Raw genomic sequence first — 878,489 nt, 5'->3', positions numbered from 1 at the left:
CATTGTCAAAATCATTTAAGAACCAGGAACTCCATGCTCCAGCATCAGACAGAGGCACAGAAAAAAGCTGAAGCTGTATCTGTACTTCAGTTATAATTCAGTGGATGCATGTGTTTGCAATACTGTTATTCTACAAAATTGTTACAATACCACCCTGATTTATGGTGCAGTGGAGAGCCTGGCTGTGTCCAAGGTTTCACTAAATTAACACAGAATGCACAGGACTCGTTAGCTAGTAAATTCAGTTTCAGTCTCTGGAGACTTGAGCTTAAATCCAAACTGAAGTGACAATAAATCCAAACTGAAGTGACAAGCGGCAACAGGTTTGCAGACTCCAGCCTGGTCTTTTAATAAAATCTGCTCCATATTACAAGTCTATCCTGCATGATGATCTCCAGATGAGCTCCCAAGTGGAACAGCAGACGGTGACATACTGACAAGTTCTGTAAAGGCACAGGTATAAATAGCCATAAATACAACTAGATTGTCATGAATGAAGTGCATTAGCAGCATGATAAGGGAGGTGCTGCTATAACATTTGCTTGCACTCTGACAACTTTCAGTCATTGCCTATTACTGTACATTGCCTTCCTGAACACCTAATCCACATGAAATAATGGAAAAAAGAGGAAAAATATCATGGCAATGCTTTATGAAATTGCTGATCAAAGCTCTACATATAGATGATCTTTGTCTACAAATAACGTATATTTCTCTGACTCATTAGGGGGGAAAAAAAATCTAACATTTCTAGTAATTAAGTTCTATGTCTATCTATAGCAGTAATCTTCCCAGCTGAAAAGTGCTATGGTTTGAGAGGGGGCATATGAAATGGAAGTCTATTGCAATATGGACCTCATTTGCTCTGTCCAGAGCCTGGGTCTTTTATATCCACTGAAACAAAAAAAACCTAAACCCACAATAGAAAACATGAACATTACAGTTCCTAACATGGAGTTTCTATTAGGATCTAGGTTCACTAGTGAGAGCGGAGAACTGGAAGGAGGCTCTTCATTCAAGAAGTGTCATTATAATTTACAGCGGGAAATTCCAGATCTTACTATTTTTTGGAAAGTGTAGTCTCAGGAGAAGGCTCTACGCAGATCAAAAAAATAATCCACAAAACCTACCAAAACTACTCTCAGTCTTGCTGAGGTATATGCAGAAATACCAAAAAAACCCAAACAAACAAAAAAGAAAATTAATTGCTGCATGTGTTTTATTTAGTGAATGTAGTGAAAAAAAATGAACCTCAGCACCTCTCAGATAGTTATGCCTTAACACCCTCCACATCTGCATAACTTGGAAGGAAAATCATCAGTGTAATTGAATCACCAGTGTAATTGCAGCTATTCTGGTTTCTAAGCCTGATAGCTGTCCTAAGCCAAGGTGTCACAGAAAAACTGATTCTAGACCCTCATTGAGGAAAGGGTCTTTATTTACAACAAGCATGGGCATTTGTTGTCCTGAACAGTCTTGGATTTAAACATAAGCCTAAATGTGCTAGTTAACTACTGCTCACAACTTTATACTGTTTTACTATCCCATTTTCATTAAAAACAGCCTTTAGGAAAAGACCTAAGAAAAGATCTAGGAAAAGAGAGGCCTGCAGGTCGGTGGCAATCCCCTGAAGTGTGGAAGAAGCAAGAGGTAACTCACTATCCTTCTTCAGTTGAAACCACAGGTAACAAGTACCGAATAAGGAGCTCGACACAGGGCAGCAATCCTGACTACACACACTTTGTAAATGAATTTTAAGGGAATAGGATCTGCATCAGCAACGTGCTGATCTTCCTATCCATGACACCAGGAATAGGCAGCTTGAAGAAAGAACAGCACAAGCACCAGAAAAGGAACTTGCAAAGCACAGGGGATGTAGAAGAAAAGCTGGCACTCCCGCAATCTAGTAGCACTGTTAATCAAAGCAGAGCTTTTTCTTCTTACCACTTCTTTCTCTTTCTCTAGATAAAAATTACAAAATCCCTAACTCTGGTCTCTAGAGACAAGTCCTCCCATTACTCTTTGTTCCAGCCCCTCCTCCTTGTTCTCTGCTCTCTTGTCTCATAGGATGCTTCCTTGGGTCTGACTTTTCAGCACAGCAAGTGTGTGTGCCAGACATCCTTCAGTCCTAGCGCTGGACATCAGGGAGCACAATGCATCCCAACAGATCCTTTAGTGGGGATGACCAGAGGACTGGGACTGCAGAGCACACCACGGCATGGCCCTCCACATGGACACAAACACTCCGATATCTTTTGTTTTCCTCAGTGAAGCCACCAGGTTCTGGGTCAGAATGGACTGGATAAAATGCTTTTGAAGGTTATCATTACCACAAGATCCATGAGGGGTGGAAATGTATCTTTTATAAACCTTATAATGGTTCAGAGCTAAAATCTGCTCAGACACTAGAAGGGACAGCTTGTTCTAAAGTCAGTTTAGCTTTGATTGCAGTGCTCTCTGGAAAAGCTGATCTCTCTTCTAATTTTATTCTTTATTTGGAAAAAAGTTTAAAACTACTGTGCTCAAATGAAGTGGGCAAAGGCCTAGAGATAGGAATTTAAATTTAGGAAATCCTGATAAATACTAAACATTTGACATGAAAAAAAATTGACTTCTAGAACTCTGAGAAAATGGTATTCCTCCCAAAGAACGGCACTATGTGGTTAAGCAATGAACAAATGGCAGCTCTTTTTAAGTAGCTTGTTTTTCCACTGGATAAAGAAAAAGAAATTGTCAGGAGAGAAAGCAACTTCAAATCCTCCACTCTGTACAGTATCCTCAGAAAACAGGGTGTTGAAAGGAAGCAAGTAAAAAAAGTTGGTTCTTGCTTAAGCTTTTGATTAATTATTCAATTAAGTTATTTCAGCACTGAAAATCTTACCTACAGCTTGAATTTGCCTGAGAAATACTGAAATGCTGTAGTGAAAGGATCATGACATCTATTAATACATGAGAAATAATAATGCAGGCACATATTTTCTTCATATTTTTCCTTCTGACAGTCCAAAACAGGTATTTAAAAATTAAACAAAGTGTATCTGTTGTCTCTTTCTACTGTATGACCAAAATCTAAAAAAAGGAGGGCTAAGCTGCATGCTGAAGTACCCATCACTCTGTTCCCTCAGAATAACAGAGCCCCAGGTCCATATAAGACCTAGAAAAAAAAACAAAAATCTGATTCCTGTATGACAGAGCTTGTTGGGTTTTTTTTTTCCATTTGTCAATTATTTTCTACCAGTGATTTATTTCTACATGTTTTAATGAGTATTACACAGCTTTCTACATCAGTTCAAAAGATGTCCTGAAAGAGAGAAGAAAATGATCTGGGTCTTAGAAGCAATCAGGTTAAAAAAACAAAAAAGTAAAAGCAAGCTTTCTACCTCGTGTAGTGTATCCTCCGATAACGTAGATCTTGCCCTTGCACTCACAAGCTGAGAACTCTGCAAGAGGGTTTGGCATGGATGCTACGAAATTCCACCAGTCATTTTCTGGGTTATAGCACTCCACGTTGGAAAGGGATTGACCACCGATGGCATAGAGCTTTCCATTTACAGCCAAAAGCTTAAAATTGGACCTGAAAGAAAAGATTGCAGCATTGAAATAGGTTAAATAGATGTACAGAAAAACATAGGAGACAAAGTTCTTCCTATCCAGGCTCCAACATACTCATCATCACTTACAACTTGTACCATCACTTCATATATTACAGCATCTAAATCCTTCTGTGCAAGGCCAAAATTCTGTAATTACACTGTAATTACTTAGGACAGTAACTAGTGACATTCTGGATGTTGATGCTGAGACTGATGAATATTGTATTTTGGATTTCAGTCTGTCACAGTTTGAGCTCTAAATGTCTAGTTAACTGATGTGTTCAGTATATGTCTCATTTTTACTAGGCTTTTAGTAAAGTACATTTAGTAGAGAAAAACATATTATATATACACACGGTCAAGGACTGTGTGTATATTTAGTTAAAATTGCAGAAATTTCAAACAAGACTTGATGAGTGCTTAAGAATGTGTACTCGTCTCGGTCTGTAATATAAAATCTCTTTAATAACCCTAATAAACAGAAATTTAAAGTGGTACACGTTGAATCGTGTGCTGCAAAAGAAGGAAGAGAGAATCTCCTGTACCTTATTCAGTATTAAACTATTAAACTACGAAATACATCCTCCATCCCACTGAAGCAAGATATGTCTGTAAATTGATGTTCCACCCATAGTTAAACAAAACACATTGCATTCCAAAGGCAATGACCTGTTCTTTTGTTTCTTACTCTGTTCCATTGTGCTGTTATATTTCACGCATGGCAAAGCAACTTCCTAATTAGTGAAGCACAAGAAGCCTTACAGCTTACAGTTTTAAGATAATATAGGCAGAAACAAATGGTCTATCGATGTTAAAGGTGCAAGTCTGTAGGAAGAAATTGGAGGGCTTGAAGTTAGAGGGCTTGCATGCTCAGCTGTGCCTTCCAGCTATGGAAGCTGGTCTAATAAAAGATGAGAAACAGTCTCATTGCCTAGAAAGATACTTCCTTCTCTACTGCTGAGCCAAACCGAGATTTTACCATCCAGTATCCCAATTAACTAAATGTGTCAAACGTCACTGGAGGGCACCAGCTCAGCATAAAGCCAAATGTGGAACTGTGTTATGTTATGTCTGTAAAACTGAAGTGGTGCTTTAGACTTGCATTGGCCTGCTGAGAAGTAAAGTGAGTTTCATTCTGCATGAATCCAAGATTCAAAACTTACCGCTAAGTAGTTTTGCAGGATTTTGTCTGGACAAAATGAACCCTGCCTAGCAGCAGACTGCCCTGCAATTTCTTTTTATTAAATATATTTGGAAAAAGAATTTGTTTCCAGATGGAATCATTTTGTTCTTGTCATCCTGATATAGCTTTGGAAACTAAAATGCTCCTTTGAAGGAATTAATTGCTTTTTATTCTTTTTTTTTTTTTGCTGACATTTACGATTAGGTCACTCTGTTCATCTCCTCTCTACAGCAATTATGTTTTCCGTCTTCGAGAATCCAGAATAACATGGCAATCAATAGTGGGTATGAAATGGGGATAATTACTTGCAAAACATTGTGATTTTCAAAGCAATGTACCTGTTCTAAAAGTTACAGTGGGAAAAAAAAAATCCAAAAATTAACAGAGGGGGAAAAAAAAAATCCACAAATATAAATGCATTTTCCAAGCAATTCTTTAAAATCTAAAGTACGTTAGAAAGTCTGTAACTCTGTGCCTATGATGGAGATGGCGCAGCATTTTTTGCTTAAAAAATGAGTTCACACACACACAGATAGTGTTTCCCTATTCTAAGATCTAGCCACTTTATAAACATGCTACAAGTTCTGCCACAGAGGACATGAATTAACTAAATAAGTGTGTAGTGTCAGAACATTAAAGAATTCAGGTTTCCTAATTCACATGTGCTTCTCCAGCCACCCTCTAATTGTAGCCTCTTAATATTTTATCTGAATGGAGGTAATTTATACAGTTTTTCCTTGATGGCCTTCATATCACTGAATTGCTTCTTGCAGCACAGGGAAAACTATCTGGTGAAAGATGTATGGCACAACTTTCAACTTCAGTTATTCTAGAAGGAGGCCACGTACATTTGTGTCAGTCATTTAACCATTTCCAACACTTGTTAGAATGGATGACATGCAGTGGAAGTATCTCAGATTTATGGAACACATTAACTATAAGGTTCATTTTATGCAAAAGTAGCCATAAGTATCCATCAGCACACTTTATATGAAAGTTTGGACAATGGCTCAAATGTCATGAAAAACTTCTGCCATTCACCTTTCTATGCCAATAACGGCAGGTGTTTTTATGGAGAGTGAACATTAGGAAATATTTAGTGTATTTTTATACTCTTTTAATGTGTTGGAGCAGCTGGAAACAAGGAAAGCAAACACTGAGCAACCAGCCAGCTCTCCACAACTAACAACTGTTCCATGGACTACAGCTTGGAAACAACAGAGCTGAACAGTCTGTCAGACTCAACTGCGATATAACTCCACTCACACCAGTGAGTTATCTAAACTTGGGGGATCAAAAGTACTTTCCAAATGCCAGGCCTAGTGAATACCCTTCTTGTTGGGATAAGACCGGGTATGAACTGTCTTCTGATGTCCCTTGTTTCCTCTGAAAGGAACCCCAGGAACACAAGGAAGAGGGAGCTGTGGGGTTTTACCGTAGTTCAAAATACAACATTTTTCATTCAATAAAGACAAGTGCAAAGCACTATATGCAGGAAGGAAGAAAAATTAATGCACAAATGCATAGGATCTGGGGGTCAGAGTGCCTAGCTTTCTGAATACAAGACAACATTCAACAACTTGCAAAAAAACCTACATTGTTCTGGATTGCATTAACAGCCATAAATGTATCTGTAGGAGGCCACTATGAAAGCGGCCATAAAGAGGACAGCAAGCATTCTTTTTGTTCACTGTCAGATATCATTCATTTAGTATACAGCAAGAAAAAGTTAGCATAGATATTACAGAGGACTTCCTGATCAGAAGGGTAGCTAAACATGGGAACAAGTTACCTGGGAGGAAGAAGGTTGGAATCTACATTGCCAGAGGGTTTCAAGAACAAGTTAGACGTGTACTTGCAAGGTAAGCTTGGTCCTGCTGTAGAGCAGGAAGGTTGGACTAACTAACCTGTGGTTCCTTCCTGCCAAATGATCAACTTTAGCCTTAAAATTTCTCACAAATCAGATGACTTCTTTATTCTAGAGTTAAAGCATGTACAACAGAGATGAAGAATCATAAAAGCACAGTTACAAAGGCAATTGCAAAGCACTCTACACTTTTTGCATGAACCACTTTTTTTTTTTATTTTTTACATTCCTTATATGAGTCTGCAGAGCATACTGCATCCAACCTTTAGCTTTGGAAGTGTGTGATACATTTGTGAGAAATGTGATATGAATATTTCTAACTTAAAAGTTTTTGAAAAGTCTATTTCCCCCAAATGCAGAGGAATTTTGAGTGAAAAAAATACTAAAAAATGTGGAAAGAGAAGGTTTCATAAACCACTACCATTCCCCAGGAGCATCCTCTCCTATATTACTGTAAGAGCCCTCAGAGTGGCAGCAGTTCAGGCACAGATTGCTCACAAAAAACACGTTCCACATGCATGTGTATAATCCCAGCCAGGGGCTTACAAGGGTCTTCCAAGCCTAGAAGATTTACCTGCCATGAGTGTTCTGAAGGAAAATAAAAACGGAATATACAGCTGTAACTGGCACATGCAGTAGAAATCCTATGGGTATATTATTTTTTAAATAGCAAATTTCAACTGACAGCATCAATTTAAAGAAAAGTATGGCAAAGTATTGAAGGGCATTACTCGAACAGTCCCCAAAGTGCCTTGTTACCTTTCTGTCCCCAAAGACCACGAGAGGTCTTGGGCAACACTTACATGAAGTTTCTTCCACTAAAAAGCCCAAGTAGTTCTCTGAACACACTTTTCGAAGTACAGCAATATCTCTAGAATTAAAAGATCTAGAAACTGTGATCTGTTATGGACCATTTGTGACCAGCATCAGATTTAGCCCTCAGATGATGAGAAATTCCAGGCTCAGTCACAGGCTTCCTATATGAGCCTGAGCAAATTATTTTATCTCCCTTGCGTATGCATAAATAGGGAATAACACTTTCTCAAGCTTATATGGGCATAATATAATAATAATAATAATAATATACAGAAGTTACCTATTGTGAACAAATGTGAAACTACAGTAATAAGACCTCTACATCGAGAAAGCAAGCTAACAGCTATAACTTGAACTAGAACGGCTGCTAAGTATTCGGTATACATCTGATGGCTTTTGTCTTCTATTTAGAAGTAAGTTGGGACTATTTCATCTATGCATGTGTAGAGAACCTCAGCATCCTGGGATTCTATATTATAATAATGAAAATAATTAAAGATAATAGAATTTACAAGGTTTGTTGAGGACAGAGAACTTCTTATATTAACAGCAAATCAGCACAATTATTTCCATAACTCCTCAGCCTTCTCTTGAGGCCAACATACGCATCCATTCATATAGGCCAGATCCAGATACTCTTAAAACATTGCCTGAAGTCAAACCAACTTCAGTAGTATGTAAAAAAATTCATCCATGGGATGTAATTACATCAGCTGACATAAATTGATTTGGCAGACAGTCACATGACTGTAATTCCTAAGCAGCACGCTGGGCAACTGCCCTGCTTTTTTTACTACAGCATAACAAACTAAAAATACAATGCCGAGCAAAGTGCAGATCTAATTGCAGCACATCTGTGCGGCAGACAGGCATCAGTCCTGTTCCTGTTGAATGCAAACTCCCTGACCCTAAAAACCTCATTGCTCTTGACTCCTATGGCACAGGCCATCCCGTCCTGTGTTCTGGCCACTGAATGTCAAGCTGGTCATCAAAGAGCTCAAATGTTATGTTGGATAGAAAAAATAATAATTAACAATTTCAGAGTCGAGAGTCCATGAAGATGTTAAAGTCAAAAGCATGTTTTGTGAAGGGGTCAGCAGTTTCCATGAAAAAACTTCCCCTGCTTATCATTCAGCGAGCAATGTACTCACTTGCAACCTTGCAATCTAGAGGCAGATGTAATTCTGGGTTCTTTTTGACCTGAAATAACTACCATGAAATGTAAGAATAGAGACTATTCCAAAAATATCCATTCACATACTACTTTGCTGCCATAAATGGCCAATGTGAAATTCTATGCTAAGCAATACCTTGCTGTCACCTGTGATGGGCTTCAAGATTAAGTTGGTATGGCAGTGCAGTTGAAAATAGTAATATAAGGAGAAAATATCCATGTGCTTATTTCAGATATGATGATATATCCTAGAAAAAAAGGGAAGTGGGGAGGGAAAAATGCTGATACAGAGTTTGAACAGTCAGGTCATAAGATGAAAAAAGGGCCTAGAAAAAGCATTTTTTTATCAAGCCCTCGTTCACCATGCTGCAGAATCATTGCACGTAACAACATCTCTCTTGCTATACACATCACACGAAACAATGCCAAAACTTTGTAACCTGATCAATGTGGGACTTCTGTGTTTAAGTTAATTTCCACAGGAGACACTGTGTGGGCTGACCCCATCGTCCTTTCCTACTGAGGCCAATGTGCTCTCAATCAGGTTAAACCACGACAGAGGGGTTTTAGCTGGCAAGAGCTAAATACAGACTGGAATGGCGACTGCAGCTTTACTACCGAGATATGAAGCATTTATGTCAATGGCTAAGGTCTCTGGATGCTCCTTGAATTTACTGGATGGAGAAGAGCATTTTCCATTCTACAGTGAATTTTGGCCTCCTTACTTGTTACAGAGAAGATAAAAATTTGAACACTTTTTCTAAAATGGAATCAGTGAGGAAGTTCACTTTGGATAACAGAAACGTTTTGTTTCAATGAAGTAAAAGTCTGTGTTTTGATAACTCTGCAGCATGATTAAGATAGAGCAGCCACAACCTTGGCCAGGGAGATGGCCTCTCTTCTTGGGTCTCCCTCAGGGCTAGCTCCCTATTACTCTTTCAAACATAAATTATTACAAGTGTTTCTGAATACTTAAACATAAATGTCAAACAAACTATTCAAAAGGATACAGGGAAAAGTGAAATTGTCAAAATGATGAATGTTTCCCAGATCAAAATATTCTCATAAAGTGAGAAATTTCTCACAGTCTTCCTGACATTTTTCTGGTGACTATTTCACTGAAATGCAGGCCTACAAAACATTCAGATTTTTATGAAAGTACAAACCAATGAAAAACTGCTCCACTAAAATTTTTCAGCCACCTCTAGCTCTGGTAGACTGTACCTTCCCACTAAGAGCAGTAAAAATTCTTGTCACGTAAAGTACTGCAGTTAAAATATACCACAAATTAAGAGAAAAAATTTACTTTTTTTTTTTTCATCTTTGGGTTTTAGAGATAATTTCTACTACCAGCAAGACAGCTGTTTGGAGAGACTGGCTCCTTGCATACTGCAATTTAAATGAAAAGTGGGAGCCTACCACCTTTTCACACCGAGGTGAATGATCACACATGGCGGAGAGCTGTAGCACAGTCCTCCTCTGCTGATGCCTACCTCCTCATGCTCTCCCACAGCTGAGGCCTTAACCACCAGCACTTACGCAACAAAGTCCTCTCCTCCTCCCCCTTTCCTTGCCACAGCAGCTCCCCACGCCGTGCAGAGGGGGGCCCCTAAGCAGGAAAGAGGCAGCAGCGTTGTGTGGCGGTGGGATGACTGTTGCCGGCAAAGACAAGGTTAGCCAGGCCTAGCCGGTGGCACGTTGCCAAGCCATCGCCAAGCGCTGCGGTCCTTCCCACCACATGATGCAAGAGACACGGGTGATTCATGGCACAGAGACAGGTCTGAATCACTTCTCGGACTGTTGAGTCCGGTCAACACCACGTGACTCAACAGGGCCTATTTTGACGATATACATGGACACACATGTACTTCAGGGAGCAGGGGTTACCTCTTCTGGTTCATTGAAGCCAGCTGACTCCATTCGTTTAGGCAAGGGTTGTAACAATGGGCAGCCGAAATCTCCTGGCTGGTGATCCTGTAGCCCCCGACGATGAACAGGTAGTTGTCCAGCATCGCCGACCCATAGCCTCGGACGTTCACCAGATCAGGGGGCAGATTGTTGGCCAGAGGCAGCCACCTCTGCGCTTCCTCATCGTACCTCAGCATAGACCAGGGAGCTTCCGCCTGAGGGTGACAGCCCGGAGGCGGGCCCAAGGAGGAGGCACCCATGAAGTCCCCGATGGCCACGAGGGTGGCGGTGCCCCTCATCCGCCTCTCCTTCAGGTGCTGCTGGAGAGCATGGGGCAGGAGATGCGGCTGGGCATCGGGCCTCCGCAGCACCTGATGGTAATGGGTGGCCATGAAGTCTAGACAGGCATCGTGCAAGTCCTGGAGACCGTAGACCTGAGCCAGGCGGTGCAGCTCGAAGCAGTTGCCCAGCCTCACCTGGGAGAGGAGCAGGCGGAGCAAGGGCGTGACCTGCAGGTAGGAAGCGGCCTCCACCAGCTCCTCCAGCAAAGGGGGCTCCTCATCGCCCCCCTCCTCCTGCTCCAGCCTGGCCAGGCAGGAGGTGTTGATGAAGTCCAGCACCAGCTCCAGCCCCAGAGCGCTCAGCCCCCCGCGCAGCAGCTGCTCCTCCTGGCCCTGCCCTGCCTCCCGCATGCCCGAGCGGTAGAGGGCTCGGAAATAGTCACTCTGCTCGATCAGCTTCCTCTTGCACACCGGGTAGCACTTGTCGCCCAGCCGGATCTGCACCACCTCCTCCCCCGCGCCGGCCCCAGCCCCTTCTCCCCCTTCCCCCTCCTCTTCCTCCTCCTGCCGCCGCCGCTCCGCCAAGGACATGGCTCACCCCCTCCCCTGGCTGCGCCTCAGCCTGGCCCCGGCCGCCTGCGGCCGGGCTCCTCCTCCGGCCCGCCGGCGCTGCCGGGATGGGAGGAGCCGAGCCGCGCCGGGCCGGGCCGGGCCGGGCCGGGCCCCTACGGGGGAGGAAGGAGGGAGGGATGGGGGGAGGCGCCGCCGCAGCCCCGCCGGCCCCCGCCGCCGCTCCGTCCATGCAAGGAGAAGAAGGGAAAAAAAAAAAAAAAAAAAAAAAAAGCCAGAGAGGAAAGGAGAAAAAAAAGCCCTAAAAAGGCAATGTTGAGCGCTCAGGCCGTGGCCGGGCCTCTCCGCGCTGCCCGCCGGGGCCCCCAGCGCCCAAAGGCGCTGCAGGGCGCCCGCCCACCCCGCCCGGCCCCCCTGCCGGGGACGGGGGGATTTTGAAGCTCGTGTGCGTGTCGGGGCCACGACCAGAAAGGCCAAGCCCTGGGCTCCAGGGTGCAGCAACCGGCACAACGTGCAGCGATTCCCCCGCCTCCCCTCCTGGCGCTGCCAGAATTGGGCCGCGGTGGCAAGTTCCAGCCGGCAGCTCTGACCCCTGGCCATGAATGCACTCCTGCATCCCTGGAGAGGGGGAATAATCTCGACCCACACACGCAGGAAAAAACCCATATGGTATGCGTATACGTATTGGTGCGTAGCCAGAGAGGATGCAGGAGCGCTACCGTCAGTGGGATGCCTCGGCATCCTGACACCGTGGCATCCACTAACGAAAGGATCAAAAAGGACCAAAAGACAACAAAAAGGGCCAAAAGACAACAAAAAGGATCGTCTTGCACGTCTAGGGCAGCAGTAGGATTTAGGAACGGCAAGTACGATACATAATTCTGCTACGACCTTCCTGATTCCTCCTGCACAAGTCCCTCAGCATCTCAGCTCCTGGTTTGGTGCAAAAAGATACTATATAACCTGTTCTGCTACTCTCTCTTTTCTATTTAAACGTAAGTTCCTGGAATAGGACATCTATGTTATTCATGAAGCAATATACATACCAGAGCCCTGAGATTGTTTGACATGAACAGGGAAAAAGCAAATTAATAACCGAGCATCTTGGGCATGGATAAAGTGACTGTTTTGCTGTTTGCCTTGTTACATTCTTGAAACATAGCGACAGTCCTTTTTTTTTTTTTTTTTTTAAACTGCTGAAACAGATGAGGACGTCTGCCATCCTCTGTGTTCTTACATGATGATGCTTAACATAAAGACTTTAAAATATATTTTATCTTTATAAAGATATTTCTTTCACCCTGTGTATGGCAGACCATAGAAAACCTTTCCTTTTAGCACTAATGTGACTCATCTCCAGTTATGGCAGATTGCTTAGTTTTCAGGCAACTCCCTATTTCCACTACTCAGGAGGAATCATTTCCCCAACTATTGAAACTCTGAATTCAGAGTTGCATTAGGCTGTTTCTTTTCTTTCTTTTTTTTTTCTTTTTTCTTTTTTTTTCTTCTTTTCTTTTTTCTTTTTTTTTTTAAGGAAGACAGGGTTGTCTGCTTTCTAGCTTTTCCTCTGTGAAATGAGCCTCTCTCACCATTTTGCTGATCTTCAGCTTCTTAACTCTAGCCCCTACAGATGACATGAATGTCAATCTCAGAGTTACAGGTGTTCTTTTCTCCTGACTTTTACAAAAGCATTTGTTGAGGTGGGGTAGATTTCTGTGCATTTTTGTTTTCCACCTCACTTCAAAACATTTTCATCATCTCGTTTTTGAAGGGCCCATTTATGTTCTGAAATCCTTTTATATAGGATTCTAACCAGTTCCAAAGAGCTCTCTTCAACAGCCTCAGTCCCTAGATAGGCCACTGTCACCTCTCGTTTTCTCTTTCCTGCTAATGAGTTTCACTGTTTGCTTGTTTTGCGTTCCTCTTCCATTCTCCTCAATACTTAACCAATTTTCAAATTCAATTTTCCTGTCTTCTGTTCTTGATGAAGCACTGCGTTATTTGGCTTTTCGACTTTTGCACCTAGCCGAAGCTTGAGTCTGAGCATTCAAGCTATTGTTTTCTCTGCCTCAGGTTCAGCCTTGAAAAGGTCATTACACACAACAAGTGTCTTACCACTTCAGTGGGAGCCCAACCCATATTTCCTTCTTGTACTTTAATTCCCACAGGCAGACATTTCAAGCAATTGTAATCGTTCATACTTCAGAGGTAAACAGAGAGCTCCTGTTTGTTGTGGCCATTAAGCTCCCCTGTTGGAATACAGTATGATTGCCAACACGGTGGTATGATTGCCATCTTTAGACATCTGTTTTGGAGTCTTGTATGTTTGATGTATTGGTAAGTTAGCTCCTAACTGGTGAGTGATTTTTTTCCATGGAGTCAGTTATGATAAGTTCTGTTCCCTCAAAGTGTTGACACCGCAGCCTGGATAGATGGAATATTTCTTCTGTTGCTTATGTGCCTGCACCTGCCACTCTGCCAAGGATTTCAAGTCCATCTTCCTCACAGTCCATGAGGTTTTTAATAAGCTGGATCAGTTCTGTCATGTGCTGATAAGTATTTTCTTCCTGCCAGCAAACTTTCGAGAGCACTGACTTCTATAGCTTTCATCAGGAGCTGTCATATGCGCAAGGGGCCAGCAGTACTCTTTGTTGAATGGCCACTTTTGTAAAAAACCTAAATCTGTTTCCTTAACCTATTATTTTTACTACTAGGCTGATTGTCAGCTATCTGTGCTTTACCCAGGCTTAGGACTGGGCAATTGCATTAAGTCAGAGCATGCTGACAGGGCAGTTCCCTTGGTTTTTTACTACACTAATCAGTCAGTCTGTACAGTGTGCTTATATAGTACTTACACTGCAAATGCACCAAGGCAAGGACTACCTTTTTTTCCCATATTTGTACAGATAATTTCATCTGTCTTGCAGTCTACAGCTATACGGTTTTATGCTAAGGTCAATAATATATATTATTATACTGAATCAAAGAAAAGATCTTGCTGTTTCACCAGCAACCATCTTGGTTGATCTTAAGAGAGTAAGAAATGTATTTTCCAGACTTCAAAATGAAACTCTAGTGCTCGAGCTACAAAGTCAAAATCTGTAGTTAAGAGCCATAAAAGACTTGCATGATCTTTGAAACAAATATGAAAGACCATCTATCACTCTTCAAGAACATGCTGAAGCATGAAACAACATGAAAACTACTTTGCATCATGGTAGATATTAAAAGAGGACATACCCCGAAGAACAAGACATTTACACAGAGAGGAAGACAAAGGTGACTATGCTCAGCTTTTCAATACCTAACTTTTAGAGTTTGGCTTCTGGAGCAAAATCTTCAAGCCTGTTTTAGATACTTCAGGTCTCTCTCTTGCAGTGTCTGAGAAACAAATTTATCTCAAGGAAAAGGATTCTCAAGTGCCAACAAATGGAGCAGGAAGGCACCAGAGAATGTCAATAAGGGCTCTCTAGGGTTGAGATGGCCATTTCTGCTTGGGATTCACAGTCTAGACACTTTTTCCTGTGCTTGGTGCCTAAACTGTTTTCTTGTAGTTAGTGCCTGAATTATTTCCAAGGCTGAAGAGAGATCACTCTTTTCTTTTAGAAAGACTTGGAAATGGAAGAAGCTCTTTTATACAGCAGCTACATTGTAATAGACCATTCAACCATGATACGGAAAACCTAAGCTTCTGACCCTTTCTCTGCCGGGGCATACACTTCTATAGCCCTCTGCCTTTTCTAGCTTAGCAAAAGCAAGGAAACACAGAGAGTCAGGAGGAGCTACTGCTACAAAGATAGGAAAAGTGAAGCCAGAGATAACTAGACAGAAGTAGCACTCTTTTCTGTTTTGCATGGAGCTCGGCTCATGCTTCCTGACTGGCAAGGCTGGTGCAAGCCTGCTCTGTGCGCTAAGACTGAAGCCTGCTTACACTTTAGATTCCCTTCAAGTATTTAACACTGCTTAGGTTTACTTAGAAAACCATGGCCACTTGTTTTTTCTCCATGAACCACTCAATGGCTTTGTGTGGTAAGCTGGATGGGTCTCCAGTCTGGTAAGGTCACAAGACACAGCAAAGGAGGGTAACAGAAGTACCAGTGACTGGGAATCAGAATGACAAATGCTTTTCTTGGCAGGAAACCTGGTTTACATATACATGAAATATAGCCTGAATTTCTTGGTGGGTCTAACCCAAGATCACACAAAAAATCTGCAGCAGAGGAGAACCAAACCCTTAAGCACCAGTACAGTGTCTAAAGGAAGACTGCAGTGGGTTTGTGTTTGTTTTAGGCAAACTTTCTCTTGATTCAACACAGAGACAGTAGATAATACATGAGAACCAGAAAGTAACACCAACCTGATTGCTCTAAGGAAAGGACCACATAGAGGGAAAAAAAAAAAGGAAAAATTGAATTCCTTTCAGCCTTACTAGTCTAAAATGTGAACTGGAAGCGAATCAGGGGATGTTTTAAATATACATGCTATCTAATATAAAATATAAAGTGCCACATTCTTCCCTCTGGGACGCCAGGGAATTGTACTGTACTGCCAGGGAACTGTGTATTGAGTAATAGTGGAATTACTCAAGAGAGGAATTAGTCTTTTGGAAATGATTCACCAACTGCTGCCATTGTTTAGTATTTTCCTTGTCACAGGATACAAAGTAAGCATCTGTGGAACATAGGAAATATCCTGCAGTATTTCAGCATTAAAAATATCAGTGTTCTAAAGGATCTTGGCGTTTCTGAGAGGAACTGACTGGAGCATAATTTTATTTCAACTGAAATCTCTATTATTTGTGAAGGATGAGCTGCTAAATAAAGGTAATTTCTTTTTTTCAGATTCGCAGCCAGAAAAAGCACTTCTTACCCAATGCCATTAGCGATGCTATTCCAAAAAAAAAAAAAAAAAGCACTCCTATTTCTAATAGCACTTGTTTAGACTTTATTCCCTATAATTTTCTGTTTAATTTTTCTGCTTTTGATGTACTATTTAATATTTATTCTTTGCACCAAATGTAGCTTGTAACACTACTGAAAAAATACTTGGAGTGGTGTTTTTTTTGAATACTGATTATTTATTATCAAGTACTTAACTTACCCCTGCTTTAGTCAAATTTAATGAGTGATTAATAGTAAAGAGTGTGCTACAGAGCTCTCTCTGTGCAGCAAAAAGGCTGTTCCAATAGTCTGTGTGCTAGTGGGCATTCTCTGTGGATCATGAGAAAGTTCAGTCACCAGACAGCAGAATGGAGGCATAAGCGCGTAAATCATTACAATGGCATTCAATCTGTTCCATTTTTTTACACCAAAGACCCAGTAAGGAATTTCCTTGAAAGTCCCTCAGGTGAAATAAGTGTTCCCTGACAAAACCTGAACAGGGGTCAGGCTGCTGGAGCACTCTGCCAGCTGCTCAATCTCCTGTTAGGGATGTTTGTTCTGCACAAATGTATCGTGCATCCCCAGCCAGAATACTCTTGTGTAGCTCTGTCTAGATGAGAGTGAACTGGTGCTTTTAAAACAGCATATATTTTTAAATCCTGGTGCAGACAGGCAGAGCTGAATTTTAGTACATAATAACTAGGTAAGATGAATGGTAACCCACATGGAAGACTTTCACTAAGTATCCAGCTGTACAAAATTCATCACAATATTGAAACTCCATCCCCTTTGCCTAGTTTCAAGTTCTGTCATAAATCAGCAATCATTCATTAGAGTGTTTGCTAAACATTGTGCCTTTTGTCATAAACCTTGGCTTAAGTTTATATGTATGCCAGTAGATTTGTATTTGTATAAACCTAATCCGGCGAAGACTTCTGTTGCTCTTTGTTTGAACACACAGATTCCAGCCTTCATGCAGAGGTTTTACCAGAAGTAGTTTGAAGCCAAGCTCTGAGAGAACCTCAGGGCCTGGCAGGCCCTTTGAAACAAGGGTTTAAAAAATGGTTTGCACAGAGTCCCAGGAACAGAAACTGTAGTATTTCACCTCTTTTTACCATGTTGTTGGGATGGGGCTGAAACCAGAATCTTGGACCCATCTGTCCCAAACCTTGGAGAAGGTCAGATTCATTAAAAACTTGATATATTGCTCCAAACCAAAACCTGACCACTAATAACTGTTTTTGACAAAACAATTCTTTCAAAAAATGCTGTTTTGTTGAATTTAAGACATTTTGCAGGAATGTTTTGATTTCAAGGAAATTTTAAAGGAGAAAGTGAGCGCACTATTTCAGTAATGTCAAAAAGATTTGCTTTGATTTTTTTTCAAGGTACTTGCATTTCATTATTTCATGATTCATTACATTAGTATTGTATAACATTTATACTATATAATAGAGTTACAGTGACATATTCTGGCATTATCAAAATACTTAGCTTAGGTAAAATTTTGACCTTAACACTGGTGTAATAAAGGGAAAACACATGTACATATCTAAGAAAAACGAGATAAAGACGGTTTCAACACAGGCCTGCAATTCAATTTATTCACATGGAGTGCAACACAGGCACAGAGCTCTGCTGACTTCAGCAGAGATTATTAGGGCTGACATTGCATGGGATTTATGCTGCACATTTGATTAAATAAGCTTACTGATGTTCAGATGAGGACATGGGCAGGTTCATAACTCACATGGGAAACTGCGGACTTCTTAGCTGGTAGTTGTCATCTTTCAACTGCTCTGTCAGACAATCTAAAACACAGATGATTTAAGCTAACATGTCTGACTTTAAGTGTAGCAGAGAAGTGCTTTATACAGTTAGCACTGGTCTCTTCCCACGCCTGAGACGGGCTGGGTCTGCACTAGCAGCAGCCATTTGCTGCGTACTTCTACATCATCATGGCAGCATCAAGGAGCGTTGCTTTGCCACATCTAGGCCTCAGGGGGCATCTTTCCCTTCTCTCCTATCATCTACTTGGGAAAGGGAAGACGCAGACAAGGAGGCCCAACTGTTGCCTCTTGTCTAGCCTGCATTTACACGAGGAATGTGTCCCCCTCTGATTATACTGGCTTAACCACCAGTGGCAGAGCAGAAGAAAGGGGAAACTCCCAAATACAGGCAGTAGCCTTGGCTGGGACACAGCAACTAACACCACTGTCTCCTGTAGCTGTTCAAACAGCATAAATGCCTAAACTTCAGCCTGGCCAAGGACACTGACTGTCCTCCCCCCTCAGGGCTGACAGGCGCCTTCAAGACATTCAGCAGAGAAGCATGGGACAGTAACACTGTGCACAACAGATGACCCATGAGCAAAGCCAATGTGCAGTGCAGCTTCAGACAGGCCGATCTGACTACAGAATCAAAGCTTTGGCATTTTCAGTCCTTTTTGGGAATGCTTTCCTGTACTATATAGATCTTTCTGGTCTTTACGTATTCTGAGAACTAGAACCATATATTCCATATAGGCTAAATATAGTCCCAAATATCAATATATATATGGCACTTTATATGGAAAAGGTGTCTGCTTTTGCTTATATTTGGCAAAAAAAGAGTTAATGCCTGATGATGAATCCTTTATGCTAGGAAGCTCTTGGATTGTGCCATTATCACTGCCAGCCCAGGTGAAAAACTTCAGGTACTGTTTCTAACAAGAATCATTAAAAAGATCATTCTCTTCCTTTGTGGCAGGTACATTTATGTCTCTTTTACTGAAAGGTCTGCAAAGACATCCATGTTCTCACAGAAAACAGGCAACTGCCTTTTTATTTTCCAGGAAGAAATTTGAGAAGACTGATGAAAAGAATTACTAAAGAGCATGAAGTGCTGGTCTGATACCGGCCAGAGACTCCTTGCTAACAGTAGAAGTCTCTTGATCCCTCCTTGCAGAGCACATGGAACAGTCGGTCTCTGGTTTGCAGGTAAGACTCCGGTATTTCCTTCTTGCAAAATGTTTCTGATTTAAAACTTCAGCATTAAATTATATATATGCATTTCCCATAGAAAAGTGAAGGTGAAATTATGGGGAAGCTGGCAGAAGACTCTGAAATTTAAGAGAGATAACTTTTCAGTTTTTAAAGGAAATTGCCTAAAGCAGCCATTTATTTATTTATTTCAATCTCTCAATTTCATTAAACAAAAAGTTTCCCTGCAGCTATTCCTGCTCTTACAATTTATTAAGAAACAGAGAAGGGAGAAAGAATGACAAGTAATGTAAAGGTAAAAAGGCTGCTTGGTTGAAGCACACAGGAGAACAGAATAAAAACTGTGCTGAGAAAGACTAGCAACATGTCTATTGACAAATAGTGGCAAACAAAAAAAGAGATTTAAAATATACATTGAAAACATATAAATCTGTACAAAACGCGACTGGTTAACCAAGCCCAATTTTGCAAATACGTAATTAAACATTACGCATAGTGATTACTCACGCTTACCATGTTTGGTGACTGCCTCAATGGAAGTAACAGGTACTTAAGAATTTGTTAACTTTATTCAAAACAGAGAAAGACTTATTGAATGGTCTGAAAGATGCTTAGATGCTCAGGTGTGTTCACAGCCAGTCTCGCACTTTATCTTAATGTCTGGACAGAACCCCACTGAAATTGAAAAAATCGTATGGTATTTCAGGTCCATCTAACTGAAGTAGGTCACAGAGCTAGTCCTCTTCCCCCCCCCCCCCCTCTGGAAAGGAAGAAGTAAACATATTTGTTATTTACACATACACTTTGCAAGGCACCAAATGTATAAAAACGGAGGAGCTGAGACAGTGTAATCTTAATGTAACTACAAATATAAATACTATTAAAGCTACCTATTATACCTAATATTTTGTTCATGCAAATAATCCTATTTATTTTGACGGACTAAAGACATATTCAGCTTTATCCAACATAAATGCTTGTTTTGTATCAGTTTAATCTTCTTTTGAATGCTTCCCTAAGTTATTCAGAATCTTCTAGATTTCTCTTCTTGGAGATATGGGAAGAGTAGGAGTGAGGAAAGCAATCAGGAATCAACATTTTTGCATGGAAGTCTTACTGAACAAGACAGATCCAAAATATTGGAGGTAATGCTGAAATACAGGCATATCTTTCAAAATTCTGAGTGTGTCCCATATCAAGTGATGCCTTGGAATATTTGGAAAGCTGAAACAACAATTTTAGAAAAATACACTGCCAATAGTGTTTGTGGCAATGGTGGATAAATGCGTAAAAACGTCCTTGTGCAGTCCACTGAATACAAACTAACAGCTGCATTGAAACATACTGAAGGTTCTAAGTAGTGATTTCCACAGGGAGATGAAAATAAAAATAAAACACATCAAACTACCAAAACTAAATAAAACAACACAAGTGCCAAGAGCTGGTTTTCAGGACAGAGGCTTAAAGAATTACCCACTTACACTCTTTCTTACAATTTAATTCATGTATTCCCCAGAACAGACATGCAATCTGCATAAAAACAGACATTTATTTGGAATCCTCCCAATTACAGCCAGTAGTTCCACTGACTAAATAAAGGCCTTGGTCTTGCTATTGGATCAACAGGAGTTAACCTGCTCTGAGCTCTATTAACTTCTAAGGAGTTCTGTAAGGAACAAAATTGTATACGTGTCGGCTCATTTCCAAACTGGGGGCCTTGTTTTGCAAAACAAACAACAGCTGTAATGACTACAGAATTAAAATTAGTTTGAGGCTTCCTCCCCATACCATGTCACTGATCGATACTTCATGTGGGACTGGGGAAATTCCTTGATTCTAATCTTGAGGGGAAAAAAATGCTGTCTAAAATGTTTTTGTATATTCAACACACAATTTTTATTGCAGACAACCATATTTCTACCTAATTCTCTCAACCTCACTGTATAGTCCATTGAGTTTAAATGAACTCATGTATTGCAATATTTTAAAGCCTTTCTGTATGAAAGGCATACAGAAGTAGGAATCAGGGATCAGACTGCATCCTTTTAAGAAACAAAACCCTTGAGAGTTTCAGGTTTCAGACCAGGTGCTTGAAAAATTGCCTCCCTATATGCCAACTATATTTTCTTTCTTGCACTCTCACAGGCCTTTTCCAAGTTTAAACATAAACAGAACCCATACAGACTGTTCAATATTCTTAAACTTATGGAAGATTAGGGGCAGGACTTTGATTAGCTATCTAGTCCAGAGATGAATGTAGGTCACAGGCTTCTCCAGTCATATTCATCTATTCCTAGATCTTTGCAAATAAAATCGTATTATTCTTGAAACCAAAACAGAGTAGGGAAGAGGAACAAATTTCCACTTGTGGCTGGCAGACAGAATTAGATATTTCAGTTTGTTAGTAAAGAAGGGAACTGTATTTGCAGCACCAGAAAATTCAAAAAGTGTTACAAAACTAAACTGAGCTGTTTATTCTGTGTTGAGGGTAATAGTGTGCCTGAACAAAGTGGCAGACCTACCTGCTCTCAAGTGACTGTGCTGCATACTTTCAGAGCTCAGGTGAAACAACATGCTGAGCTTACCATTATTCATCACATATCAAGGCTGTCTGCCTAGTTTGGTCTTAGAAGGACAAGAAACACAAACTTGGGACCACAGAAACAAGTTCTCTGAATGACTAAAAGCAAACTTTGCCTGTGGTCTCTCAAAAACTGTCTCCAAATAATTAAGTTAGAGAACAACCGTAATACAATACTAATTGTAAGTAGCTCATAAAATGGCTGCTTCCTTCCAGCATCTGCCCAAACAGCATCATGGGAATTGTTTGGAAAAAACATCCCCGGCTCATGTCCCTGGCAGAATTGGCAGTATCCTCACCACTGAAGAGATAGTCTCTTAAAATGCTGGTCCAAACTATAGTGCATCCGTGGAGCAGAACGCACGCTGACTAAGCCCCTTACATTGAAGAGATGGTTCTGCTGGTGGCAATAGCAGAAGTGCTGTTGGTCCTGGGTTTGGCTGTGGAGTCAGACTCTCTCTGCTCACCCACTACGTTTTACAAAAACTGCTGGATCCGACGCTTCCCAGGTCTTCTGATTGACCTGCAGGAATCGCAGAAGAGGGGAGCCCAGGTGCTGAAGATTTATGCAGAAGTCTCACCCCAACAGTGCAGCAGAACCTGCTGCCTTCTGAGGAATGGTGAGTGTTTATTATCGAGATGGTGACATACATTAAAATTTGCATCATGACATATGAGGAAAAACATTTTGGGTAATTTTATATAAACATTCTTTTATTTGAAGAAGAAATAATGAAAAAAAATTGGGATATATGTATTTTTTTGAGGCAGGAAAGCAGAGGGATATCGTAACTGCTCCCCCATGTACAGTCCTACAGAAAGGAACTTGATAATCTGAAATTTTTAGAAGACCACACTAAAAACACATGAAAATCTTAGGGTCTGCTTTGAAATTTTAGATCTCTGTTACAAAGCTTGCGGGCAATGCTAACATTGAAACAATAACTCTTCAGTATCCATCACCATCTACTCCTGTAGAGAAAAATCAGTGACACTGATTTCAACAGGACTCTTCTTCATGGAGCACAGTACTAGACTAGGACATGGTGAGAGGGAAAAGGGAGTGAATATACAATTTGTTCTTCTCTGAAATACAAGAATATTAATTTTCTTGGAGAGAGCACTCTCTTGTTCTGTGTTTACACCATGTTTCTGGTGCAACCCAGCTATAATGTTAATATGAACAATAAAGTTACAGCAATAAATAATAGCAGTTATTCAGCTGGCAACCCCTTTTCCCTAGCCTTGTAAACCCAGACTCGGAATAAAAATAAGAAAAATCATTGCTTGTCTTAAGCCCAAGACTACACTTTCTCTGTATCACACTGCATTGGTACACTATAGGAGTATATTTTAGGAGTGTACATGAAGTGTGTGTCTGTGGTGCCTAAATTTGACCACAAAACTCAGAAGACTTGAAACATTTTTGGATACGGAGGATGAAAGTGAGGTACCAGTTACTAAAAACAGTCAATATAGATTTTGATGAAATTATGAATTATGAGCAAAATATGACCTTGACAACCTGACACTGACATAACTAGCCAGCAGCATTCCTGGGAAGAGTCAACATCTGTCTTACATATGGTGAGGAAAGAACAATTATATACATTTCAGCAATGTTTCTCCTATTTGGACAACAAACTTCTTCTCACAGAACATGGGATTGGATACCTTACAGAGATAAGTAATGATAACTTGGAATCCCATTATTATAATGTTACATAGTCAGGCACAAATTTGTTACAATCTTAACCAAAATGGAGACATTAGATGGCATTTTTAAGATACGCTTTAAATCAGCTTGTGGTTTCCTTACAATCCCAAAGAGACAGATGTAGTTGCTACTACAAATGCTATTGCCAATATAATTAAGATTTCAAAAAATGTTGGTAAGAAGTTTCGTGAGAGAAATTTCTTTGCTGGATTCTCAGTAATAGCACAGTTACTGAAAGCTAATCTTACAAGATAAAAAGAAATTTTGAAATAATTTAAAAACAAGCAATAAAATATCTTGTTTATATCTCCTCAAACCAATGCAAAATATCATATAGCATGCTTTTAAAGTATTTTTCCTGACCAAAGAACTATCCTTCCTTACAAAAAAATAGGTTTGTGACTTAGTTTTCTTACCTGATTTTATGCAATAAAATCCATCTCAGATCCCAAAGAGAGTATATCCACAGAAGCCAAGATCTTCAGATGAGATACTTTTTTCTACTGTTTAATGGTATTTTCATAAAGCTTGCAAAGTAATCATTAAAATGAAAAACATTTATAATTATGTTGTGCTAAACCCCAGAGTTTCTAATGACAACAGGACTCTGCACAAACTTGGAAGATTGCAAAGGTTTTGAAGATCTCACTCCTCCCTTCAAACAAATGCATGTATTTTCAGGCATCTTATATATTCTTAACTAAGATAGTCCCTATATCAGAAACTTGCATAGTATTCATGAATCACACTAAAAAACAAACATAAAGTATACAATTAGCACAGAACTTCTGCCATGATTTTTTCTTCCATAGAGCTGCTGAATTTGTATTGTTCAGACAGAGTGCATTTTCATTGCAAATTTTTATTTAATTAATCGTATACAATTTTTGAAAATAATGTTTCTTAGGGCAGGTAAGTTCATTATGATGGAAGAAACTATTTTCAAGGTGTATGTTTACCGTGTTAATCTATGATGCAGTACTGAAGCTACTGACTGAAAAAATACAAGTAATACAGAAAAGACAGTAAGCATGGGTTTAGTGTATTTTCTTGCTTTTCTAATTTGTAGATAGGTTAGGGATTTTATTGGTTTTTTTAACTACACATAAAATAGGAAGAGTTGCATGATTTTTTTCTATTGTTCATTGCAGAAGTATTACAAATTATTTTCATTACTTACAAGTATGAGGAAAATGTCTGGAATAAAGACCTAAGTAAATAGAATACATTTATAAAGCTAGGTAGTTTCCTAACAATTTATGTAAAATAAAGCCTTTTCGTAAGGATGTTACACAACTATACTGTAAGTAAAATGCTTTTCCAATATTTAAAAAAACCACAGAATTATTTTAGAATTCTTTGCCTGAAGCAACTCTTCAGCCCTATTCATTCACATGTTCTAGACAGTTACGTTAACAAATACAGATCTTATCTGAAAAGCTCATTTCATACACATATTATCCAATTTAGAGTCAGAACGTATGCCACAATTTTCTGAAGTGCAAAGCTTGAGAGTCAGTATCAGTATCAGAAAAGTTCTCCTTAGCTGTTCTAATAATTTACAGTATTTTCTGCTATTGAATGTGTCTCCTGCCCTGCCAATACTTTTTTTAATTGCAGGTTGCTGTATTAGCTCAGGTATGGAGGTTACATTCAAGGCAGGTAAAATAAAATACATAAAACCTCCAAACTTTCATACAACTAAAACAAAACTTAAGATTGATCATTCTCCAAGCACATTGATATAAAATAAACATTTGACTTGATATTTTGATGTCCTGTAAGACTCTGAAAGAAGAATCTTTCCTGCTTTTTATATAGTGTGACTAACCATAAGTAATGGAGCATTTATTTTCAATCTAAACCTTAATCCACTAGGATTTGGGCATCTATATACTTCTGAAAATTGGTTTTCAGTGACAAGTTGTTCAGGCATTTTTTCATTATTACTTTTGCTCTGATTTCTGATGTGAGAAGATAGAATTGAACCTCCAAACATAAATAAAGAATTGTCTAAACTACTCTATTCACAGAAACACAATAACCCAAAGGCAAACAAGGAGAACGACTGGGAACTGGCAGCGGGGGCAGGATGTCACTTACTTATTGGAGTTCAGGATTTTTCTCTTCAATAGTCTGGGTGAAATGAATGGTTGCAGTCCAGTTTCAAGTAGACAGGCATATTACACAAGAGCAAACATCTCAAAGTTGTCTTCTTCAATAACTTTACTTTTAGAAATGGTCCACTCACTGCAGCTGAGGCATGAAGGAAGGCAACTGGTAGGAGGACTACAAGCTAAAGCATATGATTTTATTTTGTCAGAGGCACATTTAGAATTCAGATGGCTATTCTACTCCTCCTTCTTAAAATAAGAATATAGTTATAAGTAGTTGTACTTTACTGACTAGGTGCTTAATTAGTTTGCACGATAATGAGAGAACCACAGATTTAAAGTACTATGGAGCTGCCCAGTACTAATGATTTTCTGATGTTAAGTAACATAACAACATGCAAAATGCCATGTTCATTATGCTGATAAGCTCAACTTTATCCTTTTTGTATTACAGTTTCCTGCAATCTGGCAGTGTTCTACCATGGAGCTATTCATGACAATATGAATTGCCTGCACATGTCTTGCCCAACATTGGAAAGTTGCATACTAAAGGCTAGAATCAATGTCATTTTGTACAACATCACAACAGGTAATTAAGCATTTCGTTTATAAAGGCTGAAAACATAGCACCTATAGGAAATGTTAAAATTATACTAGGTCAGTTGCTGTCAGATCTTCTGAAGTAACATGCAATGCTAAAAAAGCACAAGACTTTTTTCCTTTCTCATTAATGTACCTACTTCTAAGAATACCTCCCCCCTTTCTTCCATTCAGTATTTGAGAAAGGACCTTGAAGATACACCCTGCTTTCAAGATTCATGCTCTGAGTACCTAATCAATACTATGCCTGGGGAAAATACCATACCAAATCTGAGACAGCAGGCTGCCAACTGCTCCATGTCCCCAGATCCAACCAGTAGCAAGGCTGAAAATGTATTCCCATTACGCACATGCACAAAGAACACACATACATACCACAAGTATACATACATACACAGCCAGCCATGCAGGTTACACAGACATACGCATAAAGCAGACACATGAACATATGCAGCACCAAGAGCTGCATCCTGCTTTCTCTGGCTGCACAGGATGGAGATCTGCTAGTGAAGGTGTATATATATATACACACACATATGTGCAATGAGAATCCCCCCAGCAGCTGGGCTCAGATGCTCAGTCTGCCCAGGAGCTGTCCCTGCACCCCAGTCTCCCCTGTTGCTGGCACCCAGACGTACGAGCCCCTGAGGGCACAGCCCCCCTCCAGTTGCTGGCGTTGTCACACACACACTCCCCAGTAGCCTAGATCCCTCCCTTGCCTCATCTTTGGTTCCTTGCCTAAGCATCCCATAGTAAGTCCTGTGCAATCCCAAAATGCACTTCCCTTGCATCCCATAAGGTGTCCCATAGCCCTAGGCAGTGACACCCCGAGTCCAGAAGGTGTTGATGGGTATTACTTGGCCCCCCTGACCTGCCATCTTCTGCTTTTGTGTGCAGACAAGCTGTTATCACATAAACTAATGCTGTTTATGATTTAATAGGGATTGATCCAGATCTTCTTATTTTTGAAAAACTAACATCCAAAGAGACAAATACTCAGTCCTCACCAAATAAATATGAAAGGCAAAACAGCACAAAGGCCACCGAGTGGGAAAGATGTGAGCATCATAATGCCAAGTCAATTTCTCCTCCGCTCCAAGTTCTATCTTCTACCACTAGACACAGCTTAACAGCAAACACTTACACCTCTAGTACAAGCCCGATGGTCAAAAAACCTGAAATTACCACTTACCCCAGGGCAGAAACTTTTCCACTGGATGATCGTTTTGCTAAGAGGACAAGCATAACTTCAGTAAGCACAAGGTCAGTCACCAGCTCAGACAAAAAGACTGTACCCTCAACTTTGATATCCAAGTCTGCCAAGGTATTGTCCCACATGCTCACTCCTCCTCGTCTGAACAGCAGTAAGCAACACTTAAATGAAACCAAAGGCTACAATGGTAGGAATTATACTTCGGATAATGAGGCATCTGCTTGGGAAGCTGCAGCTTTGGGTGTCTGGTTGATTCCTGTTGTTCTTTGCTCTTCTCTCATCTTCCTCTGCTGTTGTACTGTTGCTCTCACAGCAGGGCGTTGCAGAAATAGGAGAGGCCGGTATAAGACCATAAGGAGAAGAACAACAATGTCGAGACAATTCATAAAATATACTACTGTCAAAGGTAATTTGTAAAATACTGTCACCACCCTTGTTTTGGAACAAACAGCTTTTTAAAAATGAATTGTATATACCAGCTTATTTCTTTTACAGATTCAAAGAGTTTTTTCACTCATGGTTTCAGAATCTTTCGATTGTAATTTAATTCTAAACATATGTAACACAATTCCCCTGCCTCTTTGGATAAGAAGTACACACTTCTAGCTCCCTCTGCATGCTTAGAGGTGTTGGAGCACATTTTGGTTCATAATTTGACACAGACTAGTACCTAGCAAACAGTATACACTTTCCCTAATTTAAGAGAGCACATTAACTGCAGCTGTATGTATTCTTTCCCCTGGCTTTGAACTAACGTGAGAAAATTAAGTGTAAGTGCAATCCGTAAAACTGACTGAAGCTTTATAGTATCTAAAAATCATTTAACCCTAATCATCCTTTAATTGCCTCAGATCTAGTTGTTTCCACAAAAACTGTCCATTTTTTCCAAGTTCTAGATTTCCCCATTTATCCCTAATATTGAGACAAAACAACTTAGCCAGCACTCTTTACTTCTTCAAAGAAAAACACCAAAACCAACCCAAGTCCCCAAGACTACTGAATTCCATTAACTCACACCCAAACATCTGATCATTCAATCTGTATGCTTTACTTTCCCCCCACTTCTCACTTCACTCTTCTGATAACAATCACTTCAAATGTTGTTCGAGCCCCTCCAGAAGCACCTTCAGACTTCAACTGCTTTTCTAAACCTACTTGCTCTGCAATGCATTGACAATCCACTCTGTTACTGGCTAAGGAAAACACAAACGTGGCTAACATTTGTTCATGCCTTGCAATTAGCGTGAGTCTGTGTTCTCCACCTTGACTTGCTTTTTCTTGCCTACTCATATTTATCCTTTACATCATTAGTTTTTTAAAATAGGAATAGGCATTTCATGTATGTTGCACAGGAACAGACAAAATGTTTTGAAAGCTCTAGAAGTTAGCTTTATAATAAAAAATTCCTTTTTTGTTTCTTCATCTTGTATACTCTATTCATAGAAGTGCTCCCCCTGAACATAAATCAAGTGACTAGATCAACAAGGTAGCAAGGTATTTCCTTGCCTTACCTTACTCAGGAAGTTTGCTTAGCAAAGCAAACATTTTCAACAGTAACCAGGATTGTTCTTCTTCTTTTAAACTTGTTGACGTCTCAGAGTTTCTCACTTTCTTCACTTGCTGTAAGAAGTTTCTATTCCCCAGACAAGTGTAAATGTTATAAAAGGAAACAATAAAAAATAAAACTGATTGTCACATGTCCACGTGGCAGAAAATTATTTTAAAATTGTTAAGATTCATGCAACGTCCAAGACTACAGTGATGAGGTTGTAAGGCCACATGAATATCTAATTACAGTTGAGCAGGTTGATTTCGGAGGAAAAGACCTCTCTAAAATTGTATTTTAACCCACACTGACCAGCACTGTAGCTTAGAAAACTGAAATTTTAAACCCCCCTTTTTTATAGTATTTGACTGACCTTGTATGCTAATTTCTATGTAATAGAAGAGAGACTGACACAGGATAAGAACATTTGAAAGGAGTGGGGTTATTTAATCAGTTGAAATAACACAAAAGAAATTCCTTCTATTTTAGTTAGAAAAATTAGAATTAGATATGATTTGTTTTCTAAGGGCAGTTCTATGGTTATATGTAAAGCGATACAAACTCTAGAGATGTACCCACTACATGATGTACTTTAAATTTCAGTAAGCTGACTTTTATAATCAAATTGCACTTTTCTAATTCATCATGTAGCTGAATCCAGTACGTAGTTTAACTATCACTAAAAATTTCAGCCAAGAATGATGAGACCCCAAGGGCTCTTCTGAGTTAGAGGAAGTTGACATACATTCTTTTCCAGGTTTTTAACACCAAAAGGAGAGGAACTAGGAGAAAGGAAACAAGATACTCTCTATTGTATCAAAGGCTGAATGCAGTGATATTGTAAATAAAGAACGTATTTCCCATGTGCTCATCATAGAATCATTTAGAATCATTTAGGTTGGAAAAGACCTTTAAGATCATCCAGTCCAACCGTTAATTGTACCCTAATCATCTCAGGGTAATTTTCATGGATCTGACCCCAAAACGGAAATGTCTCAGGTCTGATTCATTTTATTAGGAAACAAAGGTACACGTATGTCAGAGGAGGAACACAGTTTCTCAACCTGTAGATTACTGTGATGTGCTTTATATCCTTTTGCCACAACTTGCACTGGAAATGGTGATGTGCACTGAGATCATCAGTATGATCTTTTCTAGGCTAGGAGCTGCAGACCAAGTGGTTCAGGATTCTCTTTGTACAGTGCTCTACCAATCAAATTCTGAAGGAAATGCTCATGGCTCAGTGAAGCACCTTTCTGTTAAAGACACAAGCAGGCGTAACTGATTTCTATCTACAAAGTCTTAACCAGAAAATGAAAAGTTTGCAAAGTTCATGTTTTGATCTCTAGCACAGATAACATTCAGATCCTTCCCACATCATGACAACCTGATCATATATATTAAATAAACAAACCAATTAACCACATGCTCCAAGTCAAGTTGTGGTACTTTTCATCTCAGTACTGATGACAAGCACATTTTGTCATAGCATTCTCCCACAAAACATTTCAGCCAGCAGTCACATCAATTTGCAATTAAAATGCTTTTTAAATTACTTTTTTCTCCCCATGAGTTTTAAAATCATGTAACCAAGGAAAACACATTTTTAAACCAACTTACATCTAAAATGTAAAGATATATCAAAAGCAGGTCTAAAATCCAGGGAGTTACCTTTCTGCTTGTCTATTCGCTACCTCATAAATAAACTTCCAATGTAATGCAGTGTTGTGGTTTAGCCCCAGCCAGCAACTAAGCACCACGCAGCCACTCGCTCACTCCCCCTACCCCGATGGGATGGGGGAGAGAATCGGAGGAGTAAGAGTGAGAAACACTCCTGGGTTGAGATAAGAACAGTTTAATCATTGAAATAAAGTAGAATAGTAATGATAATAACAACATTATAATAATAATAACAATATACAAAGCAAGTGATGCACAATGCAATTGCTCACCACCCGCCGACCGATACCCAGACAGTTCCCAAGCAGCGATCGCTACTCCCCAGCCAACCCCCCCCCCCCCCCCCCCCCCCCAGTTTCTATACTGAGCATGACGTCATATGGTATGGAATAGCCCTTTGGTCAGTTTGGATCAACTATTCTGGCTGTGCCCCCTCCCAGTTTCTTGTGTACCTGGCAGAGCATGGGAAGCTGAAAAGTCCCTGACTAGCATAAGCAGTACTTAGCAACAACTGAAAACATCAGCGTGTTATCAACATTCTTCTCCTACTAAATCCAAAACACAGCACTATGCCTGCTGCTAGGAAGAAAATTAACTCTATCCCAGTCGAAATCAGGACATGCAGTAATACATAAATGTCTTATGAAATTGTCTCTTTATTTTAAATGGTCAAAACAATCAACATGGTGAAGCGTATGTTCACTGCCAAACTCAAAAACTACAGCTCAGCAAAAACTACACTTGGCATTTTTATATGAATAACAGTTAAAAACCCTAAAGCTAGACTCAGAAAAATACTTCGTAAGAGAACTAGATCTGCACTCTATGATGTCTTTCTTCAGGCTGAATGGAGCCATTAAAATTCTGCTTGTGTTCACATTACAGTCTCAATAGCTCCCAGACAAAGAGAAGATGTTACTTGAGAAATTAAGGCATTTCAAACTGCACACACTTTATTTTCAAGACCCTGCAGCACTAAATTCCAAATATATTTTATCCTGAAAATCAGGGAACATACTAAAACTATTATTGCTACATAATTGCATGTAATTTTTAGGATACAGAATTTACATGCATGCAGCTTAGTCCCATTCAGGTAGAAAAGTTATGTTCTGTTTTCCTAAAAATTCCCCCATCGTTTCAGGTGGATTGTTACCTTGCTTCATTTTTCTTAGCGTAGAGTTTTGCCAAGCATTGCTGAATGTTAGTTATCTTCAGTCACAGAGGCATATGTATTTTGTATTTTTCATACTTGGGATTTTTTAAAAGTTTGAATATATTTCATTTTTTCCATTTTCCAGGTTTTAAAAAGAGTGCACAACACCTTTCTCCCTGCTTCACATAATAAGATTTGCAGAACTGTTTAACAGTTTGAGGTGGTAGTATCGTAACACAGTGCCCTTTACCCATTAATTTATCGTACTGAGAAGAATGCATTTCCGATTCAACTCATTATTATATCATGCATATAAAATAAGGGAAGATGCTTAAATCCATAACATATATTTATAATATATTGCTGAACTTGAAGCCACATAAGCAAGATCATTGCATGTCTAACGCAACATAGTTCTTGCACTATTGGTACCTTGCAATACCCATATGATAATGGGTAACATTCAAGAGAGGAAACATCAGAAGCAAAAGTGAACATGGGACATCCCCTCTCTCTTCTTCCTGCACAATTAAAATATTGCTGTTTTCAGATAAATATTATGCAATTTAACTGAAAACTGAGACAGGTTCTAACATATTGCAATACCTTTATTATACGAGACTTGTACTATTTTCATTCCCCAAATCCTTAAGATCTATTCTTATCCTGACTCTTCCTATTCAGGCTGGGCTGCTACCTAAATGCCCCATGAAACATCTGCTAACAGTCTGGAGCGCTGTAAAGTCAATAGTGCTAGGCTTCTTCCAGCCTAACTCTTCCGTTGCTATAAATGATCCTCCATAGTCATAAGGGATGGATACTACTAGCAGAATAGATATTTTTTAAATAGGAAATCAACTACTGAAAAAGTGAGAACTTGCTATTCTTGCATCAGGGATGTTGTATACCTACAAATGAAAAGACTAGCAAAGAAATCCTTTCACTGGACATGATACACTCCAACATGCTAGAAACACAAATCTCCGCAAGAAAGCATTAGTTTTAATAGAAGTAAGTCAGAGGTAATATACTATTTATTTTAAAACAGGTGGGTTTTCACCTCCTTTTCCTCTCAGAAAAGTAACTTCTATCTGATCTATCAGTTGTGGGATCTGCAGCAAGTCACAGCCATCCTTGGCATCTGTGCTTTCCTCATCTTCAGATTAGTGACTGTACAGTGCCCTGAGTAACACCTTTATGCTCCTTTGATACTCACCTTTAACATTATGTTGTGTAGAATCATATAATGGAACTAGGACCAACAATCACCAGAAAAAGCAAATGAGACAGAAGAGAAAATTTATGTCCCATGCACAAACACTTCTGGGGCAGGATGGAACAACTAAAATATACAAGATCATGTTCTGCAGAGTATTCTTGATTTGTTGGCATATAGAGAAAAAAATAGGCAGGAGAAGGGTTATATAAAGCACAATAGCAGAACTATTTTATCACAGACTAGGAAAGTCACAAGAAAATAAATACATACGTCATACGTTTTAAATATGAGGGGAAACAAGAAATGGGTAGAAAGATGGTTTGTCCAGACCGCACATCCCTTTTTAGGCAACTGTCCCTTTATCCCTTACTTGTGCTTGTAGCAATGCTATGCATGAAAACAGGGCAAAAAGTGTCAACTCCAGTCAGGAGTATAAATTAGTTCCCTGAAGACCATGAGATTATCTGTAGGGGTTACCAACTCTTCACACACAGCCAGTCACATTCAGGTCTTAGGGCTTGGTGGAGTTACAAGTAGTTGTAACATCTACTCTCCTTGCCAAAGACTGAATTATGTCTCTATACAGGTTGTCTTGTCTAATCTGAGCAAGAGATTACGCTTAGTGTCCAACAGCCCTTCTTTAAAGGGCAAAAGTGTGATATAACATAGACAAACAACCTCAAGAAACTATTTAGCAACACTTTGAACGTCTCACTTCACAACTCTCAGCACACTGTTTACTACAGACATCTTATGCTAGTGATTACAATAGTTTCTACATGCAAAAAATTAGCCAGAATACTGACAAAGCAAGTTCTTTTCCAGTTTGATCAAGTGCTAGATCTCAACCTTTCTTTGGAATGTTTATATGGGAGATAAAAGAAAGGTTAGTCTCCTCAACAGCACCAGCGAAACTATGCATCACAACTATTCCAGATGGCCAAGAACTTAATTTGTGTGAGTTTTTTTCCATTGGAGACAGCTTATTTTTCCTCACCGTAAGGAACTTACTTTTCCAGTTTGCGGGGGCAAGTGTTTGGATTTGAAATGAGACATCTGCTACTTTGAGGTTAGAACAATGACCGCAAAGAAGCACATACAGTAGCCTTCCTGCTCAAGTTTCAATCTATGATGGACAGGGTTGCCTGAGGTCAGGGCTGTCATGAACTAGCTCCATGTTCCTCTTGGCCAGTAAATACCAGTGAAAGAATTACCTATGGAGACACCCAATGCCTCTAGATACTATGTGTGGTTTTTTGCTCCTCCTTCGTTCCAAATTTATGTGCTGGGGGACCTAGCCTGTTGCTTGATTTAAGTGTTATCTACCTACATTTCTATTTAAAAGTAACATGAGTGTACATACACACAGGTATGTATAGAGGGATACACACCTTAGAGTCATGCATTTACATTATAATGTACATGATACATTAATAAGTGACCATTGCTAAGGATGTTCTTATTACTGTGCTGTAGAGTTGCTTAGCTTCTAACTCCATTACTCTTTAACTCTTCACAGTTTTTAAATTTCAGTGCATGTTTTCAATGAGATGGTCTGCAAGAGTATTATATAGGAAAATAAAGATGTGTAGTTTAGTTCATAAAAACATGTGCTACATTATATGTCATTGAGGTTGGGAAGACTCCCACTGGAGTTAAGATCCCAGTGTTCTAGGTATTCTACATAATCACATAGAAATATTGCCACCATCACACACAAACAGTTTGGAGGGAGAAGCAGAAAACCAGAAACATCCAAGATGACAAAGATCTCAAAATATAAACCAGGCTACCTTTGATCCAGTCCACTGCATTACACAAGTTCTGTACTGTACATATAAACCATTAGTAAAAATCACAAGCGTAACTGAATTTTATATTGCCTTTGATTCTAGCAGCCTCATTGGGCACTTACAGGATTATAAAGGTTTTTTTTGCTCCTATGTGTCGTGGTTTAGCCCCAGCCAGCAAATAAGCACCATGCAGCTGCTCGCTCACTCCCCCTACCCCAATGGGATGGGGGAGAGAATCGGAGGAGTAAGAGTGAGAAACACTCCTGGGTTGAGATAAGAACAGTTTAATAATTGAAATAAAGTAAAACAGTAATGATAATAATAACAATATAATAATGATAATAATAATAACAATATACAAAGCAAGTGATGCACAACGCAATTGCTCACCACCCGCCAACCGATACCCAGACAGCTCCCGAGCAGCAATCGCCACTCCCCAGCCAACCCCCCCCAGTTTCTATACTGAGCATGACGTCATATGGTATGGAATAGCCCTTTGGTCAGTTTGGATCAACTATTCTGGCTGTGCCCCCTCCCAGTTTCTTGTGTACCTGGCAGAGCATGGGAAGCTGAAAAGTCCTTGACTAGCATAAGCAGTACTTAGCAACAACTGAAAACATCAGCATGTTATCAACATTCTTCTCCTACTAAATCTAAAACAGAGCACTATGCCTGCTGCTAGGAAGAAAATTAACTCTATCCCAGCCGAAACCAGGACAAAGATCAAGGAGAGGAAGTGAAGACAACACTGAAAACCAGGTTGGAGGTCAATCTTGCAGATTTCTAAGGCCAGCTGGCCGAGTGTTGTATAGCCATAAGGTCATTAAGCCTGATACTACTGGAAAACTGGTACCTTTGACAATTAACTTGTGATGACAAGTGTTGGATGTGGTTAGGGACCACGGTGAATTAGTCCCAACATTGTTCTTGGCCAGTAAGTATAATCTATTGTTGGTAGAGACATCTGAGTGTCCTGGTACTCAGGAGACAGCCACCTTTTATCTTGCCTTTATTTCTTGAAACATTTAGAGAATGTATATAAGCTAGGCTTGAACACTTCAAAGGGAACTCTAGAAGCCTGTGCATTTTAGGTTTTCCATAAATTAGCTGTGAAGCTAATGAAATGCTAATGTAATAAAATGAAAAAAACCCAATTTCCCTTGCTGTGCTGTTCTTTTTACCAACCATTATTATTAGTAAAGTCGAACTATTATTTTAACTACAGCTTTTATACAGAGTTCTGCTTAGGTCCATTTAAAGTCTATGAAGAGCAAAGGAAAACTGAATTGTTCTCTGTTGCAGAGACGATTTTATCAGGTGCTCATGTCCCGAGTACGTAAGGACAACTTTATGGAGAAAAGCAAGCTTATGGGGTTTTAGGTTTCTTAAAACAATTTAAGGGCATTACTCATAACAGTCTGGTACGAGACATGCCACTGCAAAACAGAAGTTAGTTACATATGCTTGCTAGTATGCCAGTCCTTATGCAAGCACTGACGAAGCTAATTAAGGAAACAAATTTCTCTTGTGTACATACTAGAACCAAACCGCCTTTGGAATAAAGCCAGGCACAACTGCACCATCCATACCACTCTGAGTCAAACTGCAGTTACTTCCTCAGTAATTTTGGTTTCATGGCTGTTCAAAAAAGATTAACAATTACACAGATGTACTATTTCAAATTAGAATTTTCAACATTACCCCCATTATCCCAGAATAAAGGAACAACCTGGTAACAGCCAAAACTTTCCCCATACTAAGCTTCTGCTAAAACTCCACATTAATACAAATCTAAGAGGAAGGACCACTAAATAACCAAGTTGGTAAGTGCAAAATGGGGATTACAGGACAAGCATTTTCAATCTTAGCTGCAGCTCTGGCACATTCTCACTGGGAGTAAAAAGCTACATTAAATTCAGTCTCCTGCCATATGAAAACAATCCCTACTGAAGAAGAATCCTTCCAAAAGTGACAATGTTTTGGAAGTGGGAATATGTACACTCCTTGGTTGTATGTAAACACAAACCAAACAATGAGAAATCCTAGCAGTGAGTGAGTTGAGCCACATAGAACACTCTGCTCAAATCAACTCCTCTTCAGTTTTCAATGTCCTTATTCTCACGCTGTTTCCTCTCAACAAGTTGCTGGCAGGGCCACATGCTAGGTTCTTTTATAGGTATGCAGAATCCTTAAGTTTGATGAATAGAACTCCCTCTGCCCCTTCCAGAAAATGAAGACTTTCTGAGCTGAAATCTTAGTAAGCCAGGAAGGTACAATAAAAGCAAGAATAGAGTTATTTATGTCCTTTCTAGCTGATATTTTTAAGGTTTTTTTTTTACTTGAGAAGGCAAGAAAAGTTGCCTGTGATTCCAGCATTTCAAATCAATTCCTTTCAAATACAAATTACCAAATGTAAGACAAACATCCATATAATTTCTTTCTCTGTGCTTCACAGCAGCAAGCTGGATGCTACAAACGTTTCTTTCCTTGAAGAGCCTGGCTACATTCAAGAGACAACTCCACAGGCCTCAGGGTACCAAGACTCAGTCCATTCCTATTTAAGCAATATACTCACCTCACTACTCACCAGCTCTCACTTTCAGCAACTCTCATCATTCTTCCTTTCCCATGTACTTTGGTATCCTGTAAATAACTGCTAGTTCACCTTCCCACTACCACCCCATTTTCCACCTTATTTTATTCCATCATTTGAGACACAGATATTTTTCCTTAGCGTATTTGTCAGTCCTCATGATGACAACTGAGAACCTCACACCGCTCAGCGTGCTTCAACACCTCTCCAAAAGTTAAACTTCTTAGGCACCACTATTTCACAGATACAGAGTACAGATAGAGAAAAACGTGAGTGACATCTGAAAAGCATTTAGAAAGTTTAGAGCTCTCAACTTTCAGACTCTTAATTAATAGAACTTGGAGCCTAAGTAATTTCATTGGTTTTGACATTGCTGCTCTAAGTTATATGCCAAAAGAAGTTGTGTGAGAAGTCAGAATGCAATTAAGCAGAGAACTGAACCAGAATCTCCCAAGTTAAGAAAGCACAGAACAGAATGTTCAAGTCACAAATATGACTCAAAACATACTTTATTCAAAGAACAAGATTCATGGACAGGAAAATTATGCTTACAAGAAAATCCAGCAGTAGAAGAAAAATCTGATTACTACTGAAATTAACTCATCATTAAGTTTCATATTTTTGGTTAAGGTTCTGAATAATTATGTATCTAAATCATACAGAAATATTAACATAGCAGTTTAATATTTCCATAATAATCAGATGTACCTGCAGAGTCTGCTCTCATGGTAATGCTTGTATATTCAATAATTTCTTCACGGATTCCTTATACTGAGACATGTTATTTTCTGTTTCACCTTCATTTTTCAGTGCAATTACAGAGTTTCTGTAATTCTTAATCACTTCAGATGCAAGAAGCTCTTCCTTAGTTAGATTACTGATGTTCTCTGAAGCTTTTATTCGAAGTAGTGTATCCAAGGCATTTTTCTGAGAGCAGCTATTTTCCCAGATATACTCTTCCATGTCTTCCTCGCTCTTCTCGCTCTCCCACACCTCAGTTTTCTGAAAGAAAATATACATCATAAAAACTATTCAAGACTGAAACAAAGCTACAATAATTTGAAGAAACTTATCTCATACAAATTCACTTTAAAAATTCCTTTCATTGTGGAAGGTATTTCCCCTCCTCTAAAGTCCAAGGCTTGTAACTCAAGCCTCAGAGTTCAAAAGGTGCCTGTATGCCATACGTTTTCTGTGCAGAATGAGTTTCTTTCCTCCCACTTATCAAGTTCTTTATGTATCTGGCAGATATAACTAGACAAGTCAGAATGGGAAGAAAAGCTTATGGACTATACATAATGAATAACAAAAAACCTTGTAAAAGTAATAATTTTAAATAACCCTAAATGCTCAAGCTTTGGAAGTTAGTCACCTAGCTATTATGTCCCTAGCATATGATTTTGGTATGTTTACATTGGCTATAAGACACAAAGTGAGACAGCTCATACCAAGTAACCTATGATGAGAGACAGCAATCCTTCACCATTTGGGCAATGTTTTAATTGTGACTCATAGGGAAAAGCACCACCAATTAATCCATTTCCTCTTCCTGCAAAACAAATTGCTCCTCAAAGGAATCTCTATCCACAAGGTGCTAATTTTTACCTAATTGGTGTTGCAAGATTAGACAGGACCAAAAGTTGAACACAGACAGAAGACATCATCCCAGTGCCCGTCAGTACTTGGCTTGTGCAGTTGTTCTTTATAAATTTTGTATTTGAATATTTCTCCAATTCAGCAGGCCTTCCTCTAGCTTCACAGACTGTTTAAGGGATATTTCAAATGTTATAACCTGCTATTTTTGTATATTTAATTTTTATTGTACTTTTGTAAACATATATGCTTCATAGATATATTTGTATTTTTATATATTGTAGATTGTATATTTATAATTATTTAGTCCTTTACTGATGTAAATAATACACAGCAGCCTTATATTATTTCAACTATATAAGAATCACAATTTGAAGTATTTTTGGTATTTTTTGTTTACTTCTGGTGGTCATGTTTTTCTTACAATTGTAGAAATCATGTCTAAATAAAACATTTCTCTGGGAGTAAGTTCAAAGAAACATTATAGTAAAGCATTTACCTCATATGGATTTTTTTCTTTTCTTTTTTCTTTTTTTTTTTTTTTTTTTTTTAAATCCCTTGCCAGAAAGGGCTCTTTAGTAAATTTTTAGCTATGCTACACAGAATCCAAATAAACCTGGCAATCACAGGAGGGTTGGGGATTTTTCTGTTTGTTTTCTTTTTTTTTTTTTGGGGGGGGGGGGCAGGCAGGGGAGTGAGAGCAGGCAGAGTGAGGGGTGGTTTTTCATTTGTTTATTTTTATAGTATTTTGTCCACTAGTCAAAGTTGCTGCAGTCAAACCATAATATTTAACAACCTTTAATTAAGACCCAAGATTATTTTTTTCCCCCTACATCCTTGTGTACTTGGGTCTGTCTATCTGAATTAAAAAATATTTTAACAAATGATGCATCCTTCACCTGGTAAATGTAATCTCTTGTCTTTTAAAACTTTGAGTCCAAATGCTTAGTTAGAAACAGAGGTTAACACTACTAAAAGGCTCATACGACTGACTTTAAAACCTGGACACAATACAACATAGAAGTAAAAGAACCCCATTCAATTTCTAGAGGGGAAAAAAAAAAAAAAAGGACATACTGTAGCCTGTATTGCTAAAACAGTAGCGGAACAAGTGAGTATAGTAAAGTATTCCTTGTATGTTTGAAAAATACTGCAATTCAATGTGGAGATTTACATAGTTTTAAGTTAACAACATCAACCTGTTTTAAATATCCCTTGTTTATCTGCATAATAACAATCCAAGACATTTTTTTCCTGAACTCCAAAAGAATTTTAAAGCAAAAACTTCTCTCACAGGGATAAGGTTTCTCAAGAGTAAGGGAATATGGGTATCGCCCCTGGTCACTCCCTGGACCGAACTCATGTTTGAAGTTCAAACAAAAGATCACTGTGAGGCTTTTAAACACCTTTAAGTTATAGCAGAAACAACAAGAACTAATTACAGTTATTACATTTATCTCTTCAGGAAAATCCTTCTCTGCACACATTAACTTACAGGATTTCAGACATGCACACTGATAAACACATTAAGATTGCCCTATCTCTTTTGAGCTATACAGAGCAAGAAGATTTTAAAGGAGGCCAAAGAAACTGTTAGGTATTTCTTTCTTGGAATCCTTCCCAGCAGAATGGTATGTCAAAATGGATTTTAAAATAAAATCTGACTTCTGGGGGGGAGGGAGGCAGGAAGGGATTTGACAGTAGGGGGAGATTTCAAACTCCATTCCTCAGCCCTGCTACAAGAAGCCAGTACCCATTGCTGCGACGTTGGTGGCCGTGCCTCAAAATGAAAAGTTATCCTACTGTACACAGGTCCAGACATACATCACAAACAGGAAACTGAACAGAAACCAGATTTTTACAAACTGACAGTATTGAGTGAAACTTAAATGCCTTTCCAACCAGATCTATTGCAAGAGAAAAAGTGAATCTGCAATTATATTTTCATTTGAAAAAGCAGCCTAGGTAGACAAGCGCCCATGAACTCTGAATAGTGGAAATGTTACAAGTATTGTAGTCTCATTTTAAAGTGTTATGAAGAAAACTAATGAGACAATGAAACTTCAAAAATGAGGTCCTCATCCCTGAAGAGTTTTGGTAGTTGATTATTTTTGTCCCCTGCAAATTTAAAATGTTAGTGAACACCGCAGTAAGAGTCTTACAAACGAGAATAAAACCGTGAAAACTGGAATACAAGTGTGGCATTGTGTAACATTTTTCTAGAATCCCCACTTAGTGAACAAGGTTAAAAATCAAGAATGTATGTTTCTTCAATGAATTCACTAAAAAGATTGCTTCATTCTATCACATGTAAGACCAAATCTCAGTATTAACCAGCCTGGATGAAGGTACACTCAGCTGATAACTTCAACCATTTCTCCTACCCCCCCCAAAAAACCCACCAGAAAACAACTTTTCATATAAAGTCAAAAGACATAAACCTATTACTAAAGAAGAGGCACAAAAGAGTAATTGGTTTTTTACACTTCCTAATGCAAATATATAGATTTATTTTTTAATGCTATAAACAGAACAGGGATTTGTTTCTAAGCAAATCTTTTATGCAACAATTTAAGCCAGTATTTTGGGAGGTTTACGAGCATTTAAAGTGCTTAATCTGAAGTGCTGACACAGTATAAATACTAAAATAGTACTCTGGCCAGTGAAATTGCTTTTTACATAAAAGTCATTAACAAAAACTTCAATATTTATTGTACCCTTAAGTACAGAAAAAAGGAAAGCATTTCACCATAATTTTTCATGGGTTTTTTTGCCAGTTTAGCTTTCATAATTTCACTGTCATAGCCAGGATGAGAATTGTCAGTTCTCTGGTGTTTCTTGAGGGGAAGACATTTTAACTAAAATTTATAAGTGGCACACAGAAATCTTCAAGGCAATTAAAACCATGACTCATGTTAGTCAATTTTCTTGTCAATGCTTTGAAAGTTAAAAATTTAATGCTGCTAAGCAAAGACCAAGTATTTTAGTGAGATTTTTTTTTTGAGGGGAAGGAAAGTTCTTTAAGTTCCAACTCTGTATAGCTTGGAATAAATAGACCTATTTCTTAGTACTGCATTGAAATAAAAGATACTCTGTGTGGTGCAATAATCACAGATTTTCAGGTAATAAATGACAGTTATGCTAGCATTTTCCAAATTATTGGGTACCTTCAAGCCAACGAGGAGTTGCCAAAAAAATTACGTGCTTATTTCTTTGGATATATTACACCTTTGAACTGTACTACTGAGCAACTTAAAAAGAAACATCAACATAAATTCGTAAATAGGCAAAACATATTTGTATCTGATGAGATTGGATACAAAAAATTTTAACTGCCTGGTGACACAGAATAGGTTAAAATACATTCTTCTGAATGAGCAGAACATTATTTTCTAGGACACAGCAATGGCACAGGGCAGATAAGACCTCTAGAGCATCTAGGAAAATCAGGAGAAAGACTGTGAGGACTAAACATTCCAGTAATGTACAAATGTAAAACAGAAAAGAAGAACAAGCAGAGAAGAATGAACAGAGCTTTGCCTCAAAAAATAATATTGGATGTAAGAGATGCTCTCATACTTAATGATACTCACAGGCTTAATCTCTGGTTCTGTCACTAACTTAAGAGTCCTCAGCAGTTACCATCATCTAGATCACCTCTTTCAAAAATGAGAACACCACCTAATTTCTCTGGGCTGAAGTGGCTGCATGTATTTTCTAGAAAATTCAGGCTTCTGAAAGGGTCATTTGAAAGATATTGATCTAACTCTGTTTTCTGAATGCCAATCAGATAAGATTCTGACCTCATCAAGAAAGATCAGTCATATTAAGGGTCCAAATCTTTGATGATTTTCTGTTCACTGTGTTAATATTTATGGCCCATAAGACTTCATGTCACTCCAACATTCAGACTGAAAATTAAACAGCTGTAAAAATTCTATTTATGCATTAAAAAGGAGCCTTTTTTCTCCAGCAACTAGAAACGTAGGCCTTAAACACAAGGTATTGCAAAAAGCCTACTACAGTCTGAAATAGTACAAAGACAATTTTTAATTCAACCTTTTGCCTGAATGTTCATACTTTGTGGTTCCAAGCAAGAGGTACAAAAAAAGTTTAACCTTCTTTCACTGTAATACACATTTCCTGTCAGCAAACCTCTTTCCTTTGATTTCAGATGTTTTAATTCAGATCTTCAGAGAAGGTTTGTTAAATTTAACATCTACTACGCCACCTAGCTTTATCTTTTCTGACTCACATTAATGAAGAAGACTCTTTCAAGCCGTTAGATTTTAAGCATTGGTGAGGGCACAATGAAATGTAATACATACTTCAAAATAAAGTATATATTACAACGTTTAGAGACCACCCTTACTTCAGCCTCAGTTTGCGTTACTTAAACATATATAACGATATACTGAGAAAGAACACTATTGTAGGAAGGGCAGAATTACATCACACTTCATTATTCTAAGATCTCAAAGTCAGGAGATTTACACTAAGCAGTCTTCAGTTATACTAAATGGTGCCCAGTGCTCTAAATCTGTCTCTCCCAGGTACATGCTCTAATCACCAGGCTATGACCCTTCTTTTCAGTTCATTCAATCTTGAATTTTCTTCTGCCCAGGGAGAGAGTTTCAGCAAGACTTAAGAGTGTCTCACTCCACCTCCCATTTTAATCCTACAACCCATGTGTCATAACATCCTGAGTGTTCAGAACATGAAGTTAAAGTGTACTTTTGAAACCTAAGTAGCCGGAGACCTGCTTAACTTTCAAAAGGACTCATATCCTTTCACATATTTTAGGCTGAATTACGAGGTAAACTCCTACTATGAAAACTGTAACATCCTACTGTTACGAAGTTCTACTGGCACAACCTGAATTGATACAAATTACACTTACTTGTAAGGGCTTAAAATGACTGTAGATGAAAAGGAGATGATACAATTTAAGTGCTAACCTTCAGAGAAAAGCTATGCAATCAATTTTAGGATTATCACCAACGGTTATATAAAAATATTAATTCAGCTGCATGCATACACACACTCCCCACCCCACCAGTGCCTTGCAGTTGAATGCTCTACTTAAAAAGGGATGCAAAAGCAATGTGGGAAACCTTCCCCAAATTCATTCAAACTACACATCTTTGGGGTTCATAGACAAATTTTAGTTAAGCCTCTAGTGTTACTCCGTCTGCCCATTCTTCAGTTTTCTTCCTTCCTTCACCTTTCTGTTTCAACTTCACTGTCCTTTCATTTCAAGTACTATTAACATCTACAATGGAAGCACAATGCAAAGAGATGCACCCAGAAGACCCTTTGGCTATTACTATACGTATTCAGTAGCCACATTCCACTTATCCCTACTTCTATATACCTTCTTCCTTACCGTTCTTTTTAAGTCTTGAATCTTTCTTATCAGACTCCTGTAACTACACAACTAGAAAAATCAAGAGAGAGTTCAAAAGCGTGTACAGCATTACTCTACTGTTATTCTTAGTGTATCAGATTAGACCTTTTACTTTAAGAAATACACTGGAGAATAGAAAATGCAAGGGCAATTTTTCAATAATCTTTCAAGATCTCAGCTGTGTAATGCAGATTGATATCCTCCACTCTCCATCATCTTGCATTTGTGTATGTTGAAAGTCATGTGGAATTGGAGCAAGGAAAATTGCTGCACCTTTTTGTAGTCTTCACTGGTTTAAAACAACCGTAAGTTATTTCCTCCTCACTTCACCTTTTTCAGATTCCTCCCCTTTATAATGACTATGTATGTTTTTCCTTATTGGATAATTAACTTCCTGCTCCACTTGTTTCTCCATCCTGCTTTCAACTCATAACAGAACTTTACTTTTTAGTGATAAACTATTACTCCAAGCCAAGTGCGAAGAAATCAGTTTATGATCTTTTTAACCACCTGAGGGCAGCAAACTCTTACTCTTTAAAAAACACTAAATACCATAAAAATACGTTCAGGTTTAGAGAGGTTACAGCATTGAAGAAGTACCATGGTTTAAAGGTAGCAGAAATACAACTGATTGAGCTGCTCTTTAACAATCTACCTAATATATCTCACCCTTTCATTGATTAATTCAATCCAGGCACGATCCTGGGGGATAATTTGAAAGGAATCACAGGAAAAGTCCAAAGAAGATAAGTTCAATTCTTGCCAGATGGTACAAATCAGATATCTACTGAATACATTCTAAAAGCAAAAAACCACAAATATCTGATTAATTACCTGAAAACTATTAAACAGGAAGCAAAAAATCTCCAAGTACTTGAAAATAATAAATGAACATTCTTAAGTTTTAAAATCTGAATGTTTTTAAGATAACTAAACTCATGAGCCTGATACCTATCTGCATTTATCAAAACTAAGGTGCCAAATGCATCAGTCTGGGATCTTAAGGTACTCTTCTTGCTTCTTATGAATCTCTGTAAGTAACAAAGACTACCACTAAATTGAGCTCTCCATTAGATTTAGGCAGCCTCATTAGCCAGCCTCTAATTCAAATAGGTAGAATCAAGAACACAATACATGTTAATTAATTAACCTAATTAACCTAACACCCCTAATTAATACTGTTCCCACTGTTCAGATCCATCTCGAGAAACAGCACGCTGTCTTACCAAGCAACTACTATCAATCCACCAATACGCTGCCAATATTCTGAACAGCTTCCCACAGTTGTTCTGCTTTACAGTGTTCTCATTTGAACCTGTGATAACAGAGGATGGATTAAGAACTAGAGGACAGTCATGTTTTTCCTCCTCTCTTTCTTCACTTCCTCTATTAAAACAAACAAGCAAGATTTTTTTTTTTCTGCCAGAAAATAACAAGCATTATAGATTCCCCTTGCCAAAAGCAAGGGTAGCATTATCTGCTATGGAAATGCATTCTAGAGGATGAAGGAAAATAATCAAATTTCTTTCTTCAAAATAAAGGGTGTTTATTTGTTTAAATACAGATCAAATACCAACTGGTAACACTGCACTGTGTTTTGGTAAATTCTAACACAATCCTGAAAGGTCCTGAGCACCCTCAGCTTTTGCAGGATTTTGCATGGTCAAGTCCATTAATGGCATTTCTGTGTGAACATGAGAAGACAGGAAAGACAGTACAGTTTCAAATGCAACACTACTTTTAACTGCCAGCTCAGAGCAGTTATGTAGCCCAAACAGCTACCCCAGTAGTATCCCACTTCTACAAGTAATCAAATAGCTTCAGCGACTCTCTCCATTCCCAAGTCATGAATGCACCTTTCTGCACTCCTGCCACCTTTGTAAGCTTCCTCATCTTAACACTATTCTGACCATCTATCAGTGGTCTGACAATTCTTTTCCCCTGTCCCTCTTTCCCACAGTGTGGAAACTCTGCTTCTTCCTCTAACACTCACAAAACCAAAACAAAATAGACATTCATTTACCCCTTCCACCAAAAAAAAAAAAAAAAAGTAGTTGGTCCTTCCTTTCAATTCCTTCCCTTTTTCTATCTCCCCATGCATTCAAAAAAGAGAGCTCTTACACACATGATTATAAAAAACACCTGAACTTCTCTGTAAGCTTCTCTACGCCAGGTTCAATCCTCCAACATATCTTCAAAGCCTTTCACAATTTGGCTAGTCTGTCTTCTTGCATCATCCACTGATTGCTAGGTGGTTAGAGAAGACAAAATGCTAGTCAATGTATTAACCTATCGACATGCTTCCCTTGCTTTGGCTGTGGTACCTCTCAGAAACCAGTTTGCCAGATTTGATTTGGATAATCTTTTATTCATTTATTTAAATGCAAACAAACTCTATTTCCCATTGCAATCCAAGAAAGAAATCCATTCTTAACAATATATTCAGAGCCTTCATGCAGAGCAATACCTGTACCAATTGCTGGTAATCCCCCGCTCTTTCCTTTCTATTTTGTCTGCACACACTTGTCGCATATTTCAATTGTAACTCCATTACAACAAGGATTCTTGCAAACTAATTCCACCTGAGCCCTCTAACTGCAATAGCAATTAGTCAGTTGGGGATGCCTTAGGTTTCTACTGAAGCAGAGACTGGAAAAGCATACAAGAAAATCTGTAATACAGAGGCTACTGTTGACACAGTGATAAATTTTGTCTTCTAAGCATGCATACAAAGAGACAGACAAAACAGAATTAAACTCTTCATACTCATTACTTTAAGAATAACTTTCTGCTGGAAATGCATCTCTACACAACGGAGCTTCACAGCACATAGTTCACTACATACCCAACAAAACTACAAAGAGCAGTCATTCTTTTAAAAATGTTTCATATTCCTAAACTACTTGGATGCTCTGGTTCATAACTGTAATAAAAGAATTATGCATCACTGGCAATTAAAATACAATTACACTTAATTACATTTCCTGATATATATGTGGATTTAATTTTTTCCTTTTATATATTCACATGCTTGTTGGTTCACAAAATTCAGTAATCCAGTTATTAACAAATTATAGAGTTATACCATGTTTAGAGAGATAGCAGGCAAAGTTTTCAGGATCTGAGGGCAAAATTTACATGCAGCCAGCTTTCCCTTCACTTACCAAGAATGGAATACTGCCCTCATCTTTTTATTGAATTCCATCACACACATGCATGAAAAGCGTGTGGCATTACTCTGCTGGGAAAGTCATTAAATCTTGCAATTAGTTCTGCAAACAGGATTGATGTTACTGTCTACATGGAAGGCCAGTCCCTGTCCCTCCCCCTCCAATTTTAAAATTCGTACAAATTAAAATAAACAATACATTGTTTGTGTATGGTTTATAAAACGTATCCAAACTATCTTTCAGCAAGTTATTAAAAGTCATTACCACCAATCATGGAAAAAACCCAACAAACCACAAAACAAAACATGTCACACAAAGTAAAACAACATGTCTCAGGAGACCATTAATTTTTCATGGAAATCAAAGACAATTACAACTGATTGATGAACTTATCAAATATTAACATGGAAGTTGAAAGGTAATAAAAGGGCAAGAGACTTGCGCATACTCAATACACATTGAAGACTCACATAGCACTATCGTATAGCCCTGTCTTCCATCGCTAAGTAATGCTAGAGCAAAGGACAGATGTGGTATTCATCTGGAATTAATAAAGTGAGCAGTGTCTAGCTCTCTTGTCATTGCTTAATACCAGAAACTGATCTGTCATTAATTTAAGATTTGTAATGCAATGTAATGCTGTTGGGGAGAAAAATATCCATGTGTGCAAAGCACTTGAAATCTAAAGTAAATGTATCTTTTAAGATGTTAGTATAAGCTGAATTTAATTTGATGCACTCTACAATTACAAAACGTATCCTTCAAGGCACCTTCCAGTGAAAGGGAGATATAGCTCATCCTCCTCATGATGATTTTTATGTCATCACTGCAGTGATCAAAATCAAGAACACTGAAATTCATAAAAATGCTAAATATGGAGATTTCATTTAAATACTACAGCAAGATTGAAAACAGTTAAGTGTGAATTTTGGTAGCTAATCAGCTACAACTTATTCAAAAGAGCACATCTATGGAAATATACTGGTGATGAAGGCTTTCACTGTCTGTCTCAAACAATGTGACTAATAACGTATTACATTTAAACAAACTCAAGCTATCGAAAACATAACTATGTGTTTTCAACAATAATTTCATTTCAGACTGCTAACTTGTTTTCTGTAAAAAACGGCTGTAAAATTGTTGAAGGCAATACATATAGCCCACACAATTAACCACAAAAATACAGGAGAGAAGTCTGAAGAATTCACTGTAAAAGAAAGATCTGCATTCTAAAGATAGATTATATTTAGAAGAGTACTTAAGAATGGTAATAAATTGTCAATAAATTGGAATAGTATCTTTAATACATTCACAATGGGTATTTCACATGTATAACCATTTAATAAAATGAACTACTGGGAAAAAATCCAAATATGCCGTATCCTGAATGACTATAGAAAAGTTTACATTACACTTGCTTTGGTAGAAATATTTATCTACATAGTTACCATAATTTTATATATTTTTCAGGACACTAACGCTGATGCAATGAAATCCTAAAACTAACAGAAGGTGGGGAGGATGTCCCTCTTCTGCGCAATAGGGAGCTCAGAAAAAGCAGCCTCAGTCCTCACTCCTTCCAGCTTGAGGCAAGATTTGTGAGCGAGCATTTAAGAAGTAAAATACTTCCAAATTACAGCCATGGTTTACCGCAGCCCAGGAAGAGCCCAAAAAAAGACAATTTCTAAGTAACAGATAACAGTTTGGAATCAGGCAAAAATGCAGATACTTTGTCACATGTTAGTTTTCATAGCTTTAAATCCACTAACACGCCCCTCTGCTTTTTTGGAATAGACTTGTTTGCATCTTTAAACATGGTCACTGTTACAAATGCGTAGATAACAGGTGATAATCAGAGTACCCCATTTCTCTGGATGCACTCAACTCATATTTGAATACTGGCAGCATGCTGGGCTGCCTATGCACAAACTAAAGGTATGTTTAGGAATCCTGAGAATTAAGGTGTTTTCTGTTAGGTTCAGCATCAGTTTTTGGCTCATTGTTGTGAGAAACAAAGTATTGGGAAAGAATCTCTTATTAAGGTCAAAAACCAGAGAACTTCTGAGAAGAGGAAAACTATGTATACAAACAGAGTAACACTTGTGAAGTTAAAAGAAATGCACTCTACGTTGTCTGGGGAATAAGATTCAAACATAAGCAACTTACCTTGGTTGAATTTGAAGAAAAGTGAGGTGGAAAAGGAAAAGAATCTAAGATAATTTACTTTAAGCTGCGCACAGTCATGGAACTTTTTATAAATTACAAGACAGTGCATTAGCATGCGCGCGTTAGAGAGCACGAGTTATTCACAATTGCTTACCCAAGATTCATGGAACAAAACTGTGAGGAGGTGTATGCCATAATCATAGTTCTGTCTTCTTAGCGGACACCTGAAAAATCATAAACAAAGCTAACCTTTTTGAAATCAAGCCACTGTAATATCTTTTGAATAAAACGTTAAACTTGCTATCAAAATTTCTTATTTGTAATGTAGGGAATCTTAGGGAAATGCATGTTTGATTCACACGCATTTCTGAATTATACACAATCAAGAATAACATCGTGAAAGCATGAGTACTAAGAACATGGAAGAATGGGCATCTGCAAGTCAGAAGGAAAATGTACATAATGCAAGAATTTACAGATCTTCTGGAAACATTACAAACTTCTTTGCCCTCTGTGCTAAAGCGGAATCCAACATACTTTAGACTGAACTCCGCTAAAACCTTAATTTATTTTTTTTTTCCCCAGACCTGAAGGGAGGAGGATGACTGGTGAAAACAGCCACGAAACACAGTTCAGAACAGAAGATCTAGCCAATAACTTAACAAGAAAAGTTTAAGTTAATGTATCATAGAATCGTCTAGGTTGGAAAAGACCTTTAAGATCATCCAGTCCAACCATTAACATACACTACCAAGTCCACACTAAACCAATCAAGGGCAGACTAGACTAAACCATTATCCCAAAGTGCCACATCTACCTGTTTTTTGAACCCTTCCAGGGATGGTGACTCCACCACCTCTCTGGGCAGCCTGTTCCAATGCTTGACCACCCTTTCCGTAAAGAAATTTTTCCTAATTTCCAGTCTAAACCTCCCCTGGCGCAGCTTGAGCCCATTTCCTCTTGTCCTATCGCTAGCTACTTGGGAGAAGAGACCAACACCCACCTCACTACAACCTCCTTTCAGGTAGCTGTAGAGAGCGAGAAGGTCTCCCCTCAGCCTCCTCTTCTCCAGGCTAAACAACCCCAGTTCCCTCAGCCGCTCCTCATAAGACTTGTTCTCCAGACCCTTCACCAGCCTTGTTGCCCGTCTCTGAACACGCTCCAGCACCCCAATGTCTTTCTTGTATTGAGGGGCCCAAAACTGGACACAGTATTCCAGATGCGGCCTCACCAGCGCCGAGTACAGGGGGACAATCACCTCCCTGCTCCTGCTGGCCACAGCATTCCTGATACAAGCCAGGATGCTGTTGGCCTTCTTGGCCACCTGGGCACACTGCTGGCTCATGTTCAGCCGGCTATCAACCAACACCCCCAGATCCTTTTCGGCCAGGCAGCTTTCCAGCCACATAGAATCATAGAATAGAAATGTAGCTGGAAGTCAAAACAGGATCACCAGTAAAATTTGCTGGGATAAGACACAGTCCTGCAAAACCAGCGTATTTCTTAAAACTAGTCATCAAAACCTTCTGCTGAGAATTTAATGACATTAATCTCTTCCTCATGCTGATCACCCATAAACTCCTGCCTCTTTCTCACATTTGTCTCTTCCTGCAGGCTCCTTCACCCCCCTTTTTGATGCAAAACAAATTGAATCATGTGCGACTACAGCTGAGACACTCTAAAAACACTCATCTGAATTACTATGGACTATAACTATTCTAGCAAATAAACTTTAAAAAAGACTCAAGCCTTTGACTCGTATTTCTTTCATAGTGAAAGAGCCTCAGTTTAAAAGTAATCTAAATACCAGCCTGAAAAACCCTGTGTTAAAGAAGTGGATACTGCTCAGAGCTCAGGCCTTGGAATTTACTTTTTAAAAAAAAAAAAAAGTGAAGTATCAACAGGTACATTAAAAGTCTCTTCTGGAACACAGCATGAGACCATTCACAGATGCTCTAGAGGGTAAGCTCCTTTCAGCTATCCTAATGTTTTAGCCACAAAGTAAGTCTTGCTAGGGAAATGAAAACTGTTGGTAGCACAAGTGGTACCAGTAAATTACCCAGATTTCCAAGTCTAGTTGAAAGATATGCATAAATTTATCCATTTTGTATTTATTTTATGTAGAAACAGAACAGTATTTCCTACCAAAGGACAGGAAATTTAAGAGGGGAAATTAATTCCAATAAAAACATGCAAACAGAAAAGACTACCAATAATGTTTTTCCTACCACTGAAAGCAGCTGTGAATTAAAGTGTATTGTGAATTTAGGAATACATATGCATTCTCTTAAACTCTTCAAAATTCAACACAGAAAGCACATTTCTTCCATGCAGCCCTCTGAACATAACTGTAAGTAACTACAATGATTTCTTTATATCTAGAACATCAAAACATTGAGAAATGTCTGGTCACCGATGTCCCCATTTTTCTTGCCTGAAACTCTTCAGATCGTTGTTAAAACTAACAGAACCCATCTGGGAAACATGACAACTACTTTAAAATAACAAATGAGATTTCTAAATACAGAACTTCAGTAACTAGCAATATTTAACAAATATTAGGTTTGACCTTATGTGACTTGACCATTACAGTTTTAACAGTTAATAACGGGAGTACTAGTAAGTTTATCTTAAGTCTATTTCAGCCTTAAAAATGTAATAATTTACTAAGACAATAATTGATATTACTGGAAGACACCCAGCCCTTTCTATACTGTGACCACTGCTACAGGCATTTATTTTCCTTCTTGTAACTGTACCTGTCTGTTGTAATCGTGAGCATATCTGTATCCTTACAGTACCGTTCTCCTACAAGTTTAATGAGCTTCTTCTTTGCATGGTCATCCAAATTCAGGTTAGAAAGTTTAACCTTCAAGTACAAGAGAAAACACCTTTAATTACTTGGATAAATCCAATCTCTGCACCCTGAAAATATTTTGAGATAGTCAGGCACATCTTTTATCAAAAATTAAAAGACTAGCTATTAAGTATGCATTTGCAGAATTTCTTCTGATTGTATCACATGTCAGAAGTCTTAACACAAGGCAAGTAGAGTCTGAATATTCAAACAATAAATTTCCTTTCATTCAAATACCAGAGAGGCTGGGGGAGAATATTTCTACTCGAACTTTTTTTCAGAGGAAAAAAAAGCCATCAGTTTAGTTTATAGCTGTATTTCATATTCATATGTACTTCATATGGAAAAATAAGTATCTTTTTTTTTTTTTTTTTCAAATACAGATCAGTAAGGTTAACACTAAGTTATATCAAAGATATTTACAACAAGCATTCAAAAGAGGAGGAAAGACATCAATTCAAGACACATCAAATCAGAATTCTCAAAGTCATTACTGGGAGATTAAGAGAAGTATGCAAAGATGCATACAGATAATAATATAATGGACCAGAACTGTCTGATCTCACATAATTGATCAGACAATAGTGTGAATGACTTGTCTTCTGTTCCAATACCAGAAAACCTACAAACATAAGATACACAACAAATAATTAATACTTACTTAAAAAAAAAACTCTAAGAAGTTAGTCTGAAGCTAGTTTCTATATGCAATAACAAGTATGAGAAGTAAAGCAAGCTGGTTTTAGCTATCTGTTTACACAATAGCAAATAAGAAGGCTGTGAACCTTAACAGTCTAAAGATATATGGTGTTGGGAACATAAGTTTCTATAAAGTGAGAGTTGCTGAGGAATATTAAAACCATGAAGACATAATAGCAGTCTCTTACTAATTTGTTCATTGTTTGTTTTTCTTCTATATTCTTTCTACTGTGTCACTGCTGTACTAAAGAACTGTTCAAAAATCAAGAAACCTGCATGAGTAAAACTAACAAAAGTTGAAGGACTAAAAGAAATTAGAAGCTCCAGTAAGTATCAGGGAAAAAAAGTACTACCGGAAAAGAAAAAACCCTACTACTGAAAACAGAAAACTGAAGTACTAAACCTAAATACGACAAGGGAGGAGACCACAGGGTTTCAATACTGAAACTTCTGATCTTGAAAAAAACCCTAACATTCACTACTCCATAGATTATATGAAAAATGTCTCCTTTTTAAGGAATTACATGCTCATTTACTATGCATGCCTGTAACACTGGTGAGCAGGAGCTCACCTAGCTTTGTTCCCTAGCTTATGTTTTTTTTCAAGTCTAATTCTAACAGACCTATTAGGTGCATGCAGTCTTTAAGGCAATGGTCAAGCTGCAGAAAAAAGTTCTATTCTTAGCGCAGCCTAAAATGACCATGAGCAATCCCTTCTGAAGTCACAACACTTCCAAGGTCCCTACACACACAGCAATCCCTTCTAAGGGTCAAGACTACCTTAGCATACAGTGCCCTTCCATACAGTGCAGCCACGTAGCCTTCAATCAGTGGTGACAAAAAAAAGAGCTATGAGAAGGTGGGCCTGCCCCAGCTTTACTGAGATGCTGCATCTAAGCTGAGGCACTCAGTCTCGGTCTCTGCCTGAGCCACAACACAGCTATGTCTGTGCCTAGCCATGGCCCACACTGACCCAACTCTGACGCACATCCTTGACTTCCTGGCTTGACCTCACCTACTGCATCACTATGGATTGGCTTGACAATCACCAGACTGTTGACTGATCCTAGTTACTGTCACCAGACCTAATCCTGATCCACTGACTTGTCTTCCCCCTTTGACCTCAAACCTGCCTTATCATTATGAGCTTGTCAGGTGATTCTGTTGGATGGACAAGGTTACTATTACCTGTCCTGCACACCTTGCTCAGGTAGTAGCTGCACCCTTTTTGGGGAGGTCACTGTCCCTGCCTGCCTTACTGCCCCTGGATCTCCTTCCCTTACAGAACAGCCTACCCTCACTGCTGTCTGGCAACACTCACCCAAATTGATGAGAAACACCTTCTTGTAAAACACATTTTCTTAACGCTGTATTTCTCTATCACTCACAGAAAGAAAGAATGCTCCAAGCTAAAGGGTTTCAGACACAACTCTGGCAAGCATGCAACTGCTAGTGCATGTAAGCACTTTATGACCATGACTATCTAAACTTAATGGGATACTCCAGCCCAGATGTCCAGTATTAGCTTGCTTTAACCAACAATGCAAAACAGTTTCATTGAGTAGTACTTTTTGCACTGTCTTAAAAGGATGGCATTATCATAGCTGTATCATGCTGCCTTCATACAGTGCCATTATCTGAAATGTGCTGTTAGGGAGCTATGATTTTATTCCACATGACTTGCTTTTCCTATAAAAACTAAAAAGCTATCTGGTCTGTTTCCTATATTACAGGGTCAAAAAATGTGTTGTTCTTACTAATCCAAAGTCACTTTAAAGTGACAAATATTTACATGGCTACTTGCTTCAAAATGGGATAGCAACTGGACAGCTTATAACTGTTAGCTGGAATGCTGCAGACTTTCATGTTGAATTTTAGAAAAGTTAGAGTTCCACAAAGAACAGCAGTTGATTTAAAAAAAAAAAAAAGTCTCATTTTACATCCTGTAGTACTATGTTGTCTGGCACAATGTGGACAATTCCACTTGGGAACAGACTAGGATAAATTTCATGACAAGAAATACTGGCATTTGGCTACAAGAGATGAAAAATTAGCATCTCCAGTATGATAACTGGTAGAAAAAAGGTGCAATTTTTTAATTAAGATTAAAAAGGTTTAACTTTTAAACCGTGTTTGAAAAAGGAAATCTTATCATCAAGGTCCACCAGAGAGTTTATCATAGTCTGTAACACAGTGCAAAGTAAATGCTCTCTCACTGACACAAACTCAACCACTATCTGACCTAGTGCCATCTGCTTTCACCTTTAAATCCTCTCTTCCCCCTCCCTAGGCAGATTTTGTTGTCAGAGGATTAATCAGAGAAAGAATTTATTAATGAAGTCTGGGATCAGAAGACTAGTAACTGAAAAAGCATATGGATAATTGTTCCATTTTTGTCTCCCCATCCAGCACCTCCTTTTTTTGATATATATGCATAATACACATCCACATAATGCCTTACAAGTACCAAGGCCAGTTAATATTAATGGACAGATTTAGATAGGATAGTACAGATATGCTTATTTGTGTATCATTTTGAATTATCCTCTCCACTGTAGCATAACTGACCCCTCCCTAGTCCAACAGCTTGTGTCTAAACAGCCACACCTAACAGAAGACATTTATATCTCATAATGTTTTACATGATTTAGAAAGCAAGAAATTTACACTCACCACCTGCTGTTTTTACTGGAAGGAGATTCAAGGCTGTTTGAGCAGCTGAGCTCTTCCCCCTACCTGTGACACCATGCCCAGCACTGACCTGCAAATGTCAGTGTTACTCCACCTGAGACAACCGAATATGGGAGTAAGGGGTTCCAACGTGTGCCTCCTCCTGCACTCATTCACAACCCAGCATGAAGTCATGGGCTTCTATTCTCACAGATACACTCCATTTCCTTTTATTTCTAATGCATACAATTTGTGAAAACTTGTTCTTGGCCATGGATCTGAATTAGGAGACAAAAGGCTAAACTCTAGTATGCAACAACTACAAGGGGATGGTGAAGTTACTGCTAACAGTGGTGTGAAATGCTTATTTAAGTCAATGACAGACCAAATTAAATTTCAGCCCAAAAGGTTTTCCAACATGAAGGGAAAGTGGAGACTCCTACAGACAAAATGAACTACTACCATTTAAAGCTGCCATGATTAGATGTTGTATAAGTGTTATAGGCATGTGGTATCATGCAGCATTTTAACTTCTATACTGACAGAGTAGAGACACAACTATCACTGACCCCACCGCTGCTGCTGCTCTTAAGATAGGCTCAAATCTCATCTCATGTTCAAAAGCCATAGCATAATCCTAACTTCACTATCATGAGGACAGGCAAGCACTGGAACAGGTTGTCTAGAGAGGTTGTGCAATCTCCAGCCCTGAAGGTTTTCAAGACCCAAGTGGATAGAGTCCCAAGAAACCTGGTCTGATCTCATACCTACCTTACTTTGAGCAGAAGGTCAGACTGAAAAACTCCTGAGCTCCCTTGCAACCTCAGTTATCCCACAACCCTATGATCAGAAGGCTGCTGCCCCTACCGCATACACACTGATGCCTGGAGGCCTGCCAACTCAATACTTATTAATAGTGCCACATTCATATGATCTAGTTTTCAATACTTGTGCACTTCTAGGGTCTCTAAATCAGCAATGAGAGAGTCTAAGCAAGACACTGAGTATAAAGGCACTTACAGTCTTTTCTGTAAGTAGATTCCTCAGAAGGTACGCTATTTTTATATTGGAGCTTACATTTGTAACTACATACCCATAACCTCACAACCTCAGTTCTAACATGTTGCAATATACTTAAGGAAATCCACTGTTTTCTATTCAGACATACAGTAAACCACTTCCCTCATTTCCTTACAACAGATCATACTTGCACGCATTTTTAAAAGAAAACCAAGCATTTTGAGTTTTGAAACAAAGGCTGTTTACCAAAAATACTACTTACTCTTAAAGTCACCACTCTTGCTTTGGGATTACGAACAGATGTCCCTGCAGAAACATAATCTACTGTTTCAATTTCAATAGGAAAATGCTGTTCACATTTCTCATCACTGTCCAAAGCACTTGGCCATTCAGTGCAGAAATCTGTATAATAAAGAGAAAACACTCCAAGTAATATTGGTTGGGTTTTTTTTTTCAAATTTATTGCAATATATCTTTTGTACATCTACAATATATCTAAAGTACTATTTATAGAAAACATACTCATTTAGATAATGGCAGGGTCTCTGCAAGACTTGCTCCAGTATTTCAGTGTCTTTCTTTGTACTGGGTTCCCCAAAACAGGATACAGTACTCCAGATGCAGTCTCACAACTGCCAAATAGAATCATAGAACGGTTTGGGTTGGAACAGACCTTCAAAGATCACCTAGTCCAACCACCTTGCCATGGGCAGGGACATCTTTCACTAGATCAGGCTACTCAAAGCCCTGTCCAATCCGACCTTGAATACTTCCAATGATGGGGCATCCACAGCTTCTCTGGGCAAGCTCTTCCAGTGTCTCACCGCCCTCACCATAAAAAATTTCTTCCTTATGTCCCATCTAAATATCTACCCTCTTCCAATTTAAAACTGCTGCCCCTTGTCCTGTCGCTACAGGCCCTGGTGTGGCAGGTGCACCCACCCTGACGAAGATCGGGGCTTTCCGACCATTGAAACATAAAGGCTTGAAAAGAATCAGCGGCCGCTACTTTTCATGTCCTCACGCCCTTACTGCGAGTGTTGTCATGTACACAGTCGCCGGTAGATGGAGCCCTCAGGCAAGAGGGACTGGTATGACCATCTACGACCACAGGCCAGATTAGACTCGGGTATAAATGGAGTCCTGCTGGAGGAAAAACTGAGTTGGTCCTCCTGGGAGCAGTGGGTCTGCAGTCGGGAACTCTCCCCTTGGGTCGGGATGCCACCCAAGGTAACTCCTCGAGATTGAGAGCCCTTGCCTTATTAGATGAGTGATGGCATATTTTGGGTCATCATTCTAAAGCTAAGAATTCTTAAGTTGGCTGTGTAGTATTAACTCCCCTTGGCTTCCTGAACCTGTGGTTACTAATGTTCGTTGGAGTACCAAAACACTTTTGATTAGAATAAATATTATTTTGGGTTACATCACCTGCCTAATTTGACTTTGTGCACCTCTGCAACACCTGGTAAAAAGTTTCTCCCTGTCTTTCTTACAAGCCCCCTTCATATATTGAAAGGTGACAATGAGGTCCCCCCTAAGAGTGTTCTCTTCTCCAGGCTGAACAACCCCAACTTTCTCAGCCTTTCTTCACAGAAGAAGTGTTGCAGCCCTCTGGTCATTTGTGTGGCCCTTCTCTAACAGGTCCACATCCTTCTTGTACTGGGGACCCCAGAACTGGATGCAATACTCAACAGAGGGGAAAGAATGAATTTCCTGAATGTGGTGGCTACACTCTCATTAATACAGTATGCAGGTAGCCTTCCTTGCTACAAGGGCACACGGCTGACTCATGTTGAACTTTCAAATACCACTGGGCTCCACACAGCCTTTTCGGCAAAGCTTCTTTCCAGCTGTTTGCTCCCCCATCTCCCCCCCCTCCCCATACTGCTGCACGGGTTATTCCATCCCAGATGCAGCACTTGGCAGTTGCTTTTCTTTAACTTCGTGAGGGTCCTTGCAGTGGATTTTTTCCTGCCTGTCGACATCCCTCTGAATGGCATCTCTGCTCTCCAGTTCACTTGTTCCCTCCAAATCATTATGATCTGAAGACCTGCTGAGGTTGTGCTCAATACCATTATCCAGGTTGTTATAAAGCATGTTTTTGTGTGCTTGGAAAGGGTTTCCAGGGAATGTGGTGAGGCTGACAGACCTGCAGTTCCCTGCATCTTCTTTCTTGCCCTTCTTCAAGATGGTCATGCAAAAATTTCCTATTCCTCCTGGGTAGTTTTTACCTGCTCCCACTTTCTGTGTACTTTGTTTCTGCATCTCAGGTCACTCAGGAGCTCCCTGCAGACCCACACTGTCTTTCTGCCATACTTGCTCAACTTTCTGCACAGTGGAATGGACCATTCTTGCTCTTTTAAGGAGGCTGAACTTAAACATCCACCAGCTCTCATGGGCCACTTTGCTCCTCAGGAGAGTACCCCATGAGATCTGTCAAGCAGATTCCTCAATAAACCAAAATCACTCTCCTGAAGTCCAAGCTCTAGTTCCACTGTCTGTCTTGCTCACTTCTCTCAGGATTTTAAACACTACGTGACCGCTGTTACCAAGGATGCCCCTAACCTTCACATACCTGACCAGTTCTTCCTTGTTTCTGAAGAACAAATCCAACAGAGCATGCCTCCTACTCAACTCATCAATCGTCTGCATCGAGAAATTGCCTTCAATACACTACCTGAGTTCCTCAATTCTCTCAAGATCTTAAAACTCCACAATATTCTTTTCACACCAAGGATGCCAGCAACCTTGACATCTCCAACCAGTTCTTCCATACTTTCGAGTAGCACATGCAACACAGCACCTTCCCATAGACAGTCTGTCCAGCATGTGCATCAAGAAATTATCTGCAACGCACTCCAGAAATCTGCTAGAATGCTTCCATCCCATCCTGCTACCCTTCCAGCAGACGTTGAGATGGCTGCGGTTCCCCACTAAAATCAAAGCTTGCAGTTGTGAGGTTTTTTTCAGCTGTTCATCCACTTTCTCTTCTTAACCAGCCAGTCCGTGGCAGATGTCCACCAACACAACCTTTTCAGCTTTTCCTCTGATCCCTACACTTAAACTCTCAACCAGCTTGCTACACATCTCATAGCAAAGCTCTCCATCTGAGTTGTTCTTTTGGGTACAGGTCAGCTCCTCCTCTGCATCATCCCTGCCTGCACCTCAGTCATGTAAGCTTTCTCTCTGCATTTCTGTGACTCCTCAGACTTCTAATTCCTCCTGTTTCCTATGCTGCATGCATTTGTATACAGGCAACTCAAGATAGGCCTCTCATCTCTTTATCATACAGGCTGAGAGGAGACCTTATCATTCTCTACAACTACCTGAAAGGAGGTTGTAATGAAGTGGGTGTTGATCTCTGTTCCCAAGTAACAAGTGATAGGACAAGAGGAAACAGCCTCAAGTTGCACCAAGGGAGATTTAGATCAGGTGTTAGGAAAAATATCTTCACTGAAAGGGTTGTCAAGCATTGGAACAGGCTGCCCAGGGAAGTGGCTGAGACACCATCCCTGGAGGTATTTAAAAGATGTGTAGACCTGGTGCTTAGGGACATGGTTTAGTGATGGACTTGCTAGTGTTAGGTTAACGGTTGGACTCGATGATCTTAAGGGTCTTTTCCAACCTAAATGATTCTATCTGCTCCCTGTCCCCCTCATGCCTCGACTTCTCTTTGGGTTAACCTCCTTACTAGGTCCTCCTTATTGGCTTGCTGGCTGGCAGAGATGCTCATGGTCTTCATTAGATCCTGTATCTCCCCAGCAGACTTTGCCCTCACAGAGGGTTTCATTTATCAATAGCACTTTTTTTAAAATGCATGCCAGAATGGCTACTGACTAAACCCTGGTTTAATCACAGATAATCTTCTGAGAACTGAGTCACATTTATCACTTATCTTCCTTAAGACACTAAATTATAAATTCTCCAGTACAAGCCAGGCCTAACGGAAAGGTAAAATTAAAGTCTTACTGGTGTGCTGAAAACTTCCTAAGACATATCTACCTACCACCTGTATGACTCAGTGCAGCAACATGAAAGCATACAATACTAGCCAAAGCCTGAAAAATAACCAGCTTCAGAGGTGGACCGTGTCCTAACTTCTACTTCATCATACACAGTTACATTTTGCACTGTCTTAGAAGTCCAGTAGAGATGGTTTTTAAAAAGAGAAAAAAGAAAAAAAAAAAAGATAAAACCACAAAAACCCTCACCTTTAAGAGCTGCACAATGTTTCTTAATTGCAGGAGGAGTAAGATGCAAAAAATTGGGAATCTGAAACAGACATATTAAAAGTTAGCAAAATAATAGCTTTTCGTCTGTTTGTAAATAAAGGGGCATTACTGAAATCTGATTACACTTTTAACAAATGTTAAGGTAGTACAATATACTTAATAAAATATTCAGATAAGACGACTCTTCTGAAGTCTGATTTAGCAAAAGACTTAAGTTAAGCCCCATTACAAAAGTCATAGGCATGTGTCCTGGTTTCAGCTGGGATAGAGTTAATTTTCTTACTAGTAGCAGGCATAGTGCTGTGTTTTGGATTTAGTAGAAGAATGTTGATAACACGCTGATGTTTTTAGTTGTTGCTAAGTACTGCTTATGCCAGTCAAGGACTTTTCAGCTTCCCATGCTCTGCCAGGTACACAAGAAACTGGGAGGGGGCACAGCCAGAATAGTTGATCCAAACTGACCAAAGGGCTATTCCATACCATATGACGTCATGCTCAGTATAGAAACTGGGGGGGTTTGGCCGGGGAGCAGCGATCGCTGCTCGGGAGCTGTCTGAGTATCGGTTGGCGGGTGGTGAGCAATTGCATTGTGCATCACTTGCTTTGTATATTGTTATTGTTATTATCATTATTATATTGTTATTATTATCATTACTATTTTACTTTATTTCAATTATTAAACTGTTCTTATCTCAACCCAGGAGTATTTCTCACTCTTACTCCTCCAATTCTCTCCCCCATCCCATTGGGGTAGGGGGAGTGAGCGAGCGGCTGCGTGGTGCTTAGTTGCTGGCTGGGGCTAAACCATGACAGCATGATAATTCTAAAAATATCTCCTGATTTGGTTCATTTGTTACTTACATTTGTATTTGTTACCATTTCATTTAGAAATTAAATAGAATACTACCCTATTTAATAGAAAACAATATCCAACATAAATATTCCAATCAAAGCAGTGAAGTCTTAGTGAATAATAATTTTAAAAGTTATCACACACCAATAGAACGCGTCTTACCTTTATAAGCTCTAAGTTGCCTTCTTTTGGTGGAGGTACTCCTCTCTTCACTGGGTAACCCATTCGAATTGGGAGAGGCACAGAGGCAGGTTTAAACACAGCTGCTGTTGGATAAACACTGCTCCAGTCCTGATCAACAGTCATCCTCTCAGTTCTGGGAGGTACAGGCTAATAAATTGGAAATTTAAGAAAAGTCTGATGGGAGACATGCTGTTTCGTGAGACAAAGCAGGAGCAACACACAAGTTATTTCAGGAATAAATTCCCACATCTAGAAATTTCCGGACACCTTTACATCAAAAGTTAGTACTCATTTGTGAAGGAACTTTTAAAAGATAAGTCTTTCAAAGCTTGGGTAGCAGGCCTTTCCCAATCTTACTGCATTGTATTTCAGAATGCTTAGAAAGAAGAACTTAACATCTTCTTGCATTGTGATAAATCAGCAGGGGGAAGAAGGGGAATCAAACCAGTATTTAATTGCAAACTCTATTTCCTAAAGTGCCTAAACATTTGGTGGGGGGCAACAAAATGAGTTTTAAAATTCTGGAATTCTGAAAGTCTGAACAAGTTCATATTAAAAAAACCAGATACTAATAACTCTGAATTACTCGCTATAGAAATTCCAGTATAGGGACGATGTATTACTATATTGCAGAAGTAGCTTACAACCTCCAATAACTGACCAGGGTTTCAGTCAAATGCTCTTTAAAAAAAAAAAAAGTTACGTCACTGTTTCTTTTCCCAAAACCTTAATTTTTAGTTTAGACACGTAAAAGACAAATGGATACATGCAGTCAGCTGGTCTGACTGCTTTGGTGTATCATTAAATCTGCTCTTGGAAGTTAAACAAAAATTTAATACGTGCCAGGTCCACTTTTACTATTTGCCTTTAAAAAACGTAACATACTACTTTTGAAATTTATATACGGAATAAATAAGAAAATTCTCAGTGATTAAGTGTTCAGATACCAGTTTTAATTCTACTGTGCAAGAACAGTTTCACTTTTGCACAATATCAGATTTTTTAATTACACCAGAAAGCAACCATTACGAATCCTGTAAATTCATATCGAAAACATCATCAAAATGTCTGTTTTTATTTTAAATGCAACTTTAAGTTACTGCAGTACATGGTGCCAATAGAAGCTGACTGTTAGCTTGTTACTGTTAACCTTTTTGCCTTTATGGGAACACATACTGAAAACAGCTGGGAGATTAAAGCTAAGTGCTGGTTGTGAAATAGTCACAGTAGACTGTTTCACCAGGTTCTGACTGTGGAAGGGGTTCTTGACAAACTGTTAAGACATACAGCTTAGAAAACTTTTTCAAACACCTCTGAGTTAACGGCAAGTAGTTTTAGGACTTACTGATCTTATGAACTGTGGTGTCCTGCCTCTTCTCCTTGTTGAAGCTGAAAGAAAAAGAATCATTTTTCAATACAAACTATTTATGGTTTTGTGGAAAAAAAATGCAGCATAAACCGGTATGCTTTTTTTTATTTTACAAAGACAATATACACTAATACTTCCCAGTCTTTACGTGGAAGAAGGGGAAGATCAGATACTCATACCAGAGACTGCTCATTTATTTTTTGAAACTTAAGATAAAAAAAGGCTCGGAAGCCATTTTGTCGGGGCCTATCCTAGAAACATGTTAACAATAATTTAGTGCTTACATGCCTAAATGCATTTTGCTAGCATCATTTATTCCAGCTTGATACAGGAAGAAAGAAAAATGAGTGAAAGTACTCTTTTGCCATTGTAACTGTGCTTCCCTTTCTCTTTCCCACACCGCTGTTAAGTCACAAATCACTCTCCACCAGCAGTACAAGACAGCTAAATCTAACAGTTCAGTGTTACCAAAAGGAGAATCCCATGACTCCATCCCTTCCTTCTGACAGCACATCTTCACACCCTGTTCTGTGCCACTCAAGCTCATCTAACTGTTTAGTACATCGAACTGTTTTTCTTCTTGAGGTAGGGATGAGGAACAAACTGATGGGTTTGTTTTCTGCCATTTTACCATGTTGATCTGGCTTACTGAGCAGTCCAGAGAAGATGCAACAGAAAGTGGAAGAGTTCACTCCCTTTTAGCAGGCCTGAGCCACCATTTGGCTCAACTTTTTAGCCAACTGAGTTAATTTGAGCTGTGGTGAGGGACTCATAGGGATGCATGAAGATACCAAATACCACTAGATTTTCAATCCAAACAAAGATCTTCACTTTCTCGTCTTCATCTCCTGCCCCTCTAATTTAATCACTTCCAACCCTCCCCTCCCCCCCAAAAAACCCACTAAAACAATGTGGCCTTTATAATAGTCAGACAAATGAAGGTGAATCTGATTACATTTATTTTCAAGTGTCCTGTTTGAGCTTGGGGGTTTGTTTTTTAATTGTTGTCACATTATGATACAATATATATTTAGCAAAAAAAACCTGAATGGGATTTAGGAGTGGATGTTTGGGTTCTATTTGCCTCGTTCATTTATCTTACAACCCTACCCCACAAAAGCCTTGGAAAAACTTGTGCATTTCACAGTTCGTTTTCCAAATTTTATGGATCCAAATCTGTTCTTCCTCTTCTTGCTATACAAAAATTTAAATGGAAGATTACATATGGGACTCTGCAACAGCTAATACACAGAATTCTTTTAACCTTTGATTTGCCACTTTTTGGTGCTTTCACAGACACACTTCATTCATACCAATCTCATTATTTCTGTTACAAATATCTACAATTTCAGGTCAGGACACTCTTTACTCCTGCCACCAGCCGCAATATCAGACATCATTTAATGGCCCTTTCAGCAACCTGGCCTGCTCCGGAATCCATAGATGACAAATGCCCACCCAGCCTTCGGAAAAATGTTGGTACAACTCTGACCAACATTTGCACTTGAACAGCCTGAACAGCTCAGCTTGAGGCCAGGCACGACATCAAATGTTTAACGTTGAGTACACATGCCTTCAGAAAGGATAACATTCTCATTTGGAATACCTAAAACCATGCAATGCACTTCAAGTACCACTGTAATCCTGAGCTGAAAATCTGTCTAACAAACACCAATTTGCTCATTTCTTTCTTCAGACTATTCACAGTGCTTACACTGCTAAAATCTGTATCCTACTCCGTAAAGATTTTGCTTCCATTTTTTATTATTATTACTTTTACCAAAAGCTCTCCAGCAAACAGTTGCAAAAAAAAGCATCTTTTCCAGAGCCGCCTGAAGTCGGGAAGGGAGGAGGAACACGGGCCTGAGCTCCCCGCCCGCTCCCAGGCTCCCGCAGCCCAGAGCCAGGTGCAGCCCGAGGCCCCCGCCGCCGGGGCGGCTGCACGCCTGCCCCCGCCGCCGCCGAGCGGCCCGGGCCGCTCTCACCTTCCCTCTGCTGGCGTTCCCTGCTGTTCGCCGCCGGCGCGGAGGAGGAGGAAGCCGCACCCCCGAAGAGCCGCGCCACCACGACCCTCCCGCAGCACCGGGAGAGCGCGGCCCAGTAGCCCCCAGCAGCCAGCGCCGCCCCGCTGGCGGCCGCCATCTTCGAGACCTGCCTCAACCCACCCGCCAGCTGGACGGAAGCCGGCTCGGGCCAAGCTAGTTGGAAAGGCGAATCGTGGCGGTTCCCCGCCCACAAGCGGGGAGCGCCGCGGCCGGGGAGGGGAGGTGGGGAGCCGACTGAAGCTCCCGGGGCGGGACAAAACCACGGCAGTGATCTTACTTCCCCTGGGAGCGGGACGCAGGCGAGTGGCGGAGGGTCGTGCTCAGAAAGTGCCTTGCGCCTGCGTCGTGCTTCCGCCATCTTAGCGTCCGTAACTCCTACGCGGGCCTCGGCAGCGCTGCCGGCCTCCGGGCTTGGCCGGGACCACGGCTGGCGGGGTGGGGTGGGGATTTCTGCCGGTGCTTTTCTCCCGAAGTCACTTTCTTCCTCTCAAGAGTTAAAATATAACTTCTCAGTCCCCGCGTGCTCTTTGTAGCCCTAAAACAGGGGTAGGCTCTTTCAATGACCCCTGTAAGCGAAGCTCTGTGGATTTCTTAAAGCAAAAAGCAAATGGGTTCCTGTTATATGGAAGCAAAATGATGATAGAATCATAGAATGCTTTGCGTTGGAAGGGACCTTTAGGGATCATCTAGCCCAACCCCCCTGTAGTGAGCAGGGTCAGCTTTAACCAGAACAGGTTGCTCAGAGCCCCATCCAACCTGACCTGGAATGTTTCTAGGGATGGGGCCTCCCCTACCTCTCTGGGCAACCTGTTCCGGTGCTTCACCACCCTCACCGTAAAAAATTTTCTTCCTTATGTCCAGTCTAAATCTATTCTTCTTTAGTTTAAGTCAATTATTCCCTGTCCTGTCACAACACGCCTTGCTAAAAAGATAGTCCCCATCCTTCCTACAGGCCCCCTTTTAAGTACTGAAAGGCCACAATAAGGTTTCCCTGCAGCCTTCTCTTCACCAGGCTGAACACCCCCAACTCTCTCAGCCTGTCCTCATAGGAGAGGTGCTCCAGCCCTCAGATAATTTTTTGTGGCCCTCTGGACCCACTCCAGCAGGTCCATGTCCTTCTTGTGCTGAGGGCCCCAGAGCTGGATGCAGTACTCCAGGTGAGGTCTCACCAGAGCAGAGTAGAGGGGCAGAATCTCCTCCCTCGACCTGCTGGCCACACTTCTTTTGATGCAGCCCAGGATTCGGGTGGCTTTCTGGGCTGCAAGTGCACATTGCCGGCTCATGTCCAGCTTTTCATCCACCAGCACTCCCAAGTCCTTCTCCACAGGGCTGCTCTCAATCCCTTCATCCCCCAGCCTGTATTGATCATGTTGGTATGTGTGTAAATCTGGACTAGATAGTGCTGCTTTTCTTAAATTTCAGCTTTTTACTGCTTCTCAGAACCTGTTAGGTGCACATCTGTTAGGTTTTTTTGTAGCAAGATACTTGTATCCCCAGCCATAGTCACAGTTCCTGGCTTTAATTTATTTGTCTCAAATTACACCATACTTGTCATGTAGTTTACCTTTTCATTATGAATATAGCATCTCACAATGACTTAATCCACTTAACACAATTGTTGGTCAGAAGGCACTCCAACAAATGATGGATAGTGCTTAATTGCTAATGCTAATTACAATATATACCTTTCAGTTATAGACTTTCTGTAAGATTTTTGTTAATTTTAGAAATTTTGAGTTGTGGAAAATCCATCCCATTGTTAACAGCGGGTGGAAAAAAGGGCAAAACAAGAAGTGCTGAAATTCTTAATAGCTGTGTCTGATAATTGCTCCAAAGTAAGATTAATTAATCGAATTCTATAAATCTTTAAATTCTCAAGAAGTTAATTCTGAAGCTAAAATGTCCAGAGATCAAAGAGAGCTAGGCATCCAAGTGAGGATTTGGGCTTGAGTGCCCGAAGAGGTTGAATCTATCCTGAAATACAAAATTGAATGTTACTAGTACTAAGATGCCCAGGCACACTTCTGGACACAGTATATATTCTTCATGCTGTATACATGTGATATATAAAATTGCACTGAATATCATGTTCAGAGCGTTTACAAGGGCTCTGTCGTCCTTGTCAATTGTAGCTAAAAGATTATGGTTCCTCTTTAATTTTCCCAATCAGATTCAATTTCACATTGATATTTCAATAAGCAAAAATTTATTGGTGAAAGAGGGCATTTGCTTCTATGATCCTTAAAGGATCACTGTCATCTTTTCAAACTCTTTCTTCAGTTATAACACACAGCTCCTATGTAAAAAAGTCTCTCCTGGAGCAATAGTTATATTTAATATACTTGTAATAAGCATCCACTATTAAATGGTATTATGTTACAACCTCAGTACCAATGACAGTATCTTTCCTTTCTAATGCATCACTAATGATTTAACCAAACCCAATAAAACAATGCTAGAACACTTAATATAATTGAAGATAGGAATCAAGTAACAGTTGAGGTTCACTGTACAAGAATTTATATTGTCTCTTATTATTTGAAGGCTCTCCATGACTGCTATCTGATACCTCTTCATCAATTAGAATAGGTACAATATTTCAAGCAGTAAGTTTGCCTTCCTTTTTGCAACATAAGCATATCAACAGATACCTTGCAGTTTGCAGTGGTAGCAGTTCATTTTAGTTCATTGAATTTATTTAGTGTTTTTATTTATCCAGGCATTAGAAATACTATGGGTTTCTATGAAGATATACTATGATTATAATTAGTTTAAGAATTCTGCTGACCTAGTAAAGAGCACTAAACTTAAAGACCAAGCACACCTTAAACTGCACACCAAGCTGTTCTCTATTGTTCAGGTAGAATAACATGAGATCAGCAGAATTTGGCTTCAGCATTGTAAAAAATAAGTCATGGAATGCATTATAATTATTGCTTGATTTACAGTAGTGCCTAAAATGGCAAACAGGATCAGGACCCTATGATGTTGCCTTTCAATAAACAAATTTTTCTTTATCAGCAAGTTAGAAAATGCTCTCTCAAGATATAAACTTCTCCTTATTCTCAATATTTCAATTTAACAATTCCCTTCTTTCCAAAAGCCTATTGAAAAGACAGTATAGTTAGCAAGGTTGCATACTTTGTCACTTTTGTTTCATCACAGTGCATGGTATGATTATTGCTGTGCCCAATGAGGTCAAGAACAATGATGCCTGAAGCCATGACATCCTAGAGTTATTTCCTTTCTGCTATGGATCTCTCAAACTCTTAAATATCAGATCTTGTTTCGCTGGGCCCAACATTGCCTTTACTGTACAACTATTAACCAAACAGATCACTAGTCTCTGCAAATGAGTGTGACGTATGCTTCCATAGCCCATACAGCTCACAATGGCATTGGCACAGCATCTGTCTAATAGAAATTAGTGCACTTGCTACTTGGATGAACTATGGTGCAGAAGTCATGGAACTGAATACTTTTCACAGTTCCTTCCTACAGAGGAAAACATACTCCTTTGTCAACTCTTTCCCCTGATTCTCCAGCTTTTATCTCCCCGCTCCTTGTAGTGGGAGAAAACATAAAGTAGCAACAGGATACCAAGCTAAGAGACTGAGGCACAGAATATATATTCTTCATGGAAAAGTGAAATTTATCCTAAAAGACTGTGGAACAATAGTTAATCCACACAAGTAATTTGCTTATCTGAGATTGTTCACACAAAAAAATAAAAAAAGACATGCTGAACACATGGCAGCCTTGCTGAAAGTGAAGTAGAAAAAAATGAAAATTTGTGCATTTATTAAGAGATGAGCATTGGACTGCTGTTGACCCAGCAGAACTCATAAAAATGAGAGAAAAACTCAGAAATAAAGATTCTGATGTTTTGTGCGAGAACAAATGGACAGGTAGATTCATTCCTACCACCACATTCCTTCTTTCAAGTATAAGGAATATGAAATCTTTCCCAGAAATAATATGCTGGCCTAAGGCTAATTAATCTCTGAGGTCTTTAAGGTAATTAATAACTAAGGTCTTTTGTGAAATAAGGACAGTATTGACTTAGAAATAGATGTTTTACTTAACTGGTGACATACAACAGAAATTGCACAAAAGCAAAGGGTTAACAAGGAATAAAAATAATTCTTTTTGTTGCTTGTCTCTCCTCATCCTGAACTATAGAGCAATTATAAATTTGGCAAGATAAAGAGGTAAGATATATAATCTTAGGAGGCATTGACTCTTCTCATATCTTCATAATATAAGGTTTTATCTGTTGTTTATTACCAACCACCTCTAAAGTTTCTAAGTCTGCTTTGGAAATGTTCCCTTAAAAGACACATTGTTCATGGTACTAGTCCAGAGGGAGACAGGGGACATTTTGTTCCTGGGTTTCATCTTGGTGAGTGAAAAGCTTGACTGTGTATATCTGTTCTTCCTGGACAGAGACCGTGTAAGGCATCGTGCACTGCTATGATAGGTGCCCCAGGTGGCCTTTGAATGGATTTATTGTTACTAAATTTGGTTGAAAGCTAAGTGGAACAGGCAGTTGCCTGTTGTGGCTGATTGTGGGGGGCAGGGAGCAGACTGTCTGATACTGTCTGAAGAGGTGGGGGGGTCTCCCCTGCTCAGAATGCCTCATGTCTGTCTTCTGCCTGACCTCTCTGACAAAGTGATGATTTCACACACAGCCCTGAATGACCACCAAATAGCACCAATTTAATGAACAAGTTTTCAGAGTTTCTATTTCAGTTTTTAGTATTCACAAATGGTGCCGTATTTTGAAATAATGAATCACAGAGAACATTTAAGCATTTTACAGGATCAATGTTTGGGAGCACTGTTCTGCTTTACTCACACTGCTGCTACCTGTGCTGTCCCGTGCTGTCCCATGCTGTCCTGGCACCCCGTTCACACGCACGTTTCTTTGGAGCAGAGATGCTTCCCGTAGTGACATTCAACATCCCACAGATGCACTCACCTTATATAAAGACACACTAGCCCATAGCTCTTTAATGATGTAAATCACCAATTTGAGAGTAAATAGAAATAAGGATGGGAGCTCGCAAGTGTTAGTCCAGATGCTGGCCCAGTTTCCCAAGCAACCTCATCTGAAGAACCATTTTGAAAACGGGAATTCCCTTCTTGCACCAGGACTAGCTGAGGAAAACCTCATACATGCACCTTGCTCGCTTGCGGGGGGTGCGATCTGGGAGCTCTTCTGCAAGTCAAATGCTTTGCACATTTCTGCGGGAGTTTAACACGATTCAGGTTCCCTCTTAGATAACTGCTGGCGCTTGGATGCCATTTTCAGATGGGGGCCCGCTGGGCGGGATCTCCGTGCACTCTCCAGGGTGCTGAACCCAGTGCACGCCCTTGGACGTGCTCTGCAAGGGGATACATCAAAGCGTGCTGTCAGAGTACAAGCCGTTGCACTTTCCCCCCTCTTGTCATTCCTGTAAGCTGAGGACAGCCGCAGGAGCTGCAGTTGTGGGCAACACCATTGGGTGTATACGGTGCTTTTATTGTTTCCAGACTGAGAACTGCATCCTTCAAATGAAGGCACTCTTTTCGTCAATAGATACTTTACGTCGATATCCTTCTCACCCTTCCCTTTGGGTTGCATCTTCACCACGTTGCCCAGTGCTTTAGCATGGAACATTTAATAGCATTATTGCACCTGCCACTGCAACCAGCACTTCTCCCTTTTTCATTGCGCAAAACGGCAGAGTTTGCCTGGATACGGTGGATTGGGTGGGGTAACAGAAAAGATGAATGAAACAGAATAAGCAAAAGGTGAAATATCATATAGTTGGTTTCAGTTTGGGATCACTATAGGTCTGTTGCAAGTGGTTTTTATTTTAAAAGAGCTAGCTATTTTTTCCTGTCTTTATGGTCAAAGGTTGCTGAACAGCTTTTTAACCAAACAGTCAAAACCAGAATTAGACAGAGACTTCCAAAAGAAATTTTCAGTCCATATAGTAACAATTTTGATGAAATTTCAAAAAATGAAAAGGATGGGTCTGGTGGGGACACACAAACTGATCTGGAAGTTGCTACTAGTTCCCCCTATAACGATCATGTGAATTAATGAATTGGTATTTCCACCAGGTGGATAGAATTTGTTTAATTAGAATCAGCGTAACAACCGTGTTTTAAAGAATAAGATCTAGCTTAGTTTATGGAAGACTGACATCTTCTTCACATCACAGCTGTTAGTAATTTCAGGAATTTCTTGAAGAAATCGCATTTTCTGGCCAGTAACACATTTTATTTTCAGTAGAACACAGAGAAAAAGGCTGCATAACTGACAGAATCAATCTTAATTTCCTACAGCATTTCCGTCATGGAATTGAGAGATTTACAGAATTGTTGTATGCTACTCTGGGCCAAGCAGTCAACCTTGTAGACTACCTATTAATATGAAAATAATGGATCAGTGCCTACATGCATAAAAGGCACTTCAGCTCATTCCCCGTGTAATAAAATGCTGCAATATATTTTACATGTCAAGATTTTGGGAGTGAGTGGAAGCCCAGTGTCACAGTCTGCTATCCAATATCACAGTACACAAGTCCTGATAATCTTAATTTGTCTTCAGCATGTCCTTGCAAAGAAGAATAATGGTATTCACGGTGTATGTTACATGGATTGCAAAATGCTCTACAGACAACTGAACTATAACATATTTGCAAGAAAGGTATTACCACCTCTTCAGTCTGCAGCTCAAAAATAAAAAGTGCAGAGAGTACTGTTACTGTGAACTTGGGGCTCAGACCTATATCCTGTTGCAAGATCCCTAATTACCCACAGTAAGCTTTGGTTTACAGTCCCTTGTAAGACCATTGGCTCACCAGGCTGGGAAGCTCAGGCAGAAAGCAGGGATTGGCATTTTGCCTGGGCACAACCAGTTCAAGCCACACAGCATGGTGAATTTGTGCCCCAGCATGATTATTGGTAAAAAAAGATTCTATAGCTAAGCCAGAATGGTACATTGCACTCAGCAGGGTCTAACTTTTAGGCACCTGGTTCTGGAAATGGAACTCACAAACCCAAAGTGGATGTTTAAGAGCACTGTATGCAGAAAGCTTAGGTCCGGAGAATGGAATTTGAAATGAACAGAGAAGCGCGGGAATGTTTCTCAAGTCTCATCTATGATTTACCACCCAAAATCTTTTCTAGCATGTGGGTTCCATATTATTCCTTTATGTTTCTTGCATGACTGATTAACGCTCTTCTGCTAAAATACAACCCCTGGAGGAGACACTCAGTGATGGTGCCATCAGTGGAAAATGGGTTTGGTCCTGTTTTTAGGGTGGTCTCCTGAGGAGTGTCTCCTTGTCAAAAAGGATTCAAATCTGCACCTCAAAACCAGATATTTCCCTGTGCCTCCCCATCCTGGCCTTTTGGTTATAAATTATCATGCTTGCTGTGCCTAGTGCTAAATACAGTGCTGTCCATGTGGGGTAGATATGCTCTGAGCATGTGGGCTGCATCAGGGACATCAAGATTAAACATGAGGTGAGAAGTGAGCCCAGTCATAAAAGCCACACTTTTGTATATATGCAGTTGCAGGACATTATATGCATATATAATTGTACCAGTGAAAACTTCAGCAGTTAGGCATTCCTGAAATCGTGCATTTCCATTTCACTTAAGTCATAAATTAGTTAGGTGACTAATTGCCTTTTGAGGGTTAGACCCAAAGATGTGATATACTACTTTTAGGGGGCTGTGAAGGAATGAGTTCAAGTCTTCTGCAGTTCAGTCTAATAAAATCTTAACACTAAATCATTATCATTTTCTTGATCAAGAAATAGGAGTCAGAGCTATGGGTTCTATTTCTGCAGTGGTTTCAGACCTGCTGCTATTAGGTTGCATTTCTATGTTTGCGATAAACCTGGGTACTACTTTTCCCTCAAAGTAAGCTGATTTTAAACCTTAAAATATCTAAGATAATGATTGTTAAATTTTTTTTGGACATGCTTTTTTCCTGCATACTTCAGCTAGTTATTTAGAGCTTGGACAATTACATTCAAGAGAGGTCAGAGCTGAGAACAGGCAACAACTTTTTCATTTAGGAAATTACTGTCTGGAAAAGTTAATACAGCAGAGAAGGTATTTATTGATGCAGAAGGCATTTCAAGGAAGAAGCATAAGCAAAATCCTGGAGAAGGAGTTCTGTGGCTCCAACCAGGTATTATTCCTTCTCAATGGTTTGTCTACAGCACTATCTGGAATACTGTGTTCGATTCTGTGTACAGTGTAAACAGAGAGTCACACAGCATCCAAGGACAACATTGTGGAGGGGCTGATTTTTAGAGAATTAAAAATGTAACACTGATCAGACTATGTTTATCAGAAAAATAAAGGAACTAAGAAAGTTTTTTTTTCAGTGGTATGGAAACACAACTTGGAAACGACAAAAGTAACTTTCTGTGATAATCTTTCCAAGAAATGAGAGGTCTCAACCCTGTGAACAATTATGATAAAAGTTGAAGACCATGTGAAATGGCAACATTCCCCCACTGCCAGAACAAAAAATGAAATGGTTACCTCTCTTTCATTCTGAGCCACATGACTGTGGAAAAGTGGGAAACAACTCATGTTCAGAATGCTAGCATTTCAGAAAATAGTCTATTTTCTGTTACAAAAGGGAGAAAAAGAGAGAAGTAGTAGTATGCACTTTCTCCTTCCTGACTGGAAAGTTCAACAATAAAATGTTGATGTTTGGGATTCTCTTCCTCCCCAAATTAGTAAAAAAAAAAAAAAAAAAAAAAAAAAAAGCAGGAGTTCAGAAAGGCAACAACAATAGAGAACTCTGATTTTCCATTACTTAATGTAACATAATGAACTGCTGCTTTTGGTTTTGCCAAAACTTCGATGGAAAAAACAACTGAAGCTGCCTGTTTAGACTTACTCAATATGAAAGGCTGCTGCAGAACCTCCAGCTAGCTACAAGCAACACCTAATTCAAATTTTTAAACAACGTGAAGTAAGGAAATGCCACTCTTAACCCATTGCAATTAAGTATAGGCAGATAAGAAAAGGACTGGGAGGGAAAGGAGGATAATCCTCAGCAAAATTAAGCTGTGATTGCTGGTTTTGACAACAGGAAGAAGCGCAAGTTAACTCCTCTCTGAAGTGGTCAAAACAGTTCCCCAGTTCTTTCTCTGCCTTTTGCGAGGGCAGCCATATAAGGCAGATAAAAGGGAGGGACCCTGCCTTACTCAGGGTGGGACTTGATAAGCCGGGGGCAGAGTCAGGCAGCAGCTCCTTTCCCCGCACCTATCCAGGCAGTCTGCTGTGTGGAGCTGAGGGAGCAGCGGAGAGGAGCAGCAGGACATGCGGCAAGAAGAGGTAGGTACTGTTTGCCAGCTGGCTTCAGGTTTTTCTGTGCTTTATGTCTGACTGTGTGGGATCCCCTGTTTTCATTAAGCAAGCTAGCAAATGTGTTTCAGGTAGCTTTGTTTGCACCTGCTGGGTAGTCAACCTTTGTTACCTAGCACTTGTCTAGGTAGCCTCAGCACCCTAAAATGAATGATATGGAGGGAGTGTACTTCTGATAGGTGTTTCTTATGTTCTTGTTGTAGATTGGCTTGGATGAAGGGCTTTGTGTTTTAACTTTATTGTTTGGTCCCTACAGCTTTTCAGTGTTAAGGGAACTGATGAGAGAAAGGAAGTATTTCTCTATCTGCTATAGGACTAATGTAGAAATGCACCAGTCCATCTTACCATGACCAGTGTTAAGAAGTGAGCACATTGTAACAAGTCCAGTATGCCATGTAAATGTTTTGTGGAATAACTCAGAGGGGTCTGTTCAGAGGTACTGCAATGGTAGCTCATCTGCTACCCATAAGGATCTTTAAGCAACACCAAAAAATAAGCTTTATTTAGAAAGAGGGAGTAAAGGCTGATATTCATTCTCTAAATTAGTCTGCTGAGGCTAAAGTAACTCAAAATGTGGCTGTGGTCTCTTCTGACAGAGGAGCAGTCAGCTGCAGCTCCTAGGCATGTGGGATTTATATTGTGGATAACACAGTACATTACAATATGATATTACAGATGTAATTTTGACATTAACATTAGCAGTGCTTTGAAGTTAGTGTCACCTCTCATGATGCTTTTAATATTCTTGTATTTTCATAATATAATCATATTTTCATTTTAGCGAAACATTTTAAATAAGGAAGCTTTTCATGGTAGTGTGTAAGAAATGAGGCAGTACAAAAAATAACAGTTCAGAAAGACAGCTGCTCTCAGTCTCACAAAGTGATTAATATTGCTGCTAAGTATCTGTGTATTAGCAGCAATTTAAGTCTGCTCCATGAGGTATATATTGATCTTTAAGAGCCTTATTTTCTATTCTATTTTCTCTAGGTACTTGCTTGAGAGTAGCAAAGTTAGCAGCCAACACTAAATGGCTTGAAGAAAATCAGGAGTCAGGCCAGGAGTCTTTGATCTTCTCACTTGTAACAGTATTAACCTCCCAGTGACAGTTACTGTTAATGGCATCCTCCTTTTTAGACTTGAGAAAAATTGTTCCCGAGTACTGTGGACTGCAAGATCAGATCCTATGAGGTGACTGAAGTAATTTATTCAAGTCTTAAAATCTTTCTGTAACGTTGACACTCCAGATAAGATCTCTTGAGGTGTAGGTGTTGAAGTCCAAACCCTCAATCTAGTGTGTTTCAGGCACCAGCAAGTTTATAACTTCTCGGAGATTTTCACAGTTCCATCTCTAATCCGGACACCTCAAGAACTGCTCAGCTTGAAATAATAGCATAGGATCAGCTCTCAAGATAACTCTGCTGCTGTACTAGTGTTGCACTATTTAAATAGTTTTAGGCTTCCTTCTTAACAAATGTAGCTTTGAATCGTAATTTTCTTTCTTCCTCCAGAAGTCTTAACCTCTTTCCTTTCCCAGCCTTCTGTTACCTCTGGTGTCTAGCACGTGTCATTGTCTAATACATTTTTCTGATTTAATTTCAGAGGCTGTGACTGACAGCAGGTGACAGGCTGACAGCTCACACTTGTGTCACAGAGAAGATCCATGATAACAGCAGAAAGTCATCTTAGCTGCTGGAGAGCACCCTGGGCAGGGAGGACATACAATACCTTTTTAATGTTTTTAAATATTGATCAGGGTTAGTAATACCTGTGCATTGTTACAGAATGTCCTGTAGTAGTGGAGAAACTGTTGGGCACCCGATGTGTAACTGCTGTGGACAGGTTCAAGGCTCTACTTCCCAGCTTAGCAGTCTGAATGGAAATAGGAAATCTGCGGCATTGCTGGAAGTCAGGGGGAACCTAAGCAATATGCAGTATTATTCTGTGGCGCTGAATCCAGAAACCCCGGTGAATAATGGGTCCGGGATTCCCTGTAACCCTGAGGAAGGCACAAAAGCTGCAGCCTTGACAGAAACTGAAGTCCGCAGGGCCTGTACAACAAAGTGTTTCCATAGCCATTATTTAACTAAAACTAGTATGCAGGGAGATGTCTACAACTTCCTGGAGAGGCCCAGTGGATGGAAGTGTTTTATCTATCATTTTACTGTGTAAGTACCTGCATTTTCACATAATCTTTGGTGTAAGAAAAATCTGAAACTGTCCACTTAATCAGCCAGAAATCATAGTACTTGAGCTCCCAGGCTGAAAAGCTGTTGCATGATTAATCCCATTGAAAGCAATGGAGAAGCCGGTTTCTCAAAGGATCAGCTGCTATAGCCATTAACATTTCCAGAGGAGGGCTTTTTATTCTTCGCTTGATACTTGTCTTCAAAGATGTGCACTGTTTGTTTGATATTTCTGAGGGGAAGTCCTACATGCTGATGGCAGTTTTTATGGCTGCCTTAGCTGCTTTACGTTGTTCCAGCTTCAGACACTGCAGTTTTTAGCATGAGATGCGGAAGGTTCAACTGGATCAGATATGGCACAGTTTTATAAGTCTGTTTTGCTCATGCTGAAGTGCCAAAACAGGTAATTTGTTGGAAAAACATATAATATTGCTAATTTGAATTAATCTACAGTCGTGGACACACGAGTACAAATTTAGCAAAAAGTTTTTCATTATGCCATGTATGTAGTACATGCAAGGAGGAAATTAAGGCTTTCATTTACCCTTGTTAAAAGAAGTGGTTAATATATTAATACAGCTGCTACTGTTTTATTTGAGCTGCTTATGGTATCTGTCAAGTTTAGCAGGACTACAATTACTATTTTGAATGCTGCTTAAAAGAATGGTAATTTGTCAGCTGTAGAAAGGGTCCAATTGTGCTCTCACTGAGGCAAGAGGAAGTTTTACTGGCTATAGTGAATGCAAACTGAGCCAAAAGTCCTAGCTTTTATTATGAAATTAGCATATGTCCTAAAGAAATGCAGAGTTTTGAAATTATTCTGTTTGTCTCGGATGAACTTTTCTATGGCCTGACTGCATTTTGGAAAAACTATTATCAGTTACTGCAGTCAGGAGCTGCCCAGAGAAAGATACAGTAATTATAAGAATGAATAATAATGCTTCTGTCTGGCATAAAATAGATGGTCGTATTAATATTTGCTTCCTTTCACCCCTCAAAATCATACATGGATTTTTTTGATTCATGAGATTTTTGCCAAGTAAAAGGATAGGGCCTCTTTCAAGGACTATGCTTATAGTATATGATAATTCCTAAGGCTGAAACAGATGTAATTTGTGTAGATTTAAATATGTGAATAGCCATGATTTAAGCCTATTTGAGGTTAGGACTTTATTAATCTTGCTAAAATGCATTTTTTTTTATCATCTGTGCTCAGACTAAGGTTGACCTTTAATATGTACTGAAATTCTGAAATGGGCATTTAAATTAAAAAAAAAAAGGGTTTTATATATATATATATACACACACACACACACCTCCCCGCCATACTAGAAAATTGGAGAAAGTATTGGTATTAATAACGGAAAACTTTTTTTTTAACAGTACGAGTGTTCTTAACTTAAATGAAAGAATATGTAAATTAACCTCTTTTTTTGCTTTGAGATTACTTGAAAGCAAAATTTTTAAACATAGTTTTTGGCCAGCATTTTGTCCTAAGTATATTTGTCCTAATAATTATCCCAATAACTACATGGTGTATTCATTTGTATAACAAGTTTCTGTTATGGAAAGAACATACTTTACAACGTTAAGTATCATTAAAGTTAAACATTGTTAAAGCAAAAGGTGCTAATCTAAAATATAATTCATTTTATAATGAGAACAGGCTGTCATTTATTTTTAAAAAAGCTTCCCATGTTATATCTGTGGTTTTGGGGTAATATATGTAGAGTTGATCTGATGATGACTATTTTCATAACAAATCCAGTCTTCCAAGTATGTAGCTGATGTTTGTGTAGCCTGGGGGAGCTGGATGTGCAGTGTCCCTTGGTTGTCCTTTTGTCCTTCATATGCCACAAAGACCACATAACTCATGCACAAACTGTGGGAAGTTTCTATCCAAGAGGGACTGGAGTCTGTTCTGATCTGGAGCCAGTTCTGCTAGAAAGAACCTAACTTTCCAGAAAACAGGCAAGGCGAGGGAACAGCAAGTGCTCCAGGAAGTAACCTTCCTCTTGTATTCTGCAATTACCAAGATAATCTTGTCTCATGTAGCATCATGTGCCTGATACTTCAAGTTTCTTTTAAGGCAGTAAACTTAAGGAACTTTATAATGTGTATTGGAAAAGGAAATTATTTTTGCCTAATGAAACCTGGAATTAGTGTTATTTATTGGAGTTATTCCAGGCTAAAATTGTGGTTTCAGAATAAAACATTTGAAGGGGTGAATGGGTTTGTTTGAGAATTTCCCGTCCCAGTCCTGAAAATGTTCTCACTTGGGTAATTTTCAGCTTCACTGGAAGTACTGTGAAATACTTAACTCCTGAAATCCCCAAGAACAGGGTACAGGACAAGTTAGAAAGAAATGAGGGCTTGAGACAGCTGTGATATACAATAGCAATACATTGATCCTAACTAGCCAGTTCTTGGAGCTCAAGGTATTGGATATCAATATATGTTAGAGTCCAGCTGTTTGCCATGTGGCCCTCAGTCCAGAAAAAGAAGTGCATGCCTGACTTGAGTTTGATTTCTAAACTCAGCTATGCACTTGTCTAAATCACACCCACATGTCAAGATATTAGGCTATAATCCTTATATTTTATCTTTTGAATGAGTAGTACAATATGTATTGGTGATGTGTTATGTATGGTAATGAAGTTACTTGGCAAATTCACACATTTAAATCATTTAGTTGTAAGTAGAGCCTTCTTTCTGTGGTGAGTTTACATTTCTGAAACATATATATTTAATTACAACTGGAATGGCTCAATTATAGTCTAGAATGTTGTGTTCATTTGGCTAAAATATTGTGTTCACGTACATGTGAACTGAGTGGGGAGGGGTGAAGCCAGACAGTTTTTCCTGATAATAAGATTATTGACCCCTGTTTAGACACTAGGTAGCAACGATCATAAACCAGAATCCAATGTCTGTGCTCAAAGTGCTAGAACGTAGTTTTGGTGGGGAATGGTATGCTGCCAAGTCTTTGCAGACCAGCTTTGCCACAGGCAAAGGGTGGAGATGGTCTGGCTTTTCTGCCATGTTTGTAGAGGCCCAGAACCAGAAGTAGGAAGGTGCAACTCAAGCCTGTTGAAAGAAATATTGAAATGTGTACCCATGTGCAATCACACACATAAGTGGTGACTGTAATAGGAGAGCAGTATGGTTTCACTTGTGTTCAGGGAGAAGAGGTAGGTGCTTGCTGTTGTATGTTAATTTGCTCTGAGTGTGAGTGGTAGAGGCCACCTTGTGTCAGCTGCACCAGCTCAGCTCCCAGCAAAAAAACAACTGAGGTTTGCACAGGTTTGCACTGAGGCTAACTGGCCATATATCTCAGCAAGCAAGGTGGATCCGTAGTACATTTTCCCCTCAGATACACCCTGTTGATTTTACTCACTGCAGTCCAACCTCCTTGTCTTATTTTTTCCATTTCTTTGGAACATCCAGCAACTTCTAATTTTGGTCTCTTGAGCTGCTGGTGGCTGGGTAGCTGAAATTTTTAGCTAAAAGCCAAAAGATTAGAGGGAACCTGGATGGGTAGCACCTGGACTAGGAAGTGAGGAAGCAGAACAAATGGCTACACTGAGCCTGTTGAAACAGGGACAGAGGAGAACCTGGGACCAAGAGACAGAAGGCTAGATTGGATTGTCATAGAAACTGGGACTGGTGCCAGTGATGCTGAAACTGCAGGAAAAGCATACAAGAACAGGCTAGCTCGAGAACAAAGAGAAGCAGACTTAAGCAGGAAGGACAAAGAAACAAGGACTAGCAGCTTTTGGAGATCAAAAGGCTTGGATAGGCACACGGAGCTGGAACTGCAGGACAGCCAAAAATGGTCAAGAAGCTCAGAGAGAGTCACTGGGAAGAAGAAGGGGTAGGAGATGACAGCTGGAAGCTAGGGGAAAGAGGGAGCGTGGAATTCAAGACGGGAGAAGGAACCTTTCACCCATAGGCAACCAGTTTGAATCTCGTCCAAGTCAATAGTGAAGAAGAAGTAATGACTGTGGGGAGATAAAAAAGGAGCTGTTGGTCTCGGTCCAGTTCTTAGCAAACGGATGTCAGCATCACTGCTGGAGTTAGCGCAGCTGGAAGGCTTGCTGGCAGTCAGTAGAGAAACCACAGGCTGGTTGAAAAGGGAGGCAAGTCTAAGGCAAGAGGGAGGCCCATGAGAGGGACTCCTAGATTGTGTTCTCAGGCCTGCCACTTTCTTGTCGTGTAACACTGTGAAAGTTTAAGTGAGAACTTGCAGCTGTTCCAGGTTACTTTGTGCTGGTTTGGCCACTTGTTAAATGAGTGTTAGACCTTGTTCTCATTTAAAAGTTAGACCAATCTTTATATCCCATAATTTCCCATGGAATGGGGTGAGCTGATCTAACAGCCCATTGCTAACAGACCACCTCTGGTTCTGCTCCCCTTATCTGCCATATCCATTCAGCTTGCTCCTGCCAGCTCTAGTTGTCCTTGAATATCCTTGGGTCGCTGAGCCAGTTCAATTTACTAAGCCAGCAGAAACCTAGCCCAGCAGGAAAAAGTGGATGTTCTTCTGTCAGGTTAGTAATACACATTCAGCATCTTGAAGTACTGTCCACTATTGTGCTCTTAGTGGATCATAATCACCTGTTAAATTTCATATAAAATTATATGGAATAATTGCAAAGTAACACTGCAAATCATCTGGCAAGTACTGCAGACCACCTGGTTTGACTGCAAAACATTTCACAAATGCAGAGTTTGCCTAGCAACAAAGTCTGCTCTCCGGGCTCCCTTATGATTTATGGGGAAACAACTCCTCCAAATGGTGACTCGGGGGGAGTAATGGCTATTGCTCTGAATCATTCCTAGGGGATGCTGTCTGTCTCTGACTGCATGGGAAAGGTAAGGAGAATGCCCTCCCTAGAGTATGGTTTCAGAGGAGCTAATGTAATAGTTTACCAAAAGGATAAGGTTCCCTCTCTCACCTTCCCTTCTTCTCCCCTGGCCACGCCTTTCTCTGCATAATGTGTGCTGCTTCTGGCTCTCACTGTAGCCCTCCTAAGCTAAGTCAGCTCACTGTAATGGCAGAAATCTAGCCTAGCAAGAAAGTGAGTAGCTTTTCATACCTTAAGGAGTTACACCATGTCAGCAAATGGTCTGATGGTGCTGGCACCAGTACTAACCAGTTGGCCAAGACTGGAATGGGATGAAGGAGAGCTCTCCTTTTTGCCACCAGACAACTGTGGTCTTGGCTCAGTTGCATATGAAAACATGCCCTAAGTTTGCTTTGTTACACCTGTTCTTCATACTGACTCCCACATCTTCTTCGTAGAGGCCCACACACACAAACACATACTTGTTCCTGGCAGCTTGTTGAAAAGAACTCATCTAAGGAGTTACTATTGAGTAATTTAAAAGTGCGTGCTCCTTACAAAAATATGAACAATATCAATAATGTTGCTAACTTATAACTTTGGGAGAAAAGTACAGAAGATCAAGAACATGTTTGTAGAATGGTGGCTGGCCAGCCAGCTAAGAGTTTTTTTCCTTTAGAAAAGATTCTATATATGAAAGGCTGTGTCACCATGAGTAATACAAAAAGAAGAGAGCTCAGATTATTGGGACAGGTTAAAAATTGCAATTTTCTCTTACTACTCTTTTCTTCAGACTTTGCTTTCTCCTTTTTTTTTTTTTCTTTTTTTTACTTCCCTCAACTTCATGTAAGGAATGCTGTAGTTGTGCTCTGTTAATGCAACTGAGGAAGTTAAGAGCCGCCATTCTGGCTGATACTCCATTTTTGTTTGGCATACAACTGCTGCTGATGTAAAGAACACTGGAAGGCAAAAATATAAGGGTCTAGTCGTTCGTTTTATGACTGTGGGGCACTTGCCTGCATATCTTTTGGTTCTTTGAGTGTAGCAGCTCTCAGTAAAACTAAATATATATAGCAAGTTAGCATAGCGTTCTCCGGCCTCTGTTTTTATCTGTAAATGGAGCCTATAGTCCATTATTTATAACTGTTTATCTCAAAGAGACCATCAGACTCCCATTTCTGTCCTTCCCACAATTATCTCTAGAATGCCAGCAGATATTTTGCTTTTTCTAGTGATGTGATTGTAATGTGACCAACATGAGCAACAACTAAAGTTCAGAGTAATTATAAGCATATGACTGGGTTTGAGATTCTGGTTTTGACCTTGATGTCAAAGCTTAGGTCTGGACATGATGTGCTTTCATAAGGGTCAGTTAGGGCTTTTCATTATTATTACTGGGTTCAGGGTGTTTCTTGCCAGCATAACAGGTACTTATTTGGACATTTTATACAGAAATTGAACTGACAAGTTTTCCAACTCAGAACTACAGTAGCTACTTTTCGTCTATATATTAGCTACAGAGAGGTACTGAGCTGATGTCTTGTCTATGATGATAAACTTCAGGTACGAAAAGATGAGCAGTGTTAAAGGGAAGACACTCAAGAACTGTTAATTTTATTACAGTGGAATGTTCTTCTTACTGCTTAGGGTTACATGTTCAACTGGATGATAGGGTGGAATGGCTTAAGTTGCTAATGGAGGTGCACTAATATTAAACAGAATTATCTTTAGGTTTCAGTAAAGTCCCAGGATTGGGCTGTTCTAAAAATACATGGGGACAGTTACAAATTTTTAGCCTCTTTTCCTAAGGAAATGAGGTTTATGCAACCACACTGTCTGAGTGCGTCTGTCTGAAAGCGCTTTACCAAAAACTTTTGAGCCAGTTGGCAAGTTTGAACTAATATTGACAGAGGATGAGACAGGTCAGAGATATTAAGTTTCTCCCCATTTTGTTAAAATAAGGATTTGGGTAGAGGAGATATAAATGAATAACCCCAAAGATGAAAACACTTCACTTTGAGCTCAATTAGATTGTTTGGCACCAAAGAGTCTTTTCAGGAGAGAGGTGTTATGAAAGTTCCTAAGGAAGAACTTTGATCTGAGCGTACTTTGCTTTAGGCACAGAATAACCTAACCACAGGGCACAAAGCCACAGGCTACGTAAGTTTTATTTTCATTTTTTGAAATTATTGATGACTTTTTCCATCATTTATGTAAGAAATTCAATCCGTCTTATACTAGAAGCTTAATTTTGTAATAGACTGGGCAATAAATATGCATTAATGTCCCCACAGGCTAATGTTGTTTCTATAGTGAAACCATTTGTTTCTATAGTGAAAACAAATACTGTAATGTGGCATTGATATGGTGCTATTGATGGAATTTGGTTACGCTTTTGTGGAAAAACGCTCTGTTCTTACAGAAACCAGCAAAATAAAAAGATATTCCTTGATGTTAACATTACAATTGCTCATTAACTTGTGGACTCCACATGGTCTCAAATTCAAGAAGTGTTTCAGATGTCTTCATGATCATCAAGCTGGCATTATCATTGGATGTATTTGCACAGCATCATTATATGCATTTATTCTTTCCTTTTTTTTTGATACTGAACCTAACAAACCTTAATTAATGTGAGTACTACAAAGAGGTTGGTGTTACTTTGTAAATCATGGTAGCAATTTCCTGTCCCTGTGGAGATGTGTCATAGATCCCATGCCAAAACCTACTGATTTATTTTTTGTCTCACAGTCAAGGTCAATGATAAATGTATCAGAATCTTGAACACTGGTCATGAAGTCATGATAATGAACTGTTTCTGTCAGTGTTTAAAGAACAGATTAGGTCTCTTCTAGAAAGTCTTAGTGATAACGAATCAAAATGGAAGCTTGATTCCTGTGCCCAGGGAAGGAGAGGACATCCAGACATTCTGGTAACAAGACATATGAAGATAGAGTAAAAAACACAAACATAGCAGCACAGACATTAATCGAAGATGCAGGCACTCGAATCAGGGAGCTTAAATCCTAGGAATGGCAGGGCACTGAAAAAAGGTTTCTGCAAGACTGGTGCTTCTGGTGATTGTAATGGATGTATGAAGGTAACTTGTCTGTTCTGGACTAGTGCCAGCTAAACTCAGAGAAAAGGTAAAATTCAAATCTTAGTGCTCTTTAAAGAGCAGCAAATATGTTAGGCTGCTAAATGCTTTGAAAATGTGAAAAGCTCAATACTAGTAGGAGCTGTGGATGTTTTAAAAATAACATCTTTAGGCAGTTGATTCAGGAAGTGGTTTGAGGTGGGAGATCTTTTTGTATGATGTGTGGCTCATGCTGTGATTTGAACAGCACTGGTATTAGCTATTGATTCAAACTGGTTTGTGATAATTTATACATATGCAGGTGGAAGGTCTCAAGAAATATACAGGATAGTAGTGTGTGTTTGTAAACTACTTTTTAAAATTTCTAGGTGTGGTGGAAATATTAGCTAGTTACTTCTGCTTGGAGCCGGCTGGATAACTTCATGTTACATGTAATTGGGCTATTCGGCATTTCTGAATCAACCTAGAATGAGCTGAAGAAAAAACTGAAAATAGATATTTTCAGTATACCCATGCTATAGGTGGAATTTTCCTTTGGTTGAAGGCTTCAAACCCCTGAAAATATTTTATTCTGAGGCAAACCAGAAAGTCAGATATGCCCAAAGTCCCTGCCAGGCAGGCTGCCTGTTAGTAGAGTCCAAAGCTGGGCAAGCTTCCATTAAAACCTGTCTGATCTCCTTCTCCAGTTCTGCTGAAACCAACATATTCCCAGACAACTTTCTAATTTTAACATATTGGTATTTTCAACAGAAAAATTGTTCCTTTACCAAAATTTCCAACCAACTCTAATTTGTGTATGATCACATATGTATAAGCGCAAGACCTTTCGACAAAACATCAAGCCTCGGGAGCCTGGAAATAGATTTGTGAGAGAACTGAGAGACATCAAAACTTGCCTACAAAGGCACATGGACAACCTTCTCTTTATGACTTAGTCAGAAACTCCTTTGGATAACAAAAATGTGTAAGCACCAGGAATGAGGTTTTACTCAGACTAGCAGGAATGTTTTATAGGAGCACATGGCTATTCAACATAGGACAGTATAATCCCATTTAGAAGAATGTGAAGTGCTTCATGCACTCGGGAATGAGAATATCTTGCACTTTTATAGCATGAAAAAATGGAAATGCTCTGCTTAATTTTCCTGCCACAAAATAACCACTTAAAATAAAAAGCAGCCCATGCCTCTGGAGCCCCTCAAAGAACTTTCTGTTGGCTAAACTAATTTATTCTCCCTAACAACAGGCTGTCTTAAAGCTATCAGTCTCCACTGGACAACTCCATAGTCTATCATCAAGAAAAAAGCTGAAGCTCCAATGGGTGTAGCTGCACATAGATTTACTTGGACATATTGCCCTCAGTCCAATATCTTTTTCTTGTAATTCAACTCTGGCTGAAGCAACTGGATTTCTTCTGTCCTAGTGTGTTAGTAGAAGAGACATTTTGGCTTCACATCTTGCTGGAGCAAACAGTAGAAAGGATAAAACAAATTATCTAAGAAATTAAAAAAATAGGTTTTGGATATAATTTAAACTGGAGACATATATAAGCCATTTGTGATTATCTAACTGAAGGGCTTTCACATAGTGAAGTCACTCAGTAAGCAGCTCAGTTTTGAGGAAGGAGCACAGCAGGGGAAAGACATGCCTGATTGTGGTTGTCGTGGTTTAGCCCCAGCCAGCAACTAAGCACCACGCAGCTGCTCGCTCACTCCCCCTACCCCAATGGGATGGGGGAGAGAATCAGAGGAGTAAGAGTGAGGAAAACTCCTGGGTTGAGATAAGAACAGTTTAATCATTGAAATAAAGTAAAATAGTAATGATAATAATAACAATACAATAATGATAATAATAATATACAAAGCAAGTGATGCACAATGCAATTGCTCACCACCCGCCGACCGATACCCAGACAGTTCCCAGCAGCGATTGCTGCTCTCCGGCCAACCCCCCCCCCGCCCCCCCCAGTTTCTATACTGAGCATGATGTCATATGGTATGGAATAGCCCTTTGGTCAGTTTGGATCAACTGTCCTGGCTGTGCCCCCTCCCAGTTTCTTGTGTACCTGGCAGAGCATGGGAAGCTGAAAAGTCCTTGACTGGCATAAGCAGTACTTAGCAACAACTGAAAACATCAGCATGTTATCAACATTCTTCTCCTACTAAATCTAAAACAGAGCACTATGCCTGCTACTAGGAAGAAAATTAACTCTACCCCAGCTGAAACCAGGACAGTGGTAAAAACATCAGTGACCCATGATCAAGGCATCTAAATTCTACAGAGCATAGGTTTCAATAGCTTTTCTATAATTTTGTTGATTTTCTTTCACTATAGAGTTCACATTTTTCTAAAAATATTTTCTTCTCTAAATGTAACTTTGCAGAGTCAATTAAGTTTGGCAAGCCCCAAAGGCCACAAAGCTACTATTTTGTATTTGGTTGCCATGGAGTATATCTCTGTCTACCAGTTTATAAGTTTGTCCCCTCCTCACCCATTCCTTTTTTGTGGTTCAAGAGATAACATTCTCACAAGCATCTCATATATATCAACACTTCAAGTACACTTATCTGCAGTAGATAAACACAAAAAAACACATGCAGAGATAGTATTTTCTAGAAATGGCATTATTTGATGCAAAACCTAAAGGTGGAATGATTAATACTTCTTTTTGAAGAGCTTTCATTAGGCTTGTCTTCCATGGAAATTGAGATTGTTATAGCACAACCTTGAAAGAATTCACCCTTGAAAAAGTACTTGACATCATTTTGCTCTCAATAGTTAACCTATTAGTTCCAAGTGTTTGTAGGCTTCAGTGGAAGATGCTCATGGCCAATTAATCTATTAAACAGAATTTGTCCCTGGCTACAATAGCAACAAAGAAACATGTTTACAGTTGCACTAGCTACTCTCCAAAATGAAGCAATGTTTAGGAAGACCAGGATACAGAGGGGCACTCATTTGTAACCTTTAACCCCAGTTGATCAACTGTCCAATGCACCAATACTGCCTATTTAAATTTGTTAGTGCATGAAACAGATTTAAGGATGATGGTTTAAAAACATTGATGAAAAAGCAGTTGTATTTTTTTGTATGCACGAGACTTAAGGAATTTAGGAGAAATCAAGAAATACTAAAATTTAGTGTACATTAGCAAGACATCTCATGGGAAAGCATGGCACCTCCATCTTCTGTTGGTGTGAACTGTGTTAAGTGAGAATCCAAAACCAAATGAGAAATTCTCAGATAATCCTCTTTCCTCTGATAAGTAAAACTTTTTTTTTTTTTCTTTTTTCTTTTTAAAGAGAGAGTAAGGAAAAGTCTGCAGATAGGTGATTTGGAGTAAGTTTCTGTCTTCAGAAAGTAAAAAATTGAGGAAAGCCAGGTGTTTGGAGAGGAAATACTTCTCTCTTTTTAGCAGCTATATGGTAGAAAAGGAAAGATGGTATTTGCTGAAGTAGTAGCTCAAACTATGGCTTGACATCCTCAGGAAACACAGAAAAACTCAAAGAGGACTACAAAATACCAGAAAGCAGCACCTCAGTTCTTTTAGGATAGGAAAGAGTAGATCAGCTCTACTAGTTGGTAATTATTTATGTCTCCTCCTTATCAGGTCCTTCCCTTTAGGAACTGAACAGCTGCCAACAAGTGAGACTGTTCTCCGTTGATGTAAATAACTACTTGTAAGCAAGTAAACAGTCGCGACCTGTTTTCACCCCCTTGCATCACAGAGAACTGCCCTTTGCAGGAGAGAGTATGGATAACAGGGAACGTGAGAAAGCCAAACTGGCAGCTGGTAGGTAAAGGGAAATTGCCACAAGACAAGCTTTAAATACTTTCACCCCAAGCCAACAATATTAAACTCACACCCATCCACTTACCCTACCTATAAGTACCCCAGAAGTCTAATCAGAAATATTTAGGGATACCCAGGATCTGGTTGTCATTTGTTGACAAGTTAACACTGGTAGACTTTGCCATTGCATTTTGAGGAACAGCTTGTTTCTCAAACCAAAACATGAAGTGAGACCTAAAGACAAACCAGTGGTATTTAGCAGTGAGTCTTACTAAAGGTTTGTATGTTGTACAACATATTCAGCTATTGTTCTGCCCTTTATAGGCAATTTGGTGCTCATCCAAGTTTATTTCCTCCAGTATGTTTAAAAAGGTAATTGGTTAGAGCTATGTTTAGCATCCCAGAGGCTGTTAGGAGCAATCCACAAGGTTTTCTGATTGCCTAAGAGGTAACAGAGCTGTAGCTTGTTGGATTCTGCAGATCAGTTGGCAATTAATAAAGCCATTTATCTTTAAGGTTAGACTTGTCAAAACTAACCTGCATTCTGGTGCATGGCTCAGTGACAGAGATAGTAACCTTAAAAAAATGTGAACGCAGTATGCACTGACTGCTGGTTTAAAGATATCAGAGGGATAAGGAAATGCTGTTCCACTGTATTAGAGAAAAAGGTGCAAAAGGATTGTTTGTTTCTGTGGGAGTGGATTTACTTGGGGTGCAGGGAGGACTTGACCTTTGTTTCCGCTGCTTGTCTCCAACACTTTTGTCATAACACAGATACCACTTACTCACCCAGGTCAACCCCGTGGCTTCTTTCCAACAGCCTGTGGTGTGCACTGGAAGTATAAACAGCTCCACTGCTATGGCAGGGGCATCATCAGCAATGGCTAAAACCTGTCTCTGGGGCTGCCTTGCAAACCATGGGTCCTGAGTGGCACCTCAGGGGTCTCAGCTCCAGCCTTTTCCTCCCTCCGCCTCCAGGACACACATATCCAGTGAGAGGGGAGAGCAGTCCCAGCTTCTTCACACTGAGGTTGTGACCACCCATGAACTGCTACCTGCGTTAAGTGAAAGGGAAATTATACACTGTAAGATCACTGCCTGGAACAGTACCATTTTGGCTTTTGTATATGTTTTTATATCTACCTTAAAATGCTCCTGTTACTTTTGCCATCTTCAGTCTGTCTGACTCTGGCTGATAATACCAGAAACTATCCCTTATCTGTTTCAAGTTCAATTTCTAAACACTTCAAGTAAGCAATGGTAAGATCTACCTTCATGTTGGTTGTGAGGACTCGTAATTAGGTGCTTGCCATTTGCGCTCACTTCAGCAGGCTTTGCTGTCCACATGGAGATGACAGACTGCAGCAGCCCACAGACTGTACAGCAAGAGTATATTAGAGTGTCTCAGGTCTAGGTCCTCTATTTGGGATTACTTGGAAAAAGGAAGAACAGATGTGTTTGAAATGTGAAGCGTCACCAATGGGGGAGGTTTCCAGCATCTTGGGGAGTTGTGATCAAAAAGGAGCTCTTGGTATTGGGAAGGCCTTTGTTCAAGGTACCTCTTGCACACAGAGGAATCTGTCTGCTGGGACTCAAAACTGGATGGTATAAGACTATCACAGAGCCTGGAGGGAGCCAACAGAAAATTATCACATGGTAAGTGCATGCCTGAGCAGCAGAACTGAGAGTCTTGGTTTGCTCACTACTTTCAGCTGATAGATAGTACTGGAAAGACAGAGCTTTTTACTGAGATTATACACACTTGAAAAAATGTTTGTTTCTGTATTCTGGATTTTCTGTGTAATAACTAATGCTGTATATGCCTGCTGAATAATTTTTTTTTCCTTCATGTTATTCACGGAAAGAAGGAAATGTAGATAATCTTGTACAGTATTTCCCAGTGATACCTGAAATGTAATGGACAATAAAATACAGCTTTTCTCAATGCAGAGTGGTTTGTTCCACATACAAAGGACTGTGGAACAAGGCTGCAAAAATGGCACTCTTGCTGAAGCTATTCATTTCCATACAGTTAGGGATTATTTTTCAGGCTTGCATCCTGCTTTTCTCCTTTTCTCAAGCTAGTACCATTGAGCGCATGTAAGTCATCGTGCTGTGGTCTTGAGTGCTGGCTCAGAATCTCACTTTGCTCTGCACAGAGCAAGGAGGAAGCTTGTACTCTGCATTGATACATGGTCTTGTGGGCTCCCTTAGCCTTCGCTGTTGCTCTGTTCTGCCAGCTTTCTCTGCAACCTGGCGTGTAGCTCTGGCTTCTCTGTATGTTTTTGTGGGACAGCACAGGGAATACAGACTGCAACAAATGTGCTGGTCAGGTGATGGTAGGGAAGGTACAGAGCAGGATACAGCTGCAGGTAAGTAGCAGCAAGAGATGTGGAGGGAGATGCTAGGTGTAAAGAGAAACTTGAGAGCAGAAATGCTGCTTTGTTTAACATCTGACAAGATTGCACAGCTATTGGACTGCAGGTTTACTGAGCTGCTCCCTGAAGCCATGTTGCTCCAGGACATGGCAGCATACATGCACTCACTTTAAACCAGCTAGGTCAGATACTGCTACCACAGCAGACCAGAAAGCACACATAGCATTTTAGGCAGCTAACCTGTGCTGAGATACTCTGCCACCTGCAGTTCCCAGGCTAGCCAGTTCAAAGCTAGCTCCGGTATACCTGTTTCAGCTCCAGTAACATTTGTGTAGACATGCCCTGAGGTGAATTTGGGAAGTAATGACACATGTTGCCAGGCCACTGAGTGTACCGAAAGGCTGACCAGAGCAAGTACAGCCTGTTGATGCACTCAGAGCCCTGAGAGGAACCCTCTTCTTGTCAAGGTGTGTCCCTGCACTTTGCAAAGGTCTGGTTTTGGAGGGGGACTTGTAAAAACCTCTTGGTTTAGCTTTGCACATGTTGACCACCAGTTCTCAGGAATGTTAATCTGGTCCATAGCCCTGCCAGTTGATGAGGTACTGAAGCTTTCCACAAAGTAATCTAGTAAACAAAATCTGCTTCCCATGGCTTTCTGGCTGCCCTTGTACCATGACTGCAGACCAGGAGCAGATTGCTGGTGGAAAGTGGATGATGAGGCATTAGCGGGAAGACCTAATGTACTGGGTTGATCTTCATGGATCTCAGGGCAATTAGAACCTGTTGGTGCCCTCAGAGCCCTGACACATCCTTTCCTTTGTTTTAGGTTTTCTGTAGATTCAGATGGACAATGGCAACATGTAGTGCATTACTTTTAAGGTTATGTTTTCAGGCAGGAGGTTATGGATCAGAGCTGAAGTCAGGAGCAAATTTTGCTGTCATAGAATCAGCATCTTTTACAGCTTCTGAAATAATTGCGACATACAGGCAAAAGACCTTTTAATTTTTTTTTTTATATTTTTTAATACATCAGGAAGTCAACAGGTAATTCTCACTTTTCTCTTTTATGGTATGTAAAAATACACATAATATAATTTGAGTATGAGCTCTCATGAGCACCAAAATTGATCTTTGGATACAGGAAACAATAAATACCATCTGCTTCTCAAGGTGCCTTTGCCTTGGCTAGTAAGAAGCTTAACTTCACTTTGATATATTTGAGTGTGTCCTGGTTTCGGCTGGGATAGAGTTAATTTTCTTCCTAGTAGCAGGCATAGTGCTGTGTTTTGGATTTGGTAGGAGAAGAATGTTGATAACACGCTGATGTTTTAGTTGTTGCTAAGTACTGCTTATGCTAGTCAAGGACTTCTCAGCTTCCCATGCTCTGCCAGGTGCACAAGAAACTGGGAGGGGGCACAGCCAGGACAGTTGATCCAAACTGACCAAAAGGCTATTCCATACCATATGACATCATGCTCAGTATAGAAACTGGGGGGAGCTGGCCAGGGAGCAGCAATTGCTGCTCAGGAACTGTCTGGGTATTGTTGGTGGGTGGTGAGCAATTGCATTGTGCATCACTTGCTTTGTATATTATTATTATCATTATTATATTATTATTATTGTTACTATTTTACTTCATTTCAATGATTAAACTGTTCTTATCTCAACCCAGGACTTTTTCTTACTCTTACTCCTCCGATTCTCTCCCCATCCCATTGGGGTAGGGGGAGTGAGCAAGCGGCTGCGTGGTGCTTAGTTGCTGGCTGGAGCTAAACCACAACAGTTCACCGTCCAAATTGTTTACAACTAATGACACTTTCAATGGTTCTATTTTGGGATTCTTATGTTTATTTTGTCTTGATATTCAAGATAAAAATCTGAATCTGTTTTACATCTTTCTTAGTGTACTGATTACTAGAATCAATACTATATTAACAGGAAAGATATTTACATTTAATTATGTGTATCTTTAACTTTCACTGGTTTAACTCTAAAAACTCAAAAGTAGGTGGATAAAGATCCCTCCAAGTGTTGTTAAATGTTTATGATTTTTTGGTCTCAATAAAAAATTCAACATATCACAATATCTTATTATTGGCAATATTAAATTTAATAATTTTTCCTATAATCTTAATTTTTAGGAGTGATGACCATCTATGGTTATAACAGAAATTAAAGTGAGCTGCAGCTATTACCTGCAAAGCAGATTCCTGTTGTCTCCTGTTTGGCATCTAAAATGATATCCAGAATTCACTGTGTCTGTAGAGAATAGCCATTTTAGCTGCAAAATTTGTGGAAGGAAATAAAATGAGAAAACACACATGAACAGAAAAGAATCTTTATCATCAAAACAAGGCAACAGAAACACAAGAAATTATGACGTGAACAAAACCCCAATTGACAGCTTGAGGCACTTCAGTCAACAATTTTATTTTGCCATGGCCATTTTACACATGAGCTTCCCCCTGTAATCCTCTGTCGTGGTTTAACCCCAGCCGGCAACTAAGCATCACACAGCTGCTCGCTCACCCCCCTGCCCCCTCCACTGGGATGGGGGAGAGAATCAGAAGAGTAAAAGTGACAACACTTATGGGTTGAGGTAAGAAAAGTTTAATAATTGAAATAAAATGTAATAATAATAGTAACGAAAAGGAAAATAACAAAAAGAGAGAGAAATAAAACCCAAGACAGACAAGTGATGCAAATGAAAAACAATTGCTCACCACCTGCCAACTGAATCCCAGCCAGTCCCTGAGCAGCAGCCCCCCGGCCAGCTTTCCCCAGTTTCTATACTGAGCATGACATCATATGGTATGGAATAGCCCTTTGGTCAGTTTGGGTCAGCTGTCCTGGCTGTGCCCCCTCCCAGCTTCTTGTGCACCTCCAGCCTTCTCAGTTGGTAGAGCATGAGAAGTTGAAAAGTCCTTGATTTACTGTAAGCAGTACTTGGCAACAACTAAAACATCAGTGTGTTATCAGCATTATTCTCATACTAAATCCAAAACATAGCACTCTACCAGCTACTAGGAAGAAAATTAACTCTATCCCAGCTGAAACCAGGACATCCTCTGTCATAGCCCTTTGCCAGGAATTACTCACTCTTCATATAGAGGAAAATAAAGTGCTCTAGTCCTTTGACCAAGTATATATTACATGCTTAGAAAGCTGTAAAAAGCATCAAAAAATAGTTCTGAATGGAAATTCTTAAACAGGTTACAAAACCTACAACTGGCATATCTCTTTTCCTTTTTGCCTTTTTTTCCATCCTAACGAACTGAGACCTGAACACTCCCCAGCTGCTTTCTTCAATCTGAGCCCCACTCTTAATTCCTTAAGAATCTTAAGTCAGACTTGATTTATAACATTTTTTTCTGTCTCACAGTCCCCAAAATATTCTCATTTTGAATGAATAATCACACGTTAGCAGTCATGCAGTACTGGCAAAACTGGGTCAGATTGTGGGATTTGTGCTTTCTCTCGCTAATACATTAGAAAGCAAAATGATCTTTAGCAGTCTGGGTGATCTGCAGGTAATATGTTCTCTAGTTCAGCTCAAGAGGTAGATGTGCTGCAGTCACTCAGTTAGGTTTTGTGTGTGAAGGAAAACACATTCCTGCTGTGGGCTACAACCTATTTCAGAAATGCCTTAATCCAGTGGTAGCTAAAGAAGCAGTATTTTTTATAAAGGCTTCCATAAGATTGCTATGTAAGGCTTTTCTCTCCTGTGTACGCATGGTGGTTTCTATTTCTTTTTTATTAGAAAGGGTTGCATATACTCTTCAGATGGTTTTTTTTTAAATACTGAGTCCTTAGGTACCAGTACAGTTGGTATAGTCAATACTTTAAACAGCTGTTTGGCAAGAAAAACCTTAGACTAACCTACATTATGGTAAAATCACAGCTGTGAACAGTGATTTCTAGGTTCTGGTATCTACTAGTACAGATTCTACCAAGCAGCCTAGAAAGAGGCTCCGCGTTAATCCATGAGATGTTTTGGAACTAGGAGGACTTGATCAACCCCAGATCACGCCTTCACTTTTGTAGCATTTTGTTGTAACTCAGTTAGGAAAACTCAATTTACCTTTGGTGTAATGAATCGCAGCTGCAGCCTGAAACAGCAGGTGAGCATTCAGCAAGCACAGTTTTGTATCTCACTGAAAGGCTTCAGTATAGGACAGTGGATTTAAAAACATTTCTACAAAAGTACCTGTTTCAGTGCAATTTGAACGCTTCACATCGGAAGCAGTAACACAATGTTACAGTGCAGAAAGGCGATCAGTAGGAGCAGGTAGTCCTCCCCTGCCTGGCGAGGAATGGTTGGATGCTGCCAGGGCTCTGTGGGGGTCCGCAACTCCCCGGGGCCTGGGAAACATCGGGGGCTCCCCAGGGACAGCAGGGCAGGACCTTGCAGCCAGAGCCCACCACACAACACCAGCCAGGGAGCAGGGCAGGACGGGGGGCAGTCCCAGCCCCGGGCATTGGGCCTCTCCCTGGGGACCGGGACAGGCTGAGATCAGTGCCCACAGGGCCTTGACAATTGTCTGGGTAATTATTAGCAGTTTTAATGTCTATTAACATTTTTTTTCTCCCCACATAAATTGCCTGGCTGGAAAATAAATATGGTCTTCCCATCACATGAAAGGGAAAAATCACTGAGATTGGTTTAGGATTTACAGCTGAGGACACTTGATGGTTGTATCTTTCAGCCAAGGTGGGCTCAGTAAGGAGAGAACTTTTTTTGTAAAACACAGCTTTCTCCAGTGACAATCTACTTGCAAGAATGCTGCTACTGCAGTTTGCTGCTGAGCTGTGCAATAGGCAGATACCTGCAGCACATCTCCAATTGCATGCAAATTATTGTACGGTCCCCTTTTCTAAACCTATTGTTTCTGTGCCAGAGCTTTGCTGCTGTGATTAGAGATTAATGGAACAACATGTTTAGTATCAGTTCATGGCTTGCTGGTTGACTAGGTGAACTGCCTTTGAACTGAGCTTGCTTTCTTTTGGTTTTGGGTGTTTTTTTGTTGTTGTTGCTGTTCTTGCTATTGGTAATTGTGAGGAGCTTGATGCTCTCACTCATTAGTCTGCGGTTATCTTTGCCTTTGTCCTCACTGCAACTTAATCTGTTGTGAGCTGCCCTCATGCTTATGGTTCAGTTACTTTTACCACTGCTTAGCATGGCATTTTATCACTTGGACAAAGAAACCACTCATTTCCCCATCATGATGTTAGTCGCTAAAGTATCCTTGTGCTTTCTGGCATTCAGGCTGAATAACAGGCTTTCTGACATTAACTAATGTTTCTATGCCAGGCTTCTTATTCTTCCAGTTTCCAATAAACAGGCTGTAATAATTTCTCACTTTTTGGAATCAAGGTCAAGAGTCTCAATCCCATCCGTCCCTACTTTGAGCTGTCTTGGAATAACACAATATGGTAGCCTAGTACTGCTTAGAGCTGATACTGTCCTTGCCTGCCTTGCTTTGAATGGCAGTCTCAAGTGTGTCTTCATCAATAGCTTTAACTTTCATATGCTTTGTAGGTATCATTCTGTTGTGTCATGCAGTTGACAGAAGTGACAAAGATGGTCACTAGATGTGGGCACTTCAGTGCTTGAAGTTGCTCATAGTGTAGTGTACAAAGACGAAAACTTTCTGCTTGACATTACTGGGGGGGGGGGGGGGTGGTTAAATTATGATTTGGATTTGGCAAAGATTTGAAACTGGTAGATATCCAGGTGCTCTGAAGCTAACCCTTTCCCTCTTGCAAAATGCAAGTCTTGATCTTTTATGACCAAAAGTGATCACATTTCAAATAAATGCATTTTATATGAGGACATGATACTTCATCCATCGAATGCCTTTGTTATTCACTGGGAAGGAGTGACACTCACTGGCCAGAATATATAGTGCCATAAATTAAGTGAATTTAAAAGGTCCTTTGAATGGTTTTAATGTGTGTTTTGGAAATCGAAAAAGAGAGAGAGAGACTCTCAACACATAAATACAGGATGGAAGCAAGAATTAGCTGGAAGTTACAAAACTTGCAGGTTTTGTATTAGCAGCCTTTGGACAGTACTGGGTCCTTTAGTAAATAAATGGCACCAATTGTCCTCCCTTACACGTCCTTATGCACATACGTCTTGGCACTTTGCATCACCTTCTTCTCGATTTTTTTGTAAACTTCTTTTTTCTGAGGTTTACAAATTTGGTTACTTTTTCTGAGGCCTAATAGGAGCTGTGGTGGAAGATGTAGTGATAATATCTGCAGGGTATGTAAGAATATCCGGTTCTTCTCTTTGCTTAACTTAGAGTGGAACAGGAGAAAAGGTGTAAAGTGTGCTATCGTCCTCAGTATCCTGATAGACAATATTTAGAATGTGAGTTACCCCTGGCTTTTTATTTATTACTATTGAGGACAGTAAACGAAGACAAAGGGATTTTGAAAGGAAGTAACTGAAATGGCAGGGATCTGGAAGAAATTAAGGGGCTGTACTCAGAGGAAGCTTCCCATACCTTTATACATGCATTTTGCCTAGAAATAAGATCTGTAACAATGGTAGGAGTGGAACACCAGTCTCATAAAAAAAGATGAGAACTGACAGACTGACTAGTTTCAAGAAGTGCATGGTAAATTTATGCTCGAGTTGTTTGATGTGGTTATTTCAGGGACCAGCAAAGTTCCTGTGTTCCCATGACTATTGACTGGAGGATAGTCTGAGCTTCGAGAGATACAAGTTCTGTATGCTTCTGACACTGTCCTGATGTACGGACAAGTCTGTTCACCTCTTCATGTCTTTCTGCATTTACCCATCACTGGGATTGCTAATTGGAAGTAAAAGCAGTCTGTATAAAGAAGCTGCCTGATGGAGCACAGCATCCATCCGAGTGGGGTACTCAGTGCTTGTGAGGGCTTCTGCGTACTAATGTACTCCTCTCATTAGATGTAAGAAGAAAGGGAGAATCTTATAACCCTGGTTACCTTACTTTTTTATCTGTATTTTCTTTACATGGAAAGCAGTGCTACTGTGTTAAGGAAAGGCTAAAGATTTACATATTCCTATGCCTAAACTCTTCTAGTGTTGGACACTGGCAATACACTTATGCTGTAAACTCCTTATCAGCTTGCGCTTTTCCATTTGACGAAACACTGGTTTGTGTTTCAGTGTCTCTTCTCTTTTTTTTAATCACTTTCCAGTGTTACTGCCCACGGGAAGAAAGTGGGACTTCTGCCCCCTCTGCTGGCTGGCTTATCTGTGGCCAGTGTAGCGGCTCAGTAAAGCAGTGTTACCAGTTTTATTATGGCTGGGACAGATCTGTACCCCCTATAATATACCACCATTTTCAAAGAGATAAACATTTGGGGCTGGAAGTAAAACTGCTGAGTAATATGCTCGGCAGCTTGTGTATGTTGAAGTGAAAGAAGTAGCAGGATTGGGTGATGGGCTGTGTAACTAGTAAATCATGAGAACGTGCTAAGATCTGTCCCGTGCTAAAAGTGCTGTTAGTGTGACTAAGATGTGTTATCTGCATCTCTTCTCCCTTTCAGCCTTATTTTTTCTAAAGAAATTTTAGCCCCGGGTATTTGCCATTAATGAAGAACTAGAAATCATCAAGATGCCCACCACGAATACATTTTTTCTGTGTTAACACCATCAGAAGCAGTGAAACAGCTTCCTGAATATGAGAGACTTGGAGAAATCAGATTTTAATTTTCAGTAAGCATGATAAACATGCTTCCCCATTGGCTCCTTCTCTCCTTTACTCCTGGCAGCACAGGTTTGGCTTGTTCTTTTACACAGTGCTGCTGAATCTTAGGCCTTTACCAGCTGGCTCTCAGCTAAGACAAGGCCAATGCAGGGTATACGCAGGAACAGACTTCAGGAGAACCAGACAGTGGCTAGGCATCAGGAGAGGTTTACTAAATGCATCCAGAAGATTGTTGCCCTTGAGGGGTTAGGTAGGAACCTCAAAATGTTTGCTTCTTTAGGTGTTTTGGTCTCCTTTGAGCAGTTCTCAGAAAAAACACTGGATTGTAATAATCATCAGCATTCTGTCTAATTCCTTGTGAGTTATGATTTACAAAGCTGGAAAGAATGGCATTTATTATTGCTTCCTGTTTCCTGTAGCATGCATGGTGGAATTGCATGGTGATTTTCAAGGGTTCAGTTTCTGAATCTCTAAGTTTTGCCAATCAAATAATTTAGACTGGTTAGTCCTTTACTTCTGTAGAACCCCCAAACTTATATGATAAGCATTAGTTCTATTTTCTTTTTAGTTATCATCTTACAATATTATGGTACCACACTTACCTGAGAGCATCTGAAAATCTACTTTACAGTAAATACCTGAAACAAAATACATAGCAGCGGATAGCCGTTCTTATCCTGGCAGAGCTCACAGTTCAGAGTAAACAGAGAGGAGCCATTATCTTTGCAAGCTCATCACCAGAAGAATTTTAAAAATAGACCTGTCTAGATGATCTTTTTCTCTTCCATTTCACAGTACTGATTTACAAAAACCCCACAGCCTTAATTGTTTCTGTATTAACTAAAATTACACATGAAATGCCTGGGCTGCCAGTGTAACAGTCTGGAAATGGCTTCAGTGAGATCACTGGTGACATCAGGAGACCATTATGATTTCATGCGTGTCTTGGTCCCCACCCTGAGGGGAGGGACATACCTGGTTCTACCCCAAGTGAGGTTGTGGGGTGCAGGTTGCCCCACTATGGAAGGGCAGGGAGCTGATGGGCTGAGGGCTGCTTTCCTTGGGACTGTTCCTGTGGGCCATATTTCTTGCCAGAGAGAAAGGCTGCTCCTGCATCATGGGAAGTGCTCTTGGCCTTCCCATGCAGGTCATGTGCTAAAGGCCCGGCCCCATCCTGGGGACCCTCTAAGAGAGTTCCTCCCTGCTGTTGCTGCCTGTAGGCACTGGGGAGCCCAAACTGGGGCCCAGCGCTCCCAGCAGTCTCACTAGTGCTGAGCAGAGGAGAGGGCTTACTTCCCTCAACCTGCTGGCCGTGCTTGAAAGCCCTTGGAAATGTTGAAATATTAACTGTAAACATGCGAACTTAGCTGCTTGATATTGTTGACCTGAAGACTCATTCATATTCTTTTGTCTGCAAAAGTGTGTAAATTTTCTTCATGTAATGTATGATTATCTAGCTTTATTAAAAAGGGTCATATGCTGAATTTGGTGTCTATGTTGGTTTCAAGAAAAAAAAAACATAAAAAAAGATGGGGATTTTATCTTTTTTCTTTTTAAACCTAACCTTTCTGGCAAGAAGTTTGTTTGCTTCAGTTTCTCTTGCATCATGCTTTCCCTTTGACTTTAGATATTAAGCAGGATTTTTTTATATCTTCAAATCCAATTTTAGGCTTGAACAAAGTCAGCTGTTGCCTGTGTGGCAGCTGAGAAACAACTGTCTCTCTTTGCCTGTGCTAGCACTTATATGCAGTTGACTTGCAGTGTGTGAAGGACTGGACCAAGCATACCAGTTATGTGAATGAGAATTGTTTTCAGTGTTCATTATCCTCTGTTCAGTTTTTCTGGGGGTCCTGAGGCAGTCTAGAAATCTGAAGCATTCCTACAAGAGGAAGAGGAAAGCTGAAGGGTCCTTGTGTGCCCGTTGATATTAGCATTCTCCAGTTTACCCTGGTTCTAGTCGTGGTTTCAATGTGCTGCATAGAGAATATTGGCTCAGTCTACCCTCCATCTGAGACAAACATATATTCTGGGTGCTTCTGTACACAAGTAGTTCTTTGCAAGTGCTAAACCTGAATCTATGTTTATTGTGGTTTAGCCCCAGCCAGCAACTAAGCACCATGCAGCCGCTCACTCACTCCCCTTACCCTGATGGGATGGGGGAGAGAATCGGAGGAGTAAGAGTGAGAAAAAGTCCTGGGTTGAGATAAGAACAGTTTAATCATTGAAATAAAGTAAAATAGTAATGATAATAGTAACAATATAATAATAATAATAATATACGAAGCAAGTGATGCACAATGCAATTGCTCACCACCCGCCAACCGATACCCAGACAGTTCCCGAGCAGCGATTGCTGCTCCCCGGCCAGCTCCCCCCCAGTTTATATACTGAGCATGACATCATATGGTATGGAATAGCCCTTTGGTCAGCTTGGATCAGCTGTCCTGGCTGTGCTCCCTCCCAGCTTCTTGTGCACCTGGCAGAGCATGGGAAGCTGAAAAGTCCTTGACTAGCATAAGCAGTACTCAGCAACAACTAAAACATCAGCATGTTATCAACATTCTTCTCCTACCAAATCCAAAACACAGCACTATGCCTGCTACTAGAAAGAAAATTAACTCTATCCCAGCTGAAACCAGGACAATGTTGTAGGTAGCTTTGTCTACAGTCTTGCACCAGTCCCTGTCTCTTGAACAGACCTTGGATCTATGCTACAGTCGTGTCCCTTGCTGTTCTTGCCTGGGCTTCTTGAATGGGCGCTGAGCCTGCCTCCCTACCTCACCTTGTGTGACAAATCACTGAAGAGCGGATGGAGCTGGTTGCTCTCAGCACCTCAGCCCTCCTTAGGCATTGCAAATCTGCATCCTGGTGAGTTAGGGGATGGCCTCGCCTGTGCTGTTGTCACCCTTGATGCCTGACTTTAATGGAGCAGCCTCACTCTCACTGCTCCCTGACAGTCAATTCATTCATTAGGAAGCATAAAATATTGGTTACCTTAATGCCTATGGTAACTTTTAGCTTTTTATTAGTACAAGGTGAATCCCATTTGGAATTCAAAACTGGCACCATTTTATTTCGGCTACTAAAAATTTAGTGTTAATGGATACTGTATGTAAATAATTACTCGGTAGGATTATAGTGACTTCTAAGTAGTGAATTTGGCCCTAAGAGCATCCTTCATTTCTTGTATATGCTGTACCTGTTCGAGATACAGTGTTCTTGTCTTCGGGGCTTGGATGTGAAGAACTAATTCATCTCTTATTTCTGTGGACAGAAGTTTTAGTCCCTAGTGTTTATTGTGATCGTTTGTAGAATGAATGCAGGAAAGCTCCTCAACCTGAGCTACTATGCTATCAGGAAGTTCGGGGATAAATCTGTCTTTCTCTCTCTACTTACTGGAGCAAAAAACGTTCACAGAGGAGTTGATCCAGTGGTAATTAAACAGAACCTGGCCCCAGACGGTTGGGGCTTCCCATTTTCAGAGTCAGCATTGCCCAAGCCGTGCAGCACCGTGCCAAGCCCAGCAACTGCCCCAGTTACACGGGGTGGCCGGGGCCACCCTGGCTGCCGGGGGCTGGGCGCGGGGGTCTCTTGGTGCAGCTCAGAGGACGGGGCTCTGCTTTCCACACAGAGGGGGCTGCGCATGGGGCAGTCCTCAGGCATGTTCCAACTTCTTCCTGTCCCTTCAGCGTGCTGGTGCCCCCCACCCGTGTCGACTTCCCCCAGCCCATACACGTTAGTGCTTCTTCAGCTGCCTTGTAAAGCAGGGGGGCCCAGAACCTACCTTTTACTCATGTTAATGAACTTTCTATGCACATTTAAATATTAATTGTTCATTAGCTCTTATTAAAGCATGTTTTACACATTATATACCCATGCTTTTTCGGATATATATGTTATACATAATTTTTCTGCGTATGTATATATATATATGCTATATATACACAGAAATATATACTCTGTAGTGTGTATATAGATATAAAGTGCATCTATGAGTAAATAAGTAGCATATTATCATGGAATCATAGAATGCTTTGGGTTGGAAGGGACCTTTAGAGGCCATCTAGCCCAACCCCCCTGCAGTGAGCAGGGACAGCTTTAACCAGATCAGGTTGCTCAGAGCCCCGTCCAGCCTGACCTGGAATGTTTCCAGGGATGGGGTCTCCACTACCTCTCTGGGCAACCTGTTCCAGTGCTTCACCACCCTCACCGTAAAAAATTTCTTTCTTATACCCAGTCTAAATCTATTCTTCTTTAGTTTATATCCGTTATTCCTTGCCCTGTCACAACAGGCCTTGAAGTTTATTATGCCTGTTTGTATACTCCTTTACATCTGTGTTTATACACATACTTGAATTTATTTTCTGTATTCCGTATTTTGTATTCTTGTATCGGGTTCCGGTGCCCAGGCGCCGGCAGGGGTGGCTGCAGGGGCAGGCTCTGTGAAGAGCGCGCAGGCTGGCCCGTGCCGGACACAGCCGGTTCCAGCCGGCTCCAGCCGCCCACCACGGGGCACGGCTGAGCCCCGCCGCCACGCGTGGGGTGCCTCTGGGAAAGCACCTTTAGGGAAGGCAGAAAAAACACTGTAGGCTGTGAGGCGAGAGGGAATAAAACACGTGTGAGAAACAGCCCTGCAAGCACCGAGGCGAGAGGAGCAGCGGGGGGCGGAGGTGGTCCAGGTGCCAGGGCAGAAATAATTCCCCCGCAGCCCCGGGAGAGACCACGCTGGAGCAGGATTTTCCTGAAGGACTGGCAGGCCGTGGAAGGACCCACAGTGGAGCAGGGGAGCAGTGTGAGGAGGAGGAAGGAGGGGCAGAGACAAAGTGTTATGGACAGGCCACAGCCCCCCATTCCCCATCCTCCCGCGCCGCTCAGGGCCTGAGTGAGGGCGGAAGGTAGAGGAGCTGGGAATGAAGGAGAAGAGTTGAGCCTGGAAAAGGAAGGCGGGGGGGAGATGGTTTAGTTTTCTTTGTTTCTCACTGTCCAAATCTATTTTAACTGCCAATAATTTAAATTAATTTTCCCCAAGTTGGAATTTAAATTAATTTTCCCCAAGTTGGATCTGTTTTGCCCATGACAGTAACTGGTGAGTGATCTCCCCATGCTTATCTTGACCTACAAACGTTTTCATCTTATTTTCTCCCCTTGCTCTGTCAAGGAGGGGGAGTCAGAGAGCAGCTGGGTGGGCATCTGGCAGCCAGCCAAGGTCAGCCCACCACAATTCTATAGTCTCTGTATTATGTATATCTATTCCTATATATAGAAACCTAGGTATATACAAATTTTTTTTTTTTTTTTTTTTTTTTTTTTATGTGAGCACTTCCTGGTCCAAAGGAAATGAGCAGTCATTCAGAGGGTGGTCTGAGATCGTGTGGGTATGGTGGCTTCAAAAAGATGGCAACCATCGAATCACAGAGAAGTATGAAAACATGTGGGGTAGGACATAAAAAGTGTGGGTCTATGTGTATATCATAGGCAGGAGCGTCCCACTGATGCCTTTCTGATGTAGACAGGAAGGGGCAAGTGGTCCTATCAGCCAGTCACAGGGCAGTCTGTGAAAAAGTGGTGTACGGTGTTTTAGAAAATGGCAAGCCCTGGGGGCAGAAATAGGTGAAAGAAACAGATGAGGTGACTGGAAAATGTACAGCACTTTGGGGCAAGTGGGACACATGGTGGGCAGTAGGGGCAGGGCTTCCCCTGCCATGAGGGTGGTGGCACCTGTCCATGCTCATGCTGGGTCAGGGTTGTCCTCATGCTGCTTTTGCCCTCCGCCAAGCTCCCTCTGGTCTGTCACCTCTGTTCTGTAGCCTGGGGCCCCATCTGTGTGCACCACCCTGGTAGTCCAGCGGAAGTGAATCATCACTGCCCTTCACATGCTGGCAGGGCTACAAGGGATGCAGCCCAGGATATGGGCAGTCTTCAGCCACTGTGGGTTTGGGCCTGCCCCATACTATGTGCAGGACTTGACATTTGCTCATGTTGAGTTTCATGAGGTTCCTATAGGCTTGGTCCTTAGCCTGTCCAGGCACCTTTAACCAGTGGCTCTGCCCTCAGGTTTATTGACTGAACCCCTGGTTTGGTGTCATGTGTGGACTCGGCGAGGTGCATTTCATCTCTTCTGGAACACTGATAAAAATGTTGACCAGGGCAAGTCCCTGGATAGACGCCTGAGGAATTTGTCGTGTCACTGGTCTCTAGGTTGAACATGAATTTTCCCTCTTTCTGATAAGCTCTTCCTCCTATGTTTTTCATGTAAAAGCTACCAAAAGCACACTAAGTGTAGTTAGTGTGTTTATTTCTGTTTGCTGAAATCTCACAATTTTAATAGTACAGCCACCAGAGCTGTTAGTCTGTCATTTGCTTTGAAGTTCTTGAACTAGCCTTGTCACTAGTGTTTGTCTTCTTCAGAAGGGTTCCCCATTGGAAAAATGTCTTGTCACATGCAGGACTGTTAAGGTTTTAATTGCTGGTTTGGGAGTTTAAGAGTTTAGATACAGCCTCTTGGCATGGAATCGGAGGAAATGACAGCTGGAAGAGCTGGCACACAAAAGGGAATGTTTCTGGCTGTTAGTAGGAGAAATTTCAGTTTTCTTACTTTTCTCTTGTTTTCTGCTCGACCTTAAGAAGTGGTAAAAACTGTAGTGCAAACAGAAGTCTGTCTTTCTGGTGTGTCCATCAGAGTTCTTCATACATCATTTATTTTCACCAGTTGTTTAAATGTTTAACATATTAACCAATGGTAGAAAGGTGGCCAAGACATTGTATGCATCAAAGTAATGGGTATTATGCCAGCATTTAAGCATTTAAACAACTAGGATTCAATTGCACATTTTGTTTTCCAGTTCTTGTGACTTTTCAGTTTTGCTTTTTAAACTATTTTTGGGGGCAGGAGTATATATTTTGAGAATTCTGAATTTTTTTCTTGATCTGACTGGTGATACTAAAAGTACTGTGGTAGTAGCTGTTTCTTCTGTATATATGTATGTTTTATGGAATGCGTTTAATGGAACATTTTTCTTTGAAGTTACTATTTCTCACTCCAGTCATATGTCTAATTCTACTTTAATTAATGCCTCATCAATTATGATACCTTTCTACTGCAGCACATAAGTTATATAGCAATCAGTGAAACATGAAACATTCACTATGACAAGTTTCTGTGGGAAATTGTACTTGATAATGTGAGTTTTACCTATTGATTTAACCGTGTTCAGCCTTCCTGTCATTTTTATTCCATGTTTCTTAAAAGTTACTGAATGCAAAATGATATTCACTAAAGTGGGAAAAATTAACTGATTAAACACAAAGTACTTGTGATGAAAAAAGTTGCATGAATAAGAGTTGCATCTAAAACTAGATCCAGATTTACATTTCAACTTGATGAGTCACTAAACACTGTTTTCTTTTTACAGATTTCTCTTGGTGCTGATTTGTTTAATATTCAGTGTATTATCTACTATCGAGCATTATTCTGAATTTGCCACTGGAACCCTTTTCTGGATGGTAAGTGAGCTTTTTTGGGAAAGACTTTAATCAGTTTGACTAAATCTAAATTGCTTTAGGTGAACAAGGGAGATAACTGTTAAAAATCGTTATGCAAACCATGCTACCAGGACATTTAAAATAGTACCTGCTTTCATTAAAGGAAGGTCATAGTTTAATGGGGATGATTATTTTCTAGATCTGTCAACTATGAGGGTACTTGATAGATTAACATTTTCTGTATACTTACTTTTCATAAGGTATGAAACTGTACCCTGTACCTGTTATAGAGGACAACTGGTGTTCATCAGTCTTATGCAGTGCGGAACAGGGTATTCTACAGGCAGGAATGTATTTTTAAAACATATCTCTTCTAAGTATTATGGTAAAAATTGGCCAAGAACCATGCTTTTCAGAAAGTATCTGAATCTTGGGGGTAAGTGATTTCTGTCAGACTAGTTTGCCAGTAGGAAGGAAGAGCTTCTATCACGCTTCTATGCATCAGTGATTTGGCTTTGAAGTTGGTGCTTGTTATCTATTGTGGCTGTTAGCAATCCACTAAGGTGTCGAGTTCTTGAGCATACATTAGGTTTTGTACTTGGTATTTTGCAAAAGCATAAAGACATTGTGGTGCTTATCTAATATCCTTTTCTTGCTATTAGGATCTTAAGTAGTAATTCAGACAACAGGTGTGATACGAAAATCTGCTCACTTGGAGATATACAGAGGTTGCTTATTGTTTTCACAGTAGCCAGGGAACGCTGGACTGAGTGTCTAATTTACAGATGAAATGTACGTGAACTGTGTTACCAGTCCTGAGCTAGTAAGTCTCTTAAAAATGTGAAATCACATCCAGAAACCATCTATAAACTGTTGTAACATACATACAATAGTTTTAAGTGTTAATTTGAAGTAGGTAGGAAATAAATGTACAAATAATTTACATGAGGACTCTAAACAATGTTCCTCCCCTGTTCTCCCCTGCCCCTCTTCACCTGCAGAAAGTTAAGAATAGAGATGAAATATCCTTGATAAAAATAGAGTAAATCCCTTTTAAACAGTTGCTCACAATATCTGTATTTTAGCCACTCAAATCATAGAATCACCAAATGCTTTGGGTTGGAAGGGACCTTTAGAGGTCATCCAGCCCAACCCCCCTGCAGTGAACAGGGACAGCTTTAACTAGATCAGGTTGCTCAGAGCCCCGTCCAACCTGACCTGGAATGTTTCTAGGGATGGGGCCTCTACCACCCCTCTGGGCAACCTGTTCCAGTGCTTCACCACCCTCATTGTAAAAAATTTCTTCCTTATACCCAGTCTAAATCTATTCTTCTTTAGTTTAAATCCATTATTCTTTGTCCTGTCACAACAGGCTTTGCTAAAAAGATTGCCCCCATCCTTCCTATAGGCCCCCTTTAAGTACTGAAAGGCCACAATAAGATGTCCCTGCAGCCTTCTCTTCTCCAGGCTGAACAACCCCAACTCTCTCAGCCTGTTTGTGGCCCTCCTCTGGACCCACTCCAACAGGTCCATGTCCTTCTTGTGCTGAGGGCCCCAGAGCTGGACGCAGTACTCCAGGTGGGGTCTCACCAGAGCAGAGTAGAGGGGCGGAATATCCTCCGTTGACCTGCTGGTCACGCTTCTTTTGATGCAGCCCAGGATACAGTTGGCTTTCTGGGCTGCAAGCGCACATTGTTGTCTCATGTCCAGCTTTTCATCCACCAGCACCCCCAAGTCCTTCTCTGCAGGGCTGCTCTCAATCCCTTCATCCCCCAGCCTGTATTGATATTGGGGGTTGCCCCGTCCCAGGTGCAGGACCTTGTGCTTGGCCTTGTTGAACCTCATGAGGTTCACACAGGCCCACCTCTCCAGCTTGTCCAGGTCCCTTTGGATGACATCTCATCCTTCTGGCACGTCAAATCCTCTGATCTCAATGTGTGATAATCTCAGTATTCTTGTAATTTATTTTTGCTAAGTAGTAACTTCTAATGTGATGGATTTTGGTTTTCCATCTGGTTTGGAAATAATCAGTTACTTATTTGTTTCCTTATGGCTTAGACTACATTAGTATATGCAGCTTTTGCATGCAATTGACTAAGCCATCATTAGGATCCCTGAGTTATTTTGGAATTTTGATTAATCTTAATCCTGTAACAAATGTTGCTTGGCCTTTAAGCCATGTTCAGTGTCAAACAAAGTGCAGTCTTCTGCCAATCATATGTAGTCTTCTCATACTTACTGAAAGATGTAGAGTGATTATAGGTCAGTGTAACCACCACTGAAAACAGTAATACTGGCAAGTATTCAATGCTTAGCTGATTGTTTTTGTGTAGATGGTATGTGCATGTGCAGACACATATTTTTGGACAAAATAAACCTAGATGAAGACAGATGTGTGGTTCACATAGTGCCCACATAGCATTGCTAGCTATTTTTAAGTGATGTTATCGTCTAACTAATGAATCATGCATAGTCAGTGGCAGCGCTGAAACAATTTCTTGGCCACCTTGTGTTACAACCTTACCCTGGAGGATACCTCTCTTGAGTTTATTTTCCTCCCTGCTGTTTCCTTAGCTTCCTTCCTAGAAACAGCCAGCACAGAGGTGAGCTGTTCTGCTGGCTATTGTAGATTCACTTCCCTAGAAAGCATTTGTCTTAAAATTGTGAGTCTTAGAGTTTGCTCTGACATAAATTCACTTCAATTACAGCACTTGAAAGACTGCTTTTAGAGCTAATTAAATGAGTTCTTTTTCATAGAGTTGTGAGGTTTCTTGTTTCTAGTAGCTAAGTAGTTAGACTCCTGCTTGGAGCACTTCTCCCCACCTTTACCTGAAGGAATTTCAAAGTGCATCTCCCATTTTACCCAGGAGTGCGCTAACCCCATAGAAGCCTGGAGATCATTGCTTTCTTTACTCTGTAGTAGGTCATTACTCTGATCTACTTCATACCATAGCTGAACATGACTGTTACATGAACATGACTGTTCATGTAACCAGAGACAGTTTCTCTCACCAAAATATGAAAACACATGCCTATGTATTCTGCCTTCCATGCCACTCTGCTGTCTTGAAAGTGTTTGAGAACAGAGGAGACTGCCAGTATGGTGAGAAACAAAATTGGACCAAAGCATCTACTGGATCAAGTTCAAAATGAAATTGATTTGTTTCTCTCCTGATTGAAGGAACCTGTAATTCTTTGTATAGCCCTGTTAGTGTGTCAGTAGCAAATAAATACTAGTATGTGATGCTTGTGGTATTTTCTCACTTGTGGAAAAACTGCTTTTCTTTACATTGAGGTAGATTAACAGTTGGGAAGGATCAACTTCAAGATTCTAATGTTGAAAGGTGGTAAGGCCTGACAAGAAGGACAGCATTTGATACTTGTAGACACTTAAATGTTTTTGTGTTTTCTTAGAGAGGGTGAGATGTTGTGCCAAATACAATTTTGGATAATATGTGTCACTGGAGTAGATATGGCACATTAGTAACAGATGTAACTGCAGATGTGTCCTAAGCCACTAAAGTCTTACATTTTAAAGACTTAATTTTTTAATGTTCTTAATACATCTGGGTGGTGTAAGATAATTTCTTGTCAAGTGTGAAACATATCATGATTCGGAGAAGCTATGTGAATATACCAAAGGGAAAAAATATCATATCAAGAAGGCCCTCCAAAGGAGTATTTGTAGTTTGAATGGAAAAAGGGGACTGGAACTTAAAGTAAAAAAAGCCCCAAACCCTTACTCTCCTCCCCCTGCCCCCCAAGCATGTGTTTTCAAGTCTCTGAAAATTCAAGTGAATTCTGGAGGGAAAAAATATGACTCTTCGGCCCTGCATTTGAATGTTAAGGCCAATCTGTCATCTTTGAGACTATTGAAGATGTTGCATAACCACAGCTTTTGATACAGGCTGATGCTATGCCTCCCCAAATGCTGTAAATTGCTCTATTTGATGTCCTTGCTTGGGCTTAAAGGAGACTTCTGTTCTTTGCATTTATGAAGAAAAGACAACATGTAAATCTCCATCTGATCATCATTGCAGTAAAATTGATTTACTTCCATGGTAGTAGGACTGGTGAAATTACTTGTCTTGAAATTGCAAATGTTGTCATTTGAAGGACGTTTTTGTTTTCATACTACCAAATATTTTGTGTATTCACTGCCAGTCTTGGGAGGGTTTTTGCCGTCTCTGTGTCAGATAATCTAATTTAATTTTTCTGTATGGATACATTGTATGATCTTTGTTAATTCCTGGTTGTTTTTTTTTTTTTTCTCTTCTGACTATTTAGCAAGCCAGCAAATGAGAGAAGTGACAGTGGCATTGGCACAATGAATCATGCTGATAAACACCAACAGAATAGATAGTGAAGAACATAATTCCTCCTGAATTTTTTATACTTGCAGAGAGAAGCTTAGAGTTTCAAATAGTGTTTAAAATGGATCAAAAGACTTCTAGGTAGAACAACAACGTACATGTTATTCCACAATACACAAAGCTTAAATGCACTTTCAGGGTTTTTTTTATTCAGATTGCTACATGTAGTGCGGTATGAAAAGGAATCTCTAGTTTCCTCCACTTTCCTTGGTCCTGGATCTGTACTGCTGGGAGCTTTTTCACTTGTCTATCCATCAGTATTTAGGATCTGCTGCATGAGAAAGTTCTTGTACAATGTCTGGGGAAACAAGCACAATGGGACAGGCCACAGTTGTGAGTAAAGTGTTTGCAAGACTTAAGGCAACACTACATTACCATCTGCCTTCTGAACTTGCACTGCCTGCCCTTCTCTTCAGCTCCTGCAGATGTTGGAATTTTCCAAGCAGGAAGGGCAAATAGGATTTTCCAAAATAACTGTGGTCACTCTAGTTACAGATTGCATAATGGGAGGGAATAGCATCTCCACTTGTCATAGTATGCAAATGCTGGATCTCACAGAACTCTGGAAACATGTGCCTTGGTGATTTCTTCTTTTCCTATAGTCATAGAATAATTTGGGTTGGAAGGGACCTTAGGAGGTCTCTAGTCCAACCTCCTGCTCCAAACAGGGTCGGTGATGAGATCAGACCAGGTTGCTCAGGACATTATCCCATGGAGTCTTGAAAAACTCCCAGGATGGAGATTGCGTAGCCTTTCAGGGCACCCTGTTCCAATGCCTGACCGTACCTCATATGAAGAAGGTTTTCCTTATATCCAGTCTGAACCGCCCTTGTTTCGGTATTTGTTTGTTGTCTTTCGTCCTTCTGCCATGGTCTGTTTTCTTTCATCTTCCCTGAGTTGTTTAAAGAAGACTTTGTCTGCCTACTTATTCTGCTCGTGTGGTCTGTGGCAAACTTCCATGATGATGTTACCTTTAGTGGCCTATTGTCCGATCATGATTTGGTGCACTAAGTGCTTAATACCTGCCTTCTGGAAGAAGTCTGTCATGCCTCTTTTAAGTCCCCTGTCTGATGTCCCTGTGCATTTTCTCCACTATGTGTTGGTTTTGGCTGGGATAGAGTTAATTTTCTTCATAGAAGCTAGTATGAGGCTATGTTTTGGATTTGTGCAAAAACCAGTGTTGATAATACAGGGATGTTTAGTTATTGCTGAGCAGTGCTTACACAGACTCAAGGCCTTTTCTGCTTCTCAGCCCACCCCACCCACGAGTAGGCTGGGGTGCACAAGGAGCTGGGAGGGGACACAGCTGGGACAGCTGACCCCAACTGACCAAAGGGGAGATTCCATACCATATGACCTCATGATCAGCATATAAAGCTGGGGGAAGAAGAAGGAAGGGGGGATGTTTGGAGTGATGGTGTCTGTCTTCCCAAGTAACCATTATGCGTGATGGAGCCCTGCTTTCCTGGGGATGGCTGAACACCTGCCCGCTGATGGGAAGTAGTGAATGAATTCCTTGTTTTGCTTTGCTTGTGTGTGCGGCTTTTGCTTTGCTTATTAAACTGTCTTTATCTCAACCCACGAGTTTTCTCACTTTTACTCTTCTGATTCGCTCCCCTGTCCCACCGGGGGACAGTGTGTGGTGCTTAGTTGCTGTCTGGGGTTAAACCATGACAAGTATCTCATGCCCTAAATATTGGAGCAGGTACTCTTTTTAAGAAATCTTCCATTTTGATCACCAGAACAAATTGGCAAAACTGAGCAGCATACTGAGCCAAAAGAGCAGTGTGAGGGATGACTATGGGCAGTTCTGCAATTTGGACTGCTGAAAAGAGAGAACTTATTTGACTGTATACTAAAAACAAGTTTCTGAAATAATCCTGAATAACCTGAGATACAGCCTCACAAACTATCATGCCATGCCTGAGTACCAGAACATGCGTAATCAGGGTGTATGGTATGTTTTAAGAGTAACAATTTGAAGGTAAGGGAGGGAATGTGGCTTTCTTGCCTTTTTGTGGACCACATGGTAAAGCCTGTTCCCAAATGGTTTAAAATTCCTTTTAAAAAATGGATTAATACTTTTGGTAAAAACAGTGAAGAAAAAAAACATTAAATAGCTATCTTCCCCTCCCCCCTTGCCCCCAACCACACACACTTAATTACTCTCCAGACACTTTTGGCACTTACGGAGATATTTGTCAGGGTTCACTTGCCTTTTTAATAGCTTCATCCAAATACAAGTCAAGAACAGTGATTATGGGATTTCCTACAGTCAATTCTTAATCTTGAGTCAACACTGTTCACTTTCTGTCTTTGATAGAATTGACTCCTAATTATTACTTCTGTTTATCCGCTACCTTCCCAGTGGTTTTCATAAGTGCTCCTTAAATACCATGTGACTGAGTGCAGAATGAGTTTGTGATTCCTGTCTGATCTGCAGAGCTGCATCCGCATGCGCTTTTCTGACAGGAACCTGGCTCTTGAAAAGTGTTCATCTTGAAGAAGGCAAAACCTGACAGCTGTATTTTTGTTCCATCATTGTTACCTATTGCTTGTTATTCTTTTTTTAATGTAAAATTCTTTCACAATGCATATTCTGAGAAATTAAGAGAACAGGCAGAGTATTATTTCTTTTTAATTGGAAACCCTACCTGCTTGAAGTAATTTCACACTTCAGTTCTTCACTGATATATTTACAGATGGTTTGGTATAAATAATTAAAAGAAGAAAAAGTTAGTCTTTAAGTACTAGAGTTGGTTTTAATCTACTTGTTCTTAAATATATACGCTTTTATCATTACCTTGGATTTTTGTCACGGGTCAACTCTATTTCCATTGACCATATTGCCCAGAGTTCTAACCATTTTACTTCTTTTTGCTTTGAAATTTTCCCTGTGAGTTCAACAGATCAGTCAAATTAATGCTGATTGCTTATGATGTCTTTCATTACAAAAATTCTGCTTGCTTAACTGTTCTTTGTGACTTGTAATATTTGTAACTTGCATGTAAGTCTTCCTTTTATACTCCTTGTTCTAAGAATGATCCTCTAAAATCTTATTTACTGTAGTGTTTAAAGTTATGCTTCTTCAGCCACTTTCTTCTCTGCGAGGTCATCAAACTTACATAGACATGTCTGCTTCCTGATGTATAAAGCTTTCTTTCAGGTGTGTGTGCATATTATACAACAAATTTATATATTTTCACTAGTTAGTATTGTTGGTGGTTGTTCAAAGCAAAGAATGTCTTGAGCTATTCTTGAAGAGTTGTATTAGCACAGACTTTTTGCATGACCATAGGCAAACCTTGAAGTTGTCCGAGTCCAAGATCACAGTAGCTAAGTGACTGAGGTTAAAAATGAAAAACAGTGTTTAGGAGTATTTTTACTTAAAGTTCCCCTGGAAATTATTGGGTTTATTTAAAAAATTTATGCCAGAAAAGGAAAAAATACTACATTTTCAGCAAACCCTGCATATGCTTATGTCCATCTATTTTTTTCACGCTTCCTTCATTGTGTTACTTTTAGGTAACATTTTTTCCTTCCACTTTGTCCCAGAGTTTAATTCTGTAATATATACAGTTATAAATTTATCTTACTCTAAGATGATTGCATTGAAAAATTATTTTTAAAATGTTGCCAAAGCCTCTAGTATAGGCTTTTGCCTATACAGCAGGAGGCTGTCATGTTTTCTTAATGATCTAGTAGTTTGTGTGTCAGTTTTGATTTGTAAATGGCATCTAGACCGTTAAGGATATGGCATTAGAAAATAAACTATAAAATGGGCCAGGTGTAATTTCTCCTTTGAGGATTGATCTGATTGTTTTCATTGTTAGAGGTCATATATTTTTCCACCAGGAGAGGTCACCGTGGTAGTTTACAAAAGACAAATTTTTATTTTTATTGCAAAAGACCTTGCAAAAAGAGAGTTTCTTAGCTCGTGGGAGTAATTTCACTAATTGTGCTGTTCTAAAAACAAGAACAAAATATTATTTTTATCATACACATGATGTTTTTGCACACTAAGAGTAACAGAACACACTAAATCATCAATTTGTATAATGACAGTGGTGTAGGTGACAGGGAAATTTTTCACTGTTTTAATACCTTCACGTTAATGACTTTTTAAATTTAAGAATACCAAGAGTGTTCTTGACTTTGAGAAAATAGAATGTTTTTGCTATAAAGCATATTGATTCAACTTTTAAAATTTAATTTCTACATGTATGCCATGATGTATTTAATGTTGTGCTCATTGCAATTGGAATGAAGGAAGGATAGGAAATATTGTTTACCTTACTGCGCTTTCCAATTCAGAGCACATAATCCAGACATGAAATCACTGCAACATTTTCAGGCTAAGTGGTAATGGCAAAACTGTGTAAGAATTGATATATTGGATTGGCCCAAAAGCTTAGTTATTTCAGCATTATATCTCTGATAGTGATCTATATTCAATGCAAAAAAGGAAGTCTTTCTTACAAAACTATTATATATTAAAATAGGTAAAGCGCTTCCGAGTCTTTTGTTTTGCTTTCACCAGGGGTCACTAGATTCTAGTCACACTCTCCGGATGCGTGGTTTCCTACTGTAGTTTTCTCAAGCTTATGGGATAATCTTTAAAAGGCATGTGTTGTCCTAGAAGCTTTCTGCAGCAGAGCCACAAACAAGGTGGATAGTCTTAGTGTTTCAGCTGGGATCACCTTCCCTGTTTCAGCAGGGCTGGATCCTAGATTCCAGTGTTTTTTCTAGATGAGCTCAGCTCCTGTCGTACCTCTTCCTTTGGGAGACAGACTTTACACATCTGCTTTCCTCTGACGTGTTTCTTTGCTGGAAAAAGCAACAGCGTATCTTCCAAACACATTAACACCTGTAGTTATAGCGGTACAGTACTAGAGGGTACACAATACCCTTAAAGACTGTGTTTTCAGCGTCCTCACTTGTGGTCTCTATTGTAGGCCCTCACTGCCCTCTCACATCGCTCGGTTGCTAGCAATCCTCATATAGTGACTATGTTTAGCATGTAGCTTTTAGTAACATTCCTCTGTTTGCACATCCTGTTGGAGAAAAGGCTGAGATGTAAGATTAGGAGCTCCCACATCAGCTGCTGCATAAGCTTTTCAGGAGAGAGGCTCATGCAGTGGCTGTATTTAGGAGTCAGGGCTTAAGGGGAGGATCTCACAAAATGAGTTCTAGGCTGCAGATGGGTCACATTGTTCTGTGTCTTTCCTTAAGTCACTGCTTGGTTTTGGCTTTATATAATGACTTCTTTTGTATCATATGCCATGAACACATCCTCCTGCTGTATATATAAGCTAGGCTTCTCAGAGTACTAAGAGTGTACTTACTCTTACTCTACTTACTCTAACTTCAGGGTACCAAGTGATAGTTGGCTTACTTAAGCCAGCTGAGGCATGTGTGTATTTAATTGCTCTGTTTCTGAACTGGACCTCGGGATGGCTTTTCTTTTTTGAAAGTAGTGAGTTGATGACACCGTTGTCTACAGTGGAGGAGCACTCCCGTTCCTTTATTTTTGTCTCTGCTTCTGTCCCTTCTCCTACTTAAGCTATGCTGTTAGCAGAGTAGAAACAAGGCTGCATGGCATATAAGCTTAATTTAGTCTTTTCTATGATTTATGGTGAAGTGTGTGTATTCTAATAGGTTTGAGGGCATTTTCTCCACCCCATCAAAGCAATCAGTGTTAGAAAGTAAAAATGGTGGAATTTTTCTCCATTTCCTGCTTTTGTGCCAATTTATAACTCTAAATCTGTGCTTTGCCACATGGCATTAGCACTTATGGCCTTCTCCAGATCTGTTTAATAAAGTGATAGGTTGATAGTCTAATACACGAAGTTCACAGGCACTCTTTCTGCTGGCCTCACCAGATCATTTCTTGCAGATGATAATGGATTTCTTACAGATTACGGCATGCAGAGTAGGTCCCTTAATATTTAGTGGCTTTTTGTGATATTTGGGTAATGTATATTGCCTGTGGAACAGTAGGTGTTAATGAGGTGTTCAGTCCCTTAAAGGCAGAGGTAAACTGCATCAGTAGAAAAATACACTATTTCTTTTATACTATGGGAGAGTCAGACTATGTTAGTGTAGAATATATCTGAATAAAAATAACCACATGACTCAAAAGCTTTTGCTCTATTCTTTTATTCCCTGCAAACATGTGAGAGAGAAAACAAGAGGGAGAATTGCTGTTTCTTTCTGAGCATCTTGTGGGTCTGTGGGAAGATGAAAAAATAGATCAGGAATTATTACAATATAAAACATTATTAACATAGATATGGAATATTGTTTCATACATTAAACATATTAGGAAAAACACTGAGTCCACAAGTCTTTCAACATAAGCTTAAGTTGTTTGTTAAGTGATCTTGCTGAGTTGCCATAGTCTTCTTTCTGGAATCAAATGTAACTATCAAGCTTCTCAATGTGAATTATAATACAATTGTGGGTTATATTACCTTGAGGGTTGCCCTAATGCAGTACAGAACATGTTGTGTTGGATGATTGCTGTGTGCTTTTCAGCTATCTAAAATAGAAATCATTGTGCAGTAAGTATGGCTGAGATGAATTAGCAAAAGGCCAACTCGTAATGCTCTTAGCCAAATTTTACTCGCTTCTTACTCTAGCTCTATAGAGTTTTCTGTGCAAAGTGGTTTCAGAATGTGGCCCAAGAGACTAGAGAAACATTTCTTACTTGGGAGTGAGAGGAAGGTGGAGAGGTACATGCAGGATTTTTCCAATTCCTCTCCTTGAAATTTTGAGACCCTCCCAAATCAAAAGGTTAAGAAACGTGGATATGATTATTTACAATTCCGAAGTGGATATTCACATTGGATAGATTCCACTCCAGCAGCAAAGCTAAACCCTTCCCCTCCTACCAGGGGTGGTCCCTTCAGGTCAGGCTGCAAGACATGCTCTTGGGGAACTGGAAGGCTCCTGTGGGGTACTAGTGCCTCTATAGAGAAACTAACTTCTTGAATCTTCTTGATTCACTATTTGTGTTTGCCTTAGTGGTATCTTTCTGAATTAAGCAATTCTAGAAAAAAGTCCTGCTCAAAAATAATGGAGACTGTAGTTAATTTTCTTTGTAGAAAAATTGTTGCCTGCCTAAATAGAATTAAAAAGGAAATCGTCCTCCCCAATGCACCCAACTGACTTGAATGGTAGTTGTCACAGGGAATGTGACTAGAGCACCATGTGCTTCCCTCATTAGTGTACAACTTCATTCTGTACAGGAAATAGCAGATGTTGATAAACTGAAAGGTAAAGATACTCCTGGTATGAAGTCAGCAAATTCAGCATATTTATCAGGTGTGCATGGAAACGTTTTTTAAAGAAATGTTAAACAAATCCATTTGTATCCAAACAACAGACTTTTAAACATTAAGTGCATTGGTTTCATCTAAGAGATGTTAAGTCTGAGTAAGTTAATGATACTATATGACACTTAGCAGCGTTTGGCATCTTTTCTTCCATATATTGGATATTATATTTTCACATATGATGTCTGTCATCTTTATAAGAGCAAGCATGATGGTAGGAAATAAGTGTGTTCAGTATCAGTAGGTTTTCAGAGCATTTGAGTAACTATTAAGCTAAACAGGTCACTAAAATGACATTTTCAACTCTAAGGACTGGAAAACCTTGAAGACAGGTTATCAGATTAAATTTTGGACATAAGTACACGTGTGCAAACATTTGGACTATTAAACCTTTATGCCTGCTTCTGAGGCTTCATTGTTTCGAGCTGCCATTCCTTGATTGAATCTTCGTGAGCACACACTATTCATTTAGCCATCCCACTTCCTCCTTTTACCCGAGCACCTAAATATTCCAATAAAAAAAGTGAAGAGAGCCTTGTGTGTGCTCTCCACCTAAAACACAGCTGCAGCTGAGAAAATACTCGTCTTTTTCATGTGTGCACTTTAATCACTCCAGCCGAACTCCTTCCCTTCTCCTGCTTCCCCCGTGCAGTTATCCATAACCATACTGGAACATATTGTAAATTCCAGGCTGTATATTTCATTTACACACGCTTCTGTATAAAATGTTGATTTTCTGTGTTAGTGTGAGCGTTTTTTTATTTGGTCATCAATTACATTCTTGGGTAAAAGTTGATGGCTTTTCCACAAGAGTTTCTTATTTGACTGATTGAATTAGATATGGATGGAAGTTATTTGCATACATATTTCCCTTTAAGCCTATTTTTTCATATTTTTAATAAAATTAATAAAATGGAGTTATACTAAGAATAGCATAAACATGATTATATATTATGATTTATTTTGTGGGGAAAAAAGAAGGACTTATGCAGTGGCTAGACTTAAGAAAAAAAATAGAGATTAAATGATTTTAAAGGCTTCTACCTGACTGGGCAAAGAATATTACAGGTGTGTGTTTAGGGTTTTTTTTTCCCCAGATAACAGGGACAAGCACAGAATAATGGAATGCTGCTACTGACTTAAGCAGAGATTTTAGATAGTACAAGTCCAGTTTAAAATCTGTAATTATATTATATGACAGTTCTTTACAGTGGATAGGCAGTTACTGCATGTTAAGTGTTTTCCCTAGTATTACTGTGGCAATTTGAATTGCCAAGAGTATCCTTTACCACTCACAAAACAGGAAAGGACTAACATGTGAATGTGAAGAATCTGGTCTGTACTGTTGTTTCCTTACTCTGTGCTCCGCTTCCTGAAGATAATTCGAGTTGCAACACTGCCTAAAGACCCTCCCCACTGGTACCTTTGTCAATACAGTGTGGCTGTGCCTCTGGAGCAGGTTCAGGGCCCAGACAAAGGATGCTGCTCTGTGTTTTTTCATACCTGTCTTGTGATCCTTCAATGGGTCATGGCAAATATCCTGACAGTTTATGGCAGCTGTTCTGTTCAAAGGATATGCAGCCTTGTTTTCCCTTTCTTTCCTCACAGGAGTTCAGAGAAGGGTTGCTGAGAAAAATGGAAGGCTGACACTCAAAGCTGATTGCTAGATAAAGTAGCCAAGGGTATTTATTAGCTCTATTTTGATTAAGCCTGATATGGCTCTTATTTTTTTTTTTGATGTAATGGTTTGTTCCTACTTGTTATTTATGATTTTGACTTCATTAGAGGAGTTCATCCCTGGCTTTTTGTTGATGCCAAATGGTTTTCCAGGTTTATGAAATCTGCTGAGACTCCTCCATCATGTATTTCTTCCTTCACCACTTGCAGGAGAAGGGGAAAAATACTGCTGGGAGCCTAAATAAAAAAGTCTTGCAGGATCCTTGTGAGTATAACCCCATTTTGAAAGCAAGGGTTCCGGAAAATTTCAGAAAGCTGGGGAAAGGTCTCAGACTGACACACAGATGGATGTCAATCATCAGGAGCATATTTGGCATACTCTTTAATTTGCAGATTTTTTTTCAGATTTTTTCTGGTTCATGTTTTGTCCACAACTCTTCACCATCTTTTATTGCCATTTCAGTGAGAACAAGTATTTTTCTGACTTTCCATAAAATTGCTGGGTTTTTTTCTTCTTTACCAGAAGGTAAATGTGAGGCAATAAATTTAAGGTTCTGAAAAGTGTTCATGTGTATAGGAGGAAAAGGAGGCAGGTTAGGGATTTTTTAAAGGTTAATTTAGTGAGGTGAAGCTTGATCAGCCTTGACAGCCCTGGAAATGGATGTCTTCTATCTTTCATTAGAAGTATACACAACAACAGTGTAAGTTTCATAATCTTCCTTCTTTTTTTTTTTTTTTTTTTTTTTTTTTTTTGAGGGACCACCTATAGAGCTGTGATGTTTGTCCAGTTTCCATGCTCTTCTGGTCTTTGGCCTGTCTGAGGCTGCCAACAAATGTGTTAATTGCTGTGGTTTTGGTAATGTGGACACCTGTCCAGGACAAAATGAACTGAGATCAGTAATTAATTTCAAATTTATTAAAGATGTAGGTTCCTCCTTCTTCCTCCTTCCTGTCAACAATTTATTTTTCCTTTCCATACAGTGTGCAACCTTATTGACTTCAGCAGGGTTTCTTGGATGTAACCAAGATGGGTTCTTGTTGGTAGCTGAAATAAGATCATAGGTTCTGGAATTTGCCTTGAGAATAAAATACCCTCAGGCCAGATGTAGTTTTGAATTCAGCTTTTAGAAGTACCTTCAGAGGATCATCAAGGAATAACCTAAGCCTAAGAAGATTTTGCTTCCTCAGCATTTATCTGCTTGTCTCCTTTCTACACAATTTTTTACCTGACTCAGTGAGATAGATAGATAGATATATATCTAAAATATACAGTTTCTGTAGAAACGATTCTTCCACTGCCATCAGTGTTGTCTGTTAGGACCAACATTGAATAAACTGCCACTGAGTGGCAGAAGCATGCTTTTGATGCAGTAGGATGGCATGTTTGTTTTCATTTGAAATGCTATGGATATCTTCCCTTGCCAAAGGGTAAGTTACCAACATTGTCAACCAAATCACATAAGCTGTGCTTTCTAATTGTGTTTCTTCCTCTAAGACTGCAAGCACATGTATTTCTGAGGTGGAGCTCAGTGGAGCTCAGCCATTTTAGTCTGCAGATAAGGACGTGGAACTGTTTGCTTCAGACATGCTCTTTCAGTTCAAGCTTTGGTACTAGCTTTCTGCCTAATTACAGAAAAAAGTGCTAATGACTTCACAGTCTACTGCAAAGCTTCAGTGCTATTCCTCCAGCAGGTCTATTAGGTCCATATAGACAGTGTTCTGCTTCCTTTAGTGGAAATAAGAGATCCTTAATAAAAGATGTGAAAACAAATGCTACTGAGTGATGATACCAGGAACCTGCTAAAAACGTAGACAATTTAACAAGTGAGAGAGCATTTTGCAAGATTTCTGGAATGCGAGAATTGTTTTCCTTTGAAGACTGTTCTCGAATTGTGCTTTGATTATTGTGCTTGGATGAAAGTTTGCATTTAGATTTCTGACAGAGCACAAACTTAGAAGTATTACTTGCAGAAGCTCTAGATAATACATTAATTAAAAAATCAAACTTGTGGAGCTAATTTGCTGTGTATTTTCTTGTGTTTCTGCCTTGAAACTGTGCTCTAAACTTTCTTAGCTTTCTACTAATCGTGGGGTTTAGTCAGGCTGAAAGTGCCATGAAAACAGAGGAAGACTGTGCATATTTTCTTGGTTCTCATTCCAGGCAAAACAAGGATGTAGAAGTGAATACAGAAATGTTAACCTAGCTTTGTAAAAAATCAAATCTGATGTGAAGTTTTGCATATTAGTGTAGAGTTTTCTTATCTGTTTTTCAGCTTTGAAATATTTAGGTCTCTTCTCAATCATTCAGAATGTCAGTTTTAAAGACATGGTATTGTTATTCAGTGAAAACTGTGATTTAAGTGTGTTCACTCTTTAGGTGCTTTAGAATTCCCCAGGTGCAGATTGTAAGCATGTTTAAGTTAAAATACAAATATTTTCCAAAGCTGTAATTTATGTAGTAGGTGTTTGGTCAGTCTGAGTTACTGGATACAGTTTGGGTTGGAACAAAGCCTAGAAGCTGTATTTTGGTTGTGCTAGCATATTACAATGGCAGAGGAAAACAAGGAAGGAAGGAACAAAGATCTCAACAAATCTGTCCATGTTGTGATTTTTCTAATCTGCTTTCTTCAGAAGTATCTCAAAGTATACTGATCCTTGTTTGCATGAATGCTTTACAATATAGTGCTATAGAGGGAAGCAATATTAAAATATAGATAATTCATTTATTTTCTATGCTATATATATACTGCATGCCTCAGTCGCTGAGGCAAACAGCTCTGGTGCTGGTGTGATCTGCAGCGGAGTGCTCCAGCACAGTGCACGGGGTGTGTCCAAAACCAGGGGAACCTCAGGGGGAGTCCAGAGAGCTGCCAGGAGCCCACAGCTCACACGAGAGCAGCTGAGGGACCTGGGCATGGCCAAGCCCTCCCCACCCCACCTATAAAAGAAATCCCTGGGGAGCGGTAGCAATCAGGGCGGGCAAACGGGGCATGGCGCGGCAGTTTGCCTGCAGGAAGGGTACTGCACAACTGGGGAGCAATGGTATTCACCTGGCAGAAGACCGTGTCTTCTCTAAACTCTGCACCCACCACAACTGATGCAGCTTCCCAGACAGAGCTCCAACGGGGTCATGCTGTCACCTGAGTCAGGCTGCAGGGTGTGCCAATATGCTGACTGGACCCACTTTTTAGGGATGTCTGCTGCCTCCCTTGGGCCCGGGTTAAATTGTGAAGAGAAAACTTCCTACCCTAGTATGGCCCTCAGATTATTATCCATTATTGATTTTCCGTGTAGGCAGCAATGAATTTGCAATAAGAAGTCCAAGGGCAATGAAGAGAGACTTTCAGGACCATGGGATGACTGGTTAAGAGATCAGGAGCACAAGTAGTGTTCTCCCCTGTCCTTCCAGTTGCAGGGAATGATGAGGGAAGAAACAGTAGGACCCAGAAGATAAACACCTGGCTTTGAGCCTGGTGTCACTGGCAGAATTTGGGAGTTTTTGATCATGGGTCTGTCTACACAACACCAGGCCTGCTGGCGACAGGTGGGGTACACCTGTCTCAAACAGGGAAAAGGATCTTTGTGCAGGAGTTAGCAGGGCTCATCGAAAGAGTTTTAGACTAGATTTGAAGGGAAAAAGGAATAAAACCAGACTTGCTAGAGATAAGCCTGGGGGGTGGCATACCAGTGTTTGAGGGATGGTGTGCTAGCGAGGTCCTTCAGTCTGCTCCATGATGTGCTGAGTACTCTGGAGCATATTTGAAATGTCTCTATACTAAGACAGCATAAGGGATAAAGAAGACGAGCTAGAAGCTTTGGCCCAGTCCCAGAGCTACCATGTCATTGGCATAAGTGAAACCTGGTGGGATGAGTCATGTGACTGGTGTACCATGATGGACGGTTATAGGATCTTCAGGAGGGACAGGCAGGGCCGGTGAGGTGAGGGAGTGGTGCTCTATGTGGAGGAGGGCTTGGATTGTATGGAATTTACAGTTGGCGATGACGTGGTTGAGAGTCTCTGGGTAAGGATGAAGGGGAAAGCAAATAAAGCAGGTGGTATTGTGGGAGTCTACTATTGACCACCAGCTAGGATGATGACACCAATGGATTATTCTATAAGGAATTAGGGGATATCTGTCAATCAGCTGCCCTTGTCCTTATGGGTGATTTTTACTTCATAGACATCAACTGGAAATACCATACAGTGGACACAAACAGGCACAGGAAATTTCTGAAGCATGTTGAAGATAATTTGAGCCAGCAGTGTGCCCAGGTGGCCAAGAAGGCCAACAGTATCCTGGCTTCTATCAAGAATAGTGTGGCCAGCAGGAGCAGGGAGGTGATTGTGCCCCTGTACTCAGCGCTGGTGGGGCCGCAACTGGAATACTCTGTCCAGTTTTGGGCCCCTCAATACAAGAAAGACATTGAGGCGCTGGAGCATGTGTTTCACAGCACTGTGAAGGACAACAAAAAGGGCTTTTTAAGATATGTTAATAGCAAAAGGAGAATCAGAGATAGCAGTGGGCCATTGCTTGATGAAGTCGGTCACCTCACAAATAGGGATGTAGACAAAGTGGAGACATTTAATGTCGTCTTCACCTCCGTCTTCAACACTGATGATGGGCCCTGGGAACCCTGGAGCTCTGTGTTGTAGGACTGTGACTAGGGGGATGATAAACTCCCAGCTGACCTTGAACATTGGATTCATCACAGAGTACAGAAAGAGCTGGCTGATGTCATTGAGAGACCTCTCTCCATTATTTTTCAATGGTCTTGAGAGTCTGGAGAGGTCCCAGTCAACTGGAAGCTGGCAGATGTTGTCCCAGTTTTCAAGAAAGGGAAGAAGGAAGACCCTTGGAATTACAAGCCTGTCAGTCTGACTTCAGTGCCTGGTAAAATTATGGAGAAGGTTATTCTGGGAGTTACCGAAAAACACTTGAGAGACAATGCAGTCGTTGGTCATAGCCAGCATGGGTTCAAGAGGGGAAAGTCCTGCTTAACCAACTTAATTTTCTTTTATGACAAGGTCACTCATATTTGACCAAGGGAAGTCAGTAGGTGGGGGGTGTTGGATTTTAGCAAAGCTGTTGATACTGTCTCTCATAGTATCCTTCTGGATAAACTGTCCCGCACACAGCTAGACAAGTCCCTAATACATTGGGTGAGCAACTGGCTGATGGGTCAGGCTCAAATGGTCATAGTAAATGCGGTTACATCCGGCTGGTGGCCAGTCACCCATGGGGGTCCCCAGGGCTCAATTTTAGGACCAGTGCTCTTTAATGTTTTTATAAATGATCTGGATGCAGGAATCAAATGTACATTAAGTAAGTTTGCCAATGATACTAAACTAGGAGGAGCTGTGGACTCCCTTGAGGGTAGAGAGGTGTTACAGAGAGATCTGGATAGGCTCGAGAGCTGGGCAATCACCAACTGTATGAAATTTAACAAGAGTAAGTGCTGGATTCTCCACCTGGGACGGGGCAATCCTGCTTATACATAGAAATAAGGGGAGAAGAGGAAGGAGAGCAGCCCCACGGAAAGAGATCTGGGGGTTTGGGTTGATGACAAGTTGAATACGAGTCAACAGTGTGCCCTGGCAGCCAAAAGGGCCAGCTGTGTCCTGGGGTGCATCATACACAACACAGCTAGCCGGTCAAGGGAGGTGATTGTCCCACTCTACGCTGCACTGGTGTGGCCCCACCTTGAGCAGTTTAGGATGCCTCAATATAAGAAGGACATCATGCTATTAGAGTGTGTCCAGAGGAGGGCAACCAAGATGGTGAAAGGCCTCTAGGGCAAGGCTGTTGAGGAACAGCTGAGGTAATTTGGTTTGTTCAGCTTGGAGAAGAGAAGGTTGAGGGGTGATCTCATCGCAGTCTACAACTTCCACAAGAGGGGCAGCAGAGGGCTAGGTGCTGATCTCCTGTCTCTGGTGAGCAACAGTAGGACATGAGGAAATTGAATGCAGCTTTGCCAGGGGAAGTTCAGATTGGACATTAGGAAAAGGTTCTTCACTGAGAAGGTGGTTGGTCACTGGAACAGGCTCCCCAGGGAGCACCAAGCCTGACAGAGTTCAAGGAGCATCTGGACAATGTTCTTAGTTACATGGTTTAGTTTTAGGTAGTCCTGCGAAGAGCAGGGAGTTGGACTTGATGATCCTTATGGGTCCCGTCCAACTTGATAGATTCTATGATTCTATGATTCTATTTTGCAAAAGTTAACATTACGCTTTCTGGTTTTGTGTTTATAAATTCTGTTTCATGATCTAGAAATATTTCATAACCTTGTTAGTTTTAGGAATGAATGCTTGTAGCCTCCCTCCATTCCTTAGTTTTAAAAATTTTAAGTTTTGGAAAGAAACAAAAGAAGAAGAAAGAATATTGTGGTTTTTACTATGATATACTGATGGAATGGAGCTTAAACTATGCTTTTATTCATACAAATCACATTCAGGAACAGATTATATCTACCTTTTATGTAGTGGCTGGCATATGCATATGAAAAGTGAACAGATTAGGCACAATTCTTTTTATTGCATCTTTCATCTCAACAAGCTTATTTGTATTAGTCATAGGAATAAATTAGATGTGCAATCTGTAGTCTGTCCTTTAATGAAAAAAACTGATATTTTGTCCTTTTAATTCCGACAGGAAATAGTTCTGGTTGTGTTTTTTGGTGCCGAATATGCGGTCCGATTGTGGTCTGCAGGCTGCAGGAGTAAGTATGTTGGCTTCCAGGGAAGAATACGGTTTGCCAGAAAGCCAATATCAATTATTGGTAAGATTTAAACTTTTTTTTTTTCCTTAACTTTGTTATTATCGTCCATTTTAAAGTAAAGATATCAACTACTGCAGTAAACATTAATGTTTGTATAGCCTTTGGAGAAGGTACAGTGGTTTTTGTTAAGAAAAGCTAAGAATGACTACAGCTGGTTGTACATTCAAAGGTATCAGTACTGTTTTTACATTTAAAAGTCCCCTAAGAATACAATACATTTAAAGTCAAGATCTGTTTTTACATATCAAATGCAGATGGAACTGTGTCTATGCTAATCAAAATAGCTAAACTTGGGAAATATATTAGCTATGAATGATAGAATCATACTGACTCTTCCTATCATTTTCAAATCAACAAGAATAAAACACAAACACTAGAAAAAGAAATTAAAGGATTAGAACAGAATGTAAAAAAGAAGGTATTCATTTTACTTTTGCATTAATACAAAATCTTTATTTCAAAGTCAGAAAATATCATTGAAATGTGTTTGATATCAGAGAGATTTCTTTTATGGGTTTTTGTCCACACTAAAATTTGGATTAATTCTTAGAAAGTTCAACTTGGGTAGCAGTTTTGAACTTCCTTAATTTCTCCCATTCTCTTTCATTTTTTCCCCTAATTGTAAATAAAAATTATTTTGGTGCTTATTAACAAAGATATTTTTATGAACTTGTTTAATAGTATTGCATTCCATGCTGCATAAAATAGTATGTTAACGTGGAACTTCTATAACTGGGCAAGGAGAATGTTAAGATAGGACACACTATTTCTTGAATGTCTTTTAAAGTTTTATCTGAAATGGAAAATGATGCAACTTCTCTACCTTGTAAATGAAAATTTTTTATTTCTCAGGTAGATTTTGTAAAGTTAGCCTAATTTTTCTCCTCTTTGCAGACAGATTATAGGTGATTACATGTAAGTGAGAAAAGACAATTCTATAATTAAAGAACCTGTCAGAACACATAGGTTGAATTCATTCCCAGCATACCAAAAAGCCCCAGAAAAATCACTTTGTCTCTCCATGCTTCTTCATTCTCTAGTTCACAGAATGAGTATGTTTAAAGAGTGTGCGGTGCTCATGTACTATGGCAGCAGCAGTAATAATGATACCTTTTCTAAATATTGATTTAACACTCCCATTACTTACTATTTCAGTAGGGTTAGGTTAGAAGCTAAATGCTTCTGAAAATCCCAACCTAATTAGGGTTTTATGAAAGGCAGGTACCACGTATGGGCAAAATCAAGAGAATGTCCTTTCACAACCTCTTTTATCCTCTTGTTGTTGTTGCAGAAAATGTCACAAAGAACCAATTTGTTGATTAACTTTTGTTTCCCTGGTTTTGACAGCACGCAGTTTGAAAGACATAAGGGGGACATAAGTTACTGGTGTAAAGACCTGAGTCCACATATTTGTGTCCATCCTACATTTGCCTTAAGTAAAGGACAATAGAACTTTATTTATGAGCACCTTTAATTGGTTATGTATACAGCTCTGAAAAAACATCAGCACCTGGTATGTAAAGTTGCAATTACCTTGTATAAACCTAATTTATGAAGTGCCGATAGAACACAAAAGGTCAGCGAAAAATAATGTGATATAAATCAAATTCAAATATGTGTATATAATCTGTTTAATTTAAGTCCTTATGGATGTCATATTATCTCCAGACTACTAAGAACACACCTGCAAGCTGAGGGCTATTTACATTCTGTAAAATACTATGGCAACTAAAAATTAAAATACAAATGCAAATACTTTTACTGTTTTAATTTTGAAAAGGATTAATTGCTTTTAATCAAAAAGCTGAGAATTGCATACTAGAAAGTAAATTTGTGAGAACGTTAGACATAAATCAGCAATTTGCTCAAAAAAAGCAGTACTCAGGTAAGCTGCATTATAGAAGTTGCTATCTGCTGTGCTGAAGTTTATGCATAGCTAAGTAATATTTCACTGGCAAGCTGATTTTTTAGATAAAAATGGCAGCTGTTTGGAATTTCTCAAGGATTCAGAACATAAGAGTAGACCACGGGGACAGTGGACTAGCAGTGGACAAAGTTTTCAAAGCCGTGTACACACATGCTAAATTGCAGGGAATGTGATTTATGTAGGTCTATCATCTACATATGTAGTGCACATATTGTATAGAAGACGCTATGTCATTTTTGTCTCTCTACACTTCATGTGTATGTACAGACATGTTTGCAAACATGTAAGTAGGTAGAATGTTTGAGAAGGATATCCACATATCACTGTTTATAAATTACTGGAATTCAATTTTTAAAATTACCAAGGCTTCCTGACACTTTCTTTTTTTAAAAACTTAGATAAATACTAATGTAATGCTAATCAAAATACTAATGCTTGTTAGAGTTGAAAAAGTTATTTAAACAAATGTTGGCTCTTTATCCTGATATTTTCCATGCTGTCTGCTTCAGTTTGAGTCTTGTGGAGATATTTCAAGCAAAATGTTTAAGTTGTTCCTGAAAAAGGCAATTCTGGTGATTTCATAGAATCATAGAACGATAGAATCATAGAATTGTTTAGGTTGGAAAAGACCTTTAAGATCATCCAGTCCAACCATTAACCTAACATTACCAAGTCCACCACTAAACCAATTAAGGGTAGAGTAGCAAGTTCATGTTTCCTGGCTTGGTGGCTGGATTATTTATAATGAAAGTAAAAACTAGGAATCATTAAGATTGGAAAGGCCCTCTAAGATCATAATTCCAGTCATCAACCCAACACCACCATGCCCATTAAACCATGTCCCAAAGTGCCACGTCTACCCATTTTTTGAACCCTTCCAGGGATGGTGACTCCATCACCTCTCTGGGCAGCCTGTTCCAATGCTTGACTACTTTTTCCGTGAAGAAATTTTCCCTAATATCCAATCTAAACCTCCCCTGGTGCAGCTTGAGCCCATTTCCTCTCGTCCTATCACTAACTACTTGGGAGAAAAGACCAACACCCACCTCACTACAACCTCCTTTCAGGTAGCTGTAGAGAGTGATAAGGTCTCCCCTCAGCCTCCTCTTCTCCAGGCTAAACAACCCCAGTTCCCTCAGCCGCTCCTCATAAGGCCTGTGCTCCAGACCCTTCACCAGCCTTGTTGCCCTTCTCTGAACACGCTCCAGCACCTCAATGTCTTTCTTGTATTGAGGGGCCCAAAACTGGACACAGTATTCCAGGTGAGGCCTCACCAGCGCCGAGTACGGGGGACAATCACCTCCCTGCTCCTGCTGGCCACACTATTCCTGATACAAGCCAGGATGCTGTTGGCCTTCTTGGCCACCTGGGCACACTGCTGGCTCATGTTCAGCTGGCTGTCAACCAGCACCCCCAGATCCTTTTCAGCCAGGCAGCTTTCCAGCCACTCTTCCCCAAGCCTGTAGCGTTGCATGGGGTTGTTGTGACCCAAGTGCAGACCCGGCACTTGGCCTTGTTAAACCTCATACAGTTGGCCTCGGCCCATCAGTCCAGCCTGTCCAGGTCCCTCTGCAGGGCCAGCCTGTGGAGAAGCACTAGCACTTACACACTTTGAAGCAGATACTTGAAACTTAATGAGAAGATAGCTTTTTGATTGTCACTGAAAATCAACTCCAAGCTAACTGACTAACAAGCCTCTGAAAAATTGGTAGCTTGTTTATGCTTAAAACACCCTGCTAGAGAATGCTTATGTTCTTCAAAGATTCAATCTGCAGTGAGCCTGCACAATTCAAATGTCAGGTTTCTCTGAGCAGCAGTGCTGGGGCTGGAAGTGGAAAATTTGTTGATTTTGTTTTTGGAGTGCTTTTCCTGAAACTGCCCAGAGCACATGGAAAGGGAAAATACCAGGCTCGAATGCTGAGATGAAGTGGTGGGGTAGGAGGAATGGACTGGGACATACAGGCTCAGTGAAATGACAGGAGGATGGATGCTGATGTAGGGGTCTGGGAGAGGGATGTATAAAGAGACTGACAAGCAAGCAGGAGGTTGAAGGGAAAAAAGTAGGGGCTGAAAATATGTGGGATTGAAAAGTGACAGTGTAAGAGCAGAAGGATATGCTGAAGACCTAGAGTGTAAAACAGGGCTGTTTCAACCAGTAAACTGGGATTAGTATGAGAAGCCTAAAGATTGGAAACTGGCATGAAATCTAGGAACAGAGAAGAAGCAAAGAGAGAAGAACAGGTTTTAGGGGAAAAAAATGAAATATCTCTACCATGTAGAATACATTTTCAGAAAAGTGGAGAGTACAAATGAAAAATCTATGTTCCTGTCACTATCTGATTGAAACTGATTTCTGAAGTGTCGGTCTTTTCCTCCTTCAGGAGGAATGGACATCTGATGGATATGTATATGTCTGGTAATTTAGTAAGGACATAGGGTGCATCATTTGCTTAAGGGCAAAGACCTGTATTATGATGTGATGAGAAGAAAACCCTCCCTAAATTCTGAGTGTTTACAAATGTATGTTCACACACATACATGATAAAGGAAAAGCATAAAAAATTTGGAAGTTCAGGTACTCAAAAGTTAAGATTATCCCAAAATGGAAGCTCTTTCTGTAGCCTTAACCTATCCCTCCCTATATTTATTTTTCATTTTCATAAATGTACAATTATTGTAGTACAGTCTTTAAACTGATTGAGTGCTATCCCTTGGGGAGGAATCCTGCTTTTACAGGAAAAATAAGACTGATACTGGAAATTAATCCAAGTCAGAGAGTGAAGGATAACTGTTGGTTGTAGAACTGCTGCAGTATTTGTTGCAGCAACTACATGGTTGTGAATGAGGCAGGAGAATGTTGAAAGGAGAGGAAAAAAGTTACCCTTGTTGAAGGCAACGGTTGTTGCCTCTGAAGTTGGATTCTATCCTGCATCTTGCCTAGGCATCACACAGAAACTCTGTGGCAGTCATTTAAATCAGTTTTCACAAGTGTGCCTCATTTTCTGGATGTCCAAATGAAGACTTTGAAGTCAGGTTACAGAGGTTCTGAGCTCTCACAGCTGCAAGTGAAGTCAGCAGGCACTGGTTTTTTTTAAGTGCTATATAATGTTAAGTGCTCTGAAGAATAAAGTACTGCCTGTTTAAAACTGGCAAGGAAAATTTACCAAAACTTTTCCTCATTCTGTCTACATTTGCTACCCATTTATAATACTGTCCTTTGTTTTCTGGTTAGAATTTGAAAGAGAAGCATTTGGATGTTCTAAAGAGGATTACCACAGAAACGCCCATGAGGAAATTAGAAAAATGTCTTCTCAATAATGTTAGAGTAGGGTTCAATAATTAAAAGCAATAGACCTGTTCACTGAACTAGGATAAGAGAAAATAAGGGATGCTGGCACTGTGAACACAATCCATCATTCACATTGTATAATGCTGGAACTGTGTAAACTGTGGAGTTGTGGGAAAAAATGGAACTCTGGAAACAATTATTTTTTCATACAATTAAAGACTGTATCACAAAGTAAACCAACAACTCTGATTCTTTTTAGGCAACCTTTATTCTGACAGTTCCCTAAACTTTGAAAGCCTAGCTTTACAGCTTTGATACAATTTTTAAACTAACTGTGTGTGTCTGTGTATGTGTATGATACTTGACTTTATGCATTTCATTATTGATCGAAGCAAACCCTTACTTTCCTTCTTAAATCAAGAGCCTTGAGCCAAAATGTGGATTCATTGCTAGGGTGTACATACGCCTTTGCCTTTGTTGGTTTTGTGGCAAGCTACCTGATCTGTCAGGATCTTTAAAAATATCATTATTAAATTCATCATGGAAGAAACTGTAGTCATTGCTTTTTTGATGTGAAACTATTACATTAAATTACTACACACCAAATTTCAGCTAACATTATTTCTTTTTTTAAAGTGCTTTCTTCAGTCTGTATTTGTTGTTTGTTTCAGTCCTGAGAGCTAACATATAATACATTCTTTCCTTTTTTTATTTAACAGATCTAATTGTAGTAGTAGCCTCAATTATTGTTCTGAGCATAGGATCTAATGGACAGGTGTTTGCCACCTCTGCAATAAGGTATGTTCTTAAAGTAACTGTAGCTGTTCACAACCGCAGAGCTATATTAGATGTATATCTAATTTCCCAATTTCCAAATTAGATGTATATGTAATTTTCCTAATATAGGAAAAGTTATTATATTGAAACACTGGACAGTGGAAGACTGTGTGTTATTGTGCTTCGTCAGTGGTTGGGAAACAAGAGTGCAGAAACAAGGCATATGAAGAGTGGTGGGAATGCTGAAGCCAAGAGGAAACAACTAGAGAAACATTATGTCCTATGTGAAACATCAAACAGCTCTTTTTCTGAGACAAAAGAGTATTACAGAACATGGGTTTATTTAAGAAGTAATCCAGACAGCACTTAACTCGGTACTTTTTGAGTATGAGTAATTGCTTGGTTTAAAGAGTAATTATGCTTTGGTGGATTTGTTTGGCACAAGTAACTCATACCATACATGAACCAGAAACATTTGATGTCTACAGTGTTTGTTCAGCTTGCATCAAGTACTGCAAGCTTGTTTTGGGAAGTAAAGCGGGTAAATAGAAGAAAGGAATGATAAGCAGAGTAGGTGTACTTCCCACTCCTGACTTAATTTGCAAGATGTACTGCATGTTCTGTTACAAGCCTCTGACTTCCAATGCAGTCTAATCCCTGGAAAGTGAGAATGTCCAGTACTGTCTAAACTGTCTAGCTGTGTAGACAAACACTGGAGGGAACTGCATGTATAAAGTATTTTTAAGGTAAGTATTACTATAGAACATTAATCCTTACATGATGATAAAGACTCACACAGGCAGCATGAATGTGATTTATCAGCTCAGATAGAAGAGGAGGGTGAATGTGAAAATTCCAAAGATTTTGTTTAATTTAACTGGAAGTGTAGGAAGGACTTTAATGAAAAGACCCACTGTGTGTTTATACATGAACCCAGGTGGCTTTGGGCTCAGTGCAGCCTTTCCTGGTGTTAAATTATGCAGTCACTGTCCTACAACTCAGAATGCATTCTGCCAGAGAAGCTTAACCCACGTCTCTGCAGTGTTGTTATTGCCCATTGAAAAACCATCTGGGTCAGGCAAGTCTTAGTCCCATCAGGTTTCCTCAGACCTATGATGTGAGTCGCTGCTTTTGAATTAAGAAGGAATGAATCTCATATCCTTGCCTGTCCTTTTGTTGTTTTTAAGGTATACTCTTATGGTCTTCTTTGGACCTCCCTTAAATCCCAGCAATCCCAGAAGGCATGGGTGCAGGCATGTTAGGTTGTTTTCTTGTAGAATGAATTTGCAAGCTCCAGACCCACGAGGTATGACAGGTTGACATTCTGATCCCTGTAGCAACCAGTGAGACTGAAACCAGCAGCACTGCAGAGTTCACAGCAGAGTCCTATAGCCTTCTGTCCTTACTGTTTTAAGTTCATCAGATTGATAAAAATGGTCTTCTTTCCAACCAATTACTTTTCTTTTTTTCAGAGGAAATGAGTGGTGCATGTTCAGAGGCTGTGTATCTGGAGTTTCTTGTTCACTATCTTGTTTTTTAGCTCCTTATTTGTAAAACTGCCGGCCTATAACATGCATGTCAGCCCTTGGTGGTAACGTAGCTGTAACCGTCTCAGATAAAACAGAGACAGGAAAATTAAGAACTGCCATTATGTCAAGGCATCAAGAGGTGTGTCTAATTATTGTACAGGGGAACTACATGTAGATCTCTCCCCTCCTGACATAAGCAACCAGTGAGCTATTACATCAAGTAAGTCTATCAGCGCTCATGTATTTGGTAGTCTTGTAATTCTTCTTTGACTCATGTTCTAATTAATGGGTTTTAAGTGGATATTTTAAAGTTTTCAGCTAATTAAAATTATTATTCCAATGGCATATCAAAGATATAACAAAACATAGTGTTCCTATACCCAGTCACTGATATGTGATTTGATAGTCAGGATTATTGTGTGCTTTCCAAAAAAATGACAAGCATTTGATCATTTGACTGTCAGCTGTGAAAGCTCAGAAAACCTGCTTTCTGAATAAAGGAAAAGTTGGGTCTTTCAGAAGACATTATGCCTTCCCAGTCTGAGTAACACCGGTGAATGAAGGCACCATGCTGAGTTTCCTGCCTGCTGGTGTAACCCAGAAAAATGCAGCCATGGTGGAATTGAAATAAGAACATAGAATTAAAAAATAAAAAACCCATCAACAACAAAATTTTAAGGGTAGCTTAAAAGAGCTAAAAATACTTTTAGTGAAAAATTTTTGGATAGATGAATTCAACATTCATCCTTTCCTGCTCTTCACTGTTTTGTTTCAGTGCTAAGATAGTCAGATGAGTGTAGGCAAACCAAGTTCATTGTCGAAAGAGTGACTAGAATGAAGTATTTCTATTGAATAAAATTCTGCTGAAGAACCATATGGATAATTATTTTTCTTTAGTTGAAAATATTTAGAGTTTATGATTCAGTTATTGTCTTAAAATCACATAGGACTGTATCTATTTCCAATTAGAAGATTTCTATAACTTACACAAAAAGGGCTTCAGTAATACCATGTTTGATTCACATTCTGCTTTTGGCAAATAGAGAAAAAAGTATGCTCATATTTATGTTAGCAAAACTTGAAGCACTGGTTTTGCTTGGAGAGGAAACATTTGAGAATTGTAATCAGGTAAAATATGCAAGTTTCCTCTGAGTTTGAAAACATATATTTCAGACTTGTTTGTTTGTTTGTTTTTCTTTTAACTAATTGTTGTCCTAGTCAATATTTCTGAATATATTAGAATGTAATGAAATGTGATCTAAACATACTCTCTACTGAGGTGCCTCAAGTCTAAGATGCAAACCTAGCCAGGGGCAATGCTATCATGGCTCTCTAATATGGCAGTATGTTAGTGAACATAGTCAACTATGTACAGATAGAGCAGTATTGTTCTCAATCATTAGTTTTATTTAATGTCCTATTTTTCTTACAGGGGGATCCGGTTTCTCCAGATACTTCGCATGCTTCATGTAGATCGACAGGGTGGCACCTGGCGACTATTAGGATCAGTTGTTTTCATACATCGTCAGGTACTAGATCTTTAAAGATCCCCAGCATTTTGTTTACTTTAGTATATTCTTTTCAGGGACATCAAATCATAGTCTGGTTTAAAAGAACAGTTACTGTTGCAAATAAAAAAAAAAACTTTAAATGTCCATCATGTGTTTCTACTTTTAAAATGGGAACACTATTCTTTACTTCAGGTCAGTGGCTAACAGGGTATCAGCATCAGTATATTTTGGAAATTAACTGTTGTACTCTTTGATGTTATTCAATATAATTTATTAAATGCAGTTACGTGGGCTGCCTTTCATATTGCAAATACTGTCCACTGTCTTCACAGAAGATGTGTTCCTAGCTTGGTTGTTCTGTGGAGAAACGAATACTAGTAGAAAAACCTTGATAGAAAATGTAAATTATTTAAATCATCCTATTTTCTCTGCCTGAATAAGGAGTTTTCTAATCCATTCTATAAATAAAAATACTATCTTATGACAATATGCAAGAAAATTTACTTTTTCAAAGGTGTTGTCAAAGAGGTAAACGTGGCTGTAGGTAGTTGTATGTCCGTTAAAGCTTTGAAATAGTTATTCTGTATAAAAGTTCAATAAGCAGGAAAAGCTTAAATGTTTTAGTGCAGACTTTTAAAAATTTCTAGCTGAAGGCTTCTTTTTGGGGCTTCATGGAATCTCTTGATGAAAAGCCAACTTAGCTTTATGAACATAATAATAAACTTTTATCATTAGCCTTTAAATCTTGCATTATCATACCATACTGTGGAGGGCTAATACTGTGCTGTGAACCTTTACATCAGACTTATAAGGGTGGTTCTTTAATCTACTCTTTATGAGTGTAGATTTGTTCTCCAGATGTTGACATAGTTATAAATTTCCACACAGACATTGTTTCATTTGCTATTTAGAAAACTGTTGTTTTGCAGCAGCAAATGGGAGGTACTTAATCCAAAAGATTAATTTAATATTAAAAATTACTTTTCTTCCCTTTTTTTTTTCCCCTCACTACTGTAGGAAATTTTATGTCATGATGGCTGTGCAGCATTGATGCACACCGAAGTGCTCTAATATAAAGCCTACGTTCATCCTGTACAACAGGATGACTTTTAATGCTCCAAGTCTGTGTGGTCTTCATTTATTATGGTCGCATGGCCTGGATATCTAGCTAGGGCAGAGCTGATATCCAAATACACTTTCTCAACATTTGCTAGCCTTACTGACAGAAGTGTTTGAGAGAATTTTTTCCTGTGGATGTTCAGAGTTTTATTCAAGAATCTGGAAATACTATCTCCAAAATATAACACTTAAGTCTTAAATGTCACAAACATAAATAAGTTCAAGGATTTAAAAGGAAAAAAAGTACCCTTGGAGAAGTGAATTTATGAATAAACGCCCCTGAAGTTCTGCTAATCCAAAGAAGTGATTATGATGATATATAAAACTCTACAGATCTGTAGTACTTGTCAAAGCAGATCACCCACTAACATATTAATAAAAAAAAAGTCAAACACACAGTTCTGTATTGACATTGGACAAGTGTAGCTGAAACCCTAGCATGGTACTAAATGGAAGGGAAAATGGAACCTTTATTCCTGTCCAGTCACTTAAAGAAATTTTTGTTTAAAAAAAAAAACCAAAACAAAAACACCTTCAGCTGCTTTTTCTTTACAAGGCAGAGTACAAGGTCCTCATTTATTTGTTGAGTTTGGTGCTCTTTCAGAAAAAATGGGACCCTAAGCCCTAAAACAATGTGAGAAAATAAATTTGCGTCTTTGTGACCTGTGAAAATAACAAGCACTTGGACCTCTGTGGGCCCAGAAGAGCTTACTAAAGTTGTCACCAATGATTTCCATGTGTTTTGGAATTTTACATATAGCTGTATTAGCTCACTCAGGCCTGATTTGGCTAGGATGCTCTTCTATTTTCAGCAGGTTGAGCTTATACAAGCATTTCTTGCCAAAAGTAACAAAACATGAGTCAATATCACATGTGGTGATGGAAAGACATGGAAAAACCATGCAGCTTACTGAAAAACTGAGTTAGCCAATCCAGCTCCAGCTTGTAAGCCTCTCAGTTTTACTTATTCCTTACCTTGCTTTGTGAGGTGTACTACTGCTTTGAGGAGGGAGTTAGCGATGAGTTGTGGATTTGGGGGTTTCTTGTGTGTTAAATTTTATATTGTATGGTCCTTATTGTAACTGAAAATATAAATCTAAGTTAAAAAAATGTGTTGACTCCGGTCTCTCAATATTCAAATTTACCTTTGTGCATATTTGTTTTTTGTTCTTGCTTTTTCTTTTGCATATGTGTATCTGAAAGTCCTTGCTGAAAACAGACATTTGTATTAGGCAGTACTCTTTATTCTTAAGCCATTATGTATTAAAAATCATATAAAGGTGAAGTTTTAAGGCCTGATTTCTGCAAAATGCTCTTTGCTTTGAAGTCGTGTATAAATTCATACTATTTGACATTGGTAGACACCAATCTATCCATATTTCTTGAAGCATGTATTATTTTAAAATCTTCTGCACTCCGTTTTAAATGCAGTGTGTATTAGATTGCTGCCATTGTTCTTAATTAAATACAGGCATGTAGTATTTTGTCTGTCTATACATATGTAACATGGAGTGACATTTAGAATAAGTCTAAGGCAATTACGTTTTCATCTGGGCTTTACTTAAAAAGAGTTCAGTCTTTAGATGAATAGGACTGGAGCCGAGAGGTGCCAGTGGTGAAATAAGCAGAGTAGTTCTGTTGATATTTCAACTGCTTGGAAAGGATCTCATAAGACTATGCATAGCACTTCTCAAAAGCATATTTTTCTGCATGCTTCTCAAAAAGCCAGCACTTAACACAGAGGTATTCCAATATCATCCATTCTCTAATTCTGTCCTCTGAGACAAAATTAAAAGCAAGCAGTGATGGCCATTCCTCAATAACATGTAAAATCTATAAATATCTGAGATGTAAGCAAGATGCCTAGTGTAAATAAAAGATTTCTGTTGATGTGGAAGGAAGTCACAAATCTACTAGAGATGAAAGCAGAGTGTTTTCTTTGTAAGCAGGCAACAAGAATTAGTCTCCATTTCTGTGGTAGTTTTCTATGGATCACTGAACTTACAGTCTCAGGTGCTAAACAGTTTCACCTTGCATTGAAAAAATATTGTGTAGGCAAACCGAAAAGTTGTGAAAAATTAGAGAAATGCAAATAGTCAACTATAAATGTAAACACAAGGAACTTTTCAGAGCAATTAAGCCATATGTACAAGTACACTGTATGCCATTATCACTAGAGAAAAAGATGAGAAAGGAATGGTGACCAGCATAGAAATCTGAACTACTGAAAACCCAAGTTTTATTACCTCTTTCAGCTGCCTTGTTTAGCAAACAAGCCTGCAAAAAGTTAAGGCTTAGATTAAAAGACTTGCCCATGAGCAAAACTGAATAATATCAAAATTCATTATTTAGGTAATTTTTAAATGATTAGAGAAAAAAACACCTTCTTTCTTCTATGCCAAGATTACTTAAAAACTTGCTGAACCTAGATTTAATTAGTGCTATAGCAGAAAGAAGAGTATATGTAGTTCCTGCTGCTAAATCCAGTTACTGGCTACCAGGGCTACATTTTCCCAGAAAGCTCTTATAAGGAAATGAAAAGAAAGAAATAAAAAAAGATCTGAAGGAAGTTTGATGATAAAACCTGAACCTTCCCACACGAACAGTTTAAGAGACATGGGTAGAGTGTTACAGAAAATCTGTGAAAACATGACATACTTTATAAGTAAAGGCAATCCTTCTTAGGTTTTAATTTTAAATTTATCTTATGGGAATATTTTAATTCCCGTATTGGTTTGGATCCGAGGAAAGAAAAATAACTCTGTCAAGAATTTAAGGAAGATGCCAATGAAGATGTAGCACTACAGTGTTTCATAATGAAGATGTTTAAATATGTGCAAAGAAAATAAAGGAATAATTTGTGTTAATTGTTGAAGCATTGTAAACTTTTAAGTAATTAAAATAAGCTATTGTCCCTCATAACTAGGTATTGGATTTTCCTGAGGGGTAGGTGCATAACTCATTCGATTATGATGTAGCACTGCTTTTGTAAGCTTTACACATCTTTGCATCTGTGACACCACACATTTTGGCTTGTTTAAATGCACAAGCATATTTTTCCTGAAAACTGTAACAATCCTGTATCTAAGTCACATCAGTTCTGATACAACTTTCCTATCCAAAAATCTATAGAGAAACTGGTACATTCACAAGCACTGTATCATGCCCTGACAAAAGTCCCTTCTAATAAGCTGGGCTAGCCTTAAACAGTCTTTGTTTTTCAGGACTGAAGTAGAAGTTACACCTACCTAGCATATTTTATCTTAAGATTTTATTTTATCTTAACATGAAAATGTTAAAGCATCAGTATTCAGTCATTGCTTAAGCAATCTAAATATCAGATACACAAGTTCATTGCTTAGATATGGTCATAATCACAAGACATGGTTGTTATTTCTTCACTCTTATTTTAGCATACTGTTCATAAAGTGCATTTCTAAAGCTGTTTTACTATTTTTAAAATGTATTAACTTTTGGTATTTTGAGTGTACAGTTGAATGGAATGATTCCTATTCACAAGACATAAAACAGGAGAGATGTCCCACCCTATATTTAGTTGTCCAAATGATTGTGTATAAATGATGGCTTCTTGAATTCTTTAGTCTGATATGTATAGAAAACAAGTCACTGAACTACCTGTTTTACTAGAAGTAAATTTCATACCTGAAATACAACATTAATTTTTCTACTGTGATGCAAAAAATCCCCAGATATATGATGTAAACCTTATGCACTTGTTTGCTTTCTCTTTTAATAGGAACTCATAACCACGTTGTACATTGGATTCTTGGGATTAATTTTTTCATCCTATTTTGTTTATCTTGCTGAGAAGGATGCAGTTGATGAGGATGGAAAAACAGGTTTCTCCAGCTATGCTGATGCCCTTTGGTGGGGTGTGGTAAGTCTTTACCAACAAAATGCGTGCGCAGACTTAGTGCACAAGATTTTCTGTTGAAGTTGTGATGTTTTTAAAGAATCTGGCATTTCTTTCTTTGCAGAATGTATTTCTGTAGGGAAGCTCAACAACCTTTTAAAAAGGATACAAGAAAAAGTATAATAAATACAATTAAATTATTTTGGTATTAAACTTTATTGTGAAAGCATGATAGAAAGTCCTTAGCAAAGGACATTGAATGTTTATAGATACAAAAGGTCCACATTGAAATCTACATTTCAAAAAGAATATAAATACGCTCCAAAACCTATACCACTTCTTTTATACTCTACTTAGTTATCTGCAAAAGATGCATAACTTTAAAAGTATATTCTATTTGTGGAAGTTGGGTTAATGACCTATTTTTTTGGCTCTTTTTGTTTAAAGCTCACTCTTTCAGTAATAAGGCAGACCTTGATGCAGGTTACAGGTTCCTCGGGTTTTTTTAATAATTCCATGATTCACTGTAAAGGAAACCAGCTCCACCAAAAGCAGCTGGCAAAGCTTCACAGATTCACCAACTACTTTGGATATCAATCATCAGTCAGGGTCAGTGAAACAAAAATAAAGAAAAATAAAGAAAAACATATCATTAAGGGGCAACTGGGATTTTGAGAGCATTGTGCTAATTATTGTGTGCCTGCCCAGAACCAGTTGAAAAAGGAATAGATAGCTATGAACAGAATAAGAGACCAGATTGTTTCTACTCTTACTTCATATGGCTCTTCTCATCATGTTTCTCACTGTGACTCATGCTTTCCTTCCTTATTAGCTGTTGCACGAACCATCTCTCCTCTTGCGGTCCATTTTCCCCACTAGAGAACCTCATATATTTTATGAGTTGGCAGTCTCATTACAAAAAACTCAAGGAGATCCATCACATCAGTGTTAGTGACGGAGAAAATGAGAGGACTAGAACAGATGCAGAGCCACCAACTTCGAGAGAGAGAAGGATATATTTCAAAAGTGATTTGAAACACAATAAACTGGATTTGTTCTTAGATGATAGACTTGAAAAATGCGAATATAGTTATTAGGCCATAAACCAATTGTTTATCTGCATCCAAATAAACTGGTGAGTAAGTCTGGGAAAGCAGACAAGAAGTTCCTAATAGATATATGTTTCTAATCCTTAACTTAGATGCTGCATAAGCTTCTACTTCAATGAAATATACAGAAATACAGATAATATTACATGTAGCCCGAGTTACCACTTTTTAAGTGGTTCAGTATAAAAATATTTTAAATATTAAATTCTTGTCATTAGGTTGTCAGGTATTAATTTCATTTGCAGGGTATCACCTATGGTTGTGCAAAACAGTACAAACCAAGAAGAATCTAGTAAAAAGGAAAACTCCACTAAACGGCCAGATGGACCTGATTATCTGCTGTGCTGGGAAGAAATGAAACCATAAACTAGCCCATACAACAATCACTTTGTTAAAGTTTTCAATAGACATATGATGAAATTTTCAGAACATAAAACCTCCAGACATGAGATAACCTCTAGCTAGTGGAGGAAAAGAATAAACGTCCCAGAAGCACAGATTGTGCTATATTTTAAAAGTAAAACAATTAGGGTGTAATTGACATTATGAAAGACGCCCCATGTCTACTTTAAGAAAAAATCCAGTATACAGGCTCACTTATTCTGCTATTATTTGAGCAGTTCAGCTCAAATACCAGTGATCAAATGACTGAACTCAGTGGAACACAGCTACTGTTTCTGTTTTTACTAATGGTCTAGCTGAACAGTCTGTGAAGTACATCTAATTTAAAAGTGGGCTGCTTGTGGGAAGTTCAGCAGCATTAGGGGCTCCCATAAAAGTTTGCACTAGTTCAGCTAAATCTATGAGAAATATATCATAAATTTTTCTAGCATAGTGAAATTCCAAAGAGATTTGTAGCGCCATGTGAATTAGAATGACACCAGTGAAAGAAATGGAAAGCATATAGTTTATTAGTAAGGAGATCTTAATATGTAATCATTAAAGGATGGTGATTCATGTTTGTTCTGCACAATGTCTTTGGTGTTTCATATAGTAATTCCTAGGCCTGTAACTGCAAAAGGCCAGAAATGCCCAAATTCAGACCTGAATGGGAGGGAAGAATCCCCTTATCAAACTGGGGGGAGCAAGGTACAGTGGAAAACAAAAAAGGATTTTCAGCAATCAGTTTGGGAACTAGCTATGGGTTTAGCATCCAGTTCTGCCCATGTATATTCATGCATGGGTCATTCCTGCATGTAATAAAATTTCCACGTGAAGCCAGTGTACTTTTTCTACCTTTCCTTCTTTTTTATTTTTTTAGCTCTAGTTATCCAGAGCTTGCCTTATGAGTTTCATTGAATGTTTCGATATGGATTACAAAATATTTTTAAATGCTAGAAGCTGCAGCCTTGATTTGCATAAAGAGTAAAAAATTAAGGTCAAAAAGGTCACAATGTGTTCATACAAGCATATTTTGTTAATATCTTGGGCTTAAGGAATTTAACAGGAGTTCAGTTATGAAGACCAACAGATAAGTTTAAAATATGCATTACTTTACCTTGTTGAGACAAATGCATTACTTTACCTTGTTGAGACAGATGAATTGGAATCTGTATTTCAAAGCGTATGTATATGCCTTGTGAAGTGTTCAATGGGTTTTGTTGTTGTTTTCCAAAACTTGACTTGTTTTGTGTAACAGCAAGATAAAATCAGCTTTGTCTTTCTCTAGCTGTGTGAGGCACATGAAGAACACTGTTTAAATTGTTGTTTAAGCTTTTCAGATGCCTAGGCCTCCTCAGCATTAGTGAGTCACAGTGCAGGTGCAGTTCACAGCTGGGAACAGTGACAAAGGACAAAGTGAATCAGTTTCTTTTTCTTTTCAAATCTTCTGTAACATAGAAACACAGATGTGGAGTTACTAGGGAGTGAAATTTGATTTCACTTTTGCCTTTCAAAACTGAACCATAGGAAAAAAAAATCTTGGTAGCAAGTATTTGAAAGTCTTATGTGTCTGACAAAAACCACAGAGTGTGTATTATGGGTAACATTTTGCTTTGAGTAGAAAGTGCAAGCTTGCTGAACTTGATACAAATGACCTGAAAGGCCTAAATATGAAGAAAAGGGAAAATAAAGAATGAATGAGAGTTGGAATGAAATGCTAACTACATTCACCCGCTCCAGTTAAATGCAAGGTTGTTTCACCTAGATTTGGCAGGCACACAGATTAAACTGCGAAGACATATCAAAGGCTTGTGGTTTTCTATATGAAGCCACTTTTAGAAGCTATAGCATGTTAGAACACATGCAAAAGCATTTCCAATAGCACTGTCAGTCTGACAGAACTGCAACCCATGTCACAGCAGTTTTTCTGTCCTTTCTGGGTATTTTTTCTTGAGGAAAGAAGAAGGGCATGTAGGAGGCTTCTCTTCTGTTGGCCCTTCCGTGCTTGTCTCTTAGCATTGCAGTGCTTATTGTTTTTACTGCAAACTGGACTATTCTGTACCATTGAACTTGAGCTAAATAGTTGCTCCAGTAAATTGGTGTTAACTGGCAGAGGTACTTGGGATCAATTGCTCAGAATTTCCAGTAGTAAATTTCCATGCCAGAGGTAGCAGTTTGAACCCCTTTATATTTAATATGTTTTTTGAGGTGTGCAGTTCAGACTTTTCAAACTTCAGGACACCTGCCTATCTTAAAGCATGTGAGAAGCTATGCTGACTTCTACTAAATTAGAGTTCTTCCTTTTTTGAAGCGTACATATATGTTTTCAGAGCCTGTGTTAGACCATGTGCCTACCAGCTGGAATGTGCCATAGTAAACCTGTGTTACGAAGGAGGTGTCATTTTCCAAAGCCTAGTTATTAAACATTCTCTGAGCAGATAAATAATAACTTTTGGATATACAAGTAGAAAAAGATTCTGGTTGTGATTAAGAAAGCCAGAGAATTACATTATTTATAATTCTTTCCACATACTTCAATGCACTAATTAGATTACCAAGAAGGAACCCTCTTAAGGTAGCCAGGGAGAAACTTTCTGAGACATGTTCAGGCACCTGCAGGAATCTGCCAGCCAAACGCCTGCTGTAGAGATGGAAAATCATCTTTTCTGTGGTTACAGCTTTCATACTGTCTTCCATAGTAACGCTAAAGGCAGCTCAACATTACTGCAGTTTGTTTTTAAGTCCTGAGTGCTGGAGAACTCAAAAAAAAAAAAAAAAAAAACCCCACAAAAAAACAAGAAGCCTTTCATAAGAAAAAAGAGAGGAAAAGGAAGGAAAAATCCCAGACTTTAAGGGGTCATCTGGGTGCACTGAGGAGCTGAAGTGCTGTTAAAGAAACACTGCTTTAACTTCCTCCACTCCCCACTAACACATACTGCATTTCAAAGTTGAATTTTGGGGGGTCTGCTTTAATTTTGGGGGCTGGCAAACTCATCTGTTTGTACTGCTGGTAATACACAGCACCTGAGTCACTTCATGGGCAAGCCACATTAAATCTGGACAAACACCTGGCAAGACAGAGCTCGTGCTGAGAGCAGTCTGCAGTTCAAAATAACAATATTCATTAGAGGATATAGATACTACAAAGTTGACTTCATCAAGTGAGAAATTCATGAAGAATAAACACAAGCCTAATTTTTTTTTAACTTGGAAAGACTCAGTTTGATAGTAGTTGGTCATTTTTTCCCTGCAAATCTTCCTTCCAGCTCTTAGAACTGCTCTGAGAACAGGAGGAAATATATTCTTCCCATGCCTTTATTGCTGATAGTTTCTTCTGAGAAGCCTATTTTTGCATAATACCTAAGTATTTGTCAGCAACTTTTCCCATAAAAGGCAGTATTTCCACATCCTCTTTTGTAGTCAGTGTAAATTTACATATTCTTTTAAGTCTCTTTTGGCTGTATTTCTGCTACCATTCAAGGCAAAGTGAAGGGAGTGGGACTGGGTTTAGGGCTGGTGCTCCCAAATAGAAGTACATTTTTTCTATTTAAAGCTCTCCCCAGTGGTTGGTATTAGTGACAGAATTCTTCATTTCCTCACCAGAAGCTTTCTACTCCTCAGGGGTGCAAGTCATCTTTCTCATGTTATTTTATGGCAGTGTCAGGGCCCTAAGTATGCTAAAAAGCCTTAATGGCCCTGATCAGCCACACCTGGGGCCACCCCAACACCCATGGCCCAGGGCCTCTATTTAGGCTCAGCCCTGGCTACTTACTGCCTGTCTGAACTGTGCTGGAGGAGATGTGGTCTCCAGCTCAGCCATGGTCTGGTGATGTGGATCTCAACCTATGGGCTGACTTCCATACTTGGCCTCAGACTTACCTCATCACCTTGATCTTGCCGTATGATTTAGACTCTTTGTTAGACATGGCCATTGTCTGCGAGTCTATCCTGCTGTGGGGCAGGGCCCCTGCCTGGCCAGCTGTGCGATTACCTTGGTTTGCCTTGGGATGCCTCCTTGGGATCACCTTCTGTTAGGGAGCAGCTGGCCCTTGTTACATTACAAACCCTTCTGATGGACCAGCCTTCACCTGGACTCTGATTCCCCCCACAGCACCAACAATTTACTGACCCCTGGACTCCTAATGAATTCTCTTCTAGCCTACTGGGGCTCATCAGGAACAGACCAAAGCCAAAACCTCTGTGCCACTCAGGCCCTTCTTGCCTCTGTGGCTGTTCAGGGGTGGCCTGACACCCTCACAGTGATTTAGTCCCTCTACAGCAAGTCCCTACTGATCCCAGACCTGTGTGAGGACATGCCTTGCTGAGAGGGGAGGCTGCTGTCATGGCCCTGAGGGCACTAATTGGCCTCATGATCCTGATCAGCATCACCTGTGGCCTCCAGCCACACCCAGGAGCTCTGTGTAAGCTCAGCACTCTGCTGGAGGAGGTCCTCTCTGGCTCAACTGCAGTTGTGTCTGGCTACAGAGTCCTTTGATCCTGGCTTCAGCCTGTGGGCTGATGTCTTGGCTTTGTCTCATCCCTGTGGACCCACATGCTGACCACCAGACCTGATCCTAACCCTGACCTGTGGGTGGATTTTCTGGCTTGATGTTGGACTGGTCTTGTTGCTGTGATATTGCCTTGTAATCTGGACCCTTGGTTGTACCTGGCTGTTCTTTCTGTGTCTGTTTTGCTTGGGTGCTGTGGGACCAGGCCCTGACTGGGGAGGCACTGCCCTGCTAGCTATGTTATCTCCCTTGACTCTGGGGTTCCTGTCCCTTAGGCAGTACCTGGCCCTTGCTGCACCCTGATAAGCAATGAGCAGAGCCAGGTATGATAATATGATGTATCCTGTGGCTTAAATACAATTTTGAGTGGCAAAGAACTGTATTTGTGGGGGGAGAAAAAAAGCTGAGCATAGGGTTCAGCTGTATTTTGCTCTACTGGTGTATTTACTTTGGGAGATATCATGTCCTGGAATGGTTGTGTGTTCCTCCTCTTGCTATGAAGATTCAGCTGGGATGGTGTTAATTCTGTCCCCTTTCTTTCCTGCTAGCGTAGGGCATAGCTTACCTTGCTGCAGCTAGTGCAGCAGAGTTTGACTGCAGAGTTTGGCAGACATCTGTGCGTTGGTTGTGTGCAAGTCAGTGCTTTCAAGGCTTTCTTCTCAGCTCTGTGGAACTACATTTTAAAAGCAAAAAACTGCAAGCCTATTGTTTCAAGCCCACAGGGCCAGTCCTTGCAGTTTTGGGAGGGTGGAAGCAGCCAGCTACAAACTGTGAGAACAGTCATCCTAGGTCCAGACTACTGGTGCATCCAAAACAGTGGCCAGTTGTGCATGCCTGCTGAAGAATGTCAAAACAGGATAAATCTGCAGTGATGTTTAGCATACTCTTCTGGTTTCCTTATGCACAAATCCAAATGCTGTTGATCCATATGTCTCTCCTGATACTTCTCTACTTTTTTTTTTTCTTTCTTTCTTTTTTCCTGCTTCTGGGGGAAAAAAAGGTACTGCATTGCAGTGAATCAGATGTTTGTTTCTGGCCTAGGTAACAGTCACAACAATTGGTTATGGAGACAAAGTTCCCCAGACATGGATTGGGAAGACAATAGCTTCCTGTTTTTCAGTATTTGCTATATCTTTCTTTGCTCTTCCAGCGGTGAGTAGAACTTTGATCACTTTATTAGTGTCTGTCTGACTTAGGCTCACAATCAGGTAGTTTTAAATTGGTGCATTTGATAGGAAATAATGAGGTTGGATGTTGCTTCAGAATGTGCGTGCACATATCCTCAAGTGTATGTTTGTGTGTCTGTGCACACACACACACAAACGAATGAAATTGCCTGTATCTTTATTGCAGTCATTTTAGAGAGATGTGGCCTAGAAAGGAGGTAAGAATAGTTTTCACTACTCGGAGAACTGAAGCTATTCTGTGAGGTAAAGAGAAAGAGAGGTCTTTTATCAGCATGTTGGTGCCAGAGGTGAAACGTCCTTCATTTCTACTATTCTGTGATTATATAAGAACAATTTGGGGTCCTGTGAAAAGAGTAATAATGCCATGAAGCAGAGGTCTAGAAAACTGCATCCTATATGCTACTATAAAGCATCTTTGGGCTTTTTGGATCTTCAGCTAAATGAATGGGGGGAAAATAAAGACAACAACATCAGAACAATTAGAAAAGACGAAGTATTTCTTCAGTAACTATCAGTTTTAATAGAAATACTGAAATTGTAAAGCATGTCTTTGATTTTCCAGGCAAATTGAGCAAAGAAGCCAAAGTGGATTCTGGCTTTGGTTGCTTTTATGGCAAGGAATTAAAAACAAGTTACTGCCTTTGTGAATGCCTCTGACTAATGTTACCTGTAGATCACAGCAATAAACACATGCTATTTATTGAAGTTACATGGTGCCAATATCAATGTGCTTTTCAGATTTATTTGTTGGAATAAATAGAATTCCATCACTGTGGACATTTGAAAATTCAGAACTTCTCTTTTTCTAGGAAAGTCTTTTATAAAACGTCTGTTTATTTCATATGCTAAGTATTTGGTTTAGGCATGTGAAGACATATCGGAGTCTGACTAGCAATTTTGGTTACATTTAGGGTATTCTGGGGTCTGGTTTTGCCCTGAAAGTACAACAGAAGCAACGTCAGAAGCATTTCAACAGACAAATCCCAGCTGCAGCTTCTCTAATTCAGGTAAGGCCTGAAACAGTAAAATGCTTAGGAGAGTATTGGAGAGGGAGTGTGCCCTAGTAGTTAAAGTACTGAGAATCATAGTTACTAGACTTTATTATAAATCTATGACTTGTGTTTAACCACTTTCAGTCGCTAGAGAGAATTAGATAATTGCATTCACAGGCATAATGACAGTAACGGGATGCAATGAGTCTATTTGGTGAAATAGAAAAATAGAAAAAAAGAAAATCTTTGTTATAATCTTTAATTCCTAACTTCCTTTTCATATTTCCTTAGATCCTGTGCATCTGCCAAATCCTGAGGTGATGAATATGTATACATATACATGTATACACGCATCTCGGTTTAGAAAAATGTCCCAGCATAACATTCCATATGATAATATAAAGCATGCAATAGCTTGGTGCACAAATACTAAAATGTGGCACGCTGCAGACAAAGTGAAACAGCAGTATTCTATGATGCTTGTGGGGATTCACTTTTATGAGGGTTGTTTGGTTTTGGGGGGTGTGTGGGGGTTTTTTGGGTGCTTTTTTTTTTAACTGTAGGCAGGGTTAGACCCCAGCTCTTAGGGAGAATTCTACAAAAAGCATACTTAAGATCACTGTGTGCTGAGTGTATGTTTCCTCGTGCAAATTACACTCACCACAGTTATAAACAGGGAAGAGTATATTTTTGTGGTATGGTGTTGTGTGGTATAGCACAGTGATTGCAGTCAGAACCCTTTGCAGCACGTTTACAATGATTGAAGATTTTGCTGTCAGTTTGATTTGCAGCAAAATTTGACTTACCTGTCCTGCAGGACAACAATGACTGCTTATTCACTGAGATTATTGGGTTTGGGTTTTATTATAGACTCTGTGGCGGTGCTATGCAGCAGAGAAATCATGCAGTTCTACAGCAACATGGAAGATCTATGTTACATCACCGGTCCAAAATCCCAAAAAACCACCAGCGCCATCTAGCCCTATTCTGAGAAAACAGGTAATGGAGAGTTGGCAGACCTCTATTTGGTTCTTACTTTTAATTTGATTAAGGTAACTTGCCAAAATCCTTATGAAGTGTCCAAAGAATTTGGAGAGCTGAAAGGCATTTGTAATGGGACGTTTGACTGTTTTCCTCATGCCACAGTAAGATTAGTTTAGTTTTCCTTAAAATATTCCTGCGGGACAAATGTCTTCTAATTTTAAGTTTGCCCTGGTGGTCAGACAGGTGCCAGTTCTCCATTGTTTTATCCCCTTGGAAGTCTCCTCTACCTTCTCAAAGGGTAGTGTCAATCAATTATGACACCTTCCTGTTTTGCATTAATTTTGCATAGTAGTTCATACAGGAAGAAAGGAGAAAGCTAGTTTAAAAATTTATGTTTGCATTCAACGTGGCTGACAGTATATATGCTTTTCTTGCTCAAGTACTTCTCTCCATGGTACTTTTATTTGGGACTGTCTGTAGAAATTTGGGCAAATTCCTGAGCTGTGGCTGCAGTGAAGTGGAATAGTGTTTGTCTACACAGGTGGGATTGCCTGAAAATAGTTGTGTAGTTTCGTTGGCAAGGTTGCCTAGCCTTCAGCACCCCTTCTGGAAAGGTCGGGGTCTGCAGCAGGTCTAGCTCAGATACCCAGGGCTTCTAAGTGATGTTAGAGGACTGGTTTTAGGCAGTGAAATCCCACTGATGCCTGTTGCCCAGTGGAGAATTGCAGTACAGTTTCTCCACAGCATGTGTAGAAAGTTGTAACAGCACGATGTGTGTGCGTGTATATGTTTTGGTGTTACAGCAGTGTGATCTACTCAGTGTTGAGCAAATTGTAACTTTGTCATGAGACTAGCTTCTTCATAACTAGAGGCAGAAAAAACAGCAGGAAAAGGGTAAAGCTGAAGTAAGGCTGGGTAGTATGTGCTGCTAGATAGCAAGCAATCCATGGTGGGAGAGGTGGAAAAATAGACAGTTTTTAGTGCCCTTAGTATTTTCGCTGTTTTCTCTAGTGAGAGGGATTTCCCTAACATATTATTAAACCTGAACTTCCCTGTGACCTGCTAATTCAAGAACATAGTAATGGTTCTTTCATCTCTTACCAATGGATCATCTCTTGTCAAAGGAGACTAGTGCTTTCTTTCTCTACCTAGCCTCTTATTTTAAAGACTTAAATGTATATTGATCATCTTGTGCATGTTGTAGCACTTTGTTCTCCAGAGAATTCCTAGTTCCTTTTCCTGCTATGACAGCCCATAATCTTTGCCTTTAGAAGCATTTTGATGCATGGTAGTACATCCGCTGTCTACAATAAATGCCCATTGTTACCATTTTTGTGCCCTTTTTGATTAATTTCAGCTCTGCAGCAATCAAACAAAAGCATGCTTGAAGAGAAGAATGAATTCCAAAAGACTGAATGCAGACCGTAATAAAATAAGAATTGGTTTACTTAGACCAAGTAGCATTGTCCCATTTGTGAATATATTGAGCCTGCAGCTGTTTGTGTTAATATGTGTGAATACTCATTCTCTCTGATGACGCTTATTTTTGCTAAATGCTTAGTGGTCATACCAGAGGCCAGAGTAGTTTGCAGAATTGAGTACAGTAGCCCTAGATCTCAGCTCCTTGTCAGAAGGTTACTGGAGCATCAGGTAAATTAAAGTATTCCTCTTAACCTCTGTTTTGAGGGGTGTGAGTAGTAGAACCAGGTGAGACTAGAGCTAAAGGGTAGGTAGTCATGAAGACTGGAAATAAATGCTATGTTGTGAGAAGTAGTATTTATGTAGCTAGGTGGTGGCAGCCTTCAGGAGGCAGACAGCACAGGCCATGTAGTCAGTATATGAGTGGCTGTTATTTTGGTCACAAAGGCAGATGGAAACCAGCCTGGTTTGGAACCAGTTGAATCCAAACCTTCATTTTTTGTTCTTATGTACCAATTGTAGGGTGTTTATTAGGTTGCCTCTTAGGCTTCTAAAATCAGGAGAACTTCAACTTTGGAGACAGGAGGAAGGCTGTATTGTCTCCTGATGTGCCTAATTCAGCTTTTTTTGGTAAAAGGTGAAATTTTCTTTAGTTGAAAAGCCTGCACAGTGCCTATCTCATAATTCAAAGTCTATGGTTATGTTTAGTTAGAAGTTTAGAAGGATGTTACAACCAAGCTGTTGTATGCTCAAATGATTAGTATTTTGGGTGCCTTGAGTTTTAGACCCAGTTTGAGAAATTTTACTTGAGACCTGATTTTCAGAATATGTTAGGCATCTTCTTCTGAGAATCAAATTCTTACCAGATTTAATTTCATAATTCAGCCTCAGCCACTTTGAAAACATTAACCAAGGTTGTAACACTTTCACAGGTTGTAACACTTTCACTGAATTTCAATTGCATTCTTTAAAAAAACCCCAAAAGTACAACCTCAAATGAATTTACTGTGTAGTGAAGTTCACGTGTACTTTTCTGGTTTTGATAGTATCTTCTGATACCATCTCATTTCTACTACCACAGGCTAGAAGATACAAAAGAAAAGGGAAACTAGGCTGTGGTAACAGTTCTGCAACTGTAATAAACCCAGGAGAGAATGCCTTGTCTATTCCACAGATCACTTATGATCACATTGATGAACAAGAAGGCAAAAAAGATGTGTCTTTCTACATTGATGAACCAGGAGGTAACTTACTTTTACTTATGTTAGCATTTTTTAAGAGACAATGTTAAAGTGAATTGAACTGATGAAGGGAAATTTCCATGAAAAAATAATTTAAACTAATTAGTAAAGCAAGATGCCTCAAACCAAGGACAATTGCATAACAAAAACAAGGGGAAAAAATTAAAGGGAATGTTTTGATTCATGTGGTGTGAAGGTCAAAAGTGCTTTCTTTGTTTACCAAAGATAACTCGATTAAGATTTTGGATGTGTTGTTAATTCTACTTTTCTGAATTATCTCAGACATGGATGGAAAGCTTCCTCAGATCTACCCCACCTTTAAACTTTACCTCACATAGAGCCTGAAGGAAGGAAAACAAACCAGGAAAAATATCTTTACTTTTTACAGCACCCTCTTAAACATTGTGCAAATAAATCACATAGGGACAGCTAAATATTTTTATGCCTACGTAAACAAAGAGGTTTTGATAAGTGGTTTTTTTTTTTCTTGCTTCATTTAAAATATTGTGTGTTGCTTTAAGTGGCTGTTGTATTTCAACCTGGAGACTGGCTGAATTTCACTGCTCAGCTACGATACTGCTTTGTTTGTAAAATTCTTTTTTTGATTAAGTTTGTAGTGGAAATGTGGGTATGAAATAGTATTGTTTACTCTAAAGTGAGTTTTTTTTGAAAGCTAATTTTTCCACCTTTGTGTTGATTTCCTTTGTCTGATGGGGTTGGGGAAACTTGTGCTAGTTCTGGATCTGCTAAATCTTTAGCTCAAGGGGAGATTGTTTCCTCATAGTCTGAGGAGTTACATTCCATACCTAGAGGCATGCAAAGCCTTGCCAAGGTAACTGAGGATTCGAGAGATGCTGGCCCTAGTCAAAGGTATGTTATCATGTGGTGCTTTGACTTAGGTTTTCATCTGTCTTTGATAAACATGAACATCACGTCTGTATAAAATTGCTACTCTTATGTGGCGTTGAAGCTGACACACAATTTCAGCCTGGAGAGAGCACGGCTGTAGTCTTGACATGATGGTTTCTTTATTAAAAAGTACTTTAGGTATTTTTGCCCCCAGAGGGAATATGTAGTGTCTTCTGTATTGAACACAGTCAAAAGTAGGAGTTTCACTGGGTTGCTCTGACTTTGCAGAGTTCCTAGATTGTATTGTTAATGCAACCAATGTCATCCATGCTAGAGCAGCCAGTCAGATGTGGCATAGCAGGGATCTGAGAGCTGTGGCATATTGAGGCACATCTGTAAGGAGTAGGAGCATCTGGCTCCCACAGGGATTTAGAAAGACTTTCAAGCCTGTGATTCGTGCAACTGATAGCCATGAACTGCAATTGTGGGAGGAAGAGTTTCTTCCACTGATGGAGGTTTTCATTACCCCTCATGTTCTTCCTTACATTTTATAATCTTATATAAATCTTGTATCTGTCACTTTGAGGTCAGAATGCTTTTCAGCAATGGTGGTATTTTAATTGTTGTTTGGCATTTCCAGTGCTTTTATAGAGTTCTGGGAAAGGGGATGAAGGGTGTGATTTATAAATAAAGTTGCTGCTTTAACTATGTGTCTCTTAACAGAATACTATGTTCATTCTCAGCGTGTTTATTGGCGCTGTGCAGCTTCCCTTGCTGACCATGTAACAGCAGATTTTGCTGAGTGTATTTTGATATCGTGGTATCAGTCTGTGATGGACAGAAGCAGCAAAGTGTTGTATAACTTGTGACAGTACTGCTGTCGCTAGCCGTTGTTCTCGTGGGGAACTTCAACTTGCTGGACATCTGCTGGAAATACCATACAGCAGAGAGGCAGCAGTCTCGGAAGTTCCTAGAGTGCGTGGAGGATAACTTTGATGCAGCTGGTAAGCAAGCCTACCAGGGGAGGTGCCTTGCTTGACCTGCTGTTTACTAACAGAGAAGGGCTTCTGGGAAATGTTGAGGTCGGAGGCAGTTTTGGGCTTAGAGACCACGATATGATGAAGTTCTCGATTCTGGGCGATGCCAAGCGGAGGGGCAGCAAAACTGTTACCATGGACTTCTGGAGGGCAGATTTTGGCCTCTTCAGGACCCTGGTTGCGAAAGTCCCTTGGGAGGCAGTCCTGAAAGGCAAAGGGGTCCCGGAAGGCTGGGCCTTCTTCAAGAAGGAAGTCTTAAGGGCGCAGGAGCGGGCTGTCCCCGTCTGCCGTAAGACCAACCTGCGGGGAAAACAACCGGCCTGGCTGAATACGGAGCTTTTGTGGAGACTCAGGGAAAAAAGGAGAGTCTACCGCCTTTGGAAGAAGGGGCGGGCAACTCAGGAGGAGTACAGGGATCTTGTTAGGTCATGCAGGGAGGAAATTAGAAAAGCAAAAGCCCAGCAAGAAGGTAATCTGGCCAATGTTGTAAAAGATAATAAAAAATGCTTTTATAAGTACATCAGCAATAAAAGGAGAGCCAAGGAGGATATCCATACTTTGCTGGATGTGGGGGGAAACATTGTCACCAAGGACAAGGAAAAGGCTGAGGTACTTAACACCTTCTTTGCCTCTGTGTTTAACAGCCAGACCAGTCATCCCCAGGGTACTCAGGTCCCTGAGATAGTGGATAGGGATGGGGACCAGAATGGAGCCCTCATAGTCCAGGAGGAAGCAGTTAATGACCTGCTATGCCACCTGGATGCTCACAAGTCTATGGGGCCGGATGGGATCCACCCGAGAGTACTGAGGGAGCTGGCAGAGGAGCTTGCCAAGCCACTTTCCATCATCTATCAGCAGTCCTGGTTAACAGGGGAGGTCTCTGATGACTGGAGGCTTGCCAATGTGATGCCCATCTACAAGAAGAGCCGGAAGGAGGACCCAGGAAACTACAGGCCTGTCAGCCTGACCTCAGTGCTGGGAAAGATTATGGAGAGGTTCATCTTGAGTGAACTCAACAGGCAAGTGCAGGTCAACCAGGGGATCAGGCCCAGCCAGCATGGGTTCATGAAAGGCAGGTCCTGCTTGACCAAGCTGATCTCCTTTTATGACCTGGTGACCCACCTGGTAGATGATGGAAAGGCTGTGGATGTCATCTACCTGGACTTTAGCAAAGCTTTTGACACCGTCTCCCATAATATTCTCCTTGGGAAGCTGGCAGCTCATGGCTTGGACGGGCGTAGTCTTCTCTGGGTAAAAAACTGGTTGGGTGGCCGAGCCCAGAGAGTTGTGATAAATGGAGTTAAGTCCAGTTGGCAGCCGGTCATGAGCGGTGTTCCCCAGGGCTCAGTTTTGGGGCCAGCCTTGTTTAATATCTTTATCGATGATCTGGATGAGGGGATTGAGTGTAGCCTCAGTAAGTTTGCAGACAACACCAAGTTGGGTGGGAGTGTTGATCTGCTGGAGGGTAGGATGGCCCTGCAGAGGGACCTGGACAGGCTGGACTGATGGGCCAAGGCGAACTGTATGAGGTTTAACAAGGCCAAGTGACAGGTCCTGCACTTCGGTCACAACAACCCCATGCAACTCTACAGGCTTGGGGAAGACTGACTGGAAAGCTGCCTGGCTGAAAAGGACCTGGGGGTGCTGGTTGACAGCCGGCTGAACATGAGCCAGCAGTGTGCCCAGGTGGCCAAGAAAGCCAACAGCATCCTGGCTTGTATCAGGAATGCTGTGGCCAGCAGGAGCAGGGAGGTGATTGTCCCCCTGTACTCGGCGCTGGTGAGGCCTCACCTGGAATACTGTGTCCAGTTTTGGGCCCCTCAATACAAGAAAGACATTGAGGTGCTGGAGCGTGTTCAGAGAAGGGCAACAAAGCTGGTGAAGGGTCTGGAGCACAGGCCTTATGAGGAGCAGCTGAGGGAACTGGGGTTGTTTAGCCTGGAGAAGAGGAGGCTGAGGGGAGACCTTATCACTCTCTACAGCTACCTGAAAGGAGGTTGCAGTGAGGTGGGTGTTGGTCTCTTCTCCCAAGTAGCTAGCGATAGGACGAGAGGAAATGGGCTCAAGCTGCACCAGGGGAGGTTTAGATTGGATATTAGGGAAAATTTCTTCACGGAAAAAGTAGTCAAGCATTGGAACAGGCTGCCCAGAGAGGTGGTGGAGTCACCATCCCTGGAAGTGTTCAAAAAATGGGTAGACGTGGCACTTTGGGACATGGTTTAGTCTAGTCTACCCTTGATTGGTTTAGTGTGGACTTGGTAGTGTAGGTTACTGGTTGGACTGGATGATCTTAAAGGTCTTTTCCAACCTAAACGATTCTATGATTCTAAGATGTTGAGGACTATGTTGTCTGTATTCATGACTCTGCCAGTGCACATTTATTCACTTAAGCTATGCTCCTTAAATGTTCATAGTTAGTCTGAGCAAAGCTCTGTACTTCAGAGGAAAGAGATTGAAAAGACAAGCCTGTATCTCTTTCTGCCTGACAGCTTGGTAACAGAGGAAAATGAAATAATTTTTTCCACTTTCTCTAAAAATGTTTTCTTGTTGTACTTTTTTTATAGCTGGTCTAATTTATTCTTGTTCTGAGACAGCCATGCATATTATTCCCTTAACCCTGACACTGGCTAAGGCAAAACACGAAAGAAAATGAAAAATAGGTAAAACTTAATTGGTAAGTCACACTTCATTTGATTTTTCTGATTCATTCCTTCTGTTGCAAAGCTTCCAGGAATGTAGCTGGCTAACTCGACTGCTCAATTGACTGAATATTCTTGACACCTCTCAAAAGTTTAAACCTGATTTCTCTCAGTGAGGTTTTCCTTGCCAGAATTAATAGGCTTCTATTCTTGGGAAGTGGAAGTACTAGGCTTCAAGCCTGTAAATGGGGGTATTTTTTTCCTCTCTTAAAAAGTTGAAAAGACAGAGAAAATAAAAATAAAAAAAGGCAATTGAAAAGGGCCATGCCAATTTCTATTTCAGTGTTGCTATAGTGGAATATTTTAGTCATTGGCTATGGGGGCTGGATGTTTTACAGATGATGGCAAACTTTGAGGTTGAATTAGATCACTTTTTTAGGCCTGACCTAGGAGGAGTGGAGCTGTTGCTTTAAAACAACTCTTCTAGTCTGCTGCTCTGGTCAGATGTGAGAGAGACTGTAGGGAGACCTGAAACAAATGCCTGGCAAGTGCAGGCAGCAGACTAACAGTCCCACTAAGGAAGTTCTTTGTTCTAGGCAGAAATAGACTGAAATTAAGTTAAAATTTCCTTGATAAAGGAGAGATTTATCTTAATTCAGGAACTGCATTGTGTGAGCACAGCTTTTTTTATGAAAATAAGGTTTTTCTTGGGATATCCTGTTCATGTCCACCCAGCAACTTCTTGGCTTGCTCAAAACTTGCTTAGGAGGCATACCTTTCAAAGCCAGGCAAAAATGCTTTCCTCTTCTATATGAAGGTTTGAGAAAAGGGAAGCCTTATAAAGCCTATAGATATGATCAACATTAAGGTTTCTGAGATACTTGTGTATGTGTAATAAAAAAACCTGTATTGGATAGTGTACAATGTAGAAACTAAATCTTTACATACCATAAATGATGGAATCTTGAAACAAACACTTGATAACCTAAAAGAAAAACAGTTCCTGACTTAGTTCTGCACCATGCATGGGGTTTTGGGTGTGATTAAGAGAGTGCTCTGTAACCCTAAGAACTTGACTATCCTTGCAGGAATGGAAAGACCAGAAGTCTTTCACAATAACAGTTTCCTTGTTTGAAGTCAAACCTCTCAAAATGAGGAAGCTATTTAGAAAGAAATTGAAAAGGAACAGCTAAAACAAACATGGATTTAAGAAAAATGATTCTGGAAAATAATTGTGATGCTGAAGATGCTCTAGTGCAGTATATTCTTTTCATGGATATCTATTGCTTCTACTGAGGAACTCCTTTCATACCAGGGTGCATGATTTAATTTTTTCGTGTAGTAAGTTAAAACCCTCAGTGATTTCATCCTCACCTGAGATTATAGCTGTAATTGTTCTCTGTAGTCTTGAAATTGATTTTTACCTGTACTTCTTGTCAACCATTGTGTACATACTCCCCTGCAGCAGGGTCTGTTATCAGGATGACAAGACATGTATGAACTCTGGCATCTTTAATGTTCCTGTAGGATTTAAAGAAGGCACTTAAGTATCAAGATGGAAGTTACTTATGATAGTGAGTGTGAGTGGCAGGTCATAAAGACTGATCCAAATAGAAGGAAAACATATAACACTTGAGTGTAACTGAAATCTTTTACATGGACTTGAGTTTCATCTTCAAATAACAGCTATTTGCTGCAATGTATGCTTCTCAAAATGAACTGAATAGCTGTTTCATAATGCTTTTTATTAGGGAGGAAAAAATTATAAAAATGTGAAAGTTTTTGGACCTTGAAGGTCAGCCTCCTGGGACATCTCCAGCAGATGGAATATATTATTCTCTGTCAGTTATTGTAGGTTGTATACACAGCTCATTATTGTAAAATTTGTCAAAGTCACAAGACTCTCACAGTGATAAATCTCTGCTGCGGTAAAACCAAAATTCCCTATTTATCACTGTACTTTTCTGTTTGCTTTTTGGAGTTTCTTGCATGCTGACATATTCCTCCCCCCTTCTCCTCCCCCCCACCCCAATATTTAAAGCAAAGCTACACAAGTGTAACTTTTCACTAGGAGGGGGGAGACAACTGTAATTTTCGATGACCCCCAGAATACATTTGTAAGCCCTTTTATATAAAGTGTGTAATAGTATTAATGTTGATTTATTCTGTCTGTAATGCTAGTTTGGATGCTGACATTACAGAATTCACCTATCTAGTAATGGGTTGGTTGTTCCTGGAAACTGGTTGCATTTCCATTGGGGAAAAAGGGCTGCTTTCCCTCAGTGGTGCAGATGGATTACAATCTGCAGTACATACAAAGAAGCAAACATTTTAAATGAAGTGGATTCATAGATTCCAGTGCTGACAAGCTGAGTGAAAGGTGAGAAAAAACATGTGGCTAAAATTAACGGAATAAAGCGCACACCGAAGCTTTTGAGGGTCTGCATAACTGTCAGTAAGTCAGAAAAGCATAAATATAAAAAGATATGCTCCAAATTAGTAAGAGAAATTATCCAGACACCATGCTTCTGAAAAAAGTCATGCTTTTAAGAAGGTGAGTTTAGCAGATGCTGGTGGTTTTCCAGTGAGAATCTATATTCAGCATGGGGCTGTTTAACTTCTAAATCTGTCCGTCAGTTCAGGACTTGTAGGTACTAATGGTACTTGCCTGTGAGTAAGAATTGTGGAAAGACACCTGTATGCCTCTACCAGAAAGCCCTGGCTGTCCTGAGTGAGAACCTTCAGTGAATTCTGGTTTATCTTGCATGACCCAAGTGGATGGTAGAACTGGGAGAGGGGGTGGACTGTAAGGGGAGATGGAGGCTGAGAGGAAGAGAACAGCTGCCTCTGCCAAACTCACTCTTACTTCTGATTAAATCTGGCAGCTTTTGAGGTTTAAAAATTTATTTTTGTTCTGCATTTATTCAACTCCCTGTTCTGCCTGATTTAGGACCAGAGTTTAGATCACTGGTCATACTGGACTTGAACAGGGATTTTGTACCAGATGGTCCCAGAGACTATAGGAGTGTCTAGCAAGAGAAGGTATTTGCAGCTCCCTCAAACTTGTTCTTATTAGTAATATTGATAAAACTGTGTTTAGACTTTTTATCCAGAAAACATTTTTGTTTTATCAAAGACAGTACATTTAGATGAATCGTAATATTTTCAACTAAATAACTAGATTCACTTGTGATATAAGACTGAATTTAGCTGTTAAGTAGCAAAAGAAAATTTCTCTGCCTGGCAGGGAGACTTTATGATGACATTGGCTTAGGATAAGCACATGGTGAATGACAAGTTTGTGCTGTAGAGTTAAAAAAAACAAATGAACAACAGAAGTCCAGTCCACCATGGACTAGTGGCAGTGGTGATTCTAGTAAAGTTGGCTATTAGAACTGGAAAAAAAGACACCACCAGCACAACAGTGGGGAAAAAAAAAAATAATTATGAGTTTCAAAGGAGGACATCCTAGAATAGGATGTTTTGTTGCCAAAAATTAATATTTCAGATAACTGTTAAAACCTTAATCTAGAAAATTAGAGAAGCAAATAAATGGTATTTGAGTCAACATGTTGCCTAATTATAAAACAAAGGCAGCTTTTTAAAGTGGGATTAAATGGACTTAATAAATTGTATAGTTTTTGGTAAGGTATTTCATGGTACTGATGTGGCCCTGATTATTCTGGGTCTAAGAGCGAAAATTTGCATCATGGTAGTCCTGCTGTGTGTAAGTCTCTGAGCAAGAGAAGGAAGGAAGAAAATCCAAGACCCTGTCATAGGGCTGTCAAGGGAGAATTCAACTGTTGGCCATAAAAACAGGAAATCAGTTTTTCTTTTACTATGTTTGAGCAATCAGCAGAATCTTTTCACAGTACAGGACCTTGTGGTGTTTTCCTGACATCTGTGTCTGAAGGAATGCATTAGAAAAATGCTAGGTCTTCAATAGCCTTGGTACAGAAGGTGGAGAGTGGAAGTAGAGGATAGACTGTTCTACCTTTGAGTTGTACTGGTAGACATTTGTTTAAAAATGTGAAAGGTGTGTTGGAGAGTAACCACAAAATGATAGGCTTAGCCAGCCTTGGGAAGAAGAGAGAAGTGAAACAGAGTTATTTGACTTCAAGAATGGAAACTCAGAGTTATAGATAAGTATGGTAGGAAGCAACACTAAGAAGTGTTATGCTCAAAGTCTTCTTTATAAGCAAGAGGAAGCACACATTATAAAAGTGAAACTAGAATTTAGTTCTAGAGTAACTGAAATCTTAAGATCTAATCACTATTAGTCCAGATTTAATTGTTACAAAAAGAATCAAATGCAGTATGTTTTTTGCATATTTTAAAAAGTTGTAATAATAGTAAAAATGCAATTAAAACTGTAACACATACTTCTTAATTTCTACCTGTTTCCCTGGGTACTAAGGTTTCATTAGCTACAGGGAGAGAGGGGGAAGTGGTACAATGAGTTGTTGAAATCTGGTGTCCTGCACAGGGAAGAATATGATGTTTGTGGTAATAGATTCTTCTTCTCCTGGGATCCACTTGGGGTCACTTATGAATGTTTCCTAACACACTTTTACATATATCTTCATTGGTGTGCAGCTCCAGGTTTTATCTGAATTTACTATATATGTTTCACTTTATGTATGTGAGATAGTAGTTCTTTGTTCCTGTTACCATTAAAACCAGTTTTGTCCTGCTCCAGGACTGCATTTTTCTTTAACTGACCATTAGTGAATTGTTTATAGCTGTGGAGTCTCCAGTGCCAAGCCTGTGCCCCATCTCTTATCTCATGCCTGTACTCCTATACACTGCATCCTGTGTTTCCACTTCTCAAGGTCTCTGATATTCTACCCAGCATGTATTTCTATAAACTATGTCATTATTTAATTGTAAATATCTCATTCTAGTAGAATAACTGCTGTTACTACTGTAGATATGAAACTATGGTTGTAAAACATAAAGATAAATGAAAGTAAAACAAGTTAGATATAGACACCTGGTCAATTAGAGAAATTGCTGTCACAGCTAAATCACTTAAAGTCAGGGCAAGAGAAGTTTGGACAGAGCAGGCCTGAGAAGCCTCAATCCTTAGGTCTAGCAAACTCAGTACAAAGCTTAGGCCCTGTTATTAGCAGTACTAACACAGGACAACACAGAAGAATTCAGGAGACTTAGGAGCTCCTTAGTGAATTCATGTGAATATCCCAAGCTGTCGCTTTTCCAAAACGTAGGAAAGATAGGAACAGTCTGGGTAAATTGTGAGGTTTTTTTTAATGACTAAACTTGAGATGAAAATCATAGAACCGTAGAATGCTTTGGGTTGGAAGGGACCTTTAGAGGTCATCTAGCCCAACCCCCCTGCAGTGAGCAGGGACAGCTTTAACCAGATCAGGTTGCTCAGAGCCCCGTCCAACCTGACCTTGAATGTTTCCAGGGATGGGGCCTCTACCACCTCTCTGGGCAACCTGTTCCAGTGCCTCACCACCCTCATTGTAAAAAATTTCTTCCTTATGTCTAGTCTAAACCTTTAGTTTAAATCCATTATTCCTTGTCTTGTCACAACAGGCCTTGCTAAAATGATTGTCCCCATCTTTCCTGTAGGCCCCCTTTAAGTACTGAAAGGCTGCAATAAGGTGTCCCTGCAGCTTTCTCTTCTCCAGGCTGAACACCCCCAACTCTCTCAGCCTGGCCTCATAGGAGAGGTGCAATCTAAATCTAAAATCTATGTGGAATGGAAGTTTGGCCCAATTATTAAACACAAAGTGTAAAGACAGTAATGACATCAGGAAATAGTTAATGAAACTGAAAATTAATTGTCACTGAAAATTAACACTGAATTTGCTAAAATGGCCACTGCAAATTGTGTCACTTGCTATTATTTGGCTAATGATTTAGTGAGGAGCAAATTGAGTCAGAACAGAAGAGAAAGGATTGGGAAAGATACACTGAAGTCAGGTTGCTTTCAGTTATCTGGGCTTGGAAAGTAAATAGCTGAGGAGTAAGGGAGTGATCAGAAACAACCTGAGAGCCACTTAGAGGACTGGTAGGAGCCTGGTGAGATGCAAGGGTCTATAAAAGGGCACACAATGCATGCTTTGAAAGGGAAGGAAGGAGGAATTTCCATTTTTAGGAAAGCCCATTTCCTAGAAGAGTGCTGGAGTGGTCAAACTAGTTGGAGAAAAAAAAAAAAAAGACAGTAGGAAGGAAATAAGTAACAGTGAACATGAACTGGTCAAGAGCAATCACATCAGATAATGTGGAGTATTTATCTGTGGTGTGGTAATATGCATTGTAGATAGGAGAGGGGCAGAAGACAGACATACTGATTTTAGCCACTCTTTTCTGTCTTATCTTTATATGTGCATAAACATGGGATCTGGGTTATGGCCTAGAAAAATAGCTTAGGCTACTGTAAGAGAAATGAAAATTTGTTGGAATATGATACTTAACAAAATCTTTACCAGTGCTTCACTGTTTAGCCGAGAAATGTGTTTAGAGAGGTTTCTGAGCCTGGTGCTATCAAATAAGCCCATCAGTGGGTCAGATCACGGACTAGAGTGGAATTTTTATTCAATATACAGTTGTTATCAACTCAGAAGTGGCTGAGAGCGCTCTGGAAGACAGCCTGTGAGCCTCCCACAGAGGCAGCAATGCTTGTGCAATTGGTTCCTGTCTCATGTTCCCCCGCTAATCCTGTATCTCACTAATTCACCGCAGTGATCTGTCTCCACACTTTTGATATCAAGTACAAAGGCAGCTGCTTGACCAGATCTCTGGTCTATTAACCAGCTGTTTATAGTACACGATGCCACAGTGTGGAAAAGATAACCCCCTCACTGCACAGCACTGGGGGATGCGTTGTGCTCAAATGAGCCCTTGTAGGCAGAGCCTTTTCCAGTACAGCACCGCAGCACCTGCTCTTTTCGAGGTCATATGATCCAAATTATTTTGGGGAAGTGAGGGCAACATTTGCGCAGGGGGAAGGTAATTTGGGATTTAAGGTTTCCCTTTTTATGGAGGGCTTGAACTCTGGTTAAGACCATGATTTTCTAATTCTGTTCTAATTAGTCAAGTAACTTTAATATTAAAAAATATAATGCAGATTGTGCATCAGGGAATGGGAAACTAATATATAAACAGAGGTTGCCTGGGGAAACAGTCTATGAAACTTACTTTTAAAAGCACAGATAAGTATGTGCTATACAATCTGGATTTTTATCAGCACTGATATTTTAGAATCTCATCTTTTTGTTAAATGTTTCGGTGAGGTAGCAACAGTCTCACTCCAGTGCAGCCCAGAATAAAGAGTGTGTGGTCTCACATGCCAAAGACCAAACTTCAAACCACTGTAATTTAATTCTGAAATGCAAGGTACATCTCCATGTGATCCAGTGGATGAGAAAAGGGAAAGTGAGGGAAAAACCCCAACCAGCACCTTAGACCAGTGGTGACATACAGAGCAATCGTAGTACTGTAGGCTGATGTTTTCCATTGCAGTTCACTAGAGACTGTATGGAAGTGAAGGCCTTTTTGAGCCACCCCAGGGCCTTCTCACTGAATGTGAGAAGCAGGTACTTCATCTTATAAATGGGAATAAGGGCAACTTTTTGCATTTCCTCTTTTTTTTTGTGTGTGTGTGTACGCGTACTCTTTTTGTAGAAAGCCAAGGATTTTCAGCTTTTGCCTCGAACTCTTTTCCACAAAAGAAGAAGAGGCAGCTAGAGACTGTTAAAATGAGAATGAAAGACAATGACAAAGCTCCAGCATGTAGTAGTGGGCTGTTAGACTGCAATGGAAACCCCGTTTTGGTGCTGAGGCTTTATGTAAAAGGCTTGTCTCCTGTTGAGGAGGGAGTGCTGCATGAGTCAGTGTTCCTGGATTCTGTTCCTAGCTCTGTTACTGATTTGCTATGTGACCTTGGGCAGACAATTAACTCACTGTGCTTCAGTTGCGTCATCTGTTAAATGAATATAGGTCTTGTCTCTGTCACAGAGATATTGTGAGTCTTAATTGTTTATGAAGTGTTTTTAGACTGACACAGCATTACAGAAGTGAAGAATGCTATTAGTCAATGCAGGATTAAACATAGGCCTACGCGTTTGTTTATTGTTAGCATAAACAAGGAGGGGAGTGGTAATCAGGAATGTCAGCTTTTGCGAGAAGAGAAGCTGATTTTTGCAGAAAATGTAATGAGTGCTCTGTGGGGAAAATAAGGTGTGATTTAATCCAGAATGTAAAGCTACTTTCTAGCCACAAAAATTTGTTCTGTCTGATGGGAATGACAAAATATTATTGTGGGAGATCGGGGCATCATGTTAAAAAAAAATTATGACTTTTTTAACTGGTTCTACTTAAATGGCTGAGTAGTAAATATACTTTTACTACTCCTTTAAATACACTTTTCATTTTGAATATGTGAGTTAATATGGCTTGAAAAGCATGTATTTTACATATTTTACTTCGTATGTCAGCTGGGAAAGCTGAAAAGATTCCAGAATTAGAAGTAAAATAAACCCTGGTTCTTTGGGGGTGGTGGTGTTTGTGTGTGTGTATATATATATGTATGCAACACTGACCATTAATTTAAGAAATGGAGAAAAAAAAAATTGTGTTCTCTTTTTTTTTTTTTTTTGGTTTTGCTCCCTGTTTAGATACCCAGGCGTTAGTCACTTTCTAAACAATTTTAGTTTGCTTGATACATCTCTTTACATAGCATGCTGTTTGCAGTCTCACAGATAATGCTTGGAAAACAATTTCGATATACAGGGATGCATGGTGTTCTTTCCAGATATTTCCCAACCACAAATCCATGGGAATCTCTACTTTTACTTCTGTGCTTTGGAAATGCTTTCACGCGCCACCCAGAGTAAGTGCTGTGATGGAAAATCTGGCCTGTCAACTTGCCTAAAAATACATGCACAAGGGAGTTTTACATCTTTCTGTCAGTTTAATCCTATCAGGTGTTAAAAAACCTCTGTATGTCTGAGTATAAATAGAAGGAGAGAAGTCTAAGAAATAAAGCTTTGTTTTAACCTCAGTCAATGATCTTTGTGGGTTTGGGGGCTTTTTTTGCAAGTAAAAGTTCAAGAACTTTTCAGAGAGTTAGCTAGACATAACTAAGCAATCACCACATTTAAAGCGGTCTTGTTTGCTATTATGTTGTGAATCTTCACACTTGAATAATTTTGGGTTTATACCTGCTGCATCTATTGCTGGCTAAGACTTTCCTTCTGCTGTTCACATGAGTGTTATGTCTGAGAACCTGGAACCAATGCACTTTGCTGTCCTGTTTGAAACAGAGTGATGGGTCATTAGGGTGATGCAAGTATTGCACTGAGCCACAATCTGGTCTAGTGACACTTCAACATTTTTCGGTTTTACTTCTACTTACTCCAGTAGAAAGCAGTATATGCAATGAGAGTGGCTGTGTCTTAGGGATGTACATAATTGAGGCATTCCAAAGAGAGTTTTGGGTTTTTTTTGTTTGAGCTTATTCCTGTTAATTCTGATCTGTGTAAGATCTGTCAGACTGGAGGTGAAAAGAATTAGTTGCTCTGAAGACTGTCCACAGTCTCTGTTAATCATGAAAACCTAGGAAAATAGGTGCCGCACCATGTATCTGCCCGTTAGAGGTAGTCAGAACTCTAAGAGTATTTTTCATGACTATTGCAAAAAAGAAAAGCAGCTGCTTGTCATTTACTTAACCTTGCTTGGGCTGAATTTAATCAGTGGAAAACATCTGGAACTGATTCCCCTTCAGTTTGGAGTGTCCAGTAATCTGCTGTGTACATACAACTGGTGCACCTTTAGCATTAGAATACTTGGCTAAACAATCTTTTGCAATATTGTTATCTTTTGGAAAGTAAAGAGGAAGCAACAGTAATTTCCTAATGAGCAAACATTTGCAATGTTCTGTATAGGTTGTGTTGTTCATTGATTTTGTGCAGCTGTTGTATGAAATCTATTGATCAGAGTTAATAAATTTCTAAGTGAGTAAAACTGCTTGTTTGTATTGATTAAAATTGGGCCAAATTCTGAACTCTTTAGCATTGCTTTGACTAAAACTGATGAAACAATTTGACCTTGTTACTTTTTTTGATAGAATGTGATGTCGAGTTATGAACAAACCTTGAGGATGTAAAAAGCTTCTGCTTATGATCTGTGAGTGGTTTGACTTAAAATTCTTAGTCTTTCTTGCAGAATTAGGGTGTCAGACTTTTATAGTGAGCTCTTGATATCTGCTTTTCAGCTGACTTTTCTGTTAAACTAAAGGAATCACTGAATTGGATAGTAATACTGGATAAAACGCTAACCATTGTTAAAAAGCCACTCAGTGGGAGATATATGGAAAAATAACTGATGCATTTAAGCAATGCTTTGTGTGGACAATGCATTCCTTCTTTACAAGGGAAGTTGGCAAAACTGGAATATATACTCTTTTTCAATATAAATCCTGTTCACTTGCAGGAGAACACTTATGGTTTCCAAAGAGGTTAATTTAAATATAAGTGAGTAAATGTGTCTCTGGGAAATGCTCTTCCTTCTTAGTGTTCTCCTGCAGAGAAATTTGCAGTGTATATCCCAGCTGACTTAATTTCTATGGGAATTTCTCTGGGGTAAGGCCCACAGAGGTGGGGGCGGGGGGAGGGTGATGAATTACTTTGGACATCACTTCCTCTCTGCTTTGTGCCTTCTTGCTTTTCCTTCTATGCTAATGTGGGTAAGACTTCTATATGGCACCCTCCTGTCTTGTATTACGAAAAAATACAGATGTGATCAGTGCTACCCAATGCAGCAGAAAAGTACCGAGCTTGGAAATATAAAGCAACACTGATGGCTTATAAAATTATGTATTATTTTAATAATGTATTACTTTTGTATTAAGCATCTTCCAGCAGTGCCAATCCACCATCAAGGAAAAAAACCTCCTGGCTTTCCTCTTTTTTGTTCTTGCTATGGTCTGTAGCATGTGGTCTCACCGACAAGAGAATTGTGTGTAGTTGGCATGGACTTAGAAACTCCTCTGTAAAAGGAGAATAATATTTTTTCATCTTTGAATAAGGTGAATGATGGGGAGAGCATCTATATAATACAATTGTGATAACTAATTCCAGGAATTCTGGCTTGCACACAACCTGGACCAGAATCTGCCTCATGGCTATGTAAACTGCAACCGTGTTCTGACCCTTTGGATCCATTTGTGTTCCTTTAAGTATTATATTATGCTGAGTTCTCAGAACTTGATTCCAGTTAAAAAAAAAACCAAAAAAACAAAAAAAAGCCTTAAGCAGCATAATGCCAGTATTTGTTGCTAGTGGCTTTTTCATTCTGTTTTTAATGGGGTGAATCAGACCATGGCAATGGGATACTCTAGACCTGGTTGTACTAACTCAATTAAGATCCATTTCAGGTCAGGTTGACCTGAATCTATCCTAGATTAGTTTGTGCTGAGTGAGCCATCATGAAGCAAGTGTGTGCCAGCAGCCCTGGAGAGAAGACTACAAGTTTCTCTTGCTGTTTCTTTGAAGGGCTCAGATTGGCTGCTGTTTCTGTAACCTTGTAAAAGAGAGAGAGAGAGAGTGTGCACTAGATTTTGGTGTACATGGGGGCCCAGCAGCTTAAGGTTTACAGGGATGAACTTGACCTGATGAGCAGAATGTAGACGTAAAAGTACACATAAACTCGCCTTAGCGTAATAAAATATCAGTGTTAAATAGGATTTTTCCTTCTCTTGCTGGAGAAATGGTATCTCTAGAAGTTCTGTGGTTGCACTGTTTCTAATAAGGTTCATAAAATGCATTCATAAAACAATAGGCCTATTTATATATCATATGAATGACATCAATTTTAGCTGGTGGAGATCCACTTGGGTAAGATAGTGATTTTTTTTTTTACGGGGAATTACTTTGCAAGGTAAAGATCCTCAGTTTACATCTACAGACTGCTTAAGTCTCCTTAAAGGGGTAAAGATGTTCTTTGCTAGATAAAGAAATGCATTAATATATGGCAAACTCAGACATGGGCTGGCTGGAGTGGAAACAGTCTGAGGGGAAAATACTTCTTGAACCTCTTTTATAAATGGAGACCAATGCAGTTTAGGTTGGGGTCCATAAAGTGTGCGTCAGTGGCAATTTCTAAAAACAGGTTAGTTTGAACAAGTTTGCTGTTTACTATTTTAAAGGATTTAATACAGAGTAAGGCTTATTAAGGAGACCTCTGATGCTCTCCTTTTCTGCCTCCTTCAACTCTGTATCTCCCTTCCCCAGCATTGAATGGACCGTAGTGTATTCCCACTTCATAGGATGCAAACACCTATTGACAGCCTTCTCTCTCCCTCCCTTCATTTAGATGCTGCTGCAAGTGGGTCATGCAGTTCTTGTGTACATGAGAAAGAATTGTCTGAGAGATTTTTCCAATATTTACTTTGTTAGCTTCTCTGCCAACCATCTGAAGAAACTATGCTGCAGGGAGATAAGTCTTCTTAGCTTTGCACACCCTCCTTTATATAGTGCAGATGTGTCCCATCTCAAATGCTGAAATGTGTCTTTTTTCCATGAGACTATCTTCAAAGATATCAAGGTTTTAGCCATGAAAAAATGGAGGAATAGTTGTAGAAAGGCTCTCTTCCATTTCAGTGATCTCATCTAAGCAGTTGCTTTTGCAACTGAATAACTATTTCAGGGTAAATAATGAGTTGTTTCTGTGCTGCCAGCTCTCGTTTAACCTGTTGAACTGCAAGTAACCGAGTATGTTGTGCTGACTGCCAATCTATAAGGACCTAGGAGTGGAACAGGAGAGAGCGAAGGTTTCAGTTGTGAATTCCTTGTAATATCAGATGAGAGTGATGGTTAGATCTGGGCATAAGAGAAGAAGGTGCTTCTGTGCTATGCTAGCAAATGTCATTGTTATAATAACCTTTGCAAAGTTGGAAGTGGTCAGTACTTTGAACCAAACAGCAAGATCTTCCCTTCACTTGTGACTTCAACCTAATTTAAATCTGTTCTCAGATGGAAAAAAGACCATATCCAAATCTAGATAAGAGAACACCAAAATACAGTGTTGAAAGCCAACTTGTAAGGCATGGGTTTTGGGGGTTTCCCCAATAGAAAAACTTAGTCAATGCTCAGAACAAGGAAGTAACTGCACAAGAGCATCAATGAAAAGGAAGGGGGTGGGAGTTGAGGAACAAGGTGTTAATTTCACCCTACTGGTCTGAAAGCAAATCTCCAAAAGCCTTGTGTGCAATAGTCAGTAGCCTTTATGATGCCAAGAGCCCAAATGGCAGTGGAAATTTGGGTCTTACTGCTTTAGAACTGTAACAAGAATCTTTACATTATCCTCTGGAAGGAAGTAATTTGCCTCTTGGGCTATGGGTATTTGCAGAGTCTGTAATACTTTCCTCTAAAGACTTATTGGAATAAAATTCATTTTAGTTATATCCCACCTTTCTAGGGTTTTGACATGGTGCTTCACTAGTGTTGCATTTTTTTTTTTTTTTCTCCCCATAGCATTATCAACAGTGTTTGAGGCCAGTGCATGAATTTTCCATTCACTGGGCAAGTGCATGTTCAGATCTGTACTAAAATCAGTGTAAACAAATTTTGATATATTCTCAACTCCATGTGAATGAATGAATTTACTGAATAAGAAAACCCATCAAGAATTCTTGGATACCACCTCAGACTTGGAAAGTCCCACAGCTGCAGACCACAGGAAGGTCTCTGTGAAGCTAGCCCTGTATATTTGTCCTGTCCTTCTGCATCTGCTCTTCACCTCTGTTGGAGACAAGGCAGTGCATATTACAGTTCTTTGTCCTGATCTGTTGTTATCTGATATTAGGAAAATCCATGTGTTTTGTCTGTTTCAGCAGTTATTTGGAAGTGCAAACCATTCCAGGATGGTATGTATATGTTTGCATTTGAATGACTGTGGCATCCTGCTACCCGTCCACTTACACTTACCAAAAATATATATAGTGAATCATCCATTTTGTCCACACTTCAGGGATGAAGCAAAAGGTTTATTTCAAACCACTTCTGAATGAACACTTGAGAAGTCTTAAATATTCTTGCTGTAGCCTGTATACCTGCTGTTTGCCCAAGGCAAACGTAGAGGCAGGATTACCTGTTCTATTCTAACCTAGTCTTTGAATGCAATAGAAATGGTTTTGGAACAAAGTGCCTTTACTTGTCTTCAAAACCCAGCCTCCCTGTAGCAATGAGCTAGTAGCCATGCTCAGAATACTGACTCAAGTCAGGTATGCTCTTGGCTCTATCCATGGGACACAGGCATAGTAACACAGTGCTTTCCTCAGAAGTCCTTCTTAGCACTTAAGCAACAGCAGAGACTTGTGAAATCTACTGTGAGGAAAACTGAAGTGATTCAGGGAGAACCCTTCAAGGTAGTGATGCAACTGTCAAGTATTTGACATTCTTTCAAAAGGAAACAGTATTCCTTGTCTAAAATGTCTTACAGAACAGTGTTTCTGATGAAAATGTTTGCCAGGGCTGATTTTTTTTTTTTTTTTTTTTCACAAGAGAAGTTCAAATCCTGAGCAATCTCTTTCTTATTTCAGCTAAAAATGCATTTGCCAGTTTACTTAAAAAATAAAATTAACAATTTTCTGTGAGTGTTTACTAGCTGAAAAAATTTACCCAACTCTAACAAAGTTATTCTAGAGACACTTATTTCAGTTTTCATATGATCCTAGCATGTATTATAAGACAGAGGATGGAAGTTGGGAATTGCTGTTTGTATTCTTCAACTGAGTTAACACACTGAGTGGTATCTGAATCTTTCATGCCACAGAAAACTGAAGGGAATATTCTGCAAGTAGTGTAGTCTGTGGTTTGCCTACAAACAAATAGCAGAACTTCTTTAGTTGGTCAGTGGCACAAAGAAGATTGTCCTAATCACATCTGCAGCTTCTGTCCTCTTGACAATGTGTCTGAAAACATTAATGATGCTTAGAAAACAAGTTGTGCTTGCTTTTTTTTTTTTGTCAAAAAAAAAAAAAATTGTTGGAAAGACAGTAGCATGGAAGTTGATTGTTTTCCCCCCCACACCCCTGCTGCCTCTCTTAGGGTTCAACATCTGTAGCTGTGTATATATAAAAAAATGATGACTCTAATAAATCATGAGATTAATGGCAGTAAGACTGATGATTGAGCCATGTGACTTTCACACATGGCAAAGATGAATTTGTCTCAGCCCTCAGTAATGTGGTGAAGATCAGTAGCTTAAAGAAGCACAGATGGAACTAAAGCCTTGTGATGGGACTAATAGGGTAAGAAAATACGTATCTGTTGTGATTTGTATAATATGTGCTTTCTCTGAAGATGCTGATTCCAGTCAGGTCACTCCTCAAATTCAGCATTCATCTAGATTTCTCTTTGGGATTGGCAGAATCTACAGCCAGTTCATAATGTACTGACTGTTGTATTCGGCAGTCTCGGCACTAGCGGTGATCTCTGCTCTCTGCTTTTCAGGGCTTCGTTGCACATCTCTTAAAGGAACACTCCCTGCTCCATGGAGATGCATTTTATGGGGAGAGTGGGTCAGTCAAACTGAGAAGCATGAGGTGTGCTTAAGAGTGAGCTTTTTCGTCCTCTTACACGCAGGCCCTTTGGAAGGGTGAGACATACGGTAGAGCTGTACATCTCATTACATCTGTCAGTAGTTCTCACTGTCACTGTGATTTTTTTCAAGCAAAATCATGGCTTGCTGCCAGAGGAGAATCAAGGTCACCCTAAGCCTCAAGAGCTACAGGACACATGCAAATGTGTTTCCACAATGTCATCAGCAAAAAAAGACTTTGGCCTCTGGCTGAGGGCGTGTGTCAACTTAGAGTTGTATCTCAGTTATAAACATCATTGTCATGTACAATTTTTGGTTGCCATTGGGAGTGTAGAATACTATAACTATGCTAGGTCTTCTAAAGCTAATAATTTGAGTCTCAAAAAATTGGATTAAAGTAATGTTTTAGTTGTGGCAGCAAAAGCTCAGCAACTTCTTTGTAATTAAAATAAATTTAAGAGGAACTTGGAAATATTTTAAAAAATATTTCCTAATGGAGATTCTGAATAAGCAATATGAGAAAGTGGGAATGTAGCACTAAGAGTGAATGCACATACTGATTGAGCTCTGAAGTACATGGCTGAAGACCCCATGAATAAATAAAATGTGACCAGCTGGTTTTCAGTATTTCTGGGAACAGAACTTCTGAGGGGGTTTTGTGCCTATAAGATGTTACAGTTCAAATTCCATGATCTGAAGATCTGCCACTCAAAATTTGTGTAGTATTGGATACACATAACAAGGGCTATTTTGAATTCCTTTTTTAATAGTTGTAGTTTAGACTTTTACTCAACTTACTACCCTACCTAAAAATCTTCACATTCAACATTTAGCAACTAAGTATTCAAAGCAAATGTATTTGAAATAGGAAAGGAACACTCCCAGAAAATGTTTCTTTTCACCTGGAATGTACCAGATAGTAACAGCTGGAGCTTTAGGTAGGAATAGTTTTGATTTAGTGCAGTCAATAGCTACAGATTATTTTGCTGAACTTGCTTTGAGTTTTAGGACAAATATGGCAATTATTTCATCTAGTATTAAGATTTACTTTAATTTACAGCATTTTTCCAGTCAGTACAGAATAAGTAGATTGGTAACAATGTTGCATGTCTTGAATGCACGATTAACTGCTAGTCAATGGGAAATTTTTCTACAGGGTTTCAATTGTGTGATGCAAAGAACTGCATTAGACCAGCAAATAATTGTGGCATATTTCACTGTAATTATAATTACTGAGTTTTGTGTCCTTGTGAGTCAAAACATTGACAACAATTCAGAAGATGTTTCTAATTTTACTGTCATTGCAAGTTGTATGCTTTGACCATTAACAGTCATGAAAAATAAAAACGTTTTCAGACTGGTTTATTTTCTTTAATAGCCACACTAAAACTGTACTTCCTTCTTAAAATAAACATTTTTACTATAGTGGCAGTTCTGAATCCCATAATGGAAAGTAACTCTATATATTTATATAACATGATACATTCCCTATGTGTAATTCTAAGAGTTTGTATGTGTTAAGAGCTCTCCCTGCAGAGCTAACAAGCTGCCAAATTACATTTCCCTGACTATTAATTGTTTCATTTTAAGGTCAAGTTCTTCTTGTCCTTAAAAAAAAAACCAAAAAACAAAAAAACCCCAAAACCAAAAAAAACTCCCAAACCAGTGCAGAAGGATCACTTTCAAAGCTATTTTTGTCTTATTTTTCTTGACTGTTCTTACTGTATGTTTTGTTATTCAGAATAACTGAACTAACAGTCAAGTACTGCTAGCCTTACAAAGTCAAATGCATTAGTATTGGTGACTTGAATTTAGTCACGGAGAGCTGATCTCTGAACATATTCACAAGTTGTAGATGGTATCTCCAACCCTGAAAACATATTCAAAATATCTGTGAGTACAAGGATTGTCTCAGATAAGCAAAAGAAACAGAATGAGGCTTCAGTTAAGAGGAAAAGAGGTACTTCTCAAAGTTGAAATGAGTCAAAATACATTGCTGTAGAATATTCAGAAACACTGTTTTCTTGACATCATTTGAATACAACTTGTCTTGTTAGCTGCTTTCCCAAAGGTGTCCAGTTCACATTCCTCCTGGACTAGTTGTGGCAGCATTTGGGTCTAACTTATGCAGGAAAAGTAGCTTGCTGCTGACAATATATGTCAGCAACTTATTCTGTGCTGTTTCAGTCACTGAGTGTTAATGGCAAATGTAAACTACTGTGACAGAATTGGAGCTACTCTGCAGAAAGCTGTGGCTGCAGATTTGCCCAGTTATTGAAATATTTAATGCAAGAATATGTACTATTGAGCTAGCAAACCTGCAAAGAAAGAAACAGGAGAGAAAGTATATATAGGGATTTCTTATTGATCATGAAATTGAGTTGGCAACATAAACATGATAAAATAAGTCCCAAGACAGATTTTTGCTAGGAGATGTCTGAGGAGATGAGGTACCTGCTGTCTTCATTTGAAGAAGGATAATTTCAAGGGCTGGGAAGTATTTAGGCTAGGTAGGTAGGTAGGTGCTTTGGACAAATATTCTTTTTCCTATTGGTGTCACTGTATTTTTTCCTGCTGTCACAATCTTCCTGCTACTGCCATGTGGCACAACTTTAATAGCTGAACTGTATCTTCTGTGCAATTCACTCTGTGGGTTTCTCCAGATGCTCTTCCCCAACCAACCATGAAAATCTGTTTTCCAACCTCCTTGCCAGACCTTACCCCTTATTACCATCCATGTCAACCACATACATTTGGCTGAGTTTGGAAGCCTGCTTTTTTGTGTGTTTAGGAGAAATAGCTTTCATAAGAAAAAAGGCATTACTTTTTTCTGGAACAGAGCTCAGGAGAGAAGAAATGTTAACATAAAGATGTCAATGTTCACTTCTGTATCCATGCAGAAACCTGGGAAGGGCTAGCTACCTGAGGTACACACGTATAAACGCTGTATCTTAAGAGATGGGAGATGTCTATGGATGATTCAGGTTGAGAATGAGAAACCCCTCTAGTGTTCAGTTACAGGGCTTCTGTTTCTCTGGCTTCCTTGTCTTTGGGGTCTTCTAGTCTGTTTGGCTCAGTAAGATGGAGGACAGAAGTTCATAGAGGTAAATTTTGTTGTAACAAGTAAAGGCTCTAAGGGGATGTTATCTATATGCATGGAAAAAGTTATCTAGCTGACAGAGTTGAATGTAGTCCTGAAATGCCGTTTCCTTTCTTCTGTGAAAAGTAGGAGGCCAGAGTGAAGCATCCAAGCAGCTGGACCGCATACCTAGCCATGTAATAAACATTCATGTTATTGTCCAACATGCGGTATGACTACAGCTCACTCACAGCTAGCTGCATTTAGCACTGTTTAAAAAAAAAAATCACATCTGTCATTTTTTTGGAACAAATTTTAGCTTGCCATTCTGACAAGGAACTGAAAACAGCTTCCTCTAGCTTTCTATTGTGGGTCATTCCCATGAGGAAAACTGAAAAACAATCCTGGGCATAATACAACCAGGAATGTATAAGTTAAAATAGCTAGATCAGTAGCTCCTCTTTGTCGCTGAGCTCCATGTTTTCGTGTTTTTAGTTGATGATTAATGCTTTTATCACAGCACAATCAATAGATGTTTAAAAATAATTAATTTGCTTAGATTAAATTGGCCAAGGAAAATCCTTTCTTAATTTAATGCTTTTGAAAGGGACTGAACTGAGTGCAATGGAAATCATAGCTTACTATCTGAGCAGATAGTGAGTGGCACCAACACTGCATGCTCCTCTACTATGTTCCATTAATCTCCGACTCTCTTCTGACAGGTCATATCTGTGTATGAGGAGGTACTTACAACTCTTTGTGCAATTGGTCCCTGACCACTTTTCGGAATCTATCAACAAACCTGCTTGTCAGTTAATGCCAAACATTACACAGGTTCAGTGGTATGGATGTTTGCTCACTCTGCAAGTTATTTCACACAAAATATTCAGCTAAATATTCTAAGCCAAAACATTTCATTTAAAGAAAAGAAGTTGATATTGTGCTGAATGTACTTTTTCTTAAGTAGACCTGTATTTATGATGCTGTAGGAAATTTTCGGTGGTGGTGGGGGGGGGGGTTGTGAATATGTTGCATCCTTCTTGTTTCCTAGGTCTTACAAGGGTGTTCAGTTGGGTACGTAACAGCATCTTCATGTGCATTCAGAAGTATGTTTCACTGTTTTTCTCTCTTCATGTTTTCCAGTACTATGTGCCTTTGTAATTTTGAATTATGTGTTGGTATTCATTTATGTGTCTATGCTGTCCCATTAGACATGTGATGAGCGATTATGGTTCCATGGGGTGTAAGTCAGTATGTAATTTGGCCTGCAGGCTTATCTAAACAAAAGAATGTACAACAAATAAAGTCAGCATTAGTGCATTTTGAGTGCTGATTGTTTCAAATCAGATACACAGGAAACCAGATGTTGAAGTTTATCTAAAACACTTGCAGCCAAACATGTAACTAAGTACAGCAGCAACAGTGCATGGCTCTTTTTGCATATACTTAGCAATATGTTTGCAGTGAGTACAAATTTATTCTTATTGCTCAGTTCACTTTTTCAGATGCTCTTTTATTTCTGTTCTGCTAGCAAACTACTGTTTAATTCATTGTGCTCTGATTCTGCAGGTCTTCTGGGGGCAAAATCAAATTTGGGGAGAATGTACAAGAATTGCAGTATCAGTCATGTCTCTGATGACAATAAATTTAGATGCCTAAAATTAGGTACATAAAGTGGCTTGGCTTTTCTAACTGTACTGGGCACTTGTAGCTCTTAGAGTTGTGTATGGGACAATCTGAGTATTTGGCATTTGCAGATGGCTTACATTTGAGTACCTAGTAAGGATTTAAAATCCCAGGTTCAGATGCTCAGATTTTTAACATTTTTACAGAAAACTAAAATAAAAACAGCTCTTTCTTATTTAGGCTAGTACCGAGTACACTCCTGACGCTTTAGTTCCACAATAGTAATGAAGAAAAGCTCTCATAATATAACTTTAATAAAGAAGTTATTCAGTCTGTGCTAGTGATATGTTTTGCCATATTCTTCCAACATGACTGCTCAGATGAGCTTGAATACTATTTGGCTGCTGAGATGAGTAATAATAGCAAAGTTGAAGAGGTTTTTAAAAGCAGGCTGGTGGTCAGGTGTCAGACACTTATAGGCGCCTTGGCTTTCATAAGCCATTGTTTCCTTTTTTGTCTGAGGAAAGTAAGGATTTGGAAATGTCTCAGTCTAGGCCCCAAACCAGTTTTCCTCTCTGTACAGCTTTAAAAATACTGCGTTTTGGGCAGAGAGGTGATCTGAGTTCCTGTCACAAGAAAGAAGACAAGAAATAATGCTGTAATCTCACAGGTACTTCCTCCCTGTGGATAAAGTAAGCATAGTCATCCCATGGATTTTCTGTCAAGGTGCGGGTTTACATATAAAGTTAAACAGATCATACGTTTACTTCATAGACATTTGTTACATTGAGTAGTGGAGCCTGGTGTTATAGAGGGTGTTTTAACAACTTCTGATCTGAAAGTTGGTAAGCAGTCAACTGATAGTATCAGCCTTTATGCTGGATTGATCCCACCTGCCTTGCACATAAATCAAGATACGTGTGTTATAAGCATAATGCCGTTGTCTGAGATTGGACTGACAGTCATTCTTCAGAGGTGCCTCCTTTTCCCTTTCTCTGTTGACTGTAAAGAAAGCAGAGGTTTTTGGCTTAGATGTGTCTCAGAGTGGGAATGAACAAAAACTAAGAGGTTTCCCTTTTCCCTGGTACTACGTCACCCATAGTGCATATTGTGCACATACAGTCTTTTATAAGTGATAATTGCTATGGAAATAGTTTAACCAAACAATGAAATGTTCTGTCAATGAAGTGTGCAGAGCTTTTTTTTTTTTTTTTTTCAAGTGCATATTAGGAGATTTTACTGAATGTGTCTTGTACTGGAAAATTGGGTTTAGGCACCTTTAAAATAAATTTAGTCAATTGGTCTCACTGTAAATAAGCTGATAAACTTGTTTTGTTTCCCATTGTTAAATATATAGTTAAATTTAGAGATTAAATTTGTTCTTTATTTTAATATTTTGTTTGATTTTGTTAACAGAAAAGTTTTATTGTAACTTAAAGTGGGCTAGGTGTCATAATAATTTTGATGATGTGCCCATTCCAAATGAATTAAGTAATAAAAAAAATTTGGGAGTATATTTCCATTTTAACTGTATATTATCAAGAAGCCAGTTATGGATTTACTGTTTGTGTTGTCAGCTTACTATTCACACTGAGTTCCTGCTAAGCATATAATAGTGATAAAAACACATCTCTCAAAATGATATCTTGTTACTTTTCTCTCACAGATTATTTCATTTAGGAGTTACTCTATATAGGATAACTTTTCTAGCACTAATAAGAAATCCTTGTCCTAAGAAAGAAAAATTTAAATGGGTAAAAGTGATTAAAAGACAGTGGCACTGAAGGAACAAACTGGAATTTACTTTTGGTCTCTTAAGCCTGTTTTTTATAATGTTCTGCTTTAAAAACAACCAACCAAACAAGCAAAACCCCCAGATGAACAGAAAAGCCCCCACCCTTACTTTCATTTGGTAGATGAGACCTTGTCCTCATCAGTGTTCTCTACACGTTAATGTTTTTATTGCTTTGGTTGAAGACTGGTTTAGCTTACCCTTTACATCCCATCTGGCCCTTCTCCGGCCTGTGTTTTTCCATGCAGTTCTGCAGCTTTCCTGGTCATCTTTATCCATGTGCTCTGTGAGCTCTCCCCTGTCACCAGGTGCTTGGCATTGTCTTCACACAACCTATTACTTAACAATTTGAGGAATAAATATTCATGTGACAGGAACTGTTTTATGTTAAACTGTCTCAAATTTGCCATCCTTTTTTATGCATGTGCCTGTGTTTTCTCAGTTTAATTTGTGAAATATCTCCTTTCATTAGGGTTCTTTGCTGTCTGTATTCCTCGGAGTAGCAACTGCAGGTACCCTTCTATAAAACGTAAGCAGCCACTGCAATTCCCTGCAGACTTTTGGAAACTACACTGTGTGGGAATGGTATGAATTATCTTTAAATTTGTTTTTGAGGTTTTTTTTGGTGAATATGAAAAAAAACCCCTCCTAATAAAAACAGTAAGTTGGAATTATTTGCAAGAGAAGAGACCTGCTTTTTCTTTTTTTTCCACTTTCTTTATCTGAGAAGAGAATAATGCAAAATCTTCCTGTTTATTTTGTCCTGGCATTGCTAGGCATTGCCTATTTGAGGATGACCATGGTAATGGGAACCATGTGCAATCATATTTTCTACTGCAGTTGTAAATTGGGAGTTCACTTTTTCCCCAAACTACAAAGAAGTTAGTGTAATACAGATAAGGAATCTAAGGTTAGGTAAAGCTAAGCAGCATTACAAAAATATCTCTGCGTTATGTTTGGATGTGTTCTCACCTTTTTAGAAACTGACACTGAAGTAAAAAATAGAAGTATATGTAACTTCCCTTTCCTTTTGCTGTTTCATTTAATGAGTTGATCTGTTTCATGGATTCCTAGGTCTATGGCATTCACTGTGGTAGAGACTATTCTGTATTTTCAACTTGCTGCTTCCAACTGTTCATGCTCAGAAAATATTTTATAATCAAATAGGTACAGCTTCTTCATGTTGTGAGTAGTAACATGTGTAAAGGAAGGATGGCTTCTCTTCTTTCCCCTTCGTATTTCCTTGCCTCCCTTCCTTGTTACTCTGCAAGAACAAAAATTAGGCATTCATTCCCATAAAGTCAGTTTGGAAAAGGAAAGCTTATTAAAATAAATATAGAGAGGGAAGATATAGTTGTTCTGGCTTGAGCTGCAGCTGTTACAAACTTACCATATGTAGTAGCTGGACCTTACAACTTTGAGTTGTATTTCTGGAAAGCATCACTGCCATGTGTTAAATGTATTTTAACGCTCCACATTTCCTCAAAATGAAAGCATTATCATGAATGATTATTATGAATTACTTCATTGCTCAGAAGCTTATGGCTTCTTGACATTAAAAAAAAATATTTTTGTTCCTTTTTGTGTGATTTTGGGAAGTTTGATTTATGGCTGAACATTGTTGTCTAATTGAGTTTTGGAAATTCACTCAGGGAAAGTGACAGTTAATTTCAGAAACTGAGTTGGTTCCAGAAAGAGTGCTTCGAATAAGAAGATAACTGCTCACGATTCTGATGGTCACCTTAAGGACAGAAAATATTTAGAACAGAGGACATGTTACTTGCATTTACCATTGACATTCATGTTTGGATGTGTAACCAGAAAACAGTATTAATGGGTTAATGTTTTAAAGTAGGAACACACAGAATTAATGGGTGATAAAAGCATAAAGGGGTTTAGTATTAAATAGCTTTTATTATTAGGGTTACAAGGATAAAATAGGTATTCTCTTGTGGTGGTTTAATACATCACAAAACATGAACCTGAACTGACTGTAAATTGAGTCAAGTGGCTCTGAGAGTAGTAGGAAATCTTATTATATCACCACCCAAATATTATGAGCCTCAGAGCTGTGATTTCTGCTTTAATCTGATACTTAAGAGCAGAACTTCTAAGAGCAGCTCTTCTTTCTCTTAATATTCATGTACACTAGAGGTAGGTTTTTGAGATAAATCTTGTCTGTAAACAAACTGGCAGAAATTGTTCTGTCCACAAATCTGACCATGTGGGAAGTATGGGAGGGGAAAGGAGAAGCAGGGAGGCAATCTTTGAGACATCACCCAAATACTTAGTTTTATGGAGTAAAGCGCCCATCTTCAAGTAGTACAATGAACTATATGAACTATATGTTACAGAACTCCTGTTTGTATAAAGTACATAATCACATCACTGTGTTTTTCAAAATGCTTGTAGGAATGAAATGTATGTGTACTACTTGTGGGATGAGACCGTCACAGATAATCATAGCAAAGTCTTCACCAAACAGAAAACTTGCGTGCTTTTTACCCTACATAAAGAGGGAACAGAAGCTTGCCATGCTTATGTAGGTAGTCAAGCACCAGTTGAAGCCATTAAGCCCAGGATATGTTCTACATGACTCTGCAGAATGTCCATGGTCAGACAAGCAGGGATTCTAGGCGCACACTGGGGTAACAGCAGAGCTGCTCTGCAGTGCTCAGCACAGCACCTACACAAATGGGAATGATGAGAAAGTGAAGGTTTCACAACTGGCACGCTACTGTTGTCTCTCTTTTTGCATAACTAGCATGTTATAATGGAGCAAAGAGCCACTGTAGTAGTGTATGCTTCTCTGAAAAGGAATTGGCAAATAAATGTAAACAATAAAGAGGCTTTCTAAGAACCCATGGATGCAGATTGCAAACAGCAGTGTGAAGAGACAGAGATAAGTTTGATAAGGCAATATGGACCAAACCTTTAAAATGACAGAAATAGAATATAATGCTACTTCTTATCATGATAAATGTGTTGCAGTAATTTTAATATCTGTCTTGCGCTATAGAGGAGGCGAACCCCCATGAATTAACTAGGGCCTTTCTTTACCATTTCAGCAGTCCATTGTGTAGTAGAAATTGCTAGCAATACAATGTTTTCCTTTTAATTTGATTATGCCTTACATGAGCACAGTGACTACCTCTGCTTTTGCCCAACTCTGTGTTCAGTTATACCATTTTATAATTATATTCCATAGGCTTCATTTTCAGTCATTGCTGTTTATGCTATGGCTCTTCTAGTAGTAAGCTCTGATGTTGTATGCTTTTTAGCATTTAACTTGAATGTAATCCAGCCAAAGTGGTGCTGTAGAATTAGCTTGAGCTTTCAAGAATTTAGTTTTCTAGGAGGCAAGCTTTCTCTCTGCCACATGGGTTGTTTGTTTCCTTCTTATGCATCACAGTATATGCAAGTGACACTACTTAGTCTTCTACTTGTTTTGTTTGACACTTAGTTTTAGTGATTCCCCCCTCCCTGCAAACATTTATCTTTTTTTCTCCCTTGAATTTATATGTGTCATCCTATCCATTTTCCAGTTTAGACTCTGCCAGCTCATAACTGTATGTGCCAAGCTTTCAAGAATGATCAGAACTAAAATAGATAGGGAGCTTCCTTAGAAACTGTTAGGATCACCAGTAGTCATGAACAAAATCACTATTTCAGATCACAGCAATTTAAGCTAGATGTACTTCATGGCTTTTGAACAAAATAAATACAGGAAAAGATACTGAAAAGACCTTAAAGCAGAAATTGCTTAGGAATACTGATACAACTGAACTCAGAAAGGCCGGTATGTATATACTTCACATTTATAGCGGAAGAAGTCAGCCCCATACTTGATGGAAATAAGTATTAGGCCTAGAGCTTTGTAAAGCGTAATCAATCTGTTTTCATCAGTTACAGGGCAAGCTGCGCTTCTTTCTTTTGTCTTTCTCCCCCCCCCCTTTTTTTTTTTTCTTTTTTGCAGTCTGTGAGGGAACTCCTTCATTCATTGGCCGTCATATGTCTTCTCAATCTGTAATGAAATTTGTAGCTTTCTTATGCTTGGGACATAAGCTGAACTGCAGTACAGCTTTGTATCCATCATGGTTACCCTGCTGAGCTGACTGCATTTAAACACCTGAGGGTCTTCCCTGGTCTGTGGGACAAGTTTTGAAAACTGGTGAATATAGTGACCAAATAGAATACTTGAAACAAAAGTGCTGTTTATATGATAATAGCAATAAATTTTTAAAGAAAGGTTTTAGAGAAGTTAAAGTACACATATCAAATAGTATTAACTGAGGAAATGAAAGTCAGATTGTTTCTGTTTATTGTCATGCCCACATTGAAATTGTGGATATGGTGAATATCTGCTTATGGGGAGACAGTCCTCAAGAAGACAAGCCTTTCTTCTAAGAGGTTCCTGTGTATTTGAACTACATATATGCACATATATATTTTTGTATGGCATATGTTATAAGCATCAACTTCACTGATTCTGACAAAAAAGAAAGCCAAGAAAGTCTTATATTAGAACCATTTCTTTAATCTATTGCACAATATCTTAAGCAAAGGAAAGAGCTTGTATGTATTGTATCCCTAACGTATTATGATTTCTTTGAATTATTTGTGCAGTGAAAAGATGTTTAGAGGGGAATACCCAAGAAATGTCACGGGCCAACAGCTTCACTGATGACATTGACCTTATATCAGAAGAGTTGCCACTGCCAGCTGTATCTGATGTGGCACAGTAAGTGAAACAACAGTTTTTTAATTGATACTATAAATGCTCATTAATGGTGAGGGAGACTTGTCACTGAATAAAAGTATTACTCTGGCTGGCTGTACTTGAAGTGATTATGAGTTTGATCTTACTCAACCATATGTGAACACTTGTACAAAATGCAAGTTGAGCTTTAAGTTTAATGGAAGTAGTCAGACACTTAGAAAGAGAAGCATTGCTCTGCAACAGGTGGCTTGCAGTCTCAGTGTCTCTGTTTTACTTTTTAGGCAGCTAAGTTTTAATTTTACAGGTAGGTTTATACTTTGTAGAATTCTGAACCAGTTGGAGTTCTAAAGTACTCCTAATATGAACACTGTTTGAATTGATTGGAAACATAAATGAAATGGTCATTTATAGATACAGCCTGAAAATACAAAGGCTACGTTATGTGTAGTATTTTGATAAAGTAGGCACACTTGTAAGGAAATGATGTTCCAAAAATATGAAAGCAAAATTATTAAAGAGATGCTGAAAGGTGTCTGGATTGACCAGGACAGAAAGTCCCCATTATCAGTGAATTCACTGCAATTGTTGAATGATCTCTCATGTTGCTTGTACTTGGCTTAGCAAATGCCTATTTCTTGAAATAAACATAATAGTATCTTCATGCAGGATACCTCCATATTGTGTTTTGATAGGATCTTTGAGTAACCTTCATGCGTTTGTCCTATAATGTACAATTCCAGTGTGGGGGATTGGGAATCTGGAGTAAATTTGAAATGCGAAGCAGAACATTAAAGCATACAGCAAGGCCTGGATGGACCAGAGCATCCAGGTGTTATACTAAGGCTTTATCTTACATGCAGAAACCGATACAAACGATGCTAGTGAATAGAGCTCTTGAGCTAGCAGTGATATATGGCCTAGAAGTATGGTATAGCTGGTGCAAGCTCATGAAGGTCTAACTAGTCATTTGGGTGTTATGTTAATGTTGGTGAAAAACTCACCTGAATTCACTCTTGCAAGAGAAAATATGGAATTGTCATTGGGAAAACCCTTTGGTAAATATCTGAGTTTGAAAATAAGGACAAAAATTGTTGCTTGCCTTCAGATAGGGAAAAATACAGACAATGGTGTTCAGGATGGATTTGAAAGCAATGTGATTCCAATCTATTGTATGATTGCTATTTAGATGTTTTATTTCACATATGGTTACTTTCTGTCCAGGTAACTCATACAGATGATATGTCTATTAAATCTATGGTAACTATACTATGCTTTTATACAGGATATCCTGGTGCTTGTATTTTCCCAACATGCTATATTTTTTACTTTCTTTCAAATCAGACAATTATAAATTGTTCCATTCAAATAGGTCTTTTTTTTTAATCAGCACAGTGCAAGAACAGGATTTTGCATTTGGAAACAATTCTAATCTTATTTGTACTATTTAGTGCATGAAAAATGGTGGTATTTTATGTTATTCTGTATAGTGCACCTTGCAAACCGTACCTAAGCTTCTAGCTCATATTACAATTTAAATGTGTGGAAAGTAAGAAAGGGAATAGTAGAAAGCTAACCAAATATACAAATGAAAATAAATTAAAATATGGAGAGTATTTGAAGGTAATATGGTACAGGGTTTAAAGTAATAAGCTACCAATTCATTAAGTCCTCTTGATGTGGATGTCAGGTGCATATAAACAGAATGATTTTGCAACTAAATATTGCTAAATTAGTAATTATTAAATTCTAAGACTCACTATATATAATGCATATATAAATTTTAGCTTCTGAATATTTGTAACGAACTTCAGATGTGCAGAAAACATAAGGTTGAAAGTTACAGATGTAATATGAAGTTATAAAGGTACTACATAAAAACAAAGCCAAAACACCATTTCATGTAGTTTTATGCTTCTGAAGTCAAGCATGCCAGTTTTCACCTTTATCACTGATAATCTCATTTTATATGTGTGTATTTCTACATAGTAGGATGCATTCATTCGTGAATTGTCCTGATTCTTAAGTAGAAACGTAGTCTCTCATTATTCAAATTGTGAACTTTGTTGGACAAGCACAGAACATGATGTATTTATGTATCTTGGTTTTAAACTGCCATTTCTAATGCAAACAATAAGATATTGACATGGTATTTGCCTGATATGTATATGCCTCATACGTGAACATTAGATATACTTAGCGTGATTATTTGTCTTATCTTTTAGCAGAAGTATAAGCAGGTAAGTCTTCATGCGTGCTATACTTGTTTTATTGTGTGAGCTTTCCCAAACAGCATGGCTTTTGCTTTGCACTTAGTAATGTATCCCCTACACTAGTGTCCCTTGGAATTTGTGATGGGGATTTTTTTTTTTTTTCTGTTAAAGTTCCACTTTCATTCCGCTTATTTACCTTGTTAGAATAAAGAGTTATTCTGTTTGTTCATGTAGATGTTGTTTCATCTTGTAGAGTTATGTACTAGTTAGATTTCCCCCTGCTTTGGAGTGAACTACATAATGGAAAGTGGGTTTATCTCATTTGGGAATAATGTGCATTTGATAACAAGTGTGACAAATCTTCATCCTAGAGTCACAATGCAGTCAATGAATTAGACGAAAATTCTTCCAAGAGTAGAATTCAGCCAAAGGTGTATATATATGCAATGAACCTTCTCAGTTTGCAAAGTAAGTGAAAACATGGCTTTCACGTAACAGTTAATGATAGTAGCCTACAATGATGCCAGTTTCACATGGAGCACTTCTTTGTGAAGTCAAGATTGACTTTGTTAAGCTGCCAGAAGGCAAAGTTTTCCTTGCCTTCAACAGGTGTTACGAGTTACAAAATCGATCTCACAGTATACCTTTATTCCAAAGCCAGTAACTGGTCATTTTTTAAACCTTGTAAGCTGCTATGTTGATTATTAAACATGAGATGTCAGGTCTACAACTGTAATGTTTCGAGGGGTTTTTTTCTGTAATGTGAGCAGTAGATTCTTCTGAAGTCCTCTCTGCTAGATGGATGATAGGAGGGATGTTCTCTGATGACAGTAACCTTTACTTTTGGCCATACTGTCTACAAGACTGCCTTCATTCTGTGGGAAGGAAGATATTGTCCCAGGAGAATAGAGTTCCTACCCTTGAGCCATGCTACCTTGGACAAACCTCTGTTGCACAATCTGCACATGTGCATTAGTCTCAGTAACTGAAGTGGAATGATGTTTGTTTCCAGCAATCTGGGCAAAAATGTGGAAAAAATGCAACTTCCTGAGCTAGGGAACAAAAGCATCATATTAAAGATACAATTCTGTGGTTGTCTGAAGTTCTTGCTGAATATCTCTGGCCCAGGCTTTCAGGGGTAAAAATCTCATGTGGTTGCTGACCTGAGTGGAGCTATGTTGTTTTATACTGGCTGCCTCTGAGGAGTCCAAAGTTGAATAAGAATGTTGTTGTTAGAGATTAATCAAATCTGACAGATGAAATAAGTATGTTAATTTCAATGAGTTGATGAGTAGTTCTGTTTTTAACAATAAAAGCTTAGACTACCTTATTTTCTGATGTACTTACCCACCCAATTTTTCAGATTGTCCGCTGAGCAGTCAGAAGATGACTCCATCAGTGCATAGAGAGTCTGCAAAATGATATTTTGTCTGTGCTTTGAAACCTAGAAGAAACCCAGCGATTATATTTGACTCATTACAGCATATTTGCTTGGTCCTTAGGGCTAGTCTTCTACATATATTGGTAACAGTATCTAAATTAAGTTATATGTTAGGGAAGGTCTAAATCTTGAGAATGTTACTTCTAGAGCTGGAAAATTATTTTTTATCACTTTGCTCCTTCTTGCTAACCACTCAGCACTTCCTTTATATAAAGGATCACCTGATTTTTTAGTGTAAGATGTAAAATCAAACAATTTGAAGATGGATCCTTCATACAACTTGATTCAACATAGTGCATAGTGCCACTTCTTTCTCCATGATGTTATGTCTTGAAGCTCCTCTTTCTTCCTAATTTCCTACTGTGCATACACACAGATGTTGTGACAGAAGGACAGAGGACCTGGTATAGAATTAGGCCTGCTTGTAAAAATAATACATGGCAAATTCCTGTATCCCTGTAACAGATTGTTTACTAATGAAAGAGGCAAGAGATTACTCCAAATGGCACTGACTAAGCAAGTGTCAGGCTGTGATTTCTGCTTTTTTAAGTCTTGTCTCCTATCCATTGTTGGCAGGGCTGTTTTATCTGTCTGATGCAGCCTATTGTGTATCACAAGGCCTTTGAGGAAAGAGCTGATGCTATTGAGGTCTGCAAAATGGGTAAGCTATAAGCTTGCTAATTCTTGATCTGTGTCCATAAGCAACAAAAATGCAAATAAAACCTCTCAAAGTGCGTATGAATTTGGTAAGTGATAAAAGGAAGAAATGAGGAGAAGTACACATCAGAATGAGAGCAGCGACAAACCTTAGTGGATTTTTGATCCTTATTCCTAGGCTGAACATTTAAGGCCAGCCACTCCCAACAGATGTTTCAAACCAGAAATTGTAGCTGAGATGTGCTTTACCTGTGTTAAGTGACACAGCCTTTGGGGATGGGTATGTGGCTTAACTGACAAGCAAGATAGTCGACTGCAAGTCCTGTAGACCTGCACTAACATACTCTTGCAGTATCAAAACCTACTTTTGCGGAAGAAGAAGAAACAATAGCGGTTAAAATGGTGGGCACAAGTGAGCAGCTTGCTGAGGTCTTGTGTAAATTGAAGCAAACATCTGTATGAACTGAATACAGTGTAGCATGGAGGATTTTGGAAGGGAGAGAGCTACCTATAGGGAATGGTTACAGGTCTAGGGAAGCCCTGTAAGCTACCCCTGATTAAGGGACATGCAGCTGTAAGGCTGCAACCTGTGGCAATTGAGAGTTCATTTGGTTGGGAAGGAACCCTCCTCAGCATGTAGGGAGACTTGTGATGTGAGGTTTTGGACAAGTTGTGGAAGCTGCTAAGGCATCCTATTTCAGGTGGCCTTGAGTCCTCTGCTTGCTCCGTTTCAGGTTTTTTTGGTATGCTCCTGTCTTTACAGAGGAGTCATGTCTGTTGGCCCTTGATTTCATGTTTCAAACCACAATATCTTGGAGGAAGCAGGGGCTCTTAACTTATACACCCTGCCACTAACCGGAGTTGTCACATGCAATAAATCCAGTGCCTGTTGATCATCCGAATTGTCCAATTGTGATCATGTCGAATTGTGCAAATGCTATTTGTCTCTTTCTGGATTCTTCCTGGCTGCACTGGAGCTTTGCAAGAGTAAAGGAGACCACTGAACATAACTTTGAGCCTTAGGGTTTTTTTATCTCCAGCTGGTCTTATTGTTACGCAGATTGTGATGACAACAACCTTCGGCCATGAAAATGTTTTTCTGTCATACACACCAGAGTTAAACTTCCAGCAGGAAAGAGAGAATTTGGCCAATAGACTGTATTGAAAGATTACACCAACCTGGTCCCAGATAGCACAGTCTCAGGAAAAATATACACAGCACCAGCTTTAGAAGCAGACATCCTGGTTTTGTTTTTCACAATTCTGTGGTTTAAAGCTGCTGTGTTTCGAGCTCTTTACACTGTCAGGAAAAGCAAAAGTTAGAAATTCTATATATCAGCATGGTTAAGCAACTGTGGTTGAGAGCGCATTTTGTAGCTCACTAAGGTCACGTAAAGGTAAATGTCAGTTGGTCTTTTAGCAGAAAGCAGTGTAATGCTGCAGTTCAGCAGTCATCACGTCAGCTCTCTTGGGAGGAAACCTTTAGAAGGTGAGATCCACATACAATGATCATCGTCAGTGGTAATTGCCGTCAGCTGAACAGCTGTAGTAATAACTCTTCAGCTGGAACAGGCTGCCAGGGAAGTGATAGCTACACCTGTTCCCCACAGGAAAGTGGGGTCTTAATTACTTTTCATGGGTTGAGAGTGAGACCAACAGTTGCTCTTCTTTCTGAGGCCCTGTCCACAACAGAGTCAAATCTTGTTAAGAAACTGTGGGTTTAATACAATTCCGGCTAAAACAGTTCTGTGCAAAAGTTCAGAAAGCATTTATGTACTTCTGCTACATTCCTGTGTATTAATTTATGTGTAATGCGGCTGTGAAAAAATGGCTGACTATTTCAGTTTGAGGTCTTAAAATGGTGTAATAGAAGCACAGAGATCTAAATGTGGAAGTGTTGTGGTTTAACCCCAGCCAGCAACTAAACACCACACATCCTGGTAGGATGGGGGAGAGAATCGGAAAAGTGAGAAAACTCATGGGTTGAGATAAGAACAGTTTAATAATTAACATAAAATGAAATAGTAATAATAATAATAATAATAAAAGAATATACAAAGCAAGTGATGCACAATGCAATTGCTCACCACCTGCTGACTGAAGCCCAGCCAGTCCCTGAGCAGCTGACCCCCCGGCCAGCTTTCCTCTAGTTTATATACTGAGCATGACATCATATGGTATGGAATAGCCCTTTGGCCAGTTTGGGTCAGCTGTCCTGGCTGTGCCCCCTCCCAGCTTCTTGTGCACCTCCAGCCTTCTCAGTTGGTAGAGCATGAGAAGCTGAAAAGTCCTTGATTAGTAAAAAGTCCTTGATTAGTCCTTGATAGTAAGCAGTACTTAGCAACAACTAAAACATCAGTGTGTTATCAACATGATTCTTATCTTTAGTAATCCAAAATAGAGCACTCTACCAGCTACTAGGAAGGAAATTAACTCTATTCCAGCCAAAACCAGGACAGGAAGCAAACAGATATCCACCATTCCCACCTCCAATTTTTTTCCTTTCAAGCTCATAGTATGAAAAACAACTCTTGGATTGTACAAGGGAGATCTTATCTGCAAAATTATTAGCAGAACAACCCAGCATTAGTATGTGGTTGTTGCACAATGAAAGGAAGTGGGAATATCTGCTTAAAAAAAAAGGAAATGGCTGATTGCCATAAGCTATATAAGAACCCTGAGGTGGGGTGAAAAGATGGATCTGAGGTAAGGCAATAGCTGCAAAACCTCAAGGCCTACAACGTAGCACTTCCTTCTAACAGGGGAAACTGAGACTCTGAGGGTGAGAATGACTGAATGCCTTGCTCTGTGTCATGACTGGTGAATCCTGATACAAAAAGAGTATCACAAATTAATCTTCAGTGAGGAACAGAACCTTCTGTGAGGGCTGAGTCTTAATGAGGCAAAGAAGTTATTCTTTGTTGGGGTTTGTGCTCACTCCAGGCTGCCTGAAAGAACAGAGCACCAAAGCTGCTCCTCACTTCACCAGAACTGGGGTCTACAGAGATTGGGGGGGACACTTAGGACTGCTGTTCACTGCAGTGGAAAATCCCACCATTGTTGGTAATCCATGCAACTGTAGTCAAAGGAAGATGCTTCATGATTACTCTTGGCATCTAGCTTGTCTCCTTAAAAACAAGTTTAGGAACAGTGTTGGGTTTTCTTTTTTTCTAGTGGAAGCAGTTTGTCATAGGATTGGCAGATAAGAAATATGACTAGTTTCCTCCATTGCCCACTAACATAGAAATTGTATACAAAGTGAGTGGAAAAAAATGTGAAACTTATGCCAGGTCTTAAAGTTTACATTAGATGTGCTCAAATAAAATGGTGCTCTATGCCCCTTTTTAAGTTATTGGTCAGCACTTGAAAAAAAGGATGTTAAATCCATCTTTCAGCTGTATTTCAGCCTTCTAGTTGTTCCCTCCATCTGTAGATGGCAGTGAAGGTTTTATGAGGGACTTAAGAATATTTTTGTGTCCTTCTTTTTTGTCTCCTCTTGAAAATCCAACAGTGTGCAACTTTTGACACAAAGCCTATTTTCAGTCTTTCTATGGTTTTGGTCTATCTGTGCAAACACCATCTATCTTTGTACTTTATTGTAACTTCCCCCTATGGCTTATTGCTTTTAGTCTTATTAAAGGAACAGTTCACTTTATCACCAGCAAATCTATCATGCTGAATATCATTAGATCTAGTAATTAGATAGTAATCTTGTGTAGGATAACTGAATCTACTGAAAGCTCATTAATAGTGCTTTCATTACTAAGATAGGGACAGCTATCATCAACCAGATTGATATCATCAACCAGACATCAACCAGATCTATTGTACCAGCTGTTGTCCTTTTGCACATGTTCATGGATTATTTTAAAATACTGTTGTTCTTAATTTTTGAAAGCATGATCAGGCACTTGATGTATCATGTAAATATTGCCCATATTGTCACTGAGCTAATATAGGTATTGGAGAAAGTTGTGAAGCTATGCTGGCCATCAGTGAGCTAGTGAAAGGAATAGTAGTGGGCAACCCACAGTAACACGAAGGGAGACCATCTATATATATCTGATTTCCAGCTTTCTCTTTGTGCTATTGGGTCTTGACGCTTATTAATACTCACTCTCAGGTACATCTAATATAGGTAGTACTAATGCAACTAGTTCTGTCCACTGCACTCAAAAACATTATTAATTACTTCAAAGAGGAATTTAGATGAGGGTCTGTCACTTCTGAACTGAAAAAGGTAAAATAGTGAAAATTCAACAGACAGTAGTAATTGCTGATCTGGTTTTATGCTTTTTACCATTATAAGACCTCATGTTAAGTTACGCTTTTTAGTACTGCTTATTTTTGTATTGTCACCTCTAATTTTGAACTCTTTAAAAAGGCTGCTTCAGGATTTATTTCAGCACCCAAAGTATTTTTACTACCATGTGATATGAAAGCAAGGCTGGCATTAGTATAAATTTGTGCCATTATATAGTAACCTTTTCTAAGAATTCGACACTGATTCTGAGGTTTTTTGGAGTATTTTTGGGGTTTTAATCTGCAGATGATTTTTTCAGAGAATTTTTGGCCTTTTATTTTTAAGTGAGGACATTTGGCCAGTGGAGGGCACTGCACTATAACGCAATGAGAGACAGAAACTCCCATTTCAGTTTTCAAAATTTGATTTGTCATTTCAACAAACTTACTTATAAACTTAATTTGTAAGCATCTGAATTTCCCCAAAGTTAAATTGGCAGGTTGCCACACTAAGGAAAAATGCTACATGTTCTTGAACATCAGTTTAATGAGAAACTTAACCAACACCCAAAGGCTCAGCTTGGTATTGTGGTTATACTTTCTTTTCTGGAAAATGGACTATTGTAACAGCCCACTGAAGGTTCTCAAAATATAACTAAGTGCATCTATCATGTAAGCCTCTATGCAGTAATGGTTCAGATCTGATGGAAAAGTCTGAAATAAAAGGTTGTTTTGGAAATAGAAGCTTCTACAAAAACATGACATTTCATATAAGTAAATTTTTCTTAATAAGTTTTCTAATAATTTCATAAAATTTCAGGGTAGGGATAGAATTTTTTGTGAAGGGAGTGAGATGACTCTGGGACGTATGGCCACAAATATCTGTCTTGTATAAGAAACAGTTTACGAAGAATGTCTCTGTTTTAAGATCAAAGGAGAAGACTCACATTTGTGGCTTTGTTTTACTCAAATTATTTCTCAGTACTGAGTTAGAGAGTGGAAATAAGGCATCTCTAATTTGGTACTGAAAAGGTTGCAAAGAGGTAGACTGGATTGATAGTCTTCAATATTGGCATGTTTTGTCTGTGTGGGGATGAAACTAGTAAAGGGAGGAGTCATTTTATAAAGGCTTTGTTTGGGATTCATAATTTGTTGGCGTTTTCAGTTAAAGATTTTTATTACGCCTCATATACTTGTGCCCATTGAGCTCCATGACGCTTGACAATATTGATAACTGCATTTATATGCATCTGTGATGAAAGTTTGAAAGATGTAACATTAAAGTATGTTCTTTGCTGCAGATGACGGTACAAGCCTTCTATCAGATCACTTCAGTCTCTCATTGTGTTATGCACAATAAAATAAAGTGCCAGGCATGGTACTCATTTCTCTGAAGAAAAAAAATTGGTGGAAAAACATGATGATTGCAATGCACAGAGAAGTGTGAGTTTGTCCTTTACCATGGCATAGGTGGAAATAAATGAACATATGTTTTCTTTTGGCCTTGATCTTGTGGTTTTGCAATAGTTTCAACTTGAATGTTTTTTATGTGAGACTAAATTTGATGTATATGAATCATGTGCATATACCTATTCCAGTAACAGGCACTTCATTGCGTTCATTGTGTGCATTTGTATAAAGTATATTGAAGAAAAGGAAAAACACAGTGATAGGACTTCATGGTGTCCACAACTAAAATGCATAGGTCATTCCTGATTTGGTCTAGCTCCATCCACAAGCCACATCACAGCATGTTTTTTATTGGCAGCATTCAACAGAAAAAATACTTTAGAAGTTGTATATACCAGTTGTCCTTCCTTTTTCCTTCTGCAGTTGCTTTCCTGGGCTGCTCCTGTGAGAGAAAGTAAGGCAGCCCACCTATCCAGTCAAATCAAAAGCCCACCCCTGCTGGTGGGGCATGTATAAGCATTAGGGGGGAAAAAGAGTGAAGGAAAGCTTGAAGGCATGAAGACACCTTTTGTTTTCCTAGGAGTTTGAGTTCTGGCAATGGAGGGGAGGGCTGGGATAAAAAAAACTAACATTTTTTCTAAGGCAGGGGGGGTATAAATTTTACCTTACTAATAGCCGAGTGTTTTACTGCTATACTTCTGAACATTGTGTTGACAGCGTATTGTTGCAAGCCAGAATCCTGCCTTCTAGTTGAAAAAATTACTTTTCATCTCCGTAGCCTACTTTAAGAAATGATGTTAGCTGTTTAACAATGTTCCTCCTACGGACATTATTTCTGGGGCAGTATCAGGCACAGAAAAATGCAGAAACTGGAAGTGAAAGTTAAGGGAGCTCAGTGTTGTTAACTGATAGGTTGTGATGAATGGATTAGAGGAGGAAGAGATAGGAAAGAAAATTTTATTACAGATGTGGAGAACAGTTGTTGAGTTAGGGAATGCTATTTATGGGTTATTTCTTTGGTATTTCAAAATTAACAATATTATGAAAATCTGTTTTAAAACTGTCAAAATAACTTGTAAAATAATATATCAATCATAAATTAAAATGGCATAATTTGTTTATGATGTTTCATAGTGGAATTTGAACCAAATACAGTCGGAATTTCTAATTTATGTCTACCCAGAAAGCAGGTACACTGTCCACTTATCCTAAGATAAAAGAATGAAGACTTTTTTCTCTGCTTTTAAGTGTTAGCTTGATGTTTACCAAGGGGTGTTGCAGTCTTGCCTTATTTGCTAATCTCTGTACAATCTTATTCTGGAATTACTAGTGAAGTGCTTTTCCTTATTGAACTATAAATAATTGTTCATTTCATTCAGGTGTTTTTTATAGACTTTTTTGTACTACAACATAGTACACAATGGGGCAAGACATATGCTTACTTTCAGTGCATTAAACTACATTGGAGTTCAGATGACATGACTGAGTTATTGAAGCTGCTTCTGTTATATCGGATGGAGTTAAGACAATGGCTCATTTATGACAGCACCAAAAACACCTCTCTTATAAATGGAGGAATTATGTATCTTTCAAAATGTCTTACTGATTTTTTTAATTATGTTTGAAAGAAAAAAAATCTTACAAGGAAAAAAGTTCTTTAGTAAAAACAATTGCTGTATGCATCTTCATTTCATTATGCATTTAAAAACAATACCAGTTTCATTCCTTAGGTGAACACTGTAAGACTGTTGGTCATTCAGCTGCAGTAAAAGACAATGTGCATTTGTCTCCTCCATACTGCAAATTTTTCACTAAAATCAAATTTAGATAGTTTGCAATAAGCAGGCATCTCCATCTAATAGAACTATCCTAATGTGTACAAGAGTGTTCACAACAAGAATTAGTGTTAATTTGAAAGATTATCTTAAATCTGCTATGGCTATTTTCTTAGGTAACCCTACCCAAATTGAAATAATGTATTCTAGGCCTGATGTTTCGCTTATTTCCAAAATATATAGTGCTTTGGTTTTATGTAGGTAACATTTTGCACAAAGTTTTAAAGCAATACCCAAATGCTCTGCTTGTTGCTGAATCAACACACAATTTAGGTTAAATACTAGTTACCTCTATTTCTGTGCTTGGGGGGTAATACACTTGTTGCAGCTGATGTTCTGCATTGCAACTAATGTACATCTGTGTTTAGGGCTGATACATAAAAGTTGATAGATAAAATTGTTGCTATTTGACTACTGTGTTAAGCTCAGTGCTTGGAAACTTTATTTTAATAAGTTACTTGAAGGAAATTTAAGCAATAGAAATTCTTTAGAACCTGGCGGTTCCTCATGGATTTCTCAGCTCTGACACTTTCACAGCTGCACATGTAAAATCTTTCTTTTTATAGGCAAAACTCGATTAACTCCCAAGTGGGACAATGAGAGTTACTTTTCAGGTTGGATACACCAAAATAGATGCCAGACAAATACCAGTGCCAGTTGCTTGTCTGCTTTTTTTTAGTGCATTGTAATTTGGAGAAGCAATTATACTCTCTCTTTACTTCAGATTAAACCCCTATCTCCAGGGCTGTTTTTCCCCATCACCCAACAATGCTTTTAGATGTTATCACTATGTTCTCCAAAAACTTTGCCCTAATTGCTTAGCTGTTTGTTTGTATTGCTAAGACAATTTATCTCTGGTCTCTGGGTCAAAATGAATGTATCAGACATTACAGTACAGAAAGCTTAGTATGTGGGCACTGAAGCTTACAGTCATTGCACGCTATATTGAGTTCTGTTCCTCTCATTTCACATGGCTGTTTTGCTTCTAGCATGCTGTAATGGCATTTTTCATAAGTTACTGATACTTATCTCCTCTGGTTTACGTTAGTTAGACTGCCTACACCCAAGGACTAGCAAGAATAGATAATCTTGATGGCCTTTTTTATTTAGTCAGCTGTCTACAATATATGTGATGCTCATTAGTATTAAAATATGTTTGAAAACAAAGCTCAAAGAGCTAATAAACATGTTCTTATGCTGATTTCTGTTACTTCAGCAGTTACTGCTGAAGAATCCCCTCCAATGAGTTCTATGACTTTTCCCTGTAGTCATGCAAATCCAATAATACAATGTAATTGGTATTTGTTTTCTTGGACGCAACTTTGCTAGAGGTTTCCACATGTTCCTGTGCTTCCTTAGCTATTTTGTTATTTTAAAAAAAAACCCTACTTCTAAACTGAAAAGTGTGGAACTTGCAGCATTCACAGGCATTTTGGATAAACAAAGCATGTACTCTTCCTGTATTTAGTTCTTTTCTTACTCTTTCTAGGCTGTGGCTGCAGTAAATTTTAGACATCTTCATCTCAGAATTTCATTATTTGTGGAAGTTCACATGCTTTCTCATCTTGACAAAAAATTAAGTTGGGTTTTTTTTTAATGTAAGAACAGTTTCAATTTGATTTGTATGCATAATCTTGTATGTCTGACTTTGAGTGAAAGGCTTCTATTAATCTCATGTTATCCACCTGCCAAGCTCTGTTTAAATTTTAATTTAGAAAATGAGCCTGTTAGTGTTAAGTTTAAATAAGCACCGAGCAAGAAGAACTTTCTAGCCAAGGAACTGCTATGGTACCTTGAGGGTTTTGACTGCAAGCCATTTGTTTGGCCCCTCTTGCAAGGAAACCCAAGTCAGCTGTAAGTAAAACAAGGTACAGTTTATTAAGCTAGTTATCCCTGCTGCTTCTGTACAGCACTGCTGCTGTCAGTGACGGAGAATTGCTTTGTGACATGAGCTTTGGTCTCTCAGCAGCAGGAATGGGCTGAGCCTGTGCCTCCTTCTCCTGTTTCCCCTCTCCCCCTAGCACCACTGGAGGCACAGGAATAATGGCTGTTTCGGAGGATGGGGAGTCTGTTGGCTGCGGTGTTAGGTGGCGAGTGCAGGTTCTGTTGATTGTGGTAGAGAGGTGGACAGGAGATGGGGAGCTCATGCCTGAAAAGAGAGGAGAATAGATGCAGGGAAAACAGCAACAGTCTGCGTGAAGATTAAAGGGACCCTCACTCTTACCCAGAGCTCCCTTGCACATCTTGCTGACGGCTTCAGAGCTTGCTCTGGCTCCTCTCAGCGACCTTCATCATCCATAACCACCTCAACATCTCATTAATCCCTCCAGCTTCTCCCCCTCTTCTTTGTGGCGTGGCAGTAGTGTGTGTGCATGTGTCTGGGGAAAGCCCTGGACAACAAAATTTGATTTTGCTCGCTCTGCTGAGAAGAAGTCTTGATTGAGCTCTGATTCTTTTTAAATGATCAACCATCTGAGTTTGGTCCTTCTAGCTGGTCAAGAATCTGACTTTATACATCCTCAGAGGGCCTTAAACTTTTCCCAGGAAGAATGTCTTGCATCTGGAAAACTGGGAGAAAAGTTTTTATCTTTTGTTATCAACATACCTTCAGCAACATCGCGGCAGGTCCTTGCTGTGCAGATGTAATTGAGAAGCTAGGATGTGGGGGGTGTCTCCATTTCCTTCAAATTTACTCATTTGCTACAATGAGCAGTCAGCCCTGTTTATAGTTGATTAAACATAGGTTTAGAGGCATAATCATGTAGGTAGCTATTGGATTTCTGTGAAACAGAAATGTCTTACAGAGGTGTCTCTTTTTTTTTTCTCTATGATATTATGTTACACCTTTTTAGATTTCTTTTGTTGTTTGTTTGCCTAGTTGTGAAAGCTCTTAACCAACATGTGTGCTTGAACCCCTGCGTATTCACTTGGAGTCTAAATTTAATTTTATCACTCATGAATAGTATTAAAACCTGAAAATTAAGTCAGAATTATCCTCCTGCTTACTTTACAGCAAGTCTGTGTGTGTGATGAGTAAACACACTGTGGGTGGCCTAGGGTAAAATAAAATTTAAGTGCTTGTTTGCAAGGGCAGCTTTCTTCACCTTCAGTAGATAAACACCTAGCAATGGTTTAGCAGATTTTAGTAGTTGGTTTATTTGACATGAGAAACAAATATCCCAACAGATGAATATAAAACTTTAAAAAATTATTTTGGTATTTTCATAGGCATATTGTAAAATTTTCTGAGTCCTTTAGTGCTCAAAATGTGAGTCTTATTTTTGGTGTTTGGATTAAAGACTTTGCCACAGCCTATATCTCAGAACTCTGCAACTAAATTGGAAATAACAAAACCAAAATATATGCCCTTACCTTACCCATTCAGTGCTTATCTCAGATAAGTATTACACAATAAAATGATAGCAATTGAGAAAAAAAAAATCCTCATAGTATCACAAAGTTGTCCTATTTTTGAATTGTATCATTTGAGCATGAGTGATGAACATTTCTAAAATCTCTGATTTCAGCAGATGAATTGTGATGCTTTAATGCATAAGCCTAATGAAGAACTGGAGCTGTGACCAAGGTTATTTAATCTTATCTTTGCCTGTTCCTTGTTCAGTAAGTGCTTATCTCTTTCACAAACAGAAGAGGCATGAGCTCATTATAGAATTTTCTATTCAAGACATCACCATTCCCCTCACTGCTTCTTGTCTGAGGTGGCTTTTCTTCTAGCCCTGTCTGAGCAAGCTTAATATAAGTATCAAAGTTTGACAACAGTTATGCTTCTCCCTAGATAAGGGGTTTCTGCTTGTTCATTGGTTTCAATATCCTTGTTTGGTAACAAAGAAAGAGCACAGAATTGTCTGACCATTCAGGTGGATGACTTTAGCTTTATTTCAGAAATATCCTTCACAGTAGTAACCACGTCCTCCTTATCTACCTGTTTTAAAATGCCTCAGTTTATCAGAGGGTAGGAAAGTGAAGGAAGCAATTTAAGTTCAAGGTCTTTTGGTTTACACTGTTGGTTCTCTTCTGAGTTCTTTTATTTAAACTCAGATGGCCTGTCTGGGACTAGCAACCAGCTGTGCTCTGGCAGGTGGAATTTGTGGTCACACTGCCAAAGCCAGCAATGAAAGTCTATGGAGTCAGGAACTCTTTGACACGGGATATTAGGTTGACTCATTCTCAGAGTGCAATGGAGTAACTTCTCTGTGCAGGCTCTGGACCCATATTATTAAATGGCTTGTAAACCATGGTGTTTCCACATGAGCTTGTGCTGAGTGACTGTGAACTGCAGTCCATTAGCTATCTGGTTGCAGTTCCTATGTAGGCAGGCTCTGTGGGTCATGTGTTAGCCTGTATCTGCTACAAAAGTATGATTTCAAAGAGGACTCGCTGTGCAAAGGGATGGGTACTACTGCACAGCAACCTGTGGAAAGATACCTTTGTAGAAATAAAATCTACAAAGTCCAAAACACAAATGGGAAAGAGGTTTTGGGTCGTGTAGCTTCTCCTTTGATGTTATTGGAGTATATAAATTTTGTAATCCTCAGTGATTCTGAGTATGAGACCTGTGAACATATATTTTTCCATCAAGGAGATATTCTGATAGTCAACTTTAATCTTCTGTTTCTTAAAAGCCGTCTGTTAGTTTTGAGTAACAAACTAACAGACTTTATCTTCATTTCCTTCAAATGATTATGGACATATAAACATAGTTCTTGATCACTACTTAGCCAAAGAATACTTATCATGTTTGTTGTAATGTTCTGTCAACTTGCATTTTCTGCAGATCCCATGTTTTTTCCTCTTTTGTACATGGCATTTTGCATAATATCTATGGAGCAAAGTGAAAGGGAATTTCTGTCTTTAACAGCAAAGGACAGTAAAAATTGTTCTGGTATTAATCATTGCTATAGGACTCAGCATTTTATTTTTTAGCTTTAATCACCTGACTTTTCTTATGTTCCTTGATGGCAATCATCTGCAAAAATGTTTGACATATAAAGTGAGGTTAAATTTTGGCTAAAGGAATTATTAGTTTGAGACAACAAGAAAATAAGAAAACTCTGGCATTAGAAAGTGTTATAAAAATAGTTTTTCTACTTTTCTGTTTGTAGGTCAAAGTCAAGAGAACTTTCAAACAGTGAGGTATTGAAAAGTTTTTGGGGGCTGGGAGTTACAAGGCTAGATGACTGTGGGTTTACCCAGACTTGTACCTATATACAGTAAAATGTTTTATGATTATAAAGACAAGAAATGAACATTATCTTAAGGAAGGTTCTTGTTTATGTCTGTTCTTAGTCAGTAGCACGTGTTTAAAACAGTATCTTTCTGGCATGAGAAAGCTTTTATTGTCTAACTGCTACAGAGAATGATGTTTTCCAAAAGCACAATTGTCGAAAGTATGCATGTAATGTTGTGCTGTAAAGTATTTTTAGGGGGAGTAGTAAATGATGCTGGCGATGTGTTTTCTTTTGGGGAAAAAATGCTTTAATGCATTGGCAAAAATTCAAGTGAATGATGGTAGAAGGGTAGAAGTTTGTTGATTTGCCAACAAAAATGAGATCTGAACTTTGTGAACTAAAGGAACACATGGCCACCTGACTGAAAAGTTGAGCCTGGTTTTGTTTGTGCTTTTTTCCTTTTCCTATCCCAAGAAATGCCCTGTAGGCATTCTGTATCTTTGCTTAGTTCTGTAAGTTCCTTAAAGAAAAAAATTCAGCTAATTAGTGAGATTCTCAGCTATAGTATGTAGTTACTGTAGCTGTGCTAAAGGAAGAACATCAACTGTTACAATCTGTCACAGTGGTTAATGTTTCTGCTCTACTTATGTCTAACCTTACTATGCTCATTTAGACAAGTTCTATCATATGATCGTATCAAATACTTTTAGAAATGCAACAATCGTAGCACTTGTAAAAGAGTAGCATACTTTCTCATCTTCATTTAATATACTACTGAGTTTGATTATTCCATAGGTGGGAAAATCAGTCTCCTCTTCATTTTACCCATTCATCAAGTACTGAGCATGTACCTCAGAATTGCAATGAGGTTGCTGCAAGCTCCCAGAGTCCTGCAACATACTCTTAGGTTTTCAGATGAAACATTACACTTTAAAAAAATCACTAGGTAGTACTCCTGAGAAAATGCAAACAAGCACTTTTTTACCAATAATATACAAATGGCCATTTATCTGTGTGAAGATTAATTCTTTCCATTGCAGAGGAAGAGCGATAACGCAAACTCCTCTATCCTTTGGAGCAGAAGCTTACTCTTCCTCTGGAATTTTTTAATTAATAATGATAACTGTTGAAATAAAACACAGGCCAGTGTAGCTTCCAAATACTTTTTAATATTGCTGCTTTCTTTTCAGAACTGAATTAAGAAACATGATGCAAGAGGACTAAAATGGGAATAGAGGAGAGAAGTAAAATGACCTGTTAAATCAGCTGTTTAGTAACTAGTAACAAAACAGTATTTTAAGAAAATTTTATTGAGTCTCAATAAACAAAAGGAGTAGGGAGTGCAATTACAGGTGAATTATAGTAGAGATAAATGAAAGGTAGGGCACTTTGAACTAAGAATAATAAAAAGCCGCAAGTGTGCTTATATTTGTTGGGGTTTGGGGTTTTTTGAGCTCACACAGGTTTCTTACAGAACTCACAGAAGAGGGGTGAATCAGAAGCAGTTTTTCTTTCCTTTTTATCCTTCAGAACAAAAAATGATATGTGAAGCTTTCTCTACATCTAGTTTTGTGGAAGGTGTGGCTCAAGAAAACTAGTTCCTCCAGGTAAAATAGCTGTCTTGTTGGGGAGTCTCCAAAAGCACTTGAATAACTTAGGGCAGCAAATTGTTGGGAACTTTGATGTAGTTATTAAAAAACAACAAAAATCACATCAAAAAGTAGAAGCAATATTTAAACCAAGAACCTACAATCAAAACTCTCAAAGTTGTGGGTAGATTCCTCTCTTTCTCAGTAAGTAGTTAATTTTATTTTACTAGCTCCTTTCCAGGTCTTCTTACTGATACATTACAGAAATCCTGACTGTTTCTCACTTTCATGGCTGTGGTTTCACAATTTAAAGTGATCTAAGACTGTGCTGCCTCCAAAAAGGTTTGTCTGGCTCCTGCCTCTCTGCTTCCACTTTTCCCCTTTTCTCAGCACTAGATATTATACAGGTCACTTATCTGGTTAAACACGTGCAAAAGACCCAGTAGAAGAGCCTGAGAATATAAAAGGAGGAAAGAAATCCTTCATTAGCTTGGGCCAATTCCTTACTTTGAGAATATAATGAAGACAGATTTTTTTTCCATGTGGACTTTATGGAGCTGTTCTTCTTAACTTCAACTTTTAAAACTGTTGGCCCTCTTCTTTCACTTTACATATGGGCACATTAATGGTACGGTTAGCCTTTTATTTGCCTATGTCTGTAGCTGAATCAGGTCAGAATACACTGATTAATAGATGCTACTGAGATGACCTACAAAAGTATGTGAAATTCAGGCTGATATATCTTCCTATTCCTTATTTACAAAGTTCTGTTTAAGGATAGTAATGTGAAAATAAGCAGTTGCATCTGAAGCATGTACCCCAAAGCATCTTGTTGTATTTTCACTTAAACATCAGCAGATGTTTAAGTACGGTGCACGCTTTAAGAGGAATAACTTTATATCTATTGAGGGAGTGAGAGACAAAGAAGCAACAAAATAAGACGTTCAGCTACAGCATCCTGCATCAGATTTATCTGCATTCAAGAACAATAAGATCATTTTATAAATTCACCAACTAGGGTATTTTAAAGAGAAAAACCCAGAATACGAAAGTCCCATTTCGGAGAGTTAAATCAGAAATTTGGCAAAAACAGAAACACTGTTCAAAAGAGAAAGTGAACAAATCGGGATGTGCTGGGATTGACTGGACAAGGAGCCTAAGCTAATGAATAGTATGTGTGTGGGAGGAGGGCCAGGGGTTAGGAAGAAGACCCATTCAAGTATGCACTGAGTGACATGGAGTAATCTGCATATTTATTAGACTTAAAATATCCCTCTTTCTCCACATCCCTTCTTTTTAAGCAGCAGTGGGAGAGGAGCAGTTTTCCAGGGCAGTCTCAAAGTACTTCAGTCCTGCCTCAGAAAGTATTAACTTTCCTCTTGAATTCCCATTTCTTTCCTACCCAGCTTTAAGATGGAGTTTTGCTCTGGCACAGGTTTTTTTAATCTTAAAAGGCTGGGCAGTTCCACATTTCTTCACAGCCCACTTGGACTTGCCACCTGGCCCTGTTAATACTTTTGACCAGCTGCTTCCCACTATGACAGAGACTGCAGTATAACAAGTATTCATTTTTAGGATGCTGGTGATTTCAGGACTGGAAGGAGGAGATGTTACTCTTGCAGTAAACAGGTATTTTTAAAGGTCAGGTTGAATTAAAAACTCATTTTCCTACTGTACCTCCATACTATAGCTCAGCAATAGTAAGTTCTCCAGTCCCACCTATGGCTCTCTCCACGGATGAAAAAGAACATTTGGATTTTTTTAATGACATCAAGTTGCATTGGCACTGACCAATGCAACAGAGAAAAATCCTCTGTTTCCTCTGGCAATAGAGGAAAATCATGCATGTTTACTGGTTGTATTATTCACTTCACATATCTGCAGATAGTTGTTGGCATGGAGGCATGTCACTGAGTAGTGTCAAGCTTTGTTATTTTTGCTTCTAATTATAATCTGCTTGCATGTATGTGCATAGGCACATTTTTAATTTTGAAAATTGAATGCAATGCTAGTATTGGAGAGTTTCGTTTCCTATATTATGACTGTGGTAGAACTTGCTGTGTTTGTTCCAAATCCTACACTGTGGATGGGTACCTATAGCTGCTCCACAGAGCTTCTATAAAAGTTCTCAAGCTAAAATGTGGGAGCATACTGAAAATTGACAGGAAAATAGCATCTCATTAAGTTCAAAAAGCTTGCAGATCAGGTATGAGTGTTTTGAAAGAAAACTTCCAAGTATCAGTCTTTCTAAATTAACTAGGCTTTTGGAAGTAAAAATGAGTGATTCCTGCTTTCAGTAGCTGTATACAAATTTTGCAGAGTAAGTTTGTGGATCGTTCTTGTAAATGACTCATAAGGGAAAAGTCGGTAAGATCATATTTTGCCTAGATATATTCAGTGATACAACAGGAAATCCTTTCTGAACCTAAAGTAGGTATGTCTGAACAAATGGAATGGGAAATTTCATATTTTTTTTTTTTTGTGTTGTTAAGTACACTTTAAATGTACTTGCCTTATAAATGTAATTGACTTGGATATGGTGGTAAAATGATGTATTTTGTCAATATTTTGCTACTGCTGTCTCTATAAGGTAACACTTTGTTCTTCCTTTTCCTCTGCTGTTCATTTTGATCTTGAAATATAAGATGGCTTGCAGCTGAACAACCACAACAACCACAACTCAGTGAAGCTGTAGTCACTGCATCCCCGCTATATTCATATCCAACGAAACATCTGAAAATGCTGCTGCTTCATATATTGTAACATGTAATACAGAACAGTGCAATCATGTTACTGGGAGATGGCAGGAAGAACAAGCTATTCCTTCTCAAGGAGAAGCACACATTCACTTCAAGGTTAGGTGTGGAACGTTCTGAAAAGCACATTGTGGCCCCAGTTAGAATAACTGTACTAGGAGTGGCTATGAGAGGCTGGAGTTCATGAACTTAAATGCTTCCAGCTCAGTCAGTGTAAGAAGCCTGGAATGTGGTGATATCATGGGCAGTTTTGCCAAGTGACTTACAGAAGTAACTTTTTCTTGTTTGATGAATATTATTTTCAGAAATCCTTTCATACTTCGTGACATCGCCTTTAGATGTATTCAGCACAGAGAGCTCCTAAGATTTCATTTGTAGAAAGTGCAAATGCTGCCACCCCGGTACCCTTTCCTAAGGTCTAAGCTGGTGTGCTTGATTTGCTGTGGTCCATTGCCTATGACTTTTAGTCTGAATTTTTTGAAAGATCTGGAAACAGAGGAAAAACAAATAAATCTGACAACTGCCAGTAGTATCATAATTGAAGTAATAATCTTTAAAACCACCTGTTTTTTTAAATACCACCTTTTAATGATCCCTAAAGACATAACTCTTAGCTATGGACTCTTTTGGTGCTTGGCAATCTGTGTTTCTTGCTGGGTTCCTTAGAGCTTATCTGCTTTCTTTTGGCAAGTGACTGTGTATGTCACAGTCACTAACCTTGTTAAACGTTGAAAAAGAAAATAAGACTAATTTTAAATGTAGCACCATTTTTTTCCTGGTACATCTTTCTACTGCATTCCCCAAATATGTTTAAAATCTACAGGTTTGTTTTGTTTTGTTTTTTATATTTTCAGTCACACTGGTGCTTCATTTCTCTTTTACAGCAAGCTAGCCAACAACTGTGATATGGATCACATTGTGAGGTAACTTGAAACCAGAGGTCTGTCTACTGCCAGCAGCACTTCAGTAGTACCGTAAAGGTCAGTGTAGCTACCTGCCCAAGTGTCTTCATCTTTCTGAGCTGAGTTTGCAGGCCCTAAAGAGGTTTAGTCTGCCTGCAACCACTGCCTCCACCCTAAGAAATGCAAAGGGTGCTTGGGATGAGCAGTTAGCATGGAACAGACAAAACTAGGATAAAAGGTCAGCTGCCTGATACATTGGAGCTAAGCTTCCTGGTACCATTACTCATCTTGTCTCTGTACATCTCAGTCATGCTCCAGTGACTCATACTAGCATACATAAAGCATCTGAAGATATTGTTAATAGTTCTTTGTTCTTTTTACTTTAACCACCACATTTTCTTTAAGATGTGGTAGAAGAATACAACATTTCCTGGTGCATGCAATGTGTATTTCATTTTGAATGTGTGTTTTTCAGGCTAAAGACTGAGCTCGGTTTTCAAGAACCTAACTTTTCAGGGCATTTGCACGTAGAGAAAACAGTCTGAAGTGCTTGTCCCTAATCATGCCAGGTGCTGTGAGATTTCTGAAAAATCTGAGTTTTGGTGATAACTAGTGTGAGTTCTTCTGAAAATCTGTCTTGAACCCAGTTGCTGCATAAGCAGGTAACCCAACGATTAACATCTTATTTTTATGATTAGGATTACATGGATGAAATCAATGAATGCAATACTGACCTGAACTTCCCCTCTGCACACATACTAGACTTAGCCCAAAAACTTCCCACTGCCCAGAAATAGATACACCCACTGCACTTCATAGAATAAGCCACAGACATCAAAATTCTTCTCCTGTGGCTGCATTCGTAGTGAGCTAGTCGGGTATGTCTAACACAAATGGGAGAAAAAAGCGCTGGAGATCATAGAAATAAGTGTTCCTGCAAGATTTCCAGCCTAGCCCAGAAAAAGTATCTCTCACTGTATGAGATGAGTATTGGTTGCAATGATATTTTAAATTTGGGGACTACATGGTTAGAATCTTTCAAAGTAGAAAAAAAAGCACTTTTAAGCACAAATGCTGCAGCCTGATAGAACCTGTGTATTTCATTGTTGTTCATTACAAGAAATGGCAAAGAGCTTTTGGGAAAAAAGTTCCCACTTGCAAATAAAATACTCTAGTATTAACTTGTACATTAAGAAAGTTTTCTGTTTCATTTGCCACAGATGTTGTTAAATTTTAGCCAACTTGGAATTTTATGGACAGCAAAAAGCTTTCTTTTTTTCTTTTTCTAACATGGTACTAGTTAAATCAACCCTGGCAAAGATAAAGCAAAACATTGACGCACAGGCTTGGAATGAGCATATTCAGTCCCTTCTCGTGCAAAACCCAGCAGAAACCCCAAAAGAGTTATTTTTAGGTTTTGTTTTCTCCCAGGATAGATAAATGGAATCAGCTGTGACAGAGACATGATTCACCAGCATGAAAAAGAGACTGATAAAATCCAGAACAAACAAACAAGAGCAGAAAAGGGTTTCAGGGAAAAAAGGAGAAATGGGTTTATTTTTAGTTTGAGTCCGTAGGTTTTGCGGAGGTAGGATTCTTCTTTCTCCCAACTCTGCCTGGAAAGTTGAACAACTTTTAGACTAATAAGCAATAGGCAGGAGCAAGCTCTCTTTACGCTAGTAGAAGTCTGAAATGTGCCAGAACCCTTATTATTTCTTTCTCTTAGCCCTTGCAAATATAAATTAAGGCACAGCAGGTTTTCAAAGGTATCTGTCAATGATTTAATATTTTCTAATGTGACTGCAGAAAATTGTTTCCTTCTTTGCATCAGTAATCAAAATGTTACAGTTTGGCTATCTTTCCAGTAATAGAAACTTGTGTTTCGTATAAGGCAGAAAGGACGTTGGGCTGGTGACCAGTAGTTACATAATTCATTTTTTTCTGTATCTTAAAGATATGCAGCTCTGATACATTTTGAGTTTAGTACAGATGGTTGGTATTAAAAACAGAGATATTGCAGGAGTCTTGAACTAGAAGCTATTAGAAAACAATGTGCAGTGTTAACTTCTCTTTAAAGTACAAATCCCTCCAGCTCCCATATTTCACCAGATATTCAACCACCATCACTACTGGTTTCTGTTTAGTGTAGTTCAGTGTGTCTGTGTATAAGCTCAAATTGTTGCTTTGTTTTGAAGTTCAAGTGTGTGCATATTTCTTATTTATTCTCTTTTTTTTTTTTTCTTGTGGATAGGATTTTTCTTGGGTTAGGTTATGACGAATTTCAAGTGAACTCAAGCGCATTAAGATGGTTGCATACGACTTTGTAGGACATATTGGTGTCTGAAGATTTGTAAAGCTTTCATGGCAAACCTGTGTTTAAGTTAATTCTGAATATGCTGCATTTCTGTGAAAGCACAGTGTTCCCAGAGAAGTTTTCCATGACAGGTTTTGCAGAAGTTGTCCATTTTGTAGTTTTGTGTGGCTGTGAGACAAATGCCTTTTCCTTTTTCCTCTTTATTCTCCACCCCCACCCCCCCACTCCACCCCCACCCCCCCCACCCCACCCGCCGGTCTATTTTTCCCCATTTTCCTCTTTTTCTTACTTGAAAGTAGCAATATGGAATTGGTGCTGGTGCGTGGTTTGATAAAGCCTAGCCCATTGCGGGCAGGAGTCTCACAGGAAAGCCATTTTGAGTACCTCTCTGTGGGAGAGGCTACAATGCTTTATGAGCTGGGGGAACAGGACAGTTTTCAGCAGACAATGCACAGAGGTACTGAGCTTGTGTGCGCAGAAGGCAATTTGATTCTGTAGACCCACAATGGTAACAAGTAACTCTAGGCATGACTTCCTTGCATTTTCTTCAGAAAGACTAGAGTGAACTTCCCAGCAAAAATAGTAACTGGCTACCGGTCTATTAAAAAAGCAGGGAGCCAAACAATAAGTAAAGTAAATTGTGCTCTGTATTTAGCGATCATAGAAACTATAGGCATTTGAAGGCTTTAGAACAAGGAGTGTTCACATCAAAGGAGAATCTTCCTCCCTAAAGACTGTATTGTTAGAATTTGAACACATTTTCCAGATAGACTTTATGTAGTGATTGTGGGCCTTGTTATGTACAGTAAAACTGTCAGTGCTGTTGGGCTTCCTAAACATTAGGCACTGGTTTAATGAGATGTATGCATATTTCAGGAGTCTGTGGGTGGTAAGTGCAGCATCTGCAGATTTATGTTGCTTGATCCTTGTAATAAATGAACAGCTTGTTTTCTCTCGAGTAGGTGACACTCAAGTTAACTGTAACTTTATAAACAAAAAAGGGAGCAAATTGTGGAGTTTTTTGTGGGAATCAGAATACTACAGGAGTGTTGTGTGTAGAATCTCTATTTCTGGTTTCTTGCTAGTGGCAAATAAGCATAGGGAAGTTTCTTTTAAGCGTTCATTTTACCTCTTCAAAATATTTGGTTGTGTTTTCTCTTTCAAGCTCATGTGACTTTTGGAAAAAAACCATACTAGTTCAGAAACTTGAGAATTTTCACAGTGAAGCTCTGTGTTCAGTGAGTGTGTAGGTAGGGAGAAGAGATGTAACCAGGATGGTGTGTCTGTCTGAGCCAGAGTGCAAGAACAGTCTTCCTTATGTCATAAAACTGGGTGTACTAATTATGAGTGATCTACTGATCTTTTATCTTCTGTCAGTATTGGTAGGGTTTACATACCATAGAGTAGGAAAAATGGAATAAATCTTTTTTAGAGACAGATTGATGAAAGAAGGTTCAGAGCTCACTTAATGCAGTAAATTGACTGTCATTATGATTTCAAATGTATTAGTTACTCTTATATGTGAGTCTTGATTTCTTATAAGCTGTTTTGTTTTTTCCTTATTCATGGCTTCATGTCTTAAAGGTGATTTGATGGGTGTTTCTTTGGCTGTTTGGAGCTGTGGAGTTTTAACAACTGATGCTTGACAGAGACCTGAGTTCATGCTTACTGCTGTGGCTGGAGGATACTGTCTTCTTGGGACCATTGCTATGGGAGGACAATTTTATACTGAGCGCGCTTCTGCTCTCCCTCCATGCAACTATCTGTTAAAGATCCCCAGGAATTTTTTTGCTTTCTTGAGCATGAGCTTGGTAGTCTGGTCTATAAAGGCTTTAAAAAATGGGTCCTGTGTATCATCAATGGGATCATATGAATAGATTGTTCAGACCATTTCTTTTTATTTACATAGCAATTTTAGTAAGATGTAGTAGCGTATTTAAGAACTCTAGTAAAAATAGACTGTGAAAGGTGTTCCATGATACTCAAATGCCGTTCTGTGTACAGTCAGCCTATGTAATAATCTTCATATCACCTTTGTTAGGTAAAGAAAATGTCTATTGAAGAGTTGTAACAAATGCTATTCTAGCCTTTGCTGAGGATTGAGAAAAATATAGTACAGCACAATGTGTACTCTGCAAGAAGGATATGTCAGAAGATTTTGAGATTTTCTCTGATCCATGTGTGACTAAATCTTTGGTCTGTATCAGCTATCTTTTCCTCTACATTGATACTTACTTGTTTCTGACATAGTGTCTTTGTCATGAGTTGAATTCTAGCAAGTTTTCCTCCTCCCTCCTATTCTTCTCCTCTCTGCAAATAAAATTGGGTTTTAGAATTTAATGCTTATAGGGCAAATCATTATATTTTATCACAAACTTGTGCTTTCAGCAAACTTATGCAACTTGACCCTTTTTTTTGTATCTACATCCCCTTACTTTTTCTCCCCATTGCTTGTAACTTGATTGTTGAAGTTTATTTAAAATCTGTCCCTGAAATGCCTTTTTACCAGTAGATGGCTGTACATCCTGGCCAAAAGGTCATTTTCAAAAAAATAGCTGTTTCATTTATAAATATGCATATCCTGACTTAAAGTCAAAGTAGTAAAAAAGCACACTGAAATCTATCTTACAGTCTAGTCCACTTGGTTTCCATGCTGGCCATTAAGTCCTTTTTCAATAAGATGAGCACGTAAAAGTCCTACTCTCACTGCTATTGTAATTTAAAAACATAAAAAAGTCCTACTACAGATTGTCACAGTTTTTGCAAGATAACAAATACCATATGAGTTTCCATTCTGCTCAGCTGAATAAAATGGATGAGTTTAAGGCAGAACTTTAAGGCTTTAAGAACTTTAAGTAGACCACAAATTGTTATATAATGGTCCGAGTAATTAAACATTGAGATTATTCTATTTTAAAACCATAAATGACAATCATTTGAAAGGCCCATGATAGTATTTGTTTAAAAATCTATGAAAGCAGTAATACTCAAAGGGTTTTATTTCTCCAGTGATCATACCAACTAAAATCCCTTGTTGGTAAAATTCTTTCTATCATGTAGATCACAACATCTGCTGCCACAAATCGGAGTGACTTTTCTGAAATAAGAAGAGAAGACAAAATAAACACAGGAAATTGCTGTTTTTTCAAGAAAGCTTTAAAAAGAAGCTGCATCATGTCACTTCAGAAACTGCGAGTAAAATTAGCAGACTGAATATATTTGTTTTGGTGACTTTTCACTTCCTTCAGTAATTAGAACAGTTATAATATTACTCATTAAACTAACTCATTTTGTGGGACGCGATTCTATACAAACTGATAAAAAGCCTCTAGCAAAAAAAAGAATGGGTGGAGGAAGGGAAGATTTTTATCCTAGAGTTTGTATTTTCTGTATTTTTCTTGATCACTGTAGTGAAGTGACAGTGGCAGAGAAGAATGCAAGAAAAACAAGACCCCAGTTTTTCTTTTTTGTTTCTAAAGGCTGTGTAGATCAGAATGTATGCCTTTGGAGTAAATGATACAGTAAGCCTTCTGTACTTGATAGGTTCACCTGCACACACCTGTAAAATCTGTATACTGATTCATGAAACAGATCACTAAAATGCTCTATACAGACCATTGCATTTCATCTTTAGGAAATATCCTCACTGGAAAGTTAATTTGTGTTTTCACCTTGGGTTCATTCTTAATGTGCCCTACTCTGTGTAGGTAGTAGGTAATAACTCTCTTCACCCACCTAAATTTCAATTTCTTTTTCTACTTGCTTCTCTGTTACGCTATTGTGGATACAGATATTGCATTTAAAATTCAACAAACAGTAAAAGCAATATAGGACATAGTGTTGAGTGTTATCTTTTTATAGACCTGTTGCAGCTAGCAAATACTGCTGTAAAACTGACTTCGAGCAGTAAAAAGTTCCCATGGCTAAATACAAGCCTGTTTTTACTGCCTTCATTCCTAAAGGGGAGTAGGGGAAAAATCATGCTAATTTTTATTTTGAGAAATATTTCTTCTTCTGATTAGAGCACAAAAAATGCTGCTCAGTTCATGGTTTCTGTTCCTGACTTTGACACTGCTTTGTTGCTTAGCCTGAGCTTTCTGTTTACTCGAAGGCGAGGTCTGCCTGAAAAGAATCTGTAATGGAAATAACATCAACTTGCTCTTCTGTAAAGTGTTTTGTAATCTATTAGTGAAAAAATCAGAAAAATTGTGCAAAAAACCTAGATATTATTTTATTTCATCTTGCCCAGGTAGAACAATAATATTGTAACCAACTGTAAAGAATGTTCAGGATGACACTAAGGCAAAGTTTACAAGCACTGTTCTCATGAAACTCAAATGAAGAAGTTAATTTTTTTATGGTTTCATTTGGGTTTTTTGTTGTTGTTTTGTGTTTTTCACCAGTAGATCTCAAAACATTTTACAGAAGAAACTGCTGATGTTATTTCCATTTTCACAGGTGGAATCTGGTGCACAAAAAGGGGATGTGTCTGGTATGATTCACCCAGTGGAAAGACTGGAACGGGAATGCTGTCCTTCTGGCCTTCCCAGCTCACAGAGGTTGTGAATACAGGACCATGTTCACTCACCATGCACAGTTTCCCTTGTGCTCACTCTTTCTATTTTTTTCCCCCCTTTTCTCCCTGCTCTGAGGCAGACATTCAGCAGTGGAAAAAAAATGTAAGGGAGTTTCCTTCCTTTCTAGTTTTCAAAAGTAGACCTGTATCTCTTCCTTTTGCTTGTAAATTGATCTAAAACTGCTGGCAATAAAAGTAACTAGACTCTTACAATGTCATAGTATCTCAGAATGGTGTCAGTTGGAAGGGACCTTTAGAGGTCATCTAGCCCAACCCCCCTGCAGTGAGCAGGGACATCTTCAACTAGATCAGGTTGCTCAGAGCCCCGTCCAACCTGGCCTTGAATGTTTCCAGGGATGGGGCATCTACCACCTCTCTGGGCAACCTGTTCCAGTGTTTCACCACCCTCATCATAAAAAATGTCTTCCTTATTTCTAGTCTGAATCTACCCTCTTTTAGTTTAAAACCATTACCCTTTGTCCTATTGCAACAGGCTCTACTAAAAAATCTGTCCCCAATCATCTACATATTATCTTGATCCCCATTTGTCCTACGTCATCCAAGTAACGTTCTTACCAGATAGGGTCATACCAGCTCATGAAGAGCAATTATTTTCTTTTCATATGGCCCTTCAGACTCCTGAAGTAGTCCTATGGGAAATTCAAAATTCATTTTATAAAAACAGCGGACCAGATTCCCTGAAGATGCTGCAGTGAAGTAGAATGCTTGCCTTCACTGTTCACAGCATGTACTTCCCCCCCCTCACCCCCCCCCCCCGCCCCCCTTTTCTTTGATGAAATCTGCCAATACTGCTGTAAAGGTAAGCAGCACCAAACAGTACTTCCAAATTCTTCACAGAGAATACGGCTGTGGTGTCGTGGTACTAGCCTTCTGCCAAAGACCTGGCCCTGTTTTACACAGTTTAGCTGCACTGTAGCCCTACCTGTTTTTCCTGTTGCTTACCTAGCCTCTCTATGTGAGCAGCAGCAGGGAGGAGTGAAGCTGATGATGCAAGGCCAGCAAGAATCTGTCACATCTGGGAAGGCGCTGTACTGGGCACCATGGTAGGATAGAGAAGAGAAGGTGGTACCAAACTGAGTACCTTTCTTGCACTACTGCAGTCTCCAAATAGTAAAGCATCCTGGGACCTGTTCTGGTTCCTTAGCAATAGAAAGTGTGCTGACAAGTGGGTAACTGGAAAAAGATTTGCCCCATCTTCAACTTTTTGAAAGTCCTAGGTGCTCTATTTCCAAAAGTGTCATAAAATCTATGGTACTTGGTGATATTGTAGTGCTTTTTTTTAGTTGGAACTGTGAAAAATTTCATATCCCTCAGTATAAACTTCTCCAGAAATCTACAATGAGAATTCAGGTTAAGTAGCATTATCCACTCAAACCATCAATGTTGATGAATGTATAATTCTGCCAGCTTTCCAACACACAGTGCTGTGTACATATGGTGGAAGAACAGGCACCAATAGCATCAGTAATATGTCCTGGATCTACAGTCAGGCTACAGGAGAGAGAAGTCTTTGTACAGCCTGTAGATTGTCTCTTAAGAAGCGATCTTTGAGATGGAGCTGTGATAAATACGCACCCTGGTTGCAGTGCAACACCACAATGTCACGTTTAAGCTGTGACCCAGGTAGCTTGATGGAGGTGGTTGTGCTGCGGCTGTGCATTATCTTGATTTTGTGGAAAGGAGCTGTGGGGAATCTTATTTTTAATACATGAGATGCACTCAGCCTGAACACAGGCCAGAGTGTTTCATCTGTAATTATTGCAGAGGAGTTGCTTGCTGTTGTGTATTCAGTGGTCCAAAAATCTGTCCTAGATTCTCAACTGGTGTAAATGAATACATCTCAATTAAGTTTGGGAGAGCTGCATTAATTTACACTAGCTGGTCCAACATGTGAATGAGTGACAGCTTACATCCGTAGCATTCTGTTAGCAGTAGCAGTGGTTGCTGCTGCTTTGTACCTCAGCCTTTGCAATCAAGTTGCTTCTGCTTTTTTTTCTCCTTGCTTTGCTCAAGGGAGCAATATTTTTGACATGTATGTCCTAAATGCAATTAATGTGAGGATGATAAATATAGAAGAGAATCACTGCAGTAAAAAAAACTAATTGAATTTGATCAGAGAATAGCTGAGTTTCTTTTTGTTTCTAGAGAGATAGTCTCTGGTGTAAAATTTGGAAAGGAAATTAACCTTCTTATGTTTTCCATTTCCTTCTAAGTTTGAGAGTATAATTGCTAGTACAACTATAATGTCTTAATTATTTGTAAGTTTTCAGAATGATGTTTGACAGAGTACAAATGATTTTGGAAACATTGTAATTTTACATTTTTATAGAAATGGTAAATATTCTGGCAATATGTTACATTTGGCTACCACAATAATTTATACAAGGTTGTATAATTTTTTGTAAGGGTGAATAGTGAGACAGGGAGGCTAAGATCATACTGTTTATATAGTAAGTCAACTAAAGAAAAAAAGAAACACAAAGGAAGCAGCCATTTGAGCAAAGACCACCATGCTGAACAACAAATATCCACACTGGCTGTTCTTTGAAGTCAGACACTTAATGCCTTTTATGTCAACAGAAATCAAAGGGAAAACTGAAGAACTGAACTAGAAAGGTTAAGTTGCACATTGGTCATGGTATAGTCCAGTATACATTGCAAATGTGCAAAAAAATGCAGAAAAGGTTTCAAGCTTTTTTTCTTAATGAAACACTTTTGCTGAGTGGCTGCATGAGCAGAGATTCTTAGCAAGGCTACAACTTAATGCTTCCTTTTTAATTTCCAATTTCATGTCCGAGAAACCAATCCCCAGTGCTAAAGGGTCAGAAACTATTCAGAGGCTAATGTATAACTGTGTGAGTAAGGGAGGCACAGATTTTCTTAAATCTCTTAAGTGAAAAGCAGTGGAAGACCGGGAGGTAGAGTGCTCTCCTGAAACGAAGCCATTGTCATTCTCCTGTACTTTAGAGTCATCAGTACTGTTTGCATTCAAAATACATGCTGATGCAGCCACTATTCGCCCATATTCTTTGCTTAAAATGCAGGCTTTGTTTTCGTGACAAGAGTAACACAGGATGTTAGTGATGCTACCAGGTACCATATAACAAATGACAGAACTCTAAATAGGAAAAGAAAACTAGAAAATTGGATAGATGAGATTTTAAATTTGCTATCTTGCAGCCTGTCTACATGCCTTCTAGATAGAATTTTGAAAGCATATGTATTTCAGAGAGGGAGGGGGGAAGTACTGTAGTTAGTTTTGTCTGTAAATTAAACGAAGTTGATGAAATTATGAAACAAGTTAAAAATGCAGATTTTTTTATGATTTACAATGGATATAAAAAGACATAGCATTTCACATTCTTAATGACATTTTTTAAACAATTACTGTCTGTCCACTCAGAGAAATTATGTTTTGATATGCTTCATTCCTGCATAAAACAGAGCTGGAAATAAAAATTGGTTTCTTTCCAAAATGTATTTCTATGGTTAATTTGGCTGCTGATTTTCTTGGCAATGAAATTTTGTGCTTTAAGCAATAAGTTGTTAAAAAAAGAAACATAGCATGCAGCCAGTATAAGGTGTGTAGTTAAAGCTTGCTTTAGTTTTTCCCAAGCTATCATAAACAATCATTAATGAAGATAAATAGAGTATACTTGATAACTGAATAAGATTTTGTAAATGCATATACTTATTGACGCACACATGCGTGAGTGCAAGCATTTAGAATTTGATAGTGTTTAAAAACTTAACCAAGCTGTCTCTCACTTTTGAAAAGAACCTAAACAATACATTTGTGCCAGAATTAAGGTATCAGTTTCAATATTTGTGTTGAATCAGATCCATTTGTTAAATGTCAGCTCAGCAGTTATTGACAAGAGAATCATTACAGCACCCACTTTCCTGGACACAAAGTGTCAGCCTGAAAGTATTAAATAACATCTGGCAGTGACCTGCACTCTGTAAACCATATTTTTGAAATCAGCTTAACATATTTTGTCTAAACAAACCAAGAAATTAACATGCAGAGGAAAGAAAAACATTCTAGCTGCAGATAAAAATAATTGCTGAAGTACTATCAGGAGACACCGAGTAATTGCAGAAGTGTGATTGAGTGGAGGCAGCAAGTATTTTGTATTTTAACTGTAAAACAGGACATCAGAAAAGAAAACAGAAGGTCTTTAATATGGTACTATCATTAAAAAAAGGTTCAGTTAAGCAAGTATATTGTATACAGAAAAGTGCTATGTTTGTTAGAATGTGTATGGAAGGAACTGAGTATAATTAGACTTATAATAGGAGTTTTTGGCTCTGGTTCTGTTCTGTTTCAAAGCCTCAACTGTTCTTGAATCCTTAATAAGTTAAGGAATGAGTACAGCAGAGGAGAGAGCAGGCAGAATCTGTTGTAGCAGCTTGCCCACACCAGTTTGCCAAAATCTAAATAGCCCTTTAAAAAAGGCTTATTTTTTGCTGATGACATCATTACTGCCACTGTCAATGTGTGACAAGTCTTGGCTTGCCTAAAGAGGAAGAAAAAACCTTTCTAAAATTGACACCACACAGATTTAAAACACATATAAGGACTACTATAAATGTAAGATATTTATATCCTCTTTTCATGCTATGAGTTTTCATTCAAGGGTAGTTTTTTTCTCAAGCATTTTGACTTTGTAAATCTTTGAACAAAGCATTTTAAACATCCAGTTTGTTCTTTGTGATTTTGTTATGGCTGCCTTAGCTTAGACATTGGACTGTTTCGATACCAGTGACCACAACCTGCCTTTTTGCCACTGTAGTGAAGTTTGAGATAACTGAAAATGTCTTTATAAAGACAGGAAAGCCACAGGTGTTTCTGGAAGTGGTCTTAATGCATGCTTTCCATAGTACCATACTAATCTTATCTCTTTTTTTTCTTCTGATTTCTTATTTCTTCTGATCTGAAGCTTTATGGAGAAGATGCTTTAGGAGTGTATTTTTGAACATGCATATTATTTTAAGTATTATCACCAGCTGTGAATTGTACAATGAATAATTAATGTTGAATGGCGACCTTGAACCTCATAAAGCTGATTAGTAAGACAATGCATCTGGGAGAACAACTTTAAGGCTGTGCTTGTAAAAGAATATCAAAACAGCTTAACACAGTAGGGAAAAGCCCCCTGGAGCCCTTTTAAAACCAATTGCCTACAAACACTTCTAAAAAGAACAACTCTGTAGTGGAAAAAAAGCATGTATAAAAATCCTGTGAAGTTCAGAAAATAAAACAGCCTTTATACTTAAGTTGTAACAGAGATATTTGCAGTTAAACACTGTGTAACATTATATAGAGGGTATGGTCACCCAGAATAGAGCATATTTATCTTCTTTCTAGTTCAGATTGTTACGGCACAGTTGCTTTCTAGTTCACTGGATTCTAAACTCATTCATAAACAGGGACAGTGCATGGCTTCACTGATACTTCAGTGCAGAAAATATTTGCCCTGGTTCCCTGTTGCAGAAACTGTTGACAAACTGCTTAGAAACTCAGACAAAACTCTGTGTTATTATTGCACACTGGCAAAGCTAAGTATGATGGAAATTTCAGAAATAAGTAATCATTTTTTTCTGAAAAAAAAAAAGAAGTGCCATTTTGACAAATGGATTTTTTTTTTTAAATTTTTGCACATTCAATGAATGGCATTTGATGCTTTTATTTCTAGTGCTATGGCTGGGAGAGAGGAGTGAGTCCTTTCCTCAAGTCCTTTCCTTTCCTAGTGGTAGTTATGAAAGATTGGAGAAAGGAAGGACTGTCTCTTTGAAAAGCAAGAGAGATGTAGTTCAAAGTCTGAGATGCAAAGTTATTAAGGAGCTTGCATGAGATTATGAAGGAGCTGTGTGACAACAGGTCTGAATTTACCCACAACTGAAGGATTTAAGCTTCTGAATTAGACCAGCTGGCACGGAATTGGGCCCCTGTGGTACATGGCAGAGTAGAGGGTATGTGCAACTCCTTTAGTTGACCAGGAGTACATCTGCCCACGTGTGACAAAGCTGGACCAGTCTCAGGCAAAACAGTTTTAATCATAAGATCAATCCTTCATTTAAGTATCCATCCTGAATGAGTGAATGGAGGGAGAATATTTGGTTTATGGTTGAATTTAATCTGTAATGGTATTTATTAAAACATGGCATGGTTCAGTTGTGACTTACAGCAGCTTTAAATCAACCAAATCTACCGTTCATTTTGCTTTTCTAAACCATGTTATAAGCCCTAAAATATAGACTATGTAATTCATACATTAATTTGGGTTTTTTTCACAGGTTGTTGAATCTGTTAATATTTAAAAGAATTAAGAACCATCTTTTTGTTAAATGGTTTGATTTAGTTCAAGAACTAAATTCCAGTTTTTATTTGATGATTTTTGATTTAAACATTTTAAAAGATTGTAAACAAATTTAAATGAAGAAAAAAATCAATATATAAACAAAATATTCTTATTTTTTCCAGACACAGTTCACAACACTTTTGGAGATTTTATTCCAATTTTGGATGATTTCAAAATAAAAATCTTGAAAAATTTCACAGTTTGGAAAAATGTCTTTTGCTCAACCTTAGCCTCCAAGTAATCTGGATTGTTTTCCTAGAAAACTGAACACACACACACACACCCCACCCCACCCCCCCATCTTCAGTGCAACCAATGCCCAAATTTGGCAAGTAGTTTGTGAGTAATGAGGATTCATTCCATGGCATCATTTGAAATTTGTAATATTAATTTCTTCCATTTTAAAATCACTAAAAAAATAGTTAATCTGAAAATGATACAAAATCTAGACTGGGATCAACCTAATTAAAATTATTTTTATACTATAAGGTATAACACAGTATAGTGTTGAATCACTTTCAGGTAGACTTCCTTATTTTTACTGAATTGGGTCTCATTATGGAGGTAAAAGCAGGTCATATTCACTAAAACCATATGAGTTCTGCACTGCAGATCTAAAAAGTTTTTAAAATCTTTGTACAATTTTAAAAAACATTGGGTAATTTTGCCAGTATAGAGAAACTTTCAGTGGTTCAATTTAATACACTCACTAATCATATACAGCTATACTTTATAAAATAAGTTTGCTGAAGTTACTATGGATTATCCACAAATGGATAGAATGTTTTTCATGTGAGCTTATTTTCTATAAATAGATTAAGATAAAATACTTTTAATCCTAACTTAAAGACAAAGCACAAATAATTATGAATCTGTCATCAAATCTAAACTGAATTTTAAGGGTATTTAACTTTTGGACTGTTTTAGTTTTATACTTCCAGGGCAAAGCCATTCAAAATTTTTTTTAGCTGGTCTCTGAAACGTGAAGATTCAGCTTACCATATATTTGAATGTAAAGTAAATTAAATTACATTAAAGTCATTTATTTTAATTATGAATAGAAGAATCTGTAGAAGGATTGACAAGGAATTGTGTTCTCTTAAATAAATGATTTGTCTATCTTTGTACTGTGAAACTAGAAATGACCCTCAGATTTGTGCAAGTTGTGCTGGTACTTTTGTGCCTCTCATCTCTGGGCAAAATGTGAGCAATTTTCTAGGACTTAATCCTTGTGGCTTTCTGTGACACAACACAGGGAGTACAGAATTTTAAAGACTTGTACCTGTATGTTTGGCACATGCCAAACCCCCAAAATCTTAATATAGTGTATTCTGAATATGGGAGAAATAAATTGGTAATAGGTAGGATGAAACCCCTATGTGCTGCTCCAATTTTGTTTTGAAGGCTTGATTGAGACTGAGTGGAGATTGGTGGCCCTCTTACCCCACGTGGTTTCATGGCTTGAATGTTAGCTAGCTTAACTGCACACCTCTTTTTATTGTGTTGGGTTTTGGTTTGGTTTTTTTTCCCCCTCAAATACTGTACTATCAGCCAAGAATAACTTGAGGCTGAATTCAGGACTGCTTTTTAATGCTTTCAAAACATTACAGGAATGTATCTGATGCTTTTTCATACTAGATTCAATTACTTTTTTTTTTAAGGCACTTAGTAAAACCAACAACTCCCTGAAAGCAGCAGCGTGCTTGTGCTGGAGCTGCACAGAACAAAGGTTCTGAACCCAAAACTGAAATGCTGGGCTACACGAGAGGCTGCCAGGCAACTCTCCTGCTTCAGGGCTGTCACCATCCAGAAAGTTCATTTTGTCAACGTAGGCAAGTTTTGTTCCACTTGCATTGCCAAAAATCTTATCAATATCAGAGCACTTTGGCTTTTTCTGCTCTGAGCTTTCTGTGTATTTATCAGAGCTCTTCATCTCTGTTTTCTTATTATTTGAATCCTTTTCTCACACATGGACTTCTTATGAATGACATGTTCTTCGCATGTGTGAGAATGGGTAACAGTTTTCAAGTGTAATTTAATGGGTGAAAGTGTACGTCTTTTTACCATTTGCTTTTTCTTATGCATTAAGGAGTATTTTATGAGCAGCTTTCAGATGGAGTGAGAGAGAAAAGGGATAGCTACTAGGCTAATATCTCAATTCCATGCTGGCTCTTAGGCTTACACTGTTCCCACAGAAGGCCTTACCATGGGCTGAGAGACAAGAGTCCTGTTTGGGCACTCATTGAGTTACAGTGACATTAAAGGATATTAATGGCCTTATAGATCTCATGATTAGTATCTATTATCATGAAGCAGCAGACACAGAGGATCCCCCACATGAACTTTATGAAACTCTGTACCTCTCCTTAGTAAGTTTATTAGGGGTGAATACGGGGAAGCTTTTACATTCAGTTTACGGCCCAGATAGGTCTGTGCATTATTTCAAATTCTCCCTTGTGTGGTGCAATTTGAGCATTGTGCTGTGCCACCAACTGTTTTTCCAGCTGGTAAAAGAGGTTGTCCTGAAGGCTTTCAGCATCTTGGGTATCTACTGGTTGGAGTTGAAGTGTAGGACAGACGTGTTGCACTTTGCAGCCTATTCTGAGCCCTCTGCATTGCCTCATCTCATACCAGTTCCTCTTCCCTGTGGGGCCAAGCCCTGTGCAAAGAGCTTTGTCTGAGACTGAGTAGCCACACTCTAAAATGACAACAAAAATTTTGAAATCTGATTGTGTATTTGCCGAGGGATGTCTGTGCACATTCTTTGCCACGTACCTTAGTGCAGCCAAACACCAAAATGTACTTGGAAAGTGGGAAAGCATGAAAGCTTGCGTCCTCTCATCCAGCCTGGCAAGGTACTGCTCAAAACTCCATCGGTTCTCTTATTCTTCAGTCCCTTGGCTTGAACCAGAAGTCATCCTGGTTACGTATTAGTGTAAACAGATAGCTGCGCTCCTGGGGAAAAGTTGTAGGAAATCTCACTGTAAAATTATTGAGCAAGAGACTAACGTAGCTATGTCAGACTTTATGAAATTTTAGAACCTGTATTGTTTGACAGTGTGATACAAGCATGGCCCCTTATAATGGTGTTTTATTGTGAGTTATCTATTGAGAGCTGATATATGATCACACTGCTTGTTTTACACAGATCATTAAGCACCTATGAGATCAGAAGAAACCTTGCACTGGAATAGTTCCCTATTTCGATTATCACAGCTGCATGTTTATTCTGAAATACTCAGATTCTGAAAATTAAGCTGGCAGCTTAGGTCTACCACTTGCCACCTTAGTGAAGTAGGAAATTCTGTGCTTTTGGACTCTGCGTTGTGACTTGTGTTTTATTTTTTATGTTAACTGATTGCCATCACAGCTCATACGGGTCATTTATGGTAGCTGGTTGTGTGACATTCTATCAGATTTTTTTTGCTGCCGTGGAAAAGTCATCAGAGTTTGGTTTGGGATGAGTCACATGCCTGAGTCAACAGTATCTATTTATATTCTTGCATTATTTCCAAAGAGAAAGAAATGGAAATCAATATTTGAAAGTTATTAGATAATAGCTGTACTATTTGATGTTAGAATGAATGCAATCTTTCATACCAGATTGTTTGATTTAGTAAGATATAAGATAAAAATCACTTTAATTTCATAGAAAAAGAAATTTCTTAAAAAAAGTATGTATCATACACTTCAGTAGTTAAATCACAAAATTTATATAACTCTCATAGATGAAAAATTGTAAATTAGCCTTGTGATATTCTACAAAACTGGGAAGAACTGTGGAGTATAGAACGAGAGTAGAAAAAATTGTTTAATTTAATGTGAATACATTACAAGACTTGTGCAACTTAAAAACTGAAATAAAAGAAGGCAAGCTAGTTTTTTTTCAGAATATCATTTTCCTTATAAATTATCTTATGACTTTAACAATATTGAAAAAAATCACATTTATATTCATTCTGTCTGCACGGAGATTTCTCGCCTTTTTTATTCTCTTACCTTTTATGTGTTCAGCTTTCATCTCCAGTTAACTGTACTATCCTTTTAAATATAATGGAATTATATAATTTAGATTTATTTTATGGACAAGTGTTTGCTTGTTTATAGTTTTATAGAGTAATTGCAAAGCAGTTTCTCAGAAGCCTTTATCATGGAGATACAAGGAGGAGCTAGGATACAGCAGTAATGATTTGCCAAGTAGACGTATTATATACTGTTGAATGCAGAGATAAAAATGCTCATCTTTACTGAGACGTAATGAAATGGACTTTCAGATGAATATCGTTCTGGCAAGGCAAATATTCAATGTATTTCTCTGCTGAAAGTCCAAATCTTTCCCCTCAGCAATGCAAAGTGCAGAGGTGACAGAGAAGTATCCAAGCAATGGGAGGTACTGAAACTACAGAACAGCTTTTGTACTCCAAATAAAAATAAAAGTGGGTTCTTTTCACAGTCCAGCCTGATGCATATGCTGGCAAAATAAATCAAGTGCTGGCCAGCTACAGATAGCTGGAATACTTTCCAGAGAACTCCATTTACCAGGAGTTCTGTAACTATCCACACTATCAAGAGAGGTTTCCTATGAAACTGTGTGTGACACGGGAAGCAAATTAATGTCTGGTTTTATTAACAAAGATTAGCTGATACTATATATTATCATGTTATTGTTATTCTAAAAATTACTACTCACTAAGTGAAAAATGTCAGAACAGATTGGGAAGGAATGTCTTGCGAGTATGAATGAACTTAGCATGTGCCAGCCACGGGTAGGTGGAATGTGCCACTTAACAAATTATTCTATTTTTAGCACCCTAACCTTCTTCATATGCTTTCAATCGGGAGACGAGCCTTATGTATGTGAGGCGGCCAAAACAAGCTGCCAGTTGTGGCCTTTCCATTAGCTTTCCATGGTTTTAGTTTGCAGACCAAACGCCGAAAAATCCTGCAGCAGCTGGCTGCGGAGTGCTGGCCCGTTTGCTGTAGCCATGGTGTGGAATTTCTCTGTGTTGAGTATATTTAGACAGCAGCACACTTACAAATGTGTTGTAAAATTGGACGCCTGCCGGGGGAGGCTTGGGCCTCCTTGGTTTACTTACTAAGCCTATTTTTCAATGGAGAAGCAAATTTGATTTTTCTCCCCCCTCCCTCTCTTTTTCTTTCTCTTTCCCTCCTCCCCCACCCCCCCTTTGCTAAAAAGGCATCAGTGACTGGTGAGAAGAACTGACCAACTTGACCTCCTCTCCCACTGGTGGTCATGAGAATAATACGGGAGGAGGTCAAAGGTTAGCTTTTGAATACTCTTAGGAGCTAATTTATTACAAGGAGGGAGTTTCACATTGGCTGAATTATTTTCTTGAAGAGAAGACCACACTTGAGTTTGTTTATGCCTTGTGTTCATTGGGAGTTCTCTTTAGGAGCCTTTCTATGCACCTGTGCAGAGCACAATAACAGCTCTTTTCTGCAGGGCGGAATAGCCGACAGCAGAAGAAAAAAATGGGCTAGCCTGGAGCAGAACCTGGAGGCTATTTGATTACAGAATGTAGTCCGGAGGGGTTTTTTCATTGTAACTCCTTTCCTCCCCCCACCTCTTTTGCTCTTATCCTGTTGCTGGATATCTTTTGGCTGGTGGAACATGGGGAAGCTGGGATGGGGGAGGAGGGAAGGAAGGCGATCACATTTGCACAAGCATTTTGCTGAGAAATAAAGGCATGAATCCTTCAGGAAATAAGGATCTGGCTTACTTGGAAGTCAGCAATAGTAAAAGCTGCTGTTCTCTCAGTTATTGCTTCCATTTGCCATTGGGAAGGAAGAAAATTATACATTCTGCTTGCTTTTCTGGTTGCCTTAGCTGCCTAGAACACTGTGGTACCTTATGACTTATGAGTTTGGAAATTATTTGCCTAGATTTAAGTGTCCTGGCTACACTTAGTCTCTCTGCTGCTCAGCTACAGCCCAGCAACCTGCTTTCTCAGTCATTCCTCCTGGTTTTATACAGTGTCTAGTGATATCTGAAACATCTCTTACAGGCAGACAGAATAGCTGTGGCTGCATATTCTATTGAGAGTCCCATTATCCAGAAAATCTTGACCTATTGCAGTGATTTTTCTTTTTACAAAACAACTCCTAGCCTTTGTTTGCAGTTTAAAGAACGTCTGTTGTGTGTTAGGAGATGCTGTACGTTAGGCTTTCTGTGCACTGAAATCTGTAACTGCCTGAATGTTCTAGTGATTTAAATTTGTCCAGATTGTTGGTGAAAAACTCTGAAAATCAAATTTATGTAAACAAAGCAACTTTCTTTTGAATGCAGTGGGATTAGGAGGCTGAGCCTGCTCAGCACTGGAAGCTGGGTTTGTTGGGGGAGTTTTACATATTCCACATTTCCAAGCACCAGGACTAGGTAAGACTCAAGCTTTAAATGTGCTCATTAGCTTTGTCTGTGCAGGCAAGGGGGCTGAAGCCACTTTGGGGAGCTTGAGAAGGGATTATGTAGTTCCCAGAGCTGTAGTCAAATTTAAGGAAAGCAGACTTTCTGCCCACAACATTTCTCCCTCCCTCTGCAGTTTACATTTTGTCTTAAATATTAAGACGTTTGCCTGTTACAGTTTTGGAGGGAGATTTACAGCCATTTAGCGGATATTGTTGGTAAACATTTATACCTGTTAGGTTATGTGATAAAAGGCTCATGTCCACACAAACAGACACAATGGCAGGCAGGGGCACCCCTGTAACACAGACAGAGGAAGGAGCCCCCACCCTGGGCTGTCACAGGGCTGTCACAGGCGACCATCAGCCCCATGGTCCAGCATGACCCATCAAGGTGAGTCAATGGGAACATCTCTTGGTAACCTCACAGACTGAGGGGGTCACTGCCTGGGGGTATGGGACTCATTATAAGGTGTAGGGGAAGAGCATCATGGGATTGTACAAAATTTACTATGGGATATTTAGTGGAGGAAACGAATGTGGAGAAAGAGAGAGCTCAAGGTGGTTTGAGGAGGAAGTGTGGAAAATAGAGGGAAAAGGAGAGAAAAGGGGCTGGTCACATGTAAACGGTTGATTGTCAGTGCTTGTCTAGCCATGCCCTCTGCCTGATCAGCACACTTGGTCCTGTCTTCTTATCAAACTCCACTGTTTTTTGAGGGACTCTTTATTCTGTGTGCAAGTGTGTGTATAGAGGTCAGCAACCGGAGTCAGACCCCGAGTGGCAGGGCATAGAGCCCACAACTGGTGTGAATGAGGGTTTGCAGGTCAGTGTGTGAAGTATGAAGCCAGACTGGCTGGTGAGTAGGCTTGGGAAGCCAGGCAGAGGCCAGAGGGTCTGTGAGTTGGCAACTGTAGGGACCAAGCCATTTATGAGGGAGACCGCAGGGCTTGAGGGTCAAGTGAATGTATACATAAGTGCCTCTCTGAGTGAGACAACTGAAGATAAGAAGGTCCAAGGGCTGATTACTGAGTAGACTGAGAGTCTAACACTGGTTACTGGAGGAATCTGTAGTGTGTTTGTGTTGGTGTGTGCAAGGGTGACCTCTACCAGCAGCTGGAGTGGGCTGTGGGCCTCAAGGGCTTGGATGTCCAGGCCAGCTACTGGAGAGGTCAATATTGTATACATACGTATATGTTTTCCTGTAATGGACCTTCATCCTGATCAGCTAGCGAGAGGAACAAGATAAGGCCATTGGTGCTGTTTGCACAAGTGCTGAGTGTTTCTGTCTGTGTTGATCTGTGTGGCTGGCCATGTGTATATATATATTTGTTGTATATATGTGTGTGCCTGCCTACTAGGAGTACATCCTTACCAGTTGAACCTGCTGGCATGGAGCTGCAGCAACCTTGCCTGTCTCAGGCTTCTGGATTCAGCAACTGAGGAGTTTGTTTAGTATCACCTGAAGGGGAAGTGAATTGCACTGCTGGGTGCCTGGTGCTGACAACAGTAAAAAGTCTTATTTTGGGCAGGACGTTATCACAGTGTGAGCTGTGATGATAAAACCACAGACCTTAGTAATGAAAGTGAAAGGAAATACATTCATTTTTCTGTAGATCTTGACGGAAAAATGAAAAAGACACTTTTCCATGTTCTTTGAACATGTGGAGTCTGTGATGAGTCCCACAGACTTCAAAAGACAAGCGTCATCCTGGTAAAGGGGTGGACCCAGTGGTGGTGTAGTAACAGGAGAAGTTAGATCTTCTCATTTCTGCCAGTGCATCTGACCAGCATCCTGAGGCAACTGCTTTTCATTCTAGATACATTCTAGATATTCTGTGAAATAGGAAGACATCTGAGAAATGATGCTGTCTGTGCTTAATGAAAGGTTGTAACTGACCATGTGCTAACCATTGCCGTGGCGATGCTCATTCCACATTATAACGCTTAGGCCTGCCCTTTGTTCTCCCTCTTTTGTCCTTCAAGTTGTTAAGATCTGCAGGCCAGAAACTGTCATCTCTTCCACTTGGACTCCGTCCACACCTCTTATAGCAGTATAAATGATAGTATCTATCTGCCAGCTGAGGTTACTGTTCTGTGAGATCAACTGAGAACTTTGTAGGGCACTACTGGAGTGCAAAAGGGAGAACTGGGATTGCATCATTGATGTGGTCAGCAGCCTGTTACCAACACCCAAGCCTGTATTAAAAGTGTGGCTCTGCTTTATTATGTATTTTCTCTGCTGTTTCACATGCTGTTGGTTTCGCTATGCAAAGTGGTGTCTTTTGAGTGATTGTAGAGCAATCATTGCTGGTTCGCTGGCGTTCAGAAACACATTGATAAACATAATCAATGTAAGCAAAGCTGAGCAAACCTGTTCTAAGTGTGAACTGGCGTTAAGCAAACAGGTTCAATGTAGTGCCCCCATCACTGCTGTTGGGGGGAGCTGGGGGTTGGCATAGCTTGAGGTTTTGACTTCAGGATAACTCCTCTTTCATGGATTGGATGAAGTTTACCAAATGCCAAACTTGCTTCCATTTTCTTCACAGAGGAAGGAATTTTTATGCCAATCCAATTCAACAGCCAAAATAATACCATGTTAATAGATTATGTTGATATATAAATTTTGTGGAGTGAAGCAGCACTTTCATTACTGCTTACACTAAGTGGAGACTGGCCTGTTTCAAAGTATTCATGTGTAGGTGGTAAAATGATATCTAAAGTTTCAGCTGCTTCCTCAGAGAGTTGTCAAACAAGAATCCTACAGTGTTCTCCCATATTTCCTTTCTGATCAGGAAGGACATATGTACAAATGTACTCCCTGCATTTGATTGCCTTAGAGACACAAAGTGCAGGCTCAGTAAACCCAAAAGTTTGAAATTAAATTGGTTGCAATTTATATAAGTGTTTAATATATAAAAGCTCTGGTTCTATACAGAATTAAATCTGGTTTCTAATTTATCTAACTAACCAGCAAATAATTACATACATCAACTTATGAGCATACTTAACATTTTTCTTGTTCATGTGTAACTGCAGCCTGCTTTATTCCCTCCTGGGAAGATTTTCTTTCTTTTTCTTCCCTTTTAAAATGCAGACACTTCAATAACTTAGCTGAATTAAGTGATAATGAATATCAAGTAAAGATGATAATCTGTGGGGTTTTTTTCTCTTATGTGTTAGTGACATTGAGAGTCTGTATGGACTGCTTATATCACTTTTCTCTTTCTATTTCCTTTGTATTCCATTTGAGGAAATCTTGTTTTCTAGGAATGAACTTACAGCTTATGGTAGGTAATAACTTTTTTATTGCTTCAGTATTACAATGTTTTGCTGAAAGACTGCGAAGTCTGGTAGACAGTGAGATTCTTCATGTCTCTTCTATTTTGAAAAGTCACATTCTTCATTTTGATTTATAATCTCTTACCTATTTTTAGAATAAGTGATGTGCCGGACTGAAAATTGTGAGCAGTGAAGGTCAAGATAGATTTTACGATGGCTAAAAGCTGTGTAAGGAGTGAACATGATCATTTTATAGTGGGTGATCTACCCTATATAACTAAAAAGCTTTAACTTGTGTAGTTATAACTGTAATCCAGAAGCTGATAATTAAATTATTCTTCCTGGAATTTCATTCCTTCACAAATAAGTGATGTCACAGCACCTTATTCTCAAACTAACCATTCATAATATTTGACAACCTACGGAAAAGTAACTGTTGCTACATTTATTTATGTTTGGGTTTTTTTCTTAATTCTTGTAAAGACTGCTTTTTGTAAATTTATAAAGAAAAAGCAGCAGCTTATTGAGCAAATTTTTAGTTGTTTATTTACTACTTCTAAAGCTTTTAGAAGAGAGAGCTCTATATGATTAAACACTGTGTATACACACACACAATCACGAACCCTGTAAAAAAAATTTTTTTACCCTCTTCTAAGGGAAAAAGATGCATTTCTGCAATAAAGAGTTATTAAAGTGGAAGAGATTCAAAAGTGTATCTTCTCTACAGAGCTACTAGTTGCTTAGCTGATGTGTCCATAGATCATATAATGAAAATATCATAGTTCTAGCAGCCCCCTTTGATCTGGCAGGGATAGCTGAAATTAAGGATTTGAGTGGGTGAAGGCTATTTGCAAGATGTCCTGCTGAGCCTGCTAAGACATATATTGTGGGGTAATTTCTGGAGTTTTGCCAGTTGCAAACAGGGGGCCCCCAACAAGCCTATTAAGGTAGGAATGAGGCTGGAATGCTACACTTTGCTGCGCTCTGTTTTCCACTGTCCCTGCTCTGCTGACCACCAGAGTAAAAATAAATTAGGGGAATTTTTTTTCACTATAATGTCTGCCATCCCTTATTACATGTTGTAATTTATAAATAGTTCATCTGATTAACTGTGATTTTTTTTGTTTTGTTTTGTTTTTAATACTTATGAATAAGAAATATTTTCCTATTGACCTCTCTCCTTTTCTCTGCAAGTAGCAGGACAAGATGACATACATCCACTTTACTTTGTCATGAAGTTGTAAATCTTTATTGGCCTTTTGTTGATGTAGTTTAGGAGGATCAGAATTAAAATGCAGTTTTTACATAGCATTTAATGTTTTTTAAGAATGTTGTCATTGGAAAGTCCTGTCAGTCTAATTCATTTATGGTTCAGTAAAGTGTTGTATCTTGGTTCCCAGGCCTCAGCTACCCATTGTGAGACTGGTTTTCATGTGCTACTGTATGGTGGAAAGTGTGGCTTATGACAGAAACAGAGTTGTAGCCTTAAAATTGGGAATGGCTACTGACTTGCTGTAATACTGAGAGTAAGGGATTTTGGAGGTTGGATGTGGGTGTCCAATAAGGAGGTTTTCTGGAGAGAATTGTTCTTGGATTTATTAAAACAATAACTTTATAGGTCTGGAGCAGGCTCCTTGCAATGTGGTATAAAGCATGAGATGCAGAAGTTTGGAAAGGGATATTTTCTTTTCTTTTTTTTTTTTTTTTTTTTGTACAGGTTGTTCATCTTGGAATCATTTAGCGTTAAAGTACTCTACTGTATGTTGCACACAGATGTGGTTTAACGCACAAACTGAATAGTCTCTTGCTCTTTTCTTCAAGGTTTCAGAACTAGATTTTATAGGTTTTGGCAGTCTGTGCCTAGAAGTTTCAAAATTGTTCTATAAGCAATATCTCGTGGTCATAAATTATCACAACCATTTTAGGTTTGTAAAAACCCTACATAAATCTCCATGTAAGCACAACAATAAAAAGTGCAAATGTGTTTAGTAATGTTTCTTGGGTCACCATTGCTCTGAGTTGTATGTAACAGTACCCTAAAAACTACAACTGGAAACCTATCTTATTACCTATTTGTTAACTCCCACCATAACATACTGCAGTAGTAAAATCACTAAGCTTTGCTGTTTATTGCCCTTTTGATATGTGGCAACATAAATGGACCACAGGCACTCTAAGATAAAACAGGAGGAGGCTTTTTTTCAATATTAATAGTACAGATGTCAGATCTTTGCCTCCTTGGAGCCAACAAACCAAATTTGATTGTTGTGGGCTTTCTGGGAAGTTGACTTCATGCAACCTCTGGGTTCCTTATTTACTGGTAGAGAGAGCATTGCTCAACACATGGCTGGCATCACTCTCAGTCATTTTGGAAGAATATTATCTAAATGACTGAACTGTTATTGGAAACATCCCTGTAAGTTCAGCTGTACTATGTGCTTTATGAACTTAGAGGAAAACATGTTTCTTGCTTCAAAGAGCTTATAATGAGGTTCAAAATGAGGCCCACCACATCAAAAGGGAGATATAGTATAGGAGGGAAGGAAGACAGAAGGAACTGAGGTGCTTTTGTCCAGTGGGACATAGCAGAGTCATGCCTTTAGTTCCTAACTGGTTTAAGTAGCTCAGTTTAAGAGCAATTGTGGTTGCTCCAGCCAGTCCCCCTTTCCATGTGTGTGCCCTGGTTTGCAACAGAACTTGACCTGAATCCAAAGCCTGCTCTGCTTTCTTTAGCAGAACCATGACCCAGATACATTAGCAGCTGAACAGCTGCAGAGCACCAGACTCTGCTGGTGAAGGAAGGCTCTAAAGCAACCAATCTGGAAGTGCAAGCAGCTGGATAAGATTTCTGTTGTGCACCTGATCTACTGCTGTAATTACATTTCATATTGTAGCTGCAAATAGGTTAATAATAACAATAATAAATATCTCTCCGCATCCATTTTTTCACACAGTTCTCTAGTCATCTTCTAACTTTACATAAATGTTATATTGTGAGGAGTGTGGCAAGGTTTACCCAAAGGATTCTCATTTTCCAAGTAGTTAGTGAAACAAAATGTAACATTATGTTCTTCAGTTAATGACGGTGCCAGGATCTCCTTGCAATAAATTGACTATGATCTTCAGAGTAGGTAGGCCAGATGATTGACAGGATATACTGCAGGAAAGAGTGAATGTTTAATGTGTCTTGGCTTTTAAGATTGATAAGAAATACAGAAAGCAGATTAACTCAAAGGGATAGAGAACTCTAGATGACTGAAATAGGTGCAGTAGGAGTGTTGGTTAGAAAAATGTCTGTGTGATTTTTTTTCTGAATGAGGAATATTATTCTATAAGACTGTGGGAAACTGAGTTCCAAGTTCCTCTACCATAGTCAGCAGGGCATGCAGCTGAACCTGGGTTTCCCATTACATACTCAGTAAATGACATAGCAGGTAAGATATTAGGGTAGACATGTTCTCGTTTTTATCAGAGATTTCTTCCTGAGGCTGAGAAACTTCCTGTATCACAACTGCTGTGAACATACCCTTTAGAGATCTTTGGTTTCAGCTCATGATGGTTTCTCACAAAACATATTTTCTGAAGCTCTATTCCAGAGGTGATGGTTGTGGAAGATAGGTCAGTACAGATATACTATGGATGCATCTCAGAATAGAGAGAATCGGTGCATCATCCTAAGCAGCTCAGAGTAACTATTTCTTTTCTTCAATCTCTAGAATTGGAGGCTGCACGTCCTAGAATAAATGATGTAGTTAGAAATTGGTGTAAAATAAAATTCACTGAGAAACAGATAAAAATCTTCCCAGCTGTCCATTTTGTACTGCTGTTGAAAGTAGACAACCCTGTTGCTCTGTGATCCCAACACCCTCAGATTTCTTGTTCCTTGAACTTTGGTGAACCCCTGCATGCTCAAAGCCTTACACTGTCAGTGGCCCTTTAAGGCTAGCTAAAACCCATTTAAGAACAACTGAGCTTGTTCCTATTGGATTTACTGTGTCCTCACGGGCAGATGATCTTTCATCCTTGTCTGTGTGTCAGTGCTTCTGAAACCGTAGTTGCTGCAATACTGTTTAGCAAAAGCAGGCCTGGAGTAGAGCTATTCAGATAGCACAAAAAAAAACCCCCAAAAAAACCCAACCAAACCCAAACAAACCACACCATCTTGTGTAAACAGTTCACTGACTGCTGAAATATTTTGCAAGCAATGTATATTGCAGGTACTTTCCTGCTCTTCCTACTATTTCTAATGTAGAGAATTACTCAGTGTAGATAATTGTCTTGCAAAAAATAAAATAAAATTGCCAAACACTAGCTAGTAGTTGTCCTCTCGCACAATTTGGTTTGAAACAGGACCCAGGAGATAAAAACAGCCAGTATCTTGACTGCATGTACAGCTTCAGTTCATACGTTGAGGTGAAAGCTCTGGCTGTCCTGTACCTCTGGCCTGTTCCGTTCTAGGCTTGGCTGTACAGTGTGAGAGTTTGTGGGTTAAGTTCAGCCATTGCCATCTAATAGTGTCACAAACGCCCACCAGGTCACTTTACAGATGTCGCTCTGTATGGCAGAGCTAAGGAGAGAAGAAAAACTCACCCTTGCATTGCCTTGCCCTGTGCACTGACTGACCTCTCTCATTCCCAGGTAAAGCAAGCAGCTGCATTCCCTGCTTTCCAATACTTCTCAAAAGAGAGAAAGAAATATTATCTCTGGGAGTGGTTGGCAAGAAGAAAAAAAGAGCACTTTTAAAGCAGAAATTTAAACCAATATGCACCTCAAAAGATGCAGAGGGCGCTCAGACACCAAAAGAATATGTGCTGCATTGAACTTTTTTTTTAATTTGTGTCCATAGCATTCTGTAAACTGTCTTGTATTTTACATTTAAAATTACTAAACAAGTGATTACACCTTCAAGTGAAGGTGTGTACCTGATCAAGTGACAATCCTTTTTTCTTATGTTGCATAAACTCCAGACAGGACACAAATGGTGTTTCTAGGGTTTGTTTGCATTTGGGGAGGGTGGAGGGGTTTTTTTGTTGTTTTGACGAGAATGAAAGCTGCTCAAAGGAATATGTGAGGTAATGTGCTTTCTTGAACTCTAGAAATGGCAATAATAGTTGAATGGTATTTTAAGGATGAAAGCCAACACACATTGTATACAAAATATTCCATTCTTTCTTAGGTATACCATATCTAAAATTATGACAGTGTTATAGTTGGAAATGTAAATTGTTCCTTTGATAAAATACTTAAAAGTAGCTAAGTTTGTGCATTTGGATACATAAAACCAAAGCTCAGCTCGAGTATTAATACCTGGGCTAAGATTTCCTGACAACTGTCTGCAGTACCTAAACATCTCAATGTAATAATCAAAACTGTCTTTTTCCTTTCTTCTCTTAAATGTAGGCTTCAAAACCTGGCTTGATCAAAATAGAAGTATCTTGGCTTTCTTACTTCTTTCTCTCATATATTTATTTAAGCCAGATTTTCAGATGTGATCAGCATCTAGCACTAAGAAATCTGTTGTTTTCTGTTCACTAGGCATTGAAGTGTAAGATTTGACTTTTTCCAACTCCATTTATCTGTGCTGAGTTTCTTGTTGTTTGTCACCTTTTTTGAAAAACTGTCTTTGAATATACCTTCATAATTAGAAATGGTACATGGAGCAATACCTAGAGTGAAGAGGGATTCAATTCTCACTCTCATTTTCATTTTTTAAAATGTTTATAGCTTTCCAAAATGTTTTAGTTTAGGCTGAAACTACCCACTTCTATTGCTGTGTGGAAGAAGCATTTTCCCAAAACTTAAGCCTGTGTAAATTTGTTCTGGCTGAAAAAAGTACATTGCCGTATTATGCATACATAAAAATACACATACATAGTATATTTTAAGTTGATAGCTTTTTTTTAAAAAAAAATTATTTTGAATCTCTCTCACCCCACAGGATTTTGGTGCTTTGGAAGGGTCATAATCTCAAGTCATACATCTTAAGAAAATCTGGTTTGATATGACTACATTATAGGGGTTTGATGAAAACAGTTTGTGCATGCACACCGGCCTTTCTTGTACTTTTCCCTTCTTTGATCTTTGTCTCTGCAAAGATCACTCACCATTCCATTGATCCTGTGCATATAAGTATAAGTAAGCTGAGTTGATTTTCATTTGTGTTTGTTGAGCTGACAGATATGGTCTGCAAGGTGAGAGTGGACTACTTTTGTGCTCTGCAGCCCATATGTATATATACTAGTTACTAACGTTTATTTCCTAGTTTTTCCATAATAAGGATTTTGTTTAAATGAATATTCCATATTTGTGGCATGTGAAAGAATGAGAAAAAGGCATTACTCTAATCCAGCTCTTACATATCACGGTTGAACTGTACCGATTGTACTTTCATGGTTTCCCAAGGAGATGAGGTTTATGAGATCATCCTGTCTGTGTCTCTGGTTTTGTCAGTCTCCTCTCCCTCTCCCTTTCTCCCTCAGTCGTCCAGTAACTTTTGAACCTACTGGCCAAGTTCAGTCACATTTGCTAGAGGAGGAGAAGTCTGAAATATACTAAATTCCTAGAGGTATCATGAATACTGGCAGTCAGGTGGTGGAGAGAAACTCAAAGGAGTTACCCTCCAAGGAGGAAAAGGCTTACAGTGTAAATGTAATCCTTGTTAGAGTGCAGATAATCTGCACAGGGGCAGCTCTAAACAAAGACATTGTTTCACGTGTTCTACTGTTTGCAGATATGTTTGGTTTTGGAGTACTAAATGTTGTACTTAGCATCAGGATTAATCACAGAAGTGCTGTTGTATGTGAAATTTATGGGAACATTTTGCAGTAAGACATTTGATTTATTTTCTTTACTTATTTGCAAACTTCCTGTGTATGTGACACCCAGACAACTGGTGGATGCATACACACACACTCTTCATCAGCCATTCAGGCTGAGCTTTGAGAGGTCAGCTCTCGACTGTCTTTGCTTCCTTCTGTTTCTACTTATAAACAAACAGTAAGGTGTATTAACATGAAAAGTAGATACTTTTTACAAAGCTGTGTAGTAGGATGTGTTGAAAAGGTAAACCAATTTCACTATGAATGCCTCTTACTCCTTAGAATATAACTAAGGTACTGAATGCTCCTGTAATCCAAACCCATCTTCTGCAGATATGTTACTACTACGCTGCATTTTCCTTTTTTCTCTCAGACAGGAGGAAAACTTGCCTCTTCTCCTACGTAAGTCATTGATAATACTCCAGGTCATCCTGTGATGGCAAGTGCAGGCCCTGGCTGAACGTGAACTGTTTTCCCACTTGCCAATGTCATCAGCTCTGGGAATCAGTGGATGCATCCAGGGTGGCTCCACAGACACCACTGCAGAGTGGAGTCACTCAGGCTGTATGCTGTAGCCATTTGCCCAGAGTTTTTTAATATCCTGCAACATGGGCTGCTAGTCATCCAGAGCTAGTAGGGATGGTGATAGTCTGTAAAGCAATGCAGGAGAAATGATAGACTTGAAATAGGAAAAAATTGGACTTGTTTACATGGTTTTCAAAGGCCCATATTTGGGGTTATCTTCCCAGGTAGGATTAAACAATAACAACTGTGTGTAAGTATACACATACACACATATATATGCATATATATTATATTTTTTATTTTAATGAAAAAGCTACATAGAATACTCTAATTGTCACTGTCCAGTGTTAAAGTTTTCTCTTTTCTCATGTTGCCTATACATCACCAAACTGTAATAAAAGGCCTGGCTATGTGGTCATGACTCACTAGCAGCTGATCTCAGCAACTATGCAGTCTGTTTTTTATCTCAGAGTTAAAGGAGGAATTTTATGCACAGAGCTGTACTTTTTGATATTTAATATTTCAGGTCTCATTCCCACTGACAGTCTGGAGCAGACAGGGGTCATGACTTAACTTGTCCATGAAGTAAATAGAACACTATTGATGCTATAAAGATAAGTAATATTCATTACAAAGACCACATTAAAGTCACGTACTTGAAGAGGCAAGTGTTTGGAAACCATGGCATGCCAGATTTACAGTTGTCTTTGTGATATTAATTCAGTCACTATACACATAAGAATAATGATCAGAGCTGGTTGATAATTCAGTAACATGTTTATGCTTCAGAATGCATTAAATATTTTAGAATTCTGTAGTCACATATCTAATGAAATATAAAATATCTTAGCAAAAATAAAGAAAAAAAGACATCTGTTTTCCAGTCAAAGTGATACCTTGGCAGGACTGAAACAACACTGTTTGTTTCAGTAAGCTGCTTATTTCAAATTGGTAGCAATTTGAATGCATTCTTTAATTGTCTGACTACAGTTTCATTAATGTGTATGGAGTAGATACACAAGAAAGCTGTTTACATGTTGAACTTCTGTAGTTCTCTCATTCAGGGTGGGATTTGGTTACCTAAATGTAAGTATCTGTTGTCATTTGAGACACTAAGGTATCCCACCTGGCTCCCGGCTGCTATTTCTGAAGGGTGCACATCCCTAATCGATCTTTCTCCTGTCTGTAAGTCCTGTGCAAACATTTCAGATGCCTTATAGTTTCTCAAATGGCACTAGTACTTACACATAAACAGTTAACACCACAGTTAACTGACTTTGCAAGCTGGAAAATATTTTTGAAGTGGAGTTGTATGTATAATAATGCTAATGTGCAGATTTTCTCTTGTTAATGTTAATCCAAATAAGAACAGATCACTTGTATATCAGATCTTTAAGTCGTGTAGCACTACAAAATTTTCTTAAATGGAACAAGACATGTGCAGCAGGAAGAGGAAAACACAGTACCTAAATGTATGTAACTAGACTCCGTGCTCCCAGCGAGGTTTGTGGGCTCATACATAGTGAAACAATGTAGGCCAACATCCTTGTGAATAGAACAGTGGCAATACTGGTATAAACCAAAAGCCTGTCCACCTTCTCTCTCCATCTGTGGTCAGCAGCAGATGCTTAGAGAAGATTATAATCAAAACAGGACACCTGTACAGTGCTTTATACTTAAAAGCCCTTGCCAGGATTCTGAATCCTTCAGGAATATGTCTAGTTACTTTGAATTCATGCAGTCGCTTTTTAAATCACTATCCCATTTACTCACCCAAGACCATTATCTACTTTGCAATCAAATATGTAGGCATCCCTGATTTACTAATGAACTTCTCAGCTTTTGGTTTTGGACCTACAAAGAGTTCATGATAATTTACCCAAGAACTTTTGTTACAGTATTTCTCAATTTACCATCAGACATGGAGCTAGTCTAATTTTTCAACACTAAAAAAACCCCACAATAGTTTTTTTTGGTGAAAGGAGAAGTCTCTTTAAAAAGCTGCCAAAAGATTTCAAAGCTTTCTTTTCAGTCCTTTTTTTTTTTTTTTTTTTTTTTTTAATGTATCTATTCACCATTTTATGCCCAAACAATGGCACAAAATGCTACCTCAAAATCTCTATGTCTTAGATAGGTCAAAATACATTCCTTGGAGTGTTGCTACATGAGATGCATTTATTGCAGAGTGATATCCAAACACAGATTTTCTTGAAATCTGTGAATCATAATTTTTAACCTGTTGGATAAAAGATGAGGTCAGTTTGCATGTTTGTATTCTTCTCAGAACTCCTCTTCTAATTTGAAGGCAAGGAGTTATAGCATCTGTAACTTGCTTATCTGGTATTGGGGAGATGACAGTTTTACACCCGTTCATCACCTTCATCCTTCTGGGCAAGGTTTCTGTGAGGTCTGTTGTTACTTGATCTCTAAACTTTTTATTTCTGAAACCACTGGGCTTTGGGAGTTGACTAATCAGATTGTAGAAGATGAGTGTAGCAGGCCACAGACCTTTGGGAGGTCTTCAGCTCACGGGCATTACATTGGATTTGATTTCAAATCTCAAGGCCTCTTTGAAGTCATTAATGCAGCACCACGAGCATGCAGCACTGAGGTCAAGGCATGGAAAACTCTTCACTACTTGCTACAGACTTTTGTCTTGCCTGCAGGGACAAGTTGGTCTGAGCTAGCTAGTTACATGACCTTATCTCTTTGGCCTTCTGGTACAGATGTCTGTGCATGGTCATCTGAAGCTGAGCTGCTAAACTGGTTAGTTTAGCTAATTAGTTACCAATAGTTGAAGTAAGTTCACCAGCAGAGAGAATATACAGGAGGGATGAGAGCTCATCTTCTTATTAGGTATGAGATCATGTTATTATTCAATAAAATTGTTATTTTGTAACCATGCCTGCCTCAGGTCACTGAGTGAAAGAAAAAAATTAATTTGCAGAAGTCAATGCCTCTAAAGAGGAACCTAGATAATCCATGAAGTTCTTAAATGAGATTTTGTACGTACTCAGAGAGGGGAAAAAAAGCAACACAAAACCAGGGAACATGAACCATGTATAGATTTCTGCATCTACATAAGAATGTATGTAGGATGGGGATTCTGTGCTTGGTAATTCAGCTGCTGTTGTTATGTTGCCTTTCGGCAGATGGAGTTTTGCCTACTTCAGATGTTTTTACTTTAAAACCTTCCACCTAATGTATCTCTTTTTCCCTATCCTTGTTGACATACGAGAAGAGAAAGAGTAGGGGAACTCTCCATCTATTTTGAACTACTTTAGCCTTCACCATTTCTAGTAGATAAACTATCAACAAATGCAATTCTGTTTTAGCACTTGATTGAACCCCCTGATTTTACACAGCAAAACATACTGAGGTTTTTGGTAATCTTTTGAGTAATTGCTTATGATTATCAGAGTTAAAAACTACTCTTGGACTGTAGTTTGTACTGAAGTTTTAGCCTGATTTTGCACTCCCTTGACATTCTGAGCAATAAAGACCTCTGCATAGGTACAATTACACTGTACCTTCTTTCCCACTTATTCTGAATGAACTACAGGTTAATGTAAATACTATGATTTCATAGTCAAGTAGTGTTTTTTTTGCCGCCAAAACAGATTCCATGGAGGGGGGAGGTTGGTTTGGTTTTGTCATTTTATTTTTTTCCTCAGAGATCCTGGCTTTGAATTGTTGATGTTTTACATTCCTTTCTGAAGTAAGATACTGTATGCATTAAATGACAGAATAAAAAATTTGGTTTGAAACTTTGCTCTTTTCTAATCCAGCATATCAATATTTGCTTCTATGTGTTCAGGATTTACATTGACATTTTCCATCATCTAAATGAAGTTCCAATGTTCTCCTTAATTCTTGCAATAAAATATAAGGCCTTTGGTAAAGTAGAAGATTTCACATTCTTCTCAGATGATTGGCATTCATTTTCCTGTTACACAGTATTCTATTATTTTCAATGCTAGTGTTCATCGCAAAGGATTTCTAACTCTCAGACCTATCCTCAGGGTGGGTGAAGGGCAACAGAAAGTATAGATATGCACATAACAACTGAGAAGAGGAAAGGTTTTTGGGGGCAAGCATACATGAAAAAGAGTGCTTCTTTTATGGTCTGTTGCCAAGACCAACATACAATTTATTTGGTTAGTTTAGATTTCCCTGTTAAAAAATTATGGACAAAAGGTCAATGTGTATCTTTTCCCATTACATTTTAGGAAGAGTTTGCCTGAGCATGCCACAGTATTTAGTAATCAAATAGTCATTAATAATCCTTCTTTTCTGGAATTCATGGAATTCTGACCCAACAGATTTTATACAGATTTTGTTATCCATGTTTAGATGACTTCAAAATAAAATACTCAAATAATTAAAACACAATTTTAATTGGAAGCAATTGGTTAAGATCTAAACATTTGGTAGGAAAATATTTTGACTAACATTAGTTGTTGTCCACAGGCATGAATGTGTAGCTTCCCTGCAAAGGAAAACCAAGCAGACAACTGTAGAGATGGCTCTTCCTCTTGCTCTTTCCTCTCCTTTCCTTTCTCCTCATTCCATGTTGTTGAGGAGTAAGATTCTTCAAAGCTGTTTTAAATTCCAGATTGTGTAATTATGAAAGTTTGAACAAATTCAGGGTTGTGGCTAGATGATTCAGCTTTTGCTTCTGTGCTATCTAGCAGAGGTTGTTGCTCTGCACAGGAATGACAGGGGTGGAAGTAGAAGGCATTAGGAAAGTTGAGTTTTTTCTCTGCTTTGTTAGGAAAGTGTTTGATTTTTAGATGTTCCTGGGTCTGTGCTACTTCTTGGACTCCCCATATCTTCATTACTGACTCCCAGTCTTCATTTAGTTAAGCAATAAGTCCTAATGACTAGCTAAAAGTTAAATGTTTTGTCACAGCCAGAGCTTGGCAGCTGTGTGTCTGTAATCTCCTGGCTAGATGGCTACAGTATGTTCTACAAATGGAAGACTTTGGAGAGTGCAGCAGGAATATGTAAAAGCTATTTTCCAGTGGCTACCCAAGCTATCCACTGCTTGTGGGTACCTTGTTTTCTGTACTGCTTTTGGTTTATAAATCTTTCTGCATCCTTGCAGAATTCCTGCATCTGAAAGGACAACCTCAAAAAGCAACAAAAAAAACCTGGATAAAATCAGAGCAACTGGGCTGTACAAAGGTTGATAAGCCAAGTGGACTGTGCTCACAGTGTTTATGCTTATTTAGAGATTAAGTAGTTCAAGTGACCATAGCTTGACATATTGTTTACTTTCCTCTAGAAAGCAATATCTTGTCCTAGTATTGAACATCAGCTGTTAGCAGAGCTTGGATTCAGACATATGAGCTTAGGATTGGCCTAACTCTGCTTCAATCTATGTATATTCAGTCAACATTTCTAAAATCCCTCCCTAATGCAGCATACTTATTTCTATAGCCTTAGCTGAGGGCATGGAAAGAGTAATGTTAGGTTAATGGTTGGACTGGTCTTTTCCAACCTAAACAATTCTATGATTCTATGATTCTATGATTCATTTGTATGGAGTACACATGCTTTGTAAGGGCAGAGTAGTTTCTTTGCTTAGGCTAACTTATACAATTAAAAGACAGGGCAAAAAGTGCCCCCAAATTTCCAGTACAGCAGCATCATCTGTTTCCAGTATTTCTGTTGGTCAGATCATAAGATGAAATCTCTGTAAATCCTTGTCTTGTTTATATGGAAGCAAATTGTGTGTACTATTTTCATCCAACAGTTTGCGATACTTAATAAGTGAGCAGTAAGGAAAATAAAATTTTTCCATTCATCTGTCCCTTGGCTTCTTTCAAGTTTTGTTTTTATTCAAAAGGAAGCAAATCAGAAACATGTAATTTTTTGTGAGTACAGCAGTGTTTCTCTGTATTGAGAAGTTAATCAAAACTTGTCTGAACACACTGACTTTTTCAAGGCACACAGAGAGCATTTTACTCTTCTTACTGGGAGTTGCATACCAGTTTGTTGTATTTGACCTCACTGACAGTAAGAAGAAACAAAAAAGTCTTAATTGAATATAATGCTTGGGCGTTATTAAATAATTTTATAGTCTAGAAATTTAATTCTTTAAAACCACTATATAAAATGTTGGGGTTTTAATCTTATTTGTAGATTTATCTCTTCAGAGTTGCCTCCAGACTCTTCCCTAAACTCTCATACAGTCTTTGCCCAACCCCACCCTGAACAATTTTTTGCAAATGACTCAAAACCAAACTCTTATCCAAACTCAGAAAACCCTGTCAATGTTGGTTGTTTAGATCTTGAAAGTTTTCATTTGAAAATTTTCAGCTATGTGCAGATGGTTCACAAAATGTCCAGAGGGGACTCTAGAAAAGTTTTGATTTAGTAGGCCTTTAAAATTACAATAACATGCCTTCTACAAAATGGAGTCCCAGTACAGTATTCATACTGGGCATTTACTGTTCCCTGCAGATTAATGCCCGCTAGGATACACTGTTCAATGTGTTTATAAAAGGAAAAACATTGATAGTTGTGAAAGAGAAATGATGTCTCAAGAATTAAACAAATCACTGCATAGTTTGCCTTCGGAAGGTACAAAGGTAACCTATACATTGCAAGAACAGAGAAGCAGCAGTGATCTATTTTTGCACAAGCTCTATAGATGACCACAGTATGGGTATTAGAGAAGAGGAAAGGATGGGGTTGTGACTGGAGCTGTGGCTGCACTTCTCAGCTCTGCTACAGACTTCCTAATATCAAGTCACTTAGAACTGTGATGAGACTACAGGGTATCTTACTTCAAAACCATGGCCCACAGCTGCCATGGGCTTGAATCTTTTATATAGTCAATCAAGAGAAGTAATCAAGGCTTTAGACCACTCTTTTTCATCAGCTGTGTAAGTACTTCTATGTCTGGATAGCATGCTGGGTTAATTATTGCTTTCCTATGTTTAAACACACCGGAGGAGTCTGTAAATATTGGAATTAATATGTATAATATATTTGAACTCATGTTATGATTTCGTTGTTCAGTGTGAGCAGAGTTGCTGTAGGGCTTATTTTTGTCCTTTTCAACCATGCATATGTTGCAGGATTGGCCAAGGCATGCTTTGATCTAGCTTGCATGCACGTCAAACCGCAGGCTTGGTCCAGAGGGCTTTTGTTTGTTTGTTTGATGGGGGGAGGCTTATTCTTTTAGATTTCTCTGTACATTTTTTTGAAATATTGGAATCTTTTTTTTTTTTTTTCCTAGCGCAGCAAACAGATACATGAAATCCCAGCCTAGGTATAAATTGGCATGGGTGTGAACCATCAAGACATTGGGCTAAGACCTATGTGGGGAATTATTTTGTAAACAAGCTTGCAAAATAGAAAGGTAAATTCCACTAGGAAAGTTAAAATAAATAATGGTATTCTGCCTCACTTTTCCTGAAACAGAATATGTGCTTGTGTGGTATTACATTCTAAACCTAGTTTCAAGTGTAATGCCATGGAGAATGTTTATAGACATTGTTCTGAAGTGATTTATCCTTTAAATCACGGCTGTCTTACTGCCTGCCTTCATCTGATCCTGAAAGTATAAATGAACTCCAAGGCTTTGATCTGGAAGGTTCAAAACCCAAAGGAGATTTTCAGGGGCTTTGAAGTTGAGCTCTAGAAGGGACAATGCACTGTGCACTTATTCACTGAGGGAGTGCTGTCATCATACAACCAAGCCTTTGCCAGTGTAAATTCATCACGGTGTTTGATGTAGCATTATTACATTAGTATTCATTTTGGTTTAGAGTTAGAATACAGAAAAAAAGGAGCTGCTTTGGCTGTTTGACTCCATTTGTTAATTGAGATAAATACACATTAATTTTCTTTTGACAGAATTTTTCAGAATTAAAAGAAGTGTCTCCTAGTATCACCCTTTCCACTGTTAAATAAAGTTCTGAGAAACTGTTCAGAGAGGTTCTTACTTTTAACAGCAGTTTTCACTAAATGACAGCAGGCAAGAAAAATTGATGTAGACTTAAAAAAAAATGCCTTGTGAAGGCCTCTTCCAAATTTAGAAAAGCCCTGTGCCCTTCACTTGTGATCACATAGGCAAAATCCTGTGCCTGCAAAAGTTGTGATTGAAGTTACAGAGGCTGTGTGATTACATGGTGTTGCAGGGTGGCATTTGTAGAGTCCAATGAGTAATTGATGCCTAAAATGACAATCAGGATTCTATGACTTTCTTCTGACATAAACTTCTGAATTAGAAATATGGATTACAGCCCATGGAGATACTAAGTGACTCATGTGGCTGAGCACACCTTCACCATTAAATCAGCAGGCACTGGAGGTGTCTCTGGATCCGAAGCTACTATCCGAAGCACAGAGTAGGATACAAAAACACTATGTGAGTTTCCCCAGATAACTTGATAAACATATTTTGGTTATTCTGTCAGAAACTTTAGTGTTTTAGTTTTTGGCTGTGCCTTTTAAGTTGAGCTGTATGGTACCTCATTGATAAGAACATTTGATTGAAACCACTAAGCTCATATCTTTTGTGACCTGAACCAGATTAATATAGAAGCTTTTACAGATAAAAGGCTTGTAGGTTTATCTTTTCTACTACCTACCCCAAAAGAGCTGCAAACTTCTTTCTGTAATTTCATGGTCCTTTTGTTGGAAATGAGTATCATGAGACTGGGGATAATGGCATGCTGTGACTGGCTGTTTCAATAAAGACAGGATTATGATGATGAGGCTTTTTTTTCCCCTCTCTCTCTCCTTGTCCTTGTCAAAATACACAAAAGTCAGCCAGCATGTTCATCTTCTATTTCAAGTTGATACTGCCTTTTTCTCACTCCTTGTTCCTAAGTTAGCTATTCTCCAGCATTTGTAGCTTGGGAGTACTCAATTTATAAAAAACATAGATTTTGGTCTCAAACAATTCAAAAATTTGCCTACACTGACTCAATGATCACTATTCCTTATTATAGAACAATTTCCTGGTCTTTGCATGAAGTTGTGTCCTAGGCTTTTATATTCTTCCTTTCAGTATTTCTGCTTGCTCACAGGTACATTATAGTCCAGTGGGTTAAATTTAATAATTTAGTTCCTATTGCCTAAAGACTTTTATTGTAGCCACCATCTTCCTACCTGATAAGTGGATAGGATCCTTGTATTGCTCCTCTGTTACTGAACTTACTTGGAGCAATGGCTTGTCAGCCCTCATCAGGAAACAGAAGTGCTTTTGGGAGTGTCTATGGTGCATTATTCTGTCATTTCAGGGAGACATGAAAGTCTAGGAGAAAGAAGAATATTTCACATCTGGTATTTCATTTGCCTTTCTTCAGCTTTGCTTCCCTGTCACACAGAGTGAGTGAATTGAAAGCTTATCGGCAGCTACCTTAGCTGCAATTCCCTATACATCTTATGACAATAACCCTGTTAGTGTACATGGATGTGATCTATGTAAACAGATTAATGAATTAGCTACTAGTCAACAGGTGCTTAAGAATGATAATTCTTAAAAAATATGACATCATTGTTCGGAGGCCTAAGAAACATGGTGACCCAGGGAGAGTGCAATCAATAACATCACAGATTTAACCAGTCCTGTGCTTTGTAGGTCTATGGGATCCTCTGCCTGTAAGAAAAGGTGTTTCTGCATTGGCATTTCAATTCAGTTTAGGAGTGCAATTTAAACTGTCCCCATTTACTGCACTTCAGTATGTATTGTACAGCACTGTCCAAGCATGCAAATGGATTTATTTTGATGAAGTTAAACACGAAGATACATCCTAGCAGTGAACAGACATTTAGTCCACAAATGTAGACTAGATCTAGCTAGAGGTAAGAACCTGACGTGCATATGGTACACGTCCGTTCCCTAGCAGAAAATCTCTTTACAGATCTAATCTGGTTTTGCTGCCCTACTTGCTAATGTAAATATAGTCAAAGTGTGGCAGGGTAGAATACTTTTCCTAATGTATTCACCACTGGAAGCGATTGAATTTTCAGTTTAAGCCATTTGTGGCCAGAAGCTTAGCTAAACGTTTGCAATGCTGAAGGAGAGCCTACAGAAATGTTTACCTCAGCGTTTCTCAGGACATTAATGCTGCTTGGAAGACAAAACAGGACATTGTGCCAGATGCAGAACATTGGTGTAAAAGTTTATATTCCTTCAAAAATGTTATTTGAGGCATACTGTATTATTTTAGCAGTGGTTAATTAAGCCTGGGAAAGGTCTGTCTAATCCACACACTTTGTGTCCTGAAAGGTGTTGGTCACTATTTTTACATGGTTGATGATAGTCTAATGATCAGTGGTGTCTCATGGAAGGAAGTTCTGTTTTACTTCACCTGATTTTCTCCAAGTTTAACGATGTCTCAGTGTTTATACTACATTCCATCACCACTGCAATTAGATCTTTTAGTCTAATGCTAGTTTTGATAAGTATCAAAAATCAGCTGTCTGAAAGTCCTGCCTCCTTGTGCTAGTTTGGTAACTAAGAAAAGTGTAACTGTGTAAATAAACATACAGAATGTTATTATCACATGTGGTTGCTATGTGGTATTTAATATATGACGCTTACACATATAAGTGCATGTGTATGTTTCAAAATGAAGGTTACATGTCCTCCTACATCACACTACAAGCCCTTTTGTTTCTTTCTAAGGCAGATTTTGAGTTTCTAAACTTGATAACTTTCCTCTCAATAACAGAGTTTACCAATAGGAAAATTATTTCCTGTTGATCTGGAATGCTGGAAATATATCAAAGCAGATGTCCCTCATTTGTCATTGTGTCTAAGTGCAGATTATTCTGATGCAGCATGGATGAAAATAGGGTTTAGGCCTCATTTTCTGGGCCACTGGCAGAACTTAGCCTTCCAGCTGCTATGCAGCTCTACAGTTTGGCTCTTCCCAAACCAAGGAAGGGCTGCAGAGAGGAGAAGTAATCAGGCTGCACATGGATGATGAGCTATGCTGTCTCTTCCCCATCCAAGCAGCTTCACACTGTGGGAACAGTCCCACATCGTGAGATCTGACATAGGGATGCTTAAACCAGAGTAGATAGGAGAGGGCTCATCCCTCCCTGTACTGCCCCTCTTATCAATGCTATGCCCAAATCCTAGCTGTATTATGACCTGTAGGGGTGCTGTTGCCACAAACAGCTTTTATTCTGCATGATCCTAGGACCCACAGACTGGATGCGTATGCTGGCTGCAGACACTTCCATGTTTGAAAGAAAGACATGGAGGAAGAAAAGCCATAACTTTACTGAAGATTTTTTTTTTAAAGTTTTATTATCACCTCTGTTATGCTCCTACATTTTTTCTTTACCTATGTTTCTTTTTTGCATCATAAATTTTCCTATATAATTTCATCTTTTAATTAACATTAATATTTTTGGTACTCTGATCTGAATACATTCGTTATAAAGATTTTGTTATCTGTCTTCTATATGCATACTGTCCAAGAAGTAGAGATGCTTATAATGTTAGATTTTATTCTCCTTGGGGTGTAGCAGTTGTGAGGAAAAGAAGGTAGAACTGTCTTGAAACCATAAATAGATCACTACAGGTCATCACTGTGGTTTAAAGTTAATATACTGTAATCCCCTGCCAGATTATTAATTTGTCCTTCATAAGGAAAAGAAATACAATTTGAGGAAAAAGAAGAAGTTTTATATTGTATCCAAGGAAGCTGACTGGTGATTTGGGAATGAATATAATGAATGGGAAGGAAATTAGATAAAGGGTGAACTGTGCAGTTGTCTAATGCATATGAAAATAGATAGAAAGTGGTGTGTTGGCAGGGGTGGATTGGTGTGCCGTGTTTGCCTAAAGTGTGCATCTCTGGTGTACTATCAATGTGTATAGGTAATCAGACTATCGTATTTGTGATTATGAAAGCCTAAAATGTGTATTAGAACATCCAATGAAACCTTTGAGTATATTTCCTAAAGATAATTGAAGTTTGTATGGTTGTTCTGTTCAGAGGCTGGTGTGTGTGTGTAAGCTGTGTAGAAGAAGAAGGTAAGGGTTTGTAGAAATCAGTGTTCATGTTAAAGTGGGATTTTTCTTTTGGATTGAAAATGTTCTGTGCTTGCACATTAGCTTGCCAAAAGTTGAGTCCTAAAGGCTGGAAAGACTATTATAACATTTAGTTTGGTGTAAAAGATAACCTTTAAAGCTACTGCTCATATTTTCTGAAATAAATTGCACAGAATTTTCTGCATAGCAGTGACTCATGTGGTTTATTTTGCAATAACGCTCAGCTATCTCAACTAAAGGTTGGGTGCAATTGTGTTGGAACGTTTCTTCCCCCCCAATGCCACAAGGATCTTTCCTGGATAGTGCTTGTGTCAATTATACCGATGTTAAGTAATAATAATATTGACATTCTCCTTGAAACACAGAGAATTCTTTCCTAACTTTCCTATTTTTTCATACTTCAAAGCACAACTCACGTCTACAGAGTTGTACTTGTGATTTCCATCAAATTTCAGTGTCTGCTAATTACCACCTCAGGATAGAGTTTAATTCTCAATATCTCCCAAAAGAGATTTCAGTCAGATTCCGTAGCTCTTTAGGTTTCATATAACAGCAGGATGGTCTGCGTGAGTAAACAGATGCCTTGGAGATTCCTATCTGTGCATGGAATTATTCTCAATAAACTACTTTTGAATAAGGTCCTTTTGCAGGCACTGTTATCAGCTTACTACTACTTTTCTTCTGTGAGTGAATTCAGGAAAGCTTGACCATTTTACTGTAAAATTAGAAATAAACTGAAGTGCAAAACAGATTAAACAGATTCCTCTATACTAAACTTAGCATTCCTTAATAAGTGTATGTAATGATTTGATGTTTCCTCACTCAGGCAATACACCACAGTTCCTAAATGTGAAAGGCTGATTTAGATTTTTAATTTACTAATTTAACCTGGAAATCGCTTTCCAACATCAAATGTGGAAGTGATTCCATATGTAACTCACCAGCTTTTAGATATCAATGGAACATTTTTCACTAACTTATATGAAAAAATCCAGAAAGAAGCAAATAATATATTAGTATTATAATAAAGGATTTATTTTTCTAATCCATTTCAATAGTAGTTGTACAACAATGTGTCATATAAGATTGTTGAAGTTAATTCCTGAAGCAAAAGTAAATAAACTAAAGCCAACACAAATAACTTTAGTGTATTTTACTAAAGAAGTGGTTATGCAGAACTTCTTTTTCTTTCTTTTTGTTTTTTTTTTAATAGAATCTGCTCTCCATTAAACCAGAAACTCATTTTTGCTTGAGTTTTAAATTGAGTGTTATTAAAAACTTGTTTTGAGAATATGATTTAAGTCTCTATCCTGATTAGGTCCCAATTCAGAAATGGGATTTATGCATTTAAATGTTAACCTTTGTTTGAGTTACGGTAAGTAAAGATGTTTTCCCAAGTTGAGTTTTCTCATATGGTCAAATTATTTTCACAAGTGGCCTGCTAACATGCATGTGATTTAACATGTTCTTCTGACTAAAGGTTGCACACTTAAGCTGTTACATAGCAAAAAACCGCTTCCAACTTTTGAATCAGCTACTTGAGAAGGAAGTTGGGAAACACCAGGAAACTCTGGAAGTTTTCCTTCTGAGATGATCTGTTTCCTCCCTCTCGCCCCTGTCTACTTCAGAGTAATAGATTTTCTGAAGTAACAACAGATGGGCTGTTACAGAAAATATTTCCAGAACCAACAAGTCAAGCTTGAAATAGCTTACTGGGAGTTTACAATGCGAGCAAGTTACTTGTAAGTGGCTAAATAGAAATGTCCTGTAATAACTAATTTTCTTACATTATTTTTGATGCACTGTGTGTGGTTAGAAGGGTTGAACTTACGCTGTTTTATGATAAGCAAATAAAGTGACTAAAATTTAGAGTAAGTAAACAAAATTGTTGTCTCTTTAAGCCAAGACAGATGCAAATGTTTAAATTTTTTGGTTGCTTTAATGATAAGATTTTTAACTTGAGATGCATATTAAGAGTCTTGTTTTCGGAAAGTTGTGGATGTCCATGCTTTGAAAATTATAAGCTCTTCAAAATTAGTTTGCCAAAAATCACATACAAGTCCAGAATGCCCATGCTATTGTGAATGTTGTCATTAGTACGCTGAAGTGTATGAAGTTTTGACAAAGAATGTATTTCAAACTGTTCAACGCATCACCTGTGTTACAAGTCACCTCATGCTTTGTATTGCTGAGCTTAAAGTTGGCTCTTTTTTAGGTTGAGATTACTGATGGCTGGCAGGGAGCTAGAGACTGACTCATTTTTTTCTGTGCCAAACTAAGTCTGCTCTAGAATTTTTGAGTTTTCTTGGAAATGTTCAGATTTCCACTTAGGCATGTCATCTGAATTTGCCTGCTTTTCTGCTAGATTAGTTGAGTTTATTCCTGAGTTCTACTTGGCTAAAGTGAAATCAGTTGCTGCAGCTAGTTTTGTTTTTACACAAGTTGTAATTTTCAAGTACACATGAGTACATGTGAACACACACACATGCAAAAGGCTTGAGTTGTAAAACACTGTTAGAGACTGTTCAAGCTATCCTTCCTAAGACTTCCGTTATACTGCTGTGTCAGATCACAGCTTCGGTGCCTGTGTGTGCTAAGATTTCTCAGTCTTGATAGGGTATGTTAGCAATTATGCCTACAGCCCTCTGAGCAAGTTTCTTAAAGTTAGGCATTCCATGTTAGGCACTCCACCTTTCAAAAGGCAGCCCTACAGCCTAAAGCTTCTTTGGTTCTTTGGAATCAATGCAGAATCTCAAGATAATGCACAACTTTTCTAGGAAGTTTCTGCATGAGATATTAGCCTTCCAGCTTGCAGTTTGCTAGTTCAGAAAATAGGTGATGGAAAGCAGCATATTGCGTACTTTCTCCCAGAAATATTTGTACTTTCCATAGATTCAAAACCAAACTTGTTCTTGACTCAGTGGAAATGTTTAAATTTTAAATCTAGACAAATAACAAATCTTGTGTGTTCTTCCCTTTAGTGGTTTTGTCACCAGTCTAGAGCCATTTTAAAGTAGATTCAGGTTTTTGAGGTTTTCCAGCATTGTTGTCGTGAAGGCTATAGCTTGTCTTCTACATTGTTGAATCTTCCCAGCTTACCTTGTATTCTTGCAGTTGGAGTGGCTCTGCAGTCACACCATTAACTGGTGCAACAAAACCTGGTTGTTTCTTCCCCTCTCTTCTTCTGAGGTTATGTGACCCAAGGAATTTATTTCTGAATCCATTCTCTGCCCCCCACCCTCCCTTTGAAAAAGTTTTGTCTCCTATTGATAACTATTATTGATATCTAATTCAGGCTCCCTGTTGCTACAGGCCAAAATATGCTAGGCTGCTACTGAAAGAATTGATCTTGTCCTGGCCCTATCTATTAGTTCCTATTCTTTCCCTTAAGTTGACTGTAATACTCATGCAGCCATCTGGTGAACCCAGACCACAGAACTGATACATCTGAAAACTCACTCAACAAAAAAGTAAGCTGATCAGTTTCAGTTTTCTGTCTTATTTAAAGAATAACTTTGTAATATTAACCAATATGTATAAATGGTACAGAGACAGTTTCCATAGCTCATCACAAATGGGCACAAAATGGACATTTTTATAGTAAAAATAGGATTTATTTTTCTCCTATTACAATGGGAATTAAAGGTACTAAGGGAATCCAAACACTAATTTCCTTTCCAGTTTGCAGTGAGCTAACACTTTGATGTTACAGTTATTTGGCTAATAGGGGAATTTAACCATTTGGCTGTGAAGGCCAATAAGAATAAATAAAAAACTTAAAATTTATCTTGTTTTTACGTTACTTTACTCTCACATGAATGATACATGCATGGATCTTTTCATTGTTAGTATATGTATTACAGCTAACAGAGCTATTGCTATATACACTATTGAAGAAGTGTGGAAAATAACGTTATTTCAGTGACTCAGTTGAAAAGTGCATAGATTTTTCTTTTTTTCATGGCTGATTTATGCTAGTAAAATAGACATGAAAAAATATGTATATGCCACTTCTCTTTTGATGTGCAATTCTTCCTTAATTTCTTCTACTTGTTTTTCTGTTCACTATTTGTGTAACCTACACATCTTAACTTCACAAGGGGTTTGTACTTCTACTTTTTCATATAAGTACAGTCATTTAAATAAAAACATTCAAAGTATAAACTTGTAAACAAAAAAAATCACCCTTTTCAACCAATTCTGTGAAAGTCAAGTACTTGCTTGAACTTTTATACTAAATATGTGCTATCTTGAAATGCTACATATTTCACTATGATGTCTTTTAAATAGAAATGTTCATGTGTAAGAATACATTTCCATGGAAGCCCTGCTTACAGTTGCTTTTCGGTAGGTTGCTTATCATAATTTGTAATAGAGCAACAAATTCTCTGTTCACATCACTACCAAATTTGCCAAAATGCAGGTTCATCTAACAATCTGAAAAAAAGTGAAAATGCATTAACATCAACTTGAAATGAAATGTCTTGGGTTTCTATTACTATCACTTTTATTTTTATGATAGTATTTAAAAAACTCGGCAGTTTTTTAATCAAGTAGTTGATTTCCACTTTTATCTAACCTAAGTTTAACATCTATGTATTAGTTGCCAAATAAGTGTTATTGTAATATTTCTTTTAGAGAGATAGTAATAGGAAAATGCTGCCTGCTACAAAGATATAGTATTAGTTGATAAGGCATTATCTATGGTAGCCTTAATGTAAAAGGTTAAAACATTGACTGATAAATTGTTAAACAATTCGAGCATTGTCCTCTTCAGAGTACTTTTAGTCCATTACATTTCATGTATAGTTAATTTATCCCATTCAGCCTATATTAAAATGTCAGTTTTACACTGAATTCTGAGGTCATGGTTATGTGTGACCTTCTTGGAAAACAACAATGGAAGTGATTCAGGACAAACAAGTGTGGAAAATGCTGTTCAGTGGATTTTCAGTACTCTCTATTTTCAGTAGATTTTATGACTTTATGAATGTATAGTGCTGTCCATTTAAAAGAACTTTTTTTAAGTCTGCGAGACCACAAATTTGATATGGTATTCCTGGCATTACATTGTTTGGCGATTCCTTGACATTTCTGATGAGTTTTTCAAAGGATTGAGTTGTAAAGTGTTTTTGGAAAGTGTGAAAAGTTCCTTGCACATTGTCATTCTGTTTGGATGTGAATCACTAGCCATGCTAAGCTATTCTTCTCCCATTTGGAAGCTGAATACAGAATGAGTAAGACATAAAAATGATACGTGTGTTTTGGTGAGTGCCTTTTCCTATAACGTAAAAAGAGGGCATTAAAGTTTTCTATCAAATGTGTTGTGTTGTAGAGGAAAAATGAATCTCCTAGAATATTTTAAAACTAGGCTACAGCAAGTGATGTGGTGTGCAGGGGAGGGGAGGAGATCGTGGGGCAAGAAGCTAAAACCAAGAGCCATTAATCATGCACTGGACTTCAGAGAAAGTTTTTTGCAAGTAGAGCTAGCTCTACAGTAAACCAGCTGTAGAAATGAGTTTAAAGTCCGTGAAGACTGAGATCTACAAATCTGCCTCTGTCCCATAGGGTCAAAGGGCACTTCTCCTGCAGGCAGAGCTGCAGACAATCCCATAAATGCAGGACTGTTGCCATGACACAGAAAGATTGTCATACAGAGCAGGATGGCAAATGAGTGAAACTTTCTTCAAGCCTACACAAGGGAGTAGGGAAGAAAAGCTTGAAGTGGATAAGTGTTCTCTCTGAAGGCATATGCATCTAAGACACTTGTTCACAGTAATTTTTCAAAGCACTATCTCAGATTGTTTTATGTGGCCTGCTAAATGATGTGACTTGAAGAATTTAACAAATTGGACTGGGATTCTGCTATTGGCATGTGGAGACAGGCACAGAAGTTTGATTACATGAATCCAATTTTATTTTCAAGAACTAAATGAGTAGTGATACTTTCTTTAGGCAATGGTTGAAATGTACCTTATTTTCTTTATATTTTAAGGAGAATGCAATAAGCACTTGTTTCATATTATCATTTTTGGTGGTGATAATAGATTGAAAAGTTGATTCTCAAATTTTTTGAGTGATCACTTAAGAACTCATAAATTAAATGTTATAATAAATGTAGATATATAGACTCTCTTCCCCCCACTCAGTACCAGGCATATTTTAGAGTGGATTGAGAAAAACTAAAAATAGTTAAGCAGCAGATAAACTAGCATGCTCACAGCAGGAACCATCAACAGTGAAGGTGTGTGTGTGAACCAACACATGAAACATATTAGGGAAGAATGGTTTATGGACAGTCGTATCAGTCTTGCCCAAATGTGTTATACAGAGAGAGATTAAATAACCCAGTAGAGGGCCAAGCCTTCCAAATATGTCTAATGAAATATGAGCATGTTTTAGCAGGTTGTCAGTTGATTGAGATTTAATTCCAATGAAACAGTTGCATGTAGAGTAAAGATTAGCCAATGTTTGAGCTAAATGCTCTTTCTGCTACTGGCACATCTGAATGAGTCCATTCTTCAGGAAAACCACACGGTGAAGTCTTGGCTGCCTAGCATGCTGTGCCATTGCATTCCTGTGTCACCCATAGCTTGGTGTTCTCTCTATCAAGAGTATGCACTTGATTTGCCAGTGGATGATATGGGAAGTGGAAAGGATATTCCTCTTCTTTGAGTTTCAAAACAGCCTTTTGTTGTGACCTCAAACTTACTAAGAACCCTGTTATTTAAGAACCTAGGTATGGTCCTAATGCATCAGACCAAAGACCCCACTAGCCCAGTATGCTGCCTCCAAATATGACCAGGAACTGTGCCCTAGGAAAACAAAGAAGAAGCAGGGAGAGTAAAAAGTTATCATTCCCACTGTACTGCTTCTGGCATCAGCAATTTATGGCTCACTGCCTGAGCCAGAGTATGTATCTGGGTAATAATGTTTGATATTAGTAATGAAGCTATTTTCTGCAATTTGCCCTTTTTGTTCCATTTCTATTTGGGCCTCCCCCAAAACATTCATGGCAATTACTTCCACAATCCTGTTGAACCATAGCTTGACAATTTCACTCACTGCTCCTTGATCCTGTCATGTATGTGCAACTGAATAATTGTTGCTGTTCTGCTTTCTCAAGACTGTCTATGATTTTATATAAACCTATCATATCCCCCTCATAATCTTTCTTTCCAGGTAAGGAAGTACATGGTTTTCTAGTCTCTGTTTTTACTTTTTGTACAGAATTTCCATTACTCATTATATCCTTATCTGGCCACTCAACTCCTTTTCTAGTTCTCCTACATTCTTTTGACATTATTTGGAATTACATATCAGTTTATTAAAGATCTTGGGACAGGATCACAAGATTTCCTGTTTAAATACAGTCTCAAAATATTCAGTCTATTTCCTTCAGCACTTTTATTTCCTGTATTTTTATTTAAGAAATAAAAAGCCAGGTAGAATATTATATGCTCCCACTACAACGTTCAATGATGTTCCTTTCCTTCTATGTTGAAAGTGTAGCTTTCTGTGTGATCCACAGTCAGGGTAGGAAGGAAAGTTCTAGTTGCAAGTGGGTGTACACCCCTGTGTCATGTTCCCATAAATTCAAAAATTCTCTCATGAAAAAAGTGCAGTGCCTGTTGACATAATTATTTATGCTTTGTATCAGATACAATTCAAATCAGATTTCTGTGAATGAAGTGGAGAGGTGTTAGGTGGATTCAGCAAGAGGGGGATATGCTGCTTTTTTGTATCGTGTATGATACAAAAAAAACCCCACCCCAAAATATATTGATATGAGAAGATTTAAAGAGTAATACATGATCTTGGAGTGAACAGGGTCTTAAGGTTAGCATAAGAATAGTATATTTTTCTGGAAACTGAGTGGAAGACTGCTTTAAATTTGGATTTTATTTTGTAACTGTTTCTTTCAACTTGAAACAAAAGATCTGAGAAGATAAGAGCCCTTCTAAACTCTGTGACTTTCAAAGAGGAGCTGGATAACAAGGATGTGTGTTCTCAGTATTGAGCAGAGCTTCACTTGCAGTGTTGTGGCCTAAATTTCACAGTAGCATTTTTTGATTGCCAACATCTGTGGTTTTCTGATATAGAGGTTCTGTCTGATGTCTGCTAGGTCACCTGAAGCAAGTGAAATACTAGTTTCTCATGTCACAGTAGAGAGAAAACAATCCTAACAATCCCACTTTGGGAAGACAGAATGTACTGGATCAAAAATCTTTAAAATTGCCATCTGCTAAATTCTTTGAATCTAAAGGAATAAAATACACACAGCTTTGTTTCTTAGCTTACTATAAACACTGTTTAGAACTAAAAGGCCAGTATAAACATGACAAATATATTAGATGAAAGAGGGGTATTCTCAGACAAATCAACTTACTTTCACTTCAGGAATTACCAAGCAGTAATTCCTTCTGTGTTTTAAGAGGTTTTCCTTGTGCAATGGTTCTGGAGTACCAAATCTATTTTAAACTACTATCCCTGAATACAAGCAAATGGGAAAACCTGAGTCAAGAAGAAAACTCAACAAAAAGAGGAAATGGCTGTTGATGCGTTTACTGGTAGTTCAGTGTATGTCCTAGTGGGAAAGCAAAAAACATAAACAAATCTTTTACTTGGTCTGAGCGGGTTTGGGAATACAATGTAGGCATTTATTGGAAACAAAACCACAATAGAGTGGAATGTAATGTTTTAGTTGTGTTTTTGAAAGTCTAACTCCTCTTAACCACCTGGTTGTCATGTATATATTTCTAAAATAGTAATAACCAGGAATAAGATTTAATAATAATAAGATTTAACCAGGAATAAGATTTAATTCCCATGTCACCTGATGGTCTCTATTAATTGAAAATGTTAACTGCATCAGAGTTATACCACCTGTTGAGATTAGTTAAAGCTGAAGCCTGTGCCCTCTGTCACTGTAGCAGGGCTTATGATGCTGGACTTCTTTCTTTCTTCTTTTTTTTGGGGGGGAGGAGAGGGCAGGGTCTGTTCTGGTTTTGGTGGAAATTCTCATCTTTCTTACCAATCTTTTTGAATAAATGCACCTTGAGATTATAGGGTCTTTTTTCCCTTTCCTTTTGTGTTTTTGAAGAAGCTGGGGCATGTGGCTCTTTGTCCTGCTTAACACTTGTGTTTGAGAGCCAAATAGACTAGGTCAGGAGGGGATGAGTGCAGAGAACTACTGAAGGTTTGAAGAACTGAAAGTTTGCTCAAAATGTAGTAACTTTGGGTGGTCTTCTCTGGATGACACGTGGGAATAAACATTTAAAATGTGACTCATTTTCAAATCAATAAAAGGGAAAAGAAGGTGGCTCCACTTTATAAGTATTCTCAAGTTTTTCATTTTCAAAAGCAGCAGACAAGATTTTAATTTGCAACAGATTCCTCTTCATAAGAGCACCAGTCCAAAACAGAGTGTTCTGAGCTAAGGTTAAGCAGCTTGAAATAGTTAATTTTGCAAAACAGTGTGGTAATAATACTTTTCCAGGTGGTTCTTCCTTCTCTTTCATCTACTGAATAATGAATGAGGGATCTCAGAGATTTCCACATATATGGAATAGAATATTTTCTATCAATTTATATACATTTCTTCTTGTATTTTAAGAGATGAGTCTTTGCTCTTTTAACTGCATTTAGATGCAAGAAAAGCAAATGTAAAATTTATCTAAGCAATTTTATTTGTTAGTTCTACTTTGAATATGAAAAATATGTTGGTAATGAAATTATGTAATGCAGAAAGTCAGCTTCCAGTGAACTAAGTAGATGTTGTATACATAACACTGGAGAACAGAACATATTGCACATAGCGTATCTCCCTTGGAGGACAGTGTCATTGCATTGTTGGTGAAAAAAAAGTGCTGCTTTTTCCTTGTGGAGAAAACTAGTGCTTTGAAAAATAATGCTTGGTTTCAAAAAATCCAAAGGAGGAATTTCATGTTGTAGATAAGTAAGTGAGTTTGGACTGAATTCCCCTTTGAAATGGTTGGGGAGGAAAGCAGTGGCAGTATTGAGGGCAGTAACTTCTGCCATTGAAGTCCCTTCTGGCAAATTGTCCAAGCTTTGGTCTCTAGAGGAAATAGCTGGTGCTCTAGGGCTGATGGCCAGCTCAGCCACCACAGGAGAACAGGAGAAGGTTAGTGGCTCAGAATAAGATTCATAATATCCAGCCACTTTGAATGAAGATATGACTGAGCAAGGTAAGGCATAAACTTGTATCCTAAGGCCCTTTTGTCCCAACTCTTATGAATACATTTCTTTTCAGCCAGACAGAGTTTGGAATAATCTTTTACAATCAAATGCTAGAAGATAAGTTTTCAGAAGGATAGACAGCCTACTCTTTTTTTTTTCTATTGAAAGAGGAAAAAATGTTACCCACTTTTTATATGACAGATTATTGATTAAAACATTCATGAACTAGGAGGCCTGGTTTCAGTTCCTTTATCAGACAGAAGAGGTTGAAAGCCAGAACTTCCACCTACTGGGAGAGCGCACTAAAAAAAAGTATTAATAAATACTTACAATCAATCATGAGAAAACAGAATAGTGAGAAGTTGGGAAGGGAGCGGGTTTTTTCTTTTTGAAAATGTTCAAAATCTCTGTATCGGGAGGGTGAACTATTTAAAGGCTTTGCACACAAGCGATACATGTATTATTTAGTCAAATGGGCAGTAAAGCTAGCTGAGAAACATTCAGAAGTGAATCATTATACTAAAAATTTCACGAATGCTGAAGCATGTCAGGTCACTCAGAGAGCACTAATCAGGGCTGTGAGCATATTACAAAACAGTAGGAGTGAAATTACATTACATTCAGTTCATAGTGGTCATACCAAAAGCAACACTTGACACTTTTTGCAATTACTCATTTGTGTCACTTCTTACAAATGTTTGTGATCTGATATAAGGTATACTTGTGGGTACAGTAAGCATTTTCCCAAATGACACCTTTCTTGATGTTATTGCAATAATTTCCTAGGGTAAGTGTGCCTTGAATACATAATTTTAAATGTGATACAACAGTGTTGCTGGAAGCTGTTTTCCAACAGACCATTCTGGATTGACTCTCTCTTCCAGCTGGTAATCATATGGTACAGGTCATCCCCTCCCCCCCTCGTCCCACCCCATTCTTTCTTCATTTTATTGCAAATAAGATTGCACATTCTTACCATAGTTATAGAGTTGCTATTTTCTTGGCTTCCTCTGCAAGCATTTTTTATTGTTTAGCTTTACCATATCCCCATATCCAGCTCAAATAAAGAAGAAACATTTGCCTGAACTGCAGGAGTAAATGATGCAAATGAGTAAATTCCAACATTAGGATCTGCAGCTTCCCAGCTTTTATCCCGTTTAGCTAAACTGGATGACTTGCTGGTGGGGCCACTAGGGTTGCTTAACTTCATTTACCCCATTGTTGATTCACAGCTGGAGTAAAGACACCAATGTTTCTGAAGGCTGGTATAAAGAGACAATGGGAGAATGGATAATTTTTTAACAATTCATGTTCAGTGCAGATAAAAGGTAAAGGCCATGTTGTCATTGGCAATTCAGCCTTGGTCCTCTAAGGAGAAAGAGAAACCTGAAGTCTCCAAGGTGCTCTTCAGTATTCTTCTCTCCCATAAAGGATGCTGGTAATGAGTACATAACATTAGAGATTCCCTAGCAGGTCAGACCATCCAGCCTAGCATTGCGTCTCCTGAGAAATGCAAGAGCAACAGCAAGACATGTTCTTTAGACAACATGCGTGTATCTTGGCCACTTTCCGTGGTCCTTTGCCTTTGAGCTGACCCACCATTCAGAACTGCTGCATTAAAAACATTGGAAAAGTACATCCTGCCTTTTTAGTAATGTTGTTTTTTTTTTAAATATCTTTTGTATCTGATTATGAACCAGTTCTGTTTTATGTAACCTATTTTTGAACCTGCTGATACTTTGGACCTTCACAGCCTCATGTAGCAGCAAGTTTCAGGAGTTCACCTTCCTCTTGTAATGAAGATTTTAAAAATGTCTTTTAAATTGATCTTCTACTTGTTTAAGTCAAAATAGGCCAGAGACTTAAGTTCATTGGTACTGCAGAAAATGCTGAATTGAATTTTTTTGAACTGCATCTGTCTGGAATCTAACTGTGATTTCAGCTAGCTCTCAACTGTAGCAGTTTGATGTTAAGTTAGTATGTGGTACAGTTAAGTCAGATATTAATATATGAATGTAGTCAACATGCCAGCTGGATGAAAAAGGAACCTGTGTCTAGAGAGAAAAGTGATTGTTTATTTTTTTTCCTGCTATATCTGTTTAAATTTTAAGGAATTTTTTTTTTTTTTTCTGAAAAGGACAAATTGAATTTTCCTTTTCATTTTAAGGTGATTCCAATAGGCATCTAACCTTTTACCAGCTTGCACACTAAGTTGATGCACTTGAAAAACAGGTAACTCTGGATTTAAGTTTGCAAATAACAACTTAAGTGGTTTTGTTTTTACTTTTGCATTTTAAATGTGTGTTCAAGGGTGTTTTTTATTTCATTTAATTAACTTTTCTTAAAACAATGCACTATGCAATGCAAAGTTTCATAATTGTGATCATGATTTGAAGTTTGAACTAATTTTTAATATCAATGCCTTCAGTTTAGACCTCTATTTTTTCCTTGCATTTATGACACACAAAATGCTGATTATTACAACTGATTTTAGGGGGAGATGTCGGGAATAACTAAACCCTCTTTTTCTTCAGCTTGCTTAAGTTTTTTACTTTGCTTGTATCTTTTGTCTAGCTCCTGGACAAGCATTAGCAATGCATCATCTTCAGTTTGGCTGTGGTACGCTATGGTTTTCTGCCTTGCAAAAATATCAGGTCTCACAAAACAGAAGTGTGTCTTTGTACATATTGGTTAAAAAGTATGCTATGATTTCATTTTTACTTTCACCAAAATGAAAGGTCTTTGTGGCCAGTTGTATGCAAGTGACAGCTCTGTCGTTAAAATGGAATAACCCTGGAGAGATAGCAAGGGGGAAGATGTTTGAAAACTGAAAGTTTATGGTCAAATACTAGTTAGGAACATTCTATCTAGGAATTCTTTGTGCTATATATGGAGGTACAGGTTTCTGTCTTTAGAAATGAAGCTGTCTGCTAGAATTCAGCTTTTGTCATCAAAGGTGACTGTTTTTATTATAGCTTTCATGCTACAGTATAGTTTTTATTCCAAGCAGAATTACATGGCGCTAGTGAATGGTGGGTTTACCTTTCATATTCATAGTTCTTTAATTAGATAAATGGTAACATTTCCTGGGTAGTGAATGTTTTATTTAAGTACGGAATGCAGAAATATATTCCCACAGTTTACAATAGCACATTTGGCTTCTTTTAAAAAACTGACTGACTTTTACTTTCATAAATTTTTAGTTCTAAAAGGTTTTGACTGCTGAAAATGGGCAAAGGAATGCAGAGCACTTATGCTATGTCAGTGTGTGACTACTCAAACATTTGTCATTCTTCTTAAAAGTTCTTGTTTTTATTGAGAATACTTTAGAAAAGGCTTCCAGCAGATATGTATATATTCATTTGTGTGACCATATATATAAAGAGAGAGTGACCTCTTTAAAATCCTAGTGTTAGCAGTGGAATAATAAATTGCCTATTTATTTTACCTCCTGAAAAATAAATACATCATTTTCTTATGTATGCCCTAGGCATACATACTCTGCTGAGTAAAAGCAGTGTGATGTGAATCCCATCCAATTTTCTACCAACAATTATGTACTCTTTTGTTACATTTCCATCTGGTCTGAAATAAGCCTACCAGGTCTTTACATTGGTTCTTTGAAATTCAGGCCACTTTCATTTAGTGTTGTGTATGACATCAGGAGTTTAATTGAGGCAATGCAGTTAGAAATGTGTGTCAGTGATAACAAAACCATTGTTCATCACTGTCAGTGCTAATTAGTTTTAGTGGTGGAAAAAACTTTCATTCAAAGCTGAATTGCAATTTTTCAAAAGCAACAGTGGACAAATAGCAATAAGCATCCAGCAAAGTGAGTTAGGATTTTGTCAAAACAGCACTTCTCTCAGTGGCCAATGCAAATGTGCGAAGAGCGGTGGTGCGTGGCTTTTACATCAGGGAGGGCAAATAGCTGTCTGAGATTCAAGCCTTTTCAAAGTCATCAAGGGAAGAGCACACCTGTTCAGAAAAAGAGCCAGTGGTTTGCTTTTGACAGAAGTCAAAATGTAACCTTCTCCTGATCTTAGCCACACTTTCACATGACATTGTCTCTTGTGACATAGGTAAGCTCAGGAAATGCGATCCACAGGAGGGTACTGTTGTGTTGATCTGCAAAACTGCTTGGGAAATCATACTCTGAGAGTAGGTTGCTGTGGGTAGGGCAGACTATGATTTAAGATCAAATTTTCTTGTAAATTGGGGAAAATTATTGAGAAAAAAACAAAATGAAAATTATTAGGGACAAGTTCACAGCAGTACACTTAGCCTCAAATGCAAGAATGATAGAGTGCACAAGTAAAGGGTGGGGAACAGGAGCAGCTTTATAGGAAAGGGTACAGATGTTATTTCAGCACACAAGCAGAGTATTAGTCAGCAATGTCATGCTATTGCAAGAAAGCGAATACCATCTTGGGATGTATAAACAGGAATGTAACTTTCAAGACTCATAAAGTAATCCCATAAAGCCTCACTGATCTTAGCCACACTTTGCCATACTGTGTCCAGTTTTGGGCAACAAGTTTCAAGAGAAGAACGAACAGACTAAGAAAGACTCTAATGGAGAGCAATGAAAATGATCAGCAAGCTAGACAGTATGACCTGTGAGAAACCTATTATTCTACCTAGAGAAGGGAAGCTTGACAATGACTATGAGGTATTTAGAATACACACAAAACTTGTATAAGGAGAAAGGAACTGATACACACTCCATTTCCTTGACAGACAGGATTTAAAATATGGCATCTACTATAGCAAGATGGATTTAGTAGAAATCTATTGAAGGTCTTTGAGAGGAGGCTGAGAGAGGCTATATATCAGAAATGCCATTTGTATAAAGCCTTCTGCTTTAGGAAAAAGGATTGATTAGATATGTTTCTGAAGCCCTAATCAGGTCCAAGATGGGATGATACTAGTGCAAAAAATATTGTTAATTAGGATTGTGGCTGGCTTTTGCATAGATTTTTGAAATTTAAAGGGTTTTTTTTTTTCCTCTGCTCTTTCTCAGATACCTTATGTTCTGTTTAGAAATTATCAATTATCTAACCATGAATGTTTTGAAATTTAATTCTATGCATTCATGCATATTATGCAATTTTATCAAAAAATGAAGTCTGTTAAACATGGCATTTGAACTGCCTTTGCCAGTTGTGTTTAAGACCTACCTATTTTTACTGCTCTGACCACAAAAAGAGTAAAGGGGAACTTTAGGATTTGAAAGAGTTAATTTTTGTTGTATGATTACTAAATCTTACTCTTTTCTGCGGAAACAGAGCCAAAGGTAGCTGCAGATGAAGACATAGTTGTTACATTTAGTGAGGAAGTAGTTCATGAATGCTTTATTTCCAGTGCTAGACTAGATTGTGTTTTATTCCAGCAGCTGTGAGCCCTGTGGCGAGACACACACACCCCCACAAGAGCACATTGGTGTTACCCTAACACAACAGAGGCAGACACAGACCACCCAGCATTATCTGGGTTTCAGGGTGGGGCCACTCTTAAGCGGATTCTTTCCCTTCAGTGCTCATTTTTAAAATGCTATGAAATAACGTGTTGGAGGAGTCTCATCATGATAACCCAGAAAAAGGTAAATGGCCCAGTTCTGCAGCCACATGGGAGTTTGTCTAGTAGAAATGGTTGAAAGAAGTCAGTCTGAACTGGGGGGTTTTGCCTGTTTTAAAGGAAGAAATTTAGCCATGTATTTAGCCACTACCATTCTGGACTCTAATCCATTCCTGAACAGTTCCTCCTTTTTATGTTTAGCTGCCACCTAACTTTTTCCTCCTAAGTTTTTTCATTGCATTTTGACACTTATTCATTGCATCCTAGGACACCTGGTAAATTCTTGACTGGTGCTTTCTGTCAAAGACTTAGCAAGTGCTAGTATCACCTTCCCAGAAACCTGTAGCATTACACTCCAGGGAGGTGGTCCAAAAAGGACCAACTACTTCTCCTAAGTAGTTAGTGATAGGATGAGAGGAAATGGCCTCAAGCTGTGCCATTTAGGTTTAGATTGGATATTAGGAAAAATTTCTTCACGGAAAGAGTAGTCAAGCATTGGAACAAGCTGCCCAGAGAGGTGGTGGAGTCACCATCCCTGGAAGGGTTCAAAAAATGGGTAGACGTGGCACTTTGGGACATGGTTTAGTGGGCATGGTGCTGTTGGGTTGATGGTTGGACTGATGATCTTGGAGATCCTTTCCAACCTTAATGATTCGTAGTTTTTACTTTTGTTAATAATCCATCCACCAAGCCAGAAAACATGAAATTATGACTCTACCCTTAATTGGATTAGTGGTGGACTTGGTAGTGTTAGGTTAATGGTTGGACTGGATGATCTTAAAGGTCTTTTCCAACCTAAACGATTCTATGATTCTAATGGAAGAATATAAATAGAATACCTACAGTATATGGTATACTTTCAGGACTGCCTTTTATTCTCTTTCATTGTGTGCGCTGCATTCTCTGGAATGGCAGTGATGGCTATATTGGTTTCAGACCATTGTAATGGAAACACCTAAACATTTGCCACTTGCCATTTTACTACCCCATTTTGTCTTCTTTTGTGAAGTGCTGCTTTATTAGAAGCAATCCCATTGCTACCTGTTGTCTCCTGTGTGACATATTACTTTATCCCAATGGTAGCCAGTCTTCATGGGACTACAAACACATATTCTTTGTATAGCTGGGAACCATGAGATGCAGTCCACATACCTGGGAAGTGAAGAGCATTTCATGGATGGGGAATGACATTTGCCACCCCAGGATTTCACTGCTCCACTGTAGGCCTGAGCTGGCTGGGTGTGCACCCAGGAGGTCAGTCTTAGCTTGCAGTGGTGGCTCACCTCGGAACACACAAGGGTTGTGGGTTACCCAGGAGCCAGCACAGCTCCAGCATCCCTCCGGAAGGGATGGTTCAACTGCTCAACACCCTGTGTGGCTCAAGGGTCAGAGGCTGGCTGCCACTACAGTACATCCAGTTGCTCTGCTGTGGGTTTAGACAAGGACTTAACACGCTAAATCAAAGGAAAATGTAGCCATTCTGTCCTGAGGAGATATCTATTGCCTGTTTGGACAACTGGTAATTAGGGAGAGATATCTGGTGTATTTGCTATTTGTATAGATGCGGTAGTTGAGATTTTGGAGGTTTCATAGCAGTTAAAACCACACAAAAGGAAACCATTTTTAAGTAACGCTGAAGCAAGCTCACACTGCAGCTGAAAATACTTTGGTAGAAGCCAACAGAAGCTTGGTTTTTCACCAATAGGTGTGTACTGATTTAAGTCTCTAGCTAACTGATAGTCTTTTAGGTTTGTTGTGTTGTCAGGCCTCATTACGCCATTTGATGTAATACATACTGCATGCTAAATTGCTGGCTATCTGCAAAATAGCTGAAAAACTTTCAACCAGTTTTCTACCATGATGAATCTGTACAGTATTGTTTCTTCCTGAAATATGCACAAAAATATCCACAAAGCAAATATTCATGCCAGAAGATTTCCTGCCTCTTGTGGCTAAGTAGTGGCAAACTAGAACAGTTCAAGGTCAGACAAATAAGTATCTTGAAGTACGTGGGAATACACATTTCATTACCTACACAGTTCCCAAACCTATATATATGTGTGTGTATTATTTTTCCTTTGGTTTAGGAAGTAATTTTTTCTTCCTTTCTTGGAGGCCAAAACATGTAGTCTATCCGGTCTCATTTTCTTGTGGGTGCGAATGTTGTTGTCAGCTCTTTTGACCTTCCTTTTCCCCATTCGCTTCAGTAGATAGGTGTCAGATGTTTTTTCACTGGTGCCCACCCTACCCACTGTGCTGTAAGTTAAGAACATGTGTCCTGGTAGAGAAATCATTAGATACACTAGTTTTTAACGTAGAAGTCCGTTTATATAGTAAGATGATTTCCATTTATATAGTAAGATGATTTCCATGCTATATGTTAATAATAAGTTTTGGGTTGTTTTTTTTTTTTTTTTAAAGGGGGAACAAGATTAAAAGAAAAGCTAAGACTTTTTTAAAAGAAACTGATGGGTTTAGTTGACCAATATTCTTTGTGTTATTGATGTTCTGTGGGTCATTTTTCAGCTTAGAAGATGGAATTAGCCTGGTCAGCTTCATATTTCTTCATTGCCTTTTGCTTGCTGAAAATCATGACTTAGCAAGGAAGTATTGTTTCAGCTGCCAGGACATGAAGTAGACTTTAGAAATAAAATCTCTCAATCTAGAATTTTGGGGGCTCTTTTGGATTTGCCATTAGAACACTTCTGTCTGTATTTCAGCTTATGATCCTTTTCTGGTTTACAGAACTAGATACATTTCTTTTGAGTGTTTTATATGTAATAACTTGCTTCACTTTATCGGTAACCAGCATAGTCTTCTGTGTCTTTTGCAGCAATTAAGTCAGGTTTTTTGTCACTGTGATTATTTGACTTTCTGTGCAGACTCTATAAGCTTAGTTTGGCCTCCTTTGGGGACACAGATGATAAATGTCTTTTGTTTTCTGAACATATGGTTAACTTGCTTCAAATCTGCCTTTCTGACAATCAGTCAATCATTCTCCAGAGCTCCAGATAATGAGTTACTCCAAACAGTATCCAATCACAGTTGTCTAGGATGAAAGGCAAACTATTTTTCTCACATAAGAAAAAACAGAATAAGCTGTCATCTCATACCTTTACACAAAAGGACCGCATCCTCTCCCCTGCTCTGTGTCACTGCATACCCATACTTAGGTGACTGGTGAATCCTTTCATCAGCCATCAACTCTGATGCCGCATGTAGTAGAGGAGAGATGATGAGCTAGGACTGCAGTGACCGTGGGTGCTGTTATTGAGTCCTCAGCTCAAAGAAGGTGCAGCTTTCTGCAACCCTGTGCCATGTGCTGGGTTTAAAGCTGGAACAAGCTGACTTGCATGTAGCTTGCAATATGAAAAAAAATTCATCAACACCTTGGAATCTGTCCTCTGATTTTTAGGGTTGCCAGCACAGAGTATGACCATGTCGCTGGCGAGGTCTGCATATTTGTGTATAATGTCTCATGACATGTCTGTTATTTGCCTGATTTTCTGCTTGCTTCAGTTCGTCTCTGGCATTACCTAAAGCTTGCTTGTTTGGAAAAAAAAAAATTAACTTCTAGTAATCAGTTTATTGAGTTCTAAGATGAAAGATTTTAGTGATGTATTTAAACTATGTTACTCCTTTTATATTTCATGGCTATTTGCAAGTCATACACTATTCTGGGCAAGCTGCTCAATATATTACTATTTGTTTCCTGACTAGTTTTGTAACTTCTAGTAAATAGGGAACAGATATATTTCACACAGTCTGAATTATGTTCTGAAGCTCAATATGAAATAGCAATCACAAATTAAATAAATTTGATTTTAAACTCTACTTAAAGATATAGTAGATTTTTAGGAATGTCTGTGGCCATTGTGAAACATCATCATGTGTTGTGGACAGTGGTGTTACAAAACCTCCACTAAGATTTCAATGTGTGAAGATTATTGTTATGTATTGTTGGTTTATAAAAGGGAATCTTAGTTCCTGAAGGAAAGAATTATTCTTTTTAATACAATTAAATCATATTCCACAACAAAAAGTTGTTGAACTTGTATGTTAGCAAGCAAAGGACTTGGCTGTTTTCAAAATTCTGGCCCCAAACCCAACATTAATAAGTAAGCCAACCTCTAGTCAAACTGTTAATGATTTGCAAAAGTAAAGAATAGGTGCTTAAACCTCCAAAAGCAAGGGAATAGAAAGTTAAGTTTGAAACCTTAGCTTCAGTCCATTGCAAAGTGCTTAAGACTGTAACATACACAGTCATATGTTGTACTGGAGGATGGTATTCTTCTCTTTAAACATATATACATACATATATACATAACTGTACTATTGTATGTTCCCTTTACTGACAGAAAAAAATGTTTAAAAATATTACTTTTTCTCAGTAAGAATCTGAACCATAATTCTTCAGATTGAAAGAAATAACAATGACCCTCCCCAAAGCCCATACTAATTTATTAGCACTTTTTGCCATCTCCCATCTCATGCCTCCCCAAGGTCTTTCTGCTCTGACATTTAGCCAGTGTAGTCCAGCATTTCATAAGAGAATCTTTTACTGAGACATCTTTAAACTCCAAATGTGGACAGATAAGAAAGCTCATAGCTCAGTATGTTTATTTTTGAACCAGCCTTCAGAGTTTCTACTGCCACAGAGTCTATGGGTTGATACCTTGTCTTTGGAAGTAAAGTTCCAAGGTAAATCCATGAATGGCTGAAAATGTGTGATATGTAGTTACTGAATCAAACAATCTATTTCTATGCAGTGTAATGAAAGCTTATTCAAGCTTGGTTAATACATTTGTTAATATTGCTACATTAATTTCCTAGCACTGATATGAAATGAAAGCTTCATTTACTTATACCAAGAACTAACTACCAGTGTTGTAGCAAATGGTCCTATCATCCAGCCATGGATAAGTTTTCACTTGCCACTTTCTGATTTACATTACAGTGTGGTGATTATTCTCTCTAAAGCATTTTATTGTTCCTTAAGACTTATCTCTCATTCTAGACTTTTTTTATGTTGGGATTAGTTCTCTCTTAGTCCTGAGTTGCTTCCAGCACATTGGTCTGGCATTCTGGAAGACTTGAAAGTTATCACTGAAGCCAAGTTTCTCCTAGCATGACTAGGTCTCTCTCTGCTTTCTAGGCAATATCCTTCCACTCCGAACAGCAATACTAGATTTGTCTATGTATTTGAGGTATTTTCTTCAATGCCTCCACATTTCAGCTGATACCTCCAGTGATATCTAACTGGGTATTAATTTCTTGCTTCTTCCACATCCTAAGGCCACCAGATGCTACACTAAGATTGTCTGGGAAAAGCAGGATACTATTCTTTTTCAGCTTTAGATTTTTTTCCCCCATACTCTTGGTTAAAGAGTGCATATTTTTAAGCATCAGTTTAATGGTGAACAATATAATCCTAAAGTACAGCTCAGCATGAAATGACCTGAATTCCATTTGCTCAGTCAAAAAGGCCTCACCTTCATTGTAAATGCTGGATGCAGATATATTGTGAAGATCTACCTCTGACCTCAACCTTCAGCAGTGTAGACACCTTATTTAATGATCTAGTTTTGGCTTCTTGCTAGAGAACAGCAAGGCATATTTGGCACATTGAATGTGGATGTCATTCACACAGAGCAGCAAAAACTTTAGTTTTGTTTTAAAGTCCATTAAGGTAATACCATAGAGAAGCATCAAACTGACAAAATGGACCTGCTTAGTAGAAGGTAGGTGGAAGTCTTGGACCTCTTGGGATAAAAGGATATCGTTTGGAACATAATCAGCAATTTGTATTTTTCCCCATATCACAGCTCTCAGGGTGGAATGTCAATCTTGATGACAATATGTTGAATCAATGGCCCTGGTATATTAAATTGTGCAGGTTTAAGAACATCTCACTTTAGACTTTCATATGGCCAACTGCTGCCTTTGGTCAAGGTTATCTTTGACTTGAAACTTTTGCTGTATCTAGTAGAGAGATGAATAAACAGCAAGGAAGGGAAGAAGGAAAATATTTTTAGTCTCTGGATTATAAACTGGGGGGGGGGGGGGGGTGTGTGGAAAAAAAAACAAAGCTTCCCACTCTTCAGTTTTTAGAGATTTTTTTAGACTGCACTGGCCAAATTGGTCTGTTGGCAGAAAAAGGCAGGAAAAATAATCATCTGCTACTTTTGATTTTGGAATAAATCAGAGGTTTGGGGAATAGCTGTCCCTGAGGTCACTTTTACTTTAAAACATAGTCTCATCAAGCTTCAGAAATCTTCATAGTTAGAAGTAATGGAGCCAAGATCACTTTCGCAAAAATCATACTAGTTAAAAATGAGGCAGGTTATGTATTTTGTGATGAGTCTGCAATGTCAAGCAGTCTGTATTCCTGTGCCTTCAAAGTACGCTGAATGGTTGTAGTAGAAATAGGGTCCTGCCAAGCATCTTGTAAAAAAATCCCTGCTTAACTTTCCAAAAAGTGTAGTGTAGGTCTATTAATTTGTGTGTGCTGCACTATACATTAGAGAGGCACCTGTATCTTGAAATTCAGTACCGCCCTCACGGAGTAGCTTAGAGCTAACCAGAGGGTGGTAAAACCAGCACTTTGTAAAACTTAACTGGACATGCCCAGAAGTTGATTTCGTGCACACTGTTACATGTGAGTCCAGCTAGAGGAAAGAGGAGTTGCATAGGGGTTGTGTGGTTTGGGGTTGTTTTTTCTATAAAGAAGAAAAAGAGGATGGCGAAGCCTGCAGCAAATCACAGTAATTTTCCTTACATGAGTGCAACAACTCCTTTTCTCAGAGCTCTGCTTTTAACTAGCCACTAGAGTTTGCTGTAGCAGTGGCACAAACCTCACAAATCTGTTATGAATAGAGAGTGCTGTGTACCACCACTGCCTTTGAATGAGAAACAGAGTTTAGGGTAAAATGTGGATCAGTCAAATGGCATCAATTCATGCCAAGTTTCAGTCCAGTGTGAATGTTTATGGCCTCTGAAAATTCTGTTGTAACATAAAGGCTGCCAGATTCTTAAGTTCAGTGGTGTTATTGGGCTCCTAGTATAATACAAATGTTTTCTTTCTTCATATGATTTATGGGCCTGTCTCTGTATCTTTTATTTTTCTGGAATCTTGGGTAGTGAAGCAGTCTCACGCATGCCAAACCTCTAACTGACAGCTATCTCACTAGGTACTAGAAGAAGGGAGATTTGTTGGTTGGAGTACCAAGCTGACCAAAAAAAAATAGCCTACAGTTGGCATTGACAAAGAAAAGTGCAGCAAAAATATCACAAGTCCGAATATACAAACCACAGACAGTTGAAGCCAAGCCTGGGACATGTAAATGGTGCAACAGTTTGGACCAGCACTTTTTCCAAGCAGATAAAAGAATTTATGTAAGGTAGAGTTGTTAATTTAATTTTCATGCTTTGTAAAAACAAGCAGATCTTGGAAAGCTAAGGGGTTTTGTTTTGTTTTGTTTTGTTTTGTTTTTTTTAAAGTGAAGTCATTGACAAAATGAAGTGCTTATTACTAAAGAAATGTGTGCCAGGTTTCCTTAAACAGTGCCATTAGTAAGGCAGGGATGATTACCCTGCTGATAGAACCAAGACATAAATATATTGAAGACATTAGGTAAGTTAGGAATTTGTAATACTATAACTTAATGTGTGTGCCAGGATACTGGAAGCAGTCTGCTGTTTGTGTTCTTAACTTATAAACTGTGAAATGCAATTTTGCTTTAACACTTGCAGTCCTGAGGAAGAACTATTTTCTTTTAAACACATGCTATGTATCCAAGATACTTTTCATCGCTTGTTAATACAGAGTAATTTCACAGTGTGGTCAATGGATAGCTTTTTGTCCAACTGGTCATTTTCAGCTTTTATTCTTGAAGAAAGCACTTTTAGACGTAGTACAACTTCTCTCTCATATTTTCATGCCAGCTTAAACCTAGCTTGACCTGGCAGCATTTCAGGACACACATTTTTATTCTCTGAGTTCTCGCTGCCGGAGCTGTTCAGGACTGAGGTTGCCAACTTAGTGTCTGTGCACTAATCACTTTGAGCCAAGCCTGACCCAGATGGTAGTTTTCTTTCCGCTCAGAAATAAAACTAAATTTGTTGAGGAATAAGAGCTGTGTCAGGTTTATAATGATGTATGATGGTGTCATCAGGGTCTTTGGAAGCTTGTAAAAAGGTATCCACCATCCATAGATCTTCTGAACACAGAGCAATTTGCAAAACCATGTATCATGCTTTTACATGTCACAATACAAAAAATATGAAACCACTGTGCTTTGAGTATCAGGTGTGAGCAGAGTGGAATATAGTTGGCACTTTAAACAAAACCAGGCAGAAATGCAGATTCCATTCTTCATGAGGTGTGTAACAGAACAGGAAGTATCTATTTTCATGCTAAATATTGCAATATTTGGATAAAAGGAATCATTTTGGAAATTTATTTCACATTTAAAACTTTAAGGGAGATGCGGTGTTACCATCAAAAATTACAGGTTTGTTCTGAATCTAATTATGTGCCTCTCTTAGCTTATGGTATATTTAAGTGACATCATAACAGCATCTTTAATTTTATTTCAGTCCTTGAATGTTATTTAGAAAGAAGCCGATTGTAACATGCTACTGACAAGAAAAGCTTAGTTTCTGGCTTTTAGTTGTGAGTTACTAGCAAATGTTCTTGGTCACTTAGTGAGGTGAGTGGAAGTCAGCAATCTTTAGCATGCCTGAGTGGAATGGAGAAATACGACTGTGTAGCATGATCCACTATCCCTGACCAGCTTGACAGTCCTTTTCTGTTGTTCTGCAAGGACTGCTCCAGTGAAGAATGAGTGCTTTCTGGCTTTTTCAAGCTTCTGCTTCCCCTGCATCTTGTCCATGTTTCCACTCTTTGTGCAGAGGTTGGTGTGGGAAAGCACAGAGCAATTTCAAGTCCAAAATTTTAGAAGAGAATGAACAGTGCAAACCAAACTGACTGCAGGTGCGTGGGTCTAGTCTTCAAAAGATCAACCCTGAGATCAATAAGCAAAAGTCTTGTCCCTCTAAACCATCAATTCCCGAATCAAGCTCTTCGAGCTTTCTCTTAGTGATGGACTTCTACAGTCTAAGTCAGTGACTGGTGGTGGACTTTCCTGATGCCTTCTGAGAAACTCCTTTTCAAAGTGTTGTTGCTATGGCCATTGAGAAAACCCAAGTCCCCTGTCGGTGCTGAACCTGACACCAGTGCCGGTAGCTTCCTCAACTTTCTAGTTCCTGACTACTACTAAGGCTTCAGACTGATCTTGTGGCCGGTTTAGTATACTTCACTGGCCTCAAACATTGTTTCTCTGAGGTCTGTTTACTGATCATTACCTGTGTTTTTGTCCAATATACTGATACAGCATTAAGAGGTATTTCCTTTATATGGACACATAAATAGGTAACATTGCTTTTTTTTTCTTGGCTCAACTCCTTCCCCTGACTGAAAAGAGCAGTCAACAAATCAGAATGCTAATATTTCTCTACAGAGAAAAATATTCATTAAACAACAGATTGTTTTAAATAAAGCTAATTTAAAACATAAGGAAATAATACAACATCCTGCATACCACTAGCAATTACTGTACATCTAAATCACTCCTGCTTATTTACATCGTATCTGTGCTTTCTGTCGAATATTTTACTTATGTAAATAAAGTTTAAATATATGTTTAAATGTGTGTGTGTTTTAATTTAAATATGTATTGTTATGTAAATACTTCATTTAAATTATGGGATAAACCTCCAATTGTTTTGAAACTTTATACTGTGGTTTACTATCATGCTTACCAGGCTGTTTTGCTTTTAAAGTAGAGTAGATCTATGCCACTACAACATTAATATGCATTTTAAATATTGGAGTTTTATGAAATTCTGTAGCTAAGGAGTAGCATAAACAGATAGTTGGAATTTAGTAAAGGTAGGAGTAAAACTGAACTATACTCATTCCCATCCCTCTGGCATTAACTATGAAATCCATACTCTCCCTGAAATGGATTCTTCTATTCTTCCACTATTCTTAGTGAGAGAAAGGCTGAAAACAAGGATGTGCTAACAGATTTCCTGTGACTTTGGTTGGAAGTTGGGTGTTTATTTTTGTAAATTCCATTTAAGCAATAATTAAAAAGCTAAAACAATTGAATAGATCTGATTTATAGAACTTTCAAAAGAGCCTGTGAATTGCAAATGCTGCTTCCTACTTGTTCTTTCATGAAATCAAATTGCTACTTTTGAGACTATTTTATTTGTATTGCCAACAGGTTTTTCAAAAATTGGTTTGCACTGTTCCTTGTTCAGTATTTCCTAGGCATGTGGAGGTCTGCAGCAGTAGTACTGTGGAAGAAAACTAGTTACAGAAGTTTTAAGTATTTGGGAGAGGGATAAGAGGCTGGGAAAGTGTGGGAGATCCCAGCCTGGGTAGCACTCATATTATTCAGTGTGGTGTGGAAAAGTGTGAAAAGGAAGAAGAAGAGAAAAACCAAAAATACATATTCTGCAATGCAATTAGTGGAAACTTTGAAAATAAAGTCAAGATTTTCCACTCTGAACCTAAGAAGGATATGGACAACTAATAGACTAGAATTCACTTATCAATGAGTGCTGGTAATAATCTATTTATTCCTACAATAACTGCTGTGTTTCAATATTGAGTAGGTCTTCTGGGGTTCTTCAATCTATTTCAAGACAATCTACCATGACTTTTTAAAGGTTTAATATTTACTTTTTTAATTGTTATATTTTGTTTATACTAAACTCACTCAGAGTTTCATTTCAGTTTTTGAATTTGTTTAGTTTTCAAAAAATAATTTTGAAAAATGATTTTGAGGTTTCTGTGACAGAACATGATTCATATGTTATACTCACATCAGAGTCAGAAATTATTGAAACACAAAGTAAAAGAAAAATCGACCCCAAATGGCTTGCAGTGGAAGAAAAGGAAAGCACATAACAATCTGATCAGAGGAAAAACTTGCAAAATTCTTTTATAGCAGGTGTTTCTTTTCTATTTGATTTCTTCCTTTGTAGTGAGGTCTGCTGTGCAAACTACATGAGATTTTTTTTTTTTTTAATTTATTTGTCTCTTAAATCCATGCTTTAAATAACTCTTTTCTCACCAAGCTCTCTCCTCGATTTAAAACAATTGATGGTTCTTTTTAATCTCATGTCTAGCTGTACTATTATATTTATGTCAATGGAAAGGCTTTAGAAAACATACTGATAGTGCAGATCCAAAGTGATTGACATGAAATAAGAAGATATGGTCGCTGTAAGGAGCAGACTCATCTTATCCTTTTTGACTCTGCATCCTTTCTCTTCCCTCAGTCTTATACTAAGACTGATGTAGTGACCTGAATCTGTGCTGTGATCCAGTTCAAAACTACTTGTGGGTTTTTTCCCCGCTTTTCTTCTGTACAGCTAGTTTTCTTATTGAGCCAAAAATGCTGTCATGCATGCTCTTTAGCTGACTGCATGTCATCAAGCTCCATTTTAAAAACAGCAGGTAGGAATCAGTTACAGGCATCAAGCTAAGGGTGATACTACCCAAATCCAGCCCAAATTAGTCTTTTTCTCTCCTTCTAGCTTATAGCCATCTAGAAGGGAGGGAATATTGTGCAGGAGATAGAAGTAGGATATATATGCTAAAGTTATTTTTCTTTCAGATGTTTCAAAATGATGAAAGGCTTGTTCTGGACATCTTCATGTACCTTTGGATTGTCATAGTCCAGTTTAGACCTTGATTGGCTTTGGACGGTTCTTTCATTAGCTTTAGTTAGTTGCTGGTTTGGTTGCCTAAAATCCTTGGATACTCTACTTCTTCCAAACCATTACATTTCTGTGAAGTACACAAATGAAAAAGATGCAAGTCAATTCATCTCAGACAGCAACAAATTGTTATGCACAGCAAGCACAGTGGGCTGCAATAAAACAGTATGTGCACCAAACGGGAGACACAAAGTGCAATACTTCTTTCAGGGGGAGACAGAATTCCACAGACTGATGGTTTTCATGGATTCATTGATCGTAAATAAATGTTCTTGATTGCTGCCCCCAGGAATTATTGTGAATATGCTTTTGATATCAGGCATTCTGCTGTGTTAGATCTGAATAACAGTACAAGCAGATTGGTATTCAATTCATGGCTTATTCAAATTCCCCTGTCCTATGCTAGGACTCTAGTACAGAGTTGCATGGGCCAGTTTCGCCCCTCACAAAATCAAAGGAAGATCTCTCTTACAGCTCGTACTCTCGGACCTCTGTAACCTAGTGTGCAAGTCTCAAAGGCCAAGTGTAGCAAAAAACACATGGCAAGTGATGGACAGGACTTTCCTTGCTAGGCCCTGGTACCTATTTGAGTATCTCAGGATCATATTTTCTATCCACAGTGCAGTAATACAGTTTCTCTCCCTTTCTATAATCCTCTGGAGCAGAGTTGGCTCGTTGGTAGATGACACCAGAGTTTGCAATGTGATTTCACAGAAAAGACCAGTGAAAAGTAACTGGGGGACTGAGCAAATCTCACAGTTGGGGCTCAAGACTTTGCAGACCGGGAGTCTTGGGTAGTGATAAATAGTTACGCCTTCTTGTCCATTCTAACTTACCTTCTTTTGGGAGAGCAAAAGTCTGTGACCAAATAGCAGTGCAGCTGCTACTCCCATTACAGTGAGAAATATCCAAGTCTTTGTCACTGTATTGCAACTTTGGTTAAGCTTCCTAAGTCTGGTAAAGAGGACACTAGGGATGTCTGGCTGAGAGAATCTGTCCGTTGATCTATTTTAATTTTAATGACAAATTTCTAAGGTGCAGTGTGCCAGGGAATAATCTTTTTGTTTCATCTGCATGACTCAATTTTGCCGCATTTCTAGAAGTGAAAAAAAGAGAGTGGAAAGAAGATTGTTCATTTTCAGATTAGGTAGGATAGAGGAGAAAGAAGGAGGTACTAAACTATGTGGAGTTCCTCTTTTGCTAAGAAATGGCTAGAGAATGGAAAAACTAGCTCATGCTGTGCACTGCATCAAACCAGTATCAAGTGATTTTGATGCATTCCTGGCTTTCCTCTCTAATATGATACATCAGCAACATGCACATGAATGCTGCAAACACGTATACTATTATTATGCATGTGTATTAATCCATAATTTGCTTTCTAGTGAATTCTTTAAGGCAGTGCCCATTTTCTCTTGTGTTTTTTATCCATAATATCTACATTAAAGCTGGACAAAATGAAAACTAAAATTCTTGGTCAAAGCAAGATAGAAAGTCCCCTTTGAGTTTAGCCATGCAACAAGCCTGCTGCATTAAGGAAGGTGGAGGAGACTCTCTGAACTGTAGCGTGGAAAAAGCCCACAATAAATGCAATAACCTGTTCATTAGTTTCTACTGTGCATGAAATGCTCTTTCTTGCCAATTCTTTTTCCACTGTCTAATTATATTAACAAAGCACAGAATGTTGAAGGGACCAGAGTACCTGTCCTGGATGCAATCTGCAGCATCTCTAACAATTTTCATCATCATTTTATTCTGTGTATGAGCCCTGCCATAAAAGTGCAGCACCACTGGCATAAATTGAGCAGTCACTTTGTGTGCTGCCAGCAGAGGATGGGGAAGGCAATTAATATCTGTGAACACTCATATAGCACTTCTCTCATTGCCTCTTTTACTCATGTGAAAAGAGGAATCAGTGCAGTGTCTGTAGTGCGTTGTTCATCCTACATGGATCATGTAGCTATTATCCTGAATATACAATATACTCAGTTCCTGTTTGCTCAGAATAAAGATAGCAAAAAAAGCAGCCAAACTTCCCAGGGACAGTCCTGCTGTCAGTGCTCTGGCTAAAACAGCAGTGGCTCAGCACTTTTTTACCCTCATCAGCAGCTTCTCTGTTTCCCATGTATGCCCTGTCTTTATTTCTAGTGTGAGACTTCGTCTGCATCCACATGGTGGAATTTAAGTGGCAAAAATTCCCACTGTTGCTTCTGCTGGTTCAGCAAAAGGGATCCTTTGTCAGGTAGCTTCCAGCATTTCTGCTGCTTTTTGTTGTATCACTTTGCCCACCACGAATGTAAACACTTTAAAGTCCTTTTATACTGGGACAGACACTTAGAGATCACAGCTTCAAGTCAGCTTCACTATCTTCTTCTGTATGCTATGTATTTTATTCTCTCATTTATGTACCTTCATGGTTGTGTTGCACAGACAGTAGGAATCATTTCATGGTTTTTGCCTCCTGATTGTGTTTCTTCTTGTTCTTTTCCTTTTAAGATACAAAGCAATAGTCAAAAACACTGCATTACTTCTGCTAAATTCTTCACGTGATATCTTGCCCCATGGAATTCAGTGGCAATCAATTGTATTCAGCGTGCAGCCTTTCTATGAGATCTGAAACTCCATGTAACTTTTATATATACCAGCTAGAGGTTTTCCTGTATCTGTAAGAAAAAAAGTCTTATCACTATTCTTTGTTTTTAATGCACTCTAAAAATATGGAAGTCTGCATACTAAGCAAGAGCTCATTGTATTAAACCTGCACAGATATGAAAAATTATCTTTTGCTCTGAACCTAAAACACACAAGAATGATGATATATCAATGACACACATATCGAATACTCATTGGATTGTTCACAAGAAGGCTGTGTGTACAGAATAACCTTCCACTAATACATACTAATTGGTTTTGCTTATGTTATGTTTAGTGATTGATATTGCATATTGCACAAAGAAGTTAGACTATCTCAGACAAGAAATGATGAGCCATGCAAACAAGGCAGAGACCAGAGAAAGGGTTCTGACATATAAGCAATGTGACTGGTGTGGTGGTTCTAAAAGTCTTATATTTATACTTCGGTTAACTAAAATTTCCTGGTGATCCAGACACTGGTTCCCAGTATCTTTTAATATATATTCCGATTAACATCTTGCAGTGCCCAAAAGTATGCCAGTGGCTGAGCAATCCAAATAAATAGCACAAAGTTGCTGCCATAAAATGCTCATTATCTAAGCCCCTGATCTTGCAGGCACCCAACCACATATATAGATTTGCTCCTGTGAATGGCTTCACTGGTTTCATTGGAACCTCTTGGCTAGATAAAATTATACACTACTTAAATGTTTAAAAGTTCAGAACCTAAGACTGAACATGGTATGACGTAGTGGGTAGAGGGAAAAAAAATACTGGGAACAGCAGTGATATGGCTGTTACGTATCACCTTGTTAATTTTATTATTAATAAGATATGGAATCAAGATACCTGGGTACCTGAAGATTTTTATCTCTTTATGGTTTAAGCTTTTTCTCATAGTTTAGAAGAAACTTTAGCCTGATGGATTTTCTTTTGTCTTCTAGAAGTTTTTTGATAAAACTATTAATAAACCTACTGTCGAGGGATTTATTTTATTTGTGTATATATTAAAATTAAACATCTTCTGTAACTTTCTTTATGAAAGCTAGCAGAAGAAATTAGGGAGGAAAGAATACACACACACGGGGAATATATTCTGGGCCACTATTAATATAATTATCTTTTATCCTGCCTTCCCTAGGGCAGTAAGTCTTAGGTGAGATCACTGTCTTTTGTCTGTTAGTATTTTCTGCTCAGAACTTTGAACCTGTGGTAAATTTCAACCAAAACTGACAGACATACTACTATGGTCTTCCATGCTTTGTGCAGATCTGCCACTGGTGGAAGAGAGACCTTAACTTCAAGGCCTCTACTGAATGAAAAACGAAATGTGGCTATTAAACAGTCTGTTTGATAGGAGCCAGCCTGTCAAGTCAATACAAGCATACGGTCCCCAAGAAACATATGTAGATCCAGACCAGCCACAATGGTAGTATCTCTTGGCTGATGGAAAGCTCCTAAATGTAAGAAATTGTTACAATGGAAAGGAGAACATGGGGGACGGAAGACAGGAATTGAGCCTTTATTAGAGACACTGTCCATGAAACAGGTGGTTTTCATGTAGTTGTATGTAAGCTCCAATTTAGGGGGAGTAGGTTACCTGTTTACAAATAGGTCATATACAGAGAGGTCATTTGTTTGTTCCTCTGTTCACTTTCAATGGTCTCAGGCCAGATGCAGCACCTTATTGTGCCTCTTCAGTGAAATCAGGTGCTCTACATACACAAAAGGAGATGGAGAAATGCAGTTTAAATTCTAATCATTCACTCTGACCCAGCAATCTTTAGTCAGGTAAAAGTTTCGTAGCCTCCTTATAGTAGTGGCAGCTGAGAGAAGGGCATAGAGTTCAATGCTTTAGTTTGATCCTTTAAACACTAACCCACGTATTTTGTTCCTTTCTCTGATCACACTCTGCAAACCAAATGCAAGTAGAATAATGTAACAGTCTATTAAATCCTGGTGATACAAGCAGCTGGAGAACATGGTACTGCAGTGTGAGATAGGTGAATCAACTTTACTCCTAATGCAAGTGAATGGGGGAAGAGGAAGGAAAGTAATTTAATACTACAGCAGCAGAGTAAGTCATTCAGGTTCAATAGATTACTTTTATCAGGGCCACTTTCATAGGGACACCATATGGTGAGTTGCTGTAAGGAATGACCCCACCCAGCTCTGCATATGGTACCCACCATTTAGAATAGATGTTGCTAAATGTTTATTAAGCATTATTAAAAAGCTAATGTTACAGAATCCCTTCAGAGACACCAATAGCCAGAGTACGATTACAGAGATGGCAATAGCCAGCTTTCAGCTGCTTTTTTCATAAGCATTTATATAGTGTTATTTCTATAATAACATAAAAAGATTGAACTTGTGTCAGTATACATAAACGAAGATTTTTGTGCCAACTTAGGAATTCTGGCAGCAGTACAGACATTAACAGGTGACATTTGTCATTTTGAATGCCTTTATTAGAAAAACACTTTCTTTGTTTCATTAGTGAATGAAGATTATTTGATTTCAACACATGCTGGCTGAGATAATAACTAGCTTACAGTGATAAGAGGGGGGATGTGAATTATAGTCTTTGTTACTTTTAAAAAACAGTATAGCTCACTGAAACTTTGGGGCCAGTTTTTGTTTGGTTGGGTTTTTTTTTTTTAATGTTCAAATGTGCAATAGTACTCAGCCTAGAAAAAATTGAGAACTGGCTGTGTTGATTAAAAATGCTGAGTGCCACAAAGTGGTCATGGTCAGTCTGGCATTCTGATATCAGGTTGCAGTGTTTGCATTGCGGTGTTGTCTTGAGTAGATACAATGTGCTGACCTTGCCATTTAAAACACTTCATGATGAGTCCAAAGGACTGGCTCTCCAAGAGAAGGAGGATCAGACTGAGCTCTGACCTACATACGAATTTTGGTCTCTGGACTTTGACTCAGCTTCATCCTGCTTTCTCATTTTCTCACCCTTTGTTCATTTCTGGCTCCTAAGAATAAGAGGAGGAACTCTATGCTTGCAAGGAGGAAACAAGTTTTTTTATCTCTTCTCCTGCCTTGTTCCTTATACTCCTCCCATGCCTTTCCAGGAAAACAAATGCCCTTCTGAAACAGTGTTCTCACTTTCTAAGAGCTGGTTACCACCAGATTTCCAGAAAATGATGACATAAGTAGTGGTTTTTCAACATCTTTTAGTTTACAGATTCTAAACATTTTCTAGTGGGTATCCAAACCTCTTTAGAAATTTCACAAATATACACAACACAGATGAATTTGCTTTCCTTTAGGACATTTCCTAGGCTCTTATAAATAGTCTACAGACTCCAGATTTCTGCGGGCAACAGTTGAAAAACCAGGGAGCCATTACAATACCTCTGTGTTTCACCTTGGACAAGAACAGCTATGGGTTTGAGTGTTCTGCTTGATTAAACTAAATCACCTTTGTCTTAAAACAGTGGCTTCTTAGAAATGGTTGTTCAAATCATATTATAACTGGTAAAAGTTAAATTCTGGCTATATTTAAGTAATTTCAGATCTTCCTTGATATCTGAAAGCACATTTTTGTCATCTTGTTGAGGATATAAACTGAAACCAGCTGGTGTTAGGGCAGAACAGTTGACGTAACGATCTAGCAGGGGAGGTGTCTTAAGAAAATCAGGATACTGCTCAATGACTACAATATCACCATTTGTGTATCTTGAAATGTGAAAAAAGACCAGTTTTATAACTTGGTAGAGGAGAACACGTGTGTTATCAAAGGATACAGTTGATGCTGGGATGAACATTTTTTAATGAGATATAGTTTTGAAAGGTAAGGTATAAGCTAATATAAGTAATCTCTTAGATTTTTAATTAAGATAAAAATCCAAATAGCTCACTCATTGCCTACCCTTTGAAGTGCTTTTTAATGCTAACTGCATTTCTATGATTTTTTTGGCACACATGAAATAGTGTTTATATAAACATTTAAACAAATTATCTTTTGTTAATTTTTACTAATTAATGCAGATTGTTTGTTTAACTTAGATGAACATGGTTTGTTATTATAGGGAGAATACCATATTTCTTGTGTATGGGAAAGGCTGGTTTTTCTCATTTGATGAGCAAGCCCAGGTCTATGCATTTTCAACAGCAGAAAGGAGGAAAAATTGAGTACCCAGAAGGCTTTTCTGTTGCATGTTCCTACAGGGTATGAGTGCCTATACCCAGCTGTGACCCCAGGTCCTAGTTAAAAGTGTCGGTTTGAAGAGGTGGCCCTTAGTAGTCCCAGTTCATTCTCAACTTAAGTCTTATACACCATGCATCTGCTGCCCTTTTTCTTCCAGTTACTTGTCCCACAGCTTGCCGGAAGTCTGCTCCCACTGAAGTTTTCCATTCAGTCTCCCACATCAACTGTAGCTGCTAAGTACTTCTGCATCTTCCTGGTCAGTACCTGCTCCTGACATTTCCCCAACACGGCGCATCTGCCAGCTACTGATACTCACACCTTCCCTTTGGTCACTACAGTCAGCCTCCTCAACACCTTTTGGCCAGCTTTCTTCTTGAAGAGACTAGGTTCTAAGCATACACTTCTGGTAAAAACTTAAGGACTTTGGGCAGGAGGCCTATTCCCTCGTGTTCTTCTCAAATGACACCTTCTCCCCGCACCCCCCAACTGACCACCTGCTGAACTCACTCAAGTTTATCGAAGTTTTCCTTTGGGGGGCCCAAAAAATAGATGCAGTACACATTCATACATTTGACTTCAAACCACTATCTAGCACCACCCCCTTGCATGAGTCTCCTGATGCAGTTTCCCCCCACATCTCCACAGGTCACTTTCAGAGGGATTTAAAGTCAATTGAGGACAAAGCAGTTCTTGCCATTAAGTTTAGCAGACTTTGTACCTTCTTTCAGTGAAGACTGTTCAGCTGGGGAACACTGGTGATTCATCACACCAGCCATCTTCACAGTATTACTTCATTTAGCACCTAGCTTACCAAAGATTCTTGATTCTTGCAAGACTTGAGAAAACCCTGAAAGGCGCTCTGAAAAACATTCATCAGTGCTTTTGCAAACTGTTAGCAATTTTGACTTAGCCCTGTGTGAAACCTGTCTGAGTCTTAGTAAACCTTCAAGGCTCTGAAATAATCCAACAAATGTTAGACCCCACTTCAGGTCTCATCTGCCTAGTCGGAATGTTGTTGTTACATAAACATTTCCTTCAAATCTGTCAGAGTTCTGACTACAACACATCTGCTGACATAGGTCATCTTGACATGGTCTTACCTTACTATTTTATTAAATGTTCTCCTGTTTTTCTTTGGTCAGGGACTGTGAAGGACTAGAGATGAGAGAGATTTCCAGGAATTCATTTTTTTAAAGTTATCAACTGAAGTAGAAGTCAATAGCAGCTTTCAAATTTTGCTTCCCAAAAGTATGTTTGGAAACCAAGCTTTAAAACTGCCAATTTTCCATGGCTACAGCTAAAAAATTCCTTATCAGTTCTACTTCACGGCTGTCATTTTGTAGCAGCAAACTAGGAAGTATGTTTTGACACTTCTTACATTTAATGAGTGTTTTCATTTGCTCAGTTTACAGAACAAATGCTTCTTGCAATATATACAGAAATAAAAACGCACGCTAACATTGTTCACTTTACTCATGACATCCTGAGATAGATAAGTTCTAAACTGTTCTAAAGGAGTTGTGCTGTATTTAAATAAGAGATAACTGTTAAAGATTTGCTCTGCTGTATTTTTCCAGAGTTTCTGTTGTGAAAGAGACAGAAATACTTGATGGCCTGACTTGGGATTTAAATATTTTAACTCATGACATTAGAAGCAAAGGTGAAGGTATTAGTGAACAGAGCTAGTGTTTTAGGGCAAAGGGCAACATATCAAGACATTACCTAACAAATAAAAATGGAATCTTTCACCTTATTTGTAAAAGAAAATGGTGAAGATTTACTTTTTAGAATGATTGTAACACACATGTAGTGCTGTTTTATGTCTCCAGCAAAGTATAACAGATGGACTGTGGGTTTATTGGGAAAAAAAATGTGCTGAAAGATTTTTATTATGTGAGAAAGAGAGAACAAAACCCAAGGAAACATCTGGACAATTAATCTCTCAAATCTTGGTATATAACATGAAGAAAATTACTCAAATATTTCAGAAGTCTTTCTCAGAAACAAATTAACTATTGTTAGTAAAGCACAATAATTTACCATCCTACATGTAAAAAGATCTTTGTAATTAATAATTAATTGATGCCAGTTTGTTCTTCACCCATGGAAAAATAAAGAACAGGGAGAGCAGCATGTTCCTTGTGAGGTTTCTACTTTGTCATTATAAAGTGATGAATCACTTTCACCAAAGCTGGACAGAACTGTCGTCTTTCAAGGAAGCATATGTCATTATGGGGAAAACGGTTCTTTACCTATTATTCAAGTCTGCATGGTGTCTGATTACTAAGATGTACCTAAACATCTGGTAATCATGCCACCTCTTCCTGACATGTGTACGCAATATGCAATTCTGCTTTGTGGGTTTTTGTGTATGGAGGGTTTTGGTTTTTTTTGAAGCTACACAATGACAGGTGAGCAAAACAATAGGTACTTTTTACCTGGGCTGGTGAAACATTACCTTTTTTGAGAGAGTAGATTACAACTTAAACTATTGTTTCTTAAAGTTGTTATGCCATTAAGCTGTTCTAAATGAAAAAGTTGAGGCCTACCATCAACGCCTGCTGGCTGTTTCTCCATGTGTTCTTCTCATGTGGTGCCTTTTCTGAGACAGCAGTGGTGGTACACTGCAGAGAACAGTCATAGATCAAACAATTCATATGCTCACTTTTGTGCTCTTAGTTGTGATCTTAGTCTGTTGGTTTCCTCTCCCTCAGCTTTACATATTTTGGGAAATGGGAAAGAGTTCCTTTCATTGGTTTACCCGCCTATACCCTTTGAATTCTGGTTTTGGCTTCCCTTCCTAGCAACCCCACTGTGGGTTTTCTAGTAGATATTCATTCAAACACTATTAAAAATGTATACTTTGGCCTTTCTCCTCTTCGCCCAGCCAAATAAGAATACAGATATTTTGCCACACAAGTTCAAACAGTGGTGTCTCTGGGCTAGTGTCCCATTTCTGTCAGTAACCATGTGACTTCCAAAGCAGAAACAGTGAGGAAGGCAGTCAGAGCAATAATCAAACCCCAAGAACAAATCATTCTCAGTGTGCAGTCTGACTCATGACCGAAGCTGGAAAATCAATATCCTTTCTGAAATTCAGGCTCACTGTTTGTGTCTAACCTGTGCTACTGTAGTCTGGATGTTTAGTTGCATATATTATTTGTCTTTAAATCTCCTTTGAAACTCATTAAACTCCTGAATTTGCTTTTATTATCTTTAAGTGATGAATGAAGAAAACTGTCTACTTACTAATAGAAGGAGGAATGTAGGATTTTTTTTTTTCTCTTTTTAGCCAGTCTAACAGGAAAACCTCTAAATACACAGGCTTTTAAAATAGTATGGTTCAATCCAGGCTCTTAAAAAAATTTAAGTATTTCTGATATGCAGAGTTTAAGTGCCCAGTATTTATATGGATCTTCCCCATCCAGTATCTCCGTTGCCAAATACTGTCAAAAGATATTGAAAATTCAGTGCCTTGGTGGCAAGATATTTTTAGTCAGACAATTTAAAATCTATTTTTGGTATAACACCTATTTCATGTCAACTCCAATACTAATAGACATGGCATTGCTGACCGGGGCTTCTTGAAATAAAATTATGATAGTTATATGTTAGCATAACATCCAGAGTCTGGTACCAGCAAAAATGCTGAAACTTAATTAAAGGGTAACAGTTTTCAAAACATCTTGGAAAAGTTCTGTCATTGTATTTAGCAATATAATTTACTTTGGTTTTGTCTTATATGAAGACATAACACAAAATGCAAAAATCTTGTAGAAAAATGCGCAGGGAACCTTCCCTGGAAGGGAAATGGTGGAAATTGTTACTTTTAGAGTACTGCTGTGAATGATGGTCTCAAAAGAATCAAAGAGGGTTTCTGATGTTCTCACCAGTGATTTAGAAAAATCGAAGAAAACACCTTAACTACTTTTATTGATTCAATGTGTGTGTGTGGTTATTTGTTTTTGCTTTCATGACTCATATTTGAAATAGCATTAGTAAATATATTTAAACAGACAGTGTCTTTTGACCGTTTTCTGTATTGAGGTATTTAATTTCTGAGTGTGTACTTACCAGATGTATCTGACAAATTAATTAATATCAGCCACCAAAGAATAAAGATTTCGGGCTCTAGATATTTGTACTGACATTGCCTTCTGTGGCTAACAGATCTGCAAATTAACTGAGATTAGCATAAGAGTTTTCATTTGAGATAAATTTGTTCAACAGCGTTGTACCATACTGAATGTTATCCTCTGCAATGAATATTTACTTCAGTTGCTGTTCACTGAAATATACTGAACTTCACCAGGAGTATATCTATCATCAGTGTTTCACTAATTCATGCCTCCCTGGGAATAATACTATAAATTATTTTTAATATCAATATTATAAATTAATGACATAGTGTGAAGATAACTACTTTCCCTTACAGATCTTGATTTAAGGAGTGTCAGACCTCAGAGACAGAAGATTTTTTTTTTTTCCTTTGAATGATACTTCAGTTGCTAGCTGAATCATGGCGGTGCTTGTGGTATTTTACCAAGGAACTGTGGCAAAAAGAATTTTGATGGCCTGGAAGCACCAAAACAAAAGATCTTGTTTTGGAAGAAGGAAAGTGATCATGTTCTTCCAGGTTTTGGGTGGGTTTTGTTTTTTAATTATTTGGGGAGTGGTAATGATGTCATTAATTAAAAGAAGCAACAGGAAAATTGTGGGCAGCTTTTTAAAAAAATAACTCATTCAGAGAACAACCAGCCTTTTCTCAAAACGTAATAAGAAATGTAACAGAACTTAAAATTCCAACATTCCTGTTTTCTAAAGGATCAGTTCAACCTGGTTATTACATGTGAACCTAGTATGTTTGCATGCCATAGCCATGGCCAGCCATAATCAACTTGGAAAACTACAGGACCAAATTGCTTCACTTGGATCATTCTTAATCCAAATAAAATTACGTGTATTTGAATGCAAAATAGATTCCACAAATTAAGAGGTAAACTGTTTTTTCTGCTTATATTTGCCTAATCCACATATGCTCTCATTGATGGTCAATACAGTGAAAACCAAGAAGGGTAGGAATACAAACAAAACCAAAAGGACGTGGCAAGTTGAGGGTCTCCAGGAACGTGGCAGGGCAATTGCTTTCATCACTACCATCTCAAAACCCATTTTCTTCTTTAAAGTGAAAGGATGTTGGAGTCCCATTTGCGGCACCGGTGTTACACTTTGAAAACAGATGTTTCTCTTCCCCACCTATTTACTCTGTTGCAATAAAAAGCAAATTTCATCAATTATACTGTACCCAAATTCCAACTGGCAACTTCCAGCCTGCAGGTTCATTGCATCTGACCTAACTGTAAGGAGACGAATACTTTCTACTTACCTCAGTCAAGAGAACATTGCTCTGTCTCAGAAGGAATGGGTGGTCATGGTAGCTCAACAGTGTAGTTACTGCAAAGTGATGTTCATGGCAGCTCCAGCAGCTAGAGCCTTTCAAACAGTGTTTCTTGGGCAGCTACTGCTCACAGTGCTGCAACATTTGAGGGTGGTCAGACACCAAGAAGCTATCATTGCCTCCAGTTTGTTCTGCTGCAGTACCTTTGGTGACTCTCCCAAGCAAATCCAGCAGTGAAGACTTGGTCAGCTGTATCTCAGAGGAGTTTGTACAATTCACGCTCCTGCCCGCAATGTGCATCAACCTGGCCCAAGTAGGTGCCCTCAAACATGATCTTTCCAAAGGCATTAAAAAGGTTGAATTGTCATGGGAGAGTTCATCTTCCACTTGAATGTTGTTTGGTTTTGGCTAAACATGAGAATAAAAGAAAACGGTGGGTCCTTTTCAAAGCTTCATGTTTGTATTTTTGTAATAACTTGGGCTTATACCTTTGAATGCACAGTAAATGATGTACATGTCCCTCTTGTATGACTGTCTGTTCCTTTTCAAGGTGAAGCTGATAAAGAGAGGCAAAGGGCTTGGAAAGGTCACATGTTAAGTCACTAATAGAACCTGTTGCCACTGAGGAACAGTGGCTTGGTTTTTTTTTTTCCCCTAGCAATTTAGATGGTGTCTTCCTTCTGAATTGAATTCCCCTTTATGTAATGTATTATTTTCTTGACTTGCTAGGGACATGCATGAAAACTAGTGATATATTTTCAGTACCATGAGAGCTGAATCAGGCACTTTATTATTCACTGGTAGTAAACTCAGCCTCTTACCCTGACAGTACTTCTAAGTCAAAACTACTTATTTCACTGCCACATGCTTTAGTCTTCAAATTCATGTTGTATAGTCTAGGTTACAGGCATCTAGATGTAACATTATCTAACATGTCAGTATAGTTCTTTTGAAAACATGATAGACCCTTTGTTGTTACGCACATTTTGTATAATAAGGAGAGGGTGTCCAGTTCCCTATATTAATAATGGCAGGGCTAAAGCTGCTATCACCGAACAGAAGTTTCTTTTGATGCTCAGTGAAACAATACAGTCCTGTCACAATGACCTGACATCTGCAGCCTGTGTCACGCCTTTTGTCCAAGTCCCTGAGAATTGTGCTTGCAGACTGGGATCAAAAACAAATGAAGAATTCCAAAGGAATTTCTATAGATTCCCCTTTAGTACTTCTAAGTCATTCTTCCAGTATGCCACCTACTAATTTTCTGTTTCACTAAATATTTTTCATGTTGTCGTTATTATGATTTCTTATTCATACAAGTTACTTGTATGAGAAGTGTTTCCTGAACCCATTTTTGGTTCTGTTTTCAGATAAGCTTTCGCATTGTAGAAGCTCTGCAGAGAGTCAAATGAGAGAAATCAATTGTCTGTACTTGATTCTTTTTTGTAGTGGCAGGGTGTGTCCTCCCAGGATTCTCAGCTTGTTCTCACAATTGCCATAGGATCTGATAACAATTTTTTTAATGTAATTATGCGTTTATAAATGCTATGCATTTCTTTTCAGCATATTGCCCAGAAATGCTATATTTGAAGTGAAAACATTGTATCTCTTGAGTACATTGTTCAATACAAAACATATTCAAGTCAGATACGATTTATTGTTTCTTTTATGTTCTATTGTTTCTGTAACTCCTATTTGCTCTAACATTGGTGCACTGTACTCCAGTATCCATTGTAGTCAGAACTGTACAGATATATAAAAATGTCATCTTTCTTGAGGAGCCTTTTTCCATACACCTCATTTTGCAGAAACCCATTCTCTTGCATGAAATGAACAAATTCTTTTAGTTTGAAATTCTTCCAGATATCTCTTTACTGCATGGACTTTAACTTTTTATTGGTGCAGTAAATCTAGGCAGCTGCATCAAACTAATGTTATTTGTGTGTTCTTTACAAATGTTTTCATACACGTGTGCATGGAAAATGCATAATTATTATATATCAAAACTGGCATTAAAAGGACATCAGTGGTTCAAATATAGTAATTCAGAAGTTGGAGTTTCACATTACGCCCAATGTCATGTGTGTAACCCAGTCTTTAATTGCAGTATCCCTTAATATTTTTCAATAGGATGTTTGCCTCGGGTTGGATTACAACACATATTGTTAAGGGTTGTTTACTCATTTCTGAAAGACTTGGCTTTGACACCACAGTATTCCCTTGACAGAGGTGCTTTTATATATGAGTGTGGTGTTAAGTGTAATTCCCAGTAGCTACCATGTCCCAACCAATCTTCTTTGAAGCTCATGATCTAATTGCCATTTATTTCAATGCTGCAGTTTCAGGTTCCTAACAAGTGTTGGTAACTGGACAGGTTAAAAAAAAAACCAACAAACCCAACAAAAACCAAACAACACAACCCCTCCAAAAAAACCCAACAGAGAAGTTGTTTACTCATAACACATTCAACCTGAATGCCTTGGGGTATTGAGTATAACCTGCCTGCCTGTCTGTTTGTCGGTGTTGCCCAGGTGGCACACAGGGAGGTCCCCAATCTCACAAAGCAGATGCATGTGTGGAAGCACACTTGAAGGAGGGTTATATTCATAACTCCAGCCAATGCAGTCCTGGCATCTTTGCATTCGACTTTGCCTCAGAAACTGATTTATTTGCATGACACAGAAATAGAGTATTTCAACTCTTGTTGAAGCTCTTCTTCCATTAAATGTAAAGCAGAAGGATAAGAGAAAGAGAATAGATGGTAAAGAGCTTTCCTCCCTATTGTAAGCCACTTCAGCTGAATAGGAACATGTGGTTTGAATTGCCAGAGAGGAGGTTTCTTCCTGTTTCATACAGCTGAAGTCCAGAGTCATTTGAATCCTCTCTTGTGTTCCAGAAAGATAAAGACTGACTGGTAGGTGCAAACTGTAGTTTACTTCTCTAGTGGCAAACAGGAATTGTTTGGTTTGTATTGTGTTTCTTCAAGCTAATGAGTATGTTGAAGTCTGAGAACTCATGGGATAAGACAAGGGGGAGTTGTGGCAAGAGAGACTGGTCTCTGCTTGGAGACAGATTGTGATGAGGAGCAAGGAGCAGACACTCACTCTAGTGACCAATCTCACTAGTAATCAGAGGAGACTGGGTGCCACTCAAAGTCACCAATTTCTTTAAACCAGGGAACAGAGCAAGAATACAGTAGATGGGGGAGAATCTTTTTTGCTTCTCTCTCTCTGGCTTAGCTATTTTGTGTTTCTATTTCACAAGCATCCGTTTTTTGTTCCAATGGATGTTAGTCTTTTTTATTTATTTTTTAATTTTATTTTTATTTTAAAGCCTGTCAGACATTTGGTGGGGAAGTCACTATGAGGGCAAAGTGTTGACAGAACACTTGGCAATGTAGGCGGGGCTGTGCTTTAAGGTAAGTTACTTCAGAAGCATACATCTCTATCGTAATGTGCCCTTGTTGTGAAGCTTCACAACCTTTAGGAGCTATGCAGATTTCAGATGCCATGCCATGTTTTGGGAGTATCCAGATAGGCACTTGGTAACCAAAATACCTCAAATCAGTGACATTTTTAAAACCCTTGGGCATCATTTTCTCCTTTTCACTGCCCACGGGCACTAAAATGCAGTAACTGCTTGTTTCTATGTGTACTGGCTTCAGTGGGACAATACCAGGTGTACTCCACGCAAAGGAGTATCTGAAAGCCTTTGAAATAACCTAAGCAGTTTACTTTGTGCTGTAGTGTCTTGAGACAGACAATAATCTTCCATTCTCCCTTTTTAATGTGAAACATTCCATACAGAAATTATCCTGTAAATGGCTTGTTTGCAAGCTGTACTGGTACTTGTACTCTACTAAATCTGTTTTATAATTCCAGGCATGAGGGGGTTTTGGCACAATAAAACTTAATTTTTTATTAAAATTTCCAAAAATCACAACTGCTACTGCCTATTTATATCACTGGGAAAGTGGGCTACTCAACTGTAATATTTTCAGATAAATGCATTGGCTTAGGATATTTCTCCCTTGGGTTAGGCAAGCTGGATATAGTCTAGTAAGGGTATTGAAGAAAAAGAAGTTTAAAAGGATGTTTAAAGTCAAGATGAAGCCTGAACCTCACTTTACACAAGGTAAAAAATTACTTAAAGGATTTTGTGTTTCGCTTCTGCTTGGAAGATGGGCATAATAACTAAATCTTAGGTGTTTCTTGTTATGCTCTCTTTGCCACCAAGCTGAAACTTTGGCTTCCAGCCTCTTCCGAGTTATTGTATTAGAAAGAGTCGGCTGCCATGTAAAGGATATCTGGCTAAAGCTCGAGAATTTTACTGGTAAGGAGATGCTAGTTGGTGCTTTGAACAGCCTATGTGACAGGTGGGGCTGTCTTGATTTTGTTATTTTTAAATTTTTACTACTGATAGCTTTTTGGTAATGTGAATGAGGTGAACTTCCTTTTTCTTGTCTGTTTTTGGGAAAAAGTTCCTTTTAGCCTCTGTGTGGAAGTGAAGAAAGTGGAAGAACAGGGAAAGAGAAGTATAAATTAGTTTTTCTTTACCTTAGTTTCTTTATGCCAGATTGCTCCCATCCTTCTACCTGCAACCAGAGTTTTCTGTGAGCAGTGAAACAGTTAGTTCCACTGCTACAAATTGTCACTGAGATTTAGAGCCAGTGCTCTAAGCGTTGGATATTTACTTACACAGATTTCACATAATCAATGGATGCAAGAACGAAATCTTGCAGTGACATTTGCATTTGCTTCATATTTTGAAAGCTGTCTTACTGATTGGGAAGCTGGGCTTCCAATGCCCCATTATGCTGCAAATTAAAAAGAATTAATAGTCTAGAGGTATGTAACCATGTGTGTACTGTCATCTTTGTGTTTTCTGTGGGGTATTACATATATTAATGAGCTGGGCTCAGTTTAGTTATCACTTTATGAGCTGGTCAAGGCCACATCCTCTCAACTCCCATAAAGCAAAGGTTAATAGTAAAATGACACTGATTAGCTCATCAGTCATATTTCTTCATGGCCAACAGTATTTCCAGTTTTCAGACTAACCTGTGATATAGGGCTGTCCTTTGTGAGATGTCCAGAAAAGGGAAACCATTTCCAGAAGAATAGGTTCTGTATGGGTGTCTGGCAAATTTCCTTGGAGCCACAGCCTGATGTGATGAATGATTGTTTAGGACCAGTCATTGTCTGTGTCTGCTAGGTAACTGAAGGAAGAAATTATTCAGAACCTTGAAAATAGAACTGAGGAATCCAAGGGAACCATGTGATATCTGGTGTAATTTACCTTACCCTTACCATTTGTCAGTGTCGCTCTTTTTGCCTTTTCCCTTTTTTTTTTTTTTGGGGGGGGGGGGGGGGGCGGGAAGTAAGGGAGGGGAAAGTGTATTGTATACACTGAAATACTGAATACATTTCAGTTACTGACCGGACCTGTTGGAGAATCATTGTCTGGTGGAAAATCCAATGTCTATGAAGTCTACTTTTTCCATGTGAAAGTCTGAAATATTGCCAAAACACAGCAGGAAACCCAAATTGCAGTATATTGTTTCAGGTCAGTTTGGTGCACATCAGAATTTGGTTGAATGGATTGCAAACATTTAGTTTTAAAACAACTTACTGTACCTGCATTTTCCAACTAGCACATTTCCCTCTGAGGCCTGAAATTCAAACTCTGTATGTCTCCTGAAGTCTGAGCTGACCAGAGGATGATTTCTGCCATAAAATAATAGCTTCCCCTTTAACCAGTCTTCTTTGTAGTTCATCATGGGATTACACAACTGGAATTTATTATGAGAGATATAGAAAGCTTAACATAAATAAGATCTGAACTGGACTTCCTTTATGGCAACGGGAAATGCATTTTTAATGTTGAGACTAATTCATCTGAAGTGTCTTGTGTCAGCTCAATAAATTGAAATGAGATGCTTTTGTTTAAAAATTATTGAAATATATGAATATTGATAGTGATAGAAATACAAGTAAAACTGCCTTTGGTCTCCAGAAACTGTCCATGCAAATTTTAATTCTTTCTGATTTTCTTGGTATCCAAGATCACCTTAAAAGTGTGAGATAAAAGAAACAGATAAGCTTTACCTGACATAAACAGCAGGCTCCTTAGAGTATATTGGCGTTGGTTTGAAATGTCAAAACTTCTCAATGCAGAAAGGAAGTTTGAATCAGACAGTGGATGTTAACATTTTGGTACAGCAAGGTTAGCATAGCTGTGATGTAGGGAGTCAGCTGAGGGTTTTCCTTCAGCCAATGATACACCACTTACTTTATAGCCTACTGTTGCACTCCTCCAATACAATTCCTGTTCCTCTATTGTACACATGCTTAGTAGTTATGGTACTGCCACAAAAACTGCAGTTTTTAGATGATGACACCTGGGAGAACACATGTAGTGAATCCAGATGAGGAAGTAACCTAAATTAGCTCATTAAGTCATATCAGATAAAAATTAATTACATGTGGTCAAGTCAAAGCAGCAACTTTTGTGAAGAAAAACATATCTGGATAAGATGGAGATGAAATGTTAGTTTGTAAGCACTTCTGCACTACATTTATTTCCACGCAGATGGTCTCATACTGATACAGAAATCTGCAGAAATCTTTTCTTCCTGAAAAGAAGGGCAAAACAGTATATCTCTCTAATCATGTTGTGGAAATTTAATGCCATCTTGTTCCTCTCATCTTTCATCTTTTAGCATGATTCCCTCAGTTCACTCGTTTTGTATTAAAGTTCAGTTGCTTTAGTAACATAATATTGGTGTCTGACTGCCAAAGCAAACGTAGGGTACAGATTTTTGTTAGCTAGAGCTCTGGAACCTTTTATTTGATTAATTATTCTAAGGCAACAGAAGAGTTGTGTGAAAAAAAACTTTGCATGCTCCTTTTACCACATGTGCTTACCAGAGGAACTTGGGGGGGGGGGGGGGGGGGGGGGCGGGTATTTATATATTGTGGTAAAAAATTACATTAGCACTTGCTGCCCCAGCAGACTACTTGAGTTTTGCTAAAATTCTCCTCTGATTATCTGTTGGCCCTGTGCAGTAAAATGTAATGAAGGGCTTTGGGAATGTTTCAACACATCAATTATCAGTTTTATACAAAGAGCTATCAGTGGGCAGGGTGCTTACCCATTACATTGGAAAGACTGGCTTTTGTTCACACGGTAATGATAGGCAATTCATGAATAGCCAACAATACAAAATCATAACATTAGCCTGGAGTTGGGCAGATATATTACCACTGCCAGAAAGAATAATTTTGATGAACTGTTAAAGTCATTATTCAGTTCCATTACTCTGTCATAACATCCATTCAGCTTGTGTCTAGGTTATGTTTGGTTTGTTGTTACAACTTCTGTAGTGGAAGTCAGCTGCAGTGTAACCTTTGTCAATAAAAGACCAACACAAACAGTTGGGTTTTGTATGTTTTTAGCCATGTTGTCATGGACTTTTTGTTTTCCTCTCTGGTGGCTGCTGAGGTCAGACATCAGTCTCAGGGCAAACAGAAAAGCGCTATGATGGTGTAGAGATTACCTCATTAAATGACTATGCGCTATATTAATAGTGGCTTTGCCAATGTTACTTTAGGTAAACCCTTGCTTTTTCTGTCATAGTCATAACACTGAAACACTTCCTGTTAATCATGAGCTTCCATCAACGGTGCCTGTAGAACAGGCAGACAAAGTGGACATGCTACTAAGCTTTTTTACTGGCTTCTTGTTTGGTGTAGGTTATAAAATGATGATAGTGGAATGGTACAGAACTGTGCAAGAGAGGTGGGGTTTGAAAGGACAGAGGAAGGGAAATAGGAGCGAGTTGGCTGTTTTTCTCTTCCTGCCTCTTCCCACTTTTTGAAAGGGTTATGCTGAGAAGCAGTGAACCATCTTAAGAAACATGGTGTTATCCTTGACCACACCCCTCCCATGGAAAACCATGTGTCAGTGCTACAGTAATCCCTCTTTCAGCTGTGCAGTTTGCACAGACTTCACCCATGTGTATCCTGGGATGACCTCTCAAAGGCAGTACGTATGCCCTGGTGACCACAAGACTCCCTTATTGTAATTCTTTCTTAGTTGGGCTTGCAGCTCGGCTCCACCACTACGCTGGAGAGAGCTGAGAATGCACGCCTACCTCACTGAGTTGAATAGCTGTGATCAAATTACCCCTTTGCCTTCTTTATGTTGGCTCCCTGAAAAAAATCTAGTGGTTTGATTTTAAAACTGGCCTATAAGTAAAGAGTCTTTAGCACAAAGAGATGTTTTAAGATATCTAAGACCTGCTTTTTTAGAGTTTTGAGATGGCATTCATTTTAAAAGGGTTTGAGTCTCACAGCTTTGATTGGCAGGGTAAAACCTTTGCTTTAGTGATTCTTGAGATGTAGAATTTATTCCTCTTGGACAGCTGCCTCGGCAGATCCTTTAAGAAAACAATTCTGAAAATACGTTTGGTTTTTTTTTTTGGTTTTTTTTTTAACAGAGTTATTTTCATCTGGCTCTTGGATAATTTTCTGCCCTTATAGTAAAAGTTGTCTATGTGGCTTTTAATATGTTGTTACACTTTTATAGTCTGTTAAACTGCATTGCATTTTAATTGGGTAGGTCTCCTCACTGGAGTTGGAAAGATTGGTAGAGAAAGGCATTCCAGACATAAAATGATTTAGCTTTGTAAAACTCCTGTTGTCACATTATGACTTTTGAAAGGATCACTTGCCAAAAACTTAAATATACCCCCTGCTGTAATTCCCTTTCTTTACCTGGAGATACTCCCAAGAAGAATTTTGACTACAGCTTTAACAAAAGAACAAGAAAAAAATGAGTTGCAAAACCAAAGGTTTATCTTGTAACTTATCCTTTTGCCAATCTGTTTAAGAATGATACTGTCATAATATTGTTAGTTTAATGGTTCTTCATAATTACCCTTTGGTAGTTTGAGAACAATATTTATTGAACTCCGTTTTCCTTCTATTCTTTGACCTGGATTATTTGTTCTAGTGTTGGTCATACAACTTGAAAGATGCAGACATTTTAAAATACTTTCTTTCTTTAATAATGTCTTCATTACGTAAATATTGTGAAGCATTACATTTATTAAGAAATGCGACAAAGACACGATTTTAAATGTTCATCTTGCAAGTACCTCAGGAAAAAAAAAAATCGTATTTGTAGTATCAGATATTATCTAAACATTAAAATTCATCATGTTCTCTTTCGCTTCAAAATCCATCGTTACTTGATTTTTATGAAGAACTCTTCTTGTCATTTGAAGCAACATGAGCCATTCTGTCTTAAGGTATGAGCCAGTGAAGTGCAGTCCCTCTTTTGAAACAGGGGTATTGGTAACAGCCTTACAACACAGTGGGCAGACATTGGATGTGATAGATCTACTGTGTTGTGTATTCACAGCTAAATCCCATGTGGAGTGAGTCCATGTTGATGGCACATTAATGTCTCTGTGTTTGTGCACATACTCTGGTTGTGCCTGCATTCTCTCCAGGTTTTTCAGGATAGTGTTGTGTGAGAAGTGGAAAAGGAGAATTAATTTTATCACTAATTAAAAAATGAACTTGACCCCCTTATTTATGTTTTTACCTATCTGTATAGTGGTGCCAAGGCCCAATAACTGAAATCAAGTCCACATGGCATCTCAAACTCTAAAGTTTCTTCCTCACAGTGACCTCTTCCCAATAATTGACTGTGATGAAAGAAGAATGAAAAAAGGACATTTTGATAAATTGCCCTCACCAAGGAGAGTCTGAAAGTTCTTTTTGCCAGTTGCATTGACTTTAATTTTTTACTTAAACTTTGGTTGCATTTCAGTTACTCATTTGATCATTAAACTCCCAACTAAGGTAGGCCTTGGAAGACTTGAATTATAGCAATATTGTTAAGAATCCAGAGATACCATCTTTTTTTAAAAAAAAATCTATAAACCTTTGGTAAAGGAGTTAAGCTTTTTTTTTTTAGATCCAGGACACATTTTGTAAGGAAGTTATGAACACCACATAACAGATTCGATTTGAAAATATAATTACCTAAACTTGCCTTTCCAACTTTCTTATTTTCCTTAATCTTCTAGTTCACTGCACTAACATTTGGAGCCTTTCTTTTGTTTGTAAGGATTTTTTGTAAGGTATATATGACTCAGATGGAACTAAGGAGAGGCTTGAAACATCATTCCATCCAATAATATTCTCTGTTTCCAAGTTAAACTCCACTATTTTATTATAAATATACAGTGGCACCAAGTATGATTCAGTTTAGCTGCTGTAGTTTGGAGGGCATTGTTGAAGAGCAATTGATGGTTTAAGTCAAAACACTGAGAACAATATTTGCTTTCTTTTGCAACCTGACTCCTGTGTCATTTCAAACATGATTTGACTGACTAGGTAATGTAGGTACATAATGATGTATCCTTCAAATAATAATACTCTTCTGGTGCATTCACCGTGACCTTTGCCTTTTAGCATAGACAATAAATTTGTTTCCAATAACCTTTCTAGCTGGGCATAGCATGGTCTACTGAAGGTATGTAAAATAAAATGAATGCTTTCTCAGTCTGGAAAGCAAAACGGGAAGCCCCATAGTCTGATAAATCAATTCTTTCATATACCTAGAGGGGGAGAAAAAGGACCAGGAGCTTCTGACACATGCATCTGCAGCCTATAGATTTTTCTGCATTCTGGGGATGTGTGAGAAGTAATTTAATGTGCATCCTTCTTTACTTTCATATAGGACAGAGTTACAGGATGGAGAGAGTTGGCACCTTTCATATATTTCAGCTATTGCTGGAAAGAAGTGTGCCAGAAGTACAAGTTTTAAGCTTAGTGTGGCTTTGGGTCTGCTAGATGTCTTAAAATTTCTAACCAGTGCTTTTGGCCATGGCAGCAAAGGCAGCAGTCCTAGTTAAACGAGATGCGTGTATCTAAACTCATTTAAACTGCTGTTTTGTCAGAATATGCCAGTTCAAAAGCTACCATTTCATCTAGGAGGGGGGCCTCCAGCTGCCCACCAGTCCATATGTACAAATCCTCAGCTTCCGTTATCTGGCTGTGTGTGAGGCAGGATCAACTGCCTTGGTGACTGCTAGGAATTAAGTGCCTCCCCAGATGCAGAAAGGATGCCGGTGGCCACTGTGAGGCTGCTGCGCACCCCCATAGAGATGTTGTGGCTATTAAGGATGGAAATGGTGCCCAGAAGAAGCTGCACCCTATCCCTGTCTAGTAATGGTGGCTCTTTTGGTGTGCTGGACTGGCTTCTCAAATAGCAGGGATAGCTGAGATAGGAGAAAGAACGGGGAGGAAAGGAACTGGGTGGGAATGAGGGAAATACAAGGGACTCCCAGGCTGGGAGAGGTCAAACAGGGAGTCAAGAAGTGCATGGTTTGGGGAGACCGGGACCTTGAGGCACTGAGAAGGGCTGTGGGATAGAGGGAGTCTGGGCTTGGAGGATGTGAACTAGTGGAGGTTAGTGCACCTGCAGTTGGTAGACATAAAGCAGTGGTGGACAAAGCTGGGTAGGAAGGGTCTTGGGATTCAAATATTCTGGCATAAAGGTCAACCAAGGGGGAAATCTGAGAGAAAGAGACTTGAGTGGGGAAAAGGTTTTGTTGTTGTTGTTGTTTTGTGTTTTGGTTTTTTTGTTACTGTTTTGTTTTGTATTTGAGAGGGGCCTTCCATAGCTGAGGAAGTTAAGTTACTGTAGAAATAACAATGAATGTTGTTGTACAGACATCTTAGAGTCAGGTGTGTTTGGTAGGAAAATGAGCAATGTCATATTAGCAGCACTCCCAAACTTCCGCTCTTTCGTAGAGCACCTTTTAGCTGGGAATCAGAAAGTACTGTATAAACATAAATATATATGGATAAAGGAAGCCTGACCCATGGGAATGTTTGATTTTTTCCTGAGATCACACATTGAAGCCTGGTGAAAGAATCAGGAAGAGTGCCAAAGTTTCCTAATTTGTAGTGCTTTGTTCTTGCAAACAGACGGTATCTCCTGCAGGCTGTGTATGTGCTGATTGTATTTATTGATGTTTGCGTGTACACAAGAATGGGAATAAAATAGAATTAAATCTCTGATAAATCTCTATTTATTAACATATTTTCTGTGAGTAGTGAAACTAATGAAGCCTGGTTTCCTATGGATTTGAGTTCCATGGTTAGACTCTCTGATGTCCAGTAAAATTTAAGTTCCAATTGAAGCTTTTCCCACAGCTGGGATATTTACAGAGCCTCTTGTGTGCCAGGATTCTCTAGTGTCTAATTAAAAGGGAGCTTATATTGCAGTCTTTCCTGTTCGTGGGGCACCATTAAGGGGGGCTCTTTTTTTTTTTACCTTCTTTGCCTCTTACTTTCATTAAGTTTATTAGAACAAAACATAATTGTGATCATTACTCCTCTGTCAAACTGGTTTTAAAAGTCCCTCTCAGACATACTAACATGGAAAGCCAACAAAGATGTAAAATTATGCAGAGTGTATGATCACTTTAATTTCCTTAGGACACAGGGCTAAAAATTGGGTTAGCCTTTCAAGCATCATATAGTTTTCTTTCTAAGTAAAATATGAATAAGCACTGGTATTTACGTGATGGCGTACAAAATGGAGATAATACTTTAATATGATAATATAGGTTGCCATCAAAGCCATAAAAAATGATTAGGCTGACTGATGATAATGGATACAAGTGCCTCAGGACTTCTAAGGAGAACAAAAAATCAGGGTCTGCGAAGACCAGCAGGGTCTGCAAAGACAGACAGAAATACTGGAAATGAGAGAGTTGATATTATCCAGAAGTAAAAGCGATTGAACAGTCAATTACTTCTAGAAGTTGTTTGTTTAAACATTTAACCACTGCTAGCATTTAGAGTAAGTGCTCTAGCTAGCCATCTGTGAACAAATAACAATGCCGCTGTATGTCCCTCAGCCATTAACTACAAACCCTTAGGACCAATTCCATTTTTACTCTCTTGAATACACATATTTTTGACAAAATAGCAGTAATAATGTTGGTTGTAAATTGCACTTGGTTTAAAAAAAAATTAAACTGCAATTTAGCACAGCCAATGAAAACATTTGTTTCACAAGTTTAAACTTTCCCAGGGGAATGCTGGAGCAGCCCTTCTGATCTCTGTGTGTGTGTATTCAAAGGAAACATCTTTACAATACAGATGCTTGGGAAAACATACTGGAACATAGACGTTGCTTCTCAGGATAATCACAGAAACACAACAAACTTGCTGGTGTTTGTTTGTAGTTAAAGATTTAAAAAAATAGAACAGCAGATTTTTTTTTTGGGGGGGGGGGTGGTCCTGTGGTTTTCATGCTAAGGGTCTCATTTTTTTTCTAAACATGAGTGGGCATAAACAAGTCTTTGTACACCAGAAGTAAAGTAAAGAGGTGAGCTTGATGTCCGCAATGGCAGTGGATGTGGCTGCTGCTAAGTCACTGCTGGATCTGGGCCAGTTAGATCAATGTCGCCTCCCACAGGTCTTATGTGAGTAGCTCCAAAGAGACAATGGAGGAAACTTCTATCCACTTGGCACTTAGGTAATATGTCAGCACTTAAGACATGACAAATCCATAAGAATTGTACTCCTACATCTGTGCTGGACATGATTTTGTGTCTTTCTATTGTAAAACCTTCCCTTCTAAGATGGATGGATAATACTTGACAAAAACCAGGTGGCTTTCCCTTCAGGGCTTGGTCACTGCTGGATCGTATGTCTGCAATGAATGAGCTACAGTGGCTCTGTTGAGTAGATTGTGGTCCACTTCACATACACCTAAGCACCAATCTGTCCTGCTTATTGGCAGAACTGGCAGGGGGACAAAGCTTTTATGTGGTATTCCTAGCCAGACTGGTAGAACTAGCTGGTGGAAGTACCAATAAGGATCATCTTCAGAATTTGCTGAAACTCTGGCATCAGCTCTCCTGCCAGAATCAAATGGTTTTATGTCGTTTTAAGAACTCATGAGAATCAGCAGCTGTTTGAAGTAGGTGTTTGTCATACCGGAGAGCATAGTAATCAGTTCAAGAATATCCTGTTCAGTATCGAGTGAGCTGCTAGACTCAGCCCCTGTGGCAAATGACTGGATACTCTCTGTCAATGGTGATGAAATGTCTCCAGACTGTTTTGAGCATTTCTCTGAAATATCTTGCTGGGGCCAATTGCCTAAATCTTGGTTGCCGTAATACCTAAATTAATCACCTACCCAAGGTGATATGAATGTAGTCTAAAGCTTATTTTTTGTGATTCAGTCTTGAATTGGGGTTGCCATATCATGGTATTTTGGCTGGTCTTTTAACTTGTTACAGGGCTGAGATTCTTCAAGGGCCAATAGTTCAGACCTGTCTTTTACAAGGACTCTCGGGATTGTCCTGCTAAAATTCCTAACATTTCCAGTAAACTACATTTTGCATTGCTGAATGAAGCAGGTAGACTTTGATACTGTTTTCCTTCTGCTATGACCTCACTGTGGATTCTCAGTGAGTTCAGTGTCATGACTTCCTTTGGAAAAGGTCATGTTGAAATCACATTGCACATGCATCCTAATGGCAATCTCAGAACATAACCTAATTAAACTGCTAGCCTTCTTCCTACATATTGTGTATGTGTTTTTGATATTTGAACTGTGACTGTGATAGGACAAAAATTTTAGACCATCTTAAGTCCTTAAGTGGATCATAAAGTAGGTTTCTATGTAAGAGTGATCTTTCTCTCTCAAAATGTCAAAGCAAATTTCAGCTATGACACAAAGCAGTAATTTAGTATAGTAACTTAACCACAGTTAAATACTGTGGTCTTGACATGAGTAGACCTTGATGCTTACTTTAGAAGATGTTCAGTCATGACTAGATTAATGAAGTTGAATACACTGATCTCCAGTGCCAAGTTCATCCCAGAGACTCGCATAATTGCATATTTGAAGAAGCATACACTCGTAGTACTGGATTGCTCTCTGAGATGATGTAATCAAAATGGATCTTCAACACGGCTTTTGGTGGGCTTTAGAAATAGAGACTTAGACTCATAACTCTCAGCGTTATGATGGAAATGTGCAAAATGGCTTTTGGACCTTTACACAGGAACAAGAAGGTATATGTATGATCCCTGTTAGCACTGCAGATCAGGAGACTACAATTTTGTCTGCTTTATGTTCTCTGAGGGTAAGATATGCTGTGGCTGCAGTGTTTCAAAGATGACAATTACTATATATAAATGGTGTCTTTATTTTTATTATTGCTGATTGAGTGCCTGATTTATAATTCTCTGGAAAATATCTGGTATTCAAAACTAAATATAAATCTAAATTCCTAAGAAAATTGCATTTGCTGTAGGAGACAGCAAGATAGCTTGATTCCCCAGAAAACTTATTTGGATAGAATCAGAAAGAATACAATGTTCTTTTCTTTTTTGCTTCTAGGGTAACTAAGCATTCCTGAAGATAAACTGTGCTTTAACCATTCATCATAGCCAGTTCTTGCTTAATCAAATTAACTCTCACAGTTTATTATAATTTTTATTTTTTTAACGTTGACAGAAACCATTGTTTATTTAAAAAAAAAAAAAAAGAAGCAAATCTGGCATAGACTAGCTAAAGAGACTGAAATGTCTGATTCAAACAGCTGTCCACAGGCATGTGTCTTTTCCAAATACCAGCTGCTTCCACTAATCCTCTTGCCAGCACACCTACACTGTGACAGCCTAATCATGGCTTGTAAGAGTAGCTATCCATGTAAATTGATAAAAACATTACTATACCACTCTCTTCCAGTAATAGTTCAGTTGAAAAGTTCCAGCTGTTGGAGGCAAAAATATTCTGATTAGGACAATGTGGTGTTTTTCTAGTTCCCCTCACTTAGCAGTTAAGGATATGTTGCCTTTAGCAATATTTGCCTTTGTTCAAGGACTCCTGACCTGATGGTTCTGTTTTATAGTGCACTCATGACCTCTCATTACTACGTATACAAAGCAAGATATGGATGGAATGATAGAAATATATCTGTTAAGTGAAAAAGCTAAAGGACATCTTACTGAAGACTTATATATCCTAAAAATAAGCAAACATTAATGGAAGGGACTGAAGACCAGCTAAAATGAAGCTGACAGTGGGTCTGGCGTCCCTTACTCAAAATGAAGTTTTAGTTTTATATTGAGACTGGTACACTGGCAGTTCCTTTTCTGAGGCATACAAGAGTCATGTTGCTGTATCTGTCTACACAGTTGATGTTCATAATAAATACTTATGTCAGTCTTCAATTACTATGGAAACTCCTATACTCACTGTTCACACCCCTTGAGCACACACATGTTTAGAAAGAGAGATCTATATATGACCTCCACATACTCCTGTGTCAAAGGAAGTTATATTTAAGCGGAGTTACTTTTTTACTGAGCTAATTTCACAGAATTATTTTATTAAAAAATAGCCTGTTGAGAAACTTGATTTAAAGAGAATGAGCTTTCAGTCCAAGCAGTGTCTGTATCCAGTGACATCATCAGAGTAACCTCATGGGTTGCAGCATCTGGGCTTCATGACTATAGTGCAGATATCTTAGTATCACATTTTATAGCATACACGTGTGTTGTCTGTCTTGGTAGTAACTTAAATAGCATTAGATACAAAATGGCTGGTTTTACTGCTGACCAGCAGTTGTTCAGGACACCAAGAGAAATCACTCTGTGTGTAATGCTAAACGCTTCTTGGAGGTGCACAACAAAAAAGCAAGATGCAGCAGACACAACTTGCAGCCAAGGGAATTTCCAAATATGCGGAAGGAAAAAGCTCTTCATGTTGAGGGTTATTAAGCACTGGGACAGGCATCCAAAGAATACGTGTAATCTACATCCCTAGAGATATTCATATCTCAAGTGAGCAAGGCCCTGAGCAACTTGATGTAACTTGAATGAGAGGTTGGACTGGAAACCTTCAGAGGTCTCCTGTCTTCCTGCTTTCGGGGTGATTCTACATATTGCAGCTCAGTGTGACTGCGTGCCCACCATTTGGGCTGTGTGGCAGGTATAGGTTGCCTAATCTAGAAGACTTGCTCTATTGCAATGCTGGAACCACACTTTTAACACACTATTAACAGAAAGTGCATCCTTGTATATAACAATGGAACAGGCCCCTAAAAGTAACACATTGTTTACATCATACTTTCTTTTTGAAAACTCACTGCTTTCCAGCAGGGAAACTGGAGATTCTTATCATACTTCTAGGGGCAAGAAACCCCCAAATACTCAACATTCCATTCCCTAGGAAATCTGTCTATGCAAACTAGATGCATTAGGAGTTTTATGACTGGACTATCTTGGATAAAGAGAAAAAAATACAAGAAGGGTACTGAATTGTGACCCCCATCAGGAAAAATTGAATTTGCAGTTCAACAGGGTTAAATGACTTTCATTAACAGCATGGCATCACTAAATGCATTAAAACTGTGTGCAGTAATTGACAAAATACTGAATTGTGAAAGACTGAACTACTAAGCATATAAGCTTCTTAAATGGACAACTTTACTCTGTGTCTCGGAAATTAACAGTGATATGAACTAGCTCCTAATGGCCTAGATAAAGTCATTGAAAAGTATGGCCAAAACTATTTGTGTAAAGGTAGCTGTTGGAAGTATTGTGTGTCCATGTCATGTGTAGCTAGAGAAAAAAAAAAAAAATCTGTTTGAATTTCTGTAGGAAGCAATACATAGACTTTTGACCTCAACATTTTAAAGCTGTAATTCTCAATCATTGGTAATGAATAAATAAATGGCTCTGACATTTTCATTGAAATTTGTGTTTAGAGGAGAATTTTAAAATCACATATTGATGCCATTCAGTCTGTCTTATAATGCTGACCTGATTGTGTCATTTGTCATGCTGCAGCTGACAAATTACACCAGTTTGGAGGTGATCTTAAAAGGTTCAGCGTACTATTAAAATGCATAAATACGGATCAAGCTCTTTTTCTAAAATCTGAGACTAATTAAGCAACTGTGATCATTTTGTTAGAATCTTAAGATCAATCACCTAGGAGGAAGAGAGGAATAAAATAATGATGATTTTAGATATCTACAAGGCTCCAGGCTTTACTGAAGTACAGAAACACATGGAAATGATCCAAGTCTCTCTGAGTGTCCCACTGTTAATTATTCATGTCCTGGAGAGATGCTGGTAACATCAAAACAATTGACCAAAGTGCTAATAAGCACCATTTTGTCTCTATTCCACATAAACTAAAATCTGGTTTAAATTTCAAAATGGCATTTGTATTTTAGAATAAAACAGAGATGGTTTCTGCAATGGGTTTTTTTTGTTGGGTTGTTTTTTGGTTTTTTTTTTTAATGGAGAACTCAATGTGTGGAACTCCTAAGATTTTCAGCAACACAGCTGCTAACTATGAATAATTTAAGGGGAGTTTGCTTGTTTATGAGATTTTGTAGGAAGGTTAAAATACAAATTTCTATCTACAAAAGAAATTAGATAATTATTAATGGTAACATAATAGATATGTTGTATTGTTGTGACTGAGTGTACTACCTAGGCCATTAGTAGGTAGCTCATATTACTGTTAATTTCTGAGATATAGTGCAGGGAATGGTTGAATATTTAGGAAGCTTTGATGTGATTGAGCTGTGTGATTGTGTGTGGTTAAGCTGCATTAGTTAGTGAAGGTTAGGTTTGTGAAAGAAAGAGTACAAGCAATAGCAAATAATTGGGTTTTTATAGACTCTCTGCATGTTTCTTAAACGATTCTTGTATACCTGTATATCTATTGCTGTGTCTATATACATCCCTATTCTGTATCTGATAAATCCAAAACAGCGTAGTGTACCGTAAAAGTTTCTGCTGGGTTTGGACGTTCCCCTTAAGTTACTTATGGATTCTCCATTTGCAGCTAATGCTGCTTTTCTGATCTCATGCTGGATCAAGATTCACCTGCATGATCTGTGTGCCTCAGTTGCCTGCTCAAATGTAGGAAGTGTATGTTTGTGAGTTCATTGTTCTAAGTATTACAGCTTGTAATTTCTACTGTGTAACACTGAAATATGATGTCTTTTGAAAGATGTTTCTAAGATCCAGATATGTTACTAAGACATGCCACAGAAACACTTGTGATACACAAGTCATTTTATAAGATATGAGAGCATTGATGTATGATGGGCCCTTTTCCTCTGTGAAGTAACTTCTCTGTTCTTAGTACTTTGAAACTTTTACTTATTTTATACTTAACCAGATTCTATATACATTTTGTTCACTTGGCATTTTAATCTGCAACTGTTCCCTCTGACTTCAGTTGTTGAACTGGCAGAGTACCACCAAGATGTTTAGGGGACTGGAGTAAATGACATACAAGAAGACACTGGGAGAACTGGGTTTGTTCAGCCTTAAGAAGAGAAGGCTCAGGGGAAACCGTATTGCTGTCTGCAACCACCTGATGGGAGGGTGTAAAGAAGACTTCATCTTAGAGGCACAGAGTGACAGAACAGGAAGCAACAGATCCAGGTCGGACAATGGGAAATGCTAAATAGATATAGAGAAACGTTTTTTCATCATGAGGGTGATCAGACATTGGGACAGCTGATCACAGAGAGTGTAGAATCTCCATCCTCAGAGATACACAAAACTTGATCGGACAAAGCCCTGAGCTATCTGGTCTAAGCTGGCCCTGCTTTAAACAGGAGGCTGGATTAGATGACCTCTGTGCATCCCTTCCAAATATTAATTATTCTGTGATTCACTGGAGAATTTCAGAAGCAATGATCTTTTATGAAACAAAGAAAATCAGCAGTTAGCTTAATATGAGCCATTCAGACTTACTGAGGTGCTGTGGAGTAGGTTGTGCATATTTTGGAAAGTGATTGTGTAGCCACTGTGAACTGGTACCATGTTGACCAGGAGAAGTTCTTGCCACAAAAGTCATGGATGGCTCTCCTGTAGCCATCACAGAAGCCCTATAGTTTCCTTAATGTTCCAATACCTAGAACATTATTTAGAAGCCAATTAATATATTTTTAATCATGAAAAATATCCAGTAGAATATTCTACTGATTTATCTTTATTTTGGGGGTAACATGGAGATATTTAGCATATAAAATTGCCACATTAATGTAAAAGCATTTGGTTATGGAATATCAATTAACTCATATTTCTGTCTCATGTTGCAATGTGTCCATGTAATTAAACAGTGTTACTGCACCCATGTTCCTCCGTGTTAGTTATTGTATGATTAACCATCAGCAAAGGCTGGATCTTCTAACAGCACCTGCAGATCATTCTGTGCTTGTATTGCTGACTCCCAATGTTGCAGCCCTTGCAATTAACTGTAAGGAGCAATTGCAGAGAAACTCCCATTTCCACTTCCAGTCCTCAGCCTGAGCATGTCCTGTGTCTGTATAGATGTCATGTAAAGGCTCTGTAGAAATACTGTCTGCTTGGTAAAAATGGAATCATTAGATCATTGAGCTGTCAAGCTGTAAGAAAGCTCTGCTGAGCAGCTGTAAACTCAGGTCTTTCAGAGACTTATAGTTGGGTCAAATTTGGGTGATTTCTTGGGAACAGCAAAAAGCACATTGCTGACATAAGTGTGAAGCTTCTGTCAAGCATTAGCTTTTTGCTTTATAGCAGAGTACTGTTATATTTTTTGACTGACGCTGTTACTGACTTGACAGGGAGATCTTTTTTTAAGTACTTTTGTTTGTTACATGGACATAAATGCTTGTTTTCTCCTGAAATTCTCAAAAACTATTGTGTAATTTTTGCAAAGTTGGCAAAGTTGCAAGGAAGTAAAATTAGGATATTGTAATGGTAAATCTTAATCATAAATTTTCTGTCTGTATGCCAATCATTTTGTGTTCTTTCTCATGATGAGCTGGATTATAGATAATTCTCTTTTTAATTAAAATATATTTCTGCAAGAAATAATTGGCTTGGTTATAATTGCAAGGACATTTCCTAAATTTGAACAAGTGTTTATATATTATAGTTAATCCAAATACATGTTTTGAAAGGACAGCTTAAAATAGCAAAATCATAATATCATAGCTCACAAATTAGAACAGTCATAAGGAAATACCATAATCACAAGATTAGCTTGAAGATTTAAGTGAGGTCAGAGACTTGACTCACCAGCTGTACTCTGACTTTTTTCTGACTTAAATGAGAGACCACATACGTGTTCCACACATGTATGTGTATGGTAGCACAGAGGCAAATAAGCTCTGTAAATTCATCTGTAATTTTGACTCCATTCTCATCTTTTATGTATGCTACTTTTTAGCATTTCTGGTTTACAATAGCAGTAGTCACTATCTCTTACTATCAGCACTTATTGTGCATTTATTACAAGCCTGGTTGTTGTTGTTGGTATATCACTTTTCCAGAACAGTATGCAAGAGGTTAAGTGTTTCCATTCTCAGCTATAAAACACTTCTCGTTGCTTTTCTTTGCTCTTTTCTTATGTAGCCATTGATAAATTAAAGGAAAGGAAATCATTGCACCAAAAAACATATGAAGAGTGGAAGAGTTTTCTTATCTAACATCGCTACTGTGCCATTTGCTAGGGCTTATCAGGTATCATAAGCTAAGTAAAGCTAAGCCTGATCATACTTGATGGAGAAATCATGAGGGAAATGCTAATTGCTTCAGGAAGTAGCACAGATTTTTTTGTTGAAACATCCTTCTTTTCACTTATTCCATTACTGTGGTTGAGTGTTAGAAGTGCATACTGGCACTGGAAGTATTCAGACGAGTTTTGAAATACAGATCCAGTAAAAACATCACAAGCATTCTACATACTTGTGTTAAGCATGGTAAAAATCTGGTGTTGGTTCCTGGCACTAAAAAATCCAGACATCTTTGCAAATGTGTTAAGTGTCTTTGTAATCCAGCTAGCATGTCTTTCATCCAAAAAAGAAGTGTTACAATCCAAAATGCAACAGAACACACCTACAGTTTGGCATTGACTTTTTTAAATCAAAGGTTGAAGCAGATACTTGATGTCCGTTATTCATTCTTATCATATCTTTCACAAGAAATGTGAAAGATCTTAAATTGACTGCACTTTAAATGCTATCAATCTTGAGAATTACAAGCTTTATAAATAGATTTGTGCAAACCTTGGTATAACTTCTTAGTGACAGATGAAATCAACATTAATAGGAGTCTTAGATGAAGACTTTATATAGGCCTAGATATTTCCTGAAATGAAAAGAATTTCTCTCTCATTATATAAAGAGCTAGCCACAGGAAAATGAAAACTTAGGCTTATAGGTTACAAAAAATACTCTTTCATGTTAGGAATGGTGTCTTTAGTAAGCATCCTCATTTAGCTTAATGACCTTAATATGAATGGTTGATTTCAAGTATCTAGCGGTATTGGAAACAAAAGTATTTTGCCTAATATTCAGCACACATGTTTCTAATGGAAGCACATATTCTTGCAGTCTCACTGCCCTGAAACTTTTGATCCATAAAGCCAGGTTCCTCAGCTATTTCTACTCACCTGCTTATTTAAAGATGTATTTTATCCTACTCATAACTCAGATTGAAATTGTGGCCTTCACTAAAAGGGAAAGAGAAGAGCACCACTTTTCACTTTGGAAAGGAAAACTCTGAAGAGCAATTAGTAGGGACCTGCAAAGGAGAACTTTATACTCTGCTCCCCCATGCTTTCTAACCAAACCAGTCCTTCCAGTTAGTAATAATTAACATCCTTGTGGACAGATGCAGGGCAGACAAAAAGGACAAAAAGTCAACACACTTCTGTCTTCCCTGTAGTGGAGGACGTGCAGGTGAAGTCCAGTTCCCATGGCAAGGCAGTACTGTCCTCAACATAAACAGTCCTAAGCTCAGCATGGCAAAGGTCTGCCTCCTCGAGCTTCTCTTTATTTAGGCAAGAGTAAGAATTTTGTCCTAGTATTGCCTGAGTGTTCAGAGGTCACCTAAGCCTCGGCACTTCAGAGTTTTGCATGATCATTACTCTACCAAAATCACAATGTGATCCGAGCACTAGTCACTGTAAATAGTGGTAGAAAGTAGGACAGTTTCTACATGCAATGCACTGTATTGCAAGAACAGTGTGGAGCCCAGCCTGTGAGTCCTGCCATGTTGCCAGGATTGTGCAGTCCCATTCAGCATTACATTGTTCAAAGACCTTTTGGATCAGAGCTGACTTGCACCCTAACATCTGAGAGGCTGGGCAGAATTAACTAGTATCTGTGGACATCCCCTCTGTGTGGCATACACTTTGCTGGCATATACATTATTTGATCTTCAGCCTTTTTTAGTATTTCATTAAGGCAACTATATGGTCTCAAGAACTGGAGTTTCAAGAAGAAACCAGACATGTAATAAAGTAGTGAGATCTGGAAACAGAAATAATACTGTACGTCAAAAAAGAATTTAATACCATTTGTTTTGTTACATCTGTACCATTGAAGGTATTCTATGCTCTGTGCTGGGCAACCTTTTAAAAACAGTCGTCCAAACCCACAAATAAGATATCAAGTCAAATAACCCAGAAATTTTGTTACAGTTTTTGTTCAACTTCCTCCCTTGATAACTACGCATCACTTCTCTGTTCAGAGTTCATGGACAAAAATTTTCATCCATGCAGGGGCTCAATCAGGTGCAGGCCCTACAATAGGAAGCAACCATGCAGTCGCACATAGCTTGCACATCAGCATGTCTCAGAAAACCTCTTGGTGCTCTCAGGCAAGCCTGTGGCCCACACTCCAGTTCCTGTGGTGCAGTGGGTTGGGGTTTGTATACAACAAGGGCTGCGTGGTTCCAGATTGGGATCTGTGTATTCTCAGCCCTTTGTGTAAAATCTGTGAGCGCTGCTTGGATTTAAAAACTCTCAGTGCGCCAGTGAATTATACTTCAGAATGTGCAGACTACCAAACATTTGAAGCCAGGAAGAATGAACTTTTTTTTTTTTCCCTTTTAGAACAGGCACTTAAATACATTCTTTTTCGTGAAGGTTTGGCAGGCACAATGTGTATAATGTAGGCCTCTGGTGAAATCAAAGTCAGTTGATCAAACTGCATCTTTGAAAATGCAGTAAAGTAACATTTTGGAAAGGCAAGATTTTTAATTCGATTTAACATGTATATAGCAAATTAAGTTAGAGAGCCCCGGGGCAGCTCATTTGTTCATTCGTAGATACCTCACATTTATGACAACATAGAAAACTGGCATTCAATCCTCTACCTACAGAGGTTTTCTAGCACTTTTCTGTCACAGCTGGAACTCTTTGAAACCGTAACCTCTGACCTCTGGCAGAGCAGCAGAAGCTCAGCTCACTTGCATGAGTGAGAAGAGTTGCTTTTGGCCTCCAAGCACCCTTTTTTTTCTGTATATGAGGAAGACCATCTTCATCTTCAGGAACAAGGTGATATCCTGAAAAATTCCTGTGTTCCAGAAACCAGCAGCATTTTCAGCTGACTATTTGTGACTTTGTGGCAGCATGGTAACAGAGTGATTGTTAAAGTATTTTGCATGGAAAAGGTAAATTTAACAGATACTACGAAAGCACAAAGCCTTGAATATTGCATGTCAGCTAGGAAGTGAGGATGACGAGGGCAGTGTTACTTCAGTTTGGGAAGGAGGGGGAAGTGGGTTTGGGGTTTCTTTCCCCCCCGCCCCCCCTCTCATTTTCCTGGATTCACTACAAGTTCTCTGTAGACTGTAGACTCTGTAGGCAGACTAATAACTTCTCTGACCTCAGGTTGTCTCTCTCCAATTTAGGCTTATCACAGATAACTATCAAGCCTTTTCTCCACATATATAAATCCATAATTAACACTGTTTGCAGCACAGACTGTTAGAGGACATCTGCCTCATAGGCCCATCATAGAATTTGAAATCCTTTAGAAGACATTGTCCATTTAGTCCTTAACTTCTTATCAGTGGCATTTCCTGTTAGCCTAAATACGTCCCAATTAAATCACATGCCTCAGCCTTGAGCCTGTTTTACTTCGATAGTTTGTTTCTACTGTTCAGTGAGCTTTCTTTCTCCCTCCTTTTTGTTCATTGTTTTTAAAGAAGGATTTTCATACCCAAGAAAGCTTTCAGACATGCCAGACGTAAATCCTGGCTGTCGTGGGGTGATGCAGATCTGAGTGAAACTGCCTTGATTCCACAGAGAAAGGGTTGGGGGAATCCAGAGGAGGGAAAATGCCTTTTCCATCCTGTCTTTTGAGCCTGTTGCAAAAAGACTTGACCACCAAAAAGCACAGTGGGTAAAACGGTGTCTCAGGTGCAAAGGGGAGCAGGTCTGTGAAGTGCATGTTCCTGTGGAAATAAACCTTAAAGAAAGCAGAAGGATGAGGCTAGTGATTACTTCTAGGCAGCCCTAGCAATGGTGACTCCCCAGTTCTTGACTAGAAAGAGAATAATCTCTCCTCCCCCTTACACATGATTAGTTTCTTGAAGGTCTGTTAACAAAGTGACAGCATTGTTCTTTAAACAGAAATGATTTTGTTTGTTTTTCAAGATTTAGCTTTCTGTTCATCTAATTATTGAAATGTGGAAACATGGAGCTATCTTGCTTTTTGTGCTTGTGCTTCCCACTTGATCCAGTTGGGGCAATTCTGAATTAGATCAATATCATTTATACAGTTATTTTATGGGTAACAGATTCCAGTGTCTCAAATCCAGGACTGATACTCAGTGGCAGGATCAGAAAGAAATAGGGGTTTGTAAATTTTAGACTCAGCTGTCAACTGAGACTTAAGAAAAAAAGTAGGAGAAAGCATGATTTCCCTATTTTTATGTGGGTTGGGTTTATTTATTTATTTATTTATTCAAATTCTCTCAGTGTCCAAAAGATTCAAAAGACACCTGGGAAATGTCCTGGCAGACCATGTGCTATGCATATATCTAGCTATATTTCCTATTTACATATAGCATCATTTGGCATTCTAAATATTTTAGGTGAAATGTTATGACTTCCTGCTTTCTTTAGACTGCTGGAATATACATCACTCAAGTCTAATGGGTGATCATAATATTTTATTAAAAATTGAATAGTTTTGAAAGTATATTTCTCTTCCTATGAGAAAAAACATCAGCACTCCAAAAAGGTACATTTAAAAAGACACTGATAATTTTGTCTCAGAGGATGCTTGAGTTGTCTGGGGCAGTGGGAACATCCCAACTGTAGACTCTACATGTAATATTCTTTCTAGGATGTCTGTCCTCTCTCCGCTATGAGTACAGGAAGAATACTTGTATTTACAAGAATCCTCTTGACTGCCTGCTCATGAGAGCAGAACACAGGGGTATGGATGACGTGATGTCTATTTTTCAGGTCTACAGTACCCGCTTTGATGTTGCTTTTAAATTTTTTTGAAATCTTAACAGACAGAATTCAAATGAACCTTTTGTTAGGTTTTGTTAGGACGGGATTGTCCATCTGCCTCTTTCCATATGACCACTATTAAAATGCTGGGGTCAAGACACCCTGTTGTTCTTATCTTTCTTCTCCTGTGTTTGAGTGAATGCTCTCTTTTATACCACAATTGTTTGTGAAGGTCTATGATTCTCAGGAGCTTTTTTCTTTATCCTGCTTTTCCTGAATTAAGGACACTCCATATGCTTTATCATCAAGAATAGATGCCATTCACAATACCATATCCTCCCATTAAACAAACAGGGAATTTCCAGCCATACAGAAGTTATGTATAACTTATTACTCATCTATTTGAAAATAACTTCTCTCATTCAATATTTTATTATGATTTTTATCATGGAACTGTAGCGAATTAGAATTCCCCGATGCTGGCCGACACCATTGGGAGTATGGCTGACCTATAATAGATTGGTCTGTGATCTGTTGTTGTCTATCTGGTTTTTTTCCAATAGACTTGTAATGCAGTGATAATAATAAGATTAATTGCAATTAATGAAACATATCTCTGAGATTTATATAATTATAAAGGAATAATTTTTAATTTCAGATACACATTTGGAATTTCTCTTACTGTTGGAATTTTCTTACTCATCTCTTATTCTTACTCTCGGAATTTTCTTATTGTTGTAAACTTTTTAGGTTATAAATCTGAAACCAGAAGCTCTTTGCTTTCATCCTTGAATGTATTATCTGAGCTATTTAAAGTTTCCCACAGCCATTCATTTTCTTCAGTGCCTTTCTTTGCATCTTGTGCACAAATATGGCCCCTCATGTGGGCCTTGAAATATTAAATTATACATTTATAGGAGGAAGAAATGTGATTTTCCCCTGGATTTCAGTTTAAGACAGCTGGCAGGTCTGCCTCTTCTCCTCTTAAAACATAATATTTACTGTCCTAGCATTTTCATCCTCAAGGGATGTTTTTATTTAGGGGAGAACCCAATATTAGCCTCAGCGAGGACACATAAAGCCCAAAGCAATTTATTATGTTAACTGTTTTTCTTACTGAATTTCAAATTGCAATATTATTGGCGTTTTTCATTGGGGAGAGGGAATGCTAGAGATTTAGTTACAGGTTTTTGTTTGGTTTTTGCCCCTTAGGAAAATTCTGGCCTGAAACAGTCACTGCTTTCATATAGCAAGCCTAATAGGTGTTGCTTAAAAAAGACCTCTTATGTCAGTGTGTCTAAGATGAATTGGTAAATTTTCATAAGAACCTCCATTACTGCAATATGTTTCCTATTTGACTAGTGTAGTATGTGTAGATGGACAACTCAACACTTAAAGGAGGCAGACTCTTTAATGTTGAAAGCATTACCATTCACAGTTTGGAAAAAAACAGAGTAAGCCTAAATTTTTGCAAGCTTTGGCTTTCAAGAGCAAACATATACTCTTCATAAACACTCTATTTGCACTGCAGGGTGGCTGAGACAGCAATAGTCGCAGGGATCAGAGCCTCACGCAGTTTAGACTAGTCGCATGTAATTTATGCAGTCTGCTCTGCTGGCTCACTTCGCTTTCTTTATCTCACATCTTTATTCTGCCTACAAAGATGTACAGTAGGTGGAATCTGTCAGGCATGAAGCCAGCAGGCAATGTGAAAGTGGAGACTGCTGGCGTCAGATTGATTAAGCCTGTGCACGTGTCTGTAGAAAGGAGACATCAGGTTTAATCACTCTGCCTGAATTTCTTTCTGTTCCTTTCTCTTGTAGATAAATGTCTTGTGAAATGTCTTGTGCAGATCACAGTAGGAGCACTCCACTAAAGCAGAAAAGTAATCAAGGATAAAAACTTATTATCTTACCCCTATTGTTTTGTTATCAACAGAGGTGTATGAAGCATATGCATCTTAAAATAAGAATTTCTAACACATTTGCTGAACTTTTCCTTATACAGCATTCATAGGGAATAATAAATGTTACATATGAACTTAAGAACTGTTCAACAGCAAATTTTTTGAAACATCAGTCTCAGCATTTCTCATAACTTTGATCTTTTTTTTTGTTTACTGGAGAGTATAAAGCAGGAAAGTATTTTGGTTATAAGCTCTTATGAGAGCAACTGGATCCTTTTCTAAATAAATGTATATTTATCTTTATTGGTTTACAAATGCAGAGTGATTCCCAAGTCTGCAAAGCCCTGAGGTTGCAGTAGAAAACACAGTGTGTATTCATTGTGCAAACTGACAAGGAACCGCCAGATACTGAATTTGCTATACCTTCTATTGTTTAAAACATTTGGCTGTCTGTTTGAATAGGAATGTGAAGGGGGAGAAGATGAAGAAAAAGCCTGAAAGAAGAAAAGGAGTGTAAATAAAAAAGTGAAGGAAAAATTCACAGTTGGTCTGTGATTGAAATTATTACCTCTAATGTCTTTCCGAGTTGTCCTCAGTAGGTAGAGTGCATATACGTATTTTTTTGTAAGTGCTGGCCTCTGCTACATAACATAAATTGTTTCCTTTCCATGCAGTAAAGATAACATACAAACACAGCAGTTGTTCATTATTTCTAAACCCTCGGTTGAACAGGTACATTTGTTATTTGAAGTAAGGGAATGAAACTTCTTAAACCAAAAAAAATTCTAAACTGGACCTTTCAGCCCTATGCTTTCTCTAAGGTGCTTTTTACTGTATTCAGGCATACAGTATATCATGTCTTCCATGTATCTCCAAGGCTCTGTCTCTATGTCTGCTGAGCTTGTGCATTGTCTCTTTTTAGCTTATAAGGTCCTGAACCAAAGTTCTTTGGAGACTTGAGAGAATATATAACTATTCCCAAATAGTTATACTATAGTATGTTGGGGTCTTTGTTAAGCAAGGGTTGCCACAAGTTAAAGGAGACTAGAGACAAAATACAGGCTCTGGATACAGCAGTAATAATGTAGTGTTTTACCCAAAGAGGAAGTGCGGGATCAGAACTGAAACAGACAGGCATGCAGGATTTTAATTTTAACTTGCAGATCCTATTAAGTCACAACTATTTGGCTGAATGCCAAAGGTTGCAAATTAAAAGGATTGAACTGAACTGGAACTCCTTTGATAACCTCTAGGATTAACTGTTGCAACTCTTGTTTATTGGTCTTCTAGAAGACAGTATAGGTAAGCTTGATTTATTCAAAACTCTGCTGTTGACTCACAAAGTAGGATGTTTGCTCAAGAGATGAAAAAAAAGCGCTGAGCATTTGTGGTTCTTAAAGTTCCCATGATGTATTTGCAGAGGCTGAAGGTGTTAATCCTGGTGGCCTGGCCAAACTGCTGCTTGAATGATTGCATTGTAGATTTTCCTTCACCTCTGGTACAATTGCATTTAGCTCTGAAATTCATTCCTAGCCTTAAAAATTGTGTAATGTTGCTGAGTTTTGTAAAATACTGCATTGCTTTGCCCTTTGTTTTCCATGTATTCAAGGCTCAGATACTCCAGCTTGGACTTGTAGATGTGGTATAGTAACCATTCTTCGATATTTTCCTTTAGCAGTGGAGCTAAAGCAGGACTCTTTCACTGAGCTTGCCTTCAGTTCTTTGAGCTGATCTTCATGTGCAAAGTCTAAATCACTTATATATCCTAGCTCTGCAGATATCAGAAACTGTATTTCAGTTATGTGTAGATAGACCCTCCAGTCACAGAGAATCTCTCCAGTGCCCAGATAGTTCCTCACTGTGTGGGACTTGATGCTGAAGAAGTATTTTCCTCTCTCGTAGGCTGGGAATTTACAGTCCCACTTAGCTAGGCAAATCAGTGTCCTTTGCTTAAATTGTTGTCATTGAACTTGATTACATTTTTTCAACTCTGTTTCCAAGAATCTGTTGTAGCACTGAGTTACATCAGTACATAACTGAATAATAGAGAACAAATAGTTTTGCCCATATGAAAGGAGCGGTTGTATTGTATTTTATTCATCAGATGGAACATCTTAGGCAACTAGATGTGGTGTTCCTTGTTACTACAGGTACAAGGTCAGATACTTTTATGAAATTATTTGTGAAAGTAACTTATTTTCCTCCTCTGCCTATCTCTGTACCTAAAAAATGTACATTCTTTGTCAAATGTGTTTCTGTACATTAGCAAATACAATATTTTGGACAAACTATTTAATGCTGCAATGATTGCTGCTTGTGGTAAAACTCTTTCTTTCCCTTTTTTTGAAAGTGCCCAATTCCACTTACATGTTGTTTGATTGACTTTTTTGACCTGCGCTGTCTGCATTTGACATCTTACTGTGCTGGAATTTAAATAGCCTGTGCTGTCCTATGAAATTAAATCAAGACTTGCATTGGCAGGCACTCTCATTGAAGTAAACCTTTTCCCTGATTGTCTTCCTTTGCTCTGCTACATGGCCTAGAAGACAGCCTGAAATAATGAGGGCTAATCATTAGTTGCAGGAGGAATCTGCCCAAATGTTTGTTCTCCCTTGGGCTAATTAAGCTCTGATTTTAAGGCAAGACATTATTCTGTTTCAGCTTGGCATTTATGAGCCTCCATTTATTTTGAGGTATGATGCAATAGAAGATGCTATGGGTTAAGCATGACTGTTCATTAGGTAAAACAATCTTTTTTTTCCCCTTTTTTTTCGTGCTGACCTAGTAGAATGCATTGTTTGCATTTTTTCTTCTTTTTTTTTTTTTACACTTTAATGTCTTAACTACAAAGTGTAAGACTTGATTAACCAAGACACCACACAGTTTTTATGAGGGAGTTGAGCTACTTTAGTTAATGAAGGTAGTTTACAGGTATAACTGAAAGTTTTAGTAGCAGCAACCTAATGACCATCCACCACAGTAATAATTTCAGGTTGCAGTGATTAGTAAGAGGACTATATCACTGAAAGCAACTGGAAAGTGTTTACATTGCAATGTTAAGCACTTTGGGAACTATACACATGTGTGTACAGTTACTCAAGGATATGGAGAGAGTATTTTTTTCTCTCTGTCATTGTTAGAACCATTTGCACTCCTTGCCAGTTATTTTTAGTTTGTCTGTTAGGCACAGTCCAAGGAGAGGAAGTTTTGATGTGTCACTACTGCCTTCTTGCAGGTAGGTTTTTGGGAAGCAAGGTTACTATTGATTGTGAGTGCATAATCAAAAATTAAATAAAGCATCATAATTCTGCTAAAAAAACCTTTTGACAGCAATGGATTCTTGTAATTTCTGCTATTGTCTTTTTTCCTTCAGAGAGTATGGATTAGGATTCAAGGAAAGATTTGTTCAATGTAATAGTTGTGCTTTCATAAAAATCAAGTGGAATCTTTATTTCAAAATTCATGACAAAGATGGTCCTGGTTCAGCTGGATTCAGGGAAATGATTAGAAGAGGATGGGTGAATGGCAACGCAGAAAAACAACACTGACTCAGTGGCCTCAAAAAGTAAGCTTAAACTAGAAATGTGAAAATATTAGAAAATAATGTCTTTTGTAAAGAAACTTAGTGAGATTTTTCATGACAATGTTCAGTTTTTAGAGAGGCAGGAAGACTGAATAATTTACTTTATTATTGTGTCATTGTTTGCTACATTTATGCATGCTCCTTTATTGAAAATTTATTCCTTCTTTGCTTTGATTCGAATCATAGAATCATAGAATCATAGAATCATCTAGGTTGGAAAAGACCTTTAAGATCATCCAGTCCAACCATTAACCTACACTACCAAGCCCACTCTAGACTAATCAAGGGTAGACCAGACTAAACCATATCCCGAAGTGCCACATCTACCCGTTTTTTAAACGCCTCCAGGGATGGTGACTCCACCACCTCTCTGGGCAGCCTGTTCCAATGCCTGACCACCCTTTCCGTAAAGAAATTCTTCCTAATTTCCAGTCTAAACCTCCCCTGGCGCAGCTTAAGCCCATTTCCTCTTGTCCTATCGCTAGCTACTTGGGAGAAGAGACCAACACCCACCTCACTACAACCTCCTTTCAGGTAGTTGTAGAGAGCGATAAGGTCTCCCCTCAGCCTCCTCTTTTCCAGGCTAAACAACCCCAGTTCCCTCAGCCGCTCCTCATAAGACTTGTTCTCCAGACCCTTCACCAGCTTCGTTGCCCTTCTCTGAACACGCTCCAGCACCTCAATGTCTTTCTTGTAGTGAGGGGCCCAAAACTGGACACAGTATTCCAGGTGCGGCCTCACCAGCGCCGAGTACAGGGGGACAATCACCTCCCTGCTCCTGCTGGCCACAGCATTCCTGATCCAAGCCAGGATGCTGTTGGCCTTCTTGGCCACCTGGGCACACTGCTGGCTCATGTTCAGCCGGCTATCTACTAACACCCCCAGGTCCTTTTCGGCCAGGCAGCTTTCCAGCCACTCCTCTCCAAGCCTGTAGCGTTGCATGGGGTTGTTGTGACCGAAGTGCAGGACCCGGCACTTGGCCTTGTTGAACCTCATACAGTTGGCCACGGCCCATCGATCCAGCCTGTCCAGGTCCCTCTGCAGGGCCATCCTACCCTCGAGCAGATCGACACTCCCACCCAATTTGGTGTCGTCTGCAAACTTACTGAGGGTGCACTCGATCCCCTCATCCAGATCATTGATAAAGATATTGAACAAGACTGGCCCTAAAACAGAGCCCTGGGGAACACCGCTCATGACCGGCCGCCAACTGGACTTAACACCATTTATCACTACTCTCTGGGCTCGGCCACCCAACCAGTTCTTTACCCAGCGAAGAGTATGCCTGTCTAAGCCGTGAGCTGCCAGCTTCCCGAGGAGGATATTATGCGAGACGGTGTCAAAAGCTTTGCTAAAGTCGAGGTAGATGACATCCACAGCCTTTCCATCATCTACCAGGCGGGTCACCAGGTCATAGAAGGAGATCAGGTTGGTCAAGCAGGACCTGCCTTTTGTGAACCCATGCTGGCTGGGCCTGATCCCCTGGTTGACCTGTACTTGCCTGTGGAGTTCGCTCAAGATGAACCTCTCCATAATCTTCCCCGGCACCGAGGTCAGGCTGACAGGCCTGTAGTTCCCCGGGTCCTCCTTCCGGCCCTTCTTATAGATGGGCGTCACATTGGCAAGCCTCCAGTCATCTGGGACCTCCCCTGTTAACCAGGACTGCTGATAGATGATGGAAAGTGGCTTGGCAAGCTCCTCTGCCAGCTCCCTCAGTACTCTCGGGTGGATCCCATCCGGCCCCATAGACTTGTGAGCGTCCAGGTGGCATAGCAGGTCATTAACTGCTTCCTCCTGGACTATGAGGGCTCCATTCTGGTCCCTATCCCTATCCTCTTGCTCAAGGGCCTGAGTACCCTGGGGATGACCGGTCTGGCTGTTGAACACAGAGGCAAAGAAGGCGTTAAGTACTTCAGCCTTTTCCTTGTCCTTGGTGACAATGTTCCCCCCCACATCCAGCAAAGAATGGAGATCCTCCTTGGCTCTCCTTTTATTGCTGATGTACTTATAAAAGCATTTTTTATTGTCTTTTACAGCACTGGCCAGATTGAGTTCTAGCTGGGCTTTTGCCTTTCTAATTTCCTCCCTGCAGGACCTAACAAGATCCCTGTACTCCTCCTGAGCTGCCCGCCCCTTCTGCCAAAGGCGGTAGACTCTCCTTTTTTCCCTGAGTCCCCGAATGATTGGTAAATGTCAAGTGGCAATGGACTCCTCAAAGGCCGTAGAATAGAATCAAAGAATCACAGAATGGTTTGGCTTGGAAGGAACCTTAAAGATCATCTAGTCCAACCCTGCTTTTGTAGGCAGGGATACCTTCCACTAGACCAGGTTACTCAAAGCCCCATCCAACCTGGCCTTGAACACTTCCAGGGAGGGGGCATCCACAACTTCTCTGGGCAACCTCTTCCAGTGTCTCACCACCCTCACAGTAAAGAATTTCTTCCTAATATCTAACCTAAATCTACCGTCTTTCAGTTCAAAGCCGTTACCCCTCATCCTGTCACTGTGCTCCCTGATAAATAGTCCCTCCCCATCTTTCCTGTAGGCCCCCTTTAAGTACTGGAAGGCCACTATAAGGTCTCCCCAGAGCCGCCTTTTCTCCAGGCTAAACAAGCCCAACTCTCTCAGCCTGTCCTCACAGGGCAGGTGCTCCAGCCCCTGATCATCTTCATGGCCCTCCTCTGGATCTGCTTGAGCAGGTCCGTGTCTTTCTTATGTTGGGGGCCCTAGAGGGGCTATGCATTACTTACAAGGTAACTACCTCATAATGTTAACAAGGTTAGGTCCTGGATACACAGGCTTTGGAGAGAAGAGCAGTGGTGTGGAAACTGGGGCTTGAATGAGGTGGAAGGCTTTCTTTTGGTCAGGCAACCCCATTGAGTAGGGTACTGGATGAAACAACCTGCTTCAGATGCTGCAGTTGGATAGCTTCTGAATGGACTCCTTGACTTTGTAGGGTACTTAAAAATTCCATGATGCTCCTGATGGAAATGTCAAATTCAGCTGTCTCATCAGACTCCTATTTAAATAGTTACCTCAGCTCCACACTTCATTCAGATATCACAAAATCATTGTGGCTGGAAGAAACCTCAGAAGATAATCTAGTCCAACGCCCATTCAAAGCAGAGTCAGCTAAGGAGGCTGGTCAGGGCCTTCTCCAGTTGGGTTGTGATATCACCAAGGATGGAGACTCCACAACCTCTCCAGACAAACTGTGCCAGTGTTCAACCAGCCTCACAGGAAAAAAAAGCTTTTCCTTGTGTTGAAATGGACTATCCTGTATTTTAGTTTGTGCCCATTGCCTCTCATCCCTTCACCAGAAACCACTGGGAAGGGTATGGCTCCATTTTCTTTATACCTTCCTATCAGGTATGTATACACATTGGTAAGATCCCCCTGAGCCTTTCCTTGTCAAGGCAAATTCCTCTTTAAATTTTCCCATGCTCTTTTATTAATGTTGCAATGCAGTTACAGTGTGGGAATTTTAGTACAAAACGTGTGTTCTGTACCTGGTTTTCACCGGCCATGGGGTTCTAAAATCATCCCAAATTAAAATGTAGAGTACAGTTACCCTCTAGATACTGCTGGATTAACTTCAATACTTCCAAAATGTCAGTTACATGTGCATCTACCAGGTACTCTACTGAAACTTGTCTGTTCTTGCTGGCCTTTGATAAATTATTTCTGGCCATCTGCCTCCCTTCCCCCGAACACACATTATCATGTGCTCAACACACCTCGTCCTTTGATTTATCTGTTCCTTCAGTGAGTCTGCATAGACCTCTACACTGAAGGATAGTCTCTCTTTCCATCTCACATTTGCAGCAATACTGCTTCCAGCAGCAGTTACTTCAAGTGTTCATCAGACTCTTAGGGAATAGCATTTTTTTATAATTCTTCTAGCTTTTTGCATGTGCTTTATATGCAAGAGCTTATGGGTGGCATATGTCCTTCTAATCATAAGTGTTCCTTAGGCCTTCTAAGTATAACATATTTAGTCCTTCTTCCTGCTTGCTGGTTTTGGCTTTTACACTTAGATCCATCACTTTATTAAAAAAAAAAAAAAATCAAATATTTAAAATGTATTCATTGTTTTCAGCAGTTTGTTTAACATGTGTTGTTAGAGGAAAATTTAAATATTTCTCATTTGGATATGTTCTCAGAAAATAGTTCCTGTTAAATATAATAGGCTTTCAGTCTTTTAACCACTTCGTAATCTGACTTGTCACAGGGCAGATCTATCAGTAACGGTACTAATGGCATCATCAGTCATCTTTGCCTGCATAGGCATTCCTTGGTGGGAAAGTTTAAAAAGAACGTACATCTCATAGATCAGGGAGTCGTGGCTCCTCCTGTGATGGGTTTTTTTCAGACATGTGAATTTGCTGTTGTACTTAATACTGTTCTGAATTTTATACATTCTTGACAGTATACAAATTGTTGTATCTTTAGAAAATATCATTACTGTGGTCAAGAGGTTAGACAGCTTACTTCTGCATTTGACCTTGTCCTATCCCTGTTCTGGGAAAAGTTGTGTAGCCCCTTTTTTCACCTTCAAAACTGAGATAATAACACCAATTCTGTAAAGTTCCTTAATGTCTGCAGATATATATGATTATTGTTAGCTAGAACTAGAACTGAAAGCTGTGTACTTTTTAAAGGAAGCTGAATGATAGTGGTTTTATTTTGGCACATTAGAACTGTAACTGAAGGGGTAAAAATAAAAAGAAAATTATCTTGAAAGATGTTGGCCACCATGTAGAGTGCTGGTGGTATACTGCAGTATACTGCACCCCATATGAAGTCCAGTAACTTTATTTGCAATTTTCACATATTTGTGAACAGTGCTATATGTAATCACACTGTGAGTTGTAGAACACCTTATTGTTAACGGCACTGATAGCACCCAGGCCAGACTGGGTTATGCTGATGGAGGTGCCCTCTGCTCAGCCCAGTCCACCATGCAGTAACCCCAAACTTGTTTTCAGCCATAGAAGCTCACCTTCTGCTCTCTGTCACTGAGCTTCAATGAAGTTCTCACTGCAGTTAATACACGCACACACACACACACACACACTCCCCTTTGGCAATAACCAGACCATAGGTAATTGTCCTGGTTTTGGCTGGGATAGAGTTAATTTTCTTCCTAGTAGCAAGCATAGTGCTGTTTTGGATTTAGTAGGAGAATAATGCTGATAACACACTGATGGTTTAGTTGTTGCTAAGTACTGCTTATGCTAGTCAAGGACTTTTCAGCTTCCCATGCTCTGCCAGGTGCACAAGAAACTGGGAGGGGGCACAGCCAGGACAGCTGATCCAAACTGCCCAAAGGGCTATTCCATACCATATGATGTCATGCTCAGTATAGAAACTGGGGGGAGCTGGCTGGAGGGCAGTGATCACTGCTCAGGGACTGTCTGGGCATCGGTCGGCGGGTGGTGAGCAGTTACATCACTTTTTTTTTTTTTCCTTGGGTTTTGTTTCCCTCTCTCTCATTGTTCTCCTTTTCATTACAGTTTTTATTACTACTACTACTGCTGCTGCTGCTACAGTTGTTATTATTATTATTATTTTATTTCAATTATTAAACTGTTCTTATCTCAACCAATGAGTTTTCTTACTTTTGCCCTTCTGATTCTCTCACCCATCCCACTGGGAGGGAGGGTGATTGAGCAGCTGTGTGGTGCTTGGTTGCCGACAGGGGCTAAACCACGGCAGTAATATAAATCACTGAGAACACAAGAACTGACTGAAATTCCACAACTAAAGGGATGATGTGGGAAGCTGAAATGCAAATTACTTGTTTGCTTTATTGCTTGTATTGCCATAGCACTCCAGCCTTATTCTGGCAATTCCTTTGTGCTGGCTGTCACTTAGGGTAGCCAAGCTCCAGGTGTCACAGTCAGATGGCCCAATCGGCCATCTTTGCAGGGGAGTGCCTGTCACATGGAGTATCTCCAAGAATAAACACAAGTTCTATGGAAGGTAAATAATCTGATCTTTCTGAAGGAGGACAGCAGATACATTTGCATTACCATATTCCTGTATGTTTTTAACTTGCCCTTGGGTTGTTCTCCAGCACATAAGCATCTGAGAGAAAGACATAAAAACCCATCACGTTAAAATGGAGCCATCAATACTGGAGTGGTTCGTTAGATGGCCTGCTAGAAATTCAAATATGAAGAAACACAAAGGATGCAAAATACGATCATAAAATCATGAGCAGCATTGAAAGAGACGGTATTTCTAGAAACTTGGTATTATAGGCAAGTGAGCTACACTTAATCACTGTATCACAAACTGAAACCAAGGAGTGATATTCTGACGTTGTAGTCTGGTAAGAGAGCATGTGCTAGCAACAGGAACCCTGACCCAGAAATGTATGGGATTGCTAGGCCAGCCAAGCACTTATTTTCTAGGAGAAGAGGAATTTTCATTTTGGGACCTGTATTGCTTCAGCTCCCAACATGAACAAGATGTGCTTTTTATTTGTCTGTCTTCTGAAAATGTTCCTTCCTCTGTCCAGATTCAAAGGTGAAAGACTGTAACTGAAGGTATAATCAGAGAGGCACAATTAGGATATAGCAGTGGCATTTCTGAGATTAAAACAACAGAGCAAGGGATTGGCTGGCCAGTGGTAGTGGTTTATTTTATTTTCATTGGTGGCATCCTGGTCTAAGCCTATCTCATGTTACCAATTTGCAACACACCTCCAGTTTACTTAAAGAGATTATCATGATTCCAGCCCCAGTCTTCATTTTTGGATTTTACTCAGGGCCAGGCTACTGTGACAGTCAGCCTTGGGGGCACTCTCAAGCGGAGATCTAGGACCAAAGTCAACCATATGGAGACAAAATTGTCCTATCACTGCCTGCCTTAGGTGTGGTTCCTTCCAGTCGGAGCAGAGATTTTATGGGGACAACTCCAATCTCCAAAGTTATCAACACAGCACATTTTAGCAACAGGAAATCCATGCTGATGCTGACACAGTTTACCCATGCCTGTGTCACCATTCCTGAATCTTCTGTATGCCTTCCCTTAGGATTGTGCAGAGTGGGTAGTGATGGCATTTTCTAAGGCTTGTTTGAAGCTTGTGAAATTCATGCCCTTTAGTCAGGGATTTAGTTAGCTCAGAGGAGGGGGTTTGTTTTTTATAATTATGCCACATTCAAGACTTGAAACAATTGCTTTAAGTTTTATCATGCTCATTAGGAGGCCCTGTGCTTCAAAGATGTTATCAGGTTGTATGACATCTGTAATTACTCCGTAATATCAGCCTCTGCCGCCCTGCTGAAGTATTTTGATTTTTTTTTTTTTCTCCCTTGCTCAATCAGCTTCCTGGCTGTGCCACATTGTTCCACAAACAGCCTGTTGTTATAAACACTGCAGAAACAGCGCTGCACACAGACAGCCTATTGAGAACTGAGAGGCGACCCAGAAGATAATTACTAACATTGCTTGGACAAAAAAAAAAGCATAGCCAGACAAGGAAGGATATGTTTTTATGAAAGCAGACAGTCTTAATTCCAAAATTAATTGTGTCTCCAGCCACTGATAATTAAAGGGGGGAGGGAGAGCTGAAGCAGTGCATTTCCCTTTGTTCTGTAATTTACCTTATCAAAAAAATGTGCTCACATGTAACAAGACAGGTTTGGAAGATGGATCATCTGGCTTTGTTTTGGAGATGAAGCAACACTGAAGGAATGGTTTAGAGCCAAGTGACTGCAAGAAGATTTGTATCTGCCAAGCTTTAAATGGCTTTAGGTGACAAAGAAGTATCTTCCTGCATTCATTCTGAGTAACATTAAATGTGGTCATATCTCCAGAATAGCACAGCTAAGTGCACAAAACCAGCTCCCTGCTGCATCAGCAGACACGGCAAACCGTAACTTGTTAAGTCTGTCAGCACCTAACCTCCAGACTGTGAAACAGATTACGGAGACAAAGAGACCATGCTATTTAAAGTGCAAAGCAGACTGCCAAAAGGTTTCTAGTTCTGCTGAACCAAGTCAAAAGAAGGTGGTATTCAGGTGTAGAGCTGATAGCCCAAGGGTACATGGTTTTGAGTTTGCTCTTTGGCACATTGGGAAAACACATCCTTTAGGATAAGGAACAAAGCCAGAAAGATTCTGTAGAGCAGTTTTGGAGAGCAGAATTATATACCCGCTGTATCCCTTGCTTCACTGTTGCATCTACCCTTGTCTTCACACTGAAAGGGGACTCGTAGATGCTGTTGTGGAACAACACTTAGTGCTACATGGGGAGTTTATATGACTCCTGCAAGTTTCTGAAGTAATACACCCAAAGAGCTCTTGCTATTCCTCAGTTCAGAGCATGAGTTCCTGCTGCATTTTGAACCATGCACACACATAAAATAGAGCTGACAAAAGATCCAATCTGCACATATATAATTACTTTATTTAAAAACAGAAAATCATTACCAAAAAAAATCTCAAACTTTTTGCTACATTTAAAATAGTAGTTCACTACTACTGTGTGTGGACAGCATTAAAAGAATGCAGCATGCTAACTGTCATTTCTGATAAATGTAGCTCTCGAAATTATTATTGGACAGTTAGCTGAGAAAAAAGGTCTAGAAGTGTTGGGGAAAAAAGAAGAAGAAAAAAAAAAGAGCCTATCATTCCACATCTTTCTGTTCCTGATAGCTGTTTCCTCAGCTGGACTTCCCTGTAGTTGCAAAATACAAAATTCAGTTTTCTGTTCTGTACAGGTTCTCATACCACATTCACTGCCAGATCTGCACTATGCAATGCGACTAACTTCTGTCACACATTGTTTGTTAGCTTGGCACGTTAGCCCTGGAGATATTCATGTCCACAGTGCTATAAATTGAATTTAGTACAATAAGACTAGTGCTTAAAGTCTGAAATGAAAGGCAGCCCAATATCAGGAAGGTGTGTTCAGTGCAGTACCACACATGTAAAAATAATCTGGAGGGGTAGAGGTGTAGTGCTCAGAACAGTCACTGAGAAATTATATATTAATTCATTCTCTCACTCTCATGACTATTTAGTTTGATACCATGAAATTGGAGGAAACAATGGTCCCAATTCATACGGTCAAGTAGTTTAACTTGGCTGATACAGTAATTCAGTATAAACAATCCTCATGTAGATTTAGAGAGATGTGCACATTCATAGACATATAAGGTAATTACCACTTTAACAGTACAAGACGCTTTTACAGTGGTACAATTATACTTATGTGGAGGCTTATATGCATACAAATATTTCAGTAAAAATATTAGATCCTTAGCCAGATTAGTTACATTGTGAAAAGTAGGAAGAATTTATCTCTCTTGATATTCATACCCAACAGAAATAAAGGCCAGAATTACAGAAGTGGTTTTTGCATTTGGGGAAAAAAAAAAAAAGAATACAATCAGATTTAGGAATAAATCAGAAGCAATAAAAGGAAAGTGATATATTTTAAACATATCTTTTCTATTTCCTGTTTTTAATTCCTTTATTTTGGTATGAATTTCTGTGGACTGATGATCTTAGAGATCCTTTCCAACCTTAATGGTTCCTAGTTTTTACTTTCATTAAAAAATAATCCAGCCACTAAGACAAGAAACATGAAATTGCTACTCTACCCTTAATTGGTTTAGTGGTGGACTTGGTAGTGTTAGGTTAATGGTTGGACTGGATGATCTTAAAGGTCTTTTCCAACCAAAATGATGCTATGATTCTATGATTCTATTAAATTGTTTTAAACGGTAGCTTACATCTGCCATAATGCAATAGCACAGTATTTTTCCTCAAAGTAGTTCCTGAAATTTAGCTGCCTCCTTTCCATAAAAAAAAACCACCGTAAAGTTTCAATGATTTTAAACAGGAAAAAGAGAAAGCAGTAATAGTGGTTACAGCATTTGAATCAGGTGTGTTGATTATTGCATTGGAAGGAGTGCAATCCTTAAAATGCATGAATGCTATCCTTGGCAAAGCCAAAAAACTTGTCTCAGATCATGAAATCTGCTTTTCTGTTGTTGCAAGTAACGTCATGCAGTCAGGTTTGTAGTGTTACCTGTATAGACTCTGTGAAGTAGGAACTGTGTGTTTTTCAGTATGCATGGCATTCTACCTTTTCTAGAGGCTGTAATATACAATCATATCAACACTGCAACAGTTTTCTTCAAATCTTTTTCTTTAAGTGCTAGATGACAGAAATGTCTCGTGGTAGGATAATAAGAAATTATGATTCCTAAGGGGAAAGAAGGTCAAAGCATTACATTTTACTAAATGGATAAGCATTTGTTACATTTAGGAAGGTCAGTCCAGTATTCAGTGTCACTACTGCAGAAACACAGTGTATTTAATTTAAGCAGGGAATCAAATTTCTTCCTGGGTGGACTCACCTACATCCAGTGCCACAGAGAAAAGGGCTAATGTTTTTAAAAATGACTAGTGATGTTGGGTACCTAAGCTGACGTCTTAAAGAAACTTGATGTCTGGAAGCTGTGGGTCATCTGTCATTAGAAAAATATCCTACTTCAGGTTTCCAAGAGATGAAAACAACAAACTTGTGTCACTGGGTTTTGGGAGAAGTGCTGGTTTAGCTGTGCATAGGTACTCACATGTTCACTTCTAAACAAACTCTACTCCGTAACCAGTAAAAAAATTAATACAATAAATACATGCCCTTCAATAGGGATCATATTAGATTGTCTATCATTTGGGTTGCTGGACACCAAGGTGTCATTGTGCTAGGCACAATGGAAAACCAAAGAGTGTAAGTCTGATAAATGACACAAGAGAGTAAATATTAACTCTGTTTCACAGCAAAGGAATTGACTCATGAGTATATTGTTCCAATCCCAGAGCTGCCCACTCTTATGATGTTAATTGCCTATCAAACTTATGCTGATCCAGACCAGATTCTGATAGAATTAAGGTGTTCGAAGCATCAGAGAACTCAGCGTTTTCCTATTGAGATTTTGTTGACATTGCAGTATTTGAACAAGATAAAATAATGCCAGCTCTGTTGCAGAACTCTCAGCTCCGTTGTAGAGCATGCAGGGCACGTGTTACCATGTTGTCATGGCAGATTGCACACGTGTGATTACGCTCTTTTACCATGGTTGTGTTGTTACATTCATTCCTTTTCCTCATTAGTGCGATAGGGAATTTACACATACTTTGGATCATTGTCAGGCTTTAAATTACTTGTAACAGCAGTGGAAAGTTAATATTTAAAATCTTTTGAAAGAAGATAGCAGCTATTTAGTAACAAATACCTTCCTAATATCCATGTTTAAAGTATACTCTGCTTTTGTTATAAGCTGTGTTCAATGCTCTTTTCAAAAGCCACTCCAGGTTTACTTCCTAAAACTAAAGACACTTTTGTGAATCAACATTTTAATCTCATGTTGCCTTGCAGTAGATTTTAGTTTGTAATTAATTTTCTTTGACTGTATGGACAGGTGTTTTGAGTTTGCAGAACTGAACCACTAGTTTTTTTAGCAAATATTTTAAACAAGTACTGCAACTTGTATCTATCAGAACTAGTCCTTGGGGACTGGTGGCTCGGAGAGAGAATGTTACATTATCTAAGCAGAACTAATTGAAACATTTGCAGTCATACTTCAATTGTTTGCACGCTATTTCATTATTGGTTTATCATTAAAAAAGAAGTATTTGATACTGAGCTTCACTGACCTCAACAACAGTTTATGGATTGCTTACTCCAAGATATACTGAAAAATCTTACCACGCACTCTTTTCTTATGGAGGACTCGCCAAATCCTGCAATTCTGCAAAACATTACTTACATGCTGGTGCAAGTAAAATAATGTAATCTGCTTCTGTGACTGAGGTTTGACTTAGGGCAACTGAAGGTACTGCTCTCCTAAAATAGGAAATCTATTTATAAGACCTCCAAATAATTTGTTTCAAAGATATTTGTCTTAATGGATTAGATTTTCAGTCTCTAGAGGAAGGTGAAGAGTGCAAAGCCATGCATTAGTTTTCATTTCAGATACAAATCTAATCTGGCATAGTAGTTTTCATTCCCAAAGGTTTTGCAGACACTAGAGAGTATGGGGTTTTGTTTGCTTGGTAGTTTGTTTTAGTGGAGAGGCAGAGCTCTGCACAGTGAATTCAAATTTGCTGATAATAGGGTTTCTTTCCTTTACAGAATCTTTAGAAGTAGTTCAGGGACAGTGAAGTATTTGCGTATCACAGGCTGAAAATTACTGTTTTAAAAGGCTCCAGAGGTTAGGCTGTGCTGCATTGTGGTGCATGATTGTTTTGTAATATTATTATGACCTGGGCAATATTTTGTATTCTACTAAGGGAATGCATGGGTAGAAATTGGGAATACTGGGATAAATAGGTTAGATTGTAGCTTCAGCTTTTGTTGTCTTTTCAAATATATTTTGGGTAAAATGGTTGTAGGGGAAAGAAAAATCCTGGAAAATGTGACATCAACTCAACAAGCCTAAAAGTAGAAGGCACAAAACCAAGTTCTAAATTAGTCAATTTGAAAACCTCTAACAGTGTCTAACAATCCTAGGAAGGCTGGTCTGTAGGGCTTTGGATTGCTGCAGTAGGAGGAACAAAGTTTCATGGGCTGGTATCCCAAACTCTCTTTTAAATAAAATAGCTATCCAAAGTATCGTAATATAATGCAAGTTAAAGAATCAGTGCATTAAAACATAGTTCTAGGTATAATAATATAAAAGACAATGAATGGAAAGACCGTGACTGAATAGATTTTCAGTGCAGTTGCCTAGCATACATACATCAGCTCATTTCTGATAAAGTCCTCTACGTAAAATTGCCTTACTTCTCCACAAAGCACATTTCACAGCATTCTTACGTTACTTTGCAGGTGATGGAACATGTCTGTGTCATTGATAATTGCTATTCCTAACAACTGGATTGAAGTGCATTTCAGATATGTCCTCTCAGTCTGCTTTTGAGCACAAACCACTAACAGCACAAATGGGGCTAAAGTGAATAATTGTTTAGGGTTATTTTTCAACATAATTTTGATGGATTTGGTTGTCTGCTCATTAACCATTTTTACTTACTGATCAAAATGGGTCAATAGAAAACATTATGACATGTGGACATTTCTCAGAACATCAAGCATAGAGTAAGAACAGTTTTCTACATGTTGAAATAGATTAAAAATCTAAAGTCTAAAAATCTAATCTCATAGTACGAGTTCTAAATTGACATTTTAACTATAACCTTTAATGAAATATGACATGGTGGGACTGTTTTTCAGTTTGGATTCTAAATATAATTTCAAGTTGTTGCACAGAAACAGTAGGAGAGTAAATAATTGCAGCTCTTCTGCCTCTCAGTTTACTTCTAGACCTCTTATTGTATCTGATGAGCAGCACAGCCAAAAGTTCAGCCAATATTGCCATTCCAAGACATTCCAAAACTGCAACTCATAAACCTCAAAAATCATAAAATGTTACATTATTATGATTAATTTTAAATTCTTCCCCATTTCATTCCAAGTTTTGAATCTCAGACATCATGCCCACAAGTTTTTCTAGAGCTCTGGGAACTGGAAATTTTCCCTAATGAAAGCATTAGTTCTTATATAATCCCTTGCTTCCAGTGGCATGGGGTTCTGAGAAGGAAGTCATGAAGTATCATGAGACTTTTCATGAAGTCAGGAGAGTAAATGTTCATTAGTCACTTCAGAGGTCTAATCTCATGCCTGTAAAGAAGCTGCTCAGAGTGAGTGCCCAAATTTTCTTTTTATCTGCAGTGTTTTATATACTTCTCTATGTCATGGGTGGCATACAGACTACTTTTAAAATTTGGCGCATTCACCTCCCAGGAATTCTCTGAGGCATAATTCCTGTTTGAAAAAGGGTTTCACATCTCGGTAAAACATTTTCTAAGCAGAAAATATGATGCTGACCATCAGTGCTGTGGTCCAAAATAATTTGTCCCATCTTTTGAATTAGTGTTTGCTGCCAGCTAGCATGAATATATTTTATGACCTTATTTTTATTATTTGTTGCTGGGTAACCTATTGTTTTGGAGCCTAGCAAGAATTCAGTCAAATCCAAGTATTAAACTGCTGCTAATGACCATTTTGTTAGATTATTGACCCCCTCTGTTTCATATCTGCCTGTAGTAATGACCAATTTTCAAGAGATTGTTTTTTAATGAATTCTGCCACATGATGATTAGCACTGTCAAATATTTAATATCTGCTTTCAAATTGTGAGAAGGACTAAACTTGCAGATTTTTGTTATTGCTGCAGTAAGTCCAGTGAGTTCCGGACTTGATGGTAGTTCAGTTCTTTCTGTGGAGACCATGCGAATGTAATCACTTTCTGCAAGTGCTGCTTAAAATAGGTACATGCCTAAAATTTACTCTGTTCTTTGGAGGATTTTTTAATGTGTTTTCCTGTTCCTTTAGGTAGAAAGGGAAATTAGGTAGGTATCCATTGCAGTTGGCACTCTTTTCTGCAAGCAGAATATGTATCAATAGTTAAATGTTGAGAACACCTCATTACAGTAAATGAGCTTGTGACAAAGATTTTAAAGATTGTTGTTATTTTCCATTAGCCATTTTTTTCCTGCTGTAAATAGGCTGTAAATAAACTCTAGTAGGAAGAATAAAAAGCAGATTTTCATGTTCTGCATATTTTATCTATAATTCAGTGTTCAACAGAAAGTCATCCCAATTTAGGCACCTAGTTTTTCAGTTTCTGCAGTAATAATGGGGTTGCCAGAAGGAAAATGGTCATTCTGTTGCTCACAGCAGAGCTCTAGGGTTTTGAGAGCAAAGTGATCATGCCACTGGGTCTTATTTTCTGGGTTAAAATTACCTAGAGCTGTGCATTATGCAACCTCTGCAGATTTCCAGAGGAATTCCGTAAATTAATTGGCAGTATAGTTTGGCCATCTGAGTTTCTGGAGAGAAAGGATTTCATTTTTTAAACTGCATTAGATGGTTTAAATTCAGAAAGAAAATGGCCATGATTAACAACTTTGTTATGAAAAAGACTGTAATACTGGTTTAATTAAGCTGCATTTCAGATTCCCAAGGAATAATCTGGCTTTCAGCTTCTCTTCCCTGACCTGAGCGCTTCCCTGACACGAGCTGCTATTTCATGCGTGTGCTTTAGAATGAACGCTGCTGGGAAAAGTCCCACTTTCTCTGCACATGCATTTTGCTCTGAAACCCTAGCTTGGATGTACTGATAGTTTTGTTTCTGCATTTACCAACAGAAGTAAACAACCGCATGAAAACCATAGAATATTGAGAAAGTAAAAAGTAAGAAAGCTGTACAGCTTTTTTGTTTTGCCTTTTTTTTTTTAGAAAGGAGCAGGAAGGAACAAAATAATAACATCTGTAACAGGAAATCCCATCCTAAGTGTTAGTGAAAAACAACTTCTTCCTCCCCCAACCACTTTGCAAGAGACATTTCAGTCCCTTGCCATGTCAATGGCAGACATCACTGGAGAAAGCACAGTCAGCACTTTAGCATAAAACCCCTGAAACAAACCATTAAGTTACAGAGCATGCTGTCCCAAAGACTTGGAGGGCTGAGGTCACTGAGGTCATGGTCCTAATAAGGGAGTGTTTTAATTAGTTTCTACTTTTTCTCCCCTGACATCCCTCCTTTCCCTCCCTTCTCCCCTCCACCAATCTTCACACCTTTGATACCTCAACTGCTGTGATTCTGAAACTGTATGGAGAAAACTGCAATTTTACAAATAGCACCATTACTGTGACACATTACAGATAGGGGGAGCACAGGGCCTCCACTACTAAGTAATCCTGTAAATTGCTTAAAATAACAACGAAGAGCACTATACACTTTTCTCATCCATTGTCAGACTGAAATAAATAGGTCTTTCTTTAACATGCCTAATCCTGCTAAACAGTACAAAATCCTATTACTCAATGAATTATAAATCCTGCTTCAGCACCTCATTTGTCCTGGAGTGTTTCATTGTGAAAACCAGAAATTCAATACCTTATTTTAGTCACACAATCGCTAGCACGACTGATTTTCCCCCTCCCTTCCCCCATCCTCTCCTCCCATGTTGATTGTACTCAATAAGGTTTATGTTACGGCCACTACAAACCCTGGTGAGGAAAGTAAAGACAGCATTAGCCTGTTTAAAAACCAGCCTGCATGTTTCTGTACCTACATGCTCACTGTGCACTTCTGGAAGGTAATGCAAGACAGATTTAAGACCTTGTTAAGTTAATGTTGTGATGAACATCTGTCAAGTCACATTTCTTCTTCTGGTGCACCTATAATAGTAGTATATCTTTATTTTTTTCCCCTTACTTGTGTTGTGAAACATAAGTCTCAAGAGATGCTTGGATTTTTTACCATTGAAGCCCTACATTCACTAAATTTCTGGGACCTTTGAAAAGCATCAAATCAGCATAAAGCAGATTAAATTACTTAGGGTCTTGTCTTTGGTAATGTGGTAGTGCAGAAACCACAGCTCCTTGTGGGCAATGCCTCTGTCCAGTCCCTGCTGTGATCTGTGGATTTGTTATTATTCCTGCAGCAGAAATGAGGTAGAGCCGTTTCAGATGGTGGTGTGCAAATCAACAGTCAACATCAAGCTCATGAGACCACCATGAGAAGATTGCTGTAGTGCTGAAGGAGAATTGGGGCACAGAGGAGGAGTTCTCTAGCAAATAAAACCCTCATGAAAACCAGCTGAGAAAGAGCAGGGTTAAGTTTTCTTCATTTTCATTGGTCTGCAAACTGTGCATAAAGCAGTACTTGATGGTACAGGAGGAAGAGAGGAGGGAATGTAAGAAACCATACTTCTTTGCCTCACACTGCAAGGATTTGATTCAACCCAGGGTCCAGCTCCCTTAAACTGTCTCAGAAAGTTGATATAATGTGCCTGGAGTTGCTGGGCATGTTGTGGTTAGTGAGGAACAGCATACAAGACATCAGCAGCCAGGTCATTGGGGCTAGAAATGATCCATTCCTCCTGGAGGTATGGTAGCTGGCTTTGCTAGACTTCCTTCTGGGCTCTCCTGCTGTAGCTTAGATCCTTGTTACCCTGTCCTGGTTGGGCCTCTGGTTGTAAAATGAAAATCTAAACCTGGGAATTTGAAGGATTGTGTTTCAGTATATATGCCATAAATATCTCCTATCTAGTCTGAGATCTGTTTTGTTTTCTTGCCATCTCTCTTGCCATCTTGCCATCTCTAAATACTATTTAAGATGTGGTAAGTATATTTAATTTAACTAGGCCTTTTAAATGGAATTCATTTATAATGCATGACCACATTTGTGTCATGCCTGCCTCTGCATTTAATTTTTTAGGGCTTTATGCAATAAAGGATTCAATTTCTTTTAATGAGTGTATTTTCCCCTACCTACAATACATTTTAAAAATAATCTTTTTGTGTCAGATCTGTTTTTCCTTATAAAACCCAATACAAGCTGCTCAGGGATGTATTTTGCTCAAAAAAACACCCCTCTTTGTCATATATGGTAGTCAAAAGTGAAACATGAAGGTTAGAATTGATCAAGCTACAGTCAGAAAGTCTCAGAAATTTTGCATCTAGAAAATAGTCTTTTCCTATCATGTTTTATTTTTATGGTGTTGCTCTTCCCCACCGATTGCCTGGCTTCAAAACAGTTGCAGCACTATGAAGTTATTAAGTTCCCTCTTCTGAATATGGCCGAGCATATATCTTTATATAGCCGCCTGTCAAGATCAGCTCTCCTATGAACATCTTTCTTCTGATTCTTCCTTGGGATGGACTGCAGGCTCCTCAGGTGCCACTAGATTGTCACGGGCCTGATCACACTAGGAAAGACAATTTGAGGTGTGGAGCAGATGGGGAAAATGAATGCCTGCTTTCCCCAAGCAACTACTGCAGAGCAGGATTTGAGGGTGGAAAAAATCAGTGTTCAGTAATGACTGGAAAAGGCCGTTTTTTTCAGTGATGATTTATGTGCGACCCTGAGGTTTCAGTGCGGATGACCTGTGAACTCAAAGTGAACCTAAGCTGAACCTAGAATTATGGTCTAAGTACTAAGTACCTGTAGCTATGTCTGATTAAATATTTCAGATGGCATGTCTTTTTGGTTGGATTTAAATTGTTCCTGAAAGCAAGTTGAATTTATTTCTTTTGGCCAAATTAAAACCAAGTAACATTATTTCTTTAAGGTTTTTATTAATTAATTTGATCAGTACTAACATGAACGTTTTGACTTCAATTTTGAGCAGGTTCCTATTTAGAAATATATGTGTTTTATTTTAAAAAGTAATTTCACAGAAACATGAAACATTTTTCTTTTTTTGCTCACACCAGCAGTAATCATACACATCTAAAATGACTTTCCACCCAATGCATCATGTTGTAGACTCTAGAGTTACCCTAAAAGTCCTTGAATTTTCTGAATAAACATTTTTGTCTCTAATGATTTGTAGCTGTTATCTAAACTATGAGATGATGCTTCCAGCAAGTCATCAAATAGACCAGTCAGCAAATGTATCATAGTAATCTCAACCTACAGTCTTGACATAAAACTGGGAAGTGTAAGTACAAACATTTAATGAATTCTGAAATAACTCAAAACAAGTTACAACTTTCATCTCTCTTCCTAAATGTACACAGTTAAAGATAAAAAAAAAAAAAACAAAATACAAAAAAAAAACCAACCCAAAACCCCACAAACCCAAAACTATCAGCAAAAAAATTTTCCTGGTGATATGAAGAAACCAAAAGCATTGGGGGGGGGGGGGGGGGGGGGGGCAGGGAGATTGAGGGTGTGCAAAACCTACATTGTTTCAGAAACAATAAAAGAGGATGCTATAGCTGTAAAAAATGAACACAAAGTATTCTACATGCTGATACTCCATCAGAGAGGGGGGAAATATCCAGATTGAGAGAGCTAAGATTGTAGGGCAAGTATTTAAAAAAGACTTAGGGGAAAAAGAAAAGCCATGTCTGCATCCTAAACTATGGATTAACAAGAGTTATCTCATTCCTAAAAGTAGATTTATGCATTTAAAGTTTGACATCTTGTACATTATTACGATTCAAGACAATATTACTGTTGATGTGTCTTATTGTATAAAGTTCTACAGGCAGAACTTACAAATCTCTATCTCAAAGACTTCGTGGTTTGAGTCCTCAAAATTTGCCAGTCCTTTCACTCATGAGTAATGTTAGATATGTGAACGAATCCCCTGGAACTCAGTGAGACTCAGGACACATCAGCTTTTGCTGGGTTACAGCCCACGCAAGCAAGGATACGAAAAGATGGGGGAGAGCAAAAATGCTTAATACGGGAAATTGGTAGCGTATGCTACAAGGAAGCAGAGCTGACTTGTGCAGGGCTGCACCTCCAATTACATACAAAGAAATTTACGTTTTTCTTTTGTCTATCAGGATCTTTGATTGCTTCTGACTAATCCTTTCCTATGTGCTCTTTCCTTCTATTTCAGTCCACGTTGTGTTCCCACAAGTAGAAAAGTGTAATTTCATGTGCTTTTGCTGCAGTGAACCAGAGCAAAGCCTTTGTTTTCATAACATGTTTAACTGTATTCTTTAAATTCTTCATTGATTCTATTAAGCTTTAAAAACAGCCCTTTCCCTCTCCCCCCTGTCTCCTCCCTCCCCCCACCCCCCACCAAAAAAAAGGAAGAAAAATCGCCCCAGTCCCCCTAGGCAGTGGTCTGGAATGATTGGCAGGCTCTACTCAGAAGAGACCCCTGGATTCTAATAGCAAGGGTTGCTGCGGGTCAGGATGGAGGCTTATTTACAGAGCTACGGAGGGGCCCAGGGCTGCAAAGATAGCAGGAGGTACTGCAGGGCACTGGAGCGGCCTTCGCACAAAGCTGCGCGGCGGCTCAGGGAGAGAAATTTCAGGGAGCACGGTGCAGGTCAGAAAGGAGGTCTTGGCAGAACCTTTTGGGAGCCCCAGGACTGGAATAGCAAAGGGCGTCACAGGTCAGGACTGAGGTGTTTTGGCAGAGTGACGCAGGGGCCCGGGACTGCAATAACAGGAGGTGAAACAGGTCATTGGCATTGGCAGGGATGCGTGGGAGTTGTGCAGAAGAGCCTGCCTTGCTTTAGCTGAAATGCTATTACTCCTACTCTTTAATGAGTGCTCTATTTACCCCTAAATACAGGAAACAATTCTTTCTAAAGCCTACTCCTCCACAGTCTTAAAATGGCATTTTACGTATGGGAGAGAGGTGAGATCACAAAGTACAACAGTGATCAGATTTTGTGTTCTTACATAATTACTGATTTAAAAACAAAGCAAACCTGAGTGTTCAAAAGATCTTGGGAGAATTGGGTTTACCAAACTCCCAGGCTAAAGAGACTCCACAAAGTCTGCAGACGACAGGAGAAGAAGTTGCTGCATAGATTCCCTCGGGGCTCAGAGCAATAGCTAATAAACAGACTGAGGTCTTGGGTATCAGGCTGTAATCTGCTAACTCTTACAATAATGCTTTTGCACTATTTATGAGGTTACCCACGTGTACTTAAATGAGGTCATTGTCCTTTCCAGTAATATATGTTAAAGAGAGCATAAAGTTTACCTCTTCTTGTAGGAAGGTTTTCTTCCAGCAATACCAGGAGTTTGTGAATATTTGTCTGAGCTGCTCATCAAAATAAAATGAGAAATTTGCTTCTGGGGAGAATGTAATTAAAAAGAAATAAAGTTAAGAATTGTATGGCTAGGTCTAGAGCTGGTTAAATCATTTCCCCCATCTTCTTTCCTCCTTTTCCCTCTTTCCCCTGAGAAAAACAGTTTGGGAAATATTCAAGTTTTATAGCAAACTCTCCTAGATTGTATTGATTCCATCTTTGTTCAGTAGCAAACATTTAGCTCCACGAAAATTTGATTTCATGTGAATAATAAGTAATAAAAGGGAAAAAGAACTGCAACTTCACGGTATATAAGTCTACTGAAAACTACATATTTTACTACATATTAGGTATTTACTTATCCAGGGGTTAAAATCATGCTGTTGTATCCTGTCATACTTAAAATACTGAAATCCAAGTTTCATGAGCAATAGGCACATTAAATATTTTGTGAACAATCTGCTGTAAGAATAATAGCATCAATATAAAATAGTAATGGCATCATTAGAGCAGTGGGAGCATGCATTTGAGATTGCTACTCTGTTGGAATAGGTAATGTGAAATATTCTTTGCCCATCTGTGGGCAAGTCTAAATGCAGTATTTTATCTCAAGTTACTAAGTTGGTGTCCTTAGCACAAGTAATAAATTACTACCACAAATTTAGATTAAAAAAAAAAAATTACAGAGAAAAGACTAGACTAATCTGATCTTCCATCATGTTTCAGGGATGTATCTGAGTTTTCGTTCCATAAATTTTCTGGTTTACATTGTGCATGGGGTGGAATTGTTTCCCTCCCTTGCTCTCCTACTCACTGCCATCAACAATAAACCCTTGCACTGCAAATGTCAGTGTGTGAATGTAACTGCATTGCTAAAGACCACAAATTCCTCCAGTCCACTGGCTGAAGTGCATCGCTGGACCCTAGCACAGGGGGTCCATTTTGTGAATGAGGGCTCCAGGTCCTGTAACAATATTCAATATAACAATATACAGGGTCCCACCGAAATATTTCATTGAGATGGCAGCTGAAGAAATGTGGTAGCCTGGCAGATATTCCTTGATGCACTCCAAACGATCCTTTCCATCTAGAAATGTGAGGGCCTCTATTCTTTGTAATTCACACACATATTCTTTGTAATTCATAATTTGTGACATATTCTTTGTAATTCACTTTGCTCCTTGCTCATCAAAATGCTTACAGTTCCGTTGTCTCTCATGACTTGAACCATGTGGTAAATGCTTGCAGTTCTTGCTTCTGCTTTCCTGCACACTTCAGTGCAAATTCCTTCACCTTCAAGAGAAAAACACCTAAATAACATATCTTCTGAATTTTCTTGCCTTTCCTATCCTTGCTTATTTCTCTTTACCAAAACAACTCTTTTTTGCATGATCTGCTTCTTTCCAGGCTGGGTACCTCCTCTCTGTTCCATCATGCTCCCATCCTCCTCTCTTCACTTACATCCATCCCAGATCCCTTTGCTTCTCAGAATCCCTGTGGTGATAACTCACAGCAATAAAAATGTCATGTCGCTTTTGCTCATTACTAGATCTACTCTGAAGAGGCATGAGCCATCCACATTTATCCTGGAGGGTATTTGGTGTTTGAGCCCTGTCTTTACATGGGGCTCTTTCTCTTTTGCTCATGCACAATCCTGTACTCACAATAGGAATGCTTAGGCACAGCTTGACTGATCTCTCTTAAACAAGCATGGCTTAAGACTGTATACAGCAGGTGAGATTGGATCCCAATAACCAGTACAGACTCTCTCACAGGGGGCAAATGTTGGTGAACTGTGGTATTGGAGACTTCTCCCACACCCAGAAGACTGAGTGCCTGGGTTGACGTAGGATGGCAAAACTGACCGTGTGACAGAAGTAACAGTGAAAATGGAAAGTCACTTGACGGCTCACCTTTCTTTCAAGGACAGACCTGTGTTCAGAAGACTGTAAGAGCAAAAAGAAGGGCAGTCTGTGGTAGAAATAAATTTTAACAATACTGAAAGAGGAACATCGGCATAGTTCTAATGCATTGACATTTTTACTAGGATATGCAATTAAATACAAGGATTCTGTTTTTGAATATGTGTTGAGGGACTGGTTTAAATAAGCTAAATATGCATTTATAATCACCAGGTTCACTACAAATGCTGTAAAATGACAGTTTATAAACACAGCTGAAACATTAAGTGTGTCTTTGCATTTGAACACACAAAATGGTGTACTGGGTTACAAACACATTTTCCTTCAATTGTTTGTGTCTGCCATCACAGCACAGTTTATTGTGCTCACCATTCAGAAGAAAATAGGGCTGAGAAAACTATTCTGTTTTCTTTGTAATTTTTCACCAACAGTTTTAACTATAGCTAAGGCTATGGGGTCATCATTTAATTCCCTGATTGCCTAGGCAAGAAATACAATTAAACACAGTTTCAGCACCAAGTAATAATAATTCTATCCATTTTCAGCGTAATGCTCAACTGCATACTTAAATAAATTGCTTTGCTGAGTAACAAAGAGGTTATTCTTGTCCTTAAGTGCTTTGCTGAACTACAGACTATATCCCTGGGCTATAGGTAGTCCCTGCACCACAGATATCAACAGATTCTGCACTTTTTTAGCAGATCTGAAATGAAAACAGTAGAATGCAAACATACATATAACAGGAAATAGTATAAAGCATAGATAACTCATGTAAACTAAAACAAAGACATGGCAACTGTGTGTCACTGCATGGTCAGTTATAAATATTTTTTCTGTGTTTCCACTGTGAAAAGAAAATAATAAAAAAAATACAGACAATGTTACTGCACAGTTGTCAGACTGGTATAGAACCACAGCTCTGACAGACTGAGATTTTAAATAAGTAAAAATAAAAAAGAGTAGATATGCAGTAAAATAAGGCCACATATTGTACATGGCTTTTGTAAAAAAATATAAAATATTTTGTAAATACTTTATATCCTTTTCAACATTTAACAAGTATGTTTTGTAACAGAACTAGTTATACCCATTAGAATTAAGCTTCTCAGTACAGTATTAATCACAGAGCTATTCCACAGTTAAGACATTCATATCAAAAAAAGTATGTTTTAAAAAAGAGGAAAATATTTATGAATATACAGGATCCTTTTAATTTTATTTATTTATTTATTTATTTATTTATTTATTTAAGCTGAGAAGGCTTTTATTCATATGAGTAGGGAATTTATAGTTACGAGGCTTAGGCCTCTATCCATCAAACACTAGTCTAGGTTTGCAAGAAGTGCCATTGAAGGCAGTAATGTTATTCATGTACATGAAACTGGGACTGAACAGGTCTGGGCCTGAATAAGTGACTCCACATGAATTATTTGTCTCTGGGAGCCATCTCTTTCCCTTTTTCCTTTGTAGGTACATTTTTACGCTATGTAAAAGTTCAGTGAAGTAGTTCAAATAAGGGATGGGAAAGAAAAATCTCTGCAAACATGAATCAAAATTTAATTGCTACTAAGAGGTATGCAAGTGATTAATATTGGCAAAATATTAAGCCTCAGTGCTATATATTTCAGTAGCCAGAGCTTGTCATGACTTGCATGCACCACCTCTGCAGAGCATAAACCTAGGGCCAGTTTCACAGCAGGTTAAAAGGCTCTTCTTTCTTTTGTCCAACAATAGCATATGTGGCATTGGTCATGTACTGTGGAGGATACCCAACTGCACAGGCCATGCCAACATCATGCTTAATTTCAACTCTGACATGTACATTGCCGCAAGTTCGGGTAGTAAGGGATTCCTGGGCAACCTGAATTAGTAAACATCTCTACTATCTTCAGCTTTAAAATTTCTTAATAATAAAGTCCTAAGCAGGTGCGTAAATTTGACTGTTAAAAGTTTGATATATTTAAAAAATCTCAGGTCTCCATTTTCCTCTTTGTTGGCATTCAAGAATTGACAACCCAAATTAGCCAGTTCTTCTTTTCTTTATTCTCACAGAATTTCCTTTTCTATTCTCAAGTATAATGTAGCACAGCCAGCTGCTTATTTCCGCTCCTTTGCAGAGGAATGTTTATTTACATCAGTTCACTGAATTTAAAAATTGCAAACTAAATTTCACAGTATAGATGATGACATCCTTCCAAGTGATACCATTTCTTACAGCTCACATATTTGGCCCAAATTCAGTAAAATGTGGTAATAAGGACTGACGATCACTAGGAACAAAAAAAGTTTTCATTTCTACCTGGAAAAATCCTCTTCTCTCTCTTCGTTAATGGCAGATGGAAACTATCCAACCATTACAACATATCACTCACTGCCTCTCTGATATGATATACACCCTCAGAAAGACAGTGTCTGTTTCTTTTTCATTCCAAAGGTCAGAAATCTGGTATGTGAACAAAAAGGTAGTAAATACTGACCAATATAACTGTGAGAGCAGGTAGGCCTACTTGGAATACTTGCAGTCTTTAACATTTGATCTAATGATACAAAAATACTGTCCTAAATATCACATTAATTCTAAGATTCCATATGGAATATTTGACAGTTGTTATTTGAGGAGAGAACTTCAGCCATCTGTAAATTGTAGTTTATTCTGTCACCCTTTTCTCCCACTTCCCACCCCAGCCCTAGTATATTGGCTTAACAGATACTCCAGTGTCTGCTCCTTTTCCTGGATCTTCTTCAATGCCGCGGAGATCCGGATTATCATTATGCTTCCGAGCGTATTATTTCTTTTTTTTTTCCATACCCTGCACAAATGGTATACAACTGTCCTTTGTGGAATACTTCATTCTATATCAAATAGAAGTGAGTTTCAGCATCTCCTTTGGTTAGGAACATCTTAAAATCTAATTTATGCCTTTTGAATTTTTGGTATTGAGCTCAGGTCTGGGAAGGACAACATGTGGGCAGGCTATTCTTGTAATTAATTGTTTGCTTTTTCTGTGTTCTCTGAGCATCTGTTCTTTGTCCTACATATCTGATAATGTCATGACTCTAAGGTTCTTTATAGACATAGTAGCTAATGTACCTTAATGCATTTATATTTCAGAGTCTTCAGATGGGTTCGAAGCTGTGGTCTTATTAACAGAAACCAGAGCAGGGTGGAAGCAGCCTTCCTGATAACCACACATTTGAGGCTTCTCATTCTGATTCTTCTCTCTTGCTTTTTCTGCGACCTCTCCCATTCCACTCACAACCCAGCCACAGTCTAATCGTCCTTATTACAGTAACAAACATCTTGCATTCTCTAATCTGTTGTTTCTAATCTTACAATTTGCGCTTGGCCAGAATGTCACATTTATAAACACAGACAGAGTCCAGCGCCTTCTGTTCCCAAAGCACAGGCATCAACCATGCGAGTGAATGAGGAATCCTCTTACGCTCTTGGAGATTTAGGGTTCATGATTAAGATAGCAGTGACTTCCAGGCATGAGGTGCTGGCTTTATATGTGGAGCAAGGGAGTGTTAAAACTTAAAATCTAGTACACGAACAGCAACATTAGATGAAGTCACTGTTCTTTTTGCCCTTTTGAAATGCTTGGTTTAAAATTGAACAGCAACAGGCTCATTGTAGTAGAATCACAGCTAACAAAAAGTACCACACAGACTGGTTGAAATGCTAGATACACCTAAGAGGATTTAACCCTTCTATCACCATCTCTCACCAGCGTGATTCACACCAACAGGACTGCTGAAGCCCTAAGAACATACTGGATCAGAAGTCCATCCACCCTAGTCACCTGCCAGTGATATGGATACTTTGCGAAAAATAGGAGAAGAGACACCCAGTGATACTTGCTTAGCTTCCCAGCACCTGTGGCTTAGAAGTTCCTCAGATCCCAAGCAAATATTCATTCTATAGGTGCAGTGAGTCAGATGCATCCAAGTACACATGTTTTGTAGTTAGTCTAGGCATGCTCAATTAAGTCTTTTGAGACCTGGAGGTATCAGGTTTCCTGTATGTGCAATGGCATTCCTTGTAATGCCAAGTTAAATACTGCAGGTCTGCTGCATAAGGTCGGTGTGCTTGGCACATGCACCAGTATTTCTTTCTAGGAGTCTGGTACAAATAACAAACAAGAGAAACAGAAAAAGAGAACAGAAGATATCTCTGCTCGAGGAAAGAACAAAAGTACTAACGAACAGCTGTGTTCACTCCTGTCAAAGCAGGACTGTCAAAAGTTCACTCCTGTCAAAATTACTCTTAGCGCTGTAGGCAGCTGTTCAGTCTACAGATGTCACTTGAGATACCTGGTCATCAACCATTACCAGAGGCATACCATAAACTAGGGCTGTCTTGAGCCATGGGGATGCATGCATCTGAGGTCAAAGAGATCAAACTGTTATGACCACAGTCATCTTACCACCTTCTGCACAATCTAACCCAAAGTGAGAAGATCTAATATTAACCAATAATTTGCAGAATCATCCCTGCTCACTGAAAAGTCCTTGTTGTTGGCTTCTTCCAGTTTAAGCAGGTGAGAAGGACAGCAAGAAAGGGAAAGATACGTTGCAAACATGCCAAAAGGACAAGGTGAGGGTGTAGGAACAGTGATTTTCATTGAAGACTTACAGTGCAATTTCACAGAACTAATTAATGAGAAACATCAAAATCAAACTAGCCGACTATAAAAGGTAGTCAGGGGAAAAAGTAAGACAATGAAGAAGAGAATCATGCAGAGCAGGCGAAAGTGAACAGATGATGGGACAGAAGAGGGGGTTTTAAGCAAGTAATCTTTCATCAGCAAAAGCAGAGAACATAAAACTAGAGAATACCATGGGATCATCAGAATGGCAGCTGGATGTCCTTATCACTCATAACAGCTTTTAAAAGGGTGGAAAAATCCTAACTGAATAACCATTCCTCTTTTTTAATAAAGCATCTGACTTTCACATTCAGAGGTTTTGTAATAACCTCTGGCAAATAAGTGCTAATGGGTTCAGTTTTCATGTCTGCACTTCAGAGTGAAAAAAGGGTCAGAAATGAGTTGCATTTTTCCTCTTTTCATTTAAAAGGAGTGATATTTTGACTTGTAAGGAGCCAAGTGCAGTTCACGTGCTTAGTTTCCTCTGTGCTACACATAAAAACAGGAAAAGCCAGTCTTTTGGCTGTGCTTCTTTTTATTGTTGGTTGTTTGACATGTTTTTCTATTACAATTCACAGCAGGGAGCGTTTATCTCCATTATGAAAACCAGTTGGCCCATTGTTAGGGAAGAAAGCTGCACTTCCCCAATAGGAAGTCAAGTGTCTCTACAGTGTCGTAGAAAGGCATTCTGCAGTTGAAGTCAATGTATGTCGGTGCTAGGAGGCTATGTGCACGCAGCACTCGTGCTCCTGTCTTTGATTAGAACAAGTAAGTTTCCCCTTGCACACATCGGAAAACGGTGGCGGGCACAGCGGGCAACAGCAAATCCAGTAGTAGTCCCACTTCCCGCCCATTAGAGATGGGGGGAGGTTTTGGTAACAGTGTCTTTTGTGCAACATTAGCTAGCAGAAGCTGTGAGGTTTCTTTCTTTCTTTCCCTGATGTCGGTTATTTTGAAGGAGGTGCTTAGCCACCCTGTGAGAAATGTTAGCTCTATTCACTTAAAAAATGCAAATACTGCACCTTAAGTTATTTCTACTTCCTCTTTCCTTCCAAAACAGTAAGAAATATAATATTGCTTTCTGTTTATTCATATTCTTTTTTTACAGCCCTAACATTAAGAGCTCACTTTGCCTTTTTTTTTTTTCCTCCCAAATGCAAATTCCTTAAACATTCATGTCTGATAGTCCCCAGTTATTCAGGTGGACGTTTCTTAGAATTCACCTTCCTGTTCAGCAAACACGGCAAATATGGTGTTTAGCTCAAAGGTGTAAGTGTGACAATTCAAAATTAAGCCACGGGCTGGTTTGCTTCTACCAGTTAGTCTTCTGGCCAGTGCTTGGGTGACATTACATCTTTGAGAAGACCTATTAGTTGCATTCAGTCCAGGTTGAATAAATGTGACTTCATCTGTCTAGATCAAGTAAGAAAATGTATTTTAAATATCATCTAAATCCTTCATCAAAGATAGAAAACTCAGCCTGGGTGATATTTCAAAATGCGCTTCAGTCAGAACCCAGTATCTACTCTTTTCAGCAAAATTCAGACCTGAAGTCAAATTTTGTGTTTGCATAACGGTATTGTCAAAACCTAAATCAAGAGCAGGGAAAGTCAGATTTTCATCTTGATGTATATTGTATGACTTGGTCACATATCCGGTAATGTTTAAAATACATAATTTAATTACTTTTTAAGTCATTATACACAGTGTATTGGATAGTTGTAGTTTGTTTATTTATTGGATTAATCAAATTATTGTGTAATCCTGTATTTATTATTATTAATATTTCTCTTGGATGAGTATTTGTTTTTCTACATGGGTTACAAGCTAGTAACAATAGCTTTAAGACTAGAAAGCAAAACAAAGATAAAACATAACTGAATTCTCACCTTTTAAATGGCTAGTACAATGCTTCATTTTGTGCATTTGCCATATGGGCTCAGTTTGACCTTTGTAAACTATGTGAAAATAGGAGACCAGACTCAGAAGTTCATATTCTAGTATCTGCCTTGTGGAGTGAAATTTTTTTAATACAGTCTGATTTTCATTGGCTCTTCAATGGATATGAAGCAATTGGTTTAGTGCAAGGCACTTAATGTGCCTTCAATTGTCTTTGAAATTTGCATTCTTCCTTATTGCTTTTGCTCTTTTATTAAGTCCTTAAAATTTCAGCGTGCTAGATTAAATCTGTGGGAAAAATACTTATACCAAGAGATCTTACAAAGATAAAAAGCTCACTGAATATAGCTTTTCAGTTCTGGCTTGTGTAAATACAGGCAAAACAGCAATACAAGAAAAATAATTGGTTCTAATGAAAAAATTCAAAGCAAACAAATTCCAAATAGTGGGGTTTTTTTTGAGTTTGTTTCCCTAAGATTTTAGAATTCCATATAGCAAAGAATATAAACTTCCTCTTCAAACTGTATTAAAAGTCCAAGCTACTTCAGACTTGAATTCCTGTGTTCTAGTTATTTTTATCTGAAATTATGCAGAACTTTGTCCATGGGTAAATCATCTAATAGTATTAAAAGCTGCAGATATCCAGCATTTCAAGTATCCACTCACATACACGCCATTGTACAAAGATAGCAATAAAAAAAATTGGTAACTTTTGACATGTTGTCCAGTATTTTTTAAAATTTTATGCCATGTTAATTGTGCAGTTTCTGCACAGTTTCTTGTTTATGAAACTTACATTGAGATAGAACTGACTAGTGTTAGGGACTGAAGTACTCCTGTCGATAACTCTCTGAATTAAAAAAGAATAGAAAAGGACCTAGAAATCTTTGGAATATTTAGGTGGTGAAGGCATATTTGGAGACTGTATCAATACAAGTCATATTACAATTCTAAAATGTTAAGATTTAGTTTTGTTGATCAAGGGGTATAATCAATACAAGGGTTCAGCGCTTTCCAGGAGAAGAAACTCATTCACTGGCAATGGATAAATTCCAAAAACATTTTGAAAGGAAGATCAGAGTGATTTTGCTGCCTTGCTACGTTTGCACCCATTAGCAGAGCTTACTTCTAAAGAGCAAACACTTGCCTTTGAAATGGAGTAGACTGTCCCAGGTATAAGGCATCTCCAAAAATATTCCCCATCCAAAGATTATAATTCTTTACCTCTCATTTCAAGTGATACTAGTCTGTATACTAAATCATATAATCTAAAATGTATTTTAGGAAGAAAGTATAAATATTTCCAGCAAGGCCACTTAATCTGTTTGCTTACTATCTGCTACCTCCTTCTGAGACTGCTTTTTTCCTTGACATGAAAAAATAAATGGATGGTTCTCCAGGCATCAGTAGATTCTTCCTTCTTCTTATAAGCATCCCTGGGAAGGAGCTAAAAGTTCTGCTGGAGTCAACAATTAAATTTTCAGCAGATGGACTTCAGCAGATGAGTAGTTCATACAGGATTGAAATGGGAACACCTTTTGAAAAGAAATCCAGGATAATGGTGAAAAGTCATTTCACATATTTCACTAGAGCTTGAAAAATAAAGAGGATACACTTGAAGATTAATAAAAAAAAACAAGTTATTGCTGTTGTTATGAGGGTCAACTGAGTGAAATTTCACTAACACAATCATTCATAACTGTTTTCTGCCTCTTAAATCTGTTAAACATCTTCCCATTTTGAAAACAATAAAATCTGCTATATGACATATAAAAAAAATCAGCTATAACAGGCTAACTATAGGTCCCTTTAACAGACGCAGCCTTCAGTTTGTATAATTGTTCACCTACAATACATTGTCATTGTTGGTTTTGCCTGATGTATTAACTGTGCATTAAAATTGACTGTCATAATAGACTCCTTAATAAGATATCCAGTAAAGCTTCTCACGAGTAAATCTAATCCCTCTCATATTTGGTCTAATTTGGTTACATCTTCGTTGTTACTATTGTTATTTTTTTGTAATGCAATAGCGTCAATAGATCTCATGCAAGATCAGGGGCTCGCTGTGCTAGACACTGTATAAATAGAAAGTGAGAGACAGTTCCTATGCCTAAAGCACTCCTAGTCTAAATAGACCCAGTAGGAAAGGAAGCAGAAGCATGGAGCACTGAAGTGATTTTGCCTGAGGTCACACAGCAGTTCATTACTAGTTTTTGGGAAAGAAGCTGGTCTTTCTGCTGCCCTTCCAAAATCTCTCATACACACCTCTCATATGGTGACTGAAATTGTCTTAAACATTTACAGTTGTAAAGTTGCCCTTACTTGGACTTGTGTGTAGTGTGCTGGTGATTTGCTTGCCACAAAGCTGATCCCTGCTTTTGTATATTAATGTTAGCAAACTGTAAAAGCGACATTAGTTTTGTCATAAAAATCCAGCTTCGTCAAAAGGGAAACATTTCTTCAGTAAATTACTATTTCTTATAGATAATAATGTTTCTCCACTGCTGGTACCTGTTGCACAATTTCCAGATAGTGCTGCGGACTGAGCTCTTCCTCCTTCCATCCTTGCTCTAAACTCACTGCGTACAGATGTGGCCAGCAGTACTGTTTTGGTCAGGTAGAAGAGCTAATTGTTTTAGGATGTCCTGAACTGTGGTAGACCTGAGTGTTATCTAACCTGCAGTGCTAATTTAAGTCACTTACATTATCTGATTTTGAACCATCTTCAGTATCCTTTAGCATCCCCAGTAAGGTTATGTTGTTCACAGGTACAATTTTGTTCACTGTTTTGTTGGTTCTCTAAAAGAATTCCACTTGGGAATTAAGGACAGTATTTTTTTTTTTACTGGGATCATGTTGTATGTTGCTATGATATTGCACAGACTGTAGATAATTTTGCATGTGTCTATTTAATGATGATTTTCAGATCATTTATGTGATATTGGAACACAGCTTGCTGGCCTGCTGGGCCTCTGGTATTCTTATTACCTGATAACTGGAGATTCTATACCACAGATTTTCAAAACTTAAGCAACTGACCTATCTTTGACATTAGCCCTGTACTAACAGGGGATTGAACTGTACTTCCAACCTGGATGAGTGTATGATTCTGGTTTTAGTGGTGACAAAGCCACTTCTTCTCACACTTTTTTTTATAGCTTTGGCAGAACATCATCTAATTTTGAGGGAGTTTAATGTTACCCATTCTTTCAACACAGCATCTACAAGCAGATTAACCATGTTTTTACTTTGCCCTTTTTGTCTATAAAGAATGCCTGAGAGGTAGGTGCAAACTGAAGGCAAGTCCTTCAGCTTCACTTGCTGGGTAGACCCACAACTTTTTTTCTTTGGCAATTTAGAGAAAGCACTGACACTGCTCATGTTTGCTCACTGCAGGGGAGTTGGGCTCGATGATCTCTCAAGGTCCCTTCCAACCCAAAGCATTCTATGATTCTCTGTTTCTGTGTTCTGGTAGGCTTACCAATGTTCCTCTCCTTTTCTTTAGGGACTTGAAAATATGTTGCATAAGAGGTGCCATACCTATGTAGCAGATTTATAAGCCTAACATAGAGGGAGAAAGGTATGCTGTCTACCAATTGCAGTCTTCCCCATTCGCTCGCTTACGAGGTGTTGCTGGCGTAACAGCTTCCCATGTAAGCAGAAAGTTTTCTGATCAAAAACTTCAGAAGGACATTTTCTTTAGAAACACTTCTGTCACTGCCATGTATTCTGTTCTTTTTTTTTTTTCCCCTCATTCTTTATTATCAAGAAAATTTGCATGAAAAGGAGACCTTTTTTATCTGAGGAGTTCATCTTACTTTGGTAACAGTTCCCCACCTGAAGCCCTTAATTGTGTCCACAATAGCCATTTGTGAAGTCTCACACTGAGGATTATGCGTTCAGGTGAGCAACAAGCTGTGGGAGCAGATGGAATCCCAGGAAACAAAGATACCATTCTCATGGAAATGCATCTCCAAAAAGAAGGAACAGAAAATATATTCGATGCAAACACTCCTTTAGTGAAACCTTATGATCAAGAAGTCAAAGGCACAAAAGTCAGAAGTTTCAGCAGTAGGGTTTCCACAGCAACTCTAAACTTGGCTGTTTTGTTGCATTTTTCATAACACTTCTAGCTTTTGTGTCTATCTCCTATCCTGATTTGCTGCTGTGGATCTGACCCTTAACATCTGAGAAAGTTAAAAGTTTATATTCTAAATTTCTGACACAAATCCATCTCTGTTTAGCACCATGGCTTAACTTTGCAAACCATGAGCACGTGTATGTAAAATAAAAAAAACTGAAGTTAAGTTTCTCTGGGAACTCTGAGTGGAGCTATCTGACTTCTGCAGGTCTAAAAAACATCTACAATTATGTTGCATGAATAGAAAGCTTTTGTACTAAGTTTCTTCTTCAATGCTTTTGGCTTTTTATATAGTGGGAAAGTATATCATCTGTAGTTCATTGCAACTTCTTTTGTTGTTCATTTAGTTTGCATTCAGCTTCTTGGACAAAAGTAAGGCCTCTAAGTGCAGAGGAAACCTAAAGTAGCCAAGATCACTGGGCAAGTTGCACAGACATTTATTTAAATTGCTAGCCTACTTGTCAATTTGGTACAAATTTTACTCTTACATTGGATTTCCCATGTGCACATTAGTTCAGGCAAAAAACCCAAAGTTTTCAATTTTCTTAAAGCTGACTCTGCAATGTACTACCATGTGCAAAGAAAGGCACACCCTTGGTTGCTTCAGCTTTTCCTTCAGAGTTCAAGCTGGTTAGTAGTTGAACTATGTGGCTAGTCCATTTTTAAGTGTTTCAGTCTCCCACCTTTGTTAGTTCAACCCAGGCAGTTAATTTTCCCACCACCTTTCTTCAGCTGTAAGAATGGGCGGTCTATTTGGTTTAGGATTATTTTAATGGCTGTGCAGTGACCCAGATTTTAAATGAATAAAATAACTGAAGCTTCCCTACTGTGATGCTATTTTACTGCACTGTATTTCCTTTACATAAAAAACATAAAAATTGCAGTCACCTGAAATTTATTGCAAAAGGCAAGCTAAATCACGTAAAGGGGACTGTATTAATACTTCATAACGTTCTCCATTCTCTGCTGAATATAGTGTAGTAGGCAATATCTGAACATATTTTCACTCATTCTGAAAACTCAAGCAATCCTATTATAATGCATATGCATGGAGGCTTAAATTGAGTTTGTCAAGGTACCTAACATGGCATTTCCTTGTCTTTCTTGATTGATGCTACCACCCTAATATTATTTTTAAAAATTTTATCAATAATTTTTATTTCTAGAATGTTTTTGTTGTTGTTCAATAAACAAAAAAGTGCCCTAACAGTAAGGACACAGTGACATCTTATCCTTGATTTAAGACTTTAGTTGTAAAAGTGTTGTATGGGCCAACACCAGAAGAGGTGCAGCCACATACTATATAGCAAACTTTTCTACCAGCTGTTTTCACTCTCCTTCCCCAGCTTCTGTCCCTGGATTTTATCCAAATGTTTTTCATGTCTTCCCCACTGTTGGTTCTTCATCCCAGTCTATCCTGTCTACCTCAGACTTGGTCTAGTTTACTTTGTCAGATGGCTGTAGCTCCTCCTTCCTAACCCTACATCTCTCTCTCTCTCTCTCTTTATGCCTCCACAGTCTCCAGACAGAGATGTGTCCCCACTCCCTATTTCCCAGGGGCATAAATACAACAAAACAAATGAACAGCAAATAAAATCCCCTAACATCTTTTGGGGGTGTGTGTGCAGGAAATAGGTAGGTTTCATATAGCCTGAGGAAGAAAAACTATTTCCATCTGCTGGGCAACATGCTAACACTGTGAAGGAAAAAAGTATTTGGGCACATCTAAAAGATTCATGGCAATTAGTAAATTGCTGGTGTAAATTCCTAAACTTGATTCTATGCCTGCAGACCATGAATTTCTCTGTGCTGTTCCCCTGGCACCCATTATCCGAAACATCCACTCGCTGCTGGGTGGCTACTTAGCGTCTGCACCGCTGACACGTTTGAAGGGAGATTAGCAACCAGATGTGAGCCATTTCTGCAGAGCAGACCTGCAGAGAAGGCTAGGGAACAAGCTTTGACAACTGGCATTTGGAGGTGGTCAAGGCCAGCCAACATGAACAGGGTAGGGAGCGGGAGCTGCAGACGTACAGTGAGGAGCGTACTCTCGCGGGAGCTGGGATCCGGCCAAGTGGAACAAAATGCTGTGAGTTAGGTGTGAGGTTTGCTAAAGAGGTGTCTGCAGTTATGCTGAGCATGTGGTAAAACTAAGTGTGACCTGGTAGGGATTCAAGCTCACCTGACCATAAGTCTTTTGGTGGGGATTTAGAGAAGGAAGAAGGGGGAAAAAACAGCTTTTCATGAAGACACACAAGCTCTCCTCCTGTGCACTGCCTAGGAAAACTGTTGATATTGTGCATATGATTTGGGGGCTGTTTGGAACCTTCCTAAGGCAAAATTACTGACATTAAAGGGACTTTTGTGCAAGCAGAAATGGTGGTGCAGAACAGGGCTCTTACTCAGCTATCCAGGAGGCTTCCACAGTGGGTGGTAAGCCATTGGGAGTCGCCAGATGGCTGCCGAGCTTGTGATTAAGGTATTGGGACAGCCGAAGGAGTATGTTCAAAAATATATCTCGGACCACACATCATTCTGAATACAGCATTAATTTTCTGTTTTGTGAGGAGTCAGATTTATTAACAATTTGTATACTTGAAGCTTTGTGTGCTGGGCAACACACCCTGCTCTCATTATTGTTAATGGCAATAGGAAATATGCACATAACCCCCCGTGTACCTCCTAGGCAATTTGCCTCTAACAGTATAAGTTTCTAGAAAGCAAAATTAAATCATATATGTAAGAAAAGAAAATGCTTACATCTTGACTTTATTTCACCTTAAACCTCAGTGTTTAAAAAAATGTTAAACTACTTGGTATTAATCAAATCAAGCTGGTTAAATTTGCCTTTTAGATATCTGAAATGGAACTCTGTTTTATAGCTTGAAATATTGTTTTTTAGAAAGATAAAGTTGTGAGAACCTTTGACTGATCTGTAGTAAAATATTTTACTGCAATTTCATTTGCCTGAACAAATATTTTTAGAACATTAACAGAAATGTATGGCATAAATTTCAAAGCCTATCGTATAATTTCATGTACAAATATTTATATACATGGTCCCAGGGAAGTTGAAAATGTAATGTTTTTATAGAAAATATACAATACAGCATATACTCTCCATACAGTGTATGGTATCTAAAATGGGAGAAGAGAGAAGTTTCTTTCAGTATCTCCAAGAAAATAGCTTTCATTTAAAATGCAGCTGATAAATGTAAGCAAACAGAAATTTTATTTTGTAGTAGCAATAAACCAAGAAACCCAAATATAGGACTAAGGAGATGCTTTTGATGGAGATTAGATAATGTCACAGTAACTGCGACTGTAGGAACTGTGTGTTACAGGGCATAGCCTTTGCCTTTACTCACTAAATCTTCTGTCCCACACATAATCCATTCAAACCTATTGCTTTTCACAGTGAACAGTCATAGGCTGCTGCTCGCTGAGTGTTTGCGGGGAGGTTTGCAATGCAAGTTAAACCCAGCTCTGAGTCCTTGATTCAAGCCTTTGCCCATCTCCTGCTGATGTTGTTAAAACCTAAACCTGAGTTTAAGTCCCTCTGACCCTGTCCTGGTTTCGGCTGGGACAGAGTTAATTTTCTTCCTAATAGCAGGCACAGTGCTGTGTTTTGGATTTAGTAGGAGAAGAATGTTGATAACACGCTCATGTTTTTAATTGTTGCTAAGTACTGCTTATGCTAGTCAAGGGCTTTTCAGCTTCCCTGCTCTGCCAGGTACACAAGAAACTGGGAGGGGGCACAGCCAGAATAGTTGATCCAAACTGACCCAAGGGCTATTCCATACCATATGACGTCATGCTCAGTATAGAAACTGGGGGGAGGTTGGCCGGGGAGCAGCGATCGCAGCTCGGGAGCTGTCTGGGTATCGGTTGGCGGGTGGTGAGCAATTGCATTGTGCATCACTTGCTTTGTATATCATTATTATTATTATATTGTTACTATTATCATTACTATTTTACTTTATTTCAATTATTAAACTGTTCTTATCTCAACCCAGGAGTGTTTCTCACTCTTACTCCTCCGATTCTCTCCCCCATCCCATCGGGGCAGGGGGAGTGAGCGAGCGTCTGCGTGGTGCTTAGTTGCTGGCTGGGGCTAAACCACGACAGATCCTCAACTAGAAACTTGCCAGCAGCCCTGAGTTCAGCACAAGGAGATGAGTCCTACCTTACATTTATATGTAATGTAGATAATACTTAGATAAGTGCGCTTACAGACAGCCAATTCAAGTAGCCTCATTCTCAAATCAGTGCAGCCTGTTTTCTCTACTAATTTGCCCTCCTTCCCTGCCAGATGCATTTACAAGACAACACTTGGTTCTCAAACCTGCCAAGCTTCACCTTTTTTTTTCACAAGCTGTCAAGTGCCTGTTGTAGCATGCAGAGTCACTGAGTTGAAGTAATAATTCAGTCTGAAGCTGAGCCAACATAACAGCTCACCGCTACTGACAGGGGCAGGTCCTGCTCCAGCTGCAAACCCCTTTTCCCCCCTCCTCTACCAATCATCGTGTGATATTGTTCTGAGCCAATTCAGATAGCTACATCAGCCCAAGAGCAGTCTGACAAAACCTATGAACTGTTTCTGCCAGGTCAGTGCAGTGAATTGGCTTAATGAGCTTGAGGAGGGGAGAGGCAAGTACCTTTCTTAAAGGAAAAAAAATTTGGTAGAGTTTTATCATAACTCTAGTACATAACTAGTAGATGACTGAGAATGACCAGGACCATGGCTATATGCAAAAAGAGTAAGAACAATGTGTTAACAAAGCCAGGCATAAGAATTTGCTGTCCTTCCATCTTACAACTGAATTAAGTTGTACTAGTAGAGTGTGTCACAGAGCAGCAAGTTCTGGCTGCTCCCTAAGGGAGGGCAAGCTGTGATCCATGGGTGACTCCAGCGCGAGCAGTGCCCTCACCGACAGGGTGTAGACCCTCAGGGTCCGAACAGTGGGCAGATCTGGGGGCTAGTGATGGGTCTATTGACAGCCATAGGCAAGGAAGGAGCCAGGTCCAGGACTCAAAGGAAATGGGGTCAGAGACAGGACTGGGGACAAAGCTACAATGTGGGTCTGAAGTCCATCCAGGAGACAGGACCAGAGACAAATGCACCTACAGCATAGCTCTGGCAGTGTCTGGGCTGCAATGGGGCTCCAGATCCCATGGGCAGGGGTGAGGGGAGGCCCAGCTGAGACTGGTCAGGGCCACTAAGGCCTCTTAGTGTCCTCAAGCCCCTGCAACAGTGCTGGCCTTCATACAGTGATGCTGATTAGGGCTAGCCAGTCAGTTAGGATGGTTTTGCTATGTGCTAGCATTCTTTCTATTTAATTACCCCATCTGGAAATGCATATTTGGACACAAAAAACCTTTGCCACCAAACTTGGCAGGTGGACCCTGAGTGCTAGGACAGTGGGTACACGTCTTGACAACTTGAACTGGTCTACATCTGAGCTACTGCAAAGCACCTCTTCCTCCTTCGCCTCTCTGTCCCCCACCATCCGCTGCTGTCACCTGCCCTGCAAAGGTGATTTTGCTCAGGTAACTTATCCAACAGAAAATGCTCGTTTTTCCCCCCCTTCATGGTTAGTTTTCTGACAAACTGATGGCCTAACCTGATTCAGTGTGCAGCTGTGAGGTCCCGGGTGCAAGCAGACAGTGAGATCTGCTCACCTCTCCTCTCAGGAGCCATGGTCAAAGCTTGACCTAAGCTGATTGTGAAACACCCGTCTGAATTTTGGTTTGTATTTTTAATATCCGTTGAAAACCTGCTCAAAGGTCCCTTGAAGTTTCAAGAGAAAGGCTACTTTAATGTATTCTGTGACATTCAATGGTCTTTGGGTATGCTCCTGTGTTGTGTTATTTACCAAGCAGCTATGATTCCTTTTTTTCAAATTGGTTCCTACTGTGCGAAAGGGTCAAATGCTGTCATTGATTGTAGTAAGAGCTGTTGCAGTTTTAATTCTGATGCCGATATTTCTTTAACCTTGGTGTGTGTTTATTGATCATTAATCTAACCAACTGTTGGCTTTTTATACAGGAATTACTGTAAAAGTAAAAGCATAAGCATACAGCAAATTTAGTGCTCTTATTAGGAATTTGAAAGCAGTGGAAGGAGGTAGTCAAGGACTGTCCAGGACAAACGTCTCCTGGTACTCCATAGATACCAGGAGAAATTCATATTCATGTGAAATCTACAGCCTTGGAGATGGGGGGAGCCTACTTCTAATTTTTCACAGGACTGCTCAAGGGTAACATTAGGTTATTTTTAATGATTTCAAGATTTCAGATTGTGATTTCTGTTGAGTTTCTTTTAAATCAGAACTGAACAGGCTAATCTGAATATACCTCTTACTAATGACTTCAGGACTGTGACGCTGGGCAAAAGAAATAACCCTAAACACTTTGAGGACCATTAATTTTAATGTTTGCCTGGTGACGAAAGAATAGTCCAGGCCGTGTGTCTGGGCTTTACAGTGTATTTTTTTAGTAGTGTGATGACTTTCATTTGGAAACATTAAAAGGTTCAAAATTAGTAAGTGCTGCTATAATGCACACTTAAATCTTGTATGAAAAACATCTGAGTTTACTTCCCATCTCAGTTTTTCAATGGCAAATGTTAGGGGACACAGCAAAGCCTGCATTAAATGAGCAATTGCTGATTTTTTAAATGTATTTATGCTTTTTACATAGTCAGCCTGAGTAAATGCTAGTTTGTTTATCCCCGCTCCCCCCCCAATAAGATATCAAGGTAAAAACGTTTGCTTCACAAACCCGGGATTATCCCAAATAATGCTCATGATGCAGTCTGATTTTGTTCCTGAAGTCAGATATCTACACCTTTTTACATTCATGTTACTTTTTCAATACCCTGTAGAAACATGGCTTCTCACAGATATATCTGATTTTTCTGTCCCTCATTGAAAAATCCTGCATTTCAGCATATTCTTGTTTGAAAGGGTTAATTCCACCTCTGCTAATATTATATGACTGTATTAGTTATTAATGCAGTCAACTCATAAACACAGTTTAGGGGGTACTGGCCTTGGAAGAACTTTCCAGGAGACCAATATATCAAATAAATTCTGAAGTCCCTTGACCTCAGGATAGAATTACAGGTTTATCATTTACTCAACACTTACATGACCCAGAGAACAAAGGATTGCGAAGTCAGTCAAAACTAAATTACTCTTGACCTTAAATTAGTCATTTTCATGCTATTAAAAATATAGCTAAATCACTGTTGAGATTATTTTGAGCTTATAAATCAGGTTTGTATTTTTCCATATATAACCTCACAACCTAGAACTATACATATAATTTAATGCATATTTAATTATTTTCTGCAAGTTACCAAACAGTTCAGCTTAATTCATGAAAGTGTATTAAGTGTGTTTGTTTATACACATATATGTGTGTCTCAAAAATGTCCAGTTTTCTTGTGAATAAAATGAGTATATGTAATATAGATCAACAAGTTATAGCTGATAAGGTGGAGCAGTAAGAATCCTGTAGGATGGTGCCAGCCGCCTATTACTGCTTGATTGATTCTGCAGTCCTTGCTTGGATACAGGCTCAGCTCTATCTATGTTTGGCAGCTGAGGCATGACAGAGCAGTATCTGTTGCTGAAAACATACATTGTTGACAATACTTGTCCTGCTTTGCAGACATGCAAAAATGGTGAGGATAAATAATTGAAGAACATTGCCTCAACATCACTTTTAATTGCATAATTAGGGTACCATTTTTGCAGACCTTAATTTTTAACATAGCTTGATACCTGTCTGCAGCCCATGTAGTTCATTGAAATAACTCATGTACAGAATTACTTAGATGTGGGTTTACAGAATCAAACCCTTCATTAATTCTGATCAGATTTTAGCCTATGCAGGTATTTCTCATCAGTCATTTGGAAAGTTAGCTAGTTCCTCTTCTCTAGGCACTTGCATTAAAAAGCTCTTTTTGAAGGTGTAGGAGAGGTGCGTAAACACTTTCAGGGTTTAATGCTATGGCTGCATGGAATGGAAAACTGCAGTTCCATGTGACCTGAGATATCTGAAAAACGATATGCAGAGATACTACCTTTTTTAAAACTTCCTGGGCATTTTCAGTACCTTGGTAATGCAAAATGTTTTCAAGTCTCCATAGTCTGTAATAGCTGTGTCCCCACGATGCCTCATATAGAAACACAAATTGATGGGAGTTTTGGGACAGAAATAATGCCTTCACTGCAGCTTTCTGAAGACTTCCATTTCTGAAAACTTCCATCATGTCAGGCAGACATGAATTCCTTCAGTCTCTAAGCCTGAAGGAAACATCTCCACACGGCATTCATAAGCTCAGTGTTTTAATGCATTTTATTTTTTTAGACCATCTTAGGTCTTGACATAACATAGACTGGAGTTGCACTCTGGTCAGCCAGGAATACAGTCTTCAACAGGATGCTTCAGTCTTGATTTAAAGACTGTTGCAGACCATTTATCACATAATTTAAATTAATTGTTAATTTGCATTTGCTTAGTAGAAACTGGTTTTGGTTATACTCATTGACTTTGTATGTCCACCAGAGCTCAGCTGAAAATTGATTCTTTTTTTCCATTGCAGCTTCTGATCCAAATATTTTAAAAAAATATTCTGTTTGCTTTGAATGAAAATGAACGTTTTTTCAATTTTTTCACAAAACTAAAAATGTATTTCCTGTTGGATTAAATTCTTTATTTGATTCAAAAAGAAACCTTTTTCACCTGCAGACATGCAAAAATAGCAGAGGATTAGGATTATAAAGCTCCTAGAAACAGTGTCCTTCTGTTATTTAATATCATTATGGATCCACATTGCAAGAGGCTTAGGTTCAATTCTTGCCTCAGTTTGAAGGGATCTGAGCATTTTGTTCCCCAGAAGCACGCCCTGCCACCAGATCACAGAATATTCTGGGTTTGGAGGCCAAGAACCAGTGCCCCATTCATGCTCTTCCACTCTGAAAGGGAACACCCACAGAGACAGGGACTTAAACAGCCTTCTCCCATTGGCCAATGAATGCCTTAACCACAAGGCTGGAGAGTCGCTTACGTTCTTTGGCTTGGTGAATATTTAGTTATTCCATGCAAAGTGGGGCAAGCCTAGCTGAGAGGAGAATGGCAGAGCCTCAGTTGCCAAGGCTCTCTTCCCCGTAAGTGAGGAAGAAGTAGGAGAAAGACGAAGGTGTTAGAAATAAGAGATCTAAAGAAGGACATTAAATAAATCCTAGATGGATGCCTATTTTATGTATTGGTTTGTTAGATAAAAATCATCTTTCACAGTTGTGTGAATATTTTCGCTGCTATATCCCAGTTCCTTATATTATGAATTTGCAAATAATTGTGTGCTCACCCATGTTATTTCATAAAATTCATGATGCATTGAAAATATGTAATTCAATTCTAATAAATGTCCGAAGTATATTGCTCATTCCGTCATGAATGGTTTTTAGCATAAGAATGCATAGGAGCTAATAACAGATGTAGCATAGCCATGTCCTAATGTACAAATATGTATGGATGGAAATTTTGAAGAGCTATTTTCTTATTTTCCATTAATCTTTGAGAATACTAAAAATTAGTTCTTTATTCTGTCCTTAGCTCTCTGCATATTCTGTACAAGTTAAGAGGCCTGAGGGTATGGTATTGAGGTGTACATGGCCAGTTTTGGTAGCCAGGAATGGAGTGGACTGCATTGTGCTGTGGATCAAACTGAACATTTCCCCCGATGTGCTGAGGACACAAGCACTCTCTCTGTTTGTAACAGAGAAAGAGCTGCTTTAAAGACTCTGTGCTTGAAACTGTTCATCTCTTTGACCAAAAATTGCCACATAAAATAAGAAGAAAAAAACCCCACCCTGGTATTTATGAACTATTTGCCTGGATCTGTTCCCTTGAAGAAAGATATTTTGCTTCAGATAAGTGATAGTATCAGGTTAAGTTGATTATTACTTGTGACACTATATAATTCAGGGAAATTATCAGCTATCACTCAGACTCAACTGGTTCACCAGGTTGTTAGATGCATGTGATTATTCTACTGAGAACAAATTTAAAGATGATTTTTGGTAGTATAAATGGCTTTATTTTCCCTATAGTTCTCACAGCGTGAGGCTTGAAAATTTGAGAGAGAAAGATTGAAGTGATGATAATGTGAATTTTAAGATGGGGAGAGAAGCTTAAAACTTGACATTAGTGGGGCTTTATGGTGGAGAACACTGGTAATAGGAGAGATGAACTGTTGTTTTGTTAAACGCGAACAAAGTAGATTCAGAAAATGTTGCTGTCTGATTCCTGGTTTGTCAGCCTCTCCTTCATGTCATGTGAAGTTAAGTATCTTTGATTCATGGAGTGTTTTGTAAACGTTTGTTGATTTCTATCTGTTCTGGTTTACACTTCTGCCCTGAGGTTTGCTTTGAGTTTCAGGTTTGGGCAAACTGAAATTGTCAAAGTAAATTCACTTTAAATTGCAGTGTTTCAAGTGGTTTTTCTTCAAATCTATGCCAAACCTCAGATTTTGCATAACTTCTTTTTGCATAATTTCCAGGCAAAAAGATAAATTGTGTTAGGCTTCTTTGGAATGGGGTTGTATTCTATAGGTTTATGAACTTTTAGAAAACTAAGCCTTTAATTCATTATCAAACCAGTTCAATATTGTGAGGACTTGTTGGAGGATGGGAGGATACTGGGAAACTTCTATATAACAGAAGTATTTTGGAAGAGAAGAAACATGTCCTTATTTCAGCTTCAAATGGACAGATGGTCATGACCTATTTTACATTTTTGAGCACTGAAATTTTGGGCTTGAATACGTGAATACTTGAGCTGCTTCCTCATCTCTGCAGCAAGTTCCTTCAGATTCAGAATAAATCCAATTGCTCAAGGACAAGATAAAGCTAATTTGAGGCAACATCTATATGTCTGTTCCTTGGATAAAAAAAATAAATTCCACTTCAGTGGGAGTCTTGATAGCATCGTTACCAGTTTTTATTTCATTATTACACAGAACTTCCAAGAGGAGTTCTCAGATTGTTGTCAGAGAACAATCAGTGGAAATGTGTCAGATGAAATAAAGATCCTTTTGGGTTTTGGGTTTTTGTTGTTGTTGTTTGAACATATTTCTGTATCTGGATCTTAAAAACAGCCTTCAGCATTGCTGACATAATTAATTGCTTGTATTAAGTGTTCTAATTACAGCAATTCAGGTGGTTAGCCACTTAAATGAGTGTATAATTATTTGGAAACACTTTTGATTGCAGTACTGGCATCCTCAAGGCCCAATTAAAAAAACCCAAACAAAACACACACACAAAAAAATCAAAACCCAAAAGGTTGAGACTTTGAAGCACTGATACTAATAGCTATTATCCTGTTAATTAGATCACCTCATATGTACTCAATACTATTGAATATATTTTGCTTCTATCAGATCTTCATTTGCTAATAACTTCCAGTGAACACAGAACTGATGATCTTTCGGGTGGAAAAAAATTATTTAAGATGGAGTTTTTGCATGAGAAAATTTTGAGGGGGAGAGGGAGTTTTATTAATTTGGGTTTATAACAGAAGGAGTTAAAAAAAAAATGCATTTGATGTAGGCACAGTTCAGAACACTGTGATTAGTGGAAAATTGTCAAAGTTAAGTCCGTACCAATATTTGAACTGGATCTGCTCAGCATGGTCTGCTGTTTCATAGGATTCGTAGCATAGATGTGCCATTCTTTAATAGTATCCTGTAAACCAGTTTACGTCTTCTCTAAGGCATGCGGTCTTCATTCTGCACCAGGTGATGCAGTGTAGAGTGTATGTCTTCAGGATAGAGTCCCACTTACTGGGAGGAGAAAGAGCATAAACCAGATAAAATGCATTAATGCATTAATTTTATATTTCCTTTTTGAAACAAATGTGTATTAAAATGGGACAAAATGAAATGTATTATCATTTCAGGCTCAAATGCTTTCAGAATCTTTTGTTTCATAATGACTTTTAAAATATTTTTCCTGTGAGTTAGGATGGAAACAAAGACAGGAAAATCAGAATTCCCCAGAGCAAGAAGACACAGATTTCCTCACTTATTTGAAAAAAGAAATTTTCCTATTCTTTAATAGTAAGTCATGAGCAATTGGTATATGATCACTTTCCTTCTGTTCATACACTGGCTGAAGTAAAGGTCTGCTGAAAAAAAAAACCCAAGAGAGCATCTTTTCCTGAAGGTAAAGAAAAAATGCACAATCTTTGAACAGAAAGTAGTTGCTCACTGAGCAAGTGAAATCCCTTGAAATAAGTAGCTCAGCAAGACTTCTGGTTTCAGTGATAGTTTTGCACAAGTGATGCTTGCAACTTTTAGCAAAATATTTATTTCTGTAGTAAACTATTGATAAGCAGTGCATATTTCAGTGTTATGCAAGTGAGGCCTGTAAGATTTTTATGCATGTTCTTACATGAAATACAAGGTGGGAAAATAGTAAGTGTCTGTGGCCACATAAGGTTCCCTGTGAAGTTCTGTGAGTATGATCACTGTTGTCTGCAAAACAGTTTATGGACACTAAAATTTTAAAAAACAGGAAGATCATGATTTTTGTCTGGTTTTGAAATGCCAGTTCCTTTAATGGCAAAGAGATATTCTTTCTTGGCACGTGGGTTTGTAGAAACTGGTGTTGGAGCTCAAAAGTGGGCTGTGACTTGGTGGTGAGAGTTCACAAGGCCATTGTGAGAATGTATGTGGTTTTGACAAGACCTTTGAAAGGCAAATTTGAAGGTGATCAGATAGTAAGTCAATGTTAGAGCTAGCTTTCAAGAATCTTTTCTGCTGGAATAAACTGGTTGCAGTGTAGCAAAACTCAATACAAGAGCATTAGGGTAGGGCAAGGTGATTTTATTTTAAAATGGCTAGTTTCAGTGATTCACACTGTCATAATCACATACTCACAAATACAGAGATGTGTTTACCCAAGCAGTCTGTCCATGCCTGTATCCCAGCTGCACGTATCCAGGTGTGCTGCTCAGGATTTCTTGCAATTGTGCGGAGGGCCAAGTAATGCACTACTGAGTCTTCATTGTGTCTGCTGGGATCTCCTCAGGATGGCAGCCAAGTGCCACTGAACCTTTTTTGCCTTTGGGAGCTGACAGTGATCAGGACCTCTTACCTCTCCATGCTCTCTCACCTCTGGGAATCATTAGGATTTATTCTCTGTACTCTGTCTCCTTACTAGGGTGTCTTAAGACTCCAGCCCCGTTCTGCATTTTCCCACCATCACCTACCTCTGAGTGGCTGGAGTCCTTTTTAATTCTAGGTGGAGGCAGTTCCTGACTCTACCTGTTCCTCTGTGTTCCTGGATTGCGTGCTGATAAATGTGCTGTGATGTTGGTGGTCCAGGTCCCACAAGCACCTGCCGTCCTCACAGGGCTTTTTGTGCTGTTTTTCCCTTTCTGACGCTTCCGCACGCAGACTTTCCCATTCATTCTCCAGCCTGCGAGTCTAAGCATTTCCATTATGAATCTCTGTAATTACTGATAGCACGGCTTAAAACACAGGCAGAAAAATAATGATAAAAATATTTTAGGATTTCAGTCTCTCCTTGCAATTCCCCAGAGAGCAGTACTCTCTCTTTCCTACACCAGAGCCTGGTTTCCCTGCCAGGCCAGAGGCAGTGCATCTGGCACTGCTGAATGTCCCTGGGACAAAAACAGGGCTGGAAAAGGCTAAAATTGCTGCTACTCCAGTTGGAGAGAGGAGCCTAGAAGCTGAATACGGACAAATTTAAATAAAAAATAAGGCACTTTTAAACAGTATATAAAGGTCTTTATATAAAGGCCAGATGCCTTTCTGGAAAGTTACTTTAGTCCTACACAAAGTTTTTGGCTCAGGGCAAGGGCAGCTGTGTGAAATGCAATCCCCTGCACTGTTGAGCAGGTCACATTCATGATCTAATGGTCCTGTTTGGCTTCAGATGCTGTGGATGTCTTGCATTGCTGAGTATCTGGTGAACAGGGAACTAATTCCCAAACAGATTGCTCAGGTGCTCAGGAGAGGAGGAGCAGAGGTTGTGAAGGTGGAAAGGGGAGAATGCTTTGGAAAACAGCCTCTGCTTAGGGGGCAGCGACATGGCAGTTTACCCCAAGCCTGCAAATCAGTCTCCCTTGTTCCTTATCATCATTAAGGGAAAAACATGTCACTACTCTTTTTTTCTGCTGAGTTATTCTATAAATAAAGTACGTCTTCATTTGGGACCACTAATTGCCTTAAAATCCTCAGTGAAGTAAGCTTCATGACACCACCACAACTTAGGTTTTACACTTACTTTATAGACATATAAACTAGAGCGTAGCCAGGTAAAAGAACTTGCACAAGATCACCCAGAGAGCCAGAGGCCAGTTAAATCAATCAATTCAAGAACCCAGGAGTTGTGTTTCCATAGCCCCTGCTGTAACTACTAAATCACAAGAGCTACTAATGAAAGATCCTGCCAAAAGCCACTGTTTTTTGTTTTTTAAAACCACCAGAAGCATTTTGCTCAATTCCACAGGGTCTCTCCCTAGTACTTGGTGCAGATTAATTAATTACTTATTTTTTAAAAGAAATGTAAAGCCTTGGGCAGCCCAAAAGCCATTGAAGTTTTAATTCTCAGAACTATTCCCTGACTTGACTGTTATGCAGTTCCTATTCAGGCAAGATAGGAATTAAGATTAATGACCCCAAACAAACTGGTATTTCAGAGAATCAGTCTTTGCCAGGCATTATATTCTCATGACAGAAAATCATTGAGGCATAAATACAGCGCTCAGTCATTGGTGTATATTAACAACCCTACGTTGTTCCCATAAATGCTGAATACAGTGAAGAGGAAAATGAAGTCTTAAAGTTCATTAATTTGGGTTGTGGCATTTTTTAAAGTGAGCAAAGCAGAGCCCATCAAATAAGGCTGTACCATTCTAGTTCCTCCTGCACCACTTGGAAGCCTATTCGGATTCCAGAAAGGCATCTCCTCTGCTGGGAGGTTGTTTGGGCTTGTAATGGCTGTCTCTAGCCTTTTACTAGCTAGGCATTCAGTTCTGTTGGCATTTTTTAAAAGGTGAATTGATGAAGACCAAGTCTTATGGCGAGGGAAGTGAAAAAATACCTTTATATGCTAGGATCAGCAACTGTTGTAATATGTGGGGTAAAAACGTGCCATTGTCTGTCGGCATTTGTCCACCTCCCAAGAAGGTGGTTTTGGCTAGAGTCTGTTTTCTAAGCGAATGAGAATTGGCGTGGAGACAAGAGCATTTCACCCATCCTGGGACCAGAAGTAGTCATGGTACAGCGCTAATACAGGAAGTTATTGAGGCAATTTCTAGAAGCTGTTTGCTCAGAACAAAAAAGGAAAATCTTTCTGTGTTTGTATTTCCACACTGAAAAGACATCCCTATGACATCATCTTGTTTGTTCTGACACTGCAGGAAGAATGGAAGAAATAAAATGGCAGAAAAGAGACCAGGCACTTTTATTTTGCTGCCAACAAAACATAGAGGAAAGATGTAACCAAAATATCCAATGGTTACTTTAGTTCTCAGAGACAGTTCAGCGGATGAATTGTTGTTCAAGGGCAGTTGGGCTCCCAGACACAAGAGCATTCTGTAGTAAGCTTAATTACTCATTTTAATTATGCATTTTAATTAGCAAGGGACTAACACAGAGCTTTTCTCCCACTTTCTCAATAAACCCACTTTGTAATATTACAGAACAAACTTGTAACTGAAAACTCCAACTGTCTAGGGTTGAGAGAAACAACTCAAAGTTCAAGGGGTTTTCTTCCTCATTAAATCACATTCAGTGAGCAGGTTACACCCACGTCTGATTATTTTCAGGAGCTTTCTACTTTTTTTATTCCGTTCATGGACAACATCAAGAAAACACCCTGCATTGCTGCTTCTCCCAATGGTGTTTCCTCTGCCAATATATTGTCTTGCCAGTTGCTTCCTATAAATGATGTCCTAGTTCTTCCTCTTCTAACAGTTTCTCCTCAGAGCTGTTCTTCTGTCCCTGCACTACCTGTCTTCCCCGCCTGTCCTACCTGTCAATCCCTAGGAAGACTGCTGTATGAAATCTGCTTTCTTTCTCGCTCGCTTCAGGGAAGGCCAGGTTAGAGAGGCAAGTAGAAGCAGAGACAATTGCATTCTGGAATGAATTCAGAGAGGCAGCAGTGTGTATGGTGATGGACGGATGGAGATAGCAAATGCCACAAAATCTTTAGCAAAATAACCAGATGCCAGAATGCAGCTTCCCATGAACATGTCACCTCTGTGCTCTTTCCTACTTTGCCTGTGACTGTACCTGCTGAGGAGGGATTTGCAGAATCTGCAGCATTCCTTCATAAAATGAGGCTGTCAGCAGAGCTTGGTGAAGCCAAATAGGCCTCCAGGCTGCTCTGTTTTGAGAGAAGCCAATCCTAATTTATTTATAGTTTTAAGCCAAACATGGGCTTGAAAAGAAAAGGTTCAGATAAGGATATGGTTAGAATAGAGATGAGGTAGGTTTAAGGTGGGATTGTGATTACAAATAAAGGGAAAGAGTTGTGCCAACATTTTCTGAAATGTTCTCTCAGGTTTCAGTGCAAATGACATCTTATAAAATTTCCATCATGTAAGTGGTGGAAATTCTCCAGAAGTATCTGTTCTTCACAAGGCTTTGATGAAATGTTACAAGACTGGAAACCACTTCTGTTATATTTACGTTGTACTTCTCTGCTGCTCCTGGGTTGAGGTGAGCTCTAGAATCAGAATAATTGCTTGACGTTTCCAGGTGTTTGCATGTCAGATTCAAACTGCAACCTTCTCTTAGCTCAAGTGGTTTAAAAGACTCGAAGCATTTTGTCTGGCTTTGCTTAGCTGAAGGCAATACTAATTTTATTTTCATTTATTGGTATTCTTTTTTTTTTTCATTTGGACATAGTGACTTCCCTCAGTATTTAAAACACATTATATAAGCTTCTTTTCTTTATGGTTCTTGCAACGAGAACCATCTCTCTCCACCACTTGTCTCCATCAATAGAAGGTCCACATAGTACATGTGACTGCATATGGACAAACTGCTGCACCTGTCTGTAATAAACTCTCTAATCTTATGTCCTTTATGATTTCTGTTTTCCCACCCTTCTTCTCCCCAACAACTTATTAGTGCATGCTATCCACATGACGGGATAATTACACAGTTTAGCTACATTTGAATATAGGTCATATTCATCTCTGCTAAATATTGTCCTTCAGTAACAGTGGGAATCTGCAGTTTAATGAAAAATCTCACCTCTGAAAGTGAGCGGCCTGTGCCGTGTGCATCTGGAGACTAAAAGTACCGTATGATGCCAACATTTCATGTTTTGCATTGATTCTGGTAACGTTTTCAGTGCAAATAAGGCTTGCTTTATATTTTACCTAATAAAATATCAGCCCATTTGAGATAATTGTGCATGAGAAAAATTAAAGTTATGACTGAGAATGGAAGTTCTTTCCCAGAAACAGAGCCAGGGAATACTCTTAATCAAATGTGATGGGAAAACAAAAAGGCAGATGGAGGGCTGAGCTTCTCAAATAACTTCTTTACATTTCAGTTGCCATCACTGACCTAATCACTGTTTGCGCTGGCGTAGAAACTAATGTCAGGTGAACAATCCCAGAATAGATCATGCTGTATGTTACTCTGGGCAGGAGTTACAACATTATCCAATGATCAATATTAAAATAGAGTTAGTGTGACTTCATATGTGTTTTCCTGCTAAGCTGTGCTGGTTTTGGCTGGGATAGAGTTAATTTTCTTCATAGCAAATGGTACCTGGCAGTGTTTTGGATTTGTGCTGGAAACAGTGTTGATAATACAGCAATGTTTTCATTATCGCTGAGCAGTGCTTACACAGAGTCAAGGCCTTTTCTGTTTCTCACCCTACCCCACCCACGAGTAGGCTGGGGGTGCACAAGAAGCTGGGAGGGGACACAGCTGGGACAGCTGACCCCAGCTGACCAAAGGGATATCCCGTACCATATGATGTCATGCTCAGCATATAAAGCTGGGCGAAGAAGAAGGAAGGGGGGGACACTCTCAGTGATGGTGTCTGTCTTCCCAAGTAACTGTTACATGTGATGGAGCCCTGCTTCCCTGGGGATGGCTGAACACCTGCCTGCCGATGGGAAGTAGTGAATGAATTCCTTGTTTTGCTTTGCTTGTGCGCACAGCTTTTCTTTTTGCTTTTCTTATTATACTGTCTTTATCTCAACCCACGAGTTTTCACACTTTCACTCTTCCGATTCTCTCCTCCATCCCGCTGCGGGGGGAGTGAGCGAGGGGCTGTGTGGGGCTTAGTTGCCAGCTGGGGTTAAACCACGACATAAGCAATCAAAACCTAACAAATGAATGAAGCTCAGCAGTAATCCAAGTACCATAAGCATGTATCCTCAAACCAGTTTTGCAAATTGGGACAGAGGGCTATAATTGACCTTGCTGAAGTGGCCTTTATTTTCCACAGTTCATGATCAAAGTAGTTACGTTACACTGAATAACTCTTCTAATTCACGACACCTGAATAAACAGCAGGAAAACCAGCCTGGAATGCACGTTCCACTATCTGCAGCCATCCTGCAGCACAGCCTGAATAAAGTCCTTCCCCTTGTCTCTACACTGAAGTAAACTCTAATGATTAAAAAATGCTTCTGGACTGAAAGGTGCATCACACTGAAAACAGGCTTGTTTGGAGATTTGAGCTGTGCCTCAGCATGGCCTGGAATAGCTGTAACTTTGCCTGGGTTTAGGGTCTGTTTCCATACCTGTTTTTCACTTAAAATATTCCCTGGCTGTTCCAAAGCACATTAAGCTGAGAGTTATCGGACTCCATACAAAGGAAGAAGAAAAAGAGTAGGTTTGAACTGGCCAACGCAAGCTTTTAACAAACAGAGTGGTATATAAAAATAAAAGAAAAAAAAATCCCTGTGGACAGTTTCCAGAGTTGCTTTGGATTTGATCATCTGTCTTTCCTCCTCTGGTTCAATTATTTTCAACTGAAAATGTTTGGTTCCTTTGGCTTAGGCTACTGCCTTTCTGCAGTTGAAAAAAAGAAAAAAAAAAAAAAGAAAAGTCTTAAATGCATCCAAGTGTTTTAAGCTAAAATTAGTGACTTTTCACAGTGCTCTCTGAGCCACGAGCAGAGGACCAAACCTGGGGCTGCAGTGCCTCCTTGGCACACAGCTGTCCCACCAGGCTCTGCAGCCACATAGGCATACTCAAAACCTGCAGAGGGGAAGGTCGAGTCAGCCAGCAAAGAGGGGCCCCTTTCCCCCTCACCCTCTGGAATAGTTGCCGGAGAGTTACTCAACATCGGATCAGGATAGGGACTGCTTGTTAACATATACGTTCCAGGCCTTCAGCCCGCTTCTCTTTTCCCCTGTCCTGCCACAGTGATATGACAGCCCATAAGCCAAACTCGGAAAGGCTCATTGTAATTACGGATAGGTTTGGCTGCTTTAAAATTGAGCATCCAGATGAGCAATCAGTTAACAGAGAGGTAAGGAACACATGCTGTTTTGCAAGCAGGTCCAAGGCTTGGGTCCTACTTGAAGATGTAGTTATAGATGATGTCAGTATCATTTATGGATCCAAGTATATGTTATTTCAGTAGACACTTCATGGTATCCATTATAGTTACAGTTGTTACAAGCTTCCATTATTAATTTTTTTATGTGCTCATAACTTTCCAAAACCCTGATCACTTCTGTTCAAATGCCATTTTTTTCTCCTTTACAGTCTTTTGGAGGAAGGTTTTAACAAAACCGTCTTACCTGTTGTTGAGGTTAAAAGATGGGAAAGTACACCATTGTCTGTCAATAAAACTATAATTATATTCTTTTGAGCAAAACATACACAGAAAACAACCCACCCAACAGTAACACCCCACTTCAGCATGGACCCCATCCTTATGAGGTCTAGTGTTCATGCTTGGTTTTACAGGCAAAGCTTTTAAACAATTTAAATAGTTTTTTAATGTACTGGAAAGCATCTGTGTGTGTGTGTGTGCCACTGCCCTCTGCTGCACAGAGGCAGGAGAGCTTGGCTGCATTCAAAGGGGCGGAGGTGTGGTCACCCACCCACCCATATTCCTACTTAGAGCAAGTGCTCAGGTCCTACTGACTTCATTTGGCAGTTAGAGCTATCAAAGTGGTTAAATCTTCACCTCCATGGGAGTTAGGCACCATAATACCTGTGAAGATCAGTCTGTTTCTGTCTTCTGTCAGTGGAAAATGCCCCGTGGAAAGAGTGTGCAAGTATGGTGTCCACCACAACCCCCCTGGGTTGTTGTTTCATGAGTTGCATATCTCAGAATAGCTAGGAGATTGACTGCAAGCAGTGTTGTGTTTCTATTGAGCATTACTAAAGCATGACCTAAAGCATCTCTGGCCTTTTGTTCTCTCCTGTTGTATGCTTCTGGCATGTAACAGACTGGCACCCTCAAGGCTGAAAGGGTTTTGTCTAATCCAAGGCTTTGGGCTAAAATATAAGGCTTAGCAGGATAAATGTATTGGGCTAAATACAGGGATAAATGTAACCTGGCCAGTAATAGCTGTAATTACCCGTTCTGGACACCAGTGCTAGGAAACTATGAAAATCAGCTAAAATCTCAAAAAATGTTTAGGATCACAGTGAGCCACACTGCCACAACCCCCTGTCAGGAGGATAGCTCTGCTTACTCTACAGAGCAGGGAGATTAACTCATCTAGAGCTGCTCTCTGTCATCTAGAGCTGCTATGCTCCTTATGGATTTATTGAGGCAATTAAGATAACACATGCAAATATCTCAGACTATGGATTTGCACCTTTTCACACCTTTTTCCATTAAAGCCAGGTTTCATGTTTTTCTGTCCCTCATTTTAATACTAGTGACCATCAAACCTGAGAAGTAACTTCTTTTTCAGAATTTGCTTCCAATGATATTGGTGTGAATTTTGCCAGTTGGAACAGGCCAATATCAAGTGCTTTTGAATTATAGTCGGGTGATTTTCTTTGCTGTATTTCACAAATAAATAACTTTTCTCTCTAAAAATGAGGCCAGTTCAACAGTGCATTAGGTTCCAAGAGTCAGCCTCATGGTTTTGGATACTTAAACTTGATAACACATTGGAAAAAGTTCTGTAGCCCTGATTTCTGCTGAAGGAGGGGAATTAGGAGGAAATGACTGCCTTAGTTTGTTTCCATCTCTGACTTCTTTAAGCTTATCTACTTGAGGCTGTTTAAACAATGCATGAACCATCTCATATGGATTACACTAAAAAAAACCCTCTTAAGTATATATATATGAAGTCTCACATCATTTAAAGCTAGGGCATAAGTTCAAGATTTTATCTTAACTGGTACACCAAGGAGGTAGGCTAAACCCTAAACCTTAAATTGTGATTCTTTCTGGTTATAAATATATATATGTATTACTTGTACGGACTGACAAAGATTTCTCTATCAAGTATGTGCCATTTACAAGCAAAATGTTGTTTCCATTCTAGTCACTAGCCACAGGAGCTCAGCTGGGGCCCTGAGTGTCAAGCTGAGAGCTTTTCTTACACCATAATAAAGGTCCTGTAGGCTAAACTACTGGTAGTCCACTAGTGACACTTCTGAAATCCCTTTGATGGATTACACAAATGCAAAGACTCGTACTTAGCAATGCTGTTGATGGTATATAACAATGATGGTTCTTGAATCATGCTCACCCTGCATTGTTTTCTGTGTGTTTGCATGTGTTGAGTGCATATATAGAGATATGTGCATGAATATACATAGCTGTATGAAGTGTGAGGATACATGTAGCATAGACACCTGAGTTTCACACATATTTGTGCATATATTTAATATTAAACTGGGACTTGAAATAGAAAGAACAAGAAAAAACTAATGAAAGCTTATTTTAAAAACCCTGTTCCTGTGGCTGTGGTATCTCACTCAAACAGAAGCACTAATTTTGTTAAAGAGAAATTGTAAAAATGAAAAATTATGCTAATTCTTAAAAACAGTCCCTGTTTGTTTAGCTTTTTTTCACTTCACTTTGAAATAATACACTGTAATCTTTCCACTTTTTAAAGACTTTATCTCTAAACTGTAGCATCCAAGTAGGTGGCCTAGCCAATACTTCCTTTTCCCCAGTCAGATACACTGGGAAGAGGCGGCAGATTGTGTTTTCAGGAGACTTGAGAAAATTGCTGGCAAGCTTTCTTAGGGTTATCATCACATGTCAAAGATGATGTCTGTATAGAACATAGATTTCCTAACAATGTGGCTTCCTTGGAAGGAAAATTTTGTTTTCTTTAGTTCACTCATTTTGAATGAATTAAGAAGTCCATGGGGAAGGAGTCAGTCCTTAAATAAAATACTTGTTCTTATAATTACCATATTCCTGCTATCTCTCTACCCCTCCAAAATTCACCGTAAATAAGAGGGCATGGTAATTAATTGTCACCCAAGTGGCACAATTAACGTCCTGCAAATACAGTATCTTCTGGGTGAAGTGGTGTTGCTAAGTTATAATATGTCCAGTTCTGTGTTTAAATACCAATACAGCCAGCCACATGCACACACACACGTGTGTGCCGAGAGGGTGTGCTGGGTTAATATTATTTTTTTTAGATGTGATACTTGAATTTTTCTTTCCTTCCTAGAGAATTCAAAGTACTTTTTAAAGGACTTAATTTCTGTGCAATAAAGCTCATGGGCAAACACTCAATAAATGCAAAATAAGGAATGCAGTCATGGTTCTAAAAACCTTTCACATTCTTCAAACTGATGCCGGTTGTATGCATTGACAGTAATCCTATCTAATCCCCTCCACATGTATTATCTTTGTACACCTGCTTTCATTGTCTCACTTATCAGATTTTTGTACTCAGAACCACAGTATACAAGAGGGTAAAGCAACAAAACAAAATACACATGCACACACAGTGTGTTATACTACAATTTTGCATTGTAGACATAAAACATATTTGTAGATTTTGGTGCTTAGAGTCAACATCTTCCATTAAGATATTTTTCCTACTTTTTTTTCCCCCACTGGTGTATGTCTGTGTTTGTCTTTCTTGGCAGATTAACTGAAGCACATCGAACAGCTGTAAAAGTCATCAGGAGAATGCAGTATTTTGTAGCCAGAAGAAAATTTCAGGTAAGCTGCACCATTAACCATAAGTACAAATTGTGAGCTTAAGTATAGGACATTGAAAGTGCTCTGAGAGTGAACTTGTCTTCATGCATGTGGTTGTAATAAGTCAAAGGTACTGTTTAGGCTCTCGGCCTCATACTGATCCTATGTGGATTTTTTCATAGCGTGGGCAAAACTATCGACTATCCATGGGTATAATACGATACAAAAACCTTCTGAATTTGTGGAGTCAGCATAGCTATTTTTCACTTCTCTTTCTTACTGCATTTCTTTTGTTGGGGTTCTGTTGGTTTTTTTGTTTTACTATACTGACCAATATATAAACTACTTACCCATCTACTAGAAGAAGTGAAGAAAAGACTGTTGGAGTGTCTGCTAAAATTGTGTTACTGTCTATACTACTCATCTAATGACTGGTTAGAGAATGTTCAACTAATTGCGTGCTGTGTATGGCTCACAGACCGTAGACCTTACTGACGAGTACTATGCTGTGTAAAGTTGCTTTCACATTTGTGGCCCACATTTCCAAATTTGTTTCCCAGAATGGGACATCATCGAGAGGCCATATTTTATAAAATTGTGGAGCATCTGCCCTCTGGGAATTTGCTGTCTTTATGAAGTCTGAAGTTAAACTTCTCAATCAGGTTACAGAGCGCTTGAACTAAACGTGCTGCATTGGAAAAAATGTCTTATTTTGCCTGTTTACTAAGGCCCACTATGATAAAACTTGTTTGGAATGTGATTCTGGTATCATCATTCTCATCGCCCATGTGCTAGTGATGCCATGGAAATGAATAATTAACTTCTGGCCTGATTTTCAAAGCCCCTGTTATTTCCATTTGAAGGTTCATGCTTTTTTGTCCAAGACAGTCCACTGCAAGTTAATCAACTTTCATAATCCTTTTGAAGAGGTTTTAAAAAGATAAAGCAAGAACCTAAATTTCAAGCAAGTTTGATTAGGGCTGAGCACTTAATTGCAAGGGATAGAAGTCTGAGATAAGCTCACAGCACTCGGAAGACTGAATTAGAGCAGACAGAATAGCACATACAATTCCCAAGCTCATGCAGAAATGTATCTTCAGATGACCTTACCTTATGAAAGAAAACTAGGAGAAGTCAGTTTGTTTAACTCAGCAAACAACAGGAGAGCAGGATTATATTGTAAATACACCAGAGAGATAAACGCTATGGAAAATTTAAAAAAAAAAAAAAAAAAAAAAAAAGAAGGGAAATTAAAGACACCATTCCTGGAAAATAAAATCAGTGTATAAATGAGTTAGGAAAAAAATTAGGATATTTCAAACCACCAGAGACCTAATGTTCTGGAGCTGTCAGCTGTCAGCCAATAGCAGTCATGCCAAACCTTAAAAACTGAACTTGATCAGTCTATGGAGAGGATTCTGTGAGTTGGTGTTAGTGTTAGGGAAGAAGAAGAAGAAGAAGGAATTATCTTCCTTTTTTTTTTTTCTTCTTGGGACTGTGAAATGTAGCTCATAGGACTCCCCATGCTAATTAGATTTTGGAAGTTCAAAGCTGGGTAATATTATTTAGGAGTTTTGCATTCGGAGCTTTAAGCATGCTGGGTGTAGAAAGCTGAGCCCAAATGGCCAGGATTTGGGATTACAGAGAGAACGGACAGAATCAAAGTTAAACAAGTTCTCCAAGTTCTGCATTTACCAAACCTCCCTGGAAGCCCACTACTTCCCTCCTTAAGTTGTATTGTACTAGCATTTCCTAATAAAAACATGACAAGAGATTGTGCCAAAGTTTGGCAGGACAGAAGATGCTCAGATCTAAAGCTTTATGGGAAAAGAGGAGAGAAAAATGTTGAAAGTTGGAAGGAATTTTTGCTATACTTTAGAGAGGACTCAGGCAGACTGCAGTGTACAGTGCTTTGCAACTATAGGATTCAGAGGTGATGATTTGGTAAAAGGGATAACAGATAGAGGACTTCTTTTGAGGGAGAAAAGAAATTTCATTCGGAATGAGTAGAATTAATTATGCACATAGTAGCCTGTGGGGGAGAGGGGAGGGAGGTGGGGAAAAATCCCCAGCACATCTAGGCTCTGTGCCATGCATCGTGTTTAAATAGAGAGTGTCCAAAGGAAAGGACAGAGGATTTAGCCAAAATGCTCTCAAAGCACCCCTGCTAGTCAATCTAAAGAGTGATACTGGCACTGTTTCTCTGGGTGAAGACAATAGGCTGCTTTTCTGGCCAGAAATAGTGATGTGTCAGCGTCTGCAAAAATGTGAAGCTGGGGAAGGCAAAAAAAAAAAGGCAATAAACTGAAAGCTGAAACCTCCCTCCCCCGCAAAGTATCTCTTCTCACAAATGCGCACAAATGTACACGAACACTACCAAAGCCATGAGCTCTTCTGAAAGTAATAATGCAGGTAAGTGCCGGTGGCTGAACGCAAGAAAGGCATTTTATCATGAAGAGCTTTTGCATCTTCATTCATTTCACAGGATTTGTTTCCATTCCAGTTCCATGCTTTCATTTGAAATTTCTAGGATCCTGTGGCTGCCTTCCAAGCATGACTCCAGCACATACTGTAGGTGTTCAATGCATGTGTGCAGTGGTGCATGCTAATGGCTCTGGCTGAAGCTGTGACAGAGTGGAAACAGACAACAAGATGACTAATGAGCTGTTTTCAGTAATTTCCAATTACTAGATTTGCAGTTTACATTTCTTTTTTTTCTTCTTTTATTGAGTCAGAGCCAAAAAGGAGACATCTTGCCCCACATTTCCCATAGGGCTTGGTATGGCTCTGAAAATGCTGCTATTTTCAGGACATAATTTTCGTTTATTCCGACACACACATACATTAATTTTACTTGATAAAATTTTACCATGCTGTGCTTTTTGTAATCACATCACTTTATGCAAATTTGCTAGACTTGTTTCAAGATTCTTCCATGTGTTATATCAAGAAACCAGAGCCTGGCAGAAGCATATGGGTTCTCATTAGAATGGGAATAAAGCTGGGCAGATGTCGGGATTTTAGCTTTCTTACATTTTTTATCTGTCCTTTTTTATTTATTTGAATTGCACCTTTTTTTCTGACCTTGTAGGTATCATTAAAGACAAAGAAGTGCAAACAACATCTATGTGCAGCAGTCCTCAGACTTATGCAAAGCATCTATCCTCCCAGTTACTTAAGCAATAATATTTCTGTCACCAGACATCTTTAGTCTTTAGAGGCGTTTGATTCTGGGTCCAAGTGTTATGAGTTGGGCCTATCTCTGTGCTTCAGTCCTCTGACATTATGATTAACATATGGTTTTGGAATGACGCAAGAGATATCACACATGATAGTCTCAGATAAATTATATATCTTGGTTTTGTGTTTTGTAAATACACTGCGAAGGTCTAACATTTTGCTTAGTATGAAGTAACATGAAGACATGACTCTAACTGACAGTAATGGGAATCATTTGGCTCCATCTCCACAATAAATATACAGTCCTACAGTGCCTACATATTTTTTATTCATTGCAACAGCTGTTGCAAAATGGCAAGCAAATAACCTCTGGAAGATAAAAAATAGAATGAAGGCCTGCCTGAAATAAAAATCAAGTTTAAACTATATTTACCTTTCAATCTCATGTATGACTCCTTTCACAGCAAGCTCGGAAACCGTATGATGTACGTGATGTGATTGAACAGTACTCACAAGGACACCTCAATATGATGGTTCGGATAAAAGAACTTCAAAGAAGGTAGGCGCTGTCTACTTCATGAAATATTTGATTTCTCTGGTGCCAGCTGGCTTTAGGAGAGATGTGTACTTAATGAACAGTAATTGTCCAAAATTGCAAGCACAACAGGGAGCACAATATCTAGAGGATTTAACTTGGAGTCATTTTTAACCCTTTTTATGACCAAGTTTACAATTATCCTTTATCCTTTTCTCCTCCTCCTCCAAGTGAAATTAAAAGAAATTAAGGTCCATGCTGTGAATTTTATAGTACAAAGTGAGATTTTCTGCCCTCTTCTTAGAAAAGGAAAACTTTTCAAATAATGATTTACCTTTCTGTTCCTTCTCTGTGGTTCACCACAACTGAGAGAAATCTGGTTCACTTGTGCTTCCCTCTCTATCTGGAACTTTTCCTTTCTCGCATTCCTCCATGCACATGCTTTCTCCAAGTTTGGGGATTGCAGCTGAAATATTTTGCCACAAAACTATTCTCTTCTGTTTCAGCACAAAGTGCTTTTCTCTTTACAAATTAACACTGTGGACTGGGACACCAGACTGAACTCCTCTGGCCCTTAAATGAAATGAAAAAAAAAAAATTCCTATTGAATGGAATCTACTGTGTCAACATATATAGATATTAAATCCGCCTGCATGAAATTCAAGGAATAGTTACAAATGTTATTAAGAAGCCATTCTGTTTGTATAGTCTTTGTTATTAGATTACATATGACACTGGATAACTATGTTTTAGTCACAACGTGAAAGTTTAAGAAATAAAATAATAGTACTCATGAAAATAACAATAATAATATGGTTTGATTTTGGAAAAAAACTTTAAAGAACTAAACTGCTGACTGTATGTGCAGAAAATCATGCTAGTCTCATGTTTTTGCTTTCTTTGTTTTGGTTTAAAGCTACTGTAAATTCTCATGTAAATTATGCTCCTATGCTTTTCCTAGCAACAGAGTTTAAGTTGCTTGGTAATTGCACTGCTGGTAATTCTCTGTTTGCTTTTCAGATTGGACCATTCCTTGGGAAAGCCAGGCCTTTTCCTCCCAGGTATCGTGACTGCATTTTATGAAAAATTATTAGCTTCAAAACTTTGTGAAAATACCCATGGCTATAGTAATACGGATTTATAATCCAGACAATTATGCATTAATATATAATTCTTTTAATAAGTCCTGGAACGACTGTGGAAAGATAAATACCTTGCATTCAGGTGGTAGCGGAGTAAATAGAAATTAGAAATAAATGTTAAAAATGTGTATCAGTGCGCAATGAGCTGGAAACATTTTGCGGGAAATTTTTCCACAGAAATATTCCTTCTAAATCTTTTGTGCTGGGGTTAGAACATATGTTGGTTCCACTTAAAAAGATTTCTTCCTTTCTGAACAACCTATGGATGTCAGTTTTGGAAAGCTCAAAGGAAGATCAAGGGTATCGTTCAGGAAGAACTGGGGTAGCCTTGAAAGCTACAGTGATAGAAGTGGTATGAAATTCAATCATAAAAAATGCAAGATGAGCCACAGGGAAACTAATAAAAAAAATCTCCTACATGCTAATAGTAGTGAACAGTTTGGCGTGTCTGAGAAAAGGAAAGGACTGGTCTGCTAATTGATTGTAAGCAAATGCCAGCTGAATGTAGGAAAATGCTGTGATATATCCATGAAAAAATTTGTCTCTTCCTAGGATCAGGAGAGAGATTTTCAAGACATACAGGGAAGTATATATGTCTTTGCACATGACTCTGGTAAGGCCTTATGTGGCATATTGTGCAAAAATTTGATTCCACATCTTTAGGAAAGACTAACTGCAACAAAAATAGGGCAGAAATACTAGGATGACTAGGGAAAAGGAGAAACTATTCTATTAGTAGGAAACAGAAGTTTGCTTTTTTTAACCTAGCAAAACAAAGGGCTGGAAAGGGTTGCGTCTTAATTCTGCAAGGGGAGTAATTACCTGTGAGGCAAGAGAAATGCGTAAGGGAAAGGACAGGGCAAGCAGAAATAAAAAAAGTTTGTGTATAGCCATAAATACATTTAAGCTGAAAATATATGGCCAGGAGGGAAGTCCCTGGCCATGCACAGTGGTGAGATTCTGGGAAAACCTTCTAGTGGGAATCATGGAGATCAGAAATCTGAGTACTTGTATGGGAAGGACTGAAAGAAGTGTTTATTTTTTAACGCAAGAGATTGACCTCAAATTTCCAGAGGCCCCATCTCATTCTCTGTCCCTACAAGCTCAAAAGTGACTTAGGAACTGAAGTCCTATATCCCCAAGTGACTTTGAGCACTTGGGGTGCCAAAGTTATTTCAGAGCCCTTAAAAAATGCCATATTATCAGTGGTTAAAATGGTTTATACTAACAGAATGAAGAGCATCACTCAAAACACATTTTTAACGTCTAATTGCTGCAGAAGACTCAGTAGTACAATCCTCGTTCCCTGTAGCTGAGCTGGTTTTGAACCACAGGAAAATAATCCGTCAGCTTGAATACATCTATAAATATTTATGCTTGGGAATTCATTCCACAATGTGCAAGCTAAATTTATGGAAAAATTTTGCTTACCTCCAAGAATGTATTATTTTATTTCAAATGTAACATTACTAAATTAGAACTGTAATTTGTGCTCAAAAAGACTAGTGTTAGAGGCACTTTTAATGAAACAGCTTCTTGTTTCAGAGGTGAGGAATAACTAGAAATGTTGGCTGCAAAGAAGCTAATTGTGAAATAATGTTCTGAGAAGCTGGGGAAGCTGAAGATGTTCAGGAAGTTTAGTCTCACCAAATCTTGGGTCAAAAGGGTCATAGCAACCATTGGGAGGATCTTAGGTAGGTCTGTGGATTTGAACAAGTGTTTGAAGTGTTCAAGTGTTGAAAGAGTCTAAAGAACTGAGGAAGAGCCATGGGGTTGTGTCCATGATTGATTCAGTCTTGGGCAACTTATATGCAAAGCCTACACTAGAATATTGGACAACAGAAGCAATGTGAATAATCTACCTATGGGCCTGAGGTTACACAGCAACTTGATGTACCAGCCACATCTTGGAAAGATAGCCTGCAAATATAACCCCGGATGATAAAGGCGGTGGGGGGCAGGGAGAAATAGTTCAAGTCAAAATCTGCCACATGTTTTTTTAATTCATCATCATTTTTTATCAAAAATTCTTGCTTTGACTTAATATGTGGAAAAAAACACTGGGTTCCAGAGGTAAGATAAGTTGGGTTAGGCTCCTCTTCAGAATTCATGATGGATAGTCTTACTGTGGAGAGCATCACAAGACTTCAGAGATATTTGGGAAAGCCATAATCTGTGCTCTGGAGAAGAGTTTGGCATCCATGTCCATGCAACTAGCTTCCCTTGTTAGTCTTTTCTTGCAACATTACTGCTGAATAGCTGCTTTGAGACAGCTCTCTCGGATGCAAAAGCATGGTGGCCCTGGTAAGAATGATGTCTGCCTCCACAGTGTGCCAACTCTACAAAGTCATACCTCTTGCAAAGACATATGGCTCTGTCCTCAAATAGACTGAATAAATACTGACTGGGAAAGGTAAAGTATTTGTTAGGGATGCAAAACCTGGTAAACTTAGTTATGGGTTTGCAAGACCAAAACCAAAAGTTATTTGATCTAGTAGTTATTTTATCTAAACCCTCCACAAATCCACAAATAAGATAAGCGGTTCCAGATAAATGGTCTGCAGAACTAAAACTAGGGTTAGTTTATGATTAGTCCCAGTATTATCCAACCTGCCAATAATCAAGTGATGAACGGTGATGAGTGGTTATAGTATTGGTCTGTTTTGGGTGGAAACAGATGCTTGCAGTGTCCTCCTCCTCTGAAAAAGGGTTCTTCCTGAGTTTTCCTCAGAATAGATGGCTTGTTCTACATTGAAAATGTATTTTCAATATGATATTTTTCCAGTTGAAAGGCATTGCTAAAAAACTCTTTTGTAAACAATATGGGTGTTTCTTCCAGACTGTGTTATTTTTGTGTTGATGGCAAGCAAAAGAGAAATGACAATGCAAAGAAAATTAAACTGCCAAGGAGAAAAACATGAGAAGAATTTTTCTTTCCAGCTCCTTTTTTTTTTTCCTGTTTTATTATACTCTCATTCAAAGAATCTTAAGGTCTGATTCCAAGCACATTGAAATGAATGGGAGTCTTTCCAGTGACCTCAGTGGGTTTTGGATCAGGCTGTTACTGAAACCCTGTTGTCAACTTTGATAATATTATATGAAGTAATTGCAGTGTGTCTATAGTATTATTACCTTTCAAAAGTGAATGACATCATAAAAGATGCAGAAATGAATTCACTGGAAGCAATTATTGTTATTTTTCAAGTTAGTTTCTCAAAGATAAAAAGCACTAAAAGCTGTGTTAAAACAAGATAAGGATACAAGAACAGAATAAAAGTCCTGCTGGGTCAGACCAGTCCTGACTCTGACAGCCAAAAGCAAGGTGCTTTGGGAAAAGTATAAAAAAAAGGGCATGCATAAGCCTCTAACCTTCCTGTAAGCTTTCAGCTATTTGCAGATCAGAGACTTCCTGACATAGTTTCTGTGTATTTAGTAGTCCTAACTGATTTGTCCTCAACAAACTTGCCTAGTTTCCCCCATAAGCTTTTTACATCTGTGATATTTTGTGACAAGAATTTTCCTGATTCAAATTTCACATACACATATCGTGAGGAATCCTTCCTTTTTGCTTGTTTTTGTCTTGGCATCTACTAGCTTTCTTTGAAACTCCTAGTATCAGGAATGGATTTTAAAACATTGAGATAATGAATACATTTTCTGAAGACTTGAATCCCATTTTTATGAGTATCGCCAGAAAACTGTGTCTTAGTGTCATTGAAAGCCCATCTCAGTGTTCCAGGTAATGCCATTCTGTAAGATGAAACAAAGATTCCTGCAATAATAAACAAACCCCTTAATAATTGAAAGTGTTGATATAGAGGCAAAGCACATATTAATAAATTTTATTGACTTAACAAAGCAGACACTTATGTAATGATACAAATAAGAAGTGTGTAATACTTGACCTTCACTACACATGATGGAGTTAATTGCTTTTGAATGCAATTTGTGAGACTTACCATAGCTTTTCAGGGGCAAAGGTGAAGAATAATGCTAAGGTAAAACAAAAGATCCAGTGTTCGGGTTCAGAAAAGTGCGCAAAAGGCTGATGTTTATCTTCAGTTCATCTGAACCTCATGGGTCTGCATAACACAGGTGGGAATCCCTGGAGAAAAAGGCTTTCTTGTAAAATTTTGACAGTTCCATTGTTTGCTTTTTTTTTTTCCATTAAATGCCATCTAAGCTTTCTGATGCTATTTCCTTCCCAGCTGTTAAGAAGAAATTGCATCACAATATCTTTTAAAGCATGATAAATACGCTTAGTTTATTTTTATCTTTTTAAGTCAACTAATATTTGAAATGAGAGATACCCATATTTCTGCAGGAACTGATTTATTCCACCCCTCCTGGAGATGAAATCCATGGGAACTTGGTCAAAAATAAAACCCCTTAGGACATTTTCTGTGGCTGTCAGGTGTTCACAGTCTTGTCTCTGAAAGTTCATTTCATTACTGGGGTTGGTCTACCTCAATGCAAAGAGCCAGCAGAAATATCACATATATCCTCCTTTGAGGGCTTGGAAACTGCAGCTAATTTACTGCTCATCCAGGTCCTCTGAACAGTGTCGAATTGCATTCTAAATAAAAAGCTGTTAAAGAAGCTTGCATTTCATTTGAATTTGGTATATTAATTGTTTTATACATAGTATAATGATAGTGTGTGTAAATCCTGCCATCAGCACCTTCTGGAGGAAGGGCAGAAGTGTGATGTAGTTCATACAAGACGCAGTGTATATGGCTTCTCTCTAATAAATTGATTATATTGTTCCTCATGAGCCACTTGAGCAAACTGTGTCATCTCAGAGGCTGGATAAGTGAAGCAGGTAGGCAGACAGACTTTTTGTTTAGGGCTGTTTTATTTGTTGAAAGGTGATTGCGCATTTTTAGCCTGGCAAGTTACTCACTGCAGCTAGATTTTTGCAACTTGAAAAAGCTGCAATTTTCTACTTTCAGTGTATACTGTTGAACCTTCATCATGGAACAGTTAGCTTTATCACAGAATTTTCTGTGTTGTGTTACAGCCTTCTGAACTAAAATATCTTGGTTGTTTACTTCTATAATTTTCTTTAGGCTGTCCAAGGGAAATCACAAGTGATCTAGGGCTATGTCTTACCTCTTTTTAATTTCTTCTACCTATCAGTTGTAAAAGGCTCTGGCTGACAAGAAGAGGGACTCAAGTCCAAAGTCATGCTGCCCAAGGCAACTTGTTTGCTCTTTTATGGATCCAGGGTGTAAAAGGGCAGTCCTGACTTGCGTTTTCAGAAGGACACCTGGTTTATAAACCTAAGAATCTACATCTTGCCATAAGCTCATCACTGTTTTCCCTACATAGAGCTTTTGCAGAACTGGAACAAATACAGATCCAGAAGGCTGTAGTTGCATTGAGTTAGGCAACAGAAGGTAACGGTATCTCTTGTGCTATCCTGCTTTATGTAGTCCCAGTACTGAACTTGATATAATTTGCCAGGGTTTTGAGATATCTTCAGCAATCTGGAGTATCCTAGGTATCACAATGTTCAAATTCCTCATTTTCTGCTTAAAAAAAATTGATGGGTTTCAGATAAATTTTAAAATATTTGAGTTAGCTCCCTTCTAGCTGTGTATACCATAAAAGTAAAAATCAAGGAAGGACTCTTACTCTGTAAAAGCAGAGTAGATCATTTCCAGCTTTTATCATTTTCAGACCATCTGTCTGCAATTCATTCACTGTCCTAATGCTCCCCATAAGTATTTTTTCTAACCAAAGAAAAAAAATCTTTTTTTTTTTTAAAGTTTGGTATATTCTGATGAGATGGAACACACTAACTGAGTAAAAAATTAAGATTATGGTGCTTTCTATCATTTGATTTGCTCTTTTCCTCTTAATCATTTCAGATGGTAACTGCTGTTTTTTGCAAAAAAAACCCAAACTTGAATAACGAGCAATATGTCATTTATATCATGTGCTTCCATTTGGGGAAAGAGTTGGGGATGGCCTTCCTTGTTTTCTCAACTGCTGTGCAGCATACTTACAAATTTTTAATTTTTTTGACAGAAGGTATCTCTTGTTGTTCACTAGAAAAAGAGATGGGCCATCTTTGTGAAAATACTAGGAAATAAATACAAGATCATGTTGTTTTGAAAGTAGTATAGTATGTATACTCAGGAAGGCAAAGGCTTTCAGGGAAGAAGTTTATATATTAATAAAGATGAGAAATGGACTAGATGACACAAGAACGATTCAGTCTCCTGAAGTATAATGCCTATTGCTTATATACTAGGGTTTTATCTGATTCAAGTCTTAAGTATATAAAATGATGTGTTTGTATCATACTAACCATGTGATACAAGATATCTTTTTCTTCTGAGCTAAAATTAGTCCATATGTATTTTCATAAATAATGTTATAAATAATTGTGCCTCCTTTCATGATGATTATGCATGTTTCCTTTGTGTTTGTGCCTTTCACATACATGTACACAGTTACTGGATAGCTTAGCTGGTCTATCTGTTTTATTGCAGGCTAACACAAAGAACAGACAAAACTCAATACTTAAAGTTATTTTAGATTACAAAGCAAAGAATGTAAAAATTAAGACATTTCAGATTTATAGTTAGCTATGCAATCTTTTCAACTATGTAAAAGCAAATAATCTAATGTAGGAAGTCTAAAATCGTATATCTTGAAAAGACTCAAGAGAGAAAGCATAAACATGAGATAGAAATCAAATGTACTAGAGCAACGTTATCTGAACTTCTGCCCACCCTTCTTACCACAATGCTCTGCACATTGTATACACACCCCATTTACTTTTAAAGATGGTCTTCATTAGAGGAAAATGCTTGTAAATTAGAGCTGAATGCTGATTTAAATGGAGGCTAATAAGAAATGGGAAAGACCACAGTCTTTTGTAACATACAGCCTGCATGCCAATAAAGGGGTGGGCATGACAGAGCTACATGCATCTATATCATTCTTTTCACTTCATCTGATAGGAGTGCCACATGCCACAAAATAGCTTCTTACCACTTATCTGCTTCCTATTTTCTTGTTTTCTGTTCCACACCACATTCGAGAATAACTAAAATAGGAAACATTATTAATTTGGTTTGGTTGTTTTGGGATGTCTTGGTGATTATATGAAGGATGTAATTAGAGCTGGTGAGGAAATTATTCTTTTTTTTAATTTAAAAAAAAAAAGCTTACTGGAATATTTCTTCAGGTTCGGGGGGCTTTTTGGTTTTAGACCTAAAAACCCCACTACCTACCCACTGCTGTTCAAATCACGTCCCAGTTTAGAAATCCTTAAAGGCATGTTATTTCTGGTGTATGCTTTGAAAGATGATAAGTGTCTACAGATTTACTAACTAGAAAGCAAACTGCAGAGTTAATTATTTCATTTTAGGCAGAGATGAATACATAGATAAACTTGAGCCTCAGCCACTTATATTTTAAGAGGTTTCTGTGGTTGTGAGCTAATGAATGATGAACAGCACACATGTATGAGCCAAGCTGTGTCATTTATTTTCTGTCCCCACACAGTGTCCTTGAACAATCTTTGAATTTTCTCTCCTTATTTATTCCTGCAGGTTCTCTGATGAAACACTTCTCCTTTCTAATGCCTGTGCAGAGCTGCCAAGGGTCCATGACCTTTTTAATATTCTAGGTTGTCTGTAGAGGAGATGGAAAGCAAGAAGAGTGCTCTTGACAGCATTGCTTTTCACTAAAGTCTTCCTCTAAGATTGTGGTGCATACAGTACAAGTTACCTTGAAACGAATTTTGGTGCAAGTATATCACTAAACATACCACATTAGCAAATGTATACGCTGCTAATGGTAATGGTAAAGCAAGTACCATTCACTGAGAAATGCAAGAATGTGAGTTCCCACAGGATGAGCACACATACAGGCAGTTATGGTGGACGCTGATGCACTGTAAATTCACATCTCAGCCTCCCTTCCAGTAAGCCCTTCACATTGTGCTCATGCCCTAAGCAAAATGGACTTAAACCCCAAAGTTCAACCACTCATAAAAGTGGAATAATTTATGGAACAAACAAGGAGAAATTACTCCAGCCCTGTACAGGAAGTATACTTTAGTAGAGAAAAATGTGTCCAACTTCCATTGACATAGGCTTCTAAGTTGCTTTAGTATTGAGGAGAGGTTTTCTTCTTGTGAATATTTTCTCCCAGCTCAGAATATATGTGTTTTTGTGCTTCATTCCCTGTGAAATAAGACCCCCTAACTATGGCATTCCTTTGCGATTGCCTGCATAAACACAAAGAATAGACCCCACTTTACACAGTTTTCAATCTTGGCTCCCAACCCCACCATTTGCAGTGTGTGAGTGAAACAAATCGCATAACTGGGCTTTAATAACCAGGTCTCATAAAGGCTAGGAGGGAAAATGAGGATGGAGATGCAAGGGCTTTTCCCAGTGTCACTCTTTTGCAGAGAGGAGATAGATCTCTGCCATTCCAGCCCTTGAACCCCTGGATGGTGCTGCCTCCTACATCTACAACCTCAGTTGAAAACTGTTCTGATTTCTTTATGTATAGAAAGTGCACATTGCTCATGTCAATGATCTTGAAAATGGGGGGGTATGCCAAGGGAGCATGCCTGTTCCATCTAACTACATGCAGTTAATCGAGATAATTAAACAAGGAATCAAGTTACCTCAGACACTATCTATAGTCCTTCATGTCCACAGACTACCACTACCAAGGTCCAGGTTGCCCTTTTGACTAACTTAATCTTCTCAGTTAGACAAACTAATTCCCTTCCCTCCAGCTACCCTTTTTCACTTCCGTACACCATGAAGAAATTCTTTCTTGTTAATGTTCATGTTATTTATATTACTCTACTATTACTAGCTTCTTTTTTGCTTTAAATACCATAGATATAATTGTTAGTTTGAGTTTATTCTCCACCTAATGAATGCCCCATTTTTGTTCTTCTTTATTTAGAAAAAGGGGTAGACAAAGGATACTACACTGTAGGAGCCAGACTGATCCGGCTAGAGGACAAGGTAAGTGCATGAAAGCTTTTTTTTTTTTTTTCTGAGTAACATTATCTGGTCTACAGATGTGCAAGATAGTATCTTGGCATGATTTACTTTAGAATTACAGGGCACCATAATAAAGAATAATATCCTAATTTTTGTAAGGGGCTTGATGAAGTATCATGTGCGTGTTGTTCAGCATTAACCATTTACCTGCCATACAGATTTGGTTCTTGATTTTAAAAGCGACTACTTTTATGTTGAAGCCAAATCACACATCTTCTAGACAAGTACTGTGAACTGACAAGGTGTTTGTCATACAATAATTAGTGAGTTAAACAGAAAGGCTAGTATCAGCAGTCTTTGTAAATAGCAACAGTTGATATATCAGTCAATAATCTTGAGGTTTTTTTAATGTTTAGTGAGTTTTTTCCCTGTGCAGTTATCTTTGCATCTATTCTGTCCCTCCCCCACTGTCTTCTCTCCAAGAATATGTTCATCTTTGTTATTAATTAGAGTTACTTAGAAGTATGCCTAAAGGCCAAAGCTCAGTGAGGCTCTATTGTTTTAGACCTATTTCAAACATCCTCAAGAGCTTTCCCCACTCAAGTGATAACAAAAATACAAGTTTGCTTAAAACTAGGAATCTATTTCTCTAATAGTTTTTTGGTCAGCACTCTTACCTACCCCTAAAAACTGGTGTCCCTAGAACAGTGTGTTTTCTGCGGACAGCAGCAATGCAGTACCTTTGGTATGGGGTATGATGTAACAGCTGGGGCAGAAGTCCATTTGAATTTAACATATCCATTGCCTATTTGTATCCTTGTCTTACTCAAATTTGTCATGCAAATTTTCTTTTCACTTTTTTCTGGGAAAGTGAGGTGAGAAGGAGAGAGTAAGGAAACCTTTCATTATTCTTAAGAAGTACTGTGCGTCTTGCCAAAAAGCAGAAATCGAAATGAAGCAAAAACAATTCCTCCCTCTTTTGCCTAATATCTAATGATCATTGGTAGGACAACATTGGAAATATGTGACACTGCAACGTCAAAGGACAGATTTGCTTTGACTTTTAGCTTTCTTGAGCAGTGTCAGAGAATCAGCTTCACAGATAAAGCCAAATTGTGTGAGTTAATTTTTAAAGTGGGTTGGTCCCTTGTGCAGACACACTCATTCAAAGTGAAAACGGCTTTTGTTAAGATTACCTTAATTCATTTCAAAGGACATATATTGCTCTCTAGCCTCTGCATATTCTGTAAATTCACACCACTAGTTCATTCAGATTTCTTGAATATGCATATATAGAGAAACCCACAATACAGATTTGAAAATTTAGCAATAAAAGTGTCTGTGATAGCAGATAGATTACTTTGTGTGAGAAATATTGCTAGTATTGTAAATAATTCTGGAAGCGGTTGTTCATGGTCTCCTGGCTGCTCCATATTTATGAAGAAGAGAGGTCAGAAAGCTATTAATGTGTCTGGCATTGGTCCAACTTTAGCACAATATGCTGCGGATTTGGTAACTTTTTATTTCAAAGCTTTAATTAGAGTACTGCAGAGGTATCTTGGTGTAAGAAGAGGAATGTTACAGGAGATGCCAGTGTATGCAGTAAATGCTGCAGTGAATGATCTCTGTTGTAGATATCTGCTTATGCTCCACCTTTACAGCTTAAACCTGCTGGAAAACTGAACTCCAGCTGATTCAAAAAGGTTATAATTTTCATCAATACTGCCTTGATGTAAATACTTAGAGATGATTAAGCCATATGGTTTCGCCTTCTCATGTTAAATGTTGATTGTAAGCATGTGGTAACCAGTCTGTGGCAGCAATTCACAACAATGTTCTCGGAACAACAGTCATGCAAGTTAAAAAAACCCCCAATGGTATAGCCATCTTAACTTCATTTAAGCATGATCTAAATATAGCTGGCGTAAGCTCAAACCATGAGTGTGGGCAAGACCTAGCTGCTATTTTGTTTGAAGAATTAAAATGTAGTGCTTTAACTGACCGCATATTGTATGGGAACTGGTGATTTCTATCTCTCTACTTATTGTTCTGGAGAAAACAAATAGAAGGGAATAAAAACATGTCAAGATATTTTCATAAGATGACTCTACAAAAGACATTTGATCATTGCAGCTTCCTTTTTGTTCTCAGACCAAACTACAAATGTAAAATAAGTCTAACGGAACTCAGGGCATTTGCTCTTTCAGTACAAATTAACCTTCTTTTAGGTGTACAGGGCTTCATTCTCATATTCCTGCTAAGAAAGTAGACACGTGCTCAAAAAGTGCAAACATTTGCTGTGTTGGTTTGTTTGGGGTTTTGGTGGTGTGGGTTTGTTTGTTTGTTTGTTTGCTTTTTCTTTGCATCTTGTTGGCACATTAGGCTAAAATACATATGTTTACATAGTGAAAACAAAGTTAAACTTCCCAGATATCTCTATTTCAATGGGACAATAGAAACGACTGCATCCTGCTGTCAAACAGCTTCCCCTAAACTATTTTCCCATGTCTCATGGGCTCTCCTGCTTTAATAGTTCACTGTGTAGTAGCTGCTGTGTGCCCAAATGTGAAACAATATTGGAGTCAGGAAGGACAAGCTGGGTTTCAACCTCTGAGGAGAATAAATGAAGCAAGGGCATGTCTGACATCAGGCTCCAACTGGTGGTGAAAAATGATCTCCCCTTGGAACTAGAAAACCTTTGGGATCAGCCTCTTCCCCCTGGAGAAATTATTTTAACATTCAGTCACCCAGTATAGTCATGGCAGCCTCCCAGCCGAGTGACACATCTTATAAAATGACACATTTTTGGACAAAGGCCAGTTGGTGTAGACCAATAAAAATACAGTGCAGATTTGAATATTTCATCTGCTTAAAAATCTGTATCAATAAGCTATTAGTATACCTCTAGCCCAGACTGATCTTTCCCACCAGCATTTTCCAGTGCATTTGTTTTAGTTGTTTCTCTGAAAGGGAATCAGAATGTAATTCACCCATTCAGAGCTGTGTGTTGTTCTGTATGAAGCCATAATTACTCTTTTTATACAGACAGAGAGAGAGAGAGAGACAGAGAGAAGTGTACATTTCTGATGGTTAAGGTGAACTTCATTCCCTTGAGACGTTTGCTACTATTTGAGTTAAAATGTGGGATTTGCTGTGTAGAAGGGCATAGGCACAGATCTCTGAAGCTGCTTAGTCATAAATAAGAGCTTTGAGGCAAAAATGTTTTAAAGATTCAAAGATAACAGCCTTCCATTCATGTGGCATGAGCTGCGTTGTCTGCAGCCTCTCTTTTGTGATCATCCAGGCTCCATATGTAAGTTTAAGGTAACAAGGAAGAAGTAAGAACAAGTTTGTGTAGGATGAAGCACCATGCAAGTCCAGCATAAAGCACAATTGAAATACACTTGTATCGCTTTGATTTTAAGCACTGCAAAGCTGACTAGAATGGCATAAAATCCATGGTGGCAGTTTCCAGATAATATGTAAAACCCTTTTTGGTAACATCAGTGCTGTGTAAGGCTTTACTCCTTTCATTAACATGGCATGTAGCGTAGTGTAAGTTTACCCATAACACTTTTCAACCTGTTTTTCCCCTAGTAGGGTATAAAAATCTTATTTTGTTGTGGTCAGCGTAATAACCTAGTGTGGTTCTTTTCATAAAAACACTGAGATGTTTAGAGAAAGAATGGGGCTTCTTTCCCAACACGTGATGTGTGCCATTTGGCCGACCCTTTCTTTAGTTTGATGGCAGGGTTTAATTTTAAATTGCGGTATGTAGCCATTGACAGATTCTTTTGAAATGTATTAAGAGGGAGATTCGTTCCAAGATGATGTTCTAGAGCTGGCGTTAGTTTCTTTTCAAAATTGTAAACTAATGCTTCTTTATGATGAAATGAGTATTCTTTCTTTTTCTTTTCTTTTCAAAATTAGAAACAAAAATCGTGGTGTGCTGTGTCAAACTGCACGGCAACCTATAAATAAAAACAGGAGAGAAAAGAATCTACAAATGAAAGGTTAGAAGGGACAGCTGTGTTGTCTTTGAAAAAGAAATCTATTAGGTATTTTTATAATTATATGGCAGTCTTCTTTATGTGGTATTTACAGTTATGATTTACGTCCATATTACCATAACTATTTCCATACTTATAGACAACATGTGATAATGCTGGGAGCCAAAAGCAACCATTTGGTAGCATTTAAAAAATGCAGAAACACTAAGAGAAAACAGGGCAGTAAAGCAGAACCCTTCTGAGCTTTATCCGAGTAATGTGAGCCAGAACAAAAGTGTCGTCCAACATAAACAAATGTAGAGGTTGGATTGTGGTGGTAAACTCTCTCTTTACCAATTTAAACACTCGTCTTAAAGTTGGGAGCTAAAAAGATGGGCTCAAAGAAGAGCGGTATTTCCCTACCATCTTATTCCTCCTGGATAACAATGGAGAGCTGGATATTAGCGAATCTGCCTCCTGCTGTGATTACATCAGGAGTCATTAAATAGTAAATTATTTATCATGACAGTGCCTGCAAACACCACCATAGTGAAGGCCCTGTCAGAATTTCCATTATAAACCCCTAATTTGTGGGTGGGATGATGGGCATAACTGAACTGCATTAAAATGAAAAACAAGGGAAAAAGCTGAAAATTGGTGCACAATGAGTCAGTTGCAAAATAAGAGTGCTACATTTTTGAGGTTTCAAGAATATGTCTGAAATAAACCCAACAAATGCATTTGTTAACAAAAGCATATTTTGGCACTAAGGTGTTTGTGGGTTGTTTGCCCCCAGTTCCTTAAAGATTGAGTCATTCCATAATATAAAGCTTTTCAGAGGCTTTTTGCAAATGGACAGTATGTGAATTTTCTTAGCTACTAAAACAGGCTGTTCTTAAAAGTAGCTATCTGAGTTGCACTGCCATTCCTTCTTGTAAACAGAAAATACATTTCATCCTGGCCCTCTGTGTTTTGCAAACATGCGTGAACACTGCTGATTTTTGGAGTGTGTCTTCTCAACACAAATGTGTGTGAGTCAATAATTAATATAGCGAATGTGACTTGCAGTTACTAGTATATCTCTTGTGAAGAAGGTGTATTGCTTTTTGTACGTGTTCTTGGAGCGTGCCATGTTCACTTCAAGGAGATGGACAGCAGGTTCACAGGGAGAGATGCTATGAATGTTTATCTGGAATGGGATGCCAGTAAACACAGTCAAAGCCTGATCTTACTTACTCCAGAGCACTCCAGCACAAATCCATTGATTCTGCACCATACCCATGAAGTCATTAGATTTTTATTTTTAACCTGTTACCTAATTAAAAAAAAAAAGCCTGGTACTTCAAGCCAAATTGTGCTTCCATTTATGCCAATGGAGTTAGTCAGGATTGATGCAGGTGTAAATTGCAGAAAATTCCTTACATGGCTTTAAACAACATTCCAGCTCATGTCTTCACATCCTGCTCAACAGGAGCAAACTGACAGAGATGAGGTGAAAGCAGAAATGAGGACTCAAAAAGTTTGAATTAATCTGAGTGAAAACATGGTTTTCATCTATTATATCTAAGTGAATCTTTGTGGTGTGCTGGGGATTTAAGGTACCATAGAACTGAAGTTGTGCGTGCATTCTTGTACTGAATCATCAAGATGGGTTTTTGATCTGAAAACCAAGTAATGCTGATTTAACACCTTAGATCTCAGCTGCACAGCTTTTCTACTTTCCTAGCTGACTTCTCCATGCAGAGAGGAGCTGTCGCAGCCTGGACTTCTTTAGACTATCTGTGATGGTTTTATGCTGCTTGGATAAACCTTGCTTAATACAGTTGAGAGGGAAAGGCTGGTTTTGAGCTGTCTGGTTGTGATGGTAATACCTGAAGAATCAGGCAAAAATAAGAGCTAACTCTGATATACCTTTCAAGCAAAAGCAAAGAAGAGGTAGACCATATATTCTGAAGCATATCTGAAAATCCTTCTTGAATTCTTCCCTTAGGGTTCTTGTTATGGAACCTTATCATATGTGGTACTTGGTAGCACCCTCCTATTATTAAGGTTGTACACCGCTTTCCATTATAGAGCTCTATCTTCAGTTGCTTGCATCTTTGCCAAACTTTAGCCATCTGGGCTGAAATTCCCCACGGCAGATGTCTGCCTAAGGCTGAGATTTTTTGGAAAATTTATATGTCAGTGTGGGTCATCCTTGCTATATCACAGTAACCTGACCCACTGTGAAGATTCTCCCAAAAGTAAACATAAAAATGTTGATGGAAAACACTTGAGCTTCTTCTAAATTTGAGCAAGAAAATTGGACAGAAATGGAATATTATCTGCCAGTCTTGAGACCCAGAGGTCTGATCCAAAACATAGTAAACTCAGCAGGAGGCTTGCACATGGATCAGGCCCTGATTTTTAATGGGTGAGGGAGCAAAGCATTTCACATAGTGAATGTTTGCCAGTACGCAGTTCACCACCATAAATCAAACATTAAATAATTCCAAAGCCCAATAAATGAGCATGCAGATGGCAGTGTCTTCTCCCCAGTGATTGCACTGACTGTTGATTAGGATCCAGCTTGAATAGTTCGATCTCATTTATAGCAGTCTCAAGGATTGCTGTGATTAGGCAATTGGTGCAATCTAGATGCTTTTCTGCTCTCTTGGCTGAAACTTTTCTGGTGGAACCAAAACCACCCAGCAAATTCTGCTCATGACACCTTGGAGCATGCTGGGGCAGGGGGAGGCAGGGGCTCACAACCATACGCTGCATAGCAGCCTGAAATCAGTTTGCAGCTACCTTACAATAAGAAACAAGGAGAGTCGCTTGCAGAAGATGTACTGCTCTACACTAACGCTCCTTGAGGAGAGCACACAGACTAACTGTGAATACCAACAAAGATAGAAACAGTAAAGTGATTTAGGGCTGCTGGTTAATAACAGAGCCTTTGGGGAAGGGAATCTTTCATAGGCTGTTACGAGGTTGGAAATCTAAGCCATATCGATGCACCCTGGCTGTTTAACCCTGCAGGGAAAAGGTCTTGGAAATAGCAGCGTTGACCACAAAGGCTGTGGTTGAGGGAGCCTGTCTGTCTCTTCCTGTTCTCCACCAAAACCTTCTAAGCATCACAACTGGTTTTAACCGAAATTGAGAAAGGGGTCATGAGCTTAGAGTTGTTGATTTCCTGTAAGTTATAGAAAAAGTAAGTGCCTGGGTAGAGGACAGACACTCTGTTAATCTCCCTGCTCCCAGAAGAAAAGACTGCAGTGTGAGCGTGGCTCTTCTCAGGTGCCAGAGAGTCCGGCCACAAATGTATAGGAAACAAAGCTCTGTTAGTTCTGTTGCTTATAAAGCAATGAAGCAATTTATTTACTATTGCTGGGTGCAAAAATATATTTGTACCTTAAGAGTATTTTGGAGAGCTTGACAACTTTTTTTTGATAAAAAGTCAATTTCTCCCACAAAGAGCTTTGACCTGAACTTCCAAAGAATAACAGAAATCAGATCGGCTATAAGTATTTTGCTTCTGCCTTTTATAGTTTTTAATAGGTTATTCTAAATTAACATGAAGTTCTACATGATCAGTCATCCTGGTCCCCAAAACAAAATGTCTTCATTTAGAAATGTGAAAATGGAGTATTTCAACAATTCTATCCTGTTCAAATAAAAAAAATTAAAAATTGTAAATTCATTAAACCTGTCTTTTCTTATGAGCAGCTTTTAAAAAATTGTTATTTTCTGACAGAAATAAATTTCATTTGAACAGTTTTTATGACCTCCAATTGTTGCCGATGTTAATTTAATTTAGAAAGCTATTTTCAAAAATAGATTTTGTAGCTGTTCTTAGTTGGTTATGGCTGTAAGCTGCAAGTGCTGCCCTCCCTACAGACAAGTCGAGAATTTTTTTCTGGAATGTTTCTCCATCTGAAAATGACAATTTGTTTCCAATGGAAAAATTTTTGAAAAGGTGTCACATTCTGTGGAACTGTGTTTTAAATCATATACTGAAAGAAAGTATTTCCAATTTTCCATTTCAGACTGACTTTCTGAAAATCAGAATTGGGGTCAAATACTCTGATTTTCTGTTTCTGAATGAAAGACATTCCAGCATCATGAAGAATTCACAGAGAACAGAGAGAAATTTTCCTATAGGAAAAAGAATAATTTTACTCTAGTACTCCTTACTTCAGAATTACTGTGGTTATTTCACCTACCACATTTTTGTGATAAGTAATTTAAAGGGCAGTTTTAATATTATTTGAATGCCATGTAATATTAACCTCTAATTGCTCTTGATCAGGGGAAGTACATTGGAAAAACCCAGATTTATATGATTCAAATGGTTAGCAGTCTAGCAGTTGGATTTATGCTTCATGCAAGAACTGTGATGCTGAGTCAGAGCAAACATCTGTTTAGTCCTGGAGCTATTCTGTTGCTGCCGATGGCCAGTATTGGATGCTAAGGGATGGACTAGAAGAATAGATTGAGTCTAAATTGCTGTAACTAGTCTCTGGGTGCTTGCAATGGATTATGTGTAATAAGCAGTATGAAGAATATTGCTGTACAAGGCAAGTTACGGGATGACACAGCTCTGTAGAAAGAAAAAAAGAAAAAAAAAAGAAAAAACCCACCAAGATACACTGGAGTACCATGGTCACCTGCCCTGACATATTGGTTGTATCTAGGGAAGAAAATTTTCACTCAACAGTAAATTCATATAAAGGATTTCATAGAAAGGCTGATGAGGTAAGGGAGAGAGATATAAAATGTCAAGAAACTGAGAAACTCTTTTCTCCCTATATTTACCACCAGGTTGTTAGTTGCAACACATAGCTTTACATTTTATGTAGCAGGAAAATAGTGAGCAGATCAGTAATACATACTCACTTCTACAACATAATTACTTTCCCTACTAGTAAATAATGTTGATAAATTATATTCATGTTTTTCTGTTTAGAAGTTTGGTTGTGATTTCAGTGCTGTGTTCTGGGGTGTTTTACTAAAACACATTAGCCAATGTGCCTGTTACACACTGCAGTCCTTCAAGACCCAGAGAAGGGGACTGGGTTCTGAGTCTGAGGAGGTGAGGTGGTGTAGAGTATCTCAGATCTATTCTGATCATGCAGGTACATTTAGTTCATTACAAGCTAGATCCTTGAGTGCATGTTTATGCAATGTCAGAATACAGTTAAATAATACTAAATCACTCAGCAGTTTATCTAGGGATTTATTCATGGTCTTGTAATTGAAGAACTGCCCTTTTTTCATTATCAGCAAGTGTTTTTCTGCAGGTTAAAATGGCTTTGAATACTGTGAATAAATGACTGTGAATAGACTGAAAGCAAGGAAGCATGGTCTGTTGGCTCATGCACTGAGCTCCAGCTTCAGAAACCTGGGGTGCTCTGCCAGGGAACCTCAGCGCAAATGCAAACAAGACTTAGTCTCCCCTCCAATACTTTGCTACTTCAGTTACCATAAGGTACTCAGATACTGTCTACAGAGAGACGTATAAATACCTTATCTAGAAGTGTATCACTCAGCATCTAGAGATTCCTCACAGTCTCAAATACTGCTTTCTTAAGAGTCCAATGCCCTTCTGTGGACTGAACCATCCTAAACATCTCTCCTTCAATCTTTCTTTGAACTTAAAATGCCTGTCTCTGCCCATGAAGTAAAGTATCAGCTGTTACATCAGGCCATAGCCAGTGTTCTCAATTCCATGGTTGTGGTGCCATAAAATATCTTCGGATCACAGGATAATTCAGCTTGGAGGGGACCTCAGGAGGTTGTTTAGTCACTGCAGCACCCCACCATCACTACTGTGGGTCTAGCACACTTCTCTAGTAAGTAGTATTGTGTATCATGTAGATGAAGAAATAATCACTAAAAATGTGCTGGCAGGCTTTGCTCATGTTTAGGGGGCATCACTACGTACCGAATTGGCAAGTCTGTGTTTGTTTCTGAGACCTGCGGCCCACAGTTAAAGTGCACATATGGAACATGGCAGTGTCTTGGGCCTCGGTGTTTTCAAAACCTGACAACTAGCAGTACTGAAACTTCTGTCATATTTTCTCTTCTGAAAAATGCTAACAAATGCTATAACCAACATAAAAAGGACTGTTTTTTTCAAGAGGTGAAGCACACAACAGTGGTATATAAAGCAAGTTTAACAAGGTATGGAAAGTGGCCAAAACAGTGTCATTTAAAATATGGGCTAGTACAGGGCCATGCTGTCCACTGCCAGGTCAGGTTAAATGTCTGATCAGATATCCATCTATATTCAGGTTCTGGCTCATATATCTTCCCTGCCTCTTCAGGAGCAGAAAGTGCAGGCCATCAGCTCTGTGATAATATCACAAGTCTCCTACTACTCTGTGTGTTTCTTATGGCTTCAGTACCTGGAGACATGCAATTATGTGAGAATTCTTAAAACTGCTCATTTCTAGCTCTCACTGTGGAGACACACATGAAAAGCAGGAATCCTGAAGCCTCAAAACTTAAAAGAGAAATAGGATTAACATAATGGTATTTAAAATGTCAGGCTTTTTAAGCCAGTCTAGTTGTACAGATTGTAAATAACTCTTAGCAGACACTGATATATATTGCTACACACTGTCCAGGGGAGGCAGAAAAGCCAGATGAAAGACCAAGTAAATGCTCAAAACTAGAGCACCTTGGCCTCTCTGCCACCGTAACTACATTGCCAGCTGCACTGCAGGTAGGAAGTTTAACATGAGTTCAGCTATCTCCCAAGCAGCAGGCACTGCCATGAGGACATACCCTAGGAGGCAGCAGAAGCCCATGTTCTTTCGCAGCAACTCAAAACACATCAACCGTCTTTAAATTTCCTACTCTGCCTTCCCAGGAGCTGCCTATTAATGCTAGTTTTGTTACTGACTTTCAAGGTGCTTAGCCGCTGTAGCCTTCACATGCTTTGCACGAGTTGTTGCTGTATGAATCTGGAGAGTAGAAAGAAGAAATAGCTGTTCTCTCTGTTCTTGTTTCAAAAATCTGTAGTACCATAGAATAAGGGTGGTCCTCGATGAGTACCCAGAAACTGAAGCACAGAAGTCTTCTCCTAGCACCACCACACATACCTGAACTTAGTCTGGGCAAGCCAATTAGAAACCATTTTTTGAAGGGCAGAAGGACTATATCCAAAGAGTATGCTCACCGTAAAGCCAGATTTAGAAGTATGATTACCATATAAATAGGATATCCATCTTCAGAAATTAATGGCTAGCTAGACAAGACCACACTAATGCCCTGAGGACATGTGTTTCTGTGCCTCCCCTTAGCTCTGACCTGTCCATTCACCCTCATCATTAAATTAGCACAGTGGGCAACTGCCCCAGGGCAACAGCGTGTGTGCAGTGTGTTGGGAAGGCAGCTGTGAGGCTGGGGAGATGGCTGGAAGATGAGCTCCAGGCAGGAACGTGAGGATGGGGAAATGGTAGTTTGACAGAGAAGGACGGAGGTGAAACATGGAGTTACTCTTGCTAGATTTAGAAACTGCAAACAAATTAGATTTTCTTAGAGAATTTTGGAGCCTGGCCTCTAAATCATGCTTCAGGCCAGATTTAAGTTGAGCCTGGTCCTGCAGCCTTGCATGACTCTGCTTTAGTCAACATTTTTTTGGTGTAGTTACTGTATATGTTAACTGGGTGTGCAATTGTACGGACGTGTATATATATATATAGCTCTGATTTATATTTTGTATTTTTGCATCTACATCTTCTTTTTTTCTGGCTATCTCTTATATTTTATGCATTTCAGCCTCCATTTTTAGAGTCTAAAAAGCACTTTCAGCACTCTATGAATACTGCATATTGTTATTATTTTTGACTGGAGCTTTGGCTAGGTACTCTTAGCTCTCCTTCTGTAGCACATTCTGAACTCACTATCCAGAGAAAACGAAACAAAACAAAACAAAACAAATCAGTGTTTCCGATGTTAGGAGCAACATTTATTTCCAGCCCCAGCTACAGAGTAACTGTTACTGTAGGGAACACTGCAAGTGGGTCAGATCCTAGAGTCCCAGTGAAGTTTTACCCTGAGTGGGGACTGCAAAAATAGACTTCTGGTCCTGTGGTAAAACATATCTGCTTGGGGGGTAAGATACTGAATGCTGACAGGAACTGCTATAAAACTAACACAACCTTAATACGTAGGGAATAGAGTACTCCATATGCTGCTGTGTGATTTCCTTCTTTGGCTTGGAAGGCAAAAATAAACTGCTTTTATTTGGAAGGTAGTTTTCAATCCCCAAAATATCTTTTCTGCATTTACTTAGTTTTGCTAGATGGTTGGGCAGGCTGACCGTAGCTTAGGCTGACAGGAGTAACGGTTATGTCATTCAGCAGAAAACTCCCTTGTGTGAGCAGAATTTTATTTCATTTTATTTTGTTCCCTCCTCTCTCCTTCTCCTCCAAGGCTATACATGCAGAGGGAGGTCACAAAATAAAGTAAGCTGCAGCCAGCAAAGTTCAGATTTGGAAATAAAAAACCCCCTATGAATACTTATTAGCATTTCTTGTTAATGAGGTCATTTATGTCAGGGCAGGAAATGTACAAAATAGCACAGGATAGAAAAATCTAGACACTGTAAAACACGCCAACAAATTTGGCGCACGCATTACTCCCTTAATATGCCCCCAATGTAATCTATAGATCCCACAAGTGACCACATTCTGTTTATGTATTTAAAAACTCCTATATATGTAACACTCATAAGAGTAGCAATTTTACTAGTGGGAAAAGATTATTGTGGTCTTTTTATATAGCATATAGGTTTACTTAGAATGAGTCCTTACAGAAGAATGCAGAACCATGAAAAACTGTTAAAATGTCATGATTATATTAATTTCGTATTTAAAGGAATACTTCACTTTAAGTTATGGTTCCAAAATTACACTGCTCATTCATGATTTTTTTAATGTATAATTGGCTGCCTCCAAAAATGTCACAGTAGGAGGAAAAAAAAGTTCATTTTCCTTGGCGTGTGTACTGTTGCTATTCCTGTGTTCATTTGGCTTGGCTCGGGTAATGAAATGCTGCAGTCTGAAATAACTTTTTATATGTTGACATGTGCATTTAACTAGAATAAGCAGGCAGAGTGGACCAAGCTGGATTCAGCAATGAACAAAATATATCTTGTATTGCACCTTTTAATATATCAGCCTACATTTATGATTCGTTTTCATTTCTACGTTGTAATGGCGTACATGCACCTCCTAGCTGCACACAGCCCCAGCACAAAGGCATGAAAGATGCTAGGCAGCAAGTTAAGACTAATGGGGGGAGGAGGGGAGAGTAAGAAGAAAAGAAGGAAACTGAGGGACACAATTTTATCTCTTCAAGATAAAGTTGAGAGGGGATTACTATTGATCTGTTGAAATTTATTTAGCCAAAAAAAATCCTGTTGTTTTCCAGAGCAAATAGATCTCTGCTCTTTTGTTGACCACTCCCTTGGTCTGGGCTAAGGAGAGACCTTTCAAACCTCACACATGTTGAGCCAGATTCTTGAAACCTCACCTCATGTTGTCCCCTAGCCTGGCCTGAGTCTTGTCTGCTTATGGGACTGTGTTGAGGCCTCTGCTGAGCCCCAGGTACTGGATTTGACCTGCCAGTCTGGTCTCTAAATCACTGACCGCTGATATCTGTATTTGACATCAAGCAGCAGGAGAAAGGCCATAGTCCTGTACTGCAGGTGTAGGTATGCTGCTACGTGGGGCCATACTGGGCAGCACCTTCCCCTGCCATGTCATATCTGCTCCCTGTTTCATCCCCAGCTCATAGCTTGGCACGCAGGTCTCACCTGCCAGGAGGCACATGCAGGTAGCCAGAACTCACCAGCAGCAGCTCTGAAATATGGATAATGCTGGTGTTCAAAAGCACATGGCTGATGTCTTCCCATGGCCAGTGTCCATGAGTGCTGGGTGTGGGCATAGGCATAGGACAGCTTTGCTGCAAAGTCTTCCACTCTGGGGCTGCAGGTACATGGTGCAGAATAGTTTATCCGTTCATTGCACATCTCCTCCTCAGCTGGGGCTTTCATAGAATCATAGAATCATAGAATCGTTTAGGTTGGAAAAGACCTTTAAGATCATCCAGTCCAACCATTAACCTAACACTACCAAGTCCACCACTAAACCAATTAAGGGGAGAGTAATAATTAAATTAATGTTTCCTGGCTTGGTGGCTGGGTTATTTTTTAATGAAAGTTAAACTAGGAATCATTAAGGTTGTAAAGGACCTCTAAGATCATCAGTCCAACCATCAACCTAACACCACCATGCCCACTGAACCATGTCCCAAAGTGCCACGTCTACACATTTTTTTAACACCTCCAGGGATAGTGGCTCCACCAGCTCTCTGGGCAGGCTGTTCCAATGCTTGAACACTTTTTCTTCCAAGCCCAGCTCAGAGGGTTGTCCCATAGTCTGATTTGTGGTTATATGACAGCATCTAGACCTTATGCAGAGAAAATCCTGAATGCTCACAGGGGTTTAGCACAAGTGCTTAAAGGCAAGGAGTCAAATAAGAAGAATCCCAATGAAATTTTGTAGGCAGTCGCATGATTCTGAATGTGTGTTTTGCTGCCCTAGCCACTGTGGTCTCACACTTTGCTTTGCTTTCTGCATTTCACTGGTCATTATTTCTGGGAAGAAAAAAAATTCTTCTGTACCCCCCTCCTTACACTCACATGGCACTGACAAATAACCACAGAAAAGCAGACAGCTGTGCAGTGTGAGAAATGTGACTGGGAAGTGCACATTAAAGATCAACAGTAGGTAGCTCTCTGCTTGTTTTGCAAAATAGGCAAGACACCTTGTTCGGTTATAAACAGGAAACCTGGGCCAAGTTTGTAGAGATTCATGCCCAGGGCCACTCCCTAGAGGAGCTAAGGCTTGATGTACTTGTCGAGATGAAAATCATGACACACCCCATGATCTGCACATTGTTGAGACCTGTTCCTAACCACATCTCAGCAGGGCTTTCTAGTTTTTGTGTGTTAAAATTTTGTGCACAAAGAACTAGGGGTCAGTAAAAAAAAAAAAAAAAAAAAAAATCCAGGTCAAAAATGAAGCATAAAGGAAACTTAAAAACGTGTTGTTTAAAGTCTACTGCACCAGTCTGACAGCCTATGATAGAAGTACCGAAGGGGCTGGGGTTTGTGGGCTTTTTGTATCATTGTGTTGGTCTTATGCCTCTGCAACATTATCACAATGGAGTTGGAATAAAGCAAACATAGTATAAGAGGGAAAGAATAGAATTAAGCATCCACTTACAGGTGCTTTCTTTCCTGTCCAGCTTTCTTTAGATATAGTTGTTTAGGTATATATTACTGAGGACTGTACACATTCCAAATTCGGTGTTTTAAAAAGAAAGTTTTTACACATCATGCAAGTGCCATTCAAAGTATTTTCTTTTGTTTCTCTTCTCCGTATTCAATCATCTTGCTCTCATAAAGAATTCTAAGCAGAATTTTACTGAATGTATCTTTGAAAGTTACTACTCATCTGAAAACTAAGAATCTCAACCGGCGTAGCTTACGTGTATGAGATACCTACAGTGAAAGCTTGGAATGAACACATAAGCATTCAAAATAATTGCTCGGCTAGTACTGTGGAATAGCATTTATACAGAGTAATGCAGATTTTATGGGGAGATACTGTAATGCAGAATAGTGCAATATAGAAAGTGAACTAATAAGTTATATGTAAATCAAATGAAGCATAAAAGGAGTAACCTTATAAGTATTTTTGTAATTTCAGTGAGTTGATGTTTGGAAATACATGTTCTACATGACATCTGTTGATCTTACAAATGATGGTTTCTGTGTTTAAATCCCAAGGAGATATTTGTATTTCTGCCACAGTTATTACTTTTAACTTTTTCTTGAGCAGGAAAAAAGATGAAGATACAAGCTCCTTTCTGGTATTTTTTATTTCTCTTTTTTTTTTTTTTTTTCCTAAGTTTTTATCTGTCCTGTGGTAGAGGACAAAAATCTCACCACTAGCATGAGCCATCTTTTAAAACAGCTTTACAGTTTACAGCAAAATAGATTTTGGCTTCTATGTCATTTGAGAGAAGTGTTCAAATGTAGTATTTATTAGCATTTAAATAATCTGAATTTTACACACTTGTCTGTACACATGCGTTTTACTTCTAAACCCTCCCCACCCTCCACCCCCAAACCATTAATGAAATTTGTTGTTCTCAAAATAGTTCTGTTTGGAATAGCTAATTGCTGGGTTTCTGTTGTTGTTCCTGCCTCGGTACATTGGTGAAAAAAAAAAAAAATGTAAAGAGCAGCCCGTACCTCCCTCTGTTCAATAGGTACCTGTGTTCCCCCTCTGGTAGTCTCACAGCCTTCACCGTCCTGTGGCTGAGGAACTCAGCTCCCTGTTTCAGCCACGCTGTGTTTAGACCTCTCCATTACAAGCAGCAGAGACTCAGTTGATGGGGGCTGTAAAAAGACTGAATTTCTTTTTGATCTGATTTATTTATTTATTGCTTCTGTATTTATTTATTGCCAGTGTCAAAGAAAAGACTGTACTTATTGCCTTTTCATCTTCTCCCAAGTGTTGCCTGCACACTTCACTGGCCCTGCACAGAAATATTTCTCTCCTCTAAGTGCACTTGCTGATTGGAACTAAATCCTCACAGGCAAACTGCAATGCTACTGGTACAATGTCATAATATTTCGTAGGGCATTTATAAATATTATTTCCAGGGCAAATAAATTTCTCCAGAGTACCTAGTGTACCTCTAATAAGTAGTTTATTTAAGCTTGTAAGAATGGTGACATTTCACTTTGAATATCTTTGGCCTCTTAAAAACTGTTAGTGCAGAGAGGAAAAAAGGGAAAAATAAACTGGAAAAAATATGCAGCAGATTTTTTTTTTTTTTTTTCCCCTACATTTTGGCTTGCCAAAATGGGCTCTCTTGTCAGACTGCATGTCTCTGTGTGAAGCTGGTTACAGTGTTTGTTTAATGTGTATTATTTAACATCTCATTTAGTATATCATTGCCTGTTTTTTTATCTTCCATAGCTGTGCACAGTTGACATAGCGTTTGAGCAGGTTGCCTCTAATATCAATGGTGGTAATTAAATCCCCTTTTGCCACTTTTCCCTTTTGGGATAAGAACTATGGATGTGGTAGTGGTGTTTTGTTTGTTCATTTTTTTGATGTTTTGGGGTTGGTTTAGATTTATCATTATTGTTTTTCTTGCTTTTCAGTTAAAACGATTGGTGTTCAATTGGATTTCTTTAATAGTGATATGGAGACAGAGACCAGAAGGAGGAAAGAATTTTCTAGCATCCTTGTAACCCTGTTAAACTTTTGTGACAAATGCTAAAGAATAGAGGCACTGTACAAATCTTTCAGAAGAAATGCAACCTACTAACAGTGACTGGCAGGGGCACGTGGCTGCCAGCACTGGAATTTGGACAATAGACAATGGTTTCTTGGTTGAGTTTTTGCAGTGGGTGTTGTTGGGGTTTTTTTTGACAGCCCGGCAAAGGTGTTAACTCTCTGCTCTTTTCATACAACAACTGAATTCATGTCAAGAGTAAATGCCAAAATATTCTTTCATGTGCTTCCCATAAGATGTGTCATTTCATGAAGGCTCAGGAGGAGGTATAAGGCAGATGATTTTATTTGAGCATGTGTGGGAACATTATATTTCTACTGCAATCAGCCGGTATGAAAAAAAAATAACGTTCCAATTAAAATCCCCAGTGATTTTGGAAAATCCCATTTAAAAATGACAGTCTCTGCAGCTCTAAAGATGGTTGATACCTCTTCTGGAAGGTGACTCCATACCAGTCTCTACCAGATGACAAGCCATGACCAGGCACTCTCCAGAAACTCCAGGAACAGGCAGGGAAAAACCTCAGCAAACTCCAAACAGATACAGGAAGGGAAGCATTTTAAACGAAGGTAGTCAGCTGGAACTTGGTCAAAGACTTCTGGTGTAAAGAGCCTGGAAAATTTTGTACATACCTCAACCAAATCCCACATAAGACCAGAGGGAAGGGAAACAAGCCTCCCAGGTGCTCTTTAGATGACAAATGACGGGGTTTCCAAGAGCAAAGCAGGAAATTCTCTGCATTTACTTACAACTTGGTTGTCTACCTGGACTTTAGTAAAGCCTTTAACACCATTTCCCACAGCATTCTCCTGGAGAAACTGGCTGCTCATGGCTTGGATGGGCGTACTCTTCTCTGGGTAAAAAACTGTCTAGATGGCCAGGCCCAAAGAGTTGTGGTGAATGGAGTTAAATCCAGTTGGCGGCCAGTCACAAATGGTGTTCCTCAGGGCTCAGTTTTGGGGCCAGTTCTGTTTAATATCTTTATCAATAATCTGGACGAGGGGATCAAGTGCAGCCTCAGTAAGTTTGCAGATGACACCAAGTGGGGTGGGAGTGTTGATCTGCTCGAGGGTAGAAAGGCACTATGGAGGGATCTGGACAGGCTGGACCGATGGGCCAAGGCCAACTGTATGAGGTTCAACAAGGCCAAGTGCCGGGTCCTGCACTTCGGTCACAACAACCCCATGCAACGCTACAGGCTTGGGGAAGAGTGGCTGGAAAGCTGCCTGCCCAAAAAGGACCTGGAGGTGTTGGTCAACAGCCAGCTGAACATGAGCCAGCAGTGTGCCCAGGTGGCCAAGAACGCCAATAGCATCCTGGCTTGGATCAGGAACAGTGTGGCCAGCAGGAGCAGGGAAGCAATTGTCCCCCATACTCGGCGCTGGTGAGGCCGCACCTGGAATACTGTGTTCAGTTTTGGGCCCCTCACTCCAAGAAAGACATTGAGGTGCTGGAGCGTTTCCAAAGAAGAGCAATGAAGCTGATGAAGGGTCTAGAGAACAAGTCTTATGAGGAGCGGCTGAGGGAACTAGGGTTGTTTAGTCTGGAGGAGAGGAGGCTGAGGGGTGACCTTATGGCTCTCTACAACTACCTGAAAGGAGGTTGTAGCAAGGTGGGTGTTGGTCTCTTCTCCCAAGTAGTTAGCGATAGGACAAGAGGAAACAGGCTCAAGTTCGTCAGCGGAGGTTTAGATTGGATGTTAGGAAAAATTTCTTCGTGGAAAGGGTTGTCAAGCATTGGAACAGGCTGCCCAGGGAAGTGGTTGAGTCTCCATCCTTGGAGGTATTTAAAAGCTGTGTAGATGTGGTGCTTAGGGACATGGTTTGGTGGTGGACTTGGCAGTGCTAGGTTAACAGTTGGACTCAATGATCTTAAAGGTCTTTTCTAACCTAAACGGTTCTGTGATTCTGTTTATGACAACACAGGTATACTCTTCTGCAGAATTTGACTTGCACGTAATTTTGTCATTTAAAGAGATTGAGAGGAGAGGATAGCTCGTCTGACTTGGATTTCTTCATTATGATGCGTGTGGTAAAAGATGGACTTCCCCTCCATTCATGGTTTTTACCTCAGAATACCATGAGCTTGTCTTTTTAGTTTCCTGTGTATGAGATTTTTTTTCTGTCTTGGAAAATATCAGTTGATTCTTTGAGTGGTGGTTACATTCATTTCCTTCCCAGGGGCATCTGTTCTGAGGTTCCTAGTTCATTTAGTCTGTGGTGTCTGCCCATGGCCCCTCTAGAACGTTAATCTTGATCCCCAACAAGCAAAGAGGATGACATCGAAAGGCAAAATAGGATATTTCACTGGTCTGTCAGAGTAAGTGTCTGGATTAAAAGACAATAAAAGAAGGGAACTAAATTAATTTTCAACCAGATTTATACAGATAGGTGAGAAAAATATGGTCTTCAGGTCCAGTAGTCAGTAGGGCTGTGTCAATATAATTTGAATCACTTTTGGAGAACTTGTACTCACATTGGTTGAAAACTTAAAAGATAGATGGTTGTACTTTTTGATTTTTTATCTCTGGGATGGCACACAGGAGAGGGGGAGATGTCTCCAAAGCATCAACATTGAAATAGGTTCAGTGGTAGGGCTTTAGGATGGTTTTGCTGTGCAAAGACATGAGCTAGTCTGCATCCCTGGGCTCCAAGGACACAATGTCCAACCTGAGAAGCCTCTGTGCTGATTCCTGGCCATCCCACTAACATTTTCCTCTGAAAATTTAAATCTTTTTTCCTCATTCTTAAATGACCCCACAGCTTCTGGAGGTTCCACAGTTCATCCAACACTTCTGCTGCAACTGTGTTCTTAATTTTCCAAGGAAGGGGGAGACAGGGAGCATAAACAACTACTGCAAACAGCAGAATTACCTTCCAACAATATCGTCCATGTTTTCTAGGGATTTTATTAAAACATCACCTTAATCCTTTTCCTGACCATGCTTATGTAGGCTGGAAAGCCTTGCAGCTAGGCAGGATGCCTTCCAGCTGTTGATTGTTATCTCCTCTATAGTCTTCAGGGCATGCAGCAAGCAGCATATGGCTTTATGTGTGTTTAATATCAAAGGAGTATCTTACTTTGGACTCTTTCCTTTATAGGCTGCATAAAGGCACATTTTGTGAGATTCTAATTTCACTCATAAAACCCTTTGCTAGTAGCAAGCTGCATTTTGCTCAGTAAAGTTGTCAAAATTGCCAGTTTCAGCTTTGATCATAGTAACAAATCTGTTCGACCCCAAATTTTCAGGGGCGTCCCTTATACATGGGGGAAAAGTTGTTGCCCTTTCAAAAGGCAGACTCCAAAGCTTGGGAAAATAATGCTGTTTCATGCGAGCGTTTTGACTATTACTGACCTTTACCGAAAGAAGTAGCTTGAAATTTAACTGATTAGAGAATATGGCAGCCCCTAGAAAATAACTTTTGTGTTTGCAAAGGGTGTAGGGAGATCAGGTATATTTGCAAAATGACTGGTTTGCCTTTTTGCATGCATAGGGCTAACTCATTAGTTTTCAGTAGTGTAACTGAAAAGAGTTAGATTTTGGGATAAGTAGGTGTTATATCTTATGCATATGATAGATGTTATCAGTCTGAAAAATTACAGATATTTAAAACTGCTGAATACCATTTCCAGATATTTAAATGTGCTTCAGGGAAAAGGCCAATATAGAGCAGTCTACATCTGTGTGAGCCCAAATGGGGGCTGGAGCCTGGCTCTCACCTGGGTGAAGTCAGAGCTGAGAAGCCTGGCTGGTCTGTGGAGGCTCCAGTCTATGGCTGACGGAGCTGAGCTCCTGCAGGCAGCTGTTAAAAGTTTCACAACAAACTGTCAGAAGTTTCAGTGTCAGAAGTTTCAGTTAAACTAGTTGATTGAGCAGGAGAATTTCCTTGGAAATGCTGTTCAGCCTACCCAGAAGTGGATAAGGTGGCTCTCCGTTTGAGGTACCTCTCTTTCTATTAACTGCAGAAAAAGCCCAGATGCCTAGTTTAAGTTAGACACCCAGCTTTCACATAGCTGACATCAGATGGGATGCATCCTAGCCACCTTGTCTGTAACCAAACTCCAAACAATGTTTGATGCCTTATTTATTCATGTGTCCTAGCATGATGTCATTTTCTGGCAGAGACAAATCCTGGGAAAAATATGGCTGCACGTTTCCCCTCCCAGTGCAAGTCTGGTAGCATGCATAGTGCGCAGTGTTGTATAACACGACTCTTCACCTTCTTGGGTTTCAGATTCCATTACCGCTGCAGCCAGTGGAGCTGTACCAGTGCTGAAAAGTATTAGGATTTTTCCTACTGAGGAAAAGAAATAGGACTGAGGCAGTACAGGGTCATGGGCAGGAACTGCAAAGAAAGTACATTCGTCTCTCCTTAACAGTCTGCAGGAAAAAACAAAACCAGTACGTTAAGATTTGATGAGAACTGGGTAGAGGTAAAGTTCCCAAACTCCTTTTTTTTTTTTTGCTAATTGTCTGTAGATATGGCCAGTGTAAGTGAAAAATACTCTGATTCACCCAGAGAAGAGTAACATTTTTCATGATAGTAAACCAGCACTCTATAAATACCTATAATCCCAGGATCTTAACCTCAGGAACAGCATGGCAAAAGCAGTTTAGAAATCTCATGCTTAGTACTTCGTCAGAACAGTGCTTTCTTTCTCTGTGAGTTTTTAATAAACATCTCAAGTTGAGATGACTGCCAGCACTTTCTTCTGGTAAGACACAATTTTGCTAAATATATATTCTATGTGTGTATCTATAAATATATATAGACATGGAGTATATACCTTCTATAGTAAGTCAAGTTCCATTTCTAGTTCATTTTCTGATTTATTCAGTGTGTATATTGCTGTAAATGTTGCTTTATTTTTATTTGCATATGTCCGGTTGTGAGAAATTTTGTGACATGATTTTACACATGAGTACTTTTTCAGTTCCTATGCCTCTATAGCTGAAGAGTTCCTTTTTGTAACTTGGATCTCTAGCTTGCTTAGGGCACAGCAGCGAGACTGAATTTTGTGGTTTTGAGAAGCAGACTCTTGTGCCTGGAAGCATAATTAAATGATCCTAAAAAAAAATCATGCAAATAATACCCCATTTAGATAATTAATTGTATGCTTTTATAGATTGAAGGGGTTATGCAATGAAATGAAATAAGAAATACAGTTAAAGGCAGTTTAAGGATATTCTTTATTTCTCCAAATAAACATGGTCGCAACTGTGGAAGTCAGCACCACATAGATTATCAAGTGGAAGAGTTTTGCAGAATTAGGTACTTTATGTGTAGCTAGAACACATTATTTAGCATTTTCTCAAAATCAGACATTTGCCTCATGCCTCTCCATGCCTCAGAGCATCATCCTAACCACTACATGATGGGTTTAGAAAGACAGTTCTGCTACAGCCAGGTCATCCCTTATAACTGTCCACTAACAATGTCATCACCTCTCTGTGAGACATCATTTTATCTGACCCAGATGCTAGTCCCTGTTTTCCTTTGAAAAAAATGCCCCACAAGACAAAAGAGAACTCTTTAAATGCTATGAGACTAAAATTTCTCTCAAGTTCAGGATAAGCCTGTCAAAGACAAGGTACCCCAACTTTACACTCTGTAACTGAAAGCTGTCTCTGGACAACAGAACAATGAATGTAAAAACGTGGCAAAGGGTGAAGGAGCTCCAGTCGAGCTAGTATGTAGCTCAGCAGCTAAAGGAACTCCCTAAAGTAGAACCAGACCAGCATAATCAAAACAACTCTTTGTGTTTTTTGTAATCCAGAAGACTGTCTGAAACTAAAAAAAAAAAAATTCTGTTTAAAAAGATATTGCTGGCTTGGACTTTTTGTATTAGAGGACAATGCCCTAATCAAAAAGACAACTGACTTTAAGCCATTTTAACAAAAATTGTTAACCAGGTTGCAGATATGTTTAGCCAGTGATTCTTCATGCTTCTCTAAAGAATCAGATGACATACTTATGTGTGGCTTACGGGCATCTGGGGGATATAATATCTGTAAATATTCTGTTCAGAAAATATGCAGCTATCCTGAGTTCACAGTGACTATCTAAGATTTCTATGTATAAAACTGCGGTCCAGGCAGTGTTGAGATCCTCTCTACCCATGGATTTCTCCCCCTCCAGAAAAAGGAATGGAAGGATGGATGGACAGGTACAGAAACCTGCAGCTGTACTCACCCACCCTGAACTCTTCTGTATATTATCTTTATCACACAGTTCAATCTCTGGTACTATGGAGAGTGCTTTAGCCCAAGAGAGTTTCCCTCAGAAATGCAGTTTTCCCTCTGCAAATCCTCTCCGATACCCACCCTGACACAGTTAAAGCAAATCCTCTATAAACGAATTCAATGACCAAAAAAATCTTTGTTAACACAGAGTTAAAATTGCTCAGCGGTTTCTCATGCCTTTCCAAAATGCCTTGCTCAGCAAAACTCAAACCTCCCAAAAAAACAGAAAATGAGGAGTCCTTGCATATACCAACAGAACCTTAACTGTGACCCCCTGGAAAGTTACAGTCCCTGGGAATTACTGGCATGCTCACCAGATGAGTTTGCTGCAGTAGGTTTTACTGAGCCTGATGCTCCAGGACTGCATGTACTACCAGCAGGCGAGCTTGAATCTGCATTTGTTTTTGTTTTGCTTTGGGTTTTTGTCAGTAAATTTCCTGTATTTTAAGCAAGGTCAGAGGATTATTTTAATAGAATCTAGAAAAAGATGTCTTGGCCATCCCTTCCCTTTCATTGCAGTCAGCTCTCTGCCTGATGCAGGAGCAATGTATCTCTTATCTCAACATTTCTGGGAGTTCAGACAATTCCCCTTTTCCCTGTCATCTCTCTCAGACCTTAGCACACTTAAAAGGGAAGAATACACCACTGGCAGGCTTCTTGCATTTGCTGACTTTGCCAGCCACTTCATCTTCCTCCAGTTTCTCTCCCACCACATCTTTTTGCACTCCCACTTTCCAACCCCAACAATACTTCCTAGGGGTACTTTCCTCTATTTTTACACTACTCTGTACCCTGCCTCCTCTCAATTCCCCCACCCCAACAGTCTTCCAGTGAGCATTCACATATGTATTTTACATTCCTCTTCCAAATGTATTACATCTCCCCAGAAAACCGCAGCTTCCTGAGCAGGAGTTGGTTGTAGCTATCTGCCTGGGGTTCATCACTTATGTCTTTTATTGAGCTTTCTGGGACTGGCTACAGCTCACCTTCCAAGGCCATGGCATCAACACTTGAACCATGCACTATGTGTTGCAAAAGGCTGGCTGGAAACCTTACCCCAATGTTGTGTTTATACACATTGTAATCTGATTTAGACTGAGACTGTTCACACACTAAATGTCTCCCAGAATAGACTTATCATTACTTTTCCAACAGCTGGAATCAATGAGGTCAGGTAAGGAATAGTCGAGCCATGATTTGAACCCCAGGAACATTCAGAATAATCCCAACGCAAATCAAATCAGCCCCTTTGTAGACAGGACAAGAGGGAAATTGATTTGGAGTGAAGACTGGATTTTGGGAGCACCCTGCTCACATAATTTTGACCTTGTCCATGATACAAGCAAATCGTAGTGTAAGCTAAATAATTCTCGAGTTTTTTTAGGCACTTAAAAACCAGCCCAATTTCAGCTTAAATTTTAGGGCTTTCCCACTTCAATTATAGCAAAACCAGAGCTCTGCTAGAATCAGCATTTCTCCTGCAGTCTGCCTGTGTTAGAACATGAAGCAAGAAAGCAATACTGTTATTGTTATATTTTCTTCAAAATATTCAATTGTTCATATACTATGGTGAAGGAGGCCTTTACAGTAACCTCAGTAGATAACCTCAGTGGGAACAGAGGTGCGAAATGCTTTGCAAAATCAAGCCTTATGTTTGAGAATACTTAATTTCTCACAAGCCCAAAACAATTTAATGGATGAAAAAATAAAAAGCTTTAAGAAATCTTTATTTGATCTCAACTTCTTATATGTGGAGTTATACAAGGAGCAGTATTCTCAGGCATAGTTGTGATGTTTCTTAAAGTAAGCATACAGCATCAGCTCTTTAGTTCCAAGATGGAGCATTGCCAGACCCTCAAGTTTTAATGCTGATGTTGGTAAATAATGTACAGTTTTTGGCTAACCATACAGGTACAAATTTGTGGGTTAGACCAAAAAGGCAAGCACAGCACACTGGCAGAAATTGATTCAAAGGTAGATTCTCTGATAGTTGTACTCTTGTTCCAGCCTTTCAGTCACACAGAAATGAAAGCTCTGTGCCCTTTTTGTTTGAAGCAGAGATTTATGGTTAATTATAGCATTTCCTGTGATTACATGTTTGTGCTTCAGTAACTGCTAGATGAGGAGGAAAGTTGAAACAACTTTAGGGCTAGTATGTTGCTCTCCCAGAAGATATACATTCAGATATCTCAGCATGGGCCCTTCCTTATTTCCTTATGAAGGAGAATATGTGACAAAAGTTACACACCACTAGTCGTTCAGAAAGCTGGCAGCAGGAGACGATGATTTCCTCCACTGCTTCTGTCCCTCACCTTTTCTTCTATAGGCACATCATGCAACATCCCCATCTGAAAAAGGACATTAGTGGCCTAGGGTTAACAGTGAGTTCAACTCATCCAGACCATGAGTTCTTAGAGGTAAGTAGATAACCCTATAGGGCAGACAAAGAAATTTACCATCAAGAGCACCTAGGTTTGATTATGAAAATGTACTCAGTTGCCCAAAATTCTGCTGCTGTATATGGTTGACAGCAGTGCTGCCTTGGCCAGGCTGAACAGCTAGGTATCTCTCTAGTGCCTAAAATCACTTGGGATTCATGGAAGAAGAGGCTTCCCCATCCCTCAAGCCCCTGTGGTCTGTGCCAGCAGAGTCTTTGGAGAATACCTCCCATACAGCAACAACTCTGAGCTCAATACAAATCAACAGCCAGGGCCATTTTCTTTCAAGGCATAACTGGGGGAAGCAATGCTCACATTTTGCAGATGACTTCAGGGCTTAGACTACTTAGGGAGAAGGTGGGAGACCCTAGACTGGTATAAGGAGAGGAAACCTGAATCTGATTGATACCCTAGTAAGCAAGGTGGTGTGCGGGGATGCAGGAGTAATGGACTCCGAAGAGAGGCAATATGAGCAGGACTCTGACTCTGTCTCACTGGTTATGATACCCAGACAGAAAGATAGGAGGTCTGAGCTGTAGGCCCAGCTCTCTGTGTCATTTCTTCTTTTCAAGCTAATGAAAGTGCATTAAAAAAGCATATTTCCGACAGATATATTGTGAGATTTTGTATCAATAAAGTACTAAATAGTAAAATACTGGAGAGCCTCCAACAGATCGTATCTAGTATTCATTCTAAGTTTCTATTTCAGAAATCTAAAATCCATTGCAATTATTTTCATGTTTTATTCCCCTTCAATTCTTGTCTTTCCTTGCCACATTTAGTATCTTGGATAACAAAAATCTGTGTCTGTTCATACAAAATGTAAAGAAAACTTGAATGAAATTCAGGCAGGCAAACATGTCACATAGAACTGATCAGTCATGGCTAAGAAGGGTAATGGTTTGTTTCTAAAGAGATTTCTTCAGATTTTCTGTTTCAGGGTAAAAATTAATATAAAATGGCTGCTTGAGGTTTTGTATTTTACAGCCACAGCATGCAGTAGTTGAAACCAGTGTTATTTCCAAAGTATTTTCAGCATTCAGAGAAAGTCTGAGTGACAGACCATGACACCAGGCATCCCATAAAGGCACTGATCTTGGCTTTTATGGTAATTCTGCTGTTTATTCAAAATGTATGATTGGCCATTGCGCGGTAAGTATAACATTAGTATGTTCCCATCCTTGTTTCGTAATCTGCATTATAGCTGCCTGCAGAGCTATATTTAAAAGAAGCTTGGTTTACTTTCTTAGCTGAAGGCTCCTATAAAGAGTATATTTTTCTTTTAAATTTACTCGCAAGGAGAATATTAAAAAACAAACTACTGTGCCAAATGTTCAAAGGCTTTTTCTCCCCCCAGCTACTACTTTTATGACCGTGGAAACATTGCTTTTGTTTCTGTAGAAAAGCTAAAGTGAACCTTAATGAACTGAAAACTAAAGAACACATCAGATTTTAGATACAGGGTAACTAAGTATAGCTATAGCTGTACTGGAGATACAGCAATGAAATGCAAGTATACTTTGGAGATACTCAGTAACTAAATTAGAAGATTAGGATCACAGAATCCCTTGTTGTGGTGGAATGCCTGCTAAGACAAAATGAAAAGGAAACTCTTCTCAAAATTACAGAATTTATAAAAAAAAAAAAAAAAAAAGCAACAACTTCAAAGTGAAAGGAAAATGAGAATAAGTTATGTCAAACCTTTGAAACATATAGGATGTTTTATTACATGTACTTACTAATATATGTTCCAAAGTAGAAAAATTTTTCAAAAGCTTACATTAACCTGCACTTTATAGTAATTCTCCTAGCCTTGAAGATGCCTGGAGAATGCCCAGGCTGGTGAGGAAAAAAGGCCATTCATTCTTCTGGGGATTGCTTTCTGGGACTGAAAGCAGGGGGTAGCAGGATGCAAAGAAAGGAGTACTTTAAAGAGCACACAAGTAGTGTTCCTTTAAGCCACTGACACCAGAAGGGAGGTGTTGAAAGCAAGTCCTCTAGTATAACTAACCAGAAGCTAGATCTCAGGGGTGACTGCAAGTGTGTGATCAGTTGCCTCAAGAGAGGAACAGCTTTTCCCTCACCACCAAAGCTGAAGGAACAAGATGAGGTGTGTTTCAGGTCCACACCCAGAAGAGCCAGTGCAGTGACTGGGCTAGGCTTCCGCAATGAATACAGGACAGGTGTTTATTTCATACATGCTCTGAGCACACAATAAATCCAGATTATAGTGATTTTTCAGATGTCATCCTCTACTGGAGCAAGACAGGGAATTAGCCAACCTAGGACAGAATTTATCAAATGTAAATTTAAGTCTGAGTTAGCTCCTGTATTGTCAGTGTAGAAAAAAAAAAATCCATTTTTGAGGTATAATTCATCCTAAAGCATATGTCTGACACAGGTCACATGAGTCTTTGTCTGGAAGTACTTGTTTCTCTCCATTGACTGCTAAGGGAGTCTAGATGTCTAGCTCAAGTGTAAAGGAGATGAGATCAGTCCCATTCCTCATGCCTGGTGTAGAAAGAGACACAGTTTCTCTCTCTTATTAGCAGAGGGTGATGTCTTCCCAGTGACAGCTGAGGCCTGGAGGGGAAGGGTGCCTGGGGGATGGCAGTCTTTAACCAGATGGAAATGATTCAGAATATGGTCACAGCCTGTCTCGGAAAAGTTATTTCTGAGATGAATTAAAGAATATTGCAGTCTAATTAATCCTTATCCTTTCTGTCTTGGTTCCTCAGGACATTAAAGTTAGTATTTTTCTGTTCCCAGATATGTTTTGTGCATCAAAATCTCACTATAAGATGTAGGCACTCCTCACAGACTGGAATTATGCTCTTGAGATGTGGTCCTCACTTGATAGTTCTATGTTGTTCTCTATTTGCATTAGGCTCCACACCAGGCTGTGGAATAAAACCTTAAATCATTTTTATTGCTGGTAAAAGATTGCTGGGCACCTTCATATGAAACTGCAAAACAGGATACAAAAAGCAAAGAGAATTATTTTGAGCTGACTTTAAAAAGAACTAAGTACTATTTTTAGTGTGTTTACTACTTGTCAAAGGGATTTTCTGTTGTCTGAAACCCAAACCACTGAGGTTTACCACTGCTTGTATAACATTTTTTCAATAATGCTGTTCCTTTTTAAATAATTGCTATGGCTTCATATGGCTTTAGAAGCCCTCCTCTATCTGTGCAGCCTGGAAGGGAGGACTTACCCCATGGCTGGGGTGAGAGAGGGTGCAGTTTCTGGGTCTGGCTTTGAGCTCAGCGAGGCGGGTGGAGCTCCTATTGACTTCATCCGTCTTGCTGGTAGCAGAGTTAGGCCCAGGACTGTTTTGGTTTCACTGAAGTCTACTTAGTTTCCTGGTAAGGATACATTTCTAAACATAGCTCCTTACATTGGATGCAGGAACGTTTACTCATGCGAAGTCAGGCAAGGTAAACGCTTTTTTTTTGGTCAGTATCTTTTTAATGGAAATGAGTCTTGAAGTATATTTGGCATCATCTTGGCATGCTGGAGCTAAATACAGGGACTGTCTTCCTTTTTTGGTATCAGTTATTTCTAATTTTATTTTCACTTAGAAAGGAGTGATTTAGTGATCCTTCATTATAGGTGTGTCAGGCAGAGTGGACATTGCAAGCTCTGTGAGTTTTGCATTCACCTTTTAAATAACACAGCCCTGAATGAATCTGTTGACAGAAGCTGAGCAATTTAAAAATGCATTTGAAAGTATGCAATGGGATTATGACAGAGGGCTGTGCCAGAAAAAACACAAGCTCTTACTATGCTGTTACCATTGCTTAAGCATACGTTAAATGCATAGTTTGCACTCTCTCTTGCTCTCTTCCTCTCTCTTTCAAAGAAGAATATATTGTGAAGTGCATTTATTTAGGACTGTGCCATCATGTTAATTCAGCTTTGATTCTACTGATGGATATTTTTTAATTGCTCCTGTTCATTTGTGATGAGCTCTGACTTGAGATTTCGTGTAAACTTGTCATTTTGTTAACATAAATGTGATTTTAAAGCTATTTATCAGAGTGGTTTACTTGAACTCTTTAAACAGGAGGACAAATTTCTGACCAGGCTGTTATTTTCTTGTAGGTTACAATCATCTCATTAGCTGGTACTACTGTACCTTTGAAGAGCAGTAAAGACTACTCTTTGTCAGTTATCCTGAAAATGTTGTTGTGCCTTATCACTCTATGTGGTATTTTCTACTTACTTTTGTGTAGGGAAACTATTTTTGGTACAAAGATGGAGGGGAAAAAAAAACCCAACTTTAAAATAAATTGTTGGCTTTTTAAAAATCAGTGTCCCTTCAGCAAGCTCTCTACACAGACACACTAGTGAAAAGAAAACATTTGAACACTACCCCAAGGAAGAATACAATCGCCTGGGGAGACTGTGCCTCACTTGTATCTTCTGTCTGTGCTGAGGTGTGGTTTCAGCTGAGTCCCCGAGAAATGCAAATTGACAATAATGCTTTTTTGCTCATGACAGTTTAATGACTGGTTTTCTGCTGTAGAATCAGGGAGATTCAGTAAATTTCAGCACAGAGGACTCCTGGCCCAATATTTAGTCTTTTTTTCAGGGCTTGGGTTTCTCCACTGTTACAGGTAGGCAGAGTTTTTATTGAGTCTGGCCCTAAACTACGAGATTTCAGAAAATCAATGCCAGTGGGAACAGGAGGACCAAAGCACCACTCACCAAAGCAACAAGTTGTGCTTGGCAAAGAGCAAGGTAAAAATATTGCGAAGAAGATGGAGCTCTCCCTCCCTGGAGAGCAGCAAGTGCCTCTGTGCCATGGTGGGCTGGAGCTGCCTGTAGGGTTTCCCCAGCAAGGCCATGAGCACTGTGAGCAGCAGCTACTGGTGCTGCGGACAGAGAAGAAAGGCAACTCCCCGCCTGCAGCTGACTCAGAACAGATTTGCTGTTCCTCCCCAGCAGGAAACACACAGCCTTGGGCTTCCTCTCAGAGTCCTGCCTCACAGGTGTCCTGCCCCACCACAAGGAGCCTCAGTCCCAGGGATGGGTGTGCCAGGAAACACCACCAGAGATAGGCAGGGCTGTGGTGTGAACACGTAGCCGCACCCTTTATTTTAGCTCTAAGCACCCTTACACGAGATGGTGAGGTACAGGATTACTATGATCCCCGTTTTCTAGCAACCCCAAGTGACTGGCCTACAGGCAAACAGGGGGTCAGCACTGGAGCAGTGATTTGGACCTGCACTCTCCTAGTCCTTGACACCAGTGCCCTGATCCACACCCCATCCCGTGGCCTTGCACTGGCTTATTTATCTTCCTTTGAATGATGCATAATAATTCCTTTGGATTAGTATCATAAGAGAAAACTAACGACTTTTAGTAAAAGCGGGTGGATTATGACTAGAGAGAGATCTAGAAAGAGAGAAGGATACCATGAAGAGGTCTGTTCATTTCTCCACACCCCAGTGCCATATCTATAAAGTGAGGGTCCCTTCCTTTAACTGCTGCAGGCATGGCACAGGTGAAATTCTCAGTGCTTGCAAAGCACGTGTCCTTTGCAGTAACAATAACCCTATACTACAGACTCCGTGTAATTTGGTGTGACGGTTGCTTTTGCTCTTTTTTTGTTTTTTTTTGTTCTTTTCATAATAAATGTTTCCATTCATAACTGGTTTCCAGTTGGTGAAGCAGTGAACATCACTGGTATTCAACTCCTGGGAAAACAAATTGAAATGTAACAGGGGAGGAAAAAAATCAGTTAAGGTACAATGTTATAGGTCAAGCTTTCCAGATAGACTAAGAGATTAAAAGTTCTTGTACGTATGATTGGTGTATACCCCTGGCTAATAATGTATACCTCCAGGTGAGTTAAATGGTAGCAGGATGCTCCTTCAGGAGCAGACTTCAGCCTTGAATAATATAGTAGTGTCCATGGTCTGATACCATATGTGAAAGTTGACTGTCGCAGCAAGTTTTGATCTGCTTTTGTTGTCCGTAATGTCAATATCTCCCTTACGCACAGGTCAGAAGCAACTTAGTATTTACACTAGCATATTGCTTCATTATACAGCCGTAGTACATCAGAGCCCCAGTTATGCAGCAAGGCACTCTACTAACACGTGGCAAAATGCAAAAAGAAGTAGGGTCTGGTTGTGCCATCCTTACTCATGCAGGTCTCCATGCCCTCTGAGGAGTCCCACAGAGGGACCCTCTGTTCCCATAAAGAGTTGAGGAGCTGAGCAGCACCAGAAGCAGCCAGATGATGGGACGGGCAATGTGTATCTGAGACTTTGTCTGGTGCTCTAGAAAGTCATGTTAATGGTACATCCTGGAAAGAAATTTGGCATTTGTGTCATGCTGCTCACATAACAGTGAGTCACGGGGCTGGGAAGTCACAGAAGGATGAGCCTTGCCAAGTGTAGGCAGTCAGGGGAGCTCTGGATGAACTGGACTCCCTGGGAAACACAGGCTAGCTCTAGCTTACAAGTGCAGTAGGCTCAGCGCTCCCTGCATCCGTAAGCTACAAATTCTCCTGAGCTCATATTTGTGACATCGCAGATAGTCAGCTGCACAGACATTACTCCAGTTTGGTGAATATCCGATCTCACAAATAAATGCTCTACACCAGCAGTTCTAATGGTGAGAGGGGGGAAGGCTAACACTGCCTGAACTCCTGCTACTCCCTCCACTTTCCTGCTAATTCTGGGCCCGGTGAGGCAGTTCTCAGGGAACTCGGCAAGAGTTGGTGGCAAAATGCACAGCATCGTCCTACGAGCATTCTGGAAGGAAGTGTAATATTGGAAATAAAAATAGAACAATTGATTTGTGAGCTGAGCTCTACATTGACACAAAAAGGGTCATTGAAAGGGCTTTGCAAAAAGTAAAGGAGGTTATTTGAGAAAGTGCCCAAGTTGCAGAAATCCTAAACAATGGGTTTTTTACTGTAAAATACTTAAGCGAGCTTCTTGAATCATACATAGCGCCGTGACAATGCATGTCATCTGTTGACATACAGAGAAAAATTGAAACACATTCAGACTGGAGCTATTTTAGGCTATTTGTTATAAGCCCTCTGCTTGGCTCAGACTATGTGTTTGAATCACTGTAGATTGCCTTCTTCCCCAGTCAAGTAGCCGTGGGTTTGGCAATGACCTCCCTCCCACAGGGAGATAAGGCAGTTTGTACCATGTCAATGACCAGAGGCAGCCACAAAACATTAGGCAGGCTCCTGACTGTCGAGAAGTTGAAACTGCTTGAAAACAGCAGGGTCAGTCTGCTCTCAAACACACTGATATTATCTCATTAGTGGTGGCATTTACTGCACAGCACAAGGAGCAAAAAAGGGAGTTGTTAAAGAAAAAAAAAAGCAAACATAGTTACAGTATATGGAATCCTTAGGCAGAGGGAATGTTACTCACATGTGGTGTTTTTCTTTGTTGAAGTAGTCGTTCATGGATTGTATACAAGCAGCAGATTATCACTTCCTTATCTTACCTCTGAATAACATAACATTCTCCTTCCAGCTGGCAGGGAATGAAGGCATTTTACCTGAAGCTCAGTCCTGGTTTGCAAAAATTTTTTTTTTTTTTTTTTTTTTTTTTGACAAGCCAAGAAATACAGTGTTGCTTATAAGGTTCAGGTTTGGGAATGAGAGGCAAGCCCTACTGTGGAGCTCTTCTCCCCTCTCTCCATATTCACCTTCTCCTTACACCCATCAGACAGTTTTGCTGTCTGCTCCTCTACTGCCAGTTGTAATGTCATAAATTTAGCATTGACTTTACTGTGGCAATACAGTATAAAGATTCAAGAGGAGACTGGCCAGGAGGATAAAAATACCAGACAATTAACTCTTGAGATTAAGAAATAGCCTTTTTGTTCTTTATCTGCACAGCACCTATCCCAATGGGTGCAGGACCGGTGCCTCCCCAGCCATAACCACGCACATGAGTAACAACCGGGCAATCCCCAGGAGCCAGCAGGAGTGGCGAGAGACGTGAGAAGTGCACGGGAAGCTGTTTTCTTCAGCAGCACACTGATATGTCCAGCAGATATATTTCCACCAGGCTGTAAACACGGTCACAAACGTATGAATGCTTGAGATGTTTTCACGACAGGACCTGGAAATAGAGCTGCTTAACACCATCCCTGCTAAGTACTTCAGGATGGACTTTGACTTGCAGCAACCCCAAGCTGGTAGCGGCCACACGCGTGCCCGGCTCGCAAGCTGTTCGCACACGTGGTTCTCACAGGCTTTGGGGGGCACTTGTCACATGAAGGCTTTGCAGGGTCCGAATTTTTCATTCCCACCAAAAGTGTGTACTGGGATAAATTCCACAGAAATTAATCTTTCTTTTAGTCATAGATAAATACTCTCTGCTGTCCTAGTACTCTCAGTTGTGACTAGTGAATCAGTAACTCACACAAATAATCTGCTAGGAAAGTCATCAAAGGTACCCTTCTGTAATATGTAAGTCCACGTGATATCAGAGACAGAGGCAGAGGAGCTTTTGAGAGAGAAGAGAGCGACTTATAGGAAATCAGAGACCGGGAGCGTATAGGGGAAGAGGAAGCTAAGAAAGGGGCACTAAACTCCCCTTTCCTTTGCAGACACGCCTTGCAGCCGTAGCGGGGGGAGGAGGGATTTTCTTTTAACGAATAAAGGCATGAAGATATGGTTTTTAAAAAACAGAAGAAACTCCTCGGGTTTCCAGAACACAAAATAGTTCCTAATTGTGGTTTCCTAAGATGTACGTGTTATTTGGCAGATAACTTAAAATCTGTGCATTCACTCTGAAGAATTTTTTTCTGAGCTGTGTCAGTGAATTGTGCTTTCTCGGGCAGACTAAATTATATGATTTAGTTTCTTGCTTGTGTACAGGTGCAGTTCTGGCTCACATAAGTTCATATATACAATTGCTAAAATTACAGTTTCCAAAAAATGTAAGGGGAAAAACACACTGCTCTTAAATTCTTGACTGTTTTGCTGAGGTAGTTTTCAGAAAACAAATCCAGAGAGGAGTATGCAGAGACCTAAAAAGAATGTGTTGAAAGTGCAAATGCACACGAACACAAAAATATTCTGGGACTTGCTCACCCCTATGGGAATCTATAAAAAGATACTGAGTTAATGCTTTGCACCTGTTAGAGTGGGATTTGATGCAACTAAACTGTCCAGACAACTTTTCTTTTTTTTTTAATTGCCAATTTCATATGTTTCCTAGATGGACTTTTCATAAAACGCATTAACAGTGACGTTAGAGGTTGTTATGTTAAAAAAACCTTTCAAATAGTAGGGCCCCTACTGTATTTGTTGTCATATATAGGCATAGTGCTTTACAGCACTAGATTATTTCATTTCAGAGAAACCAAAAGTGCTTCTAATTTAATAGAAACAGTACAGGCCAAGTTGTGAGCAAAGAAATGTGTACTGAGAAAAGAACAGGACAGGAGCTATGCTGAGTAACACTGTTGCAATTCCATACCAACAGTACCAAAGTATTTTTTGACTAAGGAGTGTGCTTGGTCATAACCTGGTAGGGCAAAAGTGATCTTTGGAATTTTTGTCCTGAAAACCAGGAGATAGGTATATGGTGAGAAAAAATAATGCAAGTTGTGGCCTGTAATGTATTTTAAAAAGTATTGTCCACTTTGTTTCAGAGATGCTATTGATAAAATATAAATTGTTTATGTTTTGCTTCTGTTTCTAACAATGGACTATATTTGAATAAATGTATATAGTATAGTTAAGGTCTTTTGCACAAGGTCACAAGTGTTAATGCACAGAAATTTGAGTATGAACTTACTAGGAAAGTAACTTCTTAAATGCTTTCACAACCGATATCCTTGTGCAGCATATTGTTATTCTGGCCTATGCAGAAATTAATTTTTCTTTCCTTCTTTCTTTCTTTATTTGTCTATTTATTTTCTGTGCCTGGGACACCTTTACACTAGGTAGCCATTCTTGGATCCATAAATGAAGTGAATGCAAAGAGGCTTTTTTAAAAATTACTACTCAAGAAACTCCCTGGAATATAATCAGCTGTATATCAGATCTTGATAGAGACATCTGCAGTTAGTTTGCAAGAAGGCTGCATGTTTGTTGTTCTCATGTATTCCTATGCACACCTGGTGATATACCACCTGTAAAAAACATTAATGCTTGTGTGTGAAGGCATACAACAGGGCATGAGGTATGGGGTTTTCTCCTATTCATGAGTAGTCATTTCTTCTTTTTATAGGTTAGTTTTATTTGTTATCGTATGCCGTATTTAGCTCACTGAGAAATTCATTCACTCTACTCCAGTTTTCCTTTATGATTTCTTTGTGAATGGAAGTGCAGTCCAACACAGATATCGGTATAGCTCACTACATGTGTCTGGGTATTAAGCTGCCTCCAAACAGACCTGCAAAGACAGTTAAAATACATTGTTTATAGGTGAAACTAAGAGTGAATTGGATTGCTCTTTCTTCACAATACTTGCAAAGGGATGCTTAGAGTGGTGAAAGAGTCTCAGCCTGTCTGGTAAATATCCTGCAATTTTAATTGTACTCAGACAGGAAAAAATACAAGGCATTTGCTGGAGCTAAGTGAACAATCCAAAGTGGACAATGTATTTAACACGTTAAGGTTAGGAGTCTGGGCTGCATCATGCCTTAAGAGCTCTACTCAGGACAGCTCCAAGAACAGAGACAAAAGTAGTATTAAGCAACCCTCACCAGTCCTTCCTTCAGCACTTATGCAATCTTTGGCACAGCCTTTTTTCGCACTGAACATCAGGGTGGGTGTGCTTTTTGCACAAGTAACATCATGGAGGTATAGAGACAGGCATGTAGCATTCAGACTACCTGGGAGTTCTCCCAAAAGCCTCCAGAGACTGAATCTTGCAGCCTGTAGCATTGCAATTAACTTCTCTGATCTTTTTTAACTTGTGTAGTTTATCTGAGTAAACAGTGATTTCTTTATATATCTATACCCAGTCTTCTGATTTATCTTACCGTTAGCTTTTAGAACTATTTACTGAGGGGGCTGATCCCAAATAGCCTTTTTTAAACTGGCATTTCTTAGCTGAATCATGTTGCACTGTTTCCATTTTTCAGGTGGGTGAGAGTAGAAGCACTCACAGAACAGATTCTCAAATGCATTTCAAAGTTGTTTTTCTGTCATTTGTGGTGCTAGTGCAAGACTCCCTGGAAATGAAAGAAAAAGAAGTACAAGCATTTTTGTACAAATTTTATTACATTTATGTTATTTTGTCTCACTGACGCAAACCCAACAGTTGAAGAGGTGCAAGAGAAACGACAAGCCTAAAAGAGAGGCGGGAGTCAGTTGGTCCTTGGGAAGAGCAAGGTGTAGCTTGTTGTTATGCTACTGTTCTTTGACTTCTGCTGTTACTAATCCACTCCAAGAGGAAAATTAAAACCAGAAGAGGGATATGTCGATGACCGAGATCATGTCCTTGAAAATACCATGTACAGTATTGATTTCTTTCCCATTCACCCACACTTCAAGAAGTCAGAGGAGCCATGAAGACTGAAATTGTTCAAAAGCAACTATTCGATTTTTGCTACTTTTTATTTTGACATTTCTATGTTGGAACTCCTTGACAGGAAAAAATATGTTCTAAAAATCAGATGTTGTTCAGATATCTCAGAAAGAGAGGCACCAAAACTGCTGCTCACTTTTAAAACTAAACTCTTGAGTATTTCTGAAAGAGCAGTTAGTTCAGAAGCAGAGTTTAATGCAATATTGGAAATCAAGCTGCTTTCTACTATGTCTCCTGACATGATAGCTATAGATACTCAGTAGTGAAATACTGTTGATAAATAATAAAATGATACAGTTTGCCTGATCACATTTCCCACTATATCCATAATACACAGAGGACTTCTTTTTTTTTTGCATTCAGAGAACAGATTTTTTTCTTAAAGTTTCTTATTCTGTTGTATTATAAATCACAAAGAATTAGGGAAGATTCTGGTTGTCTGAAATACATACATATAAATAAGCAATGAAGGGCAAATTAATTGTCATATATTACAGAGGAAGTGAGGGAAGGTAATGCTCTTCTGCAACATATATCATTTAAACTTTCTTGATAGGTCTATATACACAGGATATAAATAACAGAAAAATTATCCTGACACCAGGCATAAGCTGGATATAATATACACTGTTGTGTGCCATTAATAATACTAACGTTTCAGAGTTAGAAAAGGTACAAAACAGAATGGCCAAACCAGCTTGTGATAGGGAGATAGGAAATGAATTATCAAGAAAGATTAGCCAGAATTAGGCAGCATTGATAATAGGACACTCTCAAGAGATATGCAGAAGACAATACTGAAATGAAAGGAACAAAGAGAATTAATCACATCAATCTTTTTAAGATAGTCACTAATTTGAAGAGCCTGGGATCTAGGATAGCAAGGGGGTGACTCAGAAATGATAAGTATTTCCGACAGATTTATTTAGTGTTGTTGAAATATTGAACAAATAGCTGAAGTCAAGAGCAACAAGTCAGGGTTTAAAAGGAACTGGTTTGTTTTCTTTTTGTGAAGGATTTTTGAGATTACAACATTAGCTACATATTTGAAGTTACAATGATAAGTTCTCGGGTGATTTGTATTTATTGGGGTTATAAGGGCAGGCCTCAGTGGACCATATGGTATTTTTACAGGGCTGTTTCCATAACAAAAATGGCACAAAATTGTATTAACTTTTCACAGATTGATAGAGAAACAAACTGTCTAAATATATGTGTTTGTTTACAGAAGGGTTTAAAAAGGACTTGAGGTGAAGGGAATCCCTGCATGTTTTCTAATCAAATGTGTACCTAGAGGTTTGAAGTTTTAATTTAGGTTTGTATTTCCATTCTCATAAGAAGTAGCTGAGAAAAGAGAGTGGGAATAAAACATACAATTAATAACAAGGAGCAAGAAGGAAGGAGAATAAGGGAAGAATGTGAAACAACCCAGAGAGACCCTCAGGGGGAAAAAAGGAAAAAACAAAACAAAACAAAGAACATAAAAAATTCTAACCTCCATATAGTTTCTACAGGGCAGGATGGGAGCAAATTCACAGCTCCCCCACCTTGGCAGACTGGGTCATGTCTTTAGTTAAGGATTCTTTTCCAGCTGTAACCATCTTTCTTCTTCCTGGGTACTGTAATTTGAATGGAATATTTCCAGCTTAATTCTCTGGAACAGGCATAAAGATATACATTTGCTTCTAAAAATGAAACAAAATTTTGAAAAGCAGGTACCATGATAAAATCAGATTGAGTGACTTAATGTAAGCGAACAGCAATTTGATTTTGATTTATTGGAAGCATTACATTTCTGTTATTACAACACAACATTTTAGGTCTGTAAACCACTGATTACTAGAAGGTGGGAGGGTACAGCAGGGGAGAAGATAATTTTTATCTTCTTCTACACTTTCCGCTGTTAATCATGGTAACAGACAGGATACTGGGTTACATGGAGCATGTGTTTGGCCCAGAATGGTCGGTTTTATGATGTATGGTTTTATGAAGTGATGAATTCTAGAATGAAAGTTCCAGGGTGTTTATTTGTAATAACTGGGGTTTTTAACATGCTTTTTCAGTTACAGTAATGATTCCAATTCAGAAAACCGAACAAATGAAAAAGGCAAATGCAGAAAGTTGGTTTTACATGAAAAAGGGCTAAGCTGAATTTCATATTGGGAGTTAATGTGAAGCCCTGTCTGTATTATAGGAAAGACTTGCTTAATTTTCATGACCTGAGGTTTGTTAACTAATATGATCTAAATTCATAACTCAGACAAAGCAAACTGTGGGTTTTTGGTTAGCTCATCAAAGTGAATACGAGGGGATGGAGGGGAACTCTTACAACTCTTGTGTAATTTACTGGTTTTTAAACACATCTCTTAATATGTGAATATGTCCAAGACAGGGAAGGCATAAAGTAGTAACTGACACCACCTATGGTATATTGACACCATTAGCCTCAAAATTTCAGGACCTGTATTCTAAGACATATGTCAGAAAAAGGAAACAAATGGAAATGAAAATATCTTGCAGGCATTTATCTGTGGCTGCACAGTGCCTTGGAAATAGATGCCTGTGATGCAAGCATTTCCCACCAAATAAGGATAACCTGAATTCAGAATGCCCACAGACCTTATCCATCCTTGTGACAGGTCCTAGCAGGGCCTCTGTGGTTACACAGTGCTATGGCCCCTCGGTGGCCGCAGTAGCTTGTCCTCTTTCTGTCTTCAGTATGCCAGCAAGCTCACCCTATGGCTGTGCTTCACCACCAGCTCGTGTCCTTAGGTGAAGCTGGACTCAAACACAGATGTGGGTCTGCCCTTGATAAAGAATATGGACATCAGTCTCCACAGGCAGTGTAATAGGAGGCTGCACCTTTAATGAGTGTAGATTGGTTTTCTGGTCTACCCATCATGAGCATTAAGATGGGTGCCTCTACATTACCCCAGGGGAGTTCACACTGCTTGAAATCCATCCTCTGTTGTGCCACCTGTCCTTGGTTGTGTTAACTGAGTTTGTTATCTAGAGTTTTTGGTCTCAGTTATTAAAGGCAAAGGCTTAGGTAAGCTTTTCTGTGGAATGGCTATACTGCAGGCCATGGGCAGGATAGTAAAGCATCAGGCCAAAGGTCAGATGACTAATCATGCCCCAGAAATATGGTGCTGAGAGAGGAAAGAAGTCATAAAAATGCAGGGCCATGCTCTGAGCCTTTCCTAATTATTACCGATAAAGTGTAATATCAGTTAGCAACCAATGAGAATGCTCTATTTGTGACTTAGGAGCTGAGATCATCATAGTCATGACATAGTCACCACTGCCCACCAAAGACCAGCCTTAGACAAGGCTTACACAAGCTGCTGTCTGGACCTCTTTGGTCAGATTTTGCAATGTGCTTTAAAGTGCTTTGGATTAGGATTTACAGTCCGGGTTTCTCAGAGGGGTTTTTTTGGCACCAACTTTCCAACAAAATAAATGAGCCCCCATTGATATTCCTAAATAGGCACATAAAAAGTGTCCCCCTGTTGTAAACCTTCATGCATGTTCTAAAGTGCCTATGAAAACAGGATGGGTGAAATTCAGACCAGACTCTGGGGGAGTAGGTTACTTACTACGGGTCAGCTTTGTACTTTACTTGTACAGCAAAATGTAGAGTGCTTATCTTCACTAACCAAAGCAGTAGCTTTTACCTCCAGAACACTCTGACCAGATGCACATTAGTTTCCAAAGGGCCTAAGCACCTAAACAGCCTTGACAATTTCAGTCTAAATCTGTGTGAGCCTGAGGAGAAGCACTTTGCTTTAAGGAAAAGCAGTCATCCGATTAAGGCACTGAACTGGTACTGAGTAGAAATAAGTTCAATTTCCAGATGAGAAGGACTTTTGGTCCACCTCTATCAAGCTGCTTATTCTCTCTGCACATCAACTCCACGTCATTAATTTGGGGAATAATACATCCTTTCTGCCATCCATGGTCTCTGATTTTTAAATTGACTGTAAGCTCTTTGAGTCAGGGTCTAGCCCTTACTAGATGCACTCATGTAATCCACTGAGATCAAGCAGAATTTCTAGGCCAAAGAAATTGTCCCAAAACACCTTCATAGGCAGAGAAGGAAGCTGAACCCTTACACACACTCACACTCCAGCACACCCATCTCCGGCTGCGGCTCCTGTGTGCTGCTTTGCCTTAGCTTTGAGCAAAGTAAAGGGTGACCCCAGGAAAGTACTGGGTGGCATTAACCCCCTCACCATCCCTATCCAGTCAGCAAAGTGATTTTTAACATCTGACCCATTCAGTAGCTGTTCCAGTTTACATCAAGAAAGGCTTGAACTCCTCCTGTGGGCAAAGCCCACTTCATCTGAGGATCTCTGCTCTGCTCCTGGGGGGGAACCAGGGCTGCCCTCAGGCAGCGCAGTCGCTAGCGTGGGGCAGTCCAGTTTTGGATCGGGGCCATGCGTTTTTGAGAGGAGACCTCTCCAGGCTTGCCTTTTCAGTACAAGGCACCTCGCTGATATGGCAAGCAGGTGGCTGTTTCCTCCTGTGCTCGTGTGACTGAAATGAGGCAGCAGGCTGGGTGACCACAGGGCAGAGCAAATTCTTGTGCCCGAGAATAGCCAGAAGGCAAACTGCGGAGACGGAGGGGGCTGACGGAAGAGCAGGCTTTCTGGCAGCAGTAATTAATCCAAAATCCCTTCATAGATGCAAAAGAAACCTTTCTGCCCCCACTCCACCGCCTAATAATTTGATGTCTGTGTTTGTTGGCAGCTAGGAGGCTTTTTTTTTTTTAACTTCGCAAGAAAAGGAAGGTAGGATTTTAGCAGAATCCTATTGCAAAGTGCGTATTTCTTCTTTTTCTTTCCCTTTCCCTGCCACCCCCTCAACAAATCTCTGAGGTCAACATTGTAATAAACAGCAGGAAAGGCCCAATTTTCTGCACCTGTGGCCTTGTTTGTCTATATATTTCTATAGGTGAATGGGCACAGGGGACACAGAAAGGAAGTGAATTCAATGGATTGGTTTAAAAAACTCAGCATGCTAATCAGCAGGCACTCAGGTGAAATAGCTTTAAAACCCTGTTAAAATAGACCCAGAGTGAAACAGGGTGTGTGGGTACAGTACATGCAGCTTAGGGTTTTTTGAATATAAGAACGTGGCATTGTTAATAATCAGCCTCTAGTCAAGTAGCTTGTTATTCAGGACACAAACCCCTGCACCTGAACTCTCTTACACAGAGCAGAAGAATGGTTTTGGTTTTAATCTCTTTTTTCATCCCATGTAAGTTTAGTGCTGACAAAAGGTACTAGACTAGCAGCCGCAGTAAATGTGGTGGGTTTTTTTTTTGGAAATTGGATTGGTTCAGGCACTGTAAGCTTCCCCACCCACTCTGCTCCCTGGGAAGGTTGCATGGGAAGTGTCCAGTGCCTGGCCTCGTTGGTGAGACAGCCAGCAAAGGTACCATGTTAGTACCAGTGGTACTAACAGTGTAAGTGATACCCACAGGGTAGGAAATGTCAATAGGAGTGACCCTCTGCCCTCCACGCAGACTGCTGTCTTGCAGCACAGGAAACGCACCCTCTGCCCCTGACCAGCTCCTGCTGTAGTTCAGAGACATAATAAGCAGTAGGAGGTACATTTTGGTGCTAACTCCAGAGTCACACTAGTCAAACCAGGAGAGCAAAAGCTTTCCAAATAGACTATGTAAAAATCTGTCAGAAGGAAGTAAATACTGGTTGCTAACAACCTAGACTGGACCCCAAGTGAAGTCAGGAGACTACGAAGGAGATGCAGGCACAGAAGTCTGCAAGGGCTGTTTGTGCACTGCCTGGCAGGTGTAGGCAGAAGGCAGGTGGGCATTTCATCTTCACACTACGTCTGCCTTTATCACGAAGTCACTGGAGTTTGGGAATCTGGATGAGCCTTGTGGAGCATCTGCCCTGCTAACTCCTACTTGATCTGAACCACGTATCTCTCTGAGGGCAGATGGAAAGGAATAAAAACATTTTCTGGTGCAATGTTGCTCCAAGTTCCCTAACTGCGTAATACACTTTTCCCAAACAAGATACTGCTTTATGTGCAAAAGCTTCATATGCCAAGAGGTGCACCAATTCTCTCACATTTGGAGTGATTTATTTTCAAAGTCTTTTTTTAATGTCTAAGGGGAGTGATTTGCAAAGGCCAAATACTGCAAGAATTGATCTTCTCCTGGTATTTCAGTTCCTGGATGGTGGATGTACTGTGAAAAGACCAGATCTCAGGTTGTTACGGCTCCCTGAAGGTTTTGAAAAAGCCAGTTACAAAAGGTAAACACAAATGCAAAAGCCAAACTGTTTGCCTTTATTTGGGTTTACCACTGGGTTATTTCTGGCTCTGTTGTTTATTGAAGTCCCTACTGGAAAGTTGTAGTATCCGCCCATCTGAATACATGCTCACTTGCACTCTGCACTGCTGCAGAGGAGCAAATTCAGCCCCTGAAGCACTTCTAGTGTTAAATTTATTTGCAGCATGAAAAATTAAGCCTGAAATAGAAAAGGACCTCACTGAATTTTTTCCTGATGCTACTCTACTGAGGTCAAGTAGAGCTCCAGCAAGGATGTATACGCTCTATTTCCTTCTTTTCCCAGGGGCGTGGGGGTGTGGGGAGGGAACCTTTGCTGTTGAACTACTCCTTTCAAAGGGTACTCATGCTTTAGACAAGATACCACTGGTGGAGGGGAAAGAATTTAAAAAAGAGAAACCAAAAGCAACTCATTAAAAAATTATAAGGTCAAAGCTCAATATAAAGTATTGACAAGAGTCCCAGATAAGTGTTTAGATTAGGTTCAAAGAGATAAGGACAAGTATGAGTTAGTTGCATTAATAGTTTGTTTGCTTTTTGACCAAAATGCCTTTTAATGCACAGTCTGATGTCTCTTCATCATTAGCCTCAATAGTTTGGCTGAACACATGCGTTCACAGTCATACATGTGTACTTAATCTCAAATACAAATACTCAACCATGGATATGTTTGTTCAACCCTTTGTTGACTCTGGTGATCAATTTTGAAGCCTAAATACCGGTTAACAGCACTGTAAATAACTCAGAGGCAGCTGTTTATTTACTGATGATATTTGTCAAGTATTTTTATGAAAACAGAGGCATAGGATTAGCTTTGTATTGCTTCTTTGATACCGGAAAGAGATACCACTCACCTGAGTCTGTGTTTAGCAGGAACTATCCTGTCTGCTCTAACTGGTTATTCAAACATTCTTCTCAGATTGAGAAGCACCTTTGTCCTGACTAAGGCTCTTTCCCAGACTTAACATGTAGCCTTCTAAAGATGAAGCAATGGTCAGTTGGTCAACACCTCAGTTTGTCCGTCTGTAGATCAAGGATGACTCTTAGTTACGAGCTAGACACGGGTGCTAGCTTTAAACTTGCAAAACACATGAGTACATGCATACTAATAGTTTTGGTGTGTGTGATCAGACCGAGTAGGTTGGAGTCATTCAACTGATCAGCAAAAATAAGATAAAAACCCACCAACCAGCTAACAGAGATCTCTATTTATAGATCATCCTCTCTGTTTAACTAGGAGGAGCCTGATAAAGTAGTCCTCCATTAATTCTGTAGTGGACCAAAAAGAAGCCTATTTGACTTTTTTCTCTGTACCATCTGACTGCCTGCTCTCACCCACAAAAGCAGACATATCCTCACCCCATGCTTATCCCAGATTTCTCTCTAGCACAGTCAGCTCTAATGGCATGGAACACCTGTATTATCTCCAGTACTTCAGCAACAGCCAACAATAACAGTAAGCAGCTGGATGTCACAAAAGCCCAAATCTGTCATGGTATGACACACTACATTGCCTTTGCAGCAATAAAATTACTGGTGGGTCAGCAGAAACAGCATCCAGAGTTGGTTAGGTCTTCTGTGGAAGACACTTGACTTTTGAATTGCAACATTTTATTGTTGTTATTTATGAGTTTGGTTGTTTATTAATAATTCTGCTGGTAAATTCTGTTTACAGCACATGGCATGACTGTTATGTCACTCTGTTCCTAGAGCATTCTTAACAAGCCTCTCACCACGTTTTGCAGGCATTAACTATTTACGTCTATGCAGTAGTTAAGGGAAACTGTAGGGACCACTTCACTCATTGCTGATAAGTAGCTGCCAGTGAAGTGACTCTACATAGCTGTTTGGCAGTGCATAGCAACATTAATCAATATCTGAAGACAGGACATTGGTGTATTTCTTTCCACCTGCTGAAAAGAGAAAGTGCTGTTCTTTAGCCTAGCGTTATTATATACATTCATTGATATGGGGGAAGGGGGATTTTTTTTTTTCTCACCATGCTTTAGAAAAGGTGGTGTTTATCCTACCCCCCAAAAAAAGAGAGAGACAGACATTAAAAAGTAACTTCAGCTTTTTAAGTCAGGATTTTTAAAGCCATCTCCAGTCCCTGTAGCAACTAATTTCAAATGTGTAGGTCAAGTCTATTGGTCCAACACTAAGTTAGTCTGGAAGAAAATTGGAGAGTGAACTTGTTGCCACTAAAATAATTTTGCATTTCTTCATTCTTGTAAATAGAATCAGAGCAGATCTAAAATTCTGATGTAGCTTAAAAGTCTCCCTAGGCTTAAAGACACCCTCATGACAAGGTTTCATTTCTCAAATTAATAGCTTTATAATAATACAGTTTGATGGTAGTCTGTTGCTTTTTTTAGGGGGTTCTGGGGGTTGGGTTTGTGGGGTTTTTGCAACACTATTTTCGGTTCCTGAAAAAATTAGGGAGGAAGAGGAGCTATTTAGCATGATGAATACCATATTGATGCTGCAGTTATCTTTAGACCTTAGCTGAAAAGAGCCTGTCAAGAAATTAGGGTGCTAAAAATAATTACTTCAGTAGGTGGCACTATTCCCTCTGTGTCACTCCTAAGTCAATACCCTTACGTGGTGCTCTGGGGCTAAAGTGATGTAAAGCGAAGAACCCTGTCGGTTGTGATTATTGAAGACCACTCGTTACCCCTCCTAGCAGTGGTAGTTGCTGGTTCTTATACTCAGATCACAAGACAAAAATGCAGCCTGTCTTCCCTCTCTCTTTAAATGGATGAGGTGTTTTTGCTTGGTACGTTGGGGTTTGTTTGGGAGGGAGTCCTGAAATTCTGCCCTCAAAGTATCATGTATTTATGTGGTGCTATTTTAATAGGTGCTCTGTTCCAGCCCAGAAAGGCTGCAAAATGATAGGTCAAGTATCTCCTTAATACAAAGACTGAGTAATTCTTCATCTCTAGCTTGCAAAAGGCATTGTTTAACTTAGTGCAGTGGTAATTACAATGATTTAAAAGCAAGTTCAGGAAAGGCTCATTCTTACCATGAAACAAATAATATTCTGGTGGAAATATACAGTCTGGTAATCGCAAAGCTCTACAACAGTGCATAAATACCTGCCATCCGTTCCCAAAATACATTCATATGCAATTGCAGTTTAGTCACTTCTCATAGCTGTTAAGCAATACAAATTAATATATAGTTGTAGTAATTATTTACAGGTGGCTTCACTTTACACTGTAATGTAACATTGGATTAGTTTTTGAGGATAGCTGTAGAAGTCTTTTTTTCTTTCTTTTTTTTTTTTTTTTCCTTAAACAGTGTATTTATTTTGCTTGGCTAAGCTTCTCTCCTGCTTTGGTGATAACAAGCAAGCACAACTGTAGCGCAAGATTTGTAGAGAATTCCTGTGTTCACTGAGCATATTTAAAAATCAGATGCCTATATAATGTGGCTGCAGTTCTAAAGCATCTTTGTGGCATCCAGTGCTAATTGTGCTAGCCACAAATAGCACTTGGACCAGGTATGCTGCATTTCCTATAAAGCAATTAAAGAGGAAGGATATTGTTTAGGAAGTGGGTAGAGAGTTTCTCAGAGCCAGGGAATTCCCAACTAAAGAGATCCAGCCTGGTTTTAAACCTGGCCAGATCCTGGGCTTGAATCTAGTTCCATAGGCTTTAACTCAAATCCCTTTTGCATTTCATTCCCTGTCATTCATCTGGTATGCAAGTTTAATGCTAATTTTGTACGTTGGGGCAGCATCAGAAGGCAGTAGTTAGGAGTCAATGGCATCAAAGCAAATTTTCCATAAATCCCATCTCCCTTTGCCAAGCACCGTCAGGGCCATCTTCTGTCCTTAATATTCTGCCCATGAACATTCCTGGGTATTCACCACATAAGTCTAAGAATAGTTCAACCATTTAAGGGCCTAAGCTTACACACAGAGCCTGTATGAGTAAAGGATTGCTGGGATGGATCACTGTTAAAATGTTCTAGCAGTCCATGTTTATCAATAATAAGGTAATAAAACAACACTATCTGATTTCAGCTTTCTTACCTTAGCAAAATATTAGTTCTTTGTCAAACTGAGGCTTTGTTCCTATGTACAAGGAAACACAGGTTTGTGTAATTACCTGCTTTCTGTTAGCCTCAGTGGTGATACTTAACCATAAGTCAAATATTTGTATATTTTCCTAATCTAGCTTATCCATGTTCAGACGATGCATGAGCATACAGTACAATATGATAAAACCAAAAAATTCAATAAAACAAGAAATTAATTCAGCAAAAAACCCCAAATCTCTAAAGGGAATTTAAAAATCCATTTGTAAGTCCAAGCCTCTAGTAACATATGCATGTATCCTTTAAGATACTAAATCAATCTTCAGTGTTTTTCTGCCAGATGTCTGGATTCATGACAGGAAGCACTTGAAGAATTGATGTCTGCCTGCACTATCACCAGGGCTGTGTCTTTTCATTGCCACCATGTAGCTTCAGTCTCATTTTCCAGTAGATGACAGACCATTTGCATTATCCTGATGGTGATAGTGACACTGGAACTTTTTTCTCCTTTCTCCTTTGCTACTCCAGTATTGTGAAGCCTAACCCACTCCAAAAGCCTGAGATTTAAAAATGAACACACCTAGAGGAGGCTGGATGAGGGGAAAGGGGAGAGGAATTACTCTGCTTTCTAGAAAGTCTTCTGGTGTTGAAGTGTGCAGAGTTCATGTTGGAAATGTTCCTCAGTGCTCATAAGAGCTTTTTCTTATGTTTATTTTGAGGAAAACAGATTCTTGTACTGACACCACAGTTCAGGAGCAGAGATGTTGAAAATCACAAATATTTGTAACATTGCAGCCTGATTATCTATGTTTTCCTAGATAAGTACCATTTTCATAACTAACAACTGACATAAGTATCTAAGTACCACAGAACAGTGGTTTTCAGCTTATGATCTGTGGCTCCACAGATGACTTACAAGGTGGCCACAGAAGCTAGTGGTGAATACTAAGTATGTAGTCAGGAGGCTTAAATTCTTTACACAGAAGTCCACACCCATACCAAAAAAAAAAAAAAAAAAAAGTGGTCCATATATTGGTAAAGTTTGAAAACCTTTGTCCAAAGAACGACATGGACACAGAAGAGAAGAGAGGCACATTCAAGCAGATTGCAAGAGACTCAGTGGTGAAGAGATCGTCAGTATGTCTCTTGGCAGACTGACACACAACGCAAGTGGCTTTAAATGAGCAAGCCCAAATACTGGATGCTTTCTAAGGAACAGCCACATGGAGATTTGCGTGGGCTCGCTGGTGCTGCTAAAAAAGACGGCGCCTTGGACAGGGCTTTGCCATGGCTGAACTGCTTCTGGTACGAATGGAAATTAACTTCAGGCTTGTCGTGTAGAGTTCCCTCCAAAGGGAAGCTGGAATAAACTGCTAATCTGTACAAAGTCCAGATGAGGTAAATGTAAAGAAAGGAAGGGCACACCAGGGTGAAAGGACTTTTCAAGAGTTCCAGCACAGCTAAGAAGCAGAGTGGGAAGCAGGGAGCGAGGCAAAATAAAATTGTGCATTAAAATCTATCAGTGGACATCATCTGACCAGTTCCCCCCACCCCAAATCTGTACTTTGATCTACATCTCAAGGCTATTTGTTACATGAAATGGGTCAAGAAAAGGAGACAAGATGTTTTCCTCAGCATTACATACTAAATGTAATTTTCAGAAAAAAAGCCTTAAAATAAACTTGTTGAACTATTTTAATGACATGTTATTAGTACATTATTCCTACTATGTCATGAAAGTATAAAAAATAAGAAAAATCAAAACCTAGCTGGTAAAAATTACTTCCTGAAAAAAAAAAAAATCTAAAAAATGTAATATCTTATGACTTCAAAAGAAGTCATCATATCTTTAAGTTTTTATTTGGGTGAGAACAGAGCTTTTCATATAACAAGTGGTCCAGCTAAATTTTTCCAGCAGACTGTGCTGTTCGTTGTACAGTATTTCCACAGTGAAGAAGCTCCCAGTTCCTTTCCCAGCACATGGAGGAAAGCAGGCACTTTGTATCTATCTTCAAAAGAGCTCAAACTGGGCTGGCAAGGGGCATCTGCTGCACGTAGTTCAGGCTGTATATGACAGCAATGACTCTCCTGCCTTCTCACTGAAAAAAAAATCAAATTAGGCACTTAAGTGCTTCAAGTTATGCAGGATTAATCAGGGTTGGGATGCTCTTATAGTCCTTAAACTAACACCCCCAACATGTGTACATGTGGGAGGCTCACAGTGATATGAAATAGTCCTACAATACTCCCATGGATCTATGTTTGGTCCAGCAAACAGCCCTGCGGTAGCCGACTACCTCATTTCTTCACAGCAGCGGTCCTAGGTAGATCCCGTAGAGTGGGGTTCTGCTGGGGTCCATACATCAGGGAAGAGGGCAGGTTTCCCAGGCCAGCAGCCCTGGCCAACTGTCTTGCATTGAGAGTGTAGATACTGTGATGTGTTAAGTAAAACCCCACAGCTGTGCATTGCTCTAGTGTTAAGCAGTCAGATAATGCCAGAAAAAAAACCAATATAGACACCCCAGATTCTCTGAATGCTTCCCTTTCTCTGCCAGAAGCTGGAGATCCCAGAGATTGTGTTTGGTCTAACAAAACCAGATGCAGCTCAGTCTGATACCCACTTAAAGCTGATGGGACAGTGTTTTCACATGGACTGCAGTCCACAGAGATGCCCCCCGACAGCACTCCCAGCAGGATGGGACTGTGCCATGGGGCTCTGTCAGGAGCAAGAGGAGTCGCTTCGTGCCGGACGGTCTCCGAGGTTGCTCTGAAAGGAGTGACCCAAAAAGCTCCTAGAAGACTCTGCTGGCTCCGTACCCCAAGGGCAGCCATACCAACAGTACTGAAAGATCAAACATTAAGACTAACTGGGCTGCCCCCTTTTTATTTCCCTCTGTGCATCAAAGCTCACCATTTCTGCTGAAGCTAACTAGGTGAGTGCAGTGGGCTCAGGAGTTTCAGCAGAAATTATGAGCTGTCACAGCCTCCCTGCCCAAGTGTGTGTATGTATGTTTTAAAAAGAAAAAAGAAAGAAAGAGAAAAAGATATTTGAGATGAGCTCACAGGAGCATTGGTCTCCAATACTGTTTCTCCTGAGAAGAGGCTGTGGTATCTCAGCTTCCTTACAGGTTAAAGGAAGAGCTTCCTAAGAGCAGAGAGCTTGTTTCCAAGTTTCTGGCCATCCAGTGTTTCAATATAGAGGAAACACCGTAAGTTTCTCTCTTTAGCATGATGGGAATGAGACGTAAAGAGAGGTTGCATGAGGTCTGACGGAAGCCTCTAAAGGAGGCTGAGAGCTCACCGTAGCTGCACAGCAGACCTGAAGGCCAAGGGCTTATGTGGCTCAGCTGGTCCATCACTAGGAAAGAGCTGGCCACTCTCTTGCATATGAGACCTTCCCACGCATGGAGTCAGGCTGCGCAGCTGGGAGACCAGGCTGGGGAGAAATACCAAGAAATGTGTAGTGACTGCTTGGTGGCACCAACGTCCTGCCAATGCTCTGGCACAGGGGACTTTGTGTGTGTCTCCCCGTTTTTGTCCTCATCTCAGATTGCCTGGTGTGCAAAAGTGTTTCTTCCAGTCCGCCGTAAGCCTCTGGCAGTCCCTCTCCTTCACCTGCCTTTCACCCTGTGGCATCCCCTGCCAGAGGGAGACACAAGTGAGGTGGGTTTGTGGCAGGACAGGGCAGCATTTGCAAGAGATGACAGTTTCTGTGATAGGCACTGCAAGGGGGGTGCCCCAATGGGGGGCTGTTTACAACGTGATACCTCAGCAGCTGCTTCAGTCGCAGCCATGAGCTGTCAGTGCTTATGGTTTTATGGCACTTTCATCACCATCTGTCACTCCTTTAATGGCATGGCGTGCACGTCTTGCCACCTTCCCCCTGCCACCGCCCGTGCCCCCCTGCCGCATGCATACACACACACACACATTGGGGAGCTCAACCATATGGTGCTGAGTAAGCCACGCTGCACATCCTCATCTTCTGGGGCCATCTTGAGGGACTGCAGGGGACAGTAGCTAATAGAGTGGCCCAGGTAGCCCAGAGTTATCGTGCAAGAATAGAAAAAATAATATTATCATACTAACATGGGAACTGTGGTCTGTCCCCAGTTCCATCTTTATGGATGAGTCTGCCATCCTAATGTGGGCTGTTGGGCAGCGGTGGATGTTTGGCCTAGTCTTCTGCAAGGACAAGTAGCCTAAAGGTTACTCTTTGTTTATACTTCAAGCTAAACTGAAAAAGAATAAAACACACACATACACATTTTTAAATAAAAGTATTTATGTATACATAGACACACCCCAAGGCTTAATATCACGCCCTTGCCAAGGAACATATGTTATTTCAGCTTGACACATTTTAATTGCAAAATCCAGGATGTTCTTTTCATTCGTTGAAAACAAGAGAAAACTCCAAGTGAGCTGTAGCAATCGCAATCCCCGTGGCTGTCTTCCATCACTAATCTGCATCCATACCGCAAGCACACGTGGTTTGAAATCAAAGCCTTCTTGAGCCTTGGAGAAGCATCCCCAGAAAGTAACAAGATCTGGTTTGCCATGCCTTAACTTTCAACTCATGGAGTTTTTAATGCCTGTAAGCTTAATGCTGTGCATTATACTGTTATCTGCGTTACCTGGGGGGTTTTGGGGGAGAGTTTGTGGCTGAGAGTAAACTTCACTGTAGCAATTTTTTTTTTCCTCTTATGTGTTCCTCTGATTGGCCATTTGATTATAGTGAATCCCAAAAGGCTCATGGATTAAAAACAAAGGCTGGTTTGTAAGTGAACTTGCTGTTGATGGATTAGGGCAGTGTGCCGGCTGTAACCAGATCCACAATACAAGTTCATTCATTTGGAGTGCAGCTCTCGACTCGCATTACACTCCCTCTGACTCGGCTCTTTACCATCCAGCCAGTGAAACTTTACACCTCTACAATTTTATCACAGCCTCAGTTCACCAACAATGTGTGTCATGCTGTGAAAAATATAACTATAAATCAAAGTCCTACATATGGTGGAGTGGTAACCTTTCCAAAGACCTTGTTTTGGAGGCTGTCACTAAACAGATTTGTTTCTCTGTGTGTGTGTGTGTGTGATGCATGTACACATATGACAATCAAAGGCTACCACAACAGAACACTCTTATTTTCTAAGCTGACATTTCACAGGATGAGCCAAAAAAGTTCATTTTGGAGCACAGTGCAATGTTTGTGATATTAATATCAATAGATACATTTTAGATTTTCACTCTAAAGCCAAATATGTTCAAGGAAGATACATTTTTATATCGTTAGTTGGGAGGCAAAGCAAAACATGCCCACATTTCTGTGATATGCAGAAGGGAACTTTCACCCCTGATTTTTTTATCTCCCTCACTCTCTTTGGCTCACGTGCCACTCTGAGCATTCCCAATCCTTGGAGAGTGCGATCTTTAAGAGCTGTCATTACACTTCTCAAGTTTGACAGAAGATAAGAAGAGGACAACTGGTTTTAATCATGACAGATTCCAAGTCCTGGAAATCTTTCCAGAAGTTACTCCCAAGAGCTGACGTTTTCTGAAGCCCCTTCTCCTTTCGGCGCATGTGTGCATATTCGCACAATCCAGAGATCCTCACCTCCAGATCTTTTTGCTTGCCAAACACTGTTCCTAGTAGATGGGAAGACTAAACCACAATGTACTTTTGCAAATTATGCGTGATCAACTATTTCTATTATGGAAGAGAGCCAGGAGTAGGAATGCAATAGCCCAGCAATGTGAAGCCCTGAAGAAAAGTAGTCAAGCCAAGACTGTGCTGTGCAAATGGCAGTTCTGCCTGAGGAAGAAAGCCCCCTCCAAGGCCCACTTCTAGTCAGTGTTCCTACCGATGATTTAGGCAAGTCTCATCTGCTTCTCTTGCCTAGAATTAGGTAGTGTCAGAAATCTTACAGATAGCTTTTCCTGGTTTTACTTCTAGGAGCTAAAGCTATCCTTTGCATATTTCAAAGGGAAAAACCAAGGTACAGAAAGATTAGTTGACTTAGAAAACCAGAAATCCACTGTGGTGGAATAAGTTGTGAAAACAGCTTGATACAAATTTCATTTTGCTCTGTTGCAAGAGCTTGACTCTGCCATGAGGCTGAAGTACACTGTGATACTTGCTCTTCTCCTGAGGAGGTGATTTACACCAGCTATGGGTTTAGCCATGAAAAAAAAAAAAAAAAAGCAAAATTCAGGGAAGCTCTTAAGTTCTGTATAACTGCTACTTCTGGGCTTTCCCCAGCACTGCTCCAGTTTCCTCTTCTGTTATGTGTCGGTTCTGTCTTGGACAAAACATGGCAGACCATGCACTACCTGCACAGTTATCACATGGCCTTAGCTGTAATTAGGGCTTTTTTGCTGTAAGTCTCTGAAACTTTACAGCACTTTCTTCCTCATTTCTTTTTAAGTTTCTAACAGACATGGAAATGAGACACAAACAAGGTCTGAAGAACAGCTCATGAAATATTTTTAGTGAACAACCAGCCCCTCTGTGGTTTATTGCCTTTTCTTTACAAGAATAGATATTTTCGTATTAACTGTTAATACTTGTAAAAATTCTGTAGGAAAACCTTTTTCTGCTTTTGTCATCCACAAATTTGACAGTTGTGAAGCTGACTGTTGGAAGATGGATTTAATTTTTTAATTAAAAAAACAGGGATTTTTTTTCATTTTGATCATTACTTTTTCACAGAAAAATAATTTCTTGCTCTGCTGCAAGCTCCACTGAAAAATTTTTAAACAGATAAAGTTATGCGAAGACAGCATTATGAACCAGAGTTTCTTGTGCTGCTTCATGGCTGGATTTGGCTGATATTAAAGGTTCACTTGTGTTTTCTCCATAAGACAAAAAAAAAACCTACTGGAGTAAAGACATAGGGAGTGGAATATGTTCCCTTTATCTGCCTTGATAGTACAATTGTGGAACAGTTTTATGGAGGAGAGAGAGTAATCTCCCTTCTCTGTGTTTTGAGTTTAGTTTTAGGTTACTCAAATTAAACAACATTTTATTACTTGGCTTAGAATTTTTTATTAGTAACTTCAAGCACTCACAATGGAGCCAGTTTTAACATTACAGCAATCTGCAATATTTGGGTTTGCCTCCGCTAAAAATTAACTGTATCTATGGGTCATATAGTAAGAAGAAAAATAAGGGGGAGAGAGAAAGCATAGTCCATGTTTGGAGTATTTGAAAATGAATGGACAAACCTTCAAGCATCAATGCCTTTTAGTTGTCAAATCAAGCCTGTGGAAATGCAATGGGCTAGAGGAGACTATCTGAAATGAATTATTAAGCAGGCACAGCCTCGCTCGAGTTCCTGTTGGACCCACATCTGCAGGACGGTACAAAAACCACCTTCACACGTGGTACCCTTGTTGCCATTTCTAGCAGCAGGGTTCAACAACTGAGTGACTGCAGACCGAACCAAGAGTCACTGAAATCAGGGGTAGACTTTCCTGAGACTTTGGTGAGTGCTGGACATTGTCATTTCCAGAGATGGTGCCAATTAGACTGTGGACAAATGCTACCTATATCTCTTCACTCCCTGTTCTGTGTGGATGAATAGAGGCGAGGTGTCAACTGAATGTCTCTCACCAGAGCCAAATACATTGCTGAGAGAGAGACACACACTGTTGACAAGTACTACCTGACTTGGTCAATGCCTTTTGATAGCTGTGCTATAGCGATGTTGCCTACTAGTATGCTTTACAGTACAAGACATAGGACCAGCGCTTGCTCAAACCAATACAAGGAGAGAGCTCAGACGACAGAGATAATTTTAGGTTTAAAATAGTTTTATTTTCTGTGATGCAAGTCCTGTATTTGAAAAGGCTTAAAGTTGTTGATAGATGTGCTGGTGTGGGTCAGTGCGCGGCTGCCAGCTGCTTCAGATAAAACATTGCATGAAATTGTGCCATTTATATAACTCTTGTTTACAGACTTGGAGCACAAAGATAATCGTTGTTTTATATGAAATCACACAGTCAACATATTGGGCATGACTATGTTTATGAGAATTCTGCTACACTGGGAAACTGAGCAATTTTAAATCACCATGCCTGGCACTGAACTCTTTGAAATTAGGTATCAGGAATATTTATGCAATATGCATTTCATATGCCCTTCAAAAAACTTGTGATTCCCAGGAAAACTGACTTAGTTTTGTCACTGTTTCAACCCTGCCTCAGGAATACACCACAGTTTAGCTCCTCGTAGTACTTGAAGATGATCTCGTTCTGTTTATCTTTCTCTTGTTTGTTAATTTTTGAGAATTAATTAGCTCCAGACATCATTTTTCTGTTCCTTCCATGAGTTATATCACAGATTTGTAATTAAAGTTATTGTTATTTATTTATTGCCTAGATCCAGATAATTACTGGTTGAGTCTAACACCCATTGTAAAGCATTTTAAACATCTGGCTTTGGCTAGAACAGTTTGAGACACCTTTTTTTCTGTGTTTATAATCATATTTTCTCTGCTTTTTGCAGAAATGAGGCTGTCAGACCTTTCAAAAAAACCCACATCATCTGTCAAGTGGGTACATCTACTCTTTATTTCTTCCATTTACAGCTGCATGAAGTCTTCATGCAGACTTCACGACATACTTGAGTTTTGAGATCCTTTCATTGTTCAAACAAATTGAGATCACCTTATAAAACTTCTCCTAGATTTCACTGGGGCCAGAATTTCATCAGGATCCTGCTTCTTGGCACAGTTACTGTGAGTGTATCAGGTGGGTAGGGAACATAGAAAACCACTAGCCCATCTGGAAAATTGATCATTCATATTTAAATCCTGTTTAGACTCCAGCAAAGATAGTTGAGCTGCCCTTTCCTTCCAGATGAAGGAAAATAAAGAAGTGCTGAGCCAAGATATCTCTCCAAATATGATTTTGCTTAGAAACCTAAAGAAAACCTGAAGTAATTCCACTCACTACTCCATCTAGAAATCCTGAAGTCTTATGTATTTTATCCAGTCCATGGCTCCCTACAACCACATGGTTGTTACCATGTTGTATATCATGCAGCATTAGGAGCAGTTTTTGAGTTGCTTCTGTATCTCAGAAGGTAATGACCTGTACCTCTGGAGTTGCCTTTTGCTCTGGCTGCAAATTTCTGAAGCCCAGTGGTGTGCTGCTGAGTAACAACGGAGATTTCGTACGTAGTCACAGAGGAGAGAGTGGCATGAGCTGAAAGTGTTATTTCTTTTAGTCCCTGCCGTCTCTATATTTGTGTACTATACTTTTCCCTGTCTTGACTACCTAGGTATGATATTTAACAGAAACTTTGAGCTTGTGCTTACCCATACTCCCCTTCTAGAAGAGGAGTGCAACTCAGCTGATTCTACTGATGAGCTGCCACATTTAAATATATGTAATGTATATATAAAAATATATCAAATTATATAGTTATATACCTATATATATGTTACTAGTACCTTCCAGAACAATTAGCTACAACTCAACATTAAGTCCTTTTCAAACACCTAGCTTTTGATATTACACATTCTAAACAAACTTTCACATTTAAAAAAATCCAGATCTTGGAAAATGAACAGTTAAGAGGTCCAGTGAGTTTCTCTATTGCCAGGCGAGCCTGTGTTACTTGCCATCATTTTTCTTCAAGCTGCTGCTGCTGTGCAATGCCCTAATGTTGTTTATAAATGTACACACACACAAGTACCTACAATGATGAAATGAAGAGCCATAATATTTTTCATTCTGTTATTAAAAAAAGGAAAAAAAACCCAACCCCAAGAAAAATATATGTGGGATTTGTTTACCATAGAAACAAAGGTTTGTAGTGCCACTTAAGATGCCCTAAGACACCTCAGCTGGCCTCCCGCCTCTTTTCCAGAAGGGCACAGGTCTTTGATGCAACCTGTGTCATGTCTCCCAGGGTAAGAGATCTTAGATACCAAGGGAGCCTAGAGTGTCTCTAGGCAGGTATTTTTAAGAACCTTTATCACTGTATTTGTCTAGGCAAAGAAAAGTAATTTTGCTTCTAGCAGGTGAAAATTTTACAGGTATTTTGATGGGACTTAATAATTGCCGTACACAAAGAAAACTTGCAAAATAGCCCAGTAGAGTGTAACAGATCTATTAGATCAAGCTTTCATCATCCTATTAACAGTTTTCTAAGAGCTCTGGAATCAAAATGTTCCCTGTCTGTATCCATTCCTACTCCACCCGACTCAGCCCATGCATAAATATTTTTTTGAAAGTCCCAGGCTTCCCAACCTTCTCCTGCAGAAACAGAGGTGATGACTGTAAACAGATAAGCTTCCCAAACTCAAGGGGGAAAACAGTGGGAGAATGTCTTAGTTTGTAACAGGCTTATTCTTAGATACAAAGACACTTGCAAGTTTCATTTCATCACTAGGAAATGGCACAAAGAAAATTACTGCAACTTTTCATTTTTTGAAGTATTTTAAAGTAAATAAGAAAATATTTAAAGTAAGTATGAAACTATATAGAATGCAGATATCAAGAAAATACTGAAAGCAGAAAACTGTCAACTATTAAATTGCATAGCCAGTTTATTCAAGGCTAGCTAAAGCAATGATGTGAAAGCAATAAATGATCTTTTCCCAGCTAACAAACCAGTCTATAATGGGTGAGGCCAAGTTCTTATCTACACAAGAAAACAGAATTGTGCCAGCAGCTGGGTTGATGAACCAGAGCCAAATATCAGCTAACTGAAAGTATCTTGACTTGTAAAACATAATCAATGCAGGCTCATTCTTGTGCTGTTTAGTGCCTGCTCCAAGGAGTTGTGGTCATGGTGAGCTGATCCTGTATGGAGAAGTCTTGCTGCCACTGCAGTTTACTTAAGTTCAGAAATGCTGTTGAAGAGGTTTTGTCTTCTCGTAGACAAGGTCCGTCCTCTTAGACAAGGTTCAGCCTACACATCTCGCTCTGGGTTGTGCACACAAGGAAGGCCATGCTGGAGCTGCTCACAAACCCTGCTTGGCTTCACTGCTGTAAGATGGCTCCCCAGCATGGCCTGTTGTCCCACACCATGTCAGTTCCCTTATTTCAATCTATCTCAGGTTAGCAAAAGCTAGACCTTCGGCAATTTCACTACCGTTGCTATTAGTAGGAACCATAATGTCTACAATGACACTGCTTGTTTGACTGCCATCCTACTCCTGAAGGACAAAAAGCAGCCACTGAATTTGATCTTTATAATCAAGTGTGGGCAAGATTTTACAGGTATTCCCTTTAGGGATGAAATCATATTGGAAAATCACTGTCTATGGCTGTATCTGTATTATTTGTGTAAGATCAAAAAAATCCAGTCATTGGATTAAACTTTCTCACACCTTCCATGACCCTGAGGTCTGTTGCAATGCTCCTGTAGTTGCACAATTCTAATTACATAGGTGCTGGTGATATCCATATGATTGAAAATGCATTTTTTCAGGACTCAACACAGAATAGTCCTGTGGTAAGGGCATTAACTTAATTAAGGATTCAGTTTTGGACTCAGCTTTCAACTCTGCTGCAGAACTTTTGTATGACATAGAGCAAGTCACCTATCCAGGTTCTCCTCTGTAAAATGTGGATAATAGAAACCTCCTCTTACTCAACTGGAAGTATAAATGCTTTCACTGTTGAGAACCCTTTCAAAATCTTCTGATGAAAGCCAGGTACTATTACTAGGATGCTCATGCTGATGTCTCTTGTATTTGTTTGCTAGTCTGTCTTCTAAGGTTACTGAAACCTTTCCAGACTTCTGGCTAGTTTCAAACTAATACGTTAAGAAAAGATAATTTAAAAAAAAAATTGTGCATAGACAAAGCATTCCCTCTGCACACAACCCACAGAACCATTTTATTTCTCTCGCATGGAATTCCCAATATTTCAAGTGAGAATTTCTGAAACAATCAGCCTTCTTGGATCATCTGTTTGTGTGCAGCTCCACTCCTTCCCTACCCCCCACCAACTGGAAGAAAACAGAACAGAAATCCTTAAGCTTAAATATTTCTTTAGCTTTTTCTAACACTTTGTGACCCCATGTGAACCCTGTCTTGACCCCAGCCCATGTGGGGTCATGACCCACAGTTGGACAACACTGGCCTAAATCTAAGATGTTAGTTGGGTTGCTTTTCAGAGGTGACTTGACAGCTGTCCACTTATGTGGGTGAGGTTCACTCTTGGAGAGGATGCTCTGACCTGTCAATCATGAGATGCTGTGTTTCGTCCACATCAGGGAGTTTGCCCCATGGAGTTTAAGGGGGAACAATGAGCACACAGCACAAAAACGAGGCTTCCATTTAAGCTCTTGGCCTGCTATGTCTCCTGGGACCTCAAACTGTTTTCTTCCTTATTTCAATTTTATTCTGAAATGGCTCAGATTCTAAGATGACTTTTTTTTTTAACATAACAGGCATTTTGCATTGATTAGACATAACACCCCAGAAAAAAGAGAACTAGATATCAGAAATGAAAAGAAAGCATAATATTTAAAAGAGGGCTGTGTGTATTTTGGATGTTCTCTGAGAAAAAGGTCTGCAGAGCTGGCAGTAGCAGTGACAGGTTGAGTCACGGAGAGCAGAATGTAACAAAGGCAATTGGCAACTGGGAAAATGAGGAGTGGATAGTGGTAAAGAAGGAAGGCACTGGAGAGTGTATAGAAGAAGCACCAAATGGAGCAGAAGCATTGAAAAACATATTCACATTGTCATCGAAGGGGAGAAGAGACATAGGAAGGAAATCATTGGAAACACGTGGCTCAAGAGAGGGGGAGGCAGTGACAGTTGATCTATTTTTGCTGAAGAGCAAGTGAGACAATGTTGATGCAGACCTGACATATCTTCCTTTCTTGGCCACTCGCTACGCTGTTGAGTCTCAAGCCTCCATACTCTAAGCTGGGAGTGACTGACCTCTCAAGGATGTGTATGCCAGGTTATAATTTTCATTCTCAGATTAGAGATTATCAGTGCAGGTAGGAATTTAGCTAGAACCTGGCAGTGGTTAGTGTCTCTCAAATAGACAACATATTGTCTGCCACCTGTGAAGCCATTTCTTGCCACTGGGATAGGCAAGAAATCCTCAAATCCACTGACATCAAGATCAAAGAAATGAGAACTGCTTCTCCCAAATACATCTCTTGAGGTATCGCTGCTCATTGCTCCTCAGCTGCCTCGGCTTCACTGCTTGCAATTCAAAATCCTTGCCCTTTGGCCCCAGTGCTACCAAGTGTGCCATCAGTTCCCCTAAAGCATATTGGGTTGTTAGCACTGGTTCTTTATCTAGCTTTTCAGGAACATTTCCCTGGCAGAGTGTCCTCTGTGTTACCACTTCCTGGAAGCGGGCATTTGCAGCCAAGGACAGTTTGTCTTAGAACCCCAGACTCATTTGAACTCCGAGTATCCCCAGGAGCTTAAACACGTCCTGTTCCAGAAGCGCAGGTGTATGGCTGCTCTGGCTAATATCCCTCTTCAGGGAGACCTGACTGGCCGTAGCTGACAATGAGCAGACAGGCTGTGCCCAGGGCTCTGAAATATTATTGTTCTCTCTCTGTGGCATAGAAATAACAAACTATAGAGGATGCTTACTTCATTTTTCTCACTGCTAAATAGCATTATTTGGATAGAGATTGCCCTCGATCTTTATTCTGCAGTGCTCTCTTGACTTCTGAACTATGGATGTGTTCTGGCTAAGCTTAACTTTGGCAGGTACCTCACGTAATTCAAGCCACTCTGCCCTTGTCACAGAAAACCCCTGTGCTTCTTGCCCCCTTTCTTCCCTCACCCATAGCTTCCTGTCTGGTTATTTTGTGTCTAGGAATTTTCCATTCGCTAAACATCTGCCTGCTGAAGAGACATTTGGAGAGGGAGCTATCTTAAACTTTAGCCAACTTCCTCAGCAAACCTATGGTTTAGTCACAGTTCAATTTTTAACTCTTAATACCTTCCATTGTCTTTGGTTTGGTGTGTACATGCTAAGAGCACTGTCAGAAGAAATGGCTACAGCAAGACGCATTCTCTACTACACCCATTTTCATAGCTTGCTTGCTTATATTAGTCCAAGTGTATTAGTGCCATAAACAGGTTTCTCCAAATAACCACTTAAATTACTCTGTCTTTTTTCATTTTGTACAAAACATGTTTTCTGGGATATAGTTGGTCCCAGCATCAGGCACAGGGTGTCTGTTCTGAGAGAGGAAAACTGTTTTCAGGCATGGTTTATCTTGAAAAATAGTGTGATGTGTGATTGCTATTTTTTCCTTTGAAAATTAGTGGCACTAAAAAAGACCAGAATTTCTGGGTAAAAGAGGCACTTTTTGCTTGCCAAACATTCTTGGTTCTGATATCACCTGACTAGGAAACTAATACGTATCTAGTTTAATATAATACATAGAGAAAATCAAGATGCCTTTGGTTAGCAAACTTTATTATAACAAGATAAAGGTTAAGACCTTTTCAGGACCCATGAAGGTTCAAGGGAGTGTTTAAATGGTCTCTGCCTGTTCCATAGGATTAAGCATCACCATTTGATCCCATTAATGTCACAGATTGAGTTTCACATCTCCATTGTACATAGGACACAAATCCAAAAGTGTTCCTAACATGCAAGGTTACAATTCCAGGATTCATACAGTCTTCACCTGGTAGAAGCACTAGGAAAAAAGTTTCTGCAATACCTCTCTATAAGTGTCCCTAGCCATTGCCAATTTTACCTTTTCTGGCATGATGGGGAGTCCATTTTAGCCATTTCTCCAGGGAACTTTAAGAACTGCTAGGATGTTAATAATGTTGATTTTAAAAATATCTTTTTACAGTCTTGGTCTTCTGCCTATTTCCATTATTTTCTTTGAGACAATGTGCCATTTTCATTATTTGCCTGCTCTTGTAAAGCCATGCACAAAGATGTCTGCAACATAAAGAAAACTGGAAAAAAATTTAGAGGAAGTATAATTTGAAAGAAAAATAAAGCCTAACCAGCTTTCAGGATTACCAGGATTTGTGTATACATTAGCAGGTTGAAATATTCGATCATGAAGGAAATGAAAAAATTAAATCCATATATGTTTGCATATTATGAGAGTGTCAAAATAGAGGGAATTCAGTGAGAAATCTAATACCCTTTGTTAGGTGAGCGTATTTGGTAAATCATGTTTTATAGTTGAATGTGGATTAGAGAAGCCATAACTAATTTGTCAGATTTTGACTGAATGCCAATATTTTTGTTACATATATGACATTTTAATCAACTTCATCTTTGAACTGAAGGCCTATTGGAGAAGGACTTTCCATCTGACCTGTCACTGGTTTTTAACAGTGAGCAAAAAAGGAAGAATGAAATGGTCTAGAAATAAATTGCTAAGTTAGACCAAGTGTGGTAAAACATAATGAGATAATCAAATTGGCTGTTGAGAAGGAAGTAAAAACATTTGTCATGTAACTGATTGGGATCCCTCTGATATACTGTGACTTGCATACACTGTGGGGTAAGTAAACTGCTTAATCAACTTCCCCTTATAGCTGCAAAACACATCATATAAATGGTCTGCTCATGATTCATTAAGTCCTCTGAAAAAGTAAGGGTTGATTCAAATGCTTCAGCTCTGCCTTGTTAACCTCGTTAGTACTCAGCAAATGGCAATGAGCTGAGAAAGAGCAGATCTCATTTTGCAAGCACCCTGATTTACAGATTCCCACCCCCCCCATGCAAGGACACTATCTTTGGAACATTTATTACAGATGTCAGAATCCTAAGTCTTTAATCACTGTGTTGTTAATTAATACCCTATTTGTTACTGTCACTGGTTGAATACTGGATGTGCAAAATTCCACATGTGAAAGTACTTAATTTAATCAGGTAATACATTAGTGAGGTGCTGCTCAGCTGTTAGTCTGGTGGAATGTCAAGGGGTGCCAAGAAAAGCATTGCAAGTACAAAAAAAAAAAAAAAAGAAAGAAAGAAAAGGGAAGGTGGGAGGGAGAAGGGTGAGATTGTGGGTAAGATTTTCTTTAGACCTGGCCAATAAGGAGCTACCTCTCCAGCTAGAAATGTTCAGGCTCACTCCCTGAAATTGCACTGCCCTGCCTTCTGTCACTGGTGGGGTGTGATTTCTCTCTGAAGGAACCAAATGCACAAGTGTACTATGTAATGCTGAATGCACAAAGAGCTTCTACAGAACAAAAAGAAACAAGGCAAAAGTATGCATGAAGGTGAAATGTCTTCCAAACAGATAACAGACTGTTTCTGGGTTGAGGAATAATTCTCAGTTCCTCCTGTTGTTGTTACAAAGAGAAGGATATACTGAAATGTTAAATGTGGGTGTGCAATATTAAGGAAAGGACTCTGAATAATTCAGGTGTAGGTAGGTTTCCTCTCAAAGAAACAATTTCATATTCAGAGTTAAGAGGGGGTGGGTTTGTCTGTAAGCATTCCCTGACTTTCAAAATGATGCAAGATGTCTGTGTGCTCCACATTCTTTATAGTGTGGCCTTGTGCCTCCTGCTTCCCATGGAAAAAGGCATGCTGTGCCAACAGATAGTGTGTACGAGTTAGGAACTGAGACCCCTGCCAGAGTCCAAGGAGAGAGAGGGATGCCCCTTCTCAGAGCCATTTTGAGCAGGAACCTAAGCTGAGTGCTCTAAATCTTTCCCCAAAGAAAGCCATTGTGTTCCCTTGAGAGTACATAGGGAGAAGCTGGACAGTCAGGGTGAGTGCATGAATTAGTGCAGATGAGAGCAATAGTGAATGCTGTTTCACCCCAGCAATAGTCTTTTGTTTTGCTGGTTCTGATTTCTGGATGTATTATTCTAAAAAGCAAATAAAGGTAAAATAAGATTATTTGCAATGAAAAGCTAGCCTTGTATTGCCATATTCTTAACAGGACTATGGCTTCAAGTCTCTGGTAACATGATGATGGCCCCAGTTCACCACATTACTTATCCTCGAAAGGGATACAATTTTTTATATGACTTCTGTCATATACTATTAGTAAGCCAGTGAATCTTTTAAAGGCATCAAAGGGAGAGCTGGTCTGTGCAATGGAAAATCTTTTAGCTCACTTCTAGAATCAAGCAATCACATTATCTGAGTAACGTTTTTACCCAATGCCTGAGAAACTTATTTCTACTGACAAGTTCTTACTACAAAAAAGTAGGTGAAAAGGAAGTTTTCCTCTGTAGGTGTGTTTGAACGTCCACATGTAATTCCATCGTATCAAGGCAGATAACTGTCTCTTCTATATTTCATTGTTAATGACTGATTGAGAAAAGGAACAAGACAATCTAAACTGACTTGATAGAGGAATTAAAAATTGTTGAAAATATTTAACTGAATTTTCCAAACTCTTAACTGTGATCTTCAGATGGATAGTAAAACCTGTATGAAATAAACTCATATGGGATGTAAACAAGTGCTGTGGTGGTCCATTTAGTAATATCAAAGCTGGCTTTTGCACTCTGGTTTTGTGAGGTTTGGGGTTAGACTTTGCTTTTGCTCGTTTTCAAACCTGTAAAGTGGTCAAAATTAAATGTGCTAGCTGTCATGATATGGTCAGTAATTTTCAGGCAGTAAGAATAGCTCTGCACAAAATATACCTGAATAATATAACAATTGCTTTGCATTATACTAATTAGACAGAGTTAAACTGCATCTAAAAACTTACATGGCTTATGACTGCTTTAGCCTTCTCTTACGTTTCATCCATGCAGCTCAATGGCATTTATTTCTTCAATTTCATTGGTTTTTCATTTCTTAAAATCTGATCAACAACAACAACAAAAAAGCCCATGACAAGGTGTGGTCTAGACATTGATGGGCACAATGATATGCATTTTAATGAAAAGAAGTTGAAAAAAGATTATAAAGAAAGTGAGAACCGGGTCCCTGCCAAAAAATCAGAATGCGGACCCTGGTATGAAGAAAAAGAGGAAAGAATGGGCAGAGGTCCGGGGATGAGAGGAGCAAGAAATAAACCAGCTTCCTGACAGGGGGAGAAGATGGAAGCTTCTCGTAAAGGCAGATGGGAGAAGTAATGACTGGATGTCTTTCCTTTTCAGTTGCCATCACCATCTGTTACTGATAATTTCTCTGTTTTTGAAGGAGAGCTGGTACAGTAAGTGAGCCAGCCCACCAACATAGCCAGCAAAGGACAAAGAAGAGAACAGGTTAGAAGAAAGGGTAATGCAGGGGTTTTTATATCTGATGGTAAACACTTTCATCCTTCCCTGCTGCTTGAATAATGCATCCTAATTTGACATGACTATACTGGTCACCAAGTTCATGCTAGGGTTATATAATCACAATCTGATCATTTTTCTTAAGTGCTGCTCAGCACAGAATCCTTTTATGTGGATAAAGGAAAGCAGCTATTCTTTTTCTTGTGATTTTTGGCTTGGGTTGATAGAAGTGTCAGCCAAGAATAAAAATACCTTTATAATCTTTAGCCTTTTTCCCTACAACACTTGTGAGTTGTACTATTATTTCTTCATTGTCCTTCTATCAGCTGAAACAGAACTTGGTGTTTATGCCTCTATTGGTTTAATAGTATATGGCTTTCATTCAAGTTTATTGAAGCATTCTCCAGAAAATGAGTGTGGTCTTCAGATTGTGCCTGGCCATATGTGAATGACTTCAGGTTTTTTATTTGACCCCTCTCTACTCAGAGGCACTAAGCTGGAACTCAGCCCTATCTCATTGCTTCACCTCTGTGTCATGTGTCTTCTGTGATTGACAAGGTCTAGATTTTCTGGGAAAACTGAAAATGTCTGCCAACTGTGTGCAAAATGCCTGAACTTCAGTGACAGTTTTTCTGACAAAATTAGGAGCACTGCCTGCCAGTTACCCATCTACTTTTCCTTTTCCAGTTCCCAAGTTGTCTCTGTGGAACAGGCTGTCCTGTGGCAAGGAAAGACTCAGTTACTCAGAAATTCCTTGCCAGTTTTTTGTTTTGTTTTGTTTTTTTTTTTTTTTTTCTGTAAATGAAATAAGGTAGTAGTGCAGTCACCATGCTTCAAATTTCACTTGCAACCTCATCTCCGGATTTAAGTGTGCCTGGCTCTGCATTTGATGGGAGACTTTTAAAGGTAAATGATGCTGCAGCAAATAGCCTTGGTGGTGTCACTGTCTTCTTTGCAAATGGAATTGCATTGGTAGGAGAGCTGAGCTCTTCTGGATTATATGCAATTTAGGCACTCACTATTATGTAGTTTTAAAAAAGCCAACAAACACTTCTCAGATCCTAATTTGATTGACTGTAGTCAGCTTGTACAGACTGTGTTTCACACAGTTTGGCTCATTGTAGTATGGCCTGGCTTTAAGCTAGGACAGGTGGGATGAAGCGTTCCTGGGAAGCTGCCATGCCCACTGGTGATGGAGGGAATCTGGAAGGATAACTTCAGCTAGACACCTATCTTCCAGACTACTGAGGTTACATGAGATGGGTCCCATATGTACTGTTTTCAACTATGGTGAAAAATCAGTTGTGCTTTGGGTGCTACTCATATGAATGACTGGCCACAGAAATCTTGTCTTTCTTCCTTGAAAGTGTGCTGCCTGTCTGTACATGTCTGTCCAAAGAACAGAACCAGGTTTATGTGAATTTTACACACAGGATTAGTAGTTTTTATAAGGACTTGCTGTTACCTGACTGTTGCTTTAGCAAAAGGAAGAGGTGTATAGTAAGTACTCATACAGCTGTAGAGCTGTTGATGTGAAAATACAGTATCAGCTTTATTTTGGTTGGGGCTTACATATGTTGTATTTAAATGCTGGCTGCAGAGAGAGCTGTTGATTTTCATTGTGTGCTTGCTTGGAGAGGATTTGGGGGATTTTAAATTTTGTAGCCAGCAGCAATGCACCAAATAGACTCTCCTTTTCTGACAACAGTGTAACAATTTTTACATCATTTCCTTTCTTGTAAAACAAAGAAAATGAGTGCACTGCAAGGAGGGCCTCCGTGCTTCTGCCTAGGGTTGGATATATCTGAAAAGGGCTGGTTTGTATTTGCATGCTAGGCAGGTGGTTTGCTCACACGGCGCAAACCCAACACATGCAGGTTATACTGGACTTTGTGCAATGTGCAATTTTGTACAATTCAGCTGTACAGTGCATGCACAATGAATCCATCACTTCCAGAAAATATTGGCTTTACTTCATGGATGGAGGGGAAAAAAGGTAAAACCTGGAAAACTGGGACCTGTAATAGCACTAGTTCCATCTTTAGAGGATGTCTTTTGCATATAAGTTCAAGAATGTTTGTGGAGCAGTCTGACGTTAGGACAATACATTATTTGAGGAAAAAAAACCACTCATGAGGAAATGAATAATTTTCTATTTAGTGCTGGCTTTGGATGATATGCAGTAAATAAAGGCACTGAGTAATTTGTATAATAGGAATTGTAAATAGATTTCCCTGTGCTGAGCCCCATTGAACTTTTGCACTAAATGAGGCAGGGTTCCTGTGGAAAAAAAGAGTGTATGATCATGTAATTAAAGACTCTCTCATAATTAATACCCACAAGGAAGCTGAATTAAGGCTGTGGTCAGCGTTAACTCTGGCTTTTCCAAACTTTTGAATATCTGACTTTGTGTCCTTAAGTTTTTCAGGATTTGTTCACGTTTGTCGGTGTAACAGATATTTAAAGCTAATGATCCAGTGATCTTAGCCTGGTATGGTAGAAAAGGTGGCTGGGATTAATGTATTGTGCTGCTTTTGAAAGATTGAGGATATATGGTAATTTCAGGGAGATTTACTACATATTTATAGATGGATATACTGTAAGATGACCAAAATTTTTTAGCCTTCAATAAGAGTTAAACCAGAGAGTAGCCTAAAGCCTCAAGTAAGAGTCTGGTTAACTCTTTTACAATATTTTAGTTCCTAGCATCTAAAACACCTGATCCTTTATGATGCCTGTTTTCTTTAATGTGTGGTCTGGGACAAGACTGGAAGAGAAAGTCATACTGCCTCTGAAGCTGAGAATGGCTACTTAGCATCCAAATATGTAATTAGGGAGCTTTTCATGCCTTTTTAATAAGTTGTAGTAATTAGTAAATTGCCAGTCTCATACCACTCAAATGATTCAGAGTCTTTAAACTTGACTGGACTGGCCCAGTTCCATGCAGAGCAGATGTTTTTTTTGTCTCATTTCATTCTTTCCCTTTTGTTAGGGGTTTCAGCTGCAAGGAGAAAAAAATGCTAGTTGCAAATAAAAGGCAGGACAGTGAAAACATAGCTCCATTTCTATGCCAAAACCAGACGCAGAGATCTCCCTCCTCTGCCTTTCTCCGACTTCCCTTTTGAGTAAGTGCTCTGGTACTGCGTCACCCTCTGACTCCTCTAGGGAAAACTGAGATAAATCATAGATACTGCATAAATACCTTTAGAATTGTATTTAGGGTTTACCTACATGGACCCTGAGGAAAAATATGCAAATTAACAAGAAGTACGAAAGTGGATTAAAATGCATTAAAGCTAAACTGCATGATCCCATATACATGCTGTCACTCAAAATTACCATTACTTTAAATTCATCAGAATTAATTGACCTCTAACGTAAATTCAGGCAAACAAAATAAAAACATGGTGGCTCTGAGTTAGAATGCTTATAAATCAGTAATCACATTTAAATCAATTTCTTAATTAAAAAAATACTTTATTAATCACAAAGTTATTACAAACGGGCTTTTAAATTAGGTTGGTTATATGGCATTAGGCTGGCATTTTAAGTTTTAAACTGGATTATTTATAGGGCATAATTTATTGAACCAGAAAGTCACCAGGTAGATGCTCACAAACCTCTACAATTCGGAAATGGTCCCCAGTGCTTTAAAATGCTTTAGGTAGAACCTTTTGAGTCCATCAAGTTCATTTTTTTTTGACTTTGGCTTATGGTCTACAGTAAGGATGAGGAGTCACAGAGTTTATACCTTATTGATTTCTGAACCACATATGCTCAAAATACAGCAAGCTATGCAGCTGTGTCTAAACTTACCATCTCCCTTCAGGTACTTTTTTTGTTTCTCATGGGATTCTCACAAGCAGGTGAAATGTTGTACCGGCACAAAATCTTGTTAAGTCTTAAGGTAGTTACAAGAAGTGATTCACTCATTGTCCTATCTTATTTTTTTCTGTATTCATATACATATTTGCACTGAGAAAGTACTGCCAACTTTAAATTAGTGGACTTCCAAAACCTTTTGTCAACCTCTCAGGATGTTCTAGATGGATAAACAGAAGTAATAATCTTGCTGTATCATTTTGTAATTTACTTCTGCAGACTTTTTCCCTGTCTCATCCTGAAAGCGTAGCTAAGTCAGGGACTATTGTACTTGTGAGATAAGGGAAAATAATTAGCTGTCATTCTGAAGACAAATGTAAGAACCATCTTCAAAAAAGTATCATCCGAAACCACCGAAGTCTATGGATTTACATAGGCACAATGGAAGGGAAACTTTGTATTTTCACTTCTGATATTTTCCAGATTTTGAGACAACTATTTTGAGATGTATATGAAAAAAAGAAAGATATTCTTGAGATAATGCAGAAACCAGCAAACACTATTAGTGCAGCATCATATGACATTGCGCTGGGGACCTAAAGTGTGGACATGTTAAAACAGATGCTTTAACGACAACCAGGCTGTGGAAAGTAGATGTTGTCTTTTAGTGACACTTTCACTGTGTCTGACAGATCCTATAGAGTTCATTCAATTTTTTTCAGGCGTACATCAAATTCACATTCTGTTCAGCAGAGCGCAGGATGCATTTCAAGATCTAAGCTGGGCTGTGTAGCCAGCGTTATGTGCCATACCTCAACAGGTGCAATACATTTCCAGGGACTGTTACTTCTACATTAGAAGAGGGTTTGTCCTCAGTATTTGCAGGATGAAAGAAGCTTACACAGAGGCATGAGAAAATGCAGAAGAGTTAGTAAACTCTTAGATGCACAGGTATGAAAGAAAAAGCAAAGTAACTTCCAACCCATTGAAAACTAGTCAGATATAATATACATAGGCCAAAGAAATATGCACAAAATGCCAAAACAATGAAGAAACAGTTAAATGGGACAATAATTTGGCTAATAGTGCATATAAGCATTTTTTAGTGTCAAACAGATGAATTATCACTATATCCTTGTCCAGCGAGCCCAGCTATCACATCCAAGGGATGAGTATGCTCTCATAGGTTAGCTAGAGCTGCCAAAGATGTGGTTGAACTGGAGGCTGCCACACATGCATAATTGAGAAAATATACTTTTCTGATACTTGGAACTTCTGGACAAAACACAGCTTTCCTTTTAGATCCTACAGGATCTTCTCCTTTCTCTTTAACAAAAGTTTTTTTAAGGGTATTAACCTTATAACCCTGGATTTATCCAAAGAAGCTCTAGAGAGTCTGCCTGTTATAGGGAAATGTGCATGTTCAGGTGAATATGTATCCTGATGGCTCCTTATTCTGGGGAGAATTCTACCCAAAACCTGAGATGGGTATCCCAGCACTGGATGTTACTTGGTTGTCTTTCCTGGCCTTTCTTGAGTCACAAAATACTCGTTCAGCCATTGCAATAATCTAGAAATCATTTAACCCCTTAAGATCCTTCCAGCTATGTTATTTTCTGTGATAACCCACATAGTTTTTCATGTGCTGTCTCTGTTTTGGGTCCACCTGGGTCCACCCTCCACAACCCCTGCAGCCCCATCTATGTTGCTGTGGGGAGCCTTCAGTCCACACACTTCAAATCAGGCACCCTTTTGTGGTCCTGGTGCAACTCTAGACCAGACAGCTGACAGAAATCCCAACTGTCTAGCACAGACCCAGATGCCTGGCTTTGGCCACAGGCTCTCCCAGTTGGGCAGATTAGCTGGTATAGATTACTCATTGTATTTAATGTTCATCCCTATCTAAACCACTCAGGCATGCAGCTTTCCGGAAGATAAAAGAAAAAGAGAAGAATTAAAAATTTCCTTTCACATTACTGAAGCCTAAAAATTGTACAGCACCACTATTTCTACCCTTCCCACTTATCAACAGTCACCTTTTTGTCTTGCTCTGTGCAAGGTGTATGGCACATCATAAATTCAGAAATGACCTACAGTAAAGCCCAAGCACTTTTCCTTGTTCTGCATCCAGTCCAATTTCTGTCACGTTAAATAAAGAGATAAATTCAGGTGGGTCTATGGTAGCTTGACCCCCACCACACGGTTGACCCCCACTGAGTACGTCAGAGAAGTTTTCTGAAGATACTGTCCCCAGTGTGCTACTTGGGTAGCTGGGTCATGCTTTTTTCCTTTTTTTTCTTTTTAGCTCTCAAAGTGTGAACATTAATTTTTCATGTAAGTCACCTTAGAAAACAATATTGTGGTCACTCGCACTGTGCTAAGGCAGGCCTCACTAGAGAGATGTACAGGCTTCTCCAGTGGATGTGAGGCTTCCATGGAAGGAAATAAATATGAAGCTTTGATGATTTTCTTGTCTTACTAGTTTTGCACAGCGGGTAGGGGGGCAAGGAGGAGGAGCGATCCAGGGAACAATGGGGAGGTTGAAACAAATGTCTCAGGGTGACAGGTGAGCAGACAGTTGCTTAACTATGTATGTCAAACAGAAGTAAAAGTTGTGACAGCGAAGGTTTGGAACTAGCAGTCTACATGAGAGACCAGGAGATGTGGATAAAGTCACTGAATGAATGTGGCAGTGCAAGTAGAAACGTCAGTTCATGGAGTATGTGATTCAATTGCTCTGCAAAGCAGCTGAAGTCCGATTCTAGCACAACCGTAGCTTGATTAGCTGCACTCTTGAAACTAGAAAGGGAAAGCAGGAGAAGCAAGCTGGTGTCAGGAAGCGTCAGGAGTGGGGATAGCTGCAACTCTGCAGTAAAGCCACAGCACAGCTCAGGCAAAGACCCTGTGCAAGGGCCTGAGGGTCAGTGCAGCTCATGGGCAAAGGGGGCCAGGCGCTTTCTCCTGACAGGCTGATCCAAGGCTGCACGGCCGTACCGTACCATGCCCGCCTTGCACCCAGGTGGCCAGGCCCCTCGGCGGGAGTTGCGTTCAGGGCCCCCACTCTTGAAAGCAAGAGAGTAGCATGAAGTGCCTGCGTCCTAAAATCAGTATAATGAGAAGATGCAGATTTTTTGCTGTCTGTTTGAAAAGCTGGTAAGGGGCAACTCAGAAGGCCTCATATTTAGAAAGAATACAGTCTACACAAATGATATTAAACCTTTCCTACTTGAGCCAGAGCAAGTAAATTGAGTGCTTATACATAGGTTCCTTGACTCATTTTTAAGCACAGTTTCAACTTTTACTGGTGTAAAGAGACACACCTGGAAATTTACTAAGAATGTATATTAATATCTACTGAGGTCACAGCTTTACTAACAGTCTATTGATCCATACCAGCTGGATTTTAGTTTCTGTTGCTCAAAAGCAGGTACTGCTAGAAAATGCACAGGAAGAATCATTGTGGAGTGTTACAAAGAAGGTGGCCTGTGTAGGATCCACAGTCCCACTCTTTGCTATCTCTGGGGACAAAGCGCACAGAAGAACAAGATCTCTTTCTAACTCTTTTGTTCGCTGATGACTCACAAACCTGTTGAAAAAGACTTTGCCTGTCACCAGTGCTGTAATCCAAGTGGAGATCAGCAGCCTAGGCAGCCCTATTTCCCAATAACCACTTCCTCTCTGGTCCCAGTGATCACTGATAAATATCAAATGGTGGGTGTAGAATATCCTGTCCCATTCGCTACTGCAGCTTTTATGGTGACTTTGTATTTTCAAATCCCAGGAAAATGTGGGCGCCATATGACAGAACTGCCAGCACAGTAATTGTTGGAGAGCCAACCTAGAAAGCATAGTTCAAGGACATTACATAAAGCACTTGTCTATAAATCCTGTATCCCTGACTGGTCTAGTTGTCTCATTTTGCTAGCACTGTGCTGTTATTACACATTTAATGATAGCTTCTTGTAAGCTGCTTATGAATCATATCCACACACACCTGCTTAGCTATTCCTGCCAGGTCCCAATACATTATTGACTGAAACAAAATTGATCTTTTCCTGTGGACACATATTTTTCTCTTAGCTCTGAGCTTCTGCAACAAGGGAAAGGGCCAGAAGCAGTGTTCCAGCTAACGCCAAGTAAATGAATTGAAGCTGGGGACACAAACTGCTATTTCCTAAACTCTGGCAGCTTCCAGTCAACACTAAGAGTTTTGTCTTCTCGTTACTTTTATGGCTCTTGTTTTGCCTTTGAAAGGGGCAATTTGGAAAAACCTGGAGTTTTTCAGGAGAAAGGTTTTGATGGGCTCAGGATCAGGCAGTGGAATCAGATCACAGCATACTTTTCAGGCTGTCTTGACTCATCTCTGTCTTTCTCTGTGTTCTAGTAACAGCAGTGGCAAATGGGTTTAGTTCTTATAGGTCTGTGATTATCATGCATGTGATACTGGTCACAAAGTTTGTGCAATGGTGACTCTTAGTTACAGAAAAGGCAAGATAAATTTTAGACACTGGTTTTCTGTCTCCTGAGCAGAAGGACCCTGCTTTGTCCTGCAAAGAAGTTAAGGATGAAAGGCTGATAATTTCGGGCCTTTCAAAAATCAGACTTTTTGTTGCATTTCTTAGAAGCTATGGGGCTGACTTTGGGCTTCTCATTCTGTTTTTTAGGGTTTTTTTCCTTCACATGTTACTGACCAGTGAAATCTTTTGATGGATCTTGCCTTGTACTTCCTTTGAAATAGAAAATTATTAAGACATACAGTTCATCCCTAACTTGCAGAATCATATATCCTGCCCTCTCACACCTCTCATTAGTGAGAATTCTTACCCTCAGAAGAAAACAATTGCAAGACCCTCCAACTCATCCATGTCAAAGTCTCAATGCCTTTCCTTCCGTCTCCTCTGGATGTCATCTTTGCAACTACAAAACAAATGGAGAGGCCTGCATGGAAATGTGTTTGTTTTTATAACCTACCTAAACCTGCCAAAAGATTGAGCAAAGCTATTTTTCTGTCATGTATTTGTCTGGTGTATATTTGTCCATGAAATTCATATCCAGGCATATGAAAATAGAGTTGTTACTCTATGTAACAGTTTGTACAATTCAAGATAAAATATGGTTTTGTTGGCTTGTTTCTCTTGAGATGATTTCAAATTCAATGGACAACTGAGAGAGGAAAATTCAGTGATTGCACCCATGGGCTGGATAGCAGAGTTCTGCCACTTTGGCAGTTTACAGTAATTCAGTAGTGTTTATGACGATAAGAAAGCAATTTGGTGAAAGTGAGGTAAAACAGCTAATACAGAGCAAGATAAAACTGCAGTTAATTCAACCATCAGGAAACTGACCACTGAAAAATGGTCCTGATATGTCATTTTGAGTCAGTCCAGGTTGTGATTTTACTCAATCCACTCCTTGTTTAAGTTTCAGTGCTAAAAAGACCATTTGTCAGACTGTCACTCAAACAAACTTTATGCAACAGATACAAAGCAGCCATAGTACATTGCTCCAGTGTAGCAAGACACAGAAGCCCTTGCCAGTAAAGTTTTTCTTATACTGTTTGTATTTCATCAACCTTTCCAAAAGATAAAGATGTGATGTTGGTGGGAATCAAAATCCAGTAGTCCAATGGTGTTTATCAACTGCTTAGAGCCAGAATTGTATGAGAAGTCAAACTGAAAGTGAGTAAAGACAATAAACAGAATGATAGAAGTACTGGCACCTATTTGCATGTTATTTCAAGTCGTTGACAGGCTGGGATATAGCCTGTGCATACACAAATGTGCTTTTGCCTTCACATTTTTACTAGGCATTCTCTCTGCAAGCAGCAATGTAACTCTGGCACCTACATTCAACAAAAAAAGCAGCTCACGAGAATACTGTGTACCGGAATACTGCTTACAAGCCTTTTCATAATGTATTACTTTTCATAGTAAATCATCAGCAAATAGAGAATATTAATCTAAAAAATTCTAGTAGATTCAGTCATAAAGTAAATGCTTCCATTTTAGGTGAGAAATTGAATAGGAGACCTACAACAGTCCTTTAAAAACAACACATCTTCAAGACTACTGTGGGGTTTTCTCCATTTTACAAGTACCCACACTACCACCACTATTACATGAACATTCACTGCTGTGAATAAGTGTTTTGAAACATGATTCCTAACTGGCATTAAAAAAAGTTATCATTTTGGAAAGCAAGGCACTATATGCAAAAGTCCACTGGTAACAAAACAGAATCTCATCTCCTTTTCCACCAGCCATAGACTGGAACTGACAGAGAAATAACTCTCTGTTACTGGAACTGGATATCTGATGTTGTGAGAAGAGAGAAAAAATGTGTTATGATGTCAGGTAATTTCTCAGTAGAGAGGAGGAGGACAGCTAAAACCTAGGCTGTAAGCCTGTCAAGTTTTTGGAATTTAAGTCAAGTAACTATGGAGCTAATCCAGGTAATATTGATATTAGTACAAAGGCTCCCTTAAGCAGTCTGTAGATTAAGAGTTGAATTTTTCCATTGCTTCATAAGCACACTCAGATCAGGAGGTTTCTGCTGCTTGATATCCCCCTTTGTCCAGTAGGAAAAGCTGGCTCTGATGATAGATGGAGAAGGTTGCTTTTTCGCATTTTTAAGTACATATGCCTTCTTATACATACTCCTACAAAGCTACTCAGCAAATGGCTTTCTATTTAAACTTCCTCTTTGATTTTCAGATTCTTCTAGTTTTGCATCTGCTGACTGCATCAAGGGTTGGGGAGGGGTTATTGTTATTTTTTTAAAGGCACAGAATGTAATGCAGTTGAACAAGCCGCCTCAAAGATACTGTCAGATGCATACTACTTGAAACGTGAAATCAGCCCAGTGGATTTCTGATAAGACCAGTTTAGGATGATCTGAGTGAGAACTGTTGAAGGAATACAAAATCACAAGCCAAGATTACTCCTAAAATCCCAGCTCTGACATCAGCTGCGCAGTGGAAAACCATCATGCATTACGGTGGGATTCATTTTGCTTAACTTTTGATGTCTAAATATCCAAGCGAAATTTGTCAACAGGGCTTCCTCTGTAGCATCATAATACAGATGGCAGGCTAGGCAAAATTAACTGCTCTTTGGAAGTGCTATGAGAGCTATGGAAGTGCCATGAGCTCACTGCTATGAGAGAAGCCTTACGAACATGAGGCAGGTGGCTTCAACACTTACTTCAGGTTAAAAACCTCTCTTCACATGATGTTTTCAGAGCTAAATCCTACCCCTTGAGGTGTAGCCGTGCTACTGTTGCAAGTAATGGCAGCTGGAGATGTTCTGTAAAATTTAAGGCAAGTTCACACTTAAAGCTTTTAATGATAGATTAATATTCTTTAGAGGCACGAGGTTATTTTTAACAGCACTTACCCTGGCAAAAGTCCTAATGTAAACAAAAATTGCCTAGGATAAAAAAGTGGGGTTTTGTTGTTGCTTTTCTCTATTTTACTCAGGAAACGGGTGTAGGTTGTTTGGGCACCCCTTCCAAGTAAATGGCTCTTCAGTGCAGGAGAAAGTGGCACCTTTGTTGATGTGATAGGAAACCCAGCAGCATGTGAATCATGTCCTGGAGCAAATGTTGCTCTGGGCTGCGGAGTAGGGAAATAACTATACCTAGCACTGGGGTAGGCTCTCTTTTGCGCAGGATTTCCTTGGCCTCACACCCTCTTGATACCATTCAGGCCACAGTGTCTTCCCTGCTCCATGAAATTTAAACCAAGATGCATCTGGGCAGTGGTTTCTAAATGAGGACAGGCTGCTATACCTGGCGTATGGGTCATGCAGGAGAGCGGCAGTCACTGTTCTGCACACTGGTGAGCCACCTAGCAAGAGAGGAATGCTGACACTCATTGAACAAGTGTCATGCTTAGTGCAGGGGTTTTGACAGGCCTGCTGCGAAAGAAATCTTCTCCTGATACATCCTAAATGGTACAAAAATGTCATCACCCTTTCTGACAAACACAAAGAAACACACAAAATCATTTTAGCCTACAGCCAGGAGTTTTAAATATGCAAGTGGACAAGCTGCACCAGCCCACCTTCTGTAGACTAGGTCTTCCTTTTGGTCTCAGTATCTCCATTGCCCTTCTGTGCATCATAGTACTTTGCTTCACAGAGGTGCTGCAATGACTAGTTTATTATTGTTTACTAAATGTTTGTAAGATTAAATGCAATGTGTAAGAGATACATATTGTGACCTGACACACGTATGGCTTGGTTATGCAAGACGGGCCTATCTGTGTTCTTCTGTAAAGAAATTGCTCATTACGAATTATGACTTTTTTTTTTAATAAAACAGTTCTAGAGTAATGTGGAAAGTGTAACCTCTCTGTGTTCTCTGATTCTCCTTAGTCCTGACACATCAAAGCAGCAGCCATGGGCAGACATCTGTCACTAGTTAATGTCATGGTTATGGAGGTAGAACCTCCTCTTCTGTTTGGGCCAATGTGGTCAGCCCTTTGATGGATGTGTTCAGCCTTCATCCAGTTTGATCACCCTGCGCAGCCCCTTGTTCAGATCTGCGTGTGAACAAGAATGTCCTGACCTGAGATCCTTTTTAATACAGCAGGGATCCGTGATATAAACCATCAAAGGAAACCTTTGATCTTTTGACTATCTCTTAGTCATCTGCTGCACAATGCAAATAATAATGAAAACAAAGCTAAGGAGCAGAGCAGCTACATTAAAGAATCAGGCTTGTTGCCGGCAACGAAGCTAATCACTGAGGTTTTATCCTATCATCAGACTCAAAAAGAAAGAGGGGGGAGGGAAGAGAAAAAAGAGGAGGAAAAAAAGCTGTGCTCAGCAGCAAAAGGCCTTTACTAAACTGAAATATTCCAGGAACACTAGTTATTTTATGTCAGAGGAGTTTATGAGAGACACAAAAGCGCAGCCACTCTTTACAGCAGAATTTTACAAATAATCCTTATTCCAGTGTATTTACTGTTTCTTTTTTGGTCTAATTTGCACAGAAGTATGTATGAACCTCACAATTTGAGTATCACTCAGTTTCAAATTAAATTAGTAGTATGAGAGTCTTCACTGCCTTTTCTCTACTTTTTTTTTCCTCTGCTTTCTTCCCCCCCTCATAATAGGCCCTTAGGATGGAAAGCATGTTGATTCAGAAAGTGAATATATCACTTTAGGAAAATAATATCTGAAAAATGTGAACCTCTTTGTGTTATTCTCATTTGATTTTGTAGCATTTTCTGAGACCCATAAAACCTGAAACAAATGCGTGCGACAGTTGGAGCCTGAAGAAGTGTGTGTGTGCATATGCACGTATGTCTGCACATGCACATGTACATGCACATGTTTTTCTGTCTGCATGTGCTTTTGTGAACATACTGAAGGATTCTTTCAAGCTCTGATGCCAGGCATGTCTGTTTATATACATTCTTTCTCTTATATTCCTCTTGCATGTTATTATTTAGCTTAGGTGAAATTTTGATCTGACAAAAAGCCTTGAAGTTTTAAATCATTTATTAGTAAATTAACACAACAGCTTAGAAACACCAGTAATTTTCCCTTCTGTATGTGCTATCAGTATCTCTGAGCTCTGCTCAAACTGTCAAAGTGTCTTGGAGGTTGAAAATGTTATACAACTTCTACAGCCCATTTTCAGTGCCAAAATGGGTTTCTGTTCTGCCAAGGTAACCAAGCTGGTACAGTGGGCCTAATAAAGAATTTATAGCTATTGGGTCAAATAATCCCTATGCCCTTTGTGTTGGTCTAAGTGAAACCTTAACTCAAATACTTGAACCTGTGTAAGAAGAAACATTTAATAGGTAAAGAGGCCAAATTAATTCAGTATACTGACGTCAGTGGACAGACATTATGACAGTGTTGTTAAGTTCACAATCTTAATTTTAGTTATTCTGAACCCTAAAGGTTCAGGAAGAATCTCCACCTTTGCTAAATACTGAAGGTAAGTGAAGTATGAGGCGTTCTGGGGACAGTGAACTTTGAAATAAAATTGAAGCTGCAAAGCTCCAAGGATAAACCGTGATATGGGACCACAAGCGCATTAAGGTTGATGCAAAGATTGTTGCATCAATCAAAGGTTGATTCAAACAAGGTCAAAAGCAGAGTGGTGCAGACAGGTTCACATCAGGGGAAAGGAAATATTTTGGGGAGGAAAAATTGCCGCAGGTCATAACAAAAAGTAAAAAAATGCTGGTTTTTTTTTTAATGGCATTTTAAGAACAACCTCCAAGAAGAGAGGTAGCAAATGATGCAACAGATTTGGCCAGGAGGAGAGCAACAGTAGACAGGCACCCTTGACAAGGTGTCAAGCCAACAGGTAAACAAGTTGGTCAAAAAGCCTGCCTGGATTTTTCAAAGGTTTATCTGGACCCACCATACCCCCGCAAACTGCCTCCATCTTAACAAACCAAACTTCTATCGTAAAAAAACTACTCCATAGGAAAACGTGTTGCCAGCACTGATCTAATCTGATTAATGTCACCTAGTTTCTTAGAGAAACTCTTGTGCCTATGTGTGTGAGTCCAGTGAGCTTGGTTTGCTCAGCCCATGTAGCTGGAGTTTCACATCAGGCAGCAGTGCCCCCTCAAACTGACCTCTAAAAGGGACTGCTAGGCTCTGAGCAAATTTGATCATCCTTCAGCCAGAAGGATGGAGGATCCCTGGTGAATGGGAGCTACAGAGAAGAAGGAAGATGTAGAAGAAAGAAGTTGTTAAAAATACCCAGGAACGCTCAGGAAGTAGTGCATTAGAGAGGAAGGCAAACAGAGGTGTTAGAAAAAGCAGCTCTAAACCTTTGATTTATAAGACCTTTCCTGACACTCTGAAGAGGACAACAAGTGAGGGATCTACTTGCTATTTTCTGCTCTGTTTTACACAGGAGATTCATCATAGCAAAAATAAGAGGCACCGCAGATGCTAAGAACTGGTATTTGCTGTAATGTAACTCATTGTTGCTGTATATTAGCAACGGAAGAAACTAGCCCTTTTATGGGCTAATTATTCACAGACGAGCCCAGACTAGCCCTGTGTAAGGGTTAGCAACTATCATGAAAAAAAGAGCCTGCTAGATGCCATTTCTAAAAGGTGTCTCCTTTAAATTACTGTTTTTCTTTCTTAAAGGATATGAGGGAGACTGTTTAGTGCACAGAGAATAACTCTTGAATTTGCTAGATTTGTCAGTGCAACCGTGTTAGAAGGGACACGAGCAAGTTTACTTTCACAGCCGGATGAACCTGAGCAGACACTGAAAGTGTAGGTGCTTTGAATTTTTATGGTGGCCCATCTCACAAAAGCCAGAGCAGTACAGAGCGGTTGACAACACCATCATTTTTCTTAATTGTAGCTGAATTGGGAGGCCTTCAAAAGACTTATTGTTGTACCAGTGTTGAACCCTCAGACTGTATCCAGAGGACTTTAGATTGGTTTTATTTTCAGATACACATGCCTTCCTGATTTTGTTCTGTCTTTTTTTAGCACTGTAGTTTTTAAGTAGTTATTGGCAAGGGAGTGGAAATTTGACTTAAATATGTCATTGATGGTATTTGAAAGGAAAAAATAGAGATCTTTTAAAAGACCTGCTTGAATAACAAAAGGATTTTCCCTTGTTTTTTATTAACATCCCTGAGCTTTTTGTTGACTCTTCTTCCTTCTTTTTGGACTTAGACTAAGAGATTTTTTTGTTGTGTTTACTCTTACTAGCTTTTGTACCATTTTGCTTTAATTTCTCTGTGTATTTTTAGCAAATCCAATTAATGGAAAATCCCATTTTTACAGAGTTTTTAAACGTTACTGTTTCAGTTGTGCTACAACACAAAGATAGCACCTATCCCAGGGACCTTCCAGTGTGAGACTTAAACAAAATACAGCCACTAACTAAACGGACTCTGAATCTTTCACAAAAATAAAACATTGGTTGTCAGAAATAATATATAGAACTCTTTAATATGAAAAATTGCAAATCTTCAACTGACCACATATCCTGCAGGAGTAATTATGTCATTTCAGAAGAAAATAAAACAGCCATGTTTTGTCAAATATAAGACATTTCACACACTATCAATTTTACAGATATAAATACCTAGGGGCATGCACAAACTCTATGATCACCAATGGCAAATTGCCAAGTGAGGACAGATTCATTAAACATTAGAAGTATCAGGCACCCACCCAAACCCATAAATTAAAATTTTAAGCCTTGAACATTATGCCACTGCATACAAGTTAAAAATGTTTGGAGACGTTTTTATGCAGCCTAATTAGAACTGAATGGAAATCCCAGTTAATGTATGATGTAGCTCTTCCTTAGCATAGTTTTCTTGGCTAAAATCAGGCTTAAAAGAGTCGTATTCCTTTCTGCAACTTGTTGCAGCTAAAAGAAGCTGGTGGTAAATGGGGTCCAGAAGACTTTAGGGAACTGCTGCAACTGGATGGTTAAAACAACCCCAGTCTGTTTAGGTTAGCAGGACTGCCGATAAACCTTTGTAATCTGCAGGCAGAAAGAGTGAGTTCTCAATGAATGTTCTCAATAGCAGTGACTAATCTTCTTTGAAACTAGCTCCTGTCGCCAGACGAAATTGTCAGCAGGCTTCTGCAGCTACTGTTTGAGCAGCCAGTCTCTATTTACAGTTTTAAAAAGCTACGTGCACCTCAGCAACCAGATGCAATTAAACTTGGAGTTTAAACAGCGCGGCAAGCCCGAGCCTCTTTTTCTCATCTTGCTTACTAGGTCACACCCACCCACAGCAGCTACTAGGAAAGACCTTTGTGCACTGGATACAGCAAAGAGAATAGCTTGAAATATGAGCTGCTTAATTTGCCATCTAAGGAAAGATAGTGCAGTTTGGTCTATAATCTCAGTTGCATTAGGGAGTTAAAGATGAAAAGCAGTAACGGACTGTTGCGCTCTTGTAGTGGGAGAGATGTTCATTCCCTTCAGCTGAGCTCAGGCGTTATCCATGAGGTACTTGGTATTTCATCCAGCTCCAGATTTCTTACTCATCCTCAGTTGCCACTTTGCTGGGTGCCATTTCATAAGGAGCTTGCAAAAGGTTGCCCTCAGATGTGGTCTTTTTCTCCTTCTAATTGGGAAATTGGTGTAACTGACAAAGATTCTGTAGTGTCAAATTGCTTCTCAGATTTAAAATTACAGAAATATACACATTTTTCTTTCTGTTTTTTAATAAAATTCAATCCGAATGTTAGGTTCTGACCAAAACATCTCAGTGCCCTAAACTTTAAGGCATAAAACAAAATCTGGCCTCCGTAATTGTGAAATATTATGGAGGATATTCTCCATAATATTCCTTTCTGTACCATTGTGTTTCTTCACATGCAAACAATGAGTTTCACAAGACTTCCTCTTGTTTATAGCTAGCAGGTAGCTATGCAGTTATGCAAACCGAAGCACAGGCAGTGGTAGGAATAAAGTTAGACCAAGCAGACCTGTCATGAGTCAATTATGGATAACAGCTTCTATGTGCTGGAGAGCCAATTCCCTGCTCCTCCAAATCACAGCTGTTCCCAGAGGAAGGTCCCTAGTCCAGACAGGAGACGGCAGAGGGGCTAGATGCAGTGCCAGTGTAAGGGGGATGCTGGACAACAGCATGACCAAGACTCACGATCTTGGAGCTTTTTTGCCAGCACCAGGGCTCATGCTACTGTTAAACCCAGGTGTCCCCCATCCTGTCCCCCTCCCCCATTATTTTCTCTCCTCTCCTGATAAGCCTGAACTTTAACTGAGCAAGTGCTAGGTAGTAGTAATATTTTAGAAGTTACGAATGGTCTGAGCAATCCAGCAATTAATGAAGTGCTCTTTTGGTCAAGGGAGTCACAGAAGAGAATGACTTTCATAAAGTAATGAATTTGCAGCAATTGTGTTTCTCGTCTTGATTCCCTCTTCAGAGATAATGATGAAAGGCAGTGGAGGTAGAGAACACAGGATGAATAACTGATTGTAAAGCATATTCACAAGTAAGAAACAGCAACAAAAAATCTGCACTGACTGTTGCAAAGATCCTGCAGGGAATGTTGATTGTGGATCATTTCTGTGAAGGACTGGATATTAGTGCCTTTCGTGGTAAATTAAGGTTGGGTTACTTGGCATTAGCTCTGTTTGAAGTTCAAACAAAAGATAAAGGTCCCTTTAAAAATAACATAAGGAATTATTTTTCTTTTCATGTTTTGTTTTGTTTTATCAAATTAATAACGCTCACGTACTCCCCATTCACCCTGTGGCTATGATTCATATGTGTGTATATGCATAAATGGGAGATACAGGCTCTCAGAATTTACCACAAGAATTAAAACAGGAAGGCAGATGGCAGTCTTTTATTCCATCTGTATTTCACTTAATCAGCTACTCTTATCAGAACTGCTGCTTTGGAAATCAGTGGTTCTTATTTGTTCTTTGCAAACTAGAGACACACAAGCTGCTCTTTTGTGAATGTTCTTCTGGCTGACACATATGCAATACCTATCTATTTGTAAGAAAAGTGAAAGAAAGTGAAATTACCTAAAAACATTTAGCATATATTAGCTAGGTTTAACAAAATTACTTTGCCTAAAGATAGACAAGTCTGGGGCCTTAATTTGAGCTGTTGTAAAGGAAAATATCAGTGGAGTCACCCTGATGTAGGGAGTGAAGAACCAAATCTCTTTTACATGAATTAATAAAGTCTCAAATTAAATAAAGCTGGGGGGGAAAGAGAGAGAGAGAGAGAGAGAGAGGCACTTATGTATCCATTCTTACCAGTTTGGTATCTTGCTACGAAAATAAAAGAAAAGAAAAGAAAAGAAAAGAAAAGAAAAGAAAAGAAAAGAAAAGAAAAGAAAAGAAAAGAAAAGAAAAGAAAAGAAAAGAAAAGAAAAGAAAAGAAAAGAAAAGAAAAGAAAAGAAAAGAAAAGAAAAGAAAAGAAAAGAAAAGAGAAAAAAAAAACAGTGAAAGAATGACTGGCAGGCTGGACACTGTCACAGTGGATTTGTGGAGTTAATTTACCTATTTTGCAGGCATGTATTTTAATAAGATTTAATGAGCTGCTGAAAAGAGGAGTGCTGCTTTTTTTCGACTGATGGCAGTAAGAGGAAAACAAGCGGCTTTTAAGAATGACGTTAACTGGCACTTTAAAAGTTAATAGATCTCCTATGAATCTGTGTTGGCAGCACCTGGAAGAAGCAGGTGGGAATTCCACTGAGATAAATGGCAAGCCAGGGGCAGAACAAAATAATAAAGTCTTATGTGCAAGATCTGGATACAGCATCAGTCCTTCTGGCAAAATCTTTTTCAAAATCAGTAGGAGTCTTGTCTGCAGTGAAAGGTAAAAAAACAAGTATTTTTAAGAAAATGTGGGACTAGTAAAATATTTATAGTATTTCAAATGCAGACAGTTCTTTTAGAATAGTATTTTTAATTTTTTGTAACAAAATTTCAAATCACAAGTGTGATAGGTGAAGGAGCATGTAAGCCAACCACAAGAAACATCCTTGTTCCACAACGATTGGAGCTCAGTGGCCCCAGGTATTGGATAACACGTTTTTCAGGATCATATCCGTTCTCTGCACGGTAGAGACCAAGAGAAAGAAAGCATGTGCATAAGCAACATGTCCAAATTCAGCCCTGAAATACTTGCACACTCCAATGACAGTGGGAAAGCACACCACTGTCCGCTGAGAGCTGAATTTTGGCCTCTTGCTTGCAATCCAAAACCAGCCTAAAGGTAGAAACTGCTTTTATTTCATACGTTCCTTCGGAGACTTGTTTTGCAGTGTGCTGAAACACAAAGGCTCTGCTTTTCTGCTTTGGCTGAGCTCCTTAAAGGGCAGCACCCAAAGGGAGTGATAGCAGCAGCAGTGGTTTTCAGTCCCATATATTAACTCATGGGGCCTGATGCCAGCTTCGACACTGTATGCCTGGCGGACAAGTAGCCAATAAGCAAGTCTTTTGACTCTGTCCCGCAGGTTGTTCTCATCAACATGGCAAAGGAAATGTGGCCTGGATATGTCTACCAAGGGGTCGCTGGAAATCTAGGTGAAAAACTGTATTCAGCATTTATATTAATGATCTTGGTGATGGAGGAGGAAAACACACTTCTCGAATTTGCAGATGGCAATTTGGGAGGGACTGCAAGTGTGGTAAAGGACAGGATTAGAATTCAAATTGATCATGATAAAATACAGAAATGAGCTGAAAATAGGATGCATTTCAACAACAACAAGTGCCAGAAATTACACTTAGCAGTAATCAACTGCAGGCATGAGGAATGGGAATGAATTAGCAAGACAGCAGTTCTGCAGAGAAAAGTTTGCAAGTGGTATACTGGATCCAGGCTGAACACAATGCCGGCAATATCATGGTTTTCAACAAATGCCAGCCTGGGATGTGTAACCAAGAGTAGAGGTTGGCTGACGTGAAATAATTCTTCCACTCTAGTTCTTCCAGCACTCGTAAATCCTTAGATCAGGGTTTGAGTGTTGTCATGGGTACTGTAGTTTGGGGTATTGGAGAAAGCAGAGGAGAGCAGAGGGTATGATCAAACACTTTAGAGAAATGGCCTACAAAAAATGCAACTCATCTCTGCTAATTTAGTCTGAAAAGGGGAAAACTGAAGGAGGAGCATGATGCCATAAAAGACAGCTTAAAAGGAGGAAAAGGGTGCTCTGTTCTCCATTTGCATGCTAGATAAGATAAACTGAGGCAAGTAATATGCAGCTAAAATAATCTTCACTTTCCGATGATAGAGAAAATGAAGTCCTGGACTAGATTACCTGGAGGGTTGTAGAGATCTTTAAGAATAGGCTTGATAAACATGTACCAGGACAAACAGGGATGCAGCTGACCTGCCTTGGGTAAGGGATGAGCTGGATGACCTTCCAGCTCACTGGTCCTGCCATGCAGTTATGCTCTGTGATACACAGCCCACTGCCAGCACACATCAGGCAGGTTGTGGCTTCTCAGAGCTGCCAGGAAATGGATGGGAGTCAGCCTAAAATGCCAGTAATGTAACAAAGAGGCTGAAAGTAGAATTCAGATGACTGTCTGTAGGGTGAGGTGCCAGATCCAGATGTTGGGCAAAGCTTTGCTCTGTCTCTTTCAGTCTGCCTTATCTTCATCTTCTTTCACTCTGCTCTCTCTGCCTCTTTTATCCCTTAGGAGAAATTAATTTTGAATGTTTTTGTGAACAAATAAAGATCAGTGGCTTGTGGTTTTCATAACACATCGCTTTGTGGTATGTCTTTGTCTGCACATCACAAATTCCAGTAGATAAGAAAACGGAATAAATATTTCATGTAAAAAAAAGTACCACAGAAAAGAGCTAATTAGCTGGATTGATATCAGTTGTTCTGTGACCCACGAAAATATGTTAGTCATAATGCTGTTCTTGATAAATTCCATGCAAACTCATTCAGACATGCTGTCAAGCTAGGAAAGGGAAATGTGAAAATCAAGGAGAGGCGCTCAAGGTAATACTAAAAGGGAAGTCAGAAGAAAGATTTTTGTCTTAAAGCTATCCCACAATGTCTAACTCAGTTCTCCCAAAAGCTGCTGATGGCACCATAGCCAAAGTGGGTAAATAGCCTCCCAGAGTTATGAAACTGGAGTGGTGTGATTTGCTCTGCAGAGGGTGGAGTAAGAATGAGGGCAAGGCTTGAGGTGTGGTTTTTAAATGGTGCACTTAAGGTCATGGACCGACTGGCTCCAGTCAGATTATTGCCCTTATGTCTGCAGACAAGACTCTTAATAGTATACCCCGCCTTTAGAAACTGCACAGAGGAAAAACAGGCTATCTTCAGGATGGTGTATAAGATTCAGCTACCCCACTCACCAGAGAGGACTCAGCATTTTGGTCTCGGAATATAATTCTTTATTGAGGTCACAGAAATGAGAACTTTTCCATAATTGAAAGGTGAAGAGTGGAAATGTGTTTTCAGAAGAAAGAAGAGGGGTGTATAAAGGTTCCCTTAAGAACATCTGTGTGAGTGCGCCTGCCTATTTGTATATTCCCCTTCATTCAGCAACCATCAAAGTCAGGCTATGCACAACATTTCCATACTGGAAATATCCTTTTAAGGCCAGGCAATCTGCCGTCCTGTAGCTCCTTCTTTCGTCCTCCTGTGAAGTCAGGCTTCAAGGCAGAGCAGGGAGCAGTGACAAACTACACTCCCTTGGAAGCTTCTGGTGCGTTGCCTCTCTGTGGTGTCCTCTGGGGAGGACAAACCTGCTCCTGTCATGAGCCTCCCCCAGGGAACTGAAATGCCTTAAAGAAGCAAGTGTGTCCCAAATTTGAAAGTAAGCAAAATAAGCCACCATCTTTTCCCTTTAATTACCTCAAGCAGAGACGGTGTCTTGGCAATGAGATCCCTGTAGTGGGAGCCTTGTCCATGCTTCTGTCCATCTTTTCAAAAGCCTGTCTCTGGCTCCAGGAGAGTTGGGCTCTGTTTCTCCTCTACAGTTTAACAGATTCCATAAGCGTAGTGGGCTGATTGCAATCACAAGACTCCTTCAACCTTCTTGACTACTGAATGATATCCCCTACATCTCATTTCTATGAAAAATGGTATTTTACTGTGCATTTTAAAGTAATTTGAGTAAGTTGGTGATGTCTTGAGATTGTAATGGATTAGAAGTCCTGCTTTTGTTGTCAGAGTGACGGATGGAGTAACATCACATGCCAATAATAAATGTAGTTTCTGAATGTCATTTCCTTTAAAACATTTGTTTGAACAGATATATATATATATACACACAAGTACATATGCAAAAATCTCTTTTAAACTTTTGACTAGAGCTTCCCCTGTTTATTTCAGTAAAAAGGTGACAATTGTTGAGGAATAGGTTTTGAACAGATAGAGCAAGCTGGTATGAAATCCTCAAACTTTTTTCCGTGATATCTACTAGAGTTTTGTCTTCCATAAGATTAGATTTTTCAGTCTGTTTTAGATCCAGTGTCTCTATAAAGCATATAATGTTAAAAACAAAGTTGGTCTTATCAGGAGGAATAAAGCCGGCTGCTACTAATGGAAAGACAAAGCCTTTTAAAAATATCAGAATCCAGTTTTAAGGCATTTTTCAGTGTGTAGAGGAGTTTCTCTCCTGCCTAGGCAGTCAAGTTCAACATCAAGCCAGGCCAGATTCACACATCCGGCTCTCACTTCATGCACGTTGATGCACAAAGCCATGCCTTGCATGTGCACCGCAGCATCTTCCTCTCCCCACGGCCTGATGTGACGGGTGTAGTCACTTTGCTTTGCTGGCCAGCTTTGCCTGCCTCCCTGATGGATGCTGTCATCCCCAGGCACACCTGGTGCTATAGTCATCCTCACCATCTGACTCACCCAGAAGTGCCTCGCTCACTCGTCGGGTTGGGGTCCTGCCTTGCAGGGACCTAGAAACCTGCTGGGACCTGCCCAAGCAACAGAGGACCAGGAAAGAAAGGCTCTCCCACCTCAGCTGAACTACACTGAACAGGAGGTAAAGCATGCCAGCGGGAGAGGGTGCAGCAGGTGGGAAGATGAGACCAGCGCTGTGGCTCCCAGTTACACCGCAGCACAGCTCCCAGGGAGAGCCTTCTCCCCACCAGTTGGGCTCAGTGTGACTCTGGATCCTAGCCTGAAGATGCTCTTCTTGGATGCTACCGAAATCACCTCAAATTTGGGTTTCAGAGTTGCTAGGAACACAGAGTTGATGTTTGTAACAAATTTCAGAATGAATCTGGGCTGAGATTTTTAAATACTTTGTACAGCTCCGGGCAGTGGACTCATTTTTTTCAGCAAAGACACACCTCAGGCTCCTTGGCAAATCCTGGCTGTAAAAGCAAGTGCAGTAACCTGCAGATGGCTGTAAACTGTGTCTTGGCCATGCCACATGTTTTATTTCCATTTGAATTTCCTCTGTCCCAGTATTCCTATAATTTCAACCTGTCTTTTGAGCACATGCAAAAAAAAAAAAAAACCCAACAAATCCAAAACTAAAACAGAGTGTTGCTCCAAGGAAAGCAGTGATTAGACTGTGACTGATTTGAGGGGAAGTAGATTCCAGAGAGTAGAGTTTTATTTTCAGTTTAATTTGATATTCACACTCACCAGCACACAAAGTTTTCCCAAAAACATACCTTCAGAGGAAACACTAGTCAGCATTTCCCTAATTCAGGGAAGAGCTTAGCTTAATGTACATAACAGTTTTCCACTCACCGCTGGTTCTGGATAGCATCATGTTTGAGAAGGCACCTCATACCATTTGCTTGTCCTTTAAAGAGTGTTATTCAAATGAAAGTGAAGTCCAAAGAACACTTAATTAATAACAATAATTGACTAATGAATACAAATGAATAACATATGATGCAATAAATGGATTTAATTACAGTCACAGTTAAATACAATGTCAGCACCTTTCTGTGGAACGTGACCAACCCACAAGAGTTTTGAAATCACAAACTCCAGGCCAAGATTTTCACACTGCTTATTTCAGATGCCTTTTTTGGGGGGACCCAAGCTCAAGATGAAGTAGTGCAGAACACTTTTTTTCAGAACAAGGGTGCTCTGGGCTTTCTAAGTCAGGTTCCAGTATGGTATCCTGAATTTTGCATTCCAGAATGAAGGGTCACCAGTTCACCTTTGGGAATCCCAGGCATATGTTGAAGCAGGTGCCCAGCCTACTGGACTGTGAGTGGTTTGGTTTTGTTTTTTTTTTTAAACAGACTTAGACATGTTGAGAGTCCACTTTATGTTTGTAAGACACATCCATGCCATTTTAAGCAGCTGCAAAGTTACAAAGAATGAGTGCCTGTGTTTGGTAGGTTAAAAACTCTGTGGTTAATTCATGCCTCAGAGCTCAAAGCTCTAAAAGTGCTGGGTGGATCGTTGTGGTTTTTCAAAATTAAGGTGTTTCATTCCCCATAGTTTCTCCTTCTTTGTGTGTCATCATTTTCAAAGCTTTTATGGCAGGCTTAAATTTAGAGTCCTTGTGGCTTTGTTGGGGCACCACCTTTACCCTATGTGGTCACAATTTTGTGCTTCCTGTCTTGAAAAGATGGTGCCAAGATGGGTGGGGAGCTTCACAGTGAGGTAACCAAGGATGGGCAAAACAGCATCACGTATCATTTATTTTCCAATTTCAAGGCAAGTAGATAGGCGAGAAGTATGCTTAGGTAGCCAACTTCATTCAGAAAGAACGGCCCAGGGGTAAGTGAAGGCAGATGTATTTCATGGTCCCAATGCTAATTTCATGTGTTCGGGGGAGTAGTCAGGGATGTATGGGTGTGTGAGTATAGCAAAATAGATAGATAGATGTATGTATAACATACCAATTACTTCCTTGGAACTTTAATTGCACTGTCTGACATGTAATCATATTTACAGGCCACCAACATTTTCCAACCAAGGTATCTAAAGTTAGCTTTCTAATTTTATATCAAGGTTGCTAAATGAAGGAGGCCTGAGCTTTTAAAAAATCAGTAGGAACTGCTGCCTGGTCAGCCTGTCAGGAAAGCAAATCATTTTGACAAGTAAACATCTATAAGTATTTAATTTAGGAATCCAGATTTTAAATTCTGTGCCTTTTCTGCTGTGAAGAATAATATCTGGCTTGCCTGTAGACAGACTATCTTTTAGTGTACATAATACATTTCTACGTAGTTCTAGACCTGAAAACATGTTTCCTAGTAAAGCATTAGGGAGACAACTGTTCTGTGAAGCAGCAAATCACTTTTTGAGCATAATGATCACACAGTTTTTTTCATGGTACAGAATAGTTTCTGCTTAAACTGCAAAATACTCTTTTTTTCAAAGGTTATGTGCTCGCTTAAATGTTGTATTGTTCAGAGTGAAGGTCTGGAAGGTATCTATAAGAAGATTTGTTTCTTTGATTTTCTCTGGGGTATCATCTCTTCCTATATTTCCAACATTAGAAATGCTGGGGATCTCCAGCATGATCAGCATGTGTTTACTCTGGAGGCCTGTCATGGCCTCTGGAAGACCAGGATGGGCACTGTGAAGCCCTTTTACAGATGAGAGGGAATTTAGAGTTCTCTTCTAAATAAATCTCTCCTTAAATATCCATTTGGTTTTGGAATTTTACAAGATTTTTAGAACAAGCAAAGAAAAAATTTGATTAAAAATGGCCTGTGTTCTAAAATGGTCCCTAACGTTGTTTGAAGTCAGGTGTTTTTTCAGTTATCATGCAGGACAGGAGAGTCACATATCCATTGTAAAGGAATAGATACGACATGTTTGTAAAGTGCTCTGAGGGTTGAAAGCATGAAAAGTGATTTGTATTATTGCTGCTTTTGTAGGCCAAAGCTCTTTCTGCATTAGTCATGCAAAACTGTGGAAGGAAGGGGTTTTTTACACATAAGATTTTGTCCACAGTACAAATTAATTAAATGAAGAACAGAAGGAAGATACACTGTATTGTCTTTCAAGATACAATTACTTGAATTCAATTCAGGAAAGTGCATTATTAATAAAAACCTACCATGAATATGAAGCAGATGTCCTAATATGATACAACCATAACCTGGAAAGAGAGGTTGCACTGAAGTGATTCAGTGGTAAATGAGGTAAGAGGTAGAATAAAATATATAGCAGATAAGAGGCAAGCCAAGTGGCTCAGGCTTTAAGATCTGTACTGTTACCCAAATATAAAATTCTAGTCTCATGACTGATAATATCGTATTATTCTCCTCTCTGGATCTCTCTATTGGTGTGCTCTTGTGTTCTGTAGCAAGTCCCTCTTCATTGGACTTTTTGGCCATTGCCAAAGTCATCTTCAAACTCAGAGGTGAAAAAAAAAAATACCCTGTAAACCTTTTTAGCATTGACTTTTGGGTTGAGAGGAAGCCAATTTGCAATAAAAACTGCTTCTGGATAAAGCTTATTTCTTTTGAGAGCTCCACAGATATCAGCCCATATAATAAAAGTACCATGAACACCTATTATCGAAATGGCAAATGAAGCTCAAAATATGTACAAAGAAATAAAAAATTCCAGTATCAAGCTTTTAAGAGTGATCAGGTATTTGGGGCACATTTGTTTTTAGTGGTTCTGCTCAAGACTTCGTATATGCACCTAATTTTCAGCACCTGCCAGTCATCCCATCCCCACCCCCTGAAAATGACCAAACACAATACAGACCTTTTTTTAAGTCAAATACACAGAAGTCTAAGTAACTTTGGAAGCTGTGGCCTTAATTTCCAGCGTTTTATGGGCTGCAGTACTTGTTTCTGCTCTTTGCCCGCCTGCTTAGACTGCAAGACCTTTGAAGAAAATAGCATGTTCTCCTTTGTGCTTTATACAATACCTTGCACCATGTTAGTTAATAAACAAGCATGCAAACAAAAGAATAAATTCCATTTAAAACGTGCAGAATATTTGAGGCTCTAAATATCTTTTTAATGCGGTAGTGGTTATGGAAGAGTCTGTTTTACAATGTGTGTGGGTCAGCTGCAAAATAAGAAAACAAAGGCCATATTTGGAATCATTTTGTGGCTCTGATCCATGCTGCTTTCATCGAAGCTCCTTCCCTCCCCAGCCATGTCTTGCATTAGAAAGAGACAGGGCAACCTGGAGGATTACAGAATAACAAAATCTGAAGGGGGTTTGGGAGACAGTGGAAAGAATAAACAGACTCGAATGTCAGGTTCTGCCAAGAAAGCACCTGAAACAAATGTATTTTTCTATTATTGTATGCTAAGTGGGTTTGCCTGAAGAATTGCTTGGAATTTAATAGTGGCATTTCCTGAGGAACAGGTTTGAAATGAGCTTAATCACAACCAAGTAATACTTTGCTAATTTGGAAAAGGCAGATAATTATTGGACATTTCCGAGGGCATTTGAAGGGGTGGGGTTTTGGAGGGACTTGGGGTTGGGGGTTTTTTCAGTTTAGGAAAGAACGAGCGAAAGCTTGTGAACCAGATGTTTCTTCTCAGATTACAGCAGCCTGCTTGGTCTACATGTACAAAATGGGAATAGCCCTGTTGCAGTACCAGGTGTTATATCTAACATATAGCATTACTGTTACCATTGTTTATACAGTAGTCCTCTAGCTGAGTCTCAGGCATGCCTTAGGCTTACACTACCATGCTTAATATCTACAGGAGTGACTAGGAGAGGGCTCTGAAACAAAGTTCTCTCTGTGTTAGAGAAAACCCTGCTTTAAGCTACATCAGCAGGGAGGCACTTAGGCTATGGTATCACAATGTAGTCCAGCACCTGAAACTTTTGCCAGTTTGGATCGCAGTTGCTATGTAGAAGTCTCCATTAAGTACTACAATAAATGGCTTAAGGTAAAGAAATTGCATAGGTCAGCGAATGAGGGATAACTTTACTGTGACTCAACATACATATTTCAGAGCTGTCTAACATTTAAAAGTTAAAGTCTGGAAGTAGGAAAAACACAAACAAGGGAGTAAAAAGTCCAACAGAGCATCTACAAGCAAGCGAGAATGGTTTTCTTTATTCTTAACACTCCCATCATTGCCCCTACAAAATATCTCTGAAGAGAAAGACATTCTGGATGCTCACATACTAATGTTCATATAGAGAACTACCATTCTAAGTGTTTAAAAGCCATAAATTGGACTGCATTTTTATATGGTCTCTGCTTATCTTTTAAGCCATGGACAGACTTTCGAAAGTTACCCAACAGCTAGCATCTCCTACTTGTTGTCAGCATTTGCAAAAAGCTCAGCATATACTCAGGTGCACTGGAGTTACGCTGACTTGAAAAATTCAGTCATTAACATGGGTGCTTGATGGTGGTCTTGAAAGTGTGGCTGGCGCTGCTTCAGAAAGTCTATGTCCAGTGTAGTGACAATAGGTAGCTTTTAAATACAGAAGCAGAGTTTTCCCAGGCCAAACATTTTTATGGACACTTGTTTTATCTTGTCAGTGCTTGTTCGCATGGTATGCTATTTATGAAGCATAAGATAACATCAACCCTATAAACATATATTTCATTTGTAGGAGTGGTTTATTTTCCATGAATACATTCACATACGCAATCTGGCTAAAGCAAGCAAGTTGTACACAACTAATCAGTGTTAAAGCAACAGCTTTGTTCCATAACTTCAGAAGAGGACAGCTGAGTCATCAGCTTTGAGGGGTAAAAAGACATATAACTTTTTTCTGCAGTGTAACTAATATCCATCTTTTTTTTGCTCCTTGCTCATCCTCCATCTCCAGGTTAGAAGGTATTGTCCAGACTTTTAAATCTCTGTGTTCTCCAATTTTGAGGAACATAAGCCATTTTTTAACTACGGGATATCCTTAATGAGGCAAGAACCATCCAGACTTTACTAGTACAGACCAGACTTTATTAATACAGATTGCGACTGACCAGTTACTGGGCAGAAGAAATGGAGAAAATAGAAATAGTTGGGTTCTTGCTGCCTCTGAATAAAAGACAGATGCTTAAATATGGAATTAGCTGTTTATCTCCTTGGAGAAGTTAGAAGTCATTATAAGTGACTGTTTTACTCATACAAATTATTATTAAAAGTTTCCCATTAACATGTTGATGTTATTGGTTGCCTGAAGTTCATATTCATGCATACAGCCTAATTTTTTCTAGGAAGAAAAAGGAGGTTTTCTCTGAATAGCTAGGAGAGAGAGAGAGTTTCTACTGTTTTCTTTATGAGAAGTTAGCTTAATTATGCTCAAAAGGAACATGAGAATGTCACTTCTAGATCAGACCAAAGGTCCAACTAGGCCGCTACACTGTCTCCAACAGGACCCAGTAGCAGATGCCTGGAGAAGAGTGTCAGTGCATGGTGAATGTGTAGTGCTATCCCCGCCAGCTTCCAGCAATCTGTCCCAGGGAACTTCCCAAGAAAGACATGCTATCTTTGTATTACATGCAAAGCTCTTGCTGGACCTTTCTTCCATGTATTTGTCCAATCACCTTTTGAACCTCTGCTAACTTTTGGCATCAAGAGTGACTTGTGGCAATGAGTCCCACAGTCTACTGCATGCCACCAGGAGTGCTCTTTCCATGCTGGAAAACAGTTACTTCATTTCATGCCCCCTTGCTCTTGCATGGTGTGAGGCAGTGGACAATCCTTCTCAAAGGCAGCAGATTGAAGGGGTACCAATCACAGACCTGCCAATTCTTGCCCACCTCTTCAACCACCATCACATCTCGTAAAAGAAGGAGTTTCCCAAACCTGATTTGTGTTTGCAAAGATAGCAATGACTCCTGCTCAGTTTTTGAGGTGCTTTTAATGAGGAGGCAGATCTGAAGTATGAATTCTGCCAGAATTGTCCCTGACTTGACAGTTTGGGTAATTTTGAATGGCATCCTAGCACCAGGGTCCTCATGGCCTCCATTCACGCAGGGAGTGCCCACGGGATAGGCACGATTCTCAGAGAAGTAGGACTGGTATTCTTCATCAATACACTCAGCTGTAACCCAATATGCCCTGCATATGCTGTAGGGAGCATGAGCACCCAGTTCCCACCCATACTAGTGATCAAAGGACTTGTAATGCTTAAGTTCCTATGTGTATCAGGGCATTAACCTTTTACACTTTTTCTTAAAGCAAGTGTAAGTATCCCAGGCAGAAATCCCCGTCATTCTTCTGTGTGAACAGGATTTTACTGAGCTGTTCTCTTTTCTAGTGCTACAACATTCAGCCTCACTGATGCATATGATTTATTTGTGCACATGTTACTGTATGTCATATGAAGACAGACATCATGTGAGCCCTACTTAAGGACTACTGATGCTTTTATTAGCCCAGATGATCCATTAAAGCACCAAATTTTCTAAGAAACCATCATCCAGGAGTTCCCATGCAGGCTGTTGTAGTCATGAAGGGCCAGATTTTCATAAAGGCACACTTAACGCAGCTGTCTAAAGTGGCCAGAGTATCAGAGGTTGTTTCTACTCAGCTCTTTCCAGTGCTCCATCTCCACCTGAAGAGAAAACCTGGGAGGTAGATGGCACTTCTGGAAACCTGACTGTTTTCATTTCCTTGGTGGAAGGAACTCTTTGACAGTTTGCCCATTGTTTTAACTGCTGAGCAGGTTTGGAAAAATGGCAGTTAAGGTGCTTTTTTAGTATTTTGAACACTTGAAGTTCTTGCTAAAATAATGGGAGCTAAATATCCCTAAAAATCCATTTATATATTTAAATTCTTAAAAGGGAATTTAAATAAAATTACTTTAAGTATTATGTGTTCTACAAGAACTACATCCTCAAATCTTATAAGGGTAATCTCTGCCTCCAAAGCTTTTTCCTCTCTTGTTGTGGTTCACCACACAGTTGCGTGAACACAAGAAAGGGTGTGAGAGCAGGTGGGACTCAGCTCAGTTCATCATGACGTCGAAACTGCATCGTTAATGAGTCTGTGTTTGTCCCACTTTGAATTCCTCCCTTCTAAGCATGGGTGAATGGAACAGTACAAGGTTTTCCGGAAAAAGTTGCCCTGCCCTCTACAGTGATACTAACACTTTCCTGTTTTGAGTGGAAATAGTTATCATGGGATTACAGCAATCTTTTTCATAGCTGCGTCACACCGTGGCTCCCTGTCATGCTGTATTGACCAGCATTTTCAAGCTTTCCTGAGCTATTTCCAACTGCAGAGTTCTCAGCTTTTTCCAGAAACTGTTATCCTTAGTTCATAAGTGCATGACCTACTACACTTCTTTTATTCTAATCATTGGTTCAGTTCTTCATGTATGACAGTTTGATCCTTTGCTGTACTGGCAATATCCCAAATTCTCATCAAAAAGTTTGATGAATGTGTTCCTGTGCATTCCTATCATTGTGCCAAGACCATTCATGAAAACAGTTGAAGACATCAGTCCAAAAGCTAATCCTTTCACTAGAGCACAGGAATGTTTTTGCTTCCACCTCCGATGTGGTAATCCCTGTTGTGCGTTTGTGACAAAGACACATCTTTCTCTTGACCCAGCCCTGAAGCAACCTCCTCGCATAACTCTTGAAGTTGGCTGCAGCTTTTAGTACTTATGAGCCTGGCTGACAACTTCTGCTGTGATTGTCACAGCATGCTATTTCCATGGCCCCACCAGAGAGAAACCCAAATTGATGCAGGCCCCTCAGGACAGATCAGCAGTCAGAAATGACACTGCAGCTAGGCCAAATAACTTTTCTGCCATAGATTTATATTCGTTGGTCATCTGGTAAAGATGCAGAGTTCTCAAGTGAGAAACCATCTTAGCAAGGTCTTTGTCTGTCAGAGAACAACTGTTGACAGGACTTGAAAACCCCCACAAAACAAGTGTCAGCATCTGTCTCCAGCAGAATCCAGCCTAGCCAGCGTCCTCTGCATGGGTGCCTCTCTGCGTGTGCTTGTCTAGCTCTTCTCACTCTCCTTAAGTAAGTGCCTTTCAGGTGACTCCTTTTATCCATACTCTAGCAATACACTGTTGAAAGTTAATGTCACATAGATGGTGCTGCCATTGTCTCTGAAGAAAAATGTTTTCTATCGGGTTAATGTGCTATTCAGTCCTGAAGGTCTGTCCCACTCCAAGTAAAACAAGGAGATTCAAATATCTCCAGACTTCTTGTCTCTCAGCTCAAGACAAGAATTTAACCCATTCGTATATCCAATACACCACACTGAAAGGCAGAAACACAAGCATGCAAATTTAGAAAATACTTCCATGTCCTTTACGCTGTTCAAACCTGTGCTACATTTCCCCTTCCTTCCTTTGGCACTGTGGCCAATGCCATTGTACTCTGCTGAAAAATCAGGCAAAGTTTTTGTTCTCTTTTATTGTATACCTACTTTATTTTTAAGCACAGAATTTTTATACCCGTTTTCCCTTTTCTCTTTTCTACTTGTATGGGTGAGGAGCCCTTAGCCGTTTGTGTTAAGGCAGTTGAATTTTCTGAAAGAAGTGGTCTGGGAAGTTTTCATGATAGCCCCACAATTCTCCAGTTGTAACATGCAGTTTTTCTTTGACAGACCTTTTCTGAAGATGGATCCTTTGCTCTATATTAGGAGGATCTCTTATTATTTCTGCTATCCTGTTTTGAGATAGGGTAGGCTGTGAAATCCTTTTCCAAACACCAGTCTGACACAACTTCCAGATAACTTTGTGTACCTTAATTCAAAGATAGTCTAGGTTTCCTCCATGTTCAAATCCTAGAAATAATCAGACCAGTCTGTTTCACTGTTTCCCTAAGCTCACTGAAGTTTTTCCTTCATTATTTATAGTTTTATTTTGGTTTTTCTTCTAAGTTTAAGGTGGATTGAATCACGAGCATTCAAGCTGAGGTTACTTCTCTGAATAGTTTGGCTAGTGTTTCCTCAAGTACTCACTAAAACTGAATCTAAGATAACATCTCCTTGTATTAGTTCCACAAGAGTAGCAATGAAAAAATACCTGTCAGGTACCTCTTCCAGGAACCTCTGGTCTCTGACATTATTGGTAGAATTTGTTCCCCCATATACTTCTGGAAAATTACAGTATCTCAACATAGTACAATGCTCAGAAATGTTTCTGTCTCTACTAGCATTACATAGATCTTTATTCATACTAAAAATGTGACTCCAGCCTGTAGCCCAATTTTTTTTCCCATTTGAAATGATGGTGGCCAGATAGTCAGAGTTTTGTTTCTGTTTATCTATGTTATCTCTCTGTTAATGTACAGGGTTACCCATGGCTTTTGTTGTTACATGTGTTTTTATGGAACAGCAAGTACTTCCAGCAACTGTGTTTTGATCATAACCCCTATTCAAACCACAGACCAGGTCTGGGTTATTCCTGCAATGGTATGTTTGCTGTCCTGCACCAGATGTTCTGGTTTCTTCATTTCAAGATATGTCCTGTCCTTTCTGTAAAAAATTTCATTTCTACTTCCCATTGACAGTACCTATCACTGTCACCTGCCTGGCTGCTGTTCTCATCCTTATGCTCTGTCCATCTATTCTCCCTTGTTCTTTCAGCTACTGTAATACCCTTTATCATGTGTGCTCTGTGGGCTAGGACCAGGCATGGAGACCACATATGTCTCCTCCAGCCCTTGCTCCTTGATTTATAATATGAAGCTTTCCTTTTCCATTGTCACAGATGGTCAATTCCTCTTTCCTGTCCCCCTCTCCTGTAGAGTCTCTTAAGAAACCCACCTTGAAAAAAAGGGATTTTTTGTCTCTCATAATCCCAAGAGTAGTCCATCCAGACCTGAGTCTGTCTTTGCTGGGGTCAAAAAAGGAAGTAGGTAGCAGTGTACTTGAATGAACATAACTTGTTATTTAAAACAAACTTCTTTGAAAGGAGGTATATTGAATTAAGATATTATCTTTTTGTTTGTTTATAAATGAGCTCTTCAGATCATTTTACAAATCACTTGTGGCTGCTGATTCTGTATAAAGGATTATGCAGTTTATCTTTGTTTTTTGGAAAAATCTTTTACTTAATTAGAGTGATCTTCAGTAATTTGAGGTATGGAGAGCTAAACAAGCTGCCACATGCACACAACAGTTACTGTACTGCTGCAAGTTCGCACCTGAATTTACCTTACAGTAACAAGCTTATCCATCTTAACTCTTAGTGTAATATTGGACATATTTCAATGCACATCCCAGAAGGATATTGAATAGTCTTGGACTCTTGGGAGCTATAGGAATACAGCTAGATAAATATTAATGATAATTTTTAAATACAATTCTGTAGTAAGTTGGCTAACTTCCATTGGTGTCTCACTGAGCTGTGCCCTTAATATTTTAATATAAGGTTTTAACAGATTATATCATGGCTAATATGGTAACAGGCTCATTTGGAGACCTGAGAAAGTTTTAGTGTCAAATCTCTTTGCCCTGTCCTCCCTTGGAGACATAAAATCTATGATTCTTACTTGAAACTGCAGGTCTTCTGGCAACTATTGTTGATGAAACCTATTAAGTTTTAACAAAACCCCTGTATTACACACAGGAATTACAGTGGCCTTTGGGAGATTTTGGAGATCACACTGCCCAGAATTCAGAACCAGCTTTGCCTAATAATTTTTAGTGATACCAGGATGTTAATTTTCAAGGCTTTAATTCTTCCTTAAAAACAAGTCAAAACCCCCCAACAACTGCTTAGCAGCAGCCCAGTCTGAAGAAAGCTTGAACTACCAGACTGAATACTCATCAAACAGAAATCAGTATTTCTGCAATGCCCAGATTATAAAGTCCTTCAGCAGCAAGTTGCAGTTTTGGTGACAGAGATGTCTTGGATTATAATAGCAAAGTACATAACGGTAGCACAACTGGCTCAACTGGTCACAGTATGTTTATTTTTATGACAGTGAATGCAGAGTATTCATAATGTTTTTCATGAGTAATGCTACATGTCATTCACAAGGAACTTAATTATGTTGTGTGGCCATTGCGCAAGCTCCACACATTTTGAGTTATGGGCCTGTCATGATGTTTACTAACCTCTGGTTTGACTTTATCAGTTCTACATAAGAAGGGAGAAGTGAGAAGGAAGGTGACATTTCTGAAACTATGCATCTGTGCAGTGGGTCGTTTTTATTGCCACTTTACCTAGCCCAGAGAGCTCAACACAGCCAGAAAGACAGTGTAACCATTCGCCTCAGGGTGAACCAGAGCCAGCAGAGAGGTCCTTTATCACCCCCTTCCACCCACGATTTTCTAACCTAGCAAAAGGTGGGATGGACAGAAGGGATAAGTGACCAGGGGCTGCTGCCTTTCAGCTCCAGTGACAACCAGCTAGACCCAAATGTGGCCATGCAAGGCCCAAAGTAGGGCTGAAGTTCTGCTGCAAGGCTGCCCAGCATCAGGAAGAGCCGCCCGTAAGAAATAACCCAGCTGAGCAACCACTTGGCCATGCAAATGCAGGGCTGGTGCAGCTGGAGTTGCATACGCTGAGAGACTTGAGGCTTCACAGCATCAGAGCTTTCAGCATGTGAAAAGCTTATTTCTCTGGCTGTTTCTGATCCAAAATTTGCAAATTCATGTGGTTTTTTCACCACCAATTCAGCTAGGAGTCTTCACTGTCTTCACTCTTCCAAAGAGACTCTCACGTATTTGTAGTACTTGTATAAACCAGAATATTACAGATAAGTGGCTAGACGTGAGATCAGCCCATCCTATGTCAGGTACGTTTTTCTACTCTGTTCAGTTAGCCAAGTACTGAATTTAAACAAAACAAAACAAAACAAAACAAAACAAAAAAACCCACCAAACCAACCTCTTACGTAGTCCAGATTGTATGAGCACCAGCTGCCCAGCAGACACTGCCAGTACGACCCAAAATTCAATTTTGAACTTACTGCTTAAAATGGCAAGAAAGCCCCAGAGGAGAAAGAGGGAAATCTTTCTTTAGTCTGTGTATATATTGTAAGTGAAGAGCTGATTTGGGGCTTTTAAGTTATTTGCTCATAATGGGATTCTGTCTAAAAATACTAGAAAAAGGAGACAATGAAACTGAAAAGCAGCATATTCAAAACTGATAAAAGGAAACGCTTTCTCACAGGGTGTGTAATTAGACTACAGGATTCATGGCTGCAGGAAGCTGTTGAGGTGAGAATTCAGCACTATTCAAAGAAGGGATTAGTGTAGGTATGTGGCTAATCATAATTTCTGTAGACAGAACACAGGAGTGAATGTAACAGAAAACCCAGAACGCAATGGCCTTCTGCAGCATTTCTGGAGCTCTTCTCAGAAAATTTTGATGCTGACTAGCTTCAAAGACAGACTAGGTGCAGTGGGACCTGTATGGATCAGTCTGGCTCTGCAAGGTGGACCTGTAAGGGAAAACCGAAATGTACAGTCTTGTACATGTGGAGAAGAAGGAAGGATCAAGTCCAGCTGAGTTTGTGATTAGTGAAGTACAACAAAGAAAGAAAGAAATAGTATCCATACTAAATTGTAAGTATGATTTAGAAATTATTTTTGTTTCAATACCCTGTAGTGACAAAGGGGTTGTATTTAGAGGCAAAAGCACAGAGCAGAGACAAGGGGCGGCTCCATCAGCTTGAGCGTCTTCCTTAGCCATGGGGCACACCAGCAGCGAGCAAAGGTAGCGAGAGGCCTGGAAGCACTCACTCGCTGCTCGACTGCTAGATACTGCAGAACTTTATAGGTTTGGTTTGGACTCAGATTTAGGCCCCATCTGCTTTTCCTTCCCATTCTGCAGTCTTCCCTGCTCCCATTCCTCACATGCAGTTTAAAACTTTTTTCTGGTAAAATTGCTTTCTTTGAAACTGATCTTGCAAACTTTTGCTGGTGGACATAGTGCTCTCCTGAGTTAAACATTTAGTCCAGTGGGCTGCAGAGTTGGGGGTTGGATCCTGGACTTGGCTGCGCACAATCAGCTTCAGAGGTGCTCCACAAGGGTGCAGCAGCCCGCCTACACATTGCTAATTATAGGACCTTAAAGGCGTGACAGCTCTGAATTTACTGGGAGGGGGCTAGGGGGACTTTGTTCTTCCTTCTCCCCATTTAGTTTCTCCCTCCTGCTTCCCATGTGCTTCACATTTTTCTCCCACAGCACTATGGCTTTTCTCCAGCACCTCCATCCTACATGCCAGGTGCAAGGAGCCAGAACGAAGCATCAGTGCTGGTGGGAGCCAAGTGTACCTCACCCCAGCTGCAGCCCCCACCCCAGGCTGCCCCATATCTCTCTCCTCACCTACCTGCTGCTTAGATAAAGATTATGCACAGCTCTGGGCCTGGGCCTGTGTCCTTTTCTCCCAAAGGGATCTGTGAGCTTTTCTACAAACAGAAATACTTGGGAGGGAAGAACTTTCTCACTGTGGGTAAGGGTGGACAATACCTGTCCCTGCACTAGTTCATGTGAGAGAGAGAAAAGTAGGAACAGTGAGCTGTACAGTATCGGGAGCCGCCTGACATAAACTGTGATTTCAACAGACTGCTATAAAGTCAAAAGAGTAGTTTAAGTGGAAAAAAGAGCCAATGCAACGGAACATCCCAAGAATAGAACATGAGGGTTTTATATTTTATAGTCCTAAGTAACTCTGTGTCACAGCTACAGGACTTTTAGGAAACCATTACTTTTTCTTTCTTTTCTTTTTTTTTTTTTTTTTTTTAATCTTGGTTGAGTATTGCAGCCAATAGCTTTCAATTAGCTGCTTTTACTGCTCCCATCAGTTGCTGGTACCTAAACAGAAGGATATTTAATTTTGCTGAAATGTGAAAGGCAATTTGGTAGGAATAAAAACTCAAAGTGAAGCAAAGGCTTTTCAGCCTCTGGCATATCAGCAATACTTTATTGACTCAAGGGGTCTCTGCATTCAGCTGTCAAAATGGCACAATGACTATTATGATATTTCTTAGACAAACAAGCACTGAGGGCAATTTGCAGGGCTTTGGAACATGCAGTGAGCAGGTAGGCTGACATGCCCACTGGATATATGCAGGCTTCTTAAAAGCCTCACTGTGCACCAGAGGGTTTGTGAGTTTTTTAAATGAAAGGAATGCCTTGAAATTGTCTTCCACAGATGGTATTGAAGGACTTGGTCATAAGTTCACTGCAGCCAGTAGCAAGACTCCTACTGATTTCAGCATGTTCTGAATCAGCCCTGCTCCCAGTATCAAAAGCCCATTTTAAATTATGTCATCCCTTACAACGAAAATGTTAGTGGTTTATATGGGGTGAGCTCGATTCAGCCTATGACTACCTTCAAATATACGGCATCTCTCACACTATGTCTTGAAACAAAAATCTCCACATGTACAGGCATGCTTCTTGGACCTGATCTATCCCTATGAAAATAATAGTTTGAAAAATCTTCATGAGCTTTCATTAAGAGAGATTCTCATGTTAAGGGAATGTACACTTGCAACAGCCAAGAAAAGGTGGAGCGGGGGGTAAGACAGGCAATGGAGCAGAAGGCAAAGAAATAAAAGGATGCTTATGAAAATTGGACAGAAAAGAAGCATTACTCAGTTTCAAATATCTCCTTTTTTTTAATCTATAGTAAAGTTTTAAAATAAAATACCAGTGCAGTGTCCAAGTAGAAAAATACCTTACATGGCATGAAGTTATTTTATTTACAAGAAAACATATCTATATCATTACATTAACCATTATTTTCCTGGGTTTTTCCCAATTGTTAGGAAAGGAAAGAGAGTAACTGATACTCTGGTCAACTGAAACCAGGTGTGGGAATGTCATGGTAATGAGAAGGTGTTTGGATTAACTTTGCAACTGCACTGTTAACGAAAAGACTGCCCTTAAAAAAACTACACTTCTGAAGGAGAAATATCTCTATGCTGAAAAATCTTTTCATAATCTTATCTTTGCCTGAGAGAAATATAACTAAATAGTGAATGATAAAGTGAATCACTATCGTTGAGAATTCTTTTTTTTGCAAGGCTGCAAAAGTCAATAGCATTCCTGCATAGACACTTCAGAAAGAACCTGTTTTAATTAAGCTAATTTGCACTCTTTGGGTTTTCTTCCATGTAGTAGAAAAATTATTAAAAATAATAGAGGTGGCCAAAATCATTCATTTTATTACTCCCTTGATTTCTGTGGAATTTTACCAAGAAATAAGTTCTTCTTGGAAAACCCCAAAACTTGATTAGGAGAGATTATAATTAAATTAATAATAATAGTATAATAATACATATAGAAAACCTCTGATACTGTTACCAAAAAAGCCATTCATACCTCTTTGAATAGAAAGTGACTTTAAAATTGGGTGTAAACGAAGCTGTAGTGTAAATGAGAATCAAAATTACAGTTTATAATACCTCATGTCCCACTTGAGCTTTCTGAGTAACTTTGTGAATTGCCTGGAAACATTGGCTCAGCTATACAAATAACAGGAAGAATCATCAGAATAAGAAGAATAACAGAGAGAATATTAAGCCAGACACTTGAGAAGAGCTGAAGTTTTATTTTTAGCATTTTAGCTGTAAAGTTTTATTTCACAAGCCACTTCCCTTGAACGGGCTTGGCACACCTTTTGCAAGTGATGGCTACATGCACAGCCCCCCACCTTTTGAGAGCAATGAATGAGGTGGGTAGTCAGGATCTATTTTTAGTAGCCATGCACTCAGAGACAAGAATGTGTTGGGTTTTTTTTACCTTTGGCAGATTGAAAACCTCTTCTTTTATCCCAAAACATGGGAAGTCAGATTAAATTTGCAGCATTTATTGTGCTGTATTTTATTGCTGAAAGCTGCATCTTCTCTAAGGTAATAGAGAATCTAGTTAAAAATGTGAAATAAAGCTTTTGAAAGTTCTTCAGCAATATTCACTGGACACAGTATAAATAGGCCTGTGATCTGTGTTGCACATTTCTAAAATCCCAAGGGTGTTTTTGTGTTGTTGAAACAGCTCTTGTTTTCCCCCAGGAAACCGTTAACATCTCCCCTTGCTTTAGGGAAGTGTCTTCAACATCTTCCCCTTCCATTTCTCCCAGTGCTTGATATCACAGTCTCAGTGTGGAGGGCTGGGTTTCACAGTCTACTTCAGAAGTGCTAAAACCAGTGCTGGATGGTTCCACTCACTCCAGACTGGTGCAGACTTTTTCCTGAGTGTAGCAATTCAGCAATCCTTCTACTGCCTAAATGTACTGACATGGAGGAGTCAGCGAGACACTGAAATGTAGATGTGGTACATGGCAGTACCAGGCACTCCTGCTTGCCTGGGAGAAATATTGGCTTTTCTCCAGGAGCTGAAGAATTTGCATTTAGCCTCCAGGAAAAGACCTGCTTGCAACCATTCTCATGTTTAACACGAAGAAGCTTTTCCACGTGTTACAGCCATAATGCACAACAGCTCCTAGCATCTCAGTGTTTTCTTCATTTTAAACACCCGCCACTTAGATTGGCAAGGACACCTAACCTCAGCTGTAGTCACGGTGAAAAGCAGCACCGCACACTCTGTTCCCAGTTGGTGCCCACAGTGACAGCTTACAGTGTGATGTGCAGGTCACTTTGGGCTACCTGTGTATGTGGCCATCAAGTTTTGTCGCTGTTTGCAACAAGTGGAAATCTCAGCTGCTGCAGCAGCACTACCCATTTTTCAGCCAAGCTTCCAGAGACTTCAGTGCTCTTTGGAATTTGGCCCCTCCTCCACAATTCAGCTGTAAATTAATTTTTCTATCCAAACGACTAGCCAAGCAGGGCATTGTTCAGGTCTTGAACTTGGTCCCTGGCACAGCTCCCTGGGCTTTGAGAAGGAGCGCTGCACATTGCTCTTCTCGAGCTTCCTCTGAACTTCAGAGCATTTCCAGATGGATGGAGGGCTGCCACAGTGCAGCAAGGAGAGATTGCGTGTGGGAGGGGGACTCTGGAGTCGTCCCCGCCACCCCAAAAGACATGGCTGGCTTTAGCCTTGACTATTCCAGCTTTTCAAGAAGGGCAGCCTTACACAAGGCTTCATTATGGGGGTTTGTTTTGTTTGATTTATGATTTGTTCTGTGTCAAATCAAGTAGACCTGTCTTCCACAGCTGGGCTAGCAGCTCTCTAAAACTTTCTAATGGTCTGGCATGGCAGTTGTTAACAAGAGACTGTGATTTACTGCATATGTTGCTGCCTTTTCTGCCTGCTTTGATAAACTCGAGGACTGTGCAGTTCAAACATGAAGGCTTAGGAGAAGTTGGGTGACCTGTGTTGAATGTGTAGATGCAGTGGGAAAATCCCAGTCTGCCTTCAGATACTCCCTGTTGTACTCGGATGCATTCAGAACCCCAGGCTTCACATTTTGAAATTGCTACTATAACCTTAATTGGTTTAGTGGTGGACTTGGTAGTGTTAGGTTAATGGTTGGACTGGATGATCTTAAAGGTCTTTTCCAACCTGAACGATCCTATGATTCTATGATTCTATGATTTGGGTCTTCTTGGACATCCTCAGGATCCACCCTGATTGTATGAACACCAAGCTTTCTAAAATATAACATCTAATTGAATAGCATTTATAGAATAGTGGGCCTTAGCAGGGTTCTTGTTGATTTTTTCTGGGAGCCAGCTAAATCACACTTAATTTATGAGTTCTAGCTTCTCTATAAAGTAAATTTCCTGTTCTTTATTTCTTTAATGTAACAAAATGGGATAGAGCCTCAATTGCTAGAAATCATTTCAGCTCCACTCACTTTAGTGGAGCTTGACTGGCTTACCCCAGCTGAAAACCTGGCTTGCTGGTCTCTGACTTGTACATATTTTGCTGAATTTCCTCTTTCCACTTCTACACTTTTTCCTTCTAGACACTTTTTCCAGCACTTTGTGTCCTTCTTTCTTTTAGTTTTTTAAATTAACCTTCAGCTTTTTCTTGTTTTCCCTTCCAGTCTCTCCCCGCAGCTCTCTCAATTTTTTTGTCTTCCTCCTATTGTTTGTGGAGGGAGCCCAAAGTCTCTGTGGTGCATAGGAAAATATCAAGAGAGAGTTTGGTGTAAAAGGGGCTGTATGAATCACATCGTATGTGCAGGTGACATCATTACACAAGAAAACTTGTTTTTATACTTAGATCCAGGATCTTGGAAAATCTTCAGTTTATGCTAGCATTTTCTGGTGTTCTTGTTTCTTTTTTTTTTTTTCTTCTTTTTTTAAAAATAATAAGGGCTTTTTTTTCCCTTGTAGTTATTCAGTGTACAAGAATCAGTTGATGATGGTGTCCACAAGAATATATTTTCCCTAAAGTTAATGCAACCAAAGAGAAATATGTTAGATAGACAATGACAGCAGGTAGCTCTGTTCCTTGTATCCTTGATATTCAGAAAATGGCCAGAAGGGAAATCTTGGAAATATCAAATGAAAAATCATTCAGGGCTAGTGGACATACTGATGATGGGTGCGACTTGCCTCCCTAGCCTGTGACTTTGTTCAGACACCAATACGAACCAGCCACCTAACATTATACTCTTCACTACTTTGAATATACTTATCCAATACACCCCATATACTGTGGTTTTACTTCTTGAAGTAAATCCCCCTTGATTCAGATTCAATAGTATGACATGGATAAACTGAAGGAAGCACAAAGTAAATGAAAAGTCAGACAGACAGACTCTCTCTCGCACTCTGCAAAGGCAAAGCCTTAATCTGAATCTAAAAAAATGCCTAAGTATGCATACAATTTTACTTACTTGAGAAATACCATTAAAATCAGTAAAATTAGTTGCACAAGTGAAGTCACACCATACTGTTTGGCAGCAACAGACAGTGCTGCTGGGGCACCTGGCCTTTTAATACGAAAATGGAAAAATAAAATTAGCAGGAAGGTGATTACAGAGAATTTTGACCTGTTAAAAACCCTAATATTTCACCTAATAATTCCAGGGAACACACCATTTGTATGTTTTCTCGCTAGAACTTGTACACAGTTGAAAAGAAACAAGATGCTAAAGTCAGCCAAATATTGCTTTAATCTTTGCATTTGCTTGCAATGCTTGTGTCTTGTCCCACTCTTAGTTTGTTAAAAACTGTGGAGCTTGGACTGGCTTTTCTCCAGTGATGCTTTTGCCCTGATGGAATAAAACCAAAAAAACAAAACTATTATTTCCGCCCCCTCCCCGCTCCTGACAGTAAGTTAATTCCATGCATGATCCTTGTTAGTCAGTTGTTTCCTAGTCCGTCACAGAAAGTCAGGGCTCAAGAGAGCTGCCCTAGAGTCATGGCTTGTTCCGAGGATTGGTTTTCCCCACGCTTTAGCTTCTCATCTTGAAATGACATTACACTCATCACTTCTCAGCATCACATGCCCAATGTCTCTAGGTGCCCTTATGGACCTTTATAAAAAGCAGTTCTAACATTAACCATGCAAGGCAGCCTTTTTCCAGTTTTTTTTTTTTCCTTTGGTCTTCCTCAGAAGCTTGAAAGGAGAAGGAAAGAGGAGTGATCTTGTGATGGCAGAAAGTTTTTTTTCCAATATTCCTGCTGCTGTTCTTTCTTGTCATATCCAGGGCTCAGCTGATCACCATGACTCAAGATATGGTTTTCCCCCAGATCAGGTTGGCAGAAGTTTCTGGCTGCTATTTTGCTCTCACTCTTGTTGTTTTTGATTTGAGGACTCTCCCCTCCTTCTACATGACAGAGTTGGGTTTGTCTGCTGCTATCAATTGAACTTCTCTCAACTCTCTTCTTTGAGACTGCAGAGGTCTTGAGCAGCGGTGACTTTTCATCTCTCCTGTTTTCCATCTGTGGCACGTAGTTTAATCCACTGTGTACATAAAGTGCTGTAGTCTCACTTTCGTCTTTGAGCTTAATATACTGGTGTCTGGGTGAAACTTAATGGGCTGTGCTACACAGGAGGTCAGAGTAGGTGATCTAGTTGTCCCTCCTGGCCTCCAACTTTATGAAGTCTGCCTAACTGATATTATATAATAAATCAGGAGAAACAAATGAAATGAGAGACCACAGTCTCTCCTACACACACACCTGCTGACCGTAAAAACTGCGGAGAGAGGGGTTGAGTGATGAAGGGATACAGGAGTTTTTACATATGGGTTGCCAGTTCAAATCCAGCCGTGGATGACTGAAAGTTTTTACTGACTGGAGGATTTGTAGCAGCCTTTGTGAAATGAGTTTGGTGGCCTCCGTCCATTTCCCAGTAAGCGTAAAAAACTCAACACCCTTTTAATAGCTCCCATAAACTGGTGTAGGATCTCCATTTTAGAGGTTTTATTCATATCAGTGTAGGGGTCCATTGGCTGAATAGCGATTTTGCTTACGCTGTTGACTGGTTTGTGAGACAAACAAGGGCATCTGGTTTTCAGAAGTGCCAGCTTCCCAGAAGCCAGAAAAGCCACACTGCCATGCGGAGAACATCATAAACACATACACTCCAAAGCACCTTGTTGTGTTAAGTTCAAGTTCTAAATTTCTTTTGTTCTGAATATATAAAACTTTCCCCATGAAAAACAGCTTTACAGACATTTTATTCTGAAAATTTTTTTTAAAAAAAAAAGAAACAAACACACAAAAATTATTTTCATTTTCATACTAACTTAAAATTTAGAAGCCCCACAGTCAGTTTCCCACCAGGAAAAAAGTATAACTATGCTCATTCCTCTGCCCTGGAGCAGTCAGCTAGTCCATGCAACTTATTTAAGAGTCTGAAGTAACAGTATAAAAACAGATAGTCCCACACTGTCCAGTTGACGTTCATGGGACATATGTAGTCACCAAGACAATTCATCCATCCAGTGCCTTGTCTCTGGCATTTTCCTGGGGCCTAAGAGCCCCTGACTTTTCACATAGCCAGCAAGACATCACAGGGTCCATGGGCATGCTGGCAGGCCTCCAGCCTATTCCCTGGATATTTCCAAGCATCCCTAAGAACAAAGGCTGACAGAATAAACTGTTCTGGAGGTGATGACCTGTTTTGACTGTCCTCTTTCCTAAGGACTCTTCGGAAGAACTGGGAACACTGAGCACATCTCTAGAAGCAATCAGACGTATATGCAAATATCTTGGTACCCCTGGTATCATGGGTGAAGGAGATTCTGAAGGGGCCTTCAGCTACAACTAAAAGAAGCTCTGAGGCCAAGGTGCTTAGCCAGTCAGGTTGGACCACACATCTAGTGAACAGGTCATTTTTAGGGATACAAGTATGCTGGAATGAAATTTTCAGCATGCAGTTGCTGCTATCCTCATTTCTTTTTTCAAGAGCTCATCCTCCAATATTCTGCCTGAGCTGAAATCTCCAGGGGAGATTTCTGGATGGTGGTGTTTTCTCAGAGCAGCTTCAAGTAAATTTCAGTAAAGTAGTCATCCCCTATCCATGATAAAGAATTATAGCAATTTAGTATTTCAAATTTGGAAAGGGCACTTCTTAATTTGCTAAAGCTTGTGTAACCTTGGGTAGGAAGAAAGGTCTAAACAGATCTATATGGTTCATGAACAAAAGCAGCTCCGTGAAATATCTGTCCATAAGATTCTGCATTGCACTCACTCGCTGTGGCTAATAATAGGTGTATGTTATTTTACATATTCAGAGTACAGTCCAGAAATTAATTCACAAAGAAGTAACTCAATGATTCCCTAGGTATTTTCTGTATCTATTCAGTAATAGAATAGGCCATTACATGAATTAATTGTTCTTGTGAATCACTCTCGGTGAATCACAGAGATAACACAAAAGATGAATGCAACAACGCTGCAAACTATGGCCAAGTGCGTCCTCAGCAGACATTTAATTCTTCAGGCATATAGTCTGATTAGTGCTCTAAGTGGTTTCATCCATATATTTTGCAGCTCTAAAAAATGCCCTCTTCCACAGAAAGACTTTTGGGAGCACTTGAGTAAAAGCAGATAACTGGGTTCTGGTGGAACCTCTCTTTCCCCCACCCCCAATGGCTCCTTCTTTGAACTCGCGTCATTTCACAGGCGCTCGCAGGCAGCACGTGCGTAGCTTGCACAATAGATAGTTCAGCCCTGGCACGCTGCAGCTGTGCATATTTGGTCCACAGGTGTTCAGTTTTATGTCGGCTCACCAGCCAGCTGCAGCCAAATCTGTCTATTGTCTCCGAGCAGGGCTGGCAGGGGTGAGGAGAGAAGCATATCGCTGGCAGTTGTTGCCCCGAGAAGGGGCGAGAGTAATTCTGCCATTAATCCTTCCCAACCGGCTCGCCCCTGGAAGGAGCCCAACCCCTGACCGTGCAGTGGTGCCTGAACAAGAGCGGCTCTGCGACCCATGGCACTTCTGCGCCCGTCTTGGGTGGTAGGTGATGACTTTATGGGCACAGGTGCCATTGTGGTGCTGAGCCTTTCCCCACAGAACACCTGCTGCAGGACCCCCATGGCTCAGTGATATATATGCAAACATGAATCTCATTGACCAAGAGTTGAACTCTTGTAAAAATCACTTTATGGCCTTCTTTGTGACCATTGCAATGAATCCAAATTTCTTCTGGCTTTTTTTTTGCTCAGGCGAATAGGTCCCAAACAGCAAAACAAACACTTTTCTCTCTTCCTGAAACCCAGCTCCCAGCTCATGCAGTGTGAAAAACCGCACTAAGGAAAATCATGAAGTGGGTGACCACCTGTCTTCCCTGTCAGTTTAACAGGCTTGTATTTGAGAAGAGCATATTGTAATAGGCACTGAAGGCATGCATTGGAAAGAGTTCATAAAGTCTGAACGTAAACTTGAGACAGGGAAAAACAATTTAAAAATTATTATTTCTAGTACACCTGAATTTTCACTTTCATCCCTAATACTTACCACAAGCGTCATTTAAGCGAGGGAACATATCTTAAATAGATTTTCTTTCTTTTTTTTTCTTTTTTTTTTCTTTTTTTTTAAGAGAACAAATCATAAGAAAAAAAAATTTTGCAAACTAGTTTCTCAAAACAACTTGACTGATTTGCAAACCCTAGTCACCTATTACTTCACCCCTCTAATTAAAACCAAATGAACTTTGCCAGCCTTTCTTCCTGGAAGAATTAAAGTGTTAATGGAATTAGGAGAAATGTTAAATGCTGTTACCAGTAAGATGGCTTTGTTGTTATACATGTCTTTCCCCATCAAAACATGTTTTATAAAGGCAGCAAACTTCCCACAGTTTTTTGATGGGTGTTTTTGTCTCCACGCAATACTACTTATCTATGAGTTATATTTCTTTCTTGCAGTATAGAGTCTGCCGTGGAAAGCACACCGTTCTTGCTGCATCCATGAATAAACAGGCAGGCACACACTTGTAAAGCCACTATGACAAGTTAATGCACAAACAACCCTCAGGCTTGCACCTCCCATCTCCAAAACGCTCAGTACTTGCTTATTTTTATTGTTCACGTGCAGATGATTCCTTAGCATTCAGAGTCCTTTATTTCTACTTACCCTTTTCTCTCAATTCTTTTTGGGCTTAAAAAATTACACTTTTTGTAAGACAGTGTGGTCCACTCCTCTGTCGGAGTAGAGATGCTTCATTTGTTATGTTCATTTTATGAGAGGAGAGTTCGTGAGCATTTTCAGTAAGAACTGGCTGCTTGTGAAAAGTTAACAGCCTGAAAATTTAATTCATCTCCTTGTTTACAGAACTGGTCAAACAAATGCAGTGTCAGCAAAGATAACAAGTGTCTGTACAAGTGTCTGACCCAGGAACTGTTCACAAAAGCATTTATTTTATGAACTCACTCTCTTAAGCACCCTAGCACTCCTGTGTATACATAGGATACATCCTCCAAGGATTCTTTCTTAAATGCTTTATAGGAAACTCCACTTAAAAATTCATATCTTAAGGGTTTTTATGGCAGCATGGGAACTTAGTGTTTTATACGGGCAGTGCTGTTACCTTGCTGCTTGTAAAGCATGGTGAAGAGAAAAAAAAAATAGTGAAAGCACAGGTACTGTGGAGGGAATTGCACCTCTATAAGCCTCCCTGCTGAAATACCCCCCCATTCTGTGCTGGAGAAGGAAGAGTCTATGCAACCCCTGCAGGCTGGTGTTGCAGCCGGAGCAGAGGAGTGAATTTGTCGCACACTCGTTCCTGCCTCCGCAGAGCCAGAGGACTGTAGGGCTGGGCAGTGATGAGGCAGGAGCAGCTAAAGAATTTTTCAGCAGAAGACGCTTTGCTTGACAAAACACTGACTTACCACAAACATGATCTTTTGTTGGAATTTATCACTGGCAGCAACTTTAATGGGGAAGATTTCGCCAAATCCAGGGAAGGATTTCTGCTCAAGAGAGCAAGATCTGCCTGGCAGAGATGGCATGGGCATCTCCAGGTTACTCCCTGCTCCAGCATGAGCCTTGTGCCAGGGGAGGGAGAAACTGATGCAGCATCTCCCTGAGGGGTGGAAGACTCACATTCAAGTTCTTGCTTTAAGAAAGATGTGATTTCATTTACAAAGATGGGAACTTTAAGCATCTTGGTTACTAATCATTCAACAAAAAAATTACTAAGAGGTCTTAATGATGAAGATGATTTATAAATGAGTGTAACTGATTCAACAAGGGTGTTTTGCATGAAGAGAGTATGCATTTTGTCAGCTCTGAAAAGTTCAGCTGTTCAGAGCTCAGCCATATTAATCATCTCTTCACATCCTTTAATTTGTAATTCCCAGGAACTACAAAGGAGACTCAATACCAATGCAAAAGTCAGGCTATCACTTTGGACAATGAATTTGTGTAATTTGTATATAAGGTAGTGTGTATGTATAGTAATATGTATGAGTATAATACTTTAAACTACACAGGGAGCCGGTAAAGTGCATGCAGTTACGTCTGAGGTGTAATCTAGAGATGTGATTGCAGCATCTAAGCTAACTTTAAGCTGAATTTATGACCTTGTCCAAGACCCAGTGCCTCTTCCTCCAGCACACCTTTGCAGTTCATGCTCCCTGAACTTCATGCCACTGCCACTCCGCTTGCAGTGGTCAGTGGGGCAGCTTTAGGATAGCTTGGATGTGTCTGTACCTGTGGTCATAGCTCCCATTGCAATGGGAGCATACCAAAAGAGCAGTTCCTGCTCTGAGGAGCTCACAGCGTGTTACAAAGGTGTGGAATATCACCAAAACCCAAAATGCAAGGTCAGAAAAGAGAGAAAAATAATTTTGGTATCGTGTGACAGTCTGTTCCTTGTACTGCTGCCAAGTGTGATCCTGGACAAATGTCTCTTCTGACACTTTCCTCAACTTCCCCATCTGTACAGTGACAGTGGAAGTGCCTTCCCTCAGAGCAACCGCAACCAGCGTCTTTAATTTTTAGGGTATAAAAAGACCATCCCAGAACTATGTGCATATAAGTAATTGTTCCAATGAGTTAATTATTTGTGCCACAGGGTGACCCAGGAGTACAGTATCTCAGGGAGAATGAGGAGAATTTGGCTGGAATGAAGATTGTCAGTGCTCTCCCAAGCAGATCCCAGCCCAGGGAGGCTTACAGAAACCTCGCTCTGGTGTTTTGGCCTTTCCTTAGCTCTGGTTTGGATTCATTTCCCCAAAACATTTCTGAATTATGTAATACCTTCCGCAGCTCAGGTTTTTTTTCTATGCTATCATCTTAATTAGTGTGCTGGGTTGCCAGTTTGCCGTGTAGCAACTAATTATAATGAGCTGATCAAGACCAGTTAGAATCGCCTCTTATTGATCTGGGTGCCAGATCTGGAGTCCAGCAGCATCCCTGGGTGATGTGTTTGCACAGTTTTTCACCCTGAATGTAGCATAACACAACACAGTGAAGAAGTGCAAGGGAAACTATATCATCCAACATCATCCCAGGTTTTTCACTAGTTGCAGTTATCAGGAAATTATGTCAGTGTTTGTATTAGATGCCTAGCCTATTTTGGCACCTTTAAAAAAGAAAAAAATGCCAAATACCTTTAAGAATTTGGCCTTGGGTAAAGGGCAATATGAAGTCAGTTGGCAGAGTCAGAAGCTGTACCCAGGCCTCCTGAGTCCCAGTGTGATGGCTTAGCAGTGAGACTGCTCTTCTACACAAGGTCTGTTGGCACCATATGACTCCTGTGTCTGACAGATAGTAAATCCAACCACAAACAGAGTTTTGGAGAAATTAAAACTGTTCATGAATCCACTTTAAATTTAGGAATCTGTCCCAGCAAAAGTAATGAGGGAAGGGTTTTGAAAGTATCAAGAAAAAGCAATTCAACTTTTCTTAAAATGGAAATATGTTGCTTATGGAAAACTGAAATGTGTTTCATCAATCCTGAAATTAAACTTTCTTTTACTCCAAGATGACCTTTAAAAAAGATCAAGCCATATTTCATTAAAAACAAGGGAAGGAGGGCTTTAAAGCAATAAACATCCCAAAGCAAAATGACACATTTCAAGTAAACCCAAAAGAAAATTTTAAGGTTCCTCTATTTCATTATAGAATTCATAAAATCTCAATACCTTGCAGATTGCACTCCCCACCTCCGGTCATTCCCTGTGATATATCTATGGATTTTGCCAGGATATTTTTCAAGACCCTTCTCCCCTCTCTTGCACCACTTCCCTCACGAATCCAGTCCTTCACTCACCACTCTACCAGCTCCCCTGTGCTGCCATTTAGTTTGTTCGGTTATGTCTTTAAAAGCAGAGCAAGCTGCCAGTTTGCTGCAGCTCTGAGCTGGAGCTCCTTGAAGAGACCCACAGACAGAGGCTGACTGAATCAACTCCCTGGGGATGCTGCAAGTCAGCAGACTTAGCCGTTAAGCTGCCGGGAGGTTCAAATAAGGCTGCACATGGAAAAAAAAAAAATTAAAAAAAAAAAGAAAGAAAGAAAGTCAGATCAGAACTGAAGCTGGGTAAAGTCAGACTGGAAACGCTTCAGACAATTCCTGGAAAGTAAACAAAGGAAAAAGAAGGAAAGAGAAAAAAAGATATAGGGAGAGTCTAACTGTTGGAAGCTACACACGGGGCACTCAGCCATGGTCCTGATGGATATGTGCAGATCATACTGTAGGCTGATTACCTGGCATAAAAGATACTGAACTTTTCAGGTGTTTCCCACTGAGAGACAGACACTGGGAGCCAGAAATGCTCAACTGTTGGATAAAGTACATTTTTCTGAGGGCAGGGGAGTGTCAAGCTGCAAAGCTGCTGCAAAGTTTTAGGTGTACGAGGCAGGCCTGCGATCTTTGAGAGGAGCTGTCTCCACAGCCATGGAAAATGACTGCTCTCTGCTCAGTGAGGACATGAAACAGCAGAGTAGCAGCCCAAACAGCCCAACTAATGTGGTGGCAATGCCCCCGTGCAGCTTTGTCCATGAGATTTTGTGCAGAGCCTGCACACCCTGGTGAATGGAAGAGCTATTGCTGTGTGCAGATGCTGCACATCTGCTACGTGTGCTCATGGCTCTAAAGGGTTCTTGGACCAGGTTATCCCTCATAATGCTGCTATTATAATTTTAAATGTCACCAAACACTGTCTTGGAAGCAACAAGTATCCCTTAAGAACCGTTCATAAAAATCCATGTGTATGGATCATGAAAGTAATATTTCAGCTGCAAGCTGAAATTTCCCAGATAAACTAGGTCTCTAAAAATAACACTTCTTTCCACAGTATCCTATTATAAAAATTAAGACTGCAGTTCCCCAGGAACTTCTCTTTAGCCATATCTCTACCTAGCTGCCTTCATCAGGATAGGAGTTTAAAAACAGCAATATGCAGTAGCAATCATTATATTATTGCTGGGTCACTGCTTGTCTGTGCAAATGTGGCCTATTCAGAGAGAGAAATTAAAAAAGAAACCCACCACGTGTTTTTTGCTTTTGATTCAGGAGCTTTTCTGTGGTAGGAGCGAGTCCAGCCTTAGCTCCTGTGAAACCTTCATATCTAGCACTTACAGATGTCCCATTGTTGGTGGGCAGTCTGCAAAAAGAGATGAAGGTAGCCTGCAGGTAGGAAAGTCAGTCCCCTATGGCTGTGGCAGGGAAGGTGCTCCAGAAGTCTCAGGGAGGACTGTCAGCGATAGGATGGAGGCTCAAAGGGGAAACAGTGCAAGGACTGAAACGTCAGGACAGTGTGCATCCTGGTGCCCCGTGTTATGAAGCTGATAAATAGCTCTGTCTTGTCATAAGCAGATCTTTCAACACTGTTTGCCTTGCTTCTCAGATAATGTGAGGAGTTTCAGGAAAAAGCAGAGACAACACTGAAACCAAGGTGCTTAGCTAATAGTGAAACTGGTGAGTTATCGTTGTTACGGCCATTTGGTCATGAAGTAAAACTTTTGATATCACAGAGATAGAATCATAGAATCACATAATGGTTTGGCTGGGAAGGGACCTTTAAAGATCATCTAGTCCAACCCCCCTGCCATGGGCAGGGACATCTTTCACTAGATAGGTTGCTCAAAGCCCTGTCCAACCTGACCTTGAACAATTCCAAGGATGGGGCATCCACAACTTCTCTGGGCAACCTCTTCAGTGTCTCACCACCCTCATGGTAAAAAAAAAAAAAAAAGATCTTCTTTATGCCCATTCTAAATCTACCCTCTTTCAGTTTAAAACCTTTGTCTCTTGTCCTGTCCCTACAGGCCCTGGTAAAAAGTCTTCATCTGTCTTATAAGCCCCCTTTATATACTGAAAGGCCACAATAAGGTTTCCCTGCAGCCTTCTCTTCTCCAGGCTGAACACCCCCAACTCTCTCAGCCTTTCCTCATTGGAGAGGTGTTCCATCCCTCTGATCATTTTTGTGGCCCTCCTCTGGACCCACTCTAACAGGTCCATGCCTGTCTTGTGCTGGGGGCCCCAGAGCTGGATGCAATACTCCAGGTGGGGTCTCACAAGAGCAGAGTAGAGGGGGTGAACACCTCCCTTGACCTGCTGGCTACGCTTCTTTTGATGCAGCCCAGGACTTCTGGGCTGCAAGCACATATTACTGGCTCATACCCAATTTTACATACACCAATACTCTCAAGTCCTTCTCTACAGGGCTGTTCTCAATGAATTTATCACCCGGTCTGTACTGATATTGGGGATTACCCCAACCGAGGTGCAGGACCCTGCACTTGGCCTTCTTATTTTGTCATTAGCAGCTGACCTTTATACTTAGCCTTTTATCTGGTCATCAGCAGTCGAGAAGGTAGGATGTCCAGCATGGGTCTGCTTCCTTTGTCTATGGAGAGAGACAGAGGTCCTCCTCTGGAGCAGCAACTGCTACCTCTCATTCAACACCAGCCTAAAATGTTCCTATGTGTTGTCAGCTTGTGAGTGGCACTGGAGATCATTTTTCATGACATTGCATTCAGCTGTGGTATATTTGGAGCATACTGAGTTGTAAGGGTCAATGCTTCAGTAAAAGAATGACCAGAATGCAGTTTGCAAAATATGTGATGCAGCACTACAATACAGGATCACAGAATCACAGAATGCCTGAGGTTGGAAGGGACTTCTGGAGGTCATCTGGTCTGTCTCCCTGCTCAAGTAGGGCCACCTTGAGGCGGTTACCCAGGACCATGTCCAGATGGCTTTTGAGTATTTCTGGGAAAGGAGACTCCACCATCTCTCTGGGCCCATACTTGATCACCCTCAGAGTAAAAAAGTGTTTCCTGGTGTTCAGATGGACTGTCCTGTGTTTCAGGTTGTGCTCTGGTCCTGTCACTGGGCACCTCTGAAAAGAGCCTCGCTCCATCCTCTTTATACCCGTCCTTCAGGTATTCATATATATGGATATGATGCCCTTGAGCCTTCCCTTCTCTAGGCTAAACAATGCGAGCTCTCTCAGCCTTTCCTCATAGGGGAGATGCTTCAGTCCCTTAATCACTTTAGTGTCCCTTTGCTGGACTGTTTCTAGCATGTTCATGTCTGTCTTGTACTGGGGAGCCCAGAACTAGATGCAGTACTCCTGGTGTGGCCTCACCAGGGCTGAATACAGGGAAAGGAGCATCTCCTTCAGCCTGTTGGCAACACTCCTAATGCAGCCCAGGACACCATTGGCTGCCTTAGCTGCTAAAGGCACACTGTTGGCTCACATTCATCTTGTTGTCCTCCAGGACCCTCAGGTCCTCTTCCGCAAAGCTGCATTCCAGCTGTGCAGCCTGCAGCATCTACAGGTGCATAGAGTTGTTCCTCCCTAGGTGAAGGACTTTGCACTTCCCCTTGTTGAACTGCACAAGTTTCCTACCAGCCCATTTCTCCAGCCTGTCCAGGTCCCTCTGGATGGGAGCACAACCCTCTAGTGTATCAGCCATGCCTCAAAGTTTGGTGTCATCTGCAAACTTGCTGAGGGTATGCTGAAATGGCTCCCTTAAAGCAACTGCTTTCCCACTCACCAATGTTAAGGGTCAGGGCACAGCACCAGATGTTCAGACCTGAGCAGGCTAATGCATAGCTTGTTGATTCACAAATGCAGGTGAGTTAAACTCAGAGGGTCTTCAGCTGCTTAAACCACGGCAGTTAATGTGTGGATCAGACTCTCCTACTAGTGACAGATTCAAAGAGAAGAGCAGAAGCTCATCTACCTATCTGAGCCTAATCTCTCAGATATAAGTCAAAACTCTCACACAACTGACATTTTTCTTATGTCCCCCCATGGATAGGTGTAATTCTATGCATGTGCAGCTCTGTACAATAGCTCACTGTCTCAGTCCATGTCTTCTGTCTGGGCTGATGGCTGGCCTCTACAATTCAGTCACTGGCTGGATCTGGTATATGGTTTGTATAGGTGTGTATACGTATGTATGTATTAGACAGGGACAATGGCCTGGCAGCATTACAGCTGGAGTGGCTGACACCTGGTGGGACCCCAGATTGAGGAGTCCCAGGAGATGATGTGGTCTCTCCTTCCAGCTGCAGCACCTCCTTCCTGATGGCACTCAACCTGCCACCTCCCTGTTACATGGCCCTGTGTAGCAGCCACATTGCTGTCTCATGATAGCGCATCTCACGGAGAATTTGGTTCACTTCTCCTTGGGCATTTGGAGTACCCATAGCTGAGGCGGAGGCACAAAACCCCCGGGTGGCAGGAACTCTGCCACGCTGGACTCCTTGCCAAGCTGTCAAACTACAGCCCTTGCTGTTGTAGACATTGGCAGCGATCCCTATGCTAGTGCTTGCCAGAGGCTTGTGAATGGTTGTCAAAGAATGAGGATGCCCCTCAAGATTAGCAGTTTTATGGTCTGGGAAGTCAAGTCAGATAAAACTTGTACATTTCTCTGCCACAGCTGCAGTGCCTCCTTTACCTGCCAGCAGGTTTGCAAATGCAGCCCAAACACAGTATCATCCTTCTTTCCTCTCTCCTTTGGCAGACATTTCCATTTGGTTCTCTTGAGGGGCGCAGTAATTGTGGAGCAACTTTTTACTTGGGGATTGCGGTTTTTGAGCGCAAAGTGGAGAATGTCCCCATGGAAATTTATCTTGGAACTCAGTTACTTTGGAGAATCTGCTCCCAAATATCCTCTGATTCAAAAAGTTATAAAGAACATGTACAGGTTTTGGAAACAAGGCTTTAGGGGGTTTTTATGGTACTATTAACTTCCAGCTTTCAGTATCATCAACTACAGAATGGCAAAGATACTAAATTTCAGTGCTATAAATTAAAACCTAGAAAAACCTTATGTTTATTGAAAAAGTAGGGATACCTGCCAAAAGGTCTTTCTCTCTTGAGAATACTGAAGGTCTTAATGTACATCTGTATGTTATCCTCACTGGGTCTGACAAGGGAAAATAATCATGGAACATAAATACCTTTGCTTTGTCATATCATGTCAAGCTCTGAGAGATCTTTGGACCATTTACATGTTTAAGAATAGCGGCTGGCAACTTAAAGACCAGTATGTCTTCCAGCCTGGATACAAGCTAAGTTTTCTACAACTGCAGCATGAAGATCCTTCTTGGCTGAAGCACTAGTAGCAAGTGCTGTAAAATAGGACATCCTACTTTAAGACTGCTAGAAACCCTAGCAAAGCAGGGTAGACTAAGGTAAGAGCACTCTGCACTTGAAAAACAGTTTGGCATTTTGTCTGAACACTGCTGTTCCAGAAACAAATAAATTCCAGATTGTGCAAGGAATATTCTCTATGCTTTCCTAACTGAGGAAGAGGTGTTTCTGCATACGATAGGGAGAGAGAGAGTTAGTTCCATACACCAGCATTCCCTGCTGGCTAGAAAGAAAACAGCAAGAGCAATGGCCAGCCAAAGGAGTTTCCAAGAAACAGACAGCTCTAAATCCGGCAAGGCAGGTGTCAATATCAAGAATGACTGAATATCAAAACAATTTCACTGCATATAAGGGAAGTTAAAAAATTATTCTCTTGGTGTCATGATTTATTTATCCACCCCAGATTCAAGATGAGCTCAAGGCCCAGCAGCAGATTTGGAAGCAGAACTTGAGTGTCCAAAGCTCCCAAGTGGTTTAAGCTGGGATTTGTACCACTTGCCAAACTCACATCTAGATTTCGGCTTTGCTTCTTCCTCACCAGTCTTCCAAATTTTCAAATGCAGAATATGGATTTGAGCACATTCCTTTCTAGAGTTTCTGATTTCCCTCCTGTATCAGGGTTAAAAAGAGAGTAGCTCCATCAACTTTTGGCTAATATTGTCGGTATCAGAGAATGGACTCCTGGTTTTGGACTCGTGTCCTTGCTTTTAAGCAAGACGTATAAGAACTCTGAAATGTGTACAAGTCAGAATATATATACTCATTTACTGTGATGGACATAGGCTAGTATTTAGCATTTAAAGAAGAGAAGCATGTGTACTAAACAGAAACTTTCAGGTTTAATATATGACCGCAAGGAGCCCAAGCTGAGCATCTGCCCTTTCACATTCTTTTCATCCCTTGAACATCTTACCTGAATAAAACTTTAAGGATGCAGTCTGTCCAGTGCAGTGTGCCCATATACATTAACACTTGGCCTTCAGATTGAAAAGGGGGGAGTGTCCCGTCCTAATTGTGAAATTATACTGTCTAATGTCTTCTGAAAACACACATCACCTCTAACACTTTATCCATTCACTGAGCCCTTGGCAGGATTTTTGCACCTTCATTCCGCTCTGACTGGGTGTTCTGTGAAATGCATTAAAGCTCAAAGCTTTCTGAAGAGTCTTTCTTCCATTTAATAATATTTTTTAATAGCCAAGTGAAGGAGCATTTAAACATTTTGATAAATTATAAAATAAAAGGCTTGAAAAAGGATTCTGGGTATTGTATTTGGGTTACCCTAGCAGCTGTTCAGTATTACTGAATTTTTACATCCCCAAAGAAGTCTTGTTAGGGTTGGAGGCAAAGAAGTATTTCTGAGTAGTTTCTTTTTTTTTTTTATTTTACTGCGTATGGTGTCCTCCAGGTGCAGAGGTCTGAAGGTCCATTTTTTAGAAAAAGTAAGCAGCAAAACCGAGAAATTATGCCAGTCCTTGTGTATGTTTCACAGGTGGTTTCCAAATATTGTCATGGCAGTTGGGAAGCAACAAAGATTGAGACTGTTTTCAGTGTGTTCAATGTTGTATATTCATTTTTCTAGCTGTTGAGTAAATTTGCTCTGAAGAAATTGCTCCTTTACTGCTTTAGCTGTATCATCATTATTTCATATCAGTCAATATGCTAACATCAGCAGACAAAAGTTCTCTTTGTTTGTCATCTATTACGCATGCACACAGAAGTTCATGTGTACATGTATATGCTATCTACTGTTATGCTCAAATCTATACACGTGTTTGTGTGTGTGTACATTACATATGTACGACTGCCATATATAAAATTTTTAAATATGGTTCAGACTGAAAATAATAGAAGTGGATTTCATGGTTGATCAAGTTTGGTTTAACTCATGCTTGAGGTGTGTTATCCACTGCATTTTCATGAAAGTAATCTCCTCTAACCCTGGATTGTCATCTCCCTAAAAATAAATATTTGGAAGGCACTTTATAGCACTAATGTTCTAGTTCAGGGTGTCTCACACAATTTAAGTATAGGTTTGCTTCAGAAAACTCGCCAAGTCATATCTGTGTTTGGATAACAAAAGTTTCACCAGATGTCTTAAGAATTTGATCTAGTCATTTTACTTTATTTAAAGGATATTGATTGTAGGCAGTCTCCAGAATTTTTTTTTCTTTTTTTTAACTCAGTGCAGTGCTGATAAGATCTGAGAACCTGGTAGTGTGGTCCTGCAAAAAAGGGGCTTCTTTCAGCGCAACACAAGTGCAGACTAAGGAGAAAAGGACTAAACAAGAAGAAGGGGATGATATTTGGGGCATCAAGGATAACTTTTGTTGAAAGAAAACTTCTGTGAGTTCGTACCTGAAGCCTGATTCTTTTCTCTTTGATAGTGCAGTCAGATGAGGAACTCCACAATATGAAGATCTCACTCTTCAATTGGTCCCTTGAGCATTTCTCACATGAAACTGGGAGGTGAGACTATCTGACAGTAGTAAAATAACAAGAGTCCTCCTTCTTCTGGGTAGCTGGACCATCATGTGAAGAGACAATCACCAGTCATTTCATTTGAGAAATGTAGCCATATCATGGACCATAAATTACACAAGGTTCAGAAATCTGAAAGCATATTCTCTTCCAGCCTTGCTTAAACAACTCCCTTCAGTTATTCTTTCTTCCTATATAGGTAACAGTTGAATTTTGCTGGTGTTTGGGCTTATGTAATACAAAACAAAAAACAACTAACATGGCAGGCAAACATCTCCTTCCAGCTACAACTGTTCCAAGCCAAAGACATTATCACCTCTGGCTAGTTTTCACTGCTCCCATTACCATAAATCTTGGCCCATTCCCATATGCATTTATGCTGCTCTGATGAGCACTTTCCAGCTAGCTGCAGATTAAGAAAGAGATATGCTGCGGTGGGGCAGTGATGAGGAGTTAGGGGAATGTAGAATTTAATACTCTGTATCCAAAGGGAGATGTAGGGTATCTCTGAACATAGCTGAGCTTATTGCTTTTTTCCTCCACTGAGTAGCTTCTAGCTTCTTTGGGCTGCTACAGAAGAATTGTGCAGTGGATGCCAATGTGTATATTGATTTTCACATGCATATTCATTTTCACGTGTATATTCATTTTCAGTAGCCTGCCAGCAAGAATCAAAACTTCTAGTATAAATGCTTTCAAGTGATCACCACATGTTTTCTATTTTTTTCATAATGTCATCAATTGATGAACTAAGCAAACTGGCATAAGAGAGCTAAGCTAGTGTCATGACTGAGGACAAGGCAAGTGGAAAGGCCTGGAGACTAAAGACCCCTGCTCCTGGAAAAGGCCTTAACCAAGGCTCTACCATTGGTCATAAACTGGATTCCACATGTTGTGTGTATGTGTAAGAAGAGATGGTCTCTGTCCCGCACAGTTTACAGCTTGGCAGTCATCTTCAGTAGTTTCTACCAATCATCCTATTTAACACCATAGAAGAGAAAACCCGTTGTGTGGTTGGCAGGGGTCTCCTCCCTCAAGAAACACTTTTTTTTTTTTTATAATGTCATTCAATGCACTCCAAAACCAAATATTTGTTCTTTGTATGCATCCTCATGAGCCAGGAATAAACATCACAGAGTGATTAATGGCAGTCCATGTGGGCATGGATTTGCTGTGGGCATGCACATGCACACCCACAGGCTCACACACCCACACATTCACACAAGCCTGGTAATTGTTTGCATATTTAGTTGTAGAATTTTTGGCATTTGGATGTTCTGCCAATTTTTTAAACTGCAGATACATTTGGGTCAGATTAGCAGAATCGGCCAAGAAGCCATATCACTCTCTCAGCCCTGAGACTCTGTTCTTACATGTATTTGGAGCAGGAGTGAAACAGTTACAGACTTCTGTTTAATGAACATCCAACATAAAATCTTACCAGCAAGCCTACAGTTAACCTAGCAGGGACAGCTCAGGTCAAGAGACAGATGGATCACTAGAGCTGGGTCTGAGAAGTTCAGAGTGTTGGGGAGTGAATGCAGAAAGCAGCGATTGCTTGTTAGTCCCTCATTTCCTTGGGCATTAAATTCACTTGCAAACACATAGGTATGCTCTATTCACATTGCAAAATGAGTCATTTGCAAAATGACTAAAATTTCCAGTCATTTTGCAAAATGATTGTTTCAGCCAGTCATTTAGTAAAATTACTGTTTCATTAATTTCTCAAAATTTGGCATTATTTTTCTACACATGTATTTCTACAGAACCATACAGTCACTTACTTCCACACTTGAGACTATTTTGTAAAATTATTTAAATTGTCAGTCATTTTACAAAATAGACACATATCTCACATTATAACTGCGAAATGTATTATGGGACCTTTAAGGCTATTAGGAGGATTATTACATAGTTATTATGGACACATCGACAGCATATTTCAGAGTATTCCAGTTACTGGAAAAGAAACTTTTTCTCTGAGTTCTTGTCCATAAGCACAGGCAATACCTCCTTTTTAGTTTTAGGTGCCCAGCAGCTTCCTGAAGCAGTCTGCCACATATGGCATCCCATCAAAATGCTTTGCAGTGCCATAGAGCTTGGGCCCTTGGGGACACCGGAAAGGGAAGCTCAGACCTGCATGAATGGGTCAGATGATCCCCGTGCCCCCCTCCTTGTTGTCATAGACCCAAACGTGTTCTCCAGAGAAGACTGTTACCCTACTCAGGATCTCCTTGACATGGTCTCTCACAGATGATTTTACTGCTCCTAGCAGTACTGCGCTGTCATACCAGATGTCACAGGAAGACACCAGCAGTAATGCTAGCCTTTTCATAAATGTTCTAAATATTGTAGACGTAATGTGGTGGTGGCTAGGATAACTTCAGCTTTGTAGCATTTCAGGTAATTCTGGGGACACTTCTAGTGCCTCAGATTGCCCGTGATGCTAGTCAGTCACAAAGGCCTGAAACTTTTAGTCACTGATTTCATCATATGATTATACCTTTATTTATGTGTATATACATATAAGTATACACGGGGTTTTCACAGCCACCCAGATTACAAGTCTGAGCAGAAATCTGCCCTGACCAAGTACTGAGCAAGCCTCCCTTACAGTCAATTAACAAAATGGGTAAGTGAAGTAATTTAATATCCGAGATATTTAATTCAACTAGTAATATTTTCATCTAAACTACACTGCGGTGTTTGTGCTTCTTTTTAATTCTTCAGGGTGTTGGAGGGAAGGGGAGGAAGGGGAATTATTTTATACCTACTGAGCAACCATAATTATTAGCAGGTTTGCTTCTTCTGTTCAGCATAAGTTTTCAGCATGATGTGAGTTGCAGTGGTTTTTCCTTATGTGGGTTTTGTCTGTAAGAAGGGAAGGCTGTCTACAGCTGTACATAAGCATCAATCTGAAAAAGGGAAAATCCTGATCTTTAAAGAGCAATGTAAAGGCAAATGTGTATTGCAGATTACTTTGTAATGGAAGAGATATCCAAGTCACATTTGCAAAGGTAAAACTGGGTCAAAGTTGGATGCAGCCATGATGGGCAGCCTCTTCCCTTTCACCTCACAAAATAAGGGCCCCACAGCAACTCAGTAGTGCTGAGTGGTTTGGTATCCCCTTCTCTATCCCCACACCACAACCCCCCACCAGCCTATTCGTAGGCAGATGACCTCTCTACATTGCTTCCTGCACCCAGCATTAGTTATTTAGACCCAGTGTGGAAATATTTATACTGGATTGCAGGCTCTAGATAGCCCTACCTGACCACCATCAGACACATATTTGTCCAAACATGACAACCCAAAGAATAGATACTTGGTGCTACACAGAACATCTGAGGGTGGTGAGTTTTTTCTTACAGACTTGATTTGACTTCTACAAGCATGTGGACCCTTTCCATCAACTTCAGCGGGATTTTAATCAAGCCTTAGATAGGTGAAAAAATGTCATTTTCTGTGAAAACATGTGCATTGACACCCAGGTCGTGCAAGTATTTCTATATAAAGATGTGGTTCAGGCGTGTAACCTCTATCAGTGTTGCAGTTATTTCAGTAGGTGGTCCCAGAACTTGCCACATAAATGCATGCAGGACTGGGGCTCTTGTGAGGCTCAACAGTAATTGCTTGCTTGTATTTGTGCTTTTAATTGCTGTTTTTCACAGTATTTAATGAGCTGCTTTCAAAAATTAAAAAAAAAAAATGTGTATTGAATTTTCTTTCAGTTTGGAAGTGAAGCAAGTTGTCCTTCCTTTTTTATTTCAACACTAAGTAGGCATTAAAACAGAACTGTTCCTAAACATACAAGTATTCAAAAAAAGAAAAAAAAAACCCCAAAACAAACAAACAAAACAAAACAAAAAACCCTGAAGGAAATACATCTTTCTGCAGTTGTCAGCAGATACATTAGGCTTTCTGTGGCAGCAGAAGGACCATCTATCCCCATCAGCTGAAATTCCATTGTCTTTTCCTTCTTTTGACAAGATCTGTTCCCATTGAAACAACTGGAAATTTTTCATTTTACTTTCGTGAGCTTTGTGTCTGTCAGTGTTGTCCCCCTGTGACTATGAGGACTTTTTGAGGTCTGTCAAAGAGATATACTGCAGGTTGAAATGAGAAAGATGCCATATGTTATTTGGGTAGAGTAGCTTATTGTCTTACAATAGTTAAAAAGAGTTATGATGGGGTTTTCCCCTGATGTTATTCAAAGAAGAAACAGCGTTTGTTAGAGACAAGGCTTTGCCAACATATACTTTCTAAACCATAAAAAAGTCACATGGTTTTATCCTATTCCCATTGAACATATTTTTTCAAAGCCACGACAAGAGCATCCTGACAATGGAGTACATAGCTCAGAGTAATTGTACTAGCCCTCTTTGTGTCTTGGTGTGCTCCTAAATAAGCATTGACAGATGTTGCAAGTAGTTGTCAGGAAGATAAGAAAGCGGGGCTCGTTCAACAACTGAGAATAAATATCGTGTATTTTAACTACATAAAAGAATCAGAGGCAAACACCACACACAGCTTCTCTTACATATTTTCTGAGTGGAATCACTGAAGGATTGCCACAGTTATGTAGCTAAAGGTTTATCTCCTGATGCAATGGATAATACATGTGAAGAGTCCAGCAACTAGGCTTACAAATTAAAGAGGATTATTATATTGGTGGTGATAAATACTCAGTAACTTCAGTTTGGGACAGCAGTTCTGTATGCATGAACAAAAGCAATGCCCTGGGGGCTGTAGAGACATCAGGCTCCTCTGAACATCCATGGCAGGCAGAGAAAGAGATCCCTGTAGTTCACTAATACTCGCTGATGTAATTGACTTGCACCATTGGCTCTTTTACACTTTTGATTTCATTTCACACAGACTTGAGCTGCAACAGGCAAATCCCTGCCATAGTACTGATATGTTCTTCTGTCAGTATGTCTGTTTTTCTGTTTATCTGTTCCTTCTCTGCATTATATAAAGGATAGATTGATTGCATATACCCTTAATATGATAGACATGTAAGATCAAAGTGTTAATGAGACTTGTTCTCTCTTGTGAGCAGTGGCAACAAAAGCCAGTAATTTAGGATTATTTAGCATTTTATGGGTGGCAGTCTTCTGTTGCTGCAAAATTATTCAAGGTACCCAGAATTATAATGACTGTGAAGAGCTTCAGCTGACAGGGTAATAAAATAGTAGACTGAGTTCAGAGTCAGTAAATGCAAAATAACACATAACACATAATAAGAGGAGAAAGAACCCTAAGAATTTCTGTACTGGGAAGCCCCTTGCCTGAGCAGCTAGCACTCACGAAAGACACATTGGAGTCCTTTTCTACAGTTCTTTAAAAAAGCCACCTGAGGCCAGTAGTGAAAAAAGCATTTGGGAATTCCTGAGAGAGAAATGGAAAGCGAAGAGAATAGATATTGCTTTATACTGCAATATAAATCCCTGGTGACCCCACACTGTGGATCCTGTATGCAGTTCTAGAAAGACTATGATAGAACCAGAAGGAAAGTACACCTGGGGAGCAGGAATGGTCAAAAGCATGGAGGTTTCTATACAACTTTAGATTGAGTGGACTAGGACTCTTCAACCTGGAAAAGAGGCATTGGAGAGGGTCCATTAGATCAAACATAATGTACAGAAGAAGAAGGAGCAATGGCCATTCTCTCCTTCCAATTGTACAAGAAATAAAGGATAGCAAATGAAAACAGCAGTTATCAACTTAATCAAAGGAAATACCATGTTTGTGACTAATGTTGAACTCACAATTGCAAGATAGTTTAGATATGCATAAACAGGTTCAAAATGGTAATGTAGACAAATTAACAAAAGCATGGTGTATCAAGTGCTCTGACAACCTTTGGCCACTGTTTGCTGGGAAAACAAAAGAGGGAAAGCAAACTCTTTCATTGTCTTTTCCTGGATGCTGTTGGATACAGCATGTATGTATAGATGGGCCTGGGATATTCTTATTCATAACAGACAATGTGCTGTTGTATTTTCTTTGTCAGATTTATCTCCTGCACTAAGATCTCTGACAACTCTCATGGGCTTTTTTATCAGCAGTTCTAGGATTTGCTTCAGGCTTGCAATGTGAGTGCTTGTTGAGTGGGCTGTGTTAGTTTCTATACCAGACTTATAGTCTTCTTTCTTACTCCTTAAGCATATCTTGACCCTCATTAATTAACAATATTTTACTCACATGCACTATATGACTAATAAAATACCTCTAGGCTACTCTAGACTTAGCATTTTCTTCTCTTTTTGTTTTAAATTTTTTATATTGTATATCCTACACAAGATGTCAGCTCTCCTAACTTCAAATATATTCTGCAGTCTGTTCTATCCATCTGGCATCCTCTTCTCCAAATTAGCATGGTAATAGTACATTTTCCCCTGGGATCATAAGTAAAACATGGACCTTCATAGACGTTTTGTTGCATAGAAATATTCACAGCTTGATTTAAGATAAAAGCCAACAAAACATGGGGAGCAGGGTGGGGGGATTCAGCCTGTGTGTTTCATTAAATGTGACTCATTTTCAAGATGCATATTCACTTATCTTTTGTGGGTATAGTGTTTGTCAGGACATATAACAGGATATTAAATGAAATTTTCTATAATTTTCTTTCTGCATCAGAGGTTTCAGAGTAGAGAGTTTCAGCAGCAACACGGCTTCAGGTTTTCCAGTATAATACCTCTCATTCCTACCTCTAGGAGAATAAATTGCCTTATTTTAAAATTAAAAAATAAAAATTGGTTTTGGAAGGATCTGCCAAATTCCCTGACCTCTTTTACAGCTGGTTCTCAGTAAGAGTTTTTCTGGCATAGTTCAGGGGGTAGGAACAAGCAGAGTGCAGGCTTGAAATATCTTGCATTAATTATGTCTCCTGAGATTACCACTTCACTGTATGCTTCTAAAAGGGTTATCAAATCAAAGTTACCAAAATATACATATAAAATTGTAAGATGTCAGACATAATCTGCATCCTTTTCTAGCACATCTAACAAGAAAATTGATTTAGTTGTATCATTCAGACTGGAAGCATCTGGTAGTGGCCTGTGCTGGAGAAGAAGACAACACATTTAAAGATTTACTAAGAGAAGGATAGTTTTGGTGACTAGAGCGTGGGTCTGGCATTAAGGGAGCTGGAGCTGTGACACGGGCCTCCCATCTGAACTTGGGAAAAGCTCTAAATAACTTCATTTTTTATTTCCTAACGATAATAAGGGTGTTCATGTTTCATTTTACACTTCACTAATCTTGGCTCTGTAAAACATTTAGGACAAGTGAGTGTTTCCGCAGCAGCCAGCACAGTGTTTATGGATCACTGGTTGCTACCATAAGGAAAACACTAATACTGTGACCTGCTATGCCACCTGACATAAGACAGCATTACACATACAGAAACTAACAGGATGTGGCTGAAAACTTAGAAAAAAATACATTTCTTCTCTACTCCAAAAACTCCAATACAAAGCTTTACTTTCAGATAGAAATTTAAATAGGTTGTTAGTGCAAAGTGAGGTGTCTGGGAGAAACAGGAATGGGTTAACCCTCCAGGTAGTACACCTCATGAGGAAAACGGGGTGAACCCAGTCAAGGCCAAAAGGCGAGAAAGTGTAGCAGGCACAAAGTGGCAAACAAACCAGTTCAGAAAAATATTGACTGATAGGATGAAACAGTGTCCTGAGAACCAGTTGCAATACCTGGAGGTGCTTCTTTCACTCCAGGTCCCACACTAAGAAAGCATGTGGCCTGTTTCTAGGCAAGCCCCCAACCAGTCCTAGTGCCGGGCGAGAACATCAACAAGCAGCTGCTTCCACCACTTGCTTTTGCTCACTTCTGCTAACCCTTCTGTAACTAGTTGTGGATGGACGGGCAGCATGCCTATCCAAGACTTCACAGAGGCAAACTGGCCTATGAAAATGATCCTGTTCGTTCAAGCTGGGCTCTGCTTTATGCATCATAGGGTGGCTTTATTGCTTTCCCTCCAGCTAGCCAAAATAGTGAAAGGCACTTAACTGTATAGCTCTAACCTGTCCTGTAGCTACTCCATATTGTCCTGGTACCACATCTTTCTGCAGTCAAGGTGGCAACTGGTACTTACAGGAGGTTAAAAAAAAAGTAATCAAGTGGAACTAAGTGGAATTTGAGGAATTTGAGTACAGTACAATATTTGGCCCTACAACAATTTGTGTTTCACCAACACAAGCTTCCCCCTCTCTATCTCAACCTTGAGTTGAAACATAATGTATTTTTCATTCAGTCTGGTAATCTGCACTGGTATATGACTTTGAAACCACCCCAGCATTAAGGCCATATTAATATACCTTGTTAAAAAGACACAGTGAACTGAAGACATTGAGGCAATTTCTAATTGAAGGGCTTGAGGCAATATGACAGTTGCCCTAAAATGTCAGCATAAAAGCTTTAATCATTTTGTAGGGAGAAAAGAAACTTATGAAAAAATATTTTCAACTTCTGTATTGTTTTAATTTTTGTCTTCTGTGAGCCACCTTTTAAATTGGCCCATTATTTGTATCACCTGCCTTCAGTGACACCTGAAGCAGGCATATCTACTTGTAACAAATGCAGCTGGTAAGGTACACAGTAAGCAACCATGTCCTTGAGGAGGAGATTAATTAAGCATTTTTAAGCACAAATAAATGTTATTCTACCTCCTGTGGGAAGTTTGTTTACTTACAGTGATGCACACAAATACATTTGCAGTTTGGGCTATCTAGAGGCCAGAGCAACTCTGCCCTGAACAAAAGAAGAAAAATACTTGATTTTTTTTTCTCTGCCAAAACTGATTTACCAAAAATGGTGGCTTCGTTGTTCCAAAACTATTGCCAACTTTGACCCAAATCTGTGGAGATAAATGCTGTTGGAAAGAAATACAAAGATAGACATGGATATAGATTTACAAAGCTGGAAAAAGAAAATGTGAAGCTTAACAAATAACTTCACAGTTAGAGCATTCCTTTGCTGCAGGCAAGACATCTTGATGGTTCTTGTGTGGTAAGGCTCATAGGCAGCACCTCCCTCCATAGACTGCAGCTGGCAAAGAGAAGGGGGAGCTTGTGACAATGGTGACAATGACAATGGTACACAAATGAAGATGGTTTAAGACAGCTGCATCAATCTCTCAGCTCTAGACCCTTAATTTTTTTTGTTGTTGTCCCAAGTTTAGAGGAAGATGGAAGCCCTCCTCCTGTTTTGCAAGGTCAACTGCGGAAGAACTATGTTATTTTTATTATGTACATATTCTTTTAGACTTAAAATGGTAAACACGCCTATACCAAGGCCAGAGCTATCTAGTTTTATTTCTCAAGGACTCTCAGACAGTAGCAAAGCCGCCTGCCTTCCTTGTGTATGCCAGCAGGCAAGTGTCTGTGAGCCCAGTGCTGTGGGAAACCCATGAGCCAAACCATCTGCAAACAGTGGCCTCATGAACATGTTTGGGAGCCCTTCTCTGGGTGCCCAACAATCAGTTAGCCTTGCAGTCTCAAGCAACAAGAATAAGTATTTGTGGCAGTGAATTAGCTACTGAAATACCAAAACCAGTTCCTGGGTGCTGAGAACATGGCCTCTTTCACCCCTACGGGGGACACATCAAACAGCAAAATATCTAGCCACTGAGTTCAGAAGGTCCTCAAGTTTGGATCACAAAAAACCTCATCACCTCCTCATTAAAATTAGTAAAAATAGTACTCAAGTTCCTGGTTTTATGATTACTCTGAATTTTAGAAAGAAACCTCTAGGGAAGTATCACAAAAGGAGAGTCTTGGCACCACAGGAGGGTGTGCCTTGGGTTTCATTATCTTCATTTGACATTTCAAAGAGTTGCAGGTAGAATGAGAATATGTGGGAACACAATCCCTGCAAATTTGTGCATTGATTAATCTTGTCTCTAGAGCTACCTAGATCTTTCTGTAAGTAAAGGTGTTTTAATCATTTAACTGCTGTTGAGTTTCAAGGTGTCCCTAAGACCCTTATACAATAAAGTCAAAACAGCAGAAGGAAAATTGTTTTATTCTTCCAGTAAAGTAGCTAGAGGGTCACTTGAATTCAGAGAGAAATAAATTGTAATTCTGAATATAAATTACATATTTTGAGAACACTTCCTACATTAGATTAGTCCTTTCTTAAGACAGAAGGAAGAGTTTGGTTTCCTTGGGTTCCTTCTTTGGGAAGGGTTTCTGCCAAGTCAGATTTGCAAAGGCACACAACAGGGCTATTGCATCGTTTTTTATAAATCATGCTAAGTTCATATCAGGCAAATACAAATCTACTGCTTGGCATTGTACCCTGTACTTTGAGTGAGCCACGTGCCATGGGTGTGTTCAAGTGAAAAATACTGTGTTGATTTTGGACACTTTATGCTTATATAGATGCATTTTGGCCTGTGTGGGCCGGAAGAGAAAGCAATGACCTGAATAGCCAAGCATGAATCTCAGTTAAAACATTTACACAGCTGAGACCAGGAATCTCTCCTGTGCATAGAAAAAACAGTTGAAGCTGTGAAATGCTTTCCAGTGTATCGCTGCCTGAAAGAGCAGCGTGAGGGAAGGCTGGTCTGGAGATTATATTTGGAAGGAACAGAGAGATGTTTCCATTCCCATCACTGGCTGGCGCACAGCTCTGGTTTTTCTTCCTCCCTTTCGTTGAAGTTACCATCTATCAAAGCACAGCAAAAATAATAATAAAATATTCTAATAAGCCACTAAGTTTTACATTTCATATAGTAATAGAATTGCTTCTGTAATTAACAACTTGTCCCTCCTTTTTTGCCAGAAGAGTTAGTGTGTGTACATGTTTATATTTATTTATACATACACATACATACATATATGCACAGATAGACACATACTGTGATGACAAGTATTAGGTTAGGGCACTTCAGACTTTCCCCTAGAAATCAATCCAAAGGAGGAAAAAGCCTTTTGGCAGACAGTTCCTGTGCATCACACAGCATTTGGGGAGCCCGACATGTTTTGAAAAAATGAGGTGGCAACCTAAATACTCATATTGCAACCAGAGCCTCACATACTCTCTGCGGTGCCCTTAGAGAGGCTGCAGAAGATCTTAAGGGAGCTCTTTGCTCTCAGTGGATTTGGATTCTGTGGAAACAAAGGCAGTTGAAAACTTTAGGTCTTTTATTTTGTGGAAGGCCAGCACCCTTTGCATGGAAGATAAACAAAGCCCTGTCACGCATTCTCTCAGCAGCCAGCCTCTGAGGGGATGTGACAACTCATGGAAATAATCCTGCACAGAAAGGTGGGACAGGACAAGCAGAATGTCTTCTCAAAACTAGATCACTGAGCGACTGCAGGGTATAGCTTTAGCAGTCACCTGAGACTGTTTGATGGTAGCCAGTAGAACAGCCCGACCTTGCTCCCAGCCATGGGTCCCCACCACATCCCTTGTGCTGGCATCATTAAATCACACAGCTGCATCACCTCATTGATTCATCTGGTCATTCCTGCATTACCTCTGTGTTTTGTAGAGTTGCCCTTCAGCCCATGCGGGCCAGAGTAAGGATTATGTGCCTGGAGGTGGTGGAGGAGAGCAGGTCCGCTCCTGTCACAGTAGCATTGTGGTTTTAGATTGACTCAAGCCCAGTGTGAAACCGCACTCATGGGCAGAAAGAACCCAAGCAGAGGCTTGGCCAAGAACGCTGCAGTTAAACCTCCTCTACACTTACAATTAGCAACAGTGCATTTTTAGTGCTAAAACACTCGCTCTTATCTCCTGGATCTGATTTTTCTCTTTTATGCTGAAGTAAAGACACTGCAAAGTAGTTGAAAGTACAGCCATTTCTCTCTTGCAATATTCTATCCCTACGAACATGCTAAACACTGAGACAGCACCAATTCAAAGTGCCAGCTACAAAGTCACTAATGCAACTTTCTGAAATAAATCTTAGCGCTGTCTGGAGATCTCGCATCCAAGTATTAATGAGGCCCAGCCTTTCTTAGCCTGTGAGCTTCCACAGCACGGCTGTTGCAAGCCAACCAAAATGTTATCTTAAACATACTTTGAACCAGCGTAACTTACTGCCCTCCTGTCTGTGCACTGTAGTTCAGTGTGTTGCATTACTTCAGATGTCACCAGTTTCTGCTCCAAATATAAAGAGGTGCTCTTCTTCAGCTCTTCTTTCACTAATAGAAATTTGCGGTGTAATGTACACACACACAAACAAAAAAAAAAAAAAAAGGAAGAAAATGATTGCTGCAAAGGCTTCTACCTGTGAGAGATGGAGAGACAAGGGAAAAAAGAAAATACCTCTCAGGCAATAGTCATGTTGCTTCATAAACTACTCTAAGTCTTTGAGACACACTGCGTTGGGGGGATTGGTCTGAAGAGCCAGTACAGAAAATTGTGACAAAAATTTATTAAAATACATTGTGTGATTCTCTAACACACATACAAGTATTTTGCAAACTCTGTTGAAATGCATAAAGTTAAACTTATATAACTGTTGTCAAAATATTGTACATAAGAATTCAGTTACTCCCCTATTTTCAAAATTAAAAGTAATACTGTGTTATTTTTCTAGCAAATTCACATAAGATACTAGCATTATGGAGAAAGTCAGTATCACGTATCTTAAACAGCTGTCATGAAGGATTGTGTGTATAGCAGTGAGGAGTGGGGAAACAGTATGTCTGTCATGAGGCACTGTATAATTTTATTTGGATTTTCTAACAGCTAGCATGTGTTACTGACAACACAAATCATGTGTTCACTGATGACAAGGAAGGCAGTAAGAAAAATATAGATTTAGTAGAACATCATATTTTTGTTATTTTGAATAACAATCATAACAGGAAAGTCAAAGAAACTTTACAAAGGAAAACTGACCTTCTGTCTTTCCTAGAAACATACACCAGAAGAAACCACCTAGAAATGACCTCTCTATATCAACTTATTAGTCAAGATACATTCAATTATGAGTTCTAAATGAGTGTCAGGCCTTGTAGTCTATATAATAAACCCTGTCATCTACACAATAAGTACAGATAGCTGTACCTGGCAAGAAATTTATCATTACTATACTGTGACATTACTATAGTTGCAAAGTATGCAAAATACGCTTAGGATGCGGTGACATAGTATTACACTGAATATCGGAAGGCAAACACATGAAATATCTGCGATATCTCTGATATTGCTCAGATTCTTCCCATCTACAGTGGATGTCATGTCAGTGCTGGACTCAGTTGATATGGCCATTGCTGTCCCCTGTTTGGCACATTTCCGCCTACCTGGGGAGCTCCTATTAAGGAAGAAATAGTCGTGGCCGATGAGTCAGCTCTGCTGCTATTGTGGCTGGTAGGATCAAAGGAACAGATGAGCTCCAGGAAGTTCACACACTGTGTATGACACAACACAACGCAAAGGCTCTTCGTCTTAATATAATGAACCACTAAAAATACACTAGTGTTGTAACCACTCCAGAAAATAGCTAGCGTACACAAATCTAAAAATATTGGTCCTATTCTCTCGCCACAGGATACCAATAACGTCAGTGGGAGCCCACTTAAAGATAGTGGGAAGTCTATGGGAGTTACTCACATCCTGCATGAGTCCATGTCTCCTTGAAATCCGCAGCCATTCCTTTAGGACTGCTACTTGTTGTTATTTACCAGGCTGTGACATTCAACTTGTTTATGCTTTCCCATTCCTTAACTCGTACTTTTCCTTAAGAGAAATCATCTGAGAGTGATTTAAGCTTCAGTTAAAGTAAACTTAAAAGTTTGGGATGCCATGGAAATAAAACCCTAGGAGTGATGACCTTTCTAATTTCTCCCCAATGCGCTTTTATCTTAAGGCAGTGCTGCCATTTAACATGTGTCCAAGACTGGTTTTCACTGCATTTTTCTTTGTTTGGGGATGTTTTGTTTTTTTTCTTGAGAGGTCTCAAGAGCTTGGTCCTGAAACAGCTGACGTCTAAAGGAGTTTGGGTTTGAGCTGGCATCTTTTGTCTTCTCTCTTTTAACAAAGCCTCAGTTGTAAATATGGCTGTATATAGAATATTGTCTTACTTGCTTCTGTGTGTGTATATTGCCTCTTATATGTCCCGTGTTCAGACACACAATATCTTTTTTCCTCTGCTTTGCTTTCTGCAATCCCAGAGGCCAAAACTAGTCTCTGTTCTCAATGCTGAAAACATGTCATAGTTTGCTTTCTAGGTAAGAAGCAGTACACCAGAAGCTGGAAAACTAAATCGTCAAACTTATATGCCCCATTTGGCATGCCAAAAAATTATAGCAACTGTAAAAGAACCATTATAGCAATATGTAAAAGGTACCATGTCGTAGTACCATTGCTCCTGCTCAGAAATAAACACAGTCTTTGCTTCACTCTAAGGGAGCCCTTATATACAGAGGTTATTCTGTTGACTTCAGCAGAGTCACTTTGGCTATCACCAAGACACAACAGGCCACAGTTAGGACTTAATGGAACACCAAGAAGCCATTCAGTTAATGGTACATCATTTCATTAAGGAAAAAAGTCCCCTTACAAATCATTTGCATGGACTTAGTGTGCTACTCTTTTCTGTTTCTTTGGTGCTCTCCATTTCTAGGCGATCTGCATTGTCACTCAGTTACATAACCTTAAATTTGGGGAATATTCTTTTCCATTAACATTGGCTCAGTTCCTGCCGTGCAGTATTTTTCATGCAACTGTTACTGAAGTCGGTAAGGTTACATCGCTGCACAAAATGAGATGGGATCTCATTTATCACATTGTCAAGATACCAGCAATAGCCTTAAATTATAGTGCTTTTATTATACCTCGTCAGTATGTCCACTGACTTAATCTGGATATTATAAATATCATGCCAGTAGAATTTGCCTTGAATGATTTGCATATTGCCAAGACTTTTTGTTTCAGATAAGGTTTAGCAGGTACTTAAGCCTTCTGCTCAGTGTTTTCTATTGGTCTGAAATGATAAACAGTGAGTAAAAAATTGTATAATGCTGACAAAATTCTGGGTAACAGTGAACAAAGCTTTGTTTCCAGTGCTTTTCTCTCTTTGTTTTTATGGAAAACTAAAACAAACGGTTGCAAAAAAGCACCTGAGAACTAGTCTCCCCATGTGGATGTGACTCAGGTAGCTGACTTACATTGAAATAAATGCCATAAATACCAGGTCTGCTACTCACCAACTTGCAATATGGCTGTGTCCTTCATCACAGCAGCCGTATGCTCAGTTAAAACATGTAATTAAAACTGATCACAACAGAGAAAGTATTATATGCCATCGTAGCCCCTGAGGACAGGTAAACTCATTGAGACGTGGCTAGAATTAGGAGGTAGAAGGGAAAGAACCATGGGACAGATTAATATGTCAGTGTGGCAAGAAAAGGATACCAGCCTCAGTAGTCTATGTCACCTTTTGCTTATTTGCTGTGTATCCTGTGTTCTTGTGCCACTATTGGATGGATAGTGCCAGGTTTCTTTGCTTTACTCCTGCAGAGCTCTTCCACAACTTATCAAACCTTTCAACAAAATTCAGATTACATCCTTTCCCTGTCCTTCGACTACTGATGTAACACTGGCTTGCCTTTTTCTTTTGTTTTAATCTTTATTTCTGTGAAGAATTATTTGATTTGCAGAAACACGCATCTTCTTGATCAGTTTTATCATTAGCACAGCAGAATGTGTATAAATATAGAAGCCTGTTTCTTTCAAGATATTTTTTCCACACTGCATCCGGTCAATGGTTTAGATTAGAATTGAGACAGTTGAATGAAAACAGGGCTGGGGCACTGAATCAGCTGTAAAGGGTGGGGAAGGAGCGGTCTTCCCATTACCTGAATTGTCTGCCTTCTTTACGTAAATTAATAGCGATGTTCCAAACAGTAAAAAAGTCACAAGTGTTTAGCTGTCAGTGTATTATTTTTAAATACATAATTTGAAAATTATTACCTCCTTATTTTTTTAAGAATGTATGTTTAATAGGTCTTTCCACAATAACCCAAAGATTGAATTCGGGATTTTCAAATATATGTGCTATGATTTTCCTTAGGTGATTTTTATCTCCAGCTCACATGGACACTTACTTTCCTGAAGAAACCAGAAACACCTTTGGGCTCAAGGGGCCCTAGTTGTACCTGTTCATCCTTGGGAACAGAATCTGAGTTTACAGAGAAAGGAAAGAATGTACCATAAATAAGGTATATCAAGATGACCTATATCTTATCTTACTGGTGTTTTGAGAAAAAGGACATAAACTTCACAACTCCAGATTAAATGGAAAATGTCAGTAAAAAGAAAGTAAAAGTAACAAGAGATTCAGAATATGCCATAACTCACTCTTTAGCAGCTACCCTTAGGCGCAGAATCAGAGGAATGAAAAAAAGGAGTGGGGAGGCCTTTAACGCCACCTGAAATATTGTGTGTATTCCAGGATCACACATACAGATTCGAGAATGACACAGCTTTCATCCTCACTCTGCTCTATGTGGGATCTCCAGGGAGACAAATCCTTGTGTTTTAGGCTTGTTTGGACAAGGTTCCCTTTTATATTATTTTGGACCTTGATCAAGGAGGTCTAGGGTCTCCAAGCAAATTTTTTCCCCAAAAGAAATTTCCAACCTGAGAAACTGCTAAGTGCTTCGTCCAAATTTCTAGATGTACTAGTCAGGCAACTGTAAACTAAGCCTCCAGGTTCTGCCATCTTAGCCATAAGATCTCTGCCAGCATCCCCAGATTCATCAATAGCTAAAAAACCCTTTCCGAAAGCATGACTACAATACACAGGTCTGATCCTCACTCATTTCAGGAGACTGGAGAACTAAAGAAGGCCCAGCAAAGGACACCAAGGATGAGCAAAGGTGTGTGTGGTTCCACCACACAAGCAGCAGAGACTAGAAGCCCTCCATCTGGAAAAGACATGACTGAGGGGAGACATGGGAGAAGTCTCTAAATTCATAAATGGGAAGAGAGAGAGACAGCAGTTAACTATTAGTCACTAAGTTTTACAACACAAGCAACAGGGCACAAAAAATGACATTTGCAGGTTGGGGAGAAGAAAAGCTCTGTGTTTTATTGGGCATCATATAGTAACTTTGCAGAGCTTAATGCCATGGGACAGTGAAGAGAGTGATATCTGAATAGGTTCAAAGAGACACTGGACAAAGTCATGCCGGAAAGCTGTATCAGTAGGACATGACTGTCCATATCGAACATCCAGCTCAGGAAGTCCCTGAAAAGCTGACTACCCAAAATGGGAGGCCAAACAAGGAAATGAATAATGTTGCACATCCTCAGTTTTGTACTCTCCCATAAACATCTGCTGCTGGCCACTGCTGGAAACAGAAGACGTGCTAGATATCCATTTGATCTCCTGTACTGCATTCCACCTACTCCTCCTTTTCTTGTGGCATATTCTCCATCTTTAAAAGAATCATCTTTAAAACTCGTAAAAGGCCTGTGGCGCATTATTCTTTTCTTAAAAGCAACATAAAGGCTGTACAGATCTTGGTAAACTAAGACACACTTCTTAGTCATACTCTGCTGCTCTTGCCTCACTGTTGGCTAGTGTTCCTTGTGTGTTACACCAGTGTCTTCTGAAGATTTCAGGTCACCTCAGATTTACATGGCTTATGTTGTCTACATAAGTCTTGTAATGAGCTTCTTGCAGCACGATCCTCCCCTAAAGGCATATGCCCCTTTCCCGTTCCATCCTCTCTAAGACTTCTGTCTCTGCAGGTCCTTCTGAGTTTTATATGCTGACTTGAACACCTGGCTCCTTCTCCTCCTTCCTGGGAGGCATCCGCTTCCTCAAGCCCTTGTTCTCCACAGAGGAGTTTCAGAAAACTGGCTCTAATCAGGGAGTAATTGCTCCTTTGTTCTTCCTGAGCCTCTTACAACCCAAACACAGGCACCCATTAATGCTGAGTCTATTCCGAGGCAGAGGCACTAATGGCATTCACTCCTCCCTTAACCTATAGAGTGTCAGCTTAGAGTCTAGTGATAGGTTATCATAACACTTAAAGATAAAAACAGTTCTGAAAAACAAACAAGAATATATATATGTTCCCCATACAAAATTTAAAATATAATCATCATCATACAAACCTAAAGCTTGCCCTTACTTGCAGCAGCAATACATTGTATTTGGGCATAAGCAGTTGCTATGGGGCCTGATCCAATTCCCACGTAAGTCAGTGGGAGCCTTTAAATTCACTTCAATGGAAATGAAGCCTCAGCACTTGGCTATTTTGTGAACATTGACATTATATGCTATAAAAATGATGCATTAGTTTTCAATATAAAACCAAGCAGTATCAGTGACAGACTGATTCTCAGAGGCCCTCAGTGCTACCGTATTGAAAATAATAATAAGCACAATTCATTGCAAATCTGTTTGTTATTCCTAGTGTAAAAATAGATCAGTCCAGCCAATGGGATTAACCACTCCATTATTTCTTGGCTGGTTTCTTTATTGTTGTTGTTGTTTTTAAATGGTTTTCCTGTTCTGTTGTTACAGATGAATTCTGGTAAATATTTATTCTTACACTTGCCGTAAACTTATTCCTTTCCTGGTGGGGCACTGCACAGCTCCAGATGTGCAGAACTGAACCTTTTCGAAAACAAAGGGGGTCCCAAGTGTAGCCACACAACAGGGAGAGGGCAAAAGGCTTGTTGCATCTTTAAGAAGTTGCTGCGTGTGGCTTTGCTGAATGCAGCCGTCTCAGATCTTAGGGATGTTTGACTTGGCCGCAGCTGAAAAGAGTCAGGATGAAGAATTACAGACAGGAAAAGGGTAAAATCTAGCCTCCCGAAAAGCCTTGATTAAGTTTGAGTGCATTTCTCCTCACACCTCCTAAGATCGGACTCTCTGAGCTGAAACTGCCACAGTTCATACCCAGGTCTGTCACTGTCCTTTGGAGGGGTGGTTGGGAGTGTGCTGTGAGTGTCGTCTGCGCGGGGAACTCTCCCAGCCCCCAGTCCTTGACATCAGGACAACCCACTGAGTTGAGCAGGAGGGAGCCAGGGTGCAGGACAGGAGCTGTGGGCATCCTGGGGCAACCAGGGAAGGAGCCGTGAGCATCCTGGGGGCAGGCAGGGCAGGGAACCGGCTTTGCCCCTGGGCTGCTGATGCCAGCCTTTCCTGCAGCAGCCCTGCACAGGTGCAGACCGAGTCCCTGCGTGAAGTGACTTGTGTTATTAGCCTCGCCACCAGATCTGATGCCCCAAACTGCTGCACCCTCCCTCTTCTCCCCATCTGCTGTTTACCTGAGGGCCTGCCTTCTTTCCTGGGTAGGGCCATTTCTGCTTATTACAGCTCTGCTCCCTTCAGCAGTCCAGCTTCTGGCACTGGGGGGGATCACTTGTCCTGCAGAGCTTGCGGGCTGTAAGAACAGCAACTGAAGGAGCAAGAGCTGTGCTACTCAAGCAAGTCATCCTGCACAGTATCCAGCCATGTGCTGGTGACGCAGCACGTGAACAAGAGCAGTATCACTGGGGTACCCACAACTTCATTTTCATCAGCTCACCTGGCTTCTCCTGTCTTGACGATGTGCCTGGTCTTCTCAAAGGGAAAGGAACAAAGAAGATAAATTTTTCCCTTTGCCTTTTTGTGACAGATGTGTGGCACATTGACCATTTGTGGCCAGAACAGACTTCCAGGGCCTTTTGGGTGCCTTGAACATAACTATCAGTAAAATTTGAGTAGCAGCAGATCAAGGCCAGCATCAGCTTATGGAAGTCAGGCCTGAGATGTAGCCACCTGCCCCCTCCAGAGCTGGCTGAGCAGGACTGGCGTCACTCCACTGGCCTGCACATGAAGGTCTTAATTCCTCATGAGCGTCATCTGCAAAACACAGGGACCTAAGGAAGCAACTCACAGAGATATGTAAAGAAGCATTTGTTCTTGACACAACTGAGCGTATTAATGAGAAGAAAAAAAAAATTCCCTGCCTTCATTATTAATACGCATGACTTGGCTGCAGAAAACCTAATTTTTTGCCAAAAAGGGAAGCAAAGTCAGTGCCTTCTCTCAGTGGTATTTCTCCATGTTTTCTGGTGCCTTGAAAAACAGCGAAAGCCAGGTGGGGTCACCCCCCCACCCCAGGCAAATATTAGAGAACTGATTGTTGTACGAACAAAGTGGCTGACAGATGACCTTCTAAACATACCTACGTTACCGTTTCCTAGTGCACATACACATTGAAGCAGGAAACAGACTTCCAGAACATGAAAGCAAGATTTGTTTGCTTATCTCATTGTATTCTAATGTGATTTGAGGTAAACAAAAGACAGCTATGGGCTCTGTTATCTTAATTATTCTGTACAGCCAATATAGAGAAGGATCGCACTGCGTGATTTAACATAACTCATAGTGGCTTGCAAATTATTAACATAATTCCAGAAATTGCACATAATGCAGGAAATATTTTTCATAACAGCCTGTCCTGACTAAGGACAGCTTTGTTCAGACCTATGTCACATAATGGGATAAGAAGAGATCCACAGATAATATTCACCTGGTATTCAGGTGCTGCCTGTCAGTTCTGCACATATTTTCTGCATATCTCTTAGCTGGGGGTTTTGGAACTGATCTGACTATATAAATAGCTGTATTTTATGATACGCAGTGAAATTAGGGTTCAGTGCAAAGCATGTGGGAGTCCTTCTACAAGTCTGGATTTGTCCTACATACTTACTCTAACACTTTTTAGAGAAGCTAACAATGAAATACTGTGATGCTCACTGAATAACTGTGGGGTTTAGGAGAACAGTTTATGCCTTGTCAGGCTGGACTGTTTTAAGATATTTTGTTTGCAGGTATTGAGAGTTACAGTTTTTCAAATACTAGTTATGGGTCAACTAAAGCTTAACTTCAGCTAAGACGGAGAAAGATGGGTGATAAGAGGAGAAAAACTGAAAAAAGCTGGATGAATATTTGTTTTTTAAAAATGTGAGAAAATCCAAATTAATCTGAGAAGATCTGCAAAGGAAAGATTAAATTCTGCCAGCTCCAGTCCTAGAAATAATCTCCTGTAAATGTACCAAACTAGTCACATGAGCCAAATTTTACTTGCAGACTCTTTCCTCAGATGTGTTCCCACCCTTCCGGTATTTTTCTTTTTAAATATTATTTCCACTAAAAAGGCTAAAACACATTTGGCTTTTCTGATTACACATACGTGATGGCGTGATGCATTTTGATGATGTTTTTTTCAATATTTATGACAGACAGTCCCACCCTCTAGGCTGTAACTCTCTTTGATTTCAGGTGAGATTTTTGCCTAATGATCAGGCCCTGGGGTGTTTGGCTCATCAGTTGCAACATAATCAGCTAAGAAAAATTTGAATTGATAAAAAGCAGGAATAATGGCACAGACTGCTGGCGTAGCAAATACATTTCAGGGTGTGTGTGTAAGAAAAATCGCTCCCTCAAAAAAACCAAATAGAAAGGTAATTAATGTTGTGTATGTTACTGTGTCATCCAATCACAATAAAGACTCAAGGAGAGATTCAGATGTCAAATGTCAAACCTGTCCAGCAACTGTTTCAAGTTGCTGAGAGAAAGTTGATGAGAGAAAGTAAATTCCCAACATTCTATGGGACTGATTCCTCAAAGAGTTTGTGTCCGTGCAGGAAGTCCTACAGAACTAGCACAGAGCTTTCAAATCAGCTCCCTGTGCCTGGACGTCTGTATCCCAATATCTGCGGCCACCGGAAGGCACCCCAGTGATGTCAGGTAGATGTCACATGGGATTAAGGATAGGTCAATAGGGAGACCATTGTAGCAGTGGTTCACAGATAATGGACCACTTACGATACTCAAAGTTGTAGATCAGATGATCCAAAACTGGCCCATGGAACTATATGAAACATCTATGTAATATTTGCAAGGCTTAATGAGAAGGGATCACCATTGTATGAAAAATTTTTGTAAGATGCCATTAACTCATCCAAGTAGCTGAAGTCCCCTGTTTTGGGCAAAGCATCCCCTGACTGAATGTCTAGACTTAACTAGTGTGAACCAGCGAACCTCATCCCAGCACATACACTGCATCTCCTAAGTTTGAGCAACATTTCTCAGCAAGTAATTTTGGATGGCTTCTAAATTCAAGTCAAAGACCTAGAGAAGAAGTCATAGAATTATAGAATGCTTTGGGTTGGAAGGGACCTTTAGAGGTCATCTAGCCCAACCCCCCTGCAGTGAGCAGGGACAGCTTTAACTAGATCAGGTTGCTCAGAGCTCCATCCAACCTCACCTTGAGTGTTTCTAGGGATGGGGCCTAAGTCTTACCAGGGAATAGCAACAAGTAATCTTAATGAAGCCAGACGGGGTAACATATAGCTTCCCTTCTATTACAGAAATCTTACACAGCATCAGAGACTGGTTCTCACTTTTGTAATAAAATGTTTTCTGTCCAAATGCTGGACAAAAAGCATCCAGTCTCTGAGGCTGTTTTAAGGTGGCTTTTAGCCACCAAAGCTCCTGGTGTTTCTTTAGAGCATTTTCATTTTCTGAACAGCATAAATGATGTCACTTATCGATTGCCAAACCTATTTCATAATTTCAATAACCTCCAGGGGACTGATTAAATCTGAAATACTTTGGCCTATTTTAAAGGAAGTCTAATCGTGTTTTTAAGTCAGCCTTGGAACACATGATTCTTTATTAACCTAATAAGCCTCCATTATCCCATTCCCAAAGTTCTATTCAAGCCCTGTATTTAGTGTAAAGTACCGTGCACTGGTTAATTAGAGCATATTATCTTGGATAAAAATGCTGAATCTTATTCTGCAGAGTCAGTGCTTGGAGAATTTGTTAATACGCTGCGTGTACCCAGATTGGTTCTTATCTGAGCCTTGGCATGTGTTAGCAGTGCAATTACCTACTTGCAATTGCTGCCTGCTACTTGGCAAAGGGGAATGCTGAACAGAGGGTTATTTCACTAAAGATAGAAAGTGACTCATTTTGATTACTCAGTCATGTCCTCTCCTACTTATGCATGCACAATGGGAAAGTCTGATGGTACCAGAGAAAAGAGAAGCAGCATGTGTTCAAGTCACTTCTCTTATTCACCATTTAGTTGTAGCAAAACTAAAAAGCCAATAATTATAATATAACAAGAGGGAGTAATAAGACATTTCACCTTTGCACATTTAGAAGGCAAATCCAAATTTAAAGGGAAATGACAAGTTAAATATGGCAAGAAGTAAAGGATGTAGGTAACTCAATTTCATTTTTGTTTACCACAGTTTCCAGTCAGCTTTGCTTTCTGGTCTTTGTCTTTCTGTTAGTGTCATAAAAAGGAGAAGTGTTTTTGTCCAAACAGCATTCTGCTTTAAATTAGTGTAATACATTTTCACATTAAAAGTGCATTTATAAAATACACTCTAGTCAGTCAGTTAACATTTATAAAGCCTTCTACTGACTTGGTAGCCTCAGTCCCATATTTAAGTGACTCGGAAGTCTACTGAGACTCACAAACTTTCAAAACTATCCCTTACAGACATATTCCATTATTTTAAAAAATCTTTCATGAAACTGCTCACCAATTATGCCCCATTTCCCTACTGAAAAAGTATTACTACATTCAAAATTTTGCACACTAAAAGCTGCATCACTAAAAAGTCAGAAGTAAACTATTTGCCTTTGCAATAAACTATTCTGATTGATGGTCCATTCACTAAAACATTGTTATGCACTTTCAATGTTAATTAATTTAGTAATGCTCCCTTAATCTAATGCAACCTTATTTCAAGAATTGGGAAACTATTTCCATTAAATGTTTCATTTCATCCCCATAAGGTTTAGACTAATGGTGTCATTCGAAATGCATGCATATTTGTGGTTATACATCTGACAAACTTCTGACAATGGCACATTAACGTAGCAGCAACATTTAAAACGAACATTGAGACAACGCATATCATGCTCTCCTATCAGACAGCATACACAGTAGACATTTTAATCTGGAAAAGAGAACTATAAATCTCTATGCCCTTCATGATTTTATAATAAAGTAGTCTATTTCAGCTCTCGTGACATCAGTAGTAGTACATCAAGTAAAATAATAAGTTTCAAAACCATGAGGTAAAAACCTTCAAGGGATTTTCTAGAACGTTCTGAAATTAAACACTTTCTTAAAAAAACACGTCAACCCTGAGTTGCCAAGAAAGCCCCCTCAGATAGCGATTATACTAATGATATGATACACGCTTCTTGACCTTTCACCAATGCGCTGCAGCTATCCCAAAACATTCTACAGTAAAGTTCACGCCACCCACTGCTGAGACTGCTTTCCTAACTATCTGAGTCCCGACTCCCGAGTCGTTTCATGGGTCTTTTGTCCCTGCCCCTTGAAAAAAATGTACCGTCTCTCTCTTCACCCTTGCCTCCCCTAAGACTTCCCGCTCTGAATGGCGTTTGAGATGAGGGATGAGACCAGCTGACAGGACACAGAGCAGCTTCCAAACCAGGGACCGTGAATGAGGCTCAGAGCAAGGACTGAGGGTTGAAGCCAGCTCCACTACGAGCGCTTAGGGTGACAGTCAGGCTGCAGTGACGAAGGCTGAGGACCCGTGCCTGTAACATTTAAGCAGCAGACCTTTCCTAACGCAGTTTGCTTTTGCCACAGCGCATCAGAGAGTGCCCACAAAAGCAGCGCAGCCCGCATAGCGAAGGGGACCATGACTCCCAACCGGAGAGGCAGCGCTGAGGGGCAGGAAGCTGTAATCCTCCTGGCAGCTTAGCTGCCACCACCGGAGCACATGGGCTGAAAAGCTTTGGGCAGAAAGGAGAACTTAAGACACTTTCCAGTAAAATAATAATCAGAACAGCTTGACATTTTCTTATTTCAACTGAAAATAGTCTTCTTTTAGGGAACAAAAATTGTTGACCAATGAATTGCGTACATTGTTACATTATTCATTAAGCAAAACCTCTGATCATTGTTTCGATGAGACTTTAAATTTATATGGCTTTAAATTTTCTTTTAGTACTCTATCTAAAAGCTAGCTCTCAGCGGAAAAGGGTAACGGTTCTCTGCAAATGAGAACATTAAAACATGATTTCAGTAAAAAGGATGCATAAAATTCTGCCCAAATGGATACATTTGAACCTTTCAGAATGAAAATAACTTCAATAATTCTATTTTTTTTTCCACAAAATGATTTCCCCATTTTTCAGCCATCTCTAATTATAACAATAACTTGCAGGTGTTTCCTGTTAAGTTGGTAATAACTGTGTCCTGGGATAATAAAACTCTTGGGTTTGGCCCATTTATCATATTTAAATTATAACTTAAAGGTGCATCCTGTTTACAAGGTAATTATTATATATGGGACTAAACAAACTCCTCTGGAGCTAGTCCAGTCTATTGTGTTATGTTGGACTGGAGCATTGGCTTGAAGAAACCTTAGATGGATAATGCCATAGGTAGTAAAAGTTGACTCTTCCACTTCACAAAAAATGCAAAAAAAAAGAAAAAAAAAGAAGTTGGTGTTTTGCCTATATTAGGAAATGAACTTTGAAAAACTAAACAGACTCCAAAATGAGTGATCAAATGATCTTAAAACCTTAGCTGATGGTCAGGCGACTCAGTCAAAACACACCCATCCGAATTCTTTAGGGTGGACGTCAGCACGAGGTGTAAATGTACAGGCACGCACCCCCCTGTTTTGTCTTCCGTGTCCTTCCAGCGGGTCTCATGTCCCTCTTTGAACGTGGTCCCATAGCTGTGAGGCAGCAATGCGATAGCCCTGTTTGAAGGCCACTGAACTCAGCCTCCCATATTCCTCCTTGCTCTGTGCGGTGGCTGGGATTTTAAAATATGCCCTTTTTGGTCAGGAGTGAAAACCTAGAAGGTTTAAAAAAAAAACCCAACCCTGGGGAAGGAGGTCAGCTATTGAACTTGCAAGCCCTCTGCTAGACAATTGCATTACAATGAGATTTGTTTTTTCATGCAAAGCTCTCCACCTTGCCCCAGTCCCTTCCACTGATGCGGGCCCAAATTTCCAGCTCCTTCCCCAGTGCCAGCTCCCTTCGGCCGGCTGGTGCTTTCCACCTCAGTTGCTTAACAGCCTGCAGAACCTTGTGCAGTGGGACAACAGTCATTCCTTTGTCGAGGTCAGGACTTAGGGGGCTGGGGAAGGAATTTGGCTTGTCCTGTGTACATAGGAAAGTAACAACTTCAGCGTGAAGCACAGAAAGAGATACTAGCATTCAACAAAAAACACTAGAAAAATAAACTCCAGAAGCGAACAGTGCATTCGCTTGCATTGTAGCTTTGCTTCAGTGTTTCACTGTTATTTCTTGAGAGCAAAATAAGCCCCAAACTTTTTTTTTTTTTTTTTTTTTTTTTTTTGCTACATACTGCACAGTATGAGTAATTCAAGAAGAGAATAAAGGCCGGCATTGTATAGCACACTTTCTCATGCGCACACAAACCTCCTTCCAGCTTACTGAAGGAATCAAAGGGTGGAGGGAGTGTCTCCAGCGTTTCATGTAAATGACGTCTTTTTTTCTCCAGTTTTAATGCCACCATAAACTCAGTGTGATGAAGCACTGATGAATAATGAGCCCATGACACATCGTACTTTTAGAACAGCTCATATATTTGGCATACGCTGGGCCCCGATTTTGTCAATCTTTTTTTTCCCCCACTCGGGCACAGATTTGTAAACACTTTTACCATAACTAAGAAATGCAGTTTTATTTTCACTCCTCGGGGAAGCCACACTGAGCATCCGCGCAGCTCGCACCAGTTTCCCCTCTCTCTTTAGGATGCTCTGAGGTTAGCTCTCTCCATGCAAGCAGGCGTCATGAGCTTGCAGAAGTTGCTGCCCTGCCAGGCCAGTGGCCGCCCTCTGTTGGGAGCCGCCGGTGGGGCTGATGCATTGCTCTCATCTCACCTCAACTGTCATCTTCCCTGAAGTAGAGTCGTGATGGCACTGAGCAGGGAAATCAAGACACTCTTGTGAAAAAATGCAGCTGCTTCTTTATCAAATGACTTGGAGAAAGCTGGGGGTTTAGTGTGCATTTTATTGAGAAGAGTGCCCTTTTTTGGTATAGCATTGTCCTGGATTTCTTGGTAACAACTGAACCTGTAACTTCTGGATTTAAAACCACCTAGGAAAGAAGCAGTAGATAAGTCATAAGCCACCAAGTGTGACCTGGCTGCCAGAGGGGGACAGGGAGCTTCACTGTCATATGGGAATTAAAGGCCCTGGTTGTGGATCTCCTGCAGCAGAGGTGTTTCCATCCACATCTGCCAGTCCTACCCCTGCAGCAAGGTCTGTTGTTTAAGGCGATTTCAGCTCTCCCTGACAAAAGAGAAGATCAGAGGTGATCTCCAGGCACAGATGCACTGGAGACCTCGGTCTTAACTTCTGGTCTGGTCTCCTAAGGATTTGTGTTCAGCTGGCAATGTAGATTTCACCAGGTGAGGACATCCTGAATGTGGAGGCAGAAGAAAACTTAACAGTACTCGTGGCATAGCATGGGCAAGATGTTTTCTCAGGAAAGCAGGAGGCTGGACACAGTCAGCAGTTTAAGTTTGGCAAAAAAGCCCATCATGTAGATGAAAAGGCTTGTTTGCTTATTCTTCAGTGTAAGAGTACCAGCAGCGTAAGTTTTGTTTTATAAAAATCATCTGTAGTGTCTAGCCCAGTGTACGAAGTTTTCTTTCATTTCTCATTTGCCTTTATCACTCTGCCTATGTTGAGATATGGGACAATATATTTTTTTAAAACCTAATTTTTTCCAATAAATGCTTGTAAGTTTTCAAATATGAGAAAGCACTTCTCCCTACTCTCCAGAAGGGTCTTCAGTTTCTGTAACTGAGGCTTTCAAAAGGAACAGGGCATAAGAAAACTACTTGAATCTTCATTGCTTTGAAAAAACATGTAAACATACCAGTTTAAAATCAGACCACTTTTTCCCCATGGTTGCGAAGAATCCTGTAATGCTTTCTGCAAGGCTGTTTAAGCTGAAGGAGGTGACACCAGATATCCAGGCTGTCAAGAAGCTCATAAGGAAACCTGGCTATTGCTGACAAACCATGAGTGTTTCCTTCATTTCCGAAGTTACCAGCGACCCACATTTAGGACCGCATATGACACTAGCACAAACAAATGCCATTTCTCAGTTACATTATGCTTATTTCCCTGGGTGACAATCTCTCCATGGGCGAGATAAGCCCTGGCGATGCAGTGCACGTTTCACAGCACTCGTGCTGGGAGCCAGTCGGTTGTGCTCTGCTCAGGGTTTTTGGGTCACGTGCAATTCAGAAACCAGGATGAATCAACCCACTTTATCTCCTAAAAAAAAGCTATTACCAGCAATTTTCTCAGTTTCGTAACAAAGCTCCAGAAAGTAAATGAGCCAGTTTGTGACTTCAGAACTGTCTCTTTTTTCCCCCTTTTTCTTCAGGCAGGTTGCACCAAGGATTTGGAATAAGGAACTAAATGAGTTTCTTGAAATTGGCTTTTCCTGGCAAAAGTGTAGCAGTGCTACAGAAACCATGTTGATTGAAATGAATTCCTCTGGGAATTAATTTCTTCTGGCAGAAATAACAGTTCCTATATCTTTTATCAGTCTTTTCACGCCAATAATTTATATTTAAAAACTTATTTAAAGCTGAGGTTGTGTCTGAGGCTAATTATTTGCTTCTAGAAACAGATAAAGCTAAAAGCATGCTGATAATCTGCTTCTAATCTCTCTGTACCAACCTCCTTTGGCCCCATACAAATCTTCTGGTCAATGACAAATTTGCCAGCTCTGTTTTCAGTATTGGCTCAAACTCAGCTGATCTGAATGCTCTTTTTAAAACAAAAACAAAAACAACTCCTCCTTTACAAAATACACGGTCACTATTCACTCCAGGCTGCAACTGGTTAGGCTGAAAAAGGGTTAAATCCCAGTTTTGCACGATCGCATTGAGTGCTCCCATTTTATCTGCCTCCTTGATTTTATGTCAGACACATGCCCGTGCTGAAACTACAATACAGTCAGTGTCTGGATCTCTGACAAAGATTAGGCTTTCATCCCTGTTATTTGTGTTCCTCCTCAGAGTTTTCTAATGATTTTTAGCAGAGAAAAAATAACAGTCATGGCTTGGGAGTGCTTCAGAATGACCCAGCACTTACCATCATGCAGCCTTTTGAGGGATATTTTGGGATCCAGGTTCTGGCTGTTGCTCCACGGGGATCTCTGTCTTTTCAGGCAGGTTTTCAGTGACTGGCACGGGAAATATAATAATCTGTAACAATAAGGAGCAAAATTCTACATTCACCCCAGAGACTGTGGCTCGATACTTTCAGAGGAGCAGCAATCGAGTGAAAGAAACATTAATTTGATCATGTCAGTCAGAGCATGTAAGATTTCAGCTCAGCATGGTGACAGGACGGTGACACCATTCCATGTCACCTGCAAAGCTCTGCCAGAGGAGTTGTCTTTATTCACCATGGACCTTAAGCTTTGTCTGGATCTGAATCCAGACTAGAGCAGTTACTTTTCCACCTTTTTTCTTAAAACCATTTTTGCAAGGAGCTCCTTCCAGAGTTCTCTTCAAGTCTTAGAGAGCATGCAGAGAGATTTATATCTCCTCCTGTGCTCCACCCCTGCAGCACTATTTATCATAAACAGCTTAAATAAGGGGAACCTCGAACTTCTTTTTCACATGTGATATGTTAGCACTAGACATTGAAGTAGCAGTTTTTCCATCTCTGAGTATCCTTTTCGTTAGTCTTTAGCCATCATCCTCTGCTAGACATTTTACATGTTTTTTTCTTATAAAAGTTTCTATTAAAAATCACTGTCTGCCAATGACTACCTAACATGACACACAGCATCACACACAACCTACTTTTCCTCATATTAGCAGTTTGGCAAGGAAACACATCAGACAACTGATAAACAATCATTTATTTTATAGGGATGACAGAAGTAGCCTCAGAACTTACCGTTAGGTCTTTGGTTTACAATGTAAACTTAAAATTTTCCCAGAAGATTAAGGAATTCACACATATAGTGAAATGCCGTTATCATTTGCATAAAGATTTGAAGATGAATTAGTAACTGTCTGATCCAAAGTCCACTGAAGCCAGTAAAGGCCGTAAAGAATCAAAGACAATAAAGATACAAAAGAGTACTGACAGCCAAGATATTATTATCCTTTTTTTCCTAAAACAGTTCAATCAACTTTTATTTATGCTCCACAGCATACAAGTAAACATACCATGACACATCTTCCTGTCTTTGCAAAAACACTTTAACAGAATAACATCAAATCATCAGTATCAATCAATCCATTAATTTCAACTGAGTTATGTAAAGAATTAATTTGGTACTCGAAGTCTTAGTAATCTGAGACTGCAAAACAGTACCCTGTTACTAAATCACAACTGCAGAGGGAGAGACTAGACTTATGATGGGCAAAGTAAGAATTAGCAGCTTTCAACTGTCCGACGTGTTATGAACTTACTTGGATTTAATATACTTACACTGCCTCTACACAAGCTGTAAAGTACTCTGACAGCAATTATATATGCAACTCAGACAAGATTATCAGGCAGCCACCAGTACACAAGAGCGAGTGGTATTTAACCAACAGGAGGTACAGTAGCCCCCCCTCCTGCTTCCCCCATGTCTGATTCCAGTTTTTCTGTCCAGAAAGCTTGCTCAGCTGAAAAAAACAATTTTAAACATTTGCCTGGGATAAGACTGTAAGTCTTATAGCCGAATCAGAGCTACTGCTACAGCCCATACAGGGACATCTACAAACCCCAGAGAAGTCTAGCCATGCATTTGCAAATCACTGATGCCAGTACATGCACAGGGTAAAGTCACTGCATAAGTCACGCATGCTTACGTCTCTCTAGGAAATCCCGGAGAGAGATATGGGAGTCCTGCCCTCAACCCTGTCCAAAACTGCTTGATTTTAGCTCTCCTCCAAAGCCTAACAAATAGATGACCTTTGTCTGATGCCCTGGAGGGCAAATGCAAGCTAATAAAAACTTGAGTCCACACAGATAACATGTAATTGTAACTGGTTTTTAGGTAATGGTCTTCCAGGCTATCTCATTATTCTCTTTGAACAGGCTTTGAATTACGCTTTTTCAATTTTAGATAAAAGTGAACCAGTGGGTTTGCAGCATTAGCAAACTAAGTTAGACTGCATAGTTAGAATTAATGGGCGCTTTGATTTCATCATTTCTCTTTAACCTTGAAACCATCAGTCAGGCAGCAAAATCATTTTTTCCCCTCCTCATATTTGCTTTCTCCAGTCGTCTTTCTCCATTCTGCGCCCTCAGCCACTTGCTTCTGGTCTGTCCCTTAACGACTAGTTATACCAGGCTTTGACCATACTGCATTTCCTTGACCTCTAATTGACAGGAGCTCCCTAGAACATCAGCCCCCACATCACAGCATTTTCAGTATTTAAGTGTATTTGTAATCAGGATGAAGTAAAAATATTTCTGTTGGTGGTGACACAACCAAACAGTTGTTCTGCCTGTACTTTTTTTTTATCTTATTCTGAATCCATTTTAATGGCCATTTGTGAAACTGCTCTGTTGTAGAGTCTGAATGAATTTGAACAATCTCCACTTACCTGCTGAAGGCAGGAACACTCACTTGCCAACTCGCTTTTGCTCCAGTGGCTTATATGGAGCAGAAGCAGTCTATGAGGAGCTCTCACACACGTTATTCCTTACCCTCAAACAGATATGGCAACCCAAGTAAGCCTAAATCAGCCATTCCCAACCATGATGGACCACTGGGCCTTTGGCAGTCCTGAAATGAACTTAGCCTCACATAAAACTAATGAGTCTGCAAGTCCTTGGTTAATATGGCTGTCCAAGACAGCTGTAGATCATGCACCCAGCCTCACCAAGCAGTTTGAAAACCACTGACCTACAACAGCAGGTTACCTAAGTTTCCACTGTAGAGGCCACAGATCTTCTTCCGGTGGAGGGGGAGGACCATACATCACAGCGCCACCAGACCTAGTGTGCAGGCATAATACAGACAAGTTAAATGAGCATGCAGTCCGATGCCAACATTACTGTAAATAAAATGTGTGCAATAAATGCATAGGTGATATGTGCAACAGTCTGGGTTGTACGAGTATAGTATCTAGACTAGATGTGTCTTTTCATTCATTTATTGCATAGTTCACACATGCTAGTCCACCTCTCAGTCCTCTCTCTGCTTTGGACCGAAGAGGACACACAAATTATAACAGCAGTAGAAGTTGCCACAAGAGCAATATATGGTCCCAATGCTATCATTTGCAAGGACCCCACAATCCCTCTGCTTCTCTCCAAATCTCACACATTCTTCAGAAGATGTAGGAGGAATCACAGTTCACCAGGACAACGCATATCTGCTGTCAGGTAAATTGTCACATAGCCTTTTCTGTAGCCAAACTCCTTAGCCAAGAGCATTCTGTCAGAAAGGTGCATGTCAGTGATAGTCATTGAACTACCCCAGCCCACCTCTAGGATGCTCTTCCAGGCCATCCTCATGCCAAGAGCTGGAAAGCAGCTGTAGGGAGTTGTGGGGTTCATGCCTAACCTGTGGCTATGTCTGTAGGGCTGTGCAGGCACAGTCTTGAGGCTGGGCTGGTGGACCAACACATCAGTCATCTGTGTTACTAATCTGATAGCAGGCCCACAGGGCTGCCTCTAGTGCACTCCAACGGATGGTCTTGCAGAGAAAGACTCAGCACCCGTAAGAGCATGCTCCAAGTTGTGCTTGCCTGACAGAGAAAGAGTGCCCGTCCTTTCATGCTTGACCCATTAGCCTTCCTCTAGCCTAGCTGCCTTTGCTGAAAGACAGATAACTGCTGTTGGACAGGCAAGGCAAATCCAGGGCTCACACAGCCCCAACCTGTCGTTCAGTAAGGGCAGGTGGGATGTGTAGCCAGCCCTTGTTTAGATGATAAGCAGAAAAAGTACAAATGGTAAGAGGCATGTCTAAGGGAATTCAAAGCCTACCCAAAGGCTCAGGTGTAGGAAAGGTGAAACCAGCCTGGCTTTGTTCTTCTCACCCGCACTGTTTTTCCTCCCCACTGTTTATGGTTATTTACTAACTTATATCACCTAGGGGAGAATTTGGGGCAATAGTCAGTGACCCCTGAAAGGACTGAAGTCTTGGAGCTGTTTATCAGATTTCATCTTGGCTTCCCTTTACTCCTCTTTTTATTTTTCCTCCCCAATATTTATTTGAAAAAGTATTTTGGCAGGATTTACAATCCACAAAGCCCTACAGACTTGGAGAGGAAAAAAAAAAATCTCTCAGGTGCTACTTAAGAAATTCCTCATTTCTAAACCTCAGTGGATTAAAGTTTCTGCCCTAATGATCTGTGTGAGTGCTTTTGTGTAAAACTTTGAATAACTTTATTGATTACATTCTGTATAGTACAAGTCTCTGGACCCTTATTCTTATTTTGCTTTTCTAAAAAAGCTTCTGTAAAGACGTACAGTACCAGAATGGATTAGTGCATTAGCCTTGCCTTTGCAGACTTACTTGCAATCCAGACAGGATTTGGATGAAGAGAGTCTTACCAGGCAGGATCATGCTTCTCAATGGAAAATATTTCCATACTGAAAAACGGAAAACATAACATCTAGCACAATTCAGCCTATTTGATAGCCTTTTCTGTGCTGAGGCACAGGGATGGCTACAGAAACAGCACTACCAGTCAGCACTGAGATGCTTCAACAGAGCTGTCTCAGAACTGGGATAGTTTTCATAAAGAGCTTTCTCAGAAGAAGAGAAAAGGAAGCACTTTGGTAAAGCTGAATGGGAGATTCCAGCTGGCATAACAGAAGATACAGGTGAAAAATTAAGTTTATTGGCAGAATGCTTGGGTCTGACTGAAACAGCAGCACAGTACCCACAATTTTCTCTTTCCTCTGACAGTGTCTCCATAACTATTTTCTTCCTGATGTCTCCCAACACAAGGCTCTTTCACATAAGCAAATAGATGAAAATGAGAATACAAGTTTTAGTTTTAAAATAACCTACAGGACCTTCACTCTGTTTTTAGAAAGGAAACAGGATTTCTGTCTAAACCCGGACTCTCCACCCTCCTTTTCTACCCTCCCTTGTCCTTTCCACCTGTTTAGATGTTTTCACAGTGGGATAACACATTCATTCCCTCCAGACCAGGGCTCAGCTGTTAGGAATGGAAAATAAAACCAAAGTTTGCAGAGTATTTTTAGCCCAGAGAAAATAAAGCGGTTGCAAATACCGTACACCCACCAGCTCCTCTGGCTTGTGGAGATCCGTGCCCAGAAAGAAAGGAAACCGCAAGACCAGGCTGAACCCATTGAATTGATATCGATGCCAAGTATTCTGGAGTGACTCACCCAAGAATCCCACCCTTCTTTTTCTGTCTGTTTAAAGGTGCCCTCCCCAGAAGTCACATCATCTGGTCTTTCCCATCTTTGTGGCACTGGTGCTTTCACTACCATATATGCACTTAGCTGGCCTCAGCCCATTACCCTCATCCCTTTGTATGAGATAATCTGTTGATGACTGGCTAATCAGCAGGTTGCAGATGGGTCTCCTGTTTCCCTCTGATCTCACAAATCTCGAGGGACTGGCCTTCTGAGAAGAGACAGTGCGTAAGGGGATACAACACTAAACAGATGACACATATTTTAGATCCACCTAATGGCTGCTCCTGATTTCCAGACTCCCCAAATGCCATTTGTTTTTAACAAATGGCCACACAAGCTGTGGAGATGATATTTTAAAAATGTCTTTGAAAGGGCTGACTTGCCTCCAATGGCATTTGCAGCATGTGTGCCCCTGACAGTAGTCCTCTGTGCCACCAAGCTGCTCCCACTGCAGGTAAAAATTAAGTATTCTGAAAAAGAAGTTATAAACTGACAACAAAATGGGTTTATAGAAAGCCTGTCCTGAATGGGAGAGGTGATTTAAGACCCAAAAAGAGGAGGAACTAGATCTCACTAGCATCTATGGTCATGTCTGAGCATCCTTGGACTATAAGTAGAGTTTATGCTTAAGTTGTAGCAAAGCAGTAATTTCTTCATTGCTACATTGACTGTGCAGCATCTTGTATGCAAGAGCAACACAGGATGCTGACAAAACTGTCATAAAAAACTCTTGAAAGGAAGTTATAAATCCTGAAACATCCTTTATGCAAATTCTTTGAAATTTGTATTTCTATCCCAGGAAAATCTGAAGATTTTGTACAACTGTGTGGGACATCCCCCACTGCTCATCTCAGACAGGCCCCCTGTAGAGCAGCAAGAGGTGTCCTAGATCAGCTTTGCAGCCTGTACACAGTGGTCATATTAAAAATATGAAATAAAACAGTACAGGGCCTGTTCTGCACTTATGCCGATGGGCTCAGCACAGTTCCTACCCATCCTATTTTACCCTCCAACAGAGAGAAGTGTTTCCATATACATATATTGTCTGGGAGGGCAACAACTGGCCCAAACAGAGCCAGCATCATGGTAGCAATTTAATTGTACAGATGATCAGGTGCCAGGGCTTAGCCCTGTGTTACGAGTACAAGTGCAGCCACTGAGCCTGAGGTGTGCCATGTGTGTTGGATCCACTGCACACACCAAAACACTGGGGCAATGCACGTGTACTAGGTCTCACAAGGACCACACTCATTATGAAGGCATCACAAACAGCTCAGACATATACTTCTGTCCAAGAAATCCTGGAAAGAAATACGGCAACTCCTTTGGGAGCCATTGAACTCTCCTCCTCCATCTCCATTTACTTAGTCATCATCAGCACACTGTTATGGGTTCGCTTAGTTGCAGGAGTATTCCCAACAGACCTCCTTAAAAAGCACTTTCTATTTCAGACTGAAAAGCAGCTGCTGATAATGCTGCCTTAAGCTGGCCATTTTGCTTCTGGCTTCTATAGGTTCCACATTTTTCCTATCCAGTCAGCACAATAAGCATTTTAGCTTCCATTGTCTGGGATTTCCAAAAATGCTCAGCACTGACCTAACTGATCTCACTGTAACCAACACTAAGCATGTTTTGTTTTCCTCTTCTTTTTATTCTTGAGAAGATGGAGCATCTGCAAATAAAAGATCATCTGCAAAGTTAAGGCCAGCAGGCAGTTAGTCCAGTAGCTGACACACTGCTACATGAATGCTATTTACAGCAAATGTAATCCAAGTTTATCTTCTACAAAATCTTTAGCACATTATTTCTGGAAGTTCAAGTTATAACTGCTATGATTTGCAAGTAAGTAATTCAAGGAAACAGTTCTATTAATCCATCCAGTCTGGGGGGGAGGGGGACAGAGAAAATATATTCTGTAAGCTTTCAGTCCTTCTGCAGGGAAGTGAGTAACACATGCCTGGAATTATCTGTTAGCAAGCATTTAAACCCTCCCCACATCTGGCAATATTGCTGCTAATATATAGCATAAATTCTTTAGGAATTAGGCTTTTTTTCTTTTAGTTAGTGTCAGATGAGGCACCCCCACCAAACTGACCAGATTTACCCAGCTTGGATCCAGGGTGTCAGTATAGAGCCATCTAGGACAACTCTATTTCAGGACTGCTGGCCTCTCCTTAGAAATTACCAGAGGAAAAAAGAAATCACAACAAAAATTAAAACGTTAACACCACGAGCCTGATTTTTAAATGGCAGATTCTCTGTTTATCAAAAGATATCTTTTCTTTTAAACTAGAGCAGTCTAAAACACTGGCTTTCAGTGTTCTGTGAACCCAGGGGGGGCAGTATCCACTGAAGACATGCTACAGCACATTCAGGCACACAAGCCTAAAACAAGAAGTCCTAGTTTTCTCTTTTTAAGCTCCAGGGAGCCCAATAAGAAATCTGCAGACCTCAAGTGAGTCCACCAACCATAGCAGAAAATAACTAGTGTGAAGTAACATTAGCAAAAATCTGCCTACAGGTCATGAGAGAGGAAAGCACAAGTTTCTTCAAGAGTGACTCTTTTCCCAGATGATCTTTCTGAGCGGTCTCACAAAACCTTTGGTACAGTTTCCTGTTATTTGTAGAATGGAAGGGGAAAAAAAATGGGCATTTTAGTCAAGGCACACATAGCCAAAGCCCTCTGTTCAGAGTCTACTTCCACTGAAATTATTGTTAAACCCATAGTGACTCCAACAGGACCAGACTTCAGTGGACACCAAGTGCTTCTGAAGAGTCCAGTCTTCATGCCAGGAAAACTGGAGAAGCAGTAAATTTTGTAACTTAAGACAAGAGCACTCTGGATGCTGACTGGAGCTCAGATGTAGCATTTTTGTTACACAAGACAAGGAGGATACACTTCATAGATGAGCATGAACAATCTCCAATCTTCATTCAGCAAGACATGCACTTAAATACTTACTTACAGCTGCTAAAAATCTCATTTTCCAAGAGCTCTCAAAAGAAGTTTAAGGGCTACTCAGCCGTGACTTGGATGTCAAAAATGGTATTTGGAGGAGTCTCAGTTGTTCTCTGACGGAGAACAGATTTTTATTGACTTACCCTAGATAGATGGTTGAATCAGATGACTGCAATTGGATTTCTGCTTTCCTGGAAGCTGGGCATTTGCCTTGGCTTGCAGTAACAGCTTCTGGGTACCTGGTCCCACATGTAAGCAGGTAAATAATTGACAGATGTTTTTGCTTTATGCAGCTAAGTAATAACTTTCAACATTATGTCAGGAGAGATTAGGAAGCAGGGGAAAAATGCATTGAAGAAAGTTCAGGTTTAAGCTGCCACGCCGTTGTTACCCAGCATCCCCACCACGCCAACTGCAGCAGGCGGATTCCACCAGCGCCTAAAGGTGCTCGTTATAGAGGGTGTTTACAGGTGTGCCATTATCAAGTACTGATATAAAATACTACCGCAGAAAATCATGTTTAATAAGCTCCAGCTGCCTGCTAAATTAAAACAAAATTCCTGCAGCAAATAGTCAATTTGAAAAACAAGCAGTAGTAGGTCTGAAACAAAGGAACTGAGCATGAAAAGAACGTTGACTGAATCAAGCTGCAGTTTGGAAAGTATATCAAATGGATGTTTTCCTAGTTCTGCTTTTATGCAGATACTTGCTCCTGCCAGCACAAGTAGCTGCTGAGACCACAGCCTATCTTCTTTTGCTTTTGTATTCCTACATGTGCCCATAGCCTTTGTTTCCACAAGATCGTAGGCTGTATCATGGGGCTGGCTTATAAAACTCAGTAGTTTGCAGAGGTGTAATAATGTGTTTTATTTCAAAACAGAACTTAAAGCAGAGATACAAACACAAACAGCAAGGCCTGGCAGTCTCTTTCCCCTCCCACTCCGAAGAGCTGGTTGTCCTGCTTCCCCTCCCAATTTTCTGTTGGCTCAGCGCCTCCCCAGCTGGCAAAAACTGGGGCAATTAACCCTTTCTTCCTAAGGCCAAATGCTAATAAGACCTAGCTGGCTTTCATTGACAGAACAAAAGAGCATCGACCACCCGAGCTGTAGGGCTCTGTAGTGCCCCATCACCCCGTGGCAGGCACCAGCACCTTTCTCCTCTGTTTGCACAGCACCTACCCCAACATTACCCGCTCTGTGCTAGTGCTCCTTCTCACTACAGCAATGCAAAATAAACACAGCCAACATGACCTGAACTGCTCTTAACTTTCTCCTTGTGGAAGGGAAATCTGGATTGCGAACCTACAGGCTCATTTTCCCATTCATTTAAGGAAGACCCAAAGGGACTATCAGTTGCAGAAGAGGGCAGGGAGACCCAAGCTGGCTTTATGTGAGCTGGTCTGGGTACCAGAAGCAGCACAGCTCTGTACCGGATAATTCACTGTTGTTGTTGTTTCCTGCCTGAAGGAAACAGAACCTGCCTTCTCTCTCATTTTCTTTTCAGGAGGCCTGGCACCTCTGGGGCTACCATAAGCCCAGACTTCTTTTTATGACGGGACTCCTGTAACTGCTGCCCATAGATAAGTGAGCTTTCTCAAAATGCTTTCCCAGGGCAGGGTAAGATTTTTGGCCATGCACCTTCATTTCCATTATTTTCCATGGTTGCATAAAAGATTTTAGGCTAGAGGTGTGTTTAGTTTAGAGGGCCCATGCTGTTCAGAAAGGATGCTGGAGACCCTTCCACATCTGAGACAAAGACTTTTTGTTATTTCCACAGACTCTATCGGAGACACAGACTTGCATCTTCCATCAAAGCTGACTAAAGACGTTTTATTATGGCTGTGCACCAGCAAATCACAGCAATGAAGACAATGAAATTTCCATTCTATCATCTACAAAAACAGCTTTTTAGTTGCTCATAACTCTCTCAATCAAATTTTACTGCATCAAAAGTGTCCGTTCTGTTCAGTTTTGAGTATCAGGAAAACAGGCATAAGTTACTTATGCTTCAAAATGCAAACAAGCAAATGCATAATTGTGCCTTAGATGCCAACACAAACACTGCATGTTTATCGTAATGGTTGGACATACTGGCAATATATTTTGAGTATACTAGTGAAATGTAAAAAGCAGATTAAGTATGCAGAAAACTCGTTGAGTAGCTTTGAAGTTGTGACAATAACCCTTTTCATTCACAGTAAAAATTTCCATTACGTTTCTTGGCATGGTCCAAATTCAGGAGACTGGATGTTGCACACTTGGTAGCACTTGCTAATCAGTTTTTCTGTTTCATCTGAAGTACTTTTCACTTTGGGGGCAATTGTGAAGCAAAATAGAAACAAAGAACAGCACACTCTAAAGACATTTAAGGCAGTTGGGAACAGTGTACTCTTGGAGGCAAGACTATCCTGAGATATGAGCAGAGCTGCCTTTTTTGTTTCCACGTTTGTCTTTACCGAGGCTTAATAATACTTTCTAAAAATCTCTTAGGACTTCATACACTTCTTAATTCTCAAGGTGACCCTCTCATCATCAAACCCAACCTGACAGGATTTTTAGGTATTTGGTGAGTCTGTGTAATGTGTTCCAGCTAATCATCTTTCAGAAGATGCACTATGAATTTCCTTATGCCGTTCAGTATCTTTACATCTTCTTCCTCTTTTCCCCTGGCAGCAGGAACACAGCTGGGACTGTGAGCAGTGGTGAGGCTCTGCTGTCAGGGTTAAAAAGACCCTTTACAGAATGCATAGAGTCAAGGGGGCCATGGACTACATTTGTCCACATTTTTTTTTTCTGTTTGCTTTCACAGGTTGCAAATTGATAGAGCTGAGGGCTTCCAGAAACTTGTCCTGAACTGAGTCATAGAATCATAGAATGCTTTGGGTTGGAAGGGACCTTTAGAGATCATCTAGGCCAACCCCCCTGCAGTGAGCAGGGACAGGTTTAACTAGATCAGGTTGCTCAGAGCTCCATCCAAACTGACCTTGAATGTTCCAAGTTATTTCTTAGTCCAGAGTCCTGCCCTGTATTTTCTTCTAGTGGCTGGGCATTCCCTTCCAACCAGGATAGTAAAAAAGGAGGTAAACCTTCAAGCACCTTTCCCTTTTTAGTCGGTAGGAGAGAAAGAGTGCAACTCCCCAGGAGCAGCAGCACATGAGCTCCCAAATCCTCTGGTCCCCATCATGGTGCAGCTGATGAGGTTGACAGAGGCAGAAGTGACACCACCCGAACTCGTGGGTCCATAGACCTCATGCTCACTTGCTGGGTTTCATAGCAGAATGTCTTAAAAGCCCCCACACGCCACCTACCCAGACAGCTCAGCCAAAGGGCAGGTCAGACTGAGATAGTTCATTCCCTTCTCCTTGATTTTTCCCTTTTCCTTGATCTTCAAGGCTTCACAGGAAGCCTTTGAAGCAGTGCATATAAGGGCAAGAGCTGCTGCCTTAGGTTTAGATCCTCACAAATTACATCCATCTTTTACCCAGCTCAAGATGTTCTATTGAACAATAGATGCAGATACCAAAGACTCATTAACGCCCTTTTCTCCAAGCACCAAGTTGGAGTATATCCAGGTTTTCAAAGGCTGGACATCATTTAGCCAATCTGCATCCTCTAGAGCATCTCAGAGGCAGACATTTAGCCTGTTAGCCTTAATATTGCTTGAAGATTTCAGACATATGGCTCCTGACCATTTTTCAAGTGTGCTTCAGATTCAATCTGCAGAAAAAGATCCAAATTATTCCTTTCTCCAGGAAAATATGTTACAATACTAGCTGCCCTCCCAGACCCTTTTCTTATTTCTTTGAACTTTTTTGTTAAAAGTCAGAGAAATAGACTATAAAGGAACAGGGCTCCATTTGATTTCCATTCATCTGAAAGGGTGTATTTCAAATGCTGCATAGCATTTTCTAACACAATTAATAGAACAAACTAATATTTCTTTTTGCATTCATCTTAAGAATTTATTACAAGTGCCAAGTGATAATTTGAACATGGACTGGGCCATTAGCATCAGAAAAGAAATTCAAAAGTCTGGGTGGGAGATTTTGAAGGACAATTATGATTTATAATCTGTGGTTTATAAATTATGATTAATAATCTGCAATTTATAAACTGTGATTTATAATATGTGACTATTCTTTTATTGTGTACTTTGTTTTGCTCTGGTATCTTCATCTTGCTCAGTCTGAATTTCATACATGTCATGAAGCCATTAGTTTATTTGCAAAATTTGCTGAAAATCTCTAAGTGGAAACAGCATTATGATACTTTTGGAGAATTATGACATTAGATCTTCAGAGCTCGTGTAATAGATGTACTAAATGAACTTAAAAGAGGACTTGCAAAGATATTTCCCGATTGCTCATTTTTTATGAGAGCTGCTCATATTAGGGGTCTTAGAATATTTGTTTTATTATCTCCAGTTTCTTGTAACCACTTTCAGCTGGAATTCCATTTGAGACTTTGATCATTCTTGGAGCTTGTATGGCAGAATGAAAAGGAAATATGGCCCCTAGGAAAGAACATACTTCAATAAAAGAAAATTCGTTCTATAGTTGGAGGTGTTTGGACAGATCGTAGAAAGTCAGATCTTTCAATTAAGTTTGGATTTGGACAAAATGTTACTGCCTGAAAATCATTCCCGCTTGATGAGAGACCTGTGAGCAATAGGTTAATGCATCAAGTCCAGATACTAAAAGACAAACAGCTTCAACACTTTGAAGTATTTCCACTGTTAATGCCTGTGTTGGTTTCAGTAGACAGAAGGTAACTCTCCCGTGTATGCAATAGTGGCTTCAATAATTTTGAACAGCATCAGTGTGGCCTAAGAGAGTGACGGACATCTTCTGTTTTGCAATGGGGACTGCAGGGGATAAGACAGTCAACACCAGTCTGAACAAAAATAAGACAGTTGGTAAATATTGGGGGGAACATTACTCAGAGAACAACTCCTCGGGTTCAACTGGGCTAGACACGGGGACATTTAATGTGTTACTGGATCTGCCATCCTGTTCACCAAGGCTCCCATCCTACAAGCACGCTGACCTCAGAGGTTATGACATTATTTAGGGTGCTGTGTCATGGTCTGAGGCAGGACAGCCTCATTCTGTTTTGTCACAGTTTTAGATCAGCATAAGCTGATTATGAATCCCCACCTTCAGGTGCAGGCAGGTTGCTGAGTCTTTACAAGATGCTTCAGATCCCAGTGCTAGCAGTCTGGCAGCTCTCACCAGCCCAAAGTCACTTCCAAATCATATGTTTGAGCACTGCATTAAATATTTGGCTTTCAGTTAGCAATAGCACAAGTAGAGCTCTCTCTGTGCTGAGTTTCAATTTTTCACTGTTCCCCTGTAGCCCTTGAAACCAAACTTGCACCAGCCCACCAGCCAAATGGTGAGACTGAATTTTATCCTGACTGCCCACTCATGTTTTGATCAACCAAAAGACTGTTCTTGGGACACTGTGGGGATAGAAGAGACTCCTTAAAAGATTTTATACTATAGAGAGAGATAAGCAGAGTTTACCTATCCCTTCATCTGACCTGCACTAAATGGGGTAAGGTGGGAAGGAGGAGGCAGATGCTGTGAGACCACAGTGTGTCCCTGTGCTTGCTCACAAGGAGAAGCATCTCCTCACAGGCCAGCCCCAGCCTCCTCCACCACCCGAGGAACACAGGAGGGAATCCAGCCCCTTCATAGCCATTACACACACACTAAATAAAACGGCAACTTGTGACATGAAACTTGTCTCACTAAATGGTTTTGTTTGGATGTATTAACACAGTGCCGGCCAGAGTGCAACAACTGCCAAGCCCTCGCCCTCCCCTTCCACCATTCAGCCTCCAACAAAACTCATGTTAGTGCTGTTGTAAGTAGGATATCTTAATGCAACACACACATACACAGGATCCCCTTAGATTCTGGTTTATATCTTCAATGAGAACCTTGGCAGCTGTAAAAATATATTTTGGCCTGGTCACTAAGCTAAAGATGTTTTTTGCTCTAATTTCATACACAGTTATTAAAAGAGCTGGGACTTTTGGCAGTGACATTGCCCAGTTCTGTCAGCTAATCCCTCCCCCCATACACAAGTTAAAAATTGATTAATTAAAAACCATCCTGGCTTGTATGATTAATATATTTAAACAATTTGAAAATGGACATGCTTTTAATTGTCGTCTGCTTTATAATGTGATGCTTCATCAGAATGAAAGAAAGTGGAATGTTAACAAGGGCTACAATGTTAATTACTTACATCTGAGCCCCCCAAGCTCAGTAACTAGTTACAAGCACAAGCATCTGGAAGTGACAAACAGATTTTTACAAGGCTTTACACTGAATTTATCCAGTATTAGTGGCTGGATATATCAGCATGTCTACATCAGCTCTTTATTTTTGGTTGAACACAGCACTCTTCATTTGGTGCCTTGCACTCCTGGGTGAGTGTTGCTGTGGGCACTGTTGGACAGCTGGTACTTTTTGATCCTGGGGGCAATTTCGTCATTAACACTGGGAGTCCCATCCCATAATTGCCATCTCACTAATGAGTACATAAGCCACTTCTTAGGGCTGGGTTGTAGGGAAGGGCAGCAAATGCTTTCAACTCTGCTGGTTTGCAAGTTTTAAGGGAATGCACAAATATAAAATGTGTTCTGGAATTTGAGCACCTATCTGGTTTGCTGCTGCCAATGCTAGGGCTGTTCTTTCCAAGAGCAATAGTATGAACCCTTGTCCAAGAGGCAGGACTGGAGCAGAGGTTTGGGAGGTGCTGTGTGCTTTAGGTGTGTGAGAACGTGGTTGGAGTGAGCAATGAGATGCTTGGGCTTGGTGAGGTAAGGGTGTGCATTAAGGGCTCTAGTTTGCAGGGGGTTGCGCACAAGGAAGGTTACATGGGCTAACTGGAAATGGGGGTATGGAAAGTAGGAAGGTGAACGGACATCGTAGAAATCAAAGGGGGCTGCTGCTGCCATTGCCAGTGGTGCTGTAGACACTGTGTTTGAACTCCTGCATTTGTCTAAGTGCTCCTTCCTTGATATAGAGCACCCTGGCTGTACTAGCCCTGGTCAGTATAGCACTAGCAGCCTGACCTTGTCATTAACAAAGGTATTTCTGTGGATTTAAATGGGCTTCTTGTAGGCATATCTAGAACTAGAAAAGGCTTAGGGCACCCAAAGTAAGACTTTAGCACCTCACATGCAAAACTTAGACCCAGCACCCACAGCTTTGTACACGGAAGTGTACAAATGTACCTACATCTGTGCTTCGGAGTGTGCCCAGCAGTGCCTCTGTCTTGACAGGACTGTCCTGCTCAGTGCCTGCCTCATAGTTAAGTCCTATCATGACCACAGATGTGGCATTTTTCTACATATTTCACACAAACGACTCAATTCATTCAGCAATATCTGAGCAAGCCCGTTGAATGATGCTCTGTATGAAATGCTGTGGTCAGTGTGGCTTTCCTTCAGAGCCCAGAGTGTGACAGCAGTGGCATGACTCCTGCTCTAACAATGACTATATTCCTCCAGGTACAAGGGATCTGACTTCAGCTCCTGGGGGGGTCAGGCATATATTTCTCCCCTCCAAGTGTAACACTCGCTGGGCTATTCTGAGAGGGGAAGGTCATTCCCAGCCTTTCTGCTCAGCCTACTCCACATGACTACCAGCAATGAAAGATGCATTTAGCTGAAGTCAGTGAGGGCACAATTTCCTACCCAGCTGTGAGTGCAGTTGCCAGTAGAGATGCAAGTTTCCATCCCTCAGGCAAAGGAGAAAACTGACCCCTTTTCAGTGGGTGCCTTAACCACTGGGTGCTTGCACAATCAGGAGCTCCTGTGCAGCCATTTCTGATTAAAGAAGTGGCCCTCATGAGGTCCTTCAGAAGAAAAGGGATTGTCACCTGATTTCAGGAGAGTTCCAGGTTGTTAAATAAAGAAAGGAACAAAAAAAAAAAAAAAAGGAAAGAAAAGAAAAGAAAAAGACTAGTGCTTTTTTAAGATAATTGACTTTTTTTTTTATTAGAGGTGTGCAATATAGCCATATTAAGCTGTATAACTCAAAGTTTCCCTTTCCTGAATTCTTGTGGTTTGAACTACAAGATAGCAGAGGGATGGCAGGGGTTTTAAGGAAGTTTTTGTTTTTAACTGTATTTTTTAAAGAAATAACATTAATATGTCAGTGTAGCATTAAGGATATGAGCACTCAAAATTCATGCCTTGTTTCTGTGCAATTAAATCTGCTATGTCATAGCAGAAACCTTTTCTTCCTCCTCTTGCCTCCTTGATTGACATTAGTTGTCAACTTTAATTTAGTGGCACTCTTAAAAAAGCCTACAGTACAAACAAGTATGATAACTTGTACGTACCAGCAGAAGAAACTGAATAGCTGAATCAAGGGTGACAAATATTGCTACTATTTTCATTAACTTGGATACTTTTGAGTAATCTGAATAATAGGCATTGAAGTGAACAAGGTTGCTTGATACGCCACTGTGTGAATGCATGGGAAAGTTGGGACGTTAGCTACAGAAAGGATGGCTGTTCTGCAGCTCGGGACAGCTAGTCTACTAGCCAGCTGGAGGCTGTAGATCAACATTTAGTTCTGTTTGTTGTTCTTCAGAAAAAGACAAGTGTTTCTTCCACTAGTATTTTCCCCTTTTCATATCCAGCCATTTAGTACCACAAAAAAGAAAGTACTATTCAGAACAGTATCTTTGCAAACAAGAGATAAAACAAATGCCAAGCCAAGATGCTTTACCGATGCTGACATCTTAAGATCAGAAAGAGAGGACTGGGCCAGAGGCAAGAAAATCTGTCTCGTCTTTCCACCACATGACATTCAGAGAAGTAAATGAATCTGGGCATTTTAATGTCATCAGGTTTTTAGGTTTTGAGCCTTTGCTGCAGGATGCACTCTCAGGGAATGAAGAAAACTGAAAAATAGCCCCACAAGATGAAACTATCTCTAGACTCACACAAATAAGGGTGCTAGCAAATCAAAATGTCCTTGCATTTAGAAATGAACTTGTAGGGAACACAGCAGTTGCAGTCATTATTTCAAACAACATGTAATCATTTAAAAGCAAGAGGTGGGGTTTTGATGAAATTCAGTTGTTCTTAGTTGGTTTACGTGAAATCAAATTGATCCCAAGTAAACTGTCTGAAGTACGGACTCTGAAGAGTGGTGCCAGATTGCTCATCTTGACAAGGACTTTGGCATTACAATGAGTTCTTAATATTCAGCATTTAAAGACCCTCTGGAATTTGTAAATGAACATACATTGCCCTCTAAAAATTTCAAACCCTTGCTTACCTTGGACTAGATACAGAAGTCATATCTACAGTGTTTCCCGCTAGTATGTGTGCACACACATGCACTAGAAAAGTCTTCTCATTTTGTGCCTGTAAGGTGAAAGTCACTTGAACTTTCTTTAAATTGAAGATGAAGTTTGAAGTTACAGATACGGATAAATTTATCAGTCAGTCCTGTTCCAAGTCAAGTGTGAGGGATGCCTGCTTCTCAGTTCCCTGGAGCTGGATTGGACTCTCAGGTATTTGTACTCCATACCTTGCCTATGGACCTCCTCGTGTAGGTACCAAAGGGCCCTTGCCACCTGCAGCAGAGAGTTTAATCTTGGTTTACCAGGTTTAATCGTGGTGCTGTGGGATGGCACAGTACAAGAAATGAGACCAGTCATATACTAGAACAGATATTGTGCTTTGCTTTGTGGCCTGTCTACAGATACCTGGCTTTCTGACATTCATCATAGTTAGGCCTGACCTGAGAAGACAGGTAGCTGTGGTAGTAATCTCTTTTGCATGGGCTAGAGAATGGCACATCCACTTTGATTTTTGTAATTACTTACTTTATTTGGTATTAAAGCCAAACCATACAGCACATGCCTATGGAGCATACCAGGAAGCAAGTATACAGCATTCATTTGCATGAGACACTGGGGCCCCTGTTAAAAATACAAAGAAGCAGCATCAGAATAAAAATGAAAGGTTCACCTAGCAATCCTCTGAACACCAAGGTTCTGCTGCAGAGCAGCCAGGCAGGTAAGGTGTAGCGTTAGGAGGCTCCCATCTCTTGTATGCTTTGAGGGATTGCAGGCGAGAGGGTGCAGATGGTGGACTATATAGGCAAGTTTTGTAATGAAACTCTAAGACTTTAGATTATCCTCCACATGGGATTTATGTTTTATAACTGCTGTAAGCAATTCCCATCTATCACCACAGAAGATTCTAATGACCTCAGAGCTGCAGGTTCTGGAGATGTCACCTGGGAGTGCTGGGCTCCACAGCCAGTTCTCTTGCTCAAAATGGGCCTTGGACTTGTGGTAAGCAATGACAGGGACAGTGGTACTTGCTGGTGGGTTTATCAATAGATTACTCCACTGGCTTAAATCCTTAGGCTGCAGGCAAAGTTAGAAAGGCAGCACTTTTAGCATGTAGCATCTTTGCTTTAGTGAGGTTCTAGGCTCTCCTACAGGAAACATGCTTAATTAGTTAGTTCATCCAAATGAGCAGAAAGCACAATAAGCAAAGCACAGGAATAAAGAAAAGCAGCAGCCATACCCCAATGACCTGTAGTGGCTGTGACAGAACCTGCAGAAGTTCACATCACTGTCTGAAGGGTGGATTTTGTGGCAAAGAGAAAGCTACACTCTGCATTATAGATCAACATAAATCTGTAACTCTTCCTGTCACCTATCTGGAGAGGCACAGCCAACTGCTCACACCATTTGCATCCAGCCCAATATGCTATGTCAAATGCCAGTCAATGGTAAAGTCAAGTGATACTGTTGAACAACTACAAGGAGCCCATTGTCCCCTTGGCCATTTCCCCTTCGGCAACTGAGCAGACTCTTAAATGCCTAGGAGTCATTAGCAAAGAAAACCCAGGCCGGAGGGCTTTGCAGCAGGTGGTGCCACCTGTGGTTGCCTAATCCTATCCCCAGCAGACAGCCATCACCCAGTTGTAGAGGCAGTCAGGCACTGCGTGATGGTGAGTCAGAGCCACGAATGAAGTGTTAGAGCCCTGGCTCAAGGCAGAGAGTTTACACACTGGAGTCGAGCCTCTCTGACAGTTGTATTAATGTCAGGGTAAAACAGATGCGAAGTTCCCATCCTGTTAGTTTTTCTCTTTTTGGGAAATAGAGTTGAGATGTTTGCTGGCAGGCTGGGTAGCTAGCAAGTAGCTGAAGTTTGTTTGTATGGATGTGATATACACAGTTGTGCATGCTGCCTACTGAGTCATCTGCAGTGAGGACTCCATGCCAGCTTCCATACCTAGACTGGGCTTGGAAAGAGGCTTCCTTCGAGAAAGTTCACACTGCAAACTATCTAGCAAACAGTGGCACCAGACACAAGTACTTTCAAGAGGAAGCACTTTTTAGCATCATTATCTCTGTGTGTATCTAGTTCAAACTAACTCTCTAATAGCTTCCTGCATTGTGACCTGACCACTGAAAAATATGTAGTAGGGCCCAATTGCCAAGTGGCTTGGGCAGCACTACACTCTTTCGGTGAATCATATGATTAGAATTGATGGAAAAGGTGTTCTTATTTAGCAGCTGGTAAGAACTGGTAGGAGTGTGGACATCAGCATGTCAAATACTGAGGCTCTAAAATGGTGCTACAGATTCTCCTGGTAGTGGTAGGTGCATTTATTCATTAAGGCCAAAATAAGAAAGGGTGTAGTTTTAAATATCTGGCAATAACTTTATCTAGACATTTGAAGAGCACAGTAAAAGAGTCCCTCTGGGAGGAATTGAACATTGGAGTGCCCATACTGGATATTAGCATTTGTCCCTCTTGCTCAACAGTATCCAGTGCAGGGAGGTCTGTGTACAACTTCTGAAGGCTCAACAAAAGATAACTGAGAAAAGCAAGCTATTCTCATGACTTCACTACGCAGGAGTCTCCACTTCCACTGAGAAAAATTTAGATAAGCTTGAAAACCACTACTCTCATCCAGGAGAAAACAGAAGACTTTAGATGGGTGAGAAAGAGCTTTTCCATCCTGCCAAGTTTTTTCAAGCTTCCACAAATTTCCCTCATTCATGTTGAGTTGAAACTGAGACCTTTTGAAATGTTGCATGTCAAAAAAGAAAGCCAGACCCCAGAATAATCAACAGGTCTGAAATTAAGACTGTCAGCTGGGACGTGGGAGGCCCAATTCAGCTCCCCATGTTCCCACCCCATTTGGGAGTCAAGGTTCCCCAGTAGCTCTTGGCTGGCAACCTAGGGGGGAGCTTGGTTTTTCAAAGCAATGAATGCTCCCTCAGAGCTGGCCTCTAGGTTCCCAGCTCCCCTGCAAACTGCCAAAAAGCTTGGGATTTCAGGGAGTCTGGCTTTGCCAATGGAGCTGCAAGGAGATGGTAGCCTTTGCACCCAATTGTCTTTAAGAAACGTGGTTATAAATTAAGTCAGCTTTTAGACCTGAATCCATCTCTGATTCCTGGAGTAGAAAAAGGCATACTGGTTCAAAAAGAAAAGTCAGCAAAATGTTCTGATCACTTGGAAATTATTTCTCTCTTTAAGACATAGCAGGCTTGAAAAGATTGGTTATTCAGTGGCTTTATTGCTCGCCTTTCACTTCATGGTAGAAAGTATTGATGGGGTCCAAGTGAGTACAGGGGAATTGGTAGAGCCTAAAGTTATGTGACAGTGAGAAAAGAAAAGAAAAAAAGCATGCAGCTCATTTGTTTAATGGGATTTCATTGAGGAAAGTGAACATCTAAATCAGATGTGTGCATTTTACTCCGTACTAGGACATGAACCTGCAAGAAGTGTTCTCAGGGATACAGATGTCACGGATGGGGGTATGGTGTATTGTTTCCCAATGGTTTGGCTCATCTTCACATTCAAGGCCACCGCCTATGCCTTTTGATTTCATTGTGAATGAAAGCGCAGGCATTCAGCAGGGCACATAGGCTCAGAAGAAGGATAGAGGAAATTCTTTGATATTCAAAGTATTCAAGAATAAATAAAATAGATTTTGCTAAATTAACGATGACTTATGAATAGAAATTATAACAGTTAGCTTCTCTGGAGGCCTGTGGTAGTAGTAAAACTGGTATCACAAAAGAATAAAAATTAAAAGGGCCGACTTGCTCCTCCAAGACATTACAACGTTGAAAGGGGCCATTAACATGGACTGCAAGCACAGACCGTGCTGCCAAGCGTCATAATGAAACCAGCAAATACACTAATCAAGGCGAGTATTTGCTTAACAAATGATCATGCAAAGTGGGTTGCTTTATTTGGGATTTTGTTCCTTACTAATTCTTCCCCCACTGCCCTGCCTGCCCTCTGAGCACTGCAAACCAATTCAGGCTGAACGCAAGCAGAGGTGACTGTTGGCTTGTATAGGTTGTCCTGCCATTAGCCCTCACCTGAGTTTGGGAGGCTGAGCCAGGCCATCCATCACTGTGAGCCATGGCAGTGCTGCAGGATAGGAAACCTCCGGACAGCTCTGGCATTGGCTGCTTTCCATTTTTCTCCCTCTTACTTGACAAGGCATCAAAGCTGAAGCCTCAGCTACTCCAGAGCCTCCCAATTTTAAGACAGTGGCTTTTGGACATGCAGTCCACCCTTCCCAGACCATGACCAGCATCCCCTGGCATAGGTTGGCTAGTCACTGCTCCTTCTCCTTGGCCAGGCAGAAGTCCCAGGGAGCTAGGCACTTGTCATCAAGTTCAAGGAAAGTGCATCCCATTCGAGTCTTCCCGTATTCCACGTCCTGTCAGCGAGTCCGGGCTCAATTTATTCCTAATCCATCCCAGCCGCACACATGGCTAGGAGGGCCTTTAGGTTTCAATGTCTGGGTTTCAGTGTTGCCACATGACTTTCCCATTAAGAGGTGGAGGAGAAAGTCCAGCTCGTCTGCTGGGAGGGCTTGTCCCTTTACTGGCCACTCCCCGGCAGAGCAGGACATGCTGTGGCTTGCCTTCTTTGGAAACCCCAGCCATCCTCAGGCACAATGGGGTGAAATAAGGACAGTTTGCTTTATCTTTAAATTTCCTTGTTTTCTTGGGCACCAGCCAGACCCTTTGTTTTTTGAATATAGTTGTTTGTGGTTTAATTTCCTTTGGGTTTATTTTTTTTTAGTATTATTATACCAGCAAAAACTCAGCTTCTCACTGGAATTGTATAAGAAGAGGGACAAGATGGAGTGCAAAAGGTCAATGAAACTAAATGGTTTTCCCATGAGATCTTGCAAGGTTGTGCAGTAGATCTCACGCAGGACCTGGGAAATTACTGTGTGCCACCACTACAGGACAACCTGTCCTTAATGGCATTGGTGGTCTAACTTGTACAAGCAAGAGCTAGAGGAAATGGGCTGCCATGGGGTCTTCATCTCCCTTGTTCTCCCAGACTTTGTTGAAGTCCCAGAAGAGGGCATCATCCTGATGACCACCTGAGCTGCAGCCCTCAGACATGTCTAGGTGTGTTAATGCTTGCTTCTGGTATTCTGTTAAGTCATTGTTGGCGAGATCTTTCCTTGGAAAAGACCTTGCAAACAGAGCATCAGAAATAAATCACGCGAATATCTGAGAAGCAACTCAGGCTATGTTTTCCTAGGCAGCAGCAGAGGAAGGCTTGGCCACCTTGTCCCATCCTTGCACCATCTTCTGCACTGTGCCAGCACAGCTGTTCATGGGACTGTGCAATGAACCAGGTTGGGGAACCAATCCTGATGAAAAATAACCATTTTTGTTTTCTGAATTCTCTTTCACTTGCATCAGTTTCCTCTACCAGTTTCCTGTGTAGCCACGCAGACAACTACACAGGCCTACAGTGTGGCAAGCAGAAATAAGTGCCCACAGGTGCAGGAGCGGGGGCAAAGAGCTGCTGAAGTTGGTTTATGAAGTTTGCATGCTAGATGTTAGCTTCAGCCTTGGAAAGGATCTGATTTTAAATTGTACCCAGCAGCACACCTAATTAGCAGTCAAAGTCATTATCAATTACACAAGAAAATCACCACAAAATAACCATTTGCACATGGAAATGTATCAAAAATGCACATCAGTGGCGTAACTGTATGAGTGAGTTGTCCCGCTGAGCACAGCTTGTTTTGAAAAAGATTAAAGTGTGAGATGCAAAAGTCAGCTCTGATTATCTCAAGGGAAACCAAACATAAGGACAAAAAAAAAAAAATATTCTGACAAACAAACCTCATTATACCATTCCTCTCGATCATTCTTTTAGTGTTTTACAAACTGATGGCCCTGCACTGAAGGCCTAGAGAAGGCAAAACTCCCATGGATCTCAAAGAGAAGTGTTACAGAAGTTCAGTTTACAAGAGCAGTGCCAGAACAATATGAAAATCACTTTTCCCACCACTGAAATGCAGCCACCTCTAGCATGAGACCTGCCAGATTTTTAACAGCTCACAACTTGGGCCAGAGAAGACATTTCCATTCCACAGCTGAGATTACTGTGCAAATAAGACATTATTAAACAAAGAAGGAACACTATGCCCTCTGCATCGGTACAGATGTGAAATAGAGAGGGAGCCCAAATCCTTCAGCTACGGGAGTGGAAGCTCCTCCAGTGACACTGGGTTGCCAACCATCACAATTACATTGCCAACAGACTTAATTGCAAGTCTCAAGGTACTTGGTGGACTGGGGTTGGGATTGGGGGTGGGAGCTAGGGCACAAGCTCCTGGGGGGAAGCGGTTGTGCAAGAATCTCAGCTTTCTTTCAAAATAAGAAGGACCTTCCTTGTCCATAAGATTGCAGACAGAAGTCTAAAAGCTCTACAGCTCGAGTGCTCCAAAACCGGGGGGGCTTTTTGGTTATGCTCCTGAAAAGCACGGAAAAAAATAAAACTAAAACCCCTCTGGGTTTCAGAGACCTTAATGAAAATCTGTTAACCTTTGGGTTGCAAGCTGACTAGTGCGGTTTCAGTGACAGTAAACTGTTTATTCACTCTCAATACAGAGTTTTCATTGTCTCCCCTGCAATGGGTGGTGGCTGAGCTTGCCCACCATCTTCATACAATCCCCCTCCTGTATAATGGCAAATGCCCATCACCCTGGCATTTGGGCTTCAAAAGGTTTGCACGTTTGTTCTCCATGCCGAACCAAGGCGTTGCCACTGTGCAATCCCTTTCCCATAGCCCCACTCTTTCTAGGAAGGAAGCCAAGTTACATTTAGAGGTGTTAAGATTTGAATCCTAGGGGGAAACTTGAGAGCAGAGAAGGAGGCCAGCCTTTGTGGATGGACAGCATCTGGACAAAAAAAAATTGCCAGGTATTGCTGAGAAAGAAAAAGCCTCAGTTTGGCAAGCCTCTCTGTCCTCTGGATGTCTGTGCCTCTTGTTAAATAAAGCTGTATTTCTGCACCCAGGGCAGTAAGTTACCTTTGCCTTTATTTCTGGATAGTATCAAACGGTTCCTGTGTCAGACATAGGTCCGTATCGCTGAGCTCTGAGGGTCCCACAGTTCTCCAGGAGACATGTTCCCATTGCCACCCTCCTGCTGACAAGGACTGACCCTCCAAACCCAGGCTGCCTACACGGTACCCGGCCAGCGGGGCTGCCAGGCAGTGACACAACACCCCCCCTGCTCACCCGCGGCTGATCTCTGCTGGCTCAGTCTTTGCCATCCCCTCCCTGAAGGTGGGAGCAGAGAATTTTCAGTTCCAGTGAAATAACACCAAGTCCCCCTGCTAAGATTTCACTGGCAAATAATGTCCATCCTCCTTTTCTCCTTTCTTTGCTCTTCTGCTTCTCCATTCCTCTTCCTCCTCCTCTTTCCTCCTCAACTATCAGATGCTGCTGCTCTTTTTACTGAAAAGCAGCAAAGGAATAAAACGCCTGCGAGTTTCAGCAGGCAGTGTATCACGAATCATCTATCCCAAAAGATAAATCTCCACCGGACTCATCCAGCGACCAGGCTGCTTCTCAATCCACCCATGTACATATATGTGGTGCTGTGCATATCCTGATAACTGCCTGCAAATAGGCAGATGACCTTTAGGAGCCTAACCCTCAGTGCCGTTGTTCTAATCGGATAGTACAGAAGCCTGAGGAATCTGCGTCTTCCTCACTGGAGCAATTTAAACTGCCTGCGAACCCACGAGATACTGAGAGTGCATTTTGGTGGAAAAAACACATGCTTTCGAAGTCTCCCAGCCCGGATACCTAGAAAATACCCTGGCCACTGGGAGAGTTGCTCAGAGTACTGCGAAGTCATCGCCTTGCAGGAAATAGGCTTTCTTCTTGCTGGGGGAGGGGAAAGGGGAAGTGTGTGCTGTGGTCAGGGTTAACCCTGCCCGCTCTGCCCGGGGCTCTGCTGGATGGCAGGGTTGGCCGGTCCCCTGGGCTGTGCATGCACGATGACTCCCAGAGCTGCTTGCGTTGCCCTCCGCTCCTGCTCCCTGCAACCTTCTCCCCCTTCTGCAGCAGCAGGTCGGATCATCCGAGTCTCAGAAACGCTCCGTTTTCAGGGAACGGGACGGCGTTTTCCCAAGCGATGCTGCATCCGCGCCTCTCCGTCCCAGCCGGCGCGCGCAGGCATGGCAGGGCATGGTTGCTTGCCTGTTGGTAGTGATTTGCTTTTAACCGAACCTGCCAAGTGTAACAGAGACGCTGCCCTGAGACAGATGCAATACCCACACTGCTTCCCTGCCTTGCACTTTGGAAGAGGAAAGGCATATTCAGAAAAGCCCAGATACTGCAGACCAAGATGGACAGAGGCTGCCTGCAGTGATTTGGTTTCTGTTCTTATGGTCTCTAAGTGCAAATATAAAGCAGGAGATTGCTCTGGGGCAAAAAGCACATGGCAGTATAGCGCATATGATTTTGCAGTGTCATTAGCACAGGCGAATTCACCTCCACAGTCAACAGTATCTTTTTCTGCAGTCGGGCTCACTGATGGGGTAAATAGCTGGAACAGAGCCTCTTCTCCCAGTGTTTGCTTCCCCACACCTCCCAGGTTTCTTTGTTTTAAACCAAAGGTTCAGATGAGTCAAAGTTAATATTTGCCCAGCACTTCCACTATGTGAAGTGCCCATATAAAGCACATAAGTATGATAATTAAAAGGTGGCGTGCTCTTGCCTTGTTTGAACACCATATAACTTCTCACTAGGAAGGTGGGAGAGGAAAGGTGACAGCTGGGGATATTTCTTGATTTCCTAGGAATTTCTCCAGACTCCCTGACATTTTTAACCTCTTTTTTCACAAGCTATATGTTTATTTTATCCCTTCACACTCTATCTCCCTTTTTTGCTTCTCCACTATCCTTTAAATATACCAGTAAACACTAGGTCAGTTGCAAAGCTATCAGGAAAGGTGGAAACTAGGTGACTGACTTGTTAATTGTCTCCACGGGGTTTTGCTGTACCCTGCGGAAAGCCGTTGCTTCTGCTTAGAAAGCTGGCGAGCGGAGACCTGATTTCAGGTTTTCAGAGACGTTCAATTTCCTTCAGGAGGAAATAGCCAGTAGGAAACCAGGAGAGATGAGTCCTTGCTTGAATTTAATTATCGAGGAAACCATATTCCATCACTGGCATTCGGGAGGCTGTTTGTTTTTTTCTCATCTCCGCAATACTGACTAAGCCGTGCTTTGTGGGCAGCCTCCCCGCATTGGATTTGTTTTCTTTTGGCAGTCCCGATCCTGCTGGCTGACTAGGGAGCCTGGGCCCCTTTATTTGTACTAAAATGGCAGAGGGGGGAAAGGGAGGGGAGGGAATTTGCATCAATGGTAAACCACGATAAACCCTCCCTGATACCGCTTGCTATTCTTGCCTTACATGCATTGTCCTGCAAAACCTTATAAGAGAGGAGGGGGAACCGAACCCCAAAAAGCAGCCAGGCTCTAGAAAGCCCTGAGCAGAACGGGCTTTGCAAAGCCGCCGTCCCTGAGCCCTGCCTGCTCCTGCAGGTAGCTGCTGGCAGGTTTAGCTGAATCTAGGAGATGGCCAGGCAGCTCAGAGGAGCTGGCAGAGCTGCGTGCACTAAACACCCCCCAACATTTTTGTTACGGGACTCAGTTGTTTCAGTCTTAACTCTGAACCCATTCACTGGAGCTCAGTGCCCAGCAGAATCAGGCCTATCTTTAAAAAAGCAATGTGTTTTTGCCACTGTTTCATGGTCAGCACATACAGAGAAAAAAAGGGAAATCCTGCAGTGGGGTAAAATGCAAAGAGAGGCTATTACCATAATGTGTAGTAACGAGTTTTTTGGGGGTTTTGATTTTTGTTTTGAACGTTGAAGAAACAGACTGAGCAAGCTGTTTACCACATGAAACAAAGCCGGACCGGGATATTTTCAGGCCACTAAACTTGGATTTCAGACAGCCAACTTGGATTGACATACTGGATGAGCTACAGCCGATTGGCATGGAGAAGTGAGCAAAATATGCATCTGTCCTGGTGCCAACTTAGACTAGGCTGCCGTTTTGTTTGGTGTCTAGAGAGCTGGTTTTCGTAATTAAACCAGCCTTCAAACCCTTTTTAAATAAAGCTGAAGAAAAGAGGAACTGAAAGGGATTCCTCTCGAGCGTATGCACACTGCTCTAGCAACTCTTGCGCCGTTTTCTGTGCAGTCCCTAAAAATGTTTCCTTTTTTTTTTTTTTTTTTTTAATACTTCCCTAGTAATACACACACACACAAACCCCGGCGTGCACTGACGTGCAACACCACCGTGGGTCGGGGCCAGAGAGGAGCCGTACCGCTGCAGAGAGGCATCCATCTGCTCTTCCCAGGGGAGTGTCATCCCCAAAATCTCCAGGGCTCCCCCTAATTGTTTAGCAGCAGCAGCAGGTCACTGTACCTGCACACAAAACCACTGCCAGTGCTGCAGCCAAACTGGCTGAATGGAGTAAGAAACGCTCTGTTCTGCCCCAGGAAAGGGCTGGAGCAGGGGTGGTGGCTTGTTTTAGGGTTTTTCCCTTTGGTTTTACATTTTTTCCCCCCCGGCATGAGAGCCTGCGGCCACTTTGATTATATTCGCCTGGTGGAGTATGAATTGAATCCTAAACATTATTCGTGTTACAGAGAATGCAGGTCAGGGGCGGGGAGGATTAAGCCACATTCAAAATTTTGTCAGGAAAATAAAACTGTCATTTTAAATCGTGAAGAAAAATGTGAAAACTGTAGCCAGTTGCGTTGTTAAACCAGGCAATGAGAAAACAATATATATAGGTGCCATAAGTGTTAAAAGCATGAGCAGAAAGGCAGGGCAAGTAACTTGAGCCTGCACCCATCAAGGTGGGTGGGAGGTTGTCCAGAGCCTCAGCAGTCATCCCCAGGTGTCCACAGACCCCTCTCCTACCTTGTAACATGTGGCAAACGGCCAAGAGTTTTTGCATGTTTAAAAAGTGTGCAAATCTAGTGTAATTGCACACTTTGTCAAGCCATGTTGTTGGTTTAAGTCACAGATGCTTGGGATTCAGGCTTTTATTTGCTGTTGTTGCTGAGCTGACTAAAAAAAAAAATGGCGGTTATGAATGGGACAGCAGATTGGGGAGGGATCCCTTATTTTTATTGATTTTCTATTAATTTTCTTCCTTTTTGAATGGAAACTTGAAAATTACTTCTTAATTCCTTAGAAAAGTCTTTGGTTAAAATAAACACACTTTCAGTAAAAGGCTTGAAAAAAATCAAAGGCTGGAAATTTAGGGTGTTAACTGCACTTTGTTTTTAAAAGGGAGGTAGAAAATTCTGAATACCTTTTACATCACTAAAAACAAGTCAGTCAGCAGTATAATTCAGTCAAAACCATTTACAGAAAAATTTTTCAGCCCTTCTATTCTTTTAGTATTGCATATCCAGAGCTGGGTAATTTACCATTTCAAATGACTAGCATACATGAAAAAAATTTTGCAGCAAAATAAAAATCTCATTAAGTCCCTTGCAAAGACATTATTTGCATAGGAAACAGTTTTGTAAAAATCACTGGCTGAATTTCTCCATGGTGTTGATTTCCCAGGAATTCAGTCACAAGGAATGCAGGTTGACTCACCAAGTATGAAATACTGTTAAAATCAGTTTTGAGGGTCAGCATGCACAGCAATCTGCAAAACTACATGCTCTGCTCTGGAAGCTTGGATTTACTTCATGCCATTTTACAAAAACTCTCTGCCATGCCTAACAGCAGTGATCACCGTGAACTAGCTTTCACACCAAACAGTCTAACTTCCCAGCAAATCATCTGCCTTTACCTTACTCTCATAAGGGTGGACATTTGAAAAGGGCTTGCCCCCTTGCTTTCATAAATTTTGCACTGCTGCTTTCTCAGTACACTGTAATTTTCCTGCTGGCATGTTTCCACCTTGGGATTTTTTTTCACTCCCTACTCACACAGATCTCCTGCCAAACTCCGGCTCCTATCTCAACAGCCTGGGCTTCCTACCGCTGCAGCAAAATGGCAGCACTCTTTGTGACAGATGACAGAAACATTTGCATTTAAGAGGATGACGGGGCAGCTATGGCAGAGGAGCTTTGCAAAAATAATAACTCGACAAATTTTTGGCAATGCTTCAAGTAAGCATTGCCTATTGTCAGAGCTGAGCTTTTCTGAAATCTCTGCTCTTCTGAAGTGAGATGGGCCACAGCCTCACTAAGGACATCGTTTCTACAGGAGCATGACCTTCAAGTGACAGGTTTTGAATATTGGGACCGCCACTATTTTGTCTGGGACATATTTAGGGTGAGCTGTGCTGGGTGATGGCTCAGAAGTTCAACACGCACAAAGCAGTTGTGGGGATGGGTCCTTCTCGGTGGCCGGGCCAGCTGCGCTGGGAGCAGCCTTCCTGTGGGCTTGCCCCATGCAGCTGCACTGGGGCTTGCTCTCACCCAGCTACAGCAGTGCAGAAGTCCAAACAGCCATCTAGCATCAGTACTTCCAGCTCAGAAGGAACAAGGACCAGGACTAAAGTCTTTGGGGAACAGACAGGAGGGCAATGGGCACCCTGCGGTGGCAATGAGTTTGCTGCAGGGTTAGCCCAGGTGTTACGGTTACTTCAGCAGCTCTGCAAAGTCACGTGCAAGCATCAGCCTCCATATGATGTTTCATTAACATCTGCGTATTGCCAAGACAGCATTTGTTTTGCGCTGCTGGGAACTGAGGTGCTCCCCTGATGACTTGTGGGAGGGTCAGAGGGAAGTAGGGGAAGTGTGAGAGGTAGCGGGAGGGACCTGCAGCCTTTCTGGCTGGGGGATTATCAGCATTCAAGTGACCGCTTTGGTCATCTCAGAGAAGTAGGCACAATGCCAGCCTGTGTGAAGGGCAAGTAAGGACCATAAATTGTCCCAGCTTGGATGGCAAGGCTGTGCATGAAGAGGGAAGTGGCCTTAGAGCATCATCTGAGTTAAATCCTAAGCTGACATCAAGGAAGATTTGCCAAAATACCTGTGCTTGTCCCCTCAGAGACACTGTGTTTCTCACAGGCAGGAGCACTCTTCAGCGGAGAGCCCTCTCGAGCCCTCCTGCACAGCCCTGGCCGTGGCTGATGGTTTCCCAGCCACAGCTTGACCTCATGACTGTCTAGAAGATCAGAAGCACTTGCAGCTGACCTTCCAAATGAAGGTTTAATTTACAGCCAGAAGACTCTTTCCTGCTTTTGGCTTCTTTTCTTTGAATCCCCACTCAGTTTGAAACCCCAGCTCCCAGCCCAGCACCCATGCTGGCTATGAGCAAGCCCATGGGGCGTTTGCATTTGTCCCTCACTGCTGGTGACTCAGCACGGGGAGCAGAGCTGCTCCCCTTGCAGCTGTCCCTTGGCCACTGCTGCTCAATTAGCCCTTTGTCATTGGCTTGGGGACAGCAGAGTGAGCAGGGCAGGAGATAGGAACAGAGAGAAGAAAAGAGAGGGAGAGAACCCATGTATCCAGCCGTCGGTACCACAGGAAAGCTTGCTTCCTTAAGTCCACACTTCCCAGAACCGCTGCTGCCATAAGCTCTGGTTAGCTCCACTGATCTGGGTATAAACACGGTTTCACCGTTATTTTCATCAACTTGGCAGAAGCTAAATCGGCGAAAGCACTGCATTTTTTTGGTAAATCATGCATTCCTACTCAGAGTGTTTACTAGAAATTTAGCTAGAAATTTGGATTCATCCAGTGGCACAGTTAATGTGGAAGCTTCCTTCATAACAGGTATATAGAGTAGGGCTTTTTTTTCTGCATTTGTATATGGCACAAGAAGACTATGTCCCGTGACTTCAGCTCATCTACTTTACGGTATTGCAAATGAGAGATCATAAGACTGGCTCCTGGATCCCTTCACAGATAACCCACAAATTATCTCTGCCACTGAATCTCTCATTGCTTCAGAAGAAGATATTTCCCTACCTAAAAAAGTGTGAAAATAAACCATTGTGATGTGTTCATGGTGAGCACAATAGAAATTAATGGACCCATGTACTTTTAAGAATTAGCCATTAGTTTTTTTCACAGGAGATACATTTATGTGTACTTTTTGTGTGCATGGTGGGATGTGCAAATAGAAGCTTCTGTGTGTATAATAGCTGCCTGCATTGGGCACCCCACTAAACATTTTGCTCACAGAAAAACCAGTTTATGCATAAAATAGCCCAGAGATAACACATTTCACACAGTAAGGACCATTTATGTTCCCTCAGCAGTCCTTTGGCTGGCATACTTGAAAATACCAGGCGTCTCAGAATCAGTAACACCTCTTGGCACTAAAAAGTCCCCAACCCAACCAAATCTCTTTTCTTTGATGATCAGTTGGACAACTATAAACTTGTGGGAAATGTTTTGATGTCTTGCCAGGAACAGATAGTTTTTCTTTACTGGCTGATCTCTTTGATATTGTATTGGGATCTCAAGAACTTTTTTCTCTGGAGGGCTTTGAGAAAAATAGGTCTTGTTCTTGGACTCTCACAATATGTCCTGCAGGGATTAAAATAAAACTTGTTTATAATCTATTGCTTCCTGCATTGAAGGGGCTTGCAGAGTCTGCCAGAAAACACTGTACGCTGTTGCCACTGTGGGTTTTTTACATAACAATTTCACCTAAGGCCAGGCAGCAGAATCAATAGCCATGGTTAATGGCAAATTATTAAGAGAGTTATCTCAGGATTAACTCATTCCTGTGTACAGGACTGGTTCTCATTAGCAACATTTAAGACGTGCTGGTCGTTGACCAAAAGAGTATTTTGCTGCTCTGATTTTCATGAAGTTCTTACTTTTCCCATATGCAAAAAACCCCAAAACTAGAACTACTCAGTTTTAGAAATCTGAAGTAAATCAGCTGATGGTAGCAGACAGCAAACTGTCTTGCAGGCTCAATGGTCCGTTATCTGAAAGGATAACAACAGTAGTCTAAACCCATTAGATGAATCAGCAATATGAAATCAACTTTGCTAGAACCAGCAACAAAGAAGCAGTTTACAACAGATCAGTGTGGACTGTGGATGTGCCCAGAGGCTTTGAACTTAAGTAAATAACAGCAGCTGTAAAATAATTTTTTTTCATTAAAAATCCCCCATTTTTCCCAACACACGAGCATGCCCACCTTCATTTTTCCCTTTTCTGTGAATTAGTCCTGAAATCAATTTTGGATGATGTGAACCATAACCCTTAAAATCCTTAAATGACTGCTCACATCTGTATGACTTTGCTTCACTTGAAAGGGCTAGAAATGCAAATGAATTAATTTGCAGGATGAGCTTGATGCAGAAAAATGTTGTTTACTTCATTATGTTTTGAACAGTCCATGGTTAGCCCCTGTTTTTTAAAAAAGGCAAAAGCCATATGACACCAGAAAAAATTTCAAGACCTTTTAGCAACTACTGAAATTAACCTGATGAACCCAGCTCTTGCCACAGGCAAGGTAAACAAATTGACCCTATGACTTACACATAGCTTTGCTTTGCATGTAAGTGGAGGATCACTGGCGTCAGGAGTTTCAACAAGAAAACTGAAGCTCTGTTTGCTCACACAACAGTTCTCTTCAAGAGTGAAGGACAGAATAAAATGGCATAAGTAATCAGTACAGTGAGGGCATTTCCATTTTAATCTATAAATCTGCCTAAGTCACTTTGACTTTGTCTTTACAGCAGAATTTGTCTGGGCATGGCATTCTTGAGTTTAAGCCTCCAAAGTCTTAAGTGGTGCTTAAGTTTAATTGCACGGTTGTGCCAACAACAGGGCTGCATTAGGTGATGGGCTTTTCTGTGAGGGCACATCCCACAGACCTGAACATTGTACTGAGGTATTTTCCACCTTATTGTGGGATACTTGCCTTTTTCCCTTGATCCAATTGCAGAAGAGTAATAAAACAGAAAGCTCTGGTTTGACATGTCCTTCCTTCCAGCGGGTACCCAGTTGTTCAAGCTGTTTGCCTTCATACGTCTCTCTGGACACAAGCACTGGGTATGTGACGATTTGGCTGGAGGCCACTTCAGCCCTACCTTGTCACATTAAGAAGACAATGGTGGGCCTTGCCTAGCTGCTCACACAGGCTGAGACATGGCCGAGCAAAGACACTTGACATAGGTTTTACCAGCTGTGGACACCCCAGTACGGACTCGTTCTGGACCAGAACAGCAAGCACAAAACAGTAGGACTGTGTCAGCCCATACCCTTGGGTTGATCAGCTGTGGCTCCAGAAGTATGGGAAGCATGCCTTAACCCTTCAGCCCCAGGACACGCCAGTGGGAGAAGACACAAGTTCAGGAGGTGCTGCCATTGCCCATGGGAATTTGGCTATGCCAGAGCGTCCATGGTTAGTGGCTAAGTTGTCTGGTGTTGGCAAGCAGCCTGCTCTTCTGTAGTCATGATGACCTGCGAGGCAGCTATTGCTGTGGTTTATTGGCAGGGTGTGTTGCTGAATTAACAGCAGGAATAGAAAGAATGAAGTTCCTAAAGTGTACTAGGGCAGCTGATGGCACTAGTGTGTTCAACATTTGTCTTCCACCAGCTCACAAAGTATGTGTGAAACAGAAAGGCCAATACTGGTTCATTATTGCATACCTAACCCTAGCCCCAGCGGAGATCTACAAACATTCACAATGCAAGGTTATCTGGTAAATAGCAGGATTTCAGGGTATTCTGGCATTTCTTCACTCATGCAAGAGGAGATTTATCTCTCCTCTAAGCTGTAACTGTCTGCATCTGTTGCTGGTCTATAACTGTCCTGATTCCTGAAGCCATACCTTGAACTAGAACTCAGGTTTAACTGCACCCTAAAGAGGGGTGTAAATTGTACCCATGTAAATAAATAAATGTAGACCACATAAATTGCAACATGGCTATAGACCGTACATTCAGCCAGCTGAGAAGACCATGTTCCTCCATATTTTGGGACCTGTTCCTGCCTATTTTGGGATCCACTCTGCCTTTGGTGTACGGTGGTTATTGCCATGCGCTACAGATAGCATCCATGGTGGCAAGGGAAGCAGAACTTCCAGCAGGAATGAGCTGAATATTATGCTGGTTTGCAGGCCTATTGCAGGCATCTGGCAAGTGCACTGTCTGCAGCAGGGACCCATTCAAGGGGAGAGGGGAAGTCAAGAGTGATTTGTTCTTTCCTCTGCTTTCTTTGAGCAGTGCAATTCACCTGTGACTACAGTAATGAGGTTTGGTGTCATCTTCCCATCCTTTCCTTCCTCCCAAGCACCCAACTCCCGGTAAGCAGGTGAACCAATACCAGTATGTCTAGCCCAGATCTCACCATGTGGAGAAGAAACTGGGTAGAAAACACCCACGGCATTACCCTGGGTGTCAACAGGACGTTTCCTCAGGGCTGTAATGATGAGAAAGCAGAGGCGGGTTGCTCTCTGGGCTCACTCCCATGCCTGCTGGCATGGGCCAGCGCAGGGTCTGGCCAGAGCTGGCTATGGACCCCTGCTTGCATCTCCAGCTCCCATCCATAGCTTGGTGAACAATGCACACCAGACCTTCTCATGTCTTAAACTGCAACCTTGTATAGCTATTTTTCCACGCACAAACATTTTCATTTTCATCCTGCTTGTGTTTTTGTTGTGCTCTTCACATTGGTTTTCCGTTATTAATGTCCTTTAGTTACACTGGTAATAGCTAGGTTCCTTCACTGCAGATGTATTTTTCTCCTCTCCCCAGAGGGTTTGTGGGCACAGCGAGGCGGGTAGCGGAGCAGTGAGAAGTGCAGCCTTCATAAATCAGGAGGCTGAACGAGCTTTTCCCAAAGTAAAGGCGATGCCTCAGTTGCTCTTTCATTAAAAATAGGTATTTTAGACTGTGATACGTAGGGGTTTGTTTCATGCACTGGAGCTACCTTCAGGAATGAATCTTCCCATTGTATATAAAGCCCATCTAACTGCTGAGAAAAGAAGGCTTTTAAAAAAATGCATTTCATCATATAATGTTTACATTTGCTTTACATTGTTACAGACTTACTGACCATTTGGCAGCTGAGACTTTTTAATAGTTCTGTTTTTCTTCTGGTTTTTTGAAAGCTAAAGGGATCCTGTCAGATTTGGGAGGGCCAGAAATTGACCTGTTGTCTCTATTTGCCAAGTCCGTGTAATTCCTTGCGCAGGATATTTTCATAACCGAATGCCTCAGAAGATTGTTTTAAAAGGAAAAAAAAAGTGGCAGGAGCCCAACACCCGGTGATAACAAACACGTGCAGCTCAGCAGAGGGGTGAGCAGCCCCTCGGTGAGAAACCTCCAGGCAGCTATAAGGCGATGAGTAACCCCCACCATGGCCATGCTTTGGCAGTCAGAAGCCATGAGTCAGCCCCCCCCCCCCCCCCTTCCAAATTATAAGGGGGAGGTTGGCTTAAGAGTCCTTAGGCTTTAAAAATAATCATACATGTGGGGTTTTCTTTTTTGTCCGCCTTTCTGATGTTTGGACCCTTGACTATACATTCTGCTCATGTTTTCCCGTTTCTCTCACCAGCCCTGTGGTCCAGCGCAAAGTTACATCATTTTTTAACTCTAAGCCGAGGTTCTCATCTAATCACTTCACTCCAGGAGCTGGGGCTTAACAAACAATAAATATCACAAGCCTGGCAAGGAGCTCTGAGAGCTCGCGCTGGTGATTGCTGCAATAACAAACTTGGATGTTTACGCAGTGTAGAAAATAGACGCAGTGAGAAAACAGGCTTCAGTTTCAAGATATAAATCTTCCCCGTTGTGAGAAATAGCTTCAGAGAGCTGTTTGTTTTAATTAATAGTTGCAGAATGGTGAATAATTGGGATAAAATAACTGGCCCAAACCTTCACCTAAATCCTAGAACAAAAAAAAAAAAAGAAAGAAAAAACCCCAGACATTACAAACTTCTTTTAAGATATGAAATTTCCAGCTAGCTTGTGGCTAAACATTTTCAAGTAAGAACTTATAGCTAGACTCCTGAACCTAATTTTAAAGAAGTAACTGTCCTGATTTTAAATCCGGCCATTCATTTAAGTTCCTATATATAGATTTAGGAAGTCTAAGTTAAGGCTTCATTTCTAAAAAATATACCTTGGCCTCTTTCATAAACATATTTTTATATTCATATATATAGTGAGAGAGATATATGCATCTCTAAAATTCCTGGCTTCAGGACTTGACTTGGCAGTGAAAAGAATATGTGAGGAGGTTTATGAAAAATAAATCTTTGCATTCCTCTAGCACCTTTCACCTGAGTATCTCAAAGCAGTTTACATCGAGGAAGAATTATGCCATATAGGGAAATATTTTTAGCCCTGCTCAACCCTAGAGGAAACTGCAGCACAGAGCAGTCCAGTGACTTGTCCCAGGTCGTCATGGTGCATGCAATGGGTTTTCTGACCTGACCCAAGCAAGGGAATGCCATCTGTCTCCTCCGTCCCCCCACCCTACCAGTCTCCCCATCGCCTGACTCCCACTGCCGTCCTCACTGCCAAAATCCAGCAGTGCTGCCCTGGGGGCTGCCAATCCCACCACCACCCCCCAGCACCTCCATTTCTCCACTCATTTCTCGCATCCCATCTCCCTCTGCATTTGAGAAGATGTGGCCCTGACCCCAAAGAGTTTACAGGGTAAATAGACGCAATTTCATGTGTGGGTGAGAGAGACACTAAGTAAAAGCAGTTGTCTTGCCAACACCTCCTAATCACTTTGCTTACGTGTTTTATGTCTTTCTCTCATTCTTTATCTATTTTGTTTATTTAGTTTATAAACTCCTCATGCTGGGGATCCTGCCTCCTTCTTCTGCCTTTACAACACCTACCACAGCGCGGCCCCGAAGCTGGTTGGAGCCCCGCGCTGCTACCACAGTACAAACAATAATAAATAAAACCAGGACTGTGAAGAGATTATAATTAGAGCTGTGCAAAACTCAGCAGTTTTGGTTTGCATCGGTTCCTCCCTGCTGAGTCTACATTGTGTTTTGGATTTGTATGCAAAAAACCCAAAGCAAAACTCCCAAAGTGCCAAGTGTGGCCAGGTCTGGGCTCAAAATCGTGCACGAACCAGGGTGTTTTTAACGGTTCCTCCTTGAAATTATAAATCTGCCAAGGCTCAATCCAGGTTTACTGAAAGGTTCTTGAACCTTTGCAGATTTTGGGGGCCAGCCAAGTTTTCGGTTTCATTACAAAAGTCTCTCTCAGCTCTGCTTAACATACTAATTGCCACACCACGCTGCCCTGTGGCTAACAAGAGGATTTCATCTTCCCTGGCTGCCTGTGCAGATCCGCTTATGAGTGCCACGGCGGGCTTTAAAATCATATTTCAGATTGCCGCACTCACCAGCAATGCCCGACTGCTGCGGGTAAACAGAACCGCATCCAAAATCCTGTACCAAGGCATTTGCTCGCCCCGGGGTATAGCACCACAACCTCCTTCAGCTGAGTAATCCCTCACCTTGCTCGTCCAAGTCCCCAGGGGCGGCTATCGTGAGGGAAACCATGAGCAGGGGGTGGCGGGGGGGAGGCACGCCGTTTTGGCTGGAAGCAAGGATGTGCAAGCCTTCACTGGTACCCCCCTTGTGCGCATGGTTCCTGCTCACCTCCACCTCTCTTGTAAGGGTTGGGGATAGAGGTGAAGGGCACCAGCCAAAGTAGTGATGATACTTATGCAGCCAAACGGCCCAAGGGTGGTAAGTGGGGCAACACCATGCAACAGGGCCAAAATCATAGAGGCAGGGAGAGAAACAGCCTCCCCAGACTGGGGGAAGCCCTGCACCCAGGGGATGTACACGGGGCTCCACCTGGGGCTAGCACGGCATAAGAGAGCTTTTTAAATAGCTGGCTGCCAAAACATGCATCATATGAAATTATTTTGAATCAAGCCACTTCCACTCCCTGCCTGTGATAAAGAGCAGCAGGCAGGTAGTGCAACGCACCTCAGCTGCTCTGGCCAGGGGAGAGGAGGTGCGGACATCTCCCCCCCCCGCTACCAGGAGAGGAAGGGAGTACCAAAATGAACCTGCCTGTTACAGGGTTCAGCACAGTGCCAGCTATGGCCTGGTGCCCCTACCAGAGCATCCATCTCAGGGGAGTAGAGACCTTCAGGCTCACAGGTCAACCAGATTTCTACAGACTTGCTTCTGTGCAAGTGAGGCTGGCTCTTGGGGCTCTCACTCTGTCTGTCTGTGCATGACCATGTGTGCTTTTGGCATATGCTAAGTCACAAGTGTTTGAACTAGAGCTGGCAGGAGATTTTTTTACATCGAAATGCTTCTTTCCGGGCAAAATTTGTAGGATCGACTGTATTACAGAAAATCATATTGATTTTGATGAACACTTGAGAAACAATAGGTTAAAACAAGTGAAGATTTGTATGGAGGTATTTCAGTGTTTTTAAAATTGAAAAGTTGTGGTATTTCGTGGTGATTTTGTCTTCTGCAAATTATTAGCAAATAACAAAGGGAAAAAATTAGATTTCATGGCAAAGAAATTATTTGCTTTTACCCAGGTTTGGCATGGTCTGGAGGGTATTTTTTTCTTTTTTATTTTTAATCTTTTTACAGGCTAGAAAATCCACTTCCTTATTAACAGTAATTAAAACCGTAGCTCAAATTCCTAGAAAAAAAGCAGTTGTGTGCCTTACCACAGACATTTCAGCTGACTATACCAGAGGTAAGGGAAAGCAGGGAGAAGAACCCCACCTTTTGATGGGGTGCACAGTGCCTCAGCTGGAGCACAGCATACGATCCAGGTTCACTTCGGGCTTTTGCTTTTCCCTCTGTTCCTGTGTAACCTGCAAGCAGTAAAAGTGTCATTTAAGCACGGAGGAGGAGGCATGCATGGCCCTGGGATCCAGGCTGGAGGCAGCTCTCCTACATGGGTAGTCTTTGCTGTGCTGCACAACTCTCCTGGGCTTGCTCCTGAGCCCAGCCAAGGCTGGACCGCGGACCTGTACAGCACAGGGAGGGCAGGAGGCTGCAGCTGGGGCGGGCAGGGCCATGCCTTTCAGCAGCAGCAGGGCTTAAGCATGCTTCTTCATCTTGGTTTCAGGGCTGGGCATGCAGTGAAGGAAGCCAAGCACAGTGGTCAGGCAGCCAAAACCAGAGCCTCAATGTCATGGATTCATGGTGATGGTCATTTTTGGTTTACACCAAAACATTTTTTTGGTGCAGAAAGACAAGCACCCAGTCACAGCTAGGATTTTTAATATGCATTAAAACATGAAAGTGAAAGCTTTCTAAAGTATTAATTAGCAAAAAGATAGGTATCTTATTTTCCTTCTTACTGATAACTAGTTCGATATGGAGTGAAACAAGCTTGCTCCAAAGGGATGAGAAACACTGCGGAACAACAAATAACCCAGGCATTTTTAAATACAGCTTAGACTTATTATAGATTATATTGAGTTAGTAGATCAAAGTCATAGTTCATGGTGAGTAAAAGTAATATAAGAGCAAGAGATGTGAAGCTAAGGAATTAAATCTGTGGGGTTCTCGGTAGTCCCAACAGGTACCTATTGTATTAATTAATTTTAGGTTATTGACCTGAAAAAGATCTGGTTTCCCCCATGGCAGAAAGTTGCATAAAGACCTCCATGACTTCCCAGTTCTACCTCTAGAACCTCAAAAAAGCCGGTAACCCAAAATCTTAATTAAACTGCAGCACCCGTTTAAATTATTTTACTAAATGCTGGGACAGTGAAATCTCACCAGGCCATTCTCATATTCCTACACCTCAATGTTCATGTTAATACATGTCCCTTTTTATTGCTGTGCTTTTTCTCTGCAATGATATATGAAAAAGAAGAGACAGGCAAGAGAAAAATTGTTGTTTCTCCAAGCAAGATCTATAATATTCTTCTCCCCAGCAGTATTCCCTCTAGTATAAGGCTAAAGAGCTGTAAGAGTGATAGTAGGTATAACCGACTTTTTTTCCTTAATTAACAGTGCGGTGCCTTGCAACAGAGAACTGAAGCAGGTTTCTGCTGACTTAGCATATGCCTCATGAGGAAGAAATCTATCTGGCAATTATGGCTTTGTGTCTCCTGCCCTGTCTCCTGTTGTTTGTATAAGACACCGGTACTTCTGCCACAGGCTTCTTCATACAGCTGTCCTGTCAATGCCAGCTTTCATAGGTAATCCATCTAGCTCAGCAGAGTTCAAATAAGACAACTCCCTTTCTTTACTTTAATTAACGCTTTATTTGAGTCTCCCCTGGGGATGTAGCCATGCTGATTTTTCAAATTTCTCTGTTATTTTTCAAGCACAAAAGAAATGGAAAATGTCCACCATTGAGATTCTGGATTTGGAAAATCTGCTTTACTCAGTCTCCTATTCTCAGTCAGTGTTTTAAATGCCCATGGACATGTCTTCAGCTACCGAATGTATTTTGCAATTAATTCTCTAGCTTGGGAAGGAGAAAAAAGACAAATCTAGTCAAATTTATTCTCCCTGAAATCTCTTCTGATGTTCTGCATCCACAGTTACTGTAGCTAAAGCCAGTTTATGCACTGATTTATGCTGTCACACCCCACGTATTGCTCAGACCCTTCCAGGTGCTGAGCAATCTCAGGTCAAGTCACAAACCGTTTCTTGCTGTGTAGTTGCTTTTCCTGCACAGTTTATGCCTGTGGCTTTTGCTGAACTGGGACTGAATGCTGTGGCTTGGTATGACTGAACAGACAGACACCCTCAACGTCAGGTCACTGCGGCTGCAAAACCGGATCAGACAGTCCTGAGTCCACCCACTCACCGTGACTTTTTCAAGAATTCATTAAAAATATGTGTGTGGCAGTGCTGTTAATCAGGTCTGGTATACACAAGCAAGCTAGTAAAATCCATCAAATGACAGATAAGCCAGACAGGCTAAAACCAAAGGGTTCAGCAAAGCATGTTTGAATCAGTAAGAACCAAGAACTGCTACACCCTCAATCAGCACTGTCTGATAATATTTTACTTGCTTTGGGTTTCTGTGTTTTAATGAGCAAACAATGGAGTTTTGTAATCCTCATGATTTAAATACATAACACCACGTTGTGCTTCTGTAGCTTCTTCCTCAAATTGCGTTCCATGCGTTAAGCAAGGCTTGCGGCATCCTTCAAAGGGTGTGAGAGTTTCAGTGAACTTGTTACATAGACTCTAGAGACCTGTCCTGTGCAGAGTAGAGAAGAAATAAGGGCAGACATTTTCATTCACCCTTTTCAACAGTGCATAGTACAAAGGTACAGTTTTCACTTTCCAAGACCCTTATGAGTTAGCTCCTTTCAAGCTTACTTCATCGCTTTCACTGAAATAGGGCACATCAAAATGAGTGTCCAGGCAGAGGATCCCCTGGAACAACGAAAGGCATGTTATAGGCGTGATTTCCCGATATCAGCACAAATCTGTGCACAGACCAGCCCTTAGTATTCTACAGAGTTTGGCTAAAATGGTATGATGATTCTTTCACAGAGCTGAAAATAGAAGCCCAGACAGTGGCCTCTCAGTGACACCCTCTGAGCCCTAGACAATCATCCTTTTGCTTCTCAATTGAATTTTTTTCCTGGCACGACCACCATGCCACACTTCCAGCCTTGCTCTGCTGTGTCCATTTCAATCCTCTCAGAGCCCACTGTAAGAAAGACAAAGGAGCACCACCATCTTCTCTCCTCCTGTCCTCTTCCAACAGGGACTGATCTTTTTTCCATTACAACTTCCGTCCTTCCTACAGCCAACATTTCAGTCAACATTTTAGATTACTCTTATCTTTTGTAGGTCTGTGTCTTCTGTTCTGTACCAAGACTCAAACCGACCCAATTTCATGTGATTTCATGTCAGAAAGATAAGAAACGGCAGATTGTTTGATTCACGTGGTTAACAAATATTGATGATACTCATCCAGAAAGTGTCTTGTCCTCAATGCAAGAGGGCTGTGCTGAGGAGTATACTGGAGCTTGGGTTTATGAAGACCTGGCCTAATCCTAAAAGAACCGCCTGGAACTTTTCTAGTACTTACATGTCTTACTATCTAGATCGCCATCACAATAATGCCTGTGCTCCTCCCAATAATAACACTCCCTCTCCCTCTCTCTTTGCCTTTCTTGCCAACCTATAAGAAAAGATGGACTGATAATGTGAAGTAAAACTTTTTGTGTGTATGAGTGTTCATGGAGGGCAGTTGTGTATCAACACTTGTGATAAGGCATGTAAATGTTACCTTGTCATACACAGTCCATCAGCTGTGCCAACTAGATGCTAGCTTAGCCAGATGTCAAGTCAGTAGACCTGGATTAAGTGAATTTGCCCATTGATTTCAATATCAGTAAGTAATCCTTGCAACTAAGCTGAAAGAAACAAACCATCTGCAGCACAGCCCAAAGTGTCCTCCCCATTACAGGAACTGGGCAAGCCTATCTAGCCATGAGGCTGGTGGGGTTAGATTTTGTTCTCATGGAGGAGATTTAATAGAGCTTAAAAAAGCAAAATTAAAGACAAAACAATCAGAGCATAGAAGATTTGACAACATCTCTTCAAAGGTTTAGGTGAGGCGCAAATATTGAGTTCATCACACCCATCTAAAATTCTGAGCTTATCACATCCATCTAGTGAAAGGCTAAGGTCACGTCTTTCTCAGTGCTCCTTTGGCACCACTGAAATACTCAGTGCTGCATTTTCTTTTTCTTATTTCTCTCTGTCCAGTATTGTTTAGAGATTTAAAAATTAAATTAATCAGCATCTGGGAGCATAAGTTCCAAGGTTGCTTTATTGTGAAATTAAGGTGTGACTCACAGTAGCTGCATATCCACCTTTGAGGCTGGACTAGCTTTGTTATTTTTGTGTGTTGTTTCTTTCCATGCTGGTTTTGCAGCAGGACTTGTAGCCACACAGTATAATGAGCTGAGAAATGGCAGTGCGTCATCCAGGGTGTGGCTGAAAAGCGATGTCGCAAAAAGAGATGGCAAGATTACAGGGAGGATCTGAGCAGGATCTGGAGGAGGGTGAAGAATGAAACGTCCTGCAACAACAAAAATAACCGTTTATGTACGTAAATCAAGAGAAAGAAAGACCTGCAAAGCCTGATTTACCTACTGGGGAAAAATCAGAGGAAAAAACCAAATGTTTCAAAGTACTGCCTGCAAATAGACACACAGGTGCATGTGCATATAGCTCAAATGAGACAAACTCCCTCAGCAGTTACAGTACACCCAGCAGCCAAGTGCTGCTGCATAATGGCGGCTGTGGAAAGTTATGGTTGTGTCCACTCAAAGAGTGGCACCACTTGAATTTCTTCAGCTAGAAACAAGTACTTCTGGGAGCAGTAGAAATTATGCTGCCTGGTTTCCTGTGGCTCTGCATTTTGTGGTTGATTATCCAAGGCTAATAAGGGGCAAGAGCTGAATAAAGCTTTTCCTGTGGTCAGGGCATCCTGTGTGGATTCTCTGGGGTCTAATAATACAGTTCACCTTCCTCTTCTGCCCTTCCTTCAATGAAGCACTAATTTGGATGTCTGTCTTCTGCACAAGTGCCAGACTTTCAGAAAGCTGTCCAAACTTTTTATCTGTAAGGACTCTGTCTCTCTGGCAAATGCGTCTGAAGCTGGCCAGCTGACTCCAAAGCTGCTGTGGCAACATATACACAGATACATCAGCAGCTAAACCTCATTTACTTAGGAAGCCAGGATTCATTTAAAAAAAAAAAAAAAAAATCACACCTTCCCCAAAGCAGTAACACTGCTAACATGATCTGCCTGCTGACCAGGCCTGCTTTAGAAACCCAGGGCTGAACTCTTGAGAGTTGCTTAGCGATTAAGCAAACAGCATCTTACACCAGAAGCAGCAACCACAAACACAGGTCTTACTGCAGAGGTTCATCAGTGCAACTGTGGCGTAGGAAATATAAAAATATAATGCTCACCAAAAGGGTACCAACAGGAAATACCCCAGGAACAAAGTGCAGAGGGATAGAGCTTTGTGTTTTCATTTAAACAGGAAAGGTAGATGGAAACCAAAACAAATGAAGCTATACTTAAAATAAAGATTACTATATTCTAGCCTGACAAAGGTTGTAACACCTGACCTAAGAATGGGTGGGGATGTTTGGGATAAAGGAAGGGAGGCCTGGAAAATTGTGGACTTATCTAGATAAGTTTCATGGAATGAAAATAAACAACTGATATCTGCTAAGGGGTACACGGAATAAGTCAAACAAGACAGTCTGGTGGTTTATATATTTTTGGTGTTCATGGAGGATTGGGTCTGCCAGAACAACAGGCTCTCATGGAAGTGTGCTTTGTCTAGCTTTTACTCATGTACCTGTTTACTTGACCCCTGAGGTTAGTGGCAAAAGCTCCCATTGACTGAAGCTGGTCTTTCTGCGCTATTTGCACCCTCAGCAGAACAGAGCGAGGAGCTGCACAGCTCAGTGTTGGGGCAGGGAGTGCTGGCAGTTGGCTACGAGACATTGACATACCACAGTGAGATGTTTCGCTGTGTGCGTGCCACCTGGCAACCTTGCTTTGGGATACAGCATTGTTTTAGGAACCAGGCCAATTCCAAATCTGTTACAACTCATCCCAAAAACAGTCAGTTAATGGGAGCCTGTTCATCAAAGCCTTCTTGTTGTTGTTGTTGTTGTTGTTGTTTTAAGAGAAGAGACAAGCTGCCAGTTCTCTGCTAATATTAATGCCAAAGTCGTTTCATGAAGGATGCCACGCTAGATGCCAATTATCATTCCTCAGAGACTTAAAAAATGGTGGTATTTCAGTGCATATGTGTGTATAAGTACTTTAGGAGACTCCCAAAGCTTATCCTAAAGGTATAGTCTTGCAAACTGTTGACCATTCTGGCTCCAGTCCAGCAAAGCACTTAAGTATTTGGTGAACTCAGCAAGACTCTTCACATGCTTCAAGCTAATACATCCATAAGCACTTTGTTGGACCAGGCTCACAGAGTCTGCACTACAGCCACACCTTGCACAAGAGAAATCTCCCCAAGCCAGTTGTGGTCTCTATGGCTGGTGTGTCCATTTGCTTCCTCACTGACAACTACTAACAGGCTACATCAATATTCACATTGTCTGGCCATGCTAAAAAGAAGAAAAAAATGCTTCAGTGGCTTCAGCATTTCACCTCAGTGAAATTTCTCTAACAGGGGACACACAAGGTAAGAGGGAGGCAGTTTTGCATGCAGTGATGTAGAGAAAAGATTTCCCTTCCCAGAACCAGCAGTCTCTGGACAGCAATAAAACCACTCAGGGACATGCTAAAAAATAAAGCAATTCCTAAAATAAACAATTCAGACTTCGAACCGTATGATAGGCAATTAGTGTGTTTGAATAATTGGGTGTAACTGTAGGCAAAGAGAAGCTACAAGACCAGATGTGCATATAAAGCCAAATATAGGCTTTACAGGACCTAATCAAATCAGTCCACCATCTGGTATGAGAAGAAAAATCATGTGACAGACCTGATCAACATGAGAAAATGGCACAAATTTCTGGATAACGAGCTTAAGCTAAATCAATGTTACACGAGTCAGAAATGGAAGCGTCCATAAAATGGATTGCACTAGTTCTACTAACTCACATCTGATTTTACTAAATTAATACCATTTTCTCCTATGAACTAGACCTTAGGTGATCTATCACAGATAACAACCTGGGAATATTCAGAAATAAGTACATGCAAGTAGAATAGCTCATGGCAGACAAAGGTTCACATACACTCTTCTCTCCATACAAAATAAATCCTATGCATCAGACAACTCTTTTCCAAGCAGTTGGTGTTACAGCCCTCAAATCAAGTGTGGGAGAGGAAGCCTGGATGTCTTGTGGGGCTTTCAGAACCAAAGCACCCATCATACAGCGGCTCCAATAGCAGGGAAAGGGGCTCAACAATGCAGTGGCTCTTACAGCCCTCCAACCCTGCCATGACACCTTGGGCTGTCCTCTGGGCACAGCTTCATAGTTGCTTCATAGAGTGAGGCAAACAGGAAGCCAAAGTCAATCCAGCTTAACCAAAAGCAGAACTTATTGTTGCTCTATGACATTTTGATTGGTAACACAAATTTGGGCTGCCTTCTCTCCCTCCTCCATTTTCTCCTGCATCCCCAATACCAGCAGCCCAGCCATGTTGCAGGCAACTGCATGAAGTCTGTACAACTCAGCCATTTTGATCAGTTCATTTAGGACTGCTACAGGCAGGGAGAGAGCAGAACCTTAAGGAGGTGACAGCAACTTTATTTGATTTATGGGGTTTAGCTTTTGATACAAAGCCCCACCTACTTAGCAACATATGAACATGTTTGTGGGTTTACAGATTTACTTCAGTGCTCCAGCAGCCCATCTTCCCCTTCTGCTACTCCTCTGGAAATAGTTCAAGTCAGTATGTTGTGCACATAATTGATACTGGCTTTCCCAGCCTCCAGAAATCGTATTAAAAAGATAGGCACAACCTGGGGGGAGGGATTTTTCTGGTTTAAAGTGAATGGATTTGGGGGACACCATGTGGCTACTCCAGCTGAGTTTTCCACACGTGTATTTTGTTTATGGTGTGCATGTGCAAAACGTGTCAGAAAAAAGCTCTCAGGGGATTTCAGAATCTGTCCAGCATGTGGCAAATCCCCAGCATCATCCAGCCCTCCTTCTCTGTGCTGCTGCCATTCCTAGGGTCCCCTTCTCCACAAGGCATTTCTGCAGCAGGAGCCCACTGAGGTAAAATGGGATATTTCAGATAAAGGGTCAAGACACCAGCTTTTACAAACAGGCTCAAAAGCAACCTCAAATAGCACACAGGTGTTGAAAGCCAACTTGATGATCAAGGTGAAGGGCAAGAACACCCTGCATCCCAAAGGCTGACCAACCCAGTTCCCCTTCAGTGCTTGCTGTGACTCACTGGAGCTGGTTGGAAGACATTTTCTTGGTCTACCAGTCCTGCGTGTCACCATGGAGTCCAGCCCCTTTCCACAGGGCAATGTTAAAATGAATATACGTTTCAACACTCCTTCAACTCACCTCATAGCCCCAATAACAACAGTGTAATACTTTAAACTGCTTTTGCAAGTCTCCTTTCTACAGGGCAGTTGAAAGGATATAAAAGCATTTTAACAATTTTATAGATCATCTCCAGAGCGCTTTTGTGATGTGGGAGAACAGAAGTTTTGTTGCCATTTGCCCGTGGACAGCTGCCAAACTCACCTGTCTCCACTGAGCCTTCGAGGGGCATATCGCATCTCTCTGGAAACTCTGCAGCCAGCCCTGGATGGCTTCTCACCTTACGCAGCCGAAAAACGTGTTGCACAATTTAACCCTTTGCCTGCACGCTTGCCTGGGTGTGTTACTCAAAACCGGCAACTCGTTCCTTTTGGGCTTCAGGAAAGTAATAGCTGCTAGGTGGTGGTTTTGGAAAAACCTAAAACCAGCACTTTCTTGTGAAAAACCTTCACCCATGTAAAAAGTCTTCTAACCCTGCAAGTCATCCTATTGACTTCAGTCAAGCCTTGAAATGTCCACAGCTCTCCTTTTGTCACTCCTTAATCACAGTTAACCAGCCTCCAAATTTGACCCCTTTTTAATAGGCTCTGATTCGACAAGGTACTTAAGAATTTGTCTTTCTGACTGAAGTTTTACCAGCCTACTTGCATGTTCAAAGTAAGGCATATTTGAGAGCATCTGAAGCCAGAGAGTGGTGGCTTGATCCTGTGTATAAAATACAAAGCTAAGGATTAGAAGAGATCTGCCACTGACCACAACTTCTTACGGGTCACTTAATTTTGCAGGGTCCTGCTTCTAATCTCAGAAATTACCATTAAAACCCTCCCATGTATACGGTTAACACAGGAGAACCAAGCAGCTTCGTTTGTTAATGTTCAGGATGGTCAGGAAATATTTGCAGATCCTTGTGTGGAAGGTGTGACAGAAGCGTAGTGTTATCTACTCCCTTATGTATGAATTTCTCTTTTTCCCTCCCTACAAATGAATATTTACGTTCTCCACCCTCCTCCTCTCCTGGAAAGAAAAGTGCATAAAATTATTCCCCATCACATTCTTTCACTGAGCTGGCAAAATATGGGGAAATACAGCAAGTTTAAATGATATGGAATATGCAGGCATAGCTTATCTAAGATCAAGTGTGCAGATCAAAATCAACAAAGCCTCACAAAAGAAAGCCCCAAAAGGTCTTTCATCTGCCTGATCCCATTTCCCTGCCTACACCTCTTTTTACTCTACTGTAATGTATTAGTTCTGCTTTAGTTTCTGCTCTGTGCAACATTTCTGCTTAAGAAAGATTCTGTTGAGTCATTACCAGCATCAGCCAAACAGGCTTTTCAAGAATGGAGGAGAAAATAAAGGCTGTGGTTTTTAAATTAATTCCATGCTGCTTAACCCTTAAACCACTAGGGACTTCCAGACTTCCAACCAACTTAATGCTGAGCAGAATATGCAGCTATTGTGCCCAACATTAGAGCACTGTCCGTGCTTCTCTCGGTAACCACAACAGAGAGAGAGACCTGCCACAGCAGCATCGACCACTCTCTCCTAGCAGCTCATTAGATACGGAAAAAAGCAGAGATGTTACTGAGGGTGCAGGATCAGGCTGGCCGGGAGGTGGCTACACCTCTGCCGGACACAGCCTCTGACAGGGTCCCTTCCTCTCAACCAAATACAGTCAATATCTACTGGAGTTGCTGTTCAACAGTAACTCATCCCAAGGCAGGCTTGGCACCAACCACCCTGCACCCAGGGGGGATGCAGTGAGCAGCCCCCCATCCTCCCATGCCCACACACCCTGCCCGCCCTGGTCACTGCTCAGGCAGTGCCAGCCATGCATCTGAAAGCACTCAGGCAGAAATCGTAGTGAAGGGCTATACTATCTAGCCCTTACCCTAAATACTCCCTCCTCACTGCTTGAAAATACTGCCTCAGATAACCCGCACCCACACCGAAGAAGAGACAGGGAGAGAGGCTTTTCTACTAAAGACAGTAGTCATGGAAGTAGAAATGAGAGACGAGCACATTTCTCCCTTCATGAGTTAGGAGAGATACTCCATTCCTCCTTCCCCCAGCAGGTTGTATATGGGAGAGAACAGTGGTTGCCAAAATGATATAACTTGAATAAGCTCCTGGTACCTTGAGGTTTGAGGGGCCCCCAGGGGAGCAGACACTCGGAGTGAGAAAAGGCAGAGGAGGGGAAAACGGATAAGGTGATTTTCTTTGCCTTGGTTTTTAAAGCAATCTCAGCCTGCTAAACTTTCAGTCCATGCTGCCAATGGCTATTTCCAAAGTTATCTTTGCACAGAAAAAGGCTGGAATCCTTCTCTCTCTCTCTTATTCTCTCTGTCTCCCTTTTTATTGAAAGCTCAGTTTAGATCTGATATCACTTTAAAAGGTTTGCTATCAGTTTATTAGACCCACTGGGACAGATCACAGTTTTCAGAGGCTCAGAGTTTCACAGCAGATAACTGTAAAGTGAACCATCCAATGTTCTTCAAAATGCTCATTTTTCTTGGGCTCATCTATTACACAAAGCTGCACTGTATTCAAGCATCCTTAGAAGCGATCCCAGATGCTTACAGGATGTTGACCAAAAGTTTTGCCTTTAGAGCAAACTAGAGCAGTCAACAGTCCCCAGCCTGTCCCACCAGCTTATGCTAAGGTGAGCGGGATGCCATTTGCAGTGAAGGCAAGCCCTACCAGCACAATGGGATAATGTGTGCTTGGAGCTCCTAGATAAAGGCCAGGATTTCAAAAAGCAGTAGAAAGTATGAGAGCAGTGTCCCTTTAAATATCCAGATTTGCCTTTCCCTGTTTAAAAATAATAATAACTAGAAAAGACTCCTCTGCCTAGGGACTATGCCTGAGAAATTTCAGCTGGAAAGCAAAGAAATGAGAGGAGGGATTAGCATGTCAAGCTTCCTATAGAATGGTTGTTCTTTGTTTTAATGAAGTCATTGGTATTATTATGTGGTTTTAGTAGGCTATCCTCCTAACAATGCATGGGAATAAACACCGTATCTGGTAGGATCTCTGACTGTAACATGTATCACAGAGGCATCTATTTACAGTGTGAAGGGAGGGGAGCTGTTTCACTTCCCAAGACAGTAATGGAAAACATGATGTCCTACAACAAAGGGTGGTGAAGCACTGGGAGAGGTAGTGGGAAAAAACACGATAAACCAAAGAGCGAAAGAGAGTCTCAGGGCAGATACTTGCAGGATGCATCATCACCAAGAGAAGTTGGCAACCCTGGGAAAAGGCTGAGAGACAAAGTGGCTGACTCAAGCGGTCAAGTGCTTGGGCCGTCAATGTCCTGTCCTGCTGCCATTACACGTGGCTTTACACCCTTCCCTGTGACTTCATAGCATCATTCAACCTTTCCAGAGCAACAGGTTAGACAAAACTTGGAGAAACTGGTGATTCTCAGATGCCAGCGCTCCTTGCCAGGCTTTGTTCTCCCAGAGCTTTTGGCCAGTGAGTGCCTCTCACCAGAAGCATGTGCAAGCATTTGACAGCTCTGCTTTCTTCCTTACCAGGTCATGCAGATGGACCAGAAGCTAGATGACATCCTGAACATGCTCCAGGCTCAGTTCGGGGATCAGCCACAGGCACAGATGTCAGGGCCAGCCACCCCACCTGTCAGACAGCTACAGACAACCTCGGACTCTCCCTCGGTGAACCAGAAAATTTGAAAGCTGGAGGACAGCCACATGCCACCCTCTCATTCTTGTACGTCCAGTTATTTTTAAGTCTTGGTGTCTCAGGATTTGGCTGTGTCATGGGTGAAATGAAATATTCTGCTGTAGTAGATTAAATTAAAAAAATGAGAAGAAGCAGCAGGAAGCCAGTCACGACCCTAAGAGAGCACATAAGTTTTGCACCTGTTTTATTAGCCATCGTTAGCTAACCTCTGTCAGCCTATGGTGGTCCCATGCAGCGAGTCCCATTTAGGCTGACTGCACACGCACGGGGCGCACTGTTGTGGTAAGCATCCGAGCAAGGGTTAGGATGACCTGTTCGTGGGCACAGAAGGGGAAAAGGACTGGTTTTTTGGCATTTAATCACTAAGTTTAATGCTCACAGCATGCCCAAAAGGGGGAAAAGAGCCAGCATTTGAACATGAAACAAATGGAAATCAGTGAACAGGAAAATTAAACAGCATGTTTTGACTTCTACCAAGCAGTGAGGATCATAAGAAGGGCAGATTTATATGCTAGTGCGAATGACAAAGTAAAGACAACAGGCTACTGATTAAAAATATGGAAGTGTACACAGGCTGGTTGACATATGAAAGACTGAAGCAAAGACTTCAGCTAATTAAAGCAAAGGGTTGCAAATGAGATGAGATGCATGTTGGAACAGACAGGCAAGAGAGATAGTATCTGCGTAGGCTTACTGCACAAGAACACTGTAATAGCTATCAGCTACGCTGATGACTGTTATGCAAAGTGTTCTCAAGCTTTTACCTTCATTCAGCAGTGGTTGTTGACTCCAGTTGCCTTAATTTTAACATAAGAAACCTGTATGGTAATTGGCTGTGAAATATCTGTAAAGCTCGGTTCAAGTCACTGAGTAACAGGGTGCTGCAGGAGGGTTGCAGCTGTGATTGAGAATGGCAGGTTTCTTAAAGAAAACAAAAATGCACATACTGTTGATGAAAGTTAATTGCTGTTTAAATAAACTGCTGTATATAATTTTAAATGCTAGATTTCTGTTGTTGTTGTTGTTGTAATCTGGTTGTAAATCAAGTTCATATCTGGCTGATATACTGTCACTGTGAAATGGATCCTACCTGGCACTCCAGAAAAGGGACAATACATCACTGTTGCTAAATATGTAAATAATAAACCAAGCTAAAAAGGGTGCAGTGTTATTTACTCAAGTCTTTTTAATATATTTGCATAACCAACCATTTGAATGAGCAGAAGTCTGCAGAGCAAAGACCTGATTCCTGGGAAATCCTAAATATGTTCTATTCCCACTCATATCCATGGAAGCAAAGCCTGCACTGTATTTAAAAGCAACCTGAAAGACTGGTCCCTTAATAAGCATTTATTTGGACCAATGACTGGCCCATTTCAATGTAATCAAATTAGCTTCTAACTATTACCTGTCCCTTTAAAACTCTTTCCCAGGTTTGTGTGTCTGGGAATTCAAGCTTGGAAACAGCACAATGAGACTGATTCCAATCTTTAGATTGCAGGCGCGTCTTAGACAGAATATTAATGATGTGTGAGAGGCAATAAAAAAAAAGCAATGTGGTTTTAATTAAATCAGCTGACAAGCTGCCATTCCATCTTGTCTGATTACTACAGAGTTACTGAACATGACCAAATACAGCATGTAACATGGGAAAATGGTAAATAATCATTGTCAGAGCATTGAGTTGCTCCTGGCTTTCAGTCAGAGTCATGAGCTTCTGCAATGGTCCTTCATATAACCTCATTGACTCTGGCCACTCAGAGCTAAATGGGCAATTGGACATCAAAGCTAGGTACCATTTCATCAGCCACAAGTGAAAAAATCTCCCTGGACCTCCCTTTGCCACAGAGGTTCAGAAGACAAGCAGTGCAGCTTTCAGCAGAAGGGCTCAGGGACTTCTATGGCCAACACAAGGTGAAACTTCTTTCTGGTACACTGCAGATACTTGTATGAGGGGTGTGCATGGTCACAGTTTTGCGGACTGAAGGATGCAACAGTATTCTACTTACTAGTGAGTCTCAATAGAAGTGTTAAGGCACTATACATACAGTAACACCTACTACTCTGAAGTGCCTGGAAAACACACTTCACCAGAAAATTCAGTTAAACAAAAGTGGTCTCAGCTACAGAGAGTGTCAGAAGGGATGAGTGGGTGGGAGGAAAGGATAAATAGGCCCACAGTGGTCCCTTCAGAAAAAAAGCATGTGTGCAAGTGTGTGTGCATGTGTGTGTGCATGTGTCTTTTTTTTTTAACCACAAGCCAAAGCTTCCCCAAGCCTGAGCCTTTAAGGATTTGAAAATGCAGCAGTGCTAGCCAGCCATCCGCTTTATGGCTGGCCACTGTGAACACTGCAGTGTGGTGTAACATGTTCAGACAGCACCATCAACATGTGACCACGACCAGCACTATTGCCACGATGGAGAGATAAGGGTGTGGCCTGAACAAATTGCAGTGGGGAAGGAAGGCAGCTGGTGGGAGACACCCATTTTCACACCATATGATGAGATTAATGGTAAAAAAAATAAAAGCAATATAGCTTAGCTTTACTTAAGCAGATGTCCACACCCACAGCTAAGACAAGAGTTGCCATCTAGCAAAATCTTTCTGCTTGCCCAGGGGTAAAAGTATGCAGGAGTAGCACTGACGCAACCATTTGGTAATACTACCTGAGCAGAGATGGTTTTGCACAGTGAATAGACTGCATATTAATACATACGCATGTCACAGAACCATAGAATCATAGAATTATAGAATGCTTTGGGTTGGGAGAGACCTTTAGAGGCCATCTAGCCCAACCCCCCTGCAGTGAGCAGGGACAGCTTTAACCAGATCAGGTTGCTCAGAGCCCCGTCCAACCTGACCTTGAATGTTTCTAGGGATGGGGCCTCCACTACCTCTCTGGGCAACCTGTTCCAGTGCTTCACCACCCTCACCGTAAAAGATTTCTTTCTTATGTCTAGTCTAAATCTATTCTTCTTTAGTTTAAATCCATTATTCCTTGTCCTGTCACAACAGGCCTTGCTAAAAAGATTGCCCCCATCTTTCCTATAGGCCCCCTTTAAGTACTGAAAGGCTGCAATAAGGTCTCCTCGCAGCCTTCTCTTCTCTAGGCTGAACAACCCCAACTCTCTCAGCCTGTCCTCGTAGGAGAGGTGCTCCAGCCCTCGAGTCATTTTTGTGGCCCTCCTCTGGACCCGCTCCAACAGGGTACATGTCCTTCTTGTGCTGAGGGCCCCAGAGCTGGACGCAGTACTCCAGGTGAGGTCCCACCAGAGCAGAGTAGAGGGGCAGAATCACCTCCCTCGACCTGCTGGCCACACTTCTTTTGATGCAGCCCAGGATACGGTTGGCTTTCTGGGCTGCAAGCGCACATTGTTGGCTCATGTCCAGCTTTTCATCTACCAGTACCCCCAAGTCCTTCTCCGCAGGGCTGCTCTCAATCCCTTCATCCCCCAGCCTGTATTGATATTGGGGGTTGCCCCGTCCCAGGTACAGGACCTTGCACTTGGCCTTGTTGAACCTCATGCGGTTCACACAGGCCCACCTCTCCAGCTTGTCCAGGTCTCTTTGGATGACATCTCATCCTTCTGGCATGTCAACCACACCACTCAGCTTGGTGTCGTCTGCAAACTTGCTGAGGGTGCACTTGATCCCACTGTCTATGTCATTGATGAAGATATTAAACAACACCGGTCCCAGTACGGACCCCTGAGGGACTCCACTTGTCACCAGTCTCCATGTGGACATCGAGCCATTGACCACGACCCTCTGGATGTGACCATCCAGCCAATTCCTTATCCACTGAACAGTCCACCCATCAAACTCATATCTCCCCAATTTAGAGAGAAGGATGTTGTGGGGGACCGTGTCGAATGCTTTACAGAAGTCCAAATAGATGACATCCATTGCTTTTCCCTTGTCCACTGATGCAGTCACTCCTTCATAGAAAAAGCCCCTAAGTTGGTCAGGCAGGACTTGCCCTTGGTGAATCCATGCTGGCTGTCTCGAATCACCTCCCTGTCCTCCATGTGCTTGAGCATAGCTTCTAGGAGGATCTGCTCCATGATCTTCCCAGGCACAGAGGTGAGGCTGACAGGTTGGTAGTTCCCAGGGTCCTCCTTTCTTCCCTTTAGGCACGACATTCCCCTTCTTCCAGTCCCCAGGGACTTCACCTGACTGCCATGACTTTTCAAATATCATGGAGAGTGGCTTGGCAACTACATCAGCCAATTCCCTCAGGACTCTGGGGTGCATCTCATCTGGTCCCATAGACTTGTGTATATTGAGATTCTTTAGGTGGTCTCAAACCTGATCTTCCCTTACAGTGGGAGGGGCTATACCCCCCTGGTCCCCATCTTGTGGTCCATCGACTCAGGAGGGGTGAGGAGAGAGGTTGCCAGTGAAGACTGAGGCAAAGAAGTTGTTGAGTACCTCAGCCTTCTCCTCGTCTGTTGATACAAGGTCATCATGAGTATTTTGAGTGCCCCTCCACCAAGATGTGCTATCAGCAAACATTCAGCAGCAAGCTATGATTTCCCAAGGCAAGAACTGACTTACTCAATGTGTTTTTGTCAGGCCTCACCATCCACTAAGCAGGTAGTAACAGCATCAGATCTAGGTCATTGTGAATGTAGCAACAAATGGAAAGATCAGGGAAGGAGCATAGGAATGAGCTTCAGGAAACTCCAAAACCTTGAGGATTTCTCTTGTAATCACAAGTCCTATGAAGTCATGAGATGATCTTGTCCATCAAAGAACAGTATCAGAAGACCACCAGGTGCAGCATGGCAGGATTTGCTAACCAGCTAACTGCCAACTTTGCTAACTGCAGCATGGATTTCTTGTAGAAACACCACCAAAAGTGTCTTCTAGAAGAGTTCCTTCTAAGGGAAACTTGTCATAATTTGTCTTGCATGTGATTGGAAATAAATTAAATTCTTCATGAAGATAAGGAAGATAAGGAAGTCTCCCATAATATTCTCCTTGGGAAGCTGGCAGCTCATGGCTTGGATGGGCGTAGTCTTCACTGGGTAAAAAACTGGTTGGGTGGCCGAGCCCAGAGAGTTGTGGTAAATGGAGTTAAGTCCAGTTGGCGGCCGGTCACGAGCAGTGTTCCCCAGGGCTCTGTTTTGGGGCCAGTCTTGTTTAATATCTTTATCAATTATCTGGATGAGCGGATTGAGTGTGCCCTCAGTAAGTTTGCAGATGACACCAAGTTGGGTGGGAGTGTTGATCTGCTGGAGGGTAGGATGGCCCTGCAGAGGGACCTGGACAGGCTGGACTGATGGGCCGAGGCCAACCGTATGAGGTTTAACAAGGCCAAGTGACAGGTCCTGCACTTCTGTCACAACAACCCCATGCAACACTACAGGCTTGGGGAAGAGTGGCTGGAAAGCTGCCTGGCTGAAAAGGATCTGGGGGTGCTGGTTGACAGCCAGCTGAACATGAGCCAGCAGTGTGCCCAGGTGGCCAAGAAGGCCAACAGCATCCTGGCTTGTATCAGGAATAGTGTGGCCAGCAGGAGCAGGGAGGTGATTGTCCCCCTGTACTCGGCGCTGGTGAGGCCTCACCTGGAATACTGTGTCCAGTTTTGGGCCCCTCACTACAAGAAGGACATTGAGGTGCTGGAGCGTGTTCAGAAAAGGGCAACAAAGCTGGTGAAGGGTCTAGAGAACAGGCCTTATGAGGAGCGGCTGAGGGAACTGGGGTTGTTTAGCCTAGAGAAGAGGAGGCTGAGGGGAGACCTTACGGCTCTCTACAGCTACCTGAAAGGAGGCTGTAGTGAGGTGGGTGTTGGTCTCTTCTCCCACATAGTTAGCAATAGGACGAGAGGAAATGGGCTCAAGCTGCGCCAGGGGAGGTTTAGGTTGGATATTAGGAAAAATTTCTTCACGGAAAGGGTAATCAAGCATTGGAACAGGCTGCCCAGAGAGGTGGTGGAGTCACCATCCCTGGAAGTGTTCAAAAAACGGGTAGATGTGGCACTTGGGGACATGGTTGAGTCTAGTCTACCCTTGATTGGTTGTGTGGACTTGGTAGTGTAGGTTAATGGTTGGACTGGATGATCTTAAAGGCCTTTTCCAACCTAAATGATTCTATGATTCTATGATTATAAGCTCCCACAGTTGACTGCCTTAATCCAGCTGCCTGACTTGCCTGAGATTACTGTTACATGCTGGAGTCCTCCAGGGAATAAATACACAGCATAGCTGCAGAGGAAAGTTTAACTGCTACGTATGCCATTATTTAAGTAGTTATGTGAAATCCTGGTTGGAAGATTATTAGCAGAGGTCTTGTCCAAAACTCTAACTTCTTTACAGGTTCATTAAAAGGAAGAGAGCAAAGGTGGACTTACAAAAAGAATTCTGCCTGTGCATTATCTTTTTGAAAATCGCAAGTATCATAGAATCATAGAATCACAGAATGGTTTTGGTTGGAAGGAACCTTTGAAGATCATCTAGTCCAACCCCCCCCGCCATGGGCAGGGACATCTTTCACTACATCAGGTTGCTCAAAGCCCCATCCAACCTGACCTTGAACACTTCCAATAATGGGGCATCCACAACTTCTCTGGGCAACCTCTTCAGTGTCTCACCACCCTCATTGTAAAAAAAAAATCTTCTTTACATCTAATCTAAATCTACCACCTTTCAGTTTAAAACCATTGTCCCTTGTCCTGTTTCTACAGGCCCTGGTAAAAAGTCTTTCTCCATCTCTTATAAGCCCCCTTTAAGTATTGAAAGGCCTCAATAAGGTGTCCCCAGAGCCTTCTCTTCTCTAGGCTGAACAATGTCAACTCTCTCAGCCTTTCCTCATAGGAGAGGTGTTCCATCCCTCTGATAATTTTCACCCTCCTCTGGAACTGCTCTAACAGGCCCATGTCCTTCTCGTGCTGGGGGCCCCAGAGCTGGATGCAATACTCCAGGTGGGGTCTCACAAGAGTGGAGTAGAGGGGGTGTATCGCCTCCCTTGACCTGCTGGCCACACTTCTTTTGATGCAGCCCAGGATACAATTGGCTTTCTGGGCTGTGAGCACACATTGCCGGCTCATATCCAATTTTCCATCCACCAGTATCCCCAAGTCCTTCTCCACAGGGCTGCTCTCAAACAATTCATCCTCCAGTCTGTACTGATATTGGGGATTTCCCTGACCCAGGTGCAGGACCTTGGACTTGGCCTTGTTGAATTTCATGATGTACACATGGGCCCACTCCTCAAGTCTGTCAAGGTCTCTCTGGATGGCATCCCTTCCCTCGATCATATCAGCTGCACCACTAACCTTGTTGTCATCCACAAACTTGCTGAGGGTGCACTCAGTCCCACTGACTATGTCACTAATGAAGATATTAAATAGTATTTGTCGCAGTACAAGATCCATGAGGGTTACCACTTGTCACTGGCTTCTATTTCAACACTGAGCTGTTAACTGAAACTCTTTGGATGCAGCCATCCAGCTGAGTCCTTATCCATCTACTAGTCCAGCTGTCAAACCCATATGTCTCCAATTTAGAGGTAAGAATGCTGTGGGGGACCGTACCAAGGGCCTTACAGAAGTCCAGGTAGATGACATCAGTTGCTCTCCCCTTGTCAACTGATGCAGTCACTCCAATGCAGAAGGCCACTGGATTTAGTCAGGCACAATATGCTCTTGTTCAAGCCACGCTGGCTGTCTCTGATCACCTCTTTGTCTTCCATATGCTTCGACATAACTTCTAGAGGGCCTGTTCCATGATCTTACTGGGCAATGAGGTGAGGCTGACTGGTCAGGAGTTCTCAAGGATCCTTCTTATTACCCCTTTTAAAAATTGGTGTGATATCGAGTGTTCCCTCTCGGCGGTGGTTCTAACACAAGGCAAAATTACAGAAAGTATTCCTAGGGAAGTCCATTTGTGTGTTTTCATCTCCATTTCTACTAACATTAGTGCACTGAGTAGGCTACAATGCTTCAGCAGTGATCTGATGTTCATCCTATTCATTTCTCTATGATGGGAGTCCAGCACACAGACCACACACCATTCAGCAAGCTCATTCCTATGGCAACTCTTCTTGCATCAGTAACATAGTAATAATACCATGAACCAACATGGTCCAATGAAGTTATCTGCACCATGCAGCCAGGTCTGCAATGGTGCCACATTGTCTTTTGATTCAGAACAGAGGCATAGACCAGGCGGCCAAGGTCTCTCAAGGCCACAGTATCAGCAGGGGTGGCTGTCAGGAATGCAGTTTACCAATGCATCAGAAGACAAGAGTACAGGAGATCAAGTGAAGATTAGCTATTTATTTTCAAAAAGATCACATGTTTTTCTACCTGATCCAATTTCACTGTGAAGATACATGGTGTCCTCCCTTACTAGAGACATCGACACCAACCAAAACAAGATTTTCCACATTCCTTTTAATAATGCATGGCATCCTGAAGCTTGCTGTCTGCCTATGATGATGCAAGATGCTCAGAAGTCATTACAACAAAGCCTGAGGGGATTATTTTCTCATTTCCATAATTACACAGTCAGTAATATTATCATGAACCAATCTTATCTCAAAATGTATACCCAGACCTTTAATGACAATATTTCTGAAGTGATGTGTGGGATTAAAGTCCTGCATATGATAAGGCTGCAGCAGTGAGGGAGATGAAAAGTTCAGCTTCCATTAAATGGGGGCTTTCATTTCTGAGGAAAGGTAACTGTACCCCAAAAGAGACGATATGGGTCACAGATCAAAAGTCTGCTGCCACATCTGGAACACTCTCTCGATCTCTGGAGAGTAAAAAGTGAGAAAAGACTCTCCAACCACAGGTGCCCATTTCAGAAGTGAGTCCATTTAGTGGCCCTGGAGGTTTTCCATCCACTTGCCTTGCCCTGGCATCTCCAGAGGAGCCTGTGCTGGAAGTCCCTTTCATCTCTGTATGGCCATGACTTACCTCCCAGCTCAGTAGCTATGGAGAATGAGCAGGATTATTTTGGTGTCTTTTCAGTACCTCACACAGGTTTCTCTTCTTGCTGATGTTTCAAACCTAAGCCCTGAAGGGTCTGCACTCATAAATACATTTAGGATGTGTATTAGGATGTGCCCTAACTGGCAGGGCTCGTTCAACACTTTTCCAAAAGTTCTGAACAACTGTGTCTAAAAACAAAAGCGTGTTCTAGGGAACAAAATGCCATACGGTAAAGAATCTCAACCAGAAAAATTGCATTATTTAGTATTCTGAAGGAGTACATGCTAAAATCATCATAATGGCATAGGAAAAGCATGGTCAAGGGCCAGGGTGCAGACCTCTCTCAGGCATGATTTCTAGCTCGAGCAGAGCCCAGCCAGCAAAACTAAACAAGGTGGTACCTCAGTGGTGGGAAAAGACTTGAGCTCCTCTCAGCCTGCCTGAAGAGCTGCCTCTTTTCTTAGTTAAAGCCACCTCTTTTCTTAGTCAAGGGACCGTCAAAGGTCACTGGAAATATTAAACACTGAAAGAGAGAAAAAAGTCTAACTAACTTTTTGAATCTTCTGTTAATGGTCATTATCCTGTTTCTCACTGCACACCACATGCTTTCCTAACCTTCAGAGAACCCTGAGCTCTGGATTATATTCATGTTATTGGTGCTGGGGATGTGCATGTGCTGTCTCCTGCACTCACCCTGTCATACAGCAAACAGTGCCTGTCAGACACGAAAGAGTAAAACAGCAAAGAGCATCTTCCCTACAATGAGCTGTTTTGCCAAAATACTTATTATGTTGTGTTTAGCCCTTATTATGGTTTACAGTGGCTCCCGAATGACTCCGTAAAAGTACAATGTCTCTCCTTAGATTCCTGGCTGAGCACCCGTTCGTCTCGGGGTTTGGATTTGGTACATGTGGGTTTGTGAACAGAATTTTAACTCATCTTCGTGATGTTATTTGATCTCCCCCTGGGGTGGACGGAGCTGCGTGGAAGGGACAGACTCGACGCAAGCGCTAAAGTGAAGGGGATTTTTGAACTCTGTGATTAATGTAACTGCTGTAGCTCATCTGTCCAATCAGAGTGGCAAAGCTTGTTCCTTGTTTAACCAAAGAATCATAATTTTCAAGAACAATGCCTGCTAAGCATTCGCCTGAGACTTACTTCAGCCATAAAGGGGAAAGAAAATTCATATTTCCAAAATACCTGTCAAGTATTTCTTATGCACAGCTAAAATGCAGCCTTTCTTCTTTGTTGCTATGTACCTCAGGTTGTCATATCTGTTGTTAGGAGAGCCTAAACATAACCAAATAGCCTAGTAGCACTTATACTTACTTTACCTAAGGACCAAGCTACAGAGAATCAAAGTCCCTGGTGTTTCAAATGAAGCAGCCTCTAGCTGACTCACAGGTTATAGACAACCCTGACCAAAAAGGTCTAAGAGGCCATTTTCTTTGCGAAAAGACAAAAGAAATGTTCAATAAAGCATGCCCTGAGAGATGGAAATGCTTACACCAGGATGAGCACAGCACTGGATATCCATGAGTGCCACTTGCTGCCAAGACGTCCAGAGGTGCTGAGCAGCAGAAGGAACAGGAGTGGGCTCTTGCCACATCTGACCTCTGCTTTGTCAAATGAGCAATGATTTGCTTAAGGCTACCCCAGCTCATAGTTCACTCATCTCTGACACCACAGGTGATGTGACAGCAGGCAAAGGCAGTGTGTTGGTTCCTTCCTGCCTACAGCTTGCCCTTTGTCATCATCCTATAGTGTGACATGAAGCTACTCTGCTCCTGAAGTTTGGTGACTTGGGAGACTTTGCAATTAGCTTCTGAGTTTTGATCCAGATGACCCCAGTCCTCCTTATGGAGAGAAACTCTTACCATTTCTAATGCAGAGAGAGATCCATCCCATGCCTAGTCAGTAGGGCCCTTCAAGTGGCTTAGTGTTTCTGGTGGAGGGGCTGTGGTTTATATCATCAAGGTGTGGAGGAAGGGGATGCACCCGTGCACTATTCCTGCAGCAGAAGAGCAATTGCCTGATGCAGTGTCCTCATTCTTTTTGTTTTCTTTGCTGAGAATTTTCCCCTTTCTGAAACACTAAACAGCTTGTTTCTTCCAAGCTAAACAAATGATTCTGCCAACTACTGATTCTTTTTCTCCTTTCTACTTCTAATGGTTGGTACTGTAAGTACAAGTTTCCCTTTGTTTGATAGCAGGTCAGGAGGCCAAGAAGAGCTAGGGACAGCTCCTGTGACACATCAATACTGTGCCAAATTCTTCAGTTTGGCTACACTATGAGTGTCATCACTCTTGGATTCCACCAACCTCATTGGCCAACTCCCAGGAGGCTACTGCTTTGGTCAGAGACTAGCAGAGTACAGTAAGAGACCAACAAAGTCTCCATCCTCAGAGCCATGTATGTCCCTTTTACTGTCCCTGATGCTTCCTCTCCTCCATGTTATTCCCCACAAAACAGTCCAGTTAAGCCAGTCTTCCAGATTAGGAAGGCTATTGCATTAGGAAAGCAATAGCAATAAACTTAAGCATCAACCAAGATCTAGTCCAAAGGGCTGCAGCTGACAGCCTACAGTCATTCTTCTCCACAGGGTTTATGAGGAAGAGCATTAGGGGACAAGAACGAACATTGCTGCAGAGACACAGACCACTGAGAGGTTATGTACTTGATGGGTCGGTGGTCAAAGCAGGCTAAATTCAATGCAGGTATGAATCTAGTGGAGTCAATGGACTTATACCACAGATTAATTTGGCTTGATCTCTCTTACCATGTGTCTGAATAAACAGTTGGTAGGTTAAAAGAAGGCTTAGTTTCACTAACCTTACTGGAGCTCTGAATTAGTGTCAAAATTTTCCAGTGGTCTGCAAAACCCATATATTACAATGGCAGATAGTAGGTTTTAGTCCACAGAAAATTCATGTTTGGAAACAGAGACAGACATGATGGAGGTACCCAATGACTGTCATCAATTTTGTGAATGGCATTGGTTTGAGTGTGTTCTCAGATCCCTAAGCTTCCCTTTGAATTTAACACATGAATGAACCCAAAGCAAAAAATTGAAATTGCACCAGAACCTGCACATTCTGCCTGACTTGGGATCAGAGTCTGAGAAGGGTCCTGCATGTTCAGTGCTGAGTTAAAATGGTAAATTATTGAAAATATGTCAGTAATTATCAGGTGGAAAAAAAGCTCCCAAATTATCTTGGTCTTGCCCATGTACCCATTTTGTAAAAATAACATCATTTTCACTGACAATGTTTTGCATGAAACTGAAAATTAAGGTGACACTGGAACTGTTGAATAAGCATAAGACCAGCTTATCCCTTCAAGCATAAATAGCTGAAGGAGTGGTTTGTGGCAAGGAATCACCTATGACAATCACACTCTTTCATGTCCTGGGACACAGCTGCTCTATGTACTCCCCCCTCCACCCAACCCACTCCCCAGTTTGGGTGAAGTCATGTGTTTGCCCTTCAATAGGCAGTCCTTATCTACATGACTGGTTTGGAGAAGCACTGTGGCCCTGGAGCCATGGATCATTGGAAATGAAACAGCAGACAGGTTGCATAGCTTCTTCTGGCTTCTCCTAAAGTAACCTGCAGCAGGGAGTGAGGGGGTATGAGGGCTGGTTGCTCTGTGTGAGGAGGGGAGATGCCCAGGGTGATAACAAGGCCAGCAGAGGCCATGGTCTCACCAACAAGGACCCGGTCCCACAGGACTCAAGCAAGACCAGCAGAGCAGGTTCAACCAAGGGTCCTGATCACTCGCCAAGTCCACGATGGTGAAGAAGGCGGGAGGTCAAGGTGGGAAGTCAAAGCATGGGGTCAGGCTCCAGGTCAATGAGGTACATGGCATGGGCATGGCTGCAATGCAGCTGCAGTGTAGCTCAGGTGGGCACCAATGGGGAGAGGCCCTCAGCTTAAAAGCAGCGCCCAAGCAAAAGGGGGGACATGGGGGCATCCTCCAGGCAGCAAGATGGCCTTGAGCCCAGCCAGCCAAACCCCGGCAGGAGGGGAAATGTGCTCTGCATCCTTACCACCACTGCCATCCTGCACACCCAGCCACGTCATGGCACGGCGCCGGGTGCCAGGGGGCAGGGCACTGGGGACGGGGGGGTCGAGGCAGGGGATCCCCTGCTTCCCCCAACCAAGCAGCATCTCCCCCTCCCACAGGCGGTTGTGTGCGGCTCCCGGGGACTCAGCAGTGCTGCTGAAGCAGGGCGATGGATTCTCCTGCAGGAAAGAAAAGCTTAAAACAAAAGGATTATAAAAGTAGCTGGAAACTTGGAAAAATGCATACAAAAGAGTAGGGCAAGTTGAACGAATAAAAAGCCCCCCCGCCCCCAGGTGTCAGCAAGGTAAACAGTGGAAAGGTTGGACACAGAGCACTCAAACGGCTTTGCTTTCATAAAGTGCTTTTTTTTTTTTTTAAGACTTTTGGTTCTGTTTTTCTTCTTTATCTCTCCCCAGCAGCCGCTGACAGATGACCTTTAAAGCCCCGGAGAGCCGCACCAGCAGGTGATTTACTAACAGCTGTGCCAGTCAACAAAACAGAGGGGGGCAGAGGTCGCCACCGGACGGGGCTGCCCAGCGAATTCAAGGGTGGGATTTAATTAAAGAAAGATGCATTACACTTTTTATTGACTTGTGTGCGTGCGTGCGCGAGCCTTTTCTTTTTTTCTTCTTTTTTTTTTTTTTTTTTTTTTAATTTTTTTTTTCCCTCTCTTTGCACCTGGACATTTCATCCTGGATGTGTCAGCCTGGCCAGCCACGCTCTGCCTCCAGCCCCCCGCCTCGGCTCGCCCCCCCCAGGATGCTTCGCGCTGAAATCCCATCTCACACTTGCAGAGGGGCCTGGGAACAGGTGGGGAGGAGGCAAGCGGAGGGGAACCCAGCAGCTGACGGCACACGGCGTCCCTGCTTGTCCCTCGGTATTCATGGGGTGCTGGATGGGTATTTTGGGGGATGCTGGGTTTTTTTCCCCCCTCTCCCCCTGCAGTAAACCCTCGCCCTTCTTCTATCTTCCAATTGATCCACTGCGGGGGGGGGGGGGGGGGGGGGGGGAGGCATTAAAAGGACAAGTTACAGTCTTTTCATTTTGTATAGAATTGAGGGTTCGTCCACTAAAAACAGTGGGCATTTTTGGAGCAGCGAAATGCACAGTAAAATGGAAATTCAGTGGCTCTGTATTCACAAGCCAGTGTAATTCATTGCTTTCACTCATATGCATCTGATCCCTTTTTTGGCTAACTCAGACTTTTATTGTTACTATTATTCTGCTGTTATTTTTATCTGATTTTTGTAAATATAATATTCACATATAAACAAACTTCTTTTCAAGCTAGAACTAGAAATGAGTGAGTCTTTAAAGACCTAGAGCTTCAAATGTGGAAATTCAAGTAAGAGCAAGCTCAGTACCATCTGACTTCGGTTGCAACACTTTTGCTAAGAGCTGAATCCCCTTGGGAAGGAGCACCTGCATATCATGGGACCATTTTTTTAAGGGCTCAGGACCAGGAATGAGTCTGCCTTTCCCAAAAAGCACAGTGCAGGGGATGCTGACCTGTGCTGGGACACAAATAGCACAAGAAGAAAGGTCACACACTAAGTGCTTTTGAAAATCGGGCCCCGTAGTGACCTCAAATACATTAGACAATCCTGTTTGGGGCCCCTCCAGATCTATCCAAAGTTAGGAGAGAGCCTGCATTCTTAATTTGATTATATTTAAGTATGCGTTGTATCCATTACATTGACTGATTTCATTAGCCTGAAATGGCTGGCTAATAAATTTGCAGAACACTGCAAGAGCTCCAGTCCATGAAGTCTTTCGTATGAGGACAAGAAATATGCAGCCTTAAAAGAAATACTACAGGAATTTTTTAGGCCATATCAATAAAATTCCTTTTTATTTGACTTTCCCAGCTTGTAAGTTTAAAAAGTGCAGTGACCATCTTGCCTCACTCTTACACAGCATTGTCCTTTGATCCACACAAAGTAACTCCTGGATCAAACTGAACACTTCTGCCTAGCTAAGGCCACGGCTTTGAGAAAAGTTTCAAGTTTGCTGACAAATCTTTCAGTAATGGACAATTCGCTGCAGATCCCTTTGTTGTTCTAGTGGCAAAATTAAGCTTTCTCAAAATAAATAAGATTTTGTGTCCTATTCCTAGTCCAAATTTGTCCAGGGCACTTTTCTGTCACAGAATCTTACAGGGATGGGTCCGATAAATTAAGAAAAAATCACCTTGCTTCTTTTCAAAAGGCACTGCCCATACAGACATTTCTACTAAATCACTTTGCAGTCTTCCCTTGAGTAAAACACACGGAGCTCCTGACGACTCCCAGCGTATGGCAGATTTCCTAGGCTTCAGATCACTTGGTGAGCTTTTTTCTGAACCCCTTCCAATTTTCCAAACTCTTTTCTCTGCCTTGTTGGTCCCTTTCCAAAACATGGTGTTTGTCATTAGCCTGGAAATTCCTGTGACAGGTTAGGTTTCTATGGACCTAGATGCTCCAGGCACAGCTGCCAAATTTCACTTAAATGCGTTCTCTACAGCTAACCAGCCTGGGCTTATGTATCCAGTTGCGATGCAGTCAAGTCTTGGTGGGTTTCAGGTGGCTTCCGCAAAAGGCAAGAAGAGGCAGCCACATGCACAAAAGACAAAGGAGGTTTCAGAGTAATCAAGGTTCTGTGGGTTTCCATTTCCCTCTCGCTCTGTTTTCTACCTATTTGTTTTTATATCCATATATTGTCGGCAGCCATTGTCCATAGGTCAGAATTCTGCAGCCCTAACGTGAGGCAAACTCTCTCCAAAAATTGATGTTCTTGGCATGGCAGACCGGCCTGGAACATCTAGATCTAAACTAATTACACATCTGTCACAGACTTCCCGTCAACCCGCCAAAACCGGGATGCCTGTGTTTGGCTGAGCCTTTCAACACAACCAAGGCATCTGTATGTCCAGTTCCCTTTAAAATGCATGGGAAATAAATATCCAACATCACTATGTGGCTTTGAAAATCCCCCTGCAATCTCTAACCCTCACTCCCATCTGTAAAACAGGAATAACAGCAATTCCTACCCCATATCTGCTTTATCAGTCTTGTCTATGCAGACCACAAGTTCTATGAGACATGAACTGGCTGCTACTAAATATAGGTACAATGTCTAGCACAGTTTTTATTAGAGCCTCTAGGCACTACAGCTCCATAAATAACCATGTTGACTTTTTCCAGATTAAGAACACATCAATGGGAGCTTTGCTTGAGCAAGAACTGCAGGATCTGGCACTAGTGCTTTTAGACCCTAATAGGAATGAGAGAGTCTGAAGCCTCTTCCAGCCTCATTCACTGGTATCAATGCTTTTAATACCAAGTCAGCTGTTGTGACACAAAGGGTATGTTTCTCTTGGTGCTGTTTCTTGGAACTGAAGAGCCCTCCTGAAGTTTTCATTTTCTTTACTGAAAAGCCCTGCTATGGTAAATCATCAACTCACCAAATTTATAGGAGGCACAGCACTTGGTATGTCACGTCTCTGAGCCCAGCCTAATGATTCACTTACTTATGCTTTTGTTCCTTTGCTTTGTAGTTCTCTTGATTTCAGCAACTGTCTATCATTTTCATGTGGCTTGCTGGCTAGAATGCCCCCTACTATTCCAATAATCATTGCCCTGCTAGAGTGTTTATTACCGACTGAACGGCTGCACAGACTGGTAAAATGACCTGAGCTGTATGAATATTCCCTCTAGTCTCTGGGGCCTCACAATTCTTGAAAGAATGTAAAGGAAGAAAAAAAAAAAAAAAAGCAGCTTAGTTATGGGGAAAGGTCAAAGTCAAGTTTTTCTGCAACAGCAGATTTCTTCGCTGGCTTCAGTGTCTCCATTACTCCATTACTGAGCACTCACCACATCACCTTCAATATTCAAAGAGCAGCTGTGAACTTGCCATGCAATGAGAACTGAGCAGGTAACGTTTGACAGCCTGTTGTGCATCTATGCATCAAGAGACTGTTGCTTAAATTGTATGTGCTCATCCTCTGCAAAACGTGCACCCTGGATAGGGTCCCAACATGCTAGTGACTGCGTGGTTGTTTGGGTTGTATTTGAATTGAGGTTTGTGGTAGGTGCACTGTAGAAAAAAAAAAACAAAAAAACAAACAAACCACACATACACATACAAAAACCAGTGACCAATACAAGATAATACACAGATGTGTAAATAACTGTGGGAAGATTTCCAAAACACAGACTCTGTCTAACTTTTATCAGTGGTTTGTTTTCCCTCTGGCTAAGATTCTCAAAAGTGGGTGCCTAAAGTTAGTCTCTCCTGGGTAAAAGCTTCAAAAGCATCTTAATAACACAGGAATCTAAGTGCCTAGTAGAACACTTCTCAAAGGCTCTGGAAAATCTCAGCCTTCCATCCACATCTTTGGTGATATGATTTTTAAATGCTTGGAGCTCACAGTAGCTGCTATTGCAGCCGAGGGTGAGGATTCTTCCGAGGAGCCCGAGGAAGTGGGACATCCATCACACTTTGTCTCATGGCCAGATACTTTCCAAAAAAATCACATCTAATATGGATTTCCATATTCAACATGAGTCTAACCTTAAGCCTCAATTTCTGAAAATCCCAGAGTCAGTTTTTATGCCATGAATGCCACACCGTGGCATTTGTATTTACAAATCAAACACTGTGGCATTTGTATTTACAAATCAGACCACGAGTACTGTCGTTTTGGAGAAGAGTTCACAGCACTGTTATTCCCATATCCACAGCCCATCATTGCTGTCAGATGTGCTAGCTCTAGGCAATAGGGGGTATAAAGGGCACCAAATAATAAACAAGCACAAATTCTTCTCTCATGCAAATTTTATTACAGCTTTATGAGGGGACTGTAAAAGATTTCTGTGTTTAGCTGCTTCTTATGGAAAGAGGATTTTTTCCATAATACTAAAATGAAAACAAAACCAAATTTCACCCTGGGAAGAAGGGCAGAAGGACTCCTGGCATAGCTATTTTGGAGTAAGCTGTTCCACGCTCCTTATTCTACAAGAGCTCCCCATGGAAAAAAGAGAGCAAAAGGCATTTTTTCCTTCTAGGAGAATTTCACTTACTGAACAGGCTAGCCCAAGGAGCAGAAATCAATTAGCAAAGGAGCATCAAGGCCTGGATATATTACATGTAACTCTAGGTGTGTAGTGTGTCTAGCACAGGAGGCTGGATCTCTAGCTTCTGATTACACCTAGGGGAGAACGTTGGCTCCGAAAGGCAATGCATCCCTTTGTGGAATAGCTACTTCAGAAACAGAGAATGAAGCAACCTTTGCCATTGCCTAGCTGTCTCTCCCATGAGGACAGAGAAAGGCAGCTACTAGGTGCTAGAGACAGCTGAAGTAAACCCAGGCCAAGGACTGGAAGGGGCCAACACAGCTACAGAAACCCTGGCAGATGCCAAGGGTTAGAAGTGTCTTCAGAAGCACTCTCCAACCACACTCCCAGATCACTGCTGGTGACGGGAACAGAAGCTTCGCTGCTGACAAGGAAATCAAAGAGAAGCAGTAAAAAGAATTGAAGGCAAAAATTAAATCGGTGCAAAATCTCTCCATTTTGGCTAGACCTGAGCAAGCATTTTACTCACTGAATTTAGCCTTGCTCTCATTTCCATATGGGTCACCTAGAGGTTATGGCTTCCTAATCTTACGTATCGATCTCATGTCTGAGCCGTTTTCAGGATGGATCATATGTCTCTGCACTGCTTGTCAGCCATTTGTGATGATATCAATTCATGCAATACCAGTCAGCTTCACTATATACAAGGTCACACAGTATATCACTTTTTGGTCCCCAAATAAAGTTTTCTGATTAAAAAAATAAAAAAAATTATTCACAAGGTAACATTTCTCCATGCAAGTAGTCTCTATTGTTAACATTTTCTGTTGCTATTAATATTATTGCCAGTAAGCTATTCACTGTGGAGCACGTACAATGAAGAAGAGGCACTCGAAGGTCAGAAGGAATCAATATTAATGAAAAGTAAACATACAAGTCAGGGAGGAATCACAAACCCAGCTTGAAGCTAATTTGGTTTTTTATTCCAGCAAATATGCATGGTCGCTTTTGCATTGTATTCACAAAGTTCTTGTTTGGAAGTGTTGTTAGGAACTTTTGAACTCGCCTTCAGTTTCTAAGCCACTGTATCGTCAGCCAAACATCTCTTGTTCACCAGAGCCCCAGTGCAGTCTTAATTCAAGAAAATGGCAAATTCTCTTTTGCTGTCAATAGGGGAGTTCCTGACGTCCAGTTTGCCAAGGACCTTAGAAAAGACACCATCCATGTTACCTGCAGCCTCCACAGAGTCATAAGCCCTTTTCCAAGCTATCGTTCTGCTTGGATGTAGAGCATATCTTCCACGTACTGATGTGCTTCATGCTAAATATGGAACAGCAATCAACATCTGTGGAGAGTTCGTATTTGGCATGTTTACACGAGTATTTATTCCTCCTTTGTCTTCAAGCAACAACTACTACATAATGTATTTGGTATGATTAATTGTGGGAATGTTGCTCATCCCAGCATAGCATAACATCTCCAATTACATGACATCTTTCTCTCATTTGTAAGGGAAGAACTGATTTTTGTATCTTGACATGTTTATCATTGTGAGGTTGAGCTAGTTATCTTATATGGGCCTGCTCCCTAGTTCTCAGGGTTGACAGATTATGGTGTCACATTAAAATCACATATGCCTTGTTATTGCAGCTGCATCTTGAAAGGAAAGCAAATAGAAGAATCTCCACCACACAAGAGCTGTAAGATGTTTTGTTCAATGAGCCAGTGGTTTGCAAGGTTGGTTTAGGCTATTATAATTTATACAGTTATTTGGTATTTGATTTTCCCAACATTTTTTTAAATCTCAATAATGGAGAATTTAATACATATTTCCATAGTCCTGCAGGAGCTTCAACTGATCAGAAACTTTCCTTCTGGGTTTGAGCCATCTATTTAAAAGTTAGGCATCTGCTCTAAATTAAGCACTCAGCCACCAGTGACAGACAGATGCTTCTTGAGAGATGACTTATCCCACCTGGTTTCAGCTGGAGGTTTAGAACAGGCAGTATAGCTCCCTTGCATGTAGATGCAGAGTAAAGCAAAAAGAGGAGCTGTTGTTCCCAGGCAAGGCCATTATTAGAACCCCATCAGACTGCTCTGCTCAATAATGGTCATTCCAGGTGACGAGTACATTACAGAGGAGATACCAAGGAGCAGGTAAAAAAATCAGACATAAGGAAACTCTAAGCATTCAATATTTTTGCCCAATTTGTAGTGAAAAATGCATCTTTGTAGCTCTGCTTCAAAACTTGCAACATTTTTGTCTTTAGGATTTTTCAAATGCATTAATGCAAAGTTGTACTCAAAAAAGTTCTCAAAAGAGCTGTGAGATCTGGGCTAAAGTTCTCATCCTGGTGGACTCCACAGAACTTTATACAAAGTTCAAGACACCATGCAGCATGAGAAAACAATTCTGAAGCACATCACTAGACTCTGTGGTTTTGGGTGACCAAGTTAGCTACTGAAGCACATGCGGTGCAGTCTAGCTGAGGCTCACATGTCAGAAGGACCTAGAAGGCGAGCTGTACAGTCATGAAAAGAGGGAAATAAGCCTCAATCATCAGATGAATGAAGCGTCCCTTTCACTTCCTCACACTAGGACTCCAGACAGTATAGCTATTTAAAGCAAGGGGCTGCTTGCCTGCCCTGGAGTTTGCAAACTAACTGGGAGTATGCAAAGGTCCATGCAGTTTAGTTCATGCACTAATGAAAATCTGCCCAGAAGCTTGGATGGGAACCTAAACCTGTATTTGTTTCTGGAGTATAAAACCTACTGTTTCAGAGAAAACTTAGGAATCTGAGATATGGGAACACACAGAAGGTCAACGTGATGGTTTGAGATAATTTTCACCAACATACAAGAGGGCTTCTGCTGCCCTGACAATGTTTCTGTTTGTTGTAGATGTTTTATTGTCTCTAAGCAGAAGGAGGAGTGACCCTTTGCACATACTCATTCAGATTTACCATACTTTGAAAAACTTTTATTTTCAGGAGACGCTTACAGTCCAAGACACAAACATGTGAAGGTTTCTTCTAGATGCACTTGAAAAGAAAAACAGCTCCACATAGAAATCGAGGAGGCAGGCATTCTTATTTGCAAGCACATGGGCCTTTTCTCTTGCCCTACTCATTCCACAGTTGCTTTTATTGGTGAAGGCAGAGCTGCAGAGGCCAAGATCAAGTGAAAGTTCAGTTCAGTAATTGCTGAATTCCTCAGCCTAGAAACTATATTCTTACAGGCAGGGCAATGGACTGAATGAAACCTCTTTCCATCTCTGCAAAGCATAATCTTCTGGAAACACTACCTTGTGTTTTTCATTATACTTATTGGTATGATAATTATTTGGTTATTAATACTTAATGCTTAGCTCTTGCAAAGAGTTTCGGCTCCTGTGCTGCTGCTTTATTTCTGCTGCTGTGGGAATGAGAGGGAAGAATCAGTAGTCCTTCCCTTCAGAAAATGGACCTGCATAAATTCTATCTCAGTACATCATTTTTTGGTGAACTACCCATGGGGTAGTTGGAAGACCACGTCCGTAATTTTTCATTAACCTGCACTTGCCACTGGTAAGGGTGCAGTTTCTTAAGTTGGTGATTTGTGTATAGACACAAAAATGCAAGACACACACACACACAGAGGACTAATGCTCAAGGCAGCAGCAGCAATACAGATAAGTTGTCTCTTCCATAACTTACAATTAAGGGTTATCATTAATGGACCTGGACAACTTCCTAAAAGGACTAATTAGTGCTTTAATTGGTTCTCTCCTCGTGATATTTTTGTTTATCCATGCCCATAAGAACTCCAGCTGTGTTAAGCATTTTTCCAATTAATAATGCATTTGAACTTAATACTCCACTTTTTCTGACTCAGCCATTTTTCCTCCTTGTTTATTTAGCTGACTTACAGCATGTAATTTCCACATATTTCTCAGCAGCTGGAACCCACTGAATGCTGCCACTGTCCCTAGGCAAGAGCTGCCTGGTACCCACTATGTCCTCTGTGGGAGCCATTGTAGCCCTCCCTCCGCAGATGGAGAGGGACTGCCTTTGTAAATGTCCACCGCCACATTTGTGGTTTCTCTTGAAGTTTCATGGCCAGCCCCTTCCAGTCCTCCCCTTTCCTGAAGGCTTTTTTTTTTTTTTTTTTGCAGTAATGACTCAGCTGTTTATTTTCCTCTTCCTGCTTCTTCTTTCAGTCTGCGAGCAAGTCTCTTCCACCCACTGTGCAGTAAGAGGAAGGTGAGGGACTCTTCGTTTTCTCTCATGCAAGCAGGAGGGGGCAGGGAATGACAGAGCATTAGAGAAAGAAGGGAGACCAAATAGCCTGTACCCCTAGGCTTCTTCCTTCTAGCCCTCAGAAGAGTCCCTTAGGAGAGTTCATCTCACTGGCCTTGCTGGATTGCCTTCTCGTTCAGTGTGCCTTGTGCATCTCCTCTTCTCAGCTGGTGGTGGAAGGACAAAACAAAAATATCATGAGAGAGGCTAGTCTCATGGCCGAAACCAGAAAGTATGCATCCCAAATTAGAGGCTCAAACTGCTCAGATACATTCCTGAACCAACTACCAACCCTGCTGTCAAACCAGTCCTTCCCCAGTTATTTGGAAGAAGCCGCTGGGGATCTTTCACCAACTGTTTCGTAGGTCCTGAGGAGAGGAAGGTTACCGCCAACCTGAAATAAGGAGTGTCATAAAATAAAATAATGCATGGGAACAAGAACCACAAAAAAAGACAAAAATGCAGTGAGTACAGTGGCTCCAGCACACCTGTTTTAACTTCCACTGGAGTAGAACAGCAAAGAGACAAGTTTTGCAAATCCCTGCACAAAAGCTGCTCTGTCCAGTTCCATCACCTGGTTCAAAATAACATGTGAAGGAGCCCTGCTAGCAAGCACCAGGCGGATGGGCAGGTCTCAGCTTAGAGCCCACTGCCAGCCCCAGGAAAGCACAGTTAAGAGACACCCTGTTTTCTTCTCTCCACGGTAGCTCTTGGCATGCCTAGGAAAAGAAGATGCTTTAACACAGCAGCAACAGTAGCACTAAAAAGAACACTTGTGTGTTAAATCATCAGGAAAAAAACAATGATTATCCTTTTCTTCTTTGTGTTCTTTTTGTTTTCCTGCCAAATACCAGAGAGAACAAAATAGCAGGTTTTTTTGCTGTGCAAGGCAAACTTGTAAAGTCAGAGGGAAAACAAATCCTGAGCAAATAACTCAAAGCAAATAGCTGGAGGAAGTGAGGGTGGGGAGGTAGGCAGCGGGAAGACTAATGATACATTTTCAGCGTTTGCTATATTAAGCCTTGAACTAAGAAGATAAATGAAGAATGGACATCTCCATAGTCAAGAAATGCCCTGCTTTCTCTGGTGAACAACAAAATGCTTAAAGTTATATCCCAAGCCTAAAACTGCCACTAACAATCCACAGTGCAGCTCCAGAGGGCTTGGAGGGCTCCACTTGGAGGGCTCTCACAACAACATCCATGGGACTGGATCTGACTGGGGAGGAAAGCTTGTGCTTAGAGCTAGCTCTAGCTAACCTAAAACAGAGTGACGGATCAACTCAAAATACTGGATTTACACAAATGTCTACAATTCGAGATTTTATGTTATAAACTTTCAAGACAGAGAAGGCTGTGCATCCACATAGCCAGAAGAGTCTACCTGTTTGAGGGAGACTACAGTTCTGCCTAAAGCTACCTCCAGAGCCTTGGGATGCCTCTGAAGACCCATCACCACTGGGTGCCCAAAATAATGAGAAAGGATCTTACCAGACCACTCTGGACTGGCAGGAAGGTCTCAGCTTGGCACCCTAGAGACAGGACTCAGTCTGATTCAGTGTGTCCATGGACACCTCAATGGGCTTACAGTCTGGTAGCTAAGCTCAGAAGTGTGCTGGGAGTATGGTAAGAAAAATACCATCTTACAATATTCACCAAGGGCCAGACTAAGACACACATGTCTGGTTTGGGTAAAAAGCTCCATCCTGGGCTGACATCGCCAGATTACCTGATGCCACTGATTTCTGAATAGTAAAGCTGAGGGCTTCTCTGCAGGACTGAGGCCACACTAAAAATGATGGAGGGTAAGAGTGGGCAGCTGGCCCTTTCGGCATCTGTGCTTCATTCCCTCTGTGCCAGGACATTGACTGCTCTGGGCGGTTCTCCGGACCTCAGAGCCACGATGGGAGTGGAGGCGTGCTTTGTTTTCCATCCCTGCACACATTCCTCTGCAAGAACAACTCCTTGAGGTTGAGCCAAGCCAGCATCTCTTGTTCTTGGACTCTCCCACCATATTGGACTCTTTATCAGGGTATTGCTTTCTCTCCTCAGTTACTCTTAATTTGAAAAATGAGCTCAAATCCCCACCTATTGGCACACAAAGGAACCTTCCTCTTTCTCCTTAACCCTGCTGTGACCACAACAGCTGCTACAACGCAGAAGTACCGATGCGCACGTACCACATAAGTCAGTTTTTCCCCTCCTTTAAAAAGAAAGGTGTCTTCCTATGCAGCAAGCTGAAAATCCTGCCTGTTTAAAATACAAAACAGCAGCAAATTGAAAGAGACCTGGAGAGGCCACTGCCTGCTGTAATAGGATTAAGGGCTATATCTCAGGCAATGCTTCTGGAATCAGCTGTTTCTTATCTGGGCTTCTTTGTAGAAGCTATGATCAGTTTGTACCAGACTCTGTTACTGGGCTACCTAACAAATGCTATTTTTGTCTGGCTGTACAAATGGCATATATAAAACCTGAGTTTCTAGGAGGGAAGCTACTTTGTGACTGAATAGCCAAAATGCAGGTGCTTTAGCTGGTGAAATAAATGCAACTCTCCTTCCCCAGCCTTTGCTAAGGAGACTGTCTCAAAGAGCAGATCGCACTTTCTCCCAGCTCCTCCATACCACGCACCAAAGATTACTTTTTTTTTTACCACAATTAAGTCTCTGAACTGTTTTGAAATCCCACACAAAGACAGTCCAGTACAACAGGCATTATGCACACATGCTTCCACATGCCTCCTGTTTACTACCAGGCACACCAGTATAACACATGCTATGTAAATTTGTTCCCTGATGGTCTCCCAGACACATCTCCTGCTTCCCATCATCAGAAAATGACAGCTCTTATGGAAAATAAGCAAGCGGGCTAAAAAAAGTGGCATAAAAATGACTTCTTGGTGCCCTCCTCTCTTGTTCTCCCAGAACAGCCATTTCTCCTCCACCTAATAAAACACCCAGACAGCTAATTAGCTCCCTCTCATCCCTGCAGTCAACACATTTTGCCCTACTGAGAGGCTGCTGGTTTCCAGGAGGAGCAGTGGAGAGGAGGACTACAGGAGACATCCCTGCATCTCCCACTCCCCAGAGATGAGCATGCTCCCATTTTACACAGCCATCTGTCCCTGGAGCCCAGGCCCAGTGCAGAGCAGGAGACTAGATAAGGATAAGAAAGTGCCAAGATTTTCAGTCCCCCTTTTCTCTTCCTGCACCCCGTGCTTAACCTCATTTTATGAAATGAGCTGGATGACTTTCACAGGCAAAAGCTGCCTGCACAATGATTTCTATTCCACTCACTCCCAGCCCTTTTCATCCACAAATAAGAGCCGATAACCATCTCTTGCAATTCAATAGGCTTCATATCGTCTCCAGGAAATAATTGAACCCTTTGTGGCTTTCAGAGCAACATTTTGGTATTTTCCCTGGCATCAAAATACTGCTGGATACTGTTTAAATGGAAGAGATGGCCAGTCCGCATTAGCTGGGGGAAGAGACAAAGCCAAGAAGAATACAAGTCAGCTGCCTGCGAATAAACAGGGTGAGCAGGGCAAAACCAAGGGTTCCCAATGGGAAGAACCAGTTCTTTCACCGTGAGCTAACAGGCCTCCCTTTTTGCCTCACCCTAAAAAATAGAAGAACTGGGAGTTTGAGCCAAAACCCATTATTTCAATGGATATTTCAATGAAGTCCCCCACTTCACCCCATATCAAAATAACCTGACATGTTTCTGTTCTGACACAGCTTTCCCCTTCTCCCCTAGTCACTACAGAGCATCATCGCCATCACACTCCTGCAAAATAAGTCATTCCAGCTGATGTAGAAATCCTGGATGACATGCACTTTGTAATAAAAAGCTAGAGGAAGGAACTGGCCAGTCTTACCAAAGCCCATGCCCAAAGTAAAATTAGCTATTTATATGTCATTGTGCACTTGTCTGGTGCTCTCCAGTGACAGTTTGTTGGATACAGGAGATCCCTGGGTACTGTCAGCCTGGAGTTGGAATCCCCCCCCCCCGTAAAACTTTTCAAGCAGACACAGCCTCCTTACTTTAGGTGAAATACCTTCATCTGAATAGTCAACCCACAGTAGCTAATGGGATAGGCCCTGTGAGGGCTGTGTACCGCTACAACCTCTGCAAAACCTCCAAAACCTTTTCTATGGTGATATTCAAACACATTCCTGCAGGGCTTTCACACGCCACATCCTTCTGCCTGCCCGCCATTGATTTCATGCCCTGTCTCCTCACTTTAGTGCCCACAGACTTCTGCTGGAAGCATTAATGAGAGCAATGTGCAAACAAATGTGGAAAATAATCTCTAATGCTGCAGGCTCAGAGGCCAGCGGAAACCAGAGGATGTTTTCTGGCAAAACAGCAGCAATAAGAGCTGTTCTCTAAATAAATAATGTCTCAGCGCATACAAGCTTAGCACTAGCAAATAGACCTTGGGCTGAAGGCTCTAACTAGTGTTTCTTACCCACCTCCAGTAAAGCACTGACACATAAGCCCCTACCATTAAGCCATACACCCAGGTGGGCATGGTGGCCAAAGTTCATTCAACAGGCAAAATTTCAGGAGTCCTCACTTTTCCTGTTGCCTTTATAAAGATGCTTCATCTGTCTAGAAAGTAATTAAATACTGTCATCTTAATTTTACACAGGAGGAAAACAGCACCTCAGAAAGGTTCCAGCTAAGAGACTCCTCACTGGGCACTCAGGAAAAGAGAAGTAGAGCAGAGCTAAGAACTTGACACGACTCTCAACATGAGCAAAACCATATAAGTGCCTGACTCCCAGACCGTCTCCCTGGATTACAGCTCCCCAGGGGCAGACCATAGGAATGCCCTCCTGCTACCAACCACTCACACATCAGCTGGCTCTGCCCTACCAGGAAGGACCAACAGTGGCCACCAGTGTCCTGCCCCACGGGGCCAGCTCCTGCCCACTCCCTGTGCACGCCATGCCCCATGGGTAGCCTGCAGCCTTCCCACACAGAGGCATCTCACCCCGTAGGCTTCTCCCTTCGCTCCAGCCACTTGGCTCTGCACAGCAGACGATCAAGAGCTCATTATGAAACAGAGGGGCCACGCAGTGGCTACCACACCTTGCGCAGAAATGTTATGACAGTTGTCTAGGGGGTTGTTACCACTGTATATCACATGCACTGGGGCTGGTGAGGCAGAGGAAGCCAAGACCAGTGGCCCATTTGTTGCCTGCCCTGATAGACATCCTATTGATAGCTCCATCTCACACTGGCAAAGCCCTTTGTACCACTCTGGGACAGCTGCTCCGATGCCAAGAATTCCTCGCAGGCCGGCCAGCCCTCGTGGTGCTACCAGGGAAGCTCCAGTTTCAGCAAAGAATTTGATGGTTGTCTGGCAAGTGTATAAATCATAAAAGTAGCTTTGTTCTGCAACACTTCAAACCTTTCGGGCTCTCTCGTATGGCTGCAGTTTGCTGGCACTTGCTGTTCAATTTATATAAGCTAAGCTGTACAAACTCATACCTTTCCAGCAGCCTGTTATACCACACAGAGATGCTGCCCTGCTACTCCAAGCTGCATTTTGCTGACAGCAGGGCCTTTTTGGAAAAGGTGCAGCCACTTTTCTTTCGAGATTTCATTTCACAGGAAACCAGTCCAGGCTTTTAAAACCTATTCACTTAAATAAAATTAGGAGGCTGCATCCAGACGAGCCCTGTGCCTGGGAAAGGAGACCCAGAGAGCAAAGCTCTCAGTTTTCCCTGAAACAACTGCAGCCCAGCCGGCAGCAGAGTGAGTCGCCTTATTCTGGGAGATGGGGAGGATGCAAGGCAGCCAGGGACTGGGGCTGCAGGAATTTTCTGACCTGCAGGTTAAAAAATGGGCATGAACAAAGAGGAATTCAGACACTTCATGATGGATTCCCACAAATCTGCAGGCAAAGTGCTACTGTCCAAAAATTCCCCGAAAAAGTGCACTGTATGGGTGCAGAAAAAGACCCCACTATGCCTGTCTGCAGTACGTGGCATTTATTGCCCAGATAGCCCCCAGCAGAGAGGGCATCAGCAGGAGCGACGGCAGCCAAGCGTGCCAGTGCCTCCGCACCCATGGCAGTATCAGCAGCTGTTGCCTGCAAAGGAGAAGGCAGAAAGCAAAATTCCCTTTGTAGACATGGCCAGGGGCAAAGGCAGCGTTTGAGTCTCTGGGTGCCTCCAGCAGAGAGGGAATGGGGGCAGAGAATGCCATGCTGAGCAATGGTCCCACCCTATCCCCTACCCCACAGCTGGCCAGGTGGGAAAGCAGCATTATGTGGGCAGGGAATGGGTGTATCCCAAGAGGGGTGGGCCAGGCTTTTATCTGGTGTGAATCTATGCAGTGCCTTTGATGTTGGTGGGTCTGACTGGTAGGTTGGAGCAGGAGCCCGGTGATAATAAGGTGAAGCCAGTGGAACCTGCTTAGACACTCCGCTCATTTGAAAATCAGGCTTTTTATGGGGCTGCTGAGCATGGAGAGCATCTGCGCAATGCAACGTGGGGCTGTGCAGGTACCCAAGCCAGAGGCAGCTAATAAATGAGCAAGAAAGAAGAACCGGAATGAAAAAGAAAAGCTTCAGTTTTCAGCAAAACCTCCAAATTTCTTCCCAATGCAAAGCACTGAGTTCTGCGAATGGTTAGAAATCTCAGACATTTAAGCTTTTTATTCAACCTAGGCCAGGTGTTTCCAAACTGTTCTTAAAAAAACTCAGCTAAATACATGGGATGTCAGGATGAGAACTGCATAAACAAAATAGAGTTAACATCAGTCCAAGCTCAACACATGTTGCCCTTCTCAGCTCCTTGGTAGCTGCACTACTGGACTCTCCCATCCCCGCAGGTTGCCAGAGCTGCTTGCTGGGTTGCATTTTCCTTTTCTGCCACTCCCCAGTGGTGCAGGCTGTGGCACAGACCTGCCATAGTTTCTCACTGCTATGCAGAGGTGAGCCGGGTGGAATCAATCAGTATAGCGGAGGGGGGGTCAGTGTCAGGGCTCTGATGGACAGATCAAAACTCCTGAGCACCCACATGCTTGGCTCCCTGATGGCTGGAAAGGACCCTGCAGGCAGCAGGACACATGTTGAAGATGGCCATGATTACACATTCTCTTTACAAGTGACGTTTAAAGGCCCTGTGGACCATGAAAGTCCTGGGGAGGATGATTTTATGAAGTCCTACCCTACATCCTAAGGGCCAAGGGAATCTGCGGGTTGGAGTGAAATGAAAAAGCAGTATCATTTGGGATCCCAGATGGAAAAATTTGGGTGGGGAAGAGACATATTTCAAAGCTCAAACTATGTATATATATTTATAGATGTGTCTCTATGTCTGTATGTATATACATACGCCTCTCTTTTAATCACTGAGATATACAAACATGCAGTGCACACACATACACGCATATGCCCACGTGTCCGTCCATTGCCCCTTTGGTAACTGCAGTCCAGTGACACGTTGTAGCTCACTACCCCTGACCCCCCTGGAAGGTCAAGGCTCGGCCTGTTGGGGAAATCGACTGTCCAAAGAAATTAAAAGACTGTGAGCACAGGGAAAGCAGAGAGTGCGAAATCCCAAAGAGATATTTTTACAGCTAGCTTCCACTCCTGTTGATCCCCAAGCCTCCAGGCTTGGTGCAAAGCTGGGAGATGGCAGTCCCAGAGTGCTGTCACCCCTCTTGTGTTCATCGTGTACATCCTGCCCTGCTGATGGCCAGCAGCGGCACCACCTCCACTTGTGCATCCCTGCCTGTGTCATCCGTGACACGGGCGGCACGAGCTATAGCCTGTTTTGTTCTTTAGCAGGAGATAATACTTTAGAAGTTTTCACTGGCCAGACCATTTCACCTCCCTCCCTCCATCCAGTCTCCCATACCAGATGGACCATTAAATGCACTGCTGTATGGAAGGATGCACTGGTACTGAATGTTTCCCAATTGCAAATATCAACATAGACAGGCTGTTTTACACTTACCATGGAAAACACAGCAAATGGACTCTTGGTTTTCCTCTCATTTATCCAAGATATGAATGAGCTATAACACCACTGAAACCAGTCAAGTTACATCCCAGAGTAAATGAGATCCAAAGAGGCTCAGGATCTCAAAAGGAGCAGTTAAGGGCACAGAAAAGCTCTAAAGCTAAGGAAAGACCTAATGGGGGAGGCAGGGGAGGGGAGGAAAAATAACAAAGCACCTACCTGCAGGCCATAAGAAATGTTTCCCACAGGAAATTAAAACTCATAAGTCATGCATGCCCACCTAAGCCCATGCCAGGAAGAAGAAATAAAAGACTGGGGAAGGGAAGGGAGTAGCAGCTGTAGCAGGAACAGTACTCAATAACCAATGATTTGGACTCAGATTTCAAAGCCTCAGAACATTAGCTGATGTGGAAGGGGATGGGAAGACAGCATTGTGGCAAGGCTTTGGCAGCTCGTGCCAGCACTGTGGACCTGTGCAAACTGTCCAGATGGGTGATGTCCCGGCTCAGTGTCCCCTCATTCTCTTGGGCACCCCGGGCCACGTCTTGCACACAGAGCAATGGGGAACACTACCACCCCACAAATGCCAGGGCAGAGGCGGGGAAGAAAGGGCCATTGGTTTCCAGATGCTGCTGGCTGTGGCTACAGGCCCACCTGCAAAGAGAGAGGGGAGGCAGTGGCAGTAGCAATAAGCAGAAGGAGAGGTTCACAGGTAAAGAGCAGAGAGGAGAGTGGCCAAAACCGTGCTGAAAACTCACTGTGCATGAGTGGGGGGCCTGCAGGAGGGCAGGGAAGGGTTGGGGAGTGCTGCGAGGAGAACAGACACATTGCGCTGCAGGAGAGGGCATTTTCTGCAGTCAGTCAATGGGCTATGGCAGAGGAAACACACTCACATGCCTTATAAACTATAAAGGCCAAAGCAGCTTTCCCCGGGGGAAGCCCCTGCTTCTTTCTGAAGCCTTTCCCACTAAGGTTTTTACTTGTTTTCTCCATTTTGCTTGGTTTTTTTTTTTTTTTAAACATCTCATTCCTGAAAGCCTCCCATGTCTAACCAACGTCGTGTTACCACCAGTTCACAGGACAAGGCCTTCAGTGCCGACCTCTGCCCAAGGCAGAAATGTCTTTGCCCAGCTGCTGCTGCTTCTCCACACCAGTGGGGAAAACCAAGCCTTGCAAGGAGTGGCCCTGTTAGGACAAGCAGTCTCTCTGTGGGGCGGGTGCATCAGGTCTGCACCTCTTTCATCCATCTTTTTGGAGGCAGCTGCTGGAGGCAGCCCTGGACCCGCTGCAGGGGGGATGGATATCCTCCCTGGGTGGCCCAGCCCAGCCATGCCTGATTGCCCTGTCTGGGGACCATCTTTTCTCTGTTCCCTTTGAAATCTTATAGTCTGCAGAGGATATTTCTAGGCTTTCTCATTGATGGCTGTCTTTTTGTCTCAAATGCAATGCCTGCCACTGAAGCTCTCACAGAGGAGGCCACACTGCTGTGGAGAAAGAAAGGAGAGATAGTGACACAGCTGTTGTAAAGGAGGAAAAAGTACTCCAGTTGCTTTTGGTTTTTCTATTTTTCTAACTGTCTGGTCATTTAATTAATCTTCTATTCACTTTCTAATTTCTCCATGTATTTTTCCTCTGTAATTGTTTGGGGTTTTTTCCTCCTCACAGACCTCCTCATCCTCGCAGCACACCTGCTCCCTTGGGTCTCATCCGGAGGAAAGCGAATTGCATGCAATTTTGCTCTGTTTCTGGTAGTGTTCATACCTACACAGCACCTCTCCAGGTTAGGGGTGAAATCTCTGCCCTAATCACAGCAACAGCTAAAGCTCAAAAGGGGACAGGGGGAGCAGCATTTCTGCTGGTCCTGAAACAGCCGACTTCTCAGGGAATCTTTTTCTTTTTTCCCCTAAACTTAAAACAGGGAAGATGGTGCACTGGAGTCCCTCGAGGCTGATGTTTATTCCTCTGCTAGAGCAGGCTGGAGTCAGATCATGGCAGACACAAGCGTGTGGTCTGATTCTGGTCAGACACCACTGCTGTCTTCTGCTCCAGGAAGGATATCCCTGAGGATGCTCTGCCTCCACGTGTCAGCCCAATCCTGGTTTAGACAGGACAGCAAAGCTTGGTTCTCAGTCCCAGCCAGAACCCAAATTGTGCTAAACACTGCTGTTACTGACTGTAGCTTTCACAGTGTGGAAACCTGAATCTATGGAAAACAACCTGTGGAAGAACCAAGCTGTTTCATACAGGCTTGCAAAGCTTGCCATCAGATGGAAATGACCTCAGATTGCTGTCCTGCTGGACTGCCCTGTCCCCAGCACCTTCCAAGCAAAAGACTCTCCCATCTGGAGACCTCAAACCATCCCAGCTCTCTGCATCGTTATCTGTATCAGAGGGGGTGCCTGGAGGTACTGCTTGGGAAATATAGTCACTTTTAATGAAAAGGGAGACCTTGCATTTAACAGCTACAGGACAACTCTAGCCAGCAGAATATTTTTAGATATTTTTTTCTGAATATTCATAATCAATTTTGTCTGGCTCACCTGCAAGGGGGGATATGTCTTGTTCACAACAACAAGGAGCATCTACATGCAGCACTCATGTTGAGTGCAAGTATCTGACACGGCACTGGCCTTGAGCTCCTCTATCAGCATGACTCACTCATGCACACAAGAGAACTAAGAAAAAAAATTTAAAAAAGGTTGTTTTGCTTGTGTTTTGGAAAAAGCTTGAATAAAAAAGAATATGAATTTTTTTTAATTAAGAAAAAAAGAGACCACAACACATCACCACATCCCATGGACTCCTAGACAACATTCTGCAGGGCCTCAGCAAGAAATAAGGTCTTTGCTCTTAAGCTGGTGAGCTGGACTCAGCAAGGTGGGCCAGATTCACAAGGCAGGCCAGCACACTCCAGCAAACTGCAAAACTTAGCAGCAAGTTTGCTGACTGATGGGATTCATAGCACTGAGTTATGGACATCACCGCATCCATGCCACTCACAGGGATGAAGAAAGTGAGAGGAGAAGAAAGCTAGTGCCAATAGCAATCTAGTATGTTGGGCACTCATCTAGGAGTGAGACAACTGGCATCCAGTTCCCAGTCTGAAGACTAGCTAAGGCTGATACACAAGTGCTTTGATTTCTGCTGCTGAGAAAACCCAGGCTTGAGCGCCCAAAAGCCCAGGTGTCACCATGTTCACCTGGCAGAGAAAGGCCAAAGACCCCTGAGGCAGAAGTAGGACTGAATACTGGATTTCTGACAGCCTCCATGAACACCCTCCCAGCAAGGCTATGGGATAAAACTCCACAGGGCACTTCATGTTGGCAAAAACAAGGTCTGAGATGTCCTGAAAGCCAAGTCACAGCAAGCAAGATGGGAGAAAGCTGATTTAGTTGAAATGGGTAGGAATACTCACAGCTCTGTGCTGTGACTATTGCACATATCTAACCATAGGACATCTGGGATGTTACCAGCACAAACCTCCTGTGGGTCTCCAAGGAAAACAGAATTGTGAGGTTAACATGCCTGAGTGTTTGAGTCTTTCTGCACTCACTATGTCCTCCTAGAAAACACCCAGCAAAACAGAAAGAACAACAGTAAAACCAAGGGTGGTACATCACATGCATTTATTTTTAAACATTGGAAAAAAATGTGCATCTCCTCTTAAAGTAATATTTTAAAAATAAAGCATCCTCTGACTTCATCATCACAACTATATATTTTAGGCAGGAGTTGCCACAGTGGGAAAGATTCAAGCTCCAGCCTGTTCAATATCCAGAGGCTTCATTATGTGCACATTATGAGTATTTGCCTAGTCTTGGTTCTGATGTGTTACCTTCACAGCTTTCTGCATGGAGAACACCTTAAAGTTTCTGGTTTTCCCAGGGTCAGGTAATTTTCTGTATTCTGTGGGATTTACCTTCAGCATGGCTCAGACTCTTGAGATTTTTTACCTTACTGTATCTTACCTTAGCTTTAGCCAGAACCCATCTGAGTACAAGCTGTATTTTATTATGTATTTTTGTTGCTAACTAATTAAGAGTGCAGCTGTAAATAAGAGATACAGGGCTCACTCTCTGCCAGATTAACAGTAAGCCGAATAGCACTTTGTCAGCAGCCTGAAGCTTGTGTCTAAAAGGCTGAAAAGAAGACGCAATAAACCTCTGCCCTCTTCTTCAATAGGAGAGCGAGGCTTAAAGAGGTGGCAGATCTCTCCATTCAGCTCAGATGTTTAGACCTGAGCAGCCCTCTGTTCTTGGGAAAACAGAAACTGGCCCCTGGGAATCAAAATGTCTGGGGCTGTCAGAGGCTTGGTCATGAGCAGGCTGGGCTAGTAACCTGTGATCGGCCCGGAAAGCTGGAGCTGGGGCTGGAGGAGAGACTTCTGCATCCAGGCTGGAGCAGGCTGGGGGAGCAGAGGGACCATTCGCCAAGAGAAGAAAACATGGTCCATCTCTCCAGTGAAAAAGCAGCGGTGGCAGTGAGCAGAGGTTGCAGGCAGCAAATTTGAACAGGCAACCTTGGAGCCAGCTATAATTTTTAATAACCAATTTTATTGAACTAGGCCAACACACTCATAAATAAATACGTAAATAACTAACAGCTGCTCTGAAGTTGTACATGAGGTTTTTGTGCTAAGGATGGAAGATGGTGACAGGATCTGTCAGGACCAGCTCGAAATCATGCAGTGAACTTCACAAGTAGAGAGGTGATCATTAGGGGAACAAGTAGCCTTCGGCCAAGCAAGAAAGCCTACTCCCACTGAAGTCAATGAATACTTCTTTTCACTTAGTCCTCTTTTCCCTTTACCCCCTCACCCATAAACCCAGTGAAAGCCAAGCATTGAATAAGGCCCTGTTCAAATCATGCTTGACTGGGATGGGAGTTTGCACTGCACCCTGTACAGGTGCAAGACTAAAATCTTTGTGTGAACAAGAGCTGCATGATCAAGCTCTCAGATGCCAGCTGGCACACCCCATTTTTGGGTTTCAGCAGCAGAAGCCTTAAGCCTTGCAGGAGTATCTTGCTGGACATGTGGTTTCTAACAACTCGAGCAAAATGCTCAGGGACCAGATTTTGAAATAATTAGGAAACATTACTGAGGAGAAGGAGGGGATATTTACTTTTTTTTTCCTAGAGTTATTTATTTTTAAAAAAACAAATAGTCAGGACTAGGGACATGTTTTAAGACTATTCCTTCCCCTAAGTGATGCCACGACACACTCCACCAGCTGCATCAGAGTGCTGCACTCTTCTGAAAAGGGGCACTATGTCAGAAAATTACGAATACACTCCAAAAAAATAATTATTCTTGCAAATAGGCACCTGTGGCAAAATGAGACATGTAAACCACCTGCAATAAACTAAAGGGGAATAAACCAGGAGACAACTCTGAAGAGCACTGAATGGCTCAGCAGAGAGTGCTTACAGCCTCTTTGGCAGGTGCTGTCTCTGGAGGGTGAGTAGGAGGGCTCTTAGTCCCAGAACACTAAAACCAGGCAAAATATTGGGAAAGACAACACTGCCTCACACTTTCACACCTCTTACCAGGCCTGGGTAAATGCTAGACCAAAGCAGCATGCTTATCTTGATTTGCCAAAATCAGGTGGTTACTACAAACGGCCTTTGCTCATTCTTGCTCCACCACTGGCAGGTGAAATAAGGCTTTGAGCACCAGGATAAAATAAGCTGCAAGCCACAAGAAGCAGAGGACACCTAGCGTAAATCCAGACCTGCCTCATGGCTCAGCCAGACCACGTCTCACACCTGGGGCAACAAGCAGGCCACCAGCCACGGTGAAGTTCAGGAAGGCTCTGCGAGAGCTCTGGTGGCCCTGAAATAGAGCAACAGCTTCTCTCATTCCCACAAAGACCTTCCTGCCCCAACACTTTTAGTACAAACAGCCACCTAAAGCAAATCCTACTGCAATTGGCGCAAATTATCACACACAAGAATTGCAAGTCCTGTGGCTTGGAAATCTTACACGTATGTCTGTGTGTTGATGGCTTGAGTATCCTGACAGAATAACATGAAGTTTCTACTGCTGCTACTCAGGCTATGTTTGCACTACAAGGTACTAGTTCAGAAGTGGCTTATCCTCTGGAAACCTACAGATAAATGCTGGCTTGTACTGAAAAGCAGAAGGAAATCCAGAAATGGAGACTTCCATGGAAATCGACCTTTCTTCTGCCCTTTAAACACTCCTGCCCAAGATGCGGTGCCTGCCACCCTACAAAGACTATCCAGCCTGGCATGGCTGGATCCAACAGAAAATGTTATTTCTGTAACATGGCCAGCTACTCCTCCCAAACACTCATTCTGGATGGATCCACTCTCGAACTTGCGAACTAATTTTTATGTATATGTGGTTTTTTAAACAGCATTTTCAACTCTGTTTAGGAGAAGAGGGAAAGCAAGAATGAAAGTCTTCCCCCTTGCTTTTGCCCCGTAGCAGAACCACGCTGTAAGTGTCAGCACTCCCATTACAATATCTCATTATCAGGCAACTGGAAGCTTAGAAGACAAATGGCCAGCTGTTGACAGGCCAAATGTGAGCCTCCTGTGAACTCTATTATCCCCACCTTCAGGACAGAATTGGCATCTGAATCTGACTTCTCCAAACCATAGCTGTGCTTGGGGGAAGGGCAGCTTCAGTGGCGGCACAGGGGTGAGGGAGGAAATTGGAAGGCTGCACTGATTGCAGAGAACAGCCTTACAGGCTAGTTCATTTACAGGTTTGGTAGCTAAACACACAGTGACATGTCTTTGTGATGGCTTTCCACACTCTGGAAATGCGTTGCCCTCTTCAGTGCACTTTGCAAGGGGGCATCCATGCCTGGAAATCCCTATTGTGGTGCTAGGATTTCATCTGTAGCAACAGCAGCTGTGTGAATTTTATTAGCAAAGGCTTTCGGTCTTTAATAGTTTCCACTGAGAGAAGGAAAAAATGAGGCAAAAGAAAACAACAATGCTGTGAAGTGGTTTGCTGCATTCATGTTCTGCAGACCATATGCACACACACTGGCAGGCAGCATGGCAGGCGGGACTTTACTCATGACGTGAGTTGTGGTCAGCAGAGGAAGCTAAAAAAGGAACTCAGGGTTTCTATTAATCGAATGGGGGGGTATGAGCTTACAGGAATCTAGGATGTATTGCTGCAGATTTACATACAGCACAGGAGATGTGTGCCTCAGAGATATGTAGCAGATCACCAAGAACAAGCAGTCCTGGAAACCAAAAGCAGCTTCCAAGAAATGTTGAAGGTCTGAGCTGCTATTGCTCAGCATTTTCTAGGCAAACATGGAAGAACCGCACTTGCTTTCCTGCCCCTCTGGGATGTTTCAGGTATCAGAGTAGGTTCCTCCAAGAGGGAACAAAGATAAAATCAACCAGTTGTGAGCTGACAGCACAAAGCAATGGGGTCATGTCTCCACATGCGGCAGGGATCCCACACCCCAACTCCCTGGATGAGGGGTTTCCTGGTGGCCACTACTCACCTGACCCTTGAAGGTCACAAAAGCTGAAAGAAAGAAAATCAGCCAAACCTGGCAGGTCATCCCCTGGTTTAAGGAATGCCTTTGACCTCCTATCAGCAGAATTAGACTTTTCTTTAGGTACTAAGATAACAGTCCATGGGGTTTTCCTGTTTGTAAACATTTCATCATAAGAACTTCCTCTTACCCTTCTTTTTGGGGTTAATAGTTATCTCACTAACAGCTGGGAGAAAATAGCATGATTTCTCTTGAGGATCACTGTGTTTGGAGATTGATTTATCTGTTTGGAACAGCCACCATTCTTTACAGCCACAGTTCTCCTCTTTGGAAATCCCCCTGAATTTTCCTGAATTTGTTGGGGGAAAAAAAACAGTAGCACTGTTTCCAAGAACTAGTGCCACTTTCTGTAGCATCCTCATGCCCTCTGAGTAACACAGCACTTCCTCCTCCATAAGAAAAAGTCAGTCACTCATTCTCACAGCAATTCTGTGGTCCAGTCCAAAAGCTAATTGCTTTCTTAGTGATGGCAGTGAGCCTGGAGGAGTTTTTCTTCCTTTTTTTTTCACTTATTAAGAGATGATTTAATGCCTCCTCCTCACCTTGAGAAGGAGTCCAGCTCCAAGAGTGAATGCTGTCAGGCAAGGCTAATCCTGAAGCTGATCAAAATTATGTCAAATTTGGGATCAATATCAGCTACACTCATTTTATCATTTGTACTGTGATATGAGTCACATCCATATGAGTTAGGTTATAGATCTCACCACCTCTGAGGCTGGTGACTGCAAAAACACAACATGAAAATTATTTGTTTTCCTCCCTGATGAGCTTATAGTCTTCATTTCTAAGGGACCTTACAGTAACTGTGAAGGGCCAAAGATGGCCAACAAGGCAAATTTCTCACATCAGTTGGGTGTGGGACTGCTTAAGGGCTAGAGATGATACAAAACAAGAGAGAAACCAAAGAAGCTGTTGTCATGACTTCAGCCTCAGGTTGGCCAAGGGACCAGCTTGTCTCACACCACATCCATTAGAACCTCAGGATCTTGAGCACTGCCACCTCAAAACCCAAACTCAGCCCCTTACCTCCTAGGGTCTCACCTGGGGCAGGGTGGAAGAGAGGCAGTCCTAATGAAGAAATCCCTATTCCTTCATCCTTACTGTTTCAGGCTGTACAAATCCAAGATTCCAGTTTTGCTTTTTTCTCTAATTAGATGTGAAACCAAAGCCCAGGAAACCAGAGTTATTTCAGGAGAACTTACCAACAGCTTCCCCATGGACCCTATAAAATTAGAGCAGACCACTACCTCTTTCTATGAGTGTGTTAAGGGAAATGGATGGCTCATGCAATTGTCGTGTACAAAGAATTAAAACCCCATTCCCTACAGATGGAGAGGGCAGAATATTACTCATGACGCTGCACATCCAGAATAGTGACCTACCTAACGCTAACTGCTTTACTGTGTACACTTTCCTTTGCTGCAGATGATTATCTCACAGCACATGTCACAAGAGTACAGGTGTTTTCTCCCAGTGTCCTGGCCAAACTCCAATAATTACATTCCCGCTACCTAAATTCCCTCTGCAGATTCAGCCAAGCACAACCATTAGGTCTTCTTTGCCAAACTGTTCTCCTGTGCAGTGTAAAGCAGCTGCCATACTTCGCACCAGAAGCAGCTGCACATAAGTGCAAGGAAACCAAATTGCCTTACAGGAGTGTGAAAGTCCGTAAAGCAGGAACAGGTCCTTCAAAGCAAGAGGTGATTTTGAAATACAAGACTTGGAGATTTGCGCCCCTTCCACTGTGCTCCATCCCCACTCAGTGTACCGAAATGGCTCTATAAGCATTGAACCCAGGCAGGTTCAGCTGCCAGCTGGGTCAGGGCCAGGGCCAGGAAGCATGAGGGATAGGGCCAGGATGGAGAACTAGCAAGGGTTGGGCCCTCCACAGATGGAGACAGAGATTTTTAGGTCTGAGCTGGCGTGGGTGGGAGGAGGAGTCATGCACAGAGTCCAGCCTGGGAGCCTGGGTACCAGAAGAGACGGCAGCAGCTGCAGGGAGCCGAGCTTGCTGAAGGTGATTTTTTTAACAGACAGCTCAGGAAACTGCTATGATTTTAACAACCAATTCTACAAAATGGGCCTGAAGTGCCTTTAGCACAGCCCTAGCCCTAACAGCATCCAAGCTGTCCCTGAAGCCTCCCCTGACCCTGCTCTGCATTTAAAATGAATTCCAGGGAGCATTATAATCTGGACAAAGCGGAACAGAATTAGATTTAGGAGAGAGCAACTAAGGTGACTGCCCAGGGCCCGAAACTGAAGGGGAGCCCCACTAATCCACATTAGACAGCAGCAAAAGTCAGCCCCTCCAAGGGGGGCAGGCAAGAAGTGACCAAGCCCTGCCTTTGCCCTGTGCCCCCGGAGTTTAATGCCGGCTGTGCGGCGAGAGAAGTGGGACTAGGTCAACATAAGCGGGAGAGACGAGGAACAAAGACCCCACACAGGATAACAGTGAGGTGACTTAAACATTTACAGACTCACTGCAAGCAGGGGGTGAGGAGAAGTCAAGTTTTGTGCAAGAAGGCAGTAAATTTCCTGTTCAAATCTGTACATCGTGTTTCCCAGAAGTAAAGACGCTATTTTCAAAGCCGTCTGGACTGGTGTACAGGGCAGTGTCTCAGAGATTGCAATCTGGTGCTGTGGGGCTGGTTTCTACTTTTGCAGGCACCGCAGACAGTCTCAGCCTAACATTAGTGTGAGCAACTCTGATTGAACTAAACAAGTTTTCAAAACCTCATAGCATCATATCACACCCCTGTGCTCCCAGGCACGTCCCACCAGCCCTTTCTGGAGAAAAAAAAGCCATCAGCGCAAAAAAAGCCACCAGAGAGGGGGAGAAGAGCACGGCAACCACCTAGCTGACTAAGGTCGGTGATGTGCTCCACCAAACAGCACCTCTCTAGAGACAGGGAAAAAGCCCTATCACAAAACAAGCTCTGGGATCGCAGCGAGGGGGGAGAGTATTGAGAGCTGTGAGCAAAAGCGAAGACTTTCTGGTTTCAGTTCTAGCCACAAGAACTGGGTGAACCTGAACCTGACCCAAATTACATTAAGATATTTGCATCACAATGAAAACACTTTGCTGCTGCAACCCAGTGGCTGGTGTCCTGCCTCACCCCCCCACACCCTCCTTCCCCGGTTTTCTGGAAAAAAGATTTCTATAGCACAAGGTTTTTGCTCAACCCACTGCTTCCTCATTTGTCTCCGGCTACTTCTCCATCCAGGGCCGTAGGGGCTCAGCTCGAGCCCACGGGTCCAGGATCCCAGCCCCGAGAAGAAAGGAAGGACTCCAGCACCTTACTTCCACTCTCATTGCAAGCGCATGGGGAGGGGAAACTAAGGAGGAAACTACTGCTCTTCCCAATTAGCCAGCAATGTAAACTGGCCAGCCGGAGGTAGAGTGTGAACTGCCCACAGGGAAAGGGCATCATCCCTTGTGCACCCCAGCTGTCTCCAAGTGGGAAGCATGGCTGCAACGGGATCACTGGCTAACCCCAAATGGCTTCCCAGGGGGTTCGGCACCTTGTTCAGAACAGCTTGTAAATGCACCAGCCACCCCTCAGCTTCCTCCCTCCCTCCGGACAATCTTTGGGTCCTGCTAATTTGTTACTTCCTATGTAAAAGCCTTTTCTTCCTGTATTCTCCCCTTTCTCCAGAAAAGGCTTCTGGGTTTGGTTTCCGAAACCTGGTCTCCTGGGTTGCCTTGGCATGCAGTTACTTCTGCGTCCTTCAAGGACTTGTCACCAGGACCTTCAGGGGGAAAAAAAAGTAACTACATTATGTTTCTTTTCCACATATAACACTTCACCCCCTTGCCCCCACTGAAAAGAGAAAGAAAATACTCAGAAATATGCTCAGCTAGCTGTGTTTTCAGCAGTATATGAAACTAAATTGTCCCGCAAAGCTTATCTCAGCAAATGTACATTCATTGTGAAACTTCAGTTTCAAGAGAAAGATTTCCTTGCTAAGAGGGAAATTAAATGGAAGCTGAGACAAAGTGTCGTGCCGGCCGTGCTGCTCACAGGTGTCTACGGTCCTCACATGGCATGTCTTGGTACCTTGTGCAAGCAATGGCCGGAAGGATGTTAAAAGCGTGTGCTACAGGGTGGCTGCTTCCAGGGGTGGCCTTTGAGCTGGTGTAAGCCAGCACGGCTCATGTTGGTTCCATGGGCCTGGCTGATCTACACCACTGCATAGGTGGTCTTCGCTGCTGTGTGCTACTTTAGTGTGGCAGGGACAGCAATCCCAAGCCCCTCAATGACACTTTTGTGGCAGTCATTGTCTAGCACTGCTACCTCATTTTCCATGGAAAAAGGTGTTTTTCCCACCAGGTGGGTCACTGGACCTCAAGGTGAAATGCACCTGCTGCCCCTGTTGAGCCTGATGTACAGGAAGCATCTTCTGAGGAAAGCCAGTTCCTGTGGACAGAGCAGAAGAAAAGTGAGATAAACCAACAGCTGGTTCTCTTTGCTTTCCTGCTTCCAGGTGTGGCAGTAGTGGAGTTACTAAATCAGACTACACCAAATCATGTCTCTGAGACGTGCGCTTATATCCCCCTTTCTGTCATACCCTACTGCATGCAGAGGCTTGTAAGAAAGAAGGAAGAATAGGTTATAGGTAAAACACCAGCCTACAGCAGGTGACACTGGCCCTCAAATCTTTGTTCAGCAACACACTTCTTCCACAGCCTCGAAAATAACCAACAGGCAACAGGTCTTTGGCCCTCAGAGGAGTCCCACACCGTTGTGGCAGATGCCTGCCTTCCCCATCGCCATACAGAGCCACAAAGCACCACTGAATGGAGATCCCACAAAGAACATGATATATGGAGACACCTTAAATGCCTACACAGCTCTTGACGCGGGTTTCACAGCCCCACGCACGCTCGGAGACCCATGACATTAGGCCACACATGCCAGGTGCAGGTATGTACCTCCTGCCCCAGCCTCCCTGCCTAGTCGTCTTCTACAGCCACACTTCAGCAGTTGCACCGGATCAGGACAAGGAAAGAGGCCATGTCATCCTAGGCAGGGCTGATGGGACCAACCTGGGCAGCTGTGGGGAGGCCACATTGCAGAACACCCTCTGACCACGGTGACGGACAGGGATGATCCTCCTCTCTGGACCAGGCAGTATTGCAGGCAGCTGGTTCCCAACTGCCTGGGGCAAATGGTTATGTTTTGTGGTACTCCTGCATTATGAATAAAGACCTCAAAGGACTATCATGAGGATGAGCACATGAAGTGAAGCAATGCCTCTTGCAAAATCACAGCAAGTGAATGCCTCAGGCACCAAAAAGATCTAATCTGTCTGTCACTAATGATGTGCCTGTCTCTCACTACCATGGGCTAACACTGAGACATCCAGTTACTGCTACAATCAACCTTCTTACATATCCTCTGTGCTGGTGTCTGCTCAACACTGCCCCATGTAACGCTGCCACAGCCCACTGAGCACTGACAGAGAGGCGTGGGAGCCCATCAGCGCCAATGCCCAGATGGGGAAGCAAGTGGGCATAAATTGGGAAACGAGAGCAACCCTTCCTGTGTTGTTGTGTTTCTGCTTGTGCAAAGAGGAGGAAATGTTTGTAAAGCCCATTTCCCAGAATGACTTGCCCCTGACTGCAGGAGGTCCTGCCAACCCCCCCACAGGGACTTTCTGTCTGTGCACATGCGGTGCGAGGGTCACCTGTGGCACCTTTGCTGAGTACCATTTATCTAGAAAAAGGACACAGACAGTTTTTAACTGTGTGCCAAAACTGATGGTGGATCACCGTGGTTTTGCTCTCTTGACTTTTGCACAAACAGCAAAACATCCCATCCTTGTGGCATAGCCACTAGTTTCACAGGCTTTGCTGACTGACATTCCCACAGCATTTGCTCCTTCCACTCTTCTTTCAAGGAAACTATAACACAGGGTAGATTTCTTACAGGGCTTGGCATGGACTGTTGGACATACGGTCTCAGTAAAGGTTTTGAAAAATAACTTCCAGTGAGTCACAGCCACATGACTTTGCCTAGTCTCCTATCCCCACCCCAGCGTTGTCCTCCAGCCTTGTGTGCCACAGTGTCAGAGCAGGCCACAAGAAACGTCTAAAGAAACCATAGTGGTGGTGACGGCAGCTACTTCCTAGCTCAGGAAGCACAAACTTATGGTCTTTTTTCATGGTAAACAGCTGCTTCCTCACTTGTGCTGAAGAAAGTCCTTCCAAAGCTTTTCTTTTTAACTTCTGCAGCAAAACAAAATGAAAAACAGAGACAAATGTGTGAGGCTGCCTTTGATTTTCTGCAGTGGCAGCAACCAGCCCGGGGGGGGGGGAGGGTTGGGGAAAGACCAAGAAAAAACAGTCTTGGACTATACCGTTCGCCCGGGCAGAGAAGAATGCTGGAGGTGGTATATGCCAGGATGACATCAGGGGAGTGATGCAACTGATCTGCGGCCAGGAATCCTGCATAGCAGGGAGCTATGCAGCATGTATATAGAGAAGGGTGTATATTTTTATACATAAAATTCGCTGTTTGGAGTACATACACCCAAGCTGACGAGCGCAGATGGTAAGATGGATACTTTGCCTGTGTGTCTCAGCTAGGTGGAGTGGGGAACTCTGCCTATCAGAGGTCACCCAACACTTTTCCTTGAGAAGAATGTGTTTCAGTTTGCCTTCAACTTTGCCAAATTTCAGCTGTTTGGGATGGATTTTTTCCATGCATGCTGTCTGCCCCAGGCTAAGTGGTTTTTGGGAAAGCTTCAGCAAAATGGTTCAGTCGCTTCTCAGCACAGGGCTATGGGAAAAACACATTTTTGCCCGTTACAGACTATGAAAGGAGCTGTTTGGGGGATCCTGTAATGGCTCCGCACACTGGAAAAGGAATATGGCATTTGTGCAGTCAAAACCTGGCCTCCTGCTGCCCCTGTGTGATTTTGTCCAAATCAATCATGTTATAAGCTTCCCAGAAACCTCAGTCTGGGCAGGCTCAGGGGACACTTTTTAGGGTTTGAAAACTCCACCTTTGTGGTTCATCCATGAGCCTGGACCATGACAGAAAGAAGCGAAAAGTCTCATTTCAGTCAGGGGATGGGGGGAGACGATGGACAAACTATGAGGGGACTGTCTTCCCAACCTCTGGGCTCTCCAAAAGCTTCTAGCTCACAAAAGGTCAGTTGCTGCCAACCAGCCATTGCTAGGGAAGCAATGCCTCCAAGCCCACTAACCTCCTTCCTACTCACATGCTTAGTCTCTGCTTTTGTCAAGCATCGTACAGCATATCTTCCATTAACGGTGGTCAACCATTGCTACAAGAATACAAAAGGAATGGGACTATTCCTTAAGAGTACATGTCCCTCTGGAACGAAAACCGGTTCCTTGAGTCTCACCTCTGCTGACAGCAACCTACCGGGGTGTAGCTTTCCTTCAAGGGATCACTCTAGACAGAGGCTAGCCCCTGATGCCTTTCTGGCTGCCTTAGGAAATATATTCTGGGAAACTTGTTGATGAACCAGCCTGGGACTCAGGAAGGTCCTTCACATAACATAAACACAGAAATTATTCACTTTGGGGAGTTTGCTTTCTCTTTCTCTTTTTCTAATTTAAGAACATTAACTGTATATCCAAGAAATCCTAAGCAGAAAGTGAAGGTGACAAAGCCAAGCCTGCAACAGTTAAGAAACCCAGAATGAAAATGAGCTTGTGCTTGATTCTCTTTCCTATGCACTTTTAAAAATATGTTTTCATGTGACATGATCAGGTATCAACATCATGAAATATTGCTTACGCTGCTCTGGATATTTACTGCAAGCAAACAGAAATTAAGCCAAGCTGCCCTGATAAGCCCCTATTCAAGTAAGTACGTCTACTAATTCAGTGGGACTATCCTTACAAGTGACCACTGAGTTTCACAATTCAGCCCAAAATACCTATACTTTAGTAAGTAAATAGATAGGAAGAATAATTAGTGTAAAGACCTGAGCCAGGCACAAACTCCCGTTACCTTGACAAAGAAATACCTAATTTATACAAAAACATCGTGGTAAGAGCAGGAAATATCCCATCAACTGATATAAATCACTCACTATCTCATCCTCTGGCCCTAATCCCATTCAAAATTAGAAGAATGCTCTAATCAGAATCTGCAGGAAGAACGGAGGAGGTAAAGGATAATGAGATGGTTTTATGAGAAGTACGTTGGCACGGAAACATGTTACAAATCTGAGATGAAGTAAAAAAAAAAAAAAGCTGGAATATCTTCTGGTAGTACACACATTCATTTTTCTAAAGAATTAATAAAATTGTCAGAAGGCATGAAGCAGAACCGGAAGTACAGCTGATGCTCCTGTGCACTTGCTGAACGCTGCGCAAAAAAGAATTGATGTGAACATCTTGAACACCAGCCTTATACCGATTATTTGAAAACTGTTTTTTTGCTTAATCCTCCTTCTGATGGGTTTCCCCGTCCAACATGATTGGAACAATGTAAGTCAAGCTCTCTACTCCAAAAATCCATTAATTGGTAAAGAAAGGAGGAAAGCATGTGCTATTGATTACATAATTTATGTGTTACGATATCCTGGTGGGCTGACATGTTTGGTGGTGACCTTAGCCTTTGAAATGGAGGATTATGTAGTATAAATCTGCCTCTAGGAGGAGTGGACATTTTATAGAGAAAATCTTTCTATTAATATGCCACAGCTTATGACTGCTGAATGTATTTTTGGTCCAACCTCAAAAAATAAAAAATGGGAGGACTTCTGCAATTTTCTATCTAAAACAACAAGCCAAAATCCCTCAGTGGCATTTCTGCAGATGTTCCAGGCAGAGAAAATTTGGCCATTTTATCTTCACTTGAATTAAAGTAAGTGAGCATCTGGATTCCTTTCTGGAAGAAAAGATTTACACATTTGCCGCTATGAAAGGCACGTAAGGTGGAGAAGGCTGTGTGTTTTATATATCCAAGCGAGACGCTGTTTTTCTCTGACAGAAAAATACCTCAGTTTTTCCTTTCCAGTTAACCATTTCTCTGGCCATGGCACTGCTGTTATCTACTCTTCCCTGCCTTTTGGGAACATCTGGGTAACTGTTGCCAGAGTGCTGCATTAATAACATCAGAATAATAAATCTCCTGCAAACGGGTCCAATCCTCTGCAAAATTTCAGCCTAGTTTCCTGCAAAAATGAGCCTTATGCAACCATACAGCGTGTGGGTGGGACCGTATGTCTCCGGTTATCTGCCCTTCCCCTTCACCCTCCCAGGAGCTTTTCAACTGCTTAGGAAATTTCCATCATATGTGACAGAGGGGCAGTTGTATGCAAGTTAGTACAAACCCTCGCACTTTGTGCAAGTGGGTGGCAAAGGAGAGGAAAGAAACTTTAATGATGCCCCCAGTGATGGACTTGCTAAAATAGCACAAAAACACCTCACCCCTAATTAGACATCAGAGACTCTACACGACAGAGGGCAAGCAGGCGTATTTCCACCTATGGCAGAACAACTTGTGCTGTGGGACATTTCTATTTTTATTTTTAATGTAAGGGAACCAGCAGTGAATGTTTTGATGGACATAGGGACAGATCAAGAAAAAAAAAATCGTCAAAACTGTGTGCTCCTTCTGCAACGCCTGCACAGTTATCTAAGAAGGAACAATCTTTTTACTCTTCATTCCATCCTCACCTCGACTAATTTTGTTCTTTAATTATGACTCCTGGCAACCTTCAGTACAAATGAGGATTTTCCTCCTTTAGGTAATGCATGTTCTTGGCTCTGAGGAGGAGGCTTGTCTGTCAAAACATTAGCTGCCTCTTTTATATGTTAAGTATTAATTCTATTTATCTTCGAATTATTTTCAAATACTGGAGGCATTCTTCCCCGTATTGGAATGCAACAAGTGCTTAATTTCAGGTTTTCATGTTATTCTTGCTCAGATATGAGGCCAAAAACGAGTAATTAAATTCTCATTTAAACCCCATTTCCTTAAATACACCTATTCTCTTACCACACACAGCCTCTTTACTAGCCCCATGCTCTTTCACAGGAGGCAGGAGGCTGCAGCCCATGGGGACAGGTACAGCCCACAACTTCATTTCAGATGGCCTGTAACCACATTATTATTATTCCACCATTTACTGGGTAACACTAAGGCATGTGTTAATGTGCGGCAGACCAAAGGTGCTCAAAAGACTTATTTGTCCCTCAGCAAGGAAAGAATTTCTTGTCCCTGATGTAAAGGAAGGAGTTAATGGCTTACCACCACCAAACACAGAGGTCCTTCTCCCCTGCTAGGTACACCCAGTGACAGTCTTTACCCACATTTGCATCGGGAGCCATCACAGGTCTATGCTTCCAGCAGAAAGAAAATGAAGGCTTAAATCTGGAGCAGTCTGAGGAAAATTGAGAGACAAAGGTGGTTTGTGTGCTCTGTGCATTCAGGGCCAAAATCGGTACTAGTATCCTGGCAGTGTAGGTCCACACTGACCTGTGCCCTAGCCCTCCAGTCCCTCCAATGGCTATTGGCATTATTATTCTCTTCTGCTGGGGGCTTCTCTGCATGAGCCAAAGAAAGGGAGCTGCAACATCTCTGACTGACAAAGGCATGAGTCCTCTATGAACTGAATGAAACTGCCACCTGGTTTTGTTCTGCCAAAGGAAGAGGCAGCGGAGGGAACGTTGTCACAACCAGCCTGCTCTAAACTCCCACTGAGACCACAGAAAATGCAACTTCAATGCTTTGAGCTACCCAGGACCCCAAATCCTAAAAATGCATTTAAGGCACTGCAAGATGCAGGCAAAACTTAGGCTAAGAGGCACAAAAATAGATCCCTGTATCCACAGCAATGCAAGCACATGAGAAGTCAAGAACTCTAGCGTGCCACTTTTTTGAGGCTCCAGCAAAGCTCTCCCCAGAACCAAGGATGGGTGCCAGAAGAGCAAAATGCACTTCAGAAACGCTTTCCTACACTCTTTGGAGGGGAAGGCCTCCACGCTTCCTGCCTTGTGACACCTTCCCGTTTTCCCAAGGGCAGCCTGCCCTGCCGTGCGCCTGAGCAAGGAGCACAGCACAACTGTGATGAATCCATGTTTTCCATTGCAAGGAGGAGCATGACTCACAGCTCCCATCATGACCCAGTGACTTGTGGTATCCAAAGCAAACACAGTTAGTGAGGCTTTTCAACAAACAATCAACAATCTCCTGCTAGCTGCAATGGTCCACTCCATGAAACACAGCAGTTTAAGGTTTTTTCTCACTTCGTCCCTTGCCTTTGCCTTCCCTCATTCATTCTCAAAGAGGACAGCCATTAGCAAAGCCTGCCACGCATAACCTCACCTTCCCACCCAAGCTAAGCCTGGAAGAGTCTGTGGAGGCCTGAACAACATCCTTCTTGGTTTTCATCACTTGTCCCAATGCCTGTTGGATAATGCTGCTAGGAATATTCAGAAGGAAACTAAATCCTCACCTTCTTCAGGAAACTACTTTGAGTTTAGTAACCCCATCTCCCCTTTAGAGGTGGGAAGGAAAACAGCTTTGCACAGGGATCATGGTGAGTGGTACAGGAGCTCCCTGCTGTGCCAAAGCAGAGACTTAGAGCCTCAGCTCCAGCATCTGGGCCACATTCAAAGCCACCAGTTTCATCCTGTAGCCTGACAAGCTCCACTGTCACTTGTCCTGAGTGACTCAGGAGGCTGGGAGGAGGAGGAGGAGGAGAGCAGGAGAGCAGGCAGTGACAGTCCTCTGGGCTACAACACCAGGGATGGGAGCCAGCCAAGTTCAGCATCCTCAGGCATCATCAGGGAGGGCACTAACACACCACCTTCATCACCGACGTGAGAGGACCTCAGGCCCTTCCCTCATCCCCACCAGCTCACCCACATGCCCGGTGGTCCACTGCACATACAGATTGCAGACAGCTGGTATCAGCAAAGAATCTGGGTATGACTTTGCACAATTTGCAATGAATTTTCAATCTTTGCTGATACAAGCTTCAAGAGTAGCAACTGGCCTTGCAGTATCTGCCGGTAAGGAGCAGGTATGAAACTGCTTCATTCTGGCCATCAAATAACAATCATGTTAACGACTTTCAGTTTATTCCCTGCGGTACCTGGTTCAGATTTGTGAAAGCAGGAAAACTTGCTAATATGTTTTCAGATTAAATGGACCTTTTCTTCTCTTAATGTATGTGCCTAAAAATAACAAGAGTTGCACAGTCATGTCAAGAGATTAAATTACGCTAAAGTCTGCAGAGGGACTACAGCTGTCTGAAAACAATACGTATATACTTTATTCAGCAATGGTGTGCTTAGTCAAGACAAATTTGAGTGGTCATGAAGACTGCTTTGTTTCTCTATTAGTCCAGTGCTTGTGAAACACTGCATAAAAACACAGTAGTGTGAACCGCCTGACATCCACGAACAAGTCTGTTTTAGTAATCGCCCTGTACAAAGCAAACCCCAAAATCAGTAAAGCCACCCAGCAGGTTCCAGGTTTCACTTTCCAAAGGGCCGTCATACACAGGAAAGTGTATGATATACAGCCATATACATCCATACACAAATCTGCCTGAAAGTTTGTATTATAGAGCCATGTTTTCAGTAATTTATGATCCTACCAAACTAAATAAGAGTGACAATTTCCCTGCCTGAGTGTCTGAATTCTCATTCTTTGCCCCCCTAGTAGTATTTGCAATGTCTGAACCAGGTACCTAGACTCTCATATTAATTTGTAAGAGAAATTACAGGCCTACAGTGGCAGCTACAAAGCCCAAACACAGAGAGTGTGAAGCTGCCTGACCCAGGCAAAAGAGAAATCTTCATGAGAATGGTACGCCTGCCACCCTGCCTGCTTCAGCATTTAGGCCTGTAGAAAGACATCTCCTTGCAGGCAGCCAGCCAGCCCTTCATGCTCTCTTTGAGGCGGCGGCCAGCAGTGGCAGCACCCTACAAGTCTCCGATAGCTTGGTGCAGATAGCATGCCTACCTGGTCCAGCATCTCCCAGGAGTGACACAGAGGGATACCTACGGGAGGATCTCATGGGAGCGGGTCAGCCATGCTCAGTACTTCTGGGCAGACCTTGACACCTCAGCACCATCACACATAAAGTAGGTACTGATGAGCTTGAGGCATCTTCATATATGGGTGACAGATGACCCAGAGTTTTAAGGACAGACATTTGGGATTTAGGCACCTAACATGACAAGTCAGGCCCTGGCTGCCAGTCTCTAGTAGATTTACCTGCAATGATGCTGCCGCCTCCCTCCCAGCCAGAGGCAGTCACTCAGGTGCAGGAAGGACACATGCTAGATCCTCAGGAGTGACAGGGAATAGCCGTGAATATTAGCACAAACTGCCAGCAAGAGTGGTTTGGTATTCAGAGGTCAGCTGCAGGTTGAATGAAAAGCGTGGAGAAAATAAGGACGTATTGCAGAGAATAAAGAGACTTACTGGATGAGGAAAAAAAAGACTAGGGACAAAAGGTGGCAGAAGGGTAATGCAAAGACATCTGAGCATTTGCAGGACTCGGTGCTTCTCTGGAATGACTCAGCCCTGCTTAATAAGCTCACTCTAACACAGACAATACCTACGCAACACGCCACCTCATCCAATGCTGGAGGCAGATGAGCTTGGACTTGAAACTCTGCCTTTACCTGAGCTCCAGATCAGCTCAGAGGGGTAGCAAAAAGATTGAGGGGTTGGTGTCAGGCAGGGCAGCAAGGTCGACCCTTCCCAGGGACTTCAGGCCAGGAGGAGGTTAACACAGAGCAGCTCTGTTATGCTTCTGCTTCATCCCCACTTGTTGCGTATTTTCAGTCAGAAGTGGCTGGTGGAGCAGCTGAACCTCCGTCTTGCAAGCCTTCTGCCAGCAGAGTCCCCTCTGTGAAGGGAATTTGCTGCTGCCCATCTACAGCCAAAATCTCACCCTATCCGTTGATACTCATTTGCCCAGAAAAGTTCACTTCAAAGGCAACAGCTGCTCTTCAAAGAGGCAACAAATTGCAGTGAAGTGGAGAATCAGTGGCCTCCCCAGCCTTGGCCAGAGTTCCTGCAAGTCTTTGGAGGGGCCCTGGACCAGACTGCAGAGATAAGCAACCCAAATTTGGGGGCAGGTCGTTTGTAAGTTTCCTTAAAGAAGGAAAACCTTTACACTTACTTTGGAAAAGCCCATTTCTCATTTCCAATCCATTTCAGTGTAGATTAAAAATGGAGTGTTATCTACCTCCACTGAGATCCCACAGAAAATACCAATGGCCATCTGTCAATTTTGAGCATCTCAGTAAAATTACATGCATCCAGCCTCTGGTGGGGTACTAATGAAAAAGTGAAAATTGCTTTTTTGCCCATCATCTGACCCAAGAAATGCTGTAATTCTTTGTGGCTGGTGTAAAAAAGCAGAAAATGATCTTCAGATTCTTCAGCATAGTTCAGGTGTCCTCAGTTTCTTTTGGTCTTTTGACCCTGGGTTACCATCATGTATTACTGAATGTTCATACGTGACAATAAAGTATCTATCTCCAGACAGACACACACTCTGGCAGCCTGGATAAACTCTGCCATCCCATGTGCTGTCTTACATGACCAAAAAAGGGTTTGTCATATATGAGAAAAATTTACATTTACCAGGCTTCAAAGACAAAGCAAAACCAAAAAAAAAATTATATTTACATTTTGTATGCTTTTTGTAACTTCTCTGCCCTGGTTTTGTTCACTGTCCAAAAAAAAAAAAAAATTGCATTTAATCAAAGACTTCAAATTCATATGGTCCCACCATCTCTTTCCCTGTACTCTGCTACTCTTTCTTACAGTGTACCTAAACCAGTGACTGCATTCCTGAATGGTTACTTAGAACATGTGTTCTGCAAATAAATGCCCTGATGAAGAGCCTCATCACCACAGAGGTTCACAGACTCAGTTCAAGGTACTCTGATCAGGCTCTCAATGGGCCAAGGGGAACAGAGACCATTTTTGGTTTACAGAGCTTTCCCAGAAAGTATCACTGCATCCTCAGCACTGAGATTGTACCAGGGAAGGCCTAACAGCCAAAGGATTTGTGGAACATCACAATTTTTCATCTCATCAAAATACCAGTTTTATCCTCCGTAATTTCTCCACAGTTACAAAATGTTGGTTCACCTTTTTTTTTTTTTTTTCTTTTAAAAAAGGCAAGGAATCTACAGAAACAGGAATTCAGTGCACTGAACTGTTTAGCAGATGAAGAGAAAAACTAAAAGGCAAGCACAAAGCACTCTTACTCAAAGTGCCAACACTCATTTGGGGCTTCACAGGAAGCCCATGCAGGACATCCAGGGACTGGGAATAAAAACCACTCAGAACTATCTGGCTGTTGAGTTAAAAGCAGGTGGTTGTGGTAGTCATACCCAGTTTGTACTCTGAAGTAGAGCAGTTCTGACTTTCACGTGCCTGTTTCCTGACTCAATAGAGCTGCCACAAGTGCATCTTGTCCTTCCTAACTCTGAAGTGATGGGGCACTTACTTATGAAGCACCACGACAGTGCAGCTTCACCTCGAAAAGCATTTCCCCAAATGGCAGTTCTCTACTGGATGTTTATTACCCCTCGGTGCTTTCTCTACCAGATATGTTTCATTTACTAGAAAAATGTTTCTTTTTTCTAGCCCAGATAGGTTTGTAATACCACCCACCTGACCACAACATCTGAGCAGCTTCCAGAATTGCATTCAGCAACATGCCTAACATCTGTCACATGTGGTTTGCTCACTCACACTCATCCTCTTGCCCGGGGAAGGTCTGTGTGTTCAGTGGCTTGTTTCACTTTGGCGTTTTATTTTTAAGGTGCTTCTGGATGTTTGCTAGAGAAATCAGCACCAGGAAGCATACCTTAAATGGAGAGCAGAAGGAAGTAAGTCTGTGATTCTCCTTGGAGAAATTTCTGCCATTTGGTCTTGGACTGGCCCTTGAGAAACCCTCTGTCTCCTGGACAGGCAAGCTTACAAGTTCCCCTGGATCTGAAGATTTTTATGATGGGGGTGGTGAAACACTGGAACAGGTTGCCCAGAGAGGTTGTAGAAGCCCCATCCCTGGAAATATTCAAGGTCAGGTTGGACAGGAGGGACTCTGACCCAACCTGATCTAGTGAAAAAATCCTCAGACTGGAATTCAGACTTTTTACAGGAGATGTTTAAGCCACTGAGCACCTGAAACATAAAGACAAAAGCCACGAGCTTGATGCAACTCTCCTATTCCAAGCCATTCCGATCAGAAACACGCTCTTTACAGACAAATAAAAAAAAAAAAAAAAAAAAAAAAGAGCTTCTGTACTTAGCATCTAGGACACTCATCTCGGAACAAGATGTTCCATGTTCCAGCTCCTGCCCAAAAGATTCCTGGACACACAGTGAATCTTTTACTCTTCTTTGGAGGATGGAGCTGCTCACAAGGACAGCAGGACCCAGGCAAGCCAAGAATCCAGTACCCAGAACACTCTCCAGAGAGAAAAGAAACTTTGGTCCCCCCAGGCAAAAGAGGTAATTGATGTCTGCAAAATAGCGGGTGCTCTCACCACTCAGTGACTGGTAAAAGGGGAACAGACTGGGAGGGTGGAAGGAAAGGGCATAAAAGGTGTCCATGGAGCAACTTCTTCTTCCAGTGTCTTTTGAAAGCAAGCAAGTGCTTTTTCTACAGAGATCTGTCGGGAAAGGTACAGTGAGAGCACCTACTGCTACATCGAGCTGTGCAAGACATGCAGGGGGGAGGGCTGTCACGAGGTAACAGCTAGAGTTTGTACCTTCTCACACGTCCATCAGCTCAGGGGCCTCTAAAAGGCTGCCTGGCTGCAGCCCCCTCTCCCCTTTACCATGATCCTACACCATGGACAGACCACAGACCGTGGCAACAGCCGGAGACAGACTGACAGCAATTTGTGGGGTACGCAAGCAAGGCATGGACCTAGCCATGAGACAGGAGCAATCACAGGAGCTTCTCACTGCAGGTTAGGATTTCACAGGGATGGCAATGAAGAACGCAGGGCCTGCAGCTCCATAAGCCACTGTTGCACCTTCCTCTGTCTTTGCATCCAGTGCGCCATGTTACTTTCCTACAAAAAATGAAGAAATATGACTCAGCAGATCTCTCTATAATGCCTCCATGATGCAGATCCCCTGCCAAACAATCCAGAAACTTCAGGTCATCGGCACTAACCTCTATTTCACTAGCTAAGCAGCCCTCAGGTCATTTGTGGGGCAGATTTTGATGGCTGGAGATGTGAGATGAAAGCTGGAAGGCAGAGCCCTGGGCTGAAATACCACAGATTGCCCAGCACCTTCTAGCATGCCTCATCACTGTAGGACAGATGGCAGTTGTCCCACAGAAGGCTTTAGTTTTTGCTTTACTGCAAAGCACAAGGAAGACACTACCAGCTCGCAGGCTGCGATCTCATGGTAGTGCTGCCAACTTGCTCATTGCCACCCACTGTGCTGGTCGGGTTGTTAGCGCAGCCGCATGATGAACTAGACCAGAAATGGATCCAGCTGGGGAAAGAAAAAATACCAAAAAACAAACCAAAACAAAACAACAAAGAAGGGAAGGTGGGAAATCTCTGCCAGATCCATTCCCTGATGCAGTTCCTCGTGTAACTTCACCAGCAATGCCAGGGGCAGGAATGAGTAGGCTGGATGAGGAAGGAAGGGGATGCCTAAACCAGCGTTTGAGCAGTACAGATTCAGCTATGAAACTACTGCCTCCATTCCTTTCAGCCAGACTGGCAGCTCAGGACTTAAAGGCCTTACACTCCACGAACAGCCATGGCTCACCCAGCGCCACCTGTTTGCAAACACCAAGCCTTCTTTTGCATTGCTTGTGCTCAGACAAAGATAGCTTTGCTAGAAAAAAATCTATATATTAACTTTTCCCCAGCCCAGAAAGATAAGCATCGACTGACTACTGACCCCCAGGTATGGTCCAGGTAGGAGTCAACATCTGTCCAACTGCTTGACAGCAGAGGCAAGATGCTAAACAGCACCAGCCCAAGAGGGGCAGTTTCTGAAGCCATCCTCACGGCAGTACTACACAACCAGCTGGGAGGAAGAACAGAAAGAGAATAAAAGGCAACTGAAATCAATGGAGTGGATGAAAACACCCTGCTGCCTTGTCCTCCGGTCCCAATAAGCCTCTAATTCTCTGCCATGCTTCAGTGCCCAAGGTTTATCCCCTCCTAAAGGAAATAAGCTACTTTACTTACTACCTTGAGCACTGTCACAAATTCATTTGCTAGCAGTTGCAGCTGAGTGACTGCCTACATGCTGGATTCTTTAAAAAGGAGGGAAAACGTGAAAGGTTGCTTCTTAGCTTTCCTTGGCAGATGCCTGTGACCCAGGAGGAAATTTCCAAAGTAGGTGAAGTGAAGGCGAGCGCAAAATCCCACTGCAGCAGACCTCGGCTGCGGCTGGCCGTGAGGCCGAGGTACGTCAGTGGTTCTTCCAGCTGAGCCAGTAGAGGTCTCTCTTCCACAAATCCACTAATAAAAATAAATATCTGTCTATATTTGTCTGCGTGCACATGTGCCTTCCCTTCTGATCCCCGGTCCCCAACTGGAATAAAATAAATACAGCAGGAAGCCAGCAGCTGGGATGGGAACAATTTATCACTTTGCTCCAGAAAAAAAAAAAAAAAAAGTTTGTGGTCTACCAGGTTACCAAGCTTACGGCATTGACTCCAGGCTTCGCATCTGTCAGGAAAAATTTGCAGTATGGACAGTCCCAGACCTCCAGCTTCTCTCCCCAAGGAAAGTGAGGACCACGGCTGCAACTGTGCTTACTGGGGACACAGTCATCTGCTTGCAGAGCTCCTCCAGCCTGCCCAGCTAGTAGGGTGATAGGGAGCCCTTTCTGCACTTGTAGGTCCCTGGTTTCAATCTGGGTAGAGCCAGCCATGACAGAAAGGCTTTATCAGGCAACGGCTGTTTTTTTGGCCTCCGTGTAAAGGACTGCTTGGTCTTTGTGGGAGTAGCGTCTGGAGCACACAAAATGGGGCGTCTGCCCACAACTGGAATCCTTGCTTGAAGTCTCAGATGTGAGGCCAAGGATAAAATTGGAATGAAACTAATGTTCCTGCCTGCTGGCTCCTCCAAACAGCTGCAGGCGCAGTAGGATGGCCAGGTATAAAAGCCTGAACTGGCACAGCCTGTCTTGTGGATAGGGAACGCTAAACCACAAGGTGTGTTGCTCCGTGCTTCCACCCAGAGCTGGCTGGCAGGTGCCAAGCTGCCGAGAGGCAGCGGGGCACCCCCCTGCCCGCACAGCCTGCCACGAGCACCCACTCGGGTCAGCTTGGCACCCACTCGGGTCAGCTTGGCACCCACGCAGGTCAGCGTGGCACCCACGCAGGTCAGCTTGGCTTAGCTGGGCCACGAACTGGCGTCTTCTGCTGCGGTGGCCCTGGTACCGGTGCCACCGGCTGTGGCAGCCCACCCCGTAATGTGTTAGCTGCAGCTGCAACACTCCCCTTCTCCAAAACCCAGAGCCGGAGGACTCCCCCCTGGAGCCCTGGGAGGTGGCCCCTGCGGGGTCCTACAGCACCTCAACAGCAAACAAACCGCTTGCGCCCTTTGCTTGCGGAGAACGTGCGGATTAGCGAGGTTTATTAAAATGGGGAGGGGGCACGCAGCCAGGCCCACCTGGGGAATGGGGGGAGTCCAGAGGGGTTACCCCAAAGCCCGCTCCCCAGTGACAGCAGAGTGTGGGGAGCAGCGGGGAATGGGCAGGAGGCAGAGGTGTCCCCTCTCCAGTGGCAACGCACAGGGCAACCGCACTCCTCCGGTGCACAGCTGTACCCCGGGGGGTTGGTGGGGGGCAGGGGGGCAAAAAAAAAAAAAGGCAAACCAGCCTTATCTATTTAACTCCAGTATATCTCAGTTGGAGACAGACGTACGTGAACACGTCTGCTCCTTCGGAAAGAAGGCAAGTTCAGTTCGATCGCATCTTGGCTGCGGATTAGGCCTACAGAAGCTGAAGGTGCCCTGCAAAAGGAAAGCCGCTGTGGGAAGCACGCCGACTGCAGGGCAACAGCTCTGGGTTTCGCCCTGGTCCTCTCCACCCCTCCATTCCTTGGAACCTATCCCATTTCCATACTGCTGCTCCTGCGCAGGGAGCCGCAGGCTATAACCCCGCCGAGGCCGGGATGCTGTTCGTGCGCCGCGGGGCTGGAAGTTGGCTTTGTAACAAGTGACAAAGGTCCCTGTCCATCGCAGAGCACCCTGCAACCGGGGACCCGGGAGCCGGTCAGCTCCCAACTTTGTTTTCACCTCAGCAGTATTTTTTGTCCACATTGCTAGACTGAGACATTTTCCTCTCGCATTCGTCTCTCCCCAGGAGACGCCCCGGCACCTCACATCTGGGCTGCTGCCCCCCCCCCTCCCCCGCCGTGCCGCTGCGCCCAAGGAGCATGGAGAAGACGATGAGAGAGGAGCAGGGGCAAAGCTCTGCGGCGAGCGGAGCTCCTTCACCTGTCATTTGTTAGCACTTGGTTTGCATCGCTAGAAACCTTCTTGAGGGGGACTTTTGTAGCTGCTGTCAGGTTTGGTTTGTTTCCTTCAGGCAGAAGCAGATGCAGAGCAGATAGTCTGATGCTGGTTTATTTTTAGGCGGTTGCACTTTTTATATTATCATTCTATATTATCATATTATTTTTACATTATCATTATTAATTTTATATTGTAGGAAAAGATCCATTTGCTTGCCTTTTAAGCAAAGTGAATTAAGAATTTCTTTTTTAATTTTTAAAAAAAAAAAAAAAAGCAGAGAAGAAAAACACGTTTCCCTCTATTTCTTGCCTAATTTTGAGCCTTGCAATGACTGATGCAGGCAAGGCAGAAAGCGGGCAGGGAGAGGAAAGGCACACAAGCTCCCCAGATGGAGGAGGTGGCCGAGCCTGGGTGAAACATGGCAAACCACAGGTGCAGACACTGCCCGCCCAGTGTGAAAAATGCCTTTTCCCAGCTCAGTAAGTAAATGAAACATCGGGGGGGGGGGGGGGGGGGGGGGGAAACCAATACGAAAAAAGAACAGAAAGTCTTCAAGGTTTTTCCCAGTAAAATCAAAGCAGAAAAAGATCCCATTTGGGGAACAGAGCAAAACAGTTCATCCAATATAATTATTTTACTGCATATCAGACATTTTGTTAAAGCCATTATACTGTGAACATTTTTTTGGGGTATTAAAAAAAGAAGCAACAAAGAAGAAAATAGTGATTACTTTTCAAATGAAAAAAAAAATGTCATTTTAAAAGGTAAATTTGAAAATATCAAAATACCCTAAGAAGATGTTGAAACAAAACATGTTGACATTTCTGAAGCGGAATGTTTTCTTTTGCAAATGATGAAACCCAGCGTTTCTTCAGGTTTTTTCAGCTGGAGCTACTCCGACGTACGGATGGGTATGGATGTCGGAAAACTTCGTTTTCCAGTTAATTTTCCCCGTTTGAGGGAAAAGCAGGCTAGTCCTCCATCTGAAACGCGGCGGGTGTTAATACCGACTTTAAGGACGCATTGTTAGCGCTTTCTCTTCCAGCCAAGCGCCTCTAGTGAAAAACGGGTCAGCTCCGCGGCCAAAATATTCCTGCTAAGGAACCGCTCGTATCCTTCTCCCCTGGCGTGGGAGCGCACGGCTTTAACGTCAGGGAAAGCGAACCCCTTCTGCCGTGGGCCTCGTGGGCCGCGCGCCGCCCGGCACGTGCCCCTGCGCCCCACGCCGCCCGGCACGTGCCCCTGCGCCCCACGCCCGCTGCCCCACGGGCCCGTCCCCTCTCCCCAAGGGGTGCGGCGGGGGGTGCAGCCGCGGGAGGCCGTGCCCCCCCGCCCCCCGGCCTGGCGCACCCCGAGAGGGGCAGGCGAGGGCCCCGCGGGGAACGAGAGGCTGGGGAAGGCAACCGAGGCACGGCGGGGGCCGCAGCGGGGACACCTGCGGGCTCGCCCGGCACCCCCGGCCGGCGGGGCCCTGCGCCCGCCGCGCTGCCCCGTGTCCCGCCTCCGTCCCCCGGGGCCGGGGCGGGAGCCCCCAGGGGAGGGTGACCCCCTGCCCCCCCCGTGGCACAGGGGGGGCGCTGGGGCCCACGGCCGCTTCACCGCCGTCCCCGTGTCGCTGCGCCGGACACCCCGCGGCGTCGCGCCCCACGGCGAGGCGGGGACGCGCCCCGGCCCGGCCCCACAGCCCACGCCACGAGTGGGAGGGGCCTGCGCCACCACCCCCCCCCACGTCCTCCCTCGCTTGCTCCGCTCCGCTCCGCTCCGCCGGGCCGGCGGCGGGGGCGCGTGCCTGCGCGCGCGCGCGCCTGGGTACGTGCACGCGCGGGGCGGGGCGCGCGTGCCCGCGCACGTCCGCCGGCGGCGGCGTGGACCGCGCGTCCTCCCCCCGCGCGTGAGCGGCGGCGGGGGCGCGCGCGCGCGCGCGCTAGCGGGCGCACGTCTGCGTGTACGTGTGACCGGCGGCGGCGGCGGCGGCGGCGGCGGGGGGGGGGGGGGAGGGGAGACGGGGGGGCGGGAGCCTCTGCGCGCGCTCCCGCGGCTGCCCGCGCGCCCCGCGGGGCGACCGCGCCTTATTGCATCAGTCGGGGCGGGGCGGGGCCCAACCCACACACGCCGTTCGCCGCGCGCGGAGGGCGGCCGCTGCCCCCCCACCCCCGCCGCCGCCTTTCTTCCCCGTCCCCGCCGGGCCCGGGAGCGGCGCCAGGCGCAGGGAAGCGGCGGGGGAAGGTCGCCGCCCGCGGAGGAAACGCTGCGACGAGGAAGAGGAGGAGGAGGAGGAGGAGGAAGAGGAAGGGGGCGGGGGTGGAATAAAATTTAAAAAATTCATCCCGCCGCGCAGCCCGGAGGCCCGGCCCGGCCCGGCGCAGCCCCGCGCCACCTTAAAATCCCCCCCCCGCCCCCGGCCGAGGCGCTGCGGGCCGCTTCTTCCCGCGGAGGTTCCGCCGGGGCCGGGCGCCGCCGCAATAACAAGCCCCGAGCCGGGGGGTGGAGGAGAGCGCACCCCGACCCGCCCCCAGCCGCTCCCACCGCCCCGGGGAGGGGGCGCGGGGCGGGTTTCAGCGTGCCCCCTGCCCCGGGGGGGGGGTGGCGGCGGGGGGTGCCCCCCCCCCCCTCTCCGCGCATCCCCCGGGGGTGGCCCGGGGAGGGGGTGGGCGCGGCCCCAGGTGTTAGCGGCTGGGGCGGCCCTGGCCTGCGGAGCGGGGCGAAGAGCCGCGTCGGCCGCCACCAAAAAAAAAAAATATATATATATATTAAAAAAAATAATAGTAACGCGGTTGATCTTGCAGCCGCTCTCTCGGGGCAGGGCGGGGGGCGCAAATGCAAAGCCTCCACGATGGAGCAGCACGCTGGACCCCAGCCGCCGCCCTCACCCCCCGCCTCGCCCCGGCCGGGGGGTCCAGCGCCGGCCCTGGCCGTGCCCCTGCCGCCCCCCCCCGCCCCGGCGGGCTCCCCCCGCTCCCTGCCCGCCCCCCCCCCCTCGCCCGGCGGCGGCGGCGGCACCAGGGGAGGTTTCGGTGCGGCGGCCGCCGGGGTAGGCCGGCTCGGGAAGGCGCCGCTGTTTATTTTCCATCATGATCACTTTTGTTCGTGCTGGAAGAAAAAAAAAAAAAAAACAACAACAAACCCAAACCTACTCTTTTTTTTTTTTTTTTTTTTAATTTTCGCGAGTGTTTTCCACGTTTACCGGCCGCAATTGCACACACCTCCCGCACCCCCCCCCCCCCCCCAAGGGGCTGCCTGGAGTTAAACTGGGGGGGGGGGGGGGGGGGGCGGGATACCGGAGCGTACTGGGGGAGGGCGGAGGGCAGGGTGTTCAGCGATCTTTTGCAGCCGGAGGAGGAAAAGCCCATTGCAGGCACCGGCCCTGCCCGCTCCGTCTCCTCGGCCCCGGGACGAGCCCGGGGTGCCATCTGCCCGAGTCGGGGGGCCGAGATTGAGGCGGGGCGGGCGGGGGGGGTGGGGGGGGTGTCTGTCCCCTTTCCCCGTCCCTCCCCAGCGCAAGGCCAGCACAACCCCGCGTTTTCGGGGAGGTTGCAGAGGGAGGGCGAACCCAGGCGCGGCCGGGATAAACAACAGGATCGCGTTGCACCGGGGAGGAGGGGGGGCGGACCCGGGCGAGCTTCGCAGAGGGTTGTGTGTACCCCCCTTCCCGCCCCCGTTTTATTCATTTACGTATTTATTTATTTCTCGTAAGCCCTAGGGAAGAAAACGCTTCTCCTCCGCATGGCCCCGGCTGGGGGAGCGGGGGGCAGCGGGGAGCGGCCCCGGGGGTTGGGGGGGGGGGGGTGCCCGCACCTTGCCGGTCGAGGGCGGCGGCAGCGGCCCCGGGGCGCGGCGATGGCGGGGCTGCGGGGCCGGGCAGCCCCCCCCCGGGCTCTCCGCACCGCGGGGATCCGCGCCCAAACCCGGTGCGATCCCCTCTCCCCGGCGGTGACCGACCCCCGCCCGGCTGCTGCTCCACGGGCTCCCCGGTGGCGGGGGGGGGACGACGGGGCGGGGGGAGGCCGCTGCCGCGCCGGTGCCTGCACCGGCATCTGCTGGGACGGGGGTGTGCGAGGCGCCATCTTTGTTAGCGATAAACGCTGCGGTGGGAGAAGGCACCGCGGTTCCACGCAAAGCCGTCGGGAGTGGGCACCGGCACCTTCCCCGAGCGGTCCCGGGCGGGGGGCGGGGGGAGCAAACCCGGAGATGCGGTGGCTCTCTGGTCCAGAAGTGGCAGCGGTCCGGCCCAGAAAGGTGCCAATTTGGGCTCGCTTTTTAAGCCTTACGAGTCAAACGACCAAGTGCGAGAAATACCTCGAGCTGCGTATTTTCCTCAAAAAAAAAAAAAAAAACACCAAAACAAAACCCAAAAACCACAAAAAAAAAAAAAAAACCAAAAAAAAAAGTGACAGAGGAAATTCCACTCTTTTTGCCTTAAGAGAGCACATTATTCCCAGTGATCACAGAGGAGACATGATAGTGTGGCACTAAGGGTGAAGAGGCCGAGCTGCATTCCTTACTTTCACCTGCACTGGAGACACAAGAAGCCGTACCCCAAAGGAAACTTGCTGTTATTTCTTGAAGGGCCTTACTTCCTCCTGTGCCAGGCTGAGGGAGGTTGAAACACACACTAATGAAGAACATATTTCTTATATATGGCAGTTTTCTTTATTGATTGCTTGATGTGAAACAATATCAATCTGGATTTTTTTTTTCCCACACATTACAAAAAAAAAAATATTAAATTGGCTCAGTCTGCAATCCTTTAAGCACAGCCATATTAATTACCAGAAAAAGGAAAAAAAAAAAAACCAACAAAAAAACCAAACAAAAAAACCCCTAAAAAGTCTACCAAATAGAGCATTTACAAATGCACAAAAACATGCCACTTTGGCTTTATGGGGAAAAATATTGTCTTCTAGATTAAAAAAAATCTTTTAACATAAATAAGTTAGTATAATTTCTCAGTGTCTTTACAGAGTTATGTACACAGGTACACTTCAAACTTTTTTTTTATTTTTACATACAGGTACACAGGCAATGTAGAAATACTGTTTAAAGATGTAGTATCCCTTTTCCCTCAACACACAAACATTTTGGGAAGTGGGTCAAATCAGAAAACAACAATATTCAAGATTCAGAGCAAAAGCCCTCTAGATTAGGTTAAAGAAAAAGCCAACCAGGAAATCAGGCAACGTAACAACAGGATGATTTTACACAACGTTTACAGGCATTCAAATTTGCTGTATGGATTTGAGGTCGGGGGGGGGGAACTTTTGCTACTACATAACGGAATCATCACAGCTCCCACCTCTTCAGCTTAATGCAGTAGGAAGAAATTTCACAAGCGGCCTGTAATAATCTGCTCTGAGCAGGGTTACCACGATGGTACATTTAAAAAAAAAAAAAAAAAAAAAAAGAAAAGAAAAAACACAGTGGACCCACTTAAAGGGACAATACATCTTTAAGTAATAAAAAACCTACACTGCTTCTCTTCATACATTTCTTTTCTTGCTAGATTGTGAAAGCAAGTTCCAATCGGCCACCCTCTTCCACTCCCTCCCCCCTCCCATCAAACTTTATGTGCTACATAAGGTAAAAACTATATACACAGGTAGTACAATGAAGCAAATAAGGAAACACCTAATTGCACAATGCTACATCCAATGCTTTTAGAGGCAGGTCTTTTTTAAGAGTGCCTAAAATTTTAGTGTTATTGTTTGCTTTTGTTGTTGTTTTTGTTTTGTTGTAATTTTTTTTTTTTTTTTTTCAGTGCTTGTACAGGACCTCCATCCCACGGAGATCGGCGATATGTATTTTCGTTTCCACTACAACTTTACATCTTCCTCGCTTCATCGCCCCCCGCCGCACCCGATGAAGGAGGACACGCACATCCTCCGCTCTGCAACGAGGAGGAGGAGGAGGAGAAGGGCGGGGGGGGGGGGGGGGCGGGAAGGAGAAGACGGAGAGAGGGAGAAGGCGATTAGAAAACGTCGAAAAGAAACGCGATCCGCGGCTCAACCGGTTCAAACCGACACCGCATCCCCGGGGCGGGCAGGCCCTGCCCGGGCGGGGCCCCCGCGCTGCCCGCCGGGGCCGGGGCCGGGGCCGGGGCCGCCCCGCACGCCCGGGGCCGCCCCGCACGCCCCGCCGCCAGCCGGCCCCCGGCCCCTTCTACCCCCCGGCGGGGAAAAGGAGGGCGCCGGGATCCCTCCCCTCCGGCCCGGAGCTCGGCCGCACCCCCCCCCCCCCCCCCCCCCCCCAAAAAAAAAAAAAACCAAAAAACAAGCGGGCGACATTTGCATAGCCACGCATGCTGACGTGCTCCTCCACGGCTCACCCCAGCGGGACTAATTTGTTGCAACTTCTGCTTTACAGCTTAATCTCTTTCTGCACAATCGCAAATCGTGTTTGTAAACCTCGCTCCTAACCTCGGCTCCGAAACCGCCGGCGCAATTTACCAACTCCCTCCGCCCCGGCCCTCGCCTTAAAACAAAACAACAACAAGGTGGGGGGGGGGGGGGGGGGGGGGGGGAAGGAAAAAAAAAAAAAAAAAAAAGGACAACCCAGCTCCCATTAACCCGCTCTCTTCCTTTTGCCAGCGTCTCAAACCAAACCAAAACAACCAAAAAAAGAAAAAAAAAAAAAGAAAAAAAAAAAGAAAAAACCCCACAACCTTGCCTAGCTCAGCTTTTAAAGAAAAGAAAGCGCCCGGATTCCCCTTAGACCCAACTTCTTATCTCTCTCGGGGTGGGAGATGGCCGCGACGTGCGACGGCAACGCTGACATGGTAGGGGAAAAAGCATCGGCGGGGGGGGGGGGGTGGGGGACACGCGGGAAGCCCCCCGAAATCCCTTGTCATCTGACATCATGCACCAGCCGCGTTTGCAACGCCGTCCCTCCGCCCGCACGGTCCTTGGGAAAGGGCCCTCCCTGCCTGCGGCCCCGGGCCCGGACGGGGGGGGGGGTGCGGGGGGGGGGGGGGTACGGGGGGACACGGCGGGGTCGCTCCCGCCGCCGCCCCAGCCCCGGCCCCGGCGACGCTGCGGAGCCCGGCGCTGCGCTTAGCCCCTTGTTTTGTTCTTTTCAAGCCCTGCTCGTCCCATCCCCACCCTCCACCACAGACCCATCCCCAAAAGCCACCCTCCCTCGGGGAAAAGACCCCGCAGCGAGCCCAGAGGGGCCCGAAGCCCCCCCCCCCCCCCGCCCCCTTACAGGAGCAGGACACGCACTCGGCTCACCCTTTCTCTCCCTTTTTTGCATCCTAACGCCAGACCCTAAAGGGAACCTACCTAAACGGTTTACGTTTGATGTCTTCTTGGGCTTGATTTCTTGGGTGTTTGCTCCACTGAACTGGCACTGGGGGACTCTTCTGAAACCTCTTCTTCTGTTGTGTTGGCTCTTTTATTTTGAGGAGAGGAATCTAGGATGGGAAAATTAAAAACAAGACCGGAGGGGGGGGGGGGGGGGGGGGGGAGAGTGATATTAAAATATTTTCCTTGCAGATGTTTTGCTCGGCATCCAGGGGGGGGTAGATGGGGCCAGGGGGTGGGATATTCCCGGATCCCCATGTCAGCAGCCATCGGCTACGTGAAAGCGAGCAGGGGGAGGGGAGATGGGCTTCTCTCTAGGCAAGAGATCCAAGTTTCCTGTTTTCGCCTAAAATCCCTGTCCGCCTTTCGCTTCGCGTGAGCGTTACGAACCTCCTCCCACCTGGGCAGGAGGCCGGGTCCCCGCAGAAGGGCGCCGAGGGGAAAAGGGGGGCACGATCCGCGCCTAAGGGCTTCTCCTTGCAAATCATCCACCGGCTCCCATTTAACGCGCCCCCCCCCCCCGCCCCGGGACTGCAAACAGCACCTGGGCTTTTTTAGGCGAAAGGGGGGGCGGGGGGGTGTTACACCGAGCCGGTACCCGGCGGGGCACGGCCCACGGCCGTCGGGCCACGCGTGGGACGGGCGAAGGGGCCGAGGAGGGCCCCGGCGCTGACACCAGCGGGGCAGGCGGAGAGCAGCGCTGCCGCTTTCGCCAAGGGTACGTTACCATCGGTGGCAGGTCTTTTCCTCTGCCCAGTGCACTGCTCTGCAAAGTCCGTCTGATTTTCAGAAACATCAGTCTTTTGATCTACACAGTGAGTGTCCTCTGAGATTCCCTGAGAACCGACAAAAACCACGGTTTGACAATTCCCGTTTACGTCCAAGCTCTGGCGGCCGGCGGACTTGCAGACAGCTTTCAGTAGCCTGGGGGGTCTGAAGTAGAAGTCGGGCGAGCTCCCCTTCTCCACGGCTTGCCACTCGTACCTGCCTTCCAGCGGCTTGTGATTCTGGAAATCGAAATTCCACTTCCTCTGGCATGCCTCCTCCATCTCCTGGCGGTGCTTCTTCAAGTCCCTGTTTAACTCTTCGTGATTCACCGGCCCGAAGAGGTTCCTGCAAGCTGACGGCTTCGGGTACTCCGACTGCCTGGCTTCCATGCGCTCCAGGGTAGGGCTCCCATTAGAAATACGGACGTTTGACATCTCCCCCCACCCTCTTTCTTCTGGCGGCGGTTGTTTTGCTCGCTGCTCTCCCCCCCCCCAGCCGCCGCCGCCGCCGCCTCCTCCTCCTCCTCTCCGCCTTTTATTTCTCGGCGCTCGGTGGCTTCGCTCCGCGCCTCCTCTCCGCGCTGCCCCGCTCTCCGGCCCCGCCTCGGCCCCGCTCGCCCTCGGCCCGCGGAGAAGGGGCTCGGAGGCGCCCTCGCATAAGCGCCGGCCCGGGGGTGAGCCCCGAGAGCCGCCGCCGCCGCCGGCGGGGAGCCCCGGGCGGCTGGAGGAGCGGTGCGCGGGGGGAGCGCCCAGGCGGGAGCGGCCCTGCCCTCCGCGGCCCCGGCTCCGCGCTGCCCCGCCGGCGATGCTGCCGCTGCCGCTGCCGCCGCTGCTGCCCCCGCCGCTCGTACCGCCGCCGCGTAGTAAAAGCCAGACGGAAAAAAACAAGGCGAGACGAGCCCTTTTCTCGGTTGCCCAATATGGCGATTGAAGGGAGGCTGACGACGAAGAAAATGATTGACAGGACGAGTCTATTTAAACAGCCCGGCCGAGCCATTGGTTACGGCGGCGGGCACCGCCCCGTCGGCCCGGCCCTACCCCGCCGCCGCCGCCGGCTCTAAAGGTGGTCGGGCAGGGCCGGGCTGCCGCCCCTCCGAGCCCCGGGGCCGAGCTGAGCTGAGCTGAGCTGAGCTGAGCTGAGCTGAGCTGAGCTGAGCTGAGCTGAGCTGAGCCGAGCCGAGCCGAGCCGAGCCGAGCGGCGGGGGACGGGGAACGATGGAGGCGAGAGGGGTGGGGGAGCACCCCGCTCCCCGCTCGCCCCCTCCCTCCGCAAAGCCCGGGCCCGGAGGGATTTGTGCCCACCACCCCCCCCCCCCCAAAAAAAAAAAACAAAACACAAAACACCCCATCCCCTTGCTCGCCCGAGAGGCCTCGAGTAATGGTGGCTGGCGGCTGGTTGCATTTTGACTCGTTCCTGTGACAGCAGTCTCCCACCGCTCTGATTTGCCCGGGTTGGGCTCTGGCAACTCAGTCCCCCCCAGGTCCGGGGTTGGGGGCTAGCGGGGGGGCTGTCCCCCCGGGACACGCAGGGGAGACCGGCACCCCGACCCCACTGGGCGCAGGGACGGGCTGGTGGCTCCCAGGGGAGGGGACGATCACCTCTTGCTGCCTTCTCATCAGAGAAAGCACTAGGTGAAGAAACGGCTCTAAAAAAAGCTCTGCAGGGATTTCAGATCTCAGCAAGCAGGGGAAAGAAAACAAAAGCGTTCGGTTTTGTCCTGTTTGTGTGCTTGGAAGATTAGATGAGCCGGGAGCCACAGCCAGGGATTTTCTAAGCAACTTCCTTGGATAGCCACAGCAGGTACAGTGGAGATAAGAGCAACACAGCGTCCTCCTCTCTGCCCTCCTTGTCTCCAGCCCCTTCCACAGCCATCTTCCCTCACTAGGCAGGGCAGCCCCCTCAAATGCGTTTCAGGACGCTGTGGGTGCTCTCAGGTGCTGAAGGTTTTGAGTTTTCCAGGGGCCCAGATCCAGGGCCTGAATCCTTGGAGGGCTGAAGGCTCTTCACACCAATCCATCTGGCTGGGTCTCCTCTGCAAGCAGAGCAACCCTCTCCAAATTTTGCTTGCGGGGGGGGGGGGGGGGGGGGGGGCTGCACCAGTGACAAGCTATCTCAGCGAGGCAGGGGTCAATACAACTGGGTTTGACTGGCTGAGAGAAGAGTCAACTGATTTGGCCTTGAAGACAAGGAGCTTTTTACCCTGTGCTGTATGTACTTAGACACACAGACTCAGTCTGGTTTGGGGTCTACAGTTTTGATCGGCCGCTGACACCTTCGCTGCAGTTGCTCTTATGAACCGATATGCTGAACTCTGCACACACTGGAGAGGGGACAAAACCATTACACAGCGCTCGAGCCCAGGCCACAGCAGTCTGCTTGCCTTCATGAGCCCTGAGGCAGTAGCCCCCGGCCTCTGCTCACACCACTCACCCGAGTAATCTCAGTATTGCCAGACCCGAATTCAAAAGAATGATGAGCGTGGGCAAAAGAAAGAAGAATACAAATGAGATTGGTTTAAAAACCACAAGGTTGAAATAAAATATTAGCCATGCTATTTTTATTTGTTTGCCGGGTTTTTCAGCACTCAGAAGTTGTTTTCCAACTTCTCTCAGCAACCGCAAGTTCTAGCAATTCACTTACAGAAAATTAAAGCTGACATTCTCATGTCTGCAGGAGCTGAGACTTTTTTTTGAAGTTGCAAGTCCATGATAAAACTGCGTCAGCTGGCAAAGCGGGGCCTATTCATCTGCTTTATTTGCAGGATTTCATCTTCGTTTCTCCAGGCTTTCCTGTCTGACTTCCATAGCCACCAGTAAGGAACTGCCATTTCAAACTTCTCTTCACTTTCTCTGTCAGGTGTGGGACACTTGGCTTGTTTTGTTGGTCTACACAAGCGAGTCAGTCATTGTAGGCTAAGAAGGTGATCTGCAAAATATGTGGGGGGGCTCCCTGAAGCTGCCCAGGGCTCACCCTGCTGATGGGGGCCTGCCTGCTGGTAACCTGCTGAACGTCCCACCCAGGACTCCTTAGACGAGGAGTTCCCAGCAGCTGCTCCCTGGCAGTCACTGCTTGTCTCCGGAGTCCACAAAGGAAAGGCAAACCCCTTGTCGGTAGGATTACGACATTGTACCAGAGTAGAAACACATCCCAGGGGAAAAAAAAAAAAAAACAAACTAATGGGGTCCAAATATTGGAAAAGACTGTGTGCCCCACAGGTAAACAACCAGGAAGGCGACTGCAGTGGAAAAGAGCACTGATTTATCTGCAGCCTTTGGAAAAGAAGAAACAAGTTACTGTAGGACAAGAACCTTCTTTTTTTGTTGTTGTTCTGTTTATACCTCCCCTAGCACAAGGGCCTGGGACTAACCCCCTGGATGCTGCACAAGTATGTTGAAAACGAGTAATTAGAGCCGGGGGGTGGGAGCGGGGGGGGACGGGGACATTCGCATCCCTGGAGCATCCGCAGCCCCGGAGCATCCCCGGCCGCGGGGACCGAGAGCGACCCTTTCGGCTTCACCACCACCCCCCCACCCCCCCCGCGGTGCGGTCTCGGCAATCCACCTTAAATCGCTGCGGCTGCAAAGGAGAAAAAGGCTGTGTCTGCAGCGACCTTGCCATGATCTAAAGTGTTTTGTTTACAGTCAGGCACCCCCGATGGCTGCAGCAAATCGTGAGAGAGGCAGGCGCCCGCCCGTAGTAGCAGCGAAGCGTGAAAAAAAAAAAAAAAAAAAAAAAAAAACAACAAAAAAAAATACTAAAGAGCTCTAGGGTAAGGCTCTGTAAAGATCAGAGCGCCATCGTCTTGCAAAAGAGGGGCACAGCAGCGGGGCTGCGGAGGGGAGGCGGTGCGCGGGTTTGCGCGGCCGCGCAGCGGGGTGGGGACGAGGAGGGGGGCGAGCTCTGAGAGCCACCCCAAAGCTCTTGCCTCCAATAGCCAGTTTTAGCTCGCTCTGTTGCCGTTTAAGCTGAAGATGCCGCCAGTCAAAGGTCGGAAGAGAGGATTAGAGAAAGAAGGGAAAACAAAACAACAACCGAAAAAAAAAAAACCCAAACCCCAACCAAAGCTTGGAGGAGTGAACCAGGAAGGAGGGAGGAGTGTTTATAGGGAGGTCTATGCGAGGAACGTCCTGGCTCTTCTCACAGCCTCTGAACACCCTGTCCCCCTCTCGTCCCAGTACCCTGCTCCTCTCTCTTGTTTGGGCTTTTCCACTGGCAGAGCCGCTCGCTGTTTTTTCTTTCCTCCAGAACCGCTTAGGCAAGCTTCCCGTCCTCATTTTGGCCACCCTCCTTCCCCAGCACTTTATAAGGTTGTCAAGTGAACCAGCGAAGCGCATCTGAACCGCACACATAAAGGGGCTGGGCCATTTGGGATTTTCAGTATTCCCTTGCAAACAGCAGGGAAATTGGGAATAATACCTGAGCTGTTCCACAGGATGCGTCTTCCAGAGTTGAGGATGAAGGAGGCAGGGGCACGGCGTGACCCATTGGAAAGCTGGAGGCTTGAGGAAGTTTGCTTCTCGCCCACCTCAGCCGTTACGGAGCTGATGCTTTCCCCACACCTCCAGTTTTTTCAGGCAAAACGCTGATTTTGTCAAGAGATGTGGGGTGAGGATGCCATGAGATATGAGGTGCGGGCCCCAAGAATGCACCTGCATTGCACTGGGGGTATTCTTAATGTGCTTAACAGGAGCCCTTCCCTTCTGGGCAGGATTAGGGCCCCGGGAGGTTCAGCAGCTGGGAGCCTGAGGGAGGAGAGAGGACTGTGCCATTTTAAGCTTACGAAGGCCATGGGGCATCATCCAGCAGCGCGCAGCACCGGAGCGGTGCCGAGGGGGGTCTGGGAGACCCCGGCCCCTCTCTGCGTGCCTCGCTGTAGGGGCAGGGTGCAGCAGCTGAGCAGCAGCATCCCTGCCAGGGAGCCACCGCCCCCCGCAACCCCCTCCTTGCGGGCAGGAGGCAGGTGTGCTGCCCACGCCGCGGAGGGAGGGTACAGCCAAGCGGAGTTTAAGACCTTTTGATCATTTGATGTCAACTCTAGAGGGAGCCTAAGGACAGAGATCAGGCCAGCGCTAGGACCCGGCCTCCCTCCTTGACAGCATTCCCCCACCCCACCCCCGCCCCGGGCTGCCCCCCCACCCCACCCCCGGCAGGGTCCCTGTTCTCATCCCTGCTGCCCTGCACTTTTGGGGTGCTCCCCTCTCTGTTTCCCTTGCTGCAGGCGGAGAGCAGTTGTGCACAGGGACGTGGGCCCCATCGCACACCTGCAGAAGCCTTGGATGCGATCAGGGTGTGAGGACCGGTTCAGGGGATTTTGAGCCTTTGAGAGGGTGCTGGCTGGGGCTACAGCTTACGGGTGTCCTTAATGGGATTTGTTTTAAAAAGCGGGTAATCCGTCAGAACTGCCTTCTCTGCTCTAGTGCAAGGGGTTGGACCATCTTACCGTGCCATAGGGCAAGTTAGAGAACCAGTTAAGACTGAGGAAAGATGCAGCTGAAATTAATAGCACTCGAAGTCACTCATTCTTCTCTCTCTGGAGCTCTCTGCTTGTCACCACCCTTCCCTTGACTTGCTAAAGGAGCAGTCCTTCTAAACCACCCTGATTTTATCTCAGGGAAGAATCTCCTGGTATGGTTCAGACCACTTTTTTTTTTTTTTTTTTTTTTTTTTTCATTTTGCCTGAAGTGCAAAATGAAAGAGAGCTTAAACTGCTCTTGAAGTAGGTGAGACTGGGAGTGTCCTACAGCCAGCAGCGATTCACCCTTCTGGGTAACCAACTCTCATTTTCACACCAGAGAGAAGGATGAGCATGTTCATATGCAGTCCCAAAAAATAAACACACGCGCACACACACTTATGTTGAGCTATCCCAGCAAACAACTGTATTGTGGAGATAGGGCTTAAATCAGTAAAACAATTACTTGCTGTAAACTGGCCTAATTTCCCCAAACAAAACACACCATATGAACAAAAACATTGTTGAGCCAGTGTAACTCCATCTGTGTAAGACTTCCCATTTAATACATCACATATCCCTTGCCACTTTGTTAGAATAGCAAATTTTTGACATGAGAATCTTAACCAGAGGCTTCTTGTGGCAGCTAAACAGCCTCCTTGCTTTGCTTTGCCTTGCCTTGCCTTCCTTTCCCCTCCCCCCCCCCCACTTCCCCTTCCCTTTTCCTTTTTTTTTTCCTTTTTTTTTCCCCCAATCACAATGCAAACCATATAAAATATTTTCAGGCACAAATAAATTGGACAAAGCCCTCTAGTTCACTGAGTGATTGACCTTTCCGGTAAAACTTGCCTCGGTGGCAGCTGTACTTCAGGCTGAAGACAAGCCCCATGCAGGTGAAAATACTTCAGGGAGCTCCAGCTCCAGGAGTGCACCTCTGCACAGATCCCCTAAAGACTCCAACAACACTTCACCCCCTCCCAGGTTATGGTGAGGATCAACTGCTTCGTGTTTGTAAAGTCCGCTGAGTATAGAAAGTGGGATGCAAGAGCTAACCAGTAATAATAATGATGAACTATTATTGTTACTACGAGATTAAACAGTTTTCCAGCCGCTTGCTCCACAACCTATGCCTTTAAGAAAGTTTCTCAGCAGATGAATTATATTCAGTGGAAATGAGTTGTTCTGTTTTTCTACAAAGCCTGAAGTGAACCTTTCTGGGAAGGGGATGATATTTTGTAGCAATGTTTTCTCAAGTACAATTCTTTAGGTTCCCAAGTGATGACACATTGTACAGCAACGCTCTTGGCACAAGATGTTCATCTGTGAGAAGGGACACTGGCCCCATTTCTTAAAGCCATTCATTAAATAAAAACACCCTATGTCATATGTTATGTTCCTCTGAAATGTTTAAAGTTTTTAGTGCATGAAATCATATGGTGCCTGGATTTTTTTTTTTTGTTTGTTTGTTTTGTTTTTTTGTTTCCAGAATGCAGCACTAACCTCTAACTCAGTTACTGAACATTGTTGGAAGAGCTTGTTATTTTTCGTTAGTGTTGTGTTTTGTTTTCATTTGGTAGGATCCCAACTTTATGCAATAGGCTTTTTCAGAAATACAGAACTATGTAAATGTGATGCTTACAACTGACCACAAAGAGGCCGCTCACCAAAAAAATAACCCAACACAAAAACATCTGCATCTGTAACAATTTTAGGCATTCTGGGTGCCATTTACATGAGAATCTAGCCCAGCTCTTTTTTTTTTTTTCTATTCTTTTTCTTTTTTTCCCGCCAATGGGCTATATTAATTGCCTTAGGATCAAGAGGTCTACAAACATCTTCCTTATATAAACAGAGGAACTGGTCTGGCTACTTTCTAAACCCTTTAAGGGAGATGACCCATCTCACATAGCAAAATGATGGCATTAAGTAACTGATTAGCATCAGGGCTTGAGATCTGAGTTCTGGTTCTGGCTTTCCTGGGTCGTGTCATGCACATTGCTGCAACTATTGGCACCTACATTTCACCCCTCATGCTTTTCCTATCTGTTTAGACTTTAAGCTGTTGGAAATGCTCTGTTTGTACAGTATGGGGTACAGTGGGACTTCAGTCTCAGTCAAGGTCTCTAGATACCAGGGTAATTACAAATATAACAGTACCCATTACATTTCAAGCTTACCACATTTTGTTCATGTTAATCAACCCAGCAAGGGAATTGTACAGCTCCAGGATGCAAAAGCCAGGGCATTAACCTACAGTAATGTGATGTTATTACTGAGAAAAACCGAAAGTGGATTCTGCAAGCATCTGGCAATGAGAAAATCATTATGAGATAGATGACAGGCACTTCAAAACAAAAGAAACCTTGTCATCCCAGTGACCCCACACAGGAACAAAACATGGTGTTTTGGGGGATACCACTTAGAAAAAACAAAACAAAACAAAACAACCCAATAACTGCCTCTGAGTTGGTCTTCTCATAAGCAACCTGCATATCAGGTTCAAAAGAATCCCCCCCTTTTCTCAGCCCTCTAAAAATTTGCAGTCCAGTTGCCAGTAGCCAAACTTACAACTCCTTGCTCCTCCCCAGAAGTGCTTTACCACCATCCATCCCACCAGTGCTGGCCCTGCCAGGGTGAAAGCCTGCTGAGCCCAATTACCAACCAGCCATCTAAACCAGCCATGCCTAAAATAGCAGAGTAAGCTGGCAAGCCAAAAGGCAAAAATTATTTCACTGAAGCCAGTCTATTGCAAAATGCACCGGGGCCATGATTTCAGTTGCTTATGAGAAAGGTGGAAAAAGAGAGCTGTTGTATTTGCCAGCATGTGTTCTGGGTTTCCCTCAGAAGGAGTTAAACATTTCTCAGAGCAGAGGCCTAATCTGCTGTGGTTTTTGACTCTCAAGCTGCCTGGTTACTCCCTTTGTTCTGGCTGCCAGCAGCTAAACTGGGACATCTATTCAAGGACAGGTACCTGAAAGCATCACTTTAAAGGATTTGTCACCTTGTTATCTCTAGTTTGAAAGGCTTTTTGAGAACAACTTCCACTCAAAACGTTTGCAAAGGACAAAGTTAGCATTGCAAATATTGTAGTTTATATTTAATAGCTTACTTGAATGACAACGACAAAACATGGCTGATACTATGAGAGGCCCAGGCAATTCTCCTTGTCTGCTGTTGTCCCCCATCCCAAGTCTTCAACAGACAGGTGGGAAATCACAGAAGCAGCAAAAGCTATGGTCTGACCCAATAACTGCTCTTCAGATCTCTACAACGAGGTCCTAAAGTTAGTTCTTCTATTCCTGGTGGTCTCCAGTACTCGCAAGCCATATGCAACCTCTCAGAACTCCTTTGCCCTTCCAAAACGACCAAAGCTACCAAAAATTAATCTAAGCCCTCATCTGGCCTTCTGGGTGTCTGAACACTTTTTGAGCTTACAGCACCCTGTCGTTTCAAGAGAGCATTAAGAACCTGAGAGCAGCCAAAGCTTCTCAGGCCAGTGGGGAACCCTTTCTAACAAGCTCCTTGCAAGTCTTCAGACCAAACCATTAGACCTTGCTAGACCCTTGCTTCAGGTTGCCTCACTCTGCTGTGGTTGGTTTGCTCATCCCCAGAGTTAGAAACAAAAACCCCACCTCTCAGCACTCAGCAATCAAAAGAGACTAGTCAGCCACCCACTAGGCCAAATTAAGCCTGCTGAGAGCTCAGGGCCAACTCCTCAAAGGCATTCAGGTGTCTAAATACCTTTGAAAACCTGTCTCTAATGCTCTAGAAGATGGTTGGCAATAAGCCTTCTCAGGGTGCCTGGTGGGAAGGTGGAGGTTGGCCTCTACACGGCTCTGAGGGTGCGAGGTCGCTTCAGGGTTTTAATAATGCTGAGGTTTCCAAAAGAATATGTGTTGGGGTTCTTTTTAATGTCTTCTGCTTTTTGAGACTTCCTCCTTATCCACATGTACCAGGAACTCATTCTACTGGAAAGGAAAGATTCAAAACTCTTTAGCAGTAGCATAGGCTTCAGGACCACAAGCTTTAAGACAAAAAAATAACCGACAGAGCAAAATAGTGAGAAGTGCTCACACTGGGAACCGAGGTCCACTTTAGCTACACAAGTGAAGGGTTGACTTCAGCTCTGAACATATGATCTGGAGAAGCATTTGGGAAGACTTTACACAGCCAAGTAACTTTGATTCAAAGCTGCTGAAGTCCTATTTTCGAGAGTGACTTTAGCAGTAGGGCACCTCAACTTCATTACATTCGTGCAGACTTGTCACATTCTCAGTAAGAATTACAGCAAGATTGTGTAGCTACATATTTTTTCTGCCTGTGAAAATCGTTTTGATTTAATGGAATTGATTTTTGATTGGTACTATCCCTTCAGTGGATGCTCCTAACAACATTTTACAATAGCCATTTATTTATTTTTTCAAATTGTTTATTTTTGCAAGGGTGATTTAGTGGAATCTTTCAGTGAGAACAGCAGTATCTACTACAGCTTTCTTACCTCCCTGCAAATTGTTGGTAGAAAAAGCTGATGATAATGCTAATAAACTGTTTTTCTTTTGTACATTCTAATATGGGGCATCTGTAGCTTGGGCCCTGGGGGCTGGTTATTTCTGAACAATTTTACAGAGTTTGTATTTAATTAATAAGTAATTTGATTCTTTTCCTTTTCAGCTTCTAACAAGCGATAACAGCTTATACTTCAGAAAGTCAAGTACGATGCTTTCTTTTCCCCAGTAAGTACTTAGCTCTAGGCCTGGAAAAGGGCCAGAGCACACAGGGACACTGTTCCACAGTAACATTTTGTACCTTATTAAAAAAAATAACAACAACAACAGCCGACTCTCACATGAAATAAAATGTTTTTCTTTTCCTCCTTCCCTTAACGTACAAATATTCGTTTATTCATTATACTTTCTGTATAAGTGCCTGCACACATACAAATTCACACTGGATTTTTCTGCTGAACAAATGATGTGTTAAGATGTCTTGTATTGTTTTTATGAATTTAGTTTGGCTTACATCAAGCCACTATGAAAGATCCCCCATCTCAAGGTCTCTGGGGCAAGGGGTTTCTGAATGATTGATGGTTTGGATTACTTCAGTTTGGGGATGCTTCTCTTAAAAAAATCTGTGGAAATGCACCGCATTTAAGGTGTCTCATATTGGGCACCTTAAAGCTGAGAGACTGCTAAGTCACTCTGGAAAATATTGGCCTGGAAGACTTCACCCATCTGTGCAAATACACCACAATCCAATTAAACCGTCAGACTTCGCAATTATTTGCAGATTTCCACAATCTGGCAGCAGCAAGCAGATACAGCCTACATTGCATAAGCGAGTTGTCACAGGCCAGCGTGCCCCACAGCCTGACAGAGCTCCCCAAAAACCTGGAGGAGAAGTGGACAGTATGGTGCGGTCTGAAGATGGGCACACACGGCTCCTCAGCTTCAGGGGGGGCTGCAAAGCCATGGTCTCCAGCCCCAAAAGCCCAGCAACCCACAGCTGAACTCCTTGCCCCAGTCCTGGCAGGGCATGGTTAAACATTACAATTTGCTGTACGATCCCCTTCACAACTTCACTATAATGTCACAAAGCCGATTTAAGAGGTTTTCACCCCTTGCCACCCTTGACGAGTCATTCTCACCTCAACTTTAAGCAAGGTCTTTAAAATGAAACTGAAAAGTAAGAAAAGAAAAAAAAAGATTGTGGGGGAGGAATAATCCAGATGATTTTGCAGCTCTGCTGTAAACAGTTGCACTTTCACAACTGAGGAAGAGGGAAATGAAGGCCAAAAAGTGGTCTTTCCTAAGGAAGGAAAGAAGATACTAAACTCAGGAGTAGCCCCAGGACTATTTCCCCAACCTGTCTCAGCGTACAGCTGGGCTAATGCTTGTGATATTGAAAGGGAACGAGGGTTTGGAGAAGAGGGAAGGCGAGCAGGATGATTTCTGTGGCAGTGCCCCATCAGAGTGTTTGTAAGGGGCCCGATTCCCACTGCTGGACAGACTGAGATACTCAAAGGCTCAAAAGTACTTAGAGTACTTAGAGTACTTAGAGTACTCAAAGATACTTCAAATTTAAAGCAGCAGGACATTTGCCCCTAACAGCTGATTTGAAACAAATCACATTAGTTCAAGCTTCAGGCTAACTTCTTAGAAGCTAAGCCTAAGCTATTTCAAAAAAACTCCCAAACTCTTAGAATCTGCTTCAATGTTATATTTTCTCCACCATCACCATTTCCAGCTGCGCATTTTCACCCTGATGTCACCTTCCCCCTCAGTGGAGTGGATGCTGCTGTTTGGCAAGCCACGGTTTGAGCTAGGTCACTGAAGTGCCCCAGGTTAAATTAGCAATAAAGGAGGGATAGAGAGGGGTATTTTTGATACTCAGTGTAGCTCCCAGGTCTGGTTCACAGTGCAACCCCACCAACAACTGTGTTGGCAGGACCCACAGGTTAATAGATGGTAGAGCAGGGGAAGGCACTGACTCTTTTGGCCACTGTAGCATCCACGTGTGGCCCTAGGTGCCCAGCCACGGAGGGGATTCCCAGTCCCTGGCTGGCCTCAATGGGTCCCTGCCCCACAGACCATGCTGAAGACAGTGTCCAAGCTGGTATTTCCATGCAACACAAGAGGGAGATACCCCAAAGCAAATGAGATGTTTTCACTAGCTGTGAGGTTGCTGGATCCCACTGCCCTCCGCAATGTGGGTGGATGTGTAAAGAGGAGGTCCGCTGAAGCCAGTGCTCTAAGCAAGGATCCAACTAGGTAATTAATAGGAAAGGCGGAGATGAAAAGCTCTGGCCTGAGACTCACCGCTCTCAAGGCCTGCGATAGTCACCACCCGTGGCTGCTGCAGGCTCTCCTGGAAACCATGAAACTGCAACAAACACCAAGATCTGCACAAGCCTCAAAACCCACTGGAGGAGGAGACGAGGGAGGTGAAACTTCACTACGTTGCGGAAGGCAGCCTGTTCGGGACACCCAGCCCGGTCGGGTGAGTATGTGCCATTTTGGCAGCTGGATCTGGGCTGCAGGGGACATAGATGCTTGTTTCCTCTCAAGACCCACAACCATGAAGGTGCCGAAACTCTTCCTTTCCAGAAATGAGGAGGAATCAATCCTTTCAAATCACGGCTGTGTCCTCTCCCACCGCACGGAGCTCATACAGCACCCCCATTTCAGATCCCACCTGCACCCCACCCAACAAGCTCTCCTGGGCCACCCACTCTGGGGCTTCCTCATTGTCTTTTGGAGTTGTTTCATGTTCAGGGCCTGAAATGTAGGTATTTTTTAAATGGATATAAACATTATTAATTCTCTCTGTCAATTTCTTTGTTCTCACATTTAATTATGCCATGCAAAATGAAAATATTTCACCAGAGGAGCACTAACAGACTCTAAGATAAGCAGTGCAGTAGTCTTGTCTGAACCTCCATTTAAAAACGGATTCAAGGAGAATGATGTTCTAGCCATGTGGTATAGGCATGTCCATAGAAACAAGGGAGAAAATGGGTAAGAAACTGAATGAAAAAGCAGAAAAGCTAAAACAGCTCCTAGATCATCCTTCTCTATTTGGTTTACACAGCTAAGGCTTTTAGTCTAAAGGCTGTGGCTTGTCTCTATTACTGCTGATACACCCCCCTTTCTTCTTATTCCTGTAGAGTATCTTCTTGCCAGCTCCTGCATCACTTTCTGGGAATAAGCTGAACTCTTCTGGCAAGCAAAAGATCTCATAGTTTGTCAGCTAACAGTGCATGGAGGTGCAATTAGGCTCATAATTTCTGGGGCAGTTTCCAGTGGTCCATGAAAATCACAATGGTCACAGAGGACAGGATTCAAGTCACCTAATTTTGGCTGCATAATATGGAATTGCTACTCTAAACTACTCACTTTCCCAGAAAATGGAGCACCATCAGAGGACGAGTCATCCCTCTTCCCTTGGATGCGAACTCAGGATAGGTGAATCACCCTCTGGATATGCATGTGTCTGTTCACTGTCTACAGAGAGTACCTATATGTCTAGTTCAGACTGGATGCGAACTTCTAGTCAAAGTTAAGCAAGTTGCGTCCTACCCATAGTGCTGGCATCTCCGCATGGTTTCCATTTGCAGCAGTACTGTAACAGATGCTGAGAATACATTAAATGCTTTCCTAATGTCACATTCCCACGTCGGCAATCATGGTAATTGCCTCAGTGAAGTTTTGCAATTGCAAATGAGCAGGAAGCCATCTGCAAAGGAATCTGTCTATTAAGATGTGGACCCTACTCCGAAAGTGCTTGAAAAACCCCAGCACATTTCTTGGGCTAAAGATAAAAAAAATAAAGGTCAGACTCCTGCAGCAATATGGAAAGTATCCAGAACGCACTCCAGTGGTCCAAGGAATAGACTGACTTTTGCTTCAGGACTGTGCTAATTAAATACTGGTAACTACATCTGAATAGAATTAAGTCTAATTTAAGGCCCTTTCTGAGCTCCGGGGCAATGTAGGCTTGTCCTAAAAAAAGAAATTACCGTCTGCTGACAACAGGTGTCAGCAACAGAAGCGGCTGAACCAGGGCTGAATGTGAATTAGCTGCAAGTGTAGACAAGGACAAAATCAGTTCAGCGCTGTTTCTGCAGCCACAATGAAGATCTCACTGGAAGCATGGAAGAACATGGGGAGCAGAACAGATGTGAACCAGAACAGTCCTGAGTACAGCTACCCTTGTCAATGCATGCAGATAACCAGCACAGCTCTAATTTTTGTGGCGTAGATAAGGTTTGTTCTAGCACCACGTGTGCCAAAAGTACCTTAGGTTCCCATAGGAGTTCTTGGGTGGCAGCCAAGGGGAATATTTTGCAGAGTACTCGCTCCCTTCCTCTTACTTCTTCCTTCTGCCCTGCAGTCCACAGGGATTCCCTGAATGAGGGACTGGGTGTTTTGCTTCCCTTTTCCATTTTCCCAACGTCATTTTCCCCACGCTTCTCCTTCCCTGTGTCCTCAGGTGTGTACGCCCTGCACACTGCACTGTGCATCCATGTTAAATCCAGCAGGAAAGGTACTACAAAGGTCTCTGACAAACCAGAGGAGCAGAACGCCATCGGCCCCACCGGCCCTTTCGCTGGCAGCTATTTTGCTACCATTTCCTGCTGGCTCCTATGCCGCCTCTCTCATCACGTTTCTTTAGCAACATCCTGTGTCTCTTCTTCTCCCCCTTGCTCTTTTGCTTTTAAATATACATTTAAGATGTTTTGTTAGCATGCCCTTTCTCAGTAATTTATCCCATATGTGTGCATGAATCTTCACACGAAATGCTTTCGCCCAAGTCCGTCTTTGCAGCCAGTTTTTTATGTTTTGGTTTTATTTTTAATATATTTTTGCTGTCATGCTCCTTTTCTCCACTGCTTTCAAAACCAGGCCTGTTTAACCCTTCTGACTGCCATTCCCCACCTCCACAAGCAGAAACATCAGTTTGAAGCGGCCCCTCATCTTTGGTTCCCTGTCCATATACTGTCTTTCCCTCCCCATCAAAAGAGCAAGAAAAACAGGTTTGCTGTTGGTGTTTGTTAACAGAACGAAAACAGCAGGTTTAAATTGCTCTGGGCTTGTTTTTGTTTTGGTAAAAAGAAAGGGTAAGGGCAGGACTGACAGCTGAGGACACACACCCAGACTCCCAGCCTCAGCTGAACTGGACACCTGCTCTTCCACAGGCGCGGGGAGGGAGAAGGGAGCAAATCCAGACTTGGTGAAAGGGAGGGCAGTTTCATCCATTTCAGAAGAGTCACACCCATTTACACCCACTCCAAATTAACATCCCTATTTTAATTTACCTTCGTACCTCCTATTAGAGTAATTTCTCCTCTGAGTCCCATTACAAAATAAAACTTTTGCCAGGGGTTAAGGGTGTTGGACCAAGCTCACAGGCTTTCTCCATTTCTAAGTATTCAGCACTTTCACATAGGTTAGATTTCCTGTAAAGGAAGGAAAGTAAATTTCTGCTCCTGATTTGTGACGAGGCTGTATAATGAGCTATGATCCACACCTAAGCCCAGAATAAAAGCCTTCAATTCTGTATCAAGAAAAACAATTGTGCATATGCTCAACTTTCCACTAACAGTAAGTAGACTTATAATACAGTGTTTGAAGGATGCATGCACTTAACACTGCCTTCAAAAACTTTAAAAGAGTAGAAGAGAAATGGTGGCAATGGGCAGAAATTGGGACCATCATTGGTATCAGTGTGTGACCAATGCAGCCATCTTCTTGGACATCCCACATGAGGAAGACAACTCGCCGATTAGATCTTTTCCATCTCCACTTTTAGAAGCTAGGTGTATCTAACCAAGGAGTGGTCAGAAAGATTCACTGAGGGAACAAGGTTGTTGCTACAAGGCCACTAGATTCCCCTGCTTTCCAATAGGATTTGCCAGGGCAGATGAAAAGCCCTCACCTGGAAAGGATGAGTCTGAACTCATTTGGGTCTGAACTCATTCAAATTGACCAAATGTGTTCACTATAAGTCGGAGAGCAGAAAACTTTTCTAAGGGAAGGTGATTCACTTGGACCTGAAGGATCACCTTCTATGCCATATTTTACTCTCTTTATGGTTTGTGGTTTTGGTTTTGTGTTTTTTTTTTTTTTAATACAGCACCTCAGATAAATCAGGGTGTTTATCAGAGGGAATTCCACTGGGAACATGTAAGTTTGGGTACGGAGATCATATCACCAAGCCCCATTGTATGCTAAAAGGAACCAGTTAAACAAACACCTAAATGTGCAAAGGTATAATTGTCCATTTGTTTCAATACCCAATTGCCAACTCTGCCATTCACCTTCTGCCATAATTACTCTTAGGTTAAACACTTCCATGCAATCTACCATCCTGATGCGGGATGGTGATGACTGCAGAGATCATCTACACCAATTTCATAGGGCACTCGAGTTTTTAAAGGCTGGTGGAGTTTTCTATGATGAATGTTCCTATTCCTAGCAAATGTTTATACACTGGCATGCTGATGATGACTGTAGGGAGACTAAGAGTGTTCCAGTCAGTTGAAAGGTCCATCTAGCCCAATTTCCTGTCTCTGACACTGGCTAAAAGCAAACGCCTAGCAAATAATGTATGAACAGAGCAAGCGTATAATGCTATTTCCCAAGAGTATTCTCCCAAACTCTAATGGTTTTGAGACTCAGTAATTTCCTAGTGGTTTTGTGTTTAATAACCCAGGATGGATTTCCCTTCTGCAAACTTGTTCAATCACCACTTGAGTCTATGTAAACTCTTAACACCCACATCTGCTGGCGAGGAGTCCCAGGGCTTCACTATGCCTGATAGGAAGAACTGCTCCCACTTGGTTATTCTGAACTTTCCCCTTGACATCTTCTTTGGTTTGTACTGGAAGAGACAGCGAACAATCACCCCCTCCAAGACATACTTGAGTTTATAGGCTTATATCACAGATGTCCTCAATCAATCCTGTCCCATGCTGAAGAATAAGGGAAGCTTAAAAGAGCTGGCTTAATTAATTGTTGCTTACAAGTAAGCCATCCCACCCCTTGGATCACCTGTTATCCTTCTCTGAACATCTTCCAGTTCTGCACATCTTTTCTGAGATGGGAAGAGCAGAACTGCTCATGGACATGGGCACACCACAGATTTATACAGGGTCAGAGTAAAGATTTCTGACTTGCTCCTTAAAACGAGATGAGGTCTTTGACCTCTGCTGATCCCCGAGGTGGTTTCCTGTATTACAGCCCATGACTGTGTTTCTCCATGATAGCGGTGAGTGCTTCGCCTGTTGTTTTCTGTGTGAGGCAAGACTGCTTTTTCCCATATGTATCACTCTGTGTTTATCCACAGTGACACTAGTAATGTATCCACGCTGCACGTTCAGCCTAAGCCGCTCCTTGCCACTCTTCAGCTTTTACATACCCTCTTCTCAGCCCGGTGCTCCTGCACAACTCACTCTTTACTTTGGCCACAGTGCATGCAATAACAGTTGCAACTTGAGAGGCTGGCTTTCATCTAGGTATCGAGCCAGAGGCAGGAAGGCAATATGCCCAATCCTGGGAGGGTAACAGCAGTGATAACTAGCAAGTACAGGCAGACACCCACTTACCTGACACGTATCCCTGCTCCTCACAGCCAAGCCAAAATGAACCACTTCTGACCACAGCCTGTACTCATAATTGTAAAAGCAATTGATAGCTCATGGACTCTTCACTCCTCTCCGACACATGCGGTAAGAAACAAATGGCAGTGGTTAGAAACCTCACATTTCAACCTTTGTCCCATTAGTCTGCCTATTTGGGTCACCGATTTACTTAAATGATGCTTATTACACACTAATAATTTTTCTTGCCATTTGCACTCCTTCTTGTGTCCTTTGGTCAAATGGCGAATCCATCAAAATCAAACTGACCACACAAGAGACCACCCAGCTCCCAGGTGGGCTCCTATAACCCCTGATCAGCACCGCTCAACCACCGCTGAACTCTTTAAGCGCACATACAGCCCCAGGACCAGTGACTCTGGTTGAAAGATGGAGCTGTTTTTCCTTCCCCTGTTCCTGAGTGTTAAGGCTGGGGATACCTCTGGTCACCTGTGAGGAGGGCAGGTGCACAGCACAGCTCTGAGGATGGAGGGGAAGACCCAGGAAGGGAATGGCATGGCACTGTCTAGCCTTCACCTCTCCCAGTCTGGCCCAGAGGGGCTGAGGAGCCAAAGAGACCTTGCAGTGCGCCTTGCTGGGAGTGCGTGAATTCCTCCTGACATGGGGACTGGGCAGATGAGGAAGGAGCTCATGAAGCCCCTGTGGCTGTGCCTCTTGCCCTTCCTCTTGAATCTGCACCTGCCTCTTCACAACAGACCAAGGTAAGATACAGCCACCACGAGTATCTTTCCTGACTGCTTTGTACTCAGACTGCAGTATACCTTGCGTTAATTTTAATATTTTGCATTTAGAGGACTTGTGCTAATTCTGAAGCATAATCTCCCCACCACCAGCCCATTTAGATAGCAAGGCTTCTATAGAGAAACCAGAACTATAACCAGACATACGGCAAATCTAACATATTTAAAAAGACTTTTATGGTTAGGGATGCCAAAAAAAAGATACTAAGATAGGACCTGAAGTATTTGGGATTTGTTTTTAATTTGTGTCATAGGCACACACTTTATTTATGTGTAGAGTGACTGCTCAGTTAATTTTACAGTGCACATAAACATGAACTACTTGGTACAAGATCCATTTTTATGTGAATGTAAAACATGATTAATGAAAGAAAACCCAGATATTGTAAGATACTTCATCTGTACCATTTCAAAGTGAATCTGATAAAAGCCAAACAGAACACAAATCTGTATTAAATTAAAGCACCCCCACCACTCCCTCCACCCATGCTCATGAAGTCGTTAAAGTGATTTGGGGGAAAAAATGTAAGCTTGGAAAATCAGTTTATTGCTAAACTGCAGGATAAAAAAATGCAGTTGCAAAGAGCAAACTCTCATTGACTTCACTGGGACCAAGTATCGCTCTTGTTTCTTAAAGCCTTATAGGTTAATGCCAAGGAATTTACGACAGGAATATAAATCACTTTATGCCTGCATGTCATGGGCTGTGTCATCTAAAGTCCTCTCTCTACCAACCTATAATACATACAAAAAAATTAGAGGCAAAATAAGCTAGCCCAATTTTTTTCTATTTATATTACTAGAATCTATACTTCACCACCATGCATTTATTGTCAGTCCAAAGGAGGGGGGTTAACAGTAAGGTGATAAAATTTGGCTATTCATAAAGATTCTTAGATTGCCTTTCTTATACAAGTTCAGATATGCTTTACTATGAGAAATTTCATACAGGATAAGAAATCAGTAAGAAAAAAGGTAGCAGAATGTGACTTGCAATAATTTAGGCTCGTCAAGTTTTGTGTGTCAAGTTCTATTCCTTGAAGGCACTCATGTAACAGAGCGCTAAATGTGTTTGAATGACAGAAAACTGATCTAAGAAACCAAGAAACACTCTGTGGCCCAGAAACGTAACCACACACATCAGTAAATGACTGTGAACTGTTGGGTCAGAAGCTCTTAGGAAGAGGTGAAGCCCTCCAGAGGCTCACTGCTCACGTAGGGAGGCCACTGAAGACCCTGCCCAGAGGACAGCATGAGGCAGAGCAGTGCCCAACACACGGCACATAGAATCATAGAATCATTTAGGTTGGAAAAGACCTTTAAGATCATCCAGTCCAACCATTAACCTACACTACCAAGTCTACTCTAAGCCAATCAAGGGTAGACTGGACTAAACCATGTCCCCAAGTGCCACATCTACCCGTTTTTTGAACACTTCCAGGGATGGTGACTCCACCACCTCTCTGGGCAGCCTGTTCCAATTCTTGACCACCCTTTCTGTAAAGAAATTTTTCCTAATTTCCAGTCTAAACCTCCCCTGGTGCAGCTTAAGCCCATTTCCTCTCGTAAGTGAGGAAATACTGCAAGTGAGGAAAACATGGAAGACAATTGCTGCTGCAATGGTAGGAACAGACCCAGGAAAGAAACTGAAGGAAATGAGGCACTGAGAGGAGTGTGCAGTGAGGAGAACAAATGGCCCAACACTGTCAGAAAAAAGACACTTCTGGTATATCTGTCCTCCCACAGCACTGTGCCAGTGGGGCTGCTCAGGTCACAGGATCCATTGCAGACAGGAACTGGTGGTTGCTGTCCTTACCAGCTTTCCACAGGGACATCTTTCCAAACAGATACTTCCTGTCTTCCAACCATGGGCCCTTCCCAGCATTGCATCTACCTCACTCAGCAAGGTTTGACCAACAATTTTCAAGTATACCTGTGTTTATTACTATTCACCCTGCTCACAAGATACCTATAGGGCCCCTGAATGGGAAGGACAACTGAAATCTTTCCACTGTCTTTAATTCTTTCTTGGGCCAAGCAGGAGTACTTGTGGCATGAAAAGAGACAGCCTCACAACATGAACAAGTCCTATGAGGAGCAGCTGAGGGAACTGGGGTTGTTTAGTCTGGAGAAAAGGAGAGGAGACCTTATCGCTCTCTACAACTACCTGAAAGCTGGTTCTAGCAAGGTGGGTGTCAGTCTCTTCTCTGAAGTAACAAGTGACAGGACAAGAGGAGATGGCCTCAAGTTGTGCCAGGGGAGGTTTAGATTGGTTATTAGGAAAAATTTCTTCATGGGAAGGGTTGTCAAGCATTGGAACAGGCTGCCCAGGGAAGTGATGGAGTCACCATCCCTGGAGGTATTTAAAAGACATGTAGATATGGCACTTAGGGACATGGTTTAGTGGTGGAGTTGGTTTACGGTTGGACTCGATGATCTTAAGGGTCTTTTCCAACCTAAATGGTTCTATGATTCTATAAACTCATAAGTGTTCTTTGAAGATGAGGATGGCCATTAAAAGAACACATGAGCCATAGGGCCATAGCACACAGCACTTTTGAGAATTTTGGAGATTAAAGTAATGAAGAACAGCAGTCTCTAAACAACTCTCCCTGCCCCCTCCGCTCATACAAAAAGGGCTTTTTTCTTTATTTCTTTTTAAATTAATTAGTGTACCTGAAGAATATCTCAAAAGAATGCAAAATAGTCCCTTCCTGAAAAATGCATGCTAATTTCTGGAATTCACAGATAAAGGTAATTGAACATTAATTTCAGTATTACCCAAGAGATTCAGCAGCAGTGTGTTTTAAAAGTTATTATGATACCAAATGTGAGGCTAGAATGTACCTTGGTTAAATTATCCTGCAGATTTAAAAATATTACAGACCATGTCAGCAAGAAAGCAGAAGAGATCAGAACCAAGTTCCCAGGGAGGGCACACAAACAATGACTCAAAAAGGAAGTTTGTGAAATGTGGGGAAATACTCAGTAATTACTTTTTGGGTTTGGTTTGCTTTATTCAAAACAATTAAACAAGGGAACATGAAAAATACGGCAAACAGCAATAATGAACTTAGCCCGGACAAAGTTTGTTATTTATGAACACCTACCACCTCCGCAAAATAAAACAGACAGATTTCATTCGAGAAAAGCTCTCTGATGAAATGCAGGAGGATGTACCTTGAATACTACGACCAAAAGGGAGAGGAAATAATATTTTATTTAAGCACTAGCCTAACTCACATTAAAATCAGGGAAAGTTCTCCATCAACTTCACAGGGAGCTGGATGTAGGACAGTAGATGAGAATAAGCTGCAAGCTGAGGTCCTCCTTCAGCCTCTCTTGATAAATTCCTCCAGTCCAAGGCTGTGCCCTGTCCAGGTACCACTTTTCTGGGTCAAATCACGGCACTTCCTTATATAAAGCATGTGCCTGTGGCACAAGAGAGGAGAAAAGGAACAAAACCCTGCAGGAGTTGTCCCAGGCACTAGGTGTCACTCTGAACTGTGGGGGAACGGGAAGGAAAAGATGAGGAAAATGAAGACCACGAAGATGACATTTCCTGTTGCAAAGGTGGGATACAGGCATGCAGTGACCCTCCACATCAGGAACCTTATGACTGGGTGTGCTGGGTGTGCAGATGCGATTACAAAACCAGAGATACTTTTTAAGTGGCAACTCAAACCAGGAAAAAAAAGTGAAGAAGAGAAAGGTTACGGGGACCAACGCAGTCTGTATTTCTGAAGTACCAGGCAGGAACTGGCCCAGCCAGCTTTTCCCTTCAGTGGGGCTGAAGGGAAGACCTCAGCTGACGGCAAGTGCAAACCAGTCTTTGAACACAGATGTCAGCAACAATGCTCTTCAGATGGTGCAGGATAAAAGTCGATAGTTGTTTCCTTGCTTAAGCCAAGCCAGAGAACTGAATGAAAATACATTTTCCAATTTATTTTCCACCTCCCTCCCCATTTCTCCCCAAACAGTAGCAGGAGGATCTTGCCACCCACATTTGCACTGTCCTTAGGAATGCGTGCGCCTATTTTTGGATAATTTGGAAACCTTTGGGAACATTCCTTATTAATAAACACACTTTCTATTTTTTTTTCCTGTGAATTTCCTCATCTTCCTTTGCCAGCTATTGTGTATCTCTGAGACACTCATGACCCAACAGCAAGGCGATCCCTGGAACTCCAGGAATCTTAACCTGGCGAAGCACTTAGCACACGAGGGAGAAATTATTCCCTCCACCTAAAGAGCAGTTGTCTCTTCAGTCAGCACTAGGCCTGCAGTGTTATAGTCAAGCTGTTTCATCTGGAAGGCAGAAATAGGGGAACCTCAAAAGGTTCTGCTCAGAAAACTCTTTAATCTGTTGTATGTGTAGGGGACAAGGACAAGGAGGAACAAGTTTCACATGAGTCTCTTGCTGTTTACTAAAAATACTGCCAGCATGATGCTTCTGATAATTTTGTTTGCCGTACTGGTCCAGAAGGAGGAAGTGCAGATGGGTGAGGAGATATAAAAAGCATTTGTTTTTCTTCTCCTTGTGACATGTTGTGTAACTGCAACCCTGGAGAGAGCTGCCAGTGAGGAGCATCATTAGGGTCCGCTCCGCCTTTCCCGGGTGGGTACCCAGGGAGAATGCAATGTGGCTCACCTCGCCATCCCACTGCCATCTTCTCTGAGGGGCTTGAGTCTAGGATGAAGTTATAATTTATTTTCCCTGCCCATCCAGTCCATGGATTGTCAGCCTACCTATTCAGTTATCCATTGGAAACCGGGTTAAGCCAAACAACATTCACTTGGTAGTCTCCTAACAGCTGTCAGATAGCAAAACTATTTTGCCCACTATCATCCTGTGCTGAATTTAAATTAAGACAGGGATTCACTGCAAAAGTAGCTCAAGTAATCCAATTTAGTTTTGCTCAAGCGTGAAAGTTTAAACTTAAAAAAGTCAAAAGTTTTCATCCTTTTGAGATATTCAAAACCAGACTAGACGTGGCCTTGAACAAGCTGCTCTAGCTGACCCTGCTCTAAGCAGGACAGCTGGACCAGATGATCTCTAGAGGTGTCTTCCATCCTCATCAGTTCTTAGATTCTGTGTTTCTGTGACAGTGCATGGACTCTCCCAGGACCATGTTCCCTCTAACAGCCTTTCAAGGCTTGTGGGTCCCCAAAAAGTCTTTCTCCTCTACAGGTCAGTCGGATTCTATGGGTTTGGACCATGGTTCTTCACGCTACAATACACTAAGCCATTCTGCTATTTTTCACAAGGCATTTGGGAGAGGAATATGCCTGCTTTTCTGCACATGCAGCAGAAAACTGAAGGAAGACAGTGCAGGACTATAAGGATTTTAGTAATTAAGCCTTCATCTTCCACATATGTAGGATACATGCAAATAAAAGTAACAACTCAGCCTCTCTGAACCTGCCAGCCAGGGCTGAAGGTACTGTCACACTCGGTGAGGGAGGTCATGTGCGGAAACCTTGGGGTTAGGGACAACATCTGGATTTGAGCCTGAGATAGCTCTGTAGTAAAGTCCTAAAGGTGAAAAGCTGCACTGTCCTTCACAAAATCTTTGAGCCTAACCCTTCTACCCGGGCTGTTTCCCCTCTTCTCAAAAGGTATAAGCAAAAAAAAAAAAACCCAACCAACCAAAAAGAAGCAGAACACCAAAGAGTCTGAAGCTTAAGAAAGGCAATTCCTGTGCTTAAGGACAGCACTGAGTCAGAAAAACTGAATCCACTCCTGCTTTCTTTGGAAAGTCACTGCCCTGCTATTACCTTCACTACACAAGGGGCCTAACAACTAACAGAAATATTTTGAAGGTTAAAGTAAGTGATGCCTGGTAGGTCATTTGGAATTCACCCAAGAAAGATGCTGTAGGAGAGCTAAACACTGTGATGCACTCAGGGGTTGTGTGGCGACCAGATTTTATGCCTTTCTACAGCATGATGTGCCACCCCCACATCTCTGCCATATTTATCCTGAGGCAGGGCAGTCCTGTTTACTGGGTAACCATTTTTTTGGTTGAATGGGTAACCATTAAATCCTGGGGAACAGCAACTCAAATGTCTAAGTGACTTGTGCAGGGTCAACCCAGTGACTCTCCACATCTAATGCTCTTGCCACTAAGCCTTCCTTCCTCATGCGTGCACAAGAGATTTGTCTCCCCCATGTCTACTGCAGCTGCATGAGGGCAAGATTCAAATGCAGACAAAGAGGCTTCTTTCATATAACCATACAAGCAATAGGACCTCAGTGACTCTACCAGTGGAAATTCCCAGTGTAGATAAAGAGTCAGCTCTTTATATCAACCAGTTCGTACAGGACTGTATGCTGGCTCCGTTATCTCCCTGCATCTCATTCAGGTTTTCAGCTTCTGTTCTACACAGAGTAGGTGGTAACAGGGGCAAAGTACAGTGCTGCGTGTGGGCTGAGGCACTCGCTAGCGTAAAGCCAATCTTCCTGAACAGAGATGACTTGTCTGAGAACTTGTGCCTTGCTGAAAGGTTCTTCTGGATTTGCATTTATTATTTGCTACTCCTAAAGAATCACCAATGGACTGACAGGATTACAAACCAGGAGGTATAAGGCAAGTGCCATAGCAAAGGGTTTTGGCAACAGGAGAGATCTTGTTTCTGCCTGGAGCAGTTACTAGCCACAGGCAGCTCTGGTGAAACACTTTTTGCTAGAGCTGTGATCTCACACCAGAAAATCAACCATCATTTCCTAACCATCAGTACTAAGCAGGTCCAACACACTGGCTGCCTTAAGACCCTTTGCTCATGATCCCCTAAGCCATACCTCTGCATGTTGGCAGCACAGGTGTGCACAGATCCATGCTGGCCATCCAAAAGCAGCTCATTGCAGGCATGTCTCAGGGGCAGCAGGTGCTGGGGCTACCTGCAGACAGGTCAGAGGCTGGACTGCACCTTCCTCTAGTATTCCTAAAATGCCCCAAAACAAGCATGTAAAAAGGTCGACTATAATCCATCAGCTGAAAACGAGATATAGTTAAGCAATCCCAAGTATATTATCAGCTACCAAAGAGGCATTCTGCTCAGTCCTGAATTATTTAACAGGTGAAATTAGTAACACATCTTTCAACATGGAATGAATATCGCATTACCCGGTAAAGCTGAGCAGTGGAAAGTGGTCTGTAGCATTCAACTTCTTCAGGACAGGAAGACTTGGAAAGCACTGTCACCCCCAAGGACAGGGATACTGGTAGGATATCTGGAGGAAATGTCAGTGGGATCTGGGGGGGCTCCAAAAGGGGTGGTCAGTCTTTCCCCCTCCCTCAGTTGAGCCTCTGCTCCCCACTTAGTCTGCTCTCTGTCAGGCCAGGATCTGCCCCAGGGGACTTCATTTCATGGTAGTAAGTTGCACCTTGATGTGTAAGCGGGACTCTCGAATCATCTCTTGGACAAACCAGTACTTTGCTAGCTCCACAACATCCCCTACCCCAGCACCCAGCACTTTGGCCCCACAGCTCTGCCCTCCTCCAGCACCTCATTACGAGGAGAGGAGAGAAGAATATTGCCAGGCAGGAGGATAGCAAGGGGAGCATGGCCTGCCTCCAGGCTTAGCCCCCCGGCACTGACACAGAGAAGACCTGTAGAGAGATGGGACCTGCAAAGAAGGGGCAGGGCTGCAGGAAAAGGCACAGAAGAGCTGGGCAGCATGCTGCCCCGATGTATGCCTTCCAGAGCACAGCCCTGTTCCTTATCAGGGATACTGCAGCTGTATCAGCAGCTGCTCATATTGCTATCACTTTCACTTCAAGTCAAGGTACTCCCACATGCGCTGGTACCTCTAGCTAAAGGTCCTCCACCACCATGCCCAGAGTGGTTGTCACAGCTCAGCAGCGGCACAGCAGCACAGACTTGGCTGAAGCTCCTGAGCCATCACACCCACGTGATGTCACAACAGCACGTCACGACCAGTCATCGTTTGAAGAGGGAGCTCTGTTTCTGATGTTTAGGTCCATTATAAACATGCCTGATAAACCACGCTTTGCCTTTGCTGTGCAGGACTGTATGTACTCATATACCAGTGATACAAGGGCAGGGAGTCCTGCATCCACTGAGTCAAATAATTCCTTTTCCACTACCAATGCAACTCGGTCAGGGAGTCCCCATCCTCCTGATTCCTCACACAGCACAGGTTGTAGGGTCTTCTCCAGGAAGCCTGAAAGCAGGGGCAAGACTGCAGCCTACCTACCACCCATACGTCAAGAGAAGAGCAGAGCAGACATCCAGGGAGAATCCCAAGGCACACAGGCTACCCGCAGAGGACTCTTATTTACTGAAGCACATGGTGGGTGGCAGATGGCTGCTTATCTAAAAGAACTGATCATCAGCTGATACTGAATTACAACCAACCATGTTTTAGTAAGCTTGCTGAGTAAACGGACTTTTCTTTGTTTGGTTTCAAACCACCTGTAGCTGCTCTGAATTTCCATTGTAAACTCTGTCTGACACAATAATGCCATTATTCACACAGGCGTTGAATATTGAATCTGGCCAGGTGGGGCTTATACCATTAGCTTTTGTGTTTGCTTGGATATTACACATGGCCATGCAAACTTTAAATCCAATGGAGATACAAATGCAGCTGAAGTACAAAGCCCTAATATGGTTACGTGCTCCATAGGAGCAGGCCACAGGTTATTGATTGCTGGGGTGAAAAATGCAGGACACTTTCCAGGGAAATTGTGTTTGGCAGCATGCAGGGAATTTCTGTTGTCAGAAAGCTGAGTCTCCAGCTGAGGAGATCTCCAGCATCCAGTCCATGCTGATCAGCCACTGATGAGTAATAAAAGATTCAACCTAAATTGGTAAGTCCCAGTTATTCCTGTATATGTATGCGTGCATGTGCGTTTGCACTAATGTACATGCAAATATATATATGCGCATGGGTGTATGCATCCCTTGTACATGCATATGTATATATATGCTTAGACAATGCATTTGATAAATATAAATAGCATGATCACCTAGAACCAATAATTAGAAGGACAAGTACTTTGAAAAGACATACAATAATTCATACAGGAAATATTCTATATAGCCTATGTTATAGAGGAAAGCTATGGTATAATCTTTATACCAGGAAAGACAGGGCAGGCCAAAATGCTTACACAATTTAGGCACTGGGATCTTAAACCACTGAATCCCCCCTTTCCCCTACCCTGCTATTTAGCAGCCGAGCTCCTCAGTGATCTACGTTTCTGGCTCCAGCCAGGACGTGGAGATCCCAGGCCCTGACAGGCAGCTGAGCAACCCCAGGCGCCTGCCTGAATTCCAGCCAAGCTCCAGAGCCTGGGCTGGGAGGCTGATCTGCTGCATCTGCTCAGCAGGGACGTGACGCCCGTATGCCACCTTAGGATCTCCACTCAGTGCGGCATCTGTCACCACTGCCTCTTCTAGAGAGGAGGACAGTAGACCCTAACGTGAGTGGTAGGAGCACCTCCCAGATATGATGCTGCCGTGGTTTAGCCCCAGCCAGCAACTAAGCACCACGCAGCCGCTCGCTCACTCCCCCTACCCCAATGGGATGGGGGAGAGAATTGGAGGAGTAAGAGTGAGAAACACTCCTGGGTTGAGATAAGAACAGTTTAATAGTTGAAATAAAGTAAAATAGTAATGATAATAATAACAATATAATAATGATAATAACAATAATAATATACAAAGCAAGTGATGCACAATGCAATTGCTCACCACCCGCCGACCGATACCCAGACAGTTCCCGAGCAGCGATCGCTGCTCTCTGGCCAACCCCCCCCCAGTTTATATACTGAGCATGACGTCATATGGTATGGAATAGCCCTTTGGTCAGTTTGGATCAACTATTCTGGCTGTGCCCCCTCCCAGTTTCTTGTGTACCTGGCAGAGCATGGGAAGCTGAAAAGTCCTTGACTAGCATAAGCAGTACTCAGCAACAACTAAAAACATCAGTGTGTTATCAACATTCTTCTCCTACTAAATCCAAAACACAGCACTATGCCTGCTACTAGGAAGAAAATTAACTCCATCCCAGCTGAAACCAGGACAGATGCCTAGGTTGTCTTCATGGCAGGGTAAAACTATTGCACCTTCAGAAATGTTCTAATCGCCAGCCTCTGTAGGCTTTTGTGGACATACATCTTCTCCTCTCCGAAACAGCTGTGTCAACACAAAACATTCATTTAACCATCAAAGAGCTGAGAACTGAAAAAGTGCTCTGGGGTAGTGACTGGTGAATCCTACGCTCTTTGTTCCAGCCCCAAGATTATCGCTGATTTTTATCCACTGAAAATGTATTGGAAAGTACATAAGGGGTAGAGTAGAAGTAATACAAAGGAGCAGAGACCAGATCAAGCGCTTTCCCTCCCCAGTAACTACCCTAAGGATTAGGCTACAGAAACCAGCTCTACCTGCTCTTTTTCTGTCTGCAGGAATCTGGCATCCTCTGGTGCACAGTAGCATAGCTCTAACAAGAGATGTCCTCCCAAAACTCAATGTTTCTCTGGACTTAGGACAAATCTGAACCAGTTTGGTGTCCAGTGTGCTAATCTAACTATTGGAGGAGGCTCCCATTGGTGATGGGTTTGAAAACAAGGTGTACTGTATTTTGTGCGATATCCATGCCACTCAGCTTCATATTTGGATCTGCTGGAGCTCAGGCAGGAGTTAGCCATTAAGCAGCTCAGACTAAGCAAGAGCTTAGGGAGCTTTTGGACATTTGTGCTCAGAGATATGTGTGCACATACTGTAAGCAGCACACGAAGAAGATCTCTGATGCACTGAACTTACCGATCATGCACCGCACAAATGACAAGCATATGTGCAGCAAACAACTGCTCCAACCAAGCTCAGAGGTGTCTGGAGATCTTAGTCCAAAGTCCTCAGATTTCATCTGGGTAAGTGTTTCAGGTGGAAAAGAGAGCATTTCTGGGGAAAACTGGACAGGCTGTATTTGCAGTGCAAATAAAGATGCTTGCATCCAGGACAAGATGGCTGCAGGATGGAAGAATTTAGGTCAAAATCTAAGATGTAAGAAACTGAGTTATATTCATGAACAATCTCCTAAATCATCTGGGTCTCTGGCACATATTTCCTTTCCTAGTTTTGTAATCGTCTCCATGCAAACTTTTCAGCTGGGGGAAGGAATCAATTCATAGAATCATAGAATCGTTTAGGTTGGAAAAGACCTTTAAGACCATCCAGTCCAACCATTATCCTAACACTACCAAGTCCACCACTAAACCAATTAAGGGTAGAGTAGCAATTTCATGTTTCCTGGCTTGGTGGCTGGATTATTTTTTAATGAAAGTAAAAACTAGGAATCATTAAGGTTGGAAAGGATCTCTAAGATCATCCATCCAGCCATCAACCCAACACCTCCATGCCCACTAAACCATGTCCCAAAGTGCCACATCTACCTGTTTTTTGAATGCTTCCAGGGATGGTGACTCCACCACCTCTCTGGGCAGCCTGTTCCAATGCTTGACTACTCTTTCCATGAGGAAATTTTTCCTAATATCCTAATTTCCTAATTCACTTCATTTAAAGCCCTTGGTAAAGGTTTATACATGTGACAAAAAATGAAATTTGTTTTTTTAGCTAGACTAGCCAAATGGTTAATTCTTTTGTAACGAGACTTCTTTACAAGACTAATATGGCTTTTTAAATGGATGTCCTAGGTTGCATCAGACTTATTGCTAAGGACCTGGTTAACTAGGAACCCATCCCATGTGATTACAGGACAGCAGCAGGATCTGCTTTGATTATTTACTGTATGTACCATGCTCCATACACACATATTGCATATGAAGGCCGCATCCCGGTCCTGTGGTGCTCTGACTCCAGCATCGCAGTACACACTGAACAGGAGCAGCAACAGAAAGAGAATTAACAGGAGCAGCACCTCACTGAAGTCAGCTGAAGAGGCCCTATTTGCAAACTATCTGAAAGTAAAGCTTTTTTTCAACAGCGAGTCAGCCACCTGCAGCACAGGTGCCAAAGGCAGTATGTGGCAGATCCTGAAGAGCAACAGAAAGACCTGGTGCAGGCCAGATCCAGGCGATGGGGAAGCTGTGCTGGGCTGCATCTCCTGGGTCATGGTTTTGGCAGTTACGCATCCAGCTGGAGCCACAGCCTCTCCCAGGGTTAACACAGTGTCTTGGCTGCCCTCGTGCCCCGAATCCCAGGTTCTACTCGCTCTTTCATATGCAATTGGGCATCTTTGTAAGGTGGCTCACCCCACTTCGGAAACTCTCAGGCATTACCACTGAAGTGACCCACCCATGGAAGTGGAGTTGAGGAAGGCAAGAAAAGCTCAATGGAGGCATTGAATGGGTTGCCATACACATGGCCTAGAGGTCTGTGTGCCCCAGGAAGCTCTCAAGACTTTCCATATGTCAAGTGGATGAACAAAATCATCAGTATTTCTGTGATCCTTAGCTTCCCGAGGCCACCGGTGTGCTCATAGAAATGGCTAGCTTCAGTCTGTTCCTAATGCAGACTTTCTCAATATGAGACAGAGAAGGGATGGGTCAGCAAGGGAGGATTTTTTTCACCAACGTAAAAGTTTGTAGTTTGACAGGCTTGTAGTAAACATAAATTAACAAGCAGGTCATGGTTCAGACCCTGACACTTTGCAGCAGCAGCTACTAAAGAGTAATGGTGGGGATTTCCCTTGATGCTGAACTGTAGCTATAATTAGACCATTTAGATATTATCTTCCTAACAGAGAAAATTGCTCAGCTTCACAATGCCTGCTACTGCTGATTCTGGAAGTTCCCCCATATATTTATTTACACAAAATCAAAGATCCCAACTCTGTTTGATTTGCTGAAGCAAAACTCCCCCTCGCTTCATGGGATCCCTATCCCAAGTAGTTCAGGATTAGCCTTCTAGATACTGGGAATAAGACGATACTCAGTTATTTACATTGTTCACCTCTTTCCTTCCCCCTCTACTTCCATCCGTCAGGGACTTGGACTCTTTTGAGTGACGAGCTGTAAACAACACAATATACATTACAAATTGTGAGTGCAAAGAAGATGGGTAATTGTTTTGAAAATATGAAATACCATGTAATCACTCCCTTCACTGGTACCAAGAAATCCCTTCAACTCCCAAACAAGCTGCCAGTTACTGAATTTACACATGACATGGAAGGGCCAGATCTTCCTCCAAGCTCCTTTAGGCAAACAGAGGACGGCTGAGGTCTAGTCCAAAGACTCATTTCCCAGTTGGGTTCCCCACCCCGCTCCCAGCTTCCCTGGGCACTAGCATCTTTGCTGGGGACATCCTTTCATCACCTCTGTCCCAATCCCCCTGAACTGGGGTCAGCCTGTTTACCATAGGACAGTACTGAAAAATCTCACGCACAACAGCCTGAACTCACTTCCAAGGAAAATTTGGTTTGCATGGCATTTAGGCATCATCCTGTCAGCTACACTCTCAACCTGTTATTCCACCTGCCAGCAGAGAAAACATATATGCCCATTTTTAGCTGATTTTCATACTAATGAGAAATATTAGTCCTAGGAGGTTTCAATATTGTTTCCTTAAAAAGGAAAAATGTCAAAATTGCTTAAGGTGGCTGTTAATGAACACCTTGCATACCCGCTGATCTCATCACAGTAATATGAAAGAAGACTTTACCCCACCTCCCTGGATAGAAATGCAAGCTGAAGTCATGCAGATTCCTTCAGGCCATTCTCACCTACATTACAGCCCTGTTCCACTGCAGGCAGCTGGGTCTGTATCTTCTCGTCAAGCTCACTCCTTTCAGAGTTGGAGAAATAGAAGGAAAGAAAGAAATACCTTTCTGAGAGCTGATGACAAGTGAATTTGAGTTCTTGTGTCTTGCTGTTGTCAAGAAAAGGAGCGTTTGTAGAGACATACTCTTTACAAGGTCAATCTTGAGTAGGATGAGAAGCTTAAAATAAGTATTTTTTCTTACATCACTGTTATCACTGTTGAGAGTATAATTCTTTGCTTTGCATCCTGTGCTAACAGACTCTCAATCTCTTTTCCAGCTGCTGGTTAGACCCCCAGGAGCTCCTGGTGGGGAAATACTCAGCACTGACCAAAACAGGAGAATCCAACTGAGGTCAATGCACAGAAATGTAAAGGATGGCACCACTGGACAGTGGCTGCTGGTTTCTAACATCCAAGCATTCACACATGCCAGGAGGCAGCTGCTGTCACACACCTCACGTTATCTGCTCGCTTTAGCTGTGCAACAAACTGCTGCACAGGCTGGAGGGGAGCGAAGACAGGAGGAGGAGGAGTGTGAGGTGTTATAACAGGACACTTCTATACCTTTCCCATGGCATGGCATTGCTGATTCTGCAGACTTGGGACTCACATTAGCCTAAGCAGCATGTGCATGCCCCTCCAAGCTCTGCAAAGGTCATCACACAGAGGCATGAAGCCACTTTCATTAACCTTTACCCCAAGGAAGGGGGAGCAGGACAGAGCCAACCCATGGCGACAGGGCTCCTGGGGAAGCCAGGAAGGGAAGGGCATGGGCAGCCCCAGAAAACTGTAAAAAGGATCAGGATATTCCTACTATGGAACAATTCACACGTGAATCAGTTAGGAAAGAGTTGAGATTTAAGGTCTGTCTAACAGGCAGTTTCAGCAGAGGTTTAAGAGAAAGGGTATGCTTGGCTGGGCAGAGAGGGAGGCTGTGGGCTGACACTTTGAGGAAGAAGTATTATTTTGAGTTTTCCTCTGTACTAAGAGGCAAAAAACAGAGAGAAATGGGCTCCCTCTTGACTATTCCTCGGCCTGGCAAGAGCAGCTCATGGCTGTAGCATCACTCTCTGGCTGAGCTTTTCGGTTCTCCATGACCTCTTGATGAAGGCTACAAACTACCATGTTGCAAACCAGAGAAGTTTCTCCTCACTTGACATCTTCTGCCCTCTCACAAACACCTCCCGAGGAGTCTAACTGTGTGTCTGCAGAAATAAGCATGGCTTGCACCTTGCCTATGGATGTCAGGAGTAATTTCAGACAACTTTTCTGACATCATTTAGTCATCTGAAGAGGCCAACTAGATGTATAGCAATGCTGCCATCTACATATTTGGATAGTTAAATAACTGCAGCCCTTAGGCTGCATACACACATTCTCTTGTAGCTGTAGCCATGCTTGTTAAAGAGATTACGACAGCCTGTCCACAGCTGCTCTTCAGTCCCCTGCCAAAGCTGCCAGCCCCCCAGGTCTGCCTGATTATCTGTCGGCATGAGCAGTTCCAAACACATTCCAGCCTAAAAGGAGAGGGACCAGGAAAGACTCGTTGCTTAGACCATTTCAGTTAACCTGGTTTATGTCAAAGCAACCCAAATCTTTGTTCAGGACTCTGACCAAACCTGAATTTCTCTGGCGTTTGGAAAAAAAGTTACCACTTTTACAGTTACCTCAGCACTTGGTGTAAAATAGCAGACCTCTGATCTAAACTCTGCTAAACGAAGCTGGTTTTAAACCCAGAGAGGTTAGAGCCATTTTGCACTGATAAACTGGAAACTTGCTTTATAAATGCTAGAATGCTATAGGAAAGTTTGTATCATGGTGTTTCCAGACTGACTGCAATTACCATGTTTTCTTAAAATTTTCAGCCCCTAGATGAGTGAACCAATTCTTCACACTTTTACAGCAGCATAAATCAGTATTTACTACACTTGAAGGATATGAGGTTAGGTTCAGCACACAGGATCCCAGACATGACATTCACCCATTGGCACACATTCTCCAACAGCCAGGGACATGGCTTGTGCATTTAGGCAGCGTAGCACAACAGGGGCTTTCCATACTCTTATACCAGGTATGAACTGCAGATGACAATGACACTACATATAGGTGGTACTATAGATAATGCTGGAAAGAGCCATACCAGAAGGTAGGACTCCCAGCTACCAACACCTCACTGCTTGTACCATCCAGCTGGAGGCACCAGACATCCCCTGCCACATGATCTTATGGTATTTCCTTGCTGCTCTTGAAGATACCTGAGAAGTCTGATTTAGTGAAACACAGCAAAATCAAGTCAACTTGATTCTCCACACCTTTGCATTGTAGGACTTTTCCACCTTTGTATGAAGCAGACGTAAAATATCTGTTCCTTGTTATTAATTCTGGTTTGAATGCGATTCCCCTGACCAATTTCATTCCTTATGGTAAATGACTAGGCTCCAAGCTTGCCAACACTTACATATATTTGTGGTTAATTTATAAGCGCATGATTGGTTCCACTGAAATTTATAAGACACTTGGGTAAAATTAAGAGTTCAAAGTCAGGCCTTTCAGGATGATCTGCCAATAAAGTGGTTGGAGTATCAAGACAGCCCAGCCTTGATGCAACACCATCATTTCACACTCAGTGTTGGAAGATATGGGTATTTGCAGATGAATATACAAATGGATATGCACACCACCAAACTACTATGTGACCGTGTCTTCAATTCTAATGCATTTTTAGGATATTCAGATAATACTGTTTGGGGTTTTTTCCCCCATATTGACTTTAGCTTCTTCAGAGTTTAAGAATCTGCATTTCTTTTCTCCATGATAACTTCTGCTTGTTATGCTTTTTAATGCAAAGCCAGGCGCTCAAAGCAAATTTATGCAGGCTTGGATGTTCGCTCCATTTTACCTCAGCTTTACACCAGTATCAGTCCATCACCTTCAGGTCACCTTTCTCCCTGACTTGCAAAACAGATTTGAGAGGAGAATCAGGTCTGCATATCTTAGGACAGATTCATTTAGCCACAGGCTCCTAACAAAGACCACAAGTAAACATTTCCAAATAATCTCTCAGTGATTTAGGTGCCTGTGTCCTACTTTCAGAAGTGACTTGGGTCCACATTTTAAAGGGATTTAGTTATGTAAGGATGCAACTAGGACTAAAAGCTCTGCTTGAGCTCTTGAGACTTGATATTTGGGACAGCTAGTCCAAAATATCCGTCAATAAGCTCCACAGCCACAGCTGCCTTTGCCCCTGGTTCAGGAGGAACTAGGAGCAAAGGAACCAGGCTGCTGGTTCCAGATCCTGAATGGGATACAACGGAACCTTTTAAAAGCTCCAAGACTGGCAAAAATTACTATTTTATCCTTCCTAGCGCTCAGAACTTACAGGTCAACCAAAGAGTGGGAAAGCCCAAGTAACAGCTCCAGCAGCTCTAGCTGGAGCACATTGGCTATTCCCCTCCTGGGAGAACACTCTTCATCTGAATACTACCTGGTTCCTTAGCCCACGAAACTCTGCCAGGGAGGCAAATTATAGTGTCCCTCTGTCAACCTAACCAAGAGGCAGGAACAGTAGACAGGACATGAATTGTGCTGGGGCATGGGGGCAGCCCTGACAGGAACAGCAAGGGAGATGTCATGTAGTTGAGGTCTGAGGAGGGCTAGCAGAGGTGTGTGGGGGCTCAAAACAGGGAGTACAAGAGCGCTGCAGGGTCACACAGAGCTCTGTGGGTGTTTGGGACTGGGAGATTGTGGGAAGGAGAGCAGCACAGTCTCAGCTTGGGGATATGGACCAACCTGTATGAAACACCCAGGGCTGGGATAGCTGGGAAAAAGAGTAGGAAGGAGAGAGGAGAGCATGCCCAGGAAAGGGGGGACAGGGGAGCTACAGGGCAGAGCTGGGAGTGTTACAGGGGAAGCTCAGAGGTGATAGTAAGGTATGGATGGGGAGGAAGATCTGGGATAAGAACAGTACCACAGCTGAATTGCAGGACTGAGGGTACTTTGGGGAGGTCAGCTGTGCTAGTGTGGGATGGCAAGGAGCTGAGGGGCAGGAGCCAGGCTCATGGGAAGACCCAAGAGACTGTCGTGCATAGTCCAGCCGTTATGACTGTGTCTACACTGCAGCACAGATGTTTCCTGTTTCACAGTCCTGGTCCTTCAGGTGTCCAGATAGCCTGGACCTGCTGGAGGAGACGGCAGCACCCTCCCAGCCCAGGCGTCTTTTGCCTGGATAGCAGGGTGCAAGAAGCACTGACAGGTGTTCCCAGGTCCTGCCCTGAAAAGAAGGAAGGCTGCAGCCTGGGTTTTACCTTGTTTAACCAGCTACAATGGCATATACAATTAAATTCCTTCCTCTGTATGAATTCAGATTCCTTCAAGTGGCAGAAAAGAATGAAGCAACCAGAAAATGTCCAAACAGAGCTGCAGCCAGTGCTTTCCTGTTTCTGTCTAAACTGGGTATATTCGTCTGCTCAGGTGACAGTAATGCAACCACAACCAGGGAAGCCAAGTGCCATAAACTGTCAGGGATTCATTTACTGTAAGCAATACTCACCAGAGAGAGGGCTCTAGAAAGGTCTGTGCCAGTGTGTAACTGCTGTTTCCCAGCACAGCACCCTCATCAGATCCCTTAATTAAAAATTAATTAGAAAGGAACCAGCTGTACACATCAGTCTGCAGTGAGGATTGAGGAGACACATGTTCTGATTAACACCCAAGGAGATGTTCTTCCCATTTACATAGTGAAGACATGCAGGCAACTCCTGTTAGAGTTAACAAGATTTAAATATGCCAATAGCCTTTGCTTGGCACGTATCCTGGGAAAAGGATAATAGAAAATAAGGTGCTGGACTGTCAGACAGGAAGAGCAAGCAGAGGGATGTAACAGGACATAGGCGTCTCTTGTCCCTCATCAGCATCTGCCACAAAACATGCTAATGAAATACTGACTGACAGACACGAAAACCCAACTGGAATTGGGAAAGAGCCTTGTGTTTTACACCAAACAGCTTTAATGCTCTTCTGCCTAAAGGCAGCCCAGCCCACACCGTGAGGGAATGCACTGAGGCTGAGCCAGAGCAAAAGCATCCCTCTGCTCCTCCCTCCTCCTGCTCAGATATCAGACTTGGCAGCACAAGGGACAGGACTCCAGTCAAGCTCCAGCGAAAACCCCTCTCTCTATAAAATACTGCATGGTCTGGAGATGAGGAGAGAAGCTCGTCTGTCTCGGTGATTGGCAAGTCCTCTTCTCCCCCAAATCTCTTTCTTTACTCCACCCTTCATAAATACTCTTTTTTAAGGGAATAAGGAAGAAAACACATTAAAAAAAAAAAAAGCCCTCTTATTTCCCTCAATTTCCAAATAAAACCAAAGACAGGCAAACACAAGCTGGGACACCAAACTTCATAAGAGATCTCCTTGCTCCCAAGCATGCCTCCGGCTAAGCCTACCATGAAATCACAAAGCGGACTTCCCCTACATGCACACACACATGCACAACCCTGTTTATAAAAATCCTCTACTCCAGGAGCTCCTGAGAGCAGCAGCAGAAATACTGACATAAGAACAACCACCGCCTTCCCCTTTCTAATATTTTTGGTGTGTTCCTCTCACTCTTCCCCCATTCCTTCAAAGACAACTGTGTTGCTGTTGAAAACCAGTGGCTTTGCTGCTCCCCTCCCAGCTCTCCAGACGTGGTTGTGCCTGCTGAGCCACCGCTATCAATCCTCTCTTTCCAGCTGCAAGCCTTGTGACTCAGATTCTCCAGAAAAACCCTTGGCTCAGCATCATAAGCAGGAGGGATTAAAACTCATGAAAAATGAGCTCGTACCAGCCCTTTTTATAAGTCTGTATCGGAGGGTCATATGAGCTGGTCAGACCCCTGGCCCTCCCCTTCTCCCCCCTTCCCCTTCTCTGATCCTCCTGTTATTCTTGGCTGCAAACCGCTGGGCGTCCCAGCCGGGGCACTTGGATCAGGAGAGGATATCCCATTCAAAAGCCCAATTCCCAGCGAGGCCTTTTCCTGCTGGAAGCAGTTGTAAAATTTCTTTTTTTTTTTTTCTTGGTACAGTTTGCCTGACCTACATATTCCAGTGTGCTGTGACTTACACTCTATCACTGACCTACATTTTCAAACTGAAAAATAAAAACTCTGGGAAGACATGCTAGTAGATGTGTATGGGAAGCAGGAACCCAGCCCTGTGGGGAGATCTCCAAGCAGTTGCCCAAAAGTAAGGCTGATTAAGCAGCTTCTTTTTATTCCCCCCCATCCCTTCACCCCAGCTGTTTCTACTTAAGAACCAAAACAAAATGCAGATCTCCTGCTAATTCAATTTCAGATTGGGAGAGATTTTGAACAAATCACTCAGGCTGCTCTGGACTGTTCCCCTTTAGCCATAGCCCATCCAAAAGGGGAGGCTCACCCCCAAAGGGATTTGAGCTCCTGCCACCCCCCGGGAATTAGACGCCTGGCTGCTTCCAGGATCTGAACCCTCACGTGGCAGCACACCCCCTGAAAAGCATCACTGCCTGCCAGGCAAACGCCTCCAGCCCCATCGGTGGTGGGGAGGGCAGCAGGCAGAGGTGATGGAGACCCAGCCAAATGCTGCAGAGGGGGCACCAGGAGCGATCCCCCCAGGCTGGAGGGGACAGACAGAGGGGTAGAAACAGGGGGGCTGGAGAAGGATGACTGGAGGAGCACAGCCCTGCCCTCGGCCCTGCCCCGTCCCTCGGGGTCACCCCCCTCACTCTCCCAGCTTTAACTGCCCTCCTGGTGCTGAGGGGCCACAGACGCATGGGTCTCCCCATCCCAACTCCATCTCTCAGTGCCAGCCCCATGCCTCCACCTGCCCTTTGTACACTTCTCCTTGACAAATCAGGTTTAATATAGCAAAGACCAAACATGTTTTCCTTCCTCCAAAACCCTCGTGTCTACTCACCTCTCTCCCTCCTCCTCCTCAAAGTCAGGGGGACTACCCACATACTCCAGTCGACATATTTGTAGGAATGCTTTGCAAGGGTGGGGCTTTGCTAGATGCGATGGGGTAGTCAGGCGGTCGGGGCACCAGACTTCTCAGAGCTGAATGCTACAGGGTGCATGCAGCTGACTACCCCAACCCCTTCTCTGTCATGCAAACTCATCATCCAGGAGCTAACAGATTGCTGCTCCCTGCTTTTCCTCCATTTATCAAATGTTTTTTCCATAGCACATACAAAATTCAGCCTTGTCCCTGTTGTTGCAAGTCAGAAGAGCTATGCCCAAACGATCACCTTCTGTGCCAGTATGGGGAGCATATTGATCTGGCACCGCCACATCACTCCCTCCAACATCACTAACACAGCTGCCAAATTTGGTCCCTTTTTAGATCTAAGAGGATATAACCCACAGTGGCTTCCTCCACAGGCTCCCCACTGACCACTGCAGCAACTTTAGACCTTCTGTCCCTCCCTGCAAAGCTCGCTGTTTATGCAGCAGAGCTTAAAAGACAAACTCAGACTACTAAAGAATAGGGGTCAGATAGAACTAAATCAATGATAAGCATAGGTCAGCCCTTACCACAGAAAAGTTACCAGGCACTTGAAACAATCTGATATACTGAATGAGATGGTCTAATTTCCAGAAGAAATTAGATTTTCTCAAAATCAGGAATGAAGAGGAAAGCAGCCCAGGCATCTGTCCACTGCACTCTCCTCTCTTTTTCCACGGAGTGTGAGGAAATCTTGCCATGTCACATAAAAAGTCAATACCTGCAACTTCAAAGCTCCTCAGTGCATTTTAAAGTCATGGACACAATCGCAGACATGATGCCAAAACCCCCATTAACTTCTGCCATCCATCGGGTAACTCCAGAGCAGCACGTGGTACACTCTTGCTTCAGCTGCAACAGCCTCGTGCAGAGCGAAGCCTTTGGTACCCCATATGATGATGGGCGGCTGGACGAGGGTGTGCACAAGTGTCTTCCCTTTGGTGAGATTTTCAGCAGCTATCAGTGCTAGCCAAAAGCTGCTCTCTTCCATGTCCAGGAAAACAGTCTCTGGACTTCAGTGGAAAAGAGTTACACCAATATACCTTTCTTTTTTTTAAAATCCTCCTAGCAATGAAATATTACATCCATGTATGATGAGTCTCTAGTGAACAATATGTACTTATCTTTGTAGATCTATTAAATTACTCACCATTGCTATTATTGTACTTGCTGCTGGCCACAAAAGTGTAGTCCCTAGAACTCAAATGCTGTTATAGCTTCACTACGTAACACATGAAATATTTAAAGCCTACAAAGCCAGGGAGCCGGGGGCACAGACCCCACTGAATTACAGCTGAGCGCCTAACTTTCAAAAACCTTGTTGGCAACCACAGCTCCCATACCAATTTCAGGCAACGGGGTCTGGTTCTAGGCCACTTTCCACCACAGATTTCTAACAATAATTGAAGTATAGTTGAATATCTGCTTAAGTTTTCTAATGCATTGTTATTATTTAATTCTGTGCTAGTGAATTTAGACAGTCAGAAGGTCAGCAGATGTAAAAGTGTTCAACTCAATGGACTTCCATGTAGGAAAGATGATTTCTGCTGGCTGAACATCTGTACTTTGGGCTCTGTAACTCATTCTCCTTTTTTCTTTAAAGCTATTTCTAAGCAGCTATGTGCTACAGTAGTGCACAGTAATATAATTTAATATGATAATAAATACAATTCTAGCCTGAAGATGGCTGTTAATAAAAAGTTAGCTTTCTTTTCAGACTTTGAAACTGTCTTCCTTCTTTTCCCAAGGCATCAGATCATAAATGTTTTACCACTGAGTCATGTAAAGGCTTTAGCTTATCATAACATATCCCTAATGGATGGTATAGTAATTGGTGCTTAGAGACAGAATACATAGGGGCTTCCCATTGCTTTGTGGACCCTGGCCAGGAGTCCCCATTGCGTTGCGCCAGCTAGGCTGGATGGTCACTGTAGTGTGAGCCTACAAGCTTCAGGGAAGTGGAAGTGGGTCTGAACAGGGTCTCTTGAGTGAACCCAGCAGTGGGCAAGCAACCTTTAGACTTTCCACAGGAAAAGAGACCTCGTCCTCCAGAGCGCAAAGCTCCCGCTAATGCCCCTGGCTCCAGTGGGAGTCACCACCGCATAGCATCCTGCAGGACACAGCTTACTGTTCAGGCCCCAGAGCCATCCAGCATGTCAGCAGCTTGCCTGTGTTTAAACATGCAGTGGTCTCCTCAAAGTCAGGGGGGCTACCCACATACTCCAGTCGACGTATTTGTAGGAATGCTTTGCAAGGTTGGGGCTTTGCTAGATGTGATGGGGTAGTCAGGCGGTCGGGGCACCAGACTTCTCAGAGCTGAATGCCACAGGGTCCATGGCAGGCACCCGTCCTCAGGTACCCATCTCAGCAAAACCAACAGAGTCTCCCTCCTCCTTCCCATTCCCCCAAAAAGCTAAAAGGGGAGAGGGAAGGCCTTGCCAAAACAAGCCCGGAGGCTTTTATACCAGTTCCTAATGCTCACCCATTGGGAGCTGTGGGAGGAAGAGGGCTGCTTTATTGGTTTTTGCTACACAGAAGGGAGAGAAAAGCCAGCTGCTGTTGCATTGCTGGTATGCTGTAGAAGTTGGCTGTCTTTCTAGCGAAGCCACATTGCCTACAGAAAATTTACATATTCCTTCAGGAATAAGTCCTAAACTAGCAGTGAATTTATTGCAGATTTACGGGCAAAGCAATGTGATCTTCAGAAGCCCCCATTTATTTCTCAGAGGTTAACTGATTTTTATCTTGACTAATTTTGTGTTTACAATGAGAGATCATATGGGCCTCTGGAGATGCAGGTAATTTCTCTTCATGTGCATACTCGTATCCTAGTTTCTAATGCACACACAGAGTAACCTGGCATCAAGTTTTGCCCTGGGTAGGAAGACAGGAGATGAGGGGATCCAGCAGCAGTTTGGCATTGCTGGTGAGGAATTAGTTAACCACAGGAAGGATCTGGAGTTGGCACATGGCAGTGGGCATGCAGCCTAGCACACCAGCTAGCTGTGTGCTGCCACACACTCGCCTGCTCTGCTTGGCATAATGTGGACAGGGTCCAGGCACAGCTGCCTGTCTGCCTGGGCGATGGCCGTGCCTCCAAAGCACTCGAGCACCTGCAGCAGCCTGAAACAACCTCTCCTGGGCCAGGGAAGGGGGAGGTTTTGCATGGCCAAGCAGACGAGCCTGTCCTTGGGCAGTTACCACAAGGGGAAAGGGCTCTACCCCAGGACATGCAGAGATACCCTCAGTGTATGCAGGGCACAGGGAGGGACTCCAAGCACCACAGGCACAGCCAAATAGCAGATCACAGGGGAGCTGGGACTGGGCAAAGCCATACATGCAGGGATGTAGAAATCTGAATTTCTAGAAATAGCTTTAAAATGCCTTAAAATTTAAAAAAAACTCTTACTGAATTGGGGTATTGAATTACCTCTCCTTCCACCCCTGCCCTATCTGGTCTCAGACTGTAGGCAGAAAGGAGGTAATTTTTTGCATGGGTGTTCCAGGATGGATTTCAGAGCCTAACACGAGAGACTTGGTTTGGAAATACTGACTGAGTGTGCTCAAACATACTGTGATTGCTAAGCAGTCACCTCAAAGGAGGAGAAAGGAATTCTCCTACAGCAAAAAAGCTGTGCTGTGGGGATGGCTGGTTTTCCCTCCCGGATATATTTCTATGGAGAAATTGGTGAGGGCTGGGACTCTTCTTTGCGTTCTGTCCTTACATTACACCAGCCAGGCAGGAGTCCTGCTGAGACACTCTCACCTGCCATTCATTTCCTGCACCAACTACATAAAACCCTGCACAATCACAAATGTTTAATGGGAAATTTCCTGGTGACTATTTTGTGGTACCATGGCTTAGCAGGATGAGGAGGTAAGTACTGCTGGTTTTATTTCCCTTTCCCCCTACAATATGCCCTGTTTTAAGAGACAATGAGCAATCTCATCCCTGAGACACAGTCCCCACTCAATCATATGGGCAATGAGAAGGCACGGTGGGGCTAATGTGAAACAGTGGTGAGGCTGAAGGGAAACACCTTCACAGTGGGGCCACCACCCTCCTATCACAACGAGCATGTGTCACCTAAAGAGGGGATAAAGGCAACAGTTGAGCCACTTTATGAAATCTTTCCCTAAATAAAAACCTGAAACAAGGAAAGCTATGGTTATACCAAGCCTATGTGAGCTGCAAACATCCAGGGAGGGGGCAATGAAAAAAACAAAAGGACACAGACACCCCAGCAGCAGTCTGCAGGGATTTCATGAGCTAACACCAGGCCAAGCAAGTCATCCCAGGGGCACAGTGCAGGATGAGCACAACTATATGGCTTCCGTACCCCAAACACAACCAGGCGAGTGCAAGAGGAGCACAGGACAGGCATGAAGACAGATGCCACAGACAGGACTTGGCTCCCCTAATCTACTGCTACCCCCTGGACTGGCTGAGCAAGCAGCACCACGTCTCAGTACCCTCCTCTCCCCTGACTCACTCCTGCCCAGTCTCCATCCTGCTGCCACAACAGGGTGGCACCACTTGGTCAGACCCTGGAGACTGAAGCAGGACCAGGAAGGGCATAAAGCAGGAGAAAATGAGGGAGGATGCAGAGAGGGGAGAAAAGCACTGGCTGTGTGGTGGGAAACCTGGAAATTTGTGATGGTGCTAACAAGCAGCGTGGATGACCTGTTCCAAGATATTAAAAACCCGCCGGCAAATTTCGCCACTCAGAGATTAATTCCCTCCTTTTGCTGTTTTTGAAACCTCAGCAGCTTTGAGTATGGTGTTTGTGAAGCCAAGACCAAGTCAGGGGAAATCCCAACCAGACAGGAGGGTTGTAAGAGGGGCTGAAGAGTAACACGTAAGGAATGACTGGGAAACAGAAACACAGAGTACCTCTGGTCAAAAAGTAGTCTCATAACAGCAACAAGAACAAACCCCCCTTAGTTCTGGCTACAGAGTTGAATCTCTGTGTTGTGACACTCAAGTGAGAGTCAACTAAGGAAGGAAGGATGCTGCGAATCTGCTTTCTTTGCTTGATCCCAGACCTGTGCCTCCACAAACTGTGGTGTCGATTCCCCAGCACCTCTCTGGAAGTCCCTGTGAGAAACAAAGCCACCTCCAAGAGCTGTGCCAGCCAACTGCTAGGACTCAGACATGAGCTGATCACCTTGTGGGATGGCCACAGCACTAATAATAGCAATAACTAGAATAGCCTAATATCACAGCAAGTGCAAACAGGACCTTATATGGTTAAGATCTCCAGCTGCTTCAAGCTCCATGGCTGGGACTACCAAAAGGAGCCTAAGTGAGTTGGACACCCATACTCTACTGAGCCAGGGACTACCAAGGCCCTGATTTACCCAGCCCAACTTCCCCTTATGCACTACACTTAATATTTCTAATGACCAGCTACCTGTAAAGGTCTGGAATCAGTCCACCAGACAGACAAACAAGGATCTGGGCAGAGTTTAGGACCTACCCCAGGGCTGGGTGTCTGTATCCTTGCACATCTGCTTGTCCAGCAAAATGGCCACTGATGGCCTGGGAGGAAAACTGGAAAGAGAAAGAGAAGAGCAAAATTTTTTGGCTAACAATGCCGTGTCAAGCCCCAACTCTTAAGACAGCATTAGGGGATCATAAGAGTAAATGCAGAATAGCATGAAGATTAATCTTCCATGGTTTCATGCATAAGACCAGCTGAGGATCCCTTTGAGAGAGATAAGAATAATTCAGTTTAGATACCCTGTATTTTCCAAAGAGCCTCCACGGGACCTCCAGGTTTTTATCCTGTTCCTGATTTTGCTACAAATAGCAGGGACTGTTCAGTGTCAGGTGCCCCACACAAGAAACAAAGAGAGCTTCTTTCAAGTTAGTGGGTTAGAAATCAGGAATCTAAATCTGTTTCTTGATCCCCTAACAGTAAGTGACCCAAATTTCCAGAAGTGCTGAGCAGCCGTGGCTCGCACTGCAGAGCCAAGACAGAGTGCTACGCAGTGTGCCAGGAAATTAAGTGAGCCACAAACCTGGAAGCCCAAATGACCCGTTTTTTACAAATCATGGTTTCCTGACCTGGTTGTTCATGACTGCAAAAAAATTCAAGTGTGGATCCAGAGCCTGCATCTTAAAAAAATCCAGGCTGGAAAATTCACCATGAGAATGTGAATAGAGAGGGTTGATGGTTGTTCCCCCCCCCCCCCCCCCAGATGACTAATGAAAAGCTTTCAGGACACCGAAGGAAAGAACTAAGAAAACAATGATGACATGTGACGCAGCAGTCACATTGCACAAAACTGATGTATAGCAGTAACCCACAATCCTCCTTTATAGTTTGGGAGGGAGCAGGTGGCAAATGAGCCAATGTTTTTATGCTGTAAAGGCTCTCGAGTGGAGCAACAGTAATCAGGTTCCAAGAATGTCAGCAGGCTCAAGCCTCTGTTCAGCACAGCACCAAGAGGGTGAGGTCTCTTGCCTGCAGGCTATCGAAGCACAACATGTTTCAGATCCCCAAGATAAGTAAAACTGACATTGCCTTGTTTTGACTGGAAAGAAGCCTCCAGCATTAGAAGCAGAAGTGGTGAAAAAATGTATTTTCTTCTTCCACCTCCTTCCCCATCCTGTAATCTGTTCAAATTTTGGGAGCCACGTATAAATCTTCAGTACTTTGGTACGCTGTAAAATAACACACCAGGACTAGCAAAAAACTGAACTAATGAGAAATGAGAGAAAGGCTCGTTTCAAATCAAATAAGGGAGAAATCACAATACAATTTCTGGCAGGATCAAAGGAATATTTATGTCACACTTATGATAAAAAAAATGTGCACTTAGAAGCCTTTTGGGAAGCCCTTGTTAGTCAGCCTTGGGTGGTTTGATTAATGTTTTTCCAGATATGCCCCTTAACAGGATTGGATGCTGTTTTATCAGTCAACACAGAAGCGAAACGTGCCTTTCCAGAAACACTGCTGACCACACAAAGAAACAACTGGAAACATTCACTTGCACACGTGCTGGTGCTTGAGTATCTGCACTACAGACCTCTCAAGAGTCTTCCTCAATACTCAGGGCCTCTCAAGTACTGCAGTCTGCCATGTCCAGCTATGGGAAAGGAAGGAGGAGAGGACCAGCTCGTATAACAGGTCATGCTACGGAGGGAGGCCATGAAATTTAAAAGTGCAGGAGGGAAGCATGCAAAGAAGAGGGAGCCTCAGGAACCACAGAATCACAGACTGGTTGAGGTTGGAAGGGTCCTCTGGAAGTCATCAGGTCCAACCCCCCTGCTCAAGCAAGGTCACCTAGGGCCAGTTGCCCAGGACCATGTCCAGACAGCTTTTGAAGATTTCCAAGAAGGGAGACTCCACAACCCCTCTGGGCAACCTGTGCCAATGCCCAGTCACCCTCACAGTAAAACAGTGTTTCCTTATGTTCAGACAGACCCTCCTGTGTTGCAGGTTGTGCCCATTGCCTCTGGTCCTGGATGGAGCCAGGCTCCTCTTTGTGTCCTCCTTTCAGGTGTTTATATACATTGATAAGATCCCCCCTCAGCCTTCTCCAGGCTAAACAGTCCCAGCTCCCTCAGCTTTTCCTTATTGGAGAGATGCTCCAGTCCCTTCATCATTTTAGTGGCCTTTTGCTGGACTGTCTCCAGCATGTCCATGTCTTGTACTGGGGACCCCACAACTAGACACAGCACTACAGGTGTGACCTCACCAGGGCTGAATAAAGGGAAAGGATCACCTCCCTCAACCTGCTGGCAACACTCCTCCTAATGCAGCCCAGGATACCATTGGCCTTCTTAGCTGACAAGGCACGTTGTTGGCTCATGTTCAACTTCTTGGTCCCCCAGGGCCCCCAGGTTCTTTTCTGCAAAGTTGCTTTCCAGCTTTGCAGCCCCCAGCATATACTGGTGCATGAGGTTGCTCCTCTCCAAGTGCAGGACTTTGCACTTCCCCTTGTTGAACTTCATGAGGTTCCTGCCAGCCCATTTCTCTAGCTTGTCCAGGTCCCTCTGAATGGGACAACCCTCTGGCATATCAGCCATTCCTCCCAGTTTGGTGTCATCTGCAAACTTGGTGAGGGTACGCTGTGCCCCATTACCCTGATCATTAACTATGTTGAACAGTATTGGGCCCAGTACTGACCCCTGGGGTACTCCTCTAGTTACTGGCCTCCAACTAGACTTCTTGTGGCTGATCACCACCCTGTGAGCCTGGCCATTTAGCCAGTGTTCAATCCACCTCACTGTCTGCTCATCCAGCCCACACTTCAACTATGGATTCTATGAGGATCTTATGGCAGTGTCAAAAGCCTGCATCAAGGTAGGCAATATTCACCGCAAAGACAGGAACACACCTGTAGGTAGCAACAGACAACTCAGTTGTGGTGCAGTGCTGCAGCCACTGTCTGGCACATCCCTTCACAGGATGCACTGCTGATCCCTGGTCCCAGCAATCCATGTTTATGGGTTCACATATGCATGCTACATGAATGGGGTCACAGCAGATGCTATATGGGGTTGTGCAACAGGAGAGAACCTGCAGTGCTGAACTATCTGAGATGCATTCTGAGCTGTGGAGAAGCGTGAGATGAGAAGCAGCTACATAAGCCAATGCACAGTGTCACTGCACAAGGACAACGCACATTGTCAAAAGCAACATTAAGCACTAGATATGTAAACACCATGGCTGACAAAGTTAAGAGGTGAGTGACAGTCTAAAGTGGCAAGTAGGGTAGGGTTGGGCAAAACCGTAGTGGCTCATCAGCAAGACTGATGCCCAGGACACCTCTGTCACCATCAGGTACTTGAAAAGATGTCCCTGTACTACAGCCAGATGGGACAAGCTGCCCTTGGATTTCACAGAGACTTGTCAGCAGGGGAGAACCAGAAACTCTGGTTCCTTTCCAGGTTTGAGGGGGCTGTGCTCCTTGGACAGAGATTTCTTGCAAACCGTTACAGATGAGCCCCTTGCTGTGCTGTCCTGTTTTCTCTCTTCCGTATTTCTGGTTCCCTTCCAGGCCTTTTTTTCTCAGTTAGCTAAGGCACACCTCTGCTCTCTCTGTTTCCCAGCAAGACAACCAGATCTCCTATCTCCACTCCCACTCTCCCTCTGTGCTCCTGCTTTCACTGGTCCTCCTACAGTCTGCCTTCTTCCCCAGCCTGGCCACTGCTCATCCTTCCACTCCACCCACTGACTCAGCTTAATTTTTAACAACCTGCTCATATTCACCATCATGGCCCTTCATGGTGCTTGATCCGTGTTCTGACAGCACAGCACTGATGTGGAGAAGCCAGATCCCACATGAGAAGCTGTGGGCGTCCCCTTGCCTGTCCCTCAGCGTCCAGAATCCCTTTGTTTCTTGGTAGGGATTCCCACCATGCGCCAAGAAAGAAACCCCAGAGCTCACTCTGCACAGTGGTGGAGCAGCAGCCATGGGATGAATATGGAGAGCTCCAAGCCCATGGTGAAATGCCGTCGCATGTGCGGCTGTTCTGACCCAAATTATCAGTACCGGAGCAGCTTCACTGCGAGGTATGGTGGCAGAGATGCAGCACTCACACAGCAGAGGCAGCGTATCATGCGACACTAAAAATACCAAACCCACAACAATTTTGCGTTCAGACATTCCCCTGATCTCCCCACAAATTAGTCAAGTGTATCAGGACAGTAGCTGTCAGAAAGCCTGCTCCCTTCTCCAGTGTCTTTTCTGCATTCCCTGCCTCTGTAACAACAGCCTGACTTCCCTTACCCTGCATGAGAAACAGTGCATTTTTCATCCAGTGAAGGATAAATTAAGACCGTCACAGAAATACTCTGCCTGCCCATAGGGCTAAGTTTTCTGCCAGACCTCAGTGCCACTGGCAAAGCATGACAACATCCTAACAAAGATAATAATTAATTAACAATCTTTCACTCTCTGAACCTTTGAATTTGCATAGCTTTCTGACTCCAGGAAGCCAGGATTTTAGCAATGCCCACACCATCTGTCTTTTGTCTGCGGAGGAATTTATCCCTGTTTTCAGACGCCAGCAGGGAAACTGGGTCTGTTTAGCATTCTCACCTAGTTACAGTCAGTACGCTGTGTGCTGCTACTGGAAATAAATGTGTGCCTCTTGCCTAGACTTAAGAGAAGATGCTGTGTGCCAATTTTTTTTTTTTTTTATATATATTCTGTTGAAAAACATGATTACCTCAAATCTGGGAACTGTTTTATGGAGACTTCCTTACTTGGTAAATAATGCTACATCTGCCTTGTTTATTTGTTGAAAGAAATGGCGACAATGGTTTAAATGCTTAATCCAGAGGGAAGTGGGAATTTTCCAGCATCCCACCTAAGTCTAATCTCCCTCTGTATCATGTTTTTTCCTCTGTACTGCCTAACATGCTGGGAATGCTCTCTCATTACAGACTTTCCTGATGGATAGGTCAGACAGGAGTGCGGGAACCACGGGCCAGTGGAAAGGATTTGGGATGGGATACCAGAGAACTGAGTCAGCCCATTCCTGGCCTGAGCGTGCCACTTCAAGTAAACCTCTTCCCTTGGCCGCCTCTCAGCTTCCTCATATAAGCAAAATGTGGATAACAGTCTTCCCCACTATTAGCCAGGTGCATGGAACTGTAGGGATGAAAAAACATGTCTCCTGGATAGTGACCCACTACTGTGGGAACGCGGCACACCGCAGTCCTCCGCAGTAAGAAACTCACAACAATTTGGGGGAAAGACGGAACCAGAAGCAAGAGGAGACCCAGCTTGGTCCCTGGGGGCAGGTAGCAGGCTGGGAGAGGACAAGAGAGGAAGCGTAGGAAGGAGAATGGAGAGTGTAGAGCAGGAGGAAAGCGGAGTGGAAGTGGAAGCGGACATGCCATGTTAGCAGGCATCTTGAGACACTGTGGCTGTTTATATAAACAAGGCTTAACAAGGAGGAATTAGCTGGGGAGCAAGAACCACAGAGGGCAGAAAAGAAGGGAAGGGACCTTGGTTGTTCATGCAGGGGCCAGTTTGGCACCGGTTTTGTCTGTGAATTTTCTTAGCCCTTTTTGGTTTTAAAAAACTCCTGTCCTCATGATTTCCCCTGGGAAACTAGTCAACAATGTAACAACTGACAGAACATCTTTCCTGAAACTGAGACTAAACTTTCCTTTTGTATATCCTACATCCTGGTCTTTGGCTCCTCGTTACTCACAATGTACCATGTGAAACACTCCCCCCCTTTGCCTCTGCCTTAATACGCTTGAAATGCTAGCAGGCTAGTCTAACCTCCCCTTACTCCCTTCTCCCACCCATCAGCTTTTAACCAAACGATGCTGATGTCATTTTCCATCCATCCCTTCTGCTCAGTCAGACAGGGAGCTCAGGGAGAACGCTGAAAGAAGCATCGGTATGGTATTTCCATCGCATACCTATGCTAATAAACTGATACCACCACCGCTGCCATCACCTTTTCTCGCCTGAACCGTTAGCTGGATGTTGTGCCTTTTTTTTCTGTTACCGTGAAAAATTGACTTATGCTTCTCTCTTTTACTACAGAGGATGTATATGCAGCCTGTAACCTCCAGACACACTGTAGGAATGAAAAGCCAGCAGATGGTGTCTTCGCTCACAGTTTCTAACCTCCTTCTACCCAGCACCGAGACAAAAAGCTCCCCCCCTAGCATTTTCTGGGGGTTAGTCTGAGTCAAACTTCTGTGCCTGTTTTTAATCTTCCTTGACACTTCTGCAGCAATGCACGTGCCCCCAAGACTTAACTTGTCCCAGCTGAGCCATTTCAGAGCACATAATGTGAAAACAGGATAAAAAAAATCTGCCGTCTCCCTTGACGGTATGGGCTCACTTCAGCCCCTGAAGAAAGCATATCCTGTATGAAGAGATGTCCAGCTAACTGGCTAACCTCTTTGGCTGGGGACTAACCAGAACTGGGAGTAAACATCTGGGCTGGAGACTAGAAAATCTACCCTGTGAAGGATGTTACAGGCCATTGTCTGGGCTATCGCCCCTGGTGTTCAGGAGAAATGAGGTAAGTAACTGAAACGAGGAAACTGAAGTAAAAATAAAGAAGTCCCAAGAAAGGTCCTAATCTGATTAATGTTGTGTTTGGCTCCTGACTCTCTTCTTCTCTTTCAGTGTGTCAGGCAATGGGTTAAGGGATGGGAAACTGATCCCGAGAGCTCTTTTTGCAGATGAAGCCATTAGGGTGGTTTTTTGGTGACCATGTTCTGTGCAGCATAAGCGTTCATTTGTGTTTCCCTGAGGACGAGAAGGAGGGAAAAGAGGGAGGGCTCATGCCCTGGTCAGCCTTTGCCAAGCTCCTCTCCTCCCTCCACTCTTGCATGCTTTGCCACCCTCGGGGGGAGAGAGAAAGAGAGTGGGAGAGAGACAGCTCGTTTCCAAACACTTGTTTCATTCAAACAGCTTTATTTTTGGTAATGCTACACCAAGGCTGCAAGCAGCTCGAGTGGTGGATGGTGCTAAAACTCTGTCCTGGGCATGTTACCAGCTGGAAGGATATCACAGGACGCTAGCCCACCAGGGAGACAGCAACGTCAGCATTGCAACACCAGGGCAGACCGATGCTTCATCCAGCCCAGCGTCCTGTCTCAGACAGTGACCAGTGCCAGATGCTCCAGGGGAAGGCATAAAACACCCACCAGGCACCTAATTGCATAGCATTACGCAGGGAGGAAAGCTCTGCTCTTTCACCTGCTGGCCATCAGGCACTGCGCTGAGGCATGCAGACTTCAAGCCCTTGTGATCTCCCTCTAGCCAGCATAGCCACAGAAGCAGCTTGGTGACTGAAAGCAGGCCCCCCTGGTCCTGAGCGTGAGCAAAATTGCTGGAAAAGGGTCAAAACTGAAGGTGGGATTTTTCAAAACTGAGCAGAGCTAGCCCAAAGCCTCTCCCAGTGATGTTGGTACCGGCTCCAAAGCAAGCCCAAATGCATCTCTGAGTATCAGCTCCTTCTTCAAAGACTTGACAGAGCTGGGGCAGCTTTGATGGCAGGGAGGTTACAAAAGGTTTTGCTCTTCCAACTGAGCAAAATGAGTGCCCTCACCAGGAAAAAAAAAAAAAAAAAATCACAAAACAGAAGGAAGCTCTGCACTGTGAGCTCCGTCCCTCACTATCAGGCCTCAGGTGACGCCAGGTGACCATCCAAGCTGGCCCCTGTGATCCCTAGCTGGAGGCACCAGGCAGACCACCACATTGGAAAGGTTAGTCTGTCGTGTTGGATCTCTTCTGTCTCTCGCAGTCCCTAGCTTGTATGAAATGGCAGATCACCTCTTCACCATGTACCTCTCCCCTTCCAGTCCCTTTTATGCTGACCCTTCCCATCCGCGACGGCTTTGGGGAGTTCAGTTTCATTCCCAAGACATTCAAAGGCCTAATCCAAGTCATGGTGAACAACGGAGTGCCATACAGTCTCTGAACTACAGCCTTTCTTGGTTTAGGCTGTCTCCTATGCTGATATGGCACATTTTGCTCCATCCCACCTAGTAAACAGCCCTTTAAGCAGACACTCAATATGTGAGAGATACGAGGTCTACTCTGCTAAAATATGACCAGCTATGAACTGCAGACATAATGACAAACAGAGGTGTGAACAGAGCTACAAACACTGACCAACAACTTTGAACCCAGATCCCATGCTGGGGAAGACATCATATTTTTAAAGAATGTTTTCTACAGTGTAACAAACATTGATCCTTGCCTTTTTGGCACTGTATGTAGTAAGTAGAAAAACATGTCATTACTGTATAATAACTACAATGAGAAAACTTCCCAGAGTTTTAGGTCAGAGGAGAGGTTGGAGGAGGCCAGGTTCACCACTCCACGTCAAGCTCATTTCTTCCTCAGGAAGCTGCACCATACTTAAAAACTCATGTCATTCTCTGACAGCCATGAAAGACCTCCGGTGCCAGGCCACCCTGTACAAGCCCTGCTGCAAGACAGGGTCCACCACCTCTGGTCTGCACCGCACCATGCTAACACAGATACACAGCTCACGTCTGACTCAGAGCCCACGCAAGGCTCTCTCATGCAGGCCTACCACGGAGTGCTACCTGAGTAAATGCCTTTCCAGAGGCAACTTGCAGCCCAGCACACCTTCCTCATGATGAGTCAACTTCTCCCCAAAGGGCACTGGCAGCACGCGCACCAAGCACCCTTATCGCCAAGGGTTTAAAACCCCATTCAAAGAATCAGTGCTGGCCTAAATTGCCCTATGCAGCATCTTAATTATTATTTAACTGAAAAATTATTTAGCTGTTGAGGTTGCCAAAAAAAATATTCTGATTAACGTTTAGATAGGCTTTTTTTGTGCTATTACAGGTAACTCTTTGCTGAAGCACGCTTTGGTCTTACAAATCCATGATCATAGTTGAACAGTGTCATTTTGCTTTGAATGGAGTTTGGAGTATGTGCAGCCCACCTTTATTGCTAACAAAACAGAGGTGGGGAGACATAGGCAGTATCTACAACGCTAAGTGAAACAGGGCCAGGGACCATTCTCTGATTGTGAAGCTAAGCGGCACATGCTGCTTCCATCCCCACAGCGTAGCATTTGGCCCCAGGTACCCACTGAGCCCTGTATGGTACTCTTAAAATCTGATTTATTTATTTTTCAGTTCCAAGTGGCAACTGCTGCACATCCTGGAGCACAGCATGAGAGCATGTGCAGGTGTTTGAGGGTACAAAGCCTGCTGGGGTAGGTCTGAAGAACTGTGTTGCATGGAGGGCACTTCATGCACTCCTGTTCACAGTGCCGATCAGAAACGGCCCTTGGCATGTGGTCCCCCAAGCCACAGCAAGGCACCACCTCAGAGAGTGCAATCTGGCCCAAGCTAAAGCCAAGCCAGGGAGCAAGCTAACGCTTACGGACCAGAAGTGACCAGGAATGAGTGATACACTAGAAGTTAATACCCCAGTTTGTGAGAGTAAGCAGTAGAAGATCTAGGATAACCGTGACCACTTGTGTCCCCAGTAGGGAGACCGTGGCCACCTTACGCTTGTCAGATCTCACAGGCCTCCCAAATAAACATTACAGACACTGAGATGCTCTAACTTACATCCTATTTTTCATGGCTTCATGTCCATTTATACATATATACAAGATGAATCAGAAAAAGGAAGCATGGGGAGCAGATAACAGCCATAACATGTTGCATTTGTCATATTCTTAATCAGCTGCCATTTTTGCCTGCTCTCCAAAGCAGATAAGATTTATCCTCATCCACCCTGCTGTCAAACCTCCCCTCGCAGCTTCGGAATCTGTTGGCACATTCTGTAGAAGGGAAGAAATATCAAAGAAAATGATGTTTTCACAAGTTTTGTGAAAACTGGCAGCTGGATAAAGGAAATGCACCCAAATTAAAGTGCCAGTGCAGAAGGCAAACAGAGCTCAGTCACGTACTCTAATCTGGCGGCATCCAGCTGCTCAGGCAAGGCGTGCACAGCTTTAGCCTTGCCACAGAGCACGTTTGTCTCGGCTCGCTGGGCAAGAGAGTGGGGAAAGGACTCAAATCCTTAAGAAGTAGGTTCATCACTTCTGACACTTACAGAGCACTGGTTGCACTGGTGCCCATCTGAGAGAAAATGACTGAAACCCTTTGGTCTTCCCACATCCTTAAGGTTCCTGGCAGCTTTGGGAGAGTGGGAAAAAAAGGGCAAAAAAATACTGGCAAATTTAGAATCACAGAAGGGTTTGGGTTAGAAGGGACCTTTGAAGATCATCTAGTCCAACCACCCTAACATGGGCAGGGACATCTTTCACTATACCAGGTTGCTCAAAGCCCCAGCCAACCTGCCCTTGAACACTTCCAGGAATGGGGCATCCACAACTTCTCTGGGCAAATTTGGCTGTCAGATTGGAAACAGACAGAAGCTGTGGACCACCTCTCACTGCACCAACAAGCATGGGACAAAGCCTGCCTGGCAAAATTTCCCTCCTTCTACCACTTGATGCTATTGGTCCCAAAGTGATCTTTACAGCTTAGTTAGCAACACGCTGACTCTTTGGATCTCCATAATGATTAGACTTGCAGACATCCCAAAAGCTTTCTTTACGAACCCAATTTCTATAAATTCGTTTTCTCTATATCTGCTGGGTCTGTGAGACTCTCCAGAACTCACTGGGAACATTGCACAGTAGGTTCCACCCTAAATAATGGCTTAAATTCTGGATTACAACATTGAAAATACAGGTAAAAATAAGAGCATTTTTAATGAACAAAAAATGCAAACTACAGCTGACATTATTCCCCTATTCCCATTTTATCCTGGTCTCCTGAGGAAACCGAGGCCTAAGCGATCAGGCCATTTGTCTGGCAGTTCACCCCTAATCACTTTTAAGCATGCTGCTCAGTATCCGCCAGCTTTGAGGAGCAACGGGTCATATATTCCTGATGCATGTGCTCTTTGGTCTGATGATGGCTAAGACGTTGCATACTCCTTTATGTGGTATGCCTAACAGGTAACGCTTAGATTTAGATCGGCTATAGCACCTGCTGCCCAAAAAGGGAAAGAGAAGAAAAGCAAAGACTCAGGAGCGCTGTGTTTCCATCTCCTGCTTACACCTTTGACACCTCAGCATGGGAGTGAATGAAGGCAGATGACATTACAACATATAGCTGAAAAGCTCCTCCCCAGAAGTACGCTACTAATTTGTGGAGCTTTGGTTTGTAGTCTTACTGCTTGTCACTTGAAAAAGAAACGACCAAAAGGCAGGCATGACTGAATTTTGCTGCCAGACTGAGTGCCAAAATTTGATGCAGGCATGGCACACGGCAGCTCCAAGCATCCGCTTCAAACACTCACAGTCACAGGGAAGCTCTGTGCCCACGGCCAGAAGTGAACAGCAAATTCTCCCACACTTTTGCCTTTGTTTGCCTGATTCCCAGCTGTCCTGCAAGAGAGCGCTGAGGAGAGCAGGGCAGGTTCATGATGGGCACTACTCTCCGCCTGCCTTTCCCGTTGGTGTATGAACTCTCCTCTCTGGCCCTCCCAACCCGCAAGACCATATGGGAGGGCACCAGGGAGCACCAAGCGCAGCACCAGCAGAGAATCATAGGAGGGAAGGAGATCTTGGTTTGGGTTGACATCTTTCACTTTGGTTCTGCTTTGCCACATCCTTGCCAGTGCCTAGCAAACCTGCCCTGGAGGGTCAGCAGCTCCAGCATGGTAGCACGTTGTCCGTGACTGCTTGCAGATGGACCACCCCAGCCCTTCTCCAGCTCCTCTCCACCAACATGGAGGGGTGAGCATGGGCATCACCGCTCCCCTGAGCTGCCTGTGCTACACTGGCAGGGTGGGGGTGCTGAGCTGACAGAGCAACCAGCCAGCTCATACCACACTTCTCTATAGGAAACCCATCCTTTCCCTGCTTCTCCTGCTTTCCCAGCCCTCCTCATCCTCCATCATGCAATACTGAATACAGCTAGAGCACAGGGTTGTCTCACCTATGCAGCTCTGGGCACTACAAACTGCAATTTGGGGGTCCTGACCATCTCATGAGCAGTCACTCACCCCCAAGCTGAAGCCACCTACACCACCACTTCTCTTCATAAAGAGCACCCACAGTAACCGTCCTCTTTTTCCTCCCTGCAGAGAGGGCTCTCCCCACCTCCCTCCCAAACCACAGGCTCCTCGCTATGCTTTTGCATTTACCACCTTTTCATACAACCAACCATTTTTCCTTTCCTCCACACAGTATCGGCTTTCCCTCCAATAGCATCTATGTTACATCTGCATTAGTATTTTTGATATTTATAGCAGTAACCTTCCTCTTTGTTTTATACATATGCTTTCTTTTTCAATATTTGTTCTCGCTCTCCCTGCTCAGGGATACGGCAACAGGCAAAAGGCCATGTAACCGCTCCATCTCTAATACGGGCTATACTTGCTAAGAAATATACTTAGCTATATTTGCTATACGCTTACTAAATTACACAGAATATCTTTCTCACTCTTCAGAAAGTAAAAGTAGCTTTGCTTCAGTAGGTGAGGAACATTGCAGACATGAAAACTGATGGAAAACCTGTTTTCTGGGGTGGAAGGGGAGGAAAAAGTCTGGAGTTTTCCTATGCCCTCAAAATCTTACAGGGTCTAGTTTCTGTGACTGAATTTTAAATGCAGTGTAAGAGGATAAATGGAGTGTGAAAGACTGTCTTGCCCTTAATTTTTCCTGTGTTTATGTCTGGGTTTTATGTTAGAGTCAATACTCCTAAGCCTATTTGAAAATTAATCTCCAGTGAACAGGTGAATAGATAATGGAGCAGTGATTCTTCTGCCTCCATTTATCTTTTCACTTATACAGTTAATTGAAAATAGGAACTTACTCAGTAACATTTTTCAAGGCACACACTATTAGAGAGCACTGGCGTCACACAGCAATTTGTCTTTTGGTTCACTGGCACTTCATAAAGGGTACGAGTTACAGAAAATACAAGCCCTTAGCTTTGCACAGAGACCAGAACTGATATAATAATAATAGTAGCTGTCACTCTTCACATTTATCACACTTGCCTTAAGTTAACAATCCTTTCCCACCAAACTCACCATCATCCTTCATTTTTCTTCAGTTTTTGGTTTGAGCTGTCACACAATGTCCAGGAATACAAACACTGTATTTTTTTATTATTATTTAATTCTTATTGGTGTGCACCAAAATAGGAAGTTGCAAAACTCTACACAACCACAACTGAGAAAAAAAAAAATCTTTGTAAAGATCTACTGTGTTGGTGTTCCTGCCTTTCTTAACTTACTTTTCCCATCTGGAACTATAAAGGCAGCATTGCATCTGAAAGTGCCAATTCCAACATATCAAACGATATGGAGGATGCAACCAGTACATGACTAGAAGAAAGACACATTCACATGGCCTTCTTTCTGCTGCAAGCCCTTGCATCATCCCGTTGTCCTCTGCTGCTGTCAATGCATTGTAAGGCAGTAGCTGTGTATCAAGTTGAGAGCGAGAGACATCAAAGCATGAGTGATCTCAGAAGTTCAGAATGGATGGCAAACCTAACTTGGAGAATAATCCTTCGGGGAGTAATCTGCTGTAAAAAGCACATTGCAAACCAAAAGCAGAACCTTGACGATGAGGTGATGCTTAAACATAAATTGCCTTTATAATCTTTTGAAACCTCAGATCGTGATTGGAAATGGCTAAAAAGATGATTCACAGCATTTGGCACAAATATATCCACATGCCTAAGATAAGGCACATGATTACACACAGATATGCCAGAAACTGTATTATTAACTTGAGCTTCCCCCTCTCCCCCCACCCCCAAAAAAAAAATCCAGTAAGAAAAAATGGAATTCTGTTTCCAAAGAGTTCAGTTTTATGTGAAACAAACTGAGCCCTAACATAAATGGCATTGCTACTTCCATAGGAAATTACCTAGACTACAACAAAACCAAATGTTGCCAGCGAAACACACAGTTTCATAGTTTGTGATTTGACAAAGGAACAATCTCAAGAAAAGACTGCCTAAAACATAAGGCTTTCTTAAAAGATGAAGGACAACCAAAAAAAACCTTTGCAAGATGTAACAACACAGAGGCATTTTTTCTTAACATCCGAAATTGCCATTAAACCTTAAAAAAGAAAGCTCTCCTTTTGCAGCCTTGACACTGAAATGCTGGACTAGCGCAGGAGCACCTGGAGTGAAAATGGAGCAAAAAGGGTCTCCACATTCCACGGGTGGGAGGCCTGAGGTGGGGATTTCAGCCCTCCACCGGCCCTCGATGCTCCACCTCCCACCGCACAGTCCCAACGGAGTGGTTCCCCGTGTTGGGGTACAATGGTTCACCATCAGTGGGTTTGGGTGTGCAGCAAGGACACACTGGGGGGACACAGGGACGTAAGGATGCTGTGAGGGACTGGAGGGAGGGTTATATGGAGGCTGGAAAAAGCAGTGGGCTCCTCTGATGGGAAAGGCTCAACATCATGCCCACACCACGCGGTTAAGCACGCCAGCTTCTGCAGCCGAAGGCAGACAAGGTGATGACATGGCCGGTGCTACTGGCGGGCTGCATCCCACCCTCGGCGGGGAGATGCGAAGGAACATCACCAGGCTCCGCTCCGGCCCCCTCCTCGCTGCTGGCTTTGGCTGCAAGAGCTCTCCCGCCCTGGGGATGGTCACGATCCACCTGGAAATGCAAAATGCCATGTCCAGTTTCCCCCGCAAGAGTTTAAAGATGGTTTTGAAGGGGGAGATATAAGGCAGAGTTTTGGCATTGCCTTTGCAGGGGTAATGCTTGGGAGGTGGAATATGGAACTATGGTGGAAATCTTACACGCTGGGGGTAGAGGAAGATGGGAAAAAGGGCCCCGCTGCCTGAACTTGACAACAGTCAAGTCCTCATAGAATTAATATTTTTATCCCTTCCTCAGCCCAAATCTTCATCTTCCTGATTGTTAATGATATTTTTCTGCCTGGTTTGTAAATAAACTAAAGAAAACCGTAGCCTTTCTCCAGTTCTTCCCTCTCTTCTTCCTGTTCTTGACCATCAGTACAGAAACCCAGAGGAATAAAAACAAGCAGGCCTTTCAAATTCAGGAATGGAAACTCCAAAGATGGCGTTCCCCCAATGCTAACAAAACCCCTGCCCGCCTCTGCCTGTGTATTGTAACCTGAAAAATGGAATACATAATACAGACCTACCTTCCCACAAAGGTATTATTCAGCCTGTCTCACGAGTCTTCTGAGAGCAACTGGGAAATTAAAGCATGAAAACACTTTACTTGGGTAGAAATGCTAAAGATTACTACAACTCAGGAAAATATAGTGTTGATGATAATTAGGGACATGGTTTAGTCTAGTCAACCCTCAATTGGTTTAGTGTGGACTTGGTAGTGTAGGTTAATGGTTGGACTGGATGATCTTAAAGGTCTTTTCCAACCAAAACGATTCTATGATTCTATGACATATCAAGGTACATGACCAAGTCTGGCCATGAAGTCAAGGATCTTATTCATTGTAGTAGTACCTTCTTCATTGTAGTAGTACCTTCTTCGTACCTCCGCTGATGCAGAACAGGAACCCTCCCCATGCACGCACCGCAAGAGTCACCGAATCATCACCGACATCTACAGGCGCCCAAGCTCTGGCTTAGACGCCCGCACCCGGAGGGGCTCAGGTCGCCCTGTAGCACCTCAGCCTGCCCAGACCCTCAACAGCCCCCGGCCCAGCTGCCACCGAAATCCAGGCAAATACCCTCCGCACCTTTCCAGCTGCAGTGGAGGGGATGCTGCCAAGCCGGGGCCAAGCGACCCGCGCTGCCGCCTTTCTTTCCACAAACACCTCACCGGGGGCTGTCCCTCGGGCACCTCTCCCCCGCCCCGCACCCCCGACCGACCCCTTTTCCCCGGCCAGGCGTGAGCCCAGCGCCCCGGCCCGCCGAGCGCCCTCCCCCCGACACCTGCGAGGCTGCTGCTCTGCACGGGGAACAACGCGGCGCCGGCCCCGGCACCCCAGCGCGGCTCTCCCGGGGAAGGCAGGGCTCCCCGCGCCCACCCCCAAAAGCCCAGAGCCCCCCAGCGCCGCTGCGCGCCCCGCGGGCGGGGCTGGGCCCCCCCGCCAGCCCGCGGCGGAGCCGCCCGCGCCCTCGGGGACCGCGCGGCGGCGGCGTCACGTTGCGGCGCCACGTGCCCCGCCGCCTGGACCGGCGCCCGCCCCGCCCCGGCGGCACGTGAGGGGGGGGGGGGGGGCGGAGCCGCGCCCTGAGCCCGGCGGCGCCGCACGGCCCCCGGCCCCGCCGCCGCTCCCGGTCCCCTCCCCTCGCTCCCCGCCGGCGGCAGGGAGGTGGCACTCGGGGCGCCCCGCATGTAAGCGAGCTCCGGCCGGCGGCCCCGGCGCCGCCAGCCCCCGCGGCCGGGAGGGAGCGGGGCAGCCCCGCGGGCCAGGTTGCCGGTCCCGCTCGGTGTTGGGTGCGCACCCCTCCCCCGCCCCGTTGCACGGTCACGCCCGCCGTGGGTGTAGGCAAGAGGCGGGGCGCGGTTGCGCGGGGGCCGCAGGGCAGCCTCGGGGGGCCGAGCGCCGTCCCCGCCCGTCCCCGCAGCCTCCAGCCGCGCCAGCCCCGTCCCCGGGAGGGGACCCCGCTCCTGGGGGCGACTCCTCCGGCCCTCCCCGGCCCCGCTCCGCCGTGCGCGGGGCGAGCTCCCCCGGCGGGGGTAGCAGGGCGATGAACGCCGCCCGGGCGCTCCGTGTCTGTCCTTGAAGGTTATGACAAAGAAATCCCGTTCTTGCACCCCCCACGCCTCTCACCTCTGCCCAAAGAGGGGGATGCTGGGGACAGATGGTGGCACTCGGCTGTGCTGCCAGGGCGGCGAGCACCAGGGGGGGGCAGAGAAGAGGTGCGAGGATTTAAAGGCAGGGACAAGGGCTGTGGCTCCCCCTGCCCCCCAAAAGGACAGGGAGACCTTTTCAGCTATAGTTTTAGAAAAGAATGAGTTAAAGCTACCTGAGCATCTGCCACAGGCAAGCAACGTGTCTGAAAATATTTATAGCTAGCAACTTTCAGTATCAAAAGTGTTTAGGAAGCAGATCTTCACTGAAAGAATGAAAATGAAATCTCCACAGCATCAGTTCCCTCGCTTGTTGTTATTTTCTTTTTTTTTAACTCATACATACATTGGAAATTCAGAAATGTGAGATAACGTTCCTCGATGATAAAGTTTGATGCAAGGAGCAAGCCCTGCACTGCCTAGGAAGTTTGTGTTTCTTTTCAACTCATTGAAGCTAGCACGGAACTGGGGAGAAAAGAGAAGCGGCCACTGCTAGTGCAGAGCTCCAGCCTTCAGTATTTTTCCTGCATCTTGGCTCAGCAAGGATGCATGTATGGATAGGTATGAGCTTGACAGACTGGGGTGCTCAGCTCGTTCTCAGGTAGCACAGAAATCATGGGTTAAGAAAGAAAGGACCCTACCAATAATGTTTTTGCATTTCAGAAACATTTCGGTCTCGTTTTACGGGTGTTTTAATACACCCACGCAACTCAGACTAAGCTGTGGGAATAGTGACGGTGCAGCTTTGGAGCCAAGACCTGGAAGGAGTCCTGGAAAAAGCGAGGGGCCGCATCCTGGTTCTGCTGCGGTAAACTTGCACTGACTTCAGTAGGGCCAGGATTTCACCCTGGATGCAACCATAAATAATGGAAACGGCAACAGGCAGTGTATACACATGATGTAAGTTTAGAAGAGTTAGCAGCATTTGTGATTCATGACATAATTAAGAGCATTAGGAGGAAACTTTCCATAGGGAAAGGTTATTCTATAATTATCCTCTCTGCTGGCTTTTTGTCTTCCTTTGAAACACCTGGAATTAGACAGTCTTAAAGACAAGGCACTGGGTTCGCAGGCTGCACTGGAATGGCCATAATCATTAACAGAGCAAGGCAGAGTCTTTTCTAGTTCATTCCTGTGTGATATTAAAACGTGCTGTTAGGAAAGGCCATAGTTGTTCGATAAATACCTTCTTTCTTCCTAGCCCTGGTTCACTGATACCAAACAGTCAGTTCCACAATACGTATGAAGGTTTGTAAGAAAGACGAATATTCCTGCAAAGCAGTGTATGTCCTTTCCTAAGACCTTTTGCCTTTTCCTAAGACCCGATTGCCTTTGAATGAACTCAGTTTAAGCTGCCGAGGGCTTGGCACCAGATGAAGAAGCAGCGGAGGTGTGACTGTTGTTAGCTATAGTGACAGCCGGCACCGCCGAGTATCCGGAGGACTAAGGGCAAGGCTGCGCACAGGTTTTGTGTGAAGTTTGGGGATTCTGGATGCCATCTAGAGGATTATCCTTGTTGTTGTGCTCTCGGCTGCCTTCCTCAGGAAAAGTGCTTTCCTACTTTTCCTAGGCCCTGTGGGGAGTGAGGAGCATCTGGTGGGCGACTGCCAGCTTTGCTCCCGTTGGCAGCCGAGTGCTGAAGGCTCATGCCAGATGGGCTGGTGTAACCACACGGCACGGTGTGGTGCCACCAAAGGGACCTGGCTGGGGCCCAGGAGGCACTGCAGTCCCATCAGACCTAATGATCAGCCCCAGATGTTGTCCCGGACCAAACAGGGCTACCCTGTTTCCCATCCTGGAGCTCCCTGGGAGACATCGGCCTCCAGAGAACCACACCCAACGTTTGGAAATCAGCCCATGTACCGGAAGGGCAACCCAGGCCTGGCACTCTCTGGTGTAATTAACTGTGGCTGTGGGCGATGGGTTTGTGGGATGCTGGTTCAGAGCTGCTGAGGGCAAGGAGTAAGATTTACAAGCGGATGCAGGAGCCGGTCTGCCTCTTTGGACCTCCGCCGCTCAGGTGTGTTACCAGCTGCAGAACTGAAACTCAGCTTCCATCTAGGAGGAGGTAGCCGCATCCCTCAGTATCTGAGTTTTCTGTGGCAGACTATGTGCAGAACCATCCAAGTGCCAACACCGCCCCATTGCTGACAAGCTCTTGATACCGGAGCCACCAAGTGACATTTTTGGAGTAGGCACTTGGGATGTGATTGTGAGGGGGTGCTCAGAGTTCATGTTGATTAGGTACAACGCTGCAAAGATAATACAGGGGGGTGATTATACCAGTCACATCTGGGTTTGCGTCTGCTGCGGCTGAAGCACCCTTTGGGATGTTGGAGACCAAGCCCAAAGCTTGAGGTTCTGCAGGAGCTCTGCTGCTCTGACTATCTGCATGGTCTGTAGACAAATCACCAGGTGATCTGTCTCAGCTCTGTCCCCAAACTCTTTATGCCCTTCAGAATTCAGTAGCACAACAAATCCAAAATCTGGCTGTTTGCTAATGTTTCTCTGAGGTTTCTTTTTAGCCTGTCTGCTGCTACACATCACAGCTTGAGAGAGGGGCTGAGTTTTGTGGATCCAGAGAGAGAAAGAATTTAATAACCTTTAAGATCTATTTTCAAGCTCTTCTAGAAATTAAAGACCTGGTGCAGGAATTAGTGGGTGAATGTACTTGGTATATTTATGACCTTCTGGCCTACGAAATCTGCAAAATGCCTGATTTCTTTCCTCCATCTTGCCATCTCCCCACCTTACCTGCCAGAGGAGGGTGCAAACCCCATCTCTTCTGTCCCCATGCCGGCCTACCAAATGGGAAGTCCACCTACCGATGCTTGATTGGGATTTGCCATTGTAGGAAGGATAGTAGTTTTGTCTGTGACTGAGACCATTTCTCAAGCAATTGCTTCAAGAAAAGGGAGTGAAAATGTCCATCAAGAAACAGGTGATTGCTCTGATCACCTTTAGATTCCAACTTGGCTGACACTGCAAAACAAATGGTAAGAGTAGTCAGGAAAGAGATACCACCTTCACTGTAAAATTAAACATGTCTTCTGTACTTTACTGATTGCCATCACCCTTCGTTGTCTTGGAAAGTTTCCTTCTCAGGCCCTCTTCCTTGTTTAAAGTGATACACATGGCTGTTTTCCCCAAGTACCACTTCTGTGCTTTCTGTTTTTTGCTGCGCTACGTCAAGGGATGTTGTTCACTTCCTCATGTGTCTCTGTCACCTTAGGGCAAGCGCTCACTCAGTGTACACTGAAATAAAGGTGCACAAAAGAGGTGAGGGCTTTTTACCCTTCCCCACCCTTCTGTAGACACGTCCTATAGGTGGGAATTCTCACTCTGGACTGGAGATTGGGATAAATTTATTTCAGAATAAGCCAAGATTTCCTGTAGCGGGATCAAAAGTATCTAGGTTTACTGCCACACTCCCCTTAAAGAGTATGCAGTGCTCACTAAACTGAGCGTGCAAAGGATGGCTGATGGTCTTTCTGTCCTTGGCAGGGAGTCACTGTTGTACGCACTCACAGGAGAGCAGCACCAGGGAGAAAAGATGGAGCAGAGGCTGAGAAAGACAACCCACGCACGGAGGAACCTCTTTGGCCCCATAGACCACGAGCAGCTGCGGCAGGACTTCCAACACATGCTGCACAGCAGCGTCAAGGGGGCCCAGCAGAAGTGGAACTTCGATTTCCTCCGGGACACGCCAGCAGAGGGACTCCTGCAGTGGGAAGAGCTTGAGGGCCACGAGGTGCCCACCTTCTACCACAGCTGCGTGGTGGGAGGTGCTCGGAGACCACTGCAGCACTTGAACTGGCCCCTGGGCAGGGAGGACAAGAGTCACCACTTTTCTCAGGTGGGACTGACTGAGAAACCCAAAACTTCCGAGAAAACAGGGGGCAAGAGGATCTCAGAAGGGAAGAAAAGAAGACAGACATCTTTGACAGGTGTGTGAGACCCTTGTGCGGCTTAGATGATCAAACCTGGTCCCAGCAGCTGCTTAGAAATTCTCTGGTGGGCCTGTAAACCAGTCTTGCTTTAAGAAAGTGCAAACCTTCAAAGAAGCATCTGCAAGAGGAGGAAGGCACACTAAATCAATGGGCACTGGGCTTCTGTTTTTCAAAAGTGCTGTGCCACAACCCCGCTCCTGGCCCTGGGGTTCTGTTTAGGACTTGTCACAGAGCAGTAAGATAACAATTGCTTCTTGCGGGAGGATAGTTGGGATGGTTAGGAGGGTTTGACATTTAAAAAGGTGGTCTAAGAAAAGTAGTGAGGTGATTTCTCAAGCAGGAACCCAACAGGAAAACAGGGTTGCCCATCAGATGGGAGTTTTTCATTTTTTGCTTGCTTATAGGTTTGGCTCTGTGCACCCTTTCCCGAGTGCAATAAGGAACACCATTCAGCCAGCTAAGCCCTCGGAGGAAGACCAGAAACCAGAGAAAGCAGCCAGGTCTCCTGCTAACTTCAGCTTGGATATTACACTCAGTGAAGGCATCCAGGAATTTTAAGGGCAAATCGATCTTAAACTTGACCAGGCGGCAGAAGGGGCTAGGTTTTCAAATGCCTCTCACCAGGACTTGCTGACAGATGTACAAAGGAGTGGGTTTCAGCACCCATGAAAGAGCTTTAGGTTTTTTAAAGTCCTCAGCATCCTGCATGCTAAGCTCTTCTGAACATCTGGCCCCTCATTTTCTCTTCTCAACGGGATTTCAGTTTGTTTGAAAAATCTAATCCCGTGTATTAGATTTCCCTTGCCTGTATTGGGGTTTTGGTTTATCCATGACTGAGGTTTTCAAGACGTAGACCAAGGATTTTCTTTTGGGAATTTGATGTGAGACACCAGCTTGAAATTGCCTGGAAGATAATTGAAGCTAAGGTTTCAGGAAACACTTTCTGAACAGTGATGTTGATCTCAGTTAAGTCAGACAATAGACTAATTTGCTATTTGAGGGTATGAAACTTAATTGCTAGCGAGAGGTTCAGGAAGAGGTTGGAGATTAATGAACAGTGGAACATTGCACGCTGGAGTACAGAACAATGATATTTAATGAGTGCTCTTTTCTTCTCCAAAGCACTTTACAGCCATTAACTAATTAACAGTATAATTTACAGGTAGGAGTACAGAGGCGTAATTCAGAGCACAATGTTGTGATGGTTTGAGGGAACTGCTGTTCAATTGTAAATCTCTCACTAGGTGTGTGGGAGTAAATTATGCAGATATTTCCAGGGAATAGTTTTCTTCTGTTTTGTTTTCCCCAGGCAAGAAACATTTCATCAGGAGACGTGGAAACCAAAATACCACGCTGCAGTTTTAACACTTTCCCGCATGTGTTTTCATAAGAGAAAACACTTTAGTCTAACAACGGTATCCTTCTCCCCAAGGAATCTGGGTGTGTGAGATGGGCCAGGAAGATCATTTGCAGTCTTCTCTTTTGGTGAGGCTTAGAGATCAGTCCCTCTCTCAATCGTTCTCTCGCAGGCGCGCGTGTGCGCGCACACACGCACACGCCCTTCTTATTGCCAGCTGAAGGATGCATTAGAAGTTTCCCTCTAGCTGCAGGAACCTTGTCCCTCTGGGCATGACTGAAGTAGTTCAGGCAAAACTGAGCCAGGGAAAGTGGTACCTACTGATACGGTCTGCCCCCATGCCTCCACCCCTCCGCTCATCTTCTGCCATCCTGTAATGAAAGGTTAGTTTAGGATTAGGATCTGAGGTTGGGTTTGAACCCAGTTATCTGCGTTCTGCTTTGGTCAACAAGAACACTGTAATGCTTTACGTTAAGATCCAACAATGTGCATTTAATTTAGACTTTCAAAGACAGCTGTGGCCCATTAAATAAATATCGATATATTAAAAACGAACCATGGGGTTTTGTGGGCATTGGCACCTCGAGAGTGGAAGGAGCAGAGGTTTTCCTGCTGCATTTGACTCCTCAGACTTGCAGAGAGCTAACCAGTACAAAAGTAGATTTTCCCTTCTATCTCCCAACCGTTTTATGTAGACTTACTCCAACTCCATTCTCTTTTTCATTGCGGACCCAGTGTGGTTCTGCTGTGTTTTCTGGGAGAGCCTCAAATTCAAAAGCAGCTCAATTACAGGCTATAAGCCTTTTTCACTTTTTCATTTTCTTTTTTTTCACTAGTCAAGGTTGGCAAACCATGTCAGCTCTTCACTTCTCTTCTTCTCTTCCAAACTTTTTGGCTTGCCTCAGTCTGATACACCTAGACCTTGGATCTCCTGGGAGGCATTCATACGTCCTTGCCTCTTTTGCAAAAAGTCAAAGAGAGAAAATTGGTAACAACCCTATGTTTTCACTAGCTGGTCTTACTTCTGAAGCAGATAGTTCATGTAAGATGACTGGGGAGAAAATGGGGAGGAAAGGGAAGTGGCTATTTAGGTAGGTATATTCAAACAACAGAAATCTTTGCCTCCCAGTTCCCTGTGGCCAGGCTTTCCTACTGACAGGCTGCAGGCAGCAGCATCCTCAGTACCTTACTTATGCCAGTGCAAGTGCTCTTTAGGGTCCCTTAGGCAAACCAGCCAATTTCCATGGGCTCTGTTTAGCATCTGAGATGGAGGCTAGACCGTCTGAATATGTCTCTCAGGAATCTGCATCCTCCTGGCTTTTAAGCGCATCTATCAGTTTTGAAACTAGGCTCCATTATGTGGGCATCTGAGCAGTTAGGCTGTTGCTAAAATTCTTCACAGGCAGAAATGGGAATACCGACTATTGAAGTCTTTTCTGAATTTCATCTACTAAGCATAATTCCTAATGCATTTCTTTTCCCAAAATAGAATGGAGGATAGCTATATAGAGGTCTTTTAAATGGAAGATTTGGTAATGTAAGCCTGTTTTTCTTACAGCTGTTCCTTTCCTCTGGTGCTCCACTGAGAGACTGTAGCAGGTTATGGTAATAGTGGGATTTGCTTTCCTACTGAGTTAGCAGTGCATGCTCCTGCCTGGAGAATATACTCTCCTTGGGATCACGTCCTGCTCCAGAAGTTTAACTTAGGGCTAGCTCAGGTACCGCTGCACTCCATTGCACTGTGCCTTGCAGATGTATATCCTTAAGGAAGTTGGCTGCAGGAATCTCCCTGCACAAACTTGGCTGTGAAAGCCTACAGAATTCCAGTCATCCCGCCAATAATGTTCTGCGTTTAAATTAATACAAGACTTTATGCTGCTAGGACTTGATAGGTGTTGCCAATTTGACTATATAGAAAGCTCAGGTTTAAATATCAGGGAGGCCGCATCCTCACCTGAAATTGGAGCGAACTCATTACTATGAATATAGACAGTTTACACCAGGCAAATCCCATGAACTCTAGATATAAATAAGCATCTAGCTTTCATTTCAGCTAATTCTGCCTTACTTACCAGAAGAAAGTATGTATTTTTTGTGCGAGGCTGGGAGGCAGAGAAGGAGCTCATAGGGAAACTCCTGTGTTGTAATCACAGTTCTGTAGTTAAGGTTGATTTACATCTGCACCTGAAACAAAGATTCAGCCACATGTACATATGAAAACATAATGGGTGTTCTCCCCTGGAGCCACAATGCTTACTCTCTGAGAAAAGAATTAGTTACAATTCAGTGGTAGTGCAAGGTTTTATGCAGTCCTCCTTGAATCAGCAGTTTGATCTAATAAGCAGAAATAAAGTGCCCCATATATATAGTTCTTCTGATGTTATTTTGCAGAGTATTCTTTGTTATTTTTAAGGAGGAAAAGAAAAAAAAAAATGTTTCTGTCTGGAAAGCACTGCAGCGGTGGATCTAAAAGTTGGAGTGAAATGTCACATTGCTCAGCTTGCATAAGAGGGTCCAAAGTCTTTTGATCTCAACTGGATAAAAGCCAGCACATTTCCTTTGTTTTACTTGGTATTACATAGCTTTATGTGGAACATGCTAAAGGTATTAGTGTTGTTCATTCACGAACCAAAGAGACGTCTAAATGACTTCTTCAACATGAAAACGAGATTTGAGAGATTTCTTGAAAAGCAGTCGCTATCAATGTCGTAACGCTGATTCTGTTTATGTGTTGTTCACCAGATTACTACTCAGCAAAGAAGCGAGTCAAAACAAATATGCAAGCTGCTGCAAAGAAGTCAGCTTCTTGAAGACGAGGAGAGGATTGATCTGCACCGGAGAGGTTGGAAATGTCTGCCAAGCTTCCTCAACCTTCAAAAACTGAGCGTGCAGGCTGCAGACACTTAGGGACATCCCACAGAGATGTATTCCTGACAGCAGCAGTGAAAACAGAAAATACTTTCATTGGGATGGGGTCAGGCCAAATCAACTGAAATCACTTTGATGATAAATTACTGGCCTTAAAAACTACTGGTAAGCAAGTTTGGATGCTACAGAAACTGGCTAAGGCTAGCATTTTAATGTGCATTAAAAGTCACTGTATGTGAGAAAGTGGTAAACAGTTAAAAGAACTGTATACGTGTAATAATGTGCTTGGACAAGTCACTGTACAGTTGGGGCCTTTGATATTGTCACGTCTTTGTATACCCTCTTTTTTGCTTTTAGCAAGGATGGCTTACTAAGTTTCACCATCTCAGCTTTACAGGTCTGACACACTAAAAAAAATTCCCAGCCCTTTCTGTGATTTTTTTTTCAGGTACAGAATTTTGTGATTGCAACTATTCAGGGCATAAGTAACAGCGCTTGGGTGCCAAATGTATTTATTGCTGGGATGTAAATGGATAAAGGTGAAATTATTTAGGAAAGTTTCCATGTATGTCAGCAGCCATTTTAGCCTTGTTTGTCTGCCCCCCCGCAAGAGTTAGGTGCTTAAACTTATATGTTATGGGGAGAAATTTTCAGGTATATTCTTGTATCTTTCAAGTCATTCCTGTTACCATCTGGGCCAAATCCAACCTTTATTTTGGGTTGTGCTGTTCCATCTAGGTCTATGAGTTTGCACGGTGAAAAGGAAGATAAGATTTGCTGTGCTTTTGTCCACGGTGTTATAAAATGCCTGCTGCTTGTAAGAACATAGTAAGAATGAGGGAGATGGTTTAGTTGCCATTTTGTGCTTTTTATTCATACTACTAATCTTTCTATAAGAAGAGAAAGGGCATTAATAACACTGAAATGTTGCACGTGCAGCAATCTTGGTGTTGCATGGACTGCTTTTCTATGTCATTTGTTAACATACGCTTTTCCATCACCTACTTTTTATTTCCCTTTCTTATTCCCCTGACTAGCTGGGATAATTGAGGTTTTATAGCACATAATAATCAGGGGGTAAACCAGAAAAAGAAACCTATAAAATATACGCTCTAAATTATACTGCTGCATATGGCCTTAAGATGCACGCAGCGTTTAATGAACTCGTTTGGAAAGAGCGCTGTAAATGTCAGGTTTTTAGAATGACATGAGATGATGGGACTGCTGCTTTTTGTCTCAAATCTAAACAAACTAAGGTTTCTCTTGACTAATAAAAACCAACGTGCTCGTGTGTGTGTGTCAGGTGTATGCATGAGAAGTGGTGTAAGCAAGTCATACACCCTGCATTACATGCAAAACCAGGAGGGTTTAGTGTGATTCTTTTTCCCCATTAAGAGCTACAAGTGTTTAGACATAAATAATAGTTGATTTTCCCCAAAATGCATAACACAGTGATTTTACTCTGTTTCTGTATGCTGAGATAAAGATGCTCAGCAAACTGCAGGGTCAGAACCTGTTTCCAGCTACACACAAGAGTCACAAGATGTAATTTTTCCCCCTGGAATTTTTTATTTAGTTAGGAGCAAACCTTGATCCATCTGATGTCAAAAGGAGTTTTACCCAAACGAAGCAGGATGAGGGCCAACCTGGCAACTGCTGCTCGCAGAGCCTTCAGTGTGTGTGTACCAGGCCAGTCTGTTGCACTCTTTTCAGCCTGTTGAGACATAGCATAAAGGTGTGGGACTGGGCTTTTTGTATGTTTGTTTTTATTTTTAAACTTTGCTTCTGATTAGAGCAGTCTAATCTATTTTTCTTTTTTAAAGTGTGGTGATTTTCTCTAATTAAGAAAAATTGCACAACTATCTCTCCATGCGTTTGTGATTTTAAAGCAGACCAATGACACTGTGCACCTTTTTTGGTTTGTAGCAAGGTTACTTGCAGAATTCCTTTCTGACCAGGATGGCACAAGCTGTTCATAAAAGCCCTAAAGTCTACCATGCATGAGGTTATTGTGAAGTAGCTGAGCCTTTTTCTTTCAAGGGGGAAAGGGATGCTTCTCTTTATTAGGAGAAATAATGACTGTCAATGTACTGCTGTCCCAAAGAAACAAGAAAGGATCTTTTCTTATTTTCCTCATCTTAATTCCAAAACAGCTCAGTGCTTCAACCTACGTTTGAAGGGAAGTATCTGCCTTAAGTGCTTTGTAATCAGGACACTAATGTCATAGGAATTCGTAAAACAATTGTTTAAATTATCAATAACAGGTTTTGGATACCAATGCAGATATTGGCCTTAGAGTGGAATTTCAATATATTCAGACTGAAAGGTGGAGACCGTGGTTGAACATTCGCCTGTCCATGTTTATAGCATATTAATTAGCTGTGATTGTGACTGGGAGCTCAGTGCTGGGGTAGAAAAGAGTTTTCTGCTGATTAGACAAGGTGATTTCTTTCTGCTTACTGATTATACATTTGTTAAGGCTTTTTGAAATGACAGAATATTGAAGATGAAGATAACATGGTAACACAGAAGGCGGCGGAGGAGAGGGAAATACTGTTTTCATACCGGTGTTTGCAATGGGAAATTCCTATACTTGTACTAGGGGGCCTAATCCTCCCCTGGTGTACACTGTATTACAACTCCACTGCTCTGTGGTGGAACCACCTTCATTTACACCAGAGGAGAAGTGAGGCTGAACTGTTCTGCACTAGTCCTTTTACTCTACAGAATAAATGGACAAGCAGCTAACTGTGTAAAGCCATTGCCTCCTTTCTACATACACGGGCTTTAAAAGACGAAGAAAAATGCTTTCTGCTATATTTTTGTGTGTGTGACAGCCAAAAATAACAACAAAAGTCTGATTAGTGTCCGAGCTTCATCATCACCAGGGTAGATAAAGTATATCTGTGTTTCATTACTGTGCCAATGAGGAAACAGTGAAACATGGAATATTCCATTATTTTTTTCAACTTGTGAATTGCACTTTCTTGTTTAACACAGTTTGTACATGGGGATGTGTCAGTATGTAGCAAAGCTGTAATAATAATTTTTTTTTAATAGTAGGTGGGTCTAAAACATTCCCATTGGCTAAATGAGGCAGCAGACCTGATTGCAAAAGCAATACACTGAAGCTTTGGTCTGCTTCATTCCCTGGGCATAAACAGTGTGCTGAACGTACCAGATTTAATCCTGTAACAAAGCTGTTCAGGGCTTATTTACTGACCTGTGAGTTTGATGGGCTGATGGGGTCTGTGGCCACCCATCAACGCCCAAAGCGACGCTTTCTCATAATGAGAAGCAAGGGGATGTGTTCAGACTTTGGGCATTAAAGACAGGGCAGCAGCACTGGTTTAAGGTCTTGTGCAGCTGTGTAAGGAGTACACAGCAGGAGGGAGACTACATCAGGAACCCCCAGCATATTGTAACCTCGGCGTGCTGTTAAATAGGTACAAGTATGTCTGTCTGAGCCCGCCTCCTTCCCCTTTTTTGAGTGTAAGCTGCATTGTGACTCAGGGCCGTATATTACACAACAGCCACAACCTAGCTTCCGCTCATACTACGGTGAGACCAGCATATACATTAGGGAAATCAGTAGTTCAGATTTTTTCCATCCAAGATAAATGTGTCCCACGTGCAACACAATCTGAGCTGAAAATGGGACAGCGCAAGTCCCAGAACACTTGTTTTATGTTTTGTACAAACATGGAAATAATCCCTCAGGTATGGATTATTTCATTAAATTCCTTTCAGCAGCAACTGGAGAAGGTTGTTTCACTTCGGCGAAAAAGCCAGGAAAAGCGATTCTCCATGTGCTTCCAGTTATTTTCAGGGTGATGCAAGTACAGCTTTCTTCTACTTGCAGTGACTCCTCTGCAAACTATTCTGAAGTACTCTTCTGTAGGGTAGTATCGGTTTCCTGGAGAAGCTATTGACTTGCTCCAGTAGATGCTTTATTATTTTACCATTATCTTTTGGATCCTTGTTAATAGGCTTTGGGGGTGGGCCTTAATATCACAGAAATGTTTGGCTGGAAGGGAACCTGGGAAGTCACCTACTCCATCCCCCTGCACTAAAGCAGGATTGAGACTTGCTTATTCCAAAGCTTGCAAACTGCTGTGGGAAATTATTTGCTCTGCTCACGTGGCAAACCTCAGGGGTAGCCAAGGTCAACAACGTTCCTCCTGAGATTCAGAGGGTCTGTGTTATACAAGGTGCTTTCTTTCAGTATTCATTTTTGCTTTTCTTGTTTTGTTGCAATGCCGTAGTAGACACAGTTGAACTCCACATAAGCAGGCCGGTGTGTTGAACCATTTGGTTGTTGGATGTGGGTATTTGCAATGTCATCAATAAATGCTGGTGCACAAATATGTTTTAATAGCAAAAGAAGTTGAATTCTCTTCTTTTTAGGCAGGTTATTCTTGTTTTGTTTCTGCGCTGCTCTGACCTTGGCCTGCCTACACTGATCCCCTTGTGCTGTTCCACTTTCTACAATTCATCACTTCCACGCACAAAATACTGGCTCGGGCTGTGGGGTAATAGTATAAGCTGAGCTGACCTACAGCCCAGAAAATGTGTTTCTGCAGTGGATATTTCATGGTTTCCCACTGAGGTGTCACAAACCATATAGGAGGAAACCTTTTTTTTTCCCTTTCTTCATTTTCTGAGTTTTTTTTTTCTTAGGAAATGCTGCCTCTCTTACTTTCAGCAATCTGTTCCCTTGGCAAGAAATACGACTATCAGGTGTTTAAAATTAAAGTTGTTAAAATCAAATTTGCAAAGGCAGGAGGGTTTGCCCCAGTGTCCTGGACATAGTCCAGCTTTGGTAATTATGTCTCGCCTAACTAAATCCTTCTTGCAGTTTCATGGCATTCTTCCTGTCCCACTGAAATCTGCTACAGAGGGCTGCTGTGACATGACATGTTAAACATCTGCCGTGTTTTTGCCCAGAAGTGGCCGTGCTTCAATAGGAGATGAAGTGATTTATAATATATGGCATGCATACGCACAGATTTTTTATTACAATGTCTTCTACTGAACTGGAGGAGTTACTTAGGAGCAACACTTCTAAAAAAAATTAGCTCAGGCCCTAAATATGGATTTAAAGGTCTGATTCTCTAGGTCCCTCTTTCAGATGATCTTTTCCAAACCCATCCCTTTCTCTTATAAGGAGGCGCTGAGAAGTGGCAGGTTCATGTGATCAGCTGTGTTTATAGGATAACAACATTCACTCTGCCCATTAATCGCCTCCATAAAGGCAAGGAACATTCCAAAACGCTGAGCAGCTTCAGTGGTCGGGGGGTAAAACCAACACATACGCACCTGCTAAATAAATATTTTCCCCAGCTTGGTACAAATGTGACATTCCTTCCCGCGCAATTACATCGGCGAGAGGCCAAAGACAGTAGTTCGTCCCACTGCAACGGTGATGGGCCAAGGTAAACTGGCGTTTGGAAAGGAGTGCCCCGGGCAAGTGTTTTGCAGCGCTGGCTGGGGACCTCTAGTGGTCCCTGAAACTTCAGGAGAGGATCCATGTACCAATAAAAACTATTTTCAAAAATAAAAGCCACGCGCATTCTCACAGCATAGCAGCCAGGAGGCAAAATGGAGAAAATACGAAAATACACAGGTGTGCAAAGATCAGCCCGGTGTTTTGCTGCTGTAAATGAAACCATTGTGGCAGTGGTAATATAATTGGTCTCCTGACTCATTTTCCTAAAAATGTAGGTGGTATTTGGCATGAAGAAAGTGGAGAAACACTCTCATGATCCCGTTGGAAAAGGGAAACTCACAGGATCAGGATGGTGCATAGCACTTGCTTCTGGTTTTAAAGAGTCCAGCCATTTTACACTTTAAAATCATAACATTATACTGAGCAGAAAAACTTTATTATGAATATTTTTAAATCCCTGTCTCAGATACGTCCTTGGAGCTGGAGCCATGCCACTAAGTATGTGATGAATGAAATCTCTTTAAAACTCTGTGATAGGAAAACTCCCATTCTAATTGTTTCGGATCATCTGCATCCTGCGTTTGGTTACACGAGGTAATAGAGACCATCTGTCTCCCTTCATTCCAATATGTGGATGTGTATCTGTGTGCAGAGCTGTTTTTGCTGACACAGTGCATAGACCCTCCCAAACGGGTGTTAAGAAAATGTGCGTACCCAGGAATGGCCAACCCTTCTGACCTTACAAGCCACGTATCAAATTCTTCATGCACCCCAAGAACCACGAGAAGCATGTTTTGGCATGTTGAGGAAAGCGGGGAACTCCAGGAATTAAATGCTGGCGACTCCCCTTTGCTCCCACCAGTCTGTTGGTGCACCAGGCTGGGTCCCGGAGCAGCACGAGGATGCTGTTATCGGCAGCAGCATCCGGCGCTGTCTCCCCTAAGGAGAAACGAGAGACACTATCTGAATCTCTGTCCTTTAACAGGATTTTATACAACCTTTTATACAACCCACTCATACAGAGCTGACATGGCTGTGCAGACACGTGCACACAAAAGCTCACTAGCAATACCCTGTGAAACAGAGTATGTTGGGCTAAGAGAGGAAGGATAGAGGTGGAGACAAAGGGTGGAGAGGCTCATGTCAGGTACTTGAGCCATGTAAAAAGAGGATCAAGATGTCACCAGTCCTCGGGGAGTAAAATCTGATTTCTGTTCAAGAAAAATTTGTGCGGTTCAGTGCATTTCCCTGTGGTTTCAGGGTAAAAAGCTGCAGTGAAATTTCCCTTTTCTGAAAATACAGGTTATTTAAAAACCTACATCAATTGTCAGCTGGCTTGTCTGGCTGCAGGATGGTGGGGACAGTGCCACTCGGACCAGGGCAGCGCTGGGGGGAGCGGTGTACCTCCCCCTACCTCCATGGCAGGCACCACCTCTGAAGGTTTCTCAGCCGAAAAAATGGCAAGGGGGTTATTGAGAACTGTAAATCAAGCGCAGTGGAGATAAATACACTTTACAGCGCAGCTACATTAAGCTACAGCTCCCCCTTCTACGAATGCACCTTTTGCTGAGATATTGCAATAGTAGACTTTAAAGGCAGCCAAGCACTACAAGCACATTTCTTCACTCAGATTAAAAGCATTGTTTAAATTCTTGCGGCTAGACAATTTGTCTTGTCCTTTAAAAAAAAAGAAGCCCTACTAAACAGCGAAGCAGCATAAAGAGGCTGGGACATAAGATTGAGACTGCAGGGAATTTTTAGCTTGCCTGCTGCAAATCAAGATCAGCCTTTTCACCTTCCCTCAATCTTTCTGCCTTTGTTATTTGTGGTTACCACAAAATCTTATTCTAAGAGTCTATCAGATCTTAGAATTAGATAATGTCTCTGGAAAATGGTGCCATGGTCTGGATAAACATAGCCATGAATAAAATATTTTGTTACGACACCTGTCATCCAGGAAGAGTCCAGAGGAGAAAAAAAACCAAACCCACACATATTAATTATTTAATAATTAATAAAATATACATGTTATTATTTATTATGTATATGTATCCATATATCTCTATATATAGCTATATAGGGATACATATGTATTTACATCTTATACACAAGGACTTTTTTTGCCTGACACAAAGCAATCCTGTTCCAGGGATGAACTGGAGCATGGAGGTGGGTAACACATAACATTTTTGTTGCCTTTTATATACCAAGGAAGCGACACAAAGCTCTTCCTGAGAGAGGGGCCTCACAAAGGATGCATCATCACAAGCTCCCCCAGGACTGCCAAGGATCAGGAGGGTGTCCATCACAGAACGCAATTTAGGAAACACCTGAGGTAATGTGGGATTTTCTGATGGCCAGCGGCATTTGTTTGCATCCCATCCCAAACACATCAGGCCATACTCAGCAGAGATGACTGCAGAGAATACCTGGGATGTTTTAGGACCATGCTGTGGTTTTTCTATCTTACTGCACACTATCTGTCAGGGAAAGGACTGGCTAAAAAACATGGGCTGAAGGAAAAATGGAGTGAGGATGTTCACATCTAAATTGTCCTACCTGGTGCAGAATAGGGTTGTCCCCCAGCACCAAAAAGCCTGGTGATGTCAACCTCAACAACACATCTCCTCTGGCTGTTGCACCCTAGTCAGTGGAGCAGGGGGTGGGTAGATTTCAATAGACAGTACGTGTTCACGGACAAAATAATATTTGAATTAAAAAAAGGAAGAAGCCACTTGTCTGCAGCCACAGGAACATCAGTCTCACCAGTGAAGAGAACCACCTGCCATGAATCCCTGAATACCACATGTTCACCCAGCCATGCACTTCCCATGGTGTCAAAAAGAAGCATATAACATGATTTTTCCTAATAACAGATTTTTTCACTGTCTCCCTGTCAGTCTGTAACTATTTTGCTGTAATTTGACATGGGAAGAAACCACAATTTGCCTTGCTAAGGCATTAACCTCCTTTCATCTGCAGCCTGTTTTATGAAGGACATCCACACTAACAACTCAATAATATATATGTAAACTTTGGCATCTTACAGGTCAGAATAAGCAGATACATCCATGCAGCCACAGAACTCGTTTAATAACATCAGTTGTATAAAATGCAAATCTTACTCGTGCCACTTTTCAGTCCCCACCAGGGTGTTCCAGCAGCGTGACCAGTGCTCAGCAGGGCTGTAGGATCCAGCAGCAGCTTTGCAATTCCAGATGCCACAATTTGCTTCAGCCCACTTCCAGCTTTTTTTTTTTTTTTAAACTTCTCCTCTTAGGGAACAATAATGAGATCGTCTGATAGTTTCGTGAAGGTGAGTGTCTGATCGGTGTCTGAAAGAGAGGAAATGACAAAGCACCCAAGTTCTTGTTCTCACAAAGCAAACCTTTGCAGTGAGTATGTTGGTGCGTTTTTTCTCTAAAAAAACCTCAAACTCAGGGTTTCATGCTAAGTGCAAATGAGCAGACTGCTCTGCCTTGCATATTTGTACATGAATCCAGCCCAGTGAAAAAAAAAAAAAAAAAAAAGACCATTGAAGGCATTGAAAAAAAAATAAAATCAGTGCGTGGAAAAGGGCTTAATACATTCACAACGTTATTTAGCTCTAACAAAGAGCAGCAACCCCAGATGACCTTCTGGCTCCTGTCTCCACCCAAGTTCCTGGCCTCTGTTCAACGTCCTGGCAAAAGTTGCAGACATCCGCAACACAATGCCAAGTAGCTGTTTTGTCTGTAGATATGTAATAGAGATTAGCCGAGTGGTGGTGGGGAGCTGCTACACATAAACCAGCACCTCCAAACAGGGAACTGGCATCCAATTCCCATCAAAGAGCCTTTTTCCTGGTGGTGCCAAGCACCTCCTCAAGACTTCGGTGGCTGGGTAAGAGAGAAAAATTTCCACAGCTTCAGCTCGGGGCGGTGGGCGTGTTACACGCTCCCCTCCTGAGCCCCCTCCCGTGTTGCTGCCCAGGCGATTCTTTCATGTCAATGATTAACTCGATGGGACGGGGCTCTGCTGCCCTCATGAAGGATGGATTGAGCGCAGGGCCCATTACATCATACCTTTCTGATGTGCTCAGCCGTGGATCGCTGATTTGCCTCCGATTGCAAGCTAGCAAAGCTGACACTTGAATGGAAAAGAGAATGTAACCCCGTGCACATGGCTTGTTAACACCTCCCGTGTGTGATTGCTTTTAAAGAGACGCCTGAACTGTGCCTGTAATGGAAACGGCTTTTGTTTTCCTGTAGTAGGCTTTAAAAGAAAAATTTCGTTTTGACTTTAAATACTTTTTTTCCCCTCCCTTTTTCCACCAGAGACAGGAAACGGTTCTTTCATGCGTTCAGAAATACAAATTATGATTGGCAGAACATTAGAGTGCAGAAAAAGACTTTTTGAAAGAGATCCTGGAGGAGCGATCAAGGCAGATTAAAGGTTAGGCCCTGCACCTAGCCAGCCAGTCTCCTTGAGTCACACACTCCCAGCTCTCGGGAGTTAGTTTGTATTAGGTCTCAGAACTGGCTAGACCTGCAATTTCAGTAAAATGCAAAGTGGGAAGGGAAAAATGCTGGGCTCTCCCTTTCCTTCTCCTTCTCCTTCTCCTTCTCCTTCTCCTTCTCCTTCTCCTTCTCCTTCTCCTTCTCCTTCTCCTCCTTCTCCTTCTCCTTCTCTTCCTCTTTCTCCTTCCTTTTCCCCTTCCCCTTTTCCCTCCCCCTTCTCCTTCCCCTTCCCCTTCTCCTCCTTCCTCTCTTTCTCCTTCTCCTTCTCCTTACTTATGTATGAGGTATAAAGAAAACATCAACTATTAAACGTTTTGCTTCAGTATGTGTTCATTATTACCATTTTATCCTTTTATCAAGACCACCGTGACTGGGGAATGACTGCAAAGGAAGCTGCTCTAAAACATGTTAATTCTGTATAACATAATATGCCCATTTATATTGTATTTATAGAATATGTAATAATTATGTAATATGTTATTAAATCCTCATTGTGCTAATATGTCGGGTGAATTTAATAGCAGGCTGTCATGAGAAATGAAGCAAGAGAGCATGAGGTCTCTGTTAAGCACACAAATTCAGTAAACACTGGGTTTGTTAGGAGAGACGGCCCAGGCTGCCTGCCATGAGGCTTTGCTCCCCAGCCTAGCCAAGTTACAAAACTTGTCACTCAGGACCATTGCTGAGGAACAGAAGAGCCAGAAGACAGTAGCACTTTGAAGAACATTTTTTTTCCCCTCTCAAAAAGGGGCTCCACTGCTGATGACTGGATCCAATCATGGCATGAGAAGGGGCACTCTCTGGAGTGCACCAAAAATGCTTGGCAGAAACCTTGCTGTAATCATTTACGCTTTGTTCCTGTGACTAAATAAACAATATCTTATAAGAAGAGGATAAAAAATAAATGAAATATATCCAGCATTGGCCACTGATTTGTAAATGGAAGAGTGACGGTGCCAAACTCACTTGGCTCTTCAGCCTAAAAACAGAAGTAAACAGAATGTCATAGTTCGGTCTGATCTAAGAAGAGAGGAAACCCAGATGGCACATGAAGGGGTCATTCAGAGAGAGCAGCAAGTGGGCAGAGCTGCTTTCCCTGCCCCCAGGCTCCTTTTCCTCGACCTCTGGAACAGGTTGGGATTCATCTGGCAGCGTGGCTTCGTGTGGGAGGGTGCTGTGCATATATGTTCCCTCTGGGAATAATTAACCAAGGTCGACATTGCTGGATCCTTGGATGGGAAACTGTCAAGGAAAATACAAGTGCTACAGAAAGCGGTGCTGGTAACTTGGTATGTGGGAAACCATCTGTGAGCCAGAGGTGAACCGAGCCCTTTACATAGCACTGAGGACCTTCGTGGTGGTATCATTCCTGGTTGTTAGCTTTAATCTCACACTGCACAACACCTACACTGCAAGCCCCCGATGGCAGCTCCAGACCCTGGAAACTCTGCTGAGGTTTTGTGTCTGAAGCCAGCTGCCTTGCCTGCCCTCTTCCCTGCCTCCCTCCTCTGCATATTTGGCATTTATTCAAGCAGGGCAAGTCCAGTACCGCCACCCTCAAACACTCTGTTTCTGACCTCCAGGCACTTCAGCATCTCCCTATCTGCTTGCAGTGCCCCTAGATAGGAACGTGGCAGGCTGGTGAAGCAGACCGATGCCACAGCGTGGACAGCTTTAGTGCCGGTTACTGGGTGTTGTCCAAGGTGGATACAGAAGCTGTGATGTGACGTGACGTGACGTGATGTGATGTGACGTGATGTAAAAGCACGTGCAATTCCAGGTGTTTTCTGCAGCACATCAGCACGTGGTAGTGTGTATGGGGAAAAGCTGCTCACTTTGGCTGCTTGAGAGTAACTTCCAGCCTACCCCAAGTAGCGCAGCAAGGACAGAAAATGGAGATCCTAACAAGCATGTGCCATTGCACATTTCACAGAAACAGCTTTTGAGACTCTGAACCACTGGTGGACTGTAATCCTGCCTGCTCAGCCCTCCCTTGCTGAGCTGCTGTTTGGGGCAGTATCCACCACACACATTGAGTTGTACACTGGGAGAGCAAGCACCACCACTGTACTTTTACCCAAGAGATGGCAGCATTTTGTTTTTTGGAGAAGTGATCTGTATCCAGTTTGTAAAATGCTTCTGAATCCTTTGAGAAGGAGGATGCCAATAAATGGTTTCTGTCCCACCGTTGTAATTCCTCTCTCCTCCTCATTTTTTCTCCAGTTCCCTGTACAATTGAAAACCCTTCTTCCTTTCCCTTTCTGAACAGGGATTGCATGGTTTTTTTCAGCTAATAATGAAAATAACAAATGCATACTGCAGACTTGAAGAGAGCTGTGCTTGAGAGCACTGATATGTTGTGAGATGAGAGGGTGAGAGAAGAGACCTTTGGCTGTGATGAGACCCAGATGTCCCATTCTGGATGTGTCCAGCAAAGTTACTATGTCAAATCTTTGTTTAAATTGGGTCCCACTACACAAGTGTATTTATTAGCATAACAAAGTTGCAATGGCCAAGGAAAGGAAAAAAATGACTTGCCTAATGGAAATGAATTGTGCAGCATAACCTGGTAGTACATAGGACTCTATCATGGTATTTAATGTCTCTCCCCATGCTGAAAGAAAGAGTCTTGACACAGGCGCCAGTAGGTCTGTAGAGCCATTGGTAGACAGCCAGGGCATACCATTTAATGGAAGGACATCATTAAATATGCCTTTATTTTTATTACTTTGTAATATTATTATGCAGCTGAAATAAATCACAAGTTGTTTTTAGTGGGATTCAGTCACAAGCCACAAAAGCAGTGAGCTGGGGGGCTTGCTTCTTGATCTCACTGTAAGCAACCTTTTGTACTCTCTGCAAAGAGCAATGAGGGTCAGCCCATGACGTTTTACTCTTTCAATATTTATTAAATGCATTAATAAATAAGTACAACTTCTTGAACTCCCAGGACCAAGTTCCAGGTTCCTGCAGACCAAGTCTGCAGGCAAACATGGGCTATAGGACCCCCAGACCAAACTGGATGGCTTGCTACTAATTCTACATCACTACTGCACTGGCCCAGGGCTAACACATGCCAAAGGAGGAACAGGAGAGGTTTGGTGGAGACCAAAGGTGTTTCAGCTATCTTGCATGGTTCCTGCACGGCTCCCAGGTCCCCTCCAAAATCAGGAAGGTGCAAAGGTGCTGCATGCTCACCTACGTAGTTAGCTGCAATGCAGCATCAGTGACCTGGAGAGGGAATTTGGCCTAGCCTCCCGCAAACAGATGGGCAGACATGAAGTCTTCAGGCATGCAGAAGACAAATTAAAAAGGAGACACAAAAATCTGTGCTTGGAACTTCACCAAACTGACTGTGAAAAAATGTTTCAGAAGACTGATTGTCCCAAGAACCCACTCCTCACTTCTGTACATCAGCAAGGATGCAGCACATTGTTTGGTTTTAAATAGGATGGACATCCCAAGCTCTTCTACACAGTCATGTATTTTCTTATCTCTCATGGAAGTAAGAACTTTGTGGTGCAAAACATTCTGTAGAAAAACTAAATAAGCCAGCAGGATGTTATTACCCATCATGTGACAATTTTAGCTTAACACATTCTGTGTTTACTGTGCTCCCAGTCCCCTCTGAAAGGGCTGCTAGGTGTGCAAGCTCTCCCTTGAACATTTCTTTTCTTTTTTTTTAGTTTATACATGCTCAGATTATTTCAGAGGGAGGAAGAATGGCAGACCATGATTTAGAGAGTACTGCTGAAATACTGGCATTATTTGTGTAAAACAGCCATTAGCTCCTTCTTGTCACCTTTAAGATGCCTTTTTATTTCTTTTTGTCAGGTAAATGTTAACAGGAGGTTTTTCATTAATCACCTTTGGGTTTTTGTAAGAGTTTATATTATTCATATGAACAGTGTGTGTTGCAAGAACCCTTTTTTCACTATTTAGATACAAATTATTCAGAGCTTGAGTTTTGGCTAAGTTGACACCAGAGTGAAATAGATAGCTCTGCCTCAAAAGGGAACCTCAAAAGGCTTCAGTTCAAGTCCAGTTAAGATACAAGTATCATCTAATTGGATAATGAAATGTGTGTAGATGAGAGAGATGAGTTATTGTGCTTCAGGGTCAAGAAGAGACATTAACAGTATGATGTTGAATTTGAGGAGGTCATTCAATTCATCCATTGCATAAGTTCAAAAAAATCCCTGTGGCCTGGCCTTTTCTGCAGTAAATTTGTATCACAGTCAAGCTCATTCTTACTGTGGCAAGGAGCAAAAGGTGGGCTCAAAAGTAGGTCTTATCATCTGAGGTACAAATGTCAAAAAGGAGACAAATGACTGCTCCTCCAAAATTTCAGCCAATACTTTGACACTCCTGTGAAAAGCACTTCTCTTTGTGACCAGAAACAAACTGGAAGAAGAGCTCTGCTATTTTGTAATCAAAGACTGGTTAATACCTTGATTTCTACAGAAGTGACATGCCCAATGACTTCCATCTATTTCTCTGTCAGCAGCACATAGCTCATGTTCACCGTGTAGGTATGAGCAGCAGCAACAGCCGCAGAATAGGCAGGATCTGCTCAGGATATTTTCTTTCTAAATGAAAAGGGGTTGTGGAAGAGAGAACTCCCAGTAACATGTGAGAGACAGTATATCCAGGCCCAGCTGCTGACTGTTCTGCTACAGATCTCCCAAATCATCTTATCTCAGTGTGCTTCAGAGTACATGTCTGAGATGACAACTCCTTCGTACAGTCACAGCAGGAGGAAGCTGTGAAGGGGAAGGAAGAGAGCTGGGGTACAGATGCAACCACTCCAACAGCTCCCAAACGTCAACACCATGAGAGAGCCTCCAAAAGGACAGGTCCATAAGTGGAAATATTCAGGATCATCTGCCAGCATTGGTTTCATAATTAGGCCTTGGCATACTTCTGGGGAGGAGGAAGGTTCCTTCTACATTTTTTGTTACCCTTCAGAGCTCCTGTTCCTGAACTCTAGGAATGCCTCCTTACCACATCTTCTTTATATCCCTCTGCTATGCACACACAGAGACACGCACACATAGAGACACGCACACACGCACTTATTTGCATTTGGGATGTGGATTACAGAGGGAGTCTGTTCATAGACCTAGAGGGACCTGTGCTCCCAGGCCTGTCTCTTCAGAGCACTAATTCCCCCCTCCCTCTTTTGCTATGTTTGCCAGTGGAAAAAATTAGCAAACCCTATTTACAAATATTTTTGCCTCTTGGCCCTCTGCCTAATGCTGTGCTATTAAGGCTGTCGTTGTTCCACTAAACAATTGCCAAATGTTTTTGCATGCATGCATTGGCTTGCTTTTGAGTTCAGATATTCTTATTCCAACTGCCACCCTTTGCTTAATTCAAGGTGAATGCTCTAGACTTCGAGCTTGTCAGAAAATGTCCCCTTTATTACACCGCTAAAATATACTATCCCAGCAACAATGGCAAAATTCCTCCACTAAGACGTTTTCCTGCAAACAGTTTTTCTGTCCCAGCCTCTCCTTTCATGATACAAAATGCTCTGCTCACATTGGCGCAGCATGCCCCAAAGCCTTACACTTACATCAGCTGAGGTCAAAGAGGCTGTAGCCAGTGAGACCTCAGTGGAATTCGGGTACCCAATTCCAAAAACTGTGTCCTGCAGAAACGTTTTCTCAGCTGGAGCCTGATCCCGGAGACAAGTAATCTCCATTTCTGCATGCCCAAAGACGTCTGAGCAGCTTAGTGTCTAAGCTGAGTTATGATCAAGGAACAAAATATTTCTCCTCCTCTTTTCCCTGAGGCTCCTGACCTAGCAACCATTCTCAGAGCATATTTTCAGGATTCTCCTCCCTCCGAAAGGCTGTGGTGGCCAATGCTTTCTTTTGAAGTACAGAATGAAGCAGCGGTCCATGTTCACCTTCCTGCCCTCTTCCTTTTTCTTTACACCCCTGTTGGTTAGAGCACTGGCCTGGAAAGGTGGGTACCCACTTTCCCTTCTCTCCATCTGCAGGGACTCAGTCTCCTGGGATGCCTTTAAGGAGCATCTGCCATCCAGCTGGGGACCAGATGTCCAGCTAGCCTCGTTCCTCACCACTCCTGCTGAACCTGGGCCAGTATTGCTCCAATGACTGTACTACATATGCCCCGTTTGAAGGATCACTGCCATAATGAATTATTTCTTTCTGCCTTTTCTAGTCAGTGGAGAAGTCTCTCAGGTCTACTCTGTGCCTGTACAGGCCATTTTGATTAGGGATTGACGCATTAGAGACTGGTGAGCAAATAGCAAGGGTGATGGTAATGCTACATGCTTCGAGACATGCTATCAACATACACAGCCCATGGATGACCTCACCTTTCTGCCATACATCGGTTTGGTACTCAGACAAAATACAGACTATATGCACAAATTATAGCGACTCTATCAATGAAAGGAAACTTCATAGATGCTCATTCACTCTTTTAATTTCTGTGCAAGTACATTCATGCTTCTGTGTATGGTGTTTAGTCCCAAATGTAAGGGTGATACAGTTTACTAGCATTTCAACAGCAGCTGAAACAGCCAGTGATAAATGGATGTTGAAGAGCAGTCAAAGAAAGCAAGTTTCATAGCTGTAATTGCAAATGGTAGCATGGGAAATGTGATTCTGAAACAACAAAAGAAAGATTTATGTCTCTAATGAAAACAGCTTCAGTGTCAGATACAGCATAACTTCCCAGACAAGATAAAAACACAAGAATTATCTCCAGAAATTACTCAGTGAAAAATTCTGAATAACAAATGCAGTTGAGAAAATTGCTCGGACAGTTTGCAAATAGGAAAGAAGGACATAACAGATTTATTAATCATTATGATTTACTCATCTAGCTTTACTAGCAATGCAAGACAAATTAAAGCATCACCAGGATTTCCTCTGCATTATTTGGTCAGTGAACCTTCCTCCTGGCCTGAGGCACTGCTGGTTTTAGGCCAGTTCTGCCAAGCTGAACAGTGTTTCTAGGATCACAAAGTGCCAACATACAAGATCCAGACGGTCTTCAGGAAAAGCATTCCAGCACTTGATTTCTTGTCTCTGCAGTTGAAAACTGATGGTATAGGAGATATGACTGCAGACACATAAAATCCTGTCTGTATAGCCTAACCCAGCTAGCTTATGGTTAACTGTAAGAGTGAAGGTGAGCCATGCAGGCTTTAGTTCAGGCAACCACACAGAGCACAATACTTTGAAGGACTGCTGACTCCCGTCCCAACCACACACCAAAGCCCAATGCCCATCCCTTCCCTGCTCTCGTTGCTCAGGCTGGCACATGTGGAAATCGGACCTCTTCCTTTGCTGTGTAAACATGTCTTATATCATCAACGCCTTCTTGGCCCTCTGGTTTGTCATCACATCCAACTGTACTGATTTAACCCTACACCTGCCCTCAGGAGGGAAGGGACAAGTTAAAACATACTCCTCCTTTTATTTGGCTGTTCAGTAATAACAAACACTGAGCAACCCATCACACTTACCGAGACAAAGCCTTGCCTTTTGGGGTTGGAGAAAGTTTTCTCTCCTGAATTCCCTCATTCTCACTAATGTGAATATTCATCTTGACCAGAAGGATAACAAAGCTTGTTGTCCAGGTGTAAATACATCCAGTGGTAAGACTGCATCATGAACAATTAAGCCGGATTCTTCCCATGCTGGGCACTACCTAAGTGCCCACTTGATGAACAACCATGCTGGGATAGGCTGTGAAGAGAGAGTCTGGAGACAGAGCCACAAGGCCTACTGAGCATCTTGGTCTTGACCGTTCTGTCTGTTCAAACTCTGCTCCAGGACTGTGTCTCTAACTAATCAGTGACAACTTCAGACACAAGTTTGTGATCTCTGGATTTGTATTAAGAAAGTTTATGATGTTGCAAGGGTCAGTGACAATACACTGGAATCAGGTAGGATTTAAATGTTGCTTCAGGGTCACAGGAGCAGAAGGTCACCCACAGCCTCTTTTTATTATAATTCTGGATCATGCCACAAAAACCCTAAGATTACAAGGATGGAGAACATTTTTAGAACACATGCAAAATCTCATCGGGTCTTGTATACCCACTGTGAAAGAAACACAGTCAGTCTTAGCAGGTATTAGAGTCAAACCTTATTCTGTAGCTAACTCTCCTGGCCTGGCCTGAGTTGCCCCACTGTGACCAACTGCCCTTAATTAATGAAAAGGAAGCAGGCAGATATCTACTTTGCCAGCTCCATCATCAACTCCTTTTTATGGGTGCTGCCAGACCCTGCGCACATCTCGAGCCAAGTCTCCGTCACGCCCAAGAAGTGGAATTTAACCTTCCTGGTGACCTAATCATGGCATCATCACAAACAAGGTCTTATAACTTAGTGCCGTAGGGCACTAAAGCCAACCAGCCAGCTCAGTCTTTGCGTTTCATTTCTTAATAAAAACGACACTGGTGTAATTGTCCTCACTGGAAATGGAGGTGACTTAATGCCTTAAGAACTGGGTAAAGCTCTGTAACCTCCCTCCGGCTCCATTCAAGCACTCTTCCTAACCCACTAGGGTAAAGAGGACTCTGCTGGAGGCTTTTCAGTCCAGTTCAACAAAACAACTGTTAAATATCACCAGCTGTTAAAAACATGCCTCTAGGGAGACCCCGCTCCATCCTCGCTGCATCCTCATGCTTCCCAGACTCAGGCTGTGCACCACTTCAGGTCTCCCTTCCCAAATCCCTTAGGGTTACAACCAAGAAAGCTGCATCCCACCTTCCCTAGAACCAGTGTCCTTTATCTTTCTTGAGGAACGTGCATCACCTCTGCATTTTAAGGCTGAGGTAGAGCCCAGAGACCCAAATTAGGCTAGGGGTGAGCACATGGCCTAAGGGAGCCTGCCCAGCACAGCTTGTGATGTGATGAAGCAAGGCAAATAGAGACAGATGGGCTGTAAGCCAGCAGTGTGTCTAAGGTGCAAGTCAATGCTGCTTTTAAATAAATCTTCCCCCCTGTTCACAGAAACGCTGTGTCCAAGGGTCCTCTACAGCCCTTTTCAACAACTTCACGAGAGACATCCCACCACCACATACCTTTACAGCCTTCACTTTTAAACACAGCCCCAAGCCCTTTTATAACTTAAAAAACAGAACATGAGGTTTTGTAAGTAAATAACATTAATTAATTTCCTTTGCAGAAGGGGAAGGGGAGAAGTCTGGGGAATCTGGCCACAGCTCAAGCCCTGGTTTTTTGGTCCAGAATGTCGCTACCACCCTTTCACGCTATTTTTTTTTTCAGGCCTAAATCAATCCCAACCCTCTGTTACCCTCCACACACACATCATATAGAGCCCAAAATGACAGGCAGTCATTCAGACTAACTGGCTGGGAACAATTTGAAAAACTTTTTTCCTCCGCCAGCCCAGATCAGACAGTAGCTGTATACCTGAACCTCCACCATCAGCTATTAGCCGGCTGTGAAATGGGGTGACCACACGACGTATCCCGGCTAGCTACAGCTCAATGATACAGCACAACATTAAAAGAGAATTGTGGAGTGCCTGGGGTACTTTAGCATATAAAACACTTCCCACCAAATGCAGCTCAAAAAAGGTAAAGTGAAATGAAAAGGGTACAAATGGCCATGAGTGAAGCATTAAATCAGCCAGTTCTAGACTCCTTTTTCAACGTTACTGCAATGCAGCTTCTGAAACAAAAAGATTGTATTGAGTTAGTGCAAGTGGAAAATTGGTTCTTTGACCAAAAAAAAGCAGGGGGAGGGGGGAGCTGTGTGGGAAAGATTCTTTTAAATAATCTTTTTTTTTCCTTAATTGGAGAATTGAAAAAATAAATTAGAGGTTGGCAAAATTTCATCAAAACACTTCAATAGCCAAAACCTAAATTCTGGCTTTAGTTCACTCTACCAATGACAATACCCTCTGAAAATTGTCAATAATATGAGAAGAAGTTATTTTTGTTTTCATTTTCCACAAAAAAGCCTCGTCTTCAGTGCAGCGCTCATTCCAGCCTGTACTGGCCACAAGCTCCATGGGCAGATACCCTGTCCCTCAGATGACTCCCCTCCACTAAAACCTTCCTGGGGAATAGAATACAAGACAAAGGAATGGGAGGAAGAGAGGGGCAGTAAAGGAGTCCCAATGAGGGGTAGGACAGAAAGGGATGCCAGACAAAGAAAGAGGAGGAAAGGACCCAGCAAAATGCTGGGGAGAGAGCAGGAAGGGTGAAAGAAAGAAGAGGGTTATTTTTTCTCCCCCGTCCCATTACAATAAGCTTAATTTTCTTTTCTTCATCTGTTGTAGGAAACCCAACAGGTTTATGCTTTAAGTGGTTAACACAAAGGCTGGGAAAAGAAACAGAGTAAAGTGAGTTGTACAAGGTCACAGCCCATTTCACCTCCTGAATCCAAGTCCACACCTTTGCCCACACTACTTTAGATTTAACTGTCATTTACTGATCTCCTGCTGTCCATTAGCTTCCTAAGCAGCCTGCAGACAATGAGATGGCAATGAAAATTTTAAGTGAAACTGATTTAACATTGCAATGTTTGAGAAAGTTATGGTATCAGAAAGTATCGCTTTAAAATGCTACAAAAATCCAGTGCTCTGAGGACATCTGGCATGCAAGAGAGATGACAGCCTTGGTTCTGAGAACTGATCTGCCTTGCATTTTCATGACACAGATACAGAAAGCTGGCAGTCCACACTGCTCTTTGACGTGCCAAAAGAGATGTAGTATTTTGAAAATGCCTACCCACATAAAATAGTTCAGAGAAGAGTGGTTTGGAAACAGAGGGTTCAGGAGCTGGGAAATATTTGCAGAAAAAACCCATTTTCTGTAGTACGTTTCTTTCAGATTGCAACGGGTAAACAACAAGCCTGTATTAAAGAAATTGAAGAAGAAATTTTTTCAGAGACCCAAAATGGATTCATGCACTGTTTTGTTTGCAAAATATTACTTCTTCCCTTGAAAATAAGTGTCAAATTGGGGTGGAGGCGCTTAGCCTGGGTATAGTATTGCTTATTTCTTCCTTAATATGCCTATGCAATTTATCCTTCAAGGCATCCTTATCACAAAACCATCCAACCATGCCAGGTAACTGAATGGCTATGGATGAAAACAAACACAAGAGCTATTCCTAGACCATCCCCTTCTCTGTAAACTCCCTTAGTCCTGCCAGGGTGGATGGGCAGCTGTCCAACACTGCTGCCACACAAACTCCTCACAGAGCTGCTAGCAGAGCTTGTTGGCTGTCAAAGACCTGGCTTGGATGCTACTGGCCAAGTGGCTGCAACAGAGCAGAGCTTGGAGCACTCTAGGCACTGAGTTTGTACCAATTTTTTGGAGGGCAAGGAGGTTACAAAACCCCATCACAGCTTGGCTGTTCAGCTAATCCTGATGTGTCCCCACAAGCCACCAGAGCAGGTGGGTGAGACATTTTCTTTGTCTTCGCCTTGGCCCTGTGAGCACATGGCGAACATCCCCAGTACACTGGGTTCCTCCTGGAAAAGGTACACTCCTCTTGAAAGCTTAGCAAGAAGTGCCAGTGAGCTGAGGTCATTTGTGCTGAGCTGAGTTGAGCGACATGCCCATGGTGCTGGTGTCCAAACCTCTGACTAGGGGAAGAAATGAGGCAGCAGGCTCTGCTGAGGACACCATCACCCTGACAGCCGGGGTGATCCTTTATGCCAGGGATAGCCCTGCTCAGAAACCAAATGGTGAGCTCTTCACCTTTGAACAGTCGGAGACCTGAGTATTTCAGTATGCAACTTGTGGAGTCCAGAGGTGGTTCAGATCTGGACTATGGCACGCTTTTGGAGCCGTAGGGCCAAGGGACTGTGTCTGGCTCAAGTAGAAATCTTCTAAGCAAACTTACTTCTGATTGAGTGGTTCCAGACTGCAAACCATAAAAAACCATAAATCATCCATTTAGCCATAGAAAGAATCATAGGAAATACTTTTTAATGCTTTACAAATAACTGTTATTTAACTGCATTTCCCCCCCTTTTCTTTTTTTCCATGAATACTGCAGATGAACATACATTTCCCAAAAAGATTTCAGTAGAAATCTTTTTACAGAAAGTGAATTTACCACTGCTGACTGTGGGTACTCTTGGTGGAAATCTCAGGGTTGCACTCATGTAACCATGGAACAGAAATGACATTTTGACTATCTAAATACTCATAGGCAAGCTACAAATAAATGATTATTCACAGAAATTATGGACAGTATTATTTCAAACAAGAAACACATTCAAGAACATCCAGGCAGGCTCACAGATAGTTTTCAAACAGAAAAAAAGGCCAAACACTTCCATTCAGTTATTTGCTGTAGATTATTCACGCAGCTCTAATAACAGTCCCCTGTCTCCATGAGCCTGCATCAGATGCAGTCCAAAACTGGGATGGTGGTGAAAGCTCCTGCTCTAGCATTATGAAAACCCATAGTTGAAGCTTTTTTTGCCCATTCATTTCTACACAACAAAAGCAAAGGATAGGATATTCTTCACAGGGATTGGTTTGGAGTTGCTTCATTTCAGTAGTATGCAGATATTTTCACTGTGGTTTTGCAGGGTGACCAGGAACACCTGTTAACCTTAAAAGGAGCACACAAAATCCCTGCAAAGCCCTTTTTTTTTTTTTCATCCTGTAACTATCTGTTTTTTACATTATGACAGCAAACACAGCTTGCAACTAACATTGTTTGGAAGCTGTAAAAAATAGTAATTGCTGTTGATCGGTGGCTGGTTGCACAGTGTATGATAAATGGCCTACCAACGGCTTCAATTAACGCAGCCACCAGGCTCTTGGCCAAACACCCTCAATGGCTCACATCTTCCCACCACCACTCCTCAGAGGTGGCATCCACCTCCCAGCTGTTCCCCCTTCCCTTGCTGATGCCATGAAATACTTCCACGTGATACTTGCCTCAACCAGCTGGGATGCACACCACGAACATCCTTCAAGCAAAAGCATTAGGCCCTCTCTGCTGAGGTAGGGAGCTGAAAAAAAGCCCTGCCAGCCCTCAGGGGTGCCCAGTGGGGCTGCTCTTGCTGCAGGCAGCTGAGGATATTGATTTCCCTGGTTCAAGCCCATCCTCTTCACCCTTTGTAGTCAGCATGGCTAAAGAAAGTAATTTGGGCTGGTGGTATGCACCGCTATTCACCTTGAAATGCTTCTGACTTTCTCCTAGAAATGTTGGTCACATCTTCATACTTTCCATGAACCAGAGAGTGGTTTGATCTCCTTCAGCTCAGGCGTTTTCAACAGCAGCTCATCTACATGACTGTCATTTATGGGTCAGTTTGGGAGCTGCATGACCATACTACCATAGCCCTGGACCCAAACTCACATGACTTGATGTGCTCTTCACACCAAAGCAGTGGGGCTATATTGCTTCTGCACCAGCTCCGTTTAAAGCCTGGCTCACTTGGAGATGCTGAGCACCATCTGTCGCAGGCATTGCCTGTAGGGGCCTGCTTCGCTTGAAGGATTTGCTAGTGTGCCTTAATTAAATGCTACACAGGTCTGAGGTTGTTTGCCATGAGAAATAAACTATGGTGCATCTGCACCGAGCTCTTAAACAGATGCCTCTGTGCTGCCAACCATCACGCCAACAGTGCCCTGGGGGGTCTGCCTGTCAGTGCAGGCATATGAGGGAATATGTAAGTCATCAGGGGTCAAATTAAGGGTGCATATTTGTCCAAGTCAGTCGTACAGAACTTTAATTTATTTTTTGGACTTGCATGGGTGAAATTCAAAGGCATCCCTGCAATGCATGTCAGCTGGGTTGGTAGAAGAGCAGGAGAAGTGCAGGTGTGTGAAGGGCTGACAGAGATGTGCCCTGCCTCAGCCAGCTCCTCTGCTGAAGGAGCACGGCACCTGGGAGGCACTTTGGAAAAATGATGTTCATTCCTGTTTATCTAAATAACCCCTCTGTATTTCTTCTGTTTTTCATACAGCCCAACTTTACGTGTTATGTGGGAGAAATCCACAGTAGTTGTCCATAGTCAGGAAGAAACACCATAAAGTTGTCTCTGTCTGGGGGATGAGCCACCTGCCAGCCCAGGTAAGAGTGTCCATGAAGGTTTTAGCCCACAGGCTCAGCCAGTTCAAGTTCACAGAGCTGCCATGGTCAGGTGAGGAGATCTGGTGTGCCTGCAGGGAAAATCAAATTGGATTACTCTAGAGGGAACCAGACAGAGGCTTCAAGGTCCCTCTTTCCTCCCACCTGCATTTTGGAGTACTTACTGTCCTCCCAGGACAGCAATTGCCTGAGAAGGTCATACCTGTAACTTAGTCTGATCAAGGGTGAAACCTCTGCAAGGTGATCTATCCATCAAAGCAGCCACACTTGCATGGATGCTATTACCCAAGGGTTGAAACTCTGCCCTGTTCAATTAGGTCATATCTGTACATGAGACAGAGGCTCTCAAGCTGTTCCTTGGGTTTATTACTCTGTGTTTCTGCAAGAGCAGATAGTGACAGAGACTGGGAAGTGCCCCATGTGCTCCAGCAGACTGGGCAGCACCATCAGAGAGCACAACTGATAGTTCTCCAACAGGTCTTTATAAACAATGGGACAGGATGTGTTAAAAACATGTTAACTTGCTGAGATTCATCTCAAGTCCCTGTTAGAGCTAGTCTTTTACCGGCTGATGTGTTTTGAAGAGAATCAAATTACATGCCAAATTGTGTTTAAAATCATAGGCAGGCCAATACTTTTCTGATAGGGCTTGTTTTCTTTGCTCTCACCTGCTGGAACAGGCAAACCAATTTTAGCTCAAGTTGCAAGGTTACTGCATCAAAACTCAGTTTGGGACCCTGTAGGGGACAGGCTCTTCATTCACTGCAAAGAGAAAAAGAGGTAAGAAGTGAGGAAAACAGAAACAGAGCTCACAGGAACGTCATGTCTGAGACCTTAGGCTGGGGCTTCACCTCCTGCTCACTGCTGACACAGCTTTTTAATAACTGCTTCTTCTCAATTAAGTCATGGGCACGTAAATGAAAAAAAAAAACCTCAAACACTACCTGAAAATATTTCAGACCTTGAAGTTCTGGGATGAAGAAGCAGGAAAGGTTTTTCACAACATACATCACCAAAAAAATGGTTCTTTGCTGGTTTTGTTTTAAAGCCATCTTTGCTTAACAGTTACTCTCCTGAACAATGAGCAGCCACAAAGGCACCACTGTTATCCATCTTCTCCTCTGCCTCTTGGCCTGGCACGTGGACAGCTTTTGTTGAACCAGGGCTGGGCACATGGGCTGCTCAAACACAAAACTCTTTGGAAAACAGGAAGTTTCCAAAATAAAATGCTAATTGTTGTTGGGAAAAAAAAAAAAAAAAAACCAAAAAAAACCCACCAAACCAAACCCTGTTAAGGAGCAAATTTTTCACACAATGACTGTCACAAAAATGGAAACTTTTCAGACAAAAGTTAAGAAATGTTAGGTTTTGACCAAAAATATTTTATGAGGAAAGCAGGCATTTTCTAAAAATACGCATTTAGCCAAAAGCTTGAGTTTTCAATCAAAAAATTAACAGTAATACAGCCAGGCAGAGAAAATTCACATTACACTCCAAATACTCTCCTTGTGTGTCAAGAAAGCTGGAGATACAGTAAAATGACCTGTAAGATCAGCAACAGTAAGTTAATATTTAACACAGGGAGGCTCTTTGGGAGCTGCCATATAAGAGAAACACTTCCCTCCCCAGCCAGCATGCACCAGCTCTTCGGTGGCAAAGCCAATGCCAGGCAGCAGGATGTTTGGATAGTTTCAAAGTACTATTACTACACTGAATAGCAAACAAGTTTGGACAACGCAGACTGACTCTATATGGAGCTCTCCTCCTCCATCACTTCCTTTTGCCGGAAGAATGACAGCTACCCCAGGGATGTGGTGGGAGAGCTGAGTTTTGGAGCGCAACGTCACAGGGGCAGACTCTAAGTGCTTCATAAACTGCATGCACAACAAAATATTCAGACATACACACACAGGGGAATTGTGTGCTGTTGCCTAGCCATTCCCAGGCCAAGCAGCAAGCCCAGGGTCCTAGATGAGGGAGGAAAAGGAAAGCGACCTTTGCTTTCTGAACTGCATTAAGGCTGCTCCCTTCCTCAGCTCCAGGACTGAACCCAAGGCTCCCTCTGCTGAGCCTGCCACACAACTAATATCTGCTGGATCCAGCACACAGAGGTGGGTTCCCAAAATCTTCCCACCTCCTGCACCTTCACCTCACCCTCTAGGCAGGTGGCAGGCCACGGAGGAGCCAGAGGAGGACCTCCCGCCCTGCTCCACCATTGGGGAAGAAGGATATGGAGGCACAGAACAGGACAGCACCGACTCCAGGGGAAAATTTTGCTCAGATAAATGTGTATGTGCATATTTCTCCATGTTATCCCAGGAAAATGTCAAATAAAAAGTAAGAATCACCTGTTGTATATGCAGAGACCTTTTTTCTCACCACTACATTACTCCTCACTTGGCTACACATCTTCTTCATGACTGTACTTCCCTGTAATTTCTCAGAGCCTTATATTTCTACATAGCTTCCACTTCCATCCCTCTCATTTCATGGGTCTTCAAAGTGCAGCCCTTTTTCCTCACTAGAAAAAATATGTCTGCCTTGCACCTCCCAAAATGCATTCTCATCTTCCCACACCCCATGAAAAAACTTGCAGTTACACCCTCCCTTCCCTGTTTCCTCCTTTAACCATGCCCAGGTCTTCTGATTTCCATTTCTACCAAGTAATCTAACTAATCTCTGTAAGAAATATCTCATGCCTAGGGTTGCCAGGAAATCCACTTGAAGCATTAAGACCCATATTATATCCTTTCCCTCCTTAAGTCAAGCATTTGGTGCCCACAAGTTAAGTGGATTAATCACATGCCTTCTATAGGGTAGGGTACAGTACAGTACAGCTCCAAAGTGCTGTTGCCTGTAAAAGCACTGCTGCAGACCCCAGTCACCCCTGTGACCTGTACTCATCCCTCATGCTCAGAAATATCAAGATACAACTCCAGAAGATGCTGTGATTTTTTATTATTTTATGAAGGCTATTTGAGCAGACAATGGATTCCTGGTATTTTTTGACAGGCTTCTTGATATGTCTGTTCCTCAGCTCCAGACCTTCAGAGCTCAGTGCTGTCACAGCAGCCTGTCTGTAAGCCAGACAGGTTTCCCCCCAAAATCCATCAACACAGCTCCATAACCTGAGAGGCAGATTGGGAGCAGCCTCTTTGCCTATTCCCTGCCCCACAGCCTGGCTGAGCAAGTCCCCTCTCTCTAGCCCTCCCACTCTGTTTCCAAAACATACACTCTCTTGTTTAAAAAGCCAGCTCTGGAAATTTAATAGCAAATAGTAATGTTCTGCCTGGATGTTCTGCCACCACAGTAACAAGATATCAGAAAATATCACAGTCCCCGAGATATTTATACTGCCAGCATGGCTGCAAAGTATCTCTATCTGTATCTTAAAAAAGAGGGAGCTGAGGCACAGAAGGATTAAAGGCTATAGTTAGACCACCTACCGTGGCATCTGTAAGAGACTTATATTTCTGCGATGCCTAATTCGAAAGACTGAAGGAGTGTTTAGATCTCCTGTTCCCAGGGCTGCCAGACCTTGGCTCCCTGCAAGTCATTAAAAAGAAGTAGAGTTGTATTCAGTTCCCTTCTCTGGGTAACCAGTTTGAAATGTGTCACAACACAACACCTCACTCACCATATTAAAAAGTTGTCTCTTGCCTGGAGACCAGGAGCTGAGAACCTCTCATTGCTCCTTTTAGGCCAGACCCCAGAGCTTATCTCACAGCAGCCACAGCTGTGCATGATTCCCCATAGGTAACATGGAGAACACTGGCAGGGCCAGATACAAAATCCCATCTACCTCTTACTCGATCTGTCACTGCCACTGACATTTCATTAACTCGCCACCTCAGAAACTGGGTTTTGCACAACTGGATCACATCAATCACCCTGCTGCATGCAGCCACCTCCAGCGCAGAGCAGAGCAGCTACGCAAGGCAATTTGATTATACCTGCACCCATTCAATTACTTAGTCTAGATCTCGAAAGATAGTCACCATGGGCTTCACAGCTCATTTATAATATGCAGCATTGTTCCCTAACTATACTTATCAGCTGTCTTTACAAGCTGGCAAAGTTGTTCTTTTTTGCAGGTCAATCCAAAGAGGGTAAGAACACAGGCACTGGACAAACATCCCCATCCCAGGGCATAACAGCTCCATTCCTACTGCATTTTAATTGTTTAAGTCAGGTGTGGAACAAGTAATTTGTGCTGTAGCCCTGGGACACCAGTGGGTGATTGTTATCAGCTTCATTTTACAGACAGGGCACCCAAGGCCTGTGAGATTAAGCCATCTGCTCAAGACATCACTGTATCAGCAAAGTCAGGATGGGGTGAATTTGTCTAAAACACCTGGGGGCGGGGGGGGGAGGCTTGTCTGTAGGACTAAAAAAGGTTAGGAGCTCAGTATATTTTAACCACAGAACCCTCCTGTAGCTTTCCATGGTGCACAGCCAATGTCGATGAGGTTACTCTGACTCACAGAGGAGAAATTCCTCAAACACTCCATATCTCTGTCACATTATTGTCCTTGCACTCCATCCTCCACTCATTTGTTTGCCACATATTTCCTCTGGATTTCACCAGGGTTTTCTCCGTGCAGGATGCCCGGGAGACAGGCTGCTGGCCCTGGCAGCATTGGCTGGAGCTCGCTGACACCTACTGACTGAAGCAAGGAGTGCACAGGGGCTGGGGAAGGAGGGGAGGAGGCAAGACCAGGCTGCTTGGGGAGGCTCTGGAGTCTTCATCCTTGGAGATATGGAAAACCTGACCGGACACAGCCCTGGGCAGCCTGCTCGACGTGGCCCTGCTTGAGCAGGGGGGGTTGGACCAGATGACCTCCAGAAGTCCCTTCCAACCTCAACCATTCTACGACTGTGTGAAGAAAGGAGGGAGGAAAGAAGGGAAGGAGAGGAAGGACATGGCTTGTGGCTACCAAGGGACCAAGCAGAGCCAAACACTGGCAATGAGGCACTTCCCACCTCTGAACTGATGTGCACCTCACATGTTCAGCCTCACAGGGTCCAGATTAAAAGTCATGAAAGGCTGACATGCTGATATATATGCAGAGCCTTGCCCTTCTGTAACCACAGGGCCTCCACGCCTGTCCTTCTCCTCCTGAAGTCCCCTGTAGGCACCTCTGTTACAGTCCTGTCCCCTTCACACCACTGTCCCACCACCGGTTATTTACCCCATGAGGGCATGACCTGCTCTCAGGGACTGCAGGCCAAAGATGGTGTCCACAAGCCACTGGCAATGGGTGCGTATGTGGGCCTGATTCAGCATAGAATCATAGAATCATAGAATCATCTAGGTTGGAAAAGACCTTTAAGATCATCCAGTCCAACCATTAACCTACACTACCAAGCCCACTCTAGACTAATCAAGGGTAGACCAGACTAAACCATATCCCGAAGTGCCACATCTACCCGTTTTTTAAACGCCTCCAGGGATGGTGACTCCACCACCTCTCTGGGCAGCTTGTTCCAATGCCTGACCACCCTTTCCGTAAAGAAATTTTTCCTAATTTCCAGTCTAAACCTCCCCTGGCGCAGCTTAAGCCCATTTCCTCTTGTCCTATCGCTAGCTACTTGGGAGAAGAGACCAACACCCACCTCACTACAACCTCCTTTCAGGTAGCTGTAGAGAGCGATAAGGTCTCCCCTCAGCCTCCTCTTTTCCAGGCTAAACAACCCCAGTTCCCTCAGCCGCTCCTCATAAGACTTGTTCTCCAGACCCTTCACCAGCTTCGTTGCCCGTCTCTGAACACGCTCCAGCACCTCAATGTCTTTCTTGTAGTGAGGGGCCCAAAACTGGACACAGTATTCCAGGTGCGGCCTCACCAGCGCCGAGTACAGGGGGACAATCACCTCCCTGCTCCTGCTGGCCACAGCATTCCTGATACAAGCCAGGATGCTGTCCTTGTAAGACAGGAAAAGTGCTGTTGTACTTTATAGATAATGACTGACACACAGATTGTTTAAGTAGTGTCTGGTGTTACGAAGACCATGACTTTACATTAGCACCCAGGAGCCCACCTCTCCTTGATTGCCAGCATTTTGGTAGCCCAATTGTTCGGCGTCTTGGGACCAATCTATGTCTTGTCAGAAGCACTACAGACAAAACTTTTTCAGTCAAACCCTTCCAATAAAATTATTCGTCATTCCCATCTGCAGAGACTTGTACCTAACAGACCACATGCATCTACACTGATCTCAGGCACATCGCCTTACAGAAAAATACACCATCCAGTGTAAGTGGAAAGGTAGGATTTAAACTTAAATGAGCAGAAGTCTCACTCAGGTATAAGCACTACAACCCAGAGGCAACTCTCACAAAAGGTAACCCCTTTCATCCCAAGACACAGCTGTGCACCAATATGTGCCATAGTCAGGCATGCTTTTGCTAGCAAGCCAGCGCCCCACATGCAAGAGGACAGCTTTGCCAGCTCTTACTGCATTAACTCGGGTCGCACAATACCTGGTGGTTTTCCTATCGCCCCGCTACTGATATCCTGTGGCTGCTTTCATTTTAAAAGATAGCAAGACAGCTTTTAGCACGCTCAGGGTTGCAGTAAAAGCCTGACCCAGGCATTTAGACTATGCTGGGGCAAAGGAAAAGAGGTATAAATACCTACCTTTTAATCCTTTCTAAGCCAAATTCACAGTTTAAGGGAGGGCAAAACAGTTTAAAAGAGTAAAGTCTGCAGTGCTAAATCTACAGTCTTCTACAGCAAAAAAAATCAGTCACCTAATCCACCTCATTTCACGAAAGAGCCCATTATGTTACTTCCTTCCTCTCCTCTTCCCTAAAGTGCTCACATGCAAAATGATGCTCAGGAGAAAGTACAGCAGAAAAGGTCAGACAGTATTAACAACAACAGGGGAGACATCTGACTCAATTTTCCTTTCCTGAGAATTTTAAAATTCCCATAACTTCATTGCTAGAGAGCACCAGCTAACACAAACTAGTGCAGTACCATCGATTTCAGCAAAACTTTGGTTCATTTGCAAACCAAGGCTGGGAATGCTGATATCAGCAGATGTTTTTCTGAACAATGCTGGTTTGGAAGAAGAGAAATAGTATCGTCACCATGAAACACATGCTGAATTTCAACAGAACACGTAGACCCTGGCAGAAGGGGTAGCGTGAGACCTGGCTTGCTGAGGCAAGGCCAGTAATTCATTTCATGGCCCCAGCACAAGGTCGCCAGCAGTGAGCTGGGGTGTTACAAATTTGTCCACTGCTCTTAAAGCCAGTACACACATACAGAGCAGGCACAGTGACCATGTGGCTAACATGCCTTTTTTATTTCAAAGGTGGCAACCCTAAGCCAACCTTAACTATAATCCTAACTATATGTAATACATTTTAATCTGCTACAAGTATGGTCCCTCAGCACCAACATACTTGCATGCCCAACCATTTCTCAGCATAAATAATACTTCGCTTGGGCTTCATTATTCCTCCTATGAACTTCACATCTGATAAGCATTAAAATCCAGTCAAAAAATAGAAAACCTACTCCTGCAAGAACAGTCTTGCCCTCTGTAGTGATTCCTTGTGACTCTTGGCTTCCCTTCCCAACTACAAAGCTGGAGGAGGGGAAGAGGCAAGAGATGCCAAATTCTGTCCTCAGATGTGCATTCCCAGGATCTGTTGATGTTAGCAGGATTTACTTATGAGGACAGAAGTCAGCCTGGTTGTCTTTCTGTTCATGGCATTCAAGGTGTCTGTTGAAACAGGCACATCTCTTGGTTCACCTGATGCTCAGCTACAATAAGCCTAGTTGTGATTTTTTTGTCTTGTCTACTTAAGATCAAGTAGAGCTGAACTCGTTGAAACAGGCAGGCATGCAATGGTGTAAATGAGAGCAGAGTCTGGGCATCTTTTATAAAAGCAAATCCATAAATCCCTCTAAAAATAGAGAAATGTGGTGTAAGAAGCCAGCCTCAGAAATGCTACTAGAAAAGAGGAGAAAGGGTTGATTGGAGCTGTTGGATTTCATTCTGGCTTGATTGAACTTTTCCTGAAACTTTTAATCTGCTGCATTTTTTGACATAATCCCAAGGACAGCTTCTGCTCTCCAATAAAACAGTCAGTCCAAAGTTACTTTACTTATTTCAGGGCGGTTACTCCAGACTTAAACTTAGTACAGAATGTAGCCCTGTTTAACGCATCACCACCTCCCCAGCTTGCCAGCTGTCACCCAGCATAGCACATTTGTTTAATTTGCAACTGCTGTTGTCTCGACATTCCTCCACTAAAAATCCTCCCTAACTGAGGTCTTGTTATAGCAGTGCAGGCATCTCTGGCCCTCAGTGCCCAGCAGACACAGGTCATCAGCAGTGGCCTGGAGATTTTTAGTACAAGGAACGGGAGTATTTGTGTGAAACAAGGAAGATAAATGAGATAGTAAGGCCTCTTGAAGAGCTACCACCTTCTACATCCAGTCACTGAGAAGTCCTAAATAGGCACTGTGGATAAAAAATGGGATTCAGGGAAGCCCAGTTGTGGTCGGCACCATCATTGTCCAGAAGATGTGCTGGCAGCAATGGCTACTCAGGCTGCTGCCTCTGCATTGAGTCTTGAGTTCACCATCTACTCAAGGGAAGAAGGCAAGTTCCTCCAAAGGGCAATGAGGAACAGCTCAGTTAAGCTGTTATCATTCCTTGATTTACTAGATGGGGCTTCAAACTCAGGCACCTTATTTAGGTGTGAGAATGGGAGGAGGTCTGGATAACCCCAGTGTGGAAATCACACTGCCTGGTGGCTTTCCCTTCTCCCTCCAGAGCAGAAAAACCATCTGGAGAGGCTGATGGACATCTGCAGCTTCTTCCTGGCATGGAGAGCCCGAGGCCGCAGGAGGGCAGCATTGATTTTCTTTCCGAAGCGCCGTGTATGGGATCGCAGATAAGTTCCTTCTTCAGGGAGGGAGCATTTTTACAGAGTAATGATGCAAAACTGTTGTGGGTTTTTGTCTTGGTGAAAGCGTAAAAAGTGACAATGGAGTGTCACTAAGAAAGTGCAAGTGCAGCCTTGGCAGATTTCTCGTGCAGGGAGGCAGCATCTCATTTCTGGTTTATAAGCCACTCCAGTCAAATTCACTGTGGTGCAGCCTTCTCAGCCAGAAGGTTGGGAAAAGGAACAGGTCCCTTTCAACATCACTGTCCCAAAAGCACGCTGAATATAGACAGTAAATAAAAATAACCACCTATGCCCACTGTTTTCTGTGTCTCTTTGGAGTACATTTCTCTCTTGTAAAATTTTATGCATATGAGAATTTTCTCTGCCATAACTGTGAAAATCTGTTGGGGAGATAGGGGAGAGGTGGAAGTCCCTGCAACGTGCATCCTTCTCCGCCCTTCCCCAAGGCAAGCTAAGAGCTGCCAGGGCACTGCTAGAGCCGTTCCTCTGAGCCGCACACTTGTGAGCTCTCCTGGCTCCTAACAGCCTTCAGAAAGTGGCTCAAGGAGTAAAACCTGAACCTGTCCCAGGAAGGATTAATGAACTGGGCACTGAGCTGATGCTCCAGAGAGGAAAGTGCCTCCTGACACAAGTGTTTCCCCGCCAAATCCATCTTGTGCTCCGCAAGCAGAAGGGGTCATCCTGGTTATCGCCACTTCCCAAAGCCTCGCTGCCCACAAGCTTGGCGCAGAGCCAGAGCTGGTGTCCTCGTGGTCACCCCCAGTGTCCTGCATCATCAGCGTCCCCATTCTGCCTTTGACACTGGGATTTGGTATGCAGCCACTGCTTTGCCCAGGGAAGACAAAGGGCCTGAGTCCAGCAGCGCTGCTGCTGACACTTCAAAGGGGTGACCCCATTTAAGTTCTTCCCAGTGAGATAGGATGCAAACTAAGGGCTGGAGTGCTTCACAAATAACCTCAGAGTTTATTGCACAGTGGGGGGAAAGAAATTACCATATCTGTTCAAGTAAGAAAATCTGGTGTCCCTAGTGAGTGACAGATGATGGCTATTTTTATAATAGACATACATAATAACCTTGCACTCATTTTTAAGAGCAAATCCAGAGGTCAGAGGAAACAACAGCCAATATGTGGCAAAACCCAGTGTCCATTCTTGGGGCTTGTCTTTCATTTGTTATATTTTTGTTTGAAATCAGTTCCCTATTTTTTTTATAATGGTAAAGCTAAGCCAGAAAAGAAGTTGGCTTTATAATGCCACATTTTGCTCCAGCCACAAAGCTTTGTATCTCATATTCTCCCAGAAATATATTTCACAACTGAAGTAACATTCAACTCACCAGTCGAGTGTTCTGTAGATGTCAAAAGAGACTTGAGTTTCCAAACTTTGTGCACAGCTTTCTGACACAGAAGTTACTTGTTTTCCTAGTAGAGATTTATAATGATACGGCGTTCATAAGTAGTGCATAAAAGACTGATGGATAAGCGTGATATGCCTATCAGCAGCATTTATCATGGGTGCTGTGAGAACATCAGTCAAGGGTGTTTTATCAGTTGTTGTAAGCAGCCCTTTGACCTTTCAGGCTCTGTAAGAATTGAGTCATCAGTTATTAATCCTGTAATAAGTTATTTATATATGTAACATTAAGATAAAGCCTGACCTTTCTTCTTCTGTGTAACTCAAGCAGACAATTCCAGAGTAGGAAATGATTTCCCTACCGAAGTCAGTGGGAGTCTTTTTATTGATTTTAATGAGACTGCCATCAGGCTGAAAGCAAACATGCCTGTAGCACTTCTTGGGTGTATTTTCCTAGCTAAAGCCATTTGATTGCATCTTTTGGAGGGAACAGATGGACCTGATATTCCAGCCACCGTCGTCAGCCAGGCTTGACCAGAGGGGTGTGAACAAGGATAATTAGAGCATACAGAACTCCTAAGCCATATGCTGTATTTGCTGAATGAACTCCATCATAGCACAGGCAAGTATCTACATGTTTAAAAAGGAAGCATGAGAAAGAAGTATGTAAGATGAGAAGGTCATTGGGGCCTCGTGTGGGTTCAAGCTGTGCAGGGAAGTCCTTGGCCCTCCTTCACTGAAACAGAGACAAGCCACTGACTATAACAAGGCAAGGATTTTACAAAACATACCTGAAAATAGCCAATGCATTAAATGTGAACATGTAAAAATGCTTATGAGAGTGTTTTTATGAGGAATCTTTCCAGTTTAGATTCCCTTACTGGGAAAACTCAAGAACTGCATGTGAGTAATTATTAAAAAAAGTAAAATGTCCTATTTCTTTATTTGCCTAGGCCAAGAGAGAAGCATGCTTTCTGTGTTGACCAGGTTGATAAGGGCTCAATTTACAGCTCTACCAACATCTAGGATTTCACTTACTTTTGCTTCTGTTTCCCCAAGCATAAGATAGAGCTCATCAGAATTTGGCCCAGATTTTGGAAATATGTTTAAGTATTACTCTCTTCAACATAGCAAGCCTATGTTGAAAGCAAAGCTACCATCCTATTTTCAGGAGACCCTTCAATATAGCCAGTTCACATTTCTGCAGCCCAGCAGAGCAATGTTGATATAAAGCTGGGTTAACACTGTGGGAAACCAATCCTGCTTATTGATAAGCATGTTAAACTTATAATGGGGATAGATCTTCTAAGAAGAGCCTTGGAAGCCTGCAGTGGCCCACTCTTCTTACCTGAAGGTAGGCAGATTAAAGCAATTAATAGATTTGGGGTTTGGTGTGGGTTGTTTTATTTTGTTTGATTTGGTTTGGCTTAAGGCAAGCTCACATCACCAGTTCCAGTCCACACAATGCCCGCAATGTAAGCTCTAGTTCTTTGACTCACTGTGACTACAATAGATCATTTCTGTCACCTCTTTTTCACTAATTCAAAGGAAAAAATGATTGCTCTGCAGCAGGAAAGTAAAACCTCTTTTTTTTGCTCTGCTAAGTGGAAGGTAGGTACCCAAACAATCCAAAAAAGATCTCCCATTCAGTCTTGGGGGGAAAAAAAAAAATCATGTTCAAATTTAGGAGTGTGTATCAGGTTAAAATAATAAATTGTGACTTCATATTCCTTCGCACTGGATTATCCATGCTTCCTGTGCTTGCCATAGCATCCTTTACAGCTCTTCCCCCTGTTTAAGGATTCCCTGACTGGCATTGCCAGAAATCCTCTCTGTCTTGATCCTGCAGACCTGACTTTGACATCACAGCGTGATTGGAAACTGTTGCTGAGTAAGAGGCACGGGATCAGTGTCTCCAGGGAAATGAGTTCCTCTTTAAAGCAGGTACAGATCTTACCGCTGCTTCTGAATGAATGCTTCAGCAGCAGTCCTCCCCCTGTTTCAAATATATGCATTAATTTAAGAATGCAGGAGACATGGCAACCACAGGCACAGAAATCTGACTCATCACAGCTGCACAGAGGTGCATGTATGTCACCTGAAATGTCAGCTATTAGAATGCATAATACAGTATATTAACTTCAAAAGCCAGTGAATGCTGCTTTGCATGTAATGCTTGGGGAGGAGACAAAGAAAACTCGTTCATATTAAGCTTTGATTAAACAGAAACGCAGGCATTCCCCCACTTTTCTGAACACAAGTAAGAGTGAGTCATATTTCCTCTGGGCAGCTTACTATTTCCGACACCAAGCAGAGATAAGGTGTCCTCAGAGCTTGTTATCCCAGAGTTTCCCTTTCTCTTCATGGGTCTGTGCTTAGGAGCCTTACAGGGGCCTGAGCAAAGCTAAGCAAAGCTATGGCTTTAGCTCAGCTGTGGGATATTTCTCACTACTCTCTGAACCACTGTTGGGATTTAAACAGATGAAAACAACAAACAAAACCAAAAAAAAAACCCAACCCTTGATGGGCTACCCTTTAGGGGCACAATTCACATCAGATCTAAAAGCCCAGAGGGATCCTCTCTGAGGCATACACCAAGTCACCCACCCATCCCTCAAACAAAACCAGGCTGAAATGCAGCATTGTTAGATAATATGGAGCCATTTGTGCACTGGACTGAGTTCTCAAATCCCTGAGCCAAGTTCAGCCCTAGGACAGCCAGTGGAGACGCATTTAACTTGTAACAGGTTGGGAGGTTGGGCTTTGCCATGTGGCTTCAGTGGAGTCACCCTGAATTTACTCCAGTGGTCCTGAGCAGAATTTGGCCCAGAAAGGTTAAATGATGTATCCCAAACTGCACATCTGAGTCATCAATGAAGGCAGGAATTTAAGACTGAGTTTTTCTTATGCAACCTCAGCTGCCTTCAGCCCTCCAGGGCTAGTGACCCTTGTCTACTGAGCTCCAGAGCTTGGTCCAACTGAACAAAATGGAAAGGCTCAGGATGGATCAGAGTTTGGCCCCGTGCATAAATCACAACTGCTTTCCTACTACCTGACCCTACAAGCACAGACTCCGTATGCATCACCTCAGGCATAATGGTCCCAATACACAGAAGGCACAACATGCCATGTATTTTGATTTGCACCTATTACCTCATATCTCTTTATACGGTTTATTTTCCTGCCTCCCTGCACTCACTAAAGCAAACTTTTTAGCACTGAGTGCACAGAGTGCCTTTTTGTCCCCAGTCAGGTGTCAGCTGGGGGACCTGATGGGGTTTGTCGCCAGATTCATTGACAGGAATAGAAGATTCTTTAATAGCAGGAATGTGACAGGTGTCAAAAAATGAATCTGAGATTTACTTCCAGCTTTGGTCAAACAAATGCACAATTCAGAACAAATCGATATGGAGCAAAAACTTCTTTGCCCTGCAAAAGCAGTTCCAAAGTAATCAACAGCAGCTGTGGCTCTGGGAACAATTGACATCAGATTTGGGATAATCTGGGTCACTTGGGACAAACTTGACAAAACACTTAGGTCTTTGGACCTAACGCTTTGGAGACTCAGAGAAATGAGTCTCCAAATAATAAGAACAACTGATGTTTCAGGCTCTCTGGAAATGCTGAATGAGGTGTACATCCTCGCTCCTCTTCCAGTTTATCATACTGAAATGATGTACCTGGATTTTATAAAGGCTTGATTAATTCAGCAGCCACTAGAGTAGACAGTGCGAGCTAAGCTCATGAGAAACTAATATCACTTCATATTTCAAGCCTTGATCCTTATGTCTGTGTGGCAAGAAAGAGAAAGTGAACTCCCAAAACAACTGTCAGGTTTTCATGGCTTCTTCCAAAACACTGTGCATCTACCACTGCCAAAGGCTGCATCCCTATATTAGAAGAACAATTGTGTGAGTCAGTCCGGCAGTTTCCATGTCCCTGTGCAACACTCCATCAACACACATCAGCAACCTTCCTTCACCCTCCTTCGCTGTCAGTGAAACCAAGTTTGAAAGAAGGTGAAAAGTAAGGATTATCTTTCTCTGACAGGGATAATCACAGGAAGGAAAACAGAAAGACAGGAAACTTGCTGGGAAAAATCAACAAAGTTTGAAATACACAGTGTGAAATACCTGGAAATGAAGCTGGTGTATAGTCAAGCTGCCATTACCATTGCCACCCTCTACCTGATGTAGATGTAGATGGAAAACCATACTCCCACCTCAAACTTTATAAAGTTATTTATTGTCTTGGTTACAAAGATACCTTTCACTAAACCCCAGCACAATATTTTCTCCAAGAGTTCTTCCAACATCCAACTGTTCTGAGCTCAGGTGATTTTCTGAAAGTGATGTGGCTTATTTGTTTAGGACAGTTTAGGTCTATTTAGCACTTTTCCAAACATTTGTTCAATCTCCCTTCAAATTCAAGTGAAATTCTGTACTCACAACATCCTTTAACAAAGAGCCCCACAGAGCTACACCGACACTTTGGGGACAACCCCCACCCCCCCCCCCACCCCCCACCCCCCCTTCTGCATGTTCTGAACCAGGTTCCTTCATCTGATGCCCCCTTTCCAAGTTCTTCTGTTGGAAGATGAACAGACAGCCCCTCTTCACACTCTCCATGTCATTCATTCTATCAAATCTGCCCACACCTTACCCATTTCTGACTGGGCAAAACAGTCCTAGTCTATTCAAACCATACTTTGTATAGAAGCTATTCCATAATTGAGACTTGATTCCCAGGATACCTGCTTCACTGCATGTAATGTAGCTTAAAAATACAAAATACAAGAAATGAAGCTATACAGCAGTAATTACTTGGAAAAAAACACTGTTTATTTCCATGTTCTTCCTTGAAAGTAACTTTCAATAAGCAACTGTACTTTTTCTCCACTGCCCTAAAGAAGTCTAGCAAAAAATTATAAAAATATACTTGGAGTTCTCCACTGAAAAATGACGGAAAACAAAGGAAAATACCCAGCCTTTGAGTCAGCCTTTGTCGGTTCAGTTTAGCCATGCAACTAATGAGAAATCCTGGAATAGCGGAAATCCACGTGCCAAAAAATTTTCTTGCTTAGTTCACAGGCAGAAAGTTTGTCAGGACTCAAATGATACATTCCTGCCTTAAACTTACAGTGTAATATAATTTATCAATCCCGTCATACTTCTGTGGGACAAAGAAGAGAGACTTCTGTGAGAGACTGCTCACTGAGATTTGGGGGTGGTTGTGATTACTCTGCTTTGCTTAATAAAGTGTATGTGGCAGAGAACACAAGGAAATGGTGTCAGTGCCATTCCCCGTAAAATTTTTAAAAAAAAAAAAAAAAGGTTCCCAGTGCTAAATGGGTGGACCAAGCAGTCTGATTCTTCTTTTCTTCCTAACGAGTTTCATTACCTACGTGGGAATAAAAAAATTAAAATAAATAAAAAAAAAGAACACAAATTCCCAGAGGAAGCTAATTAAATATTCCCTCCACCTCCTTCTCCCTATTCATTCGCCCCGTTTCTCCCAAGCGGCGGGGTCCCATGGCGACCATCGCGGAGGAAAAGCATCCTCTGCAGCAGCTGCGCCTCGCCATAGCAACCAGGACGTCAGCGCCGGCAGCCAAACCCCGCAGCAGCCCGGGGGGCGGCCCGGCCCCGGGGCTGCCCTCCCCCTGGCCCCCCGGGGCCTTGCGGCGGGGCCCGGGGGGCTGCCCCGCGGGGGCGGCCGGGGGCCCGGCCGGTGGGGCGGCGGGGCGGGCGGCGGGGCGGCCGCTGTCCGTGGTGCTGACGGGCCCCGCCGCGGCGGGGGCCGGAGGGAGAAGAGTTGGGGGGGAAAGGAGGGCCCGGGGCGGCTGGGTCCTGGGGAGGGACAGCCACATGATCCGCGTCCCACATGACACAGAAAGAGACTGGTGGCAGCAGCCAGCCCTGCGAAACGTCATTTTTTCCTCCGTCAAAGAAGAGGGGTCGAATACCCCATCCCTTCGCCCTCAGCCAGACCTACAAAATATCCGGGCGCGGGCAGCTACGGACGCGAACGTACTCCCTGGCTTCCAGGATGACTGGCGCCTTCCCAGGGGTGCCTTCGCTTGGGATTACACACAGAGAAAGGACGAGCCCGGCGCCTCTGGGATTATGCTTTGGAGCAGGTATGTGGATGGATAGGTGCTGTGCTGAACAGTGCTGTGGCTAAAGGGATAGTTCTCTTTGCAGAGACAAGCAACACGGTCTTTTCCAGCAAATGATCTTCTGTGTATTTACTTATGTGCATTTAAAATCCTCGGGTTTTAGCAAGGAGGACTCATTCCTCAGGAGCTAATGCTCTGCAGGGCTTGAATTTTAAGCTGATTCTGCTGAAAGCAGAGAGGTGTGTAGAATGACTGCAGAATAACTCTCTGTATTTTCTACACAAATCTATGTTTTGTCTACCTATATTCATTATTTTTAAATTATGCCACTTATTTGTCTTAAAACAATCCCCTGATATGACCAGTTTGATGAAAGCAGAAAATCACTTTTACTGAGATGGAGCAGATCAATCTGCCCATCTGTGGTTTTTTTCTCTCTAGATACACTCCAACAGCTTCTTCCTTCCTCATGTTATTGCACTAAAACAGCTGCTTTTGTATTTTTCAGTCATTAATTCGAAATCATCCTTTCTGAAAGCATTGTCTCCCTTTTTCTGTGTGGGTGTCTGGATGCAGCTACTTAGGGAAACACCACAGGCATAGTAATCTTTGCTTATCTGTAGCCAGCAGAGGCAAGAAGGCTATTCTGTTTTTGCTAATTCAGGCACATACTCTCTAAGAATGCATAGCAATATTTTTCATTTATCCAGCTGGCTTCCAGCATGTCAAACAGTATGTTGGCTCCACAGAGCAGTGGAGAAGTAAAACTGCCTTCTGCTTTCAAAGGACCGTTTGTGTGCATGAGGCAGGATTCATAGCCAATTCGTTCTGGCAAAGTTGTTCAAATGTGGTTCTTGAAGATTTGTTGTTAAAGCCACTGTTAATCACTTAAATGAGTGGCTTGGTTTGCAGAAAAATTGCATGCCAACCCAGAGGCATCCTTAAAAGCTAATCTTTATTCGGGTGTCTAAATATAGATTTCTGGAAGCTTGATTTACGAGTTTATTTTAAACATCCTGGTCTCAGATGAGTCAGTAAGGGGAGGAATTTCTATGCCTTAGACACGTTTGGGGAGCTCTGCTCCTTAGCTTAAAGTAAGAGCTTGCAGACTCTTACTCCCCCGCAGTTCTCCTGTGAAGCCTCTGTTTGCAAAGCTGTGCAGTGCAATTCCCCCATCTGGGTCACACCATATAATCTCCATCTGCATTTTCCTTTGCAGCCCCAGCAGGCATCCCCCCTTAGGTGTTAAACAATTTAGAGAGCAATTTCAATCACACAATGCAGAATAACACCCTAACGTCCTCAAGTACAGTCTGCTCGCCCTCCCCACCACACACATAGTTCTCCCAGCACCAAAACATGACGCAGCGCTTGTGTGTTTGGGTTTTCTCCATTCTAGCAGCTTCCATTATTCCCTAGATTCTCCCCTCTGACAGGCAGCCAACACAGTTCTTGCAGCTGGCACCCTGCCCAAGAAGATATCTCCAGTTCAGGGGTTATCAGCAGGCCAACATCTTGCCTCAGTGGCTTGCTCTAGCCTGCTTTTGTCCTCCCTGAGCCTAGCTCAGCTGAGACATCCCTTCCAACAATCATATCTGCACCAGGCATTTCCAACCTAACTATGGGCTTTGCATGGCCTTCAGCCCTCCCAGCTCCTCCAGCAAAGTTAGTATAGGAAGACTATGAAATACTCTCACTACTGGCTATATCCTCTGATGGAGGCCCATGGGAACATTCTCCTATTGCTCATTCAGGTCTCCTCTTATTCCTATCAGGTAAGTCCTCCTGGAAGCATCTTCCGATCTCTGGCAACTCTATCCCTGGCATGGTTATTGGCCGCCAGTGCCACCCCACTCTCTGTCACTGTCTGGCACAGGTGACCTGTGTCATGTGAGGACCAGCTCCATGTTACTGAAAAGGGTCGAGAGCCATATGACAGGCACTCTCACATCCCAGTGCATCCTGTTACCATATTAACTTCTCACTCTGTGTGCTGAAAAAGCAGCTTTTGCAAGATTTAATATGAAGAATTCATTTCTATATGACCTTTTCATATAGAAGCAACAAAAAACCCCTAAGGTTCTCCTCCTAGGAGAACCTGTGCTCACTGCTAGTGAGAGGGTAAGCTAAGCTGCTGGAGTCCTCACTGAAGCTGCTGGCACGTTTTCCCTGTGGGGGAGAGGATGCTGGGTGGGGAGAGGGTTAGAACTTCCAAGAGATGGGCAGAGATATCAGCCAAGCGTGAGATTCACCACAGCTTATCTGTCAACACCCACCATGGCAAACCAGCCCTGGTAAGTCCTGCGTTCCTTATGTCGAGGAGAATAGCATGCTGATGTTGTGGGCAGGGTCTGGTGTTGCCAAAAATTAATGTAAGTATGTGGGAGAAAGCATCTATTTTTTTACCTCTGAATCAGGAAAGGGTCCAGCCTAGCCATGTCCAAGGACAGACTCAATCCCCATTAAGGAAGGTGAGCAACCTGCAAAGCTGTATTTCAAGCTTCTCCACACTCTTCTTGGACAACTCCAGTAGGTGGAACCTATTTTGACAGCAGAGATGGAAATGAGGTCGGCCCCTCTTCTCCTTGCTCTCACTTTTTCATGCCCCCACAGTCACACCTGGGGACAGATCTGGGTTCTGCCATCATTTTTAGATCAGTGCTAATCTAGAGTTTTGCCTAGTAGTCACAGCAGTCAGTAGAGGGATAGAATAAAGCTCTGAGACACTTAAAACTCTGTGGGTCTTTCCTTTGGGTAAGAAGAGTTACATCTATAACAGGAGACTCGTAACTACTGTGCACCCATTTGCAAACAGAGTGTTACACTCATTATGCCCAGGAGGCAGTAGCCAGACCACTGTGTGGTGTGTGTCTCTGATTAGCCAGACCAGGCCATGGGCAAGAGCAGAGGAGACAGATGGAAGAATCAGGCTGTCAAAAGGTCATGGCAAACCCAACAATTCATTCGGCACAGCCCAGGTCTGTGGAAGGAAGGCTGTGTCCTCCTTGGGCCTTGCGGATGACCCTACCCCACAGCCACTGGAAGATTAATTTCTCACTGTAGGTGACCCTGCCCACCTCTTCAGAAAGGTCATCCTCTCTACAGATTTGAGGGTTGCAAACTCCATGTATGCTTCAGCATAGCCCTGTTTGAAGAGAGCTCTACCTGTTCCCTCACTCTGCAGATGCTGATGAGGTAAGGTTGTCTATCTGGGTAGTGGTGAGCACAAATCTGGCTCGTATTTTACCGCTATCTGTCCCTGAACCAGAGCATGATGTTGGGTATAAGTGGAATCCGCAGTTACTGTAAGGGCTCCTTCCCACTGCCAACAGAGAATAAATGCACTCTTAGGGCTTAGATGCATGAATAAACTACTGGGTCTTAGCAACTCACCTCAGGTTAACAGACCCACAGTGACTGACTACATGTCCTTCTTAACCCACAGTAAATACATGAGAAAAATTCATTGACTTCAGGTGCAGGAAAAAGCCGTTGCTCCCAGAACCTTTAAGACCACAATGAGCTTCAAGAGATGGCACCATCTCTTAAGAAGACTCGGCCAATACGCAGTAACTTGTGACTTATGTATGGTTTTGAACCCTGAATGTTCATCAAAATCATGCCTCATGGATTTGCCCTAGGCCAGGCCTCAGGCCCCGTGCTACAGGTCTGCAGTCAGAGTAGTTGCTCCAGATGTGAGATGATAGACCCAGAAGCAACAGATGGACCCTGTTCTTGGTCTAGCTACTGCATGGCTCACCACTTAGTAAGCTCAGTTAAAAGGATAAAGCTGAAAAAGGATTCTTCCTCAGGCAACCAGTACAAGAAATATAAATTGGTCCCAATCCCAGCAAGTGTTGCAGTATTATATCCTTGTTCTCAGCTTTAATACCTTGTTAAAATAGTCAGGAAAGAACATGAAGAGTCAGCGAAGGTTGATGGCAAAGAGACTGTCTAGCTGCTCTTACTTCCCTCAAGCATACAGCAGAAAAAAATTGTTTAGATTCATGCTCATGCAGTAGCTGAGCATAACATACATTCTTTAGATGTGCTGGAAATTAAGAACATTTCCTTCCTTTATTTGATTCCATCCAGATTTCCTGCTCCCATGACCTCACCCTGCAACACAGGGTATTGCTGATATAAAATACAGTAACATATATCAACTTACATCATCAGTTCACTTCAGAAGCTTTTACCTTAAGTTGAGCTGAGATTACACTGGCACTGAAAGCTTCATCCATGAAACAGCCTATCCACACTTCCAGTCATGTCATCTTCAGCTACCCATGCTGCAGAACAGGAATCTCCACCAGCTGGGTAGAGCCAGGGAGCAGGCAGCAATGTATGAGATATGGCTATGGATCTCAAAAGTTTTATTGCATTCAAAACATTTTATTCTCCTGATAAAAGAGAGGCAGATGTTTTCTATCCCCATGCACTGGAATGCAGAGAGTGAGAAAGAACACACTTCACCTCAAGAGATTTTCAGGCTTTGCTCAGAAGAGCTGCCCGGAGAATAGAAAAGCCTTCGTAAGAGGAACAGGGCAAATAGCTGAGCATTTTTATGAGCACTAGACCAGAGAAAAGAACTGGCAGGGAATCTGTGTGCTTACAAAAGCATGTGCATCTGCATTCCTCCACTGGAAGCAGAAGTACTAAATGGCCTCAATATGCACCCAGATATCTCCGCATAGCAAGAAACAGAGAGAGCTTAAAAGACTCTGTGCTCTTCTATAAAAGGATTATTACATTGAGATGATGCATGCACAGGGTATTTAATTTGAATTTAGGCAGGGATGAATGTCACCTTCTAGCATCTTACATGCAGACAAAAGCCCTCCCCATTCTGATTCAATTTACTCCCACTTCTAATGCTGATTAAACTCAGTTAGATGAAGCATTCCTCTTCCAGTCTGGCAGCTATTCCTGACATATTCTTCAGAGAAGGAAGTTTATGGAGTAAATGACCAGCTTAATGCTTTTGAAATAATTTGCTGGGCCAAAGCTTGCCTACTGTTTTGCAGTTATGAAGCAGAGAGGTAAAATATGTTGAATAAAAGAGCCCCTCTGCTAGTGCTAGGTTAAGCAATGTACAATGATCTGTTTCTTTAGCTACCTTTTTAATCCTGAAAAACAGTGGTTGGGAAAAAAAAAATTCTTTTGATTAAACATTTAAAAAGCCATTTATTGCATTCCTTTGCCAATCTGATTAGATTTTAGTCTTCCAAATTGCAATGGACACTACATTTCTAGACAGGACAGTAAACATGCAAACACATAGTAACTATGCCATATGGGCTTTATGCAACAGCAAAGTAGACATGGTAGTGATTTTATGAAATTCTTGTGGCTCAGATACTTCTCTAAGTGACAGATCTGTTTTGGAGAGTTAGCAAGAATATCTTTCCTTTGCTATCAACCCAAAGGAATAACCCTGAAAAGGGAGTGTTTGGGCCTTCAAACTGCAAATTAAGGTCCATAAAATAGGAGCTGTGGCACCAGGAAATCCCTCTTTGATGATTATGACTCATTTCACATGCACTTTTTTTTTTTTCCCAAGCAGATGCACAAAATTTAGGGTTTTAAACAGAAATACAGGAAGTCCTTATACCAGTTTTAAAAGGATTCCCACTCTAAAATGTTCAAAAGGAAAGGTTAGATTTTTGGCACTGCTGCAGCCATGGAGACTCACAATTACTAGAAAGTATCCTTTCACTCAGCTCAGTGTTATATAGATTTAAAGAGAAAACCAATCAAAAGCATTTTTGTTAAATAAAATGTCATTAGGCCTCACATATTTGCTATACGTAATTTATACTTCTTGTGTTTCTAATACCTGCTTATTGACCTGCAAGGCAGAGGGAGACTAAAGAGCTCATCACTATTTTCTTATGGATCTGATATTTGCAAGTTGAACAGTTCGCTAACACTTAAATCATATTTCAGTAAAATGTGCAGCAGACGGGGACAGGGGAATTGGAGATTCGTAATGTAGCAAGACACAGAATCTCTAATTATTTGCGTCCTAGACCCATACAGAGTGGTGCATATGCTGAGCTTTTCACACTCATGCTGCCATTAGGAGCATTGCTCGTAATCCAGCAGTTTAAGTCTCCACCATAAAAACCAGACTTGCCCACAGAAGAAAAAGATATGCTGGGCCATAGACACTAAGGTTCTTAGCGTTAAATCAAGGCATGATTCTGATCTCAGTGCCACCTAGGAAAAATAGGGTTGAATAGACATCCTTTAATGTAAAAGGAGATCAGCTTCTGGCCCATTAGAAGGAAAAATTATCTATGACTAGGAATGCAGGAGTCTCAGAGCACACTGGTTAATTGGATAGCATTTACTTTTTTAAAAAATAAAACAAGTAATTGCTGTTCAACTGGAGCAATTCTATGCTCTGGCTAGTTAAAGTCCCTATTATTGCACTTGTATTTTCACCTGGATCTTGTGGGCAATGTGCTGAATGACTTGATTCTTCCAATGAAGAAAGAATCACAAAATACAGTATACTTGCACCTGTGTTTGGTGCCTCTTCTGTTTTACCATCCCTGAAGGCATTTAAAAGATGTGTAGACATAGCACTTAGGGACATGGTTTAGTGGTAGACTCGGCAGTGTTAGGTTTACAGTTGGACTCAATGATCTTAAGGGTCTTTTCCAACCTAAATGATTCTATGATTCTATGCTTGCAGGTTACCTGCGTTCTCCAGTAAACAGTGGTTGGGCTGCCTTCTAGCCAAAATGCTACAGAGAAAAGTATTATTTGAGTGCTACAACCCTGTAACTATTTTTGGGTTTACCCACCTGCATAACTAAACGTCTCAGGTCTGAAAAGACACAGACAGCAGATTTGGCTCACCAGGAGAAATATGGTGAGAACAGTGTTAGAAAATATGCATATTTTAAAGGCTTAGGAAGGTCGTTTCATTCTTGTACCTGACTTCCAGTACTCCTCAGTATGGGTCAAGAAAGTTCATCTGGTTATTCTTCTAATGAGCTTCATTTGTGCAGCTGGCTATTTTTAAATGGCACATACTCCTGCATGGCAAGAAGGGAAATTAAGGAAGAAAACTAGCCCATAATCTTCTTTTCTATCTGGTTAATAGGCTCCAGGTATATTATTCTATTACAGATAATTCCAACATGTAATTTAGCGGGTTGTACTGTCAATGCATTCTGTCACTCTGCCAGAGACAGCAGCCCAAATACCCTGCAGACAGATGATGGTAGCAGGATATATCCAGGGGAGCAGATCCACCTGACGGAAGGTGGGGAAATGCAAACAGGAGTTGTTTGAGAAACTAGGAATCATCTGCCAGGCAAAGCTACTAAGAAAATGATGAGGGAAGGCAGCTAAGGATGAGGGGAAAGCACAGGCCAGGCTGGGCAGGACTGCACGGTCTTCCAGCAGAAGACGGGATGAGGGGAAGGGCATCATCTGCAGATGGTGCCCCTTGCAGGCGGCTGGCAAGTCAACCACCACGACACCCACTTCTGGGTCTCATTACCGACGTCTCTGAGTGTTATTTTGACAGGATGGTGCCATGCAAAGTTCCTTGTTTAACAAGCCCACTGAAACAAACCCAGTTGTTACTACCCTCAAACTGCCACCAGTCCAACTTAATCTGAGACGTGTTTTCAGTTCCCTTCATGCAAAAGCTGCTAAATAAGGCTAGCTGCTTTGGGAGCAGCGTTGGTGACTCACACGTTGACCCACTTTCCGACGATGCAGAGTCAGCAGCCGGGCATGGTGCGAGGCGTGGAGGAGAGGCACAGCGGGGTCCTGCGGAGGCCTGGCTCCAGCTACGTGGACTGCCTGTGTCCATGCAGCTATGCCACGCTGCTCTCAAACACACTCTGCATTTTCAAGCGCGCTAAATTTATGCCTGTGCTGTGCAGCTCATTGTACATCAAGCCTGTTCGTGTGAAACACGCAATGCAATGTTAAGCATAGCTAATGAATACAGGGTCTAAAAAGCTAGAAGAAAAAAAGTCTTCTCTAACCACATCAAGCAATTAATACATCTTTTCCACATCTAATTATTTTTTGCATTGCGTTATTGAAGATGACATGCAAAACAGCGCAAGGAGCAAGATCCCAAATTCATCCAATGGCTTTGCACTTTCAGGCTCCGTTCTGAGTAGGCAGATGAGGAGAAAGTAATTAGCGATAGATGCAGAGCTAGAGGAGGCAGAGCAAAAAGCATCAGCAAAACACTGAAAAAAACCTCAGAAAGCAAAGCTGGGAATTTGGTTCACCTGGAAAGCTGAGGAGGATGGTGGTGCCTTTTTGAACTTGTCCATTTGGCTTCTGGGATGAACTTTTTGACCTTTTGGTCATTAATTGAATCCTGATTTATCTTGCACAGTATCAAGACTCTACTGTTAAGCATTCACACAATAGATGCAACAGAAACAGATGTTATATTTCTAAAGAGTTAGAGGCTTTGTATGTCAACACCATGAGTGAAAGAATATGTTTACAGCCCCAGCTCCTAGCAAGGTGTTTGAAAAACACAGGCACTAATATTGAGTCTTTTTCCGTTTTATCCCTGTGATAGGCTAGGACCTTCCCAAACATCCTGCTAAATCAAAGATAGGAAACTCTGTCTAGCAATATATTCATTCTTGTCTCACACGTCCTTAAAACAGGATGTCACAGATATCATATACAGCGCTGAGTACCATACCAAAAACGAGGGACCAGCAACAGTTTCATCCCAGAATATGTATGATTTTCAACACATGTGTGTGTACACATATATACATGTGTGTATATATATGTATATTCCACATACATATATATGTATGTATTTAGAATATCTACGACCTAATAGGCATCCCAGAGGACACAAGCTGGCAGGGAGCTGTCAAGTCAGGACAGCAAGGACACTCTTGGTCTGGTTTTTTGCAGCTGCTTCTACACCCAGCCTGCTGCACCCACCCGCAAGCCAGGGGTGGGCACCACCTGGGAGAAGACCTGCTGATCCAAAGGGGCCACGGCTCTCCCAGGCACCCAGGGACGCCTCACGTCTTCAGTTTTGTGTGTCTCCTGGCCTGAGCCCCTTCTTCTGAGGTACGGCTCTGGCAGCGGCAGCAAGTAGTGTTTTTTCCCAAACGGCAGCAGGGAGACCAGCTCCGCAGTCACACGCTCGCCTGATGGCATCCTCCATGGGGGCATGTGGTGTTAATAGGTCCCTAATAGGCGTCCCAGAGGGGAGAAGCTGGCACGGAGCTGTGGCTGCACGTGGACATGGCTCCTGCTGCTATTCTTCTCTCAGAGCAGAGTGAGAAAACAACCCAATGGGACCGGACGGGCCTTCGTTCCTGCTGGGAAGGGGAGCGGCACTGGCTGTGCCGGCCAGCGAACAGCGGGGAGAGGCAGGGGCTCCTCTGCACCCCCCTGCGCCCCATGACGGTGATGCGCTCGTGAGAAGCGGGCAGTGGGGCGTGTGCGTGGGGGACACGGGCGCCCAGGCGCTGGCCCTGCAGAGGCTGACCTTCGGCTCCACCGGCACGGGGCACGAGGCTGCGGGGCAGGGGACCGTGGTGGGAGGCGTTCGGCTGATCGGGCAGCTGCGCCAGCCCTACATCCCAGCTGAACAAGGGGGTAGGCACCTGGTGGGCACCTAAACCTTGTGTCCACTGGCTGGCAGCATTTCCCCTGGAGGCAAATTTGGCCTGCTCCATCGGGGATGTAGGTCCACTCCGATCATGAGGATGAGGTGACAACGCTTCCAGGTCCCAGAAGTTGTATTTCAGGGCTTGCTCAGAAATACAGAGGTCACTCGAGTGTCGAGGCAGGTGAAAAACACCATCTACAAAGTAGACGGTTTATGGATTCTGTTAGCATTCGGGGGGGGGGTGGTGTAGTCAGCAGTGAGAGTCCACATCGGGTGACTGCTCTATTCTGCTTTAGAGAGGTAAACACTGAGGGCCCCCAAGTTCCACTGCTATCCTTCTGCAGTAGTGAGCTGTGTGGCAGCTAACAGAGCCATAACCCCCTTCCAACACAGTTCTAACCTCCTTTTTTACCTTGTGCTCACCGATTTGCTGACGTTCACTACCGGGGCTCAGAGCTGTGAAGGCTACGTTAGCAGTGCCCAGGCAAGGCCGTGTCTGTACAGGGGAGGGAAGGAAGGGGGAAGGACTGCAAGGGTCTGGCAGGCAAAGAAGGGGACCCACTTAAATGGAAAAAGGAGACGGGGGGGCTGTAAGCTGAGCCATTCATGTTTAAAAAGAACAGGGGTTGGACTCATCTGGCAAGCCCCGCACCCCTGCAAACCCACAGGTAATGTCGACAGAGGACTCCTGAGCTTCAGAAATTTGGCACGTGCCAAGGCCAAGACAAGGCGGCTGGGTCCCTCCCCAGAGCTGGGCAAGGGCCTTCCCGTGACACAGCTGCGGGCAGAGGTTCCGTGTTGTGTGTTGCTGTCAGCTGCTCATGGCAACCCTTCAGCTGCCCTCGGGTCACCCACAGAGCTGCAGAGCCTTCAGGTCGGTGGAGGATCGGCTGCGCTCGGCAGCTGCGCTCGACAGGCCGAGCTGTGAAGGGTCAGACTTGCTGCTTGGGAGGTCCCTGGCCAAGGTAAGGACATGGACCCTCTCCCCCGGTTTTCTCCAGAGCAGAGAGATCCTCAACGGCTGCCTGCAGCCGGATCTAGCGACAGTTCAACCGGCACCACCCAAGGTTCCACTGCTGCAAATCAAAAGGCTCCCTGCACCTCTCAGCTGCCTGAGGGCATTTACGTCCTCCCCCCGAGTTTTCCTCCCAAATCAAAACTCTGCCATGGATAAAAAAAGTCTGCTGCAGGTTTTGGGGGGAGGTTGTGGTGCCACCTTGTTCTCAGGGTGGCAGAGGGAAATGCTACCCTCCATGGGGCCCATCACTAATGAGGCAAGGGCGTGCAGGCACAGTGTTGATGTTAAGCGTTGAGACTCTTGAAGGTGTACAGGTCCAGCTCTTGATGAACAGCTCCTCACGGTGGAAGGGCTGAGGATGATTCACAGTGAGGAGCACCCAGCCAGCCTGGTGCAGCCCTTGCACTGGGCTGACCTCCCTTTTGCCTTCAAATCCAAACCTCGCTTACCTTCCAAAATGATGTCCAGAAACAAAAACACTCGGGGATATTAGGGATATTAACACCAATGTTACTAAGGATTGGACGGGAGCTAGTATCATTAGCAACGAAGATGTTATTATCGTGGAAAATATTACTTCCCATTCCACCTCTCAGTATAAGAAACACCTCCTTTGTCTATCCACTTGATGGATTTATGTCAAATCAGGCCATCAGGGACACTCTTGGTCTGGTTTTTTGCAACTTCCACGGACACCGGGAAGGACAGCTCATTTCTGGGATCAGTGGAGCACATTCCGCTCACTCAGCTGGGGACTCGGGCCACCAGCATTGGTGAACCTGCACCTCAGTCTCGATCTGCGAGAGGGACGTTTATCTTGCAGAGGACAGAAACGCCTGTCCTAACATCGTCAGGCCTTTAATAAAACTTGCCACAAAACTGAATGGCCTCTGCTGTACCAGCGAGTCTCACCGGGTATTTCTGACCATTTCTCTGAAATCTACGGCCTTAAGGCCTACGTATAGTACTTAGACGTATCTTTCATTGCCTAAGGTAGGCTTTTCACACATGCTTGTCAAATACAACCTTTTCTCTTCTCTCTTTACGCAGCCTGAGCAAAAGACGTGGCCATGTTTGCCCACAGCATGGATAACAGCAGCAGTCTTTTTGTTCTGCCTACCTTATTGCTCCTGCTGCAGAACAAGAGCGACCCCAAAACCTCCATCCCTGCTGCTGGCTACGAGATGACGGAGCCTCCCACCGGAGCCAGCTCAAGCAGGAACCACACTGTCTTGCAGTATCAACTGAGGCTGGGGGAAATTGCAGCTGCCAGCGTGGCTTTGGGAGCGTTGTGGCTGCTTTCTGTCTTTGGAAACTCCCTTGTTTGCTTAGTGATCCACAGGAGCAGGAGGACGCAATCCACCACCAACTATTTTGTTGTCTCCATGGCTTGCGCAGACCTCCTCATCAGTGTCGCAAGTGTGCCTTTCGTGCTCCTCCAGTTCGCCTACGGCAGGTGGGCACTGGGGAATGTGATGTGCAAGCTGGTAAGGTACGTACAGTACCTCACCCCTGGCGTCCAGATATACGTGCTCCTCTCCATATGCGTGGATCGATTCTACACTATCGTCTACCCCCTGAGCTTCAAAGTGTCAAGGGAGAAAGCCAAGAAAATGATCCTGGCCTCTTGGCTATTTGACGCCGTATTTGCATCACCGGCTTTCTTCTTCTATGGCTCCAACAGCGACGACCACTGCAGCTTTTTTCTCCCCGATTCGTGGGAAGGAGCCGTCTACAGTATCGTCCACCTCTTGGTGGTGTTTTTGATCCCAGCCGTCCTCATTATGCTCTTCTACCAGAAGGTCATCAAGTACATTTGGAGAATAGGCACCGACGGCAGGACTGTCAGGAGGACAATGAATATTGTCCCAAGGACAAAAGTGAAAACCATCAAGATGTTCTTGATGTTAAACGCCCTCTTTCTCCTCTCCTGGCTCCCTTTTCACGTGGTACAGTTGTGGCACCCGCAGGAAACAGACTACAGGAAGAGCTCCTTGCTTTTCCTGTCCATCACCTGCATCTCTTTCAGTTCTTCAGCCTCTAAGCCGACCCTCTACTCCATATACAATGCAAACTTCAGAAGAGGCATGAAAGAAACTTTCTGCATGTCCACCATGAAGTGCTACAGAAGCAACGCATACACCATCACCACCAGCTCCAGGATAGCCAAAAAAAATCACGTTGGGATTGTAGAAAACCCAGCTCCGGCCAAAACTGCCACCAAAGACTCCATCTATGAAGCCTTTAACAGAGAAGCAAAGGAAAAAAAGCTTGCCTGGCCCATTCACTCCAACCCCCCAAATACCTTTGTCTAATTGGCTTCATTGCTTTGACAAATTGCAATGTGCCCCCAGAACAAGAAGCTTTCTCTCGGTTCTCAATCAATGTATATTTACATGTTTTTAAGACAACTTTTAGGGAAGAAAGAAAGAAAGATGTTTTATTTTATTAAATGCATTGATTTTGATGTGTCCAGTCTATTTCATTTCAGTTAGCTTCTGCTTTTTGGAACCACTCTCCCCAAAGCACGACCATTACCCTTTCACAAAACAGAAAAGCTCTTACACTCTCTGGATGGAGGGAAATAAAACCCACCGCTTCTTTTCATCCCTGTCCTTTGGCCGCCATGTATAAACCCATAAATCCACCCCAAGCCACCTATACTTCCTTCCGTTACATCCTTATGACTTCTCTTGCCCTGCTGTTTTCCTTCTTGCGCAGACCCCATGGGTAAGTATCCGTATGTGGGCAATGGTGGCATCGCTCGGAGCCCGCTGACATCACTGGTAAAATGCCCACAGCCGCAGTAGGGTCTGCATTAGGCCAACACTGAAGGCTTTTGCATCTTCGCCGTTGCACCTCTCCAGAGGTCTCAGGGTCCAAACCGCCTGAGAAAAGTCCTCCCCTTGCTCTTGCCCTCCCCGCCTCCTCTCCAGCTGCTTCTACACCACACCCAGCCTGCTGCACCCACCCGCAAGCCAGGGGTGGGCACCACCTGGGAGAAGACCTGCTGATCCAAAGGGGCCACGGCTCTCCCAGGCACCCAGGGACGCCTCACGTCTTCAGTTTTGTGTGTCTCCTGGCCTGAGCCCCTTCTTCTGAGGTACGGCTCTGGCAGCGGCAGCAAGTAGTGTTTTTTCCCAAACGGCAGCAGGGAGACCAGCTCCGCAGTCACACGCTCGCCTGATGGCATCCTCCATGGGGGCATGTGGTGTTAATAGGTCCCTAATAGGCGTCCCAGAGGGGAGAAGCTGGCACGGAGCTGTGGCTGCACGTGGACATGGCTCCTGCTGCTATTCTTCTCTCAGAGCAGAGTGAGAAAACAACCCAATGGGACCGGACGGGCCTTCGTTCCTGCTGGGAAGGGGAGCGGCACTGGCTGTGCCGGCCAGCGAACAGCGGGGAGAGGCAGGGGCTCCTCTGCACCCCCCTGCGCCCCATGACGGTGATGCGCTCGTGAGAAGCGGGCAGTGGGGCGTGTGCGTGGGGGACACGGGCGCCCAGGCGCTGGCCCTGCAGAGGCTGACCTTCGGCTCCACCGGCACGGGGCACGAGGCTGCGGGGCAGGGGACCGTGGTGGGAGGCGTTCGGCTGATCGGGCAGCTGCGCCAGCCCTACATCCCAGCTGAACAAGGGGGTAGGCACCTGGTGGGCACCTAAACCTTGTGTCCACTGGCTGGCAGCATTTCCCCTGGAGGCAAATTTGGCCTGCTCCATCGGGGATGTAGGTCCACTCCGATCATGAGGATGAGGTGACAACGCTTCCAGGTCCCAGAAGTTGTATTTCAGGGCTTGCTCAGAAATACAGAGGTCACTCGAGTGTCGAGGCAGGTGAAAAACACCATCTACAAAGTAGACGGTTTATGGATTCTGTTAGCATTCGGGGGGGGGGTGGTGTAGTCAGCAGTGAGAGTCCACATCGGGTGACTGCTCTATTCTGCTTTAGAGAGGTAAACACTGAGGGCCCCCAAGTTCCACTGCTATCCTTCTGCAGTAGTGAGCTGTGTGGCAGCTAACAGAGCCATAACCCCCTTCCAACACAGTTCTAACCTCCTTTTTTACCTTGTGCTCACCGATTTGCTGACGTTCACTACCGGGGCTCAGAGCTGCGAAGGCTACGTTAGCAGTGCCCAGGCAAGGCCGTGTCTGTACAGGGGAGGGAAGGAAGGGGGAAGGACTGCAAGGGTCTGGCAGGCAAAGAAGGGGACCCACTTAAATGGAAAAAGGAGACGGGGGGGCTGTAAGCTGAGCCATTCATGTTTAAAAAGAACAGGGGTTGGACTCATCTGGCAAGCCCCGCACCCCTGCAAACCCACAGGTAATGTCGACAGAGGACTCCTGAGCTTCAGAAATTTGGCACGTGCCAAGGCCAAGACAAGGCGGCTGGGTCCCTCCCCAGAGCTGGGCAAGGGCCTTCCCGTGACACAGCTGCGGGCAGAGGTTCCGTGTTGTGTGTTGCTGTCAGCTGCTCATGGCAACCCTTCAGCTGCCCTCGGGTCACCCACAGAGCTGCAGAGCCTTCAGGTCGCTGGAGGATCGGCTGCGCTCGGCAGCTGCGCTCGACAGGCCGAGCTGTGAAGGGTCAGACTTGCTGCCTGGGAGGTCCCTGACCAAGGTAAGGACATGGACCCTCTCCCCCGGTTTTCTCCAGAGCAGAGAGATCCTCAACGGCTGCCTGCAGCCGGATCTAGCGACAGTTCAACCGGCACCACCCAAGGTTCCACTGCTGCAAATCAAAAGGCTCCCTGCACCTCTCAGCTGCCTGAGGGCATTTACGTCCTCCCCCCGAGTTTTCCTCCCAAATCAAAACTCTGCCATGGATAAAAAAAGTCTGCTGCAGGTTTTGGGGGGAGGTTGTGGTGCCACCTTGTTCTCAGGGTGGCAGAGGGAAATGCTACCCTCCATGGGGCCCATCACTAATGAGGCAAGGGCGTGCAGGCACAGTGTTGATGTTAAGCGTTGAGACTCTTGAAGGTGTACAGGTCCAGCTCTTGATGAACAGCTCCTCACGGTGGAAGGGCTGAGGATGATTCACAGTGAGGAGCACCCAGCCAGCCTGGTGCAGCCCTTGCACTGGGCTGACCTCCCTTTTGCCTTCAAATCCAAACCTCGCTTACCTTCCAAAATGATGTCCAGAAACAAAAACACTCGGGGATATTAGGGATATTAACACCAATGTTACTAAGGATTGGACGGGAGCTAGTATCATTAGCAACGAAGATGTTATTATCGTGGAAAATATTACTTCCCATTCCACCTCTCAGTATAAGAAACACCTCCTTTGTCTATCCACTTGATGGATTTATGTCAAATCAGGCCATCAGGGACACTCTTGGTCTGGTTTTTTGCAACTTCCACGGACACCGGGAAGGACAGCTCATTTCTGGGATCAGTGGAGCACATTCCGCTCACTCAGCTGGGGACTCGGGCCACCAGCATTGGTGAACCTGCACCTCAGTCTCGATCTGCGAGAGGGACGTTTATCTTGCAGAGGACAGAAACGCCTGTCCTAACATCGTCAGGCCTTTAATAAAACTTGCCACAAAACTGAATGGCCTCTGCTGTACCAGCGAGTCTCACCGGGTATTTCTGACCATTTCTCTGAAATCTACGGCCTTAAGGCCTACGTATAGTACTTAGACGTATCTTTCATTGCCTAAGGTAGGCTTTTCACACATGCTTGTCAAATACAACCTTTTCTCTTCTCTCTTTACGCAGCCTGAGCAAAAGACGTGGCCATGTTTGCCCACAGCATGGATAACAGCAGCAGTCTTTTTGTTCTGCCTACCTTATTGCTCCTGCTGCAGAACAAGAGCGACCCCAAAACCTCCATCCCTGCTGCTGGCTACGAGATGACGGAGCCTCCCACCGGAGCCAGCTCAAGCAGGAACCACACTGTCTTGCAGTATCAACTGAGGCCGGGGGAAATTGCAGCTGCCAGCGTGGCTTTGGGAGCGTTGTGGCTGCTTTCTGTCTTTGGAAACTCCCTCGTTTGCTTAGTGATCCACAGGAGCAGGAGGACGCAATCCACCACCAACTATTTTGTTGTCTCCATGGCTTGCGCAGACCTCCTCATCAGTGTCGCAAGTGTGCCTTTCGTGCTCCTCCAGTTCGCCTACGGCAGGTGGGCGCTGGGGAATGTGATGTGCAAGCTGGTAAGGTACGTACAGTACCTCACCCCTGGCGTCCAGATATACGTGCTCCTCTCCATATGCGTGGATCGATTCTACACTATCGTCTACCCCCTGAGCTTCAAAGTGTCAAGGGAGAAAGCCAAGAAAATGATCCTGGCCTCTTGGCTATTTGACGCCGTATTTGCATCACCGGCTTTCTTCTTCTATGGCTCCAACAGCGACGACCACTGCAGCTTTTTTCTCCCCGATTCGTGGGAAGGAGCCGTCTACAGTATCGTCCACCTCTTGGTGGTGTTTTTGATCCCAGCCGTCCTCATTATGCTCTTCTACCAGAAGGTCATCAAGTACATTTGGAGAATAGGCACCGACGGCAGGACTGTCAGGAGGACAATGAATATTGTCCCAAGGACAAAAGTGAAAACCATCAAGATGTTCTTGATGTTAAACGCCCTCTTTCTCCTCTCCTGGCTCCCTTTTCACGTGGTACAGTTGTGGCACCCGCAGGAAACAGACTACAGGAAGAGCTCCTTGCTTTTCCTGTCCATCACCTGCATCTCTTTCAGTTCTTCAGCCTCTAAGCCGACCCTCTACTCCATATACAATGCAAACTTCAGAAGAGGCATGAAAGAAACTTTCTGCATGTCCACCATGAAGTGCTACAGAAGCAACGCATACACCATCACCACCAGCTCCAGGATAGCCAAAAAAAATCACGTTGGGATTGTAGAAAACCCAGCTCCGGCCAAAACTGCCACCAAAGACTCCATCTATGAAGCCTTTAACAGAGAAGCAAAGGAAAAAAAGCTTGCCTGGCCCATTCACTCCAACCCCCCAAATACCTTTGTCTAATTGGCTTCATTGCTTTGACAAATTGCAATGTGCCCCCAGAACAAGAAGCTTTCTCTCGGTTCTCAATCAATGTATATTTACATGTTTTTAAGACAACTTTTAGGGAAGAAAGAAAGAAAGATGTTTTATTTTATTAAATGCGTTGATTTTGATGTGTCCAGTCTATTTCATTTCAGTTAGCTTCTGCTTTTTGGAACCACTCTCCCCAAAGCACGACCATTACCCTTTCACAAAACAGAAAAGCTCTTACACTCTCTGGATGGAGGGAAATAAAACCCACCGCTTCTTTTCATCCCTGTCCTTTGGCCGCCATGTATAAACCCATAAATCCACCCCAAGCCACCTATACTTCCTTCCGTTACATCCTTATGACTTCTCTTGCCCTGCTGTTTTCCTTCTTGCGCAGACCCCATGGGTAAGTATCCGTATGTGGGCAATGGTGGCATCGCTCGGAGCCCGCTGACATCACTGGTAAAATGCCCACAGCCGCAGTAGGGTCTGCATTAGGCCAACACTGAAGGCTTTTGCATCTTCGCCGTTGCACCTCTCCAGAGGTCTCAGGGTCCAAACCGCCTGAGAAAAGTCCTCCCCTTGCTCTTGCCCTCCCCGCCTCCTCTCCAGCTGCTTCTACACCACACCCAGCCTGCTGCACCCACCCGCAAGCCAGGGGTGGGCACCACCTGGGAGAAGACCTGCTGATCCAAAGGGGCCACGGCTCTCCCAGGCACCCAGGGACGCCTCACGTCTTCAGTTTTGTGTGTCTCCTGGCCTGAGCCCCTTCTTCTGAGGTACGGCTCTGGCAGCGGCAGCAAGTAGTGTTTTTTCCCAAACGGCAGCAGGGAGACCAGCTCCGCAGTCACACGCTCGCCTGATGGCATCCTCCATGGGGGCATGTGGTGTTAATAGGTCCCTAATAGGCGTCCCAGAGGGGAGAAGCTGGCACGGAGCTGTGGCTGCACGTGGACATGGCTCCTGCTGCTATTCTTCTCTCAGAGCAGAGTGAGAAAACAACCCAATGGGACCGGACGGGCCTTCGTTCCTGCTGGGAAGGGGAGCGGCACTGGCTGTGCCGGCCAGCGAACAGCGGGGAGAGGCAGGGGCTCCTCTGCACCCCCCTGCGCCCCATGACGGTGATGCGCTCGTGAGAAGCGGGCAGTGGGGCGTGTGCGTGGGGGACACGGGCGCCCAGGCGCTGGCCCTGCAGAGGCTGACCTTCGGCTCCACCGGCACGGGGCACGAGGCTGCGGGGCAGGGGACCGTGGTGGGAGGCGTTCGGCTGATCGGGCAGCTGCGCCAGCCCTACATCCCAGCTGAACAAGGGGGTAGGCACCTGGTGGGCACCTAAACCTTGTGTCCACTGGCTGGCAGCATTTCCCCTGGAGGCGAATTTGGCCTGCTCCATCGGGGATGTAGGTCCACTCCGATCATGAGGATGAGGTGACAACGCTGCTAGGTCCAGAAGTTGTATTTCAGGGCAAGCCCCGCACCCCTGCAAACCCGCAGGTCATGTCAACAGAGGACTCCTGAACTTCAGAAATTTGGCACGTGCCAAGGCCAAGACGCTTTCTGTGTGTAGGGAAACAAGGGAAATGAAAACCACTGCTTTTTTATATTGCTTTATTTTCACCACATTGTATAAATGCATAAATCCACCCAAAATCATCTGTACTTCCTGAAACATCCAGTTGTTTCTTTTTTTTGCAGTTGTCAAGCTCATTATAAAAACTGGGCTGAGTCTGCATGTGGGATATTCATTTATTTTCTCAATTCCCATAGTATTGCCCAGAGCTACAGTAGCATGCCCTCAGAGAACAGAGATAACCATTTATCCACAAAATGATGTCAGCACTTGCGTCCAGTTGGTGAATTCCCTTTACTATGCTGGATCAATTTCTCCCGTCAGGTGGAGCTGTGGAAGGTCCAGCCCAGCTGCTGCACCCCTCCCCTGGGAATTAGTTCCATTTTGTCTTCTTACAACATCAACAGGAGAGTCCCTCAGGGTTTAGACCAGAAGTCCGTTCATCCCAGTATCCTATCGCTGACCGTAGCCATCAGGAGGTGCTTGAGGACAGAACGTAGGAAGCAGGGAATATAGAGAGAAGTCTCCTGACACCTCCTTCCAGCCTCTAGCAGTTGCTGCTAAGAATTAACACCCTTCACCAGGGTAGCTGCCGAAAAGTGGTGCCATGCACTAAATCCAGAGGAGGTCCATAATGGGCCTAGTGACAAAGTCCAATGATAGGACAAGCAGCCCCACCCTGCTTGCTCAGGCTCCATCAGATTTCAGGAGAGTTTTGCCTGAGAATGGACAATTTGTCCTCTTTTCATTTGAGGATGTCAAGCACTTCCTTCCTATTCTCTATTTTCTTCTCAGGTAGCTCTAACAAAGTGAGTACATGGTGGATAGTTGATCCCCACCCAGTCTCTCTGTGCCAGTCTCTCTGTGCCTCCATACTGAAGAGTCTCATCCTACTCAGTCTTTTCTTGCACAGAACCAGCTCCAGACCAGGCTCTGCTTGGAGTACCCTAACGTAGCAGCCAGGGCATGGCCAAGCATCTTCAAGTCCAAACTACCAGCAGGCATTTCACACTCAAGTCATCCTAAAAGCATTATGGATATTTTGATCCCAGGTGTTAAACTAGGCAATAGAAGACAGTGTGTAGGTGTCAGTTATCCCTCCACATACTCCTATTTCAAAATCTCAAGCTCCCCGCTTGTTTGAAAGAGACATCCTCAGCCACAACCTCCTCAGAGAAGGATTATCTTTTTCTTCTGCTTTCACAACAAATGTGGCACAGCTAGGTTCCTGTTCATGCCTGGGGCCTGAAAGCACTGCAGTAATGAAAGTTAATAGAACAAGAGCAGCAAGTACTACAGGGTGTACTAAGCACGCTTGAGTAACTCCCTTTCCCGTCAGCAGGGAGCAGAAGCACACGTGTGGTAGAGCCCCAAGCTGACATCCTCCAAGAGACTCTCCTGACGGCAATGTGGGTAGGGAAACTCCTTTGTTGAGAAATATTTCTGCATGTATGGTAGAAATCTTCCTTCCTGCTCCTCCACTACACAAAGTGTGGTTGTAAGAACCCTTACTGACTGCAGGAACACTTCCAGTATATATTTCACAAATTCAGAAATCCCCATTAAATAAGGATCTGATATTTCTTACTAAAGCCATTAGTAAAATTTTCCAAGAATTGGGAAGAGAGAGGACCTTGAAAATGAGACAAGACCAATATTTTCTGTGTGGTTCATGTTCTGAGCAGGTTGTTTCTCCCTGAAACATCACCATATGCTTAGTTTTTCTTTGCCACTTAATTACCTCTGACACAGTAAAATCGGATCTAGGGTAAGCAGGCCAGGTCAACTTTGCAATGCTATTTTTAACGTTGGGTTGCAAGACTGAAACCCAACAGTTGTTCTTTTGGTTAGTAGTTTTATTAAAGAAACAGGACTGGACAGAATGAGGCCTGAGGTTGCAGAGGACCACAGGGCTGTAATTACCCACCTCCTGCTAGGTTCTGAGTCCAGAGAGACCGAGGACACTTTTTCCTTCAAGTCTACGTGGATGGGAGTGCATGAGACAGCTTCATTATCTGGGCATCACGGACAGGACAGGCCATAGCAGTCACTGTCCTGTCGAGGTGTACCCAGAGAGGCTGTAAGCAGTGAGTCCTTGTACAGTTGGACCCCAAAGATGTTCCAGTGGATGTTGCCTGTGCACAGCCAGCTTCCAGCCCTCAGGTGAGAACCAGGTCTCAGACCATTACGGATCACAAAGGAAAATGCTACTGAGACCACCATGTGCAGGGGCTGCTGCCTTCAGGCTTGCTCCATTGCTGAAAAGGAAGGGAAGGAGAGCGGCAGTCCATCCCTAAGGCGCTAGCGCCACGTTGCAGACCTGCAGTCTGCCAGATGTCATTTCACATACAAAACCCAAAGAACACACCAGCAAGTGTGAAACCACAGACTTCCGTGCAACTTTCTCTCTTGTGAACTCAACCACGTTTCCCCATCTCCCAGAAGCTGTATAATGCAAGCTGAACTACACAAGCTGGCCAGGAAAAGCCCAGGACTTCCATGACACAACAGCTAGGGACACAATGTCCCCGGGTTGAAACAGTTGGCAGTTCTGCCCTGAAATCACGGGCCTAACTGGCCCTGCGACCATGAGTGAAGTCTGGAGGTTGGCTTTCTTAAACCACCTTTCCATACCAGTAAAAGCCCAGTCACAGTTGTATCAGAGTAAGCGTGACTCTGCTTGTATAGCTTCTTTTAGCCAAAACAATACTGGTAAAAACACATTCTCACTAACATAAGCTGTGTTTGAACTTGGAGGAATTTGCCTGTGCAGCTGTCCATTTATGCAGTTATACTGATAAACCTTCCTGATTTCTACTTCCAAACAATGCAGCTTTCAGTATGGTTACAAAAATTTTCCAGAACAATCAAACAAAACCCACTAGCTAGCTAGCTGACAGACCCCTTGGTCTGAAAAGCCAGCCTCCACCGTGCTGCACAAGCAAAAGGAGCAATGATATGCCTGTACATCGTACTCACTCCTGTGTCCTTCCTTTCCCTTTTTCCCAAGTCCTGTAAATCCAATCCCATTGGCCGTGACCAGGCTCATGTCTTGGTGAACACTGCTCCTGGGAGAGATGCCCAAGGAAAGGCTGCCCCATGCTCCCCCAGGCACCCCGGCAGCTCCATCCCTTCAGGTGACCCCCAAGCCACTGGCAGTTTGGTGCTTCTGCTCTAAGAGCTTAAGTAGACACCACAGTACAACAGTGCTGAAGATGGAAAATATTTGGCAGCTTGACAGTTGAAATGGCAGCTACTCCATGCTTAGAGTTGACTTCGGAAACCTGTAATGAAATGGATGGAGAGTGACAAGTGCTGAGCTGGCGCCAGAGCAAGGAGAAATCTTTTCCACTCCTTCCATCATTTTAGGAGGAGTGATGGATGGGTTTGATAGCACCAGCTGCCAGGTACCTCCTGGTCTGCCAAGGCTCCAGAGGTGCCAGAGACTCAGGAGGAAGATCATGCATTATCCAAGCAAGAAATGGAAAACGCTGAAGATTTGCTTGATCAATATAAACAAATCTCTCTGCACTCCCTCACAACTCCTCATTGCCAACAGATCATTTAGTGATATATCTAACACAACAACAAAATGAATGAGGGGTGAGGGAATTTTAGGCCTAAACCAAGCAATGCTACTCAGATAAAGGCACCTTGAAGAAACACAACTTAATGTGGGAATAGATAGTGACTGTCCGTGGAATTTCATACAGCTCTTAAGGCAGACACCCCTGGACCCCAGAAAGGTTGGTTAGGTGCCCGGGATGCCGACCACTGCTCCTGCGTGGGTACACCAGCATGCCCGTGAGTACGCGTGTAGCAAGGAAAAACCAGCGTGCAGATGTGGGCTGAAGCTGGCAGAAGTTATTAGGGCACGTTTGGCACTGAGCAAACAAAAACTCCCCATCCACAAAAAAATCTCAACCCCATCTGCAAAGGAGCAGTTCTGTGAGAGAGGACTCCTGGTTCTCTAGCCCATCTGCCCCTTAGTCTCAAATGTTTTCTGTGTAAGAACATGACACAGTGCCAACCATTAAACATTTTTTTTCCATTAAGCGGACACCCGTTAAGTGGAAATTCCATCACTGCTGTTTACTTTTGGTATTAAGTGGCTTGCACTTAGGACTTGCTATTACAAATTGTCAAATTATGTCCCCCCTCTTTTAGTTTCAGCAAAAAGTTGGATTTTTGGTTAAACATATTTTTAAAATTTCCATTTGAGGGGTGGGAGGTAGTGAGAAGCAGAGACACACAGCACTTGAACCTACTTTCCAGCCAACCTCCCAGTGGTGATAGTGAGGCGGCTATCACCCATAATTGGACTTAAGAGTTTCCATATGCCCAGTTAAGAATCCCCTGAGTTTTTCCAGTCTCCTCAACTCAACCGGTTTGACTTCAGAATTAATTGACATTGATTTAGGGGTTGGTTTTCCAAGGTGTTGAATGCACACCATCGATTTTAGCTGAAATTCTGAGTGCTCAGCCTTTCTCAATATCAGATCCTTCCTGTTTAAAAGAACAAAAAGCAGATTTAAAGTTTATTAAAGCCAGACCCATATGCTCAAAGGAAGGGTTATTAGCCCCCTAAGTGATTCTGTAAGTTAATATGTCTTTATTAGTTGGCTCTTTTCAACCCAGCAAGTGTTGTGGAATAGGCCATTATAAATTACATAAGCTTTATTTGAACTGGCTTCTAGTAAAACATAACACACCTACTGGAAGATTGTTATATAAATGTCACCTTCTGCTGAGCAGTCTGAACTAAAACACAGATTTGTTCTACACTACTGCTAACACACACAAAGTCGTCTTTCAGTTTTCTCATGAAACCGGTCTCTGGATAAAATTCAGAAGTGGCGTAGACAGCAGTAATTCCTTTGTGTTCAGTATCTCAACCATTTTAGACCAGTTCTTGATTTGGCCCTGCATTTGCAGAGGAATAGGAAAAAAAAAATACTACATCACCAAATAATTTAATTTGTCCTTGTCTCATGCCTGGCCAGACACTAGCTTTTTCACTGTATGTACAAGTAAGAGCAAGAGATGCTTTTGTTTCCATGGTTTTGGGAGGAGGGATGGATCAAGAACCTCCATTTTTTTTTGAGGCACTGTAGAATTAGACAGCAGAGGCCACATATGGATAGGTGTAATTACCCATCTTATTTCAAAAGGCACTACAGCATATGATTTCTCTTCATCCCTGGAGATTTACTGTCTCCACTGCAATATGCATTCTGTAGAGTCCCTCTCTGTATTGATCCAAATACAGGAAGGAAAATGATTAAGTGATATCCAGAGTTAGCAAGATTTCAGGTTATTTACCAGTTACCTGTAAATGCAGCAGGAGTAGCCCTGAGTTTCTCATTAACTCACAGCACTGCTGGGAGCTCATCTGCTGTCAGACTTTCTGCAGACTATGAAACAGCTCTTGCCATGTTATTGAATTGGTCTTTCTTATCAATCCAGGGCATCTTTCTCAGAATGAAGGCTTGAGGTTGTAAATTTTTTTCCTTAGGAAGGGAGATGCTGGGGATGTGGCCTTTGGCCCTCATACCAGGAGTTGTGCTGCCAGCACCAGTCTGTGGCAGAAAGCACTGAGTTTTCAAGCTAAACCATGCATAATCTTAGGACACCAGCAGAAGGCAGCCACCACTTCAATACAGGCCAGAAAACAGTCAGATAGACATATAAAGAGCTATTCCAAAATACTTCAATGGAGGGCAATATGGCAAAGGGCAGCTCTCCACAAATTGCTCTTGAACCTACAACAGCACCCCTGTACGTCCCACCAGAGAGCTCCAGCCCTGGATGCGATGACAGACACCTTGCCTTTCCACCACCACTCCACACCACTGCTCATTGCCCCCGTGCAGGGGCTGCCACCCACAAATCCTAACACTATTACTAGCCAGCTTCTGACAGCCAAACATTGGTTTTGATGGCCAAGTTACCTAGCTGTGTCTTCAAAGATTGTTTCCCACTTGTTGATCATGTCACAAGAAATTCCTATCAAGGTAACAAAGCGTTGTGAGTTTTACATAATTATCTCTTTCCTCCATTAAAAAAAAAAATCTGTTCATACTAATAAACACTTTAAAAATATATTTGAGCATTATATTTCAGGTATTTGACATCATCGTGGAAGTTTGGCTTGTGAAAGGACAGAGGAGGAACGTTTTTGATCAAAAATGACCCCTTCAGTAGCCTACCAAAGCTCTCCGCAGATTTAGTACAGTTGCAAGAGTGTAAGGGATGTACTTATGGCAGTGACTTCTGTAGCATGAGCAGAGCGTGCACAGGATGTACGATACCACCAACCTTGCACAGTTCCAGCTTGCGCTGCACATACGCGGAAGGAAATTCAGTGCAACCTCATCATTAGCATACAGAAAGTTTCCTGGGAGGTGGCACGTCTCTTTAGTTTTCCCAGCTTAACTCCTGCTTGGTGAAGGGAGATACAATGATCTGTACAGAGGAAAAACTCCCCGCAGAGCCCAACTATCTGCCTGCCACGTTGATCTAGAAATAAGAGCATTCCTCAACCTTTAGAGAGCACTCACTGTAACTCATTCCTTACATCCAGTATTTTCCCCTGTGATTTCCTCATGATTGCAAGACCAATAGCATTCTCACCTTAGTTCTCAGGATGACTTTCTTCTAAACTTCCATAAAACCACACTTTATTTCCCTAAGGCTTTTAAATGTAACCAGTGGCACGACGGCAGCACACTATGTAGGAAGATACAAACAAGGAGAACAAAACACACACACACACACAATAATTTTAACTTAACATACAAACCCTGTCTTAAAAGAAACATAGAGCATAACTTAGATTAGGACATTCTAGTCACAAATATCTCATAGGAGGCACCTGTAAAACACCTACACACTGCCAAACCTGCCAGTGTACACTTGCAGCAGGAGAGCTTACGTAAAGAGACTGCAGTCATAATTTAATTTATATCTTCATTTAATTTATATACAATCTTCAGCTGGTAAAAAGCTCGCTTTTAAAATTGATAGCACATGAGAAAGTTTTCCAACCATTATAGGGGCAGAGGCTGTGTGAGAAATGAGTGGCAATGCTCCTATTTCTAAGCCAAAGACATCAAAATTGAATATTAGTGTTTCAAGCTCACCTGGCTAGACTTTTATCATTCAAATATTCAGTTTTAATTAATACCACTTTCAGAAAACACTTTTTCAGTTTAGGTATTTTACCGAGTATCTCAGAAGCGGTAGTTGAGAAAATAATCTATTTTTCATTTGTTGAGCAATTTATCACATGCCATACATGTATAAAACTCCTTGAAGGAAAAGGTTTTTCATCCACCAACACAATACAGCTGTAAATTTTGAAATCCCAACATAAATGAGCTGTTGATGTCAGCTTTACAGAGCAATCTCCAGACTTCAACCACTCGGGTTAGACAGAAGTCTTCTCTCTTAGATAGACTCTGGTCAGAACGGATCAAAGATGTAGAACTGGGACAAAGACTCTCTCAGACTTTTGGGCACACACAAGCTCATTTCGGGACTTACTTATCACCAGCTTGGCTTGCTGGGGAACCAGGGCTTACGCAATTGCGTTCACAGTCAGTCTGCACCAGCAACTTACGAATCCCTTTGCCAACTCAATTTGAAAGGGCAGTCATAAAGCTAATGCAGTTTGGAGAACCAACAAATCTAAGGCTGATCGGGCTAACTTAGCCACCTGCAGAGGAAAGCAAAAGAGACCTCCATCAACCTTTCTGTACTCTGAGAGCAGCGCACCAGCCAGCCGGCGCACGTCCTTGCTCACCAGTCAATTTTCAAGCATCCCTGAAGGTCAGCCACAGCCTGGCTCTCTCCTACCCATCAGCAGGGCTCGGGGAGTCAAAAGGGCAGCAGCTGCGGTAATCAAATGAAGGAAAAGGAAAAGTAAGGCAAAGATCACAAACTCAAAGGACATCAGACTGTAGGGACTTTACCAACGGAACAGATCGCTTTACAGCAACACAGTCAAAATCCCTTCCCATGAGATTTTACCATGCAAACATTTCTGTAATTTCAGTGTAATTTCAGTGTATGAAAAGAGCATTATTAAAGCGAAGATAAAAGCAAAAAAACAAGTGTGCTATATATTCATTCTTCATCCAAATGGAGGAAAATAAAAGGATGCTAGTGATGCTAGCTATGAGCTTCTGTGTCATTGAAATGTACAGTTAGAAGTGATCAGGTTGGAGCAGTTTAAGAAGTTTCTGCCTTTCAAATGAGAAACAAAAACTGACCCTAAATAGGCCTAGTCCAATCAAAGCCAAAGAAAAATGAGTTTGTGAAAACAGTCCTTCAGTGGCCCCAGCAATATCCGAAATACTCTCTGACACAGGTAACAATATTTTAATCTTTAAAGGAGGGAGCTAAAATGACAATTCTCTACAAGAAAACTGAATGGAAAAGAAAAGCTGGTGTACAGCTAGAAGGAGAGCTTGAAACCCTACATTGTTTAATCAAAAGCAGCTCAAGTTCCATTTTTCTTTGGAGGGCAGGAGCTTGCAGGGGTCCAGGCTTCCAAGTGTCAGCTACTCACAGGACAAATGATTGCTGCCAAGATTCTTGTAGCCTGATCACTGCAGGAGAAACACTACTAGCTGAGTTTTCCTTGCTCCTTGCTATAGCAAAGTTGTGACCTCAAAAGCTCCCAATGATCCTCGAAGGCTAGCAGTCAGCTCCCCACAACTGAAAAGACACTGGAGTCCATCAGTATTGATCCTCCATTCTACCCTTACCATCTCCATGTAGATCTTCAAATCAAGCATGACAGAAAAATGGCATAGACAGAAGAAATTCTACTTAGAAGCATCCTTGACAATCCCTGCACTTCTCCCCATCCTTTCTAACTAACTTGAAATTGCTAGTTTATAAAATTCTCACTGATGTCTGAAAACCATTACATACTAATGAAGACAGTGAAAACGAGGTTTTACAGTAACAAAGAAAATAATTTGCATCCATGTTAACAGGTGATATTTAAGGTTACAGCTGGTGATAGTATTTCTGACAGACAAAGGCAAAGCTGTGTTAATAGCAGGCACGTTTGTTTATATGACTTATTTCATGCAAAGAGCATGATTCAGAAAAAAAACGCAGGGTGAATGCAAGCAATCACAAGAGGCCATTCATCATTCTGCCTACATTTCTTTTTTTTGTTAATGTATCCACAGAACTGCAACTGTGCTTATTTCACAAGACAGAAGTTCATAGCAGAGGGATTAAAACAGACAACCTCTATCATCGTTCTCCAGCTGTCAGTCAGCCTTTTTTATCTGCCAGCATGTGTAGACAATATCAGCTCCATTAACAACGCCACTCCTTTAGTGGCATTGGATTGAAAGGATGACAACATTAAGCGCCTACTGCAAAAAGACACAAGATTACATAAATCCAGAAAGCTGAAGTAGTTAATTGGCTGTTTCTCAAACACCCACAGCAATCCCTTTGGCTCCATTGGTATACTAGTAATTAAAAAGCTAATTGCTATTTTATTTCAGAATAAAGTCATGAGAGATGCAGCTTGCTGAAGTGAGAATGGTAACGCCCTCTGTTCTCATCAATAGGTCCCTCCCTAAGTGAGCTATCACCTTGTGAAGGTTTACACAATACTTGTTCACAAGAGTAATTTGCTGATGAGAAATCTAGGCAATACCTCTCTCTCCTTTCTCTATCTGAGATCCCAGACAGGATTTGAGATTTAAATGGAAAACTAACACTGTTATTCTATTTACTTTGATGAAACCTCTTCTGGCTGATGTTCATGAGATAAAGGCCCTTGGGCCAAAATTTTCTTTCTCGTAAATTAATTCCCCCCCTAGCTCCACAGAGTGTTTCAGGTACTTAAACCCAAGCTGAACTTACCCTTCTGTTTGAAAACAGTCACTGGTGAAAATGCTGGGCAGCCTGGAATTTTAAAGACATGCAAGGAACAGAATAATCTGAATCTCAATGTTTCCAGTAAAAGAAGACTTACAAATCTGTGAGTAGCAGAACTGTTTCAACACATGCCTGACAACTACAACTGAACGACGTTGTCATTCCTGTCTGCTGCCACTGTCTGCTAACAGTGCTGCCTTCCTCCTTATCATACAGCTAAACAGAAAAATGTCTGAACAAGCAAAAAACCAGTCTGGGGTGAGCTGATACCAGCACTGCTTCTGCTAGGTTATGTGTAGAAACACGAAGTGAGTCCTGAGCTACAAAGGGTGATGATATTATTCACAGCTTGCAATGCAGAAGCGGTATTTACTCTGATGTTACCGAGAGCTTTAAATGCAGAAGGGGTATTCCGTCTGAGTTGGTGGGTGTGGTACAGCATGTGTGCAGAGGCAGAGAGAACCAGCAGAATAACTCATGTTTTCATATAGTCCTCTGGAAAAGGAACCCCTGACTCCTTTTGAAAATAGGTGCCAGACCACTTAGGGAAGAAAGGAAATTCACAGCAGACTCTTTTTCTGTAGGGAAAACGCAATGCATACCAAAAAGTGGGAGATTTCAAAGTAGTGCTTACAGGAGAGGAAAGAAAAAGCCCAGAAATGCAAAACAGAAAACACTGACCTAGCAACACAGCAGGATCTATGGTTCGATAGGGTGTAGGAAAGAATTGTTCTTACAACAACAGGCATTCAGAGCATGCCACATAAGGAGATGGTGAAGTTGGAGGACATTGCTGGTATGCTCTACCACAGGAATATGCAGCATTGCTGTTGCCAGTACTGTATAACTTGATCAAAATATATTTTGAAAGTTGCCATGAGAAAGACGGTATGGAAAAAGCCACCTTTCATAGCATGCTATTTCTATTCACATTGAACGCTCTCATGAAAACACAGTTTTATAATCCACTTGTAGTCCTTTACTCACAAATTTCTTTCATCATCAGAATACCTATCAGCTGCAGCATAGTTAAGAATGTCACCATTACCCACCCTAATATATAGAGACCATACACAAGAATTGCTTGAAGCAGCAGTTAATGTTAGTAGTATTGATTTAAGCCAGTTGAGAGTTACAGGCAGACACACAAAAAAGCAGGGCTAATCTTGCACTAGTTAGGGAAGCAAAACTTCTACCTCCCAAGTGCTTTTTATGGAGGAAAAAAAGAAACCAAAAGTCAGTTATTTGGGTGTTTTAAGGTTTTTTTTTTTAAATGATGTGCTGTTGAAAATCATTAGCTGAACAATGACAGCATTTTCTAGTTACAATTTAAAGCGGGTAAGATAAAGAATATACAAATAATGGTATAAATAATAACAAGCAACAGCCTTTACAGAAATCGCTTAAAGCAATGGTTATAACTGACATGACAAATTCAACTTATATATCTACATATACAAATCTATACATTCCATAAATACAGCATCAGCTGAAGTTTAGTCCACTGCTTCACTATTCAGTATGGGATACCGCAGGTTTTACTGCGGATTAGAAGCTTCTGTTTTCTAATACAAATCCACAACAGTCATACAAGAAATTCAGTTTTTGACATAACTTACAGAGAAATTAATGCTCGGTGGCACTAACATCAGGAAACTCACAAGGTGGTGTTTTGCCTTCCTTAACCTACAACAGGGATTTCTGTATTAGCCGATCCTCTGTCACTTATGCTGTAACTCTTAAGCATAATGAGAAAGACTAGGGGTTTTATTTCATCTTTCCTCTGATTTCTTTACATTTTTAGACTAGTCTCAGACATTTGGTCCTTATATTAAGAGTAATTTTATAGCTAATTATAGACATTATAATTTCTTGGAACGTAGCAAATGGAACTATGATGCCAAATCTCCATCTCTTCATGGGATGCCAGGAAGAACTAGATTCTTTACTGATGTAGATTAATCTTCACCCTAAAATGCAAAGGGGAAAAAAAATGAAAAACAAGTCAGTCACGGGCAGTTTCCCAAAGCTAGTCATGGTTTCAGCTGTCAAGAAAGAGAAAAGCTTTTTGAAATGTATCTAATATATAAAAAAAACCCCACAACAAAACACGTCTGATGTAATAGTCTTGAAAAGCTTTTAAAAGAATGCAGGTTCTTTGGCAAACACTTATTATCAGATTATGAAAGCAGACCATGGTTTTGTTTTGGTTTGGTTTTTTAATACATATAATTACAAAATGTTCTCAGTTAAGTGACAATTCAATTAAATGTATCCACTTCATTTTTCAGGATTCTATGCCCCAAGCACATATTTGGGATTAAAAAGACAGGATTTACTACATCTTTTTCTTATCAAGTTTTCACTATCTGGTAAATTCTTGGGTTAAATTCTCCAAAAAGATTAGTGGAACTGTACAGTGCCTACTCCATCAGCATCAATTGAGTTCAATCTCACTACACCTTACTGTAACAGAGTCCTAGCATTGTTATAAACTCCAAATACTACAGACAGCATTTCTGGAAGACTGTGGGTAGTTTCCAAGAGATACCCACCTTTAGCTGGTCAAATGGTTCTAGCTGACCATTAGATTTCCATGGCAAGTGGGAAAATGAAGCATTTCCAGGCTTATTGCCTTTCTTCAATGTTTGTGAGAGAGAACCAGCTGCACGCACTCACTGCAGGAGAAATAGGTGGAAGGCTGGACCCATCTTGCACAAAGAGAGGATAAGACATCCTCCATTATTTAGGGTACTATATGAGACTCCTAGTCAGAGGACCTAGTTGCATCACTTCCAGGAGCCACCTCAATGGGGACAAAGACTGTAAGCATTACAGTACCAAATGAGCACGAACCATAAACATTTGTTAGTTTTCAAGGAGAACTGCTAAACTTCAAACTCCAAAATAAAGAACTCCCAGAGATCCAGCTGAAGCTAGAACATTTATATGAACGCCACATGATGGAAGCCACAGAACTTTATCTAATTAGTGATTGTTGCTGGGAATCCTACATTTTGTAATGAACTACAGCATCTAGAGCAGGTTGGAAGATTGCAGTTAAAGCCTCTAACTGTGTCACACATATTTTGGCTTGCGGGACAAACAAGGAAACAGTTTAAGATGATGTAGGCTGTAACACGCCTCCTGTCCCATCTGCATTAAGCACAAAACCTGTTAGAACGTTTGTGCCACAGAGCCAGGCCCAGGCTTGCCAAACACAATCCTGTAATGCCAACTGCTGGCTAAGCCAGGAAGCAGGAGCCACCGTGATGAGGAACAGATGAAAACTGTACTCATCACAATGAGAAATTCCAGCTCCCCATTTCCTCCATAAAAGAAAACTTAACTCCTGAGAAGTTTCTTGTTTGGTATCACAGAAAGTGAAACAAAGAAAGAGTGGAGGGAGGAGAGCAAGTGGGGTACTTCTGGCAAGATCAGAACTGCGTTTGTCACATAACCCAGCGCAGATTGGAGCTGTTCTGGTCATGCATACTGTAACTCCTCTGCACGTTTTCTACAACCCTGATTCAGAAAGACACTTAAGTATGCACATAACCTTTGAAATATATGTTTAATTACAATACCTGGTTTACATTTGAAACTAGACTGTGTAAGTCTAATTCTAACCAAAAATAATATATTAAGCTTCTGGCACAGTCATGTTACAAAATCCAACTGCAAGGTTCACAGAGTATAGTTCTGGACATCTGGCCTAGTTTTTTTTCCTCCAGAGAACCCAGAAAAAGGACAGGCAAGCATTCAACATAGACAAGAATCCCAGAACTTACAGGTTGGCTTCATTGCTATCTTTCAGGACAAACTGCAGGTCAGAGCTTAAAATATGGGGGAGAACCCTCATATCCTGCCTATCTCTGCTTCAGTGTTACTTAACCTTTCAAAAGTTTTCCACGTCTATGCAACATTTCTAGCAATTGCTAACTAAGTACATGTGTTGAGGGTCTAGAGAATAAATTTATATATTAATCCTTAAAGCATGATTTTAAGTGCTCAGAATTGAATTCTGAAAACAACTGTGCTGTACACTGAAATATGGCACTTCATTATTTTCAGTGCTTTTGACTAATCATGAATTGACATAATGCTAAACAGACCCAATTAGTTCAATAAAAAGAAGGCAGCAGTCTAGCAAAGTCATTCATTATAATATTTATTCTATGAAACAAAGAAGAAAACATAAGATTAAAAAATGTTCCATGCATTTCATAAAATACAGAGAAAGACTTTGTCACAAACAAAACAGAGAATAAACAAGCAAAACTCCCACTGAAAATCCCGAGAGCTCCACTCTCCACGCTGCACCATATACATGCAAAAAGCATATACAGGAGAAAGAGCGGTCTGAGGAAAGTGGCAGGTTATCTGTCAATATTTTGGATGAGTAAATCAGCCCACAAGACTTTTGCCATCACCTCTCATCATAAACCCAAACTGATGCACCTTGGTTTCCTTGCTACCAGTTCTTGGCATTGTCTTTGGCTGGGAAACCAGGATAGCACAGCAGAATTCGTATTAAGTTGCAGGCTAGAAAGATACTTGGGCCCAAAGTGTAGGTAGATACAGAAAGATAGCAGGGCACAATGGGTGGGAGGAGATGGCAGTTGTTCCGCTGCTGGAAGCAAGGTGGAAGGACATGCTTTGACTATCTTACCGGGAGCATGGAGGGTGGGAAATACATCCTGCAAAAGAAGTATGGGCAGAAGCAGGGAATATATCTAGTACCTCTCTTTAAGAGTCCCAATAACATGAAAGACATGCTGCATTATAAGGGGATGCTGAAAGCAACACCTTTATTTAGGTTACAAATTACATTACTATAAACCTTCTTACTGAAAGCTTTTGATCCAGTTCCTTCTCCTCGACCTACAGTACTCCATTTGGCTTTAGCAAAGCTGTTACAAGATCCTCCTCTTGCCTTCCCCCCCCCGCCTTACAGAACCTTTCAGACTCCCACAATGGTTACCAACCACATAACTACTGACCACAAAGCCAGTCTAATTCTGGCCTTTGACACAAAAGCAGCCCCCATCTCTTATCGGGAATGCCCAAAAGCTGCCATAGCTGTATTTGGGGAGGACGGTGTAGAGAAAGGAAGAACAAGGCTCTGCTTACACAAACACCTATTACCCCCAAAACCCCACTCCATGCAGGCTTAGGAACACCACGATCAAAGAGTTTCATGTGAGGAGGAGCAGAGAGAAGACAGCGGACTGGGATCCTTCCCCCTGCATCTGGGGATGCATCCACTTCTCTGACAACAGCATTCATCTGCTAGCTTCCAAGCTATCTCTGCTGCAGTGCGGAAGGTTCTGCATTGGCCTCCTGTGAATGATGCACCACGGGGGAAGATTGTTACAGTTACAAATGTGGTTTTCATGTTGTTTCTTAAAAACATAAAGTTAGGAATTCGTATTTTTCAAAAATTTACAGTAAAGTGTAATTTAACCTGTAGCAGGAAATATTTCAAAATTAGAAGATGTGAGATATAGGATTGCCCGTGCTAGACCTTAACTCTGTTCCTTTGCATGTACTTATCAGGAATATGACTTTTATCATGTGATCTTTTCACCTTTCAATCCCCAGAAGAACCTGATTTCATTCCCTGGACAAGCACAAATGAGGCAGAAAGAAGACTCCATAGGAAATCCCAAGTCCAGCATTTCTCACTTTTGAGTGCCTGCAGCTAGAATAATGTTTTCTTGATGGAGTTTTTAAAATTCAGTTATGTTTTACATGCTCCATTTACCTTGCATGAGGAAAACAGAAAATACTGTAAAAGATTAAGGTCTCAGGTCTTCACAGGTCTCCACAGGCCTTGGTGAAACAAAAAGATTGAGTATTTTAAAATAACTGCCCAGCTTCCTAGCTGGTGTAATTTCTGTGTTGTCCATGTAAACATTACACAGAGTCTTTGTACCACCCACTAAGCTCTTTGCTTCAATCAACTATTTGTGCCCAAAAGCACATCCTTATGTTTCTTCCTACACCACAGCCAGCCTCCTACGCCACAAAAGATGTAACAAAATGGGAATTAATCATAGGCTGGATACTCACAGGGATTGCTGCTGTTTGCTTCTGTCTTCCCAGCCTTGGCAAGTTTGATTGAGTTCTGCTGTGCTTTGCCCTGCTCCTCTCCAGTTAGCAGGGCTTTTATTTCAGAGGGGATTTTCCCTTGGTCCATCGCCATGCACCACTGCTTGTACTGAAACATGCAAACACATTAGGCATTAGCAAACTGCCAGGATCACATTAGCAGACAAAACAGAGCTGTAATCTTTCCCTTCCGGTATATTCATTTAAGGTTTGAATTTACTGGGCTGAAGCCTCTTACAAAACTGCAGAGCACTAATGAGCTAAGCACGTGTCCATGGTTGCATACCTGGCCTCAGTAAATCCCATTTCAGTCAATAAACTGCTACTCAGTGGCAGTACTAGACACAATACTGTAATTATTAAACAACATGGAACACTCTGTGCATTTTCTCACTGCTGCCATGCCAGAATACCGTTCCAGTTCATGGCCTATTAAAAACAAATATTTCACATGACTTTGGGGCTGATTGACTATTAAGAGGTCCTTTCTGATTGTGCAAGGCACAGTTACAGCACATGTGCCTTATTCCTACCTTATTCCTAATTCCCTCATCTTAAATTCTTCATTGGCAAACCCTGAAGCACACCGAAAAACCTGTGGTCAGTTGGCTGACTTTCCACCCAATCCTAACCCTATTCACTTGTGGTGATTAGCCTTGTCTATTCAGACAAACCTAATGCAAGGTCAAGGCAATATCCTCAGCTCCAGTGACATTTCAATGACATCTCAATATCACTGAGGAGCTGAGTCTGTATTTCCAGGTAAAACATTCTCTTTGGTTAATGCAGCTTATTTGGCTAAGACACCCATCTTACACATGCTGGAACACAGGACAGCTGTACAACCATCTACACAGAGAGTATCCTGGGAGAATCAACCTCCCCAACAGAGACAAAGGTCTGTGGGAAGCAATGACACACTGCGGATGTATGTCCCCCTTGATATTTTAATACATCACTTTCCACCCTCTGTCAGAGGTTTTCCAAAACAAACATTTCAAATACAACAGACTCATAAGCAATGGCACTTTCTTTGCTTGATTCCAGTTCAGAACCAGTAGGTAACTTGCAACATGGGGTTCATATTCAACACACAAAGTAGACAAACAGCTGAGTGCATCTGTTACTCATGTTTTGATACTTTATGGCTAGCCAAATCCCACTCTCAGTCACAGTGATTTCAAGAACAAATGTCCACAAGGGCAGGTCCCAAATAATACTGACGGTTAGGTTAAACGATAGTTTCTTACCATTTCAAGCTCTTCTCTAAGAGCGCATATGGCTCGCTCTCTGCTCGAAACCAGCTCTTCCAGATACTGGTACCTCAGCTTCTTCCTGGCTCTGCACTCTCTTGCACTCTGACGACTTCTTTCAAGCTTTGCCTTTAAGTCTATTTTGGCTGGTTTACGACCTCGCTTGCCTGGTTTCTTTACCTTGCCTCCGACCACCTGGAAAGGAAGGGTACATTAAAGATCCTGTTCTGCAGAGGGAATGCTGGAGCCATGCCATTGTGCCTACTAGGTGTCTCAAGCAGAAAATTTTGCATTTGCTTTCACTGGCTCTGAGCAACAGAGGAAAGATGTAGCTTGTTTAGGGGGCTGATGTATGAAGTTTTCAGTGACAGTATCAAAAACAAAAGGGAGGGATATGACTTCATATTGAAGTCCGTGCTTAAGCAGTCCTATTGTAAATGCTGCTACTCTGATTTGAAGGAACAGCATCACAGAACAGTTGAGGTTGGCAGGGACCTCTGGAAGTCATCTGGTCCAGTTCCCCCTGCTCAAGCAGGGCCACCTAGGGCCAGTTGCCCAGGACTGTGTCCAGATGGCTTTTGAATATCTCCAAGGAGGGAGACTCCACCACCTCTCTGGGCAACCTGTGCCAGTGCTTGGTCACCCTCACAGTAAAAAAAAATGTTCCCTGATGTTCAGAGGGACCCTCCTGTGGTTCAGTTGGTGTCCATTGTCCTCTGGTCCCGGCACTGGGTAACACTGAAGAGAGCCTGGCTCTGTCCTTTTTACACCCTCTCCTTCAGGTATTTGTACACACTGATGAGGTTCCCTAGGCTTTCTCTTCTCCAGGCTAGACAGTCCCAGCCCTCTGAGCCTTTCCTCAGAGGAAAGGTGCTCCTCCATCATCTTAGCGGCCCTTTGCTGGGCTCTCTCCAGTAGTTCCATTTCTCTCTTGTACCGGGGAGCCCAGAACTGGACACACTACTCCAGATATCTAGGAGGGTATCTGGGACACTTAGGAGACAGAGACGATCATTCAAATTCATAGCAAAACTGTTTTATGATTACCAACAACTCCTGCCCTAATACAGTGTTTCTAGAGTTGGCAAGTATTACAGAGTTTAACACTTTAATTTGGAAGAAAAAAAATTATTTATATTAGTATAACCCAAAACTTAAGTTTTGCTGCAATAAAATGACCACAGTTTCAGCCTACTCGAAAGATGAAACTTGTTAGAATTACTCACTAGCCATCTGAGCTTCCTCAGTCCTGATTTCTTTCAAAGGAATCTCCTGAGGATTTTTACTAAACAGGGAACTCTGCTACACCAAGTCCTACCTCTGCTGCCTCTGTTCCAGTTGTACCTAACCACTCTGGCTGTTTACCTTCGAAACAATACTACACAGCCTAGAAAATTGTCTCCTCACGCCTCCTCATGCAACCTTTTCCAATGTTCAGCTCTCCCAGCACCTAATTTACATCTCCATTGAGGAACTGTAACCCCCTAGTTTCTTGTCCTGAGGACTGCAGGTTTTGCAATCATTTTCCCCTCTTTTTTGTGCCTCCTTTTTTACAGGTCAAAAAGCTTCTCTTGCTACAAATAAAAAAAGAAGGGAGAAGTTTCCTCAACATTTACTCTATGCTTCCCCACCCGAATATTTTGCTCTTAACATGAGAGCATGGCACATGAAAGTCTTAAAAACAATCTGAAATTCAGTACACTGGCCATCGGGTAGTATCACCCTGTAAGCATTACGTCAGCCCCACCTCCCCTCTGAAGTGAGTATTTCTCTTTATTTGCATTCTGACCACACTGTTTGAATGGAGGGGGTGTGGAGAAACACACCTAACACACACACACCTACATACAAGAATTTCACTGCTGGCTTGGTGTTTCACCATACTGTCTATAGATGGTACCTTTTCTAATAGGCAGTGTTCAAAATATCAGAGTTCATAATAAAAAAAAAAGGCACTTTCTACTGTGTGATGCTACAAAAATAAGTTAGCTTTGACATAAGTCAGCTTTGACATTCAAAGAAGTCACTTGTTCTATGAGCTTATCAGGCTGCAATAAAAACAATAACATAGTGAACTGATGTACTAGAATGAAAAAAAAAAGGATTATACAATCCTTTATGCAAATTATACTCTTTCTTTGGAAAGCGAGTCAACAACCACATGCCAACATAATCCTACCCTCTGTATATTGCCTCACCTAATTCATTCAGGTATAGCTGCCTACCATAAGAAAATGAAGGAACAGAAAGTACTTAATGGGCATCTAGTGATAATGAAACAAACATAATACATTCAGAAAAGAAAAAAATCAATCTCTCTTACATTGGAACTGCTGAATACAGTTTGAATAATTCATTCACTCCACCAAGTTGCTCTCCTTGAGATCTTCTAGATCAGATACTATACTCACCAAAACAATATAAGACAAACCAGCCATGGCCAAGGGGGAAAGAAGCTCCAAAGAAAGGAAAGCGACTGTCCCCTTTCAGGCATGACAAGCGTGACTCTGTCCTCTCATGGAACCACACTCATATTTCTGGGTGGTGTGATTTATACTCCCAGCTCAGTAGGAGTTAGAAACACACACAGTCTTCCCAGGAGAGGCTGCAGGCACTCACAATTTGCCATCTATTATTACTTGCACTTGAAAGATTTCTGGATATTATATTCTACACTACAAAGTACTTCACTTCTCAAAGACTTTTAGCACCTGAGGTTTTTCTGTGCCAATGCAAGGTAGTTTAAAGTAAATCTTTGAATTCAAGAGCTAGATAAGGTCTTGTAGAGACATACACTCCAGCTTCTCTTAAAAAAAAAAAACCACCAAAATCAACCACTTTGCCACTGTTTGAGCTCTGACCCTCTAGAAGAGTGGGCTAGCACTTGAGGTTGGAGTCCCAGCATACCACGTACTGCTGTATGAACAAAGAGTCACCAAGGCGAAGGGCTCCGGGGCGGGTGTTCGTGCCAGGGCACCCTTGCTAAGGCGGCAAAAAGCGCAGGGTTAGAGCGGGCAGCCCAGCCTAGAGCAGGGAAGAGCGGGAAAGTGCGAGCTGCTAACGTGGGGCAGCTTTGACGCAGCGTGGGGGGGGAAAGGAGTGACAGCAGCCAAACCCCCCCACCTATAAAAGCAGCCCCCAGGGAGCGCGAACGACAGGAGTGCGGCGACCAGGACGGGCAAACAGGGCGTGGCGCGTCAGTTCGCACGGGCAGGGCGTGCGAGGAAGGCCGAGTGCCCTGGCTCCTAGTTCCAAAGGGAAACTCAGGCAGTGGTCATCGTCCTCCCAGGAGAACACCTGGCAGCTGTGGTCACCACCCACCCAAAAGCCTCTGCCAGAAGGAATGCGGCGACCCAGCCGGAGCTCCCGCACAAACGTGCGGCCGTCCAGGTCGCCGGCTGCAGGAGTGCCTGAGCCTGTCGCTTGTACCGCAGGGCAGCGGAGATGGCAAATGTCTTCGCTGTGAGCAGGGAGATGATCTGCTCAGCCTGGCGGCAGAGCTGAAGGAGGAGGTGGAAAGGCTGAGGAGCATCAGGGAGTGTGAGAGGGAGATAGACCGGTGGAGCCGCACCCTGCCGTCCCTGGGGCCAGGGCAGCAGGCGGAGGCCCCACAAGGAGCGGAGGATCCCCTGCCCTCTTGCCGGCAAGCAGAAGGAGGGGATCCAAGAGATGGGGGGGAATGGAAACAGGTCCCTGCCTGGGGAGGCAGGCGAATCCCCTCCCGGCCTCCCTCACCTTCCCAGCTGCCCTTACACAACAGATATGGGGCTCTGGGAATTGAGGGTCAGGCAAGTGGGGAGGGAGGTGAAGGCGAAGGTCCAGCCAGGGGGTTGCCGAGGGCCAGTCAGTCAACCCCACGGATTACGACTGCCCCTGTTAAGAAAAAAAGGAGGGTAATTGTGGTGGGTGATTCTCTCCTGCGGGGAACTGAGGGCCCGATCTGCCGTCCAGACCCATCCCACAGGGAAGTCTGCTGCCTCCCTGGGGCCTGGGTTAGGGACATTACTAAGAAACTCCCTGATCTCGTGAGGCCCTCCGATTATTACCCGCTGCTGGTTGTACAGGTGGGCAGTGATGAGATTACAGAGAGAAGTCCTAAAGCAATCAAGAGGGACTGCAGGGCACTGGGGCGATTGGTCGCAGGATCGGGAGCGCAGGTAGTGTTTTCCTCTATCCCGTCAGTGGCAGTTAAGAGTGCTGAAAGGAATGGGGAAACTCACCTGATTAACAGGTGGCTCAGAGGCTGGTGCCATCGGTGGAATTTTGGGTTTTTCGATCATGGGGAGGTTTACACAGCACCGGGCCTGCTGGCGGCTGATGGAGATCAGCTGTCTCCAAAAGGGAAAAGGATTCTCACCCATGAGCTGGTGGAACTCATTGAGAGGGCTTTAAACTAGGTTTGAAGAGGGAAGGGGATATAAACGGGCCCGCTAGTGAGGAGCCCAGGGGCAGCATGGCAACATTGGGGGCGAAATCAATAGCCCGGCTCAAGTGCATCTACACCAATGCATGCAGCATGGGCAACAAACAGAAGGAGCTGGAAGCCCTTGTGTAGCAGGATGGCTATGACATAATCGCCATCACAGAAACGTGGTGGGATGACTCTCATGACTGGAGTGCTGCACTGGATGGCTGTAAGCTCTTCGGACAGGATAGGCAAGGAAGGAGAGGCGGTGGGGTGGCTCTGTATGTTAGGGCGTGTTTTGACTGTATAGAGCTTGACAGTGGTGATGACAAGGTAGAATGCTTATGGGCAAGGATGAGGGGGAAGGCCAGCAAGGCGGATGTCCTGTTGGGAGTCTGCTATAGACCACCCAACCAGGATGTAGAGGTAGATGAGGCGTTCTATAAGCGGCTGGCAGAAGTCTCGCAATCGCTAGCCCTTGTTCTCGTGGGGAACTTCAACTTGCTGGACATCTGCTGGAAATACAACACAGCAGAGAGACAACAGTCTCAGAGGTTCCTAGAGTGTGTGGAGGATAACTTTCTGATGCAGCTGGTAAGTGAGCCTACCAGGGGAGGTGCCTCGATTGACCTGCTGTTTACTAACAGAGAAGGGCTTCTGGGAAATGTCGAGGTCGGAGGCCATCTTGGGCTTAGCGACCACGATATGACAGAGTTCTCAATTCTGGGCAATGCCAAGCAGAGGGGGAGCAAAACTGTTACCATGGACTTCTGGAGGGCAGACTTTGGCCTCTTCAGGACCCTGGTTGGGAAAGTCCCTTGGGAGGCAGTCCTGAAAGGCAAAGGGGTCCACGAAGGCTGGGCCTTCTTCAAGAAGGAAGTCTTGGCGCAGGAGCGGGCTGTCCCCATGTGCCGTAAGACCAACCAGTGGGGAAAACGACCGGCCTGGCTGAATAGGGAGCTTTTGCGGGGACTCAGGGAAAACAGGAGAGTCTACCGCCTTTGGAAGAAGGGGTGGGCAACTCAGGAGGAGTACAGGGATCTTGTTAGGTCCTGCAGGGAGGAAATTAGAAAAGCAAAAGCCCAGCAAGAAGTTAATCTGGCCAATGTTGTAAAAGATAATAAAAAATGCTTTTATAAGTACATCAGCAATAAAAGGAGAGCCAATGAGGATCTCCATCCTTTGCTGGATGTGGGGGGGAACATTGTCACCGAGGACAAGGAAAAGGCTGAGGTACTTAACACCTTCTTTGCCTCTGACTTTAATAGCCAGACCAGTCATCCCCAGGGTACTCAGGCCCCTGAGCTAGAAGATAGGGACAGAGAGCAGAATGGAGCCCTCATAGTCCAGGAGGAAGCAGTTAACGACCTGCTACGCCACCTGGACACCCACAAGTCTATGGGGCCAGATGGGATCCACCCGAGAGTAACAGAGGGAGCTGGCAGAGGAGCTCACCAAGCCACCTTCCATCATCTATCAGCAGTCCTGGTTAACAGGGGAGGTCCCTGATGACTGGAGGCTTGCCAATGTGACGCCCATCTACAAGAAGGGCCAGGAGGAGGACCCGGGAAACTACAGGCCTGTCAGCCTGACCTCGGTGCCGGGAAAGATTATGGAGAGGTTCATATTGAGTGAACTCAACAGGCAAGTGCAGGTCAACCAGGGGATCAGGCCCAGCCAGCATGGGTTCATGAAAGGCAGGTCCTGCTTGACCAACCTGATCTCCTTTTATGACCTGGTGACCTACCTGGTAGATGATGGAAAGGCTGTGGATGTCATTTACCTGGACTTTAGCAAAGCCTTTGACACAGTCTCCCATAATATTCTCCTTGGCAAGCTGGCAGCTCATGGCTTGGATGGGCGTAGTCTTCGCTGGGTAAAAAACTGGTTGGGTGGCCGAGCCCAGAGAGTAGTGGTAAATGGAGTTAAGTCCAGTTGGCGGCCGGTCACGAGCAGTGTTCCCCAGGGCTCTGTTTTGGGGCCAGTCTTGTTTAATATCTTTATCAATGATCTGGATAAGGGGATTGAGTGCAGCCTCAGTAAGTTTGCAGATGACACCAAGTTGGGTGGGAGTGTCGATCTGCTCGAGGGTAGGATGGCCCTGGAGAGGGACCTGGACAGGCTGGACCGATGGGCCAAGGCCAACTGTATGAGGTTTAACAAGGCCAAGTGACAGGTCCTGCACTTTGGGCACAACAACCCCATGCAACGCTACAGGCTTGGGGAAGAGTGGCTGGAAAGCTGCCTGGCTGAAAAGGACCTGGGGGTGTTGGTCGACAGCCGGCTGAACATGAGCCAGCAGTGTGCCCAGGTGGCCAAGAAGGCCAACAGCATCCTGGCCTGTATCAGGAATAGTGTGGCCAGCAGGAGCAGGGAAGTGATTGTCCCCCTGTACTCGGCGCTGGTGAGGCCTCACCTGGAATACTGTGTCCAGTTTTGGGCCCCTCAATACAAGAAGGACATTGAGGTGCTGGAGCGTGTCCGAGAAGGGCAATGAAGCTGGTGAAGGGTCTGGAGCACAGGCCTTATGAGGAGCGGCTGAGGGAACTGGGATTGTTTAGCCTAGAGAAGAGGAGGCTGAGGGGAGACCTTATCACTCTCTACAACTACCTGAAAGGAGGTTGTAGTGAGGTGGGTGTTGGTCTCTTCTCCCACGTAGTTAGCGATAGGACGAGAGGAAACAGGCTCAAGTTGCGTCAGCGGAGGTTTAGATTGGATGTTAGGAAAAACTTCTTCATGGAAAGGGTAGTCAAGGATTGGAACAGGCTGCCCAGAGAGGTGGTGGAGTCACCATCCCTGGAAGTGTTCAAAAAACGGGTAGATGTGGCACTTGGGGACATGGTTTAGTCTAGTCTACCCTTGATTGGCTTAGAGTAGACTTGGTAGTGTAGGTTAATGGTTGGACTGGATGATCTTAAAGGTCTTTTCCAACCTAAGCGATTCTGCAATTCTATGAATAACTCGAGTCTTAGTCCTGTGTATGTCACAGCCATGCCCTTTCACAAGAACATCAGGCAGGTGGAATAGTTGCTACCACGTTGTTTCTCACAACCAGCAAGTTAAAACTACTTGGAAATGGCACCCAACCTTTCCACAGCCAGCACCCTGGGCAGGAACCAGCATTGAAAAGCACTCGCAAGCAGCACAGCTATTAAATCCATCCAACACCACAATCTCATAAAATAATTTCTTTTTAGCGACCTGTTATTTCAAAGCATCTTGTGTATGCTTATATGTAGCTGATGCCTTTTTCAAGGGAGGGGTCACATCAACACAGAAAACATACAAAGGGCAAGGGAGAGTGGATTGTTATGCCACTAAGATATCAAGTGAGCTTGTACAAACTCTGAGTTTAAAGGCATGTTTTTATGGACAGATCTAGAGATGTGGACATAAAACAGTTAAAGGCACTCTGTAGTCTGCAAGGAAATTAGATGCTGGTGTGAACTTTTTTGCACATTGCAACAGCAAACCTGGATCCACCATTATTAATTAACTGCTTTCCCTTTAGTCACTCTAGAGAGCTTTCTCCTGATAGGTGTACTAATTGCTGTCTCCCCCAAGATCTTTCACCACTGCAGCACCCCTGCACACAAGCTCTCTTATAGGAGGAAGAAGGCTTGTACCTCTTGGGTCATTGCTTGCCAATGCTCTAACCACTAGGACTATGGAAATAATGAAAAGCTTCCTTCCCTTTTAACTCTGACTTTAGCAGCAAGACCCTAATAGTCTGCCTTCAAACCCTCCCAAAAGACTCATACTGTCTTTGTGGATCCTGAACTGGAGTTCACCATACAATTAGGCACCACCCTGCACAGCTAGTTCGGTAAGCAAGTTAATCAAATCCTGCATCCTTAACAACTTTTCTTCACCAATATTTAGAACCTTAAGCAACCCAGCTGGGGAAAAAAAGGCCTGATAAATCCTTTGCCACCATCCCACATGACCCTATCTCCCTAGCTTCTAGTCATGTTTGCCTACTCAGTTGCTATGCTGATGTGACAGAAAGAAGACAAAGCAGAAGTGCTCGTTGATGTTGAACTTGGCAGCAGACCAAGAAATCACAAGCAAGCAAACATATTTTATTCCCTCTGTATTCCTCGGGAGTTTATAAAGGGATGGGATCTATTAGCATCCAGTAGTAGAATTTTGTTTTTTTTCAGCGAGTCATATATAATCAAGACCCAGAACAGTATTAATCATAAAATTTGTCATAGAAATATTAATAACAACATGCATTTGTCAGAAATCTGATAAAGCTCCTATTTCAGTTCACTCAGACCTCAGAAAATAGAAAAACATAACTCCCTTTTTAATACAGTACTTGGATAATAACATCATTCTCACCTGGCATCAGTGTTCAGGTACAAAATTATTTGACCTGGAATTGGAAATAGCTGCAATTACTTGCCCTGATGCAGAAAAAACCTTCAGATTTCTGGATTTTTTTAATTAGAGGGATTCAGCAGATCTCTACAAAAGCACCGCCAGATTGCGTCATGGAGAGGTCCTCCTTCGGAAGGAGATACAAGGATAATACAGCCACTCTTCACACAGCATTCACACACACCCCCCACACTCCCCAAAGACTGAGCCACTCGGACAGAAGGTTGTGATAAAGCACGCCTCACCATGACATCTGCAGGTTTTTAACAATTTGGCAGATTAAAACACCATCATCTGAAGCACTGTTCAGCACTACTGATCAGCAATGCTGATCGCATTGACCAGTTCAGCATCTTCTAGCAGCTCTCAGTTCATTCACAGATAAAGAAGTAGCTCTCCATCAACCAGTACTTGAGATCCAACTCAAGGAATCATTTTAAGCAGACTCTTGGTTGCATTAGTGGCTGAAGGTATAGGTCTGCAGAATTTAACTTAGCATGGAGCTGATGATCATCTACAGAACTTATACAAAACTACAAAAAATGATTAGCAAGAAATACAACCTAAGCACTGCATTCATTAGAGGGGTGTAATTCACACTCGCAAACATTTTCTCAAAATCAGTAATCAAATTAAGTTGGTCACAAGTCTCCTAATAAAGATGAAGTTATCCGATGTGCAAAGCTGCAGCATACCATTCACAGTAGCCATATGTACAGTAGCTAGAACGTATACTGGTTATTCTTCCATCGCACAGTATTTTATGTTTCACACAGATTTAGTTAACTTTCACTGGCAGACAAAATGTATCCTATAATAATCCAAAAACATAGGATATTATTTAGTGAGCAAATACTTTAAGTCTTAAGCAGATATGTCAATAGAAATTAATCCTAAAAGTCTAATCATACAAAGTGATTAATGTACTAAAAATAAGGTAGTCTTTAGCACAGAAGTGTAAAGACAACTATCTTTGCTGAAATGTCTATCTTTTAAAATCGTAAGCTAGGAATAAATATCAAGTTTTCATAAAGTGTTACACAGGTGTCCACAAGTCAACATGGGTAATCATTAAGGTTCAGGGAAGGAATCGCTACTTAGACTGCAGCAGTCAGCTGGATGCCACCTTACTGCTCAACAGGGGAGAGTCTTCCTCTTCCCCCCAGGAAAGGCTTACAGCCTCACGCGTGGAAGCGCATCCACCAACACACCATATGCATTCTCCCAGTTTAGGTAACAGCACCCAGGCACTTCTTTAAATATCTATTGGAGCTTGAAACAGGCAACAAGGATGGTCAGCTAACACTATACTACGTATATCCTCCTAGCCCCCTGCAAACGTGAAATCAAACTGTTTATGGGGTTTCAGCTCATCCAATTTACTTACCCATTGCAAATGCGAGAAAGTGGGCGTGCCATCTGAGCAACGCTGAGCAGAGACTTGTTAAAACATCTGACTATTTGAAATTCCCCATCTCAATTTATAACCAAAGCTATTTAGGTTTTATATTTCCAAGCAAGCAGCAATGAGAACGCTTTACATTTGGACACGATCCTGGATGGAAGAAGTCTCCAGCACTTTGCAAACCTGTGTACTCTGAAAAAGTCCTGAAGGATGAAAACACAGTAACCTACCTCCTTAACAACTGAGGTTATTATGAAAATGGATCCTGTGCTTCACTCTCCGCACTAGCTCTCAGTCCCTGCTGTGGCTTTCAAAGCATTCCTCAGAGTTGATTCTAGGATCACCTGGGAGATCACCCCTCTCTTTGTGATCCCAGTCACCCACAACAGTAAGAGTCATAGGCAGAGACGTGCCAGAGGACATCTCATGAATGAAGACCCATCAAGCCCTCTATTTTAAGCACAAGCTTTCACATCCGACTTGCTCCCACACCCCCTGCAAGGGATGTCTGCATCCCCATAATTATGACTTACAGCAAAATTCCCCTCAGGATCACACGCGACTGGGTATTTGATGTTTCAAAGCTAGGCAGTGGGGAAAGTGGCCCAAGACCTCATGCACAGCATTTTGCTGTGGCCTTCCCCTGCTTTATCACCAAGTGCTCCCCCAAAATGGAAAGGCTGTATGAACACCAGAGCAAGACATTGACAGATGCTCAATCCATAAATATAAGTGCCCCATACAAACAGTTAATCTGAGGACTTGCTTTCTCAAACTCAGTTAACACATGAAAACACTCTCAGCGTACCTATTTAAAAGTTTTTCTTTCACTTCACACATTGCAAGTCTGTGGAAGTTCAGAAATAGTCAGACCTCAAGACCAACATCCTTGCCCAAGTCCCTGGGACCAGCTTGCTGGAAAGCAACCAACCTCAGCTGGAGACCCAGCTTTCAACAGCCACAGCCCCTTTTACAGGTGTAAAGGAATTTGCTTCTTCATTTAGAGGATGCAGCAATTTATTTACAAGCAAAAGAAAACCAACAACCAAGAACCAGTCTGTTCAAAGTTGAGAAACTAGCCTGGAATTAAAACAAATGCAAGAGACTGAGATCTACTTTTTCAAAAATCTGAAGAGTGGACCGTTTTATTGTCATGAGAACTGGATAACAAAAGGTTTTCCTAAGCCTGCTTTTTTACCTTCCTTCGTATATCCAACACATGTAAGTATCTACCTTGAACTAGCAAGGCATTTTAAAAAGCTGTTGGGTGCATTTCCCTAAATTTTCATTCCCATTCAAAAAAAGCAATCAATTACCATATTCCACTGCTACGATTAAGAATGATGCACTTATACATTTAAAAAAAAAATCCCACTTAAAATAAAAAAAAACATTTTAAATATAATATTTGGGTTTAAGTGTAATATTTTTCTTAAAATCCAATCTACTCATTCATGTTTTGGCTCAATTAAGCACATTTTTGAAGAAAAATACATTTAATCTAAACTTTTTGAAAACTAAAACTATCTTTTCCTTACAGGACAAGAATATTTGTAATAAAAGAGGACAACCCCAAACTTTTTTGGTGGTGGTGGTTTGGTTTTTGTTTGCTTGTTTTTAATTTCAGTGGAATAACAGAAAAGTGATCTAATGTTAAGAATTTTTTTTATTTCTCATTTCTACCCATAAACTGAAAAGTTTATTACTCACATAAGTATTGCCAGAATGCACCCTATAAAAACCTCTATAACACAAAAGATTGCAGTTAGCTATGTAGAACTGTATTTTAACAGTTACCAACAAGAGTTATTTATCAACTAACAGAAATGTAAAAAATACTTCTTACCCTAATACAACACCCCTGCTTCCCAATGTAAATAATAAATAAGTTATATGTAGTCTTGTAAACTAACCAAGTAATTTCACCTATAAAGGCTGAAATCACAGTGACAGAATTTCTCCTTTTTCCTGTGTCTAAATACTTCAGAGATACGTAAGTGTTATTTTAACAGAGATTAATTGCTAAGGAACAGCTGCATCACTAAACTCTTTCCCTTACTCAACCAATAGCTCAAACCACAGCAAGAAGTGAGACCAGTATCTGAACAAGCCCTAGTTTCAGAGCAGCTCTACAGGAGAAAGACAAGAAGGTCATGTTTTGGGGTTTGGTTGGGAGGGTTTTGTGTGTGTAAAGAACATCCTTTAAAACTGGAACATGAAAGTTTTCTAGATCTGACGTTCTGATATTCTACCTCTCCCTTTATTTCTTACTATTTCCTTCCCATTTTGAGGAACATGTTTAGATGAACCATTTTTCGATTGCTCTCGTAAACCAGGTACGGATAAATTATGTTGCACTAAGAATTAGGGAAAAACATTACAGCCCACAAGCCCAATTCTAAGTTCTTTATGTCACGTAGATGAAGGAAAACACGGAACTTGGGTGGATGCAGCTATAGAACGGTTACTTCGCTACTGATGTAATTTAGTTATCTCAGTTTTTACAGGGAAATTCCTTTCACAGTCACACTCATTCCATTTACAGATAAGACTCTTCGATCACACAGGCCAACCCTCTCAACAAGGAAGAAAGCGTGACTCAGTGGAACTTTTAGAAGATTTCAAGAACACACTGGCTCAAGCTGAGAGACCGCACTGGCTATAAAATGGAGTATAAATAGTGCTTGCCTCATCCTGACACAGCAACATGCAACAGGAAGAGCCCTCCCAGGAGAAATGGGATCTCTTGAATGGAGCCACCAAACCCTTAGGGCAACCTGTAGCCTCATGAACTTGTTCTGAAAGGAGCCACAGCCCTTCAAAACAACTGCAGTGAAGCCTTTCAGAGCAGCAGGCACTTACTGACAAGTATCAGCTATTTTCAGTAGAAGATATGAGGATCCGATATCACCCAAGGTCATTACCTAATGAAAAACCTGCTGAGGTAACAAAGATTTTCAAAGTTTTCTTTAGGTACAGCCACACCCAGTAGTTCTGGGCAGGACCCTTTTGAATGCCACCATCCTCTCAAGTATCTCAGTGATAAGTATTAAATAAAAACATCATACTAGGAAACTGTACTTGAGACTTAATATAGGACGAGTAAATAGTCCGCTCTGCTTTTTTTTTTTTTTTTGTCCTTCCCTCAACATCAATTTTTCTAAGGAAAAAAAGAGCAAATATCTGTCTTACTGACTTGATGAAAGATTTAGTTTATTTTGTAAATGCATCCAAAAATGTTCCAGAAAAAAGCAGATTATCAGGACTTCACAAAACACATCAATAGATAAAAAATTATTTTTTAAAAGAAAAATCTGGAAGTTACCTGTTACAAATAAGTTAATTCTGATACAGGAGAAATGAAGTGTTCTTAACACTAAAAGAAATAAAAATCAGCCAATACTCATGAGCTAGATATGCCGCCAGAATTAAGTCTTCTGGATCTTCTAGACTACTGCCCCGATTACATAAACTTTCCTGCAGTTCTCAGAGTTGTGAGCATTTTGTTGACTTCAGTGATGCAGGCTCCCCCGACCCTCCTTTGCAGCTCTCAGACAAGGCCTCAGTAAAACCAAATAGTATGTATGTTAATTTGGCAAATCATCATGAACCTTACATATACTTACGATCCATCCTGTGGATCCTTTGTACTGCCAAATTTTGATCAAAGTTTCTTAGATTTATTCCTTAAGAAATTACATCAAGCTCCCCTTCAAATTAAGGCGGATCAGCACAGGCAGCACAATTTTGTTGTAGTAAAATTCAAGTGGGAAGAAAACCAGGTGGCTTGAGAACAAAGTACCACAGGCCTGTGACTACCACGTGACCAGTCTTAACACTCAAGCCAGGCTCAGAGTTTATTATGAGTCAGAAGACAGCTGCCTCACAGCCTACCTCAAGTGTAGTTTCACCTGGCTCACTCCTGGAAACTTAAGCTATTTCCAGCACAAAGCCCAGGATAGTACCATAACCCACCACTCTAGTGAGCCAAAATACCCAAAATTAACTGGGAGTTTCAGTTGCAAAACGCTGAACTGAGTGGACACAGCAGTTACTTTCTCAGTCCTCACACGGGCCCTGTAGGTCATGCTTTAGGGGCACCCTGGTGCAAGCAGGTAGAGGAGGTGTTCCCTGTGCATCTTATGTTTCACTCCACTTAAATGGAAGACGTGTACCTTCAGGGATGCCACTGTGCTGTTCTCATAAGACGATGCAGGAAGAATGGAAGCACCAGCACCCATTACAAGGCTGCAACCCAAGCTCCTACCCTAGTACCTTACCATTCGTCCACAGTTGCTATTTACCTAAGAAATTCAGGGTGCTGTAGGAATATGATCCACCGCACCAGATCAGACCACTTGTCTGTATCCAGCCTCTGGCCCATGCCTGGAGCTTTAAGGAAAAGCCAGAAGCAGCATCCAAGCGCTGTGCTCCACTGCATGCAGCAAGCGAGGAGAGCGAAGGGGACAACCCCTCCTTCCCACCGGCAGCGACCGGAGGCCTTCAAGAGAAGATCTCAGAGTTTATGCAAAAGCCTTTAGCAGGAGCACTCACCTCACTCGCAGTTCCCTGTCTACTAACTGTTACGAGGCTTTATGGGGGCTTACATCACACACTTGCACACCACTTGGAGCCTGAACCCGTCGGGCTCAGGCGCAGAAGGGCCACACGGGCTCCCTGCACCGCCTCACCGGCTGCCCTCGGCTCCAAACTGGCCCTGGCCCCGGCCCCCGCAGCCCCTTACCTTGCTGTCATCCATGTGTGCCGCCAGCCCCGGTCCCGCACGGCCGCAGCCCCTGCATGGGGCGCACACCGGAGCCGCCCACCCCCGCCCCGGCGGTCACAGCCCCCCAGCGCGGCCCACCGCCGCCGCCATGCCCCGCCGCCCTGTTTGTTTACAGCCGCCCACCCCGCCCCGCGCCGGGCGGGCGAGGGGGGAGCGGCGGCGGAGCGGTGCACGCTGGGAAGAGTGGTTTTGCTCGGCCCCGCTGCCATTGGCCGCTGCCGAGGCGGGGGCGGAAGGAACTACAACTCCCAGAGGGCCACGCCGGGGTGAGGCGGGGAGCGGCGCGGCGATTGGTCCCCACCCCGCTGGGCGGGAGAACTACATTTCCCAGAAGGCTCCCGGCGCCTGCCCGCCTCGCCGCGGCCGGGCTGCCCTGTCCCTCTCTCCGGCACGAACGGGCGTCTTCCTCAGCCCCAGCCGGCGCAGCGGCAGGGGCTCGGTGGGCCGGCCGGCCCCAGGCATCGGCTGCCGCCGCCAGTCCTCTGCTATCTCCGGCCCTCCGTGAGGGCCACTGTCGGTTCGGACCCTGCGCACGGGCTCTCTGGAGCTCTGAGCCCTAATTTTAACCCCGGTCTTTCCTGCTGCTGAGGTGAGCACCTCCAGCGCCTCCTTCTCCGCGTCCAGGGCCCTGCCCCGCAGCAGCCTCTGGTGATTGTCACAGAGTCGTTAAGGTTCCGGCTGAGCAGCCCTGTAATGGCTTGAGCATTAAAAACAGAAACAAATCAAGTTTTCTGCTATCGTTTGCCTTGCTTTGCCTTCCGAGTTCCTGAAGACAGAACTGAGTCTTCCGGCTCACTTGGGCGCTGCGTGGTGTACTTGGCCTGAGATCCCGAGGCACCCCAAATCTAAAGCAGCAGTCCCTGTAATCCTTTGAGAATACCAGGTTTCCTCTCCTTTTCGTGTTGACACATACCAGAAAAGGTTAATGTTGCGTGCTTTTGACGCAAAGCCAAGCCGTGTCCCCCCGCTCCCACCAGGTCCCTTGGAATTAGGGCCCCACTTGCTCAAAAGACACATGTACCCCAGCGAACGACTCTGTAAACGTGGTCCGTGTTTCAAGTTTGCAGTGAAACCTGAAGCTAGGCATGTTTCATGTTGCTGCATGTTTCCTTTTATTCATGCAACTCTTTTCACAAGAGTTTCCCATGACTTAATCTCTCTTACATGCAATTGTTAGGGCTAAAGGCTTTGTCATGGGATTTTCCCTCTGAATCACAGACCTTCCTCTTGGAGGGATATGCTTTCTGGATGGCAGAGACAAAGCACTTTTAGAAGGTTTTTTTTCTATAAGCTTGTATGCTTTTCAGTAGTCGAAGACAAGGCAGTTTGCACGCTGCTTTCTATTTGCCTGTCCAAAAACTACAAATCAGTTCTTGCAACCCTGCCCCTGAAATAATAACAATAAAAAAGCAGGGGTGATCAGTATGTTAAGCAAGAGGCATCAGTTGATAAAATGGAAGGAATAGCTTGCTATGAGCTTGCCTAGGTTGTCTCCTGTGATCCCCTCCCCCATCTTTGCCTTCAAATTCTTGAAGAAGGTGGTGAGGCGCCTCGTACCACCTTTGGCACTATCCTGGGGCCATAAAGCTAGCTTTAAAAGCCAGTTGGGGGTTTCCCTGGTGAAGGGAAATATTGAGTGGCAAAGAGCCAACACAGCTCACTTAGGCAACCCTCTGTTGCAACATGAGTGGAGGAAGGAGATTAGACAGAGCCCTGATGCTGATTCAGAAAGGCCAGAATCCTTTTAACCAGCAGATTAAAGTTACAGCTGCATCTTTTCCTTCTACTAGATTACCCCACACTACCCATTCTGCTTTATATCACTTAAGAAGCAGAGTGCTCAGCTTCTGACCAGGCTAAGCACAAGTTCCCTGCCTAAACACTTAAGAGCTTCCATATTTTAGCACGGAACAACTTGAAATACACATTTTAGTCTGCTTTTCCACTATGGCTATGCTGTCTTCCCAGATGAATACAAACATGCAAATTGAATGGGAGTCTGTCAGAAAGAACAGCTGTGCATGGAATTGGATATTATATATATGCACCTATATAGTGCACAAGCTTATGATGTTTTAAATTGATTTTAACAGCTAGAAGAAAGTGCTTTACAGACCAAATAGTGAACTGTTAGAGTTTACTGCCACTGGACAATGTAAGGCAGAGAGTTCAGCAGGTTCAAAAAAGGATTAGACAGTCTTATGTTTCATAAAGGGATGTATTCTCCACCATCTCCACCAAGTAAGGGTTTGGGATACTGGGGATGTATGAGAGAAGCAGAGCACAGAAAAAGGCCAAGTTCACAATTCTCCCTAAAAAGTGTCTCCTCCTGCCACCACTCCCAGAGACAGAATACTGAACTAAATGGACCCGTGGTCTGACCCAACGGGGCTTTTCTTCTTTTCATGTTGTCTAACAGGTCACCATTTTGACCCCCAAAGACTCACAAATGAATTAAGATTTTTTAAGTAAAACTTCCTTGGTTAAAGTAAAGGCAGATGAGACCAACTCATCCTCACTAACTGCAGGTTACCGTTTTTCCTAGTAAATGATCATTCCTAAGTGATCCTCTGAGACATCCTGATGGTTTTATTGCTAAACCATAGCGATGCACACCAAAGAAACACTACCTTGTATTAAATCCAGTGTCACAAATTGTCTTATGCAGTAACTATTGGTGGTTCCCTGCTCAAATTAATTATATTTATTAAAAGAAGGATTGTGCTTCTGACATCCAGAGACTTTGAGGTATATAAATAAACTGGGTTTGATGATCTGGCAACACTTTAAAAATCATTGCTTATGTCAGTGTGACTAAAAAAGAGATACAACTCACGGGGTGATTTTGCACCATGTGCTCATATTTGCACTGATGTCAACACATCCCAAAGAGGTGTTTATTCTCTCTTTCTAGAACTGTAAATGTTTTAATTTCGGCAAATGGAAATCTGTTCCTCTGAAAGCCTGCCTGAAATAAGGATAAATCTTGCAACCTGTTGGTATCAAGACTCAGTGTTTTGCTGAAATTGCTCCACTGTCCATTCGTGAGTCTTTGCAGATTCAGAGCCTTTGAGATCAGTTCATTCATGGATGGGAAAACAAGGATGCAGTTAAGATATTTTCTTGTTTGTTTTCCAAATGTACCAAGATTCCAATTGCCTTAATAGAGATGCTAACTCATTTGCCATGTGGGAAAAGACTGTGCAAGAACAACCCATCTTTCAATCCCTTGGTTTTTTTTTAGAACCAATAAAAACTGCATTGCCCTATACCCTTTAATCTGATAAGAAGAAACTCCCTGTCTTTCAGTGTTTAGACTCTGTTGATACCAAGACAGAGATCACCCTCAACCTGTCATTTATATCCAGCAGTTAAATTATTTGTCACAGGGGAGTGACAAAAATGTTTATTTACATAAGATTCTATATCTTATTTTCACTTACATAACTTAGATGAAAGTATACCAGGGTGTTGGGTTTTTTTTACATTCGAGAAATAAGCTAGATATGCTAAAGCTCTGAAAGATCTGGTAAACAGATGAACAGCACATGCTAACAAGTACAGTGATTGATCACCTCATTGGTATGATTAAAAGAAAATTCTATTTAAAATACAAGCTCTTTGAAAGCTGTTTTTTAAAATCTGATCAGTGTTTGAACAAAGCACAGCACATTGAGAGCCTGACCTGTGACTACTTGTTGCATACTGTATAATTAAATGTTGATAAGGGGTTTGCTCTTGTATTTGCTAAAAGTTCTACTTTGTGACAAGATGAGCACCTTCTGTAGTTACAAATGCTTGAAGTCACATCTACAAGGGGAGTTCTTCCTGTTTAGCTATTGCAAATTAACTTCTCGAGTAAAATGGACTCAAAATAAGTTAATTTGGAATAACCAGCTCTTGTCCTGTGCATACACACACACATGCATATTGGATTTCCTAGTATTGTTGTAGCTGCTGATGAGACTTGAATTTACGTTTAAGGGGATTTGTGTTTAACTTTGGAAAAGTTACGGCTTTATCTAGCCGAACTAACTTTCCCATGTAAGCAAAATCTTGAAACAGTGCTAATGAAGCTTTTATATTGCTGAATGGATAGGCTATTTGTAAATTTTATTGCATTAAAATGTTCATGCTGCAGCTCAAAATGAGCAACTTCTATTTTCTAACTAGCTAGCAGAAGAGAGAAAAAAAAGTCAGATGCTCCTATACTTGACGCCTGTGACTGATAGTTCCAAGTAAGATAGATTAGAAAACTAGGAATGGTTCAAAAAGGCATTTGAATAACATGGGTTTCATGCAGAATTTAAACTAACTATAAAAAAAAAAAAAAAGAGAGAACCAAAGAGCAAGACAAACAAATCACTGATTAAGAAGATGACGAACAGTGGGTTAAAGTTCAATGCGGTGTGCCAGTGAATAAAATTTAATCTTGTTCCGAAACAACAAACAAACAGAGCAGCACAATATGCCACGTTCAGGAATGTGAGAGCCATGTTGTATCTGGCACTTGAACAACAGAGAATTATTGCTGCTGATATGGTAATTGCAGAGGTACAGAAAAAAGTGGGTGGATCATGTGAAATTCATGAAATACTTGAGGTGAACTTACAGCAGGATTAGTCTTTTTCTTTTAGTTGTGTACATTGATCTCTATGCACAACTGGTTTAGTAAAAAAGCATATTGTTCATTCTCAAGAGGTTTAAAAATCCACTTCAGCTCAGTGTCATTTTTTGTTCTTAAGATATTTTGCAATGTGCTTCTCCCCTTTGGCCTACGCAAACAAATATGCCTGCATATGCATACCTATTAGAGCCAGCCAAAAACTGCTGCCTGTAGCTGGCCATTCTGCTAAGAGTATTTCTGGTTGCTTTCCACAACACTTAAAATCATTTTAAAGAGTTTTGTCCAGATGCAGATTCTATGGCATGGGCTGTGGTCACACTGAAAATGTTTACTCATCTAAGTCTGATACTGTTGTCTTGTTCAAGGGCACAAACAAGGTTTCTGCATAGCTTGAGCACAAAGTGAAGGACTCGTACAGCAAGCTGGATCTGCGTTGTAACTGGGGCAGAGGACTTCCATGACAACCTGGGCTACTTAATGAAACGTCATCGTGTTTCACGTGAAGGGTCAGGTCATCAAATACAGTGCTTTGCCCTGGTCTGCACCACTCACTCCATCTTAAGTCAGCATCGTATCAGCTAGCTTTCTGGTTTGCAACTGTGTTAAAGCATATTGGACTTCCTAGTATTGTTGTAACTGCTGATGAGACCTGTATTTGCGTTTAAGGGGATTTGTGTTTAATGAGACTGCTCCTGTGAACAAAAGTTACTTACAGGATCAAAGGCTGCGCCACAAAAAGTGTTCTATTAACTGGATGTAAATCAAGACCACACTCCTGGACAACACAAACTCATTCACAGGGCTATTTCAAGGCAACAGGCAAAATAAGCAGCAGGTTATTCGGAGCTGGCAGGCTGCCTGCCTTGCCCATCCATACAGGGGAAATAAAAATGTGCTGTTGCAGAAAGATCTAGAACAAAGCACACAGACCCTTAACCTGTCATCAGCTCCCTTCTCCCCAGCTCTCAAAGTCTTCCTGACTGGTCCCAGAGCTTCCACTACACCGATACTCCCTGAAACAACCACCAAGTTTTCTCTTCCCTTGCCTATATTGCCTCTCCTGCCCTTCCCCTCCGCCAGCAATCTACTCCACTTCTCTGACTGAGCCTTGCTTGAATTGGCCGAGCTGACTGACCTTTGCCGACAAACACATCCGTGATAGCACCTGGCAGCAGTTACTGATGGACACAACCATGCTGAACAAGTGTGGGTCAGATGAAAGGGGCAGAACAATACCAGGTAACACTTTTTTGACATGGCTGGAGCTACCATGGTTTGATTCACCCGAGTAAGTTAGTTTCAGAGCAAATTACTTTTAAGCATGTATATTTACAAGAATAGGCTGATCAAATTTTGCATTTCACTTCAGTGAGGTTGCAAAATTTTACCTATTGAGTGGACCAGGTGTGACCCAGTAAAAAAGGGCAGATACTCTTGAACTTCTCTTCCTAGTTTCACACGACCTGATGCTCTGTCACCTTCCTTGGGAAGTACTACTGACACCTAAGCAATGAATGTAAATACTCCCATGCTTCTCTCTCGGTAACTCACAGCAAATTGGAACCGCTTCTCAGGCATTTGGAGTAATTTAGGTAACAACTAAAATGAGAGACCCAGCAGCTCCGTTAGGCTCCTCAGCCAGGCATATATCCTGATCACATCCAGCATTTAGGGGAGACCTAGGTAAGAGCCAGCTCCTTTCTCTCCTCTAGTTTCTGTGCAAAGGGAACCTGAATGCATGCTCCCGACAGAAGCTCTGTGTCTTATTCAGGTGCCCTGCATTGTGATGGGGGACCACGACTTGCCCAGGTGTGACACCAGCTTAGTGTAGACATGGGCATGCCCCCCAGAGATACGGCACAATACAGCTGTTTTGGGGGATCTAGTGCACTTTTAGCCTTCCGCTACTCTGACTCCAGTCACTTCAGTCTTGATTTCACTGGAAGAAATGGCATATAAACTCGCAAATCAGACTGCTAGTTCTCAAACTATCATATGAAAAATGTAACAATCAAGAAAATTGACAAGAAACGCACATAAATATCTACTAATTTTCTCCTTCTCATTCACACAGGAATATATGTATAATAATTGTAAGCTCCAGACTATCTCTGACTTGAAAGCATAATTGATTTGTGGTGACTCTTTGAAGATTTGGAGGATTAACTGTAATTATAAGATCAAAATTAGAAAACATTGCCTGGTTTACAAAAAGCATAAACTACAAGATCTGGCATTTTCCCCTCTGTCTAAAAGGACTGTATTTTAAATAAAAAAACACACTGTGGGCTTTTATTTTTTCTTTTGAATGTTACAACACTGTTAAACAAATTTCAGACAAGACTGATCCAAGGGAAGAAGGAAATAGGCTCTGTGAAACACTAGTATATATTCAAATCAAGCTACCTGTTTTTTAAGCAGGTGGTCTTTTTTTAACTTCTACCTCAGGATTTCCCTTAAGAATGTGGGACTGGGGACTATATTGTCCTTCCAAAATTGGGGACTGACACTAGAGTTTCAGAAAACTATATAAAATAGCTTACTCCATTTATGTCTCCACTGTCTTGTGTTACAAGCTATTCACGGTCAGGCTGTGTGGTGTGGTTCTGCATGCAACAGAAGCTCTCATGGCACTGTGCCCCTTTCCTGCATGTTCTCCAACAGTTTTGCTGTCAGACCCAGGAGCAGCGTATGTTAAAGCTTTATTAATTCCTGAATGGCTCCCCCTCTATCGCACTCCATTAGTGGTTCCTGTCTAACGGGGCATATGTCTAGAAAAGAGCTAAATGATGCTGTGAGGTAATTCAAAGGCAGTAAACCTACAGCAAGAGGAACTTTCATCCTCCCCAAGATCCTTTGAGATCCACAGCTATCTGTTTCCAAATATGACATCAATGAGTTTTCTCCATGCATTTTCCATGATTTCAAGGCCAAGGCTAAGCTGCAGGAGAAAGCCTGACATAAGTACGTAGTGCTGATGCCCATGTTAGGCATTAGTCTGCTTGGTTTCAAAGGCATCGCCAGAGGCTGATTTAAAGCATTTACATCAGTCTGCTGCTCGAAATCACTAAAACTTGGAGGTAAGTAGCTAATTATAGATGCCGTGAATAGACCTGTCAGTGGTCATTTCACAGGACCAAGTGATGTCATGCTACAGAATAGCTTTGCCATCAGTTTGACTGGTATTTCACAAAAAGAAATGCAGGTGGGGGATTTGTGTGTGTGTTTTGTTATAGATGTTGTTTTGGTTTTTTACCATCTCCAGTTCTTCACGTAAATGAGCTATTTATTAACCAACTGTTACAATGTCAGGTATAAACATTAACTAAGGAAGTGATGAATCTATACACAGATCAACAGCTGTTTACTAAATGTTCACTTTGATTGCATATATATAGTCCTTAGCTGTCTAGTGACTTGTCTTATCGTAAGAAGCGTAAGCCCCAGAGCACTGTAAACTTGCTTCAGTGAAATCATTCCCTTCCTTCTACCTCCATCTTTCTTAATGTCGTTTAAATGTCTAGCTATGTCAGGGAGAAAAGGCCCTATTGCTGAATCTGTGTTGAGACTGCTATGGAAAATTTTCCCCTGACAGTGTCGAAATGTTTTTCAGAGTCCCTCAGATAGCTACAGCATTCTTACATGGAATACAACTCACCCTTTTCCCCCTTTAATGTGTTCAGCAGACAGGTGGCAACCCAACTGGTGGCAAATTCCTAAGTATTTATATCCTTTAACTCTCAAATGATATGAAGAAGTAATAGGAAATGTCATGCACTGACTATATGAGTAATGTTCCCATTAATCAATCGTCCAAAATAAACTGGATTATTATGTCTGTTTGTACTATACTGAAGCTATTTGCAGATAGATGTGCTGAAAGAGCAAGCCTGAATATTACCATCTTTGCTCCATGTGGAGATCTAGGGGCAGAATCTCTTACAAGTTCACTCCTCGTCCGTATGTGCTTTGGCCAGGCACAAGAGAGATTCACAAACGTAGAATACCGCCAAGCTGCAATACTTTCTGCTGTCAGCATTTGACTCCCACTTGGATAAGCAGACACGCTCCTGAAGAATGAGATCTTTAGCTGCTCTAAACTAGCAATCAGACCCAGCATGTTTTGGAGACAGTCGGGATTTTGAAAATTAAGTCCAAACAAAACAAATTATTTTTTAATTCCTAGTTTCAAGAAAGCAACTCATTTTAGGTTGATTCACCACTTAAGTTGGTGACTGGTGTCCTATACATCAATTCAAAGAATGAAACTGGAATTTGTGAGTTACACTGGAGGTCTTGTCTGTCTCAATTCCTGATTTTCTTGCATGAGTTTTGGCAGCAGATTACTACTTTTAATGCATGTGTCACAGGGCATCCAGGAATCCTAGAAAAGTGCCGCTGTGTATGTACCTGGAGCAACTCACTTAATGCCTGGTATAGAAAAAAAATCTCTGCAAAGATGATGTAGGTCCAGACAGGTTGCAGTTGCTGCCAGTGTAGTACAGATTCTCACCGTGTAGAAACGATCTGTGGAGGCAAGCAGCCTGAGGTAAATTTCTCTGCAACACATTTATTTGGTGGGCACCGTAGGGCAACACAAGCATGATCTGTTCAGCACATCTCAGGTCCAAATCCCCTAGCGCCAGACAATTTGCGGTGTCATTGCATTTGCGCTTGCACTCCTCTCTGAACGCAGTGTGGAGTCTGTGGCCATGTTCACACCAAAATACACTGAAGTGCCATAGGAAGCACATACCTATTTAAAAGTCTGTTTGAAAGGCTGGAGTCTGAAACCACTGGAGCATACCTGCATAAAACACTGAAAACAAGACAGGTGCCTTACAGATCAGGATAGGGTTGTACTGGTTTATCCTCAAATGCAGGAAAGACAGTTGTCCCTGAATCCATAGCGCTGACAGTCCATATAAAATGGAGGTAATTTCAAAAAATTGTAAGGCTCCTTGGCATGATAATAATCCGTAAAAGATAGAGACAGCTTTGTTGCTTTTTCTTTGTACGTTTTTGGCTTATAAAGTTCACAATCTGGCTGCACAACTGAGAAGAAACAAGAGAATGGTACAATACAGCCCCTTTGCACCACTCCAGAAGCACTGAGGAACATTTAACTTGAAGTAAATGTACCCAGTGCAGCTACACTATTATCTTATGGACAACTATGGAGGGGGAGGTATGTGACTGAGAATAAAGCCCTGGGATTTTTTAAAGATGTATTTGCATATGCATTTGTTACTGGGGATTTTGTTCTTCTTGTTGAAGGATTTCATACCTCCATTCCTTCAATTACATATATTCAGCCTTGACTCATTTTATTCCAGGGCCTTTTTTCACACCCCTACCAATGTGAAAGGGCCTCTAAATGGATGTAAATGTAATTTGCTACCATAAAAAAGTCCAGTTGCTAAGCACAATGACAACTCTTATTGGTCCAATAAAATCCAGAAGCCAAGCTGCATCACAGGCGAGCCACAGAGAGACGAAGTAGAGACAGAATCTCAGTACATTTTTAAGATCCACTGAGATTAATCTGGACTGGTTAAAATACATTATGTATTATCATATGATTATTGTAGAGTCTCTCTTCAACATAAATTTAAAATTGTTTGTAAACTTTAACTTTACTGTTACTTTAGTAATTTTTACACTATAAATTCACATTTAATAACCTGGCTTTATAATGTTTGGTTTAGCAATAATGAGATCAACCCAACAATATCTATATTTTTAAAGTACTGACTTATACCATCCAAACAAACTTCCTCCTGAAATAGCTTTGCTTACAGAAATTTATACATAGAAATTTATACACTGAAATTTCATTATAATGACAGGACTACCTTAATGTTTGACAGATAACTTTTCAGCCAGGGATACTGATGCACTGAGATTTCTCAGTATAAAATAAGGATACAAGATACAGGAATCATGCCTGCCCCCTCTACACCATACAATAATTTAGGCTGGAAGGGACCTCTGGAGGCCAGCTGGTCTAACTCCCTGTACATGGCAGGGTCAACTCCAACATTAAATCCAGCTCCAAAGTTAGATCAGGTTGCTCGGGGCCTCGTCCATTCCAGCACTGACCATCTCCAAGGATGGAGAAGCCACAGCCTCTCTAGGCACCTGTTCCAGTGTTTGACCACGCTCACTGTAAAGAGCTCTTTTCTAAGATAGTTGGATGGCAAACGTCAACCTAATGACTGTTCAAAGAGAGTAACTCACTCCACTTCTGCTGGATTAGCAAGCTGAATCAACTCATGCTACATTATAATAATGCCAGATCCACAGCAAGGGAAGTGGCAAGAGCTCACAGTCAGAAGCAGAGGGTGGGAAACTGAGCTGCAGCATCTCCTTTTGGCATCGGCAACCTGTTAGGTGGGCTCCAGCAAGTCATCTGCCTGCATCTTCTCAAGCTCTGTACGCTCCCTCTGTGAGTAGGGACTGCCACTGACACACGCTGGTTCACTCTTTCCCTGCCGATTGCTGTGCATCCTTGTTCCCATGCCGCTGTCTCCTCTGCAGTGGCTCGAGCCTCTGTTCATTCACATGCTGTAAACCAAATGGGGGACCAATCTCTTCTTTCAGTGACGTCCCGCTTACAGCGTTTGTGCAACTGCATCCTGATCTCCTGCCGGCACTATAGGGTAGGAAGGTATTTAAAATGAATCATCGGTTATAATAACCATTTTTCTTAAACTGTAGTTGACATCATTTAATTGTAAGCCCTCGTACAAAATAACAGATGAATAAACATACAATTTCTGCAACTTAGTAATTAGACAGGCCCTTCTAACAGAGACTTCTTTTTCCTTTTATATTCTGGAACTCAAATTGCATCTACCATTTTCCCATAAATGTCTCCACTGACTGGCTCACAAAAGAATCTGTCCTCATATGTTACTGTCTAGGAAGTTCTTCCGAGCTTACACAGTTGCCAAGAAATAATGTCTTGGAAAGTCACGTCCTCTACTTGAAATTCCCCCTCTTAAAAAATCTTCTGCCCCATTTGATTTCATAATATCCCATTTAGATTTTAAATAGTCATGAAGATGCACATTCTTCAGTGTAAGTTTATCTGGAACTCATCATGATCAGTGGCTTGAAACAATTTTTTAATGACCGGACAATCAACAAGCCAAATTTATATCTGAGGTAAGTGGGTGCAGCTTCAAATAAGTCATGTGAAGCCTGAGGCAGACCTTCACATAACAAACAAAAGACTGGATTTGCAGCCCTGTGCTTTACCCTCACTGGTCTTCTCCCCTTCTTTTTGCGGGCTGAACATAAACCAAGGGTTTAAACATTTTTCATATGTAATGATTCTTCCCCTGGCTACAAGGAGAAGAAGTGGCAAACTGCTCTGAAGCAGAAATGTTAGTGTGAGATTTTCAACCCTCCTGTAGAGCTAAAAGAGTTGTACCCATACCTAATACACAGAAGCCAGCTTGTTCCTGAGCATCGGAAGAGTAGTCAAGAAGGCAATATAAAAATAAACAAGCAGTCCTTCACCTCACCTCCACCTTCAAGTTTTGAAGTCAGATTGCTACTAAAATAGGCATATTCTAACCTTGCAGCCTAAAAAAAAAAGACACGCTCTGAAATTTTCACATGCTTCTTTTCCGTGTAACCTGATATTTTCACCTGTCCTTCTCGACAAACTCCGCTGTCTGTTGTTGACAATTGGGCTAGTACCAGACTGACAATTTTCTGACCAGTGCATTCAACAAAACAAGACACTCTTCAGAGTTAACAGGTTTTTTTTTTTTTATGAATGTTTTTACTGTGAGGCCAAAATATTGATGTTCTGGGTGTTAACCACTTAAAGGTTTACATGAATGAAAGCTTATAAATACAGGTCATTGTGGTGCTCACGCCTTTCTTTCAATGACAAATAGTAATTAACCAGGTTTTCTTTTCCCTTTTAGAACTTAACTTTTTCATTTCCATTATGGCTTTGTCTGTCTTTTCCTTTTCTGATATGAGGCTCTTTTTATCTGTTAAGTGCATTTTAATGATTCCATGGAAGAGAAATCCCGCTCTTTCACAATCCATTTGAGTAACAATATAGTTTCACTTGCATATTACTGCAACACCCAAATTGCACCTTAGAAATAAAAATAAAATAAACAGCAACCTATCAAATCCGTAAGACTTAGGATATCCATAGGTGTCAGGAGCTGTTAAAGGTAGTCAGAAACAACAAAACGGATTACGAGAAATGGTGAAGACTGTAAAAGTGTCAGAAAATTTCCTCCCCTGTGTACCTGTCTTGAAAATAAAAATATTTTAAAATAAATAAGCATAAATAAAAATAAACTGATCTTTAATACCACAGGTTATTCATTCACTTTCTACGTTCAAACTTTTAAACGAGTTTCCTGATTGTGAGCTTACTTTAGAATGCTATCAAGACAGTAACTTTGCACTTAATAGTTTATATTAACCCAGATTACATTTCATGTATCACAGCTTTAAAGCATTTTATGGATGCTGTCCTTTTTCATTGTATCCTTGGTACTCTTAAGAAAAGATTTCATTATAAGAAAAAAAAAAAGTCTAAAATGTATTTCAGGTTGGTAATTACTATACTCTCACATCATTTAAAGTATTCAAGTAGTTAAAAAGACAGATATGAATAGTCAAAGACCTCATACATTTTATGTTGCCCTCATAATAAACACAAATACATTTTAGTTCTGATTCATCATTGGCCACAAACAAAACATGAACATACAAAGCTACTCTCCAGATAGTATAAATTGGCATAGCAACTTAAGTGTTAGTTGAGCAATGGTGATTTACACCATCTGTTCTTACAGCCCATTACAAGTTGATTTCATACAAGTACAGCAGCCTACAGAGAAGTGACTAGCAGTGAGTAAGAGCTATAAGAAAGGTGAGGGGGGTGTTTATTGTGACAATTACCTTACTTTCTGGAATGTGTTTGTGATTTTTTTTTAATGTATCACTTGCTGTTGCTATTCTTATTTAAATATTTTCTCTTTAGATATACAGAAAAGTGAGAAATGTTACTAGTTTCTCAGTTGCTGTAGATTTGTCTGAACTTGCTGTTTCTTGAGAACAGTATTTCATTATTGTTTCCTGATGACAACATGTTATTATGCTCCTTTTCTGTAAATAATATTTATTACTATCTCCAATTTCAAATGACTTCTCAAAACTTAATCTTGCTGTTTCACACAGAAGTGGCTTAACCATCAAAATAGCCACTTCTTTTCTGTTTAAGATGATTAGGATTGATCAAAAGCCCCTAAGCTTTATAAAGCCCATCCATAGAATCAGAAATTATTATTACTTCTTCATCTTTTTTCATTGTCTTCTGTTGCCTATCTCACTTACAGCCTTTGTGTGTGTGTGCGCTTCTAATTGCAAACTAAGCCAACAAACTTTTGTTCAAGTGCTTAATTTTACTAAATGTGCCTGCTCAAGTAAGTAAAAAAAGTTACTATTTCTTTCGAGAGATGGAAGAGAGGAGAGGGAGACGGATGAGTTAGTGCTTAGATTTGGAATTTAAGAGACCTTGGTTCAGTCTCTGATCTGCAACTGGCTTGCTATACTACCTTTAATGAGTTACTTTATCTCAGTAATTCAGTCTTATATCCATAAAACATGGTATCATGATACTCCTCTGTCCCACAAAAGACTGACAAAAATAAAGGGTACTCAGACACTACAGAGATAGGGATCATGTAGATTTCTGTTGAGTAATGGATATAGGATTTATGAAGTAAGGAGATACAGAGAAGCAGACAGCTGATGCTCTCCTTCCTTTTTCTCTGTACTTTCTGCTGCTCTGGTTCCTGTAATTCTCCCTTTCTCTTCCACCACTCCAAATGGTCCACTGTTGTCCTACAGAGAACAAGAATATTGCTCCATCCTGTCTCTCTCCATTCACCCCAGCTCAAAAACACGTATCTGCATTGAACCTAGACCTCTCCACCTGCACACTAACCCCAGCTTGTTTGACAACCCCCAGCTTGACCCATGCTATGAATCTGGCAGTCCTGGAGAAGCTACAGGGAAGTAGAGGTATGAAAACTACCCGCAGCAACAGAACAGTGAGGCTATTCTTATTTAAGCGTTTTTCCAGATGGGTAGAGCTTCCCAAGGTCTGATGCACACATGGAAGGGAAGAATGGGGAGATACTTGTTGTTCTCAACTCACTGTTTTCCGCTGAGCATTGCTACTCTGCTACCCTACGTCTCTGACACCCGTATTTCTCACGCTACTCGAATGCCTCCTCTCTAGACTGAGCTCTGTGATCTCCCACTGATCTCCATCTGCAAACTTTTCTCTCTCTTCTGCTCTTTCCCCACCCTCTGTCCTACATTTTCAATTCCTACTGGTTTCCAAATCCTCATGTTCCTTTTGCTGCTCTCCCACAACCCTGTGCTGCTCCGACTGCCGTACCCTGCTCTCTATGCCAACAAAGCTAATAGTATCTAAAACGCTATGAAAGTTTCAATGTGGGTATCCCAGCAACCCTTCTATTTTTAAATACCCTGAAGAGCTGCGCTAGCAGTTATGTCTGGTACAGCAGTCTGCTCCGAAAGCAGATTAGGCCAAACTACCCAGTGCCCCTGAAGCTGTCCATGAAAAGGTCATCACCTCAACTTCCCATCTGCTGACTTGGGTTTCCCCTAATCCATTTCAGCCAAAACAAACCAGTTCCGCTGACATCTACTATTTAAACTGCTTAAGCTACTCAGGTTGACTTTGGCCCAAACAAGTTTGGGAGGGATTGCATGACCAGCTTGCAGGTAGGTGGAAGAAGTGGTAACATTTGGCAGAAGACAGCCCTGATGGTGACTCGAGCTGTCTGGGAATGGTAACTTCTTCAGCAACCCCACGGGCTGGGGGAAGTGAGCACCCACAAGAGGATTTTAAAGCGATGGGAAATTCTGTGCTTTAAGTTCAATTCTCACTTATTTCGCAAGAGGTTCCTCTGGCAAACCACTCCTTTCCACTGCGCAGAAAACATGATGACGTTACTCAGGCTGTCATTCAGCTTTCCCCTGTTTGATCACTGCTAACTGATTAACCAAGTGAAGTGCCACAAAATCCATACGCTGGAAAAGAAACAAAAAGCTATGCTAGCTTTTACGACTAGATAAAGAGAAACCTTTGTAAACAAGGTGCATAACCTCCAGCTCTTGAAAGTACCCACCTATTCCACCTCCACGCAATCGAGGGGCGGTGAGGGGTGACACACTTACAGCCGCCCCTGCCAGAAGCAGGACGTATGGGAGCGTCAAAGCTCGAGTGCTGTTGCATAGCCTGCTGGATAGCCACCAGAATGTCTTTTGCCCTTGTTTTACCCCATACAGACACTTCAGTTCTTCTTATCTCACGAGCTTGACAAGGAGGCACAAGAAAGGGATGCTAACATTAACTCTTTCAGTACCGCTTTGCCAAAAAGGGGCAGTGAGCGCTGAGATCAAAAAAATCCATTGCTAGAAACGTAGCAAAATACATCCATGGAACTGAGGGACCTTTGAAAACCTGGGGAGGGAAGGTCAGCAGCCAGGGAGACCAGCAAAGCCAGGCAGTCCCTCTCCCAGATGGTTCAGGTGTTTACCAAACTAAGGCCTGACTCTCTCCCTGGTTTGCGCCTGCAGTTCAGATCATTTCCAGGAGCCTGCTGTGCAAGTGGTAGGGAGGAATGAAAGGCTTTCAAGGAAAAAAAAAAAACAAGTTAAGCTGTAGTTAGACTCTGACACGCAAACGAATTAGTGCTCCTTCACGAGTGACCACCTGCCAGCTGAGGCATGTCAGCTGCCAACACGTGCACACTTTGCCCATTGCAGACAGGAGGTAAAGGACGCGGCCGCTAATCTCAATGAAGCGAGGTCAGATGCTGCCGCGTTGGAGTCCTCCAGACTCCTTGCGTTTGTGTCCTCAGGTTAGCGACAAACTTGTTCAGTTTCACCCTGCAATGCTCTCCCAGGTCAGGCTCTCAGCTCAAGCTCAGCTGAAAACAAAATGTTATTCTTAGTAATAACTTCAACCTGCAGGAGTTAATTGTGATATCATTGTGGTTTAGTCGCACTTTTTATTACATTAGGAAAAAAAAATATCCTGACTCTATATTGAAAAAGCTTTAATTTTCTGTCCTAGACTTTTCTGTAGATATCCTTTTTTTTCAGCTAAAAATAAAAATATTCCAAAAAGATCACAAGTATTTTTTTATTCTTACAGTTTTACAGTGAGGAAACTTTTTCAGTCTCCCAATTAAAAAAGACCCAAAAGAACAGTTACATAAGGTGTTACTGAGTTGAGACAACAAAAGGGACGAGAGAATTGAAATGTCTTTCCTCCTTACCACGCACCCCTCTCCGCTGCTCCCCACTTCTCTTTGTGAGGATGACTGTACTGGAACGACTTGTTCCTGCACTTCTCTGGTCTGAATAAGCTGGGGCACTGGCTGTCACCTCGAGTTTCTCTGGCACACTCTCTGATCCCCTTCGTCGAAATGGGTCAGTTCTAGCTCCATTAACCAGCAGTTAACTGTGCAGACTTTCAATACTGTGGGCACTTTGGGGGTTTGCAAAAGGTATCTTCAGGGCCACTGGGTGAATTGAGACAAAAAGGCAAAACTGCTCTTCAGCTACTACAAGACAGACACGTGCAAAATACTGAATGCCCCGACGTAAATTGCTTTACCACATTTTCTTCACTGCTTTGGATCTTTCTTTTGTCACCGCCTTATGGAGACTGGGTTTCTCTTAGGGCTTCTCTCTCCCCCGCACGCTCTGCGCTCCCTTGCAGAGGACGTGACTGTTCAGTATGAGCACCAACAAGGCTTCCTCATGACAGACAGCGCACAACTCCTTAACACCGGGCCCTTTGTCACGGCGGTTCTTGGTCAATTTTGCCTGGACAGAGCGCGCCACCATGTAATTTGTTCGGAGTTGCCTGCTTCCTGAAACACCAACCACACAATCTGTTTTACCGTGGCTGACAGCCGTGTGCCTTTCCCAAGGCACTTCGTTTGATGAGACAGCCACCAAAAGCGTTAAGGACCTGTGTGGTTAATCCTCTTTTCTCACGCTGTCTTCCAAGGGTTTGTGGCACAGGGATTCAAACACCGGCAGAGGCGACTGACCGGGGTTTGAATTCTGCCATGGGAGATGTCCTGCGTACCCAGCGGTGCCAGCAGGCTCTCCTTCGTGACGATGCCTCTGAGCGTGAGGCAAGAGGGCTGCGGAATATTCTGGTGCACCTGGAAGAGGGATGCCAAAGGCAGCCATCAAACCCCTGAAGGATGTACCTCGCTAGTTAACATTGGTACTAGCCAGAGCAGATACACGTTGGGCAAAAATAATTGTTTCTGTGTATGTTTAGACTTAACTTTCCTCAAGTTACTTGATTTAGATTAATTTAAGAAGGTTATTTACAGGGTCAAGGCCCTCAAGGCGCCACGCAGCCAACCGACAGGGCGCTCTGCCCACATCAACACTACCGCAGGAGGACTTTGACGCCTTAACGCTTTTACCGGTTCCGCACCACACCCCACAGCGCTCCTTTCTAAAAGAGAGGACCACTGTTCACGGCGCCCGCCGCAGCGCCCGCCGCGGTACCGACGGCCCGTTAGCTGGCGGCCACCGGGCCCAAAGCGGCCGGGCCGCGGGAGCGGCGAGGGGAGGCCGCCGAGGGACAGGGCTGGCCAGGGCCTCGTGCTGCGCCACCTGCCCGGCGAGGCCCACAGCAACGGGCCCGCCGCCGGCCTCGGTGCGGCGACGATCGCAGGCCCCGACGCGGGGGAGGGAGGGGCCGCTGAGGCGGGAAGTCCCCTGCGGAGACTGGGCCGGAGGGCCGAGGCCCGGGGAAGCGAGGGCAGGGCGGGCGGAGCCTGCCGCGCCGGCCGGGCGAGGGGCGGGGAAGGGCCGCGGCGGCGGCTGGGTTGAATCGCTCGGCGGGCCCGGGCTCCTCCCAGGGGCCGGCCCGGCGGCTCCAGCGGGAGGCCGGGGCCAGCGGACGCGTGTCCCCCCCGGTGACAGCATGGTACGGCGGGACCCCCCCCCCCCCACCGCCCCGCCACCGCCTCCCGCTGCCGGGGCTGCGCGGCGGCTGCCTCCGTCTCCCCGCAGGGATCCTCTCTCCCCGCTCCTCCTCTTTCTCCTTCTCCCTCTCCCCCCACCTTCACCCCCCGGCTGAGTTCATTCACTGGGATTGGTTTCAAATGACGCCATCGCTTTATTTTTACACCAATGACCTCATCCCAGCAGCTTGAAGTTTACTGACCAGCAAAACTCTTTTCTCTCGCTCGCTCCCCTCCTTGTGCCTGCCTGCTCTGCCCGGTTGTTTGTAATCGTTTGGGTCCTTCTGGGAACCGAAGGCTTTAAAAAACAAAACCCCACACCAAAAAAAAAAAATCCCCAAACCCCAAACTTTCTCCCCCCCTCCCGAGCTTTTCAGTGTGTCCCCCCTCCCCCCCCATCACTGTCCCCTTTTAATTCTCTCAAGCCATCTTGGGGGGGAGGGGGGAAGAAGGAGGAGGGGGGGGAAAAATGTTTCCTTTTTCTTCTCTCCCCTCCCACCTTCACGCTTCCCCCTCTTAAAAAAAAAAAGAGCCGAATAGTTTTTCTGTTGTTTTGGTTTAGTTTTTTTTTTTTTTCAAATGGCTGTTTGTTTTTTTTCTCATTGAAGAAGGAAAGAGAGGAGCTTTCCCAGCGGCTGGAAGGAGACAAAGTTGTTTCAGGCGGCAGCGGCGAGGCTGGTGGCAACAACTTTTATCCCTGCCGAGGGGACAGACAGACAGACAGACAGGGGGTGAAACAGTAAGTGCCGGGAGGAGCGCAGGGACCCCCCGCCCGGGGCCGCCCGTGGAAGCCAGCCCGACAGGGGGGCGAGGGGTGCGGGGAGGGGGGGGGGGGCGCGGCGGGGCCGGGCAGGGCTGGGCGGGGAGGAGGAGGAGGAGGGAGGGAGGTGAGGGAGAGGCGGGCGGCGGGAGCCCTCCCTCCCTCCTCCCGCATGCCCTTCCCCGCCGCCCCCTCACCTCCGGAGGAGAGCGCCCGCAGCAGACAGGTCGCTGCCCCGGCCCGGGCGGGCTCCGGCCGCCTCCGCAGGTGGTAAGGAACGGGGGTGAGCGGGAGGGGGGTGCGGTGCGGTGCGGTGCGGTGCGGGCACCGGCAGCGGCAGCGGCGGGCCGCCCCGCGCTCCCCCTACCTGCTGCGGGGCGGCCGGCACCCCGCGGCGGCTCCTGCCTCCTCCTCCTCGTCCCTTCCTTCCTCACCTCCCGCCGTCCACCTGCCTCCCCTCGTCAGGGCAGGGGAGAGCGGGGCGGGGGGCAGCCGGGCGCCCTCCGTGCGGGGCAGGGGCGGCGGCTCGCCGCTGGGAAGGATGAGCGGGGGCCGCTGCCTTTCAGCGCGCCCCGAAGCCGGCCGCAGGGGGTGTGCGGGCAGCTCGCCCATCCGCTTCGGCGTGCGCCTCTGCCTTCCGAAACTTAGTAAACAGTGCCGGCTCCGAGTAGGCTTTCCGCTCCTTAAAACGGTTCGAGGATGCTTTCGAGCCCCGGAGGGCTGCCGAAGAAATGTTGAAGTTCTGCCTTCGGCTTGGAAAACGTTTAAATTGAGGCAGCTGACAAAATGGAGGGCTGCCGCGGAGTCCAGGAGTGAAGCAAATTGCAAATTGTTAACCTGGTATTGCGCTCGCATAAACCCGTAGCTCCGTGGCTGGCGCCAGGACGCGGCCTGACAGATACCCTCTCCTGACTTTATCTTTTTTCCCCCGTAGAAGCGGCAGGGATGAGGAGTTGAGCGCACATCAGTGCCTGCCGGACAAGGTGTATGGGATGTGCCTATTGCAAAGCCTGACCAATGGTAGGATTTTTCAGCGGCCAAAACCCACTTGGTTAGATGTCAGATGGGGAGCTGGTTTTTTTGGAAAAGAAAAGCCGGGAGGATTTACTTTCTTTTACTGTCGTTTCAGCTGGTTGAAATAGAAAAATCGATCTTTCGGTTTTCTTTCAAGTGAAGGGTGTAGCCATAGCGAGCTGTATTGTCTGACCTATGACTAACTTTTTTTTGTTCAAACATTCGGTGTATACCCAGCAGAATAAATAGATCTGTGCTAGTTTTGAAAGCTAAAAGCAGATTGAACTGTTTCTCCTTGGAAGGATGTGTGTTGGGGTTCTTAAAAGAAAAAAACCCCAACCAAAACCCCAAAATGATTTTGTAATCCTTGCTTTGAGATTTATGCTATTCCTGGCAGCGTGTGGTTTGGTAGATAAAGAGTTTACAAAGTCACAACTGACCAAACAGGAGTTGGTTTAGACACTTGTGTTTTGAGGGGAGGTGGAAAAATAGTAAGTCTTAATTTCTTTTTATGGTGTTCATCCCACTGCCCATTGGAGATTGAAGCATTCATCACAGTTGTTTATGTTGGTTGTCTGGGGGTTTCTATTTGAATGTGGAGCAAGTATGCAACAGGGGGGATGTACGTGTATTTTTAGCTTTGATTTTTAATGACAAAACATACAAAGAATAGTGATATTCAAAAGTAAATCCTGCATTTACTGAGTATGCTTATTAATATTTTTAGGAAGGAGCCTATAAAAAATGTCTGAGGTGTAATAAATTCTGGTCATCATGCTTGTTGAACACAGTAGTGCTTCAGTATATCTTAATACACAATTTCAAAGTCTCTTTTTAAATGAACAAATAAGTAAAAGCAGCAGAGAAGGTGCCAGTTCCTGTGCTAATCAGAGGTGGTAGCTGCAAAATGCTGTATGGTTTAATACATGTGCAAAGGTCCAGAAAGCCCAACCAAGCATTTAAAAACACAACATGTTGTACAAAGATACATAAATACATTCCTGCTCCAGTAGCTCTGGTTTTGGTAGCTACCTAAGCAGATATAATGGAACAAAATCACACCAGAAAACATTCTGTAGAAGAAAGTGAGCTCAGTTTATCTTTGTTTCTGTGAAATGCATGCTCTTCTTTCAGCGAAGGCAACTAGTCTGGCAAGGGTGTTTGCTTTTAGCTAGAATAGCTTCAACTGCCCATAGGAACGGTATCGGCAGAAGCCATGCAGGAATGTATTAAATGGATTTCGGTAGGAGCTCTGTCTCCCAAGCCAGCCCCGGCTCCTCTGGGGTCCGCGCCAGCCCTCAGCCTGTGGGAGGAGTTGTGGTTGTATCTGCCATGTGCCTGTGCACCTTCCTTGGCAAAATGACTCTGCCCTGGGAGTCCTGTGCCTCTGCATTCACAGCCAGCAGCTGGAGGCACGGTGAGTGAAGTCGTACGGAGTTACTAGAGACCGGACGGTGGGACGGGTCGGCTGCTCTTCTGCCTTTAAGATAAGTGATTCATGCAGGCCTTAAGAAGCCCTCAGAGGGCAGATTCAGACTCTTTTCCAGACCTCCGTAAGAAATGCCAAACAGGCAAATTAGCTGTTGATTTCTGTTACTTGCATTGGTCGTCAAGTGAGCTCTGCTCCAGTGGAGTAAGAGCTGCGTGCAGGGTGAGGGCCTTGCTCAGTCACCTGCCTTTTCAAAGTTTGACACCTTAATCCCCAGACCTATTCAGGAATATTCACTGGCTTCAAAATACAAATTTTCTAAGAAATACAGTAAGCACAGCTGAAGCATTTTTTTCCCTCAAGAAAAAGGAGGCAGGGTGATAGCTTTTGCTTTATAGTATGTCTGTTGAATTTTCTAGGACTTTTTTTTTTCCCCTTGTCTTTTTTTTGTTTTGTTTTGTTTTTTTCCCCTTTCCTCTAAGAGTCGTCAGGAAAGCATCATGGATATGCTTCAAGTGCTGACAATCCTTAATAGCCAGATGGCGTAGAGTAGTCGCTGTCAAAGGATGAGGTGTGGAAGGATTGGCACATCCCTTCCTTTTTCGTTTTTGCTTTTGTTTCACCCCTAAGAAGAAACGTGGGTTTGGCCTGCGAATCCTGTGAATCTGTCTCTACAGACTTGTTGTTACGCTGATCAAATGACTAAACATTTCTTGCAGTCTTGTAGTATTTTGTGCATGGTTGTGTAATGGTATGTCCATGATTTTTTCAGAAGAACTATCAAGAAGCTGTTTTTCTGGGTCATAGGGAAGTAGCCATGTCCCTGATGCATTGAATGGTACATTCACTTTCCCTGCAATTCCTTAGGGGTTGCTTCCAGGTTTAGTGTAGTGACATGGAAGGTTTGTGTAACTACGTATCATATGTAACTACGTATCATATCAGCATCAGTAATATTTCTCTGATTTATTTGGTGTCCCCCTTCATAAACAAAGGGTAACGTGTCATTCTTTAGGGCTGGCAATTGCATACGTGGCCTCTACTTTCTGCATGAATCAAAAGCCATAGGTGGTGGGTGGCCTGGTGACATGTATCAGAATGTCGGCCTGGACTAAAGCCAGCAATTAACTGAAGACCGGGAGTCATTTGCGTGAAGGTGAAGTGAATGCTGTAACTTCAGGCTACTTCCTAGCTGTTACTTGGGGGACCCTGTCCTCAGGGTTTTCTTTATCACTAGTGTAATAGTATCGCCACCCTGATACTAAAGCTAATTGAGATGAAACTGGCTGTGGAGCAAGGCTAGAGGCTGAGATGCCCCGTGCTACCGCAGCGTTGCTGCTGCCTGAAGATGGCTGTGGGAACAGGGAAGTTTGTATCGCCACTTCTCCCCTTTTCCAGACCTGGTCTTTAGATTGGTATTAGCTTGGCAGCTCCAAATAAGAAATCTCCATTATAGTTACTTCGTAGCTTCCCATAACGCCTGAAGGAAGCCAGAAGTGCACGTTGATGGTAAAGTTTGGCATCTTAACTTCTGGGTTTGCATAGTTTTAATCTGAGCTGTTCTCGGTTTGCTTATGGATAGGGCCTGTTGGCACCTATCACGGTCTCCAGTGGAGATGATGTTGGCCACCAGTGAATTACTGTTCCTCAGCGATCAAAGAAAATCTGCGTCTAGGGGGTGTGTATGGAGGACGAGAGGGGAGATGGGCGTGAGTTCAAGGCCTTGTGTTTCCTTTTGCTGCGCTATGTGGTCTGCTCCTGAGCCAAGACTGACCTACTCGGAGTTGGCTCTGGGAAGGCTGGCGGCTTTCCATGTTGTGTCCCTACGAAATGCTCCGGCAGCTGAAAAAACCCCCAAATTAATAATTGGGCAGGCTAGGAAAGAGGGGAAAGAGTGTTGCCTGAGTGACGGGAGGGTTCTTGTGGGGCTGTGGGGATGCAGAATGATTTCTTCTGCTGTGACCTTCCCGAGCTCCTGTGCTGCTGCTTTTCTGCGCTTGCACTGTCTGAAGCGGTAACATTTGTACTGCATGAATATATGAAAGGAACTGCTGAAACAAGGTCCTTCTTTGAGAGGAAGTCAGTTATCTCTGGTCTTTCTTGGTCACAATATAAGCCATACGTTGCCAGTAGCTTATACAACTTCTCTTTAGTGTGTTCTTGGAACTAGTTTTGCCCTGGGTAGTACAAGTTTTCATCCTGTTTCTCAGAAACTAGGATCAGTTCCTTGCACAGACCTCCTCAGGTAAATTTGCACTCTTATTTGGTTTCAAGCTTAAGTTACAAACTTCTGTCCTTTAGCAAATAAAGATACACAATTGGAGGAGTGTAGAGGCTTTCATTAGTTAAGAATAAATGTAATTTTCTTCTTCCGTAAGATCTTTTTAGATGCTATCCAGAGTGATAGTCTGCTAAAATAGTATGAAAATTTTTCTTCATAAAATCATAACTGTGTTCCATTACATTACTTTGGCAGAAAACTGTGACACACAGTTTCTAATATTGAGACTAAAACAGTGTTACCCATTTTCATTGTGCTTCATTTGATTTCCCTTTACTATAATAATCTATGAATTGAGCCTGTTTGTTAACTAAATGATAGATCAGTGGCTTGTACAAATACTCTCTTTTCAGACATCCTTGCCTGCTTGTGTAATGTTTTTTTACATTACTGAAGACGTTGTGGGAGGCAAAAAGATAGGTCTGAGTGTGTAATGTAGCAACATTGGAACGAGAACTTTACCGAGAGCATAAAATGAGGAGGACAACAGAGACTAATTGTATGAAATTCCTTTTATGCACACGTTCTTGAGTTTGAATAACTAGTATGTATTCAGCCTGCTGGATTAGAAGGCTTTGGCTCTGCATGTGTAGCGTAGATGTTGCTCTCAAAATAGGAAAGCAACTCTCCCTCCCCCCATGCTATTCCAGATAAAATTGATTCGGTACTGCGTTTGCTTCTGCTGAACCCCTAGTAAAGCATGTTTAAAGGCTGAATAATTCATAATGTTAGGGATATAAACACCACACTTTAATAGCTCAAGTGCTATTTTGTTTGTGCTTCGTGACTGCTCAGTGTAAGAATCATTCACCCCAGACTTTAAAGACTCAAATCCCATGTCAGGACTTGGCTTTCTACCTGCAAGATGGTGCTTGCAGGGGGGGTGACTTTCTCGATAGTGCATATTTTGCTGAGTTTATACAGTCCCTTAAGTATGGAAGCCGTCCATATTCTAAACACCATCTTCCAAATACATGCAGAGTCGGAACTCTAATTCAGAGGGCTTCTCTCAGCATGCCAACCCACGACTGAAACAAACCTTAATTTCAAAGGTTGGTCATAAGCACCAAGAACATTTGCCTAAAGAACAGGCATGAGATTACTTTCCACTCATTGTATTAATGCTATCTGGAATAAGTATAGCACCTATCATCTATACAGTTCCCACAAGTATTTTGTTACAGGTGGGAACCTGCTTAGGTGTTGGGATTTCATACCTTCTTCCTTTAAAAATTACGCTTGGGACTTAAGTGTTTTCTATTGCTTTCCAGCTCTGCTGTCCCTGACGGTTTCATGGGAGCCTGTTTGAACTCTGGAAAACTGGGAGGGGATAGAGCTGGAGGGGGAAGAAACTTTATCATAGAATAGTTTAGGTTGGAAAAGACCTTCAAGATCATCCAGCCCAACCACTATGTTGCATGTCTCTCTTCTAACCCCATCATACTCAGAAGTGCCTTTCTAAAATAAGAGCATTTAGGTAGAGGCCTCTTACTAGGAACGTTTGGGGAGCAAATGGAATAAACTTCATCTTGGTCTCAACAAAGATTCATAAAGCTTTGCCAGTTTTTAAGCAAGGACAAAGAATATTCCAGCAAAAACGTACAACAGTAATCTTAGTGCATTGGGTTGACATGTTGTTAGGTCCAAATAAGTCTGAAAGTATGCACTAGATTGAATCCAGATTAGCAGAAGGCAAATGATGTCACCACTTTCATAGGGCTCCCTCTGCCTATCCCAACACCCTGGGTGCAAGGCAGGTGTGCTCCAAATTGAGGATAGGCTGTGAAAATATCTCTTCCCATAGTCAGTCTGGAGTTCTGCATTGATGGTAAGTCTCTTCTCATAGCAACGGGACCCAGTACCTTCTTCCCATTTCTCCCAGGCTACTCCCATGTAATTTCAATTTCCTAAAAGCTCTCAAGCTTTACATAGTGAGTGCTCTGAGGCCTTACTGAAGAGAGGTAATCAACATAGGTTCATAGTCCCGTATCTCAGGAAGACACGGCAGCTGAAGGCAAACAGGCATCATCCTTACGAGAGCTGGTAAACTTCATGTTCTCCTAGCTAGTAGGAGACTTATTTAGGGCATATTTAGATAAACTAATAAAGCTGCTTGTACTTGTACTTTCCTCTGCTACCTTGTTTGTTTCTCACTATCTCCCTTTTTTGTTTTGTTTTGTTTTTTCTTGCGTGTAACTTTTCATCTGAATATGTACGATGATATATTTTTCCTGGTCAGTGGAGTGAGCTCTCTTGTCCAGCTGGTGAAAATCCCTGACTTCTCATGGTTGACACATTGTGAGCATGCTGTCAGCTTGTCAGTCCTCCATTCTGCTTGTTAGGTGATCCATGTTTGGATACCATCCAGTTGACAAAGCCTGTTTCCTCAGTGTGGCTCACTTTGCCTGTCTGCTGTGATTTCCAGGTGGACTTATTTGAAGATGCCTGAAAAACCTTTTTATCCAGCCCAGACATGATTGTATGAGTAGCCTGTTTGTTGCCTATTTCCTCTCAAAATGTTATGGAAATAAAGTTAACTCCTTCAAGCATAAAATGGATGGAAAAGAATAGTAACACAAGTGCAAATCTCCAACACGCTAGTCAGGACAACAAAAGAAAGTGTCGAAATGCTAACTAACTAATACTATCATTGCACATTTTGCCAAGATACTCTTTCCATGAAGAGACCCACATCTTTCTGCGCCCTCAAATTTACAGGGCTTGAATCTTTTTCTCCAACTGAGGCTTGCCTGACTTGCCAACTCTCCTGCAGGTGTGACCTGCTCTGGAACGAGGAAATGTGTAGTGTCTATTCCCCTGCTGCCTCATGTATGGTTAAACCTATAGAAAACTGCGGAGGAAGCTCAGGCATGCTGTTCCTCTGACAGCCTTCTGCAAATACAAGCTATTAATGACCATTGCCTTTCATGGGCAAAAACAGTACTGGCAATTCCTTTGTGCACTTTATTTAATGGCATAACAAGCAAGCACATTAGCTATTTTTATTCAAATGCCCAGACATAAGCCAGTATGGCAAAGTGGCTATGAAATGTCTGCATAGCTAAGTGAAAATACAGCTGCTGTTTAAGACTAAATCTTTTTCTTTTAGTTACAGGATTTTGAGAGGGTTCAACCAATGATCGTCTAATCTTTCTAATTGAGCTGTGGTGGGGATTTTCAAGATTTTGCATTAAAATAGAAAGAATGTGCTTTTCAGCAGCTGACTTTGTCTACTGTTTCAGTCGACAATAAGGAGGTAATGCAATAGGGGAGGTGGGTGGGTGGGGAAGCGGGGACTGGTGCAGGTTAAAGGTTCAGGTCTTGTCCTTTCAGGAAGCTTTGGGACTATCTGTTCTTACATGCTGCTTAGTGGCAGACACACAAAAAAAGCTGAGTACAGTGACATTGTTAACAAATGCTAGCTTAGAGAGATACAGTGTTTGTTTTGGGAATTTTTGAAGGCTGCCAAGTCCTTCGATGGTGGCTTTTCCTCTTTTTTCCTTTTTTTTTTCTTCCCCCTTTTCATTGAAGAGGCTGTCTACTTTGGCAGAAAGATGGCTTTCATGGCTTGATGAATAATTAAAAAAAAAATCCAAGACAGGGTTGATGATTTAAGTCTTTGAATATTTCAAAGCCAAGAATTTATGGTATGGATTAACTTGGGAGACGTGTTGAGCATTTAATTTTTTTTTGTGTGTGTACATGCTCAGCAAGTAGTTATACCTCAGTATTGACATGCGTGGTCTCCAGTTCAATTTTGGTTTAAAAAAAAAAAAAAGAAAGAAAACAAAACTTTAAGCATATGACAGATATTAGAGGTTCTAAGGGAAAAAAAAAAAAAACACTTAATATTGTGCTTTCCCTGACCTGGAACCTGCCTGATACTGGAATAGATATCCCATAGTAGCACATTTTTATATATCTTTGCTTAACTAAATTATAAAGTACACTTAAAAAAATCTTCTTGTATCCACCAAACTAAGGCATTTCTACTGAGTGCTTAATATTTGCCCCAACTGGTGATACTACTTTTCAGTACAGTCAAGCATTATTCTTACTTAGCTACCTGTCACTTATTTACCTGGTTTTTCCATTTATGTTGGCAAAGTGAGAATCTACAAGTGTAACTTCCTCCTTGAAAGGTCTCTCCCTTTCAGATGTCAATTGTTATACATCAGAGCACAGCTGGAGAAATCTACCTATTGGTAGAAAATAGCATTGCTTTTTTTGGACAGGTGGAGTGGGACAGGTGTCAAGTAGATCAGCTGCTTTGGGACATGATGAAGGTAAAGTAATTAAACCACCAACATCTAATCACATCTTTCAGCTTCTCCACCAGCTGTAAAATAGGCTCTCTTGAATTCAGAATTCTGCAGAGTTAGTTCTGATTTATGTGTAAATGGTTAACTTGAAATGCAGTACTATCTTCTGATGTCTGTGGACAGAGCTGTGACCCTTCTGCTTTTACTCAAAATGCAGTTAAATTGCACTACAGTGGAAAAATATTCAGGCTTATCACTTTCTGGGGCTGAAGTTTCAAATTATATTCCCAGTTTCAAAAGCTGTGTGGTATTAGGGTCAACTTTTGTCGTCGTGAAAATACTTGAAAAGGGAGATGCGCATAAGGAACAGAACTAGAGAGAAAGAAGAAATAGGGGATAATGGAAAAGAAGAGGTATTGATCAGATGTTAGAAAAATATACCATATGGGCTAATAAAGGGAAAAAAAGAAGAAAATAGAGTCAACAGAGATGAAAAATATTCTAAAAAAGGAAGAAAAGGTTCTGCATTAGTTGCACATGACAGTGAGCCTTTTAAATCACAGAAAACGTAGTTCTAATGTGGCAACAGGATAAGATTGTCCCACTTCGGCTAGTAATACTAAGCTTGTAGTAGTAGATAACAGAAGAGTTATTTTCTGTGTGTATGAGGAAAAAACATTTGACAGGCTGTCTAAATGAAGTATAATGACAAGTTATAGGAAGTACAGGGAAAGGTGTAGCTTCCGGTGGATTCATCATAGTAAATACTATTTGTCATCTAGAAGATATCTTCTAAAGATTGTTAAACACTAGTGAGTTGTGTGTCTTGTCTTTCTGAGTCTGTATTTTCATTTATAATTCATATAACTGAAGATATATATTAAGAACTAGAAATGCTGGATTAGAATATGTGGCAGCTGTTGGGAGAATAATATTGCGTGGGTTTGTGTATTTGGTCCTTATCGCTAGGCATTTGTAAATATTTAAGAATGAGTTGATTTCAAAATGTTGCACTATAGACCATATCTTCATGTTGGAAATTTGTAAGGTTTAGAGATTTAGGCTTCAAATAGCATGCTCCCGAGTCCACATAAAGACATGTCTTTCAATGCAACTGAGAGGGTGGGAAGGAGAGGGAAGAATGATCTGTCTAAACACTTCTGTTGTGAGTTGCTATTTTTCTTCATGCTATTAGTAATTTATCGTTGGCTGTTTTTGAACTGGGTATGTATGTAGCTATTCTAGATGGAAGAGAAGCTTTTGTCTTTTAAACAAACAAACAAACAAAAACCTTGGCAAATTTTGTGTTTGCTTCTAGAATGTGTCCAGTTCAAGAGGCTGATGTCCCCTAACAAAGTTGCAGGTACAAATGTACCAGCTTCCCCAGGCCCCTGCTGTTTGTCTTCTAACATTTTTGGGTTGTGTTATGTGCTGTCACTGGTGTGAGTGCTTTGTAAACACAGCTAGTCAGTGCCACAAGGAGCTTTAACCTAAATACAGAAAGCAGAAAAAAGTAGTCTAAAGGCTATTGACAAAGTGTCTTTTTCCAGCTGTGCTAGTAGAAAAGGCTGTCCAGTCCCTCTGCCTCTAGCTGTTGCCCTGAGTCTGCTGGTTAGAGTAGTTTTTATGATGGCTCATACTTCACTTGAGGCCAAGGCAGAGAATGAACTCTCAAGTAGCCTATTCTGCTTTTTTTTCTGATTATTCGTGTTTTGCTGGAAGCAGACCAGAAATCCATCATACTCTTTGCTCCGTAGGCTGTCGGTGGTCATTCGCTCCATGCTAGACCTTAAATTACCTGCCTTTTTGACACATAGGCAAGCCTTAGAAATAAGATACTCTGTAGACCATCCTCTCCTTTCTTCTCTGTTCTGCCCAACTTGCTGTTAACCTTGTTGACCAAAAGAAATAGGTTCAGTAGCAGTAAAAGTGAAATGGGAGAATGTTAGCATGGATCCACTGGAACTTGTGGAGCTCCTTCAAGTTAGTGCAACGTAGCGTACGTTTCTATGGCAGGTAACACTAAACACTCACAGTTACTGTGATTCTTTTCTTGTCTTCCCAGCCACCCTCATTGCAAGCTCACTCTTTTAATGGCTCGCAGGGTCCCACACTGAGCCAGGAATCAGAAATGGCTGAAAATTGTTTGGATGCGGTTTGTTTATGTGTTTGTTTAATATTCTTGCTTGTACAGTTAGTTTGTGACTGATTTAGCTCTTTGAGTCAGGTCACTGAAGTAACACATGGGCTGGCATAAGGGACATGGTTGCTCTCTGGTAGCCCTGACTTAGCTGGTTTTAAGCTGCCGTGGAGTGTCTCACCTCAGTCTGCCCTTTCAGCTGGGTGCATGTGATGCTCTGAAACAGCAGTTCTTGGAGCAGCCAAAGGTATGATGGGCTCTGCCTCCTATTGATCTGTCTGCCTGTTGAGAGGGTAGGAATGGGCTTACTAGCCAGGTGTGCTCCAGCAAAAGAATTCCCTCTTGTTCCAGAGACTCATCTTGTGCCCTTGTTTGGGTGCTTCCTGTGCACTTGGCCCACAAGCCAAGTCATGAGGGTATCCACGGAGTTACCAGTGTCCTGCAATGCAGGTAAGCCTGTCCCAGCCCATGGCAGTCTGGAGGGAATTGTTGAAACTCGGAGGAATTCCTTTCCAAGTTTGTCCTTCTGCAGAGGCAACAAGAAGTGTATTCATTACATGGATTTGCCCACTGGAAGCTAAGACTGGAACTGGTGATTGAAGCTAAAAACCTGATAGCTGTTTGTTTGTTGCTGTGCATTCAAGTTGGCTTGGCTTGGCTTGGCTTCCCAGAGCTCCGCAAGCTTTGTGCTTTACTGGTAACTCTTGCTTGTCTGCCACTTGACAGGCTTAGAACTTGAGTTCTATCTGGATGCTTTTCCTTTAAAACAGCGGCAGGACTAGGTCTGTGCATATATATATGTGTGTGTCTGTGTGTTTTTATATACATACACCCACATACAAACTATATATCTATATATACATGAACACGCACATATATGTATATATACATGCATGCTCTGGCCAGAGCAGTTTATATCTCATAAAGTTTTCATTCAAAGTGATTTCTCAATGTTTTATATGATGAGAAAAGCACTTAATTAGCTAGCGAAGCAAAACAGCCTTGCAGATAAGCCTTCTTAGGCTATGTCTAGGTGTAATGAATTGAGAAGATCTGGATACGTGGTCTTCATGGAACACTTAGGGTGTAGTTTTAGTGGTTATAACTATCTGAAGTAGGCAGACAAATTTTGCACATTCATTAGCTTATGATGTACTTGTTTGAATATGCTTGTGATTTCTGATCATTACTTTGTCTTTCAAAGGAAACTGAAATGAAAGCCTAATCCCTTTTTACTGAAAACTTGAAAGCATTTCCTTGATATCATACTTATTTGCTAAAATGAAAAGTCTCTTTTCTGCTTTGAGAATGGATGGCTAGTAATGACTACTAATTTTTTACCCTGAGGGTTTTTTTTTCCTTTTCACCTCATATTAATTTAAGTGGTACCAGTGTCTTCAGAGGTGTCATATGGAACTCTCATTTTCCTCACTTGTTAATTGCTTGTGTCATCTCTGCCCACTGCTCTGGGGGAGGTGTTGATTAAACCTAGAACTTGATGTAGTACTCCCATTCCTTTTCGGGGGGTGGGGAGGAAATTCTGACTTCTTTTTAATCATAACATTGGGGTTTTTTTGTATACTTTCAATCTCAAAATAATTTGGGTTTTTTTGAGTGTTCTTTACGTTTACTTTGAGTAATAGTATGCTGATACCAGGATCATCTTCCTGGGGTCCTGCCCAGAGTAACAAGGTTCTGCTGGTTCAGCTGGAGCTCTGCAGAGCTCCTGTCACTGTATGGCTGCTTGCATTGCTGTAATGCAATGGCATCCACAGTGGAAGAGATGGTGTTGCAGAAGATCCTGTATAGGGTAGATAGGAATCCAGAGCATCCTACTGATGAAACTGCTGTCCATACAGCATGTCGATACTAGTGTTGTTCTCAGTGGCATTTTGGCAACTGAGAGCCTTTGCCATTCAGGGAAGAGACTTTTTTCCCCCCAGACCACGCAGACTGAGCTTTGCTGACTTGCATCAAATTTGCATGTGGGTTTGTACAAACAAGTTAGCTGAAGTAGCCTGTCTGTCGACACAGTTCTGCCATTCAGCCAGGTGCAAAGCTAAAGAATTAAACTAAGAAGTGGTTAATTTCCAATAACGTTGTCCAATATTGTTTCTATCAACAGACATCAATTTGTCTTTTTTTTGTTTTTCTCTATTACTCCTCTGAGCTTTTTTCCATCTCCTCGGTGGTGGGGAATGGCTGTAAATATGTTTATCTTAAAAGTTAGATTCTTTGGAACTTTTTGTTATAGACTACAAAATGGACTTTTTAGTAAGTCAACATAAAGTTCCTCTAAACAACTGAGTTGACATGCTCAAAGACCCATGGGCAAATTTAATGGCGGGGCTGGGTCAGATGGAGAAGCGTTGTTCTGTGTCCTCCCTCATTTCTTGCCTTATGCTCCTTTATGCCTGTCATCAGGTCTGCCAAAGGTTCTGTGTGGCTACTTTTAAATAATTTTTTCTAGTACTGAAGTTCACTGTTGGGTTTTTTTTGGTTGTTTTTTTTCCCCCTTCTTTTTTTTTTCTGTCACCTGTAGCATGTTTTACAAACACTTCGTACCTGTGCTGGAATAGCTTGCTTTAATGAGCATTATGTATTTCTGTTATCTGCTCAGCCCTTACATTCTTTAATCCCCTAATAAATCTTGAGGACATGGTGACTTACTGTTAGTTAATCAATTCTTTTTTTTTCCTCCTCTTCTTTTGACATGTCAATCCTGACAGTAGATCATCTTAGTCTCTTAAACTTATCTTTTGCCGGCATCCTCTGTGGGAGAGGCTCTTGCAAAGAAACCTGGTTTTGTTCTCTTAGCTATTATTACCTAGTTGCTAGTGTAAAGTTTAATTGCACCCTTCCATTTTGTGCACCAACTCTTACCATTTTTCTTATTATTTTGATACATTTTTCTGATCTGATACTCTTTGCTCTCCTAAAGCTTTTTTTTTTAAAAAAAAACAAAACAAAACAAAACAAACTGCTGACATTTATTCTGCTTTCTGCTTCTTTACCCAGGCTTGGATTCACACTTTTCTGGGGTATGCTCATTTGGCCTGTGTAACCTCACGAAAATGTTACCATTTAAACATAATGACTCTTTTCTTCCCTGGCTTCCTGTTCCCTTTCCTTGTGAAGTGGTATGTATACCTTCCGCAACTTTCAGACTCAGCTGGGAGCTAAACATGCAGCTTTTAATTTCCTCTCTCTCCTTGAATTGAGGATATTTTGGACTGGCGGTGTCTTAATCACCTTTTCTGAAACATAACGGCATGGTACTAGTTTTGGTAGGATTCCTTCCGTGAGCGTGGTGAACTTGGTTGTATTATGGCCAACTGTCATTTAGCAGTGAGCTAATGCAAACAGTAAACTGGCTTTCCAACATAGTACTAAGATCACTCTAGTGAGGATTAGGGGAAAAGCTTAGTTTCTTATTTCCAGGTGAAGAACAAACATGGAATGAAAAATGTCGCTTGGCATGTCCTGCCATGGTTGAAAGGCTAAATTGAAATGTAGATTCTCCTTCGTCAAATTAAATTCCTCTTGTGTTTGGCATGGTGCTCCCCTTACTTCCTTCTCTAAACAGAATTGGCTTGACTCTTCCCCCTTTTCCACAGTAACAGTGTGATTCCTTGTTTAGTTTGTGGGAATTGCAAGAGCTCTGATGTTTTCCTGAATTAAAGATGCCAGATTCATAGTGATTTCTTCCTCCTTCCTGTTGTTCCTCCCCTCCTCCTGACAGCCACATACAGACTCTTTTGGTTGGTTTTTTTTTTTTTTAATTTTCCCCTAGGGAAAGACTTCCTCATCAATCTTCATGGCAACTTACGGTTCCTCATATGCAGAGTGCTTCAGTTGACTTCAAATGTAATACCAGTGCCATTTTACCAACTAAAGGAGTAAGGAAGGCTGGGACCAATAGCTGTCTTCCCTTCATTTGGGGAGCGTGATTCTCTAAATTCCTTCCTGATAGGTTTCCATTTTGAAATACACTCTGTCCGGAATGGCACAGCATCTTTGCAGGCATAAAATTGTTATGAAACACTAAGCACAGAGAACTTGTTATCAAAATACTTGCTGCTTCATTTTTTTTTTGTTAAGGTCACTGCTGTGAAATGGAATGATTAAGAAGAGTTACTCCAGAAGCAGAGAAAAGGTATTGGAGATTGCATCTTTTTTTTTTTTTTTTTTTTTCTTCCCCAAAAAACAGTGCAGTCTTGAGATCCAATTATTCAAACACAAGTTGTAATGAAAATATACTAAAATCCTCGCCTTTACCTTGGTTGTATCAAATACTTGGTAAAACTCCAAAGTGGTAAATAACTCAGTTATTTTCTTTATGGAGTGCTAATCTTGTTTGCTTTGGCATCTCAAACCAAAGTCGCAGCTTATTTTTACTTAATATACACTTTTTTTAGAGTATCCCTTCCATGCAGTAATACAGATATTTATTACAGAACCCAGGAGGCCAGTCACAGACCATGGGCTCTGCTGTGTTTCGTGGTCGCAGAGGTGGAGAGGAATGGTGTTCACCTAGGCAATTCTGGTCGACATAATAGTCTTAGTACTGATGCAAAAGTCTAATTTTTAGACATTGTGGCAAAGTAGTGGTTTTGAGGCAGTGTTTGGAAGGAGTGTGTGGATGATCTTAAAGGTCTTTTCCAACCTAAATGATTCTATGATTCTGTAGGTGAGGGTCTCATGTTATCTTGTATGGCTTAAGACGAAAATAAAGGTGCATCTGGTCAAAGGAACAGGTCTGGAAAATTACATTTGCTGCAGTGTTCTGTGTAGGTGTGAGCAGCACAGTCAAGGCCAGAGGAAATGCTACCCAGCTACTAGCGAAAAGAGATCATGTGCCTAGGTAAGCATTCTTCATCTATGTTGTTTAAATGGTCTTAATACCAAGCAGAAAAATGGGCAGGATACAATTCTAGCTTTGATGTAGAAGCCTAGGGATAAATCCTTCATGAGATGAAGTTGATGGGAAAGGCGAATGCAAAAAGGGGAGCCTCTCAGCTGTAGCAGATTTTTTAGTTCCTTCAGAAGGGTACTAGAAATGAGTGAAACGTGCAGTGAAGCCATTAGGTAGTGACACGCTTCTCTAGATTGGCCATCAGTTAATAATGTTTTCTTTCTGTCACCATTTTTATTGCAATGTATGGTGGTTAGAATCCAGAAGAAAGTGTAGTAACATGTTAAGTTGTCTGTCTTTTCAGTTACTTCTGTTAAAAGCAAGAATTTATTTTGTTGATGACTGCCAACAGTTGGCATGCACAACATGACATCTTCAAAGTAAGTCTTAAACATACAAAACCACCCTTCTCTGTAACTTCTGGTGTTAATTCTCATCTCTTTCTCTTGAGACTGTGTTACAAGCAGTCGTTGTTTCCTTGATGTATGATTAGATTTGCTGTGAAGGTTTTAACAGATTTAAATCTTCAGACAGCAATCCAAGACGAGATGAGGTGTCAAAGTGATGGGTTTACATGTGGTGGTTCCTGACGGTACCCAAAACACGGTTCATGTAAACTTGTTTCTGTTCCAGCAGGACACATGCCTTTGACTGCTGTTGTTACTGTGTTCTCTGGGAACTTAGTGAAGTCGTGCACATGTGTGTGTTAAACTGAGATTTGCTTTCAGAGTTTTCAGGGTGGTTTTCTTAGGAAACTCAAAGCTACAACAAATTGGCAAGTTTTCTGAATGAATTTTCAGATCTGACTGTGTCTTTAAAAGGCCCATCAGGTGCTAATATGCAATGATGAGTTTTCACTGAACTGTTTGTATAGGATGCCACAAATTGACTTATCTCTTAGTGTGGCTGTCAACCTCAAATAATTTAGCTGTGTTTATAGTTTTATAACAGATTAAGTAACTCTCCTCTAGATTCAAAAATTAAAATTAAAATGCAGTTGATCGTGATAATAATATAAACAAGGTAACAAAATTGCCAGACCTTCCAGGAGGCTTAATCTTTTGTTCTTTATGGTTTAGTTGAAACCTGTGAAGCATAAAAGGTGGCCCAGAGTTGCTTTTCTCCTTCATAATGATTCAACTTTAAGGTTTTCTTATGTGTTATGAGACAATCAGAGGATGCCTATCTCACTAAACCTGATGGAAGTGTTACCTCCAGGCTCTGTGCATGTTGGCTGCTCTGTTCTGAATGCTTCTGCCGTGGTGGATGCAACACACCATTCCTGCTTGGGGCATCAGTAGTCTAGAGGTGGATTTTGCAAGTTGTCTGTGTCTGAAACTATTGGTAATCTAATTGCTGGGTTCAGACATGGAACTTGCTCATTAGAAAAGCTTTCTCATGGATAAACCTGAATGCATTTAAATGTCTGAAAAGAACAAGGGTTGGGTGGAGTACCATGGGAATTGCCTTTAGCCTTGCTGGATGGATAGACAGTCTGTGACAGGCCTCAGGAAGATTTGATTGTGCCTTAAAAATACTAAAAGAAGGTACCTATATTTAGATTCTTAGTCAGTCTGGTCCTCTGTGATAGCTTAGCCCTGAAAAACGTGAATTCTAAGTCAGTAAATCATTTACTTGATGTCAGTTGTCCACCAAAAGAATTTTGGATATGACTGTGGTTTTGTCAAAATAGAAATGTGCTAAAAGATGCTTACCAAGGCTATTCAGCATCCTGTCTGGGAGCCACTGCTTCAAGTCATAGGAGTTATATACAGTAGTAGGCACAAAATGCAGTAAAGGAGTGGGCCATTTTACTGCTCGTCTATCTTTGTTGAGTGGTGATAGTGTAAGTGTTTTTTCAGATGTTCTTCTTGGAGCTGGTGAGCTTTGTCTGTTTACTCTTTTCAGAAGAAACACCTCAAATGCCTTTAAGTAACTAATGCAGAACAGGATTGTGCTTTTCTGTGGTTCTAAGCTCAGGTATTAAAGGTATTTCCCATGGGTAGGCAGAAGGAGAAGTGGCTGTTCCTGGGTAGATCTGTACCACTTAAATTGCTGGAGTGGGGCAGTTTCCCTTGGGAGTCCCTTTTTGCATTTGTGAGGGGCTAAAGTACAGCAAGAGAAATTTTCTTCCCTGCTGTTTTCCTCATTCCAGTCTACCTGAAGCAGAGAAACCATGGGTCTGAAGCTGTTATTAAGCTTCCTAAGAATACTTTTATTAATTGTAATTGTCTGTACAGTATAGTTTGATGACATTAGCGAAGCATGGAGAGCACTTCCTACTGTTAGCCTTAATGTTTTTCTTTTAATGACAAAGTTCTTCAGATTTGGCACAGTCTGTCTGCTGCAAACTTCTGAAGTACAAACAGCGATAACCTGGCAAGCAGCACAGCACTAGTAAGAGGATATTTTGGCCAAGTACTCGCAGCCAAGCTCTTACCTTTTTGCATAAGATTTTCTTTAACGGGAATGCAAAGCAGATGGGATTGTGGTTAAATAATTACTCCTCGATTGAGCGAGTACCGCCCCGAGGAAGGCGCTTATGTAAGGTAAGGAACATCCCTATCGTGCTGCGTAAGAACAAGGATGGTGTGCTGAGACTGTGTAAGCAAATCATCATGCTGGGGCTTTCTCATACTTGACTCTACAGACTTGTGCTGAAAGGAGTTATTAACTTGAGTTTTACCTTAAACACACCAAAACACTACGGCATTTAGCATAAGAGGCAATGGTGCACTTTGAACTGTGTTGCAGGGCTTTGGATCTTCAGACCCAGGGAGCAGGCACTGACCATTTGTACCATCGGAGCAGGAATTCTTTGTGGATAAGTCCCCCTTTCCCATCCAAGCAGTGCATGCTTTGTTTAAAGCCAAGGGTGTAGCAACTCCTGGGGACAACTGTAGGTTTTGTGGATTAATATCCGATGGCCAGGTTCATCTTTTTGGGGCACTAGTGTATTTTTCCTCTCCTTCAGTTATTCCAGCATACTTCTCACTCGATTCCATATACAGACCACCCCTGTAGTGTGCAGCAACTTCTGTGTGCTCATGGTAAGATTATTTTCCATTCCTTATGTCGTCAGCGTGTCTAAGCAGAAGGAATAACTCAAGCTTAAAAGATCATCTGCTTTCTCTGGCGTTTGGTACTGTAATGGCACACAGCAGCAATTGCAGCACCAATCATTCTGGATGTGGCAGTGAGGGGGATAGTGCAGATTGAGATGCCCAGCCTAGTCCATCTGCCCTATGCTGTGAAGTGCTGTGGAGAAAGTGTTCAGCCAGAGTATGGAAAGCTCTGTAGCCGTGCCATGGGGTGAGCTTGCACAAATAAACCCACCTATCTATCAAAGCTAGTTTGAGCAGCAAGTTGGTGGTTTGGTTCAGAGCTAGCTCGTGAGTCGTAGATTTAAGCATCTCTTCTGCACACTGTCCCTGCACTGAAGCATGCTCAATGCCCATGGAATATCAGGAGAATTTAGCTGCCAAGCACATTAAAAAAGAAAAAAAAAATCCCTGCAGCTTCTTGCTTTTTGACTAAAAATCATGCGTATGGCCATAGGCATACCAAAAGGCATACCTTTGATGCTAGGTGGTCTCCCTGCCAAACCTAAAGCTGGTTCTCAAGAAGATCTTATGTGGTTTTGCTTTCAGTAGAGTGCCAGAAAGCTGAACCTTGGCAAAACTACTCTTTAAGCCGATGGTGAGAACAAGATTAGGAAGGATGTTGTAGTCTTGGATAGGCATTGTAGCTACAGGTAGACTAGATACACTTTTCTTCTAGATCTAAGTCATAGGGGTTTTTATTTTGCCTGTTCCGAAGCAGTCTAAGCAAGTAAAATTTGGATGTTCTAAAAAATTACTTGGGTTTATGCTTGACTTTGCCCAGCTCCCAGGTTATGGATTATTTGATTTCAGAAGTGCGTGCCTAGGCATTTGCTGCTCTAGCCTGAGCCTGGTGGTGTGGCTGCAGAGGAAGAAGCCTGAAGGGGGTGGGAGGAGTGCTTCTTCTTCCCCTCTTTCCTGGTGACCTCTGCTTCTGTGCTTGCGTTAAACTCTTTTCCTGCACATTTTGACCTGTGCTATAATCCTATTGGAGAGGGCAATTGCAGTCAGGGATGAAGTCTTTTCTGGAAAAGATTTCTCGCCTAAGTCTGTGCGTCTGAAATGCTTTCGGCATTCGTTGGTAGAAACTGGCTCCTCTCAGGTGTCTTTTTGCCATGACTCCTCGTGGGCTGTAGTTCAAGCCACCAGGGTCAGTCTTTTCATGCTACTTGGAGTTCCCGTGGAGAAGCTAAATTGCATACACCACTGTAGGTGGCAACCTAGCTAGCTAACATTTCTTTGCAATCCAAATAGAATTAGAACCCAAGTAAACAAAACCTGCAAGTAACAAACACATCGACTATGTCTATCACTGTCATGACTCTGTAAAGGCAGCTGCGCCTAATCTCACCTGCTTTGTCACTGATACCTTTAAGTCAGTTGGAACTGAAGGAAAAGAAAATTGGTTTTAAAGTAAAAAACAATTTTCTACAAAAGCTACTTCTCGTAGCTTTGTAGAATGAAATCTAGTTCTATCATTTTGAGTAATGTGGTACATTTTTATTTGTAGCTGGAAATGGTCAAAGTTTTTCAGTAGCCTGAAAAATAGTTTTAAGGAAACTTACCATTTTTGTACAGGGTTTTTGTGTGTGTGGTTTTTGTCTTGTTTTGTGGGTTTTTTTTTCAGAAAATACAAACTTTTTTCCAGACAGGCTATAAGAAAAGTTTATAAGGAGAGGGTTTTTTTTTTGTTTTGGTTTGTTTTTTTTCCTGTTTAAACTGACTAGTCTGGGGAAGACAGGCAAGGCATCAGGAACACAAACCCTAACTTGAAGCTTGAAACAAAAGCAGTGACTATAAAGCCTAATCTAGGTCAAGTTTGAGTTAATGATAATAAAAACCAACTTGATAATCCAGAGAAAAGTTTGTTTATGGGAAAAATGTGCCACAAATCTAGTAACTCTGTGATGATGTTTTGGTATTAACTGCAAGGATTTGGGGAGAGGGGAGTGTTATTTCTTTGAGGGTATCTTTTAGATTTCTTTCTGTCTTGTATCGTGTATTTTCAGTGGTGTGGCTTCAGCCAGACGGTTTCCATGAGGAATGTGATTCATTGGGTAATTTATGACATACTTCGGGATGTGCTTTGGACTACTTCTTTTCCTGTTTGGGAAGAGGGACAAGCTGGATGTTGAGATGTTCTGGAAGCCTTGGCTTTTGTTTCTGTGTCACACTTTGGTTCTGTTTCGCATCCGTGTGTGTTGAGGAAGGGCTCATGCATTCTGGAGTTCATGCTCTCCCTCTCCTTGTCACTCTATATTAACTGGTCTCATAAAAGATGTTGCCTCTCCCTGCAAGACTTGCCTTTCCTGTATCCTTGGGTAGTTGCAGATACAGCAGTAATAGTGAGGATCTGTTGGATATGCCGTTCTTGTGAATCACGTCTCTATGTTTTCTTTCATAGAGTAGCTGGAATTTAATGTGGTGCTGGGAATGACTGTGAGATAATGCATCTTTTCCTGAGACAGAGTGGGACACTCTTCTAACCATATTAAGGATTCATGGAATAGCATTGTTCCATGGATGTGTAATATAAGTTTGAACATGCTGACATGATAGTTTAAAACAAACAAACAAAAACCAAATAAAAATATCTGTACCAGTTGGGAAACACAGCATTGTGAACAAGAGAGTGGGAGAGTCTGGGCTAGTATTAGATCTCTCATAGTGTAGTCCCAAGAGAAATGCTTCAGCAGCGTAAGTGGTCACACTTTTTAACTCTTTTGCTTCTGCTCCAGCTGAGTGTTTGTGAGGTAGCGTTCCTGTGATTGGCTGCTGCAGTGGGAAACATAGGCTGACTGCAGTTAAGATGCACACAATGTTAAGTATAGATATTTAGTGACAGGCATAAGCATCAGTTAAATGGTGAGAATTAGGATCGCTAAGAACAAGCTTGCAGAGGGCTATTTTCAAACAGTCACCTGTTGTGGTTTTGGGGTTTTTTTTAACCTACGGTTGTATTTTTAAATGGTTTTCCTTTATTCCTACCTGAGATTTTTTTTATGCCTTTAAGTTAGAGAGCAGCCACACAAAAGGCTGATTGGGCCCATCTGAGAGGATGGCGGGGAGCAGGGAGCAGTGGGGGAGAGGTAGGGTGTCACCTCAGAGTAGGTTTCCCGCTGACAGGTGAGAAGTAGAAGGGACTAATTACTGTTTTTAAAATCTCTCCTTTATCTTTTTCAGTTTAATTTTGCCATTCAAGCAAAACAAGCAGCAGTGATGGTTCAAACAGCTGCTTTACTTGGGTCTGGTTAAAGATGTTTGCAAAAGCTTACTGCTGGGTCCAAGGCTCATTTGAAGTTTTCTAGCTGGACAAACTTACAATATCCTTGTGCTTCATAAGCTGTCTTCTTTGCTAGCATGTTTAAAAACCCCACAGCAAGTTTTGTGTCAGAAATAATAATGAAAAGATAGCTTCCTTGAACATTAAAAGTTATGCAGACAGATTAGCTTCTGTATGTGATTGTGCTTTGGTTTTTTGGGGTGGCTGCATTAAAAAGCATTTATGTAGTAAGTCCGAATTCAGTGGGATGCTTTGCGTCCTCAAGAGTTAGCTGAATTTGTGTAGAATACAGGGACATTTAGGATTTCTTTAGATCCGGTAAGGATGGGGAAAGATCATGGAATCACAGAATGGTTTGTGTTGGAAGGGACCTTTAAAGATCACCTAGTCCAGCCCCCCTGCCCTGAGCAAGGACATCTTTCACTAGACCAGGTTGCCCTGTCCAACCTGAACTTGGAACACTTCCAACGATGGGGCATCCACAACTTCTCTGGGCAACCTGCTCCAGTGTCCCACAACCCTCATCGTAAAAAAAAATTCTTCCTTATGTCCAGTCTAAACCTCCCCTCTCTCAGTTTAAAACCATTGTCCCTTGTCCTGTCACTACAGGCCCTGATAAAAAGTCTCTCTCCATCTTTCTTCTAAGCCCCCATTCAGTATTGAAAGGTGGACTGAATTAGTTCAAAGCACCTGTTTCTCACACCTTTTAATGGGCAGTTCTCTTCTGGATGTTGTCTAAAGAAGGTGAGGCCTAAAATGGTAACCTGAATATGGCCAATAAACTTTTAGTCAGTAAAGTGTTGGTTTGGTTTTGTGGTTTTGTTTTTTTGGGGTTTTTTTTGGTTTTTTTTGTGTTTTGTTTTTTTTTTAAAAAAAAGGAAAAAACCCCTAAAGTGTGCAGTATTTGACGGGAAGCCAGTGCAACTCCCTTGAAACTGGAGTGGCATGCCTGAGTCAGTGAAGTATGAGCTAAGAATCTGGCAGAAGCCTTTTGCACAAAGGAAGGCTGAGAGAGTCTCTCAGGAAGCCTGTACGCTGCTAAATGTGGCATGTTTGAACATGAGACTGACATCATTGTGAGTTCATAGTAGTGAAAGAACAAAGTATCAGCCACAAATTAGACTGACCTAATTTTTAAGTCACTTCTGAAAACTTAATAGCACACTGTGTTGCTTGTGCAAGCTGTTTATTTCTATCCCAACCTCTGACTACTTCATTTAAACTACAAGTTAACCCTCTAAACTGTCGAAGGAGTTGTTCAGGAAGGTGTGTGTGTGTGTGTTTGAGGGGTACTGCAGACTTCCTTCCTTGGCTCTTTTTCCACTCTGACCTCAATCTTCACATAAAGGAAGTGATTAAGGACCACCCATCGTATACCTTTATCCTTCAGGATCAGTTTCCTGGAGGTAGAAACCTCAGGACTGCGTACCAAAACCTAACTCGTTCCTATGGGCACTCACATGCAGACTGGAAGTCTGTCTGCAAATGATCAGAAAGAACGCTTGCCAGTGGTATCAACAGGAGTTTATGTATAATCAGTAAGTTATTATAAAACTAATCAGTATTATTTATTGATATACTCGTGATTGTTGACAAACAACTGGTGCTTTCTCCATTGCTGAATACCTAAGAAATACAAGGATCTTGGAGTCTGCAGGTTATATACTTCTTTCCAAGTATTTTAGTTGGCTCTGCATGCACTGAAGTTGATCCATTCTGTTGATATATTACTTCAGTTATTGCAGAAGTATATTGAACTCTCCTAGCTTGGGATTATTTTGACAATAATCAGTGCTTTTCTGGTTGCTTTTTAAAGGACTGTAAAACAGAGCACCTCTACAAATTCTGGAGAAATATAAAATCTTGTTTATAGATTTGTATGGGGCTGTGAATACATGCAAACACACTTCAAACAGGGTAATGCAAATGTAATGTAAGGGACCACGGAAAGATTTATCAAGCATTGGAACAGGCTGCCCAGGGAAGTGGTTGAGTCCTCACCCCTGGAAGTATTTAAAGGACATGTAGATGTGTTGCTTAGGGACATGGTTTAGTGGTGGACTTGGCAGTGTTAGGTTAACGGTTGGACTTGATGATCTGAAAGGTGTTTTCCAACCTAAACGCTTCTATGATTCTATGACTACATTTTGTTTCTCTTTGCTATTCAAAATCCTGTTAGAAGCCCAGCGAGGTTGCTACAAAACATTTCTTTTTGACTCTGGTCTTTGGCTATGGTGCATATCAGATAACAGCAACAGAATTTACTCCCTCGGTTTGGTATTGCATGCTTTTGGTCTTCAAAATTTAAAAAATACTGGTCCCTTTCAATTCTTGGAAACTACATGTAGCGGTGGTCACATTTTGTCAGTTGTTCTTAAGGGGGATTAATATATTTTGTGGTTACGTCACTCTTCTTCCTCTGCTTAAATGGTAATGTTTATAGTGATGTAAGAGGCACAGCTGGGGAACATAAGTCACCCTCTGCTCTCTCCTTCGGTTGTAAAGATATATATGGCTTCTTTTTTCAGCTCTGTAGTTACCATGCTAGAAACGTGGTTTTCGCACCACTGCAGGTCTTGTATAACACGATTCATATTCAAAGAAACGCTTGGGATCCTTTGAGAAAGACGTACCAGGGCACGTTACCTAGAGCATAGCTCAGTGAGGTACCATGACTTCTGCTTTTGTTCCTGAACTGAGGCCCTGTTGGTACCGTCTTGTCAATTAAATTAAAATTTGAAAGCAATTGTAATAAGCAGGCCGTCAGAATTACCTTTGTGGGTACAAGTTAGGTATGAAAATATGTTCTGTTCCCAGTGTGTGAGCTATCGGGAGTCTTACACCATGGTGAGAGATTTAGGTCCCGGTCATCTGGATCTAGGAGTTTGTTAGTTTATTTTCTGGGCCTCATCTGCAATTCAGCAGTCGCTCCATGTTGTAGCCCAAACTCCTTTCTACTCTGCACAGCCCAGAAAGGGAGACCTCTTAACAGGATTACTGCAACTATTTAGTTGTTAGGGAGCACCTAACAACTTGAATTATTCCACCACGTTGATTGGGACCCATTGCTGTATACCATATACCTCTATGTTTCCTTCTCTACCCCCACCTCAAGATAGTCGGGCTGTACCGTGTTTGTGGACTCACCGTTTTCCACCATCTATTCTGTTTCCTTGCCATATAAATGTCATTTAAGGAGAAACTGAATTAAACTTAACTGCTTTACTGAGTAGGACTGAGCTTGCGTATGTAATTGGGCCCAGCATCCCTTCTGAAGATGCTTCTGTGTGCTTTTATCGCTATGCAGCATACACTGCTTACAATATTAATTGTTTTGAGCATGCAGAGCGTTTTTTAAATGAGTCTGACAACAGATTTAATTAATGCTTATTAGGTTTTTTTTTTTTTAAACTTCTCGATGTTTCTCTGTACAGCTGACAGGACATGCATGCAGCGCAGTGCAGCACTGTATTTTCAGACACAAGCAGGAAGAAACAAAGTATTAATGTTGACAGTTTAAAAAAAAAATAAAAAAATAAAAGAAATTCCTTCCAAACTTTCTCATGCCCTGATGTGAAGGGGTTGAATGTGCATGTTGCCTTCCGGGAGAACTGGTGTCATTTCCTCAAATGGGTGAAAGACCAGAACACTTTAACCCACAGCGTACCGTGGAAGCAGTTTACACGTCTCTGTTCTTAAAGGAGATTGACTCACTGTGATCTTTAGTCATTCGATTTAATTTAAGAGAAGAGTCATTAAAAAGTCTGTTGCAAGAAATTCACCCCTGCCTTGCCCAGAAGCTATTCTGATTTATTTCCCTAATAAAATTACCATCATTATCCTCTGCCTTTAATCCGTCCTGGTTCTTGTACGAAGGCTTCAGATCCACCTTCTGTTTTCATCATACAGTGACCACAAAGCAGATCAGAGTTGCATTTTTTAAAAAATTCTTGGCTCGTTATTTGCAGGCCCATATTATTTGAATGCCTCCTCTTAAAGTCTCTCACTAGGCAAAAGGCCTTAAACTTAAAGGCTAACCATTATATGAAGGCTGAGGTCCCATCTTATCTTCTTTCATGGGAAGTTTTTTAAAGAAGTAGCACGGACTATTACAACTGCTGTGCTTAATGTTTATTTAGCACTACTCTTCAGAGCACTCCTCCTCCTCCTTTTAATCTGTTTCTCAGCAAAAAGATGACCATGTAAAATACGGAAGTCACCGTTCGCATTGCTCTGCAGAGCTGCAGAACACGGTCAGTCGATCCGGGACGTGTGGATCATGTAGTAGATGGAAACCTTGGTGTCATGAAAGGGGCTGCTGCAAAGCAGTTTTGTCCTACAAAGAGTAAAGAGATGCTGGAATTTCAGCAGCTTGAGGATTTATAAAGTAGTTCGACCCTTTAAGGTTTTCCCTTTTTGCACTTTGTGTCTTTGAATCAAATGCTAAAATATGGTTGCTGATAGAGACTGGCAGGCGTGGACTGAGGCAGTTGTTACAACTAAATGATGATCTTCACCGTTCGGTGTACAGGACCCAAATAGCACCTGTGATGTGTTTTGTAAGGATAGGCAGCTGTCCTCTGGTTTTAACTTGGTTTGTGAATTCTTATGTTACATGCTGTGGCTTTGGTTGGATCTCTTCAGACTCAGAATACATAGATAAATAAAATAATTTTATAACTTATTGTAAATTTTATAAATTTTATGCCAGATACTTCATACAAGATTAGATTTTTAGGAAAGGACAGGATTAAACTTTTAGGAAAGGAGAGGTAGGTACTGAGGTCCTTAGAAGGATGCTGTCACACTTGGCTGTTCAGTCTCTCCCTGACTTTTGGCTTGTGTAGCTGTGGGAGGAACGCTCTGTGTGACCTGACTGGTTGGGTTCGTTTAGCTGCAGTTTAGGGAAGGCCCTGAGCAAGAGAGGAGAAAAAAAGGCTTCCATTTCTAATTCTGGAAAATAGAAAAAGGTATTTAAATAAGGCCTGGAGGACTTCTTATTTGCCAGAAGTAAGTAAAAAGGCAATTTTATATCCTTTTGTAATTCACCCTAATTGAAAGAATGTATGTTTCTTTTCCTAAAGTCAGCAGAAAAATCTTGGCCTCTTAATGATGAAAGACTTTTCTTTTTTTTTAAACTTTCTCCTAAGCACAAGTAGCTGAAGTTTCCACTTTAAACTTGGGTGGCTCATTCATATTTCACTTAATGGTAATATGGTATCCTTATTCTCCCTCCCCCTTCTTACCACCAAGGCTAAAAAGGAGGAGGGGAGATATAAAATGTTTCCGAAAATTGCAGGAAATGTGTGTTCCTTTAACAGCATTGCCAGGGAATTTCCAAATGTGCTTAATACTTATGGCTGAACTTGCAGCAGCTCAGTCTTCAATCATGAGTGGATCCTGTTCTAAAAATGTGACACCTCCTTCCAGTAAACTATGTTGAAATTAAGCGTGTGCTTTGTTTCTTCTCTGCTCTTCAGCAGAATTAATTGTGCCCAACGGTGGAATGAGGGCTCTTTGGGGCTGCTTTAAACTCCTGATTTACTTCTATTCATTAAAGTGGGAAAAAAAGTATATAGTTTCCTGAGGTGGTAGCTAGTTTGTTTGTAAGGACTTTGGAGAAGCATGGATAGCAGGTACTAGTGAATGTGAAGACTACCTGGTGGTTTTCAGAGACTTCAGAAAATGCATGTGAAGCACTAAGGAACAAAAAGGGAGAGGCTTTTTGTCCTAGTACTTTGTTTCCTTGGACTGTCACAGGGTGGTCTCTGATCATAGGGTCTTGTATCTAGGCAGAGCCTAATCAGTGTTAAGCACTAGGTTAGTTTTAATTTTCAGGGAAGAGATTAGAAAAGGGAAGAGCAACAGATACAACGAGTAGGGTGAGCTTTCTCTTCGTTCTGCATTGCCTTCTGCTGGGCTTCTGCTGCTGGGCTGGAGGAAGGAGCAAGGGAGATGTGCAGAGCCTCTTCCTGGGGCTCGAAAGGGTATCTGCCAGCCAGAGCAGGCTGGGGGAGAAACGGAGCTGGCACAATCTTCAACAGATCTTCTCATCCACCCACCTCTCTGCCCTGCTGCTCTCCCATACGTACGCCGATGTGCTAAAGATGGACAAGTGAGAGGATCTCCAGCCTGGGACCTCCCAGGGACAAGCACATGGCTCCCAGTCAAGGTGTCCGTCCCCGTGAGCAGAGCACGGTCTGGGTAGCAAACTTTATCTGTCTGAAGGGCTCTAGCCCCATGTTCTACTATTGCAAGGTTTTTAGAGCAGTTGCCTAAAGACAGGTGGTTCTTGTAGCCTCTTTCCTCGTGAGAAGGCGTGGGTTTTGAATCTGTTCACTGGCTGTCGTAATGTGCTCTGCTGTGGTAGCTCTTCATGGTTGTCATATCATTTTTTACTATGTGGTTCGGAGCCACTCCTGGATTTTGTAATAAGGCAGTGCTTGGCAATAATTTATTATCATGGTTTATGTTACAGTGATTAAGTGGAGCTGTCATCTCTCGATAGTGATGATTTGCATCTTTGTTTTAGCTGCCCAGGAAACTGTTTGGAACTGACACTAATGTGTTTATTTTTACTTCATCATGTAAAGGTTATAATTTAATTTGTTCATGTAGGAACAGCAAGTGCTTTGTATAGAGGTTGTACGGGTATGACTATGCGTAATGATTGGTGACGCCAGTGTTACCAGTTTTCAGTGTTGACTTTTTTTAACGTGTGGTGAGGTGGGATTAATTACCCAAGATGTTTTGTTTCATTAGTCTTTGTCCATGCTGTAATCAGACTGGCTTATGGCAACCTCCTATATTAATAGATACTGAACAAGAGTTTTTGAATTTGCTTGAATTCGTGCAAATGCATCACCCATGAATGCTAGTTACAGATTAGTTTTCTAGCAGGGAGATGTGTCAAATTATTTGGAAGGCTATTGTTGGTTGTGGTGGTTTTTTTTTGTTTTGTTCTTGTTTTTTTTTTTAAGAATCTTCAACTTTTTTCTTTTTAAAGATGGTAGCGAGATTTGCTGTGGTTGTGTTTTCTTTTCTTTTGGAAAATCGTATAATGTAATTTTCTATTTCAGACCCTTCCCATTTGTACGAGTGCTAGCATTTCTAGATCTCTTCTCACCTAGGTTTTCATGTGTTTGGGGGAGTTTTACAGCAAATGACTGCACTGAAAGTATGAAATCCATTTGCTGGTATGGTTGTTTTTTTTTTTTTTCTTGTAATGAGCATTTTTTTAAAAATTATTTTTCTATGTTTAGGTATTTCCCTCTGCTGGCCTTTGTATGTGGACCACCCTGTGTCATCCTGTTCAGCCCATTTAGATTTTGACTTAAATGTAGGTGAGTAATTGCTTTTGACATGAAACAATAATGAATTCATACAAAAGTACTCCAGAATGTTCAGTTACTTTCACTTGGAAATCATACAGGGAGAACAGTCTTTTAAAAATCCATTGAAACTTTTCTTGGTTGCCTAGTGTGCCAGGCAATAGGAAACTAAAAATGTTATGTATCATAGCATTTGTGTGGAGTGGATTAGGTAAGCTTTCCTTCTAGGTGTCACAGAACTATGTGCTGTGAACCTACAATGAAAAAGTATTTTGAAATAGAGAGAACTTCTTGCTCGTATGGGTGGAGAAGGGAGTCCCCAAATAAAATCTCTGAGCTGTTGAATAGAGTGATGTAACATACCAATAGTATGTTCTAACACTTCCCATGAGCGCCATTCTGTCAGTTAGATTTCCCTGCTATAACATGTAATAAGCATTTATTATTCCACAGTGAATGTCAAAGAGGTTGGCTTCTTGGTAAATGCAAGTGATGATAATCTGGTCATTGCTCAGAGTTCGTGACGGTGCATGGATAATATTTGCAAGAGCATTGCACATATTTGAGGGCTGTGTTAAGCAGGTCACCAAAATGTGGTGTTTTGGTGGTTTGTTTTGGTTTGGTTTTTTTGTAGTAGAAAGGATTATATTATTTCAAATACCACTATTTGTATAAAACGCAGTATCTTACCGCTGTCTAAATGGAAGGTCCATTCATCTTGCTTAGCCAGCTGTCTTAGAGTGCTGGTGGTAAAAATGTCACTGGGCAGGAGGGGTAGAAATAGAGTGAGCTTAAAAACCCAAGCTGGAGGTGTTTTATGCAGCTTATTCGTGGGAAGGTGATTTCCTTTCTGACTCTCTATTTGCATGCCTCAGTTCTCAGATTGGTGAGCGCAATGAAATGAGGGGACTTTTCTTTAGAACCTAGTAATCAAAACTGAGTAAGTAATTAGTCAAGTAGGATGAAGGGCAGTAGAGCACTGAACAGAAAATCCTCCATTGTGTGGTTTTTTCCAGTGTATGATACTTGCCTTTTTCATGAATGTACAGTGTGTAATCTAAAATGCATGTGGCTGCTGTTTCTACAAGGAAGAGGAAATTAACACTATTCCATTTTGACTGCATATATAGATCTAAAGTACAGATGTGCTGAAAGTAGGAGAGGAGGGAGCAGCCATTCTGATCATACAAATAAGCAAAGGAAAGCAGGGTGAAATTCTTACAACTGCTTCTCTTTTATGAACATGGCACGTAAGTGACATTAAAAAAAAATTATGTGTTTCTGATTTCTACTTTACACTTTATTACACAGTTGTCGATCTCTGGAATTTATTGGCTTGCTTGCTGAATTCAGAAGAAGTATAGCCATTCCTCACTTTCACTTAGAAATCTTATTTCCCTTGTGCTCTATAGACACTTTGTGTTTCTTGCTACTGATGAGTAGCAACTTGAGCAACGATCTCTCCTTGATTGTCACTCAGTCTCTAGTAGCATAGGTTACAAGCATCTGTCCAGAACAACTTTTATTTCCGTCTTACTGAGGCTGGTGAGGGAATGCTGTGTCTGTCATAGATTTTGAGGGGGAAGAAACATCTCGCAGGAGTGGGAATTCACCCTGCAATCCCCAGGTCAGGAGTTCCTCTCTGATGCAGGAGTTTGCGTAGGCTTGTTTGTTCAGCATCACGTGTGGCTGTGGCAGTGGGGACTGGTGCTGGTGGTATTGGCACCGGCTATTGAACCACTGGCCCCTCCCAGCTCAGTAACACTGAAGCCAAATACTGCTTTGAAAACAGCTGATGTGCCAGCAGTGGCATGCATTCTGCAGTTTAGGAACTCCTACCTCTGTGTTTTGATTCAGCTTTTGGGTTTCTTTTTTGTGCTGGTGTCCATCCTGAGAAACATGAAGGGGAATTTGTAGGGGAAGATAGTGGTTTTCCTCATATGCGCCTGTGTTTGCCTCGAGAAAGCGGAAAAATACGTTGTTTTAAAAATCAGCTCTCTCAGGTGTCTCAGGCCGCGTATGCAAAAGCTGCCCTTCAGGACCTTCTAATGGTCAGGTGCTATAAAGTTATTTTGTTGGCATTTTGCCATGCAGCAGTAACGTATGTGGGACCATTTCTGTAGGCACCTGACAAAGCAGGCATTAGTGACGTTGGGAACAAAATTGCTGAGCGTTTATGACACCAAGGTTCAACTTCAAGGTTATCTTCTTACATGAGGTAGAAGTCTTTCAGAGACTGTAGCAAGGCTTCTAGAATTATGCTGTCTGCCAGTTCGTTAACCGATGTAGAATTAGAGTGTTGTTCCGAGAGGTTTTAAAAATATATTCTTGCTGCATCTGCCTCTAAAAATAGTTGCTATCATGAGACTAAAGCCTGAGATAACTCAAACAAGTGTCCTGCTATGATGTAAGGGAATTGCTTGGAGTTGAAGTGGTAGAAGTAGAAATTAGGAGTGCATACAAAATGTGAGTTATTTTGACTGAAGAATCAAACACACAAGTGCCAGGTTTCCAGTTCTGCGGTTGCCTGTTTTGCTCCATCGGAGTCATTTGGGATGGGGACAGGAATCCCTGGGGCGAAGAGGGATGCGGCAGAATTACATGTACATACTGGAGATCCACTGTTGTTTGTGTGGAAGGTAGTAGGGTTTTTGTTGTTTTGGTTCTTTAAGCAATATGGAGAAACTGTAAAGATACCGACAAGTGTGGAACAGATCTTTTTAGTTTTACAGTGAGTTAAAAGTTTAATTTTCTTCTTTAAAAGAAGAGGTAACAAGCAGTGCCACATGTTGCAGTCCATCTACAAGGAGGAAGAAGCCATGCAGTATTACCAGTGTGTATGTGAGTGACTTCATGCAGTATTCTCATAGCTCAACTACGGCTCACTTTTCTGTAGTCCTGATTTCAGTGTAGAACATCCTGTGACTGAGATGGTTTCCTAGCTTGAAGATCAACAACGTAATGGCCTGTTTAGTGCAAAGCATTATACCGCATCATTTTGAGACACTATGGTGTCAATACATACCATTGCAATCCAAGTCACAAGTAGCGCAGCAGCAGGAGAACAGTCAAGAAATTGAATTTTGCCTTTTTACAAACTATGATTAGAAATGAAATATCTATTTCAACACCTCATAGTAGCTGAATGGTAAGAGCAAATCACCAGGAAGGAGAGGAGAGCTCTGCCAGTTTCTCCTCTTTAGATAGGTCACAAGAAGTCTGATAGTACCAGAAACAGACAGAATTAAAACAAAACAAAAAAAACCCCTGTAATTGATAAAAATGTTGTTCCTTCCCCTGCCCAATGGAGCTGCTCCTGTCAAAATAGTATTTCAATCACAGTAAGTTGAGGTGACATTACTGTTAAGTTTATTACTTTCAAGCCATGGACAGAATGCTTTTAGAAAGTTCAGACATAGCTGTATGTTAAAGTAATAGTGTTATTTAAAAGGATTCTTGACTGGTAGCCCACTTTCCTTATGTTCTTCACATGTTCTTTACCCAGTCACCATGTATGACTGGTTTGAGTTCTTTTTAAGGGTCTTCTGAAACAAGCTTCAATCATACGAGAGTGAAGGCTGAGACAGCGAGCAGTAAGCGTTTAGAAGATAAGACATATACCCAAACTGAAAGTTGCAGATTAAAGATTACGTATTTTTAACAGCCTCCGTTTTAGAGTTCTGTAGTTTCTCAGCTGCTTTATTTTCCTGTTATTACTTGGACTTTAAGTCAGCAATTTACCCATCAAAACAAACTGTCTAGTTCATGAACAAACTGTCTAGCTCACAGAAGAGCTAGAGCCAATTCCCGCTAGAGCCAGTGGAAAAGTTTTCATTGAGTTCAGTGGGTTTGGTATCTGGCAGCCTTTGATATGAATAAAAAAGATTCAAAATTCATGACAGGACATGTTAAGAGAAATTAAAAAAAAAAATGCTGAATACTTTTTTTCCTCTCTGAAAAAAAAAAAATGGACACAACTATCAAGTTTCACTTTTCCCCCCTTGCACAACGGCATAGTTCTTTGATACCTTCCAGCCTGTCTACAGAGAGCCTGAGGCCGGTATATAATGACTTCTCTTTGAGGGGGGACACACCTGCCAACCAGGTTGCAAAGATAGGGGTTTTTTTAAACAGGTTTAATTAAGGCTTGATATAGTAATTTTTCCAATAATTTTTGTAGTTCAGAGCAATATGTGTTTCACTGCTGTACACTTCCATTTATCTGGACAAGCTTAAAAGCACTGGCTTTATAGCAATAGAGTCAGAGCAAATAGAAAATCACATTTTGTGAACCTAATGGCTGTTGATGTGAAATCTGGTGTTTTTCTTGTATTACTGCATGAAACTCTCACAAAATAAGTTTCTTTCCGTTTTCTTTTTTTGGGTTGTTAAAGTGAAGTTTGTACTTTTTTCGGAATGTAATTTATTTAAGATTTTGTGCATTTAGTTTTGTATAATATATCTAACAAGTAAAACATCTGCTGACCTGGGATTTCCCATTGCTAAACACAACTGACCTGTTGTGTAACAGGACTTTTAATAAACTATCTGTAAATTAGTTTGAATTCATGACTTCTCTTGCAATTAAGATATACAACAAACATTTCAAACTGAAGCATGTAAAATTATTTTCGAAGTAAAATGCAAGTTTTTACAGCCGAACCTGTTAAACTGAGGATGTAAAATTTTTTTTTTTATATATATAAAAACTTCATCCCCATATGTATCTGTATGTGCATTAAGAATCCAGGAAAAAGTATCCTCATAACTTGCTTCTGTTTACAAATGTTTTGCTGCCTCAAGAGGGTGAGTCAATTGGGGTTTTTTTCATCATCTGGCCACTTCAGTTTTGTGACAGTTGTGTTACTTTGCTTTGTCCCAGCCAGCAGAAGGCAGAGGTAGAAAGGCTGCTTGGGTCACAGGCTGGGTGGCATGGGCCAGAACTGACATAAGACTCGCTTGAAGGTATGCTTTGCCTTGTGCAAGAGGTGATGCATAGTTTGCAACCTAAAATCGCTTCCTCAAACTGGAAAAGGGAATGCAATGTTGTGAGACGCGCAAACTGGAGAAATGTGGCTTCTTGCTGAGCTTTGAGCAATCTTGCACCGATTTGAGCCCAGATTGCTCATTTCCAAACCATCTGCGATACTAATGAGGTGAGGAACTCTGTCAGGCTCGTCCTTTCATGTACAGCTCTAACCTGTGAGCGCCACCACCTCGGCTGAAGAAGTCACCACCCTCAGCTGTCTCCTCTTGCTGGAGTTGACTACCGAAGCAGCTGAACGTGTGGCTTGTGTTTCCTCCGGAGTTGTGTTTGCAGCCTTATGTAGACAACTGTCTCTGTAAATACCCATGATTGCACTAAGAGACCAAGTTTTGAACTGTGGGAGCAAAGCAAGTTGACTTGTGTTTTCCATTGGATCTGTAGCTTTAGCACTATATATGCACTCAAGTACAGCTAAATCCCTTATGGATGAAGCCCCGTGGTGGCTCCTTTCTGAGGAGTGTTCATACAGGGAATTGTTCTATCAAAGTGTGTTTTGGGAGACTCTGAAAAGCCTGAGGACAACTGTGAGGCAGTAATACAAATAGGTGGTGAAACACGTCTGGTCTTTTTACTCCTCTGCTGCCGCCGCTGTTTTGGCTGATGTGGTTCAAATGCTGTCAGGATCTAATTTTACAAAAGTACGGCTTGTTTCAGATTTTATTTATCATGTGTGAAAAGTGTAATGTACCTCACATTACTGTCCCACCTGCTCCAGAAGGGCCAGAGGCAGTGCTCGCTGCTTTACCTTTCAGTAGTGTACTCACGAGGCCTCTGTTCCATGTCTGGTGATTAATTCAAATAAAATGCTGGTTTCCTCTTCAACCATGTTCTTAAAGGAGAGAGGTGGATGTAAGTTTTGTCCTTTCTTTTGTACAGTTTCAGTTCCCTGACTTGCACTTCTGGTTTGTGAAATACTTTCCAAGGCATTAAACTTTAAAAATGTATCTTAACTAATTTTACAACTTCTTACTAAGTGGTGAAGTGCTGAAACGCATCTAATTAGTTTTGCTATTG

General features: G+C 41.7%; 9 protein-coding genes across 13 annotated transcripts in view; 5 read left to right on the top strand and 4 right to left on the bottom strand.

Annotated features, from left to right (window-relative positions):
- KLHL42 (kelch like family member 42) overlaps nucleotides 1-11,413 on the bottom strand; it is a 12,463-nt gene extending 1,050 nt beyond the window's left edge. Inside the window, exons 1-2 of the mRNA XM_009492984.2 lie at nucleotides 10,521-11,413; nucleotides 3,381-3,574 (exon numbers count right to left, since the gene is read on the bottom strand). Coding sequence (XP_009491259.2) covers nucleotides 3,381-3,574; nucleotides 10,521-11,413 — 1,087 coding nt within the window. The remainder of the gene's footprint in view (nucleotides 1-3,380; nucleotides 3,575-10,520) is intronic.
- Nucleotides 11,414-22,225: 10,812 nt separating this feature from the next.
- MANSC4 (MANSC domain containing 4) lies at nucleotides 22,226-27,895 on the top strand. The gene is made up of 3 exons (XM_009484635.2): nucleotides 22,226-22,454; nucleotides 26,120-26,254; nucleotides 27,207-27,895. The coding sequence occupies exons 1-3, from the start codon at nucleotides 22,226-22,228 to the stop codon at nucleotides 27,893-27,895; spliced, it is 1,053 nt and encodes a 350-aa protein (XP_009482910.2).
- A 10,061-nt stretch (nucleotides 27,896-37,956) lies between these two features.
- MRPS35 (mitochondrial ribosomal protein S35) lies at nucleotides 37,957-65,829 on the bottom strand. Its single transcript, XM_075723471.1, has 8 exons — nucleotides 65,673-65,829; nucleotides 63,664-63,707; nucleotides 62,298-62,465; nucleotides 61,262-61,322; nucleotides 57,313-57,452; nucleotides 52,564-52,673; nucleotides 49,959-50,028; nucleotides 37,957-38,470 (listed from the first exon to the last, which is right to left on the bottom strand). Exons 1-8 carry the CDS (start codon nucleotides 65,827-65,829, stop codon nucleotides 38,192-38,194), a joined length of 1,029 nt encoding a protein of 342 aa, XP_075579586.1. The 3' UTR covers nucleotides 37,957-38,191.
- An 11,078-nt stretch (nucleotides 65,830-76,907) lies between these two features.
- Nucleotides 76,908-595,302, top strand: LOC104026622 (potassium voltage-gated channel subfamily KQT member 1). Its single transcript, XM_075718092.1, has 17 exons — nucleotides 76,908-77,290; nucleotides 106,542-106,632; nucleotides 126,649-126,775; nucleotides 132,711-132,789; nucleotides 135,730-135,826; nucleotides 140,685-140,825; nucleotides 147,841-147,951; nucleotides 148,898-148,993; nucleotides 149,849-149,977; nucleotides 152,463-152,625; nucleotides 183,844-183,958; nucleotides 186,163-186,174; nucleotides 376,428-376,503; nucleotides 380,127-380,221; nucleotides 381,218-381,258; nucleotides 390,286-390,347; nucleotides 595,147-595,302. Exons 1-17 carry the CDS (start codon nucleotides 76,908-76,910, stop codon nucleotides 595,300-595,302), a joined length of 1,974 nt encoding a protein of 657 aa, XP_075574207.1.
- Nucleotides 595,303-659,375: 64,073 nt separating this feature from the next.
- On the bottom strand, nucleotides 659,376-662,193 carry CDKN1B (cyclin dependent kinase inhibitor 1B). The gene is made up of 3 exons (XM_075719294.1): nucleotides 661,681-662,193; nucleotides 660,933-661,063; nucleotides 659,376-659,542 (listed from the first exon to the last, which is right to left on the bottom strand). The coding sequence occupies exons 1-2, from the start codon at nucleotides 662,153-662,155 to the stop codon at nucleotides 660,942-660,944; spliced, it is 597 nt and encodes a 198-aa protein (XP_075575409.1). The 5' UTR covers nucleotides 662,156-662,193; the 3' UTR covers nucleotides 659,376-659,542; nucleotides 660,933-660,941.
- A 64,482-nt stretch (nucleotides 662,194-726,675) lies between these two features.
- Nucleotides 726,676-731,239, top strand: LOC104032720 (cyclin-dependent kinase inhibitor 1). Its single transcript, XM_009485155.1, has 2 exons — nucleotides 726,676-727,069; nucleotides 731,172-731,239. Exons 1-2 carry the CDS (start codon nucleotides 726,676-726,678, stop codon nucleotides 731,237-731,239), a joined length of 462 nt encoding a protein of 153 aa, XP_009483430.1.
- A 52,212-nt stretch (nucleotides 731,240-783,451) lies between these two features.
- LOC142596651 (putative G-protein coupled receptor 19) lies at nucleotides 783,452-784,696 on the top strand. The gene has a single exon (XM_075726447.1). It carries the CDS (start codon nucleotides 783,452-783,454, stop codon nucleotides 784,694-784,696), a length of 1,245 nt encoding a protein of 414 aa, XP_075582562.1.
- Nucleotides 784,697-788,119: 3,423 nt separating this feature from the next.
- Nucleotides 788,120-789,364, top strand: LOC104023963 (putative G-protein coupled receptor 19). Its single transcript, XM_009491861.2, has one exon. It carries the CDS (start codon nucleotides 788,120-788,122, stop codon nucleotides 789,362-789,364), a length of 1,245 nt encoding a protein of 414 aa, XP_009490136.2.
- A 12,448-nt stretch (nucleotides 789,365-801,812) lies between these two features.
- On the bottom strand, nucleotides 801,813-823,230 carry CREBL2 (cAMP responsive element binding protein like 2). 5 transcript variants are annotated; one of them, XR_012831610.1, is made up of 5 exons: nucleotides 823,163-823,230; nucleotides 808,220-808,417; nucleotides 806,931-807,078; nucleotides 803,411-803,566; nucleotides 801,813-802,825 (listed from the first exon to the last, which is right to left on the bottom strand). XR_012831610.1 is itself a non-coding variant. In XM_075720861.1 (4 exons), the coding sequence occupies exons 1-4, from the start codon at nucleotides 823,175-823,177 to the stop codon at nucleotides 802,821-802,823; spliced, it is 366 nt and encodes a 121-aa protein (XP_075576976.1). In that variant the 5' UTR covers nucleotides 823,178-823,230; the 3' UTR covers nucleotides 801,815-802,820. The 5 variants fall into 5 exon arrangements, 3 of the variants coding, with proteins under 3 accessions (XP_075576976.1, XP_075576981.1, XP_075576969.1); XR_012831614.1 differs by having other exon boundaries at nucleotides 801,814-802,825; nucleotides 803,411-803,533; XM_075720861.1 differs by lacking the exon at nucleotides 803,411-803,566 and having other exon boundaries at nucleotides 801,815-802,825.
- Nucleotides 823,231-878,489: the final 55,259 nt, after the last annotated feature.

This window comes from Pelecanus crispus, chromosome 1, assembly GCF_030463565.1.
Source record: "Pelecanus crispus isolate bPelCri1 chromosome 1, bPelCri1.pri, whole genome shotgun sequence".
NCBI lineage: Eukaryota > Metazoa > Chordata > Aves > Pelecaniformes > Pelecanidae > Pelecanus > Pelecanus crispus.
This window is presented reverse-complemented; position numbering and strand designations above follow the sequence as displayed.

Coding starts and splice junctions, on each gene's coding strand:
- MRPS35 (XM_075723471.1), bottom strand. CDS start 65,829: ATGGCGGCCGCCAGCGGGGCGGCGCTGGCTGCTGGGGGCTACTGGGCC. Junction 57,453..61,261: donor ACATTGTGCAGCTCTTAAAG/GTGAGGGTTTTT, acceptor TTTATTATACAG/ATTTCTGCACTGAATGGCCA. Junction 38,471..49,958: donor TTTTGTTCCATGAATCTTGG/GTAAGCAATTGT, acceptor ATTTTCTTTCAG/AAAACTGAGGTGTGGGAGAG.
- LOC104032720 (XM_009485155.1), top strand. CDS start 726,676: ATGGAGCAGAGGCTGAGAAAGACAACCCACGCACGGAGGAACCTCTTT. Junction 727,070..731,171: donor AAGACAGACATCTTTGACAG/GTGTGTGAGACC, acceptor GTTGTTCACCAG/ATTACTACTCAGCAAAGAAG.
- CDKN1B (XM_075719294.1), bottom strand. CDS start 662,155: ATGTCAAACGTCCGTATTTCTAATGGGAGCCCTACCCTGGAGCGCATG. Junction 661,064..661,680: donor GAAAAGACCTGCCACCGATG/GTAACGTACCCT, acceptor TTCCCATCCTAG/ATTCCTCTCCTCAAAATAAA.
- LOC142596651 (XM_075726447.1), top strand. CDS start 783,452: ATGTTTGCCCACAGCATGGATAACAGCAGCAGTCTTTTTGTTCTGCCT.
- CREBL2 (XM_075720854.1), bottom strand. Junction 807,079..808,219: donor TTAGAGAAGAGCTTGAAATG/GTAAGAAACTAT, acceptor TGCATGTTTCAG/TACAAGCAGTGGTGCATGGC. Junction 806,691..806,930: donor AGCAAACAGCAGCAATCCCT/GTGAGTATCCAG, acceptor TGTTTCACCAAG/GCCTGTGGAGACCTGTGAAG.
- MANSC4 (XM_009484635.2), top strand. CDS start 22,226: ATGGTTCTGCTGGTGGCAATAGCAGAAGTGCTGTTGGTCCTGGGTTTG. Junction 22,455..26,119: donor CTGCTGCCTTCTGAGGAATG/GTGAGTGTTTAT, acceptor TTTGTATTACAG/TTTCCTGCAATCTGGCAGTG. Junction 26,255..27,206: donor TTTGTACAACATCACAACAG/GTAATTAAGCAT, acceptor ATGATTTAATAG/GGATTGATCCAGATCTTCTT.
- LOC104023963 (XM_009491861.2), top strand. CDS start 788,120: ATGTTTGCCCACAGCATGGATAACAGCAGCAGTCTTTTTGTTCTGCCT.
- LOC104026622 (XM_075718092.1), top strand. CDS start 76,908: ATGTCCTGTAGTAGTGGAGAAACTGTTGGGCACCCGATGTGTAACTGC. Junction 149,978..152,462: donor GCCCTATTCTGAGAAAACAG/GTAATGGAGAGT, acceptor CTACTACCACAG/GCTAGAAGATACAAAAGAAA. Junction 152,626..183,843: donor CTACATTGATGAACCAGGAG/GTAACTTACTTT, acceptor TTATTTGTGCAG/TGAAAAGATGTTTAGAGGGG.